At 35.0% G+C, this 1,126,921-nt stretch overlaps 4 long non-coding RNA genes and 2 pseudogenes across 5 annotated transcripts; 1 reads left to right on the top strand and 5 right to left on the bottom strand.

The window, feature by feature from the left end:
* Window positions 1–152,571: 152,571 nt before the first annotated feature.
* Window positions 152,572–456,220, bottom strand: LOC129532410 (uncharacterized). The gene is made up of 3 exons (XR_008678149.2): window positions 455,889–456,220; window positions 325,668–325,758; window positions 152,572–152,774 (listed from the first exon to the last, which is right to left on the bottom strand). It is a non-coding gene; the product is annotated as an uncharacterized lncRNA (long non-coding RNA).
* Window positions 243,420–245,656, bottom strand: LOC129532413 (uncharacterized). Its single transcript, XR_008678151.2, has 2 exons — window positions 245,519–245,656; window positions 243,420–243,546 (listed from the first exon to the last, which is right to left on the bottom strand). It is a non-coding gene; the product is annotated as an uncharacterized lncRNA (long non-coding RNA).
* On the top strand, window positions 456,208–723,830 carry LOC129532409 (uncharacterized). Of its 2 annotated transcripts, none has more exons than XR_010132880.1 (5): window positions 456,208–456,957; window positions 465,189–465,324; window positions 593,470–593,626; window positions 596,144–596,200; window positions 723,719–723,830. It is a non-coding gene; the product is annotated as an uncharacterized lncRNA (long non-coding RNA). The 2 variants fall into 2 exon arrangements; XR_008678147.2 differs by lacking the exon at window positions 723,719–723,830 and adding an exon at window positions 600,814–600,891 and having other exon boundaries at window positions 456,272–456,957.
* On the bottom strand, window positions 544,465–547,962 carry LOC129532412 (uncharacterized). Its single transcript, XR_008678150.1, has 3 exons — window positions 547,914–547,962; window positions 547,194–547,306; window positions 544,465–544,574 (listed from the first exon to the last, which is right to left on the bottom strand). It is a non-coding gene; the product is annotated as an uncharacterized lncRNA (long non-coding RNA).
* Window positions 723,831–1,012,264: 288,434 nt separating the features above from the next.
* Window positions 1,012,265–1,013,393, bottom strand: LOC101133005 (heterogeneous nuclear ribonucleoprotein A1-like; annotated as a pseudogene).
* A 51,427-nt stretch (window positions 1,013,394–1,064,820) lies between these two features.
* Window positions 1,064,821–1,101,032, bottom strand: LOC134757976 (oxysterol-binding protein-related protein 9-like; annotated as a pseudogene).
* Window positions 1,101,033–1,126,921: the final 25,889 nt, after the last annotated feature.

The raw sequence follows: 1,126,921 nt of genomic DNA, 5'->3' as shown, positions 1-1,126,921 counted from the left end.
TTTTCAGCTCCATTAAAATCTTATGAGACCATCATTGAATATGTGGTCCATCATTGACCAAAACATCATGATGCAGCTCATGACTATAGTTCTAACTGTCTCAGAAGATCCAGGAAAAAGTAGGTTCCTCCGAGGCCAGAAGCCCATTCAGTATCTTAGCCAATGGCATGTCTTATAGGTATGTGTCAATCACACATCCTGTTTTGCTTTCACATTTCTTTTATCCTCCCCTAGTTCCCTTTTATTTGGTTCATATGGGTTTTCTTTTTCCAGATAGATACAAATAGCGCAGCCTTTTGCAGAAGAAATGATATCTTGTTTCCTTTGCCAGGAGCTGTGTGCTTGCAACAGTAATATAAATGTGCAGCCCACATTAGGTACTCAAACAACTTGTCATTTGTTTGAAAAGGAGCCCTCTATTTGACTAGAAGAAACAGGAGCCAAATGAGCTTGATTCCTTCTTATGCCAGCCAGCAATGCAATTTCAAGAATGGGGACTGGGGAAGGACAAATTGATCAGTCACCCATGCACATAGGTGCAGGGGCTATGTACTTGAAGTGGTTGGTTGTGGTTGGGACCCTGCCTTGGTCTGTTAATTACATATTGCAAAATGGGATCTCATAAGTGACTGTAATTCATTGGTAATTTCTTGAGAAATTACAATTTTTGACAGGGAAGTTTTTTTTCTTTGTGTCCCCTGATAAATTCTCATGGTTTGTAAAATCTTTAGAATTCATAATCCTTAGGTAATGCACTTTGTAGAAACAGCAGGAATGTGAGGATTTGCAAACCTCCTTTTCTTCACTGATGAGTATAAAAATGCTGCAGTTTACTTCAACTGTCGAAAGTGGAACTTTCTCCATATTTAAGCAGTGGTGTTCTCTTTTCATGCTGAAAAGCAATGAATTGTCAAAAATGGACATCTTGCCATGAATAAAGATGACAAGTGAGTAGGTGACTCAGAAATGTGCCTGACAAGAGAGAAATGGTTTGAATATAGAGTGTATATATTCTCTTCTACTAAAAACTTGGGAGACCAAACAAGTCTGATTGCAATGGGTAACCAACAAACAGGTACAGGGGCAGTAGATCTCAGTATGTTCTCATGATACCCAAATTGCCAACCAAACCTCTTCTGTGTGCTCTTGTTTGTGAGACTAAGATTCAGCTCTCTTCAGACTAAGATCACAGCTTGGGTGTGATTTGATCCTGCTTCAAGCTGGCAAAGCCTCAGAAGCCCTCTACCATCAGAATCCTGCTCAGAGGAAATAGCTGGAGACCATTCTTGAAGAACTGTCATCTTTAGTACTGGAGTTAAGTGTCCTGTTTGGGTCTCACTGACATGCTATTCCAGAGACACTCACTGGCATCTGAAAGCTCATTCTGGGATCTGGGAATGAAACAGAATTCAGGGAGGAAGCCTTAGAAGAGCCTTATGTTCAGAGAGACCCTGTGTCCTCTTAAGGGAGCATCATTGGTAAACTTCCTACTTCTCAATTTCCTTATCTGTAAAAGTTGTTGAATGAGTTAAATAGTATGATACGGAATTCATAAAGAACTCAAGATTACCTGCTATTACTGTGTAATATATTGTTTATATTTACAGCACATACAAAGTACCAGTTTTTCCATTGTTAATGTGGATGTGAATGTTGCCCTAAAATAATCTTGTCTTTTGATTTGTTATTCTTCATCTAACCTTGCTTCTATCATTATTAAAAATTCATCTATGAATAAATTTAGAGAGGAAATGGAAGTCATTATAAAGTTGCATGTTCAAGCACGGCAATGATTCGTAATTGTCCTAACAGTTAAGTGTACATCAGTACAGCCCTAACCACACTCACTAAGGCTTTTACACTGATTACAGAGATTGTGGGTGCTGAGTTTTCCCCATGTGTTGCCATAAATCTGCTTTTCCTTTCACTTAAGAAGGTACTTAGAAACACAAGAGTGTAAGAATGATGTTATCAAAGACTAACATTATAATCCTTCTATTTTATGGAAAAAACAATTATTTGTGAATTTCGGCCATACTTCACAGCTGGCGATGGGTCATGAGAGCTCACTGCCAGACGCCAAGAGCCTGGCTAAGATAAATGAGAGAAGAGAACTAAGCACGGTGATGGCAGAAGTGTGTGCCAATTTGAGTAATGCTTTTTCTCATACTTTCTATTTTTCCTCTGTCTGGGAACTAGTGCAAGAAATCTAAAAGAGGAAAACCAGCCTGTTTTCTCTCACTTATTTGAATTTACTAGTGTTTGCAATAGTGTTAATTTCTGGCTTTAACTGAAGAATGTTTTTTTGCAGTTTATTCTCTCATTTTTCATTCATTTATCCTTTTATCAACCAGTATTTCCCTTCCTTTTTTGAGAGGGTTCCTGCATTAAATGCTGCAGCTTACTAGGACAATTCCTGTTCCCCCCAGGAGTTTACAATCTTCATGTAATTCATAAAAACTTGTCCATCCACCTTAATTTAAACAAATAGTTCTCAGTGGTGCTAGTGGTGGGAGTAAAAGGCTGCTCCCAGAAGACATTCTTTGGCAATGTCTGAAGACATTTGTAATGACTCTGGGAGGGAGTGCTCCTGGCATGCCAAGTAGTGAAGAAATGCTGCTAGATAATCCTAGAATGCTCAGGAGAGCTCTGGGGTAACGTAAAGTATTATCCAGTCCCAAATGAGAAACCCTGTTCTAAACTTTTGCTTGGAACAAGTTTTATCCTTTACTTAACACAATTCTTTATGTATAATAAAGGGATTTGCCACTTGTTCATCAACTAACAGAGGTTCCTAACATATTTTATAGCATTTCATAAATATTTGTCAAAAGGATTAATATTAAACTGGATGAAATTTAATAATGCAATATAAAGAATAATGATGTGGGGAGTAGAACTGGGTCTGTATTTTTACTCCATAATTTAATGTTCTGTAGCTTTGATCAAGTTGTATACTAATATAGGATATTAGTACTCACTACTGTACTTAGATTTTAATAATGTATGTACATAACAGTTTCTTATATGATGTATTTCTTGTCTCTTCTACGGCTAAATCCATTTTGAAAGGGTGAATGGATAACTTTTTAAATTGATAATCCTACATTAGATATCCCACAACGTATTATTTTTGGGGTTATGTGTTCAATTTTCTTTAGAATGACATCTTTTGTGAAATCAAGGTTATTCTGCCTACTGTTTTCTTTTTATTGTTGTTGCAGCCTTACAGTAGAAGGAGTGAGTTTGTATTTGGGTCTATATGCTGTTACCTGTTCTTTGTGTGCAAAAATGTAAGCACTAAATGTTCCAGATGGTACCACAGATGCAGAAAGGTTAAGAGATGTAATCAATTGTCATACCAGGGAGGCACTCAATGTGGTTTTGAGTTTATTGTGAGTCCCTACTGACTGAATTAGAATGTCATGTTCTGTGACGGGATCGTAATAGATTAGATGCTTGCTCCTCTCTGCTCTTCTGGATAAATAAAGGGGAAATGCAGTTGTGAATTGCCTCACTCGGTGGTGAGGATTCCATGATTGTCTGAGAATGTCCACTCGCACTCTCTACCTCACAGTTAAAAGTATTTAAGCTCAAGCCTTGACATCTCCTCTGTTGTGGAGCAAATGAATCATAGTAGTATCAGAATATCCCAGAAAATGTTGTGCCTACTAAAGGAATAAAGGGAGGGAGAAGACTCCAATGCTAAAGGGGGAAGCTCAATGTTTGCCTTTAGTTTGAGCAAGAAAGCAGCAACTGAGGTGGTATTGCTTGGTAACAGAGTAACAGAAGGTTGTTTGATAATAGGGTTCTTTCTACATAAATTGGGAAACCCATAATTTGAGAAAAGTTCTCTTCCTCTGGTAAGAAAGAATAGCATGTATTATGCAGGTAGGCTAATGCTCATGCACCACCTAAAGCCCTTCGAAAATTATTAGTATTTTTAGCAAGTCTAGGTCATGTAATTTCCTTCTTGATGGCAATACTTTTGACCATGTAATATAAGTAACCCATCATAATATGGTGGCTCAGCCATTCAGTGGTATTAGAAAACGTGGAAAAAAAAATAAGGTTTCCAATAGGAGGCTATGAGAAACTATTGCTCTTAAAACTATATGAGAGGTAATTTCATTTTAAAATTGTATCTTTCATTTTATAAAGTATCTCACTTGACATCACACTGTGGCATCTGAAAGTAAGAGTTCTGGACTAGACAATCTTCAGTCTTCAATATGGCACTCATGAGCTTCTATGGCAATTAGTGCTCAGCTGTGGTACTCAAATGTGATGAACTCATGCAAGTTTTAAGCCTAACCTAACATTAAGTAACAGTTAGTGAAAAAAAATTAGTATACCAGTGTTTTAACTGATATTGCTTGTTGATAATGGGTTAAATCTTCCAAGATAAATTAAATAAAATATGTAAACTAGGTTGAAAAATTATAATTATTGCTCTAACAGGTAGGTACAAATGTTTTTTGTAACAATTCCCGTAGAATACCATTGCTAATAAAATTTTAAGATGTTTTAAAGTGAAAAGCTTGAGGACTTAAAATTGTCTTCCTTGGTTTTCTTGAGTTTATGGAATATATTTTCATCTTTTAGTCATAGTTATGTTTTTAAATAACTCTGTTCTGCTCCATGAGAGACATTTCAGTTCTAAATGTATGCAACCAAATTATCTCTTAACCCTCATTTTCAAACTGCAGTTCAATCAGTATACTCCAGATGGCACACAATGATGATAAAATTATGCATATGTTACATTGAGGGATTGAATATGCAAACAGAAGGAGCTGGTTAACTAAGGCTTTCAAACTGCCTTCAGGACTTTACCATTCTCCTACATAATGAAAAAAAACACAGATAATGTTTTGCTTGGTTTTAGGATTTGACACTTTTTAATATAGCAAAATGAAATGCAATTATAATCCATAATAGTCCACATGAAATTTTGCCAATGTCAATATAAAAGCAAATGTTTTCCTACAGAAGTCTGTACATAGTAATGCATTTTTACCTTAGTTTATTACCAATGATTTTCAGATTATACTATCCTCATGAGAAAGTAAGTCGGGGGAAACCAATCTAAATTAATATATTTCACAAATTAATAGGCATTTTTCTTTTTCTAAATACATGATTGGGGAGTCAGGTCATCCTCTTTTTGCATAATTTTAGAAAAACATAATATTTGGGGGAATATATAGGGGAAAAAAGCAAACAGAAGTCACTTATCTCTAATTACCAAAGGATTATCAACTGTTCTATTACTGAATAATTTTTTCACAGCTCTATTGTTCTTTAGTGTGAAAGCTACTAAGCGGATCCTTACAGTCAGATACAAAAATAGTTAAAGAAATCATATATTTTTTCAATTTACTGTTACACTATTGTCTTCAGTAAACCTACTCAATTCCAAGGACAATGGTTTGTTTCAGTAAAAAACATGTCCATATAGTTTGGATAACCATTAGTATAGTTTTTAAAGATTAAAGAAAATCGATGGTAGCTTAGTACTAAAGTCTTCTATATGACGACTTTGGATTTTATATATATAAAATTTTCTACCTATCAACATTCAACCAAAAATTATTATTTTAAAATGTATAGTCCTACTGCCTAAGGTGGGTTTGTGTAAACTGGTGATACTTTTTTTTTATAGACTTTCTTAGTTGGGAAGTCCTTTATTCATACGGGAAACTGGGTTTTTATTTTTTTTCTATAGTTTCATGCATTGATTTTGATGAACATTTCATGCTAAAGGAGTTTCTAAAGTAGAACAATTCAGAATCCATGAATAGTAATTGAGCCCTTTAGTTCTGCTCTAAACTTAAAACCATTATTCTCCATTTAAAGCAGACAAATCATGTTGCTCTACAGAACACTGCTCTGTCATTTTAGTTTTTTGTGGTGGTTGTTTCCAGTGAGCTGGGCTGGAATATTAAACTCTCTTTGCTTCCTATGCTCTCTCTTGCTGTGCTGGGCACATTTAGGGTTCTGTTTGAAATAGGCAAAAAGCAATTCTGTTGTTCATAAAGAATAACTTGTAAGCTGGTGTGGGTTCCTGTACATTCTTTATTTTGTGAAGAGAATGTGCTGTTTGTCAGGCTTTGAATCTCTGGCAACTGGCTTGCTGAAACTCAGTTTAAATGTACTGTCGTGCATAAACAATCAAATGTAAAACATAATAAAATTCTCTTCTGACTGTATTTCTCACAACAAACACATCGGCTCAATACACTATTCTATGTATGGGTAGTTGTATCTGTCAGAAACTAATTTTAAGTGTCATGTAAAAACAAAAAGATAATAGAATAGTGAAATATTGCTTTTAATATTAAAAATGAACTCTAGCATTTGAGAAAAAGTAGCTATTATGGTGCTTGCAGAGTGATGTAGCCAAAAGCCCCTGTGCTGAGAACTCGTTTCATAGCAGGGCGATCATTTTCTAATATGAACTGTCCTGCTACAAAAGTTGTCTGAATACATGTTTGGATTCTCATGATCTGTTTTGTTTGCCTGGTGGAGAAAAAGTTTGAGTAGCTCTTAAAAAACAAAACATGCTTCTTTAACCAAAAAAATAAAATTCGTACTGGAAGCACTATGGTAGAGTGATTTTTTAGGCCTGTCTTCATAAAAAATGCATTCATCTAAATTTTGTGCACTACATTTGTGTTCTCTCACATTTAAGATGCCATATATTAATATTCACTAAATATTATATGTGTTTGATGATCTTTTGATTCTTTAGAGATGGCTCTATGTGAATTTTCATTCTATATCATGGTCTTTCTTGGATACTATGTAGGAAATGCTAGTTCTGAATACTACAAATATGAAAGCTCTTCTCTTTTCTCCTTTCTTTCCTCCTTCCTTCTCTCTCCCTCTCTCCCTCTCTTTGCCTCTCTCTTTTTTTCTCTTCCCTTTTTCTTCCCTCCCTCCCTTCCTCTCTCCTCCCCTCCCTCCTTTCCTTGCTTCTCTCTCTTTCCTCTTTCCTTCCTTCCTTCCCTCTCTTCCTCCTTCCTTCCTTCCTTCCCTCCCTCTCTCCCTCCTTCCCTCCTTCCCTTCCCTCCCTCATTCCCTCCTTTCCTCCTTCTTTCCTTCCTTCCTTCCCTGCTTCTTTCTTCCCATCCTTCCTGACTTTTCTTAGAAATATAAAATGTAATAAAATAATATTTCTGATAACAGATCAAATTCTGTTATAAAAACTACATAAGCAAACATTTTTAGGTTACCATCAGGAGCCAAAGACTAATCATGTATTTCTCATACAACATGGTGCCAATACCAAGCCACCTGATTCATTTGGTGCTCAGTAACAACTACATCATTAACAACATAATAGCAGCATTTTCTAATGTTGGAAGATAAACAGAACATAATGGGTTTGCTAAGAGATTGTGTGAGAGCCTACGAGATGACATCCTAACAAAGATTTAAGGGTATGTTTGACCATTAAGGAATTCTATCTAAGTTGGTGAATGCAGACCCTAACTCCCTCTAGTTGTGTATGGCTTTGCAGTAGAAATAGAAGCATGGGGAATGTATCTGGTTATTTACATCTAAGGCATAATCTGAAGTATAAAAAGGAAGTACAAACTACATTGGGGACTTATTCAGTCATTCTATATGAGTGAGGAGGATAATGGGCAAAAGTTTAAAAGAAATGTTTATGTAAGAGATTCTTTGAATAAATCTTTGAATAAATACAGGAAAGTGGCCAGATAAAATACAGGGTACACAGTTAAATTTAAATTTTAGCTAAACAACAAACAACTTTTATTATGTCACAAGTATTGTGTGGGCCATATTTATAGTAAAAATTCAGTGTTTATCTGAAATTCAAATGTAATTGGATGTCATATCGTTTCCATTGTTAAATCTGGCAGCCCTGGCGTGAAGAAAGCGTTGGAAGGGTAATGGAAGCAGGAGCAGATAAACTCCAGACTGGTTCTGGGCCTCCCCTACATAACTTTTCTTCTTTTTTCCACCCTCTGAAATTAAAGAAGTGGAAATGGGATCATACACGATTGTATTGAGGAAGGAAAGGCTGAGGGTTCTTGTATCTAGAAGCATCGATATGTAGGACTTAGAAAAGGAGAGAAGGTCAACAAGATGCAGCATTAGCAGCACCTTACTTATTAAATCACCAAGGCCATTGATACAAAATGCAGGTTTCATCCCCAAAGAATTGTCCTATATCAATCACATGTGCACCTAAATTAGGAGGTAGTATGGATTGAATTTTGAATAAAAATAGAAGAATCTAGAAGAAACAGGGCCTCTAATTCAATCACCTTTTTGGCGATACTTCCTGTTTTCTTCTGCTACTTCCTTACAGACATTTTTTAGAGAGGGCAAAGGAGAAAACTTCCAGTTTGACCCGTTGTCATTTGTCTTGAAGACTACATCATAGAAAAAGTTATATTACCAGTCTTTGTGGTAAGTTACAAGGTACTCAAATCAAGCAATTCTATACTAAAACATAACTATTTTTGAGTGTCAGGCATAAATCTAGGTGCCTTGTATATCTTCTAAACTAGGTACCTCCATTTTTCATATACAAAAGCAATACAAAGAAAGATTAAAATTAAGTTCAAGGTCACAAATCCAGAAAATGAAGAAGTTGAGATTAGAATTCAGCGTAATAAGAAAACCGTTACTGTTGTTTAGCTGCATAAGAAAAAAAATCAGAATTACTCCATGACAGCTTGAACTACAGTTTTTGACGTGTTATTCTGGCCACTATTTGTTACTCATTGAAGTAACCCAAACATGAATTCTAAACCTTCAGTATAAGGTCTAGAATTTAAACTGAAACAAGAACCTGAGATAAGTTCCGGAAAAACATCCTGATTTAGATGCTAAGTTTGAACATTATTAGCTATCATAAATCATATTCTAGTTATCAGTTACTTTATGTAAACAATGCATGTGGCAATGCTGACTACCCCACTGTGACCCTGAAGGAAGAACAATGACAACAAAAGTCACACCCAAAATAATGCAAAGCTTTTTTTGTATGTACCCAATGTGAGGCGCTATATGAAGATTAAATGACAATAGCTCTCTGATAGACATAAGTATAGATGTTTCCATCCATTCACCCACTCTGCAGATAATTACCAGGAAAAAGTGGCTTTTATCCTTAGTGAGAAGGCATATATATTCAAAACAGGCAGATGCGATTTTTTTAAAAAAGAAAATTACTGAATTCATACATTTTTTAGCAACAGAGAAGTTAGATGAAGTTACTTTAAAAATTAGTTAAAATGCAAACCTTGGCCTGCCTTACAATCAATTTTTCAAAGAGGTAAGAACAGGACTTTAGAATTTAAAGATTGTAATTCGAATGAATATTAATGCTCAAGTGTGTGGAGCACAGAGGTAACTGACCTCGGACCTCACACAGTGTACAAAGTAGCTGCTTAGCTGGGAAAACCAATTTTTCACCTTTTTTTTTTTTTTGTCAGAAATAGGAGACACTCCACTATAGGCTGGATTTTGTTCCTTGTAGAGGTCAAATCAGTGTCTGCTTGAAAAATTCATGATCCAGAAAAGGTAATTTTTAATGAATATTTATGAACGATGTCCTTCCTTATCAGAGCTGTGCAAGTTTTCTGAAGCTTGCCACTAAGACTGGCTTCTGATTTTTAGCAAAAAACCTCTGAATCAAAACGAGGAAAATGGACTTGATATACTCTCGTCTGACTCATTTTGGCTTCTCCTGTTATGCACCATCATTGCATATAAAACAACATTGTTCGATGCTGTTCATATCACCACGGCTGCAGCATTCTTTCCATTACTTTTAGGATCCAAACACCAACATGAAGGAACATTTAAAGGACATTATACTCTTTCTATATTTTTTAACCCTAAAAATACTTTGCCCATAAGGTTGCTAATGACTCAGACCAAGTGACAATGGAAATATAGAGTTTTCCTCCATAAGCAGTGGCTCTCATAGTCAATATGTCAAAACAATAAACTCAGAATACTAAAAAAGTTTATAGCTAAATCATGATTTTTTAGATTTCCTGCACTGTCTCTTAACATCAGTATAAACCAGGAGATAGGCTTCTAACAAAACATCTGTTGGCATTTTCCAGTAAATATATATAAAATCCCTGAGAAAACTGTTAGATATTAATTTGTAAGTATAAAATAATGTGCTATATTCACACTTTTCCAGAATATTAGATACAATCAAATGTCTTTTTAAGTTATTCTTAATCTAATAGATTGTAAAAATAAAACTGCATCATGTAAATAATTCACCTTGCCTACAAACTGGTAAACACTTTAACTTTCAGCCTCTGCCATTTGATAATATGAAATGTCTACATGACACAAAATTACTACTTTACTACTTATAGATTTTCCCCTCAAGGTAGCGTATAATAGACACACATTATCATATTATTAGTCTTCTTGTGGCTTTATAAAATGTTTCTCTGATGAATTAGGATGACAACCTATTTATCATTATAAACATTAGAGGAAGGCATAATGAAATGGAATATTGTACCTTATGGAATCAAAATCTTTGTTCATAAGGATTCTATCTTTAGCTTTTCTGAAGATCAAGGTGTTTGTTGTATATGCCTAATGCCAAATATAAATCATGTTTATTATTTTCATTGTCTATTGCTTTTTAGTATTCTGAAGGATTGGAAATTGAAACCTACAAAATATTAAAAATATACATACATCAAGGGACTTTGGCAAACCAAGTGCTGTTTACCTAATTCTCTCTTGAATCCAGGCCTTTTCATCAGCTGTAACGCTTCGCCTGGGATGCTCTTTCCTGTGTCACCACAAACCCAGTCACACCCTATACATAGCCTCTTTGACTGCTACTCATTTTCCAGGTTTTCGATGAGGTGACGCTCCTTATGGAGAGCCTTATTTTGCAGCCCCAAGCTTTAGAAGCTCCCTGTAGTAGCTCCAATTATATTGCGTTTGGCTAAGAGTATTACACTGTGATTACACGCTAACATGATAATCTTCCATACTGAAAAACTGTTCCACAAGGACCAGAACTGAGGCTTGTTGAGCGCTGCACTCTCAGATCATGACATGTGCCCTCATTCATTTGGTCCATCTTTATTTACAGAAGGCCTACCAACTGCCAGGCTCTGTTTGAGGCTATGGTGACAGGAACATGTGTCAGACAGATCATATACATGATGGGTTAACAAAAAAAGGAAAAACCTAAGCTCAGATTCTGCAATAAAAGAACTCTGTAATACAGAATGACTAGGTGAGAGTGTGATGGCAAATTTACATTGGTGGTAGTGTAATTAATGAGTAGTAATGAAGCAGGAATGTATAAGGGCCAAATCTTTCTACTCTTGTACCCCTTGGTGTCCAAGCCTCTTCCTTGTCCAGAATATCACTTAAATGTTTTGCTGATTGTTATCTTTCTCCTACCCCAAATAATATGAATATCCACTGAATGTAAAACTGTTTTCAAATTTATGATTTCATATTGAATCAATCCTTCAAAATGCTTGGACTTATAATTAATGAAACAAAGTTCCTGATGTTTTGTTTATTTCCTCTTCTTTTTGTTTGTTTGTTTGTTTTAAAATAGATTATTAGTGGAATCAAACATTCATATGAGGCTGGGCACGGTGGTTCACGCCTGTAATCCCAGCACTTTGGGAGGCCGAGGCGGGCGGACCATGAGGTCAGGAGATCGAGACCATCCTGGCTAACACGGTGAAACTGCGTCTCTACTAAAAATACAAAAAATTAGCCAGGCGTGGTGGTGGGCCCCTGTAGTCCCAGCTACTCGAGAGGCTGAGGCAGGAGAATGGCGTGAACCTGGGAGGCAGAGCTTGCAGTGAGCCGAGATCATGCCACTGCACTCCAGCCTGGGCGACAGAGTGAGACTCCATTTCAAAAAAAAAAAAATTCATATGATTTTCTAAATACCATCTTGATGGGAACTTCTTACTGGGAGGGACAGTGTTACTATATTGGTGAATACTAATGACCTCATATACATATTTTTATTAAAATCCTTTATTGTACAATTACTTCTTGCTTTTTTTTTTCATTTATGGTTTATATTAGAATTTTCTTTCATGGGCACATGGGAGAGTCAGGTGTGTTCATGCACCTCTCCATGGGCCCTTTCCTCAATCCCAAGTGTACAACTGGAATGGACATATCTGGTAGTTGGCAAAACCCCAACATCAGTTTATCTGCCTGTAGCATAAGGGCTGACAGTAAGGAAAGGCAAGTGGAAGTCTTTTAAAGTAACCCCCAGCTAATATAATACATTAAAAACAATAATATACTAGTGACATTCTAAAATTTCTAAATAATGCAGAGGTAGTAATCGTTATCTTACCTCCATGTAATTTACTAGCCTACTACCAAAGAAAGACAGATCTTAAAGGGTAACTAAACTCCTGCAAATTCAAATAAGTATTTGCCCCTATTGCAGCTGCTCTCCTACATGTAGTATCTTGGCTAAAGAAGAATAACGTGGACTCAAGTACTTGATACGTGTCCATTGGTCAGATAAATGGATTTTTTTCTATCACTGTCTGTAAGGAGGACCAGAAGTAGTCCACATTCACATGTGGCAGAGAAGAGGATACCTCTGCAGTCTTGACCCAGGTGGGTGTTTACTCTCTCTCATCCTATCACAGTCTAGTTTGGGCCATCAGGATATTCTGCAGAACATCACATTGCCCCGTCATTGATTATATAATGTAATCAGACAAGATGAGCAAGAATTTCCAAATACAATGAGGGCATTTTCAATCATATGCACTCAAAAAGATGGGAAAAAACCTGCAGAGATTCAGGAGCCCCATTTCATTAGTGCTCTGTGACATGCTGGGGGCATTTCCTATAAAGTAAAGGACAACTTATTTCCTCTCACACTTCCTACTACTATGAAGGACGTACAAAACCGTGTAGGTCTCTTTGGATTTGGGATTGACAAATTCTACACTTAAAAATGCTTCTCTAATCCATTCACTGAGTAGCATGGAAAACCGCCAGGTTTGAAAGGGGTCCAGAGAAGAGCTGTGTAGTAGGTCTGGCCCATGGTGCAAATAGTACTTTCGCTTGGGCGATATCATCCAGAAGGCTCTAGAGTATTAGATATACCTGTGACAGGCAACATTGCTGAGCAGAGCTAATGGCAAGCCCTAACAGGAGAATAACAACTTGGAGCCATAGGTGTCTGAAGCAAGGCCATGTGATCTGCAAAATAAAAATATACACCATTTGAAAATAGCTTCTTGCATGTTACTTAGATCTGGCACAGACAAAGTGCCTAATCATGGAACACTGAGTAATCATGCAACTAAACATACACATTATGAGGTGAATTCTGTCACACATAAGATTGGGTGGCAATCTCTTATAAGAAGGAAAGAATATGCTTAGTGTGATGGTTAATTTTATGTGTCAACTTGACTGGGCCAGGGATGCTCCTCTAGCTGGTAAAACATTATTTTAGGGTGTGTCTTTAAGTGTGTTTCCAGACTATATTAGCGTTAAAATTGTTAGGTATAGTAAAGAAGGACACTCTCACCAATGTAGGGGGGCATAATCCTACCCACTGAGGGCAGGAATAGAACAGAAAGACAGAGGAAGGGCATATTAGTCTGTTTTCATCCTGCTAATAAAGACATGCCCAAGACTGGATAATTTATAAAGGAAAGAGATTTAATGGACTCACAGTTCCACATGGCTGGGAGGCCTCACAATCATGATGGAAGGCAAAGGAGAAGCAAAGACATGTATTACACTATGGCAGGCAAGAGGGCTGTGCAGGGGAACTCCCATTTGTAAAACCATCAGATCTCATGGGACTTATTCACTGCCATGAGAACAATTTGGGGGAAACCAACCCCATGATTCAATTACCTCCACCTGGCTCCACCCTTGACATGTAGGGATTTAATAATCAGGGTGATAATTCAAGGTGAGATTTCGGTGGGGACACAGCCAAACTATAGCAAAGGGTGAATTTGACCTCTGTGTTTGAGCTAGCACGTCTATTCTCTTCTGCCCTCAGACATCGGTTCTCCTGGTTCTCGGGTATTTGAACGCAGATCAGAACTTTTGACTGAATGACACCCACTGGCTTTCCTGATTCTCCAGCTTGCAGATAGATGGTAGATTGTGAAATTTCTCAGCTTCTGTAATTGCATGAGCCAAATCCTATAATAAATCTCTCTCTCTCCCCCCCTCTCTCTCTCTCCTCCATTGGTTATATTTCTCTGAAGAACCCTGTTCATTACACTCAAGTTCTAGCACCAGCAGGATCAGAGTTCATCCATAAGCTGTTGTCGCTATCACTGCTACACTTTTGTTCTTTCTTAGTTCACACCTACATACCCATGGGGGATTCCGTATGATCAACTGATGGTAGAGGAGAAAAGCTGAGCTTGGCTCACAGATATGTGACCTCAGTGTGTATATGCAAGGTCTACTTTTGCTCTTGAACCCAAATCAGGAATGATTTTAAAGCATGGCTGTGAAAGTAGATTCTCTCAATGAGCAGAGCTTCATGAAGTATACCCAATAATCTACTTTGAGTAGAAACAGTTGTTTGAGGTAAGACTATATACTAAATCATATTCTTGGTGAATAGCCTGGCTTATTGGCGAGGTGCACAGAAGAAAATAGATAAGGAAGCTTGTGGTCTGAGTAAGAGGCATGTTGATGGACCGATGGCAATGTGTTAACATTTTGATGTGATATTAACTCTCATCAGAGGTTATCCACCATGAAAGAGCCACTAAATAACTAGCTAGACAAGAGTGATTCAGCTGGCTGTTGTCAGCCAGCCTCTGACATTGGCCAAAATAATTCTGGCACAATGGGTTCATGAATAGGGTAGCCATGGTGACAGGGATGCAAGCTATGTATAGACCCAACAGCATAAGCTCCATACACCAAGGCTAATCTGGCATTGCTGAATATCCAATCTTAGCAAAGAAACCACGTTGAGCGACCAACAGTACTATCCCCTGAGACCAGTCATTTTGCAGCAAATTGATTACATTGAACCCATTGCTCCCTGGAAAAGGCAGTGATTTTTTTTTGGCCTAGAATCAACACACACTCCATTATGAATTTATTATTTATGCCTATATTTAATGGCTAATTTTGTTGGCATATGACCTGTATAGCCACATGAACAAGGGACCCCACATTTTTATTTTTTATGGGAACAACAAATTATGTAGCCAGTCCTACTGCAGCCTGGGCCAGTCCTTATATCTGCAGACATACGAAGTATTTAATACATTAATATGAATCCTATACAACATCAGGACAGACCAAATGACCCACTTGACAACAAAGGAAGCAGAATCCACTGGTTTTGTCACATACCTCACCATCCAGAAGCTGCTAGTATAATAGAACAACAGAGGGCCTTTGGTAAGCATAGTTGAGGTGCCAGTTTAGAAGGAGCACCAATTTTCAGGACAGGTCTGTATTTTAAAAAGGAGAATATTGAGTCCAGGCACCAAGGGATAGAAGTAAAAATGGCCCTACTTACCCATTATTCCGATTGACTTACTTGGAGAAGTTGTTAGACTCTGTGAGCTTGGGGATCATAATGCTCAGAAGTGGAATGCTCCTGCTGGGGGACACAAAAAGAGCCCCATTTCAGTTTTCAGCTTTGTTTGCCACCAGATCATTAGAGACTCCTTTCAGGAGGAGACCAACAAGCAAAAAATGGAATCACCACGTTGGGAGAGATAATTCACCCTGACCTCAGGAAGAGTGAGAACTGTTATTATATAACAGGGAAAGGCAAGGACATGCATGGCTCCCAGGTGATCAACTCGGATGTCTCTTGCTACTGCTTACCCAATTTTGACAGCAAATGAGCAGCACTGAAGCTATGGCTAGAGAAAGAGATGGTGGCTAGGGACTCGGAGCCCTCAGCAATGAAGGTCTGGGCTATCCCCAAGTAAACCATTTAGGCTTACAGAGGTGCTAGTGGAGGGTGAGGGAAATCTTGAATAGTTAACAGAGGAAAGGAATTATAAATAAATATCAGCATTACCCTGATAGCAGCTGCAGCAATAAAACTATATATTTTTTTCGCTAACCATCTTCATATAAGTTTCAACAGGAAAAGATACCATCCAGAATCCTGGAGGAGATGTCTCCAGATATGGTGAACATCTGAAACAAAGCCAGGGGCTACAGCAACCCTAGAGGTGGATTATAGGGGATGCTATGTACACTGCTCAGACTCTTTTATGCAAAACCGAGGTATTCATTTCTCATCTACTCTTGAGGGTTGCCACCTGATAGCTCACAGTGAGTCCTCAGTAGCCCATGTTCAACAATTATTAAATATGATGGCTTAAAGCTTAACTTGCTTTAATTAGAAACAACTCTTAACAGGTCATCCTAGTTCCAGGACTTGTCAAATTTCGGGCGTTTGCTTTAATTACAAAACAAATTCTATTTCGTCCTCTAATTCTGTTTCTCTAATTTCCTCACAGACATTGTTGCTGAGAACACTCTCTAATAAGCGTCCTGCAGACCGTTCTTTTTATCAAAGTCTTTCTTGGAGGACAACCTGACCTAAGACACTATCAGAGATTGCACCCACATAGTATCTGTATTAAGACCGTCTAGAGCTTTGCTTAGTTCAAAACCAAGCATTGGATTTGGTACTAACACACAATTACTGCTATGAAAGTTATTGTGATCTAACCGGGAATATGAAATAACACAGATATATGGGCTAGATGAACATAAAATGATTCAACATATGAATGTCAGTCAGTAAAGGAAGAGGCATCGCTATGTATAGAGAACGAGCTTCAGCAAAATGAAAAACTGAGGAAAACAATGAAGGGGGTCATCAGAGACAGATGGCAGCCCTTAAATGAGAGGGACTGAGTAAATCCCACAGAGGTCAGAATCTTTGCTTGCTTTATTTGTGTACTCCAAATATGTAGAACAGTGTCTGGCATGTAAGGGGCACCCCATAAATATTTGTTAAATGGGCCGGGCGCGGTGGCTCATGCCTGTAATCCCAGCACTTTGGGAGGCCGAGACGGGTGGATCACGAGGTCAGGAGATGGGGACCATCCTGGCTAACACGGTAAAACCCTGTCTCTACTAAAATTACAAAAAAATTAGCCGTGCGTGGTGTCGGGCGCCTGTAGTCCCAGCTACTCGGGAGGCTGAGGCAGGAGAATGTCGTGAACCCGGGAGGCGGAGCTTGCAGTGAGCTGAGATCGCACCACTGCACTCCAGCCTGGGCGACAGAGCGAGACTCCATCCAAAATAAATAAATAAATAAAAAATAAATAAAAGAATAAATAAAATAAATAAAAATTTTGTTAAATGTATCCATCTTAGGATAAACTAAAGAATTGAAAAGCAAGCCAGGCGCAGTGGCTCACGCCTGTAATCCCAGCATTTTGGGAGGGCCAAGGTGGGCCCATCACGTGGTCAGGAGTTCGAGAGCAGCCTGGCCAATATGGTGAAACCCCATCTCTACCAAAAATACAAAAATTAGCCGGATGTGGTGGCGGGTGCCTGTAGTCCCAGCTACTCAGGAGGCTGAGGCAGAAGAATCGCTTGAACCCAGGAGGTGAAGGTTGCAGTGAGCTGAGATTGCACCATTGCACTCCAGCCTGGGTGACAGAGCAAGACTCCATCTCGAAAAAAAAAAAATAATTAAGAAGCAAATAACACAATGAGCAAATGTGTGTCACATTGAGAGAGAAACAACCTAGGCATACATTCAATCACATCATAGCACTTTACTTTGCACTGACCATGTGAATGGCAATTGCTCAGTGCTAGAAAAACCAACATTAACAAGACATGACTCCTGGCCCACAAGGGATCACGGTGAGTGAGGACTTCCTGATAATGTCATCTAGAGAGGCCAGTTTTCTTCACAAACGTGTCCTGACTTAGTGGCTTCCGCTTGATAAGGATTGTTTTGCTTCCGTGTCTGATCCCTAGTTTTGTACTTTCCAAAATAATTTTCTATTAATTCACTTAAAGCTCATGTTGTACAGGCAGGGACTGACTCACATTAATACGATGTACAAGGACCAATGTATGAATCAAGCTTATCCCACATTAACTTACAAGTACCTTTCCAATTCCAAGAAAATTTGCCTCCACCACTCTGTGGAAGCCCTCCTCAGTATCAGGATGCTTTGGAACTGCTAAATAGATACATTTGGAATGAGAACAAAATGGTGGTGAGTATTAGAAAGGAATATCTCACTCATAGAGAGTAAAGTCTAGGGCAACATCCATAACCGTAACAGAAAATGCCTTTTAAATGATTTAAATGCTCATTTTCCCCTAGTGTAATGTGTTTCTCCTATTTTATGAATGAGATAAACACAAACATCTTGCGATCCCACTTACATGGTTTTCTAAGGTTTATATTGTCGACCAGTTTCCTCAATTAGAATCACACTCCAGCCCTGCAGACTTTTGGCTGTTCACTGATCTGATTTTTACGAAGAACTCTCTGATCACCCTGGTAGGGCTTGGATTTCTCTATATCTTCTCAGCGACACTTTTAGCAGCCTTCCTTTCAGTTATTTTTCCAATGTGTTTTTGTTATAAATATTCTAGAACTTGTAAAAATATTATCACTATTGACTTGGAGAAGAATAGCCTGCTGTGATGGCCAAAGGTTAGGCATCATTTAATATGTGATTTGAAAATTTAAGAATTGATATTTTTATATATATATGTAAATATATATGTGTGTATATATACATGTAAATATATATGTGTATATATGTAAATATATATGTGTATATATGTAAATATATATGTGTATATATATGTAAATATACATGTGTATATATATGTAAATATATATATGCATATATATGTAAATATATATGTGTATATATGTAAATATATATGTGTATATATGTGTATATATATGTAAATATATATGTGTATATATATGTAAATATATATGTGTATATATGTAAATATATATGTATATATGTAAATATATGTCTGTGTATATATATGTAAATATATATGTGTATATATGTAAATATATATGTGTATATATGTAAATATATATATGTGTATATATGTAAATATACATATGTGTGTATATACGTATATGTGTGTGTGTGTGTGTATATATATATGTATACATAGGTGTTGCTTATCTAGAAACCGTGGTATTATGAGTGTACTAAAAACTAGTCACTGCTAAACCAACTAAGCCCCCAGAGAATTTTGCAGCTGGGGAAAGGGAAGCAATTGTATAAACAGAAAGCCCAATTCATTTCTCATTAGAAGGAAATCACCACACTGTATATGGAAATTATGGTTTCTTTATTAAGTAGTGGAAGTGGAAAAATGTTTAGATTCTATAGATAATTCAGGTATTGCCTAAGGAGATAAAGTGGAAAATGGTTAATTACCTCCTTTGACTTCTGGGCAGCACATGAATAGGCAACTTTGCTTTTGGCTTAATGGAAAGATGTTGCAGAAAATATTTTCAAGGAACAATAGATATATAATCAGGAAAACAACCACATTTAATATTTTCAGATGCTGTTAAAACAAACAAACAAACAAACAAACAAACTCAGAATGCTTCCCAGTCTATAGGAAGTAATCTTGTAATCATTATGCGTTTTGAATATGCAAAACATTTGATATTCATTTTAAGTTTAGTTTTCAATTAACCCTATTAATCATTTTTTTCTCTGATGAAAATTTAGTTGTGTCTAGTTACTGAAATAATTTATACCTTTATATGATAGAATAAGGAATAAGAAAGGAGGCTGTATTTCCCAGGAGTCAACAGCCTAAGAATAACTTGCTCACCCATCTAATCCTTACTTAATGATGATGACTTTCAGTTTACTCACTGCTGTCCTGAAAGTGTTAATTCGGTTACATACAGGCAAGTATTGTATAGTGAAATTTACTTACCAAGGTCTAACAACCCACTGTCTTCAATATGACATCTATCAAGGGGGGAAAAAAACCCCTGAGGATTTCTTAAAGCTGTACTATTCCAAGGTGGTAACTAATCCGACATTAAAAAAAAAATTAGGGGCAAATATCAGCCTCAATAGAATGAGCTTTACAGCTCTTTGAGACCATTATCATTTCTTTGCTGTAACAAAACAAAACTAAAACAGAATTTATTGAATCTGATTTTAAATGTTGAAATAAAAATGATCAATCCAAATGTCATCTGTAATTATAAATATAACATGTTTGTATGTACATTTATAATATGTAAAATCCTGAAAACTTTTCAACATTTTCATAGCTTCTCATTTCCTAAACATATTATTGTTGTTGTAAAATTGAAATTATCAGAATTCCTGAGAATATAAATACTGTGATATTGTGAAAATAAATAGTTCTCTAAAAGTCAGGGAGACAGTATTCTGCATTTTTTATTAGAAAAAAGAGCATATTTCAAATAGTTTGTGACCTGAAAGGAAATATTTTCCTGGAAAATGTTTTTTAAAGTAATTATTAGACAGTTCTGATATTTTAAATTTCCCAAAGAAAATCATCTCTGCTACTTAAATATTATGAAACTAACCCAGTGAAAATGTCTCAACTCTTTTATATTTCATTTGTGCCAAATGTAAATTCCAATTATATAGTGTATGTATGTTTGCACATATGCAAACCCACAGTTTTATGTTATATGATAATAAAACTCTTTGCCACTTCAGGCAGATTTTCTCTCCTTCCAAGTATTTCTTTCCATTCTCTTTTAAAAAAATATACTTCATTTCCTTTTTTTCACTATTTTGTCATTGAAACCAATAAAAATTAGAATTATTAACTAAGCCATTCGTGAAATGTTAATATTTAAGAAAAACATGGAAAATGTAAAGCAAATATTAAAAATGATGCTCTCTCTCTCTCTCTCTCTCTCTCTCTCTTTTCTCTCTCTTTTAGGCAGGACGGGCTGTGAAAAATTGAGAAAAAGTGAAACATCAATTCCCCAAAGAGTTACTGTCTCAAAGTGTTGAAAGTCAATTCAACAAGTATTTATTGAGCTTCTACCCCTGCCCTTGGGGACACTGGTGATATAAAATCAAGAATCTTCCTCAACACTTGATTCATTTTGATTTAAAACCGGCAGCCTGGGGAGCCTACTCAAGGTTGCAGTTGCTCTTCATATATAAATATTTTTCTACAGTTGGAGCTTTTACGTATACCAATGCTTGAGTCTTAGAACTCTGTTTTTGTTTTTCTCCCATAGATCACTGTATGTTCAAAAAAGTTTGAAAATGGTAGTGATGGAAAGGTTATCTACATTAGAATTGGTCAATTCTTTTTAATACAGGAAGAATTTTAACTTTGAGAAAAGGTAGAAACATATTTTTAATATATGAATATTTGGTTATGTTTTTCTCTTTTGGTTGTATCTTATTAACATAGTATACTTTTGCTAACTGAATGACATTTTTTGTTTTTATCTATTTTGCTACATCAATATAGCAATAATAAAGAGAATATTTAATTTGCTTATTCACTTAATAAATATTTAGAAAGCACTTACAGTTTTTCAGACATTGTACTGAGTGCAAAATTTGGATTTCTCCTTTGATATAAACCTGAACCTTAGCTAAATTCCCTTTGAACCAAAAGAATTCATCCATGTGGGAAGAAAAAAACTGGATAAATAAAATTGGATTTTCATTATCCTTTCTTGTCAAAGGAGTCAGGAAAAAGAAGAGATACAGAAATGTTCTCTGTTTTGTTCAAGTAAAATTAGTAAGAGAGTCACTAAAAAGAAATAAAGGGATTAGAAGTAATCGTGTTTGAATAAAGACGCAGATTAGAAAATGACTACTGTTATTATTAAAAACAAAAGTAAAAATAACATACAAAAGTGAAGTGTGTTCTTTATTCAGTTTTATTAGGGACAATTGAGAAACAGCACGTTTTCTGAAGGGGGCTTAAAAGGAAAAGCTTATGTTTAAGCTCCAGTTTAAAAGGAGAGCTGGAGTTGTGAGTGGAGTGGTGCCTAAGAAAACTAAATCACCAAAAGTAGAAGAGGTGAAACTGAAATATAGGGATCCCATCCACACTGCCAAGTGCAGATTCCATAGATAAAACAGCAGTGAGAAATTTGTAACAGAGAAAAATAATTACTTCTAACTCTGTAAAATAGTGTGTGATGTTTATCTTTACTTATACCTCAGTGGTTTTATCACAATCTTAGGGAACTTTATTCAAATCAAAGGAGGATCCCACAGATTCAGGTAGCCTGGGCAAGAAGGGCTAGGAGAATATGCAAATTACTGAAAAGTGGCTAAATGGTGTGCTTTGAAATAGATAAATTGAGTTTTTATGACTACTGAGGCATTGCCTTATTTAAATCCACATTATTGGAAATTTTCACAGTCATTTTCTTAAACTCTTCAAACAGACCTTTTATTTAGAAGCCTTTATATTCATGTGCGAGTGGTATTAAAGAATACTTTGGGTTGATAGAGGTGTAACTACAACAAGGAGTACTAGTGTTTTGGATTTAAAAGGTTGGGGAAGTAAAATGATAAGTAGTAATAGCAACAATGGAAACTATTAATGTATTCAAGTACAAATATTACTTTTAAATAAACAGAATTAATGACTGGAAGGAAACAAGCTTTCAGAAAAAAATTAAGTAGACCTAAATATAAGAGTTTTAATAAAAATAAGCCAGTTTATTATCAACCAATGTCTCTAACATAACAGAAAATAAAATCCTGGTTCAAACATAGTTTTGATTCACAAAAGTAGGCTGTGGTTTATGTATATTTAGAAGAAAAACAATTGGTTTTGGGATTACCTGCAAGAAAGGATTGTGATGGTGGCAACAGGGTGCCAAGGACCCCAAGCCATTTCCTGTAGCTGATATGTAAGCCAAGTTGGGTATGAATGTGGGACCGTGTTTTGGGACTTTCCTGCAGGAAAGTGTGAACTAGAACACTGAGAGAGGCACTAAATGCACACAGATGGAATAAAAAACACACAAAGGAAGGAGGGGTTTTGATTTGTCCAGTCACGCATGTTCGAGGATTGCTGATGTACTACAGGGCTGTTAGTTTTCTTTCTGCCTGTTGGTCATTGCAAGTAAATGAGTTTTAGCAGACTCAAAGTGTTGGCCTCCTAACATCAATATTGGTACAATAAATGAATATTCAACTTATGAGCTCGCTTCCTTGGTAGTACTTACAGATTGAACTAGGATTGCAATAATGTGTTGTTGTAACCAAACTGCTCTCCTTTTCTACCAATATCTATTGGTGAAAACTCCCAGGGTAGAGAGGAAATTATTAGGAAAACAGACATGCTATTTCTAACGCTTGCCAGTTTTTATAAAGAAATCATGCTCCCTTCATGGTCTTCCTTGATATCTTCCCCCAGCCCTTTGTGTGAATGCGTCTGAAGGAAGGACAGATACACCCATATACAGGAATGTCTTGCTATCCGTTTGTAATGGGAGGCAGTGATTTACTCCTATCTGGTCTCAACAACAAATTTCTGTTGTTTTTCAGAGTCAATAATGAGTAATTTCATACATTTCAAATCTTAGTGAGGGAACAGGAACAGTTATTTTGTTACCATTTTAGAGATACCTGGGCTAAAGCTCCCAACATATGGATACTGGAATGTGGCACTATGCACAAGACCCAAGTAGAAATTCCTGGTGCATATCACCTTCCCATTCTTAGGAAGGGAATATCTGATTACTACTGTTCAGTCAGTTTAAGCACAAGCTTTCAGAAGGATAAGAACTCCTGCTCACTTATTCTTGAAGAACCTCCTACAACAATCTTACAGAATCATGAAAGAAACTCTGGGCCAGAAACTGGGGCAGTTTGAATCTCCCACTGTTCTAAACCTAGAAACAGATAACCAACTGCCCTTCTGATGATTTTCCTCTATCTTCCACTAAACCTGAAAAGAACCCCCACTTGCTCTGCTGGTGGGAGTTTTACTGGGCTCATAAAAATGAGGTGCACCATTCAATTTATCTAGGCCCCATTATGTTGGAAGGCAGCTAGAGTTGAAAGTGAGCCCTGTAAACTAAACAGCATTGGAGCCCCGGCAATCTGGAAGGGGAAACATTCAAAGGGCACTGTGAAGCTCAATTTACAGAAATAGACTGAAAATTGCTGCCAAGTGGCCCAGCAGACAACGCTTATGGGCAGCCCTCACAGATCAGGTTGCTCAATTTGAGAAAAAATGTTGCATAGGACCAGGCAGTGATGGCTTTTGTGCCATCATCTCTGAATACACAGAATAGTGACCCAGGCACTAACACCTGTCTTGATTAACCTGGTGCCAATCTATGAGTTTTAAACATTTTCTCTCTCCTGATCATTTCTACATGTATCAGAAAATATCATCATTGCTCAGCCTGGCATAGTCTACTCTACTGTCAATTTAGAATTGATTCCTGTTTATAAATATCCTGGCTAGACATCCTGGAATAAAATTCCTTAGACTCTTTGCTCATATGCCATGTCAGTATTCTGCTAGAATCCTTGTCAAGCTCTTGGCTTTTGAAATAAGTTATTTTCATCGACGATGCTGTAAGAGGTTACATGCCACATTATACCAACACCTTCTGGCCATGCATCTTATCTCTTCACCCCTAATAAAAATGTCTTAGACTTGTGTCCCAAGGAATGGTTTCAGAACTCTTTAAGATGACCTTCAGTCAAATAGGTCAACTCTTATTTGAGATTTCACAATTAATGCCTTCCTGAGATGTCTTGTTTTTAGAAATGACTTTTGCCATTCTGATAGAATTTAGCTTTGATATTCAAGCTGATTTGCCCTCCTCCAGTTTTCTCAGCTACCAGACACTTGAACTTGTATTCACATTTTTCTGCCAAGCTTCTGCTGACGGGCCTCTCTAGATACCATTCAGTAGGCTGACTGAAATATAACCTCACTCCAGGTCAAATGCCTTTAAGCTGAAAACCATTTCCAAGAAGGATGAAAATCTTAGATATTTCAAGTTTGTCTATGTGGCAGTGTTGAGATAAGAACAATGACAGTCTTGTGTTGTTTTTTTTCCTTTTCTTTTTAGCTGTTCCGTAGCAGCTTGAGAGGATGAAGAGTTCAAATATACAGTAATTCTCATTGCTATAAATGCATGAAGCATAGAATGGAAAATAAGAATGGAACAGATTGAATAATCATTGTAATAGTAGATAGGTAAAATGTAATGATAACGGGTTGAAGGTTCAAAGCATACTTAATATTTTATTTTAATAAAAAGAATGTAATTTGACTTGAAATTGAATCAATTTTGCAAATATAAACTCTCACTGATTTAGTAACTTTATGTATGCCATAGTTTTAAAAAATTACATCAATGGGTATGAACAAATCACACGAATTTATTCCTAGTGAATTTTCAGAAGACTTCCTACTACATGGTTTTCCCTTACCGTATTGTCTCATAATTTCAACATTAGAGTCTCTGTTCTGTTCTAACCAGATGTGGTGATCAAAAAGTCTACCTAAAATTATACATATATGCGTACACACACACACACACACACACACACACACACACACATTCATTTTATAAAGGAAAAGAGAAAGGAGTGGCCATCGCTTTTCCCTTTATGTCCTACTTGATCTATTTGGCTAAAAAGCATAGAGACAGTTTCTTGCAAAATTATGCTGACATTTATACTGTATACAGAGAGATTTTTGAAACATAAGACTCAGGCATTTTTACTATACTATATAGAGATAATTTCTTGGGCTATAAGAGTCACTCAGGAAATTTTGCTAAGGGTAAAGAGAGAAGACATAAGGCCAGAATGCAGGGTTGGAGTAAGATGACACATGCCCTCTTCCTGCATAGCTGAGGGAAATAACTTGGTTCAGAATCTGGGAGTTTGACAAAGATTTGAATAGAATCCTTATATAGCTGAGTGACTGGCAACCACCGGAGGCCAGCCAGGCAATGGCTGGGCTGGTTGACTTTGCTTCATAGGCGTCGTCTTGGTGAGGGTGATAAACAGGGAGGTGGGGGAAATGAAAGACTGTGAACATAAATGTGACCTATCTTGTAATTTTATTTTAGCTTTCTCTGTCTTTACAAAACCCCTTTCTGTACTGTTAACACCCTGTTTTGCTTTTTCTCTGTATTGACTTCTCAAAAGATCAAGTTTTTACAAATGTTAAGCGGTGGTAGCTTGTTTCAACTTTAAAGTCATGGACATTTTTGGTTCACAGGAAGGAAAAAGTGGCGTACACAAATATGAGACCTAAAACATCTAGCTTAAATGGCATATTCATGAATTGAAACTCACAGTGTTAGTATATGTACTTTAAAATCTAGGTTTAAGATATAACTATTTCATATATTGGAAGTAGTCAGGTATCACTTTCATTTTTAAGACATAAAGTGTGTCTTAAAACATTGTATTAAATGAGTTACAACGGGGAGCCAAGTATTCTTTAAATTACTTTAAATTGGGGCTTTTTTTACTTTTGATTTCATTCATACACTGCATGCTATCTAATTTTATTAAGTAATTATTAAATAATTTGTATTTATTCTAGGTATCTTCTGGATATGACATTTATCCCCAGGGAAGACAAGAACTAAGTTTTTTTCACTTTAAAATATTAAACATTTCACTTTATCTTTAGACTGAAGAGTGCTGCCTGCCCTCAAGTTCTCTTATTCAGTAGGACAAACATTGTTCTCAATTCTCTTCCAAGATTTTGACTGTCTTTTTATGCTTCCTTATTTTGGAGTTTCTCTCACTCCACCAATTAAACTTCCTCTTATTCCTTCTGGTCAGTACTATGATCAGTCAGCTCATTGATGAAAAAATAATGGAGCGAATTAATGCATTTAAACATAGTTACAACATATTTTTGTGTGCGGTCTAATTCAGTTATAGGCTAAGATAGAGGGGCTAAAAATGTAGCACCTCAGACAAGCTAAAACTGTACTTTCTTCTCATCCATCTGATAAGTACCAAGATTTCTTCTATTACATTATTGTGCTTCCTCTAGAGTGTTATAGTTCATCAAGACTGAGGCTGGGTCACCACTGTGCTAGCATTTTAGCTTCCTAGAGAAGAAAATAAAAATAAAAAGGGAAAGGAATTCCCTTTTACGAAAATGATATGTGCAATCTCATATTCCTATGGAGAGAACTCAGTCACATGGCCACACCTAGCCGCCAGGCAAGTTGGGAATTCTAGTCTTCTAGCTAGCTGGCTTGTGTCCCCCCTATATCCTGAAGGTGGCTTCTAACTCTAAAATGGAGAGGAGACTAGAAAGGGTCACAGCCTTAAATCTCAGCTTGGCCATGTCTGCACTACACCTTGATGCCTTCTTTCCTTCCAATCTTTTATGTCCCTTCTCCTCTGGTTGAGGCTATTTATGCATCTGGTTGAGGCTATTTATGCATTCATTGCACCTCTTTCAGAGGACACGGAGGTCGTGCGGCACCAGAGTGTAGTTGGATATTAAATGATTTTACTTTAAGCACTAAATTGAAGGTTATTTAATTTACAAAAATGTGCTTTACTCTAAATGTTTAAAGAATATATCTATGGCCTTAGGAAAGTATGCAGTGTGTGCTTAATTAACTTCCTAATTCACCAAATGGTTACCCTATACCTACTACATGAATAGAGCTGAGTAGTTTAGACATGCAAAGAATTGGAACAGGAAGAAACTTTCCTCAAGTAATTTACTAACAACTTGTGGATACCTAATAAAACCTTAGTAAACAGGGCAATGATACAAAAGCTGACACAGGACAGAAGAAATGTGGAGACCTTTTTTTGGTTGTTGTTATTGTGGCCAATGAATGCATATATTTAGTGAGAACCCCTTTCATCCTACATGTTTTTAAAAGATCCCTTTCTTGAATTAGAGTTTATATTCCATGTGGTTTATGAAATATCTCATTATAAAGATATAATTATATTAGGAAATAAATATTAATATAAAGCTACCTTCTATTCCAAGCTGTTCATCTAAGTCACAAAACCCTGGTCGTTTGACTCCATTGACCATGAAAATGATGTAATTATAACATTTGTAATGTCATATATTCATTTCTTCTCTTCTTTAATGAGACAGAAAGAGTGACTCTCAAAGTTTAATGCTCCTAATCATTTCAAGTTTGTTGAAAATATGTATTTAGAGACTGTATGGAGAGATCTTTATTCTCTAGGTCTCATGTAAAGGCTTGAAAGTGTCATTTTTCACAAGTACCTGTATTGATTATGTGGCTACTCTTCCTCTGACTTTAAAAACATTTGGATTAAAGAACACGTTGAGAAGTTTATATGAATAGATACCATTATTGATAAGCTTTCTTTGCATAGTATAATTGTTTGGACATAAATCTCTTCCTTGTGAAATTGTTTCTGCCACTGTGATTGCCTCTTTCAAGAGAAGACAATTATTCTCATTTGCCATATTAAGGAAAAAATCAATGTATTTAAAATGTTTACCTCTGAATGAAAATAGAATCCCACACAAGAGGCATGACTGTAGTGATTTCTTTACATATTTACCTATTTTTAATCAGAAAAATTTCAATAGTGTGACAAATGTTTATTACTTAACAACATAGGTAGCATTAATTATATTCTCTTTCCCGATTACGCATTTACCTCATTGCTTTTGGATTACAGCTTATGCCTGAGGTTAAGAAAAACAGAAAGCAAGAAAGCAAGAAGTTAAAAAGAAAGAAACAAGGGAAAGAAGTAGAGAATATAGAGAGAACACAAGAAAGAATGACCTTGAAAAACAATAGTGTTTAATCTGGAAAACTCATGTGAAAGTAGACTCCGTAGTTGAGCTAGTTATGTAGAAATGATATATAAAACACCACTGATACTTTCAGCTTCCCCACCTACTCCATGGCACTCTCACTGTGATCTCTGGAAGACACCAATGTCCATTTTTTAAATTGATTATTGACTCAATTTGGAAAGATCTGATTTCATTGAAGGTACAATTGAAGTACTATTTCATGTTTTCTTAAGAAGTATAATTTTCCAAATTTAGAAGACTGTCTTCAGCAACACAATCATTGTTCTTGCCTTTCAAAACCTGTCTCTGCATTTTGCCTAAGCACAATTGTTCTAATTTTAAACTTTAATTTCTTAGAGTAGACAATCATCTTACAACCATGAACACCAGGCAGATTTCTTGCCAACTCTTCCCATCTTTAACACTACCATCATTGATGTTTATTGATTTGAGGCTTCTGCCTCACAGTACTTAATTAATTTCAAACACAGCAGAATATTTGGGGATTTTATATTCAGGATCCCATTGATTTCTTGTCTTGCCAGTTTTAATCAGATTTGGGAAAAGGGAAGATTATGTCAAGGCTGTCTACTCATCTACTGCTTAAAAATGATATAAGCTCAATCATTAGAAAACACTTCTTTTGAATAATGTATCTAAGCCTTGAAGTGATCAATTATACACACTAGGCATTAACATAATGATATTTAGTTTAAACATCAGAATGAATGTGTGCTTTAATTAACAGATGTAGCATGTATCTCACATGACCATTTAAAAACAGAGTATTTGTTTAAATATATAATGAAATCTTTATTTCATATTTCAATGTAATTCATATAGAACTATTTTTCTGGCAAACTCCCACATCAAAATGTCTAATACTAGACTGCAATCCGTGGAGCCTTGCAGGTTTGTGTGCTCAGTTTTAATGATAAACCAAATAGTCAAATACATCATTTCAAACTGTTCTCAAAAGGCAGCCTTTTGAAAGAATAGACCTGCAATTGCTGTTTTGTGGTACAACAGTGACAACCAGTGGCTGCTGCCTTTCACTTTAGGCTCACCGTTTATTGCAGACTTTATGAAGATGAACCTGTATCTGGCTTTAATAACCAACAGTCAGAAACATCTTGCTTCTTGTTCATCTTCATCTCCTTTTTCTACTAAAATAGGTTGATATCTACAACCTGTCTATTTGGGAAATCTTTGTTTTGTTGACTAAATACACAAAATGTAGATTAAAATGGTTTTACTATGAAGTCACTGCACATGCTAACATAAAGGAGGTGACAAGGATTCTTGATGGTTTCACCCTCTGTGATACATGAATCAAATAACCTATTATTGTTTCTCTTACCTTAGAGGAAAGAAAACAAATCTGCTAGGTATATGTAAAAATCTATAAGTAAACAAATAAAAGAAGTCAAGGCACTCCATGGGCAGACAGTTGGGGATTGTATAATTATTTACGATGTGAACATCCCAGGTTGGTCTTGTTTTCCTTCCTAAAAGGTCCATTATTTTATTCAAATAGAAGCCTTAATGGAGTGAAGATTTGCTAGATATAATAAGATGAATAATGTAAAGTTCAACTCTGGATTATAGACTTGTGGAGACTCCAAACATTTAAAGGTAATGATTTGATTCTTGTATCTATTTCAAATTTCTTCAGAACAGGTCTATTTATAATTTATTGGAAGTCTTTCTGAGACACAGCAATCTGGAAATACCTTTTTTTATTCTCTCTATGTCTCTAACATCTATGACACTCCTACTCTGTCTCGAACTGTCTTTTTACTTTCTTTTTTTTTTCTCCTGAGTGCTGCTCCAGACCTTCATTTCCTCCTCCCTGGCACTGCTCTAAGAGTGCTTATGGCAAATTTGCTTCTGTAATCATAACTTGAACCCATCTGGGGATGAGATTGGCTACAAGCTTAGTATTTCCACTTAACATATTCATGATTAGCATGCACAGAAGGAGTAGAATTAGGATGAATGTTTTTGGAACAGTACAGATAAATCCTCATAAATGTAGTACAACAGCTCTGGAAACGCACAGTGCGGAAATGTAATGAAGCTGAACTCTGTAGAGAGTTTGGTATTCTCAGTACCATGCCTCTCCTAATGAACTCATTTAGATTAGAAAATGGATTTAATATTTTATTGGAATTAACCTGAGCCAGTAAAGAGGATTACGCTTTCTTCCCATAAATATAGTGATATTACAGGGTGAGGTAGCATGTTACATGAATATTAAGCACTTTACGAACACTGTCATGAAGCCAAAAGGAGTAAGGTGATTATATTTTAACATAGTGGTACTGTTCTTATAATAATTAAATTTCAATAGCAGGAAAGGGATCTTTTTAAATGATTTAAATAAAAGTTTTTTGTGAATTTTCAGATTTAAAATGCCATGTGATTAAAATTAAACTCAAGATAGAACATTTAAGTAACCAGCCTCAGCAGAAGTTATATTTTACCAAGTGGAAAATGAAAAACAAATAAACTTGGTGAAAAAAAGAAAACTAAGACTCTGAGTTTGACTAAAGAGAAGGATGATCTCCTCACTAATATGAAGAAAACTGTGTATTTACTCACCTCTGACTATTCCAGTGGATAAGATCGTCAAATAATAGAATTTTGCTGCATTATTGGCCGGGTTCTTTTTCCTTTTTGTCATCTTTTTTTCAGTCCAAACTCACTCGTGTCCCTTTTGTATGATGAGTGGATGCTTTTCTCATTTTTCATATGAAATTCATATAAGATTAAAATATGACCTACGAAGGAAGAAATTCATGAGTCATCATGTCATTTGATGATTCAAAGGACTGATGAATTATAGGCAAGAGAACTAACCTCACACTTTTGTAATCTTAAAAACAATAAACTGTAACATGAATCTGATCCATCCTTAAACAAAGGGCAAGCTCTGGCCCTGGAGTGCCATTTCTATCCATTTTGTAAAGTCAGCTACTGTGCATATGTGCACCCGAGCATTCACTAATGTTACAGGATAAGGCACAGTGAGTGCTGCGTGCTAGAAACTGAGGTTAGGTCTCGAGGCTGTGCAGAGATCTTCTGATTAAAGCTGAACATGCACTGTAAAGTTGTTCAAGCATGTCCTCAGAGTTGGTTTAAGGAAAGCCTCTCACTTCTCCTCCATCCCACCTATGCTGGGAAAACTTTTTTTCCCCCATTTATATGGGTGAAGGCATGTAAGGGGCTCCTTCCTCTCTGTGTGGTTTTTAGATTTCTCTCCATTCCATATATGCAAAGAGTTCCATGATGGATGTTCTTTTAAGTTTCTGTCACACGGGGGCTTTGAGTTAATGCTGTTAAACTGGAGCTAAAGGAAATCAGCTGCTTGCTGAGTATGGAAGCGGGATCGGGGTGGGGGGCATAAAAAAAAAAACAGGCCCTAAATAGGAGATGCCAGCATCAGTGCTGAGCAGCTGGTGAAATTGTGGCAAGAAGGCTGTTCTCTGTAGCACAGGAAGATCTTCTAGAAGGAACTGCTGGAGTACTGATGAGGAAAAGCAAGCTGGGGAGCCCTCATGGAAACAAGACGAAAAGAAAACAGGAGAGAAATAGGGAAACAGGGCCAGTGAGGAGAAATTGCTAGAAGCTTGGAACCTGCTGGCGTCACAAAGATCCATGATGAGGCCTTTAGTTCCACTTCACTTTCATTTCTGTGCTTTTTCTTACTAATTGTGATCTTCCGGTTGCCTTTTTCATTTTCATGCCTATTATTTTGTTATCAAAAAGGTTAGGATACAGAGTACAAGATTTTTACCACATCTAGCCAAAATATGCATTTCTCATGCCCAGGACCTGAACAGGTTTAGGGCAAATGGGGGTGGGATGGGCAATTATTAGCAATGTTACTGAAATAATCAAAGTGAGGCACCCAGAAAATCTTTAGCTTTTTATGTTTTCTACAAGGATCTGGCAGTGAGATGTATGAGGCTTTTAAATCGGGCAAATTAGACTGAAAAAGGATTTTGTAAATTTCTTTATCAATTTCTTTAATATATCAATGGTTAGTCTGGCTGACTTAGTTGAGAAAGCTCATTTGAGGTTTAGAGACTATATTTTTTGTTTCTACATCTTTTTATTTTGGAGGAAGAAAAGAAGGTATGGGAAGAAGAAAAGGTGTGGTGGCAATTTTCATAACACTGAGGATGGTCAATGAGAAGCAGAGAAAGGAAAGGAAGAGAGTGTCCTTATTTTCTAGAAGCTAGAATAGTGTCTCTGTTTTCTCCTCTTTGGGCTAAAGTCCTAATTGGAGAGATGCTGCATTAAATAAGTATGTGGCCTCTATTCCTTGCCACTTTTTAGATTCTAGGATGAGATGATTTGCAGACTCTCTTCTTTCAGACTATGAATCAGCTCCCACAAAGTAAACTTAGCAGTTCACACTAAGCAGACCATACAGCAGATGACTGTGGGGTAAGCAGCCATGAGGTAACCAAAGTATTGATGGAGAACTAGAGGAAAGAGAGGCAGCAATGCATAAAGACCCTGCCCCCCTTTTTTATACCATGTTGTTTTACATCACTTTTAGGGGTGGGTTCTCTCTCTTGCCCTTCTGCCTTTCACCATGAGATGATACAGCTAGAAGTCCCTCACCAGATGCCAGACCCTCAATCTTAAACTTCCCAGCTTCCAGAACTGATAGAAAGAAACCTTTGTTATTTATAAATTACCTGGTATCAGGTATTCTGTTATGGAAGCATAAAACAGTCTAAGACAAAAGATCTATTGACACCACGATTTTGGACTTCTGGCGTATAGAACTGTAAGAGAATAAATTTCTGTTGTTTTAAGGCACCAAGTTTGTGGCAATTTATTAAGGCAGCAACAGAAAACTAATACATACCCAGAGACCATTCTGGAAATGTTGGCTAGTGGGGAGTTGAGACGAAGTTGGAAGACAGAAATATGAACAACTGGGCGTTTTTAAAAAATTCAGTGTCTAAGCATTAAGTGAAGGAATTAGTAAATGATCATCTCAGAAGTGTTCACAGAGTTTAGACATTTAACATTTCCCTTGCTAATCAAACAAAGAACAGATCAAGAAAGAAGAGCACTAGGCTTAATACCTGGGTGATGAAGTAATCTGCACAGCAAACCCCATGACACAAGTTTAGCTACATAATAAACCCCTGAACTTAAAGTAAAAGTTAAATCAAAAAAAAAAAAAAAAGAAAGAAGGAGCAGCTCAGCCTCATAGTAAATTAAAAAAAAATCATTTCCTTTGCCTATTCCTTGTGTAGTTGGGTGAACCTTTTGAATAAATATATGAATTGAACAGTGAAACACATTTTGAGAAGGCAAGTGCAGAGGAGAAATTTACATAAAGTAAAAGCTCTGTGTCTGTTCCTTTTCTCAGGCTTTATAATTCACATTGTTTAAAAGTAAGAAAGAACAATGATAAAATAACTTTGATGACTAATTCTCTATACGTATTCCTTTGAACTTAGTTAAAGTATCAGATTCAGAATAAGGATATGTGGATATGTAGGTATGTGAATAATACTTAACAGTTTATAATGTGCATTCTTACTATCTCAATTATTATTCACGGTAATATTTTGATATAAATATTATTTCCTAATTTTACAGCTAAGAAAATAGAGGCTCAGAAAAGTTAAATGATATTCCCAAAGTCAGTTTAGAGGTAGAGTCAGGGGCCGGGCGCGGTGGCTCACGTTTGTAATCCCAGCACTTTGGGAGGCCGAGGCAGGCAGATCATGAGGTCAAGAGATCGAGACCATTCTGGCCAACATGGTGAAACACTGTCTCTACCAAAAATACAAAAATTAGCCGGGCGTGGTGGTGGGTGCCTGTAGTCTCAGCTACTTGGGAGGCTAAGGCAGGAGAATCGCTTGAACCCAGGAGGCAGAGGTTGCAGTGAGCCGAGATCGCATCACTGCACTCCAGCCTGGTGACAGAGTGAGACTCCGTCTGAAAAAAAAAAAAAGAGAGGTGGAGTCAGAACAAAAATCCAGAACCCATTTTCCTAGCTTGCTGCTTGTTAGAATGGTTTTGTTTATGTGAAAATCTTACTTAGTTACTCTCAAGATAGTCTCATTTGCTTGGAGACAGGGTTCTTGTTAAAATTAGTGGCTTCAGAGTGGTGGATTGTTTTAGTGCAATTTTTGTGAGGTAAACAGAAGTCCTTTTTATAGGAGCGTTATTATTTGTACCTAAAAATGCATTGCATGGAAACCATGAGAGCCAGGGGTGTACTTTTGTATCCAAGCCATGTTGAGAATAAATGCAGACCAAATTATTAGATTCTGGTTTAGCCTGCAATGGAATCATCAGGCTGAATGTACCTTTTCTTTTCTTTCTTTTTTTTTTCCCCCAAATTGTTTCTAGTTAATTTGTAGAAACAGTCTTCTCTGTAAAGACTTCTGCCATCTAAAGGAGTTTACAAGTGACAGCTCTTGACTGATTATCATGTAGGGGTGATTGCCTCTTGGAATGGAGGTGGAGGCAATGAGAAAATGCTGGCCTGGAGGCAATGAGAAAATGAGCTTTTGAAGATCTGTTTCATGCTCCCTCCATGGAGCTCAGTGACACCTTTCTGTAGCACCTCACTGACACCTTGATACATCAACCTCCAACTTGATATCTCAAGGTATACCTTAGATGGGGACTAGTTTGAAATCAGCCCTTTTATTTTAGTTTTTAAAATATTTTTATCATTTAAAGCTTTTTTAAGGAGGGGATGAGATTAAGCAGTTTCAAAAATACACAGAACAATACAGAGAACATCCGTGTTTCCACCATCTGTCACCCAGTCTCCACAATTATCAACTCCTGATTAATCTTGTTCTACGTAAAGTGATTGCAACATTCAAAGTCAATTCTTCAGTTTCCTATTTGTGTGCCTCCATACCTTCATTTCCAAGACAGAAATGTTTGGCAATTTACTAGTCCCTGGGCAGCTCTCAAACAGTCATTGTCAGAGGTAGGGTATAGAAGCATAGCTCCTTTGCATTGAATCAGGAAGTCTCAAAGATTTGTGTGTACTCTTGACTTCCACTGCAGGATTTTGCTAAAGCTACCTTCTGCAGGACTTTGCATAAAATCTTACTTCTTCTTACCTACTCTTGTTCTGCTCTCTGTAGCAGTGTGTATACTCATGTAACAAAATGTGCCCATGAGTTCTTGACTCAAGGTCTCCTTCTGGGGAACCTGAGCTAACACACTCACCTACGAAGACCCTACAATGTTAGAGTTAAATAACCCTGAAATAACATTTAATCTGTATTTCAATATGTATCTCTATTAAAAATTCCTGAAAAAATTAAAAAGCATTACCATGATCACACCTGTGATAAAATTTCTTAATATACAAAATAGCAATTAGGATCCTAATTTACAATTTCTCATGAATATATTTTTTAATAGTTTAATTCACTAGGTATCCAAATAAAGTTTTCACAGTGCATTTGTTTTGAAATGTGCTGCCGACTTCTACTTCAGTAGAGATTTTCCTTTCATCTTTCTTTGTTTTTCTTTGATGTTTGTGTGTTGGAAAATATTATAATCTTTCCTTTAGAGTTCCCCACAGTCCAAACTTAGCCTACTGAATCTTCATAGTATCTTTTAGCATATTTGTCTGGTCAATGTATAGCCTATTCATTGGTAGTTGAATTTAGAAGCTTGATCAGATTCAGGTATGATATTTTTCCTGAATCTCCTTCATTGGTGGTGATATGTTCTTTAATTAGTAGGCACATAATTTTATCTTTCTTTCTGTTATTTGACAGCTATTAGTAATCTATCTACTTTGATTATTTAAATTCTTTATTCATTTATTACATGTCATATTTCCAGAAATACAAAATTCCCATCATCCTCTGTTTGGTTACTACTGGGTAAAATGCACGTAGAAGAGATGAATAAATGATTGGATTTTCTCTTTTACTTAACAATTTTTAAACTAACTGTGTGTTATCTAGTATAGTTCGACCAAACAAGATTTTTTGTGTGTGTTTTAATATAATTGCAAAATCATTATTTCAAATATATTTGATATTTTCCCTACATTGCAGCAATTATCCTTCTTGTCCATTCACTGGCCAATGGAAGCCTCTTCAAATTTACTTACACTCCCTTTGGCATGACTAAGGTAGTATTTGATGTCTATATTACTAAGAGGTACAAGCTTCTAGTCTCATCTTGTATGTATCGGCTCCATATCCGGAATGGCCATTTTTCCAAGGAGCCCTAGTTCCTTTTAGCTTATAGGCAACTATAGGTCATTAATTTTAACTCTTTTCAGTGAGTGGAGGTAGGGTTACTTTTTAAAAAAGCTTAAATATACTATGAGCTCAACTGATTCTTCCAATTACAGTTTAAAACCACTGAATTTTTATTTGATCAACTCTAATTTAAATCTCCTTTCTGCCACATGGAAAATACCAGTTCACAGCAATACCAGCAATGATAGAATGAAGATATCACATAATTGCTTATATGAAAGTCTTAGGAGACAATGCCAATTTTCACCAACAATTTGATTAGTGAAATCAATTTAATAATTTTTTAAAAACAATTTTTGCAGTATTTTCCCCCTCTGGCATATCTCACATCGGGGATAAACTGCTAAATGATGTATTACAGGCTCTTGAAATAACCACTTTCTGGGTGGTTATGTCAAAAACAGTTTACACAATTTTGTCTTATTTGTTTTATTTCCTTTTTTATTTGGGAAGTTTGCTTTTTTAAATATGAAAACAGGTGTATTCAAAGATGTCTGGCTCCTATCCCTGTGCCATTGATCTTATGCCTTCACTCTGCCTGTAGGTTAAGTATTCAAAAAAAACACACTTTAGTTTTTCATTCCATCGTTTGTCAAATGTAGGCATATATATTCACATTCCTTCCTTTCTTAAATGGTGACAAAATACATTTATTATTTATCTTGCTTTTTCCCCCCAATAATGAAAAATCTGAGAGTTTCCCTTCATAGTAACATATAGAAGCCTCCTCATTTATTCTTACAGCAGCAGAGGGCTCTCTTTTTTATGAAGCATGCTGTTATTTCTTAAGGAAGTCCTATATTGATGCATATTTGGGTTGTTTCCGCTCTTTTACTTATATAAAACCCATCCTTTGATGTACAGCTTTGTGCCTATACCTTTTTATAGTTTTTCTAGTGTATCTTTGGGATACATTCCTAGATATGAGATTTTCAGGGACAAAAGCCAAATGCATCTGCAACTTTACTAGATATTGTTAAATGTTTCAATTGTACCACTTTTAAGCATGCTCACCAGCAATATATTTTTCTATTTCCCTTTGGTCTAGAATAAAGTATACTTTGATATACTTTCAAATATTTTGCTAATCTACTGGATAAGAAATAATGTCACAGTGAAATTTTAATTTGTAATGTATATATTTATCAATTTCTAGGCTTTGTTTCCTTTTATAAATGACAATCATGCTGTTTGTGTTATTTCCATTCAAAGATTATTTGAATTCAATGTATTAAGACAAGTTGTTTCTATTGCATTCTAAAAAATTTTATAGAAAATAAACTCTATGTGCCATTCCTAGCATTTCCACCAAATTTTATAATAGTATATGCATGTAGGTATATAGCTTATATGAATCAGAAAATTTAAATCCACTTTTCTTTCTATAATATCATTGTGTTATCTCACTTTTTAGAAAACCTAATATGTAGACTTTGGGGGAAAGCTAGCTTTTAGTGTAGGAATAAATACAATGAGTGAGATAAACTGAAATTTACTAATTTTTTTTTAATTTTTAGGTTAGTATAGTGATTAAAAGTGACAAAAATGGAACATGTCTGCACAAGATAACTTCAATATTTCTGTGGGTTAAAAAAAGACTCTTTAATGAATATGTCTTTTGGATATCCTTGTTGATAGGATGCCCCTCTCTGTAAGCAGGATGACCTCATGAATGAATATGCTAACATTTTATGGAGTTTGATGTTAGAAATTGATGGGAGTGAGAAAGTAAGGTTACAGAGTAATTGATAGGTGGCATTAGAGCCTGCCTCTACAGCTGGTAAAATAACTTCGCTCTTGAGAGCAAGAGAGAGGTGGGGAGAAGAGAGACAGAATTAGAGAGGGTAATTGTGTGTACGTTTGTAGTTTCTAACATTTTGCTGAGATGGGGCCTCAGTTGTTTACATGACCCAATCCATAAACATTTTGCTAGAGCAATAAATGAAGAAGATACTGTTTGTTTTATTTTCTATTTAATATTATTGTTACTTCACACTAGAATTAGAATGACACTGTAGCATAGAATCTTGGCCAAGATAGAAATCTTCAAAGTCATATGTTTCCTGATAAAGGGGACAATTATTCGCCATGGCACTAAGATGTGTCATCTTTGTGAATATGATCTAGAAGAAAAAGCACAATTATTTAAATATGGCCCATTTTGGTTTCTGATAGATTTGTTTGCCACCTTTTCTTATTTTGAGGTGTAGTATGCTTCCATGTACCTTTCCAGTATAAATTCAGGTCCTACCATCTGGAGTGACTCAAAGTAAGGTTGGACTTCTTTTGGAAGACAAAAACAAACAAACAAAAAGCAAAAACAACAACAAAAACAATTATTCAAATATTTGAAGATAAATATTGCTGCGAAAGGCCATCATGGGTATGCGGTCTTTTAATTTATGCATGGTTGGCTAAGAATGTGCTTTGGGTCTGGAACCAGTTCTTAAAAAGAGATAGAAAGCTTTCATAGCCTGTGCTGGGTGTATCTCTTTGTTTGGGAATATTTTTCCTGTTCCAGACGTGATGTGTATTCTTCTGTTCTGCTTAAGCATGTTCATCATATGGCATCCCCTGCTATGTCTCTTCCTGGTTGGGAGGAAATGAGGTCCTTCACCTGCTGCCCAAGACGGGTGCGTGCAAGTCATCTCCTGTGTCGACTGTGGGACGAGACCCACTGGTCATAAGAAACTGAACTGATACTCACTGTTGAAACTGGGCTTTCTCTGTCTCTTCTATATGATAGTAAAGCATTGTTCCATCCAGTACTCGTGTGAGTCTTTCTTGGAGATCCCAACACCTGCGAACCATGCAATAGGTTAACATTCCATGACTGCTGCTCCCAGTGGTAGGCATTGTTATCCTCTTTACTATTCTCCCCTCATTGGACTCCTCCATGGGAGATGGTAACAATTGTCACTTGCTTGACAAATACTGAATAAACGCTAATTGTTTCCCCCTCGTTCTATCTCTGTAGGCCAAGTATTGCTCTGGAAAAACTCTGCCTTTATGAAAAAAGCCAAGCTTTTAAAGTATGACATCTCAAACTGGATATAATACTTAAGATGTATAATGGCAAATCAGTCTACTTTAAGTCTGGATATGTTAATTAATCATTTGCTATTTTTCGCACTGCATCATATTGTTAATTACTTTTATAATTTTAGTCAACAAAAGCATTTAAAGCTTTTAAAAAATATAAACTACTTTTTGTCAAGATGCATACACTTAGAAAATTGATTTTTATTCTGTGTACAAGCAAGATATTTATTTTGATTAAGTTGACTTGTGTTAGTGAGGGCCCTAATTATTTACTCTGTCATTTTTATTTTTGAACCTTGATATTGTCATCAATTCCTTTGAATTTTTTTTTTCAGATGTGGGTCATCTGAAAATTTAATCAGTATTATTTCTATTTCTTTTTGTTGTGAGACAGAGTCTCGCTCTGTCGCCCAGGCTGGAGTGCAGTGGCGCGATCTCGGCTCACTGCAAGCTCCGCCTTCCGGGTTCATGCCATTCTCCTGCCTCAGCCTCCCGAGTAGCTGGGACTACAGGCACCCGCCACCAAGCCCGGCTAATTTTTTTTTTTTATTTTTAATAGAGAGGGGGTTTCACAGTGTTAGCCAGGATGGTTTCGATCTTCTGACCTCGTGATCTGCCCGCCTTGGCCTCCCAAAGTGCTGGAATTACAGGCGTAAGCCACCGCGCCTGGCCTATTATTTCTCTTTCTATAGCTAAGGCTTTAATAAAAATGTTGACTAGTCTCCAGGTCCATGACAGAGTATTAAACTATGCCATTATAAGCATCTTTCTAGTTACATATCTATCCATGGCTCAATGCTTTTGTGTATTTATTCAACAAATATCTATTGAGTTTTTACTATGTATCAGGAACTAATTTAGACATTTAAAATGTCTGTCTTCATAGAGTCAGCAGACAGGGCTGCTTATGGCTTGTATGATGCCTTTGTGCAAATTACATAAAAGCATACCATTAAGTAAATTTGAGCTTTTCTTAAAAAAATAAAGTGTACTTCTTTTGGGGGTGAAACAGGCAAGTACCAGGGTGAATAGTTTGCTAAGAGGAGCTGGCTGGACTTCAGCTTCCAAGGAGCTCTGTGGCTGTCAACTTTATTCGATGAACAACCTGTACAACTTTCTATGGTAAACGCTGCACAGTGTGATATATCTATCTCTTTAATGACCTGAATAATTTTTACTCATTTTGTTGGGCTTGCTTATCTTGCTTTTGGAAAATGGCTACGTTATTTAAAGAAGACTGATTCATCTACTTTATAAGGGGGCATACAGAAAACTCAACTAAGGCATTTTCTTCCAAATGATTTAAATATGTTTCCAAGAGAATAATGACTGTTGTATTGAACATTATGGAACTGACAGTTGTCTGTCTACCAAAGATTTGTGCTCCTCTTTCCAGAGCATCGAACTGTAGCTCTGGAGTGGCTGCCTGACAGGGCTTTTGTTTCCTAGAACCTTCACCCTTCTTTACCATGGACCACATGCTAGTTCTTACCAATGGATCGCATCCGAATTGATAGATTCCACTTTTATGCCATGGAGCTTAAGATGTGGTTATATCTTCCCCACTCTCTCTTTCCTTAACACAACCAGAAAAGAAAATATCTATTACCGTCTCATAGCAGCTCTCAAAATTTTTGGTCTCAAGATCCCACTATATCGTTAAAGAATATTGAAGATCTCAAGAGCTTTTTTATTTCTGGATTATAGTCCATCAGTACTTATGGTATTCAAAATGACAATTGAGAAATTCTTAAAAAAGTATTTTAACACATTTATTATAAAACAAATACCCGTTATGTAAACATAATCCATGTTTATGACATATAACTATATTTCAAAAAAAATAGAAAACTGGCATTGTTTTACATTTTGGAAATCTGATTACTGTCTTTCTTAATTCTTCATTCAAGTGGCTAAGTTATCACATATCATACAGTTCTGGAGAATGTGACAGTTAGCTCATCGGGGTGAGAATAAAAAAGACAGATAACATTTCAGTATTATTACAAAAATTACCTCACGAAATCACTAAAAGAGTCTTGAAGATTTTCGGTGGTGCTGGATTACTGCTGCCCTGTGGGAAGATGGAGCTACTTATTAGAAAGAGTTGTGAGGGGTTAAGGGGTGGAGTCTGTGAATCGCCATGTGGGAATTTGGTTCTGCAGGAACACCAATAGTGGACTGTCACATGGGAAAGAAGTGAACTTCTATTATGTAACCCGCTAATGTTTGGGAGTTCATATGTTAGACGACCTAGAATTGCCCTATCTCGAACAGAAATCTACAGAAAAAAATTAATTTTTATATAGAAAATTTAACTTTTCAATGATACTTCTTAAGAATTAACCTTATTTTAAATTTCTAGTGAGCATGCCCAGCAAGATGCATCAGTTAAAAACTGACAAAATCCATAAGAGGCTCAAGAAATAATGGGACTTATATGGTTAGGAAAAGGATTTTCATAGAAAAACTAAAACTGTTGAATGTATTTTAGAAATGAGAAGGCCACAGGGCTATTACTTTCTAAGTGTATGAAAGATTAATCTAGAGATTACTTTAAAATGCTGTGTATATATATGTGTGTATGTGTGTTTATGCATGATGGATGGTGTTGGTAGAAAGACAGAGAAGATATTTAAATTACTATGCATTGAATTTTGATTAATTAGTAGAAATTATGACATGATCGTTATTGTTTTGAGATAAGAAACTAAGCTATTAAGAGCTTTGAAAAATATTATTCTTCAGAAAGATGAGTGAAGCTGTGCTAATGCAGCCTTCTAGAGACCAGTTAATACTTATAGAACAAACACTGAAAATGCATGTACATACATATGTAATAATGATGATAACTGTTTAAAAATAACAATGCTAGTTAGCTGGCAATTTTTCTTATAACTCTGCCCAAGGTGGGGTTTAAAGAAGAGGGAATTGGAACCCTAATTTATTTACCTCTGGATTTTATCAGCCATGATGAACTTACGATTTGAAGTCTCTTCTAGATAATGATTTCTTGAACTCATTTGGCGTAAGAACTAGATAAATGCCTGCAAAATTTTGTGTAAGCTTGACTAGCATCTATTGTCAAAAAAAGAAGTTTTGTTTCTAATAGCCAGACTTACCAGTGTGAAAGATTTCCTTTCCTCTCACTTCCTAGTTAAAAAAAAAAAAGTAACTGTATTTATTGAGTAACGTATCAAGGTGCTATGGTAAAAAAAAAAAAGAAGAAGAATGTCAAAGATTACAAGTCTTGGATTAAAAAAATAAAAAGGAGAACTTTGAATGCAGGATTTGACGATTTGACAATTCTTAGAGGGCTATATCATTTCATTTTCATTATTCATTATGTGACATGGGAATAAAATTACTGATTGGTATCTCTTGAAATATTATGCAACAAGCTTTCTTGTGTCATGAATGCCCATAACTCCCCATATGGTTCTCCAAGTGTGAAACCCAGAGCAGCTGCAACAGCATCAGCTGGGAATGTGCTCTTGAGCCCCATTCAGACCTACTTAATCAGAAACCTTGGAGTTGGGGCTCAGTAATCTATGATTTAACAAGATTTCCCTGCAGTTCTGATGCAGGTGACTGAGGACTCTATCCTATATATCCAGTGTACTTTACATGTTTGAAAGAACTTTTGTTTTTGACTGGTGTATTCTCATTTGGTCAAGTATTCTCATTTGGTCATGATGAGAACAGGTGAGCTAATTACTTACAGGGAAGGAACCCACCTCACTGCCTCATTGTGAAGCCACCTCACAACCCCATTGTTGACAGGCAAGTTCCCTAGCCAGTGAGCAAAGTAGAACAGGATTTGGGGTGTCCTGGCCTCTACTGAAATAATCTGGAAAGAAAGAGTTATGACAGGAAAAGGTCTTAACTGGTATACATTTTTTGTATATTAAACAGCCAAACATCTGTTACCTTTAGGACATTTGCAAAAAAAAAGTGAGAGCTCTGAATATTAAAGATCTTATGTTAGAAAATTTTTGTCTGTGAAACTTATTTGTGTTTTAAAAATGAATGCTTCGGGCCAGACATGGTGGCTTACGCCTGTAATCCCAGCACTTTGGGAGGCAGAGGCGGGTGGATCACCTGAGGTTAGGAGTTCAAGACCAGCTTGGCCAACATGGCAAGATCCCATGTCTACTAAAGATTACAAAAAATTAGCTGGGCATGGTGATGGGCTTCTGTAATGCCAGGTACTCAGGAGGCCGAGGGAGGAAAATCACTTGGACACAGGAGGCAGAGATTGCAGTGAGCCGAGATCACACCACTGTACTCCAGCCTGGGTGGCAGAGTGAGACTCAGCCTCAAAAATAAATAATAAATAAATAATGTTTCTTGTTTGAGTGAATGTTTCTCTCCATCTTCCTAGACTGCTATTTTATTATTTATTGTAATTTCAGGCATCAAAAAAGTGACCCAATATTCCTGAGTTCACGTCACAACAAAATGAAGAGACAAGTATAACTCCATCTAGGAAATGCTATTTGAGACACATATGTGGGATATATGTCATACTGCTCACCTTTTCAGGAAACAAATAGAATGACAAACACAAGGTGGTCATGCAATGCTGTCACATTCTGCTTCAAAAGAATAGAGCAGAACACACTAATGAGTTACATTAAATGTTGGAATATAGTCCATTTTCTTTTGACTTTTGGATGCCAATATATTGCTTCCACAAACACTCTTTTAGTTAAATTTCTTCAAAAGCCATGTTTCAGTAGCAAAACAAACACTCATGTAACCAAATACCACAAGTTCCCTAAAAACCTATGAAATAAAAAAAAATAAAATATGAATAAAGTCTTCCTTTCTCTTCTTCCCTCTCTTCCTCTGCTCGCTCTCTCCATTCCTCACTCCCAGTTTCCCTCCTTCTGTTTCTTCCTTCCTTCCTCTAATAGGTACGCGCAGCTTCATATTTGCTACTTTGTTAATTGCATGCATCAGAGGAGAATATAGAGGATACAATACTTGACCAATTTTTTGTTTATAAATTTCAGTACAACACTGTAGGAAATAATATGAGTAACACACATTAGTGACCAAGAAACCTTGTAGTTCTGTGTGTCCATATCTGCATTCTAGATGCAGAAATGTTTACATCTTAGTGTTCATTTGGTTGTGTACATTATATCCATTTTGTTTTATTTCAGTGAGCCTAATCTAAAACTTAACAGTTAAAAGACAGCAACTTTAAACTAAGAACAAGAAATATTTTGTGGTTTTGTGTAGTTTATTAGCTCCTTGGGACAATTAGGGTTCAGGGTCTCGGGAAGAACACTTTCAAGGAATTCTGCCAACATTAACACATAGTTTAGCCTAGAATAGGGCTAGAATCCTCACAATACAATTAGAAAATGGGAGACATGGGAAAGCCAAGTGGAATTTCCAGTCATGCAGAACTGGGACTGAATCCTGGCTCAGCCATTTTCAGGCTCTACGAGCTTCTACTTGTTACCCAACTCCTTAAATCTATTATTCCACATCTGAAAATGAGGTAACACCTGCCTTGTGAAGTTGTTACGGTGTTCGCATATACATATATATGGTGTGTATTCACTATGTATATGTGTATATATATGTACAGACACACACACACACACACACACACACAGAGAGAGAAAGAAAATTACAGCATGTCCAGATCAGAGTAAGGACTTTAAGCATTGTATTCTATATTACAGAACTGTTCTCTAGGATTTGGCTTATAGCTTTGAAAAATCATGAAAAAACAGAATTATTGATTTAAAAAGAGGCTAAAGTTTGTCTTTCCTTTAAGCCACTTCTCTCCCTATATTCTGCACATGCACTATTATTTCTACGAGTTAAGAAGCATACTTACATACTCCACTGAACACAAAATTAACTACAGAGAAAGAAAATGGCTTACTTATCCCCAAGCAAGTGCAGATTGAAACAGAACATGAAGATGAGAAAAGAGAGTGTATTTGATTTATTGATCCTAGTTCTTTCTTGTTATTCAGTTCCCCAAATACTTCCTCTGTTCCTCTGTCCTTTCAGCACCAAAGACTTGGGGTTATCTCTTGAATTTCTGAGTGCTTACTATTAAGACCTGTTCACAACCCCTGCCCCTTCTCACTTCACTGAATTCCACTTTTCTCAGTGGTTCTCAAAGCTTCAGATAGGATACTCGGTGTGAGGTTTCACATGGAAACAAATGAGAATAGAGGAAAAAATGCGAAGGGACCCAATAATCTAATGCAAGTATTTGTAGTGAAACAGAGTTGACAGGCACGTAAGGGGAGGGGTCTTGATAGAGCACACAATACTGTTTAAGGAGATGTGGGACATGTCTTTAAGCAATATTTAGTTCTGTCCAATCCAGTTCCCTGGTTCGTAGAGAAATCTTGAAAGTACTCAAATACTTAATCTAGCAGCAGAAGGGTAGAAAAAGGGTCTTCCTTCTACTTCCAATTAGCAAGACTGTAGCTGGCTTAGCATGAACAGCTGATTGATGTATATACAAAATGTATATACTAAGTAGGCCAGGTGCGATGGCTCACTCCTGTGATCCCAGCACTCTGGGAGGCCGAGGTGGGCAGACTGTCTGAGCTGAGGAGTTCGAGACTAGCCTGGGGCAACATGGTGAAACCCCTTGTCTACTAAAATGTAAAAAATTAGCCAGGCATGGTAGCCTGTGCCTGTAGTCCTATCTACTCAGGAGGCTGAGTCACAAGAATTGCTTGAACCCAGGAGGCAGAGACTGCAGTGGGCCGAGATCATGCTACTGCACTCCAGCTTGGGCAACAGAGAGAGACTCTGTCTCCTAAAAATAAAAATAAAATTAAAAAGCAGAATGTATATACTAAGTAGTTTCTACAAACTTTTTGTTAGTGGAAATTCCTATGGACTGGAAATAGATTGACCGGGGCTGGTCGCGGTGGCTCACGCCTGTAATCCCAGCACTTTGGGAGGCCGAGGTGGGCGGATCACGAGGTCAGGAGATCGAGACCATCCTGGCTAACACAGTGAAACCCCGTCTCTACTAAAAATACAAAAAAATTTAGCTGGGCGTTGTAGCGGGTGCCTGTAGTCCCAGCTACTCGGGAGGCTGAGGCAGGAGAATAACTTGAACCCGGGAGGCGGAGCTTTCAGTGAGTGGAGATCGTGCCACTGCACTCCAGCCTGGGCGACAGAACGAGACTCCGTCTCAAAAAAAAAAAAAGAAAAAAGGAAATAGACTGACCAAAAGTTCTGGTATATGCTATTGTGTATAGCATATGTATGATATGTATGTTCTGGTATATGCTATTTTGGGTGTGCGTGTTTTTATATATATTCTAGTAATAAATTGGAGGATATTTTGGTCATGAGCTCGGTGACAGATGCCATTTTCAAAGAGAAACTTCTTCTCAGTTTCTTTTCATCTCTTGGCACACAGGTTTGGTACCAGTCTTGTTTGCTAATGGCACTTTGATTTGGGCCTGGTAAATTTTTAAGATTGTTTCTACTATGGGGAACTTTCCAAATAATCAGTAGTAAAAGGGATAATTGAGGATGGCTGGCATATGGCTTAAGGGATGCTTGAGGTTAATATGATGATTTGTAAACACTGTGGTTTTTCTCTTAAAGTACACATATAATTTAATATAAATAATAATAATGTTTTTTGTTGTGTACTCAGTGAAACTTTGTTTGGTTAAAAGATTGCCCAGTTCAGGCACACAAACAAGATCTGTAATTATGGGACCAAGTCCAGCAATTATTCTGAGCTTCTTTCCCAATTTTGGCAGCTCCAGGGAAAAGGAAGAAATTCATCTTTAACTACTCAAGAGGAATCCAATACTTTTTCAATCACTGGCATTTCCTGGGGATGAATCTGAACCTAGCTTTAAGGACCAAAATGTTCTACACTATTCATTTTTCCACTGTTCTGCTTCTGCAAATCAGATGTGCTGTTTCAGTTTTGACTGTGAAGTTTTTCCAGTGTCTGAGCTTATTACCATACATCGGTTTAAGCAGACTCTCATTTTGTTATATTCGGCTCCTTTTCCTTTCTTTTGGTTCTTCTGCATGATTTCCCTATCCTCACTGTCTGCCTGCTTTATGCTTCCTTGCTCATCTTAGAGTGAGCTTGCCTACTTGCAGCATATCTATTCTCCTCGGGAGGCATTTAAGTGGCTTGTTGTTTGCAGCCCACTGCATTCTAGGGCTGCGAATGGAAATAAGAGGAGGGCTTGTGGACATTTCCCATTGTCCTTAAATATCTAGGGAGCTACACTGTGATGAATTAACTGCAGATTGTAAGAAACATAAAGACGAACAGATATGGTCTCCTTTTCTAATCCATGTTACAGATTTTTTGATGGATTTTTTTTTTCTGTGATTCATCTAGTTCTCTTTTTCCTCAGTTTTGTGAAGCAGACTGAAACACATTTTATTTTCCTGCTGTGAAGCAGCGTGCCCATATCATTTGCCTTCTCTCACATCAAAATACTAGAATTACACATATATAAGAATTTAGTTAAGATTCATTCAATTCTGTCCCTCTCTTATTCATTCTATTTTTAAAGGAAGGTCATAAATGTGACTATAAATCTTAGTACTTGCTGCTTTCTGTTTTTTTTTTCTCTCAGGTATGCAATAGTGTATTAATTGCTGTAATACCTTGAATATTCTAAGTGCTGTCAACAACATCACTTTCAATCTTAGAAATTGGTCAAATGGGGCACACCTCTTGTAAGACCTCATCTCCCTCCTTTTAATCCTATGAGTTAACTGATTGAAGTAAGTGAGCATTTCTTAACAGCACCTCCAAGACACGATTTTCAGCCTATCTGCCTTTGCTTGCCTAGTGCACACTCTCTAGAAAAATATAAAAGCCCACTTTCTTTTCCCACTCTGGCTCACACAGTTTTTCAGATGGCCATAATCAAAATTCTGCAGCTTCCTCTCAGATGTTACGTACTTTACATGACATCTAGAGGCCAAAATTGATGTGAGCTGTAATTAATCTTTCCACGTGGCTATGCAGACCCTTGGCATATCAGGGATAAAAACCACACTGTCTGCATACTTAAACTTACAGAACAATCCAGCACAAATCTATATTCTGTGCAGTGCACAGTTTGATCCCATTATCCTATGGATATAAAAGATATAGGAAAAGAAAGCAGCCTTATGAGGAAAGAAAAGATTTAAGAGAACAGAACTCCTTTCTTCTGAGTTTTCATTTTATATACAATAATGCCTGCTGTTAATTTTCACACAAATTGTGAAATAATCTAATTAGCATTCTTGATATTTACCCACGACAGTCAAAATCCTGCTGGTAATCAATAATGTAAATGTAAAGTGGCTGATTAAATTTCCTTTTCTATTCTGTCAAAAATTTTAAGGGCAAAATTCATTTTACTCTCCCTTATGTGTTCTCAGAACCCTCTTCTAACTCCTACTTTAATCTGCAAATTCACAGAAGTTACAGAAAAGAATTTAACTCATGTGAAGGATAATTGATACCGTCACCGCTTGGCTATGAAGCAGTTCTTTGCATTTTTTCAATAGACTTCGTAAAGTAGATTATCAGAACCACAGAGTCAGTACAGTTGTCATTAAGAAAATATTCCAAGCTCCCTTTGTGGATATTTGAATATCAGAAGATTTAAATCCCACCATTTTATAAATGAGTCATGAGACTACCATAAATATATGTTAAATCCTTATATATTGTGATAACTTTATGCTTTTTAGACATGTTTTATACACACATATAAACACATGCACATATACACATATGTGCATATGTGTATATACATTATATTATCTCTCTAAATATATATATATAATGTATATATAGTTGATTAAGTCTTCCATAGATATTTAAAAGTGTTTATTTTTAACCATATCTGGTCTAGTATCATTCTGATTCAAACTAGGAATAAATAGCTAATTTGCATGTGTGTGTGTGTGTGTGTGTGTGTGTGTTTGTGCATGCATACATACTCATAAACGTGTTATGTGTGGTGTTAATTTAAATAAATGGTAGCTTACTATAAACCTTGATTAATTTCCTTGTCTGTGTTGCCATTTGTACTTACAGCTTGCTGCATCTTACTGCTTCTGTATTGTTCACGTCCACCATATTTTACAAACCCATTCCCTGATGATAGACAACTAGAATGCCATCATTTTTTATTACCATTACAAATGCCAAAATGAGTATATTTATAAATGTTCCCCACTGATATGTACATGTATTTTCTGGAACATATATTAAGACTGGAATATCTGTGTCATAGGAAACATGCATACGTAATTTTGCTAAATATAGCCAGATGGCTTTCCAGAATGGCTGCTGCAGTATACACTGCCAGCAGGGTGTGAAAGTTGCTGTCTACTCACATCCTTGCCAATAACTGGAATTATCCCGTTTTCTAATTTTCACTATTCTGATGAATTATGAAGTTATATCTCATTGTTGTTACAATTTCCAATTATTTGATTAATACTGAGTTTAAACAACTCTTCATATGCTTGTCAGACATATGAATTTCTTTTCTATGAATTGCCTTTTAAAGTCTTTTATTCATTTTTCTATCAAGCTTTTTGTCGTTGCATTTGTGATTTGCAATTATTTGGATATTCTCTTTCTTAATCCTTTATCATCAGTTTTAGATATTGCAAATAAACTTTTCCAATTAACCCAGTGTCTGTTAAGTGATCTTTAATTTTGATATGGTGAAATCCACCAAGTTTTCTGTTTATGATTTGTGTGTTTTAGATATTTTAAATATTTTTTCATACATCCGGATCACAAATATATTCTTCAATAGTTTCTTTTATTAGCTTTATATTTTGCTTCTCTATAACTGATTGTTTAATCTACAGGAAACTTTAATCTGTTGTGTAAAGTGAAAGAAAGGGACTCAGGTTTTATACAGTGAGGCAAATTTGCCTAAAATATCATTAAAACAATCTGTCTTTTCTTCATGGTTTTGAGATGTCAGGTACACATACATATATATTTATATATCATCTTTTCCATGTTATTAATATATTTGTCTGTTCATCACCAGTGCTATCCCCAAGATTTTTGTGATGCTGGTTAGCTGTGTATTCTAACTGGCTTGGTGACTCACACGTAAGTGCTTTCACACATGAACACAGAATATTTTCCCATATATTAAAGTCTCCTTTTGTGTCTTACAATTTAAAATTCACCAGAATTTTTGTTTGTGTATGTGTTTGACAGTATTTGATTCCAAAATGCTTATGCATTTTGTTGATAACAAAAATTGTATCTTACTTTCAACTTCTAGTTGGTTGTTGGTAAGAGATCTATCAGTTGATCAGTGATTTCAAGTTTATTATATATCTAGAAAACTTGCTGAACTATGTATATAGTTCTTAGATACTTAGCTGATTCTGTCGGGGTTTCTTACGGCTTGTCACATCATCTGGGGCTAGATTCATGGGCTTGAGGAGATATAATGGACATTCATCAGATGCCCCTTCAGACTCACTGCTCATCATTCACCATCTTTCAATGTGTGGGCTGTGAGCTAACTTGTATAAATAGCACTCCTAGAGTTGTGCAGTACACAACCTGTATAACTGTACATGGGTGTCCTTGACTTATGGATGCTTAAACCTGAAGGAGATAATATCTCTCTGAGATTATTACAAGGCTTGTGATTATAAAATTTAAAATATAAATGTTTATCCTATATTTGTATCTGTTTTTAGTCACTTCAGCTGTAAACAACTTCAGAGGCAGTTCATCTATTTTTCAGCTGATACGTTAAATATATGTAAATATTAGTCATTTGGAGGGTAAGAGATAGAGTCTAAAAGGGGGCATGGATTTGTGACAACTTAACTTGAGATACGGCATATATAATTGAAACTGTCCATATAGCTCTATAAAATTAATCAGAGAAGAAAAGAAGGGAGAAACAAAAATAAACTAAGCTTGCAACATATTCAGCATTAGTTATTAGGTCAGCTTGCTCCCTGACCTGCTTTCTCATAATCGTTTGGTCCCTATTGTCCTAAAATGATGTAGACCCTAGATTATAGTTCCCTTAACTGCTCTGTACGTAACAATCTGAACATTATGAAACATTAAGTTATTCCTTTGGAATATTACTTTAGGTCCTGTGTACTGATGAAACTACTGACTCAGCTGGTCTGAAGGACCCCAGGAGGAGCTGACTCTCCAAATAATGCATTTTTCACATACTGAAGTTTTCATTCTCCTGTCCCCAGCCAATAAATGACCCCAATTTTGCAGCCCTTCACCCTTCATAATTCACCTCAGAACTCCTTGGGGAGATGGATTTGAGGGTTTTCTTCCATCTCCTCACTCCACACCCTACAATAATTAAAGTCTTTCTCTACTGTATTCCTGCTGTTTTGTTGTAATTGGTATGTTACTGTGCAGTATGCATACAGATCTGTTGGTCCTATAACATGATGATTTAATGTGTGATGAAAAGTGAAATGCTGAGAATTAAAAATATATTTTTTGGGGGGTATAACAGAAAATGAGGCAGTGTGGCAAGATATTAAAAGAAAATATTGAGAATTTCACTGACTAGGTCAGCAGCCAGGGAGTAGATTATAACAGATATTCAAACAAAATAAATCTAATGGTGAATATAGACTCAATGAAGAGGATGTTTTTGTTCTTTTTCTATTGATTTGTTTTTTAATGTTTTAATTTCTTTGAGTTTGGGAATTATATTACATATATATATATATATATATATACAAACATTTATACACATATATGTATATGTAACTCTAAGCTTAGACTTGGATAGTGCCGATAGAAATGCAGAATATTAAATGAATTTGAGAGAATTCTTTCAGTGATAGCATAGAAAAAACTTGGTTATTGATTGGGTATTAGGATGTGCTGTGGTCTGAATGTTTCTCTCACCACCAAATTTGTATGTTGAAACCTAACTGCCAAGGTGATGGTATTAAAAGATAGGGGTGTTTAGAAAGTGATTCAATTACAGGAGCTCTGCCCTCATGAATAAATGAAGTTAGTAACTCTTATAAAAGAGGTCTAAGGGAGCTTTTCTGCTCCTACTATAATAGGAAGACCAGCTAGAAAGCATCAGCTTTGAGGAAGAAAGCAAACCCTTATTGAAGAATATTCTTGGACTTCCCACCTTCTGAAACTAAAACTATGAGCAATAAATTTAGGCTACTTCTAAATTGCCCAGTCTAAGGTATTTTGTTACAGTAGCCCAAATATCCTAACATAGAAATTGTTACTGAGAGTGGCTGTTGCTATAACAAATTCCTAAAAATGTGCAAGCAGCTTTGGAACTGAGTAATGGTTAGAGGCTGAAGGATTTGAAGGTGCCTGCTAGAAAAAGGCTGCAATGCAATAAATGGAGCATTAAGGGTGAGTCTGTTGATGGATCAGAAAAGAAGAGCTATAGGGAGTCCCAATCTTCTTACAGGAAGGGAAATTTGCCTCAGAATGAGTCATATTTTCTTGAGTCCCATTTGTATCCAATTTAGGTGAGATTTAGTTGAGATTTTAGTCTTAAGACCTTTGAGTTGATGCTAGAACAAGTTAAGAGTTTTGGGGCTGTTAGGATGAAATTAATATATTTTGCATGTGACAAGAACATGAATTTCAGAAAACCAGGGGCAAAATGCTGTGGTCTGAATATTTGTGTTCCCCAAAATTCATATATTGAAGCTTAACCCCTGAGGTAATTGTATTCAGAAAGTGATTGGATCATGAGGGATGAGACCTTATGAATGGGAGTAGTGCCTTTATAAAGGAGGCCTGAGGGGGCTTGTTTGCCTTTCCACCACATGAAGACACAGCTAGCTAGAAGGTGCTATCTTTGAAACAGAGGGTGAATTCTAAACAGACATTACATCTGCTGGTGACTTGACCTTGGACTTTCTACCTTCAGAACTATGAGCAATAAATGTATGCTGTTCATAAATTACTCAGTCTAATGTCCTTTTAAAGAACAACCTAAAAAGCCTAAGACAGGGAGAGAGGATAGCAGAATCAAAGTTGATGTTCAAATGTTCTGTTCAATAGATAGATCTCTAGAATATAAGTTCCATGAAGACAGTAATTTTCTTCCATTTGGTTCGCTGATGTATTACAAGTGCCTAAAACAATAACTAGCAAATCATATATGATCCATTAATATCTATTGATAAACAACACTGAAAGAACAACAGGTTGGGGCTGTAGAGGGTCCTTTGGTTCATTTATCTTGACTTTGAAATGCTGTAAGCATCAAGTCAAAATATGTGGTAGGCATATAAACTTGTAATCTATAAGATAAGCTCCAGCTAAGGACATTTGTATTGTATAATTAATACTCAAAACATTTTAGATCATTAGCAATGGCTAACAATTAGATACTAGAAAGTAAATATTATATTTATCTGTTTAATCACAGCAGACAAAACAAAGTTTATTGTATTAATGATACTTTGGTACAAGGTCCAATTACCAGTGGTGGCTTATTTGGTAATTTGTAAAATCTACACGGTTTTATCACGGAATTGCTACCGTGCTATAGTAGTTTTAAATGTTTTTTAAAAATAAAAACCAGTTTTATTCCACAACCTTTTTTTTACCAGTTCCTATGGAGATTCAGGTAAATGCTTTAAAATGTACATTTTAAAGTTTTGATCAGTCATACATATTCATGAAATCAAATATCTAAAATTGTAGAAGCTGTAACATTACTCTTATTTGTGAGAGCACATGTTTTGTTGATGTATTAGTTTTGATTAGAAAGTCCAAAAATAGGCTGAAGGCTTTACTGAATCTTGGAATATAAATCTACATTTTCTTTATAATAAAAGATAAAAATGAAGTAGAATTTTCCATACTAATTTGGAGTTTTCTAAGAATTCCATATGCACTTTATATTCTTTAAAAATAGCAGAGGATATTATAATACTTCTATTCAATTGTCCTAGATTTAAAACTGTAAAGGTAGATATTTTTGGAAAAAAAAATAGTTTAGATAACTTTAATATTCACTAAAAGGGTGTGTGTGTATGTGTATATATGTACATGTTTGCATGGTATGTGTGTATGTGTGTGTATGTGTGTGTGCAGTTTGTGCATGTGTGTGTATGTATGTGTGTGTGAGAAATATTTATTTTAATATTAATATCCAATTGTGTTGATCATTTAAATATGACAGTGAGCATTGAATTTCATTTTGGACAAAGAAAACAAAAGAATTATGGAATAATATTGTCTACTGTTTTAATAGCTCTCTTATTTAAGTAATGTAGGTGTACTTTTAATATAAAATGCACATTACAATTTTATTTGTAGTGATTGATATTATCCTCCAATAGATATCCATTGCCACTATACAATTCAATTGCAAAATAAATTAAATTTATCTGGTGAAGTAAAAATGTTTGACATTATATCTCTAGTAATGAGGAAAAGTAAGTTTCACAAAATGCACTAGGATTTTCACATAGGTTAATAAAACTTTAGTACACCAGTTATTCTTTTAAATGTCTTTATTTTACATCACAAATATTTTGTCTTATTTAATTGAATGGCTTACAAAAATATAATAAATTTCTGTCATTCATCAATAAAATTCTTGCAAAACTGTGGTGTCCTTATCAGTGCGTGAATACTTGCTGATTTATTTTGTGCTTTCTTGCCTCATTTACAGGCATCTTTGTAGATCGTTCCCAGTTGGAAATATCAAGAGCTTATGTTCGTTTCCGTTCCATGAAATATCAAGTTTGACAGTGATAAGTTGACTACCTTATGGATTCTAAGTACCACATTTAGAACCTGCTATCCCATATAACTATTTATTTCCCTCACTAACTGAACAATCTGCCTTTTATTGCATTTAATTTTTTTCTCACTAACCTTAACCATGTTATTTTAAAGATAGAATTTTGTAGGGATTCGGTGCTAATAACAAAAATGTGGCACCTCACTTTTATATCGGAGCAAACTGAAAGTAATAATAATCCTTTCTTTTTTATTATTCAGGAAGTATCATGTATTTTAATATGTTTGACTTTATTAGTATTTGACCGAGATTTCCATTATGGAAAATGCTACCTACAACCTCATTACATTCTATCTGGGGAGACAGAACAAGATGAATGAATCATATATGGAGTATTTTAGAGTATGATCAACGCTATGGAGAAACACAAATCAGTAATGGCATTGGAGATATGTGTGTGGGTAGGGGGAGGGTTGAAATTTTCAAAATGTACTAGATTTTTACAGCTACTGTAAGAAATTCTCACAGACCTGGTGGGTTAAAACACAAGAAAGGGTATTCTTACCCAGTTCTGGAGGCCAGAGGGCTGATACCCGGGTATCAGTACGAGAATGCTTTCTTCACGGGCTCTAGGGGAGATGCCATTCCTTGCCTTTCATCTTCTGGTATCCATTGGCATTCCTGTGGTCTCACCAATCCAACCTTGCCTGTTTTACATAGCTTTTTCTTTTCTATTGTCTCCTGGTCTGACTTAAGCCTTCCTTTGCCTTTCTTTCTTGTAGATGCTTATCATTGGATTTAGGACCCACCTGTATAATCAAGAATTATCTCGGCCGGGCACGGTGGCTCACGCCTGTAATCCCAGCACTTTGGGAGGCTGAGGTGGGCGGATCACGAGGTCAGGAGATCGAGACCATCCCGGCGAACATGGTGAAACCCTGTCTCTACTAAAAATACAAAAAAATTAGCCAGGCCTGGTGGCGGGCGCCTGCAGTCCCAGCTACTTGGGAGGCTGAGGCAGGAGAATGGCGTGAACCCGGGAGGCCGAGCTTGCAGTGAGCCGAGATCCTGCCACTGCACTCTAGCCCGGGCGACAGAGCGAGACTCTGTCTCAAAAAAAAAAAAAAAAAAAAAAATAGAATTATCTCATCTAGAGATGCTTAATCACATCTGCAAAGACCTTTCTTTTCAAATAAAGTAAAAGTCACAGATTCCAGAGTTTTGATATGAAAATGCTGTAGGAGTGAGAGGACACTTTTCAGACTACTGCAACCATAAAACCCAGTTAGATTTATTGATTTTGAAATAGAGGAAAGCAATACTTGCATTGAGAAATAGAAATAAATCAATATTGAGATGTAGTATTTTACAGAATTCTGCAGAAATAAAGTTTATGTCTTCACTATTTAATTAACTGGGTGACTAGAAATAATTATGAAAAATTTGCATGTCAACACGCATACTGAGAAATGAGCTTTCAAGTCACCATTATTAATTGTCATAGCTTTTTAGGTAAACAACTAGCCAGGAATAATTAGCACCGTAGACTAGCAAACCACACTTCACTGCACCATTACGTAAACAACCAGGCTAAATCTACCAGAAACTCTTCAAATAAGGTTGAAGGCAAAGGCATTTTGAGATATTCTACTCTGACAAGGGTTTTTTCGTGTTGTAATTGCGTGTGAAGCACTTTGGACAGAAGTATAACACAAATGGAACCCACACTCCAGGGAAGAGAAAGACCATAAATAATTATGTATAATTAAATTACAACATGGATAGTGCTACATTTAAGGTAACTAGATAACGTGGGTTAACATCAAGAGCTTTTCAGACAAAGGCAACACAATACAAAAGTCAAGCTGCAACAAAGAGCATAGCATTTGCTGGTAGCAGAGATTACGTCTGAAATATTGTGAATGCAGTAGAAATGATTGAGGAAAGAAAGGTGGCATAATAGAATTATGAAAGACTGAATTTCATACCAATGATTTTGGATCTTTTTCTAAAGATCAGTGGTTTTCATAGCACATTTTCTTACAAATAACAGATTCAGCAGAGGACTGCACCAACGCTTTAATCCTTCGGGAAAGCCTTCTCAAATAAGCATAAGTGAAAAAACTGTGCTTGATATGCAAATGTAGCTTCAAAAAAAGTACCAAAGGTGCACTCTCACCCTCCTTTACAATCAGAGAGAAATGATAGTGAGCCCCTTTGCTGCTCATCAAAATTCTTGGTCCTGATCCTCTTTCATATAAATTCCGGAAAGCTCCTCATTAGCAAATCAGGTGCCAGAACTGTGCAGCTCCAGATATTAAAGATATTTGCCAGTAAAGTCAAAAACTGACATTACTTTCAAACCAATCTAATAATTTCTGGCCCAAGATTTTTGACAGTGTCAAAATAGTAACAGGATACAATGAAGTTTTTAAAGAGATTTTAAATATTAGTTTCAAAACTTACAAATTTGTATCAATAAAACAATTTGTGATGAGAAACATTTTCAATATTTAGATTCTCTATTTCTCATATCCTCTCACTTCATCCCAAACTTCTACATGTATAGATATATCAAAAATAACTTTTCAGGTTTGTTGATCAGAGAAGAAGTGAAATGAGAAAAATATAAATTAAATTTACATAATAAAGTGATTGGATGACTCCAAGGCAGATTCATTTAGAGTAGAGGAAGTGAAAGGGTAAGAAATAGCTATACAGAATTGCTGAGAGTAACATATCTGTAACTTTAGAAAAGAGGAGCTTTGAGAAATTTTCTTATGCCATATGCAATGTATTTCTATGCTGATCTCCCATCCGCACTCACACATCATCTCCCAGTCACACAAACACATCACATCAACAGAAAAATTCAATAGAGGTCTACATTGCTCGGTGGTGATTTTGGAGTCAAGTGTGTTCTTTTCAATATGAAAACAAATTTAAAATTTGTCATTATTTTTGTCCTTCCCTTTTTTTGAAATGGAGTCTGGCTCTGTCACCAGGCTGGAGTGTGATGGCACAATCTCGGCTCACTGCAACCTCCACTTTCCGGGTTCAAGAGAGTCTCCTGCCTCAGCCTCCTGAGTAGGGATTACAGGCACGTGCCACCACGCCCAGCTAATTTTTGTATTTTTTTAGTAGAGATGGAGTTTCACCATGTTAGCCAGGATGGTCTTGATCTCCTGATCTCGTGATCCGCCCGCCTCGGCCTCCAAAAGTGCTGGGATTATAGGCGTGAGCCACTGTGTCCGGCCTGTCCTTCCTGTTTTCTCTCTGTTTCTATTTTCTGTCTTTCTGTTTGTATACATATCTCTGAAAGTATATTGTGTTTTCGCTTGGAGAATATCCTATATTCTGAGATCTTGTTATTTCCACTTTGATTCAACAATTTCTTTCTTTTACAAAATGATGTGCAATAGTGAAGGGAAGTGTTTACATTTTACATTATAACTGACAAAATAGTATGTTAACATGCATGTTTATATATAAAATGTCATATTTTAAGTTGTTTTATGAGGCTCCCAAATTGCTCCAGATGATTTAAAAACATCAATGAAAACTTTAGAAAGGAAGGTTTGATCAGATTTGCCTTTTACAGAGAGAACTTAGATTGTAGTGAGGACAAAGCATAGGAGGAAGCACAAGAGGTGACAGAAAAAATATAGATTAGAAAATGAATTCCGAGTTTAGATTATAGTTCAGGAAAATGATTATGTGAATCTGAACTATAATGACATAAAAAGCGTGCAGAGGAAAATGTATCTTTGTGGGTGAAGTTGCTGACGATATTTAGAAGCATAAACAATGCTCCGTGATAAATTAGATATGAATGATGAGGAGAGGGAAGAGTTAAGGAGACTGTTTTCCATGTTACATGCATAGGTAGATAGAATCACCATAATCTGAAAGAGGAAGTAGAGTAGGAAAAAACATTTTGAAAAGGAGAGAAAGTAATGGCTATTTTGAAAGATTATAGCTGGTCTGTAAAACTACTCAGAAAACCCTTTGAGATTAGGCAAAAGCTCTCAATTACAGAAAATGCTAAAAAAAAAAAAAAAAGAAACATGAAAATCCCTCAGAAAAGCCTTTTATCTAATTTTGACACCAAACAGTGTTGAACAGTCTATACATATATTTCTGCTTTGTTAAAAGTAGATTTTCAATCTTAACTATGAGCCTATATTTTTCAAGTGGATGCAGTTATTTCCTATGTGTGTGTATGTGTATGTGCTACATATATATATGTACGTATGTGTGTGTATATACTACACACATATACACATAATGTGGGCATATATATATACACGTATATATATATACCTATATATATACACGTATATATATATACCTATATATATACACGTATATATATACCTATATATATACACGTATATATATATACCTATATATATACACGTATATATATATACCTATATATATACACGTATATATATATACCTATATATATACACGTATATATATATACCTATATATATACACGTATATATATATACCTATATATATACACGTATATATATATACCTATATATATACACGTATATATATATACCTATATATATACACGTATATATATACCTATATATATACACGTATATATATACCCCTATATATATGTATGTATATATGTATATGTATATATATACACCTATATATATGCCTATATATGTATATATACCTATATATAGGTATATATATATGTAGGCATATAAATACCTATATATAGGTATATATAGGTGTATATATATACCTATATATATATCTATATATATACTATAGGTATATATATATATGTAGGTGTATATATATACCTACATATATATATATACCTATAGTATATATATAGGTATATACATATGTAGGTATATATATATCCCTATATATACCTATATATATATCCCTATACATATATACATATATATATATCCATTTGCATTATTATAAAGAAGTACCGGAGATTGAGTAATTTATAAAGAAAACAGATGTATTTGCCTTATGGGCCGATGGGCTTTACACAAAGCATAGTTCCAGCATCTGCTTCTCATGAGGGCCTTGAGAAGCTTACAATCCTGGTGGAAGGCAAAGAGGAACCAGCATGTCACATGGTGAGAGAGGGAGCAAGAGAGAGAGGGAGGAGGTGGAAGCCTCCTTTAAACAACCAGAACTTGTATGAACTCACAGAGGGAGAACTCACTTATTACTGTGAAGGCATCGCCAAGCCTTTCATGAGGGATCTGCCCCCATGACGCAAACACCTCCCACTAGGCCTACCTCCAACACTAGAGGTCACATGTCAACAGGAGATTTGGAGAAGACAAAGCATCCAAATCATATCTTTTTGCTCCTAACCACCCAAATCTCATATCCTCCTCACATTCCAAAATACAATCATCCCTTCCCAACAGTCCCCCAAAGTCTTAACTCATTTCAGCATTACACAAAATTTCAAAGGTCAAAGTTTCCTCTGAGACACAAAGAAAGTTCTTTCCACCTATGAACCTATTAAATAAAAAACGAGCTATTTACATCAGGATACAATGGTGGTACAGGCATTGGGTAAACATTCTCTTTCCCAAAGGGAGAAATAAACCTAAAGAAAAGGACAATAGGCATCATGCAAATCTGAAACCCAGCAGCGCAATCATTACATATTAAAGCTCAGAATAATTTCATTTGACTCCTTGTCCCACATCCAGAACATGTTGGTACAAGAAGTGAGCTCACAATACTTTGGGGAGCTTCACTCTTGTGGCATTGCAGGGTAAAGGACCTGTGGCTGTTCGCATGGGTTGGAGTTAAGTGCCTGGGGCTTTTCAAGGCTCAGCGTGCAAGCTACTGGTGGCTGTACCATTCTGGGGTCTGGAGAGTGGCAGCCTCCTTCCCACAGCTTCGCTAGGCAGTGCCCTGGTAGAGACTTTGTGTGGGGGCACCAACCCCACATTTCCCCTTGGCACTGTCCTAGTAGACTCTCTCTGCAAGGGCTCTGCTCCTGTGACAGTCTTCTGCCTAGGGACCCAGGCTTTGAAATGCATCCTCTGAAATCCAGGTAGAAGCTGCTAAGCTTCTTTCACCCTTGCATTCTGTGTACCTGAAGGCTTAACACTATGTGGAAACCACCAAGGATTACAGCTTGCACCCTCTGAAACAGTGGCCCAAGCTGTACTTGGGGCTCTTTGATCCATGGCTGGAGCTGGAGCAGTGGGCATGTAGGAAGCAGAGTTCAAAGGCTTTGCAGGGCAGCAGGGCCCTGGGCCCTGCTCTCAAAGCCATTAATTGCTCCTAGGCCCCTGGGCCTATAATGGGAGGAACTACCTTAAAAATTTTGGAAATGCCTTCAAGGTCTTTTCCGCATTTTCTTGGATATTAACACTTCGTTCCCTTGTAGTAATGCAAATCTCTCTAGCAAGTAGTTGCTCCATAGCCCTCTTGGATTTTCCTGAAAGTGCTTTTTCCTTCTCTACTGTGGGGTCAGACTACAAGTTTTTATGCTTTGATTCCCTTTAAATTAAAAATTCCAACTTTAAGTAATTCTTTGCTCCCATATCTAATTTAGGCTGATAGAAGCAACCATGGCATATCTTGAATGCTCTGCAGCTTAGGAATTTCCTCTGCCAGATACCCTAAGTCAGCACTCTTAAGTTCAACCTTTCACAGAGCCCTAAGATGTGGACACAATGTATCCAAGTTATTTGCTAAGATGTTACAAGCGCAAATTTGCTCCAGTTCCCAGTAAGTTTCTCATTTCCATCTGAGACTTCATCAGCCTTGTATTTACTGCTCATATTTCTATCAGCATTTTGGTCACAACTATTTATCCAGTCTCTAAGATGTTCTAAAATTCCTCTTATTTTCCTGTATTCTTTTGCGACCCCCCAAACTATTCCAACCTCTGCCTGTTACCCAGTTCCAATGCTTCCACATTTTCAAGTATCATTATGGCAATAATAACATACCATATACCGCACTTCTTGATACCAGTTTTCTGTATTAGTTTGTTTGCATGGCTATAAAGGAGTACCTAAGACTGGGTAATTTACAAATAAAAGAGGTTTATTTGGCTCATGGTTCTGCAGGCTGTAGACAAAGCATAGTGCCAGAATCTGCTTCTTGTGTGGGCATCAGAAAGCTTACACTCATGGCAGAAGGTAAAGGAGAGATGGTGTGTCACATGGTGAGAGAGGGAGCAAGACAGAGAAGGAGGAGGTATCAGGCTGTTCTAAACCACTACATCTCATGTGAATTCATAGTGTGAGAACTTACTCATTACTGTGACTTAGCACCAAACCATTTATGAAGGAGCCACCCCAGTGCCCCAAACACCTCCCACTAGGTCCTTCTACAACATTGGAGGTCACATTTCAACATGAGATTAGAAGGCGACAAAATATTCAAACCTTATCCATCTATCTGCCTATCTAATGTTTACGTATATGACAGTCCATCTCACTGTCTTGATGAAATAAGATTTGCTGCAGTATTAAAAAATAATTCTCTACCCTCCTAATGTTTTCAGTATTACTGTTAAACACCTTAATGATCTTTTACTATACACTCATCTTCTAAATGCACAAGCCAATTTGAACTTTGTAGATTTTTAGTTTTCTTTTCTCTCAGTAGAGTACATGTCTAAATATAAACCGTATGAGTTTTCTATGTTGTGGTAACAAATGACCACAAATTTAGTGGCTTCAAATAACACAAATTTAGTAGCCTTCTAATTCTTTAGGTTAGTACCTTTATAATTCTTTACGTTAAAACTCCAACACAGGTTTACTGCACTAAAATCAAGGTATTGGCAGGGCTGCGTGGCTTTCTGGAAATTCTAGCAGAGAATCCTTTTCCTTGAATTTTCCAGTATGTATAAAGACTATCTGCGTTTTTTTTTTGGCCTGGTGGTCCCTTTTCTCCTTCTTCAAAGCCAGCAACATAGCATCTCACTGACCCTGATTGCATTGCCATAGCTCTTTCTCTGACTCTCCTTTTATACCACCATTTTCCACTTTTAAAGACCCCTGTGATTACATTGGGCCCACCTGGAAAATCCAAGATAATCTCCCCATTTTAAGTGTGTTGATAAGCAAACTTTATTCCATCTGCAGACTTAATTCTGCTTTGTCATATAGGGTAATATATTTGCAGGTTCTATGGATTAGGATATGGATACCTTCTTAGGGTCATTATTATGCCTATTACACAAGTCTATTGAACATTTAGATATCTGTCTGCATCCTATTATGTTTTTTGAAAACAGAGTTAAACCAATTCCCAATCTTCTTCCATGTCTGCAGTAGGCTGCCTCTATAATGGCCTCCAAAACTCTCCACATTTGGTGAGGTGTGGTGTCTCACACCTGTAATCCCAGCACTTTGGGAGGCCAAGGCAGGCAGATCACAAGGTCAAGAATTTGAGACCAGCCTGGCTAACATGGTGAAAACCCGTCTCTACTAAAAACACAGAAATTAGCTAGGCGTGGTGGTTCATGCCTGTAATCCTAGCTACTCAGGAGACTGAGGTAGGAGAATGCTTTCAAATATGAGTTGAAATTACTTCTAATGAATAGTATATGACAGATATGATGAAAGCTCACCGCTGTGTTTGCATTATATAAAGACTGGGGCTTCTATGTTGAGTGTCGTCTCCTAATCTGTTGCTTTCTTCTTCACTTGCTTTGAGGTCAGCCAGTTGTCATGTTGTCAGTTACCCTATAGAGTGGCCCATATGGCAAGGAACTAATGTCTCTGGCTGAATACCTTAAAAATCTGAAGCCTACCGACAGCTATATGAGTGAGTTTGGAAGTAAAATCTTCCTCAATTGAGATTTGAGATTACTATAGCCTAGACCAATGCCTTGATTGCAGTTTTATAAAAGACTCTGTTTAAATTTCATGAAAGAGGTGCTCAAGCAGTCCATGACTGAATTTCTTACCCATGGGAATAGTGAGAATTAAGAAAAAGTTTGTTGTTTTAAGACACCAAATTTTGGAATATTTGTTATATAGCAGTAGATAAATAATGCAGATTTTTGTAACTGAAAGTAGGAAGCTGCCTTAACAAATACTGAAAAATGTAGGCGTGGTTTTGGATCTGGGTAGTGAGTAAAAGCTGTAAGGATTTTAAGGAGGATATTAGAGAAATTATGAATTGCATTGGATAGATGAGAAATATGGACTTTCCGTATGCTGGTGAGAACTGAAAAGAAAGTAACATGTTACTGGAAATGGAGGAAGTATCCTTACTTTGTAGAACAAAAAGCTTAGCACCACTATTGTCTACAGTAATGTGGAGAGTAGAAAATTTAACCAAATAATTTGTTGTAATAGTTAAGGATACTTATAAACAAAGTATTTATGGTGTAGCCTAGTTTATTCTTGCTGCTTTTAGTAAAATGTGAGAAGAGAGAAAGAAATTGAGTAAAGAACTTTTTAAAAAGATATAACTTTATGGTTTTAAAAATTCTCAGAATTTCCAAATGGCAAAGACGATAAAATTAAGAAATGCCTTCTGAACAAATTTCAAACTTAGGGCACTGACAGACAGTCTGGTCTAGAGATGAAGCCAAATTTCTGACTCATATATTCCCTCACTCAAGCAATGTGGACTATAAGGAGCTAAAAGCTTATTGTGAAAAGATTTGTGGTTATAGCTTTTGTCTAATGGGATAATGCCTGTGATATACATAGGAAGTTCATGAAGTTTTCAGAAAATTATATTGCAAGAAACACTGTCAGCTTGGACTGATAAGGGAAGATACAGTACAAAATGAAAAAAAAAAAAAAAGCAGAAGTTATCTCCAACTTCTATTGGCACCAAGCAAACTGAGAAAACTAATCATTTGAAAACCAGAGCTACCTTTCTTGAAAAAGGAAAGTTTGCTCAGAGGGGGAAATCAAGAGAGAGAGTAACTGAGAGCCATGGAAAATTATTTCTTGATAATGAGAGCTAATCAGAAAAATTCCAACATTCTTTTTTTGCCCGAATTTAAAAATTGATATGGACCAGTGATGTTGAGAGGTGAAACTGGCTGGGCTTCTGGGTCCGGTGGGAACTTGGAGAACTTTTCTGCCTAGCTAAAGGATTGTAAATGCACCAATCAGCACTCTGTAAAACTGCACCAATCAGAGCTCTGTGTCTAGCTAAAAGATTGTAAACGCACTAATCAGCACTCTGTAAAAATGCACCAATCAGCACTCTGTGCCTAGCTAAAGGTTTGTAAATGCACCAATCAGCACGCTGTAAAAACAGACCAATCAGCACTCTGTAAAATGGACCAATCAGCAGGATGTGGGTGGGGCCAAATAAGGCAATAAAAGCTGGCCACCTGAGCCAGTAGCAGCAACCTGCTCAGGGCACTTTCCACACTGTGGAAGCTTTGTTCTCACACTCTTCACAATATATCCTGCTGCTGCTCATTGTTTGGGTCCACGCTACCTTTATGAGCTGTAACACTCACTGCGAAGGTCTGTGGCTTCACTCCTGAAGTCAGCAAGACCACAAACCCACTGGGAGGAACAAACAACTCTAGACATGCCAATTTTAAGAGCTGTAACACTCACTGCGAAGGTCTGTGGCTTCACTCCTGAAGTCAGCAAGACCACAAACCCACTGGGAGGAACAAACAACTCCGGACATGCCAACTTTAAGAGCTGTAACACTCACTGCAAAGGTCCGTGGCCTCACTCCTGAAGTCAAGCAAGACCACGAACCCAGAGGCAGGAAGAAACTCTGGACACATCTGAACATTTGATGGAACAAACTGTGGACATGCAATCTTTAAGAACTGTCACCCTCACCATGGAGGTCCGTGGCTTCATTCTTGAAGTCAGCGAGATCAAGAACCCACAGGAAGGAACCAATTCTGGACACAATGTTTTTATGACCCTCATTTAATGTTTAGAACCAGATAACATGTTCTTTATTTCACAGTTGCACAGATTTAAAGAAATACTAATCAAAGAGCAATAATTATGGATTTTATCTGAGGAAAATTATTTACTCCTGAACATAATTTAAATAATGACATGCGGGACTGTGAGTGAAATCTCTATTGGGATGAGACTTTTGGGGATGTTTCTGACCCTTAAAATTACGAGGTAAATGTTCACTATTGTAAGCTGCTAAATTTTGAGTAATTTCTTACATAGCAATTATCACTAATGCACAGCCCTGTCAGCTCTAACTCTAACCGTATATTGAAATCCAGTAGAAAAATCATCAATAATGTAAAACCCGGGCAGGTTGCTGCTACTGGCTCAGGGCCAGCTTTTATTCCCTTATTTGGCCCCCCCCCACATCCTGCTGATTGGTGCATTTACAAACCTTTAGCTAGACACAGAGCGCTGATTGGTGCATTTTTACAGAGTGCTGATTGGTGCATTTACAAACCTTTAGCTAGACACAGAGCACTGATTGTAAATTGGTGCATTTACAATCAGCCTTTAGTACCTTTTCATACCTTTAATATTTACCAATTAGCTTGGCATGAAGAAGGCTTTTCCAGTCAGCTTTAAGAACAGTTACCCAACTTCTAAATCCCAAAAGTTATCTTTTCTGCTGACACTGGACTGGTTCTAATTTTCAAAATACCTCTCATAATATTTTTTAAATTGTGTATTTTTCTCCATCCTGAACTCTACTGTGTCCGGAATTGGTTCGTTCCTGTGGGTTCTTGGTCTCGCTGACTTCAATAATGAAGCTGCGGACCTTCATGATGAGTGTTACAGTTTACTTAAAGATGGTGTGTCTGGAGTTTGTTCCTTCAGATGTGTCTGGAGTTTCTTCCTTCTGGTGGGTTCATGGTCTCGCTTGACTTGAGGAGTGAAACTGCAGACCTTCGCAGTGACTGTTACAGCTCTTAAAGTTGGCATGTCCGGAGTTGTTTGTTCCTCCCGGTGGGTTCCTGTTCTCGCTGACTTCAGGAGTAAAGCCGCAGACCTTCGCAGCGAGTGTTACAGCTCATTAAGGTAGTGTGGACCCAAAGAGTGAGCAGCAGCATGATTTATTGTGAAGAGTGAAAGAACAAAACTTCCACAGTATAGAAGAGGACCCTAGCAGGTGGCTGCTGCCGGCTCTGGTGGCCAGCTTTTATTCCCTTATTTGGCCCCGCCCACATCCTGCTGATTGGTCCATTTTACAGAGCGCTGATTGGTCCATTTTACAGAGTGCTGATTGGTTCATTTTTACAGAGTGCTGATTGGTGCATTTACAAACCTTTAGCTCCACACAGAGTGCTGATTGGTGCGTTTTTACAGAGTGCTGATTGGTGTGTTTACAATCCTTTAGCTAGACAGAAAAGTTCTCCAAGTCCCCAGCTGACCCAGATGCCCAGTCGGCTTCACCTTTCACTATTACTTACTGGGCTATGAGTCCTTGACCATGAAAATTTTGTGTTCCATCTCTGTGACCTTATCATCAAGCAATATTGACAATGGATAGTGCTCAATAAATATATATTAAATAAATTAGTGAGAGAACAGGTAAATATATGCCCTGTTATTAGAAACAAATACAAAATAACACCCAACATTTCTTGATCTTAATGGAACTCCCTTCACCTTTTTCTTCTAAATCATAAACATTTTTATATCTTTTATTATTAGTGTGTTTATTTCATTTTCACAAGGGTTGCATTTTTTGGTAATAATAGGGATTCTGCTTTTATTTTGTTTCTTTGCTATGTCTTTCCTATACTTCTAATAGAAAATACCAAAGAATTTTACCTCTTTGCACTACTTTTATTTTTAAAACATACTTTTAAGAAAGATTGTCTTTATTATTATTTTATAGATGATATCCAATTCCAACTTTAATTCATTGTTAGAAATCATTTTGGCTTATTGAATTATTTATTAGCCTATTTTAAAGTTTTGATTTGCCTACACATTTTAAATTCAGTAATCCTACATGAATGTCTGATAAACCTGTCATTTTAAAATTGTATTTTTTCTGTCCTTCAGTTATATATCCTGGGTACCAAGTAGGGTGATGGAGAATTACTACTTTGATGGCTCTCTTATTTGCTATCTTTCATGTACCCACTAGTTTCCATTCTGAACTTTAAGCCTGTTCTATGTAACATTTCTTCTATGATTTATTATTCAGAGTATTTTTTTAGAAATAAAAACTTCGCATTTTAACCTTTTTCTCAGGAAATCGTGTTTATTTTTATTAAAATATCTTTAAAACTACCTTTTTTTTTTTTGAGATGGAGTCTCCCTCTGTTGCCCAGGCTGGAGTGCAGTGGCGTGATCTCGGCTCACTGCAAGCTCTGCCTCCCAGATTCACGCCATTCTCCTACCTCAGCCTCCTGAGTACCTGGGACTACAGGCACCCACCACCACGCCCGGCTAATTTTTTGTATTTTTAGTAGAGATGGGGTTTCATTGTGTTAGCCAGGATGGTCTGGATCTCCTGACCTCATGATCCACCCGTCTCGGCCTCCCAAAGTGCTGGTATTACAGGCGTGAGCCACTGCACCCGGCCTAAAACTACTTTTTAAAGCATAATCATTAATCCTCGTACTATATTGTCATAAGATATTGTCTTATTCTGCTAAGGCTGCTATAACACAATAAATACCTTAGACTAGGTGGCTTATCAACAACAAAAATTTATTTCTCACGGTTTTAGAGGCTGAGAAGGTCAAGATCAAGGACCAGCAGATTTGGTCTCTGGTGATGTCTATTTTCCGGTTCATAAGCAGTGCCTTCTTGCTATGCCTATATATAGTGGAAAGGGGCAAAGCAGCCCTCTGGGGCCTCTTTCATAAAGGTACTAATCTCATTCATGTGGGCCCCACCTATGACCTAATCACTTCCCAATGGCCCACCTCCGAATCATCACATTGGCCATTAGCTGTCAACCTATGAATTTGGGGGGACACAAACATCGAGGCTACAACAGCAAATGTGAATAATACAGCTTTTCAGGTGCTTCTATTCTTCACAGTTTCTAACATATTGTAACAGACGAATTTCTATGAGAGAAATCTGTTGACCACTTCTGAAAAACTGACAAATTAATTCTTGTTATTTTGAAATTAGCTTATTATTGTTTACAGTGCTGGTGATTCTCTTCTATGTCTGACAGATATATTCCATCTATTAAGGATATGACTAGTATTCTTAATGTGTTATGTATTCTAATATCTAATGTGTTATGTATTCTAATAACATCTCCTGCTCTTCTCCCTTAATATTAAAATCTTAATAATCATTTAAACTTTGCACATATTCCACATATTACCAATATAAGTAATTACATTTAAAAAGTATAGGCCTATTGAATTATAATACATCCAATCTCTGTTTCCCTCATGTACCTATTTTTAAGTGAGCATTTATCAAATTGAGAAGTTATATGGAGACTGAGTGTCTTCTTTTTCTAATTTCAGAGAGTGATTAAATAGACTAATAAATATTAGGATACGGTAAAAATAGTGTTTAATAAATTTAATTTATGCAATACAATTTATTACAATTTTATTTATAGGGTCACACAATCACAGCTAATTGTCAATTAAATTTAGAATCATTGTATACCCTACAGATACTCTACATTTATCATCTATTTGAATGCTAATTGCAAGTACTTTTATTTCTTGACAAAGGAAGCTTCTGAGGCTTATTCTTTTCTGCTTCCATGAAATTGTCTGTGCATTTATAATAATCATAATTCAGGGCCAGCTATTCTCCCAAAGAAAAGTCCTGAGGACTAAGTAAGGCCTTATATACAAGGCTAGTTACTCAGATAAACCAGAAAATATAGTTATGGCTTCAGGAGGAATGAAAATATAGTTATGGCTTCAGGTGTAATGGAATATGTGCAGAATTGCAATAAAGCTAGTATACTTGGAGTATACTGAGTGAAGAGATGAATGGAACTAGATAAATCTAGAGGTAGGCAGGGGCCAGATATATGACTTTTAAGCCTAGTAGAAATTAAGAAAAAAAAATCTTACACCAATGACAATGTGGAACTATCAAACAATTTAAACAAGAGAATGCTTTCTCTGTAAGGAACGGATTAGAGAAAAGTAACAGTGGAATCAAGAAAAACAGATAAGAGACTAAAGAGATAATTGCTAGAGTTGCAGGGAGAAGGAGATGACTCAATATATTTTGGATTAGAATCAAGAGGATGTTTTAACAGGTGGGAGGAAAAAGCAAGGGAGAAGGAGATGTCAAGGGGGACTCAGTTTTCTGTAGAATTTGGGTGGATGCAGGTGACAGTAAATGAGATAGGAAATATTAGAGATAAAGTGGATTTAAATGGTGGGCAGGGATCATGAATTAAACTTTGAAAATACATTTAAGATATCTGAAAGAGATTGATGGGATGTTGTTAAATTAGTTTAGAAAAGAGATCTGTATAGAACATTTACATTGAGAAGTTGGAAATGTGATGGTATTGCATGTCATCAGAGATAAGCGAATTTAGTAAGATGTACCGAGATGGTGATAAGAAGAGAGTCCAGGACTAATTTTTAAGTAACTCCAACATTTATAGTTTGGATAGTGCTGAACAAATCAGTGAATTATATTTAAAAAACTCCCAAAGTCGAAATACACTAGGCAAATAAGAAGAAATTATAGAGTATAATTTCTACGAGTGCTCTGAAATTAAACCACTTAGGTACAAATAATGAGTTTGACACTTACTGAATTCGGGTTTAAAGTGAAGTAGGTTACTTAATCCCTTTATTCAGCAGTTCCCCACTGGTATACAGTGACAACCACATTGCCCATCACAGAAAATTATTGATAGGACTAGAAGGAGTATATTTTTGTAATTTTTGTTTTCCTAACAATCTTAATCATCTTAATGTATAGACAGACTGGACATATAATAATAGATGGTAAAGTTACTATTATATTAATAATTATTGAAACTTATATATTGGGGCTTATTTGTGACTTCAGCCGGAAAGAATATAGTGGAGTCGGGAGGCAGAATTAAGAATAAAAGTGCTTGAAGCGTCAATGAGAATGAGAATATTAAAGAGTGTACCATCAATTATTGGAAGAAAGTTATCTATTTAAGGAGCATAGGGAACTAGCAAAACAGCTAGAGAGAGATGTGGGGAAAGTAAATGTTATTAAATCATGGAATAAAGTAAAGGATGTTGTCATCTTGAAAGACATGTTTTAGTAGATGCAAAATGTGGGTAAATGGAATCAAGTCTTTGGAAAGACAGTGCGAGGGGTCCAAAGTGCTTATAGAGGGGATGTCTTTTGATAGAAGATGAGATAGCTTTTCTTTGTGAGAACAAGAAAGTAAAAGTGAATGGTATCAGATGAAAGTAAATGGTCAGATTTGAGGACAGGAAAATAACATAATGACTATTTTGTTTGATTGCTTTTATCCTTGTGTTCACTGAACAATTTTTATTCAATGCCTATCATGTACCAGCACCACATTAAATGCTCAGGATATAGGAACATAAAAAGTAAACCACTAGAAACATCCTCTTTAATTATTGACTGTGATGGTTAATACTGAGTGTAAACTTGATGGGATTGAAGGATACAAAATATACATCCAGGGTACGTCTGTGAGGATGCTGTCAAAGGAGATAAACGTTTGAGTCAGTGGGCTGGGAAAGGCAGACCCACCCTTAATCTGGGTGGACACCATCTAATCAGCTGCCAGTGTGGCTAGAATATAAGCAGGCAAAAAAATGTGAAAAGAGAGACTGACCTAGCTTCCCAGCTGACATCTTTCTCCTGTGCTAGATGCTTCCTGCCCTTGAACATCCAACTCCAAGTTCTTCAGTTTTGGAACTCGGACTGGTTCTCCATGCTCCTCAGCCTGCAGAAGGCCTACTGTAGGACTTTGTGATCATGTGAGTTAATGCTTAATAAACACACACATATATATATATCCAATTAATTTATATATATAGTATATATAAGAAATATATATATTCAATTAATTCTGTCCTTCCAGAGAACCCTAATACATTGACCTTATATTTTATTAGAAGGTAGGAAGACACATAGCCCTCCAAATAAATATGTAAAATGTGTACTATTTTAGATGATAAGGTCTGTGGAAAGAAGTAAAATCAGGAATGGAGATAGAGAATTTTGGAGATTTACTTTTAAATAGGATGATAAGAGTAGGTCTCACAGAGAATGTGAGATTTCAGGGGGATGAAGAGTAATGCAAATATCTGGAGGATGGACATTCTAGAGCAAAGTAAGTATAAAATCTCTAATGTGAGAATATGTCTGAAGTATTCAACAGGGAGACAGGATGCTTCTGCAGTTCCAGCACAGAGAGTAGTTTTCACTCCACCTGACACACAGAGACATGAGAAGTTTATGAAGAGAGAGGAACAACATGATTTTGATTATATTTTACAGAAGGCCTCTGGCTGCCATATTAAAAATACACTGAAGTAGGCAAGGATTGAATCAAGAGACCATTTAAAGAAGAACTAGAAATGTTTTTGGATTGGAGGTACTGATGAATTTAAAAAATTGAAATAATCCAAGCTTGCTCCAGGGTGACAGTAGTAAATTTAATAAAAATAGAATTCTGGATATGTTTTTAAAGTGTATGAAATGACATTATGGGTATGTTTTAATAGTAAAGTATATAGAATTTAGAAAATAATTGAATGAAGATAGTGAGAAAAAATAGGATTGAAGAGGACTGATATTTTAGGCTGAATTAACAAGCTTGGAAACTTCATTATTTAGATGAAGGATTTTGAAGACGCAGGTGGAGAGAGAATGTGAGGATTGTGGATTCTCGTGTTAAGTATAAAATACCAATTAGATATCTGGGTCAATATATAAAGTATCGAGTTATATATATTAGTCAAGAGCTTAAAAGAGAGTTTAGTCTGAATAGTATAAATGTTATAAGGCATTGTGTAGAAGGCATTTAGAGTCACGAGACTGGATGAGATCACTGAGAAATTGTGTGTAGATAGAACAAATTCAGGGACTGATATCTGGGGCATTTGAAGTTTTTGAGGTCAAGAAAATGAGTACCAAGCAACCGAAGTGAGTGAAAAGAAGCAGTGATTTCAAAAAAGGAAGAAAATTAGTTCAGTGTAGTGCCCTTGAAAACAAATACAAAAGTGTTTTTAGAAGAAAGAAGTGAACCAACGGTGTCAAACATTGCTGATAGGTCAAGTAAGATGCTGAGAACTCATCCTTGGATTTAATAAAGTGAATGTAATTGGTGAAAACCTGAATGGTTTGGGCTCAAGGGAGAATCAAACTGAAGAAATTAAAAACAGTTGTCTGAAGAGTTTATCTTTAAAAGGACAGGTAAATGGAAAGGGAAATGGAGTCACCGTATTTACGCTGATACAAATGTCCGGTTCACAGGGGGCAACTGATGATGTGGAGAGAGGGGAGAAAAGTCAGTGCACAAATTATTTTTGACGTGTGAGGCCAAGTTATCTTCTGAGATGGACAGAGAGGGAGGGAAGATTAAAGATTAAGAATCATCTCGATCTCATGACATATATGTTACAGATAATGGGAGAAAAATATTACCAGAGCAATCTGGCAAAACACTGCTGAAATCCTGGATCTGGTTAGAGATTGTGAAGCGTAATGATACCAGTATCATTGATTATGTGAGTCTTCTCCACTAATGTTTACCTTTTGCAGTAAGTCGTGAAGAAAACAGATTGTGGTGTTAATTCAAGAGTTATTTTTGGTAATTGGAAGGGAAAAGGGTGTTAGAAATGTCACCTGAGGCCATAAGTACATTTGATTAGATGTCAGATAGGACTTAGTCAGGCTGTTTACTCCTCCTGCATTGCCTTTCCAATCATTTCTTGTGTCTGAAATCTAAACCTACATCCTGGAAATTCTCTCTGCTTCCAATGGATTTCCAAAGTACTTTATAGACATTACCATAAAGTGCATTTTTTCTATGTTAAATAGCAGTTTTAATGTACACATAAATAGACTTAATGAAAATCCGTACCGAGGATATTACATTTTATCTTTGAATCTCCTAAAACTCCTAACATAGTATTTTGCACTGAGAAAGTGCTTATTAAATATTTGCTGAATGAGAGTCTAATAAGTGGCATTTCCCTGTGTTAAAAGTAGTTGGCTTTTTGGATGAAATTTCATGTATTATTAAATTGTATCAAGACCTAACTTAGAGTAGCTACTTAATATATTTTCAGCTATTGTGAAACAAAATGGTAGTCAAAAAATGCTTGAATTACCTATTTTGCAACTGCAATAAATTTTGGAGATCCTTATTACGTAGGTTTAGATTACAAAAAATATGCCTTTAGCTGACTAAGCCATATCTGCTTGAAGACTGTGAAAACTAATAAGCCTGAAAACCAGTCCTATCTATGAAACTATTTAACTTTTAAATTTTGGCTCAAGAATTGAAAGCTAGTTCATTCCAGTGTCCCGAGTTAAGCATCCTGAGATAATAGTTAAATACCGAGATGTCATAACTTTGGTCTTTGATGTAACCTGCTGGGATACCAGTTGCATAGGGCTTGTCTGGTAATATCAGCAATATAAAACTAATATTCTATTCCATTAAGAGCATCTCTTTTGTAAGTTTCTAATGCAATTTAAAAGAATAAATTATAATGTTTATTTCTGATCAGAATTTTTTACATTTAATTTTACCTTGAGCCCAAATGGCTCTACATCTTTTATTTAGAGTGAAGGGCAATGCCACGGTGGCACTGTGAGAAAAGCAGTAGAGGTGAAACTAAATTCACTAGCTTTTTCTTTTTAATCCTGTTTTCAAAACTGCTTGAGGCCCTTCAGAAACACTGCTGTTTACAAGATTACCAAATTGGTGGAAAATATCGTGACTGCTATGGTGTCTCATGAACACATTCATAAAGAAAGGCAGAGCCAATTAAAAAAATAAATTCCTCATGTCCTATAAGATAAATCACTGCAAGCCAACCAGTAAAAATAATAAAGCTGTCAAAACAGCATAATTTCTGTGCACAAACCAAAGCATACCCAATATAATAATAGAATGAAGATCTCCTGAATAAACACCTAGTCAGAAATTAACTGTAGGGGAAAAATACATTTATTTAGAGCTCAGTTAGTTCATGGAAACAAATGTCTTCTTGTAAGTTTGTAATATTTGACAAGGGGAAGATTACAGCTCAGCCATGGCCTCCAATAACTTAAAATATTTGAAGCTTTAGACCTTGCTCAGTTAAATGAGTTACCCAAATGTTCACGTTTCACAGATTGATAACCTGGCTATAGGCTAGGGCACTTGACTATCTGTAAACTGATGAATTATCAAGGCATTCAACTTGATAGATCAGGGTCTTTTGCTAAATAAATTCAAGCAAATAGGAGTCACTGAGCAAGCTGTTGGCTGGTCTAATGGGTATTTGTCAAATTAATCTCAGTCAGTAATAGGGAAGAGATGTGTTCCAATTCCATTTTGTTCATTGAGGGACAAAGTACATTCTTGAATTCTGAATGGTTGCAGAGCATTCACTTAGATAAATGAAATATAAGATCACCCGAAAGCAGAACATAGAGCTGCCTTGTAACCATGTGAGCTGTAAACATGGGCTCAAATAATATGTACCAATTTCTATTACAGGACATCACGTGTGGAGGCGCAGTAACAGGAGAATCCATGCAGATCCTTTGATTTGTGAAACCAAGGAACAGCGGTTCACCTGGTTGAGGAAGACAAGAAGTTAGGATTTGGGAGGAATCATTTTTTCTTGAAGCAAAGATTACAGAGACGCTTAGTGGAGGTTGTGCCTTAACTTCAAATCGACAGAAATATGTAGGAAGATTACAATTATTTAGAAGGGAGATTATGAGAATCAATCATGTCACAGGGATTATTTCTGGAACACAGGGAGCTTTAGATGGACCAGGAATGATGCAGTAATGCATGAGGAATACTCATAGAAACAACACGTTTATTTTGTTGGTTTATTTTCTGGAAATGAAACATAAATAGGAAAATAAGATGAGTAGAGGGCTTTATTGGGGGTAATTTAGTATGAACTAGGTAATCCAAGGTAGTTACCTTACTCTCATTTCCTATGATTAGAAAAAACGTGCAATGTTGTTTCTCGCTGCAGCTAAACCTTGCTTGTCTTCTATTCAGTGTGTCATTATCTCACTAGTATTATCTCACTTTGCCTCTTTATATGATCAAGTGACTGATTCCAGTGTTAAATATTTTCCCCACATGCCAGCAGCCAAAACTACAAAACTACCATTCTCCTGAAACTCATGCAATCCTAAATGTTATGGCTCTGGTTTCTGCCACAAATGTCTTTTTTTTTTTTTTTAGAAAAGCTAATCTATGATACTTAACCATCTTCTTGCTCACCTACACAATATTATAGTTGAAAGTGGGTTAAATGTATCTATTTCTGGCCAGTTTTTAATCAATGGCCACATGCTAGAGATTTAAAACTCACTGATTATTTAATAAGGAAGATATTTGGAGTGACTAAGATATTTGGTCTTAGTATTACGAAAATTTGACCTGCTATCTACTCTGTCTACTTTTATGCCCTTTTAATATTAATTCAAACTATATAAAGAAGCCAGAGGGGGAACTGCTGACTCAGGAGAGACTTAGAATGCTGCTCAATGTATGTCATTTCCTCTGCTCAGCATCTCCTTCTAATCAGTTCCATGCTGGGATGGACATTATCATCTCTGAGACTGTTAAAGGATAACCCACCTCCTGCTGTCTGCTTCTTCTTAATCTCCTTTTCCAGAATCAGAGAGCCTATGGAAAGCATAGTGAATGGCTTACAGGTGTCTTCAGACCAAACTGATCTCTAGAGAGAAACATCCTAATGGCTGAACCCATTCCATCATGTGCTCCTAACTGGCTCCGGTATGCCTGTTACAGTCTTTTTGCCTATTTTTTTCTCCTAACCTTTTGTGAGTAAATTTGTTCTTGTCAGATGATAGAATTCAGGACACGCTATCCCAAAAATGCAGCTCCTTGGCATTTGAAAAACAGCAGAAAGTCTCTCTAACCTTCCCTTCTCCCTCTCCCTTGAAGCAAGTCATAAAATCATTTTCTGACCTTCCTCTAAAGTAGGTTGTAGGCTTTAATTCTAGAGGTACTCTTTTTATAACACAGAGGAAAAGAACTTCCTTATTTTCTAGGACATAGAGATGCCAAAAAGAATCTGACAAACAGACCTTGCTTAGTTTCCAACAGTTCATTCCCATTACCATTAAATCATATCCTTTATCCTCCAATCATAACTTCCACAGTAACTATTTATAAATATACATAGGTTTCGGCCGGGCGTGGTGGATCACGCCTGTAATTCCAGCACTTTGGGAGGCCGAGGCAGGCGGATCACGAGGTCAGGAGATCGAGACCATCCTGGCTAACACAGTGAAACGCCGTCTCTACTAAAAAATAGAAAAAATTACCTGGGCGTGGTGGCAGGCACCTGTAGTCCCAGCTACTCGGGAGGCTGAGGCAGGAGAATGGCGTGAACCCGGGAGTCGGAGCTTGCAGTGAGCCGAGATCGCGTCACTGCACTCCAGCCTGGGCGACAGAGCGAGACTCCGTCTCAAAAAAAAAAAAAAAAGTTTCACTGTTTCTTTGGGTCTTCTTTTCTGAAGGTGAAAGTACCTTTGCAAAATTATAATAGTAAGAAAATTATGACAGTGAAAGAGATCTGACCTAACTCACCCTGACCTTTAACCCCCAAATCTTGCCTTCAGCCTCCAAACCGCCCTTGTTCATTCCTGGGCTGAGCCCAAGCTAACTCTAGGAGGAATTTAGCTTACAATTTAACTTTCAAACAAAGAAGATAACAAATCTTTCCTGAAACAAAACCCCTTCTTACCTAGGGACCAGACCACCACCCTTGTAAAACTAACAAATTAGCCACAAAATTTGAAATTATGATTTAGGAGTCACGCAGCCGGAGACTACAAGATTCCTATCTCCCCAGTTGCTCCTATGGATAGCATCACTACTGTAAAACCTAAGACTGGGGTTTGAGGTATTTTTCAGACCCTGCATTCTGATGGACCAGCTGGTGCCACCCAGCTAAATAATCTGGCTCAACTAGTTCTGTGATCACATCCAGGAACAGAAGACAGAAAGAAAAATCCACTTTGACCCTCACTATGATTTCACCTCTGATCTAAACAATCAGCAGAACCACTCCCGAGTCCTCAAGCTGCTAAATTATCCTTTAAAAAACTCAGTCTTAAAAGTTTCAGGGAGATCGATTTGAATAATAAAACTTCATCCTCCCATTTAGCCAGCTCTGCAGGCATTAAGCCGTTTCTCCATTGCAGTTCCCCTGTCTTGATAAATCAGCTCTACCTGGTCAGTAGGCAAGAAGAGCCTGTTGGACAGTTACAAAGGCTCCCACGTTACATAAAACTTACATTAAATAAATGTGTGTGCTTTTATTAATCTGTCTTTGTAATAAGGGTCTCAAACATGAACCTAATGTTGGAAGAGAAAAAAACAAAACAAAACAAAACAAAACAAAAAAACTCCTCTCCCTTATATAGGACATACAAAAACAAAGATTGCAGCCACCACTTTTCAAGTCTAAAGATCACTAAATACGTTAGATCTCTACTTTACCTTTACCAACAGATCCAGAAGGGCTGATGTTTGCTTGACAATCTTAGCACTCTGAAAAGATTGTTCTTCAGTATTCCTTCTGGCTAATGGCTGGACATATTTTAACTCTATGCTTATATTGATGGTTACTTAAACTTAGTTGGTTTATTTTGTCACATAACTTATGGAATATTTTTAGTTGTTTCTCATTACTATAACTGCTGCTATCTAATTATCCATTCAGCAAATATTTATTGACTGCTTTCTCCCAAGAACCATGCTATATATATATCCTGGGCTTAAAATGGTAAGCATATGAAGGCCCTGCCCTCTTTAAGTTTTCAATAATCAAGTTTTATAGTTTGACATGTGAATTTTACAAAATAATATGTGGAATAAGGAAAGGTACATATTGATAAGTATGCATGAATTAGCAGATGTTATGTATGGCACCTGGAGACTAGGAATGACTTCAAGAAGAAAATGATAGTTGAGCTGAACTCTGAATGGATAGTAAGAATTAAATAAATGGAGAAGAACAGAATGCACAAATGCTCTTCTGCGGAAGGAAGCATGAGTTATTTTAGAATTGATCAAAAGCAAGGACGGAGCAAAAGATGAAGAAATTGATAGAAATAAGGCCGTGAAGAAATCAGCCTTGGGAAGATTAATAAGCCATGTTAGGAACTTAAGGCTTTGCCCTGAATCATAGTAAATCAATGAAGCTTTTTTTATTTTTATTTTTATTTATTTATTTATTTTTATTTTTATTTATTTATTTATTTTTGTGACAGATGGAGTCTCTCTCTGTCGCCCAGGCCGGAGTGCAGTGGCGCGATCTCGGCTCACTGTAAGCTCCACCTCCCGGTTGCTGCCATTCTCCTGCCTCAGCCTCCCAAGTACCTGGGACTACAGGCGCCCGCCACCACGCCCAGCTAATTTTGTTTCTGTATTTTTAGTAGAGACGGGCTTTCACTGTGTTAGCTAAGATGGTCTCGATCTCCGGACCTCGTGATCCAACTGCCTCAGCCTCCCAAAGTGCTGGGATTACAGGCGTGAGTCACCACGCCAGGCCAAATCAACGAAGTATTTTATGCTGAATTTTGAGAACATAATCAGAAGATGATTCTGGCTATAGCATGGAGAATAGGGAAAAGAAAAGATTCAGGGTGCCCAGATAGCACGATATTGCAGTCATGAAGATTAGAGATAAAAGTAGATTAGAATAGGTTAGTGGGCATATAATTTATTAGCAAGGAGAAAAAACAGATTCAAGAAACATTTAAAAAGCTATATCGATACACTGTGGATAGATCGGTTAGGGATGTGAAGGGTGTGGTGGGGGGAAATCTGTGTCGAGGATATCACCTATTTTTCTGAGCTATAATGTCATTTTCTGGGATGGGGAGCCTTGGAATGTTCAAGGGTTTTAGATAATGAATTCTGTTTTGGACATGTTGAGTTGGAGATACTATTGAAAAATTTAAGTTAAGATAAAAAGGAAAATGTTGGATATGTAGGTTGCGAGTTTAGAAAGGAGGTCTAGGCCAGGGAAAATCAAGTGTGAGCTGGCCACTTACATGTGGTAACTAAAGCGGCTCTCATTTATATTAGTGATTTATTAATATGGACTCATTTAATCCTTGTGACAATCTTATAAGAACTACTATAATTTTAAATTAAAATTTTTAAATTAAAACTGAGACAAAAATAGGCTGAGTTTTGATGGCAAAACTGATGTCAGAGCTAAATTTTGAACCAAGGAAGATTGGAAAAGGGATTAATATTCTCAATCACCATGTTATGCCACTTCTCATGAATGAGGTTTCTTACAAACAAAATGTAGATTGAATTAGGAACCTTTGATTAAACTTTTAGAAACCCTAGCATTTAAAGGCAGGAAGGTGCACTCAGAAATACAACTAAAAAGGGGAATCCAGAAAGGTAGGAAGAAAACTGGATGTGATGTCTTGAAAATTAAGGCAGAGTGTTATAAGAAGTAGAGACTGTCAAGTACTCCTTAAAGAGCAAGTAAGATAATATCTAAGGGAAAACCCAAACTTTGGGTTTAGAGACCTGTAGTTTATTGATGACTTTAATGAGGCTTTTCCTTAAATACTGGGGGCTGAGGACAGTTTGGAGGGAATTGAGAAGTCAATGGAAAGTGTGGAGGAAGAAAAGAGACAACTCTTTGCAAAACTTTGACTTGGACAACAAGAAAAGGAGGTTTATAACTGGAGTGGATGAGGAGTTATTTGTTTTGTTTTGCTTTAGTAGTAGAGATAAAAGTGTGTATAAAAGAATAAGGATGCAGTTGATAGGGAGAGGTTAACCTCCGGCACATCAATGTACATAGTTAACACAGCTGATAGGATGTTGCATTCTCCTGAATTTTATTTTGCATCATTCACCATTCCATCTTTTTTTTTTCTGGCTTTTTCTCAACTTCTTGGCTTTTTAAATTTAGAGCGTCCCAGAGATTAAGCCATGCACAGTTCTCTGTCTACATGTGACCCCTTAAAGGTCTCATACAACTTTTCTAACACATCCATAACTGAATTCTTAATATTTTCCACACATGCTCCACCCTCATTCTTCCCTGTATCAGTACATTATTATTTCACCCTTATGTCTGTTCAGGCCGAACACTTGCTTTCTTGACTTCTTTCTTTGCCTCCAGCCCTCTTTCAATCCATCAGTAAATCCCATGGATCTAGCTTCAAAATATAACCAGAACTGTAATAGTTTATACCCCATCCACAAATACAACCCTAGTCCAAGTTGAGCTGTCTCTTATTCAACTCACAGCAAAAAGTTCCTACTTTTTCTTCATGCCTCTATGTGTCCCCACACATAGCTTAAATTTGAACAAAGCAGCCAGACTGATCCCATTAAAAAACTAGCCAAGTTATGTCACTATTTTCGACCAAAGTAAAGTATATTTTACAGAAAGTAGAATGCATAGATGGTAAGTGTACAGTGGGTGAGTTTTCAAAAATACACACAGTTGTGTAATTCATATCCCATGAAAAAATACAATATTTCCATCATTTGTACCCTTTTTTGTATGCAGCTTAGTATTCCAATATAAATGCAAGGGGACCTATAGGCAGATTTTGGGAACACCTCTTCTGTGTACAGTTACCTCTAATCTGTCTTCTCAATTCGGCAAGCCTACTTTTCTCTGTTTGAACTTCTCTCTTCCTTGTACCATGGCATACAAAATGCATCCATGCAGAAAGATGGAGTAACAGTGGAGCTTACCTTGCTCGTTATTTTTTCAAAGTCACGGATCTGTATTATCCAGTACCTGAAAACAATATTAGATATATTCTGTCCAAATTTTTATTATCTACAGTGAGAGGTCTCTCTGGTGTCAGACAGTTTATTATGACTGGAAGTGGAAGACATTTCATGTCATTCTTGACATAAGTTGATACTTCACCATTTTGTAGGCCACATATAGTCTCTATATATTACATATACTCAGTTATCTTCTTTTAATATTTGTTGACCTATGTTAGTACTTACTTTGGTACCTGGGCTTTTGGTAAATAGACTTGCTGCTTGTACTTTGACCTAGTTCTTCACTCATGCTTGTCTCATGACACTTAGCTCATTTGAGTAGCTAGTTATATGTGCTTGCGTTATCCTTCATACAAGGCTGTAAACTTTTCAATGGTAGAAAGCAGCATTCTATAAATATTTATGGGATTGAACTGAAAATATCAGAGAACCAAGTGAATAAGAATGAATTTTGATGATTATGATTTTATGGTGAACCGTAGACCCAAGAGATGAAGAAGCTATTTAATTTTTAATTACTTTTGGGATGTTGTGGGTATCTAATACATATTTATTGGCTAACAGGCAGGACAGGCTCCACAATAAGGAACCCATAACCGTTGAGTTAAATATCCAGAAATGTTTAGTTTTTGCTAACATTCTATTTCTGTCTTCACAACTAAATCCTGTCTAATACTCTCTCTTCCAAAGAGAGTCAAGATGAAAATGACCCTCCTATTTTTGCCATGTGTGAATGACCTCATTGAGTTAATTCAATAGAAAGAACAATTATAAAACCACTTGCTGTTGTTATTTCTTGTTATTTTATCTGTATGCAAAATCGTGTTTGCCATAGAGGGGCTTAACTGGAAGTGAGTAGTATGTGCAAGGACAGACCATTTAAGTTGCTTTCTCAAATGGGTTAGGAAATTGTACAAAAACAAATAAAACTTATACATTAATGAGAAACAGAATAGAAGGAAATTGATTTTCTGACTGTTGATCCTAAGCAGCTACTCATAAATTTAACAAAGTGCTCTTTGGGGCAACCTATACAATTGATTCTGTAACTCTAATATCTATACTGTAAATACATGAAAGAAATCAATGCTCAAATCTAGTGAAGTGTCACAAAGTGAAGTTATCTGTAGGTTTGCTTTTATGTGGCTTTACCCCATGGTTAATTTTGTAGTATTATTGGTTAAACTATTAGTCAGTCCCTTTAATGTTTGTATTACTTCATGTCAAATGCTAACATTTTATTTTATTTTTACAATACTGGCCAGGCAGATAGTATTGTCATAATAAATACATCTGCCTCCCAGTTTTAGAGGTTGCAAAGAATATTTTAGGAATGGATAACACAGCTTTGCAAATGAATGCTTTCTTGAAAATAGCAGTGTTTGGGACATCTTGGAAGCTATAATGTGAGAAATATGTATAGTGCCATTGGCTATACACATAAGCTTTGTTCCATTCTGGTGTGGAAATAAATGAATAAATATTGAAATTACATTTCTCCAGAAGTGCATTTTATTTATAATGCATACTCCTCCTCAGGCCACTGTCCTTTAAGAAACAGAATAATATACAGTTCTCTTGTGTTCGAGGCCGTTCTAAGCCTCCTGACACTACTAAACTATTTACAATTTTTAAAAGATAAGAGTTAATCTGACAGATAACACCTAAAGGCCTATTTAAGCAATAAGAAGGGACATGCTTTAGGAAAAACTGGCATAGCTATGGCTAAATATCTCAAAATTTCTTCTGATGTTCTGACATTGAATTGAAACTTTCTTAAAGCTAACTTTTTTTGATTAAGTTTACATTGTTATCAATGCAGGATTATAAAGGGCATTGACTTGGTGTTGTTTTCTAGAAAATTAAACAGAAATAGAATTTTTAATAGGTGATTTTGTTATTAATGTTATCATAAAACTAACCTAACGTGGTTATGTCTTAGAAAGGTCAAGAAGTTAATGCCTACAAAACCAAATGCTGAAAATCCCATGGGGAAGGAAAAAATGAAGAAGCAAATGTGCTTTCTCAATATGAGAACCTCATTAACATTGAGTAGTGATTTCTACATGTTGGGGAAATAACAAGGAACAGATGTGGAGAAGAACAAACCGAAGCACCTAAAATGTCAAATTCTAGCAAAGTAAGTCAGTGGTTCACAATCCTACTGTTAAAATCATTCAGGAAGTCTTTTTAAAAATACCTATAGAGCAACACCTTCCCAACCCTACTCTGTTCTGATTTAATTGTTATAGGTCCAGTTAAGGCATCCCTAGGCCTTAAAATCCCTTCAGGTGATGCTAATGACCTACCAGGTTAAAGAAGCACTGAAGTGAATCTGTTTGATGAAAATGCAATTTCGGAAACTAGGACAAAAAATTAGAAAACAATTTTGCTATCTCTATATATGTATGTATGTATGCATGTAGGTATGTATGTGAATCAGAGTGAGTATCAGTTTTCTTTTTTCATAGTTGAAATATTCGGACTGATTCTGGACTCCTCATTTTTTCTGATTTTCTTTATAGATGCAATATGAAAATGAAGGATTCAAATATCTGACTGCCATCAATGGTCAATGAATTATAGAGCAACGTGTCAAGCTAACCCCAAATTACAAAGGACTAGGATTCAGTGTGTCTATTACAGCCCCTTTGTTAAGTCTTTCTGCTTGGTGAAGCTCTTGTAGAAAAGAAATTACTCGCAATATTTCTTTGAGATGTGTTGTTCATGTCGATTTATGGGATAACAAATTAATAGAGAATTATTGTTTTATTTTTATTTTTCATTTATTTGTACTTTTGCGTGCAAAAACAAACAAACAAACAAACAAAAAACAGCACACATAATGTAGGCTGAGGTGATGCTGTAATAGAATTTCCCAACTAAAGTATTTGCATAATAGCACCACCATTTAATTGGGCAGATTACTGGGGAGAGATTCAGTATGCTTATTTCTGTGATAGTTAAAAATGAGGAAAGAGACTTTTGACTGACATATAAAAGAAAATAATAAACTTGAGTAGAACATCAATTGTTTTGTACAGCCAAGGTTTGTTTTTTAATAATGTTTATATGGTGAGAATTGGTGCTTGCTGGGCTATGATGTTCACTTTAGGCTGCCTTCTTTCTCTATTACATCTCTTAAATAAGCTATTCTTACCTCTGTATAGACAAGCAAAACTTGTCCTGCTTTGTTACCAAGTTTACCTTAAAGGCAGTTGGCAAAAGAGAAAGTGAATGTCATCCAACACTGTGCTACCTGATGGTTATTTATTTGACATGTTTATATTTCTCTCCAGGCATGCCAATTAAGATAGTTCATCTGACTGTGTTAGAAAGTTGACTTAGAATGGGCTGCTAAAACCAACCACAATGCCCAAGGTCATTGTCTAATAGAGTAACTTGTCCAATTACAGAGTAAGTTGCAGAAACAATAGGGAAAACATAATAAAAATACTTTAATTAGCACTGTCTCACTAATAGGCTAACTCCTTCCCATGGTGTCTGGACAATAAGATTTAGCTAATCTTTTCATTTCTTCAGGGTAAAGTCTTGTCAGAATCATTATTGTGAGAAGGGCTAGCAGGTGTCTCAAGGCTGCCCATCACACATCTACAAAGTGTTTGTAGCAGGAGCTAGTCTAAACAATCGTAATCTATTAATCTATTATCAACCATAATCTTCACAACAATCTGATAAGGTAGAAATTAGTAGTGCCCCCATTTTATAGGTAAGTAAACATATTGAGGTAAGATCAGAAGGAAATGATAGTTCAGTTATTTTGGAACTTGAAATAGCTGATTTCAGATGGAGAAAAAATCATTTGCTAAGTATTTATAATTGTAGTGGATTGAATTGTGTCTCCCAAAAAGATATGTTCAAGTCTTAAATCCTAGTACCCAGGAATGTGTTCTTGTTTTAAAATAGAATATTTGCATATCCAATCAAGCTAAAATGAGGTCATATTGGATTAGGGTGTGCCGTACATCCGATGACTGATGTTTTACAAGATAAAAAGGGAGAATTTGGAGACAGAAACACAGACACACACAGAGGGAAGATGACCGTGCTAAGATAGAGGCAGAAATTGAAACGATTCAGCTAAGGAATGCAGGAAGCTAGAAAGAGACAAGGAAGGATTCTTCCCTAGGGTTTTCAGAAAGATTATGGCCCTGTTGACAACTGGATCTCAGATTTCTAACCTCAAGAAATTTGAGAAGATAAATTTCTGTTGTTTGAATAGACCTGATTTATAACAATTTATTATGGCAGCACTGGGAAATTAATACAATCTTATTGTTATGTAGCATTTTTAAAAAGTTAATTATCTGTACACCAAGATAAGGAATTACACATTATATCCATCTTCCTTCCTTTACTCCTCCTTAGTGTTTTCCTTCCTGTCTTTCTTTCTCCCTTTTTTTTGATTTTAGAATCAGAACATTCTCCCCCATGAAATCTGAATATATATGAAATCTACTTACTGATTTATGTCCTTAGTTTTTCAGTGTCTCCCTGATAGAGTGACCAAAAGATTCTGTAAACCTATGTACAATACAGTAAACTGTTGTTGGGTTACCTTAAAAGGGCTGATAATCAGAGCCCTTTTAAGGTAATTATTACTAGATTGGGAAATCTTGACATTTCCCCTTTCCTCATCACTCTGCTGCTATAGCAATGGCAATATGGTGCCCAAATCTTGCCATGGCCCATTTCATTTCATTTGGTAGCTCAGAACCAAGACGATAGGCTAAAAACATGGTGCAGAGTACGGAATTACAACATCACAACTTCACACTCAGATGCTAGATTAAAAAAAACATGGTCCAATTGTTTCCTGTATCTTTTCTGTTTATCTTCCAACTGCAAGTGATCTAACATTGTCATTCAATCTAAGTTATCACCATAATACCTAAGGCCAAGGAAACATCTTAAGCCCTTTTATTTTACTTTTATTTTCACATGTGCGCTGGTAAATGTTTTGTCCCTGACACTAGTACCTATGTAAATCTCTCAATTTGAGGCATTGTATTTCCCTATAATCCCACTATCAAGGGGCCGGTTGAAGGTGTCCAAATTCTTCTGGTTCTCCACTCCCTTACTGAGTTCATTGTTTTTCTTAATCCTACTTCACTTTTCTACCCTTACTCTTTCTAATGCAAAAAATTCCCTCAGCATTCAAATAAGCTCACATCATTCAGACTTTTGACATCATTCTTTCTCAGATTTGAATTATTTTTCCTTTGAGTAGATTTTCTTATTTCTCAGAAGAGTCTTCCACATGAGATGCCTACTCTACTTACCTCTAATTCACTTCTCAATCCCTTTTCACCACACACTGAAACTGCTCCCCTAGCATCATCTCTTCATTCCTCTTCATCTCTGCCTCTCCTGTAGGATTTCTTCTTTGCTTTTATCCTCCTCTGTCTGTATCACATATCTGCCTTGGAATACAGTGAAATTAAGTTACAAAAGAAGGTATTGTGAGAGAGATAGGGAGTATAAAAGGACTCTTGATTTGGAGACAGCAAGTGGAAAAAGAGGGTTTAAGCCTGAGTATATTTTCCCCTAGTGACCTCAGAAGGTGGCGTTCTTTTGTGACCCTGAGACCATCAATCACTGTATTCATACCTTTTGAGTTTGCAATGATAAGTTAAATAGAAGAAGCACACCTAAAATCCTACCTCTACCCTTTCACATGTGTTTGCAGAAATGACCGTGTGTGTGTGTGTGTGTGTGTGTGTAATGCATGATGTGGTAATTAGTTTTCAATAACAGAATGTATTGAGACATTTTAAAAGTATTTCACTCTATATTTTTTATCTTGGAGAAATCATGTAATCTTATGATTTAAAGTACTACCTGCAACCTGATAAGTCCAAAAGAAGTCTTTAGCCTACTTCTTCCTTCCGATCTATCAACTGTAATAGCTTTTATGGTACAACAACTTGACTAGGCTTCAGTTTCAGGTTATTAAATCAAACTTATACTAGGTGCTACTGTGAAGGGATTTGACAGATATAATTAAAGTCCCCAATCAGTCGAATTTAAGTAAAAGACACTGGATAAACTGCATGGGCCTGATTTAATCATCTGGATGGATTAAAAGCGTGAACTTGTGAAAAACAGAGTGGGGAATTTCGACCGATTTTGAACTTGCTTTGCTAGCTACAATCCTTAAAATCACGTAAGCCAATTTATTATAATAAATCTCTCTCTGTGTCTGTCTGGATATTTATATATTATTGAATTTTCCAAAATTTATCCAGTTATTGATTTCTACTTTCATACCATTGTGCTCAGAAACAACAGTTAATATAATTTTAATCTTAAACTTGTTCACACTTCTTTTGTGGCCTATCCTATGGTCTATGCTGGATCATGTTCCATGTGCACTAGAGAAGAATGTGTATTCTACCATTATTGATGAAAAATTTTCTTTATATCTGTTAGGTCCGTTTTGTCTAAAGTACAGTTCAATTCCAGTATTTCATTATTAATTTTTTCTGGTTGATCTTCCTATTGTTGCAAGCAGGGTATTGAAGTTCTCTACTATTATTGTATTGCTGTCTATTTTTTCCTTTATGTCCACTAATATTTGCGTAATACATTTAGGTGCTCCAATTTTGGGTGCATATGCATATATATTTAAAATTGTTATGTCCTCTTGATAAGTTGAACCCTTTATCATTAAATAATTGCATTCTTTGCTTTTTTTACAGTTTTTGACATAAAGAATATTGTATGTGATGTAAAAATAGCCACTTCTGCTCTCTTTTGGTTATCATTTGCATGAAGTATATTATTTCATCCCTTCACATTTAGCCTACGTGTGCCCTTAAGGTTAAAAAATGTGTTTCTTATAAGCAGCATATATTTGGATCGTGTTTCTTAATCCATTAAGCCACTTGATGTCTTTTGATTGGAGAATTTAATCTATTTACATTCCAAGTAATTGGTGATAATTAAGGATTTACTACTGCACTGCCATTTTGTTAATTGTTTTCTGGTTATTTTATAGATCCTTGGTTTCTTTCTCTCTTGTTTTTTATCTTTGTAATTTGGTGATTCTCTGTAATACTGTTTTAATTCTTTTTTCTTTATCATTTATGTCTCTACTATAGTTTGTGCATCACGGTTACCATGAGGGTTACATAAAACATCTTATAATTATAATAGGCTATTTTACCCTGATAACAACTTAACTTCAGTTGCATACAAAACCTGGACATTTATCCTCCCCCCCACCCACCCACAATTTTTTCTTTTTTGATTTAAACATTTACATCTTTTTATATTATGTATTTTTCAACAACTTATTGTAGCTGTCATTATTTTGACTATTTTGACTTTTAACCTTCATTCTATCTGTCTGTCTTCTATCATCTATGTATCTCTGTATTTATGATTTACAGAGCACCATATTGGTATTAGAGTAGTCTGGATATGAAAAAATATTTACCTTTTATTTTATATGTTTTCATGTTAGTAATTAGCATTATTTTGTTTTTACTTGAAGGATTCTTATGGACATTTCTTTTAAGACAGGTGTAGTGGTGTTGAATTTCCTCAATTTTTGCTCATCTGGGAAAGAGTTTATTTCTCTTTCACTTTTGAAGAATAGCATTCCTAGGTATAATATTCTTGACTGACAGATTTTTTTTTCTTTTAGCACTTGAAATCTATCATCCCGTTCTCTTCTGGTTTGTAAGATTTCTGCTAAGAAATACACTGAAATTCTAATGAATTCCCGTGTATACGACTTGACACTTTTCTCTTGCTGGTTTTAAAATTTTCTTTTGGTCTTTGATTTTGACAGTTTAATTATAAAGTGCCTTAGGAAGGACATATTCCAGTTAAATCTTTTTGGGGATCACTGAGCTTCATGGATCTGGATGTCCATGTCTCTTTCAAGACTCGTGAAGTGTTTTTTTTTTGAGTCGGAGTCTCGCTCTGTCACCCAGCTGGAGTGCAGTGGTACGATCTCAGTTCACTGCAACCTCTGCTTCCTGGGTTCAAGTGATTCTCCTGCCTCAGCCTCCCGAGTAGCTGGGACTACAGGCACACACCACCATGCCCTGCTAATTTTTGTGTTTTTAGTAGCGACAAGGTTTCACCATGTTAGCCAGGATAGTCTCTATCTCTTGACCTTGTGATCTGCCCGCCTCGGCCTCCCAAAGTGCTGGGATTACAGGCGTGACCCACTGGGCCTGGCTGACTTGGGAAATTTTTAACGATAGTTTGTCCAATAAGCTTTCTGTCCCTATCTTTGTTTCTTTTTCTTCTTTACCTCTAATATTGTGAATGTTTGTTTGCTTAGTGGGTTCCCTAAGTCCCACAGGCTGTCCTCACTCTTTTTTCTTTTTTTCTTTTTTTTTCACTCTGACTGGGTAATTTTTAGAAATGTATCTCCAAGTTCAGAGATTCTTATGTTTGATTTAGTCTCTTGTTGAAGCTCTCTATTATGTATTTTTATTTTTCTCATTGAATTCTTCAGCTCCAAGATTTCAGTTTGGTTATTTCTTATGATAATTATTTCTTTGTTGAATTTCTCATTCAGATCATGAATTGTTTTCCTGATTTTGTTTGATTGTCTATCTGCATTATCTTATATCTTGGTGAGTTTCCGTAAGATAATTTTTTAAATTTCTTCTCAGGCTAGGGGTGTCAGTTACCAGAGAATTATTGTTTTCCTTTGGTGGTGCCATGTTTTCTTGCTCTTTCTTGTTTCTTGTGTCCCTGCATTGGTGTCTGCATATCTGATGAAACAATAATCCCTTTCAAACTTTACAGAGTATATTTCTCAGGGAAAATCTTGCACCTGTAGGTGGATCTTAGTTTGCCAGTTGAAAAAGGTGTGGTGGCTCTGATTCTGAGTGGATGGAGTTGTATATTTTCAATACAGGTTCTTCAGCTGCAATTCACATCAGTGATGACTATGGGTGTCTTAGTGGCCTAGACTGTAGGAGTTTGTGGCCACAGTGGTGGCAGCATAGGTTGTTATGGTCCTTGGTGAAACGGGCTTTTGGAGTCCTCCTGTTTTCATTTTCCTCACGATGTGAAGTATTAGTTGAAAGGACTCTTCTTGGTGTTGAGTCTGACACAGTTTACAAGCAGTTGCAGCAATGATGAGTTCCAGGGCACAGGTGCTCAGAGCAGCTCTGAAGACAGGGTCTTGGGTTGTTGGTCTTATGAAACTATTTTGCCATCTGGGTCTTGGTGTGAAAGTTTACTCTTTAAGGCAGGGTTGGATGGAGATTGCCCAAAAAGTTTACTCTTTAAGGCAGAGTTGGATGGAGATTGCTCACAAAGCCAGCATCTGTGATGCTGAGGCACCCCTTGGTAGCGGGGTTGCTGTGACTCGAAACTTGGGAGGCAGGGCACAGCACTGGCTTAGCTTTGGGAAAGAAGGGATGCTTTGGACGTTTATTCATGGGGAGCAGAATGTGGCTGCAACTTGGGAACCAGAGCCAATAGGGCACAGTGGCAACTCAGGTCTGGCGAATGAGGAAACACGTTGTGGTGACTCTGGACCCTGGGATGGTGGGAAACAGCAGTATCCTGGATACTGTGAAGCGAGGTATAGTGGTAGCAAAAATCCCAGGATGTTGGAGTACAGCTATTGCTTGGTCCCTAGTGGGCACGGAGCAGCACAGCCATAATTCTATTTCCCCAGGGAGATGAGTATCTCATCAGCTCAGATTTTAAGGGGTTAGCCTAATTCCAGGGAAGTGGGGTTACTACAGTTTTTGACCTATGGGACTGTGTGTCTCAGCTCAGTTGATGCTCTGTTTCCCTGAGACACAAGGTACTACATCAGCTCATCTCTGGATGGGCACCAATTCCCCGATAGGTTACACTTAGTTTCAGCTCAGACCTGGGGGGCATTACTGCTCTGAGAGGGCAAGGCACTAATTTCCCAAAATGCAGGGAGCTTCTTTAGCTCAGGTATTGAGGGACACGACTGTTCTGGGAAGCCGAGGCACTATTTCTCTGAGAGACAGGATGCTGCCTCAGTGTAGGCACTGGGGAGTGTGACTGCTCCAGGCGGCCAAGACACCACTTCCCTTTATCTCAGGTCCTGAGTGTCAGGGTGTAGCAGTTACTGGATGGTGTAGATGGAGCAGCTGCGTGGCAGCTTGGACCCATGAAGAAGGGTGTAGAGCAGCTCTGCTTAGGAATGGTGGGCTCCCAAGCAGGTGTGTTTCAGCATCAGCAAAGCTCAGGGGTGGGAAGATAATGTGGTTACTCACTCGACAGTGCAGAACACACTTCAGTGTGGTCCCGTTGCCAACATGGCATAGCACAATAGTTCCGTGGGTCATAGGGGTCAGGGAACAGCATCAGCTCCATCCACGGTTTGAGGGTAGGGAGGTAGCACAGCTGTGTTGACTTCAAGCAGCTCTCTCAGCTAGGCTTAGTACCTGTGAGAACTGCAGGAGTCCCCAGTGGTGAAAACTGTAAGTGTCCAAGGGAGTTATGAGAGTTCCTGTTGAGCTCTTGCTTACCTTTTCCCCAGAGGGAGAAGTCGCTCCTGCTCTGAACTGATCCCAACTGTGGAACAGGATGGCACAGGTAAAGGGTTTCCTCCTAGTCTTCATGTGGCCATCTTGAATTTCTGTGCACCATAGGGTTTCTGTAAATCCTTTGGTGTACTCTGACTCTCTCCTTTTGTTATTTTCACCAAAATGTAGTTGTTCATTTATTGTTTTGGTTATCTTTGTTGGAGGAGACAAGTGCCAGAGGCTTTTATTCAGTCATCTTGCTGACATCACTCTCTTCAACACCTCAATTCCTTTTCAAATTTATAATTTTTACATTGCCTTTTCCCCCTATTGTAATGTAAATCTTGCTTTCCCACTGACTTTCATCTCAATTTTCAAACTTATTAAGGTATCCTCTATCCAAAAAAGTTAACATTTCTGACCTGCTTTCTTGTTAAATTACTGCCATATTTTTTTTTCTTCTTTTTTCCAGGAAAGTTATTGAATGATTTTTCTGTACTTACAGCCTCAATTTTCTGTGATTGCTTCCATTTCTCAACCAACTGCCATCTAGACCTCTGGTTGATTTTGTTCTTCTGCAAAATGACATTTCCAAAATACCTGGCCAAAATAAACATCAAAATAAAAATAGCAGCTGGCATTTATGTTAATCGTTTCCTCCTTTTTGTTGGTTTCATTATTTGATTCTGTATCCTCAGTGCTTTTTTTTTTTAGTTTTCTTCTTACTTCTTATGAGCGCTGCTTAGTCACTCTCCAAAGTCCCTTTCCTTGCTTTTTCTTATTAGCTTTCACCCAATATTTCACATTCGTGTTCATTATTTTGAAATGTATATCTCTAAACATGAATTGCTTCTGTTTTCCAGATAATTTTTAATTGATAACAAGACATTTTCAGTGTAATTCCTACTAGAAACAAACTTATGTACCTGAGACTGAAATTACAATCTTCTCTATTAAACCTGATTTTTCGTGTATTCTCTCCTCAGGTGATATATACCTATCAGATGGTAAATCTTGAAAACAACTTTGGCTTATTCTGCTTTATTTGTGCAGCTTCCAATGATTAACTAAGTACTATTAACCCCCATCTAAAACGTTTTTCAAATGGGTTTCTTTTTCTTTGTCTTCTTCCTCTTCTCTCCCCCACTCCCCCAACTGCTAAAGTTCAAGTCCCATCATTTCTTGCCTGTATTAGCACAATAACCTTTTAACGTGATATCCCATGATAGAGTCTAAATTTCACATTGACCGTATTCACTCTGAATTTAGCACTATAATTGTACTTATTTTAAAATATTGTCATATCTTAATATTTATTCCACCAAACTTCAATTTACTTCGTATTCTTAAAACACAGCACAAGGTCAACTACTCTTTGCGGATATTCAATAATCATTTATTTGGTTGTAGTGACTTAGGTATTAAATGGGAAATCAGAGGTTTAGTTTTTAGTTAGTGTAATTCCAAAGTTCATTTTCTTTGTATTAAATCAAAATAAAAAATTGTATCAGAGTGTTAGAAAGAAATTTTCAGGCACTCTCTGGGAAAGAGTAAATATTTAACCCATTTACAGTTCCTTTCACAACTTGAAAGCTCTATAATGAGAAATGAAGTTCAGAATGGTAACACTGATGTTAATAATAATAGCAAATATTTTTAACCCCCACACGGAGAACATTGAACTTTACCTTATGCCATTTTATCTATAACATAGCTCTATGTGGTAAGTAACAGTGCATCATTTATGGCAAAAATTTCTAGCTATTCAATAAATAAATTTTTGTTCTTTCTAGCCACTTAACCAAACAAAGTCGCAACCTACTTACAGTTAGGTGTGATCAAGTAATTAAACTTTAGCCAATGGAATAATGAACAGAAGTGGTTTGTGATTGACAGAAACAACTTCCATGCTTGATCCTGCATGCTCTTTTCTTCTCTCAAATAACTGCAGAGCAGCATTCACACAACATTGGTAGTTAGAAATTGAAGATCGTTCCTCTACCAGCTCAGGTTTCACGCTTCTCCCTACTATCCATTCCTGGATGACTGGGAACATTTGTTTTAGACTTTTACTGAGTAAGAAATATAAGTATAGTATATAAGCTTAGATACGAAGTGAACAGTGAAGCCTCAATTTGAACCCATATTTGTTCAAGGGTAGAAGTCACGACTCAACAGTAGTACTTTGACACTCAAGGAAAAAAAAAAAACAAACTAATACATATTTTCAAATATTTTTCAAAGTTAGATTTTAAAAATAGAACCAGTGAGTTCTATTTTCAACCTTCTCTTAACCAGAAAATTACTTGGAAGTAAACAATCCAACAAAAACATTTCAGTGAGTCAGCATTGTCCTATGATCTTTACATGCTGCTGAGTTATCATGTGTATAAGGGAATTGCTAGCACATCCTCTTTCTAGGGTTGCTAAAGTGATTTGTTATTTTGCCCTTGCTAAGTCACCACACAAGAATTTGCTAAAATTCTTCTATGAGGAGAAGGTAAACCAATGATCCTGTTTTTTGTTTTTTTTTCTTTAATGAAATCAAGTTAACTTTATTTTCCATTCAAATCTCTAATTCCTCTTACTGATTTCTTTGGATATGTTTGTGAATTGACACAAAATTTTAAGAAAATTTTATAGTTTTAGCAGGGAAAAGCTCTAAGGAAAAGCTATTTTTAAAACATCATTAGATGCGCATAGTTACATTGATATCCAACCACTGTCTGACTAGCTCTCTTAGACCAAATGTATATTTTGATCAGATTTCAAAACAAATATTCAAGTTAAAATATATTAGCTAGCAATATTAGAGACAGAGATTTTTAACTTACCTGAGATGTAGGAAATGACGTCTTAGCTTGGCTTTTCTTTTGTTTTTACATGTTACTTTTAACTGATACTCGCTTCTTAAAAGGAGTTATTTGGAGACGGTATATAGCAGATAATATTTTCATTAGTGTGTCAAGGATGGAAATACTCATTTTGGAGAGTAATCAGACAAGTTTTTCTTCTCCTCTACGTAACGGAAATATGTGCTTACTACTAATTCTACCGTCTACCTCAAGTTGGGGGAACACTTGGATTTATTTTTTTTTCTGGAGATTAAGGCACATTTCTGGAGAGAAATCCAATATTAACTGAGAGTCCTTATCAAAGTCAGGATGACTAATTATATACATAAATAGCTTTTATTATATTCTGTAATAAAATGCCCCCCCCCAAATTTTTTTTCTAGGAATTACCATCAAATATAACAGAAAGTAGATTATCTAGTTTCTGCACATACAAAGTAGATCATCCTATTTCTGCATCCCATGTGTGCAGCTGTCTAAGTGCAGTGTGGTGGCTCATGCCTGTTATGCCAGAACTTTGGGAGGCCAAGGCAGGAGGATGGCTTGAGGCCAGGAGTTTGAGACCAGCCTGGGCAACATAGTGAGACCCCATCTGTGCAAAAAAAAAAAAAGAAAAAAAAGAAAAAGAAAGAAAGAAAAAAAAGAAAAAGAAAGAAAGAAAAAGAAAAAAGAGGAAGAAAAAAATTGCCAGGTGTGATGGCTTGAACTTGTAGTCCTAGCTACAAGGGAGGCTGGAGCCAGAGAATTGCTTGAGCCCAGGAGTTTGAGGTTACAGTGACCCAGGAATAGTGCCACTGCACTCCAACCTGGGAGACAAAGCAAGAACCTATCTCTAAATAAAATAAAATAAAATAAGTAATTGTTTAATGTTTTGCATTAAATATTCTTATGTGAAAAATGACTAGAAGCTATGTTTTATGTTTATGTTTTTAAAAGGTCATCTTTAAGCAAATTATTTTTCTCCCACTGCAAAAGTTCAAAGCTCATATATTTGCTATATGATCGTCTAGTTCATGTTATTTCTTGATGAAAGTGGTACTCCCTGAAAACTTTGGCATGCTTGTCTGTAGAATATCAAATGCTACCACTTGTTTAATCAATAGTTGTGATTTAGGGGAGAAGAAATATAGAATTAGATTGTGATTGTGTTTGTCCATAAAAATGTTCACTTATCATTAAAAGTTTATGATTTCTGTTTTATATCCCTTCTAACAAAACTTTGGTTAGACAACTTTTAAAAAGAGTTTTTCATTTAATTAATTATTTTTTAGAGACAGGTTCTCGGCTGAACTCAAAGTTCAAGTGATACTTGAGCTAGGCTCAAGTGATCCTTCCACCTCAGCCTCTTGAGTAGCTGGTACCACAGGCGTGTGCCATGGTGCCAGGCTCCTAAAGGACTTTTGTTAATACTTCTTTGCAAATGTATTCTATACTTCAAACCTAGTGAGAAACTTGGATTAGCATTATCAGTTGGTAGTGTGGTTCTCAGTATCCTTCAGTGCATTTTAGTTGTTCTAAATATCGCTTAAAGCCTAGCTCATCACAAAAATGTGAAAAATATGATTACGTTTTTTATTTCTCTCCTATGATGACAAAACAAATTCCTAACTGACGGTATAAAGTCTATTATTTTCTTTGTAAATACACATGTTCAGAAAAATCTTTGTTTCAAAGTTAATTAATTTTGTTATTTTTAGAAAGGAGAAAATCCTGGAAAAACTATGAATTCTAATTACATATAATATTAATTGTAAAGAATTGTAAAGAATCAATTTCTTCATTCTCCAAAAGTAGACTTGTGTATAATATTGCTATTTCTAAGTAAGTTTGAAAAACAAAAACAGCCAAAAGTTCAGTGTTTAAATATCAATTATTAACATGAGTATTATTTCCAATAAATTGCACTTAAAAAAAAAATTCAGATTCTAGGCTAATTATGCTCTTCTCACTCACTACCCTAGGACTTTCTTTCTTGTTCTTATTATCTATTTTAAAATTAACAGTGGTAAAAGTAAAATATAATATGGAAGGTATATTCTACTAAAGTAAAAAAATCAAACACTCTAAAGTCACATAAATGTAGGTACTCAACTATAAAAATTTTTGAAAATGTGCTTTGCTTCTTTAATATAAATGAATACTTCTTTTCTGGGAATCATTTTTAAAGCATTGATATTTCATATTAGCATTGGCCTTCTATTTTCTGGCCTTCCGAAAAGACTTTACATCCAAACTGACTGGGTTTCAATTGTTATCACCTTTAAGAAGACATTATTTCATCTCATTCTATTTTGTGTCTAGAAGTTCCAGGAAAAACATGAAAAAAATAGCTCATTCATCTACCTTCAAATAGGTGACTCACATAGGTGATGAACCTACAGGAACATATGATTGTGCTTTCCAAAATAATTTTCTTCTAATATTGCTTCTTTTATATCATGACTATTTTCAACTTTTAATGACATTCCTTATATAAATGACTTTTCAAAAAGACATTCTTATACTTTGTAGGAGCAATTAACTTCCTGCTCAATGTCTGTTTTAAAAATAAATTTTTCAAGTATTTATTTCCAGGCATTTAATAAAAACTCTTCACTTTATTAAAAAAATTCAAGATATGGCAGGGCGTGGTGGCTCACGCCTGTAATCCCAGCACTTTGGGAGGCCGAAGCGGGCGGATCACGAGGTCAGGAGATCGAGACCATCCTGGCTAACACGGTGAAACCCCGTCTCTACTAAAAAATACAAAAAATTAGCCGGGTGTGGTGGCGGGCGCCTGTAGTCCCAGGTACTCGGGAGGCTGAGGAAGGAGAATGATGTGAACCCGGAAGGTGGAGCTTGCAGTGAGCCTAGATTGCGCCACTGCACTCCAGCCTGAGTGACAGAGTGAAACTCCATCTCAAAAAAAAAAAAAAAAAAAAAAATTCAAGATACGTAGAAAGTCCAACTTAATGTCCAAGAAAACATTCCGCAATGCTGGAATTGTTTACATCTTCACTGTCCCATATTGTAGCTTGCTGTAACATGGACCTAGTGATTACTTGAAAATTTTTTTGCAATTGAGAAGCTGAATTTTAAATTTAATTTTCATTATTTTAAATTTTAATGGTTTTGATTATTAAAATTGTGACTACCATATGGGATAGTGCAGATACAAAACCTTACATCAACTATTTGACATTCCTGTTTTTCCTGATATTTTCCTAAAACTATGCAGATAGTTTTATTAGCATATAAAACAATATTGAAAGGAATACAACTGTCAGCACTATTATTTTAAAAAATGGTCAGAGTTTGAACTATATAGTATGAAAACTTAAAATACTTTTTCTTCAATATCAAAGTTCTATTTTCAAGTAAGTGACTCAAATGATGAAGAGCCTACAAGAACACATATAATTATGTAACCCAAAATAATTTTCTCCCATAATTGTTTCTTTTATATGATCACTACTTTCAACTTTTAATGACATTCCCTTTATAAATAAATGATTTTTCACAAAGACATCCTTTACACTTTCTAGGACCAATTGACTTCTTCTTTTAAAAATACATTTTTCAAGTATTTATTTCAAGGCTTTTAGTGATGAAGTCTTCACTTGATTAAAATACATGTTTCATGTGTTGTTATTTTGAGAATGACAGGCATGATTTTATACAGCTAAAATAATTTATAAAACCTGTCACAAAATTGAGACATTTATTATTGTGTATGTAAGGAAATTCCAATCACAAAATTGTCCCAAAGTGCCTGTGAACTGTGGGCGGAGTAATTGGCATGCTGTTATTTTGAACATATTCCCCAAATTAGTGATTGATTGTTATCTTAGACTTAATAAAAGAATTTAAATTTTCATTTTCAGAGTTTTAAAACTGTATTATCTTTTATGGCTTATTGTAGTCATGTTATATGTACTATTGCTACACTATTTTATCCCAGTGATAAATTTTAAAGTTTCTATTTCTGTAAGATAGAAACACAAGAAAAAGAAAATAAACCGATTGACACAAAGTTGAAAAATATAAAGAATCACTGTTTTTAGTCATATTAAAGATGCTTATCAGATAAAGAATTGCTATTTTTAGTCATGGTAAATATACTTTGATGATTTTATTTGCCTAAGGAAATAAAGTTGAGTCTAACATTGGAAGAATTTATATGTCCTATTTTAAAGAATGTACCTTAAGGACCAGCACAGAAGTATGTAAACTACTTTATATCTGTATTATTTAGGACACGGATTAGATAAAAAATATTTTAAAATGTTAGAAATAAACTTGCATATAATGTGCATAAGAGGCATTAGAAATACTGGATTTTGTACTGTTGCCCCATGCTGTCAGTGTAATTTTGGATAGTTTAATAGATTTCTTTTAGCATTCAGGCTAAATCTTTCATATTTAATTCTACAACTAGAAATAAAAAATTGCTCACTGCTGTAAAATATCATACTTTTACAGTTAGATGTATTAGCATTAATAAAGAAAAAATAGTCGTTGATTCAGAAAAGTAAATCATATTAAGTTGAACACACTGATATTTTTAAATAATTATCTGTATTCACAAGTTTCTATTAATTTTTTCTAATTAAAAACATACAATATACAATCATAGGCAAAGGTCAGTCTTAATTATTTTCCCCACTTAATTAGACATTTATTTCTCTGCAGATGGGAGTTTGCAAGATTCAAATACTTAGTATTCAAAGGTCATGTATTAAACTCAAGTGAAGGGCATTATATATTAACTTATACTACTATTATAGGATATATGTATATATGTGTATCTATAAGGTGAAACAAGAGAATAAATTTACTTAAAGCATTGTAAAAAAATAGACATTTTAATACTGGGTTTTTTTCCTTTCACTTATGCCTCTATTTTAAACGGGCATTAAGTAAAAGCAAGCACAGAGAGAGAATGGTCAAACCAGTGTCAAAAGTGATAAAAAATGATATATATAAAATATGTCTTAAATATATATATAACATATACATATATATGATTTTGATGTATATTATACACGTGATTTTTGAGCTATCCCATCTATGCTTGTTACCTGTAGAACCTGGAATTACATACTTGCAAATTTACTTTCAACATCTGAAAGATTTATCACAATGTGAAATTTGTGTTCAAATGGTCAGAATACACAGTACGAAGTCTCAAGTTTCTCCAATGATGTTCGATCAATCCTATCTTGAATCCAGTGTTTTAGATACAGTGTGTTGTGGAGAAGATTGACTATAATGTAGCATTAGAAAGCAAAACTCTATCTTTTGTTTTAAAAGTTAAAACCATTCAAAGACAGCACCAAGAGGAAGGGAGGCATTTTACAAGCATTGTTGTCAAAGGGCCGTGGAAAAAGCCAGTAAATAATGGAGGCAGATGCTGAAAGAAGAATCCCAAATCTAAACGAGAGAGTAGAAATGTGCCTCATTAGAAGTACACGGGAGGAAAACAAAAAGGGAAAGAAAGAGAAGGTCAACACCTTGGGAGGATAGGATTGGATTCAGTTGACTTTGATAAATTGAAGAAGTTATGAAAAACAAATGGAACTGACATTCAATAGGAGCAAGTATGGTATAATGCAATTAAGACAGAGAAAGGGGTTGCATGAAAACAATGAGCAGTAAGAGATTGAGGTGTGTAACATTCATCGCATTCTCAAGCAGGAAGGGGAAAGTGGAGGCCATTTTGCAAAGGAGTAAACAGGTGTAGGGAGCCTTCACAACTCACCAGTGGAAGAACTAAGATTATAATTATGTCTAATCTATTAGCTTAATAATTTCCCCTGATCACTATACTGTCTTGGAATCTAACAGGAAATGGTCTAAGGAATCATAATTGATTAACAGAACTGACTCCACTCCTCAACATCTAATCCAAGAGCAAATCTTTCAGCACCACTAAACATGTATTCTAAATGTCTTTACTTCTCTTATTTCTGGTACTTCTGTACCACTGCAAGACACCATCACCTCACTCTGCCCTGATGTCTGTTTTTCAGACAGCAGATTAAGTGGTTTCTCCCCCTGATATCCTTTGTTTATAAAACCTACAGTTTTATAAACTGGGCTTAATGGCATTAGAATAAAAAAAAAACCTCTGGACATTGCCAATGGTTCTTTATATGATCAGTTCCCTTCCTCCCCCAACACACCTGTCTACATTTGCATCAGCTTTCTTTCTTTTTCTAGAAGTTGTGTTTGCATTTGCCTCACAATGAAGTGTTTTCTGTTCCCTAACTAAAAAGGCTTGAGATGACATGAGGAATATCCAGTGTGGCCAAGGAGTCTAATACCATCTTATATTATTACATTTTGATGAAAAAGTTCAGGTTTGGTGTGGAAAATAATGTACTCATATGTTTTTAAAATGTTGAAAATTGAAAATAAACGTACTAGCAATCACATTCCCTATGTAACTCAGCTAACTTGTGAGTGACTGAGAAGAAAGGGCAGTTTCTTTTCCCAGTATGAATGCATCTGTATTCAAGGTCATATTTTATTTGAGCTTTGTCACTTTTCACATGAAATTAATTTTTCTTTGCTGACTATTGTCATCATAATTGGATATCCACTCCATGGAAAGCAATTCTTTGATGTTCCAGTCAGATCTCTGCATTTAAATAAAAAATTAACAGAGCAGAAAACAGAAGAAAAACGTGTACACTGAAGAGGTGTTGCGTGCTGCCTTTGACTCTGGGTGAGCATATGTTCTGCACAGGTAGAGTCAGCTCACTGATGTCTACCATTCCCTCTGTTTGGTGCCGAAGGTAGCAATTATCAGGAACCATTTATTTTTTCTACCTCATACTATTTCTTTGCTTAAACTCTCAAAGCTTTGGAAACTGTTCAAGAAAGGACAGGTCCAGGGAAGCTGAGAGATACTCATTATGTAAGCAAAATAGTTCATTAAACTTAAGCTGAATGTAAGACTGTGACTGCAGGCAGCAGTCTGGTCATGCTTTGCCACAGCCAGGTTATTTTAAAGTTGGTATAAATTAAGTAATTTCTTTTTATGGCAGTATCTTCTGGGCTCAGGCATATTTCAAGAGGGCAGGAAAATAATTAATTTTGGACTCTTAAATATTCAGTACCTGTGAACACTGTGTTGGAACAATTTATAGAAAACAATCTTTTTATGATTTTCAGTTGGATGGGTGAGAAATATCAACTATAGTTGTAATAATTGTCAGCAATAGAGTCAAACAGATAATAAATATGCATTTTGAAAAAAGTTTCAGGGAGAAAACTCTTCTTTTTCTTTTTTGTTTTATGAATGACAAGGTGTCATCTTGCTTAGTCTGTGTCATGCCAGAGTACGGCTAGATATGAAACACTGTGCCAAGTTTGGGATGAAAAATAATAGTGATAACTGTTCTACTTAGTTTGCATAATCTATTTAGGTAAACCAGTTAAAATTATTTAATTCCAAATATTCAAAATGTTTAAACTATAATTTTGTTTTTATTTTGCTCAGTTTTCCAACATTTTTATATATTTTGTTATATTTTTGTAATCATTATTAAATATTCTAGGCAAATATTTTAATTTTTTATTTCATAAGGGTATAATTGATAAAGATTGTATAACTTATAACATAAAACATGGTGTTTTGATATAAATACACACTGTGAAATGTTTAAATCAAACTAGTCAACATATGCGTCCTCTCACATACTTAACATTTTTTTGTTTTTGCAGTCAAAATGTTTAACATCTATTCTCTTAGCAATTTCCAAGTATAAAGTATGCAATTATTAACTATAGTTACTATGCTGTACAATAGATCTGCAGAATTTATTCATCCTAACTAAAACTTTGTACACTTTGACCAACTTCTCTCAATCTCCCAGTCTTTCCTAGACCCTGGCAACCACTATTCTACCCTCTGCTTCTATGAGCTTGACATTTTAGATTCCACATGTAAGTGAGATCATGCATTTATTTGTCTTTCTGTATCTGGCTTATTTCACTTACCAGTGTTTTTTGGATTCATCCATGATGTCATTCATGGTAGAATTCCTTTCATTGTTAAAGCTAAATGCTATTCTATTGCACATATACAGTATTTTCTTTAACCATCCTTTTGCTGATAGGCACTTAGGTTGATTCCATATCTTGGCTACTGTGAATAATGCTGCAATGAACATGGGAGTGCCATCTCTTTGACATAATGATTACATTTTCTTTGGATATGACGCAGAAGTCAGATTGCTGGGTCCTATAATGATTCTATTTTAATGTTTTGATGAACTTCCACACTGTTTCCCAAATTGGCTGTACAAATTTACATCCCTATCATCAGTGTACAAGTGTTCTCTTCTCTCCATGTATTCACCAACTGCTATCTTTTGTCTTTTTGTTAATGGCTATTGTAACAAGTGTGGAGTTAGATCTTTTTGTGGCTTTAATTTATACTTTCCTGATGATTAGTGATGTTAAGTACTTTTTCATGTATCTGGTGAGCATTGGTACGTCTGTTTTGAGAAATGACTATGATTTTATGCTTGGAGGGAACATTAGATATAATTCAGCACCTTATTTCCCAAATTGAATTCTGTAAAATCTCAAAACTAGGAGCAGAAATTTTTAAAAATTGTCTGAATGTTTTAGATATTTGGAATTGAGCCGTTTAAACTGATTTATCTAAGGCATGACTCCACAGATTTACTACCATCGTGTTCATCAGATTAGCAACAATTTCTAAGTTGATTTGCCATTGTACTGCCAGTAACATCTTGAGAGACACAGTTTTTCTTTAAATTAAAAAGTCAGTAAAATATTGCTAAATTACAAAGCTTTTGCTGTACAGCAAAGGAAGTGAGGTCCAGGGAGGTTAATCGGCTGAGCCAAAGACAAAGAGGGAATTACTGACAGTACCACATTTTTTGGTTTTAGATTGCTAGTATTTCCACTACACTCCTTTTTTTTTTTGTCAATTCAGATGATCAGCACTATTGCCATTAACCTTAAATACCATGTTACCAGGTGGGAAGAAGCATCAACATGAGTCAACCCCTCAAAGAGTTTTTGGAGAGAAGGGCAGATGTGCTTGTCAGCTGCCTTGGGTGTTCGCTCAGATGCATCTCTAGTAATTATCTTCTGCAAGGTTATGTGCAGAGAAAAATTTAGCTTCTATGGCAAATTCAAAACACGTCTCCCTATACTCTTTCTATGTATATGCACACACATACACACAAACCTGCAAAAAGGTGGAACATATGAGTTTCTCAACAACTGACACAAGACCATTAAGAAGAATCTACAGAAAATTTCAGACACATTCTTTTACTCTGAAATACTGATTATTTATTGTTAGGGACCGTACACAAGTTTGAAATATCTACATTTTTCTACAATGGCATATACCAGAGTTAGATCCACCAGCTTGAGTGTTTTGCTGATATTTTATATTGTTAATTTAGAGATGGGAAATTTGATTATTATTTTATTGTATCAATAAGATTATATATTTTGTATGCGTATGACAAAAGCTGTATGTGTGTATATATATATATATACATACATACATACCTTTTTACCAATGATTCTCGATTCATTTATTTTTTGCATATTTTGAAATCATGCTTCTGGTTAAGTGATGATTTTCTAACTACAAGGCAATATTAAAAAGACCCTCTTCTTTGTGTGATTAAGTCATATCATTAATTCAGTCTGATAGTTGTTCTGGTGTAGAAATTAATATGATAATTTTTATGTAGTATTAAGTTCTTATAAATAATTACTAATTTTCTTCCTGAAACTACTATTAATTTTTTAGTCATGGACTATTCTTTACTATTTAAATTTGTGTGGTTCTGTCAAAGTGTTTTATAAGAAGTGACATTTATGGTCAAGATATCTCAATGGTATGGCTTATTAAATTATTTTTTATTTAAAGCTTTTATGTTGCAAAAGTAACACACAGGAAAGACATAAAACGATTTAAACTGTATAAGGAAAAGGCCAATCTTATGGCCCTGTCTTCACCAACCCCAGTGCCATGATGCTAGTCTTGGATGTGCTTCTGCTTTCTCAGTGCTGACTTAAAACATCAGTATATAACGCATACACTTTCCTATTTTCTCTATGCATACCCACATGCTTGTAATTTTATATAAATGAGATCATATCACACACACTAAAGGATTACAAACAGTTTTAGTTTTTCTTAAGTGCTTGCCCTTTTTCTTCTCTCCAGTCAACATACTTACAAGAATAATGCATGTTAATAGATCCTTTCATTTTATTTCTGTGCTCTGTATTCTTATTTCCCTTTCCTTCCTTGCATCCCTCCCTCCCTCCCTCTTTTTCTTTCTTTTCTTTTCTTTTCTTTCTGTCTTTCTTTCTTTCTTTCTCCCTTTTTCTTTCTTCTCTTTTTCTTTCTTTCCTTTTTAGTATTTCAATTACAAATTTTCATGCCTGTTAAACTACTCATGAGAGAAGCTGAAAAGTTCTAGGCAAATGCACTTATGAGTGTATGACAGTGTTCCTTTAGTCTGCATAAAGATTAAGGTAATTTACAGTCAATCTGTGAATGAATGTTGAGAAAATGTTACATTATGTTGTCTGTACAATTAAATATTCTTAAAGAGATAACCAGAATAAGTTTTTCTATATTTTCAGCAAAACTGCCTAACCTGCCCTTTTGCTGGATGTTCATCAAAGATGCTGTAAAATTCTATACAATTAGGAAATACACAGTTTTAAAAGCATTTTCTTATCTTCGCTGTTTTGATTACAGCTGTTCTGCTCAGATAATCTATTGCAGTATGTTTCTATAAATGCTCTATATTCTTTCTTTCTCTTCCTTTATTTTTCCTTTTTTCCTCACTTATTCCCTCCCTTTCTCTTTCTTTCCTTCCTTCTTCCCTTCTCCCTTTTTCTTTCTTCCTCCCTTCTTTATTCCTTCCTTCCTTCCTCCCTCCCTTCCTTCCTTTCTTCTTTCCTTCCTCATTCTCCCTCCCTTCCTTCCTTCCTTCCTTTTTTCCTTCCTTCGTGTCTCTCTCTCACTCTCTCATTGTTTCCTTCCTTCCTTCTTTCTTCCTTTCATTTAGTGATGGCTATAGATCTATCATCTATATGTTTACTTGTTATTGTCTTTAAACCTCTTTTAAATTTATTTAACCCTTCGATAAATCAATACCTACCTTCTGTATCTTCAGATGACAAGTGGCTTCTCACTGATTTTTCTTTATCTAGAAGTCTCTAGCATTTATTACTTCCTTTATTTTTACATTGCTTATTGTTTTGTTTGCAATTCCTAAAGATCATTGGTTATTTTTATCTTAGCAATATTACCATTATGCAAAATTAAAAAGGGATTGTTTGCATGGAGAAAATGTAAAAAACTTATACTCTCTTTCGCACCTGTTTGAACCAATTTTTCTTTTTATGATGTTTTTGTGGTCATATGTGATGTCTCTTATTGATAGTAACAAAAGCCTTAATAAAGTTATCATGCTCAGTTTTATTTGTATAATAATTTATTAAAATATCTGAAAAGCAATATTTTTATAGTATAACATTTCAAAAATTGTTATTGGTCAATAAATCTTTACTGATTGTATGTTACTGGGGTAGAATATAATATATATAGACTGGTGATCCAAGTGATACTAATTTCATAATCTCTACCTTGCCTTGCAAAATAAAGAGTTATTTAACTACTATAAACTAAACATTTGCCCTTTAACATGTAATTTAGCTTCTCTCAGAAGAATTTGCCAGGAATATCATTATTTAATGTTATAAACTGAAAATAAAATCGTAGTGATTTATCAAAAGCCAACAAATGTCTTAAGCAATGTCTAATTCTAGCTATACAAGAGAAGTTAGCTTTAGAGCCATGTAGTAAGAAAAGCTTTGTTTACCTGAGACGCTGGAGTGTGGTCCATTGACAATGCACATTTTTGTAACTGGCAGTATTTTTCTTTCTGTTTGGTCAACAGGGAGCTAAGATCCAAAGTGTGGATCAATTCTAGCAGGTGTGTTGGGTTTTTGGTCTTATGTGTTTGCATACTGTGATTCCTTTCCTCTTACAGCGCTGACGTATCTCAATGCCCATTTTGACTTTAAATTTAGAGTTAATTTTATACATTTCTTGGTGTTGAGTTTTTCCCATATGTTGTGGAATTAGACCAGACATGAAAACAACTAAATAGATAAGTAAAGTAGATATTGAAAAGCAAAACTAAAGATAAAATGTGTCTTACCTACAAATTATACTTTATTATATTTATTAAAGAAAACTTCAAGGATGTATTAAGAATTAAAATCTTTTAGAATAAAAGATTGAGTGCATATCTTTGATCCTCAGTTGGGTTGCTGCTGTCAGATTGCTGGTGAGATACCTGACAGGAATGGGACACAGATATTTGCCTGGATATGTGCTATGGATAAAGCCTAAATTCAGCATGTTAGATTTGCTGGAAAATTACTATGAAACGAACACATTTAAAAAATCATCTACCACCATTTCACTGGTTTTGTTGTGGCTGTTCTTTTCTATTGGGATATGCATAACTCATGTCTGTATGTTTCTGTCTAATAGAGACATTGTGAGAGTAAAAATAAAATAAATCATATGTTTCCAGATTTTATTAATCTCAATGCTAGGTACTTTTATCTTCATAGATCCTGAACTATCTATTCATCCTTTACTATTGAGTAAGGATGATCTTTCTAAATTCCAATTTAAATCATGTTATTTTCTGCTTAAAATTATTTATGGCATATCCTCATACATAACTTAAAACCTAAATTTATTTGCTTGGTACAATGTCCTTCATTAGCTGGTACTTGCCACTTGTCTGGATTAATTTCCTAAAACTCTCCAACAAAAGTTATATTTCAACAATAATATATCATGTGCCATTCTCAATACAGAACACTTTTTGTCTTTCTTTACAAGAAAAAGTCGTTTTATTTTCTAGAAGTATCCTTTGCTGTACAACTAGATGCACTCCTCCTTAGATTCTAGGAAGAGCCTTACCTGAATTTATCAAAAAGCGTTAAAAGTTGTCTGTCCTTTCTCTTACCATAATTCTATGTACAGTGCTGGGGAATGGTTAATAATCCAAACATCTGTCACTCCACTCTTATATTATTATGAAGGAGCTTTAGTCTGCTTGCCTTTCTTGAGTTCTTTGTTCAAAGTTACAGTAGACATTAGTGTATTGTACAAAGTTTCTAGTTTCCTTGAATATGGACACATATAAAGCAAATATTCTCTGAAAAGAGAAGATTGCCTTGATTAGAAATGAATGTGAGGGACGAGAGGAAACGATAATGAGAAGATGGGCTAGAACACATCCTCCACGCACAGAACATTATACAGCAAGTTAAGGTACATGAAAATTTGCTATTATTGGTATCCCTTCAGGAGGAATAGAAAGTGATCAGAAGAGACCTTGTACAAAATCAAGGAAGCCAGAATTAAAAGGAATAAAAATCGACATGGGCATTTTGATTTTTATTTTTGTAGCATGGACCTACCAACCTTGAACATGGTTTCAATGCAATGACCCGGAAAAAATAATAACAAATGGCGTAGACGCTGGGAAGCTTGTATCTAAAAGTATAGAATTTCTTGGCAGGGAGAGGTGGTCCTATAATTGGGGAAATGCAACAGGTGAGGGCCTCAGCCTACCTCTATAATAGTGCTTTTTTTTGTATTAAAAATCAATAGTTTGTCTTCTCCTTATGTAACTCCATAAGGGTGCCTTGATTATTTTTAGATTATTAGAATATAGCATAATATTGAAATGTTGAAAGAATGTATTAATGACTGAGAGAATGAATAAATGAATAAATATATTGCACTCGTACTTGTTTCTGCCAGCGGAGGGGAAAAATAGTGTTTGGTAGGCACTGAAGTACTAGTGAGTATTTGATTACTAGGTTACACTACATAAGGGATATGGATCTAATTCATATAAGCAGAGTTGAGTTGAGCACAGCAAAGAATAATAACCAAGATAACATAAAATAGATATTTTGTATTATCAATAGTTACATCTTTATCAATTCAAATGGTATTTAGGATTTCTGCAAAGCTTGAAATATGGCTACTATTGAAAATCTATTATGTTACTTGGAAGAGAAAATTCAACTTAGTTATTAGATGTGGGACTGATCATTTAGTTTCATCATTCTGAGCAGGGTGCCTGAACAAAATCCCTTTCCTCGTGGTACACAAACTACTTCTGCAAAAAAACCACATCTGGAATAAAACTGTTTTGTTATTGGCCACATTAATTTCCCTGTAGAATCTCAGACAACTTTGTGTATTTTCCTATATATGATCGTCATTTTTCAGTGATCTCAAACTGTGCTTGTAAATTCAGACCTTTTACTGAAAGCATTAATTTGGATGAAAACGATGATGTTTTTAATATGATACATATGTAAACCTGTTAGTAGAAAGCCACTCTGTAACCACAATGCTAACTTTCGATTAAAATAGCATCTTTTTTCGTTAGAGAATTACATAATTTAGTAAGAGAATTACATAATTCTCTTACTATGTAATCTATTGTAAAACTTTCTAAATAGTTTACCTTAGTCATATGTTTTGAGTGTTTATGCTAAGCAGGAAAATGTTAATATTAAAGCTAAGCACAGATTATAACTTCTGCAATACATAAATCTGGAAACATAGGAACTATTATTCTGTCGACCACTCCATAACAGTAATTAATGCCTATTTCACAAAGATTCCTTTTTGAAATAAAAATTAACATTTAAAATGGTTTCGTCCACAGGTTCCGAATTTCTTTATTTGAATTTTGCTGAGAATCAAAAGCACTACAATTTACCTTTATTCAAACTAACACAGAAACAGAAAACCAAACACCTCATGTTCTAAGTGGGAGCTGAAGGATGAAAACACATGGACACATTAGGGGGAACAACACCTTCTGGGGCCTGTGGTGGGGGTGAGGGGGTGGGAGGGCACCAGGAAGAATAGCTAATGGGTGCTGGGCCTGATAGCTGGGTGATGGGTTGATCTGTGCAGCAAAACACCATGGCACATATTTACCTATGTAACAAACCTGCACATCCTGCACATATACCGCAGAACTTAAAAGTTGAAGAAAAAATTATCTTTATTACTTGTTATGCCTCTTCTTTGGGTTGAAATATTTTTGCTTTCATTTTTCTTTAAAATCCTTATTTTGAAGTATCCAAACATACACTGCATTAGGAACAATATTTAATAACCAAATCTGTACTGACAACTTTTATTTAACAACTGTTAACATTTGGACTTAATTTGTTACATTTTTGGCTGATATATTGATGACTAATGTTATCATGGCATTTTGGCCTCAAAAATTACAGTACACATTTACAATAAACATAAATATTCCCTGTTTAACTATAATATTAACTCATCTAAAATTTAAAAATATTTTCCTAAATTTATTGAACATATACTCTATATTCAGATGTTACCAATTGTCTAGCAAATATTTTTAGCTGTTTTTATTTTAAACTGTTTGCTAAGACCAGCATCTAAACATGCTTAAGTTATGTCCCTTAAGTTTCCTTTAATCCAGAATGGTTTTAACATGGAATTGTTTAATGGTAGTTACTAAGATTTTGTAAGTAGGAATATTTTGGGATGGCAGATCTACCCTTCCTCTTGTTAGGGTGGTTGAAGGTTGTAGTAGCTGTGGAAAGTGTCATTCAGACCTCCTTTACACAAAGGACCTGCTGTGAAGATGTGCTTAACTAACAGTGTCTAGTTACCATACATTCAGGATTTACTTTAGCTTTCACTAAAGGCCTTACTCTCCTTAGGCAGCTCTGAGCCAATCTCTCATATATCCAACTCTTGGCAACTACTTGGAGGACTCAAAAGAATTTTTTAAAAAAGTGGTCTAGGAAATGTAGAAAACCCTTTTCACATTCATTCAGATTTCCCTTTTTCTTAGAAGTATAGCATAGCAGGCTGGGCATGGTGGCTCATGCCTGTAATCCCAGCTCTTTGGGAGGTCGAGGCTGGTGGATCACTTGAGGTCAGGAGTTCGAGACCACCCTGGCCAACATGGAAAAACCCTGTGTCTACTAAAAATACAAAAATAGCTGGGTGTGGTGATGTGGGCCTATAATCTCAGCTACTCAGCAGGCTGAGGCATAAGAATTGCTCGAACACAGGAGGCAGAGGTTGCAGGGGGCTGAGATTGCGTCGCTGCACTTCAGCCTGGGCAACAGAGTGAGACTCCGTAAAAACAAAACAAAACAAAACAAAACAAAAACCCTCTGTACAGTATAGCAAGAACAATCAGAAAAATGTATGTGTGTGTATGTATATATATATATGAATATAGATAGATAGATACATAATGTCCTCCATTTTTATTACCACAACACATTGGAGTGATAGATAATGGTTTTGTTAATTATTCTCAAAAGTGGATTAAAGTCTCCCCTCCAGCAAAGGATTTTATGTCCATCTCCACTCCCACTATTACAAATTGCTGATAAACACTAAACATTTAGGACTAAAATATTAAATAATATTCCTTGCTGCTCTCAGGGGAAAGACATTTTTAATTGTGAAATTAGGGCTTTTTATAATCTACTGACAGTCATTATAATATGTTCATGAGAGTGAAAGTATGTAAAATTGTTATTTAAGCTTCCATTTTTTTATAAAAATACAAAATTTAGGAGATTCAAATGTTCTTTGATTCCTGTATTTATTCAATAAGCTTGTATTGAATTCCTGGATTGGGACAGATTTGAAGTTGAGTAATATCTGTCTCAATTCTAAAGTTGTTCAATGGAACAAATAAACATTAAAAATGCCATTATTTGGCTGAGTGCGGTGACTCACAGCTGTAATCCCAGCACTTTGGGAGGCCAAGGCAGGTGGATCGCCTGAAGTCAAGAGTCCGAGACCAGCCTGACCAATATAGTGAAACCCCGTCTCTACTAAAAATACAAAAATTAGCCATTCGTGGTGGCAGATGTCTGTAATCTCAGGTACTCGGGAGGCTGAGGCAGGAAAATCGCTTGAACTCAGGAGGCAGAGGTTGCAGTGAGCCAAGATCACGCCATTGCACTCCAGTCTGGGCGACACAGTGAGATTCCGTCTCAAAAAAAAAAAAAGCCCTTATTTAAGAGGAAAACTGTTTCAAGTGCTAAAAAGAGGAATAAAGAATAAGCTTTAGCAGCTTGGAGGAAGGGTATATTAGTTATAACTAGATCAGGGAAAGCATCCAGCTTTGCTGGTGAACTATGTAGCTGCTTTAATGTGTCCCCAACACTGAAGGCCCCAGTAAGTCACTGCAGCCTGGATTCTATGGAAACCAAACCACCCAAACGAAAATTTAAAATTGAATTAAGGTGGATAAAATTGTTGAATCGTGTAGTGAACACACATAGCAACCTAAACAGAAGAGGGTATTATGTTTTTCACAATAATTCCATGTTACTTTTTGGCTGAAGTTTCCGAAATAAAAGCAGCAATTAGATAACAAATAGAAGTTTCTTTTTTAAAAAAAGAGTTGTACCTTCATTAAAGAAGTGGTATTTCGGTGGATCATCTGTTTATTGTCCAAAATTCAATGTACTGTTGTTCTTACTGTAGCAGTAAGGCCTGACCCGCATGGCCAGAACACAAAATATGGCTGTTAACTCTTACCAAAAATTGAAGCACTTTGCCTGGGAAACAGAGATTAGCCTTTACAGATTTGGCCTTGCCTGTGTAAACCTATGAATCAAGAGGGAACGTCTCACTCCGGGCAATTAGTTTTTACAATGGAACAGTAAATAGGCCCTAATTAATGACTTTTTGTAATTATTCTTCTGAATGTGGACATTTACTGGTGTTCAGGCATTAACTGTGACATCAACATGATTGCCTGTCAGTAAAAAGACCATTTTGTGCTTAATTATGTATTTCAGGGACTCATATATCTCATAGCTCTCAAAATCACTTCAACTAGCCTCTAAGTCTTTCAATGGACTATAAAGTCTGAAGGAAGAGGTCTCTTTTGACCTCTTCCTCCCTTGTCAATTTTAATCTCTTATATCATATTCATACAACTTCCTCTCCCTTACTCAACTCCTAAAAATGCTTATATATAAAGTATAGGACCATGCTGTGCCACACGGAAACTACTAGCCACATGTGGTGATTCAAAGGTAAATTTTGTAAAATTAAATACAATTGCAAGTTTGTTTTTTAGTCAGACTAATTATATCTTAAGTGTTCAATAACCACATAGTGGCTAACTACAGTATGTGCATATGTAGGGTATTTTCATCATCACAGAAAGTTCTACTGGACATCACGGCATACAGACAAAGCTCCATGAAGGCTTGGTTTTTGTCTGTTTCTTTCACTGATATATCTCTGGAGTTTAGAATATTGCTAGGCAAAGGGTACGTGCTCAAGAACTATTGGTTCATTGAATAAATGACTATTCCCTTTCCCCTATGTTTGAATTTGTTTTGGGATTGCACCTAGAGACACAAACTTCAGGAATGCATGAAGTCACATAAAGACCACTTTATCACAGAGATAAGAATGTGCAATGGGGTACTTACACATTGAGCTCTCTTCTGTATCTAAAGTACCACAGAGAATGCACTAATTAGGTTTGATAAAATGAATGCTTCCAGGAAAAGATGGTATGCATTATTTTACCAATTATGACAGACACACAAGAATGAAAGGTCACAAAACATTGGCTATGAAAAAAAGTTGAGCTGAGATTTTATCCAACTATATCAAAGAACAATGATCATACTTTAGAAACACTCTTGAGAAACATTAAATTATTTCTAAAACACAATAAAAATAATTTAATTGATCAAGATTAAAACAATTATTAGAAAGAGAGAAGAATAAAATTGACCAGAAAAAGAGAGGCTGTTCAAGAAATGATGTTCTAGACTGATATATTTCTCTCTCTCTCTCTGTTACACACACACACACACACACACACACACACACACAGAGCTTTACAACCAAAATATTTGTTTTTCTTTTATTTCTTAAACTTGAATGCCAGTTGCAAATAATAGTAGTAACAACCATACATAGAGTAAAGTAATTGGAGTAAAATGGAGAAAGCAGAACAAATTTGTAAACAATAATCAAAAGGCTAAGATATGTTTAAAATTTAATGAGATAGAATAAGAATTTAAATGAGTTTCAAATCAAGAAGGTAACATTTATAAAATGACAAAATAATACGATTTCAGTTATTCAATGAAAACCAATAGCTTCCAATTATTGTTTGAGAATGTCATTAGACTTTTTTTATTATGTGCCCAAAGAAAAATTGTTTAAAAACATTGTGATCTCCATTAATCAATTAAAGTATCTTTATATTAGGTTTGTTCAAAAATTACTGCGTTTTTGCCATTAAAAATATTGCAAAAACAACTATTGCTTTTGCACTAACCTAATATTTAAGAAAAAGTTTAAATAAGATCCTTTATTTACATATCACATAAAAATGCATAATATTAGCAGGTGATAGGTTAGTTAAAAAAAATTCTAAATAATAACTAGCCCAAATTCAAATGTTGCAGGATTTAAAAATGAGGGTTCCACAAATAAGGTTTAGGGAAATGCCTAGCTTTTATTTAAAATCAGAGTGAACAATAGCCTAAGTTTAGAAGCCAGGAATTGATATCTATCAACATTAATGGTATAGGCTTATAAGAGCTGCACGAGAAGTCTAAATTGTCTGTGAGACTTCTGTAATGTCTGCTCTCATTTCTCTTTTTAACTCAATTTATCAAATAGTTACTGAAAACCTACTTGGTTCTAGGTGCTGTGTTGTGTTTTGGGGACCCAACATTATACGAGATGAATTACATGGTCCTTGTCCTTAAGAAGTTTAAAATTAAATTTATAGAGGAAGACAGATAATTCAACTTATGCTTATGACGATTGTGCTATGAAACTGTATAAGGTGGATAAAACGAGTGATGTGATGTGAAGTCTAAAATAATAGTTTATTCCATTTTTCTATTTGCACACATTTATGGGGTACAAGGGAAGCTTTCTGAAATGCCTTCAAGGCGTTTTCCCCATTGTCTTGGTTATTAACATTCAGCTCCTCTTTATTGTGCAAATTTCTGCAGCCAGCTGGAATTTCTCCCCAGAAAAGTTGATTTTTCTTTTCTACCACATGGTCAGGCTACAAATTTTCTAAACTTTTATGCTCTGCTTACTTGTTAAATATAAGTTCCAGCTTCAGATAATCTCTTTGCTCATGCACATGGCCATATGCTATTAGAAACAGGCAGGCTACTTCTTGAACATGTTGCTACTTGGAAATTTCTTCTACCAGATACCCTGAATCATCATTCTCGATTTCAAAGTTCCACAGATATCTAGAGCAGGGCCACAATGCTGCTAGTCTTTTTGCTAAAGCATAGCAAGAGTGACCTACAATCCAGTTCCCAATAAGGTTCTCATTTTCATCTGAGACCACCTTCAGCCTGGATTTCATTGACCATGTCACTATCAGTATTCTGGTCACAACAATTTAAAACATCTCTAGGAAGTTTCAAACTTTTCCTCATCTTCCTGTCTTCTTCTGAGCCCTCTAAACTGTACCAACCTCTGTCTGTTACCCAGTTCCATAGTTGCTTCCAAATTTTCAGATATCTTATAAAGATATAAAGATAGGCAATGCCTCACTCTCAGTACCAATTTTCTGTATTAGTCCATTCTCACATTACCATAAAGAACTACCTGAGACTGAATTTTATGAAGAAAAGAGGTTTAATTGGCTCATAGTTCTGCAGGCTGTATAGGAATCGTGGTTGGGAGGCCTCAGGGAATTTACAATCATGGCAAAAGGCAAAGAGGCAGGAGTTGTGTCTTACATGGCTGGAGCAGGAGGAAGAAAGTGAAGGGGAAGTGCCGCACACTTTTAAATAACCATATCTCCTGAGAACTCACTATCATGAGAACAGCAAGGGAAAAATCCACCGCCATGATCCAGTCACCTCCCACCAAGCCTCTCCTTCAACACTGAGCATTACAATTTAACATGAGGTTTGAGTGTGGACACAAAATCAAACCGTGTCAGTTCATGTGTCTGTTTTTATACTAGTGTCATGCTGTTTTGGTTACTACAGCCCAGCCTTGTAATGTATTTTGAAGTTACACAATGTCATGCCTCCAGCTTTGTGTTTTTGCTTAGAATTGCTTTGGCTATTTTGGCTTTTTTTTTCAGTTCCATACAAATTATAGGAATAAGTTTTAATAATTCTGTCAAGAATGACATTGGTATTTTGATAAGGATTGCATTGAATCTATTGATTTCTTTCAGCAGTATGGCCATTTTAAAGACAATAAAGACAATAATTATTCAGATCTTTGAGCATGACATGTTTTTTCTTTTTTCGTGTGTTTTCAATTTATCTCATCAGTGTTTTGTGATTTTCCTTATAGAGATCTTTCACATTTATTTATTTATGTATTTATTTAGGTTTATTTATTTATTTATTGTTATTGTAACTGGTATTGACTTCTTGATTTCTTTCTCAGCTAGATCCTTATTGGTATATAGAAACATTACTGATTTTGTATCTTTATTTTATATCCTGCAACTGTAATAAATTTGTTGATTAATTCTGAGAATATTTTGGTGGAGTCTTTAGGCTTTCTAAATATAAGATCATATCGTTGTAAATAGGGACAATTTGACTTTCTCTTTTCCAACCTGAATATCTTCTAATTCTTTATCTTACATGATTGCTCTGGCTAGGACTCTCAGCGCACACTTTGTTGAATAGCAGTGGTGAGAGTGAGCGTAACTTCTTGGTCCAGTTCTTAAAAGAGAAGACTTCCAACTTTTCTGGATTCAGTATAAAATTAGCTCTTGGCTTGTCTTATAAGCCTTTATTATTTGGAGGTATGTTTCTTCCATGCCTAGTTTGTTAAGAGTTATTATCATGAAGGGATGTTGAATTTTATCAGTTGCTTTTTCTGTATCTATTGAGGTGATCATATGTTTTTTCTTCCTGTACCGTATTTATTGACTTTTATATGTTGAACCATTCTTGTATGTCTGGTATAAATCCACTTGATTGTACAGTATTATTTTTGATGTGCTGTTGGATTCAGCTTACTAGTATTTTGTCAAATTTTTTTGCGTGTATATGTCCTGATATGGTTTGAAATTGTGTCCCCATCCAAATCTCATGTCATATTGTAATCCCCAGTGTTGGAGGAGGGGCCTGGTAGAAGGTGATTGGAACATGGGGGTGGACTTCCCTCTTGCTGTTCTCATGACAGTGAGTGCGTTCTCAAGTGATCTCGTTGTTTAAAAGTGTATAGCGTCTCCCCCTTCACTCTCTCCCTCCTGCTCTGCTGGGTAAAGATGGTGCCTGCTTCCTCTTCTGTCATGACTGAAAATTTCCTGAGGCCTCCCCAGCTGTGCTTCCTGTACAGTCCTCAATGCTGTGAGCCAACTAAACCCCTTTTCTTTATAAATTACCCAGTTTTAGATAGTTTCTTATAGCTGTGCAAGAATGGACTAATCCATGTTCATTAAGGATATTCGCTTGTAGTGTGTGTGTGTGTGAGTGTGTGTGTGTGTGTGTGTGCGTGTGCGTGTGTCCTTGCCTGGTTTTGGTATCAGAGTAACGCGTGCATCACAGAATGAGTAAGGAGGGTTCTCTCCTCTTCAATTGTTCTCGGAATAGTTTCAGGAAGATTGATATTAGTTCTCCTTTGAATATTTGGTAGAATTTGACTGTGAATCCATCTGGTCCTGGACTTTTCTTTGTTGGGATACTTTTTACCATGGATTCAATCTCACTACTCATTATAATCTGTTCAAGTTTTCTATTTCTTCATAATTTAATCTTAGGAGATTGAATGTTTCCAGGATTGTATCTATTTTCTCTAGGGTTTTTAGGGTATGAGTACATAATTGTTTATAATTGTACCTGATGATTTTTTTATTTCTGTGGGATCAGTTATAATGTCTTATTTTTTCGTTTCTGATGTTGTTTACTGAGTCATTCTCTTTTTTTGATTAGTCTAGCTACTGGTTTATCCATTTAGTTTATATTTTTAAGAACCAATTTTTGTTTCATTGATATTTTACATTAATTTTCTATCTTGTTTTATTTAGTTCTAGTCTAATCTTTATTATTTCTTTTCTTCCACTAATTTTAGGTTTAGTTTGTTTTGGCCTTTCTAGCTCCTTGGGGTGCATTGTTAGATTGCTATTTTGTAATCCTTTTACTTTTTTGATGTAGGCATTTATTATTATAAATTTCCATCTTAGCATTGCTTCTGCTGTATTCCTCAGGTTTTGGTATGTGGTGTTTCAATTTTTATTAGTATCAAAACATTTTAAAAGTATTCATCACTAACCTAATGGTCATTCAGGATCGTGCTTATTTTCCATTTATTTGTTTAGTTTCCAACATTTCTTTTGGTATTGATTTCTAGTTTTATTCCATTGTGGTTTGAGAAGATACTTGATATAATTTCATTTTTTAAAAGTTTGTTGAGTTTTTTTTTTTTGTACCTAACATATGGTCTATCCTGTAGAATATTTCATGTGCTGAGGAAAATAATATATAGTCTTCATTTGTTTGGTAGAATGTTCTGTAACTGTTAAGTTCATTTACTCTAACGTCTAGTTTAAATCTAATATTTGTTTGTTGATGTTCTGTCTAGCCGATCTGTCTACTGCTGAGAATGGAATATTGACGTTCCCTACTATTATGGCATTGCAGTCTATTTCACTCATTAGATATGGGAATATTTACTTTATAAATCTGGGTGCTCCATTATTAGGTACATATATATTTAGAATTACTATATCCTCTTGCTGGATTGACCCATTTGTCATTATATAATGAAGTTTTCGTTTTTCATTATTCTTGAGGTAAAGTCTGTTTTTATCTAAATATAGCTATTGTGGCTTATTTTTGGTTCCTATTTGTATTAAACATCTTTTTCCATCTTTTTGCTTTTAGTCTATGTGTATTTATTAGTAATGTGACTTTCTTGTAAGCAGCATATAGTTTTATCATGCTGTTTAATTAATTCAGCCATCCTGGATCTTTTAAGCAGATAACTTAATATATTTATATTCAAGGCTATTATTGATAGGTGATGCTTTGTTCTCCTGTCATATTGTTCATTGTTTTTTGGTTGTTTTTATGTTCTCTATTCCTTCCCTTTTCTCCTATTGGTTGTTGTCATAGTTTGTTGGGTTTCTGAAGTGGTATTAATTGAGTTCTTTCCCTTCCTTTATTGTGTGATGGCTTTGCCAGTGAGTTTTATATTTTTGTATGTTTTTATAATAATAAATGCTGTCCTTTCATTCCCAGGTTTAGGACTCCCTTGAGGAGTTCTCGTAGCTGTGGTGTGTGCTAATGGTATGTGCTAATGAATTTTCTCAGCATTTGCTTGGCTGGGAAATACTTTATTTCTTCTTTTATGAAGGATAATTTTATAAAAATAGTATTCTCAGCTGCTAGTTTTTTTTCAGTACTTTAAATATAATATTCCATTCTCTTCTTGGCTGTAAAATTTCTGTTGAGAAGTTTGCTCTTAGTCTAATGGGGTTTCCTTTATAGGTGTCTGGATGCTTTTCTTTTGCTGTTATTAGAATTCATCCTATCTTTAATTTTAGACAGTCTAAGCATAATGTGCTTTGGGGGAGACATTTTTGCATTACATCCTCCTAGAGATCACTGAGCTTCCTGTGTTTGAATGTTAATTTCTCTTTTTTTGCTGGACTTCGACTTTTTTTTTTTTTTACTTTTTTGCTAAACTTTTCATCTATTTCATTAAATAGAATTTCTAATGCTTTCCTTGCCTCTTTGCGCTCCAGGATGCTGACAATTTTAAATATTCAATCTTTTTGTTTTCTCACAAATGTCATTAAGACTTTGCTCACTCTTTTCTGTTCTTTTCCCTTTATTCTATTCTGCCTGGATTATTTCAAAAGACCAGTCTTGAAGTACTCAGATTTTTTCTTCTGTCAGATCTAGTCTATTGTTGATGGTTTCAAATATATTCTGTATTTCTTTCAATGAATTCTTCATTTTCAGAATTTCTGTCTGGTTCCTTTTTTAAAAAAAAATCTCTTTGATTAATTTTTCAGTCATATCCTAAATTGTTTTTAAGAATTCTTTTGTATCTCATTGAGCTTCTTTAAATTCAAATTTTGAGCTCTTTATCTGGGATTTGAGAAATTTCTTTTTGATTAAGATCTATTAATGGAGAATTATTGTATTCCTTTGGCTATGTCATAGTTCCTTGCTTTTTCATGTTTCCTGTGTCCTTATTTTAATGTGCGTGCATTTGCTTCTTTTTATTTTTGAGTTTACATTTGTACAAGAGGACTTTTTCCTGAAGATATATCTGTGGTGTCGGTTGTATAGGGCACTTGGCTTCAATTCTGGGTATATGCAGTTTTGTCGTCTCTGTATGATATATTTGTTTATAAATAGTGTCATTAATATCTGTAAAATCCTCAGTGTCTTAGGGTACAGTTATCAGTGGAGATTGTGGTAAAGTTTTGCTTGGGACAAGAATGGCAGGTGGGCCAGTCTTCTGGCCTCAGGAGTAGCAGTGGTGGGCTGAGAATGCCTGTCCTTGAGGCCCAGAGTGGTGTATGTTGGCTTTGTTCTTATTGGGTCCAGAAGGGTCAGTTCTTGACTCTCACAATGGCTTTCTTAGATGCTGGTAGTGGTAGCAGTGGGCCCAGCAGGTGAGCAGATTCTTGGGTCCCTGGGTAGATAGTGTGGTGTGGGCTATGGCAATAGCAGTGATGGGATGTCTCTGGCTCCCAGTGGTACTGGCTGGTGTTGGTGGTGGGTGCAGTACAGGGTTGACACCCACATCCCCAGACAAGCAGCTCTCAGGCACTCCTGCTGTCTTTGGCAGCAGTGCTGCTGCACCACAGGATTCCACAGAAGCTCAGGCATGGAGGCCAACCATGTGTGGGATTGCAGTTGACACTTATAGCCCAGACAGGTAGATCTCTAGTTCACCTGCCTCCAGCCTCTGGCAGCTGCAGAAATACATATTCAAAGGGAGCGGAGGGGTCCCGTTCTCTACACAAAAGCCTGAGCACAGAGGCTGCTCTGCCTGTGGGAGGGGATTTCACTCTCTGCCAAACAAGCTCTTTGGTTTCCTTCATCCCCGGGGCTACCTTTTTGTTGTGCAGCACCATCCTTTCCCCAGGGAGTCGTACTCCCTGTGGGCTCGAATCCTGGGGACCCTGTAGCATCTTCGGGTCTAGTTAGCATTGTGCCACCCACTGCAGCTCTCCAGGCGGACACTGGGGAATGTTAGGGGAGCTCCCAGGATATAAAAATATGGGGGCTCTGATCCCCAGGGCTAGCTATAGTCCTCTGATGGCTATGCTCCCAAAATACTGCCCTACTGCAGCCTCTCGGGTCTCAGTGCGTGGGTAAGTGATCCAGTGTGAGTTATCTGTCTGGGGCAGTGACCTTGCAGGGTCTCCAAATCACCACCAACACCAGTGTCAGGGTTTGTGAGAGTAGAAGAGCTTCCTCATGGTTCAGATTGCAGTAGTATGCAGCTGATCTGTAAATCACTGAAGCCCTCTTGCTTACCCTTTTCCTGCAATACTGAGCCCCTTCAGGCTCTCAGCCAATCTCAGCCAAGTTGGCTGCTAGCTTCCTTCTCCTTCTGTGCCTCAGGTGTTTCCCGTGAGTTCTCCATTGGACTCTGATGTCATTTCCCAGATAATCCATTTGAGGTATGATTACATGTTTATTACTTTTGTTATTCTTTCTGAAGAGGGTGGATGTCTGATGTCTCTAGTCAGTCATCTTGAACCAGAGTCCAATGAAAGTTTATTTCTTATGTAAAATATGTAAAAGTGCATTGTAATTTCCTTATTAAGTTTACAGCAATATTTTTTTTTTTTGGACAGAGTATCGGTCTGTCACCCAGGCTGGAGTGCAGTGGTGCAGTCTCAGCTCACTTCAATCTCTGCCTCCTGGGTTCAAGTGATACTCCTGCCTCAGCCTCCTGAGTAGCTGGGACTACAGGCATGTGCCACCACGCTTGGCTAATTTTTTGTATTTTTAGTAGAGACGGGGCTTCACCGTGTTAGCCAGGATGGTCTCAATCTCCTGACCTCGTGATCCACCTACCTTGGCCTCCCAAAGTGCTGGGATTACAGGCGTGAGCCACCATGCCCCGCCAGCATTAATTCTTTACGTTGAAGAATCTGATTTGTTATGAAGACAGGGTGCCATTTATTAAATGTGCTATTGAGAAATAATAATCAGGTCCCAAATACATATATTCAAATATTTTGAAAGTATAATAAAATTTTATTTAAATCTTCAGAATGGTTTTATATCTTTGTATCAATTATTTGATGTTATAATGAAATAAATTATCTTAAGTAACATAAGTCTGCTAACTTTTCATATTTAAGAAAAATTAATGCAAGCTGAGAATTCTTTCCCTAAACAAAAAACCTAGAAAGATAAACATATTGTTTCTGGTGGCTAATTTAATGTGACATATCTTATGATAAAATTGACTTAATTAAGTAAATACTTAGTTTTTATTGTGTTTAGCTAATGTAGCATAACTAGAAAATGCCTTTATACTCCAAGAGTATCTTAGTGGATTTATGTAAGCAGAAACCTGAAAAGTTCACATTGCTTTCTGCAGCGTTTTTTTTTAAGTTGTTCCTAGTAAATAAATCGAATGTTTAACTTTCGGAGCATACTAATGTCCCATTATAACACATTAGGGACGAGATGCCCACTATGGATAAATTAAGAGCTGACCTAAACATTTTCCCAAGGTTGAGGCTAACCATTTGGGAAGAGTGATTTCACTGTGTAACATTTGCAGATCTAATTATCTTCTCGTTCTAGCCAATGCCAGTGGTAAGAGCCTCTACAAGAGCTATTTTTCTTTCAGAGGCAGACTAGCTGAACTGTAAAAGTTTTCGAATCATAAGGGCTGGTGTTTCCTATCATAAGAAAAAAACTGAGAAAACTTGAATAATTCAAAGTGAATAATTGAAGAACAAATTTTTCTTTTGCCTGAATTATAGCAATAATCTAATAATAATTATAGGAGACAAATAAAATAAATTCTTCGGTTTTTTTCCTAGCTACTTAAGGAACTTAGACAAAATTTATTTTCTGCAATTAAATTACTCGAACAACATGTAGACCAAGATTTGTCTTCTATTATCCTGACTAATTCAAAATATCTGTCACTGAGACGATTCAGTTTATTAGGGACAAAAGATCCTGATTTAACATCTAGACAACAACTGATTTGAGTTTTAAACATTGTCTTATATATCGTTAATTTACTTTTCCACTCTTTTTTATATATGAGCTTTCTGAAAGTTCTAGTTTCTATGAATAAAATATGCTAGGGAAAAGTAGGTATTTGTGTATGTTTCCTCTTCAAGAGTCTACTTTCTTCAGGCTGCTTTATACAAAATGCTTATGAGTACTGTGAAAAGCCTGTGAAGTACTCTGAACTCTGCTGCCCTTACCATTCAAATATATATTATTACATAGTGCAAATCAAGTGGTTTTTAGATCACAAAATGGATTTCAGGCTGAAGACTGAAGACAGAAGATGTAGTAGTAGACACTTACAAGCAGAAGTGGTATTATTTAAATTTCTCTCCCTCCTCCAACTCTCACTTTCCCCAAAGAGTCATAAAAGTCCCTCTAGAACTATGTCTCTGTTATCTCCTTGATAATTATTTGCCTTTGCACTTAAATATTTATTGATTTTTTTGGTTCTTCATCCATAGAACTTCGACAAATATATTCAGAATGATGGAATTATATTTAACTTCTGGCAGTTACCTCTTACCCAGTACATTGTAAGCCCCATTTTATAGGAGCTTTTAATAAAATTTGCTTCACTTTAAATTAGTTTAACAAATCATTAAGCATCTACTAGGTACCAGGTATTAAGACATACAGCATGCATTTATAACCACAACAATGTGCTATTATAGGAATTTTAAAAAAACATTCACTAAATGAGTCAATTTAACTGCGGTCATGAATAAAGCAAATATCTTTGTACTATATATTAAATATTTATATTAGCTAACATTAATGTCATTTAAAAAATCATTGGATTTTTAAGTGTAGCAACAATGATGGTAAATTGAATTGGTCAAAATATTTCAGCCCACAAAGTCACACTCTCATCTCTTTCCCATTTTGAACCTACCCAAGTTAGCACCTCTTATCCCACATGGGAACAGGTAGGACAGAGACTTTTATGGAGCCATAAAAGTTTGAGTTACTTCTGAAAGTTCCCAGCATGTATGGATCAACATGTATGGCCTTTAGTCCTCCTTGGGGACAGGAAGACCTCAAATCCAAGCCAAATTATCATTCTCTTTAAAACAGCTAAATCCAAGTAGAAGTGGAAGGAGGGAGGGAGAGGCTCTGCCCTCATAAGCAAGGCTCTGCATCAGCTTTGTTTTTATGGTTATTTGCTGCTTACTCATTGCTCCATCAAGTGAATATGTAACATTTGGTCCACCAAAAATCACTATATTGAATATTAAAGTCTTCATCACTGAAAGCATTTATTTTAGCTTTGGGAACTCAACATCCACAATAACATTGCATTTTAGCTGGAGCTATGAAACATGCTGTGCTATATCGTAAGAATATTTCTTCCTCCACCAGAATAAAATAGGAAACAAAGTAGTCTTTGGGCAGCTGTTTCAATTCCACCTCTCCCCACTTAGCCTCAGACCTTTCATTAGAAGGTAGGGCAGTAAGAGTTGCTTATTTCTCTATTTCCTCACATACAACTTGGACAAGAGCATTGGCAGCAAAATCATAGGGGAATCTTATGAACCTGAATCACCCAGGAGGGCCTGTATCTTTCATCACTAATAACAGACATCCATGTGTCTTAGCATTCTATCCTTATTGCTAGAATTTCCAGCATCTGTGATAGATTTGAGACTTTAGTCTATTTAAAGGCTGGAAAGTCAGCCTCTTCCAATTTCATCAATGCTGACAAAGGACACGAAACACCTCGTCAGAATTAAAGGGGTTTATATGTCTTGGCAGAATAGGCAAAATGTATATCTGCATACTTCTATAAGTTTTGCTTGACCCCATGTCCATGCAGGTGACACAAACGTCTTAAAACACCCACTATGTTCTAGAAACACTGTGATGAGAATATACTTGTGTAATTAATGAGATTTAAAGACAAGCTACCCATGATTGTTTTAGCTTAATTTTATATACATTTATGCTTTATCTGTGGAGTAAACTTTACTTATTTTCATGAATTAATGCAGGTTTAATCATCATGTTAGTGTTTTGGCTGTCTCTGTATGTACTAAAAAATATTTATGATGTGGTTGTAGAGAGGTGATTCACCCTCACTGCCCCTAATTCACAATTGAAGTAATATTTTAGTGTGTATAATGGAGCAACTAAAGAAAATACATCTTTTTCAAAACCCATCATTAGTAAAGTTTAGCCCTGTCTGAACTTGTTGCTGGTTATATTGTATTTTTCTCACATCTCTTATGTAGGATGAAATGAAAATATTGCCTCAGGTACAGAGAATAAATTAATGTAGGAAGGAAAAGGTCTTATTTTTATAAAATAAAATATTTACCATGGCACCTGTAAGTTACACGGAATCATATCGCTAATAGGATCTATACATCTACTTCAGCTCATAGGTATTAGAATGATGAATTTTTTATGAATCATAGTATAATTGGATAATTCATCTTTTGTCTTTATATGTATTATACAGACAAAAAATGAACTCTTCCTAATGCTTTAATGATTCTTTGGCAGATCCTGGGAAAATGCTTTGATTAGGTGATCTCTCAAATAATCATAACTGTGGCAAAGTCGCTACTAATATTGAGCTTAGGAATCGTGTATGTTTGCAGTAAATCTAACATAGGCTGCAGAACTGAAAACCAAATATAGCAAATATTCTATATATTAAAAATTATATATAATCAATTAACAATTGTTTTTTGTTTTTAATATAAAAGTGATGGTAGATGTCTGCAAAATAAATTATAATCTGCCAAAATTAATTTAAAAACAGTTACCACTGAAATGGTGATTAGGTTTCTATGTCTTTGCATAATTGTTATGACTACATTTTTGAGAAAAAATAAAATAATTTGCACAGAAAAAATTAACATAAAATGTATAATAATTTTATTTAAAATTATTAACTAGGTTTTGTATGTATAATTATGACATTTATTGTAATTATGAAGAACCCTTTTTAAAATTGTATATATTGAGGTGTACAACATGGTGTTTTGATATACATATATACACAGTAAAATAATTACTTCAGTCAAGTAAATTATGCTTTTCATCACCTTTCATAGTTATCTTTTTCTTTTCATGTGTGTTTGTAGTAAGAGCTTCTAAAATCTGCCATATTAGCAAAATTTCAGTATATAATATAACTATAGTCCTCATGCTGTTTGTTAGATATCTAGACATTCATTCTATATAACTAAAACTTTGTACTGTTGTACTTCTCCCCATTTTTTGCCCTTCTCTGTTCCTGGTACTCACCACTGACAATTTCTTTATCCATTCTTCTGTCAGTAAACACTTAAGTTGTTTTCATATCTTGGTTAATGGTTTTTAGTTTGTTTGATTTGGGGAATTTTTAGATATGTTTATTATTTGAGTTTTTTTACCATTTATATGCTTATTTTTATTTCAATAGCTTTTGGGGTACAAGTGGTTTTTGGTTATATAGATGAATTCCATAGTGAAGAATTCTGAGATTTTAGTGCACCCATCACGTGAGCAGTGTATGCTGTACCCACTATGTAATCTTACCACTCACCTCCCTCCCAACCTCCCTCACCAAGTCCCCACAGTCGATTATATCATTCTGTGTGTCTTTATGTCCCCATAGCTTAGCTCCCACTTATAAGCAGGAACATACAGTATTTGGCTTTCCATTCTTGGGTTACTTCACTTAGAATAATGGCCTCCAGCTTCATCCAAGTCGTTACTAAAGACTACTTCATTTCTTTCTATCGCTGAGTAATATTTCATTTATATATATATATATATATATCACATTTTATACCTCAATGGCTGAGTAGTATTCCATGATGTATATATATCACATTTTTTTATCCACTTGTTGGTTGATGGGCACTTAGGTTGATTCTATATCTTTGGAATTGTGAAATGTGTTGCTATAAACATGTGTGTGCATGTGTCCTTTTCTATAATGACTTATGTTCCTTTGGATTACTGGATCGAATGGTAGATCGATCTTTTAAGGAGCCTCCCTACTGTTTTCCATAGAGGTTGTGTTGATTGACATTCCTGCCAGCAGTGTGAAAGTGCTCCCTATTCATCACATTCATGCCAATATCTATTGCTTTTTGACTTTTCAATTATGGCTATTTGTGCAGGAGTAAAGTGGTATCTCATTGTGGTTTTAATTTGCATTTCACTGATAATTAGTGATGCTTAGCATTTTTTTTTCATGTTTGGTGGCCAGTTGTACATCTCCTTTTGAGAAATGTCTATTCATGTCCTTTGCCCACTTTTGATGGCATTATTTGTTTTTTTCTTGCGGATTTGTTTGAGTTCCTTGTAGATTCTGAAAACTAGTCTTGGTATGGTTTGGCTGTGTCTTCACCCAAATCTTGTCTTGAATTGTAGTTCCTGTAATCCAAACTTGTGGTGGCAGGGACACAGTAGGAGGTAATTGAATCATAGGGGCAGTTACCCTCATGATGCTGTATTCATGATAGTGAGTGAGTTCTCATGAGATCTGATGGTTTTATAAGGGGTATTTTCCTTTTTGCTAGGCTCTTCTCCTTCCTGCCATCATGTGAAGAAAAAGATGTGTTCGCTTCCCCTTCCACCATGATTGTGAGTTTCCTGAGTCCTCTCCAGCCAGGTGTAACTGAGAGTCAATTAAACCTCTTTCCTTTATAAATTACTAAGTCTCAGGCAGTTCTTTAGTGCAGCATGAGAATGGATTAATACAAGTTTTTTGTTAGATTCACAGTGTGCAAATATTTTCTCACATTCTGTGGGTTGTCTGTTATTTTGCTGATTATTTCTTCTGCTGTGCAGAAGCCTTTTCGTTTAGTTGGGTCCCATTTATTTATTTTTGTTCTTGTTGCCTTTGTTTTTGGGGCTATAGACGTGAATTGTTTGCCTATGCCAATGTCCAGAAGAGATTTTCTAATGTTATCTTCCAGAATTTTCATGGTTTCAGGTCTTAGATTTAAGTCTTTGATCCATCTTGAGTTGATTTGTGTATAAGGTGAGAGATGAGAATCCAGTTTCATTCTTCTACATGTGGTTTGGCAGTTTTCCCAGCACCATTTCTTGAATAGGATGTCCTTTCCCAATTTATGCTTCCGTATGCTTTGTCAAAGATCAATTGGTTGTAATTATTTGACTTTATTTCTGGGTTCTCTGTCCTATTCCATTAGTATAAATGCCATTTTTATACCAGCACCATGCTTTTTTGGTAACTATAGCCTTATAGTATAATTTGAAGTCTGGTAATGTGATGGCTCCAGATGTGTGTGTGTGTGTGTGTGTGTTTTTTTCTTAGTATTTCTTTGGCTATTTGGGCTCTTTTTCAGTTCCGTATGAAATTTCAAAATTTTTTTTCTTTTTTTAATTATACTTTAAGTTCTAGGGTACATGTGCTCAACATGCAGGTTTGTTACATATGTATACATGTGCCAGGTTTGTGTGCTGCACCCATTAACTCATGATTTACATTAGGTTTTTCTAGTTCTGTAAAAATTGAGGATAGTATTTCCATGGGAATTGCGTTGAATCCATAGTTTGCTTTGGGAGATATGGTCATTTTCACCACACTGATTCTTCCTATACATAAGTATGACATATGTTACCATTTGTTTGTGTCATCTATGATTTACTTCAGCAGTGTTTTGTAGTTTTCCTTGTAGAGATCATTCACCTCCTTGGTTAAGTGAATTCCTCGGTGACTTTTTTTCCTTTTACAACTGTTGTAAAAGGGATTGAGTTCTTGATTGAGTTATTGATTAGTAACAGTGCTACTGATTTGTATACATTGGTTTTGTAACCTGAGGCTTCATTGAATTCTTTTATCAGATCTAGGGGTCTTTCGGGTGAGTCTTCAGGGTTTTCTAGGTATACACTCATATCTAGTGTATATGGCACACAGTGATAATTTGATTTCCTCTTTTTCAATTTGGATCTCCTTTATTTTTTTCTCTTGCCTGATTGCTCTGGATAGGACTTCCAGTACCATGTTGAATAGAAGTAGTGGAAGTGGACATCCTTGTCTTGTTCCAGTCCTCAGAAGAATTTTACTTTTTTACCAATTGCTCTATTTGTTTTCCTCAGAAAAATTTAGTCATAACAATAATGCGAGAACATAGAAACCTAATCACCACTTTAGTGATAACTCATTTTTACTGTTCTTAAAATGTACTTTGGTAGATTGTAATTTATTTTACAGACAGCTACTACCAAATTTTATGTTAAAAACACAAAACAATTGTTAATATATATATTTAATATATGGAGGAGAGAAATATTCAAACTATAGCATTCTGTTCTGTCTGACATACAAAATACATGAATTCCATCTGAATAGTCCCAAAAGTCTTAACTTATTTTAGCATCAACTCAAAAGTCCAAACTCCAAAGTCATATCTAAATCTAAAGCACAATTCATCCTGTGGTAAATTTTCCTCTGTGAGCCTGTGAAATCAAAATACATAACATGCTCCCAAATTACAATGATGGAGCAAGCATAGGATCATCATTGCCATTTGAAAAAGAAAAAATAGACAAGAAAAAAAGAAATAACTTGTCCCAAGTAAGTAAAAACCTCAACAGGGAGAACAACATTAAATCTGAAGGATCCAAAATAATTTTCCCTGACTACATGTCCTATCTCCTAGACACAGTGAAGAAGGTGATGGGTCCCTAAGGCCTCAGGCATTCCTGCCTCTATGAGTTTGTTGAGCTCAGCCCACACAGCAGCTCTCACTAGTTGAAACCTCCTGCCAGAAGCTTTCCCAGGCTGCAATTAAGCTGGTAAACTCTACTTTCTGGGGTATTGGGGGCAGCTTTACTCCCATAGCCCAAATGGCACAGAGAAATCTCTAATAGAGGTTTTATGGTGGATTCACCCATGCGGCAAGTCTCTGCCTGGATACCCAGGCTGTCTGATACATTCTTGCAAATCTAGGTGGAGGCAGTCATGCTTCCACAGCTCTTACATCCTGCATGCCAGAGCAGCAGGTTGAGCCATGCTTTGCCCATTTGAGCTACAGGTGGAGTGTCAAGAAGTGCAGTGCCAAAATTTGGAAAGCGGAGGCCACAGGTTTCCCTCAGGTACCATGTGCACACTGTGCCTTTCACCAATAACAATTCAGCACTCAAGGCATAGGGCTCTGAGCTTGTAATGGGAAGGACAACCCTGAAGATCTCTAAAATGCCTTCCGGGTCTTTCTTATTGTGCTTATGAGTGGCAGCTGGTTTCCTTCTATACAGATGAGCTTCCTTATCAAAGTTTCTCTTGCTCACCAACTCTTGGTATTCTCACCCACACAGCATTTTTTTTGTTCTTGACATGGCTGGCAATGTTTCAAATTTTTACATTTTAATTCTCTTTTAATTTTATACTGCATCTTTGATATGGTTTGGCTCTGTGTCCACACTCAAATCTCATGTCAAACTAATTCCCACTGTTGAAGGAGGGGCCTGGTGGGAGGTCACTGGATTATGGGAGGGTGGATTTCCCCCTTCCTGTTCTCGTAATAGTCAGTGACTTCTCACAAGATCTCCTTGTTTAAAAGTGTGTAGCATTCTCACCCGCCCCACCCCCACCTCCCGCACCTTCTGGAACTATGTGAAGACATGCAGAAGACATGCTTTTTTCCCCCTTTGCCTTCCATCATGATTGTAAGTTTCCTGAGACCTCCTAGTCATGCTTCCTGTTAAGGCTGCAGAACTGTGGGTCAGTTAAATATCTTCTCTTCGTAAATATCACAGTCTCAGGTAGTTCTTTATAGCAGTGTGAGAATGAGCTAATACAATCTTTAAAGCACTTTTCTCTTCTCAAATTTTACTTTATGCGATTAATTAGCCACACAGTTTCTTCAATGCTTTGCAGCTTAAAAGTTTCTTTAGTTAGATATCCTAGTTCATCACTCTTGAATTTTGTCTTCCATGAAGGCCTTAGGTATTGACACAATTCATTCACGTTATTGGCCGCTTTACAACAAGAATGGACTTTACTTAGTTTCCAATATGCCGCTCCTCATTGCTATCGGAGACCTCATCAGGATTGCCTTTACTGTCCATATTTGTACCAACGTTTGGATCACAAACCACTAATCTCTAAGAAGTTTCTGAGTTTTCCTACAACTCTTCTCTTCTTCTTGTTTCTCATTGGAATATCTGTAATGCTCTCTTCATGACAATACAGAATTTTTCTAGCATTAACTTCAAAACTGCTCCAATCTCTATCTCTTACTTTGTTCCAAAGCCCCTTCCACAGTTTTAGGTATTCATTATAGCAACACTATAACGAAATTTTTGTTACCATTTTACTGTCCTAGTCCATTTGTGCTGCTGTAACAGAATACCTGAGACTGAGTAACTCATAATGAACAAAATGTATTGGCTGAGTTTTGGAGGCAAGCAAGTCCAATATCTGGTTGCCAACCTCTAGTAAGGGCCTACTTGCTGCATCATCCCATGACAAAATATAAAAGGGCAAGGGAGAGCAAGAGGGGGCTGAACTCACCCTTTTATAATGACACCAATCCCACTGATGAGAGTGGAGCTTCCATGTGGCCTAATCAACTCTTAAAGTTTCTACTACTTCATTATTGTAATACAATGGCAATTAAATTTCAACATGAGTTTGGGAGGGGGCAAACATTCAAACTGGAACATATACCCAGAAGTGGATTGCTGGATAGTATGATAGTTCTGGTTTCTATCCTCTGAGGAATCTCCAAACTGTTTTCATAATGGCTGTATAATTTGAATTCTCACCAACAGTGTATGAGTGTTCTCTTTTTCCCAAATCATTGCCAATACTTATTATCTTTTGTCTTTTTGATAATAGCCATTCTAACAAGTGTAAGATACTTAACTCATTGTGGTTATATTTTGCGTTTCTCTGATGAATAGTAATATTGAGCATTTTTTTGTATATCTGTTGATCACTGATATGTCTTTTTTTGAAAAATGTCTATTTTTTGTCAGTTTTTAAATCAGGTTATCTGTTTACTTGATTTTGAGTTGTTCGAGGTTTTTTTTACATATTTTGGATATTAACCTCTTATCAGATGTATGGTTTGTAAATATTTTCTCATTTTACATAGGTTGTCTCTTTGTTCTGTTGATTGTGTCTTTTGCTGTGATGAAGCTTTGTAGTTCGATGTAATATTATTTGTCTTTTTTTTTTTTTTGCTTATGTTGTCTGTGCTTTTGGGAACATATCGAAATTTCATTGACCAGACTAACGTCACAGAGTTCCCCCCATGTTTTCTTCTAGTAATTTTACACTTTTACGTGTTACTTCTAAGTATATAACTCACTCTAAGTTGATTTTTTGTATGTGTTGTGAGATAAGGGTCTAATTTTATTCATGTGCATGTGGATATCCAGTTTTCTTAACATCATTTGTTAAATGCTGTCTTTTCTCCATTGCATTCTTGGCACCTTTGTTGAAAAATAGTTGACTGTTGTTATGGTTTGAATGTGTCCACAAAATTTATGTGTCAGAAACTTAATACCTAATATGACATTGTTTAGATGGGGCAACTTTTGAGAGGTGATTATTATCATTATTGTAGGAGTGGATTTACTATTGTGATAGTGGGTTTGCTATAAAGGTGAGTTTGGCCCTCTCTTGTTCTTTTGAGTGCCCTCTGTCAACATGTTATGCCTTCCACCATGGTATGATGAAGCAACAAGACTCTCACCAGATGTGGCCCTTTAATTATAAATTTTCCAGTCCTTAAATTTCTGCTCATTATAAATTACCCAATATGTGGTATTCTATTATAGCAGCCTAAAACACACTAAGATATCCATAATTGTACAAGCACATTTCTGGGCTCTTTTGTTTCATTTGTTCTCTATATCTGCTTTTATGCCAGTAACATGTGGTTTTGATTACTACAGCTTTGTAATATATTTTAAAGTTAGGTAGTGTGATGCCTCTAGCTTTGTTCTTTTTGCTGTAGATTTATTTGGCTATTTGGTGTTATCTGTGGTGCCACACAAATTTTAGGATTTTTTTCTATTTTTATAAAAAATGTCATTGGAATTGTGACAAGGATTGCATTGTATCTGTGTCTGCATTTTTTTTAGTAGGACATTTTAACAATATCTCTTCTTCTAATCCATGAGCACTGAATATCTTCCCAAATATTTATGTCTTCTTCAAATTTTTTCATCAGTGTTTCATAGTTTTCAGTGTACAGATCTTTCAACTCCTCGGTTAAATTGATACCTAAGTATTTAATTTAATTAATTAATTTATTTATTTATTTTTAGACAGAGTCTCACTTTATCACCCAGGCTGGAGTGCAGTGGCACGATTTCGGCTCACTGCAACCTCCACCCCCAAGGTTGGCTGAACTGCAGTGGCAGGATCTCAGCTCACCGTAATCTCTGCCTCCTGGGTTCAAGCAATTCTCTGCCTCAGCCTCCCGAATAGCTGGGATTACAGGCGTTCACCGCCACACCCAGGTAATTTCTTTGCATTTTTAGTAGAGATGGGGTTTCACCATCATGTCCAGGCTGGTCTTGAACTCCTGACCTCGTGATCCACCAGCCTCAGCCTCCCAAAGTGCTAGGATTACAGTTGTATGCCACCGTGCCTGGCCTTTATTTTATCTTTATAGCTATTTTAAGTAAGATGATTTCTTTATTTCTAATTCACATAGTTCTTTGCTGGCGTATAACATTTGAGTCATTTGAGTGTGATGTTAGCTGTGGGCTTGTTACTTATGGAATTTTTGTGTTTAGGTACATTCCTTTCATACTTAATTTTTTGAGAGTTTTATCACAAAAAGATGATGAATTTTGTCAAATTATTTTGATGCATCTATTAAGGTGATCATGTGGTTTTTGTCCTTCATTCTGTTAATGTGGTGTCTTGCATTTTTAGATTTGCCTGTGTTATGTCAGCCTTGAATCCATGGGGTAAATCACACCTGGTTATGGTGCATGATTCTTTTAATATGTCATTAAATTTGGTTTGCTAGTATTCTGTTGGGAATTTTTGCATCTATGTTGATCACAGGCATTGGCCTGTTACTTTCTTTTCTCAGAGTGCCCCTAAGTTGACTTTGGTACCAGTAGGTAGTTCTGGCTTTGTAAAATGAGTTTGGAAGTATTTTCTTTTCTTCAGTTTTGGAAGAGTTTGAGGTTTGGTTGTGCTAGTTCTTTATATTTTTGATAGAAATCAGAGATGCCATCAGGTCTTGGGAATCACTCTCATCTTAGATGGGAGAGTTTTTATTACTGATACTATCTCCTTATTCATTATTAGTCTTTTCAGACCTTCTCCTTTATGATTCAGTCTGGGTAGGTTGTAAATTTCTAGAAATTTATCAATTTATTCTAGGTTATCCAATATATTGTCATATAATTGTTCATAGTAGTCTCCTACGATTTCTTTGTTTCCATGTAGGAGTTTTAATGTTTTTACTTTTATTTGTGGTTTATTAGAGTCTTTTCTCTTTTTGGGGGGTGTAGCTAAATTTCTTTGTTGTTTATCTTTCAAGAAACACAACTTTAGTTTTACTGATCTTTCTATTGTTTTCTGGTCTCTATTTCATCTATGTCTTCTCTGATCCTTATTATTTCTTTCTTGTACTAACTGTAGGTTTAGGTTATTCATTTTTTAAATGTCTTGAAATGTAAGGTAGGCTTTTTATTTGAGATCTTTATTCCTATTTGATGTAGGCATTTATTGCTATAAACCTCTCTCTTAGAACAGATTATGCTGCATCCTATAAGTTTTGGTATGTTGTATGTCCATTTTAATTTATCTCAAAATATTGTTAAAATTTTCTTTCAATTTGTTCTTCGACCTATTGGTCATTTCACAGCATGTTGTTAACTTTTTTATTAAAAACCTGTTTTGTATTAAAAGAAATGTTTTGTGGCCTAACATAGGATCATTTCTGAAAAATGTTCCATGTGTGCTTAAGAAGAATGTGCATTCTGCTACTGTTGGATGAAAAGTTCTGTATGTATGTTAAGTCTATTTAAAGTGTAATTTATGTGTAACGTTTCATTATCAATTATCTGTGTGGAAGGTTTGTACAGTGCTAAAACTGTAGTACTGAAATCCCATTCTACTATTGTGTTACAGTCTATTTTCCCTTCAGTTCTATTAATATTTGCTATACATATTTAAGTGCTCTGATGCTTTGGACATATATTGGCAATTGTCTTATTCTCTTGATCAATTGAGTCCTTTATCAAAATAGAATTATCTAATTTACTTTATAGTTTTGACTTAAAGTTTACTTTACATATTGTACATATATTTGCCCCTGCTCTTTTTGGTTTACATTTGCATGGAATAGCATTCGTATCCTTTTATTTTCAATCTCCATGTATCCTTATAGATAATGAGTCTCTAGCAGTTAGCATATACTTGGATCTTTTTAAAAATCCATTTATCTACTCTGTCTTTGATTGGAGAATTTATCCATTTATAGTCAGGATAATTATTGATAGATAAGAACTTACTACTGCATTTGTTATTTTCTTCCTGGTTATTTTGTATGTCCTTTATTCCTCTCTTGCTGTCTTCCTTTGAGATTAATTTTTGTCTAGTAGAGTTCTATGATTTTTACTTTTTATCTTTTGTGCATATACTATAGGTTTTTGCTTTGTGGTTACCATGAGGCTTACATAAAACATGCTATACTAAAAACAGGGGGCTTTACACCAATAACAACTTAACTTTGATTGCATAAAATAATCAACACTTTTACTCCATCCGTTCCTCCAACATTTTATGCTTTTGATGTCATAGTTTTCATCTTTTTATATTTTGTATCTCTTAACAAATTATTGCATCTACTATTATTTTTAATAGTTTTGTCTTTTTACCTTCTCACTAAAGATATAAGTAATTTAACGTCATCATGATAATATTAAATTATTCTAAATTTGGCTTCATACTTATTTTTACCAGTGCATTTTATACTCATGAATGAAAGTAACAATAGTCATACTTAATTTACAATAAAAAATGAATAAGGTGCAGACAAAGAAAACTCTGGTTCTGTTAAATAGATTTTAAATGTCTATGTGATGCTAAATCAAGTAGAATATGTAACTATTTTTCTTATCCATGTTTGAGAAGTTGATAATTAAAATGATCTTCATTTATGGTATTACTATATATAATAATTTAGAATGGTCTCAAGGCATTACAACTAATATATTGATTGATTTTTCTCACCACCAACGTAATTTTCGTTAGGGGAATATGCCAGTATTAGTTTAAAGATGAGGTGAGACTTATCTAATAAATATTAAAATGGAAATAAATAAAAAAGAGACTAGAAAAATAATAGAAATATCAATGTGACTGAGTGTTGGAAAAATAATAAAATTTATAAATCTGCTTTTTAGAATTACCAAGAAAAATGGAAAGAAGACTCAAATAAATAAAATTATAAATGAAAGAGAGACATTATTATTAATACCACAGAAATTTTTTAAAATAATGAGAGATGACTATAAACAATTACATACCAAGAAATTGGATAATTTAGAAGACAAGAATAAATGTCTAGAAACATATAACCTACCAAGAATGAATTATGAAGTAATAGAAAAACCTGTCAGACCAATAATGAGTAAGGATATTTAACAGTAATCTAAAACTCCCCAAAAATGAGAAGCAAAGGACCACATCACTTCATGGGTAAATTGCATCAAGCATTAAAAGAAGAATTGAAGCTAATCTTTCTCAATATCTTCCAAATAATTGAAAGGGGGGGGCACTGCCAAACATTACTCTTAAACCAAACTCAGATAAGAAGACTACAAGAAAAGACAACACAGGGCAATATCCCTCATGAACACAGAGGCAAAAATCCTCAATAAAATACTATCAAACCTAGTTCACAAGCATATTGTGAAGATCAGAGGCTACAATCTAGTGAGAGTTATTCCTGGTATGCAAGGTAGGTTTAACATACACAGATCAATAAAATGTGATATACTACACTGAAAGAATATAGGATAGAAATCACGTGATTATCTCAATAGATGTAGCAAAAGGATTTGACATAATTCAACAATATTTCATGATCAAAAACTCCTAACAAATTAGATGTAGAATTAATGTATATCAACGCAATGAAAGCCATATATGACAAGCCCACAGCCAATGTCATTCTCCATGGTGAAATGCTGAAAGCTTTCTCCTAAAATTAGGAACAGGGCAAGAGTGCTCAGTCTCACCACTTTTGTTCCCCAAAGTGGTGAAAGTCCTAGCAAGAGCAATTAGTTAATAAAAAGACATAAAAGGTATCCAAATCAGATAAGAAGTAAAATTGTCTCTGTCTGCAGACAATATGATTTTTTATATAGAAAACCCTAAAGACTCCTCCAAAAATCTGTTAGAACTAATAAAGGAATTTAGGAAAGGTTCAGAAGACAAAATTAATATACAGAAATTAGTTGCATTTGTACACACTAACAATAAATTCTCAGAAAAAAATAAGAAAACAATTCCACTTATAATAGCATTACAAATAACAAAATAGTTAAGAATAAATTTAACCAAGAAAGTGAAAAATCTGTATACTGAAAATTATCAAACACTGATGAAATAACTAACCCCTGTAGTAACATGATGAAAACTAGGTAGAAAATTTTCTTATAAGAGTGGCCAGATATTTCACTGATGAGTGACAAAACATGAATTTTTCTGTTTATGTACAGCAGATAGACCATCAACCTCAATCCTCCCAAAAGTATGGAAAACAGTTTTGGTTCTTAAAAATTGAATGGGGAAGAAACTGAGTTCTCACACTAAATTTTTGGAACATAAATATGCCTTTCCTAGGGACAAATAAATACCTGGTGTCCCTGGCTTTTATGACCTAGAAATATTTCCCATGTCTTCTTTTGAAAGGTAAATACTTAGGGAGATTGCTTTGCAGTCTATGGCACTTGGGGAGCTTTATCTAGGGAACTAAGTATGGGTTATAACAATTTGACTTACCTGAGGAAATAACTAAATGAGGTCAGGAGTTCGCGACCGGACTGGTCAACATGGTGAAATCCCATCTCTACTAAAAATGCAAAGATTAGCTGGGCCTGTTGGTGCATGCCTGTAGTCCCAGCTACGCATGAGGCCAAGGCAGGAGAATTGCTTGAACCTGGGAGGTGGAGGATGCAGTGAGCAAAGATCCTGCTACTGCACCCCAGCCTGGGCAACAGAGCAAGACTCCATCTCAAAAAATTTAAAAAAATGCTCAATGTCTTTTTATATCAGAGCAATTAACTACATGACATTAATGCCACAAAGAGAAGGTGAGTTTTGGATTAAAACAAAGCAAAATATTATATTGGTCTGTGATATGGTTTGGCTGTCTGTCCCCGCCCAGATCTCATCTTGAATTGTAATCCCCATGTGTCAAGGGAGGGACCCAGTGGGAGGTGACTGGACCATGGGGGCAGTTACCCCCATGCTGTTCTTGTAATCGTGAGTGAGCTCTCATGAAATCTGATGATTTTATAAGGAACTTTCCACTTCACCTTCTCTTTGCTCTCCTGCCACCTTGTGAAGAAGGTGCCTCCTTCCCCTTCCACCATGATTGTAAGTTTCCTGAGGCCTCCTCAGCCATGAGGAACCGTGATTCGATTAAATCTCTTTCCTTTGTAAATTACCCAGTCTTGGGTAGTATCTTTATAGCCATGTGAGAACTAATACAATCTGTGTTATACTTTTCTTTGCTCCTAATTGCTTGTGCCTTTATCTGAAATATATGTCTCTGTATTAGTCTGTTTTCAGACAATTGATAAAGACATACCCAAGGCTGCGAAAAAAAAAAAAAGAGGTTTAATGGACTTACAGTTCCACATGGCTGGGGAGGCCTCACAATCATGGCGGAAGGCAAGGGGGAACAAGTCACGTCTTTATTTTATTTTACTTTTACTAAGTTCCAGGATACATGTGCAGAACATGCAGATTTGTTACATAGGTATACATATGCCAAAGTGGTTTGTGGCACCTGTCAACCCTTCATCTAGGTTTTCAGCCCTGCATGCCTTAGGTTTTTGTCCTAAGAGCAAGTTACATCTTACATGGAGGACCACAGGCAAAAAGAGAGCTTCTGCAGGGGAACTCCCTTTATAGAAGCATCAGATCTCTCGAGGCTTTTTCACTATCATGAGAACAGCACAGCAAAGACCTGCTCCCAAGACTCAGTTACCTCCTACTGGGTCCCTCCCACAACACGTGCAAAGTCAAGATGAGATTTGGATGGGGACACAGCCAAGCCATATCAGTCTAGCCATATCTAGGCTACTGAATTTGTCAGTTTTCAGAGAAAAGCTAAGAGGTTTTTATATTTTCTGGAAAGTTGGTGTTAAAATGATTTTGAAAATGGTTACTTAATGGACTTTCTTACTTTATGACCCATGACTGGACACTTCTTCTATGAGTTAAAAGAAAAATAGAAATGGAAGTTAACAATCTGGTAAAATCTATAATGATATCATAAAATAGTGTATCACATTTTAGTAAAAATGGTTAATAAGTTAATACGCTATTATTGCAGCAATATTTGTATCATGTTAGAAGTGTCAACATGAACTCATCATTTTTTTTCACGGATAACCTTTTATAACTCATTTCAGGTTGCATTTACTTAGCTGTCACAAGAAACAATCTGAAATACAATCTTAATGCCAAGATTTCAGCCTCTAATTCTCTAATGCTATTCTTCACTAACAGGAATCAGGATTCTCAGTGGAACAACTGATTCCATGTTTAGGACAAACAAACTCAAGGTGAGCTTTGCCAGAAAGAGAATATTTTTTTCATAAGTGTTGAAAGTTGTATTAAGTAGGATTGGATAGAACTTTCAACTTACAGAGAAGAAAAGTAGTGGCCAAGAGGGAGAAATTGAAGATTAAAACAAAACAAAAATCTTGCTTTTGAGTTAGGTGTAGTTGGTAATGTCAGGACAATGCTTCCTCTGACAACTGCTAGAGAAACAGGATGAGTTGCGAAAACTGCATTTTAAAAAGCATACAAGAGCCATGGAAGTAATGAGGACTAACAGAACCTCCAGAGAACAGAGAACTGTTCAGAGGGAATATGACAATTGGCAGCTGTTATTTTTCCCTGTATGCATTTGCTGGTCCTGGGTGTGGCTGCAGATGTGGGCATACACCAGGCCATGAGCTCCTGCTGGGCCAAAAGCTAAATCACAGAACTTTCAGTGGTGGCAAAGGTTGCTGAAGTAACAAAATTGGAGACTTAGGGGCCTTGAATATGTGGCTTGTTTTCTGAATTCTGAATAAGTTAAGTGGCCCATAGCTCACAGTACTTAGAAACGGAGACCCATCCATCTAGGGTAAGGAAACAACAAATGAGGCTGTGTACGATGGCATTAAAGGAAGTGGTGAATTGACAGTGGGGATATACAGCTATTTTCTATTTTCTACATGTGAACACTTATCATTTACAAGTGACTAGAGTTAGTCAGAGCTTGAGAATTCAGGAACTGTGCCTAAAAAAACAAAACAAAACAAACAAAAAAACGTACACTAATGAGGGACAGGAAACCATGAGGCATTTTGCTTCTCATGGGGGGCTAAGGTGACATATTGGAGTCTTTACAAACATGTCTATTCTTTACCTCAAGGCATTTGTCAAAATTTGAAGCAGTGTGCGGTTAAATATCAAAAAGTGAGCTAAAATCTTCTGACAGGCAGAATTCAATATATCCTGTAATCTTGCAGTGATGAGGTGACAAAGATCCTTATTTAAAAGCCCCAGAAAGAAGGCAACACTTTAGGAACAGCAGTAAGCCAGAAGTTTCCAGTCTTACCAAAATAGAACCCAGTCATAACTTATAACTAGATCTAAAGAGAGGAATTTCATAATGATAAAGAGTTTAATTCAAAAGGAAGATATCAGAATGCTAAACCTGTTTGTTATGTGAATATTATGTTATCAATAAAGTGTCAGAAAACCATAAAGATATGAGATAGTCCCCGGTGGAGTATCCTAGGGCGTAAAATATTTAAGTAGAATGAGTAGTTAGAATGAAATGTCATGTATTTCTAAGGGGATGTGCTAATGTGTTACAGTGTTTCAAATTTTGAGTCAGTTTTTGTTTTGGCAGCCAGAACAAAAACAAAAAAGTAGGTGGTGAAGATAATCTTAATCAATTTAGAAGATGATAGTAAGAAAACAATAATATGGGTGACCGTGTCTTTTATAAAATCAAATGTAAACACAATTACAAAATTAGTTTGGTTAATTAAGAAGTAAATGTTTATTGATACTTCAGAGAAATAATAAGTTCAACCGTGGGAAGGGAAGATTAGAGAGTTTGAAAGTGTAAAACGAGTGGGAATTTCAGCTGTGGAGCTGTGGGTTGTTCTTGCTGGGAAGGCTAGTTGGAACTGAAAGCATGAACAAAGGAGCATCATAGTGTCAGTGAGAAAGCCAGAATTGGGAAGCTAAAATAATGTTTGGGAGCAAAATATGCGGAAAGGGTTGGGGTAGATGCTTGAAATACATACAAGCCTGAAATCAAGAAAGGAAATAGAGTGAAAAGCAAGAAGAGGTAGCCATGATTCTGGAGTTGAGGGGAAACAAAGAATGAAGCACATTTTTGTTACACCTTAATAAGCAGTTATTTGAGGCAAGGGTAAGGAACTATAAGCTCATGATCAAGGAGATTTGTAATTGTCGAAGCCATGGTGAAAGTTTTCTAAGGTGACTGCTCATTGAGAAAATCAGCATGCTTATATATTCAAAGAATTATTACACAGAGAATGTGAGTTGACATGGATACCTGAACACCTGAAGAGTTTTTATGGCCCTTCCTCTTAGAATGGAGCTATATGATCGCCATTCTAACTGGCATGAGATGATATCTCATTGTGGTTTTCGTTTGCATTTCTCTAATGATTAGTGATGATGAGCTTTATTTCATATGTTTATTGGCTGCATAAATGTCTTCTTTTGAGAAATGTCTGTTCATATCCTTCTCTCATTTTTGATGTTGTTGTTTGTTTTTTCTTGTAAATTTGTTTAAGTTCTTTGTAGATTCTGGATATTAGCCCTTTGTCAGATGGGTAGATTGCAAAAATTTTCTCCCATTCTGTAGGTTGCCTATTTACTCTGATGATAGTTTGTTTTGCTGTGCAGAAGCTCTTTAGTTTAATTAGATCCCATTTGTCAATTTTGGCTTTTGTTTCCATTGCTTTTGGTGTTTTGGCATGAAGTCTCTGCCCGTGCCTATGTCCTGAATGGTATTCTTCTAGCGTCAGCAAACAAACACAGAGACAGAAAACCAAACACTGTATGTTCTCACTCATAAGTGGGAGTTGAACAATGATAACACATGGACACAGGGAGGGGAACATCACATAAGGGGGCCTGTTGGGGGTTGGGAGGCTAGGGGAGGGATAGCATTAGGAAAAATATCTAATGTAGATGATGGGTTGATGGGGCAGCAAACCACCATGGCATGTGTATACCTATGTAACAAACCTGCACGTTCCACACATGTACCCCAGAACTCAAAGTATAATAATAATAAAAGAATGGAGCTATACGGAGAATGGAAGACAAATGGGCCAATTGAGTTTGTGAATGCCCAATATTTGCCAAAGTCCAGTGGGTCCAATGGTTCTCTGGGCCAATTTGGGGTATATTTACCAGTTCCTGAAAACATAATTGGGGTTGACATATTGGTGCATGTACACAGACACACACACACATATACACACATACATATATAATGGCCTGTGTCATAGTATATGTATATTTATATGTAAACACACACATTAATCTAATTTTACCAAGAAAAGTAGTAAGGCAAAGATAAGTTACAAAAATAAGTGACAGATCTGAGGTTTGAATTAAGTTGTCAGGCTTAGGTGTCGAGTGGTTACCTCTTATGACACTGCCTTTTCTAAGAAATATAATGAAGTGCCTGCTTCGAGGTTCACCAAACTATGTAGTATGCATAGTTTACCAGAAACTTAAACCAGAAACACCCATTTCATCTTAATTCTAACATGTATTGTATAGTAAAATAAATAAATAATATCACAAAGCAAGTCATTCTGCTTTATAAAATTGCAACAATTTTTTTCATCATTCAACATAGTCTGATTCTGGTAAGTTTATTGTGCTGCTGATTTGAGTGCTAACTGCCTCTTGAAGAAAATTGGCTTTTGCAAAATAGTAAGTTTTAAAATAGTCACATTGCAAATCCCTCCAGCAGAAAGGAGTAAAAGTGCTATTACGTTTCTTTTGTAATTTTTCTTTGGATCTGTTCTTCTGGAAAAGATAAAATTAAGCCAAATAGTTTTGATTGCATTGGAGGTCACAGAAAAGACTCCTTTCCTTAAGGGAAATGGTCCACAGAGACAGCACCCAATAGTATCCAATTAAATGGCTAGACAGGTTGGACTGAGTTTGCATGGCTACCCCTGTACTTGCCACATTGCACCCCTGATGAAGGGAAACAATTTTATGGCTCTTTCAACATTATGCTCAAAACTGAAATAAGTAATCACCAGTTTGCACCATCTAGTCTGTTTCTCTAAGGCGAAACATTTTAGCTGAAGCCACAGAAGGGAAAAAACCCTTTTCAAAGACTCCCACATAACAGTAGGAATTGAAGACATCCCTTTGCTCCCTTGATTTCCTACTTAAAGTTGGAAAAAGAATTCAATTTTCTTTTTGGTTATCACTTTTCTGCAATAGATTTTGAACAATGTAAATCAATTACCTCATTCCTGTTCACATCTTTCAATTTTATTCCAATAGTCCCCAACTGGTAAAGAGAAAAAGATAACGTTACCAAAGTCCTTCAGTGTTATGGGCTCATTTATTTATTTAATAAATATTAATTAACCAGTGATGATGTGTCAAGCATTACTAAACTCAGCATTAGAGATAAAAAATTGAACATAAATAGTACCAGCTCTAATGAACATCCAGGCCAGTAGGAGAGACAGAACTGTAAACAAATAAAAACACATTAAAATCATGTGTATGAGATCAGAGGCAGCACAGAGGAGGAAATGATTATTTCTCTTTGTACTTTTTCTGCCGTTTTCAAACTTTAGCAACTCCATTGATAGAAAGATAAAACATTTCCAAAAATAAACGTTAAATATAAAATTAGTTTATTGGCAACCTCAAAAGTTTTGTACAAAGTAACTGGTAATATTATTGGCTAAATTTGAATATGAGTTGATCATTATATTAATTTTTTACTATTTCGGTCATTATCACAAGGCTTAGTTTCACATTTTTAGTTATGCAATAAATATGTTCCAACAAACACATTATATATTATTTCGTCATACATTTTTAGAGAATGCACTTTTTTCCACAACTTCCAGTGACTTCTCAGGATTATTGTTTAACAATTTTATTACTTCCTGAATAAAAGGTTTGAAGTGTTAGAATTGTTCTATAAACTACTAAATTACCAAATGCTTAAGCAACATTTTCTGTAGATGCGATCTCTAGTTATGATGGCTAAGAGGCCATCTATAAAGTGACTTTTTAAATCACTTCTTATCCAAAACTTGAATTCACATAATTTTATTTTATTTTATTATTTTATTTTTTGAGACGGAGTTACACACTGTTGCCAAGGTGGAGTGCAGTAGCGCAATCTCAGCTCACTGCAACCTCCGCCTCCTGGATTCAGGTGATTCTCCTGCCTCAGCCTCCCAGCAGCTGGGACTACAGGTGTGCACCACCACACCCAGCTAATTTTTGTATTGTTTAGTAGAGATGAGGTTTCACCATGTTGACCAGCCTGGTATTGAACTCCTAACCTGAAGTGATCCACCTGCCTTGGCCTCCCAAAGTGCTGGGATTACAGGCGTAAGCCACCATGCCCAACCTGATGTAATGTAATTTTACAGCTAAGGTACTTAAAAAATAAATAAATAAACAGAAGGAGAGGATGTAGTAAACATCTATGTTGTCTTTACTCAATGTATTATTCCATTCTCATGTTGCTATGAAGAACTACCAGAAACTGGGTAATTTATGAAGAAAAGAAGCTTAACTGAGTCACAGTTCTGCAGGGAGCATGACTGAGAGGCCTCAGGAAACTTACAATCATGGCAGAAGGTGTAGGGGAAGCAAGCCCATCTTACCATGGCAGAGCAGGAGAGAGAGATAGAAGGGGGAAGTGCCACACAGTTTTAAACCATCAAATCTTGTGAGAACTCACTCACTATCACAAGAACAGCAAGGGGGAAATCCACCAACATGATCCAGTCACCCCCACCAGTACCCTCCCCTGATACCTAAGGATTACAATTTGACTTGAGATTTGAGTGGGGGCACAGAGACACACCATAAATCTCAATATCATGTCTTTAGGGATTACGAATTGGGAGATAGCCACACCCTTTCCTTTGAGGGAACTGCTTCTTCTTCACTACAACTTTATATTTCAGATTCACCCTCTTTCAGAAAACCCTGACTGGACTGGCGTGGCCCATCGCAGTGCTTCTATTCTTCTGGCTATCTAAAAGCATCCTGCTTTCAACTCCATCTCTTCATGTCACACTATTTTGTATTAAATTCCTCACTGTACTTCCACTTAAATTTTCTTTTCTTTTCTCTTTGCTGGTTCTCTACTTCACACATTATAATTTAAAATACACAAAGAAAGACACTTTTCCTTGCTCACTTCTATATAGCTAGGCTGAAAAAATGACCTGGAAATTATTAGGTTTTTATACAATATTACGGAATGAATGAATCAGTACAAGAATAGAAATGTGATAAAGACAGTCAAATTCTTTCACCTAGAGTTTTACAAGCACAGTTCACAGGGAAATCCCCTGTCTCAGGTCCTGGAGTTAGGACAATATAGTCTCAGAGACACCAGTTTCCATGCCTCTAAGGAAAAATCTGAATGAATGAAAGTGACCCACTGTAAGAAGCAGAGATGAGATGGAAAAAGATGGTGAGAGTTTTTGCCAGGTTAAAGGCCTGGTTTATACTCAGTGAGGCTCCCAGAGGGTCCCTGCTTCCTTCAGCATTTCCTTCAAATCTGAGTTACCTTGACACCCTTCCAATAAATGATGTTTCAGTAAAACCTACAGCTGAAAATCGAATTTCCATGCCAAACAATACAGGGTAAAAGAGGAAAACAGTTTGACTCATTGAGCAACTCTAGACAGAAATACAAACTACTCTAATAAAACATAGTATTATTCACTTAAGTAGCACTTTAAATAAAATGTAACATTTTGCACTTAGGTAGCACTTCTACTTACCAGCACTTTTACATAGAGCAGACCACCTGAAATTTGTAATAGCTTTGTGAGGATTTCAGTGTATTTATAGCCCTATTTTCCAGAAAAAAGTAGTGATGCTCAGACAATATGTATTAATATTTTAATGATAATAAGATGTAGGGTTTATTGAATGCTTGTAATATGCCAAAACTTGTACTGAGCAAATTACGTCAATTATCTGCTTAATAAATGTACAGTTTATCATCATCCTTATTTGAAATTCAATCAAGCTGTGGCATAGAGGGACGTTACCTTTGCTGAAACAGCCTTCCACATGCATTTGGACCTCAGTCAGGCTTTTTCCTAATATAACTAGCATTTTATTTTTTGCTTTTTATTTTTTTAAAGACAAGGTCTTACCCTGTTGCCAAGACTGGAATCAAGTGGCCTGATCAAAGTTCACTGTCACCTTGAACTGCTGGGCTCAAGTGATTCTTCCACCTCAGTATCCTAAGTAGCTAGGTCTACAGGTACATTCTACCGTGCCCAGCTAATTTGTAAATTTCTGGTAGAGGTGAAGTCTTGATATGTTTTCCAGGATGATCCTGAACTTCCGGGCCCAAGTGATCGTCCCTCCTTGGCCTCCCAGTGTTGGGATTGTGGGAATGAACCACAGTGCCCAGCCTGATCAGCATTTTCTAATCTTGGTATTTCTTATACCTTTGGTGGTTTCCATCCACATTCCTCTACGGAAAAATACTCCCCATTTTGTAATGTCCACTTAAAATTCGAATTTCTCTCTTTATGCGTATTCTCACCTTTCAGTGGAAATTAAATTCTTTAATACATTTATTTCTGATTTGATGAGCCACCAAATCTTGATCTTGTTGTGAGAGAATCGTTCTCTGCTCAAATTACTTGTAAAATGTTGGGTTAGAAAAACTTTAATATACGTTTCTTCTGACAAACCTTCCAGAGCCTTTTATATAACAATGTGAATGTCTCTGAGAAGAGAATATGCTTTCCATTGTCTAAAATTATTTAACTTTTTCTTGTCACCTCTTAACATCTCCAAGGATCTCTTATCACAGAATACTATTAGGGAGAAATAGCATTATTTGGCACTATAAAGTTTAATTATATTGCTATAATCCACAAACTTGTATTTCTTCCTTCACTTGATTGTTTATTCTTGAGGGCAGAAAGTTTATCTTGTGTAAAAGTGCTTACTTTTAAGAGCTTGGAAAAGTTTTATAGAATTCGGTAGTTTGGTTTTTTGTTTTTGTTTTTGAGAGGGGACAGGGTCTCACTTTGTCTCCCAGGCTGGAATGCAGTGGTGTGATCTTGGCTCACTGCAAGCTCCGCCTCCCGGGCTCAGTGATCCTTCCACTGTAGTTGTTTTTTTAAATGTTAGTTAAGCTTAATGTAATGTTTTCCATACACTTATGGTTTTGCAGAAGATAAAAAGACTATTTTTATTAGTCAATATCATATTAAATTCTTTTTATATACATATCACATATCATAACAATCTTATATTGTACCAGAGAGATATTAAACATTGCACTTAGCTTACCATTGTTACTTACAATGTTAAATAATTAGTAGGATACCTGGGTTCTTTTTTAGAATGGTTTAAATATAGGAGATATTCTTTGTTTTCTGGTATGTCGATTAATGTGGGATGATAGGTAGCTCCTTAAAGTATCTTCATTTCTTGATATCCTTAATATTTTATGGTTTAGTCGTTAAGAACATTTTCTCATTTACACAATACTATGCTTGTTTGAATACTAAAAGAGACTGAATTAGAGAATTTTTCTAAATCCATAAGTAGCATAGAGGGAGACATAAGGTGTATAAGCAGATGAACTGCTTTTTTAAGTTTGCAACTTTTTCTGTGTTCTAAATCAGTCGTTCTAACAGGTGGTGTTTTTTTGTTGTTGTTGTTTACATTTGTCAGTGTTTGGAGACTTTCTTTTATTTCTTTAAACTGGGGAAGATGTGTATCTAGTAGTACTGGTACATGTATCAGTATCTAGTGGGTACAGGTCAGGGATACTTTGCTGTGGATAGTATTCCCTATTGTTTATGACCCTTTTATTGGCTGTCTTCCTTCTCCATGTCACCTATTCCCTATTTTTTATGAACCTTTTATTGGCTGTCTTCCTTCTCCAAGTCACCACTTCATGGCTTTGTTGTGCTTCTGGAATCACTTCTCATATAAGCAAATTGTGCCCATATTCTCCTCCTGGAGTTTCCTTTTGGAAAACTCAAACTAAGGCATCTGTTTAATATTTGTAAACATCCTAAAATGCACAGGACAGCCCTCCTGTTTCTGACCAAAGGACTTTTTAGTTCAAAATGTCAGTAGTACCTGGGATAATAAACCAGGCTGTAAAAAATTATGGCTTATCAATTATCATAAGTATGTGCATATATTAAAATAAATGTTTTGAGTGATTTTTCCATTTTTCATTGTTGTTATTCTTGCTGTTCAGAAATGCTTTGAAAAATGATATTCAACTTAATTTCAGAGCTACACATACATAGGATATTAGAGAAACTCAGTAACAGCAGCCATGGGAAATTTACCAAGAAGTTTTTTAAGCCCACGTTTGAGGGGCTCTTACACAGATCTCTTTTGAGACACTGAGAAAGACTGTAGCACTGTGCTCATAAGGTATTATTATCATTATCTTTATTATTTTACCATTGCAACAATAAGATTCTTGGCAGCAGTCATTTAGGCCTGTTATCACACCTCTCCTGACTTCTCCTCTGTCATACCGACCTTCATGTTGGTGCGTATGAAATGACCACATTTGTCATCTTTTAATATTTGGGATTTGTTGTGATTTATTTAATTAAATATTCAATTTGATATCTAGTGGAGAAGCTGTCACACGTTTCTAGTATCCTTCTCTACCCTAAGCTTACTCTGGAGCTCAACGGGGGCTTTGCTGGATAGCTCCTGTACACGTCTATGGCTTCCACCTAAGTCTTTCCCTTCCTTAGGGTTTTCTAAGGAATATACACTGCCCATGAACATATGCAAAGACAGAGAAGGCTGGAAATGCTGGGAAATTACTACCCCCAGGAACAATCCTCAGTCTGCTGGGAATAGGAGTAGTATACACTCCAGCGTTTGCCTCCTGGTTTGGCACCCTGAGGCGTGATCTAAAATGTCTTCCAGAAGGCCCCACAGCAAGACTGAGCTCCAGTTGCTCAGAGTGGTATTCCTCATTGTTTACCACTCTTTTATTGGCTTTCTTCCGTCTCCATGTCACCACTTCATGATTTTGTTGTGCTTCTGGAATCACTTCTCATATAAGCAAATTGTACCCATATTCCCCTCTTGGAATTTGCTTTGGAAAACTCAAACTAAGACATCTGTTTAGTATTTGCAAATTTGGATTTTTTTTTTTCATTAGAAGAGCCCTTATATTATCTAACTTCTCAGTCCCACACAACCTGTAATTTTCTTTCAACTTGACACACTTACTTTGGAAAAAGAAAACCCTTAGCTACTCCTGAAAGCTCCTACCCACTCTAGAACAACAGGGTAAACCGTGGAATCACTGTTATAGACTGACTTAACTTTCCTGAAAAAAAATAATGCTGGCTTTTAAAAATATCACGAGACAATATGTCTAGAGAAAAACGTTTAGTTTTATATTAAGAAGAATACTTTAAAACTCTACCCCCATCTTTTCTCGGTAACAGAGTTTAAGCTTTGAGAAAGTGAACTTTAATGTTATTTGGCCTGATTCATTCAAACGCTATGCCTGGAAAGATGCTGTTAAATTAGAGAAGTTACATCAAGGAACCAAACAAAAGCAGTAAGTAAACGTCAATTTGGTTTACATGCCCGTAAAAAAGAGCAAGACTGCTGTAAAGGAAAGCAAGTCAGAATTGGATGGGGATGTCTTCAATGGCTGAAAGGACTGCTAATGGGATGTGTGAAGCCTTTCTTTTCTGGGTCAGCAGTCTGAATCCAGGCCGGGTCAGTAGAACCCAAAAAAGTCATTATTATTTCACAGCTGATTTATACACTCTTTGGAATGAGCCTGGTCTCACTCCAGGTTTTGGAAGACGTGTTTCTGCAGCCAAGCACTCCCCCTCACCCAGAGCAGTGATTGGCTCTGTTCTTAGCTGCCTTGACAGAAAGGCCAGGGATTCAATGAACATTGAAACTGGACTGCACTCACTGTGGCCAGCTTAGGAGCCTCAGTGCACTGGCCATACAGGATTGATAGCAAAGTAGCGTTTTCTCTTTTCTGTTCTTGCTCTGTATAGATTTAAGGGGAATTCAGAATATCAGATGTCAGTTTGCTATTTGTCCAATTCATTTAAAACATTTGAAAAGAAAAGGATTTCAAAGAAGCTTATCAAAAATTGCGTTTGGCATGGAGCTCTGCATGACATGCTTCAACATAAGAGTAAAATGCCGTGGCCAAGTTATAACCCCTGTATGCATAAGTTCATCATCGCAGCACTCACAAAGCCCACACTGCAACAGTTCTCTTTCAGGCACTTAGTTGAAAGGTGAGCAGTGTTTGGTTTCCTTCTGGTTTCATGATAAGTAATAGAGTGGTCATTTTCTAACAGTTAGTAAATTAAGAAGTAACAAATGGATTTCAATTTTCATAATCTTACTCAGGGTATCTTTTGAAGTGTGTATTATTAGTTCGTACTAATGCAAAACTACCAGCTGAAACTAATCTCCCTAATGAAGTTCATTTGTCCTTCGACAAAGCAACAGTTTTCTCAAGAAAAACTTAACTGATAGTGTGGCCAGTACCTTATAATTAATTTTCTTCCCCAATCCTTGCAAGCATGAAAACAAACAGTAAATTTTTCATTTGTTCATCAGTTTCGAACAACTGTTTAGCAGAGATATGCTTGATTAATGGATTTAATTTGTTCCTTTCTTCTGTAGTCGGTTTTCATATTACATCGGTTATCAGAGGATAGGACAATAATGTGGGCATTCTCATCCCAGTCCACTCCATCAGTGTCAGTGCTGGCTTCTAGCTCCGGGTCTGCATCTTTAACCTTTGTCGTCCTGCAGAATCTTTCATCAATCTGTGTTACAGTCACCTTGGGAAGAAAAGGCAGAAGCACTCAGTCAGCACTTACAGGTAGTAAAGTGTGTCATTATTTCTAACAAAATGCTGGCAGCGGTGCACCTTTCATTTCCAACCGAAATATGATTTGTGAGATCAGCAACCCAACTACTAAAAGAGAAAAATGGAAGGTACCAGTCTGGTCACTACAAGGCCCTCTACAAAAACCAATACAAAATGCTTAATGCTTTCCTGCATGCTGGGCACTTAAAATGACTGGGGCTAGTTTTGCAAATTGAATATTATTGTCAGATAATGAAAGTACCTATGTAGTGGTCAAATAGCATCATAAAATATAATGGCAGTTTTCATAATACTGATCGTTTCATAGTAGGGCACAAATCTCCATGGTTCAAATCTGTAGTTCATTTGACTTTTCAGTGTGATATAAAAAGTCATAAAATCTGGCTTGAGGGGTTTTCATTCTTCTTTTTAACCTAAGTGTAACATAGACTTTGTAGAAAAATGGAAGTGCTTAAGAAATTTTAAAAGATGCCTTTCTTTAGGACATCTTTGACTCCCACATAAAATGTAAAACTAAAACATATATTTAGATATTTTTAGGCATAAAATGTATAATATTTGTGACAGGAGTTAGCTTTTTAGTACGGAAAGATAATGATCTAGAGTACAATGTTTAAAATACAGAAAACGTATTCTAAATACACATTGTTAGTTTAAAGAAAATTTCAATAATTTATTTTGGGTACTGAGTTCCATGACCTTTCTTTCTATATAATAGAGAATCTTTAAAAAATAGTTAAAATAGATTTTATTATTTGTCTTAACATACTTGTCAGTACTATTCTATATTTCTATTATAGTATTATGTGCAAAAACTTGAAATTAATACTTCATTGAATATCTCTGGAGCAATACATTTAAAAATAATTTTTTGGCATTTATTCCAGATATTTTTTTTAATCTTCTTTGGAAGATTAAAAATATCAAAGAAAATAATATGCCTGATATTTAACGAAACTTTTCCAATTTATGTATAACCGGGATACACTTGAACTGTTGTACTGGCAAGATTTAGGCTCTACTACCAGCTTTGTAATTTACTGTTTTTGAGTTATTGGACTAGTCATTCATTTTTGTGAGAATAATACCATATTCATAATCCTCTTATTTATGCAAATTTGAGGCTCTGTTACATCACTTCACAATGGACCAACAATTTTAGTGGCTCCCACTGTGGACTAATTTTATCAGTATTCCTTGTTTTGGCATGCAATGTTCTCAGCAATCTAAGCATTCAGCCACCTATCCCACCCGTACATTTCATATGTGCAATATACATATAAAACACTCCAGTCATCCTGAATTTCTTACTAGTCTCTCTACTCCTTGTGTATGGTTATGGCTCTGTCTCTGTGGTGTACTTCTTCCTAGCTAGTGCCTATTCACCCTCTCTCCCTACATCTCTGCTCAATAAACTTATACCTATCTTTACAGTTCAGAAATTTTTCCCCTTACTTCCTGAAGTCTTTATAAGTTATCCTTGTTGGTATTAATTTCTTCCTTCTTTCTGGCCTCATAGTACACTGTTTTCCATTATTCTAATGTACAAACCACAGTAGAATTTGAAAAATAGTTGGGGCATATATGTCTGTCTCTACCATGAATGATGTCAGGAGTACATGTTTTCCTTTTACTTTTTTCTTTTTCTTTTATTTTTTTTTTTGAGACAGTCTCACTCTGTCAATCAGGCTGAAGTGCAGTGGCGCAATCTCCACTCACTGCAGCCTTGACCTCCTGGGCTCAAGGGATCCTCCCATCTGTCAGCCTCCTGAGTAGCTGGGACTACAGGCAAGTGCCACTGAACCTGGCTAATTTTTTGTATTTTTTGCAGAGGTGGGGTTTCACCATATTGCCCTGGCTAATTTTTTATATTTTTTTGCAGAGGTGGGGTTTCACCATATTGCCCTGGCTGGTCTCGAACTCCTAGGCTCAAGCAATCTGCCTGCCTTGGCCTGCCAAAGTGCTGGGATTACATGTGTGAGCCACTGTGCTCGGCCTAGACGACCTGCTTTTCTAATCCCACTTTTATCTTTGCCCTGTCCCATAGGCAGAACAAAAATGCTTGAACCAAACTAGAGCTCACTAAAAATACATTGAGTGGATAGATGAATAACTTGATCATAAATTGCAAATAATGTTTATTGCTTTCAAATCACAAAATCATTTTGCCAGGCATTAACATGAAAACTACCATGAAAGGTATTCCACATAAAACATGAGGCAGCTCACCTAAGAATTTAGTTCACGATATCTTACCCATTATATGCAATTTAATATGTTTAATTATTGGAACTAAGATAAATCCTTCCTTAGGGCATCTACATTTAAATATAAAAATTCTTCCAAAATGATAATTTATTTAAGGAAAACACTATAGGTATAAAAGCTTTCTCTTATTTTATATTCTCACAGAAAATATTTAAAGAAATAGATTCATGAAGCAAAATATTACATAGCTTCATAAATTTGCATACAACCTTGAATTTCTTAAATTATTTTGTTCCATGAGTGTTCTTATTCTTATTCCTCAGTTGAATGCTGCCAGGATCCATCAATACATATTTTCAAAATTGTAAAAATTTGTTCATGCTGCTCAAATATAAGAGAGAAATAGGAAAAAACAAAGCAATTTTTATATTAGTTTTAACTTCAGCTGCTGCTGCAGTTAGGAACTTTGATAATGGATAATAAAAAGAACTTCAGTGAAAGTTATTAGTTATTGGAGAAAGTTTTTAAGAAAAACTATTTGATTTAAATCACAGGTCTAGCAAACTCTCCCACTGTGGGTCTGTGCACATATAACGGGAGACATCTCAGGTCTTTGTGATAATCTCAAGGATTGTCCTTTAGTCCTGAGCAGTTAATGGAAACAAAAGAGGTCACAAAAATAAAGTCCAAATATGCTTGGCTCAAGAAAACCTGAGGCTACCCTTTGAAATTTCCTCTCTCTCTGTTATATCTGCATAGGCATCAACAGTGTTCTGACCAGGCTTCTATTCCCCATTAGTCAGAGGAGTGTCTCATGCTGCTTCACCCACCCATATTTACTTTGTCCAGGAGTTACTGCTGACCACCTGTCAGCATTTTACCCTTTTGTATAGTCCTCTTCCAATTTACAGAAAAGATGGCTACTTTTATTATTATCATTATTTAAAGTTGTGTTTACTCAGCCTTAACGAAAACTATAAGAACAGTACAATATGCACTTTATATTAGAATCTGCTAGGCCAATTTGACTTTAGATCAATCCACACTGCACAACGTTCCTTGTGTCTTCTGACAGTGACACTGACTGTTCATCCTTCTTGGACAAGTCCTCTCAACAAAAGCAGTCACAGATCTACCAAAGCAATGAAGACTGTGAGAGCACAAACTAGGATAAAATGAAACTGGATGAAAGGATACTCCAAAGGCAAAATAAAGACAAATGAAGTCTGTTTCCAATATAGACAATCACTTACGTTAAAATATACTTGATTCATTCAAGCCACAACTTCTTAAATGTAACTGGTTTGTAAGAATAACTTAGACTGTCCATAGTCACATGATCTGGCAAATAGTAACTTTCTCATATTAGGGGCTAAACATAATCTTTCTTAATTTTTATTTTATTCTTGACACACATAATTGTAGTAATTATTCAGTAAAAGTTGAGTTTATAAAATGTTAAAACCATTGTTCTCATACAAATATAAAATATGCATATGTCAATTTTGAACTCTGATTACTGAGGGAACCAGAAAGAGTTTAAAGTCAGTAAAATAAAGATTTGAATCACAGAGATTTACATACTCTACCACAGGGGTCCCTAATCCCTGGGCCATGGACTGCACAGCAGGAGGTGAACAATGTGGGTGAGTGAGCGAAGCTTCATCTGCATTTACAGCCACTCCCCATCACTCATATTACCACTTGAGCTCTGCTTCCTGTCAGATCAGCAGTGGCATTAGATTCTCATACCCTGTTGTGAACTGCACATGGGAGGGAGCTAGGTTGCACACAGCTTTTGAAAATCTAATGCCTGATGATCTGTCTCTGTCTCCCATCACCCCCAGATGGGACCTTCTGGTTATAGGAGAACAAGCTCAGGGCTCCCACTAATTCTACATTATGGTGAGTTGTATAATTATTTCATTATATATTACAATGTAATCACAATAGAAATAAAGTACACAATAAATGTAACGTGCTTGAATCATCCTGAAACCACCACCCCTGCCCCCTGTCTCTGGAAACATTGTCTTCTACAAAACTGGTGACTGGTGCCAAAAACACTGGGGACCACTGCTCTACCAGTTACTATTGATTTCCATCAGCATTGAATTAGAGCCATTTCATCGCTATGACCATGAAGAATGTGCATTACTCTCAGTTTTCTGCAAGTTAAATTCTATTAATAGCTTAGTCAAGGACATTAAGTGGTACACACCCCAATAGCATCAGATGATCCCCAGAGTCTCTTAGGCAACAACTGGCATGCCACTGAAAGAAAACTCAGAAATCTCTTTTGCCCATGTCCAAGATTTTCTGCTTTTCCTGATTATTTTTATAGTCAAAAAATTTCCTCAATTGTTTTAACATATTAAATTGATCACAGTGTTGTATTCACATTTATATACAAATTTGAGATTGTCTCATATTCTTTTTCTTTCTCCAAGCATATTTTATCCTTGTAGCTTCCTTTTCTTGTTATTCCATGCCAGAGTATTGCAATATCTTAGACATGCACATATTCCCTTAAGAAAATGTGTTTTTTTAAAAAAAAAACAAGTGAAAATCACTCAATCTCAGAAATTTACCGTATGTTGAGCCTTCCATGAAGAAGAACAAATTTGAAAAGAATGGCATTGTTTCATTCTCAAACGAGAGAGAGAGAGAGAGAGAGAGAGGCATAGTTGCAAACACAGAGATGAAGGCATGGTGTAGGGGAACAAAAATAATTTAAATCTCTGAATTCTCAAAGGATTTGTGCCCTCACTTTGAGAATCAGTTATATTATGGGTAGTTATCAAAGTCTTAATTGAAGACACATTAATGTGCAATTTACACTATGGAATCTAAACATTTATTTTGTGTCTAGGTTTTAATGGATGAGAGTAAGAAATTTTTTTAAAATCTAATTTTTCATATCTTAGAGACTATCCGTGATTAATGCAATAGTCATTTGATTATTAAGCCTGGTATAAGAAAGGCACCACCTTTCAGAAGAAAAGAAAGTTTTATTTTGTAGTGTGATTACTTGACTTTAAATTCAGGTATGTCCTTGAGGCCATATTAGCATGTGAATGTGTTTGCCGTATTACTGGTTGTCTGGAAATTGATGAAACAACTAAATCAGAGTAATAATAGGCCTTTGTAAAACAGCCTTGGAGATACAGCTAGACTCATTTGCAAAGATATATCAATCTGGGACAGAACGGGAAATTGTTATGAGATAAACCATGGGCTGTTAGGCTTTCAGTTGTCACGTAAAACTAGTGTGGAGACTACTGACAATAAAGTGTACTTAAATCCTGCATATAAGTAAAATGGAATGGATTTAATGAGCTACAGAGAAGTCTAGTTCCTTTTCTGACTTTATTAAAAGTTTATAATTGTAAGCCTTAGCAAATAGCAGAAATAAAGCATATGTCTAATTGTAAGTAAATTACGATGGAACATTAGGGGCCCCTTATTGCAGATTCTGACCCCCTGGTGTAAACTGAGTATTAGTAGCTAGCTGTCTTATTTATTGGATCTACCAATTGCTGTATGTATTTAAAATTTTGGTCTTATCATCTTTCACAATCCAGTAACTGAAAGGGAGTAATGAGTGATAAGAAGCAAAAAGAAGAAAGGATGGTATAATAGATAGTCCAGAGATACTCTCCAAACCTTCTTATACATTATGGCCATTCAAAATGCTATTTATGTAAAATTTTCATTATCTTAGGGTATGTGTAGACTTAAGTGTAGTACTTATCAGCACCATAATTAATAATCAAGGAATATTTTCATATGGTATAAAACATCAACATCTTCTTTAAAATTGTGATAATTTTACCAGGTATCTATTAGTGACACTAGGGTATCTTCTGTTTAATTCCAGGATCTCTTTTGTAAACATTGATCATAATAAATAGGTATGTTATTCGAACATATATCACGGATTTTTTTACTACTGTGTTAAAATGTTGAACATAAGACATAACCCTCAAAGATATAAGACAAAAAATTTGTGATCTTGTAAATAGATAGTTTGCAACTATTCTAAAAGGAGTGATTAAACAGTAAACAAAGGGTTAAACAAATGACACTGGCTTTAAGGATAAAGTATAATTCACAAATTAGTAAACTCTTAAGTGAACTTAACAATTAATCTTGAGAGCATCAAAAATGTCCCTGTTATTTCTGGGGAAGAGGGAGAGTAACAGGCATCACCCATAAATTGCTCTGTCAAAAAGATTAGTTGAAAAAAATTTTGTTAATGTCAAAATTAATGGAAATTATTATTTGGCCCCAAAATTAACTCTCATAAATCTTGAGAAAGACTTTTAGTTTTAATTTCTGTATTTTTATTTTATGGGGACAATATCTCAATTACATTATTGTTGTTAATAAAGATGTATTGGGAATACACATTAGCAAAAAATGTCTTTGATCTATGCTAATTTTGAATCCTTATAAAGAAAACGCAAGACGGTGATTAGAAAAATTGTGAAGAGCAAAGAAATTGAATTAATGTAGATTGATTTATTTCTGACTCTGACTTCACAAATTCAAATGTTGCTGCTGCAAAGAAAATTTTTGTAGATTACTTAAGGTAATAAAGTAAATGGTTATGTTTTGGAGATCACAAATAAGAAGAGGGTCCTTCTGCTAAGGAACAACAAAAATAATAGATACAAAATGCTTTGGATTGAAAACAAATGAGAAATAAAGATGATGTGATTTAAAGAAATGTGTTTTACACCCCACAACCTGCCCAAATAATCATAAAGACATTGATTGAAATAAAATTGTTCATATGAGATAAACTGCTTTATGAAATATTAGTGGAAAACTACAATTTGAAATTGGTATGTCAGAAAACATTGTCCAAAATTTTTAAATAAGACAAGAAAGGTAGTCAGTACATTCTTCAATGTTATATGAATTGAAAAGCCACAAAAAATTTTCTAAGGAATGTATTTAAACTCACTATTTAATATTGATTAAGTGCTATAGAAATAGTAAGGTTAATTGTGAACTCGTAGACTTTTGTATGGTAGAATTGCAAGATAATTTCCACCCAGTGTAACAAATAAACCAGAGAATTATGACATTTTTGGATATCAACCAGTTTTTATCTAATATGGCAATCTTATCCTAACTTTGACTGTAAATATCCTAGCTTCTGGGATGATCTTTGAACTGCTTGTAACATTTTACTACTTCTTTGACACGTGTTTATTTGTATTTTCATATGTCATAATTTTCTTTTAAAAATTTTGTTAATTATAATTTTACATATCAAATATATAACCAAATTAATAAATATCATAAGAAATATTAGCACCTCTCATGTTTACCTACATAGATTGACAAAAAATATTTTGGATATTTTCACTGGAAAATTTAAGAAATCACCTACTATTGAGCAACCTGAGGCACTTTAGCTTTAAAAAAAATAGAATAACTTGATTAGCAACAGTGCTTTAGAAATAAAATTTTAAAAAATTGTCTAAACTGGTTTTTATTTTATTAGAATTACATGAATTTTCACATAATGACTTCCATGGATGCCCTTAAGGGGAAAATAATAAATATAAAAAGTACCTTAAAAGTTGGACAAGACTGGCAAAATAACAAGCTCCATATGAAATATTTGACGTGTGCAGAGTGTGGAAAGAATGTTGTCCCTAGATTGAGGCCTACCATAAATACCAATATAACCTCAGGAAAGCAATTTGAAACTCTTCAAATAAATCTATGAAGTGAGCAGAATTGATTAAATTTGCCTTGAAGGAAATTTCTAGAAATTGAATTGTTTTCAAGTTTATGATTTAACTATTTTATTTTCCAACTAAAATATCTAAGGATAGCTCAACAGGAGACAAAATTTTATCATTATATTGAACACTAACACTAAAAAACTGCTCTATCACTAAAATCTGGGAGAGAAACTTTCACTTGTTAGTGAAAGTTTGTTAGGCCAAACAAAACTTGTTAGGCCAAAATGTGTTCAAATGAATGCAGCATGCTGACGCTCCAGATATGGCACAATTAAGTTTGCTGGCCCTCTCCTGTAAATTTGAGGTCTTTCCTGAGATTGTAAATTCAAATACCCACCAGAAGCCGCAGACAACAGAAACCTGCAAATCAGACTTTATTCTCATTCATAAAGTTGGGATTATATAGCAAGTGAGTACATGGCTTGTCTAAAGTAACTCAAAATGTAAAAACAAACAAAAACAAAAACAAAAAATTAGCTTAAAGGACTATGTAAACCTGACCAAACATATCTGTGAAGGTAAGAAAGTCCTGGTCTACACCACCAAGAAATGTGCCACTTAACTGCTGAGAACCGCCATCTATGACCCACTGTTTGTTCTTCCACCTTTTTACACAACCATAACATTTTTCCCCATCACTTTTAGATAGTAGTTCCCAGAAATACTATACAGATCTGAGGCAGAAATGGATAGGTCTTGGAAGTTCACATAGGACATGTGGATTGAGAAGTACGGAGAATATATGTGGGGAAAATCGTGGGGAAGCTGTTCCCTGGGTATTCTTGCTTATTATTCATATTCAATCTCCTTCCCTCTCTCTTTAATAGGATAAATTCAGAGTGTTTAAGATATCCAGAAAGTGGAAACAACACATTCCTTTATCATCCAGCCACACAATACTGAATGATTGCTGCTATTTTGAAATTTGGTGATGAGTTATACATGTCTCCAAGTCTTCCAGAGTAATCACTTAAGGAGTACTTTCTGACATCAAAATACACAAAGAGGAGAAACAAGGAATTCCACCTTGTTTATAGACAAAAATATGACTAGAATTGATATTTCTGGTTGAAGTATTAGTATACTGAAAATAAATAAAAGTGAGAACTCTTACAAGATTATTTATTGGAAAAGGAGAAAATAATGATTCAAGTTGGAGAAGAATAATCTCTTGAAAGGATTGACTACAAGAAAAATTTGGAAAGCATTTACTTTGTGTTGTCAGATAGTATTAAGGCTTGGATTCACATAAGGGGAGACAATAGAAGAGATGGAGGACAATTGAATTGGAGAAAGTGTTGGTAAAAAGAGATGGAAAGAAAAATGAAGATAGATGAAATAAGGAAGAATAAGAAAACTACAAATGAATAGCATAATTATTATTTACCCTAGAAAAATTAAAACATAGAAATGTCATTGAAAGTCAAAAAAGTAGAAAAATAAGAAGTAAAAATGATAATAAGGTGATAGAGATATAGGAAAGAGAACAGATACAAAGTTCAAAATATTGGTTTTCCTGAAGAAGGAAGTTGAGCAAACTCAATAATCAAATATATAATAAAAAGACAGTTTTTAATTGTTTTATTACTGTTGTGAAGAAATGACAAATTACAAAGATAGAAGGGGATTGCCAATACAACATAGAATTAAGTGATTCACATATAAAAACTATCTAATGAACATATGAATTCTGAGCATAAATAAAATATAAATATATTAAAATCAATATATTAAAAAAGAAGGAAATAAGATAAAAAATGATGAGGCTGGCTTCAGACCTAAACACGTATTAGAAGCCAAAAAACAGCAGAAATGTCAGAGGTTTGAATAGTATAACAATGTATTCCCAAATATTATATTCATCTGATCCATTGCTTATGATGAAAAAAGGCAAGTCTAGGTATCTAAAAACACTTTCTACGTCAGTCAGAGTCTCAGCAGGATGGCATGTTTAGGAAGCCACACCTCTTAACTCCAATGGTTGCCCACTTGATGTAAGGATTTAGTTTTCCTTGGGAAATATTTATTTAGAATTATTAAAAGGATACATAATTATTTAGAAAGGATAATATAACTTATTTACTAGACTAGAACTTATAACAGTGCACTTCAAATAGCACAGAATATTCTGGGATTAAAGTGGTCTTGGTTCATCAAGTATGATGTATTTTGCATCCTTTCATAACACACTTAAAAAAATTTCTCCTATCATCTGGCAGATAACAGCAGAAATTCTCATTTTTTTCAAACACAAAAACTAAACAGAAAGTAAAATCAAAAACAATGACAAGAAAATAAATTATTTCATAATTTGTCATATCTGCATGATGGGGTTATTAATTGAGATTTTTATGAGAAATGAAAATCTCCCTTCTCCCTTCTTTTGCACACTGCACCTTTTAATGTACAAATACATGACTACTAAACGGAAAAATTTCCATGATGAGCTCATATTGATACAAGTAATAAATGTAGATCTCCTGGCAATAAATCAAACACAGTTTAAATGCCAAAAGATTTTGAAGGAAATCAACATAATCAGGAGACACGGCCACATAATCAGAAACATGCCACAAAGAAAGTGCCAGTTTCCTGGTCTCAAACAAGCATGACTATGAGATACACTCTTGTGGATAATAGGTCTGAGACATTAAGAACATTTGATGCTATATGGATGCTCCACTGCTACCATCCAGGTCCAAGGTGGCATAAATTAAGGTGACAAAATACAGCACAGAAATGGATCTGGGTGTTGTACCAGAGACCACCTCAGCTCATCCAGCTATGCTTCATCCATCTCCAGGGATGGGCTATACATTAAGATTACAGAGTACAATGGAGTACAGTGCAAACAGGCATGAAGTCAGTCAGTATTTGTCACTTTCAGATTCTACTGGCTAACAAGGAATCCAAAGATTTTCCTAACTTAGCATAAGGCACTAGACAAAAAGCCCTGTTATCCAGATATTTTGGAATCATCATACTGAAAGGCTCTCAGAACAGCCATAAGTCCTGTTCTGTAACTCCCTTCGGTTCAGCTAAAAACAATAATTAAAAAAAAAATACGCCACAAACCTGTAAGACTGATTACTAAGGCACAGGAAATCCTGGTCTATTAGTTAAAATTTGTAATTTTGAAGACTATTTAATAATAGAAATATTTTCATGTTATAAAGTTGTTTGAAAAAATATGTAATCCTACAGTTGTATGTATTTTGTATTTTTTCTTCATGTGTGTCTAAACATTTTATTAATTGTCCTCTTTACTATTGAGGCATTTCTTGTAATAATTCATGCCTTTGCTTATTTTACACAATTTATAAACTAAGCATTTTTAGATTTTATCATCACATAACATAAAATATGTGGTAATGAAAATTTAGCTCCCCGAATACATATTAAATGTAGAGTCTACAATAGTATTAACCTATTTAATTAATTTAATGAATTAAACACAACTACACAATTCAGTTAAGAATGAAAAGGCAGTCCTCTAGCTGTTTGATCATTACATATTCATGCTAACTAATTATTTCAGCCAACTTACATTAAATGATCTTTGTAAAATAATCTGCTAAAGACCTTCAAAATTATAGTTCTAAATAGTTTATTACTTGATCCATACTTCTTAATAACCAAATATGCACAAAACCAAATAGAGGAAAGTAGATGAATTGCTTAGTTTTCCACATCTTCATGTGAATTAGTAAAGCTCCGTGTTTGGCGCAATTTGTGTGTAAATGATCTGTGGGTTTTAGTTGACCGCAGTTCAATATTGTTCAATTACACTTAAAATATAACACAGACTTTGACTGCACCAATAACTATATTGTATCCTAGTCATGATTAGTAATGTGTTCATTATATGCTAATCTGGGTAGAAAACATTTTGCAAATTGCTTTCAATTTAGAAGAAGCACATTCAGTACATTTTAGGAGAAAAATGACATAATGAAAACAGAGAGCACCCAGGAGAAGTAAGGAAAATGGCAGATACTCTGGATTTTATTTCAAAAGGAATAGCTGAGGAATATGAGCTGTTTAACTTAGAATTAAGAAGACACAGAAGAAAAAATAGCTGTACTCAAACATACGATGAACTGTCAAATGTAAGAAAGAGTATGCTTGCTCAGTATTGTGTTAAGATTAGACATTACATGAATGTTGATTGTGTTCAAAAGATCTATTCTACAACATGGTGACTGTAGTTAATAAAAGTGTACTTTATTCATGAAAATTGCTAAGAAAGTAGATTTTAAGTGTAATAACCACAAAAAATAAGTATGTAAGGTAATGCATGTGTTAGCCATTCTTAGTGTGTATCTAAGTAACAATGTATACATATTTCAAAACACCATGTTGTATATTATATAAATATATACAGTTTTTACCTGTCAATTAAAAATGAATAACTTAGCAAAACCAGAATAAAACAAATGCAGATTTTAAATCAACATAGGCAAGAAGTTTATATGTTCTCTTCATCATTGTTGTAGTCTACACTGTGAAGCTGGAAGTTCAAACTTACTGGATACATGAAGCTTAAGTTAACAATCCGTCTCTCCAAAATATAATGTATGAAATTATTACACTTGTTCAAAGATTCATTTGGTTCTAGATTTTATGAGAATTTGTTGGTTATGTGAATAAGTACTACTTAATATATCTGAAGTGAATCCTGAGTTACGGATTTTCACAATTAACTACTATATTGTAGGATGTGAAGTCATATAAACTATTTCATAAGTTCTCAAAGAACCGTGCTAATGGAAATAATTAAAAGGCAGTACGATCAAGACCCTTACTGTCAAAGCCAGACAAAGTTCCATCTAGCTTAATCACCCCAAAATTTATAAAATCACTTGCCAGCAAAGTCTTAGAATTGAGCTAGGTAGACTCAGGCATCACTACGCTCAAGTGATCGAATTGTATTTTTAGAAACCTTCATTTTTCGTACATTCGTCACCTCTCTCTCTTTCTCCATCTCTCACGGCGGTTATTTCATCTGTCGTGCTTCATTTTCTGAAAGTTCACATCTGTGCTGAGAAATATGGCCACAAGCATATCCAGGCACACCTAATTGTTAAACTTCCTGATCTTGGAAAGTATAAAGATCTACTTTCTCTTGCATTTAGGGGGATTCTAAAATAAGTATTTCGATTGACCCTTTTATTTATTTATTATTAATTAATTATTATTATTATTATTATTGAGACAGAGTTTCATTCTTGTTGCCCAGGCTGGGATGCAATGGCATGATCTTGGCTCACCGCAACCGCCACTTCCTGGGTTCAAGCGATTCTCCTGCCTCAGCCTCCAGAGTAGCTGGGATTACAGGCACGTGCCACCATGCCCAGCTAATTTCGTATTTTTAGTAGAGATGAGGTTTCTCCATGTTGGTCAGACTGGTCTTGAACTCCCGACCTCAGGTGATCCGCCCGCCTCCTCATCCCAAAGTGCTGGGATTACAGGCGTGAGCCACTGCGCCCAGCCAACCTTTTATTATATTTACTTCTGAATGTATTTCAGGAAAAATCTCTCTGTTGTTCACAGAAGGAGCCTACAACAAATCCATGCTATTGTGGCACTTGAGGATTGGAAGAACTGAACAGAAAAATCACATGAAGTGAGGGATAGTTCCATATGTACTAGATAACATATACATATACTACATATACATAATATGTATATCTAGTACATATACAATTAGTAATCTAAAGCGCATTTCAGCTGGCTTATCCACACAAACCACTGCCTCTCTTGTTTAATTTTTCAGTCAGTCTTTTTACCCCTAAACATATTACTAGACCCAAATCCTAGCTATGAAATGGTGGCAGCATCTTTGTATAAACAGAAAACAATTTAATGGAATCGTGAACTATTAACCAAGTATGAAATCTTTATGTACATTTGCTTTGTGGGGTTTGTAATGTGGATAGTTTGTCAACATATTTAGCAGATGGTCATAAAGTAAGTTAATATTCAGTTATTTTCTCATATAAAAAACATTTTTTGAATACCAGCTACATGTCAGACAGTGTCACAGGAATAGATAAAGCATGATTTCTAACCTGGCAAAATTCAATTATAATGAAAACCAATAACCAAATATGTAATTAGAATAAAATATATATATACACACGTGTGGGTGTGTGTATGTGTGTGTGTGTGTGTGTGTACACCGATTTATTTTAAAAATGTTAATAAGGCTTTCACGGAGCCTAGCAAAGGAAGCTGGCAGGACTGACTGGAGGGTTTGGGACACGTCTCCAAACTGGCCTTATCAGGTGTGGAAGAGTTATTCTGAGGGACAAATGTAAGAGGCTCCACATAAAGGAAGTAACATGAAGCACAGGGTGAAAGCTATGACAATGCCAAAGCTTTTGGTCAGACGGTAGAGCAATGTGGCAATGATATGGCATGCGCACAAGAAGGCAGGAGGCAATCAATGCTTGTTAGTGTTTGGGGGAACTATGTAAACATTTTGGGCTATATTGCTTTTTTGTGAATAAACAGTGTTTTAATTTCCATAATACCTCCAGAACAGAATGCCAAGACTTGCTTTTTCTGTGCGCTTTTCACATTTTGAGATTATTTGTTTTTCTTTCTCATCCCAACTGCTAATAAACTGCTACTTTCTGCTTGAAACTGGCCTTTGTTAGGTGTAAAGGAAAATAATCGAAGTAATAAAATCTAAGGTTTCATTTGTTTTTTGTTTTTAATTAATGAAAAATTTTAATTCAACTATCTTTTTTTTTTTTTTTTTTTTTTTTTGAGACGAATTCTGGCTCTGTCGCCCAGGCTGGAGTGCAGTGGCGCGATCTCAGCTCACTGCAACCTCCGCCTGCTGGGTTCACGCCATTCTCCTGCTTCAGCCTCCCGAGTAGCTGGGACAACACGCGCCCACCACCGTGCCCGGCTAATTTTTTTTTTTGTATTTTTTAGTAGAGACGGGGTTTCACCGTGTTAGCCAGGATGGTCTCGATCTCCTGACCTCGTGATCCGCCCGCCTTGGCCTCCCAAAGTGCTGGGATTACAGGCGTGAGCCACTGCCCCCGGCATTCAACTATCTTTTTATCAGCTAGACTCCAGTAAAGAAATCTGAACCACTCCAGTTATTTTAACAGAGAACATTTAATAAACAATTCTGTATAAATAGCTATTGGTAGAGTGAAATGCTAAATTAGACATTGTATATAAAAATTATTAAGTAGAATTATTTAGTAATTCTACTGTGAAATTATTATAAAAATAGAAAGAACACAGAGGTATTAACTACACAAAGTAGCCGCCATTGTAAACACTTGCAGACCAACAGGAATAGGTTAAGATAATCAGAATCTAGAAATATGGAGATGCCGCTCTCTGCAGCTGCAGCTCCGACTTTCAAAAAACATGCTGGGCGTGTATCTCTGAGGTTGTTTCATGAGGCTGGTTCTAAGAGTTTGGGACGCAAATGAGAAACTGTGGCCAACTGATATTAGTGGAATCCACTTCTGTTATCAGGGTGAATGATTTTGCTGAGGTGATGCTAACAGGAATGGGAAACAAAACTTGAAGAAGCAAGTAACTTTGCCCTTCATGGGCTGTCTGGTTTCCTTTAGTTTCTAATATTTGCAAAACATAACAAAGAATCCCCTAGCAAAGCAATGTGTGTTTGCAGAGTTCCAGCCGTAGTACCCCAGAGTTTGGAGGTGTGGGTTTGAAGCTGAGGGACACCTTAATGACTAGTTTACTTGCCGGCTGGTTGAATATCGATCACAGTTTGCAGATAAAAGAGAAATTTCAGTCCATACAGGAGAGGAACTTTTCCAGCTTATTACATATAAGATAAACTAGAGATGACACTAGATCTTCTATTAATTCTGTGTTTTGTAGACTCTCCTATAGCTATGTATGTTTACCTCCCTACTCATTATTCTTTATAGTGGCATTCATTTTAGATGGATGATATCAAGCTTACTTCACGGAGCTTAGAGAATAGAGAAGATAAAACTATGAAGTGCTAAACATTTTACTGGAAAGACTTTCTCATTTAGTATGAATACTAAATTCATGGTTTTAACATTAAAGTAATACTATAAATGAAAAAGAAAAAAATTCATCTATACTTGTGTATAAGTTTATAATCATTAGTTAAATATAAGCCTTAGAATCATTCTACTAGCAATACATGCAGTTATTATTATTATATAGTTAATATATTTTTAATCCTTATTTTTTCACAGAGAAATTCAGTACAAGAGGAATAACAAATAGTCGTAATATTGTCAAAAACAAAATAAATTGAATGCATAACTAAAATTGTGGCAGATTAGAATAGTTTCACATTTTCAGTTGGTCATCAGATTTCTAAAGTTATGCATAATGTAAAATACATAAACATATGTAATGAGGGATATAATAACCAAGTGTTAACTCCCATGAATAATCTATGGTCTAGAATTTTAGTAAAAATAATACATCCTTCAGAATCAGATTTTATTAACACATCCCTGTGTGCATATACTAATAACCCAACTTCCTGCTCCATTTCCCCCTTATTTGTGTAGTCATGGCATTTTGTGGCTCTGAGAGATAATAATAGTGTTTGAAATTATTTTGTGCATTTTTCTATTTCTTTAATCTTGATCATATGACTTGCTTTGGTCAATAGAATGGTGAGCAGCCATAACCAATGCATCCTGATTAGAAGATTGTAGAGATATTGTGAGTTTTCAACAGTTCTCTTGCTCTTGTGCACTGTCATCAGAAAAAAAGTGCCTCAGGTCTGTTCAAAAATTAGGAGGAGGAGACTTACACCCTATCTATAGCTCAGAGTAGAGCTACAGCAGCACATCTGGACTTGCAGATGCTGACAGGTTCTGGAAGTAAGAGACTGAAATATAAATGGACAACAGCCGGATCCCATATAAAAACAGAACTCTCCCCACAACCTGGATGTAGCAACCAGCCAAAGAAGCCAAGCTACAACCTTTGTAGCAATCAGCCCCAAACAGCAGGGCTTCATCAATAACTAACACTTTCTCTAATTTTTGCCCCCATTTCCAGCTTATGACCAACAAGAAGAAAGCAAATATTCTCCCATAACCAACCAAATATGATGCTCCATTTCTAGTTAGCCTGCCTCCAACTTCCCTTGCCAAGAGCCTCCAATCAAGGCATACCTGAGCTTCCCCCGACTACCCCCCGCCCGCCTTTTTTTTTTTTTTTTTTTTTTTTTTGAGACGAATTCTGGCTCTGTCGCCCAGGCTGGAGTGCAGTGTTGCGATCTCGGCTTACTGCAAGCTCCGCCTCCCGGGTTCACGCCATTCTCCTGCCTCAGCCTCCCGAGTAGCTGGGACTACAGGCGCCTGCCACCACGCCCGGCTAATTTTTTGTATTTTTAGTAGAGACGGGGTTTCACCGTGTTAGCCAGGATGGTCTAGATCTCCTGACCTCGTGATCCTCCTGCCTCGGCCTCCCAAAATGCTGGGATTACAGACGTGAGCCACCGCACCCGGCCCAAGCTTTCCCTTTTTTATACCTTAAAGCTTTCCTGCTCCTTTGCCTGTAAATCTCTGTAAATGCAGATGATAGTGGCTGACTCTCTTGCTATAGCAAGCTCTGAATAAGTAGCATTTGTTTGTTCTCATCTCGTTGTTTGTTTGTCTTTGTTTATATCCACATAAATGGGAAATAAACATACACCAGTAAGTTTTGAGATTGTTCCTTTCAGCATATATTAGGGAATGCTGACTATTATAGTAACAGCTGACTACAAAAGAGATTACCTAAAGGAGAGCAGGCAACATTTGGCCTAAGAATTTTAGATGATTTCACTGGACACATAGTATTCATAAATCAGGTAATATTATATTCCATGTCCCATTCAAGAGAAAGAAATTTTCAGAAAGATTTTATAAGCCAAAATACTGCCATATCTTGCCAGACTTCTTCTAGTGTCATCCCCTCCACCTGTCTTCCATCTAACCATGAAACAAAAAGTCAAGGAGAAAATATCTAGGTGTCATTCTTTGATTTTGTATTTGTTTTTGCTTCCTCCTTCCACTGACTATAGCAATGGTATTCAGCATTATATATAAACTTGTTAGACATGCAAGTTCTCTATTCTACCTTGGACAGGCTACTGAATCAGAAACCCTAGGATGGAGTCCAGCAATACATACTTTTACAAGACCACCTGGTGATTAACAAGCAGGCTAAAGTTTGAGAGCTACTGAGTTATGTATACTATCAACCAAAAACCATTGTGCTTTAAGGTAGTAATTGCTAACTTCTTCAGAGAAATGCGGCTGGCTTCTATAAGAAAGATGAGGGAATAACAGCATACACTAATTTCCAGGTGATCCATCATCTCCCAAAGCCTGCCTATGTATTTCTAATTAAAAACACTTTCTCTCAGTTGTTTTCAACTGGGGCACTATCGACGTTCGACGTGTAGCATTTCTCTGTTGTATGTGACTACTTTTTGCAATGTGGTGGGATTAGAATATTTGGCTCCCATTTGTTAAATATCAGCAGCATTCTCTAGTCATTGGGCCATGTAAAAATCTTCCCCAGATATTTTCAGTACTCTGCACTTGCGTAGAGCTGTAAAAGCACTGGTTGAGCTGAGACACAGGTCTTCTCCTGAGCTTGGATGAAAATTTATAGCATCAGATCTCCTTGTGTTTAGGGCTTAGGTCTTGAACTAGAACTAATTAACTGGCTTTTCTGGGTTTAACACACTATTGCCAATTTCATCATCTCAACAGTTCTGTTTGGATGTCATGCACAATTATGAACTGCCATTTCTATTCTTCACAAATTGAAATCAATCATTTTTCTACACAAACTTCTACTTTACTCTGGCAGATTACTCTCTGTCTGAATATACTCATCCTACTGTCTCTGCTCATATCCTACTCTGTCTATGCTTATATTCTCAGTGCCAAGGATGCCCTTTTCTGATCCTTCCCTGGTATTTAAATATTATGCATCCTTAAATATCTAACTTAACCTCCATGTTTACAATGGTAACTTGTCTAATTTTTCTTGCTCTCTCTGGTATCCTGGTATTTGAACTTTGATAAAATTATTGTGTGTATGACATAATGTTCAACTTTCTTACATATAATACCATCAGGACACATATTTCAATAGATCATTGTAACAGAAGCTTTCTATTTTAAATAAATTTGTATTTGTACAGCCACTATTCTGTTTAGAATATCTAGTTGGAGCACTATTACCATAATCATGGAATATTTAATGGAAGATACAAATGAGAGGGCTTGACAAACTCATTTGTGAGAGAGAGGAATAAGAATATAATGGAAGATAAATCCAAAATATGGGTGACTCTGAGAATAGTGGTGCCTCTGTTAGGGCTCTCCAGAGAAAGAAAACCAATAGGAGATGTTATATATATATATATATATATAAATTTTATATATATATAAATATATATAAATTTTATATATATATAAATATATATAAATTATATATATATAAATATATATATAAAATCTATATATACACACACATATAATATATATATTACATATATATGTATATATATGATATGGCTAATGTGTGCGTATGTGTGTGTGTGTATACATATATATAGAGAGAGAGAGAGAGAAAGAGAGAGAGAGAGAGAGATTTCATATAAGAAATTGGGACCAAGTGTGGTGGCTCACACCGGTAATCCTAGAACTTTGGGAAGTCAAGGCAAGAGGATCAGCTGTACCCAAGAATTTAAGACCAGCCTAGGCAACATATTGAGACCCCATAACTACAAAAAAAGTTGAAAAAAAATATTAACCATATATAGTGGTGCATGCCTGTGGTCCCAGCTACTCTGGAGGCTGAGGTGGGAGGATTGCTTGAGCCTGGGAGGTCGAAGCTAGAGTGAGCCATGATTGCATCACTGCACTCCAGCCTGGGTGACATAGCAAGACCCCGTCTTGAAAGAAATAAAATAAATAAATAAATAAATAAATAAGCTCATATTATTAAGGAGGTTGAGAAATCCCAAGAAGATACGCAGTAAGCAAGCTGGAGACCCAAGAGTAATAGTAGTGGTGTAGTTCTAGTCTGAGTCTGAATTCCAGATAACAAGGAAGGATGATGGCATAAGTTGCAGTCTGAGGGCAGGAGTCTGAAGTCCCAGCTCAGGCAATAAGTCAGGTGACATTCCTTCCTACTCTATTAAGTTTTTCAATTGACTGGATGAGTCTCATGCACATTAGGGAGGATAATCTGCTTTACTCATTCTAATTTAAATGTTAAGCTCATGTAGAAACGCCCTCATGCACACACATGGAATAATGTTTGACCAAATACCCGGGCACTTTGTGACCCACACATGTAGACACATAAAATTAACCTTCACAGTGCCATTAACCAAAATAGTATACCTAGGAGAAATTGCAACCCTCCAAAAGAAAATAGCCAGCATCTTAATAGGAAATCCATGTAAAATTCCATGGTACACAGTAAGAAATGTAGCATTGACTCAGGGATTTCAAATGGTGAAATGGAGCACAGATGAGAGATATGGTAGTGGGCAGGCAGGACAGTTGACAAAACTTAGAGGGAGAAAGTAGAAGAGTGATGAAAGAAACCATCACAGAATATGAAAACTAAAAGGAAAATGATTCATTAAAAAGTCATAATACAGTAGATTCTCATTCATGTATTCCGTATTTGCAAATTCACATGCTCCCTACAATTTATCTGTAATCCCAGAATTAATAGTTGTGACACTTTCATGATCATTCATGGACACGTGAAAGCAGCAAAAAATTTGAGTTGCCCAATGTGCATATTTCCAGCTTAGGTTGAAACTGACCCTCACCTTCTTGTTTCAGTTCCCACACTGTAAACAAGCGTCCTTATGCAGTCTACTTAGTGACACATTCTTCATGTTTTTGTGCTTTTTTTGGGGTGATTTCACGATTTATAATGGTCCCCAAGGTTAGTGCTTAAGTGTTGAGTAGTGTTCAGTGCATGGTGACTAGGATATGCCTTATGGAGAACATATGTATGTTAGATAAGCTTATTTAGGCCTGAGTAGTAGTGCTGTTGGCCCTGAATTAAATTTTAATGAATCATCAATGTATATTAACTAAAGACCTAATTAAAGAGGAACACAGGAAACCAGGTTATATATTGGTCAACTGATGAAAATGTTATGACCAGAGACTTGCAGGAACCTAACTCTGCATTTCCCTTAAGAACACTGGTTCAGTATTTGCTAATTTGGTATTTATGGTACGTTTATAGAACATAAGTACCATGAATAAGGAGAACTGACTATATATGATATATTTGTTCACACAGGAATTTAGTAGTTTTAATGTAAAGAGGGAAGACGACAGGTATTTTTAAGTAGAATATTATTCAAATTATATTTTGTACTGGATTAAAATTGATTAATGATGAATTCTTTTAAATACTAATAAATTATATTATAGCATTTCTCAAATATTTTTTATGATAAAGTCATTGGGAATATATTTTAACATGCACATTTACCTTGAACTTAAATGTTGCCACTGTTGGTCCATACCAACTCTATTATAGTTGCTCAACAATGATATAATCATTGTCCCAAATCCTGCTTGCTTCTAGGAATGAAGGATGATGCTCATGGAAATCCTGAATATTTGAAGATATTAACTTTAGCTTTAAATATTACTTTTCAGCTGGTTAGAGTTGAAGGGTAGCATATAAATATATTCATTCATTCATTGCTTTATTTAGCAATCTGTTACTGGGCTTCTAGTAGGTGTCCAGAAACTTCTTTTGCCGAAAGTAAATGAAGGTTTTGTGGGATTCTCTTTGATTAAATAAATAAATAAATAAATAATTTTTTAAAAGGAGTATCTGGTACAGAGCCTTGGAAGAGCCTCTTGCATTGCAGAGACTGAAATTTAAACTTCGTTAGGTTTTCTCCTGTGCCTTTAGTAAGATAAGCAAAAGGGATCATAAAATTTACACAAGTTTGGAGATTAATAGTGTTAAATACAAGAAGATATGTTAAACTACAATGAAATAAGCCTAGTGTATTATTTTCCTGGGGCTACCCTATTAAATTACCACAAACTGAGTGACTTAAAACAAATTTATTCTCTCACGGCTCAGGAAGCCAGAGTCTGTAATTCAGGTACAGGCAGGGCTGGCTCCTTCTGGAGGCTCTGAGAGACCCTCTTCCATTCCTCACTTGTGATTGATAATTGCCTGCAATCCTTGGCATTCTTCAGCTTGTAGAAGCATCACTCCAATCTCTGCCTTCATTGTCACATGGCCTTCATGTGACACATACCTCTATGTGTCTTTTCCTTTTCTTATAAGGACAAAAGTCATAGGGTTTGTGACCCACCTTAATCAAGTATCATCTCACATTAACTAATTACATCTGCAAAGACTCTGATATGGTTTGACTGTATCTCCACCTAAATGTCATCTTGAATTGTAGCTTTCATAATTCCCACGTGTCATGGGAGGAACCCTGTGGGAGGTAATTGAATCATGGGGGCAGGTCTATCCCATGCTGTTCTTGTGATGGTGAATAAGTCTTACAAGATCTGATGGTTTTTTATAAAGGGGAGTTCCCCTGCACACACTCTCCTGCCTGCTGCCATGTAAGGTGAGCTTTCTCCTCCTTTGCCTTCAGCTGTGATTGTGAGGCCTTCCCAGCCATGTGGAATCGTGAGACCATTAAACCTTTTTCTTTATAAATTACCCAGTCTTGGATATGTCTTTATTAGCGATACGAGATCTGACTAATACAGGCCGTATTTCCAAATAAGGTCATATCCTGAGGTTCTGAATAGACCTGAATTTGGTGGGAAACTATTCAACTCATTATATTTAGTCACTAATGGAACTCTGGCAAAGCATGAAGGGATGACACTCCTGACCTGGTGCAAGGCAAAAATGTGAAGATTAAGGATATGTTGTATTAGTAACTATTGATTCTATGCTGAGGCACCAGCTATATATAATAAAGCTCGCCCTTATCTGTCCTCTTTGTAGGGTAGGAGGGGAGAATTGATTAGAAGAATTTGGACTCAAGTACATCTAACTTTCTACATTATATCATATATAACAAGCCTTTTAAAATTCCATGAGTAAGTTAGATATTACTTTGAAATTTAATATACAATTAATCATATAAACTGATCCTGGATTAGTTTAAGGGGAATAGGAATTTTGACACATACTTTAGAGAATTCGAAGAAACTGTGGAAAATGGGTGCTACAGTACTGAGTCCCATTAAATATACATCAGGGTTTGAATTTATTTGAGTCTAAAAGTTCCAGCACTCTTGAAAAATTTTTGAAAATATGTATCTCCATTAGAAAAAGAAAAGCATTACTGTGAAAATCTTTTTTGATATTCAGAAATATTTAGCTGAACTTAGGTTCTGCTTTCACAAATGACACACACAATATAGTGAAGCTACTTCAAATTTAAAATTGGGATGAATTGAACTTAACACAGTAATATGTAGATTTTCCACATGGCAGGTGATCACCTGTTAATACCAAAAAGAACAGGGCAAGATAATGACTGTTTCTGTGGAAGAAAATAACAGAGTGAGGTAATCACAGCCAGCTTCAGTCAGCTGGTGGGTGTATGTGTGTGCTCTGTGTTTGACATTTTACTATCTTTAAGGTCACATATATTTCCCCGAATTGTTTTTGAGAAGAACAATAATATCCGCATTACTTAGACACGCTAGTTAAAATATGTAAATGCCTTTACATTAATTAAGACTTTATTTTAAATTGTTCTGAGAGCTGTTACAATGAAATCAGAGCAAGAATCTTATATAAGATTTTGGAGATTTGCATTTCATTTTGGTGTAAACACATACAAAATTCGCTTTAGTGAATAATGAGCTGCATGCTGTATTTTCTTTTGACTTTTCTGTTATTTTCTCTTGTTCCTGTTGTGGCAAATGGTTTTCATAGCCAACTCCTAGACTGGGCTACTTAAACTACTGTAATGTGTTAAGTGGTTTTATTGAGTAGAATGTGATTCCATTAACATGTTTCAGCATGAAAAAACTGGCAGTTCAGGACAAATGCTTCTGTTTGTAAACTATAATAAAACGTATCTTAGAGGCTATATAGCCTGACAAAGATTGCTACCTTTTATTCTGAACCTCTCCCATCTTTATCAAGGAAATGTGTCATTCTTTTCCCCCATAGCAATCCAAAACCTCTGGCATTTATAAATCAAAGAGGTAAAAATGCCAGTGAAATGTATATAGTATTTGCATGTTTGAGCCCAGGTGTTTTTATGAAAGTTTGCTGACTTGATAATATCTAGCTATTTGTAGATTTTAAAAAAATGTGAATGTCACCTTCTAAAGGCAGAACTCGTTATGTACAAAGAACATAAGGAGAGACCACCATATACTTTTCTCCCTTTCCCTACCTCTTTAAAGCTTTGCTTTAAGGGATGCATACTTTTACTGCAGTAAACCTGAATGATTCTACTTCTTTAATGTAAAACTAATACTTCCCAGTTTTAAATCATGTTTAGATTTCTGGTTAAAATTTGAAAAAGGAAAGCCTAAATAAAAGTAGGTGACAGATTCATGGCTGTTCAGATACATACACACACACAAACACAAGTTAGGGGAGCAAGTTTGAGTAGTATTCTTGATACTTTTTAAAAAGAGTGATTTGAGTAATAAACTTAAAACAGGTTTTAAAAAGAATTCACAACAAATATTACATTAATTTGAGATTTAGGAGCTATGGGAAATTCGAAAATAATTGCGGTGTCTGACAGCTGTAAACAGCATTGCTTTTCCTACCAATTTGCCAGAAAACCATTTGCTTGATGGGATGGTGGTCACCAGGTTGCTGGGCTATATGTAAGGTAGACTTCCTGCTACAAGAGAATGTAAAAAAAAATTATGTGAGACCTTGTTCTACTTTAATTAATTACTAAGCATGATGAATGTGCAGACTAACATGGAAGTTATTGTAAGAGTTAAAGCAAGAGGAAAGAAACACGAAAAGTGGGTCAACAGTCAAACACGGGTTCATTTTGGAGAATAAACCTGAGAGGGACTTCCGGCATATTTTGCTCAGGAGAGCTTTCTCTTAAAGACTAAGAGTATTTAAGGGTTCAGGGTGAGAGACCTTAACAAAGGAGTACTTGGAATGTTTCTGTGTGGAGGAGAAGTTGATTGTGGGGCTGGAATGTCTCTGGTTGGAGGGGAGGTTATCTTGGGGCTGACATCTCTCCTGCCGGAGGGGAGGTTATCTTGGGGCTGGCATGTTTCTGATTGGGGAGGGGTTTATCTTAGGGTTGGAATGTTTCTGGTTGGAGATGTCATTTGTGGCTTATGGTCATGCTGACCTTAGCCATTATGTGGATGCCCTTTACATTTAGGTGGTTTTTGATCAAGGAGAACTTTAAAATGGCAGTGCTTGTCCAAGATGGCAATGATTCTGCTCTGTCAATCTAGACCCTATAGTTATAAAAACAGATGAAGGATGGCATGTTCTTTCTGGCTACTTCCTGTTGACGAAGGGACAGAGAGTTTTCTGGTCTCAGATTGACTGTAAAAGTAATGCCATCTATATATGTTTTTGGGTAGTTATCTGTGAAATGGCCATGACCTTGTCAGTTAAAAATATTTGAAAAGTGTTAATTAGGCAGGTGAGAACATTACTCCTAGGCATATTGTTAGGAGAGGACCCAGGAATGGGATGACCCATGCTATGGTTTTGGTATTCCAAAACAATTTGGGGTTCCCAGCCTGTCAGAAAGTGACATTCTTTATTTACCACAGGTCAGAAACCCTGTACAGAGACTGTGTACAAAAAATATGAGGCCTGTTTCCTAAGGGCCTTCTTGGCTTCATAAGTTAAATTTAATTCCTTAAAGGAAAGCACACCATTCCAGTCAAAGCCTTGGTAAAAATAACCAGGTTTTCCAATTGTGCCCTGTTACAAAATAAAACAGATTCTTATTGCACTTACGCAAACAACTATTTTGCCATAATTTAAGAATACTCACAGATAGTTTCCAGAATTTGGAAAATTTACAGAAAAACAGGATGATACCCCTTCAACTTTAGTCAATATGTTTACACACAGAATTTCCTTTACAATTAACCTTCCAAAACTTGCTTAAACCTTCATTTTTATTTTATTCAACTTAAAACATTTCTTTAACCTTTTAATCTAGGTAAAAATCCAAATTCTCATGCCTCCTTATAATCTTTTTACCAAAAGTATATGTAAACTCTTTTTTCAATAGTCTTAAATACATATTATGTTAACTTTTAGCAAACTTTACTTTTGTTGGTAAGTTTGGGATTTTGATTATGTACTAGGTGTAGAGCCTAGGACCTAGACAGAAGTGCAAATAAGGTCTGACTTATTCCAGCATTTAACTCCATGTGTCTTAGGTCTTACCTAGCTGCAAAGCGGGCAAGTTGTACAGCTAAGAGTTATAGTGGCATTTTATAAAGCATTCAGGAGGCCTAGTCACTTTTAAACTGCACAACACTTCTTGCATAAATTACCGTTTATAAAATTTTTCATGACTTACACAGACAATCTCTGACATGCCTTGACTTTCTGACTTGTTGTAAACATCCCTCTCTTTAAGTAATGAGTTAATTTACTTTAGTACAAGAATTTACCATATAAGATTCCTTTTTATATAAATTATCTTTACTTTAATATCAAAGATGATAACAGTCCTTTCCCAAAACAATCTTCCTTCATGTCTGTGGGCTAGACTGTCTAAGGCCACAGGATTAGAAGTTAGGGTATTTCACTAAATAGTTCAAAATATAGCTATCTTTATTACACCAATATTAATATTTCATTTATTAAAAAATTACACAAGCAAAGATTATAAATGTATGCTGGCAACTCTTAAGACATTTGTAATCTTACTGTACTAGTAAGTTTTAAAGATTAAAGTCATGTGAGCTGGAAGGTCACACAGCTTTTACATTTCCCTTAAAAATGTTTGGTTTAAGCACTTATTTTTCTTAGGCCTATTAGAGTTTTTTAATAGACATTGCATGCATAATACATATGCAGTCCCACAGAAAACCAGAAGATCCAGTAGTTATATTTTTTTCTTTTTTGCTAATTTCCCAGTTGGATTATTGACCTTTGGGCGAGGCCCTTTAAGAACAGGGCTAGGAAAACAGATTCCAGGGCCTAATAAACAAGTAGAGCTGGAAGATAAAGACAGATTTTGAGAGGTACTTATTCACCTCTAATTCCATTGGTACCATAAGGAAAACAGACATTTTTCTGAAAACGGGATTTGTGGTGCCTTTTCTCTATTCCCAAGGAGTCTGAGGCCACTAGAAGTCATTTTAGGGTTTATCATACACCAAGAGTGGCAAGACAGAAAAGTAATTCAGTCAACTGGGAAAAAATCTTTTCCAGGAAAACAAGATTTATGAAAAGAAAAACATAAAGGCCTTTTGAATATACTCAAAGCTCAGAATATTTATTTTAATTAAGCTGAGCGCTCTTTTTCATCGGGGTGAAGGTGGAGGTTAGAATTATATAAATATCATGCCAAGTTAAATGAAAGGATTAGGTTATGTGCAGGAATTCCCAGTGATAATGAGAGGGATTTACAGAGAAAGATCCCAGGCGCTGTTTGATCTGCAACAAATCAGACATGGAGAAAGCGCATGAACACAAGCAATGCCTTCAGCCCCAGCCACTTTCCAGAGAAGGAGAATGGCAGAGGTATTTTGACTAGCTGGAGTAATTTTTCTTTTTGAGACGGAGTTTCACTCTTGTTGCCCAGGCTGGAGTGCAATGTCATGATCCTGGGTGTGGCTCACGCCTGTAATCCCAGCACTTTGGGAGGCCAAGGTGATCGCATCTCCTGTGGTCAGTTGGAGTAGTTTCTGAACAGATAACAGGTGGAGAAGGAGGAGGAGTGGGATTTGGGGCCAAAGGCTTGCAGGCACAAAGGACCACCATGGTGGAGGGTTCCGGCAGGCAAGGAGCGGATGCAAGGGTATTAGAATATGGAGGGGGTTCGTGCATAGGGTCAAAGGGGTTTTGGAGGAAGGGATTTCGAAGGAAGGCATTTTGGAGGAAGGAGAGACGAGGGGAGGGTTTTCATTAAGAAGAAGGATTTCATGAGGGGTGCAAGCTTGACCCAGGGAGGGTCCGGATCTAAGGTAGAAGAAAGCCTGAATGTAGAGAACCTCTTGCCATTTGACATTTCTGGTTATAAAGTTCTCAAGGTCCCTGAGAATTTGAAAGTCAAAGAACCCCATTTTCAGGCCATTGGCTGTCATTATCTAATTTATATCGGGGCCAGGCCATGTTGCAATAAAAAACCAAACACTTTGGCTTTATGTTTCCTGTAAAGCCAAGTTAAGCGAGGCTGTGAAAAGTGGTGAGGACTAGGAATGTGGGATTGTTTGGCACACATGTGACTGGTGAGAAGAGGCTGAGTGTGTCTGTTTTTGTTCTCGGCATCCTCAGACAAACGGCACAGACTTGCAATCCTCTTTCTAAAGAGGACGTTTAAGCTGAGAAAAAACTGGGTGTCCCCAGCATTTTTTCTAGCTTAGTCCCACTGGTCCTCTGAAGACTGGGATGGTAGACCTGACTTTCCTGGGTAGCAGGAGAAAGCCAGGGGAGGGCAGATCTTACCAGTCAGTGAGATTAGTGTCCCACGTTGGATGTTCTTGTTGGAATTGGTAAAGGGTCCCTTGGACAGGAGCCATACGAGGAAGAGAGAGAGAGAGAGAGAGGAGGAGGAGGAGGAGGAGGGAGGAGGAGAGGACAAGGGTTACAGAGCAAAATACCCACTGGGGGTGGTCGGAGGTGGATTCCTGATATCTGAGGGTTTTGTAGTCCACTGGGGAGTGCCCTATCCCGAGCCTTGCAGTCCCCTTCATGTTAGTTGTCTTCCTCATGCAAATCGCTCAAAAAGTGAAGTAAGAGGCAAGATGGGGTGGATGGCCAGAGACTCTCAGGATCCAGTGGGATGAGCTGCCACTGCCCACTGCTTCCTGGGTTTCAAGAGAGCTTCTACCCCTGAAACCCATCCTGGGTCTTGGCACCAAATATAAGAGTTAAAGAAAGAGGAAAGAAACACAGAAAGTGGTTCAACAGTCAAAGACAGATTTATTTTGGAGAATAAACCTGAGAGTGGCTTCCGGCCTATTTTGGTCAAGAGCATTCTCTCTTACAGACTAAGAGTATTTAAGGGTTCAGGGTGAGAGAACTTAACAAAGGAGTACTTGGAATGTTTCTCTGTGGAGGAGAAGTTGATTGTGGGGCTGGAATGTCTCTGGTTGGAGGGGAGGTTATCTTGAGGCTGACATCTCTCCTGCTGGAGGGGAGGTTATCTTGGGGCTGGCATGTTTCTGGTTGGGGAGGGGTTTATCTTAAGGTTGGAATGTTTCTGGTTGGAGATGTCATTTGTGGCTTATGGTCATGTTGTCCTTAGCCATTATGCTGATGCCCTTTGGATTTAGGTGGTTTTACATCAAGGGGTACTTTAAAATGGTGGTGCTTGTCCAAGATGGCGATGCTCCTGCTCTGTCAGTTATGACTCAAAAAGAGAAAAAAAATATAATATTTGACCAGTAATTCTCAGGTAGATGAAAGATGGCCAGGATGGACAAGTTCCCTCATATTTATAAAAGGCTTCAAATGTGGAGTTTGATGTTTTCTTCAACCTGTTATACTTTCACTTGTATTTGAAGGGGGAGATATTAAAATATGTGGTAAAACAAATGTCTATGGCATACCTTAGTTTTTAATGTTGGCTTGTCATTTACAAACCCCTCTCATTATTCTGGAAGTCTAAAAAATGTAGCTCATATATTGCTTTCAATGTAGGAGAGGCACCAATTTTGAGAAGAGAGAGGAGAGTGTGCAGACAGTGGATATGGGTCAAATAGAAAAATACAACAAGGTAATACAGCATGTAGCACTGTCTTCTCACAAAAAATGAATGTAGAATTTAGGAAAAGATGGCATTTTATTTTCCATAAATATAAAAAGAGGCACTAATGAGACAAGGAAAGTTTCAGAAAAGACACAGCTAAAAATGTGTGCATTGAGAAAAGTTTTATAAAATCACTGAACATGGACTTTAAAGGTCAAAATAGAAAAGAAAATGGAGAGATGGCCTATTAATTTAGATAAATTGTATAATATTAAAGAATGATAGAGAAACGAAAACAGAATATCCAATGTTTTGTTGTGTCACTCTTGTCATGTAGAATAATTCAGATGCAAAGAATAGACCAAAATTAAAGGGTAATATAAGACAATCATTAGTGGTTTCTAGCCATTTTAAATAATTTCAACTCTTCATAGTCAAAAATACAACTTATAGAAATTGAAAATGCTGATTTAATTAAAGCAGTCAAATATTGATTAACTGTCAGATTCATGAAGTTTAAAGGTCAAAATTTACTTTTTTAAAATTCTCTTTTTATATATGAGAGAACTGAGGCATTGGCATGTTAGGTCCATGGACATAGACCAACATGCTGAGTAAGTCCAAATCACAACTAGAATCCACATCTCCTGACCATCGGCTCACTATGATTGACATCATAAACCCTGACCACCTTTGTCTGGGGTTTTCCTTCCAAATTTTTCTGCTTTACAATATTATGAGAAACCATAGACTTAACTTAGCATCTATGATATCTCAGTCTTGTACCAGGTGTTTTATGTACATTGGAACTAAGTCTCATGAAATCTCTGAAATGTTAAATATTCTTAACTTCATTTTACAAGACAAGAAAATGAGGCTCATAGAGATTAAATTACTAGCCTAATATCACATAGTCAATAGAGACAAGAGTGGGATTTATAGATAAAAATGCTATTCTCTTCATACTTCCTAATATTATGCCACCACTACTTTATTTGAAAAAGATAATTCCTCTGTCAGCATGTCAGCCAGCAGTGCATGTGTAAATTTGTCTATCAGCTTGTTTTCTTTTTAAGGTGCATGATAATCACTGATTTTCAAACTTTACTGTGGAAGTGAGTTTCTTGGGTGATCTTCTTAAAAATTCAGATTTGACTCAGATGGGGCCTAAAATTCTGCAATTCTAACACACTTCCAAGTAATCCTGCTACTGTTGGTCTACAGATTATGCTTTAAGAAGCTAAATATTAGTAGTGCTATATAACACTGTGGCCCTGTGGCCCCTTAGCAACCTGGAAACTATTACTCTTCTGCAATGAGATAAGAAACTTGTGCAAGAATGTAAATCAACACTGTCTTCCTTCCTGGAAAAAGTGGTTAAGAAAAGAATGACAGGTGAACCAAACAGTATTCTTTAGAGTTGCATTCTGACACAAGCTCTTTTTCTCATATGAGACATTAGATAGGTAACAACCAATTCCCTCACAAGCTACTTGAGAAGCACATACGTTGTGTGTTGAGAGGGGATGAGAACTTTGAATATGGAAGAGGAAGAATAAAACAAGTTTTGCTGAAAAAATGTGTTACGTGGAAATGGAAAAGCCCCGCAGTGCAGAGCTCACTAAGGTGTGAAGACATTCTCAGGGCATAGAGGAAAAAAAAAAAAAGACTATGTTTGGACATAAGATAGACTTTTCCTATTTAATAAATTTACCTTAGGCATAGAAGAGTGTTCTTCTCACACTGTCTTAGCAATGCTGCTTTTAGAATCTTAGAAATGGTGGTGTCCACAGTTCTCCAGTCTGACTATTCATTAGAACCAATCTTGTGTTCTTTAACAATGATTTCTGTGGAGACTATGATTCAATTAATTTGCATTTAATTGCTTGATCACTAGAACATTTTAAGCTCCTCAGGGATTTGTAATATGTAGCCAAGGTAAACATATCTACATTATGGATAATTAGGCACCTGAAGACTTACTTGTGAACCTAAGCATTAAGTAGAACATATTTCTAAGGAAATAATATTATCATCCGGTATGTGGTATCATCAAATCTCTACAGAATACAGGAGGAACTAGACAGATGGCATAGGAGGAGCTAGAGAGGAGTAATTGCTAGGATACAACATGAATTCAGTGACTACTACTTGGGGCAAATTAGGCTTATTTTTTTTTTTTTTTGGTAGTTGTTTCATTTAAGATAAATGAAATCTGCATCATAATAATACCACTTTATCTTTCTCTTAGCTGTTGATAAAAATACTATTTCATGTATATTATTATATGGTGCATCCACAATTCTGAATATTAAGCATCAATAGTTACTAATCTTATTAAAATTGAATTTCTGAGATTGTAAAGACTTATTTTCTTTTACTTAGTTATGTCTATTGACATTATATTAAATCTACAAATCTTGGTTGCAGAAAATGACTGATAAAGTCTTCCCTTACAAATTTTTGGGCAAGGTAAAAAGATGTGGGCTGGAATATAAGGCCAATAGGTGGATCTGTAGATTACTAAATATATTTATTCAAAGTATGTTGATAGATGTCAACCTTGGTAGAATTCTTTAAAGAGAAGATCAGGATCTGCTCTGGATCTACACTTTCAAATATTTATTATCCATGATGTGATAAGATATAGAAGTTATGGTTATCAAATACACCAAGCTGAGATTGACAGCTAGAATTCCACGCACCAGAATCCGTAGTTTAAAATCCTGACAGACTGGAATAAGAGGTCAAATATAGCAAGATAAAATTTGCATGCAGATAAAATTCTGCTTAGGTTCAAATATAGCAGGTGCATGTAAAGAAAACGTATCAACTATCCTCAAGTATTCGAAGTGTTTTTGTAGAAGAGCATTTTGACATTGTTTGCATGAATCTCCATGACAGAACTAGCAGAATGAACAAAAATGAAGGCAGTTTGTAGCAGAATCTGAGAAGATTTTCTAACAGCACAAGAACTAACATTTTCAGAAGCGTCATCCATAGAGAAGCTTGCTGCTCTGCCACATTCTTCTACTTAGTCCTTTTCACACTGCTGGCCAGAAGGGACAGTTAACTGAGATTATGGAAGTTAGGCCTCTGCAAAAAGTCACACATGGAACACGAAGCAGACTAAAGATTGGAAGTCATAGCTGCCTGCCTGCATTTTGCAAGAAATAGTGATCAAAATAATACATTCTTAACAATGAGAATTATTTAAACACAAAGAGGGGATCAATCATCAAGAATGTTCCAGAGAAAAGTTTCTTAAATGGGCAACTGAAAAACAAAATAATTTTAATACTCCATTGTTTTTTAATTGTTGGAATTTGCTGAAACTCTACTCCTTTTCTAGCAACTACCTCCTTCACAATCACATAATTATCATGGGGATTACAAGTTAGTATCATAGCTTCTCCTTGCCTCATCAAAGGTACAGTTAGTAGGGTGGCCACAGAATGGCTAGGATTAGTCCTAGACTGGGCAATGAATCCTTTGCATAAGGTTTTTAAACTAGAAGCTACAGCACGTTATTATTCTTACAGGCGATTCAAACTACAAAACCTAAATCTCAGGAACTGGTAAAAGCCGTGGTTTTTTTTTTTTTTTTTTTTTTTTTTGCTAGATAGAGGATAGAGGAATTTTGGCTGGAGCTAGAGACACAGAGAGATTCAGATGAGAAAGGAAGATCCTCATGGCTTTCAATAACCTGATTCTATGTTTTTTGAGTCTGAACTACATTCTAGTCATTGGTTCACAACCAACATGAATTCAGCCAGTTTAAATGGGTTTTTCACTATTACAACTCAGTCCGAAGAGTCATTTTCTGCCAAGAATTCTAATAAATAAAAATTAAGATACAGCAAGGTAGTGAAATATATTTAAAGATTAAGTCATTGCATATAGGAGCCACAATTTCTATGTAAATAATGTAAATAACAAACAGAGGTTCTCTAACAGAAAATGGCATTTATTTGGGAATAGAGAAATGCAGTGGGAAAATGTGTGCCATAGTAAACTATGTGTGTAGTCAGAGAGGTAAAGGAAGATAAAGATATTTAAAGGAAAAAATGAGGAAGACTATATTATTGTTTTGAAATAATTATCCTTGGCTAAAAAGATCAATAACAAGGATAACTCCAGTTTGACATTGGTCTGGCAGTTCTCGAGCAGATGTTTTTGCAGAGATATTTTTTGTGTAAGGTTGCAAATAGCCTTTGTGGAAGGTTGTGGTTTTTGCAGTCTTTTGTGATAGTTTTTTGTCGTCAGGCCTGTAAGCATATAAACCCTCTCTTCAAGGCTTTTGGTGGCTCTATTTATTAAGATTTTCTTAAAAAAAATGGGCTCCATCTTGATTCTGACAACTTTCAGATATAATTTAGTTCTATCAAGAAAATTGTTACTTCATAATATAAAGCTTGATATTCATGCTACTTTAAATTTTTTATGTAAAAATGATTTTTGTGTTAACATTAGTATTTAATTTTCTTAATAAAGTTACCTTAGTAATAATGGCATATAAATATTGGAAACTCATTACTAATACAATGTACATGCTTAACTCTGTGTGAATGTGCATGTGTGTGTGTGTGTATAAAATAAGAATGCTAATTTTAGTCCCTATACTACTCTATAAAATTAAATTTTCTATTAAAGATATAATTGCAATTGAAAGTGTTTTTAATTAGAACATTTAATGCTGCATTTCCAATGTTTTACACTGGGGCCTCAACATTAACCCTGCAGTTAGCATACTTAATTAGTTGTTTTATATAAAGCTTATTAAAAATGTAAGCTTTAAATCTAATCTCTGCTCCATTTTACTCTCAGCATCTCATACCATACTCAGAATAGTTAGTTAAATGGCAATAAAATCTTTTGCTTTGTGTCTATAACCATTAACCTTTCAACAATGATTTCTAAACAGAACCATGCATCTGAGTGGTCAATTATTTTATAAGAAGGCACTCTGATGGTTTCTGTTCAATAATCTTCTTGTAACCAACACTCTTTAATATATGTCTATAATGATAGTTGGAATGCACATATTATGCCAATAAATTTACACTTTCCTATCACCTTTTTCTTTCTAAAAACAAATCTTATTGCATCTTATTGGCTATTGATGCTTTTTTGCATATTGGTAAAAATGACTTTTACATGGATATTACATTAAAAACATAATAAAAGGTAATATATTATTGTAATTTTTATATATAAAGGACGAACATTTTCCTGAATACAGAGAAAATTTGGGGAAATTTATCTTATGATTGTCTTTCACATACCTGAAAAATGTGAAAGAGATTTCCTCCAAGGCAAAGTTTGAAATGTATCTTTATTGTTCCTTACTTTCAGTAAAGTTGTGCAACAACTGGTATTTTGAGAAAAGAAACAAAATGATGATCATAGATGTCTTAAATATAAGTCTACATGTGAATATATATATAGACATATAGAAATAAAATTATGAATAAAATATTTTCTATTTTAAAAGGCTTTCTGAAAATAGGCCTTTAACAATTATTAGCAACAATTTTATTTTGGTAGTAGCACATTTTTGGAGGGGTAGTTATTTTTTTTCTGGTTCTTGCATTTCTGGCTGGCATTGGGGACATGCAGGTGAGAACTGTCATGTCAATAACTGTAATACAATCTACACCAATCTGACTTTTTTTTTAAGAAAAAGTGAATAGAATGATAATCAAATTTAAAGAATTTTAAAATGGGCACTTATAAAATATAAAAGAGAAAATTATTGAGAACACTCTCGATACTTCCAATTTTCAAGGTCTGGTTATATTCAATTTTGTTACAATTATACTAACTATTCAGTGACTCTGAAAATAATCTTTTTACATTCCTGTTTATTTATATCTATTTCTATATATATAAGTAAGCATGAATCTATTTTTATGTCTTATCAACAATTTTTTACTAGATAAAAATATTTGAAAAATATACTTTAAGTCCTGAAAGTAGATAGTTTAGTGGTATTTTAATTGTAGGTTACATATATTTTTGGATATTTTCATACTGCATGTCAGTATATGTGAATGATTTTACAATCACACATTCCTTTTAATATTAAAAACTCGTGAATTTTCATGAAACTTTCTGGTGGTATGGAAAATATAAAAACAATTTGTAGCATTTAAAATATTTCTGTGGTATCTTTTTACATTGGGAACCTGGAAGAATATTTTAATTATAACAATATTAACTCTATGTTTTAAAATATTAAGATGGGGATTTATAACAAAAGGAACATAGACATTTATACCAATCTCTGCATATGTAAATTTCTATATATGGGGCTCTATTATATTTGATGCAAACCAGTAGATTCAGACTAGTAAAAGTAAAATTATTGGTAAATCTACCAGTATTTTTAAAATCTAAATTAATACATTATATGATTATGAACAGAATTCAATTAAGATATCAGGAGAAAATAGGTTCACTATCATAATATCAAGCCATTTGGCAAAATTTAAATGATGTGAAATTTTGGAATTCCAGTTAGAACCATGGACAAGTCTATGACACTAAATACTCAGTGCTACAATTCTGTGAATGATCCAGAATTATTAATGTTTAAAACTTGAAAAAAACATGGTTTTTTATGTTAAAATATCTGCTAACTGGTCAGCCGGAAATCATTCAACTTTTATATACATTACATTTTGTATTTTTGTATTAGAAAATTTAAATAATATGTAAAATCCGGCCAGGCATGGTGGCTTATGTCTGTAATCGCAGCATTTTGGGAGGCTGAGGCTGGTGGATCACTACGGCCAGGAGTTTGAGACAGGCCCTTCTCTACTAAAAGTACAACAACAGCAACAAAATTAGCTCGTGTGGTTGTGCATGCCCAGCTACTAAGGAGGCTGAGGTGCAATAATCACTTGAACTGGGAGGTAGTTGCAATGAGCTGAGATAGCACCACTGCACTCCAGCCTGGGTGACAGAGCAAGACGCTGTCACACACAAATTAGATCTAACATTGGATAAACATTATATATACATATATACATATAATAGCGAAATAAAATAAACCATATATAATACTATACAAATTATATCTATAAACTGTGTGCTGTGGCTAACTGTAAGCATTTTATATAAAGTGGGAGGAGTTGCCTAATATATCCTTAAACACAATTATTGTAATCATATTTAAGACTTATTCCAATAAATATTTTCTAAGGCTTTGTTTTGTGTATTAAAAATTGTTATTCTTTATGAAGGAAAAAGTAAGATTGTAATATGTTGTTATCAACCTCAAAGATGCTTAAGATATAATTGGACAGAACTATAAAATAATTTTTAAATAACAATGTATCCCATTTCAAAATCTTTTTTATTCTTTTTTATTCCTATTCTATAACACAAGACAAAAGTATCTTTTTGAAATAATTCAATTTAAAATGCTAGGCTTAAAATTTGAATTAACTCCGACATGAGTTTATAAATTCAACATGGTTTCATTAGTAATAACAGAGAGAATATTTGTTTTGTTTCCTTGTTTTTAATTTTCTTTGGTTTTTGTAATGTTTGGAGCTAAACCTGTTAATTTTAGATGTATGTGAACCAATAAGGACTAATCAGGAAGACTCTGAAAGGGAAGAAATGAAGACAAACTGTACCAAAAAATCAAGAAAAAATCCCATTTTAAATAGCAATAAAAATTAGGAATAAATTTAAGTAATATAGTGAAAGATTTGTATTCTGAAAACTATACATATTGATTTATGACATGAAACTATAATATTGATGAAAGAAATTGAAAAAGACACAAATGAGTGGATAGATACCCCATGTTCATGGATTGGAAAAATTATTATTTTTTAAATGTTCATACTTCCAAAATAATATGTAGATTCAATGCAATCCTATCAAAATTCTAAGCTTCTTTCACAGAAATAAAAATAAAAATTCTAAAATATTTATTGAACAAAAAGACTGTAACTAACCAAAGCAATTCTGAGCAAGAACATGGTGGAAGGCATCACATTTCCTAAATTGTATTACAAAGCTAATCAAAAATACATAGTAATCAAAACAGTTTAGTACTGCCATACACTCACATAGAGCAACAGAAGAGAATAGAGAGCCCAGACATAAACCATGCTTATCAATTAATCAACTAGTCTTTGCCAAGAGCTCAAAGAATATATAATAGGGAAATAATAGTCTCTTCAATAAATGGCATTAGAAGAACTGAGTATTGACATGCAAAAAAATAAAACTAGACCTTCATCATATATCATACTCAAAAATAAAATCAAAATGAATTATAGACTTAAATGTAAGCCTTAAAAGTCCTAGAAGGAAATACAGGAAAAAGTTTTAACGTTGGTTTTGGCAATTGCCTTTTGGCTATGACTCCAAAAGTACAGGCAAAAAATGCAAAAATCAATTAACTGGGAGTATACCAAACTAAAAGGCTTCTGCACAGAAAAAGAAAAAAACGTGATGAAACGGCAACCTACAGATTGACAGGAAATATTTGCAAGCCAGATATCTCATAAGAGGTTAATATTAAAAATATGTAAGTAACACATACACTCTCAGAGGCAAAAACAAAACAAATAACCTGGGTTTAAAATAGACATGAATAGACATTTTCTCAAAGAAGAAATACAAATGGCCAAGAGGTATATGAAAAATGGTCAACATTACTAATTGTCAGTAGTTTTCATTAAATAAAAACTACAATGAGGTATCACTTTACACCTGTTAGGATGGCCATTATAAAAATGCAAAAGATAATGAGTTTTGGTAAGAATGTGGAGAAAAGGGAACTCTAGTATACCGACTTGGGGAATGCCAATTAATATAGCCGTTATGGAAGACAGTGTGGAGTTTCCTCAGTTAAAAATAGAACTAGCCTACTATCCAGGAATCTCACTTCTGGCTTTATATCCAGAGAATTTGAAATCAGTGTGCCAAGGAGATAGATGCACTCTCATGTTCATGGCTGCATATTTACAATAGCCAATGTATGGCAACAATCTAAGTACCTGGTAAATTGATGGATAAAGAAATAATGAAATATTACTCAGCCTTTATAAAGAAGGTAACTCTGCCATCTGAAACATGAGTGAAACTGGAGGACATGATGCCAAGTGAAATAAGCCAGACAGAGAAAGAAAAATACTGTCTAATCTCACTTATATCTGGAATCTAAAAAAGCCAAATTTACAGAAGCATAAAGTAGAATGGTAGTTAACAATGGTGTGGGGATGGAGAGATGTCAGTCAAAGTGTAAAAAGTTTCAGTTAGGTAGAATGAGTAAGTTCTAGAGATTTAATGTACAGCATAATGACTATAGTTAATAATGTTATATACTTGAAATTTACTAAAAGAGTAGATCTTAAGTGTTTTCCCCACAAGCACAAGAGTCAATATGTAAGACGATGGATACGTTAATTAGCTTGGCTATAGTAATAATATCACTATATATAATAAAACATGTCACCAATTCTGTACACCTAAAATATATACACATTTTCATAAAAAAAGTAGAAATTAATATTATAAAGCCAAATGAATGAAAGAGAATGCCAAAAAGTGAGGGAAAACTGAATAATAATCTTGAAAAAAATAAAATTAGATTTTTAAGTCAAAAAGGCACTTTTTAAATGAAGAAAAAAATAAAATAAAAGTAAAAACGAAGGGAGAATGTCTTCATACTATTGAAATAGACTTTTCTAATATTAAAATTCTGAAGATATATATGAAAATATTGATAATCATGACTTCATAAAAGTCAAAAACTTCTACATATTACTTCACACCATGCACCTATTCAGATGAGCAAACATGAAACTTGAAATAAAAAGGTGTTTGTATCTCATACTTTATTAAAGGGATAATATCCTAATTACATGAAGAGTTTCTAGAAGTCAGTGAGAAAAGGTTCAAAACTCTTATTACAAATGAGCAAAACTATTGAATATTCAGTCACAGAATAAGTATAGCTGTTTTTTAAACAGATGAAGAAATGCTCAACTTCACTTCTAATAAGATAAAATTACATTTAAAATTACACCAAGCCACTCTCTTCCCAAATACATAATATATTGACTCAAAGCCCATAGTGAGATTACATAATACATTGGTGAGGCTGTGAGGAAACAGGTAGTTTTATATATTTCCATTTGCATGTTAAATTTCTACAATCTCTATGTAGAAAACATGACAATATCTTTTACAATTATAAATGTGTATAACCTTTTAATCCATGTGTCTACTTGTGCTTGCTCTCCTGGGAAATGACTTGTGTAGGTTTCCATTAAAGTAGTCTTTAAATATTAAATTATTTGTAATATGCTACTAAGAAGGCACTGGTTAAATAATTATGGATTCTCATAAAGTGGAAAATATGTTTCTGTACAAAATAATGAGAAATGTATATATTAGTATTAGCACACTACAATTAAATGAAGAAAGTGAGGTACAGAAGTGTGTGGTTGTATGCTACTTTATATGTAATAAGGGGGACTAGATTTTACATCCTTTGTCACATGTAAATATAGACAAAATCAAAAAAATAAAGACAGGAAAATAATTTTCTTTTTATATGTTTAGGTAGATGTGAATGTTAAGTAGAGGTGGGGATCAGGATAGATTTTTTTCACTAAGTATAATGATAATTTAATATAAATATATGTAATATGTACATGTACATCTTATATGTGCATATATAGAGAGATATGACACACACACATATACACACCACAAAACCCCACATATATATGATGTTTAAATGCAGAAACCCCTGAAAGATAAGATTTGAAATTTTGCCTCGTCATATGAAAATGATTCATTCACTCTTTGTTGGAATAATTATCTCTAACGCAAAGGTAATATCTATGTAGCCAATCTAGCATTCTCTGTCATAGTAACTAATAATTTAGCTTTGTTGTCTCCATGTTCTTGATATGATGCCAATGTTTTGACAGTGGGTTTGATAATGAAAAGATTGCCGTGGGCTTGAGCCCTGGATGTGTGTATATGGCAGGATATTATGGACTCATTCCAGGCCCACTGGGGAGAATTCCATCTGCACAACAGGAAGCACAGACTGAGATATCTGTATTTGCACATGCTGAACCGCCTCAGATTTTTCCCAATATTTCAGTATGTTTTGTATATTTCATCAGCCATTAAGGAACATATTTGAACTAGGCTTTTAAAGCTTGTTGAAACAAAGGGCACAGAGCCCTTGATAAGAATTTATTTCTACAATAAACTATAATCTTTTTCAGTCATAAGAAACCAGCACTCTCTATTTTTGCTTCAATATGGAAAATTGTGTATATTCATTATATGAGAAATTTGTGAAAGATGCCCCAAATTATGGTGTTATAGAATGCAGCCACAATGATGTATTTGACACTGAGAGAATAGCAATGCCAAGTTCTTATAGAAATGCCCCTTGAGCAATATACAATACTTGATAGCATGCTCAGCACATTATATAATTTTTTTCCTTTATGACATATTTTGCATAAAGAAAATTTTCTATTATAGTAGGTGCTCTTCAGTGGTTGCTGCCGTTAACAATAATACCTCATATAATGGACTATTTTACAATCCATGAAACTATTTTATTCATATTATCTCATTTGTTCCTTGCTGAGGTTAATAGCATTTTCAAGAAGACAAAATTAAGTTAAGGAATGTCTGTGGCTTGTCCAAAGCCAAATATCAAATAAATGTAGATATAGACACTTGAACCTAGATTTTCAGATATCTTATTCTGCACCCTTTTATATTTTCACCATAAGCACAGTCTAAGGAAAAAATTGACTGAGAAATTGTTTACAAGGTATGTATTAGAGACTATTACTCCTAATATGCAACTAATTCAAATAGAATAGGCAAGTAGCCCCTATGTGGGAGATTGGGCATCCTTCTTTGGGAAAGTGCTTGCCTAATAGATGGATTTCAATTTGCCATAGTCCAATGGAATAGGTTGGTGCCTGGACCATCACACCAAGATGAGGCCGATCTATCTGTACTTCCCATACAGTTCTCAGAGCTTTACATAGCTTATTAGTGTCTCAATACTAAAGAAAAAATGGTGGTCAATTCAACAGACATTCCAATAAATTGTTCTACATAAATGATAGATAACAAAAGAGACAATTTAAGAAAATTCAGGATTAGTGCAGAATTGTAACAGAACTATTAGATTCAATGTATGCAAAATCTGAGAAGATATTGCATTTATAAAAAATGCTGTAAAACAAAAACTTTTTAAAAAATGCACAATTTTGTAAATTAAAAAGCTGACTAAAAACGCTGAAAGGCTAGAAGATAAAAAACGAAAGTAGTAGTTTAGAATATAGAACTAAAATGTAGACAAATAGAAAACAAGAGAAAAAACAGACCCTACTACAATAAATCAAATATTCAATTAATAGGAGCTTCTGAGAATGCTACAGAAAAATGCTGTTGGGAGATTATCAAAGAAAAATATATAATAGTTCCTCCCTTAACCACGAGAAATACATTCTAAGATTCCCTATAGTTGCCTAAATCCATGAACATTACAGAACACAATTGCTGTCAAAGAGAACTCATTTCTATTTATGTCTTTCACCTAAAAATTTAATGTCTTTTTCATCATAACTAAACACTTAACCATGCACTGTGGCCATAACTTTTGCAGTTTGAGGTGTGACAGTAACACTAGCATGAATTTTTTTCCCTTCTTCATAATTTCACAAATTTGTTCTTTTCACTTAACAACCTATGATTATTTGAATATAAGCCAGGTACTAATTATCTAAGAGATATTCACTAAGTGATTATTTTTTATCGCTTAACAAGCTATGATCTTTTTTCCTTTAGTCAAGAACTTTTATCTTTTCACTTAAAGAAAGCACTTTAAGCCTTCTCTTTGGCATATGTGAATGGTCAGCATCATTACTCTCATGTTTTGGGGTCACGATTAAGTAAAATAAAGGCTTCTTGAACATAAACGTTGAGATACTGTGATGGTTGATCTGATAATCTAGAGAGCTAAGCAAGTGACTAACAGTTTGGTATGTATACAGTGTGGCAACACTGGCCCAGGGATGACTGACATCCTGAATTGGAAATTTGAAACTTACAAATCATTTATTTTTGGAATTTTTCAGTTAGTATTTTCAGACTTCAGTTGACCTCAGGAAACTGAAACCATCAAAAGGGAACTACTGCATAAGAAAATGTATTAAAACTGAAAAGCATGAATTTCCAGATTGCAAAACTCATTTGTTTCTAAATCAGTAAATTAAAATAAACAAAACAAATAAAAACATCAACCTCAAAGTTTACCCTTATTAAATTTCAACAACTAGGAGATTGACAGAATATCCTAAAAAACAGCAAAAGTGAGAAAGAGAAATCTTTCCAACATAAATCTTACCCTGTTAATTTTTATCATTTGTTAGGTAAATAAATTTACAGTTACATAAAGTCTTCAGATTTTTATATTTATTTGTTGCATTGTCTGTTATTTAACATTATCCCTTTCGCTTCACATTCTCCTATACATTTTGTGGGATAAAACTGTGAATGAGATTTTCTAGACCCTCTTGCCAGTAAAATTTCAGTTAGATGCTGCCATTGATGTACTATTACGGGAGCAGTGGGCAGATGCGAGGACAGAGAGAACCAAGTTTGCAGTGGATTCTGTGCTAATTGCTCCAAATCACTCATTTTGGTTATTTAAGCAACAAACTGCTTACACCTCAGTTCTCCTGGAAGCCACAAACTGATTTTACCTTGAACTTTGCTCTTCCAGCTTTAGCATGCTTGGAATCTAGATTGCTTTCAGTTTTCCTGGTGACGCCCTATGTAACACATATCCCATGCAAACATTCCTAGGAAGATTAAATGAAGAAGAGAGGAAGAGGAGGAGGAAGGAAGGAAAGAAGGAAGGAAGGAAGGAAAGAAGGAAGGAAGGAAAGAAGGAAGGAAGGAAGGAAGAAAGGGAGGGAGGGAGGGAAAAAATAAGGTAATTTTATTATTTTATTTATTTATTTATTGGAGACCGAGTGTCACTCTGTCACCCAGGCTGGAGTGCAGTGGCAGGATCTCGGCTCACTGCAACCTCCGCCTCCAGGGTTCAAGCAATTCTCCTGCCTCGACATCCTGAGTAGCTGGGATTACAGGCACACACTGCATGCCCGGCTAATTTTTTGTATTTTTAGTAGAGACGGAATTTCACCGTGTTGCCCAGGCTAGTCTTGAACTCTTGAGCTCACGCAATCTGCCCGCCTTTGGCCTTCCAAAGTGCTAGGATTACAGGCGGGAGCCACCACACCCGGCAAAAATAAGGTAATTTTAAATATCAAAAGTAGAGAGGTTGCTCAATAAAGGAAATACAATCATAAAAAATATTTAAAATTTTCTGTGAATAATATTATGTAATCATAAGGATGAACCATAGATATTGTTTTAACCTAAAATTGTATGTGTGCATGTGTGTATATATATACACACACATATATATGTGTGTGTGTGTCTGTGTGTGTGTGTGTAAGAAAGGGGAAGGGAATGTAAATTAGATCAATTGTCATCTTGCAAAATCGGAAGACAATAAACAGTGTTCAGTATTGGAAAACGAAGAAATAGTAGTAAAAACATTTTAATGCAGAAGTAAATATTTGAAGAAATATCTAAAATAAATAACAACTCTAAATACTTCCTTGTCATTTTGCATCACCTAATCACCATTCACATATAATTTATTAATTAGTTGAAGCTTTTTTGTTTCATTTTTGGTAGAGTTCCCTCCCTTGAATGCTTTGTTTCTGAAAGCAGAAAAGCTAGCTGTTTTATTCTTTGCCGTGTTTCATATCCATGTACTAAGAATAGCACCTGGCATTCCATAAGTACTTGGTGAATAAATGAATGCTGGAAAAGCTAAAAGTCAGGTTGCCTATGGGAAATGTGAGTCAAAGTGTGGCTTAGGCAGAATACTGCTTCTTTGGATTATAAGGCAAGTAATATATTTGAAATTTAAAATTATATATGTATATGTTTATAATAAAATTATAAATACATTTTGAAAAGATTCTTTGCCTTTGAAATGTCCAGCTAACTGAAAAAAAACAGGTTATGAGGCAATGTGTAATTTATGAGAAAATAAACATATTAGCCTCAAAATCTCTGCATGTATACATAAAGGACATAGGAAAAATGTAGCAGAGTGCACACTCAGCAGTTAATATTGATTGCTCCCAAGAGATGGAGCTGGACTGCGGTAAAGATAACTTAACAATTTTTGTGTTTGTATACATATCTCTACTGCTTAATTTTTTCCAAATGTCATGAGTCACTCTTTTAATTATATAAATGCATAATTCAATTGTGTTTCTAAAAATATTTTTCTTTATGATCCCTGGAATGATGACATAACTTTTGTTACTTCATGTCTTTTTAAAAGTCTTTAATTAATTCCAGACTTCTCCCTGATTTCAGAATTAAATAGAGCATACGATCAAATAATTAGCACATAGAGGTGTTTCTGACGACCGTTCTCTAAGAGAGTGATAAGCTTTGAATAAAAATAACGTCAGGGGATACATATTTGGGGAGCTGGTGATGGCAGTAGCAGGAAGCAGATGCAAGTTATTCAATATACTTGAATTAACCTATCTAATGCAACTGCTTGAGAGACTTTCGTGATTGTATGAGTTTCAAAACAACAACAAAACACTTCAGGAATGTTCATTTCATCACACCTGCAACGTTTCATGGAGACAGAAACAAAGACAGCACAGAAGCCGGTGTCTTGTTTATGTGTGTTGAAAAATGTTGCCGTGATGTGCTTCACTGCCATGTAGATCAGCTTGTAAGATTTGGAGTGTTTGAAATGTTACATTAAAATAGGAAATGTTAGTTGTTCTGATAAGGTTTAATCAAATTATTTCCTTGAAGGTGCATTTTTCTATTATTAAGGATGAACATGTTGACGTAAGGTGTGATTGGAGCAGTGTTTCTGCTTATGCTGGCAGTGCATTATGTTCCCATCATGTTTTCAAATTTCATTTACAGATAAGCACTGTGAGTAATTGTAATGTGAAGTGGTAATCTACTGATGATATATGAGAATAGAGAAACAAATTAAAAACATCATTCAATTGAAATTTTAAAGTGTATAGTGGTAGAGGGCTGTATTTCCAAATGCACAAAGAATTCCGACTTGAAAAATTATTGCACTCAAGTCATTGTGTGAAATTTTATCTTTAATAAATGTTAAGTATTTCTACTGGTAATAGATTAACATATCATTAAAGATAACGTATTTTAAATTTTTATACAAAAGCTTTATTAGCTTTTAAAAAAGGTGGTTTATGTTTCCAATTTACATGATACCTTAGAATATTATATTTTATATAATATTTGGCTAAAAATCAAATATGATAGTTATAGTATATTTTAGTGCTCTTCTTACTCACATAGTATAAGGCAAAAAACTCATAAAAAATTTTATTGGATGTACAAATTCAATTAATTTTGCATGCAAAGGAATTTTAAAATATTCACATTAGGTAAGTAGAGAGATTTTTAAAAAGAATGTAATAACTACAGGTTATATAGTTCAGTGATACCTAAACCTGGTTCATCATTGTACAGTTTTAGAAAATTCCCCAGGCTCATACTAGCCTATATATTCTGGTTCTTTACATTTGGGCTGAGACACCTGATTTTTTAAAAATAGCTTCTAGGGTGATTTTAATGATGATTTCTTTTTTCATTTTGGGTAGAGGTTAGCTTTCCTTATGTATAGATGAGAAACCAAAGACCTAGAGAATTAAGACAAATGTTTGATGGGAGATGAGAGCCCTGTCTGATAGTTTGCCATGTGCATAGCATCTTGGTCACTGTGTTTTCCGGTGGTGAAGAGTAGTCTCACAGTTTGAGGAAGTATAATTTGAAAACAATAAAAATGAACATATACATCACAGAATATTGACCTGGAGAGAAAACTCAATATATTTATTTTAGGAACAATGGGAAACTTTCACCTTTAATATAAAGGAAGTTCTCAAGCACACGAGCTCTTCCTTTACCTAATGAATTGCCAATATTACCTTGATATAAAAGGGAAGATGAAAATCAATAAAACAGGAAGTAAATTTTAATTTCTCTGAGTTTCTTTAGGATTTTTATTTGCTATTTCATACAGCTTCTAATGATATCACTAACTTTGTACTCCCCCAGTTCCTTGTTGCTTAGTGCAATTTCTACTAAGAGAAAGTTTAAAAACATATCGCATGGAAGCTGAATATTCTCTAAACATTTACACCTAGAATGGTAGAATTACCTGATAATTTTATCCTTAGTTACTTAATTAACAAATCACATGTAGATTTGTGAGATTTTGTCAAAAAACATAAAAAACAATCACTCCACAAACAAAGAAAATTTATTTAGCTTGATTGAACAATAAGATATGGTCTCGGGCAATTTATTTAATCTCTAATTCTCCATTTTCTCATATGTAAAATGGAATTATAGTAAAAAAAATAACTTACAGGTTTGCTGTGAGGAATGGTAGACATGAAATTCCAGGCCTCAGATTTCTTTTATTAAAACTTGCTGTAAGGAACAGCAGACATGATGATATCTCTAGCCGTCACCTTCTGAATGTATCACTGCATTTGTAATGAACTATGCTTGTACTGGAATGCTTCCAGCTAATGACTTACCATGATGGAAGGTCTAGTGCCCTGCCATCCCTGCAATATTCAGGACTTCACTTACTGACAACTTTGGCTCATGGACTCCCTATTTGCCTCACTGAATTTTTCTTAGAACTGTGCTTCAATCTGCAACTCTTTCTGTCCAACTATTCTTCCTTTCCTCTCTCTTTTCACAGATGTCATATTTACTTTGCAGTCTCTAGGCTCTCCTGGCATACTTCTGCTTCTTCACCTTTATCCTACACAGGTATGAAAATAATTTAACATTCATAAGTATATTCAGAATATTGCCTGCACATAGTAAGCACTATATAACTTTCTTTTTAAAAAAATAAGGAAAGGTTTTGAATTATACCATGAAAAATTATATTATATATATTTGCAATAGATAAACTCAACAGAGAAATAAAAACTGTTCTTGAACATGACAAAAATGTCATTACTGGCCATTTTACTAGCAATATTATTTTGACAATTGAGTTTCTAAGTTCTTGGCATAAAGAGTAAGTGGTAAATGTATTTATTCTAACAAGCAATTATATTATGGCTACTTTAACTTTGAACAAAACCCTTTGCCTAGTGTTGAGAAAAGCAACCTGTAGAGCAAATGAAACATTCTAACCTGAGAGCTTCCCAAGTACTGTATTTCATGGCTCTGGTTTATTTAACTTGTTAGAGCATTAATTCAGAATTTAACAGTTCATATTAGGCATCATGCTGTGGTGTGCAACAATCAATGAGACAAAATTTTGAACTTTGAAAAATTTTCTTTCAATTTGGGTAGGGGAAAGGAGGGAAAGATGCGTAGAGCTAAACAGATATAGAGAAGAATAAGTAACGATACAAATCAGAACATACAACTGTAATCAGGAATGCAACATGATTTATAAAAGAACATTTGTCCATATAATTGTATTAAGAATAATATGATATCTTCCAAATGATTTTCAGCAATTTAAATAATTTTTAAAATTTCATAAACACTTGCTCTGTGAATTCTATAAAATATTTATATTTATTGAATCTTCTTATGCAAAGCTTGTATACAAAAATAACTAGTTTCTCTCTAATTCATTTCAAATATTTTCTTATTGCTCATTTAGAATCTGATCAACATAGGTAAGTGGGTGAATTGCAAGACACTTCATTCTCTGGTGGTGAAGTGGTAAAATTAGATTTGAGTCCTGAAACTTCCATTTAATAAACTTTGTAGTCACATGACTTTTTCAAGCCTAGTCTTTTTATTGTTAAATAATGATATATATTTTAAGTGTTAATAATTAAAAACTTTTAAAAATTACCAAGAAATGTTACCCATGTTAGTTTTCCTTTATGTACATTGCTTTCTACTCATTTTGTCCTCCTCTACGTCACCTGTGATAAAATTGGTGCTTAATCCATCTAAATCTGCTTCTAGCCTAAAACACACTTGGGTTACAGTAATTAATCTTGTGTTAGTTTTTAGGCTCATTACTCAAACTGATGAGGCCTTCAGCAAAGTTGAAAATAGAGAATTGTGCTGAATAGGAAGAAAATGAAGGATTTGGACCAATTTCTTGTTTTGCAGGTCTTTATAGTCTCATTGGTCTTTAATACTCTCCTCATTGCTCTCTGAGGCCTTACCTGCCCACGGGGAGTGGGGAACCCAATCCAGTCATTGCGAGGTGACTCCAGCTGGAGTGTCTTTCTACTATGTCACTATCTCTAGTGATCTACCGAGAGCTAGAGCTTGAGGAAGCAAGTGAAAACAGTATGTGTTTACTAGATATACACACACAGCCACTTCACTGATCTTCTGGAAGGAGCAAAAGCATACAGAAAATTCAACAGAAGAAGAAAAAGGAAAAACAATGGCAAGTTGTTTCACAGTGAGCAGGTACACACAAATCTAACACCAAAAGCCAGGAGAGCTGAGAGCCCCACAGAAGAGGCTGAAAAATCTGTTTTTTTAGAAAGAAAATATTTAATAGGGACTTTATAAACAGAAGCAATAGCTGTGGCAGCTGCAAGACAGTAGCTCCTCACACTTGTCCTCCAGAAAGTATCCTGTATACAACAAAGTTTTAGAATAAAATATGTGCAGCTGGTCATGTCTCAGACTTTCTTTCTGAAACTCGTGACCACTGGGAGGTTAGATAAGCACCTTCTTGAGGGGTTAGTTGTGTTTCCAATTCTTTAAGACCTAGCTGCAGTATACCTTGGTATGCAGGGGTCAACATGGTGGTTTTGCTTCAAAATGGTGTCACTCTTGCCATGCAACAGGCTTTTTCCCTACACAAGTATACCTCATTTTCTTGTGATTTGCTTTATTGGGCTTCACAGATATAGCGTTTTATACAAATTGAAGGTGTGTTGCAACTCTGCATTGAGCAAGTCTCTGGATGCCATTTTTCTAACAGCTTGTTCTCACTTCTTATCATTTTGTCTTATTTTGATAATTATTATAAGATATCAAACTTTTTCATTATTATCATATCTGTTATGGTAATCCATGTTCAGTGATCTCTGTTGTTAATATTGTAATTAGTTTGGACACCACAAACCACACCCATCTTAGATGCAATCTTTGTCAATAAATGTTGTATGTGTTCTGACTGTTTCACCAACTGGCTTTTCCTCATCTCCTATTTTCTCTTCAGGCCTACCTATTCTCTGAGACATAAGAATATTGAAATTAGGCCAGTTAATAAGCTGACAATGGCCTCTAAGTAGTCAAATGAAAGGACGTTTAGCACGGCTCTCACCTTAAATTAAAAACTAGAAAAGATTAAGCTTAGTGAGGACGGCATGTTGAGATGTTGAAAGCCAAGACAAGCTAAAAGCTAGGCCCCTTGTGCCAAGCACTTAATCAAGTTGTAAATGCGAAGAAAAAATTCTTAAAAATATTTAAAAGTGTTACTCCTATGAACACAAATAGTAAGAATGCTAATCAGACTTATTGCTGATATGGATAAGTTTTCAGTAATCTGGATGGAAGATCAAACCAGTCACAACATTCCCTTAAGCCAAGCCTAACCCAGAGCAAAGCCCTAACTCTCTTCAATTCTATGAAGACTGAGAGGTAAAGAAGCTGAAGAATAAAGGTTGGAAACTAGCAGATGTTGGTTCATGAGATTTAAGGAACGAAGTTATCTTCATAACATTAAGGTGCAAAGTAAAGCAGCAAGTGATTCTGTAGAAGCTGTAGCAAGTTAGCTAAAAGGTAGAGCTAAGATAATTGAACGTGACTACACTAAATAACTGATAAATATTATATATGATCATGTGGGGAAAAGATGCCATCTAGGACTTTCATAGGTGGAGAGGAGAAGTCAGTGCCTGGCTTCACAGCTTCAGAAGATAATCTGTATGATTCTCTCGTCAGGGGCTAATATAGCTGGTGACTTTAAGTTAAAGCCATTGCTCATTACCAATCTGAAAATCTTGGGGCCCCTGACAATTATGCCATAAATCCATTCTGCTTGTGCTCTATCAATGAAAAATAACAAAACCTAGATGTCAGCACATACTTTTACACCACGGTTTACTGAATATTTTAGCCATATTTTGAGACTTAATGCTCAGGAAAAAAAATTCCTTTCAAAATACTACATTGACAATGCATCTGTTCACCCAAGAGCTCTGATGAAGACGTGCAAAGAGATTAATGTTATACTTATGCTTGCTGTCGCAACATCCATTCTGCGGCCCATGGATCAAGGAGTCATTTTTATTTTCAAGTCTTATTAAGAAGTACATTTCATAAAGTCATAGCTGCCATAGATAGAAATCCTCTGATGTATCTGTGCAAAATAAATTAAAAACATTCTGGAAAGGATTTACCATCCCAGATGTCATTAAGAACATTTGTGATTCATGGGAGAAAAAAACAAAACATCAACACAACAGGAGTTTGGAAGACGTTTATTTCAACTCTCATGGATGACTTTGGGGGGTTCAAGACTTTATTGGGGGAAGTAACTGCAGATGTAGTGGAAATAGCAAGAGAACTGTAATTAGAAATGAAGCCTAAAGATGTGACTGAATTGCTATAACCTCATGATAAAACTTTGATGAATGAGGACTGGCTACTTATGCAGGAGGAAAGAACATGGTTTTTTTTGAGACAGGATCTACTCCTGGTGAAGATACTATGAACATTGTTGAAATGATAAAGGATTTAGAATATTATATAAACTTAGTTTATTAAGCAAGGGAAAGGTTTGAGAGGATTGGTTTCAATTTTGGAAAAAAACTTCCACTGTGGGTATAATGCTGTCAAACAGCATTGCACACTACAGAGAAAACTTTCATGAAAGGAAGATTAAATTGATGCAGTAAATTTCATTGTTGTCTTATTTTAAAAGTTGTCATAGCAATCCTGACCTTCTGCAACCATGACCCCAATCTATACAAACTCCTGTAATAGATTATCTTTACCACTTCAGCTAACAGCATTATTCCATGGCACTCTTGCCACGTGACCCACGCAAGTTGGATTTGGCTCCTTGTGTTCCTTAGGACAATGGACACTGAATGAATATAATATACACCTAGTGCAACCCAATACCTGCAAATCATGTGCTTGCATGGATACGCTTGACCTCTTTGAATTTTGGCCTCCATTACGAGAAAAGTTGCTCTAGAAAGCTGCTGCTTTAAGTATGAATATAAAGCCAAACTGAACGTGACCTGCAATCTGGAGATAAGTGTAGTAAGTACAGGAGATAGCAATTGAACAACTGTCATGAATCTGCTAGTTGCATCAATTTTTTATGAGTAAAATACAACTAGTTATATTCCACTAAGATACTGAGTTGTTTAAGACCTAATTTCATTGCAGCAAAAATTAGTATTACAGCTAATCTCAGCCCACCTCTCCTGATTTCATATGCTCAAACAAAAACCACTTACTTTCTGTGTCCCTAAAAAACTAAGATCCATTCTATCAGTTTGTAATCTTTGTTCTTTGATCATTAATGAGTACTCTTTATCGATATCAAATAATATGTTCACATAAAGACTTGTAAACAAATGTTTATAATAGCCTTAGTAGCAATGACCAGATGCTGGAAAGCCTCAAGAGTCCGTAAATAGACGAATGAATAAGAAAATTCTTAGGTACACATATAATGAAATACTACTTAATAAAGATATTGATTTATACAACATGGCTAAATTTCAAAATAATAACAATGAATGAAAATGTGTACAATCTCTATGATTCCATTTATATGAAATAGTATAAATAAGAACTATAGTTACAGAAAGCAGGTCAGTTATTGCCTAAGGTGGTGTGGAGAGAATGAGATTGATGGCAAGCGGACAAAAAGAAACTTTTTAGGTTAATTGAAATGTTGATTCTCGTGATTTTGATCAGAGTTTCACGGATATATCCATGTGTAAATACATTAAAATGTATTTAAAATACATTTTAAATATTTGCAGTTTGTTTATATCAATAAAAATGTAAAATCTAATGCAGATTTTATGTTCTATCCCATAGATATATATCTGTTCATTCCAAAATAAAATAATATTTTAAATTACATAGTAAAATTATTTAACTTACCCATCTAAAAATTATTTAACTTATCCTCCAACCAAATGTTTAATGTATTCCTTGCATTTAAATAAATGAAGATAATTGTATTCTCTTTTTGCCTGTAAATCTATTATAAATATGGTTCATGTTCAAGAAAGCAAATGTTCAATTGCACAAAAGTGAATAAAATAAAGAATAAATGTCTTACATTGTAGTTCCTTTTCATACCCACTGCTCACAAGTAAATACTTTGTAGAATTTCTATTTGTTAATATTAGCATGGATTACCTTCAAAACTTTTAATATATTGCATTATTACATATTCTACATTATAGATATTATTTCTTAATTATAATGATATAGCATATCATATGGTATTATATGTAATTATATATAATTATATTATTATAATCTCTAACCTTATATTTAATTTATTTAAATCTTATTTGTTATATCCCCACAATGTATGTTGAGAGTTTTCCTTACCAAGTCAGTTAGCTATGACTACATAGCAAATCACCCCAACTGCTTGCTCCTGTGTCTGTAATCAGTTGGCAGATCAGCAGGGGTGAAGGGGAAGGGATGGATGAGGGGTGAGGAGGTGTTGACCATCTCCAGGTGATCTTAATCTAGTGTCTGGCATTTAGCTAGCTTTGGGCTAGGGCACCAGTGGTACTAGGCTGCTGGGTAGTTAGTCCACAGTGGTACTCGGCTGTTGGGTAGCGAGTTTAGCAGACTACCTTGGGATTATCCACGTTATCAGGGTTTTGGAGTAGCAAGAAAGCAAGTTCCAATGAGCATGGCTTTTTCAAGCCTTATCTTGTTATGAATTTACTATTTTCTCATAGATAAATGGCACAGGTCAAAGCCCAGAGTCAGTGGGCAGGATACTACCCAAAAGGTGGATGCAGATAGGTGGGAAATGTAGATAGATAGTTATGTAGCCATAACTACAACAATCCGTTTCTCTCTACCCTCTGACTCCAGTTATGCACTTTTAATCTGATTTAGAGAGGCACAGCTTAGATTCCCTTTCAGGAAAATGTTTCTTGTTTAGCTGGGAGGAGTCTGATTAATTTCTTGTATCTAGTGATTAATTCCTTCAGTTCCCATGCTTTTTAGTTGAGGTCACATTCTTTTTGGAGCAGCCCAAACCACTGACTAAGACTAGGGTAAGAAGCCTAATTATTTCTGTCTACCACTGGACTTTATCAGTGGGCAGTCTGCTTAGGAGCTCACTGTTAAACTGGCTTGTTCATACCTCATGGTTCTAAAGAGTAGATTTTCTAGTATAAACTGGTCCAGATGATTAGCTCACATATCTGTAAGCAGTTTCCGAATCAGCTTGGGCCAGTTGGTCCTGGATGGCCCCACTCTAGTATCTTGCAGTTGATAACCTGTCACCTGGGGCCACAGCAATTCCTGGGACCAGGTGTGTCTCTCTCATCACCAAAAAGTAGAATATTAACAACACCTAGAAGTCCCCTCAACCGTCTTCTATTCAATATCTCCCAAGGGAAAACACCTTCTTGACTTCTAACACAATAGATTAACGAAATAGTACAATATTAACTTTGAGAGATAAGTTCATGAGATGTTTAGGGAGATAATAATATAAACCAGTTAGGTGTTCAATAATTTGACAAAAAAGAATGTGAAAGGAAAACTCACATAAAGGGCAAGTTAAACTTGAAAAGGGAAAAAAAAACCATGCATATTTCTATTTATTCTCACCGGGAGGAATACAATGTCAAATGACCAAATTGCTTTTGAAAAAGTGGTCCATAGGTTAGGTTATAATAAGTGTGGTTTCATTTTCACAATGCCATTTATTTCCTCAGGGTAGCAAAAAAACAAGGACAATTTTTAGCAAAACTAATAATGTTTAAGGAACAAATCCTTCCTGTTCAAGCTGTTAGTGGATACAGATGGCGTGGTGCAGATAAACACAACTTTAACCTTGCATTTTTCAAGGTTTTATCAGCTATTATACTCATCTATGCTTTGGGGGAGTTCATCCTCTGGGAGCATAATAGCAAAGATTTGCCTCCGTAATATTCTGGTCCATCTAATAGAGAAATTAGAGCCACCATTAGTCTGGAAAAAGCTTTGCGAGTGAGTCATTTAATGTCTAAAAGCTGATAAAGCCTTTTACCCAGATGGATGATGGGTATGCTTGTTGGCTGGCTTTCTAAAGTATGACTGATTAAACTGAGCCATTTACTGAGTGCTTTTCTTTCTGTTTTAAATCTCAGCAGAAAGGTCTTGCTCATGGATGGGGTATAAACTTAGTGATTCGGCTACACATAGAGAATGGGCCAGGCTCAGGGCGTCTTTCTGTGTGATGTTGGTTCACCATCTAACTGGTTCCATGCAGCACTGGGCTACTTCCCCGAAACTACCTTCATTTGTTAAGATATTTTAGCAAGATATATTAATTGAATTTAATTGATCATACTGAGATATTCTTCTCTGCCATTGTTCTTGCTACTAAGAGACAATTAGACATGTGTTCTTCAGTGGAGACTGTTTAGCTGCCTTTGGTCAGGGTAAGACTTTCTAATGTTGGAAGGGATAGGAACAGGGCTCACAAAGTGACCTGTCCAAACTGAAGTTCCCATTGTGCAATTTGGAAATAGTACTGGCTGCTGCCTCACTCCTTTCGCATTCAGTATTTACCTACTCATCCCCAAACACCCTATGTTAATGCTCCTTTATTATTTTGTATTTTGTGCCTCTTCCATTAGATTATACTTTTCCTTGAGGGTAGAGGCTAATTTTGGGGGTTTTTGGGTGAATGTAAAAGCATGAGTAAAACGACTTATAGTAGGTGTTAAAAAAATCATTGTCTCCGTTGTATTACATTTCCAAAATACAAATATTTACTGGTTATCCTCTGGATGAACAGCATATATTTTTTCTCTTTTTATTTCAAATATTTGATTTCCAGAATTATTCCTGTGATTCATCAAGCAAGAGGAGCCCTAGACAAAATTAGTATGATTAAATCATCAGCATTTTATATGTAAAGCATTGTTCTAAATGGTATGAATACAGACATATTTTCTTTGGTAAACTTGTTCTCCGAAAAACTGTTTCCCTTTGATTTCCCAACCAAAGACACACAATTACCAATTTCTCAGACACCTCATAACATTATGGAAGGCTGGTTAGGATAGTGTTAATAGTTAAAAATAGGCGAGCTGAAGATAGTTAAAAATAGGCGATCTGAAGTTAGACTGAGTTTCAATCCCTGTACCAATATGGATTAGGTTCAGACCTTGGACAATAATATCCTTGTCCATAAACAAATATTATTATGATTATTAAATGATCGGCATATCATACAAATTAAATGAGTTAATTTATAACTTAGAATCGTGCTTGACATATATTAAACCCTAAAATGGCAATTTTTTGAATACTTCCTAATGTTATATAGGGTTACATGATTGCATTAATTTCTTTCTGGCCAGAGACTGGGTCATAACTTTTCTGATCCTTTCATTCTTCTTATCGAATATACTTATTCTACCCTTTTCTTGGCAAAAGAAAGTGCTAATGTTTCCTCCACTCCAAAAAGTAAGTTCAGTTAATATACATATATGTTTAAATAGGCCTTTTGTGAATAGATCTATCATGAGAATTTACACAAAAAGACAAGTCAATGTAAAATTGACTTTAGTTTATGTGGGATTTTTTTTTTTTTTTTTTTTTTTTTTTTGAGACGGAGTCTCGCTGTGGCCCAGACTGGAGTGCAGTGGCGCGATCTCGGCTCACTGCAGGCTCCGCCTCCTGCGTTCGTGCAGTTCTCCTGCCTCAGCCTCCTGAGTAGCTGGGACTGCAGGCGCCCGCCACCACGCTCGGCTAATTTTTTTGTATTTTTAGTAGAGACAGGTTTTCATCGTGTTAGCCAGGATGGTCTTGATCTCCTGACCTAGTGATTCGCCCGCCTCGGCCTCCCAAAGTGCTGAGATTACAGGCGTGAGCCCCCGCGCCCGGCCGGGAATTTTAATAGCATGTGTTTCATCATGTGTTTTTTTCTTAGCAATTGGCAGGGAAGAAACCAAATTCGGTATTTATATACAAGCTCTCCTTTACCCAGTTTAAATTCCATGTTCTTTAAATGATTTGATTGGATTCTATTACTAATAAGTGTGAATGTTTATCACAGGTTCGAAAACTAGTCTTTACCTGCCACACTATAAAAAATTACAATCACAGAAGGAATACTTAATTGCCATCCATAACTTGCTTTCAGACCACTACCATTTTCAGCTAAAAAGAAAGGGGAGAAAAAGCAAGCCCAGGGCTAGGGGGCAAGGGGCTTTGTCACTGAGGAATCAGTGAGGAAGTCACACACAACACTGTCACTCATTCTTCTTGAGATGCAACAGAGTTATAAAACTGCATTTCACGGTTACTGAGTCTGGGAATGGAGTTGCCATCTTGGTAATTACATCCCAGACTTAACCTGGGTTGAAATGATAGTAGAATCTATTATTTTTTAAGAAAAGAAAGAAAACAATTTAAAAGAGGAAGAGAAGTAGCTAGAGATAACATTTCCTTATCATAAATATTTAGATTTACTTACTTGTAACGAGATTAAACTGTATTTGCTATTAATTAAGATCTAAAACATATCCTGTTCTTGGTGATACACACATGTTGACACCTAGTGAGCTTTACCTGCCTTTAGAGAAAGGCATGTTACTAGTACTTCCTCACTTGCCAATCAGATGACCTAGGTTTTGATTCCTTTTTGGCCTCTGTGAAGCAACAGGCATGTCACTTAATCTTGGTGCACTTCAGTTTCCACCTTAATAAAAAGAGGCTGGATCAGATTACTGCAATAACACATTTTAGGCTTAAAGTTATATGATTCTAAACCTTGTCTCTTTGCAAATATACAGTTGTAGTTTGACATTAATTTAAAATTCAGCTAAAGCTTTGGATATTTCAAGATATCTAGTTATTTATTGACATATATTACAGATACATGTAACTATTATTTTTTCTCTTTTGTCTAGTGAAAACAAATGCCACAGTAATCTGTGACAGACTATATTCATATCGACTAAATTTTAAAACTTTTCTACTAGTGATTTCATTGAAAATGTAGATCAAACTATTAGGCCCAAGAAATAAAAAGCATGTTCTTTCAGGGTAGCATTATCATTGTCATTATTATTTCATGCTTTTTTTGGCCTCGTACTCTATAGACCATTTACCATATTAAAGTAGAAATCATAAATATGAGTATTTCAAATATTATTTCTTATAGTTATCTTCCTTTGTATTTCCCTTATTGCCCTACTGGGTTAGACTTATGCTGACCTGGAAATATTTCTGTTCAAATAGTTGAAATATATTAATGAGTTATGGTATATGTTTTAGTTTTCAATGCTTTTTAATTTCAAATGCGAGTTTAACCTATAAACAATCACCATAAGCAAGTCTATTAATTTATAAATGCATATTTATATATAAATATATATATCGATTTATATTTATATATTATTATATTTATATATAAATATTTCATTATATTTTACAATAATGTATAAAATTATATTTTTCCTGTAAAATATTAATAAAACAAACTGAATTATCAGCATTTGATTTTCTCAAGGAATATTTGTCATTTTAACAGAAATATAACTCACAATTCTGGGTTGTTTAGTACTTTTGTGGAATGTGTTAGATTTTTCATAAATATATAGTATTTATATATATGAGCATTAATAAAATGTGTTTCATTTTTCAAACGCACCTTGAGTATGTGTTGTCAACTTTTTTAATGTGAGGCATCAAATCATGAAATTTCAGTTATCATCTAATCATAATATTCATCTTAGAGAAAATGTGTAGTCAATGCTCAATTTAACATGACTTAACAACTGATCTCTCATAAGAGTATATAGCATACTTCTAATTGTTTCTAAATCTAATATTTATTTTCAAAAATTATTCATTAACAGCTCTAGAGAACATAGCCTTTCTTTAGCAAAATGACATGACTGAAATAATATTACAAATAAAAGTTTTCTAGCATGTGTATTGATTTTCCTTTCTGCCACTTACCTTACACTTTAGCACATGAAATCATTAAAGCATCATTTACATTTCCCAATTGAAATGCAAATTGTATGCTGGACATATGGTATGATAGCAAATTTGGCAGTCACTACAGAAAAGGAGTGTTATGGATTTCAACTTAAGTGCCTGAAATTTATGGAGAAGGTCAAATGATATATACAGTTTCTCAAGATGAGTGGATGGTTCTGATTAGTAAAATCTAATCAGGGATGCTTCTAGAGGAGAAAAAACCTAAAGGTTGTCTAAACGTTGTCTTCTCTCTTCATAAAATTGGAAACCATTTCCTCATATTTAAAAATGTAAATAGTTGTACATTTTTACTGCCATTCTTAAATTTAAAACTGCATTTAGCAAACTGAAAGAAGTTTTATAAATTTTTGTTCAAGAAATATATTTCTTATGTTAACAAATTGAAGGGTAGGTAGATATTTGTAATAATTTTGAATAAATTAGCTTTAAGGTAAATAATGACCAAATGTTCCCTTTTACATACTAAATAATATTGTGTTTTTTGAGCTGAAAAATTAGTGAGAGTCAAACTGAATATTTTGTAAATGACAATTTGGTATAATCTTTTTCATTTCATATAAGATAATACATCATAGCTCTTTAAACTATTTTAAAACTCTGTCTAGAAATTTAACATTATCCTATAAAATATAATTTCAAAATTTAAAAGCTAAATAAATATTTTAATGGTTTCAAAGTTTATTAATTTAAAATAGCAACTATAGTATTAAGAGATAAGCAGTTATGTAAACACAATTTCTCATGATCTAGAAAAAGCGAACTTTTCTATCAGTCTTTATGGGTCATATCCGTCTGTGGTCTGTGCTGATATAAACATTTGAGACAAACATGTTTAAATAGATGAGCTGGTTAAACAACACTTTATATACTTTCAACTTTGTAGAAATGAGTACACAGGTAATTCACGTCTGTGTCTGACAAAGAAGATTTGTTGTAATAGAGCCCCCAAATTCTACCTTTTTCCTAGCACATTGCTGCTCCCCTCCTTTCTTACAGTTCACTTATTGAATTGCCACCTATTAGAGGTTGAATTCTTTTATCTCAAAATTCATGTATTTAAGTTCTACTCCCCAGCACATCAGGATGTGAACTTACCTAGAAATACATGCAGATGCAATTAGCTAAGTTAAGATGAGATCATTAAGGTTGGACCCTAATTCAGCGTGACTGATATCCTCGTAAAAGGGGAAATTGGGACACGGAGATAGTCATCTATACAAGGAAGATGATATGAAGAGATAAAGGAAGAAAATGGCCATCTACAAACCAACGAGAAAGACCTGGAAAAGTTCCTTCCCTTACACCCTTAAAAGAAACCAATCCTGCTGACACCTCCACAACTATGAAACAATGGATTTCTGTCTTTTAAGCTATCCAATCTGTGGTATTTTATTACTGGAGCCCTAGCAAACTAATATACCACCTGTGTTTATGTAACTTTCAGATCAGGCAAGCTCAATTTGCTATTTAAATTGTTTCCAGCATTTAGTATATGCATTTTCCTGAATGGAACCTTATCAGTTTCAACTCTATCCTCTATTTCTACTTACTGTGCTAATCCATTTGCCTTTTCTCTAATCCTCTTCAGCCTAATTTCTTAGTGTTTGAAACAGATTCCTAATAACTCGGATTTTTATGTAAATTATCTTGTGGAAATTTCATTGTGCCTTTAGAGCCATCTGTAACTATTCAAATGACAGAATTTAAAGTCAAATAAAAATTATTCATTATTATTGGCCAAATAGTTACTTGCTAGAAGGGAGAACACCCATCCTAGTTTCTCCAAAACTATGTAGTTTCTGAGGACATAGGACTTTCAGTGGTAGTACCAGGAAAGTCTCCAGGAACCAGGGAAATTCGGTACCCCACATTTTGATAAGTTAAAGACAGAGAGAGAAACTTGAGAAGATTAATGTTTCTGAAATTGTGGTCTCATTGAGATGGTGAGACAGTCAGAGCCTCAAGTGGACAATACCTCTGGGAGAATGTGAGGAGCAATGGTATGAAGATTGAATTTCATGGACGCTAGCATTCCTCTCAAGAAACGTAATTAGCCGGGCATGGTGGCAGGCGCCTGTAGTCCCAGCTACTCGGGAGGCTGAGGCAGGAGAAAGGCGTGAACCCGGGAGGCGGAGCTTGCAGTGAGCCGAGATGGCGCCACTGCACTCCAGCCCGGGCGACAGAGCGAGACTCCGTCTCAGAAAAAAAAAAAAGCTGTGTTAAATGGAAAAATATCACACACCGGGGCCTGTCGAGGGGTCGGGGGCGCTAAAGGAGGGATAGCATCAGGAGAAATACCTAATGTAGATGACAGGTTGATGGGTGCAGCAAACCACCATGGAACCTGTATACCTATGTAACAAACCTGCACGTTCTGCACATGTACCCCAGAACTTAAAGTATAATAATAATAATAATAAAGCTAAACAAAAAGTGTTCTGAAAATTAGAGTGAGATTTTTGCTTTCTTTCTGGTGAGCAGACAAAAATTAGAGTTCAGGTCCTATCAGTGCAATAGACCCAAGAGAGTGTGCTGGGTAGTCATCTGGAAACACTGCAGTAATGTACCTTGTGGGAGGAATAAAGTAACCACATTACCAAGACTGCAAACTAAGTGATCAGACCCCTCTTTAACCGGTAAAAAGGTGAAAGCTCCTGGGAAAACATAATACCACCTACAAATGTTTTGAACACAACATATGCCATCTGATTTACAGTTTGTAGGCATGTCAAGAGACAGAATTTTTAAGAAGTTATTTGATTAATCTGCCAGAAGACAAAATAAGATAGGGAAAAAGAATCATAAAAAAGAAAACTTAAATATATAAAACATACAGTAAAAGAGAATGTAAGTTTTAATATAATTAATACAAATACACTGCTACCTAAAAAGGGAACTTTCAGATTACACACACACACGCGCGCGCACACACACACATGCACAAATCATGCATATGCTGCTTTAAGAAGACACACTTTAAAAATGGCACAGAAGTAATGACAGTCATGGGTAGAAACAGTAATAACATGAAAATATAAATTAAACAAAATTTGATGTCACTATCCAGATGTTAGATAGGAATAGTTTAAGGCAAGAAGCATTGCCACAGATGTAAATAAAATAAACATTTTTTAAAGCATACCTTAGGTTATTGAGAGATATCTCCCTGGTTTTGGAATTATATAAAGATGCCCACTGTCACCATTTCTATTCAACATGGTACTAGAAGTTCTGGCTAATGAACTAAATCAGAAAAGTAAAATATATAAGGCTTAAAAATGAAGGAATATAATTGTCATAATCAGAAGGCAATTAAGTATCAATTTTAGTATTTTATTTATTTTTTAATTAACAAAAGTTGTATATATATATGTATTTGCTGCACAACAGGTTGTTTTAAAATATGTATACATTATTAAATGGCTAATTTGAGTGAATTAACATATGTATTATCTCATATATTTATCATTTTTTGTAGTGAGAATGCTTAAAATCTACCTTTTTGTTTTTGTTTTTTTTTGAGATGGAGTCTTGCTCTGTCGCCCAGGCCAGAGTGCAGTGGTGCAATCTTGGCTCACTGCAAGCTCCCTCTCCCAGGTTCACGCCATTCTCCTGCCTCAGCCTCCCTAGTAGTTGGGACTACAGGCACCTGCCACCACACAGGGCTAATTTTATTTTTTGTATATTTTTTAGTAGAGACGGGGTTTCACTGTGTTAGCCAGGGCGGTCTCGATCTCCTGACCTCGTGATCCGCCTGCCTCGGCCTCCCAAAGTGCTGGGATTACAGGCATGAGCCACCGTGCCCAGCCTTAAAATCTACTTTCTTAGCAATTTTCAAGAATACATTGTTATTGACACAGTCACCATATCGTACAATACATCTCTTGAACTTACTCCTTATCTAACTGAAATTGCGTATCCTTGGGCCAACATCTCCCCAACACCTCCTGTCTTTCCAGGCCCTGGAAACTACAATTCTACTCTGCTTCTATGAGTTCAGCTTTTAGATTCCACATACAATTAGTTGAGTTCAACTCTTAGATGCCACATTCAAAGGTAATGCAGTAGTTGTCTTTCTGTGCCTGGCTTATTTCACTTAACGTAATGTACTCCAGGTTCATCCTTATCATCAAAAATGATAAGATTTCCTTATTTGTAAAGGCGAAATAGTATTTCATTACGTATATATACCACGTTTGCTTTATCCGTTCATCCATTCATGGACATGTAGGTTGCATCTATATGTTGGCTATTGTGAATAGTGCTGCAATAAAAATGGTATGTAGATATGTTTTTCATACTGACTTCATTTCCTTTGGATGTGTACTTAGTAATGGAATTGCTAGATCATAAGATTATTCTATTTTTAATTCCATGAAAGAACCTCCATACTGTTTTTCATAATGACTGTACTAATTTACATTTTCACCAACAATGCACAAGGGTTTCCTTTTTCTCACCAACATTTATCTTTTTTATATTTGATAATAGCTATTCTAACAGGTGGTGATGTGATAAACTGTGGTTTTAATTTGCATTTACCTGAAAATTAGTGCTATTGAGCATTTTTTCATATACCTTTTGGCCATTTGAATGTCTTTTGTTGAGAAATATCTGTTCAGATTCTTTGACTACTTTCAAGTTCTTTGTTTTCTTTCTATTGAGTTGTTGGAGTACGTTATATATTTTGGGTGTGAACCCCTTAGAAGATAAATTTTTTGCTAATATTTTCTCCTATTCCATAGGCTATTTCTTTATTTTGTTGTTGATTGTTTCTTTGGCTGGGCAGAAGCTTTTAGTTTGATGTAATTCCATTAATCTCTTTAAGCTTTTGTTACTAAGTCCTCATTTATTAGAAGGAATTCAAACAAAAAGTCGGTATCAAGTAAATTTCCTTGGAATTCCCATGAAACTTATTTGGCTCAATCTCATAGGAAAGCTCTGGAGTGTATGGAAGACACATCAGAGATAATGAGTCAAAGATAACTGGAGTATTTTTATGCCCGATCCAATCAGCCTTTGGGAGGAGCTGCCCCAATGGATTTGATTTCACACACTGTGGTTCTCCTTACACCCATTTATGTTGAGCTCTGGCAGCCTGAGGGCCATCCTCTAAGAAGGAGTTGCGGGAAGTGACGTCATTTTAAGAATTAATGTGCATTAAAAAGTTAAAGAAAAGCGGTTGCATAGGGAGTGAAGCTGACAAAAATGACTTTTCTTCAATTTATTTAGGTATGTTCAAATTTCTTCAATAATGCTTTTATTTGTGTAGAGTTCACGTATTTTGGGGGCATTAGAATTGTTATTTTGTATTTGACATTTTCTGGGGGATTTAGTATAATATATAATTTTACAACTTTACTATTTTTTCCTAAAATATACATAGCTAATTTATGTTTATATGTTTGCCTTCTTTCTACCAAATCTGATAAATTTCTTATTCAAATAGATTACCTATGCTTGATTTTGGATTTATAAACAACTTATCTGCATTCTGTAACAAATCGGTGATAGGAAAAAAAGTTTCAGATAACTGTGATAGGAAAATGCTATCCCAAATTGCTATGACTTTATAAATAAGTGCCCCTGCTTTCATCCTCTATTTGCTCTTTATTTTTCACTCCCTCTTAGATGGCCAGACTGTCTATAAACAACCCCACCTGCTCTCTTCTCTCAGACATCTAACATTCCTTTCATGTCTTAGGCTTTCTGTGTCCCACTTTAAAGTCAGCATTAAAATATAGCTTTCAGGGGTGTATTATCTGATAAAAAAATTCAGGCGGATTCATGGGTTACCCTTTTAGAAATTTCCTGTAAAGTCACCATCTTAATCCTAGGGAATAATACAAATGGTGGAAATTTCTTTTTCCTGTGCAGGATATGGAGGAAAAAATTAGGCTGAGGAGACCCTTTTTTTTTTTTTGTACTTCTCCTTAACCATCCATTGCTATTCCTCTGCTCCCAGCCGTATAATATAAAACCTGTAAGTTCTTGTCTAATGATGTGTACGTTATATCAAATAGAACATTTTTCTGACTAAAATTTGGCATAGAAGTTGCTATCAGTCACTTTATTGGAGAGTTTTGAACATTTTTCACTGTTGCCAAGATTTTAGAACAACATGAAAAAAAAATCTGAAACCTCACAAGCTTACACATGTAGGATTTGAAAAATAACTATTTTCAGTTGGTACCTATGAGGGAGCATCATGCACCACATGACAATAAGAGGCTCTGTTGAAATCCTAAGAATGTTAACACAAAAGTGAATGCTGGTGAGGCTGAAGTCTGCTGTCATTACATTATATGATATCCTCATTCATCTCTGTACTTTCTCACTCGATCTTAAATATCTTAAATCTACCTTGACATTTCCCAACAAGGAAACGTGTAAGATGTAAACAGTTTACAAAGTTTCACTGTTCCTTAGATGTACTTTTACATTAAAATGAAAGACTGACTTTTTTTTTTTTTTGAGGCAGAGTCTGGCTCTGTCGCCCAGGCTGGAGTGCAGTGCTGCCATCTCGGCTCACTGCAAGCTCCGCCTCCTGGGTTCACGCCATTCTCCTGCCTCAGCCTCCCGAGTAGCTGGGACTACAGGCGCCCGCTACTTCGCCCGGATAATTTTTGTTTGTTTGTTTGTTTTTGTTTTTTAGTAGAGACGGGGTTTCACTGTGTTAGCCAGGATGGTCTCGATCTCCTGACCTCGTGATCCGCCCGCCTCGGCCTCCCAAAGTGCTGGGATTACAGGCGTGAGCCACCGTACCCGGCCGAAAGACTGACTTTTTAAATAAATTATTTAAACTATTGCCACTTACAGGCAAATCTCCATGTCTTCAAAAAAAATTTGTTATGGTTTTTTAAGTCTAATCTCAAGAAGTGAAGAATAAAAACTTAAAATAAATAGTGCATTTAGTATGCAATTATGTGTTTCATTAGTATTCAACAGAAAGAGTAAACAGAAAATTTTAAAATAGTGTGCTATTTCAATGTATGCAACTGGAAAGGCAGATAACTTTTTGTAACTGTAACATTTAATAATATAAATTAATTACTTTTAGCATTTCAAATAATTTTTCCTGAAAGAAAAAAGTGTCTTGCTTATGAAGAGAGTTTAATACTCTATGAGTATATATATATATATATATATATAAAAAGAGGAAACAACAAAGGGAAGTCTAAATTTCTTTAGAATCAAAAGGAATACAGAGAAAAAGAGAAGAATAAAAGAAGACTCGAGATGAAGAGAGGATGAGGCTATCTTTGGCATAAGAACAAGGCAGTAAAAATTCTCAGTGTCAGGATGGCAGAGTTTGCTTAATAGATAGATATGCTTATTATTTAAATTTGAGTTGCTAGTTTTTGTATGATGTCATTATTTTACTAAACCTTCTGTGAAGTCAGCCATATTCAGAGAAACCTTGAGTGATAATGTGTATGTATGCATGTGGATGTGTGTAAGAGGCTTCAGCCAGCTTTATTACTTTAATGAAAATAATGACCTTAGTTGACTAAATCCTTCACCAATTTACTTGCTTTTTTCACATCCATTCATGCCTTATGGTTGCTAATTCCCTTAAAATTATCAAAGCAAATTTAAACATGCAAACAAATGAGACTTTTCATATAAATATAAATTTCATATATGCGATTATATTTGTTTATTAGACCAATTTCCTCTGAATATACTTTGAAGTGGCATCTAGGCCTTTGTAGGTGTGAGAGTATGGATTTCATTATTGTATCAATTAAGGTATCTCTAGAGACTATAACAAATAAACCTTGAAGTCTCAGTCATTTAAGCAATGGAAGTTTACTTCTTGCTCACATTGGTGCAATCACTGAGTGTGACTGGTGTGGTGGTGGTGGTCCTGACACTGTATTGTTTCATATAGTCAGCCGGAACTCCAGGCTGATGAAGGATCTGGTATCCTCAATATTTAATTCCAAAGGTGATCAATAACCATCCGACACAAGTAGAAAAAAGAAAATCATCTAAGTAAGTTTCTTGTAGGTTAGGCCTGAAAAAGTATTACATTGCCTTCACTCATTTTTATTGATTAGAACACAGTCGAAGTCTATATCTAACTGTGAGAAGGGAAACAAATTTAGCCTAGTCTGTGTTAAGAAGAAAGAGAAATTATAGTATCAAGATAGCCCTTGTCAGCTGTAGTCGGCCTTGTGATCTCCAAACCACTGCTTCGCTTCTTTCAAATGGAAACATATGCCCTTTCCCTAAAATAGAAGGTTCAATGCTCCAAAAGCTCACTATTATTTGTGATAGGAGGAGAGCTAGGATAATTTTATATAATGTTCATATTATAAAGCTTTTTTAAAAAGGTATAACCAAGGCAACTCATTAAAGAATACATACAGATGGCAAATAAGCATATGAAAAAAATATGGTCAACCTCATTTGTCATTAGGGAATTACAAATCAAAAAACAACAGGAAAACATCACTACACGCATAATAGAAAAGCTAAAGTACACAATGTTGACAATGCTGGTGAGGATACGGAGCAACAGGAACTCTCAATGATTGCTGGTTGGGAGTCAAAATGGTACAGCCACTTTGCACGGCAGTTTGCAGTTTCTTATAAAGGTAAACAGAGGCTTACTATATGATTCACCAATGGTACTCCTGGGTATTTCCCCAAGGAATCCAAAGCTTAGACTCACACAAAAACCTGCACAGGAATGTTTATAGGAGCTTTCTTTTTAATTGCTAAAATTGGAAGTGAGCAGTTTTTCAGTAGGTGAGTGGGTAAACAAACTGTGGTGCATCCATGAAACTGGATATTGTTTTGTTTTATATATATATATATATATAAAGAACTATCAAGCCAACAAAAAACATGAAAAACTTGAAAAGTATTCTGCCTAATACTTTAATGGTGGATACATGACATGCATTTGCCAAAACCCACTGAACTGTACAACAAAGCATGAACCCTAATGTAAACTATGGACTTATATTAATGATAACTGTATCAATATTGTTTTAACAACTGTAACAAACATATCACACTAATGCAAAATGTTAATAGGAGAAACTGTGTGATGAGAGATGGGGTATATAGGAACTAGTTGTACTATCAGTGCAATTTTTCTGCAAAACTATAACTGCTTTAAAATAATGATAAAATATTGTTATGTGAAAATAATAAAATCTATTAAAATTTACAAGTATCCAAGGCTACCAGACTTCCTGATCATTTACTCAAAGACATTTCAAAACCTCCTTGAGAAGAAGGAGGCAATAACTAAGGTAGGATAACTAAGGTAGGAGCCAACTACAGAGAACTCTTAGTGGAGTTTGAAACAAGAAGCCTTCCAGTTATGCCATATGGAAAAAAACTTTCTGGAAAATAAATAAAAACATGGAAAATCCATTCACAATGGCTTCAACAGACATCCCCTTATTCTTCCATAAGTCACCTGCTGTCCTAAATAGTTCCTGTAAAAAGTGAGGTGACAAAGCCCACACTTTAAATAAAACTTCCACCACGCTCAAACCCTGTACCGTCTTATCTGTCACTCATCTTTGACAATAAAAATCACAAAGGATATATATAAGCAAAACACCACTAAACAAACCAAACTATTACCAAGTCAAATTGACATCCTCTGAATTTCCAATTCAGGGATATTTCTGTGGGAATAAAAATCACTTGTTAACCTCATAGGAAATCAGCTTGGCATAAACAGGTGACATTCTTTAGAGTCTTAGAATTTTATAGGAAATGGGACTATTGATTAAATAAACCTAGATAGTTACCCTCAATTATTTTCAGTGAGCTTCTAATACAAAGACTTAGTTCTAGTTTTGTGGAAATTTGTATTTGAGCAATAGAAAACGAATCCACCAAACAAATACGTGGCACATGAATGGAATTATGTGTTTATGAAGTAAATACCACAGTTGCTTAGGTAAAGCATCATAGTGTATTTTTATTTTACAGAGATAACTAAAATACACCTGAAAAACAGAGACACTGTTGAATTTATCCTGTCACATATGTTTGGTTCCACACATTCATGACTTGGGAAGTTAATGTTGAGAAAGCTCAAAGACAAAAGAAAACATAAGACGTATAACACCGACAATATAAAATGCACATTGATTCACATTTTTTCATCTAATCTTTATTTTTTCTAAATAATCTGAAAGATTTGACTTTCAGAGATGTATGTACCAAGGAGATTCATATATACAATGAATAAATTATAAAGGTAGATCATTAAGAAATAAATAATAAAAATACGAATTTTTGTATTGTGTGATATTTGTTCATTTTATACTTTCTAAAGTAAGTGCTAATCTATCTGTGGGTCAGAGTGTGTCACAAATTTGTATTATATGTGCATTCTCAAAATATACATAATTAGTAGATTTATGATGAATTAGATGAGGACCAACAGTAAGTATTGATTGTAGAGCACATACTTAAAATAAGTGACTAAGATATTTAAAATTTCAGAAACCAGTATTTCCAGGATGTTAGTAGTTGAGAAGACTTAAGAAAAGAAGAAACTGTGGATATACAATTAAAATTGAGATTTTACAAAAGAAAGAAATCAAGTTCATCTTTTATAATCGTTGTTATCAATATTATTGTCTGAGAACAATATTAGGAGAGATCCTGCTTGATTTTCTCATTATTGTCTTGTTGAAAAATTGAAAAAGCCTTATATCTAGAGGTCAGTGGAGGATTCAGAGTATATCTATACACTTATCTTTTAACAAACATTCCAAATTTCAAATATTCGAATGAGTGTTTCTTCTAAAAATGCATTCAAATGATGTTGCTATTTCCAGAGATGTATATTTTGAATTGCCTTCCAAATCTCTTACTCATTCTTTTGAACATTTTACATGGTGGCAAATAATTATGCCTTAAGAGTAGATTTTCAATTAGGTAAAAACCAGATGTTGTTTTAAACATAAAGAATAAGACGGGTTATCAAATTGGATAGCACAATTTATGGTCAAGAAATAAAATGTGAATATATAGTTATGAGACTTTTTTTTCATTACCTTTTTAAATTGATTCCGAAAGCAGATTTTTTTTTATTCCAAATATGGCAGCATAACTAGGTAAAAAACTTGGTCACCCAAGGCAGTCATATCAAAGGAAAAGACTCATTTGTGGTGTTTTACTTTTAAATTAAAAAGTTATCATCTAGAGCCAGAATAGATATTTACACATGTGAGAATGTTAATTTCCATTCTTAAAGAACATGTTCATTGTAGATTTACCTAAGGATGAATTTGGTTTGGAAGATGTAAAAAACATAAAATAATAAATGAGTGGGACATAACCTTCTAATGCTTATTTAAATACCCATTAATTCAGTAAATGGATAATTATTAAATGCCTAATTATTGGGTAATATCTTATGTGCATGGTACATATTTAAAAAGAAAAATATGCTGATAATATTTATGGCCTTAATGGTGTTTACATTCCAGTGAAGAAAAGCCAAAAAATGTATATTCTATAATAAAGGAATAAAAAAAGGAACAGTTTAAAAAAAAACAAGATAGAGGTGGCAAAAGGTAGATGCAAACTTTAAGTAAATGGTCAGTGTAGACTTCAGTGACAAGAAGACGTGACAAGAAGACAAGAAGACTTGGAGGAGGTAAGAGCCCACAAGAATATCTTTTGGAAGCACATTGAAAGCAGAAGAGACAGTCAAACTCAAATAGGCTCCTCTGACCTGCTCCCAGAGCTGGAGCATGTCTTTCTTGTCAAAGAACATAGCAAGGAGGTTGCTATAGCTATAGATGAGTGCATAACTGGGGAAGAATATTCTGTGAAGATAATTGGCTTCTAACTTATCTGAAGCCAATGGAAAAAGCCAAGTAATACAGGGACAAGAGTCTATGGTATATGCAAAAAAAATGGTGACAATGACTATGAAATTTAAGCAGGAAAAGGAGAGGAGAGAGGTATTGAAGAGAAGAGTGACAAATTCAAAATCAGAGATCTCAGTGGAGTGTAAAGATTGTTGGAACCACGTGTGATATGGTTTGGCTGTGTCCCCACCCAAATCTCATCACAAATTATAACTCCCACAATTCCCATGTGTCGTTGGAGGAACGGTGTGGGAGGTGACTGAATTATGGGAAAGGTCTTTCCTGCACTGTTCTCATGATAGTGAATGAGTCTCACAAGATCTGATGGTTTTAAAAATGGGAGTTTCCCTGCACAGGCTCTCTCTTTGGCTGCTGCCATCCATGTACAATGTGACTTGTTCCTCCTTGCCTTCCGCCATGATTATAAGGCCTCCCCAGACAATTGGAAATGTAAGTCCATTAATCCTCTTTCTTTTGTAAATTGCCCAGTCCCCAGTATATCTTTATCAGCAGCATGAAAACGGACTAATACAAGGTGCTAAAGAGCTGGTTTGAAAGATAAAATTTGGTGGTTGTTGAGATGCATGGAATTAAAATTTTGAAGAACTGTAGTTATAGGTAATGAGAAGTTCTATAGTATGAACATAGGGAGGAATAGCTGAGAAAGGGTGCAGGGCAAGACAAGATAAGAAAAGGAATTGAGGAGGTAAGGTGTGGAAGGGGTGATCTGTGGGTTTGTTTTAATCACAAAGAAATAAGATAGAGTGTCAGGAGCTTAAGTAATTGAGAAACTACAGTAGGTTCACAGATCTTGGCCACTATGTGGGAAAGTTGGAACATAAGATTTGGAGCTGAGAGTTTTTAGGGAGATGGAAAGGAAACCAAATAAAGAACAAGTTGTATGGAGGATGTAGAAGGAAAAACAAAAGCCTCCGTGGCTCAAGAGAAAAGCGGAAAAAGCAGTGTCTGGGGAGGAGCAAATTTCTATTTCAGCAAAAAGGTGAAAGGAAGAATGGTAATGAGTTAGACCAAATGTACTGGTTCCACCTACAGAACCAAAACAAAATATTTCTTAAAGTATTTGTATAATCAGAAATCTCTTCCCTATAAGCTTATAAGGAGAATTTAAGAATATGTTTAATATTATTTTCTTTTATTGAGACAGAGTCTCACTCTAGTGCCCAGGCTGGAGTGCAGTGGTGCAATCATGGCTCACTGCAGCCTCAACCTCCCAAGCTCAAGCAATCCTCCCACCTCAGCCTCCAGAGTAGCTGGGACCACAGGCATGCACCACATAGCTAATAATTTTTTAATTTTTTTGTATATATGGGGTCTCAATATGTTACTCAGGCTGGTCTCAAACTCCTGGGGTCAAGAGATCCCCCTCCCTCAGCCTCCCAAAGTGTTGGGATTGCAAACTTGAGCCACCACACCAGGCCTAAGTGTAAGATTCTTGAACAATTAACACATACTATCTTGAAGTCAATTTTGCAGTAGAATTATATTGCAAATCCACATAAGGTATTAATTGTTAATCCAATTACCTTTGCCTTACCATGAATATCAAATTAATCAGGCAATTTATAAAATATTGATTCAATTTTTGAGACCACATTTTAAGATGAAATTTGACAAAAAAGAGTACTTAAGAGCCAGAGAGACTCATTTGGTTAGCTACAGTCTGTGCTACATATATGGATGGTTGAAGAAATCTAATTTATTTAGAAGGACAAAGAAAATGTAAAGACATCAAAGTTATCAAAATATTTTTAAAATAACCATGTAAAATCGGAGCCAACTCCTTTCATGTTTTTCAGGGATGTAGGAATAGAATCAATGATTAAAAATTATAAGAAAAGGGTTATTATCTCATAATATTTGGTAAAATTATAATAGTTACAACTGTTCAACAAAGATAGGGGCTGTTTCCAGAGATATTAAGTGAAATCTTTGTCATATGAGACATTTACTCAAAGTTTATTTGTAAATGATATAAAAAAGGAATTTCTGTAATTCACAAATGTTTGAATAAATGAGGGATTTTAAATATTCAGATTATTAGTGTTATTTATCCAATACCCTATATGTAACTATTTTTATAGCTTCTTCTCGGTGTATATTATTAGAAAAGGAAGGTAAGTTTATAGATTATTCTTGAGCCATGCAACATTTTTATATTTGTTGCCATTATTCAAAGGCATATATTTGGGCAAATATATTTAACCCAGTATTTTTCTGCTCAGGAGATTTACCTTTGATAGTTCTCTTGATAGCTCTGGCTTCTTTATTTTTGCACATTAATTTTCCACGACAAAAAAAGTCAAATTTAAAAGTTAATGTTAAAACTTGTATCTGGGGCTACAGATTGAATTTCTCTCTGCTTTTATTTGTTGAACCTGCGATAGATATTTACTATTGTCCAGAGCATTGATATATTCTATCAGTCTATTCTGCCATGATTATGAGGCCTCCCCATCAGTACCTAGAGCACTGATATATTCTATCAGTCTATTCTGCCATGATTATGAAGCCTCCCCATCAGTATCTAGAGCATTGATATATTCTATCAGCAAATTCTGCTATGAATATGAAGCCTCCCCATCAGTATCTAGAGCATTGATATATTCTATCAGTTTATTCTGCCATGATTATGAAGCCTCCCCATCAGTATCTAGAGCATTGATATACTCTATCAGTATATTCTGCTATGAATATGAAGGCTCCCCATCAGTATCTAGAGCACTGATATATTCTATCAGTCTATTCTGCCATGATTATGAAGCCTCCCATCAGTATCTAGAGCATTGATATATTCTATCAGTCTATTCTGCCATGATTATGAAGCCTCCCCATCAGTATCTAGAGCATTGATATACTCTATCAGTATATTCTGCTATGAATATGAAGGCTCCCCATCAGTATCTAGAGCACTGATATATTCTATCAGTCTATTCTGCCATGATTATGAAGCCTCCCATCAGTATCTACAGCATTGATACATTCTATCAGTCTATTCTGCCATGATTATGAAGCCTTCCCATCAGTATCTAGAGCATTGATATATTCTATCAATGCCCTAGAACATAGAGCATTGATAGTTCATAGGGTTAGGAATTTTATTCTGAGTCAAATCAGAGAATCAAATCTAGTCTCAACCAGAATTAAATCATTAAAGTGTGCCAAATAGTGTTGAAAGCAAAAAATGAAAGCGACAACGAGAAAATACATTATAAAAGACATTTTGAATTTTGCTACAAACTTCAGAACCTAAAATTCTTCTATGATTTGAGATTATTTTAAAACAACAAACATATTAATGTCATGTCATCATGGGACTCTGAGAAATAATCAGTATTTGCAGGGCAGTAGAAGTGCTAAAGCAGAAAGAAGAGGCTCTCAATGAGGAAATACAACTTACGGATTAAGTAGATGTTGAGATTCAGTCAGGCTTGAAAGAAATGTAGTGGTTAATATGCTCCCAAATTGAAAGGGTTTTGAAAGTATAAGTTTTACTGCTAAGTCTGGAAAACCAAAAGTAGCTTTGCTTCCTCTAATTGCACAGATATTAACAGAATGAATCATAAGCCATTTCAGGTTAAGCTCATTCACTTTGAGAAAGGCACACATCTGTGTTCTGTGGGTGTTGTGGCCTAAACTATTATAGGAAAGCCTATTGCCCACATAGAAACATAGAAATAAATTCCATAGTGGTGTAGTGAATTCAGAAATTTGCATATCCTGAGAAACTTTAGTCCCGTCCCTACTAAAATACAAAATATTAGCCGTGTGTGGTAGCACGTGTCTGTAGTCCCAGCTACTCAGGAGGTTGAGGCAGGGGAATCGTTTGAACCCGGGAGGCAGAGGTTGGAGTGAGCCGAGATCACACCACTGCACTCCAGTCTGGGCAACAGAGTGAGACTCCAATAAAAAAAAAGAGAGAAAAGAAAATTTCAAGAGAAACTAAAAGTGTATTTTTTTATTAAAGGAAAATGAAAACACAACATAACAAATCTGTGGTGTGCAGCAAAAGCAGTGCTTAGAGAGAAATTTATACTATTGAATGCATTTATAGAGAAAGAAGAGAGATCTAAAATCAGTAACCTGTGTTTCCTTTTAGGAAAGTAGAAAAAAGAAGAGTAAGTTATTGTTGAACTGCAAATGCTGCTGCCTGATCGTTCCTCCGGAAGTTTTGTCTCAGAGGAGTACCCGGCCATGTGAGGTGTCAATCTGCCCCTACTGGGGGGTGCCTCCCAGTTAGGCTACTTGGGGGTCAGGGACCCACTTGAGGAGGCAGCCTGCCAGTTCTCAGATCTCAAGCCGCATGCTGGGAGAACCACTGCTCTCTTCAAAGCTGTCACACAGGGAAATTTAAGTCTGCAGATGTTACTGCTGCCTTTTGTTTGTCTGTGCCCTGCCCCTAGAGGTGCAGCCTACAGAGGTAGGCAGGCCTCCTTGAGCTGTGGTGGGCTCCACCAAGTTTGAGCTTCCCGCCACTTTGTTTACCTACTCAAGCCTTGGCAATGGTGGGCGCCCCTCCCCCAGCTTTGCTGCTGCCTTGCAGTTTGATCTCAGACTGCTGTGCTAGCAATGAGCGAGGCTCCATGGGCATAGGAACCTCCGAGCCATGTGTGGGATATAATCTCCTGGTGTGCCGTTTGTTAAGCCCATTGGAAAAGCACAGTATTAGGGTGGGACTGACCCGATTTTCCAGGTGCCGTCTGTCACCCCTTTCTTTGATTAGGAAAGGGAATTCCCTGACCCGTTGCACTTCCTCAGTGAGGCGATGCCTCACCCTGCTTTGGCTCATGCACAGTGCGCTGCACCCACTATCTGGCACTCCCCAGTGAGATGAACCCGGTAACTCAGTTGGAAATGCAGAAATCACCCATCTTCTGCATCACTCATCCTGGGAGCTGTAGACTGCAGCTGTTCCTATTTGGCCATCTTGGCTCCACATTAGAGGAATGGCTAACTAGAATAACCAATGCAGAGAAGTCCTTAAAGGACCGGATGGAGCTGAAAACCACGTCACAAGAACTACGTGACAAATGCACAAGCCTCAGTAGCTGATGCGATCAACTGGAAGAAAAGGTATCAGCGATGGAAGACAAAATGAATGAAATGAAGTGATAAGAGAAGTTTAGAGAAAAAAGAATAAAAAGAAAGGAACAAAACCTCCAAGAAATATGGGACTATGTGAAAAGACCAAATCTACGTCTGATTGGTGTACCTGAAAGTGACAGGGAGAATGGAACCAAGTTGGAAAACACTCTGCAGGATATTATCCAGGAGAAATTCCCCAATCTAGCAAGGCAGGCCAACATTCAAATTCAGGAAATACAGAGAACGCCACAAAGATACTCCTCCAGAAGAGCAACTCCAAGACACATAATTGTCAGATTCACCAAAGTTGAAATGAAGGAAAAAATGTTAAGGGCAGCCAGAGAGAAAGGTCGGGTTACCCACAAAGGGAAGCCCATCAGACTAACAGCTGATCTCTCGGCAGAAACTCTACAAGCCAGAACAGAGTGGGGGCCAATATTCAACATTCTTAAAGAAAAGAATTTTCAACCCAGAATTTCATATCCAGTCAAACTAAGCTTCATAAGTGAAGGAGAAATAAAATACTTTACAGACAAGCAGATGCTGAGAGATTTTGTCACCACCAGGCCTGCCCTAAAAGAGCTCCTGTAGGAAGCACTAAACATGGAAAGGAACAACCGGTACCAGCCACTGCAAAAACAAGCCAAATTGTAAAGACCATCAAGGTTAGGAAGAAACTGCATCAACTAATGAGCAAAATAACCAGCTAACATCATAATGACAGGATCAAATTCACACATAACAATATTAACCTTAAATGTAAATGGGCTAAATGCTCCAATTAAAAGACACAGACTGGCAAATTGGATAAAGAGTCAAGACCCATCAGTGTGCTGTATTCAGGAAACCCATCTCACGTGCAGAGACACACATAGCCTCAAAATAAAGGGATGGAGGAAGATCTACCAAGCAAATGGAAAACTGAAAAAGGCATGGGTTGCAATCCTAGTCTCTGATAAAACAGACTTTAAACCAACAAAGATCAAAAGAGACAAAGAAGGCCATTACATAATGGTCAAGGGATCAATTCAACAAGAAGAGCTAACTATCCTAAATATATATGCACCCAATACAGGAGCACCCAGATTCATAAAGCAAGTCCTTAGTGACCTACTTGATGGTATTGCAAGAGGGTGATCCCCCTGTACTATGGCAGTGGCTGCCACTTGTACACTTACCCAGGAAGCTGAGAGTTCACAATGGGCCAAGATTTGACAATTCAGGTCTCCCACCAAGTGACAAGTAAGTGTATTGGAAGCCAAGGGGGCATCACTGGTTAACAAGAAGCAGAATGCTGCAGTATTGGGCCCTGCTGGTGTACACCCCCAACTTCTGCTGCATATATGCCAAATCCTAAACCCTGTTAACCTAATGCCCATTACCAAGGATACCCTAATCCATGACTGCTCCACCACCATAGAGGAAATATATATCAGTAGAAAAGATTTGCAGAGCAACCCTCTTCCTAGTTCGGAAGACATATGGCTTGTAGATGGCAGTCAGTTCAAGGAAGGATGCCAAAGAAGGGCAGAATGCACAGTTGTGTCCCTACAAGAAACTACCAAGCCTAAGGGCCTCCCTGAAGGGACTTTGGCCCAACAGGCTGAGATAATAGTCTTAACCACAGCCCTAGCACTGGGAAAGGACAAGTCCTTGACTTGTTCACATAGAAACAAAATACACTTTCTTTGTGGTCCATGCCTACGGTGCATTCTGGAAGACAAGGGGACTTCTCAATGCCACTAATCTAGAAATCAAATATGCAATAGAAATATTGGCAATGCTGCAGGTGATGGAAATGCCTAGACAGATTACTGTAGTCCATTGCTGGGGTCATGAGATGGGGACTCTGAAATACTAATGGGGAACAACCTGGCAGATTCTGTGACTAAAAGAGTTGTAAGAAGAGGGGGGGTCCTCCAAATGTCCTTGCTTTCTTCAGTACATCTTTACAAATATAAGCTGAAGTGTCCCCTGGGGAATTGTAGGAGGTCACACAAGAGGATATCATCAGTTCCCTCTCAGTGCAGTAGGCCCTAAGCAAGAGTGGTGGGATATGAGTGCCCAAAAATCTGAGGTGGGCTATTGTAAAACATTCACCTGACTCCTCAGGCTATGCATGGTTTCTCATAATGAGAACCCCAAGGAAATAATGGCAAAGTGATGGACTAATATTTATATAGTCAGAAAAACAATGCCCAAACCAGACCTCCCATACCTCCTTTTGCTAAAGTGATACAATTCAGGGGGAACTGCCCAAGGAAGACTGGCATGTTGACTTCACTCTTAGGCCTATGGTTCCTGGAGGATTTAAATAGTCCTTGGTACTTGTTAATATCCTTACCGTTTGGATAGAGGCTTTTCTATGCTGGACCAAAAAGGCAGGAAAAGTCATAAAGGCTTTACTTACAAACACTATCCCTCCATTCAGTCTTCCTAGGTACATCCAGAAGGATAATGGGTCCTTATTTACTTCTAACTTAGTGGCAAAAACTTCCCATGTCTTGGGCAAACAATGGAAGTTGTATGCTGCCTGGAGACCACAATTCTCAGGGAAGACTTAAAGGGCTAATAGAATTCTCAAGGGTACTTTAGCCAGGTTATGTCAGGAAGCCAAAGAAAATTGGTTGAAGCTGTTATACATAACTTTGGCCCACATACAAGCAGCACCTAGAGGCAAAGTGGGACTTAGCGCTTTGAAATGTTATGTGAAAGGCCTTATCTGGGCCTGACCAGCTAGCTGCCTTTCTTGCCCAGACGAGGATATAGAAAGAGACACAAAAGCACATCATTCATTTGGGTTTCATGGTAGCTGCTCTTAACCCTTTTGGCAACCTAAGCCTCACAGTCCCCTCCAATGGAAAACTTCACTCATACAACCCAGGGGACTGGGTACAGCTCAAGACCTGGAAGAGAATGTTCCCCCAGGATCAACTCAGCCCCATAAGGATAGGGCCCTACCTAACTCTTCTAACTACAAATTATTCCCTTAAACTCCAGGGAATAACTCCCTGGATCCATCACTCCAGAGTGAAGAAAGCCCAGGAGCTCCCAGAGAACACCTCTGCAGCACACACTTGTGAACCTGTCATAGACCTCAAATTGGTTTTCAGAATAAAAAGCTCAGATAAGTGAAATGTTTCCTTGCCATTCTTTTGACATAGTAGACATCTTTCTTATCCTTGTAGGAATCTTCATGCTTATTGCCCTTTTATATTCTGTTGAGATTCTTAGTTGGTGATGAATCTCTCCATATAATATTTTAGAATGAACCCTCTCTTTCCCTTATGCTGGTTGGCCACTTTAGACCATTGGCTTCTCAGCCAGTGGTCTCTGGGAAGCTAATGCATAGTAAACTTCTCCCATATTATACCCAGTGGGAATAACCTGTCCAAATTTGAATAAGCCATAGGCATCTCCAGACTCCTATGAGGTGGCTTGTTACTTATCTTTGAGGGGAGACATTAACCTCAGGGTGGCAAAGTGAAAATCCCAAATCCCACCTGTGCCCATTGTGATCTGAATAGGTCCTTCCTGGCCTATAGATTGTGTGGAATTCACCCCTAAGGGCCGTGTCACCAGGAGAATAGGCCTTGTTCATTTAAATAGTTCAGGAAAAGGGGGAAAGTATCAAATATGTTATGGAGAGGAATCTGTTATGTACTTTTCAACTTTAACCTCACTAGCCATTGCACTCTAAACACCAGCCATTAGTGTTTTCTCACAGAGGTCTGTGGGGACATAATAGATGATAACACTGGTTATCATAATCAATGTAAACTTTGGCAAGAGATAAATAAATTCCTTGATATTGGAAACTATTATTTCTCACCCTCAAAGCTGATGGAAGAGCTTCAACAGGACAAGTAAATCTTAGCCTGACTTATGGAGGATCCTTATTCCCCTAATGTGATGGGACTACCTGTGCCCCTTGTGGCCTCCAATTGCTTGGTTGTTAAACTTCATCACTCCCACGAGGGTGTGTGCACCTCCAGGATATGTTTTCATCTGTGGCTCACCCCACCACAAGCTCCTTAGCTATAAATTCTCTATGGTTCTTTCCTCTCTGCTACTTGCAGTGGCTCACCCCTGTGTTGACAATGTAATACAGCTAGGACAATGTACTGTGGGCCTTCTGGGGCCCATTAGATAACGTTTCATAATATGACCACCGATTATAATAGACCACAAAGGGTTATGGCACTAATTGTGGCTGCCTCCTATTGGAATTTTGCCTGAGGTCACCCTAAGAAATTTAACCTGAACACTTGAGAATCTGGAAGCTAAAATGATGGAGAATCTCTGAAATATGCATCTTTCTTTAAATTCACTAGCTAATGTAGTATTGAATAACTGATTGGACTCAGACTATTTACTAACAGAACAAGGAGGGATACATGCAGTCACCAATATCTTCTATTGCACCTGGGTAAATGCCTTTGGGGAAATAGAGGTTAATATAAAGGAAATGTTTAAACAAGCAGAATAGCTGTGTTCCTTCAACAAAAAGTGTAGCTCAACCAACCAAGTTTAGAATGCACTCTCACTTCACCTGGTTTCTTTCTCTGCTGGGGCCCCTAGTGGCCATTGTTTTCAGGTTACTTTTCGGTCCCTGTACATTTAAATTGATAGTAAACTTTGTGTCCTCCAAACTCTAGCAGTTCCATCTTGAGCTTGTATTATTAATACAATACTTGCCCCTTCAAGCAATTTTAAATAACCCAAAAACTTATGCGAACTCAGCAGCTGGAGAGTTTCACTCCTCTAACTTTAGAAGACACAACATGAAGTAGATACAGAAGAATGAGCTCCATGTCTAACCCCTCAAGAATCAGGAGTGGAATGTTTCGGGGAGATTTGCAATCCAGGGTCCCCATATTTTCAGATGCACAGTGTGAAAAAGTACCCATTAGTAACTGTTGGACCTTGAGGTTTTGTTGCATCCAAAAGTTACAGGAAGAAGCCCAGCCCTGGCAAACAAAAACATGCTGGATCCAGAGATGCCTAAATTGGAGGCAAACTTTGGTGAACACTCGGCATTACCATTTTCTGTATTAGTCTGTTCTCACATTCATATAAAGAACTACCTGAGACTCGGTAGTTTATAAAGAAAGGAGGTTTAATTGACTCACAGTTCCACAGGCTATATAGGAGGCATGGCTGTTGAGTCCTAAGGAAACTTACAATCATGGTGGAAGGCAAAGGGGAAGCAAGCACTTCTTCACATGGCAACAGGAAAGAGAGGGAGAGAAAGAGAGAGAGAGAGAGAGAACGAAGGGAGAAGTGCTATACACTTTCAAACAACCAGATCTCATGAGAACTCACCCACAATCATAACTAAGGGGAAAATCCGCCCTGATGATCCAACCACCTCCCACTATGCCCCTCCTCCAACACGGAATTACAATTTGACACGAGATTTGGGTGGGGCACAGAGCCAAACCATATTACACACTAACATCCATCCCCAGGGAGGAGCTTATTCACCATTTACTATATATGTGATGTGTGAAGAAGCATGATCCATGACGGTGCCTGTGCTGCCTTTACCTGTCCTTTACGTACAACAACTCAGCTGAACCACACAATAAATACCTCACTTTCATCTTCGTTCGAAGAGGCATTGCTTTGGGAACTGTCCCTGGTTTTCTTACTTTTGATAAATAATAAAATCCTCTTATTTAAACCTCTTTGGTTGTAGTAATTGAGCCGTCACCTGCCAAGCAATGGAACCCACTCACATGTGAGTAACAGTTTAGACTTGGTAAAATAATATGGTTACAACTTATGGAGCATCCACTCTATGCTAAACAATTTATGTCATTATTTATTGTTTCAGAATGGATTTAAGGCAGGTGTAAATATGATATTTAATCTTAGTGCCATAGCTTAAAATAAGTCTTATCCTTTTTATAGTTATGCAGAAAAAGATTCCATGAACAAAATTGTATAAAAAGTATATATTGTAACCAGCAATTGAATCCAAGCCTCTTGGCTCAGAAATCCATATAATTTCCACCACATTGCATTACTTCATTGAAAAAAATCATATAGTACATTTCTTTAGCTTTATTTAATGCTGATGTATGCTATTCTAGTGATTAAAAATGTAATGTGATATTTAATTGAAGATACTTTTAAAGATATACAGATACACAAATGCAGTCAAGCATACAATTTACATACTATCATACACACAATTATTTAATATTATTTAACATTTCCCAAAGTAAAATATTTGTCATGTCATTGCATTTGGATTTTCTCATTTCTTCACTGATCTGGTTTAATAATATCCAACTATTGCTAATTTCATTAATCAATGTGGCAAATTTAATAATTTCAAAATTTCCAAAAAGACAGGTCGATGATTAAGGGTTGTTGAAATTCTCCAAAGTGATGTTTTTCTTTAATTATGTCACTGGATTCTGGAAATGTTGAGCTATTTTCTAAGGACACTAAAGTGGATCTGATTTGGGTTTAGAAATGGAGTACTCATGTTTGATTAGACAACAGTGCCACTCAGATAACTAGAAGGTTTTGCGGATTCAGCCTTCTTATGAAAGAAAACTGATTTTCATAACTTTTTATTTCTGATTAGAGCCGACTAGAAATCCCTGAGGACTTCCATCAGAAATGTGCAAACAAATTCCATGAAGACTCTATGGTTACAGTATTCTCAATGCAATTATATTTCTTGTATGTAACCCACTTCTCTTTCACTAAAAGCGATGACATCATTTTGACTGAGTGTGTACTAGAAAAGCTCATTTAAGGTCAAGGAGTCTTTACTGGTTTATGGCTAACATAAGAGTTTAATACTGGGCTTTCAATATGGAGTCTCTGGGGTAAGCAACCTTACCCCAAATAAATACCATTAAATATATTTTGTTGCATTCTAATTTTACGGCTCCATGATTTTCAAATATACAGATTACATTTTAAAAATGAGTTCAGGATTCTATATTAACTAAACTTTGTGGCAGACAGAACTGCTTTCTTAAACTGTAGACATGGAAGAACTGATTAGGTATGCGCAGACTAGAATTTGTTCTAATGGTTTATCTTTGTTGCCAACAATTTTTGCTTGTGTATATTTCCACCTGTTAAATTACTCTATAATTTACTGTTTCCTGCTATTTGACAAGAAAACGTTACAATCACAATAAAAAGTAATTTAAGGCTATTACCAATCAATGAAATATGTCCCAGTCTAAAATGAGATTGAAATAATTTATGGGGGACTTTACAGTCAAATTAGAATTAAGATTATTCCACAGGGGGAAATCAACTTCTGCAAAACTGCAAGCATCATATATTTCCTAATATGTTCTCACAGCTGAAACAATGTCATTATTGGAAGACAGCAGAGGAAACTCAGTGCAATCAGAAGAATCTTACAAATAAATGCTGGCAAAAAGAGGGTATTTTTGGAAGCAAAACTCAGTAATGGATTTGAAGTTAATGCAAGATGAAGTTAATGCAACATTAAACCTAGAAGGCACATCAGGTTTAATACTGTTGAATAATTCACCACAAGAATGGTTTGTTGACTGACATTTTTATACCCTTAAGCTTAGGAAACCTTCCTAATAACATTTAGCAATTTAGCAATAGTATATCAGCCCTCCCCACTGCCCATCAATACACAAAGCTGAAATGTCCTAGAACACAAGCATTTTATTTCAGTGTTGAAAAGAAATTACATTCAGTTTCTCTTTTCCTGGCAAATGAAACCTTGGATTTGAAGGCTTTATGAGCAATGACAAGATTTCATTGTATTTACTCCTATTTTATACTGAGAGTTCATGCAATGCATTTTACTTATTTATAAACCAATTCACATTCATCAAAAATGTGACATTTGGAAAATACAAAAATTTAAAGAAAACAAATACTTAGGAGCTACTGAACTCAACACAAATGGTTGGAAAATGAATAAATCCAGTATAGCATTCTTTTGTTTCCTTAATAAACACACATAAAATGCTCAGTTATTCTCTACTCAGCTTCTCCTTTACCTCTCCGTCTGCTCTCAACTCTCAAAATTTAACTGCCTGATAGTCAATCATCCTATTGATAATGAAGAGTTGAATTCTCCAAATAATATAGACAAATGGAAATCAAACTGTCATGGGTGTGGTAAGAAAGATGTTAACTAATTTTTCCTTTAATATAGATTGACTAAATTCATTAACTTATTCAACTTAAAGCCAGACTCTGCTTTCGATGAGGTCTGTTAAAAAACAAAAAAGGGACATAAGAAGAGTGCTAGAATGTATTTACTGTATTTAATGACAAAAGCAGCAATAGGGCTTCTGATGAGATTAGACATTATATCAAGTATAAAATTATTTAGGCAGTTATTTTTAAACTAATTTTAATTCCCTGGAGGAAATAATGTAACTTGATTTTTTCCATTTAAGCTTTAATGAAATAAAACTATGTCTCCAAAATATTAGAATTAGAATTAAATCCAAATGCATATAAAGTATGCTGCTTTATATTGTTTTAAGTTATCCAGGATCCCTCTCTTATTTAAAATTAAAAAAATTTCCAAATCCCCTGGAAAAGTAAACGTTACTTTTACATTTAATTTGTTCTTTAAAACAGAAGACATGTGTTATGCAGATAAAGTGTAGTAGACAGAAATACAAATAAACCATAGCTTGTTTAGTATATAATTAATATTTCTAAGAGTATTCAAAATTTATGTGTTAAATTAATACCTGTAATTGCCACATTCACCCATTTCTTACTGTTTTGTTTTTAAAACACCAGCATATTTATCCTGATAAAAACATGCAAAAATATGAGCTTTTCTCTATTTAAAAAAGTGGCCTATTCGATAGTAATAATAACATAATTTGTGATTCATCATATATGTAAAAGTAAAATATATGACAATAATAGCTCTTAGGAATGGAAGGATTTAAGTAGGTACATACTTTTGTAGGGTTCTTTAAAACTGAAGTTGTATAATATTATTTCAAAATACACTGAATATAAAAATACATACAACAATCCCTAGAGTAAGCATTAAATAAATAAAGCTAGTATTTATGCAAAAATATTATAAAATAAAATGAAATATTAAAAATGTTTGATTAATGTGGAATACTGCCGGAAAGATAGAACAAGAACACAGAAAACAAATGACAAATGGTAAGATTGTTGATTCAAACCCATCTTAATAGTAACATAAAATATAAATACATTAAACATTTTAAATAAAAGCAGAGATGGTATGGCTAGATAAAAAGCAAGGCCAATCTAAGTGATTATTACAAGGGAAAGACTTTAAATATAAAGCTGCAGGTAGAATAAAATGAAAAATATGAAAAATAATCCATGCAAACAGTATTCACAAGAATGTTTCTTTGTAGATGTCAGATAAAGTAGATTACAAGACAAAGAGTATTATTAGAGAAAAAGAAAATCATTTCACAATAATAAGAGAGTCAATTAATCAACAAATATAGTCATCCTTAATATCTACCCATTTGTAACAGAGCTTCAGGTCCACAGAAAATAGACAAAACTAAAGGGAGAAATACAAGTAAAATTTAGGATTTAAATGCATCTCCTAATAATTAGGATAAGAAAACAAAATGTGATAAGAACATAGAAATTCTGACATTCACCACCAACCTGACTTAATTGGCACTTATACAATACTATACCCAACCAATGCAGAATATTCCTTATTTTTCTAGCATACATGAAAGGTTAATAAGATGACAATATGTGAGAACCGAAAATGGTATACATCTCCAAGGATTTGAATAATATGGAATATGTTCTCTGAGCACAACTGAATTAAATTCCATGATGTGCTTATTTCACATTGCATGCCTGTCAAAATATCTCATGCACCTCATAAACATATGCACCTACCGTGAACCCACACAAATTTTTAAAAACAGTAACGAAATTAAAAAATAAATAATAAACAAATTAGAAGTCAGTGTGAAAAGGTACCTAGTGTCCCAAATATGTGAGCATAAAGCTAAACAATTCTAAATAAATTTTAGAACAATGAAAAAGAACAAGGCATATTAGAAAATAAGTAAAAATTGAACGATAATGAAAACAGTGTAGCAAAACTTGTGAGATGTATACACACACAGTGTTTATAAAAACATGTACATTTCAACTTTAAGTGTTTTAAGTTAAAATGCTCATAATGGAAAATAAACTCCTAAGATTTTACCTTAAAATACTGGGAAAGGAAGAGCAAATTAAACTAAATAAGTATAAGGGAGAAAATAACAAAATATGAATGGAAATCAATAATTTGTACAAATAATATACAAAAATCATGAAGCTAAAACTAAGTCCTTTGAAAATTAATAAAATTAATATATCTCTAGCAAGCCTTATTGAAAAAAGAGAAAGGCTAGAGCTCATTTATTGGATATTAGAAGGAGCTCACCATGACCTCTTTGTCTAGGACAGGCTGCCTACCTAGTGCAGATCCCAGATCAATGAATGGAGGAGACTTCACTTTAAGTTCATGATTTAATTAATGTCTTAGACCAGTATTTTAACTGCTAAGTCTGTGTTCATGATTTAAATTTGACGCTAGAACTTTGAATTAACCCAAAATTACTAAAGAAAACATGGAATTTTTCCAAGCTATCACCATGAATAAAGATTAACTACTGTATGAGCAGATTGAATGAGGCAATGAGGAAGACAAAAGATGATTATTTTGCAGTGTAACCCATGAGTCCTGCAAATATCAGCCTTATGAAAGAGTTTCAAGTAATAGCATTATTTAGAATGAATGTCATGTACAACAGGATTATTGACTTTTCTATACAGAAAACTTTTTGATTGAAAACAGAGCTCTGGTATAATATAGCTAAGCCTTGGGAAGTTTTGAGTTGCCAACAATTGCTTTGTGAACAGTCCAAAACCAGAAATACAGAATTTCTGGGGAAAGTATGATTTTTATTAAGAAAAACTGGTTGCAAAAATGTGGTTCAAAGACCAGCATAAGATTGGAGGAATTATTCTCAATTGGAATTCAGTTAGTCATTCAGAGCTCCCTTCCCGTGATATCCCATTGGTTTATGCCTGAGTCTTTAAGACCTGTAATTAACAAGTGAGTAAAAGCTCAAACATCTCCATAGGACTTGGGGAGCACAAAGCAGTCATGGTGTTGGTGCCAGCAGCCTCTGCAGCGATGGAAGGCATTGCCAGCTGCTTTGGCAGCAAGGTGAAACAATGCCTCAAGGTAGACATCTTCACCCTCCACATTAAGCATTGTCAATCTCAGAGTTTGGCAGGTGCTCACAAATTGCCCAGAAGAAGAGATTAACTGAACCTAAAAGAGATATATGGGGAAGGGGTTTAAGTGGTAAGCATGCCACCTGGATGTCAGTAGAAGCCATCCAATGGGCATGTGTTTTGAAAAATCTCAGACTTCTTTGGGAGACATTTGAGACTAAGCTAAAATTACTACTTAACAGAACAGCTTGAGCCAGATGAATGTTTCTTATTAATACTATTGAATCTTTGTTTTTACTTTCTTGATGTTTTTGTTTTTGCTCCCTTAGTGACTAGCCAATGACTACAGCCACGGAATCTTCTCTTTTCTAGTCCCAAGGACGTAACTGCCCAGTTATCTTTGAAGAACTCTCCCCATCAATAATCTAGCTCCTTACTAATTAATGTTTTCAGGGCACTGGAGATACTTTTCTAAGAAATAAGTGTTACCCTAGAGTTTTATTCATTTTAATTAGCATTTAATGCACCTTACTGTAGGTCTAGCATTGCTAACATAAACAATTCTAACAACTTGTATGTTATTTTTTAAAGTTTTTTCCAATAAAAATAAAACTTTAAGAGACAATCTAAAGTATTTGAATAAAAAACTTAGAATGTTTTCAATAGTTTCATCACAGCTAAAAACCTCATTCATATAATATTCGAGTCTGAGTGACCTCACACTGAAGACTTATATCTAACACATGAGGAAAAACAGGGTGAGGATTTAGAGGTAGAGAGATCTAATGCATGTCCTAAGCCAGCGCATCATCCTTACTCATAAATTGCTACATTATAATTATGGTCCATATTTTCCATTTAGGTCATCATACACATGTTGGATATGTTTGCTACATAGTTTGAGGACATTTAAGACATAGTTTAATAATTTTAATAATTTTGTATATTAAAGTTTTCAGACTGGCAATTTGTCAAGGAAATAGAGTGAATGCAAATATACTTGAAATATGCTCAACAGAGTGGATTATTCAATTATTTTATGACATATGTTAATGTCTGTCCCCTCCACACCCCAATTTAAAAGGAGTATAATACAGTAGCTTAGAATAAAATTGTTTCTGATATTTTAAGGTCACCTTATATGAGTTATGCAGAAATTAAGTAGCATATTTATTTCAAACATTAGGCCCTTCTAAGAATACAGGAGTGAGGTACTAGACTAACATGTTTCACAAAGCGACATACGGACAATGCCTCAGCAGTTATGGAAGAATAAGATGATGTGTTCACATAAAGTCTAAAGGTCCTTGTTTCTGGACTTTGTATTATCTTTCAATCATAAAATTTTGAAATAAGTGCCTCCTTTAAACTAAAAATAAAGAGAGCTGGATGTGTGAAATTCATATGGCTACAAGAGAGGCTTTGCTGTGGTGTGAGTTCTGAATACTTTTCAACATATACGTATCTCACTCTTTCACCTATCTTTTTGTCTTACACAAAATGTCTGTTTGGAGTACCCCTTTAATTTTATGCGTCGTTTCTAGGGCAGTTCCAAAGCAAATGTTTCTGCTTTACCATTGTCCTCAGAAGTATTTCCGTCCTTAGGAAATGGTGCTTATTTGATTCCTGAGATTTGTTATCTCCCTCAGTGATTGCTAGAGTCATCTAATATAGGTCAGGTATTTCTGTCTCCCCTTAGGCTAACTCAACTCTAGAAGTAGGGATTCTTCATACTTTTCTGATCATAGCACTGATTCCTGAACAAAAGCATTTATTAATATTTATGTCTTATGCAGAGAAACATCTTTTTTTAAAAAAGGATAGGTTGTAGTGAATAATCATTATCCACCTAGGCAATAATTCACATTCTTCACCTCTGAAGTTTGAGTGAAGACGAAGTTTGCCTAGCAGATGCAATGTTAGCCTGGAGGAGTATATTGACTTTAGGCATTCTGTCAGCTTCTGTGTAAAACTGAAGCAATCCCTCCTCAAGTAAATCCTATTTAAACACTGAACTGTAATTACACATGACTTACTAATTTAAACTTGAGGTTAATATCGAGAGGATTAGTTTTGTTTGCAGTTCAAAAACGTACAAGCGTGCTGTAGGCTGTGTGCTGGATATTTTTCCTAATAGGAAATTGTAGATATTTTCATCTATGAATTATTCCTGTAAATTTAACATTTTTAGGAAATACATCATTAGTTTGCTAGTTTTGCAAACACCCTAATCAATTGGTAACTATGGTATTATAGATCAAAAAAATGTGTAATTGAATGACAAGAGACATGACTTCTAGACACTGCTCCCTCAATAATTAGCCATCTACCATGGAATAGGTCACTTCCTCTCCTTGGGCTTTGTTTTTCTCATCTGTAAATTGAACATTAAGTTTGGATGCTATATTTTTTTCTGATCTAAAACTCTTTGACGAATAGGTATCCAGAGCGACTAATTTATTAAGAGAAGTTAAATCTTCATCCTCAATGTTACATGCAATCCTACACATATAACCTCTGTGTCTGTATGAATATGAGCGTTGATCTAAGGCATAACCCAAATAATTATGAATACATATATAAGCCAATTCAAACTAGTAAGGAGAAAAAAGATAGTGGGTGACTTGCAAAATGCTAGTTGGATCCATAAAGATAATACACATATAGTCAAAGATTGGCTTCCTCTTCTGCGTTTTAACCACACAACCATTCTGTCAACTAAGCATATTATATTTTGGTGGGAGAAGCATTTATGTGAAACTTTAAAATGGTGATGAGTTCAACTCTACGAATTCATTTTTTTATTCTAGATCTGCTAAACCATGAAATATGATAGAAAATTTTTATGGCAGCCGCAGAGGAAGGCTAGCATAAGACACAGGGAAGAGCTTAGGATGGCAGAAGTCTTTAGAGGTAAGGAATTTGTGGATTTCTGGAGAAGAAAAGAAGACCTGGGATGAAAGAGTTCACCCTGAATTCCCTAAGGTGAATGGAGGTTAGTGTCTCTGCTGTTTGGACTCTTATCTTTACAGAAGTCATTTCAAATGTCAATTTAAAATACTAATGGAAAGCCGGTGACAAGGAATATAAATGTTAAAATCAAGGGAAAAATATTATTGAGGAAAGTTGATCTTTTTAACAAATACATTTTTCAATAAACTTTATTGTAAAAGTTGAAGACGTGTGTATGTGGAAATGAATTACATCTCAGCTGTGACTCATGATGTGGCATCTCGCACATCATGGTGATATATCCAGGTTGCAGGTTTTCTGAAAGTGCATCAGTTGAAATCATGACATAAAAGCAATCTCTAACAAAAGTCACAGTAAGTCTGTCTCTATTTCTAAAATAGTAACTTGTAAAGTTTAAACAGTTTGTTCTTTCCCATAATTCTTTGTGAAGTAATATAAAAAGATTGGCAATCTAAAGAAAAAAGTTAATAAAAATGCGTAAGCATTAAATACCTACAGAGAACACATATTCTTAACCCTAAAGCTGTGAGTGAAATTTTAAGGAATCTCTGGGCTGTGTGAAAGAAAATCCAAGTCACACATCATGCCTACCCAAATATTTACATATAATTAAAAGATTGAATAAAAGTGAATGTTGAGTCTAATCTGAAAATATGTATTTTTTTACCTATTACTATGCTTATGTACATTTATATATATAATCCAAATTCTACAGTTACTAATTATATAGAGAAACAAAATATATTTGTCTGATTAATCCCTTTGGCCCATGGCCAAAAAAATTGAGAGTTAAAATAGACTTTTGAGCCCATCCTTCCTAATCTCCCTTCTAATTAGGTCGATCTCTTTAAAAATGTGTACATAAGAGTGTGTGTGTGTGTGTGTGTGTGTGTGTGTATGCAAATGTATATCCAGAATTTGGCCACTTCTCCTCACCATCTTTCTTTGTACTAACCTAGTCTAAACCATGATCATCTCTCTCTAAGACTATTACAGGCTGGGCGTGGTGGCTCACGCCTGTAATCCCAGCACTTTGGGAGGCTGAGGTGGGCGGAACACGAGGTCAGGAGATCGAGACAATCCGGGCTAACATGATGAAACCCTGTCTCTACTAAAAATATAAAAAATTAGCCGGGCATGGTGGCGGGCGCCTGTAGTCCCAGCTACTCAGGAGGCTGAGGCATGAGAATGGCATGAACCTGGGAGCTGGAGCTTGCAGTGAGCCGAGATCGTGCCACTGCACTACAGCCTGGGTGACAGAGTGAGCTTCCATCTCAAAAAACAAAACAAAGCAAAACAAAACAAAACAAAAAGACTATTACAGTAACTTCCTGCATCTGGTATTATTATTATTCCATGGGCAAAATGCACCTCACAGAGAGATTCTCTTAAGTTATCATTTAGGTCATATGGCTCCTCTTCTCAAATTCTCCAATGGCTTCTCACTTCACTCATAATAATATCCATGAACTTAGACTTTTGCAGTCTTATAATCATCCCTCCAAATGTACTGTGGAATTCATATAGTTATATTCTCTTTTTCAGTTACATGAGCTACACTGGCATACTGGCTGTTATTTCATCACACAAGGCCTACTTCCGCCCCAGAGACTTTGAACTTAAATTTCAACCTTCCTGAAATATCCTTTCTCCAAATATCCATATCCCTTGTTCCTTCTTTTCTTTTAGGTCTCTGCTCCAGTCTCCTCTTATTCAAAAATTCTGTTCATCCTTTTTAAAAAGACATCCACCTCTCTGTCATACTGATTAATTTTGCTTTGTAATATTGGACTCCACCTACCATATCATTATATACTTTGTATTTATTTATTTATTTATATCAAAAGCAAGTACCATATCCATTGTTCTGTGCTGACGACTGTTTGTACATTCAGCATTATCAGTAGTGAAGTTAGCTTTGGTTAAGGGGAGCTCAAGCTCTTGAACGAATGTACAGATTTTATCCCTTTTACAATTTAGATTCTTTTTAAGGAATCATCATACAAGTAACAGGAAGTATGAGAAGTAATGATCCCTTCAAGTAAAGATACACTAGTCTACCTGGCTTATTGTTAAGTGCTTCCTGTATAGTGAGTAATGTTTGCTGGGCATTAATATAAAACACAAAAAATAGACATATTTTGCCCGCTCCTGTAAATCCATCCATATTCCTATTCTCTGATCTCATTTTGTCAAACCTTCCAAGAACCCTGACCAAACATTGAGTCATTTGTCCCTTCCAAGGCATTTATACATATATTTTTTTTACCTCAGGTGACTCCTCCCTGTACGTAAGACAAAACAACCAAGTATACCACTTATAACTCAGAATATCCTGAGTAGGGTTGTAGTCCCACAGCAATCCATTTTCAGGTCCATCAGTGAGCTGGTGTGTCCCAGCCTACCCAAGATCATTGTGACATGGATCTTTTTAAACACTGGCATTTAGAACTTCTGACTCTCACAGCATTCCTTGAATTAACACCTCATTAAACTGAATGTGCATTTCTTCTTTTTTATAAGTTCTAAAATAAGAGAAGTTAAGAAATTAGCAATAGTTAACAAAGTTATCAAAACGGTAAAGTAAGGCAAACACAAAATTGTTCAAAAGCACAATCCAAAGATATCCTTTTACCTGTGCTTTGTTCCAATCCACTATAGATGAGGGTCTTAATGGTTGTGCCAGGAGTTATCACAATTTCACTCCGTACTGGTAGGGGAATCTTTATTACTTTTTAATCAGTGAGTAAACAGTTTTAGAATCCTCAGGGTCAGCTTTCTAGAGTTACTCCTGTTAATGATTATTCTGTGGTAAGCAAGTCTACGCAAACTTACCCCCAAAGGCCAAAAATTCTGAGGCGAAGAAAGAGGGTCAAAAATCCAGTTTCTCAGAAAGAAGCATTCAAGAGACTTAGCAACAGAAGTCATGTCTTGTGGTGAGATGAGATGGTAGATCCCCAGCCATTATCCCCTGGACCCAGGATTTACATACTATAGAGAAATTGCCTAAGGTAGGGCTTATGGCAAGTGAGTATTTATAATAATATCAAGATTGTTTTGACCTAAGGCAGCATTTGCAGTAAGTTAGTGAAAGTGAAAATCTTAGAAGCATTTCCTGAACTGGAGTTAATCATAAGTCAACATAGCAGGTTGGCATCAAAGATAGAGTTGCTTTAGCCTCCACAATAGTCCCTTAGCTTATGTTCTCTGAATGCACAGTTTGAAACAAGGTCTTATGTTAAATTAGTTTATTAGATTATTCCAAAAAATAGGAGTTGGGGAAGAGAGAACATGAGATGAGGAAGAAGAAAAAGCCTGTACAAGGGATAATTATTGCGATCCTCACTATGAGAGGGTTGTTTCAGCAGGGATCTTCGGTGAAGCCCACAGAATACCTCCAACAGCTATTTGCTTTCCAATCAGCTCTTATTTGTTTCATTACTGAGGAAGGCCCCTGAACGATCACTTCTCTATCTTTTTGAGGCACTCTTGCCATTTCAAGTGGCCACTGTATAGGAAGAGTCCCAGGGCTAAAAATGAAGTGACGATATACACATGAAGCAATTCCCTGTCACCTTAAAGTAAATTCTGGCCTGAGAAGTCTGTATGGTACCACCCACTTAAGGTTTGAATGGAGAAATAAATAAGACTAAGTTGACGTGAATTAGGCCTCTGATATTTCTGTGACCCTGGGGTTTACAAATCAACTGTTAAGCAATTTGGTCAAAAATTTTGTTAGGTGTTAAAATTAGGCATATAGGTGTAGTCATCAGAATTTAATTACACCCCTTCTTTAAGAAAACATTTTCAGAAAGCACATCCTGTCTCTAAATGTTTTATAATTCATTCTATATAATTGCAATAAGATTTTAATGGAGATAATAGAAAACACAAAGAAGATTTAAACAAAAAATCTTCAAATTGAAGAAAAAGAAGACTTTCAGGTGTTAGCTTGATCATGAATAGCAATTTCCAGATACTAAATTCCATAGATAGATGCTATGGCTGCAATATGTCCACCCAAAAGCATGCTTTGGAAATTTAATCCTGAATGCAACAGTATTGGGAGGTGGGGCTTGACAAGAGGTCTTTACATCATGAGGGTTTCACCCTCCTGAATGGATTAATGCTGGTTACAAAAGGGCTTGAGGCCAGGCATGGTGGTTCACACCTGTAATCCCAGCACTTTGGAAGGCCGAGGCAGGCAGATCACCTGAGGTGGGGAGTTCGAGACCAGCCTGACCAACATGGAGAAACTCCGTCTCTACTAAAAAAATACAAAATTAGCCAGATGTGGTGCATGCCTGTAATCCCAGGTACTCAGGAGGCTGAGGCAGGAGAATCGCTTGAACCCAGGAGAGGGAGGTTGAGGTAAGCTGAGATTGCTCCACTGCACACTCCAGCCTGGGCAACAAGAGTAAAACCTCTCTCTTAAAAAAAACAAAACAAAAAGAAAGGGCTTGAACCCCAGTTCAATCTCTTGCTCTTTCCTTGCTTTCTATCATGAGATGACACAGAAAAAGACATTCACCAGGTATCTAATCCTTCATCTTGGACTTCCCAGCCTCCAGTACCAGAAGCCAATAAATTATGTTCATTATAAATTACCCAGTGTCAGGTATTTTGTTATAGCAGCACTAAATGGACTAAGGCAGTAGAATTTTCTGAAATTGACAAGACTGAATATCAATATATTAGCCCTTGATTTCCATCTCTCCTTTCACAGTTGTATTTCTCCCATTTTTCAGACAAAAGGTGTGTTGTTTCAGGTATGAGACTCTCTAAGGAAGAAAACAAAAGCACAGTTAGGGAATGCACTGCCCCTAAAGCTAAGAACCACTGAAGTAAAACATGAGAGATTTAACAAGATATTCGAAGGGAAATGTCACTTTGTTATTGATTTATCTATTTTTCTGTTTTAAAATTAAAATACGGAAGTGAGAACATTTTCATATGGATGCTTATTAACCAGTTTATTTAAATTTAAAAATAAAGTTAGGTTGTTCTCAAAGGAATTATTTCTAATTTGTTTGATGAGTTTCATGATATGGATGAGTATTTCCAACTCAGCTATATAGCAAATACTTTCCAGAAATGAAGTGAAATAAATCTTCATCTTCGAGGTTTAACAAATATTTTTTAATAAAATGTATTTCTCATATAATACATTGGGATACTTATTAGTCAGCATTCTCCAGAGGGAAAGAACCAATAGGATATATGTATATATAAAGGGGAGTTTATTACAGAGAATTGGCTTACGTGATTACAAGGCAAAATACCATGATAGGCCATCTACAAGTTGGGGAAGGAAAGAAGCCAGTAAACAGGCAGTGTAACCTACATTCTACTGTCTGAAGGCCCAAGAGGCCCCGGGAAGCTGCTGCTGCCAGTTCTAGGGTCCAAAAGCTGAAGAACCTTGATATGGTTTGGCTTCTTGTTCACCCAAATCTCATCTCAAATTGTAATCCCCATGTATCAGAGGAGGGTCCTGGTGGGAGGTGATTGGATCATGGGAATGGTTTCCCCCATGCCATTCTTTTTACAGTGGGTGATTTCTCATGAGATCTGATGGTTTAGAAGGGTGCAGCAGTTCCCCCAATCACTCTCTTTCTCTCCTGCCACCATGTAAGACACGTCTTGCTTCCCCTTCGCCTTCCACCATGATTGTAAGTTTTCTGAGGCCACCCCAGCCATGTGGAACTGTGTGTCAGTTAAACCTCTTTTCTCTATAAATTACCCAGTCTCTCGTAGTTCTTTATAGCAGTGTGAAAATGGACTAATAAAAACCTGGTGTCTGATGTCCAAGAGTGGGAGGAGCAGAAGCAAGCACTGGCCACAGAGAAAAAGAAAGATATCCAGAAGAGTCAGCAAGCAAAGCTTTTTCCACCTTCTTCTGCCTGCTTTGTTCTAGCCACGCTGGCAGCCAATTGGATGGTTCCCACCCACTTCGAGGGTGGGTGTTCTTCTCCCAGTCCACCAACTCAAATGTCAATCTTTTCTGGCAACAGCCTCACAAACACACCTAGAAACAATATTTTACCATCCATTCAGGCAACCCTCAATCCAGTCAGGTTGACACCTAATATTAACCATCCCTGTGTATAAGCCTTGAAACTATCCAAAATTATGTTAAAATTGTATATTTTAATATTTAAAAGTGTTAAGGCTAGATCATTCTATAAAGGTAGTAAGAGAATAAAAATGTTCAGTATAATTAAAGTTAGAAGAGGATTGTTGATTTTTGCATTTGCATTTATTAGAATAGTAATAGTAAACATTTTAGTAATACTGATGGAAGTATCTTCCAAATTACTAGGCATAGGCTGGAATAAAATATATTCAAGTATTAAATACTTAAACAGGTAATCAATTTATGGTAAAGGGTTGCTTGATTTCTGCAATAACTCAGGAAAAATGGTTATGGACCAAAGCCAACAATTTATTGATTGTAAATGTTACCATTCTTCCATTAGGGAGAAGATGGTTTCAGCTAGGTGTGTATTCTCATCAGTGGCTTCGCTGATGCATTACACCATTGTTAACAATTTTAATTGAATGCTTAAGTGGCAATTGAAGCCTGGCTTAATTTCTTTGTTTTATTGTATAGTGTCCATAGGAAACCACCACCACAACAAAAACTCTCTTCTTTCACTTTTGCTCTTTTTCCAATACCTTTCATGGTTATGGAACTCTAAAGTTTTCTGGGTAGTATCTTAAATGTCAAATCCAAAACTCTAAAAACCCTAAAATAAAATCCCTGTGCTTGAAAATGAAGTTGCTGAAGCAATATGGTCTATATAATCATTTTAACTTTATTAAGATTTTAATATACAGATCTCTCCTTCTCTCTTGCTAAGATATAAAAAAGGATAAAGTAATAAGAGTTTTAAAGTTATTGATCCAGATTTTGAATGAAAACGTGTAATTTTTTCTTTTTGTGAAATTATGAAAAAAAAAAACCTTGCTAAATAGCACAGTCCTTGCCACATGGTAAGAGTTATATTAAAGGAAGTCATTCCAAATATTATTGTTTATATTCCACTAAACATTTCCCTCCATCTCTTTAAAGATTTTAGAAGTACAAAGGAGTATGTAGTATGTTTTATGAAAAAAATACGTTTAATAATAATTTATTAGCTCTTTGAGGAATTGCCATACTGCTTTCCGCAATGATTGAACTAATTTATACTCCAACCAACAGTGCATAAGTGTTCCATTTTCTCCACAACCTCGCCAGCAACTGTCGTTTTTTGACTTTTTAATAATAGCTATTCTAACTGGTGTGAGGTGTTATCTCATTGTGGTTTTGATTTGCATTTCTCTAATGATCAGTGAGAATGAGCTTTTTTGTCATATGCTTGTTGGCCACATGGATGTGTTCTCTGGAGAAGTGTCTGTTCATGTCCTTTGCCCACTTTTTTATGGGGTTGTTTGTTTTTCACCTATCAACTTGTTTAAATTCCTTATAGATGTTGGATATTAGAACTTTGTCAGTTGCATAGTTTGCAAATATATTCTCCCATTCTGTAGGCAGTCTGTTTACTATGTTAATAGTTTCTTTTGCTGTACAGAAATTCTTAAGTTTAATTAGTTCCTAGTTGTCAATTTTTGCTTTTGTTGTGATTGCTTTTGGTGTTTTGTCATGGAATATTTGCCCACTACTATCTCCAGGATGGTAGTATTGCCAAGGTTGTCTTCCAGGGTTTTTAGAGTTTTGGATTTGACATTTAAGACTTTAATGCATCTTGAGTTGATTTTTTTTTTTTTTTTTGGTGTATGGTATAGGGAAGGGATCTAGGTTTAATCCTCTGCCTATGGCTGGCCAGTTATCCCAGTACCATTTATTGACTAGGAAGTCTTATCTCCATTGCTTATTTTTGTCAGCTTTGTTGAAGATCAGATAGTCATAAATGTGTGGCCTTATTTCTGGACTCTCTATTCTTTTCCATTCATCCATATGCCTGTTTTTATAACAGTGCAATACTGTTTTGGTTACTGTAGCCTTGAAGTATAGTTCAAAGTTGTGTAGCATGGTGCTTTCATCCCTGTTCTTTTTGCTTTGGATTGTCTTGGCTATTCCAGCTCTTTTTTTGGTTCCATATGCATTTTAAAATAGTTTTTTTTCCTAGTTCTTTGAAGAAAGTTGTTGGTAGTTTAATAGGAATAGCACTGAATCTGTACACTGCTTTGGGTAGAATAGTCATTTTAATAATATTGATTATTTCTATCCATGAGCCTGGAATGTTTTTCCATTTGTTTGTGTCTTCTTTGATTTCTTTGAGCAGTGTTTTGTAATTCTCATGGTAAAGATCTTTCACCTCCCTGTTGTATTCCTAGTTATTTTATTCTTACCATGGCAATTGTAAATGCAGTTCATTTGTGATTTGGCTGTTGGTGTATAGAGGTGCTTGTGATCTTTTTACATTAATTTTGTATCCTGCGACTTTGCTGAAGTTCTTTATCAGCTGGAGGAGCATTTGGGCTGAGACTATGGAGTTTCCTAGATAAGGAATCATGTCATCTGCAAACAGAGATAGTTTGACTTCCTCTGTTCCTGTTTGGATGGCTTTATTTCTTTCTCTTGCCTGATTGCCCTGACTAGGACTTCCAATACTATGTTGAACAGAAGTGGTGAGAGAGGGCATCCTTGTCTGGTGCAAGCTTTCAAGGGGAAAGCTCCCAACTTTTGCCCATTCAGTATAATGTTGTGGATGTGTCATAGATAACTCTTATTATTTTGAGGTATGTTCCTTCAAAACCTAGTCTGTTGAGAGTTTTTAACATGAAGCAATGTTTACTTTTATCAAAAGACTTTTCTGCATCTATTGAAATAATCATGAGGTTTTTGTCTTTATTTCTGTTCATGTGATGAATTACATTTATTGATTTTCGTATGTTAAACCAACGTGACATCCTGGGGTTGAAGCCTACTTGATCATGGTGGATTAGCTTTCTGATGTGTGGCTGAACTCAGTTTGCAAGTATTTTGTTGAGGATTTTTGCATTGATGTTCATCAAATATATTGACCTGAAGTTTTCTTTTTTATGTGTCTTTGCCAGGTTTTGTTATCAAAATGATGTTGGCCTAATTGAATAAGTTGGGGAGAACTTAAAATGTCGGCCTCCTCCTCACATTTTTGGAATAGTTTCTGTAGGAATGGTACCAGCTTTTTTTTGTGCACCTGGTAGAGTTTTACCGTGAGTCCGTCAGGTCCCAGGCTTTTTCTGGTTGGTAGACTATTTATTACTGATTCAGTTTTGAAGCTCATTAGTTGTCTTTTCAGGGAATCAATTTCTTCCTGGCTCAGTCTTGGAAGTGTGTATGTGTCCGGGAATTTATCCATCTCTTCTAGGTTTTCTAGTGTGTGTGTCAAGGCATTTGTAGTAGTTTCTGATGGTTGTTTTTATTTCAGTGTGATCAGTAGTAACATTCCCTGCAATCATTTTTCATTGTGTGTATTTGGACCTCCTCTCTTTTCTTCTTTATTAGTCTAGCTAGTGGTCTATCCATTTTATAATTTTTTTTCAAAAAACTATCTCCTGGATTCTTTGATCTTTTAAATGGATTTTCATGTCTTGATTTCCTACCATTCAACTCAGCAATTCCATTCCTTGGTGTATATCCAGAGGAATATAAATTATTCTACCATAAAGGCACATGCATGTGAATGTTCATTGCAGTGTTATTCATGATAGCAAAGACAAGGAATAAACTTAAATGACCATCAATGACAGATTTGATAAAACAATGTGGTGCATATACACCACGGAATACTATGCAGCCATAAAAAGAACAAGATCATGTCTTTTGTGGGAACATGGATGGAGCTGGAAGCTGTTATCCTTAGCAAACTAATGCAGGAACCAAAAACCAAATACCACATGTTCTCACTTAGAAGTGTGAGTTAGACAATAAGAACTTATGAACACAAAGAAGGAAACAACAGACACTGGGGTCTACTTGAGAGGGGATGGTGGGAGGGTAGAGAGGAGCAAGAATGGTAACTATTGGGTACTAGGTTTAATATTGGGGTGATGAAATAATATGTACAACAAACCCCTGTTATATGTGCTTATCTATGTAACAAACTTTCCCATGCACCCCCAAACCTAAAATAAAAATTAAAAAAAAATAACCTATATCCTACCTAGGCTGGGTGCAGTGGCTTACAACTGTAGTCCCAGCACTTTGGGAGGGTGAGGTGGGCAGATCACTTAAGCCCAGCAGTTTGAGACCAGCCTGGACAACATAGTAAAACCCTGTCTCTAAAAAAAAATACAAAAATTAGCCAGGGGTGGTAGTGCTTGTCTGTAATCCCAGCTACTCGGAAGGCTGAGGTGGTAGGATTCCTTGAGCCCGGAGGTTGAGTTTGCAATGAGCTGTAATGATGCCACTACACTCCAGTCTGGGTGACAAAGGAAGACCCTGGCTCAAAAAAAAAAAAAAAAAAAAAGAAAAAAGAAAAAACTATTAAATTAAATTTAAAAATACTGTATATTACAATGAACAACGGTTACCCATGGGGAACACAAGAAATAATTTTATTTAGTAAAAAAATTAATAATTTAATTGTTAAATTTAATTTAGTAAAAAATCACTAAATTAAAATATAATTTATTGATATATGTAACATAGTTTACTATGCTATATATGGTAAATATATATATTTTACTATATATATGACATATATGTGTACCTACATATACATCTCAATAAACTATATTTTAATAAAATAATAATAATTTACCTAAGGAATGTACCCTGAGATACACATAAATATATATTATCTTACAAAATCAAATACTTATGGGAGAATAATGAAAATAATTAGAAGCACCTGTTGATGGTTATTTTCATGATGATCCAATTTTTTTATTTGTTTTGCAAATATGTGCTGAGCACTCTGAAGTTATTATTTTATTTATTCTACAATGATCTAATGAGGCAAGTTGTGCAATACTATGCACATGTAGAAACTGAGGATAATAAATTAAATCGTTTCCCCATATTTTATAATAAATGAGAGAAACAAAGTTTGAATGCTGCCTATAATGCAACCAAATGCAATTAAATGTAAAAAAAATAATAAATCAGGATAAAGGGATGCATTGTGATAGAAGTTGATGGTGAATAGTTGAGGCAGGAATGATATGATGGCTAAATTTATGAATCAACTTGACTGATCATGGACTGTTCCAGTATTTTGTTAAATAGTATTTCTCAGTATGAATGTGAGATGTTTGTGGATGAGATCAGCATTTGAATCAGTAGAGTGAGTAAAGCAGATTGTCCTTGCCAATGCAAGTGGGTGTCATCCAACCCACCGAGAATTTAGAATCAAACTAAAAGGTTGAGGATGAAAGAATTTGCTCTCTCTGACTGCTTAAGCTGGGATGTTTGTCTCCTCCAACCCTTGGACTGAGACTTATGCTATCATCATTCATGGTTCGCAGGAGTAAAGACTCAGTCTGGAACTACACTAAAAGCTCCCCTGGTTGTTCAGTTTGCAGACAGCAAACCATGGTACATCTAGGCCTCTATAATTGTGCAAACTAATTCCTTAAAATCTCTCTCACTCTCCCCACCCTCTATATATGTATATATCTATATAGAGAGATATATACATATAAGTATATATCTACATATGCATATATATATACATATATATTACACACACACACACACAGACACACGCATACTTACACACATGTCTTCTATTGGTTCTGTTTCTTTGAAGAACTCTGATTAATACAGGTAACTGGGGAAGTCTTTCTGATCAAGCCTATGTAAAGGTCCAGAAAGAGAATATATTTAATGCACTGAGGAGCAGTAAGACCAGTGTGGCTGAAGTAGTTTAAGTAGATTAAGGGGAAGATAGAAAGGTAAAAAGTTGGAGAAGATGAGATCAGATTAGGATATGGCTTAGCTCATGTAGATGTTAATCATTAGATTTTATTCTAAATGCGTTGAAAGGCCAACAGATGGTATTTAGCCATAAATACTAGGATATCACTTATCCTTTAAAAATATTGCTGTAGTGGTTGTGTGGAAATTAATTCTTGAGCGGTAAAAATAGAACGGTTGTGATAAATGACTTACAAGTTATGATAATGGCTTAGACTAGTGAGACCGTGAAAAGGGGAAAGACTGGGTATATAAATTTGAAAGTATAAATGATAGGTGCAGATGAAGGATTTATAAGGTGTGTGTGGAAAAAGAAATTAAGAGTAACTTGCAAGATTATTGTAGTAAACCCCCAAAACAAAAGAGATCTCCCCTGAAAGTTTGTTTGAATGTCCAGACTGATGATGCCACACACACTAAGAGATTATGAAAAGTTTCCTTTTATATATAAATGGAGGCCTTTGGAGAAAATAAAGCAACCCTCTCAAACAAGTCAAAAATGACTTGCGAAAACAGGAAAAGAGACTGCCTCAGGGTTTTATTGAAGCTAAGTGTGGGACTGAGGTAAAAGTTCCCATTCATGGTATGAATCTCCCACCTGCATCAAAGGAGGCAGCACCAGGGGTTTTGGGGCGCAAGGGAAAACAAAGAGTAGTGTCATAAAACTGTTATCAATCAATCATCAGAAGTGGAGTCAGACTCTTTATTACAAAGTTCTAGATCTGAACAACTTAGTAAATAACTGTGCCATATAAGAGGAAGCAAATTAGAGGGAGGAGCAGTACTGGTCAGGGCTGTGGAGTACAGCATTCTCCTGTGTGCTTGTTATAATTGAGATGTCTATTAGTTTTATTAGCTATTCCTTCTCATTTCTTGCCTCTTTTTCCTTCTCTTTGTCATAATTAAAGGCAGTATTAATTATAATTAAAGGTGTCCTGTAGAATATGTTATATAATTAATGACCTCATGGTTCAGTATGGGAACCAAGTAACTTAACAATCACAACATATGTGAAAAATGCTATTGAAATGCCACTTGTATACCAAAGGATCCCAGAAAATTGGCACCTGATGTTACTTGGATAAATAGAAATGTTTTGTGGGGGGAAGTTACATTTAGCTGAATCCTGAAGGAGTCAGAAACCTGGAGAAGATAGAGGCTGGGTGTATTAGGCTGTTTTCATACTGCTACAAAGAACTACCTGAGCCTGGGTAACTTATGAACAGAAGAGGTTTAATTGATTCACAGTTCCACAGGCTTAACAGAAAGCATGATGAGGGGACCTCAGGAAACTTACAATCATGGCAGAAGGTGAAAGGGAAGCAAGGACCTTCTTCACATGGTAGAAGGAAAGAGAGAGAGCAAAGAGGGAAGTGCCACTCATTTTCAAACAACCAGATGTCATGAAAACTCACTCACATTTATGAAAACAGCAAGGGGCAAATCTGCCTCCATGATCTAATCACCTTCTACCACGTCCCTCTCCCAACACTGAGGATTGTAATTCAACAGAGATTTGGATGGGAAAACAGCCAAACCATATTATTCCACCCCTGACTGCTCCCAAATTTCATTTCCTTCTCACATTTCAAAACCAATCACACCTTTCCAACAATCCCCCAAAGTCTTAACTCATCCCAGCATTAACTGAAAAGTCCAAGTCCAAAGTCTCATCTGAGACAAGGCCTATGAGCCTGTAAAGTAAAAAACAAGTTAGTTACTTCCAAGATACAATGGGGGTATAGGCATTTGGTAAATGCTCCCATTCCCAAAGGGAGAAACTGGGAAAACAAAGGGGCTACATACCCCCATGCAAGTCTGAAACACAGCAGGGCAGTCATTAAGTTTCAAAGCTCCAAAATAATTTCCTTTGACTCCATGTCTCACATCTAGGGCACACTGATGCGAGAAGTGGGCACCAAGGCCTTGGGCAGCTTTGCCCCTGTGGCTCTGGAGAGTACAGCTCCTATGGCTGCTCTCAAGGGCTAATGTTGAATACCTGTGGATGCCTGTGGCTTTTCCCGGTATATAGTACAAGCTGTCAGTGGATATAGCATTCTGGGGTCTGGAGGACAGTGGTCCTCTTCTCACAGCTCCAACAGGCAGTGCCCCACTGGGGACTTTGTGTGGGGCCTCCACTCCCACATTTCCCCTTTGCACTACCCTAGTAGAGGTTCTTCATGAGGGTCTGTCCCTGCAGCAGATTTCTGCCTGGACATTCAGGTGTTTCTGTACATCATCTGAAATCTAGACAGAAGCTCCAAACCTCAACTCTTGTCTTCTGTACACCTGCAGGCCCAACAGCTTCCCAAGCTTGGAAGCTGCCAAGGCTTAGGGCTTACACCTTCTGAAGCCATGGCATGAACTGTACCTTGGCCCCTTTTAGCCACGGCTGGAGCTCAAGGCTCCACAGAGCAGTGGGGCCCTGGGCCTGGCCCTCAAAACCACTTTTCTTGCCCCTAGGCCTCCAGGCCTTTGATGGGAGGGGCTGCTGTGAAGGTCTCTGACATGCCCTGGAGACATTTTCTCCATTGTCTTGGCTATTAAATTTCAGTTTATCTTCACTCATGCAAATTTCTGTGGCTGGCTTGAATTTTTCCCCAGAAAATGGGCATGGTCATGCTGCAAATTTTCCAAACTTTTGTGTTCTGCTTTCCTTTTATACATAAGTTCCAATTTCAGACTATCTCTTTGTGAACACATATTACTATATGCTGTTAAGAGCAGCCAGGCCAAATCTTGAACACTTAGCTACTTAGAAGTTTCATCCACCAGATACCTAAATCATCTCTCTCAAGTTCAAAGTTCCAGAGATCCCTAGAGTAGAGACACAATACTGTCAGTCTCTTTGCTAAAGCATAGCAAGAGTAACCTTTGTTTCAGTTCCCAATAAATTCTTTATCTCCCTCTGTTACCACCTCAGCCTAGAACTTATCACTGTCCATATTACTATCAGCATTTTGGTCAAAATCATTCAACAAGTCTCTAAGAAGTTCCAAACTTCTCCACATCTTCCTGACTTCTGAGCCCTCCAAACTGTTTAAACTGCTGCCGTTACCCAGTTCTAAAGTTGCTTTCACATTTTCAGGTATCTTTATAGCAATGCCACACTCCCAGTACCAATTTTCTGTATTAGTTTGCTTTCACACTGCTATAAAGAACGACCTGAGACTGAGTAATTTATGAAGAAAAGAGGTTTGATTGACTCACAGTTCCACAGGCTTAACAGGAAGCATGACTGAGAGGCCTCAGGAAACTTCCAATCATGGCACAAGGTGAAGGGCCAGCAAGGACCTTCTTCACACAGTGGCAGGAGAGAGAGAGAGAGAGACAGAGAGAGAGAGATAGACAGAGAGAGAGAGAGAGAAAGGGAAAGTGCCACTTATTTCCAAACAACCAGATCTTGTGAGAATTCATTCACTATCATAAGAACAGCAAGGGGCAAATCCACTGTATGATCCAATCACCTCCTACTGGGTCCCTCCCCCAACACTGGGGATGACAATTCACCATGAGATTTGGGTGGGGACACAAAGCCAAACTATATTACTGGGTAAAACATTTATGGGAAGAACAAGCAGCATCTGCAAATATGTAGGGGCATTTATGACTTGTTAAATATAAGACTTCGATTCTACTAGTGATAATAAGAAATCCTTAAGTTCTCATACATATAGTTTTCTTTCTGTTTGAAAGAACAAGTTGGTTTTTATTCCGTTGTTGATAATAGATCTTTTAAATATTTGCCCAATATTAATTTGGAGATCGGTGAGTGAAAGGACATAAAATATTTTTAAAATCATAGGGTCCAGGCTAAGGGGAAACTTCTAAAATGTGTTACATATAAAAGTAAAAATAATAACTTCTGGTTAAACCTCAGGATATCTGAGCATACCTGTGCACTCTGCTGCCACACACAATGCTCGGTATTTATAAAAGTCTCTATTATTCTGATAGCTGTGTCCTATTCCATCTTATTTCTGGTCTGATAATATGTGGGAATGCTGAACTATTAATTTAAGCCTCTTTTTTTCTTGTTATCTGGATAAGGCTAGGACAATTCAATAAGTTTCAACTAATTTTAAACTCTTTTCATCAAAAGTGGCTCAATAATTTTGGATTGAGGAGCATCTTAGCTTGATGGGAAAGAAGGCTTTGATCAACTAGCGGCACCTGGCACAGTGGAAGGTTGGGGTTGCAGTGTTATTTGAGTTCAATTTGTGTTCAATATTTAGCATAGAATATTTAGAAAGAAATCATCATTTCACTTTGTTATCCTGTTTAAATGCCTCTAGTCGCTTCTCCTCACGTCAGGTTTCCATTCCAATTCTACATCCAATGTTGTTATGAGTTGAGTGTCAAATAATTATAAAAATCTCAAGATTTTAAAACTCCAAGATACCACCACCCAGAGAGTGTTTTGTCCTTATAATCAAGTCCTATAATTTTAGAAGTAACTTTATATGTTGTCTGAAAAATGGGATTTTAAAATATCTCCATTGTTTTTTGGTGTAGTGACCTTTTTATATGCTCTGCAATCAATAGATAGTGCCTACTACTTTTCTCAAAAGGCTATCTCTGTCTCCTTGGACTTATTTTAAAAGTCAGAGTTGTATGATTTCTGGCTAGATTACTCGCAATTCCTGAAATTTTATTTTACTAGATTCTAGCTTCTATATTTCTTTTCCAGCCTTCACAACTTTATTAATAATTTTTTCTATTAACACCATATAGTAATTAGTTTAGTCCCTGGACCCATATGGATGCATAGTCAGTATTTGTTATTAAAGCAATGAGAGCTAATACTTTGAATAGTGTAGGGGAGTTCAAATTACTATGCAAATCCGACTGCCCAAACAGAATCACACGATTTGACGTCTGTTGCTAAATAGTTGGTATAATTAGTGTTCATTGCAATGCATCAAATATATTCCTTAGCAATCACTAATAGAAATGGCTCTAATCTGTAGTACAATCTGTTTCTATGGTTACTATGGAACTAACTTCCTTTGGCATCAAAGCAAATGTCAAAAGCACAATCTTACATAATGAGTGCATGGCGCCATTATGTTAGCTTTTATCCTTCACATGGTCTTCATTTCATTTTAAAGTAAAACTTCAAACTAAGTGAATTGACTGGAAGAAAGTACTTATTGGGAAGATAATTGGTTAATCTAAAAATCTCTTTTAAAATATCATCCTTTGTTAATGAAATCTACAAAAATATCATAGCCAAGTAAGAGACCACCATGTTGTTGATTGAATGAAAGAGAAGATGCAGTGAGGCAGGACAGATTAAATGCAGATGTAAGAGAAGTAATTCTAAATGAAAGAAGAATGTATAGAAAGATGAGATCAAAATCACAGACAGACTCAGAATCTAACTTACTTTACATTTATTATGAAATGTATTTGTGTTACTATTGGATTGAATCATCAGTCTCCTAAAAGCAGATTAAAAACAATTAGTGCCCTTCTATATACCAACATTACTATAAACTAAAAGCTTAATGCATTATTGTTAAAATATGGTAGATATTTAGGATAGTATGATTACTTCTTAGCCTCATGCTAAATTAGGAATTCTATTTCTATTGAGTAATGTTGTCTGGGGGAATAGAACAACTTTTTAGTTTTAACTTAAAAATCTTTTCCTTGAGCACATTTTTGTATTAACTTTTGATTGGCCCCTCAGAACCTTTCCCAAGGTTACATTCTTAGAGTTGCAAATTTGTGAAAATCTCGTTTCAAGAAACATCCAAGGATATATTGGTTTTATGATCTGGTAATAGAATGTCTGGTTTACATGCTCAATTTTAATGAAAATGTGGTGAATGTAAAAAGCCTTTCAAACTGTCACCATGTATGTCAAACACATGCAGTCACTGTTCGTGTATTAAAATTCCTTCTGGCCTGACAGCAGGCCTACACGTTTTATTTTTTTAATTAGTGCATCCACATCTCTCACTCTTTTTCTTTCTATATCAGGGAGGGAAAAACACTCTTCGTTACCATGAGCTCTAACCAGTGTGGACACAACTAGTTCTTTTGAATTATCCAATTATCAGCAAGATACTTTCATAGATATTTTCTTTGCTCTCATTCAGACTTAGTTGCATGTTCCACAAAGAGGTAATAGGAAGGGCATTATCATCTTTGTCCAGTATAATTCTGGAACCGTGAGGCAGTCAATGGAAGCAGCTGCTGCTTTCCTTATTACTACAAGTGCAGAGAAAATAAAGAGAAGGGTAGTGAGGGAAAGCTTTTAAGGGTCCTATTTTGCACGTCAGGCACAGAGCTTCTGGGCTGAGATTACTTTGCAAGCAATTTGTGAGTTCCAATAGCAACACTAAGGACCAAAAACAAAATCTATATAATAACCTCAGGAAGAAATTGGTGTGTAAATTTTGCTGTTTTAAGGTTTAAGCAAATGAGGATCATTCAGTATGTTTTGGGAAGATGTTAAAATTGGCTATTATTTAGAGACAATTACATGTTTCTCAGTATCAAATCTGTATTACTTGGTGGCTCCTTTAACTCTCAATAATAAGAAAATGATTGAAATTTTTAAAATAGTCATATTGGCACATTGTGAAAATTGGATCTATTACAGAAAAATGAGTGGATATCTTTTGGTTGCAAACCACAGGAATCAATTCAGCTAGCTTATGCCCTAAGGAGAATTTTTTTAAATCTAATAATTTGATGATTTAAACACTGAAAATCTGAAGATTGTATTCATGTGCTTTTCTTCTTGAGTACTGTTGATGAGCTTCCTAGAAGCTAGATAAGCATTTTACATGAAAATTTTAAGATTAAAAATAATACATATAGACTTCAAAGAGTACAGGAAGTTGTTGAAGTATGCCATGGAAAGTTAGATGAATTAAATTTGGACATATCAAATGAGCATAAGTATAACATGGATTTAAAATAAAGTACAAAGCCCAGAGTAAGGCTACTCTAAGGAGTAGGATGAAATGAGTTAGGAATGAGTAATTCTGAAAGCACCTCTTCAGTCAGAGTTCACAAGCCTATAGAATTTAGAGTAAACCATAAATTCGGGTACTAAGCCGTGACCAGGTGGGTTTTGGAAACAGGATGCATGCTGCTTTATTAGAACTTTCCTAAACCTATAGAATCACAATACAGTTTAAATTTGTTGTGAAATGTAGCTAATGAGAAGGAAAGTATGCTACGCTGAAGAAGAGAAGGAAGTAAGAAAAGCTAGCATACATGGAGGGGTGACTTCATCAGAGAGGGTATTCTTCTTGCTCTACTGATAAGACGGGAGGATAACAGGCTCCTAAAATCCAGGAAGGAGCACCGAGGGAGGAATGAGCTACCTATCTCAACTGGAGAATGTTCCAAAATGGGTTTTGATTAATACAGCCAACCTGGGTCCTCAAGGCTGTCATCAGGGAAAAGAATTCTAACTCTTGATGCCAAAGCATGAGAGAGGATCTGAGTGAATTGAATTCATACTGATACATCATATATTTTCGTTTCTTTTTATATATAAAGGAAGTGTCTTTATTTTTGGTTTATATATTTTTTAGTGTTGTCAGTGTAAACCATATGACCAAGTAAACAAACAACAAAACCTTATGAAGTTATTCAGAATTATGAGCACCATACTACATGACCAAGAGTAAAGCATTTTCTAGAGGAATGTAACTACATCAGGTAACTTGTCATTAAAAAACCCTAATAAACGGGAGCCTGAAGCAGGAGAATGGCGTGAACCCGGGAGGCAGAGCTTGCAGTGAGCTGAGATCGCATCACTGCACTCCAGCCTGGGCGACAGAGCGAGACTCCATCTCAAAAAGAAAAGAGAAAAAAGAAAAAACCCTAATAAAGACAAAAGATCATATTCATTTCAAAATATATTTTATAATAGTTTATAATGGTTAAACATCTTGCCTGTATTTTTATTTTAACACATTACAAAAAATTGCTAGTTAACCAATTTGTTTTTTGTGGCAGTGTCTGGCTTACTATCACCTCGACCTCCCAGGCTCAATCAATCCTCCCACTTCAGCCACCTGAGGATGTGAGACCACAGGCATGTTTCGCCACACCCATCTAATTTTTAAATATTTTTGTAAAAATGGGATCTCATTTTGTTGCCCAGGCTGGTCTCGACCTTCTGGGTTCCAGCGATCCTCCTGCCTCAGCCTCTCAAAGTGCTGGGATTACAGGCATGAGCCACTGTGCCAGGCCCTAGTTAATATTTTTGAGTCAATACTATAAAGCAGGTGCTATATTAAATACTAAAGTCAATCATTTTACTCACTCCTTACAACTCTTTGAGGCCAAGATTATTGAAGCGTCGTTATAACCCATTTTACAAGTGATAAAACTAAGGAGTAGAGGAGTAAGTCACTTGTTAAAGAGTACCATACATCTAGGTTTTTTATCTATCTATCTATCTATCTATCTATCTATCTATCTATCTATCTATCTATCTATCTATCATCTCTATCTATCTATCTATCTATCTATCTATCTATCTATCTATCTATCTATCTATCATCTATCTATCATCTCTATCTATCTATCTATCTATCTATCTATCTATCTATCTATCTATCTATCTATCTATCTATTCTACTTTCATCTGGTTATAAATCCTTATTATTCTTAAGAAAATAGCCTCTACTGCTACATGCAATGTAGATAGGACATGTAACTCAAGAGCAGATACTCAAAAGATTCCTTCCCTTTAATTACAGTGAATGGTTTAGGAACAGATTTATGAAATAATTAATGACAATGAAACCCCGATGAGATATTTATTAGAATTATTGGAAAAGTAAACCTTTTTCTGTATAGTTGCTAAGGGGATATGATAAATCCATTTGGCCATTGGCAGCCACCTTATCACAATAAGGAAATATCCTGCAGTATTATGAAATTATTAAAGGAGAAAGCACAACTGAGGACTAGAATAATGATTTTGATGAATTGATCTAGACCACCAGGATGCAGTCATACCTAAAACTAGTGTATGTCTAGAGTTTTCAGTTTTATAAGTCCATGATTTTTGCCAAAACCAGTCAAGTTCAATTTGTATATTCTTCAACTTAACAAAAGATGACCCCTAACATGTTCGCACAACTAATAAATTGCAAAATTGGGATATAAAGTTAGGTATAGCACCAGAATTTATGCTTTTTTGTGGTGGTGACATCTTTTTTGAGATATAATTTACACACCATAAAATTTACCATTTAAAATATACAATTCAATGGCACTAGTACATTCACAGCGCTGCACAACTATCACCAGACTCTAATTTAGAGCATTTCCATCACTCCTTGAAGAAATCTCCTGCCTCTGAGCAGTCACTCTGCTCCCCTTACCTTCCGCCATCACTGGACTAACCCTACATAAACACACTTCCCATCTCTATGGATTTTTCTTTTATGGACTTTTCATATGAGTGTAATCATATATTATGTGATTTGGGGGAATGAGTATTTTCAGTTAATACAATGATTATAAAGTTAATCCAGTACTTCATTCCTTTTTATCAGTACTTCATTCCTTTACTGTTGAACAATATCAAACAATATTATTGAACAATATTGCTGAATTTGCTCCTGTTTTTCCAGTCTGTTAGGTGAAACTTAGATTACTGATTTAAGATCTTTCCTCTCTGTTCATGTAGGTACTTACAACTATAAATTTTCCTTTTGCATGAATGTACCATTTTTAATTGAATTATCAGCTGAAGATTTGGTCTATTTCCACATTTTGGCCCTTATGATACTCATATGAATATTTGTATACAAATTTTTGTGGATATGAAGTGTTTTATTTCTCTTGGGTATCTAATTTGGAGCTAAATGAAAATACAAAATCTCCAAACTAATGAAGCAGCTGAAACAGTGCTCGAGGTAAAATTTATTATTGTAAATACCTATATTAAGAAAGATGAAAGATTTCAAATCAGTAACCTATCTTTAACCCTAAGAAAAATATGAGTAAATTAAACCCAAAGCAAGGGAAAAAAACTACATAATAAAGATTAAAATAGGAACAACTGGAGAGTGAAAAAACAACAGAGGGAATGAATGAAACTCAAAGTTGGTTCTTCTAAAAGATTAACAGATATGGAATGTTTTCATAATTTTATTTTTAGATTATTTCAAGTATACAAATACAATGGCTTTTTTGTACTTTTTTTGTATGGTGCAACTCATTTGTAAGGTTTAATAATTTTAATTGGTATTTAGAACTATTTATGTAAATTATTACATCATCTAGGATAGAGATAATGTTACTTCTTTATTTCCATCTAGATGGCTTTATTTATTTATTTTTCCTTTCCTAATTCTCTGGCTAGAACTTCCACTATACTGTTAAATAGAAGTGGTTAGAAAGGGCATCTTGTTTCTGATCACAGGCGAAAGCACTCTTTCATTATGAAGTGTATTGTTATTTGAGGGTTTTTTCTAAATATGTTTTAGTTGGTTGAGAAGGAAATTCATTTTATTTCCAGTTTGTTTTTGTGTTTTGTTTTGTCTTATAAAAGAGTAAGGGATTACAGCAAATGCACTTTCTGTTTCTATTGAGACAACTGTGTTTTATTCACTTATTAATATAATTAATAGAATATTGATAATTAATAGAATAATTGATAACTGACTTATTTTCATGTGTTAAACCAAACTTGTGTTACTTATATAAATACCACATATGATGCTGTATAATCTTTTGTATGTGTTGCTAAATTTGATTTGCTAGCATTTTGGTAAGGAATTTTGCATATATGAGAGAAATAATGAATATATAGTTTTCTTGTGATGTCTTTGCCTGGTTTTGTATCAGTGCAATTCCAGCCTCATGAAATTAGTTAAGTGTTTCCTCCTATTCTATTTCTTGGTACACTTTGTGAGGGATTGGTATTGATTCTTTACGTGTTTCGTAGAATTTGTCAGTGAAGCTATCTGGGCTTGTGCTTTTCGTTGTGGATACATTTTTTGATTATGAAATAAATCTGCTTGTTATACGCCTATTTAAATTGTCTATTTATTCTTGAGTCAGTTTTGGTAGTTTGTGTTTTCCTAGGAAATTAAACACTTATCTAAGTTATCTAATTTTTTAGTATATAATTGTTCATATTATTTATTTAGTGTTCTTTTTAATACATAAGTTCAGTAGTGGTATGCTTTTTTTCATTTCTGAGTTTGATAATTTGAGTTTTCTTTCTTTTTTTTCTTGGACTAACTAAAGGCTTGTCAATTATTAATATGCTAATATTTTTGAAGAACTAACTTTTGATTTTAATTTTTGCTGTTGTTTTTCCACTTTCTATTTTATTTACTTTCACTTTAAATTTTACTTTTTCCTTTTTTTCCTTGGATTTAATTTGCTCCTATTTTTCCAGTGTCTTAGGTGAAGTTTAGACTACTGATTTAAGATCATTACTCTTTGTTAATGTAGATACTTACAACTATACATTTTCCTCTGAGAACTGCCCTAGCTGCTTTACGTAGATTTGGGGATTTTGTGTTTTAGTTTTATTCTTCTCTAGATAATTTATAACTTACCTTGATCCATTGGTTTATTTACATATTTATTTATTTTAACTTAATTGTATATTTCATTATTTATTATTATATTTTTAAACTTTTATTTTAAGTTCAGGGGTACTATCCAGTTTTGGATTAAACAAGTTTCATGGGGATTTGTTATGTAGATTATTTCAACACTCAGGTATTAAGCCTAGTACCCATTAGTTATTTTTCCTTATCCTCTCCTTCCTCCCACCCTCCATCCTCTGACAGGCCCCAGTATGTGTTGTTCCCCTCTATGTGTCTGTGTGTTCTCATCATTTAGCTCCCACTTAAAAGTGAAAACATGTGGTATTTGGTTTTCTGTTCCTGGATTAGTTTCCTAAGGATAATGGCCTCCAGCTCCATCCATATCTCTGCAAAGGACATAATCTCATTCTCTTTTAGAGACATTGTTTTTTTTTTTTTAAGTGTGTGGTTTAATTTGCATGTATTTGAGAACACTTCAATTGATCTTCTGTTGTTGATTTCTAATTCAATTCCATTGGAGTTAGAAAACGTAATTTGCAATATTTCAATCCCTGTCAATATAGTGAGGCCTGTTTTATATACTAGTGTGTTGTCTATTCTGGTGAATGTTCCATGGCATTGAGAAGGAGTGCTGTGTGTTTATTTGTTAGGTCTCCTTGATGTTTACTGCCATTAAGTGTTCTATTTCCTTGATGATCTTCTGCCTGTTGGTTCTCTCCATTATTGAAAATGTAGCCTTTTGAGTAAATTGTTTAATCCACTTACACTTAGGGTTAATATTGATGTAGTTGAATTTAATCTGACATTTTACACTTTTTTCCCTAGATTTATCAGGTCTTTTTGTCCCTTTATTTCTCTTTTATGGCTTTCCTTGGAATTAAGTGAATATTTTATAATGTAACATTTTAATACTTTTAATAATTTTACAATGATATTTTTTGGGTTATTTCCTTAATTTTTGATCTAGGCTTATGTGTATCTAATTTATGAAAATCTGTTTTATATTTAAACTATTTTAATACCCATCAAATAAAGTTTATGTCTATATAGCTCTAACCACTTTTTGTACTATTATTGTTGTTGCTCAAATTATATATGTTACAGGCACAATAAAACATTAATATCATTATTACTTTGTGTAAATATATACATTTTAAAGCAATTTAGAGAAAAAAAGAGCAAGTTTATATTTATATTGTTTGTTATGTTAACCATTTTATTTAACATTTCTGCTTCTGGAACGACACTGCTGGTTTACATAGGGTGCTGGGGTACATGGTGGCCCCTGGTCTTCTTGCCTTACTCTTCTCTCATACATAAAGCCTTAGTCTTGTAAACAAATTGAGATGGGATCAATTAGCACTGAATATTCTCTGTCTGCTGCAACTGTGGCAGAGCTTCCACTCTACAAGTTGGGGTGAGGTGAAAGAAAAGAGTTCTTGACCTTTTTTGACTGCATCTGCTGAGAACAGAGCTTCTGTCACATGAGTCTGAACAAGATAAGAAATGCCTTCATCCTGCCACTCGTGGGATAAAACCATAACTCCAGACATGGAGCATGGTGGACAGGGAGTCCTGTGTTCTTGACCACATAACGTATTCTCCTTCTCCTACTTCTCAACAACCCTCTCCTTTAGACCTCAGGGAGTACATTTCGTAAAAGCCTTAAGGAATGAAGAACTGATGAGACTTAAAGATATAAACCTATTAGTCTAGAAGCTTGTTATAGAGCCAAACTCATAGTCAATTCATTAGTTACTTTTTTTTTTATAAACATTTAAAAATACTTAATTCTGGTTATCTGACGACAGGAAGATATACCTATTTACACAAGAAAATGGTTACCAATTTTGAGAAATTAAATCAAAATAACATTATGAATATTTTTTGTCAGAATTATAAAAGTTAGTTATGGTTATAAAATCTCTTTTTCATATGCTCTACCATAAAATGAACCTGAATAGTTTAAGAAAGAGTACTTGATTGAGATGAGATATTTGTTTTAAAGTTAGAATAAGTTTTGCCTCTTTCTTAATGATATCCCAGGAGACCACCTAGAAGATAATTGAATCTATACTTATTTTACTTATTACTAATTCAAAGTTAGGAATATTTCTATAAAACTAAAAGAAATGGGAGTTCGAATGGAGTCAACAAACAGGCCAGCTCCAGGGACATTACTTATATCTCTAATTTATGCTCCAGTGTATGTCTGTTTATGAAAGGATTTAGAAAATATAATAATACCAAGTGTAATAGCAGTTTTGTCTACTGTATCAAAGTCAAATTAGAATAGATTCATTTTAAATCATATACAGAACTACTAGAACATAGTAGCATAAAGATCTTTTATGCTATATTTATTATGTAAATTATAATTTTTTACCTGTATTTAAAATTCCTTTGGACAGTGTCTCACATGTTAAGGCATATGGGATATGATTTGATATATACTAAATCAAGAATGAATTTATTGTAAGTATTATGATTAATGTTTAATTTTGTTTTATTGTATTACTTTTTTGATTTTCCTGCTGCAGTACAGTTACATAAGAATAATAAACATTTCTTTATTGATATATTAATAAATATATTATATAAGTATATTTATTAATGTAATAAATAAAAATAATAATAAATAATACAATGTTTATTTAACCTTGTGTATCTGTAGCTTTGGAAACTTTATCACTGATGAGATCTTCATGATCACTTTTGGAAAATGTAGTGAAAATGTCTGCATATATAAACATACTTCAATGACCATTACTATGTTTACATGGTGATATATTTGATGCATCAGAGCCTTTAATTTGCATGCACACATAGTGAAAGAGATGCTTTACAGTGTCACCTGCTTTAAAGATTAACTTTGTAATACGATACTAGTAATTTCCCTTCTAGAAATTATTCTAAGAAAATAATCAGAGCCAGGAAAAGACCACAATATGAGGATGTTCATCACAATTTTATTGAAAGAACAAGGAGAGAAAGACAGAGACCTTAAAATTCTGAAAGGAAATGGTTAAATATATTTTGATGGCACCTTACAAAAAGGAACATTTGGGGAATATTTCAAGATGGCTGAATAGAGATATAGGACATTGAACTCTTCCACAAAGTACAAACAAAATAGCACCCTTAAAATAAAACATCTAAGCGGGAATGCTGGAATTCAGCATAGAAGTGGCAGGAAACACACAAGGCACCAAAGCAGAGGGAGGCAAGGTAGACAGCCCAGCTGGGATTGGACAGGAGTTTGAGAGGCTCTCTGGTATTGGCAAAGTAAGTGAGAGATCCCAAGTGGTCCATACTTCCACTGCAGATTCCTATAAACCTAGCCATGAAAGAGTCCCTTGACTTCCAAGGGGCCTGAGACTGGTTGGCATAGGGAGCTCACTGGAGTCCACTCCATGGCATTGCTCCAGAGCGAGAGGTCAGGCTTGGTCCCATGCATTCCCCAAGTCCTATGCAGCTGCAGCATGGAGCCATATTGAGAACTCAGCCCACATGAGACTGCATCTTGCCCCAGGGCCCAGCAGCCTCTGCAACTCTACTTCCCTGGAGCCCCACTAACATCCCCTGGCATCCACCCAGAAATCCGCATTTTCTGTTTGGCTCCAGCAGAGTGGAAGAGTTCCCAGCACTCAAATCAATACAGTGTCGAATATCTTGGGATAAATATAGAATCAAGCTATCAGTGAAAATGTGTTGTGATGTTTCTTCTCACACGGGAGAATCTGTGAAGGGACGTTTGTGAGCCCAGTGTAGCCTATAGTTAAGAACCGAATATCCCAGGATAAAAACTAGAAACAAGCTCTCTGTGAAAAGGCTTTGTCATGTATGCATTCATCTCACAAAATGGCAACTCTGTTTTGTTTCAAGAGTTTGGAAACAATCTTTTTGTAGAATCCATGAAGGGAAATCTCTAAGCCTGTTGATACTGTTAGTGAAAAACAGAATATCTTAATATAAAAACTATAAACAAGCTATTGGTGAAACCGCTTTGTGATGTGTGAATTCATCTCACAGAATGGAACCTGCATTTTGATTCACCAGTTTGGAAACACTTTTTTTTTTTTGTAGAATCTATGAAGCGACATTTCAATGCCCATTGAAGCTGATAGTGAAAAATGGAATATCCCACAATAAAAACTAGAAATAATTTATCTGTGAAAATCGAATATCCCAAGATAAGAACTGGAAACAAGCTATCTCTGAAAATGCTTTGTGATGTGTGGATTCATCTCACAGAATGAAACCTGTGTTTTGATTCACCAGGTTGGAAACACCCTTTTTGTAGAATCTACAAAGACACATATGTGAGCCTACTGAGGCCCATAAGATAACACCAAATACCTCGTGGTAAAATCTAGAAACAAGTTATTGGTGAAAATGCTTTGTGATGTGTGGATTCATGTCATAGAATGGAACCTGTGTTTTGATTTACCAGGTTGGAAACACTCATTTTGTAGAATCTACAAAGCAACATTTCTGAACCTGTTGAGGTCAACATTGAAAAACCGAATATCCCACGATAAAAACTAAAAATAAGCAATCTGTGATAATGCTTTGTGATTTGTGGATTCATCTCACAGAGCAAAACCTGTGTTTGATTCACCAGGTTGTAAACACAATGTTTGTAGAATACACGAAAAGACATTTCTGACCCCATTGAAACCTATAGTGAAAATCTGAATATCCTGCGATAAAAACTGGAAACAAGCTATCTGTGAAAATGCTTTGTGATGTGTGGATTCATCTCACAAAATTGAACCCTGGTTTGATTCACCAGATTAGAAACACTCTTTTGGTAGAATCTACAAAGGGACATTTCTGAGCCCATTGAAGCCCATAAGAAAAATCGAATACACAGCAAAAAAAATAGAAAAAAGATATCTGTAAAAATGCTTTGTGATATGTGGATTCATCTCACAAAATGGCAGCTGTGTTTTGATTCCTGAGTCAGAAACTCTCTTTTTGTAGAATCTATGAAGGGATGAATGTTAGCCTTTTGTGATCCTTAAGGAAAAATTAAATAATCTGTTATATAAACTAGAAACAAGCTATTAGTAAAAATGCTTTGTGATGTGTGGATTCATCTCACAGAATGAAACTTGCATTTTGAATCACAACGTTGTTAACACTATTTTTGTAGAATCTACAAAGCGACATTTCTGAGACCATTGAGGAGTTTGGTGAAAAACCAAATATCCCGTGGTAAAAACTAGATACAATCTATCCGTGAAAATGCTTTGTGATGTGTGGATTCATCTCACAGAATGGAGCCTGTGGTTTGATTCACCAGGTTTCAAACATTCTTTTTGTGGAATCTATGAGGACACATACGTGAGCCTATTGAGGCCCATAAGAAGACACCAAATACCTTATTATATAATATAGAAACAAGTTATTAGTAGAAATGCTTTGTGATGTTTGGATTCATTTGACAGAATGGAACATGTATTTTGATTCACCAAGTTGTAAACACTGTTTTGTAGAATCCATGAAGAGACATTTCTGAGCCCATTGAAGCCTATAGTGAAAACCTGAATATACTGAGATTAAAACTAGAAACAACCTATCTCTGAAAATGCTTGTGATGTGTGGTCATCACACCAAATGGAACCTGTTTTTCGATTCACCAGGTTGGAAATGCTCTTTCGGTAGAAAAAGACTTTTCTGAGCCAATTGAGGCCCATTAAAAAAAAATTGATTACCCCACGATATAAAACTAGAAATAAGCTATTTTTCAAAATGGTTTCTTATGTGTGAATTCATCTCATGAAACGGAACTTGTGTTTTGCTTCACCAGGTTGGAAACACTGAGTTTGTAGAATCTATGAAAGGATACTTGTGAGTCCACTGTAACCTATAGTTAAGAACCAAATATCCCAGGATAAAAACTAGAAACAAGCTATCTGTGAAAAGGCTTTGTCATGTATGGCTTCATCTCACAAAATGGAAAGTCTGTTTTGTTTCAAGAATTAGGAACAATCTTTTTGTAGAACCCATAAAGAGACATTTCCTTTTTTTAAATTTTATTATTATTATACTTTAAGTTTTAGGGTACATGTGCACAACGTGCAGGTTAGTTACATATGTATACATGTGCCATGCTGGTGTGCTGCACCCATTAACTCATCATTTAGCATTAGGTATATCTCCTAATGCTATCCCTCCCGCCTCCCCCACCCCACAACAGTCCCCAGAGTGTGATGTTCCCCTTCCTGTGTCCATGTGTTCTCATTGTTCAATTCCCACCTATGAGTGAGAATATACGGTGTTTGGTTTTTTGTTCTTGCGATAGTTTACTGAGAATGATGATTTCCAATTTCATCCACGTCCCTACAAAGGACATGAACTCATCATTTTTTATGGCTGCATAGTATTCCATGGTGTATATGTGCCACATTTTCTTAATCCAGTCTATCATTGATGGACATTTGGGTTGGTTCCAAGTCTTTGCTATTGTGAATAGTGCCGCAATAAACATACGTGTGCATGTGTCTTTATAGCAGCATGATTTATAGTCCTTTGGGTATATACCTAGTAATGGGATGGCTGGGTCAAATGGTATTTCTAGTTCTAGATCCCTGAGGAATTGCCACACTGACTTCCACAATGGTTGAACTAGTTTACAGTCCCACCAACAGTGTAAAAGTGTTCCTATTTCTCCACATCCTCTCCAGCACCTGTTGCTTCCTGACTTTTTAATGATTGCCATTCTAACTGGTGTGAGATGGTATCTCATTGTGGATTTGATTTGCATATCTGTGATAGCCAGTGATGATGAGCATTTTGTCATGTGTTTTTTGGCTGCATAAATGTCTTCTTTTGAGAAGTGTCTGTTCATGTCCTTCACCCACTTTTTGATGGGGTTGTTTGTTTTTTTCTTGTACATTTGTTTGAGTTCATTGTAGATTCTGGATATTAGCCCTTTTTCAGATGAATAGGTTGTGAAAATTTTCTCCCATGTTGTAGGTTGCCTGTTCACTCTGATGGTAGTTTCTTTTGCTGTGCAGAAGCTCTTTAGTTTAATTAGATCCTATTTGTCAATTTTGGCTTTTGTTGCCATTGCTTTTGGTGTTTTAGGCATGAAGTCCTTGCCCATGCCTATGTCCTGAATGGTATTGCCTAGGTTTTCTTCTAGGGTTTTTATGGTTTTAGGTCTAACGTTTAAGTCTTTAATCCATCTTGAATTAATTTTTGTATAAGGTGTAAGGAAGGGATCCAGTTTCAGCTTTCTACATATGGCTAGCCAGTTTTCCCAGCACCATTTATTAAATAGGGACTCCTTTCCCCATTGCTTGTTTTTCTCAGGTTTGTCAAAGATCAGATAGTTGTAGATATGCAGCGTCATTTCTGAGGGCTCTGTTCTGTTCCATTGATTTATATCTCTGTTTTGGTACCAGTACCATGCTGTTTTGGTTACTGTAGCCTTGTAGTATAGTTTGAAGTCAGGTAGGGTGATGCCTCCAGCTTTGTTCTTTTGGCTTAGGATTGACTTGGTGATGCAGGCTCTTTTTTGGTTCCTTATGAACTTTAAAGTAGTTTTTTCCAATTCTGTGAAGAAAGTCATTGGTAGCTTGATGGGGATGGCATTGAATCTATAAATTACCTTGGGCATTATGGCCATTTTCACGATATTGATTCTTCCTACCCATGAGCATGGAATGTTCTTCCATTTGTTTGTATCCCCTTTTATTTCATTGAGCAGTGGTCTGTAGTTCTCCTTGAAGAGGTCCTTCACATCCCTTGTAAGTTGGATTCCTAGGTATTTTATTCTCTTTGAAGCAATTGTGAATGGGAGTTCATTTCTAAGCCCACTGATGCCGTTAGTGAAAAACAGAATATCTTGATATAAAAAATACAAACAATCTATCTGTGAAACTGCTTTGTGATGTGTGGATTCATCTCATAGAATGGAACCTGCATTTAATTCATCAGGTTGGAAACACTCTTTTTGTAGAATCTATGAAGGGCCATTTCAATGCCCATTGAAGCCCACAGTGAAAAGCAGAATATCCTGCAATAAAAACTAGAAAAAATTTATCTGTGAAATTCTTGGTGATGGGTGGATTCATCTCACAGAATGGAACCTGTGATTTCATTCACCAGCTTGGAAACACTCTTTTCGTAAAATCTACTAATTGACATTTCTGAGGCCATTGAAGCCCATAGTGAAAAAACCAAATATCCCGCTATATAAACTAGAAACAAACCATCTGTGAAAATGCTTTGTGATGTGTGCATTCATCTTACAAGATGAAACTTGTGTTTTGATTCACCAGGTTGGAAACACCCTGTTTCCAGAATCAACGAAGGGATATTTCTGAGCCAGTTTTAGCCTATAGTTTAAAACTGAATATCCCACAATAAAAAGTAGAAATACGCTGTCTGTGAAAAGGTTTTCTTATGTCTGGATTGATCTCACAGAAGGGAACCTCTGTTTTGTTGTCAAGAGTTTGGAAGTAGTCTTTTTATAGAATCCTTGAAGGGATATTTCTGAGCTCATTGAAGCCAACAGTGAAAAGCAGAATAACCCGATATAAAATCTACAAACCAGCTATTTGTGAAAATGCTTTGTGATGTGTGGATTCATCTCACAGAATGAAACCCTCATTTAGATTCACTTGGTTGGAAACACTCCTTTTGTAGGATCTACTAGTGGACATTCCTGATCCCATTGAAGTCGATCATGAAAAATGAAATATCCCATAGTACGAACTAAAAACAAGCTATCTGTGCAAATGCTTTGTGAAGTGTGAATTAATCTCACTGAATGCAACCTGTGTTTTGATTCACCACCTTGGAAAGACTCTCTTTGTAGAATCTATGAAGGTACTTTTCAGAGCCCATTGAGGCCCATAAGAAAAACTGAATACCCGGTGATGAAAACCAGAAACAAGCTATCTGTCAAAATGCTTTGTGATGTGTGGATTCATCTCACCGTATGGAATCTGTGTTTGATTCACCAGGTTATAAAGACTCTTTTTGTCGAACCTATGAGGGGACATATGTGAGTGATTTGAGATCCAAAATTAAAACTCGAATATCCTGGTATATAATCTAGAAACAAGCTATTAGTGCAAATGCTTTGTGATGTGTGGATTAATCTCACAGAATGGAACCTGTGTTTTGATTCACCAGGTTGGAAACACTTGTTTTGTAGAATCTACAACGTGACATTTCTGATCTCATTTATGCTTACAGTGAAACAGTGAATATCCTGCAATAAAAGCTAGATACAAACTATCTGCGAAAATGTTTTGTGATGTGTGGATTTATCTCACAAAATGGAACCTGTGTTTTTATTCACCAGGATGGAATCAGGCTTTTGGTAGAATCTATGAAGTTACATTTTTGAGGCCATTGAAGCCCATAAGGAAAATCAAACATCTCTCCATTAAAACCAGAAGGAAGCTATCTGTGAAAATGCTTCGAGTAGGCCAGTCGCAGTGGCTCATGCATGTAATCTCAACACTTTTGGAGGTTTAGGCAGGCGGATCACAAGATCAGGAATTTGAGACCATCCTAGCTAACATGGTGAAACCCCATCTCTACTAAAATACAACAAAAATTAGCCAGGCGTGGTGGCGGGCACCTGTCGTCCCAGCTACTCGGGAGGCTGAGGCAGGAGAATGGTGTGAACCTGGGAGGCAGAGCTTGCAGTGAGCAGAGATCATGCTACTGGACTCCAGCCTGGGTGACAGAGCAAGACTCCATCTCAAAAAAAAAAACAATGCTTTGTGATGTGTGAATTCATCTCACAAAAGGGGACCTATGTTGTTATTCACCAGCTTGGAAACACTCTTTGTAGAATCTACAAATTGACATTTCTGAACCCATTGCAGCCCACAGTGAGAAGCCAAATATCCATCAATATAAATTAGAAACAAGCCATCTGTGAAAATGCTTTGTGATGTGTGGATTCATTTCAAAAAATGGAAATTGTGTCTTGATTCACCAGGTTGGAAACATTCTCTTTGAAAAATCTACAAAGGGACATTTCTGAGCTGGTTGTATCCTACGATGAAAAACCGAATATCCCTTAGCAAAAACTAGAAGCAAAATATCTGTGAAAATGGTTTCTGACATGTGAATTCATCTCACAGAATGGAACCTGTGTTTTGATTTATTAGGTGAGAAACACCCTTTTTATAGAATCTATGAAAAGTCATATGTGAGCCTATTGAGGCCCACAAGGAAAAATCAAATATCTTGTGATGTAATCAAGAAACAAGCTATTGATGAAAATGCTTTTGTGATGTGTGGATTCCTGTCACAGAATGGAACCACTGTTTTGTTTCAAGAGTTTGAAAAACTGTTTTTGTAGAATTTATGAAGGGACATTTCTGAGCCTATTGAAGCCGATAGTGAAAAATAGAATATCCAATATAAAATCAACAAACTATCTGTGAAAATGCTTTGTGATGTGTGGATTTATCTCATAGACTGGAACTTGGATTTAGATTCACCAGGTTGGAAACACTCTGTAGAATCTACGAAGGGACATTTTAGAGTCCTTTGAAGTTGAGAGTGAAAAACAGAATATCCTGGAAAAAACTAGAAACAAGCTATCTGTGCAAATGCTTTGTGAGTGTAAATTCATCTCACAGAATGCCACCTGTGTTTTGATTCACCAGCTTGGAAACTCTCTTTTGGTAGAGTATACGAAGGGATGTTTTTGAGACCCTTGAGGCCCATAAGGGAAAATCTAATGTAGTGATTTAGTGGTTGCATCTAAATCTAATATAGTGATATAGTTTAGAAACAAGGTATTAGTGAAAATGCTTTGTAATGCCTGGATTCATCTCAGAGAATGGAACCTGCAATATGATTCATCAGGAGAGAAACACTCTCTGTAGAATCTACAAAGGGACATGACTGAACTCTTTGAAGCCTATGGTGAAAAATTGAATGTTCTGTGATAAAAATAAAAAAAAAGCTACCTGTGAAAATGCTTTTTCATGTGTGGATTCATCTCACAGAATGGAACCTTTGTTTTGATTCACCAAATTGGAAACACTCTTTTTGTAGAATCTACAAAGAAACATTTCTGAGCTTACTGAGGCCCTTAGGTAAAAATGGAATATCCCGCAATAAAAACTAGAAACAAGCTATCTGTGAAAATGCTTTGAAATGTGTGGATTCATCTCACAGAATGGAACCTAGACTTTGATTCACCAGATTGTAAACGCTTTCTTTGTAGTATCTATAAACAAACATTTTTGAGCCCATTCAGACCCATAAGGAAATTCTAATATCTCATGATAAAATCTAGATACAAGCTCTCTGTGAAAAACTTTGTGATGTGTGGATTCATCTCACAGAATGAAAACTATGTTTGGATTCACCAGGTTGGAAACACACTCTTTGTAGCACCTATGAAAGGACATTTCTGAGTCAATTGAAGCCTATAGTGAAAAACAGCATACCCCTCAATAAAAACTAGAAACATGCTATGTGTGAAAATGCTTTGTGATGTGTGGATTCATCTCACAGAAGGGAACCTGTGTCTTAATTCAACAGCTTGAAGACTTTTTTTTTGTAGAATATACGAAGAGACATTTATGAGCCCACTGAAGCCTACACTGAAAAACCAAATATCCTGAAATAAAAACTAGAAACAAGCTATCTGTGAAAATGCTTTGAAATGTGTGGATTCATCTCACAGAATGGAACCTGTGTTTTGATTCATCAGGTTGGAAACACTCTTTTGGTAGTATCTCTGAAAGAACATTTCTGATCCCATTGAGGCCCATAAGGAAATTTTAATATCTCATGATAAAAACTAGATACAAGCTATCTTAGAAAGAGACATGTGAGCCTATTTAGGCCCATAATGAAAAATCTAATATCTTGTGATATAATCTAGGAACAAGCTTTTATGAAAATGCTTTGTAATATGTGGATTCACCTGACAGAATGGAACCTGTTTTTTCATTCACCAGGTTGGAAACACTTTTTGTAGAATCTACGAAGCGACATTTCTGAGACCAATGATGCCTACAGTGAAAAACCAAATATGCTGCGATAAAAAGAAACAAATAATCGTGAAAAGGCTTTGTGATTTGTGGATCCATCTCACAGAATGGAAGCTGTGTTTGAATTACCAGGTTGGAAAACCTCCTCTTGTAGAGTCTCCCAGGGGACATTCTAAGCAAATTGAAGCATACACTGAAATACCGAATATCCCACGACAACAACTAGAAACAAGTGATCCATGAAGACCTGTGGTGTGTCGATTTGTCTCACAGAATGGAACCTGTGTTTTGATTCACTAGTGAGGAACACTCTTTTGTAGAATCTCCGAAGGGACATTTCTGAGACCATTGAAACCTATAGTGAAAAACTGCATATCCCACGATAAAAACTAGAAAAAATCTATCTGTGAAAATGCTCTGTGATGTGCGGATTCATCTTACAGAATGGAGCTTGTGTTTTGTTTCAGAGTTTGGAAACACTCTTGGTAGAATTTACTAAGAGATGTTTCTGAGTCTGTTGAAGCCGATAATGAAAAACCAAATATCCTGTTATGAAAACTACAAACAAGTTATCTGTGAAAATGCTTTGTAATATGTGGATTCATCTCACAGAATGGAAACTGTGTTTTCATTCACCAGCTTGAAAACACCCTTTTTGTAGAATCTAGGAATTGACATTTTTGAGCCCATTGCAGCCCATAGTGTAAAACTGAATATACCACAATAAAAACTAGAAACAAGCTATCTGTGAAACGTTTTGTGATGTGTGGATTCATCTTCCAAAATGGAACTCGCATTTTGCTTCACCTGGATAGAAACATTCTGTTTTCAGAATCTACGTAGGGACATTTAGGAGCCAGTTGTACCCTATAGTGAAAAACTGATTATCCCACAACAAAAACTAGAAACAAGCTATCTTTATAAAGGCTTCGTCTTGTCTGGATGCATCTCACAGAATGTAACCTCTGTTTTGTTTGTTTGTTTGTTTGTTTTTCAAGAATTTGGCAACACTCATTTTGCAGAATCCACTAAGCGACGTTTCTGAGCCCGCCGAAGCCAATAGTGAAAAATCAAATATCCCGACATATAAACTACAAATAAGCTCTCTGTGAAAATGTCTTGGGATGTGGGATTCATCTCACAGAATGGAACCTGCATTTTGATTCACCAGGTTGGAAACATTCTTTTTGTAGAATTTAAGAAGGGACATTTCAGAGCCCTTTGAAGCCAATGGTATAAAATGGAATATCCATAAAATGGAATATCCGGTGATAAAAATGAGAAACAAGCTATCTGTGAAAATGCATTGAGATGTGTCAATTCATCTCTCAGAATGCAACCTGTGTTTTGATTCATGAGCATGGAATCACTCTTTTAGTAGAATCTACGAAGGGACATTTCTGAGCTTATTGAGGTCCTTATGGAAAAATGGAATATCCCGTGATAAAAACTAATAACAAGCTATCTGTCAAAATGCTTTGAAATGTGTGGATTCATCTCACAGAATGGAACCTGTGTTTTGATTCACCAGGTTGGAAATACCCTTTTTAAAAAATCTACAAAGGGACATATGTTAGCCTATTGAGGCCCATAGGAAAAATTGAATATCTCTCCATATAATTTAGAAATGAGCTGATGGTGAAAATTCTATGTGGTGTGTGGATTCATATCACAGAATGAAACCTGTGTTTGGATTCACTAGGTTGAAACACTCTTTTTGTAGAATCTATGAAGTGACATTTCTGAGCCCATCGAGGCTGACAGTAAAAAGCAAATATCCTGCTATAAAAACTAGAAACAAGCAATTTGTGAAAATGCTTTGTGATGGGTGGATTCATTACACAGAATGGAAACTGTGTTTTGATTCACTAGGTTAAAACATCTTTTCATAGAATCTACAAAGTGACATTTCTGAGCCCATTGAGGCTGACAGTAAAAAGCTATAAAAACTAGAAACAAGCAATCTGTGAAAATGCTTTGTGGTGAGTGGATTTATCTCACAGAATGAACCCTGTGTTTTGATTCACCACGTGGGAAACATCCTTTTTTTAAGAATCTACGAAGAGACATATGTGAGCCTATTGAGGCCCATAAGGAAAAATCAAATATTTCGTGATATAAGATTAAAAAAATGCTATTGGTGAAAAGACTTCATCCTGTCTGGATTCATATTACAGAATGGAACCTGTGTTTTGTTTCAAGAATTTGAAGACACTCTTTTTGTAGATTCTACTAAGGGACATTTCTGAGCCCGCTGAAGAAAATAGTGAAAAATCAAATATTCCGATACAAAACTACAAACAAGCTGTCTGTGAAAATGCTTTGTTATGTGGGGATTCATCTCACAGACTAAAACCCGTGTTTTGATTCACCAGGTTAAAAACGCACTTTTGGTAGAATTTATTAAGGGACATTTCAGAGTCCTTTGAAGCTGATGGTGTAAAACAGAACTTCCAGTGATACAAAAGAGAAACAAGCTATTTTTGAAAATGCTTTCAGTTGCGTGGATTCATCTTTCAGAATGCAAGCTGTGTTTTGATTCACCAGCTTGGAAACACTCTTTTGGCAGAATCGATGAAGAGACGTTTCTGAGCCATTTGAGGCCCTTAAAGAATAATCGAATATCTTGTGATAAATCTAGAAAGAAGCTATCTTTGAAAATGCTTTGTGACACATGGATTCATCTCACATAAGGAACCTGCATTTTCATTCACCAGTTTGGAAACCCTCTTTTGGTAGAATATACAAGGGGACATTTCTGAGGACATTGAGGCCATTAAGAAAAATCGTATACCCTGTGATGAAAACTAGAAACAAGCTATATGTCTGAATGCTTTGTGATATGTGGATTCACCTCACACAATGAAACCTGTATTTTGATTCATCAAGTTAGAAACACTCTTTCTGTAGAATGTACAAACGGACATTTGTGAGCGTTCTGAGACCTATAAGGAAAAGTCAAATATCATATTATATAATCTAGAAACAAGCAATTAGTGAAAATGCTTTGTGATGTGTGAATTCATCTCATATAATGGAACCTGTGTTTTGATTCACCAGCTGGGAAACACTCTTTTTGTAGAATCTAAGAAGCGACATGACATTTCTGAGTCCAGTGAAGCTTATAGTGAAAACCCGAATATCCCATGATAAAAACTAAAACAAGCTATCTGTGAAATACTTTGTGATGTGTGTATTCATCTCAAAGAATGGAATCTGTGTTTTGATTCACCAGGTTGGAAATAATGCTTTTGGCAGAATCAGCAAAGGGACATGTGTGAGCGGGAGAAAATCAAATATCCAGTGATATAACATAGAAACAAGGTATTAGTGAAAATGTTTTGTGATATGTAGATTCATCTCACAGAATGGAACATGGATTATGATTCACCAGTTGGAAACATTCTTTTTTAGAATCTACAAAGGGATATTTCTGAGCCCATTGAAGCCTGTAGTGAAAAACCAAATATCCCCCATTCAAAAGTAGAAACAATCTCTCTGTGAAAATGCTTTGTGATGTTTAGATTCATCTCACTGCATGGAAACTGTGTTTTGATTCACCAGGTTGGAAATATGCTTTAGGCAGAATCAATGAAGGGACATATGTGAGCCTATTGAGGCCCATAAGGGAAAATCGAATATCTCATGATATAATGTAGAAACAAGGTATTAGTGAAAATGCTTTGTGATCTGTGGATTCATCTCACAAAATGGAACGTAAGTTTTGACTCACCAGTTGGAAACACTCTTTTTGTAGAATCTACAAAAGGACATTTCTGAGTTCATTGAAGCCTATTGTAAATAACTGCATAATTCACAATAAAAAGTAGAAAGAAGATATCTGAAATGCTTTGTCATGTGTGGATTCATCTCACACAATGGACCTGTGCTTTGATTCACCAGGTCTGAAACATGCTTTTGGTAGAATCTAAGAAGGGACATATGTGAGCCTATTGAGACTGATGAGTAAAAGTCGAATATCCTGTGATGTAATCTATAAACAAGGTATTAGTCAAAATGCTTTGTGATGTGTGGATTCATCTAACAGAATGGAACCTGTGTTTTGATTCCCAGGTTGGAAACACTCTTTTTGTAGACTCTATGAAGTGACATAGCTGAGTCCATTGAGGGTTACAGTGAAAAACCTAATATCCAACAATAAAAACTAGAAATAAGCAATCTGTGAAACTGCTTTGAGATGTGGAGATTCATCTCACAGAATGGAACCTGTGTTTTGAATCAACAGGTTGGAAACATTTATTAGGTAGAATCTATGAAGGGACTTTTCTGAGCCCTTAGAAGTTCATAAGAAAAAATGGAATACCTAGCAATAGAAACTAAAAACAAGATATCTGTCAAAATACTTTATTATGTGGGGATTCATCTCACAGAATGGAAGGTGTATTTTGATTTACTGAGTTAGAAACATTGCTTTTTCAGTATCTATGAAGGGACATAAGTTTGCCTTTTGTGCCTCATAGGGAAAAATAGAATGCCCCATTGTATAACCTAGAAACAAGCTATTAGTGAAAATGTTTTGTGATGTGTGGATTCATCTCACAGAATAGAACCTGTGTTTTGATTTGCCAGGTTGGAAACACTATTTTTATAGAATTTACTAAGCGACCTTCCTGACCCCATTGAGGAGAACAGTGAAAAACCAAACATCCTGCGATAAAAACTAGATACAAGCAATCTGAGAAAACGCTTTGTAATGTGTAGATTCATTTCACAGAATGGAACCTCTGTTTTGTTTCTAGAGTTTGGAAACACTTTTTTTGAAGAATCCATGAAGGGACACTTCCGAGCCTGTGAAGCTGTTAGTGAAAAACAGAATATTCTTATATAAAAACTACAAACAGTTATCTGTGAAGATGCTCTGGAATATTTGGACTCATCTCACAGAATGGAACAAGGGTTTTCATTCACCAGGTCAGAAACACTCCTTTTGTAGAATCTACAAAGGGACATTTCAATGCCCATTGAAGCCGATAGTGAAAAACTAAATACCCTGCGATGAAAACTAGAAAAAAGCTATCTGTGCAAATGCTTTGTGATGTGTGGATTCATCTTACAGAATGCAACCTGTGTCTTGATTTACCAGTTTTGAAACACACTTTTGGTAGCATCTATGAAGGGACATTTCTGAGCCCTTTGAGTCGCATAAGGAAAAAATTTGAATATCTTGCGATAAATATAGAATCAAGCTATCAGTGAAAATGCGTTGTGATGTGTGAATTCTTCTCACACAATGCAACCTGTGTTTTGATTCACCAGCTTGGAAACATTCTATTTGTAGAATCTAGGAAGAAACTTTTGCAAGCCCATGGAGGCCCGTAAGAAAAATCGAATACCCTGTGTTGAAAGCTGGAAACAAGGTATCTGTCAAAATGCTGTATGATGTCTGGATTCATCTCACAGAATAGAACCTGTGTTTTGATTTACCAGATTATGAACTATCTTTCTTAGAATCTACGAAGACATAAATGGGAGCAACTTCAGGTGTATAAGGAAAATCGAATATCCCATTATATAATCTAGAACAAGCTATTAGTGAAAACACTTTGTGATATGTGGATTCATCTCACAGAACAGAATCTGTGTTTGGATTCACCAGGTTGGAAATACTGGTTTTGCAGAATTTGTGATGCAACATATCTGAGCCCATTGAAGCCTACCATGAAAAACCAAATATCCCACGATAAAAACTATGTACAAGCTATCTGTGGAAATACTTTATGACGTGTGGATTCATCTCACAGAATGGAGCCTGTGTTTTGATTCACCATCTTGGAAACACCCTTTTTGTAGTATCTACGAAGGAACATTTCTGAGCCAATTGAATCCTATATTGAGAAGCAGAATATTCCTCAATAAAGACTTGAAACAAGCTATCTGTGAAAAGACTTTGGATGTGTGGATTCATCTCATGGAATGGAAGCTGTGATTTAATTCACCAGGTTGGAAACCCTCTTTTGGTAGAATTTTTGAAGGGAGATTTCTGTGTCCATTGAGGCCCATAAGGAAAATTGAATATCCCACAATAAAAACTAGATAGAAGCTATCTGTGAAAATGCTTTGTGATGTGCGGATTCATCTTACAGAATGGATCTTCTGTTTTGATTCACCAGTTTCAAAACACTCTATTCATAGAATATACAAAGGGACATATGTGAGCTTTAGAGGCCCATAAGGAAAAATCAAATATCCCATGATATAATCTAGAAACAAGCTATTAATGAAAATGCTTTCTGATGTGTGGATTCACCTTACAGAATGTATCTTGTGTTTTGATTGATCAGAATTTAAACACTCTCTTTGTAGAGTCTATGAAGGGACATATCACAACCCATTAAAGCCTATAGTGAAAAACCGAATATCCTGCAATAAAAAACAGAAATGAGCTACCTGTAAAAATGCTTTGTGATGTTTCGATTATCTCACAGAATGGAACCTGTGTTTTAATTCACCAGGTTGGAAAAACCATTTTTGTAGAATCTATGAAGGGACATATGTGAGATTGTTGAGGCCCATAAAAATAAGTCAAATATCATGTGACATAATCTAGCAACAAGTCATTTCTGAAAAGGCTTTGTGATGTGTGGGTTCATCTCCAAAATGGAACCTGTGTTTTGATTTACCAGGTTGGAAACACTTTCTTTGTAGAATATAGGAATGGATATTTCTGACCTCTATGAAACCTACAGTGAAAAACTGAATATCCCACCATAAAAACTACAAACAATCTTTCTGTTAAAATGCTTTATGTAGTGTGGATTCATCTCACAGAATGGAACCTGAATTTTGATTCACCAGATTGGAAACACTCTTCAGGTAGATACTACAAAGGGACTTTTCTGAGCCATGTAGGCACATAAGAAAAATTTAATACCCTATGATAAAAACTGGAAACAAGCTATCTGTCAAAATGCTTTGTGATGTATGGATTCAACTCACAGAATGGAACCTGTGATTTCATTCACCTAGTTAGAAACACTCTTTTTATAGAACCTACATAGGGACATATATTAGCCTTTTGTGGCTCATAAGGAAAAATCAACTATTCCATTATATAATCTAAGAACAAGCTATTAGTGAAAATGCTTTGTGATATGTGGATTCATCTCACACAATGAAATCTGTGTTTTGAATCAACATGTTGGAGACACTCCTTGTGATGAATACATGAAGGGAGATATGTGAGGATATAAGGGCCATAAGGAATAATGGAATATCTCACAATATAATCTGGAAACAAGCTATTCGTTAAAATACTTTGTGATATGTAGATTCATCCCACAGAATGGAAGCTGCATTTTGATTCACCAGCATGGAAACACTCTTTTTGTAGAATCTACAAAGAGACATTTATGAGGCCATTGAAGCTTATAGTGAAAAATTGGATATCCCACAATACAAACTAGAAACAAGCTATCTGTGAAAATGCTTTCAGATGTGTCTATTCATCAGACAGAATGAAACCTGTGTTTTGATTCACCAGGTTGGAAACACTCTTTTGATATAATCTATGAAGGGACTTTACTGAGGCCCATAAGAAAAACCAAATACCCTGCAATAAAAACCAGAAACAAGCTACCTGTCAAAATGCTTTGTGATGTGAGAATTCATCCCAGAGAATGGAACCTGTGTTTTGATTCTCCAGGTTGGAATCGGGCTTTTGGTAGAATCTATGAAGGAAATTTCTGAGGCCATTGAGGCCCATAAAGAAAATTGAATATCCCACAGTAAAAACTAGAAACAAGGCCAGGCGCCTGTGGCTCACACCTATAATCTCAGCACTTTGGAAGGCCAAGGCAGGTGGATCATGATCAGGAGATTGAGACCATTCTGGCTAACACAGTGAAACCCCGTCTCTACCAAACATACGTACACACACACAAAGTAAGCCACGTGTGGTGGTGGGTGCCTGTAGTCCCAGCTACTTGGGAGGCTGAGGCAGGAGAATGGCATGAACCCAGGAGGTGGAGCTTGTGGTGAGCCGAGATGGAGCCAGTGCACTCCAGCCTGGGCGACAGAGCAAGATCCGTCTCAAAACAAACAAACAAACACTAGAAACAAGTTATCTGTGAAAATCCTCTGTGATGTGTGGATTAATCTCACAGAATGGAACCTGTGTTTTGACTCTCCAGCTTGGAAACATACTTTTTGTATACCTACATATTGACATTTCTGAGCCCTTTCAAGCTCATAGTGAAAAAAAGAATATCCGAGATATAAACTATTAATAAGTTTCTTTGAAAATGTTTTGTGATGTGTGGATTCATCTCACGAAATGGAACTTCTGCTTCCTGTCACCAGGTTAGAAAGAGTGTGTTTCCAGAATCTACGAAAGGACATTTCTGAATTTATCTTAGCCTACAGTGAAAAACTGAATATCCTGCAATAAAAATTAGAAACAAGCTATCACTGAAAATGTTTAGCCATGTCTGGATTCATCTCAGAGAATGGAACTTGTGTTTTGTTTCAAGAGTTTGGAAACACTCTTTTTGTAGAATCCATAAAGGGACATTTCTGAGCCTGTTGAAGCCAATAGAGAAAAACAGAATATCTTGATATAAAAACTACAAACAAGCAATCTGTGAAAATGCTTTGTGGTGTGTGGATTCATTTCACAGAATTGAAAATGTGTTTAGATTCACCAGGTTGGAAACACTCATTTAATAGAATCTATGAAGGGACATTTCAGAGCCCATTGAAGCCAATAGTGAAAAACAGAATATCCCATGCTAGAAACTAGAAAACAAGCAATCGCTGAAAATGCTTTCTAATGTGTGGATTCATCTCACATAATGGAACCTCTGTTTTGATTCACCGGGTTGGAAACACTCTGTAGAATCTACAAAGGAACATTTCTGAGCCCATTGTAGACTGTAGAGAAAAACCAAATATCCCGCAATAAAAACTACCAAAAAGCTATCTGTGAAACTGCTTTGAGATGTGTTGATTTATCCCACAGAATGGAACCAGCGTTTTGATTCACCAGGATGGAAACAAAACACTCTTTGTAGGATCCATGAAGAGATATTATAGAGCCCGTTGAAGCCGATAGTGAAAAACAGAATATCCAGTGACTAAAAACTAGAAACGAGCTATCGGTGCAAATGTTTTGTGATTTGTAGAGTCATCTCAAAAAATGCAACCTGTGTTTTGGTTCACGGGCTTGGAAACACTCCTTTGTAGAATCTATGAAGGGACATTTCTGAGCCCATTGAAGCCTACAGTGTAAAAATGCATATCCCGTGATAAAAACTAGAAAAAACTTATTTGTGAAAATGCTTTCTGATGTGTGGATTCATCTCACAGAATGGAACCTCTGTTTTGATTCACCAGGATGGAAACACTATCTTTGTAGAATCTACAAAGGGACATATCAGAATCCATTGAAACCTATAGTGAAAAACTGAATATCCCACGATAAAAAAATGAGAAACAAGCTATCTGTGAAAATGATTTTTGATGTGTGGTTTCATCCCACAGAGTGGAAGCTGTGTTTGGATTCATCAGGTTAGAAACACTCTTTTTGTAGAATCTACAGAGAGACATATTTGACCATTTTGAAGCCCATAAGACAAAACCGAATATCCCGAGATAAAAACTAGAAACAAGCTATCTGTGAAGATGCTCTGTTATGTGTTGATTCATCTCACAGAATGAAACCTGTGTTTTGATTCACCAAGCAGGAAACACTATTTGGTATAATCTCCAAAGGGACATTTCTGAGTCCATTGAAGATCATAAGGAAAATTGAATATCCTGCAATTAAAACTATATACAAATTATCTGTGAAAATGCCTTGTGATGTGTAGATTCATCTCACAGAATGGAACCTGTGTTTTGATTCACCAGGATGGAAACACTCTTTTTGTTGAATATATGAAGGGACATTGCTGAGCCTATTGACGCCCATAAGGAGATAGAATATCCAGCGATAGAAACTGGAATCAAGCTATCTATGAAAATGCTTTGTGATATGTCAATATATCTCACAGAATGGAACCTGTATTTTGATTTAACAGGTTGAAAAACCACTTTTTGTAGAATCTGTGATGGGACATTTCTGAGCCCATTTAGGCCTACAGTGAAAAACAGAATATCCCCTGATAAAAACTAGAAACAAGCAATCTTTGAAAATGCTTTGTGATGAGTGGATTCATCTCACAGAATGGAATCTGTGTTTCAGTTCACCAGGTTGGAAACACTCTATTTGTGGAATACATGAAGGGACATACATGAGCCTATTGAGGCTTGTAAGAAAAAATCAAATATCCCTCGATATAACCTAGGAACAAGCTATTAGTGAAAATGCTTTGTGATGCATGGATTCATCTCACAGATTGGAACCTGTGTTTTTATTCACAAGCTTGGAAACACTCTATTTGCAGAATCTGCAAAGGGACATATCTGAGTCCATTGAAGGCTACAGGGAAAAATCAAATATCTCACTATAAAAACAAGAAACAAGCTATATGTGAAAATGCTATGTGATGTGTGGATGCATCTCACAGAATGGAACCTGTGTTTTGATTCACCACGTTGGAAATACTTTTTTTGTAGAATCTATGAAGAGACATTTCTGAGCCCACTGAAGTCCATAAGGAAAATCGAGTATCCCATGATAAAAACTAGAAACAAGCTGTTGGTGAAAATGCTTTGTGATGTATGAATTCATCTCACAGAATGGAACCTGTGTTTTGATTTACCAGTTTGGAAACACTCTGTTTGTAGAATCTCCTACATGACATCTTAGAGCTCAATGAAGCCTGTAGTGAAAATCCGAATATCCCACGATAAAAAGTGGAAACAAGTTATTTGTGGAAATGTTTTCAGATGTGTAGATTTATATACAAAATGGAACCTGTGTTTTGAATCATGAAGTTGGAAACACTATTTTTAAAATATCTATGAAAAGACATTTCTGAGCCCATTGAATCCTGTAGTGAAAAACGGATTACCCCGCCATAAAAACTAGAATCAAGCTATCAGTGAGTATGCTTTCCGATGTCTGGATTCATCTCACAGGATGGAACCTGTGTTTTGATACACCTCTTTAGAAACACTCTTTTTGTAGAATCTACGAAAGATATTTCTGAGCCCATTGAAGCCTATAGTGAAAAACAGAATATCCCACGATAAAAACTAGAAATAATGTAACTGTGGAAATGGTATTTTATGTGTGGATTCGCCTCACAGAAGGGAACGTGTGTTTTGATTTGCTAGGTTAGAAACACTCCCTTTGTAGAATCTTGGAAGGGATATTTCTGAGCCTATTGAAGCCCATAGTATAAAACCGAATATCACATGATCTGAACTATAAACAAGCTATTTGTGAAAATGCTCTGTGATATGTGGATTCATCTCAGAGAATGGAACCTGTGGTTTGATTTTTCAGGTTGGAAATACTCTTTTTGTAGAATCTACTACGGTACATTTCAGAACTTATTGAAGACTTTATTGAAAAACCGAATATCTTGTGATAAAAACTAGAAACCAGCTATCTTTGAAAATGTTTTGTGATGTGTGGGTTCATCTAACAGAAAGGAACCTGTGTTTTGATTCACTAGGTTGAAAACACTCTTTTTGTAAAATTTAGAAGGGACATTTCTGAGCTCGTTGTAGCTGGTAGTGAAAAACCTAATATCCTGCGACCAACACTAGAAACAAGCTATCTGTGGAAATATTTTGTGATGTGTGGATTCATTTCACTGAAGGGAACTAGTGTTTTGATTCATGAGGTTGGAAACATGCTTTTGTTAGAGTCTATGAAGGGACATTTCTGAGCCTGTTGAAGCCCATAGGGAAAGTCAAACATCCATGATATAAACTGAACACAAGCTATCTCTGAAAATGCTTTGCGATGTGTGGATTCATCTCACAGAATGGAAACTGTGTTTTGATTCACAAGCTTGGAAACACTCTTTTTGTAAAACCTAAGATTTGACGTTTCTGAGCCCATTGAAGCCCATAGGGAAAAACCAAATACATCGCGATGTAAACTAAAACAAGCTATCTGTGAAAATGCTTTGTGATGTGTGGATTCATCTCGCAGATTGGAACCTGTGTTTTGATTCACCAGTTTGGAAACACAATTTTGGTATAATCTACAAAGAGACATTTCTAAACCCATTAAGGGCCATAAGGAAAAATAGAATATCCCACGATTAAAACTAGAAACAAGATATTTGTGAAAATGTTTGGGATCTGTGGATTTACCTATAGGATGGAACATGTGTTTTTATTCACCAGATTAGAAACACTCTTTTAGTAGAATCCACGAAGAGACATATGTGAGCCAAATGAGGTTCATAAGGAAAAATTGAATATCCCACTATAAAAGCTAGGAACAAGCTATCTGTGAAAATGCTTTATGATGTATGGATTCATCTCACAGAACAGAACCTGTGTTTTGATTTACCAGGTTAAAAACACTGTGTTTGTAGACTACTACAGGACATTTCAGAGCCCATTGAAGCCCGTAAGGAAAATCTGAATATTCTATGATAAAAAGCAGAAATAAGCTATTTGTGAAAATACTTTGTGATGTGTGGATTCATACACAAAATGGAACCTGTGTTTTGAATCATGAGGTTGGAAACACTCTTTTTGAAATATCTACAAAAAGACATTTCTGAGCCTATTAAATCCTGTAGTGAAAAATGGGATACCCTGTTATAAAAAATAGAAACAAGCTGTCAGTGAATATGCTTTGTGATGTGTGGATTCATCTCACAGAATGGATCCTGTGTTTTGATTCATCAGGTTAGAAACACTCTTTTTGTAGAATCTACAAATGACATTTCTGAGCCCACTGAAGCCTATAGTGAAAAACAGAATATTCCGGGATAAAAACTAGAAAGAAAGTAACTGTGAAAATGGTTTCTTATGTGTGGATCTATCTCACAGAAGGGAACCTCTGTTTTGATGCAGTAGGTTGGAAACACTCTATTTTTCGAATTTTGGAAGCGGTATTTCTGAGCCCACTGAAGCCCATAGTATAAAACTGAATATCATACGACATAAACTAGAAACAAGATATCTGTGAAAATTCTTTGTGATGTATAAATTCATCTCACAGAATGGAGCTTGTGTTTTGATTTACCAGGTTGGAAATACTCTTTTTGTAGAATTTAGAAGGGACATTTATGAACCTATGTAGCCTATAGTGAAAAACATGATATCCCTCGACAAAAACTAGAAACAATATACTTTCATGTTAAAGCTCACAACAAACTAGGCATAGATGAAACATATCTCAATATAATACAGGCCATATAAGAAAAATCCACACTTTACATTATACTGATGAAGAAAAGTTGGAAGTTTTTCTTCTAAGAACTGAAACTAGACGAAGATGCTCACTTTCACCACTCTTATTCAGCAATGTATTGAAAGCCCTAGCCAGAGCAATCAGGCAAGAGAAAGAAATGAAACTATCCAAATTGGAAAAGGGAAAGTCTAATGGTCCCTCTTTGCAGATGACATGATCTTTTATTTATTTAAAAAATGTAAAACCACCCAAGCACTCTTAAATCTGATAAGCAAGTTCAGTAAACTTGCAGGATACAAAATCAACATACAAAAATTAGTAATGTTCCTGTACACTAATAACAAACTAGCTAAAAAATCAAGTAAGCAATCTCATTTACAATAGGTACAAAATTTAAAAAAACCTAGAAATGAATTTAACCTAGAAGGTGTAACACCTGTTCAAATAAAGCTCCAAATCATTTACGAAAGAAATTGCTGAGAAAACAAACAAATGGAAATACATCCCATGCTCTTGGATTGGGAAAATTAATATTGTTAAAATGACCATACTACTCCCAAAGCAATGTACAGTTTCAATGCAATGTCTATCAAAATACCGATGACATTTTTCACAGATGTAGAAAATTCTGAAAATTTCAAATTCTGAAATTTCTCTGGAACCAGAAAAGAAAAGCATGAATAGCTCAAGCAAACCTGAGCAAAAGAACAAAGCTAGAGGTGTCACACTACCTGACTTTAAAATAGAGCATAAAGCTATAGTAACTAAAACAACATGTCATTGCTTTATAAAGAGACACATAGGTCAGTTGCAGTGACTCATGCCTCTAATCCCAGCACTTTGGAAGGCTGAGGCAGGTGGACCACCTGAGGTCAGGAGTTTGAGACCAGCCTGGCCAACATGGTGAGATCCCATCTCTACTAAATACAAAAAATTAGACGGATGTGGTGGTGGGCACCTGTAATCCCAGCTACTCAGGAGGCTGAGGCAGGATAATTGCTTGAACCCAGGAGGCAGAAGTTGCAATGAGGCAAGATCATGCTATTGCACTCGAGCCTGGGTGACAGAGTGAGACTCTGTCAAAAAAAAAAAAAAAAAAAGATACATAAACCAATGGAACAGAATAGAGAACCCAGAAACCCAGAAATAAATCCACATATTTACAGCCAAGAACATACATTAGGGAATAGACATCCTCTTTGATAAGTGGTCCTTGCAAAACTGGATACCCATACACAGAGCAATAAAATAGAACCCCTATCTCTCACCATATAGAAGAATCAACTCAAAATTCATTTATAGAGTTGAACATTAGATCTAAAACTATAAAACTGCTATAAGAAAACATAAGAGGAAGCACTTCAGCTCATTGGCCTAGGCAAAGATCTTATGGCTAAGACCCCAAAAGCACAGGCAACAACAAAAATAGAAAAGTGGCACTATATTAAACTAATAAACTCATGCACAGCAAAGGAAACAATCAACAGAGTGAAGAGATGACATGTTGAATGGGAGAAAATATTTGCAAAATGCTTCTCTGGCAAGAGACTATTATCTGGAATATACAAATAATTCAGACAACACAGCAGCAAAACACACACACACAACAACAGCAGCAACAACAACAACACAAATCATGCTATTAAAAAGTGAGCAAAGAATCTATGTAGACAGTTTTCAAAGGAAGACATACAAATTACCACAAGTTTGTACAAAAATGTTCAACGTCGTTAATCATCAGAGAAATAAAAATAAAAACCACAATGGCATATCATCTTACTCCAGTTAAAATGGCTATTATCAATAAGACAAAAATAATAAAAACAGGTGAAGATGCAAAAAAATGGACCTCTCATATACTGTTGGTGGGAATTTAAATTAGTACAGCCATTATGGAAAACAGTATGGTGATTTCTCGAAAACTTAATAATAAAATTGTTATGCCATCAGGAATCCCACTAATCAGTGTTTATCAAAAGGAAAGGAAATATATCAAAGGAATACTTGCACCCTTATGTTTGCTGCATTACTATTCACAACAGCAAAAAGAGGGAATCAATCTAAGTGTTCATAAGTGGATGAATGCATACAAATATGTGGTATGTTTACACAATGGCATACCATTCAGCCATAGAAAGAATAAAATCAAGGAAGAGAAATAATTTGGTCAAAGGCACATACCTAGTAAGTCTCAGGGCTCAGAGTCAACTAACATCTTGACTTTTAAGACCTTCAATAATCTCTTCTGATTTTGAGCCCAGAAAAACAATAAAAATCAAAGGCATTTGTGGGAGAATAGAAAAGTCTTATGAGTAAAAGTCTGCGACAGGAACTGCCAAGAAGAAAGGGAATTATAATTAATATATGCCAATTGCTAAGAATTGCTTATTGTTTTTACTAAAAGAAAAAAAGTTTTGGTAGACTCATAATATTTATAAACAGCTTTTTCTCCTTAGGGAGCAACAAGAGGAGATAGAATAAAGAAAAAGATTAACTTTCTGTGTTGAAATAGCCAGAGTGATGGCCAGAGAAGCATCTTCTACAACAACAGCAGATGTTGGTATCAGGCCACGGAAATTCAAGGAAGCCCTGACCACGAGAAGAAAAAAGGGTCTTGAGGCCTTGGATGAGTGAGGGGGCAGAAAGAGGTGAACATCTATGCCCTGAAAAATCTGAATTTACAGAACAGTATGACAAGAAAGTAATCTGCACATCAAAAAACTAAAGGAAATGAAGATCTTTCCACTAGTAGCATTGGGCGGTCTGGAGAGCAGCGTCATCATGGGGGCACTAGTGTAGTGACCACCCCCTGGATCCTTTGCATGACTCTCCTTCACATCCAGCTGAGGATGCTGCCGAAATTGCTGCTATTTAACTGGTATGCAATGGTATCACTACACATTTTTAAAATATTGAAAAATCTGTATGCTAAATGGCAAATGAGTGCTTCCCTGAGTCAGTGAGCACCTACTATCACCCTTGTCGTTTCCCCAAGGGCTCTGCTTCAACTGCTTCAACACTGCATCTACACTGTGCTCATTCTGAGAGTTTGGTCTCATATTTTGAGTGTCACTCCTGGCAGGCCATCAAAAAAGGGGCTGCTTTGTAAAATATTGTCCCTACAAGGCACATACTTCATCCCCTTTCAAAGTTCACTTTCTAATTTAGCTCTGTATACTTTTTTATTAATTGACTTTTTGTATTTTTATGAGTATATAGTAGGGGTATATATATATACACACACATACACATATATATGGAGTACATGAGGTATTTCAACACAGGTGTACAATAAGTAATAATCACATAAGGGTAAATGGAGTATTTTTATCAACTTCTCATTGGTGCTAAGTGTCAAAATTCTTCAGACTGTGGTCTCCCCATGTTTGGGTATACTTAGTCCCAGTGACATTGTTCCTAACCTTTACTCATCCAAAGCTCTGATTTTTCTGTATCTGCTACTAGCAAATTGCACAACTAGTCTAACCTTACATTTGTGAAAATACCAGACATTACAGCAATAAAAATTTTAGAAAGAGCTATCCACAAATAAAGTATTAGCATGGCATTTCAAATGTATTCAGTCTACACACCTGATGTGGTAACACATCGTAAAAGTAATGAACTAATCTACACATGAATAATTTTTAAAGTACCTTATTATCTATGTAAATCAGACTTGAGGCATGGGTAGAGGGCATGAAATGTTTTCGTGGGGTAGACCTTTATGAACCTCAGGGTTTCAAAACTGCTGTGAGTTAATACACTTTGGCTTTTGGCTCTAGATGAGTCAGGGTAATTATTAAATGAAGTCAATTTGGGGGGTTCTCTGTAAATAGAAGCATTCATCATAGCATCCTGAATATCCACTGCCATCAACTGGGACCTCAGACTCTACAATTTGGAATGCCTCCCACAATGTTCACATTTTTATGATCTTTTCTCACATTAAGTTAGATTTCTGGTTGTAAACTGGGAAGAGAAAAATACTAGGCAATGTTTCTTTAAACAAGGTTCTTATAGCTTCTCAGTTGTGTCTACACAGTAGATCTCTTTTAATCTGTGTTCATCCCTTTCATAGCGAAAGCTTTCATTGACAGTTGTAATAATGATGTCTAAATCCTTGCTTACAGGAAAGTCAAAGACACCAAATCAGGTAGACACTTGTATTTTTCCAGCCAAACGGGACTTTCTTTCACCTGTTTTATTAAAACTTAAACACTCCATGAGGGATCTTCTTTCATCTATTAGGGTCCCACTGTAAGACTCAAATGATTGTATAAAAACTTTCCTGAAAAAAACAGAAAAGCTATGAATAATCTGCCCCTCTCTATTTATTATATTGTCACAGTTCCTTGTTACTTCTCGTATAGCTGATTTTTAAAAGATCGGGGGCAAAGCTCCCACAGAGATTGGAGTCTTCATTTGCTGAATTCACTAGGAATGCAGCATGCAACTCTGTTAAGTCATCTTGCTAAATGACAAATGAAATTCCAGAGGCCAAGATTTGCTGAGAAAAGTACTTCTCCCTCACTTAATCTCCTTAAAACAACCAAATACTCTGTTGTCCTAATTTTTGTAATATTGAGCTTTTTCCTGGATAAACCATCTGGCTTCCTACTTAATCAAGTCAGAAACTTTGAATACAGATTGAATCCTAGCTTGGCTTAATGTTGATAGCTTCCTCCAGTATTTACCTTGGACAAAACGGTAAATTACTTTTGTTCATTTTCAGTATTAAAAATTATCCGCATGCTTTTCTGCTTAGCTTTGACTATTATCTTTTCTATTTTCTCATTAAATAATCAATAGCCACCAAAATTTTACATTAATGAACTTTTCCATTTTTGTGTGTTTAATATTAAAAAGTAAGATTTTGATTTATCTTTTTCTCTCAAGCAATATGTAATGATAACCTCAGAAAAAATTTTAAAAGTAACCTATCAATTTCTGTATTTTTTGAGAATTCTGTTTCACATGCAAACTGTAAATGAGCACTTCCAATTTATTTATTTATTTATTTATTTATTTATTTATTTATTTATTTTTATGTTTTCTTTTTTAAATTTTATTATTATTATACTTTAAGTTTTAGGGTACATGTGCACAACGATTATAAATTCAATTTATTTAAGAAATCTGCTGTCTTTAAGGCTAGCGTTAATATGATTATGATCATTTGCTCTTTTGCTTCCAACAAGATTACAGGAAAAAATTTTAGAAGGATGCTCATAAGCAGAGTGACTTTTTTTTTGGCTACAAAATTTTATTTGAGAAATTTTTCACTCTGCTTTCTGTATAAAAAGGAAAACCTTGAGAGAAACATGATAACTTTTCCTGGCCACAGTCTTCACCTTTTCTAGAATTTTGTTTTTCATCTTATACACATTTGTCAACAATTAATTGAAGTAAATTTACTAAGGGGCTACATCATACATAATCTCCAGTACTAAGTTTTTCTCGTGTAGAAAGCCAACTGCCACTATGAACCAAGAGAACTATCTTTCTAGAGAAATAGTCGTCACACTTTGCTTTTACTTTTCAATGTTCTGGGTTTTGATTTATATTAAATTTCATTTACTGTCACTCAATTTTCTTAATTTCTCAAAGATCTCCCCTCTCTCATCACCTCCTTAAGCATATCAGACTTAACACTTTCTCCAATTTAATAAAAATTTTATGGTGACAAAACATAAGATCAACATTCAACAGGGTGACTTGACATCTAGGCATTGTGCAAGAAATTTCTGTGAAAGCATCACTAATCTAAAACTTGATCCCCCTGATCTTCCCTTTTATTTAATGTTATTTTAATTTAGTATCAAGCTTGAGTGTAATTTGTGGTTCTTTACCTTTAAGTTGGGACAATGACAGTATCTCATATCATTATTTTATTATTTGTCTTCTCAATAAGTTTTTGCCAAAAAAATCATATGTGAGGTTGAAGTTACATTGCAAATACTTCTATACTATTTTATGATTGGCATCTTCTTTACATACAGTGCTGTCCCAATGAGGTATTGAATAAAAATACAGTAATGTTTATTTTAGTGAGGAGATGCTTTCTGGCCAACAAAGTGTGAAGGATTTTTAAAAGATGAAGAAAAACAAAAAAAAAAGAAAGAAGGATAGAATAAAAGAGTCGGCAAGAGAGAAAATGCAAGAGAAAAACTATCAAATGAAATATTAAAATTAATATATTTATAATAAAAATATATTTTCAATATATATTGCAAATGTTTTATGATATTGGTAAAAATCCAATTGAATAAATTATTATTCGCAAAATATACTCCAGGCTCAAGTAAAGAAATAAATTTTAAGAGTACACAGGCATAGTTACAATATATACTTATGCCAATATTGTATTATCTTTTCTCAAGGAGGCTAGGGCTCCCATTAATGAGAATATGTATGGAATAATTACATTTCAGCCAAGAGGATATGGTGAAATTCAAAACATATATAAATTATACTTTCATAATTCTGGTATTATGGAGAAGTCACCTCCATTTCCAGGACTATATATATATATATAGTCCAGAATATATATATAATTCATATATATATATATGAATTAAGTCCCTAGAATTTAATGACAGATTACAAAGGCAAACAAAATAAAAAATCAGGATAGGGTAAAACTCTGAGAGCTTTGTTAACCCATAAATTACATCTCTGTATGTGGAATTATGTGTGTGTTTAAATACATACATGTAACAACAGAGATTAGGAAATGAAGCCTCTCATACAATTGTGAAGCCAGAGAACATTTTCAGGTCCCACAGTTGATTCTCTCCCCTTGGCTGAGAACCCAAAGTTGTCATCTACCCTGTCTCACAATCTAACCACAAAGTCTAATTGATCAGTATGTATCTAGGAACAAAATAAATGGTAGTGAACTAAAATATTACTTGATTTATAACAGGAAATCCTCTAGGCTCATTGTCAAAAACCTGACTTGTGTAGCTAAAGTGGCAAGTCACTGATCTTAACATCGAATGTTCAGACTTAAGCCAGTTTAAATGCTCATTAATGGAAGCCTGAGCTTCCTTGAGAAAGGATAATACAATATTGACATCAGTATATAATGTAACTGCACCTGAAGTCCTTCCCCAGGAGTAAATATAGCCACTATCTAGGATATCTCTGCATGAGAAATCACCCATTCATTCTGAGAGTTATTAGAAACTGGCTGTATGTTAAATGCAGTTATTGAGGACCCCAAAATGACACTGGGGTCCACCAGTCAAAATGGGTGTTTTGAGTGGTCATATTAAAAATAGCATTTTGGCCCAAATTCAAAGGGGCAGTAAATACATACTCTGAATTAGCATAGTGACTGCACGATTATTTCCTGAGTGCAAAACAGATCTATGGCATCCTAACAGATATGGCATCCTACTGGTTCTCTTTTTTGTTTATCTGGAGAAATCTAATACACAATGGTATACCTTCCATTCATGCCTTGCCGTAGAGCTATGTCAAATTTACTAGTATCTACTGTCACCTCTTTCAAAGTTATTTGAACACATCCCCTTGTACTTTATTGATCCGTTAAATAATGGCATCATGATAGTTGAACCTAATGAGAAAAACTTGGGAAGAACCTTAGATGACTTTTTTTCTAGTAAGTGGCACATAAAACAAAAACATATGGCCTGCCACCTCTTCCTGGGAATCCAAAGTATAGAACAATTTGGAATATCTGCTTCAAAGTTAAATATAACTTGCTGCACCTATCTCTAAAAAAGAGGCAAAATTCTTTTTGGTATTTGGATTTAGAAGCAAGACTCAAATACATTTTAATTTGATACTCCCAAATATTTACTGGTTATGCCAGCTTTGAAACCTCAAAAGGTGGTTGGTTTGAACTGCAGTCAGATATAATATGCCATTTGGACCCAATGATAAAACAGTCTCATGATACCCAAATGATCTTCAAAAACAGAATTGTCAAAAGGAATGTGTGATGAGCATCTAAGAATAGAAATCCAGAGAGCTGACCCATAGATCCTAGAGGAAAGCTGAGTCAACTTCTGCAGATAAAAACTTTCTTTTTTAGAAAGAGCTCTTGGCTTCTTATTTGACCAAAGACCTGACTATAGGACATCAGGTGACTATCTGGCTTGAGCTGTGCACAATAAACTAATGAACTATTGTCTAATACATTAAGACATAACTTTGTCCTAAATTCACTATGAAGTGGAAGTGGTATATAGGACTGGATCAAGTAGGTCCTGAACATATAAATCTTTTGTATGAGCAGAGAGCTCACACACTTATGATACTTACTCCGGCTTCATTGCCTCTTTCTTAATCCATAGCATGATTTTCAAGGAAGCTCTTTATAACCATTGACAAAAATCATAAATAAAGATTTTGATACCTTTTTTTTGTTTTAAACAATATGCTGACACTAATCAGAAATTGACTGATGCAGCATAACATGATAATCCTAAATAAGAGTCCCTGAAGAGCAGTGGTAAAAAAATCTTTTTGAGGAGAATGTTGAACAACTCAATTGGTGCCATATTGGTTTGCCATTGCTAAAAATTCCTGCACCTGTTAGATATTCCTACAAGATTGCTAAATATCATATATAGTGCCTCAGTGATATTACGCAATCAACATTCATTTCTCATGCATTTTCAGGTTCAGCTGTGATAGGCTGGGCTCAAGTTAATTTCCGCTGTCATGCTTATGTGGTGAGATATGCTGTTGGTTTTACATGTCTCTCATCTTCCTCCTGAGATCAGGGAGCTACTTTGATAGTTAGAAATCAAGAGGCTAGAGATCAATCCTTAATGTCTACATTCATCTCAAAGCTTTAGCTGCATCCAATATAATAACATGACATTGGCCAAAACAAATCATATGGCTTAATACAGTCAAGATTTGAAGATCATTCTGGCATTGTAAGGGCACTGCAATGTATCATGGCAAAGGGTAAGAATTCAGAGAGGGGATAACAATTGGGGCTAAATAATGTAATCTGTTATATTTACTTATCCTGTACTAACAGTCAAAATTATAGATCTACACTGATTAATAGGCTTGCTAATTTCTTGGCTTGACAAGTAGAAATACGGAAAAAACAGGACTGGAAAATTGATTCCAAGTGTATCTAGGGAAGAGGATTGTGAATGGATATTAAAAAGTGAGCTGAAATGTGTGGATATTTGTGTTCTGTATGACTGCTTACCAAAGGACATCAACTCTAGGGTAGGCTCAGAATAATCATACAGACAAAATGATACATTTTGTGGATGCAATTAGCCTCATTTCTCATCTATCTAGTACAGCCCAGTTTTATTCACCTGGGCCTCAAAAAAGCCATGTCTGACATAATTAAGGAAAGAGCAATAAAAAAATCTGTTCTTTAAATACAGTCCAATATTTGGGGATCCACAAATCATGCCCTCCTCTTTATTGTCATCATCTATCCTCCTGACCATAGGGTCAACTGAATTTCTTTTTATTTCTTCAATTATAAATAAAAAATGCACACATAAATCTCAATGGCAGTGAACATATATGGAGGTTAGGGCAGAGGGTAACAGTTCAAATAGCCTAAAGGTTTTACTATAATATAATGGATTATTTCTTATAATCTCTAGAAATTTAACAATACGGTGTGATTTAGCTCAGTTTTTCATCATTTTCAATAGCATCATGGCATAACTACAAAATTGACCTCAATGCCTGTTATAAGTCTTCCACTACTTCCAGAGAAATCTTTTTGTGAGGTGAATGATGTCATGCATAAACCCTGCTTAAAAACTTGAAGCTTTTCTTTATTGCTTTAAGAATATTGTCCAACTTGGCTTGGCAGAAATAAAGCTTTTGCATTTAGGCTTATCTTTTTAGCTTATCATTTTCCATATCCCCACCTACATTCAATACCACAGGTTGACTGCTTCTCTTTTTTTACTTGTATTTATTATTCATGCCAAGACATTTTGTTTGATAGATTCTCCATTCAGATATGTAATGTCCTCTTGCATATAGATCTCTGAGTTAGTTCCTAGTTCCTGTTCCATCAGTATTCCATAGTCAAAAATAATTTGAATATTTTGGGTACAAATTTTAAAAACAAAACAATCTTTGGGCATCCTTTCACTGTTTCAAGCTCTTCTATTCATACCAAAATATGTGGATAGTCTTGACTGTCATGGTAGACTCTCCCCTTCATGCCAGATCACATGCTAATAGCCTCTTTTATATACAGTTCTGCAACTAAATATCTGTAAAAGTCTCCCGTTCTGCTTAGCATGCTCATCACTTCTCAGCCTAATCATTGTGTGGCCATAGATTTATTCTTGATTATTTTTTAAATTTCCTGTTCTAGGAAATTTCAGCTTAATCGTGCACTTCTCGTCTAGCTCAGACTACATGGTCTGCCTTTAAATATGCTGTTCCCCTGGCTCCTTGGTTATCTTTTCCTCCCATTCCATTTGGTTAACAACAGTTCACCTTTCAGCACCTCTCTTCTTCCTGACTGCATTTGATTCAGCCGAGTGCCTTTCTGATGCATTGCCATGTCATCTTATGAAGTCCTCTATCTTAGCAATATCATGTTGTTTTCTAATATTTTCTTTGTCTCTGGCTCTCACTAGAATATAAGCTCCTAGAGGACAAGATGGTGCCTAAATGTTTGTTTTTGGATAAGTTAATATATTTATCAAGCTGTTTATCAGTCAGAAATCCATTTAGGCCTCTTTTGATTATTACTGAAATCTCAGAGAGGTTTTTAGAGGTCCAAGACCTAAAATAGCTATAGATATTCTTCTGAACTTGAGGTCTCGGTTTAAAATATCACCATCGAAAAAAACTCCACATGAACACATTCTCTTGCAACTTCAGCAGAAAGAAAAGAAAATATATAAAGTTACATGTGGTCATGTCTAGTATATTAAGATGCAAACACAAAACTGACATGTAGTTTCAGCCTTTTACAAAGTTATGCATTTGGTTTTTTATTTTCAGATATCTTTTACATTTCTCTTATTAGAATTTAGCTCCATGAAAAACCAGAGTTAGTATATAACATGAACCTGGCTCTGTTCTAAGAATTTAAAGTATATTTTACATACCTGTTACAATTGTTCTATAAGGTATGTCCTATAATTATAATTATCTTACAAATGAGACAACAGAGAGACTATTTAAAGTAACTTGGTAGCAAATGGTGGAGCCAGGATTTTGAGTTATTCCACTGGCTCCAGAGTAATTTGCTTAATTATTAAATTACATGTCCTTCCGCCTGGTCATTTGCAAATCAGCAGCCTAATACTGGACCTTTTGGCTGACAAATACCTTCTAGAGATCTATAACATAACTATTTATCAACTATCAATGCTAAAACAAAGTGAAAATCATAAGAAGTTTTCAGAAAATAGAGGATAGAGTAGAGGAGAAATGATGTTTAACGTCAGATTGCTGACTCAATACCCAACTCCTAGGCAAATGCCAGTTCCAACTAGATGTGCTTTCTCCTTCCGAAGCTGAATTGGGTCAGCCCAATTCAAATCTTTAGATTTGGTTCATGAATAAATCGAGTTCTGGGGCAGGGTAGTTTGCTTTGGCATTTACTATAAAATCCATTTATGAACTAGATCAACAGACTATTTTTAGCATGAAGAAGTCAACAGATGAATGAGCAGCATTTTTATTTCTAGAATATTTCAAAGTTTCTATTAACATATACAGCGTCACCTCCCACAATTCTTCCTGCTGTTCCCTAAAAGCGAGATGCCACATTGCCTATAACACTATTGCTGAATAAACCTACGTTAAATGGAAAAAAAGTTATTGCATAGTGTTAGGTACTATTTAGTTTAAATGGCTTTGCTGGTACATTTTCTGAAAAAAACATACTTTTTTTCAACTGTTAGTGAATATTTTATTTGATTATTTTATGAGAAAACAGTAATACATGATGATGTTTTATTATCCTTACCTACTTTTAAATAAAGTTATTGTGCTATTATATCACATTGGAATAAAACTATGGATTTAGGTGAATTTGTTATTTTTTAGAAATCCGGCCGGGCGCAGTGGCTCAAGCCTGTAATCCCAGCACTTAGGGAGGCCGAGGCGGGCGGATCATGAGGTCAGGAGATGGAGACCATCCTGGCCAACATGGTGAAACCCTGTCTCTACTAAAAATACAAAAAATTAGCTGGGCGTGGTGGCGCGTCCGCCTGCAATCCCAGCTACTCAGGAGGCTTAGGCAGGAGAATCGCTTGAACTGGGGAGGCGGAGGTTGCAGTGAGCCGAGATGGCGCGACTGCACTCCAGCCTGGGCGACTCTGCTAGGCTCCATCTCAAACAAACAAACAAACAGAAATCCACTTTATCTTTTTTGTTTAAATGGCTTGCACTTTTTGCTTGCTCCTTTTGTGCTACCTTAGATAGTACCATTTTGTCACACAGATGATGGTGTCATTTGCTAAAATGAAAATTGTTTGAATTTAACAGTTTTGAAATGTGGGAGTTTCATAGCAGGAGTAAAATAATTACCTTTAAACATTATTGGACTTTATGGATTATAACTGAGAAAGAGGCTGCTTACCTAATATCCTGGGTTGACTATCGCAAGGTGACCTGAAATGAACACTGAAATTCAGTCTCAGAGTTTGGATTACCTTCATTACTTTTAGAATTTGCAATAATTTTTGTACTATGATGAAAAGTGAAAGACTGCAAAATAAAATGGTTCTGAAGAATTATAAATGATAAAATACAAAGCATTTAATTTCTAAAATTGAAGATCCTCTTTTTTTGGATTAAAAAAAAACTTGTAGTATAGTTTGAAGTCAGGAATTGTGATGCCTCCAGCTTTGTTATTTCGCTTAGGATTGTCTTGGCTATACAGGCTCTTTTTTGGTTCCATATGAAATTTAAAGTAGGTTTTTTCTAATTCTGTGAAGAAAGTTAATAGTAGCTTCATGGGGATAGCATTGAATCTATAAATTACTTTGGGCAATATGACCATTTTCATGATACTGATTCTTCCTAACCATGAGCATGGAATGTGTTTCCATTTGTTTGTGTCCTCTCTTAATTCCTGGAGCAGTGGTTTGTAGTTCTCCTTGAAGAGGTCCTTCACATCGCTTGTAAGTTGTATTCCTAGGTATTTTATTCTCTTTTTAGCAATTGTGAATGGGAGTTCACTCATGATTTGGCTCTCTGTTTGGCTATTATTGGGGTATAGGAATGCTACTGATTTTTGCACACTGATTTTATATCCTGAGACTTTGCTGAAGTTGTTTATCAGCTTAAAGAGATTTTGGGCTGAGACGATGGGGCTTTCTTTTTTTTTTTTTTTTTTGAGATGGAGTCTCACTCTGTCACCCAGGCTGCAGTGCAGTGGCAGAATCTTGGCTCACTGCAAGCTCCGCCTCCCGGGTTCACACCATTCTCCTGCTTCAGTCTCCTGAATAGCTGGGCCTACAGGTGCCCGCCACCACGCCTGGCTAACTTTTTGTATTTTCTTTTTTTAGCTGAAATGGAGTTTCACTGTGTTAGCCAGGATGGTCTAGATTTTCTAACCCTGGGATCTGCCCACCTCGGCCTCCCAAAATGCGGGGATTACAGGCATGAGCCACTGTGCCCGGCCAATGGGGCTTTCTAAATATACAATTATGTCATCTGCAAGCAGAGACAATTTGACTTCCCCTCTTCGTATTTGAATACCCTTTATTTCTTTCTCTTGCCTGATTGCCCTGGCCAGAACTTTCAAGACTATGTTGAATAGAAGTGTTGAGAGAGGGCATCCTTGTATTATGCCGGTTTTCAAAGAGAATGCTTACAGTTTTTGCCCATTCAGTATGATATTGGCTGTGTGGTTGTCATAAATAGCTCTTATGATTTTGAGATATGTTCCATCAATACCTAATTTTTTGAGAGCTTTTAGCATGAAGGGGTGTTGAGGTATATCGAAGGCCTTTTCTGCATTTATTGAGATAATCATGTGGTTTTTGTCATTGGTTCTGTTTATGTGATGGATTATGTTTACTGATTTGCATATGTTAAACCAGCCTTGCATCCCAGGGATGAAGCTGACTTGATCATGGTGGATAAGCTTTTTGATGTGCTGCTGGATTCAGTTTGCCAGTATTTTATTGAGGATTCTTACATCGATGTCCATCAGGGATATTGGCCTGAAATTTTCTTCTTTTGTTGTGTCTCTGCCAGGTTTTGGTATCAGGATGATGCTGGCCTCATAAAATGAGTTAGGGAGGATTCCCTCTTTTTCTATTGTTTGGAATAGTTTCAGAAGGAATGGTACCAGGTTCTCTTTGCACCTCTGGTAGAATTTCACTGTGAATCCATCTTGTCCTGGGCTTTTTTTGGTTGGTAGGCTATTAAACTATACTATAAGGCTACAGTAACCAAAAGTGCATGGTACTGGTACCAAAACAGATATATAGACCAGTGGAACAGAATAGAGTCCTCAGAAATAATGCCACACATCTACAACCATCTGATCTTTGACAAACCTGACAAAAACAAGCAATGGGGAAAGGATTCCCTATTTAATAAATGGGATTGGGAAAACTGGCTAGCCATATGCAGAAACTGTAATTGAACCCCTTCCTTACACTTCATACAAAAATTAACTCAAGATGGATTAAAGACTTAAACATAAGGACTAAAACCATAAAAACCCTAAAAAACCCTAGGCAATACCATTCAGTACATAGGCATGAGCAAAGACTACATGACTAAAACACCAAAAGCAACAGCAACAGAAGCCAAAATTGACAAATGAGATTTAATTAAACTAAAGAGCTTTGCACAGCAAAAGAAACCGTCATCAGAGTGAATGGGCAACCTACAGAATGAGAGAAAATTTTTGCAATCTACCCTTCTGACAATAGAATAATATCCAGAATCTACAAGGAACTTAAACAAATTTACAAGAAAAAAACAAACAACCCCATCAAAAAGTGGGTGAATCATATGAACAGACACTTCTCAAAAGAAGACATTTATCCATCCAATAAACATATGAAAAAAAAGCTCTTCATCACTGGTTATTAGAGAAATGTGAATCAAAACCACAATGAGATACCATCTTCTGCCAGTTAGAATGGTGATCATTAAAAAGTCAGGAAACAACAGACGTTGGAGCGGATGTGGAGAAATAGGAACACTTTTACACTGTTGGTGGGAGTGTAAATTAGTTCAACCTTAGTGGAAGACAGTGTGGCGATTCCTCAAGGATCTAGACTAGAAATACCATTTGACCCACCAATCTCATTACTGGGTATATACACAAAGGATTATAAATCATTCTCCTATAAAGACACATACACACGTATGTTTATTGCGGCACTATTCACAATACCAAAGACTTGGAGCCAACCCAAATGCCCATCAATAATAGACTGGATAAAGAAAATGTGATACATATACAGCATGGAATACTATGCAGCCATAAAAAAGACTGAGTTCATGTCCTTTGCAGGGACATGGATGAAGCTGGAAACCATCATTCTCAGCAAACTAACACGGAAACAGAAAACCAAACACCGCATGTTCTCACTCATAAGTGGGACTTGAACTAGGAGAATACATGGACACAGGGAGGGGACCATCACACACCGGGGCCTGTTGGGGGGGTGGGGGGCTGCAAGAGGGATAGCATTAGGAGAGATAGCTAATATAGATGGCAGGTTGTTGGGTGCAGCAAACCAACATGGCATGTGTATACATATGTAACAAACCTGCACATTCTGCACATGTATCCCCAAACTGAAAGTATAATAAAAAAATTGAAAGAAAAAATAAAAATAAACTACATTTAGAGCTTTATTTGTAATTGGCACTTGCCTAAACTTTTTTTGTCATTATTGAACTGATGACAAGATACAAAGAAGGATCATAATCTTATGTCATTTTTTTAGCTAATATGGTACATATAAGCAATTTATAGCTTCCTCTAACAATATTTGATATTCACTAAGAGTTTGATTCACTCTGATATCTTGAAATATATTTTTTAATACACAGTGTGAAAGAAATATTTTTCATATTTATTGTGATCTCCTTTAGAAAAAACCCATTGATAGAATTTGAGATGGGGTGTTTTAGACCCTAAATTACATTAAAATTGTATGAATATGGAACTTCCTAGGAAATTAAAGGAATTATACATTTTGTAGATATTAAAATTTTAAGCATTGTATTTTGTCAATTTTTAACTCTATGAAAAATGCTCTTTAGTGATGGCATAAAACTACAGTGACAAAATTCTTCTTGAGGTCAATGGAAACATTCTGGTACTATATAACCCTTAGTGTAAATTATTTATAAAGCCAATAAGAATTTATTTATAGCAGAGGTAATTGATTTTGTAGGGTGGCTTGTTAAAAATCAAGTGTTATCATTTGTAAACCTCAGGCAACATTTCACATTAGCAACGTACCATGCCTTTAGACTAACAACATGGCCTTTAATAGCACATAATAATACAACTGAGGTTCATGTAGGGTACCTTTTGTCAGGAAAATAGATCCTCTATATGAAGTCTTGATTATTAATTTTCATAATGTCACTTTTGTATACCCCAATTATAAATGACCTTTCATTTAGGAATTAATTATCTTGTGCTTTGGCATTTTTGTGTTTGTTTCTGTTTGCCCCTGCTACTACTAAATGTTGATGGCTGCCTCCTTTGGTGCGATATTCTTGTAAGAATGTGATGAGAACAGTCTAGAACAAAGCTAAATGACACATTAGTATCCCGATGAGAATAAATAGCATATTGGCTAAGGGCTAGGAAACAACAGAATTCTTTGTGATTTTTGCCATTTAGAACATATGAATTATAGTGAAACAGGGACATCTGCTGTAGGAGAAGGATGCAAAACTTAAAGCAGAAACAAGACTAAGATGACTTAAAATTATACTTAGATTAATTTTTTTGCATGCCACTTCATGTAAATTTTACCCCTCCAAAATATGAAACTCAACTTAATGTATGTATTTGTAAATACTTGGGAATAAAGTATATAAATACATCAAAAATAACATGATTGAAGAATGAATAGTCAAATATATCATGAAACAAATGTATCAAAATTAACAATTTTTTTGTAAATGTTAAAGGTGGTAGTTATAGAGTATTACTATATTCACTGAGTGATTCTTTTATCTTTTCTCTATGTTTAGAAGTTTTCATAGCTAGATATTTGGGAGAAAATAAAATGTAAAAAATACACAGCACCAAAATTAACTGTGCCGAGACCAGCTTGGTCGGGGAGACCCTAACCCAGTGGCGTTAGAGGAATTAAAGACACACACACAGAAATACAGAGGTGTGAAGTGGGAAATCAGGGGTCTCACAGTCTTCAGAGCTGAGAGCCTTGAACAGAGATTTACCCACGTATCTATTAACAGCAAGCCAGTCATTAGCATTGTTTCTATAGATATCCGATTAACTAAAAGTATCCCTTATGGGAAACGAAGGGATGGGCCGAAATAAAGGGGAGGGTCTGGCTAGTTATCTGCAGCAGGAACATGCCCTTAAGACACAGATCGCTCATGCTATTGTTTGTGGTTTAAGAACGCCTTTAAGCGCTTTTCTGCCCTGGGCGGGCCAGGTGTTCCTTGCCCTCATTCCGGTAAACCCACAAAATTCCAGCGTGGGCGTTATGGCCATCATGAACATGTCACAGTGCTGCAGAGATCTTGTTTATAGCCAGTTTTGGGGCCAGTTTATGGCCAGATTTTGGGGGCCCTATTCCCAACAAACTGCAATTGGGAATACAAATAATTAATCAAGACTACTAATATTAAACATAACCCATATACATAGGAAATGCTTTAAAAAGTTGCCTACAACCTTGCCTTTGTATTGTGAATATAACATTTCTGTCTTAGCTATTGCTATATTGTCTGACATCGCTTAGCAAACTAAGTTCATGCTGTTAATTATGTAGCTTTCCACCATTAATATCCCTTGTATTTTTCTTCATTATGAGCTACATTAAACACAAAACATAGGTAAAATGTTTGTACTTTCTTGTCTTTAAGTGAGAAATATACCTAAATTTAAGGATTTGGGGAATTTTTGAATTTACAGCAATATCTTACAATTACTGAAGTTGTTCTATACCACGTCAAAGTAAGTTCCTGGAATTACAAACATCTGGAACTTCAAAGAATGGTTTAATAATAATTTTGTGGCAATATGCTAGATTTGAAATATCTTTACTTCGAAGCATGTCTATGTTGAAAAAAGCCCAGCACTTTATTAAAATTTTAATGAAATCCTTAACACTATTATTTTTTCCCTTAAATTTTCATGCTTCAGGAAAGAGACAAGCAAAAGACTGGGCTTTAGACAGTTTTCTCTGAGTGATTAAGAAAGTAGACTTTGTGCTCAGCACATTTAAAGATAATCATTAAAATTTTAGACCACATCTAGGGAATCCAATATTCAATTATGAAACTTAAGTGCTCGTTTTTACTACCATAATCCTTTACAACCCTATAATCTTTGTGAAAGTAAGTGAAAATTAATAATGTTTGCTAATAAGAGGTTCTAAATGTTCAACTGTTTTCTTTGTTAAGTGACATTCTGTTTATGATCACCTGTATTGCTCCATATTGAAAATATCATCTTTAAGCCTGCTTTCCAACAGAAAATACATATGTTAGTATAAGCAATAACTACACGTTGTACTTTGAAAATATATAAAAATTAATACAATTTTGGGCACTTATGACCATGAATGAGACCATTTCCTACAAGATATAAAATGGAATGGAATGTAGAGTTTATTTATCTGATAGCTGTTAGATGAATGTGATATAAAGTTAGGCAACTCTAAGTATCTGCTTCAGAACTTTATAGGCATGTACTCATTAAAATGAATTAAACTTCAGTAATTTTCAGATGCTTCATTTAGATAATGAATTCAATATAATTATCTACTGTGTCAAGTTATTCTCAAGATTAAATCATATGGGACTTATAAACAAAGCCATGCTGCATAGTGTTTAAGAATATTGTGTTCAAGCCAGATTGCAGGGTTTAAATATTAGCTCTACCACTTTTCAGCAGTGGAGAATTCACTTCATCTATTTTCCCCACAGTTTCTACAAAATGAGGATTATAATAATAGCACCTACCTGATATAGTTATTTTAAGTTTTAAATTAATATTTGTGAATACACTTGGATCAGTGCCCGAGAAGTGAGCACTTCATAATTTTGTTTGCCACTATAGATAAACACACATATATTATATAGTTATATGAAATATATATAAACTATTGTCTGAAATATGATGTCACTCCCAAAATTCACATGCTGGAACCTAATACCCAATAGGGTACTACTAAAAAGTGGGGCATTTAGAGAAGTGATTAAATCATGAGGGCACTGTCTTCAGGAATGGAAATAGTGCCCTTAAAAAACAAAGGTTGAAAAGTCCTGTTTGCCCATCCACCATGTGAGAACATAGAAGGCACCATCCATGAGTTACAGGCCCTCACCAGACACCAAACTGTTATGCCTTGATCTTGGACTTCCCAACTTCCAGAAGAACTGTGAACAATAAATTTCTGATTACTTTTGTTCATAAATTACCCAGTCTAAGATCTTTTTTTTTTTTTTGAGATGGAGTTTTGCTCTTGTCTTGTTGCCCAGGCTGCAGTGCATTGGTGCGATCTCTGCTCACTGCAACCTCTACCTCCGGGTTCAAGCAATTCTCCTGCCTCAACCTCCAAAATAGCTAGGACTACAGGCATGTGCCACCACATCTGGCTAATTTTGTATTTTAGTAGGGATGGTGTTTCTCCATGTTGGTCAGGCTGGTCTCGAACTCTCGACCTCAGATGATCCACCTGCCTTGGCCTCCCAAGTCTAAGGCATTTTTATAGAGATTGAATGGACTAAGATAATATATAAATTATAGTTCAATGTCTGGCTCATAGTAAGATTACATTTTACAAATTAGAATATCTACTTTTTCATAGCTATGATTCTTTTTTTGAAAGAGGGAATCTGGAGGTCTAAAAATATAAAAGTTAAATTAACTCCTGTGAATGTATTACACAATATCTCTACACTACTTTGTCAAGAATACTGACCCGGCCAGGAGCGGTGGCTTATGCCTATAATCCTTGAGCTCAGGAGCTCGAGACCAGCCTTGGCCAACATGGTGAAACCCCGCCTCTACTAAAAATACAAAAATTAGCTGGGTGTGGTAGCATGTGCCTGTAATCTCAGCTACTCGGCAGGTTGAGTCAGGAGAATCGCTTGAACCAAGGAGGCGGAGTTTGCAGTGAGCTGAGATCATACCACTGCCCTCCAGCCTGGTGACAGAGTGAGACTCCATTTCAAAAAAAACCAAAAAAACTAGCCATTCATGGTGGCATGCACCTGTGATCCTAGCTACTCGGGAGGCTGAGGCAGGAGAATTGCTTGACCCAGCAGGCGGAGGTTGCAGTGAGCCAAGATTGCACCACTGCACTCCAGCCTGGACGACAGAGCAAGACTCCGTCTCAAAAAAAAAAAAAATAAATAAATAAAAAAGAATGCTGACCCTTAGGTAACTAAGACGGCCTGACAGCAATATCTGAATCCCCATTTACAGCTATTGTCTGTTTAAGCATCTCTTTAGCAGGGTATGGTTTTACTTTTTCTCTCCCTTTTCTCTTTCCAAATTAGCTTGCTTTTAAGAAAATCCCTTTCCTATTGGGGGAGATTATTTCTCTGGCAGGAAAATATAATCAGCTCTGTCACTCTTTTTAAAACTTCCTATTTGGTACTAGAATCTAAGAAACTCATGTACAGACTTCACAGTGAAGGTTTGAAAGTAGATTTAGTCAGTTCAGGTAGCAATCCTCCCAAAATTTAGGTACGTAAAACTCAGTATTAAATGCAGCTCATCTTTATAGTCATACATATTTTTTAAAAGTGATATAGAGCAAAGAAATTTGTTTTCATTTTTAGCTTATTGAAAAATAGTTTACCCTGACTAATCTGCAACATTCTGCTAAGTTGGATAAGAATACACTGGATGAGTTCCTAAGGGGAAAAAGAGAGTGAAATTAAAACTGAATATAGAAGTGATTCACACTAAAAAAATACATTAGAAATTTTAAATACAAAAATTGTGCAAAGATCATTTGTTTTACCTCTATTGATAAGTGTTCTTATTTTCAAACACGAAGACATTTTTTTAGCTTGCCATAACACTATGCTCAACTGTACAAAAATATATCAGTTGGGCAACTCTAACAATCTTACAGACTAACTGTAAAACATTTAGTGAATAAAGTAGCTTGAGATACAGATCTGATATTCACTAACTTATGTTCATAGGAATGGATAAGATCTTACAGGAACTAAGTGTGAAAAGACAGCTACAGATCTGCTGATTTTGAAGAAAAAGTCTGAGTTAAGCTGTGAAAGTGTGGATCATAATGAAAGTTAGATAGATAGAAAGAGGCAGGGTGTAGGAATAAGGTCGTGTTGTGCTTTCTGGCTGATTCAAGGTTGGAGAAACTGAAACAATAGAATTCAAGAAAGCTTGCATGGCCATCACAGCCAAGTACTGATTAAATGACCAAAAGGTAAAAACTGAGCAAAATTCTATGTATTTGGCCAGAATTTTACGATTCTGGTGAAATGGCATGGTTTAGTGTGGTGAACAAATGATGGGTAGGGGTTCTCCACCTGGCTACAACAAAAATTACCCAGGCTACCTTGACTGGGTCTCTTATGTTCATGGATCTCTTTTGCCTTATTCACAAAATGAGTGAAAATAACCCCACTATCCACCATGTTTTATTAAATTTTTTAATAGAGAGAAGCTAGTGGTATCATGGAGTATTAAATGAATGAAAGATGAAAGGCAAAGAAAGCAATAAAAACAGATGACTTATTAAACAAGTTTTGAGGAACCTAAAAGAGAAACAAGCGTATTTAGTTGTAGGTGAACTTTTTTCCCATATATGTAAATAACAAAGCTATTACTCTGAGTTTAACCAGACTATATTATGATAATCATTTCTAAATGTCACTAAAACTACTATAAGCATTTTTAATGAAAGTGATAAGTGCAAAGTTAAGACTACTATACTAAATTGAGATGAATGTATTTATTGGCTAGCTGATGTTTTCTTTTGTTCTATGTGTATAATCATTAATTATTACTACAAGCTAATTGATCCACTATAATATTATAGGGGAATGTCTAAAGTAAACTCTATTTATTTATTTTTTCAACATGGGCATATGAACCCTTGAGTCTAGTTGGGGGGGCATTAATCAAATAATTATATACAATTTATAAAAGTAATATTATGGAATGCCAACACAGCAGGAGTTATAATGCTTATTAAATATAAATTGAGATATTGTATATAGTCAGCTTGATAAAGAAAGCTATCCCTAAGGAAATCAGGCTTAAAATGAGAGCTTTATGAAGATTAGAAATTCACTGGGTTTTTAATCAGAGTGCTGGGGTCTCCTCCTTTTGGAAAGAACATTTAAAGCTCATGCAAAAGCCTTCTGCCTAGAGTAGGAAGTCTATAGGTACTTGGCTGGAATTTGAAAACTCCATGAAATATTATTCTTAAAAGACCTAAACATACTGAAAATTTTATTATGTTTGTATGGATACTAAACTAACATCGGAGGGATACATATTTTCCATCAATTTTTCTAAAACCCAATGGAATTCCATTCCACAGAGAAGCAGGATTTTAGAGGGATTTTGGAAAACTGATCCTAATTTAGTGTGTTATAATAAAAGTTGACAAATTACTAAAGTTATTTTGTAAAAGATATTCCATGCAGTGAGGGTGGAGGAAGGAAACCTGTTCTACAAGATATTTGAGGAATATTGCAAAGGTATAGTTATTAAACTGTGCAGTATTGATGCAGGGACAGTGATCCTACAGGAACACATGGCAGGGGAAAGCACTGCAAGGTCACACGACTCCTGGCATGAATATGTAATTCTATTACAGGTAGGAGTTATGGTTGGGGACTATAATCAAACATTTCACATTGATGGTATTTTTACTCTACCATCCTCAAGCCAACATAAATTCACAGGGAAACATATGTAGGATGGTCTGTCATAACATTGTGTCATCATTTGATTCTTCTCAAAGTCGGTGACAAGGACTTGAGTGAAGCTAGCTTACCTGGAAAGCGATCTAAAAAAATTTGGAGAAAAGGAGTGGGAACAGTGTGACAGACAAAAAGGAAAAAGAAGTAAAATACATTTTATGGAGACAGTTATCTATGTGGACAACTAGAGCTGAATTATCTTACTGCCCATCTAAGGAAGCATGGAAATGGTACTTCTGAATTGTTCTCTCTAGGAAGGCTTGGGTCATTTATTTAGTCCTACACTTGAGGGTAATTCTTAAGTGTTAACTCCCCACATTTTTTGATTGAGCAAGCTTCTTCTGCATTTTTTGAGGCAGAAAACAAGAAAATTTTTCTTTCTTTCTAGAAATGGGATGCTCCTGCATGCATGGGAGCTTCGAATCATAGATGGCCCTACAGAACAAAAGGTTTGGCAACACATTGCATGTGATAGTAATGTATAGAATAGATATTAGTTTCCTATCCACAATAGAATATAAAAACAAAACATGTTATATAGATCCAATCAAATTTTCAGCAACTATAAAGAGAACAAACACTATATATAAAACTCTTGGATGAAAAATATTGAATTAAAAACGACAAAAAACATCAACATGTTTGAAGCATTTATATAATTAAACTCTGAATAGTAGCATATATATTTGTGTATACATATATATCACGTAGACATGTATGTATACATCAATGAATCCAGGAGAGTGAGTGTCAACGTCAGGAAGAGGAAGAAAATTTGAGCAAGGGTTTAAGACCAAAGCATTAGAACAACAACAATGAACAAGATGATAACAATAACGTCGAATGCATGGAGTATGAGTAACTCAGTTCTATGGATCTGAAATTCCTGCACTTGAGATTTCTTGAGTTAGATAGATAGACAGCTGGATAGATACATATAGATAGACAGATAGTGTAGGTGTAGGTAGAGATGGAAATCTGTCAGTACCTAGCCTACATCTACATTTCTATGTCTACCTCTGTCATCATCTATTCATCATCCATCTATTTATGTATCTTCTTGCTCAACCACTTACATTTCTACCACAGACTGTTTATTTTTTCCTGAAATAGTAAGATGATTAAGAATCAGATGAAACTATGTAGTAAGTAAGAAGGAAATCTACTACTTAGATAAATACATTCTCTTTCCAAATTTTCTAAATTAATACAAAACAAAAACAGTTAATAAGTTGAGAGAGAGCTCTACAGATCTACCCAGTTTTCAGAATAGAGGCGATGGTTTCTGAATTGAAACGAAATTCTCTTCTAAAGCGTGTATGTATCTCAACACCATACACCATACACATTAGTAGATGTCAGTACTAATATCACTATCAAAGCTAGAGTTGCAATAATTTAAAATAATATTTTAAAGGTAATTTATGTTGTTAGAAAATATTTGCAAAGGCTCTTTAAGTATTTAGTATTCATTAGATAATTTTCACACTGATGCAAGAGGTGGGCTCCCATACCCTTGGGTCGCTCTGCTCCTGAGGCTTTGCGGGGTAAAGCTTCCCTCCTGGCTGCTTTCATGGACTGGTATTGAGTGTCTGCAGCTTTTCCAGGTGCAGGGTGCAAGCTGCCCATGGATTTACTATTCTGGAATTTGGGGGACAGTGGCCCTCTTCTCCCAGCTCCATCAAGCAGTGCCTCAGTAGAGAGACTTAGTGTGGGGGCTCCCATCCCACATTTCCTCTTCATACTGTCCTCGCAGAGGTTTTCCTTGAGGGTTCCGCTCCCTGTAGCAAAATTCTGCCTGGACACACAGGCATTTCCATATATCCTCTGATATCTAGGTAGATGTTCCTATAACTCAATTCTTGACTTGTGCACCTACAGGCTTAGCACCACGTGGAAGCAACAAAGTCCTGGGGCTTGCACCCTCTGAAGTAATGGCCCAAGCTATACCTTGGCCCCTCTTAGCCATAGCTGGAGCTGAAGCAGCTGGGATGCAGGACACCATGTCCCAAGGCTGCACAGAGCAGGGGTCCCTGAACCTGGTCCATGAAACCATTTCTCCCTCCTAGACCTGTTGATTTATGATGGGAGGGCCTGCTGTGAAGGTATCTGATATTCCCTGGAGACATTTTCCCTAATGTCTTGGTGATTAACATTTGGCTCTTTGTTACTTATGTAAATTTCTGCAGCAGGTTTGAATTTCTCCCCAGAAAATAGGTTTTTGTTTTGTATCACATTGCCAGGCTGCAAACTTTCCAAACTTCTATGCTCTGCTTCCTCTTGAATGCTTTGCTGCTTAGAAATTTCTTCCACCAGATACCTTAAACAATTTATCTCTAGTTCGAAGTTCCACAGATCTCTAGGGCAAGGTCAAAATGCCACTAGACTCTTTCCTAGAGCATAGGAAGAGTCACCTTTATTCCATTTTCCAAGAAGTTCCCCATCTCCATCTGAGACCACCTCAGCCTGGACATCATTATTAATATCACTATCAGCATTTTGCTCAAAGCCTTTCAACAAATCTCTAGGAAGTTTCGAACTTTCCCACCTCTTTCTGTCTTCTTCTGAACCCTCCAAACTGTTCCAACCTCTGCCTGTTACCAGTTCCAATGTCGCTTCCACATTTTCAGGCATCTTTACAGCAGTGCCGCACTACCTTGATACCAACTTACTGTATTAGTCCATTCTCATGCTGCTATGAAGAAATATCTGAGACTGGGCAATTTATAAAGGAAAGAGGTTTAACTGACTCACAGTTCTGCATGGCTGGGGAGACCTCAAGAAACTTACAATCATGATCTCATAAGACTCACTTATTATCATGAGAACAGCATGGGGGAAACTGCCCCATGAATCAATTACCTCCACGTGGTCCTGCCTTTAACACGTGGGGATTATTACAATTCAAGATGAGATTTGGATGGGGACACAGAGCCAAAGCATATTGCCATGTTTCTGAGAATCAAACAGTAATGAATAAATAAAAGTTATTACATATATGAAATAAACGTATAAGACATAGGGTCATTATCTTTATGCCTATAGAAAATTTTAAAAGTATTTGAGCTAGAACTACTTTATAAAATAATCAAGGAGACTCACAAAGAAGTGAAAATACAAAACCTACTGAAATATTTTAGAATATATGTACTCATAGATATCTTAATAATTTCAATATTACCCAAGAAACCTGAGACTAAGAAATATATCATACAATTTACTTTTACTAAAGGGAACACTTAAAACCAATATTTGGAAGAAAGAACATAATTATGAAAATCTATATGCTATTAAATATGTTTCCTTTCCTTGACATGACAGAATATCCACTTTAAATCTTTTCATACTGCTTGTAATTGCATGAAATAACTCTCCAGGGATACACAAGAAACTGGAAACTGTAGTTATCTCTAAAGAGGAAATCTGAGAGGCATGTGGTGATGGAGGAAAAAAGACTTACATCTGTGCCTCTGTTTTTATTATTCAAAATATTCACTGTGTTCATTATCTATCCAAAAATCAGTAATATAATTTAGGCCAAAATATTAAACAAAGCAAACTTCTAAAATTTCATAACTAGTACAGAGAAAGCAATTATGTAAGCCTTCATGTTATTGACATATGATATTCTTTCTTGGTATGAAGGATATCTACTAACTTCTCAAGGAATATTCTTTTAAATTTTTGTGTTTAAATCTCTGAAACTGTCAAGACTAGGAGCATTAAACACATGTCAGTTCAATTGAAATGTATTTTCTTACAACTTTATAATATTTTATTGTAAAAACATGATTGAATTTTTTAATGTAAAAGTAACATATTGCTCATAAATAAATACTGTATGTCCCTCTGAATCTGATCTTAAATGCACACTATGACGTGTTCCCTGTGCAAAGTGAAATGCAATTTGCAAGGGCCAAGAGGTAAAATTCAATTTCTCTTATTTAATAAACAGTTAAGATATTACACTAGTAACTCTTTGTACTGCTTTAGTATAGCAAGAGCATGAAGGAAGTTTTGTTTTGGTCTCTGTTTTTACTCTTCCTCAAGTCTTTTTAGTTGGATAATATAAAATACATTACAAAAGAAATACTTTCCTATGACATTTATAATTTTCAACCCATTTAAAAAATGTTAAGACTACAAGTTTCAAATTCTAAGGTTTATAACTAATTAAAGGAGACAGCATTAAATGACAATAAAGAGTACTTAGTCAAATGTAACCATTTACTAATTTAGTGACCATGAATACATTACTCCATATCTCTGGGTCTCAGTTTTCACATCCTACTATAACGCCTGGGAGGACTAAATCAGATACGATGTGTCACATGTTTAGAAGAATACCTGGCACATAATAAGCACCCCTTATGTGTAAGGTAGTGTCACCATCATTATATCTTTTAAAAAGGAAAAAATAAAGTAAAAACAGCTATGCAGGTGATTGGTAACACATGAGAGGTTGTGTTTTTATCAGTGATTATTTCCCTTGATTATAGCTTCTTCATAAGCCCAAGTAGAATCTTTCAATAAGATTAGGATTCAGCACATATTTTTGGAGGGACAAAATTCAACCCATAACAACTTATGACTTGATTTTGGCAAAAAAATCAGCAAATATGATGTAAATAGGAGTCTGCATGAAGAAGCTAGGGCTAACCTCCTAGATGATATGAGTACACGTGGAGAGAGGCCCAGTGGAGAGAGTGCCTGGATAGCCCAGAATTTTAGTCATTTTAGCCAAGGGCACAGATACGTGAGGGAGTTCACACTATTATTCAGACTCACTGAAGGCAGCTCAGTCCAGAAAATTCACAGAATTGTACATAAATAATAAATTATTATTGTTTCAAACCACCAAGTTTTGAGATGGTTTGTTATGTAGAGGCGTAGCCAATACAATAAACATATACAGTATTTAGCCTAGAGTAGGCAACCTATAAAAGTTAGTTACCCTTCCCTTACATTCATTCTATGTGTAAGGCTTTGCATGAAGTATTTTTTTATACATGTAGAAGTAATACAGCTCTGCCCTTTAGGAACACGCCCTTTGGTGGGAAAGTTGACAGTATGTAACTATAATACAAATCAAGCTATGATAATTGTTTTAATGAGATATTTTTAAAAAGTGATATACTCTAAAAAGCATTTAGTAGCTATATAGTGTATGGCAAATATTCATACAACTTTTTAAATGTTATTAAATCAATTAATAATGTCCATGATAAATTATGTTTGTTTAATCTTATAATGGAGTTACAGTTATTAAATTTTATTTCCAAATGGAATACTGGAAAATTTACCACATTATATTTGAGAATTATAATGTAAAACACAAAAAGTTCTTTAAAATTTCAGTAACAAAGTTCTTAGAACTTCAGTACTAAAGCAAGGATAACCTGAATTTTAAAAGCCGTTCATTAAGAATAATATACTTCTCATTAAATCAAAATATACCTGTGTATTTATAATAATCAGAATTGACTTTAGAAATCCTCTAGTAAGTTTTATAACTCATCAATTAATATGAGCTTTTCTTTGTTCTTCAAAGACCCAGGAACTCAGAGATGCCCATGGTACTATCTTTATCATGACATTTACTGCTATTATTTCAGCTACTGACGTTCTCATACAGATTTCAACATATCTACAAATATTTAATTTCATTCTCTGGCAATTCCATTTCTGTAGGCAATTGTATAATATTAAATGCTTAATGATTTGATTTAATAATATATAAAAACTATATTTGAGGAAGAGTTATATAAGAGAGAATATCATTGCCTTCACAAGAGTTCTACAGAAGCTGAACACACATGCTTTGCACTACATATATTTTAGTGAATGTACAAACTCAAAATATATTTCACTCTCTGTGAATCCGTTTTTTGGTTCCACATTTCAATTAGAACGTGAAGAGAAAAATGGGGTCAAAGGGAGAACAAGTTAACAGGTGAAATTTCTGATAATTTGAAGGCTGGAGAAGAAAAACTAAGGTGATTGAATAGTTCCCACTGTACTCAGCAGGCTGTCCTTCACAACTCACCAATTTTGAACTCTTTCATCAAGACTTGCAATAAGTGTTTGTTCATGAGAGAATTTTTGAGGAAAGGCTCAATTACCTACTTCATATCAATTATTTCATATTTGAGATTTATTGTTAATAAAGTAAAAGCACAGTTATTTTTCATCTACAGGTGAATTTAAATAAAGAAATAGCCTTATACTGGCATAAGAAATCTAGATTAAAATCATACGGAACTGAGATCTAAAAATTATTGTTTTAATGGGTTGAAGCATAGCATGGTTTTAAATAATAGAAGGGAATGGATATGATATCCATACAGGTGAAGTTCTCCCACCCCAAGTTGGAAATAAAACTATAGGAAAATGTATACTGGGAATTATATGAATGCTTAATTTTAGGTAATAATGTAAATTAAAACACAAATGAACTAGGCAGAGTGGAGCAGTGGTTCTCAAAGCTGTGTTCATCAGACCACCAGTACTAGCAACACCAAGGAATTTGTTAGAAATGCTCATCGCTGGCTCCATCTCCTACTTACTATTATACATCTGAAACTCTGGGTCTGAGGCTGGTACTTTGGTTTTAACCAGATGACTCTAGTGCAACTAACGTTTGAAAACAATTGAAGTAGAGAGGAGCAATGGGATTGAATTTGAACAAATAGGGTAGCTGTGTGAAAGCTCAAATATTCTTGGTATATAAGAAAAGCTAGATAGTATTTTGATGAATTTAGGTATCTATTTCCATTTACTTAATTAAAGCAGGTCTATGTGTTTGAGTACGTTTAAGTGATACTCTTTGGTTCCTGATTCCTAATATTTTAGAAAAGTATAGTGAGAAATATAAACATTATTTTACCAAACCAATGATTCAAACCTTTCCTGTTTGAAATCTTCCCAGACAGATTTAATGTGTTAGATTTACTCTAAATATCAAGTATATAATGATAAAATTACAATTCATTTTAACTCATCTATCATAAATTTTTTTATATTTACAATTTATGAGTTTAAAGTTTATTTTGGTAGTTTTGTGAAGGGAAATAATATCTTCAGATGAAATTACTGATACCATCTTTGCTCTACCAAAGGAAACATGTTTTAAATGGTTTAGCAATTTGTAAAAGAATCCTTTATATATTATATCTTTAAAAGTATGAGGCATGACAAATGAAAGCAGAACATTACACTAAGGATTGGAAGCCTTGAGATACAGTTTGAACTTTGCATTAATTATTTAGTGATGTTAGGTAATTTATCTGACCTTGCATCATTTATGAAATGATGGTGGACTTCTAGGTCCTTTCTATAATTCGAATTGTAGAGAATTTGAATACAATACCCCCATTAATATACAGCTCAATATGGCATTCCTTAGAGATTATCTTAATCAAGCTGGTTTTACACTCAGGATTCTGCACCTCTTTATACTTTTTTTCTTTTATATTCTCCTTGTATGATTTGTGAACCCCATGTTCCGTACCAGGTAGCTCACATAGCTGTTGCCTGTCTCCTGATGTAATACAGCTATTTTAATTCCCTTTTCTCAGACTTCACAAAAACTTTGTTCAAAGTGTCAATGTGAAGAAAATAAATCAAACATGTACATTTAATATTATTCTGAGAATAAATCCTAAGATTTCTCTGAGGATTTTTTAAATGTAGCCTTTTACATAGCAATTAAAATTATGAGCAAATTTTATTGCTTACAAAAGCTCCATTTAATTTTTACAGCTATGTTTGGTTTTTGAATTAATTATGTGGATGGTATTAAATTTTAAACCCATTACATTTTTATATGTAAACTACACTTCTCAGCCTTATTTGGGTATCTCTTTGCTTTTAACCATCATATCATATATGAACAACAATTTGAAATACTTTTACTAAGAATGTCAGTGTTAACTGAAATATTCTTGGCAGGTCAATTTTCCTTCCACTTTAGCTACTGTCAATCTTCTATTTTGGCTAAGAATCTTTTCTAATATTGTGCCTCACACAAATTAGCAGGATTTCTTCTTATCCAATTTTTATTATGACATTATTAGTTGTACCCAAAGTTATAGAGACATGTCTTGGATAATTTTTAAAACTCTCTATATTTATGCCACCATTAAGTGAGTTTTAATGATCTTATGTATTTAACTTAATTAGCATGAAGAGCTTTCTCATACTTAATAAAATCAAAGCTGACATTAAAAAATAGTCAAGGTAGGCTTATATTTGAATATACAATTCAGCTAACTACTGAATTATTGAATTAAGTCTTTGCCACCATTAGCGATTAGGTGTAGAGTTTTTGACTTCTTAAAACCTGTGTAGCTCAATATGCTCAGTTAAATTAATCATGCATTGGAAATAACGTTACATATGTAAAATGCCTCCGAATTTCAGAAGTCATAAAATTTTAGAATGAAAGAGTCCTCTGTGAGTCACCTCTCTGAGTTCTTCTCTGTTTACACAAGGACACTGTAGCCTTGAAGAGTTAGAGATTCAACTGTGGCTATACATCTTGAAAGTGGCAAAACTAATAGAATCAAGATTTTCTGCTACTCATCTGGGAGTTTCTCCTAAGGATGTGATAATAGCTTCTGTGTTAAGTTGCCCTTGCCCCTGTAACACTGTTTTAATGTGGCTTTTCTGTGCTTTTCCTGTTGAGTAAGTATTTTGCATGTAAGACTCTGTGCTAGATACTGAGGATATACACCACCTAATGAAATAGTGAGCCTGTAATTTACAAGGTGGATTTAAGAGTAGTACCTATTGTTACAAATAGACACCAATTGTCGTTTATGTGAGACATTTGGATTACTGCAAGAATGTGTTTTTAATCTCTTATGAAACAGTTTTTAAAAGTTAAAACTTTATCTCCAAATTTTGTGAGAGCTTAGGGATTGATTTAAGTCACAATTAATAACTGGGATGACAGTGAAATTAAGAAGTAAATATAAAGGAAATCAGTATCAGACATCATATTGACTATGAGTCATGTCTGAAATACCAGTCTTAACAAATGCAAAAGTTTAGTTTGTGCCCAAGAACACAATTACAATAAAAATCTCATTCTTTTTTTCCTAATATTTGCTATTCCAACCTTTTACCATATATAGAAAGTTCCTGAAATTGAGTCAATAGTATAGTCAATATATTATGTAAGTGAGACGAGGCAAACTGATATATTAATTACAGTGACATACACAATGAAAGGTAGATTTACAACATCTATACAGATTTTGGTTGACATCTATTAGCAAAGGAATTTAAGTATTATAGTTGTGTTTTTAATGAAATCTCCATGTAGGACTTGAACCCATGGGAAGTCCATCCAAATTTAGGAGGTCTGATAATGCAGATTGGAGATATGAAATAGTTGCAAGATTTGGGATATAAAATGAGTAAATTTACTCCAAAACAGTACTTAGCTATTATTTCTTTTCTCTCAGTGTAGATAACTTAGGATGAGTTAATCATTAACAGAGTGCTTTATTAGTGAGGCTTATTTTTCCCAATTAACACTCTAATTTAAGAAAGGTTTTTAAACCTTTAACCCGAATTAGTTATAAATACATACCAACTAGGTATTTCTATAAAGAAATAAAAGACAAGCTCTTTGTCAATTATCTTTTAAATATTAAAGCATTATATATTTGCAATCTTAGTATATACAGAACATTGCAGAAATAAATAAAATATAATCTACTTAGAATTAAGGACATTTGGAATTTCAGTTGCCTCTGAAATGAAATTATATATCATTTAAGATAAAAGTATAAAATGAAATTGTATATTATTTAAGATAAAAGATAAGAGTGTAGATAATTAAAGACTTTCTGAATCTAAATAAGTTATGCAATATATGAATTGACAGTAAGTATTCATACTGTGCTCACAAGAAACCTAAAAATTTCAGAGGCAGTCTTAGTCATTTGAAGTATTTAAATGAGAAATCATCACTTTCAATGCTAGAATAATATGATTCTATGTCAAATGTATTATTTAAGAGAATTATTTTTGACATGTAATATGACTCTTGCCTTAAAGATTTAGAAACTGAGCATACGGTAAAATTCATAATATTTTGAAAACTAAGTTTGTTCATGAGTTCAGTATGGAAAGAACATTACAAAAGTATACAAAAATATATTAGATCTAGGGATTTCTAGTTTTTATTATTTAAAAGACTTTGATATACTTTACAATTATAAAAATATTCCCTTTTTATAATTTAGAAAATTAAATATTATTTACAAAAGAAATCTGGAACTGCTAACTAAAATACCAATTATACATTAGAACAGTAATATAAAAATCATCTTAAAATGATTTATCAATGATGCAAAATTTGAATGCCAGTACTTCCATTTTCTATTCCTTAAATTTATTAAGGAAGAAAGCAAAAATGCAACTCAATTTTAACAAAAACAATTTCTTTCAAAGATTAGGTAACATGGAAATAATTCCTAAAGTGTTTTCAACATTCTATGATGAAAGTTAAATATATTTCCTTAACAGTTTTATTATTTACCAGGACATATTTATGTTTCTCTTACCTTCCCCTTTCTCTTTCTATCTGTCTTTCTCACTTCTCTTGTAGTTCTTCCAGTGGACAAATACAGTGTACTATTGATTGTATGGCCTGGCCTGTAGGGCAAATATCCATGTTAAGTAATTGAAACTTTGATAAACCTTTCAAAAGTGAACTTTGACAACTTCATCTTCATTTTTTTTTTACTACAAATAACAAATATACAATAACAAATGAATTCATTTTAGCTGAGGAAGTATATTTGTATTATCTTCTTTGTTTGACACTTACTAAACTAGATTGTATCGAAAGAAACCAAGTTAGAAATTACAAGTGTAGTTAAGGAGCTCCTTGGCTTCACAACCTCCAACCAACAAAGGTTTGGAATTAGTGAATTTTTTAGTTTTGTTCTAAATAAATAATCAGCTTTTCATACATAGGTTTGCGGCCTGAAATTTCATATAGATAACAAATTATATTATTGCAAGTTACTATTATAAAATAAATCAAAATCATTTCAAAATCTTGATGTATTTAAATGACTCCATTGTAAGGCAGAAGTGAAATATATAAGTGTGTTAAATACAGCGATTCATTCGTTTATCTTTTATAGCTCTCAAATTTTTAACAGAATTAACACTGACTTTATTTGATCTAATAATTTCAACTTCATTTCTATATGTATAAGATCTTTCTGCAAGAAAAGTTATTTAAAATGTAATTATTATATTTAAAATATAGCAGGTGTGACTAAAAGCCCAACAAGAGCTCTTGAAATTAAAAAAAATAGATTTTTAAAAACAATTTCTATACTTAATAAATCCTCAGGCAAAATTTCTTAAAAATGTTGTGGAATTAAATTCTACTCAGACAATACATTATTAATTGCTTTTTTAAAATTCACAATGCTGAACATTTTTCTGCAAAAAGTATCATCTATTTGAATTTCTTAAAAAATAGCACTTATATTCTTTGATCAAGCATTGTTTTCATAATTTTCTACACTTTAATGTTTAACCGAGTTGTTTTCAATGCTTTACATATATAACCTATATTTGACTAAAATCAGATCAGATCAGTATATGTGACCAGAAACGGAAGTTGACTTTTGTTAAAAACAAGAAAGATGAAAGTAAAATCTGTGTTAGGTTTGAGGACAACACTCATGCTAGATTAAAACTGACATATAGGCTTAGCAAATGTTTGTATTGCTATGTATAATTTGCGTAAGGATCTTTCTTTTTTCATAACTGGTGCCCACATTACTCAGATCTGATAAACTCAGCTCCAAGCCCCTGATTTTGACAATCTATCTGAATATGCTGTTAAGCTTGATAAATTTGTTAATGCTTTCTTAGACTTTTGTTGTCTTTTTTCTCCAGATTCTGTTTTATTTATTTTTATTATACTTTAACTTCTGCAGTACATGTGCAGAACGTGCAGTTTTGTTACATAGCTATACACGTGCCATGGTGGTTTGCTGCACCCATCAACCCATTACCTACATTAGGTATTTCTGCTAATGCTATCCCTCCCCTAGTCCCCCACCTCCTGACAGGACTCAGTGTGTGATGTTCATCACCCTGTGCCCATGTGTTCTCATTGTTCAACTCCCATTTATGAGAGAGAACATGTGGTGTTTGGTTTTCTCTCCTTCTTATAGTTTGCTGAGAATGATGGTTTCCAGCTTCATCCATGTCCCTGCAAAGGACATGAACTCATCCTTTTTTATGGCTGCATAGTATTCCATGGTGTATATGTGCCACATTTTCTTAATCCAGTCTACTATTGATGGACATTTGGGTTGGTTCCAAGTCTTTGCTATTGTGAATAGTGCTGCAATAAACATATGTGTGCATGTGTCTTTAGAGTAGAATGATTTATAATCCTTTAGGTATATATCCAGTAGTGGGATTGCAGGTCAAATGGTATTTCTAGTTCTAGATCCTTGAGGAATTGCCACACTGTCTTCCACAATGGTTGAACTAATTTACACTCCCACCAACAGTGTAAAAGCATTGCTTTTTCTCCACATCCTCTCCAGTATCTGTTGTTTAGACTTTAATGATTACCATTTTAACTGGTGTGAGATGGTATCTCATTGTGGTTTTGATTTGCATTTCTCTAATGACCAGTGATGATGAGCATTTTTTCATGTCTGTTGGCTGCATAAATGTCTTCTTTTGAGAAGTGTCTGTTCATATCCTTTGCCCACTTTTTGATGTTTTTTTTTCTTGTAAATTTGTTTAAGTTCGTTGTAGATTCTGGATATTAGCTCTTTGTCAGACAGATAGATTGAAAAAATTTTTTCCCATTCTGTAGGTTGCCTGTTCACTCTGGTTATAGTTTCTTTTGCTGTTCATAAGCTCTTCAGTTTAATTAGATCTCATTTGTCAATTTTGGCTTTTGTTGCCATTGCTTTTGGTGTTTTAGACATGAAGTCTTTGCCCATGCCTATGTCCTGAATGGTGTTGCCTGAATTGTTTTCTTCTAGGATTTTTATCGTCCTAGGTCTTACATTTAAGTCTTTGATCCATTTCGAGTTGATTTTTGTATAAGGTGTAAGGCAGGGGTCCAGTTTCGGTTTTCTAAATATGGCTAGCCAGTCTTTCCAACACCACTTATTAAATAGGGAATCTTTTTTCTATTGCTTATTATTGTCAGGTTTGTCAAAGATCAGATGGTTGTAGACATATGGTATTATTTCTGAGGCCTCTGTTCTGTTCCATGTTGTATATATCTGTTTTGGTACCAGTACCATGCTGTTTTGGTTACTGTAGCCTTGTAGTAAAATTAGGTAACATGATGCCTCCAGCTTTGTTCTTCTAATCTAGGATTGTCTTGGCTGTGTAATGTCTTTTTAGGTTCCATATGAAGTTTAAAGTATTTTTTTTTCCAATTCTGTGAAAGCCAGTGGTAGCTTGATGGGGATAGCATTGAATCTATAAATTACTTTGGGCAGTATGTTCATTTTCATGATATTGATTCTTCCTATCCATGAGCATGGAATGTTTTTCCATTTGTTTGTCTTCCTTGAGCAGCGTTTTGTAGTTCTGCTTCAAGAGGTCCTTTACATCCCTTGTAAGTTGTATTCCTAGGTATTTTATTCTCTTAGTAGCAATTGTGAATGGGAGTTCACCCATGATTTGACTCTCTGTTTGCCTGTTATTGGTGTATTGGAATGCTTGTGATTTTTGCACATTGATTTTGTATCCTGAGACTTTGCTGAAGTTGCTTATCAGCTTAAGGAGTTTTGGGCTGAGACGATGGCGTTCTCTAAATATACAATCATGTCATCTGCAAACAGACAATTTGACTTCCTCTCTTCCTATTTGAATAACCTTTATTTCTTTCTCTTGCCTGATTGCCCTGGCCAGAATTTCCAATACTATGATGAATAGCAGTGGTGAGAGAGGGCATCCTTGTCTTGTGCTGGTTTTCAAAGGGAATGCTTCCAGTTTTTGCCCATTAAGTATGATATTGGCTGTGGGTTTGTCATAAATAGCACTTATAATTTTGAGATACGTTCCACTGATACCGAGTTTTTTGAGAGATTTTAGCATGAAGGGGTGTTTAATTTTGTCAAAGGCCTTTTCTGCATCTATTAAGATAATCTGTGGTTTTTGTCATTGGTTCTGTTTATGTGATGGATTACATTTATTGAATTGCTTATTTTGAACTAGCCTTGCATCCCAAGTATGAAGCTGACTTGATCATGGTGGATAAGCTTTTCGATGTGCTGCTGGATTGGGTTTGCCAGTATTATATTGGGGATTTTAGCATCTATGTTCATCAGGGATTTTGGCCTGAAGTTTTCTTTTTTTGTTATGTCTCTGCCAGGTTTTGGTATCAGGATTACGCTGGCCTCATAAAATGAGTTAAGGAGAATTCCCTCTTTTTCTATTGTTTGGAATAGTTTCAGAAGGAATAGTACCATTTCCTCGCTGTACTTCTGGTAGAATTCAGCTGTGAATCTGTCTGGTCTTATACTTTTTTTGGTTGGTAGGCTATTAATTACTACATCAATTTCAGAACTTGTTATTCCTTTATTCAGGGACTTGACGTCTTCCTGGTTTAGACTTAGGAGGGTGTATATGTCCAGGAATTTATCCATTTCTTCTAGATTTTCTAGTTTATTTGTGTAGAGGTGTTTATAGCATTCTCCGATGGTAGTTTGTATTTCTGTGGGATAAGTGGTGATATCACCTGTATCATTTTTATGGCCTCTATATAAGATTCTTCTCTCTTTTCTTCTTTTTTAATCTGGCTAGCCATCTACCTATTTTGTTGATCTTTTCAAAAATCAGCTCCTCAATTCATTGATTTTTTGAAGGGTTTTTCGTGTCTCCACCGCCTTCAATTCTGCTCTGATCTTTCTTGTTTTCTGCTAGATTTTGAATTTATTTGCCATTGGATCTCTGGTTCTTTTAATTTTGAGGTTAGGGTGTCAGTTTTAGATCTTTCTAGCTTTCTGTTGTGCGCATTTAGTGCTATAAATTTCCCTCTCCACACTTCTTTAAATGTGTCCCAGAGATTCTGGTACATTGTGTCTTTGTTCTCAATGGTTTCAATGAACATCTTTATCTCAGCCTTCACTTAATTATTTACACAGTGGTCATTCAGGAGCAGGTTGTTCAGTTTCCATGTAGTTGTGCAGTTTTGAGTGAGTTTCTTAATCTTGAGTTCTAATTTGATTACACTGTAGTCTGAGAGACTTTTTTTTGCATTCTTTTATTTGTTAATCTATTTATTTAATCACAAACATCTTTTTTTTATACTTTAAGTTCTAGGGTACATGTGCACAATGTGCAGGTTAGTTACATATGTATACATGTGCCATGTTGGTGTGCTGCACCCATTAACTCGTCATTTACATTAGGTATATCTCTTAATGCTATCCCTCCTTCCTCCCTCCAGCCCATGACAGGCCCCAGTGTGTGATGTTCCCCTTTCTGTGTCCAAGTCTTCTCATTGTTCAGTTCCCACCTATGAGTGAGAACATGCAGTATATGGCTTTTTGTCCCTGTGATAGTTTGCTGAGAATGATGGTTTACAGCTTCATCCATGTCCCTACAAAGGACATGAACTCATCCTATTTTATTGGCTGCATAGTATTCCATGGTGTATATGTGCCACATTTTCTTAATCCAGTCTATCATTGATGGACATTTGGGTTGGTTCCAAGTCTTTGCTATTGTGAATAGTGCCGCAATAAACATGCGTGTGCATGTGCTTTATAGTAACATGATTTATAATGCTTTGGGTATATACCCAGTAATGGGATGGCTGGGTCAAATGGTATTTCTAGTCCTAGATCCTTGAGGAATTGCCACACTGTCTTTCACAATGGTTGAACTAGTTTACGGTCCCACCAGCAGTGTAAAAGTGTTCCTATTTCTCCACATCCTCTCTAGCACCTGTTGTTTCCTGACTTTTTAATGATCGCCATTCTAACTGGTGTGAGATGGTATCTCATTGTGGTTTTGATTTGCATTTCTCTGATGGCCAGTGATGATGAGCATTTTTTCATGTGTCTTTTGGCTGCATAAATATCTTCTTTTCTTTAGGAATGTTGAATATTGTCCCCCACTCTCTTCTGGTTTGTAGTGTTTCTGCAGAGAGATCCACTGTTAGTCTGATGGGCTTCCCTTTGTGGCTAACCCAACCTGTCTCTCTGGTTGCCCTTAACATTTTTTCCTTCATTTTGACCTTGGTGAGTCTGATGACTATGTCTCTTGGGGATGCTCTTCTCGAGGAGTATCTTTGTGGTGTTCTCTGTATTTTCTGAATTTGAATGTTGGCCTGTCTTGCTAGGTTGGGGAAGTTCTCTTGGATAATATCCTGAAGAGTGTTTTCCAACTGGTTCCATTCTCCTCGTCACTTTGACATACACCAATCAAACATAGATTTGGTCTTTACACATAGTCCCATATTTCTTGGAAGCTTTGTTCGTGCCTTTTTATTCTTTTTTTCTAATTTTGTGTTCTCTCTTTATTTCATTAAGTTTATTTTCAATCTCTGATATCCTTTCTTCCGCTTGATAGATTTGGCTACTGAAACTTGTGTATGCTTCACGAAGTTCTTGTGCTGTGTTTTTCAGCTCCATCAGGTCATTTATGTTCTTCTCTACACTGTTTATTCTAGTTAGCAATTTGTCTAGCCTTTCTCAAGGTTCTTAGCTTCTTTGCATTGAGTTAGAACATATTCCTTTAGCTCGGAGGAGTTTGTTATTACCCACCTTCTGAAGCCTACTTCTGTCAATTTGACAAGCTCATTCTCCATCCAGTTTTGTTCTCTTGCTGGTGAAGAGTTGTGATCCTTTGGAGGAGAAGAGTCATTCTTATTTTTGGAATTTTCAGCATTTTTGTGCTGGTTTCTCCCCATCTTTGTGGATTTATCTACCTTCGGTCTTTGATGTTGGTGACCTTCAGATGGGGTCTTTGAGTGGATGTGCTATTCCTTTCTGTTTGTGAGTTTTCCTTCTGACAGTCCCCTCTTCTGCTGGTCTGCTGGAGTTTGCTGGAGGTCCATTCTCAACCCTGTTTGCCTGGGTATCACCAGCAGAGGCTGCAGAACAGCAAAGATTGCTGCCTGATCTTTCCTCTGGAAGCTTCGTTCCAGAGGGACACCTGCCAGTTGCCAGCCAGAACTTTCCTGTATGAGGTGTCTGTCAGCCCCTACTGGGAGTTATCTCCCAGCCAGAATACACAGGGGTCAGGAACCCACTTGAGGAGGCAGTCTGACCTTTAGTAGAGCCTGAAAGCTGGGCTGGGAGGTCCGCTGCTCTCTTCAGAGCCATCTGGCAGGCATGTTTAAGTCTGCTGAAGCTGTGCCCACAGCCACCCCATTCCCCAGGTGCTCTGTCCCAAAGAGATGGAGGTTTTATCTATGATTCCCTGACTGGGGCTGCTGCCTTTTTTCAGAGATGCCCTGCCCAGAGAAGAGAAATCTGTCAGTTTGGTTTCTTGCTGAGCTGCAATGAGCTCCGCCCGGTTCGAACTGCCCAGGACTTTGTTTACACTGTGAGTGTAAAACCTCCTACTCAAGCCTCAGCGATGGTGGACGCCCCTCGCCCCACCAACCTCGAGCATCCCAGGTTGATCTCAGACTGCTGCTGTGCTGGCAGTGAGAATTTCAAGACAGTGGATCTTAGTTTGTTGGGCTCCATGGGGGTGGGACCTGCCAAGCCAGACCACTTGGCTCCCTGGCTTCAGCATCCCTTTCCAGGGAAGTGAACAGTTCTGTCTCGCTGGAAAAAATGAACTCCTGCAGCTAGTTCTGTGTCTGCCCAAATGGCTACCCAGTTCTGTGCTTGAAACCCAGGACTCTGGTGGGGTAGGTACCAGAGGGAATCTCCTGGTTTGTGCATTGTGAAGACCTTGGGACAAGCGCAGTGTCTTTGCTGGAGTTCCTCAGGCTCAGTCCTTCATGGCTTCCCTTGGGTAGGGGAGAAAATTTCCTGACCCCTTGTGCTTCCCGGGTGAGGCAATGTCCCACCCTGGTTCAGCTCGCCCTCCGTGGGCTGCACACACTGTCCAACCAGTCCCAATGAGAAGAACCGGGTACCTCAGGTGAAAAATGCAGAAATCACCCGCCTTCTGTGTCAATCTTGCTGAGAGCTGCAGACCGAAGCTGTTCCTATTCGGCCATCTTGCCAGCCCAGATTTTGTTTTTTGTTTTTCTATATGTAAAATAAAGATAATAACACTTCCTACTATTTTAAGTGCTATTTTTCAGTCTGAATAAAGAAATGAAAATAAAGTGCTCACCACATGATTGACATAAATACTTTGCCATTATTAAATACTATTATATATTGTTTCTACTCACTCCACATTATGTCCCTCAAAGAGCTTATGCACGTCTGAGATGTCATTAGAAACTGAATGGGAAAAAACACAAATTGTGGACTAATCAGATTAGGATCCCCAATTCTATATCTTCAAATGATAGTATTATATTTTGCATAGCAAATACCTTCCTGGGCACCCTTTTTGTCATATTTCAAATGATGTACAAGTGAAAAAATATTTCAATTGCTCTCTAGTTTTAAATATCTAATCTGATTCTGAAATATGCATTTTCAGCTGTAACCATTTATCTTATTTCTCACCTGGCATTTCCTAATATTTGAATGCCCCACAATTTCCTCAATATCACCGAAAGTTGAGTTCATTTGCCTCCAATGCTCAAGGTGACTTTTATTCCCAAATTCGTCATTTCTATCAACATGCATGTTCTGCAGTCATGAGATTAAAAATATTTCTCAAGTTTGCTCTTTTTCCTTTTCATAACCCATATTTTCATAAAAATTATAGATTCATTATTTTTAAAAATTATTTGATTTGACCCTGTTTTTCACTTTTACCTTAAGACAAGTCTAGATTCTAGTCACTTTATGGTTGGATTATTGCAATTAATTATCACTAACTTTCCTGCTTCTAATTAAATGCTACCTGCAGATTTACCTGGCACAGTGTTTATTTTTATTTTTTAGTCATATTGAGGTATAACTTACAGGAAAATCTACTGTTTCTAGGTTTTCAGTTCTATATGCTTGACAAGTATATATAATCATGTAAACACCATCACAATCAAAATGTAGACTACTTCCATCATCCCCAAAAGTTTCTCTGAGCCCCTTTGAAGTCAATTCTTATCAAACATTAGCTCCATCAGGCAGTCAAGGCTGTGATTTTCAGCTTTACTCTTATATATATCTGTAATTCATTATTTTCATTACTGAATACTATTTCATTGTATGCATGTAACAAAATGTACTTAACCAGTCCTGACAGGATATATTTGTGGGCTCTTTACAACTTTTGGTATAAATATAGCCACAAGGTGCATTTGTGTACAAGTCTTTATGTATAATTGTGTTTTAATTTCTCTTAAGTAAATACTTAGGAGTAGGATTGCTGGGATACATAGTGAATTTATATTTAACTTCATGTAACAGAAAAACTGCCAGTTTTTATATGATGTGAGGTAAGAATTAATTTTCATCTTTTTGCATGTGTGTTCAATTGTTTCAGCACCATTTCTTGAAAATATTATTGTAGATAAAATTATATAGGAAAATCTCTACCTTCATCGCCCTTTTTAGGGTCTCATATGGGTTTGAGAATTAAACTTACTTGACATAGATTAATAGGAAGAAAACACAATACAAGTTTTACATGGCATAGGGGCCCTTATAAAGAAAGGAAGAGCTGAAGAATCAATTAGAGTCTGATACCTACATACAGAATTGGAGAAAGAAGAGTTAGTTGTGAAGAAGCAATTGAATTATGTGGGAAGGTGTAAAAGACAACAGCTATTTTAGCAGAGTCTGTACAGAATTCTCTTGGTTTTGAATTCTCATCTTTTAAGATAAAGATGTTGCCTTTTCTTCTAGCATAGGAAGAGCATCTTTCACATAGGAATTTCGTCTTCTACTTTTAGGAAACAGCACAAAGGTCAGAGTAATCTTTTTGCACCTGCTGTTTTTCAAGTGTCTTTAACTTAAATAGTGAATCCTAGGGTGGCATATTTTTAATTCTTTCATGATTGCTTCTCCACTGAACTTAACTCAGGAGCTTGTCAAAAATCAATTGACACACATGTGAGTCTATTTCTGGAGTCTCTTCTCTTCTACTGTTCTATTTATGCCAGTGTCATACTATCATGACTACTGTTACTTTAAATATGTTTTAGAATCAGGTAGTGCATTTGCCCTAATATTATTTCTTTCTTTTTAATGTTTTTTTTTTTAACCTATTCTAAGTTTCTGGGTTTTCATATAAATTTGGAATTTAAAAATTTTTAGGATTTAAATATTTTTTAATTTTTAATGAAATGTTTATTTGTATTATATATACACATCTTATATATAAATTTTGTATAATACATATATACACATTCTATTAATTTTTTATATAAAACATATATATAGTTTATTAAAAATTTAAATGCAATTTATAATAAAATGAGATTTTACTCATTTGTAGTCACTGAATGTTGTTCTTTATTCTCCAGTATAATATATATAGACACACACATGCAAAAATATACACACACACACCTTTGTCTACCCATGATACCCAGTGCCAAAAGACTATTAGATACACACCTAAAGTCAAACTAAATTTGACTGCAGTCCCAAGAAGGGTGCAAAATTGACCTGCAGCCTCAAGAAGAATGGATACCTTAGGAAATTGACTTAGAGAAAAGGAGTCCATTTGGGCTGTGTCTTAGGAAAGCATTTAAGAAGTAATGGTTTTTAAGCATTGAATGGTCTCCAGAAAGTGGGCAATTTGGGGATAACGGTCGGATTATTGCAATTAATTATCACTAACTTTAATAAAATGAACATACAGGTGTTCACTTTATTTAAGACATGGGAGCATGACTAGAATTGTAATTGGTAAAGAAGCAGTGCTTACTAATTTTAGAAAGTACAAAAAGGGGTTTGTGGGGTATATTTTCTGTCTGCATAGCTTAATTTTGTTCATCTTGGGTTAAGATAGGATTACAAAGTATTCTTATATTTGCATAATTTCACCGTGGGCAATAAGGATCTTGTCTAATATTGTTGACACTCTACAAAACTGTTCATGCTCAGTGGAGTACTATATCCTATGTCTACTGCCAGCTTTCATGGCCATTTTTAAAATTGTTATCTTGTCTTTCTTACTGTCTATGAATGTAATATGTTATTAGTGTCACATGACCCAATTCTTCAAGAACTGAGATAAAATATAAATTGTATACTGGAATATTTTAAAGTAATTCAAATCTTTAACAAAGGCTTCCTTAAAACTTTGTGATATTAAAGTTTGCAATGACATTTGTTATAGCTCCTACTCCCCAAATTTCAGTCACATTAACTATTAAATACGTCTCTTTTTTCATCAATTTTTCCATGACAGTCTATAACATTTTGTAAAGCTAAACGCCTTGCATATTAAGATTCTTGAAAAATAGTATTTAATTATTTAGATATGGAGAACATAATAGTTGTATTTGTTGCAGCTAAACTGTTTTGATTTATGTCATATTTTATATTTTAGTCAGGAATTTATTTTTTAATTGAAACAAAATTAAAATAAGCTTAATAAAAATAAAAGTTATTTCAAAGTTAGATATCTTGAAATGATACTAAGACAATTCAAACTATTGATTTTAGATGGCAGCAGCAAGTTCTCAAAGGGTTTCAAGAACTGTCTCATTAACCCATGTCTTATTTATGCCTTACTCTGCTTGTCTTCCTTTTGTTGACAGGCTTTATCCAAATCATAAGGAAGATGGTCAACAGCCCATGATTCATATTCTCATGGCATAGAGAACCCAGGAAATAGATAGCTTATTTCCTCCAGTATCTAGGTATTAGTTTTAGTGAAAGAACCTAATTGTCCTTAATTGACAGATCATATGCTCTCCCCACTCATTCTTCCAAAGTAACCACATCTTGTTATTTGTTAGACATGTGTGAAATTCCTAACCCTGGGTATGCAAAGCCAAGTGTGGGGTGGCAATTACACAAGATCAGTCACATAAACGGTAAAATAAAATGATATTTTTATCTTAGAAGTAAATCATAGATAACGTAAAAGTAATTTATATTTCACCTATGAAGCCTCTTCTACAGTTATTCTTTTTAATTTTTTCAAAATAGTTTTGAATAATGTTAATTTTGATATTTGATATTGGAATTATTCCATGGTGGTGAAGGAGCAGATATCATTCCATGGTGGTGAAGAAGCAGATAAATCATAAAAATTCTTTAAGAATAAAACCTTTTTATTTTATGAAAAATCTTAAATGTTTAATGTCTCTAACACGGGCTCTAACCTTTCACTCCTCTCTTCACATACTCATATGGACATAAACGTTATTTTTCAAACAATGTAGCAGACACATGTGATGCTCCCATGGGTCCACTTTATTTCAAAAGAACTGTGGTAAACAATTTCAACTATTTTCCCAGTACTCAGTACATAAAGCTTCCAAGAAAGACATTTCTCTGTTTTACAGGTTGAAACTTTGCCAGAGATGAAAAAGCTCTTCAGTCTACCTACAGGCATGACCTCCAAGTATAGAAGTATTAATTTATCTGAGGAAACACTCAATAAATAGGGAATAAAGTCATTAGAAGAGCCAGCCTCCCAATCCTTTAGTATTATAATGGTTAATCACTTTTTTCTTAATGACTTTTAAGCAAGTTTGAATTACAGTTGCCCACAGCTGAAGCCAACTAAAATTTCTCTTCTTTAGCCTTCCCCTATGCAAAATTTCTCAAAGTCAGATATTTGAAAAATCTCAAATGATTCCACCAAGCATAGTCATGAATATTTTTATTTAAAGGCAAATAATAAATTGCCTAAAGAGAAAGAGTGCAGACAAGCATTGTGGATCTGAGAGACATCCAGACACAGACACCTTTGGCACATGCATGAGGTTTGCTTCCAGATTTAGCCAAAATGATCTGTATGATAAATCTTGATTTCACAAGAGCGTAAGGTCCTGGTTCCTAATGGAGTCTTTTTATGTCCCCTGGGCCTTTTAGTCAAGCCAGGTTGTCTAACCAGGCATGGTAGGTAAACACTATTTGTAAACAAATCATCCCTGGGAGTCACTAGGATGTCATTATAAATCTTACTGCCCTTACCATGGTAAGATAATAAAAACTATAGAAATTTAATCAAGTTGTAGCCTCAATAGTGGATGCTGTGATGGATATGGTACTTTAAGAAGAACTAATCAACATACTTTCTGTGCTGCTATTGATCTGGATCATATCTTCTTTTCCAAAAAGATCACAATCAGTTTGATTTCACATAATCATGACAACAATACAATATCATCCCACAGTGATTTTTATGTAGTCATTTTTGTCACCGCATAGACTTCAAAGACTTGATTAACTTGACGTTCCTCAGAACTTTGTTTTGCACTATACTGTTGGCAGCATACTATTAGGCTCTATTATCAGGAAGTGGAAGAAACTCTGGAAACACTAGAAGGACAAATATATGCTACAGATAGAAAAAAAAAATCTCCACAGGTTATCAGTGTTTTTCAATTACAGCAAAATTTTCATGAGACTAATAATCTGGTGGCAGGGAATGGTATATCATCTAATATTCAAAATAATTTATTGTATGCTGCATGATCTATTGCTAAGAAAGGGACCCAGTCATTATTAGGGCCTGTTTGTCAACATATATTTACCCTCTGATTACTCCTCTGATTAATGTATCAGGTGACTCAGAAGGCTCCCAGATTTCAGTAGCGATCATAGCAAGAGAGAATTCCACATAATATTCAGAATCTGGTGCAAAATTTCTGTCATTTGGCTCATATGACAGAACAGATCCAATAGTGCTAGAGGTGTTCATCACAGATACGGAGGTAGAGTGGAGTCTATGGCAAGTCTCATTAAGAGATTTACAGTGTACATACTTGGGTTTTGCAGTACACCAGCAAAGAATTCCTCATTGTTCAAAATGCAGCTCCTGTGGCTATTGGAGCCTGAGCACCTGACTGTGGGAAATGAAGTGACTTCAGTCAGAGCTGCAACTCGTGAACTAGATATTATTGGGCTCATCCAAATCATGTTGGACAAATGCAGTTGCAATCACTAGAAATTTTTCCTGGACAGATCCTGGGGGTCAACATATGGGTTCCCAGATCTCCATGGAAATTTTGCAATTTTTATCTCAGCATACACATATGGATTAATGGTGGCTCCTACTACAATATAACAGAAAAAGAAAATTATTGGCTTTGTTCACAGATGGATCAGCCTAATATGTGTGTGCAAGTCCTACAGCTTCAGTCAGTAGTGGTTCTAAAATGTAGTAGAGCCTTTATTAGGTAGAATTGAGAGATCTGCTAGATTGTCCATTAATATAGATGAATAAATGACCTGGTATCACTATATACACCCTATTGGGCAATGCGAATCATTTTGTTAACTAGACAGAGTCTGAGGAAGAGTTTAGAAATTCAGAAACAAAGTAGTCTAGAAAAGAGGCATATGAAGTAATTTATAGAAAATAGGCACAGAATTGGTAGATACTTGTATTTCATGCCAATGGCCACTAAATATCATCCACCACAGAGGAAGGACTGGTCAATTGGATGCATGAATGAAGTAGAATGGTTTGTCTTATAAGGATTATCCAGCCTATGTTCTCTACCTGCCCAGTGCTTGCACAGTAAGTATGAATATGGTAGCCAAGGGGCAGAAATGGAGGCCATTGATGGTTTTAACAGCAAGGGATGCATCTGATTAAGACTGCTGGCAAGTGCCAATGCTAGGCATTCAACAGTCAGCTGCTGAGAAGAAAGTAACATCTTGATATTGCACCATCTGTTGAGAAACCTGCCAGTTACTTGATATCAAGTCAACCACATTGTTCCCTTTCATTCTGAATGCAGAAGCAGTTTTTCTTATAATTGGCACTCAATTCAGTAGTCTATCACCATATCATTTTGGGCTTCTTATGCTAGTGAATAAGTAGGCAAAAAAAAAGTATTACTCTTTGACTACTTTGACAATGTAATTAATTCTGATTATTATTAGGACATAGTGTTGCTGAAATAAAATGAGATTAAGGTGGAGTAAGTAGGGAAATTGAGCCACTCACTTGGACTTCTATTCTGGTAATAACTCTAAAGGAAGGATTATAAAAACAGGTACTTCGATCTCCCAAATAAGAAGATGTCAATTATCTCAATAGTCAACAATCTAAGCTAACTGAAGAGCTGGAAAAAGGGTGAGGGAACTCTAGGTTAGATGACAGAGAAGGCAGATGACACATACTATTTTGCCTTGGGAGCAAGTACAGCTATGAGGTCTATAGTTTACTTAACTAACATCATTTAATCTATATATCCATCTCCCATCTATCTATCAATCGAGAACCACAAAGTTGAAGAGTCATTGACAGTGTAGATTAAATGTGAGGCACAAATAAATCTAAGGATACAATGAATAGACTAAAGCATACATCTCCCTGTCAATATCACACTATGTCACAGATCTGTACCCAGCACAGCTGTGGTGAGCATGTCTATGCTCCTTGCCAGCATCTCACTTAAAGAATGTACCATGACAGCCCTCTATCTGTTGCTTTGAAGCTTTCATTGAAACCATATGTATTAATTATCTGTTGCTGTATAACAAATTACCCCATAACTTAGTGACTTACAGCAACAAACATTTATTTTTCTCTCCGTTTCTTCGAGTCAGAAATCTGAAACAGCTTAGCTGTGGCTTCAGACTCAGAAGTCCCTCATAAGTCTACAGTCGAGGTACTTAGAGCTGTGGTCATCTCAAGGCTTGATTGGGAAATGATCCACTTCCAGTCTGGCTGTGAGTGGGATTCAACTGTGGAATGGTAGGCTTCAGTTTTTCACCGGCTGTTAGCCAGAGGACTCGCTCAGGTGTTTGTTTTGGTCACAGTTTGTTTGTTTTGGTCACGTTGGTCTCTCTATAAGGCAGCTCCCATCACAGTAGCTCACATTATTCCATCAGAGTGAGCAAATAAGAGATCAAGAGAAGTGAGTAAAATGGAAGGCAGAGTATATTTACAAACTAATCTTGGAAGTAATATCTAGTCACATTTTTGACAGACTATTCATCAAGACTAAGTCACTAGGTTTCTCTCCTTGTATTGACTATAAAATAACTATCAAATATTAATAACTTGAAAATACAGTATTAGGATAGGGTTAAGACAGTATTTAGAAATAATATTGCAGTACTCATGCACAAAGAAAAATCAGCCCAAAATGTATATATACACGTTTACATAGAATTGAATGATCAGTCTCCACATCTCAAAATTGCTTGGTAAGCAAAACTAGGTTATAACATGAATAGGGAAGACTCGTAAGCTTTTAATGATGGAATTAACTTTGTCATTATATCTTAATTAACCTTCTTGTATACTTAATATTATTCAGACTTAAGTTATTTTACATAGTTGTTTTTAAACTATCACTTGATTATGTTATCAAACAGAAGTAATTCTAATAACTTAATAAGTATATTATTATTACCATTGATTTTTAAATCAGTTTTAAATTTGAGTCTTTGTGTCTGCAATAAATGTTGTTATTGCTTATTTTCAACCTTGTCAAAAACCATTATAAATGTAACTGTTGAGGTTATATAGCCTGATAAATAAATCTTGTAACAAACTTAGTGAAAATAAAACATATTATAAGTTTTAATTGGTTTCCTATTTCAGCACGCATGCAAAATATACATGTAACAATTTTACTATCTGAGCCAAAAATTGGGACATATAGTTCAATGTGTTGTCTCAAGAAAAGGAAAGGGAGAATATTATAATCAGTTATGTACTGGAAAATCTGACACATGTGCTTGCCCTGTGAGTATATACAATTCTCTGAAAAATACTTTTAGAGCATTTTTCTTGAGTTATTTTCTCATATTTACTGTGTCATTTTTTTCCCACTAAAGTTGCAGTAAATTTTACTAAACTCAGTGCATTCCTAGGAATCAAAAACACAAAGAATATAAATTTAAAAATCAATAGCTATCGTGCTTCCAAGTTATAACCATGCAGAACTTGTCCTGTTTGACAAGTGTTTGAATTTTAAACTGATGAATTGGGTTGCAAGAACACGAGCTCATAAAAATCATCCTTTTCCTGTTTCTATCTCGCACTACCATATAATCAACATTTCATCTTTCTTTTTTTCTCTATTATTTCAGTGCTTTAGAGAAAAGAAGCAAAAGTGTTTGTGTTAATTTCCTTTTTTCACTGTTCCAGCAGAGAAACTCAGGACATGACTCACAGAGCCAACAACTACAAAAAAAAAAAAAAAAAAAAAAAAAAGAGCGAGAGAGACTGGCGCAAATAGAAATTACATTTAGTTTTTAAGAAACATTGTAATTAGCAACATAGGGAGCATCTGGGGACACGTTTTTTTTCTCCTACTGCCATTGGTTGTTATCTCTCTGCTGCCATTTCCCTGCACTAGAGTCTGTCTGGTATTACTATTGTCTGAATTCTGTACATAATTTCTTTCACACTGTGTTCATATGACTATCATCTTTTTTTTCTTTGAGACAGAGTTTCATTCTTGTTGCACAGGTTGGAATGCAGAGGTGCAATCTTGGCTCACTGCAACCTCTACCTCGCAAGTTCAAGCGATTCTCCTGCTCAGTCTCCCGAGTAGCTGGTATAACAGGCGCCCACCACCACACCTGGTTAATTTTTGTATTTACAGTACAGCCGGGGTTTCACCATGTTGGCCAGGCTGGCCTTGAACCCCTGACCTCAGGAGATCCACGCACCTCGGCCTCCCAGACCACCAATAATTTTGATGTTTCAAACACTAAGTGGCTTTGCTTCATATTTTTGAGAGACAGAATCCACCTGTGGCCCTTCACTATTCATATTCTTAAACTTCTCATTTCCCTTCCTCCTGAATCTCTGTAACTAAGGATTGCCCCCTTTTCTCTGAGGTTTTGAAAAGACTGACAATTGATAAAATGTCCCCAAAATATTGTAAGCTAAGCACATTAATTGCCAAGTGGTTAGAAGTTTGCTAAATTTTGAGATTGTGGGGTTGATCAAGAAAGAGACAGGACTGCAAGAAACAAAAACATACCACAAACTTTATTGGGTGGAGCTTGGATAGGGTTCTATGAGAAGGGAAGTCCCTAACAGAAAGAGACATTTCAGAGACAGCAGCAAAAGGCCACTGCTCAGAAGGGGAATGTGCAAGGGACCTGCCTGGGGAGGAGAGGAGAGGAAATTAGAGGGGGTCTTGATGTGCCTAGGTGATATAGCTCAGCATCCAGGTAGGGAGTACCTGGGTCAGAGAGCCCCGAAGTGCAGCAGCAGTTTGGGCTTTTAAACAATATATTTATAGCCACAGGGTTTGTCTAACCTATAGTTGGCAAATACTGGGTGCAGTTTTATGGGGTATGCAATGTTTGTAGGCTATAAATGGCTAAAAATATGTTTATTCTGACTATCTTTAAAGCAATTATATGTGTAATAAATTGAGTTTGGTGCTGGTGGTCTTTGGGTTAATATAATCTAAGCTGCCGTGAAGAGGCAAACAAGATGGGGCTCATTTTAGAGTAATACAGAGGCATCGTCTCTGGTCCATTTATATAACAGGGTATTCCTGTTAAAATAAAATGTTCAACACAGAATTATTTAGGGGTGGAAGACAAATATAGTGTTTGACATATTAATGCAAGAAACAAAAAAGGAGGTAGAGGGTAAAAATGAATTCTGGGTGCTATGATTATGCAATGAGATTTTAGTAAACTTTATTTGAAGTGTTATGGACAATAAAGGATGAGGTAATTGCAATGGAAGTGGAAAATAAGGAGATTATTGATTAATTCAGGTTACAAAGCCAAGGTTCTCATGCTGTATCTCTCCCTTAAAAATATCTAGAAAGAGATAGTATTTATGTAGCATATCATCTCACCTATCTACTCAGTTCCTAATTATATGTGATCTGTTTTTCATTATATCAGGACTCATGGAACATCTATTGATCATCGATTACCATAACATTATAAAATTTAAAAAAACCCCTCAACTTCAGCAAAAGTACAGCTAAAGAGTACCATTCATTCACTTGGGCTGGGGCTGGGCATGACAAAGAATATGTATTATTATTGGCCACCAAATAATAAATCTTGAGAAGAAGATAGGAAGTTTTTGAGGGAGAATTGCCATGGTGATAAGTTGACCCGGGTAATTCAGAATTAGTGCATGTCCTAATAATTTCTGTTGTCATGAACAAGATTGCTGTGTAACTAAGAAACTTTCTTTACAGTGGAGGAAAAGCTGGAAATACGTATTTATTGGCAGATGACACCAAATATGTCAATACAGAATGGTAAGATGGAAGTTTTTTTTCTAATTATATTGAATAAGATTTTATTATCATTGTCCCACGGACATCGATTTCTTAAGAATAATATTTTCTATATATGAGCAGTTCATTGTGCTCTGTGGTGCATTAGATCCACACAGGATAATTACAATTTGGGCTATGAGAGGTTAAGAACAAAACCACACCTGTTTGGTAAATGATTATTCCAATTTTGAGATAGAAGCCCAGGCTTAGTATTGGGTCCTAGTAGAGACTGAATGCTTAAATATGTGGTACAAAATGGCCGTAAACTTCAGCTGCTCTTTGTGAAATGGATGTTTTCTTACTCAGGAAGCCATAATGCATCCATGGCCAGTAACAAAATATATTCTGGCTAAAGCTGGTTGATAAATCACAAGTAAGTTGCATCAGCAGGTGAATTCTTAGTGAATGTATTCTTGCTGCACTGGCAACTAAACCCTCATCTATGGACACTTGGGAATTCATAATGTACAGGGAATGAACCAGAAAAAAGAATTCAAGACTAATGTACAGATTTTCAAAATAGTATACTGATGTGAGCTGAAACACCATTACTTCATGGTCACCCTGATGGACAATAGGTGATATGGTTTGGCTGTGTCCCTACCCAAATCTCAACTTGAACTGTAGTTGCCATAATCCCCATGTGTTGTGGGAAGGACCCGATGTGAGGTGGTTGAATCATGGGGGTGGTTACCTCCATGCTGTTCTCTTGGTAGTGAGGGAGTTCTCACGAGATCTGATGGTTTTCTAAGAGGCTTTTTCTTCGCTTTGCCCTGCACTTCTCCTTGCTGCTGCTATGTGAAGAAGGACATGTTTGCTTTCCCTTCTGCCATGATTGTATGTTTCCAGAGGCCTCCTCAGCACACGGAACTATGAGTCAATTAAATCTCTTTTCTTTGTAAATTACCCAGTCTTGGATATGTCTTTATTAGTAGTGTGAGAACGGACTAATACAATGGGTAAGGAAAACTTTTCTGGAAAAAAAACAATAATTTTACATAGGATTCACTTTTCCTGGAAGGGTAGAAGGACAGTAATAGGAATCTATATCAATTAACAAGAAGGAGTTAGCTGTTTGTCTACATTAACAAGGAATTGAAAAAAAAAAGAGACGATAGGAAGATCGGTGATGAAGTGATTTGGAAATAAGTGGATGGACCTTTTGTAATAGACCCAGATTTAGAAGATTTTTGTATATCATGAGAATGCTCTCTCTGCATCACATTTCAGTCAAGTGACAGGATGATCTGCCCTTTCTCCCAGGCACCTTAGTTTTGCTCCATGAGCTCGTGAACCTACAGGTATAGCACTAGAAAAACTAGCTCTGGATGTGGTCCACAGTATGGACTTCCCTTCATTACCTTCATGATAGAAGTTGCTGCCACCACTGAAAGCCAATAAACCACCAGCAAAGATATATGTCAGGTTCCTGATATGGCAAACTTTCTATAATATACCAGATATCTGTTAGCATGTTGATTACAGTGGATATTGATTACAAAAGGGTTGACATTCTTCAGAGAGCAACATCATTTGTAGATCACTGAATGCTTTAATCATCATCTTTGTATTCAACATAACCTTGGCTCTGATAAAATAATTTACTTTTCAGCCAAAGGAAGTAAAGCAATGGTCTGATACCTATATGTTTCATTATTGTTTCCATGTGCCATATCATCAGAAGCAGCTGACATTACAGAATGATGGAATGGCCTGTTCTATTATTATCCTATTACAGTGTCGTGGAAATGGTATCTCTGTTATGATACCACCTGAAAGGCAACGCCCTGAAAGATTGTGCGGTCTACCTATGGAATGCAGAACATGCTTTAAATTAGTGATGATGTACAGAATGTTCTTTCTCCCACAGACAGAATACATAGACTGGGAAATATTTCACCTGATGAGCCACTGACAAAATGTTTGCCTCCATCCCAGGACTATAGATGATCTGATGATTTGAGATCTATGTATCAAACAGAGACATGTTTCTACCAAGGAACACAGTAATGGTTTTATTGTACTAGAGATTTAGATGAAGGCTTCTTGGACTCCACATATTACTGGATCGATAAGAAAGAAAGGGAGAGTAATTTTAGTTGCAAGAAAAAATATGAATGATGCCACAAATATGTACAAAGGAAAATACATCTTAGACACTGAATCCTTTCTGTTACCTCCTACTGACCAGTCTGATTTATTATTAGAAATAATCAATTTCTAACTTATTATTAGAAATTAATAAAAATACCAGAGTGGTAAAAAATTTAATGAAAGACATCATTGTAATAATTGCTACATATAAGACCTAGCAATGCATGCTAAAACTCAGTGAGTCAATGTTTTTAAAACATTAAGATATTTGCATACTTTTAAAAGTTATTCTTCTAAACATTGATTAATTTCAAAAAGAAAATTGGTAATTTCACAGTAAAGAAACCTGGCAGACACCACCTCATCCATATGATCAAGGTTAGCATCTCTTCTAATGAGACATATCGATGGCATGTGACTTTCTATGTGACCCACTAAGAAGAGCAGATTACTTACGTGGTATTTTTATGAAAATGCATAATCTTAGTATAATCATGAGAAAATAATAGGCAAGATAAAATCAAGGAATGGTTGAAAATATCCACGATTTATATTATGCAGTGCTATGTTACTGTTATTTTCACTTTTATTTTTATTTATTTTATTTTTATGAGTACATAGTAGGTGTATATTTTTATGAGGTACATGAGATATTTTGACACAGGTATAAAATACATAATAATCATGTCAGAATAAATGGGGTGTTATCACTTTTTAAGTGTAAATGTGAGAAGGAATGCACATTTCAAAATTGAGGAATGAAAGATGTGTACTCTGATGGTTGCTCTACTCAACACCAATTCTAGACACTTCCAATTTGCTTTCTTCTACTATTGAGACTTTTCATAAAAGCAAGCAATACATTTATCAGATTATCCTGAAGGTTGGCTGCAAATGTACCCTTCTGATATTTGGATGTAGAAGGGAGCAGCCAGAGATGACAGCTGGAAGTTCGAAACTTGTAAGCATGATGATAGAAGAACCTATTCTCTCTGAGTTTCTCTGTGAATATCTACTTTCTAAAACCATGGCTGTGAAATAGTGTATGGTGATAGTACTGATGCTTTTCACTCTCACAAGCCTGTTGTATTTTGGGCTATACTTTCTGACTGTGTTGCCCTGGGTTGCATAGCTTCTGGTTGTGTAAATGCACCATTAGAAGGCTTTAGTAAGAACAATTAAGATCACTTGATAATCCCATACATTAATGCAAAAGTTTAAATACAGAGGACAATAATGCTAAAATGGTGAAGGGATCCAACTAAATCAGTATATAATGTTAAGAGCTTGTATTCCTGTACCTCAGAAAGAAAGTACTAAAAACATGAAGCTAAACAGCTGTTGTGCAGCTCTGAGTTTACCTAAAAATTCTGCAATTTGTTACGTATGTGAAATATTTTGGAGCTATACTATCCTGTTATGCAATAAATATGTAGTCTGTCCTAGTTATTGACTATATTAAACTAATAGGATGTATATACATATATCTCTATATATCCTATTTTATATAAATATAAAAATTAGAGAAAGAATGATTTTATTTATTTATTTATTTATTTATTTATTTATCTATCTATTTTTTGAGATGGAGTTTCACTTTTGTTGCCCAGGCTGAAGTGCAATGGCGTGACCTTGGCTCACTGCAACCTCCGTCTCCTGCGTTCAAGTGATTCTCCTGCCTCAGCCTCCCAAGTAGCTGGGATTACAGGTGCCTGCCACCACACCCAGCTATTTTTTTTTGTACTTTTAGTAGAGATGGGGTTTCACCATGTTGGCCAGGCTGGTCTCGAACTCCTGACCTTGGGTGATCCACCTGCCTTGGCCTCCCAAAGGAGTGAGATTTATTTTAAGGAGTTAGCTCATGCGATTGTTGGGGCTGGAAAGTCCTAAATCTTCAGGGCAAGCCAGCAGGTTGGAAACTCAGGTAAGAGCTAAAGGTGAAGTCTTCAGTTGAAATTCTGCAGGGCAAGCCAGGAAAACTGGAATCTCATGGAGAATTTCTGTGTTGCAGTGCTGAACCTGAATTTCTTTCTCCTCAGGAAACTGATGTCTTCGAGGCCCATCCACATTATAGAAAGTAATCTGCTTTACTCAAAGTCTAGTGATTTAAATGTTAATCCCATTTGAAAAACAGTTCACAGCAACATCCATACTGGTATTTGATGAAACAACAAAGTACCACAGCCTTTCCAAGTTAGCAACTAAAAGTAAGCATCACAATTGTCTGCTAGATGCTGAGTTCCACACTATTGAGTACAAAATTTTGTACTAAATTATATTGGGATTCTAACTCTTTTCATTCTACCTCATAGGCTAAAATTGTTTAAGAGTAAATTATAGATATCTTATATCTCCAGCTAGAATGTGATAGTCCATCCTTGTGTTGTTACCAGAGGCTGGGTAATTTATGAAGAATAGAAGTTTAATTAACTCATGCTTCTGCAGGCTGTATAGAAATTGTGGTGCCAGTATCTGCTTCTGGTGAAGGCCTCAGGGAGCTTACAATCACATGGAAGATATCACATGGCAGATATCATATGGCAAAAGGGAATAAGAAGGGGCATGCCACACACTTTTAAACAATCAGATATCTCATGAACTAACAGAGTGAGAACACTCTCATTACGACAGTGTTGGCTCCAAGACATTTATAAGGAATCTGCCCCCATGACCCAAACACCTTTGATATAGTTTGGATATTTATTTGTCCCTGCTCAAATACCATGTTGAATTATAATTCTCAGTGCTGCAGGTGGGGTCTTGTGCAAGGTGTTTGGCTCCTGGGGCAGAACCCTCATGGCTTGATGCTATATTCATGATGGTGAGTTCTCACAAGATCTGGTCATTTAAAAAAAATGTGTGGCACCTCTGCCCAAGCCCCCACCACCCTCTGTCTCGCTCGCTCTTGTTTTTGCCACATGATGTGCCTGAAACCCCTTTGCCTTCTGCCATGATTGGAAGCTTCCTGAGGCCTTCCCAGAAGCAAACAGTTACAACTATGCTTTGTACAACCTGGAGAACCATGAGTCAATTAAACCTCTTTTCTTATAAATTACCCAGTTTCAGATACTGCTTTTGTTTTTTTTTTTTTCCCGGGGTCTCGCTCTGTTGCCAGGCTGGAGTGCAATGGCATGATCTCTGCTCACTGCAACCTCTGCCTCCCGGGTTCGAGTGATTCTCCTGCCTCAGCCTCCCGAGTAACTGGGACTACAGGCACCCACCACCACAGCCAGCTAATTTTTGTATTTTTAGTAGAGACGGGGTTTCACCATGTTGGCCAGGATGGTCTCTATCTCTTCACCTCGTTATCCGCCTGCCTTGGCCTCCCAAAGTGCTGGGATTACAGATGTGAGTCACCGTGTCCAGCCTCTTTACAGCAGTGCAAGAACAGACTAAATCCAACCATGTTTCACCTTTAACACTGAGGAGCACATATCAACATGAGATTTGGAGGGAGCATCCAACCGTATTATGGAGTCAGATCTGTATCCTACAACTTGACTAGACAAAATAGAACTTAGATTGTTGCTTTTCATCCACTGATGAAGATAATATGTGAGCCTGTTGGAATATAAAATACAAATACTAGCACTCAAAACTTATCAAGTAAAGCAATCAAAATGAAAATGCTGTCAATTTTATGCTGGGAAAGTCTTATATTAGAGTTTACTGGTAGGCAATCATCTCCTTCTGTACTGAAAATATTTTGGAATACTATATATATTTTTTCATGTGAGACCCTACATGGTTCTTTCAGAAAAATAAACTCCCACTCTGGCAAACATTGGTGAAAACTGACCATTAATGCTTGAGTAAATTCATTATAAGACTAAAATATTATATGTTCAAATATGAAAAAAGACCAGGATTTTGTTTTATTTTTTGTTTCTTTACAACTCTGGAGTGATGTGAGTTCAAGCAATCAAAACAAGTTATTTATGTGATCATAAATGCTAGGGTCTCCATCATTGTGCTTATATATTCCACAGCACAAAAAGCCATGAGGGGAATGAATACAATGCTTTCTGATGAGAAGGTGAAACTGTGGCAAGCAGATGGCAAGAGGACAAGAGTCAGTGGAGCTGTGTTCTGCGGTGTGGTTAAAGCAGCCTTGAAATCTAGGCTAAAAACAGAATTAAATGAAAACAGGAGAATGTCGAAAACCTTGGAAGACATATAATTTAGTGAGGTTGAAATAATTGTACAGAGGGAGGATAGAATCATGGGAGTGGTAATGTTAGGAGATTATACTCACAAAGTGGAAAACTGGGAGTAGAGCAAATTTAGCTGATGCTGGGATGAGGTCACAGAGGGAGTAGCAGAAATTGAATGCCTGGACCCAAGAATAAACGCTTGTCCAACAAACCTGAAGCTCACCTTTAGCAGTGAGGAGCCAAACCTTGAGCTGGAAAAGGACTATAGAGCCAAGTGAAGCTTAGCTCAGCCTACAATAGCAAGGCTTCACCTCCCCTGGATATGTAACAGGGGAGTTATACATACTTATTACACAGAAATATGATGACAATATCTAGGTGACAAAAGAGTAATAAAGAGGGGTAATGTGTATGTGCAGTGGATTTGGGGCAGGGGAGGTAGGTGCAAGGAGATTCTACAATAGTGTGGGAATGGGTAGGAAAAACTACAGGAGGCTGGGAAAACGATGACCAAATACTATACATGGTAAAATATTTGACAAATGGAGGTCTGTGATAACATGGAAGACAAAAATTAAATATAATAAAATTGTGCCATTACAGTAAAAAATTCATGAGGTAATATATTAAAATTTTGAGAGGGTTGCTTTTAGCTGATAAGGAACTATAAGAAAAATGTTTCCAGAAGAAGATTTTCTGGAAAAAGTACTGGGGCAGGATGATAAACAAAATTTAGGGAAAATATAAAGATCTCAGATCTTGGGGATTAGAAAGTAAATTTATATTTTTTAAATTACCAATTAGATTAGTTTTCTAAGACTGCCATAACAAAGTGCCACAAACTAGGTTAACTTAAAACAATAGAAACTTATTGTTTCACTTTTTTTTTTTTTTTTCCTGAGACGGAGTCTCGCTCTGTCAGCCAGGCTGGAGTGCAGTGTGCGATCTTGGCTTACTGCAAACCCCCATGTGCTCCATGAACATGAAATGTAGTCTTCTTTACAATAATATTTAGTTCAAATAAAGCTAATAAGCAAGTAAAAGCTTCTACTTCCAAGAAAGAACAAGTGATGCCAATTAAATCTATCCATCTAAAGTTACTGCTAGGTTTATATACAGTACACAAAACATTATTTTAGTGATAACTAAGATATTTTAAAGATGAATCCCATTATTTTCTCTTATAAATGCAATCTTTCATTTTATAAGCTTTAATTTTTAATATGTGAGGCTTTATTTTAAAAACATGGAAAATTGGCCTGGTGCGGTGGCTCAAGCCTATAATCCCAGAATTTTGAGAGGCCAAGATGGATGATCTGTTGAGGTCAGGAATTTGAGACCAGCCTGGCCAACATGGTGAAACCCCGTCTCTACTAAAAATACAAAAATTAGTCAGCTGTGGTAGCATGAACCTGTAATCCTAGCTGTTCAAGAGTCTGAGGCATGAGAATTGCTTGAACCTGGGAGACTGGGAGGCGGAGGTTGTAGTGAGCCAAGATCACGGCACTGCACTCCAGCCTGGGCAACAGAGCGAGACTACATCTCAAAAAAAAAAAACAAAAAGAAAGAAAAGAAAAGAAAAGAGAAATATAACATCAATATAAAAATGCGTATTTTTTAATAAAGAAAGTTGGTCAATAAAGAGGGATATCTTCGAGAAGCACTAAGTTGTTCATAAAATTATAAAACTTATGATCTCATTGTTATCTAGAGTAAAATGTTTTTGCATTTAATCCATACCTGACAAACTTGAATTGTCACTATATAAAGATCTTTTTTAAATTGTATTACCATAAACATTTAACTCTTTTGTATAAAAAAGCAATGTTAATTGAAGTGAAGGAGATTTATAGGTGAAATTTTTTTTTTGCAGATAATTTGAAACTTCATCAAAATAGCTTTTAAAAAATTAATTAATGAAGAGAAATTATACATATGTATGGTGTACAACATGATGCCTTGATATATGTATACATTGCAGAATGGCTAAATCAACTACATAACATACACACTACTTCACATATTATTTTTGTGGTGAGAACACTCAAAATCTACTCTTACAGCAATTTTCAAGTATATGACATGTTGTTGTTAACTATAGTCACAATAAATCTCTTGAACTTATTTCTCTTAACTGTAATTTGTATGCTTTCATCGACATCTCCCCAGTCCAGGCCTGCGTTCTCCAGCCATAGTGACCACCATTCTACTCTCTGCTTCTATGAGTTCTTGCCTTTTTGAGATTCCACATGTAAGTGAGATAAGTGCCTTTCTGTGACTAGTTTATTTCATTTAACGTTATATCTGTTCCTCAAAGTCTAGTCTTTCCTCATTGAAGGTGAACAATATGACGCCAAAAAGTGTGAGAATTTTGTGGAGTAAACAACTCTGGAAATTAAAAAAAAAAATTTAAATTACACCTGGCCCTTTTCATTTCAACGACATCCAAATTATGAATTGTAGTGTTTTGTCAAAATTTATTATTTATGAAAACATATATTAATTATGGCTCTGATGACATCACTAATAACACACCACATGTTGGTTGTAAAAAATCCCATCACATGTTGGCTGTAGAAAAACCTTAAGTCCCTTATTCTAGGAATGATTCTATTGTCTCACCAGATGAAATAACAGAAAATAACTCAGCTATATTTAACAGTTTCTACGAGGTTGTTTTCTTAAAGGGACTGGGTTTGGTTCCCAGGAAATGATTTTTGTGATGAATAAAAGTAAGAAGAAATCAAAGAAGCATCATAATCAAATAAATATAATAAACTTTACTTTAAGATAGAATAAAGTTGGTCGGGTGCAGTGGCTTAACGCCTGTAATCCCATCATTTTGGAAAGCTGAAGCAGACAGATTGCTTTGAGCTCAGGAGTTCGAGACCAGCCTGGGCAATGTGGTGAAACCCCATCTCTACTAAAAATACAAAAATTAGCTGGGCATGGTGGCACACACCTGTCATCTCAGCTACTGAGGAGGCTGAGACTTGAACTTGGGAGGCAGAGTGTGCAGTAAGCCAAGATTGCATACTGCACTTCACTCCTGGCTGACAAAGCAAGACTTCGTCTAAAAAAAAAAAGAAAAGAAAGTAGATTTTTGGAAGTTAGAAGATCTGGTCTCTAATTTGTTCTGGATCTATCATTAACTAGCTTGGTAGCTTCAGAAAGTATTCATCTATAAAATAAATGATTGAAAATATAAAGTTCTTATGTCCTCATCATTTCATAATTACATATATTTTTATTGTTAATGTGAAAAAATCTTAGATTCACAAAGGTAAATCTGGAAATGTGGATTTGCAAAAACTAAAGTACTATTGATAATATGAAATTAAACCAGAAAACTTAATTAAAATTTATTTATTAAAGGAATATTTCATAAAGGGCACCTTTGTGTATTCTTTTCTGATACCTGCTCTTTGTTATCTTTCAAACATGATGGTAATCTGAAGGAAAAATGTAGAAAGATTTTTTTTTCTTTTTCTTAGGTCTGCATTCAGGCAATGTCAAAGACACTCACTTTTGTCTTCAGTGTCATGTTCAAACTGCATGAAGCAAAGTTCTCTAAAGCTACTTAATTTGATTTTTAAAAAACACAATAGGTTTAATATAATAGCTGCTCAATGGGACTGAGTAGTCAACCAGGGATTCTTGATATTCTTGATAGATGTGTTTGTATGTGCTTGTAAGCTCCTGGGCAGAGAAAGAAGACATCACAGGAATAGGAGTTATGAAAGATTAAAACTATAATAGTAATGCACAACACAATTGTTATGAAATAGATTCAAACAATAAAGGAATCTGTGGTCTACATCCACTTGCCTGCCCAAAGGGAATTTTGTTCTTATAAGATGACATGTACACCACCATATCTTGTTTCACACAGATAAACATTTTATACAGGTACACACAGAACATACATGTACTTATACACATTTTTACATTTATGAGGTCATTAAATACACATGGTTGTAATACATGCTTTAAAACCTTTTTTTGAAATTTTATGGAACATTCTGCTTTGCTGTTTATAACAGTTCCATGCTATTCTATATCATGACATATTATTTGAAGCCTCTCCTATTGATTTATCTTTATATTGTTTCTAAATGTTTATAGAAGCAAAAAAAAAAAGAATTTTTTTTAAAAACCTGCATGTTTGTTTAACAAGAAGGTACTTTTATAGGAAGGGTTTCTCAGTATTGTATTTACTATGCATGAACATTTTGAGTTTTAAGGTCAGCTGGTTAATGATGGATTTCCTTGTAGAAATGATATAAATTTCCTGGTTCACCAGCATTTTATCAAATTCCTAGTTTCTCTGTATTTTAAAACTTTTGCAAAAGAGTGAGCAAAACAAAATTCTTATTGTTCATATTTGCTTCTGCAAGTAACCTTGAACATTATATAATGTTAATAAATATAACTAAATATTAAAGATATTTGTTATTATATCCATGTAATTTATAAATCTACATCTAATTTGCCTGTATATAATCATAGCCTTGTTTTTTCTTTTGGATTATGCGTTCTGGATACCAGTCTTCTGTTGGTTAGGTGCAAAATCTTCTCTAAATCTTTCAGATATATTTCATTTTATTAAGAGTATTCATATCTATATAAAAATGTTAATATCTAATGTGTTTTATTTGCATAAATAATATACTAAATAGAAAATAATTAAATGACTTAATACACCTGATATAACTTCTTTAAAATCTTTTTTTGTAAAAAAAAATCCCTCTCCTATATATCTTCATAATAGTAAACAATGTGTTTACATCTTGAAGTTATAGAGTGACTTTACTGAACACGGTGAGAAACCATAGCTCACTTACATGATTTTCATTTCATTTCTTTCTTTTTTTCCCAAAGTTAAATTGTTATATCAATGTTTATGTTTTTGTTTACTATAAAAACTTAAACCTTTATTATGTTCTTCAATATTTTGATTCTATCTATGTATGGTGATGGTATTAGTATTCTTGTTTGCTTAAACTTTTATGGCTCTCCCACTGATAACCGCCCGTCAGTGATGTCTTTATGTTTACATTCTCAAGATTTTACTATTTTCAGTATGTTCTGGAATCATTATTGAGATTTCTGAGCTTTGTTTATCAGTTGATTCCAAAGGTGAAAAAAACCAAATTTATTATATTTATTATTAAACCCACATAATATTTGTTTCTCTTGGGCCAAGCAGTTAATCATAAATTGACTTTTGTTATTCAAAGGCAAAGGTAATAGCATCAGGGTCAAAAGATTTTCTTAATCCTTGCATCAATCACTTAATGCCATGTTATATTTTAGTTTACTTTTAGTTTTAGTTCACTTTAGTTTAATTTAAATCTCTAATAATTTAAAAAAAATTTTCCTCAATTTTACTTTTTTCAGCATTCATCTACCTTCTATATCGAGAATTTCCCTTCTCGATACCAATCTGCATCCACAGAATCTTGGTATATTTCAGAGCTATCAAGCAGTGACTTCCCTTCACTACCTCCTAGTTTTCTCCAAGTATTTCTTTCTTGTTTTTCATTTTTTTAAGTATATGATGTCATATCTTTCATAGAAATTATAAACAAAAAACCTTTCAGCCTTGTATGTCTGCAAATGTTTTCTTGTTTTCTGACACTCATTTTGCAATTTGAATGAATACACTTCTGGAGTGAAAATTATTTTTTCTCATCCCTTTGAAGGCCTTTGTTGCTGTACTCAGTATTACTAAAAGGAAATCTGGTGAAAGTGCAACTACTGAAACTTTGAAATGAATTGATTCATTTTTGTTCCTCTTTCATAAAAATTTAGAATCCACTTGTCTTTGGAATGCTATATTTCCCAAGGACGAGTCTAATGTAGTTAATTTATTCTGCTTATTATTGGATGAGTAATTTACATTTGAAATTCTATGTATTACTCTAGCGAGCTGAATTGTTTTCTCAGAATTTCTCCAGTAATTTTTTTCCTCATCATTCTCACATATCTTGCTTTCTGGAACTAATTTTACATTCCTGTAACTATAGTGGGGATTTCTCATAACCATTAGCATTTATTTGATAATTTTTATCTATTTCTACTTTTGTGCTAAATTTTGTTGAATATTCACAGACATTATCTTTATGGCAAAAAATAAAAATAAAAAATATCTCTTTTCATTTAGTCTATTGTGCTAGCCAATCCATCTATGAAGGATTTTATTGTTGTAATTAAACTTTCTTCCACTAAATACACTAATTATGGTAGTATAACTAATGTTTATTGTAATGTAACTTGCTTGTTACTACAATTAGTAATAAAAAGGTACCATACATTTATGATTTATCACAAAATTGTTGTGGTTTATCACAAAACAATTGTCCACTGAAAATCAGTTGAGAGTTCTGCATTTCAGAAAGACAGTGGCTGTTTCCATCACATGGCTCAGTCATTCTTTAGATCCTAGAGACTTTCAATGGGTCCTCTGCATGTGTCTGACAACGACAAAGAAAGGGGTATATGGAGGCCCTCAAAACAGGTTGGAGTCACAGGAGCACGGGAGAAGAAATCAAATTTCTGATTAGGAAAAGTCTTTTCTTTAGATTTCTTTTAACTTTTATTCTAGATACAGGGGCACATGTACAGGTTTGTTATATAGGTAAACTCATGTCATGGGGTTTTGCTGTATAGATTATTTTGTCACACAGGTACTAAGCATAGTACTGAATGGGTATCATGGCACCAATATTTTTCTGATCCTTGCCCTCCTCCAACCCTCCACCCTCTAGTAGGCCCTAGTATCTGTTGTTCTGCTTTTCGTATTCATGTGATGTTATCATTTAGCTCCTACTTATAAGTGATAATATGTGGTATTTGGTTTTTTCTGTTCCTGCATTAGTTTACTAAGGATAATGATATCCAGGTCCATCCCTGTTGCTAGAAAGGACATGATCTCACTATTTTAATGGCTGCATACTATTCCGTGGTGTATATGTACCATATTTTTTTTATCCAATCTACCATTGATGGGCATTGAGATTGATTCCATATCTTGGCTATTGTGAAAAGTGTTGCATTGAACATACATGTGTATGTATCGTTATGACAGAATGATTTATATTTCTTTGGCTGTATACCCAATAATGGGGATTGTTGGGTCAAATGGTAATTTTGTTTTTAGTTCTTTGAGGGATTGCCACACTGCTTTCCACAATGGCTGAATTAATTTATTAAATATACTCTCACCAACAGTCTATAAATTTTCACTTTTCTCTGCAACCTCACCAATCTGTTGTTTTTTAATTTTATAATAATAGCCATTCTAACTAGTGCCAGATAGTATCTCACTGTGGTTTTGATTTAGATCATTTCTGACATTGAGGATTTTTTCATATACTTGTTGGCCACATGTGTGCCTTCTTCTGAAAAGTGTCTGTTCATTTCTTTTGCCCACTTTTTAATGGGGTTGTTTGTTTTTGGTTGTAAATTTATTTAAGTTCCTGATAGATTTTGGATATTAGACCTTTGTTGAAAGCACAGTTTGCAAATATTTTTCCCATTCTGTAGATTGTCTGTTTACTCCGTTGGCAGTATCTTTCGCTGTCCAGAAGCTCTTTAGTTTAATTAGGTCTCACATGTCAATTTTTGCTTTTGTTGAAATTGCTTTTGGTGTCTTCATCATTAAATCTTTGTCAATTTCTATGTCCAAAATTGTATTTCCTAGGTTATCTTCCAGGGTTTTAATAGTTTTAGGTTTCATATTTAAGTCTTTAACCCATATTGAGTTGATTTTGTATATGGTGTAAGGAAGGAGTTCAGTCTCAATCTTCTGCATATGGCTAGTGAGTTATACCAGAACTATTTATTGAATAGTGAGTCCATTCTCCATTGCTTATTTTTGTCAGTTTTGTTGAAGATCAGATGGCTATAGATGTGCAGCATTATTACTGGGCTCTCTTTTCTGTTTCATTGGTCTGTGTGTCTGTTTTTCTATCGGTACATGCTGTTTCGGTTACTCTAGCCGTATAGTAGTTTGAAGTCAGGTAATACAATACCTCCAGTTTTGTTCTTTTTGCTTAGTATCGCCTTGTCTATTTGGTCTCATTTTTAGTTTCATGTGAATTGTAAAATACTTTTTTTCTAGTTATTTGAAGAATGTTATTGGTAGTTTGATAGGAATAGCATTTAATCTATAAATTGATTTGGGTAGTATTGTCACAGGATGCTTGGGGTGTTGCCTTTCCAGCCAGAAACCTCTGTGGTGCATGGTGCCTTTGCCTGAGTTTTTCTCAGGCCTGCTGGACTCATTCTGTACACTTGACCTTGTAGGTTGTGCTTGGCTCGCACTGCTGAACTGGATTCCATGCCTGCCAAGGGTAAGCCAAGAACAGAGCAGTGAGGGGTGTGTGAGTGAGCAAGCACAGGGTCCAGCCACTGCGCACAGCCTTGCATGCTGGCTGCAGCAGGGCAGGCAGCTCCAGGCACCAGCAAGGGCACTGGTGCCCTCTGAGCCTGTAGCTGAAACAGGTGCACTGCAAGCAGCTTCCACAGAGGGCACCAGGGAATGCGGTGGAACACCTGGAAGCTTGAAGATGCCAGAAACTACAGCGCTCCAAAGAGGATGTCACAGACGTGTCTCCTAGATCTGGGCCACAGCTCTTTTCTCCTCTCTTCTCTCTTTCTTGTCACTCACAATGTGGTGAGAAAGAGGCATTTCAGCTCTGGTTGTGTTACGGATCTTTCAGTGGTGCCATTTTGCAGGTCCCAAGTTCTTGTTCTGTGCCTAGGAAGAATGAGGCATGCGGACAAGTAGAGAGTGAGAAAAGCGAAGAGGTGCTTTATTGAGTGACAGAACAGCTTAGAGGAGATCCACTCTGCAGGCACGTCATGTGCATGAGTGTGCAGATCTCAGCAGAGAGGAGACCCGCAGTGGGTAGCTCCTCTCCACAGGCAGGTCATCACATCGTCTGCTCAGCTCTCAGCAGAAAGGAGACCCACTGTGGGTAGCTCCTCTCTGTGGGGAAGTCCTGTCATCTGCCTGAATCTGGCTGAGTCCAGTGGTTTTTATGGGCTTCAAAGGGGAGGAAGTGCATGCTGATTGATCCATGGACAGCCATAGGTGGGCCCAGAGAAAGCACCGTAAGTTCTCACTCACATCTGCAGAACTGGCAGCCTGGCCCCCAGGCCTCAAGCTGTCTCTGGTCTGATGGTGGGATTTCACTGGTGACCCACCACTTTCCACCCAGGAGCCTGTCTCCCGGCTGCTGCCGTTAATGTGCCTTCAATAGTGCCCACAGTGCCCAGGCTGTTCATACCGAGGGGTGCCTGGAGGCCAGTGCTGAGCCACCATTAGCCTTCCCTCAGCCTCCCTCAGCCTACTTACCATGCTCATTAGTGCTCAAAATCTGGAGCGGGCCAAGGTGGCAGGGGACTGATGTGTCAGCACTGCCTTGTGTGCATGCACACCTGGCTGGGCTATGACAGCACCTGTGCTTGGCCACAACTTTGCTCCAAAATCAGAGTAGGCAGCAGGAGCAGAGAGAGGCCAGGCAGCAGGAAAAGGCACTTCCAAGCCTGTGGGGTAGGGGGGTTTCACAGGCCCCCAAGAGTGCAGAGATGCCTGGGTTCACAGCAGCAGCTGCACAGCTGCAGCTTTGTCCAGGAGGGCAGGGTTCCCCCCCCTCTCACTTGGAAGGGGGTGGGGCTTCCTCCTGTTTCTGGCTCCTTCAGACTCTGTGGAGCACACAGTCCCAGCTGCCCCTCCCCAACTGCAGCTGGTGTCATGGCAGCAGCTACTGCAGACAGGTCACCATTGTCATCATTATGACTATTTTAACAATATTGATTCCTTCTATCTATGAGCATGGAATATTTTTGCATTTGTTTGTGTCATCATTTTTTTTTTTTCTTTTGAGACAGAGTTTCACTCTGTTGCCCAGGCTGGAGTGCAGTGGCATGATCTCAGCTCACTGCAACCTCTGCCTCCTGGGTTCAAGCACTTCTTCTGCCTCTGCCTCCTGAGTAGCTGGGATTACAGGCACCTGTCACCACCCCGGCTAATTTTTCTATTGTTAGTAGAGACAGAGTTTCTCCACGTTGGCCAGGCTGGTCTCGAAATCCTGACCTCAGATGATCTCCCTGGCTTGGCCTCCCAAAGTGCTGGAATTACACGTGTGAGCCATCGTGCTCAGCCTTCATCATTGGTTTATTTGAGCAGTGTTTTTAAATTCTCATTGTAGAGATCTTTCACCTCCCTGGTTAGACATATTTCCAGATATTTTATTCTTTTTTTGTAGCAATTGTAACTAGGATTGTGTTCCTAATTTGGCTCTCAGCTTGAATGTCGTGGTGCATATGAATGCTACTGATTTTTGTACATCAATTTTGTATCCTGAAACTTTGCTGAAGTTGTCTATCAGCTTAAGGAGTTTAGGGGCAGAAACTATGAGGTTTTCTAGATATAGAATAATGTTATCTGCAAATAGGGACAGTTTGACTTCCTCTCTTCCTATTTGGATGCCTTTTATAAATAAATTCTCTCTCTTACCTGATTGCTCTGGGAAGGACTTCTAATCCTATGTTGAATAGGAGTTGTGAGAGAGGGCATCCTTATCTTATTCTGTTTCAAGGGAAAAAATAGTGTGTGCTGCTCTCAGGGAGAGAAGAAAAGGTGGTGAGTAAATAATACATCTTCTAATGGAACATTCAGGTGGGCAGAAGAGCCTTCTGTGTCACACTAAAGAATTTGGTATTTTCTAGGAGATAATGAGCCTTTGAGGCACGTTGAGATTTTTAGCCAGCACTATCAGTTGTGTAATTTAGAAACATTCCTCTGATCTTCTCTGTAAATTATAGATTTTATTTGAATAAAGAGAACTCAGGAGAATGTTGTCAACCAGGTGTTTGGGACCGTAAGTATGAATAAGAATAAGAAGAGATGTGAGAAGATTGAAAAGATAATTTTAAGGCAACGACAGGGTCTGGTGGTGATTGGGGGTTAGTACTGAGAGACAATGAAAAGTCAAATAATACAGACAAGTTTCTAATCTAATTTTCCCAATGGGCTGAATTGTGTCAGTATTGACTAAGTAAGGGACTTTGCAAGAGAAACACAATAAGAGGAAGGATTTGCTTACTTTGGAGGATACATGGAAATTCTCATAAGAATTTTTGTTTGTGGTTTTGTAGCTCAAGAGGAACATAGGGCAGAAAAAGACACTTAGAAGGTATTATTTTATTGATCCTAATAATTATAAAGAATAAATGCAAGCCAAAGGGAGCAACTATTTTCATTATATTCACAGCACCTAAATATTGTAGATGTTAAATATGTTTTTAAAAGTTATTTTTGAGATGACAGAAATAATGTTAATGTCAGAAATATTGAATATTTTGAAATACTGATGAAGAGATAAAATATGAAAAGAGATTGTTATTAAAATAAACTAGTTGTTATCTGACAAGGTTAATTACTCAGCGTAAAGAGGGCAGATTGAACCCAATGTATGAGAAAAGAAATTAATCTTTGGCAGCAAAAATGGAGGTTCTTCCATAGTGATGACAGGAGAAGACATATTAGCATAAAGATTAATTTTGATACTTAATACAGTTCCTATCTCATAGATGACTTTTTTTTCTTTTTATTATACTTCAAGTTCTAGGGTACATGTGCACAACATGCAGGTTTGTTACATATGTATACATGTGACATCTTGGTGGGCTGCACCCATTAACTCGTCATTTACATTAGGTACATCTCCTAATGCTATCCCTCCCCTCTCCCCCCACCCCACAACAGGCCGCAGTGTGTGACGTTCCCCTTCTTGTGTCCAAGTGTTCTCATTGTTCAATTCCCACCTATGAGTGAGAACATGTCGTGTTTGGTTTTTTGTCCTTGCGATAGTTTGCTGAGAATGATGGTTTCCAGCTTCATCCATGTCCCTACAAAGGACATGAACTCATCATTTTTTATGGCTGCATAGTATTCCATGGTGTATATGTGCCACATTTTCTTAATCCAGTCTATCATTGTTGGACATTCGGGTTGGTTCCAAGTCTTTGCTATTGTGAATAATGCCACAATAAACATACGTGTGCATGTGTCTTTACAGCAGCATGATTTATAGTCCTTTGGGTATACACCCAGTAATAGGATGGCTGGGTCAAATGGTATTTCTAGTTCTAGATCCTTGAGGAATTGCCACACTGTCTTCCACAATGGCTGAAGTAGTTTACAGTCCCACCAACAGTGTAAAAGTGTCCCTGTTTCTCTACATCCTCTCCAGCACCTGTTGTTTCCTCACTTTTTAATGATCACCATTCTGACTGGTGTGAGATGGTATCTCATTGTGGTTTTGATTTGCATTTCTCTGATAGCCAGTGATGATGAGCATTTTTTTCACGTGTCTGTTGGCTGCATAAATGTCTTCTTTTGAGAAGTGTCTGTTCCAGATGGATTCACAGCTGAATTCTACCAGAGGTACAAGGAGGAGCTGGTACCATTTCTTCTGAAATTGTTCCAATCAATAGAAAAAGAGGGAATCCTCCCTATCTCATTTTATGAGGCCAGCATCATCCTGATACCAAAGCCGGGCAGAGACACAGCAAAAAAAGAGAATTTTAGAACCATATCCCTGATGAACATCGATGCAAAAATCTTCAATAAAATACTGGTAAACTGAATCCAGCAGCACATCAAAAAGCTCATCCACCATGATCAAGTGGGCTTCATCCCTGGTATGCAAAGCTGGTTCAACATATGCAAATCAATGAGCATGATCCAGAATATAAACCGAACCAAAGACAAAAACCACATGATTATCTCAATAGATGCAGAAAAGGCCTTTGACAAAATTCAACAGCCCTTCATGTTAAAAACTCTCAATAAATTAGGTATTGATGGGACGTATCTTGAAATAATAAGAGCTATTTATGAAAAACCCACAGCCAATATCATACTGAGCGGGCAAAAACTGGAAGCATTCCCTTTGAAAACTGACACAAGACAGGGATACCCTCTCTCACCACTCCTATTCAACATAGTGTTGGAAGTTCTGGCAAGAGCAATCAGGCAGGAGAAAGAAATAAAGGGTATTCAATTAGGAAAAGAGGAAGTCAAATTGTCCCTGTTTGCAGATGACATGATTGTATATTTAGAAAACCCCTTCGTCTCAGCCCCAAATCTCCTTAAGCTGATAAGCAACTTCAGCAAAGTCTCAGGATACAAAATCAATGTGCAAAAATCACAAGCATTCTTATACACCAATAACAGAAAAACAGAGAGCCAAATCATGAGTGAACTCCCATTCACAATTGCTTCAAAGAGAATAAAATACCTAGGAATCCAACTTACAAGCGTTGTGAAGGACCTCTTCAAGGAGAACTACAAATCACTGCTCAACGAAATAAAAGAGGACACAAACAAATGGAAGAACGTTCCATGTTCATGGATAGGTAGAATCAATATCATGAAAATGGCCATATTGCCCAAGGTAATTAATAGATTCAATGCCATCCCCATCAAGCTATCAATTACTTTCTTCACAGAATTGGAAAAACTTACTTTAAAGTTCATATGGAACCAAAAAAGAGCCCACATTGCCAAGTCAATCCTAAGCCAAAAGAACAAAGCTGGAAGCATCACACTACCTGACTTCAAACTATACTACAAGGCTACAGTAACCAAAACAGTATGGTACTGGTAACAAAACAGAGATATAGACAAATGGAACAGAGCACAGCCCTCAGAAATAATACCACACAGCTACAAACATCTGATCTTTGACAAACCTGACAAAAACAAGCAATGGGGAAAGGATTCCCTATTTAATAAATGGTGCTGGGAATACTGGCTAGCCATATGTAGAAAGCTGAAACTGGATCCCTTCCTTACACCTTATACAAAAATTAATTCAAGATGGATTAAAGACTTAAATGTTAGACCTAAAACCATAAAAACCCTAGAAGAAAACCTAGGCAATACCATTCAGGACATAGACATGGGCAAGGACTTCATGTCTAAAACACCAAAAGTAATGGCAACAAAAGCCAAAATTGACAAATAGGATCTAATTAAACTAAGGAGCTTCTGCACAGCAAAAGAAACTACCATCAGAGTGAACAGGCAACCTACAGAATGGGATGGATGACATTTTCTCTGTAAAGGTGAATGGGGAGTAGTAGAACAGGGTATTTGACAAGCGTGAGGTTTTTAAACAGCTACTATAGAGATGAAGAGAAGAACTAATTAGGTAAGATATGAATGAGATTCAATACTTATTTGTGAGTACTGCAAAATAGTGTTTTGAAAATCAGAATGTGGCATAAAGGGGAATAGATTCACTTAATGAGAAAATACAAATAAAGCTTCTAACTATGCATCATTTGTGAGATGCCTTAAGGACTAGAAGGGTTTCAATATGGAAAATGCAGGGAAAGGGTAGCATTAGCAAAGACAGGCAGAAGTGGATAGGTAGGCATGTCTCCTACATAACATAAATCTCTCTGTTGCTAGTTTAAGGCTGGAAGAGGAAGGGAAGCTGGTCATTTGTTTGGGGGCTACACCATCTAAATATTTAATTTCCTCCTGAAGGACTTGGATTTCGTTCTCTCAGTGTTGCTGTTTTAAGAAACAAACAAACAAACAAACAAAACATGATCTTTTGGGATTGGGAAGGAATAACCAGGCAGACAGTTGAAGATATATTAGAAGTGATTCTGATTCTTTACTTTTTTATTAAAAAAAAGAGTTCTTGCTTGAATTTGCTCCTGTGTCTTCAAAAAACTTCTTTCTAACATAACTATGACTGCCAGAAGAACAAAGAAGAAGAAAAAACAAAATGCTATCAACATATTTCCAGAATTTTGGAAGAAATTCTAGTAACGACCTGGTAATTATACAGAGTTAAGTAAAAAAACATGATTGACAGTTCACATGTTCATTGCTGTCCTGAGCAGTGCAAATTTGTAGGTAATTTTTTTCCATTGCCTATGGCCTAAAAATTATATCAGAAACCCCCAGATCTAATCATGACTTTCTATTTTACAGATGTGGCCTCATTGATATAATGGGATTTCTAGTACCCTCTCTTTTCTTTCCTATCAGTTTCTGCTCTCATCCATTGAGGAGCAATAAATGATAGTAAAGAATCAAACCAAAATGAGGAGGATGCAAAGGTAGTTAAACATTCCATTTTAAAAGATATGTAATATACAATTTTAAAAATATTTATTTATTTTTTATTTTCATGGGCACATAATAAGTGTATATGTTTATGAGGTAAATGAGATATTTTGAAACAGGCATATAATGCATAATAATCACAACAGGGTAATGGGGAAATCCATCACCTCAAGCATTTATCCCTTCTTTGTGTTACAATCCAATTATACAATTTTAGTTATTTTAAAAATGTACAATAAATTATTCTTGACTAAAGTCACACTGTGGTGCTATCAAATACTGTATGTTATTCATTCTATCTAATTATATGTTTGTACCCAATAACCATTCCTACTTCCTCACAACCCCTGCACTCCCCTTCCCAGCCTCTGGTAACCATCCTTCTACTCTGTCAACATGAGTTCAATTGCTTTAATTTTTAACTCCCACAAATAAGTGAGAACATGTGAAATTTGCTTTTCTCTCCCTGGCTTATTTCACTTAACATAATGACCTCCGGTTCCATTTATGTTGCAAATAACAGAATCTCATTCTTTTTATGGTTGAATAGCACTCTACTGTGTATATGTACCACATTTTCTTTATTCATTCATCTGTTGATAGACACAGATTGCTTCTAAATATTGGCTATTGTGAATAGTGCTGTGATAAACGTGAGATTGCAGATATCTATTTGATATGCTTGTTTCCTTTGAGTATACACTTAGCACGGGTTTTGCTGGATTATATGGTGGTGCTACTTTTTAGCTTTTTGAGTAACCTCCAATCTGTTCTCCATAGTGGCTGTACTAATTTACATACCCATCAACACTGCATGAAGATTTCTCTTTTTTTTTTCTATATCCTCTCTGGCATTTGTTATTATCTGCCTTTTGGATAACATTCTTTTTAACCAGGATGAGATAATATCTCATTGTAGTTTGATTTGCATTTATTTAATGATCAGTGATACTAAGCACCTTTTTATATAACAGTTTATCATTTGTATACCTTCTTTTGAGAAATGTCTATTCAGATTTTTTGCCCATTTTAAAATCATATTATAAATGTTTTCCTAATGAGTTTGAGCTCCTTATTTCAGGCTACTAGTCCCTTGTCAGATGGATAGTATGAAAATATTTTCTCCCATTTTGTGTCTTCTTTTTAACTTTTTTGATTGTTTTCTTTGCTGTGCAGAAGCTTTTTAACTTGATGTGATCCCATTTGTCCATTTTTGCTTCGGTTGCCTCAGCTTGTGGGGTCTTACTCAAGAAATTCTTGCCCAGTCCAACTTCCTGGAGATTTTCCCCAGTTTTCCTGTAGTAGTTTCATTGCTTGAGGTCTCAGATTTAAGTATTTAATTCATCTTGATTTGACTTGAGTATATAGCAAAAAATGGGGGTCTAGTTTCATCCATTTGCATATGAATATCTAGTTTTCCCAGCACCACTTATTGAAGAGGCTGTCTTTTCCCCAGTGTATGTTCTTGGCACCTGTATCAAAAATGAGTTCATTATAGGCTTTCTGGGTTCTCTATTCTGTTACATTGGTCTACGTGTCTGTTTATGCCAGTACCACACCATTTTGGTTACTATAGCGCTGTAGTATAACTTGAAGTCAGGTAATGTGATTCCTCCAGTTTTGTTATTTTTTTCTCATTCTAACTTTGGCTACTCTGAGTCTTTTGTGATTCCATGTAAATTTTAAGATTATTTTGTTTATTTCTGTGAAGGATGTCTTTGGTATTTTGATAGGGAATGCATTGCATTTGTAGATTGCTTTGGGCAGTATGAAAATTTTAACTATATTAATTTTTCTAATCCATGAACATGAAATATGCTTCCTGTTTTTGGTCCTCTTCAATGTCTTGCATCAATATTTATGGCTTTCATTGTAGAGATCTTTCACTTCCTTGTTTAATTTTATTCCTTGGTATTTTATTTTATTTGTACCTATTATAAACAGGATGAATTTCTTGATTTCTTCTTCAGATTGTTTAGTGTCGACATATAGAAATGCTACTGATTTTCGTGTGTTGACTTTGTATCTTGCAACTTACTAAATTTGATTATCAATTCTAATAGTTTTTTGGTGGAATCTTTAGGTTTTCCCAAATATAAGATTATATCATCTGCAAACAAGGATAATTTGACATCTTCTTTTCTAAGGGGATGTCCTTTATTTCTTTCTCTTCTCTGATTGCTCTAGCTAGGACTTACTTAACCATTGTTAGGTGGAATAACAATGGTGAAAGTGGGCTTCCTTGTCTTGTCCCAGATCTTAGAGGAAGGGATTTTAGTTTTTCCCCATTCAGTATGATACTAGCTATGGGTCTGTCATATATGGCTTTTATTGTATTAAGGTATGTTCCTTCTATCCACAGTTTATCATAAAGAGATTTTGAATTTTATCAAGTGCTTTTTCAGCATTGATTGAAATGATCATATGATTTTTCCTTTATTCTGTAGATATGATGTATCATATTGATTGATTTGCATATGTTGAATGGTTTGCATATATTATGTATCCTTCCATCCATGGGATAAATCCAACTTAGTCATGATGAATGATCTCTTTAATGTGTTGTTGAATTTCATTTGTAAGTGTTTTGTTGAGCATTTTTGCATCAATGTTCATCAGGGATATTAGCCTGTAGTTTAACTTTTCTGATGTGTCTTTGTCTGGTATCAGAGTAATACTGGCCTCATAGAATGAGTTTGGAAGTATTCCCTCCCCCTCTTTTTATTGGAATACTTTGAGTAGGACTGGTATTAGTTCCTGTTTAAATGTTGCATAGAATTGAGCAGTGAAGCCATCAGGTCCTGGGCTTTTCTTTGCTGGGAGACTTTTTATTAGAACTTCAATTTCTTGTTCTAGATCCCTGAGGAATTGCCACACTGACTTCCACAGTGGTTGAACTAGTTTACAGTCCCACCAACAGTGTAAAAGTGCTCCTATTTCTCCACACCCTCTCCAGCACCTGTTGTTTCCTGACTTTGTAATGATTGCCATTCTAACTGGTGTGAGATGGTATCTCATTGTGGTTTTGATTTGCATTTCTCTGATGGCCAGTGATGGTGAGCATTTTTTCATGTGTTTTTTGGCTGCATAAATGTCTTCTTTTGAGAAGTGTCTGTTCATGTCCTTCGCCCACTTTTTGATGGGGTTGTTTGTTTTTTTCTTGTAAATTTGTTTGAGTTCATTGTAGATTCTGGATATTAGCCCTTTGTCAGATGAGTAGGTTGCGAAAATTTTGTGGGGGAGGGGGAGGGGGGAGGGATAGCATTAGGAGATATACCTAATGCTAAATGACGAGTTAATGGGCGCAGCACACCAGCAGGGCACATGTATACATATGTAACTAACCTGCACGTTGTGCACATGTACCTTAAAACTTAAAGTATAATAATAATAATAATAAAGAACTTCAATTTCTTTAATTGGTATTGTTCTATTCTGATTTGGGATTTCTTCATGCTTCAATCTTGGTGGGTTTCATATGTCTAGGAATGTATCCATTTCTTCCAGATTTTCCAGTTTATTGATATATAATTGCTCATGGTAGTCACTAATGATCCTTTGGATTTCTATGCTATTGATTGTGATGTTTCCCTTTTCATTTCTGATTTTATTTATTTGGATCTTCTCTCTATATTAAAAAATTAGGTCTGGCTAAAAGTTTGTAGATTTTCTTTATCTTTTCAAAAAACCAGCTGTTCCTTTCATTGCTCTTTTTGTGTGTTTTCTTCAATTTTATTTATTTATTGTCTGATTTCTATTATTTATTATCTTTGACTTTGTTTGATTTGCTCTTGCTTTTTTAGTTCTTTAAGATTCACATTAGGTTATTTCAAGTTTTTCTACCTTTTCATGTAGGTGTTTATTGTTATAAGTTTTGCTCTTTGTATTGCATTCTCTATATCCCATAGGCTTTAATATGTTTTGTTTTCATTATCATATGTCTCAAGAATATTTTATATTATCTTCCTAATTTCTTCATTGACTCACTGGTCACTCAGGAGCATATGCTTTAATTTTTATGTGTTTGTATAATTTCCAAAATTCCTCCTCTTATTAATTTCTAGTTTTATTCTATTGTGGTCAGAAAAGATAATTGATATAATTTCATTGTTTTTTAATTTTTTAAGACTTGTTTTGTGGTTTACCATATGGTTTGTTTTTGAGAATGATTCGTGTGCTGAGAAAATGATTGCGCATTTTGCAGCCATTGGATGAAATGTCCTGTAAATATTAATTAGGTCCATTTAGTCTCTAGTGCAGATAAACTCAAGTTTCCTTGTTGATTTTCCATCTGGGAGAGCTGGCCAATGCTGAAGGTGTGATATTGAAGTCTCTACCTCTTATTGTATTGGGGTCTATCTCTCTCTTTAACTCTAATAATATTTGCTTTATATATCCCGGAGCTCCAGTTTTGGGTGCATATATATTTAAAATTATTGTATCATCTTGCTGAATTGACCCTTTTACCCTTATATAACAACATTTGTTTATTTTTACAGTTTTTGTCTTAAAATCTATTTTGTCTGACATAAGCATAGCTACTCTTGCTCTTTTTTCCTTTGCATTCGAATGGAATATCTTTTTCCTTCCCTTCATTTGCAGTCTATGGGTTTCTTTAGCAGTGAGATATGCTGCTTACAGGCAATAGATTGTTGGGTCTTTTTAAAAAATTCCTTTAGCCACTCTATGTCTTTCGATTAGACAGTTTGGTCAACTGACATTCAATATTATTATTGATAAGTATGGATTTACTCCTACCATTTTGTTATCTGTTTTCTGGTTGTTTTGTCATGTGCTCTCTCTACTTTCTTTCCTTCTTGTTTTCCTTTTAGTCAAAGCAATTTTCGTAGTGTTATGTTTTAATTTTCTGGGTGTTTGTGATAGGATTTTTTGAGTTGAGTTTACCCTGAGGCTTGCAAATGATATCTCATTATTTTAAATTGATGACAAGTTTACATTGTTTGCATATACCAACAAACTAACAAACGAACAAAGAGAAAACTAATAAAAACTCTACACTTCAACTACTTGCCTCTCTTTTTTACTTTTTGTTGTTTCTATTTATATCTTACTGCATTGACTATGTATTGAAAAGTTGTTGTAGTTACTATTTTTGATAGGTTCATCTTTTAGTCTTTCTACTCATGTATTAGTACTTTACACACGACAATTACAGTGTTATAATATGTGTTTTTCTATGTGCCTACTATTACCAGTGTGTTTGTTCTTTCAGAGGATTTTTTTTATTGCTCATTAATGTTCCTTTCTTTGAGACTGAAGAACTCCTTTTAAGATTTTCTGTAGGACAGTTCTGGTATTGATGAAATCTCTCAGATCTTGTTTGTCTGGAAAAGTCTTTATTTGTCCTTCATGTTTGAAGGACATTTTTTGCTGGATATCCTATTCTATGATACAAGTTTTTTTTTTTTTTTCCTTCAACTCTTGAAATATGTCATGCCACTGTCTCCTTGCCTGTAAGGTTTCCACTGAAAAGTCTGCTGCCAGACATATTGGAGCTCCTTTGTATGTTATTTGGCTCTTTTTCCTTGTTTCTTTTAGGATCTTTTCTTTATCCTTGACCTTTGGGAGTTTGATTATTAAATGTGTTTGAGGTAGGAGGAGTCTCTCTCTGTGCTTAGCTGGCTGAAGCTGAGGGAGCAGTGACACAAGCACTCCTGTGACCGCCACCACTGGTACTGTGCTGGGTCATACCTGAAGGCAGCACAGCACTGGATCTCACCCAAGACCCATGGTGTCCACTACTTGGCTACTTCTTATGTTCACTCAAGGCCCAACGCTCTATAATCAGTAGGTGGCAAATACAACCATGCCTGTGTCATTCCCTCCAGCGTGAGTTCCCCCTAGCCCTGGGTGCATTCAGAGATGCTATCTGGGAGCAGGGCCTTGAGTTATGAATCTTAGGTTTCTCCCTGGTGCTCTATTCTACTGTGGCTAAGCTGGAACCCAAGCCACAAGACAAAGTCCTTTGACTCTAAGCCCGGCACAGCACCAGGTCTTGCTTATAAATTGCAGTCCTGTAGCATAGATTGCCCTTCAAGTTTATTTAGAGCCCCAAAGCACTTTTGTCTGTGGTAGCAGGGCTTGCTGGAACTCAGGTTCTGACTGCTCGGATGGACAATTTGCCTCTTGCCAGGATCGTCAACATGATCCCACCAAAATGACCCCATGACTGAGTTCTGCCCTGTGTTGCTTTCCGCTGTCACAGGGCAACACTAAGTTCCAATGCTAAGTCCGTCAATCACTGTGCTCTCCCTCCATCAAGTGCACAGATTATGTCTCCATGCCATGTGGCCACTAAGAGGGTATGGGAGAGAAGTGGTGTGGGCAACTCAAGACTGTCTTTCCTACCTCTTCAGTGTCTCTTTTTTTAATATGATGTTAAAACCAGGTACTGTGATTGTTCACCTTATTTTTCGCTCTTATGAAGTGCATTTTGGCATGGATAGTTGTTCAATTTGGTGTGACTCCAGTGGGTGACCATCACTGGAAAGCTCATTTCAGCCATCTTGCTCCATCTCCTCCTCTCAAACTTAGAATATATCATTTTAAAGATGTAGATAAAATTAGAGGAAACAAGGAAAATGTAGTGGTGACAATTATTAGGAATATGGGATTTTTATGTTCTTTGTTAATATAGTAGGTATAGAATGAGTTTCCACCAGGTCAGACCAGAATAGCTAAATTGGATTAATTCCTATGGGAATCAGGGAATTCAGATGAGAGCTGACTGCACCCAGTTGCATGTAGTTGACTTCTGAATGAAACGTTAACAGAAGTAAGCCCACTTCAATATGTCTAGTAGAAAATATTAGGCTTGGATACCTCTTCTCATTTGTTACTAAATAAAATGGGAGATGCATGGGTTCCCAGAAAATGTACCTTGAAAGAATAAAATGAAATAAAAGTTCGTAATTCAGAAGTTAAACATAACTGGAAATTATTGTGACAGAAACTCAAATGCAGTTTTAGATAACAAATTCACATCAATACTGTAAATTGCTTCTGTAAAATGTGAAAAGGGAAATCTGCAAGGCAGAAGCAAGATGACATGAACAAAGTAATACTAAACAAAACAGAAGAGGAAATAAATAAGAAACTGGATATTAGAATGGATATCAATGGGAAAAATTCTAATAGTACATTTAAATCTACTGTAGAGTGTGAAAAAAACTGTATAAAATGCAGAGGGAAATTTTTTTAAAAGAGCCAGAGAGGATTAGAGTGAAAATATCCTGGAGAACAAAAATCATCCCTAAAAATAGCTAATTTATATAGGTAAATATGGGAGTCTACCCAATTACATTTTACACATTATCAATTTCATTGCAATTTATGGTATTTATCATAATCTTTAGTGAGAGTCCTATATCTGGGATAATTGAAATACTTTAACTAAAAGTTTTTATGATTTTTTCACTTATATTTCATTTACAAATTTAATAAAATTCCCATATTATATTAACTTCGATATTTTAAATAAAATTTAAAAATTGAGAAAAAATAGCAAGCAAATAAATAATGTATGGACCTGGTAACTGGAAGCAACTTAAAGCCTCTATGAAACTATTTTGCAATGCAAATTCCTAAGTACTTTATTGAGATATTTACAAAACCATTCTTACTAAAACTTTTAAACACTCTGCAGAAATATCTTGAGTAAAAATACCAGGTTTAGGCCAGTGATTATTCACTACTTGGCACACTTGTGTGTAAGGGAAAAATTATTAAGTGTATTAAAAACATGAATTTCTTAGACCTCTGAGACATATAGAATTAGAAATTCCATAGTATTGGCCTTGAAATATATGTATTTAACAATTTAGGTTATTCTTATTTAAGTAAATTACATTAAAAATGTTTTGAATTTATCCTCGAAGAACTATAGATTATTGATATGAGGTGTAACTCTTAGGGTTGCTGCAAATTTTAAATAAAATAAAAGATATTGTCAATACACACAAATTAGAATTAAGAAAAAAGGTCATTTACAATTAAATAAATACAAATTTAAAACAAGAGGGTACCCTGTCGTATCTATTGGTTTGGCTACTTTTAAAAATAGTAATATTGAGAATATTATGTTCGAAGATTTTATTCTAAGAAGTTTTAAGAAAAAAAACAGAAATCAGTCTAAATAGCTGTTGGAATTGAATACAAATAATTACTTTGCAATACATGCAAAAATCGAATATTATGTATTCATTAAGGTGATGATATGGATACTTACTAATTGAAGTCGCAATGCAAAATTAAAAACACATTGCCAAAGACCGTATATAATAGAATCTGATTTTTTATACACACTCAAGAGAAATATTTTTGTTGAGAAACTGTGTAGGAGAAAATCAACTGTAAGGTCAATGGTAGTTTTCCCTGACTAGTGGAGTTTTATTCTTTTTATCTTGCTTAAAGACAAATAATTTCCGTATGTTGTGTGTACACACACAGACACACACACACACACACACAGCATAAAAGAGACAAAAATATTGTTAACAACAAAAATAATTATAATTACTACTTAGTACATTCTTGCAACTGTTCTAAGTGCCATGCACATATTCTTCAAGTAGCTCTTTATCATAATGCTATGCAGTGTCTTTGTTAACCTTATTAATCAGGAATCCAGTCAGATCAAGTGACTTGCCCAGATTTACAAAGCTGGTAACTATGTTTTGTTTATTATAAAATAAATTTTCATAAGCAGATAAATAAATGAGAAAAAACGTGATATGTATGTGTGTACACATATGTATATATATACACATACATATACACACACACACAATTGACTATTACTCCAACTTAAAGAAGGAAATCATGCAATATGAAACAACATGGATGAATCTGAAGGAAATTAGGCTAAGTGAAATAAATTAGTCACAGAACAGCATGATTCCACTTATATGAGGTATCTAAAACAGTTATATTCAGTGAAGCAAAGAGCAGAATGACAATGATTGCTGGGGCAGGGGGATTGGGAAATGGTGAGCTGCTTATCAGTGGGTATAAAGTTTCAGTAATGCAAGATGAACCGGTTCTAGATTTTCTATACAGTAGTGTGCCTGTTGTAACCCTATCATATTGTACAGTTATGAATCTGCTAAGAAGTTAGAGCTCATGTTAGGTATTCTTATCAAAATATATTTTTAAAAAGCTATCAAGCCAGGTAGAAGAGGAAGAACTTTAGATTTATATTACTAACTAAATGAAGGCAATCTGAAAAGACTACATGTCATATGATTCCAACTATATGACATTCTGGAAAATGCAAAGCCATAGAGATGGTAAACAGCCAGTGGTTTCCATGGCTTCAGAGTGAAGGAAGGGGAGTGGAGGCATGGATAGGTGAGAGCAGGGGACATTTAGGGCAGTGGAACTATAGCATAAGAATACAATGCAGTTAGGGTGGATACATGATATTATGCATTGGTCCAAACCTAGAAACTGAACAATGCAAATTGTGAACCCTAATATATACTATAAACTGTATATAAACTACAGACTTTAGATAATAATAATATACCAATATTGGGTCACGATCCATAAGAAATATACCACATAAATGGAAAATCTTAATAATAGGGGGAATTGTGTGTAGATGGTGGGGAGAAAGATTGCTGTTGGGGAGGGGAATATATGGGAACTCTTTGAACTTTCTCTTCAATTTTTTATAAAGCAAAAACTGCTCTAAAAATAAAGTATATTAATACAAAATAAAAGGCAATTTTTAATATTTAAACATAGGTATTTATTTTGTTATTCACATTTGTTAAGAAACTTTCAAAAACTCTTACGCCTAGAAATAAGATTGCTCATAAATTTCTTTCAGTTTTTCTCCTTTTGCATTAAGTGGAATTATTAAAATAGAGAGAAAACAGCATAGGCTAAGCATTCCTCATCTAAAGCTATTATCCTTTGTGCAGTTTATTATCATAATGCCAAGAGAAAATAAATAACATTCAAAACATCATCAATAAGCATCTCGAGCAAAAGAGGATTTTGTATATGAGATCTAAAATAAATCCCTTACATGCCTCGGTGACCCTGGTTTTTAATGCAAAACATATAATTATTTGGCATTCATGTAAAATTGAGCACAATTCGGCATTTGTTAAAATTAAAGAGTTATCTTGCTGAAACAATTTTTATTTGCTGGGATTTACTATCTTCATCTCTGTAAAGTGTAGATTGTATATTTCTGGTGTCCTCCTCACCTTTACACTCTATTGTTCTACGATCATAGAGTTTTACTTGTTAATGAGGAACTGTGACTTTTTGTGCTGAGACAATTCAGGCAAATGAATTCTTAAGAATCAGAGGCCCTGTTTTCATGCAAATAAACCAAGTGATGAACAAGAAAGAAGAGAAATGAAGAAAGTTATAAGCAATATTAATTTGCCATCTGTATAACACTTTCTCTGCACTCTTGAGTCTTTCTGTAAATATGAAAATAAAGTTTGAAGGAATCAGCAAACAGTCATCAACTTGACAAGCTATTATCGTTACTCAAATATGAATTTCAGGGCTTATATGTGTATTTTTGAAAAGCCTGAGATGATATCGCAAATGGATAATTTCATCAGACCAAGTTTTTTTTTTATATGAAAGAAGATTTGAGGTATTTAATGTAGGAAATATTTATTCTGAAAACTCAACAATTAGCAACAGTTGGGTTTGTTTCTTGTTTAGAAGATCACTGGAGAAGTACAGACCTTGAGGGTATTCAAAAATGTTTTACTTTTTTATTTCATAGAAGCAAGTTATAAATTATAAGGAATTAGTTTATTTTAATAATAAATATACAAAAATCTAACTTTCAAAACTATTTTTATTTTCAACTCAGTTCATCTTTAACACCGATACATGTAATCATATAATTTGTTATAGAGGACAAAGGCCAATATAGCATTATAATTAATTTAAGAAATTTAAACATGCAATATAGTTTAACATTTTTATCTACCCCATATTTCTTAACAATAATTTATTTAGTTTTAATTATCAAAAAGTTAATTCTAAACTCATTAATAATTAATTTTCCTTTTAAATCAGACTTAAATCAATTCTAATTATTTATTGAATATACTTATGAATATTTTACCAATAATACATTTATTGATATTTTAGTTATGGATTACTTCAAACAGTTAATTTAAGATAAAAACTATTATAGTTAAAGTATTATTTTTGGAACACTATGAGGAAAGGTATAGTTATTCTAAGTGTTTTATATTAAGATTTTTGTTTCATTAACTTAGACTTATTGTCAAAATGAGGTACAAATCAAGTGAACCAATTTCACAGGATATTGATGAATGAAACACAATGCCTGCTTATTCACTTTAAGCGGGCAATTCTGCTCTGTTCACTGGAGTAGATCATAAGAAACTAACCCAGTTTCTTGGATAATGAGTAGACTATGTCTACTCAAAGAAAAAAAGATGGTAGATCTTATTGTTACCTGGAAAGTATCGAATTGGACCAAAGGGAGTTTGATGTTCTTTAAGAAATATTTTTATCATGCTGTAGTAAGGAGACAAAATGCCCTTTTCTCCTCTAGAGAATCAGATTATTTCTTTTTTGAATGATGATAAGAAAACCTAGGCAATTTCTCACTACATAGATCTGTTCATAATATTCATTTAAGGCAACAAAAGTTCTTACTATTAGAAAAAAAGTCTACTGTTGCAACTTAACAATGATTTAAATTATATTTAGTTTTATTTGGTTCATGAAATGGTATCTTTCTGAAGTCATTTTAGGATAGAATTTAGGAAACATGGTGATTTGGGGTAAATATTTTAGTTTCACAAGTTACGGTTAACATATTATGTCCTTATGTACATTTCCTAATAAATTTTCTAGAAATGAGTAATGGTAATTTTTTTTCACTGTTATATTCATTTACAAAAGTATCATTTTCTGTTCTTATTCATTAAATGGACAGCATTTCTCTTTGTGGCCCTGTTGCCTTTTTTTTAAGAAAACGCAGATATTGCCCACTCCTGGTGATTTTCCTTGCCTCAGACATGCACTTGTGGTTTATGTCACTCATTTGGCCCTAGTTCATACCATTAGTTATTTTTTGAAGCTTGATTTCATTGAATCAACAAGGTATTTTTAACTATTTGATGTCAAGGCTCATGCTGACAATGAATTCAGAAATGGGAGAATGTCATGGATAAGAATAATAAAGAACAATTTTACAGATAAATCTGTATTTAAACTGGATCTTGGGAGATTCATCTAGGTAGAGAGGAGGAAAGATGTTTACATGCATGTTGGAACTAATGCAATAAAGCTCATAAATAGTGATAAGGTTTTAGGGATGTCACTGCTGTTTAAATAGTGTATGAGCAGATGTGGGTTTAAACTAAAGTGATGTTATTGATCACTTTAGTTTACAGCTAATAAAAATATTTAAAATTTAAGTTAGAGGCAGAATCTGTAAAAGAAATTCTTAAATGTAGAGATATTTGAGCCAATCCACATCTATGTTATAGTTAAACTCTAAGAGTCTGTATTCCAGGATTTTGCCAACTCTTTGAATAGCAGAGGTATTGCCAAAATGAAGCACAGATTAAGTGAATCAAATTTAAAGGAGACTGATGAATAAAAATCTCTGCTTATTAATCTAATGATAAGTCATTAGATCTAAGCAATATAGCATTAACCTAGTGGATTTGGGTATGTCTACCCAGGAAAACAATTGATAGCTTTATATTAGTTTTAATAGTAATTGTGACTTATACCATATACTTCTTCACTTTAAATTGGAAGATAGAAATTCAATTTTGGATTAGTTTTAATGCACAAACGTAATAGATCCTAGGATGTTTAAATACATTTAAAATATCTTGCACATGAGGGAGGGAGATTGGGAACATGAGAATCATAGTAGTTCTCGCCAAGGTATATTTCCCTAGGGAAAATTATTTAATTCCTGCCTTTTTAACTTTAAAATTGGCTGAGCATTAAACCTTTTAAAAGTAAGGTTATTATTTTTTGAAAGATGGCCTCATACTATGAAACAGAGTTTAGACCAAGAAATACTGTAAGCCCTTTAATTTATGTGTTACTAAAGCACACACATAGTAATGAGTGTTATCATTGAAAGTTACCAGTACTCAGAAGTGGAAAATATGAAAATGCATTGCTGAGGATTTTACTGGCAAAGAAAGGCACTTAGGTAGCACACACTTCAAAAGTGTTCTTACCTAAGTGTGTCATTTCTGGTTGAAGAGAGAAAGGAACAAAGAACCTAATAAACAATCAAAACACAATTAAGAAAATGGCAGTAGTTAAGTCCTTACCTATCAATAATTACCTTGAATGTAAATAAATTAAGTTTCCAAAGAAGACATAGTGTAGCTGAATAGTACAAAAAAAAGAAAAAAAGATCCAATGAGAAGCTGACTACAAGAGTCTTACCCATAAGGACACACATATGGTCTGAAAGGTTCTCACCACAAAAATGATAAATATGTGAGGCAGTGCATACTTTAATTAGCTGAAAGTAATATATTATTATACATAATATACATTTTATTTTATTATAAATATAATTTATATGTATATTATATAGATAGATAGATGATCTTCTGTCTACTGTTGCAGGCAACCTCTTGTATAATTGTTCTGGCTAGGACTTCCAGTACTATGTTGGCTGCATGAGGTTGCATGGCATGAGAAAAAAAAAAGACATCTAAATAGGAAATGAATTACAATATTTTTTTGCAGATGACATAATCTTATGAAATAACCTAATGACTATTAAAAAACTGTTAGAACTAATAAAAAAATTGAGTAAAGTTGCAGGATATGAAATCAGCATACAAATATTGGTAGCATTCTACACACTAACAGCAAATTAACAAAAACTGGTTAAAGAAATTGATTCAGGAAAACAATTCTATTTATAATAGCTATAAAATGTTAAATTTTCAGGAATAAATTTAACCAAAGAGGAGAAAAACCTTACACTGAAACTATAAAACCTTGATGAAAGAAATTGAGGAACACATAAATAGATGTCAACATACTGGAAGGAAGTATAATATTGTTAGAATGTTCATGCTATGGAAAGCAATCTACATATTCAAGAAAATTACTATCTCTAGCAATGGAATTTTCCACATAAATACAAAAAGCTATCCTAAAATGTATGTGGAAGTACAAAATTTGCATGGAATAGCAAAAGTAATATTGATCCAAAAGAAAAGGAAGCTAGAGGAATCACTCTATCTGATGTCAGAGTATACTGCAAAGTTTTAGTAATAAAAACGTCACAATAATGTTATAAATAGAACCATAAAAAATGGAACAGAATTGAGAGGTTAGCAAGAAATCCACATATTTACATGCAGTTGGTTTCTGACAAAATTGTCAAGACCACATAACGGGGAAATGAGTCTCCTCAATAAGTGGTGGTATAAAAACTGAATAGCCACATAAGGGGAATGAAGTTGTACTCTTATCTGACATAATTTACAAAAGTCAACTCGAAATGGGTTAAAGTCTAATAAGACATGGAATTCTAAAACTACTAGAAAAAAACTGGAAAAGATCTATGATATTGGTCTGGGAGATGATTTTTTGGGAGGTGTGACCCCAGAAGCATAAGCAACAAAAGAAAAATTGACAAATGGGATTACATCAAACTAAAAACCTTCTGCACAGCAGAAGAGACAATCAACAGAATTAAGAGACAACGAATGAAATGAGAAAAATATATGCAAACCATTCATCTGATAAGGGATCAATATCTAAAATATATAAGGAAATCAAGCAACTTTATAGAAAGAAAACAAGGAAACCCTGAATAGAAATCGGCAAAGAATCTGAATAGGCATTTCTCAAAAGACGTACAAGTTGCCAACAAGTATATGAAAAAAATGCTCACAATTACTAATCATCTAAAACCATAATGAGTTATTTCATCACACCTGTTAAACTAGCCATTATCAAAAAGACTACAGATAACAAGTGTAAGAGAGAATATGGAGAAAAGAAAACCCCTGCGTACTCTTGATGAGAATGAAAATTAGTACAGACAGGGTAAACAGTTTAAAATTTCCTCAAAAAATTAAAATTAGAACTAACATGTGATTCAGCAATTCTACTACTGAGTTATAGCCAAAGGAAATGAATTCATTATGTTGAATAGATATCTGCATTCTTATTCTCATTACATTATTCACAATAGCCAACACACAAAAACAAACTAAGTGCTCATTAATGGATGAATGAAGAAAATGTGTTATATACACACAACGAAATACTATTTTGCATTTAAAAAGAAATTCTGTCATTTGTGACAACAAGGATGAACTTAGAGACACTGGATTAAGTGATGTAAGCTAGATACAGAAAGACTAATACTGCATGATCTCACATATATGTGGAATCTAACAATGTTGAACTCACTAAAGCAGGAAGTAGAATGGTGATCACCAGGAGCTGTGGGGCAGAGAGTTGGGAAGACACCGATCAAAGGATTCAAAATTTCAGTAAGATAGGAGGAATAGGTTCAAGGGACCTATTGTACAACATGATGACTACAGTTAATAAAAATGTATCCTTGAAAATTACTGAGTAGATTTTAAAGGTTCCCATCACAAGCATGATAAATATGTGAGGCAGTGGATACTTGAATTAGACTGATATAGCCATTTCACAATGTGTACATTACAGTCATGCAACATTTAACAACAGAAATACATTTGTAGAAATGTCTCATTAGGCAATTTTGTTGAGAGTACACTTACACAAACATATATGACAGCCTACTACAGATGTAGGTTATATCGTATAGTCTATTGCTCCTAGGCTAAAATCTGTACTGCATGTTACTTTAGTTAATACTGTAGGTAACTGAAACACAATGGCAAGTATTTGTGTATCTAAACATAGCTAAAAATAGAAAATGTACCATAAAAATATGGTATAAAAGGTAAACACAATGTATAGCTGTATAGGACACTTATCGTGAATAGAACTTGCAGAATTGAAAGTTGTACTGCGTGAGTCAGTGAGTGAGTGGCCAGTGAACATGAAGGCTTAGGACATACTGTAGACTTACAAAGGCTATTCACTTAAGCTCCACTAAATTTATTTTAAAAATAATTTCTTCACTAATAACCTTAGCTAACGGCAACATTCTTACCTTATAAAATTTTCAAAACTTCTTGACTCTTTTGTAATAACATTTAGCCTAAAACACAAACATATTGTAGAGCTGTATAAAAATATTTTCTTTCTTTATATACTTATTCCATAAGCATTTTTTTCCATTTTTAAAATTTTTATTTTATTTTTTAGTTTTTAAACATTTCTGTTAAAACCTAAGACACAAACACATATATCAGCCTAGGCTTCCACAGGGTCAGGATAAATATCACTGTCTTCTGCCTTCACATCTTAGCCTACCGAAAGTCTTCAGGGGCAGTAACACGCATGGATCTGTCATGTCTTATGGTAACAATGCCTTCTTCTGGAATACTTCCTGAAAAACCTATTGTACATATGTCTGTTGTTGACAAAAAGATCATTATGGAGCTCATGGCTGTATTTCAAAACACCATGATGTATATAATAAATGCATACAATTTGTTGTCCATTTAAATACAATTATTAATTTAGAAGAGGATTGACAACCTAACATTATTGAGTCTTCCAATTAATAAACACATTATATATTATTATTTAGGTCTTCACTAGTCTTTCCAAGCAATGTGTTGTAGTTCTTAGTAAAAATATCTTATGCATTTTTTGTGGAATTTATTGTTTGGTATTAAAAGTATTTGATGCCACTAGAAATGATATTTTTAAATTTAATTTTTCAATGATTGCTAACCTATAATTTTAAGAAAAGTATATTGATCTACAGAAAAGAACATCTCCATCTTTTCCCAATATTTATGCCTTTTATTTACCCCGCTGAATTTGCTAGAACCTAAATTATAACGTTGAAGAGAAGTTTTAAACACTTTTGCTTGCTCCTGATTTTAGGGAGCAAGAATAGTTCATCAGTAAATATGATGTTAGCATTACATTTCAGGTTTAAATCGTATTAAAGTTTTCTTCTGTTTCCAACTGGTTGACAGATAAAATGGCAATATTTTAGCTCTATCTTGCATTTCTAGGTAGACCACTTTAAGAAATAAAAAATCTCCCTCATTAGTTATGTGGTTACCTTAAGGGAAATTTCATACAAAAAAATCAGAAAAAGTTTCTGAATATTTTTTTTGTTCCAGTCACAAAAGTTATGTTTTAATTCCTTTCATCCTCTCAAGATCATCAAATAATAATTCCTTTTAAAAATATATGTATGATCGTCTAGATTTTAATGTATTTGATATGATTAACTCACCATGGTTGTTATTCTTATTGATGCTTGGGTGTTTAAATCTTTGACAAGTGGGAAATCTTCTTATTGATTCCTGAGTTCTCTGGAGAAAAATCTTAGCATATATATGCATATATATAGCACACATACACACACATATGTATATGTTTTAAATAAATGTATATAAATATATACATATATTTATATATACATATATATTATATACATGTACAAGAGATCTATATACACGTACAGGATATCTATTGTACAACATGGTGACTATATTAATAAAAATGTATCCTTGACAATTACTGAGTGGATTGTAAATTCTCATCACAAAAATAAATATGTGAGGCAGTACATACTTTATGTAATTAGCCTGATATAGCCATTGCACAATGTGTGTGAAATATATATATAGTTCACAGCTTTCTGTTAGGACAATGTGTTACAGGCTCTTCATATCCATTTCCTTTCTCATAAATGAAATCAGCTATCTCTCTAAGGAATCTTGTTTACTAACAATGGGAAATTATACTTTTCAAAATTGAAATTTTTGTAGTAATAATAGAAGTGCTATTGCTACTGGGTTGCCCATTTTTTTCTAGGCTTCTACAGTGATGAAAAGTACTCATTTTTTGTTACTATTAAGATTTCCTTTATGTTAAACTCTTAATATTTTCTCCTCTTAAACAAATGCTAATCTATTCTCTTACAATTCTGGGGCTCAGAAGTTCTAACACCAAGCTGTTGTCAGGGCTTCATTCCTTCTGGTGGTGGTAGGAGAATATCTTTTTCTTTGACCTTTCTAATAATTCTAGAGTCTGCCTGCATTTGTTGGCTTTTCTCTTCTAAAGAAAGTCTTTTAACATTTCTTTCAAGGCAGGCCTACTGACAACAAATTCCCTTAATTTTCAATTGTCTGAGAAAATATTTCCCCTTCATGTTTGAAGGATAATTTTGTAAGATACAACATTTTACATTGTTTTCTTTTCTTCCCTTTCTCTCTCAGAACATTTTAGATATTTTCCTCCAGTATCTTTTTGCTTTCATGGTTTCCGAGGAGAAGCCAGATGTAATTCTCGTCTTTGCTCCTCTATAGGTAAGATGCTTTCCCTCTGTTGTTAAGAGGCTTATAATAATGCATTACTTATCATACACCTAAACCAAACTACATACAGTTTCTAGAGAGATCCCTTATTTTCAGTGTTTTCTAAAATTTTCTTGGAAGTTCCACTGAATGTTTCTACACACTAAAATATAAGAATTAAGAGTTAAAATAGGAGTTTCACTGCAGAAAAGGGGGACAATATTGCAGAAAAAAATGTTCAAGAGAAAAGACTGATTTAGCAGTCAGTAACAAAATACAACTAGGAAGATTAAAATAGAATCCTAAAAAAAAATGTTGCTAAAATCCAGGGAGTTGCAGAGAAAGAATTGAAGGAAAATCCGAAAGTAGCAATGAGAAGGAAGAAACCTACAATACCTGAAGGCCTAGCATTATCAGAAGTCCGAGGACAAAGATCATCCACCATTTGAGAGGCCCATCAGGCAATGTCCTCAGGGAAAGTTGATTTTAAATTGGAGCAAAAAGGGAAAAAATCTAGCCAGAGTCTGATGAAAGAAAGGATTTTTCCTACAACAGTTGTTGAGTTTTAGAGCCAAGTGTAGGGCTTCAAAGCTGAGAAAAGGGTGAGAGATCAAGTTAGAATGAGAAGTGCCCACAACAGCATGGAGATTAGAGTGTGGAAGATGACTTTGTGCTGTGAACAACATACATAGGAGTCAGGAGTTTAGTCATATAAATCTCAAGATAGATGGTGATGGTAAAGAATTTGAGGGGGATGAAAAGTGTGTATACGTTGATAGGAACAATTCTAGGATGTTTTGAAAAGAGTAATCAAAAAGATATCTTGCAGAAAAGCTTGCCAGGGACATATAGCTAGTAAATGGTAAAGTGGTGCAAAATGCTAGGTCTTCCTTCTCTGGATGTTATTTATAGCCCAACAAACTAAATTTCAATTGGTTGCAGGTAGAACTGGTTCCCTTTCAATTAAATGAAAGACTAAACCCTTATAAAGCAAAAATATATTAAGTTCTCTTCATATGGCTGATTAGCTTAAAAACATTTGCCCTACTTCCATGCTTTATGAACAGGTAACAGTTTATCACTACACATTTAATGTATAAATTATAATCTAATTATAAAATTAAATCTCATTTAAATTTGATTACTAAGCAAACTGGTTATCTCCTGGATGTTAATTAAATAACTGTAAGTACTCATTCAATGATAAATGAAATGCATATACAAATACCTTGAACTGCAAATTTTACCTATTTCAGAAACTTTTACCAGTAGCTGAGAATGATGCAATTTACGATTAACTTGTCCTCTAAGACTTTAACAATCTATGTATAAGTTATACAGCTGTAAAATTAGGATGCTATTTACTGCTTGAATATTTTATTGCCTATAGTACAGCAATCATATTGTGTTTAGGTAAATAAAGCTACTTATATGAATCATTTTTATAAAATTAATATATTGATTAAATATCAAGGTTATATCTGTTTATGGTAGGCAAAATTCCAAATTTGTCACCAATATTTTTGCCTGCTAATTATAAACACTATATAGTCTCCTCACCCTTTTGTGAGTGGGCCTACACTGTGGAAATAATGAAGGACCACTCCTGGGATTTGATTACATTAGACAGCACAGTTGATTAAGAAAGAAAGTGAGAAAGATTATCAGCGGCGGTCATAGATAATAATATGAAACTTTAAAAGTGATTAGAAGTATGAGAAGAATTTGACATGAGGTAGAATCTCCGTTACTGACTTTGAAGATGAAGAGGGTGATGTGGGAATGATGGGAGTCGCATCTGCAGCCTTATATCTCTCAGCAGATAGCTGGCAAGGAAGCAAGAACCTCAGTCTCACAAGCACAGGGAAGTAAATTCTCAACAACCGTATGATCCTGGAAGAGGATCTTGAGCTTTAGATGAGAAAACTCCCTGAAGAGGTCCTTCACATCCCTTGTAAGTTGGATTCCTAGGTATTTTATTCTCTTTGAAGCAATTGTGAATGGGAGTTCACTCATGATTTGGCTCTCTGTTTGTTGTTGGTGTGTAAGAATGCTTGTGATTTTTGTACATTGATTTTGTATCCTGAGACTTTGCTGAAGTTGCTTATCAGCTTAAGGAGATTTTTGGCTGAGACAATGGGGTTTTCTAGATATACAATCATGTCGTCTGCGAACAGGGACAATTTGACTTCCTCTTTTCCTAATTGAATACCCTTTATTTCCTTCTCCTGCCTAATTGCCCTGGCCAGAACTTCCAACAATATGTTGAATAGGAGCGGTGAGAGAGGGCATCCCTGTCTTGTGTCAGTTTTCAAAGGGAATGCTTCCAGTTTTTGCCCATTCAGTATGATATTGGCTGTGGGTTTGTCATAGATAGCTCTTATTATTTTGAAATATGTCCCATCAATACCTAATTTATTGAGAGTTTTTAGCATGAAGGGTTGTTGAATTTTGTCAAAGGCTTTTTCTGTATCTATTGAGATAATCATGTGGTTTTTGTCTTTGGCTCTGTTTATATGCTGGATTACATTTATTGATTTGCGTATATTGAACCAGCCTTGCATCCCAGGGATGAAGCCCACTTGATCATGGTGGATAAGCTTTTTGATGTGCTGCTGGATTCGGTTTGTCAGTATTTTATTGAGGATTTTTGCATCAATGTTCATCAAGGATATTGGTCTAAAATTCTCTTTTTTGGTTGTTCTCTGCCCGGCTTTGGTATCAGAATGATGCTGGCCTAGGATGTGGAGAAATAGGAACACTTTTACACTGTTGGTGGGACTGTAAACTAGTTCAACCATTGTGGAAGTCAGTGTGGCGATTCCTCAGGGATCTAGAACTAGAAATACCATTTGACCCAGCCATCCCATTACTGGGTATATACCCAAACGACTATAAATCATGCTGCTATAAAGACACATGCACACATACGTTTATCGAGGCATTATTCACAATAGCAAAGACTTGGAACCAACCCAAATGTCCAACAATGATAGACTGGATTAAGAAAATGTGGCACATATACACCATGGAATACTATGCAGCCATAAAAAATGATGAGTTCATGTCCTTTGTAGGGACATGGATGAAATTGGAAATCATCATTCTCAGTAAACTATCGCAAGAACAAAAAACCAAACACTGCATATTCTCACTCATAGGTGGGAATTGAACAATGAGATCACATGGACACAGGAAGGGGAATATCACACTCTGGGGACTGTGGTGGGGTGCGGGGAGGGGGGAGGGATAGCATTGGGAGATATACCTAATGCTAGATGACGAGTTAGTGGGTGCAGCGCACCAGCATGGCACACGTATACATATGTAACTAACCTGCACAATGTGCACATGTACCCTAAAACTTAAAGTATAATAAAAAATAAATAAATAAATAAATAAATAAAAAGAAAACTCCCTGGCCCACACCTAGACTTTGACCTTATGAGGCTCTAAGGAAAGAATCTAGCCATTCCATGTCCAGATTTCTGTTCTCCAGAATTTTGGGCTAATATATGGGTGTTGTTTGAGTTTCTAAGTGTGTGTTAATTTGTTATATAGCAACAAAAACAAATATCCTTTTTTGAAAAATAAAGATTACACATAAGATTTTTTTCTTTCAAACTTTTATTTTATGTTCAAGGAGGAACATGCACAGCTTTGTTACTGGGCAATTTGCGTGTTGTGGGGATTTGGTGTACAGATTATTTTGTCACCCAAGTAATGAGCACAATACCTGATAGGTAGTTTCCCAATCCTCACCCTCCTCCCACCCTCCTCCATCAAGTAGGTCCCAGTGTATATTGTTCCCTTCCTTATGGATTAAACATAAGATTTAATTTAAAGGGGAAACATTCCTTTAAGTCATTCAACACTGAAGAAGGTAATCAGTGTGAAAAAAAAGCAAACAATTCATGCTGTTTATTGTATCAACTCACACTAGCGTCACAAACCTTGATATTGATTTGTCATTCCAACTGACAATTTTCATTAGCCATCATGCTCATAAGAATCATGTCATAGGAAAGTGGGAGAGTAGGTAATTGATAATAGAGTAAAACGTAGTCTATTTCTAAAGAACTATTTTTCTTAATTTTACAAATATGTGTCAAGCATTTAGTCATGTCAACGTTTATAGTGCTATGGGTATAGTAGTGAATATAATCTGCAACATCATTACTCTCATAAAACTTATATTCTAGAAGTGAGAAGACAGCCAGTGAACAAGGAAACAAACTGAAGGTTAAAACTTCAGAAAATGACAAGTCAGTAAAGACAATAAGCAGAGTAATGTGATAGTGATGGATGGAGGTATTAAGATTGTATGTGCAGAACAAGCCTTTCTAGGTGGTTGACATTTAATAGGAAGTCTGAAATGATACAAATATAATTCATGCAAGAAATGCACGGAAAAAATGTTTTCAGAAAATAATAGCATGGATAAGGACCCTAAGGTAGAAATAAACTTAATGTTTTCTTAACAAGGAAATAGGCCACTGGGACTACAGTGTAGATAATAATACAGAGAAGTAAGAGCTGAGTTCAGGAGAGATGTAAACCAGATCATATATGGCCTTGAACCCTAAAGTAAGGAACAAGAGTTTGAAGTGCGATGGTAAAAAATATAAGGGTTTAGGCAAGGAAGTGGCACGTGACATGCCTTGAAGAAATCAATCATCTATCGGATTCCTCATAAATCCAGGAGTTACTTCATCACATTTCAATATGTTGTTTCAAGTTTTGCTACATTTTAGAAGATTTTTACCTGTGTTTTATGTTTTATTCTTTGTTTTTCTTTTTAGTAACACTCCTATTATACCTGTGTTGCTGTTTCTTTGCCTGAGATCCCTCAAATATAAGGCTTGAAAGCATATAAATAGAAACTTACTATCTATTTGTAAAGTTTTGAGAATATATAAAATGTTATATATGTATTACTTGATTTTAAAATTGTATTTAATTATTTTGGCTTTTTTCTTTTTCTTTTTTCTTGAGACAGAGTGTCACTCTGTGGCCCAGGCTGCAGTGCGGTGGCACAATCTCAACTCAATGCAACCTCCACCTTCCAGGTTCAAGTGATTCTCCTACCTTAGTCTCCTGAGTAGCTGGAATCACAGGCACCCACCACCACGCTGGCTAATTTTTGTATTTTTAGTATAGACAGGGTTTTGCCATGTTAGCCAGGCTGGTCTCATACTCCCAACCTCAGGTGATCAGACCACCTTGGCCTCCCAAAGTTCTGTGATTACAGTCATGAGCAACCACGCCCAGGATAATTATTTTGCTTTTGATTAAAACTTAAATATGCATGTTACACTGGTTGTCAGAATATTGAAGTATAATTATATGATTATCTTTAATTTATAGTACTTAAGAAAATACTGGTATTGAACAAAACTTTTGTATAGTATAGGTAGTGTTTGGAATTTTTTTGGTCCCTTTAATGGAAATGATAATGAAAGAATAAATATGTTTGCAAGAAAGTCAAAATATTGAATTTAATATATTTTTAAATTAAAAATAAGTTAGTGTATGTTATTCTTTTTCTTAATGAGTTACTTATTTTATGTGCTAAAATTATACAGTGTCAAATATATTGCTTATAATGAGAACACACAACATTACCAGGAAAGTGCAAAAAAATACGAATGTACTAGTGTGTTGGGGGAACAATTATTGGGTGAGAGAAGGGACGAACTTGTAGCCTTACATGAAGTCAAATCCCATATTGGCTCTCTAATGAATCTCAAGCCATTGAAGTACTTGTTTTTTGGAACTGTCCATTTGAATTTGTCACAATCACACATTCATTGTTTTGGATTAAATAGCTTATTTATTGTGTCTTTTCTTATTTTGAATGTTTTTAATAGTATGCTAGTCTGATAAAGCTTCACCAAGATATCATTAATTTTAAAATTATACATACATTTAATAGCCATTATATACAGTTCTACAGTTCCATTAAAAAGGAAGTATATATAATTTAGTAGTGTATTACTGACACCAAATAAGACTACCCAGATTCAGATTTTTATCTCAGCACATATTAGATATGTTGAGTTGATCAAGTTACATGGCCTCATTATGATGGGTTTCAACTTTATGAAATAGGCATAATAATAGTACTACTTCTTAGAGTTAGAGGAAATAATTTTGGATGGATACATAAGTGGATAGATACATAGATACATAGACAGACAGATAATGCTTAATATGCACCTGGCAAAAGCTAAACATTTAACAAAAGTTTGTGGTTATTAATACTATTTTTTTTCTTTTATTATTATACTTTAAGTTTTAGGGTACATGTGCACATTGTGCAGGTTAGTTACAAATGTATACATGTGCCATGCTGGTGCACTGCACCCACTAACTCATCATCTAGCATTAGGTATATCTCCCAATGCTATCCCTCCCCACTCCCCCCACCCCACAACAGTCCCCAGAGTGTGATGTTCCCCTTCCTGTGTCCATGTGATCTCATTGTTCAATTCCCACCTATGAGTGAGAATATGCGGTGTTTGGTTTTTGGTTCTTGTGATAGTTTACTGAGAATGATGATTTCCAATTTCATCCATGTCCCTACAAAGGACATGAACTCATCATTTGTTATGGCTGCATAGTATTCCATGGTGTACATGTGCCACATTTTCTTAATCCAGTCTATCACTGTTGGACATTTGGGTTGGTTCCAAGTCTTTGCTATTGTGAATAATGCCACAATAAACATACGTGTGCATGTGTCTTTATAGCAGCATGATTTATAGTCATTTGGGTATACACCCAGTAATGGGATGGCTGGGTCAAATGGTATTTCTAGTTCTAGATCCCTGAGGAATCGCCACACTGACTTCCACAATGGTTGAACTAGTTTACAGTCCCACCAACAGTGTAAGAGTTTTCCTATTTCTCCACATCCTCTCTAGCACCTGTTGTTTCCTGACTTTTTAATGATCACCATTCTAACTGGTGTGAGATGGTATCTCATTGTGGTTTTGATTTGCATTTCTCTGATGGCCAGTGATGATGAGCATTTTTTCATGTGTCTGTTGGCTGCATGAATGTCTTCTTTTGAGAAGTGTCTGTTCACGCCCTTTGCCCACTTTTTGATGGGGTTGTTTGTTTTTTCTTGTAAATTTGTTTGAGTTCATTGTAGATTCTGGATATTAGCCCTTTGTCAGATGAGTAGGTTGCGAAAATTTTCTCCCATTTTGTAGGTTGCCTGTGCACTCTGATGGTAGTTTCTTTTGCTGTGCAGAAGCTCTTTAGTTTAATTAGATCCCATTTGTCAATTTTGGCTTTTGTTGCCATTGCTTTTGGTGTTTTAGACATGAATTCTATGGTTTAATCTTCACTGATTGCTATTAAAGCAATCATTTTTATTAATAAATTACAACTGCTGAAGTTGAAGTACATAAAGAAAACAAAAGCAAATCTTTTCTGTCAGTTCATTGATAAATTGAAATTTTATAAATATAACCCATCTTCTAATCATTAATAAGTATAAATTAAACTGACATCATAAGAATTAAAGTAAGACATTTCAAGTAAACAAAAGCTTATATATTCTCTTTAGACTATATTTGGCTTTATCCCTTCAAACTTATAAGGATTCAACTTTTTTTTTAAATCTTGATTTATGCCTTAGAGAACAAAGCATAAGCCAAAGATAATTCATTGACCTGACAAAAACTACAGCAAAAAGAGAAAAAAGTCAATGGGATTTGGTGATCGTTTATCACTCATGGTGACTGGGTTTATCTCTGGGCAAAAATCAATAATGCTCAGGAAAAAAATCTCAGATGGAAGAATGCACTGAATGTCTACTAGTTAATGTATCCATCTGCTTTTCTTTTACTTCTTTTTTTTTAATCTATTGTGTTATCCTTAATGAAGCCCTAATGTCTTTATATATGAATAATGCAGTTTATCTTTGAATAATGACAGAAATAAAATGAAAAAATGAAAATCAGTTTCCCATCATTAAGTCAGTTTCCCATGAAGTCACCCATATATCTAGTCATATTTATATTAGTAAGTTAAATTAGACAACATATTTTATTGTTTTAAATACTGTTTAATCTCAGAATTAGAGCTTTGTTCATAAAATTATAGGTCAATTGGATCTTAATAAAACTTTTCCTTAGTCTTTATTCTGATGATAATTATTCAAAATATAAAGAATATAAATTTTTACTGCACATTTAGTCATGGAGCTTTGATTAAGATCATTCTGCTTTTACCCTATAAGATAAAATTCTCACATTCTCTTAAAATTTTTTTAACATGTATATGTACTATATAAAAAAGGGAGCATCAACAGTTATTAACCAACCTTAATGTGCTGGGTAATATTTGCATGACATAAAATATGTTTTTCTTTCAGTTACTTCACAGTTTTGGAGCTGGTCACACCTAGGATTGTGCCTGAAAGAATTTTTTCTTAAGTAACTTAATACTTTCAGTTTTTATATGGGTAAACAGGTAACGATGATTATAATATATTGATTCCTTCATAAATGCCATATACTACTATCAATTGTTTGCATATAATACATTATTCAATGCATACAAACCATTATGAACTAGACACTAATATATTCTCTAATTTGCAAGTGAGAAATTTGGTGGACCAGGTCCAAATTTCTATCTTACCTCGTATTTTCAAACCACTCCAGAGTGTACATCCCAAGTGTTAGATAGGCAGCCAATAGAAGTGGCTGCTTAACCTCTAAATTTAAAAAGAAAAAAAAAACAATAAAGTAACTAGAGAATGTGAGTAGTTGTACCAGTATTAAGGTTACAACCCTTGTTAGAAACTGTGAAGAGTGTGATATTTTACCCTACTTGCAAGATACCAAGTTATCTTGCCACTGTTATGTACAAGCCAGTAGAAGGCACAATATTTATGAGTTAAAGATGAGGGATAGTTTATTGGTCACAGCAACAGGAATAGTCAGAGTAACAGCTTTTTTGGTCAGTTCCTGAAGTCTCAATTTGCATAGGGTGTCAGCAAATAGACTAAGTGATACCTGCACACACAGTGCATTACAGGAGAGGAATCTGTGTTTAGGAAACCTACATTTTAAAATAATAGGTAATATACATATCAATCCTTTGATATGACAGGATAAATGATTCCTATTTTTAAATGCTGTTTGTTGTAGGAAAATCATTTGAAAGACAGCTTAATACAAAGGATAGACAGTGCTTTTCTTCACAAAGTATATAAAAACATGAGAGACCTATAGGAAATTGTTTCCCAACAATCCCTTTTCCAGTTCCCTAATATGAGCCAAATTTCAGATCTAAATCTGAAATTAGAACCCATTGCCTGAAGTGCTGGCCAAGTCCCCAAGAGAAAGTCCCCTTTTGTAACACATGTAATGTTACAAAACTATGGTAAGTTATACCAGGATGGTTCCCAGAGTCTTTCTGGAAAAGGACCTAAAACTGTTTACTAAGATTACTGTCCACTGGGAGAAATATCTCAAAAGCCTAACACTTCTAGGACTAATAAGTTTACTTTGATACACAAAAAATCTTGGCCCACTTGTTAAGATAGGGGCCTACAGAGGCTGGATAATAAATGGAATCTTTGCTAAAGTTTGACTTACAATATGTTCACAGATTCTGTGGGCTTATTCAGTGGTCATTTACCCTATGAGTAAGTACCTAATTTGAAGTAATGTACTTGAAATTAGGAGTAAGTTACTCACTGATCTGTACTGGAGGAGTTACCATAGAGAAGAAAGACAAAAGGAAACCTCTTAAAATATCATCCACCACTGCCGGTCAATAAACTAAAAACAATATAGTATACTCACTGGGAATAAGGGAAGGCAGTGCTAACCACAGATACCAGATGCCTTCTGGAGAATTATGTTAGCTTACCATAATATTAAATGAGTAGTAGCTTTGATCACAACTGCTGTGCCAGATGTAGTATCTTTGCCACAGCAGATTAATAACGCCCATGATTAGTCATTTGACATTGATTTAGAAAATGTATTATTTTCCACTCCATTAAAACAGAGGATCAAAAATAGTTTTTTTAACCGAAAATGGATTCAATATTTTATTTAAAGTTTTGCATTGGGGTTATATTAACTGTCCTATTCTGCATTATAATATACAGTAGAGATCTAGACTTCTGGATATCCTATAGAACATTGCACTGATTCATTATTTTAAAGACTTGATGTTTGGTTTATACCAAAAAGGAGACGATGTTTGGTTTATACCAAAAAGTATTTGAAACAGGTCTCAAGTAATTTAGAGGTTTATTTTGCTGAGGTTAAGGATCATGACCCATGACACAGCCTCAGGAGGTCCTGAGAATATGTGTCCAAGGTGGTTGAGTTACATCTTGGTATTGTACATTTTAGGGAGACAGAAGTTACAGTCAAAGATATAAATCAATATGTGTAAGGTACACATTGGTTTTGCCCGGAAAGGTGGAGCATTTTGAAGCAGGTGCTTCCAGGTCATAGGTGAATTCAAAGATTTCCTGAGTGGCAAATTGCTGATTTAAGCTCTTCCTGAAGAGTTTGTCAGCTTGAGTTAAGATAAGTGGGGGTTGTGGAAGCCAATGTTCTTGTCATGTATATAAAGCCTCCAGGTAGCAGGCTTCAGAGAGATTAGATGGTGAATATCTCTTATCGACCTTAAAATGTGTCAGACTCTCCAGAAAAGAACTAGTAAGGGAAGGAGATTCTCTATAGAATGAAAATTCACCTTCCTCCCTGCGAAGAGATAGCTTTGCAAAGCCATTTCAATATATGTTAAAGAAATATATTTTGGAGTAAAATATTTTGAGTTCCTTCAGGGCCTGCTATATGTCACGTGATGCTATACCAGAGTCAAGTTGGAATTTGGCTCTTTTTTTTTTTTTTTTTTGAGACGAAGTCTTGCTCTGTCGCCCAGGCTGGAGTGCAGTGGCGCGATCTCGGCTCACTGCAACCTCCACCTCCTGGGTTCATGCGATTCTCCTGCCTCAGCCTCCAGAGTAGCTGGGACTGCAGGCGCCCGTCACCATGCCTGGCTAATTTTGTTTTTGTATTTTTAGTAGAGACAGGGTTTCACCGTGTTAGCCAGGATGGTCTCGATCTCCTGACCTCGTGATCTGCCTGCCTCGGCCTCTCAAAGTGCTGGGATCACAGGCATGAGCCACCGCGCCCAGCCAATTTTTTATATTTTTAGTAGAGACAGGGTTTCACCATGTCAGCCAGGATGGAATTTGGCATCTTATTGCTACTAAGAGTCTGTTTTGTGAGTCTTAAGATCTCTGTTTTAATGGTAATGCTGGACTAAACTACAAAGAGAGGAGGGTATAATGAGGCCATCCCATCCCATCACGGCCTGAACTAGTTTTTCAGGTTTTGGTGGGATCCCCTTGGCCAAGATGGTGGCCCATTTAGTCTGTTGAGGGGTCCAGAATTTTATTGTTGGTTTGTATCTGCTACAATGAGCAAGAAGTGGTTAGTACACTCGGTATTCTTAAGATATGTGTTCCCAAGTGTGGGAGATAAACCTTTTGTAGGTCAAGATGTAGCCAGTGGGCTGATTTAGGTTCTTAACTTCACCGCACAAAAGAATTTGAGCGTGAGTCCAAAGTAAAAGTAAGCAAGAGAGTTTATTGTAAACCAAAAATACACTCATAGCTGATCAGAGTAGGATGCTTAAAGGTGAGGCAGCCCCATCTGATGCTGACGGATCTCCCTTTATGGGAGATTTATATGGTTATTCATAAAGAGGTGGAAAGGAGTGTTGCTATTAAGTATGTTATGGGTGATTTCTTAGGCCTGCATGTGCAGTGACTGTGCATGCTAGTACATACATCACATGTCTCATTAATATTTTAAATCTCCACACCGGATTGTGTTTTTTACTATTATAATAAGCATAGGTCAGCCCAAGGACACTAATCATGGGTTTCTGTGCTTGCGCAAATTTGGGGATTTTCCCTTTTGCTCCCCTACCTCCTTTCTGCAGGATGTTCTAACCTTGAGCCAGGATGCTGTCTGCGCACTGTCTGGTGGTTTGTTCTCTTCATCAATTGATAAGTTTCTTGTTTCTTGTCGAGGAAGGCTATGACCACCCTAAGTAACCTACCTCACAGAGACTGAACATTGTAATGAATTTTTAGGTTCCCAGTGGTTAGGGGTTGCTGGGACATCCTTCACAAAGTTAAAAACAACTTGCCTCATCTTGGGTCTACTAACACTTACCCAACCCCGCCACCCCTAACCACACACCTAATATCTGATGGATAGGCCTTTTCAAGTTCTAGAACAAACATATTTCAAATCCCAGAAATAGCGCTTCATCCTCTACTGGGTGAAGTCTGCCTGCTTTGACTGGGATCCAGAGAAGAAAATGACACCACAGCAAGTCAAGGTTGTGCTACAGTTAGCCCTGCAACTTGAGCCATGTGATCTAGCAGACCACATGATGTTTGATGTGTCTGTGATGAGAGAAGACTCAGAATGGACATTACGGCAAATTTCAGTGGAAATATCACAGTGTCGGATATTCTAGAACAAGTTTCTGCCATTCAGAGCAGAGACTTATACCGTTTAAGTGATGGTTTCTGTCCGGGCGCAGTGGTTCACGCCTGTAATCCCAGCAGGTTACACCAAGGCGGGTGGATCATTTGAGATCAGGAGTTTGAGACCAGCCTGACCAACATGGTGAAACCCCCTCTTTACTAAAAATACAAAAAAAATTAGCTGGGTGCGGTGGCAGGTTTCTGTAATTCCAGCTACTCAGAGGCTGAGGCAGGAGAATCACTTGAACTGGGGAGGTGGAGGTTGCAGTGAGCCGAGACTGCGCCACTGCACTCCAGCCTGGGTAACAAGAGCAAAACTCCGTCTCAAAAAAAAAAAAAAAAAAAAGTCACTCAATGAACTAAAAGTAGAAGAGAACTACCTCCATCTGATAAAGGCCTCTACAAATGACCCACAACTAACATCATGTTGAATGTGGAAAACATAAATGCTTTCTCCCTCAGATGAGGACACCACTTCTATTCAACTTTCTACTACATGTTCTAGCAGGAGAATTAGGTAAGAAAAATAAATAAAAACCATCTACAATTGAAATTAATAAATAATCATATTTCTATTAGCAGATGGCATAATCTTATATAGAGAAAATCCTAACGAATCAACAAATAAATTATTAGACTATATAAATAATTTCAGCAAGGTTGCCTCATACAAGACCGATTATCAAAATGTTGATTGGATTCTTATGAATACACCTACGATCAATGATCCAAAAGTCAAATTAAGAAAATAATTCCTTTTACATGTTTCAAAAAATCATAAAATATTTAGAATAAATTTAATAAAATGAGTGTAATTCTTATACACTGGGTGCTACAAAACTTAATTCAAAGAAATTAATACATTGAAAAAGAACTGCATGCGTGGAAAGACATCTCATGTTTGCATAGCCTATGTTTGTTGACTTTTTATTGTTACGATAAGAATACGTTTTTTTTTTTTTTTTTTTTTTGAGAGACAGAGTTTCACTCTTGTTGCCCTGGGTGGAGTGCAATGGCATGATCTCAGTTCACCACAACCTCCACCTCCCAGGTTAAAGCGATTCTCCTGCCTCAGCCTCCCAAGTAGCTGGGATTACAGGCATGTGCCACCACACCCGGCTAATTTTGTACTTTTAGTAAGAGACGGGGTTTCTCCATGTTGGTTAGGTTGGTCTGGAGCTCCCAATCTCAGGTGATCCGCCTGCCTCAGCCTCCCAAAGTTCTGGGATTACAGGTGTGAACCACCGTGCCCGGCCCAGGAATACTTTTTAAATTGACCTATAGATTCACCACAATCTCTATAAAATCCTAGTTGGATTTTTGCAGAAATTGACATACTGATCCTAAAATTAATATGAAATATTAAACTCAAGAGACTCAGAATTTCAAAAAAAAATTTTAAAAGAGGAATAAATTTGAGAAACTGACATCTCCCAATTTCAAAGCTACAGTAATCAAGACAATGCTATACTGTCATTAAGATAGACCTGTAGATGAATGGAACAGAATTTGGAGTCCAGAAATAAAGACATACATTTATGGTTAACTGATATTTAGCAAAGATATCAAAACATTTCAGTGAAGAAGGAAAAGTTTTTCAACAGATGCTGCTGGGACGACTGTATATCTACCTGTACAATAATGCAATTGAACCCCTACTTTTCACCATGTGCAAAAATTTACTAAAAATGGAACAAAAGGCCAAGCATAGGATACAAAACTATGAAAATACTAGAGAAAAATCTAGGGGTGAATCTATATCACCTTATATTGGACTGCAGTTTTTAAGATGGGACATTAAAAGGCACATACAATAAAGGAAAAAGTAGATAAGTTGGACTTAATCAAAATATAAACCTGTGCTTCCAAAGAAAAAAAAATAAATAAAATGAAGAGACAACACACATAATAGAAGATGTTTGTCTATCATACATCTTAAAGAACTTGTATCTAGAACCTATTAATATTCTCTCAACTTAGTAATAAAAAGACAAAAACCGGGCCGGGCGCGGTGGCTCACGCCTGTAATCCCAGCACTTTGGGAGGCCGAGGTGGGTGGATCACGAGGTCAGGAGATCAAGACCATCCTGGCTAACAAGGTGCAATCCCGTCTCCACTAAAAGATACAAAAAAAATTAGCCGGGCATGGTGGCGGGTGCCTGTAGTCCCAGCTACTTGGGAGGCTGAAGCAGGAGAATGGCATGAACCCGGGAGGCGGAGTTTGAAGTGAGCCGAGATGGCGCCACTGCACTCCAGCCTGGGTGACAGAGCAAAACTACGTCTAAAAAAAAAAAAAAAGACAAAAACCCAATTTTAAAACTGGGCAAACAACCTGAATAGACATTTCTCCAAAGAAGATATACAGCAGTAGCTAATAACCACTTACAAGACTTTTAACATGCATGCTACAACATGGATGAACCTTGACAATGTTATGATAAGTAAAAGAAGCCATTTATAAATGAGCACATATAATATGATTCAATTCATATGAAATGTCTAGAACATGGAAATTTATGGAGACAATGACTGAATAGGTTTGTGGTATATGGGGGAGTGATGAGGAGTGACTGCTAAGTGGTTTGGGTTTCTTTTTGGACGTGATGAATATTGATTGTGGTGATGGTCACAGAACTCAATGAACGCACTAAAAACCACTGAATTGTATTATTTAAATGAGTGAAATATATATTATGTGACTTATTTCTCAATAAAACTTTTACAAGAAAACATGAAGAATGAAAGAAAGGAAAAAGGATAAGAAACAGCTCTTAGTAGAACTTGTAGAGGCAGCACAGTTGAATATGGGACACCAAATGTTGTGGATTGTATTGTTTCTTCAAGAAGATATATTGAAGTCCAAACTCTGGTTCCTGTAAATGCAACCTTATTTGGAAATAGGATCTTGCAAATGTACCTCAGGCAATAGGAGGAAATCCTCTACAACCAGCTGAAACAGGTGGAGAAAGCCAAAACTTGGTTTATGAATGAATAATCCCAAGAAGTACATGCAAGCTTAAAATGGATGGCAATTAACATTACAGCCTCCTTCAGATATGACTCTGAAAGTTAACGGGAAACAAAAATCTTTCAAGTGGGTATAGCTGTGAGCATTCTACCTGGTCTTCCTCTTGGTTTAGAAGGATGTGTCCAAGTGTGAGAATACGGACAGATTGCTTGGCAGTGACTAATGGCTGGACCTTTACTCAGGAGTCTGGCAAGGGAGGGATTGGAATACTGGAAATAAGGAGGTCTGTATTAGTCAGGGATCTCCAGAGGGACATAACCAATAGGAGGGTTGTATGTGTGTGTGTGTGTGTGTGTGTGTGCATGTATATACACAATTACAAAAGTGAAGTCTCATGATAGGCTCTTTGCAAGATGGGGAATGAGAAAATTCAGCAGAGAGAAAGCTAGGTAACACAACAAACTGAATGATCATTTTTCACTTGCTTTGTTCTAGCTGTGCATGTGGACAGCTGATTGGATGGTGCCCACACACACTGAGAGTGGGTCCTCCTCTCCCAGTCCACTGACTCACACACATCAGTTTCCTCTGGAGACACATCCAGAAACAATAGTTTATCAGCCATCTAGGCATCCCTCAATGGAGTTCAGTTAACACTTAATATTAACCATCACAAGATCTGAAGTGGTCATGTCAATGGACATATGGAAGTGGAAAGAAAATAAGATTTTTATGTATTAGATCACAGGAGAAGTAAGTAGATAGGTAAATAGAAAAAATGATTGCGCCAGTGGAGGTTAATCAACTTTCATCATTGACTTCCTTCGAACAGGCATAGTGACCACATGAATGTGATGACCATTGTGGCAGAGAAAGATGCCCAACTAAATGGACTTCCATTTACCAAACAGAAGGCTGATTTAGCTATTGTTACCTCTTAATGCCCAACTCCTCATCAGCAGAGATTAGCATTGACGCCCTGATCCAGTACTGTTCCTCAAGAAGAATAAGCCACTTGCAAGCAAGCTGATGAAATTGACTCCTTCCACTCACCAGGGTTTTATTTTTATGTGGATGTTGGTTTACCCTTTCTGCCTGAAGGCCCTCAGTTACCATCGTTCTCCAGGGGCTTACCAAATGCCTGATCTCCAGGTATGGAATTCCATACTACAAAATACCCAGCCAAGGAAACCACTTTACATCAAATAAAGTGGTAGTAAACCTATGGCCATAATATTTACTGGTCATATTACCTTAGTATATCATCTAGAGGCAAAGAACCTCTTTGAAACTCTAACAGCCTTTTATATGTGTAGAGGAAGCACAACTCAGAAGAAACAGGATAAAACAATGAGGTTACCTTTTAGGGTGTAGTGTATGTATTGAATAAGGCAATTCTATATTGTGCTACGTCATAGCAAGATTATGAAGCTGGGAACCAAAGGATTCAACAGGAATAGTTCCACTTAATATTACTTCCATTGACCCAATGAAGAATATCGTATTTCTTGTCCACAAAACTCTGGAATGCACAGGTTTGGAATTTCTGATCTCCAAAGAGGATAAACTTTTACTAGGGAAGAAAACTAAGGGTACCATGGAATACAAGATAGAGGTGCTTTCATAGTCTAACAGGATTTCTTACGCATATAAAGCCAAGAATACTATATCGGTGAGGTATTTGACCCTAATCAGCAGGAGGCAGGGAGAATGTACATGGAACTCAGGTGATTTATGTAAGCACCCACTACTATTTCTTCCTCCAGCGTTAATTGTGAAAAAAGGACAGGTAGCAACTTAAGATTAAGAAGGATATCACCTGGCACGGTGCCTCACGCCTGTAATCCCAGCACTTTGGGAGGCCGAGGTGGGCGGATCACGAGGTCAGGAGATCGAGACCGTCCTGGCTAACACGTGAAACCCCATCTCTACTAAAAATACAGAAAATTATCCTGGCGTGGTGGTGGGCACCTGTGGTCCCAGCTACTCAGGAGGCTGAGGCAGAAGAATGGCGTAAACCCGGGACGCGGAGCTTGCAGTGAGCCGAGATCACGCCACTGCACTCCAGCCTGGGTGACAGAGCAAGACGCCATCTCAACAACAACAACAACAACAACAAAAAAAAAAAGAAAGAAAAGAAAAGAAAAAAGAAGGATATCATCAATGATTCAGATAATTCAGGAATAAAGGTAAAGATCACAAAACAGGTAAGCCACCAAGACTTACCCAAGAGAGCATGAGAAAAATGTAAAATCAATAGGGAAATTTAAAATAGAGAAAGAAGAGAATCGGTTATGGTCAGATGATCAAGTGTAGCAACAGAGTTTGAAGTTCATCCTACCAACTCCTCCTGAGTTTCACACTGGGAGGAAAGACCCACAGGAACCTTGGAGAATTTGCTCCCAAATCTATAATAAATTTATATTTGCACAGCACAAATAGTGAACTACGGTAGTTACAAAAATGTATGCCATAGATTTCCAACCATAGGGAACATAATTTATCAAGCACTTCAGTTTCTGTAGTCTGAAATCTATGTTCACTCCTTCACTGAGAACACATTTCCTCTTCAACTGCTTCTGGCAGATGGCTGGTTATAGCTTATAGCTTGTGTCCTAGGGCAAGTCCATTCCTTGGAGGCACAGGTTTCATCTGCTGAGCAACCTCTGGTTGAGAAATCCCTGATGACCTCGTTAAAATTTCCGTAGACAGTATGAATATTTAACTCTCTTCCACCCATCCATCTCCTTCACTCTATTCTTTATTCAGGGTCAGACTTGCATGGTGAGATGCCTACTCTTCAAGATCCTTCCTACCTATTTCTTTCACATGTTCTCTCATAATACAAACTCATGCATATTAATCAAGTCTTGGCATCTGCTAACCAGAGGACCTGGATTAAGACAGTAATTATTATTACTAGTAGGTGTTAAGTGGATACTAGGTTGCCTGTCTTTTTGAAAAAAACACTGACTCAAGAACAAGAAATATATGTCTGCATTTTACTTCGATGGTTTCTAAACTGTTTTCCATGTAATTATAAAATTATTGATCCCATTGTCAGTTACAGATTTCTTAAATTCTTATAATTTCTGGCACAGCAGTTGACAGGGCTGCAATTTCTCTAACCATGCTTAGGTATCTCAATGAACATATCTTCCTCTAACCACCCACACATTCTTTATATTTATATCCATGCTCATGTGAGATATTAGTTTATAATATTAATTAAATATATATATCTCATTTATATTTCAGGGTGATGTTGGCCTCATATAACTCAACTTTATAGAATTCTCTGTGAAGTATTATTTCTTCTTTAAATCTTTGGTAGAAATCATCAGTGAAGCCATCTGAGTCTTGACTTTTATTTGTGGAAATTTGATAAATTTGTGTTTAACCTCAAATTTAATTTACCTAATAGGTATATGGATATTTTAGTCATCTATTTCTTATCAAGTAAGTGTTGGAAGTTTATATCTTTCAAAAACGTGCATTTCTTTTAAAATCAAATATATTAGCATAAAGTTGTTCATAATATTAACTTATTTTTTTCCTAATATCTGTAGGAGCAGTATTGATGTCCCCTCTTTCATTCTTGACATTGGTAATTTATATCTTCTGTAGCTTTTTTGCCTGATCCTTGCCACTAGACTTTTATCAATTTTATTAACTTTATTTAAAAAAACAGCTTATGGTGTAATTAAATTTCTGTATTCTTTCTCTTCTGCTTTTTTGTAACTTGCTCTTTTTTAAAAATTATTACAGTGGAAGATGACATTGATTCAAGGTCTTCTTTCTTTTTCAGTATAAACATTTAGTGCTGTCAATTTTCTCTTAAGAACTGCCTTACATACCTTAAAACACAACTTTTGACATTCTGTATTTTTATTTTGTTATCTTCAAAATGCTCTCTAATTTTTTTTCTTGATTTTTCCTTTGGCCTATCAGTTATTTGAAAGTATGCAGTTTAGTTTCAAGGGATTATAGCATTTCAAGATATCTTTATATTTTTTGATCTCCATTTTAATAATATTGCTTTCAAAGAATATACTTTGTATATTATTCAACCCTTTAAATGAATTTACACTTGTTCGTAGCTCAGAGTGTGATAAGTGCACCTGAAAATACTGAATATTGTACTACTTTTCAGTAAAATGTTTTATAAATGTAATTTAGGTCAAGTTCAAGTGTTTCATACATAGAGTTTCTGTCTAACATTCTATTAATTATTGAGAGTGAAGTGCTGAAACATCCAATCTTTAAGAATTTGCCTAATTTTGTTTTTCACATGTCAGTTTTTGTTCCATTTATTTTGAAATACTTTTATTAGGTACCTGATTATTTAGAAATTTTGTTTATACTTGTTTCAGTCAGTTTGAGATGCTATAACAAATATACCATAGACTGTGTGGCTTAAAAAAAAAACAAGTATTTACTTCTCATAATTCTGGAGACTGGGATACCCAATACTAAGGTTTAGTTTCGAGAGATTCCAGTATTTCCAGAAATCTTTATATTTTTTGATTTCCACTTTAATAACATTGTTGTCAAATTACATACTTTGTGTAACATACACCTCTAAAATGAATTTACACTTGTTTGTAGCCCAGAGTGTGAACTACCTTAGTATATTAGTGCACCTGAAAATACTGAATATTGTACAGCCTGTAAATCTACATTATAGACTGTGTGGCTTAGACAACAAGTATTTACTTCTCATAATTGTGAAGACTGGGGTGCTCAATATCAAGGTGCCCAGAGACCTGCTGTCTGGTGAAAACTCACTTCCTGATTTGCAGTTGGCTGTTTTCTTTTTGCCTCATCAAATGACAGACAGCAGAGAGAAAGAGAAGGAGAGCAGTTTTCAACATATTAATTTTAGGAGAATACAAACATGTAGTCAATAAAATTCTTCTCCTAGCTCACCAAATACATGTTTTTCTCAAATGCAAAATACAATCATTTTATCCCAATAGCCCTAAAACACTTAACTCTTTCCATCAACAACTCTAAAATACGAAGGCCAAAGTCTCATCTAAATATTATGTAAATCAGTTATAGGTGAGATTTGAGGTAAAACTTATCTAAAAGTTAAATTGCCTTATAGCTGTGAATCTGTGAAAACAAACAAGTTATGTGCTTCCAAAATACAGGAGTGTGAAAGGCATAAGATAGATATTCCCATTCCAAAAGGGAGAAATAAAAAAGAAGAAAGGAATGACGGGTCTCAAGCAAGTCCCAAGCCTACACAGTCAAACTCTATGAAGTCTTATCTGAGAATAGTTTTATTTCTCCTGATGCTCTGCCTTCTAGACCCACTGGGGAAATGGTCCTACCTGCATCGTTTTATAGGGTAGGTGTCCTGCACCTCCAGATCTCAGTGGCACTGGTGCTACCTTTTGAAACTCAGGTGGAGACAACCTCATGATCTAACTACCTCCCAAAGACCTAAACTCTTAATACCATCATATTGTGAGTTAGTATTTCAACATATGATTTTGGGGGAACACAGCCATTCAGTCCATAATCGTTGTCTTATTGAATTGACACTGTTATGATTCTTAAATGACATCTTTATCTCAGGTTATATTTGTTCTAAAATTTACTTCTGAGTACGGGATTAGAAACATTTGCATGTGTTCTGATGAACCTAAACACTCTGAATTCCGAAGTCCCATCAAACCTCCCCTAGCAGAAACAGCAGGTAACAATCTCATTTAAGAAAGATTAGATGCCAGAATTTTTCTGGAGGTTTTAAAGGAACAGATACATTAATGTTACTTATTCCAGAGTGTTTATTGGTTTGTTCACTAATGAGAGTCCCTGGGAACGCTCAAGAGCACTGGGCACCATAATCTCCCTGAGTTCCCTATGAGAACTCAGAGGAGTTGATAGCATTGATGTCTCTGCAAAGATTCCCTTTTGGTCATCCTCAGAGGAGTCCCTGAAGTGTAAGTTTCTTCTGGCAGAGAGTGGGTCTTCAATGCAGGTGAATATGTTATGACAACAAAATGTACCGAATGTCCACTCTGTGCAAAGCACAGTGCTACAAAGTGCAATTGATTAAAGATGCCTGTTTTACAGAGTCCAGTCTTCATAGACTCTATGAATAAGCTCAACTGTACTCATAAATAAGATTTAATGCAAGGCAGAATGAGGAAAGACCTTGAATGGGGGCTCAGGTAGGAAGAGGAGTGGGATCGATTCTAACTGACTATCATGGAGAAGGTTTCCCATGAATGCTCTATTTGATCTTAATCTGAAAAATGTATTTAAAATTTTTAGATTCAGTGAGAAAGGCCAGAGCAACTTGATCAAAATCCTGAATGAAGGACATTATTTCATGGGTGTTTACAAAAACTGCTTTATTTTGAGAGCTAACTTTCTTGGGCTATATGGTTGAAATTATCCTGGGAAGCTCTATTATGACGACATTGTGGGGAGCCATTTTCAGAACACAATTGTCTATTCTTTCTTTACAGGAGTATTAACAAGCAGCTTAATATGCCCTAATGAGCCAACAACAAAATAAATTATATATATATATAAATGTTAACAGGTATGATTATATATAATAAATCATGTAAAAAATAATAAAATTTACTTTGTGTGATCTTAATATAAACAATCAAGTGTACCTTTTAGGAACAGCAAAGAATAGCTTTTCCCTCTTTTTCCTCTTAATCTATTGGCATTTTTATATTTAAGGTGGACTTTTCATAGATAGCATACAGCTGAAGCTTACTTTGTTTCAGCTTTTAACTTCAGGGCTACATGTGCAGGTTTGTTACATAGGTAAACTTGGGGTTTGTTGTACAGAATATTCATGGGGGTTTGTTGTACAGATTATTTCATCACCCAGGAATTAAGCCTAGTACCCATTAGTTATTTTTTCTGATGATAAGATAATCTCTGCCTTATAATTAGATTGTTCAGACTATTTACATTTGATATGACTGTTGATCAGCTTGGGTTTAAACTCTCCATCCTGCGAGCTGTATTACCTTTGTCTCATCCATTGTTTCCCTTTATTGTTTGCCTTCTTTTGATGTGATTACAGATTTTTATTCCATTTTTTCTTTGACTCATTACATTTGCCCGTTCATTGTTTTATTTTAGTGGTTGCCTTAGTGTTTATAGATTTTTATATCTTCATGTTCCATGTACATAGGTTACAAACCCCAACTACATTATTATTATTTTTGTCTATAAACCTCAAAACATAAAAGATATTGGAATAAAAATCTATTTTATATAACTACCATTATTATTGCCTTTTATTCCTTTGGAGGAAACCCAGATTTCCATTTGCTATCTTTTTTTTGTGAGTGACTTTCTTTAAAATATCTTATATTGTAGAACTGCTAGTGATGGATTATTTCAACTTTCGTATTATTTTTTGAGACAGGGTCTCACTTTCTTATCCGGGCTGGAGGGCAGTGGAGTGACCTCAGCTCACTGCAGCGTCAACCTCCTAGGGCCAAGCAATCCTCCCATTTCAGCCTCCCGAGTAACTGGGATAACAGGCACCTGTCACCACGCATGGCTAATTTTTGTATTTTTTGAAGAGCTGGGGCTTCACTATGTTGCCCAGGCTGGTCTTGAACTCTTGGGCTCAAGGAATCCACCCACCTTGGCCACCCAAAGTGCTGAGATTACAGGTGTGAGCCACTGATCATTCTCTGTATGTAATATTTATTTTGATTAGAGTTGTTCTCACATTTTTCTGGTTTTCACTCATTTTAAGCAGTTTGATTATAAGTATTATGTAGCAATCTTCATATTTATCATTGGGATTCCTTGGACTTATTGGAGTTGTAGGTTATTTATTAATTTTCATCAAATTTGAAACATTTTGATATTATTTTATAAATTTTTTCTGTCTTTTTCACTTCATTCTGTCATCCAGTTACTGTGTCTGTGGCATTTTTATGTTGATTCAGAACTTATTGATGCTCTGTTGCTGTATATTTTAGAAAATCTTATCGAGGTATAACTATCATACCATAAAATGTGTATTTTTTATGTGTATAATTTAAAATTTTGGTGAAATTAACAGAGTTGTGAAACTGTTATCACAATCCAAATTTAGACCATTTCTTTCACATTCAAAAGATCCCTCATTCACATTTGTAGTCACTTCCCACTATCAACCCTAGCACCAAACAACAAACAATCTACTTTGCGTCTCCATAGATTTTCCTTTTCTGGATATTTTATATAAGTGAAATTCTATAATATTTAAAATGCCTGGCTTTTACACTTAGCATAACATTTTTGAAGTTATCTACATATTGTAGCATGTATTAGTATTTTCCTCCGATTGTTGAGTAATATTCCATTGTATAAATATGCCAGGTTTTGTGTAGCCATTCATCAATTTATGGACTTCTGGATTGTCTCCACTTTTTGTCTATTATAAACGGGTTGCTATAGGGTTGGGTGCACTGGCTCACACCTGTAATCCCAGCATTTCAGGAGGCCAAGGCGGGTGTATCAGTTGAGGCCAAGAGTTTGAGACCAGCCTGGTCAACATGGTGAAGCACGGTCTCTACCAAAAAAAAAAAAAAAAAATTAGCCAGGCATGGTGGCGGCAGCCTGTACTCCCAGCTACTAGGGAGGTTGAGGCAGGAGAATTGCTTGAACCTGGGAGGTGGAGGTTGCAGTGAGCCAAGATTATGCCACTTCACTCCAGCCTGGGTGACAGAGTGAGACCCTGTCTCAAAACATAAAAATAAATAAATAAATAAATAAATAAATAAATAAATAAATAAATGGGTTGCTATACACATTTGTGCACAACTATACATGTGGATATTTGTTTTTCATTAGGTACTTAGGAGTGGACTTGTTTTGTCATATGATAAACATATTTTTAAACATTTTAAAAACTGTCAAATCATTTTCTTAAGTGGCTACAGCATTTTATACTCCCAACAGCAGTGTATGGGGCTCTAATTTGTAAAAATCTCATTGATACTTGTTATTGCCTTTCTTTTCTATTTTAGTATCCTAGTGGGTGTGAGGTAATATTTCCTGTAATTTTGACTTGCGTTTTCCTTAAGACTAATGTCACTGAACATCTTTGCATGTACTTGTGATATTATATACAGTCATCCCTCAGAATCCATGGGGGATTTGTGTCAGGACCCCCACAGATAACAAAATTTAAATATACTCAAGTCCTTAGTGTAAAATGGCACAGTATTTACATATAACCTATATACATCTTCTATACTTAAATCATCTTTAGGTTATTCATGACACATAATACAATGTAAATGTTTGTAAATCTTTTTTACTGTATTGTTTTTTACTTATATTAATTTTTGTTTTAGGTTCAGGGGTATATGTATAGGTTTCTTATATAGGCAAATTTTGTGTCTTGGTGCTTTGGTGTACAGATTATTTCATCAATCAGGTAATAAGCATAGTACCGATAGGTAGTTTTTTGATCCTCACTCTTCTTCCACCCTCACCTTCAAGTAGGCCCTGGTGAGTGTCATTTCCTTCTTCGTGTCCATACTTACTCAATGTTTAGCTCCCATTTATAAGTGAGAACATGAAGTATTTGGTTTTCTGTTGCTGTGCTAGTTTGCTTAGGATAATGACCTCCAGCTCCATCCATGTTGTGCAAAGGACATGATCTCATTCTTTTGATGGCTGCATAATATTCCATGGTGTATACGTACCATATTTTCTTTATCCTGTCTACCATTGTTGGGCATTTAGGTTGATTCCACGTCTTTGCTATTGTGAATACAGCTTTGATGAACGTACAGGTGTGTGTCTTTATGATAGAATGATTTATATTCTTTTGGCTATATACCCAATAATGGAATTGCTGGGTCAAACAGTAATTCTATTTTAAATTCTTTGAGAAATTGCTAAACTGCTTTCCACAATAGCTAAACTAATTTACATTCCCACCACCAGTTTATAAGGATTCCCCCTTTCTCTGCAAACTCACCAGCATCCATTATTTTCAAATTTTTTACTAATAGTCTGACTGGAGTGAGAAACCTATCTCATCGCAGTTTTGATATTGATTTCTCTAACGATTAGTGATGTTGAGCATTTTTTCACATGCTTGTTGGCCCTATGTATGTCTTCTTTTGACAAGTGTCTGTTCATGTCTTTTGCCCACTTTTTAATGGGGTTGTTTGTTTTCTCTTTGTAAATTTAAGTTCCTTATAGATTCTGAATATTACACCATTGTCTAATGCAAGTTTGCAAATATTTCCTCCTATTCTTTAGGTTGTCTCTTTATTCTGTTGCTAGTTTCTTCTGTGCAGAAGCTCGTTAGTTTAATTAGGTCACATATGTCAATTTTTGTTTTTGTTGCAATTGCTTTTGGTGCCTTGTCATGAAATCTTTGGTCCTTTGTCCAGAATGGTATATCCTACATTATCTTCCAAGGTTTTCAGAGTTTTAGGTTTTTCATTTAAGTCATTAATCCTTCTTGGGTTGAATTTTGTATATGGTATAAGGAAGGGGTCCAGTTTCAATCTTTTGCATATCACCAGCCTGTTATCCTAGCCCCATTTATTGAATAGGATGTTCTTTCTCCATCACTTGCTTTTGTCAGCTTGTTGAAGATCAGATAGCTGTAGGTTTGTGGCCTTATTTCTGGGCTCCCTGTTCTGTTCCAGTGGACTACATGTCTGTTTTGGTACCAGTACTATGCTGTTTTAGTTAAGGTGGCTTTGTATTACGGTATAGTTTGAAATTGGGTAACATGATGCCTCTAGCTTTGTTCTTTTTGATTAGGTATACCTTGGCTAGTTGGGCTCTTTTTTGGTCCCACATAAATTTTAAAATAGTTTATTTTCTAATTCTGTGAAGAATGTCATTGGTAATTTTATTGGAATAGCATTAAATCTATAAATTGCTTTGTATAGTATGGCCATTTTAACAATATTGATTCTTCTAATCCATGGGCATGAAATACGTTATCATTTGCGTCATCTCTGATTTCTTTGAGGAATGTTTTGTAATTCTTGTTGTAGAAATCTTTCACCTCTATTGATAGTTGTATTCCTATATATTTTCCTCTTTGCGTGGCTATTGTGAATGGGATTTGGTTTCAGCTTGGATATTGTTGGTGTATAGGAATGTTACTGAGTTTTGTACAGTCATTTAGTATCCTGAAACTTTGCTGAAGTTGTTTATCAGCTGGAGGAGCTTTGGGGCTGAGACTATAGAGTTTTCGAGATGTAGAATTATATAATATGCAGACAACGATAGTTTGATTTCTGCTCTTCCTGCTTGAATGCCCTTCATTTCTTCTCTTGCCTGATCGCTCTGGCCAGGTCTTCTAGTACTGTGTTGAATAGGAGTGCTGAGAGTAGGTATCCTTGTCTTGTTGTGGTTTTCGAGGGAAATGCTTCCAGCTTTTGCACATCTAGTATGATGCTGGCTGTGAGTTTGTCATAAATGGCTCTTACTATTTTGAAGCATGTTCCTTTAATGCCTAGTTTATTGAGAGTTCTTAAAATGAAGAGACATTGAAATTATCAAAAGCCTTTTCTGCATCAGTTAAAATAATCATGTGTTTTTGGCTTTTAGTTCTGTTTATGTGATGAATCACATTTATTATTTTGCATATATTGAAGCTACTTTGCATCCCAGGGATAAAACCTACTTGATCATGGGAGATTAGATTTTTGATGTACCGCTGGATTTGATTTGCTAATATTTTCTTGAGGATTTTGGCATCTATGATCATCAAGGATATTGGCCTGAAGTTTTGTTGTTTTTGTTGTATGTCTGATAGGTTTGGGTATCAGGATAATGCTGGCCTCATAGAATAAATTAGAGAGGAGTTCTTCCTCCTCCATTTTTTTGCAATAGGTTCAGTAAGAATAGTACCAGCTCTTAAAATGGCCATTTCATTTTTATCTTCTGAATCATATTAGTTTGTTCCTTAGAATCATTGGATTAGGTTTCAACTTTCTCTTGAATGTCAATAAATGTCATTCTTATCCATAATCTGAATTCAATTTCTGGCATGTTAGCCATTTCAACCTGGTTGAGAACTACTGCTGAGGAATTAGTGTGGTCATCTAGAGGTAAGAAGACACTCTGGCTTTTTGAGTTGCCAGAGTTCCTGTGCTGGTTCTTTCTCATCTTTATGGGCTGATGTTCTTTCAATATTTGAATGTACTGTCTTTTGGATTTTTTTTCTTTTATTTTGTTTGATGTCTTTGGGAGTTTGTGTTGTAAGGTGAATTCAGTAGACTAGCTTTCTTTCTTATAGATTATGGAGGGGCCAAGACTCAGCTCCGCACTCCTGGGCTGTGGATTCTAACTCTTGGGGACTGGTAACAGGCCCCCAGCTTTGTTCTCCGTCCCCTCGAATTTGGGAAGCTGCTGTGCCTGCTGTGTTGGAGGGGTTGAGGTATTCCTGGATTGCTGACTGCAGCACTCCAAAGTGAACTGCCAGCAAAAGTGCTTCATTGGGTGGTGGCAGCAGGACTTATGCTCATTTGCTCATGCACCTTCTCTCATCTCAGCAGCAGCATCAGCACGGCGAGTGCACAGGACCCTGGGAGAGGCCAGCATACAGAGGGGCCCTCAGGTCAGACTGGCCCTGTCTCACAGGCAAAATTGCCCTGTTAAAGTCTGAAAGTTCCCTTAAGGCTAGAGTCTCATACGGGGGAGAAAAGCAGCCTTCGAGGATGGGCATCTCTGTCCATGCTCCTCTGCAGACATTTTTGCCCCAAATCCTCTGGGCTCCACATGGGCTGAAGTCCTGCTCCTATCAACTCTCTAAACAGTTCTCACTCCCGGCTCAAGTGTTGGGTTTCATGGGGTCTCTTGCTACCAGGATTCCAGAGGTCAATGGAGAGAGCAGGTCACTCCTCACCTGCTCAATTCACCTTTTTCCCAGGAGTACCTGGGGGCCAGGAATGAGTCCTAGTGTGTGGTAGCCTCATACAGGGTTCTCAGCTTCCTCCCAGTTCAGCCCAGCATCCGTACCTTTTCTCTGTCAACCCTCAATGCCTTCTTTATGAACATATGCTAGGAATGCACTAGTCTACTTAGTGTCCCAGTACTATGGTGGCAGATGTCCAACTAACTGCGACTAGTTGGACACCTTGTCTCAAATCTCATTGTATTATTATTATTACTATTTTTAAAATTTTGATCCATGGTTGGTTGAATACATGGGTGTGGAACCCATGGCCCAACTGTATGTTCTTTGAGGAAATGCCTATTTACATCTTTTATTTTCTTGTCTTCATATTTTTGTGGTAGAGGTTTTTTATAAAAAATATATAAGCTGTATAAAATTTCTCATTTGATATATTTCCAAATACATTCTCCTATTCCTCGGTTTGCCTTTTTACTTTCTCAATGCTACGTTTTGAAGTGAAAAAGTATGATGTTTGATGAAGTCTTATTAATATTGAAATCACTTATGCTTTTGTTGTTATTTCTAAACAAAAAATTATAACAACCCAAGATCATAGCAATATTTTGTTTTGTTCTAAGAGCTTTAAAACTTAAATCTTATATTTCTGTCTATGATTCATTTATAGTTAAATTCTATGTATGGTGTAAGGTAAAAGTGCAGATTTACTTTTTAACTTGTGAATATGCAATTGTCCCAGCACCTATTTTAAAATATTTTATTTCCCTTATTAAATTCCTTAGCCCTTTTGTCAGAAATCAATTTCTCATAGATGTAAGGGTTTACCTCTTTACTTCAATATCATCGGATTGCAATTTCAAGAATTTATTTCAATTTCTGGACTGCCATATTAATATGTATATACATATATATTTTTTATGTCATAGTAAGTTTTGAAATCAGGAAGTATATGACCTAAACCTTTGTTCTTCTCATTTGTCTACTTCTGGTTCCTTTTTTTTTTTTCTTTAAAAATCTTAAGATTGGCCAGGTGTGGTGGCTCAAGCCTGTAATCCCAGCACTTTGGGAGGGTGAGGCAGACGGATCACTTGAGGCCAGGATTTTGACACTTGCCTAGCTAACTTGGCAAAACCCCATCTCTACTAAAAATACAAAAATTAGCTGAGTGTGGTGTAATCCCAGGTACTTGGGAGTCTGTGGCACAACAATCGCTTGAACCCAGGAGGCAGAGGTTGCAGTGAGCCAAGATTGCTCCACTGTACTCCAGCCTGGGTGACAGAGTGAGACTCTGTCTCAAAAATTAAAATTAAAATTAAAAAAAAAATCTTAAGATCATCTTTTCTATTTCTGATGGTGCATTGGATTAACTTGGGGAGAATTTCCACTACAATAATAATTAGTCTTCCAACATGAAAATCTGATGGTGCATTGGATTAACTTGGGGAGAATTTCCACTGCAATAATAATTAGTCTTCCAACATGACAATCTGATGTGACTTCACATTAGGTTTTTTTTAAAGTATTTTAGTAATATTTTGTAGTTTCTAGCATATATAGTTTCACTTATTTTGTTAAGCTTATTCCTCATTATTTTATTCTTTCTGATGTTCTATTGTTAATGGAATTATTTTCTTAATTTTATTTACATATTTTTATCATTATTATATAAATATACAATATATATGTTGACATTTTATTTTCTGACCTTGGTTAACTTCGTTCTAGTAAACTCGTCATTATGTATAATACCAGTTATACGTTGCTGAATTTGGTTTAGTAATATTTTGTTGATGATTTTTACATCTACATTCATGAGATATATGGATGTATATTTAAATATTCTTGAGATTTCTTTTTCCTGGCTCTTGTGTCAGAGTAATACTCTCCTAGAAAATGAGTATTTGTTCATTTCTTATAGATGTTGTTTAATACATATTTTGTTTTGAATAGTTTCTATTACTATGTCTTTAAATTTATTAATATTTTCTTTGACAGTGTCTAATCTGTTTTAAATCTCACCTGGTAGATTTTTTTTAAATCTCAGACATTGTAATTGGCATCACTAGAAGTTTGATTTCAGTCATTTTTACATCTTCAATGTTTCTACTTAACACGCTCATGTTACTATACCTTCTTGAACATATGGTAAATTATAATAATTTTGATATTCTTGCCTACTAATTCCATCATCTAATTCTTTTCTGTGTCTGCTTTTTTTTTTCTATCCTTTGTGGATCATATTTTCTTTTTTTTCATGCCTAGTAATTTCTTTATTGGATGGCAGATATTATGAGTTCTACCTTGTTGGGTGCTGAGTAGTTTTGTATACTTATAAATGTATTTTGATGTTACTTGGGCATAATAAGTTACTTGGAAATAGGTTAATCCTTTGAAACTTGCATATTAATTTTGTTAGGCAAGATAAAGGCAGGCTTTCATCAGAAGCTAATTTTCCTCAAATACCAAGGCAATAACTTTCTGAATACTTACTTACCTGATGTCTTGTAAAATTATGAGGATTTGTTTCCCCAATTACTGGTAAAATTACAAATCATTTCCAGTCTTTGTGAAAATCGGGGATTGTACCGGCTTCTTCTTTCAAGTTTTTCCTTCCCCCAAATGTATATAATTTCCTCATATGCATATCCAAATGACCATTTAACTGAGGACTGGATGAGAAGCTGTGCAGATCTCTCTGCATCTCTCTCCTGTTATTATCACATGCAAACTATAGCCATCTGGGACTGCCAATACCATCTCCCCATCTCCTCAACTCAAGGGTATTGTCAGGCTCCTTCAGATTCCCCCATTGCGCTGTGCCAACTGGAGACTCTCACCAGACACAAATGGTGCTTGCTCACCTTGAGCTTTTCTCCTCTGTCAGGTCACTTTGTACACTGAAAGACATCCAAAGTCTGTGCACTGGTGCTTCTATTTTCTTTAGTTTTTTTTTTTGTTGTTGTTTTTTTTTTTTTTTTTTTTTTTTTTTTTTGAGACTCAGTTTCACTGTCACCCAGGCTGGAGTGCAGTGGCACAATCTTGGCTCACTGCAGCCTCCACGTCCCAGGTTCAAACAAGTCTCACATCTCAACCTCCCAAGCAGTTGGTATTATAGGTGTGTGCCACCACGCCTGGCTATATTTTGTATTTTTAATAGAGATGGGGTTTCACCATGGTGGCCAGGTTCCTCTTGAACTCCTGGCCTCAAGTTATTTACCTTTCTTGGCCTCCCAAAATGCTGGGATTAATGGTGTGAGCCACTGCACTCAGCATTTAGCAAACTCTTATATTCATCCTGTTCCTGCCAATGTATAGAAAAACACTGAAGAATAAAAAAATATATATTTTCCTTTAAAAATTTAAGGCAGTAATATTTATTCCAGTCTACCTATAAATAGAAATGCATAAGAGATTATAGGCAACTCGCTGAAGGCTCCCAGTGTTATCGGTGACAGAGACAAGATATTAATTCAGGACTCATTCTATTAACCCACCATTCTTTGAACTATTAATGAAATTTCCAAGAATCGAGTGAGTTTCAACTAACAAGACTTTCTGACAATATAATTTTAAATTTAAGTTGGTCTAAATTAAGTGCATTTATGGATGAAATTCTTGTAGGCTTTTATATTTTAATTTTCAAAATAAAATTTACCAACTGTCATGATGTTAAGACATTGAAAAATGACACTAAAATTGTTAACATAAGAAGCAATATATTTTGGGGGAAAATTAGAAAATTTTATTTTTCTTTCTGAATTACTAATATTAACATCAAAAAGTAAGAGGCGGAGTGAAGAAAAGAAGTAAAATAAGTGAATGATTTGCTTTACAATGTACCAAATCAATACTCTGAAGCATTCAAATGCAAAAGGACATCAGAAATAACCATCATAAACATTGCTTTTAATTAGCAACAGGCACATAAATTGTGATGATTTATTGTATTTGTTTCCCAACCAAATATGTTATTATACATCTCATTCATCTTACTCATAATGGTTTAGCTTTGGGGGCATCAAAGAATTTACCTTATAAATTATTTGTTATAATAATTAGCTATTAGCTTATAGTAAAGTAAGTTCTAAGGATTAACAGATACATTGTTTGCAGCTGTTTTGAGCCCCAAATTTATTAGAATCAATGTCAAAAGACCAAGAAATGGAGATGAATAATCTGAGAGAAGAAGGTGGCTTCCGTAAGATCTAGAGGTCTTGTTAATATAATAACCATTTTTACAACTAAGACATAAAGCCCCATGTGCCTGGAATTAAAACGAGCTCTAAGGGCAAATCAAGCCTAACTCAGGACCTAAGTTTGCAAATACACAGCTATATAGGATAACCTGTTTCAGCAGACCTGATTACTGTGTTATCCTCAGGTTCGTCTAGATTAAGACAAGATGTTCAGGAGGTTCTTAGTCACATTAGAAAAATAAAAACATTTAATAATGTCCTCGTAGGTGCATAAGAAACCTCAACTAAAAGGATAATTTTATAATAAGAAATTTCCCAATCCATGATCAATAAATCATGATCATATAAGGATTAAACCAAGTAGAATCCCCTCAAACAATGAACTTATTTGAGAACTTTGAAAAGTATCAAATTAAAAAATATCATGATCTATGTTTCATCCAAATAATGTGCTTTTGCCAGAACAACGACTACAGGGCTATCATATTGTAATATGAAGAGACACTTCATCATCTGTAAATGACTGAGAAACTATTTAAGGGACTTCTTGGCTAGAGATGAGAAAAGATTTACTTCATGACAAGCCCTAAATGAATTATTTTTTAAGCAGTCACATATTTAGCACAGTAAAGGCCAACTATAGTTATAGTCATTTTTCAACAAAGCCAATTAATTTTCTACTAAGAATGAATTAATTTATATTGTAATTTTATTAGTAGAAGGGAGATTTCTTCAATATTTTCAAAACCCTGAACAATGAGGAACCCTCTCCTGCTTTCTTAGGAGGGACAAATAATGTGAAGTTTATTGAAAAACTTCATGTACAACAGCAGTCCCCAACCTTTTTGGCACCAGGGACTGGTTTCGTGGAAGGCAATTTTCGGGATGAAACTGTTCCTTCCACCTTAGATCATCAGGCATTAGTTAGATTCTTATAAGGAGCACCCAACCTAGATCCTTCACTTGTGCAGTTCACATAGGTTTCACACTCTTAGATGCTGCCACTGATCTGACAGGAGGGAGATCCCAGCTGGTAATGTTTGCTCCCCGACCTCCTCACTTCCTGCTGTGCTGCCCAGTTCCTAACAGGCCACTGATCAGAACCAGCAGCTGGGGACCCCTAACAAGATATAGTCACTGTTTTCCTAAGAGTGAGCTGACTTACAGTCTTTTTTATACCCAAAGTGATTGACAGTCATGACATGCTATTATATATTTTCCTTTCTCATTTTGATTTCTGGGGTTAGTGGTAGACAAAAAACAGCTCCTTCACTGTCCAGTAAAATTATTACAAAGCACCAAGCATGCACAATCTATTGTGACATAAAACAGAATATAAAAACTTTACAGATATGTTATGCTTTCTAATATGTCATATTAACTATCTCTTGGGGATGGACCAACCCACGCTTTGTGGTACTATATCATTTAAGTTGCAGTTTATGTTTTCTTCTTAGCTGAACTTATGTAAGATCATCTCATGGAAAATAGTCAAGAGCCTCATACACCTGAGATATCAATGTCCTAGTTTCCTAGGCAAAGAAAAATTAATCTGTTCTCAGTAAATAGTTATTTTACTATTTAAAGTATACACAGTAATTTATCATTGTCTTCTTAACAATTAAAATTATTCTGGTAGAACATATTTATAATGTCCCTATTCTAAAGATGAGTAAACCTCTGAGTCTTAAATGAATTTCCCAAGATCATGCAACCAATAGGCAAATAATTTTATTTTTTAATTTTATTTTATTTGTATAAGTTTGCAGGGTCCAATCGTAATGTGGTTACATTGATACATTGTATAGTGGTGAAGTCAGGTCTTTTAATGTATCCATCACTAGAATAACATACATTATACCCATTAAATAATGTCTCATCTTAAGGCTCTATGCCCCATATCCTATTCACAAAATCTAATAGTTGTACACTATTTGGTACAACTTAATGTGTGAAGATGGATTGTGAATTGAGTAACAGTCATCTTTTATTTTTTAACAATGTGGAGTATCATGTATATACACTACGAATAAAAGTATCAACTGTTTATTACACAGCATACATCATCATCATGTTAATTTCTTCCTTTTTTTTTTTTTGAGATGGAGTCTTGCTTTGTCGCCCAGGCTGGAGTGCAATGGCTCGATCTCAGCTCACTGCTACAACCTCTGCCTCCCAGGTTCAAGTGATTCTCCTGCCTCAGCCTCCTGAGTAGCTGGGATTACAGGCACCCGCCACCATGCCAAGCAAATTTTTGTATTTTTTTTATCTTTCTTTTCTTTCTTTTTTTTTTTTTTAAATTATACTTTAAGTTCTAGGGTATTTTTAGTAGAGACAGGGTTTCACCAGGTTGGCCAGACTGGTCTCGAACTCCTGACCTCAGGTGATCCACCCACCTCAGCCTCTAAAAGTGCTGGGATTACAGGCGTGAGCCACCGCTCCTGGCCCATCATATTAATTTCTATGACATTACAAACAAAACAAAACTTTTAAACTAGGATATTTGAGATTATGGTCATAGTTTTATATTTTTTTCCAGAAAGAAACTGAGTAGCATATCCACAGCAAATTTATTACCTTTCTTTTTTCTTTTTTTCTGCAAAGATCAAACCTGGGACTAATTATGCCCCGGTTAGAATTACTTTTTGGCCATGCAGCTTTTTAAAAAACAAAACATAACAATTTACTTCTAATTACTAGTTTTTCTTAGAATTATGAACTAAGTTTCTTTTAATATATAAAACATTTTAAATGCTGGTTTTGGTATTTTCCCTTTTTCAACAGTTACTTGGAAAGAGTGTGGAGATAGAAAAAATACTGTACAAATGGAGAGAAGATGGCAGAGGATGAGATGAAACTATAGAAAGGGAGAAATGTCAGATTGCATAAGTTTAATGAAGGGCTTTAAGTAATTGGAACACTGCTCTTTTTTAAAAAAGTAGCTTGAATGATAGAAAACATTTTATTCATTTATTCATTCATTCATTTGAGGTCTATTTATTATATCTTCCTTAGACAGCTGACTCTGCTGTGGAGATAGAGGAGTGGATGGAAAAGATGGTGAAAATTTTAGTTGAGGTTTTCATGCTACATTTTTTTTTATTTTATGTATTTTTATTTTAGTTTTGAGACAGAGTCTCACTCTGTCACCCAGGCTGGAGTGCAGTGGCGTGATCTTGGCTCTCACTGCAAACTCTACCTCTCAGGTTCAAAGGATTACCTTGCCTCAGCCTCTCCAGGAGCTGGGATTACAGGCCTGCGCCACCACACCCAGCAAATTTTTGTATTTTTTCGTAGAGATGGGGTTTCACCATCTTGGCCAGGATGGTGTTAAACTACTGGGCTCAAGCAATCCACCAGCCTCGCCCTCTCAAAGTGCTGGGATTGCAGGCATGAGCCACCACACCAAGCCTCATGCTAAATTTAGAACGTCTTCTGAATACTTACGATGTGTGCAAAAGCTTACTTGTATATTCACCTCTTTGTTCTAAAGCAAGTCTGAAAATAGTTGTATCAAAGCTCAAAAATAAATTTATCTTTTTAAGCCATTATTGTATAGTAGAAAATAATGAATTGTTCACCCCCAAAATAGACTCTTGCTTTTATTTTTTAACTTATTGGCTATTAATAACATTAACATGATTAACATTAACAGAAATTTCTTCAAGTATTGTATTAGTTTAGAAAATATTACTATTGCTCCAGAGTAGCATCATTTAAATGTTAAGCAATTGACCCACTCCAGAATTATTGTCACAGATGGCATGATAGCATTTAGGCCTAATAAAGTTGTGGGCATATATCCTTTAAAGGATACGACTATGTCATTACAGATCAGACACTTGGAAGTTACAAGTGCCATCGTCTAACTCCCTGATTATTTAATTATTGAAATAATGCTAACAACTTATTGTTCTTTCACTATACTCTAGGGCCTTTTCAAGTATGCAGAAAGTGTTTAGAGATGCGTATGCATCAGGTTTGTGTCAACCCATGATGAGCTACCTGTTTTGTTAGATATTTAAGGGAAGATATTTTCAGAAAAATATCCTGGCATATGGTATAACTACTGAATCCATCATAATGCCACTTTTCATATTGTTTTATGGGCAGTGAAACAAGGCACATTTTGACTACAGGGAGCAATAATTCACGGAGGGTTCTGTTTTTAACTTAGACTACACACTAAATTATGAAGGCACATTGTTTCTTGGTGTATGCTGAAATCTATGGCATGAACGTATTTCTCTGTAAATGTCCTTTCAACTGAAAGATGTTATACAAAACTCAGAGGGGTTCTTGTCAAGGTGTGGGCGGGGGAAGGGTGATAAATCATTTACATGGAATTCTGACTGATGTTGTTTTAAAGAGTTATAGAAAATATTTTAACCTAGATTCAATAAATGTGCCAATGAAAATAAATACAATTGGCGCAGGTAGAGCACAGACAGCTTACATGGCATAAATAGAGTCTCTAAGATGTTCTTTTATCGGCCTTCATCCTTCCCACCCTGTGCATTCATGTCCAACATTTTTAATTGAGCACCGATATCTTTTACTTCTCAAAAAGTTAAAAGACATAAAATGCTAACACTCTCAGCAAAGGCAAATTTGCACTTAATTTCACACTACTCTGTAAATGTATGATAGCATATCATATCCTAATGGATTGCTGGTGAGGCTTTACCTGTAAAATCTAAACACTGATAAGTCTATACCAAGAAGAGGCCAATGTTACTAAAAGGTTCACTGATCATCCCACTTTGCATTTAGATTATCAGAAGAAGTGAATAAAGTATCACTTTTTTTTTATGAAGGCAGGCAGAAAGAAAAAAATAGTTTGAGCTTCAATTTTATTCCTTCATGATTTTTCCAATGCCTTCTTCAAACAAGTTCCTTTTTACTCAATTATATTCTTCAATAATCGGTTTAAGTGACATCGATAATGGAATAAGAATTTATAATATGGAATCACTTTGGAAAAATTTCTGGTTTCTCCACTTTCCATTAAGCAAATACAATAACCTGATCCTTGCCAAGTTATACTTCCTTGATTCGTTGCCTCAAATTGAAATAACTTAAGCTGCTTGAAAATATTCTGCACTGGTCAGAAAGCCTCATACCACACGTTCTCACTTACAAGTGTGAGCTAAAAACTGCATACTCATGGACATAAAGATGGCAACAATAGACACAGGAACTACTGGAATGAAGGAGGGAAGGAGCAGGGAAAAGGTTAAAAAACTAACTATTGGGTACTATGCTTACTACCTGGGTGATGGAATCAATAATACTCCAAACCTCAGCAGCATCAGCAATTATATGTAGGTAGCAAACCTGCCCATGTATCACCTGTGCATGTAGCAGCTTTTAATTTCAAAATAAAATTTGAAATTAAAAAATAAAACCTCATACAAACATATTTTGAAAACAGTTAAGTGAATATATTAAAATCTTGAAAATCATGTTTGTGTACTTAAGATCAGTGCATGAAACAAAACAAAAATATATATTCTGCATCAATAAGATATAAAGCATATATCTTGAACTTCAGAGGAAAACCTTCAGAGCAGTAAGAAAAAAGCAAACCCTAAAACCTAATACTTTTCAAATAAATAATTAAAACCTAAGCTTACACTAAAACATCTGCCCTGGAAAACCTCAATATATACCTCAGCCTGTGTTGTTAATCTTGAACCAATAGATAGAGACTCTTGAAGGGAAACAACCTAATCACAATCATTTGTTTGAAGGAAAATAAATTATAGAAGAACCACACATATATTAGTCATCCTAATAGGTGTAGAGGAATTTCATTGTGGTTTCAATTTCTATTTTATTAATGATCAGTTACGTACAGCATTTTTGCCAATGTCTTATTTGCCATCATATCATTGGCAAAGTATCTTGAAATAATTTTCCTACTTTAACTGGTTTATTTGCTTATTAAATTTTACAGCTTTTCACATATGTTGGACACAAGTCCTTCAGCAAATATGTGTTTGCAAATGTTTTCTCCCAGTTTGTGGCTTGTCTTTTTTTTTTTTTTAATGTGGGTCTTTCAAAGATCAGAAGTGTGTTTATTAATTTATTTAATGTAGATATCTAATGGTTCTACCTCCATTTATTTAACAGACTGCCTTTTATCTACTGATATTTCTTTTTGGCTTGATAAAAATCCGTTATGTTTTGGGTGGGATTTTGCTTGCCAGATGGTCTTTCTCAATGCTCCTCTTTGTCTTTCAACTTTCCACTCTCCCTGTATGCCTATGATTCACATGTGATCTCTGTCTACACTCTTGTCCCTCCTTCAGTAGTTGACTGCTGTTCTTGTTAATTAGTGCTGGCATGTGTGTGTACACATACATGCATGACAGGGAGTAGGGTCGGGTGTTCTCTCTGTCCCTGGTCCAGCATCAATCTTAGACTGTCTCTACCTCTGCATCTTGAGATCACGTTCTCTGTGATGCTTCCCATGATCAAACTGCATAGTTTCTCTGGTGGATCTTTTTGGGAAGAGTTTTCTGTTCCTACCTCACCAGTAGGACCCTTTTCATGGTCTAAGCCCTTGGTAGTTTCATGTTCATTCCTATTCCCCCATGCACCCCTATCTGCGTCCCTCAGGGTATGCTGCCCTTTCGTCACCTGTTTGAGAGGGACTTGGCCGAGTGTGGCACTTTGCCTTTCCCAAAGGGACACTACTCACCTTCCTTAGAACTTCTCCAACAAGAGAGGCTTTCCCTGCACCCCACACTGTGTACAAGCTTTCTCATGAACATCCAGCAAGGTTCATAGAGAAGATTAGAATCATGCCAACTTCCCATTTGTCTGTGGTTCCTATGGTGTTATGTAATCTCAAGGTTGACTACATATAGCTTTTAGTAATTTATTACAATTTAACGGAATTCTCTTACCTGCTGTTACATCACCTAGAATCTCTATCTCCCTTTTTTCTACCACATGTGAGCCAATTCTTGTATCCTACCTCTCCTCACAAGTGTCTGTCTTTCCTTAGATTCCAAGCAACTCATTTTGTTGTTGTTAGGATGAGATCAAGGCTCTTTCCAGCTTTCTATGTCCTAGAAAAAAGTAGATCATCTCCTAGACAGAAACATATCTCCTAATCCTTTAACATTTACATTAGTCCTAGACTTCTTCCCAGAGATACGGCTATCTGTGTGAGTCTTGTTCTTGAACCAATTTACAATAAAAAAGAATAGAAGAGGACCTGCCAACTGCCAATACTTATTTCCAGTATTTATTATTCTACCAATTCAGAGGGCAAAAGAATATGCATGAAATATCTTCTAGAGACGAAATATCTTCTAGAGATCCAAGTCAATGATTTAGAGTCAATGAATTGGTTATGTGAATTTTTGACCAATCTAAATTATTTTTATCCTTTTTGATCTGGATATGGTAAATGTATTATATTACCCACAGTTCTCAATAAACACCATCTCAGATTCTTTTAAAATTTTAGCCATAAAAAGGCAAATCTAAAATACCACATAAAAAAAGTAACCAGTGAAATATTACCAGCTTTACGAAAACACTTCCAAAGGAAGAGTCAGCCTTGAACAAAAGTCAACCTTGAATAAGAACCACCTCCTTTTGTATATATTCATACTAATCTCTCCTATATGATAGAATAATATTTAAGATTATATTATATATATGAATCTAGAACTCACAAGTAGTAATATTCTATCAGGAAAATGTAATAAAATAAAAAATTTCTGAAATAAAAATACATCAGTGGCCTTTGTCTTATATTGGACATTATAGAAACAAGATTTGAATAAAAAAGTCTAATGAGACATTCCATAACAACTAAGAAAATGGGCATGTAAACAAAATAATGGGAGTGTTCAGAGATCGAAAGATGTAAATTCTATACAGTTTCTAGAAAAAAGAGGAAAATTCAATGGACAAAGCAATGCATAGGATCAAAATATAATACAAATTAACAAACCTTTTTAAGCTAAAGGAAGACGTGATTCTGAAATTTCAAAAGACAAGCCAGGCACTGAATAACATGAATATTCTGATGAATTCATTTATTTTTAATGATAAAAAAATCTATAAATATCTTAGTCAGAAAAGGGTTTGGAATGAAATGGAACTAGCATATAATGTTTCTAAAGGAAAAAATCATACTGAATCCAGTATTTTGCTATTTAAACGATGTAAACATGATCATATTAAATTTATCTTATGAATCACTTTTATTTAACTGCATCGAAACTCAAGGCTAAATTTGTGACAGATCCTTAATAAGTATGTAGGACTTAATGAGATGTGCACTCACTTATTTTCTGATCATTTTGTAGTTCTGTCCTACTCTCTCCTGCCTTGGTGCTTTTTGCATTATTTCTCTAATATTATATTATTGTTGAAAGCGACATTTGTTTTTAATCATACAAAAATTTAAATATAGTAATAATTTAAAAATGGCCATGCGTACCATAACAATAAATACCAGGCAATAATAGAGGAGAATCTATGTTTTGAAGATAACACATTAGGAATTGAGAACTCTGACAGTAAAAAAAATTTCTGTATATAGGTTTATGTGTGTATATAGAGAGAGATGCAAATCAAAGACATATATTACGTTTTTCAAGGGCTTTTAAAATAACTAACCAATGTTCTCAGTTTGAAAAATTATTCATTAATAAACTCTAGTCATTGGGGAATGATACACTAGGGAAACATTTATAAATAAGACACTGTAGAAATAATATAATAATAAGAAAGCATATACAAACTATACTTGCTATCTATAACTTCATATAATTATCCCAAAACTTAGTGACTTAAAAAGACACACATTTGTTATCTCACACTTTCTATGAGTTAAGAATCTAGACATGCTTTAGATGGGTACTAAAAGACCTTTTACAGGCTACATTCAGGGTATTAGCTGGATTATACCTCTAAAGGGCTCATATGAGCAAATTTTTATTTCTAAGCTCACGTCGTTCTTGACAAAATTCAGTTCCTTATGAGTTATTAGACCGAGGGCTTCATTTCCTTGTTGACTTTTGGCAAGAGTTTACCCTCAGTTTCTTGCTATATGGCTTCTCCAATATGGCAGCTTGCTTCATCAAAGTAGGAAAGCCAAAATGGCAATAGGGAGGGTCTGCTAACTTGATGGAAGTCAATTTTTATAACCTAACCAACAAAATGAATGGCATAAATTTGTCTATATTTTGTTAGTCAGAATCAAATAATTAAGTCTAGCCCTCATGAAAGAAGGAGGGAATTGAGGGTATGAACATGAGGAGGTGGAGATCAATGGGACCACCTTAGAACCAACCACAAAATCTGATGCTGAGCTAGAATTTCACAAAAATGTAAAGTCTCCATAATATTACTAATATTATGATAAACAATAGGCAAATCAAAATAGTTATTAAATATGAAAGCATATTTTATAAAATAATAGTCATTTAGCAATAGGCATAATATAAATTTCATAATTATTTCTGTGGGGACTTGAAATAATGGGTTCTACATGTTTTATTTTCTATGGAGGAATGACAGCAAATGGGTAGATAATTAATTTTATTAATTTCACTTCCAAAATTAGGTTACACATTTTTACTTTATATTTTACCATATTTTCTAAATGATTTTATTTACAATCAGAAATAATTGATATATAGTATAAAATACATAGCAATAGTGCATTTTAAATTAATTTATACAAATATTTTTACATATTTATAGGGTATAAGTGATATTTCATTACATGCATAGACTATAATGATCAAATCAGGGTATGTGGGGTATCTATCACCTTAAGTATTTATCATTTCTATGTGTTGGTGACATTTCAACTCCTTTCTTCTAGCTATTTTTAAATATACAATACATGAGGGTTAACTATAGTCATTACACTCTGCTATCAAACATTAGAACTTATTTCTTCTAACTTCACGTTTGTACTCATTAACCAACCTCTCTTCACACCCCGTTCCCCCACACACCTTGCATAGCCTCTGGTGTATATCATTCCATTCTCTATCTCCATGAGATCAAATTTTTCAGCTCCAGCATTCAAGTGAGAATGCATTTCTTATTAACTTGAAATAATGACCTGTAGTTCTATCTATTTTGCTGCAGATGGGATAATCTTATTCCGTTTTATGACCAAGCAGTATTCCATTGTGTAAATATACCATAAATGCTTTATCCATTTGTTCATTGATAGACACTTATATTGATTTCATATCTTTGCTGTTGTGAATGGTGCTGCCATAAACATGAGAGTGTAGATTATTTTTATATACTCATTGATTTTACTTTAGATAAGTAGAATTGCAGGACAGTATAGTCATTCTATTTTTAGTTCTTTCGAGAAATCTTCATACTTCTTTTCATAATGGGTGTAATAATTTACATTCCCACTAACACTGTAGAAAAGTTCCATTTTCTCTGCATCCTCACTGGCGTCTATTATTTTTTGTCTTTTTCATAATAGTCATTCTAACTGGGGTCAGATGATATCTCATTATGGTTTTGATTTGCGTTTCTCTTATGGTTAGTGAAAATGAGCACTTTTTCATATACCTTCTGTCATTTGTATGTCTTAAGAAATGGCTATTCATGTCTTTTACCCATTTTTGAGCGGAATTATTTGTTTTTGTTTTCAATTTTAGTATTCAGTTGTTTGAGTACCTTGTCTATTCTCAATATTAGTTTCTTGTCAGATGAATAGTTTAGAATATTTGTCTTCAATTCAACAGGTTTTCTCCATAAAATCTTTGCCCAGACAGATTGTGAAGTGTTTCCCCTAAGTTGTCTTCTAGTTGTTTTACGGTTTCAGGTTTTACATCTTGAGTTGATTTTTGTATATGGTTTTATTTTTCCACACATAGATATCCAATTTTAAAGAGTGTTGTTTCCCTGATGCTTGTTCTTGGTGTCTTTGTCATAAATCAGTTGGCTGCAAATATGTGTATTTATTCCTGGGTTTTCTATTCTATTCCACTGGTCTATGTATCTATATTTACAACAGTACCTTGCTCTTCTGTTTGCTATAGCCTTGTAATATATTCTGAAGTCAGGTAGTGCGATGCCTGCAAGTTTGTTCTTAATGTTCAGGACTGCTTTAGTTATTTGGGCTCTTTTCTTATTCTATTTGAATTTTAGAATTTTTAAAAAAATTCTATGTAAAATAACATTGCTACTTCGATAAGGGTTGCATTGAATCTGTAGGTTGCCTTAGTCAGTATAGTCATTTTAATAAACTGATTCTTCCTATATATGAGCACGGTATGTTTTTCTATTTGTTCATAACCTCTTTATTATCAGTGTTTTGTAGTTTTCCTTGAAGAGCTCTTTCGTCTCTTTGGTTAAATTTATTTCTAGGTATTATTTTTAGGAGGTAGATATTGTAAATGAGATTATCTTCTTGATTTCATTGTCAGCTAGTTTATTAATGATGTATGGAAATGCTACCAGTTTTTGTACATTGATTTCAAATCCTGCAGTTTATTAAATTTATTTATCAAATCTAAAAGTTTTTTGGTGGAGCAACTGCAATTTTCTAAATGTAAGATTGTATCATCTGCAAAGAGAAATAGAAGCTATCATCTGCAAAGATGATATCATTTGCCTGATTGCTCTGGCTAGGACTTCCAGTACTCCATTAAATAGACTTCCAGTACTCCATTAAATAGAAGTAGTGAAAGTGGGCATCTTTGTCTACTTCTAGTTCTTAGAGGAAAGGCTTACAGCCTTTCAGCATTCATTATGGTGTTAGCTGTGGGTTTGTCATCTATGGCTTTTATTATGTTCAGGTATGTTCTTTCAATGCCTAGTTTTTTCATTTTTTATCATAAAGGGATGTTGAATTTTATCAATGGCATCTTTGCATCTATTGAGATGATTGTATAATTATTGCCTTTAATTCTGTTGATCTATTTATTGATTTACATATGTTGAATCATCCTTAACATCTTAAGGATAAATCCCACTTGATTATGTGGCATTGTCTTTTTTATATTCTATTGAATTTTGCTTGCTAATATTTTGTCAAGCATTTTAGCATCTATGTTCATCAGTAGTTTTCTGTGTAGTTTTATATATTTGTTACATATTTGTCTGGTTTTGGTATTGGTATTGCTGACCTCACAGAATAAGTTAAAAAGAATTTCCTCCTCTTCAATTTTGTAGAAATAATTTGAGAAGAAATGATGTTAGTTCTTTGAATATTGGGTAGAATCTAGCAGTAAAGTCATATGGTCCTATATTCTTTTTTGTTTTGTTTTAATAATTAAGTCTCAGTATTCAATATTCATTAGTTTGGGTTTGCTATTTCTTTCTGATTCAATCTTAATAGTTTGTGTGTGTCCAGAAATTTCACTATATTCTCTAGATTTTCCAGTTTGTTAGTTTATAGTTGTTCACAATTGTCTTCAGTTATCTTTTGTATTTTTGTGGTATCACTTGCAATGTCTTATTTATTTATAATTTTGTTTATTTAGGTCTTTTATCTTTTTATCTTAGTCTAGCTAATGGTTTATCAATTTTGTTTATATTTTCAAGAAATCAACTTTTTACATACTTTGTATTTTTTGTCTCTATATTATTTATTTCAGGTCTGATTTTTATCATTTATTTCTAATAATTTCGGGTTTAGCTTCTTGATCTAGTTCTTTTAGGTTCACTGTTAGACTTTTAATTTGGAATCTTTCTACTTTTTTCATTCAGGGGTTCATTATTCTGTACTTTTCTGTTAGCACTGCTTCTACTATATCCCATAGGTTTTGTTATTTTGTGTTTCAATTTCTTTTTTGGGGGGAGTATTTTTATTTTCTCTTTAATTTCTTCTTTGATCCAATGGTTATTCAGGTTTCCCAGGTTTGTATTTGTACAGTTTTCCAGGTTCCTCTTGTTATTGATTTCTGGTTTTATTCCTTTATGGTCTGAGAAGGTATTTGATATGATTTCAATTTTTAAAAAATTTGTTGAGACTAGTTATTTTTTGTCCTAACATACGATTTATTCTAGAGAATGTTCCATGTGCTGATGGGAAGAATTATACTGTGTAGCTATTGGGTGAAATGTCATCTTAATGTCTGTTAGGTCCATTTAGTGTAATATGCAGTTTAAATTCAATGTTTCTTTGTTAATTTTCCATCTAGATTATCTGTTTAATGCTGAGAGTGGGTATTGAAATTCCAACTATTTTGTATTAGAGTCTATCTCTCCCTTTAGATCTAATAGTATTTGACATGTATCTGAGTGCTCCAATATTGGGTACATATATGTTCAGAAGTAGTATAAACTGTTGCTGAAATGATTTGTTTATTATGACAACTTTGTCTCTTTTTACTATTTTTGACTTGAATTTTTTTTTTTCTGATCTACGTACAACTGCTCCTACTCACATTTCATTTCCGTTTTCATGGAATGTCTTTTTTCCTCCATTTACTTTCAGTCTATATGTATCTTTACAATTGAGATGAGTCTCATGTAGGTAGCATATAGTTGGGTTATTTTTAAAATTCATCCAGCCGGTCTGTATCTGAAGTGGAAAGTTTAATCTGTTTACATTTAAGGTCATTATTGTTATGTGATGGCATATTTCTGTCATTTCACTAACTTCTGATTGTTTTATATATATTTTATTCCTTTTTTCCTTATTATCTTTGTGGTTTGATAATTTTCTGTGGTGTTAACATTTAAGTGTTTTCTTTTCCTTATTTATGTGTTTGCTTTATCAGTGGTTTCATACTTTTGCGCGTTTTCATGAATTTGGATATCATTATCCCTTTGCTTGTAGCTGTAGTCAGACTCCTTTAAGCCTTTCATGTAGGTTCAATCTAGTGATGATAAAGTCCTTCAGCTGTTGCTTGTCTAGAAAAGTCTTTATTTCTGCTTTATTTATAATGGATAAGTTCGCTGGGCACAGTATCTCTTGCAAGCTCTTTTTGTTTTGTTTGAACGCTTTGAATATATCATTCCATTCTCTTTTAGCCTGTAAGGTTTCTGCTGAGAAATCTGCTGTAGTCTGATGAGTGCACTATTATAAGTGACTAGACACTTTGATCTTGCTGTTTTTAGAATTCTCTGTCTTTGACTTTTGATAGTTTGACTATAAAATGCTATGGATAAAATTTTATTTGCATTGTATCTGCATTGTAGACACATAGATAAAGGAAAATAAGACTTCCTTTATCTTCCGTGTCCCCAGAAACTATGCTTGGGTATTGGGGGAGAGAAGAACCAGAGATGGCAGCCCTGTCCTTAGGCTCCTCAGGGTTACCTGTAAGCTCTGGTTGTGGTAGGCAAGGGTGGATTGATCCCCACCCCTGCATGTTATAACATTTTATAGTTAACATTTACTTCATAGATATTATCTCAAATCAGAGTAAATCTACAATGTTACTGATAACTAATATAAGGCTCTTAGAATGTTATATTAAAGCCCTTACATTTTCCATTTATCCATACTAAACATTATGTCAAAAGGGTTAACAGGGATAAAAACTGTAAAAGTAAATAGAGTTAGTATTCGTATGTTTTTATGGAAACTTAGTAATCAGGTTTACAAAGATAAACATACGTTCAATAGTTCAGTATATGTTGTTTTCATAATTCTTTTCATCATGATTAAAGTTTACCAATCTAAAATAAACTTAAAGCAGGGTTCTGATAGAGTATCCCTATGGCAGTTTTCATTACAAGTTTATATTTCATTATTTTCATTTGTATTTTTCACACTATTTAATGAGAGGCTTTACAAGCTGGAATAGCTTGTACTTTTGTAATATAATAAAATATAATAAATATATTTATTTATTTTATTACTATTGTAATTTAATAAAAGCTTAGGTTATGCTCATTCTAAGTTCCTATGACAGACACACATTACTATCTGATGATGATGCATTTCATTTGTTGGTGATTGAATAACAAATGCACAGATTATATAATTTTAATTCTTCAGAGCAAAATCTCAATTACGTGTTAAAATAATACGAACTTTAATTTTAAAATATTAAAATAATATTCTTATTATAACCTTCATCAAATGAAATAAAATTACATTCAAAATTTCAATTTAAAATAGATGATAAATTTTAGAAAACATTATTAAGATTTATTTAAACTTCTTGCATATCATTATACTCTCTTATACTATTGGAGAGTAGGCTCTAAACATTTATAACTTTAGCACAATGTTTTACTGTGGACATGTGAACTCTTAAGGAAAGTTTGTTTTTCTAATGATAAAGCTATAAATAATATAACTACCATTTTCTCTAAGAATAGTGCGATGGGTTTAAAAGAAAACATGTGATTTTCCAGAATATTTTTGTGTTTGTAATTTCAAGGGGATGACTGATATTATGTGCCAATTATAAACAGCTCTTCAGATCCAAATCAACTTCACAAAAATACGTCTTTTTTTTCCCAGACACATAACAATACGCTATTTAAAAGGATCAATTAAATGCATATTTTAATTTAATTATTATAGTCTTATAAGAATTTCCCAGTTTCTCTTTCAAATGATGTAAAAAACTTCCAGACACCAACTTCGTTTTTAAGTCATAGGGGACTTCATATTTCTAATCTTCATATTGCTCATCAACTAGCATTTTTATGGTTCTGTGAATGTACCTCAGGCCTAAATATCCACTTAGGAAAACAAATATCTCCTATTTAACATCTGTGTCCCCAATTTTTCCAGGAATTCCTGAAGAGTATAGTATCTCTGTTACATATGTTGCTGGATTGCCTTATCAAAATCAATATCAGTTAGTCTCTGAGATAATCATTATTATATCAGCACTGCATCTTTTAGAATAGATTTAAAGCCAGTGTTGATTTTTCTACATTTTAGTCATATTCTCTGCTTTGAACCTCTGATATTGTATATACAACCCATGTCAGACTTGTTTTAACAAGCTACATTTTCTTACCTTAAAGTCGTTATTCTAACAAAACTCTCATTGTAAGAATATACTCTGACATTTTTCCACTAACAGAAACATTACCCATATTCAATATTTTCTCCATTAGAAACCTCATTCATATTGAATGTAATTTCCTCCATTAATCTTTTCCTTATGCTCATGTAAAATTATTCTGTTTTTGTTTTTAGTGCTTGTGTTATACTTTGCATGGCTAATAAGCATTTAACATATTTTTATGCTATTGTAACATACTATGCATGTCAGATTCTCTCACTTGACTATTAGCTTTTTGAGGCTATAAACCATTTTTTATTGTAATTCACAGCAATATGCACAGTGCTCTTTATATAGTGGGACATTATAAAAATAGTTGTTAAAATAATATATTTCCCAAATTACTAGTTAAGCTACTTCAAGAGAGGCACTGCATGTTATTCTTATTCAACAGAAAGTGAATAAATATTAAATAAATTCTTCCAGAAAATGTCAAGAGATCGAGTCAAAATTTAGCAGTGAATGTTTCTGTAAACAAAAATTGAAAATTAAATTTTTTAACCAACAAAAATGTCTATAGAAACATGTAGAACAAGGAAAAGTACACTTTTCTAAAATGGCAGGCCAAGACAGAGAAAAGCTCTGAATCCTTGAAGAAGGATGGTCCTGAAAGTCTAATGTCAACAAAAGGCTTTAAGATAGAAATGACAGTTGAGATAATAGAAAGACTTTAGCATGATTCCCTGGATTATGTTCTTGTCATGTAAACGGAGACTGGCCTGAGAGGCACACACCAAATGTCCTTATAGACTACCCTTCTCCCGTCCGCTAGTTGAGCTAGTTTACACCTGCTGCGATGTCATTAAAAACAAGATGTAAACATCTACCATGAATCATAGCTAGTTGAGGTATCCCTAAAAAACTCAAAACTTCTAGTACACTGCATTTAACAGATGCCTAATAAGTATTTATTGGATAGTGAATATAAACAGTGGAAAGACCTAATAAGAAATATGAAAAATAATGCTATCATATCTATGACAAAAGATCTCTATTCAAGTTAGGGTGTGGGGAAACAATGATATTATTTCAAGACAGGAAAGATAAAAAATATTGATGAACAGTTTTAAATTAACATTTACATTAACAATAAAAAGACAGGGAGCCAAATAACCAGTAAAATAAACATTTTTCATATCATTGAAAGAAGGATATTTTACCATTAGGTTGATTTGCTTTTTAAACTAGTAGATAACGCTGGTTTCTTTATTTTTGACATACCAAGTTATTGATGAATGACAATTTTCACCCACCTTTTTCTATTCAAAGCAAAAAGATTCATTTATAATTTATACAGTTATGTTCATGTGAATGTGAGATAGAGATATAGCTGCTTTCATTAAATAATGCTTCAAATTGCTTCATATTTTTCTTCCAAAAAATTCAAACTGTTTGACAATTGCTATATCATTATCCTTTTCCAGATGACTCTTTCTTTTTTTCTTTAACATTACTTTACCTTGGAAATATGCTAAGGCACAAACATGCTTCATAGAGTATAAATTAATAGAGACAAAAGAAGAGAGAGGTTAAATTATTTGTTCTAAATCACATATATAATTAGAAATAAAGCTTGATAAATGCTGTATTTTTTGCTTGTTTTTAGGAATGTTATTCTTAATGCATACAGTTAATGCTGAAGTTATACTCTGTCAATTGTTACTGTGCTGCAGATCTTTTGTCTCTCTTTTGAACTCTGATCAATGGAATTAAAAGGTTTCATGACAACTTGTCCCACTGAAAGCAAAAGTTTTTATAGTGGTAAGATAAGAAAATGGCCTAAGTTCTATCAGCACCTCTAAACCTTAGCTTGCAATGGTGTAAATTATGACCCAGATATAAATACTGAGAAATTAAAGATGATACAAGAAGAAATATGCTATTCAAGTACTCTATTGATCACCTAATTATATTTTTAAAGCTATTACCTTTATTCTCATTGCAAGGTCAACATGGAGACACCTCTTAGACCTAGATATTTTTTATTTCTCAAAGAAAAAACGAAGATAATTTAAAATATGGGGCCTGGAATCTTTGGAATTACTTCAAATTGTTGTAAAAACCAAAATTTTCAATAACTATTGAATTTTCATGAATATCTAATTAAACTAATTATTAAAATTCACCTTGAGTCATTTTGACTAGCACATTTATTACTCTTAGAACCACTCAAATGGGAAGGACAGTGTACAATATTGTGTTACTCACGTCTGACCACAATTTTTTATTTGTATAAATTTATGGGATACAAGTACAATTTTGTTACATGCATATATTACATAGAGGTGAAGTCAGGGCTTTTAAGGTTTCCATTACCTCAATAATATACATTGTACCCATTAAGTAATTTCTCATCATCTACTCCCCTTCTAGGCCCTCACCCTTCCAAGTCTCCACTGTCTATCACTTCACACTCTACATCTATGCATACACATAATTTAGCTCCCACTTATGAGTGAGAGCATGTCTTTCTGTGTCTGACTGGTTTCATTTAAGATAATGGCACCAGTTTCACCCACGTTGCTGCAAAAATATGATTTCACTCTTTTTCATGGCTGAATAGTATTCCATTGCATATATATGCAATATATAAATATATATGCAATGGAATAAATATTATATATATTTTATATATATGCAATGGAATACTATTCAGCTGTGAAAAAGAATAAAATTATATATGTAAATATAAATATATATATAAAACGTTTAATATTACATTTTAAAATCCAGTCATCTGTTGACAGACACTTAGATTGAGTCCATATCTTTGCCATTGTGATTAGTGCTGCAATAAGCATACAAGTGTAGGTATCTTTTTGATATAATGATTTAGTTTCCTTTGAGTGGATACACAGTATTGACAGAGAGAAATTCCCAGATTGAACGTTAATTCTACAGTTAGCTCTCTGAGAAATTTCCATACTGTTTCCCATGGAGGTTGTACTAATTTGCATTCACATCCACAAGAGCAGAAGTGTTCTATTTTCTTTTGTTGTTGTTGTTGCTAAGACAGAGCCTCACTCTGTGGCCCAGGTGCAATCTTGGCTCACTGCAACCTCTGCCTCCCGGGTTCAAGCAATTCTCCTGCCTCAGCCTCCTGAGTACCTGGGATTACAGGTGCACGCCACCACACCCAGCTACTTTTTGTATTTTTAATAGGGACAGGGTTTCACCATGTTGGTCAGGCTGGTCTTGAACTCCTGACCTTGTGATCTGCCTGCCTCGGCCTCCAAAAGTGTTGGGATTACAGGCATGAGCCACTGCTCCCGGTCAAGTGTTCTATTTTCTTTGCACCCTTGCCAACAACTTTTTTTTTTTTTTTGTCTTTTAACATTGGCCTTTCTGACAGGTGTCAGAAGGTATTTTATAGCGGTTTTAATTTGCATTTCTCTGATGATTAGTAATGTTGAGAATTTATTCATATGCCTTTTGGCCATTTCTATGTTTTATTTTGAAAAATGTCTGTCTCAAGTACTCACGAGGCTGAGGCAAGAGGATCACTTGAGCCCAGGAGTTCTTGGCTATTTTGTGCTAAGCCTGTAGGTGTTTGCACTAAGTTCAGAATCAATATGGTGACTTCCTGGGAGTGAACACCACCAGCTTGCCTAAGGAGGGCTGAACCAGTCCATGTTGGAAACAACAATTTTTTTGTGTGTGATCCCTGTCTTATTTCCTCTAAATGTTTAAAAGTATAGAAGTTTTAGTGTATGTTATAGTGAAAATAACACGAAAATGGTAGCATGATGTGCTGGAAAAGCAAACACGGAAGTCTAAAGTTAAGTCATGTTGCTAAGACTCATTAACTATATGCTTCTTTGCAAGTTACTTAACTTCCCTGAATCACCCTTATTCCATTGATAATGTGGGAATAACAATTACTGCCTTATTTATCACATTGTGTGTATGTGAAAATTAAATAATATATCAGATACGAAAACATTTTAAAATTATAAATTCACATTAGAATGTTACCTATTATAAAAATAGTTCACTCAGGCTTATCTGGTTTATGGATCAAAATTGAAAAAAAAAGACTGGCATTTATTATAAATTTACCAACGAAGCTAATGCAGATATTAGTTCTTAGTCACAGAGAATTAATATCTGAGTTTTCAACCTTTGTTGTTGTTAAGTGTGAAGAATCCCACAATAATTTTGAGATTTTTCACAAGGTCACAGAGAAAATTATTTGGGGAATTATCTTTAGATTCTGGGTGTTGTGATTTGCAATTCTCTATTTTTCAACTACATGTTTGTCACTACTTATGTCATATTTTCTTTTTTATCATTGTTATATTTTTATTTTTCAATTAATAATAATTTTAAAATGAAAGATTTCATAAGGCATTCCTCACCAGTCAGATAACTAATAAATGTTCAACATAAATTGTAAATCAATTTGATTGTCCTGTAAATTTTATTTTCATGCCCCTTTTTCCATTGATGGGGCCAGATAGTTTTTTTAATAAATTAGTATATATAAAATTATTTTAAGCAACCATAGTCTACTAAAGGTAATCATTCATCATTATAATTTTCTTGTGACTAATAAAAATCAAATAAATATCATGAGTATGTAAATAAAATCTTACTTCAAAATATTGCACAGACCTATTATTAGGTGTTGTATTCATGCATGAGAAATGTATTCTTTTAAGTCATTGCTGTTTTGTTGGTGTTTAAATGCCACCTCCCACCCTAGTACAATGTAAGTCTTGATGTAAGTTGAGAAACAGTTACTTAACTAGCACATATGTTAGAAAATATTAATTGGCAATTAGGTAAGGGAGTCAAAACACTGGAGAAGAAATGGATAAACAGGGACTTATGGAAGAGCTCTGGGACCAAGAGCAAGGCAGGAAAGCTTAATAAAATAATAGACTGGATTAAGAAAATGTGGCACATATACACCATGGAATACTACGCATCCATAAAAAATGATGAGTTCATGTCCTTTGTAGGGACATGAATGAAGCTGGAAACCACCATTCTCAGCAAACTATCGCTTAAGGACAAAAAACCAAACACCGCATGTTCTCACTCACAGGTGGGAATTGAACAATGAGAACACATCGACACAGGAAGGGGAATATCACACACCGGGGCCTGTTGTGGCGTGCGGGGAGTGGGGAGGGATAGCATTAGGAGATACCTAATGTTAAATGAAGAGTTAATGGGTGCAGCACACCAACATGGCACATGCATACATATGTAACAAACCTGCACGTTGTGCACATGTACCCTAAAACTTAAAGTATAATAATAAAAGAAATTTTATCACTTGCTTCAGCATATTTCTATTCTGACTAATAATAAAATAGCCAAAATATATATAGTGCTATGTGCTACATATTGCGCTAAGCTCTCTCCTCTCTCTCTGTCTCTGTCTCTCTCTATATATACATATATGGAAGATGTATATATATATATACACCTTCCATATTGCTGTAGGGGTTTATATGTATCATATATTAATTGTATAATACTATTATAATGTGTACTATTATACCATTATAATGTGTACTATTATAATGTGTATGTTACTGTTGAGGAAACAGAAGTCATTAAATTTAAGTAGGTTGCTCAAGATTGCATGATTATTATATAGCACAATTGGATTTTGAACTCAGGAAGTATAGCTCTAAAATTTGTGCTATCAACAAATAGAATACAGTTTCTCCACATTATATTTAATATGTGGAAGGCAGAATTAGACAGAATTCTAAGATGGCCCTAGATATTCCTGCCCTTTCTTATACATGCCTTGGAAAATTCTGTCTCCTGGTGAATGTGGTGGAATATCACTCCCATAATTAGACTATTAATAAGTTGACTTTGAGTCAATCAAAAGAGAAATTATATGGGTGTCACTAACCTAATCAGGTGATCCCTTAAATGGGACTGAGCCCTTACTGAAACCAGGCAGATTCCACAGTAGGAACATTCTCCATTGCTGGCTTTGAAGATGAGGAGTCCATGTGTTAAAGAATAAAAGGCAGTCTCTAGGGTCTGAGAGCAAACTTTTGTCATCAGCCGGTAGAAAAAACAAAAACAAACCAACAAAAAACAAGAACTCTACCCTACAACTTCAAAGAACTGAATTCTGTCAATAATCAGTGCTTTTGGAACAAGATGCCAAGCTCCACATGAAAATGCAGCCCAGAAAGCATCCCTTTTTCAAAACCGGTAGACACTCAGCTGAAGACACTGTTAACCAGAGCCAGGGTTTCTTTTTTTTTTTCTTTTTTTTTCTTTTTGAGATGGACTCTCACTCTATCACTCAGCCTGGAGTGCAGTGGCACAATCTCGGCTCACTGCCACCTCTGCCTCTCAGATTCAAGCGATTCACCTGCCTCAGCCTCCTGAGTAGCTGGGTTTACAGGCATGCACCACCATGCCAAGCTAATTTTTGTATTTTTAGTAGAGACGGGGTTTCACCATGTTGGTCAGGCTGGTCTCGAACTCCTGACCTCATGAGCCACCCTCCTTAGCCTCCCAAAGTGCTGGGATTACAGTCGTGAGCCACCGCGCCGAGCCCAGTGCCAGGGTTTCTGACCTACAGAAACTTTGATATCATAAATAAATATTATCTTAGTCCATGAAGTTTTAACTAATTGGTGAGCAATAGAAACCAACACAATATGTGTGATGTGTGGAACAGATAGGAGTAGCCTTATTTCAATATTCTCTTCATTGAGGTTTGCTGCCCATATATTCAGTCTTTTGGGGGAATACAGTCCCCCAAATACATTATATTTTTTAAAAAAAATCCTTGTTTTAAAATTCTGATCTGCTACTAATCAGCTAAATGATTTTAGGCAAGTGACTTTTCTGAGTTTCAATTTCATTACATATAAAATAGGATTTAAGGGTACTTATTTCTAACAGATATTATGAAAATGAGATAATGGAAAGATACATAATAAGATGGCTATACATTATATGTGCTCAAATTATTTCATCCCTATATAATACTAAATATTTTTGTGGTTTTGCATATTTTCACATAATTATTGATAATTTTGCTTTTAGCTTTTAATGGTTGGCATAATAATGAAAACATTGTCACAATAGATAAGCAATGGCATTGGCATCCGTCTTTTTGCCTATAAAATAAATGAAATGCCTATTAAAAGAAAAACAGGAGAATAAAAGACTAGGAACGACTGTAAAACTCTCAGATTAGAGGGGTCTATGGAGAAAAAACTAAAATAATACAATATGGAATTCTACATTGAATTCTTGAACAGAAATGAAATACAATGTGGGATCATTTTTTCCTTAAAAGAATACTGAGAAAATGAGTGAAATTCAAATAACCTCTGTAGCTTAGTTAGTAGTTTTGACTCATATTAATTTCCTGGTTTTGATAAATGTACTATGATATATAAGGTGTTAAGATAAATGGAAGAGGGGTGAACGTACATGAGAATATTCTGTACTTTCAAAAACTTTTATCTGAGCCTAAAACTAGTTTAAAATAAAGTATTTTAAAGTGTATTAGCAAAAAAAACCTAAAAAATCCATAGCTTTAAAGGAAAGTTATTTTAGAATTTAAACTATGTTTGTTAAAAGAACATGGCTCAGGATATTTCCTTGACCTCACTCTAAGATGGGTTTACTGTATCAATATTGTGCAGACATTCTATAATACATTGCTAAAATGTGTTGAAAAAGTAACTGGTGTGCTCCTTCTAATACATAACTACTTTGAATTACACAGTATATACACAGGTACACATGCATTTTATGGGCAGTTCCATGGCTACTATGAATCATTATGGTTATAATTTAAGCCAAAGTCTAAAATAAATAATCTGGAGTCTTATAAGATCTGTGAACTCTGGGAATTATTTCACCCTACAAAATGCTTTGTAGGGTGACAAGCCAGGACTTTTTTTTTTTAAATGAAAACCATGTAATTTCTGTGTAACTAAATATAATTTTAAGCTTTACTAATTGCATAGACATCTAAGTAAGTGAGATATTTTAGATTTCTTTCTAAGTAGAAATATTGAGCAATTTTAAGATCTTAGTATCTGTTTTTACTTCACCTTTATGTTTGCATTTGCGTTTACTTTTGTGTGCGCTTGTGTCTTTGTGTAGTTATGCTATAAATCAGCATGAGAAAATGCTGCAATCACTTTTTGGGCTGTGTCTCCCCCCAGAGGCCCACAGAGAGGAATCTGTCTGAACATTGTTTCTGGTAATTTTTGGTTAGAGTGATGAGTACAGATAGACACAGTGTTTATAGGTTTTTATAGATTAATAATATCATTAGTCTGGTGACAGAGATGCATCCAAATTTCTTGGATTTTCTTGAAGAAAAATGATGAAATAAACGAATAAAAATTACTAGGGCTTTCTATATAACCTGTGATTTTGAGGATGATTGAAGTTTAATATTAATTAATTTCAGAGTATATTCTTCCATGATTCCTGATTTTGCACTTTCGACAGCTTTTCTATTAACCTTAAGGTAAAGCTATCCTAAAATCTAAGACAAAACATATGGAACTTGCTCACTTAACAGTTTTTGGGGTAAAATGTTTTTGAAATAAACATTTCTAGAGTCACAGTATGCTAATATTAAATGTTGTTTTAAGTTGATTACTTTTCATACAATTTCAATTTCCTAGTGATATAGCCAGAAAAGTAAATATTTTCAACAAATCCATCTCTCTAATCACTATTATCATTTAATGGTTACTTTGTGAATGAAAATCTTTCCTTAAAAACACTTTGATGTATGAAGTGTGGGTTATAACATACCCTGCATTTAGCAACAATTGTATGAGTGTTTTAGTCCAAGAGTCTCTGTCATGTATTGAATCTTGATTCACTTCATGGCATAACATAACTTGACTTTACTTTTTATTAGTTCTCATCACTGCTCCCTCAAACCTCCTGAATACTGAGCAAAGAGGCCAGCCCATCAGATCTGCCACTTTAGAAACTTAGGCATTTCAAAAGCAGCACTGAAAAAATAGCAAATCAGGTAGTACTTTCAATTTTGCACTGAGCAATTTACTTTTTAGAGGAGGACCAGATAGCTCCTAGGATAGGTAATTGGATGCAGAACCTGTAACCTCCAGGTCGGCCTTTGCACCTAGCCTGGGTTAGTGGTGACAGAAAGCCATTAGCCTCTGATTGCTGTTTGCTGACCTGTGTGAAATGAGTTGATGGCTCCCATTCAGTTTCTAGTGGACAAGTGCGTGGATCACATTTGGCATCCTTGTTGGTAGGTTCCAGAAAAATAGAGATGGACTGAGTAGGCTTTCAGGTTAAACTACTGACCCACCAGATTAGGACTGACTTTCTTTGGAGGGGAATTTTGCTCTTTCCTGGCCCACACTTCATGCTTACTTGTTACTAATGAAGCACTTAACGTGCTAAGGAGTATAATCCACTCCTTTTTAAATACGCTCAAATTTTCCATAATACTGTGCATTGAACACTTGATATTATTTTCAAGAGTTGTTTTCTTATTGCTGGATGAATGCTTTGGAATCAACATAAAATTTTATAACTATTAGTAAAATAATTTAATAATCAACAAATTTATAATAAGTAATAAAATGAGAAAAATTATGTTTTATTTTTAAAATTACTATTAAGTATACAATTATTTATTTTCACCAGCCATTATAATTTGAACAGTATCTTTCCCTCAGAGAGCGCATTTACAACTCCATTTTATTACCTTGGTTCATGTTTTGGCCTCAGCTGGAATAATTTCTCTTTCTATGGCTTCAGCCTCCATACTCTCACACCGGTCCCTAATTAAAGTTCAATTTTCATAATAAACTCATCCAAGAATACTCCAATCATTCAAATTTAATTCCCTGTTTGCTGTCTAAATCACACAATTGAGCAATTCATCATAGTTTCTCTAATCTTCTTTTCTTATACACCATACTCCATATTATTTCTATCTTCCCTAACAGACTATAAGCATGTTGAAAGCAGGAATACTCTGCTTTATTTATTTGGTATTTACTAGATTATCTAGCTGAGTAGAAATCCCACAATGTAGCCATTGGCCTTGGAGGATAAAATGTTATGCCATTTTTCTAGAGCATTTATTTCTCACATAATCATAGAAGCCTATAAGCATTGTGACTTTTATTGATGTCACCTTTCCTTTAAATAGATACAAGCATTACCCTAAGGGATGTAAAAAGCCATAGAGAGAACATACACCAGAAGATAATACTTCTATGTTTTTGTTCACAGTAACTTAATAAACTGAGGCATTTGATAAACTGATAATCTCCCTGGATGCTGCTTGCTTCATTTATAAAATAGATATAAAGCGGCTGGGCGCAGTGGCTCATGCTTGTAATCCCAGCACTTTGGAAGGCTGAGGCAGCCGAATCACCTGAGGTCAGGAGTTCGAGACGAGCCTGGTCAACATGGTGAAACCCTGTCTCTACTAAAAGTACAAAAATTATCTGGGCCTGGTGGCAGGGCCTGTAATCCCAGCTACTCAGGAGGCTGAAACAGGAGAATCACTTGAGCTTGGGAGGCAGAGGTTGCAGTGAGCCAAGATCACGCCATTGCACTCCAGCCTGGGCAACAAGAGTGAAACTCCATCTCAAAAAACAAACAAACCGATAAAGCATAAGTATTGCTTGTCAAACTAGATGGTTATGAGAAAAAAAATAAGTGAGAACAAGTTGGGGGGAACAAAACTTTGCAAATAGTCAAGAGTCATACATATTTCAAAATTTTATTATTGTCTAAGTAATAAATATTCATTTATTTGATAATGCATCTGTTATGAGTTGAATTGTGTTCCCTCAAAAATTCATATGTTGAAGTCCTAACCCCAAGTACCTCAGAATGTGTCCTTACTTGGAATCAAGTTGTTGAAGGTTTAATTAGTTAAGTTTAGATGAGGTCATACTGGAAGAGGGTGGGCCCTTAATTCAATATGACTGATGTTCTCATAAAAAGATGAAACTTGGACACAGACACAGACACAGGGAGAATGTAAAGATGAAGTCAAAGATTAGGGTAATGCTTCTACAAGACAAGGAATGCCAAATATTGCCAGAAAACCATCAAAAACTAGGCGAGAGGCATGGAACAGATTCTTCCTCACAGCCCATAAAATAAATCAGTGCTACCAACACCTTGATTTTCGACTTCTGGCCTCTAGAACTGTGAAATAATAAATAGCTGTTGTTTAAACCTCCTAATTAGTAACACGTTGTTACGGCAGCCCTACAATCTATTCAGCATTTTACATGAAATGAGTTATTTGTAAATAAATAGAATAATCACCAAGGAAAAAGATTGCTGCTTTTGTAAAACTTTGTTTCAAAGGACACTATGAAGAAAATGAAAAGACAACCAAATGAAAGAACATATTTTCAAATCGTATATATGATAAAAGATTTGTATCTAGAAACTCAACAAATAAAAGACAAATAACCCAATTAAAAAAATGGCAATGGATCCAAATACGCATTTCTTCCAGGGAGATATACAAAGAGCCAATAAGTATGGGAAAAAATATTCAATATCATTAACCCACAGGAAAATGTGACTATAACCATAGTGAGATACTGCCTCACACCCGCTAAGATGACTAGAATTAAAAATGACAACTGTAACAAGGAGAGTATATGAAGAAATCAGAACACATGTACACCGTTGGTGGAAATGAAAAACAGTGTAGCCAAACAGTGTGGCAGTTACTCAAATGATTAAACACAGAGTTACTGTATGTTTTTGAGGATGCACCAAATACAAATGAAAACATATGTCCAAACAAAAATGTGTGTTCATGGATGTTTCTAGAAGTATTATTTATAATAACCAAAATGTATAAACAACCCCAAAACTCATCAATTGATAAATGAAGAAATGTAATGGGATATATCCATAAAATGGAAACTTATCCAACCATAAAAAAGAATTTAAGTACTGATATACTCTATAACATGGATGGAACTTGAAAACATTATGCCAATCAAAATAAGTCAATTACAAAGAAACACGTATTAGCTTACTTATAAGCAATGTCCAGAATAGACAAATATATAGGGGGAGAAAGCAGAGTGGAGGTTGCTTAGGCTTTGGGGAGTGGAGTATATGGGGGTGATAGCTAAAGGGTACATACAATGTTTCTATTGAGATAATACAAAATAGACTGTAATGACCGTTGCACTTACTTTAAATATCTGACAAAGGGCTAATATCCAGAATCTATAACGAACTCAAACAAATTTACAAGAAAAAAACAAACAGCCCCATCAAAAAGTGGGCAAAGGATATGAACAGACACTTCTCAAAAGAAGACATTTATGCAGCCAAAAAACACATGAAAAAATGCTCATCATCACTGGCCATCAGAAAAATGCAAATCAAAACCACAATGAGATACCATCTCACACCAGTTAGAATGGCGATCATTAAAAAGTCAGGAAACAACAGGTGCTGGAGAGGATGTGGAAAAATAGGAACACTTTTACACTGTTGGTGGGACTATAAACTAGTTCAACCATTGTGGAAGGCAGTGTGGCAATTCCTCAGGGATCTTGAACTAGAAATACCATTTGACCCAGCCATCCCATTACTGGGTATATACCCAAAGGATTATAAAGCATGCTGCTATAAAAACACATGCACACGTATGTTTATTGTGGCACTATTCACAATAGCAAAGACTTGGAACCAACCCAAATGTCCATCAATGATAGACTGGATTAAGAAAATGTGGCACACATACACCATGGAATACTATGCAGCCATAAAAAATGATGAGTTCATGTCCTTTGTAGGGACATGGATGAAGCTGGAAACTATCATTCTCAGCAAACTATCGCAAGGACAAAAAACCAAACACGACATGTTCTCACTCATAGGTGGGAATTGAACAATGAGAACACATGGACACAGGAAGGGGAACATCACACATGGGGGCCTGTTGTGGGGTGGGGCGAGGGGGGAGGGATAGCATTAGGAGATATAGCTAATGTTAAATGACGAGTTAATGGGTGCAGCACACCAACATGGCACATGTATACATATGTAACAAACCTGCACGTTGTGCACATGTACCCTAAAACTTAAAAGTACAATAATAATAAAATTAAAATAAATAAATAAAAATAAAAATTAAACCACATAGTTATAGTAACAAAAAGTTATTTTAAAAGGAAATACTCAAATACATTAGTTTTCCCATTTACCTGATTAATGGTGTCAGTTAAACCTCACCTATTTATCTGGCTTTTTTTCTCTGAATTTCTCCCATTTTGCTCAGTTTATATTGCCAATTCAATTTAGGGTTTCAATTAGGGTTAATATAAAACTTTTGTGTAATAGACAAACGCAAGGTTGTAGTGAGCATTTATGGAGTACATGATTCCTAAATGCTATACATGTACATGTAATTTTTTTATTTTTAAATTTTATTTTAGGTTTAGGGGTACATGTGCAGGATTGTTATATAAGTAAACTGTGTACTGTGGGGATGGTGTACACATTATTTATTCAATCAGGTAATAAGCATAGTACCTGATAGGTATATGTATTTTTTGATCTTCTCCCTCCTCCCACCCTTCACCTTCAAGTAGCTCCTGGTGTCTGTTGTTCTGCTGTTTGTGTCCATGTGTTCTCGTTGTTCAGCTGCCATTTATAAGTGAGAATATATGGTATTTGCTTTGCTGTTCCTGTGTTAGTTTGCTTCAAATAATGGGCTCCATCTCCATCCATGATGCTGCAAAAAACACAATCTTTTTCTTTTATGGCTGTGTAGTATTCCATGCTATGTAGGTACCACACCTTCTTTATCCACTCTACCATTAATACACACTTAGGTTGGTCCCATGTCTTTCCTATTGTGCATAGTGCTGCAATATACATGTGCATGTCTTTATCATAGAATGAATTATATTCCTTTGGGTATATACCCAATAATGAGATTGCTGAGTCAAATGTTAATTCTCTTTTACCTTCTCTGAGAAACTGCCATATTGCTTTTTATAATGGCTGAAGTAATTTACACTTCCACCAGCAGTGTAAAAGTGTTCTCTTTTCACCACAACCTCGCCAGCGTCTGTTATTTTTTGACTTTTTAATAATGGCCATTCTAACTGGTGTGAGCCAGTGAACTTGTACTAATATACTAAATCTTCACAACCATGCTTCATGGCATAAGGTGTTATAGTCAATTTTTTTTTTTTTTTTTTTGTAGAGAAGGAAACTGAAGCCAAGGGCACTAACTTCTTGTTTAATGTCATTCACCAAATAAGTGGTGAAATTGGGATATGAACCAAAGTATTCTGGTTTCAGAACACTTGAGATTAATCACTATGCATAACTTCCTTTCAACTTGAACTCACAGAATGCAATAGCTTTGCTATAAACATGAGCAATGAATAACTTTCCATTTCAGAACATAAAAAGAAAAGCAATTCTCATTCATTAATAACAAATTAAACTTCCAAGACTTAATCAATATTAACAGATATACTCATATATATAGAATATATATGAATATATATTCAACTCTAATTAAATATATATGAATACATACTTATATACATTCATATATATTCAGATTGCATAAAATAATCTAAGAAAAGGTAGTGAAAGGCCTAGATGGAAACTAAACCAACTAAACAAAAATATAGGATTCAAGATATTCATAATCTTGGATGAAAGAGTTAATACTAAATAGTGTAATTTCCTCTAAGTGAATTTTATATATTATGTTGAACTAATAAATTGCTATTTTGATACGTCTTATAAAAGGAGAAATATTAGCAATTTCAGATGGTTTTATATAGACATATAGAATATATATAGCGACATATAGAATATACATGAATATATATTTATTTAATTCTGATTAAATATATATTCGTATATATTCTATATATATTCAGATTGAATAAATATATATTGAACATATATACATATATATATATAGAGAGAGAGGGAGAACCATCTGAAATTTAAAAATAGTTTTAGGATTTTTAAATTGATTAAGGAAAGCATATTTTCCAGATGACCCACAAGAGAAAATATACAGAAAAAGAAACAAGAAAAATTGGTGAAAAAAGTTTAAAAATTATGAAATAGGACTTAACTATATAGCAAACATTTTATAAAGCTTTAACTATGAGAACCAAGTGGTTTTGGTAGAAGAATACAGCAGTTGATATACAGAAAAAAAAGAAAGAATCAAAAAAGAAACCAATTTTTATATAGTAATTTAGAATATGAAGAAAATGGCATTTCAAACTTGCATAGAAATTAGTTAAGAGAAATTATGTTGTGAAAATTGGAAAAATAAGTTAGAATTCACAAAAAATGTTTTTGTTTAAAAAGCATATATGAATTGAAAATTTGATTAAAGGGTCTGAATGTAAAAGTCAATGCTGTAAAAGAACTAAAAGACAATATTGGATAATATTATTATTAACATAGTGACTTAAGTAAGACACAAAACTGGGAGTTGCTAAAGAAACATTATTAGAACTCTTAGTTTTCAAACTGGTACAAAAATAAAACCATAAGCAGTTGATTGAGAGAAAATACATTATAGTGGTGAATAGGCTGACTTATTCACAAATACTCATTTTCCCATTTTTGTGACTCTTGTCATGACTTGGGGCATGGCCAGGCGACCTGCTTTGATAAGTAGTGTTTGAAAAGATTTAATGCATATGCTTTTCAAGTAGGGATTTTAAATGCACTTATGTGATCACACTTCTCTTGCACTTTTGCCACTAGCAGGAGAAAACTTTCCCAGGTAGCTAATGGTTTCTAGACTGAGGCATGAGGATGATTCCAAAATCTGATCTCCAGACTAGAGTCCAGCTCATTTACGACCAACAAAAATTTATCAAACCCAGGCAACTTGCAGACCTATAATCAAGAAAAGGTAATGGCTGTTTTTGTAAGCCACAGAAATTCAGGGCTTGTTTACTTTTTTTTTTTATTACAATAGAAACCTGTTACAATATGTATGTACAAAATATTTAAAATAATATACACAACACATATGTACAAAGTATTTAAAATAATATATACAACAAAGCTCCTACAAACCAACAGAAAAAACTAACTGTACAAAAAACCTGGCTAAATATAAATAAAATATTACATTTTTCTGTAATATATGAATATGTTAATGTTACCCCATTTGTTTAATGCTTTGGCAAATTTTATAAAAATAAATGTGCAAATTGGGCAGAAATGGGTATTCTAAAACAGTGTTGTGAAATGTTAAATTACATGAACTTTTGAGAATGTAAATTAGCATATGCTATCAAAGTATCAAATATACATATTATTTGACCCAGCAATTTACTCCCAGGAATTAAGAGCTCAGGAATATATGCATTTATATCCAAATATATACTTAAAAATATCCTTTGCAATGCTGTCTTTACTAAGGCAAAAAGAGGAAGGGAAAGGTTTATACACAGAATGAGATATGAGGTAGACCTTCGAGGAATTGCGTGGAATTAGAGATATTATGTCATTTCCAGGTGTGGTGGCTCATGCCTGTAATCCCAGCACTTTGGGAGGCCAAGGTGGGTGAACCACCTGAGGTCAGGAGTTCGAGATCAGCCTGACCAACACGGTGAAACCCCGTCTCTACTAAAAATACAAAAATTAGCCATGCATTGTGGCATACGACTGTAGTCCCAGCTACTCGGGAGGCTGAGACAGGAGAATTGCTTGAACCCGGGAAGCGGAGGTGGCAGTGAGCCGAGCTTGTGCTACTGCACTCCAGCCTGGGCGACAGAGCGAGATTCTGTCTCAAAAAAAAAAAAAGATATTATTTTGTGAGAAAAGAATTACATAACAATATATCTACTATGACTTATCTACTATGATTTCTGTTAAGAAGGAACTATATGAATATAAAATGTTAGAGAAAAGTTAGGAAGTTATATTAAAAACATTTAACAGTGTTTACCTGAGAGAAGTGAAGGAAAGTAGAGGATATGGAATATTGAAATAGAAGTCATAAATTTGTACTCTATATTTTTGGGGTGATTTTTTGTCTTTCTGAAAACATAAAAGAAATATTAAAAATTTAAGTTATTAAAAATGTAAGTTAGAAAAAAGTAAAAATAGGAGGGAATATTCTCCTCCTTATTCCTAAATAGGAAGATCATTACTTCCTAGACTCATTAAAGTGATAGTTAACATATTGATTTCATGACAGCATTAGAATGAAAATATTGAAACTTATTAGAAGCCGGCAAATTATAATTCATGTGGGATTTATTAAACATATTTAAAGCTGAACAATTCCAAATATAGAAGTCATCAATCTGAAGAGTAAGACTGTAGATCATTTGTTTAAGGAAATCAGTCATGATATTACAAAGACAATCTAAGCAGCATTTGGAAATTTCATTCCTGAAAGTTCTATGGGTAGCTCTGGACTAAAGAGTCATTATAAAAATAGTCTTTTTGGTAATCCTGTCACTTGATTGACTGTAAAATTGATAACACAATGGTGGATATATCTTCTTAAATGCCACCTGTTTTTTGGTTTTCAAGAAAGAGGCTAGAAAATAGAAATCCAGTACAATTTTCTGGTTTGTTTTGTACAACACTACTATGAAATTTCTCTACAATGTGGAAGTTACATTAAAACATTGCAGGTATTTTTTTTCTCACATTAAATATTCAAATTTACTGTGGATTCCCTCACAGTTTTCAAATATTATTTTTTGACATCATTTTTCATAATGTGCTCCTGATCATAAAATCTTGGTACTCCTATTAATGTCTCAGGAAGCTGCTAAATTGTGCCTTAATTTATGCTTTCTGGAAAACAAAGTATCTTATATTATACTCATGGTATTTAATGTCTATATTTCAAGATTATACTGGTTTTTATGAATCATGTTTTATATCGTGAATAGTTCATATATGGTTACTCTTCATTAAAGTTCATAATTTAAATTTATTTTTCAAAGATGTGAAACATCTGTGATTCAAAATACAATGATTGTTCTTGTGGCTTTATGCCTTGATTTCAAGATTCATAGATTTTATGGCTCTATTTCCTCTGAGTGTCTGTATAATAGCTCCGTCTGTATTAAGATGTATTTAAAAGAGGATATACTCACAAAAACAGGATGAGTAAATTTTTGTTTCTTTTTTTTTTTTTTTTTTTTTGAGACTGAGTCCAGCTCTGTCGCCAGGCTGGAGTGCAGTGGCACGATCTTGGCTCACTGCAACCTCTGCCTCCCAGGTTCAAGCGATTCTCCCGCCTCAGCCTCCCAAGTGGCTGGCACTACAGGTGCACACCACCACGACCAGCTAATTTTTATACTTTTAGTACAGACGGGTTACTGTTGGCCAGGATAGTCTTGATCTCTTGACCTCATGATCTGCCCACCTCGGCCCCCCAAAGTGCTGGGATTACAGGTGTGAGCCATCATGCCCGGACAGAATGAGTAAATTTTTTAACCCATCCTTTTCATTTTGACAATATATCATCTCTGAAAATTCTTTGGAAGATTACACAATTGCTTTTGTGTTTTGAAGGAAATATTTGAACTATGGAATATGTATAATTTTTTCTTATAGTTTGTGACACACTATGTGTTAATTTTTGGGCAAATATTATTTCTCAAGATCAATACTGAGTCTTTCTGAGACAGAAATGCAGAGACTTTTACCAAGCTGTGTAAGTTATCAATTATTCACACCTCATTATTCCACTGGTATTCTTCTAACATAGAACATTTAACACTAATTCTCAGAGACTATTTCTTATAAGTATATCTGTAAAATATCAATTTAATCCCTTCTAATAAATTTTATATTTCCAGATTACAATTGAATATGTTTTTTGTTTGTTTGTTTGTTTTGAGACAGAGTCTCACTCTGTCAGACAGGCTGGAGTGCAGTGGCACCATCTTGGCTCACTGCAACCTCCGCCTCCAGGGCTCAAGCAATTGTCCTGCCTCAGGCTCCCAAGTAGCTGGGATTATAGGCCTGTGCCACCACAACCGGCTAATTTTTGTATTTTTAGTAGAGACGGGGTTTCACCATGTTGGCCGGGTTGGTCTCGAACTCCTGACCTCAGGTAATCCACCCACCTCAGCCTCCAAAAGTACTGGGATTACAGACGTGAGCCATCATGCCTGGCCTGAATAATATGTGTTTTTTAATACTACTTTTAAAATATGACTTATAATTATGCCTGGAATATAATTCATATAAAGATAATTTTGACTTTCTTGGTCCCTGGTTTATATGAATGGAGAGATTAATTTAAATAAAGTAAGTTGATATTGCTTTCAAATCTGTAATCTTGAGGAAGTAACTTTCTCTATGTGAACCGCATCATCTATAAATGAATGAAATGAGCTAGGGAACATATACAATTGGACCAGATTTGGTTACCCTATGAATACTAATAGCAGTTAAAATATTATTCAAGAATTTCATTTCCACCTAAAAAACAATATGGCTAAGTAACAAAAGAGTTACAGTGATCAATGTCTAAAATATTTTTATTTTATAACATTTTATGTTGTCTTAATTTCTATTGTAATTGTATAATGTGCTGTATTAGGCAGGGTTCTCCTGAAAAACAGAAGCAATGTAATATAATCAAATATGCAGGTATTTGATTATCACTTGAAAACCACTCTTTAGTGAACAGGCAACCTACAGAATGGGAGAAAATTTTTGCAATCTACTCATCTGACAAAGGGCTAATATCCAGAATCTACAATGAGCTCAAACAAATGTACAAGAAAAAAACAAACAGCCCCATCAAAAAGTGGGCAAAGGATATGAACAGACACTTCTCAAAAGAAGACATTTATGCAGCCAAAAGACACATGAAAAAATGCTCATCATCACTGGCCATCAGAGAAATGCAAATCAAAATCACAATGATATACCATCTCACACCAGTTACAATGGCAATCATTAAAAAGTCAAGAAACAACAGGTGCTGGAGAGGATGTGGAGAAATAGGAACACTTTTACACTGTTGGTGGGACTATAAACTAGTTCAACCACTGTGGAAGTTGGTGTGGTGATTCCTCAGGGATCTTGAACTAGAAATACCATTTGACCCAGCCATCCCATTACTGGGTATATACCCAAAGGATTATAAATCATGCTGCTATAAAGACACATGCACACATATGTTTATTGTGGCACTATTCACAATAGCAAAGACTTGGAACCAACCCAAATGTCCATCAATGATAGACTGGATAAAGAAAATGTGGCACATATACACCATGAAATACTATGCAGCCATAAAAAATGATGAGTTCATGTTCTTTGTAGGGACATGGATGAAGCTGGAAACCATCATTCTCAGCAAACTATCGCTTAAGGACAAAAAACCAAACACGACATGTTCTCACTCATAGGTGGGAATTGAACAATGAGAACACATGGAACAGGAAGGGGAACATCACACACGGGGGCCTGTTGTGGGGTGGGTGGAGGGAGGAGGGATAGCATTAGGAGATTACCTAATGTTAAATGATGAGTTGATGGGTGTAGCACACCAACATGACACATGTATACATATGTAACTAACTTGCACATTGTGCACATGTACCCTAAAACTTAAAGTATAATAATAATAAAAAAAAGAAAACCACTCTTCAAATATTCAAGTATTGACAAATGACAGAAATAATCTGAGCTTTGGTTAGAAATATGTATATGCTTAGGCATGTATATATTTATTTAGTAAATTAATTGAAAGTTCATAGTATATAAAACTTAGAGAGTGGCAAAAATACAGAAAGAGTCTGAAAAGTGTGAAATATCGAAAAAATGTGAAATAAATCCTAGATTCAAGGATGAAAGTTTTATGGGAAAACGTAACTCTTTGATAATGTGTTTACACATAAAACATTGATTTAAAATGAAAGAAAAATTTGGAGGCTTAATCAAATGGAAATACTCTATGCAAAAAATCAGCAGGCTATAACTGAAATGTAAGAATAAAACACAAAATGAAGTTTAATACTGAGCATTATATCCCTTTGCCTAATGCACATACAAATTTTTCACGTTTAAAATAACGCTTTTAGAAATTTATTTATGTATTTATTTTTTTGAGACAGAGTCTCGCTCTGTTGCCCAGGCTGGAGTGCAGTGGCGTGATCTCGGCTCACTGCAAACTCTGCCTCCTAGGTTCAAGCAATTCCCTGCCTCAGCCTCCTGAGTAGCTGGGACTACAGGCACCCGCCACCACGCCCAGCTAATTTTTGTATTTTTAGTAAAGACAGGGTTTCACCATCTTGGCCAGGCTGGTCTTGTACTCCTGACCTCATGATCCACCCACCTCAGCCTCCCAAAGTGCTGGGATTACAGGCGTGAGCCACCGCACCCGGCCTAAATTAAGGCTTTTAAAATGTATTTAATCACTTTAATAATCATTACTGGGTCATAGGGACAAATACGATGACTAATTCTTACTGAATTTTCAAAAAGTTGTTTGTAGTTATTGGTAGCAACATGTTGTTGCCCTCTCAATAATTATTCATTCTATTATTAAGGAATATATCTATACACATATGAGGGTATACTGTATTTACACATACATATATGGACATATCTATATAATTTCATAAAAACTTAGTGATGCTTATCAAGTTGAGTAAGAAACATTTGTCAAATTCTAGGTATAATGCATTTTAATATTATACTTTAGGTAACATAAATAAGTTGTTTTATGCTAATTTGGCAAAGAGACAACAGAAGATAGAAAATAAACAAAGCTTAAACAAAACAGTTTACTTTGTGACAAGGTAGTTATAGAAACACTACTATCTATGCCAACTCATATTCTATTCAATCTAAAATTGGTATAGCCAAAGGGATTATATGTATTTATAAATGGAGGTAAGGAATGTGAAGAAGCATTTATTGGGCACTGAAACATACTAAGTGCTTTACTTATTTATTTTAATTTTAACTTCAGTTCAACACAAATGACGGAAATTGTATTCATTTTAGAGTTCAGGAAAACTGGTCTCAGATCCATTAACTACACTACCAAAGGCCATGTAACTACTTAAAAATTGTAGAAGGTAGTGAGTGAACACAGATCTCTCTAATTCCTAATGTGATTCTCAGTGTGGTATGGTTCTGAAGCTGATATTGAATTTAGATAGGGTTTTAAATAAATCTCAGACAATTACTCAAAACTAGGAAAAATATTTAGAGAATCTCTGGAGAGAGACAGCCTTAACTTTAGACACATTGGAGCAAATTGCTTGAAATTGAAAACAAAAATTGAATGAGGGAGAGTATAAACATCAGTTGCTTTCTAGCCTCATCAAAGGTGATCCCTCATTTGTGATCTCTATATTAATAATACCTGAAATCGGCAGCAACACTGTTTTCAAATGTTCACTACTGGACACAGGATTGAATCTCACTTCTCAACTATCTTGAAATCAGGGGCAGCAGAGTGACTTCCTGGAGCCAGTGAAATGTGACTTAACATGTCACGTATCATTTTTAAGTGAAACGTAAGAACTAGTGAGCATTTCCTCATGCTGGGCACCCACACCCCTCCCCACCAGAAGTCTGATGGGTGGAGCTGTATGCTATGAGATACACCAGATGTCCTGTGGCTACAAGAAGCTTTCCCAGGCTGCAGCCACTGTGGCCTCCAGAGCACGGCGGTTCATACTGGGTAATAGCTTCTTGCGATATGCCATTACTTTCTGCAGGAACAAATATCAATGCACTAAAATCCTCCAGCCTGCTAAAAATGGACTGTGTCCAATGACAAACAGAAGAGAACACTTTGCACTGCTTTAATAGAGACTGTAATATTGTTATTTTATAGAGTTTTAAACAAAACAAATTTTTGTTTTCTAATACTCACAGTACTGACTCGGGATGAGAGAAGGAAAGCGCTGGGTAGAGAAGGGCAGGTCCGTGGCTAGGGCTTCACCTCAGGTCCTGTGCACACGGATATAGGTGAGGACAAGCGCTCCTGTTTTCATGCCTAAGTTTGCATTTTCCAAGACCACCTGGCCTGCCACGTCCCCTATCCTGTGCCTGTAAAAACCCCAAGACAGGCAGGCAGGCACAGAAGTGGCTGGACGTCGAGAGGAACACATTGGCGGAAGAACACACAAGCAGCTGTACGGCACGCACGTTGAGAGGAGCGCACGTTGAGAGGAGCGCACGTTGAGAGGAGCGCACGTTGAGAGGAGCGCACGTTGAGAGGAGCGCACGTTGAGAGGAGCGCACGTTGAGAGGAGCGCACGTTGAGAGGAGCGCACGTTGAGAGGAGCGCACGTTGAGAGGAGCGCACGTTGAGAGGAGCGCACGTTGAGAGGAGCGCACCGGAGAAAGAACACACAAGCTGCTGGACAGTGAGAGGAACACACTGGCGGAAGAGCACACAGGGAGCTGGATGTCGCGGGGAGCGGAAGAGCACAGCGACAGGCACTGGTGTCGACCAGAGGAACGACGTGGAGTTTGGCCTGGGAGGTCAGAGAAGAATTTGGCTGCTGGGCAGCCCCACTATAGGGGAAAACTACTTTCCCACTCCATTCCCCTTCTGATCTCCCCATCCACCTCGCTGAGAGCTACCACAACTCAATAAAAAACCTCGCACTCGATCGCCAAGCCCACATGTGATCCAATTTTTCCCGTGCACTAAAGCAAGAACCTGGGATACACAAAGCCGTCTGTCCTTGTGATAAGGCAGAGGGTATAATTGAGCTGATTAACACAAGCCACCTGCGGACAGCTAAGCTGAAAAAGCATCCTGTAACACACGCCTACGGGGGCCTCAGGAGGTGTAAACATTCACCCCGAGAGGCTGCATGGGTCCGCGCCCATGGTCCCCATGACTTGCCTGTTTGCCTGCTCTGGCTAAGGGTCTTGACCAGTGGGGCACTGAAGAAGCGAGCCACACCCCCATCGTACGCCCTGCGAGGAGGGTAAGAGAACTTTTTCTGTTTTACCACCAAGACCAGTAGCTTTACTTCGTTGAATTCAAATATGAACCAAATTGTGTTTCGTTTGGGGAATAGCTAAGGATTGGGTATTGTCAGTTCCTTCTTCTTCTAGAATTGATTTGTTGTTGTTGTTGAGACACTTATACCTCCCTGTATATAAATTGTTTTTAATCTTGTCTTACCAGTTCATCAGACATTATCATATAACTTTGAATCCCAATAATTAACATGGCCTATATATTTCTCAGGAGCTACCTAATTTCCCATGTAAATAAGTTGTTGCTAGGTCTGTTCTACCAGATATTCAGAAATTTACAGAAAAGTGAAAACATTTGCATTAGATTCACACCACATACATGTTTCTGTTATGGCTGACACTCATTTTTTTCCAGACCTGTATTATCTTCAGTGGGTACTGTTTCACCAGCTCCGTATCTAGTTTTCTTGTTGCTAACCTCTCTATTCTGTTCTTTGCTGTTTATCATCCACAGGATAAAAACCAACTATCACAATATTTAAGTTACTTTTCAGCCTTTCTTCCCACAGCACCCCAAAACCAATTATCTGTTTCTTAAAAATTATAAGTCCTATGACATGGCTTGCAACACAGATTCTTTCTCCTATTCTCAGTGTGAACCTCAATGTTTTATGTGCTGTTCTCCTACATATCCTCCAATCTCTAATTTCAAATATAACTTTCTCTTTAAAAATCCTTAGTGCTCCCAGGCAGCATTAATCACTTCTTATGCTGTGCTTCATTACATTCACCATACATAATATGATTATTATTATTTGTTTGAATGGCTGTGTCAGTGAATAAAATCTGAGCTAATTATTGACATGAACCCTGTCTTTTTTATTATTGTAGTCCGGATTTTATTGTGAGTGCATCATAAGTACATACTATATTTCTGTTTAATAAATGCTAAGGATTTTCTAATTAGGATACCTGCTATAAAATATTTTATTTCTGTTTCTTATCTCCAGGACCTGCCTTAAGTAAAGATAACTAGTATTGAAAGATTGTATACAGCCTCATGCCTCTTATCGAACCAAATTTTTTCTTCATAAATGATCTTTCCTTTCCACCTCCACCCCTTCCTTCATAAGGCACTTACTTAAGAATTTTCTATACAGTATTCTTTCCTTAACATAGGCTACTGCTCTTTAGAAGGGATGAGATAAACTTAGGTGGAGATGGGTAAAAATAAATGATAAAGTGCATTGTTTCTTCCATTAATATTTACTTAAATATATAATTTTCAGGTAATAGAAGAAAACTATGCTGACAGAATATAGGACATGACTGAGCTGTTTGATGGTTGCTTTTGTTAAGAAAAAGTGAGCCTTACTCAAGGCTCCTGAAATTACATCCTGTAATGTATCATGAGTTTGCTCCTATTCCAAAATGTTTAAACAATTTCTGTATTGCCTTTACTAATTGTTTGAGTATTACCATAGATTTTTTTCTTTGATCTTATTTGGCTGAATATGAAAAATGACCCCAAAAGCAAAATATAGGAAAAGGATGCCAAGAACAATTATTATTTGTAGGGAGTACTTTTTGGGGGACTATTCCTATATACCTCCAACAATGGAGATCACCCAGAGTTGACTGCATGACTAAATATTCTCTTGGGTTGAGTTTAGTGATATGCAATGAGGTCTAGAGCTTGAAATAAATTATATTTGAAACAACAGGCAGAAAAATTAGGTGAGTTAGAGAATGTATACAGTTAGAGTTTGATATAGAGAAAGCAAGTGATATTTTAATGAGTTAAGTTTATGAATTTATCTTTCTGCCCAAAGACAGTACATATGATTTTAATTTGTATTTTTTTGTCCCAATGTCACGTCTGCAACTACACGCAGCTAAAAGACACTGCCTTTCCAGCTAGGTTTCATTGTTACAGGCAATGAAATGAAAGGCTTTCCAGAACAGCCTGTTAGTGCCCTCTGTTGATGTTTTCAAATTTTCAGATCACTTCAGGAAAAGAAACCAGCATGATTTTTTTAATGCTTCTGAAATAATTTTCTTCAGAGGTAATGGGAATGAAGTTTTACTATTTTCATGACGAACTTTTTCACCCCTTAAAATGTGGATATGTGCAAAGGTGTTACTATCACACCGACTTTCCCTTCATCAGCTGTAGTTTTCCTTGGCTGGATGGACTTTATAAAAATAAAAAAGACACATGAAGTTAACAAAACTGCAAACTCAGTATGAAATTTCACAGATTAGTGCACAAACCATAGGCTGTTGAATAAATATCTGGGTAAATTCTAGTCAGTGTTTGCAGCCTGCAGAATAATCAAATGCTACCTACATTTTTCAAAGTGATTCTTTGAAATTATTTTATCATATGTGGAAAGAAGTTATGCCTGTACACCTTATTCTGATACCACATTGATCATTACTCATTTTGGCTTTTTATTTTCTCCTGGTTGCATGCTTTGAAAAATCTGGGTCTGAAATAATTATTTAGTATTTCATTGATTGTTTTAAATGGGTGTGCCTATTTAGTCTACAATTAGATATGTAAATAAAGTTGAATCAGTTTTCTAAGGGTAAACCTTGCAGATAAAAGGCCTGTTGATTTTCATATAATGAACTAATACAGTCTGTGCAAAATTACTTATTTGATACGCATTTTATTCTTTACCTCCCCCAATCTTTTTTTTTCTTTTTAAATTTCCCTACTGTTTTATCCCAGTTGGCAGCTCTTAAACATTTTAATGAAAATTTGGAGATAATGCAATTTAGCTGTATTAAGAACTTTGCCATTAGGTGATAAACATTCTTTCTCATAATGCTGTTAGGCAAATTGAGATGGTGAGCAGGAGTAAGGACAGAATAGGTATATTTCTAATGTCTAATGAGTCATCTCTTCTTTTTAGTCCTTCTTTATTATATTGGAAGTGCCTATTCAGAGCACTAGAAATATTCATTTTAAATATGCCAAAACAAAAACCACAACTAAGAGCCAAATACAAATTATCTGAGGTTTTTCTTTTTGTTTATGTATGAGATTACAAAGCTAGCACTTTCACTATATTTACTGGTGTAAGAATCTAAAATTTTAACTCTGATTTTACAGATTATTTTATAAGTAGCTATGCATCTAGTCATTTATTTGATCAAAATATCTGTAGGTTCTACTCTGTATTTTACTCAGATTCCTTAATTATTTTTACTCTCAAAATAGTTATTTTTTAACAGTACTGGCTGCTAATTTGACTGCAAATTCTATGTATATAACTCTAGGTATGTTTTTACCAAACTAATTTGTCCAGTACCCCAACCTTTATATTTTATTTATAATTTATTAATTTATAATTAAGTAATATAATTTATTATAAATTAATAATTTATAATTGAATTAATAATTAATAAGTTTATTTATACTTCTGTCTCTGGGAGAAATAATTCTGATGTAGAAAAAGAAGTATGGAGATATATATATGTATACAAAATAATATTTGCTTTTATTGCTCTTAATGAATTTTAAATGCTTTTAAAATTATGTCCAAAACTCAGTAGCATCTGATGTAGTAATTTTTAGCCAAGTACTATTGGAAACTGTAAATGGAAAGCAAAATTTTGTCTCCTTGAAGGCTCTAGTGTTTTTATTTTAGTTTAGTTTATTTAAAAAATGGCCTCTGAAATGCATTTGAATCTGGTATTATGAAAATTTACCTGACCTGCACTACGCATGAACTTCATAATTCCAAATAAAAAAATCTTTAAATGAGTAAGAGCACTTGAAACGTAGTACAATGTTAGATGGAGTGGTGAGGTATTTAGAAGCTTTATCATAGTGATTCAGTAAAACTACTACTACTACTGCTACTACTACAACATACAAACACACACACATGCATACTCACAAAGAGAGATCTTAATCTAATCCACCTAAGTCTTTTCAACTTCAGCCTCTCACTTTCACAATGGTGAAAGAAAAAGGAGAGATGAGAAAATTAGATGAAAATTAAATCTTTCTTATGTTGCGTGTTAGGTAATCATTCAAAAATATCCTAAATTATAACTGTATAAATTAAAATATACTGTAGATACAGGAAAAGATAGTAAGATAAGTGCAACAGTGTATTAATGCCAGAAACTATATATATTCTTATATAGTTGAGACCACAAATAGAGTTGAAATTTCAAATGAATCAGGAAAGAATAATAAAATGTATTTGAGTGAGAAACAAAACAGTATTGAATGTGATGTTTTTGAATGCAGATGAAATCAGTTCCTGATTTTAACCAATGAATCAAATTAAGTTTTCAAAGCATTAACACTTTATTATAACATATGAAACAGTAAAATTGCTTAAAGATTTATGGATAATTACTTACATAATTCTGAAATAAAGGATTTTATAAGTATGATTCCATATGTAAGCCTGAAGAAAAATAATGTGGCATATTTGATTATATGAATTTCAAAACTTTTGTACAGCAGAAAAGAGAGAGAAACATATGGTTAAAATAGTTTTAAATATATATGATAGGCGAATTACTGACATATTTCTTTAAAAAAGATTTAATGAATAAAATATATAAAATTAACACTCAAATAAAACTGAGCAAAATTGCACAATAACTAACAGGGTGAAATATATGATCTTACTAGTATTTGAAAATTAAAATAAAAGCAATGCTTAATTGTTTTGCCATTGAAAAACAAAAAACTAGTGTTTTCTCTTACCAGTTGTATGGAGAAATGAACATTCTCATATATTTTTGTTTGGAATTGAAATCTGTACATAGAAAATCAGTGATGATGGTAGCTACAGGAGACACAGATTACTAGGCAGATAGGGGTAGGTCCCCAGTGAAACTCAACCTTCAAGTCAACGGCAGTTTAAAACCTGAAAACTGAGCGGCCAGGTCTGGGTGGAGTTCATGACCAGAGTGAGAACTTTCTCAGTGCCTTTTAGCCAATCAAATGGTGCTTTTGTTCAGGCCTGCCCATGGACCAGTCAGCACACACTCCCCCATTCTGAGGCCATAAAAAACCTGGACTCTGCCACAGAAAGCTAAAGAAAACCTAGGCAATACCATTCAGGGCATAGGAATGGGCAAAGACTTCATGACTAAAACACCAAAAGCAATGGCAACGAAAGCCAAAATTGACAAACGGGATCTAATTAAACTAAAGAGCTTCTGCACAGCAAAAGAAGCTATCATCAGAGTGAACAGGCAACCCATAGAATGGGAGAAAATTTTTACAATCTATCTATCTCACAAAGGGCTAGTATCCAGAATCTGCAAAAAACTTAAACAAATTTACAAGAAAAAAAATAACACCCTCAAAAAGTGGGTGAAAGATATAAACAGACACTTCTCAAAAGAAGACTTTTATGTGGTAAACAAACATGAAAAAGAGTTCATCATCACTGGTCATTAGAGAAGAGCAAATCAAAACCACAATCAAATACCATCTCATGACAGTTAGAAAGGTGATCATTAAAAAGTCAGGAAACAACAGTTGCTGGAGAAGTTGTGAAGAAATAGCATGCTTTTACACTGTTGGTGGGTGTAAATTAGTTCAACCATTGTGGAAGACGTTGTGGTGATTCCTCAAGGATCTAGAAACAGAAATACCATTTGACCCAGCAATCCTATTACTGGGTATGTACCCAAAGGATTATAAAGCATGCTAATATAAAGACACATGCACATGTATGTTTACTGTGGCACTGTTCATAATAGCAAAGACTTGGAACCAACCCAAATGCCCATCAATGATAGACTGGATAAAGAAAATGTGGCACACACACACCATGGAATACTATGCAGCCATAAAAAAGGATGAGTTCATGTCCTTTGCAGGGACATGGATGAAGCTGGAAACCATCATTCTCAGCAAACTATCGCAAGGACAAAAAAAACAAACACCACATGTTTACATATTGCTACAACAGTGATTAATATGAAACTCTTTAAACATTGATTACAAAGAATTATTTTTTAAATATATAATAATCAGAAGCATTCCACAAATTGTATGTTAGAATATTGGGTAATCTGCAGAAATGCTTATTAAAGCTAGTCATTAAGCCAAATGTACGTGGTAATCCCACACTTTTTAATATATGAGTGTGTGTTTCTGTGTGTGTGTATATTTGTGTATGTATTCACATAATTATACATACACATAAAATATTTTAAAATTGCATATCAAAAGGTTGACAATATCTCTCACTGAGTTGGTTTTTTAAATGTTTCCTTGTTGATATTTTTTAAATTTTGTAATCTTATCTTTTAAAAAAAATACTGTTTTTAAAAAATATTTAATATCCATCCCCTTTGCTCTTGTTTTCCAGCAGTAGGTCCACCTTTTAGTGCTTTAACATAGTAATCTATTCTATATGTGCTGACAAAAAGAATGACTTTGAACAGAAAAGAAATGGCAAAAAATTGATATATAATTTTTTAATTTCATGTTTATAAAGTAAGCATTAAAGCATAGTAAATTGAAAAGCACCAGTAACTCTACAACATAATTATTTTGGCTATGAATTATACAGAAGGCTTGTGTGATACAATGCAACATGAAGAATAATGATCTGTTTCTAAATCAAATGCAGTATACGTTCTTTTTTTTCCACATTGATTGCTATTACAGTGAAAACTTCCTAATGTTTTACAGCTATTAGAAAGAACACAAAGAGTCTCTGAACAAAAAAATAATTTAAGGTTTTCTCTTAAGATTTATCATACAATGACAATAAATCTTTTTTGTTTACCATTTCTAAGAGATTTTATCTTTGCTAGTAGAACTGTTTGTTTTTTATTTTTCAAATAACTTTGTAATAAAGAATATGTACCATGAGCTCCATATCATATCAATAGTCTGGAAACTCTTTGTCCGTGCATTCTTACCAGAAAAAATGTTATGGCAATACCTATAATATGCGTACGTCTGGTTTTTTTCCTTCATTTGGTCATATTGAGTATTGTATATGCCTGCAGATATGTCTCAAACAGCATTCTGCCCTAGTGATGTTTATCTTATAGTAGATGTATATACAGCTGTCAATCTATATGTTAAATGTGAAAAAAGTTACTTTTTTAATACATGACACCATTATTTATTCATCTGATAAAAGTGACAGTTTGTAAATGTCACATTTAATGAATTTCCTTCAAGTATGACCCCTCTATTGTTCTAATATTATCACTTTAAAAATGTCATACACAGAAGAAATGATGAAATTATAACCTTTCTGTGTAAGGCATCTTTCTAAAGAAACCGATGCTAAGTTTTTAAAATAAACATCTAAATAAGAGTGACTGAATTCATTTGGCTAGGACATGCACAACTGAAAGCAGAGATTGTTTTTCTTTAGTTTTAAATTTGACAAACTGTTAAGATGGGTGAGATTTTTCTCCTACTTTATAAGCCATCTTGTGGTGAGGGTACTTTCAGATATATCCAAAGAGAAACCAATCAGGATAATGTAGATTTGATTTATTGATACGTAAACTTTGTATGGGAATCCAGATGGTGAAATAGGCTTTATCTAACAGGAACAGCAGTGGATCTGTAAGTATGAGTTACTTTCTTCTTGTCTGTTCTTCCCCATTGCTTTATTTCTTTTATTTCCAATTCTCATTAGTGAATTTGTTTGCTCAGTGTCACCTGATTTAAACCAAGTCATAAGTTACTAGCCAGCCTATAAAGAGACCAATTTTGGTTTATGCGTTCAAGGGTTTTGGAGAGATGAGCAGAATTTAGTTCTATGAAGGGTGAATGCCCACTAAAAAAGTTATGGCTATAAATTCTTTCAAAAATGGTATGAAGAAAAAGATACTTTAAAAATTTCTAATGTGGTTTGATGTGATATTTGTTTGTTATGACAGTAGTACCGACATATTCCTTTGTTGTCTACCTTTTCTTTATCTTTCCTTTACTACCACATTTAAAAAAGTAAATGAAGAAAAACTTCTTTCTACCAGTGCATTCTAGACATTTCTAGTAGGTTTAACCGTATTAGACAATATATTTCACCTGTAAAAAGAGCAATTTTATATGACTTAGCCTAATACAATAAATCAATGTAATCCTTTAGTAGAGAGAGTGCTCTATTGGTATTTACTCATTATTCTTATCAAGCTATAAAGGAACTCTTTAAAAAGTGGTGAGCTACTGACAACTTTTTTTTTCTTTTTTTCTTTTTCTTTTTTTTTTTTTTGACAGGGTCTCACTCAGTGACCCAGGCTGAATGCAGTGGAACAATCATGGCTTACTGTAGCCTTGACCTTGAGGGCTTAAGCAATCCTGCCACCTCAGCCTGCCTAGTACTGGGACTACAGGTACGCGCCACCACGCCCAGGTAATTTTTTATTTTTGTATTTTTGTATTTTTGTAGAGACGGGGGCGTCGCTTTGTTGCCAGAGCTGGTCTTTAACACCTGGACTCAGGTGCTCCTCCCGCCTCGGCCTCCCAAAATGTTGGGATTACAGATGTGAGCCATCATGCCTGGCCTGACAACTTTCCTTTTTGTAAAATGAAGAAGCATTGGTACATGAATAATTAATGCCTCTTTATTCTGAATCTCTCTGCTGTTTCTCCACTTTTCAGAAACATCAAATATATTCAGCTCCCGTCTCTCTTCAACCATGTAAAATTATTTCAATAACTATGAGCAATTGAAGGTGAAACTGGCATGTCTGTTTGTTCTTCTCTTCCTGGTGTCAAAGACTCTTAAAGCATGCATATAAAATATGAAAGTAAATAAAACGTAATCAAAAATACTAACATTCAAACATTTACATATCATGGTTCTTACTATCCCTTTTTTCTCTGGATCTCTAATAGAAATAACAGTTGGTGTCCATCAAGTGTTAAGTGAATAAATAAAAAATTACCAAATTATTATATTTGGTATATCTTATATTTCTATATCTATACAAAGAAACCTTATTTGGTAATAAAAAGATACGAAGTATTGATATGCTGAGTCAAAGATTCCAGTCCAGTATTACAGTACTGCATTTCTATAAAACGTCTTGAGTATGCAAATCTATAAAGAACGAAGTAGGTTAGTGGTTGCTTGTGGCAGGACAGGAGGGGGATATGGCATAATAGCCAAATGGTACAGCATTTATTCTTGAAATGATGAAAATTTTCTAAAATTGACCATTGTGATGGATGCCCATATGTGTCAATATGCTAAACACCATTAAATTCTAATTAAGTGAATTGTATGTTTTGTGAATTATATCCCAAGAATACTTTTTAAAAATGAAGATTAGATTATATCATACTGTTACCAAAAACGTTTGTAAGAAGCAATCACGTCTTCTCAGGAAGACGGATTCCTTGAAAGTATGAGAACATGGAGGAGCTTATTTTCTCTGATGGACAATTTCACATAGTCCCTGTTTGTATTTGGACAAAAAATTGACAAGGAAGTAAAATTATAATCTTACTTAGAATAACAATACATTTTAAAAGTTATAAGAGCAAGATAATATCATAACATATTGATAGTTTTTTATTTTATCAAACATCCTTCCAGAATATTATTTTATTTCAATTTTGAAAAGTTCATTTTGAACTTTAAGTTTGAAAATGTTGTTAATTCACTCATTGAAAAACTTTATTTTAATATATTAGATATTCACCAAGATGAAAGCCTAAAATAGCATGTGACCTAATGAAAGATAATAAGCAATGCATTACTTAATAAATATATTACAATAAATTGCAGAGAAGCTCCATGGAGTGCATAAGTAAAAGAAGTGTCGTGTTAGCTGGGCATTAACATATGAAGAATTGGACAGATGGAAATTAATGAAGAATTGTGGCAGATAGGCTTGAATAAGCAAAACAGTAAATTTTGATACAGTGGAGGTAAAATCAGACATAGTTTACATCGCCCATAGAGCAAAGATAGAAGGTTAAAAATGGAAAATTGTTGGCTAGATAAATCAGGATTCAATGGGGGGTAATTTTCAAAGCTGTCCTAGGGAGTTTGACTTTTATTCCACAGTCCATAGAGAACAAAGGAGGGCTGTTAAGCAAGAAAGTAATGTGTTCACAGATATGCTTTGTAAAAGACTAGTTTATTAAGATATCCCAGAGGCAGGAGAGGCTACAGAAAGACAGATATTTGTCAATACATTGTAATAAGCTGAATGGCAAATTACTGAATTTCTAAATTAATGTAATCATAGGGATGGAAAGGAAAGATATTCTGTGAACTTTCAGAAATGAGCAATAGAGAGATGTGATGAACGATAGAGAGAGACAGTGAAAGTGATCAGAAGATTTTAAATCTAATAACAAAGGTGGTGGGGCTATTAACAGACAGAAATTTGGTGATGGCAATGGTGTGTGTGTGTGTCTGTGTGTGTGTGTGTGTCTGTGTGTGTTAGAGGGAGAGAGAAACGAGTGAGAGAGCTAGAACAACTTTTCAGTATACTTATAACAGAAATTTCAATGAGAAATGCAGAAGTAATGGAAAAATGGAAGGCTGGGCATATAGTAATGAAAGTAATTCACAGAAATAGGTGGGTTGGAGTATTAGTTTATATTTCTCATGCACAAAAAATAAAAGAAAACTGAGAATTCATTCTATGGGAGTTCTCCTGTTGAATGGATGTAACAGAGGAAAAAGATAATGGAGTAAATAAATTAAAGAGAACAAACAGGAATGTAGAAGAAATTCTAGGACATTATGTAAACATTACACCTGGTCCAACCAATCCATGGGCCCTATGTAAATCAGACACTGCCTCCTCAAGCCTACCTATAAAATCTGGTGCACTCCTATTCTGGGACAGATTTCCCTTTTGGGAACCCCCTCTCTCCTGTAAGAGAGAGAGCTCTTCTCCTTTCTCTTTCTTTTGCCTATTAAACCTCCCTAATCTTCTTATCCTTAGTCTTCTTGGCATGAGCCAATGAATGCCCTGGGTGTTTACCCCAGACGATGATGCCATTTCAAATACATGACTGTATACTAATTTCCCTTATAATTCACTTTTACAATTTCGAAAACTAAATTATTGACCATAGAAATTGTAAAATACTTGAAAAATTGACTTTATGTAGGCATGTTGAAGGTAAATTATGTAAAGAAACTGACAGAGAAATAAAATTATGCTGTATTATAAAGTCTTACCATGAACACTTCTATGAACACTATGGGTAGGTTATTTTCCATATATTAAATATTTTTAGAAATTGTTTTTGAAACAATATTCAGAAACACATATATAAATTTTCAATGTAATTTAGTTATCTCACACCATAAAAAATTTTAGACAAATAATGTTAACACAGAAGTTTGAAAAGCATTGTCTCATATTTATATGCTTTATATATGACCATTTAATAGTATATGATAGTGGCTTACTAAAACCTTATAGAATACATGCTTTCTAATAAATGTACCAACTGAAATTTAATTTTTTACAAACAAGAAGTTTATCTACATGTGAAAATATATTTTTATGGAAAATATTTCATAATCTTTTTTACTAGATAATGATTTTAAAATAGAAGTTTCATGGTTGACCTAAAGTTTGATGTCAAGGGCAAACATTTCTGACTGGATTTTAAAATTCCCCAAATATTATTTCTCTGAAAAGTAGAGGAAAGTCTCAGAAAAATTTAAAGTCATGAATGTATAGAATGTGGCATGCCTAATTTATATCAGGGTGACATCTGTACTTTAGACGTTTGTTATTTAAGAATTAGTACATACACCATTATCACTGTCTCACTTCTGACAAAAACAATTTTCACAGAAGCAACACCAAAACCTCAAACACACATTTCTGGAGGGAGATGTAGTAGTAAGTTAACCCAAGAGCAGAGGATCCTTTCCTGCTATCCTGAGACACCGTGATCCCAAGACACTTTTACAACCTCCTCATGGCACATGCTCAGCCTCCTGTTTTGCTAGAAACCAGATGACATCACTTTTTGTTTCTATGAAAAAGTCTGATTATTAAATCACATGAATTTTGTGTGTGTGTGTGTGTGTGTGTGTGTGTGTCACGGAGTTTTGCTCTTGTTGCCCAGGCTGGAGTGCAATGACATGCTCTCGGCTCACTGCAACCTCTGCCTCCTGGATTTAAGCAATTCTCCTGCCTCAGCCTCCCGAGTAGCTGGGATTACAGGTATGCACCACCATGCCCGGCTAATTTTGTATTTTTAGTAGAAACGGGGTTTCACCATGTTGGTCAGGCTGTTCTTGAGCTCATGGTCTCAGGTGATCCATCTGCCTCTGCTTCCCAAAGTGCTGGGATTACAGGTGTGAGTCACCGTGCCCAGCCGATCATTTTGTTTAAGTTTAGAATTGTTAGAGGTGATGTACCTAGGTCAACAATTGATGTGTAAACTATGCCATCAACACTATACAGGCTTCAGAATGGAGACTATACTAGGCATAAGGAAGTGGTCCATTTGGATGGCTATACGTATCAGCTGGACAGAGAGAACTATACAGCCAAGAAAGAAAGGTGGCCAACTAAAGAGAATACCTATGGGGCCCAGAAACCCTTCAGATTACAATTTAGCTTTAGTCAGAAATGTTACCTCAATCCAACCCAAGAGTTCTTATAAAATGACCATGTATTTCTGTTGTAGGGATAGGAATAGGTTACCTACTGTGTGGTAGCTTATATTAGTGTTCAAAAAATAATCACTCTTCTCCCTACATACTTCTTCATAGGCAAAGTGTAGTGCTCACCCTCACTGATAGTGAGTTTTGTTTTGTGCTTTGGTTTGGCCAATGGTATGTGGGCAGAAGAGACAGCATATACCAGTTATGAGCCCAGGTATTACATGTTTGTTTTACTTACTTGCTCGTTGTTCCCAACTTCTGCAATGAGTAGATGCCCAAAGTAGCTTTTATTCCTTAAGTTTAGGCCCATAAGAAAATACATGAAGCTGACTCACAGCCTGAAACAAAGGTGAATTGAACCACAGCCAGAAGCAGAGCTTCTCCAGCCAATCTGTGTAATTGTTTATGCCACTGAGATTTTATATATGTTTGTAGTTGTTGTTACACAGCAATAGTTAACCTATATACCCAGAGACAATGACCTTAATGTATTTTTCTCATGTTTGATCAAAGACTAAGAAGATGGTGTGAGATGTTCAAGAAATAGTATAAATGTAGCACACCTTCTACACTGCACTGCTGTTGACTGATATTTTCTGATGCCATGATTAGAACTTCTCGCATATTGGAGGCATTCAGTCTGTTACCTATACCTCGTTTTATGTTATTGATATTATAATGATTTCTTCAATAGTACGTTCTCAGCCCAGGATCTAAACTTAGGAAATTGTCGTGGATTTTTCAAGGGTCAACTTGGAAAGAAGAGATTCTAGAGAAGAGATTACCATTCTTTCTGAATATAAGAGGGATCCTTTGACTGAAAATTCTTTGAAGAAAGAGAGCCAAAAGTTTCCCTACCAGGAAGAGGAGAGAATAAATAATTTAGTAATTTCCATGAAATAACATGTTAGCCTTAACTCCTAGGCCTTGATATACTTGAGAGAGTCAAATACATACCTAAGGCACAGTCTTAACAAGGCCTATGCAGGCCCAAGTATGAGAGTTTAAGTAAGTCATGATATCCTCTTGGTTAGAACCTTTAATGGCCTCCAATTGTGTTAAAAGAGAAGAAAAAGGGAGCCCCTTTACTTGGCTATCAAAGCCCTGCAACACCTGGCCCCTGCCAACTTTTCCTACTTTATCACTAACCAACCATTTCCTCCATTTCTCATTATGCTTCAACCTAATTGTCTTTATTTGTATTCCTCAAAAATTAACAAGCTTTTTCTCACCTCCAGGATGCCGTCCTTATTGTTCTGTCTGTCTCAATTGATCTTCCCCCAGAGCTCTTCATATGACTGGCTGATTCTTATTCTTTAAACCCAGTTCAAATATCATCTTCTAAGAGATGCCTTCCTTGCTATACCATCTAATGAGACCTTCTCCAATTTCATCCTGCATTTAAAAAAAAATTTATTTATTTGTATTTGATTAGTTTTGAGAGAGGGTCTCATCCTTTTGCCCAGGCTGGAAGGCAGTGGTATGTAGCTCACTGCAGCTTTAACCTCCTGAGCTCGAGTCATACTCACACCTCCCAGAGTGCTCAAGTCACACTCAGCCTCCCAGAGTGCTGAGATTACAGGCATGAGCCTCAGGCCTAGCCTACACCCAACCTCTTACCTTGTCCATTCCCTACTAGTATATAATAAAATAGGCAATTACTTTGTTTATTTTTAAATGTGCTTACTGCCTGTCTCCCTTATTAAAATATAATGTAAGAAGAATGGTATGTCTTATTTATTGATAATTGATAGATGGATATCATAAGATGGCATACTTCAACTTAAAATTAAGAAATTAAGAAGATATTTATTTCATTGGGGCTCTCCTACATCCATGAATTCCTCATTGATACACATGTTAAATTATAGTCGATGATTTATATATTCACTGAGAGCAAGAATCACACTTTCAGCATATTAGCAGTCCATGTAACAAGTCACCTCAAAATTTAGTGTCTGAGAACAATGAACATTTATTATGTCTGGGTTGCTGTGGGTCAGAAATCTCGAGGCAGCTTGGGTCGCTCTGACTCTCAGTCTGTCATTTGTAACCAAGCTTTCAGATGGATGGTTAGTTTTCTTAGGGACTGGGTTGGCATTGAATGATTCACTTCCAAGCTCACTCACGTGATTGTTGTCAGACTTCAGTTCTTCAAGGGCTCCTGGACCTCTTCACAGGGCTACGTGAAGCTCTCCGTAGGGCTCTTCACACATGGCAATTTGTTTTTCCCAGTCTGAGAAATGGGACACAGAATATGACAGGGGACTCTGACAGTGAGAACAGTCCTTGCCTTTTTTTTTTTTTATTCCACAGGTTCAGATATACCACAGGTTAAATTATGTCTAAAACATATTTGTAATGCACAGTGAAATCACACCTACGGTTGATTACAGAGAGAGAGAGAGAGAGAAAGAGAGAGAGAGAGAGAGAGAGAGAGAGAGAGAAAGAGAGAGAGAGAGAGAGAGACTTTCTGTATCCTAATCTCAGAACTGACATTCTTTCACATTTGCCAAATTAGAAGCTAGTACTAGGTCCCTTGCATGTTAAAGGGAATGATATTACAAAAGGCATCAAGATCAGGAGGCTAGGATCATCTTAGAAGCTGCCTTCCACAATCAAGAGTATTCTGGTGTTGGTTAGCAGCTTATCCTGGATTAACTCTAAATTTCATTCAGTGCTAGTATTTTTCTATTAAATTTGTCATCACAATACTTGGAACACCAAAAACATATGGTGATTATTTGTGAGGCACATTTTAAATGCAACCCCTGCTCTAGTAGAGTCAGTTGAATGCAGGAAGACTGAAGAATCCAAATATGCCAGTCACTTTCAGTTATATATTCATTCACTGAACAAATGCTGGCTATGTATCTACCATGCCAGGAACATGTTAAATTATGCAAATATACTGAAGAAGAAAAAAGTGTCCTCATGAAACTTAACTACAGTGGAGAATAACCATGTTATAACCACAATAATCAAATGTTTAACTGCATTTAAACTTTACTGGATAATGCCAATAGAATACTTTTTTTTTTTAACTCCACAGATTCCACTCTAATGCAGAGTGGAATCAGAGGTATGCTTGGTTAACTTATAAGTAAGTGTTTAAGGCTTTCCTCAACATTCACATTATAAAGATGTTATGCTGTATCATTATTTGTTGCGTTGATAAACCAACAGCAAAACAAGCTGTGCTAGATAACATTGCCTTCATATTGGTTTGTGACTAAATGTTGTTTGATGGACTATGAATCTCAGTTCATGAATTAAAGGTATGACAACATCAAATAGCTCTGAGGCTTACATAAAGCATCATCAAAATTCATAGTAAACACAGCAGGAGAGACTACAGATATGTAGAAACTCATTGTCAAGAAAGTGTTGCCATTTTGCCTGAAATTGATAAGGCCTATATAACCAGATCAAGGTAAAGCTCTTTCCATCTCCTTAATATTTTTTAAAGCTTACAATATGTGAGGAAGGAAAAAAAAATCTTCAGACATAGAATTATGAATCATAGAGTTATTCAGCAGACGGCCTATGTAGTTTGTTGACTTATAACATATAACTTTGTAAATTTCAGAGTATGTTATTTCTTATCATCATTGCTTGGGCCGTCTTTTTTCCTGGCCAATTTTCCAGGAGTATTCCCAGAAGAATAGAATGAAACTAGCCTGCTTGAACTTTTTCTGTGATGTGTTTGACAGAAAACAACTTTTGTCTTTCAAAGGAAGGTAAACAATTGCTGAGGGATTGAACCTGTTTCCAAGCTCATTACTATGCATATTAAGGACTGAAAGAATGACCTAGGAAATCTTTCAATTGCTTGTATTTTGAATACAAGTTGCCTTCATTTTTTAGAAAGTTTAATGACTTGGGATTTCATTTCCACCAAATAATGAGAGCCGGTGCAGGACTGCAAATTGTGTCTTGGATGTTGCCATGCACTGCTGCACTTGATAGATAATTTATTCAGAGTCCTAGAAGAAAGCTTTTCAAAAATAACTGACATTGAGGATGCCAATAAACATTGATGCCATGCACGTGCCAGCTGTGAAATCATTAGTAGGTGAAACACCCTACCATGCAAACAGCTTCAAACTGATTTGAGGGATGTATTTTAGCCAGAGGCATAAATGAATTCACGAATTTGCCCTACTTACTGTTCTCTGTCTCAGTTCTGTCTTTTAAAATTTTTATTTATTTATTTCTTGTATTCATTTAGGTTGGTGGATATAGCATCTGAATAGGCAGAGTGCTCTATTTTTTTCTTGATGAAAAGGGAATTGCTATTACAGTCTGTTAGCCAAAAATTACCATAACAAACCTGCCCTTCCAATTAGCTGGTGCATGAAAAGATTAGTTGAAATTTGGCCTGGAACTTTTTATTAAGACTAAATAGGAAACCATGTGTATATATTGGTATTAGTTTGTGTTATGAGACACATAGACACACATATTTTATTTCTGCTATAAACAATTATGAGAAATAATTAGGTTGCTCTATATATCCACAGAGAACAAAAATAGGACCTATGGATGCAGACTAAAATAACTCATTTTGAATAATGGAGAATTTTCTAGTGATATAGCTGGCTGAAGAGAGGGTTTTGTTCTCTTTTTTTGTTTGTTTGTTTTCCCATAGCTAGTAAGTTTCCTGTCCCTGAAATAAATAGATGCTGGATACCTACTTGGTAGCAATGGTGTACTGATAATGTAGGCTTCAAATAGGAATATTCTGCCAGAAGAATTCAAAGATATTTTTCAACCTTTTGGTTTCTATCATTTTTCTGCATAGAAAATTTCTCCAGGCTAATTCTAGCTTTATAATATGAGGAGAGATAAATTGAAATATGAGAGAGAAAAGTGCAACATAGAATTTCCGACACTGTAATTGGGAATATTTAGTTTCCTCTTTTTAAATTGAAAGTCCTTGGGAACAAAAAACACTGGAAAAGCCGCTATGAATTTGGGCCTTTTGGTTGATTTTTGCAATAATCATTCAACATCGTCTTTATTTTTACTTAATTATGATATCTCTTCCTTCTCTTCTTTTGCATGTCTTTTCAAAAGTATCCAAGTAAGCAAATAAAAATTTTAAGATTATTTTTGTGGAACCACAATATCATCAGCTAAATGTAACCATTTTCACAATTCATAGTATAATTAGCATTCTATTATATTGAATGACTTCTTAAAACATTTCTTAACATATTACATTCATCTGATTTAACTAACAAGTTGCAACATGTAGATTTGCTGAAATTTGACCTTTTTGAGTTACAAATATGCCAACTTCATATATGTTATGTTGTAGTAACAAATAAGATATTGCTGGTATAAGACAGTTTTTTCCTTACACAAAGACTGACAAAGAACATTGGGGTTTCTCTTGCAGGCTCTGCAATTCTGTATTCTCAACAGCAGACCATTATTCTCAACAGCCATGGAAAAGGCAAGGTGTAGATAGTAAAATAGCTCTTACATTACTCAGCTTAGAAATAGAACATGCTATTTCTGTTCATAGCTTAGCCAAAACTGGTGCCATTGTCTCATCAAAATTGCAAGTAATGTCAGGAAATGCAGGCAAGGGGGCACCACAGTTTCAGTTTTGTAGGTCTAATATATATCATAAACTTCATGCTAGATACCACTGCTATTGATGCTTTTTTCCTGATGGAACCCCGACTCCCTGATAAACACATTCATAGGTACATGCTATTATTCTCTTATTGTTGCAGATGGAGAAACTTGGGACAGAGATAACCAAGGTACTATGTCTTATAAGTGATGGAGCCAGGATTCAACCCCAAACTGTCCAGCAAATGGTAGTCTGCAATCCAACATGAATTTATTAAAAGCCATGTTATGTTGTAGAGAGGAGAGTGTAGGGAGCTGCGTGTAAAATGACCTGGACTTAAGTCTTAGCTTTATCACCAATTAGTGACTCTAAAACCCATTGAAGAATTCTTTCTACTACTTCTCTCATCGGTGTAACAATTGAGGGATATTAGGTGATCTTTAATATTTTTCATCTTAAAAATGCTATAAATTTACTGCACTAGGCTAGTAAATTTTTTTCTCCCCCAAATTGCACCTCCATCCACAGAAATTTAAAAGGGTAGCTGATGTCCACAAACACTCTGGTATGCAGGCTCTGAAGTCACAGTCTGTGCAATTGAATCCAGACTCTTACTTGCCTGTGGTAGGCAGAATAATGGCCCCATGAAGATGTCCACGTCTTAATTCCTGGAACCCGTGAATATGTTATGTGGCAAAATGACTTTGTATATGTTATTAAGGATCTTGAAATGAGGAGATTATCCTGGTTTATCCAGGTAAGTCCAACATAAGGACAAAGAACCTTATAAGAGAAAGAGGGAGGTGGAAGAGTCAGAGTCAGGGAAGGAGATGTGATGATGTAATCAGTGGTAGGAGGAATGCAGAGTCAAGAGCCAAGGGATGGGGGCAGCTTCTGGAAGCTGCAAAAGCAAGTAAATGAATTATTTCCTTCAGCTTCCTCTGATCCATTTTGGATTTGAAACTTCTAACATTTTAAGATAAGACATTTGCATTGTTTTAAGCCGTTAAGTTTGTGGTGACTTGTTATAGCTTTAATCCAAAACTTATTCATTGCCTAATATTATCCTACCCCATGACTCATTCCAGGGCTATCTTCTCTTTTCTGTCTATGTGCTTTCCCTTAGTGATAACGTCAACTATCACAACTATCAATGCCATTTCTATGAAGTTGAACACTTCTTCTAGCCCAGGCTTTTATGTCCAGCTTTCTAGTTTATACCTCATCAATGCTGATACTCAAATTAGATTACACATGGCCAAAATACTCTTCTCCTCCCAGGACTCCTTGTCTCAGAAAAGGAAACAGCTATCTTCTCAGTTGCTGAAGCCAGTTATTTAAGAATTATTCACAATTCTTCTTTTCCTACCATCTGCTATCTAACTAAATTTGCAAGTTCTACAATGTTATCTCCAAAATGTGTCCCTTCCTTTTTGTTTTACTGGGCTTAGCCCTGATTATTTTTTATCTGAGCTTCCACAGTAGGCTTACTCACAGGTATCCCTGATTCCACCCCTGCCCCATTCTGATCCATTCCACGTACAGTATTTTGAGTGATCTTTATTTTTTTAATGTTATGCCAAATTATGTCACAACTATGTTTAAAATTATCTAATGGCTCCTCATCCTTCTAAAACAAACCCCTAGCCATTTACCCTGGTATATCTGGACCTTTCCTAAGTACCAAATTATCTATTCTATTTTAGTATCAGTTTGTTCTTAAACATCACACTATAAACCCATTGGTCTTCTTTATGTTGTTCCTGGAGCCCTCTGACTCTGAATTTATTCCTACTTACGGTCTTGTTATTGCTCTTTCTCTATTGAAATGTCCTTTCTCCTTTTCTGAAGATACAGCTTGTTCTTTTCAGGTATGATTTCTCAGCTTATCTACTCCTCTTTTGCACTTGTATTTATAATCTCTGTTTAGGTTCGTTGGCTGTCTGAGGGCTACTCTCTCACGGGTGCCTTCGGAACACCTGAGCAAGAACTTTAATTAGCTGCCTCTCTGTTTCTTTAGACAAACATTTTCTCCATTCCCATGGTTGAGGATACACCGGTTCTGACAGTAATGCTGGGCTTTTTCTTTTTCCTTTTTTTTCTGTTTGAGGTTTTTTTTTTATTATTATTATACTTTAGGTTCTAGGGTACATGTGCACATGTACAAACGTGAAGGTTTGTTACATTTGTATACATGTGCCATGTTGGTGTGCTGCACCCATTAACTTGTCATTTACATTAAGTATATCTCCTAATGCTACCCCTCCCCAGTGCTGGGCTTTTTCTACCAACAAACAGCTCTTCCTCTTCTCTGATTTGTACTCTGTTTTTCCATGTGAAACATCATACTGCAGGTCGAACATGTCTAGGAATACTGCCTCCTTTAGGGAGAGGAGACACAAATCGTGTACTTTCTAGTCTACAGTATCCATATTGTCTCTCATAGATATTGCATTCTCTTGTTTTCCATTTTTCAAATACTAATCAGTATTTGGTATTTTCTTCTTTGTATATTGATTTGTCTATCTCACTCTCACTCTGTCACAATATTGTAGGCTTCAGGAAGCAAGGACATTGTCTTGTTTAATGTTGTATTCTCTGTGACTGACATAGTGCTTAGCACATTAAATATTTGTTAAGTAAATATATATGTTTGGTAATTGGTGACCAGGCTTCCCATAAATTCAGTTGTATCAGAATTTTACAACCGAGGTGGGGAGGGGATGCCCTATTCAATGAATGATGCTGGGATAACTAGCTGTCAATATGTAGAAGAATGAACCTGGACCACTGCCTTTCAAAATATACAAAAATTAACTCAAAATGGAATAAAGATTTAAATATAAGACCTTAAATTATAAAAAAAAAATCCTGCAAGAAAACTTAGGAAATACTATTCTGGACATAAACCTTGGAAAATAATTTATGACTAAGCCCTCAAAAGCAATTGCAACAAAAACTAAAGAGCTTCTGCACAGCAAAAGAAACTATCAACACACTCAAAAAGACACCCTACAGAATAGGAGAAAATATTCACAAACTATGCATCTGACAAAGGTCTAATATCCACAGTCTAAAAGGAATTTTAATAATTCAACAAGCAAAACACAAATAACCCCATTAGAAAGTTGGCAAAAGACATGAACGGGCATTTCTCAAAAGAAGACATACAAGAGGCCAAAAGATATGAAGAAAAAATGTTCAGCATCACTAATCATCAGAGAAATGCAAATGAAAACTACAGTGAAATACCATCTCACTCTAGTCAGAACAGCTCTTATTAAAAAGTCAAAACATTCCAGATGCTGGCAAGGCTGTGGAGAAAAGGCAACACTTATACACTGTTGGTGGGGATTGAAATTAGTTCAGCCACTGTAGAGATCAGTTTGAAAATTTCTCAAGGAACCTAAAATAAAAGTACCATTCAACCCAGCAATCCCATTACTGCCTATATTCCCAAAGGAAAATAAGTTGTTCTAACAAAAAGACACTTGCACTTATATGTTCACTGCAGCACTATGCACAATAGCAAACACATGGAATTAACAGAGGTGCCCATCAACAGTGAGTTGGATAAAAGAAAATATATATATTCACTTTTAAATACTAGGCAGCCATAAAAAGAATGAAATCACATCTTTTGCACAAACATGGATGCAGTTGGAGACCACTATCCTAAGTGAATTAACACAGAAACAGAAAACCAAATACTGCATGTTCTCATTTATAAGCAGGAGCTAACCACTGGAAACACATGAATATAAAGATGGCAACAATAGACACTGGGGACTACTTGGAACAAGGGCTAAAAAGCTACCTATTGAGTACTATGCTTATTACCTGGGTGATAGGACCATTCATACCCCAAACCTCAACTTTATGCAATGTACCCATGTAACAAAGCTGTGTGTGTACCCCCTGAATCTAAAATAAAAGTTGGAATTATTTTTAAAAAACAGGGAATAAGTTCAAGGGATCTATTGCACAGTATGGTGACTGTATTTAATGATGTTATATTGTATTCCTGAAAAATGCTAAGAGAGTGGATATTACGTGTTCTCACCACAAAAATAACTATGTGAGATAATACACATATTAATTAGCTAAATTTAACCATTCCACAATGTATATATACTTTAAAAAATCATGTTGTACACAATAAATGCATATAATTTTATATGTCAATATAAATAATTTTTTTAATTAAAGGAAAAGAAGAATTGTACAACTGAAAGAGGATAAGCAAGTTGTTTTGTTCATGGGTACTCAGCAACAGATTGTGGGGATAAAAGGTCCCATGGACTTTCTCAGTAATAATTAGTTTTCCAGCCAAGCCTTATAGAACTTGCATATAATCTTTAGAGAGAGGGAAGCTGCCTGGAGAAAATAAGAAAATCTTCATTTTAGTTTTGAGAGTGAGGGCCAATCTGTATATCTGTGAAATATACAGGCAAATGATAATAACTTTGTGCTTAATTTGACATAAAAATGGGATTAGGCAGTCTTCTTGAGTCTAAGTTAAACAATTTGATAAGGTGGGCACATTAACGGTTGCTTTATTGGTAAATTTGGAGAAGTCATACTTGCAGTTAATTACAGTGTGATTGCTGAGGATTACACTGCGAGCAGCAAGAAAATACAGATGGAAGTGAACAAGACAGCCACACAGCATGGCATAAAGAAAGAGGTCTGAGCACTCAGCCAAACTGTGCTGATGTGTCGACGTGTTTTAAAACTATATTTCACTCTCTGATTTGTACTTTTGCTTTCAGTACCTTTGAATAGAGAGAATAATAATATCTTTTCCTTGGTGCCATTGCTCTAATTTACAAATGATATTGTGTAGGATGATAACTCATATCTTGGTATCTCAGATGCTTGAATAGATAAATTATTATTCTTATTAATTTTCTGCCTCTGTAGGATGCTTTTATGCTTCTTATGTAAATGATTGACTTGCATAATTACATGCATGTCTAAGCACTGCTTTTTGAGAGATGACATCAATGAATTTAAAGATTTTATTTTAGATTGTCTTTCAGAATTCTTTCAGATGCCTTCCTGTGTATAATTAGCTCTGCTTGTGCTGAACAAAAGTGGGCCAAATTTATGCTAAGTATCATGACGCTATTTTTCTTTGACAATATATAGTGATATAAAGCATTTATATGTCTGCTCTCTAGTTTTCCACCATAATTTTTCCTCTTCAGAAAGTCGATGCATTATTCTATTCATCCCTCAGTCTTTCCAACCACCTACTCACCCATCCATTTATTCAGTCAAACTTTTTGGAGAACTCCCTATGTAACAGACATGGAGGTTTGCTCTGGTGATTTCAATTAGGATGACATGATCTTGTCATTGGAGAGGTCACAGGTTGTAGATGTGAAACACACTAATGGATAATTTGAAAGTGATGTGATAATTGTTTTAATTATATAAAAAGCACTTCACATAGTTCCTTTCTCCTTAATGCTTGAAGAGCTTTATTAGAATTAAAAAACGAGGAGCCCTTAATGTCAGACGTTAATTAGACATCTAGAAGACTAAAACATGGTAGATAATTTAAAGAAAATACAATGTTTGGCTTATGTTTATTAAAATGGGTATTAACATTTGGGAGCAAAAAATAGAAATTTATTATCTTGCTCAGTGCTCTTATAAGAGCTCATAAGATATGCTTTACACTTTACGACCATTATAATGAGAAAAAGTAAGGGAAGATTATTCTAAAGGAGGAAAAGAGATTGAAGAAATTTGATAGTAAAATATATATTAAAAAGGAAATGCAACTGAATATAGATGAACTCTATCAGTAACAAGAAAATGATATCTTTCCTGCTTAATTTACTTTGGCAAACACTTGCATGTATGCAATGGGAATATAATCTAAACACCTTATTAGAATATGTATCTCTTTGCTGCAGCTTGCTTTATCATATGCATAGATATATAATGCTCCCAGGAATAATTTATGGTTAAATGTGTTTTATTAGCTATTACCAAGAAAACCAAAGGGAGAAATACATATTCTTCAGTACTTTGAATATAATTTTTTTTTTTAAATAATGTTCACATTTAGGAGACTCACTGATAATTTACATTACTTTCTATTGTAATCACATGTGATGGAAACAAATTAGGAAATATAAGGTAATTTAAAAATTTTAGTCTATTTACCATACTTGTATCATGTCATACTGGAAAGTAGTTAATAAAGTACTGATACAAATTGAGAAATTGTGTGATTATGACCCTTAGTCACATTGAAAATATAGTTAAAATTATATTATGATCTTAAAAGGACCTAAAAATGGGGGGAAAAAAAGATAAAAACAATTCTACCTCTTTTTAGGAGAGTTCATTTTAATTAAATAACATAATTTTCTGTTTTATACAAAATTTGTAGATTTTGATTTCTCAGTGCTTTAAAAATGCAATGCTTATTTGATGTTAATACTCATGTGAAATTTACGCAGAAATATCGATTCACTTACCATAATAAAAACAGCCTTTAAGATTATCCTACTGTTTTTCTTTTATTGTTTCTCTGCCATCCATCCCACCCAGTTCTTGTCAGAGTGATCAGATATCTATCAGTCTCTACTTACTTCTACACTTAAGTAGCAGCACTTATCTATGGACCAAATTCTTTAGCACTTCTTTTTGACAGTCAATTTACATGCATTTTAAATGCTAATAAGCATCTGCTTTCAGCAATTAGAGTTACCTTATCAGTGACAGGAGGGAAACAAAAGAAGTCCTTTGATAAGACATTTTGTGTAATATACGTAGTTCACTGCCTGGAACCATTTTAGTTTATGTTGATCTGTAATTAGCATTATACAGTTTAAATTCTGCATACTGGAAAAATGTTACATAACAACAATTATTTAATTTTACAAATTGACTAAATTAGTCAAAACAGAGTCTCTCAAGTTATAGTCCATACACAGTTTGGACATTATGGTATTAAAATACTTGGATTGGTGTATTTTTTTTAGATTTATTTGATAATAATTTTTATGTTTGATTTGGCTTACTACTTGCATAAGACTGGGTATATCTAATTATACTAGATAATTAGATAACTATACTAGATATATTATACTATATTATATATATATAATATATATATCTAGTATGTATATTATACTAGATATCTATACTTCGTTTCAGATATCTAAATATTTACATTGCATTATTGTAAGAATAAAGCATCCTGGGTGTTCATGGTAATCTATGTATTTCAGGTTTTGGATTAAAAAACGGTTTCAAACACTCAAAAAATTCTTTTATATAAAAAACTGTGTTCTCACTTATTTTTTATTCTTAAATTTTAATCTGTTAATATGTTTTTAACAAGAATAAACTACCTTAAAATCATGCACCTTTTAGAAATTTGGTTTCAGAAATGGTATTTATTGGTAACTTTTTGGGAAAATGCTATTGTAAACATTTTGGTTTTCTCTTGATCTATAAAAACTACTCCCAAAACTTGAGGGTTTAAACAGTCATTTTATTTTTTCTCTTTTTTGGCGTCAAAAATTTGGAGAAGGTTTGGCTGAATGGCTTGAGATAGAGAAAAGACAGAGATAGAGAAATTAGAGAGTTTATGTGTCATAAACCAGAGTGCCGGTTCCACAACGCTTTCTCACATACCTAGGTGTTGGTGGTTACAGCTGGAAGGCTAGACTCAGCTGGACCTCTCTCTTTTAATGGTCATTTCAGGTCTCTCCATATTGTCTTTTACATACTGTATCAGGGCTCCCAGATACCAATGAAGAAACTGCTAGTCACTTCAAAGGCTAGCTAGAATTGACATTGTGTCAGTTTCGCTACATTGTTGAACAAAGAAGTTACATGTTGTCCAAATTCAAAGGAGTGAAAGAAGATTACTTTCCTCCATGGACAGAGTGGCAAAGAATTTGTGGTAGTCTTTTCTCTCTCTCAACAGGGAATCTCAAAAGACTTGTAAAGTTATAAAGTTTGGCAGAAATTCTGTTAAATAAAATCAGCTGAAATGTGTGTAATAAAATATAGTTAAAAGTAATTATCATACTGTATAATTTTTTTTGTCCAGAAACTTTAAACCCATTTATTAAGATTTTGCTTCTTTTATTTAATGTGAACAAAAATATCACTGGAAAGAGTTATCTCATGGGTGTTTATTAGAGAGTGCATTCATGTGCCTCTGATATTATCCTGGCCACTTATAAATGCTTATCGTTAGTCACATCGACTGGCAAAGTAATGACAGCATATTTTGACTCTTATGAGCTCACTAATGCATCTCATAATATGTCAAAATCTTAGTAGTTCCAATAATAAAATTGTAGCTTCTGAAGCTCAAGGGGACCTTAAAGTTCTTTTAGTAAAAGACAACTGATGCCTAGTTATCTTTAAAGAATTTAAGTAAAGAATAAGTTTTCCTTGTTCCCCCAAAAACATACATATCAAATGTAGCACATTTTCTCAATTATTAAAGACAATGAATTAATTATTGTAAAATTATCAAATCTACTCATATTCAAGTGCAATTATCTGAGCTGTATTATACACTAGGACTTGGATTTGTATGCTACATACATTATCTCATCTAAATTTATAACACTAAAAAAGATATGCATTATTTTTCCTTTTTTAGGTGACATTTGATATCACTAAGATTATTTAAATGTTACTGCTGGGAAATAATTTTATGTTAGAGAAAAACACCATGGATGAAAATAAATTTTATTTCTAACAGAGAAAAATGTAAAGAAAAAAAAACAAACAGGCAATGCTTTGCAACTATTTTTCTACCTTTCATCCTGAAAGGACTTTTAAAACAATAGTAATAATAATAACACTAAAAGAAAAAATTAAGATTGATTCAATTATTAGGGAAAATATACATAGCATTTGCTGCCAGAAAAGGAAAATCTTACAGACTACAATGACCAAAAGGAACATAGTTTAAACACATACACACACACACACACACACACACACACACACACGGTTAGGCTTTGTGTCCCCACCCAAATCTCATTCTGAATGGTAATCCCCATAATTCCCACGTGTCAAAGGAGAGGCCAGGTGGAGGTAATTGAATCATAAGGGCAGTTTTCCCTGTGCTGTTCTTGTGATGGTGAGTGAGTTATGAGGAGATCTAATAATTTTATAAGAGGCTCTTCCTGCATCTCTCGGCACTTCTCCTTCATTTCACCATATAAACAAGGACATAATTGCTTCCCCTACTGCTATGATTGTAAGTTTCCCAAAGCCTCCCCAGCTATGCTGAACTGTGAGTTAATTAAACTTCTTTATTTTATAAATTACCCAGTCTAAGGCAGTTCTTTATAGCAGTGTAAATATAGACTCACACACACACATACATACACACAGAGAGAACTTTAAGAAAACACAATAGTGCAAAGAATAAGAACAAGAACAAAACATTATTGAATATACATGGCCATCCCTGCCTACACCCACACTGACATCAGACATAATGCTGAAACTTAGAGACTAGATGAAACTTATTAAACAGGGACTGCAGATGATGTTCCAGTATCCATACAATTAGCCAGAGAGAAAATACATTGTGAATTCAGCATTAATTGACACCATAGCTATTGTTTTTTCCAATTACAGCTCAACGCCTCTCTAAATATAGCTCTCATTCTTTGCCTATTTTGTCTGGTTGAGTTATAAGTATTGATTCAATACCAATAAGTGGCCACATTCTAGAACTACTTTATTATCTATTTTTCTTCCCTAAAGTTTTATTTTTTTATTTTTCTTCATAAAGAGCTACTTGCTTAGAGACAGAGGTAAGAAGAGAAATTGATAATAATAATGCCATAAAGCAGGCTTATATTTATTTACCTAGTTATTACAATCTTTCCAAAGATTATTGCAAGGAGGTATATGTATTTGTTGCTGTGCATATTGCTTAATATTCTTTTATATTGCTTAATAATATCCTTTTGTTGTGCTTAATATCATATCATAGACAGCTTTAGAAATTCTAAAGATTTAATTACAATCTATACTCTTTCCTTTTTGTTTCCTTTGTCTCTAATTGCATTGCAAAAGTTCTATATAAAGGTTTTTATCATGTTATCTGTTATGTCTCTTGCAAATATTTTTGATCAATTTGTAACTTTTATATTTATTTTTATTTATTGGTATTTAAATTTTTTGTACAGAAAATTTGAATTTGTATATATCCACTAGCTCTTTTCTGATATATGCCTTTGGTATCATTTCTTCAGACATTCAATGTTAAATAAAGGTAATACAGGTAGTTCACAAGTGAAACTGGATGTACATGAGTATTAAACATCAGAACTTAGAGCTTCTACCTACATGTAAACTCAGGGTGCAATTCTCAATTATTAACTTATTTTGATTTGTCAGTTGATCCTGAATTGACAGTGCTGAACTTCCAATTTGTCCTTTTTTTCTTCTCTCTTTCGTTCTTTTTTTCTCCAAGTATTCACTGATTGCTTTCTACATAATAAATATTTAATATAACATCAGAAGATGTATAAGACACATGCTGTAACCTTAATGCACATAAAATATTAAGTTGGTATTACTTTATCCCTCTTCCTTTCGATGTCAAAGAGTAATGGCTCAGGATGGCAGTTTTAAGATTTGTGGTTCTGTTGAACATATCGTGTTCTTGTTCTTGATAGCTATTTTGGAATAGATTGTAGGTGAGGTCAACTATTTTTCTTTTTTTATTAGTCTATCTCTGCCTCTGATGATGTATTTGAGTCTTGGCCAGGTTTATAACCTCTGTTTATCTACTTACAAACTTGGAAAATAAAGAATCTTGATTTATTCAGTCTTTATTTATTCACTACTGCCACTAAAATTTCTAATCCCGAAACTGCCATGAGGGATATAATATATTAACTGCTATCACATACTTTATGAGATTGAAATAGAAATATAATTGTATCACTTTTATGCTTCCAATTATCCATTTAGCCCTTCCCATATAATTTTATTAGCAGTCCTCAAAATCAAAAAATGTTCCCAAATACTAGAGCTTACTTTGACCATATGATACGGTTTAGCTGTGTCCCCACACAAATCTCACCTTGAATTGTAGTTCCCATAATCTCAACATCTGGTTGGAGGGATCTGATTGGAGGTAATTGAATCATGGAGGCATTTACTCCCATGATGTTCTCAAGAATGTGAATGAGTTCTCATAAAATCCAATGGTTTTATAAGGGGCTTTCCCTCCTGTGCTTGGCACTTTTCTCTCCTGCTACCATGTGAAGAAGGATGTGTCTGCTTCCCTTTCAGCCAGGACTGTAAGTTTCCTGAGGCCTCCCCAGCCATGCTGAACTGTAAGTCACTTAAAAAAAAAAAAAAAAAAAAAAAAAAAAAAAAAGATTTCCTTTATACACTACCTAGTCTTGGGTATGTCTTTAGTAGCAGCCTGAGAATGGACTAATACAGTAAATTGGTACCTCAGAGAGTGGGATGCTACTATAAGGATACCCAAAAATGTGGAAATAACTTTGGAACTGGGTAACAAGCAGAGGTTGCAACAGTTTGGAAGGCTCAAAAAAAAGACAGGAAAATGTGGGAAAGTTTGGAACTTCCTAGAGACTTGGAGGGCTCAGAAGACAGGAAGATGTGGGAAAGTTTGAAACTTTCTAGAGACTTCTTGAATGGTTTGGACTAAAATGCTGATAGTGAGATGCACAATGAAGTGGTCTCAGATGGAGATGAGGAACTTGCTGGAAACTGGAGTAAAGGTGCCTCTTGTTATGCCTTACGAAAGAGACTGGGTGGCATTTTGCCCCTGCCCTAGAGATCTGTAGAACTTTGAACTTGAGAGAGATGATTTAGGGTATCTGGTGGAATAAATTTCTAAGTAGCAAAGCATTCAAGAGGAAACAGAGCATAAAAGTTCGGAAAATTGGATAGAAAAGAAAAACCCATTTTCTGAGGGGAAAATTCAAGCCCACTGCAGAAATTTGCGTAAGTAATGAGGAGCTGAAGGTTAATCGCCAAGAAAATGGGAAAAATGTCTCCAGGGTATCTCAGGGACCTTCGCAGCAGCCCCTCCCATCACAGGCCTAGAGGCTTAAGAGGAAAAAAATGACTTCCTGGGCTGGACCCAGGGCCCACCTGCTCTGTGCAATCTCGGGACATGGTGCCCTGTGTCCCAGCTGCTTCAACTCCAGCTGTGGCTACAAGGGGCCAAGGTACAGTTTGGGCCATTACTTAAGATGGTGCAAGCCCCAAGCCTTGGCAGCTTCCATGTTGTGTTAAGCCTGTGAGTGCAGAGAAGTCAAGAATTGAGATTTGGAAACCTCACCTTAATTGTATAGGATGTATGGAAATGTCTTGATGTACATGCAGAAATTTGCTTCAGGGAGAGAGCCAACATGGAGAACCTCTCCTAGGGCAGTGTGGAAGGGAAGTGTGAGGCCAGAGCCCCCCACACAGAGTTCCCACTGGGGCACTGCCTAGTGGAGCTTTGAGAAGAAGGGCACAATTTTCTAGACCCCAGAATGATACATCCGCTGACAGCTTGCACTGTGCACCTGGAAAAGCCACAGGCACTCACTATCAGCCCGTGAAAGCAGCAAGGAGGAGTGCTGCACCCTGCAAAGCCACAGGGACAGAGCTTCCCAAGGCTGTGTGAGCCCACCCTTTGCATCAGCATGTGAGACATGAAGTCAAAGATAATTATTTTGGAACTTCAAGGCTTAATGACTGCCCTACTGGATTTCAGACTTGCATGGGGCCTGTAGGCCCTTTGTTTTGGCCAATTTCCCATTTGGAATGGTTGTATTTACCCAACGCCTGTATCCCCAATTGTATCTAGGAAGTAACTAACTTCCTTTCAATTTTACAGACTCATAGGTGAAAGGGATTTGCCTTGTCACAGACAAAACTTTGAACTTGGACTTTTGGGTTAGTGCTGGAAAGGGCTAAGATTTTGGGGGACTATTGGAAATGAATGATTGTGTTTTGAATTTTGAGGACATGAGATCTGGGAGGGGCTAAAGGTGGAATGATTTGGTTTGGCTTTGTCCACACCCAAATCTCATCTTGAATTATAGTTCCCATAATCCCCGTGTGTGGTGGGAGGGACCCGGTTGAAGGTAATTAAATCATGAAGGTGGGTACCCCATGCTTTTTTTGTGATAGTGAGTTCTTACAAGATCTGATGGTTTTCTGAGGCCTCCCCAGACACCCTGAACTGTAAGTCAACTAAGTGTCTTGTCTTCATAAATTACCCAGTCTTGGGCATGTCTTTATTAGCAGCGTGAGACTGGACTAATACACCATAAGTGCTAATTATATTTGTAATTTCTCAATGGAGAGAGTAGTTTTATGTGTGTATTTGATCCTGATTTCAAGTGGTTTCCTTTTCATTTTGCTGTTACGTATTGCTGTTGGAAGCTGGTCACTCAAAATCTCAGACTTGCCCACTGCTCTTGCTCCTCCTCATCCTTGCTTAGGCCACAGGTCTTGTTAGCTCTTGTTTGTTTATGCTTAGCACGTATTCCCAAACCCAAATTTAATGACAATATTACTACCGCAACCATATGCTGGCTGAAACTCATTCCTTTCTGTAAATCTCTGAGCCTTGGAATGATGTTTAAAATCAGTAGAGATGATTGTCTTTTTTGATATGCCTTGTTTGAAGGTTTTTTTTTTCTTTTTCACGTTTTTGCTGATACTCACCATTTGAGACCATCTCAATTTATCAGAATTTGCAGCAATAGTATTACTCCAAAAAGAAGAGATCATCATAATTCCTGAGACAGCACCCTGGTTTTTACAAGAATTTGCTAACCTCAGTGAACAGCATGCATATTGTGAAGTTGATAACTTCACAAGACATTTTGTTACTACTTTTTCTCAGATAAACATTTTGTGACATCTAATACGTTTAAATTTGCAATATTGAGGAGTTTTTTTTCACAAAACTATAAAAGAAAAATGTACAGGAAACTTGTCCCCAAAACAAAGGAATATCTAGAAGCATTTTTTGGAGAAAAAAATTATTTCTGGGACTCCAGCTACATATGAAAGGTGAAATTATTTCATTTTTTTACATGACTGATACAGTTTGGCCGTGTCCCCACGCAAATCTCAAACTGTAGCTCCCATAATAACCATGTGTAGTAGGAAGTACCCAGTGAGAAGTAATTGAATCATGAGGGCGGATCTTTGCCATGCTGTTCTTGTGATAATGAATAAGTCTCATGAGATATGATGGTTTCATAAAGGGGAGTTCCCATGCACATGCTCTGTCTCTCACCTGCAGTCATTTAAGATGTAACTTTGCTCCTCCTTTGACTTCCACCATTATTGTGAGTCCTCCCCAGCCACGTGGAACTGTGAGTCTATTAAACCTCTTTTTCCTTATAAATTACCCAGTCTTAGGTATGTCTTTATCAGCAGCGTGAGGACAGACTAATACCGTGACCTCAAACACTCACATGCATGGTATGCGTCTGAAGATGCAGTGAGTTATTTTTATAAATTTATGGACATAAATTACACAGTCACTTTTTCATTTGTGTAAGCATTAGTCTCCACTAGTAAGATACACTTTTGTAATTCACAAGTATAATTAAAATCTGAGATTAAATCTTCATTGGAATTAGTGCATTAAAAAAATTAAAAGACTGTATAAGATTGGAAGTTGATATATTAACATTATTCCTGGGTGACTTAAAATTTATCCTCTATCATTATATACTCCTATTTTTATAGTCTAAATTTATTTCTCCATGTCATTACTGCCTTTATCAACCTCAGTTACCATCAGGCTCACATCAGTTGAGCACTCCAGGCATAACTGTATAATTACAATTTTATGTGAATTATTAAGATCTGGGTTCCCAGTCCAAATACATCTTTGTATATTTTACATTATCATTCCAGCATTGGAGTCTGCAAATGTCATTTCTTCTTTGTCAGCTGGCTACCTTTTAAGATCTGCAAGTAGAGTGCAGGGAGTGAGGTTGGAAGGCTGGAAGAGTGAAAGGAGACTTGCTCCTTCCTCTTGTCTTCTGTCCTCTCTGTTATTGCTCCACCAATAACCCTTCTCCCTGACTTCAATACATTCATATCTTGGAGATCTTGCAAGTTTGGTTCCAGACATGTCAATAAAATGAATATTGCAATAAAGCGAGTCACGCATTTTTTTTTTTTTTTTTGGTTTCCCAGGGCATATAAAGTTATGTTAACACTATATTGCAGTCTATCGAGTGTATACAATATTGCTTACAAAACAATATACATGCCTTCCTTAAAAATACTATATTGCTAAGAAATGCTAATGATCATCTGAGCCTTCAGGGAATCATAATCGTTTGGCTGGTGAATGGTCCTGCCTCTATATTAATGGTTGTGGACTAATCAGACTGGTGGTTGCTGAACGTTTGGGTGGCTATGGCAATTTTTTACAATAAGAAAGAGGCAAGAAAGTTTGCCTCATTAATTGACTCTCCTTTTTACAAAATATTTTTCTCTAACGTGGGGTGCTGAGAGCATTTTACCCACAGAACTTCCTTAAAAATTGGAGTCAATCCTCTCAAATTCTGTTACTGCATTATCAACTAAGTTTATGTAATATTCTAAATTTTTTTGTTGTTATTTCAACAACGCTTGCAGCCTCTTCAACAGAAGTAGATTTCATCTCAAGATACCACTTTATTTACTTATCTGTAAGAAGTAAGTCCTTATCCATTTAAGTTTTATCATGAGATGGCAACAAATTCAGTCACATTTTCAGGCTGCATTTCTAATTCTAGTTTTCTTGCTATTTCCACCACAACCGCAATTAATTTCTCCATAAAGTCTTGAGCCCCTTAAAGTCATTTAAGAGGGTTGGAATCAACTTCTCCCCAACCTTTGTTAATGTTGATATTTTGACTTTCTCCCATGAATCATGAGTGTTCTCAATAGAATATAAAATGGTGATTTTTTTTCCAGAAGGTTTTCAATTGACTTTGCCCAAATGCATTAGAAGAATCAGTATCTATGGCTGCAATAATCTTATAAAGTGTATTCTTAAATAATAAGACTTGAAAGTCAAAATTACTTGTTTTCTTATAGACTGAAGAATGGATGTTTTGGTAGCAGACATGAAAACAAAATTAATCTCCTTGTACATCTCTGTCAGAGTTATTGGTTAATTAGGTGCATTGTTCATGTGCAGTAATATTTTGAAGGAAATATTTTACTTTTTCTGAGTAGTAGGTCACAATAATGGGCTTAAACTATTCAGGAAACCATGCGATGAACAGATATGCTTTCATTCAGGATTTGTTGTTCCATTTATAGAACACAGGCAGAGTAGCTTTAGCGTAATTCTTTAGGACCCTAGGATTTTCAGAGTGATAAATGAGCATTAGCTTCAACTTAAAGTCACATCTACATTTAGCATTTTACCCACAGAACTTCTTTCAAAATTGAAGTCAATTCTCTCAAATTCTTTTACTGCATTATTAAGTAGGTTTATGTAATATTCTAAAATTTTTGTTGTCATTTCAACAATGCTCACAGCATCTTCAGCAGAAGTAGGTTTCATCTCAGGAAACCACTTTCTTTTCCACTGTGGGTAAAGTTCATGTAGGAATTTTATGGCTGGAGGGAAGTCAATTCCTTGCTTCAAAGCTTCAAAGGACAGGCCGACTTTTTGTTAGGGGTTAATGTAGATCTGAATTTAGAAAAGTCCAATAGAGGGCTACCTCATCTATAATGAAAATCTATTGTTTAATGTAGCCACTTTTGTTACTGGAAAGTGGTCCCAATCCAGACCCCAAGAGAGGGTTGTTGGATTTCATTCAAGAAAGTATTCAGGGTGAGTCCATAGAATAAAGTGAAAGCAAGTTCATTAAGAAAGTAAAGGAATAAAAGTATGGCTCCTGCATAGGCAGTGCAGCCAGAGGGCTGCTGGTTGCCCATTTTTATGCTTATTTGTTGATTATGTGCTAAACAAGGGGTGGGTTATTCATGAGCTTTCTAGGAACGGAGTGGGCAATTTCTGGAACTGAAAATTCCTCCCTCTTTTTTAGACCATAGAGGGAAACTTCCTGATGTTGCCATGGCATTTGTAAACCGTCATGGCACTGGTGTGAGTATAGCAGTGAGGAAGACTAGGGGCACTCTCATAGCAATCTTGGTGTGTTTTAGCTGACTTCTTTACTGCAACCTGTTTTATCAGCAAGGTTTTTATTACTTGAATCTTTTGCCAACCTCCTGTCTCATCCTATGACTTAGACCCACTGACTGGGAGTAAAGCCCAGTAGGTCTCAGCCTTATTTTACCCAGGCCCTATTCAAGATAGAGTTGCTCTGGTTCAAACACCTCTGACAAATTTGTCAATGGTCTTAGCTAGATCCTCTAAATTGCTACAGCTTTTACATCAGCACTTGTTGCTTCAATTTGCACTTTTATGTTACAGAGACAGCTTCTTAAACATCCTGAACCACATTTTTTTCTGCAACTTCCTCCCTTTCTCAGCCTTCATAGAATTGAAGAGAGTAAGTTAGGATTTTGCTCTGGGTTATGCTTTTTCTTAAAGGAATGTTGTTGCTGGTTTGATATTCTTTCCAGACCACAAAAACCTTCTCTGTGTCAGCAATAAGGCTGTTTCACTCTCTTAACCATTTGTGTGTTCACGTGAGTAGCATTTTTGGTTTTGTTGAAGACATTTGTTTTCTTTGCATTCACAATGGTACTGAAGCAGGAAATATAAGAAAGAAAAACAAGTACAAGGAAAACAAGTCCTTCCCTGACCAGGCTGACTCACTCCAAAGTCCAGCTGGAGCTATGATAACATTATCTGCAAGGCCTAGCAGGGGCCCCGAATAAATGGGCTCCAAGTGCAGGGATAAGAAAAACAAGTTCTTATCAGTTTCCCCCTGGAATTATCTCCCCATGCCATCATTCTTTGTTCTGCTCTCATAACTAGTTTGTAACTATTTCTGAAAGTTTGCAAGGATTTTGTAAGTTCCTGTTTTCCCATCTGTGCAGGATGATAAAGGTCACAAGACATGCCTGATTTGCAAGACCTGTCACAGTGTGATTAACTACCCATGTTCTTCTTCTGCAAGCGTGTTTTCCCGCCTCAGGTTTCACTCCACAAACCTGACCTGGCCCCTGTCAAACGCATGTATAAAAGTCAAGCCTTGTATTTGTTCCTTTCTCAGCCTTTGGATGTTAATCTGCTGAGCCCTTGGCTACCTAAATAAAATCCTCCTGTCTCACCCAGTGGTCTCTCTGGTCTCCTGATTCTTGCAACAGTATAAGAGGTCTAGTTGTTGGCTTATCTCAGCTTTGGATGTGCCTTACTAGGCTTAATCATTTTTAGCTTTTTAATTTAAAATGAGAGATCTGTGAATCTTCCTGTCACTTGAACCTTTAGAGGACATTGTAGGGTTATTAATAAAAGAACTTTAACTGAAATCTCATTCATTTCTAACAGTGAAAGCCAAACATTCCTAACCCTGTATTGCAGGAAATAGAAATGTAGTATGTTTATCCATAGGTTATTTCTGAGACTCTTTTATAAAGCCTTCCATGGAAATAAATTGATCATGAAGAGAAGGGATTCTTATACAGCTCTTACTTATTCTGCTTAAGTTGGATATCTACATTTGTACTTTTGCCTCTTTTTCTTGGGAAGTGTTATATAAATTATTTCAAGAATAACAATAGCTTATTTATTAATATTGTATCTACAAAACTAAAACTTGTCAGTTAACCACATTCTAAATTGACAAATTTTAAGATTTTATTATTTGGAATGACACAAAATAGAATAGTTTTAAAGTCTATGTTATCAATTAAAAAGTATTCTTTTTTCGCATTTTAATCCAGTAGTACAGTTATAATACATTTAAAAGGCTTCATTTAACCAGAAATATTCTAATGGGGCCCAGCACTTTCCTTATTATACTTAGGCTTCATGAAAACCACAGGTTGGATTAGAAAGAAATCAATAATTCCACTCAAGGATTTTCTATTTTACAACAAGAAAAGATTATTGAGTGTGAATTGTAAAGTTCAACAATAATTACTTGGTAATTTTGAGGTAGTAAGCTCTACCTATTTAATAAACATATTGCTTAACTCACATTTTTTTACTATGAGAGACAATAAGGATAGAAATTTAAATAGCACCTCCTGCCACTGTAAAGCTTAAAATATAGTCAGAAAGCTAAATATAGAAAATAGAAAATATAGAATGGATTAAAGACGGCAATATTTTAATAGTGAAAATAACTGATATTGATAATTTAATATATGCCAAGCATATTTCTAAAACCATTGAATAAATTTTAATGAAATGATTTCCACAACCCCGTGATGTGTGTTAATATTTCCTGTGGAATGATGACAACAAAAAATTTGACTCTTTAGTATTTTCATATTGTGGATTACGATATCAAGACACAGAGATATAGAATTCTCTCAAAGTCACACAGTAAGTGAGTAGCAGAGCTTGGTTTTCTTACAAGGAGCCTGATTTTATGGTCTCCCTTTTAAATTTGATGAAGGCATAGAAAACAACTAATTTAGCTTGGGAGAGTCAGAGAATAATTCACTAAGGAAATGTGTCTATAATTGTATAAATAATAATTTGATAAAAGAAAAATCACACAAAGAAAACTCATCTAGAGACAGAAAGGATATATGCATAAAAACAAAGAACCAAGTATACCATTACATTCAGAGAGTAGTGAGACATTGAGAGAATAAATAAGGAGCAGCGGAAGATAAAGCAAAATAACTAAAATAGAAACGTATTATGGGAATTCTTATTGTGTTATAATTTATTATAAAAATTTCCAAGGAAGGAATGCTGAGAGAGGTCGGAGGTTATGAAGGAGAAAATCTGAAAACCAATTGAGGAGGAAATTGTGAGGTCTGTGAGATGATACAGTGTAAAACAATGTGCAACAGTCCATTATAAGGAAGAGTGAGCCAAGACTAATGAAAATATCATTCTGAAAGTTTATGAGTACTATAACCTCTAAGTTGAGACAGTTTCCAATAATGTGCAGCATCTTGTATGGATTTTGTTATATTCAAATCAGAAAGTCTAAAATTAATGTGGCATATAGAAATATAATCTTTAGAAATTAATGAGAAAATAATTGATGAATGGAAATTTCTTTCCCCATTTTTATACCAAAATGTGAAGTCAGATGGGAAAACATAGATTATGGTATACATTGTCAGTATAGATATTTTAAATGACATAATTATCATTTCCATTATGGCTCCTTTTATAGGCAATGTATTTTAAACATATAAGCAGATAATACAAGGATTCAAAAGCTCATCAAGCTCAAATATTCAGTAACACACCTAGCTTTCTATACTTATACTTCCTATAATTCAAAATATAGGATTTGATGGCACTTATTATAAGGGGAATAGATATAAGCACAAATTACATGTTCATATCCAAAAAGTATTATATGTGCATATATTATATTTTATATGCACACATATAAGTTACATATATATAAACACACATATAGTTTACATACATATGTACACACAGATAAAAAACCTCAAGGTAACATTCAAACAAAAAAAAAGATAAAAAATGAATGACAAGGTAATAAAAGGAAGCACTAGACAACCCAGGTTAATTGTTACTGCAAATAAATGAAAAAACTAATTTTAGGTATTCTTGGTTGCCAAAGCATAAAAATAATTCTTATTATTTAACATAAGCAAATTCATAAATTAATTAAGATATGTTTATTTGAGAATGATTAATTGAATGAATCTATAAAATGCAACTTTGAAATACTTATTCTACTTCTGTGCAGGTAATACAATAGAATTTTTATTTTGATTCATTGAATTTTTTGTCAAGTATTCAGGAAAATTTCAAAAACAATAATTTTATGAGGATGAAGCAAAAATTATTCTTATTATTATTTTAAATATTACCCTTAATAAGCTTATGAGAATAACCAATTGTCGTTTTAGGAATGCAAGGGGAACTGGCACGTTATATTCCAGGCATGTAAATATCTGAGATAATAAGATGATAATATAATACATCAAACTCTAGAGATAGTAAGGCAAAGCATGCCACATAGAATTTCAATATACATTGTTTCAGTTGAGCTTTGAGGTGTTAGTAGGTAATATAGGATTCCAAACAGATAATTAACTAACATGACATTGATTGAATGTAAAAGTTTACGTTTTACACAATAGGTACATAGGTGACCAAGTTACCATTTTTTCTGTAAAAGTAAAGTTTTCAGTGCTATTCAAAATAAAAAAAAAATATTGTGCTTACATATGATAAAGTGTAAAATCTTAAAAAGTTAATATTGAAGAAATAAAATACTCCCAACATATATATCATGTCTATACACTTAAAAGTTCCAAAAACAAACAATTAAACTTCATTATATAGAATAGAAACATGATTCTTTTTATTTTTAAATTCAATTTTTTTTTTTTTTTTTTGAGACAGTCTCACTCTGTCGCCCAGGCTGGAGTGCAGTGGCGTGATCTCGGCTCATTGCAAGCTCCACCTCCCAGGTTCCCGCCATTCTCCTGCCTCAGCTTCCCGAGTAGCTGGGACTACAGGTGCCCACCACCATGCCTGGCTAAATTTTTCTTGTTCTTTGTATTCTTAGTAGAGACATGGTTTCACTGTGTTAGCCAGGATGTTCTCCATCTCCTGACCTCGTGATCCACCCGCCTTGACCTCCCAAAGTGCTGGGATTACAGGCATGAGCCACCTCACCCAGCCACGTGATTCTTAATTAAGAACAAAATAATACTATTTATACAGCCTTAAGGTGCCGAGAGGAGGTTGTCATTGGCAAGAGCATCTGGAGTCCTCTGGGATGTTGGGAATGTGCTATTTCTGGATAGGAGTGATAGATAATATCAGAGTTTACTTGGCAGTTACTTTAAATGAATTTTACATTTTCTTTGTGTATATTTCACACAATTTAATAAGGAAAAATAAAGGTTTAATTATATTATCTGCATAAAAGTAGAACATTTAAGTATTTCAATGCAAAACCAAGGCTTTTCTATATAAATCTTTTATGATCTTAAAGAGTTTTGGAACATATACTCAACTGCAACTTCAAACATCCACTTCAAAAAGTATAGAGGAGACCACATTGACCAAGAAAACTTCAGTAGCATTTGATGCCAATTTTGGGGTAAAACTGCTAAAAATAAATGTAATGTAATGTTAATGTTAACATATTATTTTTTGTGTAAAAGTTGATATCTAATATATTTATTTCTTCATGAAATGCATTGTTAAATGTCAAATTAAATGTTTTAGAGTGTCAGCAAAGGCAGTGACATATTTTGGCAAAGCTATTATTAAGTTCTTGTACTGGATACTGTTTGAAAAAAAAAAAAAAAGTTGTTCCTGAAGCCAGTTGCAGAATACAACACTAAGACAAACTAGACCAGAGGATTTCTTTTCTTATCTTTCCTTTTTATAAAAGGGTGTGGGTAAATGACTATTTTTTCTAAATTCTGATAATTTGTCCTTGTGCATAGGCCTATATACTTTTTGTCATTTAACAGTAAAAATTATTATCTTGAGAATCCATGTGACCCATCTAATTTGTTGACGTGTTGTTGAAGAAAATGTCTCTGAATGAGCAATTGAATCTTTAGATTTACATATCCTCACAAAGTATTCTGGCCCATAAATTGTTAAAATCTATGAAATTATAATTTTAAAAAAATCAGTGAATGCCATAAATAATTTAAAGTTGTTCTTAATAGCCTTCTAATGTCTGAAAGAGCACAAACAATCTAAGGTCACACCTCAAGGAACTACAGAAACAAGAACAAACAAACCCAAACCCAGTAGAAGAAAGGAAATAACCAAGATCTGAGCAGAACTAAATGAAATTGAAACAAATAAAACAATACAAAAGATAAATAAAACAAAAAGCTGCTTCTTTGAAAAGATGAATAAAATTGATGGACTGTTGTAGGCCACACAAATGTTTTTTGTGATTAGGTACATCTGAAGCCAGTTAGTAATAATATGAACCTGTGATCAATTAAGCAGCTGACCAATCATTACCTCCTCCTCCTTGCTCTTGTTACCCAATAAATAAGAAGGGCTGCAGGAGCTCAAGGGGGGTTGTCTTTGCTGGCTAGAAGCAGGGAGTGCTCTTCTTCTCCCCGTGTTGCCTTTCCTTAGAACAGTTTCTTTTGCTTTAAGTTTTCATTTCTACGTTCCTCCCTTCGTTCAGTCTTGTAATGATGATCTCAAGTGGTAACAGTAGTAACTGATGTAATGATGGTCTCAAGCAGTAACAGTAATAACTGCTGTAGTGATGGTCTCAAGTAGTAATAGTGGCAGCCAGCTACAATAGACCATTAGGAAGATTAACCCAAGAATAGAAGAGAGAAAATCCAAATAACCTCACTAAGAAACAAAACAGGAGATATTACAACTGACACCACTGAAATACAAAAGATTACTCAAGGCTACTATGAACACCTTTATGCACATAAACTAGAAGACCTAAAAGAGATGAATACAATCCTGGAAAAATGCAACCCTCCTAGCTTAAATCAGGGAGAATTGATACCCTGAACAGACCAATAATAAGCAGCGAGACTGAAATGGTAATTTAAAAATTGCCTACAAAAGAAGTCCAGGACCAGATGGATTCACAGCAGAATTCTACCAGACATTCAAAGAAGAACTGGTACCAATCCTTTTGACACTACTCCACAAGATACAGAAAGAAGGAACCCTCCCTAACTCATTAACTCAGACTCACCCTAATAACCAAACCAAGAAAGGACATAACCAAAAAAGAAAACTACAGACTGATATCTTTCATGAACATAGATTCTAAAATCCTTAACAAAATACTACGTAACAAAATCCAACAAAATATCAAAAGGATAATCCACCATGATCAAGTGGGTTTCATACCACGGATGCAGGGATGGATGGTTTAATATATGTAAGTCAATAAATGTGATAAACCACATAAACAGAATTTACAACAATAATCACGTGATCATCTCAATAGATGTAGAAAAAGCATTTGACAAAATCCAGCATTGCTTTACTATTAAAATTCTCAGCAAAATCAGCATACAAAGGACATACCCTACTGTAATGAAAGCCATCTATGACAAACCCACAGCCAATATAATTCTGAATGGGGAAAAATTGAAAGCATTCCGTCTGGGAACTGCATCAAGACAAGGATGCCCACTCTCACCACTCCTCTTCAACACAATACTGGAAATCCCAGCCAGAGCCATCAGACAAGAGAAAGAAATAAAGGGCATCCACATCAGTACAGGGGAAGTCACGCTATCACTGTTTGCTGATGATATGATCATTTACGTTGAAAACCCCAAGAATTCCTCCAGAAAGCTCCTAGAACTGATAAAAGAATTCAGCAAAATTTCTGGATACAAGATTAATGTACACAAAACAGTAGCTCTTCTATGCACCAACAGTGACCAAGCAGAGAATCAAATCAAGAAGTCAACCCATTTTACAATAGCTGCAAATATATATATATACATATTACACATATACATATATATACATATTACATATATACATATATACATATTACATATATACATATATACATATTACATATATACATATTACATATATACATATATACATATTACATATATACATATATATACATATTACATATATACATATATACATATTACATATATACATATATACATATTACATATATACATATATATACATACATACATATTACCTATATACATATATATATACACATATATACTTAAGAATATATTTAACCAAGGAGTTGAAAGACCTCTACGAGGAAAATGCAAAACACTGCTGAAAGAAATGGTAGATGACACAAACAAATGGAAACGCATCCCATGCTCATGGATGGGTAGAACTAATATTGTGACAATTACCATACTGCCAAGAGCAATCTACAAATTCAACACAATCCCCATCAAAATACCACCATCATTCTTCACAGAATTAGAAAAAAACAATTCTGAAATCCATATGGAACCAAAAAATAGCCCACATAGCCAAAGCAAGACTAAGCAAAAAAGAACAAAAGAAGGTATCACAATACCTGATTTCAAAGTATACCGTAAGGCCATAGTCACCAAAACAGTACTGATATAGTAATAGGCACATAGACCAAAGGAACCGAATAGAGAACCCAGGAATAAACCCAAATGTTTACAGCTAACTGATCTTTGACAAAGCAAAAAAAAAAAAGGACACCCTTTCAACAGATGATGTGCTGGGATAATTGGCTAGCCACATGTAGGAGAATTAAACTGGATCCTCATCTCTCACCTTATACAAAAATCAACTCAAGATGGATTAAAGACTTAAATCTAAGATCAGAAACTAAAATTTGTAGAAGATAACATAGGGGAAAAAATACCCTTCTAGACATTGGCTTAGGCAAGGATTTCATGACCAAGAACCCAAAAGCAAATGAAATAAAAACAAAGATAAATAGCTGGGACCTAACAAAACTAAAGAGTTTTGCATGGCAAAAGGAACAGCCAGGAGAGTAAACAGACAACCCACAGAGTGGGAGAAAATCTTCACAATCTATACATCTGACAATGAACTGATATCCAGAATCTACAATGAACTCAAACAAATCAGTAAGAAAAAAATCAAACAATCCTATGAAAAAGAAGTGGGCTAAGGACATGAATATACAATTCTCAGAAGATATGCAAATGGCCAATAAACATATGAAAAAATACTCAACATTACTAATGATCATGAAAATGCACATCCAAAGTACAGTATGTTATCACCTTACTCCTTCAAGAATGGCTGTAACAAAAAAAAAAAAAAATAGAAAAACAGATGTTGGTGTGGATGCGGTGAACAGGGAACTCTTCTACACTGCTGGTGGGAATGTAAACTAGTAGAGCCACTATGGAAAACAGTGTGGAGATTCCTTAAAGAACAAAAAGTAGAACTGCTGTTTGATCCAGCAATCTCATTACTGGGTATCTCCCCAGAGGAAAATAAGTCATTATTTGAAAAAGACACTTGCACACGCATGTTTATAGCAGCACAATTCACAGTTGCAAAATCGTGGAACTAACCCAAATGCCCATCAATCAAGGAGTGGATAAAGAAACGGTGGTATATATATATATGATGGAAGGCTACGCAGTTATAAAAAGGAATGAATTAACAGCATTCGCAGTGACCTAAATGACGTTGCAGACTATTATTCCAAGTCAAGTAACTCAGGAATGGAAAACCAAACAGTGTTATGTTCTCACAGATATGGATGAGGTAAAGTATGAGGTCACAGAGGCGTAAGAATGATACAATGGACTCTGGGGACTTGGGGGGAAGAGTGGGAGGAGTGAGGGATAAAAGATTACAAACATGATACAGTGTATACTGCTTGGGTGATGGGTGCAAAATATCACAAATCACCAGTAAAGAACTTACTCAGGTAAACAAATACCATCTGTACCCCAAAAACTTATGAAAAAATAAAATTTAAAAAAATTAGGTGAAATTCATCATAGCAATAATCAATTAAAAAGAGTTGTGGTCAGGTGTGGTGGCTCACGCCTGTAATTCCAGCACTTTGGGAGGCTGAGGCAGGCAGATCACAAGGTCAGGAGTTCGAGACCAGCCTGGCCAATGTGGTCAAACCTCATCTCTACTAAAAATAAAAAAATTAGCAGAGCATGGTGATAGGCGCCTGTAATCCCAGCTTCTTGGGAGGCTGAGGCAAGAGAAGCGCTTGGACCCGGGAGGCAGAGGTTGCAGTGAGCTGAGATCGTGCCACTGCATTCCAGCCTGGGTGAAAGAGCGAGACTCTGTCTGAGAAAATAAAAAACACAAACAAACAAACAAACAAAAAAAGAAGAGTTGCAACTAAAACTGTCTATGTCTCAGTGAGTTATTGGAGACTCAGTCAAGCAGTTTATTAAGGAGAATCAGTATAGTGACTTGAATGGATACAGATTATTTACAGCTCTTCATTGTGTGTGTGTGTGTCTGTGTGTGTACATTCACAAACATTCACATAGTGTATTTCAGGACTTTAGAAAAATATGAAAAATTTCATATTACTAAACCCCTAAAATTTTGCCACAACTATAACATTTATTTCAAGTAAAAAAAAATTTTATTGAATTGGTTTCATTTCCTTAGTGACATTTGAATGGTATTTATGTCAAGTGCATTGGGCAAATAAAAAGATTGTCATTTATTATTCCTTAATTTAGGTCTGATTTATTGTTTGACAATGTTGAAATGCTGATTTTTTTTAGAAAACTCATTTTTAATATTTTAAAATCTTGTTTCTATTCTTATAGGAAAAATAAATTATAGGAATTTCATAATTATTAACAAGTCATTATATTAATTACCTGACTTTTGAATTCACTTAGATGTATTGTGGCTATATGCTTCAAATTTTTTATAGTTGCACATTATCTATTAAAAGCATTATATCGTTCTCACTCAAAAGTGGGAGTTGAACAATGAGAACATATGGGCACAGGGAGGGGAACATCACACACAAGGGCCTGTCGGGTGATGGGGGGCTAGGGGAGGGATAGCATTAGGAGAAATACCTAATGTAGATGACGGGTTGATGGGTGCAGTAAACCACCATGGCACATGTATACCTTTGTAACAAACCTGCACGTTCACGTTCTACCAAGTATTCCAGAACATACATATATATATATGAAGGTTTTTGAGGGAGCAGGAGTAGCTCTGTTACTGCCAGAGTTGACATTAAATCTGTTTGTGGGTTACATTTCAGTCTAAGTGGCATGAATCATGGAAGGATGGAGAAAGTTACTCATTGAAAGTTGCTTTAGTGATCTATCTTGCAGCTGCCTTGGAACATGATTATGGGTTGCAGTTTCTTTAAAGAAGTAGTCATGCTTGTATTTTCATGCAGAGAGGAATGGCATGGCTGTAACAAATAAAAAACTAAACTGTAGAAACCACAACAAAAAGCATTACATAGATGTTTCTGGTAACTTTTATTCAGCATTAAAATATGTATACTTTCATCCATTTAATTTATTAAAATATGTCAAAATATTTTTATATACATTACATCTAATGTAATTTATATATACACATATACACAACTGTTAGAATGCCTGGGAAATAAGTTTCAGGACACCCAGAGTCCAAGCATTGGCAGAAAGCTTACACTGTGCTGGAGAGCTTCTCAGCTCTCTACAACAGAAAAGCAAGTAATTTACAAGGACTCTTTCTGATCTTAGCCTTAGCTTCATGCTGAGAATTGTGAGTTCTTCGCTTTTCACTTTCCAATTGTGCGCAAGTTTCTGATTTGCAGCATCTGACCAGAAAGTATAAAACAAAAGGACTTTCTGGAAAATACAGTAACAGGTTTTTTCCTGCAACAAGGAGAAAAAAAATACTTAAGGTCATTAAATAGAAGATAAAAAAATAGATGGCCCTTTAAATATTAAAAATTTAGAATAATTATTTCCTGGAGGTATATTTTTAATTACATCTTAAAGGTGATTAATTTGATTTACTGCCTTTTTCAAACTTATAATGAAATCTTATTCTTAATACATAACGGAGATGCCTGTTTTATTGCCACACGTTAAAAGACAATGAACAAGTTATGTGAGATAGGCCCACAATTATTTTAAAGTTAAATATAAATCATTGCCATATTGTTGTTAGAAGAATATTGTACTAGAATTGGATTTTATTATAATATGGAATGGGTGAATGTGTCTTGTTCATTTTCTTGTCAAAGCCAAATACAGTATGTTTTGCCAGTTTGTTTTGTCAAAACAAAAGAAAAAATATTTTAGTTTTGTTGAAGTAAATATTCCTTTGTGATTCTGGATAAATCTGATTTTATGACAGTGAACTAAGAGTATACTGCAGTCTTTCCATTTCATGTCACATCTTAGAAATAAATAAAAGTTTTAAAAATAAAGAAATAGATACATTAGTAATCAAAGAGGAGAAATCTTGAAGAGCCAGAAATTGTGAGTAATCATTGAAGAACTGAAAACTGTTGAAATACATAAGCCAAGATAAAAACTTAGGTTTACGTCTATGGAATGTAGGATCCACACCAAGGGGGTTCTGGGTGTGGAGATGATGAAACAAGGATTAAGGATGGGGGCAGAAAGAGCCCAAATGTTACTTGGGTTGGTCACTGTAGTGAGAGACATTAGTTAGTGAAGAGAAAGGAGATCTGTTGATTAGGCAGAAACAGTGTTTAGGAGCTTGGATGAAAGGTAGAACAAACGTTCTGATGACTGGTAACATGAGCTTTTTCATGACACTGAGCATATGGGGTTTCTGCTTCTTAGCAAGGTTTAGTCCATTCTCATGCTGCAAATAAAGACAAACTGAGACTGGGTAATATCTAAAGGTAAGAGGTTTAATTGACTCACAGTTCAGCATGGCTGGAGAGGCCTCAGGGAACTTACAATCATGGTAGAAGGGGAAACAAGCAAGTTCTTCTTTGCGTGGTGGCATCAAGGAGAAGTGCTGAGCAAAAGGGAGAAAAAGCCCATCAGATCTCATGAGAACTTACTCTCAAGAGAACAGCATGGGGGTAATGATCCCCATGATTAAATCACCACCTACCAGGTCCCTCCCACAACACCTGGAGATTATGGTAACTACAATTCAAGATGAGATTTGCATGGGGACACAGCCAAACCACATCACAGGGTAAATAAAATTCTGGACTTATGGACAAGGATGTTAGCTTTCTTTCCTGGAATCGTCAATGAACTTTATATATAAAGATAGTCTAGCAATCAATCTTAACAGGTCAAAACAAAAGGCTGATGGGACAGAGAGACATTTTTCAAAACCCGCATATAAGTATGTCACTCTTTGGGGCAGTGTTAAAGGATTCCAAATTTTTGTCTTCTCAACATGGAAACAAACATCAAAATTGTGGAGAAACATTTCCCCCAATCAACATAGACTAAATGTTTAAAAATTGCAACATCAATTGTACAGAGGTCCCAGAAGGAACACTATTGGGAAGAGATGAAAACTAATATTTGAATAAGAAAAAGCCAAGTATGTCCCAGGCTTAGAAGACAGAGAATAGTAAAACCACATGCAAGTATATACATCAGTATATGTATATACATTTTACACACACACACACAGCATATACATACATGTACACCACATGAGAGTTTAATTTCAAATCAAGCAAATAAAACAAAATGCTAAGAGTTACCAGGGAAATGCACTGAGGATTTGTGGGGGGAATAGGTGAAAGATTGCCTGCATATTACAACAAACTTTTCTTATCAATTTTTATTTTTTAATGTTTAATTTTTATGGGTACATAGTAGGTGTATATATTTATGGGGGTATATGAAATATTTTGATTGAGGCATACAATGTGTAATGATCACATCAGGGTAAATGGGGTGTTCATCACCTGTAGCATTTATCATTTCTTTGTGGCTTTATCAATTATTGGCACAAAACGAGAATAGAATAGTCTTCAAAGTGCTGAAGGGGAGGTACATTTGAACATAGACTCCTTAAATTATAAATAAAACAAAACAAAAACATCATTGTAATATGAGGCAAAATGATGACTTTTTTACGAATTTGGAAAATATAAAAGCTTATGACCTGCAACCCTTTTTTGAAAGCATTATTAGAGACTATCCCCTAGCAAGAAAAAGAAAATATCCCCACACTGAAAAAGTTATTGACCATCTTTCCAAATATGCAGTAGGAATGGCGAACTCCTTCAATGTTCATCTGTAGTCTCCCTAAATGGCTCCCAGAATCTTGAATCGGAGGTGTTTGGAGCATAATTCCTTGGTCTCTGTTTTTCTAGAAGTATAGGTTGCCTTTAAATTTAAATTGAATTTTCAGCCAAGCTGTCAATATTACATATTTTCTTGTAAACAGGATTATACTGATTTTGCATCACGGTATTTAAAGCATTTTGTCAGTGCTTTGTATTATAGTAATGTGCAAGAAAATATAATAATATAAATTCTAAGTAAGATTTTTCTTAATATCTGAAAAAGGAGGCCATCAGTGGATAGCAAGGAAAATGCAATGGTATATAAATATTATTTTTTTAATCTTTAACTTGTCATTAAAATATTTACATGACCATTCATATTTTATAAATATTGCCTTAAGGACTAATATCACACAATGTTTAGGACATTATTTTAGTGTTTGGCATATCTGAGTTTTACTTAGCTTTTATGATTTCCTGGAGTTTTACCTGAGGTAAGTGCTTCAACCTTACTGAGTATAGATTTTTTCTCTTCAGAGATGCCTTTCATAAATATTCATTCAAATATATATCCCCAATATCCCAGCTTATAACTATGATTTTATTCTGCTTAATTTTTCTTAGTAGTTATCACTACTGGAGGTGTTAGCATATATTTGTTACTTTATTTATTATGAGTCTCTACAACTGCAATGTAAGTTCCATGGGACACATACAGAATATCTCTAGCCCACAACAAATCGCAATGTCTGAAGAATAGAAATCACTCACTAAATATTTAGTAAAAGAATTAATAAATTCATTAGTGAGTAAGTGTCCTGGAAAGAATTTTTGATAAACCAGTTTATTTATTTTCTTAATTAGAATGTACATCACAAAAAGCACACAATTGATAATTTATTTGTGAACTAGAACAAAATGCATCCAGACAGAAATATCACATTACATTTGAATAGTATTATTGCCTGTTTTAATAAGTATGAACACCTCTCACAGGATCAGGAGTAGAAAATCATTATAGTATGTTCTTCGCTTTGTAGAAATTGATACTCAGAAATTTAAGATAGCTCTGTGAGTATGTGTGTGTGTTTCCTTGTATGTGTATATATATACAGTTATTGATATTGATATATAGATACTCAGGAAGAGTTGAAACCAGAAGTGAGTACCAGGACTCTTAAATCCTAGCACACATTTCTTCTTTTTTAAGTTGTCTTTTAAATACAAATTTTGTTTTCTTTCAACATTGCTTAATTTGTGTAAATAGAAACATAAGAGAAGCTTTGCCAGGTGACAGCTGAAACCGTAGTAGGAGGGGCATTATCTTAATAGCACCACTGGTCTGACTGATAGAGAACAATAGTGGCTAGATTCATTTGAGCAATTGTTTATGCCATTCTCACAGTCCTTCTGGGTACTAATGGGAATGGTGATGCCAGTGCCAGGCTAATGACAATCAGAGTTCTGCAAGTAATAACACTTTGGACTAATCTTTTGGGCAGAGTTATTTTCAGGGTATGCAAATGGAAAGTCCTTTATTAGTATTCTCAAGTTCTTCCTTTCTCGGTAACCCATCAGCATCATTGTTCCCTCTTGAATATTCACATGCATGTCTTAAGTTATTTTTTCCCCAGAAACAACTCTGTGAAGTAAATTACATTCAGGGTTCTTAGTCACAGAAGGATTTTATTTTTTTCTGTGATCGAGGGGATGATACCAACAGGGCAAACACTGAAAAGCAACTGCTTTCAAACAGTATGCCATAGAACATAGGATGAATACATTTGATAATGAAAGATGTAGTAATTTACAAATCGTTTGGTAAATTGACAATCTCTAGGAGGCTTTCTGTTATTGCCACTCTTCACTGCATCTGTTTGTTTCGTTATCTTAGCAATTAACCTTATAGCTTACATATAAAGGAAAAAAACTAAGCTGCAAGTTTCTCCTGCTTTTATGATTCTGCGAGAAAGATTTTGAAATATTTGACTGCTATACAAACACAATAAAGTTTTATCCTGGCTATGCTTCCAAAGGTTCATCCCAAAAACCTATAAATTATAACAAAAATGATAATTTTATTAGGATAAATGAAGGTTCATTCCAAAAACCTATAAAGTATAACAAAATGATAATTTTATTAGCATAAATGAAGGCTCATTCCAAAAACCTATAAAGTAAAATAAAAATGATAATTTTATTAGGATAAATGTATGCCTAGTGTTCAGTCCCAAGTTAAATAGACACACACACACACACACACACAAAGAAGTAGAAGCCATTTGCTTGGAAAGTTTATAAGCAGTGATATGGACTATAGTCAATTAAGTATATTGAATATACCCTCATGATTATAATTCTTTTATATTGAGTGAATTGCTTAAATTTATAATTTACATTTCAAAGATCAAATTATTTTAAACTGGAATGAATAGAATATCATATCGTTATCTATCAGCTGTAGCATAACATTACACTTTTGCAGTAAGCTAAGAAACTTTTTTCAAGTCATGAAAGAAACATTTAACAAACAGCATTTACTGAAAGAAACAAAGTAACCTATTTTAGAAGCACACTTATTTATGTATGATATTATTTATAAATTCTTTTCAAAAGACATGGCATCTCTTTGCAATTTTAGTCATTGCATATATAATCATGTGAATATTTAATATGAGAAACATTCCAGAGAAAGCAACGTGTTTATTAATGCCATCTCTCATCCAAAATAAACTCTTCTATAACTTCACTGTAAGATGTGTCTAAGCCCTCTTTGAGGTTTTTCTGGTATTAGCAATTGTTTTTTATCTGCCGCCCATCAGATGCATTTATTTTACTATTAAGTTTTTGTTTTCCTTTAAGTATATCTATTTCAAGCTTACTTAATGTATCCTAATATCAAGAAGTACTTTGTAGTAAATTTTGTTCTTAAAGTGATGCTTTGTAAAGTGAAAAGCTATATTCTGATTTTTGAGCAGTTTAATTTTCTTGTATTGGTTATCTGTAGATTGTTCTTCAGGACATAATAGTTTACTGTTACACTTTGAAAGAGATTTGAAAGCATATTTTAAACTTGGTTGCTTGTCTATATAAAAATGATGATATTGCTTCTCATTCACATCTGTCAGTAAAGATCACAAATATTCCCTCTCTCCTATAACTTTCTTCTATGAAAATAAGTTCTATAAAAGTCTTCATTTTCTATATTTGAGGGAAACTAATATAATTGTGGAAGTTCCCTTTTAGAATTTTTTCTTACAATTAAAAAAATAGATGTCAAGCAATGGTGAATATACTGTGTAGAAAGCAGCTGTATAATGTTTTAAGTTATGGTATTGCCATAAAAGACTTATAACACTAATTTGTCTGAAATATAATCAAGGGAATTAGAAAGCAATATTGTCATTTTGAGATATGGAGATAGTTCAGAAAATTACATAAATAACATAACTTCACAACTCCACTGACATGACTAAGTAAATTCTTGCTGTGCCTCTATGAATTAAAAAAAGTTAGTTTTACACAAAGGTAAATATATATAAACCTTGCTCTGCTTTGAACCTCTGATTCATTTTGTTTTAAAATTTAATGTTTTATGCTAGGTGGGTGAATCAGCAACTTTCTGCCTATTCCTGACCAATAATGAGTTTCATATTGAACATTGCTAAACTTATAAAAGATTCAAACATTGAGCCATAACTAAAGGACATGTGAATTGTACTATGTATAATTCTGAATGTAAATCAAAATAAGTATATATATATGTATATCTTATAGGTATGCCAAGTATTATAATTAATGCTGATATTAACCACCATAATTAGGTTATCAAGCACCAATCTCATTGTATTCTTTATAGTCCATGTGTTGTGCCCCTATATTACATAAGTGCCCAGTAAATATATGCTGATGGGTGGGCAGGTAAAGCAAATATAAGTAAATGAAAATCTAAAGAAAACACTAAAGAGTCTGAATATTTTGTATTCACTTTTATTGGATTAAAAAGCTACCATTTCTTGTCCAGGCATGGTGGCTCATGCCTGTAATGCCAGCACTTTGTAAGTTCGAGGCAGGCAGATCACTTGAGGCCAGTTCAAGACCAGTCTGGCCAACATGGTGAAAACCCCATCAATACTGAAAATAAAGAAATTTGCTGAGTGTGGTGCCACCTGCCTATAATCCTAGCTACTCAGGAGTCTGAGGCAGGAGAATCACTTGAACCGGGGAGGTGGGGATGGCAGTGAGCAGAGATCACGCCACTGCACTCCAGCCTGGGTGTCAGAATGAGACTCCATCTCAAAAAAAAAAAAAAAGCTACCATTTCTCTAGTAGAATAACTTTCTACAAAAATATGACTGTTTGATATTTCCAATAATTTGGAGCATTTATAATCTTAATTTTCTAGGTGTCTTTTCACTGAGAAATATTCTCAGTCTACAATGATCTTCCTCAAAATCATCCACATTAAGGAAATTGGTATCAAACAGGAGTATTAAGCTTTATTCTGTCATAAGGAATGTGCCAATTAACATTAATAATCATCTCATGCAAATTGTAGAGAAAGGAATCACCAGCAGCAAATATATCTTAGTTTTCATACTTGATTTTTTAAAATTCACAAATTTGTTACAGTATTTAAGAAAGTTTGAATCTTTCCTCAAGTAGATTACATGTAGAATCTGAAATGAATGTTGGAACCATGCTGTGGAAAATAGGTTGAAAAACAAACAGAAATGAATGACCATGAAAGAGGCATAAACCTGTAATCTTACATTGCAAGGGGAACCTAGTTTTGCAAATAAATTACATACAGTCAATAGCACTGCTTGCCGTAGAGTAGTTTCCTTATGTTCTTTTGGGAATTGTTTTTCAATCTCTTCTTAATGGAAAAGTATGTTGATAATCCTTACATCCACAGGTCTCGTCAGAGTGCCTCTAAGAAGAAACATGACATATTTGCTGTAGGCAAGGGGTTGACTGCATCAGAAAAGTTCAAAGTATTTACTCCTTTTCATTTTTTCTTATGTAATGCTATTTGGCTTGACTTATTTCTATAATAAATTATTTTTTGTGTTTTTGTTGAAATTTTTAGTTGATTCCTGTTTCTTTAGTAAACTCATTTGTAGGTTCTCAGAGAAATCTTTGAAGCTCTATATGGTTCAAAAGCAATATTTAGTTTACTATAATTTAGCTAAGATTATATTTAAAATATTTTAAATTGAGGCTTTTAAATAAAACCTGACAGGAGAAATGTTTTATTTAAACATGAAAAATTTCAGAGCATTAAATATTTGATAAACATTTCATTTTTTAATTATACTTTAAGTTCTGGGATACATGTGCAGAACATGCAGGTTTGTTACAGAGGTATACACATGTCATGGTGGTTTGCTGCACCCATCAACCCATCATCTACATTAGGCATTTCTCCTAATGCTATCCCTCTCCTATCCCCCACCCCCCAACAGGCTCCAGTATATGATGTTCTCCTCCCTGTGTCCATGTGTTCTCCTTGTTCAACTCCCACTTATGAGTGAGAACATCTGGTGTTTGGTTTTCTGTTCCTGTGTTACTTTGCTGAGAATGATGGTTTCCAGCTTCATCCATGTACCTGAAAAGGACATGAACTCATCCTTTTTATGGCTGCATAGCATTCCATGGTGTATATGTGCCACATTTTCTTTATCCAGTCTATCATTGATGGTCATTTGGGTTAGTTCCAAGTCTTTCCTATTATGAATAGTTCTCTAGTAAACATACGTTTGCATATGTCTTTATAGTAGAATGATTTATAATCCTTTGGGTATATGCCCAGTAATGGGATTGCTGGGTGAAATGGTATTTCTGGCTCTAGATCCTTGAGGAATTGCCACACTATCTTCCACAGTGGTTGAACTAATTTACACTCCCACCAACAGTGTAAAAACGTTCCTATTTCTCCACATCCTCTCCAGCATCTGCTGTTTCCTGACTTTTTAATGATCGCCATTCTAACTGGTGTGAGATGGTATCTCACTGTGGTTTTGATTTGCGTTTCTCTAATGACCAGTGATGATGAGCTGTTTTTCATATGTTTGTTGACCACATAAAAGTCTTCTTCTGAGAAGTGTCTATTCATGTTCTTACACCCACTTTTTGATTGGGTTGTTTGTTTCTTGTAAATTTGTTTAAGTTGCTTGTAGATTCTGGATATTAGCCCTTTGTCAGATGGATAGATTGCAAAAATTTTCTCCCATTCTGTAGGTTGCCTGTTCACTCTGATGATAGTTTCTTTTGCTGTGCAGAAGCTCTTTAGTTTAATTAGATCCCATTTGTCAATTTTGGCTTTTGTTACCATGCTTTTGGTGTTTTAGTCATAAAGTCTTTGACATGCCTATGTCCTGAATGACATGCCGAGGTTTTCTTCAAGGGTTTTTATGGTTTTAGGTCTTACTTTTAAGTCTTTAATCCATCTTGAGTTCATTTTTGTATAAGTTGTAAGGAGGGGGTCCGGTTTCAGTTTTCTGCATATGGCTAACCAGTTTTCCCAACACCATTTATTAAATAGGAAATCCTTTCCCCATTGGTTGTTTTTGTCAGGTTTGTCAAGGATCAGATGGTTGTAGATGTGTGGCATTATTTCTGAGGCCTCCGTTCTGTTCCATGGTGTATATATCTGTTTTGGTACCAGTACCATCCTGTTTTCATTACTGTATCCTTGTAGTATAGTTTGAAGTCAGGCAGCGTGATGCCTCCAGCTTTGTTCTTTTTGCTTAGGATTGTCTTGGCTACATGGGCTCTTTTTTATTTTCATATGAAATTTAAAATAGTTTTTTTCTAATTCTGTGAAGAAAGTCAATGGTAGCTTGATGGGAATAGCATTGAATCTGTAAATTACTTTGGGCAGTATGGCTATTTTCACTATACTGATTCTTCGTATCCATGAGCATAGAATGTTTTTCCATTTGTTTGTGTCCTCTCTTATTTCCTTGAGCAGTGGTTTGTAGTTCTCCTTGAAAAGGTCCTTTACATCCGTTGCAAGTTATTTTCCTAGTTATCTTATTCTCTTTGTGGCAATTGTGAATGGGCATTCACTCATGATTTTGCTCTCTGTTTGACAATTATTGGTGTATAGGAATGCTTGTGATTTTTGCACATTGATTTTGTATCCTAAGACTTTGCTGAAGTTGTGTATCAGCTTAAGTAGATTTTGGGCTGAAACAATGAGATTTTCTTTTCTTTTCTTTTCTTTTCTTTTTTTTTTGTGATGGAGTTTCACTCTTTTTTTCCAAGCTGAAGTGCAGTGGAACAATCTTGGCTCACCACGCCTCTGCCTTCTGGGTTCAAGCGATTCTCCTGCCTCAGCCTCCTGAGTAGCTGAGATTACAGGCATGTGCCACCACACCCAGCTAATTTTGTATTTTTACTAATGACAGGGTTTCTCCATGTTGGTCAGGCTGGTCTCGAACTCCTGACCTCAGGTGATCTGCCCACCTCAGCCTCACAAAGTTTTGGGATTACAGGCATGAGCCACCACATCCAGTTTTGATTTTCTAAATACACAGTCATGTCATCTGCAAACAGAAACAATTTGACTTCCTCTCTTCCTATTTGAGTATCCTTTATTTCTTTCTCTTGCCTGATTGCCCTGGCCAGAACTTCCAATACTATGTTGAATAGGAGTTGTGAGAGAGGGCATCCTTATCTTGTGCCACTTTTCAAAGGGAGTGCTTCCAGCTTTTGCCCTTCAGTCTGATATTGGCTGTGGGTTTGTCATAAATAGCTCTTATTATTTTGAGATATGTTCCATCAATACCTAGTTTATTGAGAGTTTTTAGCATGAAGTGATGTTGAATTTTATTGAAGGCCTTTTCTGCGTCTGTTGAGATAATCATGTGGTTTTTGTCATTGGTTCTGTCTGTGTATGGATTACGTTTATTGATTTGAGTATGTTGAACCAGCCTTGCATCCCAGGGATGAAACCAACTTGATCATGGTAAATAAGCTTTTTGATGTGATGCTGGATTTGGTTTGCCAGTATTTTATTGAGGATTTTCTCATGGATGTTCATCAGGGATATTGGCCTGAAATTTTCTTCTTTTGTTGTGTCTCTGTCAGGTTTTGCTATCAGGATGATGCTGACCTCGTACAATGAGTTATGGAGGATTTCCTCTTTTTCTGTTGTTTGGAATAGTTTCAAAAGGAATGGTACCAGCTCCTCTTTGTACCTCTGGTAAAATTTGCCTGTGAATCTGTCTGGTCCTGAGGTTTTTTTTTGGTTGGTAGGCTAATAATTAACTGCCTCAATTTCAGAACTTGTTATTGGTCCATTCAGGGATTGGACTTCTTCCTAGTTTAGTTTTGGGAGGGTATATTTGTCCATGAATTTATCCATTTCTTCTAGATTTTCTAGTTTATTTGTGTAGAGGTGTTTATAGTATTAGCTGATGGTAGTGTGTATTTCTGTGGGATCAGTAATGATATCCCCTTTATTGTTATTTATTGTGTCTATTTGATTCTTCTCTCTTTTCTTCTTTATTAGTATGGGCAACAGTCTATCTATTTTGTTAATGTTTTCAAAAAACCAGCCCCTGGTTTTATTGATTTTTTGAAGGTTTTTTTTTAGTGTCTCTGTCTCCTTCAGTTCTGCTCTGATCTTAGTTATTTCTTGTCTTCTGCTAGCTTTTGAATTTGTTTGCTCTTGCTTCTTTAGTTCTTTTAATTGTGATGTCAGTATGTCAATTTTAGATCTTTCCCACTTTCTCCTGTGGGCATTTAGTGCTATAAATTTCCCTCTCAACACTGCTTTAACTGTGTCCATGAGATTCGGGTACATCGTGTCTTTGTTTTCACTGGTTTCAAATAACTTATTTATTTCTGCCTTAATTTATTTATACAACAGTCATCCAGGAGCATGTTGTTCAGTTTCATGTGGTTGTGCAATTTTGAGTGAGTTTCTTAATCTTGAGCTCTAATTTGATTGCACTGTGGTCTGAGAGACTGTTTGTTATGATTTCCGTTCTTTTGCATTTGCTGAGGAGTGTTTTACTTCCAATTACATGGTCAATTTTAGAATCAGTGTGATGTGGTGCTGAAAAGAATGTATATTCTGTTGATTTGGGGTGGAGTGTTCTGTAGATGTCCATAAGGTCTGCTTGGTCCAGAGCTGAGTTCAACCCCTGAATATCCTTGTTAATTTTCTGTCTCATTGTTCTGTCTAATATTGACAGTAGGATGTTAAAGTCTCCCACTATTATTGTCTGGGAGTCTACGTATGTTTATAGGTCTCTAAGAAATTGCTTTATGAATCTGGGTGCTCCTCTATTAGGTATATATATATTGGAGAGTTAGCTCTTCTTGTTGCTTTGATCCCTTTACCATTATGTAATGCCCTTCTTTGTCTTTTTTGAACTTTGTTGGTTTAAAGTCTGTTTTATCAGAGACTAGGATTGCAATCCCTCTTTTTTTTCTTTCCATTTGCTTAGTAAATATTCCTTCATTCCTTTATTTTGAGCCTTTGTGTGTTTTTGCATGTGAGATGGGTCTCCTGAATACAGCACACTGATGGGTCTTGACTCTTTATCCAATTTGCCAGTTAGTGTCTTTTAATTGGGGCACTTAGCCCATTTATGTTTAAGGTTAATAGTGTTATGTGTGAATTCTATCCTGTTATGATACTAGCTAGTTATTTTGCCCGTAGTTGATGCAGTTTGTTCATAGTGTCAACGATCTTTACAATTTGATATGTTTTTGCAGTGTCTGGTACTGGTTGTTCCTTTCCATATTTAGTGCTTCCTTCTGGAGCTCTTGTGAGGCAGGCCTGGTGGTGACAAAATCTCTCAGCATTTGCTTGTCTGTAAAGGATTTTATTTCTCCACTTATGAAGCTTAGTTTGATGTGATATGAAATTCTGGGTTGAAAATTCTTTTCTTTAAGAATGCTGAATATTGGCCCCCACTCTCTTCTGGCTTATAGTGTTTCTGCCGAGAGATCCGCTGTTAGTCTGATGGGCCTCCCATTATGGATAACCCGACCTTTCTCTCTGGCTGCCCTTAACATTTTTTCCTTCATTTCAAGTTTGGTGAATCTGATGATTAGGTTTCTTGGGATTGCTCTTCTCAAGGAGTATCTTTGTGGTGTTCTCTGTATTTCTTCAATTTGAATGTTGGCCTCTCTTGCTAGGTTGGGGATGTTCTCCTGGATAATATCCTGAAGAGTGTTTTCTAACTTGGCTCCATTCTCCCTGTCACTTTCAGGTACACCAATCAAACATAAGTTTTGTCTTTTCACATAGACCCGTATTTCTTGGAGGCTTTGTTTCTTCCTTTTGATTCTTTTTTCTCTAATCTTGTCTTCACACTTTATTTCATAAGTTGATCTTCAATCTCTGATATCCTTTCTTCCATTTGATTGATTTGGCTATTGATACTTGTGTATGTTTCACAAAGTTCTTGTGCTGTGTTTTTCACCTCCATCAGTTGATTTATGTTATTCTTTAAACTGGTTATTCTAGTTAGCAATTTCTCTAGCCTTTTTTCAAGGCTTTTAACTTTCTTGCATTGGGTTAGAACATGCTCCTTTAGCTCAGAGGATTTTGTTATTACCAACCTGCTGAAGCCTACTTCTGTCAATTTGTCAAACTCATTCTTTGTTCAGTTTTGTTCTCTTGCTGGCAAGGAGTTGTGATCCTCTGGAGGAGAAGAGGCATTCTGGTTTTTGGAATTTTCAGTCTTTTTGCACTCATTTTTCCTCCTCTTCATGGATTTATCTATCTTTGGTGTTTGATGGTGAACTTTGGATGGGGTTTTTGTGTGGATGTCCTTTCTGTTGATGCTGATACTATTCCTTTCCATTTGTTAGTTTTCCTTCTAACAGGCCCCTCTGCTGCAGCTCTGCTGGAGTTTGCTGGAGGTCCACTCTAGACCCTGTTTGCCTGGGTATCACCAGCAGAGGCTGCAGAACAGCAATGATTGCTGCCTGTTCCTTTCTCTAAAAGCTTCGTCCAAGGGGGGCACCCACCAGATGCCAGCCGGAGCTCTCCTGTATGAGTTATCTATCGACCCCTGCTGGGAGTTGTCTCTCAGTCAGGAGGCACGGGGCTCAGGGAGCCATTTGAGCAGGCAGTCTGCCCCTTAACAGAGCTAAAGTGCTGTGCTAGGAGATCCACTGCTCTCTTCAGAGCCCGCAGGCAGAAATGTTTAAGTCTGCTGAAGCTGCACCCACAGCCACCCCTTCCCCTGGTGCTGTGTCCCAGGGAGATGGGAGTTTTATCTACAAGCCCCTGACTGGGGCTACTGCCTTTCTTTCAGAGATGCCCTGCTCAGAGAGGAGGAATCTAGAGAGGAAGTCTGGCTACAGTAGCTTTGCTGAGCTGTGGTGGACTCAGCCCAGTTTGAACTTCCCAGTGGCTTTGTTTACACTGTGAGGAGAAAACCTCCTATGCAAGCCTCAGTAATGGTGGACACCCCTCCCTCCACCAAGCTCAAGCATCCCAGGTTGACTTCAGACTGCTGTGCTGGCAGCGAGAATGTCAAGCCAGTGGATCTTAGCTTGCTGGTCTCCATGGGGGTGGGATCTGCTGAGCTAGACCACTCGGCTCCCTGGCTTCAGTCCCCTTTCCAGGGGAGTGAATGGTTCTCTCTCACTGGTGTTCCAGGCACCCCTGGGTTGTGAAAAAAAAACTCCTGCAGCTAGCTCGGTGTCTGGCCAAACGGCTGCCCAGTTTTGTGCTTGAAACCCAGGGCCCTGGTGGTGTAGGCACCTGAGGGAATCTCCTGATCTACAGATTGTGATGACTGAGGGAAAAGTGTAGTATCTGGGCCAGAATATACCATTCCACGTGGCACAGTCCCTCATGGCTTCCCTTGGCTTAGGGGTGGGAGTTCTCCAACCCCTTGTGCTTCCCAAGTGAGGTAATGCCCCGCCCTGCTTCAGCTTGCCCTCCATGGGCTGCACCCACTGTCTAACCAGTCCCAGTGAGATGAGCTGGGTACCTCAGTTGGAAATGCAGAAATCGCCAGCCTTCTGTGTTGATCTGCCTGTGAGCTGCAGACCGGAGCTATTCCTATTTGGCCATCTATAAATCAAATACTGGCACATTTCAGTGGTGAATAACATTATAAAGAGTTAATTGGTATCAGCCATAGTTACTTTTTCATTATGCTCGTTAACTAGGTAGAATTCATTCATTTGGAACTTAGCAGACAGTTGTCTCATTTGTATGACAATGAAAGCCCTGATTAATAAAACTAGAATAATCTTAATACATCTTAAATTTAAATTTCAAATGATATATTAAAACAAAAACTGAAATACATGCATTAGGTAGCTATAGATAGCAAAGTACATTTATAATGACATAAATTGTAAATTTCATATAAAAGAGATAACATTTCAATAAATAGATGTCATAAATTTTGATGACTAAAAATTAATTATGCTATCTGGAGTGAGTGAATAGATTAATCATTCCAATTCTATTTGAGTGTATAAATAAAGAGAAATTGCACAAATAAAATGAGATCACCTGGGACCACATAAAGATGTTTTGTTCAGCAGCGGATTACATATGTGATGGTAATCCCGTAAGATTATGATGGAGCTGAAAAATTCCTATTGCTTAGTATTTATTATACAATATTTTAGTAAACTATTACTTTAGAGTATACTCTTTCTACTTACAAAAACAAAACGTTAACTGTAAAACAGCCTCAGGCAGTTCCTTAAGGAGATATCTCAGAAAAACACATTATCATAGGTGATTCCAGCTCCATGTGTGTTAATGCTCCTGGAGACCTTCCAGTGGGACAAGATGTGGAGGTGGAAGACAGTGATATTCATGATTTTGATCCTGTGTAGGCCTAGGCTAGCATGTGTGTTTATGTCTTAGTTTTCAAATAAAATTTTTTTAAAGTAAAAATAAATAAAGATTTAAGAAAGCTTGTATAATAAGAACATAAAGAAAGAAAATATTTTTGTACAGCCATACATTGTGTTTTTTTTAAGCTAAATGTTATTCCAAGAGTCAAAGGTTAACACAACTAAAAGTTTATGAAGAAAAAAAGCTATAGCTTTCCTGTCCTGCAAGCTCCATTCATGGTAACTTCCCTTTACAAGTGTACCATTTTTATTTTGTATATCATATTTTTTTACTGTATCATTTCTATGTTTAGATATACAAATACTACTGTGCTACAATTTTCTAGAGTATTTAGTTCAGTAATATGCTGTACAGTAATATGCTATATGGATTTGTAGCCTAGGAGCAATAGGCTGTACTATACAGCCTAGATGTGTAGTAGGCTATACCATCCAGGTTTGTGTAAATACACTCTGTGTTGTTCACACAATCAGAAAATCACCTCAGAATGCATTTCTCAGAGTGTATTTCTGTTCTTAATCAATGTATGACTGTATATCTAATGTTTCCAGATTTATTATTATTAATTATGTTTATTATATTTAATATGTTACCCCATTCTCCACTTACAACTGTATATCAACTACAGGTAGTTCCAAAAGTTAAAAACTGAATTAACTGAATTACATTTATATATTCATACAAATTAATAAATGAACACACTATTATAAGTTACACATGCGCATTTATGGGAGGGAGTCAAATTGGTCTGATAGGCCGCCAACATCAGGAACAAATCAGATTCTTTTTAAAAAGACAAATTCCTGGGAACTTTTCCAGAAAGAATAAACCAAATCTATATGTAAGGATTCAGGAATGTACATTTTAACGAATTTCTTAGGTGATGTTTGGTACTTTAAAGTTTAAAAATTTCTGCCCTAGTTTTTACTTTCAATTTTCAATTAAAAATTCTTTCAATTTTAGAAGAGTGTGTACTGGCATAGGGATATGTGGTGTTTCATTTACATAAAAGCAATTTAAGTTATGATCCTGTTCATTAATCAGAAATAATTAGAGCTGTTAGTATGCATTAGGTGTCTAATTGAGCTCAGTGCTCTGCATGTATCATCTTAAATGTCCACAGAAAATTTGAAGTGCTTAGAGGGGTTAAGTAAAAAAGTTCAAGGAAACAAAAAAAAAGATGCTGGGGACCCAGGGTCAAAATCAGATCTATGGGACTCCTAAGCCCTTGCTTTTTCCACTATTTCACACTGATTTGAATTACTAGGGAAAGGAGATTTAAACATTTGGATATTGTGCTGAATGTTTCATCTTTGCTCTCCACATCCATGATTATTTTTTTTTAATCTTTATAGATTTAGTGAACACAAATGCATTTGTATTTTATGGATACATTGTGTAGTGGGAAATTCTGGGCTTTTAGGGTACCCATTACCTGGATAGCATACATTGTACCCAGTAGGTAATATTTCATTCTTAACCTCCTCCCATCCTACCATATTTTGGAGTCTCCAAAATCTATTACTCCTCTTTGTATGTCCATTGTTTAGCTCTTACTTATAAGTAAGAATGTACCATTTTTTAACTTTATGTTTCTGAGTCATTTCACTTAGAATAATGCCCTCCAGTTCTGTCTATGTTGCTGCAAAAGATATGATTTAATTCCTTTTTGTAGCTGTGTAGTATTCCTGGTATGTATATTTATGTGTGTGTGTGTGTGTATACCCACTGCATTTTCTTTATTCAGTTATCCATCAACAGATGCTTAATTCCATGACTATGCTATTGTGAATAGTATGGTCATTAACATACCAGTAAAGGTGACTGATATGATTTGGCTCTATGTCCCCACCCAAATCTAACCTTGAATTTTAATAATCCCCACATGTCCTGGGAGGCACTGGTGGGAGGTAAGTGAATCATGGGGGTGGAGTTTTCCTGTATTGTTCTCATGATAGTGAATAAGACTTATGAGATTTGATGGTTTTATAAAGGAGAGTTCCCTTGCACATGCCCTCTTGCCTGCCATCATGTAAGATGTGACTTTGCTCCTCATTTTCCTTCAGCCATGACTGTGAAGCATCCCCAGTCATGTGGAACTGTGAATCAATTAAATCTCTTTTCTTTATAAATTACCCAGTCTCACACATATCTTTATTAGCAGCATGACAACCAACTAATACAGTAAATTGGTAACAGTTAAGTGGGGTGTGGCTGTAAAGATACCCAAAAATGTGGAAACAACTTTAGAACTGGGTAACAGGCAGAGTTTGGGACACTTTAGAGGGCTCCAAAGACAGGATGATATGGGAAAGTTTGGAACTTATAGAGAATTGAATAGCGTTGATCAAAATACTAATAGTGAAATGGACGATAATGTCCAGGCTGAGGGGGTCTCAGATGGAGGTGAGGGACTTGTTGGGAATTGGAGCAAAGGTGACTCTTGTTATGCCTTAGCAGAGATTGGTGGCATCTTGCCTCTGCCCTAGAGATCTGTGGAACTTTGAACTTGAGAAAGATGATTTAGGGTATCTGTTGGAAGAAATTTCTAAGCAGAAAGCATTCAAGAGGTGATTTGGGTGCAGTTCAAAGCATTCAATTTTACATATTCACAAATATATCACTTGGAATTAGAATTTATGTTTGAAAAGAAAGCAGAGCATAAAAGTTTGGAAAATTTGCTGCCTGATGATGCAATAGAAAAAAAAACCTATTTATGAGGACAAATTCAAGCCAGCTGCAGAAATTTACATAAGTAATGAGGGGCCAAATATTAATCTCCATGACAGTGAAAAACATGTCTCCAGGGCATGTCAGAGACCTTCACAGCAGCCCTTCCCATCACAGGACTGGAGGCCTAGGAGGAAAAAATGGTTTCTTGGGACCAGCCCAGGATCCCCATGCTCTGTGAAGCCTAGAGACTTGGTACCCTGCATCCCAGCCACCTTAGCTGTGGTTTAAAACGGCCAAGGTACAGCTTGGGCCATGACTTCAGAGAGTGCATGCCATAAACCTTGTCAGCTTCCACATGGTGTTGAACCTGCAGGTAGACAGAAGTCAAGAATCGAGGTTTCGGAACCTCTGCCTAGATTTTGCAGGATGTATGAAAACGTCTGGGTGTCCAGGCAGAAGGTTGTTGCAGGGGCCTGACCCTCATGGAGAACCTCTGCTAGGGCAGTGCACAAGGGAAATGTAGGGTTGGAACCCTCACACTGTGTCTGCACTGGGGCACTGCCTAGTGGAGGTATGAGAAGAGGGCCATCATCCTCCAGATTCCAGAATGGTAGATTCACCGACAGCACCTAGAAAAGCTGCAAACACTCATCGCCAGACTGTGAAAGCAATTGGGAAGGGGCTGTAGCCTGCAAAGCCACAGGGGTGGAGCTGTTCAAGGTCATGGGAGCCCACCTCTTGCATCAGTATGACCCAGATACAAGACATGGAGTCAAAGGAGATCATTTTGGAGCTTTAAGATTTGACTACCCCACTGGATTTTGGACTTGCATGGGGCCTGTAGCCCCTTTTTTGGGGGCCAATTTTTCCCATTTGGAACAGGTGTATTTACCTGTACAATGCCTGTACCCACATTATATCTAGGAAGTAATTTGCTTTTGATTATACAGGCTCATAAGCAGAAGGAACTTGCCTTGTCTTAGAGGAGACTTTAGACTGTGGACTTTTGAGTTAATGCTGAAATGAGTTAAGACTTGAAGGCATGATTAGTTTTGAAATGTGAGGACGTGAGATTTGGGAAGGACCAAGGGTGGACTGATAAAATTTGGCTCTGTGTCTCCACCCAAATCTAAGCTGGAATTGTAATAATCCCCATGTGTCATGGGAGGGATGTGATGGGAGGTAATTGAATCATGGGCAAAGGGTTTTCCCATGCTGTTCTCATGATAGTTAACAAGTCTTATGAGATCTGAATGGTTTTATAAATTGGAGTTCCCCTACACATGCCTTCTTGCCTGCTGCCATGTAAGTTGTGACTTTGCTTATCATTCACCTTCAGCCATAATTATGCCTCCCCAGCCATGTGGAACTATGAGTCAATTAAATCTCTTTCTTTTATAAATTACCCAGTCTTAGGTATGTATTTATTAGCAGTGTGAGAACAGACTAATAACAGTGACTTTTTACTATAATGGTTTCTTTTCCATAGGTTAGATGAAACCTAGGAGTAGGAATGCTGAATCAAATAGCAGCTCTATTTTTAGTTCGCTGAGGAATCTCCATACTGTTTTCTGTAGAGGTTGTACTAATTTACATTCTGACAAGGAGTGTATGTGTCTCCTTTTCTCTGTATCCTTGCCAACATTTGTTGTTTTTGGACTTTTTAATAACAGCCATATTGACTGGTATAAGATAATAGCTCATTGTAATTTTAGTTTGCATTTTTCTGATAATTAATGATGTTTAGCATTTTAATAGGTTTTTGGGCCACTTGTGTGTTTTCTTTTGAGAATTTTTTTATGCCATTTGCCCACTTTTTATTGGCTTATTTGCTTTTTTCTCATTGAGCTTTTCAAGTTCCTTGTAGATTCTGGATAATAGCCCTTTGTTGAATGCATAGTTTGCAAATATTTCTCCCATTCTGTAAGTTGCCTACATACTCTGTTAATCGTTTCTTTGGCTGTAAACAGCTTTTTAGTTTAATTAAGTCCAATTTGTCTATGTTTGTGTTGGTAGTGTTTGCTTTTGAGGACTTAAGTCATAAATTCTTTGCTTAGGCCACTGTCCAGAAGAGTTTTTCATAAATTTTACCTAGGAGCTTTAGTTTCAAGTCTTACATTGATAGTTTTGAGAGTTTAATTCATCTTAATTAAACTGGGGTCCAGTTTTATGCTTCTGCATATAGCTACCTGATTTTCCAAGCATCATTTATTGAATAGAGTGTCCTTTCTCTAGTGTATATTTTTGTAAACTTTATCAAAGATCAGTTGGTTGTAGGTATTTCACTTTCGTTCTGGGTTTTTTATTCTGTTCAATTGATCTTTGGGTCTATTTTTATACCAGTACTATGCTGTTTGGGTTACTACATAGCCTTAAAGTACGATCTGAAGTCAGGTAATGTGATATCTCCAGCTTTATTCTTTTTGCTTACTATTGCTTTGGCTATTTGATCTCTTTTTTTTTTTAATTCCATATGAATTTCAGTACTGTTTTTCTGAATTCTGTTCAAAATGACATTGGTAATTTGATAAGAATTGTGTTGAATCTGTTGAGTGCTTTGGGCAATATTTAGATGTACAAAAACTGGTATTGATCCTGCTAAAATTTTTAGTCCCAAAAAATTGAGTAGGAGAGAATCCCCTCTAACTTATTCTACAAAACCAGCATCACTCTGATACCAATGCCAGGCAAGAACACACAACAACAAAAATGTAAACCTACAGGCCAATATCCCTGATTTACATAAATGCAAAAATCTTCAACAAAATACTAGCAAATCAAATTTACCGGCACATCAAAAAGATGGCCAGGCACAGTGGTTCACACCTGTAATCCCATCACTTTGGAAGGTTGAGGTGGGCAAATCATGAGGTCAAGAGATCGAAACCATCCTGGCCAAAATGGTAAAACCCCCCCGTCTCTACTAAAAATACAAAAATTAGCTGGGCGTGGTGGCGCTTGCCTGTAGTCCCAGCTACTCGGGAGTCTGAGGCAGGAAAATTGCTTGAATCTGGGAGGCAGAGGTTGCAGTGAGCAGAGATTGCGCCATTGCACTCCAGCCTGGAAGACAGAGTGAGACTCCATCTCAATAATAATAATAATAATAATAATAGTAATAATACACAGTAATCAAGTGGGTTCTATTCCAGGGATTCAAGGATGTTTCAACATTTGTAAATCAATAAATGTGATTTACCAAATAAACAGAATTAAAGACAAAAACCATATAAGCATCTTAGTAGATGCAAAAAAGGCATTTGATAAAATCCGGCATCTCTTCTTGATAAAAACACCCTCAAGAAATTAGGCATAGGAAAAACATACCTCAAAATAATAAAAGCCACATACAACAGACCCACAACCAACATCACACTGAATGGGGAAAAGTTGGAAGCATTCCCCCTAAATTCAAAGGATTCCCACTTGTGCTACTCCTATTCAGCACATCCATTCTTAATTATTTCTCATCTTGCTGTCTACTTGGGAAGATTAAGTAGAAGGGGTTGCATTCAGTTCGCTACTTGGATCAGACAGTGAGAGGCACCGGTAGAAAATAGGAGACCAGGAGAAAAGAGGCGTGGGGTACTTGTACCGCAGGTCCCTAGCCGATGGGTCACAGGTTGGCTGCATTTTTCTTTAGGTGCAAGTCCTTTCAAAATCCTCTTTGTAGAGCTATGCTTTGCTTTCTAGTAAGCACCTTCTCCCCTTGCCACTTCAGTCCTAGGGTGGAAATGACTTCCCAGCCCTGGTACTGAAATTGCCCTTCTTAAATTCCCTAAACCCAGCCAACATATTTGTAATAATTTTTTATTTTTAACTTTCTTCAAATACCCTGTTTGATTGTGCCATCTGTTTCCCGCCAGGTCCCTGAGCAAATATTCATCTGGATTTAATGTACATTTTAAAAATAAACACTGTAAGTTTAATACCTCCCAGTACAATTTTTAATTGGAGAATATCTTAATAAAATTTCCTTAGGACTTATCTAGAGACAAATGTTTGGGTAGAGAAATGATACGATATAATTTAAAGCTGTGAATAATTTTGATGAGTCAGATTAATATTGAAATTTGGGGAATAAAGCTGACTGATAGACAAACAAAATATGTTTAAAGAAAGAAGTGCACAATCATCAAAAAATAGTTGAAGAATTCAGTGTTCCACTCAATAATTGATATGTCAACCAGACATGATATCAAAAATTATATAGAACTCTTAAACATAAACACACTTGGCCTAAAAGACATCTACAAAACAGTCTTGCTTACAGTGAAAAATATAGTTGCAACTCTAAAGAAATTTAAATCTGAGGAATAGGCTTAATTTCTAAAGAGGTTATTACATCGTGATATATCAACAAATTCTTGCTTCTTCTTGTAGAAATATTTTGGAAGTATTCTTTTACAGGCAATTTATTTGAAGATACAGAATCTGGTTTCTGTATATTGAAATGTTCTAGGCACAAGCAGTCTAATTTCAAGGCCTGGATGAAGTGGTTTACTGATTGAAACATTTAGCACTGTTAGGATGGTTCTTCAACATGTTCTATAGGGAGTGTGGGAATTCCCTATTGCTGGTAATTCCCTAGTATTCCTAATAATTGTGTTTTTGAGAATCTTGAGAGACAACGGTGGCATTTATGGCATTTACAAACATGCATTCACATGTCAGTTGAAGGCAATAATTATCTTCAAGGGATATCCTTAGCCTGGGAAAAAGAACAAAGCAGACACTGGGCACACATTGGTCTGTAATTACATGCGCAATTCTCTTTTGGAAATCCCTGGATATATTCACCAGATCCTTGGCAGGGGAAATAATGTGATTTACTTTGTATCCAGAAACTGAGGTGTGCTTATGTTAGATTTCAGCATTACCAACTAAGTATGGTGACTTGCACAGTAGCTCACAAATATTACCACACCAATTTTTAGCTGTTACTAATTTGTAATTTTACTACAAAAATCACTAGTGCACCATTTTGGACCTTTCTGTAAGCAGACACGAAGACACATGCACAATATTTACTGGGAAAATTGTATTTGAAAAATAAAGGAGAAAGGACAAAGAAGTAGGCAGTGAGAAACCTTCAGACAGTAATGTATAAAGGAAGAAGAAAGGGCTAAGAGAAACTTCTCTCACAGTGCAGCTCTGTGAAATTTCATTCCATGTCTAATGAGGAGAACTGGAGTAAAGATTTCCCATCAAAAATTTCCTGTGATCAGCAGGAATAGCTCAGTTCTATTAGCCCTAGAAATCTTAGTCACTGGCTGGGAACACCCATGAGAGAGTATGGCCTTAACATGAATTCAGAAATGCAACAGATATTTGAAGCCCATTTGTCACCTACACATATCACAGTAACTAGGTTCTCTTGATGGGAGAAATGAGTGGAGCCCCTCAATGACTATCACAAATAGTTCTGGAAAACTGTTTATACTCAAGAGGATAGGCAAAATATTATATTATTTGCACATTCAGAACCTACTAAATATCAGGATGGAATTGAAATGTGTATTGTCAAATATGTAACTTATTTAGTGAAAAATAAAAATATCTTCATTACTTAAGGCAGATTATATTTTAAAATCACATGATTGCTAAACTAAAATTAGAGGGAGATAATGAGAAAATAGAAGAAAATATGACCAAGTGTTGACAAAAATAAGAAAGAGTAGAACTTAAAATACATCTTTTGAAGGAAATGGTCCAATTTCTCATTGTTTTATGCATCTGAAAGTGGAGGACAGATTTCACAAGATATCTCATTAGGGAGATAATGAGATACTCTTCTAAGTAAGAATAAGGGAGAAAATAAGGTGCGTGATCACTTGTGAGAGAAGAAACATCACTATTTAAAAAAAATAAAAATCTCACCAGTGAAAACACACCATCTTGTATTTACCATGTGGATTCAGTTTTATATGATTGTAACCCATGATGAAACAACATTCACGTTATAAACATTCCTAAAAATATGGATAAAACAATATTATTGGATAAAGTGTTTTATAGCCAACTGGTTCTGGAACTATGACCCCCATAACCAAAATCATAGCTGATTTCTTTCCTTGTTACTTTTCATTTCATTCATACATTTTCATTGTATTTGACATGTTGAAAAATATTTTTTGTGACACATGCATAGCACTTAGCAGTGGGAAACCAAAATGAGGTTATAAAGTTTTACTAACCCGATAACACTCACTGAGAAGGTACACAAAGAATAGTCATGAAACCATTACTCTGTGACTGTAAGCATAACACAATAACAAATAAAAAAATTTGAGTATTAATAATTGTTTAGTTCTCTTAGCATAATAGCATATGCTCATATCTCAAAATATAAACTGGAATTTAACTGTACATGTAAGAAAACTACATATATATGTTATTGCCAAAAAAACTGGCTTGCCTCCACTGACATTGATAGGGTTGCAGGTAATGTTATAAATGATAATTACAAAACCAACTCCTAATGCAGTTAAATACACAAATGAAGTCATTTAGGAAAAAATAGATCATAGGGATAATTGAAAAGTAAAATTATTTAAAATTAAAAAACATAAATTTATAAAAATGTGAATATTCATTTAGCATGCTATGGTATATCGAAATGAGCAGAAAACTATATGTTTTGTTGCTAATTCTGGCCAAAACTATGACAAATTTTAACTTAAAATCAAAAAATTATATGTTTGTAGAAAATTGGAGAAGAAGTCACTGAAAATCTTTTTATTTTAGAATTAATAAATCAAAACTCTTGTCTGCAATGTTTTTAACAATAGTAGTCATGTATACTGAAATAAGTACTCTAACACTATCTGTTCCTTTATGTGCTTCATTAATTTTTACATCTACCTATACAATAATGTTTTTTCATTTTGGATATTTTAAAAGACGGTGGAGAACATTGCCCGTTCCTCTTAGTTCAGAATTGTCAGAAATTCCTAAGAGAAAGGGAAAAGAGAAAAAAGCAGCCAATTTGTGTTTATATGTGTTTGATAATGTCTGTCTAACTGGTACTTCTGCAGAAGCATCTGTCAAGTTTCTATAGGCTTGGAAGAGGGGAGAATGGCACAAAGGCATGAGATAATTTTTTTTCAAGCACTTATAGAAGCAACTCTTAAAAATCAAATATAATAGCTGAGGACTATAAAAATAGAATACATTCTATATCTATATAAACATAGACTGGTATACACATATATCTTTGCTTCATCTCACTAAGGAAAAAATACCATGGGTAGTTATTGTACAAAATAAGAGATGTCAATAAAATGTTGGAAGAAAAACAAGCAGATGAGCAAGTGATAGCAGGACATTTCCCTAGATGGCCTTGGGATGACCTAGTTCTCCTCTCTTTCTTGCTTATAGATCTCAAGAATAACTGTAGAATGTGCTGGAAATGCAATATTTTGAATTAGGAAGGACAGCCTAGGCTTTGTTCTCTCTCTTGTAGAAGCAGGATGTCCTTCAAAGTTTTGCCCCATAAGTCACATAGTCTCTGAATGATATAACCTCTGAAAGGGGTGAACTGCCTTTCAGAGTCCTTCAACTGTCGTGCAAAATGGGGCACACACAGTCAAGTCTTTTTCTCCTCTGTACTGTTTCTTAAGCCTTGGGGAATCTGCTCATAATGGATCCAGTCTTCTGTGCCTTTCAGCTTATCAGTCAGTATTAAACCTGATTCACATAACTTGTATGTGAGTGAATTCTGTCACACTGGACTCAGATAAATAGGTAACTAGTGCATGATGGACATAAGCAGTAGCCCAGGATGCAGTGGGAATCATTATATAGACTTCAGTTTCTGGTACTTGGCATAATAATCACCTTTGCTATTCTCCATGCAGTGAGAGTCCTCTCTTGGGATCCGTAATTACTGAGTCTGCTTTACAGTGATACTTTAGTAGGGAAGACAAAGTTGAAAGCTAATTGCTTGCCTAGAGATGCAACACAAGGCAAGTGTATTTACACATAGAATAATAGAATGTTTCTGCCAATGAAACTCCTAAATACTTGTGAAGAGAGAAGATATGAAAACAAGAAGATTGATTGAAACTTTGTTTGGACACCAGTTAGAATCCCGAATCCTCACCTTTGCTCCATGCAGCTATGACTTGTTCTTTCTAACAGTGGCAACATACAGAAAATATCTTCTCCACTCTTGCTTAAGCAGACAGATGCCATATACGGTAAGAAGACAGAATATGGTGCAGGTAATGTGAGGGCAGTTGATTAAAAGTCAAAATGTAGTAATGATACTCTTCCAACTTGTATGTCCTTTCTGGATGGACAGCTAAGCTTATATTCCCAGGCAGGGCATATCCTCACATTCTGCTATTTGGTTGCTAAAGTATTATTAATACAGCACATAGGTATACTAAGTAGTAAGACATATGGAGAAAGGACTGTTCTGAGTGGGAATATTTTAATGCTGGAATACGTCATTTAAAATAACATTTCAAACTACAAAAGAAATAATTTTGGAGGGAGTCCATTTTTTTCTGCACCTTGATTTATCCATTTATTAATTTAAACAATTATCTATCACATACTGGGTGCATAATTTTTCCTGTTTGTAAATTGGAATATAGCAATTGTAATGTACTGCAATGAAGACAAATAGAATTTTGTGAAAAATGCAGCTGGAGCACAGGATCTTTCTGGATGGTCAGGGACTGTATGTCTCGGAATTTAACTGATGAATACAGACTCAAGCAGATATGGAATAGGATATAATGTTAAATAAATGCAAATAATTAGATGAGATGGAAGATCAGTTGGCCTCTTCAACCAATGTAGATAAAACTCTGGACATTTTATGACCACAGAATGTAAGTCCGTTCATATTAATGATCAAATGGACAATATTTATTGTTACTAAATAAACATGCATTTGTTAAGGATAGAACCAGAGCTGCATTAAGAGAAACTAATGTAAAACCAAATAAGCAGTTAGAAATTGAGTTCAGATATATAAGTTCAAAAGAGAAATAAGATAGCCAAGAGAGGACTGTAATCTGGCTGCCAAGCTACAGTAACACATGCCAGAGGGGCAGAGTTGGAACACAAGAGGAAGTACCTCAATGTAGCCAAGCAGGTTAGTACTGAAACAGGTTAGGCAAGAAATAATCACTGGAGAAGTGAAGGTCTGCAGACTTACATTACCTAGCTAGTCATTGCTGCACACAAATGTCTACCTAGTGCTTAGTCCACACAATTCCTCATGGCATCAAAAGTTATTGAACTTCTGTGTATGTTTAAGAAATCTAGCCACAGAGATCAATGATTAACAATGGCTGGCAGAGATCCAAAGTCTACATGTTAATGGATGAAACAGACTAGTTTCTCCACCATGAGTAAATCCTCTTTGTCATTTTCTTCTGTCTTTTAAGATACCCATGTTTTTATTTATAGCACTTATAAAAATATTACCTTATTCATATTTAATACGAATTAATTTAGCAATTACAAACCACTTACATTTTCTACCTTCCTTAGCATATTTATCTTTTCCGTGTAATTTGTCACCTACGATGTTACATATTTATTCGTGAATTTGTTTATTATTGTCTTTTTCACTAGAATTTAAGCTCCAATTTGGTGGAGGCTTTTTGTTTTAATCTTATCTCTATGGGCAACACATGGAGCAGGAACCAAATAAATGTGTGTTGAATGAAATGAATACATATCTGTTGAACAGACTGGGAGAGAATAAACAGTTATTTAAGGATTATTATTTAACATTTGTTTTTCGTCTCTGGATAGCTATCTCTGTAACAATTGAGAGTCTTGTAGTTGTGTTTTGCTTACCATTGCTTAATCAGAGCATATAAAAGACTTAAAAACATTACAGATACTTGTTGAATGAATGAATAAGTGTTGGAAAATCTGACCTGTTTCTACACTCCTGTTAGGACCAAAAGAAGCTGATATATTAATTAAATATTATGAGATTCTGGATTCAGGAGTAATGCTTCAGAAACTAGAGGACAAATTGTGATGCCGAGTTGGAAAGATTATTTTCCACCACTCAACATCCCAGGCATAGAACAGTTTTGTAATACGATAGTTTAGAGGTAAAGTTTTCTGATACTATATATACATATATAATATATAATATAGAAAGTTAAATACACATACATATACACATACTATGGGTACCCTATATATAATATATAGTATGTATATATTATATATACTGTATATTATATACTATATATACACAATATATAATATTCAGTATGTATATATTATATATACATATATTATATACTCTATATACATACTATATATTATATATAGTGTACACATAGTATGTATATATGTATGTGTATTTAACTTTTTATATTATATATTATATATTGTATATATAGTATAATATATAGTATGTATATATTATATATACATATACTATATATTATACTATATATTATATATACTGTACATATAGTATGTATATATGTATGTGTATTTAACTTTTCATATTATATATTATATATTGTATATATAGTATAATATATAGTATGCATATATTATATATACATATATACATATATAATGTATATATAGTATATAATATACATATGTATATATTATAAACCAAGGTAAGTTATTTATTTTTACTTGAATTTCTTCTATACACCTCCAAATTTCTATGAATTTTAAGTTGTTATACTTTTAAAAATCTGTCATACAAAAAACCCTTAGAGCCCATTTGTATAGATAACTCCAAGTATCCTCATTTATTTTGCTGTATATCCCAAAATACAAGACTTTTCAGTAGTCAAATGAAAAGCCAATAAGAAAAACAATAATTAATAATAGCTAACTTATATCATGGCTTATTTTGTGTCAGGAACTTTAGATAAACTATATCAGTGAATTACAGAGCAATTCCTAAGTTTACAAAGATGGAAACTGACACTCAGAGAGGTTAAAGTTTTAGTTATAACTACTACTAAAAGAAACTAAAGCTAGTCCTCTGAAGCTGAAAGACTGTAGTCTCAGGATCTTAAGAACATCATTATATTACTAGGGATGGCAAATATGTATATACAGTTTTTCATAGCTCTCGACCTTTGGGACCTACAACCAATTAGCAAGCTAGTCAATTTCAGGACACATAAATAGAGGAGTAGGGCCGGAGGGAGTAAGTTAAGGCACTGAGGCCAGAGCACAAGGAGGCTGGACTGAAACAGCTTGTATTAACACTTATGCAAAACGTTATTGGTCTTTATCTTGCACTTGTACAACAGCTAAAGAGAGTAAAGAGAGGTTCTCTGCTTCCCAATGATACTGCCTCACTCTCTAGGTTGCAATATTTAACATTTTGACTGATAGGAATTCATAGGTAGTAACCTTGATCACCAGACATACCAATACCAGATTGCTGGAGATGCTAAGTCTAGTCAAAGTATAATCTGAGAGGGAAAACTACTGAAGGGGCCTGAATGCTCGTCATATTTGGAAATAATTGTGCATCTATGAGATTGTTGAGTTGACATATTAAGCATTTCTTATTCCTTTTTTATATGAAACCTAATACTGTTTAAGCCATTATACGCTGGCTTTTTAAAGAAAATTTGTACAAGAATAGTAATTTGAACAGCATTATACTTTTAACTCCTACTGCCATAGAAAGTAATGACTATATAGCTGTCTATGGCAGTAATGTAACAGCATGAGATCTTGCATTAGTTAATATTAATATTTCCTTAAAGGATACTTATTTTGTAATAATAAATAATAAATGATAAATGTCAAAATTAATTCTTTTTATTCGTGTACTTTATGATTAATGTTTAAGGAATAAAGCATATGTAAGTATCAGAAGGTAGTTGAATGACAACTTAGAACAGAAACTTAAAAAGGAAAAACTAATTTATTAATATACACCATAAACTATATAAATGTGACTACATCAAACAATATGAAAAAGTTAAATACAGAATATGCCTCCCAAAAGAAGTTACACAACTTATTAATACAAAATAGGCTGGGTGCAGGGGCTCACACTGGTAATACCAGCCCTTTGGGAGGCTAAGACAAGCAGATTGCTTGAGCTCAATAGTTCAAGACCATTGGGTGACATGGCAAAACCCCATCTTTACAAAAAGTACAAAAAATTAGCCAGGCATGGTTGTGCGTGCCTGCAGTCCCAGCTACGAAGGAGACTGAGGTGAGAGAATCACTTGAGCCCAGCAAGTCGAGGCTGCAGTGAGCCATGATTATGCCACTACACTCCAGCCTGGGTGACAGAGTAAGACCTTGTCTCAACAAACACACAAACAAACAAAAAACTTAAACAATACGTTAGAAAGATCACTTATCATGACCAAGTGGAATTTATCCCTGGGATGCAAGGATGATTCAACATACGCAAATCAATCAACATGATATATTGTATAACAGAATAAAAGATAAAAAACGTATGATCTTTTCAATTGATGCTGAAAAAAGCATTTGATAAAATTCAATGTCGCTTCATGATAAAAGCCCTCAAAAAACGGGATGACATAAGTATACTTCAGTATAATAAAAGCCATATATGACAGACAGACCCACATCTAGTATCATACTGAGTGGGGAAACCTTAAGACCTTTCCTCTAAGATCTGGAACAGGATAAGAATGCCCACTGTCACCATTTTTATTCAACATATTACTGGAATTTCCAGTTGGAACAATCAGACAAGAGAAATATATAAAGGACAACCAAGTTGGAAAGGAAGAAGTCAAATTATCCTTACTTGATGATAATATGATCTCATATTTGGAAAAAACTAAAGACTTCACAAGAAAATTATTAGAACTGAAAAACAATACAGTAAAGTTGCAGTATACAAAATTAACATACAAAAATCAGTAGCATTTCTATATGCCAGCAGTGAACAATGTGAAAGAGAAATTTAAAAAGTAATCCCATTTACAAAAGCTACACATAAAATTAAATACCTTGGAATTAATCAAAGAAGTGAAAGGTCTCTATAATGAAAACTATAAAAACATTGATAAAGGAAATTGAAGAGGACCCCCAAAAAACGGGAGAATATTCCATGTACATGGATTGGAAGAATCAATATAGTTAAAATGTTCATACTACTCAAAGCAATCTACAGATTTGATATGATCCCTATCAAAATGCCAATAGCATTCTTCACGGAAATAGTAAAAACAATCCTTAAATTTATATGGAACCACAAAGACCAGAATAGCCAAATCTATCCTAAGCTAAAAGAACAAAACCAGAGGAATCACATTACCTGACTTCAAGTTATGCTACAGAGCCAGCATGACACTGGCATAAAAACGGACACATGACCAATGGAACAGAATAGAGAACTCAGAAACAAATCCACACGCATACAGAAAACTCATTTTTGACAGAGGTGACAAGAACATACACTGGGGAAAAGACAATATCTTCATAAATGGTGCTGGGAAAACTGAATATCCGTATGCAAAAGAACCAAAGTAGATCCCCATCCCTCACCATACACAAAAATCAAAAGAAAATAGATTAAAGACTTAAACCTAAGGCCTCAAACTATAAAACTACTACAAGAAACCATTGGGGAACATCTCTAGGACATTGGTCTGGGCAAAGATTTCTTGAGCAATACCCCACAAGCCAGGAAACCAAGCCAAAATTGGACAAATGGGATCACATCAAGTTAAAAAGCTTCTGCTCAGCAAAGGAGACAATAGAAAAACTGAAGAGACAGCCCACAAAATGGGAGAAAATATTTGCAAACTACCCATCTGACAAGGGATTATTAACCAGAACATTTAAAGGAGCTCAAACAACACTATAGGAAAAATACCTAATAGTCTGATTTTTAAAAACGGGCAAAATATTTAAAATATTTGAATAGACATGTCTCAAAAAAAGATACACACATTGCAAACAGGCATGTGTAAAGGTGCTCAATGGGCCAGGCACGGTGGCTCACACCGGTAATCCCAGAAGTTTGGGAGGCCGAGGTGGGTGGATCACCTGAAGTCAGGAGTTCAAGCCCAGCCTGGTCAATATGGTGAAACCCCGTCTCTATTAAAAATACAAAAGCAGCTGGGCGTGGTGGCGAGCGCCTGTAATCCCAGCTACTCAGGAGGCTGAGGCAGGAGAATCTCTTGAACCCAGGAGGCAGAAGTTGCAGTGGGCCGAGATTGCTCCATTGCACTCCAGCCTGGGCAATAGCGCGAGACTCCATCTCAAAAAAAAAAAAAAAAAAAAAAAAAAAAAACAGAAAAGAAAAAGTGCTTAATGACATGGATCATCAGAGAAACGCAAAGCAAAAGTACTGTACTCTATCATCTCACTCCATTTAAAATAGCTTATATCCAAAAGACAGGCAATAGACGCGGAGAAAAGGGAATCCTGTACACTGTTGGTGGTACAACCACTATGGGGAGCAGTTTGGAGGTTTCTCAAAAAACTAGAAATTGAGCAATCCATAAGATCCAGCAATCCTACTGCTTCATACATACTCCAAAGAAAGGAAAACAGTATATGAAAGGGATATCCACACTCCTCTTTGTTGCAGCACTCTTTACAATAGCTAACTTTTGGAAGCAACCCAAGTGGCCATCACCGAATTAATGGATAAAGAAAATGTGGTACATATGCACAATGGAGTACTATTCAGCCATAAAAAAAGTGAGATCCAGTCATTTGCAACAACATGGATAGAACTGGAGCTCATTATGTTAAGTGAAATAAGCCAGGCACAGAAAGAGAAACATCACATGTTCTCACAATGTGCTTATTTCACATTGCATGCCTGTATCAAAATATCTCATGTACCCCATAAATATATAGATCTACAAATTACAAAAATCTTAAATAATTAAAGTATTTTTAAAAACTCTTTTCTCAGAGAACCCATTGAAAATTGTGAAATCCCTATCAAAACAAAATTTTGGGTCCACAGGTATATTGCAACATCATTTGAATGTGTTTTTCTTTTAAATTATTTTCATTTCTATGTATGATACAGTCATTTTTGGTTGTCACTAATTGATACTTTTGAAGTATACGTCTCTTTACTAGTAGTCTATTATCTTTCCACTGATGGATCACTTTCTGTTATCTTATTAGGAAAATTAAATTCACTTCTCTGCCACACAATGATTTATTTAAAATAATTCTTGTTTGAAATACTTTTATTCAGAGTTCATATTTCTTTAATGAATTTTTCACTGCATCAAATCATGGTGTAATGGATTTTATGTACCTTGGGGCTAAAGTACATCAAAGTAAATGGGCAGTGAAATTTGAGGGCATCTTTCTTAAGACATTAAGAAAAAGGAGACTATAGTTTGAAATGTAGTTTCTTATTGGTTAAAAAAGATTCAGAAAATCTATACCTCAAAAATGAGTAATTTATTAAAGATGTCTGTTATGTCTAATTATTAGAAAGCATGGCAAATTATTTGAGATCAATTAAGAGGAGAACATTTCTTTCTAACTTGTATATAAATAAAACATTTGAAAGAGATTATATTTAATTTTGTGGATAAGTACTGCGATAATAAATATATTGTCTTTTTTTGAATTTGTGAATTATTGGTAAAAAAGTTATATTCAGAAATCATGTATCGGAATCTCTCTCTGTTTCTTTCTCAGTTGCTTTCTGTCTCTGTCTTTCTCTCGCTTTATCTTTCCCCCGCCCCAACACATATATATACACCCATACACACATAACATATATCTCAATATATCTACACCTGCAGTGAATTTCAACATGGAGTGGAGCTAATATTTGGGTTGAGAAATAAAATTTTGGTATGTATGTACTTTCTAAAAAATACTCTATATTTTCATATATAATGGCTGGTGATATTTTAGGTAGTATAACTAAACCATATTATAGTAACACATGCTTTTTGACACCAGGATCCTTGCCTAACTCATGGCTTTATTCTTAGGTTTATTAGAGTAACTGCCTTATAGATAGATAATAAATAACTATTAAGTAAATACTCAAGTGTTTAAAAAATGTGAGTAATTTCAGGAGGAGGATAGTTTTAAATGTATTTAAATACTTTGTTATAATTATGTTCATTAAATGGGAGTTTTTTTGGTTTGTTATATATTAAACTTCCTAATTTATAATATTTAAATCAAATAAAAGACCTGAACGTATGTTATACAATCTGAAAATTAAACGGATGAGAAAGTTTTCCTTACATTTATAATTTATTGCATAACATTCACATTGCTTTTTTGAAAAAAGCATTTCTGCGCGATTGAGAGAGAATGAGGAAAAAATAGAAAAAAATAAATATCAGTTAACTCTTGTGATATTCGTTTGTATTATTCTAATAAACTACTCAGAAAAAATACTCCATGTGCTATGTATTATTGATGGTGCAGATGGTAGTGAAACATTGGATAATTATTTTTTAAAAAATAAATACTCACCTGAAACTGAATTCTTTGCTTTTTATTCATTTAAAAGCTTTGGGCTTTTGTCGTCTTTGCTTTCTATTGTATAAATACTTACAAACAATTAATAATCCCCTCTTCCAACTCCTCAGCTAATTCATCTTTCATGTAACTGAACCAAATCTTGATTTTGAAAAATTTATCAACTTTATACATTAAATATTATTTATTATTTATATATAATACAACATATTCTATTTGCATAGAATGTATAATACAATATAATAATAGGTTTTTACACTTTTGAATATTTTCACATATAGCAGAATCATACTGGCTAAAATAACCTACAAATCGACAGCAGAGGGCACCCATTTCCCGCTTTGAAGAAAAACTGAAATCCTTCCCTATAAACATTTTTCCATAAACGTGTATTGCTTTGTCAGTTTATTTAGAAAAGAAAGAAAGGATATTTGCTTTTTCTCCCAAAAAACATTAAGAAAGAGAAACAATTGATAAATACTTGTGGTGGAATCAATTATGAACATAAATTAAACTCAAATTATAAAACAGTAAACAGTTTCTAAAGAATATAAACGTAAAAATCTATTATCTATTTACCTTCATTATCATCATGTATAATTTACCCATTATTTTTATGTATATTTATATCTATGTACCTATAACTGTTACTTATGCTTATTATAGTAAATCCTTACCTCCGATGTCTTATTCTTGATAACAATCTTTGTAATTTTGTAGAACAACTACACAGAAATTATCTGCTTTAATTTAAATAATTCTACTCATCTACTGTGCATAGTTAAATCCGTGTATACGCATGAGTGTGTGTGCATGAGAGAGACAGGGAGAGAGAGAAAGAGACAGGAAGAGAGAGTGAAAAACTGTTTAATATTTTGGAGTTGTCTAGCATTTTGATATAAATGAATTATTAGACTTTTTTACACACATTTACGAGAAAGGAATAGAGCCTTTAATACAAATAGACACTTTTCAGTAAATCACTAAAGATTTTGAATTTAATATGGAATTCAATAAAAATTTTTGCATTCAATTTAGCTTTGAATAACTTCCTTTGGTTTACATTGTATTTTATTTTATTTTTATTTATCTAATAAAGAACAGGAGGGAATATTATCGATTTGATAGCCAGAGGCTTATAAGCGAATCAAGTCAGTCTCTTTGGAGTTTGCTCTGCTATCTTTTTGGAATAAATTGTCCCTTAATTGGTGAGCGTAGAGAATATTATTTTAATAAATATTTAATGAAAAAAGATGTTTTATCTATTCATTAGACACCTTAGTAATATATGCTCATTAGAAGAAAATGAATAAGAGTATTTAATATTCTTTGTTTACAACAGATGACATAATAGAATATATTAATATATAAGCTGTGACCTTCACACTTTTCCAGTTTTAGAAACAAGGAGTAAGTTGCCCTCTCATACTCTCTTCTATGCTTTATGTTAATTTATTTTCAGCTACATAAATTAAATTAACCTTTAGTGATAGTCATATTTAATCCGTAATTAGAAATATAAATATTTTAAGAGTTTTTTTCTTAAAGTTAAAAATTTTAAGGTTAAAAACATTGATCGAAAGTGAGTATTGTAAATAATATATTTAATCTCTAATATGTTGAATTTTTAAGGAAATTAATTAATAGGAAGATGTCTGTGAAGCACCCATGATTCGTTTTCTTGAAGATATAATTTTACATTTGGAAAATACCCATTGAATTCAGTTCAATGAGAAAAATAAGTAAAATATACACAAATTTAAATAGAAATTGAAAATTAAGTATTTAGTTAATATTGTATACCAAAATTGTCTTTTACTTATTCCCACTAATTTATTGGTACATTAAACATTTCAAATTTTGAAATTAGAATTTAATAAAATCTATAAGATATGAATATGTGACTTCTATATATGTTTGAATTATAGTAATGGTGGTTATAATTTCCTTTGCTTAAAATTAAAATATTGATGATTATATGACTGAAAAGTTTTTAAACAGCATTTTTGAGACAAACATCTGAAACATTCACTTGTGAAAACTTTTTTAATATTTAAAGAAATAAAATATTTAGAATTTGATTATTTTAATTTCATAATTAGAGATAAGTTAACAAAATGGAAGGAAAGAGTTTATATTGTTTATTGAAATATGTAATTATTTTAAAGATGTTTTTGCTGGAAATAAAGTACATATTTTGAGCTCAAGTTGCTACTCTAAGAGGTAGATATTATGCTGTGAATGATGAAAAGAAATTAATACATCCTGAATAAAAATAAACAATATCACATTAGTCCTACTGCTCACAAAACACTTTTGAGATACCTAAAGTTATGAAACATACTAAACTCTTCTTAAAATTCTATGATAAATATATTATTATTTCTCATAGCTAAACAAACAATAGTGAGAAGCAAGACATGAAACAGTTTTCTGAAGATTTTTGTTTTGGACTTTATAGTCTTATCAAATAGAAAAATTATTCCCTGGACACTAGAATTGAGACATAAATTTACATGTTTTAGAAAGAATATGTGCTTGATATTAGTAAACAAAAAAAGACACAGGCACAATTAGGTTTATTTTTAACAATGTTAAAGAGTTAAGGTTTTATAATTGATAACTCCTGTCTGTATATATTTCACTATGTATTTTCCATAGAGCTATACATTCTAAATATCTTTCATTATGACTGTTAGCTATCTTCATATCTTCAAAACTACTCTTTGATATTTATTATATTCAACTTTCTTGTATAGTGCCATAGGCTTAGCAATGAAAATATGTTTAGTATGAATAGTAATGTTGATGAAATAGTGGCATTAGTTTTCCAGTTGGTAGATGTTATACTTTTCCTTCTCTGATTTGTCTTTTGTGTACTATTTACCATCTATTTAAAAGAAAGTTGATTTTAATCATATAGATTTTGGCAACAGTTTTCTATGCAAAATGACAGCTGATTCAAATTGTCAGCAGCCTTACAAATCAATGCAGATAGCCACATGATTGATCCAGTTATTGCAATCGGTATAGATTTTGAACAAAGCATCAGCTGTGCCACAATCTATTTGGCCCCAGAAACTGCATCATTTTTCTAGGCCCTATCTTTTAGAAACGGAGGTGCTGGACTGAATACAAATTCACAAAAAGTCATTTAATCAATAAAGCAGAAGGCAATGAATGACAAGTAAACCTGTGTGGACAGGAACAAGCCAACTGCTCTTTATGGTAGTAAATATGAGACAAAGCATTCCTAGTGTTAAATAAAAACAATCGTGTTTTAGAATAAATAGCTTATTAGTTAATTAGGATGAATAACCAAAGTCCAATTAAAGATAGTCAAAATATTGTGAGAACTAATAATGCAAGGTGTTAGAGGAATAAGAGTAAATTTTTAGCCTTATGTTTAGCTCTTTGCTTTATCACTCCCTTCACATCCAGCTTTTTCTGTTTCTTTTAATGGCTGAATCACAGAACTGCAACTTCAATCACATTCAATTTATATTTTTCTTTTTCTTCTTCCATTCAATTAATATGTCATTAGATATTCTATTACTATCTCGACTACCAGCCCCTAAAAGACATTGTACAAGTTGCTTGTCACACTGTATCTCATTTCATTTTCCTGTGTTTATGAGGTAGGTTATATAACTAGTTCTTGGTCTCAGATAAAAGCATTACAATGTTCTCATAATGAGTAAATAAAAAGCAAGGCCCTGAATTCAGGCCTATCTTCCTCCAAGATAATTTTAACAATGACATAACACTGTACCCTGAGAAATTCAAAACTACTTTTCTCTTCTGTCCATCAATGCTTCTCTATTTTCTACCTCCACTAACTTAATCTATTGTGTAATTTGTTTTGAAATTGTTTGCTATCTCTGATATCTCTCAAAATGTAATCTATCCTACTAAATATAATTGGAATAATCTTTCTATATCATATCTGTGCTCAAAAGAACTTTAAGAATTGCTTAGAATTAAGAATATTTAGTAAAATTAAAATGTTATTACTCAAACAACAATTGAATAGAACTTTCCTTAGGCAAACATATCACTTTTTAGAATACAAATATTGTCAGAGTAATATTTCAGACTCAATGTCTAAATCAGGTATTTTCTTCTTAGAAGTTGCTCAAGTATATTTTTTCTGAACTGGATTTATAGTATAACAAATACTTTTATAATGTCTTCAAGAGAAGAATTTATTATATGATATAAAACACTTGAAAGCAAAAGAGGATATGTAGCTTTTTAAGTTGGCATTTGAGAACAACAACCAAAAAATCTCTACATTATTTATATTCCCAAGCAGAGGGATAAGAAGTTTCTACTAAGAAAAATGCTTCATATAAGTAAGTTTGAAATAACCTCATTTGGCTTTCATGGTTGTAGAATAATAAGTATCAAAATGGTGAAAAGCATTTAATAACTCTCTGTTGCAGGAAAAAATAGAGAGTTATTTACATTGTTCTCTTAAGTCTTGATATTTTAGATAGTTTAGTCAAAATAATTTCATATATTTTCATTATGAAAGTGAATACTTTTTCTGTAAGCCTAAACATATTATAAACTAGGAAAAGTTATTGGACACTGTCAATTTTTTACTTCATGTGAGGCTGTACAAAATTTACTTTGACATGAATAATGCCAAAATTTGAATAAGTGGACTGTGGCCTTTGAATTAGAGAAGAATATGTACCAAATCACCAATCAGCACTGTCTAGTTCAAATAGAATCCTCCTTGAAAAGTGTCTGAAATGATTTCTAATCATAAGAGGAAAGATGATTTGACTTTTAATACATTTTCAAGCCCATTTTTTTTAATATTGATGTACTTCTTCTTTTTTTTTTTTTCAGACAGAGTCTTGCTCTGTCGCCCAGGCTGGAGTGCAATGGTGTGATCTTGCCTCACTGCAACCTCCACCTCCCGGGTTCAAGCAATTCTCCTGCCTTAGTCTCCTGAGTAGCTGAGACTACAGGCGCCTGCCACCACACCCGACTAATTTTTGTATTTTTAGTAGAGATGGGGTTTCACCATGTTGGCCAGGCTGGTCTTGAACTCCTGACCTCAGTTGATCTGCGTTCCTTGGCCTCCCAAAGTGCTGGGATTACAGGCATGAGCCACCACGCCCAGCCAATGTACGTCTTGAGCAATAAAAATTTAAATTAAAAACTTTAAATTTTAGTTTTCCAATTAAATAAAATGTATATGGACTTAAAACCTGAAACCATCATTCTCAGCAAACTATCGCAAGGACAAAAAACCAAACACCGCATGTTCTCACTCATAGGTGGGAATTGAACAATGAGAACACATGGACACAGGAACGGGAACATCACACACCGGGGACTGTTGTAGGGTGGGGGGAGGGGGGAGGGATAGCATTAGGAGATATACCTAATGCTAAATGACGAGTTAATGGGTGCAGCATACCAGCATGGCACATGTATACATATGTAACAAACCTGCACGTCATGCACATGTACCCTAAAACTTAAAGTATAATAGTAATAAAATTTAAAAAAACTTGAATTATTGTTAAATCAGAATTATATACCTTATTATTTTTACTATAATATTAGGAATTTTTTTAAAGTCAAAATTTTAGCATTTTTTTCCAACAATTATTAAGCAATTTTAACCTCATTTAAGGACTCAAATACACAGCTAAATATCAGCTGTGACTTCTTTTATTACTATTATCTACCCCATATTTAATTTAATACACTTTGTACTGTTTTATTGACTGGATCTGTATGTATGTCTCTACAGTCAAGTGAAATATTGTTATACCCCAGCATCTATGCATGAATGTAATATAAAATATTTACTGGCACTTAAATATCTGCCAACCTCAGGAACATGTTCTATACCTATAATATCACATCTTAGAAACATAACCCAGTTAAGTAAATGTGACTATGTGACAGATGGGGTTATGTTTAGACAGCTAATTAATTTCTGTAATTTTATAATGCTTGTGATGAAAATGAGTTTTGAACCCAAATGTGTTTGTGTCCAAAGACCAGGTTATTAAACATGTTACAACCTTATTACCAAAGAATATCACATAAAATAGCTTCTCACTAAATGCTTAACATGTTTATACTTATCTAAACCAGGGATCAGAAAACTCTGGGCCATGGGTCAAATGCTGCCCACTTCCTGTTTTTGTAAATAAAGTTTTATTTGAACATATTCCTATTCATTAATTTATGTATTGCTTATGGGTTCTTTCCCAGTACAGTGGCAGGGTTTGTCAGTTACACTAGACATAACATTACCCACAAAGTCTAAAATAGTTACTTTTTAGAAAAAGCTTGCCAATCCTTGATGTAAACTATATTACATCTGTAAAAAGGTACCTGTGACTGTATATCAACATAAAGAAGATGACCACCTAGATTTTATGATTTAGTGTTATAAATTATGTAATTGCCTTCCCTAAATACCTCCTTAATCCACTGTGGTAGACTGAATAATGCTACTCCCTTCCAAAAATGTCCACACCCTAATCCTCAGAATCTGTTAATGTTACCTTATATGGCAAAAGAGATCTTGTCAGTGGGATTAAATTAAGAATGTTGATGTCGAGGAGATATTCCTGGATTATTCAGGTGGGTCCCAAATATAATCATGAGGGTCCTCCTAAGAGAGAGCAGATAATCAGAGTGTATCATAGAAGATGTGACTGCAGTAGCAAACACTTTGTGATATGCTTTGAAGATGAGAAAAAGGCACTGGCCAAGGAATATAGGGGACTTAGAGGAGCTAGAAAAAACAAAGAAATGGAATCCCTCCAGAGCCTCAAGAAGTATCCAGCCTGGTGACACCTTGACTTTGGCCAAATGAAATTGATTTCATACTTCTGCCCTCAATTGGTGTGGTTTTAAGCCACTAAGTTTATGGTAGTTTGTTACAGCAGCAATAATAAACTAATACACTCTCTGACTGAGATCTGAAATCTTTTGAATTTGTAAGACACATTTTCTATCAGAAAATTCTTATTGGGTAACAATGATACCTTTGAACATCTGACAATAGCAATGGATAATTTCCACAGAAAATTTTGAACATACATATATACATAATTTTTTGCATTTAATTTCAGAGTTTAATATATCCCCCATATAACTAATTTGTGGACTTCCTCGAGTTCTATGGGCTTCAAATGCTATACCTGTAATTAATTGGCTTGGTTATAGCTATCAAGAAAATGATGACAATTGTGCTTTATCTATTTATTTATCAATATATGTTGGTATTGTTTATCTGATTTTATGTCTTCTCCCTCTAGAAAGAAAACACTCTGAGAACATAGGCTTGGTCTTTTGTTTCATCAGTCAATAAGTATTTCCTAAAAAACCACACATATACTTAATAAGTCTTTGTTGAAAGAATGAATGTATAAATAGATTGATGAGCAAATATTGAGCTGTTTTGGACTTCTTTAGGAATCCTAGATATTTATTAAATAGGGAGTGGACAAAGATAAAGTTGACAGCAGTGTAGAGTAGAAAATGGATTAAATCCAAAATGACAATATGTAAGTATTCTAATAAAATAAAATAAAATTAAATTAAAAACTGTTAGGAGTCTAAATGATGCAAATTTAGTGATTTATCAGAGCAATTTTTCATCTCAGCTCTCCAAAAAGCCCGCATATATATTCAGACAAATTCAATACAAATTTGATTTGGGAAGCTTTTAAAGTATTATGATTCCTAAAATTTCTTAAACAGGTACATCTACAACAAGGCCCCCAAATCTGGGTTTTATAGAATTTCCCAAGTGATCTTATGGAGAAATCAGATTTGACAAATCTGATTTGATAAGCAATGCTTGAATGCACGTTTCTCTTTCCGTCCATACCTTTCTTATTAACCACTAAGGAAGAAATAGTCCCCAAATTTATCTGAGTAATAAGACACCTGCGTAAATGATTACAACTTAGACTCATAATCCCTTCTTGGGATATTTTGGTTCAATGTCTCAGAATCAGTACCCAGAAATAAGGAAATATAGTAGACATCTTAGGAATTTACAATGGCCTAATAACTTGAGAAATTCTATTCTAAGTAACATATTTTGATGAAATAATTGGTATATATAACTGCACTCTTCATTTTGACCAGACAATAGGTAGTATGCATTGAAAGGCTTTTCTTTTTTACGCTTCACAACTAGAAATGCTAAACATTTTCAACTAAGCTATTCAAAGTAACAAAATATTTCATTTTCTACTAAACAGCGAGCAAATGTGAACCTGTTTTATTGTGGCATACACACACAAACACACACACAGACACACACAGATACATATCCATGCACACATACATATATAGCATTTTTTTAAAATCAAAGCTTTATTTTGGCTTTTCAAGGACAATATTTAAAAGGGCTATTATTTTAAAAGTCATCAGCCTCTCAGGGCTTAGTATGAAGAAGATTCAGTTTCTATTAAAAAACTGGGAATTGATGTGTAAAGTAGGTAGCACTGGAAATTTTAGTACATGTTAGCAATTGCCCGTTACCTTAATTTTTGTGAATTCAAAAAAATGAGAAAAAGATTATGTTGATTTGAAATACTACTCAATTCTGTGGTCTCTTTTCTTGTCATTAACTTAGTTCTAGATCTCCTCCACCTTTTAGCAAATTGCACCTAAGTTTGGCAATTTTTAATGTCAGTGCCCTCCAACTACAGGTTGAATATTCCCAATACAAGATGCTTGCGACAAGAAGTGTTTCTTACAGATTTCATATTTTGGGGGGATCTGGGAATATTTGAATATACATAACGAAAAGCCTTGGGGATGGGACCAAAGTTAAAACACAAAATTCATTTTTATTTCATGTGTGCATAACCTGAACATTATCTTATGTAACATTTTAAATAATTTTATGCACCAGTCCTATGAGGTCAAGTGTGAATCTTTCACTTCTGGTGTCATGTTGGCACTCAAAAAGTTTCAGAGTATGGGGCATTTTGAATTTTATATTTTCAGCTTAAGGGTGCTCAACCTGTATATGTATGGCTCTATGGTATAAATGTTTATGTCCCTCCAAAATACATATGTTGTAATCTTCACTCCCAAAATGATTGTATTAGGTCGTGGGGCCTTTGGGAGGTGATTATGTCATAGAAGTGGAATCTGCACAAATAAAATCATTGCTCTTATAGGAGAGGGTCAAAAGATACCCCTCACCCCTTCCACTGTATGAGGTTAGGATAAGAATATAGCTGTCTAAGAGGAAGCAGATTCTTACCAGACACTGAATCTGCTGGCACCATGATCTTGGACATTCCAGCCTTCAGAATTGTAAGAAACAAATTACTGTTGTTTATCATCACATAGTTTGTGGTATTTTGGTACAGGAGCCTGAATGGTTTAAGAAGTATGACAATAGTTAAAATAAAAGCCAGAGAAAGTTATGTCTATTCAACTGTATTTTAGGAAGATAGATATCAGTATAGACTTGGCAGAAATAATTTTCATGTGGCAATTATTGGGTGAGGTTAGATTGCTGTATTTTATTTAACCAAAATTAAGTCTTCCAGCCAAGGCATTGTTACCAAAAGATTCTTTTTAGACTTTCATGTGTGCCTGTGCACACTCATATTTTCAACTTTTTATGTATATTGCATATATATAGACATAATTATAATACATTATATATAATTACTTATTTATTTTCCATTTTTGTATATGGAAATTTGACAGACTACATCTTTAGAATATTTAAAAACCATAGTCCTTTTGTAAATTAATTCTTCATATTCAGGTTTTTTTTTTTTTTTTTTTTTGAGACGGAGTCTTGCTGTGTCGCCCAGGCTGGAGTGCAGTGGCGCCATCTCCGCTCACTGCAAGCTCCGCCTCCCGGGTTCACGCCATTCTCCTGCCTCAGCCTTCCGAGTAGCTGGGACGGCAGGCAGCTGCCACCACGCCCAGCTAATTTTTTGTATTTTTAGTAGAGACGGGTTTTCACCGTGTTAGCCAGGATGGTCTCCATCTCCTGACCTGGTGATCCGCTCGCCTCGGCCTCCCAAAGTGCTGAGATTACAGGCGTGAGCCACTGGGCCCAGCCTATTCCTGACCTCATAATATTTTACTGTTATGTGTTTGTTTTTTCATTAATGATGTCACAGTATTTTTCCATGTATTTAGTCCCATGAATATCTAAAAATTAATTTTGAACATAGAACTTCATTTTACAATCTTTCAGTTTCTAGTAGTTAATTTTTAAAAGCCTGGTTTATAAAAGAAGCTCAAAAATGTTATGGAATACATGAATTAATTCTTGATTGCTATTCTTGACTTCCATCGTTTATGCAGTAAACTCAGGAACTCTGTAGTGTTCCAAAATTTATCTTCTCCATATAAAATTTGTATGTTTGCACAGAACTAAATTTCTGGCTTTTTAAACTCTCTTTTATTTTTTTCTTTCATTGTAATGGACCATTTTTGGAACTGACACTATTGAATATGTGATATGCAGATATTGAAGTCATTTGAGTACAGTGCATACTCTGGATATGCATTTTAGGCTAAAAAGAATGGTTAGTTGTTAAGGTAACTTCAGTAAATATATATTCATTAAGGGCAGTCAGAAAGAGAGAAAATCATCTATGTTGCCGCCTTCGCAGGCCTCAGAAAGCAGAGGTTGTAGCGTGTGGAAGAGTGTGCTTGCGCTTTCTGGAACAGTAATGCGTGTCCTGCTCCAGAAGCTCGACTCCCCTGCTGCCACCCAGAGTTTTTTCAGAAGCGTACACTTCCCCTCTTACTGCAGTTCTCCCCTCTTTGGTATTTAAGCTTCAAGCATCTTTGGTTCATGGGCTCTGCTCTGCGAGACTTGTTTCTTCTGCTTCCTCCTGGATTCTTCAGTCTTGAACTTCTCTGTTGCCTGCATTCTTGCCTTTTACTCCACTCTGCCACCTGGATGAGAGGCCGAGGACCAGTCTGCGTCACAGGAACCTCCTTCTAATCCCTAGAGTAAGAAGCTGTGATCAGAGTGGTGGCATATTGATGCTAGAAACACAGGAAACTGCATGAGTCATCCTTCAGAATAGGATATAAGCATGGCCAGTGCATGCATTTTCTCAGATGAATACACATCTGTTAAACAAGCTGCATAGATTCTCCAGAGAGTTCAATATAATTTTTCTCGGTATTTTTCCTGTAAAAATATGCCATTAGACAAATGAATTGAAACATTTTTACCAAAGCTTCAATGCAGAAATCACGGCTGCACAAAAGTACATGAAATGGGGAGGTCACATCATATTAGTGATCAGCTGTCATAATCAGAAGAGGCCATGTAAGTATTTCCTCTCATAATTTAGTAAAATACAGGAAATCATCCTTTAATTGGTGGTGGGGGAACCTTTTCATAAGATATATGGGAAATACTAAGAAGAGGGATTTAAAGCAACCTCCTTACTTGTGGCACTCTGAGATATACATACACACGGATTCTTTGGAGACACTGCTTTCCGGAGAGAGGCTAAATTGTCAGTGATTTAATTGCTCCTGGGATTGAAAAGGTGATCTTGTATTTTGCCTCCAGTGACAGGTGCTATCCCTTTATTATAATTTGAACCCCTGGGTGTTAAAACATTCATGGCTTTTCTATTAGGAAATCTGCATACTCCTCCATCCATGTTTATTCATAATTCTCTGATGAGTTGCAGACAAGCTCACTGAGAACTTAGGCTTTGACATTTTAGTCAGAAATTACTACCACACCCACAAACAGAAAAAAACTAGGCTCATTTGCATCTATATTTTAAAAATTTATGAAATAGTTTATGTTAGTATTCTGGGTCTTTTGAAATTAAGTATATTGTGAATTGTTGTACTTTCTAATGGAATTTTTAAGCAATTAGTATGTAGTGAATATATATGTAAAGTCTGTATTAGACTGGTTCTAAAATGTGTGCACACCAGAGGGCATCATAGCTTTTATTCAAAGCTTTTAGACATTTTCTTTTAAAGTGAGCTTTATACTTTTTAACCTTTTTGTCTTTAGAATTATTACTCTTTTTCACTGTAATATTCATAAAATATGTTTAAACAATATTTATCCAAGTATATTGAATGAACAGATATATCATAATTAAATGAGAAAATTAAAACAAACAAGCCTTTATAATGACTGTCTAACAGCTTAGATTTCTTCCTATTTTTGACCTTCTTTTTCTTTTATCTCAGGACAATTACTACTGTTTGTATTTTTCTGATAATGTGTAAACTGTTCCAATAATTCTGTTCCTAGACTACTTTTGATACCCGCTCCGTTTTAAAAACTCCTTTGTCTTCTTGTTTTGCATGGTAAATTCTTATTGAAACAGAGCTCCATTTGATTGATCCATTCAGACAGCATTCATTGAATATTGGAGGAACAGGACTCAGATACAGCCTTCCAGAAGCTCACTTTCCTGCAGAGAAAAAAATGGGAACACATATGATGACCCTTCAACGTGATGAGTACTGTGTCCCAAAGTGCTGAGAGAACTCCTCAGATGGGTCCCTAATTGAGCCTAGCAGCTGTGGAGAGTGAAGTGATACATGGACAGATGGTTAAAGCTGAGCCAAGATTTAAAGTACAATTAAAAAGTTAATCAGACACTATGACAAGTCTTCTTATTTTTTTCCAATGATTTTAAAATAAAATTTGGAGTCGCTCACATAAAAGCACAGATAATTAGAGATAAAGAAAATGTTCTTTTCTTTGTTTGGATTTCACAATTGTCATGCAAAAATAAATAAGCGCAAACGAAAGGCTAGAGAAACTTTTAAAACCAGGTGATTTTATTAGTTGCTTTTTTTCTTTTATGTTTTTAAAACATGATATGATTATAACTTTTAAACAATAAACCTCCTGGGTGATTATAAATTTAGCATGAAATAAAATATTTATAGCAACAACAAAAAGGTATAAACGGAAGAGTCAGAGGAAGCAGAGTTGTGAGAGTCACATATCCTTGGGAGGACGTTCAAGTAGACACTAAGTTGTAAGTAAGCCTTTGGCAGGGAAAAGGTACATCTATTTTTAAAATACATCTCAACAATAGTTTATCTAAGGAGACTTTTCCAGTTGTATTCAACTAAACGTGATCTTTCCTCTTAGGAAATGTTGTTTCTGTGTTATAATTCTAGTCTTACATTTTTATTTTTTCTATTAAATGATAAGCTTCACGAAAGTACTGATTTATCTGTTGATCTCCAACAGTGTTTAGTTTAATTCTTAGAATAGAAGAAGCAATGCTCAAAAAATATGTGCATTGCTTAACTTAAGAGGTATCTATCAACATGAATATAAGAATTGAACATAATTCTATTTAAAATGTAAATTTCAAAATGCCAGGTTTCATACTTTTAATTACAATTTTGCTGCCAATTAGCCTTGTTACCTTAATTAAGTGATTTAAAATATTTCTAGTTCTTACTTCACCTGTTAAATAATGGAGTTGAACTAGTTAATCATATGCTTGATCATTTAATTTGTGCCAGGAACTGGAATAAAGCATTTGCACATATTATCTAATTTACCCTTGATAACAACTCTTATGAGATGGTGTGGTAATAATCTGCATTTATTCCAAAAGCCCTAAAGTTACTTGGATCGTAGTGCCAAGTAGCTTAGCAGATATCACACCAATAGTATATGATGGAGTCGGTCACACTGCAGACATCATTTCAGTTCTTATTTGAAAGCTCATTCTTGAGTGTCCTTCCACCTCTGAAATGTTATAGTTCCATATAAAAAAAATCCCGTAGTTACTGTTCAATGAAAAGTAATTTGATTATTCTGCAATATGCCTCTCTTCTTCTCTGGAGATAATGTTTTTTTTTTCTATTATTAACTCTGGGAAAAGAGACATTGATTACTTCTTTAAACCTCAACTATTTGAAGTTTAACATTTAGCTAGCCTCAATTTTTTTTAAAAAGAAAAACACTTTAATCATCTAGACTCTGAAAATTGAATAGAATAGGTATTCATAAATAATCTCAACACTCGACTAGAAAGTGCTTTATCTTAAAGACTCTTTTCTATTACCTTCAAGAAGAGAACAAGAGTATCTCCTTGCTAATTCATTTTGCAAAGTGTAAGTCATTGCCCTTCACAAAGGGAGAAAAAGATGTATAAAAAAGCCATGAACACTATTCAAATTCATTGCCTCTTCCAGGTGCGGGTAATTGAGTTGCCTCAAGATCAATATGAAACTGCCTAGGATACAGAAAGTCAATAGCTACTTCCAAAGTCAGGTCTGTCTAGTTTAGGTGTCTACAAAAGCAGAATCTTCAGCTGCTGCTTCAGAACAAATCTGAATCTGCATAACAAAACTTGAAATTGAATTCTATAAAGCAAGAGCTCCCTAAGTATCAGACTTTGATACAAAAATGTTTAGGGAGTCCCCTGTTGAGCAAATAACATTACTTGATATTTTCTGGACCCTGAAGTGGCGCTGAATGAACCATATATTTGATTGCATTTGATGACATTTGATTTTAAAAACAAGGTCTCTGTCCAAGGTTAGTATTTCTAGGTTCCTAGAATTAGTTTAAAGTATTATCTTTGAAAGAAAAAGTAATTCAATGACACTATATTTTCATGAAAACAATTTACTTTCTTATTATTATAACACTGGAATATTGCATAATAACCTCTCCTTTGTTTACTATGTGTTGGAAATGAATGTGATAATATCCAAAATACTTTAATTTTGTGAAACTCTCACACTGGTAATTTTGGGGAGTAGGAAACACTGCCGCCTCCCTCAACAAAAGAGTTTCCATTTGACGATAAATGGAAAAGTCCATATTGGAATTGGTACTTGAAACTGGAATACTAATTTTAATCCCCAATTCTCACATTCTCCTGGGGACCACTTGCTAATTACCACTGCAACCACCACCTTGTCCTGTGTGAGGGTGCTGAGAAGAATACTACTTTCTGTTTGTAGTTCTGTAACCATTCCACAGAACCAATCTTAATTCTACATAGTCCAGTTGAACCTTTTGTGGAAGGCAAAGAAATCAAAATAAGCAATGAACACATAAAATTTTGTGTGATAACAATATAAAATAGAGCATTAACATTCTCTGGCAAGCATCTGAGGCCCATGGGCTGTATCTTTCTCTGACTCCTCACTTATATTTATGTGATGGTAGCAACATATCACTTTTCACTTTTAAAAATGGGCTTGGAAAGACACAGATGTTTTTAAGTGCCATTTTTGTACCTTCCATTCCCTGTATCTTTAAAAAATGGTTAGCAGTGGAATTTCCAACTTGTCCAAGGAGGCTCAGAATCACCTAGAGTTTGCACTACTGGAAAGACTTACCTGTGAGGGTAATGTATGTGTGTAGTGCAGGATGGAGCAGAAGGAAGATTCCTTGATAAAAAGACTCAAAGTCTGTGCAACGATCTAGTAGTTCCTAAGATTACATAGTTCATTTTATTAGGCAGTTAAAGTCAATTAACGCTTAACAATTAGGTCTGTAAACAATGCTTCCTAAAAGATGAGAAATATTTTTATTGGATATATAAGCTTGGACAAAAGAAAATAAAAGAAACAACTATTGTATTCATTAATTTTTTCCTAAATCACTTGAAACATCTACCTCTGGATTCCAGAGGCAGAGTCCATATTTTCTTACCCTTCGGTTTATTCACTGGTGATATACTGGCTTGTTATTTTAAGTGGCCCTCTTTAGTTCTTAAATATATTGTAAGTTTCTACAAAATAGGAGAAAGCCCTGTGTTTATAAACCACTCACTACGTCTGCCACTATAAGTTTTGAAGGAAGAGCAAGTCAGCTTTGGCAATAGGCTTCACGTTGAATCTTGGCTCCATAAGACAACAGCTCATGATATTGGCAACTGAGGAATGCCTGAGACTTAGTTTCCTCTTTTATGAAATTAGAAAACTAACTACCTCACAGAGTTCTTGTGAGACTTGAAAATGATACATACACCAAATGCCTAGCTCAGTGTCTGGAACAAAATAGGTGATTAATAACCAATTTCGAATTAATATGATTAAAGGGATATATCAAAACATTTTATGACCTCTGCTGCTGTATGTCGTTTCCATTCCTCAGTGGATTATAGCAAGTTCCATTTTTGTGTGTGAATTTAATGTTAGAAATAACAATAAATCAGATAATTTTTTAATATCTGCAGGTTTTTTAATAGTTAGAAAGTGCTAGAGCACTTTACCAAAAAGGCTTATAGGACTCTTTCTATTGTCTTGCACCTAGAGATAAGGAAACCACATCAGCAATTCTGAGAGAGTGTCCTACTTTATAGTGCTAAAATTAAAGCACCAAAATCATTTTTTCTTACTTTTTCCCTTCCTCCTTTCCTCTCTTCCTCTCTTTCTCTCTTCCTCTGCCCTACTCCTTCCCTCCTTCCTTTCCTCCTACTCTCCTTTTTCTCTACTTTTCTTTCTTTGGAAAGAATGAAGCTAAATATAAATGATGGGCTATCTGTTTCTTCGATTTTAATTAAAACAAAAATTCTGACAGATCTTTCACTTTATTATACTGAAATTTCTAATTGAAATAATTTGTTTCTCAGCTTTCTGTTAAAATAAAAAGGAATGCTTAAAAATACCTGTGATGCTGGGTTTTAGGGACTACATTTATTGTAGGAGTAATGAAGATACTCTATTGAGGTTTTTAAAATATCTGAGTATTTTAGAAGTATAATAAGGAGCAGATCATTCTATCTTGATAAAATTATGTATGGTATGTCTGTTATGAAATATGTCATTATCACAGTTCTATTTAAGGGAAATTGTTCTAACTCATTGACTCCTTTTTTGATAGAATTACAAGTCCACTTATACTGTAATGTGGACAAATACATGGAAAGGGCCAAAGAGAAACAGTAGATTGAACAGAAGTCATTTGTGAGCTAGCACCATTAGGCCTTGAATAGCAAAGATACCTTTTGAAGATGGGTCTCTAGTTTTGCCTTGTATGCCATGACTCCTTCAGATGAAACAGATCCTAGCTGCATGTACTAGAATTTCTTCTGCTTGGTAATTTGTCCTTTATTGGGTTCCCTGCATGTGCACTACCTCCTTTAACCTGAGGTGAGTCATGAAAATGTATGGCTTGCACACAGATATTTCTAAAACAAATCTCATATTTAACTTTAGTGAGACACATTGTCAGTAAAGACTCATTTTGATGTAACAGAAGTAGTTAAAAACAGATTATTAAGTATTCAATACATTATAATAACGTATGGGCTGTAGATGTGTTTATTTTTTTAAAAAAGCATTGGTGATAAAATTATAATGCTCTTAAACGTTTCTAATTCAATTATTTACTTAAAATTTTCTAATTAAAGTATTTAAATATTTAAAATTATTAGTTATAACAAGTATCTGCAAAAGCAGAGAGACCTACATTCTCTACCATTAGTCTTCATTCTTACTTTCTTTTCTGCAACAACACAGAATACTCTGGAGTCTAAATTATCTTAATTAGATGCAATTAAAGTAGATTTCTTTATCTATTAATTAACAAACCTGGGATTTAGCAATACTGCAATAAGCATTATGTTATCTCTCTGAGAAATTGTTACATTTTTGATATAATTTATCTAAATTTCATTTAACCTGATTTCCCCTGAATTTTAACCTATTTTCTGATTTTAATCCATATTTCAGCAAAAATGCATACAGGTTCAATCCATAGACTTTTCTTTATCCCCACATGTAAGCTGGCATTGCACCAAATCATCTGCTTTAGAAACATGTTGAAAAAATACTAAATTCAGGTATGGTCCATATATTCTGCACTTCAAATGCTGTTTGAATATAAATGTTATCCCAATGACTTGGATTACAGGTTAGGTAAGCAATCTGTTAGGAACCCATAATAGCTCTTTTAAGGCAGGGACTTATAGTTGATACATCTTTCTTCATCTTTCATTTCATATCAAAGTTTCCTTTATTGGCCTGGATATGGGCCACTCAAGGCCACAGTATTGAGCAGTGCTGGTGAAGAATGGCATCAGCATCAGCTTTATATATTAGAAATAAGATATCTCCTAATTTTCTCTTTTACCTGTCTTTCTGTGCTTCCTTTTAGAACTTTTTTGGACTTGATTTATTTCATTTATGCTGAAAAGAGTTGACCATTTTTAAAGCATATGATAAAATTCTTGCCTTGAAGCCATTTATTGATGTTTTAGTGAAATAATGCTTACATGCACACAGCCCTTGGGGAATATGACAGTTTTTCCACTGATCTCATTGCCACCTCTCTCTCATTGACTGAATCTTCTCTACATTCTTCCCAGAAAATTTATCGTCTTAAATATAACTTTCTTTCTGTCATTTCTCTTTTCAAAAACCTTCAGTCACTCTCAAATGGCTGAGTTACTCCCCAGAGTGTTACAAAGAATTGTAAATTCATGTAGACACCATGTACTGAAGGCAGACTAAATAAATATCTTGCACAAGTAGGCGCTATTATATTCCAAATATGTGGGTTGATGTTAATTAAATATTCATTTTATAAGTTGCTTAATTTTTAACTTGTGGATATTATACATATTTCTCAGTAGTCTGCTTTACCTATATTCCTAGCACACTCACAGGCACACACACAAATTCACAAATACAACCACTCAACAAATGCACACACAGACACATGATTGAGAATGATACACATATGATTGCTATTTTCTTTTTTTTCTTTTTTTTTTTTTTGACAGGGTCTTGCTCTGTTGCCCAGGCTGGAGTGCAGTGGCACGATCTTGTCTCACTGCAACCTCCACCTCCCAGGTTCAAGCAATTCTCCTGCCTCAGCCTCCTGAGTAGCTGGAATTACAGGCATGTGCCACCATGCCAAGCTAATTTTTGTATTTTTAGTAGAGATGAAGTTTCACCGTGTTGGCCAGGCTAGTCTCGAACTCCTGACCTCAGGTGATCCGCCTGCCTCAGCCTCCCAAAGTGCTGGGATTACAGATGTGAGCCACCGTGCCCAGCCCAATTGCTATTTTTAATTTTCAGTTGAGAAAGTGAAGTAAAGAGAAGTTAAATAACTTCGTTGCACAGTGTTAACACATCTAAGTAGTAAATTGGGAATATGTAAACTTAGGAATTTCAGTTCAGCTATGAATACTTTTAATCACACATCCAGTCCAACTACTATTTTATGGGGGGGGCATAAAATTATTTTTTATTTTTAAAACCCTCATACTTGAAAAGTTTGAAATCCAATACTGTAAAGAATTAAGCACCTAATTATTATTTCACAAATTATTGAAAATTTTGCTACAATAGTTTCCTAATTGGGTTTCAGATAGAGTAGTTTCAGGGAATATTAACAAAGATGCAATGTAAGAAGTTGTTTGTGGTCATGTAATCTTAGAAAAAAGACTGAAACCGTGTATTAGTTCATTCTCATGCTGCTATATAAGACTGCCCATGAGTGGATATTTAAAGGAAAGAGGTTTAATTGACTCACAGTTCTGCCTGGCTGGGGAGTCCTCAGGAAATTCACAATCATGGCAGAAGTGAAAGCGAACACATCTTTCTTCACAAGATGGCAGGAAGGAGAAGTGCTGAGCTAAAGGGGAAATAAACACTTATAAAACCACCAGACCTCATGAGAACTCACTATTATGAGAATGGCATGGGGGTAACCACCCCAATGATTCAATTATGTCCCACTGGATCCCTGCCATGACACGTGGGGATTATGGGAACTACAATTCAAGATGAGATTTGGGTGTGAACACAGACAAACCATATCATTATGCCCCAGGCCCCTCTCATATCTCATGTCCTCACATGTCAAAACACAATTATGCCTTTCCAACACTCCCTCAAAGTCTTAATTCATTTCATCATTAACTCAAATACTCAAGTCCAAAGTCTCATCTCTGACAAGGCAAGTCTCTTCCACCCATGCTCATGAAAAATCAAAAGCAAGTTAGTTACTTCCTAGATGCAATGGGGGTACAGGCATTGGGTGAATATACCTGTTCAAAAGGGGAGATACTGGCCAAAACACAGGGGCTGCAGGTCCCATGCAACTCTGAAATTCAAGAGGACAGTCATTAAATTAAAGTTCCAGAATGATTTCCTTTGACTCCATGTCTCACATCCAGGTCACGCTGATGCAAGAGGTGAGCTTACGTGGCCTTGGGTAGCTCCACCCCTGTGACATTTCAGGTTACAGCTCCCCTCTTAGCTGCTTTCACAGGCTGGCATTGAGTGTCTTTGGGTTTTCCAGGTGCACAATACAAGCTGTCGGTGTATCTACCATTATGGGGCCTAGAGAAAGGTTGCCCTCTTCTCATGGATCCACCAGGCAGTGCCCCAGTGGGGACTCTGTGAGGGGGCTCTGACCCCTCCTTTCCCTTCCCCCCTGCCCTAGCAGAAGTTCTCCATGAGAGCTCTGCCTCTGCAATAGACTTCTCCCTCGACATCCAGGTGTTTCCATACATTCTCTGAAATCTAGGCAGAGATTCCCAAACCTTAATTCTTGTCTTCTGCACACATGCAGGACCAACACCATGTGGAAGCTGCCAAGGCTGGAGGCTTGCACCTCTGAGGTAACATTCTGAGCCCCTTTACTTGGCTGGAGTGGCAGGAAAGCAATCCAGAGGCTGCACACAGCAGGGGGGCCCTGGACCTGCTGAAGAAACCATTTTTTCCTCCTAGGCCTCTGGGCCTGTGATGAGAGGGGCTGCTGTGAAGTTCTCTCACATGCCCTGGGGACATTTTCCCCATTGTCTTACTGATTAATATTCAGCTCATCATTACTTATGCAAATTTCTGCATCAGGCTTAAAGTTATCCCCAGAAAATGGGGTTTTCTTTTCTATTGCATTGTCAGGCTGCAAATTTTCCAATCTTTTATGTTCTGCTTCCTCTTGAATGCTTTGATGCTTAGAAATTTCTTCTGCAAGATACCGTAAATCATCTCTCTCAAGTACAAAGTTTCACAATCTCTAGGGCAGGGGCAACATGCTACCGGTCTCTTTGCTAAAGCACAAAAACAGCCACCTTTGCTCCAGTTCCCAAGAAGTTCCTCATTTCTGCCTGAGACCACCTCAGCCTGGACTTCATTGTCCATATCACTATTAGCATTTTGCTCAAAGCCATTCAACAAGTCTCTAGGAAGTTCCAAACTTGCACATATCATTCTGTCTTCTTTTGAGCCCCACAAACTGTTCCAGCCTCTGCCTGTTGCCCAGTTCCAAAGTTACCTCTGCATTTTCTGTTATCTTTATCACAGTGCCCCACTTCCAGTACCAATTTACTGTATTAGTTTATTCTCACATTGCTATAAAGGACTGCCTGAGACTGGGTAATCTATAAAGCAAAGATGTCTAATTGACTCACAGTTCCACATGGCTGGTGAAGCCTCAGGAAATTTACACTTATCGCAGAAGGTGAGGCAAATGCATCCTTCTTCTTATGATGGCAGGAAGGAGGAGTGCCAAGCAAAAGGGGGAAAAGCCCTTATACAATCATCAGATCTCATGAGAATTCATGATCACAAGAAAAGCATGAAGGTAGCAACCCCCATGATTCAATTACGTCCCACCAGGTCCCTTCCATGACATGTGGGGATTATGGGAACTACAATTCAAGATGAGATTTGGGTAGGGACACAGCCAAACCATATCATACTGTTATTCACATTGTGAGATTCACAATGTATATCAGTATATTAAATTATGTGGGGAGCTCAGCATGAATACAACTGTTCTTCATTTTCCTATTTCTATATTTTCCACTAATTGGAAAATAACTCAAATTTTGGAGTATACTTATTGAATAGTGTTTTGTAGCGGAACAGTTGGGGAAACCAGGATCCAAAGACAGTTTCCAGTCTTTCATTCAATGACTGTCCCAAAGAGCCTCCAAAAGTTTAACCTTGAGCAGACCTCATTCCTTCTCATTTCTGTGCATTTCTTCACTCTGTTAGCCACTAAATGTATTTTCCACCCCAAATCTAAAATTTACCATCACTTAATGTACTGTTAATTTCCCACATTGTTCAGGAATATTTGACAAAGAAGTCTCCAACCCACGGGAGCCTCCTTTACAAAACTTAATTGGAAAGGAATCACACATTGCCTTGTGACATTCTTACACTCCATGTTCCTGTATTATTACACAAACTGTAGTATTAGGTCCTGTTCGCAACTATGGCTACTTATCCTCTACAAATAATTTACATACTTAATCCAGTTTTTTGTTTGTTTGTTTGTTTTTGCAAATAGTAGGTACTCAAATATGTATTGCTATGATAGAAAATATATTGCTATGTATGCAATGTAACTAAATGTTATTTTGTTAAGACAATATAAATTTTGAGTGCCCAGAGAGAGGGAAGAGTAACAATTTAGTTTTTCTCTTTTAGCTGTATCTATCAGTTTATTCTAGAATCATTGTGATGATAAACAACTCTAAACCTCAGAGACTTCCAACAAAAACAAAAAATGTCTGTATCTATGCTGGGCAGACTGGAACTCTGCTATGGTTTATTCATAATTTGGAAGCTGAGGCTAAAAGAATAGCCCCTATCTGGGACTTTGCATTTATTATGGCTCAGAGAAAAGAGAACTTGTTGAAACTAATCAATGAACTTGAAAGTTTCTGCTCAGAGGTGCATATAACAGATAATGTTTCATAACCAAGCCAGATGTGGATGAGATAAATATAATTCTCTAGGAAGAAAGAAAAAGGCATATTATCTTAAAATAATGCAATCTACTACAAAATCTAATTTTTGATGATAAGTAAGCCTTTTGTAAAGTTTGTTTTTTGAAACAAAAAGATTGAGTGAAAATATTTTTCTGCATAATAAATGGTGCAGATAAAAGCCTGATCGAGTTGAATTTTGAATATATTTTATTCAAAATAGTTATTTACGAGGGTAGAAATGTTTTGACTAAAAGCTTTTCTTTTAAGGAAATTTAGTAACTAAGTAACAAGGCAAAATTTGTCCCTGCTCTATGTCCATTACCAGGATAAGTGTGGTTAAATTAGAAACCCTGGAAGTTAATATCTATCTTCACATGAAGTATACATTCTGCTATATGTTCTTGGTAGAGTTAATGGTGAGTAGATTTTATATAACAAATATATTTATTTGGAAATTTAAATAAAACATTGAAATAACATTATATAAAATATATTGATTAGTTTTGGAGTCATTGGTGGTAAAAACACACTATCACTTTTTTTCTAAATTATGTGCAAAAACACACATTTTTGTCCACACATGAACGTTCAAAATTCACTTGAGTGCTAGATATATAAAGCCTAGGAAGTTCATTACTGCTATTCCCTAGTGATTTGTCTAGAGGAAAAAATTAACAGCATTTCAGAGAAGCATCAAAGTAATGACACTGAAGGTTTTTTTAAATGCTTTTATTCTCATATTCAAAGCTGCAAAAAATAACAAAAACAGTTACGTAGGTCAGTGGTGGATAAATTGGCTTGGTGTGATGTTGATCATTCTACAGCCCAATTAAAAAAATGGTAGATGGGGACGGGAGTACAGAATATAACGAGGAGAATGCTGGCATTTTCTGTATCTCAAGAAAAAAATGCAATTGAATTTCCTCATTTATATCACGTGTCACTAATTAGCCCACATTTCTAGAAAAATTGCTATGTAATCTTGAATGTTAAAAACAGATACATGGATAATTTAAAAACTTAACACCAGCCACTAGTATGCTGTACAACTTTCACAAGGTTTTGCTAGGCATCTGATCTATAAAATGAGAACAACAATACATTCTGAAGTATTACTACTATGGAGGTTTAGTTTATACTACTTCTAATGTATTAATATTATTTTTATTTCATAAATGCGTCAGAAAGTAATTGTATACATATACAGTTGGCTCTCCGTGTCCATGGGTTCTGCACCTGCAGATGCATCCAACCATGGATTAAAAATACTTGAAAAAAAAAACAGAGCAATACAAATGAAAACTACCATATAACAACTATTCACATAGCATTTACATTACATTAGATATTACAAGTAATCAAGAGATGATTTAAAGTACATGGGAGGATGCATGTAGGTTATATGAAATACTACATCATTTTATGTAAGGGATTTGAACAGCCTCGAATTTTGGCATCTGAAGAGGTTCCTGGAAGCAATTCCCCAGGGATAAAGAGGAAAAAGTGTATTAAGTTTAAAACTACTCAATATATTAGATGCATAAATTACTTAGTGAGTACCTTTAAAAAAAACACTTTGCAGTTATAAATTTGAATGGAAATACTTATTGTGATAATTGCTTTTTAAAGTATTTTGCATACCTATCTATTGCCAATGCTTTTCTGAGGATAAGTTTAAATCATTCATAAATTAGACATCAAAATACCTATTGCATTCTAAAATAAAGTACTAAATATATAGATTATACCTATATACCTAATATTTTAAAGTATTAAATTTAGAGATTATACCTACATATCCAGATATTATTTATATATACCTACATATATGTACACATATATAGATATATATATGTAGGTATATATAAATAATGTTCTATATTATATATTATATATACCTACATATATATTATATTATATATACCTACATATATATACATATATACATATATACCTACATATATATTATATATACCTACATATATATACATATATACATATATATGTATATATATGTAATATATAACATTCAGATATATACATATATACATATATGTAGGTATATATATATGTAGTATATAACATTATTCAGAACATTTACAAGCTTAAATGCTTTAAAGTTAAATATGTCAAGAGGGTTATGACTTATCAAAAAATTTACTGATGAAATTGAAAAGAATATATGCTTAATTCTTTAAAATCAAAGTTTCTCTCTAAGCCCTGAATTCAATGCTGCTAACATTTTTTCAAATTTCATGTTTTGGTGCCTAAAGTCTGTTGAGTTTAGTGATGGAAACCAAACTCTATTGGACATGACAACCAACTTGATAAGGGTGTAAATCAGTCTAGAAAACATAGAAAAAGCTTGACATTTTTGTTCTTTAATTAAGTGATCTGTAGGTTTTTTTTTTTTTGCTTCAAAGCAATTGCTACCCACTCACATTTTTTAATGCATTTGAGTAAACCTACATTGTTCTCTTAAGCCAACATATTTAAAAGCCATTGAAACCTTTTCTTTTGTTGTTTCAATGTCTTAGGATATAGAGTGTTCATATTGAAACCTTTTAATGTTTAAATAAAAGTAGATGCAATAAACGGCCACTCACATTTTCTGATTAATAACAGGGCTTTGAATGAGGGGGAAAATGCCACCCACATACTATTGTCTTTTTCCTTCAGCCTAATCACTCACTTATATTGTCTTTTCTGATTGATTTGTCATTTGGTGGCAGCCGAACTGTGTGTTTGAAGATCTTTTGTATAGATTTAATCAGGAAATGGAAATCACATCTTTGATTGACACTAATAATTTATAATCATTTGCCCTAGCTGAAACAGCTGTATCACTTTAAGTTTCTGTAAAAGAAAAGCCCTTTAAATGTCTTTACCTTTTCATTTCAAACCAATTATGTAGGTGGTCATGGGGGAAAAGCTGTCAATTTGGAATAATGTATTTTGCATTACAATTTTTAAATAATAAAGTAAAAACATTTCCCTGTTTGTGCGTAAGCCTACCTTAAATAATTCCATTAAAATTTTAAAGTAAAATTCAGAAAGATGCTATTGAGATGCGTGTTGCTAAAAAATGCTTGGCTTGGTAGTGTGAGTATAATGCAATTTTCAACTATTATAAAAATAAAAGAACATCATATATCATAGAGTTACTTTAATTAAGGCTGAAGTTTTATGTGATTTGAGTTCTCTTAATATGATGCAGAGAAAATGTAGACATGCCCTCCCTAAACTATCAATAGCTAATGTATAGTTACCATAGATTCTGACACCATGTACACTGAGACTTTCTGCTGGGTGCTTTGTTATTTTCAAAATTTTTGTTGTTGTAGTTTATTTATAACTGGGTCATCTTTATTCGATCACTCCCATGTACTTATAGACTTGCATTTATAAGTTGTACAGTAAATATATTTTTGATTGTACATTTGAGTTACATTATGTTAATACATGTGTATCTCTGCTTGCAGAGAAGTATGTATTTTTATACAAGTTAAATATTTGAGGCCATTTGCCTTTATCTATTAGATAGTTCAGTAGACACACCTAGTAATTGCTTGGGGAAAAGGGTAGCCTATGTAGTAATGTTTTTCTTGGTCATATTTACACTACATACTACTTTTAAAATAAATTAATCTCCTTCTCTTCTAATCATTTCCCAGTCCTATTAGAAATAATTCCTCCCTCTAGATGACAGCAAGATTTTCACATATATAATGCATTCTATCTAGGTCTGTGGATGTTTTAACAAGCACTTAATGTTCTTCTCCTTAGGGATCACTGTATACTGCAGATAGGAAATATGTATTTGTTTAACAAATAATAGCATCAATAAATCAGTAACTACATGAATGTGGTGATGCTTCAAGATTCCTCCAAAGTTGATAAATGTCAAAATGACTGAAACCACTGGAAAGTCGACTGTAATAAAAAAATATTATGAGAGTTGATCATCTGAAATGTTATCTAGCATATTATTTAGGTTTTGAAAGAATATGTATCTGTATTCTTGTTATTTTTGTATTTAATTTTTGGCTGCTTATATATCAGTATATATGGTACATGTTCTCTGTAATATGAAAACTCATGTCTACCTTATTTCTTCAGTTTTTAAAAATTATTATTTCAGTAGTTTTGGAGGAACAGGTGGTGTTTGGTTACATGGATAAATTCTTTAGTGGTGATTTCTGAGATTTTGGTGCACCTGCGACCCAAGCAGTGTACACTGTACCCAAAGTGTAGTCTTTTATTCCTCACCTCCCCTCACACTTTCCCCCAAGTCCCCAGAGCCCATTATATCATTTTTATGCCTTTGCATCATAATATTTAGCTCTCACTTGTAACTGAGAGCATATGTTTGGTTTTCCATTCCTGAGTTACTTCAGTTAGAATAATGGTCTCCAACTCCATCCAGGTTGCTTTGAATGCCATTATTTCATTCCTTTACATGGTTGAGTAGTATTCCATGGTGTGTATGGACATACATAACATACATATGTGTGTGTATATATATATATGTGTGTGTGTATATATGTGTATGTATATATGTATATCTTTCATTTGGTTTATCCACTCATTGGTTGATGGGCATTTAGACTGGTTCCATGTTTTTGCAATTGTGAATTGTGCTGCTATAAATATGTGTGTGCAAGTGTCTTTTTCATATAATGACTTATTTTCCTATGGGTAGATATTCAGTAGTGGGATAGTTGGATAAATAGTAGATCTACTTTTAGTTCTTTAAGGAATCTCCATACTGCTTTCCAAAGTTGTTCTAGTTTACATTCCCACCAGTAGTATAAAACTGTTCCCTTTTCACCTCATCCATGCAAACATCTATTATTTTTTTATTTTTAAATTATGGCTATTCTAGCAGAAGTAAGGTGGTATTGCATTGTGGTTTTGATTTGCATTTCCCTGATAATTAGTGATGTGGAACATCTTTTCATATGTTTATTGACCATTTGTATATTAAAGAGATGGATTATTATCTTCTAAGCAATCACGGAACATTAAGAAGTTTGGGAATCGGGGATGAATGCTCAGGCAGATTGCTGAATTACTTGAACATTTCTGATAGAAAAAAATTCATGTTCTTTACAACAATCCACATATTCTTATTTCATAAATATTTTTAATGAAACAAGCTTAGTTAAAACATTACAGACTATGAAACAATTGTAATTTCAGCATGTTTTTCTGTGTCATTTCTAGGTTTTCATATCTACATTTTTCATCTAGATATGCTTTTCTCTTTGAAAAGCAAGTATTTTTGAAAACAGTATTTTCACTTGAGAGAGGAGGAGAGTCAGGATTCATGTTTAATTCACAGAGTCACCTCAATTCAACAAATGTTTGGACTTATGAAAATTACACTTTGGTCTCCAGGCATATTTTCCACAGGGATTTCGGATGCTATCTTTAAGCTCTTTGTGAAAAATCAATAGCTTTTGCAGTTTCATGAGATTCAGAACAATCTTTATTTCAAACATAGAGTGTATCTGAGGATGTTCAGTTGGCACAATGAATATATAAAGTAAAAGCAGGTATAAGAAAACAACTCATGAAAACATGGGAGATGGAGGTAAATTGTATACGGGACTCCATCAATTATCATAAAATACTCAATTATAAGAAATAATACAGATTGCTTGTGAGTCTTTTACTCACTTTTCTCCAATGGCGCCATCTTGTAAAACTATAGTACAATATTATAGCAGGGATACTGACATTGATACAGTCAAAATATAGAATAATTCCATCACCACAAGGATACTTTCTGTCACTGTTTCATAGTCACATCGACTTTTGTCTGCTTATCTCTAACCCTTGGCAAGCATGAATCAGTTCTCCATTTCTAAAATGTTGTCATTTTAATAATGCTACATAAATAGAACCTTACAATAAGTAACCTTTGGGATTGATTTATTCAATTCAGTGTAATTCCATGGAAATTCATCCAAGATGATTCACATGTCCTAATTTGTTCTTTCATATTACTAAGGAGTATTTCAGGGTATGAATATACCACAGTTTTTAAACAGTTCACTCATTGAAGGACATCTGGGTTGGTTCTAGTTGTTGGCTATTATGAAAAAAAAAATGTGTCCCTTTTCTTGTCTTTTTTGGGGTTACTAGAATATTTGAGGGAATTCTGTCTTAATATAGTTTCTTTAGTAGTTGTTCTGTACATTGCAATTCACATATGCTATTTATCACAGTCAACCGGTATCAACATTTTATCACTCTGAGTGGGGTGTGGAAGCCTTACTTCATTTAGATCCACTTACCTTACCCACTATTAAATATCATTGTCTTGAGATTTGATTGTGTTATATAATTTTTGTTTCAGTCATCACATATTATTTTTTCAAACTTAAGAGGAGGAGGATGGTTAGTTGTACTTACACATATTTCTACTTGTTTAATTGTTATTTCTTCTCTGATGCTTCGAGATTCCTATTTTCTCCTTTCCTTTGTGTTGCAAGAACATCATTTAGTCATTCTTTAGGAGTAGGTCTGATAGTACAAATTCTTGTAGTTTTTTTTTTGTCTGAGAATGTTATTATTTCCCCGTGTTTACGAAGGATAGTTTCAAAAGTTACAGAATATCCACAATTGATAGTTCTTTTCTAACATCACTGGAATGAATATGCCACTTCCTCCTGGTTTTAGATGAGAAATCCAGTCATGAGACTTGATGTTCCCCTATAAGTCACATGTCATTTATCTATGGCTGCTTTTAAGACTTTTTTTTTGTCTTTATTTTAGAAGCTGAGTTATAATATTTCTTGGTATGTTAGCTTGTTCTTGCATTGCTATAAAGAATTACCTGAGACTGGGTAATTTATTCAGAAAAGAGGTTTAACTGACTCACAGTTCTGCAGGATGTACAGGAAACACGGCTTGGGAGGCCTTCAAGAAACTTATAATAATCGCAGAAGGCAAAGGGGAAACCGGCACATTTAACACGGCTGGAGAAGGAGGAAGAGAGGGAGGGGGCAAGTGCTCTGTAAATTTAAACAACCAGATCTCAAGAAAACTCACTCACTATCAAGAGAACAGCACTCGGGGAAATCCGCCCCCATGAGCTTATCACATTCCACCAGGTCCCAGCCCCAACACTGGGGATTACAATTCAAGATGAGATTTGGGCAGGGATGCGACTTGGTGTGCATTTCCTTGGTTTTACTTTGTTTCAGGTTTGCGTGTTGCATGCGTGGGTTTATGTCTTTCATGAGATTGGGGAAAGTTTAAGTTTTCAGTCATTATTTTCTTTGGCTGATCTCTTTTTGTTTGTTTTTTTTGTTTCGTTTTGTTTTGTTTTGAGCCGGAGTCTAGCTCCGTCGCCCAGGCTGGAGTGCAGTGGCCCGATCTCGGCTCACTGCAAGCTCCGCCTCCCGGGTTCACGCCATTCTCCTGGCTCAGCCTCCCGAGTAGCTGGGACTACAGGCACCCGCCACCACGCCCGGTTAATTTTTTGTATTTTTAGTAGAGACTTAAATACTAAGTCTCACCATGTTAGCCAGGATGGTCTCGATCTTCTGACCTCGTGATGCGCCTGCCTCGGCCTTCCAAAGTACTGCGATTACAGGTGTGAGCCACCGTGCCTGGCCGGCTGATCTCATGCTCCAGTCTTTTGTTTCTTTCAGAGCCTTCACAGTACAAATGTTGGAAAATCTGCTATTGTCTCATTGGTCTCTGAGGCTCTGCTCTTTTTGTTTTTTCTTTCTTTTCTTTTCTTTTTTCTTTTTTTTTTTTCCTGAGGCTCTGTTTCTTTTTTCAGTCTTCTTTTTTTCCTCTGTTGTTCAGATTGGGTAAATTACATTGTTTTGCCCAAAAGTTCATTGATTCTATTCTCTGTCATCTATCTTTACTCTGCTGTTAACCAAAATAACACATTCTTATAATTTATCTCGTTTTTCAATTTGAAATAATTTCAATTTAGTTCACTTTAAAATTTATATTTCTTTGCTGAGATTTTCTATTTTTTCACATCAAGATAATTTTTAATTGTTTGTTTACATATTTTTTGATAGCTGCTTTCATCTCAGTGATGGCTTCATTTGATTGTCTTTTCTTTCTCAAGTTGACATTTTTTTTCAGTCCCTAGTATGATGAGTGATTCTCAAGTGATTCTCAACTTTTCTTTGGACATTTTGGCTATTGTGTTCAGAGACTCTGGATCCTATTCATTCTTTTCTTAATAATTTTAGCAGGCTGTTTATCACACAGATCCTGACCCATTTTTGTGGGCTGTGGGCTGTGGTCCCTTTGTAAATCTAATTTCCAGAACTTTGCTTTGCTATTTGTTTTTTTGCGTTTTGTCTTAGGCATCTGGGGCTTCCACTGCTTCTTGTAGAGGAGGTGGCAGGAGTTTCTCCAGTGGAGAAACTAGCTGGCTAGCAAGGAGGATTATGCTACAAGTGCCTGGAACCAGGAAGCAACCCCTCCTTCCCCACCGGGTCCGACACTCCCAAATCCCACCAGAAGGAAAGGGTAAATAATTCCGGAAGTCTTATTCTTCATATTGTCCTTGCAGGTTCCTCCTGCAGGGATGATTCCTGAAGAAATCTTCATACTTTTGAGATGGGAAATCTTTTCTCTAACTTAGAGGCAGTGGTGGGTTTATTTTTCATTTGAATCCCTAAAATCTAACAATTTATACATCATATACTAATTTTACTTCCATTCCTTTTTCTCTTATTCTATGTTAGACAACTTGACATAGTTTAATATACCATATAATTCAGCACTTAAACAACCATATGAGGAAAATTCTCTTGAGAACCTCAATTCTAAAAGGGAACAGAGAGGGCTGTCACATGGAATAGAAAGGAAAATGAAGGGAGAGTTTCCATGAGTTTACTTTCACAACATAATAAACTGATATGAATTTATTAGCTTTCCCTTTGTAGATGAGGGGCAAATGGTTTTCTAGTTCCCTGCACAAAAAGAGGAGATGGAAGATAATTTGGATTTAGAGCAGGTGGGCATGAGATGGCAAAGGCTTCAACTAAATAGGGAAGTCCAAGGGAAATAAAGGAGTAGGAGCAGAGAGGACTAAGGAAAAATGAATATGCAGCTGCAACATTTTTAAAAAAATATTCAGCCTTTACACTTTCATCTGGTCACTTTAGGGTCTTCATCCCAGTGCACCACGCAGTAATGAATCACTTTCAGATGATAATCACAGTTGTTTGGGATTCTGTTGTGCCTGTCTTGGGAAATGCATTATAATTATTAGTACTGAAATAATCATAACTCAAATAAAATGTTTTCTCAAAAGGTAGTTGTTTTTTTTTGTATTTTGCTGTCAGTTATATAATTCATTCTCACTCTAGCCATTTCAACTATATCGTCTGGGATACATTCAAAAAGCAACACTCCCTTGTAAGCCCATAAATTTAGATTGATCACATCACATTCTTCTGTCAAGGCAAGCCCTTGTCTCCCTCATTCCAGCTTCTTACACCTGTATTCTGTTGCATTTGTTTCAGTTTCCCACTCCATTTGTATGCTGTTTATTCCTTATTGGGTAACATAACATAAAATGTCACCTTAATTCCTTTTTGGGTAATATAAATATAAAATGTTAAAGATATGTGCACTGCTTCCACATACTCTGGGCTCTAAGACATGTTTCCTGGCCTGCTAAAATGTAAGTCAGTGATCTCTTTTGGTAGACAATTTAGAATTTTAGTTTATGTTGTTGTCTTTGCCATAGATTCTGTGGTAGGCATTATTCAAAGGAGCTCCCCAAGGCTTCCTGTTCCTTGTCCTACATAATCCCTGGGACTGTTCATATGATGGGGTTTACTCCCATGATTATGGTATATGGCATAGGTGACATTTAGAAAGAAAGATTATCTGCATGTGCCTAATTTGATCACATACATTCTTTAAAGAGTTTGCCTTGTACTGGCTGTGGAAGAAGTCAGAGAGCTTGAGACAGATTTATTGTGAGAGAGATTCTCCCCAGCTGAGATGAAGAGGTGCCATTACTATTGAACTCATTTGAAAGTGGTGGAACCGAGAGAAGTGCTAGACCCACAGCCAGCAGCACAATGGGGACTTTTGGGTTAATGCTGAAATTAGTTAGTTAGTTAGTTAGTTAGACTTTGGGGTACTATTGGGAAGGCATGATTGGTTTTGAAATATGAGGACATGAGATTTGGAGGGGCCAGAAGTGGAATGATAATGGTTTGGCTGTGTCTCCAACCAAATCTCAACTTGAATTGTATCTCCCAGAATTCCCACATGTTGTGAGAGGGACCCAGGGGGAGGTAACTGAATCATGGGGGCTGGAAAGTTCCACAACTGCAAGGAAATAAATTCTGTCAACAGCCCGAAGAAGCATTCCCTAGTCCAGCTTCCGTATGAGAACAAGGCTGGTGAACACTTGAACCAGATACCCAACTAAAATGTGCCACACTGTACCCCATGGAAACTATAGAATAATAATTTTCTATTGTTTTATTAAACTTCAAACTTTGTGACAATTCACCATTCAATAAGAGAAGTCTAAGCAAGTTCAATTACAGAGTAGGCTCTATCAGCTGATGCTCAAACCCGTTGAAGTATCAGTACTAGTCAAAATTGACTTTAAACATGCTGATGTTCTCTGGATCTTTCCACAGACTGAAGGCAAATGTGTTATTGCTGATGAAATGCCAGAAAATTCTGAACACTGGGCATGGCTTTAGATTAGAGCAGGGGAGTATACTGCCATTGAACCTTTAGCACATTGTGTGCACTGGCATCTGCTCATCTCATTGCTGCAAATAATTGCCACCTACACAGGCTGCAGTAAAGGATCGATTGTTTTGTTCCAGTCTCCAGCAATTCCCTCCTACAGATGTGACTGTTGTGTTAACATTGACATAAAAAGGCCATGATGTTGCCTATTCCCAAACAAGATCCCTTTTAATGCTCTATTCCTTCCGGCCCAATTTCAGAATCATAATACGTGAATTGGATAAGTACAGAGAGCCACACTGCTTTAAATCCAGCTTGTTGGACTGATTTGCATGGGTCTTTCTGCAGCTGAACAGATGGTTTTACACTTGTGAGCTTAATTCTTCTCAGTTAATCAACCATTGCCATAGGTAAATTGGCTCAAAAACATTCTCTAAAATTCAGAGGCCCATACAGTTAATATCAAATTCTTTTTACATATTATTGAAATATAATTATTTTAAGTACCTCAGTTTTCTTAAAATATTTTTTTAGAATCATGCAAGAGATGACTGAATTTGTTCTCTTAGTGTTATTTAACATCCTTTGGTGGTAAGTACAGTTCTGCCTATTCTTAAATAACCACCTAATTGTCTTTTTAAAATACACTAGTGAATGGTGTCTTCAAGCAGCTCTCAGGTGAAATAGTCTAGCTTCTGTTGCTGTAGAACTGCTTTCCTGGAGCCTTTGTTCAGTTTGTAGCTTTGTAGTTGATACTTCAAATATTATAAGATCACTGGTGTTATATTAGGCCAGTTTCACACTGCTGATAAAGATATACCCAAGACTGGGAAGAAAAGGAGGTTTAATAGGACTTATAGTTCCACATGGCTGGGGAGGCCTCAAATATCATGGCAGGAGGTGAAAGATACTTCTTACCTGGCGGCACCAAGAGAAAATGAAGAAGAAGCAAAAGCAGAAACTCCTGATAAACCCATCAGATCTCATGAGACTTATTCACTACCCTGGGAATAGCATGGAAAAGCCCAGTCCCCATGATTCAATTACCTCCCCCTGGGTCCCTACCACAACATATTGGAATTCTGGGCGATAAAATTCAAGTTGAGATTTGATTGGAGACACAGCCAAACCATACCATTCTGCTCCTGGCCCCTCCAAATCTCATGTCCTGATATTTCAAAACCAATCATGCCTTCCCAAGGGTACCCCAAAGTCTTAACTTATTTCAACAATAACCCAAAAGTCCACAATCTAAGGTCTCATCTGAGACAAGGCAAGTCTCTTCCACCTATGAGCCTGTAAAATCAAAACAAGCTAGTTACTTCCTGGATACAATGTGGGTACAGGTATTAGGTAAATACAGCTGTTCCAAATGGGAGAAATTGGCTAAAACAAAGGGGTTACAGGGCCCTGCAAGTCCAAAATCCAGCAGGGCAGCCAAACCTTAAAGCTCCAAAATGATCTCCTTTGACTCCATGTCTCACATCCAGGTCATGCTGATGCAAAAGGTAGGTTCCCATGGTCTTAGGCAGCTCCATCCCTGTGGCTTTGCAGGGTACAGTCTCCCTCCCGGCTGCTTTCACAGGCTGACATTGAGTGTGTGTGGCTTTTCCAAGCCCATGGTTCAAGCTGTTGGTGGTTTTACCATTCTGGGGTCTGGAGGATGGTGGACCTCTTCTCACAGCTTCAGGGGCAACACCCCAGTAGGGATTCTGTGTGGGGGCTCCAACCCTACATTTCCCTGCCGTGCTGCCCAAGCAGATGTTCTCCATGAGGGTCCCGCCCCTGCAGCAAACTTTCACCCAGGCACCCAAGCATTTCCATACATCTTCTGAAATCTAGGTGGAGATTCTTGACTTCTGTGCACCCACAGGCTCAACACCATATGGAAGCTGCCAAGGCTTGGGGCTTATACCCTCTGAAGTCATAGCCTGAGCTATATATTGGCCCTTTTCAGCCACAGCTGGAGTGGCTGGGACACAGGGCACCAAGTCCCTAGGCTGCACATAGCGTGGGGACCCTGGGCCCAGCCCATGAAACCACTTTTTCCTCCTGGGCCTCCAGGCCTGTGATGAGAGGGGCTGCTGTGAAGGTCTCTGACATGGCCTGGAGATGTTTTCCTCATGGTCTTGGGGATTAACATTAGGCTCCTTGATACTTATGCAAATTTCTGCTGCCGGCTAGAATTTCTCCCCAGAAATGGGTTTTTCTTTTTTATCCCATAGTCAGGCTGCAAATTTTCTGAGCTTTTATGCTCTGTTTCCCTTTTAAAACTGAATGCCTTTAACAGTACCCAAGCCACCTCTTGAATGCTTTGCTGCTTGGAAATTTCTTCCACCAGATACCCTAAATCATCTCTCTTAAGTTCATAGTTCCACAAATCTCTAGGGCAGAGGCAAAATGCCACCATATTCTTTGGTAAAACATAACAAGAGTCACCTTTGCTCCAGGTCCCAACAAGATCCTCATTTCCATCTGAGACCACCTCAGCCTGGATTTTATTGTCCATATATCACTATCAGCATTTTGAGCAAAGCCATTCAACAAGTCTCTAGGAAGTTCAAAACTTTCCCGCATTTGCCTGCCTCCTTCTGAGTCCTTCAAACTGTTCCAATCTCTGCCTGTTACCCAGTTAAAACGTTGCTTCCACATTTTCAGGTATCTTTTCAGCAACACCCCACTCTACTGGTACCAATTTACTGTATTAGTCCATTTCCACACTGCTGATAAAGACATACCTGAGACTGGGAAGAAAAAGAAGTTTAATTGGACTTACAATTCCACATGGCTGATGAGGCCTCAGAATCATGGCTGGAGGTGAAGGGCACTTCTTACACGGCAGCAGCAAGAGAAAATGAGGAAGAAGCAAAAGTGGAAACCCCTGGTAAACCCATCAGATCTCATGATAAATTATCACAAGACTAACACGGTAAAGACCAGCCCCCATGATTCAATTACCTCCCCCTGGGACCCTGCCACAATATGTGGGAATTCTGGGAGACACAATTCAAGTTGAGATTTGGGTGGGGACACATACAAACCATATCACTGGGCTCCACGAGATGCATAAGGGATGCTTGCTCTAAAAGTTTTATAGATTCACCCAATGACCACTGCAACACTATTCACTTCAGTTTAAAAGAAACACTTTATTATCTTTTAAATTGGTACTTAGGTTCTAATAATTGGTGTAGGTCTTAGAAATTATTTCTTCAAACTCTAAATATTCTTACTACCTCTGTGTTTCATTCTCATCTCTGAATGTTTTCAGTGATCAACAATTTATGGTTTACCTTGCTAGACTATCCCTAAGTGGCCTATCAGCTCCAGTCCAAGGTAGACATAGCAAGGTAATTTGTGAAATGATCCACATATTCTTGTATTTTAATCAGAACAATCTGACAAACTAAAAATATGTTTTGATACTTTTACCAGATCAAAACGCTTTTCTGCCTCTGTCCACCTTACTACCTTATTATCAGCATAATGGATAACCATACAAATGATGAACATCTCTATCAGAATTCTTTACTAGTTTAGAAAATTCTTTGCTACTTGAGAAAATAATAAGAAATAATAAGCGTACTTGAGGCAGGCCTGTAACAATATGCGGCATTCCTTCTGGTGGAAAAGCAGATTGCTTTATCTTTGCAAAAGAGATGAAAAAGAAGCTGTCAGTAAGTTCTATCTAAAAAGATATTTTCCTTGAGTTTGCTAAACTTTGCTTTCTACGGTGGGTGAAAGGCAGCCTCTAAGATGGCCACCCATGATCCCTGTCTTCTGGTATCGATTCTCCTATAGAAACTTCTTCTGTGGCAGATGGAATGAACTTGCTGACTGGCTTCTAAAGATTACAGCAAAGTGATGACACTTCACTTCTGAAGTCATGTCTGTAAAGATATTAGATTCTGTATTGTTGTTTCTCCTTTCTTCTATCTCTAGTGTTGGGAGAAGCAAGGTGCTACATTGCTGTGAATGGCCCTATGCAGAGGCCCATGTGAGACACTGATGCCTTAGCCCTAAAGCCCAGGAGGAACAAAGGAAGCCATGAGTGAGCATAGAAGTGAATCCTTCAGGCCTAGTTAAGACTTGAGATGCTTGATTACTTGGTCAACAGCTTGCTACAATCTATAGAAAATTTTAAATCAGAAACACCCAACTAAGCTATGCCTTGATTTTTGACACACAGAAATTGAGAGATAAGAAATGTTTGTCATTTAAGCTGCTACATTTTAGAGTATCTTCTTACACAGGAATTCAGAACTAATACAATCACTATCACGTATCTGGAGAAATGACTATTGTTCTCTTTATGTAATTTCATCTCGTTGCTGTTCTTGCTTACTAGCTAACCAAGGCTATAATACAAGATTTATGCAGTCACCATTTTTCCAATAAAAGTCTTACTTTTTATTTCTCCAAGAATATGTAATGGTGAGAATAAATCTTCCTCCAGGTTTATAGTAGTTAGGGTAAACTTAGCTTTTATCTTAACTACTATGCTTTTACCTCACTTAGCTTTTACCTTAATAACAAGAACAACAACAAAAACTGATTATAAAATGTAATGGCTTAAATAAGATAGAAGGTTCTTGTTATTGTTGTTGCTGTTTTTCCTTTTACTTCATAGTCTGGAAGTTAGTGGCTCTATTTGGAGGATTATCTCAATTTCAAAAAGACTGTAAGGGTCCCAAGCTCTTTTTATCTCTTCACCAAATAGTCTCCTATTCATGTGGACACTGTCTTCCGTATCCATATCTATATGCACAAAGGGAAAACGAAAGGAAAGAAGAGCATCCATATGTTACAATCAAGACGCAAAAGTGGCATGTACCAACCCAGCTTTTATCACATGATACGACAGGAGCTGGAAATTGTAGTCCACGCTTAGGTGTATGAGCAACATTCAACTATTATCATAAAAAGTAAAACAAAACAGACATTGAACAACAATTAGAAGTCTGTCAGAGAATTTGCAATGTTTCATATTATCCACAGTCTGTATCTTTGATGCAACCTCACTCCACAAAACCAATTAAATATCAGGAAGGAAGATATTATAACCTGTTCATTTAGATAAGAGTGGCATTTAAAAAACATATTCATTATGTACACATCAATAGTATTCCAACATTGAAATTACAACAAATTCCTTGGAATACATGTTAGCAATTTGTGTATGTAGTGCTTCCTTTTACCCCACATCCACAGATAGGCTTATGGAACCGTGCAACCTTTATCACAGTGACTGGGAATGATTGCATATGCACTATCAGTATTTAGAATCCTGAGGAAGCACTCCTCTTTATTCCCAACCCAACTTACCTTGACCCAGTATACAGCCTTTTTTATTTTCCTGGATACATAGTTAGGAAATCCTGGTCTTATCAATTACAGAATTATGGTTATTTATTGCTGTATAACAAACAACCACAAGCTAAGGCTTAGAATAAAAATTTAATACTAACTTTTATATTTCTGTAGATTTTACTCAGCCCAACAGTTCTTGTGTATGATCTGTAATGTGTTTGCTATCAGATGATGGCTAAAGCTGCAGTCTTTTGAAGGCTCAAATTGGCCAGATGAGCCAAGACAGCTTTCATAGCAACATACATGTCTGGAACTTCAGATGGTGTGGTAGAATAGTGCCCCTTTCACACCAGAAATAAATGGCATACCTAATAATCCCTGCACCATGTGAATATTTCACAAAAGGGATTTTCCACATGTGATTATCTAAAGGATCTTGAAATGAAGAATATTCTGGACTATCTGGGTGGACTGATATAATCACAAGCGTCCTTAAAAGAGAGGGGCCAGACAGAGGGGGGAAAAAAAAGGTGTGACTAAGCAGCAGAGGTTGAAGAGATGTCATTATTGGGAAGTGGCCTAAGGAGCTAAGAAATGCAGGTAGCCTCTAGATTCTAGAAAAGACAGAGAAAGAGACCTACCTCTCAAAGTCTCCAGAAGGAATCGGCCTTACTGACACCTTGACTTTAGCCCACAGTTACACATTTTTACTTCTGATCTTCACAATTTTAAGATAATAAATTGTGTTGTTTTAAGCCACTGAATTTGCAGTAATTTGTTACAGCAGCAATAAGAAACTAATTCTAATGTAAGGAGTGGAACAATTGGGTTCTCTCTCTTGCTCTATAAGGCCATTCCATATGACAATCTTGGGCTCTTTTGCAAGGAACTACTCTCAGGTCAATAGGACTTTAAACTTGGCAGTTGGCTACTCCCCAGTGTTCCTAGACATTAGGAAACAGAAGTCCCTGTTACTCTTTATTCTGTTTTCATTTTTCTTTTTTTTTTTTTTGAGATAAGGTTTTGCTGTGTTGCTCAAGTTATCCTCCCACCTCAGCCTCCCAAAGCACTGGGATTAGAGACATGACCCACTGTGCCCCTCCCCACTTACTCTCAAATGCTAGAACTGAAACTGGCACAGCAAGGCTCGGACACATTCTGTTAGTTATAGAGTAGTCACAGGTCTGAGGCAAATTCGGCTTTTGGTGGAGGACGTCCATCTTTAACCTACCCTCTGGACATACATTATTTGCATTTCTTGTAAATGCAAAATACATTCACCCCCTCCTAAAATTCCCAAAATTTCATCCTGTAATGAAATCAATTTCAGTTTTTAGTTCCCAGATCTTGTCATTTAAACCAGCTCCAGGTGACAATAAGGCTATTTTGGAACAATTTTTCGTATTTGGATTCTAAAGTATTATTTCTGTTTACCTAAAGTTGCAAACTATAGGAGCAAGTCATCTGTCCTCCTCACACCTGACATACAAAGGGAAGAGACGTGGGAACCTGCAGTAGATGACTCTTATTCTAAACAAAGGAGAAAAAGGAAGGCATGGAGAAGTCACAGGTCCAGGGGAATTCTAAAATATAGTCAGTCTCATGTCACTTGTTCCTTGATTAGAGCCCAGTCCTGCTCTGGGAGGGTGATTCTATGTGGATCTTCATTCCACCTGCTAAATTCTGTTTTTGGAGTCATATTTTTTGCATATTAAATGGTCCTACTTCCTTGCTTCTGTCCCTCCCTCTCCTCTCCCTTTCTCTCTTTTCTTTCTTTATCTTTCTGTCAAGCTGAGTAGATTTCATAGCCTGCTTCCGCCCATGAAAAATTGATGCTACTATTGTAATTGTTTTAGGGCACCACAAACTGCACCCACAGAAGATGGTGAACTTAATTTATACATAAATTAGCCAAAATAGGTAAAATTACTTTAAAAATTTTTGGACTTTAAATTATAATCCACTTCATTAGACAAGTCACCCAAGTCAGAGCATCTTAGGACAATACCCTTGAGAATATTACAGGACTGCTTGTCTAGCAGAGAGGATTTATGAACCACTGCATTACATGTTTCTGAGGGTTTAACTGAGAGTCTCAGAGTGTCATTCTTGAAAACGTGACCAGTGTCCCGAATTCATTCATTGCCCTCAAGACATTTTTTATTTTAAGAGTATTTTCCTGGGATAGATTGGAGATTAGAAAACATTTCATTTCTGAACACAACAAATGCTGCCTCAGAAATAATTTCTCTATTTTCTACTTCGAGACGGAACATTTCCTTTTTCAGTTTTTCTCTCTACCTGTACATTATCAAGCAGAGCTACAAGAAACCAGATGGACTTTATGAAGTTTTACCTTGAAATCTACTTAGCCAAGTCTACAAATTCAGCAGAAATGTATTCTACTTCCACTTTACCACACATGAGGGTATAACCAATTTTTGTCACTAAAAAACACATTTTTGTAAATAGCCTCATAACAAATTGCTACCTGTCATTTATGAACAGTCTTTTTAAGGCCTTTTAAACAGGCCTGCTGCCCATTCCCAAGCCAATCTCACATATCTTCATTAAGGAAAAAAATTCACAGTAGCAATTCACTCTCACAAAGTAATTTCTTTTCTCATTATCTATGTCTTTGTACCAAATCACCCCCAAACCTTATGTAACAGACAATTTCTCAAAGCCAAAATTTGTCATCATCTCTCATATTTCTGATGGTTAATTGTCTCAGGTGGATGTTTGATGCTTTTGGTTTCTTGTGTGGTTGCAGACAGAAGGCAAATAGGACCAGAGTCATGTGTAAGCTTGACTGAGCGAATAGGCAAGGTGTGTTCCTTACGTATATGCCTAGAAACACAGATTGGATGCCTGGAACATGTGAGGTTTAAGGGTTTTTTCTTCTCTCTCTCTCCCCCTACTTCTCTGTCCCTCCACGTGATCCCTTCATGTGGCTTCTCCATGTGGCTAGCTTAGGTTTCCTCATAGCATGCTAGTCTAGTGTATTCAAATCCTTTACACTGAAGCTGGCTTTTCCCAAAGCATGTATGCTAAGAAAGAAGGATCAGAGGTTGCCAGTAGCATTAACAAACTGGCTTAGTTTGTTAACTATGTTTTTTTATTGGTGAAACAGTCACAGAGCCAATCCCCATTCAAGTGAAAGGAGAATAAACCTCACATCTTGATGGGAAAAGTGGTAGACAGTGTACCAGTTTTAACCTGGGACATGATATTTTGATTCTTTTTTCAAGGAAATTTCTCTTGGACAAGGATTAAATTCTGCTCTTGTATATGCCTTTATTCTCTACCTATTTATGAATGATTCAAGGCTAGGACAAGTGTATTAGTTCATTCTCACACTGCTATGAAGAAATACCCAAGACTGGGTAATTTATAATGGAAAAAGGTTTAATTGACTCACAGTTCTGCATTGCTGGAGAGGCCTCAGAAAACTTACAATCATGGTGGAAGGCAAAGGAGAAGGAGGCACCTTCTTCACAGGGTGGCAGGACAGAGTGAGTGGAAGCAGGGGAAATGCCAGAGGCTTGTAAAACCATCAGATCTCATGAGACTCACTCATTATCAAGAGAAGAGCATGGGGGAAACAGCCCGCCATGATCCAATTACTTCCACCTGGTCCTGCCCTTGACCTGTGGGGGATTATTGAAATTCAAGCTGAGATTTGAATGGGGAAACAGAGCCAAACCATATCAATAGGTAATGCAAGTAGGAATGTGGACCATATGTGATATCATTGTAGTGGGTGAATTCTCTTAATTCAATAATCTATGATAGTCATGTTGGGAAAACCTGTTAATACATGCCACTGGGTAATTTCCCTGTTTCAATATTTTTCAACTCCACATTATTTCCATTTTATGCAAAAGCTTGCTTTCTTTATATTAATCACTTTCTGTTTATTTTATCAAAGTCTCTCAGTCCCAGGTGAGTACAATTAAAGGGTCATATGAAAACCTCTCTATTTGAGGAATGCAAAATAATTGAGTCTGAATTTGAGAAAGATATATGCCATTATCCACATTATGCTGAACATTTAAAACTTAGTATACATATAGATACAAAAAGTAAAAATATATAGAAAACTGGACACTTATAGATATCAAAAATTAAAAATACATAGAAAACTGGACACAATAAAAATTTTTGTATTTCTTGCTCAGCCCAAGAACTTCCTATTCTAAGAAGAGCAAAACTATAGTCACCAATTTTGTTGGCATGTTGTTAGATATAAACACATATATAGTCACAGATGCACATCAGCAATTAAAAATATATATATACACAAACATATATATGTTTATATGCACATATACACATATGTTTATGTGTGTGTATATATAAAACTATATGTGTGTTTTCCATGCATCCTTATTTTACAAATAATAGCATACAGTGTGTACACTGTAGCACACCTTGCTTTTCTTTGGTGATAGCAACATAACTTATAAGTGTTTCCATATTAGTCCTTAAAGAGCTTCATAACTGATTCATTATCAATCATGCTAAAGGAAATCAGTTTTCTTTAAGCTAAGTTTTTCTTAGTTTATTTACAGATATAGAGTATGTAATTGCTTATCATAGTGTACAATAGATTATTTAATCAATTTTCTGTTGCTGAACATTCATTGATGATATTTTCTATGAAAAATAATGTTGCAATAGATAAGGCCAAAAATATATCATTTTAAAAATATGAATATAGTTTTATGATATAAAATTATTCAATCATAGGATACGTATACTTTTAATTTGGAGCCTATAGCAAAATTACTCTTTGTACAGAAAATACCAGTATATTCAATCTATTGCAGTATCTCTTAAACATAAGAGATTCTTGAATACATAGATAATGTCAAATATTTGATCTTTGTCAACCTGAGAGGTGAAAAATGGTAACTTGTTTTATTTTAAATTCAAATTTATCTTATAAAAGACTTTGAACATCTTTTACATAATGCAAATATTTACATTTTATTTTCCATTCTTTTCCATTATTTTTTAATTTTTATGATATTTTGCTCATTTTTGACCATGTTGCTAAGTTCTTATTGACTTATGGAAGTATATAGATATATATATGTGTGTGTATATATATATAGATATATATATGTGTATATATATAGATATATATGTGTATATATATGTAGATATATATGTGTATATATATAGATATATATACGTGTATATATATAGATATATATACGTGTATATATATAGATATATATACGTGTATATATATAGATATATATACGTGTATATATATAGATATATATACGTGTATATATATAGATATATATACGTGTATATATATAGATATATATACGTGTATATATATAGATATATATACGTGTATATATATAGATATATATACGTGTATATATATAGATATATATACGTGTATATATATAGATATATATACGTGTATATATATAGATATATATACGTGTATATATATAGATATATATACGTGTATATATATAGATATATATACGTGTATATATATAGATATATATACGTGTATATATATAGATATATATACGTGTATATATATAGATATATATACGTGTATATATATAGATATATATACGTGTATATATATAGATATATATACGTATATATATAGATATATACGTGTATATATAGATATATACGTGTATATATATAGATATATACGTGTATATATATAGATATATATGTATATATGTATATATATACATATACATACATATATACACATACATATATGTGTATATATACACATATATACATATATACACACATATATATATAAAGTTCTGAATTTTGTCAATAAATTGGATTTTTTAAACTCATTGTATCTATCAGGTTCTCCAGAAAAAGAGAAGCAATAAGAAAATTAACAGAGAAATAGAGACAGAGACAGAGAGATATAAGTTATTTAAAAAATGGGCTCACATGATTATGGAGGCTTGGAAGCTTTGATATCCTAAGATCTGCAGCTGGCAAGCTGAAGACCCAGGAGAACTGATATGTAGCTCCTGTCCAAATCTGAAGGTCTGAGAATCAGGAAAGCTGATGCCATAAATTCCAATCTGTGTATGACTCTGAAGACAGAATATCAATGTCCCAGCTGGAGACAGTCAGGCAGAGACAGAGAATTATTTCTTACTCAGCCTTTTGATATTATTAAGGCCATCAAGGAATTGGATGAGACGCACCCACTCTAGGGAGGGTAATCTGCCTTATTCAGTTAGTCAAATCGAATTCCATCTAGAAACACCCTCAAAAATACACGTAGCATAATGTTTAACCAAAGATATGGGCACCCCATGGCCCAATCAAGTTGACACATAACAGTAATCATCATCACACTCATTTTTCATCTATCCTTTGCATATTTAGCATAGATTTTTCTTTAATATTGTGAGATTTATCAGTATTTTTTATAGTTCTAAATTTTCTGTTTCGTTTTAACAGGCTGCCTTTTGGGTGAGGTAGAATGAAAATTATTTTTATATTATTTTTTCATACTTTATGGTAAAATTTGGATTTATTTTGTTGTAAATTATGAAATATATATCTAATAGTTTTCCAGATGGCCACTTAGTTCCACAAATATTGATTGTTGCCTGATCCAATTGATATACCTCAATTTTTAGATACCTGTTTTACCATATTCTAAATTTCCATACATGTGTATATCTATTTCTGGAGTTTCCTTATTCTTGGGGTTTTTTTGTTTGTTTTTGTTTTTGTTTTTCTTATCCAAGTAGCAGTACCACATCAGGCAACACTACATATTTGTTAGACCAGTTCTGCCTTTAAGAGGTAAATTTGGGCTAGGAGGAAACAATTCTGTTACAGGAGAGTTGTCACCTTCACTTAAATAGATGTTATCATAAATGACAAAGTACTCCCTGGAGGAGCACTTCAGATCCTGTGTTATTTTCCTAGGCCTGCCATAACAAACTACCATGAACTGGGTAGCTTAAAACAACACAAATGTATTCGGTCACAGTTCTAGGGGCTGGAAGGCTAAAATTAAGGTGTAGGCAGGGCTGAGCTCCCACAGAAGTCTGTAGGAGAATTCTTCTTTGCTTATTTCTAGCATATGGTGACTTGCTGGCAATCATTGCCATTCCTTGGCTTGCAGTTGCATAACTCTGCCTATGATTCTGTTGTCACATAGCATTCTCACTGTGTGTCTCTGCCTTCACATGGCCACATTGCCTTTTTTATGAGGACACCTGTCATACTGGATTAAGTGCGTACCCTACTCCAGTATGAGTTCATCGTAGCTAATTACATCTACAATGATCCTGAAACGCTGGGGATTAGCACTTCAATATATCCTTTGAAGGAATAGGGGAATGGAAATTGTTCCCAGAGTTTGATAACATTTTTGGCTTTCTGCTTGGTGTCTTGACTCCACTGAATTCCTTCAGTAACTTCTGGATATGTAACTCTTGTATGATTACCCAAACTGTTTCAGTGACTAGTCTATCTAAAAATCTGTGGCTACTATTGACATTTATGAATAGCATGATTGTATACCAGATGATTTGTCCTACAGAAAATATTTTATATACACACATGTTTATACAGCTATATCAACTTATTTTACACACTTGCCTAATAACCAAATTTTAGTACTTCATATCAGTGAACATTTGAAGGTATTAGTAATTTTTATTTTCTTTTTTATTCAAAGTCTACTCTGTGGTCACCATTATGTCCTAAAAACTGCCATGGGGTTGTCATTACAGAGTAAAAGCCAAACTTCTTACATTCCCCTGCAGAAATTGTCACCGAATGCACCTGCCTCTTACACCTCTCATCACATCTTCAACTATGCTCTACTTGCTGACTCTGTTCCACATTTTCTACATTGGTTTTGTATGTAATAGTCGAAGATAATATTGTCAAAAAATAGAAAAACACAGTGAGCCATCACTTTCTAAGTAGGACTTCATGTATAATTTACTTCATCTATAGATAAATATAAATTCCTGTTAATGATTACCAATGAATCAAATTCTTACAATTTGTAACTGATTAGTTTTAAATAACACGACAAAGTTGTGTTCCAAAGCATTACAACTTATTGCTGGTAATGTTTTTGGTCAATACAGCAAGTCTCAATTTTATAGAAATGCAGTGTTTTAATTATACTTAGATTATGTTATATAGATTTATCTTTTGTCCATTTTGAACACAATTCTTGCTTAGACAATTATATCAAACCAAGTTTAAAGATGACTACCTTTAAAGAACAGAGATAATCTTCTGGGGTCTCTATAGTGAATTGTGTGCCCTTTAAATTCCTATGTTGAAGTTCTAACCCCAAATTCCTCAGAATGTGACTATATTTGGATATAAGGCCCTTAAAGAGGTTATTATTTTAAGACGAGGCCATTATGGTTGGCCCTAATCAAATATGACTTGTGTCCTTATAATAAGAGGAGATTGGGACAAAGAAACACACAGAGGGAAGACCATGTGAAGATAAGGGAGAAGATAGCTAGGTACAAGGCAAGGAGAGAGGACTAAGCCTCAGAAGAAACCAACCCTCCTCACAGGTTTGTCTCAGATTTCTGGCCTCCATAATTGTAAGATAATACATTTCTGTTGCTTAAGCCATCCCAAATGTGTGCTATATTATTATTACAGCCATAACAAACTAATACAGTCTTCAAAAAGGAAACCAAGCAACAAAAATGTGGCATTGACGTCTAAGTCTATTCAGGCAAGAAAGCCTCTGAATCCAGCAGATACATGTTCTGACAATGAAATTATTTGGTATCATAAGAATATCTGAACAGGCGTAACATCATATATCTGCATTAATCATCTTTCAGCACTCAGTGATTCTAGATTTAAAAATCGACGTTGTGAAGAAAATTTCTGGCTGCAAATTCTGTTGATCTTAGGGAGTAGATGCACTTAATATCAAGCCCAGGCAATTAGATTATCAGAAAGCTATATATCTTCCCTGAATATCCACAGTTGACTCTATTTTGTATTTCTTGCCAGTGTGTAACGACAAATAAAGCTTCTATATCTGAATATGATAAATTTCAGAATCTTCCACATAGTTAGCAGAAGGGGGCAACTCTGTTGCATGGTAACCACACTACGGGAAGGAGGAACACTCTGGTGAATGGTGACCATGGCAATAAATTGACTACTATTCGACCATTAATGGCAGTAATCTGGCCTTGCAAGCCACCACCCTAACTTGATGTTGTCAAACTGTGATGACATAGCATTTCATAACCCTGGACTATTCAAACTAGTACTATCATTGAAATGATGGAGAAGGTGGCCGAAAACAAATTGAAATGATAGAGGAGTGATAACCTTTGTTATAAGCTAAAATTTGAATATATAAATTAACAATAGATGAAAGTTTAAAAGGGTTTTGTGCCTCTTAATAGAAAAAGAAATATTGGGTTAATTTTTGCCTGTTTGAAATAGATTCATTTTGTTTTGTCTTAAATTCACTGAAGTAGAATATTAGCATGAGGTTATGAAAATAAAGAAAAAACTCATTGTGAACTAAAATGAAAAGTAATTAATTGGCACACTTTCAGCTGCTTCTAAGAGAGAGAATGCATTGCAAAAAAAAAAAAAAAAGAATTAATACTGGAAAATAATCTAAACAGCAAAGGTCAAAAGTACTGATTTCATTCAATTGAATTTTACTTCCTTCCTTTAAAGTATTTTTACACATTCTTAAATGAATATGTTCTAAGAGTATTTTTAAATTAAATGAATGATCATTATATAATATTTGACTGCGCTCGGATGACCGGCAGTGCTATTTAATAAGCCACAGATGTTATTCCCTTTGTTCTTGAACTGTCAGTAAAGGAACCCTTCACTGGTTACGGTGGTGGTTCATTTAGTGCCCAGATAATTGGTCCAACATTATTCTGGATGTTTCCATGAGCATGCTTTTGGATGAGATTTAATTGGTAGACTTTGAATAAAGCATATTGTACTTTATAATATTGGCTGACCTTATCCAATTAGTTGAAGGCCTCAATAGAACACAAGGCTGATCTCCCCAAACGAGAGAATTCTCCAGCAGACTGCCTTCGGACTTCAACTGCAGCATTGGCTGTACCTGGTTTTCCAGCTCACTGTCTTTGGACTTGAACTGCAATTCTCTCCTGAGTCTCCAGCCAATCAGCCTCCCAGGTCAGATTTTGGATTTACCATGCCTCCACAATCACATGAGCCAGTTCCTTAAAATAAATAAATCAATCTGCCTATCTATCTATCTGTCCACCCACCCATCCGTCTACCCAACTAGCTACATCCTACCAATTCTGTTTCTCTGGAGAATCGTGACTAGTAAGTCACTAAAAATGTTTTTCAATATTCTCCTCTCTCTTGACTGGCCTAAAGTTTCTGCTTAAGATACTAGATTTGAGGCTATTCAGAAATCCTAAGAAATTACCCAGTGTTTCTGTTTAGAAGTCAGTTTTTAATCTTATTTTGGTTCTATTGTATGTAAGAAGGAGTTTTTGTTTCTTCCATGATTTTCTCTTTGTCATTGTCTTTCAACATTTTAACTATTTTGTGGCTGGGTGCACAGGACCTCCTTGCATTTATACTATTTAGAGTTTGTTGAATTTCTTGATTGTGCGTGGAAATATTTTCATGAAATTGGTGAGATTTTCAGTTTATTTCTTTTTCTTTTCTTTTCTTTTTTTTTCTTTTTTTTTTTTTTTTTGAGGCAGATTCTTGCTCTGTTGCCCAGGCTGGAGTGCAGTGGCACGATCTTGGCGCACTGCAAGCTCCGTCTCCCGGGTTTACACCATTCTCCTGCCTCAGCCTCCCCAGTTGCTGGGACTACAGGAGCCCGCCACCACGCCAGGCTAATTTTTTTATGTTTTTAGTAGAGGCAGGGTTTCACCGTGCTAGCCAGGATGGTCTTGATCTCCTGACCTCATGATCTGCCCCCTTCGGCCTCCCAAAGTGTTGGGATTACAGGCGTGAGCCACCACACCTGGCCTCAGTCATTATTTCTTTAAGTATTTTCTCTGCCCCTTCCAATCTCTCTTCTCCTCTGATATTCCCATTACAGGCATGGTGATGTGCTTCATGGTGTCCCACATTTCTCTGAGATTCTATTGATTTTTCCTCATTCTCTTTTTATCCCTCTGGTTTTCAGATCACTTAATCTCTATCAATCTGTCTTTAAATTTGCTGTTTCTTTTGCCAGCTCACAACTACTGGTGAGAGGCTGTAATGATTTTTTTGTCATTTCAATTATTGTACTTTTCACCTCAAAATTTCTATTTGATTCTTTGTTATAATTTTAATCTCTTTATTGATGTTCTTGGTTTAATGAAAGTGTCATTATACCTTCCTTTACTTCTTTAAGCTTGGTTTTCTTTAGTTTTTTTGAATATATTTATACTATCAATTTAAGCCATTGTCTGCTGATACCCCACGCTTTTCAAAAAGTCTCTTTTGCTTGTTTTTCTTCTTGTGTATCAGATTTCTGTTTCTTTACATATCTTATAATATGTTGTTGAAAACTGAATATTTTAGATAGTATAGTATTGCAATTCTACTGAGTTGCTGAACCTGAACTCACTTCCAGAGCCTGTTGTTGTTTGCTTTTATTTAGATACTTGGCTGTGCTACTTTAGTGAAGCCCGTTTTCCCTGAAGTATGTAGCCTCTGATTTCATTTCTCAGATCCTGCAAACCATGGCTCACTCATAGGGCATAAGTAGCATGCTGAAAAAAGTTGTTCTAAGGTGGCACACAGCCACCCTAGAATGACAGTACTTTAGCAGGGTTCCCTTTGACTGACTTTTTCCCTGATGGTCTGTTAAAAATCTAGTAGATCTACCTCCATTGACATCACACCTATCTGGTAGCCTCCACTGTGCTCACTGAAAACAAAAATAGTATTGTTGTCAATATCCTGGGCATAAACTCTTCCAAAACCTAAAACAGTGAAATTCGGGATCTTTGCAGGGAGAATCATTGAGTCATCTTGAATCTTGTTTTGATCTCAGGAGATCTCTCTCTCTTAGCTGTTTCTTTGCATGGTTTTCTCTTTTAATGTCTAAACTTGTTTAGCTTGTTGCTATTATGTAGCTACTGGACTCCTTATAATTACTTTTCACAAAAACCACCATTGTTTTTGACTGTATCCTTAGGCTTGACGTTCTCACAAATAAAGTTAGTTCATTCACAGAGAGCAACAACCCTGTTTTTCCTTCTGGGATAATACTGTATACAATTTCTCTGAAGCTGGTGGCAGGAACAGTGGCTGATTTCTCTCAAAATGGCGGCCCCTTTTTATGCATGGGTTATTCGGTCAGGGCAATAGTCCCAGGTCTTCTCAACGTCTTCCAGCATGCCCTATGAATGAGGCATGGCAGGGTGATTGGGGTCCAAGATTCTTGTCTTGTAGAAGTAGACTTTCCACCCTACCAATGAGGGTGAGATGTCAACAGCCTTCCCATTCTAGGGAGAGAGCCTTAGCCTGGGAACCTGCGGGGAGAGGGAACCATTTGTTCTTGACAACATATTGCAGAATAGAGCCTTCAATCCCTGGGCTCGGACATCAGACAGGGAATAGCAGATTGCAGAACAAGTGCACAAGATTTTGTTTTTCTTACCAAGATTTAGAAGATTTTCTTTAATGTTTCTTCATTTGCTGTATGTTCTATGGGTTAAGATTTAAATTTTTTAAAATATGGTTTTCAAAACTTATGATTCGTTTTCCAAGGAAGAGATACAAAATACATAGACACAATTAAAAAGTTCTGAAATATCCAAGCTCAGATTAAAGAGTTGCAAAAGAAACAATTTGTCTATGACTCGTAAACCACCAGTATATTCAAGGTATTTCATTCTCAGATAAACAAAGATACAAATATAGATATAATGAAATATTTTATATCCCACTGGTTATGAAATATTTTATATCCCACTGGTTACATATCTCATATGAGATGCAGATGATGAAAAATTATTCTATACATTGTTAATAAATAGTATACACAAGTTTGCACAAGGAATATCCAGCATGATTTCAGGACTTTAAACAGTATATTATAAATCAATATTATTACATTTTAATGCTATCTTGGCCAGTTGCTCAGTGCTGTAGTTCCACACATGTCTGGACATAACCAAACAGCTATTTCACATCAGCTGCAAGTTAATCCTAATTTTATGTAGTATGTTATATAAAGAGAACTGGAAGAGACAGCCCACGCATACTAGAAAGAGAATAGTATACATGTAAGCATATTTGTTTTTAATCTTCTTTCCCCTTTTTAAATTAGAGGTGATTCATTACTCTTTCTAAATGAGTTGGAAAAGAAGTAAATAGATTGATTAGAAACCAGAAGATTTTCAATATTGGTTAAAGGATTATATTAGTAGCTTAACAAAGTAAATGTATGGCTGTTATTTCTTTACATCAAAAATAATGGTGCGATAATCTTAGAAGTGCATTAGAAGTACAGTTTTTCATAGGGTTTTAAGTGATCATAAACATTCTATAGCACTTAACATGCAAAATTAGTTTATTAATTTGAAATAATTTCAAAGCATTTTTTGTATTTATAAGATAATACATATATTCAGTTTATACATTTTCTACAATCTTACATATCTGTGCTGGATGGTTTTTAAAGGTTAACACATAGAGGCGTTGTTGCGGGAAGTCAGGGACCCCAAACGGAGGGACTGGCTGAAGCCATGGCAGAAGAACATGGATTGTGAAGATTTCGTGGACATTTATTAGTTCCCCAAATTAATACTTTTATAATTTCTTATGCCTGTCTTTACTGCAGTCACTAAACATAAATTTTAAAGATTTCATGGACACTTATCACTTCCCCAATCAATACCCTTGCAATTTCCTATGCCTGTCTTTACTTTAATCTCTTAATCCTGTCATCTCATAGCCGAGGAGGATGAATGTCACCTCAGGACCCTGTAATAATTGCATTAACTGCACAAATTGTACAGCCTGTGTGTTTGAGCAATATGAAATTTGGGCACCTTGAAAAAAGTACGGGATAACAGCAATTGTTCAGGGAATAAGAGAGATAACCTTAAACTCTGACCTCCGGTGAGCAGGGCGGAACAGAGCCATATTTCTCTTCTTTCAAAAGCAAATGGGAGAAATATTGCTGAATTCTTTTTCTCAGCAAGTAACATCCCTGGGAAAGAGAATATGCACCTGGAGGTATAGGGTTATAAACAGTCCCCCTAGGTGTGCCATCTCTTATGGTCGAGACTGCAGGGGTGAAATAGACCCCAGTCTCCCATAGCTCCCAGGCTTATTAGGAAGAGGAAATTCCCACCTAATAAATTTTGGTCAGACCGGTTGATCTCAAAACCCTGTCTCCTGAGAAGAGTTATCAATGGCAGTGGTGCCTGAAACTTCATTAGCAATTTTAATTTCACTCTGGTCCTGTAGTCCTGTGATCTCGCCCTGCCTACATTTGCCTTGTGATATTCTATTACCTTGTAAAGTACTTGATGTCTGTGACCCACACCTATTCGCACACTCCCTCCCCTTTTGAAAGTCCCTAATAAAAACTTGCTGGTTTTTGTGGCTTGTGGGGCATCACAGAACCTACCGACATGTGATGTCTCCCCTGGATGCCCAGCTTTAAAATTTCTCTCTTTTGTACTCTGTCCCTTTATTTCTCAAGCTGGCCGACGCTTAAGGAAAATAGAAAAGAGCTTACGCAAATACGGGGGCAGATTCCCCGATAAGGTATAACTTGTTTTACTGAACTTCACTTTATTGCTCTTTGCATGTAATGCATTTTTTACAAACTGAAGGTTTTTTACAAATTGATAGACTTGCATTGAACAAGTCTATCAGCACCATTTTTACAACAGCATATGCTCTCTTTTTGTCTTTGTCACATTTTGATAATTTTCACAATTTTTAACTTTATATTATGATTATATATGTCATGGTGATGTGCAATTAGCAATCCTTGATGTTACTAATTGCTTTGGGGTGACACAAACTGTGCTTATGTTAGTAGTCAAACTTAATAAACAAATGTTTTATGTGTTCTGACTGCTCCACTGACCAGCATTTCCCTTGTCTTTCCCTTGTCTGCCTTCCTCTCCTCAGGCCTCTCTATTCTCTGAGACACAACAGTATTAGAATTAGGACAAATAATAAACATACAATGGCCTCTAAGTGTTCAAGTGAAAGGAAAAGTTGCATGTCTTTAACTGTAAATAGAAAGGTAGAAATAATTAAGTTCAGTGAAAAAGGTATGTCAACAGCTGAAATAAGCTCCAAACTAAGACTCTTGTACCAAATAGCTATATTACGAATGCAAAGGAAAAGTTCTTGAAAGAAATTAGAAGTGCTACTCCAGTGAATGCACAAATTATAAGATAGTAATACAGCCTTATTGCTGATATGGAGGAAGTTTTGGCTGTCTGGACAGAAGATCAAATCAGCTAGAATATTTCCCTTAGCCAAAGCCTAATTCAGAGCAAGGCTCTTACTTGCTTTAATTCCATGAAGGCTAAAGGAGAGGTGAGGAAGGTGCTGAGAAAAAAAAAAAAAAAAAAGAGCTTGAAGCTAGCAGAGGTTGGTTCAGAGGTTTGAGAAAATAAAGCAAAACATAAAAGTGCAAGGTGAAGCAGCAAATGCTGATGTAGAAACTGTAGCAAGTTACCCAGAAAATCAGGCTAGGATCATTGATGAATGTGGCTATAATCAACAACTGATTTTTAATATAGACAAAACAGCCTTTTATTCGAAAAACTTGCCATCTAGGGCTTTTATAGCTAAAGAAAGGTTACTTCCTGGCTTCAGATCTTCAAAGGACCGATTGACTCTCTGAATAGAAGCTTATGCAGCTGGTGGCTTTAACTTGTTGCCAATGCTCATGTACCATTTCAAAAATCCTAGTGCTATTAAGAATTACGCTAAATCTACTTTGCTTGTGCTCTACAGATGAAATAACAAAGCATGGATAAAAACATAACCCGTTCACAGCATGGTTTACTGAATATTTTAGGCCCAATGTTGAGCCTTCTACTTAGAAAAAATATTTCTTTTAAAATATTACTGCTCACTGACAATGCACCTGGTCACTTGGTGGCTCTAATAAAGATGTCTAGGGAGATTAATGTTGTTTTCATGCCTGCTAACACAACATCCATTCTGAAGCTCATGGATCAAGGAGAATTTTGATGTTCAAGTCTTATGATTTCATAAATACATTTTCTAAGTCTATGGTTGCCAAAGATAGTGATTCTTCTGATGGATCTGGGCAAAGTCAGAAAGGATTAACCATTCTAGATCTCACTGAGAACATTTATGAATCATAGAAGGTCAAAATATCAACATTAACAGGAGTTTGGAAGAAATTGATTCAGCCCTCATAGATACCTTTGAGGAGCTCAAGACTTCAGTGGAGGAGATAACTGCAAATGTGTTGGAAATAGCAAAAGAACTAGAATTAGAAGTGGAGCTTGAAAATGTGACTGAATTGCTGCTATCTCATGGCAAAACTTGAATGGATGGGAATTTGCTTCTTTGAATAAACAAAGAAAGTCGTTTCTTGAGATGAAATCTAGTCTTGGTGAAGATGCTATGAACATTGTTGAAACAACACAGGATTTACGATATTGCATAAACCTAGTTTATAAAGCAATGGTAGGATTTGAGAGGGTTGACTCTAATTTTGAAAGATGTCCTGCTGTGGATAAAGTGCTGTCCATAGCATTGCATGCTACAGAAAAATCTTTCATGAAACGAAGAGTCAATTGATACAGCAAATTTTGTTGTTATCTTATTTTACAGAAATTGCCACAGTCACCTCAACCTTCAGCAACCACCAACTTGATCAATCAGCAGCCAATAACGTGGAGTCATGACCATTCACCAGCAAAAAGTTTATGATTCACCAAAATATCAGATGATCATTAACATTTTTAGCAATAATGTATTTGTCATTAAGGTATGTACTTTTTTTAGACATAATACTATTGCATACTTAGTACACTACAGTACAGTGTACACATAACTTTTATATGCATGGGGAAGCCAAAAGAATTCATAGGACTTGCTTTATTGTGATATTCACTTTATTGCAATGGTCTGAAAACAAACCCACAATATCTCTGAGGTATGTTTCTCCTGGAGTGAAAATTTTGATATAAGTAAATAATGATGATAATTGAGGATTTGTTTGTATTTTTAAATGGCACACCACCCAATTATCCTGTCAAGATGTATACTGATGCTCAAAACAGTAAAAAATTGCTGTTGCTTAATTTGAAGTGGATAATGTATTATTTCCTTAAGAATCTTTAATTAATTTAGTTTATTAAGTGGTAGAGAATATAATTTTTAAAGTATTAATTTAATTGTCTAACATTGTCAGTGTTAACCAAAGTACACCGTAATTTCTATATGTACTAAAACAGGTACTCAAAACTTTTTATATTAAAAAAAATCTCCATGGATAATTACTTGAAGGACTGCTCATTTAAATGCAAACCAATTCTCTTGAGATAAAGGGCATTCAACAATTAAATACCACTCTCCGAAAAGAACTTTATTCTGAAATAATATATTCATTAGACATTAAGGTTATTATGTGGCTCCAGTAGCCTGAGTTAATAATAAGGATTAAAAGCCATTAACTCTATGTATTTTATCCATTATATTATTTCCATTTACTTTGAATCTAAAAGAAAGAATTAATGTCTGCTTTTTCTAATAGAATTAACTTTTTTCAAGAAGTATTAAATAACAGTTCCACATAATATTTTATTTTAAAATTGATTTTTATACTCCCTTGAATCCTTGAGAGTTTTCCCTAATGACTGTGCTTAATACCTGGGTGATGGGTTGTTCTGTGTAGCAAACCACCATAGCAAACCACGTTTACCTACATAACAAACCTGCACATCCTGTACATGTACCCTGGAACTTCAAATATGAGTTGATATATATTAAAAAATAAACTTTGTACTGTCTCCCTTTCCTGCCTGTCTTGGGCCAAATTGGGAAGTGGGCTCAGACTGTCTGCTCTGTCCGCCCCTTACTCTTGAGTTATTCTCCACAGTGCCCTCCTCAAGGCACGATGCTGCTGTACTTGTTCTTAGCTTATTTGTATGAAGAGCACGCATTATTTTCTATCCTAAGACCCCACCACCACGTTTTCAACCCATGACAGAAGCATTTATATAAATTTATGCCTCATAAGTGTCATTGCAGATACCATAAGGTGTTTTAAACACTGGTCATATTACACGCGATGGCTTACAAGAGTAAAAATTACGTTTCTTGGATGTTTAAAATTTGTAAGAACCGGCCGGGCGCGGTGGCTCAAGCCTGTAATCCCAGCACTTTTGGAGGCCGAGGCGGGCAGATCACGAGGTCAGGAGATCCAGACCATCCTGGCTAACACAGTGAAACCCCGTCTCTACTAAAAATACATAAAAATTAGCAGGGTGTGTTGGCGGGCGCCTGTAGTCCCAGCTACTCGGGAGGCTGAGGCAGGAGAATGGCGTGAACCCGGGAGGCGGAGCTTGCAGTGAGCCGAGATCGCGCCACTGCACTCCAGCCTGGGCGACAGAGCAAGACTCCATCTCAAAAAAAAAAAAAATAAAGTAATTAGAGACTTGCAGCCCACAGGGGAAGATAAACAATCAAAGAGCCCGATTCAGTTTAGTGGCATAAGACTTCTGTGAGTGCAGAAGGAAAGTGCATTGTAAAATCCAGGGCTTCAGATTAAGGACTGCATTCTGGATGGTAACACCTCCAGTCTCCTACCCCTGTGATTTTAAGAACTCGGGGAGCCAAACATTTACCTGCTTAGCAGGATACAAGGGAATCCTCTGAGGAGATGGACTTGCTTAAAATAAAAGACATACTGATAATGACATTTGTGGAACAGGTAAATCTAGTTCTATGACCCAGGCATGGAAGAATAAGAAAGGTGGTAGGAGGAAGAATTGAAGCTTGAAAATGAAAGAGCCACAACATAAAAATTAAAGATAATTTAGAAGATTAAATGTAAGTGAAAAAAAATTAGAAGATTAAATGTAAGTGAAAAAAAAATTTGTAAGAACCTCCAAATATCTTTTAAATTAAAATACATCAGTATTCATTTATTACCGATATGGTCAGTCTTCATAATCTTTAGAATGAGATTCTGTTAAATCAAAATTGACAAAGTAAAAGAAATCCTAAATTTTATATTTTATTTGTTTTCTCATTATTGCTTAGGAAATTTAGGAAAATATATATCAATATACATTAGCTATAATATGACAAATGCCTATGCCTAAGCCAGAATTAAAGGATTTGCAGTTATATCTAAAAATCGGAAACCACTGTCAAGCTATTTCTTTTCATGCACCTCGGGGCAAGGAAAAAAGAAGGGGTCAATGGACAAAATTACCTATTGATTTCTCAAAGATGTGCATCCTTTTTTATTATAATAAGTTTTATTTTTCCCTTCTAGGTGTTAGTGCATTGGAAAATCATTGAAAGAATGTATCAGCTAATTGAAGGCTTAAGTGTGAGTTTGATTTTTATGATTATATAGAAATATATTTCCAAGTGTCTTTCCTTAAATAGGTAGATACTATTTTAATTTGCATAGTATAAGTAAGACTTTTATCATTATTTACTTACATTGGATCTGCAAGGGAAGCCCTGCAGTCAAGTTTTATACCCACTTGATGCCAAGATTGGCTGGTTGGCTCATTAGATGTTATTGCTGATTTTCTGCTCTTGCCTAGAGTCTCTATATATTCCGTCGTGGGTCAATACAGTGTTTCTTACTTGCATGTCCAGTTCGCTGTGCTGGAGTCACTTCCTTTAAATAGAACCAGAGCAAAAACCAGAGACTTGGGGCAATGTAATCATGTGTGTGTGTGTGTGTGTGCGTGTGTGTGTGTGTGTGTTTGGAGACTAGTATAGGTTGAAAGAATGTCAGATAAGGATCAATTTTGCATAGCATAATGTGAGGAGAATAATTGTCTGGAAGCTAAAATTATAGAGTGTTCAGATGGTAAACTGCAGAAACTTATGATACATAAAAGGAAGGCCCTAAAAAATAAGAGGATGTAGTGCTCATGAAATAAAAACTGAGTAGTCAAACTAAACATCAAGTTCTCCCAGAAAGTGAGTTAATTAAATGAAAAGAAATATTAATGGTTGAGTTTTAACATACAGTGGCCTTAGTTCTTCTCTCCTCTCCTCTAAACCTGGGACTTTCATTCACAGAGTAAGTGGAATATGATATAACTTCTCGTCTTACAGGATTTGAATATTGTAGATAATTTACAAATGATTCAGGCCATTTAGAAAACTATTGTTTTGCTCTCCTGATTCTTTGACTCTGGCATTCTTCTCCTTGAGATCGTGTATTAGCTAAACCGATTCTTATTGAAAACACAGGTGCTGAGGGTAACTCAAATCATGTATATAACTGATGCACTGTGTGAATTTTTCTGTATCCTCCGCCTATGTCTGTTGGCAGATGTCACTTATACCATCTGCTTTTATCTTTAGGTAAACAAGATTCCTGCCAGGCTTTGACTTCTACCCTTGGCCTTCCTATACAGGGTTGTAAAGAATCATCATGATGTATGTTTGAAATTATGTTTAACAGTATTACAGTCAATATAGACTAAATTTTGATGTAGTAACAACCTCAGAAATTTTACAATCATTGGTGGAGTGAGAGAGAAAGAGAGAGTGAACAGGGAATGTCACATGAGCAGAGAATGTCATTATCTCAACTGTAAAAAAACAAACATTACTTCTACTCACATTTCATTGCCCAGAACTAGTCCTATACCTGTGCCTAACTGGAAATGAGCACAAACTATTGTGTCTATCATGCTTAAGGAGAGGAAATTGGTTATTGGTCAGTGTCAATATTGTCCACAAATGTGAATGACATTTTATGAGGTGTTGACTCTGCCTGTCACCCACAAAAGAGCTTTGAGTACAATTGGCAAACCGTATATGCTATATTTTTAAAACAATATTTCTCTTCCATGTGTTAAATGTAATAATTGTTTTAGATTATTTAACTTGATATATTACTAAGCTTTTTTCCTACTCAAACAAAAAGTACTCTTAAAATCAAAGAAACATATTTGTTGTTGTTGTTGATTTAATTTTCAAACACACTTGAAGGACTCAAAACACAACCACTCTTTCAAACCTCGAATATCAACTAAGTTATAATCAGTATCTTTTGTATGGTAAGGCACTAGACCCAGAATAACAGAAGAAAAACAATGGAAGATAAATTTAAAAGTTAATGGAAGAAAACATAATTATGGAGAGTTACAACTATTACATATTTACTTTTAAACTGGTAATTGATATCTAAAAGAAGTAAGGGTTTGATATGGAAAGAACAGTGAACGGGAGATAGGAGCACTAATTTTAAGACACCTTTTTGACATCAGTTACTAAAACAATTTTGGAAAAAAACAATAATCTATGTTTCTTAAATCTAATTAATTTATATTATTTCATATATATTTTTAAAAATGAGCTATCCTTCAAAATGCAACCGATTAGAATATTTTACTATCTTTTCTATGAAGTTTAAGGTTTAATAAGCTTTCACTTTAACTTTCTAATACAATGGAATAATTTCTATTGTCATTTTATTGTGCAATACTATTGTAAAGCTTTAAAACGTAAAAAAATACAAAAACGTAAAATTTATATTTTATATAAAGATACAATTCATAAATCAATTTAGAACATATTATTCTATTACAATAAATTATCCTACAAACTTTTAGGGTTGTTCTTTGCTTCTAACATCCCATATGAGAATTTACTAATCTTAAGCTGTCAGATCCTACTTTTCTCACTTCCTTAACCATATTTTCTGCCTTCATCTCACCCTTGCATTCTCAAGCTTTCTTGACCTATGGCAAAATAAATATTAATATGAATTCATAGGCAGATGTATATTTATAGATCTGTGGAAGATTAGTATCTCATATCCATTTTTGTTGTATTTATTTATGAATTTATTTATTCATATGGCCCAGTTTGGCTTTTTGAAATGGTAGCCTCATGAAATGTTTCATAATGATATCTTTATTGTGTGACTGGATTAAAATTTATGTTGTTTCTGTAAACTCAGTTTGAATTACTCCATCTTTGATTTCTATAGTATGGAATTAACACAGCGGAGTTTATGTGCTTCATGGGACCCTTAAGTGCAAACTTGTAAAATCTTTCATTATTTCAATAATTACACATGATAATAATTTAGAGACATGAGTGACATCTAAACTTTGAAAACGGCATTGTGCTCTTTCTAAATGTATTATGGAGGATTTCTCTCATTATTCTTGTCTTAATTGTTCAAATGCATTTGAGCAAAGTTTCCATTTACCTTGCTAGTTGTTTTAGATGGCTGCCAGATCGCTATTCATGAAGGAAGGACTAACAGATGGAGACCCGCTACTGACTTCAGTAAACCTAAACTATCTGAAAGTGGTAGAATAAGAGAAAGGTTATGAATGGTGATGACATTGAGCCCAGGTTAAATCCAGGAAGCCAATACCCAGTTTTATGTATAAAGTTTGAAAGATGTAAGATGAGAGAAAGGCATATTGTCAGTAATGAATCAGTGTAAATCAGAACTTGGGAACTGATACTGTTAATTGTCTTCTGGAGGCCCACTTAATTGTGGTTTTTGAAAATTATGAAAGATTAAAGATGGTTGATTAAACGAAATATAAAGTTCTAAATTTAAAAAATATAGGAAAATCGTAATTATAGATATTATTTCATTTAACAGCCTTTGCAATAGAAAGTTAAAAGGATTGTTTAAAATTGAAGTGAGTGATCACTGGTCCATCTTGAACTAAACAACCATGGAAAAGTAAACATTTTTGGAGGAAAAAATAATTTATTCTTATTTAAATATATACAATGAGTTCAATAATACTATGAGTTTTTAATTGTATTCTCAACAATTTGCTAATGTTGAATTCACAGTATAAATAATGTAAAAACAAACCCTCATTTTTTATAAAAGTTCAGAAAATATTACAGTTAAAGTTTCCAATGTAGTTGATGAAAATATCTACCTTTATATAATACATGCAGTGTATTAATAATTCAATAACTTTAAACAATAAATTTTATGTAGTAAAATGATGAGTTGAATTATTTATATTTACATGAGGTATTAACAATATGCCTGTTGCTGGGCACGGTGGCTCACGCCTGTAATCCCAGCACTTTGGGAGGCCGAGGCAGGTAGATCACGAGGTCAGGAGATTGATACCATCCTGGCTAACACAGTGAAACCCCGTCTCTACTAAAAATACGAAAACAAAAAATTAGCTGGGCATGGTGGCGGGCACCTGTAGTCCCAGCTACTCCAGAGGCTGAGGCAGGAGAATGGCGTGAACCTGGGAGGCGGAGGTTGCAGTGAGCTGAGATCGCACCACTGCATTCCAGCCTAGGTGACAGAGCGAGACTCTGTCTCAAAAAAAAAAAAAAATGCTTGCAAGAGATCACTTTGGCATACTAAAATGTAACAGTTTTAGCATATTACAATATTAATGTGCAGAATGTTGAAATATTTATATATTGGTGTATAGAAAAATGAATTGTAGAATTCAGACTTTTGCCATTGTTTAGAGATGTGCTGCTTCTAAACATTTTTTCTTCAGATTCACATATTTCATGGTGTACTTAAATATACAGATCTACATGAATCTACAGATCCACATATTTCATGGTCAATTTAATATATATTATATTTGCTACCTTACATATAAATGTTTCTATATCCTATATATAGACACACATACATATATATATATATATATATATACATGCATACAATATTGTTTTTTAAAGGGCAAATCTCTATTGTTTATAACAGCACAATGGTAACATGCCATACAGTTATAGAAAGCTATGTTATTACATAACTTTGAAAACAAATATTTTCAGATTTTGCCCGCTTTCTGTCTCTGATTGTTTACAATAGACATCTAAATATCTGCAAAATCTGACCCCTAATATTTCTGGGAAATTCTAAGATGTTTCTGCCTTGGTCATAACAGTGTCTGTTTCTACCAGAAATTCTAGTACTTCACCAGCCAACAATATCTTTTTTGCACCCTACAGGGGACAGCAATCTCTGCTGGCTTTTGCCCTTTAGCGGATCCCTGTTTTTCCTCTGAGTACAGCACTTGCCCAACTAAGGTGCCACTGTCTTGTCTTTTCTTTTCCAGGTACTCATGTCTATGGGAAAGTGTGTGTGGGGGGGGGGGTGAGGGGGGGTGGTGGGAGGACAGTCTGATAAAAGCCTTCTCTTTACTTTGGAATTGATTATAGGAGCCACAATGCTCTACAAGTGTTCAATATTTACATGATTTCTATTGAGCTTTTCTTTTTTATGTCCTTTTCTCAAAAACAAACTGACGAGTACAATTAAGAAATATACTAATAGTATTTTATGGACAAACATTTGAATCATAATAAAATAAAGAAACAATGATTCCCACAGAAACATATATATATATACACACATATATATATATCACAATTTATGGATTATTTAATTGTCCCATGAATCAAGGCAAGAGACTCAACAATGAAAGAAACTCCTTCCTTGGTGTCCTCTTTCATTAAATCATTAGATGCCCCAAGTTAAAAGGCCTGAGCTTTGGCATCAGTTATAAGCCATGTGATTTATATCCATTATCTAATTTTCCATTCACTACTTAATCAGATGAAAAAAACTAATATTTTTCTAGGGACTATAATTTGTTCAAAATCACTTATCTAATAAAGGTTAAAGCCAAAATTTAAACATATATCTGCCAGATTTCAAAGTCTCTGCTCTCCCCATAATGATATGCTGCTTCCCTTCTGAAAATATATCTAATGACCAGGCTGTTGCCATATCAGGATTCAGTTAAATTAGGAAAAGAGTTATCTGAATTTCAGAGAAAAAGATGTAATATTTTTCACGGTACAAAATAAATTGACTATCCTATGGACAATAATGCCAGCTGTACCAGAAGACAAAAATATTAAAATATTTATAATACAAGGTTTAATAACCATTATTTTTAGTAGCAAGTATATTTAAAAATGACTTGAGTGTCACCCACCTTTCTGATGTATTTATCGTATATAATCACACAATGTGAAAAACATTATTTGGTTTGGGGAAAACAGAATACAAATGTTTAAAACATTTTTACCTTCTTTTAAACCCTAATCCATTTGGAAAAAGTGTCTTCAATATAATTGTGTCATTAAATCACAAAAATGGAAATTACGTTAACAGCAGGATGTTATCTTTTATTGAGGGCAAACAGCAGGGTTGCTGCTAATGAGAACATCATCAATTTATCAGCAAAAGGTCAGCCTAAAGAGCTCTTTACCTAACTTCTCCCTAAGTAGTTATTTTCCCCTTTTGATGGCATATTGCACTGACAAGCTAGACTCATATGTGGCTATATTATTAGGAATCAATCTCTATTATAACAAGAAATATGTAATTGCAAGATACACATTGAGTTTGGTAGAATACTCTGAAGTTAATTTCTTTCTCTATACAGGATATTAAGATAATTGTGGTAATGTAACTTTCTTGTTCATTTATTTTTTAACAGTTTGACATTATATTTTAGTATGTTTTCATGCAAACATTTGGAAGGTGTAAAAGTACATTATGTAATGCATAAGTTTATGCATGGATTAAGATAGGCCTTAGTCCACATTGACCTGATTTTTATTCTTATTCTCCTACTTGCTTGCTCTTCTAACAGAAAGATAAAGTGGTAATCAAAATAACAATATCATTTATTGTGAATGTGCCATCTGCCATGCACTAGTCTGTTTTATAAACACCTTTCTTTTTAATTAATAATGACCTTGTAATACTTACAATGATAAATTTTTCTTTGCTTTTCTGTAGATATTTGAAGGCTGTCACGAGAGTTTGTGAATATTTGATTAGAATTGCTTTACTAATGATATTCAATAATTTAGATTCAGGTCTTTGGAATATAAGGCTGTGGAAGTTGTTGATTACATCACTTGAAAGTCTGTGCTTATAACAGCAAAATACAGCACAGAATTACTCTAATTAATAACAGGAATACTACTACGAATAAAAAGTAGCCGTTAATTCTTCAAAAGTAAGGCCTAGGGCAGGCAGATTCCATCAGGCACCTCATTTTCCAAACCTGGTCTCATTATGACTTTTGTTTTGAAACGAAGGAGACTAAATAACTGGCCAGTGGGCTAAAACCTAGAGAGAAAAAATTAATTCAAACCTCACTTTTCCAGTGTTGTGATGGTTAAATTTGTGTGTCAACTTAGGTAGGTCCTAGTACCCAGATATTTGGTCAAATGCAAGTCTAGATGTTGCTGTGTAGTTATTTCTAAAGGGTAACATTTAAATCAGTAGACTTTGAATACAGCAGATTACCTTCCATCATGGGTATGCATCTCTAATAATTACTTGAAGACTCTAAGAGAAAAAAGACTGATGTCTTCTGAAGGACAAGGTATTGGGCCAGCAGATTACTTTTGGACTGGAGCTACAACGTGACTTCTTCCCTGGGTCTCCCAACTTCTGGCCTACCTGGCAGATTTGTGACTTGCCAGACTCCAAAATTACATAAGGCAATTCCTTAAAATAAATCTCTCTCTCTCTCTCTCTCTCTCCCTCCCTCCCTCCCTCTCTCTCTCCCTCCCTCCCTCCCTCTCCCGCTCCGTCTCCCTCTCTCTCTCTTTCTATCTAATCTATACCTAATATTCTATTTGTTATGTTTCTCTGTATAACCCTGATTAACACAGTTGGTGAATATGCCACGGTAACTGAATTTTTAAATTTTTTTTCTTCTCCAAATGTATATATATGTATACTCAATCTTTATAATTTTGGGTGCTTTTCACCCAGTTTTTTTGATAGAATTTTGGCCTTTCTTTTTAATCACCATAAATGTTTTTCACTTCATCTTTCAAAAACTAAATTGGCGGCCCTCAAACAATTTAGATAGGGATTAGTCTACAGCCCGTATCATCTTCTGGCATGCCACAATGCATGTTGTTTTTTGCATATCATCTTTATTTTTCTCTTTTTGATAGTTATTGTATGAGATAAAAAGAGAACCATTTCTCAGTGATGTTACAGACGAGTGAAGGGAGTATACAGATAAGTAAACCCACAATTGTAACACAACATGAAATATGTCAGGACACATAGATGTTGCACATTTGGGATGTAAGCATACTATTAGAAGGGCCAGAGGAGACTTGCAGATGGAAATGATTCTTAGGCAGATATCTGTAGGGTGAGTAGTAATATTTAAAATAATATATATTACCCTTTGTATGTTTCTGTAACTAGCCTATGTGTTTTGCAAGCATTAACTCATTTAATTTTATCACAAAAAATAATGCTAATTGTTATGATTTCCTTTTTTTTTTTTTTTTTTTTTTTTTTTTTTTGAGGCACAGTCTTGCTCTGTCGCCCAGACTGGAGTGCAGTGGCCCGATCTTAGCTCACTGCAAGCTCTGCCTCCCGGGTTCACGTCATTCTCCTGCCTCAGCCTCCCGAGTAGCTGGGACTACAGGCGCCTGCCACCACGCCCAGCTAATTTTTTGTATTTTTAGTAGAGACGGGGTTTCACCGTGTTAGCCAGGGTGGTCTCAATCTCCTGACCTCGTGATATGCCCACCTCGGCCTCCCAAAGTGCTGGGATTACAGGCATGATATGATTTCCTTTTAAAAATAAGGCCAGGCGTGGTGGCTCACACCTGTAATCCCAGCACTTTGGGAGACCAAGGCGGTCGGATCACAAGGTCAGGAGATCGAGACCACCCTGGCTAACACGGTGAAACCCCGTCTCTACTAAAAATACAAAAAATTAGCTGGGCATGGTGGGAGGGGCCTGTAGTCCCAGCTACTCGGGAGGCTGAGGCAGGAGAATGGCATGAACCCGGGAGGCGGAGCTTGCAGTGAGCCGAGATTGCGCCACTGCACTCTAGCCTGGGCGACAGAGCGAGGCTCCGTCTCAAAATAACAATAATAATAATAATAATAATAATAGTAATAAAATAGTTAAAAATGAAGAGACATCCAAAAAGGTAAAAGAGATGAAGGCAAGAAGAAAAAGTTATCTTGGCAGAGGGATCAACGTGGGTGAAATCATGGCAAGAGATAGCATGGCAGAGTGCAGCAACTGAGGTATATTTAATGTGACCTGGTTGTTGTTTGTTTTGTGTTTGTGTATACACTATGAGTATTTTAAAGACCAGGGAGGCCGGCCACAGTGGCTCACACCTGTAATCCTACACTTTGGGAGGCCAAGGAGATTGGATCACCTGAAGGCAGGAGTTCAAGACCAGCCTGGACAACATGGGGAAACCCCATCTCTACTGAAAAAAATATAAAAATTAGCTGGGCATGGTGGCGGGCACCTGTAATCCCAGCTACTTGGGAGGCTGAGGCAGGAGAATCGCTTGAACCCAGGGGGCAGAGGTTGCAGTGGGCCGAGATTGTACCACTGCACCCCAGCCTGGCAAAAGAGCGAGGCACTGTCTCAAAACAAAACAAAACAAAACAAAACAAAACAAAACAAACACCAGGGAATGAGGAATGGGGATAGTAAGCAACGATCCCAGAGTAATAAGCAGAGACCATGTTTAGCTTTTTGGACTTTACAATAAATTTTCATATCTTTACATGATACAAAAATTTAATATTTTATTCTATGTATTTTATTTTGTTGGGGATTGTATCCTGATTTTAAAATACGAATTAAAATTATAATTGTGTTGCTGAGTGTATTTTTCTGTACGTAGTTATAAACATGCCTACCTGGTGGTGGTATTGTGAAGATTTTCAGCAGTTTTAAATTTAAACTTGCTTATCCACGGTTACAAATATTTTTACTAGACTCTTACTTTTCTGTCCCACTTTTTGTTCAGTATCCCATATGAATTTTCAAAGAAAGGGCACTTAAAATTTTCTGGCTCCAGTTACTAATTGACGGACTCATTATATTTACCAAACCTAATTCATACATGAAGTACCTTTTATATAAGCTAAAAGAGGACTGAATTCATATGTATATAATAATGCTTATTACACTGATACCTGATCTCATTTATTTAGTTCCCAGCCTTAATTTCTGCATTTGCCAAAAGAATGAGTAACCACCCTTCACTGTGTTGAAAAAGATAGTAAAAATATATGAGGCAATGTTAGAACTCAAGAGTCTTTCTACAAATGAGTACTATAGTGTATACGTTTCTGGAGTAATGCACTTTTCACATTTTTTTTGTGTGTTTATATGGCTCTCTTTTCCTGTATGATTTCAGAAACAATGTATGCAGCTTTTGGGACTAAGTCTTTTAACCTAACAGCATTATTTAGAATTTCAATTCAAGAACACTTAGTTTGGCAAAAATATTTTGTTTTATACAAACAGATTAGATAACATATTGTCAAAATCTTGTTTCTTTAACTTCAAAAACAGGTTGCAGGCTGTCAATATTGATGACTACATTATATAGGAGTTAGCATATATCATGCTCTTTGAATTGGTGATCTTAATTCTACAGTATATGTTAAATAGAATTTTAGTTTACTAAGATATATTAAACCAGTTAGGGATAACTGCAAAAAGTGAAGATGTAGAAAATTGTGCACATTACAGAGTCTCATGCTATATATTTTTCTATCAATAAATAAAATTACAAAATTAGATAAAATGATTTAACTCCAGTTAAGTGAAGATTGTCATGGTATTTTCTTTAAAGCAACTTATTAAGTTAATTACTTAAGGATTTAATGTTTAATCTGATACTCCTTTGCACCAGTGATAATGTTTAAATCAGTATATTCTTATCAAGCACTTAGTAGCCTATAATAGCATAATCATATGACTCTAAAAATAAGAATTATAACCAGAAAGGCTTACAGCAATTAAAATGGAAAAAATAATGTCTCTACCATAAACTATTAGACTTCTATTGTAGTTATTGCCCTAATGTAGGTATCTAGACCCATACATTTGACAGTTTAAAGACCAAAGTTCTCAGAAATGTTTTCTCTTTCCTAACCTGTATTTTAAAATGAGTTAACATTGCTAGAAGGAGTTACAAAAGCACCAGTCAATGCACCCATAGATCCAATCCCTTCCTTCTTTCTATTGTCTATTTCCACATTTTTGCCTAGTATATGACAATGTCTTTTCACCATGTGCAGAGTGACCAACTTTACCCCTTAGCTCTATGTGTGCTTGGTCAAGGACTGAAGTAGAAGTAAATAATATACCTGTTCTAAGCCTAGGCTTTTGGAGGTGATTTATGGGTAGGTTTCTATTTGCAAGTGTGTGTCCCTTGCATTATCTTGAGGATGTGCCTAGGCTGTTCTGCTGTCCCGGATGGAGCATTTGAGATGCGTGATGAAGGACTGAGTTAAACCAGCTGCCCAGCATAGATAAGCTGAGCAGAATAACTTAACTTTTTTCATTAAGTTTATTTTCCAATTAACAAAAAGAACATCTGTAGCAATGCTTTTGCCTTTGTTAGCTGTAGCAAACTTGCTGGTTTATGCAAAAGTGTAAAAGTGTGACACACATAGATCCAGCTAAACAATAAGAAGAAACTGGTATTTATATACACAAGTATATTTATATACATAAACCATCACATTGAGTAGTTTGATCTTTTTTCCCTACAGGAAGACATATAATCAGCTTTCTTTGTTCTGATACAACCATTCAAAAAAGAAAAACAAAGGAAGGAGGGATGATTTAATATGTGGAAAAGCTGTACTACCAGCAAAGATTTGGTAGTACAACTCTTGCCATCTTCCGATCACACATTGTTCAGATGTGCTTTGTAAAAGAGTGTTTTGATCTTTAACTAGAATTTCAGAGAGTTTTTCAAAGCAATCTTTGTGTCAACATCATTATCTTTTGTACTTATAGGAAGACCTTTCCCCATTCATGATGCATAAAAGAAAAGCAAACATTTAAACTTCCTACCTTAGGCAATAATTGCTTCCTGCAAAGTGCCAGCTCATTTGTGAGCTGTTTCATGTACTCGCCAAAATAACAAAGTTATTTTGTGTTTAGAAAGGCTCTAAAGATGATCCTTCATAATGTAGTTCAATTGTCCACCAACACTGACTTAATATGTTAATATCGACTTTATCTTTTTTTCTCTAATTTTTTTGTTTAAAGGAAAATCCTCACCATGATTTAAATTAGCCATCAAAATATAAGTTGCAGAGATAAAGTTTGTGTGTGTGTGTGTGTGTGCTTGTGTGTGTGTGTGTGTGCTTGTGTGTGTGTGTGATGTAACACCCAATACTTATTTAATTTGGAAATAATACTTTTTCTATTTATGTGATTTTTAGCAATTTTAACTATATATTATTTGGATTAAAAATAGCAGATAACCTTAAGCAACTTCTGAGGAATCAAAATAATTCAAATTCATAAATAAATATTAAATATATATTAAATACCAGGCACTTTTTTAGTTCATCAATTAATAGGAAAAAAATCTTTCCTTTCCTGGAAATTATACTCTAGTTGAAATTTTCTACAGTTGGCACATAATTGTTTTATGAATAATTAATTTATGGCACAAGAACTTATGTAATAATACTACGTGTGGAGTTCTTTTTGACGTTGGAGTATGGTATAAAAAAGAGTTATAATACATGTCAACATGGAGTACATTGATTTGTGGGTTGTGGAACAGAGGATGTAAACAATTAACAAATAATTAGGCAAGACAGTACAAGTTGTGATCAGTGTCATAAAGGACATTTTCAAAGAGATGAGAAAAAAAGTAGTTAGAAACCACATATAAGATAATCCAAACTAACTTCTCTAGAGCAATGTTATTTGTGTTAAGATCTTGTAGATGAGAATGAGCAGGACCTGCAGAAAACTGAAAGGATATTTTGACATATTCAGAGTATTAAAAAAGAGTATAAAATACAGTCAAACCTAAGAGTAATGAAAGAAGCACAAATCAAGCAAAAATTAGATATGATTTAATATATTAGATTGGCAAATTATTATCTGATAACTTTTGAGAAATGAAAACTCTCATACATTGAAGAAGTTACAGTAAATTGATTATCAATTTGGAAGTATATACTATTACTATTTAGTAATATTTACTAAAACTACTGTATTCTTTGGAAGTGGGTAATAGGTACAGGCTGGAAAAATTTTGGAGTGCATGCTAGAAAAAGCCTCTATTGTCCTGAATGTACTGGTAAGTGTCACTCTGGTGAAGACTCAGAAAGAAGACTATTGAGAAAGACTCAACCTTCTTAGAGAATACTTATGTAAGCCTGAAGAGAATTTGCTAGAAATAGGAATGGCAAAGACCATTCTGATGAAGTATCAAATGGAAATGAAGCACATATTATTGGGTAACGAAGGAAAGGCCATCCTTGTTATAAAGTAGTAAAATAAAAATGGCTGAATCACATTCTGGTGTTTAAGGTAAAACTCGTGAGTGATAAAACTGGGTATCAGAGGCTTTCGTTCCCAAAGGAAACAAAGAGAAATCAGTTTCTCTTATGATGGATGGGAATTAGTGTTAGGAAGATGAATAGCAGCTTACGAATGAGGCAGAATGGAAGAAGTCTCTTAGGCTATGTTTGATTAGATGCTATCGCTTGGTTGTTGCATGCTGTGCATCTGAGATTGCAGATAAGAATTCAAATCTGCAGATCAAACAGATTAAGTAATGAATGATAGACTGTTATTTAAAAAGAGAAAGGAAAATTTGTGTGTAAGTATGGGTTATTTGGAATTAAAACTTTGATTGCTAAAAGAAAATATCAGGAGTAGCTAAAAGACAAAATTAAGGAAATACAATAAAATTCACACTTTGAAATACAAATCAATCATGATAATTAATCCAGGAAATCCAATACTATTAATAGCCATTTCAGAGAACATAGAGAAAAGGATGGTTGAAGTAATTTGTACAATCCCCTAACCACCTCCTTGCTGCCATAGCCCTCTTTTGGCTGGCAAATTGTTAAATGAAATGAACTAAAATTAAAATGAAAGACTTTAGATATACTACAGATTTTTTTTATTATACTTCAAGCTCTGGGATACATGTGCAGAACGTGCAGGTTTGTTACATAGGTAGACACGTGCCATGGTTGTTTGCTGCACCCATCAATCTGTCATCTACATTAGGTATTTCTCCTATAACTATCCCTCCCCTTGCCCCCCAACCCCCAACAGGCTCCCTAACCCCCAGTCACTGGTGTGTGATGTTCCCCTCCATGTGCCAATATGTTCTCATTGTTAAACTTCTACTTATGAGGGAGAACATGCGGTATTTGGTTTTCTGTTCCTGTGTTAGTTTGCTGTTCCTGTGTTAGTTTGCTGAGAATGATGGTTTCCAGCTTCATCCAAGTCCCTGGAAAGGACACGAACTCATCCTTTTTTATGGCTGCATAGTATTCCATGGTGTATATATGCCACATTTTCTTTATCCAGTCTATCACTGATGGGCATTTGGGTTGGTTTCAAGTCTTTGATATTGTGAATAGTGCTGCAGTAAACGTACGTATGCATGTGTATTCATGGTAGAATGATTTATAATCCTTTGGATATATACCCACTAATGGGATTGCTGGGTCAAATGGTATTTCTAGTTCTAGATCCTTGAGGAATCACCCCACTCTCTTCCACAATGGTTGAACTAATCTACACTCCCACCAATAGTATGAAAGCATTCCTATTTCTCCACATCCTCTCTAGCATTTGTTGTTTTCTGACTTTTCAATGATTGCCATTCTAACTGGTGTGAGATGCTATCTCATTATGGTTTTGATTTGCATTTCTCTAATGAACAGTGGTGATGAGCTTTTTTTCATATGTTTGTTGGCTGCATTAAGTGTCATGACTAAAACACCAAAAGCAATGGCAACAAAAGCCGAAATTGACATATGAGATCTGATTAAACTAAAGAGCTTCTGCACAGCAAAAGAAACTATCATCAGAGTGAACAGGCAGCCTACAGAATGGGAGAAAATTCTTGCAATCTATTCATCTGACAAAGGGCTAATATCCAGAATCTACAAAGAACTTAAACAGATTTACAAACAACCCCATCAAAAAGTGGGTGAAGCATATGAACAGACACTTTTCAAAAGACGTTGTTTTTTCATAAACCCTGTCTTTGAAATGATTTATTTTCATTCTTTGTTTCCATGCTTTACTTGTAAGTGTTTGAGCTTGAAGAGTCACATGTAGTGATTAATTTATGCTGTTGGTTTCAGATAGATCTAATACAACTTTTAAGAATAACCCCTTAAGCCAACAGGAGTTTATTATTTGCTTTACTCATTAACACATGCTTAATTATATAAAATTATATGTCAGCACCTATTGATGTGATCTACATTCATTTTCTTCCCTTAAAGTATCACACCAGTGAAATATATTACTATACATCTTAATATACAAATATACAACATAGTACATATTATTAGAATACACATTTGTATTTTATAGGTTTTATTATAATATTGAATACTTTTTAGACATATTAAAAATTATTTTCTACTACATTCATAAATGAAATTGCTCTCTAATTTTATTTGGGATAGCTTGGTTGATGGCTGCTATCAATTTAATAATAATCTGAAACATAACTTTAAAAGATCATCTTTTTCTATAATGTGGAATGCTGTTACTTATAGAATATTGATGTGATTGTGATAATTATATATAAGTTTTACTATTAATATATGTTTTGTTTTACTTATTATATTAATTAATTAATTAATTTATTTATTTATTTATTTTGAGACAGAGTCTTGCTGTGTTACCCAGGCTGGAGTACGGTGGTATAATCTCCACCTCCTGGTTTCAGGAGATTCTCCTGCCTCAACCTGCTGGGTGGCTGTGATTACAGGCACACGCCATCACACCCAGCTAATTTTTGTAATTTTATTAGAGACGGGGTTTCACCATGTTAGCGAGGCTGGTCTCGAACTCCTGACCTCAAGTGATCTGCCCGTCTCGGCCCCCCAAAGTGCTGGGATTATAGGAATGAGCCACTGTGTCCAGCTAGTTTTACATTTTATCTCATGATTAGGAAGTGTTTTATTCCTAAGTGTTTATAAGCAACTTATATAATTTTCTTTGAGTTGATTTACTCATCTATAAAGTAGAAAAATTGCCTCAATTGTTTTATGTTTGTGTTTTTCAAGAATCTGAATTTCCTTTGAAAATTAATGTGTTAAATTATTTGCCATAATTATATTCTCTGCTTTTAAATTAACATTTAAAATATAATTTAGGCATAATTTGCCATGTTTACTATCATTTCCTATTTAATTAATGCTTATATAGAAAATTAATATCTACATAGTTATAACTATATCCATTCATATATAGATCCATATCTGTATATATGGATAAAAAAAGACAAATTGGAAATAATTACCTTTGTAATTTTAAGTATTATATTTGATTTTTTTAAATGAATAAATTACTCAATACCTATAAAAAGCTCAAAGTAATACTTGACCCATGTTTATTGTGGAATACATGTTATGATTTATTTTTGCTATTTAAACTTTTAGAGTTTTTTTATGTGTCTGTATCTGTGTTTTTTTTTTTTTTTCCTGTGTGCTCAGACTTAACAGACCTAAGTGTTCTTTGTTCCATAGCAGAAACCAAGTAAGGCTCCTAAGTGACTATGGAAATCCTCCACACTTTATTCAATATCAGAGCAAAACCAATGGGAAAGGGATTAAAGTTATTGTGATTTTCAGCTTCCTAAAGATTCTGTTATTTGTGTGGAGAAGAAGTAATATTGTAAGGTGATAGGACATTGAATTTTACATTTATTCAACACAACCTAGATTTGGCTGCTTGTTAAGGTTAAATCCGACAAGAAAAGGGACCTTTCAAGCCAGTCTATGAAATAAGCATTATTGGATGTCTCATTACCATCAGTCCCTCTTCACCAGGTCACTCATAATACCTGTAGCCCCAGCTACCAACTAGATAGTGCTTCAGTTCTCTTGCTCTGTGTAGGGCTCCACAGAGTCTGTCTATTTTTTGACAGGAGGCATCACTCAAGATCAAGATACACTAATGAATCTGTGTGTGTTTGTTTATGTGTGTGCATGTACAACACAGGATTGGGAGTCATACAAATAATCTATTGTGCCTTCCCCTTTTCCCTTCCTCTTTGTTTTGCAATTATGGTATTTGTGGCAGCACAATCAACCTATGTTTTCCATCAAAATATTTTCTAATCTAATTCCTTCAAGTTTCACATATTACGGAGGGGATCACTCTTTTAATCTCTAGTGACGATTTGAAAATCTCCCTTTTACACTGTGTGACTCATTTATGTAGAAAAAAAGGAAAAGTTAAACTTGAGATTAGAATGACATACACATAACATGTAATACAATGTAGCTTCTTTAAAAGAAGTTTATGTCAAATTAGCAAGTGAATAAGGACTGAAATTTTATAACATATTTAAAGAATTTAAATTAGTGGCTGATAAAGAATGTATAATTATCATCTTTATGGTAAAATAACATGAACCTATACTAGCAGATTTCAAGGAGTACTTTTTTATCTAGCAAAATTTTTATCATCTAAATTAAAATATTAAAGACATAAAACACAAATCAGTATTTTTATCTTCTATCTGCCTGTTATCCAGAGATCTGTATTCTCTTTTAATTGCCAACTTCAAATACTTAAACTTTAAAAAGTCGTTAATGACTATATTATTATTCATTCATTCAGTTGATTGAATGATTCAACAAATATTTATTTTGCTCCCATTATGTGCCAAGAACTCTCGTAGGTGCTGCAAATACAAATGGGAAATAAATTCCTGCTCTCCTGGAGTTTACATTCAACTGGGAACAAACAGAATGTAAACAGGTCAATGTCTATTATGTTAATGGCGATAAGAGCTATGAAGATGAAAGCTGCTTTACATCATGGTAAACTGTGGGTTGAGTAAGGTACTATTCCAGATATAGAAGCATTTGAGCAGAAACCTGAATGAAGTGATAATGAAGAAATCTTTCAGATGTATTAGGAAAAAAATTTCAAACCATAAAGAACAGTAAATGTAACACTGCAATAAGCATGATTGGCACATTCAAAAGTGTAAAAGGAGATGAGTGACTGAGGCCCACTGAGTAAAAAGAGTAAAGATAGAATTTTAGGTCTGGGAAAATAATCATAAGGTTGTAGTAACTGGGACCACCTGGTAAGCTAAGATAGGGGCGTGAGATTTTATTCTGAGTGAGTTAGGAGAGGGATGGGAATTTTTGTTTTTGTTTTTTTTCCAAGAAGTGATATGATTTGGTATATGTCTTCACTTTAAAATGATCACAACTATGACTGAGAATAGACTACCATAAATCAGTTTTAAAATATTGATAATTAAGCAAAGCATCTAATTCTAAAAGAATATATTAGCCAGTAATTTGTCCAAATTATATATTTGTTTAATGTAAAATCTATTCAGCAGATAGCTCAATAATATTAATCACCTTCTGCCTACCCTTTCCATAACTGTGATTAATATATGTAACTAAGTAAACTAGAGAAATTATGTACTATTTCCTATTCAAAATCTTTGGGGTTTGTACTCTAATGAAAACTGATCCTGTTTTTGTTTGCTTCTTAATGTGTGTTGGTTGGCTTTTGCAAAGGTGTGAACATTTTTGTGCCCTCAAAATTCATGTATTCAAATGTAATCACCAAGGTGATGATGTTAGATGGTGAGACATTTGAAAGGTGATTAGGTCATGAGGATAGAACCTTCATGAATGGGATTAATGTCCTTACAAAAGAGGCCTGAGAGAGCCCCAATATTTCTTCCATGTGAGGATATAGGAAGAAGGATGCTGTCTGTGAGGAAGCAGGCCTTCATCAAATACCAGCTCAAGATCATTGCCTTGATCTTGGACTTTCCAGTCTCCAGAACTGCGAGAAATAAATTTCTGTTGCTTAAAAGCCACCTTATTTATAGTATTTTGTTATAGTAGCCCAAATAAACTAATACAGCTTTATCGTTTTATTTTGTTTAATGTTTTAAGAAACGCTGAATCCCAGCTATTGCAGAATTAACAATGTTTAGTGCCTACATATCTATTTGTTTTTGCTTAGTGCTATTGCTACAAAAAGAAACAGAATCCAAATTTTTAAAATAAAACAAGTCTTTGAATAACTGAAATATTTGACATAAGGATGTATATGATCACATATTCTTGGTGTGTATGTGTGTTTACTCTATTTTTGAAAGGTCCATTCCATCAAATCAGTTTTATTTGCATAACAGAGTTTCTTTTTGTATTTGATCTTTCATTAACATGGCTTTTTAAATTTCATAGAAGAAACAGAGCTATAGTATTATTTGTTTGGAGTTTTAGAGGTAAAACAATCCAAATAAGCAAAATATACTGTTTCTCTAGCTATCTAGGGAAGTTTAGTACAGTTTTTCCAAACTAACATCATAAGTGTGACTGTTTATTAATTACTGTAATTTACACATTGAACATTTATATTCTTGAAATTCATAATCCTTCTAAATATCTCAAATAAGTGAGTATGACTGTAATTTTCATTTTACTGGTAGAGAAATTGAGACTCAAAAAGAATGTATAATTTTCCAAAGATCACACAGATGTTTGGGGGTATAGACTTTACACTCTACTACTATGTGGTTTTGCACTTCCATGGAAGTACAGTATGCCACACTTTGCATAAAACCATATCCACACCTGAGTGCTGGTGGCTCTCTGCTCTTTTAATCAAGTATTTATCTTTTCCAAAATAGAGAGCCTAAGTGGGCAACTTGGTTGCCATGCCACTTGGCTGTCTTGTAGAAGTGTTCTCAGGCAGCATTCTTCACCAAGTTGTACCTGAAGCTGTTGACTCTTCTAAGATCCAGCTCTTGTAGTTTTTGTTGTAACTCTTACAGTGATTTTTGCTCTAATATGTCAACGTGGGGGTTTGTTTTACACAATATATGAAATATAAGCCAAAGATTTTCAGAAAGAGAACAATTCAAGACTACCAAACAAATTCAAAATTTAATAGTGCTCTTAAATAGTAGGTTTCTAGAGGCACTCTATTTGACTAAAAACTGGTTTGCATAGATTATTATTTATTTTTAAATATCTCTTGTTTTAAAGTGCCAGCAGAATGAACTAAACAGTAGAAAGAAAGATGGAAGCATTAGGTTTCGGGAATTTGTCCGTAAGCCCAAGTAATATTTTGTGATAAGATTTGCTAAGAATTTTTTATAATCTTTGCTTAAACTAGATCTGTGATTATTGATAGAGAAAAAGTATAGGCAGGAAACAAATATGTAAACATCCAGTTCGAAATCTAAGGTGGTGTTGTAAATCACAGAGTAGAGCTGATCAGAAGAGAAAAAATCAAGAATAAAGAAGTCATAACAATTTTTGAATGATATTGAAAAGTAAAAGTAAAATGATATCTAAATATATCTGGCAAAAGTAATGAATAATCTTAGTGAGAACTATAGAGTGACCAGAGTAAAGACAAAGGGAACTGGGAGTCGTGGGTGTAGCAAGAGCAGCTGCAGAAAACACTTTTTTTTTTCTTTTTTTTTTTTTGAGACGGAGTCTCGCTCTGTCGCCAGGCTGGAGTGCAGTGATGCGGTCTTGGCTCACTGCAAGCTCCTTCTCCCGAGTTCAGGTGATTTCCCTGCCTCAGCCTCCCAAGTAGCTGGAACTACACAGAGAATAGATGAGAAGAAAAAGAGAGCTGTGTAGTTGAAGAGGATGCAGGATTATCAAGTTCTTATTTATACATTTAAATATTTATTTAATGGTAGAACTTTATCCATAATGTTAAATAGGAAAACAATTTGGAGAAGGCTACATACAATATGATAAAATTCATATACATTTTTTAGTGAAAAATGTATCATATGTACATATCTATTTTTAATGGAAAGATAAGCCTCGAATTTATTAACACTGCCCATGAGCATAAGGGGAAGTACACAGTTAGGTCGGGCAGGGGCACAAAGGGGCATCAGCTGTATTTGTAGCCACTTAGCTTAAAACTATGTATATGTATATAGTGATTATATCAAATTTATAAAATATATTTTAATTCCTATTATTGTCTGTAATTGTACTGAAAATTTTTGCATTTGGAATATGAAGTAAACAATCAATGATGTTACATTTCTGAGTTGTAAATTTCAATGTTATGGCGAAAACCTAGGTATAGCTTTTTACTTTATCATTCATAAATAATATATCTATAACTCTGTACAGAGAGAACCTGAGGACTAGATATCTAGGCAAATATTTTCAACATATACCTGACAAGGCTAGACAATTAATTTTAATAATATGACCTAGAGGCTGGGAGCAGTGGCTCATGCCTGTAATCCCAGAACTTTGGGAGGACGAGCCGGGTGGATCACAAGGTCAGGAGCTGGAGGCCATCTTGGCCAACATGGTGAAATCCCATCTCTACTAAAATACGAAATATTAGCCAGGTTTGGTGGCGCATGCCTGTAATCCCAGCTACCTGGGAGGCTGAGGCAGGGGAATCACTTGGACCCAGGAGGCGGAGGTTGCAGTGAGCTGAGATCGTGCCACTGCACTTCAGCCTGGCAACAGAGCAAGAGTCTGTCTAATAATAATAATATGACCTAGAGTAGTTAAATAAAGGAGATAAAATATATAATATTGGGGATTGATTTCTAATTTCTTAGAGTATGCTGAAACCATTCTTTTGTTGAATTGAAAATGATATCTTCAGAAGATCCACTAGCTATCATCAAATGAATTTATCTGAGTAATACCCTAGAAAATAATCATGTAGGTTTTTTTAATTGATGCCAAATATAGAAAGTAAAAATTTCATAATGCGCACATCGAATCTGCAACAATGTGATGATCAGAAATATTTGAAACCATAGACAGTTTAAAAATGTGGGCTTGGAGGACAGAAGAGACTTTCTCTTTTCTTTTCCCTTTTTCCCCTCCCTCCCTCCCTTCCTTCCTTCCTCTCTACCTTCTTTCCTTCCTTTCTTCCTTCTTTCCCGCCTTCCTTTCTTCCTTCCTTTCTCTCTACCTCTCTACCTTCTTTCCTTCCTTCTTTCCTTTCTCCCTCCCTCCCTGCCTGCCTGCCTCCCTCCCTCCCTCCCTTCCTCTTTTCCTCCCTACCTTCTTTCCTCCCTTCCTCCCTTTCTTCCTTCCTCCTTCCCTTCCTTCCCCCTCCTCCCTTCCACTCCCCTTCCTTTTTTTCATCTCTTTTCCCTTCCCCTCTTTCTCTTCTCTCTTTCTCATTCTTTCCGTTTTTCCTTTCTTCTTTCCTTCATTCATTTGTTCCTTTTTTCCTGTTTTCTTGCTTGTTGAAATGTTGAAAGTCAGGAGAGAGATAAAAAAATAAAATAGATAAATTCTCGTTTTAATGAATTAGCTTTATTTGAACTAAGGTAGATTATAATTTTTCTCAAATTGAAACTAAATAACATTTCATTTTTAAATGAATATTAGAATAAGGTGCTCTTTGGTTAGACAGACTGGGTTAAAATCTTGTTTCTGCCACTTTCCAGCTTTGAAATCTTAGAAAGTTTACTTTTCTTCCTAGAGACACAGTTTCCTCCCTGTAAAATGAAAGCTATAGCATCAACTTCAAAGGGTTGTTGTAAAACTTGGAATACACACACACAGATGCACATACATACATACACACATACATGTATATAAACACACACATATATATACACATACAAATACACACACATATATATGTATACACATATATACATGTACAAAATACACATATATCTGTGTGTATACATACACACAGATAATAGTACCTGGCATATAGCAAAACAAATACATAGTATTATTACTGTAATGTTTTCTTTTTCAGGCATTTTCCACATATTTCGTCTTTACAATAGCTTTGTAAAGTAGGTAGACTATTGTGCCAATTTGTTTTTCTCCTACATTTTTTGTCTTCCTGCCTCCTCATCTGCATTCTTCTTTCATTCTTGCTTCCATTCTTTCTATCCGCATGAGAAGAGCAAGAAACTATGCTAAGCTTTAGGCCTACAATGATAAATACAATTTTGTAACTGATTTAGAACGCAAAAAGTCTAGGAGGAAAGAAAGGCACAGTGTTTGAAAATACTGAGAACAGAGCAGTGTGTTGCTTCATTTTATGGTCCTGTGGCTGGTCAGTGATAAGGGAGACTCAAATGTTCATGAATCATGACTTTCAGAAAGAATTAGTCCCTGTAAACCTCAAATGTAGGTAACCAAAACTTTTTTGTTTTTTTTATTTTGTTTTTTTCTTCCGCCCCACCACAACCTACCCCCAGTAATTGGAATACTGGTATTACCTATGTGAGCAATGTATGGTAAAGAGGTTATGTAATATTAAAAATACCTTTTAATTCCCAACATATTTGAGGAATATTATATTTTAGTAAATTGAAGTTATAATGCTATACTATCCACCTTAGTTTGTAGTGAAGTGTGAGCTGAATTCCATTTGCTTGAAGAGATAACTTATTCTGCTTTTTAAGATTCATCTTTCTGTGCATCTTTTATTCAGTTCAACTGAAGTACAGAATAGAATAAAATGAATAATGAGCTGTAGCGCATAAGACTAACCCTTTTGAATAATAATAATAAAAAAGTACGTTTGCTCCCTTAGGTTATGTTTCAACAGAAAAGACATGTATTCATACAGTCAAAAAAGGATGTTAAGGGGTCTCTAAACAGCAAAATGAAAGATTCACAGTGTATTATTATTATAGAGGAAAGGAAATGTCTGGTTAACGCATGCAGGAAAGAAGTACAAAACAAAACTAACAGGAAAACTGGGTACTGCAGGCGTGTTACGGATTCAGGAATTATCATAAGAAAAAATGCAGCAATGAATTGAGATATCTGAGAACTTTTAACAGTAGGTCCTAATTCCTAATACCCAGTAGAGATTAATCAAACTATTGAGATGGAAAAGAACAGCAAATGGGCCACAGACAAAAATAGTTAATTCCTTATACAACAACACACCCAACAGGGATTTGCTTAAACTTCAACCAAATGCAGATATTCTTAGTGTAGTAGATCGGCGGAAAACATGTAAGGCAAGATTTACAATCATCTGTATAAGAATTATTTAATTCTGAAGTCAGAAATATTATATGTTAAGAGTGGCTGTCAGTTTTCTCAGAACTGACATTTCTGTCAGTTTTTATAATGTAGGTTTTTAAGTTGAATTAACATGAACTTCTATAAAGGTATTCAGAAACTCACCGTCAAACTTTTAATATATCTAATAAACTGGATTATTCTTAATGGTTACTATATTAGTAAAAGTACTAGTACTTTACTGGTCCCAACAATAGGAATACTCTTAATGCTTACTTGTGTCAAAAGAAAGTAACTGACAGACACCTCACTCAAAAGTCTTCAGTGTATATAATTATTAATTCTTATGGAATGATTCTATGCAAGATAAATTCCCTTCGTGAAGGTCAAATGATCATTTAAAATATTAAAGGAAAGTCCAGGCCTCCCAGTTGTCATTTTACTGCCTGTTGATAACACTCTTTCTGTTCATGTTTCTTTTAGTGACTATGAATGTGAATAATTTACAAATTATAACTAGGGAGAATATGCAAAAGAACAATAGTGTCTCCCGAAGTTAAATTAGAAAATAGCTGAGTTGATTGTGTAACTCTCCTAAAACAATTAATGCAGTGTTCTATTAAATCGCTTTTCATTTTAGAGTGTCTAAAATGGGAAGAAAATTGAAACAGATATGAAATCTTAAGTAACTCAATTTTATGTAAATTTATGTATGAAACAAAAAGCAGAATGGCAATGAAATCTTCTGGGCTTTAATTTGATTTGAGGTCTGATACATATTTTGACCATCTTTCTTTCATGCAAAATATGAAAATACTCCAGATAGAACAAGTCATTGACTGCCTAAAGTACATCAATCAAATTGTTAACTTATGATGTTTCTCAAGGGTATTGACTCTTTGGTAGTCGTCAGAAATATAAATGGACAGTGTGGCGCGGGTGTGCTGTGCAATGGAGCAGAGAGGCATGGTATTTGATGTGCCATATTCCTTCATTTCAAACAATTAATTAATGGGCTGCTATATATCCTGTTTCTCAGGGGTCAGAGGTATTGTTAAGAATCCTCAATGTTGCCTGTTTAAATTAAAAAAGATGACAGACAGATGCATCTAGGGTGTTAAGCATTAAGAGAGGACAATGTCCTTGTGTCTCCAGAAAGCTAATGCCAAAGAATGTGAGCATCTAAACCCAAGTGACTTAGTTCCCTTTGGTAAATTTTATTTATTAAATTTTAACAACATAAAGGAGAAAAATTAAAAGTAGTTAATTCTAAGAAAATAATTAATTCAATATATTTTGTCTGGAAAGCCATTTCTCTGAATCAGTTTTCTGATTAAACCACTTGTAGTTTAAGAAACAGAATATTTTTAAAATAAATCACATTTCTGGCAAGAATGGTCTTGGCAGTCGTAGACTTTTCTCTTTTGCAAACCAAAATACATTGTTACACTGAAAATTTAAGTGTTTGAACTAACATTTAGATGTTAGGGTATACATATATTTGGTTTATAAGAAAAGAAAATCAATAAGCTTAGGCCAGATAACATGTATTAAATAGGGCTCGGTTCAAAAAGAACTCTAATTTTATTAAATAGAAATATAATCTTAATATTTATGTAGAAAGCAACTTTTGATTGGGCATATTTTAATCATTTTATTTTTTTCCTTAACGCTATTATAAATTGAGATTCATTCTTTTCTTTTCTTTTTTCCCCTTTTATACTCAGGATCATTCAAAGATAAGCTACCTGATGAAAAAATAAAGGTTAATGAAATTCAACAACAAAATTAATGCTGCAAACATCTCTCTTCTATTTTAGACATTCTTCTAACTGCTGGAACTAATAAGATATGAATGATGAAGCTTATATTCTTCTAGGAATGATATATACTTCACACAAATATAAATAAAAAGCCTAGATAATTACAAATAAGTTATATGAATGAAGTTGACAGTAACTGAAAGAAGTCCGTTTAAATATGGTTGTCGGAAAGCCTCTACAGAAGGTACCATCTAAACCCAGATCCAAGGGATACCGGTATACTAGCTGTACTAAGAACCATGGAGAGAGCGTTCTAGAGTGTACATGTTCCGAGGCCAAATAGAATGAATGAGTTACACACATCTGGGAAAGGAAAAGGAAGCCAATGTGAATGGAAAACAAGGACCGTTACTGTAGGCCATGAAAACATTTTCTCTTTCTCTCCCCCTCTCTCTCTCTGTTTGTTTTGTTTTGGTTTGGTTTTTTTTTTTTTGAGACGGAGTCTCGCTGTGTTGCCCAGGCTGGAGTGCAGTGGCACGATCTCGGCTCACTGCAAGCTCTGCCTCCCGGGTTCACGCCATTCTCCTGCCTCACCCTCCCGAGTAGCTGGGACTACAGGCGCCGCCACCATGCCCGGATAATTTTTGTATTTTTAGTAGAGACCGGGTTTCACCATGCTGGCCAGGCTTGTGTGGAACCCTGACTTCAGGTGATCCGTCCGCCTCGGCCTCCCAAAGTGCTGGGACTACAGGCGCCCGCCACCACGCCCGGCTAATTTTTTTGTATTTTTAGTAGAGACGGGGTTTCACCATGTTAGCCAGGATGGTCTGGATCTCTTGACCTTGTGATCCGCCCGCCTCGGCCTCCCAAAGTGCTGGGATTACAGGCGTGAGCCATCGTGCCAAGACTCTTTCTTTCTTTTTTTTTTTCGTTTCTTCCCTAAGCACAGTGGTAGCCATTAGAGCATCTGAGAAGGGATGTGGGCAAGACTGGTTTTAATTCTAAAGTTCCCTTCGGTTAATTTGTGACAAACTAGATTGTGAATGTGTTTCCGTGTATCATGGGAAGGAGAATATAGAGGTGGGAGTGAATAGCAAAGATACACATAAGAAGACTCTTTATGAAGTTTTCTGGATTATCTGTAAATATACATACACTATCACAACACTGAAAATTTATGCTGAAACTTTCATTCCAATCTATTTTATTTTTATTTTTATTTTTTCTTTTTTTTCCACTTCAAATGAATGAGCCTATTGTGAATTCTTTTGAAAGGCTTTGTATTTTTGTCTCTGTGGTACTTCGTGGCTTCATATTTGTTTACTTTTACTATTTGGTTGTTTAGTTATATGTATTTTGTTCCACTAAAATGTCCCATTCCGAACAGGTATGCCTTCTGAACAATTAATGCAGTGCACCTAATGTACATCAATCAAATTGCTAACCGATGATGTTTCTCAAGGGTATTTGTTCCTTGGTAGTTGTCAGAAATATAAATGGTATATTTCAGTATATATCACAGTATATATTTTCTCATGTAATCCCCACAATAACTCAGCAAAGTGTGGCTTATTATCACCTCAACAGAAGAGTCAGAAAGTTTAAGCTACTGCATCTGGATAACTATGCAAAGCCGTAGAGAAGAGTGGAAAAGACACATAATTCAGATTTGAAATATTTTTTTTCAGTTCTTTGCTGTTCACTTTATTACATCAACATACAAATAATAATATATAAATGGATTTGTCTTACAATTGTATTTTCAGGTTATATATTTAGAACCTGCTCATCAATGTTTGTATTCATGTGAAATAAATTTTGAAACCATAGAATTGTCATTCTATTTGATTAGTGATAAATTTCCATCTCCCTGCCTTCCTCCTTCTCCCTCCTTCCCTCCCTCCCTCCCTTCCTTCCTTCCTTCCTTCCTTCCTCTTATCACAGACCAAATGGCACTTTTACTTGTAGAGAAATTTTAATAAGCAAGGGGATATTTTTAAATGAGATTCTAGACTTTATATGGATAATCAAGTTTAGAAATTCTCATAATTATTTTTCTTTTTTACTATTAACATTAAGTTAATATTTTCATATAAATATTCAGTGGTAATTTTTTTTGTATAAAGTTCCATGAATTTCAACACATGTAGAGATTCACGTGACCAGTAGCACAGTCAGGATACAGCAGTTACACCATTCCATAAACTCCCTCTTTGCTATTCCTTTTCAGTGGCACACTTTCCATGCATCCTTAATTCTTACAATCACAGACTGATTCTCCCTCACTATAGTTTTGCCTTTTCAGGAATATCATATAAATGGAAACATATAGTATGTGACTTCTTGAGAATGGATTTTTTTCATTCAGCATATGTCTTTGATATCCACCCAAGTTGTATGAATAACTAGCCCATTCCTTTTTACTGCTGTTATATTCTATTATATGGATGTACCAAAGTGTGTATCTCCTTTTACCCACTAATGGACATTTCAGTAGTTTCTAGTTGTTTGCAAATATAAAAAGGAAGTTTTATAAGGATTTGTGTACTGTTTTTTACCTGAACAAAAGTTTTTATATTTCTTGAGTGAATACCAAAGAATGAAGTTCCCACATATGTGTGTCTCTTTGTAAAATACTGCATAACATTTTTTTTTCCAGAGTGGCTGTACTAGTTTTTAGTCCACCAGATTTGCATGAGGGATTGAGTTGCTCTGAAGCCTTGTCAACACTTGGTATTTTCAGCATTTTTCACTTAAACCACTCAGGCAGTTATGTAGCAATATTCTTTTATAGTTTCAACTTACATTTCTGTATTGGCTAATTATGTGCTAATTTATATTTCTCTATTGGCTTTATTCACTTAATATCATTTTCATAGATATTTTTAAATTTTTTATAAAGTTCAGTTTATCATTACACATTTTTCTTCTCATATCTAAACACTATTTGCCTAACCTCAGCTCACAAATATATTTTCCTACCTTTTCTTGTAAGTGTTTTATAGTTTGTGGTTTTAAATTAAGGTCTTTGATTCATTTTAAGTTCATTTTATATACAGCTTGTGTTTTTGTGTAGAAATTCATTTTTATTTGGATGTCCAATTGCTCCAGCCTGACTTGTTGAAATTGTCTTTTTACTTTTATCAAAAATTAAATGGCCATATTTGAATGTGTCTACATTTGGATTCTCCACACTTCCACTGATGTATGTGTTTATCCTTTTGCCAATACAGCACTGTCCTCATGTATAGTAAGTCTTAAAATTAGCTACTGTCATTCCTCCAATTTCATTTTATTTTTCAAACTTCCTTTGGCTGTTTTTGTTTCTTCGACTTTCTTTAAGCATTTAAAAACTGGCATATATAAACCTACAAAAAAAAATCCTATATGAAGTTTTATTAAAATTAAGTTAAATCTATAGATCCACTTGGAGAAAATTGATATCTTTACTAATCTGAATCATAAGTTCATGAACTCAGTTTATCTTTACATGTATTTATGTTTTTCTGGATCTTTTCCTCAGTATTTTATAGTACGCATCATACAGCTCTTGTAGAAACCTTTTTGACTTACCTAATTATTTCATTTTTGTAGCTATTGAAAATTTGTTTTATGATATGGGTATTCAATTACTTATTGCTAGTTTATATAAATATATATTTTTTGTTGTATAGAACTTGTGTACTGAAACATTCCTAATCCCACATGTTTGTATATTGAGTGTTTTGTAGATTTTTTGGGATTTTCAATGTAAATAATCCCATCATCTGTAAATAGGGACAAATTTCCATTTTTAATTTTATTTTAGTTTTTTTGCCTTGTTGTATTATCTAGGACATTCCAGTATGATGCTGATTAGAAATGTTGAGAATGGATACACATGCCTTGTTTCTAATCATGAGTGGGAAGTTGCCTTGTCTTTCACCATTCAGTAAAATGTTAGCTGTAGTTGTTTTTGTGGTTGCTTTTTGTTTTGTTTTGTTTGGTAGATATCTTTTACTAGGTAGAAGATGTCTTCTCTATTCTTACTGTGAAGAGAGTTTCTATTATTGAGGTACAATGAATATTATTTTTTCTGCATCAGTTAATATGATACATTGATTTTTTTAGGCTGTTAATGGCGTATTGCATTGATTTATCTTCATATATGAATCCAACCTTCCATTGGCAGTACATACCTCACTTGGCCATTATATGTTTGTATGTGTGTGTTTGCATCTGTATATATGTATATGCATATATTTATATATGTATGTGTATAACATACAACTTTGATTTGTTAACATTTTTCTCATAACTTTTGCATCTATATTCGTGAAAGATAATTGCTTCCAGTTTTCTCTTCCTGTTCTCTTTTGGCCTGGTTTTGATGTCAGGATAAGACTGGCTTCAAAAAATGATTTGGGAAGTGTTCACTTCCCTCTGTTGTCCAAAAGAAATGTGTAAATTTGGCATTATTTTGTCTTCTAAAACTCATGTGAAAGTATTTCTGGGCCTAAAGATTATTTTTAAAGATTTTGAACTAAAAATTAAGTTTATTTAAGAGTTATAGAAATATTCAGATTATCTCTTTTTGTTGGGTGAGTTTTGAAATTTTTTGTTTTCTGAAAAATTGCTTTATTTTTATTTTATTTATTTATTTTAATTTTTTAATTATACTTTAAGTTCTGGGGTACTTGTGCAGAATGTGCAGTTTTGTCACATAGGTATACATGTGCTATGGTGGTTTGCTGCACCCGTCAACCTGTCACCTACATTAGGTATTTCTCCTAATGCTATCCCTCCCCTAGCCCCCCCGCCACCGATAGGCCCCAGTGTATGGTGTTCCCCTCCCTGTGTCCATGTGTTCTCCTTGTTCAACTCCCACTATGAGTGAGAACATGTGGTGTTTGTTTTTCTGTTCTTGTGATAGTTTGCTGAGAATGATGGTTTACAGCTTCATCCATGTCCCTGCAAAGGACATGAACTCATCCTTATTTATGGCTGTATAGTATTCCATGGTGTATGTGTGCCACATTTTCTTTATCCAGTTTAACATTGATGGGCATTTGGGTTAGTTCCAAGTCTTTGCTATTGTGAATAGTACCACAATAAACATGCATGTGCATGTGTCTTTATAGTAGAATGATTTATAATCCTTTGGGTATATACCCAGTGATGGGATTGCTGGGTCAAATGGCATTTCTAGTTCTAGATCCTTGAGGAATCACCACACTGTCTTCCACAATGGTTGAACTAATTTACATTCCCACCTACAGTGTAAAAGTGTTCCTATTTCTCCACATCCTCTCCAGCATTTATTGTTTCCTGACTTTTTAATGATTGCCAATCTAACTGGTGTGAAGTGGTATCTCACTAGAGTTTTGATTTGCGTTTCTCTAATGACTAGTGATGAAGAGCATTTTTTAATATGTTTGTTGGCTCCATAAATGTCTTCTTTTGAGAAGTGTCTGTTCATATCCTTTGCCCACTTTTTGATGGGGTTGTTCGTTTTTTTTCTTGTAAATTTGTTTAAGTTCTTTGTGGATTCTGGATATTAGCCCTTTGTCAGATGGATAGATTGCAAAAATTTTCTCCCATTCTGTAGGTTGTCTGTTCACTCTGATGATAGTTTCTTTTGCTGTGTAGAAGCTTTAATTTAATTAGATCCCATTTCTCAATCTTGGCTTTTGTTGCCATTGCTTTTGGTGTTTTAGACATGAAGTCTTTGCCCATGCCTGTGTTCTGAATGGTGTTGCCCAGGTTTTCTTCTAGGATTTTTATGGTTTTAGGTCTTATGTTTAAGTCTTTAATCCATCTTAAGTTGCTTTTTATGTAAGATTTAAGGAAGGGGTCCAGTTTCAGTATTCTGAATATGGCTAGCCAGTTTTCCCAACACCATTTTTTATATAGGGAATCTTTTCCCCATTGCTTCCTTGTGTCAGGTTTGTCAAATATAAGTTGGTTGTAGATGTGTGGTGTTATTTCTGAGGGCTCTGTTCTGTTCCATTGGTCTATATATCTGTTTTGATGCCAGTGTCATGCTGTTTTGGTTACTGTAGCCTTGTAGTACAGTTTGAAGTCAGGTAGTCTGATGCCTCCAGCTTTGTTCTTTTTGCTTAGGATTTTCTTGGCAATGCGGACTCTTCTCTGGTTCCATATGAACTTTAAAGTAGTTTTTTCCAATTCTGTGAAGAAAGTCATTGGTAGCTTGATGGGTATGGCATTGAATCTATAAATTACCTTGGGCAGTATGGCCATTTTCATGATATTTATTCTTCCTATCCATGATCGTGGAATGTGTTTCCATTTGTTGGTGTCCTCTCTTATTTACTTGAGCAGTGGTTTGTAGTTCTCCTTGTAGAGGTCCTTCGCATCCCTTGTAAGTTGTTTTCCTAGGTATTTTATTCTCTTAGAAGCAATTGTGAATGGGAGTTCACTCATGATTTGGCTCTCTGGTTGTCTGTTATTGGTGTATAGGAATGCTTGTGATTTTTGCACGTTGATTTTGTATCCTGAGACTTTGCTGAAGTTGCTTATCAGCTTAAGGAGATTTTAGCTGAGACGATGGGGTTTTCTAAATATACAGTCATGTCATCTGCAAACAGAGACAATTTGATTTCCTCTCTTCCTATTTGAATACACTTTATTGCTTACTCTTGCCTGATTGCCCTGGCCAGAACTTCCAATACTACGTTGAATAGGAATGGTGAGAGAGAGCATCCTTGTCTTGTGCCAGTTTTCAAAGGGAATGTTTCCAATTTTTGCCCATTCAGTATGATATTGGCTGTGGGTTTGCCATAAATAGCTCTTATGATTTTGAGATACGTTCTATCAATACCTAGTTTATTGAGAGTTTTTAGCATGAAGGGGCGTTGAATTTTATCGAAGGCCTTTTCTGCATCTATTGAGATAATCATGTGTTTTTTGTCATAGCTTCTGTTTATCTGATGGATTACATTTATTGATTTGCATATGTTGAACCAGCCTTGCATCCCAGGGAGGAAGCTGACTTGATTGTGGTGGATAAACTTTTTAATGTGCTGCTGGATTCGGTTTGCTGGTATTTTATTGAGGATTTTCTCATCGATGTTCATCCGGGGTATTAGCCTGCAATTTTCCTTTTTTTGTTGTGTCTCTGCCAGGTTTTGGTATCAGGATGATGCTGGCCTCATAAAATGAGTTGGGGAGGATTCTCTCTTTTTCTATTGTTTGGAATAGTTTCAGAAGGAATGGTACCAGCTCTTCTTTGTACCTCTGGTAGAATTTGGCTGTGAATCTGTCTGGTCCTGGACTTGTTTTGGTTGGTAGGCTAATAATTACTGCCTCAGTTTCAGAACTTGTTATTGGTCTATTCAGGGATTCGACTTCTTCCTGTTTTAGACTTGGGAGGGTGTATGTGTCCAGGAATTTATCTATTTCTTCTAGGTTTTCTAGTTTATTTGCATAGAGGTATTTATGGTATTCTCTGATGGTAGTTTGTGTTTCTGTGGGATCAGTGTTAATATCCTCTATATCATTTTTTGTTGCATGTGTTTGATTATTCTCTCTTTTCTTCTTTATCAGTCTGGTTAACTGTTTATTTTGTTGATCTTTTCAAAAAACCAGCTCCTGGATTCATTGATTTTTTTGAAGGGTTTTTGTGTCTTTATCTCCTTCAATTCTGCTCTGATGTTAGTTATTTCTTGTCTTCCGCTAGCTTTTGAATTTGTTTGCTGTTGCTTCTCTAGTTCTTTTAATTTTGATGTTAGGGTGTCAATTTTAGATCTTTCCTGCTTTCTCTTGTGGGCATTTAGTGCTATAAATTTCCCCCTATGCACTGCTTTAAATGTTTCCCAGAGATTCTGGTACCTTGTGTCTTCATTCTCATTGGTTTCAAAGACCATCTTCATTTCTGCCTTCATTTCGATATTTACCCAGTAGTCATTCAGGAACAGCTTGTTCAGTTTCCATGTAGTTGTGCGGTTTTGAGTGAGTTTCTTAATCTTGAGTTCTAATTTGGTTGCACTGTGGTCCGAGTGACTGTTTGTTATGATTTCCATTATTTTGCATTTGCTGAGGAGTGGTTTACTTCCAATTATGTGTTCAATTTTAGAATAAATGCAATGTGGTGCTGAGAAGAATGTATATTCTGTTGATTTGGGGTGGAGAGTTCTATGGATGTCTATTAGTTCTGCTTGGTCCAGGGCTGAGTTCAAGTCTTGAATATCCTTGTTAATTTTCTGTCTCATTGATCTGCCTAATATTGACAGTGGAGTGTTAAAGTCTCCCACTATTATTGTGTGGGAGTCTAAGTCTCTTTGGAGGTCTCTAAGAAGTTGCTTTATGAATCTAGGTGCTCCTGTAATGGTAAAGGGATCAATGCAGCAAGAAGTGCTTTATTTTTAATAGTTTTTAAACATTCATTTGGGTAGAAATGTTCATGGTATGTACTTACTATTCTTTAAATATCTGCAGTGTTCAGGTAGTGATATTCTCTCTTTTATTTCTAATATTGTTAATTTTTATCTCATTATTTTGTCCATCTTACTAGCAATTTGCCCATTTCTTGCTACCATTAAGAAATTTTGTTTCATTGATTTTTCTTTGTTTATTTTAAATTTTGTAAATCTCTGCTCTCATGTGTATTGTTTTCTCCTATGATTTTTTTGGTTTATTTTACTGATGTTATCCTACTCTCTTAACATAAAGCTGATAATATTACTTAAAAAATGTATTCTTCCCTGTTCTAAACTGTATATTTAAATTGCTGTATATATCCAAATATATACTGCTTTTAATTAGCTATATCCCATAAAACTTTGTGTATTGTATTTTCATTTTTATCAGATCAAAATATTTAATAATATACATTGAAACTTCCTTATTATTCTATGCATTATTTAGTAGTGTTGATTAATTTTTTAGATAAATGATATTCCTGTTATTATGACATTGATTTCCAGTTTAATTTGAGTACAGTCAGAGAAGATTTTTGGTATGATTTCAATTATTTTATCATAGTTTATTCCATTACATACAATATTGTCTATCTTGGAGAATGTGTACTTGAAAAGAATCTGTATTCTACTCTTGTTGAATGCAGTGTATCATAAATGTAAACTAAGTCCAAGTGGTTGATTTTTTTATCAGTCTTTTCTATTCTTAAATGTTGATTTTTTGTCTACTAGTTCCACTGATTAAAAGCTCAGTGTTGAAGTCTCCAAATATATTTGCAGACTTATTTACTTCTTTTAATTTTTGCTTTCTGTATTTTAAGATTCTTCTGTTCTATTTACACATAGGGTTTTTTACCATCTTGAAACATTAACTCTTTTATTATTATTCAATTATGTTCTTTATCTCTTATAATTCACTTTCAGCAATTCATTTAGAAAAGATCTGCTGGCATAAAATTCTTACTTTTTTTAAACCTTATTCCTTCATTCAACTTCTTTAATGAAGGATATTTTTGCTGAATGTAGCATTCTGGGTTATAACTTCTTTTCATTTAGATATGTTAAAACATTAACTTTCAGCTGATTGTAATTTTTCCAGGTCTGTATTTCCTTGGGGTATTTTGTTTAGGGTTTTCTGAGTTTCTTGTAGGTTTATGTGCTTTTTATTTATTTGTCAAATTAGATATTTTCAGCTTATAGATGTTATACATTTCTTTTCTTTTTTTTTTTTTTTTTTTTTTTGACAGAGTCTCACTCTGTTGCCCAGGCTGGAGTGCAGTGGCATGATCTTGGCTCACCACAACCTCCACCTCCCAGGTTCAAGCGATTCTCTTGCCTCAGCCTCCTGAGTACCTGGGAGTACAGGTGCATGCCACCACAGCCGGCTATTTTTTCAATATTTATTATTATTATTATTATTATTATTATTATTATTATTATTATTATTTTTGAGACGGAGTCTGGCTCTGTCGCCCAGGCTGGAGTGCAGTGGTGCAATCTCATCTCACTGCAAGGTCCGCCTCCCGGGTTCACGCCATTCTCCTGCCTCAGCCTCCTGAGTAGCTGGGACTACAGGTGCCTGCCACAACGCCTGGCTAATTTTTTGTATTTCTAGTAGAGACGGGGTTTCACCTCTTTAGCCAGGATGGTCTCGATCTCCTGACCTCATGATCAACCTGCCTCGGCCTCCCAAAGTGCTAGGATTACAGATGTGAGCCACCGCGCCTGGCTAGATGTTATATATTTCTATATATATCACCTAAAGCATATACTTACACATACATATTTGTAGTCATATGACTGAAAGTTGGCAGAATAACAGAGGTGATGGGATTTAATTATCATTTTACATTAATTGTTCTTTTAATGGAGAGTTATATTATGATGAATGACAAAATACTTTCTTAATTAATAAAATATTTGTTTCTTCCGTAGTGTGTATATAGTATATATATGATGTTTTTATATTAGAAAAATCCCTAATTATGTTTTTATTAACATGACTTCACATTATGACTTTACATAAATTCCTTTGAAAATAATTCTAAATTACACAGTTTGAGTCATTGTAGTTCTTTCATTTTTAAAATTAAATTTGTTTTAGCAAATCTGCTTTTACAGAAGTAGTAGCAATTTTAGTTACTTTTATGAATGTCACTAAATTTCTCACCATGTGCAATTGTATGTTTTCTCAGCTATCCATAGGAATTACAAATAAAATGCACACAAGTTTACAACGTTTTATTATATTATGTATATGGATGGGTAATATCTACCTATATTCATGATAATTGATAACTTATAACTCTAATTAAAATGTCAAGAATTTCAAAGATACAAATAAGCAAAGTAAGTCATCCACAACTTTATTTCTGAGACCATATATAGTCCTTTTGCTCAGATTGTGTCTATTTTATGAGCTTGTCATGATTAAAAAATAAAATAAGGAATTACAAACGTTATTAAATACAAGAAATATGTCTTCATGCTCTGTACGTTTAATATTTCATACTGTGAAATCCTGTTCAGAACAGAGATAAAGTAAGTCATATTAAATTTGCTGTGAGCTTGACCCTCTCAATCTCTGACATTCTTCATTTTACCAACAAAGAAAAATGAAGGAGCAGAAAGTGTAGCATAACATTGATCATTTTATCACTGTCAACTGCAAACAAAATCATTTACTTAGAATAGATTCTTCAAAAGTACTACTTATTATAGTTTTAATCTAGCCTATTAATATCTAATTGCAACAAAATATTTCCTGATATTAGAGCTATAGATCAGGTGGGGAAAACATGAATTTTTATGTTAATTAGTTTTAAATATTATGCTTGAAATCTTTCCAAACATAATAAAATTCAATTAACTTAATGAATATTATTGGTGTCCAGTTTTCATTTGAATGGTTACTTATAATTCTTACTTTATCCAATGATATAAAATGACCTTACTATTTTATAGCTGATAAGGCATTTTTAAAAGTGGTGAAGGCTACTGTAGAAGATAACATTTCCGCATCAAATGTTCTTATGGCTAAACACTCACTTCAATTTCCAGTTTGATTAAAACTCATTATAATAAGGAACTCTAATCATTAAAATTTTATTATAATGATTGTGAGTAAAAGCATTAAAGATAGTTGTAGGAACTTACTTAAGCATTTAAAAAATATGGGTAATTATGAATAAAATATGGGTAATAAAAGTAATACAATTTCAGTAATTTGTATTATCTAAATTATATTAATAAAATATGGGTAATTTTTGCTCCTTAAAATGTTATATCATTTAATTTAATTTAGATAGCATATATACACTTATAAAATCTTGGGAATAATTTGATCTATGAATACATAAATCAAACAGATATAAATATATCTATATTTACATTTAATAAGATGCGAACAAAACCTTTCATAAATGAATTTTCTCAGAATATAAAGACCTTGTTCATTTCAATGAGTTTCTGATAAACATAGACTGTATATATTCAGTGTTTCTGTCCCTGCATAATTGCTTGTGTTTCTTCTTAAATAGATGTTTATTGAATATTGATCTATACATTTTTGTGTAGTTTTAAAATATTGGTTCATCATGACATATACAATCTGCACCTAAAATACATAATTATATAATATATTATATATTAAATATAGTTAAGCCTATTTTTTGACATATATAAATATACCACAAAAAAACTGTTTTATTTAAACAGCAAAAAATAAGGAAACTGTTGTTGACATTATAGGTCCTTTTTTCGTGCTTCATCTTTTCTTAAGTCAACACGGATATTTTTTACATATTTATCTATGCCTTCATGAAGAGAGAAACAAGGAAGAGACTCTCCAAGATGTCTGTTGTAGTGGCCCTCACTTTTGAGATTTAAATATATTGGTTCAATTCCTCAGGCAAGCCTAATGTCCGCCATGTTTTCAGGTGACCTCTGCCTTCAGTTTTAGGGTTTTGGTTTACTCATCCTCACTTGAGTTTCAAATCATTTTGAAGTTCTTTCCTTTGTTTCCCACTGAGACAAATTTGGAGTCCATCACTTATTTTTGTTCCCTGCTTTTCTTAATACCAACAACTTTTACAATGTATTTTGGTGCATAGCGAGCTCTAGAGATTTTCACGTGGAGAGTGAGTGGCACCTCACAAGTTTTGGTCACCTTTCTCTTTGGGTTACAACTTTCTGCCACTCTGTCTTATCTCTCCACCCTTTTTCCTGCCTCTTTTCTTCCCTAACCCAAATTCCTATTATTTCTCAGCTTACAACTTTAAAAATAAAATATACAAAATTAGTATTTAAATACATGTGGGCATTCCATTGAAAAACACCGTGTGTACTCATCTCATATTTCACCTCAGTAATATCGGGCTGATATTTTACATGTAATATATATAAATCTGTGTGCTTAATTTTAAAAACTAAAAAAATCATTGAAGTAATATGCACTTATTTTAAGTGTGCAGTTTCATAAACTTTGACAAATTAGTAAACACATGTAAACACCACTACTTTTAACATGTAAAATGTTTATGTCACCTCAAAATTTCCTTTTTGCCAGCTAATTCTACACTGTTTCCAAAACTGGGCAACTGTTAATTAGCTTTCCGTCTTCATAAATCATACATTTCCTAGAATTCCAAGTAAATGAAATTATATAGTATGTTCTTTCATGTGTACAGCTTCTTTCATCCAACATAACATTCTTGAAATTTATGTTGGTAAAGTAGCAACAGTTCATTAATTTTCATTGCTTATTGGTTATCTACAGGATGGATATAGCACAATTTATTTATTCATTCCCCTGTTGATAGACATTTGAGTTGTTTCCAGTTTTTGCCTGTTGTAAAACAATTGCTACAAAATATAAAATACCTAAGGATGGAATTGTTGGGTCATACTGTAAATGTATATTTAACTTTGTAAAAATTTTCCAAACTCTTGTCCAAAATTTTAGTCTTACAACAGTCATGTATGAAAATTTCAGTGGCTGTAAGTCCTCACCGATATTTGCTATATTCTTTTACTTTTTTTTACTGAATTTTATATATGTAGAAGCTTGTATATTTTTCTGATGAAGAACATTTAGTATTTTTGTCTTGTTATTCTGTTGAGTCATTTATTGTGACATATAAATCCATGTGGTTTTTAGAAAAACTTGTTAATTGTCACAGGGTGTTTTTGATTGAGAACACATTAATTGTATAAATGAGTTTTACAAGAATTAACATTTTATATATTTGTGTTTTCTAATCCATAGACATATGATTTTCATTCATTTACTTCGGTCTTTCTTAATTTCTCTCAACCATGCTTTCTAATTTTTAGTGTACAGAGCTTACATATAGTTTTTTCAATTTATATATAAATATTTTGTTTCTGATGCTAGTTTTTTGTTTTTTTGGGGGGGTTTTTTTTGTTTTTTGTTTTTTGTTTTTTTTGAGGTGGAGTTTTGCTCTGTCGCCCAGGCTAAAGTGTAGAGGCATGATCTCTGCTCACTGCAACACCCCCTGCCTCATGGATTAAGCGATTCTCATACCTCATCTTCCCAAGTAGCTGGGATTAAAGGCATGCACCACAGTGATGCTACTTTTAAATTGTATTTTTAAATTTCTATTATTTTATTGCTGTTATGTTAAAACATACTTGAATTTTATATTTTGATCTTTCATCTTGTGATCTTAAGTTCACTTACTATGTCTGATAACTTTTTAAAAATTTCTTAAAATTTCAGAATACTCAATAATGTCTTCTATAAACTAAATTTTCTCCTTCTTGTTTACATGCTATCACTTTTTTCCTTCCTTTTTCTTTTTTATTGTATTTTTTATGTAGAACTTCAGGAAAATATTGACTTTTAATAGCCAAAGTGGATATTTTGTTTTCTTCCCCTGATTTTTAATTAAAACCACTATATTTAATACTAGAAATGGGGTTTTTGTAGATGCCATTTCTCTGATTGAAAAGCGTTTCATTCTAATTTTTTGAGAGTTTTCATCATAATTGGAGGTTACATTTTGTGAAATGATTTTGCTCTGTCTGTTGAGATTATGATACAATTACTCTGACTTTTAGAAAATTAAACTAGCCTTGCATTCCTATCCCCCTGATAGGCATGTAGCATCCTTTTCATATATGCTTATGTTTCATTTGTTAATATTTTAAAAGATTTTTTCATCTGTGTTAATGAAGAATATTATATTTGCTATTTTTGTAATATATTTTTTCCTAGTTAGATCAATAAACTAAACCTCTAATTTTTTATGTTGGAAGAATTTTTTTGTTAAAATTGAATTTATTATGTATCTATTGGACCATATGTGTCTCATCAGTCAGTTTTTTAATCTGTATCTATTGAAGAATGCATCATTTTGTTGATTTTATTGGCATAAAATTTTTTATAATAATTTTTTAATTTTAGATCTATTGATAATTTGGAAGGACTAGCTTTTGATTTCATTAATTTTCTCCATTGTTTGTCCATTTACTGCTTCATTGGTTATGCTTTATTTTAATAATTTTTTTGTACTTATTTGAGATTCATTTGCTTTTCTCACTTACTGTTGCAGGAAGTCAGATCATTGATTTCAGATGTTTCTTCTACTCCAATACATTTATTTTAAGCTCTCATATTAATAACCTTTGAGTATAACTTTAGCACATTTTACAAATTTTTATATACTATAATTTTTTTCATTTATGACAAAGTACTTTTTTTTTTTGTGAAATAATCTTTGAAACATGAGTTATTTAGTGGTGTTATTTAGTTAATAACATGAGTTATTTAGTTCAGTGTCTTCATATGGTGAGAATTTTAAGGTATTGTTCCATATTAATTTTCTAAAATATTTATATTTAGGTAAAGAAATATACCCTGAAAAATTAGATCTTGGTAAATTTATTGAGACCTATGGTTTTTGGGACTCATGTATGGTCATTTTCATGAATATTCCACATGCATTTGCATGTGTGTTCTCTTATTACTGAATAAAATAAAGATGACTGTGAAAGTTGAATGAAAAGTTAAATCTTCAGATCTCTTTCACACTCTGGATGAGAAAATATAAACTGGTAAATACCTTTTACCAAACTCTAGCCAGAGACTGAAGATTGAGTTTGGGGAGTGTATGAAAATAGGCTTTCTAGACTGGAGAACATCAAGCACGTTTGATGACTGGGGAAGCAAGATGACATGAAGATAAGTGAGTATAAGCATCTGGGATGTTGAAACCTGCAGCCAATTTCATACACTCAAGTTCCAAACCATGAACACTACGGTGTTATTTTTCATACTAGGTACTGAAAAATTCTTCTGTAAGTATACTGATCACCCATCAGGCAAAAACTAGACTATCACCCTACAGAGGAAATCCCATCAACAAACTCCCAGCAAACTTTCAGTACTCCAATTTTCAAAATAACAGACAAACAAATGGAAGAACATTACATGCTCATGGGTAGGAAGAATCAATATCGTGAAAAAGGCCATACTGCCCAAGGTAATTTATAGATTCAATGCCATCCCCATCAAGCTACCAATAACTTTCTTCACAGAATTGGAAAAAACTACTTTAAAGTTCATATGGAACCAAAAAAGAGCCCTCATCGCCAAGTCAATCCTAAGCCAAAAGAACAAAGCTGGAGGCATCATGCTACCTGACTTCAAACTATACTACAAGGCTACAGTAACCAAAACAGCATGGTACTGGTACCAAAACAGAGATATAGACCAGTGGAACAGAACAGAGCCCTCAGAAATAATGCTGCATATCTACAACCATCTGATCTTTGACAAACTTGACAAAAACAAGAAACAGGGAAATGATTACCTATTTAATAAATGGTGCTGGGAAAACTGGCTAGCAATATGTAGAAAGCTGAAACTGGATCCCTTCCTTACACCTTATACAAAAATTAATTCAAGATGGATTAAAGACTTAAGTGTTAGACCTAAAACCATAAAAACCCTAAAAGAAAACCTAGGCAATACCATTCAGGACATAGGCATGGGCAAGAACTTCATGTCTAAAACACCAAAAGCAATGGCAACAAAAGCCAAAATTGACAAATGGGATCTAATTAAGCTAAAGAGCTTCTGCACAGCAAAAGAAACTACCATCAGAGTGAACAGGCAACCTACAGAATGGGAGAAAATTTTTGCAATCTACTCATCTGACAAAGGGCTAATATCCAGAATCTACAATGAACTCCAACAAATGTACAAGAAAAAACAAACAACCCCATCAAAAAGTGGGCAAAGGATATGAACAGACACTTCTCAAAAGAAGATATTTATGCAGCCAAAAGACACATGAAAAAATGCTCATCATCACTGGCCATCAGAGAAATGCAAATCAAAACCACAATGAGATACCATCTCACACCAGTTAGAATGGTGATCATTAAAAAGTCAGGAAACAACAGGTGCTGGAGAGGATGTGGAGAGATAGGAACACTTTTACACTGTTGGTGGGACTGTAAACTAGTTCAACCATTGTGGAAGTCAGTGTGGCGATTCCTCCGGGATCTAGAACTAGAAATACCATTTGACCCAGCAATCCCATTACTGGTTATATACCCAAAGGATTATAAGTCATGCTGTTATAAAGACACATGCACACATATGTTTATTGTGGCACTATTCACAATAACAAAGACTTGGAACCAACCCAAATGTCCAACAATGATAGACTGGATTAAGAAAATGTGGCACATATACACCATGGAATACTATGCAGCTATAAAAAATGATGAGTTCATGTCCTTTGTAGGGACATGGATGAAGCTGGAAACCATCATTCTCAGCAAACTATCACAGGGACAAAAAACCAGACACTGCATGTTCTCACTCATAGGTGGGAATTGAACAATGAGAACACATGGACACAGGAAAGGGAACATCACACACTGGGGCCTGTTGTTGGGTGGGGGGATGGGGGAGGGATAGCATTAGGAGAGATACCTAATGTAAATGACGAGTTAATGGGTGCAGCACACCAACATGGCACATATATACATATGTAACTAACCTGCACCTTGTGCACATGTACCCTAAAAGTATAATAAACAAAAATAACAGACACAATTCATTACCTGTCTTAATACATCTTTGACATGAATGAAACAGATGGATTAAAAATAGCAACTTCAAGGCAACAGGAACCTCTACAGATGAAATAAAACCCCAAAAATGAAGAAATTCTTTATAATATTCTTGAAGAAATGAGGAACTATATCCTAAAAACAAGACAAAGATAGCATTATAATATGCAGAGAAAGGGAAAGAACTCTTAGAAATAAACATATATATACACAGAAGCAGATAGGAACAACTGAAAGTAATGTTTGAAATGTAAATTTGGAAAAATCTCCCAAAAAGTTTCCAAAGAGAAAAAAAAACACAAATATAAAACATTAGCCAATCATATAACTTTTAAAGCTGTATGATATCTGAATAATAAGGTATAGGCATGCCCTACTTCATGCACTACTTCATGGAATATTCCATGCCATATAATAATGATAACAAAAAGAGGCAGGCGTCTATTAAAACTGAAATGACAAATGGCTCATTATTTGGTTTTTATATAAATTCTTACTTTTTTCAAATTATAAAAAAGAATTAACTAGAGTGTGGTGAGATAGTTTTTATTTCTTAAGTGAAAATAATTTATTTAATATATAAGTTGCATATATAAATTTGAATTGTATCTTTAATTATATATGCATGTGTTTTTGTTATAAAAGCGATAATTTTGTTAAATATATATGTAACATTTATAGTCTTATTTTGTTTTGTATGCAGCAAAGATCTATTTAGAACTTATAATATGCCAGGCATGGTGTTAGAATTTTAATTTGAACACGTAATTTGAACACAAAATTTAAGACATATTCCCTGCAAGGTAGGTATTCTTTTAATGTTCCTATCTGATTGATATGGGAAGTTAAACAGAGAGAGGTTGTGTCACTTGCTGTGACCACCGAACAAGAAAATGGTGAATTCAGATTCAACACCAGGCAATCAGACATCAGAACTCATGCTTTTGGTCACAAAGATATTCTGCGAAAAAAATAGCTCTAGGAAAAACAGCTCTATCCGTAACTGATTCTGTGGTTTGAATTTTTTTTTTTTGCAAAATCAATTTACAATGGCTATATCCTTATTACGTTCTTTCTTGAGGTGTTATTTTTTTAAAATGGGAAGAAAATACTGAATTTGATATATACTTAATTCCATTTTATAATGTTTGAAATATTTTGTTTGACTTACCTATAAATCTGAAATGTATTTGCTACCTTACATAAAATAGTTTTTTACGTTTACTGAATAGTTATTCATTGAATGACCTTTTTATTCTCTTAATGCTATTTGAATGCTATTTGATGCTCTCTTTTTCATTCATACAGATAATTTATTCCTGTGGAAATGCCCATTCCATTGCTTTCACTATTCTTAAGCCATTACTGATGTTTTATTATGACCAGCCTGTCTCTTTTTATAGAAAATGTATTATATATTTGCTATTTATTTTAGTCATATAATTTTTAGAAACATTTTTCCAAGTTCCAAAAACATACTACTGGTATTTTATTTTAAATTCACATAAACTATAAAGTAATTCAAACAATGGGCATGTATAAAAATATTTTATAGGCAAGAATATGGCATATCTATCCATTAGTATATGTAAAATAGCCCATGCATTAGTTTATTAAATGTTGAAAATAAAAATAAAAACCTGCTGGGAGAGCAGTCAGGAGCAGCCTGCAGACCCTTGCTTAGTTGCATAAGAGCTTGCCTTGGGCCAGCAACATTTTCTCATGTGGAGATAAGGAGTTGTGTGCTGGACATATCACCTTTTGGAAGTATATCTTTCCCTATTCTGGACTTGATGTGCATTTCTTTAATTTGCTGAGAAGCATGTGAATCAAATAGCACCTGCCCAACCTCACTGCTATATCTGTTCCCAGTGGAGAGGGAACAGGGTCCCTCACCCGCAGCACAAGAGGGGTGTGTGCAGATAATCTCCTTGTGTTGGCTGTGGAATGAGACCCACGGGCCATAGGGGACTGATACTCACTGTTTAAGCCGAGCCTTCGCTGTCTCTCTGTTGGAGTAAATCATTGTCCCATCCAGTGCCTATATGCATCTTCTTACTTGCATATCACACAGTGGCTTGACATCCTGGGACTGCTGTTCCTGGCGATAACCATTGTCATGCTCTTTGCTATCTTTCCCTCAGTGGGACTTCTTCTCTGAAGGTGGTAACAAGTGTAACTTGCTCAATAGAAGCTTAATAGTAGCCACTATTAGACCCATTTTGTGGTGAAGAATTATTTTAAAAAGTATTTATAACTGTCTCATATCACCAAGCTATTAAGAAGTGGTTAATAGCACCAAGTTAATTACTTTTTGACACCAAAGTTTATACCTGTAGTCATCATGTTTCCTTTTTTTTTTCTATCATTGTCATTAATATATTGTTGATTTTACCTTTCCACAATGTTATGGCTACTGTGTGTATAGTATCTATCTTTTTTTTATTAAAGCATGCTGATTTAGGAGACATTAATAGGTAGATATCAAGGATAACAAATGCACATTGGGCCAAGAGAAACTAGAAAGCAGCTATTAATATTTATATTTCCTGAACAATGATTAGCCTTGGAATTTTGTTACTTAGTAACATGGAAGATTCTTGATTCATTCACACTTGAAATGCAATCATTTAAATTAGTTCAGACAGATACCTAAGACACCTGTCTTTTTTTAACCTTGCAAAAATAAGATTGGATTGCCCATCAAATTGCTCCTGTCTTATATGAAATTACTAATCCCAAATCTAAAGAGAGTGATTTATGTAAGTAAGGCAGTTTAAAAGAGAATAAAATATGAACAGTGAGACAAAATGAAAGTATAAAATTGTGCACACGTTTTACAAAGAGATAAAAAGGTCAAGAGTTTTCCTGGAAAGAACAGTAAAACCCCTGCAGTAATATGTTCCAATCCATAAGCTATAATTTCACAACAATGCCATAAAATATAATATGACTCATCAATCAGAATAGAATTTTTTGAATTAATTACACATAAATTCAAAAAGTTTTAGAAAATGGTATTACAATTGAACTATTTTTTCTTAATCATTATTATCAGTACATGCGTATTACCATTCTCTAATTAAAATATTACCAACAAATGCAAATAATACTTCAAGAGAAGATCACAAATATAGTTGGAAAGGATCTACAAGGTACGACTCATGCCGTGTCACCAGGAAGCTACTATATGAGCAAGGATCAGTTATTTCTTATTTTCATACTTCATCTTAAAATTGTGCTGATGGGTAATCAACATTTTGTTTTAAAACAGACCTTGATTTCTGATGACTATTAAGGTAACTAAGAGCCTTGGCAGCCCCTTAGTTGGTACTTTTGTTCATGCGTTTTATTGGCAGTATATTTGCCTAAAAAACAGAAAATGACCCTTTTTAATATACATGAAGCCAATAAGGGAAATACCGTATTGCAAAACAACTAATAGAATCCTCAGAATTGAGCATATACTCTGTGTCAGTTGCCACTTGATACAACTCATTTAGTTCAGTAAAAAAATTAACATTGAGAAAATATCAAAGGCAACATGGGATAATGATTAAGAGCAAACCTTTACTGTCAGACTTCTATTTTACCACTGACGATCTGGGTAATTTGCCTGAAGTTAAAATTTTCTAAGTTCCTATCTCTATAGCTTTAAGATGGATGCTTACAAAAAGATGGTGAATCATTTATTAGCTACAGTTTGCTAATTTAACAAAATATATTTTAGTGTCATTAAGTAAGCACACCCTCGATTATTGACACAATTAATTTATCCATGAATGTGATGCTTACAAAAAATGTGCAAAAAGAAAATAATAATGTCTTAATACAGATTAAATATACAGGCTATATCTAATAATTTATGAGGATGTTTATTTGAAAATGCTCCTTGAGGGCAAGGCTCTGAGACTAGATTCCAATTATAAAATTCATATACTCAAAAAAATTTTGTCAGTTAGGATTCTTTGACTAGGCGATTGCTATCCTTGGGGAAATTTTTAAATAGAAAATATTATAATCCAAATATTATTGATGGACATAGTAAGTTGCAAATTGAGGGGGCATCTCATAGACTGCACTAATGATTTTGCCAAAGGACAAATTATCACCTTATATCCCCATGTCATACAATCTTACATAATGCCAGTGACAAGTAAGGCAGCCACCTCTATTTGTTTAACCCAAGCTGACTACTTATTACATTTATCTAAGAATTTTTCCAGCATCTCTCATAATATCCTGAGGGTAAAATGTAGGCCAACCACGAGTATTACTGGTATCTGGCTGTAGATAATCATGTCTTACTTCCTAATTGTGATATTTTACTGCCATTTTCCAGTTCTTCACTTCTTTGTTCCTTTCTAAATTACAAAGGCAATAAGACAGAATTTAAATAATTGACTTTCCACCTTATAATTTGGTCTGAGAAACAATTGGTAATAAAAGCATAAGTTATTATACTACGCATGGTATTTCTAACAAAGACAAATTGTGTTGTGCAGCAAAACTTAGTTGGAAGAAATTCGTATTTGGAGTAGTGTAGAGTTTTATTCTTTTCAAAAATTTTCTCAGGAAATTGGAGAAGGAAAGGCTAAATGACATCTGGGAATTGATGATGTATTACTTGTAAAACACTCAGTTGTACCTTCTTTTGGTCACTTGTATATGGATATAAATAAAATAGCAGTTTGTGAAATATCCACATGCATAAAATCAAACAACACAGCCGCATCCATATTGGCACTAATGAAACCTTTAATTTGACTTCATAGCAAAGGAATGCATTTCAGGCTTTATATAATCTGCAGTGTCACACCGTACTAATTTAATTCACCAAGCAATATATTGATTTCATTCTTTAGTTTACTTCAATAGCTATATTCCATAATGTAGAAATGTTTCAAATAGATAGCAATTATTTGATTTTTTCTTTTGATTTATTACATCAAGCCTTATTTCAAATTGAAATGCAAACACCTATAGCTTTTTACTTAATTATCTGATAAATTAGTGCTTGTTGGATGGGTACATATACTGCCTTTCCCAACTCAATAGGAAGTTGCCAGTGCTTTTATGGAGAGGCAATATTTTCTCTTGTTCTGAATTTCTCAAAGGATCAGCAGTTAATATAGTATTTTCTGTAACAATTAAATTAAAGTGCTAGAGATTCGTTTCTCCATATGTTCAATTTTTTTGATTAAGTAATGCCTTAAAGGACCATTTTAATAAGGTAAGTGCACTACCTGCATGAGCCAGACTTCACTTGTTGAATGATGAGTGGCTTCCTGCCATTGCATTTTCATGCAAAAATATTGGTTATACAAGCTTTATGTAGTAGAGAAAATACGTACATCTATATAGACCAATTCTCAAAGACCAATACCAAAAGAATGTTTGCATATTCTACAGAAAAAAATTTAAAAATTATAGATAACAGTTTTATAAGCTATAAACATAAAATAGCAACATTTATGAAATGAAAAGTTAAACAGAAAACATATAATGTTCTGGAAATAAAAGATTACATAATGTGGCATTCATTTGACAATTTATTGTGTACTCTATCAAACTTTTAAAAGATTCCTATTAAAGCAAAGTATGATTAATAATCACATCACTAGAATATAACAGACAAATTTTTAAATTTATGCAAACCTGCAAGGTCAAACAAAAGCTTTCATAATATGTGTAAATTCTTTTGAGAAAGTTCCAGCAGAGAAGAGGAAATTTCAGTGCATAACAACATTTAAAAGCCTTTTACTTGTGGCCATGATGGAGTTCTTGGCCACCACCTTTACCTTCCTCCATGAGCAACTAAAAATCTGATAAAGTACATATGATGGTTAATACTGAGTGTCAACTTGATTGGGTTGAAGGATATAAATTATTGATCCTGGGTGTGTCTATGAGGGTGTTGCCAAAGAAGATTAATATTTGAGTCAGTGGGCTGGAAAAGGCAGACCCACCCTTAACCTGGGTGGGCACAATCTAATCAGCTGCCAGTGTCTAGAATGTAAGCAGACAAAAAAATGTGAAAAGAGAGACTGGTCTAGCCTCCCAGCCTACATCTTTCTCCTTGCTGGATGCTTCCCACCCTCGAACATCAGACTCCAGGTTTTTCAGTTTGGGAACTCCGACCAGCTCTCCTTACTCCTCAGCCTGCAGACAGCCTATTGTGGGACCTTGTGATTGTGTGAGTTAATACTTAATAAACTCCCCTTTAGTTTAGAATAAATTCCATTAGTTCTGTCCACCTAGAGAACCCTGACTAATACAGTACATTGTTTAAAAAAAAAAGACAATTAATTTCAGCACATGACTGTTGAGGAATGAGTTTTTTGTTTGTTTGTTTGTTTGTTTTTAATCTTGACCACATTTCTATCGAAAGGGTCTGGGGAGTCATGCCCTACAAACCGTAAATTCTCATCAGATGGGTTTTATTTAAATCTATATATTGTGAGTTAGTTTCCATCCTGACTCTGGCATAACATTATGAGACAAGGAAAAAAATCAAAATATTTTACCCCAAAACATGTTTCTTTGCCATCTCTTGAAATGTCCCTGCAAAGCTGTCCTTTGTGGGGGAAAATGTGCATCTGTAAAACATCTCTATTAGCATAGCTAGATCTTTTTCTTCCAGGCCCTCCCAATCCTGAAGGGATTAACCGAGAGTCCAACACCTTTTAAAGGTCTGAATAAAAAACACTTGTCATCTATTGTCTCTAAGGGCAGCCACTGTGAGACTTCAAAAGAACTGTGGTCTCCCCAGTCTTTTATCTTAACCTGAACGTTTCCTTTCTGCTGATCCCAGGTCTTTAGAAAAACTCAACCAATTGTCAATCAGAAAATGTTTAAATTTACCTATAGCCTGGAAGCCACACCTCCCACCCCACCCCACTTTGAGTTGTCCCACTTTCTGAACCAAATCAATGTATTTCATAAATGTATTTGATTGATGTCTCATGCCTCCTTAAAATGTATAAAACCAATCTGTGCCCAGACCACCTTGGGCATATGTTTTCAGGACCTCCTGAGGGCTGTGTCACAGGCCATGGTCACTCATATTTGGCTCAAAATAAATCTCTTCAAATATTTTACAGAGTTTGACTCTTTTCGTTGACACAATAATTCATTAGAAAAAGAATTTCTTTAATGAAAACTGATGAATCCTACAATATCCTTGGCTTTCTGCCTGGAGGTAGCTTTTAGATAACGATACAGACTAGTAGCTTTAGTGGTTGAGGAAAAGATAGAGTTTGAGAAGGTGGATGCACCTATAGTGTGCCCAGTAGAAGACCAGACAGAAGGAAGGTACACAGAAAAGAGCATCTCCAAAAACCGAATGTGTTTACCCTTGGATCTGTAGCCCAATAATGAATAACAAGTGAGTAGGCTGTAACCCCATTAAAACAGACAAAGAATGACTTGGGAGATACAATTTGATCAATTTCCAAAGCTCATGTTAGTCTGGAAGATATTCTAGTGTGCTGACTAGCTGGTTTGGAGAATCGTAAGTGAACAACATCTACTGGACACTTAGTGGACACTGGGTGAATTTAGTGGATATGCAATACAGCCAAGCCTGAGTAAACCTGAATTATTCCTAGAATGAAACCTACTTTGCAACTCACTAGCAGAGCATAAAATGAGCCTCAGAAGAATCCAGATAAAATGCAAGTATCAAAATTGCCAATTGGCCTGAAAGAAGTCCTATACTCTTTAAGGAGACACAACAATAATTAGTACTCTATCATATAAATTTTACAATGGCCAAACTCCTGCCAATATTTACTGGATTTGTACTAGTTCTGCATCAGTTTAGAATGAGGAAAGCCAAGGTCACTCCCAACCTAACAATGGGATAAATCTGGAAAATCTACAAAATCACATGTTTTGAATCTACTGAGATTGCAAAGCAACAAGTGAACTGAATTCCAAAGGCTTATAAGCCACTGAGGACAGAGAGGGAATGTGAACATTTTTTTATCACTGGAAAAATGTAGAAGAAGGATGTGGCAGTCATAAAAGTAAATAAAACATCTGAAATTTCAGTGAATTATTAAAGACTGAGCATAAACTAGCATTAGAGTTTTGAACTGGTGGAAGTCCTAGGGACAAGAGTTCACAACCACTCACTAGCCCTCTTCAGTGGGCCTCCAGTTAGTATCTATGAGAGAGGTTGAGAGCAAGGAAGGAGGTCCGAGAAATCCCACTTGTTGGAATAGGTATGCAGAGGCTACTGAATTCTGAGAGTAAAAGTAAAAGTACTAAGTAGAACCATTTGTGCTCCAGGTCCTACATAGTTTAAGGTAGTGATCAGCTGCAGCTTAGAATAAACATAATATCTGCCAGCACCATGATCCTTCTTGGAAAGGAAGCAAAATCTGACTGATGCTGGAGAAAGAGCACCACTAACCTGATGCTGCTTGGCATGAGGAGAGGCAAATGCTTGCAGAGAGATTAAGTCTGCGAAGCCAGTATGCAGGTCTAGCTGAAAACTGAATATGAAGCAAGAATAATAAGAAAAATCATCTAGCACTTTTGGCCTTATATTTAAAATCATGTAGAAGCTGTCAACCGCAGAAAGAATGTGAAGCTTATCATACACTGAACGTAGTTATGGCAACAATAATACTTAAATGAATGTTAATTACAATCTAGATTGATTCAAGCCTACCAAGGAGAGAGCTGAAGGAAGAGGCAAATCCATTTGTAAGAGTACTTATTAACTCTTTCTATAGTTATTTTGCACACAATATCTGGCATATCATAAAAATCTATGAAACACACAAAATAAGCAAGGATTATCTACTCTTTATGAAGAGATAAAGCACTCAACATATATAGGAATTGGTATGTCCAGACATTGAAACTATCAAGCATGGTTGATAATGTAAGTATAATTCATGTGTTAAAAATATAGTGAAAGAAGTAGACAGTAAAGATGGAGAAGTGAGAAATTTCATTAGAATAAAATAAACTATAAAAAGTCAAAATACTAAAAGTTGAAAATATGGTATCAAAAATGAAGAATTTCTACAGTGAGTGGAGGTATCAACAAACTGGACAACTGGACTCACTAGAGGAAAGAGTGAGTAAAGTTGAGGATAGAGCCATCAAAATTACACAAACTGAATCACCTAAAGAAGCAAGCAAGCAAACACACAAAGAATCAAAACAGATCAGAGATTCTGTAAGGAAAATATCAAATACCTAATATATATGTAATTTTAGTTTTAGAAGCAGAATAGAGAGAAGACAAGAAAATATACACAAAATATATGGGCTAACAATTTTCCCAGCTTAATGAAAAATACTAAATTTCATGTCCAAGAAGTTCAGAGAATCTCAAGCAAGATAATTATATAAAAAAACACACCGAGGCACATTATAGTAAAACTGTTGGAAGTCAAAGATAAAGAGAGGTTTTTGCTTTTGTTTTGGTCAACAAGAATGAAATGAGCCATTACATAAAAGTGAAAATAACAAATTCCTATTTCTGGCCAAGATATAGAAACAGTGGCCTGAATTACCTCACTATTTGCAACAACTATAAAAGAAAGGTAAAATATCTTAAACAAAGATAATACAAGCTATTGGATTTTAATCAGCAAAACATAATAATGTTTGAAGACAGGAAACAAATGAGGTAAACTCTGCAATTATCTCAGCTTATTATAATACCTGAAAGGATTCTCCAATGTAAACTATGCTAAGAACATTTCATTTGTAATTGATTTTTATTCTCCCCAGAAGTAAGATTGCTGAATCACATCACATATATTGTCAAGGTTTTTGATACAATTTAACAAATTTCTCTTCAGGTTTTCCATTTCAATAAGTATACATATCACCAGTATCTAAGTGTGTTATTTTGAAATTGTGTTACAATTGCCTTGTTTTTGTTTGCATCTAGCACATTTGCAAGGGAGAATTCTATTCAACTTTTGTATCCCAAAGCCTAGCATAGCCTAAACTTTTAAAATATGCAGTAACTGGCATTCAGTAAGGCTACATAACAGTACATGAAATGCACGTGACAGGCATTCTACAAGTACAAAATTATACCATATAACCTGTGACTGCAAATATCTCTGAACTAAGAAAGACGACATGCATACTCACTACCAGCTGATGAGTCAGAAGTATCAGATGAGGTGGTATGAAAGCTAAATATTTAGAAAGTAGAATAAAACGATCAAAAGCACATCAAAAATAGCGTACTAAAAAGTTGGTATTTAAGCTGGTTCTTGAATGGACATAAAATATCAGTGTGGACAATGAGCTTTCAGAAGGCATTTTGCCTTAAGAAAAATGGCAAAACTGGTTAGTTTTGTAAGTGTTTTTGCTAGGGATTGGTAGTAAAGCTGGTTGAAAAGTTGCTTAGACAGAAAATTGTAAGTGTTTGAAAACCAAACCTAGGAGCTGAGACTTTCTTTTTGTGTTTATTATTGGCTGGTTGGGTGGTTGGCTGGTTGGCTGGTTGATGCTGATAGTAGTGTTTTTGCTTAAACGGTAAAGAGAGGTGATCAAAAATTTTGCTTGCTTACTTTATTTAATAATTTTTAGACTAATCTGCTAACAATATGCAGGGTGAATTAGATGTGAATAAAATGATGAAAGAACACTAGAGAGACAAACTGGATATTAGGAGGCTATCTAAATGAGGTAAATAAAATATTAAATCAACACGCACTAAGTTATAGCATAACATAACTTATATTGGAAGTAGATTAGCTGATAATTAGAAGGCAGGCATCCAAGCAGATTTATGTAGTTCTTCCTTTCACAATAAGAAAATCTTCCCTTGGCTTTTCTTATTCTTATTCTTATTCTTATTTTTTTTTAAGATGGGGTCTCGCACTGTTCCTAGCTTTTCTTATTCTTAAAGATTAGTGACACTTGTTTATAATTCCTCAGCCATGATAAAATACCATTTATTGGTTGAAAGTCTTGACTTAGTCTAGTTTGTGTTAGAGTCTAATAATTTTGCATATGCTAGTTTGAGTCTCCTGAAAAATAAGTAGTGCATTATAGTAGGATAATATTGTCAACAGAAAGGGATCAATGATGCACATAATTGAGAAAAAGAAAATAAGAAAGTAATCCTGATTTTGTTTTCATAACAAAAATTAATGAAGTGGATTATTGCTCAATTATTTGGATAATGAGTCAAATAAATAACTACATTATTAATAGAAAGATTATTTAGGCAAAGCAATATACACATTTGTTAACCAATGACTCAGAAGCATTGAGAAAATGATGGACTTATTACTTCAATTTTCATAAAAAAGAAATTTAACATGGGAAAATAGAAAGAAGTAAAACAAAATTAAACAGAAATAAGAATTGGAGTGAAAGAATAAAATATGTCTTTCATAATAAAACTTTACTTTTTTTGATAATACATCATTGTATTTAACGTACTCAGAATTGTATTGATCTTATTAGAATGAACATAAAATACTATTATATTGTGAATAAATTTTAAAATCTACTGGCTTCAGAGTACAATTGAATGATCTATAATCACTTAAGTTAAATATTATAAGGCTAATTATATACTAAAGCAATATATTTTTTCTTCCTAAGTAATGCACAAAAATAAAGTACTAGAAAGCTAACGATGGTAGGAGTTAAAACATTAGCTTTATGAAAGAAACTAGCTAAGTAGCTGGATTTTATATTTTATGTGTGTGTCTGTGTGTATAATGCTTGATACGTGATAGTAATTATGTGAATCTTATGTTGAACTTAACCTAAGAAAGACATCAAGAAGTTAATCAAGAAAACAAGTGACAAGTTATAACTTGCAAATTTAAAGACTGTATATACACCTTTCAAAGAGGTTATTAGGGTTATTAGTCTGAATTTTCCAAAGAGGTTATCAAGGATAAATGTTTTGAAGTTTCTTTTGAATTTAAATTTTTCAGATAGAAAAATATAATTTATTTACATGAATCCTTATTTTTGAGTTCTTGAAGCTTACAATATAAGGTTAAGTAAAAAATAATATTCACAACTTTATACAAAAGTTGTTCCAAAATTAAAACATACCTCTTAATATATTCATGATTAATATATATTACCCAGATTATAAAGATTCCATAATCTTTCTCCTCTTCCTTCTCTTCTTCCTCCTGTTTCTCCTCCTCCCCTTCTTCCTTATCATCATTGCTTCTGGAGGGGTAGAACTAAGCATTCATTCCTCATTCATTCCTTCATTCATTTTACCTTAACCATAGATTGTGTAAAAATAAGAACATTACATTTAAAAATGCACTTAACAATTTTATTTTGCAATCAAATATGGGGAATAGGCAACTTTTAAATTGCATCAACATTAAAAATACTCCATAATAGAATGAATAGCAAAGACAGCATTCATATATTCTAAAGCTAGCCAAAATAATTTTGTTCTCAATGTAATATACAACCAATATTTTAATACATGTTATTCTATGAAATATTAATTTCTGAAAAGATAGTATTAGGATTTCATTAATAAAATTATCTTACTGCAAAACTGAATAAAACTAAAATAAATTGTATTAGAAAATATTGGGGTAGCGCAAGAATCTCAGAAGGGCATGAAAAATCAACTGTCATTAGTGCGAGGACTTCAGAAACCTTCAGGTGTGTTGGCTTAATTCTATCAGCAAATTCTCTCAGCAACAAAATAGAATCCCTGGAAGTCTGTATGTGATATTTTTACAGAGTTGTGTAAATGTATATTGTGTGGAAGACTCTTCTGGTTCTATTTTGAGAAACTCTGGGAAATTATTCCACTGGTCTGATTAGGATAAGGTGTGTTTCATCAATGAATCAATCTCACTTTGACCAGAAAAGTGAGGGTGGTGATGACAAGGCTCATATAAAGAGACTGTCACTCCCTTTTGGACAACTTAGCTAGATCACAGAAAGTATCCATTCTCCAAATAATGAGAGGCTATTTTAGAAGTAGTGATTGCACCAAATTGAGAAATTAATTAATGTACAGTTACAATTTTGCACGAAATTTCACATACATACTAACAATAGTTTTGAATTATATTACTATCAGGTTGGTGCAAAAGTAATTGCACCAACACACAATTGCTTCCTAATATGTGAGCAATTGAGCAAATTCTTAAAGAGATATACAAGTTTTGAAAAATAATGGAGTGAAACAAATATATGTGAGTTCCAATGAACTAAAAGTATCCTTTGGATCAATAGTAGGTCCAATATTATGGGTCTTTTGTCAAATGCATAGTTTGCAAATATTTTTTGCCATTCTGCAAGCTGTCTCTTCACTCTGTAGATTAAAAGCTTTTTCTTTAATTAAGTCTCATTTATCTGTTTCTAGTTTTTTGCTTCGGTTTTTGAGATATTTTTCATGTATTTTTTGCCTATATCATTGTCCATAAGTGTGTTCCCTAGGTTTTTGTATAAGATTTTTATAGTTTCAGGTCTTACATTTAAGTTTTGGATCCATTTTGCATTGATTTTTGTCTATAATGAGAGATAGGGGTCCAGTTTTATTATTTTGCACTTGGCAATATTCCTAACACCATTTAATGAAAAGAATGTCCTTTACCAAGTGTATGTTTTTACTGACTTTGTCAAAGATTAGTTGGCTGTACATATGTGGCTTTACTTCTGGGTTATCTATTCTTTTCCATTGGTCTATGTGTCTGTTTATGTACTACTACCATGCTGTTTTCCTTACTGTAGTTGTATAGTATACTTTGAAGTCAGGTAATGTTATGCCTCCATTTTTGCTTGTTTAGCTTTGGTTAGTCAGGCTCTTTTGTGACTCCATATGAATTGCAGGACTGTTTTTCTAATTCTGTGAAAAAAGATATTGGTATTTTGATAGGGATTGCATTGAAACTGTAAATTGCTTTGGGCAGTATGGTCATATTAACAATATTATTTGTTCTGATCCACGAGAATGGGAAGTGTTTGTTTGTGTTACCTATAATTTGTTTCTCCATTTGTTTGTTACCTATAATTTCCTTCATCAGTGTTTTGTAGTTTCCCTTGAGCAGATATTTTTACTTCCTTGATAAAATATATTCCTAGCTGTTTTATTTTCCTGTAACTATTGTAAATAAAATTGCCTTTTGATTTGGTCCTAGCTTGAGTTTAGGGGTATAAAGAAATGCTACTGATTTTTGTACATTAATTTTGTATCCTGAAACTTTACTGAATTAATTTATCAAATCTAATAATTTTTGGAGGAGTCTTTCTGGATTTTTAGGTACAACATCATATCATCAGCAAGCAGAGATAATATGACTTCCTATTTTCCAATTTGGATGCCTTCTATTTCTTTCTCTTGCCTGATTTATCTAGCTAGAAATTCTGCTACTATGTTGAATAGGAGTGGTAAAAGTGTGCATTCTTGTCTTGTTCCACTATTCACGGGAACTGCTTTCAACTTTTCCTCGTTCAGTATGATGTTGGCTATCAGTTTGTCATCTACAACCTTTATTATTTTGAGGTATAGTTCTTCAGTGCTGCAGGTTTTTATCATGAAGATATGCTGAATTTTATCAATGCTTTTTCTGCACCTATTGAGATGATCATATGTTTTTTGTCCTTAATTCTATGTGACGAATCACATTTGTTAATTTTCATATGTTGCACCATCCTTACATTCCTGGAATAAAACCCACTCTCACCCTGAAACCAAAGCCAGACAAAAATACAACAAAAAAACGAAAAGTACAAACTCATATCCCTGATAAACATCGATGCGAAAATCTTCCCCCGAATACTAGCAAACCAAATTGAACAGCATATCAAAAGGAAATACACCATAATTAGGTAGGCTTTAACGCCCTGTATTTCTATTAATTTTCTAGACTCTAACGATTTTCCCTATGCTTTCCGTTCCTCTCAACATTACAGGCATACTGGCTTTTAATTTCCTGAGTGTGCTATGTCCCCTCCTGCAGTCTTTGCACAATCTGATCTCTGTTTTGAAGAATTGTAACTTTTTCAATACTCTGACTTTGATCACCATTTTATCTCTTATGTCTAAGTAAGAATATAACCCATGGTAAGTGATCACTAGATATTTAGTGAATGAAAGAAAAAATCATCAAATAAAAAATGAGACGTTCTAGAATCATGAGCATGGCTTAATGTATCATCAAACTTGGAAGAAATGGTGGTGACAGATATATGCAGGAGATACTTAAAGCTGCCAAATATTACAAGAAAGACAAGCAAAACCATACAATAAAATAAAATGTCTTAGGTGGTATGATTGTTTTTTGTACTAGAAAAAGTACTAGGGATTGAGAAGCTAGGACAATGGTGAGGGCCTTTCTGCTGATTAGCTTCATATCCCTTTCTTTTGGACTTTGCAGTACTATATGTAATGCAAGTCAAAGGGCATTTAGGATGTGGTTACAAATGTACCACTATATAGGGACTGTCAGATTCCTGCCCCTGCCCCAACTACCATTGTGCTCTTTTTTTCTTTTTTAATATTAGCTCTCTAAAAATCTTGTAGAAATTGTCATGTCTGTGAGAGGCTTTTATTAAATCATGAATGATTTTTGTAAAACTTTGGTGATTAATTTTCTCTCCAATGTCATTGATTCTGCAGTTGTAAGGACAGGGTTTGTGTTTGTGGAAAAGTAGGGAGAAGGACCCTCTCCTAATCTCTTTAACTCAATTCCTTATTAGACCCAATTCTGTTTTAGATTTCACTGTTCCTTTAGCTCCTTGTGTTCTGACCCCTCCTTCAGATCACTAAGGAAACAGTCCTGGTGGGCTATAAAATCTTTGTCATCACCTCCATTGTCTGTGCATTCTCAATCCTGTCTAGTCTCCAACTAAAATGAAAATAATAATAAGGATAACAATAATAAACTTAATGTCACTTTTTATAGCAATGCATTTAAACAGATAAGGATTAAAGCAATGGTGGGAGGAGTTGAGTCGATGTAATGTCTAAGCCTCATCTTTAGCAGCCAGAATACCCTGTTATGATGAGATAATTCTACCCACTTCAGAGACTACTAGGATGACCAAATAATCACTGTGCTCTTACCACTTATCTCCTACTCAAAGCCATTGCTCCAGTATTTGTCTAATTTCCAAGATCATTAATTTTCTTCTTTTACTATATATTATGCCAAAGCATATAAACATGTCCCAATTTGTCCCACATTGAAAAAGGAGAGAGAAACTCTCTTTACTTTAAATACCTTTATTGCTACTGTCATTTTTTTGCCTTCTTTCCATCAGTGCTTCTTCAGTACAGCAATCTGTACTCTCTGTCTCCAATTTCACTCCTCTAATTGTTTCCTGAACTTAGTGCAGACACACTTTATTTCTACTGTTACATCAAAACACCTCTAGTAAAGGCCAACAAAAATCTCCTGGATGTTAACTCTAATAATTAATATTCAGGACTCATAATTGAATTATCTAGAGCATGTGGCACACATAATTACTCATGTCATTTTTTCCACTTGGTTTTCAATACCATACTTTCTCTCGTTTCTTTGAATGTTCCTTCATCATCAGCTTTTTTTATTCCTTCTCTATCTCCCAGTCTGTAAATATGGTATGCCCCAGGCTCAATTCTCAATCCTCTTTGTTTCATTGTCTATACTTCATACTTTCCTGAGATTTTTATTGATCTCATGGTTGTAAATATCCTCTAATCCCTATTAGTCCTATGCATCATTTTCCTGAAGATCTCCTCTTGGAATTTCAGACGTGGATGTCCAGTGGTTTAGATGACACCCACAATAGCTTCCTGTCCTTCTTTCTGCTATTGTCCTTCTACAGTGACTCTCAAAACTGTAGCTAGAATTAGCCTTTTGAAAAGTTCAGTCACTTCCTCTGTGTTAAAAAAAAAAAAGTGTAGACTTTCATCTTATCGAAAATAAAGACAGGGCATGTTAGATGGTCCAGGTGTTACTTCTGCCTCATCTGCTACTACATTCCTCCCTGTTCTTTCAGGTCCAAGAATGCAGCTACCATGCAATGTGATTCTTTATACACGCTAATAACACTCTTGTCTTATGGTTGTTGTACATATACTTTTCTCTTCTTGAAAGTATTTTCCCCTTGATACTCTACATGGCTGTCTTCTTTGTCGCTTTCAGATCATTATTTAATATCACCACGTCAAAAAAGCATACCCTAATCTAAAGCAACACCTTGTTTGCTGCACTAGACTTATTGGCCTTTGCTGAGTTTTTTTTCCTGTAGACTTCTTACCATCTCACATTCCATCTATTGACTTATTTGTATTTGCTTATGTTTATTTTCCCAAGTAGAAGATAAATGCAGTGAGTTACTGTATTAGTCCATTCTCATGCTACTATGAAGAAATACCCGAGACTGGGTAATTTATAAAGAAAAGAGGTTTAATTGACTCACAGTTCCACATGACTGGGGAAGCCTCAGGAAACTTAACAGTCATGGCAAAAGGCACATCTTCATAAGGCAGCAGGGGAGAGAATGAGTGCCCAGTGAAGAGGGAAGCCCCTTATAAAACCATCAAGTCCTGTGAGGCCTAACTCACTATCACGCAGCTGACCTGTGATTCCATTATCTCCACCTGGTCCCTCCCACGATACGTGGGGATTATGGGAACTACAATTCAAGATGAGATGTTGGCAGGGACACAGCCAAACCATATCAGTTAGTAATGCTTTTTTTTTTTTGAGACGGAGTCTCGCTCTGTCGCCCAGGCTGGAGTGCAGTGGCGCGATCTCGGCTCACTGCAAGCTCCGCCTCCCAGGTTCACGCCATTCTCCTGCCTCAGCCTCCCGAGTAGCTGGGACTACAGGCGCCCACCACCACGCCCGGGTAATTTTTTGTGTGTGTTTTTAGTAGAGACGGGGTTTCACCATGTTAGCCAGGATGGTCTCGATCTCCTGACCTCGTGATCTGCCCGCCTCGGCCTCCCAAAGTGCTGGGATTACAGGCGTGAGCCACCGCGCCTGTCCAGTAATGCTTTTTCTTTTGTTAACTGCTGTAAAACCAGAGACCAGAGCACTGCGTGGTATACTCACTAGACTTCTAATTAATGAAAATAAGTAAGATATCTAAAAATGATCTATACAATTAAATTACATTTTAGAAATAGTATATTTTGGTTTTTAACATTAATGGGGAGCTGGCCATTACCTTTCCCTGTTTCTCTCTCTGTAGTGAGGTAGTTAAACTAGATAATATTTAAAGATGTGCCTTCAATATTCTATAATTGCAATATCTAGTAGAAATAGCTTTTTGATGGCTTTCTGTTCGGATTGATGCTTAAATTAACTTAATTGCCCAAACAGGAAAATTATGGTTGTAAGATCATAATTTTGATTTCATACGAAATGAAGGCAATAAATTAAAAAATCCTCATACAAAAATTTACTTGAAAGTAATTTCACTAAAACTTATCTAGATTATCACATAATGGGTTCTCAAGAGTCTATTTACCATCAGGTAAATTGCTATTTTCTGTTGTATTTCAAAAATGCTAATTTTTTAGTATTTACTTTCAGTGTAATTTTTGTGTATTTACCTAAGCTAATATAGAGTCTCTGTCTGTATAGTATAAGCTTTTAAATGTCTGAGCTTGTTACTTTTGATTTAAAAGAAATACCTTCAAAACGTAAATAATTTTTAATACTTAACCGATACGTAAAGCACATGTATCTCTGTAAAAGCAACGCTTCTGACATTTGCATTTAAGAAGAGAAATTATCACAAACCTAGACTTATTGGATTTTTGATAGTATGAATAAATGCCCTTGTGGAAAAATAGATTACAGCAAAACTATAAAATATTTATTCTGTAAAAATAACGTACTAGGTGCATCAAGTTCAATAAAAAGCCATATAAACTCATCATGTTAACATGCACATTTTGTTAAACACTAAATAATTTAACACATATGAAAAATTCAGAGAATGTTAAATAGCTATGCTGTTCCTTCACTCATTTCAGTTTAACTGATTCTGCTGCTATCCAAGTAAAGCTTAATCATAGAAAAATAAAGGTGGTTTATTGCCCATCTTTCTTACAGAGTTCTTATAAGAGCACAGATGCACAAAATAACAATGTTTAAGGAAAAAACAAGTCTGTATCCTTCAGCCCATTCTTAATTTATTTTACATTTTTCCAAATAATTCAACACCTGCCATTTTCTTGTTTGTCTGATTAAATTTGAAGAAAATAGACCATTTTATTGTATGGATAAATGCAACTTACCCTTTCATAAAATATTATATCTTTCAAAATTTTTAAATTATCTCCAACTGTATTTGTGTTTTAGGAATTGATACTTTGTAACCATGTCAGAATAGTTTAATCAATTTGTATTTCTATTTTGATATTTCTTTCTATGTTTAATCATAAATAGGGTTTACTCCAATGTCTCTTGCTTCCCCATAGCACTTTCGTCCTTGTTGCCTCATCTGTCAACAAAATACTCGCCATACTCTTTTCCTTTCTTATTTCCTGTATATTCTTACATATTTAAATTTTTATTATTACTCTTTTGGGCATGTGAAATCTTCATTCAAACTCATTACAAACATTTGAAAATCTGACCTGAGTCACATTTTGTATTTCTTTTGTGTTTTTTTTAATAATAATAGTAATAACAATGAATAGTAATAGCTATCCATTCTATCTAACTATCCCAGCTGTCTAGTTGGGAAAATAAACAGTACATATCTATTGCTATCACTATTATTATCTAAAAAACTGAATGCCTAGTTTCAGTATGAAAATAAAGCTGTAATGAAGTTTCAGTTTATGGCAAAACCCTCCCTCTATCTTCCCTACAACATTCTAAAACTTTAAGCCTATTATTATATCTCTTTATGAACCATTATTGAAAATAAAAGAGATGAACTTCCAGCAGTGGAAATCAAATCAAAATTAAATATTTATAAATTGAGACATGGTTGTATAAAACATTACAAGACCTTTTCTAACTTCCTTTGGACTGTAAAATTTAGGAATTAAGTACATTCTACACTTGAAGACTCACACTACTGTCCTTATTTCCTATCATATTTCTTTTAGAAGTACCAGAAAATGATTTTTTCACTAAAAAGTTTACCACAAAATTCAGATGGACTTTTATGCATTATTAAAAAGATAAATTAATAATAATTCTTAATTTTCCATCAATTTGTCCACATTTCCATTTTTATGTTATACACTATTCTTCAAGAAAAATCCTATTGAACACAACTTACAATTTCTTATCTCAATTTATTCGTTATTAAATTATCCTCACTTGTAATACCTTTTTCCATATATATCAGCTGTTAGATTGCACTTTACTGATTGAGAATAGATAAAATGCAATATTTATCTATGCATCTATCTATATGCATTCTATCTGTATTTCTACTCTGAGATATATATATCATACTATATATATTATTTCATATCAACTCTATATATATCAGAGTAGACATAAATATGTGATATATTGCTTATGTTTTATATTTGTGTGTGTGTATATATATATATAATGCATGTGTGTGTATATATATATATAAAATGTATGTGTAAAAACACCCAGATGTTTCTGTATTTCTCCTCTGATAAATATATAGCAACATATGAGTGTTTGTTATTTTGTTAAGTTAGTAAAAAATGAGACATGGATTTTAAAGATTTTATTGTTTAAATCGGGTGATTCTGTAAATAATAATGATAGTAGTGGTATAGAAGAGGCATATTATAATTTTTTTAGCAAAACAGTACAGGATTTGGAAATTTTCTTCAACATAAAGGGTTAGAGAATAGTATGTGTTGATGGAAAAAAATAAGAAAAGATGAGGTCCTTTATGTAAGTGAAAGGGACAATAGTTTAGAAATGGTTTAGAAATAGTTTAGAAATAGTTAGAAATAGTTTAGAAATGGTGATTAGAATATGTAATGGGGCATGGGAGAATAGCAGTCTAGATTTTAAAGGACTTCAGGGAAGACAATATCCTCACAGTCCAGGATTGGATTAAAACATGATTTTGCTTGGGGACATACCATGACTTTCAGAAAACACAGTTGAAAATATTATGGGAGTCAAAGAGGGCAAGAATATTGAATAAAATAGGAGGTATAAAATAAACAAGGAAGATGAAAGTCTGGGTGATGATGGATTATCAAAGGTGATTAGATTTCAGATGTTACGTTTAGAAGTAAGAAAAACATGAAGGAATTATTTCTTATGACTTCCTAGGGGAAGCAGGCCTCTTCCTTGGAATCTATTTCTTAAAACTTGGAAAGTAGGACCATTTGTAACTTAAGTAAGGGCTGATTAGCTAGAGGAAGAACTTGGGATCTGTGGGCATTGCTCATATTTTTCTGTGAATAGTGTTAGTAAAGCAAGCAATTTTCTGACTACTGGTATTTGGAGCGCTGAAGATCTAGCTTGAAATCAGTACATTTTGGATTATTTAGGCTTCCTGTATAAATATGAAGGCCAAGGTGTTAAATGCTGATTCATGGTCAAGTAAGTCAAGAATAGACAGCGTTCCAAATACTTCTGTCAGTGGTGTAGAAGAAAACGAAGGAAGTCATTATATGTCTTCATATAATTCTCTCATGCAGCTAACATCAGGGAGAAAAACTAAATAGATAGATCTATCTTGTGCCCAGGCTAAAACAAAGTTCTGAAGTTAGTATTTTCCCCCTCACATTAGCTTAATTAACTGGACCTATATCATCGATATGCTGCTTTTAAATGAGGACTTTAATAGGATTCTGCCTCACAGGTGTTCTCCTTTTAGTGTTTGTTTGTTTATGTTTCTTATAATAGTGGAGGTTAACTGGTGTTGATAAATGCCTGAGGTACTTCAGGCAATTATAGCAAAAATACCATATACTGAGTAGCATAAACTACAGAAATGTGTTTTTCATAGTTTCAGAGGCTAGGAAGTCCCAAATCAAGTGCCAGCAAACCCAGCAGATCCAGTGTCTAGGGAGGGCACATTTCCTGGTTGGCAGGTGGCTGTGTTCTTGCTGTATCCTTACATTGTAGAGAAGGATATAATTCCTCTAGTGCCTCTTCTTATAAGGGCACTAATCTTATTCATGAGGGTTCCAGTCTCACAGTTTAATTATCTCCCAGATGTCCCACCTTCAAATACCATCATATTGGCTATTAGTCTTAAACAGCTGAAGAGGTACCATACTTATACCACACTCTTCCCCTAAGAAGATTAAATCTTATTTTCCTTTTTTACTTTGTATTTTATGTTGATATTGAGGTTATCTAATGCACTTATGAGTGGGAGAAAAATTTAAATTTATCTTGTGGGATGATGTTCTCTAAATTAAAATGAAGGCAATATACAGTAATACTTTAAGAAATCAGGCAGCTGTGAAGGGGATATTTTTGAAGATTACTATCACAACATTATTCTTTACAAACCTGTCACAGGTGTTGTTGTTGTTTGTTTATTTCTTTGTTTTGAGACTGCGTCTTCCTCTGTTGCCCAGGCTGGAGTGCAATGGTGTAAACTCTGCTCACTGCAACCTCTTCCTCCCAGGTTCCAAGCAATTCTCCTGCCTCAGCCTCCCAAATAGCTGGGAATACAGGTGTGCACCACCATGCCCAGCTAATTTTTGTATTTTTGGTAGAGATGGGATTTCTCCATGTTGGCCAGGCTGGTCTCGAACTCCTGACCTCAGGTGATCCACCTGCCTCGGCCTCCCAAAGTGCTGGTATTACAGCCGTGAGCCACATGCTGGCAGGTTTTTCTGTAATATTCATGACTGCATATTGTGAAGGTTCTAGTTAAAATGCAAATATGTTACCTGAGATAAGTAGCAGCTATGCCATTTTGACATGAATCAGTTTATCAGATTAACCAACATTATACACTGTAATATTTAAAGGATGTGGAATAGCAATTTAGAAATAGTATTGAAAATATTGGTCTAAAAATAAATATAAAGAGGAATCTTCCTGTGAAATTTTTCAATAAAGTGCTCATGAGTGCTATATTTTTCCCTTCTTTGTTATGATTAATATGTAAGAATAAAATAAACTATCACACTTACAGTATTTGAAATGTCCTAGTGCTTTGCTCATATTGAGTTCACTAATTTACAAAGCATCCCTGAGAGATAGGCATTTTACAGAGGAGGTATAAGCACAAGTAAGGTAACTTTGACACAGATATAAATTTTAAACAACATATTTTTAACATCAAAATATATTTCTGAAATTTTGTGATGTTAATTTTTAGAAGAAAAATAAGGTTTATTCATCTACTGTTGAATAATTAAAACTATGAATATATAATAAATATAAAAGGATGCTGCATTTATGGTACATTGCATATGATTTTGTGGCTCTCAAAAATATTATTGACCAATCTTTAATTTTGGAGAAAAACGTTGCTATTCAACTTTCTTATGAATATCAAAAACATAGTTCTTGAATGGAAACACACTTCCTTTCAAGGTGACAAGCCCTTGAAAGGAACATAATGTGATTATTTTGCAAAGATAAAGTGAAGTAAATCTGATTACCTGTAACAAGTTTAACCAGTGATGAGTGTCTGCTGGTGCAGAATGTCCTGACATAATTGCAAGATAAAATAAAAAAGTACAGATAAAGGATTTTAGATGGTGATACCACCGTAAACTCAGTTGGTAAACAACAACAACAAAAAACTTGTTTTGTAGAATCTGCCTGAATTCTGCAGACGTTAAAGCATTAGTTAACTTTTTCCCTATCTCATTAAATATAATTTTAAAATCAGTTTTAAAATGGAGTAATTATCGAACTATGGAATTTAATATGCATATTATGTCCCAGTTTTAAGATTATTTGATGCTATCTAAAACAGGTATAAGTTGGATCTAAATATAAAACATGTCTCTTATATATTATATTTATATCACACACATGTTTAGAATATACATATACATTTATATATGCTTTTTAAAGTATATATTTTATATATTTTAATATGCTCTTGCTTACATATACTTTAATATACTTTATGCCTACATATTTTAATATACTTTTTAACTATAGAAAAACATTAGTACTTACTAGTGTTTGTGATAAATATACAGAGGTAAAATTTTCAAGTTAATAGTTTTGTTTTTACCATCATAAGTTCAGGCACAACAATAGGAAAATAAAGCTGGGTAAATTAGCATTGTTTCAGGAATTTATTCATAATTAAATATTGTGGAAATACAGAATTATTGGGCAATTGGCAACAAAAGATTATTTTTAGAAATGTCTGTTTATATCCTTTACAAGTTTTAAATGGGGTTGTTTGTTTCTCAGGGGGTCTTGTTTAATTCTATGGAAATTTTAGAACTGTTTTCTCTAATTCTGTGAAAAATTATATTGGTATTTTGATAGGGATTGCATTTAATCTGTAGATTGCTTTGAGTCTTACATTCATTTAAAAAGTACGTATTTTATTTTTTTTCCTAGATTTAGGGGTACAAGAATATTTTTGAACGTGTATGTATTGCACAGTGGTAAGTCTGGGCTGTTCCTGCACTGCTACTGTAACCATCATCTGAATAGTGTACATGGTACCCAATAGGTAATTTCTCACCCCTCATCCACCTCCCGAACTCCAACGTTTTGCAGCATTCAGTGTTTATTATTTCACTCTATATGTCCCTATGGACACATTATTTAGTTACACCTTATAAGTGAGAACATGCAGCATTTAATTTTCTGTTTCTCAGTTATTTCAATTAAGATAATGCCCTCCAGTTCCATCTATGTTGCTGCAAAAGACATGATTTCATTATTTTTTGTGGCTGAGTAGCATTTTATGGTATATATGTATTTATACCATGCTTTCTTTATCCAATCAATCGTTGATGGAAACTTAGATTGATTTCATGATTTTGCTGTTGCGAATAGTGCTGTAATCAACATACTAGTGCAGGTGTCTTTCTGATATAATGATTTCTTTTCCCGGGTAGATGCCCCGTCGTGGGATTGCTAGATTGTTCTATTTATAGTTCTTTGAAAAATCTCCATACTAATTTTACCTTCCCATCAAAAGTTTATAAGCATTCTTTTTCTCTGCATCGTCACCAACATCTGCTGTTTTTTTAACTTTTTAATAATAGCCATTCTGACTGGCAGAAGAGAATATCTCATTGTAGTTTTAATTTGCATTTATCTATTATTGGTGATATGGTGCATTTTTTTATTTGTTTGTTGGCCACTTGTATGTTTTCTTTTGAGAAATGTCTGTTCACATCCATGCCAGTTTTAAATGTTTTTTTTTTTTCTTATTGAGTTGTTTGAGGTCCTTGTGGATTCTGGATATTACTCCTTTGTTGTATGCATAATCTGCAAATATTTTCTCCCATTCTCTAGGTTGTCTCTTTATTTTGCTATTTCTTTTGCTGTGCAGAAGCTGTTTTGTTTAGTTAAGTCCCTTTTATCTATTTTTCTTTTTATTACACTCACTTTTGAGGTGTTAGTGATAAATTATTTGCATATTCCAATGTTCAGAATTATTTTTCTACATTTTGCTCTAATTTTTTATAGTATTGGGTTTTAAATCTAAGCCTTCAATTCATCTTGAGTTAATTTTTTTATATGGAGAGAGACTTGGTTCCAGTTTCGTGTCTATTTTTATACCACTATCATACTGTTTTGGATACTATAGCCTTGTAGTATACTTTAAAGTTAGGTAATACGATGCTTTCAGCTTTATTCTTTTTGCTTAAGACTGCTTTGGCTATTTGGGTTCCATTTGAATTTTAGGGGTGTTCTTCCTAATTCTGTGAAAAGTAACATTTGTATTTAGATAGGAATTGAATTGAACCTGTAAATTGTTTTGAGCAGTATGGCCATTTTAAGAATATTACTTCTTCCAATCCATAAGCATGAGAAATTTTTCCATTTGTTTGTGTAATATTCAATTTCTTCTATTGGTGTTCTATACAGAGATTTTTTTCCCCTGTAGGTATCTAGTTTATTTGCATAGAGAACTCAAAGTAGTCTCTGATGATCGATAGTATTTCGGTGATATCAGTTCTAATGTCTCCTTTTTCATTTCTGATTGCACTTATTTGAATTTTTTGTTTTTCTTGGTTAATCTACCTAGAAGACTATACATTTTATTTATTTATTGAAAGAAAAAACTTTGTTTTGTTGATTATTTGCAGTTTCTGGTTTCAATTTTATTTACTTGTTTCCTGGACTTTGTAATTTCTTTTTTTCTGCTAGCTTTGGGCTTGTTTTGTTCTTGTTTATCTAGTTCCTCAATGTGTGATGTTAGGCTGTTAATTTGTGACCTTTCCATATTTCTTGATGTAGGCACTTAATGCTATGAACTTCCCTCTTAATGCTGATTTTGCTGTATTTAAGTTTTGGTATGTTGTGTCTCTATTTTTATTTGCTACAAAATATTTTTGATTCTCAACCTAAACTTGAGCATTGACTCAAAGATCGTTCTGGAGCAGATTTTTTAATTTCCATGCATTTATATAGTTTTGACAGTTCCTCTTGGTATTAATTTCTAATTGTATTCCATGGTGCTTTTGGAAGATGCTTGACATAATTTCACTTTTTTAAGAGACTTGTTTTGTGGCCTAATATATAGTCAGTTTTGGAGAATGTTCTATATATAGATAAGAAGAAAGTATATTCTGTAGTTACTAGGTAAAATGTTTTGCAAATGTCTGTTAGGTCCGTTTCATATAGTCCAATTAAAGTCCATAGTTTCTTTGTTGATTTTCTGCCTTGATTATCTGTCTAGTGATGTTACTGGAGTTTTGCCATCACCCACTATTGTATTGCTGTCTATCTCTTTTCTTAGGTCTAGCGGTGTCTCTTTTATGATTCTAGGTGTTCTGGTGTTGAGCACAATATATATTTAGGATTGTTAGCTTGTTTGTTGAATTGATCCCTTTATCATTATACAATGACTTTCTTTGTCTGTTCTTATGTCGTTGATTTAAAGTCTGTTTTCTCTGAGATTGGTAGAGTTATTCCTCCTGGCTTTTGGTTTCTGTTTGCATGGAATATCTTTTTCCAGCACTTTATCTTCAGTCTATAAAGGTCTTTACCAGTTAGGTGGGTTTTTTAAAAGCAGCATATGTTTAAATCTTGGTTTATTTGTTTTTTGTAATCCTTTCTGCTAATCTGTATATTTTAAGTGAAACATTTAGTTCATTTACCTTCAAGGTTAATGATGATATGTAAAGTACTCAAAACATTTAACATTTTATTCTTTCTTTTTCTCTCTCAGGAATATCTATGACCCATAGGGTTATATGCTGTACATAATCTACTATTTCTCAAAGACTTTATTTTTAATCTTTTTTTTTCATTTTTCTCTGATTTGGATGAATTTTTAAAACCTGTCTTCAAGCTCTGAAATTATTTATTCTGCTTAGCCTGGTCTATTGGAAAAGCTTTCAACTGTAATTTGTAATTCCATTAATGACTTTTTTATTTCCAGAAGTTCTATTTTTTAAAAATACTTATCTTTTAGTACATCTTCAATTCATATCCTGAATTGTTTTTCTTACTTCTTTGTGCTGGCTTTCAACTTTCCCCTGAATCTCTTGTGTTACCTTACAATCCATATTTTGAACTTTTTCTTTGACATTTCGGAATTTCCATTTTGCTTAGTATCTACTACTAGAGATTTAGGAGAGTTAGTGTTATCCTTAGGGTTGTTGTAATACCCTTTTTTTTTTTTTGTACCGCCAGAATTCTTATACTATTTTTTTCCTCATCTGGAGAAGCTGTTCACTGTTTATTTTTGAATTTACTTTCACCTGGATGAAACTTTTTCCCCCTTGAGCACGTGATCTTAATGTATGTTGAGCAGTGTCATTTGGTTTTGCTTCTGGGTGTTTTTAGGGAGCCAAGACTCTGTATTAATTCCTTGGTTACAGATGGCCTTGATGTGGTGGCTTTCTCACATGCTGGTTGTAGTAGCAGTGTACTGGCATGTGAGCAAGTTCACGGCCTCCTGCAGAGAGGGGGACATAGATGTTGCAGAAAACTTATCTTGACCCCCAGGAGTGTGCACTTCTGTCAGCAGATATTACATTGGGTTGTGCAGCTCAACCTCCAGGCCGGTAGGTGGCACTTGCATGTTAGAGCAGGCTGAGTACTGTGCAATTGTGTCCGCAGAAAACACAAAGTGGGAAAAAGACACTCCATTTAACAAATCTTGCTGGGATAATTGGCAAGCCACATATAGAAGGATGAAGCTGGTTCTTCCTCTTTCACCTTATACAAAAATCAACTCAAGATGGATCTAACACTTAAACCTAAGACCTGAAACCACAAAAGTTCTAGAAGATAGCACTGGAAAATCCTTCTAGACATGGGCTTAAGCAAAGACTTTATGACCAAGAACCCAAAAGCAAACACAATAAGAAAAAAAAAAAGATGAATAGGTAGGACTTAAACTAAAAAGCTTCTGCACAGTAAAAGAAGTAAGCAGCAGAGTAAACAGACAACCCACAGAATGTGAAAAAAATCTGCAATCTATACATCTGACAAAGGACTAATATCCCAAATCTAAAAGAATCTCAAACAAATCAGCAAGAACAAAACAAAAAATCCCATCAAAAAGTGGGCCAAGGACATGAATACACAACTCAAAAGAAGATATACAAATGGCCACAAACAAGTGAAAAAATGCTTAACATCACTAATGATCAGGGGAATGCAAGTCAAAACTGTAATGTGATACCATCTCAGTCCTGCAAGAATGGTCATAACAAAAATTCAAAAAGTAATAGGTGTTGGCAAGGATGTGGTGAAGAGGCAACACTTTTACAGTGTTGGTAGGAATGTAAACTAGCACAACCACCATGGAAAACAATCTGGGGATTACTTAAAGAACTAAAAGTGGAACTACCATTTGATCCAGCAGTCCCACTACTGGGTATCTACCCAGAGGAAAAGAAGTCATACGAAAAAAGATACTTACACACAGGTTTATAGCATCACCATTTGCAGTTGCAAAAAGATGGAACCAGTCCAAATGCCCATCAATCAATAAGTATACAAAGAGATAAAGCGAAGATGGCCGAATAGGAACAGATCCGGTCTACAGCTCCCAGCGTGAGCGACGCAGAAGACGGGTGATTTCTGCATTTCCATCTGAGGTACTGGGGTCATCTCACTAGGGAGTGCCAGACAGTGGGCGCAGGCCAGTGGGTGCGCGCACCGTGCGCGAGCCGAAGCAGGGCGAGGCATTGCCTCACCTGGGAAGCGCAAGGGGTCAGGGAGTTCCCTTTCCGAGTCAAAGAAAGGGGTGACGGACGCACCTGGAAAATCGGGTCACTCCCACCCGAATATTGCGCTTTTCAGACCGGCTTAAAAAACGGCGCACCACGAGACTATATCCCACACCTGGCTCGGAGGGTCCTACGCCCACGGAATCTCGCTGATTGCTAGCGCAGCAGTCTGAGATCAAACTGCAAGGCGGCAGCGAGGCTGGGGGAGGGGCGCCCGCCATTGCCCAGGCTTGCTTAGGTAAACAAAGCAGCCGGGAAGCTCGAACTGGGTGGAGCCCACCACAGCTCAAGGAGGCTTGCCTGCCTCTGTAGGCTCCACCTCTGGGGGCAGGGCACAGACAAACAAAAAGACAGCAGTAACCTCTGCAGACTTAAATGTCCCTGTCTGACAGCTTTGAAGAGAGCAGTGGTTCTCCCAGCACGCAGCTGGAGATCTGAGGAGATCTGAGAACGGGCAGACTGCCTCCTCGAGTGGGTCCCTGACCCCTGACCCCCAAGCAGCCTAACTGGGAGGCACCCCCCAGCAGGGGCACACTGACACCTCACACCGCAGGGTATTCCAACAGACCTGCAGCTGAGGGTCCTGTCTGTTAGAAGGAAAACTAGCAAACAGAAAGGACATCCACACCGAAAACCCATCTGTACATCACCATCATCAAAGACCAAAAGTAGATAAAACCACAAAGATGGGGAAAAAACAGAACAGAAAAACTGGAAACTCTAAAACGCAGAGCACCTCTCCTCCTCCAAAGGAATGCAGTTCCTCACCAGCAACGGAACAAAGCTGGATGGAGAATGATTTTGACGAGCTGAGAGAAGAAGGCTTCAGACGATCAAATTACTCTGAGCTACGGGAGGACATTCAAACCAAAGACAAAGAAGTTGAAAACTTTGAAAAAAATTTAGAAGAATGTATAACTAGAATAACCAATACAGAGAAGTGCTTAAAGGAGCTGATGGAGCTGAAAACCAAGGCTCGAGAACTATGTGAAGAGTGCAGAAGCCTCAGGAGCCGATGCGATCAACTGGAAGAAAGGGTATCAGCAATGGAAGATGAAATGAATGAAATGAAGCGAGAAGGGAAGTCTAGAGAAAAAAGAATAAAAAGAAATGAGCAAAGCCTCCAAGAAATATGGGACTATGTGAAAAGACCAAATCTACGTCTGATTGGTGTACCTGAAAGTGATGCGGAGAATGGAACCAAGTTGGAAAACACTCTGCAGGATATTATCCAGGAGAACTTCCCCAATCTAGCAAGGCAGGCCAACATTCAGATTCAGGAAATACAGAGAATGCCACAAAGATACTCCTCGAGAAGAGCAACTCCAAGACACGTAATTGTCAGATTCACCAAAGTTGAAATGAAGGAAAAAATGTTAAGGGCAGCCAGAGAGAAAGGTCGGGTTACCCTCAAAGGGAAGCCCATCAGACTAACAGCGGATTTCTCGGCAGAAACCCTACAAGCCAGAAGAGAGTGGGGGCCAATATTCAACATTCTTAAAGAAAAGAATTTTCAACCCAGAATTTCATATCCAGCCAAACTAAGCTTCATAAGTGAAGGAGGAATAAAATACTTTACAGACAAGCAAATGCTGAGAGATTTTGTCACCACCAGGCCTGCCTTACAAGAACTCCTGAAGGAAGCGCTAAACATGGAAAGTAACAACCGGTACCAGCCGCTGCAAAATCATGCCAAAATGTAAAGACCATCGAGACTAGGAAGAAACTGCATCAACTAATGAGCAAAATCACCAGCTAACATCATAATGACAGGATCAAATTCACACATAACAATATTAACTTTAAATGTAAATGGACTAAATTCTCCAATTAAAAGACACAGACTGGCAAGTTGGATAAAGAGTCAAGACCCATCAGTGTGCTGTATTCAGGAAACCCATCTCACGTGCAGAGACACACATAGGCTCAAAATAAAAGGATGGAGGAAGATCTACCAAGCAAATGGAAAACAAAAAAAGGCAGGGGTTGCAATCCTAGTCTCTGATAAAACAGACTTTAAACCAACAAATATCAAAAGAGACAAAGAAGGCCATTACATAATGGTAAAGGGATCAATTCAACAAGAGGAGCTAACTATCCTAAATATATATGCACCCAATACAGGAGCACCCAGATTCATAAAGCAAGTCCTGAGTGACCTACAAAGAGACTTAGACTCCCACACATTAATAATGGGAGACTTTAACACCCCACTGTCAACATTAGACAGATCAACGAGACAGAAAGTCAACAAGGATACCCAGGAATTGAACTCAGCTCTGCACCAAGCGGACCTAATAGACATCTACAGAACTCTCCACCCCAAATCAACAGAATATACATTTTTTTCAGCACCACACCACACCTATTCCAAAATTGACCACATAGTTGGAAGTAAAGCTCTCCTCAGCAAATGTAAAAGAACAGAAATTATAACAAACTATCTCTCAGACCACAGTGCAATCAAACTAGAACTCAGGATTAAGAATCTCACTCAAAGCCGCTCAACTACATGGAAACTGAACAACCTGCTCCTGAATGACTACTGGGTACATAACGAAATGAAGGCAGAAATAAAGATGTGCTTTGAAACCAACGAGAACAAAGACACAACATACCAGAATCTCTGGGATGCATTCAAAGCAGTGTGTAGAGGGAAATTTATAGCACTAAATGCCCACAAGAGAAAGCAGGAAAGATCCAAAATTGACACCCTAACATCACAATTAAAAGAACTAGAAAAGCAAGAGCAAACACATTCAAAAGCTAGCAGAAGGCAAGAAATAACTAAAATCAGAGCAGAACTGAAGGAAATAGAGACACAAAAAACCCTTCAAAAAATCAATGAATCCAGGAGCTGGTTTTTTGAAAGGATCAACAAAATTGATAGACCGCTAGCAAGACTAATAAAGAAAAAAAGAGAGAAGAATCAAATAGACACAATAAAAAATGATAAAGGGGATATCACCACCGATCCCACAGAAATACAAACTACCATCAGAGAATACTACAAACACCTCTACGCAAATAAACTAGAAAATCTAGAAGAAATGGATACATTCCTCGACACATACACTCTCCCAAGACTAAACCAGGAAGAAGTTGAATCTCTGAATAGACCAATAACAGGAGCTGAAATTGTGGCAATAATCAATAGTTTACCAACCAAAAAGAGTCCAGGACCAGATGGATTCACAGCCGAATTCTACCAGAGGTACAAGGAGGAACTGGTACCATTCCTTCTGAAACTATTCCAATCAATAGAAAAAGAGGGAATCCTCCCTAACTCATTTTATGAGGCCAGCATCATTCTGATACCAAAGCCGGGCAGAGACACAACTGAAAAAGAGAATTTTAGACCAATATCCTTGATGAACATTGATGCAAAAATCCTCAATAAAATACTGGCAAACCGAATCCAGCAGCACATCAAAAAGCTTATCCACCATGATCAAGTGGGCTTCATCCCTGGGATGCAAGGCTGGTTCAATATACGCAAATCAATAAATGTAATCCAGCATATAAACAGAGCCAAAGACAAAAACCACATGATTATCTCAATAGATGCAGAAAAAGCCTTTGACAAAATTCAACAACCCTTCATGCTAAAAACTCTCAATAAATTAGATATTGATGGGACGTATTTCAAAATAATAAGAGCTATCTATGACAAACCCACAGCCAATATCATACTGAATGGGCAAAAACTGGAAGCATTCCCTTTGAAAACTGGCACAAGACAGGGATGCCCTCTCTCACCGCTCCTATTCAACATAGTGTTGGAAGTTCTGGTCAGGGCAATCAGGCAGGAGAAGGAAATAAAGGGTATTCAATTAGGAAAAAAGGAAGTCAAATTGTCCCTGTTTGCAGACGACATGATTGTTTATCTAGAAAACCCCATCGTCTCAGCCCAAAATCTCCTTAAGCTGATAAGCAACTTCAGCAAAGTCTCAGGATACAAAATCAATGTACAAAAATCACAAGCATTCTTATACACCAACAACAGACAAACAGAGAGCCAAATCATGAGTGAACTCCCATTCACAATTGCTTCAAAGAGAATAAAATACCTAGGAATCCAACTTACAAGGGATGTGAAGGACCTCTTCAAGGAGAACTACAAACCACTGCTCAAGGAAATAAAAGAGGATACAAACAAATGGAAGAACATTCCATGCTCATGGGTAGGAAGAATCAATATCGTGAAAATGGCCATACTGCCCAAGTTCATTTACAGATTCAATGCCATCCCCATCAAGCTACCAATGACTTTCTTCACAGAATTGGAAAAAACTACTTTAAAGTTCATATGGAACCAAAAAAGAGCCCGCATCGCCAAGTCAATCCTAAGCCAAAAGAACAAAGCTGGAGGCATCACACTACCTGACTTCAAACTATACTACAAGGCTACAGTAACCAAAACAGCATGGTACTGGTACCAAAACAGAGATATAGATCAATGGAACAGAACAGAGCCCTCAGAAATAACGCCGCATACCTACAACTATCTGATCTTTGACAAACCTAACAAAAACAAGCAATGGGGAAAGGATTCCCTATTTAATAAATGGTGCTGGGAAAACTGGCTAGCCATATGTAGAAAGCTGAAGCTGGATCCCTTCCTTACACCTTATACAAAAATCAATTCAAGATGGATTAAAGATTTAAATGTTAGACCTAAAACCATAAAAATCCTAGAAGAAAACCTAGGCATTACCATTCAGGACATAGGCATGGGCAAGGACTTCATGTCCAAAAGACCAAAAGCAATGGCAACAAAAGACAAAATTGACAAATGGGATCTAATTAAACTAAAGAGCTTCTGCACAGTAAAAGAAACTACCATCAGAGTGAACAGGCAACCTACAACATGGGAGAAAATTTTCGCAACCTACTCATCTGACAAAGGGCTAATATCCAGAATCTACAATGAACTCAAACAAATGTACAAGAAAAAAACAAACAATCCCATCAAAAAGTGGGCAAAGGATATGAACAGACACTTCTCAAAAGAAGACATTTATGCAGCCAAAAAACACATGAAAAAATGCTCATCATCACTGGCCATCAGAGAAATGCAAATCAAAACCACTATGAGATATCATCTCACACCAGTTAGAATGGCAATCATTAAAAAGTCAGGAAACAACAGGTGCTGGAGAGGATGTGGAGAAATAGGAACACTTTTACACTGTTGGTGGGACTGTAAACTAGTTCAACCATTGTGGAAGTCAGTGTGGCGATTCCTCAGGGATCTAGAACTAGAAATACCATTTGACCCAGCCATCCCATTACTGGGTATATACCCAAAGGACTATAAATCATGCTACTATAAAGACACATGCACACATATGTTTATTGCGGCATTATTCACAATAGCAAAGACTTGGAACCAACCCAAATGTCCAACAATAATAGACTGGATTAAGAAAATGTGGCACATATACACCATGGAATACTATGCAGCCATAAAAAATGATGAGTTCATGTCCTTTGTAGGGACATGGATGAAATTGGAAACCATCATTCTCAGTAAACTATCGCAAGAACAAAAAACCAAACACTGCATATTCTCACTCATAGGTGGGAATTGAACAATGAGATCACATGGACACAGGAAGGGGAATATCACACTCTGGGGACTGTTGTGGGGTTGGGGGAGTGGGGAGGGATAGCATTGGGAGATATACCTAATGCTAGATGACGAGTTAGTGGGTGCAGTGCACCAGCATGGCACATGTATACATATGTAACTAACCTGCACAATGTACACATGTACCCTAAAACTTAAAGTATAAAAAAAAAAATAAATAAATAAGTATACAAAGAAATGATGGATTTGGGTGGAGGCACATCCAAAACATATCATTCTACCCTGGCCATTCCCAAATCTTATGTCCTCACATTTCAAAACCAATCATGCCTTTCCAACAGACCCCCAAAGTCTTAACTCATTTCGACACTAACCCCAAAGTCCAAATCCAAAGTACCATATAAGACAAGGCAAGTCCCTTCCACCTATGAGCCTGAAAAATCAAAGGTAAGTTAGTTACTTCCTAGATACAGTAAGGGTACAGGCAATGGGTACAGGACCAGGACACTGCTGCAACACATAAAGCAACTATGTGATAACAACTATAATAGTCTGAATGTAAACTCCCAAAATCATGTGTTGAAAACTTAATCCTGAATGCAACAGTGTTGAGAGGTGTGGCCTAATGGGAGATGTTTCAATCATGAGGGCGAAAATCTAATGAATAGATTCAAGGCAGTGTAAAAATGGCTTTGAGGTGTGAGTTCACCCTCTTCAGCTCTACTGCCATGTGGGTGCACAGAGTTTCTGTCTTGCCCTTTTGTCTTCAGTCAAGTGAGGACACAGCAAGAAAGCCCTCACTAGGTGCTGGTACCTTGATTTTGGACTTGCCAGCCTCCAGAACTGTGAGGATAAATTTCTGTTTTATATTTTTAAAAACACTGTGTTTCTAATTAATACTTACCCCATAGCCCAATACTATTTTAAGTCTCTCTATATATAATTAATAGAATCTCAAATATATATATAGTTTATAAATCTATATATATCTCATATATATTCCATTTCTATTTTCAATGCCTTAAGGATTAGTTTATGTGAGACAATACCCATCAAAAATATCATCTTGTAATTCTGCATCTCATTTTAGCCACATTGCAGGTAAAATATCTATTTCTTTATATAAAACAACATTATTTAACCCTTGCAAGGCAAATAGCATATAGTATACAAACAGAGGCAATTAAAGGCATGTAGTAAGTTGTTCAACAAGTGTTGATTAAATGAGTACATAAATGCATTCAGTATATATTAGTAAATGTGTAACCCATGAAGATCAATTAATGCATTAGGAGGAAAGTAACAGTACATGGGTTTTGCTTATTGTTGCTAAGATTTTATATGGATAATTTTAGGTGATGATACATGTCATAAATGGTGTTTTCTAACTGTCATTCATTTGATATAGATAGAGATGTTAAACAGTGTTTCAGATCTGATCACAAAATGTATTATATCTACAAATTTACATAGCTACCTTAAAAGTATTTGATACTGTATTTTTAAGCAATTATCAGCCTGAGGCATTGTTTTTCACTGAAATTTTGTTCCTTCTTTTATATTATGTTGCAATTTTCCAAACTATCACTAGGATAGTTTTATAATTTATAGTCATTAAATAAGCAATGTATCAGTGAAGTCTCTCTCAGACTCTATTCTGAGTATGTGGCAGGTAATACATAATTCACAATCAGAATCTGAAAAAAATTACAGTAAGTCTTTCTCAAACATTATGTCATTATCTAAAATACCCTAAAATCCAGAAATTATGGCTGATAGATTTGAGTCAGGAATTAAAAATTTATACTTTATAATACCCATATATTTTCTTATACATATTTTGTGCATACAGAGATCATCAAAAGTTTAATTTACTAGTTAAAGAGACTAAAAGGAAAGAAGCATATTCTAGTGGGAAGTGAAGAATACACTTTATTGGGTGTTTTGTCCATAGGGGTTTTCATTTAGATCAATACAGCCTTCAAATGCATTTTTTTTCAGACAAGTTCATAAAGATTTATTTCTTTATTTGTTTCTTGTTTTCTACAGGACAACAACCCTACCCTTGATTTTGGTTAAGTATAATAGTTGTTACCTAATATTGCTGCAATTATTTTATGAATTAGACCTGTTTATGTTTTTAATTATGTAATTTGTTCAGTTACTTTGTGGTTTCCAGTCTCAATTATTCTATTTTTCCAGCAAATGTAGTTAATGGTCACATTTACTGAGTGTTGCCTGGTGTTTAACTAACCCCTAAGATAGTGGAAAGCTAAAATTAAATATGCTTATCACTTCTAAGGGAAGAGATTGCCTTTCAAGCTGTTGCCCGAAAGTTTATTGGCTCTAAATCACCATTACCTACATGTCATAAACAAGCCTTGTTCTGCAATAGGACAAGCTGAGACTTTTCATTCAAAATAGGAATAGCAGATGGGGTGGCGAGCCAAGAATTATTGAGCATTACTGAGTGCTCAGCACTCTGGCATGTGTTTACCATATATTATCTATTTTGTCCTTGAAACAACTTCATGAGAGAGATATTTTATGCATGAAAAATCTTTAGTGAGTAAGTCATGCAAGCCACTAGCAATTTGAAAACAGACACAGACAAAGCCTGTAAGGTATTGCAGGAAAGTATGTAAAAATAATTTATGATTGTGAAACCTAAGGTAAATTCTAGATAAGGAAAAAAGTTATGGAGGGCTTGTAATAGATAAAAGTGTTGGGCTGATTGTAAATATCATTAGCAAAAGATAAAAACTATAATAAATGAATGAAAATAAGTGTGTATTTACATAGACATTTCATTTTGTAAATACTTGTGGAGTGCCAGGCACTGTTTAACCACTAATGACTATTAACTTCTCTAATATTCAAAACAACCCTATATGGTAGGCATTTTATAATCATTGTCTATGTTATAGAAAAAAAATGTAGACACACGTGGGATAATTAAGTAAATAATCCAAGTTAATATAGATAGTCAGTAGTTCCAATTTGGTTAGTTTTGTTCTAGAGTCCAACTTTCCAGCAGCAGAGTATAAGCAGCAGAATTTTATCAGTTGGAGATTATGGGACACAAGGCAGAATAGAGATAGCATATTTAAATTCCGGTGTTTGAACCGATCAAGATTTAGGGGTAGAATATTCATTCTGTGGGGGAATTAGGTAGCAAAAGAAAATTTGAGGCTGGGCGCGGTGGCTCACGCCTGTAATCCAAGAACTTTGGGAGGCCAAGGTGGGTGGATCATGAGGTCAGGAGATCGAGACCATCCTGGCCAACACGGCAAAACCCCATTTCTACTAAAAACACAAAAAATTAACCAGGCATGGTGGCATGTGCCTGTAGTCCCAGCTACTCGGGAGGCTGAGGCAGGAGAATCTCTTGAACCCAGGAGGTGGAGGTTGCAGTGAGTTAAGATTACGCCACTGCACTCCAGCCTGGGCAACAGAGCAAGACTCCAACCAAAAAAAAAAAAAAAAAAAAGAAAGAAAAACAGAAAGAAAGAAAGAAAGAAAGAAAGAAAGAAAGAAAGAAAGAAAGAAAGAAAGAAAGAAAAGAAAATTTGACTAATAGGATGGGCTAGTACAACAAAGCAAGGGCTTGGCTTGACTTTTAAAGAACAACAGTAAAACATCATGGACCTCAGAATGAAATCCTGATACACCAAGGGAAGAGAAGAGCCAGTAGTAATTCTGGATCAGAAATAAACTAGGAGTCTACTTTAAAAGGACATGCAATAAAAGAAAAACGTGCCCAGAAATCAGTGAAGCCTTTGCAAGCAGATGATGACAAAGGATAACCACCTAACAGACCATAGCAAATCAAGCCCAGTGGATTTTCCAGTTTTTTCAAATACAATAATCTTAACAGCTTCTTACACATTTGACCTTTTTAAAAAAAATTCATTGGAATATTATACGATTTTATATTTATGGCAAAATTCTCTGGACCTAGAAAATAGATATCAAGCTATATCCTTCTTTGGAATTTGTAATAGCTGTATTACAAAAACAGCAAATCCCAAGAAAATCCTCATGGGATTTTAACATACATGTTCCATTTAAAATTATCCCAATGACTTGGATTCCTGGATAAGAGTTAGAGGCAGTGGCTACTGCACAAATTGTATATCATTAGAGTATCAAAATTATTTGATTATTTTCCAGCATGCATGTGACTTCATACAAGTATTGCCAAGAATATGAATCAAAATGTCAAGGAAGTGCAGGTGAAGCCAAATAAACAAGTTGTAGATTCAGTTCATACATCATTGATCAATGAATGTTATCAATTTTCACACAGCCCAGGATCCTGGTAACTTTCCTGTTGAGCGAGTAGCATAAATTTTAAATGACCTATGGCTCACCATGAGGAGAATTGCTAAAAAGCACTCTCAGTGCTCTAAAAATATTCTGAATCACTACTCCACATAAAGGAAAAAAACTTTTAATGCAATTCTCAAGAGTCATCTTAAATGAATAGAAATATGTTTCTTTACAGTTAAATTTTCTAAAGATCAATTTCCAAATAAAAGTTATGATAATATAGGTAAATAGAAATTTTTTTCTAGTTAACTCTGCACTTTGAAACTATTAAATGCTGATTACATTTAACAGATTATAATTGAAAATTCCGACTATCCCAAATTATATTTTTATTTATTGTGCATTTAGAAGTTACAGTTCATTCATAAAAATATAAATCCACAAAAATATGCTGATCTGTTTCATTTCATCCATTCAAGACTATTTGGAGTTCAGACCTGGTGTGCACAACATTCAAACGGGCTGTCCTATTGAAATCATTGGCAAGATGCTATTGGGAAACTATCTTTCTGGGCCTTCCTCACCTGCAGCTCCACTTCTTCACATGCACGATCATAGATGGATACTTGCTAGCTTCTTATGAATCACTCATGCATTACTCAAAACTTTCAACACCATAGGAACTGAAAGGTACATTCAAGCTCATACTACAACTATAGGGAATCCATTACAAGGCAGCCAGAGAATCTGTATCTTCCTGGAGTTTGTGGATGTAAAATTTTCTGTGCCTCTACCCTGTTATTTTCCTGTACCTTTCTGACAAAAGTAGATTCCTCTTTCCTGCATCTGTCCAAAGTAGAAGGATATTTATTTTACATTTAACCTCTTTGTTCTTTTTCTCCGCTAATTAAAACCTCTTTCTCTCCTTGTATCCCAACTCCTCAGACTGAGCACTCTGGAACTCTTAGTCACAGTCAACAACCTCCCATATATACATGAAGTCTTCTTGAGTGGTGATTTCCCTTATTCGCTCACCCCATGCCTACCAGGGTAAGAAATGTGATTGTTATCCTCATTGTTCTTGAACGTCAGTTTCCGAATAAAGAAAAACTAATGCTTTTCTTTAAATCCCACTTTTTCAAGACTCATAAAAGTCAAATACATGACTGTTTCCTTTCTATTACAGTCAACTTCTGAGCTCCTAAATATATCCCCTCATTTATTTAAGATATTAGTGCCTGACATACACTCTTAATTTTCATGATTGTTCCTTTTGTTTCTCAGTATGATTCCATTATCCTCACAGATTACTGATCCAAAATGTGGACATTTCAGTTCTCTGATAACCTCTTCCTTTGACTACTTTCTCTGCCATTTTCCAATAAAAAGACCCATGTTTATAAATTTGAACTTACAGAAGCCAAGATGCAGTCATTTCTGAAATTAATAATTTAAATAATCTTCAGTAGAACAAGGTAATCCTCTTGTCACAGCTACCCCAAAACAATTTTACTTTGACTGTATCAGAAATTATAGCTTGATTTATTTTCTTACTTATTATTTATACATATTTCATCACCAATTACTATATTTTGTTTCTCTCTTAAGCCAGCACATATTCCACGATCTGCTGTTTCCATTATTATCCTCCTAATAAAAGATTCTCTCCTAATCTCTGTGCCAGTAAAAAGCACCAACATCTACTCAGTTCTTTGGCCAGGTGCTTGTGAGTAATTTTAGATGTTGCATTCTCTTTGCTCCTCATATTCTGTGACTCATCAAGTCCTGTAAATTCTACTGTGTAAATATACCATGAATTCGCATGTTTTTCTCCCTTGTTATTCTCATCCTAGTGTTTCGTACCATTGCTACCTTCCACCTAAGTAGCATGAACCACATACTAAGGCATAATACATAGAATGAAAAAAACAGTTCTATATTCATGGGTCTGGTAAAGTTTGTTCTTGTTACTTTAATTGTACCACTTGATTCACATGCTTATTTTGTATATTTCTCTTTTTTATTTTTACTAATGTAGCAATCAAGGGAACACAACTTTTGTGTCATGAACCATAGATTCATGATAATGGACTCAATATTATTATGCAGTACTGATTTGATGTTGAAAAATAATTACAAGGTAAAATAGTTTCTGCACTGCATTTTTTTTATTCCAATCTTTTTTGTTACGCTGCTGTAAGAGTGATCTTTTTCTCTTTAATACTGGACTTTCTTCCCTAGAGTCGTTTTAGGTTTACAGAATAATTAAACAGAAAGTAGATTCCCTGCATAACCCACTCTCAGTCACTACAGTTTTCTATATTATTAATATCTTACATTAGCATGATACATTTGTTGTAGCTGATGAGCCAATATTGACACATTATTATTAATTAAAGTTTATAGTTTACATTAGAGTTCACTCTGTGTTATACATCTGCTTGGTTTTGAAAAAGTATAACATAATTCCACCATTACAATATCATACAAAATAGTTTCAATTGCTCTAAAATTCTCCCTTCCATGTCTTCCTCCCTCTATTCCTTTCTCCTAATCCCTGGAAACCATGGGTCCTTTTACTCTCTTCCCAGTTTTATCCTTTTAAAAATGTCATGTAGTTACAGTCAGATAGCATGCAGCCTTTTCATACCATCTTCTTTGACTGAACAATATGAATATAAGGTTACTCTGCATTTTTTCACAGAGCAATCTTATAGAAATAAAAATCACATCTGTCACTATCCTGCTTAGAATTCCTTGATACCTTCCCATTGTTATACCAATAGAGTTTAAAATTCTCAGCCTGAAACTGTGCTACTCAAAGTATGGTGTATAGATAAGAAAATGCAATCACCTAAGAGCTAAAGATTCTCAGGCATCACCTTAATGACCCTAGTATTAGGGTCATCACCGATATACTATCAAGATCCCAAGATGACTTGGATGCATACAGAAGTTCAAAGGCACTGGTTTTGAAGTTACTCCATGATTTTTCTCGACATCCTTCCTCTATCCCTACCGTGGACCAACCATCTTCCCACCTGGTAGCCACTTCATAACAAAGAATCCCATTGTGCTAAAAACAAAGGCCTTTATTATTTTTCAGATGAATAAAAAGTTACAAAGGTGATCACTCATTAAAATAATAACTATGAAAATAATAAAATTAGTAATAAAAATAATTTCTTCTTTTAGAGTAGTACATATTTTCTCAGTGACAACTTACTTTGAATTTTATCTTTTAAGGCACCTAAATATTTTAACTACTTTATCCCATAATAAAAGCCTATGCAAATATGTTTTTAATGAAAAACTTCACTTTCCTTTCTATTTTTCCTCGAAAAATAACCTAAATTATTTGAATCTGTAGAGACATTCAGTCCTACAGTGAAAAAAGACTATAAAGACTAAAAAAATACTATAAAGAAAGAAACACATTTATTTTTCTTTATACATACTCTGTAGTTCCCTGATGAAGAACAGAGCTATTTCAGCTAGTAAAACAGAAAGCTATGTATGTGTCAATAAGACTATAAAGGCATAATAACGCAGTATCCACCTATCAGTTAAAGGCTTGAATATAATTTCCTTAGGGAACCGTAGTTTGGACCATCAGCCAAGGTTAGATCCTTCTATTGTCTCCTCCCATGAACCATAATATCCTTTATAATATAACACTTGATAGATTTTTCTGTATAAGCCAATGTCCTGATACATTATAATTCTGTTAAAAACTTAGAACAGAGACCATAGCTATCTTATTTTGCAGTATGCTCAAGAACTAGGGCAATGCTTAAATCGTGAATGATACAATTGATTAATATTTTCTCAGTAAATGGAAATGTGATTTCTGAGTGATGTTATAAAAATTCATACCCAAATCTCATACCTTTAACATATATGTCCACTGCCTTGCAGAGATAATTTATGTCCAAAACAAATACCATCAATTGCTTCTAAAGAAAGAGTCAAAAATACAAATGTCTTCCTTAAAAGGTTATGTAATTTAATACCTCTTTTGCATATAGAATAAAATCTAAATATCCCTTCATTTATTCAAGTTGAATATAGTCTACAAATTATTTAGTTGTATTTATAAATCAGATACATACTTAGAAAATATATTGATCATGTTTAGTTCTTCCATTAAAATACAATCTCTTTTGAGGCCAAGACCAAGAGATTTTGCTGTTGCTTATTTTGTTTTTATGTTTGCCATTTTTTACCAAGCATGAAGCAGTTGCTCAATAAAAATTAATTTCCTTTCTCCTAAATATTTCAAAGCTCCTTTTAGAATTTATTTTATAAGCTTTATAACGTCTCCTGCTTCTAGAGAAATGTTTGTCGTTTTTCTTCTATATAAGCATGTTGGAATAAAATGGAAAGTTCATATCACACAATAAAACAAAGGTGAAACAAAATATAGCTCTCCTTTATCCCACTCACTACTCCCATCACAGCACCAAATTTCTTCATGGAATAATAATGGAAAACTTTATTTGAACTTGCAGGCCAACAATAACCAAGATCATAATAGGATGCATAGCTCCAAAGAAAAATGCCTAGTGCATCAGCAATAAACACAGGGTAGATCCCTGAAATACTGCTTTCCTTGGGATTCAGAATTTATACTCAAAACATTGCAGTTGCTGTGAGACACCACAATAACAATTCTACAGTGCAGTTTCAAAAGTCTAATAAATTAGATTCTTCCTTGGCTCAGTCAAAAATACTGGGTTCAGCAGTTTCAACAATGGAAGCCTCATCTAATTAAATTAAGTGCTGCAAAGGCTCACGCCAGCAACACTACCTCGAGCTGATAGACTCGGGTTTGCAATATTGCTAATCTGGCGTGCAGCCACTGGGATGATCGTAGACACTGAGCCAACAATTTAATCTTAAGTAACTCAAAGACTAGAAAGGAGCAATTTTCCTCTTAATGGTGTAGCCGTCCTAACATGTATATTTATATTTCTCCCCTCCCATATATCTAGAATATTTTTGGAAGGCCCACTTATTACTAAATTGACATTTAATTTTAAAAAAGACTGTGAGCTCATCACTATTTTAATATGCCAGCTAATTTTCGTCTAAAAGCATCTGCACTGAAAATGACAAATTTTGTTTGAAGATACAATTTGTTAATACCGATAGTTCTCATAGTATATGGGAGATTTATTACTTTCCTGTTTGTAGGTTTGCTTTTTTCACTTATTTTTGGCTTGTTAGTATGTTTGTTGTGATAGTGTAAGTAATTAAATTCAAAGTAAAACTTGCCACTGTGAACATTTCTAATTAGAAAACTGATTTAATTACTATATTTGTCGGTGCTATTTTAAAATCCAGGATAACATATTTTTATGATTTTAGAGCACTGATTTTTTTTCAGTGAGCATATATTTAAATAGTTTTATTTATTAAAACTCATAAAAGGCCAACTTAGTTATTATCTGACTATTGATTTGATAAATAATTTAAGTTTTTTTAAGAGAATAATTTTGCAATAAAAGAAGTATATCATTGTGTTCATTTCAGTCAGGGCTGCATCAAACTGTTAGGGTTTATAAATGAAAGTAAACAAAAAGTAGAGTGCAGAGTTATTTGGCTAAGAAACTGAATAATAATATTAAACTTCAAATATATTAATCAAAGAAAATGAGTAACATATAGTTATCATTGCAGAAAAAAATGTGGCATAATGTCTTACTCTGGTTTTTGAAACATACAAAAGAATGCATGGTTTCAGGTGGAATCAAGAACACACAGTCTGAAAAAAGTCACCATGAAAGAATTTGTGAAATGTACGGAGGACTTTAAATGTCAGGGCAAAAGACAAAAGCTTTACACAGAGGGCTGGCTCTCACTGAAACTCTGAGGTTCAAGGGAATAGGTGAAAAGCTTTTGATGCTGCTATGTAGTAACAAGTCTAATGTAAGAAAAAATGGACAATTTACTATAACATTGTAATGAGTAAACAACAGGAGATGAGGCTGAAAATGTGAAGTATCAATGAATTTACAAGACCAGGAAGCATGGAACAATCTTACAAATGCTTAACATGAGGTGCATTTTAACAAGATCTATAGGTAATTGACATGAAAGTTAAAGTTGGGAAAGCACAGGGTTATGCAATGCTTCTGTTTAAGTAGACTGTGAAGTCTATCTAGATAACATGCCTAGTGTATTCACTTTCATAGGTATATATTAATTAATTGATCGATTATCTCAACAAATCACTTGAAATTAGTATTATGTCTATTAGATGTTTCTTGGTGATCGGGGTCACAAGTTTGAGAGAGAGAAAGAAAGGATATGGTAATGTGTGTAACAATAATGAATGCATTGAACATTCTTTCTCTAATCACTCTTCATAGTTATTTATTTTTAAAGAGACAGGTTATATAAGTGCGCAATTTATTTGGCTTCTTTACATTAAACAGAGTTATCAGAATGATTTTTGCTCTAATATAAATAGTATACTTTAAATGTTTTTTCAGATATTAAATCAGGATTATAATGAAAATTTTCAATTCTATGCTGTTGGGTGGCTATATCAAAAATTGAAGAGATTGCAAAAAGACTTAAACAGTATTTTAAATGCATTTTAAAAAATAGTTAGAGATTAGTAATGTTTATTAACACAACCATTATTACATTAGAGCCAGAAGGAAAGAACTCCTGACTCCTGCCTTGTTCATTTTCCTTCTTTCAGTTTCCTCACCAAATAGACAAGTAACAATAGAATATGGAGACTTAAAAAAATCTTTCTTTAGAAATAGTATGATTCAGAGTAAGATTCAGATTCACAGGTGCTATAGTCTGAAAATTTGAGTGTCCCCAAAATATTCACATGTTGAAAGCTAATCCCAGTGTGATGGTTCTAGAAAATGAGGACTGTGGGAGTTTATTAGGTTATGAAGTCAGAGCTCTCATGGAAGGCAGTAGTGCCCTTATAAAAGAAGCCCCAGAAAGAGGCTTTGTCCCTTCCACCATATGAAGACTCAGGTACAACACACCACTGATGAACCAGAAAATGTGCCTTCACCTGTGACATTTTTCCTATGTTCTTCATTTTGTTATATGTTTTTCTACTATGCGGTCTCTCTGTCGTGGCATCCTGTTTTTGCTAATGTACATGTCATGGAATCCCAGGATTAAGAAAGACCTCAAAAACTTCCAGGCATAACCACCTATATGCTAGGTTTACCACTTGGCACAGCATAACTGTCAAGTTCCCATCAATACCATGCATGTTCTTACTGCCTTACATCCCATGGGAAACATTTCTATACTTAAAAATATCAAACTTTAAAAGTTTTGTAATATTGAGAGGGATATTGTATCACTGAAACATCCCACGAACCACTCTAATCTTAGGTCTAAATCTTAATTCTAAACATTTTTCAAAACAATTATGTCTTCTTGTTAAAGGTTAACAACAACTTATCCTTGTAATCTTTGAAAATCTTCTTATCATGAAGTATTTTATTCTGCAAGCCACTGACTTTCATATTTTAGTCTTTCAACATATTTATTGATTGATTTATTCCTCCTCAATAATTCACAATTGCACATTTGGAATTCCATCTTTCATATTTCCCCCAGTACACATTTCATAATTATATTCAATTATTTCTCTTTCTTCTTATTTTAGACTTGTACTTCCAATGTGCACAGTGAATAATTGCTGTAAAAATTCATAAAAACTTATGTTGGTATCTAGGTTTGCTCTAGTAGCATGCAAGCCCACGAATGTATGATATCAAATGGCCACATAAAAATACACATATTAACTGTGAAATGTTAACACTGGTTAATGACAGAAATGATATTTTGTTTGTGGTACATGTAGATCCATCCATTTGTTTCTGAATCAAATCTTCAAAATTTTAAGAAATCCAAGAAGTGATAAGCTAGGCACTGAAAGGCAAACATCATAGGTTCTCACTTATTTGTGGGATCCAAAAGCCAAAAACAATTGAACTCATGAACATAGGCAGTAGAAGGATGGTTACCAGAGGCTGGGAAGCTTAGTGGGGTGGAGTGGGGATGGTTAATGGGTACAGAAAAAATAGTCAGAAAGAACGAATAAGACCTACTATTAGGTAGCACAATAAGGTGACTATAGTCAATAATTACTACATTTTAAAATTACTTAAAGTGTGTAATTGGGTTCTTTGTAACTCAAAGGATAAATGCTTGAGGGTATGGATACCCCATTCTCCATGACATGCTTATTTCACATTGCATGCCTGTATCAAAATGTCTCATGTACCCCATAAATTTATATACCTATTATGTACCCACAAACATTTTTAAAAATATAAAAATAGTAATAAATAAAAATAAAATAAAATTTAAAAATTAAAAAGATAAAAAAGAAATGTAAGGACAGAATTGCAAGAATCTGAGACATACTGAACAAATACTAATGAAACAAGAAAATCAAATAAAGAATGAAAATAATAACCAAGAGTTACAACAAAAGAATTAACAAGGACCATAACGACCAAAGTGAAAATAGAGTGAGAAAAAGGGCAAAAAGAACTATTAATAACAAAGATCCAGTGGAAAAAGTTTAATAAAGACAACATCACAATTGTGAACATTGCACAAACTTAGCTGCAGTTCTAAACTCATGTTTATATCTAATTTCATGCTATAAATTATCTTTTTCACATTAGTAAGAGATAATCTTTTCTAAAGATTAGAGCTTTCCAAAACACTCTAGCAAGTCTTTGTACTAGGAAAGTCTTTACACAGCCTTTGTTTTTACCCTTCAAACCTTGTATTTAGAATCAGAAAAATCTGTTCTTTCATTGGACTCTCTGAGTGAAGAATAATATTGCTCAATGTGTTTACAGTGGTTAAAGAAGACACAACTAGGCCAGGCATGGTGGCTCATGCCTGTAATCCCAGCATTTTGGGAGGCCAAGATGGGGGAATCACTTGAGATCAGGAGTTCAAGACCAGCCTGGCCAACATTGTGAAACACTGTCAGTGCTGAAAATACAAAAATTAGCTGGGCCTAGTGGCATGCACCTGTGATCCCAGCTACTCAGGAGGCTGAGGCATGAGAATCGCTTGAACCCCAGGTGGCGGAGGTTGCAGTGAGATGAGATCAAGCCTGGGTGATAAGAGCAAAACTTCATCTAAAAAAAAAAAGAAGAATACACATCTAAAACTGCTAATATTTTATCAGTTATTGTTAATAATTGCTAGAAAGCCATATATAAACTTTTTCTAAATATTCCATCAGGATTTATGTGTTGAAAACAGGGTCCATGGCCAAGATGACCAATTAGCTTATCCCAGATACTAAAAAAAAATCCACTCACTAATACTCTTCTAAATGTAAAATATTATTAGGTTAATTCAGTTAATTATTACTTTATAATATAATGATTTAATAAGGGTATATGTATTAAATATTTTAAAACATTTCAGATCACCTATAGATTATAAAGTATAATGAGGATCCTTCCAATAATCAATTATTTGAATAATTATCAATAAATATTGATAATGACTACAATCAGGTATGTATTTAATTTTATAATAGAAAAAATCTATCAGATACACAAGATTGCTTATAAAATCCTGTTGGCCCCACTCTTGCTCAGGCCACTGTTGCAGCAAAGCGGTGCCAAGGAGGCTTTGAACAGTTTAGCACAGGGTCAGCTCTGGTCTTTTGTGGAACAAATATTCATTCCTATTCCAAGGCTATTATGACCCTGCAGAGAGGGACACCCAGGGAACCAGCTCAGTGCTCTTTTATAGACACCTTAAAAGATAGGAAAATCAAGTTCAATAGGCAACCTTCATTTAATGGAGGAATTGAAATCAAGAAATAAATGCGTTTCACTTTTGCCTCCCTGATCAACTATTCTGAAATACATTTTACAAGTCTCCTCAGACCATCCAATCACATCAAGCACCAGTTACACGTAACAGGTGCAAAATGGATTACACATCCTCCTGTCTTGCCCTGCTCCCTTCTCTTTCTACTTCCCTATGTTTGTCACTCATGATTCCTTGGATCACTTTTTAAATAAACTATCTGTATGAAACCCTTTGTTTTGGGGTCTGCTTTCAGTGAATACGGAAAACATATACAGTCATGAACCACATAACAACATTTTGGTCAATGATGGACTGCGTATGCAACAATTGTCTCATAAGCTTATAATATATTTTACTGCACATTTTCTATGTTTAGATGCACAAATACTTAACCATTGTATTACAGCTGGCTATAGTATTCAGTACAGTAATATGTTGTATAGGTCTGCAGCCTAGGAACAATAGGCTGTGCCACATAACCTAGGTGTGTAGTAGGCTACACTATATAGGTTTGTGTAAGTGCACTCTGTGATATTTGCACAATGACAAAATGACCTATGCATTTCCTAGAATAAACACCTGTCATTAAGTAACATGTAACTGTTTATGTGTGTGTGTGTTTGTGTGTGTGTGTGTGTGTGTGTAAAGCGTGTTCATGTTCAACTATTCACTTCTTGCAAGCCTTTTCTCTATCAAATGTTTACTCTTATGTGAAAGAAATGAAAATACCATCTCAAACAATCTTTCAGTTCCCCATTAGAGATTATGAAATTCCTAGGTCTGTATCTCTGGACTCTACTTGCTGGGTCATTTTCTTTCATAGGTGCTGAGTTTTCTGGGTATGCCCTCTTTTGACAGCCCATCAGATAAACCATCAAAGAAATCATGTGGATGTCATGAAATAACCTTCTCTTTCATTATCAAATTTAAACCTTCTCACTTTTAGACTTATTTATATATAGTAGAGAGCAGTAGCTGAAATCAATAAACCCCTCAATCAAGCTATGAAATAACACCACATCATCAGACAAATGTAATAGAGTTGAGAAGGGTCAGAAAAGGGCAGCCAGGATGATGAAGGGGATGAAGTGGCTTTCATATGAGTTTAAACTAAATCATCTAGTCATAATGTGACTTAGGCTTAACTTTTTCAGGAGTCCAAAGGCTATTTAAAGTCAAGAAAAGTATTGAAGAGGACAATATGTTCTCCAAGTTTTATAATATTAGAAATTCAATGCATGCTTTCACGATTAAAATGCATTTTGAAGGCACATTACTAAAAGTGTCTTTATGAGTGGTGCAGTTATTATTATCCCAAGGGGAGGTATCTGTAGAAAGTATTGATACAATCATATGAAAGTATGGCTGATATTTTCCTCACTGTATATAAAATACATATAAAGATATTTTATACATATATATAAAATATATATAAATATATTGTATATATATATATAAAAGAGTCTGGTTATTGAATAACTTATCATTGATCTGCTAAGGTCATTTTTATGGTGGGAGATACACACATAAAATGTATATTTGGTTCCCTGGCAAAGCAGTGAATTTGAGAATACTGTGTTGAATTGGAAGATCAAACTCTGACAGAGTACAACATATATTTAAATGTCTATTTTATGTCTTCACTGAGGCAAAGTCAAAACCATTATATTATTCATAAAATTCTGTTTATATTTCATTTACCCTTTTCTACTTCCAGAATTAATACTATCACTAAATTTTATCTGGAAGAAATAAGAATGGTCCAAAAAAAGGAATCCTACCCTTGCATGTGAAATCTCACAGAACCTTGGAAACGTTAACTTCATGGAGCATGTGAGCTGTCACAAAAGAAAGAAAACAGCAGAGTTTGTCATGTAATGCTTTACTTATTGAATCTGGAGTATTTGATAAATTGAATTAACCACTTCCTGAGACCAGATATAAAATCAGATGCTGCTTATCTCTCTATCTATACTTCACTGATATTTTCAAGACCATTTTAGGAAGGATAGACTGACATATTTAAGGTGGTACTTCAATAAACATTGCAAATAATTTTTTAAATGCAAAGTGCATATCTAAAGAAAATGCTTTATTATTTCTATTGAAATTGGCTATAACATTTCATAAATGTAATTCTTATTCATGGCTTGTACACATAATACATTCACATGTTCCTATATCTGGAGACAACCAATGTTAACATTTTCTTGTGTTTTTTTTCCATATACATTCTATGCATACACAAAAAAACTATCTTTTCTTTGTAGATATTTCATATAATTTGAAAGACATATGCTTTATCTAACAGCAACTTTTAAAATATAATTTTGTAAAAGTTTTCTATATTAATATATTTTACTCCTTACCCTGAGTAGTAAGGGAAAACAGTATATATCCTTTTATCCTGTTCCTTTTAACCACCAATTTGTATTGATTTGTTTATGGTTTGTAATGTTGACATTTGGTATTAAGGTAATTAGTTCTGGTTTCTTAAAGAAAAATCTCAGCTGCTTAATGCAACACAGGTTCGTTTCCCACACACATAAAGATTGATGGGGTTTGGGAAGCCTCCTTCCATCTGGAAGTGACATCATCTGGAATATGTGGCCTCCAAGGACACCATGGCAGTAGAAAAGAAAGACACAAGAAGACACTAGGTCTTAAAAGCCTCAGCCCAGAAGTGGCACACACTAATTCTGCTCACTGTCTACTCTGCTCACAAGTCTCAAAATCAACTGCAAGTCAGGCTGGGAAAAGTTGACAAAAGCAGGGAATATTTAGTGAGCAAAAATAGTCTCTGCAACATGTTTGTTATGCTAAATATACTTAAAACCTTATTGTTTAATGTATTAACTTCAAACAGCATCTTTTGATGCCAAGGTAAAAATGCACTGAACATGTATACGCTAATGAATAAATCGTCACATCAACCATACATGTAACCACCGTAGATCAAAAATCAGTACATTATTGGCACCCTAGGGCTCACTTTGTGCCCACAATCAATAGCTACTCATTCTCCCCTTTCTGGAGGCACAGATATCTTGATGTCAAATACTATAATTTAGCTTTGCTTGTTTTAGAACTTACGTAAACAGTATAATCCCATTTGTATATTTTTGTGAGCGGCTTATTTTGCTTAACATTATGCATATAAGTTTTCTCCAAGTTGCTATGGCAGGCAAGTGCATCACAGCCATGAAACTCTAATCACATACAGTGTGGATATAACATAGGGTATACTGGGGGGAAACTTAACATCCAGAGAAGTGGGAAATCACAAGCAGTCTCATGAATGCTTATATTTTTAGAAGCATAAGCAGGGGCTACATGTTCTGCGTGTATTGTGACCAAAATTTAAGCTGAAAGGTTCAGGTTTGGCCAGCAGGCCAGGCATGCAACAAAAAAACAGCAAGAGACAACACAAATGGTTCCCCACACCTCTTTGCTTTATTTATTTATTTATTTATTTATTTTAGAGACAGAGTCTTGCTGTGTCGCCCAGGCTGAAGCACAGTGGCTGTTCACAGGTGCAGTCATGATGAACTACAGCTTTGAACTCCTGGGCACAAGTGATCTCCCTGCCTTGGCCTTTCCAGTAGCAGGATTACAGGCATTCACTACCATGGTGGCTCACCTTGCTTTTTTTATAGGCTAGCTGAAAATAGAGTAGGGAATACTGTCCTTCTGTAAGTAACAAGAGCTATAGTGAGGGGTCCTAAGGCCAGGAACAATACCAGGAACTAAGCAGCTCTTGTGGCAAAGTCTGCACACCAAGGGCCCATTTAAGGGAACAGTCTTAAATGGCAGGTATATTGAAATCAACTTCCCGGTCTCCAGATTTCTTAGTCTGAGTTAGCCAACTCTCTGCTAAGTTACCAAAAGAGGGAAGTAAGTGAGCCTTCAGAGTCCCCAGGTTTACCTGCCATCATGTTGCCAATAGATGAGTTCATTTAGTTTCAGTATCACATAGTATTCTATTGTATGAATAGCCCAGACTTTATTTAGCAATTCTACTCCTAATGGACCCGTAAGTGGTTTCCAGATTTTGGCTATGAAGAATATAGCTTCTCTTTGAGTATTCTTATACATGTCTCTTGGTACAAACGTGCTTATTTCTTTTGGGTCTAAATCTACTAGGGGATTCCTGGCTCAAAGAAGATGTATATGCACACCTTTAGTAGATATAATGCATAAAAGTTGATATGAAAATGGAATGGGAAAAAGAGGATATATACTAATTTCCTTATATATATTAAGTTATATATTATTCAAGGTAAAAAAGATATTAACATAGGAAAAAATAGTTATATTTTATAAATTGTTGAATCAAAAATATATTTTAGCATTTTACACTCGTACTTGCAGAGTATTAGTGTTCCTATTGTACTGGATTTTCAACAACACTGCTTTCAGATTTCTTCATTAGCTATTCAGGTAGGAACATAGAGTTATCTTGCAGAGATTTTAATTGTTATTTATCTAATTAGCAATGAGAGTGAGTGCTCCTTCATATATTTCTCATTGTGGGGGTAACCTATCTTGTAAATAGCTTATTCACATACCTTGACCAATGTTTTTGGATTGTCAGGCTTTTGCTATTATTTTATAGTAGTTAATATACATTTAAGATAAGAGTCTTTTTGAGTTTATCTGTTACAAACATCTTTTTTTCAACTCTGGCTTGACTTTTTACTGTCTTAAGCAAAGACTTTTGTTGCTGTTGTCGTTGTTGCATACCAATTTAAAATTGTTGCGTCTTCCTGGTGAGCCCAACCTTTTGTGATTGTGAAAGTTTCCTTGCATTTCTTATAGCCGTTTCCCTAAAAGTCAACCACCCTCCCACATTAAAATAGTTACACCTGCTTTTTTGATTATTGTTTGCATAGTAAATATTTTCCTCCTGTTTATTTTAAATCTTAGATTACCTTTATATTTTAGATGTAGCTCACGTAAGGAGCATGTAGGAGATTTTTTTAAAAATGCATACTTGACAGTACTTATCTATTATTTGGAGCAATTCATCCATTTATAGACATATTTTGTCTTAAATCTACCATTTTGCTATTTGCTTTCCATATTTATCCTGTCTGTTCTATGTTCTTTTTAATTCTTCGTTTTCTTAACCTTCTTTGGTTTTGACCAAATAATATTTTAAATGGAATAGTTTCCTTCCATTAGCACATTTGTTCATTATTTTACTATTTACTGCTTATCCTAGAATATGTATATCTCAATAATTAATTATATTTACTTTTTTCCTAATAATACAACTACTGTACTGTAGAACACTTAAAAACCATTGTCGACTGGGCGCGATGGCTCATGCCTGTAATCCCAGCACTTTGGGAGGCTGAGGCGGGTGGATCACAAGAGGTCAGGAGTTCGAGACCAGCCTGGCCAACATGGGGAAACCCCGTCTCTACTAAAAATAAAAAAAAATAGCCGTGTGAGGTGGCATTTGCCTGTAGTCACAGCTACTTGGGAGGATGAGGCAGGAGAATCACTTGAACCCAGAAGGCGGAGGTTACAGTGAGCTGAGACTGCGCCACTGCACTCCAGCCTGTGTGACAGAGTGAGACTTCATCTCAAAAACACAAAAAAAGTCCAAATCTATTTTAATAAACCATCAATGAATGAACAATACAATGTTACTTATGATAGTCAATACTAATTTATATTTATCCATATGTTTAAAACTTTCATTGTCCTTCATTCCTTTCCATTAGCTGAACTACTCCTTAGTATCAGATATATTCTTCCTGAAAAATAACTTGGTATGTTCCTTGAAACGCAACCACAGATGACAAGTTGTGTTTTTGTTATTTGAAAACATCATTAATTTACATGTATTCGTGATGAATATTTTCTCTGGATATAAATAGAAGTCTAGGTTTTCAGTAATGAATTTTCTGCTTAGAAGACATTCTGTCATTGCTCTCTTGCTTCCATTGTTTTTGTTGTTGGAAAGTTTGCTGTCACTCTCTTGCTTCTATGAGTGTCGTCTGTCCTTTTCTCCAAAATTTTTAGCATTGTTATTTCTTTATCTCTGGTTTTCAATTCTTTGTCTACGTGTTCCAAGTATATCTCTGTGTTTCTTTTTACTTCTCTTGATTGGAGATTGAGGGCCTCTTGAATACATAGCTTAAAATCTTTCATCAGTTTTTAAATTTTCTCAAAAATTACATTTTTATGTATATGTTCTATCATGTGGTCTCTCCTCTCCTTCTGGACCTTCTCACTCTATGTCTCGTATCTCCTGGACTGATTCCTGAACTCCTCATCCTTTTTTTCACTGTACAAAGTTCTGGATATTTTGTCCTGATATATTTAGTTCACAAATTCCAAATTCTCTCTTCAACAGGACCTGATCTATTATTAAATAATTCTACTTTAGCTCTTGTTTTGTATACTGAATTTTTCTTTCTTTTTTTTTGAGATGGAGTCTCATTCTCTTCCCCAAGTTGAGACTCAACCTCGGCTCAATCTCGGCTCACTACAAACTCCACCTCCCAGATTCAAGCGATTCTCCTGCCTCAGTGTCCCAAGTAGCTGGAATTACAGGTGCCCGCCACCATGCCTGGCTAATTTTTTCGTATTTTTTGTAAAGACGGGGTTTCACCATGTTAGTCAGGCTGGTTTTGAACCCCTGACCTCAAGTGATTCGCCCACCTCAGCCATATTGAATTCTTAAACTAGAAATTTCTATTTAGTATCTATCTATCTAGTGAAACTACAGAATAAAGAGCCCCAAATATTTGCCATATTTCTTTATGGTTTCTTCTCTTTGAGGTTGATTGCATAATTCCATATTCCCTTGATGTCTCTCAGATATGATACAGCATATATATAGGTGTGTGTGTGTGTGTATATATATATATGCTGTAATATATCTACACATATATAGATGTATATGTATTTGTACATATAAATATGTGTATATATAAAATATATATGTACATATATTCTTTCAAAATATTTCCAAAATAGTGTATATTATTTTCTAAATTTTCTACTATTTTAAGCAGGAGATTGGTCTCAGTTACTTAGGCTGTGAATGCTCCAAAACATAGTCTATGTTCTAGGTGATATAATCTCGATATTCGTACCCTCCAAATCTCATGTTGAAATGTGATCCCCAATATTGGAGGTCTGGCCTAGTGGGAGGAGTTTGGGTCCTGGAGGCAGATCCCTCATGAATGGCTGGGTGCCAATCTCACTGGATTGGGCGAGTTCTCACTCCTAGTTCTCATGCGATCTGATTGTTACAAAGTGTGTCACCTCCCTCCCCTCTCTCTTCCTCCCTCTGTCACCACATGATGCCAGTTCCCCTTCCCCCAAACGTGGAAGTTTCCTGAGGCCCTCACCAGAACAGATGCTGAAACCATGCTTCTTATACAGCCTGTGGAACTGTGAGCCAAATAAACTTCTTCCTCATAAATTACTCAGCCTCAGGTAATTCCTTTATAGCAACTCAAATGGACTAAGGGACTGGACTAATATGTGTGGGAACAAATCCCTAGTCCCACTCATGTCGTTTCTCTCACTGTCTTAATAGCAACATAGATGGACAGAATTCTTCACTTTTGTATAGTTCTTTCTGATAATTCATTGTATGCCTTTTTTTTTTCTTTTTTTGAGACGGAGTCTCACTCTGTTGCCCAGGCTGGAGTGCAGTGGCACAATCTCGGCTCACTGCAATCTCCACCCCGCCGGGTTCAAGCAATTCTCCTACCTCAGCCTCCTGAGTAGCTGGGATTATAGGCGCCCGTCACCACGCCCAACTAATTTTTGTATTTTTAGTAGAGTTACTTTCTAAAATCTTATTTTATACTTTATAAAATCTAATTTTACTGTTGACAATTATGACTGTAATCTATTTCAAATAGACTTTTGTGTATGCCATTTTCCCTGAGATTATTCAGATTCTCCAATACTACATCTTAGATAATTTTGGCTCCTCTCATTTTCAGTGTCATTTTTCATAAAGCAAAGATATGTGTGTATATATGGTTGTGTGTATGTACATGCAAATGTATAGATCTGTATGTATATAGATTAATTCTATCTTTTCTCTTACATTTACACCAATAACACACTGCTACTTTTACCATACCATAACATTAAATCTCTTTTGTAAATTCTATTAATAAAGTTCTATAACTTGTTCATCCTCAAGTGTTTCTTCTGGGCATTTCTTGGTTTTTGCATTTATACACACAGCTTAGGAAAGTTTTTTTAGGTCTTCAAAAAACCTTTTGGAATTTCTGAATGAAATACATTAAATCTGTATATCAATTTGGGAAAATGACATTTTTACAATATTAGGCATTGCAATTAATGAATATGGCTTATTCTTCATTTATATAGGTATTATTTAGATCAATCATATATTATGTTGTAATACCTGGAAATCTTGCACAATTTATGTTAGATTCATTCATATTTGACATTTTTGATGCTATAGTACATAACATTATTTTAATTTTCTGTTTGTTGGTAATATAACAACTAATTTTCATATATAATCTTCATGCTTAATGAATTTGCTAAATTTCAATAATTTATCTGTATATTATTTTAGATGATGTGAATATACAATCATATCTGTAATAATGCCACTTTTATTTTTTGTCTCTCTGCAGAGCAAAATTTTTTAACTTTTGTTTATTTTCTTGTATAGTTGTGATGGCTGGCACTTGTAGTAAAATACTTTTATCATTCCCAGTTTCACAGGAAAAATTCAGTATTCCTCTTTTTTATTTATATGATTATGGCAAGACACAACATTGAAAGCTCGTATTTTAAAGGCTGTTTAGTAACTTGCAAAAGTGTGAATAGAATATAAGGAACCAATAGTAATAGTATCATACCCTAAGAGCAGTGGCAGTGGAAGACTAACCACACTTAGGCACGATGCCACAATGTGGGAAACTGAATACAGAGCTAGCACCTCCAAGAGGAGAGGTATCTAATAAGAGCCATCATCTTTGGTATCTAACACCCATAATGCCAGAGGGTTGTGATAGGAAACAAGTACTGAGAGAGTAGGAGGACATATCATGAATGTTCTAATAACATTTTTGTATAAAAATAATGGTGCCTCCTAGACAAGATTTGGCTTAGTCTTTTATGTGTCATTTCAATGCACAATGAAATTATGTTGTTTGAGTCTAATTTTATGGTGTGGTGGATCAGATAATACTCACTTAGGGTAACCACTTTGTGTCCTTCAGTTAGGTATGCAATTTTTCCAAGAGACTAGTAGAGGGTGTAGAATTGCTTTGCAATAAATGCAGTTTGTCATAGAATTTGAAATGGCATGAATCCAAAATTCCAGTTCTTCGCAATGGAATATTATTTTGGGGGCTTGACAAAGGCAACACTGAACATCCCTATCTGTAACATGTTATATATCTGAAAACACTGGATCTATTATATCACATAGCACATGTGGCAGAATAATTAGTACTCAAGGTCAGCAGGCGAAAACATTTCTTCTTTTTCTTTCTCCCTCTGAACACCTTTTTAAAGTTGCAACCTTTCAGGCTATTTCAAATGTGATATATATTGCCATCAAAATACAAAAAGAGCCTCTTTCTTCATAGTGAACACTGTAAGATTTATCAACCTCCCTCTTACCTTAGAAGTAATATTATAACATTCTACAAAACACTGGAGCCTGGGCAACTTAATTAATGTGTCAAGCTGCTTTAGTTCCCTGGGGATTATTTCTGATCCTCTGTCAGACATGTATTTTAGAAGGGTATTTAAAGCATCTCCTACTTTCTGCTCACTAAGAATTAGCATAATCTCATCAATGAAATTGACTTTCATGATGCTTTTTGGGATATTGTGATAATCAAGATCCCTTTGGAATATAACACTGAGCCAACTGGGCATATCCTTGAGGTAAATATATAAAGGCATACTGTTGTCCTTACTACATGAAAACAAACCACTTCTGATTTTGTTTTCCTAATAGTGATAGGGAAAAAATATTAATAGGTTGATGATAACTTCATTCTTCATCCCAGAGTTTGCTTAATTTGCTCTAATATATATACCTCCTTTCTAAATTCAGTTTGAAATGGTGTCACCAAATAAGAGTTTCAATAATTACTAGAATTTATTCACAAGCTACCTGTTGTTATTTTTTTTTTCACTGCCAAATAGTCAAGTTAAATGGGTATTTGGTCATATTGAACAATCCTGCAATTTCCAGCCTTTCATGATCTCATTAAATCCTACAATAACCTCCCTAGAGACAGAACTGTTTTTATTATTCTGTTTGAGGGGGGAGCATTTTTTGGGGCTTTCATTTCTCCCTTCCTGCCATTTCTGAGGTCAGGAGTTTGATGCAATAATTCTGCCAACTATTAAGTACATTTATTCCATTGTATATTCTCTGATTGGAAAATAAACCATGAGATAAGTCCGTGGTCCCAAATAGAGAGAAAGACAGATGCATGACTGCAGTCCATTTAATCAAATTTGACTTTAATAAGTTCATCTTTAGTGGATCACAGTGACTTTTTAAGGCATCATAAATTAGAATCAGTTAAAGCTAGTATCTGAAAATTACCAGAAATTTTAGTTTTTTCTTATCTCTGTGCAAAATTACTCTGATAACTTCCAAGTTTTTCTGGAGAAATCCTGGGATAATATTCATGGCATACCAATGTGGCTGTTATGTAAGAGTCCTTCCTCAGAGGAACTGTAAACTGGGAACTGTTATTATATTAGCCCATTTTCACGCTGCTAGAAAGAGCTTCCCAGGCTGGGCGCGGTGGTTCACGCCTGTAATCCCAGAACTTTGGGAGGCCAAGGTGGGCAGATCACCTGAGGTTGGGAGTTTGAGACCAGCCTGACTAACATGGAGAAACCCGGTCTCTACTAAAAATACAAAATTAGCCTGGCATGGTGGCACATGCCTGTAATCCCAGCTACTAGGGAGGCTGAGGCAGGAGAATCGCTTGAACCTGGGAGGCGGAGGTTGCCGTGAGCCAAGATTGTGCCATTGCACTCCAGCCTGGGGCAACAAGAGTGAAACTCCGTCTCAAAAAAAAAAAAAAAAAAGAACTTCCCAAGATTGGGCACTTTATAAAAGGAAAGAAGTTTAATTGACTCACAGTTCCCTATGGCTGGGGAGGCCTTAGGAGACCTACAAACATGGTGGAAGGGGAATAGGCACATTTTACATGGCAGCAGGTGAGAGAGAAAAGAGTGAGGAGCGAAGGGGGAGGAGTCCCTTATAAAACTATCAGATCTTGTGAGAACTCACTGTCATCAGAACAGCATAGGGGAAATTACCCCCAGGATCCAATCACCTCCGACCAGGTCTCTCCCTAGATACATGGGGATTACAGGGATTACAATTCAAGATGAGATATGGGTTGGGACACAGACCCAAACCGTATCAGTCATGCTGTTACTGAGCAATAGACTATAAATAATTTTCTTCACGGGAAACTCAAAACTCTTTTTGCCTACATATGACAAGTTGCAACTTAGTTTTTTGCCAAAGAATTTTATTCCTAATGATTGACCAATGATGAATCATTCATCCACTGATTGAGACATCAACAAATGTTTCCCTTTTTAAAAATTAAACTTTTAATTTTGAGATAATTATAGATTCATGTACAAATGGTCTCCAGAGAAGTAGAGCCAAAAAGATAAATATTTGGACCTATAAAAAGAGATGTATTATATAAGAGATTGGCTCAGGTGGTTACAAAGCCTAAGAAGTCCCACGATGTCACTGGAGGCACAGGAAAGACAGTGGTGTAGTTCTAGTCAAAACCTACAGGCCTGGGAGTCAATGGTATAAATTCTGGTCCAAGTCTAAAGACCCAAGAACCAAGAGTACCAATGCCTGTGGGCAGGAGAAGATGATGCCCTAGCTCATGCAGAGAGCAGATTTCCCCTTCCTTTCCGTTTTCTTCTATTAAAACCCTCCACAGATTGAATGTGCCCACTCTCTAGGTAAGGGTCATCTTTATTCAGTTTACTGATTCAAACAGTAATCTCTTCTAGAAGCACTCACAGACGCACACAGGAATAATGTTTTACCAGCTACCTGAGCATTCCATAACCCACTCAAATTGACACATAAAATTAACCACCACAATCCACATGCAGGTATAAGAAATAATACGGAAATCTCAAAAGTGTACCTTTACTCAAATTCATTAAATGTTAACATCTTGCAAAATTATACTACAATATCACAACCAGGGTATTAATATTGATACAGTTAAGATAAATAAAACCCTGGACATTGTGGCTCATGCTGGAATCCTAGCACTTTGGGAGGCTGAGGCAGGAGGATTGTTTGAGCCCAGGAGTTTGAGACAGCAGTGAGCTATGATTTTGCCACTACCTTCCAGCCTGCGCAACAAAGCAAGCTTCTTCTCCAAAATAAAACAAACCAGGCCAGGAGTGGTGGCTCATGCCTGTAATCCCAGCACTTTGGGAGGCTGAGGCAGGCAGAACACAAAGTTAAGAGATAGAGACCATCCTGGCCAACATGGTGAAACGTCGTCTCTACTAAAAATATGAAAATTAGCTGCATGTGCTGGTGCACACCTGTAGTCCCAGCTACCCAGGAGGCTGAGGCAGGAGAATCAATTGAACCAGAAAAGCAGAGGTTGCAGTGAGCCAAGATCGTGCCACTGCACTCCAACCTGGTGACAGAGCGAGACTCCATCTCAAAAAAAGAAAAAAAAGAAATCCCTCAGTATTATCTTAGGCTGGGCACAGTGGATCACATCTGTAATCCCAGCACATTGGGAGGTCGAGGTGGGCTAATCACGAGGTCAGGAGTTCGAGACCAGCCTGGCCAACATAGTGAAATCCCATCTTTACTAAATATACAAAAATTAGCTGTGCGTGGCGGCACATGTCTGTAATCCCAAATACTCCGGAAGCTAAGGCAGGAGAATCACTTGAACCCAGGAGGCAGAGGTTGCAATGAGCCAAGATCATGCCACTACATTCCAGCCCAGACGACAGAGTGAGACTCTGTCTCCAAAAAAAAAATAACATTAAGTAAATAAATAAATAAATAAAACCAAAAAAGATAAACCACATTTTCTTCACCACAGAATTCCTGCAAGTCACCCTTGTATAGCTTCATCTACTTATTTCCTTCCCCCTTAATCATTGGCAACCACTAACCTGTTCTTCATCTATAAATTATCATTCCAAGTATGTTATATAAGTAATACTATGCAGTATGTAACATGAAGGTTGGCTTTGTTACACACAGTATAATTCTACGAAAATTAATCCATGTCATGTCAATAGTCAGTTCCTTTTTAAACACTAAGTAGTAATTCATGGTATGTGTGTCCCACAGTGTTTTAGGTCATTTGTTCATTTAAGGAAATTGGCTTGTTTTCTACTTTTTACTATTATGAATAAAGTTGCTTTAACTTATGTGTATTTAAATTTTTTAAATTACTATAGCTATATAATAAACCTTGGAATCAGGCAGCATGATTCTTCTTACTTTATTCTTTTTGAAAGTTGTTTTAGTAATTTTACTTCTTTTGTCTTTCATATAAAATTTATAATAGTATTTTCTATGTCATAAAATTCTAGCAGTGATAAAAAATGTGTTAATTTGTATGCCAGTTTCAGGATAACTTTTATCTTTACTACACTGAGTATTCTAATATAAGAACATAGTAGGTTTCTCTATTTATTTAGAACTTCTTTGATTTTTTATCAGCATTGCATAGATTTTAATGTAAAATTTCTATACATATTTTATTAGATTTATACATGACCATTTTGATTTTTAGTGATTATAAATGCTATGATACATTAATTTCTATGTCTATGCGTTCATTACTGCCATATATAACTACAAAATATTTTTATACTTATGTAACCTGCAATTTTTCTACACTCACTTGTTATTTATAAGCTTTTTTTATAGGTTCCTTGAAGTTTTCTACATAGTGAACCCTGTCACTTCTAATTAGCAATATTTTATTTTCACAATATAAATCTTGCACTTCACTTGTTAAATGTATTATTATTTTATTTCTTTAGATACTATTGAAAACAGAATTATTTTCTTATTTTTAATTATAGAATGTCTACTTTTAGTTTTATAGAAATACAACTGATTCTTGTGTGCTGATCTTTTAAAAGGCAACTTTGGTAAAATCATTTATTATTTCCAACAGTTTATGAATTCCTTGTGATTTTCCTATATATAATATCTCATTTGTAAATACAGATCATTTTAATTTTTCCCTTCTAATTTGGAGGAATTTTATTTATTTCACTTTCTTAATTGTTCTATCAAGAATGTCAAGCAAAATGTTGCAGAGAAGGGGCAAAATGGCCATACTTGTCTATTCATGATCTTAAGGGGAAGCTTTCAATGTTTTACCATTAAGTATAATGTTAGCTGGGGTTTTTAAAAAAATAATTATACCTTTATCATAATGAGGAAATTTTTGTTTTTATAGTTCTAGCTTCTTGAGTATTTTCGTAATGAAATGTCATTGATTTGTGTGAAATACATTTTTATACATTAATTGCAGTAATCTTTCACCCTCCTTCTATATATTAACGTGTTGTATTACATTAATTATTTTTGTATGTTGAGCCACCTTTACACCCCTGGAATCCAACTTGGTCACAGTCTGTAATCTTCTTATTATTCTGCTGCAATCAATTTGCATTTTGTTGAAAAATTTTAAACCTGCATTAATGAGAGGAATTTAAATACAGCTTTCTTTTCTTATGATGTCTTTGTTATCAGAGTGTACCCACCCAGTGGGTTCACCTTGCCCACTGCCTAGACGGAATCGATTTATCAAGACAGGGGAATTGCAATAGAGAAAGAGTTATTCATGCAGAGCCCCCCTAGAGTTGTATTTACTACCGAAATCTGTCTCCCCAAGCATTCAGGAATCAAGGGTAGTTTGGTGGGTAGGGGTCAGTGAGTCAGTAGTGCTAATCGGTTGTTCCGGAGATGAAATCATAGGGAGTTGAAGTGCTGAGTCACTTCCTGGGTGGGGGCCACAAGATCACATGAGCCAGTTTATTGATCTGGGTGGTGCCGACTGATCCATCAAGTGCAGGGTGTGCAAAATCTCTCAAGCACTAATTTTCAGTTTTACAATAGTGATGTTATCCCAGGACCAATTTGCAGAGGTTTCAAATCTTGCAGCCTCCAGCTCCTAAACTATAGTTTCTAATCTTTTGGCTAATTTGTTAGTCCTACAAAGGCAGTCTAGTCTCCAGACAAGAAGAGGGTTTGTTTGAGGCAAGGTTTATTATAATCTTTGTTTCAACGTAAGAGCTATAAATAAAGTTCCTCTCAAAGTTAATTCAGCCTACACCCAGGAATGAACAAGGACAGCTTGGAGGTTAGAGGCAAGATGGAGATTGTTAGGTCAGATCTCTTTCACTGTCTCAGTTATAATTTTGCAATGGAGGTTTCAAAGGCAATGCTTAACTCAGTTAATGTTAGGAGGTGTTCCCTCCTTTTCTATTTTTTGAAAGAGTTTGAGAAGTTTGGATATAAATTATTTAAATCATCGTTAGCATTCAGATGTGAAGCCATCTGGTTCTGGACTTTTCTTAACAGATAACTTCTGAATACTGATTCAATTTCTTTACTTGTTATACTTCTGCTCAGATTTTCTATTTCTTTTTGACTCAGTTTTAGATAGATTTTGTGTTTCTTGAAAGCTGTCAATTTCATACAGGTTATTTAATCTGTTGGCATAAAACTTTTCATAGTATTCTCTACTCTGTATTCATGGCCTTGCTTTAAATTCAGATGTTGGTCACTTGATTCTTCTCTTTTTTTCTTTGTCAGTCTAGCTAAATTTACCAATTTTGTTCATCTTTTCAAAGAACCAAACTTTATCTCTTTAATGGTTTTTATATTTCATATTTCTTTTATCTGAGCTCTAATTATTATTTGCCTCTTGTGGTTTATCTTGACATTCATATTCTAGTTTCTAGAGGCAGAAATTTTTAGGTTGTCCATTTCTGATCTTAGTTTTCTTTTAATATAGGTATTTGAAGCTCCAAATTTCTCTCTGAGCATTGTTTCCACTAGATTCCATTAGCTTTGGAATATTATGCTTTTGTTTTCTTTTTTATTCAAGTAAAAGTATTCAACAATTTTACTTGCAATATTTTCCTTTACTCATTGGTTGTTTAAAAGATTTCTGCTTAATTATCACATTGTAATTTTTCTTTTCTATTTGATTTAAAACAAATGCATAAAATCATAATTAAAACATATTAGTAGACACACAATGTATATAATTTGTGACAATAACAACATAAAAGGGGGTGATATGGTTGGGCTGTGTCCCTACACAAATCTCATCTTGACTTTCCAGGTGTTATAGGAGGGACCTGGTGGGAGGTAATTGAATCATGGGGGTAGGGCTTTCCCATGCTGTTCTCGTAATAGTGAGTAAGTCTCAGAACAGCCTGATGGTATTATAAGGGGAAGTTTTCCTGCACAAGCTCACTTTTTGCCTGCTGCCATCCGTGTAAGATGTGACTTGCTCCTCCTTGCCTTCCACCATGATTATGAGGCCTCCCCAGCTATGTGGAACTGTGAGTCTATTAAACCTTCCTCTTGTATAAATTAACCGGTCTCAGGTATATCTTTATTAGCAGCATGAAAACAGACTAATACAGGGAATAAATCTGTAAAGGAGAAGAGCTTTTGTATACTATTGAACCTATTTAGTATTAATTCAAACTTGATTATTGTAATAGTAAAATGTTAGTTACCACAGGATTAAAAAGCCAATATGCAATAATATTTGCTATCTTTTAAATTTATCTTTGTATTTACCACTATTGTTTTTATATTTCTTCATTTGGCTTGAAGTTATTGTTGAGTGTCCCTTCATTTCTATCTGAAGAACTATCTTTAATATGTTAAATCAAACTAAATATGACCTGAGAAGGAATCTGTAATTCCATATTTGAGTTCTTGTGGACAAACTGCAACCTAACTTAATAGGTAGACAAGATTGAAAACATAATTCAGGAGTATGCACCTGTAACAACAGCTGAGTCTGGCCAATCACAACAGCCATACTTCAACCACTCATACACTACTGAGTGTTCACACTGTGTCCAAATACAGCAAACACCAACCTGTAACCAATTCAGCTGTTTTTATACCTCACTTCTGATTTCTATATGTCACTTTCCCTTTTTTGTCTATAAATTTGTTCTGTCCATGAGGCATCCCTAGAGTCCCTCTGAATCTGCTATTATTCTGGAAGCTGCCTGAATTATTATTTTTTTGCTCAGTTAAACGCCATTAAATTTAATTTGTCTCGAGTTTTATTTTAACAAGTATTTTGTGGAAAGCAGGTCTATTCATGATGAAATGTCTCATTTATTCTTTATCTGGGAATGTCTTAATTTCTCCTTCATTTTTGATTTTTAGTTTTGCCAGATATAAGAATTCTCAGTTCATAGTTTTTTTTCTTTCAGCATTTATACATTATTCCATTTATTTTTGGCCTTAATATTTTCATTGAGAAATTAGCCATTAATCATTTGAGGATCCATTGTACATTAAGAGTCAATTCTCTCCTGGCATTTCAAGATTCTCTGTCTTTGGCTTTTGACAATTTTTGACTATAATGTTTCTTGATGTGGGTATCTTTGGGTTTATACTTCTAGGAGTTTGCTGAGTTTCTTGGATGCATAGCTTCCTGTCTTTCATTAAATTTTGGAATTTTTTGAGCACTACTTTTCAAATATTTTTAACCTTTTGTTTTACTTGTCTCTTTCTAGGACTTTCATTATACATATACCATTATGCTTGATAGTTTTCCACAGCCCTCTAAACCTCCATATATTATTCTTTTTTGTTGTTATGTTTGCTGTTGTTTTTAACTTTTGTCCTCAGACTAGATGATCTCAAATAATTTACCATCAAGTTTGCTCATTCTTTCTTGTTTTCACATCTTTTGTTAAACCTCTCTAGTGAATGTTTTAATTTTAGTTGGACTTTCTAGCTTCAGAATTTTTGGTTCATTTTTATAATTTCTGTTTGTTTAATTGATATTTTCTATTTAATAAGCCATTGATTTTCTAGTTTCATCGAGTCCTTTATAGTTCTGTTAGCTCTTTGAAGATATTTAGGACAGTTGATTTAGTGTTGTTTTAGTCTATTCAGGCTGCTGTAACAAAATATCATAAACTGGGTGGCTTATAAACAACAGAAATTCATATCTTACAGCTCTAGAGGCTAGGAGGTCCAAGATGAAGGTGCTGGCAGATTCAGTGTCTGGCTCTACTTCCTGCTTCATAGAATAGAACCTACTATGTCCTCACATGGTGAAAGAGACAAGGCATTTTGCTGGGGCCTCTTTTATGAGCCCACTAATCCCATTCCTAAAGCCTCCATCCCCATGACTGAATCACCATCAATTACTTTACCTGTTAATACCATCACACTGGGGATTAGATTTAGACTTGTGAATTTTGGGAGGACACAAATATTCACACCACAGGAGGTGTCTTTATCTAATAAATCTAATGTCTGCACTTCCCTGACTGTTTTTATTAGTTTCTTTTATTCCCTGTGAATGTGCCATACTGTGTTGGCTCTTTTTTGGGAATATTATAATGTGAACTTTATACAATACTGAATGTTCACGCTGTGTTCTGTGGACTTTTTGAATATTATAATATGAAGACTCTGAAAATCAGATTCTTCATCCCCAGGAAGTATATTTTTGCTGCTTGTGGGTGGCGGTTGTTTTTTCTTGTTTCTTTAGAGTCCTACTAAGCTATTTCGCAAAGTCTGTATTTTGTCCAATGCGACCACGGAAGTCTGTTCTTTAGTTTAGCAGCCACCTATTGTTTCGATAGTTTCCTTTTTTTTCCAGGAAAGAAAACAAAGCAAAACAAAAATACAGTACTCTCTTAATCTTTGCATATTGGATCTGTGTCTGAGCATATCTTTATTGCTTATCAGGCCATTTACAAATCTGCCTTAACCTTTACTTATAGCTTGCTTAGAGCTTGAAGGTTCACAGAGGTGAACATTTAAGATCTTCTCAGGTCTTTTATGAGCATGTGCCCAGCCTTGGGCATGCATGTGGCCTTCTGTTATTTCCTAATATACCTGGGAGCTTTATAAGTCCCTTATTTCTAATGATTCTCCTTCTCTAACCTCTTCTCAAAATTTTTGGTCTGTCTATTATTTGTCCTGTTCTCTTTCTCCCTGTCCCCAGGCTACTACAGTCAATAATTTATTTAGCATTTGAATGTTTTCAGCAAAAAGTCCCCAGAAAGACAAGCCAGCCCTGTGAATGTTTCAAATTAGATGAAACAAAGGCAATCGCTTGTGTCCTTCCTGATTGGAGCCTCCAGAAAACAGGCAGAAGCACACAGCCACAATTCTTTGAGAAGATGGTCTGTCTTGCTAACTCTGATTCTCAAAAACTGCACCAAGAGTATAGACTGCTGTCTTCATAGCTTCTGCTCATCTGAGAAGAGTGAAATAGTAGGCAGTCATTTTTAAGAGCAACAGAACTCTTACTACAATGCAAAAGCTTCTTTCTTCATTAAGTTTGGTATTGTCTGTGTAATTTTCTGACTGGATTCCAGAGTCTGCAGAAGCAAATTCAGAGTTTTTCCTCACTTATTAGTTGCAAAAGTGCAGAGATAGAGCCCTAGAGTTCCCTATTCTGCCATTTTTAGTAATATCAATCCACTGCTCACTTTTATATTATGTTTTTTATATATTATTTCACTTATTTCTGCATAGTACAGTGAGTGCTCAGATCCTCAGAAGACGCTACTACTGTTGTTTTACCATATTATCATAATAATACATTTTTCCAATTATAATTCATGCATTCACTGCTACTTTCCACTCTGGGAAGTGAAATAGAAGATAATTTGAATGGAAAATCATATTTTTGCCTCAGCTGGCAAGAAACAATGGTAATAGGCATCATATAAGCAGAATCCATAAATCAAAATAAGATAAAATGAAACTAAAATTATTACAGTGACTTCATCAGCAAAACATAATTCAAAAATTACATTATATGGTACAATTAGCCTATATGGATTCAGGCATTCCCTGTATGTGGTTCTTGAATATTTTTGTCAACTGACATTGACAAACTTCATGTTAGAAAATGTATTAAGAATTAGTGCCAGTTTTTTTCTGTGGAGTGTTACCTTTCTGTGTGCAGAAATTATGTGACTTACAAAACCTATTTCATTTCCAATATTGGTACCTCTAATAAAATAAGGAAATAGAAGAAAATTGACATAAAGGAGGCTTATTTGACATTTATTTATTTGCCTTTCCAATAATCCTTATTGTTAATTGCTTTTGCAATATTAGTTCTTATATGAATGTGAAATATTTATGAAATTAGAGAATATTAACTTTTTTAAATTCAATATGTTGTAAAATCTAAAGGTATGCAATAACTGCCATAATTAGAGATCAAAATCAAAGTTTATTTTATTACTCTTGTTTTTCTAAAAAGAGGATGCATATTACCAGTGTTACCAGGGAACAATATTTTTCAGTATGTTAAATCTCTACTGATGGTAGAATACTCATCTAAAGTTAAAATGTATCATTGTCTTGGCAACTACAATTGAAAATTGATGCATACATTCTTACTAGTTCAACATATATGAAAATAGAGTAGTTATTCATAGCAAATTTTACCAAAAATTTTGTTGCTAAAATGATAACATGTCTTTCACCACATAATATGTTATATAGTATTAATCTCATGATATTTCACTCCTTCCAAATAAAGGAAAATATATAAAGATAATTGAACAGTGGACTAGTTAACTTTTCTCTTGGCTGGCTCAAAAAAAATCAACTCATATTCTTGATTATCAAAATATAAAGACATACTAATTTTACACATTTAAACCTTCTCTAACTTTCTTTGAGATGATATACTTCTTTCTTTCCATAGAAGTTAAGTTTCAAATATTTCAACACTGCTAAGGAATAATCAGGGTCTATTTCATCCCTTCTGTTCTTCCCTGTTTTAATCTGTCTTCAACTTTTTCCTCTTTCCATTTTTCTCTTTCTCATTGATTTTTAAAATAAATTTGATGCCGTGCGCATTGGCTCATGCTTGTAATCCTAACACTTTGGTAGGCCAAGACAGGTGGATCACCTGAGGTCAGGAGTTCAAGACCAACCCGGCCCACATGGCGAAACCCTGTCTTTACTAAAAATGCAAAAACTTAGCTGGGCATGGTGGCGGGCACCTGTAATCCCAGCTACTCAGGAGGCTGAGGCAGGAGAATCACTTGAACCTGGGGGGCAGAGGTTGCAGTGAGCTAAGATTGTACCACTTCACTCAAGCCTGGGCAAAAGAGCAAAACTCCATCTAAAAAAAAAAAAAGAAAAAGAAAAAGAAAATAAATTTGTTTTTAAGGACAGAATTTTGTGAACTTCTCCCCCCAAAATATCTCCATTCTATAAGACTGATAGCCACTCATGATATTTTAGTACCCTATTTAATAAGAATTTACTTTCTGACAGGATTATTTTCGCATGCTTGCTAAAATCTATAGCTAATTACAAACTGTGTTGAGGTTTATTTATTTCAATAATATTCATGTATTTACGCTCAAGCTTCATTCAGACTTTTGTCACACAAGAAGTTTGTTTAAAAAATAGCTCAACCATTTGCAAATTGAGGGGAATTCCAAAATAGAAGGAAAAGAGGAAAACAGTAATAACTAAAGAATAAAAGAAAAGATCTCAACTTGAATAGAGAGAAGAGAAAAATATAACCCGAAAACGACTTGGGAATAATAAGTCTTGGTTTGTATATTACAATGAGTTGATTCGCTACTGGCTCACAAAACCTCCATTCTGATCAGTCTACTTTTAGCAAGCTGACTAGTGACATCAAGTAAAGGAATTCTAGTTGTTGTAAATTCTCCCAAGCCCTTGAACTTTTAGATGTGCAACAGCCAAAGTTTTCTAAATATTGCCTAGTTTCTTCCATTAATGGTTCCTCCTTACTTAGGAATGTTATGCACCCTCTCCTATTTAAGACTATCTTCAGATAAAGTTTTTATACTACTTAATACCATTCAGCAAATGATCACTATTTTTCCCATTCCCCTATGGGTGAAGTATACTTCTATATCCCATTATGACAAAAAAAAAAAAAACCTCACAGTTTCTTAGAAAGAAAGAGTGATATTAATAGACAATATTCTCTCTGATACCCAAGGTTTATTTCTTTTCATGAAGAGGAAGAAAAGGAAGAGATTAAAATCAGGAATTTGCAGTCAGTATCTTAAGTTAGGGTTCCTAGAAAAGAGCCTGATTAGGGACATTCAACAAATGTGATTTGTTGAAGGAGTGCTCCCACGAAAAAGTGGTCGAGGAAAACAGGATAAAGAAAGAAAGGACAATCAGCGAAAATGGGATTCCAGCTAGAATCTGGCTTCAGGTTTATCGTGCAGGGTGCTCTGAAGCATGATTTGTACCGTAGAATCAATTTCACATTAAAGCAAGGAGTTCACTACATTTATACGCTTACGCCATTCAGTCTTTGGTTGAAGGATTCCACCCCCATCACTACCACTCAGAATTATGTAAAGTAGCTCCTCATTTGGTACAGTGGAATACTTTTGATTTTTTAAACAATGCCATAACTTCTGTTTTTTTAATTGTTTATTTGTATTGAGGTATCCTTGACAAATAAAAACATATATATTTACAGAGTACAACATGATACCCTTATATATAAATGCATTGTGTAATAGTTAAATCAAGCTAATTAACATATCCTTCATCAGACATATGCATCATTTCTGTGTTGAGAAAAGTTATGATCTTCTGTCAGCAATTTTCAAGTATACAATACATTATTACTAACTGTAGACACTGTGCTCTGTAATAGATCTCCAGCCCTTGTCTAATGGAAACTTTATGTGGTTTGACGTACATCTTCCCATCTCCCTTGACCCCCCAGACTCTAGCAAACCCCATTCTACTTTTTTTTCTATGACTTCCAATTTTCTAGATTTCATACATGAGTGAGTTGTTATAGGAAATGTCTTTTATGTGTCTGGCTTATTTCATTTGTCATAATATCCTGTAGATCCATCCATGTTATTGCCAATGACAGGATTTTCCCCTTTCTTAAGGCTGAATAGTATTCCGTTTTTAGCAAAAGGATTTATCTTGAAAAGATACCTCAAAATATTGAAATGTATAATTTTCTGTTACATACACACTTTCGATCAGGAGAGAGTAAAAAAAAAACCCTTGGGAAAAAAAAAATGTGAATTAAAAGTATCAGAGTGGTAAGCTAACTCTGAAGGCATTTTTGCCATTGGAGAATTTTGCTAGTATCAAGAAACAGTAAACTGGTATATTAAGGACCAAAAATAACAGCTGTTGTTGCCTTGGATGAATTTGAAAACAATACAATATTCAAAGTGGGGGCTTTCAAATGTCAAATCCTCAGTGAAATAGTGGAATTATTTTTTATATGTAACTAACCTGCACAATGTGCACATGTACCCTAAAACTTAAAGTATAATAAAAAAAAAATCACAGAGGAACAGGACAAAGAAGCCTGTCTGCCTTCATATGGGTTCTAGGCAGAAAACAAAGTCTTCCCTGGAAATATGTAACTGAGACTTACTTCTATACCATTTTATAATTTAAATTTGCATAATCTAGTAAATTACAAACTGATAATATAATAATTTTTCCAAGATTGGTAGTGCCCTAGAAAATCTAATAGAAATAAATATAAAACACCTCTAGAGGTTCCCAAAAAGATTCCCACAGATAAAACCCATGTCTGTCACACGCTCAAAATCCAATATTACAGGTTTTATTGTGTCTGCTTCCAAGTATGATGAAATAAATTACCAGATGACAAACCCTGCAAATTAAACAGTAAAACCTGCATGTGATACAAAAACAAACAAAAATGCCCCGACTATCTGAAAGAACTGAAGAGTGAAGAGAAGCAAACTGACCCTGGTAGGAAGTATGTGCTTCCTTGGAGGAGAGGAGGTGAGGAGCCATTACAATATGTTTCTCTTTGCTGGGGGGTTTACAGCTACAGAGGAAGCACTAGTGGAAAAGTCTGCCTTCTAGCCTGAAAACCAGAAAACTAAAAGGCAAAATAGTTTACATGTAGCACCGTTTTTTGTTTTTTTGTTTTTTTGTCTGTTTGTTTGTTTTTTTTTCTTTTTTTTAGAAGGAGTTTCACTCCTGTCGCCCAGGCTGGAATGCAATGGCACTATCTTGGTTCACTGCAACCTCCATCTCCCAGGCTCAAGTGATTCTCCTGTCTCAGCCTCCCAAGTAGCTGGGACTACAGGCGTGCACCACCACCCCTGGCTAATTTTGTATTTTTAGTAGAGATGGGTTTCACCATATTGGTCACACTGGTCTTGAACTCCTGACCTCAGATGATCCACCCACCTAGCCTTCTCGAAGTAATGGGATTACAGGCATGAGCCACTGCGCCCAGCCAGCACCATTTCTTTATTAGGATGCGTGTTCTTTAACCCAGCCATCATGTTGTAAGTGTTGGGATTCAGAAAGCAAGACCGCCAAATATGCCATTTTGACATGCTAAACTGAAGAAGCCTCAAGGTCTCTCTGACCTCTCTCTTCATTTTCTCTTCCAAAGAAGCTGAAGTTCCTGTATCTGCCTACGATCCAGACCCACTAAGGAGGACGACCGTGTTTTTCTTTTCTTCCCCTCCATGTTATCTCATTATCTGTAGCAGAAAAGAAGACCAAGATGTGGCTACACCCGAGCAGACCTTTTTCCATGTATAAAGACTGTCTCAAAGGATCATTTAAATTTCATGAACTATTTACAAGTTAATAGTTTGATTGTTCCTGGACCCAATTATTCTCCCTATCAATCATTTAAAACCAATTTTAACATTGTGGTAGTAGAATTTTTTCCTTTAACTGATATTATATTAAAACATTCCACAATTGAACATATATTAACTCTTAAGTATGTATAGCCTCCCGTGACCATTTGTGTATGAAATCCATTCATACCATACAATATCACAATCTAAATCTTTTTACTTACAGTCATGTTATAATACTCTGGATTTAAGTCTTACTTTTTATGGTTTACATATCATATTCTATAGAATAGCTAAGCATATTATTAGAAATGAGACTTTTGTGCAATTTTCACCCACGTTCGATTTATAGACAAACTGATATTCTTTTCACACAGCAAGAGAATTCAGCCTGGCATCTTTAGGAAATGAAAAACTGGTTGCCAGAGGGAAGGAACCTAAATCTTTTCAATGTGGTTATTATATATATTGTAGGCCAGGCCTTTTTCCCAAGTAAGGAGAAGGGGAGACTCATATATATATATTTTTATTTTTAATGAAAATTTGACTTGGGAAATTTATGAATTTATTTTAGTGACTCAGTATTAACACAGTATTTTAATTAATTTTGTTTTATTGCAGAACCACATGCATTTTTTAGAAATAATAAAAGGAAATATATAATACTTCTAATATTTTCATGGTCATGCAAGAAACTACACCTTTACAATATTAGCCGATGTCGGCAGTGCTTGAAATAAGATATTCTCATGTATCAAAATGAATGACTAACGAGGGACATAAATTGACTAAGAAAACAAGATAAACTGCCAATAAATGTTCAAGAAGGAAAGTTTACTAATGCACTTCTCTATGCCATTTGACTGCAAATGAGGTGATGGCTATCTTCATCACTGCTGATATAGTGGCCTTTACATTATTAGACTACATGACAGTATACTATAATTACTTTCCCTTTTCTCCTATCCCTTTACAAATGAAATAATTGCCTTAGGAAATAATTGCCTCCATATAACTGTATCTAGTATAGATCAATTTTCTCTTCATGCATACAAAGATACATGGACAGACTTCTGTTGTTATTCTTTTTCTGAATGCTGTTGTCCATTCCGTCTCGCAAACATCACAAAATCTCTTGAAATCAAATTAAAGGCATTCCTTTTTGACTCAGAGAAGTAAATCATTATTTTCAAAACAGCTCAGGTGACAAGTGTGTCAAGCTCTCAAGACCTGTTAAACATGTCATGTGGGAGATAACTTGAGATCATTCACATCAACTACATTTCTAGGCGACCTCTGATGACTCTAACAGCAAGTTTCCAGGTGTCTTCTTGGAAACTACTGTATGATTCTATGCATGTGACACAGTTGTTCTTTCCTACTTCACCCCCGAGAGGGAGTGATTTGGATTCCTCATTACTTGTTCTGGCATATCTACCCGTGGGAGAACATGTGAATATATTGAAAGTATATTATTTACACTTGTATTTGTGTATGTGTGTGTATATAATATTACATTTATATTCATACAACAAAAATATATTACGTCAAGATATGTTTTGCAGGAATGAGAATTTTCAGTAAAAAATGCCAGAAAGGTTTACAAGTCAATTGAGATGAACTATGTCATCAGTCTAAGACCTTTTTTCAACTATTTGACTTAATTAAATAACTTTTCATTTCCAAGATAATTTTCAATATTTGGTTTACTTTCATAGATTCATCCCCTCACTTACATTCTATTACATATCTTTTACTACTTTGGATCTGATCTATATGAAGCATTAATACCATTCTTAAAAACCTTTAACTAATAGTACTTCCCAGTACATGTCCTTTAGAAATCATTGCAATAAAAACTACATCATTCCTGAGTACTCCTCACGTAAAAAAAATTCAGTGTTAACTTCTGCAAGGTTCCTAAATATAAGTATATGAGTCTTGAGCATAATATTGTGACATGTGTATGCAAATATTCTATAATACGGTATTATGATCATCTGATTTGAAAAATGAATTTGCTTTGGAATTAAAAAAGCAATAATCTTTCAGACTTAAAAGTCCTTTCATGAAAAAAATTATAACATTGTTTTCAAATCATGGGCAACATATTCAAAAGAAGGATTGGGAGAATTATATAGTTTTTAAATAAATATCATTCAATGTATGAGTTATTTGTACTTATTCTAGATATGACTTTTTTCAAGTTTATACTTTGAGGTTCCACATCTGCTCCAAACTCAGCAATGAGGGATGCTATATAATAGTGTGATTTTAAAAATAAACATAGAAAATGAAAACTATGTAATCAAATAGTTTATATAGAAAATGCAGGGCAACTAGAACTTTCCTACACACCTGGTGGGATTGTAGACTGGTGCAGCTGCTGTGAAAACTTGAAGTTTTTTTAAGTTTAAATCTACTTAGAAATATTTGGATGTAACTCAAATTGCCTCCATCAAGTCAGAGGCTGAATGTTTAATTAAAACAAACATTACAGCTGATATCTAAGATTAGATTTATGAAAAGTCACAGAAGCAAAATTAATAAAAACTTGTAATCAGAAGACAAGGAACTGCAGCTGTATAAACAATATTCCACATATTGTGATGAGGCAGCCATCATTAAGCCTGGATCTGAACCATAGCAAGATGTCTGATAGAAGCAATCACAAAATCCTTAGAAAGGAGGAATGAATGATATTGAATAATAGATAGAAATAAAGAAATCAGGCTGGCTGGGAAGTGTAGTTTTCTGTTAAAAAATTATTTCCCTCCAGGCACATTTTATGAACACAAATCAGACTATTGCTATGTTTATCATGACCCTTATGATAGCCAGACACTATGATAGTTACTTTATAAATAATAACTCATTCAATCCTTTAATAAATTCTATGATGTAGTTGTTATAAATATGAACCTAAGTGAGGTTGACTTCTCTTTCCTTGCATTGTTCTTTGTTAATTTATGTAAAATTGTTCTTTGCTAATTTGTGTAAAAATTGTTAATTGTTCTTTGCTAATTTATGTAAAATAATTCAAACACTGGAACAAGTAAAAACAATATGTATAAATGATAGGTATTTACCTTTTGATGCCCAGTACACAACATGAGGAATATGATATGGTTATTTGGGTTCCGAGTCTAGCAGTTTGCCGAACTAATGGGCAGGAAAATTTTCCAAATTATCATTTGCATGTGTTGGCAGGTAAGAGGGCTTTTGTTTGGATTGAGAAAAGAAATAAATAAGATTTAAAAAAATATTGTTAGATGGTTAAGCTTTTATCTGTTTGTGTGCCTGGGGTCATGTGTGTTTGTGCATGTGTGTGCATGTGTGTGTATACAGGAGTCTGGAAGGAAGGATAATGGAGATAAGGACAGTGAAGGAAATGGTATTCTGCCAGTTTTATCTCTGAGGTGTCTTTTGAGCCTCATTACAGAGGCTTGCGATATGGCAGCTGGTTAAAAGGGTGAACTTACAAATGAGTATATTTCAAGCATTGTTGATCTGGGTGCTGATGGCAAGAGTTGAATACGGGGCTATTCCTTCCTTCTGTCCTGCTCTGTACACTGGGAGCCCAGGTGGTGTCCTGGGAAAGCTACAGCTCTTAGTAGATGGAGGTGAGTAACTATAAACATCAGAGGACTGACTGTTTTTCATAGGGGACTGGAAGCTGTGAAAGTAAAACAGTTCATTCAGGTTGGAAGGAAATCTTCAATAAGAAGATTCAGGCTAAATGACATGACATCCCCAAGTTGCAAACAAAAATAAGTGGAGAAAGTTTACTAAAAAAGACTCTCAGGTCCAGGCAGTGGCAAGAGCAACACGTGAACAATATTTGTTTATAAAGTTAATGCTACCTCTTATCTAGTAAACAGGAATAAGGGTCTATGGACATTTTAATTATAGTTTTAAGAATTTACACTTGCATTAAGAAATAGTAATGGTTATACTATCCTGTCTACTCAGTTATAGTATATGATGTTGTAAATTATTATTTCTAATATAAAGTTTTACAATTATTAGGTTGGCACAAAAGTAATTGTGGTTTTTGTCATTACTTTTAATGTATTTGTTTCAAATAGTGGTTACATATCCCATTAAAAGTAATGTTAAAAACTGCCATTACTTTTGCACCATCCTAATAAATTTGAACTAGTAAGAAAGAATAATGTAATCATATTAAGTAATCAACACTAGTCTCCTCAATATCAGAATGTCCTTCCTTCTGCCCACGAAATGATTTTCTATTGTTTCTTGCATAGATTGCAAAAAGTGTCTTTTGTCTTAAATTTTTAGAAGAAGAAACTTTATGTAGTACAGCTAATACTTAAATTATGTTTTCAATTTCACACTGAATTTTAAAAGGATTTGCACATTGATGTCTTTATCAGAGTAGTTCCCGTAAAATTGAAGATTATTCTCTTTTTGGTAAAGGTGGTGATAACATTCATATAATTTATTATCATTCTGTAGAACTTATAAATTTATCACTTAATATAGTTTACCATAATTCAGCAATCAGTTTTTACCACCTTAATTATATATCAAAAAAGGAAAACAATTGGCTGGCATATTAGGTAGACTATATTAAAACTCACTGTTACTTTCCTATTCTTTTTACAATATTCATAAAAAGGCAAGTCAATAAATATGGATGAGACGGAGAATTTGTAGTATTTAGCAATTTCAACAGATTTATGTATTTGTATTCTCTTAGTTTAGATAAAATGTGTGCTCTGTATACATTTAGGCCATAAATATATACATATATTTATACATGTGTATATGTGTGTGTATCCTCAGTGTTTGCTTCTTTGCTTTTTTGGGGGTAAGTTTTCAATTTAAACTAAGATACACTGCAAAATAGAATGAATTTACCTGCAATTTTTCTCAGGAATACAATAGTAATAAAAGAATACCTTGAAGGGATTGACAATGCCATTGCATATTTTAAAAAATATCTTCCTTCATTCATCAAATGTTTATTGAAAACCACTATATGCAGTGTACTGTGAAAAGCACATACAGGCCACAAAGATAAATTAGTCTTTATCCCAAACCTGAAATACTTCAGTTTAATAAGCAGCATCAGACACAAAATCACCGCAATAAAATGTAATATGCAAAATGCTATGAAAACACAAAGGGAAGAGTAATTCATTATGCTATGAGCGAAGAGAAAGGAGTTTATGGGAGAGCAACAATGAGGTGGAACTTAAAGACGAACAGGAGGTCATTGGAAGCAAATGGCAGAAGCCATGTCTGGTACACGGAACTGCAGGTGAAAGACACAGGAATTGGGAAGGTGATTCATGGTTTGGGAATACCGATTCACCTAGCGCTCATGTGTGTGGGATAAATGGAGGGAGTTAAGTTGGCCAAATAAAACTTGCTCAGAGATCATTAAAGATCTTGCATGCTAGGCTATTATCTTCATAAATTTTACCTTTCAAAACACATTTTTTCATGTTGGTGTCTCCTATCCTCATTGGATTTTTTTTTCCTCTTAAACCTGTTAACTTTCAAGACCCCTCAAACCTTATAAACTACTCGAAAATTGATCCTCTCAAACAGATAAAATAATTTGCTCCATTATATCAGTTCTGTTCCACCTAATTGATATTTTATGTTTCTCATAACGTAGTAGCTTGTTTTTATAATCTCTGTAACATGTACTGTCATTATTCTAAACCGCTATATAGATTGAGGGAAAATAACCAGTGCATTGAACATAATAGGCACTCAATACATATCTGAAAGGTAAAGTGATTCTCACTAATTCAGATGTCACAGTTGTCCAAGCAATTTTGCAGAGGAGCACAAATTAAAATGCCTAAATCGTGATACTCATTCTCAGTATCTTTAAATCCAGACTTGTCTATTTCAGCTTTTTATCTGTTGCTTTTCCCTCTGTTTGTTTCATAGCTTGGCTATGGCCAGCTGCTGTTCAAAGGCATATGGATTAACGAAGCTTAACCTACTAAGCCCCTCACTTTTACAAGGGTTCCTTTCTAGGCCTAGAGAATCGCTATAGCAATATACTCTCATGGTCATATATTTTTTGTGAAATTTGCAAAAGTAAGATAATAATTGCAATTGTTTAAGACATCTTCTTCAAACTCTAATTTTCCATGTTTTACACTTTCTATAGCTCTGTATGGTATGAGACAGACTATGGCTGATATGAGTTGGCTGTCCATTTAGTTTGAATTTTGTGTTGCATATTTATGTGATTCATAGTCTCTTATATTTCAGCTAGATAATAGCTAAACATCCAAGAATAGGAATAACTTTCAGGAATATTCCTAGCAACCATCCAACCACTTTGATGTCGTGAAGAGAAGGTGCAGGATGGGAGATGAGACAAAACTGTGAACAGGTCCTATGGTGCCCAGCACCACACGTATGCACTTAGTGGGTCCTGTCGGTATGCATTGAACGGGTACTGTCAGTTATGTAAAGGTATTTAAGACCAATCACGTTGTAAGAAAACTTGAAAAACATTAAACCTTCATATATATTTAAAACTTTGTCTAACAAGTGATTCTTTAATTGAACAAAAATGCCAAACATTTACAAATTACTGGATGACCTTTTGAGACATTTGTTTGTTCTTTATTACGATAATGAAGAATATCCTTTTCAAATACCAACCGCTCACCAGCATTTCCATAGCTGTAATGCCCACTTCCATTAATCACAAAATGCCTGTAACAATCACATTTAAGAACATGTGATTATAATGTATTCTACTTTGAGCTTCAGCTATATTAGAGAAAATTAAGATAAATGGAGTGTGCCTGGGAATAGAAAATTTTGAAAAAAAGAGTATTCTATTTCATTAATCTTTAAAAAATTTTGAATCTCCCTGTTCACTAACCTAAAAAAAAAACTCTAGTCTTTTCAAGTACAACTCACACAAAACCCTAGTAAAGTTACTATAATCAACTAGTACCCTTAGTTAATAGAGTGCTCATTAATACCCAACTTCCTACACTTCCTATCTTGAGTCTATTTTCTCTCTACTGTAAAATATTTAGTCCCCTTGAGAGGCAGTATCTTCCCTGTTATCATTTGAGATTTTATTTTATTAAATTAGTTGTTCATTAATTTTAATAGGATTGATTATAAATATATGAAATGATTGTGAAAGGGACTGGCACAATCAGAAAAAAAATCTACAAGCATAAATAGAGATTTTTACAAGTAAGCTGAAACATTAAAATAAAAATTCAAAAGGAAGTACCATCAAAGTGGAAAGAAATTCATTTGAAAACATGCAAAAAATAGTTTAAACAACATGGATTTTTTTTTATTTCACAGAATTGTAAAAGAAAATTTTAACAATGGATGTGAACAAATATTTCTATTAGGGAAATCCAGAATAAAACAACTGGATTATGAAATTGGAAAAAAATAGTAAATATGAAGCTGGTAAGACATTTTATCAGGCCAATATTATGGAGGTTCCTGAGTACCATACTAAAGTGTTTATCTGGTATTTCACTTTTGGAATAGTCATGCATCACTTAAAAATGAATATATGTTCTGAGAAATTCATCCTTAAGCAATTTCATCACTGTACAACAACATAAGAGTGCACTTACACAAATCTAGGTGGTATAGCTTACTACACACATAGGCTATATGGTATAACCGATTGCTCTTAGGTTCCAAACCTATTCAGCATGCTACTGTACTAAATACTATAGGGAATTATAACACAATGATAAGTATTCGTGCATAGAAACATCTAAATGCAGAGAAGGTACAGTAAAAATACAGCATAAAAGGTAAAAAATTGTACTTGACATAAATGGAGCTTGCAGGACTAGAGGTTGCTCTGAGTGGGTCAGTGACTGAGTGGTGGGTGAATGTGAAGCCCTAGTACATTACTATAAAAGATTGAAGTTTTATAAATACTCTACCCTTAGGCTAAATTTATTAAAAACATTTTTCTTTATTTAATAATAAATTAACCTTAGCTGGTTTTAACTTTTTATTTTATAAACTTTTTAAAAACTTTTTAACTCTTTTGTAATAAAACAGCTTCAAACAAAAACACATTGTATAGCTGTGCAAAATTATTTTTGATGTCCTTATTCAATAAGCTTTTTAAATATTTTAAATGTATTTCAATTTATTTATTACTTTTTATATTTTTGTTAAAAACTAAGACACATACACATTAGCCTAGGCCTGCACATGGTCAGGATCATCAATATCACTGTCTTCCACCTCCACATCTTGTCCCACTGGAAACTCTTCAGGGGCAATAACGCTCATGGAGCTGTCATCTCCTATAATAATGGTGACTTCTGGAATATTTCGTGAAGGAACTGCCTGAGGCTGTTTTGCAGTTATTTTTTTTTAAGTACAAAGAGTACATTCTAAAATAATAATAAAAATCATAGTATAGTAAATACACAAACCAGAACATAGTTGTTTATCATCATTATCAAGTACTATTATACTGTACATAATTGTATGTACGACAAATTTTTACTACTGGCAGTACAATAGGTTTGCTTACACCAGCATCACCACAAACATGTGAGTAATGGGTTGAGCTATGACATTGCAATAGCTAAAATGCCACTAGGTGATAGCATTTTTTCAGCTCCATTATAATCTTACAGGACCATAATCATATATGTGGTTCATTGTTGACCGAAATATTGTTATGTGGCATATGACTATATATGTGTGTGCATATATGTATATGTAGGTTTACACTTACATGCAAACATATGTAATACATATACATACATATGTATGCAATAGTACATATATTTTTAATGTTGATTGTTGTCAGTCTATCAGGATTACATTTTCCTACCTCTTACTTTTCATTGTTATAAACCTAAGATAACAATTGTAGAGCTTTCTTATACTTCATTTTTGTCCTCTAACTGAATTGCAATTTTTTCCTTACTCTTTTTTCTTAATTATGATTCATGAAAATTTGGATTTACTAATTGTTCTTGTTTGCACACAGGAATGATGCTTCTGAACCATTAAATGTGAAAGCTTCTTACTATACCCATCAGTAGTTTAAATAATACTTTTCTTCTGCAGGATGATTGTTTTAATATCTGGAAAACTTGGAGCTCTTTAATGAGATTTTAAATGTTACAGTACTGAATTACTTTTCATTGTGAAGGCATATCAGACTATCTCTTTCTCTTTTTAAATTTTATATGCAGCCTTATTCCACTTGGTTTTCCAACTTACTGACCATCCAGTTTCAAACTCATGATACTTGAAGTTCATTGTATAGTTATTTTGAAATGAGATCACAGGTTTTATTCTACATTTGAATGATTGCTCAGAAAAATAAAATGGTTCATAGAAGAGAAATGTGATTAACTTGTATGTATGGTACACATGCATGCATACTAATATCTTGAATTAATACAGTGGTAAAATTAAAGTTGAATTATTTCCTAATACTATAGCTCCCTAAGATATGGATCCTTAATTAAAGAGACAAGTATATTTTTATTGTTACAGTTGATCTAATTTTATTTATTATTTGGTGAGAAGATAACAAACAAAATTAACTTTGAGTTTGATAAAATAATTAATTAATGATTGTCATCAATTCCAGTTTCTCCATGAAGTTACATGATGGACAGGAAAAGGGAATTAAAACTTAATATGTAATGAAACAAAACAAAACAAAAATTCTTAGGCTGGTATATGGAGGTTTGAGGTAACCCTTGAGAGACAAAAAAACAAATGAACAATTAACTGTGCACCCATTGCCCTAGGTTGCAATCAACTTACATTAAAAAATGCAATAGAGATACACCATAAAGGAATTATAATTCATATTCTAAATTCTTCCATTAAATAAAATATCTAGTAACTTACCATTATCCTTACTTTATATTTAAAAAGGCAGTCTATTTCTTTCCCTCCTTCCTTCTTTCCTTCCCTCCTTCCTTCCTTCCTTCCTTCCTTCCTTGCTTCCTTCCTTTCGAGACAGAGTCTTGCTGTCACCCAGGCTGGACTGCAGTGGCCTGATCTCGGCTCACTGCAACCTCCGCCTCCTGGCTTCAACCTATTCTCCTGCCTCAGCCTTCCCAGTAGTTGGGACTACAGGCATGCACCACCAAGTTCAGCTAACTTTTTTGTATTTTTAGTAGAGATGGCATTTCACCATGTTTGTCTGGGTGGTCTCGAACTCCTGACCTCAAATGATCCCCCCGCCTGGGTCTCCCAAAGTGCTGGGATTACCGGCATGAGCCACCGCTCCCTGCCAAAAAGGCAGTCTATTTCTGAAGTTACTATTATAATATTTTTATGTGCAAAAATTGTTATTCCAGTAGAGAAGTAGACTACACAATCCAAGAGCTAATTTTGTCATTTTTTTTATGAAAAAATAATTTCTTTCTTAGTAATTAAGATTTTATATCAAAAATTTAAATAGTAAACACAACATTTTAAAAAGCGTTGGCACTGAAAACATTTAATGTATATTCATTCTTCACTTCAGTTTATTAAAATGTTTAAGGTCTTCTAGGATAAGCAAATCACATATCAAAACACAACAAAACTCTTCTTTTATCTGTAATACTTTTTAAAGTTTTTGTTGCATAGTCTAACTAGGCTGTATGGTCTAATTTAAAATTCATCCCTTAGCTATTATTTTTGATGGTTCCAAATTCTAAAATCTTACCAAATTTTTTTTTTTATTTTTATTTTTAGACAGAGAGTCTGGTTGTGTTGCCCAGGTTGGAGTACAGTGACACCATCTAGGCTCACTGCAACATCAGCCTCCCGGGTTCCAGAGATTATTGTATATCAGCCTCCCAAGTAGGTGAAATTACAGGCACACCACCATGCCCAGCTACTGTTTGTATTTGTAATAGGGACGGGTTTCACCATGTTGGCCAGGCTGGTCTTGAACTTCTGACCTCAGGTGATCCGCCTGCCTCGGCCTCCCAAAGTGCTGGGATTACAGGCATGAGCTAAAGTCTTTCTAAATCTTAAACAACCCTTTAAGTTGGACTGTTTTCATTCCCTACCTTGTTGGTTAAATTTTGCTCAGAACCATCATATTAATATCTTTAAAGCAAAATCAAGATCATGCGCTTCAAAATCCAACCATAGAGTACTACTTTTCACTAGATAAAAGGAGCTCATAACACAATATACTTTTCTGTGGATTGTTCACTAATTTTTACTAAGGAAAACTGTATCTTGACATTTCTTACTATTTCTGATGAAATTTTACCCTTCTTGTCCTTACAGCATCTTGTGCCACTATTATTGTGCTTACTTTAATTCTGATACTTAAAATCATAGAAACAAATGGCATTATACTATTTTCAATAATTATTTTGTTTTCTAAATTAATTTTACACTCTTAGACAAACATCATTTGTTCTCATTTATTTGTGAAATCTAAAAATTAAAACAGTTGAACTCATGGACATAGAGAGTAGAAGAATGGTTAACACAGGCTTGGAAGGCTAGTGGGAAATGTGGGGAGGAGTTGGGTATAAAAAATAATAGAATGAATAAGACCCAACTATTTGATAGCACAATAGCATGACTATAGTTAATAATAATTTAATTGTACATTTTAAAATCACTTAAAGAGTGTAATTTGTTTGTAATCCAACGGGAAAATGCTTAAGGGGATGGATACCCCATTCTCCATGATGTGCTTATTTCACATAGCGTGACCGTATCAAAATATATCATGTACCCCATAAATATATACACCTACTGTGGACCCACAAAAATTAAGAAATATAAAAGAAAGTATATTGTAATGTATTTTCAACAGCCGTCATTCAACATTCATTTGGCAACTCAACAATAACAATTGACTAACTGAACAAATGTTAAGTTTTAAGAATTAAAAAAAAAATAAAATATTGGCCCACTTCTTGAAAAGCTCACCTTGAGTTATGGCAGTCAGCCATTTAACCATATAATTATACCTCATTGTGATCCATGCTATAATAGAATATATAAAAATTGTTGTATTCACATTAAATCAGAAGTTATAAACTGTGGGAATTTTGGGCTTCATTTATTGAAAAAAAGCACAAAGAGCGGGACTAAAGAATGAAAGTGACTTTTCAGACAGATAAAAGTGGAATAAGAAATTTGAGGAACAATGACTAACATGAGCAACACATTGGGACAGAAAACTCCTCTCTACTAATATTTTCTTCAATAAAAGAGAATTATAAATTATTGTTATAGTTATAAATAAAACAAAGGGAGCCAAGCTTCATTCATAAAATTTCTTGGCACATCTAAAATTATTTTAAAAGTGCTGCTAGTTCAAATATTTAAAATACATTTCTATTTTGCTAGCAACTGAGTGGTCAGGTCCCCTGGGTTCAGTATCTTCTCCCCTGAAAATGTACTGAGGTCTGAAATGACAAATTTTAGTGCTCCTCACTCCCACTTTGATGCCATAAATTGACAATGTAGCCTCTGTTCTCATATGCATTCAACAAGCTGGTACAATAGTATCCTTACATTTCACTTTTTACTCTAGAGGTTTTATCCTAACAAGCAACTCTTCCAGCTTTATAGCTTTGAAAAGCCATGTTGACAACTTCTGACTCATCATCTTCTTTCTGCTGAGTGGCATTTTAATAATGAAAAGAGAGATATAGTAGGTATATAGATAGTGAATAAGAGAGAAGAAGATAGAAGAAATTGCATTCAACTGGAATATCACAAATGCCACATTACTATTTTAGCATTGAATATTCAAATAAATAGCTTTGTTTACCTTTGTTTTAAAACATTCGGGTAGGAAAGAATGAAAATTTTGTAAGTTAAAAAACAAACAAAAAACAGAACCAAACAATATAGCATCTTCCTCTCCAAGATACACAGAGAGCATTGCCTTCATCCATTTCACTGCTACCAATACATGCTCTGAGTCTGAAAAGCTATTTTTTCACTTCAAATATCAGTATTTCTAATTTCATTTTCAATATCTGTTTTATCCCTTTTTGGCTTCAGTTACATTAGGGGTTTGAGACAATTGGGTCACATATGGAGTGCAATAGTCCTTGAATTTAATTCTTCTTATGACTCATCTGAAGATTGACCATTCTCTGTCTTTCAACACTGCTGCTACCAAAAGCAGGACAAATATAGCTTTTGTTTTCAACTTTCATATGGTGCTTAACGTTTCTGTAAATTTCATTATGAAAATAATAGTTATTGAAATAATGTCTTTTCACTAGAAATAGTTATTATTAAATGAAGCCAATGTTGGATTAAATTGGATTAAATTCATTTGTAGCAAATAACAGCCATGGAAATATAAATACTTTCGAGTGCTATATTTATATTTCCTAATGAATAAACTAAAATACATATGTATTATTTATAAGACAATGCTGAGAATATTTGTCAGTAATATTGTATTTATCAGTAAATCGTTTCCATGTAGTTAAATAGCCATAGCATTGAGTTAAATTCCTGTTAATAAAATATAAACTACAATGTGAATAATTATTACTATGTACTAGCACGAAGCAAATGTTTATATATATGTGTATATATGTATATATGTGTATATATGTATATATGTATATATATGTGTATATATATGTGTATATATGTATATATGTGTATATATGTGTATATATGTATATATGTATATATGTATATATGTATATGTATATATGTATATATATGTATATATGTATATGTATATATGTATATATGTATGTATATATGTATATATATGTGTGTGTATATATATAAACTAAGATAGGTCAACATTGAGAAAATCCTATGAGTGGCAGCAAGAAACGTGTGTGGACAAGAGAATCATATCAAAATTGGAGAGCATGAAAAGAGACGGCTGAACACACAATTCACACAATGTCCTTGATTACTTTACATAAGACAAGCTGTTATAGTATATTTTAAGTGTGATCCTATGCAATGTGCCAAATTCATACTTACTTAGCCTAAACAGATAATAGTATTCCCTAATTACACGCATTCAGAAAAGCAGCTCATCTTTTTTGTACCATTTCTTTATATAAAAGAATGTTAGGATTAATGACAAAGTAAGCACTAATGTAATAACCAAATATAATCAAGTCATGGATTATTATATGTTTTGTCTAAATATGGTGTCCATGTAACATTGGAAATAATTTTTTAAATTCTTAGTCTCAAATAAATAAATTTCTCCTTGAGATAGTACTGAATATTTTTACTATTCTAATTGAAACTCAGGAAAACCCATGGTGATGCCAACTTACTTGAAAAATAAAAAATGATTATACATAGAATATGTTTTCCCTAAAATCTATAATATTTTCCAAGAAAAAGAAGAACAAGTTCTGGGTAGCATTTCTGTTTTACAATATCATAGAAGTTGTATATAACCTGTCTAATTTTTTGTTTAAAAGACCCAGAAAATTTAAGGATAAAATCTACCAAAATTAGAGATTTTCAAAAGATTTAACAGTACTACAGATTGAATTTAAAAAATGGTAGTACAAATAATTAAATAAAGATATTTAGATTTCATGTATAAGAAGAATTGTTATTGTTAAGATATTAGTTCTTTCCAATTTGACCCGTAGTATCAATACAATCCCAATAAAAATCCCAATGAGCTGTTTTGTGGATATTGACAAACTGATACTAAAGTTTACATGAAAAGGCAAAAGACCCAGAATAGCCAGCACAAGAATGAAAAACAACAAAGTTGGCAGACTGACAATACACAACTTTGACTTATTTACTATACCATATGTTGCAAAGATGTAGTAATCAAGACAGTGAGGTTTTGGTGAAAGAATAGACAGATCAATGGAACAGAATGGAAATCCCAGAAATAAATTCACATAAATATACTCAACTGATCTTTCATAAAGAAGCAAAGACAATACAATAGAGCAAAGATACTTCTTTTAATCAATGGTGCTCAGCAAGTAGAGATCCACATGTAAAAATAAATAAATAAATAAATAAAATAAATCCAGACACATACTCTAACACCCTTAACAAAAAAAAAACTGAAAATGGATTGCACACCTAAATATAAAATGCAAAACTCTAAAACTCTAGAAGGGAACACAGGAGAAAGTCGATAATGACTTTCAGATTTGTGATGACGTTTTAGATATGACACCATAGGCACAATCCATGAAAAAAAATTGATGAGGGACTTCATTAAAATTAAAAACAAACTCTGCTCTGAGAAAGAAACCATCAAGATTATAAACAGACAAGTTGCAGAATAAGGGAAATATTTTAAATACATATCTGATAAAGTACCATTTTCCAAAATGTATAACATGCTCTGAAAATTCAGTAAGAAAAGAAACAATTTCATTAAAATAGGCCAAAGACCCACAGACATATATCATCAAAACAGACATACAGATGGCAAATAAACATAGAAAAACATGCTGTACATCATATGTCATCAGGGAAATGCAGATTTAAACAACGAGATTCCAATACCTATCTATTAGAATAGCCAAAATCCAGAACAGTGATGACACCAAATGCTGGCAAGGATGTGGAACAACGGTAGTTCTCATTTATTGCTGGTAGAATGGAAAATGGTAGAGCTACTTTTGAAGACAGTTTGGCTTCCTCTTATAGAACTAAACATGCCCTTACCACACATTCCAGCAATCATACTCCTTTATATTTACCCAAAGAGGTTAAAAACATATGTCCACTCAAAAGCTGCACATGGATGTTTATAGCAGCTTTGTCCATAACTGCCAAACTTGGAAGCAACCAAGATGCTCTTCAATAGGTAAATAGATAAATAAGCTGTGATATATTTAGGCAATAAAATGTTAGGCAATGCTAAAAAGAAATAAGCTATTAAGCCATGAAAAGACATGGGGAAAACTTAAATGGTTACTATTAAGTGAAAGAAGTCAATCTGAAAAAGTTGCATATGATATCATTCCAACTACAGCTGACCTTTGAACAACATGGGTTTAAACTGCGTGGGTCCACTTAGACAAAGAATTCACTTTCAAGCAAGCGCATATTGAAAATGCAGTATTCAAGTGATGCTTCAGTATGCACAGATGTTGGTAAACAAGCTGCGTCCTGGAACCATTCCCCCATGCAAACCAAGAGACGACTGTATATGACATTCTGGACAAGGCAAAAACCATGGAGACAGTAAAACAGTGAGGGATTTGCAGAGAGGGAGGAATGAATAGGCGACGCATAGAGGATATTTTACCTTTGTGAAAATACTGTGTGGAATACCAAAATGGTGGAAACATGTCAATATACGTTTGTCTAATCTCATAGGACATACAAAACAAAGAGTGAACTCTGAGGTGAACTGTGGACTCTGAGTGGCAATGATATGCTAATGTAGATTCATCAGTTGTAACATGTTCCACTCTGGTTGGGGATATTGATAATTGCTGAGACTATGCATGTGTGGAGGTAAGAGTTTTATCAGAAATCTCTGTACCTTCCAGTCAATTCTGCTGTAAACCTGAAACTGCTCTAAACAAGTCCTTAAAAAGGTGTATTTATTTGATGCTAAAAGTATAATTAGTTTTATATATACATATAAAATTAATCCTATTTTGAGCCATTTAAAGAATAAAAGATAAGAGTGCCATAGCTTTTTCTAATATCTGCTAAGTATTTTTTTTTTATGTTTCACTTGTAACAAGTATCTTAGAGCATTTTCCAACAAATAAAACCTTATCTTCCACAGGGACTTAGTAGCAATAACAAAATAACTGATCTTCAGTATGCTAGCCAGCTACACAGCTCTCTGCCTGCAAGGCGGCTTGGGTCACAATGAAAAATAGGCCTTAGTTAATTGGTTTCTCTGTAATAATAAATTAGAGTATTGATACCATTGTAAAATTTATATATCTAGAATGTTGATTGGAAAGAACTTCTTTCTAATAAAGTTTCAAAAGCAAGAATTTGTTTTAAAGACGAGAGAAAATGTTATAAAAATTGTTCTTAGTTGTTGGTGTTCCTGGTCACCCAAACTTTACAGCACACATTTCCTCTCTGGAAGCCATTTGATTATCTCGATCTTGTTTACAGTCTTGATTTGTGTGTGTGTTTGTGCTCCTTACATTTCACCTCAGAGCAAGGAAATTGACATGTACACTGTCTTCTGTTGGAACAAATAAATAGATGAGGATATAAATGACCCAGAGGAGACCGTTGTTAATATAATACTATCATAGAGGCACATGGAGTTGCAGAATCTATCTTTCAAATTTCTACTGATGGAGGTTTTTGGTCGGGAAGACGAGTCAACACAGATAAACTGAGCAAGAAAGTATATTGGTGCAATAATTAATTTTGTCGTGGCATTGTTTTGGTTATACAGTACTCAGAAAAAAATTGTTATATGATTATAGAATTACGGAAGCTTAGGCTTGAGCCTCCAAAGCCTAAATTTGGCACTGTTCTCAAAGGAAGAGGAGAGTTAGAAGAAACCTAACGGAGATAAAGTCATGTTTGTATGCTTTCTCTTAGAATGTGAAGGTAAGGGACCACTGGTACCACCTCCAGTGGTCAGAGTCTAGTATAGAATAGTAACACAAGCACAAGGAAATGTCATATAAAGAATATGGTGAATTTGAAATGAAGTCAGAAAACTGCCACAGAGACATGGAGTGTACTAAATTTCAGTTTGTATCACTGTCTTTTCAGTTTCTATCACTGTCTTTTCAGTTTGTATCACTGTCTTTTTTTTTTCATGCAAGAATCAGAGGAACTAAGGTGAGGACTAAGAAGCTCATGGATGGTAAAAAAAGAGAGACAGTGAGTATCTTTTGAGAAGTTCAGCTATGAGGAATTGAATGATATAAGGCAGATAGAAAGCATGGAAAGGGAGATGTGTGCATACATGTGTGTGGGTTTATACAGACATGAAACTCTTAGGAAAAAATGAGAGTTCCTAGACACAGGGAGGGGCACATCACACACTGGGGATTGTCGGGGGATGAGGGGCTAGGGAAGGGATAGCATTAGGAGAAATACCTAATATAGGTGACGGGTTGATGGGTGCATCAAACCACCATGGCACGTGTATACCTATGTAACAAAACTGCATATCCTGCATATGTACCCCAGAACTTAAAGTATAATTTAAAAAAAAGAAGAAAGGAAATGCAAGCAATTAAAGGAATACTAGAGTGGGCAAAGTCCAGAAAATGTTGAAAAGGAGACAGTAATACACAAAATGGGCATTTTAAAAATTGTATAAATTTAAGGGGTGCAAGTGCAATTTTGTTGCATAGATACATTGCATAGTGGTGAGGTCTGGTACTTTTAAGGGAGAATAAATATTTATGTTAAGATAGGGCCAGGCCTAGAAGGATATGAGGCTGGGGAACCCAAACAGTACATGGGCCCAATTGATTGCCCATAAACAGAGCCCTCATTTTAATTTCTTTTGGATCTCTTGGGAATAACTTTAAAGACAGAAATGCTAACTGTTTTCTTACCATGAATATTAAAAAAACAAAGATAGAGTGTCTTGAGAAAAATGGCTCAGAAAGATTGAGATGAGGGAATCATTTCGATAGCTAAATGTGCAGGAGAAAGAAGGCCTCGTAGACTTTCCCACTATAAGGTTCATTTCCCATTGCAAGATATGTGTGAGATTTGAGGAAAGTATAGTATAATAGTGGAGAATATGATCATTAGAATAGCCATGTGAAGAATACAGAACATGACCACAGTGTGCATGGCATACATAATCTCAGGGAAATAGAAGGCACTGTCACTTTGTGCTGTGGTCTGAACATTTGTGTCTACCCACAGTTTACGTGTGGAATTACCAAGGTGCTGGTATTAAGAGGTGGGGCCTTCGTGGAGTGATAATATTATCAGGATGAAGCTCTCATGAATAGGATTAGTGTCCTCCTGGCCAGGCTTGGTGGCTCATGCTTGCAATCCCAGCACTTTGGGAGGCCTAGGTGGGCAGATCTCTTGAGGCTAGGAGTTCGAGATCAGCCTGGCCAACGTAGTGAAACCCCGTCTCTACTAAAAATGCAAAAATTAGCTGGGCTTGATGATGCATATCTGTAATCCCAGCTATTTGGGAGGTTGAGGCAGGAGGATCACTTGAACCTGGGAGGTGGAGCTTGCAGTGAGCCGAGATCACACCACTGCACTCCAGTCTGGGCAACAGAGCGAGACTCTGTCTCAAAAACAACAACAACAACAACAACAACCAAACCCTGCCCTGGCCCTTTCATCACATGAGGACACAGTTAGAATGCATCATTTCTCAACCAGAAATTGGGCCCCACCATACACCAAATCTGCCAGCACCTTGATCTTGGATTTCCAAGCCTCCAAAACTGTGAGAAATAAATTTCAATTGTTTGTAAGCCGCTCCGTTTATGGTATCTTGTTATAGCAGTCTGAATGGACTAAGATACCTTATAAAGACCATGGCTCTGCCTCCAGATTTCGGCATTTGAAATGTGAGCCTGTGGTGCATTCCTGGAGGTCCCAGCTCCCCTTCTCATTGCCTCTGCTTATTTCTACCAAGTAAGCGTGTTGTGATATTAAATGCTACATTTTTCTCTCAGCCTTCAGGGTGTTTCTCCAAGTAGTAAATTAGGAATATTTAAGTTATCTTCATGGTGATCCTTACCTATCAAAAAAGTTTTTAAAAATACATGATAAATTAAATGATTTATTACCTTTATTACCCAGAAATCAGTGTAAGGTTTAAAAGTCTTGACAAAAATAGTAACATTTTATCTTTTACAGTATTATAGAAACAACTGTGCATGTCTCTGAAATTTCAGTGATTTTACCTACCATGTAAAAGGAGACAAGCGAGATGAATATTTATATTTGTTCCAAATAAAGCTTTATCTTTGGGCTGTAATCAGTAAATTATAAATTTATACATAAATGAGAACTATAGAAAAACATTTGTAGTAGGAATTTAAGTTTTCAAAATTCCCATTTCTACAGTTGTAATCTCAACCTCCAGTTTCACATATTAAATTACAAAAACAGTTATTTCCTCATAAGACATTATATTCGGAAGAGACAAAATGACCCTGATAGTATCTCTTCTATTTCTCCATTATCAAACTAATCTAGAATGTAGAAAGAGACTAGTTGTCTGCAAGATTATCAATGATGGAAAGTCTAACATCTTCCTTGAAATTCTTATTTAAATTTCACTAGCTTCCACCTAAATCATCTCTATTTACTATAATCTTGGTGAAGACAGAAAATAGTAGATCGACACCTTCAATGCAATTGAGGACCAGAAATTGCCCGTTCCTTGCCCCCGTTTGTCCTCACCTACCCTGCACACACCATGAATGTTGCATCTAACTCTTTGGTATTCCTGACAACACTATGCCCTTTCACTCTTTGTCTTTCTAGAGAGTGTTTTCTCTTTCTTTCCACAAGTACAATGTTAGCTCAATATTAATGATCAAAACTAAAGGTCATCCCTGCAAAAACATTTCTGTCTTATCCTAAGAGTCTTCCCCTTGTTCTTGCTCGTGCAACAGAGTAACATGCCTTGGAGTTGTTTAAATGCCAATCTTCCCCATTAATTATGGGTCATTTTATGACAGGAAGTCACTTTACCCAGAATTGAGCATGTATCCCTGCAGATTAGTGAGGACTTAATAAGTGAATTAATGCACACTTCCATTCTCCCTAAACAATGACTTTCCAGCTCTATCTAAATCTGTAACTATTTTTCCCTACTCACATAAATACTGCACACTTTTTTAAAAAAAGAGTATTCTGAACCTTTAATTGGAGTATAACAAGTTTAAATAAGGGAGAAAACTCAGTGAAATTTCAAATTTCATATCTTTGTTAGTTTAATTAATCACTTAAACATTATTTGCAACAAGCGTTTTGCTAGGCTTTATGTGGCTAGTGGTGAATGAAACAAAATCCTCACTTTAAGAGTTTATCAAGTGGAGGAGGCAAACCAGAGAGAAGTAAAGAGTATTTTAAAAATGTGAAATACATTAAAAGGAACAAACAATAAATTAAAATAAAAAATATGGGGTGAGACATATTTAGATTTAGTGTTTGGAGAAGGTCTCACTGATAAGGTTGCGTTAACGCTGAATATTTCATCGTTCTGCACCAATTTCTTTACATTTTAAAAGCAATTACACACACACACACAAACACAGATTGGTATTATCTTTAAACTATTACATATTTGCTAATAGTCTCCTGAGGAATTATCCCTTACTGCCTTGTAGCCGTGTTGATTTATTGCCTTCAATGAGAGATGATTTATTTTACTTATTTTGATGATTCTTCTGGAATCTAAAAAGTGATATTCAGTCACTTAAATAATGTTAAGTGGCTGTTTAAAAAATGAATGAAGATGGTATAAGAAGGAATCTGAGGCCAAGGATGTGATCAGCTTGGGAAAATATGCCGCGGCAGCTTCTTACAGTTGAATTGATTAAATTGTACACCCTCTGCATATGTCTTTTCTCCTCTGCTCTCTTACTAATACTGTTATTTTGTAATTTTGCTCCTTCCAAGGCCACACTGATACTAAGAAGATGATGAGTGTTCTCAGGGCAGAAAGATTCAGAATCAAGATCAGAGAACTTGGTGAAATTTAGATTAGACTTGAAATGAGGACAATGAGAGAAATAAAAAGGCTTCGTAAACTAGAAAAGTTTGGTGAGGAGCGACTACAGTTCTCAAAGTGCAAGATGAAAGAAGCATTTCCTATCAAGAGAACCAGGGAACAGAGGTGAGATTCTCCATTTAACATTTTCTATTTTGATTCTTAGATATGAACAATTTACATTTGACAAGCCTGGCTTGTCAAGCCTTGTCAATTTTCAAGCTTGACTTAAGGCTCCTAAAAATTGTGTGTGTGTGTGTGTGTGTGTGTGTGAGTGAGTGTGTGTGTGTGTTTGTGTGTGTGTGTGTGTGTAAGGCAGGACAACTTTCATCTCAATAAATGCATAAAAGGAAAGACTGGCGACACGAAGTGCAGATGAGTATAACCAGTTGAAAAATTACCCATGAGTCACGGCAGCAGTGGACACATCCTACTGTTACTCTGTGATTCACTAGAAACCCCCTGAGGTTTTGGAATGGGGAGTAATGACAATCACCCTGTTGAGATGGCACTGCTTACTCTGTCCTGCAGAAGTCCTGAATCTCTTCCTCCCTGCTTGGAGAGAAAATCTTACACAAAACACACTCAAGCTACTTTTGTCCTGTGGACTTTTTTTTTTGCAGCTTCTCTGCATAAGAATTCATGCAGAACTACTCATGAGTCTAACTGAAAAATGATTGTAGCATACTACCAAACTCCCATATTTTTATAACATGGGAAACTGTTCACAGGAAAATGAATTAAATTCTGAATCAATGGCCTTCATATAGCACACTTAGAGTAGAATAACAGTATCTGTATTTCTTGGTTACAAGTGATGTTGGTGGCAGCCCATCTGGTGCAGCTGTTGCAGGGACACCAGCTGTAGTGATGGATGCATGCCTGGACCAGTGTGCTCTGTGGAGCCCATGGGGGCTGGGGACAGGTGAGAGACGTGCCACCTACTGAGTTGGCTGAGGGGGAGCCCTGAGTTCCTCGGCACAGCTGCAGTTGCCCAGCTGGGATCCAGACCTGGGCATCCCTGCACTGTCAGGGGCCCAGGAAGCTCCTAACCCCTGCATACGTGAAAGTGCCTGCTCCCCCTTCCTGGCCTCTACCCTCTCCCAGCACCCGCTGTGGGTCAGAACAAAGTTATGGCTGAGCCTGGATGCTGCTGGAACCCAGCTGGGTGTGCACGTGCTCAGGGTGTTTCTGATACACCCACCGGCTGCTGCCTCAGACCCCTCTGGACTTTAGGAGCACATGAGCATGGGAGGGGAGATGGGAGTGCTGAGTGTGGCTCAGCACGGAACTGCAAGCGCCTCTTGGCATGGACAGCCTGGGTGCCATGTAAGCATGTTAAAGGTAGACAAGTTCCTAGGCAGGAATGAGAAGGTCTCCCCAGTGAAACCACAGCTTCAGGCCAGGGACAGCCTGAAGCCTGGAGGCTGGGATGCTAGTTCTGGGCCAAGTCTGTAGCTCAGAGTCAGGACTTCATTGATGTCCATTTGGCCAATCGGATGGTGCTTTCTTCAGGCCCTCCCATGGCTGCCCATGGACCAATCAGTACACACAATCTTCATTCTGAGCACATAAAAACCCCAGACTCAGCCAGACTAACACAAATTGGGAAAGGAGCTACTTACTATAGGTTTCCTCTGAGCTGAGAGGTGGACAGTCTTTTGGGATGACCATCCTGTGGAAAGGAGCCACCCACTTCAGGTCTCCTGAGAGCTATTCTGCTGCTCAATGCAGCTCCTCTCTGCCTTGCACATCTTCCAGTTGTCTGCATACCTTATTCTTCCTGGATATGAGGCAAGAACTTGGGACCCTCCAAATGGCAGAAATGAAAGAGCTGTAACACAAACAGGACTGAAACTTGTCCCCTGCTTGCCACGTTGTGGACTACAAGGAGAGAAGAGCTGCTACCCTCTGGGAGCCCAAACCTCAGAATGCCCTGACCCAGGACTGTGACACACTGTAACACCCTCTGGGGCTCTGCTGTTCCTAGTGTCTCTGAACTTTTGGGTTCCATCATGTTCCCCTTGTCTGGATATTGCTGCCCACAGTGGAAGCTGCTTGTGTTACATCTGGTCCAGCCACAGCCTCACACAGAGCCAGCACCTGCGCCAGTGCCTGGAGCTGCCCATGCCACCACAGCTGGCCTACAAGGGTGTGCACAGTGGCTGGATCCCACATTCACTCACTCACACACCCCTTGGCACTCTGTGCCTGGCTCGCCCTTTGCAGACATGGGATCCAAGCAGTCAGCACAAGCTGAGTGCAGCCTGCCCGACCAAGTGGACAGAACAAGCTTAGCACGTGCAAGTGAAACACAAGCATAGGTGCCACCAGCCACAGAGGTTTCTGCCTGGTGAAGCAATACCCTAAGGATCCTGTGACAAAAGGGCAACTTGTGAAGGTGGAAGTGATCTATTTCCCTATAACATATTTCATCTCTAAACATGTTATTAATGCTCATTAAATAATTATCAATAAATGAAGAAATGATTTCAGAATGTCTCATAAGTTTCACTTGATGGAATTAATTACCATATATAGTCAGATATATAAATAAAGATTTTTCTGTATACTTAGAAAGTTGTCCATCCAAAGAAGTCGATAAGACCAATTGTTACTGAGATCCTGGCATTTAATTCAAAATGGAATTCAGATAGGCCTGTCTTGGTTTATTCTTCCCAAAATATATCATCTTGCAATTATTTTTCCATATGTGTAAGTTAAGCTTTGTGAACCCTTACTTCCATAGCAATGTATCCCCTTTTATAGGAAATGTTGGTCTTTCTGACTTTATTCATCTTATATATGACACAGGAAAATATTAAATTATTTGTTGATACTGTCACAACAAATTCTATATGAGATTCTAGAGGTAACGTCTGTGGATTCTTTGGAGAAGGAAAATCTATAAAGTAATTCTAACAATGATGAAATAAAAGAAATATTTGGAAACCATATTCATTCTTCTTCCCTTTCCATATCCAGTGAAATTGACCCCATATTTGCATTCACTTTATAAAACTGTCGACATAAATATAAGTTACTGGGTGAGCCATTTTAAAATAATTTGTAACATAAGAAAAGAATGCACTTACCCAAAAGGATTGCTGATGAATTAAATATATAAAGATATACTTTGGGGAGTGTCATATCTTATACATCTTGCCTAATCAACACAGGTAGTTTTTTTCTTATGTTATGCAGCTCCCAGCTAGTTTGCTGGTATAGTGAATATAAGGAAACAGGTTCAGCTATACCCTGCATGTTGTTTTTATTTATGAAGCATGAATATTTGTGAGGCACATCTCTCATTCATTCTACAACAAGTATTTATTGAGCACCTATAATATACCATGCATGAAAACAGCTCTAAGTTTCAACACAGAGAGGATTTCTTCTTCTGACAGAGCTTGCATCACACTAAATCTCTTACACTATCTTTGCAAAATCCCTCCAACATAAGCATATCATTATTCTTACCCTATCCTCATTCAGCTCTTCATAAATGTCTGCTAAGTCATTTCAATATAAAATAAAGTAGCGAGGATTTTTAATTAGGCTCTGTATTTGGAGGGTGACTATCACAGGTTGAATTGTGTTTCCCACCAAATTTATATGTTAGTGTTCTAATGCCCACTGCTTCCGAATGTGACTGTATTAGAAGACAGACACTTTAAAGAGGTAATTAAATTAGGATAAGGTCAATAGAGTTGTCCCTAAACCAATTTGACTGATATCCTTATACAAAGAGGAAATTTAGAAACAGGTAATGAGGGAAGACCATGTGAAAACACAGGGAGAAGACAGCCATCTTAAAAGCCAAGGAAAGCGAGCTCTGAAGAAACCAACTCTAATTTCCGAAGAAATTCAATCTAATTTCTAGCTTCCAGAAGGATAACAGAATGCATTTCTCTTAAGTCACTTGCCTGTGATACTTTATTAAGACAGCCTAAGAAAACTAAGACAGTAGACAAAAAAAAAAAAAGAAATCTATGTCTTAATCTCCAAAACTTGTGAGTGTGAGCTTACTTAGGAAAATAATTTTTGTTAATATAATTAAATGAAGAATCTCAAAAGAAAATCATTCTGGATAATCCACATGAACCCTAAATCCAATGTGTCCTTAAAAGGAGAAGAGACACACAGAGAGAAGGAGGAGAAGGTTATGTGAAAGTGGAGGCAGAGTTGGAGTTATGCAGCTGCCAGATAAGGAATGATTGGCACCACCAAAGACCAGAAAAAGCAAGGAAGAATTCTCCTCTAAAGCCTTTAGAGCAGTGGTCCCCAAACTTTTAGTCACCAGGGACTGGTTTCCTGGAAGAAGTTGGGGGTGGAGGGCTTGGGGATGAAACTGTTCCATGTCAGATTATCAGGCATTAGCTTATCATAAGGAGTGTGCAACCTAGATCCCTCATATGCACAGTTCACAATAGGCTTCATGCTCCTATGAGAATCTAATTCACCTGCTGATCTGACAGGAGGTGGAGCTCAGGCGGTAATTCTCTCTTGCCCACTGCTTACCTCCTTCTGTGAGGCCCAGTTCCTAATAAGCAACAGACCAATACCCGGCCACCTGTCCACGTCCCAGTGTTGGGGACCCCTGCTTTAGAGGGAGTTTGGCTCTAATGATGCCTTCATTTGGAACTCTGACCTCCAGAACTGTAAGATAATATTTTTCTCGTGTTTTAAGCCACCCAATGTGTGATAATTTGTTATTGCAGCCCTAAAATAAGAAACTCTGAATTCTTCATCTGAAGAATGCCACTTCTGAATTCTAAAGCCTGAACACTCTACTACACTGAGCTGCCTTTACTTCACTGCATCATACTTACTGAAATTTCTAGAGAAAAGACCACAGGTGAATTGTTAAAATGTCAAAAGTGACTGTTGATTTTATATATGCCTTCAAGCTTGATCCACTCATGATTCCTCTTTTAAAAATAATTTGTGGACATTTTGTTTGCCAATCTACTCTGTTATTTATATTAAATCTTAGTACTGTCACCTTTCCTACTGCCCCAAACCTCTAATTTAGTCTAAACAAGAGATAAGCTTATTGTAAGTTAAATTAGATAAACAGTAACTTTTTAAAAATAACTATATCTGACTATGCAAATAGTCCCGTCTTCAGTATTTCCAATTCCCTCCACAACTTTGCCACATCAACTTAAATAGTATTTTGCACTCTGATATTGATTGTAATCTATTATGAAAGAAAATAGATCCTAAATCTAGAGAAGACACCTAGAAGAAGTAAAGACATAAGATAAATGGATGTGAGGAGAAACTCAAATACAATTATTTGATCACTGCTCATGGTGCTCTGCAGAGAACTTGCACAGATATACAGAAGGGAAAGCAATTCTACTGAAAATCCAGCTCATTCCCTGCATCATGCACACAAGAACTCTTGAGTCCAGACAGATGAAATTACTTGACTTCAGTTATATATCTCTAAGTAGAAGAGAAGCTCCTGGTACCCATTCCTTTTCCAGGCAGCAAAGCAAGATCTCAAGAATTAGAGGCTACCTTGCAGACAGAAGGGCTCTGATTGGACTGGTTGTAGGAATTTTAGTGGGATGGCTTCATGTGATTCAGAGAGGGTGGTCACCATCAGGACTCTGCTTACTGGAGAGCTCCTTAATGAATCTGCTTTAGGAAGAACTACTTTAGCCAAGATTTTCTCTTATTTAAATGAGTAACAGGTGGTAGAAAAAAACAAACAAAAATTATATATTAGAAGAACTGGGTGCTAATACTTTGCCACTAACTAGCTTTGCAACCAACTAGCTTTGCAAGCAATTAGCTTTGCAACCAACTAGCTTTGCAAACAAGGTCTGCTGACTTCAATTATCTGAGCATCAACTGACTTAATAATACCTACTTTGAAAGAGTTATGTAAATATTGGAGACATTCTAATAGTTCAAGAGAGTATGTAGACATATACAATAAATTATATTATTAAATTTTCTTTTGTAATCTAATTAAGGATTTTACTGGAGAATAAGCTGCTGTCACAGTCCCAAACTCATGAAGAAACCAAAAACTATCAGGGCTGAACTTCCATTTTGCCACTTCAAGTATTTTAAGAGGTAAAACAAAGATGGTGATAAAAAGTTTCCCGTCTCCCACTATTCTTACTATAAAAATGTCTGACATTTCATGAGATTTTCTTGTATAATAAAGGTACACAGAATCAGAAGCATAATTCTGGTTAACTGGCTACCAATCGCAGTGCCAATGAATGGAAAGGTCCTTAAGAGTACACACAATCCAGGTTTCCCTTCTTACCTAGGAGGAGCCCTTTTATATTAAAACTTGATAAATGATATCTTGAGAAGATGACTGCATTGAGGCAGGAAGTAGGTCCTAGCCTGGAATAGGACCAGATTCCAGATTCCTGGATATTAGTCAGGATGAAGAGAGGACAGAGCTGAGCAGAAGGTATGTCAGGTAGCAGGAAGTAGGTCCTAGCCTGGAATAGGACCAGATTCCAGATTCCTGGAATATTAGTCAGGATGAAGAGAGGACAGAGCTGAGCAGAAGGTATGTCAGGTAGCAGTCCAGTGATATATATATATATATATATATCTCCAAACCATGGCTAAGTCTGTCAATCAGGAAATCATTTAAATGAGGCCAAAACAGCTTGTGGCCAAAACAACAGTAATAAAAACTTCAGGGACCAAAGAACTCTGGAACATGGGAGATGTACATACAGAACAAAAGCACAGATTTTCATTTGTGTTTCTTGCATTTATGTTTCTTGTAGTTTATATATATATATATATATGTATATATGGAGACTTTGATTCCTCCATGATTTAGTGGACTAATGTGGCTCTCTGTGTATTATCTGTGGGCTCATTTTGAATACACATGCCAGGACATGGTCTAGAATGGGCAACTTGAGGGAAATAAATACATATAAAATTGACATGATGTAAAACCAAACTTCACTTTAATCTTTCACTTTTGCTGCTGATGAAATAAGATTCAGAGAAATCAAAACACAGTGACCAGAACACAGTGATTCTGATATCAGGTTCGGTGTGTGTTGCATTAGCTGACAGTTGACTCATTACCACATTTATGTCACTGAAGCACCTAACTATTTAGGGAGAACATAATTCCTTCTAGTGATACAAGACATTATTAACAAGCATTGCTAAGAATCTTGGAGATTTAAATAAATGGACACATTTAAAATTTTAAAAATGTAAGACTATTATCTTTTGGTTTTCAGGTTTTTAGCATCCCTATGTTTATACTCCCTGTTTTTGTTTTTAGTCTGTTGCTAGATAGACATAAAAAGAAACCTTGTGGTCATCAGACTAGAAAAAGGAAAGGTGCTGGTTTAAGACAATTTTTCTGTACTCCAGATAGGAAGTAAAAATATAGGGCCACTGAAAACCAAAAGATAATAGTCTTACACTCACTCAAACAACCACTGTTGCATCCACTGAAACAACTAAGACAACTTGAAATAATTTATGCTTAAATGTAAATAATTTTGCTATTTTCTATAATTGCCTTTTTTATATCTAAAATATAAACTCCAAATGCTATCTATTTAAATAGAATTTATTTAAATATATACTCATCTTTTGTAAGAAAATTGGTAACATTATTTACACAATCAAATATGAAACAAAATATAATTTTATTAAATTTTTAAACCTTTATATCACAATTTTTTTTGGTTTTTGTACTGCTACTTAGAAACCATTTACTGAGAGTATCTGACAACAAAAAAATATATTTGAACAGTATTAAAACAATCAAAGCAGTAACAAGGTATGGAAAGATACTTCAATATAATTTCATTTGATGTACAATTTAAATCACTTGTGCACCAAACTTCAGTGACACGCAATTTACCCATGTAACAAATCTACACATGTAGCTCTTGAACCTGAAATAAAAGTTGAAGCAGAAAAAAAATTGTATTTATATTTACTCTAAAGTGGCAGTCATAAAAATTCAAATTATCACTTATTCGAGAATAGAAAACATAAATAAGTAAAACTGCCAGCAAACATAAATTTTTTAAAATAAATCATTTGCCAGAAAGGAAATATTGAACTCTGAGAATTTAAATTTGTAAGTTGTCTTTAAAACTCATATATGATATTTAAATAGAAATAAATTTTAAAAGCTGAACATTGTTTCTGCCATAACTACTTTGTTTGAAATAATGATACAGTGTGTCAGCAGGCCAAAATTATAGAAAGAAAGAGTTGAAAATGATCATAGCATGAAGAAAATAATACTTTTATAGTCTACATTTGTAAACCTAGGAATAAATTCTAATAAAAAGTTCAAGAGAGGAAGGGAACAAAAAAGTCTCAATGGAAAAATAAAATCTGTGTTTTCTGTTGAAAATAAATTAATAAATCAAGGAATATCCAAGTCACGACTGCAAGAAACATAAATGAAAACCTGTGCTTTTGTTCTGTATGTACATCTTCCATGTTCCAGAGTTCTTTGGTCCCTGAAGTTTTTATTACTGTTGTTTTTGCCACAAGGTGTTTTGGCCTCATTTAAATGATTTCCTGATTGACAGACTTAGCCATGGTTTGGAGAACACCACACAGCCCAGAGCATTAGGGGATTCAGTGAGCAGGTGTTAAACCTATTGCAGAATATATTTCTTTTTATCAACCTCTAATCTTCCCACTTCAGAATTTTTAAGCAGATGTTTTGGACAGATTTTCTCTACTTTTCATGTTTCCATGGGATTGTTTCTCACCTGCTTAATTGCTTCTTTGCCTAGTAATGAAAAACAAAAGAACACAAAACACACCTTCTAACATCCCCTGTGAGAAGAAAGTTTCCTTTTTGATTTCTATACTTTTGTTTACTTTTCTTTTAAGGGTGACACATTAGTAACAGAGCTAAACTCAACCTGCCTCCTGGATGTTAGGACCCCTGAATTACATAGATTACCTCCTGTGTCCCCAGGTTTGGCGTTCTCTCAGTGTTCACAATTTCTTAAGTGCTACAGCTCTTTAACCTGCCTTTCCTTTGTCTAACCTGACGACCACATGGTTTATTTTTGGTTCAAGTTTAGCAAAAGACTAAAAACAAACAAACAAACAGGGAGTATAAATATAAGGACTCTGAAAACCCGCTGTAAAAATTTGATAGGGTTCATTTGAAAGGAACAAAGGAATGGAATGCTTAGGACAAAGGAAACTATATGTTATGTGTATTTGGGTTCTTCGTTTGATATTACATAGAAATAACATTTCTGTTTTTTTTTTTCGGAGTCATGCTCTGTCGCCGGGCTGGAGTGCAGTTATATGGTATTGGCTCGCTTCAACCTATGTCTCCCAGGTTCAAGCGATTCTCCTGCCTCAGCCTCCTGACCAGATGGGACTACAGGTGTGTGCCACCATGCCTAGCTAATATTTGTATTTTTAGTAGAGACAGGCTTTCACCATGTTGGCCAGGATGGTCTTGATCTCTTGACCTTGTGATCCATCTGCCTCACCCTCCCAAAGTGCTGGGATTACAGGCATGAGCCACTAATAAATCACATTGCTAAATCACATTTCTATTGATATCTGGCACACAGGTAGAGTAGGTTTGACAGAACTTTATATATATGTATATACGTGTATGTGTGTGTATATATATAAATACATAAAACATTTATATACATAAAGTTTATTTCTATAATCTTTATATATATAAATATACATAAGATTTACAAAGTTATACCTAAAGTTTATATGTATATAGAGGCAGATTGGAATGCTAAATATTACCTTTTCTGAATTGCTATGTCCCTGAAGTTGTAGTTTATATATCTAAACTTTACAATATATCATCATTTAAATAAAGTGTATATCACATTTTTATGCTTTAACACTAAAATATACTAAGTATATATTTAGACTTTATTTTTATATTATTGATGTTTCAGGGTTCTTTATACTTTTGTAAGTATATATGTAAAATTTATATCTATATAGAGTATGCATATATAAATTCTCTGTGTATAAATTTATGTATGTAAGTACTCTGAGACTTTATAAACAAATAGAAGTATGTAAGGATATATAGATATGTATATGTGTATACGTGTATATATATATATATATATATACACACACACACAGACATACACACATCCATACATAGACACAAACACACATACACACACACTCTAATGTGACTGCTGGAGCAGCCATTCAAATACAAGAAGTAGCCAAGTAGAATGAGCTTGAAGTCAGCAGAAATGCTTTAGACATACAAATAGGTACTGATGCTGAGCGCAGTATAGTACTGTCATCAACCTCTATTTCTGCCCTAACCACGTGAAAACAGACTATTATGTTTCCCTGCTGGACCCTACAAAAAGGTGTCTGAAAAATTCTTTACAGGGACCCCAAAAATAGGAGCAATTGTATTTCTTTGAACTTTCTTTACTGCAAAGCTTTGTTACCATAAAGGCTTTTATACATGGGTATGTACTGCCATCAAGTTGGAAAGATGCAGCAATTGGAGAGAGAACTTGGACTACCTAAGTAGAAATAAAAGTGCCAGATGGATTTCTTGTAGAAATGCTTCTTGAGGATTTTGTATGTTATAGAGTCTAAAGTAGCAATTGAGGGTGAGGGTTATTGTAATTTAAACTATATCATATAGATGTTCAATATTGATGTCACTTTCCTTCTAAAATCTTTTCTCGTTTGGAGAGGTTGGAATACAAAATATTACCCTTCCAGAATTTTTTTTTTTTTTAGATGGAGTCTCACTCTGTCACCCAGGCTGGAGTGCAGTGGCGCGATCTCTGCTGACTGCAACCTCTGCCTCCCAGGTTCAAGTGATTCTCCTGCCTCAGCCTCCCTGGTAGGTGGGATTACAGGCACCTGCCACCATGCCTGGCTACTTTTTGTATTTTTAGTAGAGATGGTTGCCATGTTGACAACTATGGTCTCGAACTCCTGACCTCAGGTGATCCACCCACTTCGGCCTCCCAAAGTGCTGGGATTACAGGCGTGAGCCACCGCACCTGGCCACCTTTCCTGTATTTTTGTGTCCCTGAATTTGTAAATTTGATTTTGATTCTGAAATTAAATACAGTGAAATAAGAAGTGAAATGTGAGGCAGAACTGGTCTAGTGATGAGGCCAACAGCAGTGATCTTGTTTTCCCAAGCTGAGGATTTGAGATGGTTACAGGAACAACAGTGAGATTTCTGTCCAACTTCATAACGTGATGTTGGTAGTATGCTTTCTGTGAGCTCATCCATGAATCTGCATCTTAGTCTTTCTTGTGATTCTGTAATCCGATTTATACCCTGAGGATCAATCTATGCCTACATTTTCTAAAGAGGCACCAACACTTCGAAACTGAACTCTAACAAATATATACAGTAAATGTATTTCCATCACTACCTACAGACTGCCAAGGGATAGGAAAATTAGATTACATATGGCACAGGGAAACCAAAGTGGATTGAGCTATCACAATAAGGAGAATATATAAATAAAAAAGAGAAATCAGATTTAACATGGGTACATGCCACAAAGGAAACTTGTATACACACTAAATATATCAGTTTTCTGAATGGAATATTGTCTGTGGCTGTCTGGAGCCCACAAATATTTCTTCCAGCCTCGCTGGGGAGGAGTTATAATTGCCACCATTCATTGTTCGTGTGTTAACAGGCATAGTATAGTCTCCTTAATATGCACAGCGCCTCATTCTCCTTAACTTCAATGACTCCTCCCTACTCTGTCAGCCAATTATACGTAAGCCGCAATAAGCTCTCATAACCCAGCAGAAACTCTTCAATTTAAAGCTTAAAATCATGATTTTCCTCTTCCTCTTATAATGATTCCTCAGGTTTATCGAACTTTATCTTTGACAACAAAGGTTTTGTTGTTGTTTTGCTTTTGCTTTTTTTACCTCTCTTCCCTATACTCACAGGCTACCATGCCTCCCTGCCCTTTACTTGTCTTCCTTTTTGGTGCATATCAGATAATCAGCTATTTTCACTGTTGTCTTTGCTATGAGAAGGGCATATTTAGTTTGTTCAGGAGAAATTGGCCTATCGAATGTGGAATGAGCATTTATCTCATCATTATAATAATTTTATTAATATGCTTCAAAGGTCTAGTTGGTTTGTTACAAGTCAACAAAAATCTACTACTCTTTTCTTCAATCCTGAGAGAACACAGGTCTTTCCATCTCCCTAAAACGATCAAGAATATCTTATGTGAGCTTTTCCCCTTCCTTTCTGTGTGGAAGTCAATATGATCATACATTTCACCCTGCTTTTAAAGCTAATTTTTCATCAGAGTTCATGATCCTTTCTCCTTCATTTTCCTCTGGGATCTTCTTTTATCTTTTTTTTTTTACCTTTCTCATTTATATTTTCAGTTGTTCAAATTCTATTGGCTTGTACATCTTAATATGTGTAAATAATTCCAAGACTTCATATTCCTGAGAAACAAGTTAAAAAATGAGGAAACAAAGAATATTTACCACTCTCAATTTTATAATAGGAATGTGACAATACCGAAAGATTACTCTGTAAGTAGCAAATATGGTAGATAAAGAGGGATGTCAATGAGACTGGAAAGGTATCTGGGACTCGAGTAAAGAGGAACTGGAACAGGGGCAGAGGCAGGTGTATGGGCCTGTCTGAACAGGAAAAAGAGAGAAAATGAAAGAATAAGGGCAACAGGAGTATAATTACAGTGTGCAGAGCGACAGGATTTGATGCTATGTGGCGCAACACTTTGGCAGGAAAGAGAGTTATAGAGGGATGTTTGGAAATTTTGCTTTTGTTTTTGTGAGGTAATTATCTACATATTTGTTTTCTACTGCACATGACACATATTTAAGACTGGATAAATGTTCTGCTGTGTTTGAATTCCAAATAAATTATATTTAATATCAATGTCATGATTCTTATATAATGACTTAGAGCTCATGATATCTTAGACTTTAGCCTAATTCTAACATAATTAAATGCAATTACTGCTCTGCTTAAATATATATCACATTTCTATAAAGAATATACATTAAGAAAGTAGAATCGTCACCATTTGGTGAGAATGGGGATATGAATGATAGATACTTCTTGTGTATATTACCGGTTATAAGAGAGTAAGCTTTCGTATTATCATAAGATCAGTTAGAAAAAGCTGCTGCATCACAATGGCTGCTTTTTATCTCAGTTTTTCACTTATATGATTGAGAAGTTAGTCCATGAAACTTCAGTAGTAAAGCAAAGCTGATTCTTAATAAATTTAATGACTCAAAAAAATTGAATAATTTAGGTTGTGAAACTGTGGCTACATTAAGTGATTTTAATTAAAGAGAGAATTTGCATAAGCAAATAGTAATTATGCAAGTTGAAATTTAGTCAAGCCACTAAGGTGATCTGAAAGTGCTGACCCTAATATATATGTTGGAAACAAAGTGTCATGTGACTTTATTTATTTCTGAATACCCAAAATAGAATGTGTAAATTTACATTTTGTTTTATCAACAAGGCATGATAGAAGGAGAATAACATAATCTCTATTTCTTACAAAGTCTTCCATTTTAAACACTATATATAATCATTTCCTTGAGAATGGCACTGTTAATGAGAAAAAATAAATCCTGGTAAAAGAGATTACTAGGTCAGTTTGATGACAACAGATATTGCGAAATAAAGAAGAGAGAGGTAGTGAAAAATAAACAAAAATGCTCTGGTTTTTGTTTTGCTATGTCTAGTAAAGAAAAGTATTTTTTCTTTGCAAGAAAGGAGTAGATACAGCATCTTAAAACTGCTGCTGCCATGTAGCATCTTAAAACTGCTGCTGCCATGTGACATCTTAAAGCCCTAAAACTATTTTATTTACATATTTTCCTTCATATAGAATGAGTATCAATTAGTTTTAAATGATTTTATGTGCCAATATTAGGTAAGCTAAAGAATGGTTAATGAAAGTTAGAATGCAAAACTCAGAGATAATTTTATGTAAGTAAATGAAGATTTTCTTTATCGAAAGCCTTTTTAACCTAGAATAATGAGTACAGCAGTCAAGATAGGTTATGAATGAAAATGTAATCAGCTGGCAGCTGAGTTCAGGATGTAATTATGTTACTTGTATAAGCATGTTATGGTGGCCCAAGGTAAACCAGGCTCTGACAGGACAGGTAGTTTATCCAAAAGGGAATTTGAGATTAAAATGTCATAATACTTGTAAAAATCATTTTAAATGAACTGACACATTTCTAAGTTGCAAATGAAAAATTTTCTAGTATATTATTTGAATTATTGCTTTTCAACATAAGGCTTAATTAAATTATTGATTAAAATGCATGTATTATCTAGAGGAGCTAGCTGCACCAATCTGGGTGGTACAGTAGAGTCACAACAGTATTAATAAGATAGATGTCTTCCATCTTGTCCCTATCACAAGCAGCATTTGTTTCAAGGCCAAAGACAGAAAGTTTAACCATCTTTTCTGTAGCATTTTAAGTATACACGAAAGAAGAAATTTCTAGAAATAATAAAGTTGAAAAATGATTATCAATTATATATTAAGAATGTCTCTCCATTTCTATTCATTCAATGAGCTAATAGAAAGAAAAATGTGTTTAGGTAGAAGTTTTCAGATTTAATCTCAAGGAAGAAATATAGTATGTTTTAGATGAATAAATCACAAATGAAAAATGCTCCCTGAGTTAACAATATCTGTATTATTTACCTGACTATTCTCAAATATGATCCCTTATTTTGATCACCTTCATGTTCAGTTGACATTACTGCTGAGTATAAAATAAAATTTTTAGTTATTCAAAAAATTATAATTGACATAACTTTGCATATTTATGGGGTACAATATTATGCGTTAATGCATGTATACATCGTGTAATGATCAAATCAGAGTAATTACCACATCCAACACTGTAAATATTTATCATTTCTTTCTGGTGATAACATTTGAAATCTTTTCTTCTAGCTGTCTGCAAATGTACACCATAGTGTTATTAGCTACAGTCACCCTACTATGTAATACAATGCAATAACTATTATTCCTGTTCGACTTTTATTTTGTACCCTTTGATCAACCTCTCCCAGTACACCCACCTTCTGCCCCCATCCCCAGTCTTTGGTACACACTATTCTATTCTCTACTTTTATGCAATCAACTTGTTCAGATTCCACGGATTAATGAGATAATACAGTGTCTTTCTGTGCCTGGCTTATTTCATTTAACATTGTCTTCCACAGTCAATGTTGCTGTGAATAACACTATTTCATTCTGTTCTATGCCCCAAGCAGTATTTCATCATCTATATAATACTATACCATATATAATGAAACAGTATTCCATTGATTCAATACATACATATTTACATACATATATATATGTGTGTGCGTGTGTATATATATATATGTACATAGGTATGTATGTATTTAATCAATGGAATACTATTTCATTGTATATTGTATAGTATTCCATATGTGATGGAATACTATATATATATATACACACACACACACACACACAATGAACAGAATAAACATTAAGTGATTTTATGTCTGTATATATATATACATATACATACATATATACATATACATACATATATATAAATATACATACATATATATACACACATATACATACATACAATGGAATATTATATATATATTTCCAAATCACATATTCTTTATTCATGTGAGATGAGCATTTAGGTTGATTCTATTCTTGGTTATCATGAATAGAACTGCAATAAAATTAAGAGTACAGATAATTCTTTAACAAACATACTCTACATCCTTTGGATAGTTCTATTTTTAATTTTTTAAGAAACTACCACACTGTTTTCTATAATGGCTGTGCTAATCTACATTCCTACCAACAGAACATAAGTGTTCCCCTTTTTCCACATCTTCCCTAAGGTTTGTTATGTTTTGTCTTTTTGATAATAGTCATTTTAGTTAGGGTGAGGTAATATCTCATGGTTTTGATTTGCATTTTTCCAATGACTATTGACATTGAACAGTCTTTCATATATCTATTGGACATTTGTATGTCTTCTTTTGAGAAATGTGTACTCAGGTCTTTTGCCTGTCTTTTAATTGGATTATTTGTGGATTGATCTTTTGTTTGCCATTGAGTTGTTTGAGTTCCTTATATATATTCTGGATATGAACCCTTTGTCAAATGTATAGTTTGCAAATACTTCCTCCCATTCTATAGGTTGTCTCTTCATTATCATGATTGTCTTCTTTGTTGTGCAGAAGCTTTTTAGTTTGACATAACCCTATTTTTCTACTTTTTGCTTTGGTTGCCAGTGCTTTTGAGATTTTGTTGAAAAAAACATCTCCTAGCCCAACGTTCGGAAGTGTTTCTCCTATGTTTTCTTTCAGTTGGAGGTCATATATTTATGTCTTTAATCGATTTAGAGTTGATTTCTGAACATAGTGAGAGGAGCCTTGTTTAATTCTTCTGCTTGTAAGCATTCAGTTTTGCTTGTGTCATTTTTTTAAGAAATGATTCATTTTTCAATGTGTGTTTTGTCACCTTTGTTGAAAAGCAGTTGGCTATAAATGTATGGATTTACTTCTGAACTCTGTATTCTGTTCCGTTAGTCTATAAATCTATTTTTGTGCTAATACCATGCTGTTCTGGTAGTATATTTTGTAGTCAGGTATTGTGATGCCTCCAGCATTATTTTTTTTTCTCATGATTGCTTTGACAATCCAGGATCTTTTGCATTTCCAAATGAAGTTTAAGGTTTGTTTTCTATTTCTGTGAAGAATGCTATTGTTATTTTCATAGAGATTGCATTGAATCTGTAGATTGCTTTGGGTAATACAGACGTCTTTAAAACATTAATTCTTCCAATCTATGAACACAAAATATCTTCTTATTTATTTGTGTTTTCTTTAATTTCTTTCATCAACGTTATCTAGTTTTCACTGTAGAGATGTTTTGCCCCCTTGGTTAAGTTTATTTCTAGGTATTATTCTTGTAGATATTGTAAATAAAATTGATTTCTTGATTTCCTTTGCAGATCGTGTGCTATTGATGTGTACAAATGCTACGGATGTTTGTATGTTGATTTTGTATTCTATAAACTTTACTAAATGTATAAATTCTAATAGTTTTTGGATGGAGTCTTTAGGGTTTTTATATACATAACAATATGAGAAAACAAGACCAATTTGACTTCCTGTTTTCCAATTTGGAAAATTTCCCTTTATTTCTTTCTCTTACCTAATTGCTCTGGCTGGCTAGATCTTTTAGTACTAGGTTGAATAAAAGAAGTGGAATTGGGGCAGGGCGCGGTGGCTCACCCCTGAAATCCCAGCACTTTGGGAGGCCGAGGCGGGCAGATCACCAGGTCAGGAAATCGAGACCATCCTGGCTAACACGGTGAAACCCAGTCTCTACTAAAAATACAAAAAAATTAAGCCGGGTGTGCTGGCAGGCACCTGTAGTTCCAGCTACTCGGGAGGCTGAGGCAGGGGAATGGCGTGAACCCGGGAGGCAGAGCTTGCAGTGAGCCGAGATGGCGCCACTGCACTCCAGCCTGGGCGACAGAGCAAGACTCAGTCTCCAAAAAAAAAAAAAAAAACAAAACAAAAGTGGAATTGAGTATCCTCGTCTTGTTACAGATTTTAGAGGATGTTAAAATTATAAGATGTTTTTGGTAAGCCTCATGGTAAACACAAAGCGAAAATATTTAATAGAGTAAGAATAAAAAGCGAAAAAGTAAAAATAAAAAATAACGAATTTAAAACATATTACCAAAGAAAATAACTTTTTTTTTTTGTCACACAAACTGTTTTTTTAATTATACTTTAAGTTCTAGGGTACATGTGCACAACGTGCAGGTTTGTTACATATGTATACATGTGCCATGTGGGTGTGCTGCACCCATTAATTCGTCATTTACATTAGGTATATCTCCTAATGCTATCCTTCCCGCCTCTCCCCCCCCCCACAACAGGCCACGGAGTGTGATGTTCCCCTTCCTGTGTCCATGTGTTCTCATTGTTCAATTCCCACCTATGAGTGAGAGCATGCGGTGTTTGGTTTTTTGTCCTTGCAATAGTTTGCTGAGAATGATGGTTTCCAGCTTCATCCATGTCCCTACAAAGGACATGAACTCATCATTTTGTATGGCTGCATAGTATTCCATGGTGTATATGTGCCACACTTTCTTAATCCAGTCTATCATTGATGGATATTTGGGTTGGCTCCAAGTCCTTGCTATTGTGAATAGTGCCACAATGAACATATGTGTGCATGTGTCTTTATAGAAGCATGATTTATAATCCTTTGGGTATATACCCAGTAATGGGATGGCTGGGTCAAATGGTATTTCTAGTTCAAGATCCCTGAGGAATCACCACACCAACTTCCACAGTGGTTGAACTAGTTTACAGTCCCACCAACAGTGTAACAGTGTTCCTATTTCTCCACATCCTCTCCAGCACCTGTTGTTTCCTGAGTTTTTAATGACCGCCATTCTAACTGGTGTGAGATGGTATCTCGTTGTGGTTTTGATGTGTATTTCTCTGATGACTAGTGATGATGAGTATTTTTTCATGTGTCTTTTGGCTGCATAAATGTCTTCTTTTGAGAAGTGTCTGTTCATCTCCTTTGTCCACTTGTTGATGGGGTTGTTTGTTTTTTTCTTGGAAATTTGTTTGAGTTTTTTGTAGATTCTGGATATTAGCCCTTTGTGAGATGAGTAGATTGCAAAAAATTTCTCCCATTCTGTAGGTTGCCTGTTCACTCTGATGGTAATTTATTTTGCTGTGCAGAAGCTCTTTAGTTTAATTAGATCCCATTTGTCAGTTGTGGCTTTTCATATGCAGGCAAACTAAACTTCATAAGTGAAGGAGAAATAAAATCCTTTACAGACAAGCAAATGCTGAGAGATTTTGTCACCACCAGGCCTGCCCTACAAGAGCTCCTGAAGGCAGCATTAAACATGGAATTCTACACCAATAACAGACAGAGAGCCAAATCATGAGTGAACTCCCATTCACAATTGCTTCAAAGAGAATAGTATACCTAGGAATCCAACTTACAAGGGATGTGAAGGACCTCTTCAAGGAGAACTACAAACCACTGCTCAAGGAAATAAAAGAGGTTACAAACAAATGGAAGAACATTCCATGCTCATGGATAGGAAGAATCAATATCATGAAAATGTCCTTACTGCCCAAGGTAATTTATAGATTCAATGCCATCCCCATCAAGCTACCAATGACTTTCTTCACAGAATTGGAAAAAACTACTTTAAAGTTTATATGGAACCAAAAAAGAGCCCACATTGCCAAGACAATCCTAAGCCAAAAGAACAAAGCTGGAGGCATCACGCTACCTGACTTCAAACTATACTACAAGGCTACAGTAACCAAAACAGCATGGTACTGGTACCAAAACAGAGATATAGACCAATGGAACAGAACAGAGCCCTCAGAAATAACACCACACATCTAAAACCAACTGATCTTTGACAAACCTGACAACAACAAGAAATGGGGAAATGATTCCCTATTTAATAAATGGTGCTGGAAAAACTGGCTAGCCATATGTACAAAGCTGAAACTGGATCCCTTCCTTACACCTTATACAAAAATTAATTCAAGATGGATTAAAGACTTAAATGTTAGACCTAAAACCATAAAAACCCTAGAAGAAAACCAAAGAAACTAACTTAATCACAAAGTAAGATGAAAGAAAAAAGAAAGAAAGAAAGAAAGGGAGTAGTTATAAAACAATCAGAAAACAATAAAACATCAGCAGTAAGTCCTTACCTATCAATAATAACCTTGAGTGTAGATTGACTAAATTATTTAGTTAAAAGACATAGAGTGGCAGAATAGATTAAAAACAACAAAAATATAACAAAACAAGACCCAAGCTGCCAACAAGCAACTTACTTCAACTATAAACACATAAATAGATTGAAAACCAAAGAAAGGGATGGAAAAAGACATTCCGTGCAAATGGAAACTAAAAAGAGTAGGGGTAGCTAGACATATTGAATAAAACAGACTTTAAGTTAAAAATTATTTTTAAAAAGACAAAGAGGGTCATTGTGTAATGATACAATACAGGAAGAGGATATAACAATTGTAAATATATATGCACCTAATATTTGAACACCTAAATATATAAAGCAAATATTTACAGACCTAAAGGGAGAGATTGACTCTAATACAAAAATTCCTAACTTCATCACTCCACTTTCAGCAATAGACAGATCGCCCAGACAGAAAATCAACAAAGAAACATTGAGTTAAACTGTACTCTAAATCAAATGGACCCAACAGACATTTACAGAACATTCCACCTGAGAGCAGCAGAATACATATTCTTCTCAATAGCACATTTAAAAATTATCCAGCATGAATTATGTTAGGCCACACAAAAATCTTACCAAATTTTAAAGCTGAAATCATATCAAGCATATTTTCTGACCACAAGGCATTAAACTAGAAATTTATAACAAGTGGAACTTTAGAAACTGTATGAATAAATAAAAAGCAAACAACATGCCTATAATCAACCAGTGTAGCAATAAAGAAATAAAAAAGGAAATAAAAAATTCCTTGAGACAAAAAAAAAAAAGGAAATACAACATACCAAAACTTGTGGGGAAGAGTAAAAGCAGTTCTAAGAGAGAAGTTTACAGCAATAAATGCTTAACTGAAAAAAGTAGAGGGATCTCAAATAAACAACCTAACCTTACACCTCACAGAACTAGAAAAACACAATCTAAAGCCAAAATTAGTAGAAGAAATGAAATACAAATGATCAGAGCATAAGTAAATGAAGCAAAAAGTAAAAAATACAAAAGAGTAATAAAGAGCTGATTTTTTGAAAAGATAAACAATAAAAAAAAACTTTAGCTGACAGGAAAAAAGAAAAGTAAATGTAATAAAATTTAAATGATTGATCTTTTTTATTATTACATATTATTTTTACTTTTTTTTGTTATACCATCAGTTTCTTCATTTCAGAAATTTGGATTCAGTTAATTGGGAATACTTTGCTGTAGTAGCAGGTTAGTTGCATACTAATATTTGATTTACAACATATTTTTAAAAGATGACATTTTGTTAAATCATCAAAACTTATAAAGATAGTATTTATAATTTTGATAAAGGAGCTAAAGTTCTGGGAAATATTAACATTAAACATTAAACATTATAGGGTTTCTTCATCGTAAAACAGACATTTGGCCAAAGTATTTTTTTTTCCCCAGTGTTCCTTCTTCTCTAGAATACTACTAATTTGGCAAAATGTCAAGGAACCTTGTTAGATTCCCACACTGGTTTCAAAATAAAAATAATGACATTTAAATCATAGTAACTAACTTGCCAAGGCTTGGAAGCAGTTTAATTACTAAGGTCCACACCAGTGATTTTGGATTATTAAAAGGGCATAGACCTCAGGCATTGCTTTTTAATTTTATTCTAATGAGATAAAGGCTAACTGAAACAGCTGTATGATGAGAACATATCTGAGAGCTTTTTTTGTAATAAAAGTATTGAGCTCAGAAAAAAATTTAGTTGTGAGTGGAGAGGTGGCTGGAATCAAAGTTTATAAATTTCTACTATAGCCAAAAATAAAAATCATTTTATAGTTTTAATATTTACCTCTAACGCTACACTAAGTCTTTAAGATCTAATGAGATTAATTAAGAAGGAATTAGTTATCTGGCTATAGAGTCATTTTCTTCCTTTACCAAATCGTGCCTAATAGATTTTATTTTTTACTTCTTAATCGTAATCTTACTTACTCAAAAGTGCTTGTTTTTCTATTCATAGAACTAACTAAATCTAGTGTTTTACAAAATTGTACAGTTTTCTAGGGATTGTGCGAGAAGAAAAGTTTTCATTAAGAAGTAATATGAATGTTTCGGCTCTGTCTTTTAAATATTTCAAAAATATTTTTACATTTTTAATATATAAGGACACAACAGCAATGTAAAGAGACTAGACTTGGTGTAAAACCAAAAGTCAATTTCCAACTCATGTGCTTTTATCTGTATAAATTCACAAAGTCCCCAAGTATTTCAGAAGAATACAATTATTCATGTTATGAATCAAACTATGGTGGGGTTAAGTAAAATTAAAATTCATGTCCTTGGTAAACATATTAATTCAAATCTTGCCATGTAATTAGAATGCTGAATTATTAGATGGAGATTAGATGAGTTTTTCTTGGAAGAATGAATATTCACTATATATCCCAAGACACATTCCAATTTCATCAAAATTCTAAATGTGCTCTTATCTTATCACTGTGCTCTCCTGATTTATAATATTTTGCTTAACCACACTTCCTATATTTTAACAAACTCTATGTCTATCATTTACTTTATTGAAAGTGATGAATTAAGCTCAATCTTTTTCTCCTAGTTAATTTTATTCCACATAATACCCCTTGCTTTAACAACTGGGAAGGGAGTTGTTACCCAAATGTTTTAAATATATGAATATGCTGGAATGCAACTGAAATCACTATGCAGTTACTTCCTTTCAAAATGGTTCAGAAGATTTCAAACAAACTGTTCAGAATATTTAACAGAATAACTAAATGTTTTAACTTAAAATTCATTAAACCATACTGTGAAACAGTGAAGAGAATTCTACATATTTGGGAAATTTGTATACATGCCATTCATACTTGCTTAAAATCAAATAGTTCATACAATGTACTAATTTTATTCTGAGTGGTAATATTTATACATTTTAATTTATAGATATCAAGTAACTTATGCAACTTAGACACTAATATATTAGGAGAAAAGTAGAATATCCAAAATAACTTTAAAATAAAGCAATGTTTCAAACTCACTTTCACATCAGCAAGATGACATTAATCTATTTTTTTTAATTTTACTTTAATCCCTGGAAGTACAGATCCAAACTAATATTCTTTTTGCTATGTTCTTGTATTAGTGATTTTTTGACAAATAAATTGTAAAATATAATTGCTGGAATACATGATTAGCATGATATGGAATCAGGAAGCCTAGGTTCAAATACACATTCTCACACCCAGTAGAGTAGGGACTTTGGTAAGGTTATTTAATAATTTTGTATAGTTTTCTCATATGCAGAACAAAGACAATACTGGCTTCCACTTCTGAGAGCTCTTCTAGAGAGATTGAATAAGTTGTCACGAGTAAAGCACTTAAAACACCACTTCATACGTTGGTACCCTTTAAATAGAAGCTATTCTTATACCACATTTTGATTTTCAAATCACTTGAAATTTTTGCAATATACATGTTTCGATGAGGAAAACTTTTTTCACTGTCGTTATACTGTGAAAGGACGAATGTTGGAAACATTTCCAAGACAATAAATAATTTTAGTCTCAGAAAGGACATTACTGGTACCTTTAGAAGAGCCTTAGTGCAAAGGCATTTCATTTCTAAGCATGAGTTCTCATTCTTCTTTTGTTACAGTGTTATATAGCAAGCAAATCATTTCAAGTCTAATATAATTTTAAATGTAAGGTAAACATTAATGGTAAATATAACTAAAAATAAAGAAATAAATGTGTTTATCTCAACTGGTGTCTGTATTTTTACTATTTACTATACTGAAATGCAGTATGTTGGTTACAGAAAAAAGTTACATGTTTTATTTTGATGAACTGAATATTTTATGAATCGCATTTTATCACTAAGTCTGAATGGATTTGTTTTCAATATAAATTGAATTAGATACCACTTGACTAACAAATGGATGTTCTGGGGAAAATTAGCACATTTCCATAACACAATTTTGTAAAAATGTAAATAGGTATGGCTTTCAGGAGAAAACTTTGGCAAAATGTATGCTTTTGAAAATCTATGAAGAGAAAATAAAGAGAATCAAAGGTGTATTTGGGCAGAATACAAATACTGAAGTATATGCCAAAATTTTAATTCAAGCAGTACTCACTTTTCACAGTCCCAATACACATGGATTTTCATTACTAAGTTTAGTGCTTTAATTAAATAACACCAGTGCAACAGCAAGAAGGTACAAATTTCAGCTACCACAGCATATTAACTGAGTAATTCCATGAAGTACAAACTTTGCTGCTAGCTTTTCAGTCCAAAATTCATTAAGTGAAACCAGATGTACATAATAATCACCAAACATATCACTTATCCCAAAGTCTGCATATCTGTAATTCAGTTAATACACAAATAGTAAAGCATATAGTTGTGCTGTTTCCTCATTCTCAGTAATAAATACAGGTGATATTTTATTGAAGAAATGATCAAGAGAAAAAAATTGGCCAACAAAAATAAAAGTGCACAAAGAAGCAAAGAATGATAATTCTGGTGGTAAAATTCTAATCAAATGTAAATGAAGCTATAGAAGAAACAGACTGACCATTGGTTCTGGGAATGTTGACACTGCTACTGTTCAAGGGATTCTAAATATGGAGGCAGAAATAGTTAATGAAGGCAAAAGTATTGACATAAATGAAGGGGAAGTTTCAATAAAAAAGATGTCCCAAAGAAAGTGAATGGAGAAAACTTCATAGTAAGGACAATCTTGAAGATATTGCACAACATTGAAACAAAAAAAATTGAATGTTGGAAATGGATCCAAATTTAGAAAGAGTATGATAACTGGCCAAGTTATAAAAAGGATTCTCATTTCATATTGTGCATTATAAAACGAGAAGGCAAACACTTCAAATTACTCTTGATAAGATTTTTTCAAAGAAACAAAACAATTATCAATGTTTCTAATATTGTATATAACTGTGTAAAATAAATATTTGATTATTTTTGAATTTTCCCATATGTTTATCACCAACAATAAGAGAATTTTAGTGTTCTGACACAATTGTTTAAAGGTAATAAGATAATCCTCTTTTTTTATTGTTGATTAATATCATTTTGCATGTATTTAGCTTGCTTCATCAATTTGTACTCTTATAGTGTCATATAAATTGCGAACTGTGTATACTTATTATTGATTATGCACAAGTGAAGAATTGATATGATATTTATTGCTTATAATAAACGTACATTATTTTTGGTAAATATATGCATACCAATAAAATAATATATAGTATATGTATATGTATTCATAGACATATATTAGTCTGTTTTCATGCTGCTAATAAAGATATACCCAAGGCTGAGTAATTTTTGAAGGAAAGGGGTTTAATTGACTCACAGTTCCACATAGCTTGGGAGGCCTCACAATCATGGTAGAAGTTTAATGAGGAGCAAAATCGCATCTTACATGGTGGCAGGCAAGAGAGTGTGTGCAGGGAAAATGCCCTTTTATCAAACTGTCAGATATCATGAGACTTAGTCACTATCATGAGAACAGCACAGGAAAACCTGCCCCCATGATTCAATTACCTCCCACTGGGTCCTGCCCATGGCACACGGGAATTATGTGAGCCACGATTCAAGATGAAATTTGGATGGAGACACAGCCAAACCATATCATTCCTCCCTTGGCCCCTCCCAAATCTCATGTTCTTACATTTCAAAACCAATCATGTCTTTCCAACAGTCACACCTATGAGCCTGTAAAATCAAAACAAAGTTAGTTACTTCCTAGATACAATGGGGGTACAGGCATTGGGAATAAACCCATTCCAAATGGGAGAAATTGGCAAAAACAAAGAGACTATAGGCCCCATGCAAGTCCAAAATCCAATGAGGGAGTAAGTAAATCTTACAGCTCACATTCAAGTCACACTGATGCAAGAGGTGGCCTCCCATGGCCTTGGGCAGCTCCACTCCTCTGGCTTTGCAGAGTACAGGCCTCCTCCCAGCTTCTTTCAGAGGCTGGGGTTGAGTGTCTGCAGCTTTTCCAGGCACATGGCACAAGCTGTTAGTGGATTTACCATTCTGGAGTCTGGAGGACAGTGGCCCTCTTCTCACAGCTCCACTAGGCAGTGCCCTAGTGGGGACTCTGTGAAGGGGCTCCAACCCCATATTCCCCTTCCACATGCCCTAGCAGAGGTTCTCCATGAGGGCTGTGCCCTTCAGCAGTCTTCTGTCTGGACATCCAGGCCTTTCCACACATCCTCTGAAATCTATGTGGAGGGTCCCAAACCTCGACTCTTGACTTCTGTGCACCCACAGGCTCAACAACACATGGAAGCTGCCAAGGTTTGGGGCTTATGCCCTCTGAAGCCACAGTCTGATCTATACCTTGGTGCCTTTTAACCATGGTTGGAGTAGCTGAGATGCAAGGCACCAAGTTCCTAGGCTGCACAGAGCTGGGAGGTGGGGAGGTGGCTGGGCTTGGGCCACAAAAACATTTTTCCTCCTAGGCCTTGTTATGGGAGGGGCTGCTGTGAAGGCCTCTGACATGCCCTGGAGACATTGCCCTCATTATCTTGGTGATTAACATTTGATTCCTTGTTACTTATGCAAAATTCTGCAGCAGGCTGGAATTTCTCCTTAGGAATTTTTTTTTTTTTTCGTATTACATCATCTGGCTGCAAATTTTCCAAACTTTTATGCTCTGCCTCCCTTTTAAACATAAATTCTAATTCCAAATCATATCTTTGTCAATACATAAAACTGAAGGCCCTTAATAGCATGCTAGTCACCACTTGAACACTTTGCTGCTAGGAAATTTCTTCCACCAGATGCCTAAATAATCTCTCTCTGGTTCAAAGTGTCACAAATCTCTAGGACAGAGCAAAATGCTGTCAGTCTCTTTACTAAAGAATACAAAGAGCCACATTTGCTCCAATTCCCAGCAATGTCTCATCTTCACCTGAGACCACTGCAACCTGGACTTCATTTTCCATATGTCCGTCAGCATTTTGGTCGAAGCCATTCAACAAGTCTCTAGGAATTTTCAAACTGTCCCACATCTTCCTGTCTTCTGAGCCCTCCAAGTCTCTAGGAAGTTTCAAACTTTCCCAAATTTTCCGGTCCTCTTCTTATCCCTCCAAACTGTTCTAACCTCTGCCTGTTACCCATATTCCAAAAGTCTCTTTCACATTTTTGGGTATCTTTACAGCAGCACCCTACTCTCTACCGGCCCTACTCTTTACCGCCCTACTGCAGCACTAATTTAATGTTATTAGTCGGTTCTCATGCTGCTAATACATACCAGAGACTGGGTAATTTATAAAGGAAAGAGGATTAATTGTCTCACAGCTCCATATGGCTAGGGAAGCCTCACCATCATGGCAGAAGGCAAATGAGTAGCAAAATCACATCATATGTGGCACTGGCAAGAGAGCAAGTACAGGGGAACTGCCCTTTTATCAAATCATCAGATCTCATGGGACTTATACACTATCAGGAGAACAACACAGGAGAATCTGGCCCCATGATTCAATAGCCTCCCACTGGGTCCATCCTATCAATGTGGGAATTATGGGAGCTACAATTCAAGATGAGATTTGGGTGGGGACACAGCTAAACCATATCATATTTGGATTGAGTTGATTGTTTTAAAAGTTGCATTAGATAGAAGCTGTCCTCTCTTGTTTCTTATGGCACTAATGATAAAACTGTTGAAATAATCTGAACTATTTTATCATTAATACAAAGAAAATGAGGCAATCTCAATAGCTGAAACAATACTAATACTTTAAAGCTAAATATATAGTCAGAGAAAAGTTTCAGCTACATCAATGACTCCCAAGAAAGTCATATTGAAAACATCACAATGATAACATAACAAATGTTGCTCCAAATTAAAGGTAAAATATTTTGACAATTATATAACCATTTTCATGTGAGGTAGTTTCCAATGAATCTTTAAGATTATAACAAATGACAAGGAGACATGTTATATATCTTTATCTATATTATTAAACAAATCATCTCTAAAAGAAGAGACTCATAAAATCTAAGAAATAAAGAGGAGCAAGCATGAATATTACCACCCCCTCGACTTTTTGAAAGTTGGCTAAAAATATCCATAATAACAATATCTATAACATGTCTACAAGCTAGAAAAATAGTTGAAAAACAGGTAAATGTGATGATAGCAAAAGATCCAGAAACTATACATGACTAAATAAAAAATTATTGTGAGAACATCCCCATGCTGAGCTAGGTATACTAACAGGGGCATATATTTTAACATCTCTAAATTTCAGTTTTGTTGACTATAGAATAATTTTAAATCTGTGCACGTCAGGTGTTTATAATAGAGTATAAATAAAATGCAACTATGAAATCATTTGCAACCTTCAAAGTGTTGTCCAAAAATAGATCATTATAATGTATTTATTCCCTTAGTTTAGCCAAGTAACACATTAGCTACTGTCTTTATCAATATCAACCCTAAAATATACTGAATAGACACTTTTCAGAGAACTTATCAAAATATGTGTTTTGAGGAAATAGAATACCTCAGCATTTCTTTCCATTTTCATCTTCCTTTGCAATTTTCAGCATTAGCTTAGATGTTAAACAACGGATCACAGGATGTGTAGAATGAACAAGGGGCAATTCTAATATGGGCCAAATGTATTAACTTCATTCTTGGGATTATTGAGATGTACTGGAGGGGAGGGCGACAAAGGTGAGTTTCAACTGCAGCTTACTACACACTAAACTGACCTAACTGACTACAGTACATTTTTATTCACAAGTGATGACAAAGGGCTGTTCGTATGTACATGCCACACATTCATTTCAAATTTCATGTCATTTTTTGAAAGCAGTGCTTGTTTTATAATTTATGAAGTATTACAATGCATTATTTTCTGATAAGATGTGTGAAGGAACCAAATCCCCTGAAACCGTTTCACTGTTAGAATAAAAATTGTACTGTCCAGTGACTATCCTGACCTGCTAATTGCTTCAAAATCTGAATTCATATTTATAATCACATTTTCTAAGGTATGTACATGCTATGAACCTTTCTTTCTAGTGTCTTTCATTACATGAAGTGATATATGAGGTACTCTGAAGAAAATCAAAGTTTTGGCAAGATATTTTTCAATAGAATACTTCTACATAAATTATTCATTTTTGAAAAGATATTAGTAAAAGAATAAGAGGATTATTCTTTGTGCTATAAAGTTCTATAGATTTTCACAAATGTTTAATGTTTTGTATTATACAGAATAGTTTCACTGCCCTATATTATCCTAGGATGGAATTCAGAATGTGATAAAAGAATTTAAATGTATCCTAAGTGTCTGTAACATCTGCACTGAAGGGAGAGGAGGAATAAGGTGATGATATTAATGCATTTGAAAATGAATGGAGTCTGTTAAGAATAAAGGGGGAAAAGTATTTTAAAAAGAAGGGAAAAGGGAAGATGACATTTTAGATGCATAATTCAAATATAAGGAATTATAAACTAGTAAACTGAAAGCTTAGAGTCATTTTTTTTTGTATTTAGTGTTAAACATTTTCAATATAACACAGTGATTAAGTACACAGACACACAACTACAACTAGCCATTTAACCTTAAATATAGAGGTTGAACTCTCCATTCTCTCTTTTCTGATCTGTAAAATGATGATGAAAATAGTACCTGCCTTAGTTAAAAGTATGAAATATTTATAAAAGATCACAGTATATAAAATAAAAGCTACATCAGATTTTACAGTTATTACGGCTTACAAGGCAGCATGGACAGAAGTGACTAAAGAATAGTGATAAAGGAAGAGAATAAAAACAGACTGTGACTCTTGGTAAGTGGAAATGTGAACAGTTTTTCTCAGAGCAGGGGATATCCAGATTTGGTGAGCATAAGTTTACACTTTTTGGATTCTTCCTTTAAGAAAATGAATATAGGCCGGGCGCGGTGGCTCACGCTTGTAATCCCAGCACTTTGGGAGGCCGAGGCGGGCGGATCACGAGGTCAAGAGATCGAGACCATCCTGGCTAACACGGTGAAACCCCATCTCTACTAAAAATACAAAAAAAAAAAAATTAGCCGGGCGTGATGGCGGGCGCCTGTAGTCCCAGCTACTCGGGAGGCTGAGGCAGGAGAATGGCGTGAATCCAGGAGGCGGAGCTTGCAGTGAGCCGAGATCGCGCCACTGCACTCCTGCCTGGGCCACAGAGCGAGACTTCGCCTCAAAAAAAAAAAAAAAAAAAAAAAAAAAGAAAATGAATATAACCTTTAAAATACTAAACAAAGTATAAGAGGGTATGTTTAATTTAGAATGAGAAATAAGTCACCACAAATTATATTTGAAATATTTAACAAAACCAATAAATACCGTCAAGTTTAAAAACATAGGAAATTATTTTTAATTGATCACATGGAATTTCCATAATAATCTCAAGATTAACTTCTGGCTCAGGACAACTCAAGCTTTTCTTCTCTCCTATGTACGTACTTCTGATGTGGGTTGCCACTGAACGCTTTGATATGGGTGCTAGACTCCTGCAGGACCTGCGCCTTCATCTCATAGTGCAAGGAGAGTGGAAAGTAATTGTTACAAACTACACAAACAGCGGACCATATGACTTTCCTATCTAAGGTTTCTTTCTTTGCAAGTGAAGGGATGATACATTAGTATCAGAGAGAAAGTAAAATGAACTGTTAACAAAGGGGACACAGGAGTAAAATATCTTTTATTTATCCCCTTATCTCCACAAAAGTCATAGTTTGGCAGATTTCAGAGGAATTCAAAACACTAATATATAGTTGTGTACGCAACAATAATGGTATACCAACCAAGAGATATCAATAATGGTGAAAAGCAAGTAACACCAAAACCCTTATATTCTAGTGCATGCATTGAGAACATGAGAACCACAGAAAAAATGGTGGTATTTGTGAAGAATGATAAACTTGATAAGATTTCTTCAGGCTCAGATTTGCAATTCAGTCTCAGATTTTAGAACATAGGGAGAATATTTTACCTTGGTAATTTTATAATGATATAATAGCCCATGGGAATTCTAGCGGAATTGTACACGGGACCTTACAACACTCAAGTAAAGAATGATAAAACATTTTTCCATTTTGATTGTAATAGTGGCTATATATCATTTATCACCATTTATTAGAATTTTTCACTATAAAGGATAATTTATTTGTATATAAATGGTATCTTAATAAAATGTTTTCAAAACCTATTTGGCAATAATAATAATTAATAATAATAATAATGAAAATAATACTAAAGTAAAAATTGAAACAGAGACAAAAATATTTTCTATTTCAATCATAAGGGCTAAAATCCAAAAATGAAAAAGGCTTTTAAAATTTGAAGAGAAAAAAAAGTTGTTGTAAGGGAAAAAAAACTGTGAACAGAAATTTCATGTAAAATATAAAGACAAAACACCTCCAACAAATAAAAAGATGTTCAACCTTATGAAGTTTTTTAGTTCAACCTAAATCTAATTAGATTTTTTAAAGTTATATGTGATTACATAATCTATTGGCAAATCTCTGAGGAAATAAGCATTCTCATAAATTCAGAAGATTCTCAGACACTATTATGAACACCCATATACAAACAAACTACAAAATCTGTAGAAAATGAATAAATTCTTGAAAACATACAATATCTCAAGATTCAATCTATCAGGAAGAAATTGAAACCCTGTACAGACCAATACTAAGGTGTTGTGGGAAGTCAGGGACATCAAACGGAGGGATTGGCTGAAGCCATGGCAGAAGAACATGAATTGTGAAGATTTCATGAACATTTATTAGTTCCCAAAATTAATACTTTTATAATTTCTTACACCTGTCTTTACTGCAATCTCTGAACATAAATTGTGAAGATATCATGGACACTTATCACTTCCCCAATCAATACCTTTGTGATGTCCTATGCCTGTCTTTACTTTAATCTCTTAATCCCATCATCTTCTTAAACTGAGGAGGATGTATGTCACCTCAGGACCCTGTGATGATTGCAGTAACTGCACCAATTGTTTGCAGAGCATGTGTGTTTGAACAATATGAAATCTGGGCACCGTGAAAAAAGAACAGGATAACAGCAATGTTCGGGGAACAAGAGAGATAACCTTAAACTCTGACTGCCGGTGAGCCGGGAGGAACAGAGCCATATTTCTCTTCTTTCAAAAGCAAATGGGAGAAATTTCACTCAATTCTTTTTCTCAGCAAGGAACATCCCTGAGAAAGAGAATCCTTCCCTGAGGGCAGGCCTCTGAAATGGCCGCTTCAGTGGGTGGCTGTGTTTTATGGTTGAAGCTGTAGGGATGAAGTAAGCCCCAGCCTCTTGTAGTGCTCCCAGGCTTACAGGACGAGGAAATTCCCACCTAATAAATTTTGGTGAGACTGGTTGTCTGCTCTCAAACCCTGTCTCCTGATAAGATGTTATCAATGACAATGCGTGCCCGAAACTTAATTAGCAATTTTAATTTCGCCCTGGACCTGTGGTCCTGTGATCTCCCCCTGCCTCCATTTGCCTTGTGATATTCTATTACCTTGTGAAGCACGTGATCTCTGTGACCCATACCCTATTCATACATTCCCTCCCCTTTTGAAAATCACTAATAAAAACTTGCTGGTTTTACGGCTCAGGGGGCATCACAGAACCTGCCAACATGTGATGTCTCCCCCAGACACCCAGCTTTAAAATTTCTCTCTTTTGTACTCTGTCCCTTTATTTCTCAGACCGGCCGACACTTAGAGAAAACAGAAAAGAACCTACGTGAAATATCAGGGGTGAATTTCACCCAATATCTGGCTGAATTTCCCCCGATACTAAGGATCAAAATTGAATCAGTAATAAAAAACCTCCCAACCAAAACAAGCCCCAGACCAGATGGATACACAGCAAAATTCTGCCAGATGTGCAAAGAAAGTACTGTTACCAATTCTATGGAAAATATTTCAAAAAATCGAAGTGGAGGAACTCATCTCTAATTCATTCTGTGAAGCCAGTATCATCCTGATCCCAAAACCCATCAAAGATAGAAAATAAAAATAAAACATAAAAAATAAAAAAAAACTACAAGTCAATATCCTTGATGAACATAGATACAAAAGTTTTCAACAAAATACTAGCAAACCGAATCCAGCAGGACATCAAAAATGTAATTCACCATCATTAAATAGGTTTCATTCCTGGGATGCAAGGTTGGTTCAATATAAACAAATCTATAAATGTGATTCACCACAAAAACAGAACTAAAAACAATAACCATGATTATCTCAATAGATGCAGAGAGGCTTTTGATAAAATCCAACATCCTTTTATGTTAAAAACCCTCAGCAAACTAGGCACTGAAGGGACATACCTCAAAATAATAAGAGCCATCTATGACAAACCCACAGCCAACATCATACTGAATGGGCAATAACTAGCAGCATTCTCCTTGAGAATGAGAATAAGGCAAAGATGTTTGCTTTCACCACCCCTGTTCAACATAGCACTGGAAGTCCCAGATAGAGTAATCACTCAAGAGAAAGAAATAAAAGGCATCCAAATAGGAAAAGAAGAAGTCAAACTATCTGTGTTCTCTGAAGATGTTATTCTACACCTAGGAAACCCTAAAGGCTCTGCCAAAATGCTCCTGGAACTGATAAATGATTTCAGTGAAGTTTCAGATTACGAAGTCAATGTACAAAAATCAGTAGCATTTCTATACAACAATAGCATTCAAGTTGAGAGTCAAATCAAGAATGCAATCTCATTTACAATAACCATACACACACATAAATACTTAGGAATACATCTAAGGAAAAAAAAAGATCTCAGCAAAGAGAACTTAAAACACTGCTGAAAGATATCACAGATAACACAAACAAATGGAAAAATATTCTATGCTCATAGATTGGAAGAATCAATATTGTTAAAATGTTCATATTGCCCAAAACAATCTAGAGCTAGCGCTATTCCTATCAAATTACCAATGCCATCTTTGTAGAAGAAAGAACAACAATAAAAACTATTCTAACATTTGCATGAAACAAAAGAAGAGCCTGAATAGCTTAAGCAATCCTAAAGAAAAAGAAAGAACAAAGACGGACGCAGCAGATTACCAGACTTCAAAACATACTACAATGCTGAAGTAAACAAAATCATATGGTGCTAGTACAAAGATGAAAATGTACACAGTTGGAACAGAACAGAGAACCCAGAAATAAACCCACAAACCTACAGCCATTCTTATCTTTGACAAACTTGACACAAATAATTGGGAAAGGATTCCCTATTCAGTAAACGGTGCTGAGATAGCTGACTAGCTATATGTGGAAAAATAAAACTGGACCCCTTCTTTTCGTCATATACAAAAATTAACTCAAGAAGGATTAAATATTTAAATGTAAGGACTCAAACTAAAAGGATCCTACAAGAAACCCTAGGAGACGTCGCTCTGGAAATCAGCATTGGGAAATAATTTGAAGAATTGCCATTGCTAATTCTTCAAAAGCAATGGCAACAGAAACAAAAATTGAGAAGTGGGCCCAATAAAACTTAAGAGCTCCTGCACAGCAAAAGAAACTGGTAATAAAGTAAACATACAACCTAGTAGATAGAAAAAAAATTTGATAATTATGCAGCTGAAAAACATCTAATATCCAAAGGCTTTAAGAAACTTCAACAATCATGCAAGCAAAAAACAATCCTGTTTAAAATGGAGGCAAAATACATGAACAAACACTTCTCAAAAGAAGACATACAAGTGGCCAACAACCATGAGAAAATCCTCAATGTCACTAATTCACTAATCATCAGAGAAATATAAATTAAAATAATGCTATACCATCTCACACCAGTTATAATGGCTATTATTGAAAAGTAAAACATAATAATAATAACAGATGCTGGCAAGGCTGTGGAGAAAAGGGAACACATACGCTGTTGGTGGGAATGTAAATTAGTTCAGCCTCTATGGAAAGCATTTTGGAGACTTCTCAGAGAACTTGAACAGGGCTACCATTTGATCCAGCAATTCCATGAAAGCGTGTATATCCAAAAGAAATTATTCTACCAAAAAGACTCAAGTCCTTTAATGTTCATCACAGCACTATTCACAATTGCAAAAACATGGAATCAACTTAGGTGCCCACCAATGACGTACTGAATAAAGAAAATGCGGTACATATACAGCATGGAACTCTAGGCAGCCATAGAAAAAGAGCAATGGGGAACATTTCCTGCCATTATTTTACTTTACATGGTTAGCATGGTTAACTAGTATGCTAGCGGACAATCAATCAAAACAAAACAAAGAAACAAACAAACAAAAAACCCAGGCTGTTGAAAACACAAATTCAGACATGCTTTTCAGAGAAACTGAGATCCCCTTACTGATTTCACAGGATTTAGGATGGTTAACTGAATAGATTAATATATAAAAGACACTTAGAAAAATGCCTTGCACATAGGAAGTACTATATATTTTTTCCATTGCTATTACGGAATTTAAACATAGATGGCATTAAAGACGATTTTTTTCTGGTAAATAGTAGAAACTTCCATGCACTAACATGAAAGGTCCAACATATAATACATTAATTTGTTATTAGTACCTAAACCTATCTTTTTGAATAAATGTCTGTAAATGTTTTTTCTTCTGTTACATTCATTGGAATTGTGGTATTTGGATAATGTAAATTTATGTTAGGTAAGAATGAGGTTAAAAATGGAAAGAAATGAACACTATCGGGAAAGTTGAGTCAAAGACAGCAGTAAGGAAAATGAGGAGGGAACCAACATTTGCTGAGTGCTTAGTACGTACTGGGCAGAACATTATGAACTCATAATAAAATATTTTATGTAATCTGAAAGTTAGCCCTGAATATAAGTATTGATATAAATATTGTTAGATGAGGAAATTTAAGAATCACAAAATTCCTGAACTAAAATAGCTTGTAGGTGGTAAAGCCATATTTTGAAATGAGATTATTTTTTAAATTAATAAATGTATTTAATGACATCTCCTACTTTTAGCTCAGTGCAAGAGTGATAAATACAGTGTTTATTAACAGTTCACATGTAATAACACATCTATTGTATTATTAAATTTTTACTATGTTTATAATAAAACGAGAGTGTTTATTATTACATCAAAGCTATAGTGATGAACGTCACATGTTCACTAACTCAGCTGGGGACAGTCAAGTAGGTTAGGTACTTAAAGTTAAGAGAGTTGCCACAAATTGGTTACTAGTTATAATAATAGTGATCATTTTTTATATATCTTATTTCATGTACTAACAATCTTAATAAAATACATAGTTACTGAAGTAATAATTTTAAAGTTTATGAGTTTGAGGCACAATAAAGTTAAAATAGAATGTTGTGAGATCAAATCTCTACTCAGATCTCCCTGGCTATAAATCCTTTCTAATTTAAATGGTATTATATAATTCAAGTAAAAGGATAAAATTAATATATGATTTGAAAGTTCATTTTGTAAGTATGTAATAAATATGATGAAAGTTTGCTTAGAATAAAAGCATACTTAGGGTTATAGGCAAATGTCAGTTAGCCTAAAAATATTTAGGTATGGTCTCGGCGTGGTGGCTCACACCTGTAATCCCAGCACTTTGGGAAGCCGAGGGGTGCTGATCACGAGGTCAGGAGATGGAGACCATCTTGGCTAACACGGGGAAACCCTGTCTCTACTGAAAATACAAAAAATATTAGCAGGGAGTGGTGGCACACGCCTGTGGTCCCAGCTACTCCGGAGACTGAGGCAGGAGAATCCCTTCAGCCCAGGAGGCGGAGGTTGTAGTGAGCCGAGGTCGTGCCACTGCACTCCAGCCTGAGCGACAGAGCGATATACAGACATATATTTATTGATAAATGAATCTATGGATACAGACATACATTTATTGTTAATAGATGTAGATATAAACTAAAACAGAAAATAGTTCCTATATTACATTTTTACTTGAGTTTATTTCAACAGTATTCACGAGTTCATATAGAAGGATAATGAAATATGTGTGTAACGCACTTTAAATAGTCCTGGAGATTTTTGGTTCAGGACAGGCCAGCTGGAATAATAAAAATCTCAGTACCTTAATGCAATAAACATGTATATGTTATACTAGGTTTGTACTATTTATTAGCAGACTTTCTTCTATGCAATCATTGAATTCTTAGTTGTTCTGAGGCTGCAATTGCCTAGGACCTTGGAGCTTCCTTACCGGCACTCCACATCTAGCCAGGCAGAGAAATGAGGGAATAGTGAATGTGAAGTATTGTATATCCAATTGTATAGGTTAGGCCGAAAGTTTTCCATTCTTACTTTTGCCCACATTCCCATGGCCAGAATTCAGTCACATGGCCATACCTAACTACAAGAGGTGTTAGGTGATCCCATGAAGAACACAGGAGGAGTTTGTTAAACCATTAGCCAAAATAAATTATAACATTTAAATAAGAAAAAAATTAAATAATTAAGAACAAACATTAAACAAATAAAAATTTAAAACAGGGCCAAAAAAAGTAATTTATTTGATAGTGTTATTCTTACCTTGTCCATATCTCAGACAGAGGGCTCCACAAACATAAGATTACTGAAACTAGAGTCACACGCTATGAGCTTTAGATACAGGATGAAATATGAGAAAACGCGTGGGGGAGCTAAAGTGCCTAATTTGCAAAACATTTACCTGATAAGGGATTAATATCCAAAATATATAAGGCACCAGCTCAATAGCAAGAAAACAAATAACCTGATTCAAAAATAAGCAAAAGATCTGAATAGATATTTCTCAGAAGAAGACATAAACATGGCCAATAGTTTTACGAAAAAATGCTCAACATTAATCATCAGGAAAGTATATGTTAAAACCACGAGATATCACCTCACAGGAGTTAGAATAGCTATTATCAAAAAATATATAAATATTAGTGCGGTTATACAGAAAAGGCAACCTTTGTACACTGTTGGGAAAAATGTAAAATAGTAGAGCTATTATTTAAAAAAAAACAGTGTGGATATTTCTCAAAAAATTAAAAATAGAACTACCACATAATCCAGCAATCTCACTGCTGGATATATATCTTAAGGGATATATGTATATGCCAATATCTGATATATCTATATCAGAAATTGAAATCTGTATGTTGAAGAGGTATCTGCACTCCCATGTTCGTTGCAGCATTACCCATAATAGCCAAGATATGGAATCAACTTAAGTATCCATTGATGAATGGGGTGTGTGTGTGTGTGTGTGTGTACACACGCTGTATTTTCTTTATTTATCCACCAGCCACTTGATTCCATTCACACATACATAAAATATGTGCCTTGAAGAAAAAGAAACTTTTCAGTTGGATTGGTCAGTCTGGAATATTATTCAGTCTTAAAGAAAGGGAATCCTGGCATTTGCAACAACATGGATAAAACTGTAGTACATTATGGTAAGTGAAACAAACCAGCCATAGACTGACAGATATTGCATGATCTCACTTATATGTGGAATCTAATATATGGAACTTACAGAATGCTAAAATGGGAAGATATTGCCCAAAAAGTACAGTTTTAATTAAATAGAACAACTAAGTTGTACTTAGTCACTTAGTATGGTGGACTATAGTCAACAATAACGTATTGTGTATTTGAAAATTGCTATAGGAATATATCTTAAATGCTCTCACTGCAAAAAATAGTAAGTGTTTCAGATAATAAATATATTAATTAACTTGATTTAACCATTTCACAATGTTTACTTATATCAAACATAATGTTGTTGTCTTTGTTTGTGTGTTCATATAAAGGAATACCCGAGGCTGGGTAATTGTAAAGAAAATAGGTTTATTTGGGTCATGATTCTGCAGGTTGTACAAGAATCATGGCACCAGCATCAGCATCTGGTTAGGGCCTCAGGCTGCTTCCACTTACAGCAGTAGACAAAGGGAATTTGGCATGTGCAGATATCATGTGGACCAAGAGGTGGCAAGAGAGTCAGGGACAGGTGCCAGGTTGTTTTTCTTTTTGAGACGGAGCCTCGCTCAACCACCCAGGCTGGAGTGCAGTGGCGCGATGTCTGCTCACTGCAACCACCATCTCCCGGGTTCAAGCGATTCTCCTCTCTCAGCCTCCTGAGTAGCTGGGATTACAGGCACCCACCATCATGCCCGGCTAATTTTTGTATTTTAGTAGAGATGGGGTTTTACCATCTTGGCCAGGTTGGTCTTGAACTCCTGACCTTAAGCGATCCACCCTCCTCGGCCTCCCAAAGTGTTCGGATTACAGCCATGAGCCACTGTGCCTGGCCCAGGTTCTTTTTAACAGGCATCTCTCTCAGGAGCTAATAGAGTGAGAACTCACTCACTACCCTGAGAATGGCACCCAAGCCACTCATGAGGGATCTTCCTCCATGACCCAAATACCTCTCACTGGACCCCCACCTCCAATAATGAGGATCAAATTTCAACTTGCTGTTGGAGGGACCAATATCCACACTATAACAGTTGTACATGATGAATGTATGCAATTTTCATTTATAAATTATATTGTAACCAAACATACTGGGATAAAAAGTGCATTTTCAAAAGTTAGGTGGGAAACATAATTGGAAAGATAATTTAAGTGTAGCTTAAATTCTGTACTTTCTCATGCAGCAATTGAAAGTTGTTGAATAATTATTTTAGATGAGAGTAAATGGTCGCATGTATAAGTTGTGAAGATAATTTTCATTTTGCGGGACAAATAATATGAACAAATATTCTCAAGAAAGGATAATTGATGAGAAATGTGCCCTATAAGTTTAATTCAGAAATCTAAGAGCCTGAACTTCAGTGGCATTGTGAAGACGAAAAAGACAAACAAATTGGAGATATTTCAGAGATAGAATAGAGATGTGAAAAATTTATTGAATAAATCAAAGAAGAGTTATAATCTAGAATGTAAATTTTGAAAGTAAAGATGCCTTCACTTAAATGAAGTCATCTATGAAATGTTCCTGGGTCTAACTAAAGTTATTTCCCAAGTGTCAGGAAAATAAGTCAAAATAACTACAAATAGGACAGGTTATAAGAGCAAATGAATTAAAGGAAAGAGTGACATGACTGCTAATGGCTCCCATTAAGTCGTTGCTATTGGTGTAGTTGATAAAGTTATAGAAAAAAATACATTTGACCATGCTTTTATTTAATGAAATCATACTGAGCTTTGCACCATGGTATTAATTCTTGATATTAAGTAGATGAAATATGTCTCTTGAAATCTATGTCAGCTTTAAATCTTGCAGATACATTGATATATAACTATACAGAATTAAATAGATGTCACCTAGAGAGGACTTGAGGTGTTTGTGATATGGAAACATCTTACATAGGAGAAAAATTATTGTTGAAACTTTTTCAGTTGGTTTGGTAAGTCTCTTTGGCAATTTGTATGAAAATACAAGTTTCATTGTATACATATTATTTATTTTTATAATATTTACTTCAGAACACTTAAAATTGAATAATTTATAATAATCATAAGCATTAATTTATAACAACTTATTAGACATGACTTCAATGTATAATTGAAGATCTGGAGCAAGAGATAATTTCATCTGATACAATAGAGCCCGTGAAAAGAAATATATGCTCTTCCTAACAGATTTTTATTTCAAATAACAGGATTTTTATATCTTTCAAATATTCCTCTTTAATTCAATAGGACACTTCTACCCAAACAACAGGCTCTCCTATGACTTCTAACAGTTAGTATTGCTTGTTTATTTTATTATATTTTGCTGACAATGTAATGCATAGTTTCAATGATTCTATACCTTCCTAAACAATGTCCTCTGTAATCTGTATATAGACCAAGGCTGTGCATAAGGGATCTTTCTAGGAAAGCATAGCTCATTCTCATTCACATTTTGTAACAAGATCACATGATTTAGCAAACAACAGGAAAAGCTATGTTTTAAAAATATTTTCTATTTGTGTTTTGAAGTCTTTAGAAAATAACTTAGGCATCATAAGGAAATCATTTGACCTTCTAAAATTTTAATTTAAAAATTAAATATCATTCAATTTTTAAACAATGCTTCTGAAGAGAAAAAAGATTCTGCATTTATCTGGAAGATAGCTTTTAACCAGTTTAATGAGTTTCAACTATGAGGTGATTAAAATGAGTTATATGCATCTCACTTATTGAGTTTATAAAGAAATGATGATAGGTTATTAAGTATAATGATCATTAAAGCAAGTTCAAAATATAATGTTGCTTTTTTAACGTAAGTGCTATTTTGCCATATAGTAATTTGTGATAACACTGTGAATCTTTGATGTCATAATTGGATCATCATTTTTATGATTATATTACTAATATTTGAGGAGCTTTATCTCTATATATTGTATCTAGTAATTAAAAGCTTAATAATGATGTTTAAAAGAATAAAGTGGAAAAGGAAAAAGTTGAAAGTTCTAAAAACATGGCATTGATATCTGATTCTCAATTAGAAATATAATAAATAATTCATTCTGGCTAATACTATTGAATTTATCTTTCCTGGTGCTGAATAAGTATGAATGAAATTTTTAAATTTTTAAAATAACCTGTCATGGTTTCAATAAAAGTAATGAAATTCACTGTAATAGAAAGAGACAAATCTTGAGTGAGATGTTTGAATGGATATTTTCTGTAAGATTGTTGAATGTTTCCAGGTTGAGTTCAAAGAAAAAGTTAATTACTTCCTTCATAGTAATTATTTTTGTGAGGAAGAAAATATTCTTTTCAGGCGTCCACAAAGCAAGTATTCATATATATTAATTACCAGAATGAAGGATTAATACAAAACAATTTCTTCGTTTTTCACTATGAGCATAAATGTAGTTACCAGAAAGTAGATTTAGGGTCCTAGGAGCCTTCTAGTGCAACCTCCTTCATTTTACAGGGGGGAAGAATATGCTTCAGAAATGAAGATTCATATTTAAAAGCCGTAGAGTGAGTATACTTTCCATTGATTTCCCCGAAACTGCAGAGCAAAGAATGAAGAAAACACCAAGAGCTCATTACATTATGTAACGTTATTAATCCATGTGAAGTAGCTGATATGGTATGAAGTTTACAAGCATTCATTTTATGTCAGAAATAGAGAACCCTCGTATTTTTTACTTGTGTTTTTCTTTTAGCATAATATTGATTCTATTTGTGTTATTTGCCTATCAAGCAAAGTTTGGTCAGCTGTTTGACTAGAGTTAATATTACTATTCTTTTGTATACGAAGTTTTCTGTATAAAGTATCCTTATATGATGACTGTATTAGCTTTCTGTAGAGAAAGAAAACCAACTGAGAGGGAGGAGAGGACAGAAAGAGGGAAAGAGAGAGAGAGTGAGGGAGAGAGAAATTGAGATTGATTGATTTTCAGAAATTGGCTCACAAAATTGTGTATGCTGGCAACTCAAAAATTGGTGAGGCAGAAAACAGGCTGGAAATTCAGACAGAATTTCTATCTTACATGCTTGAGACACTCAAGACTTTTGCCCTTAAGACCTTAAACTGATTGAATGAGGCCTAACCACATTATGGAGGATAATCTGCTTTGCATAAAGTCAAATAACTGTAAATGTTAATTACATTTACAAAATACCTTTACACCAATATTTAGACTAATGTCTAACCAAAAACCTAAGCAACATTGTCAAGCCAAATTGACATATGAAATTAATCATCACAATCACTAGAGGACATAAGTGAAATATTTATAATGTTAGGCAACACCGGACACTCAGGGAAACTAAGAGTTAGTAAAAACTGAATGTTTATTAGGGCTCGCAACACTTTTGAATGACTAGTTAAAGTTATTTTTCAGCAATAGAAGAAGCTGAATTTCAGCAAGTCTTTTATATTTGTAATTAAAATTTAATAAAATAAACCTTGTAAAGCAATTAGTTTCATTCTAGACATGTAATACATATTCAATTAATGATAGCTATAATTAAAATGAAGTTTTTGCATTCAGTCTACTGCATTCATAGTGCTATTTTTTCCATTTTATAGATAAGAGAAATGATATTCATAAAGCATAAGCATCTTGCAGAAAATCATAGAATAGAAGAGCTTCTTGTATTTAGATCAGAAAATAGAGGAAATATTTTACAAGTAGACTTTAGAATGTCTATGAACTGGAAAAATATTGCTACATAATAGAAAATAGTCTGAGACAGAATCAGTGTTAGGTGATACTGAAGCCAGGAAACAAAATGGCAATAGTCTTAAAACAATACATTGAATGGGCTTTTATGAATACAATGCAAAAAGGCAGCATTTAAATATATTAAAATAATTTATAAGATTTTTTTCTTCACTTCTGAACAGCATATGTTTTTAAAAACTTGGCAAAAAAAATAAAAGCATGCATGGGAAATGAAATTATCAGTACTCTCATCCAACAGAGATTGCCACTATTAGTTTTTACACATAGACACATTGTGTTTGCTTTTTCTGTATACTAAACAATGTATTATAAACATTACAAGAAATCAATGTCTTTGGTTTTCTGACCACAGTCCAATAAGCATAATAATTATGAATATTTTTTAAGTCACAGAAATAGTAATCACACAACAAAGGAATTACATTCATTTTATTTTTAACAATTCAGTGGGTTTAAGTGGTAGCTCACTCTTATTTAATCTAATTTTGTACTACTTAGATTATTAGAAAGGCTGAACAGTTTTCTTCTTTATTGGCCGTTTATATTCCTTATCTTGTGGATAGCCTGTCCAGATGCTTTAGTCCCAACAAAACTCAAATAATTATCAGTCACACTTTCAATTTCCTAGGAAATAAATATAAGTACAGCTATATATTTGAGTAAACAATTTTAAATGGCCTGCATTTTCCTATTATAAAAGAGACTGATTTTCACTGTAGAAAATTAAAAGAACATAAAAAAGGGTGAAAAAGAATTTTTAAAAAGACCCAATCACCATCTATTGTTGTGCCATTCTGATAAACTGAATAATAATAGGTAATATGCTGTCTTTTAATGGTGTTTTACACATATATATGATTGCATATTTCTGCAAACAGATGATACATAAATCAATGATCTTTCACACACGTCCTTGATACAAATTCTTCAAAGCAAAATCATATCTTAAAATTGTAAGTCATGTTACTTTTTTACTTAAACTTCTCCAAACATTAGGCAAGATTTCCATATATGGGTATACCACATTTTACGTACTCATTCACCTGTTAACGGAGAGTTGGTCCTGGCTTTTGAAGTCTATAATTTTGAAGTATATAATTTCATACTTTGAAATTTCTTCTAAGAAAATAATTCGATATGGATACAAAGTTTTATAAGTAAATGCACTGAAGAAACTTTTAACAGTTACTTATTGCCTATTATGTGCCAAACATTATGTTAGCCATTGGACTAAAACAGTTAATGGCATTGACAAAATTTCTGACTAACTCCACTGTGATGAAACTCTAATGAGAATGATAATCAATAACAAAAGAACATGTAAATATATACATATGCATATGCATATTGTCATATCAAGTATTGTTTAGCACATGTAATAAAGTATATAATTATAAAAATAAAATGAATTAATAGCATTGATCAATCTCAAGATTATTATGCTGAGTAAAATAAGCCAGACACCAAATTAAATATTCTGTATGGTACCATTTTAGTAAAATTATACAAAGCCAATTTAATCTATAGAGATAAGAAACAAATCTGAAGTTGCCTTTACCTGAAGGCAAAAGAACAAATGGATATTTTAAAATTTAAAAAATTATTTTTTATTTTTTATTTTTTTCTTTTGGTTATTATGAGAATGAAAATATTTTGTTTGTACATAATTCATAAATTATCTTTGCCATTCTTTGTCTTTTTTTCACAAGAGGGTTTTTAAAATTGATTTGGAGAGATTTTCAGGTTAAAAAATACATATTTCATATATTTATTAAAGATTTAAATAAATTATCTTTTACTTTTTATGTTTAAAATCTTACTGAAATAAAGAAGTTTTTTGTTTTTTTGTTGTTGTTTTGTTTTCTTGAGACAGATTCTCGCTCTGTTGCCAGGCTGGGGTGCAGTGGCACCACCTCGGCTCACTGCAACCTCCAACCCCCTGGTTCAAGCGATTCTCCTGTCTCAGCCTCCCGAGTAGCTAGGATTACAGGCGCCCGCCACCATGCCCAGCTAATTTTTGTATTTTTCATACAGACAGGGTTTCACCATGTTGGCCAGGATGGTCTTGATCTCCTGACATCGTGATCTGCCCGCCTTAGCCTCCCAAAGTGCTGGGATTACAGCGTGAGCCACCAGGCCTGGCCAAAATAAGGAAGTTTTACAGTCATAAAGTATCCATTCCATTAAGCTCAACTCAATCCAACCCTATTTAATTTTTTCATTCTTTCAGAGAATATTTATTACTTACCTATGTTGGAGACTGAATGAAAATATTATCCTTATTGCAAAAATCTTAGTTTCCAAAGAAAAGAGCATGGATTATAATTATAAGGTGTGTTCCATTTTGGTTGATTTTTTTTTTTTTGAAATCCAAACAAGATTCTTTATTATGTTCAAAAAGGGGTTAAAAATGTAAGCAAAGGTTATGGTACATTTCAAGCATTCAAATTAATCACAGTTGTTGTCAACCCATTATAATTTTTAAAATAAGCATTTTTATTATTGTACCTTTTGTTAAAATAACAGTTTTAGCTCTCCTTTTGTTCTGCTTAGGGGTTATTATATTGATCTTTAAAATCTCACTTAGACTTTTATAGAAAGTGAAAGGTATATCACTGGATCCTACTGAAGCCAGTAACTCCAGAGACAAGAATTCCATTTTGAGTTATTTTAGAAATGTCAGAGTGTACACAGAATGGTGAGTAGTTGTATTGCCTTTGGAATCCTCACTTGCCTAAGAATGAGGAAATTTGTAAGTAAATGTACAATCATCTCTCTGTAAATTACCAGTGCTCCACCAGCTGAGTGACCAGGCAGAATCAATTTGTAGTTGAGAGATTGTTCTTGGTTTCACAGCAAATAAAAATGGCAATGTTTGAACACATTTACTAAATTATAAAGAGGACATCTTATAATTTCAATCTTCACTTGTCAATCAGAGGCAACCATATATTCTAATTTTAAAATTTATCATCTTTTTTATAATGCTAACATAGAACAAATGAATTACAAATTTATAATGCCAACATAGAACAAATGAATTACATCTTTAGGAGGCTAAGGCAAAGACATGAAGAATGAGATTAAACTTGGCTAGATGTCAAAGTAGACACCATTACATTGAGTGCTTGATGCAAAAATACTGTGAGTACAATAATCAATAAGGGCACAGTCTAAAATAATTAATGTGAATTAGTTTTTCCTTCTATATTAACTCTCATTATTTTGATTTTTGACAGTTTAAAAAATGTCCACACTTTTCCATGTTCATAAATCACAATAGCATTCGCTGTTAAATTATTGCAGATAGATAACCCTCTATATGAAAAAAGACTTTTATTCAAACCTGAATGTATGTTTTCTTGTGGAACATGTTAATTCTATAACTTAAAACCCTTGTAATAGTCCACCTGTTTTAGCTTTTATTTTTTGAAGTGCTAATAAGCACTTCCCAAAACACACACACCCACCCACACACACACACACACACACACACAGGCTGCACATTGCACATGTACATATGAACATGGAAAATGTTTCCATCTATTGAAGAAATATGAATTAACTTGGAGACAGAGTCAGATATACAATCATTATCAATCAAGTTATTTTCCTATGCATACTTTGGTGAAGACTGAGAGCTTTAGGCTGATAAACAGATGAGGTAAAATTGTGATTCTTTAGAAAACATTGGTATAAATAGCTGATATAAAAGGACACAAGAGTGGGGAAATTCTAGTTCTATTAAATGAAAGACATACTTTAAAAGATCATATATTCATTAATTCATTAATTATATGTATTTTTAAAATCCTGTTTGTCAGTCTTGTTATCATACTTCTGTACTTTGCAGTATGGTAGCCACTAGCCCCATGCAGCGATTAAGCACTTGCAACAATACAATGGGATTGTATTTACCTTAAGTAATTTTATGTAAAATTAAAACTAATATTCTATTCAGTTATTAGAAAGCATATATTTGGAACACCTTGACTATATGAATCCATTTTTTCAACTAAACTTTATAAAATCTAAAGGCAGATCAATTATATCTCTATGAAAATTTAACATCTTAATTAAGATGTGCTTTATGTATAAAGAACGCATCGACTTTCAAAAACTAAGTACAAAAATAATGTAAAACATCTCAATCATGATTCTTATATTGATTAAATGTTAGAGTAATAACTTGGATTTACTGGTTTAAAAACATATTCTCAAAATTAATTTTACTTTTTTCGTTTTTACATTTTTAATGTGGGTATTAAATATTCTAAAAGAATAAGTATTAAAAGAGTTAATGTTGGTAAAGAACTTAACAGTTTGCATCACATAGTTATTAATATTCATGAATTACACTAGGATCCATCTCCTTTTAAAGATAAAGAGGTATTTTCTTTTATAACTTGAAGGCTAACAGTAAAAAACCTGCCTAAAAGTGTTACCTTATTCTAGCATAACCTGGAGCCTAGATTTGTTTTTCATGAAGACTTTAAATAAGAGCAAGAATATTTTATTAAAATGCATATCTGGAACTAATGTCTGAAGTGTTTTCAAACCCAGCTAAGAGAGTGGCACTAACTGCATTTTCTGTAGTGTCTTAATTCTTACAACAGCTCAGTGAGTTGGGTGGCATTACTTAACTCTAATACACAGAAAAATCAATTAACATGCCAAAAGACGCAGGTGCAGTCATTCAACAAATGTCTTTTTGGTATTCCCTTTGTCCTTGGACTGCTTAAGACATATGAATATCACCAATGAACAAACTCAATGAAGAATCCTGCCCATTTGGAGTTTATTTTATTTTATTTTATTTTATTTTTCTAGATAGTGATTAAGCTTTATGTACCCTAAAACTTAAAGTATAAAAAAAAAAAGACACCATGCATTACAATTATATATATAAAAAAAAAAGAATTTAAAGCTAAATGTGTCTTATTAAACTTCTCTGTCTTCCTTAAAAGATACTACTCACATTAGTTTGGTGATTTGGGACTAGTAATTTAATACCTCAGCTCTTTATGGACTTTATTTCTAAAAAGATTAATAACAAAATTAATTTTTATACAAATACAACCATGCAGACTTTGGGGTAAAATATCACATGTAAACACCTCTATATTTACTATATATCTAATATATTTACTTTTTAAAATGTTCATGTTACTTTAAAGCTATTCATCTTATGAAACAGCATAGTTTATGACACACCAACATTCAGCTTGTCTGAATTTTATATTTTAGTACTAAGAGTATTATCTGATATTATAAAATTTGTATAATAAGTTTATTTAAGTTTGCTTTTATTTTATAGTTTTGACCTTATTTTTGTTTATCATTTTCCCCAGTGGTACCTGCTCAAGACTAAAAGTTCATGAGGGCTTTTGATTAAAAGCAAATAATGTTATCCTAAATAAAATTTGACAGTGGTGTGGGGTATCAGAATTAGACTACCATTAACTTCACGTAAATAAAGCTTCAAAGTCATATTCATTCAGTCTAAAACTTTTGAAGTAGAAATGCAACAAATTAATTTAAAATATCATTTTGATTCATTACATTGTTTTAAAACTTGTAAATTGTAAATATTACAAAGGTTTACATGTATTCCAGTATATAAGGATAGTCACATCATAACAGGTGTACTTGTAAGAACACTTTCATAATATAAATCCCCAGGTTTTTAAGCATGAAGTATGAAAATACAGAAGGAAACCACATATATTTTACCTATGTGAGATAATTTCAAATGGAGCACAAATTTTAGTGGCCTTAATTACTGAAATTTTTATCATAAATTTCAGAGATTTTTGTTTTTATTTGGGAAGTCAAAGTGTTTTAATTGGTTTGCTTTCACATATAATCTAAGAAAATTCTCTGGATTTCTATTACATCAGGTATCAAACAAAGGGATGTTAATATCTTCAAGGGAGAAGTATTATTTTTTATATCTGCTTCATTTTTCTAACCATATATTTGTCCTATTGAAAGACATGCAGATTCAAATATATAAAATATAATTTGTCTCCTGTAGCCCTTATTTTAGAAGTAAAAACCTTAAGAAAGTCATGAACAAAATATTCTTAGGGAATTTTAAATCGATGGTACTTAGAGTAAAAGTTCAATAAAATGATTGTATTATTCAAAGGAACATCATGATTTTTAATTGAGGAGCTACTAGTAGGCTTAAGATTATGTACAGAATGACTTCTTATGAAGCTAGAAAATGAAAAGTAATAATCATCTTTGAATCTCGCAAGTCAACTTATCATTTAAAAAACAGATAATTAAAAAGCTTGCCAACAAAACTTGAACATGGGATGCATGTTTTTAAGTTAATAAATGAAATTTGGCCTACATATTAATTAGATGTAGTGGTCAGAATCCAGCTATTCTAATGCTATAGAAAACAAACTTGGGAACAAGGGACTCACAATACCTGCCACAAATGACATTATACAAGAAATAATTCAGCAGCTGAAGATACATTGTTTTGTCTATTAATGGAGGTCTCTGATTGATTTAGCCTAATCTTATTTGGCCAAAAGAAAAAAAAATGAGCAGTCTATAGTTGAAAATGAAAGTAATCTGGCTACAGAGAAATCTTATCACTTCAGGCAGTGACTTGTGGTAATTTATTAAATATGAAGAAATAAGTAGAAAAGAGTTGCTTCAAGGGCTTTGATATTTTTTTGAAATTGATGTTTTTTCTTAAGAAACAAATGGGTAATAGCAGTGAGCCATTAGAAATTGCGACATGTTGTTTCCAGTTTTGACTTCCATAAAGATTTATTTTGCATACAATTATGCCCTGATGTCACAAAATGCTATCAATGGATATGAAAATGTTGTCATCAAAACCTCAACAAACACAATGTGCCCTCGAACTTCATTTTATACCTTGCTGTGAGTTGTACACTACGTGTTAATGCGATTCATTATATGTACTAAATCTTAGTATATCAGCTAACATGGGATATACAAAATATTAAAAGGCTAAAAACAAAAAGAAAAGGAAAACTTTTCATATACAGAAGAGAAATTTCTGCTGTTCTGAAAAAATCAGAAACTACTGCCTACAACATCCTGATGGTTGTATTATAAATGAAAGCTTCTTTTGTTAGATAAAAGCTGTAAAATCAGTATCCACTTCTGATAAATGCATACCGCATGGTGAAAACTGGGCATGATAGTAGGGTGTTCATACAATTTCACCAACCACTGAATTAATTTATTAATTTATAAGAAAATAAATTAATTTTCACTAACCACTGAATCAATTTATTAATTAACTTTTTAAAAAAATCTGTCCTATGCCAAAGACAAAACACAACAGGAGGTAGTTATTTCATGTGATCAGTTTAGTATTCATCTGTGGTCAGAGTTCCCTGGTGTGATGTTCAATTGTCTTTCTCTATATAAAAAGAAATGTCCAATAAAGCACAATGAGTAAGAGGGAGATGTTGCAGGAGTTCAGAATTACTCCCAGTCCAAATATGAAAATCATTAAACAAACCATGGAATGAGACTGCATTTGTCTCTAGTAGAAGTTCTAATAAGTTAAAAACAAAACATTGTATTTCTGAATATTTGAGTGAGAATGGGAAAGAAAAAAAGAGAAGAAAACTTATTTAAAGAATTCAGTAGAAAATTCTAAGCAAAGAAAGATATGTTTATTAGAATTCAAAACTAAACTCACAGGTAGTTATATTTATAGAGCTATATTATCATGTAAGAACGTCAAGGAGTCATCAATGTTGTGATCATTTCTAGATGAGAAAACAAAAGCTGGGAGGTTAAATGACTTGTGGGAGCTGACTGTCCATTGGTGAAGGCGCAAGGATGGAAGTATAGGTCTTGTAACCAAGATATTGTCTCATTAAATACTAGAATGTTAACGAGAATGATGCAATAAAAAGATCTTTCCTCTTTTCATAGTATCATCCCTGTTAACATGCTGGTACTTAATGGTGCTCTAGATGTCTAAATAATTTGAGTTTCGATTGCCTTGTAAGAGAACTGGGAATGTGATTTGGACTTTAGACTCCTAAGTTTTGCTTAGTAAAGTAGTATACACCATATTGTCACAGTGTTTGCACCATTTATCTCATTTTTCTTATTATTTCAGCAATGAAGCCGTATATATAAAGCCATATAACATACTTCATTCGGGCTGTGTCTAAAGCAAGCAAAAAAATTAATAAGTAAACACGTTAATTATCAGGTTTTTACTTCTATTTGGCCTGAAGAAAATATCGTATTATATTGCTTTCTTTTCCCTCATGAATTAAAGGTTTTTGTAAAATAGTATGAGTAGTAAAAACATTGTTGATCTATTTATAGTCAATGTATATTTTACCTTAGCATTAATAAAGGTTATAAAAAAGATAACCTTGGATGAGGTAAAGCATTATTTATTATTCTAGATCCATTTTAAATCTTTGTAGTTTAAGAACAAAAAATCAAGTAATAGTTTACATCAATACTAAAAGAAAGGTCTGCAATTTTTTTAATTAAAATTATTAGAAAACAAACGCATCCACTTTTTAACTGATTTTTTTTTTAGTTTCAGTTCTTTGTGTTAGTAAAAAATAGTGGATTAAAACAACGAAGGAACGAACAAGCGATTCTGATTTAGAGTTACTACAGTATGCAGTTGGTGATGCTTTGCACACAATTTAAAAATTGGTCAGAAATTATGCAGCTAAGAGATAAAATGGAGTTGATAAAACTTATAGACCATGCTGTCTTTCATTCTCTCTCATTTGTAAGTTGAGTACCTGGGTCATTTAACCTCCAAGCTTTTGTTTCATATATACATATATATTAATATATATAATATTCATATATATTCATATATATATTCATATATTATATATAATTATATATAATATATATAAAATCTCCCATAAAGCAGACAATTCTAATAAAAAGTCAAGTAAAATTTGATTTGTAGTTAAAAATTGACCATAAAAAACTGTCTCTTTAAAGTTTCTAGCATCACCTTCTAAATTCCAACATTAAAATATTTTCTTCTAAGTAATAATTTTTTATGCCTGAAGAACTTATAGAAAGCATCTAGATGGATGATGTCCAGAACCTTGAGCTGTTGAGAATTGTGTTCTCTATCATGCCATATTTGGTCTGCAATCTTAGAAGTTATTTTCCTTTGTTTATTTACCTCTTCTTGTTGACATATTTATGTACTTGCCCTTTAATTTATGGAATATCTCATTTCATCTTGCACTTACATATATCCATCCTACTTTTTGATAGAAAAAGACAAATTACTTTTATGACAATGATAATTAGTAAGTCCAGGATAAAAACATTGGTTAAAGAAGCAATGTAATTCTATGAAAATATGTGGCTATTTCATCTGGTGCTAACAAAAAGTGACTCATCAATAAAAACAGGAACACTTAGAGATGTCTTTTCATTTTTATCAACTTTTATTGACATCTTCTTGTTAATATCCACTAAATACAGGATCCATTAAACATAGAATACATTTCTTTTTACTTTTTACAATTACTGTTCCTGACAACAATATCATTTAGCATCTAGGAATAAACATTAGTTGTAAATGCCAAATGCAAGATGGATTTTGACTACCCATCTCCTGTTACTGTCTCTTTTGTCACTTCTAAATCAGGATCTACTTGTCAATTTGGATTTAACATGCATTATAATTCACGTTAGCATTTGGGATGCTCCTTGAAGCACACAGTTATTTCCCTTCACTCGCTTTTGTGTTTTTACAGCTAAGATGTTTACTAATTTGGGAGCACTTTGGGCCAAATATGAGGTGTTATGGATTTTCCTTTTACTTCCATTGAACAAAATCACTTTATTTGAATTAAATATTTAAAATATATTTTTGAGAATAAAAATTATCACTTCTATATACAGTGAACACTTGTGTATACAGTAAAATTACTTTACTCAACTTAAATATTTAAAATATAGTTTTGAGAATAAAACTTAGCACTTGTATACACAGTGAACAACCTTGTAAACTTAAATGGAAGACAAAGCAAGGACAAAATGCTCTGGTAAATATTAAATAAGTGTCATTGCAGTCATTCCTTTTTAAAAAAGTGATATTTGAATGCCAACTCTACACTACTGAAAATATAGTGTCATAAGTACTGATTCTGACCAGAAAGAGCTCATTGTGTCATGGAGGCAAACATAATGACATTACAACACTGAAAGGTACATTCAATTTTGGAGCTACTGTCTGTAGTGGGTAATGAAAAATTCAAAAAAGGAATTCCTAATTTAATTTGAAAAGGTTAGGAAAAATTTCACAGAGAACATGACATCTGAACCTTTGAAAGAAATGTATGAGTTTGAGCAGAATACACTACACTGAACGTTAGAAATTCCAAGTAGAATTCAATAGTCATTGCCAAGCTTAGAGGGTACCTTGTGTTTATGAAAGTAAACAACTTCATTCAACTTGATTGTCACCTCTGGGGTGGCTACTCTGCTCAATGTTTCCTCTGAGTAGCCTATTGCCGCCTTTCATGTGGTGCAGTTTGATTTCTGCCTTGTGATTTTCTAAAGAACATGTTTGTTGAAGATGCAGATTAAAGTAACCGAGTTAAACATTATAAATTCATAAAATACTTATTTAGAATTGCACAACAGAGAGAAAGAAAGAAAATAATCTCTTTTTAAACCAGAGACGTCATTGGATAAAATGAAGCTAGTTACTGATATAAATTAAGAATATAATAGAAGGCAATATTCTTAATGTTATGAGAATAAGTAAATTAGAATTTTTATGACTATAACAAATGACACAAAATGTTATACTTGCTATTCCTTCTGAATCCTATTATGCGTTGGAATTTCCTCTTTTGCATAGATTTTCTATCTTTTCAAATATTATCTCCACTTTTCCCTTATAAAATTCTTTTGTTGTGAGAGAGTAGAATAATCTGCCAATCAATGCACTGATATTGAAAAGGTCAAAAATTTTTCCATGAAAATGTTAAGTCATTGTGTTCTTTGTTCCTCAGATTCTTTTGAGCAACAATTAATTCAATTAAACCAACTCTAAAGCTATGGATTGTCATGATCATAACCTTTCAAAATGTCTGTGTGTTGTTCCTTAAATTCACCTTAGTTAGCATATTTTAATAGTATCACACAATGGAATATGATTAAGGAGTCTTGCGGTTAAAACAGCATGCTATGCCCCTGCCAGTTACATAATAAAGGGAATGAGAAGGACGGTATTTCAAGACAGACAGAAATCAACATACTGAATAACACACAAACAGATCCAGAATGGTGGAGATAAATATACAAAGTGACAAATCAACCTAAAACATTTATCATGTTGGCATCGTTATTCACCTTTATTTCTTCAGATACATTTATAAGGAAAGGAATGTTATTGAGTAAGTAAAATAATCTTGCATTTTAATGAACACAAGCAGGAAGAAAAACTAGTATCAATATTTTTAACTTCAAAATGGGTATATTTTCATTAGCGAATTATCTGGCACTTTCATTTGTTTCTACTAGTGGAAGATCATTTTTATCAGGTATCTATTATGTTAATTACATGTAGTGCTGGATTATCCTGAAATAAGTAGAGTTCCATAAGAAGACTGAAATGCTGTGAATACAATATTAGTTTGAAAACTTCTCTGAAGCCTATAGTACCTTATTTTCAATATAGTTTGAACAACAAATTTTTGAATAGAAATTTTGTTTCTGAACTTTCATGGTTATAAAACTTTATAATCACAATTTCTAACTTAATGTAAGTTTTATAAATCACATATGTGACAATTTAATGATACAGAAATTTTGGAAAATTGAAAGAAATCTCTTATTCATAATTTTTTCAGTAAAATCCAAAATTTTGTAGTTCTATGCAGTTCTTCCCCAAATTTTACATATGGTTGTGTACATTTTGATATTTTAAATTAGACCTAGTAGGTGCGTTATGTTTATTTAATCATACCCAATATTTGATTTTTTTTACTGTAATAATTCAGCAATTAACATTCTTAGAGTTTTTTCGCCACGTTTTGAAGTATTTACTTAGAATTTGTTCTCAGAAGAAAGATTTGATGGGAACTGCACCCCAATATTGAATGGGATGCAGTTACTTGCTATTTTCCTTTCAATCAGGTTGCAATATTTTGATATATCTGTGATGACATTTGATTTATTTTACATGTGCATTTGTATATATGTATATTTTTATTTATATATTATATATAATACTATATATACAATATTTAGTATTTTATAATAATAAACATATAAACATAAATTATTTTATAATAAACATATATAATAAATATGTAGACTCATATTTTATTTATATGTGTATATATATTTATTATACCATATTCCATTTTTATTTAAAAAATGGCTTTATAAATAGGCTTGTTTATGTGTTGAACTGTATTACCTTAAAAGATATATTAAAGTCCTAACTGTTGGTATTTCATAGTGTGATCTTAATTAGAAATAGGGTCTTTGCAGGTGTGATTATGTCAAATGGGGTCATACTGGAGAAGGGTGGTGTGCGTCCAAGAAGAGAAGAGCTACGGAAACACTCAAGTGTAGAACACCATGTTAATCAGTTGGGAGATATAGCAAGAATCTCAGGAGGCTAGGTGCATAGGAGACAAATGTGTACCTTCAGTCCAAATGATGTTCAACTCCCATGCTAGTATCAGGCATCATCAAAGGCAAAAGTAAACTGTTCTCTTCCTGTTACTTATAAAAGACATCCCGAAACCTTCTGGAACATCCCCAAAACTTCCATGCTTGGAGGACACTTGGGCCTCCCAAGATGGTGAATCAGCTATGGAAACCTGGGCTGGCATCTTAATCTGTCCTGCAGGTGTATATTAAATCATGAATTGACGTGAGAAATTATAGGATTTAATTAGAAAAATAGATTGCGATCCATTAAACTTTTTTCTACTGAGGTTTTCAATCTAAGTTGTGTACAGGGCAATGAAGTCTTGGATTTGCGAAAGTGATTGAGCATGTACATCAAGTTGGTATTCATGACTTAACTTTATTTCTTAAGGTATATTTATAAGAAAAGAAATATTATTGAGTAAGACTAGCTTCCTTTATTGAACACAAGAGGTAGGGGAAAATAGTATCAATATTTTTAACTGGATTATATTAATTATGGACTATATTAACTATGTAGTAATTTTTAACACATTAGAAAATAGCCATGACCCTTAACATAAATAACACAACTTTAATTCAATGGAAGTACCAACTTCTGTCCTACAGAACTCTGATAATTCAGATAAATATGTGTTAAGTATAACAGATGTAGCAGGCCTTCTTCTCAACTAACAGTTCTCTTTCCACTGACAATTTTCTAGCTTTAATCTGAAATTAACTGCCTCTTTTTGGAGAGCTAAATTTTTTTATTTAGTGGAGAAAGTGACTTGTTTTCTACAAAACCCTATCATTCAAAATTTATCACCTCTTCAATAATGATATAAAACCAATATTTTCCTAGTAATTGAAATATTTCTTTTAATAAGAAAGCTGACTCTTTAAACTCTTCTTTCAAAATTGAGCTGTTAGGAAGCTCTAAAATTGCTCTGTAACAGTACTTATTTTCTGGGGAAAAATCACATTTTCATTGCTGAACTTTATTCAGAATCATCTGGAACAGCTGCAATTTTTGTATGAAACATTTAAATGCATTTTTTCTGGCTTAATGATTAACATATGATTTCTCTTCTCTCTTGAAATTCTTAATTATAAAACTAATAAAGTTACTGTTTAAAATTTTCTGATTATGGTTTCACACTTACCCCTAAAATATAGTTGTCTCTGGTTACCAAATTACAAATATTATTTTTCTGAACAAGTTTAATAACATTTTAATGACATACCCCTCCCTTTGGTGCACTAAATAAACACATATTAATGTACCTTTAATAAAATAATTGCCTTTAGTATTCATCAGCTTCTACGCTTTGTAAATATAGAATAGAAAACAATGTTTTGTAACTACATACATAGATAACCCATTTAAAAGATTAAAATATTTTTTAAAATGTCCCTACAGAAGGCATAAATGTTTACATGATGCATTATTTATTCAAATATGTGTTCAACTATCTCTCATACAATTGCAAAAAATATTTTGCCATTTAGATAATGATCTTTTTTTTCTAACTTACAGAAATATTATTTTTTAAGTCTTTCTGTGTGCCGTGTTATAGGCATGCTTAAATCAATGGGCGAAGTTTTCTTATTCCAAGAATGTAACTTGGTTTTTATCGTAAATAATGAAAATTTTCCTGTGTTATTGGAGAAATTCAGACGAATGGTGCCCGTGCCTGTAAGTATCTTAAGTATAAAAATATTCCTCAAAACATATTTGTGCCTTTTCATTCATGATATTTGTTATTCTGAAAATTCTGTTTTATTTCTCTACAAGTCTAATATTTACTAAATATTAAATTGATATAAACGTTTATGTTGCTTGTATAGGAAACTGTGGATCCTCACTATATAATGTAATTTACCTTCAAATAGATATTTTGTATGCAAAGCCATTTATTTAAATTTTAAACTATCTCCTACTCTAGTAAAAACAATTTCTAAGAAATATCTATAAAATATTTAATTTAATAAGTATAAAACAAATATTCATATTTACTTAATAAAGTAAAGAAGAATATCAAGCAAAAAATATTTTTATGAAAAAAGCCCTGCAGAATTTGGAATATTTAGATATGGAAGATATTTCAAAATAAACAGTATACAAATAAGGAGTAAGAAGAAGATAAAGGTCTCCAATTATCATCTGAAAATAAATAGATGGAGGTGTCAACTTCAATGATAAATACTGTATTTTCTGACTGTCTAAGAAAAACTAGCTTTGTTTTAGCTCTATGTTCACCTGCCTTATGATTATGTGTATTCACCACTTTTGTAATTTTGCATTCTGACCATATGTAAGTCAGATGTGAGGGAGTAGCTAACCTCACTTCGATCTTTAATTTTTTTTTTTGACGTTGTGTTCTCGAGATGAATTTTTTTAATTCAAGTTATCATCAGATACACTTTAAACATCTTGAATTTACGTTTAGATAGCCTGACCAATATTAGGCTTGGTGATTGGCCTTGGAAACACATACTCCCTATAATGTATTGGATATTATGTATAAAGTAAACTACCAGGAGGCAGGGAACATAGGTAATGGCAAGCTGAAACAAATCATTTAGTATGGCGACAGTATTTGTAAAAGCAGCGCCCTGTGTGTGATGCTCTTGTCATGCATATGTCTGATGTGGTTCTGGAGTGCATGATTGGTGAGCTAGCCATGTCCCCTGTGTTTGGAGAGTAGTGTAGCGTGACAGTCCATGTGCTATCTTAGCCTTTTTCTGTTATCCATGATGACAGCATGATAGCATGTCTGGTTTCAACCATTCCCCTGAAGCAAGGCTAAATGGTTGTGATGTCTTTCCAATTTCCCACGAACCAATTCTTTGGGAACTTTACTTTTATTAACCCCAAAGGTCTCTCCATTTGTTTAGTTCTCCCAAACTGTATCCAACTTTCAGAATTCAGCAAAATTGATGGGGCACAGTCTTGTACAATACACTTCTTTGTAAGATTTCCTTAAAAGCTTCAGCACTTAAAGAAAATCAATAGTGCTTGATGTGGTTTTGTGGCTTTCAGTCTCTTAAACACTAAATTCAACTTGATCCATTGCTATCAGTAGTTTAGGGTTATAGTTCAGCCATCTAGAAAGGCTTGAGTTTTGTGGTCCATCATCTGCCATGAATTCACCCACATTGACAAGGTTAATGAGTTTTAATTAATATAGATTATCTATGTATTTTACAAATAAATAATGAATATCAAAGAAATGCTCTATTATATGTAGCCACAATATGAAATGGACAGCTAGTTTATTTATTAACAAAGCTAGTATTATCAGAGTTTTTCAGAAAAACATAATCAATAGGATATGCATATACATTGATGAAGATTTATTATAAAGAACTGGCTCACACTATTATGGACTCTGGGAAGTCCAAAATCTGCAGGGTGGATCAGCAAACTGGAGACCCAGGAAGAGCTGATGTTCCAGTCCAAAAGGCATTCTGCTGCAGAACCCACAAGAGCCAATGCTACAGATGAAATCCGAAGGCAATCTGCTGGAGAATTCTCCCTCGCTCCTGGGTGGGCAGTGTTTTTTTTCTGTTGAGACTTTCAGCTGACCTGAAGCCCACTCACATTATGGAGGGCAATCTTCTTTACGCAAAGTCCACTAATTTAGATGTTAATCCTATCCAAAAAACACGCTCACAGAAACACCCAGAATAAAGTTTGAACAAACATCTGAGCACCCTGTGTCCTAGCCAAGTTAACACATAAAATTAACCATTACCAAGCTCATTTTGATGTTGGTGGAATTTAAACAAACATGGACATACTTAGTAAATCTGTGTCATGAACACACCATTAGTATAACTGTATGGAAACTGGGGACTCTCAACAAAGGGAAACCACACTGTATCTCTGAGCCTTCAGACATTGCTATGCCTACTCTTTGGAACTGACGCTAAAGAAGTCAATTGGCATGGGAGTAAGCAGTTGTCCTATTATTTAAAAGCAAATAAATAAATAAATGACTACCATGGTTCACAGATAAGGCCATAGTATTTATGTATGGGGTGGGCCAAAGTTTCTGAGTGTAATATGATGGACACATGCCTAGATTGCAGTAAGAGAAAGGTTTATTGTCAGGAAACTACAGCACAAGATGATATTTATATGAAGGGAAGGGCAACATTCTCTCCAAGTTTATCACTTAATATCTGTCTCCCTGACAGTCCAGTTTGCATGTCTCAGTGCTCAGCAAAATAGATAGAGGATTGCCAGGCAGAATCCAAGTGGGACCGGGCAGGTTACTCAAACCCAGGTTGTAGCAAGAATAAGGTAATTAATGGTCATGTCTTATAACTGGGTACATCACACAAACACTGTAAAATCGAATTGGTGTGTATGTGTAAGAAAGTACTAAAAATTCAATAATGTCTTTATGTAATGGAATACCATCACTAACATGCAGTGAGGTATATCTACGCATATGGGCATGGAACCATCTCTGCCTTATGTTTGGAGCTTTGAAAGAAAATTAGTGTCATATTTGGTAAAAGGTAAAAGTAAAAAAATCATATATACCCCAAAATAATAATAATTTAAATTGTATGCTTTGTCTTCAGAAATCATACAGACAAAATTATTACATACTATTCCCATAAATGTTAAAATTATAAATTCATTGAAAAGACATCAGTCAGTATCATTTTGATATTGACACAATTTTTATGATATGCAATTTTGAAGTGACAAGTACAGAAACAATGTTACATAATTTAGGTTTATTGTTGTTGTTATTGGTATATTTTGAGATGGAGTCTCATTCTGTCATCCAGGCTGGAGTGCAGTGGCCTAATCTTGGCTCACAGAAACCTGCATATCCTGGCCTCCAGTGATTCTCATACCTCAGCCTCCCGAGTAGCCGGGACTACAGGCATGCACCACCACACCCAGCTAATTTTTTTGTATTTTTAGTAGAGACGGGATTTCACCATGGTGGCCAGCCTTGTCTCAAACTCCTGGCCTCAAGTGTTCCACCTGTCTTGGCCTCCCAAAGTGCTGGGATTGCAGGTGTGAGCCCCCATACCTGGCCCATAATTTAGGTTCTGAAAGCCAGATTTCAAAATGTTTGACAAGTGAAGGAACTATTAATTAATTCATTTGGTAGACAATGTTTTAACAAAATAAGAAGTATGATTTTCTTGAATAGTTTTAGAACTTTGATAAATTTATGGTGAAATGGATGTAGAAGATTAGTTTAAAAGAACATATATATATATATAATCTACTTTCAGTAGGTTAGAGCTATTATTATTGAACAAAATTTTTAATATAAATTATGTTATAATTTCCAGACAAAGAGAACATTAAATAGCACCTATTATACCCCAGGTTTTATGTGACAATTTGTATTGATTGCCAGATATGCACAATCTATTATTAATATTCACCATTGCAATCATGGAATAAAAAACAATAGAACTTAGAAATCTAGATTTTTCAAACTTTCTTATTTCTTAGGATGTGTATAGTTGGTTATTTTGCTTAACTACTTTAACTATTGATAAATTAATCTGTAAAAAAAAGAACAATTTTATCGTTCATGTTTATCTCTGGATTTTTGTGAACAACTTAAAAGATGAAAGGTAAAAGGTTTTGAAATATTGTGATGAATTATCATAATTAAAGTTTATATCCTTAGTAAGAACTAAAAGTATATGTCTATGCACCCTAACACATAATATGTACTATTCACAGCTTATATATACACAAAGAAAAACAAACAATTACTAAATGCCAATTACATGCCAACCTTACTGGAAGCTCTTAGGACCCATTAACTCATTTAATCCTAAGAACAGTCCATTGTTTTAAGTACGATTTATTTCTTCAAATTATAGATGATAAAACTAACCCTAAACATGTTGCAGCATAAACAGATGCCTAATTTATTACTTTTAGAAAACCATGACACCAAGATTTAATCCCACTTATTTTATGAAAGTCATTGAAACAGAAACCGATTTCTCAATAATACCCTCATAAACATATGACTTTGAAATACTCTAAAAATATTCTAGTTTTTTTAACAAACCTCTAAATTACTGCTTTTAATACTGTTGTTTAAGAAGCTGTAATTTAAAAAAAATTACTGAAAACTTACTGGGAAGGAACATTGGAGGATAAAATATGAGTAATAGTCTCTATTCTGAAAAAGTTTACAATCTTGTGACCATTATTGCTTTTATTCAGGATAATTATTTCTCAAAAGCTTTAGATGAGTAATGCATAATGTCTTATATTACTTTTTTGTTGTTTTGATGTTTAGTTAGGGAAACACTTGTCTAATCTTTTCATCAATGTTCTTAATTTACCTTTTCTACTTATTTGTGATATAGCTTCAAAAAATTAATAGAAGAATTTTACAGATCAGAAAGTCTAATGCAAAATAATTAAGTTTATTTTTAATCAATTATTTAAAATAATATCTCTAAAAGGTAATACATGCCAGCATTAATAAATATGTTATTTTCAAAAAACTAAACCTGATTTATTAAACATAAAAAAATAGTAAAAAATTAACAAAACAATGGAGATCATATTATTTTTGCTTTTTAAAAAATTTACAACATAAATAAACATCAGGTTGCATTTTTTCACATACAACAGTTCTGGTCTATTTTAAAGAAACTGAAACAAGAAAAAATGCAAGGGACTTTACTAAGCAATGATTGTTCTATTTATAAGGTTGATTCAGATCCCACAGGAAATTGATCAATATCAGTCAATCTATGTTTTAATCCAGGACTACAAAGTATCACAAAATCATAAACATTTGTACACCTATGTATATTTGTTTTCTTTGTACAAATATTGTCTTCTGTTTAATAAACTATTTTCAAATTTATCTATTATCTTAGTCTGATAAACTTACATACCCTTTGTATAAATTTCAAAATATTACTTTGCTTATTATGAAGAAATTGCACGGAAGTGCTACTTGCCTGGGAAAGGGGGAAACAACACTTAAAAGTGTGTTCCAGTGAACTGCCTTACTGTGTTCTAAGTTGGTTTTACTATATTACGGCATGTTGTTCACTCTGACATTTTTCTTTACTTGCTGTTTTGTTACATTCCTTTTTTAAACACATGTCTCTTTTTATCCACATATTCAAATGTATGCTATGGGTCTATTTGATTTGAACATCTGCTTCACATATTTCATATAAGAATCCTACAAGTGCAAATTTAAAGAGTCTAACACTTATTTTGTTACTGAAATAGAAATCTAAACTATCTTCTCTTTATAAATATACTGTTTTAAAACTTAACATTTGTTCATAAATCCCATTGTTTGGTTTATGATAACCTGAGAAAGAACAAGATCAATAAATCTTAGGAAATAGTCACATACTTTGTGAAATGTTCTCCTTTCACAAGACCACGAGCAATTAAAGACTGTGTTTTCAACTTATATATTTAATATTTCTATGTTGGGGAAATTTGATTTAATGTATCATTGATCTTCACACAGTAGTAGAAAATGACATTAAAATAGTAGCATTTTATGGACCATACATACTGTTATGTACCTATAAAAATAAAAACAAAAGCAAAAACAAAAAAATAGAGATTGAAAATAACTATGCGCCATTAGGAAAATATTTTTGGGAATTAGCTCACTCATCCCCTAAACGAATGTCTATAACTACTGTGATGGCAATCATTTATTGGACTTTTCAAGAATGGCTTGTCTGTGGAAGAATGATAATGTTTTTCATCCAGTCCCTAAACTTGGAAAGAAAATTAAGTCGAATATTCACAAGTGCCAACTTCAAAGCAAGTTTTCCATGGTAACCGTACCTCAAAAGCCGGTGGTTGCAGATTTTTGCCAATTAGCAACTCCAAAGGGTGCTATTAGTTCCTTCAGAAACATAAGGGACATGGTTTTCATCTGCGACTGCCATTCTTCTTTTAGAGCTTGCCATGGTAAAAGATGGAATACACAACAGCATACTATTTAGTTCTTAATTATAATCATATAACTGGCTCTAACGAGAACAGTACATATTATGATGTAGTACTTTTCAATAAAGAATAATTGCCCCTGTTAAATCACCAGCATTAGCCCAGCAGACTGTGTTATATCAAATGCAAAAATCTAATCCACATTTAACATCTAGATTATGCACTTTTCTTAAATGTCTATCATCTAGGCTGTGAGCTAAGAATAAATGACACATACATAATAAAAAGCTTTACTACGATGAACATGGCAACCTGGGATCTTCTAAGAATTATTCTTCATAACTAAACATTGACCACATATTTGAATTGCAATTACATGAATATTCAACTTCCAATTTTTTTCATTTCTATTAATTTTCCTGAAATCTTGAGATATTATCTTCTACAATTGATGCTCTGTATTATTAAGAGTCAACCATAATTATAAAATTATTATTATTCTAATGTGTTAGTAGATATGATTTTACACAGCTGCAAGCAAACATAAAAATTTTTTAACTTAAAAGCATTTTGTCTCTTTATTATCAGCAAAGTTTAAAAGCAGTTTGCTTGTTTAGTATCAGCAAAACTTCTCATTCAGTCAAATGAAAAAAATAATCCCACTGTTATAGGAATAGCATTGGGGTATATTTAATGGTTTGGGCAACTCTGCAATAATAACAACTTAGTCTTGTGAATATTAATGTTATTACAATGACGTATTATTATGGCATAGTTCTAAAATTAAGAAATTAAGTAATTCTTACGCTAGACTATTAATTGTAGATATTCAAAATTAAGGAGAAAAAAATCTCAAAATATTTTTTTGAATCTCCTTCGAAAATTAGACCTCTATTTCTTTACCAAATATAGTTTCTACTAAACTGCTCCATAAAATAACATAAATAACCTAGATTGAACACCAGTTTTGAAGAAGCTCTTTTAATATGAGTTCTCAACCCAACAAATTGTTACAAATGAAATATGTGGAAAAGTCCTGTTAGTTTTCAAGTTCTTCTTTAATTAAGGCAAAAACAGCATTTTAATCACATCCAAGATAAGCAAAATTGGAGAGTGGCAATTTTTACTGCACACTTTTATCTTAACATTTTTATACTACTATGTATATGTGCAAATATGAAGTATGTATAATTTCCATTTTCTCAGAAGGTTGTAACTATAAATTGTCTTTAAAATTATTTCTTAGGTTAGTGCTCTTATAAATATGTAACAGAGAGCACATAAATACCTCTGAGAGAAAAAAATGAAAGAAAAGATGTGAATAATAGGAGAAAAAAATGAAAAAAATTTCAAGAACCATCATGTGTCAAAAGGAAAGGTGCTGATGATCCTAGGAAATCTTGTTTTTCTGGAAAATCTATTGTGGAGGATATAAAATATCAAATACACTATTACATGTTTTAAACAAATCTAAATTTACTATTTACAAAATTTTGATCTTTTTATAGTTTTATATGCTCTGTCTGTCACCTTTTCCTCAAAGAGAAAAGAACGTAGTGGTTTTTTTAACTGACAAGTAAAAATTGTATATTTCTATGGTGTATGAAGTGATGTTTTGATATACATATGTATTACAGAATGACTAAATCAAGATATTTCACAAATGTATTACTCCACATATTTACTTTTTGTTATGATAACACTTCACAGCTACACTTTTAGCAATTTTAAAATATCTAATATGTTGCCAATACCTGTGGTTACTTTGACAAACAACAAATTTATTGAACTTATTTCTTCTGTCTAACTGAAATTTTTTGTCCTTTAACCAACATCTCCACAATCCCAAAAGAGTATAGTCTTAAGAGCGTACCCCTATCTGAAGTAGACACAATATTGTATGGATTAAAACATACATACAAGTTCCTATGCCCAGAATGTTGCCTAGGTTGTCATCCAGTGTTTTATGGTTTTAGGTTTTACGTTTAAATCTTTAATACATCTTGAGTTGATTTTTGTGTATTGTGTAAGGAAGGGGTCCAGATTCAATCTTCTGCATATGACTAACGAGTCATCCTAGCACCATTTATTGAATATAGAGAGCTTTCCTCATTGCTTGTTTTTGTCAGTTTTTTCAAAGATCAGATGGTTGTAGGTGTGTGGCCTTATTTCTGTGTTCTCTGTTCTGTTCCATTGGTCTATGTGTCTGTTTTTGTACCAGTACTATGCTGTTTTGGTTACTGCAGCCCTGTAGTATAGTTTGAAGTCAGGTAACATAATGCCTTTAGCTTTATTATTTTTGCTTAAGATTGCCTTGGCTATTTGGGCTCTTTTTGGTTCCAGATGAAACTTTAGATAGCTTTTTCTAGTTCTGTAAAGAATGTCGTTCATAGTTTGATAGGTATAGCATTGAATCTATAAATCGCTTTGGGCAGTATGGCCATTTTAATGACATTGATTCTTCCAATACTAGAGCGTAAAATGCTATTCTATTTATGTCATCTTTGATTTATTTGAGCAGTATTTTATAGTTCTCATTGTAGAGATCTTAAACCTCCCTGGTTAGCTGTATTCCTAGGTATTTTCTTTCTGTGGCAGTTGTGAATGAGATTGCCTTCTTGATTTGGCTCTCGGCTGTTTTTGGTGTACAGGAATGCTCATGATTTTTGCATGTTGATTTTGTACGCTGAAACTTTGCTGAAGTTGTCAGCTGAAGGAGCTTTTAGGTCAAGACTACGGGGTTTTCTAAGTACAGAAACATGCCATTTGCAAACAGAAGTAGTATGATTTTCTCTCTTCCTTTTTGGATGCCCTTTCTTTCTTTCTCTTGCTTGATTGACCTGACCATGGTATCCAATACCATACTGAATAGGAGTGGTGAGAGAGGGCATCCTTGCTTTGTGCCAGTTTTCAAGGGGAATGCTTCCAGCTTTTGCTCACTCAATCTAATGTTGGCTGTGGGTTTGTCATAGAAGGCTCTTATTATTTTAAGGTATATTCCTTCAATACATAGTATTTGGATAGTTTTTAACAGGAAGGTATTTTGGATTTTATCAAAAGCCTTTTCTGAATCTATCTGAGATGATTACATGGCTTTTATTTTTAGTTCTGTTTAGTAATGAATCACATTTATTGATTTGCATATGTTGAATCAACCTTGCATCCCAGGCATAAAACCTACGTGGTTGTGGTGTATTAGTTTCTCGATATGCTGCTGGATTTGGTTTGCAAGTATTTTGTTGAGGATTTCTGCATCAATGTTCATCAAGGATATCGACCTGAAGTTTTCTTTTTCTGTTGTGTCTCTTCCAGGTTTTGGTATGAGGATAATATTCGCCTCACAGAATGAGTCGGGGAGGATTTCTTAGTTCTCAATTTTTTTTTTGCTGTAGTTTCAGTAGGAATGGTACCAGCTCTTCTTTGTACATCTAATAAAATTTGGCTGTGAATCCATCTGATCCTGGGCTTTTTTTAAATTGTCAAGCTATTTATTACTAACTCAATTTTGGCGCTCATTATTGGTCTGTTTAGGGAATCAATTTCTTCCTGACTTACTCTTGGGAGACTGTATGTGTCCAGGAATTTATTTATCTCCTCCAAATTTTCTAGTTTGTGTGCATAGAGGTGTTCATGGTAGTCTCGGATGGCTATTTTTATTTCTGTGGGGTCAGTGGCAACATCACTTTTGTCATTTCTGATTGTGTTGATTTGGATCTTCTGTCTTTTCTTATTAGTCTGCTAGTGGTCTATCTATCTTATTAATTTTTTTCAAAAAAAAAAAAAAAACTTCTGAAATTGTTGATCCAGGCAATACTGTTAGGCAAGTATTGCCTAACAATACTGTTAGGCAAGTTAGGCAAGATCCAGGCAAGACCATTCTGGACAAAGGAACTGGCACAGATTTCATGATGAAGAATCCAAAAGCAGTCACATCAAAAGCAAAACTTGACAAATGTAATCTAATTAAAGTTAAGAGGTTCTGCCGGGTGCGGTGGCTCACGTCTGTAATCCCAGTAATTTGGGAAGCCGAGGCGGGCGGATCACCTGAGGCCGGAAGTTCGAGTTCAGCCTACGAACATGGAGAAACCCCCTCTCTACTAAAAATACAAAATTAGCAGGGTGTGGTGGTGCATGCCTTTAATCTCAGCTACTTGGGAGGCTGAGGCAGAAGAATTGCTTGAACCTGGGAGGTGGAGGTTGCCGTGAGCCGGGGTCGCGACATTACACTCCAGCATGGGCAACAAGAGTGAAACACTGTCTCAAAAATAAATAAATAAATAAATAAATAAATAAATAAATAAATAAATAAACAAAGAAGCAAAATTAAGAGCTTCTGCACAGCCAAGAAACTATCAACAGAGTAAATAAGCAACCAACAGAATGGGCGAAAATATTTGCAAACTCTGCATCTGACAAAGGTCTAATATCAAGGATTTATAAGGGGAAATTTATAAGAAGAAACAAATATATAAGAATAAAACAAATAACCCCATAAAAAAGTGGGCAAAAAACATGAACAGATATGTTTCAAAAGAAGACATACATGTGGCCAACAATCATGAAAAAAAGTTCAAAATCACTGATCATTAGAAAAATGTAAATCATAACCACAATGAGATATCATCTCACACCACTCAAAATGGCTATTATTAAAAAGTAAATAACATGCTGATGAGGTTGTGGTGAAAAGGGAAGACTCATGCTGTTGGTGGGAGTATAAATTAGTTTAACCATTGTTAAATGCAGTGTGACAATTCCCCAAAGAGCTAAAAACAGAACTACCATTTGACCCAGTAATCCCATTACTGGGTATATGCCCAAAGGGGTATAAATCTTTTTACCTTTTTACCTTTATGGGTAAAATGCACATGTATGCTCATCTACAAAGATGTAGAATCATCCTAAATGCCCATCAATGGAGACTAAATAAAGAAAATGTGATACATAAACAAGATGGAATACTATGCAACCATAAAAAATAATGAGATCATATCCTTTACAGAGACATATATGGAGCCAGACACCATCATCCTTAGCAAACTAACACAGGAACAGAAAACCAACTACTGCATGTTCGTACTTATAAGTGGAAGCTAAATAATGAGATCACAGAGACACTAAGGGGAACAAAAGACACTAGAGTGTACTTGAGGGTGGAAGGTGGCAGCAGGGAGAGGAACAGGAAAAATAACTATGAGATACCAGGCTTAGTAACTGGGTGACAAAATAATCTGTATGACAAACTCCTGTGACACAAGTTTACCTATATAACAAACCTGCGAACCCTTGAACCTAAAAGTTTAAAAAATAAGATGAAAATAAGCTCAATTTAAAAATATACAAGAATCTGCCATTATAGATTCACATTTCTTTAGCTTTATTTGGCTTCAATAAGAAAAATAAAAATATTTCTTGCTCTTATAGCATAATAATCAGAATAGAATTTTCAACGGTGACCCTCTTTCTACCTTAAGCATGATGGATGTTTAATTGTATAAAAGGTATTAAAGGATTTATCCTAAGGGTAAAGCAGGAGAAATGACACCAAAAATAATTCTTTAAAATTCATTTTTATTTATAAGTGGGAGATGAACAATGAAAATACATGGACACAGGGAGGGGAACAATACACACTGGGGCCCATCAGAAGAGGGAGGGTGTAGGGAGAGCATTAAGGAAAGAGCTAATGCATGCTGGACTTATTACCTAGGTGATGGGTCGATAGGTGCAGCAAATCACCATGGCACATGGTTACCTATGTAACAAACCCCAGAACAGTAAACAAATTAATAAAAATAAAATTTAAAGAAAAAGTTCATTTTTAATAAAGTGTTCAGAATGGACTGAGCAGGTATGGGTGTAGGACAACAATTTAAACAGAAAATCCATTTAGGTGACAATTAGTATGTTAGATGGCTTTGTATTTTTCTAAGTAAGGAATCATCCTGACTTTGACTAAGTAGGTGCCATTATGAAAGGAGATGAAGTGATAAATGTGATTGACATGTATGTGATGGTTAATTTTATGTATCAAGTTGACTGGACTAAGAAATGCCCAGATGGCTGTTAATACATTATCTATAGGTGTGTTTATGAGGATATTTTCAGAAGAGACTAGCATTTGAATCAGTGGACTAAGTAAAGAAGATCCCTCCTCACCAATGGGGGTAGATATCATCCAAACCATTAAGAGCTGAAATAGAGCAAAAAAGCAGAAGATCAAATTTGCTGTCTCTCTTCTGGAGATGAGACATCCATCTTCACATGCCCTTGGACATTGGACTCCTGGTTCTCAGACCTCCAGATTCTGGGATTTACACCAGAGGACTCCCCCTATTGATTCCCAGCCCTTCAGACTGAGACAGAATAACTCAACCAAACTTCCTGATTCTCCAGCTTGCAGACAGCAGATGGTGAGATTTCTCAGCCTTAATAATCTTGTCAGAAAATTCCTGTAATAAGTATGAATAATAAATATACATTGGTTCTGTTTCTCTGGTAAACCCTAATACAATTTATGAAGTAGATAGAATAGAATTGAGTATTAATTGGATGGGGTGCAGAAAAAGAGATTAGAAAGAGTTAGATATATGCTCCTAATTTTCCACAATTAAAAATAGGTGGTCCCTGTATTTTGATAGGAATTGCACAGAATCTATAAATTGCTTTGGGTGGTATGGTCATTTTAACAATATTAACCTTCCAATCCATGAACATAAAATATATTTCCACTTTCTGTGTCCCCTTCTATTTATTTCATGAGAATTTTATCATTTTCCTGTATAGATTTTTCAGTTTTTTAGTTAGATTGATCCTAGGCATTTTATATTTTTTGTAGCTATTATAAAGGGGATTACTTTCTTAATTTTTTTATATTGTTTCCTGTTGGCATATATAAATGCTGCTGACTTTTGTATGTTGACTTTGTATGCTACAACTTTACTGAATTTGTTTATCAGTTCTAAGAGTTTTTGGTGGTTTTTAGGTATTTTTAGTTATAAGATTATGACATCTGCGAAGAAGGCTAATTTGACTTCTTTGTTTCCAATTTGGATGGCCTTTATTTATTTAATTGCCTAATTGATCTGGCCAGGACTTCCAGTATTATATTGAATAATAGCAATGAAAGTGAACATCCTTGACATTCTTCATAGAAGTAGAAAAAATCCAAAATTTATATCAAAATTTATAAATCCAAAATTTATATCAAATCACCAAAAATCCTGAACAGCTAAAGCCATCTTGAGCAAAAAGAACAAAGCTGAAGCATCATACAACCTCACATCAAACTTTATTACAAAGTTGTAGTGACCAAAACAGCATTGTACTTGCATAAAAACAGACACAAAGACCAATGGAACAAAATAGAGAACCCACATATAACTCCATGCATTTACAACCAACTGCTCTTCAACAAAGGTGCCAAGAACTTACAATGGGGTGTACTAGTCTGTTCTCATGTTGCTAATAAGGAGATAACAGAGACTGAGTAATTTATAAAGGAAAGATGTTTAATTGACTCACAGTTCCACGTGGCTGGGAAGGCCTCACAATCATGGTGGAAGGTGAATGAGGAGCAAAGTCACATCTTACATGGAGGTAAGCAAGAGAGCTTGTGCAGAACTCCCATTTATGAAACCATCAGATTTCATGAGACTTATTCACTGTCATGAGAACAGTATAGGAGAAACCACCCCCATGATTCAGTTATCTCCACTTGTCCCTGCCCTTGACATATAAGGATTGTTACAATTCAAGGTGAGATTTTGGTGGGGACACAGAGCCAAACCATATCATGGGAAAAAAATAAATGGTACTTGGAAACAGGATAACTGTATGCAGAAGAATAAAACTCGACCCCTCTTTCCCAACATACACAAAAAAAACAAGTCAAAATAGGCTAAAGACTTGAATTTAAGACCTTAAACTATGAAACTACCAGAAAAAAAAAAAAGACTAAGAAATGCTTCAGGAGATTGGTCTGGCCAAGAATTTTTTGTAGAAGACCTCAAAATCACAGGCAATCAGAGCAAAAATAGACAACTGAGATTACATCACGCTAAAAAGCTTCTGCATAGCAAGGGAGTAATAGATAAAGTGAAGAGACAACCTACAGAATGAGAGAAATTCTTGCAACCTGTTTGTCTGATAAAACATCAATAACCAAAATATATAAGAAACTGAACAATTAAATAGCAAATAATAATAATAATAATATAATTTAAAAATAGGCAAAATATCTGAACAGATATCTCTGAAAAAACACACAAATAGCCAACAAGCATATGAAAAAAATGCTCAATATCACTAATCATCAGAAAAATGAAAATCAAAACTACAATGAGATATTGTCTCTCCTCATTTAAGATGTCTTGTATCAAAATAACAGATTCTGGTTGAGTATGTGTAGAAAGAAGAACTCTTACACACTGCTGGTGGGAATGTAAATAAGTATAGCCACTATGGAGAACAGTACAGAGGTTCATCAAAAATTAAAAATAGAACTTCTATATGACCCAGCAATTCCACTACTGAGTATATATACAATGGAAAGAAAATCAATATATCAAAGATTTATCTTCACTCCCATGTTCATTGCAGTATTAGTAATATTCACAATAGCCAAGATATAAAATCACCCTAAGTGGCCATCAACAGATGAATGGATAAGGAAAAAGGGGCGTAGATACACAATGGAATATTTTTCAGCCATAAAAATGAATAAAAATCTTTCATTTGCAGCAACATGGATGGAACTGGAGGCTATTATGTTAAGTGAAATAAGCCAAGCACAGAAAGACAGATATTGCATTTCCTCATTTGTATGTGGCAGCTAAAAAAGTGGATCTCATGAAGGTAGAGAAGATTGTTGCCTACCAGAGCCCAGGAATAGGAGAGAGAGGAGAGGAGAGGAGGGATGAAAGAAAAAGAAAGAATAGAAATTGATTTATGACCACCGAACTGTACATTTAAAATGTCAAAGATGATAAATTATATATAAATATTATACCTCAATTAAAAAATTAAAAAATATATGCTCCTGCAATTTTTTTCATGTAATCATTTGTAGAGATAAGGGCCATCAAAAGTAACCCAAAAAAGTTTTTTAAGTTTGCACAAATTGAATTTAATTTTATTATGGGTCATGACATGTAAATATTAATCTCATCAATGAAAATGTAAACCTGAAGTTTGTGACTGAATTAACTAAAAGTCAATTTTGCTAAGAACAGCTGAAAGGAGAGATTATTTTGCTAAGAAAGTCTCTGTGGATAATGTAGAATCATGTTAATAAGCCAAAACAATGTTTTTAGTGAAATTAGTCTCTCTAATTAAGTAGCAGAGAGTACATTACAAATCATTTCTCAGTCATGGAAGCAAAGGTCAGAACAAAATATGTTGAGCAATGAATAGCAATAATGGAATGAAGACATTGCCAATAACAACAAAGGAACATGAAGTCTGTATATATTTTGTCTTTTCTTCTGTTGGTGACACTTTTTTAGATCAGGTTCACACTGCTTTAATATGTAGGAAACTTGTAATTACTTAAATGAGAAAGAGTTGATAGAGAATTGAAGTTGAGAATTCTAAAGAAGGGACTGCCCAAAGCACCACTGTACTTGAGAAAGTAACAAAATTAAAAGCATGAGCAGGTGCAAGACAGATTTTTGTTTGAGTAACAGATGCTAAAATGTTTTTATTAAATGTCTTCATTTTGTTCTCAGAAGTTGAAGACAAAGTCATCTTTAAGAGGAAGAAGATATGCAAGAAGTTTTGAGAAGAATGGAGATTACTTATTATAGCCACTCTGAAGATTCATTTATATATATGAAAAGGAATAAAATATTATAATTGCAATGTTATATTTAGCATCCAGGGAGGAGTCTGGATCATTACTTTATATTGCTATAAATCTTCCTAGATCTGCGGTTTTCTTAAGCTGTGTTTGAGAATAAAATGGATACCATATTCCTCAGTGCCAACTTGTAGAACTATTCCTGCCCCCAGCTCTTATGCACTGGGGCAGAATTTTTGCCCAGAATAGGCATAGCAGAAAGCTCCACGGTTATGCCCTAGAAGACTGTCTTTATTTGGAAAAGAACATGCAGAAATGTGTTCTGTAGAGTATTGTCAAAATAACTCCATGATATTCGTAGAAATAAGCAAAAGTAATAGAGCAGTCAGAAATGTAACAGAAAGAACCAGGGAAAGAAATAGATAAGAAAAGCCTTCCTGGAGCCCTCCTAAATGCCCTAACTCAATCCTGGAGGTTAGGGACATTTTTCATGCACAAGACTATATTCTTTCAGAAGCGATCAGAGCAGGACAGACTTAATATATTCCTCGTGATACAAATAGATACATCAACAGGAGGCAGGATGCTCAATGGCAAGAAGAGCATAAGAATAAATACACGATTAAACAGTGGCTGAACAATAAGCTACTCTGACCCAAAGGTAACATCTAGGAATCCAAGGTTAAACATAAAATTGCATTTCCTTTTAAAAGTCTAGAAAACTGTGTGCATGCTTAAGTCTGTGCCCTACCAGGAGTGATGAAGGAGGAAAAATCTAACTTATTGTGAAGCAAAAACATAAATTCCTTGAACTATGACAGCAAATTTCAAGTGATACAAAATTAAATAGCAAAGAGTAAATTTACATGAGCAAAGAATCTTAAGCCCAGCCACTGTTGTAATCCAAATGTTTGCATTCTCCCAAAATTCATGTTAAAATCTTAATCTTCAAGGTGATGGTGCTAGGGGTGAGCCTTTTGGGAGTTGATTATGTCCTGAGGGAAGAACTCTCATGAATGAGATTAGTGCTCTTATAAAACAAGCTGAAGGGAGCTTGTTCACCCCTTTCACCATGTATGGACACAGTGAGAAGATGCTGCTCTATGAATTAAGAACTGGGATTTTACTGGACCCTGCATCTGATAGCACCTTGTTCTTCGACTTTCCAGACTTTAGAGCTGTGGAAATAAATTTATGCGTTTATAAGCCACACCGTTTATGGTATTTTGTAATAGCAGCCCAAACACACTAAGACAACCTTTGTCCAGTAAGTGGCTTATGTTAACCCAGGTAAGAAACCTAGGTAGCCAGAGAAAAAGTTGAAAACAAAACAAAACAAATCTTAGTAGCAACAACAGAGGCTGCACAGTGCAAAAAGAATAAACCTCACAGAATTAGGTCAGGTAAGTCACTAAACAAATAAATAATGAAGAAAACAACCACCAGCCATGGTGGTAGTGGTGATGGGTAGCGTGTAACTATTCAGAGTTGCTACAATATATTATTTTAAATAATATAGTCCCGTTTTCGGCAAAAACCTTAGGAGACATGGAAGGAAATGGAAATATGACCACATATACTAGACGGGGCAGAGAAGATCAGTCAATAGGAACTGGCTTTCAAGGAGTTGAGATGTTGAATATAGAAAAAAAAAAAAGGAAAAGAGACCATATCTAAAAAATTAAATAGAGATATGATGGCAATGTCTCATCAAATACACAATATCAATGCATATAAAAAAACTATAAAAATAAACCAAATGGAAGTCTGAAATAGAAATGTACAATAACCAAAATGAAAATTCACCAGAGATTCAACAGTAGATTCAAGCTCTAGGAAAAAAATAGTGAACGTGTGAATAGATAAGTACATATTTTACAATCTAAAGAAAAGAAAGAAGCCTGGTGGGGTGACTCATGCATGTAATCCCAGCACTTTGGGAGGCTTAGATGGGCAGATCACTCGAGGCCAGGAGTTCGAGACTACCATGGCCAACAAGGTGAAACCCTGTCTCTACAAAACATACAAAAATTACCTGGGCATGGTGGTGCACACCTGTAGTCCCAGCTACTCGGGAGGCTGAGGCATGAGAATTGCTTGAACCCAGGAGGCAGAGGAGGTTGCAGTAAGCCAAGATCATGGCACTACACTCCAGCCTGGGCAACAGAGCAAGATTCTGTCTCAAATAATAATAATAATAACATAATAAACATAAAGTAAAGAGAGAAAATGGAATGAAAATACACAAACCGAGGCTAGGAAAAATGTGAGGTTACATTAAATGTAGCAACATACATGTAATGAGATTTCCAGAGAAGAATATAGAAATAGAGAAACAGGAAGTTTATGCAGAGAACTAAAAGCTGAAAACTTTACAAATTTTATGAAAAAGTGTATTGCTGGCATTTAACAAGTTCAATCAGCTCCTGTTAGGCTAAACATAAAGTGACCCACAAAAAACACACATAACAATCGAAAATATAAAAGCCAAAGGTAAAATCATGAAAACAGCAAGAGAAAATGATGCATTATGAAAAAAGAAACCCCAACAGGATTAATAGCTATCCCGTCATCTGAAACTACACAGGACAAATGATGCTGGTGTGATCTATTTAAATTGCCAACAATAACAACAACAACAACAACAAAAACCCTAACCCAACACTGTCAGACAAGAATCATATCGTCAGGAAGACAGTATTTCAAAAATGAAGCAATAATCAAGACATTCCAAGATAAACAAAAGCCAAAAGAAATTGTAACTAGCAAATCTACTTTGAAGAAATACTAAAGGATGTTGCTATGGATTGGATTGTGTTTCCAAAATATTTACGTGCCTCTCTCCTAACCCTTAACGTTACTATATGTGAAGAAAGGACCTTTAGGACGTGATGAAAATTAAATGAGATCATAAAGGTGAGACCTTGATCAGATAAAACTGGTTGTCTTATAAAAAGAGGAGGGGTGAGGGATTTCTCTCCCCAAGCAGCCGTCTTCAAGCCAGGAAAAGAGCCCTTTCCTAAAACCAAAACCTGCTGCAACCTTGATTTTGGACTTTTCATCCTCCAAAACTGTGAGAAAATAAATTTCTGATGGCTAAGCCATGTAGTCCGTGGCATTTTGTTATGGCAGGCCAAGAAGACCAAAAAAATTTGGCACTGAAGAAGTGGGATGCCGCTATTAAAAATACATTAGCAATGTGGAAGTGACGTTGTAACTAGGAGATGACCGAGGCTGAAAGTGTTTTGAGGTCCATGCTAGAACAAAAGCTTAGATTTCCAGAAGTACTTTTTGGTATAAATATGCACATTAAAAGGTGATTCAAGCGAGGGCTCAAGAAGAAAAGAGGAAAGCTATAGAGAAGGCCTTTATCATTTTAGAGAATACATATATTTTCATGAACAGAATATTTATAGAAATATGAATGTTAAAGACAGTTCTGTTAAAATTTCAGACAAAAATGAGAAACATGTTATTGGAAACTGAAGGAAAGGTGATCTTTGCCATAAAGTTGCAAAGAACATGGCTGAAACATGTTCTATCCGTTCATGTAAGGTAGAAATTGTGAGAGAAGAAACTAGATATTTAGTTAAAGATATTTTGAAGCAAAGTGTTGAGGGAATGACATGCTTTTTCCTGACTATCAACAACAACAAAAAATCAATTCTATCCAAGGATTAACTCTCAGGCCTAATTTCCTCCTGTGCATAATAGGAATGATTACCTGCCTAATTGAACTGTTGTCAGATTAATTAAGTAACTAAGTTCAGCTTCAAATTCATTTTGAACAAGGCAAAAGATGAGACCAGTACCACACCCAACATGGCATCTAGAAATGACACTCATATTTATTGAAAGTTTAATAGGTGGAGGTGTCTGTGCTAAATACTTCCCAAGAGATTATCACCCAGCTTTACAGGCAGAATGCCATTAGTCACTACAAAAGCTGCATGCTTCTAGGGAAAGCAAAGAATAAATAAACATCAAACACACACACACATGTGCACACACACACACACACAACTTTTACAAGTCACACGAATATTTACATTCTGGGCAGGACGTGAGGAATCAAAACAGAGGAAAACATTCCCCTTTACCCTACAAAGCTTTTTTTTTTTTTTTTGATGTAATATCCAAAAAATCATTGCCAAAGCCAATGTCAAGGAGCTTTTCTCCTATGTTTATTTATCTATTTATTTATTTTTATTTTATTATACTTTAAGTTTTAGGGTACATGTGCACAATGTGCAGGTTTGTTACATATGTATACATGTGCCACGTTGGTGTGCTGCACCCATTAACTCGTCATTTAGCATTAGGTATATCTCCTAATGCTATCCCTCCCCACTACCCCCACCCCACAATAGTCCCTGGTGTGTGATGTTCCTCTTCCTGTGTCCATGTGTTCTCATTGTTCAATTCCCACCTGTGAGTGAGAACATGCTGTGTCTGGTTTTTTGTCCTTGCGATAGTTTGCTGAGAATGATGGTTTCCAGCTTCATCCATGTCCCTACGAAGGACATGAACTCATCATTTTGTATGGCTGCATAGTATTCCATGGTGTATATGTGCCACATTTTCTTAATCCAGTCTGTCATTGTTGGACATTTGGGTTGGTTCCAAGTCTTTGCTATTGTGAATAGTGCCGCAGTAAACATACGTGTGTATGTGTCTTTATAGCAGCATGATTTATAATCCTTTGGGTATATACCCAATAATGGGATGGCTGGGTCAAATGGTACTTCTAGTTCTAGATCCCTGAGGAATCACCACACTGACTTCCACAATGGTTGAACTAGTTTACACTCCCACCAACAGTGTAAAAGTGTTCCTATTTCTCCACATCCTCTCCAGCACCTGTTGTTTCCTGACTTTTTTTTTTATTATTATTATACTTCAAGTTTTAGGATACATGTGCACAATGTGCAGGTTAGTTACAAATGTATACATGTGACATGCTGGTTTGCTGCACCCATTAACTCGTCATTTAGCATTAGGTATATCTCCTAATGCTATCCCTCCCCCCTCCCCCAACCCCACAACAGTCCCCGGAGTGTGATGTTCCCCTTCCTGTGTCCATGTGTTCTCATTGTTCAATTCCGACCTATGACAGGATCAAATTCACACATAACATTATTAACTTTAAATGTAAATGGATTAAATGCTCCAATTAAAAGACACAGACTGGCAAATTGGATAAAGAGTCAAGACCCATCATGTATTCAGGAAACCCATCTCAAGTGCAGAGACACATGTAGGCTCAAAATAAAAGGATGGAGGAAGATCTACCAAGCAAATGGAAAACAAAAAAAGGCAGGGATTGCAATCCTAGTCTCTGATAAAACAGACTTTAAACCAACAAATATCAAAAGAGACAAAGAAGGCCATTACATAATGGTCAAGGGACCAATTCAACAAGAAGAGCTAACTATCCTAAATATATATGCACCCAATACAGGAGCACCCAGATTCATAAAGCAAGTCCTTAGAGACCTACAAAGAGACTTAGACTCCCACACATTAATAATGGGAGACTTTAACACCCCACTGTCAACATTAGACAGATCAACAAGACAGAAAGTTAACAAGGATATCCAGGAACTGAACTCAGCTCTGGATCAAGTGGACCTAATAGACATCTACAGAGATCTCCACCCCAAATCAACAGAATATACATTCTTTTCAGCACCACACCACACCTATTCCAAAATTGACCACATTCTTGGAAGTAAAGCACTCCTCAGCAAATGTAAAAGAATAGAAATTATAACAAACTGTCTCTCAGACCACAGTGCAATCAAACTAGAACTCAGGATTAAAAAACTCACTCAAAACCGCTCAACTACATGGAAACTGAACAACCTGCTCCTGAATGACTACTGGGTAAATAATGAAATGAAGGCAGAAATAAAGATGTTCTTTGAAACCAACGAGAACAAAGACACAACATGCCAGAATCTCTGGGACACATTCAAAGCAGTGTGTAGAGGGAAATTTATAGCACTAAATGCCCACAAGAGAAAGCAGGAAAGATCCAAAATTGACACACTAACATCACAATTAAAAGAACTAGAGAAGCAAGAGCAAACACATTCAAAAGTTAGCAGAAGGCAAGAAATAACTAAGATCAGAGCAGAACTGAAGGAAATAGAGACACAAAAAATCCTTCAACAAATCAATGAATCCAGGAACTGGTTTTTTGAAAAGATCAACAAAATAGATAGACCGCTAGCAAGACTAATAAAGAAGAAAAGAGAGAATAATCAAATAGATGCAATAAAAAAAATAAAGGGGATATCACCACTGATCCCACAGAAACACAAACTACCATCAGAGAATACTATAAACACCTCTACGCAAATAAACTAGAAAATCTAGAAGAAATGGATAAATTCCTCGACACATACACCCTCCCAAGACTAAACCAGGAAGAAGTTGAATCTCTGAATATACCAATAACAGGCTCTGAAATTGAGGCAATAATTAATAGCTTACCAACCAAAAAATGTCCAGGACCAGACAGATTCACAGCCAAATTCCACCAGAGGTACAAGGAGGAACTGGTACCATTCCTTCTGAAACTATTCCAATCAATAGAAAAAGAGGGAATCCTCCCTAACTCATTTTATGAGGCAATCATCATCCTGATACCAAAGCCAGGCAGAGACACAACAAAAAAAGAGAACTTTAGACCAATGTCCCTGATGAACATCAATGCAAAAATCCTCAATAAAATACTGGCAAACCGAATCCAGCAGCACATCAAAAAGCTTATCCACCATGATCAAGTGGGCTTCATCCCTGGGATGGAAGGCTGGCTCAACATGTGCAAATCAATAAATGTAATCCAGCATATAAACAGAACCTACAAAGCTTTTATGTTATACCCAGACTTCTTCTAACAAAGATTTTTAATTATGTCTCAAAAATAACCCAGGACTTACAGACAAAAATACTGACTTCGTATTCCTACTTTACCTATAGGTCAAGTTGTTTCTTGAACTTTACTGCTCACTACTAAATTGAGGCTGATAATAAGAATATTGACCATATTATATGGTGGTTATGAAACCTTAATGAAATAATACACATGGCTACTTTGTATCTGGTAAATTACTATGCTGCACAGGATAGTAGTCGTCACCAAAGCAGTTGGAGTAGTTGTTTTACAGTAATATAGCGGTGGTGATAAAAAGATTTTAAGTAAGTCTTAAAATAAAAATATAAAGCAAGACTAAAAACCCACACAGGGTTGAAGAGATCAAGGCTAATACTATATTTAGTTTAGTTCTGGCCTCCCTGGCAACCAAATTAAAAAAAAAAAAAGTAAATACTGAATCTCACTTATAAAATTCAAGTGAAGATAGGAAAACATTTTCTGATGCTAAGCTCAATGCAATTTACCTAGGTTTTTAAAATTAGAGTTAATGATTATACAACATAAAGTAAAATGTCTTCAACTATATTTTTCATAATATCCATAATTCTTATGAATACGTTTTATGATAATCCCTAACAAAAACTGATGTCAAACATGAAAACATTGCTTTTTAATAGCCTTTCTCTGATGACTAAACTGCTGAGATTTAGGAATATAATTTTCTGATGAAGATTGTCAGTTTTTTTTTTTTTTATTGAACTCTTCTAGTACCTCAGAAGTGGGGCCAGCATGTTGCATGCATTATCCTTAATCTTTATGATTTCTTACAAGGTAGGATTATTGTTCCCTTTTACTACAGTTAGTAGGTGGTAAAAATATCATACCCTTGCCATTAAACAAGAGAATCTTAAACTTTTGACACATGGGTTAGTTTTATATGAATGACCAGTATGATCCTTAGCCTGTCTTTTTCAAATATTAATGACTTACAGTCAGGCTTTGGAGAGAAACTGGACAAAAGGAAGTTCAAGGTTCGGTTCCCTGGTGAGTGTCCAGGGATCAGACACTCTCTTCTAATTAAATGGAAATTCTACAGCTTCTTTTTTGCTTCTATCTTATTCAACTTTGATCATTTGATGATATGAACTATAGTTTCTATTTTAGAAAGAAAATTCAAAGTTATATTTAATAATATTATGTACACTTCTTTTGTTTCTTCAAAGTGATGATTTACCTCTCTGCATCCTCAAATGTTTTCCTTCTACACATACACACACCTGAAAAACTAAAGATATACTCTAGCTCCCAGGACTATTGGAAAGTGAGAGATAAAATAAGGGCGATTCAGTAGAGTTTATCAATCAAAATATAATTGGCCTACGTTTCTCCTCTTGTCATCCTGTAGATCTGTGAATCTGTTTTCTTACTCAGTAAGAGTGCTTCTTTCCTCCCTGTACACATCTCCAAGAAAGTGGGGGAAAGCCATGCGAACTATTTTTAACTGAGTATCCTGAGATGCTAACTCCCAAATGCAATGCAATGTATGCACAGTGAGTGTGCCCTTCTCCAAAGCTCTCTGAGTTTGTGTTTGTTAATTTTCTTTTCTTGTTAAAGTTCTCATCCTCTACCGAAGGTTGATTATTTTCTTCCAGGAAGATCTATGTTAATTCAGCTCTGGTTACAGCCCTTAAAACAGCTTGACTTTCCTTTTGTGGAACATACCCTGAGCTGGAAAAGGCTCCATTAAATTAACAAGGAATACACAGCCATCTTTGCATAAATGGTAGGAAGCAACCAAACTTTCCAATTATGGCCTCTTCCTCCTTAGAGTTTCTATAATTTGGATGTCTCTACTGAGCTGGGAAAATGAAGCCATCCATGTAAGACTTGACCCTTGCTGATTCACAGAGTCTCTTTGGAATTTTTAGGTGCTCTGTGATGGTTAATATTGAGTGACAACTTGATTGGATTGAAGGATGCAAAGTATTGTTCCTTTAGGTGTCTGTGAAGGTATTGCCAAAAGAGATGTACACTTGAGTCAGTGGAGTGGGAAAGGCAGGCCAACCCTCAGTCTGGGAGGGCACCATCTAACCATCTGCCAGTGTGGGTAGAATAAAAGCAGGCAGAGGAATGTGGACAGACTAGACTGGCTAAGTCTTCCAGCCTCCGTCTTTCCCCTGTGCTGGATGCTTCCTGCTCTCGAACATCAGACTCCAAGGTCTTCAGCTTTTGGACTTTTGGACCTACACCAGTGCTTTACCAGGGGCTCTTGGGCCTTCGGCCACAGACTGAAGGCTGTACTGTCAGCTTCCCTACTTTTGAGGTTTTGGGTCTCAGACTGATCCACCACTGGCTTCCTTGCTCCTCAGCTTGCAGACGGCCTATCGTGGGACTTCGTCTTGTGATCATATGCGTCAACACTTCCTAATAAACTCCCCTTCATATATATATATATCTGCTATTAATCCTGTCCTTCTAGATAACCCTGACTAATACATGCCCTAATATGTATTTTATATCTATGTGATTCGTGTGTTCTCCTTATGGATACTGCTTGTTTCAAGCTGTTTTTTTTTTCTAATATCAACTAAGTTAAAAAGAATCCAGTGCTGCTAACTGTCAGCTGACAACTTGATTCATTACATGTGTAGATCTGTATAGTATTTTTTAAGATTTTAGACTTTGATGTAAGCAGGACCAAGTGCAAAATGAAAATGAGATACTTTTTGCTCAAAAATTAGGAATTTTAACAAAGCAAAAGCAGAACATCAAACCAAGAACAAGGTCCTGTCAGCCTGCACGGGTTACATGTCTCTGCAGCAAGCCCTGATGTCTCTCTTTGACTGTGTTTCCTAAAAGCAAAGCCTGAGGTTGGCAATCAAATTCAAGTGATTTATTAGAGGCACTGTCCTTTAGAAAGGGTATTTGAAGGAAACAAGTAGAGGGAAAAGCTAAGCAAAAATGTGGTCTCAGCTGAATACTAACCTCTAGCTGATCTCACAGGGAAAGCTCTGGAGCAAAAATCTTTCAGAGTTAGTCAGATCTTGGGAAAAGAGGGCCAGAGTTACATTTACCTAATTATGGGTAATTCTCGAGATATGGGAGTAACACTCACAGCAGCTGTAAATCGGGTGAAAATGCTGGTAAAAGGGATCTGGGTCGGCAACAACATCTTCCACCACAGTCCCTCCCTTTAATTCTGTGATACTCACAAGTCTTGTAATCCAGTGTATCAATGTCAGACTAAAGCATGGTGCAACAAGAAATGTTACAGTTTGGCAATGCATGGATCATCATCCAGTAGGAACAGTGTAGGTTCTTATGCAAATTCAATTTCTTATACAGTGGTTTTAAAAATCACATAACCCAATCCTCACTGTTGTTTTCTAGGAATTATCTCTAGAACTCAGATCATTTAAACTCTTCAAATAAATTAACAAGATTACATTTGACTGTTTGTTTCATTATAAAACACCTGAATCTACAAGATATATTAATGCTTTCTATCATACTTTATCAGCGTGAATCTCATTACAGCCTACTGGTATTTCTGAAATCACAAACGGCTTCCAAGAACACATCTCATCTCTGCACATCACGATTTTTTTTTTCAGGGTTATACCCCACGTCTGGGAACAACATTCAACCAATAAGGAAAGATTCATTGCTAACTAAATTCTCCTATTTCCTAGCCCTCAAAGACATAATCCTGAAGCACATTATGTAGGGTTTCTCAGAAAGTGCCACAGGTACTAAACCCCATTTGCTATAGAATGACCAGTTCAACAACATACACTTTCCTAGCTTTCCCTCATTTTCCCTTTTATTTTCTTCTTTAGGTTGCCATTATCCAAAGAGCATATCTGTACTCAAGTCCTTGAATTAGGCTGTGCATTGGCAGAAATTAAATCGATCAGAAATAAAATATATCTCTATGAGAGCAATGTTTACCTAAAGGTCATGTATAGTAAAATCTACCACATAAATATTTTCAAACCTTTAATATAAATTGATCATTTTCCCCCAACAAGTAGTCAGAATCAAAAGTGTGATCAAAGGAAGATTGATTTTAAAGGATCTATTGCAGTGATAAAATTTTCTGAACCTGGATAATGGTGATGGTTGTACAACTTGATAAATTACTTAAAATTATTGAAATAGACAATGAAAGTAGATGAATCTTACGGAATATAAACTGGGTCTCAATAGAGTAGTTAAAATCAAAGTAAAAGCCCATGAAGGGGAATAGCAGTTCAAAAGCATATTAGATAAAGCATCAAAACAGAATGTCTCACTCAGCTTTTCCTCAGGACTCTTGATTTATTACAATAGGATTTCTTAAACTGAGATCAGAGGACGTCCGTGATCTTTAGACATTCTCTTATCCCAAAGTCTAATGTAATTAAGGTTTGGGAGACTTTCTTTGTCATCTCTGCCATGTGACCTGGGAAATCTAAAAGGAAAATGTCTCTATTTTGCCTTAAGTAGGCAGACACAATAGAATTCAGAAGCTCAACTATAGATAAGTGGTGACATTCTTTCCCTGAGTTATGGGAAAGGAAGTGACCAGATTCAGGGAGAGGCCTTACTCAAAACCAAAAAATTTCAGGCATGATTTGGAAACTAGAAAACCCTTTGTGAGAATTCTAAATTTTAACTGTCTGAAGACAGTTAAAACTGTCTGAAATTTCTGGCTTAATGTGATTTAAAGCATCAAATGGATTGGGTTTCAGACAAAAAAGTCATTCCAAATATGGGCATTTATGTACAGTAAAATTTTATTGTACATAGAGTTTAATACATTTGCTTCATAATTAGATGATATTTTAGAAACAAACAGCACTAACTAGTTTAATCAAAATAAACTTTTCTATTTAGAGTAGGCAATTTTTCTCCTTAAACAGTTATTTGCTATGTAACTTAAGTTCGAAAGACACTATACTATGTATGTTATAGGATAATTATCACTATCTGCTATTCCAAATCTCCAAATCGTAATGACTGTTTACACTAAAAAAAATAGTTTCTCTACATGCAAAGAAAAGGTTAATGTACTACCCAGGCCCAGTGACTTTAACATGAGTGATTATTCAGTGATACGGATTCCTTGGATTACTTTCTTGCCGTCTTCAACACATGGCTTTAAGATTCCCCTGATGTTATCATGCCAACTGATGAAGGGGAGAAAAATTAAGGAAGATCTTTGAAGATGTTTAAGTAATACGGACAAGAAATGACAAACATCTTTATAATGCAAATTCCATTGCTCTACATTTAATTAGTAATATCTCTGTAACTGCAGAGGCAGCAAGAAAACATAGCTGAGATGTGTACCCAGGATAAAGATGAATAGATTTTTTAGTCCTTTTATATGTAGAATCCTCTCTACCAAATCCCATCAACTATTTCAGGCCATTCTGTGGTCCACTATCCCACTCAGAGAAAACCACAAAAGTCCTAGAAGAACATCTTCAAAAGAGCATGGTACACTCTTCCTCCCAGCCACAGCTGATTGGACAAGATTGCACTTGGACCCCTGTTGAAGTTCCTAGAGATGCCTGGAATCTGCAATGGCCTTTTAGTAATTGTTCTGCAAAGTCTTGCTTAATGGAATTTTCTTACATGTTCATTTGGATGCAAGTCTTTGTATTAAAGCCACATAAGTTGTAGTAACTTAAATAAGTCCCCATTCTTTAAGAAAATCTCTAATTACAACACTCTACATTAGTCCTCGTCTCTCCCTCTGAACGGTTCAGCTGTAATCATCATAAACATTTTAAACTCAACACAGAAACTGATATCCTAGCTGTTATGTATTTTTCAATGGCAGAATCTTCTGAGATCCTTGGACCAGAGATCAAGTTTAACTCACTTATCCTCTTCCTTGGAAACTGTACACATCACACACCTTTTTGTCTTTCTTTGTTTCTAATCCCTGTTCATTTGCTTCCATTTGAAAATCATCCCTCTGGTTCTTATCGCATAAATTATGGTACTTGTTGTATCTATAGAAATCATCCTTTACCTCAAACCATTGCAAATCCATTTTATACACTGTTGATCTGATTCTAATCATGTCTCTCCCAATTAAAAATGTGCAAATCACTATCTAGCGCCCAACTAAAAGTGTTCATAGTAGTTCGTTTAGAATTAGTATTCCTTTATAATAAAGCTGTGGCCCATCTTTTCATTTTCATCCATTTTGAAATTAATTCTATATTCTCTATAAATTGATATATACTTCTGCTCATTGGCATCCTAATGCTATGGTTTTAATGTGTCCCCTCCAAAATTCAGGTGTCACAAATGTGATAATATTAACAGATGAGGACTTTAAGAGGTGATTAGGCCATAAGAACTCCTCTGTCATGAATGGCATTAAGGACCTTATAAAAGAGGCTTCAGTCAGCGTTCTTCTTTCTTGCCCATCTGACTTCCACCACATGAGGACACAGCTTCCTCCCTCCAGAGGACAAAGCAATAGGACACCATCTTGGAAACAGAGAGGGGCCCTTACCAAACCACCATATCTGCCAGAGCTTTGATCTTAGACTTTCTGGCCTCCAGACCTGTGAAAAAATAAATTTATGTTCTTTATAAATTTCCCAGTCTCAGATATTTTTTATAACAGCAAAAACAAACCAAAGCACCTACTTTAAGTCAAAATTGTATATTGCTTTCTTTAAGATGATTTTCTTTATTCTACTCCAGACAAATTTAATATATTGCTCCTTTTTGAAATGTATTGACCTGTTTTATATTTTTCAAAAAAAAGTCATGTGTGTTATTGCTGTGAAGGTATTTGTGTACATAGTTAAATTTCCTTTAATTTAGCAATAATAATATTTTATTTGAATGATGCCATAAAACCAAAACAGATACTAAAAAATAGCTGCATATTATTTAATGTGTATTGAGTGAATGAATTGACCCACTCTACTGATGAAGCAAATTATTTCAGAATAGGTAATATTGCTTTGCCAATAATTACTTGAAACACATAATTCTCTTTTATGTATACCTTAATTAATGTCAACTTGGGATGTCATATTTTCTGTTCTTGAGATATACACCTATAGCATTTATTTTATTTTTTTCGAGTTTCCCTCTTGTTGCCCAGGCTGGAGTGCAATGGCATGATCTCGGGTCACTACAACCTCCACCTCCCATGTTCAAGCTATTCTCCTGTCTGAGACTCTCGAGTAACTGGGATTACAGGTGCATGCCACCACGCCCAGCTAATTTTTGTCTTTCTAGTAGACAGGTTTTCATCATATTGGTCAGGCTGGTCTTGAACTCCTGACCTCAGGTGATCTGTCCGCTTCGGCCTCCCAAAGTGTTGGGATTACAGGTGTGAGCCACGGCATCCAGACTTTTGTTTGTTTGTTTGTTATTGAGATGGAGTCTAGCTGTATCACCCAGGCTGGAGTGCAGTGGCACAATCTTGGCTCACTGAATCCTCCATCTTCCAGGTTCAAGCAATTCTCCTGCCTCAGCCTCCTGCGTAGCTGGGGTTACGGCGTATACCACCACATCCGGCTAATTTTTTTGTATTTTTGGTAGAGACAAGGTTTTACCATGTTGGCCAGGCTGGTCTCAAACTTCTGACCTCAGGTGATCTGCCTGCCTTGGCCTCCCAAAGTCCTGGGATTACAGGCTTGAGCCACCATACCTGGCCAAACCTATAGCATCTTAAAATCTGTAATTTTTTTCTCTTTCTCCTATTTATCTCAATCAAATCATTTTTGTTCTGACTCTTTCTTTACATTGTAAATTGAGCTAAATGACATTAATTATGGTTTACATATAATAGAAATAATCTAATGTATCAAATCTAAAAATTAATAAATGAGATGAGGCATTATTAAACTTTAGGGCCATCAATGTATATATCACTTACAGTGTTTAAGAATTATTTTCAAAAACTTCAATAAAGTCACTTTTCCTAATTATGTTATCTTTCTTCAGAGAATCAGCATTCATTTGTTATTATGTTTTGCTTGTTAACTTGTATTTGTTTCATTTAATTACTTGTTTTACAACAGTATTTTTCTACTATGTTTCATTGCTAATGTGAATTACATTGGGGTCATGATACATTAAATAGTCTTTGATAGATGAACCTAAGAAATTGCTCCTCATATCTGATATTTTGTCCTAGAAGCAAAATGCATTATAAACTTCAAACAATTGCCTTATAAATGAATATTGGAATTAGCATATTTTTATGAGCAGAACTCTCTCACATTTTCACTGTCTTATTGGAATAATAATTTGATAAATGCTTACACACATACTGAAAATATTACTGTTTCTATTATGCAAGTAATCCTTACTTATATACATAAAAAAAAACACAAGATTTGTTTTTTTTTGCAGTATCGTCTAAGCTTTGTGAAAGTGGTAATTATGTAAATGTGAAAAAACATTAATAGAAAGTATGTTTATTTACACTTATCACGTGGAAATTTAAACCTCCATATTTTCAACAAATGCAAAACAAACTCACATAAGCAAACAAAGAGAAATTTACTTCATAGTCCTAGATGCTTATAATTATGTAAATAACACCTCAGTAAAATAGCATATTTATTCTTTATATCTTCAAAATGGCTTAAAAAGTGCTTAAAAATAAAAAACACAAATGGATTAACTAATTAATAATAATATAAAATCAAGCCTAAAATTGTAACTTTTTAATTATCTTTGTAATCTTAATGTCTTTTAAAAGGTTATTTACCAATTTTCTGATTTTGATAACATACTGTAGATATGAGAGGTGGTTCCATCAGGGGAAGAGGGATGACAGGTACACAGTTCCTCCCTATGATGTTTTTGCCTCTTCTTATAAATCTGTCAAAACAAAAAGTTTTTTTTAAGTAATTAAGAAAACCATTGCATTATTTGCCACAATTTTCTATTATTAGTCAGTCGTTATTAAGTGAGTTTCTATGTGTACACCACATACAAGAGCTCCTGATTTGGGGTGTTCAAAGAGGGACATAGATATTTTAATGAAATTAAAGAAAACGATTGCTTTGTAGCTTTTCTTTTCAGTTGGCTTATTTCTATGCATAGTCTCCCTGGTTTTTTTCTTTCTTTTTCATTCTTTTTGAGATGGAGTCTCACTCTGTTGCCCAGGCTGGAGCTTCCTCCTTTGTAAAGCTGTATATGCAGACATCGTTTTGGACAGAGTTGATGATCTGTTGGAGAGCCATGCCAGGTTTGAAGGCAGAAATGCCATTTTCATTCATCCTGTCTTTCCTAGCCATGCTGCACATAATTCACTTCCCTCGTGTGAAGCAGAGGTTACATGCTGTGTAAGTGACAGGGGAAAGGACCCTTAGGGTGAATTATACCATATGTCTTCAGATGCCTTGGTACTCTTAAAAGAACACGTCTCCAGGTAGGATGTGAAGTATTTACTGTTTTATCTCAAATTCTAGTAACATTACTCAACTTCACTTTTCACATTTTGGAGAACAGACATACTATTAATAGGTATATTGTAAGTAGGAATGAAAACACGTTCACGTAGGTGAATAAAATTGAATATAAAATTGATTTATAGCGTGTAAGGCACCCTGTTGATCTTAGTAGCTTTAATCATGCACGACTTTCACAGGCCTCCCAGCAATGGACTTAATTCTTGCTGCCATTGATTCCAGCTGATATTAAATATTCAAATCATCACACTATAATGTATACATTTTAAAATAAATTTTTAAAAATATGAAAAATAAAAGAGCAGAAGAAATTAAAACTCAGTGTTGATTATTTAGGTTCTAATTTCAAAAAAAAAGCATAGCCCATTTGTTTTATAGTGATTGTTTCTATTTCGTGCTTGTCACATAAGAAATAATAATAGTTCTGGTCAGATGCCACACATTGTATCTTTAGAAAGAACACTTGTGTGCCTTTACCCTAATAATCTCACAAGTAGTTCATATTCAAAGTGAATGCCATATTCTAAAGTTACTATTAGGATGTCTAAGTAATCACTGTACTTACTATTGTATCAATCTAAAAAACAGCTAAATGTTTAACATTGTGTCTGAAGACATTTACATATGAGTACACTCTACTTTTCAGAAATTTCAATGAATGATGTTTCTGCTGAATTCCCAGTAGTCATCCGGGTACACTTACACAGTGATGATGCTACTTTAGAGAAGGTATGCTAGCATGTTGGAATCTTTATCACTAAGCCCAACTGTAGAACTGACCAGGAAGAAAATAATGGAGAAATATATGACCTATTAATCTCTCCATATCTGAAATTCTGAAATGATCTCCATCTCTTTCTGTCTCTTACTCTGTCTCTACATCTCTCTCTCTTCCTTTTGTTTCTTTTGTGTTTTTTAGCCATCAGGAATAACTAAGTTTTATGCTTTAACTGTACCAATATTAGGGCACTTTTGGGAATACAGCAAATCCACTTTCATGAGGAAATATGCCTTCAAAAGACTTTTTGCAAATTTTCCAGTAAAAGAAAAATCAAATTAAAGGAACTGATACATACCTCGTAAAGACTCTACTTACAGTGGTTGTATGATACTGATTGATATACTCAGGAAACAGGAAACTGCCAGTTCAGCTTCCCTTATTTGAGATGCTGAATGAATATGAGCTGGCTGCCTTCATAACAAACATATCACACTCACTATCTGCAGAAAATTCAAAATATAATCAACATCATGATCATAGTGTGTGTGTGTGTGTGTGTGTGTCCATGTGTGTGAATATGAATATCTACTCTACAAGAATCACTTTAGGGATCACATTGCTGGTTGTTATCCCTGCCCCAAGTTTTTTCTTTAATCTAAGTTCTAATAAATGTTGATACAATGCCTCTGCATGGGTGATTATATTTCCAAAATTTAAAGCCATATTGACATAATGCAGTTATTTTTGAAATAAATGAATATTATTAATTGCTAATGTTTAGTTCATATTCATAATAGGTGCCATGATATTATTGTAAAAATCTTTTATGCAGTAAGGATAGTAGATTATACCATACTCTTTTTGTAATTTACTTCATTAATAAGAAGAACTAATTACTAATCATTTGGTAGTTATTGTCTGTAGGCACTATCTAAGCATATTGTGTGTACTAGTTGTCTCAAACACCTAATGAAATTGGTACTCTTATGCTGTCCTAGAGATGAAGATCTGGAACCAAGTGATTTGGATCAAGTTTGATTGGTAAGGGATAGAGTGGGCTTTCATCTAGACAGGTGATTCCAGGATTCATGTACTAAATAAAAAAACATATTGCTGATAAATGTAATAACTGTATTAATTGCCCTTATGTGTAATATTTACTGAGAAATTATTATACAGAAGAATAATTGTTTAGAATCATGTGCAAATTTGCTCACTTTATCATCACTGCAAATTGATGGATTAAGTTATACTCATTTTACAATTAGAATAATTGAGGATTAAAAAGATTATGTAATTTGTGCAAGCTCCTAATCCTCTTAAAAACACCTTTGCTCTACGGTTACAATGATATTTATCCATGCTCAGGCCACATGATTATATGGGAGCATTTTGTTATAATATGTATTATTGGAACATAATACTTACAGTTAATCAAAAATCAATTCATTAATTCAGCCCCCCTATGTTGTATACAAACACTGAGAATAACTTTATGAATAAAGAACAATCCCTGATTCAGATGCATGTACATCATCTCAGTCACTCTCTTTTTTTAATGTTTTTTTACAATTAGTACTAGATAGAAATAATGTGCTATAGAATCACAAAGGAAGGAGTAATTTTCTGCTAAAAAGATCAGATATTTTTCTTTAAGAGGTTAGAACTGATCTGGATTTCCAGTTTGGGGCATGGATGAGAAGACGGATTTAGCAATACTAGGCAGTCCAAGCAACGTGACGATGTGAGCATGGATCTGAGACTGACAGTACGTGGTGTGTTTAGATAATGAACATGAGGTTCCGTGAGGTTACATTATACAGTGAGAGGTGTGTGGTTAGAATAAGACTAAAAAAGGCAGATGGGGGCCAAGCTGAGCACAACCTTTTAGCGATGACGGGCCGGTGTGAACGGTATGTGACAGGCAATAGTGAAACATCGAAAGCTTTTTCTTTGATTTTTAGAATGATTTTATTTAACAAATATGGAGGAGAGTAATGCAATCCCAACTGTAACACTTCTGTCAGTCTTAGAGAGAAACTTAGTAACTTATGGGATCAATGGGAAGGAAGAACAATATAAGCTAGAAGGAAATAAGATTGTTCTTAAAAACTCTTGGCGCAAAGAGGTGAGAGTAATTCATGAGAACTTCTTTTCGTTAGAATGTATTTATTTATATATTATTAAAGTTTGAGGATTATTGCCCTGTCTTTTGTTTCATGCTGAATATGGATTTCAATTGACTTTGTGGCTGGGTGGAGTGGCTCACACCTATAGTCATAGTACTTTGGAAGGCCAAGGAGGGCAGATCACTTGAGCTCAGGAGTTTGAGATCAACATACACAATATGGTGAAACCCCCGTTTCCATAAAAGATACCAAAATTAGCCAGGCATGGAGGTGCATGCCTATAGTCCCAGCTACTTGGGAGGCTGAGGCTGGGGGATCACATAAGCCTGGGAGGTCAAGGCAGCAGTGAGCCATGTTCATGCTGCTGCACTCTAGCATGAGTGGCAAAGAAAGGACCTGTCTCAAAAAAGGAAAAAAAAAAAAAATAACAAGAGAGAGATGATTTTGCTATGAATGGCTTGGAGTCCTCCAGCATCTACAGCAGTGCTATAGATATTCTAGATGTTCAATCAAGTTTAGTGATTGGCTAGAAGCCTGTATGCCAATCCTTCCCCTACTCATTGAGCCAGAAATACTCAATTACCCTAATTATTTGTCCCTAATTCCTGAAGAAATTGAGATGTACTATTGAAAACAATTTTTGTATTTGAAAAACATGATTTTCAAATTTGTGCCTTCTTTCCTTAATGAAACTACAATATGCCCAAATGCATTTGTATGATATGAACTAATATAAGCAATTTTCAATGTCACCAGTTTATGACCCTCAGTACAATAATCTGTAGTCTCAGTTCCAGGGTCCAACTATGTAGTAATTTTTAAATCCTCCAGTGTAATGTTACTGTTTATAAGATGCCTACAATAAAGAACATTGCTTGATTTTTTGCTTGTGCTACTTTTCTTCTGATACCCCACTTAATTATTAATTTCAGTAACTTGTATTGGAAAGATCTGCATAAACTACTGTAAGTCCTCCAGTACACATATGAAGTCTGATAAGATTAAATTGTGGTGAATATAATTTTTGTACTGGAAGAGTGGCTTCATTTACCTTTCTGTGCTTTAGTTTTTTTATGCTTTATAATATTCTAGAGAAACTATAAATGATTTATGAAAAATATTTTTTTCAGACTTGTTATTCTTTTAGTGAAGTACTGGTGCTGAACTCTGTTTTTAAAATGAGTTACATTTATTTATTTATCTCTAAAATTTCTCTTAAGGTGAATATTTGTTGGAAAGATTGGTATGTCAGAACCTAAATACCAAATTAGATACATTTGATACACTTAATCTAAGACAGATGTTTGAACAGCAGAAAATTTGTATCTATTTATACATGTGATCAGGAATACTATGTTAAGCAATTTCGGTTTTCATAATAAAATACCAAAAAGTGGGTGGTTTATTGTATTAGCGTTCTCCAGAAAAACAGAGTCAACAGGAGACATATATATATACACTCACACATATAATATATGTATTTATACATATATGGAAATTTATTATGGTAATTGGCTCATAGAGAGGCCAATAAGTCCCAAGATATACTATCTGCAAACTCGAGACATAGGAAAGCTTGTGGTGTAATGTGGTTTGAGCCCAAAGTCTGAGAACCAGGAGCCCCCATGTCCAGGGGCAGGATAAAAAAGACTTTCCACCCTAAGGGGGGAGAGGGAGAGAGAGAGGCAGAGAGAGAGAGAGACATTGAGAGAGAGAGAGAGAAGTAGCCATTCATCTGACTTTTTTTTGTTATCCAGGCCCTCAATTGATTTGATAACCCTATCCCCATTGGTGAGAGTGATCTTCTTTACTCAGTCTACTAATTCAGATCTTAATCTCTTCCAAAAACATCCTATAGACACAAGCAGAAATAATATTTTACCAGATATCTGGCCATCCCTTATTCCAGTCAAGCTGATGCATAAAATTAACCATAACATTTATATATATGGAAATTTATTTCTCACAATTCCAGGGATGGAATTCTGGGATTAAGGTGCCAGCATGGTTGCATTGGTGAGGGTCGTCTTCTGGGTTGCAGATTACTGACTTCTTCTTGTTTCACATGATGAAGGGTAGAGAGAGCTTTCTGGGGTCTCTTTGACAAGGACACTAAAGTCATTAATGAGAGTTCTGCCTCCATGACCTAGTTCTTTCTCAAAGGCCCCATTTCCTACCCATTTCCTAATTCCAACACTTTGGGGGTTAGAGTTTCAGAATATTAATTTGTCGAGGATATGTTAATAAATATTCAGTCCATAATAGATATTTAGTTCTTCTTTGTCTTGTTAAGGCCTAAAAAGTGGTAACTTATTCAAAGTATATTTAGAAAACATAACAATGGATTTGTAGGGTTTTTAAATTAAGATCAACTTTTAAAGATAGCTAGTGTATTCCCAGATTTTATGGTTGAAAATACTGAGCAATGGTTTAGAGACAAGTTTGATTAGGACAATTTGTTATATTGGTATAGGCTTAGAAAAACAGTGCAGACCTTCCCAATAACAATAGCTCAATAATTTTTCTCTCTTAGCATATTGACTACTCCATAATTCCCCGAATGTAGACAATTTAATGCAGGAAATTGTGCCAAAAATTTTAGAATAGCTGAAGGGGTGAGAACATACTCTAACATATTAAATAAAAATAAATGAAACATGCTTTTAACACAGGATCAATAATCTACTAATACTTTTTTCTGTTCAGAAACCCCTAATTAACACCTTCTGCTCTTCTGTGGGATGCCGGCACTGCCATTGAAATGGCCTCATTGTCTGGAGAAACACCTGAGGTTCATTGTCTCATGGCCACAAAGAACAAGGACATAGACTCACAAAGAGTGATGTTGACAGCGAAAGTTTAATAGGCGAAATCAAACTAAATCAAACATTCTAATTAAATTAGAAAGAGAATAGCTCTATGCGGCAGAGAGGGGTGCCAGGAAAATATGTTGACGGATTCATGGTGAAATGAACCGGGCTTTACAGATGAGCTGGTGAGGAGGCAGTGTCTTATTTACATAGGGTGTAAAAGACTGGTTGAACCAGGTGTACAATTTGCATAGGGCGCAAATCTCTGGTATCCCTCATCCTAATCTTTTTTTTTTTTTTATTTTGCAGGCGTGCAGGCAGGTTCTCTGCCTGAGCTGCTCCATGTTGACCATTTCTTTGGTCCTGTACACGTGATAACAAAAAACGGGAAATGGAGCCTCCATGTTGGATTGTTGGATATGCCTGACCCCTGACCCCCAGGTAGCCATTTTTTTTTTTTCTTTTCCTAGACTGAGTTTCGCTCTTGTTGCCCAGGCTGGAGCGCAGTGGCGCTATCTCGGCTCCCTGCAACCTCCGCCTCCTGGGTTCCAGCGATTCTCCCTCTCAGCCTCGCGAATAGCTGGGATTACAGGCGCACACCACCACGTCGGGCTAATTTTTTGTATTTTTAGTAGAGACAGGGCTTCAGCATGTTGGTCAGGCTGGTCTAGAACTCCTGATCTGAGGTGATCCTCCCTCCTCGAGCTCCCAAAGTGCTGGGATTACAGGCGTGAGCCCCCACGCCCGGCCGGTAGTCATTTTTTATTGGCATAGCTGCCGACAATCCTCCGTGCAAGCTCCTAGCTTGCTTACCTATGTGTGCAGCTCAATTTTTCAGGTTGCTGTTTAGGAAAGAAATGATTTGGGGGTCTGCATGTTGTCAGAAGGGAAGCTGTGCTGGGGACTCTTTTGCCTTTACTATCTGCCTAAATAATTTCTTTCTGTCTCCTGTATCACCATCAAAATAATGTAGCAGCTAAGTCTAGAACAGTTGAAGAAAAGATAAAACTGCTGTATGTGGAACAGGCACACTATATTGACGATTGCTCTGCCAAAGCAACTATTAGCAACTTCACCACTTTTGGAACAAAAGCAGAATTGCCTCTTTATTCTTCTTTCTTCTAACCTTCCCATCATTAGCAGAAATATTTAGGAAGTCTGAGAAAAGTTTCGGCACACTGCCTCACCAATACAGAGGAGGGTAAAGAAGGGTAGATGAGTAGGACTTAGGGGCAATAGATGTATAGCTGCCTTAGGGTGTACTGGCCATGTTTGGCCGCCTAGCGTTCATACATACCCTTTTATATGCATTGAAACGTTCGCATCTCTACGTGCACCACCCCCACCCCACCCCCCCGCAGCAGCTTCATGCTTCTGCCCAATGTGATGCAACTATTCTTCATACAAAGATATTCACCATCTGCCCACAAAAGATGAACACAAGATTCCATACTTATTTTTTAACATATTTTTGCTCTATTTATCTCTGTTGGTTGTTGTTTCGTTAGGTTTTAATACTACTTAGAAAATCTGTAACCTAGAGATGACATTCTAAAGTTAGCCACAAACAGCATTCCCAACAGAAAATAAGAGGCATGAAATGGTTATATACAAATATATAATTCACAAGGAAAAAAACATGCATATATGTTTATATCATCGTTGCTGTAACAGATCATGAGAACTTAATTGATATGCATTAATTTATCCACTGACCATGTACCTTTTTGCCTCAGCCAGTGCTTCAGCCATTTGAGTTTCTTCACCTCATAGGTGAAGAATTTGACCCTCACATTATCTAATTGTCATCTATTGAAACAAGGTTTTAAGAGAAACTCTCGGGTAATTCTATGAATTACATAGGGGCCTCCCTGTTGTCTTAGGTAGGAACAACCCAATTTTCCCTTGCTAATCAGGATCAGTTGCTCCAGTACTTATTTCATTTATCTGGAGTTTCAATGGGGTGAAGAGACTTAAATGGCCAGTAGCAGTCTTAACTTGCAGTCCAGGGAAACAAGTGTTCAAAACTCAAACTTGTAGAAATTTGGAATAATAGAGAGAAAAATCCATCCCACTAAATACTATTATCTCCTGGGCCAGTGTATTCTGGCTTGGGTGAAAGAGCAATATAAAGAAAAATAATAAATAAATAAACTTACTGTAGGGTGAGAACCTACCGATAAGAAGGTCTGCCAGCTCCTTTTGATAGAGCACATGATAAGACCAAATATTCTGCAGGTTTTCTAATGCACTTCTGGCTATAAAATAAATTATTTACTAAGAAGAAATGTAATTTTTCTGACTGTGATTATGAATAACAAATTTAATTAATTCACTGAGGATAACAAAAAAAAAGAAACATTGCATGAAAGAAAGGCAAATTCATATCCCGAATTGCTGTTTATTAAGTTGAGGATCCCCTGATGCCCTTTCCTTGATAAAAAGTCTTCCATTGTAATCAGCTTACCATATAACTTTTTCTCCAGGTAATGGCACCATAGAAATGGCTCAGTAACAGCCTCTGCTGTCAGTGGTTTTCGTACTCAACATTTCAGAAAACCAAATCAGCTCTGTTAAGGGGCCATATTATAGGCTGTACATAAACACTACCTCTGCCACCCTAACTAATTTTTACATGGATTCATTGAACAGACACCGTGGTGCCTGATGAAAGACCCAAGAGTGTAAATGGAGAAGAAGCCCATGTCATTATTGAGACCCTTCGCTGTAGTGGGTTTATTTGATGGGCACTTTTATGGACACAGAAGCCTCAGACTTCGTGCCCCTTTCCAGAGGTCCATCCATATTTCTGTCTATCAGAATTTTGTCATCAATCTTCCCAGCTTCCTTTTTTCAGTCCTTGACTATCTGGCAAAATTGTTGGATATTTCCCTTTAATCCATATATATATATATATAACTATCTCCACAATCATAAAATGGATAATCATATCCATTGCTTAGGCAATTTTGCCCACTGTGATGATTTTTGTTCTACACTATTTTTTTGAGGGCCACTGCAATAAGAATATAATGCCACCGCATATGCACTTTTGGTTAGTGCCACCATAATGTGCAGAATTATCAATAAATCAGGACAAAGCATTTTCTCCCTCAGCCAGCTAGTTAAAGTAGTAACTCTCAAATGTCTGGCAATTTGAAAGAAAGGTTGTATTACAGGAAGAATATTCACTATGGGAATCAGTCACTGGTTCCTGCAATTTATTTGTACATGCAGAATATACTAGTGTCTGATCTTGCTTATTCCTGTTCTATTTAAGGATAAGGTACTGCTGTGTATACTTGCGTAGCTTGGTGGATCATGACAGGTAGCTCAAATTACAAGGTCAGTTGGTTACATTTTGAGTCTGTTTCAGATTCTTGCAGCCAATCAAGTTCTGTTTCTCAAAGGAAAATAGTTGTTTGCAGAAGACAGTATAATTTTTTATCCCCAACATAGGCTCTTCGCTGGCATTGTCCTAAGGAGATGGCGAGGGATGCTATAGAGCATCTCTATGTCTCAGACACTTTGAGGACCATGATATGTGTGGGTCATAAGGGCGACCTGGCAGAACAGCTTGTTCTGCTGCCTAGATCTGCTCTACAGCTGTTTTCATTCTCTAAGTACCCCAAATTTGATTAAAACAACATTATTACAGATTTTGGAACAGAATATGCCCTCTCTTAAGTTATAGCTCAGTGTTCTTTCTGCATTGCGCCCAGTCATCCAAGGGTGGTATAACAAAATGATATAATTGTGTTAATTTAACCACAAATTTTGGGCATTCTCTTTTCTTTAGTAAGTTATTGAGTCAAACATTTAATAAACTATTCTAGGAGTTCTAAAGTTTCAAAGAAGTATAATGTAGAGTATTATACACCCATACAATATTTACATTCAATCTTTTATAATAGATAAATCAAGTATATGAATAACCAGAAAAGTAACTGAATGTGCTAAGTGAAATAGAAACAAGTTTCCTTTAATATTTTGACTCTTCAGAAAAGAGAAGTAACTTGGGAAGACACAGAGAAATCTTTATGAAGGAACTTAATATTTATCGTTTATGAACAATTTATCTTTTTCTCTTCCTTGCCAAACAGTAGAAAAAACAATATGCTATTCCTCTAGCAATCCTAATAATCCTACTGGTGTTAGTACTATATTTCATTCAGCTTAGGTATTGGCAGATATAAATAATTTGGAAATTTTGCAAAACAAGCTGTAATGATTATGAACTTTAAAGGAAAATAGTAACTTAAATTTCTAAATGTATAGCTGAAATTCTTACAGAAAGTAGATCATTTTAGGGTGATTTTAACATGTTTATTTTTTACTTGTGCATGCAGTGTTAATTCTCAGATAACTTCCATTAATAATAATTAATGCAAAAGAAATTTTCCATTGTGCAAACTCACTGTAAATCTTTAGACAAATGCCTTTTGTATATGGCCATTTTTTAGTGTAAACATCTTTTTATCCGTTATAGGTAAGTTCGGTACATGGATTATATTAAAAACAATGCATATAAAGAGGATTTTTTATATCTTTTTGTTTGATAATATCAAGAGCTAAGGCCACCATAAAATTTTTCACATTGAAGTTCTAAAGGATTTTTAAAAAATTGTTGCTATTGTATTTTGTTTGTTTTCACTACATTAAGATGATAACATATCAAATGCAAAAGTAGATATTCTGTATATCATTATGTTTCAAAAGGAAGCTGAGGGTGAAAGGAAGATGGAGAGAGAGAGTTGGTGGCTCAACAGCAATACATACTTACTGAACAAAGGCCTGTGGGGGGATACCAGCTAGTGCAGAAGCCTGCCCCTACTTACAGACTGGGGTAATTATAGGTCCAAGTGGGAGGGGTCTGGGCTTGTTGTGAAATGGGGCAGGCATTCGGGCTAGCTGCTGATAAGGGAAGGGTTTTCTTCAGTCAGGTGGTTAGACCTGGGACTTGTGTGGCAGGGTGTTTCTCATGGCCCGAACCCTAATGTAATTTTGCACTCTGACCAGGGTCTGCAAAATGGCAGGGGTTTACAAAATGGTGCAGCTTGGGCTAACATGTATAACATTTGAAAAGATTCTATACCCTCCCATTCAAAACTAACCATTTTAAACTAGTGCTATGTATTCTGGAAAATACATAAACTCCAAACTTTAGTCAAATTTCCCTTTACTAGATATACTTACATAACACAGTAGATATTAGGCATTTATCCAATACATATGATGAATTCCGATAGCTTATAAAGTTAATAGGATAAATTTAGGTAATTAATGCATTCAAGTATATCACATTTATGCTAATGTGGTATGTCTTAGCCCCTACATTATTACATTTGATAAGTTTACGTTTGCTTAAAGCTAGTATATGTCACTTACAACAGTGCATATACACACACATATATATTTTAAAGTCAGAATAATAAATTTAGAACTTATAGATTATCCCCATTGCATTAATTCTGGCGGTTCCAGTTTCTAAAGAGGTTTCCTCAGTTTTCACATGTTCACTTGACAATTCATAATTTAAAATTTTCCTTTCAGTAACAATGGCAAGGAGAATTAACAAGGTAGATATGCTTTTCATTTAATTAATTTTATGTTGGACAAAAGATAAATGGTGAATATTTAATTCTCTCATCCATTGTAAGTTGCTTAAAATAATAGAATTTCAAGTTAAGCTTAGAGACTGACCTACACAAAATGTTTTTACATAAAAGGATGTTTTTATTTTACTAAATAGTATGCATAATCCTGAAAATTTATTTTAATTATTATTAACTTCATCTCTTGTTGAAGAGCAATTAAATTATATTAGTTAGTTTAGCTCATATAATATGGTTAAACCAATCAAAATACATCATTATATAAGAACTGATTTTAGAAGTAATTTCTTTTTATTGAATATATACATGAGTTATATTAAATTATAAGAAAGTTAGTAATTCCAGGAAATGGGTTAGATGCTGCATTAACTCAGCACCCTTAGATACCTCCTTTAATCTATATCTCTCTATACATATTCTTTGGTACTTTTATCTGTCCATCTATACTTTTTTTTTTTTTTTTAAGGCAGAGTCTTGCTCTGTGCTCTGTCACCCAGGCTGGAGTGCAGTGGTGAAATCTCAGCTCACTGCAACCTCCGTCTCTTGGGTTCAAGCGATTCTCCTGCTTCAGCCTCCTGAGTAGCTTGGATTACAGGCATGTTGCACCATGCCCGGCTAATTTTTGTATTTTTAATACAGATGGGGTTTCGCCATGTTGGCCAGGCTGGTCTCGAACTCCTGACCTCAGTCAGATGATCCGCCCACCTCAGCCTCCCAAAGTGCTGGGATTACAGACGTGAGCCACCGCGCCCAGGCGATTTACGATTTTATCTGTTAAAATATTCTGATACCAATTGTGTTCATAGACTCCAGCTTCTTTATTTAAATAATTTACCTAGTGTGAGACAGACTAACAAGTATTCAAATGATAGTAAGGAGCTGAATACTGATTTAATTGGGATATAAACTAAAAGTTCTCTTCAATTTTATTGTTTGCCTCACTTGTAACACTGCACTTATTGTTTTAATTTGTCTCATCAAGTTCAAGTAATGTGTCTTTGTCTATTTTTATTTATTTGTTTAGAGATGGGGTCACATTATATTGCCCAGACTGCTCTCAAAAACCTGGGCTAAAGCAATTGTCCTGCCTCTGCCTCACAAGTAGCTGTTATTGCAGATGTGCACTCCCATGCATAACGTGTGTTTTTGTTAAATCCAGAAGTGAAAATAGACGGATGGTGAATGAGCAGTAGACTAAGAAAAAGTCCATTTTGACCTACATTAAGATAGTACTAAGCCACAATTTCTAATGTGAAATATAATTGGAATTAATCTTTTCATGTCATCACAACTTATTTTATTTTTCAATGTAAATGTGTTGCTTCTGATATATAATAAAACCACAGAAGCAGTGAAGAAAGTATAAAAAATTGATTTATGCTTTTTATGTTTTCTTTCTTTTAAAGAGTTTCTTCCAGAAGGAGACACTTCAAAATGTAAAGCTATCATATATTAAAAACTTCAACTTAAAAAGTATTCAGATACCACCCTATATCTTTTATATAAGTGCACTAAGGTCGAGAAAACTTAATTGATTTTCCCAGGATTACAGAGTTAGTGTAAAAAAGAATTGGAAATGAAACTCTTGGGATGAGAAGAATGCCTCTCCAACAGCATGTGTGAATAAAATGCATGTAAAATAGGTAAGGGAGAGAGGGAAGATCACAAGAAAGTTATAGTAGGAAGATGCCTTTTTAGTGTTATTTCTTTGCCAGTTCTCTTAATAATTTGTGTAGTTTTGAAATTGGTAAACCAAAATTCATTGAGGTGACAAGGCAATGCAGTTGATTGCTAGTGTCGTGAAGCGATGCCGCAGAGTGATTAATTTCTGGATACAAAGGTTTGTTTCAAGTCATTTCATCTAGACCATATTTTTTCCACCTAAAGCTTCCACCACAGAGAGAGAACAGTCTAGTTTCTTGGTTATAATCATTTTATAAAGTAAGTAGTAAAACGAGAAAGGATTTTACATTTATTAAATCACTAATATGGGCCAGGAACAATGCTAAATGTCTTACATATTTTATTGTGCAAAACCACCTTTTATAAGTTTGACATTTCCCTTAAACTATGCCTCTACTCTTTGCTTTTCTTCATCATCAAACATCATTCTGTAGTTCTCGATTCATCATGTCCAAATCTGTTTTCAATCAACTTTAATCTTCCTTCGCTTACATGTATTGCATTAATAATAGTCTTCAGTTTCCAGTTCTGCACTTCTCAATGTTAATAATGGCATAAATATGGCTGAATAAAGCAACACATTTACTGTCTCACCTCATGTTATGCAACTTCCAGCTACTGTAGCCACATTTGGTTTATAGTCAGTGGGAAAACACCCTTTTTGCCTACCATAATTTCATATTTTCTTGTTTTTTTTCCTCCAGTCATACGAGCCAATGTTATCTATACTCCAATGAGCATTTAAATATTAAAATGCTAGGACCACTTCTTTATATACAGATTTTCCCTACAAGATACTAACTTTTCTCATTGCTTCAAACATCATCTAGATATCTCTTCTGAGATTGAGATACGGATATCAATATTTTTATTTATTTGTATTACAATCTCTAGATTGAGACCAAATCCATGTATTCTCCAAACATTTAACTTTATCCACCTCAATGTGCCTCCTGTCAACACTCTTGGCTTCACCAACATGATGTCACCCCTTAACCATCCTCTGTCTGAGATGGTGAAATAAAATCTCATACCTGGTCAGCCCCACATCCATTCTTCTAACTGTTTCCCAATGGAGTAAGATTATTCAATTTTAAATTAGATCATGTCCCTTTTTCCCCACCTGAACATCCATTGATCTTCAAATAAAGTGTAAGTTCCTTTCTAGGCCTAAAAATCTGTAACTGGTCTCTCCATATCCACACCTTCTTTTACTACACTCAAGCTACACATGCCTTATTACAGCTTCTTAAACAAGTCACTTTTTTTCCTGCTCCTCGGATGATACTATTTATTCTATTTGAAGAATTCTGTCTCCTCTTCCTTGTTCTTCTCGTGGTTTGCTCCTTCACACCCTTCAGAGTTAAATCCTCAGAAAACTATCTGGCTTCTGAAAGGCTGCTGCACATTAGTCCATGTGAAATAGATTTCCCCACGTAATTCTATTTCTTAGCAACCTGTTTATTTCTGTTTTATAATGCATTGATATTTCTAATTAATTTTTTCTCTTGTTTACTTGTTGTTGTCTGCTGCCACACTGGATTTCAAGAAAGCAACTTACAAATAGTGGAAATACGTATTTGTTATTCATTCTAACATCTTCCACACCTATGTGAAAAACACACACTAAGTTAATCCCCAGTGAGTTACATTCTTCTATAATCTGTTTACCTAAGTTTCTGTAATTACCAACAGAACTTAAGACTTGTTTCTAAACAAGTCTTATCTAAAAATAGAAGAGGCAAAGATAATAGGATGTCACCTCCTTGATTACGCTGTGTTATGTAAGACTGTGTCTTAGAGGACTGCAGTGGGAGCTCCTCTTTCTGCTCTTGAGGAAGAAAACAGCCATGTTGCTAACTGCTTGTGGACAAGGCCATGATGTCGGGCAGTGTGAGAAACCTCTAGGCTCTAATGGTGATCTACACACTCTAGCCTGTAAATTCTGGGCTTTTCCTTGCAGTTCCAAGGATATAAATTTGGCCAACTCCCTATATGAGCTTAGATGTGGATTATTCCATTATTGGGTGTCTAGATGAGAAGGCAGTCCAGCTGACATCTTCATTGTAGCCTTGTGAGACCCTGATTAGAGAACCTGCTTCACAGAAGGGGTAAAATAATGCGTTTGTGCTGTTTAAAGCTGCTAGTTTTGTGGTAATTTGTTATGCAGTGTGATGGTTAATATTGAGTGTTGATTGGAATGAAGGATGTAAAATATTGCTCCAGGGTGTGTCTGTGAGGGGGTTGCCAAAGGAGATTAACATTAGAGTCAGTGGACTGGGAAAGGCAGACCCACCCTCAATCTGGGTGGGCACCATCTAATCAGCTGCTGCTGTGGCTAGGATAAAAGCAGGCAGAGGAACGTGGAAAGAGGAGAGTGGCTGAGTATTCTGGCCTCCACCTTTCTCCCTTGCGGGATGCTTTCCACCCTCAAACATCAGACTCCAAGATCTTCAGCTTTCGAAATCTTGGACTTTCTTTCAACCACAGAGTGAATGCTGCACTGTGGGCTTCCCTACTTCTGAGATTTTTGGGACTCGGACTGGCTTCCTTGCCTCTCAGCTTGAAGAAGGCCTATTATGGGACCTCACCTGGTGATCCTGTGAGTCAATACTCCATAATAAACTCTCCTTTATATATATATACATCTATACTATTAGTTCTGTCCCTCTAGAGAACGCTGATTAATACATGCAGCAACAGAAAATTAGTGCAATCTAAATTGCCCTTCGGAGGAAACTGACCAATATTTATGAAATATTCTATGCATTACCTCTAAACCTACTTAGAGTGAAAGGTTATGAATTGGTGTCCATTGTTTGTTATTAACATATTGTTTCACATAAAGTGTTTTTATCCTATTATCTAAAAATTGAATATCAGAGAGATAATCTTAACCCTTTTCTGGTACCATTTGCCACCAAATAAACATTTTGGGTGATATCATATCATTGCCAATAGTTTAAAATAAAATAACATTTGGTGATATCATACATTTGTCAAGTAATTAAAAAGCAAGTGAGAAAATAGATTTTAGGAGACTAAATTTCTGTGTTATTCCTATATAGTGTAGTTGTTTCCAGGTATACTATAGTGTTGCTTTTCCAAAGGAAATCTGTTTTGCAATGTCTATGTGAATTGGCTAAGTTTTATTATGAATAAAATGTAGTATGTCTAGAAACATGAAATAATACTTGTTTCTTTATTCTTATTTCAAAATGAAGATTTTAAAAATTGAGGCCACCAAACATAAGTTAATGTAATAAATAGCTATTTGGTTAGTGTGTTTTCAATTTTCCACCTTCCAAAATTTTATGGACCTAGAATAAATTGTCAATTAAAAATTAAGTTAAACAAAACATTTTAAAATAATTTTCAAAAAACTGTTCAAACAATATTAAAATCAGTAAACTATCTAGTCAATAAAGTAAACCTTTCTCTCTCTAACATTAGCTGCTCTTAGATTGGAACACTCAAAATGAAAACCAGATTGCAAAACTGACATTTAGAACTCAGCTCAGCTACAACAAAGATATACAAAGTGAAACAGAAAATGAAAATGACTGAAGGGTAGTTTTTATTGATCTCAGAGAGTGTATTATATTGGCTGCTTTAGCCTTGAAATCTCCTATCAAAATTGATTGCATTAGTCTTGTTGTGGTCAAATAGGCAAACTGGCCAAAGACTAAAAAAAAAATCTCAACCAAAGGATTTATTTTCTCTTATGTGTATAAACTTCAATCTCAGTACAAGAGAAAGTACAGAAGGAACTTTGAATATGAAAATAGAAAAAAAAACCCTGCATATGTGTAAACTCAATTTTCAAAAAGCCTAAGAACACACACATAAAACAATTTGCTGTTATGATTAAGACATTGTTGTCATTAATATGGAAATAAGGCTATTGTTTTGTGTCATGCATGTCTGTTTGAAGAGACCACCAAACAGACTTTGTGTGAGCAATAAAGCTGTTTAATCACCTGGGTGCAGGTGGGCTGAGTCCAAAAAGAGAGTCAGCGAAGGGAGATGGGGTGGGGCCGTTTTATAGGATTTGGGTGGGTAGTGGAAAATTACAGTCAAAGGGGGTTGTTCTCTGGCAGGCAGGGGCAGGGGTCACAAGGTGGTCAGTGGGGGAGCTTCTGAGCCAGGAGAAGGAATTTCACAAGGTAATGCCATCAGTTAAGGCAGGAACCGGCCATTTTCACTTCTTTTGTGATTCTTCAGTTACTTCAGGCCATCTGGATGCATACGTGCAGGCTTGGGCTCAGAAGCCTGACATTCCTGTCTTCTTATAATAATAAGAAAAATAACATAAAATAGTATTGAAGTATTGGGGCAGCAAAAATTTTTGGGGGGAGGTATGGAGAGATAATGGGAGATGTTTCTCAGGGCTGCTTCAAGCGGGATTAGGGGCAGCCTGGGAACATAGAGTGGGACAGATTAAGCTGAAGGAAGACTTTGTGGTAAGGGGTGATGTTGTGGGGTTGTTAGAAAGAGCATTTGTCATATAGAATGACTGGTGATGGCCTGGATGTGGTTTTGTATGAATTGAAAAACTAAACGGAAGACACAAATTCTAAATAAGAGAAGGAGAAAAACAGGTATTAAAGGACTAAGAATTGGGAGGACCCAGGACATCCAATTAGAGAGTGCCCAAGGGGGTTCAGTGTAATTACCTGCTTGGTTGGCAAGTTTTTGGGCTCTATCCTTGAGTTTTTTTATGTTGTCATATACCAGGCCAGACTGATTTAGGTAAAAACAACACTCTTCATTTAAAAATATACGGAGTGCCTTTTCTTTAGCAGTGAGTAAGTCGAGGCCTCCGCGATTTTGGAGGAAAGAGAAATGCAAAGCCAGCAATTGTTTGTTAAAGAAGGATTAGAAATGGCTAAGAGAGAGTGAGTGAGACTGATAGTGTGGTGGAGATAGCTGGGGAGAGGTAGAGGGTGGCATAAGAATAGGAACGAGAATAAGAGTGAGTATAAAAGTAAAGAATAAGACTTCATGAGGGTGAAAGTATTGGAGTGTACCCTGTCAGCAAAGATCATCTATCCACTTTAAGAGAGACTTAAGGGTGGCAGTTTGAGGTAAAACCAGGAGATATCAGTTATGATGGTTTGAAGGAAAAGTGTAAACAAGGGTAGGGTATTTACTAGTAGTTGAGAATGGTGAATAGGAGTATGACTAGACAGAAGATAGTAGGAGTGACAAGTTTTGGGGTGCAGTTCAAGTTGGGCTGGTGTCTGGAATGAGACTGGGGCCTAATAAAAAGGAGCATCCATACAGGAGCTCAAATGGGCTGTACCCTGTAGCATCCTGAGGACAGGCCTGAATTCTGAGAAGGGCAAGTGGTAAAAGTATTGTCCAGTCTTTAAATTGGAGGCTGAGCTTGGTGAGGTGTGTTTTTAAAAGACCATTAGTCCATTTTACCTTTCCTGAAGATTGAGGACGGTAAGGGGTATGAAGGTTCCACTGAATACCAAGAGCCTGAGAAACTGCTTGGGTGATTTGACTAATAAAGGCCGGTCCATTATTGGACTATATAGAGGTGGGAAGCCCAAACCGAGGAATTATGTCTGATTGAAAGGAAGAAATGACCACGATGGGCTTCTCAGACCCTGTGGGAAAGCCTCTACCCATTCAGTGAAAGTGTCTTCCCAGACCAAGTGGTATTTTAGTTTCCTGACTTGGGGCATGTGAGTAAAGTCAATTTACCAGTCCTGGGCAGGGGCAAATCCCTGAGCTTGATGTGTAGGAAAGGGAGGGGGCCTGAACACTCCCTGAGGAGTAGTAGAATAGCAGATGGAACCCTGAGAAGTGTTTTCCTTAAGGATAGATTTCCATGATGGAAAGGAAATGAGAGGTTCTAAGAGATGGGCTAGAGGCTTGTGACCTACATGGAAGAGGTTATGAAATGATGACAGAATAGAATGGGCCTGTGAGGCTGGAAAGAGATATTTCCCTTGGTCTAAGAACCATTTGCCTTGTGTGGGAAGAGATTGATAGGGTGAAGTTTCAGTGGGGGAGTAGGTGGGACTGACTGATGAGAAGGAGAAAAATTGGCCATGAGGGACCAAAGTTGGAATGCTAACTGCTTCTTTAGCTACCTTATTAGCATAAGCATTGCCCTGAGTGATGGGATCTGACGCCTTTTGATGGCGCTTGCAGTGAATGACTCCAGCTTCCTTTGGAAGTAAAGCAGCCTTGAGATGAGTTTTTATTAAAGAGGCATTAACGATGGAGGACCCTTGTGTAGTGAGCAAACCTCTTCCTGCCCATATAACAGCATGGTGGTGCAGGGTATGGAAGGCATATTTAGAGTCAGTGTAAATATTGACGCGTAGTCCCTTTGCAAGAGTGAGGGCCTGAGTTAAGCAATGAGTTCGGCTTGCTGAGAGGTAGTGGAGAGGGGCAGAGCAGTAGTATTAACGATAGATGTGGAAGATACTATAGCATAGCCTGCCTTTGCTGGTGAGTGGTGATTAGGCCTGGTGGAACTGCCATCAATAAACCAAGTGTGATCAGGGTGAGGAACAGGAAAGAAGGAAATATGGGGAAATTGCAAATGCCAGGTGGATTAGAAAGATACAGCCATGGGGGTCAGGTGTGGTATCAGGAATAATGTGGGGCTAACCTAAAACAGTAAGGTCAAATTGTTTGGACAGAAAGGCTACAGGGTGCAGTCCCAGCACTTGTGTAAGAATTTTGACTGCATAGCCCTGTACTTTGGCTGTGTGTAATGAAAAGGGTTGGGATGAATTAGGGAGAGCTAGTGTGGGAGCAGATTTCATGGCTGTTTTTGAGGAATGGAAAGAGGAGTGGTGAAAGGATTTAGGATCTATGGGGTCAGCTAGGTTTGCTTTTGTGAGTTTATATAATGGTTTAGTCAGGATGGTAAAGCTAGGTATTTAAAGGCGGAAGTATCTAACCATGCCTAGGAAGGAAAGGAGTTGTTGTTTCATAGAAGGGGTTGGGCTTTGGGAGATTAGCCAGACATAATTAGCAGGGAGAGCACATGTGTTTTCATGAAGAATTATGCTGAGATAGGTAACGGATGAGGAAGAAATTTGGGCTTGACTGAAGTAATGGGGGCTGTCTGCAAAGCCTTGCGGCAGTACAGCCTAGGTAATTTGCTGAGCCTGATGGGTGTCAGGGTCAGTCCAAGTGAAAGCAAAGAGGCTGGGATGAAGGGTGCAAAGGAATAGTAAAGAAAGCATGTCTGAGGTCCAGAACAGAATAATGGGTTGTGGAGGGAGGTATTGAGGATAGGAGAGTGTACGGGTTGGGCACCACAGGGTGGATAGGCAAAACAATTTGGTTGATAAGGCACAGATCCTGAACTAACCTGTAAGACTTGTCCAGTGTTTGGACAGGTAAAATGGGGGAAATGTAGGGAGAGTTTATGGGTTTTAGAAGCCCATGCTGTAGCAGGCTAGTGATAACAGGCCTCAGTCGCCTTAAAGCCTGTTGTGGGATGGGATACTGGTGTTGAGTGGGGTAAGCGTGATTAGGTTTTAATGGGATAGTAATGGGCATGTGATCAGTTGCCAGGGAGGGAGTAGAGGTGTCCCATACTTGTGGGTTAAGGTTGGGGGATATGAGAGGAAGACACGAAGGAGGCTTTGGGTTGGGAAGAAGGGCAACAATGAGGTGTGGCTGTAGTCCAGGAATAGTCAGGGAAGCAGATAATTTGGTTAAAATGCCTAGACCTAACGAGGGAGCTGGGCAGGTGGGGATAACTAAAAAGGAGTGCATAAAAGAATATTGTCCAAGTTGGCACCAGTGTTGGGGAGTTTTAAGAGGTTTAGAAGCCTGGCTGTCAGTACCCACAACAGTTACGGAAGCAAGGGAAACACGCCCTTGAAAAGAAGGTAATGTGGAGTGGGTAGCCTCCGTATAGATTAAGAAGAGGACAGACTTACCCTCCACTGTGAGAGTTACCAAAAGTGTCTGTGATGATCCAGGAGGCTTCCGAGGCGATCGGGCAGCATCCGTCATTAGTCATTAAGCCAAGAAGATCTGGAAAGGAGTCACTCAGAGAGCCCTGGGCCAGAGTTCCAGGGGTTCTGGGAGTGGTTGCCAGCCCAGTTGGACAGTCTGATTTCCAGTGGGGTCCCGTACAGATGGGACACGATTTAGGAGGAATCCCAGGCTGCGGGCATTCCTTGGCCCAGTGGCCAGATTTCCAGCACTTGAAGCAAGATCCTGGGTGGGGGGAGGTCCTGAAGGAATGCCTGACTGCTGTAGCTTAGGCGTTTTGAAGTTCTTGTGTGCAGGAGGTGTGGCTGGGTTTTGTCTCACAGCAGAAGCAAGTAATTGTAACTCTTCTCTATTATTGTGCATCTTAAAGGTGAGGTTAATTAAGTCCTGTTATGGGGTTTGAGGGCCAGAATCTAATTTTTGGAGCTTTATTTAATGTTGGGAGCATTATTAATATGCATTAATAAAATGCATATTGAGAATAAGATGGCCTTCTCACCCTTCAGGGTCTAGGGCTTAAAGCGTCTCAGGGTTGCTGCCAAATGAGCCATGAACTGGGCTGGGTTTTTATATTTGATGAAAAAGAGCCTAAACACTAACTGATTTGGGAGAGGTTGGATAAAGGAAAAGGAGCATTAACTATGACTATGCCTTTAGCTCCAGCCACCACTTTAAGAGGAAATTTTTGGGCTGGTGGGGGAGGGCTAGTTGCAGAATGAAACTTTAAGCCGGACCAGGTGTGAGGAGGGGATGTGATGAAGGATTATAGGGTGGGGGAGCAGAGGCTGAGGAAGAATTGGAGCCTGATTCAGCCTGGTGGGGAGTGACCTGAGGAGCAGTCTAGGGAGGAGGGGAGAGGTCAGATGGTTCTGCAGAAAAGGAAGATTGAAAAGACTCAGCAATGTTTGGTGTTGGGACTGAAGGGACAGGCAGGAGGGAAAGAAGGAAGATTTGGAATGAGTTGCATTGGGAACAGAGACTAGGGATGAACTGATGTGTAAAAGAATGCCTGGACGTCAGGCACCTCAGACCGTTTGCCCATTTTACAACAAAAATTATCTAGATCTTGTAGGATGGAGAAATAGAAAGTGCCATTTTCTGGCTATTAGGAACCATTGTCGAGTTTGTATTGGGGTCAAGCGGCATTGCAGAAGAAAATAAGGTGTTTAGGTTTTAGGTCAGGTGTGAATTGAAGAGGTTTTTAAGTTCTTGAGAACACAGGCTAAGGGAGAAGAAGGAGGAAGTGACCTCTGAATTTTGAAAACTGTGTAGTTTATTTTGTAAACAATTATTTTGTAGCACTCAGCTTATCCCTAACATTTACCTATAAATTTTCTTTTCTTTGCACTAGCTCTGTCTCCTCAATTTGGTTGTAAATTTTCTATAAACACAAACCAAATCTTCATGTGCAATTGCCGTAGAATCTGAAATCTGACAAAACATTTCTCTAGAGGCCTGAGCGTACCTTCATAGTAACTACACGTCTCAAACTTCAGGAGGTGAACATGCACAGAGAATAACACAGCATTTTACTAAGTGCAAATTGGCACCATCAATGTGATTAAACATATTCACTCTCTTCTTCAGCTTACTATCTTCTTCCTCCCTATGATCCACAATCACCACTCATGCCATGTACCTTGCAGAATAAATATTTCAATGCACAATTTACCTTTCTTATATGTGAATGGTTTCTTATGCATCTATTTCAGTGAGCCAACGGTTACCCAGATTAAATATCATTTCTGGGTATGCCTGTGAGGAGGTTTCCAGATGAAATTAGTAATTTAATCAGTGGGTTTAATAAAATAGATTGTCTTCCCCAATGTGGTTGGTCATTACCTCATCCTTTCAGAGTCTGAATAGAATAAAAAGTCACAGGAAGAAGGAATTTGCCTTTTTTTGTTTCCTTCCTGCCTGTTTATTTGAGCAAAATACATCAATATTTTGCTGCCTTTGCACTGAGTTTATGCCATCATCTCCCCTGGTCATCAGGCATTTGGATTCAGACTGAAATTACAACACCTACTTTCCTGCCTCTAGCCTGTAGATGGCAGTTCTTGGGACATCTCAGCCTCCATAATCAAGTGAGCTAAAGCCTCATACTAAATCATTCTCTCTCTCTCTTTCTTTCTTCTTTTGGAGAGCAAAGAAGATGGCCAACTAAATGCAGCTGAAAAGCACCTCTCCCACCAAGAGAAACCAAGTATCAAGTAAACCATCATACTTCAAACAGATCTTTTGAGTGAAAATAAAGTCAATATAGAGGTAATGCAGACATTCCCCGAAACCTGCTCTGACTCTGCCCAGCTTAGAGAACCAGCAGGTTCCTGAGGAGGTGTGGTTTCCCTATTGACCTAACCTTCAGCTCCGGATGGCTTTAGGGGAGTGGAAAGTGCAGTGCACCAGAGTCTGCGTTAGGACTAAGGAAACACAGGCATAGCACTGGTGATTGGAGGGGGCTCCCCCAAGGCCCAGAAAGAGACCTGGTGAGGGAGTTATCTCTTGCCCCGCTATCTTCCACTCCCCAGGACACTGCTGAATGTACTCTGAAATACAAGACACACAATGCTGATTAAAAGCCTATTTGCCAGCCCTTAATCTTAAGCACCATCTACTGTATCATAGCCTGAATTACCTCACCAAACAAAATTGAATTCCTTTAGCCCTCAATACTTGTGAAACCTAATGCAGGAAACTAGCCACAGCTCAGAAATTATACAGAGCCTTCACCCTCTGAAAGTACTCAGAAATGAAGCCAATCAACTTTACACAACACACCCCCATCAAATGCCCAAAAGAAAAAAACAAATTGAAGCCAAAAATACCATCCAAACAGTCATTTCCAAAAGAAACAGAAACAGGAGTCCCTCAAATGAGAAGAAATCAGTGCAAGAATTCCAGACATTCATAAAGTCAGAGTGGTTCTATACCTCTAAAGGAGCACACTAGCTTCCCAGAAACGGATGCTAACCAGAGTGAAATGTCTGAAAAGACAGACACAGAATTCAGGATCTGGAAGAGAAATTCAAAGATATTTAAGAGAAAATTGAAATCCAATCCAAGGAAGACAATAAAATGATTTAAGAGTTGAAAGATGACAAAGCCACTTTAAGAAGGAACCTCACTGAACATCTGGGTTTAAAAAATTTACTACAGGAATTTCAAAATACAAATGTGAGCCTTAACAACAGAATAGACAAAGCTGAAGAAATAATTTAAGACTAGTCCTTCAAATCAGCCCAGTCAGATAAAAATAAAGAAAAAAAACGATTTAAAGCATGAGCAAAGCCTTTGAGAAATATGAGATTTTGTAAAAAGACCAAACTTATACATCATTGGAATTCCTAAGATATAAGAAGAGAGAGTAAGCAACTTGGAAAACATATTGGAGGATATAACCCATGAAAATTTCCTTATTCTTGCTAGAAAGGTCATCATGCAAATGCAGGCAATTTAGAGAACCCCTCCAAGATACTATACAAGACAACCATTCCCAAACACATGGCCACCAGACACTACAAGGTCTATGTGAAATAAAAAATATCTTAAAGCCAGCTAAAGATCACTTACAAAGGGAAGCTCATCAGGCTAACATCACACTTCTCAGCAGACACCTTATAAGCCAGAAGAATTTAGAGGCTATTTCCAGCATTCTTAAAGAAAAGAAATTCCAACCTAGAATTCCTATCCCACCAAACTAAGCTTTATAAGCAAAGTAAAAATAACATCCTTCCCAGACAAGCAATTGCTAAGGACATTTATTTTGACTAGACTGACCTTACAAGAGATATTTATGGGAGTTATTAAATTTTAAACAAATCTACTCTGACAAAAACACACTTAAGTACATAGCCCACATTCCTATAAACTACACAATCAAGACGACAAAGCAACCAGCTAACGACAGCACAACAGGATCAAAACCTCACATATCAATATTAACCTGGAATGTAAATGGTCTTAGTGTACCACTTAAAAGGCAAAGAGCAGCAAGCTAAATAAAAAATAATAAGACCCAACTGGCTGCTGTCTTCAAGAGATCTATATCACATGTAATAACTCCCATTAGCTCAAAGTAAAGAGATAAAGAAAGATCCATCATACGAATGGAAAACATAAAAGAACAGGGGTTACTATTCTTACATCAGATCAAACAGGCTTTAAATCAATGACAGTAAAAAAGAACAAAGAAGGGCATTACATAATGATAAAAGGTTCAATTCAACAAGAAGACACAACTATCCTTAATATACATACATCCAACATTGGAACACTCAGATTCATAAAACACGTACTTCTAGACCAACAAAAACACTCAGACAGCCATACAGTAATAGTGGGAAACTTCAACACCTCACTGATAGCATTAGACAAATCAAGGCAGAGAATGGGCAAATAAATTCTAGACTTAAATTTGATACATGATCAATAACACCTAATATACATCTACAAAATACTTCACCCAACAACCACAGAATATACATTTTTCTCATCCGCACATGTATCATACTCTAAGTTTGAACAGGTTTGGCCATAAAGTGAGCCTCAATAAATTTAAAAAAATCAAAATTTTACCATTCATATTTTCAGACAGTAGTGGAATAAAAACAGAAATCAATACCAAGAAGGTCTCTCAAAACCACACAATTACATGGAAACTAAACATCTTGCTCCTGAATGGTTTTGAGGTAAAAAACAAAATTAAGGCAAAAATTAAAAAAAAAGCTAACATAATTAATAAAGACAGACCATATTAAAATCTCTGGGATGTAGCTAAAGCAGTGTTAAAAGGAAAGTTTTCAGTGCTAAAAACACCTACATCAAGAATTTAGAAAGATCTCAAATTAACACTCTAACACAGCACCAAGAGGATTTAGAAAAATAAGAACAAACTAACCCTAAAGCTAGAGGACAAAAATAAATAAATAAATCAGAGTCGACTGAAGGAAACTCAGACCCCAAAAGACATATGAAGGATCAAAAAACCCAAAACTTGGTACAATGAAAGGATAAAGAAGGTCAATAGACCACTAAGTAGATTAGCCAAGAAAAAGAGAGAAAATTCAAATAAGCAAAGTCAGAAGTGATAAAGGTGACATGACAACCAAACCCAGAGAAGTGCAAAAGATCCTCAAAGGCTATTATGAACACTTCTATGCACACAAACTAGAAAAATCTAGTGGAAACTGATGAATTCCTAGAAAAAGAAAACTTCCCAAGATTGAGTCAGGAGAAATTGAAATCCTGAACACACCAAAAACTAGTTCTAAAATTGACTCAGTAATAAAACTTCTACCAACTAAAATAAAACCCTAGACCACATGAATTCACAGCTAAATTGTACCAGACATACAAAGAAGAGCTATTAGTAAACCTACTGAAACTATTCCAAAAAAAAAAAAAAAAATTGAGAAGGAAGGACTTCTCCCAAACTCCTTCTATGAAGTCGGCATCATTCTCCTACCAAAATCTGGTGAAGACACAAGAAAAGAAAACTACAGGACAATATGCCTGATGAACAGAGATGCAAAAATCCTCAAAAAATTACTAGCAAACTGAATTTAGCAGCAAATCAAAAATTTAATTCACCATGTAAGCTTCACTCTTGGAATGTCAGGTTGATTTAACATATGCAAATCAATAAATGTAATTTACCACAAACAGAATTAAAAACAAAAATCATATAATCATCTCTCTATATATAGGAAAACCTTTAATAAATTCAATGTCCCTTCATGATAAAAACCTTCAACAAACTAGGCATCAAAGTAACATACCTCAAAATAATAAGAGCCATCTGTGACAAACCCACAGCCAGAATGATACTGAATGAGCAGAAGCTGGAACTATTTCCCTTGAGAACTGGAACAAGACAAGGGTGCCCAATCTCATCGCTCCTCTTCAATATAGTATGGGAAGTCCCAGACTAAGTAATCAGGCAAGAGAAATAAATGAAAGGCATTGAAAGAGGAAAAGAAGCAGTCAAACTATCTGTGTTCTCTGATGGTATGATTTTATCCTTATAAAATACTAAAGACTCTGCCAAAAAGCTCCTGGAAATGATAAATGACTTCAGTGAAGTCAATGCAAAATCAATGTACAAATATCAGTAGAATTTCTATACAACAATAATGTTCAAGATGACTGCCAAATCAAAAATGCAATCTCATTTATAATACCTATACAAAAATAAAATATTGAGAAAAACATTTATCTAAGGAAGTGAAACAGGAGAATTATAAAACACTGCTGAAAGAAATCATATATGACACAGACAAATGGAAAACACTCCATGCTCATGGAAAAGAAGAATTAATATCATTCAAATGGCCATACTGCCCAAAGCAATCTACAGATTCAATGTCACTTCTATCAAGTTACTAATACCACTTTCCACAGAATGGGGAAAAATATTCTAAAATTCATATGGGATCAAACAAAACCACAACTATTCAAAGCAATCCTGAGCTAAAAAACCAAAGTCAAATGCATCACATTTTATGACTTCAAACTGTGATACAAGTTTTAGTAAACAAAACATTATGGTATTGGTACAAAAACAGACACAGAAAATATTCCAGAAAATATGATACTGTTGTGGGAGAACGAGATGACTACAGCTGTTGCAACAATGTTGGAATAAGTCATACATACACTTACCATGTTGAAGATGGAGGTCACAGAATGAGAAATATGGATTCTTATTTTAATAATATCATCAAGTTGGAGACCAGCCTGGCCAACATGGTGAAACCCCATCTCTACTAAAAATACAAAAAATTAGCCGGGCGTGGTGGCAAGTGCCTTTAATCCCAGCTACTTGGGAGGCTGAGGCAGGAGAATCGCTTGAACCCAGGAAGCGGAGGTTGTAGTGAGCCGGGATAACACCATTGTCCTCCAGCCTGGGAAACAAGAGTGAAACTCCGTCTCAAAACTCCATCTGAAAAATCATGATAATAATGAATAAAATGTAATTGAACTGCCAATTTAGCCATTATCTTCTCTCAAAACTCCTAGTAATATGACACAATATATTTTTTTCTGAACTTTCAAATTGGATGAATTAGAATTTTCTGTTTTATGTAGATGAAATCAACAGATACTGTAATCTAGCAGGTGAATGTTTTAAAAGTTGACTAGAACAGATATAAATTTTTTTTTATATACAGAGATGCCAATGCACTAGCTATTTTAACATCAGCAGATATTTAATTATTTAGTTTGCCAAATGGCTATTTTGATAGTATGGAAGACATGTTATTTTGTTTCTAAAAAACATAAAACAAATAAAAATAACTCAAGAAAATTGTATTTATTTTGAGGACACTTGATATACTGAATCCAATAAAGAGTTGACAAATCACTCCCAAGGAAATAATTATCACATACTGTTCTAGGTAATTAATTTAAGACCTTTGAAGAATGTCCTTCTTTAATCTCTATCATTCATATAGTTTGTCTTAATCACAATAATTAAAATTATTTTAAATTGCCACGTGAGAGAACTCAATTCACCCATATTGAGCCAGTTTTCTTTCTTTACTCCAATTATTGTGGTCAAAAACTCAATTAACCGGCTGGACGCGGTGGCTCACGCCTGTAATCCCAGCACTTTGGGAGGCCGAGGCAGGAGGATCACGAGGTCAGGAGATCGAGACCATCCTGGCTAACATGGTGAAACTCCGTCTCTACTGAAAATATAAAAAATTAGCCAGGCGTGGTGGCAGGCACCTTTAGTCCCAGCTACTCAGGAGGCTGAAGAAGGAGAATGGCGTGAACTCGGGAGGCAGAGCTTGCAGTGAGCCAAGATCGCGCCACTGCACTCCAGCCTGGGCGACAGAGTGAGACTCTGTCTCAAGAAAAAAAAAAAAATTCAAGCTAACCTTACTTGAATTTCACGATGTTCTATGATGGCAAAGATTTAACAATATTGTAGAAAAACTAAGATACCCATGGTTAAGTTATTAAAGATTTCCTCATGGGATTTTTTTCCAGACCACAAACATACTATAAAACACAGTAAAGATAAATACTTTCATAAAAGGAAGGCAGGAAGAAATGGAAAGAAAAATTGGCAAAGCATAATATTTAAAATACGCTCGTGAAAAGTTTTATAATTTTTAGCATAAAGCTTATTATTAGATTAAATAAAACAATGAATTTGTGAAAATATATTTAATAATCTAATAATGTAAGAAGCATAAAATCAACTTCTTCTAAAAATATGTTTTCTAAACTATTACCAGAGTGATCTTGATAAAGTCTTAGAAGTATAAATGCCTTTTGTGATTACAGTATTTCAGTGCCTTCCTGCAGCTCTAAAAGTGTGAAAGATGAACTCATCTCCAGAGACAGAGGGATATTTTATGTTTTGGAATTTCCTGTCCTCTCTAGCTTCATCTGTCATTACCATGCCCCGTGTACTTCATACCACAGCCATTGTAAACATATTTGTCAAATAAAAAATAAACAATATATTTTAATAATGTTTTAATAAAAATATTCAGAAAGTTTTTCATTGACCTCATATTATAATTTTTCTGTGTTTGTTTCTCTCATTTGAACCCAGATATAGGCTCTAGAGGACTTTCATGGAATCCTCATTGCTAATCCTCACCAGTATTATAATGGTCATAATTGAAAAGGATTCTACATGATAAGCAAGGGTTCAGAAAGTGAATGCTGTCATCATTCTTTATACTCATATACATGCTCATATATACTAATGAAGGACTTTAGGAAATGCTACCCCAAAATATGCTGCTTTGGTATATTGATTACTTCAAGCTGATGCCGTTTGAATAAGAGCAAATGCAGGGAGAGGATATCTCTGAACTGCCCTTCTCTACTTAGAGACAGATCCTCCAAAAGAAACTCAACTGTCATCAATCTCCTCCCCAAAAGTTACATCAACTAAGGAAGATTAACTCTTCAAATCACAGGAGAAGAGACTAGCACCCAAACTTTGAGAGAAACTATCATTTCTTCTTTTAAGGGTTTTTTCATCTTTCCTAAAAATAATTTCCCCTCCCCTAAATTCCCTACATGCTCCCTCCCCTTTCCACTATGAAGAGGGCATATAAACTCCTAAGTCTTACTTTTGTTGGGGTATTCATATAATAAATTTGGCAACCTTTTCTCCTGTTGATCTGCCTGGTTTATTTCATTGAGTGGGTTACTGAAGCCTCAGAGGTTAAAGGGAAAGCCTTCCCTCCTACATCATATATAAACATAATATGGAATTATTTTAAGAGAAATATGAAGTTGGTAAGGAACTGTGGTTAAAATAAAGTCAGCGACTCATGACTACATGTCTAATTTAAAGTTATTGAGTGATTACTCATAGAGATAAGACAATTATATTATGTTTATTATGATAATTTCATTTGCTCTTTGATGATTTATTAAGTGTAAATTAGTAGAAATTAACTTTGGCAACCTCATTCTTCCCCACTACTTTATTTGGAATATCAGTTATAACTAATCTATATTGTAATTTCCCTACCTTCAAAATAGCCTCCACAGTTACAAGTAGCTGAATCAATGCTAATTAGGAAAAAAAAATACAGCTACTGATTATTTCAAATAGTTCATTATTCAGATAAAATGGGCTCCAGGTGATATAAGTAAGGAGATTTTCATAAACATTAAAACTGAGAAAGATAACTGAATGCCATTCTTCAGATAATTAGAGTGTTAACTACAAAAATTATTAGTGATGAAATAACATGGTTTTTGTCAAGTGTACAAAACTTTTTTGGGCTATGATAGTCTTATAATTTTAGAACTGGGTCCAACACTTACATTGCCTACTAGTGGTTTGCAGCCTAAGGGGAGTTTCCTTCAAAAGAGTGTTTGAAAAATAGAAAGAAGTTTTTGATTCTCACAATCACATATGGGTCCAGTTGGACTTGAGTGCTCAGGTGGCCATGTGTGCTAAGTGCCTGCAATATGCAGTAATGCACCTCACAACTAAGAGTCATCGTGCTTCAAATGCCAACTGATAAATCACAAACTTAGAAACCAGGAAAAGAGTATTATAAATGCTACAGGCTTCATGTTTGTATTTCCTTCTAATGCTTATGTTGAAATCTAATCATCAGTGTGATGGCAGTGGAAAGTGGGATTTTAAGTTGTGAGAGGAGGAGAGTACTCATGAATGGTTCTAGCCCCCTTATAAAAGAAGCCCCAGATAGCTGCTGTTCCTTTTTTTGTCATGTGAAGACACAGCTAGAAGGCACTGTCTACGAATCAGAAAGAAGGTCCTCACCACTCATCATATATGTCAGCACTTTGATTTTGGACATAGCCTCCAGGACTGTGAAAAATAAAACTTTGTTGTTCATATGTTGCTCAATTCATGGAATTTTGTTAATACAGCACAAATGAACTAGGACAAGAAGAACAGTGGGAGAAACAGGATTGGAACTGTGTTCTGTTTCAGTGGAAAAAAAATTTCAGTATTATTTTTCTTATGAATAGTATGAATATAGTAAGATCTAAATAAGGATATTGTTACCTTCAGAGGGAAATTTTATATTTCCACTCCATTCTTCAGCTACACATGAAAAATTTAAATAGCTATAGGTACCAAAAGTTTCAAATTCCTCTAGTCTGGCTTTTGTCTCCTGACTTTGGCCTTCACTGGATACTCTGCCTTCAAGGGACCCTTTGACCTGCAGCCCTTTCTGCTATAACTGTTGTTTTGTGCTGGAGCCCTGCCAGGGTGATGGAAAAATATGGGGGTTGTGGCTTGGAGCTGTGACATTCACAAGTGTTTCTCCAGTGCTATTGTTTGTTTGTTTGTTTTTCCTCATCCCCACCCTCACTCCCTTCCCTGGCTGCAAGACTTCCAATCTATTTTTGAAGCCTTGATACCTGTTGAAAATGATTTTTTCCTCCTTAGGTAAAACAGCAAGACTGAAAGCAGCTGGAGGCAGAGAAATTTCCTTTCCCAGAAGGATAAACACTATCCATGACTTAGCCCTAGAAAGCAGTCCATTTACATAGTGAAGACTCTGGATCTATCTAAAGGATGACTCTTCTCCTCCTCCTTGTCAGATCCGGGAAAGGATCTTTCTCAGATTCTTACTGGTATGGCTTCTGCAGGTAAAGCCCACAAAAGTGTAGGGGCTGCAATAAGACTGCATCACCAAGAAACTTTTTTATTCTTATGCTTGTCTGTATTCAACATTTTATCAACATTATCATTTATATGGTCCTATTAGTTTATGGCTCCAGTGACTTCTCCTCTGGATAATAGATCTCAGTTTCTGTGTATCTTTTGATGTGCCTGTCTCTCCCGATTTTAGAGTAGTTGAACGTCCTATAACATCTGTTTTCTCAACAGATGCAAGAAAAGTTATTTTAAGTTTTATTCTTGAATGACCAAGAGTGACAACTTCTAAGCTCTTTGCTTGTTGGATTTTGTCAAAGCTAGAAAGAAAAAGCTGTTTGTTTTCTGACTGCTTATAATTTTTTTCCTCTTGCCAGAGAGAATTAACAAGTACAATTCTGACATTCCTCAGTTGCTTAGGAAAAATGTGTCACATTTTAAAAAGTACAGTAGGCCAGGTGTGGTGATGCATGCCTGTAATCCCAGCACTTTGGGAGGCTGAGGCGGGTGGATTGCCTGAGATCAGGAGTTCAAAAGCAGCCTGGCCAACATGGTGAAATCCCGTCTCTACTACAAATGCAAAAACTAGCCAGGCATGGTGACGCATGCCTGTAATCCCAGCTACTTGGGAGGCTGAGGCAGGAGAATCGCTTGAACCTGGGATGCCAGAAGGCGGAGGTTGCAGTGAGCTGAGATCTTGTCACTGCACTCCAGTCTGGGAGATAAAGCAAGGCCCTGTCTCAAAAAAAAAAAAAAAAAAAAGAAGAAGAAGCACAGTGTGGGCATATGAAATGTAAGCCAGCTAGCTCAACAGCTTGGGAAAATCATCATAAAAGAACTGGCAAGCAAGGAATTGGTAACAACATAATATTAAAAACATAATGCAAAACACAATCCAAAATGGGCATATGGAACAGGCAAAATATCAACTTATGTGGGAAAAGATAAACCTCAGATGTCACTACAGCTATGGGACTGAGGGTGGAATTCAATAACAACAATTTTCAAGTATCCATTATAAAAGTGTTCCAACAAGTTGCATAAATACTCTTGAAATAAATTGAAAGGTTGAAGTCTAGTAAGTAAATACACACTGCAACAAACAAAATGGAAATTTAATACTTTTAAAATATAATAACTTTTTAAAAAAAATAAAACCTTGAATATATCAACAGCAGCATAGCAATGATGGACAAAAGACTCACTAATCTTTTAGTGAGAAAACAGAGCAATAGAAAAAATTCAATTGAATAACAGATATAAAAAGGTAAAATAAAACAAATCTTGAAGACAGAGCAATAGAAAAAATTCTTGAAGACACAGCAATAGAAAAAATTCAATTGAATAACAGATATAAAAAGGTAAAATAAAACAAATAAATAGTCTCAGAGACCTGGAGGAAAACAACATAAGGCCTAATATCTGTGTTGTTGGCGGTCCAGAGACACAAGCAAAAGAATGTGGTATAGGAAAAAACATGTGAAAAAATAATGCCTGAAAACTTCTCAAATATGATAAAATATATAAACTTGCAGATTAATGAAGCTCAGAAAGGCCCAAACAGAATAAAACCCCAAAAACACCTTCCTGAAATATCATAATTGTGATGGCTAATATTGAGTGTCAATTTGATTGGCTTGAAGGATGCAAAGTATTGTTCCTGGGTGTATCTGTGAGGGTGTTGCCAAGGGGATTAACATTTGAGTCAGTGGACTGGGAGAGGCAGACTACCCTCAGTCTGGGTAGGTGCCATCTAACTAGCTGCTAGAACAACTAGAATAAACCAGGCAGGAGAAGATGGAATGACCGACTTACTGAGTCTTCTGGCCTTCATCTTTCTCCTGGGCTGAATGCTTCCTGCGCTTGAACAACAGACTGCAGCTTTTGGACTCTTGGACTTACACCAGTGGATTTCTAGAGGTTCATAGGCGTTTTCCACAGAGTGAAGGCTGCACTGTCAGCTTCCCTACCTTTTAGGTTTTGGGACTGAGACTAATGCACCACTGACTTCCTTGCTCCTCAACTTGCAGACGGCCAATCATCGGACTTTGCTGTGTGATCGTGTGAGTCATTTCTCCTTAATAAACTCCCTTTCATATATGCATATATCCTATTAGTTCTGTCCCTCTAGAGAACCCTGACTAATAGAATAATTAAACTTTTAAAAACTAAAGATAAAATAAAAAACTAAAGCTAAAAAAGGGAAATAGAAAATTCTCAAAGCAAAGAAACATCACACATTATTTATAGGAGGACAATGGTTTGCATGAATATAAATTTCTCATCAAAAACTATGGAAGCCAAATGGAAGTGGGAATCATTTGTAGAGTCGAAAAAAGATAAACCCAGAATTCTAGATCCAATGAAAATATACTTTATGAAGGGAAGTTAAATATATTCTCAGATGAATGAAAACTAATAGAAGTTAATGTCAGTATAACTGCTCTATAAGAATTGAAAAAAAAAGGTTTTCAGATGGAAGAAAATGATATGAAAAGGAAACTTGGAATATCAAGAATTAAGAACAACAACAGAAATATTAAGTGTCGAGTTAAAATTTTCAGTATATAGATAAATATACATATCATGTATATATAGAATATAAAAATGTGTATGTATATATAGTGTATATGTATAGTATATGTATGTGTATATGTATATATACATACACATATACACACACACACACAAACAATATATAAATGAACTAAACACAAAGGAGGGAAAGTAATGGGACATTTTTAATTTCAAGGTTACTACATTCTGTTTGATGTAGTAAAATACAGATTGCACGCAAAATGTGAAGTATGTATAACAATTAGAGCAAACTCTAAAAAGTCTGACTAAAATTTAGCCTGAAAAGGAAAAGCAGGAGAACCGTATGTGTGTGTGTGTCTGTATAAATATATTTATATTTACAATATTATATTTAATTGGTGAGCTTAGGTCATCACATTTTAATAGACTTTGTTGTCTGATTTATCATTTTCTGGTTGTGTCCTCTTTTTATTAACTAATTAAATGTAATTAGTTATATTCACTATCAATTTAATTACTAGTTAATAATTAATCAATAATTTATTTTTAATTTATAATTAAATTTTAATTATTATTTATTAAATTTTAACTATTTTAATTATTAATTTAATATTAATTATTAATAAACATGTAGGTAGCTAATAAGAGGGCTTCAAAATACAGGATGGAAAAACTCACAGAATTGAAAGGACAAATCTACTGATCTATAATTACAGATGTAGGCTACAATTTTTCTCAATAATATATAGAATAATGAAAGGAAAATCAGCAAAGTATAGAATAATTTAATGGCATCATCAGTCCAGAATTACAATTAACATGTGTTGAACACTTCACCAAATAAAAAAATGCACTTTCTCTATATTCTAAACTTAAACATTTGAAAGAATAAAAAAAAAAAACCCGAGATATTCTCTGACCATAAAGGAATTAACAGAAAGGTAATACAAGTATATGCAATCATTTTGAAATAAAACAACCTACTTCTAAATAATTCATAGGTCACTAAAATAATTAGAAAATACTTTGAACTGGCCAAAGATAGAACTATAACATATCAACATTTATGATTAATGTTTAAAGTAGAATTTGTATTATTACATGCTTATATTAGAAAAGAAGAAAAGTCTGACATCAATAATCTAAGCTTCCACCTTACAAAACTAGTAAAGAAAAGCAAAATAAACCCGTTTGCAAAATGAAGAGAGTAATCAAAATGGAAGCAGAAATAAGATAAACTGAAAACAGAGAAACACTCTGAAAAAAAATCAATAAAATAGATGACCCTCTCTGACAAATGAATAGAAGGAAAATGAGAGGCCGGACGCGGTGGCTCACTGCTGTAACCCCAGCACTTTGGGAGGCTGAAGCGAGCGAATCACGAGGTCGGGATGGAGACCATTCTGCCTAACATGGCGAAACCCCGTCTCTACTACAAAAATACACAAAATTATCAGGGTGTGGTGGCACACGCCTGTAGTCCCAGCTACTCCGGAGGCTGAGGCAGGAGAATTGCTTGAACCTGGGAGGCAGAGGTTGCAGTGAGCCAAGATCGTGCCACTGCACTCCAGCCTGGGTGACAGAGCAAGACTCCCTCTCAGAAAAAAGAAAATGAGGAGACACAAGTTAACAATATGAAGAATGAAGGATCTGATACTACTACAACCCTGCAGACACTGAGTCTACAATTAATACAATTAATAACAGAAATTAATTAATTATTTTTATAAATTCTATAAATTACCACAAGTCACTCAAGATAACATGGATAACCAGAATTATCCTATATCTAGTAATGCAATTAAATTTGTAATTTTAAATCTTCTCAAGAAATCCTAGCCAACTATTTTCCAAAATGGCTATATTACTTAGTCTCAGTGCCTAGGGATTCAATGCATAATAATCTTCCTTCCCTAGTCTTTTTAAAAGTGTATTTGTTTGCATTTGTTTTTTGCTTTTTGTTGTTGTCTTTTTCATTCTTCCCTCCACCTTTCTGCAATGATTTCCCACCAGTCCCCTAGGGGTAGCAGTACTTGCCATTCTTTCCCCACACATCAAAGCTTTCATATTGTAGTAAAGGCAAGAAAGAAATGTTCTGAGAAACACTTTTTTGCCCCTTCCCAATAGCTGCTTTTTAATACTGTTCTGCTATCCCATATTCAGTCTTAATCAGTGTGTCATATTTTCTAACTCAACTCTTATTTGACCTCTCCCTTTTTAAGCACCATCTCTCTGGACTTTGAGCCAGTTGGTTGCTCTGTAAACTCAGGTCTCTGAAGGGTTAAATAAATTGTGAATTTGAATGTTGTCCATTTTTTCCTTTCTGTCAACATGAGGATGACTCTGTCTCCAGTACTATTCTAGGGTAAAAGTCTGAGGCTGAAACTCTTTCTTTTACTAATATATTTTACAGATCTTTCTCTACTTATAAACATAAATCTTTCTTTCTGTAGTATTTAATAATACAGATTTATACTATGTAATGTAACCATTTTGTGAGTGATGGACGGTAATTTTTCTCAATTTTTAAATCAAGTATTGCTTCTACAGATGTCTTTTGAAACATCTCTGCATAGTTATCTCAATAGAATAAATACATAGAACTTAGGGTGTATCTTGTATCAACAGCCCAACTTATTGTCCCAAAATACAAGTCTAATAATGTATCTCCTTCAATACAGTCTTTCAATTATCTTCCTTAAAATTAAATTAAAATGCTTTTACTTATTTATATATCTATATCCAACCTAACTTTCTGCATTATCTTCTACTTCATCTACAATATTATTCTATCAGTAGTATGAAAACAACTCAATGGTTCTTTTTTAGAACAAGAAGTCTTCACACTTATGCTATAATATGATTTTAATCCCACAGAGATTTTCTCATAGAAAATTGATTCTGCATTTATGCTTATTGTTGTTATTGTGAATAGACATAAGTAAGAACTAGATGAAAATTTAATACAGTATGACACTGATATTGAAGGCATGTTCATTAGGCTGTTCAAATACATTTATGTAATGATTATCTGTTTACCGATAGAGTCAGGAAAAGTTTATTTTCTTTCTTTTTATGAATGTATTTACTTCTTTATTAGATGATGAGAGAACTTTAATCTCTTTTCCATTTCTCTCTTAGACAAATTTTGTGTTCCAAGTTACAATGCCAACTTAGATTCTGGTGGTGCCTCTCTATAAAATTATTGACCAACTACAATATTCAAGACACTATGTTAATTATAGCACATATAAGAGACTATAGCTCAAATCTTTTGTTCTTGCGGTACTTATTTACAGCTACCTTGGGGAAAAATGACCCAAAAATCTAAAGCAGCGGAATACAATATAACACATAAGAAGAGTTCAGGAAAATGAATTACTATGACCTGGAAGAGTTTTTAAAAATGTCAGCAGTTTTTATATTTCATAATACATAAATTAGGAAGAGAGGATGAGATTAGGAATAAGAAACAGAATATCAGCATCTCCAAGACATGTTTGAAGGACAGTGAGATGACTTTTTATTCTTATAAGTAAAAATTTTAAAAATAAAATATAATTTGGCTTTGGTTATAATTAATAAAAATTACTTGTTATAATAAGACTTCAAGGACCAGGATCTTATAAAACCAAATACTGTTAATTATCAAAGAACTAGGCTATAAAATATCAATAAGATAACATAGGGAAAGTTAGAGAACATATGCACTCTAGAGATTATGAAAGAACAAGGAAATAAGGGCTAATTATAAATAAGATACTTTAAATATATACTACTTTAATTCTTATTATCTTCAATAAGGCAAGGCAATAAGTAGAGATTTTCTACTTCTTCTTCTTTTTTTTTTTTTTTTTTTTTTTTCAGACAAAGTATCACTCTTGTCATCCAGCCTGGAGAGTGCAATGGCATGATCTCAAGAGTCTCACTGCAACTTCCGCCTCCCGGGTTCAAGCAATTCTCCTGCCTCAGCCTCCCGAGTAGCTGGGATTATAGGCACATGCCACCACGCCCAGCTAATTTTGGTATTTTCAGTAGAGATGGGGCTTTGCCATGTTGGCCAGGCTGGTCTCGAACTCCTGACCTCAGGAGATCCGCCTGCCTCAGCCTCCCAAAGTGCTGGGATTACAGGAGTGAGCCACTGTGCTCGGCAGAGATTTTCTGCTTCTTCAATGCAAGTTATTAAGTGGAATAAGTTTTCAAATATTAAACAAAAATACTTTTGCAATTTCAGCGGAAACTAAACTCATCTAGAAGCATATCAACTATATTTTTCTTTTAATTTATAGAACACATATGATGCAGAAAAGGTAATTTGTGCATCAAAATGGTGAATGTGTTAAATGAAACTCTTGCATAATCAAGTATGTTGACTCTTCCGTCAACATAAGAAAACTCAGATTCTTTAAGTCCCCTTGCAGACCACATTTTAAAGTGTGCTTTACTGATTAAAACACAAAGGCAACACAATACTTTGATGGATTGATTGCTTTCGAATATGGAGAATTAAGACAAAATGTATTAGCGTTAGTTAGATGACTGGTGGTAAACCTGGGAACCCCAGGATAAGATATTTTGGCATCCTCACATATGCAGAAATATTCAACAGAAGTATGACACTGAAAACTAAAGATATTCATATCATTTGTACCTTTGCAGGAAAAGCTGAGAGGTTCATTCTTTTTAGATATGAGCTACCAATGGTCTCAATTCCATAAATAGCATAAGAAAAAATAAAGGAAAATTGCCATAAATATGTCGCAAGTGAGTACAAACTAGTTAATATAAGATTTCATTTCCCATGACAATTCAAGGTATCTAAAACTACACCCTTTCTGTGCAACAATTACCTGGACATGAGTAGTAGCTGCCTCCTTTATAATGGCAAAAATAAATGTTTAGCTATACTCCTCCCCACATTGTGTATTGCGCACCAGGCTTGTTTCATTCAGTTATTTTATTTTATTTCAATTATACTACTTTCTAGTCCATTTTGGTATGTGTCTTTGTTGCCCTTGGTTTAAATCATCCTTGTGAGTGTTTTAAAATATCACCTTGGTGTCAGTCAGAGTGACATGATCTATAGCAAATATCAAAATGAGACTTGCATAATAAAATACTCTAAAGAAAATGGTCTGTGGGACACAAATGTAGATTTTCTTGAATATAAATATATAAACTGTTTTCTAACCTGGATTTTACACGATAGGTTTAAATGCCTGACATTTCTGAAGAGGCTCCTTTGGAATAGGTGCTAGGTTAGATGCAGATACACAGATATAAAACAGACTTCCCAGTGCTGATACTATGTGGGGCTATAGAAGAAAAGACCTCATGCAAATGAAATAGAAGGGTGCAATAGCACTGTGTTATCGGTACTCGGGGGAAAGCAGCTTATTATGCTTAAGTGACTGTGTGGTTTGGGGCAGGGTTCAGGTGAGAGTGTTCAGAAAGGTATCTCAGAAAGAGTAACACAGGGACTATCTGGAAGAACTATAATTTTAAAAAGACAAGAAAGCAAAGGGCAATTTGGACAGAAAGAACACTAGTGTCCCCTGATACACTGGTGATAAACACTCAACAAAAAAAGGTGATGTTGGTATTTGCACATGACACAAATGAAGATTGTTGAAAAATAAAATAACCAATTTACAAACTATTCTATTTGCTAAATAACAGCAGCAGTTCTCATAATAATGGTTCTTTTCTCTGAACATCATGATTCTTATTGGTTTCTTGATTATTTTTAAAATTCTCCAAATGCACTTAAATAGTCATTAAAAAATCATTAGTAAACTATCACTAAATGTAAACCAAATGTCTTATTGTACTATTTTCTAAACTTCGTGAGAACAATATTTTTCTGCCTCTCTTCAGAAATTGTACACCTTTAACATTGTTGCATATACAGCATTTACAATTTTTAATAAGATTATTGTTTAAAATAAAAGACATGGTAAGGGAGAATATGACATTTACAACTTATTTCAAAATCTATTTTACCTTCATCTCTTACTTGTATTTTATTATTAATATAAGTTTGTTTGCAAAGCAATACATTTTAAAACATCCCTCCTTTACACTTCTTTCTTTATTAAAGTAAGTAACATAGAGGAAAAAAAATCAAACTGAAAGCCTCAGTTTTTTTTCTTTTTTCTTTTTTTTGAATTGCAATGTCTTTCTTTTAATTATGTTGAAATTCATTAAAGTGATTGTACTAGAGGATTTGGCAGAGTTAATGTCAGGCTTTAATTTCTCAGGGTAAATTTTGTAAAACTCTATTGCTGTGCTTTGTCTAAAAACTGACATTTTATGTATGATTAAAAGCTAACGTAATTTAGTTTGGAAAGAGATTTATGGAACATATTGTGTGAAAACAGATTCATGCCATAAAATGTTTTAAATAAAAAAAAAAGTTGGTGTCATGCTTCTTTCTCTTAATGTGTTGATTTCTAATTCCCTCTCTCTACCCCTCCCGTCCTCTCTTAAGATGTGAATGCTTAAATTAGATAAATTCAATTATGCCTCAATTCGTCTTTTGCCTTCGAAAAACTAATTAGAAGTTATTGAGTTAAAAACCATTAGTGGTTTCAAAATATATTAGAACTGTGGAATTTAAGACACTGCTAGATACATAAACTTCCTGACTTCTAATCTGCCCATGCACATGTTGTTCATTGAAGCAAATATATCCATTATAAGAATGGCATATACATACCTAAATATTTTAATGATTAGCTGAGGTGAGTCTAGGAATGGAAGTGGAATGAAAAGTTTAGGCAGAGGCAGCATTGGGTACATAAACTTTCTGACTTCTGATCTTCCCATGCATATGTTATTCACTGAAGCAAATATATCCATTATAAGAATGACAAATACATACCTAATACATTAAGGATTAGATGAGGTGAGTCTAGGAATGGAAATAGTATCAAAAGTTTAGACAGAGGCAACATCGGAATAGTGAATTCTATTTATTTATTTATGCCATTTGTTGAGTTCTTAGTGTGTGTGAAGCACAGTTGCAGATTCTAGGAACAGAATAACAGGCATAATTTTTGAACTCACAGAGCATATGATCCAATGGAAGAGACTTAATAAAAATTATATTTTAGGCTGCTGGCCACTCCTCATTTTTATGATGGAAGTATGGAAGCTTTGTTTTCTTCCCCAGTGGGTAGGTTCATCGAAATTTCCACGGCAGGAACAGACCTGAAAACATTAGGTAAGTATGGAGGTGTTTTAAATGTCAGGCATGCGTGACACACATTAAAATGATACTAAATCTCTCCTAGTCCAAGGGAGCCCAGACCCCCAAAACACTAAAGTCTTGCTCTGGTGTTTTGTTTGCTATAGTTTAAAAAAATTGTCTTCTCATACATTTATTAAAATATCATACTGATCAATTTTGATAAACTATAAAGTAAATGTGTCATGAACAATTATACTATATAATGAGTGGGAATTCTGAGTTTTGGGCAATAGAGAAGGTTATTGAGGAAATCATATTTAAAACTTGCAGGAAGAGGAGGCGTTGTTTAGTAATAAATGGGCAGGAAGGCATGCTAGGAAGAAGTTAGCCTTTGAGAAAATCCAGAGTAAAATGGAGAACTGTGCTTTGGAGGAACTGATAGAAGACCATACTGATGGAAGGAGAAAGATAGGCAGGAGATAGAAAACAGGCCAGGTAGTATGTGTGTATATGTATATACACTGATATGGGTTGGCTCTCTGTCCCCATCCAAATCTCTGTTGAATTGTAATCTCCTGTGCTGGGGGAGGGACTTGGTGAGAGATGATTGAATCATGGGTGTGGTTTCCCTTTTCCTGTTCTTGCGCTAGTGAGTTCTCATAAGATCTGATGGTTTAAAAGTGTGGCACTTCCCTCTTCACTTGCTCTCTCTCCTGCTCATGATGATAAGACATACTTGCTTCTCTTTTGCCTTCCATCATGATTGTAAGTTTCCTGAGGCCCTTGCAGCCACGTGAAACTGTGAGTCAATTAAATCTCTTTTCATTATAAAATGCCCAGTCCCGAGTAGTTTTTTGTAGCAGTATGAAAACAGGCTAATACATACACATATATGCACAAACGTGAACATGTGTATGCATGTATATTTAAAAATAGCAAAAGGAAGCAGCAGCTCAAAGATTTTAAATAGTGTCATGAGATGATCTCACTGGCATTGTGAGTAGATCTCCTGCTGGCTGTGTGAGAAATGGATTACGAGGGCTTAGAGTAGACGTGAGGAAAAAGGGAAAGGAAGCCATTGCTGTAGATGCTAGTCCCTTAGCCTGAGGAGAGTTAGATGGATGTGAAATACATTTAGAAAGTAAAAATGAAAAATTTTGATGATGATTGCGTATAAGAGAGAGAGGCCATAAAGATTTTGTTTATAAATCTAACAAAGAAAAAACATCTGTAATATGTCTAGGTCAAACAAAGTATGTTTTGCTTATCATAAGGCATATTATCACTTTGAAAAAAATGTTGTCAAAGAAAACTCAAAATCAAAATTAGGATATGGTTCTCTGTCTGGTTAATGTACCATATTAGGAAATGGCCTGATGACCTGGGTGTATTGGCTAGTTGTGAAGTTGAATACATTAATAAAAAAACCTGCACAAAAATTCCAATGGACACACAGGTATGGATATGCTTTTTTTTTAGATTCTCTATGAGCAATTTTAAAAATTCCCTATTTACCGAGGTGGCTTTTCAACACAAACAAAACAAACCAACGATATAGAAAGCAGTAACAATTTTTTATTGTATCTCTAACAAAGTTAGCATAATAGAATTTCACAGTATCTTGTGGTCTAGTCAGCTTCCTTTAAGCATGTGCCATGTTATTATACCTATGCCTTATTCATTTTTGTATCACCAGCGCCCAACAGCCTCCTGGACACATCAGTATGAAATGTTAACTAGCACACAAGTGGGGAATATCAAGTAGCTTAATCAAGGTCATAGGGCTAATTAGAAAGATTTTGTTTTAAAAAAGAAAAATAGATGTTTTGCCTCCTTTGTCTTAGTGTAATATTCTTTCTGATGGGCTTAACCCATGAATCAACGTGCTCTTCCCCTCCTCATTTAGCCAACATCTACCGCTATGGACAGATACCCGGGAACCTCTGGAATATTCAGACTTTTCTTGCAATGATAGCCTGACATTGGTTTGCCTTATTTTACACCAGTTCTTCATCTCCTCTGGTTTTCATCTTGCTTCATTAAACCTTTGCATTTATACTGCTGTGAATATGAAGATTAGTGTTTTATGGTTATCAGGCCTTGAAAATTTCAGATTTACCTACAGCCTCTTTCAGTAGTTGTTAGCCTTCTGTTGTTCAGATGTCCCTGCAGTCTGACTTGGCCCAGTCTTGGGCCTATCCAGGTTACTAGCCAATATGTTCAATGTGTTCTCTACCACACTTTGACCTGCCTCAAAAATGGAAAATCTGTGATGGCCTATAATACTTTAAGGTAGAACTGTATACTAATGGTGACAATTAGATTAAGAATCGCCTGAATAAATGAATGAAGAAGAAAAAACTCTTACAAAGTCTCAAGAACAACGGATTAAGGCTGGAATAAATAGTGCGCCTCACCAAATTTATCAAATGTGCAATATATGCTACTTACTTTTTCAATAAATCAGTTTTCCTTTTTGTAGAATATTATCACCTTCTCTAAGATTCTTTTCACAAATTTAGTGCTTATATTACATTCTGTTATTGGCTTGGTGGCTAACACCTGCTGCGATCTTAACTGGTAATTCAGATAGAAATGAATGATGTCTAGGAGTGTTACTAATCAAAAAATATTTTTATTTTAAGAGAACATATTAAATTTTAATGAGCAAAGTCAAGGAACAGGATTTCTGGCCGCATAGGCTCTGATTTTTAGGCAGAGAGAAATTTTCTCACTTATCCTTAGATTCCTGTATGCATTTTAGGCTTAAACTAGAAGGTTAAATTTTGTGGCTATTTGAGATGGATTAGGATAATATCAGACTTCCTTAAGGATATACCTACAAGTGGCATAGAAAAATTTTTAGAAAGAGACTGAAGTGGGTATCTAGAAAGAGATGACAATCTCTGAAACGTCAATACCTTCTGTATGATAATGTTTCATTTAGGAATATTTCCTGTCAGGGGAAAAATAAATCCATAAAAAAGAATTTGAAGTATGGCAGTACTTGGTAAAGCTGGTTAATAAATATAGTTAGTTGATGAAAAATAGAAATTGACTCATTTTAAACTGTTGCCTTATATATACTGAATCATTCCAGGTGATTATAAAATGTTGTGCCACATCTTTCACATTTCTTAAAAAAAAAAGGTGAACTATTTTAAACCAATGCTGTTTATATGCCACAGGTTAAAATAAAATTCTGATCACTGTGAACAGCATTTCAAGAATATAAATGTTAGATTCATTCATTAAGTCTCATAACTTAATAATAATTGATCCAATATAATTTTTCTTTGTCTAAGGTAACATTTCCTATTCCATTCCCTACTGCATTGTCATATGGCGCCATGGTGTTCGATCATATTTCCTGTTTACCTCCAGCAGTTACCAGGACATCCTGATAGTAAACCATGATAATATACACTCTATGCCTTTACATTTTTTCATTCTCTCTGCAATATCATCACTTCCCCAACTTCACCTTCTTTGCAGAGGCCAGGGTTCAATTTCTGTATCTCCCATCCCAGAAGAAAGTGAAACAGGCAAAACCTAAGTCTTATTTTGTGAATACATAAAAGAAGACTTTCACAGCTACTTAGCTGCTGATGATCTTTTCATCCTTGAAGTACTAATACATAATTGTGTATCTAATAGCATAAACCCTTATGAAAAGTCATTCAAGTCAATAATTATATCCTGTAAATTTTTATCTGTTTTTTAATAGGTGATTATTTTATATTCTTGTTCTATACCTAACATCACCTAGAATAATGATTGAATGTTTTTTGATAAATTACCCTTTATCATCTGGAGCACACATGGCTTTACCACATGCAATTCAGTATAATTATTCTCTCTGTTCCTAGCTGTATGCTAAACTCTGAGATAAATTATAAGACATAAAATATGCTCCCTTTGCTTATGGAAAACAAGTTATATTTCAAAGGAATATTACATAGTAGAGAAATAGTTAATAGCAATATATTCTATTCTTGAAAAATCATGGAGACAGTAGATGTAAACTGTTCTCACCACAAAATAACTATTATAACTATCTGATAACTATGTGAGGAAATGCATATGTTAGTTAGATTTAGTCATTCCATAACAGATATATACTTCAAAACTTCATGTCATATATGATAAATACATATAATTTTATCTGTCAGATTTTTAAATTAAAACGTAAAAAGAACAAAAAAGAAAAATTCCAAAAAGAAAAAATACAGATATTATGAAGTTAACATTTTATTTCTTTAGTATTTTTAATTTAGTTAGAAAGTATTCTCAAAAATATTATTGAATTTAATGAATAAAAATATTCTAACATTAAAAATGTGTGTTTTACAAATTGGCATTGAATTTTTTTAAATTAAGCAACTTTATTAATTGTACAAAGGAGTTCTAGTTTAATGGAAGTTTTCTTTTTTCTGTGATAGAAAAATTATAATTTTAGAAGGATTAATTTGTATTAGACTTTTGTTTTAAGATATAAATAATCTAAGAATGTACATAAGTATTCATTCATTTTCCAGGATTCAAATTCTGTAATCCCCATGATAACTTGCTTGAGTAACTAAATACCATCACGGTTAAACAAAATTTTTCTTCCATGTATATAATTAGCACTACAGCACCAACTTATGCTGATTTTACCTTTATCCTGACCTTCATAATTTTAGAAAATATGGTCAACATGACTCTTATAATCAAGTGTAGTACACTCAAAAACAGGTATCAATTATCCCCTTAACCTTCTATTTTGTAATCTAAATATATATCATGGTCACTGGACATTTTTGCGTAGGACCATTTCTTCTTATCTTTTTAATTATCTTGGTAATTTTTTTACACATTTTGAAGTGCAGGAAACATTACTGAGATAAATTCAAAGTACATTACAGGCCAGGCACGGTGGTTTACCCCTGTAATCCCAGCATTTTGGGAGGCTGAGGTGGGCGGATCACCTGAGGTCAGGAGTTTGAGACCAGCATGGCCGACATGGTGAAACCCCATCTCTACAAAAATAGAAAAATTAGCCAGGCATGATGTTGGGTGACTGTAATCTCAGCTAATGGGGAAGCTGAGGCAGGAGAATCGCTTGAACCCGAGAGGTAGAGGTTGCAGTGAGCCAAGATCGCACCATTACACTCCAGCCTAGGAAATAGAACAAGACTCCATTTCCAAAAAAAAAAAAAAAAATTCCAAACAAAACTTACTTGGGTTTTTCAATGTATTACAATACTTTTTAAAAGAAAACTTTATATTACATTTTTAATAGAGTACACATTTTATTAAAATGTTTAGAAACAAGCAAAAACTCTATCAATACCCACCCAGCGGCTACTAAGCTGAAGACACTAGCCTACGGGTCTCGAGGGTGCTCTTAAAATTTAGATGCACTCTTCCTCGGAAAGTATTTGTATTTTAGTTCTGGTGACATAGCATAAAGAAGCAAAAAGGTAAATTGAAATATAACAATAACATAAAAAGATAAAAAAGAATGAAGGTAGGAAGGGAGAAAAGAAGGGAAAGAAGTCAAGAAGGCAGTAAAGATTTTTTTGCGAAATCAGTGACCGTGGCAGAGCAGTTAAACAGTTTCAGAGTTGAGAGCTCCCAGGAAAGGAGAGTATTAAAAGTTTCTTTTATTGTTTTTATTTGTTATTTTTTCAATTCCCATGTTGTTCTGATTACTCAAGACCTAGTTGTTCAGTGAAGAATGTCTTCACTAATCTCTCTCCGAATTCATTATAGTGTCACCTTCCTTCCACTCTTCACTATATGCCACCTACATTTTCTCCTCTAGAAAAGCCAAACTCATCCTTGCCTCAACTGTTCGTGTGGTCACCTTTATTGAAACACATCTGACCTAGATCCTCACATAGTTGAATTCTCTTGCCATTCTGTTTTCTGCTCAGCTTCCATCTCTTCAAAATCCATTCTTTTCCCACTTTATCTAATTTTGTCAGCCTCATTATTACCACTGTTATTCTTTTCTTATATTTAATGAACAAAAAGAAAGCTGGAGAAGCATTCAAAAAATTATCTTTAAATAAACTAAAATGGGCATATAGCAAAATTTACCTATTTTTTGTCTTTTGGTGTATAGTCTATGAATTTTAATAAATGTATGGATTTGTATACCCGTAACTAAAATAAGATGTGAAACTATTCAAAAATCCACAAAAGTTCCTCGTAGTTTTTATTCCTTTGCAGTCACACACTCCATCCATCCCAAAGCTCAGGCATTCCCTGTGCATTCATCATCACTATCATTCTCTATCAGAATTTCAATTCAATGGAATCAAATAGTATGTAACATATTGAGACTGTTTTCTTTGTTCAGCATAGTCTTTTTGAGATTTATATAAATTCTTATTTGTATCTATAGGGCATTCCATTTGATTCATGAATAGTATTCCATTGCACGTATGTACAACTGTATGCATATGATTTACTTGTTTCAGTACATTCATGATGTCCAATTTTTGTGATAATGAATAAAACCACTATACACATTTATGTGCAGGTGTTTGAATAAAAATAAGTTTTCATTTTCTCCAGAGTACGACTGAAATTTACATAGCCATGTCATAGAGTAACTTCATATTTCAATTTGTAATAAATTACCAAACAGTATTTCAGAGTAGCTCTATCATTTTACATTCTCACCAAAACAGTAATGCATGAGACTTCCAATTGCTCTGTATTCTCACCAATATTTGGTACTGTCTCTCTATATTTTTTTAAACTTCAGCTATTCCAGAATGTGACTACTGGTATCTCATTGTGGTTGTAATTTGCATTTCCCTTAACTCAGAGGATGTGGAGCATCTATTACATGCTCATTTACTATCCTTACATCATATTTGGTACAGTATCTTTTCAAGTCTTTGTATGTATTTTTAATTGAGTTGCTTCTTATTTTCTGAGATTATTCCTTACATATTCTGGAAAAGTCTTTGTTACGTATGTGATTTGAAAAGATTTTCTCCCAGTATGTAGCTTGTATTTCACTGTCTTTAAAGTTATTCTCTTTTATATTATTCTGATCTTATTTTCCATAATACTTGACATTCTCTGAACTCATTTTATTGCATTCTATACTTTCCAAAATGTATAAGCTTTATGTTTGCAGATAACTTCTTTATTCCTACAGTGGTGAAATACTGTTAGCATTATTAGCACATAGTTATTAATAAATACATAAAAATGAATTTAGGAATACACCCTTGACTGCTGCAATAAATTACCACATACTTGGTAGTGTAAAAATAATACACACTTATTCTCTTAGAGTTCTTGAGGTCAAAAATCTAAAATGGATTTTACTGGGTCAAAATCTAGGCTTTGGCAGAGCTGTACTCTCTTTGGAGGTTCTTGAAGGAAATCACTATCAGTTTCCTTGCATTTTCTGGAGGATGTCCTCATTTTTGGTTCATGACCCCTCACCACATTGCCTTTTGCCCCTTGCTTCCATTATTACATTCTTCTTATACTGTAGTCAAATCTCCCTCTACCCTCCTCTGAAAAGGATACTAAGATTACATTCAGAGCCAACCCAGACAATCCAAGTTAATCTATCCATCCACCCATCCCAAAGTTTATAATTTAGTCATATCTGCGAAGTCCCTTTTTCCATACAAGGTAACACTTGCAGCTTCCACAGATTACAACTGGGTATCTTTAAGGTCCATCCATAAGCCTATTACATATCCCAAACTATGGCGATCCTTCCCTTACCTAAATTGCATGTGATTATACATTTTAATAATTTATGATCTAGTTATTATATGTCTTAATAATTTTTTTCTCTCTAGTGAGATTGTCTCTTAGAAACCAAGTTTGCACCTGCTACATTACCAACATTCAACAAAGTAATTTTTTTAGACCAGACAATGGATTAACAATCTGAAAATCAAGCACCTGAATCCTTAGTAAAGCCAGCATTTATCTAGGACTGCAAATCTTCCTAGGTTCCAAACTTATGAGTTGGGATTAATTTTTACAATAAATTTGCTTTCATTGTTTGCTTTCCTCACCTAGAGACTTCTCTCCTTCGTTCTATTTTTCGTCTTTATCTCTATCCCCTTCTTCTTCCTCTTTTTCTCTCCAAGATATGAGCTCTATATTAGACAAATTCTAGTTACTGCAGTATATTTTTATTCATTAGATTTGATGTATAATTGATGCTATCATTCCTTTGACCCACCTTCCACAAAAACGGTTTCATAAGAATGAACGTCTTTTATTTTTTCTGAATAATATGGTGTTTCAATTTTATCAGATATCTGTCTCTATATAATAAATATGAGTAAAACAAAAAATGCTTGGTCTATAATTTTCATCATTCTAACTATATTTTCAGATTTCACAGAAGGTATATTTCAAGAGTATTAGCTTATATAATTATTATGTAACCTATTCTCTGTCAGCTTCTAAACTTTCTTAGTATAGGTGTTAGATGTGTTGTTGAAAAATAATATGATAAACAGTAAAAATGACCTTTCATACAGCTCTAATGTAGCCATGAATTCATATTATCTATTTCAATACAAATGAATCAATTTTCACCTTTGTGTCGGTGAGTATGCTTGCATAAAGAAATAAAATAGAAGTATGATTAAAATATAATTATAGTTTTATATATTTAAGAAAATAGTTACTTTCAAAATCATTTTTAAATATTATCACTATTGGCCTTTGTTATTCTCAATCTCAGATGAGAGAATTTTGTATTTTTCTAACAAAAATTTACTTTCTACTGTTTGTATATCTTTGAGTGAACCAAAAGTTCAGAACATTGAATTTCAAGAAGTCTCTGAGAATATTTCCATCCCATATAGGGTTATAACCCGAGGAATATATTTTTCTTTATTAAATGAAAATTTAAAAGGAAAAAAAGTCAAGTAAACAAGATTTTAGGAAAGAATGAATAATCAAATAAAATATATTCATAGTTAATTCTTTTTCTCAATCTGTCATCATGGTACTTAAAAGATGCATTGTCTGAAGCAATATTAAATCACTTGGTCATATAATCTAAAATATACAAATGTGAAATGTCATATTCTTTTTTCTTCAGCAAACAGGAATCCATGATTACATTTTTAACTCACATTGACAAATTCACATAGTTGAAAGCATTATTTGAATAATTTCTTCCCAGATGTTATATGAAGTTTGAGAATTTGTCCCATTGAAGATGAATAGAACTGACTTCTTGAGTAGCGAATATAACAATCTCAGCAGATGGAACAGCAAATAAAATTTGACTTTCTTAAAAAATTGCTTTATACATGATATCTGACCGTTTTTTATTCTTCTTTTTAACATCTGGAGTTTAAAAATGGATGTAGCTACTTATTTTGGAACCCCATGAATACAGCTGATAATTCTTAAAATGCCAGGGAAAATTACAAGTATGTTAAGGTAGTTCCTTAAGAGAAAAAGAATAATCCATAATTAATTTCAATTAGAAAACCAATGTTTGAGTTTTTATGGAGTATATAAACAAAGACGAAGTAGACAATCTTATTTTCTATTTAAATTAATTTAGGTATCTCATATACTTTTTTTGGAAATATATACTCTCATTACTGATGGATATTAATATTCACAGGGTAGTCGTACCAGAATGTGTATTTTTACTTCCAGTCAAAATCAATAGAAGACTTACGAATTCATTAAATGTAGGACGTGCGTCCAAGTGTTAAAAAGACAGATAGTTGGGTTATCATCATAACAGTTTAATAGGGACTATAGGCTCTGGGGGACTGGAACTGTGTCTTATCAATTGTGCATCTCCAATACCCCTTACAGCAAAGAAAGAAGTGTAGAAAGAGAGAAATAAGACCTATTGGGAGATTGGGGCTCAGGTGCAGGAATCAGTCATAAGGGAGAAATACAGTAGGCAAACATGAGATTCCATTTCTGAGAGGAAGACACAGGAACCCAGGAATTTGGTTAAGGTTTTCTGAAAAATTGGTTATGATAGTCAGGATAGAACTTGTACCAAGAGTATGTTGCAGTCCTAAAGTTACATCACTTCCAGTGACTCAAACCCAAATCAATCACTCAGTTCAGGAATGAGACTTAGTCTACACCTTGTATTGACTTCAATGGGTAAGTGAATTTGCCATCAGGAAAAGTTAAAAGTAAATAAATAAATAACCATGGTGTGTTAGATTAAAAAAAGAAACACACTTTGGAGTCCAATCATGTTTGTGTCAGAGCACACAAAGGAAAGATCACCCTTGAGAAAGTTATTTATATTCTCTCTGAATCTCAGCTTCTTCTTTTATAGAAATTGAGTTAAGAAAAGATGTGGGTCAGAACTCCTTCAGGACAAATAGCTCTACTCAATATAGCTTAAAGAATAATAATAAAATGGTGACGGGAGGTGGGAGTGAGACAAATAATCTGTTAAGCCACTTGTAGAAGAGAAAGATGTGTAATCCTCTGTGTAAAGTAAATGAAAAACCTAATATGATCAATTGAATTTTTTTATTTTCTCTCCAAAGTAAACAATGAAATTTTAGAAATACACTTAGAATTTAGACTTGTCAGTACAAAAGCAGCCGAGAAAAACAAGCCCACCGAACTGTAAAATTTTCTCTTATTTTTTCTCCCTTTTCATTAACAATTTAAATGATTAGCTGTATGATATGACATGGAATTGACAATGATTTCTGAAAATAAATATTTCAGAATTCAAAGCATAACCAAAGAACAGAACATATCCAACAGAAATTTATATATATTGTACTTTTCTACAGAGCAAAATACTATATAAATCTTCCTTTTGCTATTGCAAGGTACAATAAAATGCAAATGAAAATTGCTTTCACACAAGGTAAAATAAAGGAAGCTTGCAGGAGTAATAAGTGATTTTTGCAGTTGCTTTTGAGGGTTTTGTGTGTGTGTGTTTTGGGGGGTTCTATTTCAAGATAATGTAAGAAATAAGGTACTTCACTGCTTTTTCAGGAAAATTTCCCACAGTACATTTTTTAAGAAATAATAATTTCTTATCAGTAATGAAAAGTTCTACGGTTAAACTTCATGTTGTGCTATAGAATATTCAGTGTCACATCACAAGGCTCTATCAATCATCTTTTCATTTCTACTGTGCCAAAATACATGCATAGAAGTGTTTTTGGGTGTGTGCATGTGTGTATGTGAAGAGAGAGAGAGAAAGAGAGAGAAAGGAAGGTAGGAAGGGAAAAAGAAAAGCAAAAGACAAGAAGCAAGCATGGAGGTAAGGAACTGAAAAGAAACATAATTATAAAGAAACAAAGAAATCAATTAAGATTTAAGAGACGTGATATTGGGCCTGGCTGGCTCACACCTATAATCCCAGAACTTTGGGAGGCCGAGCTGGCGGATTACTTGAGCTCAGGAGTTCCAGAACAGCCTTGGCAACATGGTGAAATCCCATCTCTACTAAAAACACAAAAATTAGCCGGGCATGGTGCTGCAAGTCTGTAATCCCAGCTGCTTGAGAGACTGAGGCAGGAGAATCGCTTGAACCCAGTAGGAAGCAATTGCAGTGAGTCGAGATTATGCCACTGCACTTCAGTTTGGGTGACAGTGAGGCTCTGTCTCAAAAGAAAACAAAAAGAAAATAAAGAAACAGATAGTGGAAACAAATGAAATACTTTTGTTTTTAAAAATGATTTGATTAAAATTATGTGCCTGAAATTGTGAAAATAAAGTTGCCTCTGAAATATAAATCTTTAGAGATTATTTTATTAAAGTAATATGTTTCACAGACATAGGATACTTCTTTATGAATACATTATTTTAAAATTAGGCTACATTGTGAAATGAATAATTTAACTTCTGAGAAGAAAACAAAATGTTAGAAAATGTGAAACCTTTGCAAAGTGAGAGACCTTGAATTGAAGATCATACTATCAGATAAATGTCTTTTATTTTTCAGTAAAACACTCATGGAAACACAAAAGAAAAAAATGTAATTTTGTAGTATAATACAATTTTGACTACTTGAATGTTGCCTAACATATTTTTATACATGTAATCAGTCTTTTGAGTACCATTAATTATAGTGATAGGACAATACTTCAGGAGAAAAAGAGAAAAAGAAAACTACCTAGGTTTCAGCATACAACTCGAATTTGTTTCACTTCTTAAGACTTACATAACTGGAAAAAAAGTTAGGAAGATATTTCATTCTTAGTTATTTTATTCTGGATCAATTTTAAATTCAAAGACAAAAGAACTATATATTCCAGAGAACTGAAGAGTTATCTTCTTTTGATATCTTTGTGGAGCTCTTTTGTGTTTCATGTTCCTAAATATAATAAACAATTTTTAATGTCAACTTACTTTACTTTTCTGCTGCATTCATTGCATTCCTTAGTTTCTTGGCTCTTTAGATACCTACATACAACGTTAACCAGTCTATCTCCTTTTCTGCTCCTCCCTCAATTAACCTACTTTCAAAATACTTGGGACTGTATTATATGTCCCAGACCGTCTACTGACCTATTTCCACACTTTTACTCGAACTACATTATAAGCCAATTGCTCTTGCATTTGCCTGGTATCTATTGCAAAAACTGAAGAAACATTAACCACAAAACCCCCAAGCATTTATTTCTCCAACGAGTCTGCACGTAGCTGTAGTTCTATTCAGAACAGTTTGATTTGCCTCCTATTTGTGTATTGCTCAGGCTTGCTCCAAGCTTCCCCATTCTCCTTGAACTGAGAGTTACTCAAGGTATTGTTCCCCGGTGGTAAATGGCAAAAAGAGCAAGGTAACAACATTGACTGAGAAAGTATCTGCGTGTATTACCTTTCTTACTGTTCCACTGGCCACAGCAGGGCATATTGAACAAGTCTAAACTCATTTGGCTAGGAGTACTTAATTCACTTATTCTACCAGGTCATGTGGAAGAGGAGGGAAGTGAAGAACAATTCACAATAATCCAGTATACAATGCATCTATATCTATACCCACTTTGCTAAAATTTAAACTCAAATATCCAACTATGCTGTGTAACATGTAATAGGCATCTGAAATAAAGTGGCAAAAATCAAATTCTTGATTCCATCCCCACCCGGCTCTTGTTTTCTGCTAGTAGATTGCACCATGTCAGGCCCAAAGATTATCTACAGTTTTCTTTCCCTCAATTCTTGCAATCATTCCTGTCTGCTTTATCTCAAAAATATATTGGAAATATCTCTAAATCTCTTTATCTGTATTGCACCACTACAGTCCAAATCAACTTCATTTCTCTTCATGACTGTACCAATGTGTTTCTAAAATAATTTCCTAACATTCTTACTCTCTTAGGTATAAGCTGTTCTCTTTATAGCAGGCATATTGGATTTTTAAGGCATTTAATATCTAATCAACAATTAAATGTTTTGGCATTCCTAGAAGTAAAACAGTGTACTCATTGTTGGGAAGAGCAAAAAAAAATGTATTTTGTAAAATTTTATATTGTTAAATTTGTATATCTCGAACAGTAGTAATTTAAAGTTTTAAATATCAGAAGTATGAATAAAATAATCGTGTTCCCTCATTAGAACAAATAAACACTGAAAACAACAATAGCAATAACAAAACATACAAATCAGAATTTGGGCTCGGAGTTGTGCTTTCGGTTTGCAAAACTGATATGTCAACAAACCAAAGATAATGTGGATTAAATAAGAAATCTAGAATGATCTATTGATGATTTTGCAAAAAGAATTTTTTTTCATCTAGTCATCTATTTAGCTCTAATGATGATTAAGGTGCTTAGGAAATAATATCATAGAAGCAAGAAATAAAAAATAAAATTGGATGAGTCGGAGTAAAAACAAGTATCCGAAAATGATCTACTATAGAACCCAAAATAAAACAAAGGAAACTCTATTATACTGTAAATGATGTGCCTCTATTAGACTATAAGAATATGTGGCTTTTATGAAAGATAAGATATAAATAGTGAAGAGAGTGTGATATGAAAATTTAGGATGAGCTATAAATGAAAATGATAGAGAAAGAAAGGTTGCAATAAGTAAAATGGAAGAAAAGAGCTAAAACCCACAAAGAAGTGGTGGTATTCATGTTAAGGAAAAGAAAATTAGTACAGATAAAGAAAACTTGTGATGTTTTCTCAACATGCAGATAACTCAGAAAAAGTTACAATGATAAACATGATGAGTAACATGGCAAATCTAGATAACAAAAAATTGAGAAATTATACATGGAGAATAAGTGTACTGAAGAAGATTTCAGTTCAAAAGAATAGAAGAAATATCAAAGATATAAATGAAGACTGTTGCCAATTAAATGGCTCACTGCATGCCAAAAAACACTTAATAAAGAGTCCTGTTGGCATCATTTTTGGAAACATATAGAAAAAAATCTGAAAAGGACACATGAAAATATAGCAGGCTACATGGGGAAAAAGATTAGATTTTTGTCACAGTTCTCTGCTTCATTAACAAATTTAAGAATAAAATGCATATCAAAATGATAGTGTCTACTCTCAAGCCATATATACTGGATTCAAATCCTGTCCTTGTTTATAAGGTATGATACTGAGCAAATCAAAGAATTTCTCAGTTCATCAGTTTCCTCATCTATAGAATGTGACTTTTGTCCTTTTGATGATTAAAAGAGTTGATGTATATAAAGTGCTTAGAAAATTCTTGACTCATAATTTCCTGGTACCAATTATTTCAGTTTTGAATTGAGTACATGTCATGTGTTAAGGCAATAGAAAAACCTATTCAAAAAATAAAAGGCATAGAAAATCTTCTTTCATAATCTAAGAAAATAAAAAGAGCCTTAATTTCTGCATTCAGAATAGAAGCAAAACTATGTTAAGTAAAAGAGGAAGTTTTAACATTTAGAACATTTTCGGGTAACATGGAAAGCTGGATGCCTAAACCATTGCCTCATTATGATTATATTGTCATATTTAATTTTAAACTGCAGAAGAAGAAGGACATACGCAAAAATTTTATCATGAAGGGTAAAATGTTTTTATAAAGACTGAAAAGAAAGGGTAGCATAGATAAATATAATTAGGAGTAGGCATAGGCAATATAATTAAAATTGCATCTGTTTGATAATTTCATGTGTATTCAAAATATTTCCCACAATGAAGACATCACACTAAGATGCTTCCAATGTTGAATTCTGTCCAATAGTTCAAGATAACAAAACATTATCATTGGACAAACTCTTTTTTTATATTTTTTCAAACTTCCTCTCCTACTTTATTTTCCACATCATGTTTATCACTCCCCCGTGAAGTAGGTACCGCATGTTTTATTAGATGATTATGGCCATTCAATATATTACTTTGGGTTTAGTTGGAACAGACTTAATATTTTGGAAAATTAATTTTCATTCTGCAACCCCACTTTAAAGAGTCAGTACCTACCAGCTAAATCAATGAAAATAATTGGGTGTGCAATTTATAATAAAATAGCTACTCTTTGCCTCTTTGGTATCATAGGGACTGGCTGCATACTCTTTAGGCATTCTGAAGTACACTAGTGTTTTCTCAACATTTCCTTTTTGACTAAATGATAATTTTGCTTTTTCTTCATTTGGATTATGTATTGCTGGAAGTTAAATAGTCTTTGTTCAAAAGGAGAAGGAAGTTTCTAACAACATGATATTTATTTCCCTGATAAGAGTCATGTACAAATCATAAGTTGGTCAAATCAACCTCTCATTGCTTCGAATTTATTTTCATCTATTCCAAGGATTGGTAATTTCTCCTGCCATAGTGGCATTACATGGTCTATAAGAGAAAATGTTTCGCTCATAAGTAAATGATAAAATATAACAACGTTGGGTGAAAAAAAAAAGTAAGCTTCATGCTTTTAAATAATTGTTGTAAGCCTGATTGTTTTCTTTGTTATTGTTATTGCTTTCTGTTTGTTCATTTGATACTGTTTTTACATATGGCTGGCTATGATCATTTGGGCTGACTTCAATATCACCCCATATTCATTTCCAGGGTAGGATCAGCATATGATACCTACTCTGAAGGAGGTATACCTTAAAAAGCGAAAGGCAGAATATCATATGAGATTAAGTTTATTGGAATATCATATAAATTCCAAGCAAATTCTGGTTTTATATAGCAGAAGTTTGATTTTCTGTTATGTAAAGGAAGTCCAGAGGATAACAGTCCAAGGCTGGGTTGGCATTTCTGTGCCATGAAGGAGTTACGTTCCTTCTCTCACGTTCTGTCATACCTTACTGCCACTGAAATAAAATAGCTGTTCGACCTCTAGGCATCACCTTGTATTCCGTCTAACAGGAACTGGGGGAGTGGGGAAGGAACAATAAACGGCCTTCCTTTTACAGACACTTGCTAGAAATGTTATAGAATACTTCAAATTACAACATTACAGCCAGAAAGACTGATGAATGTAGTTGTTGAACTCAGTGACTATGTTCTCAGCTAAAAATCTTCCTTCAACTACTCAGGGAAAAGTAGAGCATAGATATCAGGAAACAACTAGCAATTCTGCCCCAATGCCACACATGTAATCTCTTTCTCAAGTGTTAATCACATAAATCCATTCTCCCAGGAAACAACAGTGTGAAGTAATGCACCCAGATCAAAGTCCACAGTACTGGGGTATATTGGAAATCCTTACTAAGGCTCTATTACGGCTCTCTGTGGGTTTTTTGTTTGTTTGTTTTGGTTTTTAGTTTTGGGGGTGCAGAGTAGGTATATATGTTCAAAGGGTATATAAGATGTTTTGAAGCAGGCATGCAATGTGAAATAAGCACAACATGTCGAATGGGGTATCCACCCTTGTGGTTTGATGACCAAGAAATTACACATGTATATACAGACAGTTCTCTAGGTGACCTTGGACCAAATCAGTTCTCCCCCTTTTTTCTCACTCGCAGTTCTCAAGAATGACTGTAGAATATTCTGGGAATGCAATATCTTGAGATAAGGAGGAGCTTGTTGGAAGACTCTAGGCTCTGTTCCAGCTCTTCGCGAAAAACAGAATGTTCTTCTAAGTTTTAGCCCAGCATCTCACGTGTCCCAGAGTATGAAACCCAGGTGGGCTGCTCTCCAGGGTTTCTCAGCTGTGGTTCAAGTGGAGCACATATACATCTGACTCAGAGAACTTTCCTGAGCCTGCAGGACCAACTCACAGGGAATCCAAGGCTTTTGTCCTCCCTTGCTGCCTATCTGTTATCTATCTTGTTGTGTTGCAATGTCTCCACTTCAGTGGACTCAGACAAGTTGGTAACCAGTGTACAACAAGCGTTCTTCACAGGATACCTTATCAGGAGCTTCCAGGACAGTGCCTGAAAGAGAATAGGGAATAAACAAATACTTGTTAAATAATTTATTATAACTGGAGACATAAATTATCACATATTTCTTGAATAGGTGTAATATAGAATTAGATATCAAAGCCTAAAATAAAACTCTTCAATTCAAAAAGTTCACTTTTTTTGACACCATTTCCCTGAGCTACAATTCCTATAGAGCCAGGAAAATTGATATTATAGATGTGTTTTATTAACATAGAAATATGCATGCCATAAATTTTGGGAAAAGATTTTTAAAAAGCATATTTCCAAGTATTTTAAATACTTTCTATTTCTCTCTAACATAAATGTGAATTTAATATATAGTAAAGGTGTTGGTATAAGATTTAATATTAAAAGTAAAAAAAAAACAGCTTTTGTATGTCTCCAACAGAAAAACCGAGAACCACCTATGAAGTAATCTTGTCCAAACTTTCAAACTTGAATTTGTTCAAGAGTCTAAATCCAAATATCAAATTATAGAAATAGAGAACACAGAGGAACACTACACTGGAAGGTATAATCAGCAAAATACAGATTGTGGTAAACCATATCAAAACATCCCTGTTTCTTCAACAAATATGTAATAAGAATGACAAACAAAAAATGCAAAGGAAGACTAAAGATTGTGACCATATTTGGAACTTGATTAAAAAAATACAATTAACTGTAAAAACCAAATCTGTAATTTTTATGAGATAATTGAAAGCTTCAAGACTGAATAATAGATGATATTAATAAATTGTTACAAATTTTTTATGTGAAAATGGCATTTAGATTATGTTTTAAAGATAGAGTTATTCTATTTTAGATTATTTCTGCCGTTGTGGGGAAGCCATTTTCACTGGGGTTGGGGAGGCCCATGTTACTGTCAGACAATGCTCATCAGAATTTAAGGGCTCAGTGTTCCCATCTTCATCAGGGTCATTTCATACATTTCCATCTCAACTTACAGGATCCTGTTATGTCCCAAGCACTGCTCTCACTTTAACAGTAGATACCTTGTGAGGCTAGGAGTTTAACCTGCCTTGTAATTCAGCTAGATGCAGAATGAGATTCTGCATATGATTTTCAGCAATTTCAGCCCTGCGGCTATAGGAGGTGAGGTTCTACTTCAGGGCACAGATATATGCCTTCAAGTCATTTATGCTGCACTTACACTAGGAATTTGAAACCCTGAACTCATCTTTTTTCCCTCTACCACTTCATACAGTGATTTTAAGAGCAACATGCTAACCTAAGTATATTCATCAGTTTTCCAAAAAATGTTCTTAAGTTTTATGTACACAGTCACTCAGCTCCTTCTTATAAATGGCTGATTAGGAGTGTTTGATTAAGATATTTTGCATATCACTTATTACCAGTTTACAGCATGAACAATCAGTGCTTTCTTGACAAGTGGAAATAAAGTTATTAATGTCTTTAAGTCTAATCAGATTAGTAAGCAACTTCAACAAACCCCAGAAACAATTCAGAAAGCTCATCCTTAGTATTTTGTTATCTAGAACCACTCTTGACAATAAAATCTATATTATTCATTGTTTTCCAGGAAAATCAATATATTATATAAACACACAAAAATATTATTTGAAATTGGCTCATTCAATTATGCAGGCTGGGAAGTCCCATGGTCGGCTGTCTGCATACTGGGGACCTAGGAAAGCCAGTGGTATAGTTTTAGTTTAAGTCTGAAGACCTAACACCCAGGAGCACCAATCATGTAAGTTCTAGTCTGAGGGCTGGAGATTGATGTTGCAGCTCCAACAGTAAAGCAGAGAGAGCAAATCTGTGCTTCCTCAGAATTTCTGTTCCATTTAGGCCCCCAGTGGATTGGTCAACGCCCACCCACACTGGGGAGGGTAATCTACTCTACTGAGTCTATTAATTCAATTGCCAATCTGATCTAGAAACTCCGTCAGACACAAACATGAAAATAATGTTTAGCCAAATATCTGGGCACCCCTTAACAGTCAAGATAACAGATAAAATGAATCATTACACACATAAATGCTGAAATATTTAAGGTGGAGTCAAAAATAAATACTCGTTAGGAAACAAATTTAAAATTACAGTATTGTTAAGATATAATGCGTATACAGTATAGATTATTTGCTTATTCAAAATTTACCAACCATCAATTTCTTAACTATAGTTGATGATAGAAATGAAGATGGGGCAGTTTTAGATAACAAAAAAGTGGAATAATTTCTTTGTGCAAGAAAGAGACTGTGCAATTGTCTCATATAGAGTATCTTATTTATTCTACGTACAAGGTGCTATTACATCTTGAATTTTGAAAACAAAAATAACAACACATCACTCTTCAACTTTGTTTAAGAAACATATATCAAAATAAAATGTAATTATAGGAAGAACGTGTTCACTTTGTGACAATTATGTCTGCTTTAAGATAGAAAAGGTTAATAGAAAACATAAGCTATAATGCTAACCCATTTATGGTAGGCAAAATTCTAAAATGGTCCCAAAGATTCTGGCTCCCTGGTATACATGCCCTTCCCTCAATAAAGGAAAAACTTGTGAAGATGATGGAATTTCTATCCCATAACTATGTTACTTCACAAAGGAGAAGAGATTTTTCAGATGTCGTTACTGTAACAAATTGACTTTCAGTAATTACAAAGGTAACTTATCCTGTGGACCTTACCTCCTCAGATGAGTGCAATCCCCTCCTGAAGAAGAGATTCAAAGACTGAAAGAGACTATGGAGGGGGCAATGTGGCAAGAAACTGAACTCTTGGCCTCTAGAAGCTGAGAGTTCCTGTGAGCAAGAGAATGGGAGCCTCAGTCTTACAATCACGAGAAATTGAAATGGCAATAGGATTTTTAAAGCAAGCCTGGAATTTCAGCAAAGAATACAGCCCAGCAGATACTTAGATCATAAGACCTTGCAAGACAGCAGATAATCAGACTCAAAGTCCTGACACTCAGACACTGGGGGTTAATAAATTTGTGTTGCTCAAGCTGACAAGTTTATGATCATTTGTTTTGTTTTGTTTTGTTTTTAATTTTTTTTGATAATTTGTTATGTAGCAACAGAAAACAGAAATGGAGTTTTAATGATATTCTGAACATATTGCTTACCATTGACTTTCAGTACTACTTTGAGAATATTTTGTTTGTAATGTAGTCATCTCTCAGTATCCACAAAGAATTGGGTTCAGGACTTTCTGTGAATACTGAAACCTGCAGATGCTCAAGTCTGTAATATGAAGTTGTGTAGTATTTGCATATAACCCTGGTGCATCTTCCTGCATATCTGAAATAATCTTCAGATTACTTATAATATCTAATACAATGTAAGAGTTATGTAAATAGTTGTTATGCTGTATTGTTTAAATAATAATGACAATAAAATAGTTTGTACATGTGTAGTACAAATGCTTTATTTTCCCCAAAAATGTAGTATCTATAGGTGGTTGAGCCCATAGATGTGGAACTCACAGATATGTAAAACCAACTGTACTTTTAAGAAAAGTATGTGCATTTAGAGGGGCCAAGCAAGATGGATGCATAGAACCCTTCGGTAGTCATCCCCCTCACAGCAACACCAAACTGAATTGAATCTGTGCAAGAAATGCCTGCATAAAGACAAAATATCACGTGAGTGATTACAGTACCTGATTTTAGAATCATATAAAGAAAAGGGGCTGGTCGTGGTGGCTCACGCCTGTAATCCCAGCACTTTGGGAGGCCGAGGAGGGTGGATCACGAGGTCAGGAGATAGAGACCATCCGGGCTAACATGGTGAAACCCCGTTTCCACTAAAAATACAAAAAATTAGCCGGGCATGGTGGCGGTGCCTGTAGTCCCAGCTACTCGGGAGGCTGAGGCAGGAGAATGGCGTGAACCCGGGAGGCAGAGCTTGCAGTGAGCTGAGATCGCGCCACTGCACTCCAGCCTGGGGGACAGAGCGGGACTCAGTCTCAATAAATAAATAAATAAATAAATAAATAAATAAATAAATAAGAAAAGACAGGAGATACTGAAGAGGGTAGGAAAAGTCATCTTGCATTGCCTACACCACCCCTGTCACACTCCCCCAGAGGCAAGTGGAGAGAGAATTTGTGTGCATGGGGGAGGGAGAGTGAAGTGATTATGAAACTTTGCATTAGAACTCAGTGCTGTCTTGCTGCAGCAGAACACAACACAAAGCAAGATCCTGCCCGTGTCCATGAATGAAGCATTTAGAAAAGCCCTAGCCAGAAAATATTCTACCCCAGCAGTAAGAAACTGAATTCTGGCTAGCTCCACCACTGGCTGACTAAAGTGCCCTGTGGTCCTAGATAAATGTGAAAGGCAGTCAGGACACAAAGACTGCAGTCCTCGGGAAAGTGCTAGCGTTGTGCTTGGCTTGGAGCCAGGGGGCTTAGGGTACACAGAGTCCAATCAGAGACAAGCTGTGGCAGCCAAGGGGGTATGTGCATCACCGTTCTCCCAACACTAGGCAGTGCAGCTTGGGGAGAGACTTCTCTGCTTCAGGAAAAGAGAAGGAAGGGTAAGGAAAGAGGACTTTATTTTGCAACTTGGGTACCGGCTCCGTCATAATAAAATAAAGCATCAAGTAGATTTCTGAAGCTCTTTATTACAGGTGCTAACTCATAGATGGCAAGTCTAGACCCAGCCTGAGAATCTTCTGCCCAGAAGAAAAGGACCCAGTAAGCAGGATTGCCCACCTGCTGACTAAAGAGCCAGTAGGCTTTGAATAAACATCAGCGGTAGCCAGACAGTAGTCCCCTTGAACCTTGGGCAAGATCCAGTACTGCGCTGGCTTCAGAGGTGACCCAGCATAGTCCTAGCTCTGGTGGCCATTGGAATGCTTGCATCACCTCTCCCGGAACTCCAGACAGCCAAGCACATAGACACGGGCTCTTTCTATTTGGAGGAAAGTGAGCCAGGACTATAAGACTCTGCCTGGTAATTCAGGAAATTTCCCGGATCTTAATCAAGTCCACCAACGTGGTAGGAATCAGCAAGAGTCACAGTGATACTGGGCTTGGATCACACCCTAGTGCGGATGTAGCTACAGTGACTATAGACTAAGATCACAATACTCAATTTCCTTTGAATATCTGGAAAGTCTTCTCAAGAAAGATGAGTATAATCAAGCCCAGACTATGAGGACTAGAATAAATCTCCAATTCTTCAACTCCTGGACATCAATGAGCATCCATAAGCATTAAGAATACCCAGTGCTGGGTACAGTGGCTCACAACTGTAATCTCAGCACTTTTGGAGACCAAGATGGGATCTCATGAGGCCAGAAGTTCAAGACCAGCCTGGGCAACACAGAGAGACCCCCATCTCTATAACAAATCAAAGTAAAAAGTTAGTCAGGCATGTTGGTGCCTGCCTGTAGTTCTAGCTATTCAGGAGGTTGAGATAACAGGATCACTTTTGCTTAGGAGTTCAAAGTTACAGTGAACAATGATCATGCCACTGCACTCTAGCATGGGTGATAGAACAAGACTCTGGCTCTAAAAAATAAAATAAAATAAAATTTTTAAAAAAGAACATCCAAGGAAACATGACCTTACCAAACAAACTAAATGTGTCCTTTATATTAAACAACATTTTATTTACAATTTAATTTGTCATTAATCAAACACGTATCAAACAGAGTGAAATTAAGCCTTTAGTTGGTCTTTGTCACCAAGGTAAATGCATTTTTTTTTTAATTATTTCAATCTTGGCTGGGTGCAGTGGCTCACATCTGTAATCCCAGCACTTTGTGAGGCCGAGGTGGCCAGATCACTTGAGGTCAGAAGTTCGCAACCAGCCTGGCCAACATGGTGAAACCCCATCTCTACCAAAAATATAAAAAATTAGCTGGGCATGGTGACGTGTGCCTGTGGTTCCCAGCTAATTGGGAGGCTGAGGTGGGAGGATTGCTTGAGCTCGGGAGGCGGGGGTTGCAGTGAGTCAAGATTGGGCCACTGCACTCCAGCCTGGGTGAGAGTGAGACCCCAGAGCAACAAAATAAAATAAAGTAAGAATTGTTAATAATAAGGCTAACAGAGCCTAAAACATGAAGATAGCAGTCTGTTTAGCCAGCATTTGCTGATTTTAGAAACATTACTTTAGAGCCATATTTATTTTGAACCTATTAAATACCTAATAGCGTGCTAGAGGCTTCAGAGGGAATAAAAATTAGTAAGGTAAAAATATCCATCTTTAAAGTACTTGCTAGTTTAATGGTGAAGACGGGGTGGTGGAGAGATGAAAATAAGACAAAGCAATGACTATAAGTGCAGGTAATCATAGGTGTCATCATAAAACAAGAGGAATATAGAGGAACAGAACAGAACAGAACTCTCCAAAGATCAAGTAATATCGTTATGTTATACAACTGATATAAAAGAAATGAAACAAAAGGGACATAACATATAGAACGAAGCAATGAGCAAAATTCTTGTTCTTAAAGCTCTCACTGTAACTAGAGGAAGTGAGAAAGGGGAGGAAGACAAGTTATAACAAAGAATGGGAAGTCTTAAGAAATGTCATGTAGAGTATAGTTAAACAGACTGGGAAAGTTGGGAAGCAGGTTTAATTAAGAAGACCATATTTTTGGTAGGTTTTTTTAAAAGTATGAGATGGAATTGGTCAAAGAATTGACTATTACAAGTGGAGGAACAAAAGTTTCTTCAGTCTCCACAATGTAGAGAACTTCATGTTGGATATGTTAGTGACATGAACGAGATAACAATTGAAAGTTAAGCTAGAGTAAGATTTTAAAACTCTGTGAGTGGGAAACCATAAAAGCTGGTGCAGTTTCAAAGTCAGATGATGAGAATAAATAGTGAAGAATTAAGTTTGGTTTTAATTGCTCTCAATTTGTTTAATAACAGACTAATAAGCCATACAATGTATATTCACCAGGTCAAGGGTGCAAATGAGTCTATAAGGCATCTGTTATTGTCTTCTTTGTTTCACAAAAAGGCTATCACTGGAAATTAACAAGACAGCATTTATGGAGTGAGAAATCTGTCAAAACTAAGGAACCAGGAATACCAACAGGATAAAGGTTTGGCTCTGTCAGCAATAAAGGTTCTATCTAATTATCACATAAAATATTCCATTGTGTGTGCTGCAGTTAAATGTATCTGTTTAGTTTCTTAGTGCACCACTGGGACTTGCATAGTAGACTGGTCATCCTCTCATCATTCAGGTTGCCAGTTTACGGCATAAAAATATTACTTAAAATGCTGTCATCTGAATGATATAGTTTGAACAGTTAGGAATACATTGACATGACCCATTTTATCTTCTGGTAAGACAATGCAAGCTGTGTTGTCTACTAATTTGAAATGGAACAGGAGAGTAGGCTGATGATAGAGATTGAACTGCAAAAATAATGAATGGAAAGGTCCAACATTAAGGCAGCGGAGGTGAAAATAGAGAAGTTAGATGTGAAAGTCATCTGTGAATGTGAAACGATATAATCTAATGAACATGTGGATAATAAAGGAAGAGAATAATAATTCTTACAGTTTGAGAGAATGGGTGAGTAACTAGTAGAAAATCTATTTTCTTTGAAAATATTGGATTTGACAAACACCTTGCACAGAATAAATCTATGCAATAGTAGAACTGTAGTACCACTGCTTTGGTTGAAACTCTGGCACTAGCTCTACCATTTTCCTGTGTGACATTGAGCAAGTTATTTAACTTTCTTTTGTCTCTATTTGCTTATCCAAAGTAGAGAATAATAATATAACTAGTCAAAACTTTTTAGGACATTAAATGAGATAATATACATAAAACATTTAAAACAGCAACAGAAGCTTAAGACAGAGGAAACATTTTTTTGAGATTTGAAAATTAATGAATATGAAAATAAGATTATAAGATCACTAGTGGTTGAATGAAAAATAAGATAAATAACAGAACTTACATAAGCTTCATATTTAAGAATTTCAAGTAAGAAAGATAAATATTTCAAATTAGAAATTAAAAAGCTAGAGAATTAGGCTGAGAATTAGAAGAAAGCGATAAAAAGCCAATGGGGAGGACATGGACTGTTAAAAACGCAAAAAAAAAAATGGTTTTGTGAGAGAAAAGAAGCAAAATATACTTTCAAAGATTTGGACTTACTCTAAAACTATGCAATATTTGGTAATGTATCAGTAAAAAGAGTACTTCTTGAAACTTAAGAATGAAATCTCTAGTAAACAACTTTTTAGCATATTGGTAATTTAATAACAGAAGTGATTGTGATATAATATTTAAAATCATAAAATGAACAATTTTAGAAAGAGATGTGAACAACTTCGACATACTTTGGCATATCTTCCAATAGTAGAAATACTGGGAAATATACTATACTGGGAATGTAGCGCGTATATTTTCACAGTTGGGAAAATATACACACAGGAAGTAAACAAATTAGATAAGCAAGAAGGAATAGTCATTAAGAAATACAAGATTTCGGGAGGGATTTTTTGGAGGTACTGTGTTTTTCATTTTTAATATTTATTTGAATATCATATTTAACAAATTATGTCCTAAAATGTGGATCACTGATTCAGAACACACACATTGTTATATTTTGTTTTTGCTTATATAATGTAACTGATGGTACATAGCATAATTTTGGTAAATGCTAAAATCTTTTCATATCCAAAATAACCAAAAGTTAATATTTGGTGCACTTTCCTCAAATGTCTTTCTCAAATAGTCTTAATTAGCAATGTCTAATTCTATTCTTTTACTTTTTTCTAGTTTTAAAATAAACAACCTTATTAAGATCATTGCACTGAAAATCTTTAAAAAAATAATCACTTCATTAGGAATATTCAGGCATTCATGAAGTATTGAAATATGGATAATGACTTGAAGATGTCACTAAAATGATCATCTGTCCCCAATTAATACTGATATATTACAGTCGAGAGGTCTTTTAATGATCACATTACTGGGAAATTATTGCTACTCATATAATTTGTCCTTATAATCATGTATTTATCAAAGATACAAAAGACAAGTCTCCCAGGAGGCTTATTAAAATTCTTATTCTCCTTGATTTTTAATTGGTAAAGGAGATAATTTTTCCTTTTATTTCTTCTACAAAACCAGCTGGGTTTTCATCAACATAAGTATCATTTAAAATTATGCAATTGTCATATACATAAATCTCCATTTTCAAAGGGCAGAAAATAATATGCCAAAGTGAAGAACCACTTTAAAGCACTGTTCCAGACTATTAAGTTATAATCAAATAAAATGAAACATTATTTATTAAATATCTATAGATGCTAGGCAATTTATTAACCACTAAATTTACACAGTACTAAAATAATAAGGTAAAGTTACAATGAAGAAAACCGTTTGCATATAACCTTTATATTTGCTTCAAAATTACTTTTGTAAATTTTTATAATTTTAAGTAACTCCAAATTACTAATTTTTGGAAAATAAATTTCAGATTCCATGAATTATGTTTGATTCCCCAGGATACTCCCCAATATTGGCAAAATCTCTAGCAAGACAGCACCTTAAAATACAACCATTTTATAAAATCCTTTCAGGCACCCATTCTCAGTTCTAATGCCTTGGTTTATCTGGCGTCTAAGCCTGCCAACAATATTGACACCACGTTCACAAAATTTTTATTTTATTTTATAATTTATTTATTTATTTATTTAGAGACAGGGTCTCTTTCTGTCACTCAGGCTGTAGTGCAGTGGCACGATCACTGCTCACTACAGCCTCCATCTCCTGGGAGCAAACAATCCTCCCACTCAACCTCCCTAGCAGCTGGGACTACAGGCGCACACAAACACACCCAGCTAATTTATGTAATTTTTGTAAAGATAGATTCGTGCCTTGTTGCCCAGTCTGGTCTTCAACTCCGGGACTCAAGTTATCCACCTGCCTTGGCCTCCAAAAGTGCTGGGATTACAGGCTTGAGCAACCATGTCTGGCCCGACAACAACTTTTAGATACTATTGCATGTTGGTAGACTAACCAATTCAGAATAGCAAAGGATTTATGACTTCTTGTTGGCCCTAAGCACTGGCGAGGTGTCTGCAATGTAAAGTTACTCTCTCCCTTCCTTACTCCCTCTCTACCTTCCACAGGGTACACTTGGAAGTCACTCTGCCCCACCCACACCTAAGGGGTGGGGAGGAGAGTCACACTCTCCCACCTTGAGGAAAGAGTCCCTACATAAAGTATTTGGAATGCTTCCTTATCAAAGATTCGTCTGTTTTTCCCAATTTGTTAATTTATTTGATCATTTATTGACGAGCTATGTGTGTTCATAAGAATTTATTTTATACTTTGTGTTACAATATTTTTAAATTGCTCAAATTGTTTGGCTTTGTCTGAATATTAATGCTCATTTAGTTGGCTCCTTTATAATTCTTTGACATACCTTTCTATCAATTGTGTGCATGGTGTGGGTGTATGTGAGAGTGTGTGTATGTTTGTGTGTGAGTGTTTGGGCACTTTCTTCCTTTCCAGCACTACGTAACACACCAGGCCCATCTTGTACATTTCCTGCCTCAGTCATACACTCAGACATTTCTACAGTATCCTGCTTCTTTTTATTGGAGATGACTGTTAGAAAACAAGATCTGAGTATGAGATGTCCTAATTGCTACTGGACTTTTGTTGTTGTTTTTCCTGATTTGGGCTCACAGAACCGAAATTTGATATTGGGAGAGGACTTCAAGATGGCTGACTAAAGACATCTAGCACTCACCTACTCCACAAAGAAGAACCGAAATAGCCAGAAGGTAAGCACATTTTGCATACAGCATCTAAAACATAACACGGGAATTCAATAAAGAAGAGGCAGACCATCTCAGAGTCATGGAAGAGGGAAGTGAGGCAGCTGACTCAGCCAGGATCTGCTGAAAGCCTGAAGAACCACTCAGTACAGGGAAATAGTAAATGAGAGATCTCTAGTGGTCCACATTCCCAGCATGAACCCCTGTAACCCTAGCCACAGAAAAGCCCCTTTACTCTTGTGGGCACTGAGATTCACAAAGGAAGCTTCCTGACATTGGTGTTGTGGTACCGTTCAAGAGAAGAAATGCATGGTGAGTCCCTGTGCCCCAAGTCCTGAGGAATCACATCACAGTGCCATTTTGAAAGCCTGAATCCCACAAGACTGCATTCTGCCCAGGGGCCCAATAGCCCCTGCATTATCACATCCCTGGAGCACCACCGACATCCCCCTGCATCTATCCATAGAGCAGCAGCAGCATAATACTAGTGGAGCAGCAGAGTCCTCAGCACTCTAGCACACGCAGTCTCCTGCACTCCAGGGAATGTGTAACAGTGCACCAAGGAGGCTGCACCTAGGACTTAGGGAGCCAAGGTGTACGCTCCATAGCACATGAAACCTGCCTGCCTGGGGCCACTGCAACTTACAGCAACTCTGTTCCCACCAGAAGCAGAGCCACAGTGCACTTGCGTGTGTACTGAGGACAGATTCTCCTTGCTCACAGCCTCCACTGCTGCCAGTGCCAATGGCTAAAGTAAGCACCACTGCCAATGACCCTGCCTCCTGCTATTACAGGTACCACACCCTTGTATGTGTCCTGAGAACTGGTTCTCCCTGCTCACTGTTACAGCCATTGCCACTGTGGTCCAAAGTGTGTGCTCTTCAGAGAGTTTGAGAGCCACTTCCTTGAGGCTGTTGCCACTGACAGAAATCCATTCTCACTCAGCAGCAGGGACACAGTGAACTTACACATATATCAAGGATGGGCTATCCCGCTCACCATCACCACTGCTGCTGTTACACGAGCACTTTTCCAGGGACCTGGAGAACACTTCACCCTGTGCACCACAACCTGTGCCCATGTGCACCTCTGGGGCCCCTGAGGACAGATCTGCTGGGCTTGGCATCACTCCTTCAATGCTAAGCATGCCTGGAGATGGCCCCACCCTGTCCACCACTGTTGGCATCAGTGCATTCCTCTCAGGGGTTTGAGGATAAGCCTACCCTGCTGAGGATAAGTTTCTGCTACTGGGCGTTGCTACCATTATAGCTGGCTCATACCCACACACACCATGTGGGGACCTAGGAAGTGGCTCACCCAGCTCATCACAGCCAATACTAACACAAACACATGCTTCCTGGGAGCTCCAGGGTTGTCGCGTCATTGCTACAGTCATCACTTAGACCCTGTGCACTGCTCAGCGTGCTAAGGATCTACCCACACACCCAGCCCACTGCTGCTCCTGCCAGCACCCAAGCAAGTCACTTGGAGGCCTAAAATCTGGCCCAGTTTGACCACCTAGCACCAATTCCTGCGTATGCTGCCCCCAGGCCCAAAGATAAGCATGCTCAGCTCACCATTGCCACCACTGGGGCCTGAGAACAGGCCCATCTAATGTTGCCTTCCCAATAGCACCTCACCACAGCCTCCACTAACAGTGGTATCCTAACTGCAGAGAAAATCAAGGGCATCACTGATGCTGTTTATAGCTGAAGAAATCATATGGAGACTGTACTTCTGCACCTACCCCAAATCAAAGCTAAAGTGCCCAATCCAACCAACATCAAAGATACATCTTTAGGAAAAAGTCTGCCCCTATGAAAGCCAATACAAAAACTTGGAAGAAGTGGCTATTGCAGCAGATGAACAGATATAAATGTAAGGATACACACACATACACACACACACACACACAGGAAAAAAAAGAAAGGAGATATGACACCTCTAAAAGAACACAAGAATTCTTCAGCAACAGATTTCAATGACAAAGAAATTAATAAAATGCCACAAAAATTTAAAATAATGTTATAAAAGATCAAAAAATACAGATAAATGATTCAAGATATAAATAAAAATTTTACCGATATAACAGATATTTAAAAGAGAATCAGACAGAAATCTTGGAACTGAAGATTTCAATGAAATAAATTAAAAATTCATTTGAGAGTTTCAATAATAAAGTAGATCAAGCAAACAATGAATTTCTGAACTTGAAGACAGATCTTTTGAAATAATTCTGTCAGACACACACAAACACACACACACACACACAAAGAATAAAAAAGAATAAGCAAAGTCTATGTGAAATGTGGGGCACCATAATTGTCGAAATATATGAATACTGGGTATTTCAGAAGGTTCAATAAGCCCAAAGGCATAGATAATTTAAGTAAAAAATAGTAGTGGAACATTTTACAAGTTGAATAAGGGATTTATACATCCAGATAGGGGAAGCTCAGAGATCCCCAAATAGATACAACCCAAAAAGTTCTGCTCTATTGCACATTATAGTCAATCCATCAAAAGTAAAACTAAACTAAACTAAAATAAATAATAATAATATTAATTAAAAAACAGTAATAGGAAAGCATCTAGTCACATATAAGGGAATCCCAATCAGGCCAACAGTAGATTTCTTAGCACACACCTTACAGGCCAGGAGAGAATGGGATGATATATTCAAAGAGATGAAAGAAAAAAAACCTGCCATTCAAGAATGCTGGGCCCGGCGCGGTGGCTCACGCCTGTAATCCCAGCACTTTGGGAGGCCGAGGCGGGCGGATCACGAGGTTAGGAGATCGAGACCATCCTGGCTAAAACGGTGAAACCCCGTCTCTACTAAAAATACAAAAAATTAGGTGGGCGTGATGGTGGGCGCCTGTAGTCCCAGCTACTCCGGAGGCTGAGGCAGGAGAATGGCGTGAACCCAGGAGGTGGAGCTTGCAGTGAGCCGAGATCGCACCACCGCACTCCAGCCTGGGCGACAGAGAGAGACTCCGTCTTGAAAAAAAAAAAAAAAAAAAAAAAAAGAATGCTGCATACAGCAAAGTTATTCTTCATAAATGAAGAAGAAATAATGTTTTTCCCAAATAAGCAAAAACTGAGAAATTCATCACTAGACCAATCCTAAAAGAAATGCCTAAGGGTATCCTACGCCTGCAAAAAGGGCAATATCTACCATCATGAAATACATAAAAAAGATAAAACTCACTGGTAAATACACAAATGAGGAAGATAAAATACTCAAATGTCGCCACTACAGAAAACCATGAAACCACAATAATAAACAACAGGAGCGACATAAAGGAACAAAATAGATACAAAACAACCAGAAAACAATTAACGAAGTGACAGGAATAAGTCTTCACATATCAATAACAGTCTTTAATGTTAGTAGATTAAACTTTTCACTTAAAAGATAAAGCCTGGGTGAATGAATAGAAAAATATATTCCAATTATATCCCATATACAAAAAAACTCACTTCACCTGTAAATATACATACAGACTAAAAGTAAAAGAATGGAAACAAAAAACTAGCAGGAGTAGCTATGCTTATATCAGATAAAACAGATTTTAAGTCAAAAAATGTAGGAAGAGACAAAGAAGGTCATTATATAATGATAAAGGAATCAATTCAGCAGGAAGATAAATAATCATAAATGTATATGCACCAAACCAAAGCATCTATATATATAAAGTAAATATTAGTATATCTAAAGGTAGTGATAGACTACAATACAATAATAGCTAGAAATTTTAACTTCCCAGTCTCAGCAGTATCTACACAGAACATTAACAACAATAACAAAATTGAACTTAAATTTCCCTTTAGAACAAATGAACCTAAAAGATGTCTGTAGAACATTGTATCCAAAAGCTGCAGAATACCCGTTTTTTCTCAATATCTCATGGAACATACTCCAGGACAGATCGCATATTTGGCTACAAGCAAGTCTCAATAATTTTTAAAATCAAAATTATATTGAGTATTTTTTCAGACCACAGTGAAATAAAACTGGCAACCAATGACAAGAGAAACTTCGGAAAGTTTACAAGTACATGAAAATTAAACAACATGCTCCTGAATAACCACTGGGTCAATGAAGAAATTAAGATGAGAATCAAAAAAATTCTTAACAGAAATGAAAAAGAAAATAATACAACATATCAAAACCCATGTAATTCAGTGAAAACGGGGTTATTAGGCAAGTTTATAGCAATAAATGCCTATGTCAAAAACGCAGAAAAATTTCAATTAACCATTTAATGATGAATTTGAAGGAACTAGAAAAGCAAGAACAAACCAAAATGAAACTCAGTAGAAAAAATAATAAAGTTTGTATCAGAAATAAATGAGAGACTAAAGTTTACAAAGGATCATCAAAATGGCAGATTGATTTCTTGAAAAGATAAAGAAAATTGATACTAGTTAGACTAACAAAGAAAAAAGAGAAGACCCAAATAAACAAAATTAGAAACAGAACTGACACCACAGAAATATAGGAGACCATCAGAGACTATTACGAATAACTATATGCTAACAAACTAGAAAACCTAGAGGGGATGAATACAGTATGTACATATACAATGTAGGAAGATTGAATCAGGAAGCAGTAGGAAACCTGAACAGACTAATAACAAGTGAGAAGATTGAATCAATAATAAAAAGTATCCTCAAAAAGAAAAGCCCAGGACCAGATGACTTCGCTGTCAAAAGTTAGCAAACGTATCAAGAAGAACTAACACCAGTTCTCCTTAAATTATTCCATAAAATTAAAAAAGAGGGAATTCTGCCTCACTTCTACAAGGCCAGCATTATCCTGGCACCAAAATCAGACACAAACACAATAGCAAAAAATATACACCAAGAACGCTGATGAACATAGGAACAACAATTATCAGTAGAATACTAGCAAACTGAATACAACAGCCAGCACATCAGAAATATAAAACATAATGATCAAGTAGGATTTATCCCAAGGATGTAGCAATGTCAACATGCACAAATCAATAAATGCGATACATCACATTGACAGAATGAAGGACAAAAACCATATGATCATCCAAAGAGATATACAAAAAGCATCTGATAACATTCAACATTTCTTCATGTTAAAAAACTCTCAACAAACTAGGCATAGAAGGAACATACTGCAACATAATAAAGGCTGTGTATGGCAGACCTATAGCTGACATCATACTGAATGAAGAGAAACAGAGTCTTTCCTTTAAGAACTGAAATAAGGCAAGGATGGCCACTTCCACTATTCCTATTTAACATAGTACTGAAGGTCTAGCCAGAGAAATCAGACAAAAGAAAGAAATACAGTAAAAGGCATCCAAATTGGAAAAGAGAAAATCAAAATATCTCTATTTGCAGATGACATGATCTGATATCAGGAAAAGTCTAAAGGCTACACCAAAGAATTTAGGTCTGAAAGACAAATTAAGTAAATTTGCAGAATACAAAACTAATATACAAAAGTCTGTATTATTTCTATATGCTGATAATTAAATAGCTGAAAAAGAATTCAAAAACTCAATTTTCTTCATAGAAGCTACAAAAAGAAAATACATAGGAAAAAGTTGAACCAAGAAGGTGAAAGTTCTCTACAAGAAAAACTACAAAATTAGAAATGGAAGATGACACAAACAAATAGCAAAACATCTCATTATCATGAACCAGAATAATTACAATTGTTAAAATGATCATACCACCCAAAGCAATGTACAGATTAAATACATTCCCTTTCAAAATGCCAATGTCATTTTTTACACACACACTGCAAATGTAATAAAAGTTGTAAGATTAATCTTAAGGAAAAAGAACAAATCTGGAGGCTTTACATATTTGCCTTTAAAATATTTTACATGACTATAATATTGAAAATATTTAGTTTTTTTAATATTTTACAATATTTTTATAACTTTAAAATATTTTATAAGGCTATTGTACCCAAAATAGCATGGTACTGGATGAAAAATAGACTTACAGACCAATAGAACAAATAGAGAACCAAGAAATAGTTCCACATATTTATAGCTGTATCAGCCTGTTCTCACACTGCTAATAAAGACATACCTGAGACCATCTAATTTACTAAGAAAAAGAGGTTTAATGGACTCACAGTTCCAAATGACTGAGGAGGCCTGACAATCATGGCAGAAGGCAAACGAGGAGCAAAGGCATGTCTTACATGGTGGCAGGTAATAGAGAGTGTGCAGAGGAACTGTTCTTTATAAAACCATCAGATCTCATGAGACTTATTCACTATCACAGCCAAACCATATCAATAGCCAACTGATTTTTGACTCAAACACCAAAGCATACATTGGGGAAAGGATACCCTATTTAAAAATGGTGCTGGGAAAGTGGGATATCTCTATGAAGGTGAAAGAAACTAAACTATTTTTCACTATATACAAAACTCAACTCAAAATAGATTAAAGACCTAAATCTAAGACTCTAAACTATAAAATGACTATGGGAAACACTATAGAACACTGGTCTAAGCAAAGATTTTATACCTAAGACTGCAAAACCACAGGCAACAGAAACAAAAATAGACAAATGAGACTATATTGAACTTAAAAGCTTCTGCACAGCAAAGGAAATAATCAATAAAGTGAAGATACATTCTGTTGAATAGGAGAAAATGTTTGCAAACTATTCATCCAACAGTGGACTAATATCCAGAATATACAAGGAACTCAAATTAATAAATAGAAAAAATTATAAAGAATCCCATTAAAATGTGGTTTCAGAATCTAAACAGACACCTCTCAAAAGAAGTTGTACAAAATGCCAAATATTCATGAAAAAATGCTCAACGTGACTAACCATCGGAGAAACGCATATCAAAAATCTGTAAAATACTATCTTTCCCCAGTTAGAATGATTATTATTAAAAAGACAAAAAATAACAGTTAGTGAGAATGTGCAGAAAAGAAAACTCTAATACACTGTTGGTAGGAATGTAAATTATTGTACAGCCATTATGGAAAACAATGTGGATATTTCTCAAAAAATTAAAAATAGAGCTACCATACAATCCAGCAATTCCACTACTCAGTATTTACCCAAAGGAAAGAAAATCAGGGTATCAAAGAAATACCTGTGCCCCATGTTTATTGCAGCACTATTCACAATAGCAAAGATGTAGAATCAACCCAAGGGTCTATTAATGAATAAATAGATAAAGCAAATGTGCTATACCTACGATGGAATATTACTCAACCATAAAAATAAGGAGGTCCTGTCATTTACAGCTACATAGATGAAACTGTAAGGTCATTATGTTAAGTGAAATAATCCAGGCACCAAAAGAAAAGTATTGCATATTCTCTTTCATAGATGGGAGTTAAAACCAACTCCTGAACGTAGAGTGTAAACTATAGTTACCAAGGGCTGGGAATGGTGTTGGGGGGCTAGGGTGAGGAGAATTAGAAGAGATTGATTAATGGGTAGAGATATACAGTGAGATAGAAGGAGTAAGTTCTAATTTTAAATAGCAGAGTAGGATGACTATAGTTAATGAAAATGTATTATATATTTCAAAATAGCTAGAACAAACAAGTTGAAAATTTACCAACACATAATAAATACTTGAGGTCATAGATACCCCAAAATGTCCTTATAATTACACATTCTATGCACATAACAAAATCTCATATGTATTATATGTACCCCATAAAATGTACAAATGTTACATATTAATTAAAAATTCAAAAAATTATATGTATTTAATCCAACTCATATATATATGCACACATATATAAATATTTCTATATGTAGCCATCTGTGTCTATATTAAGCTCAACTTGAATTTATGCTGATGTGTCCAATTCATTACCACATCAATCATTCGAGCTTTCTGCCTTTGCTTATCTGTAAACTCCCACTCCAACAGTGAACATCCTGGCTCCCACCATCTGCCATCCATTTACTTAATTGTTCCATTCCATTATACATGCATAGCAACATCACCAGTCATAAATTATGGTGATAAATATATACATTTGATAAGTTGTAATGACAGTGACATTTCGCCTTTGTAGTCTTCTTTGTAGTAACCCATAACCCCAATCATTCTACAAAATACCTGATTACTGCTCAAAACATTCAAGGTCATAAAAAGCAAGGAAATTGTTCTCACTTATAAGTGAGAGTTAAATGATGAGAACACATGGACATATAGAAGGGAACAACACACACTGGGGTCTTTCAGAGGGTGGAGGGTGGAAGAGGGAGAGGATCAGGAAGAACAGCTAGTGGGTACTAGGCTTAATGCCTGAATGATGAAATAATCTGTACAACAAACCCCCATGACACAAGCTTACCTATGTAACCAACCTGCACTTGTACCCCTGAAGTTAAAAGTTAAAATATTTAAAAATTAAAAATAAAAAAATTGTGAGCCAATGCCAAGAGAAGCCTAAACAGATATGAAAATTAAATGTAATGTGATACTCTGGACAGTCTCTTGCAACAGGAAAGGGACATTAGGTTAAAACTAAAGAAATCTAAATAAACTATGGCCTTAAATTAATAACAGTGTATCAATATGGGCTCATTAACTGTAGCAAATGCATCATACTAATGTAAACTTTTAATTACAGGTAAAATGGGAAAATCTGTACTATCTTCTCCAATTTTTTGAGGTACAAAACTATTCTAACAATTAATATCTAATATAAAGATTTTTTTAAACAACACATTTCAACATGGCTCGAATTATACTGCTTATATACATAAATATCCACAATTAAATTGTGGCACATGGTACGAAGTAAATAAAAAACTGTTCTTAACTATTTAAATAATGCCATGTATGTGATATGGTTTCAGGAAAAAAAAATCCTTTTTTAAAACCATTTTCAGTAATAAATTGTTGACAGCTGAAGCATTGCTCTGTGGTAGATTTCATATTTAATTGGCATCAAAAAAGCTCATTAATCATAGAATAAAAAACTGAAAAATCAAAATCTTAAAATATATGATGAGTAGTTTTTATACTGTATAAAACATTTAAACTAAAAACTAGATGTAGTTTCAGTATATAGAAGAATATTTATAAGGTCAGTCAAAACTTTTAGTATCTTGGTGTAGAGTTCATATAATTATAATCTGTATATATTAGTTGTCTTTGATGTGTAACAAAAACATCATCGACTTTGCACTCTGAAATAACGTAAGTTTATTATCATAGTTTATGTGGATCAGTAGCCTGGACAGAGTAGCTGGGTTCTCTTCTAGGGATCTTTCAATGATGCAATTCAGCTATTGTCTGCGCTTTGTTCCTTCTGGAGCTTAGGTTTCTCATCCAAGCTCATGTGGTTTTTGGAAAAATTAAATTCCTTGCAATTGTAGGGCTGAAGTTCCTCATTTTCTTGCTGGCTCTCAGCTGGGACTCCTCTCAGCTCCTAGAGGGCCCTGGGTTGCTAGTCATGATCATTTCACAGGTTCTTGTGGAAGGAGGCAGCTTACTTCTTCAAAGCTGGCAGAAGAATCACGCTCATCATGAATTTCTCAATTTCTCTTTAAAAGGTTTCATCTGACTAAATCAAGCCCACTGTGTTAGTTTGTTCTTGCATTGCTATAAAGAAATACCTGAGGCTGGGTAATTTATAAAGAAAAGAAGTTTAGTTGATTCACTACTCTTCAGGCTTTACAGGAAGCCTGGTGCTGGCACCTGCTCAGCTTCTGCTGAGGCCTCAGGAGGCTTACAGTAATGGCGGAAAGCAACAGGGAGCCAGCATGACACATGTGAGAAATGGAGTAAGAGAGAGAGTGGAGGAGGTCCCAGACTTTCAAACAACCCGATCTCATGTGAACTGACTGAGTGAGAACTCACTTCACCAAAGGGATGGTGCTAGACCATTCTTGAGGGATCCTTCCCCATGATCCAATCACCTTCTACCATGACCCACTTTCAACACTGGAAATCATAGTTTAACATGAGATTTGGAAGAAACAAACATGCAAACCATATCACCTGCTTAGGATAACCAGTTATTTGGATTAACTCAACATTAATTGATTTAGGACCTATAACTTTTTCATGATCCTGTCACTGTTGCCATATAAAGTAACACAATCATGGGAGGGTCATTTCATCACATTTATAAGTCCTCTCACATTCAAGGGTGAGGATTATACAGTGCATGTACGTCAGGGGATGAATATGCTGTGGCTATATTAAAATTCTTTCTGGCACATATGTATTTACTGTTTAGTGTGAGAGTTGTTAGGCTGTGTGTGTGTGTGCACCTGGAGGAATGTTTCATTTTAATTTACAGTGTCATGCTTGTGATGTTGTTGGGTTCTATGACTTAGGTAATATTAAAATGCTCATTTTAAAGATTAAGAAACCATATAAAGATAGATTTAATAATTTATTCATTGATACAGACCTAGGAAATGATATAATGTGGATTTGAACTCAAATCTCTGAACTTCGATTTAAAACTCTGTGATATCAATTACCTATTTAATTATTCACCAATTATTACTGTAACAACAAGTGTGGAAAATGCTATGCTATGTAAATTTATTAAAATTATGCATTTTCTACTAGTAAACAACTTTCAAAATTTATTCTATATGTAAAATGGGAGGATGACTCAGTTAAATGTGAAAGAATTCTGATAGAATTATCAACGTTAGAAATGTTTCAGTTGAAATTTCAATTTTTAAGGTTTTATTGAAAATAACTTTAGATTTATTGAAAAGCTGCAAGAACAATACTATTAATCTAGGTACAGGATAGATTTCTAAATCATCAACATGTTACCAGTGTGTAGATCCTAGCAAACCAGGACATTCTCTTAGATAAACACAAAAGAAGAAAGCTAACATTGGCACAATACCTTAATCTTCTCTATAGGCCTTATTTATAGTAAGTTCTAATAGTTTCACTTAAATCAAAAGGAAGTTCCACGTTAGCTATTTTATTCCATTGACAAGACTCTTGTCTTTAATCTCAAGCAGTTCTTCTTTTGTCTGTTATGACATTAACATTTTTGGCCAGTTACTTCATAATATATTGCTCAATTTTGGTTTGTCTGATTATCCCTCATGATTAGATTCAAGCATTACATTTATGCATTGAATAGTCCAGAAATTATGTTGTGTTTCTTTCAGTGTGTTTTCATGAAGAGACTTATGAGTCCTTTTGGTCCTACTACTGTAGATCTGAATTTTTTATCATTCAGTAAAGCTGATGTAGGCCAATCTTCTCTACTCCAAAAGTATTATTTAACCCAGTCTAATTCACAAGTATTTTGTGGTGATATATTTTAGGATGATTGCTAATAAGCTATTCCTCTTCAAACTTGCAAATGCTAATTTTGGTATTCACTGATGATTCCTAACTGAGTCAGCTATTATTATTTTTATGGTTTTCAAATGACAAGGTTTATTATTCTGTCAATCCTCCTACATATTTTATTTATCTTTCCACTGTAAGGAAGAACCTTATTACTTATTTATTTTTGTGTTTACTAATTTATTTATATCAATATAGGTTCATAGATTCTTATTTTATTCAACATGTTATAATTACTTACCTACATTATTTATTTGAAACTCAAATTTTCCTGAATGACCCACTAGACACTTTCTTCCATTGACTTTCAAGTCCTTTGATGTATCCCCGTCATTCTTTAAAGTGCTTAAAGACACTGCATTAACAGACTTGTTGGCACAAAAAGTTTATCTAGAATTATCTCATCAAGCCCTAGAATCAACTATTTCATGAAGAATCTCTAGATCACTTTAGCAGAGAATTATATGCAGGAACCAAAATTTGGGCACTAATTGTGCTCAGTGCTACTAGAGGTCATTTCTTCTAAGCTATCTCAAAAGACAGACCTAGGAGGTGGATAAATGTATAGGCATGCATTCACACATATTTAAAAACATCTCTTCTATATCCATGTCAATGTCTTTCCATCTGTCTGTATCTATCTATCTATGTATCAATTGTAATTCAACACCCTGTTTCTATATTTTAACTCTTTCCTCTGATAGTGACACATTTGAATTTTATTTTCCACAATATATTACTCAATCCTGGAATACATGGAAAGTGCTTTTCTCATTGTGAACAATGAAAGTATAGAAAAATGAAGCAACTAACCAAAGTACACTATATGTGTTTAGTCTAAGAGTATACAGTTCTAATACTCTTAAGGTTTTTTCTTCCTCCTTTAGTATATTAATCCTATTTTTTTGAAATAAACTTTAATTTATGTCTGTTTATATGAGTATGTTTTACTATTCCTTTTGATTTATATGTTTAAAATTTTTTTCAGCTGTTGAAACAACATAAATTTGAAAATCATACTGTTAAAAGTCTGCTAATGGAAGTTTCATTCCCAGCCCTTATCACTTCTATTTTTTCTACCCTTTATGCACTCATTCCAATGTAAGTAATTAAATTATTGGTCTCTATGTTTCCTGTTTCCTCATCACTTTATGCAGAGCAAATACATACATATTACGTTTACCTATTTTTTCCACAAAGTACTATTTCTCTGTATGTATAGATACTATTTTCCATTTTTAAAAAATAACTCATCAGTTCATATAGATCTTTTCATCCATTTTACAGTTGCGTAATGATTTTGTGAATATAACACTTTATTAACCACTCTTCTATGTATAGCCATTTAAACTGTTTCTGTTATGATGCATTTGCAAACAATGCTGCAATGCATAATTTTATGCACCTATACTTTCATATACTGGAAGTGTATGTTCAACATAAACTCCTAGAAAGAGAAATTTTTTAGTGATAAAATAAATGTATACACCATTTTGTTAGATAGTTCAATTCTACTCCATAAGTATTGTACCAATTTGTATTTTCACCAGAAATGTACAAGAGTGTTTTCCCAAAGCTACATTGACCAATTCATAAAATTTTGGAAATGGCAGAGAATATAAGATGATTTATGTAAAAACTTTGTGTTTGCAGATGAGAAAAACATTTACTATTTAAGGCCAGCACTCTTAGGTGTTAGTCTATTTTTGTTGCCATAAAGTAATACCTCGAGGCTGGGTAATTTATAAAGAACAGAGGTTTATTTGGCTCATGATTCTGCAGGCTGTACATAAAGCATAGTGCATGCATCTACTTTTGGTGAGGGCCCCAGGAAGCTTACAATGATTGTGGAAGGTGAAGGGGAGCCAGTGTGTCACAGGGTGAGCGAGGGAGCAAGTGAGAAGAAGAGGGGAGATGCCACGCTCTTTTAAACAACCACATCTTTTGTGAAAGTATTAACAGTCATTACTGTAGACACGGCACTAAGCCACTCATGAGGAATCCATCCCCATGACCCAACACCTCCTACTAGGCCCCATCTCCAACATTAAGGGTCACATTTCAATATGAGATCTGGAGGGGACAAATATCCAAACCATAATATTATTTCCCTGTCCCACCAAATCTCATGTGCTTTTCATTGCAAAATATAAACATCTCTTCCTAATAGTCCCCAAAAGTCTTAACTCATTAAAGCATCAATTCAATAAAAAGTCCAAAGTCTAATCAGAAACTTGAGTCAAGTTCCTTCCACCTATGAGCCAGTAAAATAAAGTGTTTACTTTGAAGATACAATGGTGGTATAGGAACTGGTTAAGTATTACCATTCTAAAACAGGGAAATCAGCCAAGCGAAAGGCACAGCAGGCCCCATGCAAGTCTAAAACCCCACAGGGCAGACATTAAATCTTAAAGCTCCAAAATAATCCTTGATTCCATGCCTCACATCCAGGGGCACACTGATGTAAATGGGCGACTCCCAAGGGCTTGGGCAGCTCTACCCCTGTAGCTCTGCAGGTTGCAGCCCTGTGGTTGCTCTCACAGGGTCTGAAGCTGAGTGCTGGCAGCTTTTCCAGGCTTAAGGTGTACACTGCCGGTGGGTCTACTATTCTCCAGTCTGGAAGGCAGTGGCCTCCTTCCCACAGGTCCACTAGACAGTGCCCTGGTAGGGACTTCAAATGAGGACTCTGCCCCAGCAGCAGCTTGGTCCTGGACACCCAGGCCTTTCCATACGTCTTCTAAAATCTAGGCGGAAGTTGTCAAGCCTCCTTCACTCTTGCATTCAATGCATCTGCAGACTTAACACCATGTCAAAGCTGCCAAGGTATATGGGAGACTGTGTTCTCCAAAGTGGCAACCGGAGCTGTACTTGGACCTTTTGAGCTGTGGCTGGAACTGGAGCTGCTGGAACAAGGTGAGTCCCAAGGCTGCATTAAAAAGTGGGGCCTCAGGCCTATTCCCTGAAACCATTATTTTCTCCTTGGCCTCCTAGGCCTCTGATGGGAAGGCCAGCCTCAAAGATCCCTGAAATGCCTACAAGGCCTTTTTGCCGTTGCCTTGTCTATTAGCACCTGGCTCCATTTTAGTCAGGCAAATCTCCCTAGCAAGTGGTTGCTCACAGACCACCTGTATGCTTCCCCTATAAATGTTTTTTCCTTCTTCACCACATAGTCATGCTGCAAACTGTCTAAACTTTTATGCTCTGCTTTCCTTTTAAATATGAGTTTAACTTTAAGTCATTCCTTTGCTCCTGTATCTGATCACAGTTTGTTAGAAGCACTCATACCAACGTTTGAACACTCTGTGGCTTAGAAATTCCTTTTGCCAGATACCTTAAGTCATCACTACTCTGAAGTTCAAACTTTCACAGATTCCCGGGGCATAGACACAATATGACAGCCACATTCTTGGCTAGGGCATAACATGGATGACCCTTACTCCAATTTCTCAACAACTTCCTCATTTCCATTTGAGAACTCTTCAGCTTGGAGTTTGCTGTCCATATTTCTATAGGTATTTTGGTCAAAACGACTTAACAAGTTTCTAAGAAGTCACCAAGTTTCCCTTATCTTCATGTCTTCTTCTGAGTCCTCCAGACTCTTCCAATCTCAGCCTTTTACCCAGTTCCAAAGCCACTTTTACATTTTCAGTTATCTTTACAGCAATGTCCCACTCCTCAGTACCAATTTTCTGTATTAGCCCATTTGCATTGCTAAAAAGGAATACCCAAGGCTGGGTAATTTATACAGAAATGAGGTTTATTGGGCTCACAGTTCTGCAGGCTGTACACAAAATTAAGTAAATAGTGCTGGCATCTGCTTCTGGTGAGAGCCTCAGGATGTATTCAATAATGAATAAGATGTCACTTTTTAAAGCTCTAATTTATAAAACATGGGAAATAATATCTACCACAAGTTTAAAAAAATACAATTATTATGGAGTATGATATCTAAATTAATAGGTCTTTTTAAAATATAGTTTTACTTAAATTTTCTAAAGGCATTTTGATATTAACAAACTCATTTTATATTGTTTAAAATGGTATTAATAAAATAAGACCTGCAACATACAAAGAGAAATAGAAAAGAAATATCACATCCTTTTGGATAGAGAAAATCTTTTTTTTTCTTTTGTTTTTGCCAAGGAGTGCATGTATGCTATATATTTTTCAGTGTTATTAATTCCAATAATGCCATATCAAAATCCAGTCTTCAAATTTTTCATATAGATTTATAGACTCAAACAGAGGTGAAACACAATCTCGGAGTGATTTATATATCCTGCTCTGTGTGAGCCTACATGTCTGATTTCCTTTCCCCAGTGCTTCTGAAAACACATTAGGACATGTTTGCACTATACACTACTATTAGTAATTGAAGTATTAATGTTGTTTGGGTATACTCATTACTATAGCCACCAGTTTAGATTTATTCTATGATATGGAAATAATTCAGTTCTGTAAAGATACAATGGTGATTTATTTGGCTTCTTGGAACCACAAAAGTCTTCAAAAGAATTCTTTTATTTTTTCTCCTTAATGAAACATCTAATGCATTACATTCTCATCCCCCTTTTAAATGCAATCTATATGTCACACTTAATTTTACATATCCTTTTAGGTCACACTTAGACTTTTACATGGTAAAATGCACAGCTATAATATAATTTACATATTTGATATTTGATAACGAATACATGAAAATTTCTGACCAAAAAAATTACTGAATTAACTAGAAACAATTTATAGATTTGATATTGTTTTCTGGGTGAATTAACACTATGCATATATTATTTAAGAAACAAAACCAGACATTTATAATTTTTTTAATAAATAAGTCAAATGTTAATTTAAGATGATCTCTATATTTAATTTTAAAATCTTACATCTAATATTTTTAGTGCTGCTGTTCTATTCTGAGAGCTCAGAACATCACGTTTACGTTTTTCAAAGATACTGATTTTCTTTAAATAGCATAAAATCCATACATAATTTAACACATTGATATAAGAATTTTGATTTATTAATTGTACATTCAAGCAAAGTCTATATAATTATTGCTTTAATCTGTCTTTTCCCTTTGCCCTGTTTTGTTTCTTTCTCCTTTTCTTATTTTCCATCGCCTTTCTTCAAAGCTAATACATACAATAGTCCAGGTATTTCTGTTTTAAACCTTTAAAATAATGTTTGTTTTCAAAGAACAGCTGTAGGCACATCATATTTTCTAGGATATAAAGCTTAAAAATTATTGAAGATTAAATTGTTCATCACATGTCATACGATTAATACGTTTTGTTTTAAAAATACTACCAGGATAAATAGAGTATTTTTAATTTTTCCCATAACAATGCTTATATAATACAGATAACTCACTCTGCTATAATATATTTGTAAGAGAATTTTTAATGGATTATATAAGCCATACCATTAATACTTAAATATCATTATGTAAGAACAGTTTTAATACAGTACTTCTGAGTATACACCTTTGAGTTCATTGACCATTATATTTACAGCTGATGCAACATATCTTTGAAAATTGTATGCTTCGTACACGATTAGAAGATTAGTGGTTTTTGTAAGTTTATTACAATTTATATTATTCACTTATTATAGCATACATCGGCATGATATTACTTTAGGAGATATTAGGCAATTCAATGAAAATGCAATGTAATTTTGTTCTAATTACACTAAAAAAATAAAGAATCAAAGCTTTATTCTCAAATTGAAACTATTGAGTTAAAAACCAATATATGCTTTCCAACACTTTAGTAGAAAATTTTGCGTCAAAAAACTGCATGTTTAACAATCTCTACCTACCCTCTATTGCCCTTTTTAAAGAAAGAGATTATTTGTGAATGTGTTTATAAACCATTATGTTATTTATCTAAAACAAAATTCCACACGCTTGTGAATAAGTAATTGTTTTTATGTTTAGACATTATTTAAACTCACAGTTTGCTAAGAGAACTATTTTAATTAATTTCTATTTCAAGAATAATACTTGCGATGACATTTCTAGTGTTTTCTCAAAATTCTTAAATTTATAAATAGACTACACACACATACCCATATATATGTGTGTGTATAGATGGATATATGAAATATTAAGAATAAAATTATCACTAATATTGTCAACTTCATAAGAATGTTAAATAATTGAGGCACAAAGAACACATCTCATGATTTAAAGAATTATACATCAGATCATTAGAAAAAAAGTGTTACATAAGTTTGATCCAGAAAGCTTAGTTTATTTGATTAAAATCATTATCATTCAATCATAAGACTTTATTTACTTCTTTCTTTGTATTTATCTATTCGTAGTGCCAGAATACACACACAGACACACACAAGCATATATACCTATATATGTGGATGTACTATGTATTATTGGCTACTTTGTTGTATTTTTATTTCATTTTTATTATTTGACAAACTCACACCTAAATTTTGGGTATCTATACCCAATTCTTATACTATGCTACATGAGTTAATTGGCCGATAGTTTAACCCACAAACAAAATGTTTCAAAGTGTGATCTAATATACATTTCCAGAACATTATAGAAATATATGTATATATTTCTATCTGTTGCTATTAAAATAAAAATGCATGTGGAAGAAAATTCCAGTTATTTTATTTTCTATTCATTGCAAATTAGTGTGTATTGTTTCATAAAGTAAATCTTTAGTGTTTGGTTTAAATGATTTGTGTGCAAAGGTTATGATTCCTTTAGAAATGTATTCCAAAAGTAAAAGCAATTGTGCTATTTTTTAAAGTGAAAAAGCACATCTCTGTAATACTTTATTTTCTTTTTATTTCTATTTCTCATGTCTATGTTTGACATTAGCACAATCTTAAATGTAATTTAAAATGGCATAACATAAAATGGTCAGAGAAAATATATGTCTTTTAGAATACAATTCCTGATAAATAATGCAATCATACATATTCTTTATTTCAGAATAGTTTTTTCTTCTCTCATTCATTAAATTGATTCTATTTTGACTTTAAGAATATATTTTATCTGCAAAACCACAATATCAAAAACTTTCATGTCTTTAGAAGTCCAAATTTATATCTATGTACTTTAAAAACAAAATAATTCTTGAGATTAATATTAGCCTTTCTTTTAAGGGAGACATTCTTTTTGCCCTCACCTTCTGCCTTTTAACAATAATTTAGGTATCAAATCATTTTGCACTTTTTTTTTGAGACAGAGTGATTGACCTGTCTCTCTCCCGAGTATCTGGGAGTACAGGCGCCCACCACCACTCCTGGCTAATTTTTGTATTTTCAGTAGAGACGGGGTTTCTCCATGTTGGTCAGGCTTGTCTCAAACTCCTGGCCTCAGGTGATCTGCCTGCCTCGGCCTCCCAAAGTGCTGGGATTACAGGTGTGAGCCACTGTGCCCGGCCCATTTTAGCACTTATTAAATAAATTATTTGACAGCCTTCATATTCATTAGAGTTGCTCCTAAGTCAAAGAGACTGCTTAAGAAATTATCCACTGTGATTAAGATTTTACAAATTTAGAAATACATCTTTTCACAAATCAAGTCAAATGGAAACTATTTTATCTCAGAAATAAATTCAGGCAATCAACATTGTAACAAAGGCCATTTGGCTCCCAATTTTATTGTGATAGGGCTGTATAGGTTACAATACACTTCATTTCCTCAATTGGGTATATAAAAACCCACCACTTATTAAGTTGTAGTATTAAGTTTTCATGTGAATTTATAAGCATGTCTTATACAACAATGTAAAATTTTCCCGCGTTAAATTCAGACGCTCATAAAAAGCCAATACTGCACAAAAACGTTCCATTAAAGTCATACAAATTTAGAGGATTATTTAGAACCTATTTTTTAAGAAGAAAATATTTTGACTATTGTTGCCATCTGACACATGCCAACCTTATGTTGAATAATATTTTCAGATAAACAGATCTATCTAATCCACCTTCCATATTTCTCCTTCTGTGCCTAAATTATTTCACATAACATAATGCCCTCCAGGCTTATCTATGTTGCCTCAAATGACCATATTTTATTCTTTGTATGGCTAAATAGTATTCCATTGTGTATATATACTACATTTTCTTTATCTATTCATCTATTGATGGTTATAATCAGCCAATTGCTCCCATAATAAATGAAATTAACACATAGAATCACATGGCTAATAAAAGATTCAAATAGAGACTTTCAAGCAACCATTCTATCAAGCAATCATTGTATTTTCAGAAACAAAACTCTTTAGACAATATCCAAGTCAAATTCAGTTTCGCCAAATCTTTCCAAAAACAAAACTCTTTAGACAATATCTAAGTCAAATTCAGTTTTGCCAAATCTTTCCAATAATATTTATCTTTCAGTTAAACCCCAATTGAATGAGTCTCAAAGCTTATAATAATTATTAATTTGGGGACATCATATTTTTTTCTAGTTTGAATTAAAGTCAGAAAAATCAATTGGGAAATTTTACTTTAGAGGATTTTTTAAATCTTCAAATTTCTAAGACTTCAGAAAAATAGGAAAAATAAAATTATATGGGTAAGTATCCATTTGTCTACGTTGAAAACAGAAGAAATGGAAATGGCTGAATATTATCAAATTATTTTTATTTTCTAAGTTTTCCAATTCTAACATAAAAAAATAGAGCGTTCAATCTACAACAAGAGAAAATGTCTAATTTGTGGATCTCTATAGAAACTCACTCAGTATCTACAGGCTATAAGTCAATATAAAATTTTAATAAATAATTACTTTCTATAACACACTCTGTCTGACACACACACACACGCACACACACACACACACACGCCAGATCACACTGTGACATTCTTATTCAGTAATAATATTTTGTGAGTTGGGGATGGAGAGATATAGGATTTTACTTTGAACTGTCAGAGACTATAGTTTTCCCTTGAGCAGATATTTTGAAAGGAAAAGCTCTTTAGTTAGTTTTAATGGGTTGGGTTCCAAGTGTTTCCTCTCTTTCCCTCTAGTATCTCACCATGCAGGCACACAGTTACAAGTTCACTTTGTTTTATAAATACCACAAAAAAAAAAAAGCCACATAAGAAAATTGCTTTGTCTGAGGGCTGTAGCCAGAACCTCACAACACTTGGCAGCATCACCAGGAATTTGCCCAAGTTAAACTATCTGCTTTAAAAAGTGTGTGTGTACACTTCTTAAATTATTAAAGCTTTCGAATGATTCATGCTTTTCTTTTTTTAAAACTTTTATTTTAGGTTCACAGGTACATATGCAGGTTTGTTATTTCTGGGTGATGAAATAATGTGTATACCAAACTCCCAGGTATTTCCTAGTTTGTAGGGTTTGCTTTCCCTAGGTTATGGTTTCCCTGGGGGTTTGGTGTACAGATTATTTCATTACCCAGGTAATGAGCATAGTATTTAATAGGTAGTTCTTTGATCCTCACTCTCCTCCCAACCTCCACCCTCAAGTAGGTCCGGTGTCTGTTTTTCCATTCTTCGTATCCATAGGTACTCAGTGTTTAGATTCCAATTGTAAGTGAAAATATGTGGTAATTGTTTTTCTGTTCCTGTGTTAGTTTACTTAGGATAAGGGACTCTAGTTCCATTCATGTTCATGCAAAGGACATGATCTGGTACATTTTTATGGCTATGTAATATTCTATGGTATAGATGTAACACATTTTCTTTATCCAGACTATCCAATAGTGAGATTGCTAACAAGAGGTTGAATAGCAACTCTGTTTTATGTTCTTTCAGAAATTGCCAAGCTACTTTCCAGAATAATGATTTAAACTAATTTACATTCCTACCAGTAGTGTATAAGCACTCCCTTTTCTCCACAACCTCACCAGCATCTGTTATTTTTTTGACTTTTTAGTAATAACCATTCTGAGTAGTGTAATATGGTATCTCATTGTGGTTTTGAGTTGCCCTTCTCAAATAATTAGTGATACTGAGTATTTTCTCATCTGCTTGTTGACTGCATGTGTGTGTTATTTTGAATATGCCTGTTCATGTCCTTTGCCCACTTTTCAATGGGATTGTTCTTGGCTTGTAAATTTAAGTTACTTATAGATGCTACATATTGCACTTTTGTTAGATGTACAGTTTGCAAATATTTTCTCCTATACTGTAGGTTGTCTGTTTATTCTTTTGATAGTTTCTTTTGCTGTGAAAAGCTTTTTAGTTTAATTAGGTTCCATTTGTCAATTATTTGTTCCTGATGCAATTGCTCTCAGCATCTTCGTCATGATATAATTGCCTAGTTCTGTGTTCAGAATGTTATTTCCTAGGTTATGTTCCAGGGTTTTTATAGTTTTAGGTTTTACATTTAAGTCTTTAATTCACCTTGAGTTGCTTTTTGTATATGGTGTAAGAAAGAGGTCCAGTTTCAATCTTCTGCATACAGCTAGCCAGTTATCTCATCACCTTTCATTGAATAGGAAGTCCATCACCATTGCTTGTTTTTGTCGACTTTGTCAAAGATCAGATGGTTGTAGGCGTGTGGTCTTATTTTCTTGGTTTTCTATTCTGCTCCATTGTTCAATGTGTCTGTTCTGTACCAGTACCATGCTGTCTTGATTACTGTAAGCTTTTAATATAGTTTGAAGTCAGGTAATTTGATGCCTCCAGCTTTGTTCTTTTAACTTAAAATTGCCTTGGCTCTTTGGGCTCGTTTTTAGCTCCATATAAATTTCAAAATAGTTTTTTTCTAGTTCTGTGAAGAATGTCATTAGTAGGTTGATAGGAATAGCACTGAATCTATAAATTGCTTTGGGAAATAATAACATTTTCACAATATTGATTCTTCCTGTCCATGAGCATGGAATGTTTTTCCATTTATTTGTGTCACCTCTAATTTCTTTGAGTAGCATTTTGTAATTCTCATTGTAGAGATTTTTCACCTCGTTGGTTAGCTGTATTCCTAGGTATTTTATTCTTTTTGTGACTTATGAATGGAATTGGATTCTTGACTGGCTCTCAGCTTGTATGATTTTGGTGTACAGAAATTTTATATGTTTTATATATTTATATTTAAATTATATATTTTATATATTTACATTTATATTAATTTTTGTACATTGATTTTGTATCCTGAACCTTTGTGGAAGTTTTTTTCTTTTTTTCACATCTAGGACCTTTGGGGCAGAGACTATAGGGCTTTCTAGGTATACAATCATATCATCAGCAAACAGGGATAGTTTGACTCCCTCTCGCCCTATTTAGATGTCTTTTACTTGTGTCTTTTGCCTGATTACTCTGTCCAGGACTTGCAGTACTAGTTGAATAGGAGTGTTGAGATAGCTCATCCTTGCCTTGTTCCAGTTTACAAAGGGAATATTTTCTGGTTTTGCCCATTCAGTATGATGTTGGCTGCGGGTTTGTCACAGACAGTTCTTATTATTTTGAAATATCTTCTTGCAGTGTCTAGTTTGTTGAGGGCTTTTAACATAAAGATATGTTGAATTTTATTGAAAGCCTTTTCTGCTTTCAATACCAAGATGATTATGTGCTTTTTGTTTTTAGTTATGTTTATGTGATGAATCATATTTATCAATTTGCATATGTTGAACCAACCTTGCATCCCAGAGATAAAGCCAATTTGATTGTGGTGAATTTGCTTCTTAAGGTGCTTCTGGACTCGGTTTCCTACTGTTTTGTTGAGGAAGTTTGCATCTGTGTTCATCAAGAATATTGGAATGAAGTACGTTGTTGTTGTTGTCTCTGCTAGGTTTAGGCATCAAGGTGATGCTGGCCTCATAGAAAAAGTTAGAAAAGAGTTCCTCCTCTCAATTTTTAAAAATAGATTTATTAGGAGTGGTACTGACACTCTTTTACACATGTGGTAGAATTCGGCAGTGAATTCACCTGGTCCTGGGCTATCTTGGTTGGCAGGCTTCTTAACTGATGTGATTTGGAACTTGTTACTTGCCTGTTCAGGGATTCAATTTCTTCTTGATTCAGTTTTGGGAACTTGCATGTGTCCAGAAATGTATACATTTCTTCTAGATTTTCTAGTTTGTGTGCATATGGTTGTTCATAATAGTCTCTGAATTTTTTTTTTTTATTTCTCTGGGGTCAGTGGAAATGTCCCCTTTGTCTTTTCTAATTGTGTTTATTTGAATCCTCTCTGTTTTTTTCTATATTAGTCTAGTATTGGTCTGTCTATTTAAACCTTTTTTCAAAAAAAAAAAAAACTCCTGGATTTGTTGATCTTTTGTATGGTTTTCCTCATCTCAATTTCCTTCAGTTCAGATCTGATTTTGACTATTTCTTGTCTTCTGCTAGCTTTGGTTTGCTCTTGTTTCTATAATTCCTCTAGTTGTAATGTTAGATTATTAATTTAAGATCTAACTTTTTGATATGGACATTTAATGCTATAACCCTCCCAGTTAACACTGCTTTAGCTGTGTCCCAGAGATTCGGGTATGTTATATCTTTGTTCTCATAAATTTCAAATAAAGTCTTGATTTCTGTCTTAATTTTACTATTTACCTAAAGGTCATTTAGAAGCTGGTTGTTTAATTTCCATGTAATTATATGGTTATGAGTGGTTTTGTGTCCAGAATTGGTGGGTTCTTGGTCTCACTGACTTCAAGAATGAAGCTGTGGACCCTCGCGGTGAGTGTTACAGTTCTTAAAGGCGGTGTGTTAGGAGTTTGTTCCTTCTGATGTTCACATGTGTTCGGAGTTTCTTCCTTCTGGTGGGTTTGTGGTCTTGCTGGCTCAGGAGTGAAGCTGCAGACCTTCGCGGTGAGTGTTAACAGCTCTTAAGGCGGCGCGTCTGGAGTTGTTCATTCCTCCCGGTGGGTTCGTGGTCTCGCTGGCTTCAGGAGTGAAGCTGCAGACCTTCACGGTGAGTGTTACAGCTCATAAAGGCAGTGTGGACCCAAAAAGTAAGCAGTAGCAAGATTTATTGCAAAGAGCAAAAGAACAAACCTTCCGCAGTGTGGAAGGGGACCCGAGTGGGTTGCCAATGCTGGCCCCCGCAGCCTGCTTTTATTCTCTTATCTGGCCCCACCCACATCCTGCTGATTGGTAGAGCCCAGTGGTCTGTTTTGACAGGGCGCTGACTGGTGCGTTTACAGTCCCTGAGCTAGACACAAAGGTTCTCCACGTCCCCACCAGATTAGCTAGATACAGAGTGTCCACACAAAGGTTCTCCAAGGCCCCACCAGAGTAGCTAGATACAGAGTGTGGATTGGTGCATTCACAAACCCTGAGCTAGACACACGGTGCTGATTGGTGTGTTTAAAAACCTTGAGCTAGATACAGAGTGCTGATTGGTGTATTTACAATCCCTGAGCTAGACATAAAGATTCTCCATGTCCCCACCAGACTCAGGAGCCCAGCTGGCTTCACTAACCCAGTGGATCCCACACTGGGGCTGCAGGTGGAGCTGCCTGCCAGTCCCGCGCTGTGCACCCGCACTCCTCAGCCCTTGGGTGGTCCATGGGACTAAGCGCTGTGGAGCAGGGGGTGGCTCTCGCCGGGGAGGCCTGGGCAGCACAGGAGCCCACGGAGTGGGGGAGGCTCAGGTATGGCGGGCTGCAGGTCCCGAGCCCTGCCCTGTGGGGAGGCAGCTAACACCCGGCGAGAAATTGAGCACAGCAGCTGCTGGCCCAGGTGCTAAGCCCGTCACTGCCCAGGACTGGTGGGGCCGGCCGGCTGCTCCAAGTGCAGGGTCCGCGGAGCCCACGCCCACCCGAAACTCACGCTGGCCCACAAGCATGGCAGGCGCAGCCTGCGCCTCTCCCTCCACACCTCCTCGCAAGATGAGGGAGCCGGCTCCGGCCTTGGCCAGCCTAGAAAGGGGCTCCCACAGTGCAGTGGTGGGCTGAGGGGCTCCTCAAGTGCCGCCAAAGTGGGAGCCCAGGCAGAGGAGGTGCTGAGAGCGAGCCAGGGTTGTGACGACTGCCAGCATGCTCTCACCTCTCAATTTCCTTAAGATTCATTTTTATTTTTATTGTCCTGTGGTCTGTGACTGTGGTTGGTATAATTTCAGATTTTTTGAATTTGCTGAGGATTGTTTTATGTCTGATTGTATGGTCAATTTAAGGTATATGCCATGTGCAAATAAAAGGTACGTATATTCTTCTGGTTTTGGGTGGAGCATTCTGTATGTATCTATTAGGTTCTTATGGTCAAGTATTGAGTTCAGGTGCTAAATACCTTTATTAGTTTTCTGCCTCAGTGACCTTTCTGATACTGCCAGTGAAGCATTGAAGTCTCCTATCATTATTGTGTGCTTGCCTAAGTCTCTTTGTAAGTGTCTAAGAACTTGCTTTATGAATATGGTGCTCCCGTTTGGGGTGCATACATATTAAAGATTATTTAGGTCTCCTTGTGGAATTGCATCTTTTACCATTATGCAATGCCCTTCTTCATCTTTTTTAATCTTTGCTGGTTTAAAGTCCACTTTGTCTTAAATTACAACAGCAACCCCTTCTTTTCTTCTGTTTTCTGTTTGCTTGCTAGATTTTTCTCCACCCCTTTACTTTGAGCCTCTTCGTGTCACTGCATGGGAGATGGGTCTCTTGAAGACAGCATACCATTCGGTCATGCTTCATTATCCAATTTGCCACTCTGCCTTTTAATTGGGGGACTTCCACCTATTTATATTCAAAGTTAATGTTGATATGTGCAAATGAGTTCCTGTCATCATGTTATTAGCTGGTTATTATGCAGACTTGTTGGTTGGTTGCTTTATAGTGTCACTGGTCTATGTATGTAAGTGTGTTTCTGTAGCAGCTGGTAATGTTTAGCACTCCCTTTGGGATCTCTTGTAAGGCAAGCCTTATTGTAACAAAATCCTTTGGCATTTGCTGGTCTGAAAATAATCTTATTTCTCTTCCAATTATGAACTTTATTTGGGTTGGATATGTAATTCTTTGTTGGAAATGCTTTTATTTAGGAATGCTGACCATAGGTCTCCTTTCTCTTCTGGCTTGTAAGATTTCTGTGGAAAGTACCTCTGTTAGTCTGATGGGCTACTTTTTGTAGAAGATCTGCTCACCAGCTGCCTTTAATCTTTTTTTTTCTTTCATTTTATCCCTGGAGTATCTGAGGACTATGTGTCTTGGGGATGGTCTTCTTTGGTAGTATTTCACCAAGGTTCTCTGAATTTTCTAAATTTGAATGTTTCCCTCTAGTGGAGTTGGGGAAAATTTCATGAATAATATCCTAAAACATGCCTTCTAAGTTGTTTGATTTCTCTTCCTTTCAAGGATGCAAAGGAGTCACAGATTTGGTCTCTTTTCATCTCCAATATTTCTCTAAGGTTGTGTTCTTTATTTTTGTTATTTTTTCATAATTTTTGTATGACTCCTTTATTTCAGAAAGCAGGTCTTTGAGCTCTGAGATTCTTATCTCAGCTTGGTTGATTCTACTGTTAATACTTAGGATTGTACTCTGAAATTCTTTAAGTGAGTTTTTCAGCTTTATCAGCTGTGTTTGGTTCTTTCTTAAGATGCCTATATTGTATTTCATTTCCTGTATCATTTTATTGTGTTCCTTAAAATCCTAGTGTAACGCCAAAGGTTCTTGCATTGGCCATGCCAAAGATTTGGTGTGGCAGCAGCCCGCGGTGAGAGACAGAGATCAGACTGAGAGAAAAAAAGCTGTAGGCTTTGTTTAGTAGAGTGACAGTACACAGCTTCCACAGCATGGAAGGGGTCCCGAGCAGGTAGTCAGTGTTAGATTTTTTGATCACCTTTTAAACTCTTTAAGGCGAGAAATATGTGTAGGGGGAAGATGCTACCAGAGCGAGAAACAAAGACAATTAACATGTCTCAGATCTTGAGGAAAACCGGAATTGTAACTTCAGTTTTGTCTACTTTATAACCTTGTAGCGGCATGACAAAGGAGACAGGATCTCACAGGATTTTACAAATTGTGTTTATAAGGAATCAGAATTGGGAGCATAGATAAGGTCTGCTGGTCACAGAAAAATGGACTTTTAACATTCCTTTTAGTTTTAGGGGAGGGGGAAGGGAGAGAAGGAGTGAGGACACAGGGATTCTTACAGCAAAAGTTTTGCTGTTTATAGCTTTCTTGGGGAAGAAAACACATGCACAAATCCTGGTGTTAGGATTATTTTAAGCACATATATTCAATATTATTCATCCAGGACCAAAGTAAGTCCTGATGTAAGAAATGAGTGAGTTTCACAACTTTCTGAGCCCCTACTCAACCCAGGAAGCCCAGCTGGAACCTCCTCTCAGTTCCCCCTCTAGATTGGACACCCCAACTCCTGTTGGGAACTGGGCGGCGGTCGTTCTGGCTACTTTCTGCTGATTAGGGGTGAAGAAGGGGCCCTGCAGTTGTGGTGTCCTCCAGAGGGGAACTTTTTAGCCTAGTGAGGGACCAGCGGGTCGATCCAGGGGTCCTCGGTAGAAGCCGTGAGTTGAGCTCATTTGAGATTCCATTTGTAAGACCTCTTGTAGCTTGATGGTCTCGATCCTGGAGGAAACAAATTTGACAAGGAGGTTAAAAATGCAAGGCCCAAAAGCAAGTAATAATAGAATTGCTCTCGCAGGGCCTAGAAAGGAGAGGAGCCAAAGTATCCATTGGTTAAACATATTCCCGGGCCCTGAGTGTTCAAGCTCCTTTTTTTTACCTTTTATTTATTTGTTTATTTTTGATCTTTTTAGTAATGATTTCTGACTGGTTAACGAAATAGCAACATTCTTCTTCTAAGAAGAGGCAGGTTCCTCCTCTTTCAGCTGTTAATAATTCTAGGGCTCTTTGGTTTTGAAGGACTACTGTAGCTAGAGAATTAAGCTGGCTTTGTAGGGTCACTAGGGAGTCAGCAACTGATTCCATGTCATCATTTAATTCTCATGATAATTTATAATAGAACTGGGTGGAGGAAGTTGTGCCTCCAATTCCAATCCCAAGCCCGTCGGGTATTCCGGCTCCTACAGTAAAAGGGACAATAAGGGCTCACATGTGGCAAGATTGGGGTATAAGGAGACTTTGCAACTCTTCTTCAGTATATATGGAAATGGGAGGTGCTATAAAGGGAAGAAAGCATTGTTCTTTCAGAGTGCCATTTAGGCATGGATAGGCTGTGTTATCACAGATGAAAAAAATGCCTGAAGTTGGACAGGTGAAACCTGAGGTCTTGCATTAGTCTCCACTGAATATTTGTTTTTTGTATTCCTAGGATTGGGGTGTTGTAAGGACTGCTACTTTTTTTTTTAGTAAACCTTGAGCTTTTAAATATTTAACAATATTCTGTAATCCTTTGAGAGTTTCGGGCCTTAAGGGATATTGCCTTTGATAAGGAAAAGTGGTGGGGTCTTTTAGCCTGATTTGGAGTGGATGGGCATTCTTTGCCCTTCCAAATTGTCCTTTTAAGGCCCAGACTTCAAAGTTGATTCCTTTTTCAAGTAGGGGCCAACAAATGGGTAATTTGTTCTCCATATTCATGTAGATAATGGCCCCAGCTTTGTCTAATATGTCCTTCTAATAAGGGTGTGGGACTTTCAGGCATCACAAGAAAGGCATGTGAAAAGAGCACAGTCTCCCAATTGCAGCTCAGGAAGCGAGAGAAATACCTGGTTACAGGCTGTCGTAAGATTCCTCGGATAGTAACAGACTTTGAGGACAATTGCCCAGGGCAGGAGACTAAAACTGAGAAGGCCGCGCCAGTATCCAGGAGGAAGTCCACTTCCTAGCCCTCAACAGTCAAACTTACCCTGGGCTCTGTGAGGGTGATGGCATGAGCTGGCGCTTGCCCTGGGCACCCTCGGTCCTGTTGCTGAATTATCTGATTGTGTGCTTCTGGCCTAGAGGGCCTTCGTCCTCTAGGGCAGTGCACCTTCCAGTGATTGCCTTGGCATATTGGACATGGGCAAGGGGGTAGTTTGTTTTTTGTTGGACAGTCTTTTTTCAAGTGTCCTTGTAAACTTGACTGATAACAAGCCCTACTAGGCAATTGGCCTGCTCCTCTCTTGTTTCCCTCTGAGCCACCAAGGTCTGCCTGTTTGAGGGCCATGACTAAGGCTGCAGCCTTTCTCTTATCTTGCTTTTCCCTTTTGGCCTGTTCCTCTTGGTCCCTGTTATAGAATACCGAGTTTGCCAGCTTTAATAATGTGTCCAAATTTTGTTCTGGGCCTAACGCAGACTTTTGGAGTTTTCTCCTAATGTCAGCTGCTGATTAGGTGATAAATTTATCCTTTAAAATAAGTTGGCCTTCTACGGAATCTGGAGTTAGGGAGGTGTGCTTTCTTAGGGCCTTCCTTAGCCTTTCTAGAAAAGTGGAGGGGTTTTCCTCTTTTCCCTGTGTAATCGTGCATAGCATTGAGTAATTCATAGGCTTTTTCCTAGTCTTCCTCAACCCTTCTAAAACGCAAGTTAGCAAATGCCTGTGGCTCCAGTTTCCATGATCTGAGTCAGAATCCCAGTGAGGGTCTACAGTGGGGACTGCCTGTTGCCTGTGGAGAATTTTTCCCTCTCCTTCCAGGGTCATTCCATCATTTACCTGGCTAACGTACCACAGATCCCCAAATTGCTGGACTGCTGCTAAAGCTGATTCTTTTTCAGTAGGACTTAAGGTCTGACCAAGAAGCAACATGGTATCTCTCCATGTTAGATCAAAGGACTGCCCCAATCCTTGCAGGACATCTATATAGTTATCAGGATCATGCGAGAATTCCCCTAAATCTGCCTTTATTTGTTTTAAATCTGAGAGTGAGAAGGGGGCATGCACGTTAGTGGGCCCAAATTCTCCTCCTACTGCTTGTAAGGGACATAGTTTGGGTGCCTGGCTCATGGAGCTTACGTTCTTTTTCCAGTGTGCCTTTAACACTTCAGTGGGGCCGGATGGAGGAGAGTCAGTGGGGGTGGAGAGTGGGGCTGCTGGAAGAGGCCCTGAGTATGGAGGCAATTGTGGGCCTCTGTCATTTGGCTTGGCACAGGGCAGTATTGTCACGAAGGGAAAGAAAGCCGTACATAAGGGACTTCACTCCATTTACCTTCCTGTTTACAGAAACGATCTAGTTGTAGAAGGGTGTTATAATTAATACTTCCCTCAGGGGGCCAAGTTTCTCCATTTTGTAAGGAATACTGTGGCCAGGCACTGGTACAGAAGAAAAGCAGCCCCTTCTTTTTTAAGGTTTCAGAGTTGAATTTGTCCCAGATATTCAGGATACATCTTAAGGGAGTGTCCGGTTTTGAAGTTGTGGTGCCCATCTGGACTTTTAAACAAACGGATGTCTGCACTCCTGGTTATTACTGGGACTATTGTCCCTTAGGGCGTCCCCCAAGGGTCAGGTCCAGTTGTGCTCAAAGCTCACGGCTGCTTTTTCTGAGCCCTCCATCTACCTGATTTAACCATGCTTACAGCTGGGATGGAAACTTCCCTTGCTCCTGCCATGCGCCCATTGACCACTAAATGGGGCACAAGGACTGTTGGATTTATTTTGGTCCTTCTGCCAATGCGTCCTACCTGTTCCAGGGTGGCAAGTCCTGGGTCTGGTGCACCACTGACGTTTGGATGCTAAGGCCCCATTTACATGGGCCTGGCCATAAAATTGTCCGTCAAGGAGGAATCTCTGAATTAGCGACAGAAGGCTTAATAAGCTTAAAGGGGGTGGTGGATGTCCTCTAGGCCAGGGTAGACAGAACAGCTGCTGTACTGTAGCCTTCTGTTCCCACTTTCCATCAAAGGAGTAAGCCCCTCTCTTAAGGTGGTATCAGTATCCTCTGTCCCAACTGACTATATTTTCTTCCTTCCAATAACAAACATTGAATGGTTCAAATAGCAATTCAACAGCTCTACAAGCTGTACCCATGCACCACAGATTGTACTTGAGAGGCCCCAAGGAAGGGGAAAGTCTATCTGGGGAGCAATGGAGGAAATGCCCTAAGGCTTCTACTGTCCACATGAAAATTACAGACCTGGCTTTAAATTGTCCTGATGCAGGGGACCACACACTATGGTGGGGAAACTGGCCCTTCAAAATAGCCATCGAGTGGTGACACCTGCCTAAACCCTGGAGGGCACCATGAACAGGGATCTTCTGGGCACCACCCCAAGAATTTAAGACTTCTAACCAGGGAATCTTGATCCTGCCTAGCGGGAATAACCTCGCTTGCGACATGAGGAAAGAAGTCTAGCCAGTGGACATTAGGACCCAGGAGGCAGGGGTCAGAAGATGTGGCAGTCTCACGCTCAGTAACCCCTGCAGGGGGAGCCTCTGGCAGGGCCATGGTCTCTACCAGGAAATCTGGGAGACTAGAATGGCCGCTAACTCCCGGGTGTACTTTGGGACCACCATGGAAAGTGAAAGAGTAGGAACTGGGTCCAGACTAACCAACATTCCCAGCCCCAGAGGGTCAGGGGATTGTTAGAGAGCCCTTTTCCAGACAGCCTGACAGCCATGTCTTTAGTCCTGTGATGACACTAATCACCTTTAAGTAGCTGACAGATGCCTGGTTTAGCTTTGGAATTCTAAGGAAGGACAGGACAGAATAGCAAGCAAAAGAGGTCCAGTCGTACTCACCACGTGATGGTCCAGATGCCTTTCCTGGAGATCCTCCTCGCAGGCTTGCCAAAATGTAACGCCAAAGGTTCTTGCCTTAGCCATGCCAAAGATTTGGTGGGGTGGCATCCCGCAGTGAGAGAGAGACACGGATCAGACTGAGAGAAAAAAAAAAAACTGTAGGCTTCATTGAGTAGAGTGACAGTACAAAACTTCCACAATGTGGAAGAGATCCTGAGCAGGTAGCCAGTGTTAGATTTTTTTGATCACCTTTTAAACTCTTTAAGGCGGGAAATACGTGCGGTGGGAAGATGTTACCAGAGTGAGAAACAAAGACAATTAACATGTCTCAGATCTTGAGGAAAACCGGAATTGAACTTAAGTTTTATCTACTTTATAACCTTGTAGTGGCATGGCAAAGGAGACACGATCTCACAGGATTTTACGAAGAGTGTTTACAAGGAATCGGAATTGGGGGCATAGATGAGGTCTGCTGGTCACAGAAAAATGGGCGTTTAACATTCCTTTTAGTTTTAGGGGAGGGGAAGGGAGAGAGGGAGCGAGGACACAGGGAAGCTTACAGCAGAAGTTTGTTTATCACTTTCTTGGGGAAAAAAACACATGCACAAATTCTGATGTTAGGAATATTTTAAACATATATCTTTAATATTATTCATCTAGGACCAAAGTAAGTCCTGATGCAGGAAATGAGTGAGTTTCACAGCTTTCTGAGCCCTTACTCGACTCGAAGCCCAGCTGGAACCTCCTCTCACTAAGATTGGATTCTGACTCTCTCCTGAATGTTGATCATCTTCATTCCTATCTGTAATCCGAATTCTACTTCTAACATTTCAGCCATTTCAGTCTGGCTAAGTGCCATTTCTGTGGGATTAATGTGGTTGTTTGGAGGTAAGAAAATGCCCTTCTATACTCCTCAATCTACAGGATATAAGTGGCAGCTTATTCAATTTAACCTAACCCCAACCTTTAACTAGTTGTTCTATGTATAAAGCAGGTATGAATGTTAAAATATAATTTAATTAATGCTATGAATATATATATATATTTATACTGACTCACAGTTACGGTGGGGTTAATTACAAAAAGTAAACTACAATTTGGAAACATGAGGCTGGTGTACAGATGAAGAAAAAAGTGTTAAAGTGGGCACATAAAGTAAAAAATCTATAGGTAAGCATACAAAGGCAGAGTCAACTCACTGATGCTCTTTGTGGTCATAGAAGATGGTCACATTTAGTAGGGTCATGCCAGTGATAAATTTAGAAGTTGAAGAAGTTATCAATAATGGAAGAATTGTTAATAGAAAGAGAGATGTAGAAGAGAGAAATAGTATTTACAACAGTGGGAAAAACTACAGAGCAAAACCTGAAATGAATTGAATACAAGAAACAGCCATCATTTGGGGTTCAGAGAAGAGGCATAATCTCATATTTTAGATGAGTCAGTGTGTCAGGGTGTCTATAGTAAAATGTTTATCATGGAGGGTACTGAAAACCCTTTTGGTTACACAGTAGAGGTTCAATTATGAAAAAAGAAAATGGGAAAAAAAAGAAACTAACTGGGGAAAAATTTCCAGGTTACTAAGATTTGTATGGTAACATTAACGTTATAGACGAGATGATACAAATACAGACTGATGGGAAATGGCAATATTTGTTGAGTAATTTGATGTGAATAATAATGATAAAAGAGACACTATAATAAGAATGACTTAAATCTTTGCTTTGATCAGTTGGGTAGACAATGTTACATATAAATTAAGATGAGAAAGACTGGACAACACAGTTGTTTATGAAAGAGTATTTCAAAGTAAGAACTCTATTTTGATTATATTAAATATGAGATGTCATATTAAAAGTTAGATACCCAGTAGTTTATCATATGAGATTCAAGCTCAAGGGAGCTATTGAGACTAGAAAAGTACATGGAATAATTTTGGAGGTGGTATGTAAAGTCAGGGGCTTGAGTAAAATCAACAGTGAGTAAAGAGAATAAAGAAATAAAGTAAATAAAGAAAGGTTGATAGTAGCCATGGTTTCAAGCATACACTGGGGGGACATGGAATGTATTCAAGGAGGGATTACTATATTTTACTTTATAAAAGAGAAAAATGAACTACAAAGATTAATAGGGAGAACCATGAAAGTGTAATGTCACTAAAACCATAAAAAATGACAGGAAGCAGAGAAAACAATTAGATTCAATGAAATGAAAATGTCAGCTATATGGTGATATGGTCACATTAATAGGAGGGGTTATATTAATAGTACAAATTTTAAGTCTGTGAGCTAGAGTAGGCTCAAGCCACAATTTTATGTAATCATGAGGAGTAACAAGGAGTTACATAGAGATAGCAGAAGAAAGTACTGTGACTAACCTAAATATATAGCATAATTTTAAAAGAGTGAAGTACATTAAGAAATAAGAAAAATAAATGTTTGGATAGCAGATATAGAAAATCTGAAGGATATTTATTGAAGCAAGTAGGAATGATTAAAAAAGAAACTTCAATTGATCAGTATATCGATTAGGGAGAAATCTCCAAGGATTAGTAAATTTGAGAGGGTGAAAGAAGTATTCAATGAGGAGATTTTAAAAAACGTACTAAATGTACATGTACAGTTGCAGTGAAAGGACTTAAGAAGCCAGGCAAAAGAAGGACCGCGTAAGATTGAGATGTGCAAATGAATATGAGAATAAAAGACTTAAAGATAATGGCTGAGGTTACCTATGGTGACAGAGGAAAATACATGTCAGGTAGGATATAATTACAACTCATATTTTGATCATGGCACATTTGCCAATAGTTCAAACAAGTCTTAATTACATTATATCTTCATTACATATTAACTTTTCTCTTATATTATTTCTTCATTGTAGATTAACTTTCCTCTCACTTCTTTGACACAAAGCCATCATGACTATCACAGTATCTAAGATGGAATGTTAAATATAGTCTTTTAAATTGGAAGAAAAAAACCCAGCTACAACTAATCAAATTGCTGCAACTCAGAAAACAACCTTGCATAAATAATGCTGTAATCCTGTTAAATTTCCTTGTTTTCTGTCCGTACAGGCAAGACCCTTATCTTTCCAGCTTTGAAGCACTAACTCTGTTTCTTTCAAGTCTGTGTTACCTAAATGACCATTTTCATCTTTGCACTTAAATAAACACTTTTAAAATAGATTTTTATCCTGTTATTTCAGCTTGACAATAATTTAAAAACTTAACTAACTTAAAAACACGTGTTAGAAGATCTAGGTGATTCACACATAACTAATCTGTCAGCCCAAACAAATATCTCCACTTAAAAAAAATTAGTATTTAGCCTCATGAAATTCACAATACGTAAGAAACCAATTAAAACTCATTAGATATGTAAAAATGTAAAATATAACCCACAAAACAGTAGAACAAATAATAGAGTTTTTAAAAAATCTGCAATTATAAAATAGGCCAACAAGGACTTTATAACAAATGCTGTGTCATCTCACTTACATTGGAAACCTTTAAAAAAATTTAAAAAATTTGAACTGATAGCAACAAAGAGTATAATGGTGATTACCAGGGATGAGGATATGGGGGCAAAAGGGAGACATTGGACAAAGGATAGAAACCTTTAGTTATAAGATGAATAAGTATTGGAAACCTAATGCAGTGCGTGGTGATTATAAGTAATAACAATGTATTTTACACTTGATAATTGCTAAGAGAGAAGATCTCAAGAAGATCTCATCACACATGAAAATATGTAACTATGTGAGGTGATGTATAAATTAATTGGCTTAATTATGGTAATCATTTTACAGTTTAGAAATATATCAAAATATCACGTACATTTTATATATATGCAACTTTTATCAATAATATAATAAAAATTGATAAAAACAAAAAGACAACAGAACAAAACAGAAGAAAAAACATAAAAAACTGTGACAAGTACAAAAAGTTCTCAAGGATTACAGGAAAACATGAACATAAGAAGGTGAGAGATGGATGGTAAGAATTGGGATCAAGTAAAAATTTAGCAATGAAACAATATCTGAAATACAATTGCACTTAATCAGATTAATAGCAGATAAAAAACTTCACAATAATAGATGAGTGAACTGGAATTCATGATAGGAAATGATTTAAAAAAAAAAGAAAGAAAGGAAGAAACAGAGAGATAATGGTTAAAAAATAAATGAATTGACCGGGTGCAGTAGCTCATGCCTGTAATCCTAACACTTTGGGAGGCTGAGGCGGGCAAATCACCTGAGGTCAGGAGTTTGAGACCAGCCTGGCCAGCATATCGAAACCCTGACTCTACTAAAAATACAAAAATTTGTGGGGCATGTTGGTGCATGCCTGTAATCCCAGCTACTCGAGAGGCTCAGGCAGGAGAATCACTTGAACCCAGCAGGCAGAAGTTGCAGTGAGCCAAGATTGCATCATTGCACTCCAGCCTGGGGGACAGAGCAGAGCAAGACTCTGTCTCAAAAATATAAATAAATAAATAAAAATAAAAGTAAAAGAAAAAATACGTAAACAGAGTCTCAGAAACCTAAGGGACAATACAAAGAGACCTAAGGCTTTTTGTTTTATAATCAAGTCCTATAAATAGAAGAGTAAAAGGGGAGACTAAAATTAAGTCTGAATTAATAATCATAAATGTTTTCAAATTATATTAAAATATAAACACACAGATATTAACAGCTTAGTAAACCTCAAATAGGATGAAAATTAAGAAAATTTTACCAGGGGATATAATAAGTTGCCAAAAATCAGGGAAGGTTACAAATCTTAAGAGAAGCAAGGAAAAAAAAAAAGCATATTACAGAGAGAATGACAGAATACAGATAACTGCAGACTTACCTTAGAAAATGCAAGCCAGAAGAAATTAGAAAGATCTTTAAAGTATTGGGGGCAAGGAGATTATCAACCCATCATTCTATATCCTACAAAAATATATTTAGAAAATAATGAAAAGATGTCTGCTTCTGCCCATGAAATATTTAGTTTTATGTCAACCATGTTCTTGCCATAAGTAACTAGAAAATTGGACAGAATATGTAAGACAACTATTTAGGCATTGGACCAAAGGCTGCACAGCATTACAATCCCTGAGAAAAGGGAACCAAATGAAGTTAGCTCTGTAATTGCTCCAGCTAACTCTTCAGAAATTATTGCCAGTCCATACCATAGGGAAGTAGAATTCCAACAGAGTTTAGCAATGCAGTAAATGAAGGAGACAGAGATGGGAGTACAGGAAATTGAATTGGTTAGAATTATCAGGGCATAGAAACAGAGAAAAAGCAGCTGCAGAGAAGAAGAGAGAAAGAGAAAAGCCAGAATGGAAAGATTTATGTGGTGGCAATAGTATAAGAGAGAAGATGTTAGAGATATTTACTGATGGAAAACTAGCAATATCTATTGAATAATTTGGTATGAATAATAATGGGAAAGGGAAAAAGGAGGGCTCATAAAGCTGTGGTTTGAGGAACTGATTAGATAATGTTATAAATACTTAATATTTGAAATTAAGTATTTTTGAAAAGGAGTGTGTACTAGAAACTCTATTCAGGTCGTATTATCATTGAGATGTCTATTAGACATCTAGGACGTAGGATAGGTTTATAGATTATTGGTATGGTTTGGCTCTGTGTCTCCACCCAAATTTCATCTTGAATTGTAATAATCCCAACGTGTCATGGGAGAGACTGAGTATGAAGTAATTGAATCATGGCAGCAGGTTTTTCCCATTCTGTTCTTGTGATAGCGAATAAGTCTCACAAGATCTGATGGTTTTATAAAGGGGAGTTCCCCTGCACATGCCCTTTTGCCTGCTGTCATGTAAGAAGTGCCTTTGCTCCTTCTTCACCTTCTGCCATGATTGTGAGGACTCCCCAGCTATGTGAAACTATGAATCTATTAATCCTCTTTTTCTTTATGAATTATTCAGTCTCAGATATACCTTCATTAGCAGTGTGAGAACAGACTAATACAATTATAACATGATAATTATCAAATATTAAATATTGGAACTTATTAGAGACCCCAGAGATATGAGATGGAAAATAAGGAGCGATAACAAAGATACTATGAAAAAGAATTATAACCTGAATAAAAATGAATTCATTAAAGATATGAAAATCAAAGCCCTCTCATGAATAACAGTAATCTGAAGAGCCTTATATCTCTTAGAAATGGAAATCATAGTGAAACCTTACACAATAGTGTTGGCATCAAATTGCTTCAAAAAGACATTCTACAAAACATTTTAAAAAGAAATAATACCAATTACATCTAAAATAGTCCACTAAATAGAAGAGGAGTAAACATTTTCCACTTCCTTTTGAGGCCAGTATTAGCCTAATGTCACAATCAGAAAACAACACTGCAAGAATTGTTTTAACAAAATAAAATCTAAAGACAAATAGCCCTCATGAACACAACTGCGAGATCCAAAAAATTTTAATAAATTAAGTCCAGAAATATACATAACTGATAAGGCATCAGGATCAGGTAAAGATTTTTCCAGCAATACAGGTTTGATTTCATATTTTAAAAATTAATGAGTGTAACTTACTATTTTATCACATTAAAATGGAATAAATTATATGGTCATAAAGTTGAAATTGACATGGAGTTGGAGTTAATGTCGTTTTTTCCACAGCCTTGTCTCTGAAACTTTAAAGTAATTTAAAATTTTCCAATAATTAAGTAAAATTCTATAACCTTAAAGCAGTGTTTTCCTGTTTTGCCCTGGGAAAGAAATGATACATGGTTGGAACCCACCAGAAAACTCTTGAAAATGATCCCCTAACAAAAAATAATGACAACAACAATAAGAAGAATAAACTTAAAACTCCAGTATTCACTTGGACATTGGCCACTTCCTTTATGAAACAGAGTTGGGAGTAATCGGACTCGATAGCATAATCTGAATTGGACACTGTCAAGATCCTGAAGAGCTTTATTCAATAGTAATGTTCAAGTTGTCACAAAGAACACTTGGTTCATAAGGATAATAGTATATTCCTGTAATAGGCATAGATATAGCATTTACTGAGGTCCCAGTGTCTAGCAGAGGAATGTGGTCCGAAGAAGCGAAATAACAAATCATTTACTACTTTGTAAATTGGCATTACCTAATCCAGAGAAACATACATCACAAGTAGGCTTACTTTCAATGAACCTGGCCGCTGAGAGAGCACCACAGGGTAGGAAAGAGGAAAGTGTAATGAACAATCTTGAACTCATTTCAACAACAACATCATGCTTCTTGACATACATTTAGAGATTACATATATACATTGCAAGAAAACTGAAGCTTGTTTATTTGAGCCATACTTGGATATTAAGTAATATGAAGTACAATAGGAAACACATCTTTAAAATCCTATTATTATTGCACTTTCTGTTACCAAAGGCTGTCTACCCCTCTTATTTGTGTTTCATGAATAACACTGGCACCTCTCCACTGCACCTTGTAATCTGAAGTGAATCTGAACGCTAAACTCAATGACAGTGCTCATCTAACATTCAGACTCTGCTTCATTCATTATTCTCTCTTGGACTCTCCTCAGCCTCCCGATAGCTAGGATTACCGGCATGCACCACCACACCTGGCCAATTTTTTGTATTTTTAGAAGAGACGAGGTTTCACCACGTTGGCTAAGCTGGTCTCAAAATCCTGACATCAGGTGATCTGCCTGCCTCAGCCTCCCAAAGTGCCGGGATTACAGGCATGAGACATGAAGCCCAGCCTGAGAACTAATGTATTTATTGCTTTTACTATTAAGTTACTTCATTTTGTAATTCAAAGTTTAAGTTCCTTGCACTGGTTAATTAAAAAGTGACTGCAAGTTTCTCATACATAGATATGTGCAAAAAATGCTGTGTTTGTGTAAGGTACTTAATTTTTATATGTATCTTACATCTGTATGTGTAAGAACACAGTGTGGTAGATTTATTTATTTACAAGCATATTACATTTTTGCTAAAGTAGGATAAAGATATACTTCAGTTTAATATAATAATCTGCATAATTATCAGGGAACATTACCAAAGATAGTATATAATATTATATCCAATATGTATAATATTGTATCTACTGAATTTCATATAAGGAAAAAACATTTTTGGAATCCATTTGATATGGTTTTGCTCTGTGTCACCACCTAAATGTCACATCAAATTGTAATTCCTAATTTTGGGAGAGGGACCTGGTGGGAGGTGATTAGATCAGGGGGGTGGATATCCCCCTGCTCTTCTTGTGACAGTGAGTGAGTTCTCATGAGATCTGGTTCTTTAAAAGTTTGTAGCACTCTCTCTCTCTCTCTCTCTCTCTCTCTCTCTCGTTCCTCCGTGGTAAGATGTGTCTGCTTCCATTTTGCTTTCGGCTATGATTGTAAGTTTCCTGAGGCCTCCTAGCCATGTTTCCTCTACAGCCTGTGGAACTGTGAGTCAAGTAAACCTCTTTTCTTCATAAATTATCCACTCTCAGTTAGCTCTTTATAGCAGTATAAGGATTGACTAATACACCATCTTACTAAAAATATAGATATAAGCAAAAAATATATTTGTGAAGATGTTTGTTGTATTTTATTAATAATGAGTTATTTAGAAACAACAATTTTCATCAAAAAGGGATTAGTTATGTGAATGTTGATATGTTTAAACCACAAAACCCTTACACAGACATCAAAAACAGATGTGTTCACATAAGAAATATGTGCATCTTCTTAAATTATGGGCAAGAATCAATAAAGGAGGATTGTAGTACGAGTACTTTTTTTTAGTAAATCGATTGAAAATTTCCTTCCACTAATCAACTTTGTTACATTTAAATATTTTGTAGGTGCATGCAAGATTTTTGCAATTCAGTTTTTATAGAATATATATAGTAACACTTAAATATATCCAAAGGGCCTACAAATCTAAACTTTTCAATTTTCCACAATACTTTATTGATTTTAATACAATCATTAAGAGAACTGTAGTCTCTATAAAAAGAAATCTCATTTCTCTTAAAAACAACACTAATAATTTGGATTTAACTGTAATAAATAGAGGAGAGTGAAGAAGCATATGAATATCTTATGATATTTTGTACTGCTATAACAGAATGCCTTAGACTGGGTAATTTACAATGAACTGAAATGTATTGGCTCATAGTTCTAGAGACTGGAAAATCCAATATTGAATTGTTGGCATCTGGCAATACCCTTCTTACTCATCATCACATAGCAGCAGAGAAGAGGACAAGAGAGGGCAAGAGGAGGCCAAACTCACCCTTTTTTTAGTGATGCCAATCCAACCCATGAGGATGAAGTCCTCTGGCCTCAACACCTCTTAAAAGTCCCAACTCTTATTACTGTGACGTGAAAATTAAATTTCAACGCGCATTTCAAACCACAGTAAAGGTAGGTAAAAACACAACTAGGTTTACATCAATTATAAGTGAAAGGAGAGTACTGATTCATCAAATATTTTAAATTTTATACAGTTCGTAGACAGTAAGTGAAATGTATAGAATAACATACACACACCATAAACATAGATTTTATTTAGGCTTATTTCGCATTATGGCTCTAGGAAGCACAGAAACAAAAAAAATAGTTAGATATGGGTCACTTTCAAAGAGTCAAAGATTCATCTTTTTCATCTTGTTTAATGGACACTGGTCCTTGTTACCATGGTAATGGGAATATGAACATACAGTTTGTGCAGTTTGGAATCCAAGAAAGTGTCCATAGCTGCTCTCACAATCTAGATTGGAAATGATTGTGTTTACAAACACTTTTGTTTCCAAGACAACATGATATGCTCTCATGCGACTCTATGGAAACCAGCAAACTTGTAATTGGTGTTCAATCTTCGTGTTAGCCAAACTCTGTTGGGTTCTCAATATAAATGCTAATGGAAGGAAGGTGGGTAGCTTTCTTTCCTTGTGTTTCAAAAGTATACATTCAAACCTCAAATTGCTTTGGCATTCCTTAGATGAAAGTTATATATAAATACAATATTACATTGTTATTTATGACATACACAAAATCTGACTTAATTTTTCATGCCAAAATTATTCCTAAATGTTTATCGGAATAAAGAATCTTTTTCCTCTATACTCTAATCTACTAGTGTTTTCCTGTACAAAGGAGGTTTCTGAAATCATTCTTTCAAAACATTTGTATGAAGTGCTTTCACAGATTTTATTTATTCTGTATTGGCATGGTAGATATTATAAAACTATCTTTTCTGTCACTCTTATGTTCAGTGATCCTGTTTAGCAAAGTTCAGCCCACATATTAAGTAGATACTGAAAAAACTTCTAAAAAATATTGACTAAGTAAATGGCATTCTAGTTATCTCTGTTATATTATCTCCTTAAGGTTTGCCTTAAAATATTCTCAAAGGCATGTACATATTTTACAGAAATCGAAAAATTTTAAATAATAAAAATGAAAAAGCAATATTGAATTTGTGATAATTCTTTACTAAATCTATAAATAATTGACATGATAATGCTTAATCAATAGGAAAAACACTATGTGGAGGATTCAGTCCTCATATATTTTCAAAATAGGATCCAATTTATAGGATTTATACAATTGAAAAGTAGGCAAGCATTGTCCCTATTGAATGTGTCTAAATTTGGGGAACGGCTAGATGCATTTCTTCTTATTTCATGTTTAACTAGTACAAATTATCAAGCAAGTTTGAGAATACTATCCTAAGAATAAGCTATTAAATTTGTAAAAACAGGATTGTAGGAAGGGTGAATAACCAGTCCCAACATTTACAACGAATACAGTGAATATTCTTTCTCCCAAAATAACTAAGACATATACACAATTCTAACCCAAATAAAAATGGCGGTAGATTATTTTACCCAGAATACTGTGAGTACTGGTGGCCAAAGGCATCTCAAATAATAGGAATTATCACCAAAGAGTTGCTTCTTAGAATAACAGTAAGTTATTGTCATCTCAGCCTCTGCTCAGCAGTAAGAAGACTGATTACTGCTTATTATCCCTCCTGCTGTGGTTTGGATATAAATGTTTGTCCCCACCAAATCCTATGTTGAAATTTGATTCCCAGTGTTGCAGTGTTGACAGGTGAGACCCAGTGGGAAGTGTTTGGGAAGTCTTTATGAATGTATTAATGCCCTCCCTCAGAGATTGGGGAGTTCCCACCACTAGTTTCTACAAGAGCTAATTGTTTAAATGGTCACCTCCTGCTTCTCCCTTGCTTCTTCTCTTGCCATGTGATCTCTGCACAAGCTGGCTACCCTTCTTTTTCTGCCACGAATGGAAGCAGCCTGAGGCTGTCACCAGACACAAATGTCCATGCTATGCTTCCTAGGCAGCTTCCAGAACTGTGAAGCACATAAACCTCTTTTGTTTATAAATTACCCAACTTCAGGTATTCCTTTGTAGCAACATAGTATCAATACGCACTGAGCCATCTACAAACACTGATATAAAAAATACAGCCAAAAAATTCAGATAATAGTGAAATAATGATTAAAGTTGATCCCTGAACAACACAGGAGTTAGGGCACCAACTCTCCCCTCCTATGTCATGGAATATACAAACAACTTTTGGCTCCCCCTGAAGTTAATTACTAGTAGCCCAGTGTTTACTGAAAGCTTTTGATATAATGTAAATGTCAATTAGCACATATTTATAAGTTATATTTATAGTATGTACCATATTTTCATAATAATCTAGAGCAAAAATGCTATTAAAATAATAAGGATAAGAAATATATATATACTATTCATTAAATAAAAGTTATATATCATACAGATCTTTTTGTCATCATCTTTGCATTGAGTAGGTTGAGGAGGAGAAAAAAGAAGAAGAGTTGGTGTTTCTGTGTCAGAGATGACAGAGGAGGAAGAGGTGGAGGAGGGGAAGCGAGAGATACAGGCATATTTGCTCTAAGTTTTCAGAAATATATTTTGATTTGTCTGACTTTTTTGCTTTTTAATTTCTTTAAAATGTTTTTATACAGTACCAATCATTTTTCCAATATTTGCTTTAGATTCAGTGCTTGCATCATAGAAGGGTCCATGTTGTAAAATAAGTCAAAAGTAGCCTTGAATAATTAGAACTTTTCTGGCAGATTCTTTAATGTCAGTTGTTTTCTGGAACTTTTTTCCCATCTTCTTCCCCATCACCTGACACTAGTGCATATGTGCTCATTTCCAGCAAGTCGTCTTCTGTTAATTTCTCTGGTGTGGTGTCTATTAGTTCTTGAATTTCTCCAATATCTATATCTTGAAACCCTTCAGCTCCCACCTTTTTTTTGCCACATTCAAAATCTCTTTTATGATTTCTTTGATAGGCTTTGGTGTAAATTCAGTGAAGTCGTGCACATCATTTGCACACAGTTTTATCCAGCAGGAACTTATTGCTTTAGGCTTGATGGCCTTCTCAGCTTTTTCTGTAACAACAATGGCATCTTTAATGGGTATCTTTCCAAACTTTTATGATGGCATCTTTTAATGGCATCTTTTAACTTTTAATGGCATATTTCCAAACTTTTATGATGTTCTTTCTATCAGGTTTCTCTTCCAGAGTGTTGACAATCTTTTCCATAGAGTATCATGTATAATGAGCCTTAAAGGTCCTTATGACCCCCTGATCTAGAGGTTGAATTAAAGACACTGTGTTTGGGGGCACACAGTCCACTTTGAAGCCTTCACTGTTTAACTCATGAGGCTCTGGGTGGCCAGGGGCATTGTCTAATATCAAAAGAACATGCCTGTATTCGTAACTTATTGGGAGGCTGAGGTGGGGGAGGCGGGTCACTTGAGTAGAGGAGGTGAAGGCTATCGTGAGTCATGACCATGCCACTGCACTCCAGCCTGGGCAACACAGCAAAAGCCTGTATTGAAAAAAATATACTATTTTAATAAACATCAATAAACAAAAGAACTTTAAAAGCAGTCCTTTACTTTCAAAATACTTTCTGTGATCAGGGGCAAAGCAACAATGGAATCAATCCAGAAAAACGAGTCTCATTGCCTTCTTTTTGTGAAATTAAAAGTCTGGCAGCATTGTTTATCTTTTCCCTTCAAGGCTTGGAGGTTAGCCGTTTACAGATAAGCGCAGTCCTAATCATAAACTCAAAAGACTTCGCACAAAACAACAGAGTTAGCCTATCCCTTCATGCCTTAAATTCTGATGCTCACGTCTCTTCCTTACTAATAAGTGTCCTTTGTGAAATTATTTTCCAGATATTTTCATTGGCATTCCAAACCTCTTCAGGCAGATATTCATTCTCCTCAATGAGTTTCTTATTGGCTTCTACAAACTTGTCTGGTGTCTCTTGGTTGGCAGAAGCTACTTCTCCTACTATCTTGACATTTTTAAATCAAAGCACTTTCTAAAATTAACAAACCGTCCTTTGCTGGCACCAAATTCTCCATATCTAGATCCTTCACCTTTCATTTGCTTTAGGTTGTCATGCAATGATTTTACTTTTTCCTGATTCATATTAGAATTTATAGGTATGCCTTTCTATTAGCAACCTGGCATCTACATAAAAGCTGCATTTTCAATAGGAGATACAAAGGTATTTCACAAATAGGGAAAGGTTATCTTTCTGTGTATTTTCAGTGATGACATTATACATTTTTTTTCCTTTTTTAACAATGGTCCCTACACTAATTTCATTTATCTTGAAAGGTGAACAACTATAGCTGCAGACCTCAATCTGTGGTACATACCAAGCAATTCATTTTTGTTTCCTGTAATGTCATGACATTTCTCTGCTTCTTGTGCGCACTTCTAGCATCATTAATCCCATGGTACTATTGGTACCTGAATCCTATGGGTCCCATAGTACTATTCAGGGTTTCTAGTATTCCACTAAACATGATTAAAAAATACATGAGAGCCAAGAGAGATCACAATTTATTGTGATATGTAATTTACAGGGAAGACGAACTGCTCATGTGAAGATGATTAGCATTACATGGTGTTTTAAGCAGATACTGACAACACTTGATCCCACCACAATAGCAACAGGAGGTAGCTATGACATTATTACGGTGGTATAGTATGTAACACAGTTAATTTTATGCAGTTGTAATTTAGTACTGCATCTTTACATTTGTTTACACTTCTCTCAGCTGCAAATGATGCCAAGCATCATCTGTAAGTTTTTTTTCATGTAAGTTTTGATAAATTTTAACTTTCTATAATGTATTCCTGTATGTTTTATGGCAATAAAGGACCTACCAGAATAATATCTACATATATTTTATGAATTCATGACATATCTAACTTTTTTAAAAAATCAAAATTTCTAGGCTATGAAGTTCATCTATGAGTTTCTTTAAAATTGTCAAAAATCACCAAAAAAGTTTCAGATATATATGTTAAAAAAAATTGTTTATAAGTGGACCCACACAGTTTAAACTTGTCTTGTTTAAGGGTTAACTGTATTTGCTATGCAAAAACAGTATCCACTTCTAGTTAGCATGCAGTTTGGAATAAAATGATAATTGATTCTATAGAATTGACATGGTTTGGTTCTGTGTCCCAACCCAAATCACATGTTGAATTGTAATCCCCATGTTTCAGGGGAGGGACCTGGTGGGAGGTGATTGGATCATGGGGGCAGATTTCTCCCATGCTGTTCGCATGATAGTGAGTGAGTTCTCATGAGATTTGATGTTTTTTTTATTTTTAATTTTATTTTTTAATTTTATTATTATTATACTTTAAGTTTTAGGGTACATGTAATGTTTTAGAAATGTGGCACTTCCCTCCTCACTCTCTCCCCTGCCACAATGCAAGATGTGCCTTGCTTCCCCTTCAACTTCTGCCATGATTGTAAGTTTCCTGTAAGCCATGCAGAAATGTGTCAATTATAACTATTTAGTTTATTAGTTACCCAGTCTCAGATACTTCTTTATAGCAGCGTGAAAATAGACTAATACAGAAAATTGGTACCAGCAGGGTGGAGCACTGCTATAAAGACACCTGAAAATGTGGGATTAACTTTGGGTAACGAGCAGAGATTAGAACAGTTTGGAGGGCTCAGAAGTTAGGAAGATGAATAAAAGGTTGGAACTTTCTAGAGACTTGTTGAATGGTTTTGACCAAAATGCTGATAGTGATATGAACAATGAAGTCCACGCTGAAGTGGTCTCAGATGAAGATGAGGAACTTATTGGGGACTGGAGCAAATGTCACTCTTGTTATGCTTTAGCAAAGAGACTGGTGGCATTGTGCCCCTGCTTTAGGGATCTGTGGAACTTTGAACTAGATGATTTAAGGTTTCTGTTGGAAGAAATTTCTAAGCAGCAAAGTATTCAAGAAGTAGTCTGGCTGTTCCTAACAACATACAGTCATATGCAGTCACAAAGAGATGGTCTGAAGTTGGAACTTAACGTTTAAAAGGAAAACAGAGCACAAAAGTTTGAAAAATTTACAGCCTGACCACATAGTTAAAAACCCATTTTTCTGGGAGAGAATTCAAGGCCAAGCTCACTGCAGAAATTTGCCTAAGTAAACAGAAGCTGAATATTAATAGTCAAGATAAAGGGGGAAATGTCTCCAGGGCATTTAAGAGATCTTCACAGTAGCCCCTCTCATCATAAGCCCAGAGGCCTAGGAGGGAAAAATGGTTTTATGGGATAGACCTAGCACCCAGCTGCTCTGTGCAGCCTCAGGACATGACACCCTGCGTCCCAGATGCTCCAGCTTCAGCCATGGCTAAAAGGGAATAAGGTACAGTTTGGGCCATTGCCTCAGAGGGTGCAAGCCCCAAGCCTTGGTGGCTTCCATGTGGTCTTGGGTCTACGGTATGCAGAAGGCAACAGTTTTGGAATCTCTGCCTAGACTTCAGACGTTATATGGAATGCCTGAATATCCAGGCGAAGTCTGTTGTAGGGTCAGAGACCTCATGGAGAACATCTATTAGAGCAGTGCAAGTGGGAAATGTGGGATTGGAGCCCTCACACAGTGTCCCCATCGGGTCACTGCCTAGTGGAGCTGTGAGAAGAGGGCCACCATCCTCCACAGCCCAGAATTCCAGATCCACCGATAGCTTACAGCATGTGCTTGGAAAAGCAGCAGACACTCAATGCCAGCCCATGAAGGAGTTGCCCAAGATGGTGGGAACCCACCCCTTGCGTCATCCTGCCCTGGATATGACATGAATTGAAAGGAGATTATTTTGGGACTTTACAATTTAATGACTCCCCTGCTGGGTTTCAGACTTGCATGAGTCCTGTAGCCCCTTTCTTTGACCAATTTCTCCCTTTTGGAGGGGGAGCACATACCCATTGCCTGTACCCTCATCATATCTTGGAAGTAACTAACTTATTTTTGATGGTACAGACTCATAGGTGGAAGGGACTTGGCTTGTCTCAGATAAGACTTTGACTTGAGCTTTTGACTTAATTCTGAAATTAGTTAAGACTTCAGGGGACTGTTGGAAAAGGCATAATTGATTTTGCAATCTGAGAAGGATATGAGATTTGAGAGGATCCAAGGGTGGAGTGATATGATTTTGCTCTGTGTCCCTATCCAAATCTCACATTGAATTGTAATTCCCACATGTCAGCAGAGGGACCTCATGGGAGGTGATTGGATCGTGGGGGTGAATTTTCCCCATGCTATTTGGTGAGTGAGTTCTCATGAGATCTGGTGGTTTAAAAGTGTGACGTTTTCCCCCTCACTCTCTCCTTTCTGCCACCATGTAAGACATGCCTTGCTCCCCCTTCTCCTTCTGCCATGATTATAAGTTTCCTGAGGCCTCCTCAGCCATGTGGAAATGTGAAGTAATTAAACCTCTTTTCTTTATAAATTACCCAGCCTTGGGTAGTTATTTATAGTGGTGTGAAAATGGACTAATACAAGAACAAAACTAAAGACTGAGTTGACAAGAATATCTTTACTGTCACTACTATGTCAATAGTATTTACATTTATTTATCTCTCCAGGTTTTCACAACTTTTGTTCAGGATATGGTAATACTGTACTCTTAAGTCCTTGACTAAATACTCTTTGAATCTATTAATTATATGTGGGGAATTGCAAAACAACTAAAATATAATTAATTTTTGGCTAAAATGTCATAGGCCAAGAGTCATGTCCTCCTAATTCCCAAGGGGAAGATTTAAAAAAAGGCTTAGAATAGCACTGAGATTAAACCTTTATTTATATACTAGAAAAATTTCCACTAACAATTGTGAAAATAGAGCAAAGGTGAAGAAAAACTCATTACATCGTCTATACTTCTACAGTATAATAAAAACTAGGAAGTTGAGTGCTTCCACATTGAGTGCTCCTAAATCAGAGATGTTCAGTCTATAGCAACCAGAAAACCAGGTAGCCATCCTTCCGTTTAACAAATGGGGAGATTTATCTACTTTTTTTTTCCTATTTGCTGAGCACAAATGGCAACATAAGTTTGAGGAAATATACTTTGATCCAGTTTTTCCTTCTGTAGTGGGCTGGTAAATTCAAAGCCAAGAGACTGCATCAAGTTTCAATATGGCTATTCTCAAAGATTCAGAATGTTATTGTAAATTTTTCAAATTCTACTTATATTTCTAATTTTGATTTATATATTTTGAAGCAATTTTATTAACTGTTATGACTTTTATGTTATCCCGAAGGATTACATACTTGAAAAATGTGAAATATCCCTTTAGTATTTTCTTTGTCTGTCAAAATGAATAGAAATGGAGGTCTCTCTCTGTATTCCCTTAAACAGATATTTCTCTCTCATTCTAAACAGGAAAATAAAGATATTAGAATGAGATAACGGGTATTATCTCTTCGTATATGTATGATTTTGAAGTCTGTGAACTAACAAAATACAAGGAAAAATCGATAGTATACTGTCCTGACAATACTACGAGAAAGACTCTCAGGAATTACTTTCAGGAAGGTATTGGCTCAAAACTAAATGTGTAGCCCAGAATCAATTTTTACCTTAAAAGTACCATGAGGTATTCAAGGATATACATCTGAAATACATCAAATGTACTTGCAGCTTTAAATAAAATGATTAAGAAAACATTACTCATTTATATGACTCATTTAAAGTAAGTTTAAATACTTTTCATGTGTAAAATTCTCTTACAACTATGACAATTTTGAAAATATAGGTACTGAAAAACATAGTGTCCATATTTAATAGAGTATAATTTAATGTGTTTGTGGAAAGCAAAACTTGCCTCATGGATTTAATATACAAAAAGAACCCTAGGAAATCCCGTGGTTCAACATTTTATCACCTGTGAGAACATCAAGAGCCAAAGATTAATGAAAAACCCATGTTCAAATAGTCTGTTAAATTAAAAGCTAGAGTGATGTAAACTTCAAAAACTTACTTCATTATTTTCTTGTACAAGCATACTCAGACTTTTATGAAATAAATTATTATTTGTTATGATGGTGAATTTTAAAATACTGTCCTTTTTCTTTGAGTTTAGCAATAAATGATTCTCCATAGATATTTCTAAGTACCTATGTCAAGATAGCCATCTACACAAAGATCAAAGCAAATAAAAAATCCTACAATTAAAACATAATCTTCTTAGAAGCACTTTGCTGTTACTTTATCTCATTATACACAAAAATCCACAGAAAGAAAGAAGGATCTTTATTTGATATTAAATTGTATGACACAAGAAAAATTCTTGCCAGTTAAAATATGTCTTATAGAAACGAAGTGTATTATACATGCCAAATATCAATGTTGCTACAATCTTTTCTTGTTTTGACCTTTCTGCATCATTACAGTTTGAAATATGGTTGAAAAGTTATTGGAGGGGAACTCAGTTTGTCTGGGGATCAATGTAGATTAATGTCACACAATAAAATATGCAGTGTTTTAATTTTTCTGACCTAGTATTTATTTTGGAGAGATTTATTTAAAGCTGTCTTCTTCTTTCCTCACTATTTCTAACCTGTGTTACAGTTTTCAGATAAATTAAAGCTTTTAAATAAAAGCTTTTAAATAAGACAGAATCGCCCAGACATTGAGATTTTTTCAGATCTTGATATTTGAAGTTCCTGTGCTTAATAGACTGTCAGGAGTTTGTGGCTGAGCACCATTCCAAATCTGAAATCTGATGGCAGGCAGGGTGTTGATATTGATTGATATTCTTCTCAGCTGCACATTTAATTCCTTGAGGCACCTGAGGACATCCACTAGGTCAGCTCATTTATCTGTTCTTATTGTAACACAAGTTCTGTTAAGAAATTATATATTTGCCTTTATTTCATCAGTCAGGACATAATGAAACTTACCAGACCATTGAATGAGAGTTAAAGCCCCCTAAAGTTAGAGAAGCAATAAATAAGCTAAGATCTATGACTCAAGGAATAACTGAAATGCACTTTTCTTCTCTGAAAACTTCTACATTTTAGATAAGTGTTATAGTTTCTGAAAGTAAGTGTAGTTTTGCTCTTTTTAACTCTTTTGCATTATCACTATTGAAATGCATAGCTCTAACCACCAAAATGACTTCCCAGACTGGGTAGAAAAACATGCTTGGTCACAATATCTTGAAATCTATCATAGATATTATGCCAGTCTTCTATAAGCTTAAGTTGAATATGTTGTTAGTAATGTAACAAATGAGAATATATGTTTTAGGTTGAAGGACCTAGTTTAAATCTGTTATATGTTAGCAAAAATTAAAAGCATCCTGTAAACCAGGTTTCTTATGTGGCAGGAAATGAGTTATTTTATCTTTCACATTAAAAAGTTTATATATTAATATCATAACATTATAAACTTTAAACATTATAAACTACACCAGTGTAATGATTTTAGGATTCTACAGTTTTCTTTCTCCAGGTACATTCTCTACTGAGTTTTCATTACAAAATCTGCCATTCCTATTAGCATACGCTTTCAAATCCTAGGTTAACTCCTAACCTCTGCAGGTTAGAAAGAAAATTTGAGCCGGACGTGGTGGCTCAAACCTGTAACCCCAGCACTTTGGGAGGCCGAGGCAGGTGGATCACGGGGTCAGGAGATCGAGACCATCCTGGCTAAGACAGTGAAACCCCGTCTCTACTAAAAATACAAAAAAATTAGCTGGGCATGGTGGCAGGCGCCTGTAGTCCCAGCTACTTGGGAGGCTGAGGCAGGAGACAGGAGAATGGCGTGAACCCAGGAGGTGGAGCTTGCAGTGAGCCGAGATCGCGCCACTGCACTCCAGCCTGGGCAACAGAGCGAGACTCCGTCTCACAAAAGAAAAAAAATAAAAAAGAAAGAAAATTTAGTCGTTCCATTGAAAGAGCCACTATTAAATAGGGATGTTTCCCATTTTAGATGAGAGTTAAAGATAATGGGTCTTTGATATTATAGCAGTGATCCTAGATTAATTTATTACATAAATTAGTTGAGGCATTGTTAAAAAATTAAAAATCACCTTAAAGGAATGAGAAACTGAATATTTATTTGGAATAAAAGAGAAAATATTTGGGTGGTTGTATTGTATATGGTAACAGAAAGAAAGTATTGAGCATATATATATTTTTCTGAGAGATGAAGATAAAAGGAAAGAATGTGAAAACTAGAAAAACACTTCACTACATCTTTTAACTGTTGAGGATATCTCTAAAGTTAAGAAATCTGGAAGTTACGAATGTTTGCATCTTATGGTTCGCATTCTAGTTAGACTTCAGTGTTCCACTTGGGCTCTGTCATCACAAAACTACAGAAAATAGACACATTTTCCTATATTGGTCTATTTCCCCAATATTTCTTAACTGGTATATTGGAATAATGTGAATATTAGTCTCAGAGATAAGCAAATCTAAATTTTTGGTTAATTGTTATGAGAAATTAAAAATGCTGTCTTGAAATTATGAGATCTATAGTAGCATATTATTACCACTTATTTATTTTAATTTTACTGCATGCTTTTTTTTTTTTGAGACAGAGTCTTGCTCTGTCGCACAGGCTGGAGTGCAGTGGCGCGATCTCGGCTCACTGCAAGTTCCGCCTCCTGGGTTCACGCCATTCTCCTGCCTCAGCCTGCTGAGTAGCTGGGACTACAGGCGCCCGCCACCAAGCCCGGCTAATATTTTTTGTATTTTTAGTAGAGGCGGGGTTTCTCCGTGTTAGCCAGTATTGTCTTGATCTCCTGACCTCGTGATCCGCCCGCCTCGGCCTCCCAAAGTGCTGGGATTACAGGCGTGAGCCACCGCACCTGGTCTGCAGGCTTTTTAAACATTTGGATGCATTTGTCCAACAACGATAGACTGGATTAAGAAAATGTGGCACATATACACCATGGAATACTATGCAGCCATAAAAATGATGAGTTCATGTCCCTTGTAGGGACATGGATGAAACTGGAAACCATCATTCTCAGCAAACTATCACAAGGACAAAAAACCAAACACCGCATGTTCTCACTCATAGGTGGGAATTGAACAATGAGAACACATGGACACAGGAAGGGGAACATCACAATCCAGGGCCTGTTGTGGGGTGGGGGGAGGGGGGAGGGATAGCATTAGGAGATATACCTATTGCTAAATGACGAGTTAATGGGTGCAGCACACCAGCATGGCACATGTATACATATGTAACTAACCTGCACATTGTGCACATGTACCCTAAAACTTAAAGTGTAATAATAATAAAAAAATAAAAAAATTAACAGTACAAAAACCAATAATAATGGAAGAAAAAATTATCAATTGGAGCTTTTTGAAAATTAAAATTTCTACATTTTTCTGATACCTAAAAAAAAAAAAAAGAAGAAAAACTTGAATTACCTGTTTTCAAGACTTACAATTAAGCTACAGTGATCAAACTAGAGGATACTGGCATCAGGATAGTCATAGATAATATAACCAAACAGTTTAGAAATATTCTTCCATATCTACAGTCAACTGATTTTCAACTAGTGTGCCAAGATAATTCAAAAAGAAAGACTAGCTATTTCAACAAATAATGGTGGAAAAATAGCGATCTGTGTGGGAAAAAAAATAACCTTGATCTTACTACATTTTACTCAAAACAGACCTAAACATACAAGCTAAACCAACAAAAAACTTAATAGCAGAGAGGAAAGGAGCAAACCTTTATAACCTTTGCATAGCAAAGATTTCTCAGATGGAATTTAAAAAGTTCTAGCCTTTCACAAAAGTGAAATATTGTACTTTATCAAAATTCAAATGTTACTCTTCAATAGGCACTATGAATTAATGAGAATGAAAATCAAGCCTCAGTCTTGAATACATTACTCATAATTCACACACACACACACACACACACACACACACACACACACACACACACTTTTCCGGAGAAACAGAACCAATAGGATGGGTACACATGCATACACATGCACACCCAGATTTATTGTAAGAAATTGACTCACATAATCATGAAGGATTGGTAAATTCGGTAGACTGCCCAAGAAAAAGTAATAGTTCATGTCCAAAGGCAATCTGCTAGCAGAATTTCTTCTGTTCAGGGAGTTCAGTCTTTGTTCTGTTAACTTCAACTAATTGAATGAGGTCCACCCACATTATGGAGGGTAATATACTTTACTCAAAATAAATTTCACAGATATAAATGTTAATCTCATCCAAAAATACCTCAAAGAAACACCCAGCATAATATTTTAGCAAATATCTGGAAACCATTTTCCAGCCAAGTTAACACATATAATTAACCTTTACAACATATATCTGACAAAGGACTTTAATCTAGAATATGCAGGAAACTTTGAAGCTCAATAATAAGACATACAACTGAATGCTCAAATGAGTAAACATTTAAATGCCACATCCACTTAGAATATACAGGAATGGCCAGCATACACATTAATAAACGCTTAAAATCATTGTTCTTCAGGAAGCATAAATTAAAACCACAATTATATACCAATACACAATCGACTACACATTTAGAACACTTAAAAATTAAAGACTGAGAATACCAAAGGATGACAAAGATGTGGAACAACTAGAATTCCCGTATGTTGCTGATGACAGTAAAAAATTGTATGACTACTTTAATATACATTCTAAAAGTTAGCATAAACTTAAACAAATGGGCCAGCTCTTTCACTCCTAGCTGAAGTAGAACATGTGCTCCAAAAGGTCTAATATCCAGAATCTATAAGAAACTTGAACAAATCAACAAGCAAGAGACAAAAAATCCAATTTAAAAAATGGGCAGAGGACATCAACGGATACTTCCCCGAAGAAGATATGTAAGCAGCCAACAAATATATAAGAAAAATTGTTCAACATCACTAATCATCAGAGACTGTAAATCAAAACCATGATGAAATACCATCTCACATCAGTAAAAATGACAATTATTAAAAAGTCCTCTGAGGAAAAGGAATACTTATACACTGTTGGTGAGAATGCAAACTACTTCAGCCACTGTGGAAAGAAGTTTGGAGATTTCTCAAAAAACTTAAATTACACCTACCATTTGATCCAAAAATGTCACTACTGGTTTTATACTCATAGGAAAATAATTAATTCCTTCAAAAAGACACATGCACCCACATATTCACTGCAGTGCTATTCACAATAGCAAAGACATGGAATCAACCTTGGTGCGCATCAACAGTAGATTGGAAAAAGAAAATGTGGTACAATATACACCATGGAATACTACACAGCCATCAAAAGAATGAGATCATGTCCTTTGCAGCAACATGGATGAAGGTGAGGCTGTTATCATAAGCAAAGTAAAGCAAGAACAGAAAACTAAAAACAACCTGTTCTCACTTGTAAGTTGGAGCTAAACATTGAATACACGTAGACATGAAGATGGGAACAATACACACAGTACCACTAGATGGGGGAGGAAGCGATGGGAGGTGTGGGCTGAAGAACCACCTGTTGGGTATTTTGCTTACTGCCTGGGTGATGGGCAGAGGCCCCAGGCCTCAGTATCACATAATTGATCCATGTAACAAACATGCATGTGAGCTCTTTATAATAAAAGTTGAAATTACTAAAAAATAGAATTACTCACAAAAGTTCATATCAGCTTTACTCCTAATAAACAATCTAAATGTCCATCAACAGGTGAATTAATAAATAAATAAAGGATAATATATTTACACAATGAAATATCATTTACCAATAAAAAGAAATGAAATATTGACTCATGCAAAAACATGGATAACTCTTAAGATGTTAAACTCAGCTATAACAGTTCAGTTTAAAGAATACATAAAAGAGTACAATGTCATTTATATGTACTTCTAAAAAAACCAAATGGATTAAAAATAAACAAATGTAATCCATAGGAGAAGAAAGCTAGTGGGATCATTTCCTGGGCTGGGGGTGGTATGGGATCTTGACTAGGAAGGGACACAAGGTAATATTTTGGAATGATGGAAATATTCTATAATTCCCTTGTTGTGACAGTGATTGCCCTGATACATATGTTTATCAAAACTTCTGTATATATGTACTTAAAATCAAATGCATTTGATCTTATTTACAGAATATGGCAGTAAAATGGATTGAAAATAGATGAAAGGAAATACAGAATTACCAAAATTGCATGATTTTTATTATCAAAATTGCTACATTGAAAGCGTGGAGAAACTTATAGGAGAGAAAATGTATTTTAAACATTTATAAAACCTTTTGTTCAACAGCAATTATTTAAAAAACAAAACAAAACAAAAGAACCAAAGCAGGATTTAGGAAAGAATCCTTATGGAGGTAGGGCTAAGACGGGGAAATGAGTGAGGAACAAACAGACATCAAGCTTGGAGATTTGCTAGTTTGAAAGTTATTCCCAGAGCAAATCGGATTCCAAAACAGCAGAGCTTTATTTTCTTAAGGACAAGAAGAACTGAAACAACTCTTTCTAGCTCGTATGAGGCTACAAGCAGAGCTGACTATGAAAGAGAGCCCATTTTCTCAGATAATTACATCTGTGATGGGAAGAGAATGGATAGCGAAATAGGTTTTTGTACTTTTGGTTTTATGTCAACATTGTTCATAGTAGCTGACACACACTTTATATATTCTACATAACTTGGTGAAAAGGAAGTGTTGGATAGTGTATTTCAAAGAATGGATATTAAAGTAGTACATCCATAGCATTGTATAAACAAGAAAAAATATATATATAGCCTCTTGAAGGTTTGATGAAAAATGATAGAATTTTTCACTATTGCTTTCTAAAATGACAGACACATTAGCTGTTTCAGATGTTACAGTTATATATGTTACAAATGCAGAGTGTAAAAATCTCCTGAAAATCGATCCAATGTTTCTGAACGCATTTAGCAGAAGAATGAGGACTAGTCTTAGAAAACGCCCCTAAGGCAGCTTCCTGAAGTCTCAGAGCTTGCTGGAGGCAGGAATTGGTGTGCTGGACGTTACACTCTGTTCTAAAAATCATTAAAGTTCACTTTCAAATTATATCTCTTTAACAATAGCCCAAGTAGCTTAACAAAGATGGTTACAGTACAGTCAGCCTCATGCATCATAGGACTTCAAGAGTTGTTTGTCTGTGTTCTGTTCCCCCTTAGTGATACCTCATGGAAGAACCATAGAGTTTCCTATAAAACCTGTGTTCCTGTTCATGGCTTTGCTCCTTTCATGGAATGTAACAATGCTCAGATCAGAGACCCTATTCAGACAACAGAGTAATGGATATTACACAGATACTGAAGGTCGTTTTGATTATGATTTTACAAATGAGACGCCATTTTAGGTAGCTTTAAGGTTAAATATTTTAAGATATATGTTTCATTTATAGTAATATTGTTCAAAGTCTGTTCCTGCATATACCATTTATATTTCAAGGCTTTGGAAAGATAACCATAACTCGGTAAGCATGATTGTGTTTTAGGATCTGTGACTACGATAGCATTTAACCGTAAAAATCGTGGTGCATTGTTTAATGCAGATGACTCCTAAGAGGGTTTCTTTTCGTACTCCTGATTTATGATCCTAAAGCCAAGATAAATGTCCTGCTTTAACATTTTATTACACTCATACTCGTGTATGATCTTGTCTGAGGAAGCTACACGAATTATGAAAAAAAGCGTACAGGACAGATAATTTCATGCTCTACTGATATAGAAGGTCAGTATCTACTTTAGTGAGTCTGACAATATTTTAACTTTAGACTCAAACGCAATAATGTAACTTTCCTAGTGGTAAACACCTATAATTTAGATCATTTGTTTCTTATCGTTATTTGTAATGATATCCCTATAACTCTCTCTATAACTTAGATAATTTGTTTCTTATCCTAATTTGTAAGCTACTTACCATTAATATTACATGATTATAAATTAAATTTTATTACATACATGAAAATTTACAGGAAATAATTTTTTCTTCTACATATTAAATTTCTACTTATCCTTATTTTGTGTGCGGTTATGTTTTTCCTCTTTTCTTCTTCCCACTTCTCCACCTCTTTCTCTTTTTCCTTTGACTCCAGCAACTAGAGTTTTGTCATATGAAGTAATATAAGCCAACTCACACCAATCATGATTAAATGTAACCTAACACTGTATTGATTTTTCTGATGTCTGTTTCCTGTGTTGCCACTTTGATTGTGTGGCGAGCTCTACATGTTTTACCAAAGCAATTTAAATTGAGTTACTCCTTTTCAAATACTTTCTCAATATTTAATTTCTCTTAAGTCATATTCACTCCATATTTATGAATTAAGGGATTTCTATATTTTTTTACAACACTGGATGTTCCAGTGGCTTTTTATAATGGGTAGCTTTTCAAAATAAGTTATTGTGTTATAGTGTACAGTATACACGATTTGCAAATCCAGAATGACATTGGTTTAAATTCCATATATCAACATACATTTACATAAAAGATTATAAGTATTTAATATATTTACATACACATAGATACATATTCAAATGAATATGTAAATAAATATGATAAAAACATAGAGTGAATGTCATATGTATGCTACACAACATAAGAAATAGAACACTACCAGCAACTTTGGTGTATCTTGTTTATATCTCCTCACACTCACAGAAAACCATCCTTAAATTTGTGCTTGCCATTCCTTTACCTAATACCCCTAAGCAATATACAGACATTATATAGAATCGATTTTGCATGTTTTTGAAATTTTATTATGTTAAATTATACTTGTGATATTTGATAACTTGCTCTTCCACTCAACATTATGCTCCCGAAAATCAGTCACATTGACGTGATTCTGGTTCACTTATTTTTTACTGCTATTTAATATTTGATTGTATGAAAATTCCTTTATTTTTCTATTTTTGTTTATAAGTATTTGAGTTATTACAGTATTTTGTAAAATGTTGTTATGAGCATATTGAGCCATGTATTCATACATACATATGTGTGTATATATACATATATGTTTATTATCTTTAGAGAAACTTTTGCTCATATATATGAACAAAAATTTCTCTAAAGAAAATGCATTAGAGTGCCACTTCAGTTTTGCTGGTTGACTTCAAATCATTTTCTAAATTGATTTGCATTCATTTTACTGCCACCATAAAACACTAAGGCATTCTCTGGTCCATATATTTACTAATGCTTAGTAATTCAAACACTTTAATTTCCTTCTGTTGAGGAAGTTTAAAATAGTATTTATGGCTTTAATTTTCAAATTCTTCTTAACAATGAGGTTGGGCAGAAAATAATTTTATTTTAAATTACTTTTGTTTGAGCCAAATTAACTTTACTTTTATTTTTCTAAAGTAACTTTTAATATCTACTATATTAGTGAAATATTCCATTTGAGTAACAAAATAGTTGGTGATGTAAAATGAGGAATAAAGGAATTTCATTTCTGGTTCATTTCTGTTAAAGAAAAAGGAAATTTTTCCATATTTTTTGAAAAAACTAATTGGACACCTTCATAATAATTTAAACATAAATTGAATATTGGATTTACATTTTATTATATCTTAAAATGCACATAGCAAAACCCACTGATTTCAATTTAATTAACATAGAAACCAAGATATGCTTTGTAAATTTTACAAGTAAAGCTGAATCCAGAGAAAAAACAATTTTTATGAACTTACTTTAAATGTTGGTTAGTAATTAAGAAAGAGCACCATAGAAAAGTCAAGTTACTACAATTTTCTATTAGGTATACTTTACAGTCCTTTAACTTACTTATAATTTTTATTTTCCTTCATATTAGCTTTAAACAAATATCCCACAGGTTCATTCCTCTAAACAAAGTCATTAATAGAAATTTCATTAAGTACTGCTTACTGTTTAATAGGTAAATTTTTTATAATGCCAACTGTAATAAGGTTGACAATCAGCAAAATATGTGGCATATTAAAATGTTCGAAGGAAATGGGAATATCAGGGAAAAATGCCATGATCTTGGGAACTTTGATTCAAAAGACAGTTTTTATAAACAAAAATGAAAAAAAAAAAGCAATTGAAAATGTTAATAGATCCCAAAGTGCTACATCGTGTTTGTTAAGTCAAGAAAGTCCTATAATCATGTATAATAATATATCATTAAGTAACCTGATAAATTATAAAATTCAGTGTGTAGAAACTTGAATTTTAATAGAAAAATTGCATCATGACATAAGAACAGTAATAATGTTAACTACTACTTCTTACTTCTATTAGGTTTGTATTTTGGAAATCAAATTACCTCAACTTTTGGTGAGTTAAACAACAATATTAATATTTATTTTTTCACAGTTTGTATTAGTCAAAAATGTAGGATTGAACAGGATTGTTTTGGCTTAAGGTCACTCATGAGTTGCAGGTAGATGTCAGACTTTGTTGCAGTTTACTTAAAATTTGAGTGGGCCTAGAGAATGTGCTTCCAACTGGGCTCATTCACGTAGATTAGATAGCAAGCTGGTGACAGCTGTTGTTAAGGGTTGTTACTTATAGCATGGAATTCATTGCATTGTTTGCATGTCATCATAGCTAAATATCTGATTCATTCAGAGCTACTAATACATGGAAAGCACACTAGAAGCTGCAACAGATTTTATAATTGTGCTTCAGAAGTCACATAAATTCATTTATGTCATATTATATTGATCACATAGATTGATGCTGATACAGTGTGGGAGGGCCTTTCATAAATGTTTGTGGAACAGAAGTTGAGGCTCATTAGGAGCTATCTTGGAGGATGGCTACTATATGTATTTTCAAAATTGCATGTATTAGTCAAAGTTTCCAGAGAAACAGACCAATAGGAGGTATGTATCTGTATCTATCTATCTATCTATCTATCTATCTATCTATCTATCTATGTATCTATATGAGAAGATTCATTATGGGAATTGGCTCATTGGTTTATGGAGGCTAGGAAGACTCATCATCTGCTGCTTACAAGCTGGAGAACCAGGAAACCCAGTGGTGTAATTCACTCCGAGTTCAAACCATGGACTCTGAACTCATGAACTATGAACTCTGATGTCTGAAGGCAGAAGATAGATGTTCCAGTTCAAGAATATATATGAAGAGAGACAATTTGCCCTTTCTCCACCTTTTTGTTCTATTTTATCCCTTAACAGATTGGGGGTGAGGCCCCCCACATTGGTGAAGGTGGATCTTTTTTATTCAGTCTACTGATTCAAATGCTAAACTCTTCTAGAAACACTCACAGATACACCCAGAAATAATGTTTACCACCTCCTTGGCATCATTTAGCCTAGTATATTTGAAACAGCAAATTAACTGTTACCCTGTATATTCTTTTATTTTTTTCTCACTTTATAGAGTAAACATTGAAAAACAATAACAACAACAAAAACCACCTCTTACTATGGTCTTTGTTACTTTATGATTCTCTACTGTAATATGATTAACATATAGCCATGCACCATATAACATTTCCGTCAATGACAGATCACATATACATCCTTATATTGTAGTACTGTATTTCTACCGTACCTTTTCTATCTTCAGATGTGTTTTGATACACAAATACTTACCATTGTATTATAATTGCCTACAGTATTCAGTACAGTAACTTGATGTACAGTAGGTGTATCGTCTAGGAACAATAGACTATACCATATGGCCTAGGTGTGTAGTAGGCTAAATTATCCAGGTTTGTGTAAGTACAATATGATGTTCCCACCACAACAAAATTGCCTAACGATGCATTTCTTCTAACATATCTCTGTCTTTAAGCAGTCCATGACAATAGTTTCAATGACTCAGAAAATTTTATGTTAAAATATGTTACTGTAGAATAGTAAACTGTACTATCAGTTATTTTTACACTAGCATGAGTTAAGGATATTACCTAAATGTTTGGTAATAAAAGAAAATTATCAAAGAAAATGTTGGAGTCTTCACATATATTATATGGAAATTAAGAGGAAATAAAGAATAACAGAGTTTGAATTCCATCTGTTCCACAAACTTGCTGTGGCCCACGTTTATAGGTTACATTATTACACTTATATAAAGGGATACATAATGAGAAGAGATACTGAATATCTCAATTATAATTTTAACATTACAAAAGTGTGGTTAATGCACAAGTATCTTTTTGAGTAAGTAGAATCCCACAACTGCACCAAACATTTGTAAGTGCATTTATTATAAATATATCAGAAATTAAACCCAAAATACCCCAACTAGAAATCAAAATAGAATTTTAAAATGATGTTTAATATTATGTACCATCTGTCTCTTCTGGAAATCACTAAACTATATTTCTTTGCTTGATTACATTGACTTCAACTTATTTTACCAATTGAGCATTGGAATAAGCATGGTAACAATATTTCACATTTGTCTTGTGATTTATAATCTAAAGCTTATTTAGAAGCTATTTCAATAGTATGTTCTAGATCTTGCTCCTTTAAAATGAGAAAATACTTAGAAATATAAAGAAAGGAGCCAATTATTGGCTATTAGGATAACAATATCATCGTTTTAGATGGAACAGTAGTCCTTTCTATAGAATTATTTGACAACTAAAAATAAAACTATGTCACAGTGTTATTTGCCTATCAAATGAGGTCACGATGATTCATATTAGCATAAATTATAAAATGGGATACAAGTGGATAATCTATTATGCTCAAGTGATTTTTTACACTACTATTATTATTATATGAATTGTAGTCTAGGTGCCTGGAGCATGAACATACACATGTTACAGCTGAAAGCTAATTTCTGTTCCCTGAAAGAATGTATTCATTTTACTGTGACACCATTCAGAATAAGACATATTTTTATCATCTGCTTGGTTTCATATTCATATCTATGAAAATGTAAAATTGATTAATGTTTCATAGTAAATAGAAGACTTGTGAATTTCCTTGATGTTTTGAAGTACAGAGGAAGTGTTATGCAATTCACACCCACTTTATTCTCAATTATTTAGAGTAATAGAGAAAAAGTATGGAATGGCATTTCTCATATCACAGCTAGGTGACAGCATATACAATTAGGCTTGATTCATAGCATTTATTAAAATTTCCACTTAATTGCTAATTAGTCTGTATAGATTTGTAAATGTAGGAAATGGCACTTGCATAATTTTTTTTCTAATATTCAGTGCAGCAGAGAGCACTAAAATTTCTATAGAGTAGAATCACAGTGATTCTTCATTATGCCTTGTGGTAATCATGAAAATAATTATGAATTCACTAGTCCATTTATTTTCTTAACATTCTTTGTGCTGATCTCTTACTTCCCCTCCCTCTTCACTCCAACATGATATGCAGAGAAAATCATTGAATGTTAGAATTAGAAACATCATGTAAGTCAGCCTTCTTATTTTACATAGCAGAAAATCAACATCCAGAGAAACTGACTTTAGTTATATATTCTACACTTTTTGTATGTAAGTCATCAACAGAATTTCAACGGAAATGAATCCTGATTATATTTTAAAGTTGCTATAGTAAATAAATTGAGTATGATTTATTTCTTCTTTGATCCTTATTGATGTACCAAAGACAAACTTTGAGAATATTTATAGGTAGTTCAGCAGGCATTAAGACATTTAATATTTTTTTCCAATTTTTCGCTCTCTTTCCTCCATTCCTCCCTCCCTCCCTTCCTTCAGTCTTCCCTTCCCTCCTTTTTTCCTTTCTTCCTTTCATCTTTCCCTTCTTTCTTTCTTCCTTTCTTATTTCCTTCTCAAAATTTCAAATTTACTTAAGGATTGAATACTACCATCTGGTCCTTCCCATTTAAGACATTTGATTCATTATAGAATAAGAACAAATCCTCCAAGATATCTAAATGTTATAACCAAACATTGAATGTCTAAGAATAGACAAATTTGGGGTTTACTATTGTATGGAAAATGTTTCAGATGACTTAGTTATTCTTGTCAGCAGGTGAGGAATAGGATTAAAACTGTGGGCTTTGGTGACTGAAAGGAGAGGCTTGTGATCTTGTCTCTATCCTCACTATTTACGGTCTTAAGTAAGTTATTTAATCTCTATATACTCAATTTACTCATCTGTGAAATAAAAGAAACCAATCATATTTTTCACAGAGATCTATTATGGTAGTTAAGAAGGACAGTTTATAGAAAATCTTACACAGTATATGGAGCTCAGTAACAACTTTATAAATGTTAGCTATTAACACATATGACATTTTTATTGTAATTATTTTATTTTCAGCAGTTAATTGACTCCTCTAATCTATCTATATCTATCATTATCAGCATCAGCTATCAATTTGTGAATCCCTCTATGCCTGCATTCCTGCCTCTATATGCACATACATAGAGTGAATGTCTTTCTTAAAAATATCTTAAAGCCATTCTGTGCTTTATTTAAGATAAAATATATTTATTCTCTCAAAGATTCATAGTTCTTTATGAGAGAGTATTTTAAAACTAGGACACCAACTCTAATGATATGTAGAACTCTTATGTTAAATACTAATGACAGATTAATGTATTAGCCTGTTCTCACGCTGCTAATAATGACATACCCAAGACTGAGTAATTTATAAACAAAAGAGATTTAGTTGACTCACAGTTCCACGTGGCTGGGAAGGCCTGACAATCATGGTGCAAGAGCAAGGGATGTATTACATGGCGGCAGGCAAGGGAGAATGAGAGAGCCAAATGAAAGGGGTTTCCCCTTATGAAACTATCAGATCTCATGAAACTTGTTCACTACCACGAGAACAGTATGGGGGAAACTGTCCCCATGATTCGGTTATCTCCCACCGGGTCCCTCCTACAACGTGTGGGAATTATGGGAGCTATAATTCAACATGAGATTTGGGTGGGGACACAGCCAAACCATACCAAATGGCTATCAAACTCCAATTTAAGGAGGATTTATATAAGATTTATTCTACTATGCTTCTTTCAATAACTTCCCAGATCCTGAAACAACTGCCAGCTTACACGACTTCTCATTAATTCCTGAATAGTTGAACTTTCTTTGACTTAATATTGACTACTGTTGCCTTAGAAGAGAGTTGCTTGGTCTCTTACATAAGCATTTATGCCAGAACCAGTAGATTTCCCTCTTAGTTTATCTAAGCATTCTAGACCATAGACAATTTATCTAAAAACAGTTCTGTGGTGAAACACAATAGTATTACTTCTCAGGATCAATGCAGCTAGAAAATAGGATCAACATTTACATCTTTATGAACTGAATTGGTATTTCTCAGTAATAATTATAATGATAGTAATAACAATGTTGCTAACATTTAATGTTGCTGACTGTGTTGAGCAAGTTATTTGCATACTTTTAAAAAATTTGATTCTCACAACAAGCATATGAGGCAGATATTAACATTTCCGTTTTTAGTGGTAAAAGTTGAGCCAGAGAAAGAGTATTGCCCAAGATAAAAAGACTTAGAGGGCATTTTGCATTCATGCTCCATAATATTTACGGTGTGGCTCGCAGCCAATTTGTCAAAAGGATTTGTCTAAAATACAATGCAAATATTTCCATAACTGTACATTTAAAGTTATATTTAATAGTTAATATATTTTACATGTAATGCATATGAAAGTATCTCATCATTATCCCATATCTATATTCTAGACTATTAAATAACAAAATTTTCATATATTCACAGTATCCTGTGAATTTTCTGTTTTTCCCATATTCCTCTCAAAATATTTTCACATTGGTGTGTAGGATTATACCATGGCTAGTCCATATGGGTACTGCAGACTCTGATACATTGCTATTGTGTATTTAAAGTGAAAAATACACTTTCAAAGAACTTCACTTTATCTAGTAAAGTCAAAGACGCATCTACTTGTGAACAAGCATTTATATTCCTAGGACAATTCCTTTCAGACAAGAGACTTGTATACGTGAAGAAGGAAACATGTAAAAGGGTTACATATATTAATACCCATGTATAAAATGGCAAACACCTTAAATATTTACCTAAAGGACATTGCCATTTTCCAAAATGAGTTTTTTTCCAAGTATGAATTTCTGCCTACTGCATATCCCTCTTTCTTGCCCTCCCCACTGGGTAAAAGAAAAACATGTTTTAGATTTCTTTGAGTGCAGTAGCTGCATATAAGTTTATAGTCAAAAAACCCATTTGTGTTATATTCTTACATGTATTGTAAAAGGAATGTGGCACTATAAAACAGTTAAAATAAACATACTGAAGTTATACTCATCAACATAGATTAAAAAAACAAAAATGATTATAAACAGTTTAATATCATAGGTAAAAAGTTCAAAAACATGGAAATTAATACAGTACATTGGTTAGGGATGTATATATACACTATTGTAACTCAATGACAGTTCCACAAGTTATAAGAAGAGAAAGTGGCAGGCCTGAATGTTATTTATTTTTCTACTGTTACTGCAAGCAAGACTCAGGACTAGCTACTTAGAGACAACTTTCTTTCAGTACACTTAGTTGTAAAGTGAGAGCAATTTACTAGTTAATCTCTAAGATTTTGATATCTACATCAGTCTTCAATATCTACATCTTCCCGAAGGAATCATAAGCTCAATGTCAAAGGAATGGTTAAACTTTCATCCTCTTAAGCAAAATCATTTGTACTGAATAATAATTTTAGCATAACTGATTAAATTGTGTGTAGGTGGGGTTGTCATGAGAGAGGGAGAGAAAGAAAAAAAGTGGTTTCAAAATTATTAGCCCATTAGCCTATACGGGTGTAACAAGTAAGGTGGAGATAGAGACACAGGGTAAATGCATAGGAATGAAATACTTAGATTACATATTGAGTAAATTATTAACTTTTAAGAAACTTTCATCCTTCTATCAAAAGTTGTGCCAGTTTAAATCCCCATCAGCAGAGTATGAGAGATTTGATTTCTCCATATCCTCACCCACATGCAGTGCAGTCAGTCTTTTTAATCCTTTTCATTCCAATAGGTATATAGGAATTATTCATTATGGATCAACTGAGCAACTTTCCATATGCTTCTTTGCCATCCACACATCCTCCTAGGTAAAATATGTCTTCAAATCATTTGCCTATCTTTTAAAATATATGTTTTATTTTTAGAATAGTTGTATATTTAAATAAAATTGAAAATGATACACATAATATTCAAATACCTTAAATGCAGTTTTCTCTATTAATAAAATCTTATATTGGTAAGATAAATTCATCTTACTAATGTAAGAATTCATAAATTCTTACATTAGTAAGAAACAATATTGATACATTATTAACTAAAGGCCATACTTTATTTATATGCCCTCCATGTTTACCTAAGGTCCTTTTTCTGTCTCAGAATCTCATCCGTCATACCAAATAATATTTGATAGTCATGTCTCCGTGTGCTCCTCTTGCATGTGTCTGTTCTCAGTCTTTCCTTGCTTTTAATGACCTTGACAGTTTTAAAATATATTGGTCAAGTGCTTTACAGATTCGCTTTCAATTTGGGATTGTGTCATATTTCTATTGATTCAATTAATGTCTAGGGGGAAGGAAGACAACAGAAATAAAATGCCATTTTCATCAAATTATATTAAGGCTACACACTTTCTTTTTTTTCTCTTTTTTTTATTATACTTTAAATCTAGGGTACATGTGCACAACGTGCAGGTTTGTTACGTTTGTATACATGTGCAAGGCTACACACTTTCATAACATATCACTGTGGATGCTTACCTTCATCACATGGCTAATGTAGTGTTTCACAGGTTTCTCCACTGTAAATTTACTTTTTCAGTTCTCATACACTGTACTCACAGGCAGCAAGTCACAAAGTGTAGTCCACACTTAAAGCGTAGGAAACTAGGCTCTACTTGTTTGATACGGAGCACCTACATAATTATTTGAAATAATTCTGTGTGGGATTCTTGTCGCTTCTTCTCCCCTTAGCATTTATTTATAATAGTATTGACACATATTTATTTCAAACTGTGGTTATTATCTAATAGTCTTTTATTTTATTGATCACAATTTTTGTAGCCTTGGGTATTAGGGTCTTTTTTAGTTGCCCTGGAATCCCTTCACTGTGGTATATAGTTTTGAGCATTTCTTACTTTTTGGTACTAGAAGATGTTCCAGTTTTGTCTTGTGTATTTTCTGTTCCAGTCCTAAAACTAATCATTTCTTCAAGAGGCTGTAGTTTGTTTTATTAGAGATTGGCATAAAACAATATTTGTGAGCTAGGTATGTTCACTGTTACTAGAATTTCATATGGCCTCTAGGGCTTCTCAACTGACAGACCAAGCAAATATATGTGCGTATACTAACCTGTGTGTGTATATGCTGTCTTTTAATGCTTCACTGTGTATCTTCTGCATCAGTGTTACACTAGCATAAGTTCATATTTTTGTCTTCAACCCTAATCCTGCATTGCATGAATCATTCTAGAAAAAAAAAAATTCCATGTCTGTTAGCAGCCGCTCTTACTCCACTGCCCCCGGCCCCTAATCTACTTTCTGTCTCTATGAATTTTCCTATAATACTTTTTTTTTATAAATGGAATTATAATTATGTGGCATTTTGTGTTTAACTTATTTCACTTAGCGTAATGTTTTCAAGGTTCATGCCTGTTGTAGCATGTATCAGTACTTCCTTTCTTTTTATGGTCAAATAATATTCCAATTTTTGAATATAACACATTTTGTTTACCCATTCACTAGTTGATGGACATTTTAGTTGTTTCTACTTTTGGGTATTATGAATAATGGTGCCATGAACTTTTGAATACAGTTTTTGTGTGGACACATGTTTTCATTTCTTTTGGGCTTATACCTAGAAGTCGAATTGCTGGCTCATTTATTACCTCTATGTTTAACATTTTGAGAAACTGGATCCCTTCCTTACACCTTACACAAAAATTAATTCAAGATGGATTAAAGACTTAGATGTTAGACCTAAAACCATAAAAACCCTAGAAGAAAACCTAGGCAATATCATTCAGGACATAGGCATGGGCAACGACTTCATGTCTAAAACACCAAACGCAATGGCAACAAAAGCCAAAATTGACAAATGGGATCTAATTAAACTAAAGAGCTTCTGCACAGCAAAAGAAGTTACCATCAGAGTGCACAGGCAACCTACAGAATGGGAGAAAATTTTTGTAATCTACTCATCTGAAAAGGGCTAATATCCAGAATCTAGAAAGAACTCATACAAATTTACAAGAAAAAAACAAAGAAGCCCATCAAAAAGTGGGTGAAGGATATGAACAGACACTTCTCAAAAGAGAAACTGCCAAACTATTTTCTGGTTTTTATCAATGGATGTACCATTTACATTCCCACCAGCAATATATGAGGATTCCAATTTTCCCACGTCCTTGTAAACACTTGTTATTTTCCATTTTAAAAGAGATTATAACCATCTTGGTGCATGTAAAATGGTGTCTCATTGTGGTTTTGATGTGCATTTCTCTAATGAATAATGATGTTGAGGATCTGTTCATGCACTTATTAGCTATTTGTATATACTTTTTTGGAGATCTACCTATTCAAATATTTTGTCCAAATTTTATCTGGGTTGTTTGTCTTTTTGTTATTGAGTTGTAAGCAGTCTTTATATATTCTGGATTAGACCTATATCAGATATATGAATTGCAAATATTTTGTCCCTTTATGTGGGTTCATTTCACTTTCTTAATGGTGTTTTTTTGTATAAAAGGTTTTAATTTGGTGAAGTCAAATATATATTTTTTCTTTTGTTGCTTTTTGCTTTCAATGACATGTTTAGGAGATCATTGTCTAATTCAAGGTTATGAAGACAGATATTTATTTATTTTTAAATTTTTATTTTAAGTTCAGGGATACATGTGCAGTGTGTGAAGGTTTGTTACATAGGTAAATGTATGTTAAGGGAGTTTGTTGTACATCAGCCAGGTATTAAGCCCAGTACCCATTAGCTGTTTTTTCCTGATCCTGTCTCTCCTTCCATTTCCACCTCCACCCTCTGGTAGTCCCCAGTGTGTGCTGTTCTCCTCTATGTGTCCATGTGTTCTCATCATTTAGTTCCCACTTATAAGTGAGAACATGTGGTATTTGGTTTCTGTTCCTGCATCAGTTTGCTAAGGATTATTGCCTTCAGTTTCATCCATGTCCCTGCAAAGGACATGATCTCATTCCTTTCTATGGCTGCATAGTGTTCCATGGTGTATATGTACCATATTTTCTTTATCCAGGCTATCATTGATGGGCATTTAGTTTGGTTCTATGTCTTTGCTATTGTGAATAGCGCTGCAATGAACATACATGTGCATGTGACTTTATAACAGAACGACTTATATTTCCTTGAGTATATACCCAGTAATGGGATTGCTGAGTCTAACGGTATTTCAGTCTTTAGGTCTTTGAAGAATCACCATACTGTCTTCCAAAATGGGAGAACTCTAAACCTCCCCCAAAACACAATATACATTATTCTCATTGCCACATGGCATTTACTCTAAAATTTATCACATAATTGGAAGGAAAACACTCATCAGCAAATGCAAAAGAACTAAAATCATAACAAAAAGTGTCTCGGACCCCAGCACAATCAAATTAGAATTCAAGACTAAGAAATTCACTCAAAACCACACAATTACATGGAAATTGAACAACCTGCTTCTGAATGACTTTTGGGTAAATAATGAAATTAAGGCAGAAATCAAGAAGTTCTTTGAAACTAATGAGAACAAGGATACAATGTTCTAAAATCTCTGGGACACAGCTAAGGCAGTGTTAAGAGGGAAACTTATAGCACTAAATGCCCACATCACAAAGTTCAAAAGAACTCAAGTTACCAACCTAACATCACAACTGAAAGAACTAGAGAACCAAGAGCAAACAAACCACAAAGCAAGCAGAAGACAATAAATAACCAAGATCAGAGCTGAACAGATAGAGCTACAAAAAAACCTTCAAAAGATCAACAAATCTAGGAGCTGTTTTTTTTTTGGAAAAAAAAAAGTAATAAAATAGGTAGGCCACTAGCTAGACTAATAAACAGAAAAGAGAGGATTCAAATAAACACAACAAGAAATGATAAGGGGGATATTACCACTGATCCCCCAGAAATACAAATAACCATCAGAGAATATTATAAACACCTCTATGCACATCATCTAGAAAATCTAGAAGAAATGGATAAATTCCTGGAGACATACATCCTCCTAAGACTAAACCAAGAAGAAATTGAATTTCTGAACAGACCAGTAATGAGTTCTGAAATTAAGGCAGTAATAAATAGTCTACTAGCCAAAAAAAGCCCAGGACCAAATGGATTCACAGCTGAATTCTAGCAGGTGTACAAAGAGCTGGTAACATTTCTACTGAAACTATTTCAAAAATTGAAAAGGAAAGAGTCCATCCTAACTCATTTTATGAGGCCAGCATCACTGTGATACCAAAACCTGGCAGAAATACAACTAAAAATGAAAAACTCCAAGACAATATCCTTGATGAACATCAACGCAAAAATTCCCATGAGATTTCTTACTGTCATTCAAGTCTACACTCAACATTCAGCCTTTGATCAAATTGTATTAATATGTTTCCTGCTGTTTACAGCCCTAGTGGTTCCTGCTCCAGATAAGGAAATCTCAGCTGTGATTCTTGGAATGTGCCTATCTCTCCAGATTCTGATTTGTGCACCGTGACCTCAGTCCTCTAATGTGTGCATAGTTCTCTAATGGGCCCATAACTATAGTGCAATTATTTTAAAAGATATTTACTGCCCATATTTAATTACATATAATATATATTTGATAATTTGTGTAAGTTATTTTTGGCTTTTTTGAGCAATATAAAAATCATTATCTAATATGTAAATGATCTCTATATATTTCTATTTAGAATCTGTGATAAAGGTATGAATATGTGATCTTGTAGTTACCATCAAGATATTTGGAAGATATCAGAAGATCTGAAATTCAATCCTGAATCAAAACTTTGGGAAGGCTTTTCATTGTAAGACAGAAATATTATAACTATCTCATAGGATTTTTGTAAAGAGTGAAAGAGAAAACATATATATTTACTACAGTATCTAGCTTGTTAAAATGCCCAAAAAATCATAATTATTATTAACTTTTATTTACAGATAAAAACTGAAGATTAATGTAGTTAAGGGCTTGTTCAAATCTCTAAAGAAAAAAATAAATATATATTCTCCTTTCAAGGGAATAAAATCAAGCACGTGGAGAAGAACAAATAAAGAAAACAACAAAACACAAAGGTTTTAAGTTGTCCAAATGAACACATAGAAAACTGCCTTAGGGCAGTAAGAAAAAAAATTTGCCACATTGTGTTGGGGTCAAAGAAGGAAAATCTCCATGTGTTTAGATAAGCATTGAGGGCATTGTAGAATATTCATGGATAACCACAGGATGGCTAAATAAAGGAAGCTGTGGTCAAAGGATTTTATGCAGGAAAACAGCAAATAGTGCAGAATATCTGAAGGATAGTATTCATGTTGATTAATGTGGAGAATGTAAATGAAATCTAGGCTTTCTGGATAAAGTAGACTTAATTTAGTAAGTCATTTTTTTAATGAAAAAATGACATAATGAAATATGCAAACACATTTTAAAATATTCTATTTTTCTTGCACAGATTTAAACGTAATATTCAACTGTTTATACAGATAAAAAACCTAAATAATCTGAGTAAAGGGTTACTGAAGTCAGCGGAACAAAAATACAACAGTTAAGTAAGAAAACACAAACAGATGTTCCGCTTCCTGTGTCCATGTGTTCTCATTGTTCAATTCCCACCTCTGAGTGAGAACATGGGATGTTTGGTTTTTTGTCCTTGCTATAGTTTGCTGAGAATGATGGTTTCCAGCTTCATCCATGTCCTTACAAAGGACATGAACTCATCATTTTTTATGGCTGCATAGTATTCCATGGTGTATATGTGCCACATTTTCTTAATCCAGTCTATCATTGTTGGACATTTGGGTTGGGGCCTGTCGTGGGGTGAGGGGAGGCAGGAGGGATAGCATTAGGAGATATACCTAATGTTAAATGACGAGTTACTGGGTGCAGCACACCAACATGACACATGTATACATATGTAACTAACCTGCACATTGTGCACGTGTACCCTAAAACTTAAAGTATAATAAAAAAAAAGAAATGCCTCCTATATGAAACTTTAAAACACACACACACACACACACACACACACACACACACAAACACAAAGAATAGAAAAACATAATAGAGTTGTTGTCTTCAGTAAAATAACTTCTGGTCCTTTAATTCACTGCAGTCTGAAAAATCCTTAATAAAAAGGTTGTAGCAATATTAAAAAAAAAAAAAGAAAAGACAAATAGATGAACAAATTGGTGAAGAATTATTAAAAATCAGGTGTAAACATCAGTAAAGTAGATATATTTTAACCCAGAAAGTAAGGGTCTCTCGCTGCTGGATTCTATATTTCAATTTCTCTTGTAGAATATTGCAGGATTAGATATAGAGCCAAAAATGTATTGAAATTTCAAACCAAATAATTGTGCATGCTTGAATGGCACAATAATATACAACTAAATAGTCACAAAATAATAATAAATAGTAGTGTCTTTTTTTAAGAAAATAAGGAATAATAATTGCTTTCCAGAAACAAAATTAAACAATTATTTCATAATGAATATATCTAGTTTTTAATGTTCTAGTTTTTGGAAACAAATCCTAAGGACAGCATGAGGACTTACTAATAAAACTATCCATGGTGGCCATTAGACATTTTAATATAGTTCAAGAACATTTTTAAAAGGATATAGAATTTGAAAGGTACATTTGACCATTTGTCATCTAACAAGTCACATGGATATTATTAAACATTAGTTTAAACAGGCTCTAATATGCCTCTCTCAAGCCTGCCTCATATTTATCATAATAAATTACTTCTTACACAATTCAACAATGGCTTAATTTTATTAGAATATAAATATATACCTATATGTAGCGAGAAAGTCAAAGGAATAAGTAAATGTTTATTACTTCAAGCTCTTGTATGTACCCTATGTGAATAGATTGAATCTTCCCATTAATGGTGAGGAATGTATGCCTTGTCTATAGATCATTTAAATCAATTTTCTAAACTGTGGTGTTATTTTTTGATGGGCTATATATTTGAGAAGAAGGACAAAGCCAAAAGAGTGAACAAATAAACATGAGCTGCTTCCTAAATGCATGACTACTTATTTTTTTCAAATCATGTCCAGGGACAAATATTTTCCTAGCTAAAGTTTGATTTAAATATAATAATCTGAGTGTTTTTTTAAATGTGCTACTGATAAAATTTTATTTTTTAAAAAAGACAAGAATGTATGTCATTTTTAGTAGTAAAGGCAAGGGTTAAAGGAGAATTACCAAATGGATTCATAAAGAGGCTACTTTCACCACAGCTCAGTAAACATGATTGCTGCTGTCTGGGCCAAAGATTCATTTTGTTTTCACTCTGGCTTTCTTTGCCAGTGGGGAAAGCTAAGTAATGCTGCTGTCTTTTCAGTCATCCTTATCAGAAACGATCACTCTGCGTGGCATGTGTTAATTATTCTGGCCGTCTCTTTTTCTCTCTATTAGATTAATAGTTGCCAATTATGTATCCTCTCTCCTGCACTGCTATTGTGTACACATTTTCTAATTCTCTTCATTACACCAGTGAGTATCTATAATTATAGTTATAAGTTATCCATCTATCTTTTCAAGGACAGTGAGAAATGTAATGCTGTGAGGGCTTGGCCTGGAGAGAGAGAGAGAAAAAGAGAGAGAAAGAGAGAGAGAGAGAGAGAGTGAGAGAGCATTTGGATACATATAAAGTGAGAGAATTAGAAAGTCAGAAATTAAATTTGTTACGTTTATTTAAAACAATAGACTAAAACAAATATACAAAGATAAATCTATAAAATCCCAGTCTTATTGCAAGCATCCAGTCTGATCACTGAGGGAGCCCATTACCCTGCTGTTCAAATATCTTCCCCAACCTGCTGGTGGATGCAAGCTCCTCATAGTACTTGAATGTTTGAAGAATTTATAGTCCATTATCAGTGCAAAAGCTGAAACCACAATGATATATGATAGCATACCAACTAAAATTCACAATAGGTTGCAGGATTTTATAATATTCAGTGGGAGTTTGGTGGGAAAAATAGAATAAGAACTTGGACAGCTTAAGGCAACAGAGCCAGCTATCATCAAGAGGAACAGTGGCAGAAAACAGAAGTGGTGTGTTCTGAAGATATCAACTTACTGCCTCCCAAAATGATTTTGTAATACCATAATGAGAAGAGTAATACAATAATGAGAAGGTAGAGTGAAGTTAAAGAAGCAGGGAAAGACATTCTTTAATACTTGCATTTCTTCCCTAAAAGATTAAAAAGGACTTTTGAAACAAACTGGACAAAGCTCATACGGTATTATCAGGTCAAAAACCTGTGTATTTGGAGGCATGAAGCTGTTGTTCATAGCTCTTTAATTTTATTTTTCTCTCATTTATAAGAAAACTGCCAGTGAGCCAACAGACCCAGACTTACTGGGTTGTGCAGTAGATTGTCAGACCCTTTGCTAATGGGAGTTCTAACCTTTATAGTCCTGAGAAGGAAAGAGACAAATGATCCCTGCTCCTAGACTTTGCAACCTGTGTACTCCTTTTCATATAAATCTTCATTTCTACCAAGTTTTACTTGGTCCCATTAGCCAGAAAATTGCCTATCCATTTTTGCATTCTTAAACTTTTCTAAGTCTATTAGCCCTTAGCATGGTGTAAATGCTTGTTTATGTACATCTAATTCTAGCCCTGGACAATGAACTGCTAGAGATTAGAATCGTATTGAAATGATTTACAGCCTCAGTTTATACTGTAAGTCCTGGATCACAGTTGTTATTTGATCGGTGTCCTCTAAATGCAGTGATGTGCCTCGTAACATTTCTGTCAACAATGGGTCACATATACAATGGTGGTCTCATAAGGTTATTATGGATCTGAAACCTGTCTGTCACCTAGTGATGTAGCCATTGTAACATCACAGTATAAGGCTTTACTCATGTGTTTATAGTGATGTTGTTATAAACAAATCCACTGCATTGCAAGTCCTATAAAACTCTAGCATAAAGTTGAAAATATGCAATTATGTATAGTACATACTTGATAATGATAATAAACAACATTACTGGTCGATTTATGTACTATGCTATAATTTGATCATTAGAGTGTATGCCTTCTACTTATTAAAAAAAAAAGTTAACTGTAAAACATCCTTAGGCAAGTCCTTCAGAAGGTTTTCCAGAAGTCATTGTTATCATAGGAGATGACAGCTCCATACATGTTATTGCCCCTAAAGACCTTCTACTGGGGCAAATGTTAAAGTGGAAGATGCCGATATCGATTATCTTGACCATGTGTAGGCCTAGGCCAGTGTGTGTGTTTCTATTTTGATTTTAAACAAAACTGTTCAAAAAACTAAATAATTTATAAGTAAAAATGCTTATATAATACATATATAAAGAAAAAGTCTTATTGTACAGCTGTTCAGTGTGTTTCTGTTTTAAGCCAAATGTTACTACGAAAGAGTCAAAAGTTTAAAAAATTAAAATGTATTAAAAAAGTTACAGTAAGCTAAATTTAATTTATTATTGAAGAAAAAAATATTTTTATATGGTTAGTGTAACACAAATGTACAGTGTTTATAAATTCAATAGTAATACATAGAAATATCTTAGGCCTTCACATTTATTCACCACTTACTCACCGACTCACCTAGAGCAACCTCCAATCCTGCAAGCTCCACTCATGGTAAACATCCTACACAGGTGTACCATTTTTTAAAATCATTTTTACTGTATTTTTCTATGCTTATATAAGTTTAGTTACACAAATACTTATTGTGTTGTAATTGCCTACAGTATTCAACATAGTAATATGCTGTACAGGTTTGAGCCTAGGAGAAATAGATTATATTATGTATCCTAGGTTTGTAGTAGGCTATACCATCTATGTTCATGTGAGTACGATCTATGATGTCCACAGGATGAGAAAATCACATAATAATGCATTTCTCAGAAGCTACATGCGTTGTTATGTGACACATTAGATAGACCATATAAATGCATACTTTTATGAAATAAACCATTTAGAAATGATTTTAAAGTGTCTACTACCTACCACATACTGTGTTAGGAGCTGCAGTTATAAGCACCATTTAGAATAATTTCTCCAATTGGTTATAAGTCTGGCAGCAAAGAAGAATTTTTAAAAAGACATCTAAGACATATATATATATATATACACACACACACACACATGATAAGTGGATTAATGCTATGAGAGCATTATATGTGTGTGTGTATCTGCGCACTGATGTGAACACGTGTGTGTATAAATTTACTTCTTAATGTTTGAAATCTTGTTTTGTAATTAAATCATCTTTTGAGGATTCAGGCTATGTTTGTTAATGTGTAACATCCTTTCTGAACAGGTGTGCAGTAAAACATTAGCAAGTTTTCAAAAATTAAATTATTAAAAATAATATATTTAATATATATTATTAAATATGTTAAATATTTAAAGATAAACAATTTTGAAAAATTAATTTCCTATTTGTGCATGATGCCTGAGACTAGTTAAGGCAAACTTTACTATATGTGTATAACAATTGCTGACATTTTTTGCATATATAATGTGTGTTTTTTGTTGAACAAAATAATATATATCCTCCCATCTTTCTCTATTGGTTTCCTACCTCTGCACTACCCATGACTGCAGTGTCTGGAGTTTAAAACAACAAACACTATCTCACATTTATGGTGGTTCAGGTACTTGTGTACCACTTAGCTGAATCCTCTTCTTGAGATCTCACGAGAGTTTAATTTAGGTGTCAGAAAGGCTGCATTCTCATCAGAAGGCTAAAGTAGAGAAGATTCTTAAGTAGAGAAAAAACAGCACACTCAGTTTGTTGGCAGAATTTATCTCCATGCAGTTTTAGACTGGGGATCCTAGCTTCATGTTAGCTATTGGTTGGAGGCTGAATTTCCCTTCTAGAGGCCACTTGTGAGCTTCCTACTATGCCTGTTTGCCTCTTAACACCCTGTTAGGAAGTCTCTTGAGAGAGTCTACTAGCAAGATTGTGCCTTTACACAGTATCATGTTACCACTAGAGTGAAATCCCATCACCTTTGCCATATTCTATTCATTAGAACCATTCCCAGTCCCTGCTCACACTCAGAGGGCATTAACACCAGGAGGTGAAGATCATAAAGGATCATTAGAGAGCCTTTTGCTCACACATTCCATAAAGCAGATCCTCATTTTCTGATCAGGATACTGAGGACACCAAATGTGATACAACCTGCCTGATGTTCCACCATTGGTAAGTGGCAAAGTCAGGTTTCTAACCCAAGCTATTTGGTTCTACAGCACATTCTTTTAAACTCTGTGTATGCTGTATCACTTTATTATCAAATTTCGGAAGGAATTGCTTTACATGATCTAGTGTCCATTTTTACTTTTAGAAGTGGATAGATGGCCCGGCACAGTGGCTCATGCCTGTAATCCCAGCACTTTGGGAGGCTGAGGCGGGTGGATCATCTGAGGTCAGGAGTTCAAGACCAGCCTGACCAACATGGTGTAACCCCATCTCTACTAAAAATACAAAAAATTAGCCAGGCGTAGTGGTGGGCACCTGTAGTCCCAGCTACTCGGGAGGCTGAGGCAGAAGAATCTCTTGAACCCAGGAGGTGGAGGTTGCAGTGAGCTGAGATTGTGCCACTGCACTCCAGCCTGGGCGACCGAGTGAGACTCTGTCAAAAAAAAAAAAAAAGTGGATAGACACAAAACAAGTTATAGGCTAGAATGGAACCCATAGTTTTAGGTTCAAGAAAATCTGAGGGGAATGTTTGCCTTGCAATATTTACTTTCAAGTTTGGCCACGGGATGCATTCTGTTAATATTCATCAAGTGAAAGAGTCTACCACACTGTGTCTAACACAAAAACATTAATATTACTGGCTAGAATCACATAGAGTCTTGAAGTATGCTATATTTGGATCTTGGAAGATTTCAGTTTATCTGCATGAAGTCAAACTTTAAATTTACAATTCTCAAGAGCATTAGGCGCTGACATGCTAAACTTACATGAAGTATTCCCTCCGCAGTGGAAGTCAATCAGATTTGGAAGAGGAAGCTAATCCAGTTATATCCTTCTAATGAAACTCACCAATGTAAACAAAAATTATCACTTCAATTGAAGATTACTTGCTAGCTATTTGAGAGTAAGTCAGTTGTTCACCTTTCCATAAATTTAGAAGGCACTCTGTATGGGTTAGCAATATATCTTCCAAGAGGAAAAGAACACAGGTAGCAAAAAGACAAATATGTGAATATTTGGAATAAAGTTGACATTAGTTGATCATGAATGGATTAATAATAACAATAAAATAACAAAGGTGGATATTAAACATGTATATCTTTCCTGATTGCCTAGGGTAATGTTTAAAAACAAAAAATCAGGACCAGGATGTGGGAAATCTGAATTCTAATTCTAACTATGGCATTTACTCTTAATTGATTTAAGGAAAACGGCTTAAGTTCTCTCGGACTCGTATTTTCTTATCCATAACAATGATATGATAGTACATTTTAATACCAACTTTAGCAGGGTTTTTTGTGGGAGTACAATATGTAATAAATATAAAACATTTTGTGTGTAGTATTTACAAATGATGATTGATAGCAGATGATGCATGTTTTTATACAAGTTCTTTTATCATTCGTATATCAAATGCCAACAATTTAGAGGATAAATTTACATTTTAAAAACTGACCCTAATTTATATATTTAATATAATCTGGTTTTTCAGCTATATACAGAATATTGAAGATGACTATATTATTTTATATTGCAGTCTATTTTGAAAAAAAAATTGGGGTCAAATTGCTGAAGGCATCACAAGTCATTTCTAAAATGGGCCTTTTCCTCATTTAACTTAATGGGAAAGATTATGACTTTTACTTTCCAGGTGTGATTTGATGCCTTCAGACACCTTCTCTCTGTTCACATTCCAATTAAATTAAATTGTTCCTATCGATGCAATTAACTCATTTACTTTAGAGCAAGAAACTCATTATTACGTAGGCAGGCTAAAAATCCAGGTGTTTTTCTCTTTTGCCTGATTTCTTTCTACTTTCCAAATGTTCATCCCAGAGAGCATGAAAAGAAAAGTTTGTTCTGCAAAGCTATCAATTGCCCCTTGCAGAGTGTGAAGCAGAGCATGAAAATGAAATGGTTAAAAATGTTAGAATCTACCTTTCCTTACAAACGAAAGGAAAGATAAAAAGAATACAAAATGAGTAAGGAAAAGGAAAATAGAGGGACTGGTTGAGGCAAGCGCTTATTAAGACAGGGACTTGGATAAACACTTAAATGGAGGATTTAAATGCTCCGGGTCGTATAACAAATTAATAATAAACAGAAGGAGGCTTCAGGAGCTCTAAACTCTTGTGCTTGGTCTTGGAAGGAGACAGTATTTTCTTCTCGGTATTATATATGGCCATCACTCACACCATCATGCAAAGCGAATCTAGAATTTTTACTTTATTTTATTTTATTTTATTTTAAGATGGAATCGTGCTCTGTTTCCCAGGCTGGAGTGCAGTGGCGTGATCTTGGCTCAGTGCAACTTCTGCCTCCCGGGTTCAAGCAATTCTCTGCCTCAACCTCCCAAGTAGCTGGGACTACAGGCATCCGCCACCATGCCCGGCTAATTTTTGTATTTTTAGTAGAGATGGGGTTTCTACCATCTTGGCCAGACTGGTCTTGAACTCTTGACCTCATGATCCACCTGCCTGGGCTTCCCAAAGTATTGGGATTACAGGAGTGAGCCACCATGCCCAGCCTAGAATTTTTTTAGTAAAGAGTGAGGGAGAACTATCACTTCTTATTTTCACCTTCAAGGAGTGCACATGGATCTTTCTATCACGTTTTTGTTTATGGCAACTCAAGGGATTCCATCACATAGGCATAGACAAGCTTTAGTGGACAGTTGCTATTGAGAATGCTGAACTTTTGTTTGGCTAAAAGGCTGAATTTCTGCAGCTCTCATCAGTTGAGTTTAGAAGAAAGAATTTGACTTACTGTGTTGTTTAGCCTATTTGTTTTTCCAGCTATATTTGGAAGCAAGTGTCATGGGTTAAAATAAGTAAAAGGTAAGAGATAAAAATATCTGGCTTTGAATCTCAGGTAAATGAGTAACATGATTTATTTATTTTGGGTAAGTTAATATCTCTCTCTCTTTTTCAGTACCCTCTGTACCTAAATTGCAGGAATTTTTGTAGCCCTTTATCCATGGTAAAAATGCATTTAACAGTGAGGGGCTACTAATGTTATACTAAAAGGGCTATGATTTCTGATCAAGACGGCTTGCTTTAGGTTTTCATGTTTTGAACTATTCTGCTGTTCCAAAAAATATATAATCTAATGTCTGTATTCAAAGAAAAGCCTGTTTTCATTTTATAAGGCAAAACATACATCTTTGGAGACCACACATTTTTAAAAACAAAACAAAACAAAAAGTAAAGTGGGTAAGTGGGGCTGAAACTTTTCACTTAACAAGCACTGAAAGCCTGCAGAAGTGGCTGGAGCCACATATCTTACAGAATAAGGAGGAAAAGAATTACTCCAAGAGAGTCAGGGAGTTGGAGGCTGAATTACTGCTGGAAACCTGGGACTGGAGTATGACTCTCCCAAACTCTATGAGGAAAAGAAAAATCAATCTCCTACCACTACTTCTATGACTCCAGTTTCTATGGAGCCAAAAACCTGGGAGATGAGAAGACATGAATACAACCTCCCTTGAGACCAGAAACCGAACCAGCTATCTCACTTTCTTTCCCCAGTGATGGCCTCTCTTTTATTTTCAATATTATCTCTATCCGTGTTCTTCCAAACGGATATTGTTTACTCTCTTAATTTTTAGTATCTACTAAATTTTGATAATTTCAAAATTATATCTCCAAATTCCAATTGTTTTCTGAAATCCATACTAGTTTTCCAAGGAGCTAGTGAGTTAGTTATATCTGGAGACACTATAACCACTCCAAATTCAGTGTCTGCAAAATTGAACTGGAGAATAGATAATAATATAATTTTGGCTCTTGGGTTCAAAGACATCCTACATGGCAAATTAACAAGCACAATGCAGATTATCAACAAGCACCCACTGAAGACTCATCAAGATGCCTTGGAGTGCTATTTCATACAAACTGACACATTTAGAGCTGCAATCTAAACTTGATATTATTTTTTAGTTTTTAATTTTTTTTTTTGCCAGAGTAGGATACTTTGTAACTAGCAATGAAGGTGAGTGAAAGTCTGTATGCACAGATGCAAATAATATTTACATTGCCATTAGGTCAAACATCAGGAGACAGTTTTAGGACAAACAACCTATTTGGATGGGCTTATTAGGATTGGTACTATGCAACTGGAAAACATAATATCCATAAAGAAAGTTAATTATTTAAAAGAATTTTTCTGTTTCTCTTTCCATGGAATGTTCCACAATGAGTTCTGCTTGACTATGATTGACGTCTGTCAAGTAACATACTTCTAGATTTGAGGATTTTGCTGCCATTCAGAAGGCCTTTGATTGAGGAAACTCAGCCTTGACCTTAATTAGTTCTAATTCTGTGGCCATAAATTCACAGAAGTTATTTTCTCATGGTTGTTTTATTTTATTCTGTATTTGTTTACAGCTATTTTTTCTTCCTCTTTCCCAACCTTGTATATTTTTTAGCTCTCCTCAGCCCCTTTATTTCCTGCTACTTCACAGCAGAATTGTGAGTCCAATATACTTCTTTCTTTATGAATTACCCAGCCTCAGATATTTTGTTATAGCAGCACAAAATGTACTAAGACAGATGATTTATCAGTTTCTTTAAAAAATTAAAAATACAGTCCAGGCACAGTAGCTCACTCCTGCAATCCCAGCACTTTGGGAGGCCAAGGCAAGTGGATCGCTTGCGCCTAGGAGTTTGAGACTAGCCTGGGCAACATGGCAAAATTCTGTCTCTACAAAAAAAGTAAAAATTAGCTGGGTGTAGTGGCTCATGCCTGTGGTCCCGGCTACTTGGGAGACTGAGTCCAAGGAGGTAGAAGCTGCAGTGAGCTGTGATTGTGCCACTGCACTCCAGCCTGGACAACAGAGTAAGTCCCTGTCTTTAAATAAATAAAAATAAATTAATTAAATAAATAAATAAACGTATCCTCACCATATGACTCAGCAATCTCTTGTCTAGGTATCTACTCAAGACAATTGCAAACATTTATTGAAACAAAGACCTGTATGCACATGATCAAAGCAGCATCATAAAAGTCAAACACTGGAGGCAATCCAAATGTCCATGGTCATGATTATACTGTATTATTTTTCTGCAATGGTAAGTTGACTTCTTATATCTGACATCATAGTTCAAGGTCTTTTTTATTTTTATTTATTTATTTATTTATTTTGAGATGGAGTCTGTCTGTCATCTAGGCTGGAGTTCAATGGTCTCATCTTGGCTTACTGCAACCTCCACCTCCTGGGTTCAAGCGAGTCTCCCGCCTCAACCTCCCGAGTATCTGGGAGTATAGGAGTGCACCACCATGCCCAGATAATTTTTGTATTTTTAGTAGAGACGGGGTTTCATCACGTTGGCCAGGTTGATCTTGAACTCCAAGTGATCCGCCCACCTCCGCCTCCCAAAGTGTTGGGATTACAGGCGTGAGGCACTGCGCCCAGCCTCAAAGTCATTTTTGAAATATAATATTACCTTTCCTACAGAAGAGAACCTACACTGAATATCATTGGCAGCTCATTTCAAGAAGAGTAATTGTAGCTCAGCACAGTAGCTCACACCTGTAATTCCAACACTTTGAGAGGATGAGCCTGGTGGATTGCTTGATGTCACAAGTTTGAGATCAGCCTGTGCAGCATGGAGAAAACACGTCTCTACAAAAAATACTAGAATTAGCTGTGGTGTGTGCCTGTAGTCCTAGATATTTAAAAGGATGATGTGAGACAATCACTTGAGCCTGGGAGGTGAAGGTTGCAGTGAGTCCAGACCTTGTCACTGCACTCCAGCTTGGGCAAAAGGGCCGGACCTTGGCTCAAACAAACAAAAAAATCAAAAGAGTAGTTGTATAAATGACACCATTAGAAGCAACAGTAAAAATTAATTTCAGCTGACAGAAAGCATGTCTTTCTCCACATGCAGAGACTCTTAATCTCAGGGGATTACATTTTTGAAAAATTTAATTGTATTTTTTAAGTTCTGGGTTACATGTGCAGGATGTGTAGGTTTGTTACCTAGGTAACCATGTGCCATGGTGGTTTGCTGCACCTGTCAACCAATCACCTAGGTATTAAGCCCACCATGCATTAACTCTTTTCCCTAATGCTATCTGTCCCACCCACCCTCCTCTGACAGGAGGTTCGCTTTGATGAGTCTCTTTTGCTGTGCAGAAGCTCTTTAGTTTAATTAGATCACAATTGCCAATTTTGGCTTCTGTTGCAATTGCTTTTGGCAATTTCATCAGAAAATCTTTGCCCATGCCTATGTCCTAAATGGTGTTGCCTAGATTTTCTTCTAGGGTTTTGATAGTTTTGGTTTTTACATTGAAGTCTTTAATCCATCTCAAGTTAATTTTTGTATAAGGTGTAAGGAAGGGGTCCAATTTCAATTTTCTGCATATGGCTAGCCAGTTCTCCCAGCATCCTTTGTTAAATAGGGAATCTTTCCCGATTGTTTGTTTTTTTTAGGGTTGTTGAAGCTCAGATGGTTGTAGATGTGCAGTCTTATTTCTGATGTCTCTACTGTGTTCCATTGGTCTATGTGCCTGTTTTTTGTACCAGCACTTTGCTGTTTTGGTTAATGTAGCCTTGTAGTATAGTTTTAAATCAGTTAGTAAGATGCCTCCAGCTTTGTCCTTTTTGCTTAGGATTGCTCTGGCTATACAAGCTCTTTTATGGTTCCATATGGATTTTAAAACAGTTTTTTTCTAATTCTGTGAAGAATTTCAATTGTAGTTTAGTGTAAATAGCATTGAATCTATAAATTGCTTTGCACAGTATAGCCCTTTTCATGATATTGATTCTTTCTCTCCATGAGTGTGGAATGTTTTTTCCATCTGTTTGTGTCCTCTCTGATTTCCTTGAGCAGTGGTTTGTAGTTCTGCTTGAAGAGGGCTTTTAATTCCCTTGTTAGCTGTATTCCTAGGTATTTTATTCTCTTTTTGGCAATTGCAAATGGGATTTCATTCATGATTTGGCTCTCTGCTTATCTGTTGTTCGTGTAAAGAATGCTTGTGATTTCTGCACATTTATTTTGTATCCTGAGACTTTGCTGAAGTTAATTATCAGCTTAAGAAACTTTTTAGGTTGAGTTGATGGGGTTCTCTATATATAGGATTATGTTATCTGCAAACAAAGACAATTTGACTTCCTCTCTTCATATTTGAATATCCTTTATTTCTTTCTCATGCCTGATTGCCCTGACCAGAACTTCCAATACTATGTTGAATAAGAGTGGTAAGAGAGGGCATCCTTATTTTGTGCCAGTTTTCAAGGGGAATGCTTCCAGCTTTTGCCCATTCAGTATAATATTGGCTGTGGGTTTGTGATAAATGGATCTTATTATTTTGACGTAGGTTCCATCAATACCTAGTTGTATTGAGTGTTTTTAACATGAAGGGATGTTGAATTTTATTGAAGGCCTTTTCTGTGTCTATTGAGAAAATCACATGGCTTTTGTCTTTAGTTCTGTTTATGTGATATGTTATGTTTGTTGATTTGGATATGTTGACCCAGCCTTGCAACCCAGGATGAAGCTGACTTGATTGTGGTGGATAAGATTTTCGATGTACTGCTGGATTCAGTTTGCCGGTAATTTATTGAGGATTTTTGCCTTGATGTTCATCACGGCCTGAAGTTTTCTTTTTGTTGTTGTTTTTGTATCTCTACTAGCTTTTGGTATCAGGATGATGCTGGCCTCATAAAATGAGTTAAAGAGGAGATTCTTCTTTTCAATTATTGGGAATATTTACAGAAGAAATGTTACCAGCTCCTCTTTTTACCTCTGGTAAAATTCAGTGTAAATCCCTCTGGTCCTGGGCTGTTTTTGCTTGGTAGGCTATTTGTTACTGCTCCAGTTTCAGAACTTGTTACTGGTCTGTTAAAGAATCTAACTTTTCCTGGTTCCATCTTGGGAGGGTGTATTCATCCAGGAATGTATCCATTTCTTCTAGATTCTTCAGTTTATTTGCATAGAGTTGTTTACAATATCTTTGATGGTTATTTATATTTCTGTGGGGTCAGTGGTGGTATCCCTCTTATCTTTTCTGATTGTGTTTATTTGAATCTTCTCTCTTTTCTTCTTAATTAGTCTAGCTAGCATTCTATTTTATTGATTTTTTTTTTTTCCCCAGAAAACCAGCTCTTGGATTTGTTGATTTTGTAAAGGGTTTTTTTGTGTCTCTATCTCCTTCAATGCCACTCTGAGCTTGGTTATTTCTTGTCTTCTGCTAGCTCTGGGGTTTGTTTGCTCTTGGTTTTCTGGTTCTTCTACTTGCGATATAAGGTTGATGATTTGAGATCTTTTTAGATTTTCAATGTTGGCATTTAGTGCTATAAATTTTCCTCTTAACACTGCTTTAGCTGAGTCCCAGAGATTCTGATACGTTGTCTCTTTGTTCTCATTGGTTTCAAAGAACTTCTTGATTTCTGCCTGAATTTCATTATTTACCCAAACATCATTCAGGAGCAAGTTGTTCAATTTTCATGAAATTGTGTGGTTTTAGTGAGTTTCTTAATCTTGAGTTCTAATTTGATCGTGCTGTAGGTCTGAGAAACTCTTTGTTATGATTTCAGTTCTTTTGCGTTTGCCAAGGAGTGTTTTACTTTCAATTATGTGAGTAAGTTCCATGTGGCCCAGAGAAAATTAGTGTATTCTTTTCTTTTTTACTGGAGATTTCTGTAGATATCATTCAGGTCCACTTGGTCCAGAGCTGAGTTCAAGTCCTGAATATCTTTTTTAATTTTCTGTCTCAATGATCTGTCTAACATCCTGAATATCTTTGTTAATTTTCTGTCTCAATGATCTGTCTAACATTAACAGTGGGGTATTAAAGTCTCTCACTATTATTGTGTGGGGGTCTAAGTCTCTTTGTAGGTCTTTAAGAACTTGTTTTATGAATCTGAGTGCTCCTATATTGGGTGCATATATATTTATGATTGTTAGCTATTCTCGTTGAATTGAACACTTTACCATTATGTAACAACCTTCTTTGTCTTTTTTGACCTTTGTTGATTTAAAGTCTATTTTGTCAGAAACTATGATTGCAACACTGCTTTATTCTGCTTTCCATTTACTTGGTAAATTCCCCTCCATCCGTTTATTTTGAGCCTATGAGTGTCTTTGAATGTGAAATGTATCTCTTGAAAAAAGCACACTGATGAGTCTTGCCTTTTTAATCAGCTTGCCATTCTGTATCTTTTAATTGGACCATTTTGCCCATTTACATTTAAGGTTAATGTTGTTATGTGTGAATTTGATCCTGTCGTCATAGTGCTGGCTGGTTAATTTTGCAGACTTGTTAATGTAGTTACTTCATAGTGTCATTGGTCTGTGTACTTTAGTGTGTTTTTGTAGTGGCTGGTAATGATTTTTCTTTTCCGTGTTTACTGCTTCCTTCAGGAGTTCCTCCAATGCATGGCTGGTGGCAACGAAATCCCTCAGCATTTGCTTGTTCAAAGAATTTTATTTCTCCTTCACTTATGAAGCTTAGTTTGGCTGGATATGACATTCTGGCAGTCTTATTTATTAGCACGTCACATCATCTCATTGTCATTAACAATTGTTTAATGGTCAAAACAGAAGCAGATTCACCAGGGGCAACACCACAACATTAAACACACTGGGAAGAAATGAGAATCAATATCACTGGACATGACGGTAGATATTATATAATCTGGTGCTAAAGACATTTCAATAATTAAAATACTATAAATGCTTTGTTGGTTTTAACTCTTATCTATAATATACTTGTGTTGCCATAAGAGTTGTTCACAAATGACATCTAAACACATTGAGGGTGCTGCATTCTGATACGTTTGATGCCCATACCATAAAATTGTTAGGTATACTTATTGTCATATCTATCTAGAAACAAACATAGAATACGGAATGTAAATAATAAAGTTATTTTAGTATTAAAATATTAAAAATAACTAGAAGACAGTGGAATGTGGGAAGATGGAAAAATGATGGAGATAAATGTAGCTATTTTTCTCCTTTCAAAAAAGGGCAAAAGCAAGAAGTACTGCCTGTATTTGATGGAACAAATGAGATCTCAGTATATTATTTAAAGTTACAGAAGGTATCATACATTAACTAAAATAATAATGTAACTATCAAACATCTGACAAAATTTAGAGGCAGAAAAGTTTGCATAAATAAGCAACATTCTCATTTTTCATAAATACAAAGACTGTAGGATATGAATTAAAAATAGAAGTATGTATTTTTCATAAATGTGTTTATATTCAGTTAAAAATATTAAAATTAGGGAAAATCTTAAGGTAGATAGGATTGTGGTTTCATACTACTGCTTTCTCCATAAGCCCTTCATACTATTTGATTAATTAGCAAATATATATATATACTATCTTGATAAAAACATAAGTATAAATAATGCTATGATTATGTTATAAAGTAATAGTAATCAAACCCAATATGGTACTGGGATAAAACCAGAGACATAGACCAATAGATCAAAATGGAAAGCCAAGAAATAAACCCATGCATATACAATCAACTAATTTTTAACAAGGGTACACCAAGAAGACACATCACTAAATGGCAGGGATATGCAAATTAAAACCACAATGAGATACCACTTTAAACCCATTAGGATAGCTGGTATCGAAGACAAAAGATGGCAAATATTGACCAGAGAATAGAGAAGAAGGAACACTTGGTGGGAATGTAAACTTGTACAACTCTTATGGAAAACAGCATGAAGGTTCCTCGGAAAATTAAAAATAGAACTACCGTATGAGCCAACAATCGTTTTTCTGGATATATGCCCAGAGGAAATGAAATCACCCCCTTGCAGAGGTGTGTGCACTCTCATGTTCATTGCAGCGTTATTCGCTAAAGCCAAGATATTAAAACAACCCGAGTGACAATTAATGGACTAGTAAAGAAATTGTGTTCTATATACACAATGAAATATCACTCAGCCTTAAAAAAGGAGACACTGTAATTTGTGACCACATGGATGAACCTACGGGATACACATATCATGAATATCACAAATTACATTCATTTAATTCTATAGAAAATCAGGGATGAATCAAGGAAACGTCAAAGTTTGTTTTTAACAAAGTATCTTTATATCTCATCTGTCTTTAAGTGAATGAAATAAGCCAGACACAGAAAGAAAAATACTACACGATCTCAATTACAGTAGAATCTGGAAAAAGTCAAATACGTAGAACTAGAGAGAATAAGGTGGTGGCCAGGGGCTTGTGTGTGGGAGAATGGAGAGATCTTGTTCAAAGGGTACAAAGTTGCTATTATGTGGCTGAATAATTCAGAGGATCTAATGTGTGGCAAGTGGACTGTAATTCCTAATATTGTACTGTATACTGGAAATTTGCCAAGAGACTAGATTTTAGATTCTCTTAACATACACACACACACACAAACACACACACACAGACACACACACACACACGTTCTCTTACCAATATGTGAAGTGACTTATATGTTAATATGATTGACTACAGTAATTTCAGTGTTTGTGTGTGTGTGTGTGTATATATATATATATTCAGAACATCATATTGTATACCTTAAATATAGACAATAATTAATAGATACATATTCACATAAATAAAGGCTACAATGAACATCTGTATATTCTTCCTGAGTGGAATCTTGCTATTTCCCCTACTGGCGCTGTACAGATCGGCACAAACTTTTGAGCTGACTGCTTTTCTCCTCCACAAGATTTAGCATAGACCTTAATATAAAAAAATTTAAAACGATTGCCAGCCACCTAGTAGTGATTATCTTATTTACTCTTTTTGTATCTCTGTTGAATAATGACTAAAATGTATATGAAAGAAGTTTAATACAAAGGTAGCATTGGGGTCTAAAACACATGAAGATGCTTTTTAATTTTTGTGTCTCATCTATTTTTAAGCGCATCTCTGAATAAAAATTTTGATCCTGTTGATATGAGGCTTTCCCTTAAGCATTATTGCTCTAATTCTTTTATGGAACTCACTGATGTATTTAATGATCTCTGTTCCTGCAGCACACTTCACAAGAGGTTCATGACTATTTTGTTTATTCTAATTAAAGAAGGGACGTGTAGGAAAATCATGACCCACACCGTGGGGGTCACAGAGTTGGCATCCTCTCCACAATTGGAGTAATCTTGACCACACACTGCTTGTTTATATTCTTTAGCTCTCTAGTTCATTTGGTTCCCAATGTCTATAATTATTTTTGTAAGTATTTTTTAAAAGGCGCTCTTCAGTATCACAAATTATATTCATTTAATTCTATAGCAAATCAGGGATGAATCAAGAAACCATCAAAGTTTGTTTTTAACAAAGTATTTAAAGTAACTATGCTTTGATTCAGTGTTTTCATCTAGGAAAACTGCCATGTACAAATACTGGTGACAGTTCATGCTTATTGATAAATGTTCCACCCAATTATGGCTTCAAAAAAATAAATCATAAGGCCTTTTTTAATTTGTTCTGCACTAGAATAGGCTTATTTGTGTGTAAAACAAATTTTAAAATAGGGGCTGGTAAATGCCAGGTAAATTATCTTGTAAGAACTTGATTATAGACTCTTTTTTCCGTGAAGATATTTTAGTAACCTTGATATTATAACAGTGTCTATTATTTTAATATTAGTGAAGAAATTAAAAACAGTAATCTGCAATGAATGCAGGCTAGGTTTCATTTTTCAAGGTTGATATTTACCTATTGACACAAGGATTTGTATTTATGTCCAGGAGTGCATCTGACTCCTCATTTGTGTATAAGGACACAAAGTGGCACTATAAAAACAACATATTTGCAGGAATCTTGATTTTGAAATGCATGCTGTAAATCATAAAGAATGTGATCAGGACCTAAAGTGCTATGACAGTGGAGAGAAAGGAAAGTAGCCATTATTCATAAAATTACTTTAGCATACAAATGCCTTTTAAGGCATTGGATGAATCTGATTCTATGCATTCCATGTACACCTAAAACTGCACCCCAAGACAATAGCAGTTGTGAATAAATATTGGTCAATGGCATGATTAAATTTATGTATAGGAAACAATGCATTTGCATATGAAACTCTAATAATTTGTCTAATACTAAAATAATTATCTCATATCTTCTACCTTCATTTTCTGAAGCAATAATAGGAAACGCAGAACAAGCAGTTTCCTATTTTGGACTTAGGTTTCACAGCTTGGAATTCTGAGAAATTAAGAGGTCTCTATGTCTGTCCCAGTTTCTTTTTGAGAAGAGTACTAGGTTAGAAGTCAATTAATTCAGGCTCTGTCACATGTACACCCTTAAACCAATCACTGTGGCTGAAAAGGCTGACTGCATAACATAACGTCTCCCACTTACATTTCCCAATAGAGTGAGGGTTCTGGAAGAAGGAAGAGCTTCCCAAGGATAATGGTATTAGACCAGACATGACCCCGGGAAAATTAGCGTGAACTAGGCATCTGCATCAATTTCTTTCTATTGGATAGATTAAAAGTTTTTATGTTTTAATCATGATGAGAAAGAACTGATATTTTTCCCATCTTTTACCCATCATTTGTGTAGAGAAAGCCAGAACGATATTGATGTCTGAAGGGATCACACAGACAAGAATATATCCTTCATCTCTAGGATTAAGGCAAATTTTAGCTGGCTTTCCTATTTCTATTCTCACTCCCATTTTGCATAGCTATATCTAAAATACAGTCAGTATTCCATATTTTTTTCTTCAGACTAAATTGAGTGATTCTTAGGGAGTTAGAAGAAGTGCCTCTTGTCCTGACCCCAGAGCTATATCAGAATATCCGGGTCAGGCTAAAAGCATTTGCAATGGGTCAGGCTAAAAACACTTGGAATGTCAAAACCTCCTCCAGTCCATTTTGGTATTTTTCCTTCTTATCTACTATTGAAAGCTGTGCTTCTCTCCAAGATTAGCTCTTACATTCTCCTTTTCAAAAGTCTTCTGGGCCATGAGTATATGTCCCTCTTATGGGATCCATATCATTCATCATGCTCTACATAGCAGCATGCTTTGTATACTAGTGTGAACCCAAAAGTATCTGAGACAGCTCTGAATCAATTTAGAACATTTATTTTGCTAAGGTTAATGACATGCCAGTGACACAGCCTAAGGAAGTACTGATAACTTGTGCCTAAGGTGGTCGGGGCATAGGTTGCATTTATACATTTTGGGGAGGACATGAGACATAATGATATGTGTAAGATGTATATTGGTTTGGTCTAGAAAACTGGGACAAGTCGAAGTAGGGGCTTCCAAGTCATAGGTAGATAAGACACAAAAAGGTTGTATTCTTTTGAAGTCCTTGATTAGCCTTTCACTGAATACACAATTTACATGTGAGAGGGCAGTCTAGGAATAGTAACTTAAGCCTTATTCTGGCTTAGGGAATCTGCATTTTTACAGATATAATCTGGCAGAGGAAGCAATCAGGTATGCATTTGTCTCAGGTGAGCAGAGGGATGACTGAGTCCTCTCTGCCCTTTGTCCTGTACCTGTGAAGATACGTTATCAATTTACATTGCCAGGGTGAAGTTCATCAGAACTGTTTTAGGGTAAGAATCTTGAGGACCATAAAGTATCTCCTTGTGGGCAAATGGTGAGGGAAGTATGTACCTTTATTTATTTATTTATTTATTTATTTATTTATTTATTTATTTATTTTATCTTTGTAGCTATCTTATTTAAGAATAAAATGGGAGGCAGGTTTGCTGATGCAATTCCCAGCTGGAATTTTCCCTTTGGCTTAGTGGTTTTGGGGTCTCAAAATGTATTTTCCTTTCACTCTAGATTGGAAACTCCTAAGAAGCAATGTCTATGTCTCCTCAGGCCTGATGTAGAGTAATCACTTAATAAACTATTCAAAGTCCAGCAATCCGTTTCTATAATGAAACTTTCCTGATTACTCCTGCCTCCTATTGTAATGCATGTTACAACCACAGAGTGAATGTTCTCCAATCTTTTGACATTAGCATTTTGGCAGGATTAGACTTCAGTTCCTTCAGAGTGACATCTAGCTATATTGGTTTTAATCAGTTTCAAATTAGTTGATTCTAGTAAGTACGACACTGGTAAAAGCCATATATGTGTGTAAGAGTTAAATTTGTTACTTCCCAGCCAGGTGCGGTGACTCATTCATGTAATCCCTGCATTTTTGGAGGCTGAGGCGGGCAGATGACAATGTCAGGAGTTTGAGACTAGCCTGGACAATATGGTGAAACCCCTCTCTACTAAAAATACGAAAATTAGCCAGGCGTAGTGGTGCACGCCTGTAATCCCAGCTACTCGGGAGGCTGAGACAGGAGAGTCACTTGAACCTGGGAGGCGGAGTTTGCAGTGAGCTGAGATTGTGCCACTGCACTCCAGCCTGGGTGACAGAATGAGACTCTAACTCAAAAAAAAAAAAATTGTTAGTTAGAAAAATGGAAATATCATTTATATATTACTGGAAAGGCATCACATAGGATTATGTGAAATAAAACTCTCTCTCAAAAACATTTGCATCCATAAGATGCAACATTTATATGTAATATTTAGGTCCCTTTGCCATCTGAACACCAGACTTTTTCAAATACACCTGCTGTGTGTAACGTATACTGAAGTTCTATCGGCCTAAACATGCTAGGAATATTCCATTTCTGTACCTTTGCTTCCGCTTTCCTTGGTCCCAGTGACTCTCTAAAAGCTATTTATTCTCCTTTTAATTTTTTTTAAATTTTACTTTAAGTTCTGTGGTACATGAGCGAAACGTGCATGTTTGTTACATAGGTATAAATGCATGTGGGGCTATTTATTCTTAAAGCCCTTTCTTCAACAGAGTGAAACGTTATTTAACCAATATAGTCCATAGATGTCTCTTTTTCTAGTGACATCACAACAACATTATTGTGAGAACTACCCATCCTACATTTAGCCAGTTATTCTCCTACGAAAATTTTTTTTTAAAACTGTCTGATAATGTTATTTTTGTATGGATATTATTTCCTCCTCAATCGTACATGACCATAAAGATGTCCTTAAGCCATGACTGCACCACTGTACTCTTACTTGTTTGGGGGGGAAAAAAAAATCTGCATCTCCAAGTGATTAACATGCTTATGTACAAAACAGCAACTCAATAAATGATTGTTGAGTCGTCAGAAAATGCATGTGATTGTACCTTGAACAATAGAAACCTACAGAAATATCTCACATCATGAGCCCTCTACCATCATGTTCAAAAGGCTTTTCATTTTTCTGCATGAATTGGAGTGCATATTCTCTTTATTTATATAATGAATATCTTCATCTTCATTATATTGTGTAGAAGTGATCTATTCATGGCCAGGCCATCTGCATCTATGTATCTGAAGGAGCTAATTAATGAAAGTAATTAAAAACCTTTCAGGTTTTTAAAGAATCTTTTTACTTACATATTCTTACTTATTTTCAGTCTTTGTATTCTGCACATTGGAATGTAGCCTCCCAACCTGGATTTTACCTAATTAGAACTAAGCATATCAATTAAAAAAAGAATTGATCACCTTGAAATGTATGATAGACTGTCACAAATGTGATAAAGACAGGGAGACAGAGAAAATCTATACATAAAGCATTGCATTTAATTTCATATAAAAATGAAAATGTAGTGTCAGTTTCTATAAATGAAGCCATTACCTATAAAAAAAATAACTGAACCAACAGTCACTATATATTAAAGCTTTTATTAAGTTGAAACCCTCTGGCTGCATTAAAAATTTTGAAAAAATCTTCTTGAGTCTAAGAATTATTTGTTTTAGATGATCATATTGGTACAATTTTTTACTGGCACACAAGGAATCCAATTTCCAGGTTCATTACCCAAAACAACACAGAAATTTGAAACAAGAAAATATCTTAGTGCTTGAACTATAGATCAAAGTATAATTCATATACCTCATTCCCTTGTGGATTATTATGATAAGAAGAAAGAAGAAGAAAAAAGGCAATTTTTCTGCCCATTTGATCGATGTTCCATTTGACCTCTGTGATGCCCTCTTGCCATAACCTTTTAAATACCATCTGCTCTTTTTGTGAAGAGTGTGATGGGAAGGAGTCACTTCCAGACAGCAATTGATTATAAGAACATTAATCAAGGGCATGGATTATCTGTAGCATGACACTGTGGGCTGTAGTTAAGCAATCTGGCCTTCAGTATGATTGGAAAGACTAATCCTTATGTGAAAGCCTAAAACGGACTGAGCATCACATGTTTAAGCAGAGAAGAGCAAATAATGCGTGAACATCTATTGGAATCTGTGATAAATTTCAGCAATTTTAGGGCTAATTTGTTTACCCAGTCTAATGGGATTAGATTGATTATAATATGTACTCCTAAAATGTTATACATATTTCATGCTTGTTCCAATCACAGAGGACAGAAAAAGCTAGATATTCTTTGCTTAGAACTTGAAAAAAATACATTTTCTAGTTACCTTGCCTAACACATACATCTGAATTTGACATTTATTTTCCCCATTAATTACTACAATCTACAATAGGCTTTAGCTCATACGAAAAAAATTCTAAAAATATTCTGTGTGTAAGGGGAAGAAACTTCTTTTTACTTTGGCTATAGATAATACTTAAAAATAAGGATTTTTAACTTCCATATACCTTTCTAGATGTGTAAAATTTATTTTATAACAGTCTATATTACCATGCGGTATTATACAGAAAGTCTGTATTAAATAGCAATGAGAAAGAATTACAAAGAAATGATAAATGTGTGAACATGTATATGTGTGTGTAGTAGGGTGAAGGCAGGAAAGGAAGGAGGAAAGAGAGACGGAATGGAGACAGGCTGTGTGTGTGTGTCTATGTCTGAACACTAAACATTTCCTTACTGCCTTATCATGCCTGTCCAGAGTAGAGAAGTTTGCTATTTACACTAAGAACTTCCAGGGGAAAAAAAAATCAGATTATCACTGAAAGAGGGGAGGTAAGTTATCTCAGCAAATGAAACAGGAAAAAAATGATAGAACACTGTGTTTTTTTTGAGAGAATGTCCATTTAAACAATGAGAAAAAGAACATAACAACAATAAAAACTGAAGAAAATGCTACAAAATTATAACATTATTTTATTTATTTAAAGAATTTCAAAAAGGCATACTATTTGTCAATGATTATAGTATTTGAAGCCTCATACCAGCCTCAAATGCACAGATTCTTAACAAAATCATCACTGCCTAATCTAAACCTTACAAAGCTAACAGTAGACCAGATGTTTTTATTTTAAAGATCCAAGTTTCCCAGAATCTGACAATAAATAAAACCTTTCTCCATGGTAATGCTTTTTTTTTTTCATCAGAATTACTACACACATAATAGTTAAAAGTCAAACAGTAGTAAAAGGGCAATAAATTATATAATGTATTGGTATCAGTTGCAAAATAAAAAACACAAATCTGGCTAACATAGGCAAAACAAAAATTTATGAGAAGGGCTTTAGGAAATTCACTGCATTGTTGTGAAAGCTGGTGAGCCACATGAAAAGAAATTCGGGAATCTAAGTATGAACAGAAAAAGGAACAACAGACAAGGTCAGTTGCTACATCAAAAAAGTCAGTTTAAACTAACATCATCTCCTTATAATGCCGAGGACATTGCCCTTGGTGGGCAGAACTGCTACTTCCAATGGAAGCTACTTTCATGAGCAAATCCTAACCCATTTTGAACTTAATTCCCATGCATGCGCTCTCGAAGCCAAAAGATAGGGAAAGAAGAAAGTATCCGGCCCCTCAGCCTCAGTCCCGTGGCATACTCTGCCTCTTCTTTTCTTTTGGAAAAGGAGTAGCTTTGGGAACTATTATTAGGCTATTTTATACTGTCTTGTATATCATCCTTATTTCTATCTGCTTTATTTTGGGGAAGATTTATTTGGCTTTGAATTATAGTGAGCTTTAAAAACCCTTATAGATACTTTATAATTTTTTTTTAAAATTCTAATTTTTTTTGTTGTTCTCTTTTGCCGGCCTTTTGTTTAGAGCACTTTGTTCTTATTAGCATCTCTCCATCCTCTAACATGGGCAATGGATGATAGAGTGGTGTTTATCACCTTGTCAACTTTCTGTAGGTGATTGGCTACACCTACAGAAGGTCAATGTATTAAAGAATCCTGAAAATGTCAGTATATGCAGATCTTTTATGTAGGTATATTATTTTACTTCCATGATGGACTCTACAATCTTCAACACTTGGGATTATTGCTCTACCTGCAGGAATTCTAAGGGAAGGGCAAGGCTAGTTGGCTGGGCAACATTCTATTGTGTGATGGGACAGGTTTTCAGCCTTCTTCCGTGACCATCTACCTTTTTACGTGCCCAGAAATTCATACTGTTGTTATTCAATGTCTCCGAAAATAAACCATTGTTCTGCCTGAAAGAATAGTTAATACATTGTGCAGAAATGTACTCAATACTCCTGTTTCTAGATGTTTCATCTCATCTTTATCTTTTGCAGTCCCTGGCACCTGTATGCCCTGATTTTCTCAGGGATTCTTCAAGAGTATTTGGCTTGTTTCACATGGTTGTTTCATGCTGTAGATCCTTTAGGTTTCTGCTTACTGCTGGTACAGCTAAGAAGCTCCATATTAGTTCATTCGCTCATAAAAGATTTGTATAATCTCTTTTTCACTGATATCCCTTCCCAATATATTTTTATCTTTGATGGTCAGTGAGTAGCCTTGCTTAATTAAAATAAGCTGTTTAAAAAGATTATGTTCATACATGTATGGGCAAGTTTAAAAGAAACATCAAGTGCTCCAGGGCTAGCAACAGCTGGAAAAGTTTATCATTCAAAAATAGTGCTGACTAGAATAATGGAGCTCAAAAGAGGTCCACATCCTAATCCCTGGAACATTTTGTCTTACAGGTCAAAATGGATATTGCATGAGTGATTTATTTACAGACTGTAGAATGAAGGAGATTATCCTGGATTACCCAGGTGTGTCTAATCTAATCACATAGAGCCTTAATAGCCGACAAGTTTTCCTGGCCACAGTCAGAGGGAGAGGCAACTATGGAAGAATGTTCATAGAGATGAAACATTGCAGGTTATGGAGATGGAAAAGGGAGCCATGAGACTCTAGAAGCTAAAACAGGCAAGGAAATGCATTTTTGCATAGAACCTCCAGAAGGGAATGCAACACTGTTGACACCTTGATCCTGGGGCAGTGAGGTTAAGTGTCAGACATGGCATCTACAGGCTTACATGCTAACACACTTGTGTCATTTAAAGCCACTACGTTTGTGGTTGTTTGTTATAGCAGCAAAAGAAAACTAATACAAGAACAGAATGAGCAAAGCAAAGGAGAAATTGCCAGAATCCAGAAGAACTACCTGCATCTCTAATTGAGAACTTTCCAACAGAATCTGTGGCATTCACTGAACTTGCTAACTCACAGAGACGTAATATGAATGAGGTTTGGGAAAAAATACCCAACTTCAGTCTTCCTCAGTCCAATTTATTTAAGTCCCTCCAATTGCTAGAAAAAAAAAAGAGAATGAAAAGGCAAAAGATGTAATTCACAAATCATATAAAAAGTGGACTGTAGATATGGAAAAATATCTGGCATATATTTTGTGCTTTTTTTCTTTACTATTGTTTTTAATGCAGTCTCACAAAGCAGAAAAGATGGATGTGTTGTCAGTATTACATTCAGTATTACAAACATTACTTGTATCTTGAAAACATAAACAAATGTATTAATCTATAATATGTTGTTATAATATATCTAATAATATTAAATATAATATTTAATAATTACATTATATTCAATAATTATACTAAATATTATTATATTCAATAATTATACTAAATATTATTATATTCAATAATTATACTAAATATTATTATATTCAATAATTATGCTAAATATTATTATATTCAATAATTATGCTAAATATTATTATATTCAATAATTATACTAAATATTATTATATTCAATAATTATACTAAATATTATTATATTCAATAATTATACTAAATATTATTATATTCAATAATTATACTAAATATTATTATATTCAATAATTATACTAAATATTATTATATTCAATAATTATACTAAATATTATTATATTCAATAATTATACTAAATATTATTATATTCAATAATTATACTAAATATTATATTCAATAATTATACTAAATATTATTATATTCAATAATTATACTAAATATTATTATATTCAATAATTATACTAAATATTATATTCAATAATTATGCTAAATATTATTATATTCAATAATTATGCTAAATATTATATTCAATAATTAAACTAAATATTATTATATTCAATAATTATACTAAATATTATTATATTTAATAATTATATCTAATAATCTAATAGTATCAAATATTATCAATATGATATATCAAAATATGCTAATAATTATTAGATGTAATATTTAATAATGTAATATCTACTGAACACTTTTGCTTGCCAGACATTCCTGCAAGTGCTTCCTATCTATCCATTAACTGAATGTTCAACACAGACTTTAGAGGGAGATACTATCCTTATTATTCCTCTTTTGTTGCTTTGTTGTTATTTTTTAGAAGAAGAAATTCAGACAAAGAAAGTAAAATAACTTGTGAGCAAGTGGCACAGTCAAGATTTAAACCCAGGTAATCTGGTTCCAGAGTTCTTGCATGTTGCAGTGTTTTATGCTGAAATGCTGAATCAATATTCTATATTAAATAAATTATATGTGATGATTCACAGAAAGTATTCCGTTTCATAATAGAACAGAAAAAGGAAATTAAAGTTCTTTTCTAAAGACAATAAAAGTTAGAGAAAAGTTTCCCTTAGCCTTCTTTGCCTTGACTATTATTTTCCCTTCTTTTAGCATTTGCTTTGTGTGGGTGTGTTTCTAATTACCAAAAGGTAATTATTTTACCTAAAGCTCTTAAGCAGAGCGAATCAGCCAGGAATGTTTATTGACTTCCCCTGGGTGTAAAGCACTGTACCAGAAACTATGAGATTAGTGAAAGAGAAAAGTCCTCACAGATAAGTAAACAAACAATTACAAAGCAAAGTGATAAGTATAATGAGTACAGAGAGTTAGAAAAAGGACGCTTTACTCATTTGGAAGCCTGGAATAGTCAAGGTAGACTTGCAGGAGATGGTGACCACAGGGGTGAGGGACTTGATGACTTTCCCCAGAGAAAGTGGCTAAGGCAAGGGTTAGGGAAAAGCTTTTCAGGAAGGGAAAACGCTATGTTAAAAGAGAAGGGGATCAAGGACACCACTACCTAGAGACTAATAATAGTCCCATTTGATTGAAGCATGGAGATATTGAAATGGCATTCAGTGATTTCTGTAACCTCTCAAAGTCTGAACATGGGGCCTGATATTTCCGATAATAACCAATAGAAACTTAAACCGAATCTAGAAAAGCATTTTGTTGAGCAAGATGTATGTTCTGTCTCTGTCTCTATTTCAGGTCCTCTATTCAGTCTTCGCAACTTGGCATGTCCTCTCTTCTCTTCTCACTAACTAGCATTTGACCATCTATCAAAGAGAAACAGGTAACAGACAGCAGCGATAGCTGCCCTTTATTTTTAAGAACTTTTATTTTTCTAGATTGAGCTAAATTAGAGTTTACATAAAGTATTCATGTCCATCTATTCCATCCTCTTCTAGTAAGCTTTCTGTGCCCATTAACCTTTCTGTCTGTGCTGTTGTAGCATTAATGTCAGTAATACCAAGTGACAATATCAAGCAATTTAACGATAGACATATAATGCAAAATTATATTTAGTTGCTCATTTTTGTTCTTTCAATTATTTTTTTCAGTCCTTTACTTGCACTTGCACTTGTCTTATGAGCAGGGTTGTCAGCGGCTTGGTCTCTCTTTTAGTTTTTGCTTGAATTACTTTAACATCCTGGAGGCTTCTTCAGTACTAAGATGGTTATGCTCACGGTTGGCTTAGGAGGAAACTCATAAGAGCAGTCCATTTTTATTGCTTCTGGTGCCAAATGGCATCACACTTTTAAGTCTGATCATGCAGAGCCTGTTTCCCTGAACTGCAGGGTTATTCCTGTTAGTTTGCATTATGCCAGCCAGCATATGATCCAGTCAGATTTAAAACATCCCTTGGCTAATGTCCAGGTGTATATTCATCTATTTCCAAAGCACCACCACTATATTAGGGTGGGTGGGTCCAGCAGCTTTCCTCCCCACAAATTTCCTAAATTCTAGCCCTGTTTATGGTTTATCAGTCCAGAGGGCCTTAACAAAGAAAGTGCAATCTACATTCAAATTGGTCCAATGATTTTACTGCAGATAGGGGTAGATGGCCACTGCGGGCCATATGTAGGTTAGCCATTGTGACAACTCTCTAAGCTAGGGTTTATCAAACACAGCACTGTCAATATTTTGGACTGGATAATTCTTTTTCGAGTGAGGCTGTTGTGTGCACTGTAGATCTTTCCTGGCCTCTGCGTACTGGATGCCAGTAATATCACGCTAAAGGGAAATTATTCTTAAACATTGTATTTTTAGAAATGCACTGGGTGCTTGTTAAAAACAGCAATAAAGATGTGACTTAAGGATACTGCAATAGAGGCTAAGACTATTACAATAGAGAAGAGAGATTGAACAAAACTCTGATTACTCTGAAGATAGCTGGAGATTTATAGCTAAGGACCAGAGTGAGGAGATTAGTAGACAGAAACATACTAATAATCAATCAATTGATTAGATATCAAAGATAGTGGAATTTTTATCAAAGAAACTTAATGGGAATCATGTTAAAGGCAGGCCAAGACTTAGATATGAATGGTAGGGGATGAGGAATTTGTTCAGACATCAAGGTGGGGGCAGGGAGGTGATTCACTAAGCTGACTCAGTAGGATCCTTTTACCACATTGAGTTAACAGGCCAAGCACATAGAACACCAAGGTCAAGTTCTAGTTGAAAAGAAAGCTCAGGGGAGCCTGACTAATGTTTGCTGAAGAAGGGAGTCTTTGTCAATCCACCCGACTGGAAGTGGTGACAATAACACAATTTCCAGACATTGCCAAATGTTTCTTGTGGGGGACAAAATTATGCCGTTGAAAACAACTGTTCTAAAAGATTGTGTTAGATGTTTTTGTGCCCACAATTTCACTACCCTAGAGTTAGGCTTTATTTCTCTCTTTAAGCTAAACAGGAACATAGACTTTCAAAATTATACAGAGAAACTAAAGGCAGTGGATGCCAGCTGTTTGACATGCTCCCACTCTCATTTCATAGGAGAGTTTTTGGAGTCATAACTTTTGTTGTTGTTGTTTTTGGTAATTTTATATTAAAAAGCAGTATTACTGGATATTTGTCATTGATTATTTTGGTGAGTTTTGCTTGTTTGCTCTTCCAATAGTGGCCAAAACTTAAGGGAATTTTAAAGGAGAAAAGAAAATAATAATTTAATTTATAAATTATGTTGTTAAAAACTACTTCCTTCCCAAGGAGACATTATATCTATGCCCTTGATATCTCTCTGGTGGACCTGTTGAAGAAATTCTCAGAAAGTACAATAAGAAGAAAAAATCTGATGTGACTGTTGAAATTTTCACATTTTAATTGCTTATGTGTGTTATTTATTTTAATGATCTACATACCTGTGGCTGTGTTCTAATATATATTTGTCCTTTGTTCAGAGAATATTAAGACTCATCAATTCTAATAGGATAGGCACCACTTGCTATAACTTCTACAATTACTATTTCTAGAAAAGAAACATATCTTATAAAATACACTTTGATTAACACTGTAATTAGATATTGAATATACTAGAAAACATATATGAACAGATTTTTAAACAGGATAATTAGAGAATTAATTTAAAAGCAGAAGCATTGAGCAGTTATAACAAACTACAAATGTATTAATCTATTCTTTCAGTCTTCATTTAACATCTAATATTCAATAAAATGCTTTGTAGTTTTCTTCGGCCTAAATGGCTGCTTTGGTTTTATGTTTTCACCAGGGTAAACTTAAGATACATTAATTTGGAAAGCATGATTTACCTTGGTTTATAATATGTATTGCAATTTGCAGTTTTATCTGACAGTAACTTGCGCTGCACATAATCTTATCCCGGTTAATTATCATATATTTGGATGGAGAATGTAGAATCACTATAGATGTTAATTAAAAGATGAGTTAAGATAAAAACCAGAAGAAACAAAACTCATGATTTGACTTTACAAGTGTCTTTCAAAATAACATTTTTAAGTATTAGGTAATTAATTGCACTGCAGACGGATGGCAAAAGTACTCAAAAAAACAATTTTTAAAATAAAATGCAAAATGGATTTTGAAATAGCCTATTTATGAGCAAATGCTGTAACTGATTAAAATGAATTAAAATTGTATTAAACAGGCAAGATTGTTCTCATTTTAAGGTATCTAGTCATCACGTTTGCATTTTAGTAAGGTTAATTTGATTTTCCATTAGATTTTTCTACACTTTAATTTCCTATTTGGAAGTAACAACAAAAGTCCAGAATGAGTGTGGCATTATATTACTCAAGAGTTAAACAACGTACTTCCACCTACAGTGGCTGGATAGTAACAGAATCACTAGAAATTTCACTTTTAAAGCTGTCCAGGGGTAATATTTTATTTATATATCCTGGGCAATAATATAAAATAAAACATAATTGTATCTGCTTATAAAATTTGCTGAAGTGGCAATTTGGTATTTCTGTCCTCTCATCTAAGTAATACAAGAGTACATACAGGTAACACAGAATGTTACCAGGTTGCTCATTAAAATATGTATTATTTTGAGAGGGAGAGCCACTGCATATGCAATGGAGAATGACAGTTCAATATTGATTTTTTTTTCTTTTAAGGTCTCAAGAATGTATTCTACAACCGTTTTTGTGTGTGGCTAACAGCACTCCTTCTCTCAATAAGGAGCTTTGTGCAAGTTGTGTATATCTCCAATTACCCTGCCCTAAAATATATTCAGTAGTTTTTATATGACATAGATCATCTAAGAAACCCCAATATTCCAAGGATGACAAAGATGTAACAACTCAGACACATACACAACAATTACTTCAACTAATCATAGTGGTAAGTGTATATTTTGTTTTTGTGGTTTAAATAATTCACTAGGATTGTCACATGTTTTGATTTTAGTTGAAACAGAGCTAGTGACATTACTTTGCCATATGTTACAGCCACATAGCTGGGCAGGATCACAGATTGATTTGGATTCTTTATTTCTTATGATATAACCAATGTTAGGGAAAATTATGCTGGGAATATGACATTTTTCTAAGTTAACTTCTTAAAAGCTTCTTAGCAAAAAATCTAGGTTGAGCTTAGGAGTATTTGTTCAGTTAGTTCACCTACTCTATTAATGCTTAGTTTTTTAAATTAAATGTCTTCATTTCCTTTTTGAATATAATATTTTCCAGTGATTCAGAAACCAAAAAATACCACAAAAAGGGACAAGGTAAAAATCTTTCTCTTAATATCTTGTCCATCTTCCATTTCCCATACCTTGCCCTCAACATAACTACCGTTAGTGGTGTTTATATGCTTTCTATAACATTTTAATATATGTAAATGCAAAAACTGATACTTTACTTTTCTAGCATTTTATTTTTACTCCTACCACCGTATCCTTTGGTTCTGCATTCCTGGATTCAAACAACTGTGAATTGAAAATATTTGGAAAATAAAAATGGCTGATTGCATCTGTACTGGACATATGCACGCTTTTTTTAACCTTGTCATTATCCCCTAAACAATACAGTATAAACAACAATTTATATATCATTTACATTGTATTAGGTATTATAAGTAATCTAGAGATAATGTAAAATATATAGGAGGATTTGCCTAGTTATATGCAAATATGAAGTCATTTTTTATAAGGGACTTGAGCATCTGTAAATTTTGGTGTCATGAGGATCCTGGAACCAAACTCTCAAAAATATCAAGGAACAACTGTATAACATTATCCATACCCTTTTGTCCTTTATAATTTAATAATGTATTTTGGAGATCTTTAAAAGCACATAAAATATTCCTCCTATGCTTTTAACATTATTTAGATATACAGAGTTTATATATTTAGATTGTTTCCAATCTTAACGGATTACAAAACAATGAACTAAGTAAACTTGACAATATCTCATTTGGTAAATGCATGCCATATGGATAAATTCCTAAATGCTTTGTAAAATTTTTTCTTTGAAAATATTAGATGAAGGTTTGGAGAAATATAAAGTTCATGATGATATTATTTTCTTTCACTGAGGATATCTCTTCCATGTTGTTTCACCTTCTTCTAACCCTAAATGTTGTGGGGGAAAAAAAAAGCCCGAATTGAATTAATTTCCCTCCCTCAAAGAAACGTGATTTCTTTTTTCAGCCAAATGATCTTCCCCTTTAATATGTAGATTTTTTTCTAATTGTACTTATTTGTTATTATGAAACATTTTTAAATTCTGTTCTACTCCACTGTTTTGTCTCATCTCTTTATAGTCTCCAATTATACCTATGCTATATATGTTTTCTACCTTCTAAATCTATCATTTATTCTCTTTTTTAACTAATGCTTTTTAAAACTTCCATTTCCTTGAGCTTCTTTTTCTGTTTTCTACTCACTGTGTGCACTACTGTGTTTTCTACAGAACCTTTATCCTTGTGCTCCTTCCAAGTTTGTCTTCATTGCTTTGACGCTACGGTTAATTTTACCTGTTTTTTCTCAATTCCATCTCTATACCCATTTTGTCACCTCCATCTTTCATATCCTCCTGTCCTTGATTCTTTAAATTTCTATGTTGTTGCCTTTTTGATCAAAGTGATTTGTTTACTATTTGTGTTAATTCATGAGAAAATAATGAACAAAATTTGTATTTTCTTTCCAGCAGTATTTTTTTCTGGTCACCTTATCCGTTGGTTCACTTGTATGTTCTTTATCTTCTTTTAGTTTTACTTATGTTTCTTTTAATTTTATTTAATTTTCTTTATTATTTTAACATTATATATGTTAAATATCCCATCAAGCTATTTTTATTCATTTCCTTTATATAGGAAGTGTTCTAGTAATCTATTAGGCAGGGAAATTTTTATATATCAAAGACTCACTCTACCTCTGGTGCCACAGTGACTGACAGATTTTTGTGTCTCATTGCACAAATCCGTGTCCTGAGCAAAATCACTTTCAGAAGAGCTTCGTCTGCCATTTCCACTCACCCCAGTTCTCATATTTCTTTTTGAAGAAAGAAATGTACATTTAGAAAATTTATTTTTTCTGTTATTTTCTGTAATAATGCCACCCCGCCAGTCCCTGCTGTTATTATTTACACCTCTTATATAGCTTTTGCCAAATAATAAATATTTTGGTGGGATTTTTCACATAACTTGGAATCTCAAGATTAATCTGTTTCCTATTTCATGAAAAACTGACTTTGGAAGTTCTTTTTCTTGTTATGATTATTGTTGTCCTTGTTTTAAAGAATTTTCATTAAAAGAGGGACAATACTGACATACACAGCCATGTTTATGCTTGAAATTCAACCTAAATTTATGTTCTAAATTTTCTCTTATTCTCAGACCTGTAATTCCCTCTTTCCAACATTACATGTCCTCACTTTGAATGGATATTTTCACAGGCTACTTCATAAAAGAAACTCAAACCACCATCAGACTGGATATACACAGATTCTAGTTATTATAACTAGACATCAAACTACCTACATCTAAGTTTTCACAATCGTCATTTAAGAACAATGACTACCATCCATGCAACCTTCTTGCATCAAATATATTATCATTTTTTTCTGTAATGTGCATATCCAACCTTTCACTTTCTATTGCAGCCTTTCAATTAGCATTTAATTCCATTTTCTATCCAGCTATTATGCAGCTTTTCTTGCCCTTCAGAATCAAATTCCAAAGGAATATTCTACATATTCTCTCTTTCTCTCACACCAGTCTGGCTTCCACTCAAAGTACCTATATCTCATCACTGATCCTTTCTCCGTGTGTGTGTGTGTGTGTGTGTGTGTGTCTGTATACACACATAGAGTCATGTGTTACTTAACAGAAGTAGATTCTGAACAATGAGTTCTTAGGTCATGTAGTCATTGTGTAAAATTCATAGTGTATTTACACACCTCCAAATAGTATAGCATGCTATATATCTAGGTTATACGGTATAGCCTATTGCTCCCAGGCTACGAATCTGTACAGAATGTTATTGCACTGAATGCTGTAGGCAATTGTAACACAATGGCAAGAATTTGTGTATTTAAACAGGTGTATCTAAACCTAAGCATAGAAAAGATACAGTGAAAGTAAGTTGCAATAGACTAAAAAAAAAATGATACACCTATATACAGCACTCACCACGAATGGAGCTTTCAGGACTGAAAGTTGCTCTGGGTGAGTCAGTAAGTGAGTGGTGAGTGAATGTGAAGGCCTAGGTCATTAGTGTACACCACTGCAGACCATATCAACACTGCACACTTAGGTTACACTAGATTTATTTTTTAAATTTATTTTTTACATGATAAATTCATCTTAGCTGTCACTTTTTTATTTTAGAAATGTCTATTTTTTAACTTTTTGACTCTTTAATAACACAATATCAAACACAAACACAATGTACAGCTATGCAAAGATATTATCTTCCACTATAACTTTATTCCACAAGCTTTTTTCTATTTTTTAAGTCATTACAGTTTTTTAAAGATATTTTGTTGTTAAAAACCAAAACGTGAACCCACACAGTAACCTAGGCCAACAGGAAATTAGGATCATCAATATCACTGTCCTTTGCCTCCACATCTTGTCCCACTGGAAGGTTTTCAGGAGCAATAAGACCCATGGAGCTGTCGCCTCCTACAATAACAATACCTTCTTCAGGAATACCTCCTAAAGGACCTGCCCAAAGCTCATTGACAGGTAACTTTGCTTCTATAAGTAGAAGGAGTACGCTCTAAACTAACTATAAAAAGTATAGTATAATAAATACATAAACCAGTTAGATAATAGTTTATTACCATTAACAATGATTATGTACTGTACATAATTATATGTGCTAGACTTTGACATGACTGGCAGCACATTAGGTTTGTTTACACCAGCCTCATCACAAACATGAGTAATGTGTTGCACTACAAATTTATGACAGCTATGATATCAGAAGGTGACAGGAACTCTCCCACTCCATTTCAATCCCCTGGTACCACTAGCATATATGTCATTCATTACTCAAGGAAATGTCCCTTATATACCACATGACTGTATATATACAATCTGTGTGTGTGTGTGTGTGTGTGTGTGTATACACAGAAAGAGAGAGAGAGTAAGTGAGAGAAAAAGTTAGGGCTAGTAAGCCCAAAGTTTTGAGGATAGACCAGTAGCGATGCAACTTTTGAGAAACGGTTAATGCTGCAGTATTCAGGCAGAATTTCTTCTTCCTCAAGAAAACCTCAGTGTTTGCCTTCAAGTGAGTCTTTTAACTGATTTGTTGAGGTTCATCCACATGATTGAGAATAATCTCCTTTATTAAGAGTCAGTTAATGGGGTTTTAATGATATCTACAAAATACCTTCACAGCAACAATTAGATTAGTGTTTCATTTAAAAAGAAGATACTAGTCTGGCCACATTTGCACATAAAATTATCACACTACCAAAAGAACTTTTGATTGTATCTTAATCCATTTTGGCTGCTATCACCAAATACCATCAGTTGGGTAGCTCACAAACTACAGACATTGATTTCTCAAAATTCTAAAGGCTGGGTGGTCTTCAGATCAAGTGCTGACAGATTTTGTGTCTGGGAAAGGTTCACATTCTGATTCATTGAATGACGCCTTCTCACTGTGTCCTCCCATGGTGGAAGCGATAGGTGAGCTACCTTGGGCCTATTTTATAGAGGTACTAATCCAATTCATGAAGGCTCTACCCTCATGTGCTAATTACCTCTCAATAGGCCCTACCTCTTAATACCACCAAATTAGGGGTTAGAATTTCAATTTATGAATTTTAGGCAGACACAAAGATTAAGACCATATAAGATTGCTTTATTAATAACCTCAATACCTCTAAATGTCTTAATTCAATTAGGATTTTTCCACGTTTTTCTTGTATAATCTCAAAGCATTATTCAATTCTGTTAATCACTCCTTCCAGCAATGTTCTTTCATTTTATTTTCATGAAACTATAGTACCCTCTTTGTTGTTGTTTTGGTTATGTCTTTTTTTAATGCTTGTTTGTTGTTTGTGAACCTATTTTGCTTTAGTGTCTTACCTCTCTATTGTATTTGCTGAATTTATTATTTTCCACCATTTTTTTTTTCTTTTTGAGATGGAGTTTCGCTCTTGTTGCTCAGGCTGGAGTGCAATGGCATGATCTCGGCTCACTGCAATCTCTGCCTCCCAGGTTCAAGCAATTCTCCTGCCTCAGCTTCCGGGGTACCTGGGATTATAGGCATGCACCACCACGCCCAGCTAATTCTGTATTTTTAGTAGCATGACCAACCATGTTGGTCAGGCTGGTCTTGAACTCCTTACCTCAGGTGATCCTCCCACCTCTGCCTCCCAAAGAGATTACAGGCGTGAGCCACCCCACCCGGCCCATCAATTATTTTTAAGGTAGAGTTTCTCAAGATCAGGTACTAGACATTAATCTCCTTTCTTTTCCCTTTTGATTAAATCTTACCCACATCCATATTGTATAATTTCATCTTTATACAAATTACTCACCTATTTATATACTCGGGCCAAATATTTTCTTTCAGTTCCATGTGTATATCTATGTTAACATAAAAGTGCCTAAAATTTAATGTGTATAAAACTAAATTTGTATTTTCCTGACTATCCTTTGCTTGCCTAACACCTTTTCTCCTCAAAAATTATCAAATATACAAGACAAATCTCTGAAAATTCCATGTCTTTCAACCGCCAAATAAATTATAGCACCAAATTTTATTCATTTTATTTTCTACAATATGTCTCAAATTTATCACCTCCTCAGCATTTCTCCAGATAGCATTCAAGTTCAAACCACGATCACCTCTCCTATGCACTACTGCTCTTTCCTTTTCGCTAATTCCCAGGTTAACTGTCACTATCTCTAATCTTCTCTCTACTCTGCAATCAGAAGTGGTGCTTACATATGCAATCAGATTACACCACTTAACTGCAAAAACACGATCCTTGTAGGACAAAGACTAACATAGTTTAAAATTTCCTAAATTCGGTCCTACTTAACTGACTCTGAGTCCAAAAGAACCACGGGACCCAATAATGGTGTAGGCAACTCAGTCCTAGGCAGAAGGACTAAGAACCAGGAGAAGTGATGAGGTAAGTTCTGAATCCAAAGGCCCAAGAAACAGGAGCTTCAATGTCCAAAGGGAGGAGAAAAGGGAAGTCTCCTAGCCAAGAAGAGAGAAAAAAAAATCCAGTCTTCCCTCTGCTTTTTTGTTCTACTCAGCTTTCCACACATTGAATAATGTCTGCTCACATTGGTAGTGGTGGTGGAAGAAAAAACTTCTTTACTCAGTCTACTGATTAAAATACTAATGTCTTCTGGAAATATCCTCACAGACATAAAAGAAATAATGTTCTGTTGTTGTTGTGTAAATTGAAGGGCTGCAAATGTGATTTTGTTACATAGTGGTAAGTCTGGGCTTCCAGTGTAACCATTACCTGAATAATGTACATTGTACCCATTAAGTCATTTCTCATCCCTCCCACCCTTCCAAGTCATCAATGACTATTACTCCACACTACGTTCATGTTTACACATTCTTTAGCCCCCACTTATAAGTAAGAATATGTGGTGTTTGACTTGCTGTTTCTGTGCTGTTTCATTTAAGATAATGGCCTCTAATTCCATCCATGTTGCTGCAAATGACATGATTTAATTTCTTAAAAATGACTGTATGGTATTCAATTGTGTATGTACATATATTACATGCATCTATATTACATATGTAACAAATGTATATATAACTATATATGTAAAATATATTTTATATATATCAAATCATATAGTTTGTTTCCATATATTTGCTATCGTGAATAGATATCTGCACTCCTATATTTATCAGGGTAATAATGTTTCATCAGTTTTCTGGGTATCCTTGAACCCAGTCAAGTTGACATATAAGTTTAACCACCACATTCATTTTATTGACTGTTAGAAAAATATGTTCCATGATGTACAACCTGCTAATATGAGTATGTCTAGGGCCAAAATTGAGGAATTAAAGAGGTTGTTTGTACTAAAATGAGAGCATCCAACTCTTTCACATGTGTTTTCACTACATAATGTTGTCAGAACTGTCCTTACCTCCTTATGTTAAACAAAATGAGAATACATCCTTAGCATCCAAGAGTGTTAAAATGGCTTACTAAATCATCTCAGAAGCTTCGGAACTTATGTTTTAGGATAAAACACCCTAATATAATTTATATAGAGAAACACAAAACAAAAAAATGAAGTATTATCTAAATATGTTATTAGGAAATATAATTTTATAGGCAAAAATAGAATTTGGCACCTAAATTGTAAACTTGCTAATTTACTATTTGTATTGCTCCATTTTACCTAAATGAAAGGTGTTATTCTTTGGACTAAGCATTTTTTATATGTTCATTACATTAAACTTTTTATATTTCTTTTATTTTTTAATTTTTTGGTTACATAGTAAGTGTATATATTTATGGGGTACTTGAGATGTTTTGACACAGGTATGCAATGTGAAGTAAGCGCCTCGTGGAAAATGGGGTATCCATCCCCTCAAGCATTGATTCTTTGAGTTACAAACAACCCAATTACACTCTTTAAGTTATTTTGAAATGTACAATTATTGACTATGGTCACTCTGTTGTGCTATCAAATAGTAGGTATTATTCATTCTTTCTAACTTATAAGAGCAAAACATTGTGACAATATTAATTGATGGAGAATTAAAATAATTGGTTATTTTTATGTTTATGTAATTTCATGTATGAAGAAGATCATACATGCTTAAGAGTATAGCTAAAAAATATGGTGGGTCTGACTGGTGTTTGTATTATGAAGTAATTTTCAACTAAGAAAGATACTTCTGGGCTCCATACTTTTAGGACCAAAGATTTCTCAGTGTAATAATTACAGCTAGACATAATGGCAATTTAGCCTTACATGGATTGTTCCTCAGTTAAAGTTAGGCATTTTGGGAAGTGGAATTAGCTCTTTCAGGTCGTTAGAGACCATTTAGCAAATCACTTTTTTTTTTTGCAATAATGGAAAAGTGTAAATGAAATAAGTCCATTAGATTCACGTCCCACCTGATGTAACTGGAAAGTGTGGCAGAAGCGTGTTAAAAGGTATGTTGGTTCCCCTGAGAAATCAAGAGCTAGAAACCCTAATGAATCAGATTAGACTGTGAATCGTCAGTATTGGTTGGATTAATGATTTTCTTTAAATCAAAAAACAAGTTACTATGCTCTGCTAGCACCCATTTAACCAAGGAAACAAAAAACAACCCCTAATTATAGAAGAAAGAGAAACATAGAAAAAGCACTAAGTCAAAGCATATAGTTTTTATTAACAAGCTATAGAACTATTAGTACATAAAAGTGCCTATGTTTTAATGTTTGCACACACAGTAAAAGAAAATAGGCCACAGAAGTGAAAGAAAAGGCACTTTAAATGTTCAGCTTTGAATAGTTTTCTGTAGGAATAATTAAAATTTTACATCAGTAGAATACACAAGGTTGGGTTTATGTCTTATTTAGAAAATATCAAAGCCTTAAAATGTTTGGAAGTGCGTGAACCCGGGAGGTGGAGCTTTCTGTGAGCCAAGATCGCGCCACTGCACTCCAGCCTGGGCGACAGAGACACTCTGTCTCAAAAAAAAAAAAACTAAAAAAAAAAATTTTTTTGAAAGTAGTCAAATGTAGTTTTGAATTATTTGTCAATCATCAGATTAAAGTTTTTCACAATCACTCGGCTATAGATAAGCATTTTTTACAACACGCTGGAAAAATCTAGTTCATATATATATACATATATATTTAATTTTATGAAAAGCATACTGTCTTCAGAATTCCGGTCTATAAATTAACTGATTATCATCATTGGCACATTATCTCTATATACAAAATGCTATTTTCCCATATTTTTTCTGCACAATTGTTCTACATCCTGTAGACATTGGTATAATGTCACTTATTCAAAGAAATTGATTCCGAGTGCCAAAAGTGGATTAGGTATTTCTATGATAGTCTCTAATTTCAATCTTCACTTTGTCTTTCGAACTTATTGTAATCTGTAATCATACATGCATGGTATATGCTCAACAATTACCTAAATGAGTGGGAGACCACAAAGAATAGAAAGGTAGAAATAGTATTAAATAGCTGACTGAAAGTGGTGCATTTAAAATGGACATTCTCTTATCAGAATTTATCATGCAGCTATTCAGCAATGCTCTCTTGGAAGGAAGACAGTTTCATTATGTAGACTTTAAGACTTCACTATTTCCATATGCTTTCTAATTGGTATTTATAAAATTATTAAATCACAGGACAATGAATACTTTTACATGATCATAATTCCTGAATCATTTTGATGTATACTTTCTCCATGTATGTTTCTTTATACTGAAATGTATTTGCCAAATTGATCACTCCATAATGGAGTGATTAATGGGTTACATTCATGTACATTAATGTTATTTTCAAATCTCTTTTTCATTTAACTACACTTTTTAGTTGTAATTGAATGTGCTCCTTCACAATGCCTTTTCTTTTATGAGGAGACATCAAATTTTATTCAAACAATTATGTGCTATTAAGAAAACAATGAATTAGCAGGAAAATTGTGGCATTAGTAAAATTTAAATTCTTCATGTAATAAACGATGATAACTTTTCTACCATGACATTGAAATTTAACATTTATTAGTGAATTATGATTTATAGTTAAAATGAATTTCAGTTATGCTCTTTTATTACTGCTATAATGAAGATTAAAATTTTAGCTGTTTCTAATGCAAAATAATAAAAAATGTTTATGAAAATATGAAGAAGGAAGTCTCAGCATAAGCTTTTAAAAATAGTTTCTCATAAACAATATGTGAAAGTAATTTTTGCATAAGATGTAAAATAGGCAAAATGATGCATACATGTTTTAAAATATGTTACACTTTGTGTGGCACATAATTTTATTGTTATTACCCAGTTAAAGGTACCCTTGTCTAATTCAGCTCTTTATTCTGTGGCTTTTAATATCTGTTTTTTTTACCTAAACTAAACACTACATTTATCTCAGTGGTCTTCTTTATATATAAGGCTCAGAGGTAGGGCTGTAGGTGTATTTATATTATAAATAGGTAATGATAAGAGGAGTTACAATAAGCATTAATATTAAATAAAAACAAATTATATCATGCCATGCTCAAAGGTACACCGCCAGCCCCTTTCAATCAGCTGAAGATATTGAGGCTATTTGAATCCTATTTGTAGAAGCAAGACTTTAGAAGGCCTGCTCTCTACAAACAATCCCATAATGCCTCACAGCCTAGTCCATTTTAGTCACCATCAGATTGCCCGTCATCAAAAGATGATTGTATCTGTGCTTTGCTCATATTTATTATTCTGACCTCATTTTCCATTCTCCTTCTACATTTTTAAATATTTTTCTATGCCACTAAAAACTTACATACAATCATCAATAGCCACTCTATATATTTAAATATTTTTAAAACTTTTTTTTTTACCTTTGTGCTTCCAACTGACACTTGCCATTTCTTGTGAATACTTTCTTCTACAGCCCTTTCAGGTAATGGCCATTAACAGAAACACACACACACACCTCACACACACACACACACACACCTCACACAGCTCAGACACTCAAGGGGACAGAATAGCACTTATTACTTATTATTACTTCAGTGCTGAATTTTTCACTTGTACTCTCAAAAATCCAAATCCATAACCTTTGATATAAATCTTGCCTATCTTTTTCATTAATGACTAAGCTTTTAGCTTTTCTTTCTCTTTCTCTCACTCTTTGACTTTCCTAGCAAATCTCAGCCCTGACTATAACTAAATGTTTATGGACTTCTTGGCTGCAGCTGCAAAGCTGAATATTGCTAAAAAAAGTGACATAAATATACTGAATGGATTTTCTTAAATATTAAGAAGACAAACTTCAAAAAGTATTCAAAACTTCTAAGCAATCTCTTTATATTCCTTTAGTAATATCAGTTTTTCTAATATAATTTCAAACCTCCTCTTCTTTCTCCAACATCCCCTAAAGACTCTTCGTTCTTTGATGATGACTTTACCAAATATTTCATATATAAAAATAACTGCTACTAAAGAAAAAAATCTGTCCTTTATCAATTTTACCATCTCACTTACATCTGTACTTAGATACCCTGTACTTCCCATTGAAATAATAAAAGAATTTTAATTGGCCACTCTGGCACTGAAGCCCTGGTGCCAACAAGTTTTGCCTTCTCAAAGATGTAGCTGTCACACTTTTGTTTGTTTCTCTTGCTTCTTCACTTCCTGCCATTTAGTGAGTCATTCCTATCAGAATAAAAACAGGTTTAATGTATCAAATCATTTTTTAACAAACCTTCCATTGTTCTACCAGCTACTACATCATTCTCCTACATTACTACCCAGCAATACTTCTTCAAATACGGTTGTTTGTACATCCATGTCTGCCATTGTCACCTCTAAAGACTCCAAGACACTTATGCTTCTACTGCAGTAAAATAGTTTGCATCGACATCTATTCTGTCTCCATCTTACCAAATTCTCAACAGCATTTAGCCCTCTTTTCTATTTGAAACACTTTCTTCTTTAGATTTCTATGGCATCATAATTTTTCTTCTACATCACTCCTGCTTCTTCTCAATCTCCTTTGTTGGATTCTCTTTCTATATCAAACTTTTAAATGAGGCAATGTTCTAAATCATTTTGCCCTCACTAGGCACTACTAGTCAATTATATGATTTTAATAACATTTATATACGAGTAAATCTTAAATTTGTATTTTTCAATATGGCACTTTCTCTGAACACCAAAGCTACCTTCTTGACAAATCCACTTTGATTTGTAATGGCACTTTCTACTCAACATGGCCAAAATCGAACACTTAAAATGGTTTTCCAACCATCTTAATCCCTCCTTAACCATTACATAGCAATGGCATACATTTCCTGACAACTTTTCTCCACACCCAACATTAACCCTATCAGCCATTCCTATTTTCTCAACATATAAATTTCTATCACAAATCCACCCAGTTCTTACCATGTCTATTATTAGTCTAAGCCACCTTATCTTTCACTGAAAAACCTGCAGCAAGTTTGAAATTGATCACTTTGCCTCTAATCCTTCCCCCATCAATCTGTTCTCCCCAAAGCACCCAGCGTAAGCTTTCAAAAGGTCAAGTATAATATTCTAACTCTCTTGATTAAAGCCTTTCCAACCACTTTCTATTATGCTTAATAAAATCAACAAGCCTTATCATAGACTTCCAAATGGCCTTACTTGATCTGCCTGTACTTCTGCTCTCCTCCTCAGTAACTGTGTTCTAGTCACACTTGTCTTTATCTCAGGGCATTCATGTTTGTTGCTTCTTCTACTTGGAATGCCCTTCTCTCAGATGTTCTCCTGGCTGTTCTCTTCATAACTGAAATGTACCATCTTCAGAGAGGTCATCCCTACTGAGTTTAACTAAAATGCTGCCTCCCATGTTCCCCTGCCCAGTCATTCACTTAATCAAGACCACCTTCACACTCACTCACTGCCATGCAATCTTCATAACAGATTTCAGTATTCTAAATTCTCTGAATTATGCATTGACTTGTTATTTATTGACTGTCTTCTCCTTACAGAACATAATTTATGTTGGACATGGACTTTTCATAGTTACTGCATTTTTCCCAGTGTGCCCAGATCAGTGCCTGTTGTACGGTAGACAATGAATGTTTGTGTAATGGTTAACTGATTATTTTAACGTGATCACATATAAGTTGTTTTTCCTGTTTGTGTCATCATCATCATCATCATCATCACCGTCATTATTATCATTACTACTTTTTTATTTTAAAAAAGACGCATTTGTTTAGCATCATGATCAGACTATTACATTTAGCAATCAACAGCGTGGGTGCAAAAAAAAAAAAAAAAACTACATTAAAACCCTTTGTTGGAATGCTTTACACTTTCCACAGAACGAGAACTAAAATAGCCTGTTATATAATTAGTCACAAATATAACCCTTGAGTTTTTTTCCCCATAAACATGAGTATTTGTTTAAAACATGTCTTCTTTGTAGCAGCTAGGCCCTGCCACCAGTATGCTTGGCTTAGTTCACAAATCTGTTGTAACCTGTAGCTTCCCTGTCACTTCTCTGGCTCTCCTCTCCTGCTAAGTTTTGTTTCATCTTTGTTTCCTGGCAGTAATTAAATTTTTCTGCTACTGTCATAGCTACTGCTGCTACTGGTACCATCATAGCCACCTTGGTTTCATGGTTTGGCAAAGTATTGGCCTTTACCACCATAGGGGTCAGAGATTCTGTCTCCAAAATTTCCTTCTTTCATGAGTCCAAAATTTGAAGACTGATTGTTGTAATTGCCAAAATCATTGTAGCTTCCACCACCTCCAAAATTGCTTCCACTAACACCACCAAAGCTGCCTCCACCTCGATTGTTATAGCTGTCATAGCTGCCACTCCTGCCATAACCACTGTCCTGGTTTCCATAACCCTTTCCACCACTTCCATAGCCTTTGCTTCCTCCAGACTAACCAGGGCCGCCTCCTCCCTAACCACAGTCATTACCAAATCCTACCAAATCCATTATAGCCATCCCCACTGCCACCATTTTGACTACCACCATGGCTGCCACCAAAGCCACCATGACCACTAAAGTTTCCTCCATGACCAAAGTTGTCATTCCCACCAAAACCACCTCCACAACCACCACCAACGTTTCCAGAACCACTTCAACCTCTTTGGCTGGATGAAGCACTACCCTTCTCTTTCTTTGACAGGGCTTTCCTAACTTCACAGTTGTGGCCAATCACAGTATGGTATTTCTGAATGACAGTCTTACCCACTGAATCACAGTCATCAATGGTTACACAGTCAAAGACCGTTTTCTTGCCACTGCCTCGGTCCATCATGATTTCAGTCACTTCAGTTCTTCCATACTGTTCAAAATAATCTCTTAGGTAATGTTCTTCAGTGTCTTCTTTAATGCCACCAACAAATATCTTTTTTGCAGTTAAGTGGCCACCTGGTTTTTGAGAATCTTCTCTTGAGACAGCTCTCTTTGGTTCCACAAGTCTTCTATCCACCTTGTGTGGCTTTGCATTCATGGGTGCATCCACCTTCTCCACAGTGGCATATGTGACAAACCCACAGTCCCTGCAGCGCTTGGTGTTTGCATCTTTCATTACCACACAGTCCCTGAGCCTTCCCCGTTGCTCAAAATGGCTCCTCACACTCCTATCAGTTGTTTAAAAGCTGAACCCTCCAATGAAGAGCTTCCGCAGCTGTTCTGACTCTTTAAGAGGCTCTGACTTAGTCATGATTGCAGGGAAGAGAGACTTTTACGATGCTTCCTTGGCAGCATCCATGGGCAGCATTACTATTATTCAAACTCTAGTTTTCTGTAGAAAAAAATGCACATTCAGGTATTGATTAGCCAAGCCATTGTGTTGGAATTCAACACAACATAGGTAAATAATATAGTTTCTGTCCTCATAGAATCTGTAGCCTGAAGGATGACGTAGGAATTAAGGAGAAAATTATAGTATAATCTTTTTATTTTATAAATGTATTCTTATACCAGATATTCACTGGAGGCCTAATATATGTGCCAGGCATTAGTCTAGGTACTAAGAATACAGTGCTCAATAAAATAGTTCCTGTATGTAACTCAAATCTTATGGTGTTAATAAGCAATATATAATAATAGTAATAATAATATAAAATAAACTTAAAAAATTTACTCTGTATATTCATTCCTTTATAAATCTTTTATAATTTGTGATACTACAAGTAGGTTAACTTATCCATCTCTGGATGAACTAATAATCTCAATTTTGGGACCCACAAAACTGAGAATAATGTCCTGCTATATGATGGCACATAAAGCTTCTGACATCAGACTGGGCTTCTAGCTAGTTTCTTTCATCTTCTAACTGCTGCAGCCGTTTTTCTGAAGTCATACAATTTTATGACCAAGAAAAACATTTTTTATCATAAGTCATTTTTTACTATGAACACTGTGAATTATTTGGACTCACTAGACATCTAGCAGACCACCAAGGAAATATATAGTGGCACAAGAATGTTTTGAGATGGACAGTATGAGCACATTAGCTGTCTTCTTAGGGCACAATGGATAACGATGAATAGTCTAAGCAAGTCTGCACAATAGGATGCCAGTGGGAATTACACAGTCAGGACCCAATGTAATGCGCATGCAATGTGCAAAGTGGGGAGAAGATCGCATGAGAACTGGAGAAGACAGAAAAGTAATTCTAGAAGGTAAAAATGTCCTTGTTCACTTTTTCTTTACTGCATACCCTGTCTTATATTTTTAAAGGAAGGAGTAGATATTCAATAAAGGAAGGAGGGAAAGAAGGAAGAAAGAAAGGAAGGGAGGAAAGAGAAGGGAAAATGGATAAGTAAAATGAGAGGTGAAGAAAATCTTTAGGAAAATCACAATGCTGAGTTGTAATATTGATACAGTTTTTTGGGGGCTGTTACTTTATAGTATTATCTAGAGACAATAGAGATAGATAATTATAATTTTAAGTGGCAATTTTATTGTTGCAGGTAATTTTGTTAAAAATATCTGTCTATGATGTAGCAGAGTATGTATTCACATTGAGATAATTAAAAAAACAAACTGCAGGCCATTGTAGGGAGTTGGCAAAACACATGCGTAATATTGCTATATAGCTTTTCTAATTTTTTTGACTTTATGTTCCCGAGAATCTACTCCATAAATCCACTTATTAATATATTACATACGATGAATTATAACAATGTAAGGTAAATATATAGCAGTAACACCAACCAGAACACAATGTTGACACTCAAGTTATTTACAAATGAGGTTTAGAGGTTTCTACAGTAAAAGCCCTTTCTGAATTTCTATTCAATTTTCTGATTGTGAAATGCCAGGCTAAAAAGTGAAACATTTTTAATCAACTTAAAATTAGAGCTACAAGGAAAAATAGTTTTGCATTTCAATTTAGTTCATCAAATAACAAAGCAACGGGTGCGAGACATAAGATAGGAGATTTTCCATCCACTTCTCACCATTTAAGGCACCAAACCAATGAATGATCATGTGTTTCAAAATCAGTACTTTAAAAAAAAAAATTAAATTTCCCTTCAATTCAATAGGACATAGAATAAGAAAGAAGGTAAACAAAAGATACTTTGACCGAGTCCAGAGAAATAACAAGAGAAGGATGTTACAAATATTCTATGCGGCAGAAGTATTGGATATTAAAGTAGTTTGAATTAGAACTGCAGATGTAGCAATGATTTTTAATACTAGATGCACATTATAATCACTAAGAAAGCTTTAAAAAATAGCGAAATATGGACTCTGCCTCAGATCAATTAGATCAATTTAGTCATGGACATGTGGATATTAAGCTTCAATATTTTTAAGACCCATTCTCTCCTGCCATGGTGATAAAATTTGCTCAGTGCTAAGAATCACTGAAATATAATACTGTTAAAAAGTGGTTTGTACTACACATTAGGCAAATAAAAATGTCCCTTTCAATTGCTTTTAGTTTTAGTCATTTTTATTGTAATTGAATATAAATATATAATTGAATTAATTATAGTTGAAATTTTTTCTAGTTCAGCCCAAACTTACTTTTAATATTTGTTCTAGTTCAGCCCAAACTTACATTTAATAGTCCCCCAAGTTATGTTGAAAGAGTGTTTTGCTGGATGTAGAGGATGCACAGCAGTTAATTTAGAAAGTATAGTTTAGGAAGATGTTTTGGAGCCCTACCTCTTTAAATTGAAGAGCTAAAAATGGAGAAATCGAGACAAAAATATTATTTTATAATTAGCATTTATTCAGTAACATTGATTAAGGGCCAAAGTAGACAATAAAGACAGAAAACCATTCCATCTATTTGGTATATGTGCATCTTCAAAAGTGAAAAACAGCTGAATTGGGCAGCTGTATTAATATATATGCATCTAGCGTTGCTAACAGCATAAGAATAGATATGATCAAAAGCAGTTATGGGTGAGATTTAGAATTTTCAAATATTAATAGCCTGGTTCCCCTTCTATTCTATCACCTTGCAAACGTTGCCAAACAAAAGGACTCTAAACAATGCCAGTCTTTATGTTTATGATTAGAATTGTTCTCCATTGGGAGTAGAAAATATAATGCAGTCACACTTCAGGGCCCAGATGCTTTGCTGATCCAGGCATCCCAGACCACCTGTTTTCACATACTCATACGCACTTTAGTTTGTCATTCACGAATGCCCTATGCACATATTTGGCAGTTTGCTTGCCCAGTGCTTTGGCAGTTTTCCAAAGACATGTAAGTACATCAGCTTTACAATTTCTATGTGCAATGGTTTCCAAATTCATTTGAGGTATTCGCCATCTTTGTAAGCATTATAGAGGCAATATAATCATGGCAAATTGCCTAAGTCAAAACAATTCTAGCTAAAATTTATAAATCTGAGGATATTAAATGGGTTCACATATAATTTTTTATAAATACCTTAAGACAATTTCTATCTACAAGACAAAAAGAAATTAAATGACTTGCTGATATAATGTTCACGTTTTCCTCAATTCTTAGAATCATGGCGCATGGAGAGCTTGGAGAGAATTAATTTTCTGTAGGTTTTAATTACTGGTTAAATTTTTTTACTTCCTCAGGCACCATTAGGAATACACTCAAAAAAATGAACCATAGCAGCCTTTAAATAATTAACGTGTTTTTTCCTTGTTAGAGCTGTGACTAAATATGTCCAGATATTCTTAATGAAATCTTTTTTTCAAGAATATATATCTTAGAGCATATGCTACTTTTATGTGAAAAAAATCTAATCCATATGTAATATGTAAAGTCCATTTAAAATAGAATACCTGTTGGGACTAATTTATTTTTGCCAAAAATCTTTTATGTTGTAATATAACGGCATCTTAAGTATTAACAACATGTTAGAAATAAAACAAGGCATTGCAGTTAAAGTGAGTAGTTTGATGAAAGAGGTGCAGTTAAACAAGTCATGAATCCTGAAATCATTTGGTAAAACCACAGGGCACTCAACTCTGTCTTTCTCCAGGTGGTTTAGGGAGCAAACTATCAAGAGAATGTTTTACGTGCTGATCATTCTAAAATTACAGCATGCAAAGCATTGGCCAAATAACTAGCACGTACAAAGACCAATAAGAGTAAAATACTGTCCCAAAAGTTAAGTGCCCCCATTCTATTGTGGAAATATTTGTGTGTACTCATGTGGGCTCATGCACGTGCACACACATACATACATTTTACATTCATGATGACAACATGAAAGCAAGTATATTTTCAAAAACCTATTCTCCTCATTGCAAGTATTAACAAAATGTTAGAAATAAAACAAGGTGAGTTACTGGGTGCAGCACACCATCATGGCACATGTATACATATGCAACAAACCTGCACGTTGTGCACATATACCCTAAAACTTAAAGTATAATAATAATAATAATAATAATAATAAAACAAGGCGTTGCAGTTAAAGTAAGTAGTTTGATGAAAGAGGCACAGTTAAGCAAGTCATGAATCCTGAAATCATTTGGTAAAACCACAAGGCACTCAACTCTTAGCAGGTGGGGTATACAACTTGTATTAAAGGTAACTGGCTCTTTGATTTTAGAAAACACCTTAGTGGATCTTTTTACTTTAGTATAGTATGCTCCCTTTTGCCCATCTCCCTACTGGGAATAGGATGGGAATGTTTTTCACATACCCCAAAATTCAATGCTTAAATAATGAATGAACTCGATGTTTCATTTTTTCCATGACTGGTATAAAACACAAGGCTTTATGGGTGAAGGAGAGGGAGAATTGGAGTTTGGAGGGAGGATCTGTGGAGAGTGAATCAGACTCTCAGCTACTTGACAGTATATTGGGCTCAAGTTGGTACACAGCAAGTGCAAAATGTATGATGACAGAGACGACTAAGGAACTCTTAAGAATGGCCATGGCCATGTCTCCTATTTCCTTTTTTGGCTGTGCTTTTCTGAGGTGTTTCCCTATTTATCTTAAACTTTAAGGGAAGCATGTTAAATACAGTAATCATGACTCTCTTGTGTTTTGCAAAATTATGGAAATAGCACCTGGCATATGCTGAAGTAGTGAAGAGAGCATACAGCAGCTGCAGGATTTAAGGAGGATGGTTAAGGCATAGGTGACAGTGGAGAAGAAAGCTGCTGTACATTCAAAACAGCAGCAGATATGAGCTATTTCCTAAAATACCAATATGAGTTTACTCTCGAATTGGGGCTGCTAAGGGCTGGTAACACATGGCATGAGCTCCATGTGAGCTAACACATGTAGAGGAGGTAGCAGAACATCATTCCAAAATTGCAGAGAAGGCAGCATGCTTCTTGTAATATGTGGAATGAAGGCTTACAATTTTTTAATGGGAGGGGTTATCGACATGTGGGATCTTAAAATATATGTTCCCTGATAAGGTATGTAATAAAAGTACAAAGTGCACTAAGGCAGTGGGAAGAACACAGATGTTTTAGAAGCAACTAGATCAGCAGTTATATCCTACTTTCATTTATAAGCCATGTGGTATTGGGAAGGGAATGACCCTCTCTGGGACATGCTTCTCACCCATTAAATAAGATTAATAAGGCTAACTTCATTGGATAGATGTGTACAACAAACGCGTTTAAAGCACCTGGCATAGCATAGGCACTAAATAAATCTCGGTCCCCTTCCTAATTGTCCTATCCATCCTACTTTCCAATAAGGAAGTTAGGAGACAGCAGTATTGCTTCCAATTAGAAGTAAAAAAGTTTCCTTTGTAAAAAAAAAAGGTAGGCTTTGCATTGGGCCTTGAAAAATATGTGTGTAAATGTATTTTCTTATATGAATTTATTGAGAAAATATAGTACAATTACAAGAGAATTGAATATTATATATGTGGATGTCCTTCAATGCAGTAAGTGTTCATAGAAGAGACAGCTAGAATAGAGGTAGAAAATGTGTGGTAGGCAGGGTTTTGGTCTCTATAATCTTTGCCCACTGATAGCACGCCTTGAATATATTAACTTCTACAGCAAGAAAGAGAAAGGTAGGGCTCACGTCTGTAATCCCAGCATTTTGGGAGGACGAGATGCGCGGATCATGAGGTCAAGAGATCGAGATCATCCTGGCCAACGTGGGAAACCCCGTTTCTCCTAAAAATACAGAAATTAGCTGGGCGTGTTGGCACGTGCTTGTAGTCCCAACAACTCGGGAGGCTGAGGCAGGAGAATCGCTTGAACCCAAGAGGTGGAGGTTGCAGTGAGCTGAGATTGCACCACTGCACTCCAGCTTGGCGACGGAGGGAGACACCGTCAAAAACAAACAAATAAACAACAACAACAACAAAAAAAAAAAACGAGAAAGAGAAAGGCAGAAGTTACTCAGACATGTGATGTGAGAAGGACTTTACCTATTATTACTGGCTATGAAGAAGAAGAGGGCTATGAAGTTGGAAGAGGGCTATGAGCCAAGAAAACATGTGACATCTAGAAGCTAGAAAAGTCTCTCAGCTTCCAGCTAGCCAGAAATTCAGTGCCTTAGTCCTACAACTACAGGGAACTAAATTTTGCCACAGTCTATTCACAATAGCAAAGACTTGGAACCAATCCAAATGTCCAACAGTGATAGACTGGATTAAGAAAATGTGGCACATATACACCATGGAATACTATGCAGCCATAAAAAATGATGAGATCATGTCCTTTGTAGGGACATGGATGAAGCTGGAAACCATCATTCTCAGCAAACTATTGCAAGGACAAAAAAACCAAACACCGCATGTTCTCACTCATAGGTGGGAATTGAACAATGAGAACACATGGACACAGGAAGGGGAACATCACACACTGGGGCCTGTTGTGGGGTGGGGGGAGGGGGGAGGGATAGCATTAGGAGATATACCTAATGTTAAATGACAAGTTACTGGGTGCAGCACACCAACATGGCACATATATACATATGTAACTAACCTGCACGTTGTGCACATGTACCCTAAAACTTAAAGTATAATAAAAAAAAGAAAAAAGAAAAAATAAAAATAAAAATAAACAAATAAATAAAGTAAAATTAAAAAAAAGAAAGAAATGAAGCTTATTGCAATCTTGAGTTTAGTCTGCTTAGACCAATGCAGAACTTCTGACATCCACAAACGTAATGGACTGCTTTTGTAAGCAAACAAGTTTGTGACATTTCATTAAGACAGCAATAGAAAACTAATACCAGCATTGAATGGCTGTTTCCAAGAGCTGGTAGAGGTGAGAGAATCATTATGTTGCACTAGAGTGTCCTTTGATCTCCACTCCTCTTACAAATATTTATTTAGAAACACTCAGATAATATTTTATGAGGGCATCTAGGGAAGAATAAAGCAAATTCAAGTGACAATTTCTCATTAAATAGTTGGTAACAACATGGTCTTCATTAAATGGCATGGGGTAAGACCACAAAATACCTCAGGTATAACAGGACATACTAAACACAAATGTCAAGAAGCTGATATTGTACAGAAAAACTAAGAACATAGCAGGATTCATTAAGGAAATCTCCCTGCAAAATTATGAGTTTGAGTTTATTTTTTTTTTCCTCAGTAGAAACTGGCCTCTCTGTTTTGATAATAAAGGGGGAAATTGTTTGGTTTCTATTAAAAATCCCACAGAACTTTTACTATCATGTTGCCCTGGTGTTCTGAGTGACACAGATATTATTAGCAGACATATTTAATTTTTAAAATCAAATATAATTATTATATTAGATCGGTGAGATCTTCAGAAATATTACATCTTGATAAGTGTTCATTGGTTTTCTAAGAATAAAACTTTCCTAGCCAATTCTCTGCTATTATTTATATTAATGTGTTTCTAACTATTCTAAAATAATTTGAGGATGAGTTATGAGATTTAATCTTGGAAGTCAAAAATGTGAGCTAATAAATAAAAACCCTAACAATTTATAGTCACTAGAGGGGTTTTAATTCATTTCCTCCCTTTAGTATAAGTCAGTTTGTGACACAAAACCATTGGATAGGGTTCATCTGAATTGTTGAAATCAAAGATGGGCAAAAGGTCAAATACATGCATCTTCTCCAAGGTACATCTTTTCAGTTAATTAGAAATATTTCTCTTTCTTTTTAATTTTTCTTTTTAACGTTAGGTAACAAACGACCACTAAATTTTCCTCTATCTTCCAGAATAATAACCAGATTCTAACATTATGCGAGTGATCATAGAGATAGAACTTGGTGCAAGCTGTAGCAAGGACACAGTGGGTGATCGTGGAATTAGCGTAGTAAAATTTCATTCTTTAACTACCTTCTCTAGTTGCCAGAGATTGCTTTCCTCTCTGAGTTCTCTGACACATTTCTATCTTATTCTCATCCCTCTTTATGTTTACATATGATTGTAAACATTGCCTAAAGAAGGACGTTTTAGAAATGTGTGCCTTTACTCCCTTTTCTTTCCTTCCAGTCCAGTTCAAGTCTGACTCTTTCACTCCTATTACCATTTCATTGGTTTGTGATTTTGCTTCTGTGTTGTCAAATAAAATAAAATAAATAACACCTCTTTCAGGTTTCAATCACATGGTCTCAGATTCTATTATTTGTCAAAGTTCTCTTTCTGAAATTCAAATCTATGATGCTATTACTGAAAACAAAACAACCTCATTTCATTTCAAATTAAATTCTAACAGCATAGTATACAAAGATAATTGTAATCTTTATATTTTCTGTCTCTTTGGTCTAATTTCCAATTAGCTTCTAAATCCATGTCCTTTTAGATGTAGTCACATCAAATAAGACCTTTTCTCTAAGATCTGGAACAAGACAAGGATGCCTTCTTTCACCGCTTTTATTGAACATAATATTAGAAGTCCTGGCCAGTGCAATTAAGTGAGATCAATAAATAAAGGGCATTCAAATTGGAAAATAAAAGTCAAAATACCCTTGTTTTCAGATTGCATGACCTTAGACTGAGAAAAACCTGACAACTCCACCAAAAAAAATAAAATCCGTTAGAACTGCAGGATGGAAAAATAACATACAAAAATTAGTAATATTTATAAATGCCAGTAGTGAACAATCTGAAAATGAAATCAAGAAAGCAATCCCATTTACAGTAGCTGCAAAGAATATAAAATACCTAGGAATCAATTTAACCCTAAAATGAAATATCTATGCAACAATGACTATAAAACATCAATTGATTTGCTTTCAATTGATGAAAGAAATGGAAGAGAATACAAAAAAATGCAAAGCTATTCCATGCTCATAAATTGAAATAATTAATGTTGTTAAAATGACAATACTATCCAAAGCAACATATACATTCAATGCAATCCCTATAAAAATACCAATGGCATTCTTCACAGAGATATAAAAAAAGTCTAAAATTGATATAGAACCAAAAAAGATCCAGAATAGCCAAAGCTGTCCTGAGCAAAAAGAACAAAGCTGGAGGTATCACACTACCTGGCTTTAAAATTTATTACAAAGCAAAAATAACAAAATCAGCATGATACTGACATAAAAACAGACACAAAGGTCAATTAAACTGAACACAGAACCCAGAAATAAACCCTCACATTTACGGCCTACTCATTTTCAGCAAAGGCAACAAGAATACAAATTGGAAAAAGTACAGTCTCTTCAATAAATGGCGCTCGAAAAACTGAATAACTATATGCAAAATAATAAAACTAGACCATCTCTCACCATACACAAAAATCTAATAAAAATAGATTAGAGACTTGAATCTAAGACCTGAATCTATGAAACTGCTATAAGAAAACACTGGGGAAATGCTCCTGGATATTGGTCTGTGCAAAGATTTTTTAATGTAAGTCCTCAGAAACACAGGCAATCAAGGCAAAAATAGACAAATTACATCAAGTTAAGAAACTTCTCCACAGGAAAGGAAACAAGAAAGTGAAGAGACAACCCACGAATGGGAAAAAATATTTTCAATCTATCCATATGACAGAGGATTGATAGTGAAAATATATAAGGAGCTCAATAGCAAAAAATAAATAAATTAAACAATGGGCAAAATTCCTGAATAGATATTTCTCAAAAGAAGGCATAGAAATGTCCAAAAGATATGTGAAAGAAAAGCTCAACATCACTAACCCTCAGAGAAGCACACATCAAAACCACAATTAGATGTTATCTCCATCCCAGTTAAAATAGATTTTATATTAAAAAAAAACACATGTAATCACAGATGCTGGTGAGGCTGTGAAGGAGGAACCCTCATATACTGCTGGTGGGAATATAAAGTAGTTACGGCCACTATGAATAAAAACATTGAGGTTCTTAACAAATGAGAAATAGAACTACCATATGATCCAACAATCTCACTGATGGGTATATATCCAAAAGAAAGCAAATCAGTATGTCATATCACAGAGGTAGATACACTCTCATGTTTATTGCAGCACTATTCAAAACAGGCATAATACAGAATCAGCCTAGGTGTCTATCATCAGATGAATAGATGAAGAAAATGTGGAATATATACACAATGGAATATTATTCAGCCATAACAAGAATAAAATCCTGTCATTTGAAACAACAAGAATAGAACTGGATGTCATTAAGTATAATAAGCTACGAACAGAAGGGCAGATATCATATGTTTGCACACGTAGGTGGGAGGTAAAAGTGTGGGTCTCATGAAGATAGAGTGTAGACTGGTGGTTTCCACAGTCTAGAAAGGCTAGCGGACAGAAGGAAGAAAAGAAGTTGATTATTGGGTAAAATTATACCGTTTAGTTAGTAGGGAGACAACACCTTACAATAATCGATTGTACATTTCACAGTAGCTAGAGAAGAAAAATTTCAATGTTTCTACCATAAAGAAAATGCAAATATTTAAGGTGATGAATATCTCAAGGACACTGTTTTCATCTTTACAAATTATTAAAATGTATCAAATTATCATATCTACCCAGAAACTATGTGCATTTGTTATGCCTCAATAAAAATTATAAAGAGAAAATTAACAAACAGGTTAATCTGGGTAATTTCCTTTAGTGAATCTAATGGAGTTCATTCAAACTGCATATCTTAATAATTTCAGTATCGAGTGACTTAGCATGAAAATCTGCCAAAGCATGTCTTTGTTATTCAATCAATTCTTGTCATACTTGATGCTGGATTAGCAGTTTTATGAAACCATTTCTTCATTAGCTTTCTGGGAATTCTTCATTAGTGTTTTGGGAATTCTTCATCAGCATTTCATTTCTTCACTAGCCTTCTGGGAATTTTTATAGTTTATCCATCAGTGTTCTGGGAATTCTTACCTAGTCTAATAGTATGGTCAAATTTCTACGAATTTCATACAATCCTCTGGAGTATATACTCTCTCTCTCTCTCTCTCTCTCTCTCTCTATATATATATATATATATATATATACTCTATACTCTATATATAGATCTAGATATAGATCTCTCTATATAGATCTAGATCTATATACATCTATATAGATCTAGATCTATATAGAGAGATCTATATCTAGATCTAGATCTATATATAGAGATATAGATCTATATAGATCTAGATATAGATCTATATATAGAGATATATATCTATATCTATATCTATATCTATATCTATTTATAGAGAGAGATTGAGTCTCTCCCTACTGTCCAAGATGGAGCTCAGTGGCATGATCTCAGCTCACTGCAACCTCCACCTCTGGGTTCAAGCGATTCTCCTGCCTCAGCCTCCCGAGTAGTTGGGATTACAGGCACCCGCCACCACGCCTGGCTAATTTTTGTATTTTTAGTAGAGACGGGTTTTCACCATGTTGGCCAAGCTGGTCTCGAATTCCAGACCTCAGATGATGTGCCCGCCTCAGCCTCCCAAAGCGCTGGGATTACAGGCATGAGCCACCACACCCGGCCTGGAACATATATTAATAAGACATCCATACAAATTAACTCAAAGCTGATTTAGCATTACTTATTATTTGACAATTCTTCCCATATAATTTATTATGTCAAATAAACCCAATTAGTTTAATCTCTCTTTTTAATATATAAGAAGAGATACCCTTTTGAAATGTTTTAAAGTCCTATTTGGAAAATGTCAAAGTTAATTCAAGGTCAAGAAAAATACTAAATTTAGAATTTGATTTAGGGACATTTGTAAAAAAAAAAAAATCAAGTGTTTAAAACACATGATCAAAATAGGATTGCAGGTCATTGTGAAAGATGATCATTTATTTAACCAGAGTGATAATTAAAAAGACTTCAAGGGCAAATGCAGGAAGTTACATATTTTTAGAATAATATCACTCTTTTAATAGAAAAGAGTCAGTTTTCTTAGGCGATCAAAAGCTTAATAAAGACAACATTAAACACAAGAAATTATCTTAGTAAAACACAGAATCTTTGTTTGCTTTGCCAATTAGCTAAATGATTTTTTAAAATTACAATCTTCTGTCGAGAGTTGTAGACCAGTTCTCCATGATATTCTTGTTATTTTAACCCAATGAACCAAATTCTAGTTTTGCATGAGTGTACTTTTGATATTAATGTTTATTTAAAAAAAACTCTTAAAAATGCACAATCTCCTTAATTTATGATGGGGTTATATCTCAATAAGCCCATCATTGTTTGAACATATTATAAGTCAAAAAGGCATTTCATGCTGGCAACACAGCAGACAGTCTCTGACTTATGATGGTTCAACTTACGATTTTTCCGTTCTATGATGGTGTGAAAATGATACGCATTCAGCAAGAGTTGTTATCTTATCATAAGTCAAAAGGAGCTCCTCGACTTACAATGGGATTATGTCTCAGTAAACCTATCATAAAGTCAGAAAATTATTCAAACCATTGTAAATTGAGAACCATCTGTAATTCCTTTGTATTCTTACCCAGCTTGATCGCACATAAAATTTGTCACAAGATTCATACTCTACAAACTTATAGCTTTTTTATATTTATAATATTTAGTCCTATACTATTTCTCTTCTCATTTTGGAACAAGGAATTACTCTATTTTAGAAAAAAACTATTCTCTTTTACCCTTGATAAATAAAATGAAATATGCTTATGTTTTATAACTTCTCTGTATCAACAGCATATCTTACCCTCTTTGTATATTTACATGTAGATTTGTCTCCCTTATTATTTCTAGTAATTTTAGTAATATGTATTAATAAGAATTTGTAACCCTTAGGTGACCTTAATTCTCAGTGAACAATAGGAAGTAAGCAATTATGAACTGTTTGTTACACCACCAATCTGGCAAATCTATGAATTACTTCTAGAAGCATCTGCTGCTTTCTCATAGTACAATTGCCAATGTGACACAGAACATGTTTACTAACAGTCCCAAATATCTTTAGTTTCTCTGTAATAAGAAATAATAAGAGGCAAAAAATTTTCTCTGTCTTCTTAGGTGTTTGTTGTGTGTGTGTGTGGGGGGGGGGGGGTGGGTGGGTGGGTGTGCGCATGCCTGCATGCTATTTTGTTCTTGTTTTGGTTTGTTTTGCTATGCCTGGAAATTGTTTTTCATATAGATTTTCCTCAGCCTCAGCTTTGTATTCTTGGCAAAAATAAAGTTAAAACATTCTGGAAGAGAAATGACATGTTTCAAATAGAAATTTTATTTTACTTACATCTACTTAACTTACTTGTTTTTATTAGGTTTGGGTTACTCGTGAGCATGAGACATTAAACAGCTAGCAACCATCTTATATTATTTTTGCTGACAAATTTTTTTAATATAGAGATAACATAAGCTTATTTTGCCAATAAATCTAAGGAAAACTCATGCATCTGCATTATATTTAATGTTGACAACCCTGAAATATGTCAGTTTTAGTCAAACCAACAATATTCTTCTTTACCAAACATTACTGAAATCACATAAACTTGAAAAGCATTTGGGTTGGTACTTATTTATCCGAAAAAATAATTTATATAAGCACTTAGTCTTCTTTAAACAAATAAGAGTACTTTTATAATTTAATATTTCTAATATCATGACAAAAATATTTATAGATACACATAACATACACAGACATACATAAACATACAGACAGAAATAGATCTTATAGCCTTTTATTCTAAAGTTTTAGTCATCATCCAGGTACAGTAATACTGTACTCAGTGTTGAACACTGGACTCAGAGTGAATAATGATTTTGCCTTATGGTCAGAGACTGGTTACTCTTGTTTAGTTTTGTTGTGTTGAAGATTTAATGCCAGATCTATCAGTTTGTTAGTTTGTTTTGTTTCCGAGAAAGAGTTTTGCAACATAGCAAAGATCATCACAACAAGGAAGAGGTGGACAGAGTTAGCAGGGTATATAGTCAGCAGGGAGATCATAACAGGGATTTCAGTTAACTGGAAGATCCTCATGTGAGAAATAGAATTGAATATAGAAATCAGAGAGGACAATTTTTTTAAATTGCAAGTATTTTATTCATTGATATGGTTGTGGATATAATACCAAGGGATTCTTTGGTGCCCACAATTTGTCCTTTCTCCTTTTCCCCTCACTGCCATTTTGCTTGATTTTCTATACTTCTAACTTTTAAGTTCAAGGGTACATGTGCATGTTTGTTACATAGATAAACTTGTGTCATGGAGTTTTTTTGTACAGATTATTTCATCACCCAGGTATTAAGCCTAGTACACGTTAGTTATTTTTCCTCATCCTCTTTCTCCTTCCACTCTCCACCCTCCGATAGACCCCAGTGAGTGTCGTTTCTCTCTATGTGTTCTCATCATTTAGCTCCCACTCATATGTGAGAACATGTGATATTTGGTTTTGTGTTCCTCTTTTAGTTTGCTAAGGATAATGGCCTCCAGCTTCATCCATTTCCCTGCAAAGGACATAATTTTTTTATGGCTGCATAGTATTCCATGGTGTATATGTACCACATTTTCTTTATCCGGCCTATTACTGATGAGCATTTAGGTGGATTCCATTTCTTTGCTTTGTGAATAGTTCTGCAATGAACATACAGGGGCATGCATCTTTATAACAGAATGATTTACATTCCTTTGGGTATATAACCAGTCATGGGATTTCCAGGTCTAATGACCAAGGCAATCATAAGCAAAAAACAAAGCCGAAGGCATCAGGGTACCCAACTTCAAACTATACTACAAGGCCACAGTAACCAAAACAGCATGGTGCTGTTAAAAAAACAGACAGACTGGGGGAACACAATAGAGAACCCAGAAATAAGACTGCACACCTACAACTATCTGATCATTGACAAACCTGACAAAAGCAAGCAACAGGGAAAGGATTTCCTATTCAATAAATGGTGCTGTGATAACTGACTAGCCGTATGAGGAAGACTGAAACTGGAACCCCTCATTACACCATATTAACTTAAGATGGATTCAAGACTTAAAGGTAAAACCCAAAACTATAAAAACCCTGGAAGACAGCTTATGCAATACTATTCAGGGCACAGGCACAGGCAAAGACTTCATGATGAAGGTACCAAAAGCAATTTCAACAAAAACAAAAATTGACAAATGTAATCTAATTAAACTGAAAAGCTTCTGCACAGTAACAGAAACTATCGTTAAAGTGAGCAGACAACCTACAGAATGGGAGAAAATTTTTGCAAGCTATGTGTCTGATGAAGGTCTAATATCCAGCATCTATAAGAACTTAAACAAATGTACAAGAAAAAAAAAAAAACGACCACATAAAAAGTGGGGAAAGTACACTGGTAGACCCTTTTCAAAAGAATATATACATTCCGTCAACAAGCATATAAAAAAAGGTTCAAGGCTGGGCGCGGTGGCTCACGCCTGTAATCCCAGCACTTTGGGAGACAGAGGTGTGCGGATCACGAGGTCAGGAGATCGAGACCATCCTGGCTAACACAGTGAAACCCCCTCTCTACTAAAAATACAAAAATTAGCCGGGCATGGTGGCGGGTGCCTGTAGTCCCAGCTACTCGGGAGGCTGAGGCAGGAGAGTGGCGGGAACCCAGGAGGCGGAGCTTGCAGTGAGCCGAGATCGCGCCCCTGCACTCCAGCCTGGGGGACAGAGTGAGACTCCATCTCAAAAAAACAAACAAAAAAAAAAAATAGAATTGCAAATCAAAACCACAATGAGGTGCCATCACACACCAGTCAGAATGGCGATTATTAAAAGATAAAAAACAGATGTTAGTGAGGTTGTGGAGACACAGAAACACTTATACACTGTTGTCGGGAGTGTAAATTAGTTAAACCATTGCGGAAAGTGGGTGGTAATTTCTCAAAGACCAAGATACAATTTCTTATAAATATGTTTCTAAAAATGTTCCAAGTATTGATTAGACAGATTTAGATGTTGGAACGTTTTAGACTCGACTTGATCTCCCACCAAATAAATATTAATTTTTCTCTCTGAAAGATTTGTTGATTATTGTCCCAGAAGTTAAGGCTCTGGGGGCTTTCTCTAGTGAGAAAATAGTCCCAGCCAAAGGGATTGGGTCCACCAGATGGCTGGTGTAAAAGTGGACAATTGTTTTTCTGGTGGCTTAGTTGTTTATAATAAAGGCAAACATCTCATGACACACTGTTCTTTATTTTGGGGCCCCTTGATTTGAGTATAAAATGTGTTCAGAAAAGTCTCGTGGTCTGTGTAGCAGCTGTAGCTATCAAGACTTGTACCCGTTTGCCTTTTGTAAAGAGCTTCTTCACTACCGCCACAGTAACAGTAAGTTATCTTTGGTATCTTTTCTCTAGGAAACAGTAAGTTCTGGGTCCACAGTTCTTATACATAAAATTGACTACTGTTCCAGGTGGCGGAGATATAGAACCTTTTGATTAAGATGAATGCATGATGCCTTGTCTTCTAGTAACCTTATTTACCTACTGAACCCTGAGTCTCAGTCAGACATCTGATGCCGCCCTACAGGAACCAGTTTTGTTTCTGTCGTGACATTAGAACTATCCCCAGATTAAACATGCTCGAAACACAAATGTATAGAGCTCAAATCTGAGAGAAAAGTCGCCCACACCATCCAGGTGCTGCAAGAGAGCAATGGGCATGACGGGTCTCTTGGATACCATTGCTGACTCACTGGGCAGTCCTGGTGATTGCTGCAGGTCTACTTCAGATCCCACACCTTATGTCAACATTTTTAAAGAAAAACTTTAGAAAAATTAAATTTAGCAGAATTTATTTGAGCAAAAAAATTCATAAATTAGGCAGTATCCTGTACCAGTAGAGGTTCACAGCATTCCACATAGCATTTTGAGCAGAAATCATTTACAGATAGAAAAAGGAAGTAACACAGAAACAGCTTGATTTGATACAGCTCAGTATTTGCTTTATTTGAGCATGATGTGATTATGCATTTGCCTTACATGGACACTGTCTGATCAGCTGCCAGTCTGTGATTGGCCAAAGCTTGGCTGCTGTGGTCATCTGAGATTCAACTATCTGTTAACCAGAATATCTTCTTAAGTAGTAGTTTGCTTACATACTAACTTAGGGTGGAGTTTACTACATATGAATGCAGATTTAGACCAAATTTAATTTAACTCAACACTGCTTAACACAAAGCAAAAAAAAAGGGAGGGGGAATATTGAATGTGTTGAATATAATAATCTGGCATTATTTTCCTTGAACATGTAAATACATATTTTAAATCTAATCCTAAAGTCTATGGCTAATTGTTTTCATTTTACTTTCTTTTAATTTACTTTTTGGTTTTGTTCAATGAAAGATCCAATCACATGTTTTATTTCTGCTTTTTTGTAATTTAGGTGTGCCATTTCCATGTTTCAAGTGTCAATCATACAATATAGTGCTCAAGTGTAACTTCAGTCATGGTGGATAAGAAACAACACTGCAAAAAAAATCAAATAAAATAAGTGAAGTGTTACATACACCTTCAATGTTAATATGAAGATAACCCACTCCTTACCATCTTGAAATTTAGAATATCTCAAATCTTCTACAAAAATACTCACTTTTGAATATTTCTGTTTCAGAGTTAACTGAAAAAATAGTAGTATTGTTCAGAATAGAATATAAAATATTGATTATCTCATAATTTTAATCTCAGCAGTATAGAATGGCTGCAGTTCAACTACAGTTGTAAGCATGCACAAGTAAAAATACTATATTTTAAAGCAGCTTATAGTTTTTTTACATATGAATATATTAATAAATGAAAGTTACTGCAACAATGTTAAGTCTACATATGCATTGCATGTCTGAGTCAAACCATTTGAAAATCCAGCAAATAAAAATTTTAAATATACAAAAAAATGGCCTGGAATGTTGACTAACACACACTATGACAAACAACGGATAAAATCAAAATTAAAATGTACATATAATTTTAATATTATTTTAAAATTCAATTGTTATGAAAGGTGAATTTCCAGAGTAATATATTATTAATGTTTAAGCTTTTTAAACTAAAGAATGTATATATGTAAAAAATTCTAATATGCAGTTATAGAAGATGTTCTATGTGATATTTCCCCTTATGACTTAACCGTAGTCAAAACTGGGAACTTTTAGACATGAAGTCCTTGCCCATGCCTATGTCCTGAATGGTATTACCTAGGTTTTCTTCTAGGGTTTTTATGGTTTTAGGTCTAACATATAAGTCTTTCATCCATCTTGAATTAATTTTTGTATTAGGTGTTAGGAAGGGATCCAGTTTCAGCTTTCTACATATGGCTAGCCAGTTTTCCCAGCACCATTTATTAAATAGGGAATCCTTTCCCCATTGCTTGTTTTTGTCAGGTTTATCAAAGATCAGATGGTTGTAGATATGCGGCATTATTTCTGAGGGCTCTGTTCTGTTCCATTGGTCTATATCTCTGTTTTGGTACCAGTACCATGCTGTTTCGGTTACTGTAGCCTTGTAGCATAGTTTGAAGTCAGGTAGCGTGATGCCTCTAGCTTTGTTCTTCTGGCTTAGGATTGACTTGGTGATGCGGGCTCTTTTTTGGTTCCATATGAACTTTAAAGTAGTTTTTCCCAATTCTGTGAAGAATTGGTCATTGGTAGCTTGATGGGGATGGCGTTGAATCTATAAATTACCTTGGGCAGTATGGCCATTTTCGCAATATTGATTCTTCCTACCCATGAGCATGGAATGTTCTTCTATTTGTTTGTATCCTTTTTTATTTCATTGAGCAATGGTTTGTAGTTCTCCTTGAAGAGGTCATTCACATCCCTTGTAAGTTGGATTCCTAGATATTTTATTCTCTTTGAAGCAATTGTGAATGGGAGTTCACTCATGATTTGGCTTTCTGTTTGTCTGTTCATGTCTAAAACACCAAAAACAATGGCAACAAAAGACAAAATTGACAAATGGGATCTAATTAAACCAAAGAGCTTCTGCACAGCAAAAGAAACTACCATCAATCAGAGTGAACAGGCAACCTACAGAATGGGAGAAAATTTTTGCAATCTAGTCATCTGACAAAGGGCTAATATCCAGAATCTACAATGAATTCAAACAAATTTACAAGAAAAAAACAAACAACCCCATCAAAAAGTGGGCAAAGGATATGAACAGACACTTCTCAAAAGAAGACATTTATGCAGCCAACAGACACATGAAAAAACGCTCATCATCACTGGACATCAGAGAAATGCAAATCAAAACCACAATGAGATACCATCTCACACCAGTTAGAATGGCAATCATTAAAAAGTCAGGAAACAACAGGTGCTGGAGAGGATGTGGAGAAATAGGAACACTTTTACACTGTTGGTGGGACTGTAAACTAGTTCAACCATTGTGGGAGTCAGTGTGGCGATTCCTCAGGGATCTAGAACTAGAAATACCATTTGACTCAGCAATCCCATTACTGGGTATATACCCAAAGGATTATAAATCATGCTGCTATAAAGACACATGAACAAGTATGTTTATTGTGGCACTGTTCACAACAGCAAAGACTTGGAACCAACCCAAATGTCCAACAATGATAGACTGGATTAAGAAAATGTGGCACATATACACCATGGAATACTATGCAGCCAGAAAAAATAATGAGTTCATGTCCTTTGTAGGGACATGGATGAAGCTGGAAACCACCATTCTTAGCAAACTATCTCAAGGACAAAAAACCAAACACCACATGTTCTCACTCATAGGTGAGAACTGAACAATGAGAACACATGGACACAGGAAGGGGAACATCACACACCGGGGCCTGTTGTGGGGTAGGGGGAGGCGGGAGGAATAGCATTAGGAGATATACCTAATGTTAAATGATGAGTTAATGGGTGCAGCACACCAGCATGACATATGTATACATATGTAACTAACCCGCATGTTGTGCACATGTACCCTAAAACTTAAAGTATATATATAAAAAAAAAACTGGGAACTTACAAATACAGTAAACGGTAAGTTAAATACAGGTTTATCTTTTATAATTTAGCTTTAAGTTTTTTTAGTAAATTCCATTTGCTTATGTGTTTGGTAAGTCACAATTTTAACGCAAAGTGTATTTTGAAAAATATATTATTTTTAGATATCAGTTTTTATATTTTTAAAATACAAATATGAGGCCAGATTTTAAAAAGGTGATAAGAATAAGGCTTAGATTCAAAGAGAGGGACTATTTCCAAGGTTCTGAAAGTGAATAACACATAGAATCAAAATGGGGATTATCAAAGAGAATGATACATTCAGGGGTAAATATTTCAAAGTGAATCCTCAAACAAAGGCCAAGTAATTGAAGACTGAATTCTGCAGTTAACAAAGGATTACATCAAACTGCTTGCCTCATAGAACTTCCCCAATTTACACAATCATATTTCTTTAATTGTTATCTAATTCACTTCTGGCACATATGGGATAATAATACACCTCTCTTATCTTCTATGTTGCTTTATCCAATTTACTTACTAAAGTTTTATATTCGGTTCCTATTTTAGTCGAGTTGTCTGAGACTTTTGCTTCTGGTCATGTTAAAGAGACAATGACCAGAATCACCCTTATACAGTAATTATAAACATAAAACTGGATTTTTTAGTTTTTTTAATTTTTGTGCATACTTGATAAGGTTAGGTTTTGTGTCCCCACCCAAATCTCATCTTGAATTGTAATCCCCAGGTGTTGAGGGAGAGACCTGGTGGGAGGTGACTGATTCATGGAGCAGTTTCTCCCATGCTGTTCTCATGATATTGAGTGACTTCTCACAAGATCTGATGGTTCTATAAGGGGCTCTTCCCAATTCGCTTCACACACACACTCACTCTCGCCTGCTGCCATGTAAGACGTGCTTGCTTCCCCTTCCACCATAATTGTAAGTTTCCTGAGGCCTCATCAGCCGTAAGGAACTGTGAGTCAATTAAACTTCTTTTCCCTATAAATTACCCAGTTTATGGCAATTCTTTGTAGCAATGAGAGAACTAATACTTACATAATAGTTGTACATATTTATAGGTAATGTGATATCTTGATGCAGGCATACAATATGATCAAATCTGGGTAACCGCGATATTCATCAGTTCAAAACAGGATAAATTATGCAACACAATTGTTTTCACACATTGAACAAAAGTCAGTGAAGTTCTGCGATTTCTGTGAGAAGAAAATCAAGGTGGGCTTAAAAAATATTCGTTTTCTATCTGGAGGCATTTTTTAAGGATAGAATGAAAATGTCCTACAGGATCTTTTTGAATTGAAGACACAGATATCAGTGCTCCAGGAGGCTAGGCAACTGGAAACTGAACAATCAAGAGTAGGAATCTACACAGAAAAAGAGACCCAGGAATGTGCATTGGCTTCATCTTTCGTGTTCGCTGAATACAGGCATAACTCATTTTATTGTGCTTAATTTTACCGTGCTTTGCAGATGTGTCTTTTTTTTCTTTAACAAACTGAAACATCGCACAATCCTGCAATAAGCAAGTCTACTGATGCCATTTTTCCAAAATCAAGTATTACCTTCATGTTTCTGTGTCACATTTTGATTGTCTATGCAATATTTCATTTTTGTTTTCATTATTGTTATATCTGTTATGGTACTAGATGATTAGTAATCTCTAATGTTACTATTGTAATTGTTTTGGGGCATCACAAACCATGCCCATATGAGATGGCAAACTTCATTCATAAATGTTGTGTGTGTTCTGACTTCTCCACCAACCAGCCAATATAAGGCTATTTAGCATACGGTGAAAAGTTGTTGTTGAGTGTTGCTGTCTTCATCAATGAGCTTAGCTAGATCTTCTGGATAACTTTCTACAACATGTACTTTAGGACTTGCTGCTTCATTGGGCCAGGCACGATGGCTCACACCTGTAATCCCAGCACTTTGAGAGCCCCAGGTGGGTGGATCACCTGAGGTCAGGAGTTCAAGACCAGCGTGACCAACATGGTGAAGCCCCATCTCTGCTAAAAATCCAAAAATTAGCTGGGCATGGTGGTGTGCACCTGTAATCCCAGCTACTTAGGGGCTGAGGAAGGAGAATCACTTCAACCTGGCAGGCGGAGGTTGCAGCGAGCTGAGATCATACCATTGCACTGCAGCCTGGGTGAGAGTGAGACTCCATCTCACAACAACAACAACAACAACAAAAAGGAAGCTTGCTGCTTCATCTTATAATTTTATGTTATGGAGACAGAGACAGCTTCTTCCCTTCAACTTCAAAAACCAACCTCTGCTGGGTTTCTATGTAGCTTTTTACCCCTCTCAGCCTTCATGCTCTGGATTAAACTTTGCCTTAAGGGATTGTTATTGGTTGTTTTGGTCTTCTATCCAGACTAACACTTTTTCCACATCAGCAATTGGGCTGCTTTGCTTCCTTACACAATTTGCTTCCTTCACATACACAATTTGACTAACTATTTTGCACAAGAGATCTAGCATTTGACCTATCTCAGCTTTTGACATTCCTTCCTCTATTAAGCTTAATTATTTTTAGCTTTTTATTTAAAGTGAGAGACATGAGAGAACTCCTTTAGCTTAAACACTTACAGGCCATTGCAGGGAAATTAATTGGCCTATACTTTCAATATTGTTGTGTGTTAAGAACTATGGAGGCAGGAGGAGAGGGCATTTAAAACACTCCATCAACTTAGTTGATAAAGCGGCAGCAGATACATAGAGGATTGACCCCAATTTGGAAAGAAGTTCTACTGTGAGTAAAATGCTGTTAAACAGTATCACATACCGCAAAGAAATCTTTTGTTAAAGGGAAAGTCAATGGATGTGGCAAATTTTATTTCTGTCTTAATTTAAGTAATTGCCAAAGCCACTCAAACTTCAGCAACCACGACCATAGTCAGTTAGCAGCCATCAACTGCAAGACAAGACTCTTCAGCAACAAAAAGATTATGACTCACTGAAGACTGGAATGATTGTTAACAGTTTTAAGCAATAAAGTATTTTTAATTAAAGTACGCACATTTTTCTTTACACATTTGCTATTGCATACCTAGTAGACTATAGTATAATGTAAACATAACTTTTTATGTACTAGGAAACCAAAAATTTGTGTGACTCACTTTATGGCAATATTTACTTCCTTGCAGTGGTCTGAAACCAAATCTGCAATATTTTTGAGCTATGCTTGTGCAGCCCGCTGAAAGAGAGATATTCTATGAGGCCAGACAACAAATGACCACATTAAATACAAGTAAACAAAGTTCAGATAAGTTTGGAAATTTCTGTGATCTTTCTAACAAGAATAGTAAGTTCTCCCTAATAACATGTGTAATTAAGTGGATACCTCAAAACACCACACCTTAATAATATATCGAAAATCTCCCTAGAATTAAGGCTACTCTAGAGCAAGTTATAGCCCTGGCAATTAGTTAAAAAGACAGCAAAGTTGATAATAAGCTTACAATCTGTTAGAACAAAGCACAGCACTCTACTAAAGGTAGACATCAAAATATCGATTTTCTATATTATTTATTAGAGTGCTCAGCCTCTAATAAAAAATCTCCTGGCATGCCAAGAAGACAGTGTGTTTCAAAGTTCAAAGAAATTCAGTCAAAAAATTACAAGAAGTTATATAGATGAAAAACATAGGATGTATGAGCTTTTTAAACTTCTATCAATATATTCAAAATTTTCAAGGATTAAAAAGTGCAATGGTGTTATAGTATTATAGATTGAATTATGTCACCCCAAATTCATATGTTGAAGCTAGACTTCCCAAGATGACTGTATATGGAGATATGGGCCTTTAAAGAAGTAATTGAAGTTAAATGGGGTTGTAAGAGTGAGACTTTAACTAAACAGGGCTAGTGTCCTCATTAGAGATAGAAACGCCAGAGGTGCACATGTGCAGAGGAAAGGTCCTGTGAGGACATAATAAGAGGACAGCCACCGGCAAACCAGGAAAAATCCTCACCAGAAACCAACTCTGCCAGTAGCTAGATCTTGGGTTCTAGCCTCCAGAACTGTAAGAAAATAAATTTATGTTGGTTAAGCCACCCAGTCTGTAACGGCCCTAGTGGACTACTACAAATGGGTAGAACTATATTGTATAAATTCGGAATGTTTGAGGATTTTCCAGATCTCAGTGTTTTACTGATTTCTAACATAATTGCCTGTGGACAAATAACATATTGTTTGTGAATGCAGTCTTTCTGTATGTGTTAAGAATTTTTTTATGCCTAGCATGTAGTCTCTTTTGGTGACTATTGCATAAACACTTCACAGAAATCTTGTTTTGGAATTGTATGGAACATGAAGTATATGTTAATTAGCTCAGTTTGATAGCGTTGTTTAAGTCTTCTACCTCTTTGTTGATTTTCTGTCCACTTATTTCATATATCAATGAGATAGCAGCACTGGAATACCAAGTAAAATTGTGGATTTGCCTGTTTCTTACCAGCCTGTCAATTTTTGCAGTTTATTTTGAAACTACCTTGTGGGATGTATACACAAATAGGTTGCACAAAGAAGAGCAAATTAAACCAGAAGCAAGTAAAAGGAAAGAAATAATAAAGATAAGAGCACATATCAACATAAAAGAGAAGGACAAAGAAAAGAATAACACAAAATACTGATCCTTTGAAAAGGAGTAGGGTAGTGGATCAAGAAAAATGAGAGAAGATACAAATTATTACTATAGGAATAAAATTAAGATACTACAAACATCTAACAGAAAATAAGAAAAAAATTTCCTTTCCTTGAGTGTAGGCTGGACCAATGAATATTAGGGATATCACAACATCATTAAAAAAAAAAAAAACTTCAAATAGATGCTCTCATGCTGGGCTCTAGGAAGAATGCAAACACTTATTGCATTTATCTTGTATAATTTAGAGCTTCACAGTTTATCAGTGTAGTGTGTAGTAATGACGAAGAGTAAAACGGTTTAATACAAGCACACTGAAAGGTGATTTATATTGTTCTCCGAATGACCAAAAAAATAATTAGTTTTCTAACTACAAAACACATACCCACTCATCGTAAAATATTAACCCCTAAATGTATGATGAAGAAAGACAAACTGTACTCTTATAGAAACCAAAATGGGTTTTAGGACAAGAGCAAAACCAAAATCATTTAAATTTAAAAAATGAAAAACTATCTATTTATTCGTGTAAAAAAGGAACTTAAATATTTTACGTACCTTCCTTTAGCTTTAAGGTCTTATAAATCTTTATTCTCCTCTACTCATTTCTATAGTCACAGCTCTGTATTTTCATAGAGCCAGAAGTCTGAGGTAGAAAAGTAAATTAAAAAAAAATTCAATTTTGAAAAGGAAGAACCAAAACAAATGATATCTCTTTAAACTAGAAATAAAGAGTTGAAATGTTTCACATATAACAGCAACCAAAACAAAAGTTAAATAAGAATATATCAAACAAAAGATATTTAGGCTATGCATGAAAACTTATTGATGGAAATAAAAGTAGTCATAAATAAATGGAGACACAAATCAAGCTATTTACTAGAAAAACTAAATATGGTTAAAAATGCCAATTTTCCCTATATTTATCTATGGTTTTAAAGGAATTGTTTATTGCATATTGTTTTCAAGTAAATTGATGAGCTATCTCTAAAATTTAAATCTAGGAGCAAAAGTAAAAAATATCCAAGATATTCCCGAGGAAAAAGTGTAAAGAGGGGCAGGATTACGGAAAATAAGAAGTTCGAGAGGAGGTTAACAAACTATCCTTTGTCTTTAACACAAGAGGTTTGTTTTCCTACCAATATCCATGAACCTGTGGCAAGCGAACTTGTAGCTTGCAATGACTCTTGCAGTTACTCACAGTTCTTGGCAGTTCTGATTACAAGGATATGAAAGTGACAGATTCATGGCTTTCTGAAAAAGGAAGACAAAGACCTTCCTGCCGGCTGAGTAATGGAATTTCAGAGACGTCCTAGGAAATATGTAGTGGGCTTATTGCCAAACTGCACGGCCAATCAGGCAATAAATACCCCTCCACTAAGTTGCCTGTTAATGGAAAAGTGCTTGCATACTGAGTATCAGAAAGTGGGAGAAAAACCTGTATGTTGTACTGGCTGTTAGTAATTCTTCTCTGGGTTTGTGTGGGTGAGGGAGAGAGAACAGACAGTAAGGAAGCAAAGCAACATAGCAGTAAGTGTATCAGCTGGTGATATGTTTTATACCAAAATAATACATTGTGCTTTTTTTTTTAAAGGATCAGTGGATGAAATATTGAAAAATGCTTACATGAATTTCTAAGGATTTTAGACTTTGTGCCATGCATAACATACAGAAAAGTTTAACCAGTGGAACGACCAGATTTTTTTTTTAAAAAAGCAATTCTGCTGGCAATTTTGGGAAGGAACTGGAAGAAAGGAGAGCATTTAGGAGGTTGTTGTAATAAAATGAAAACAAAAGGACACACAGGGTCAGAAGGAACAGATTTGACCTCAATGAAAACTCTGTGGAAAATAGCAAAATATCTTGAAAGAGGTAAATGTGGACAATATTTTCAATTGTGTCTTATCATGGATGATATAAACGATGTAAAGGTAAAGCTATAACTTGAATATGTTGCTGTTCTATATGTTGATATGACTTAAATGAAGAGTGGAATAAATAGGAAATTGATCTTTCAGTATAACCATTATTGTTCAATATTACCACTCTAAAAACTAAAATAATACATTAACATATAAATTTGACTGACACCCCTCAAAATCAATTATATCTGTTAACAATATGCTGTAATTCATGCACTTAATTACTCATTTTTTTTTTGCTTGGCTAAGAGGCTCAGAATCAGAATCAGGCTCAGAATCAAATGTGAGTCTCAACTGTGTCATATGTCATCTTCTCATTTTACATTGCTACATACATTTTTCTTGATCTTTCATTTTATTCTGGTTTACATTTTCTTGGTTCTAAGTTTGTATTTTCTTTTACCTTTTGTCTTTTTTTGGGTGAATTTTTGTAAAGTTTTCTCTTGTTTCTGTTGTACAAAATCTAATGAAGAAACAGCTAATAAGTAAGAATATACTGCAGATATTGCAGGACAAATTATTTTTGTGGATATAACAGATTACAGAGACGAAGAGGTTTCCTGCTGTTAAAACTGAAAAGCCCCACTGATGCAGATTATTTCTTTATTTTTGATCAGAAATATCTGTAGCAGCGGATCCCAGTTGGGCTCCAGTATATTTATACTTTTTTTTTTAGTATATTTTCTAAAACTAGCCATATTCATTATGGAGACCTCTTTTACAGCAGCCTGATAGAATTTTCTAGAGTAGATACAAAGAAACAACAGAGACTATAAGACACCTAAAAAGGGGAGAAAATGAGTGATAGGGATGAGGGAAGGGAAATCAACTCATTAATGGAAACCGACTGCTTCCAAAGTGCTGCCCAGAGTTGTCAGCTTCCTATTTTCAATATTTCAAATGATGCTGGTGCAGGCCTCTAATCTGACCATTTTCGGAGGCCAAGGTGGTTGGATTGCTTGAGCTCAGGAGGTTGAGGCCAGCCTATCAACATGGCACAACCCCGTCTCTACAAAAAAAAAAAAAATGACAAAAGTTAGCTAAGCGTGGTGGTGCATGTCTGTGGGCCCAGCTACTCTGGAGGCTGAGGTAGGGGGATCACTTGAACCCAACAGGTCCAAGCTGCAGTAACCAGAGACTGTGCCACTGCACTCCAGCCTGGGCAACAGAGTGAGACCCTGACTCATAAAAATAAAATAAAATGAAATAAAAAATAAAAATAAAAAAAGATGCATGCTGGTTCTACTGTCTCTCAGTTCTAGAACCAAAAACTCCTCTGGCTATAGGATACAAGAAGGAGAAAACTGCTGTTTTATTGGGGACCATGAAAGATGAGTAAATGCAGAGAAAATTTGGAAAGAAAGACGACAGACATTTTTATAAGCATGATGGGTGCTGTGTAAGGTGGTTTGCATAAACCACAGAATTTACCTCCCCACAACAGCAATCCTCTGCAATCTGTATCATGAGGCTCCTGTCACACTTGAGCACGCTAAGATTGAGGAAGTAGATCATTTTCTATTATCACAATCTAACAGTTTTGGGAGTCAAGAATTTATCTGTCTATTCCTTGGCCTAGAAATACACAGTGGCGGTAAGAATTTGGATTGCATATAGAAGACAAGTCAAGGAACAAATGCAATAAATATTATGATATAAGAGTATATTTTGATGCTGAGGACAAGGATGTGGCCAGGCCCAGAGAAGAAACAAAAGGTTTGGAAAATAATTTGAGAAAGTAGTAGGTAATATTCTCTTTTTCATTTTTTGCTTGCTTGCTTGTTTTGTTGTTATTATTGTTGTTGTTTTTCACTGCTTTTCTGCGTCTATTTCTTTTTTTCTCTGAAGTCCAGCTTACTCTGTTTCTGTATTCACAAGGCCGAAGATTCCAATATATCTGCTCAGATAATATATCCCCTACTTGAAGGAAACTACTCTTTCCGTGAGAGAGAACTTGCTAAGAACAACTTAGATCAATGTCTTTATCTACTCCAATCTACTGTGACAGGAAGGTGTCGGCCTCTAAGTATAAACACTGCTGCCAGCACCCATTTAGGAAGCAGTGAAGAGGAAGACCATAAACTGGCCCAAAACCCTATGAGGGTTTTCCTTGTTGCTTTGTTGTTTTACTTGTTTTTGTTCATTTTGTTTGTTTTGTTTTTTCTTTATAAAAAGAAGTGTGGACTATTTACAATAGCAAAGACTTGAAACCGAGCTAAATGCCAACAATGATAGGATGGATAAAGAAAATGTGGCACATATACACCATGGGATACTATGCCGCCATAAAAAAGAATGAATTCATGTTCTTTGCAGGGGCATGGATGAAGCTGGAAACCATCGTTCTCAGCAAACTAACACAGGAACAGAAAACCAAACACCGCAGGTTCTCACTCATAAGTGGGAGTTGGACAATGACAACACATAGACATAGACACAGGGAGGGGAACATCACACACCTGGGCCTCTTGGGGGGTGGGGGACAAGGGGAGGCAGAGCATTAGGACAAATAACGAATGCATGGGGGACGTAAAACCTAGATGACGGGTTGATAGGTGCAGCCAACCACCAAGACACATGTATACCTATGTAACAAACCTGCACATTCTGCACATGTGTCCCAGAACTTAAAGTTAAAAAAAAAAAAGAAATGCAGTAAGAAGGTTAAACACAGACAGCAAAAAGAGAAAAGAGTGAGGAATAATATATTTTTCCTAGAGCTGCAAACATAACCCCAACAATAGTATTAAATATTAGGAAGTATTTAAGTCTTTAGTGTTTGGTAAGTTCTTTGGGGAAGAAGTTTCCTGTGAGAATTCACTTAGATGACAGAAAATTTGGGAGTAGTCCTAATAATATTTGCATTAACACTTTAATCCAACCAGTTTTGTGCTGGCAAATAATTTGTCAGAATTGCCACGTCATTTTCTAGCCAAGAAGCAAAGCATAGTTAAGGAGATTCGGAAATCAATATACATGCATCCTCTCCTTGCTTCTCGAGAAAAAAAGTTCTTAATAAAAATAATATGTTGAAGCAAACAGGAAAAATCGTTTCTATATAAATGAGAAAAATAATAATTAGTACTGCCAAATGTACACAACTAAATTTCTACGGGGAGTAATACTATTAAAGGGAACACCATCAGGTTTAGCACGTTTTGTTACTTGAAACTCAGTAAGCATATGTGGAAGTAAATTCACAGAGTATAGACTAAATACATAAAGAGTAAAAAACATAAAATCATGAGAATGTAGTATGTTTTATTGCTGAAACCACCTTTTAAGTCAGAGTATTGCAGAACCAATTATTTTTGTGGATATTACAGATTACAGATATGAAGAGTTTTCCTGCTGTTAAAGCTGAAAAGCCCCACTGATGCAGGTTATTTCTTTATTTTTGATCAGAAATATCTTCAGCAGCTGATCCCAGTTGGGTTCCAGGGTTGTGAATTGGTATTGTCATCTCTTTTCCAACCACTTCACACTATACCACAGGAGAGCAGGCAATATAGAGAAAAGGTCAGTGCTTATATATAGAAAAGCCACTGAGTATAAGGGTATGTTTTAAGTTGGGAGTATTAGATCCCAGGCTCCCATTCTCAAAATAGCAAATGCTCACTCTTGTAATACTTGCATCATTTTGCAGAGATTCTCACTTTTTACATTATTAGGCTTTGATTTATTTAATGTTAGCTAAACATTTAAAAATTGATTGCATTTTAAAATCTTAGACCAAATAATTTATGTGTGCATGTGAGTTGAGGTGTATTATATTTTTATGAAAATATATAATATTTGGTAAAGAAAATCTTGTACATAGCCTGAGAGAAAATATTTTCAAGAAGACTATGCTAGATTTGTTTAATGTAACTATAAATTAACAATTATGATTTGCTGACCAAAAAGATTATCCTACATATTTATTGATTATATTTAAATACATATTTGAAGGGAGTATAGCTGTCTCTAAAGTCTTAAATTGCATTTTTTTCGTAATTACAGTTTCATATTGACTCTGAGAAGTTTACATCTTAAAGTCAAAGGGCTTTAACAATAATATAAATTAAAGAAATTACTTGAAATCAACATTCCCATGCTTTGTTCTTAAAAAGTGAAATCTACAAATGGAAAGAGTTAAATAATGAATATTATGGGGTTTTGTTCTCCAGTAGAACTTTTGAAATTAAGATGATTTTCTGTATTCCTACTCCCTGTTGTTACTGATTGAACTCCCAAGACGGATTTGGAGTATCCATGTTTCTTATGACTAAAAATCTTTATTTGGAAATTGGTATACTGGGTTGCTGGGCCTGTCCAATTATACCTCATGTAGCAGAGTCTCCAGAGATTTCCAACTGAATATTATTTTTCCATTATCACTCCTGTTACATCTTGAGGTTTACTGAGAAAAATCCTTCAGCCATTTAGGTTTACATAGGGAACCCTTCCCCCATATTGATGAAACACACAATTAGTGGCAAGAAATAAAATATTACCACAGTAATGTATAAGTTATGGTCTATTTTGTATTTGAAAGATGGTGTAGAAAATGGTGATTTCATACTTTTTTCCTTACATTAACAACAAGATTATCCTGTAATGGGTATCTTTTCTAAGAAATTTGGGTTTATTCACATTTTTTTAATGAATGCCATTAATTTAGCAGACATAGCTGTAAAAATGATTATGAATTCAAAACAAGTCTCACCTTAAGTGAATTGAATTTTAGGATATGCCTTTGTAATTTACCCAATCACCATATTTTTTAATATGAATATATTTCACACTAGTCAAAATACATCTCCTCCAATTTTCACCTGTTTAATTATTACCTGAAACTGATTTTATCACTTGGCCCTCATCTGGCCTCAATTATCAGTGTTTTCCCTTTGTATTAAATCCAATTTAAAATCTGAGAGCTTACTGCAGAGAGGTAACGTTCACCACAGTTGGTGAAGAATAATAAATTTATATTTTATTTATATAATTGCAATTTATCTATTAATTCACTTAAATATTTATTAAATGCTGTATTTAATTGTATTATCTGTAGGGGATTTGCTCTTCTACTTAAAAAAACAAAATAAAAAGATAACTTCAGTGGTTACTTCAGGCAGCATAGTATTTTAAAATATATTGTCCTAGCTCTACAATGCTATTTAGGTGGAAAAATATACAAACTGTGATTAAGTCTGAAAATAGTCTCTTTATGACTTTATTACTCCCTGTCCCTGAGGATTGATTCACATATTAAATATACCAGAAGATTTTTCCTTCTTTTTTCAAGAATCTACATGTGCCTTTTCCAAATATCTATTCTTATTCAGAGAATATATTTTCTGGAAAGAGGATGATTGATTTATTTGGAAAAGAACATAGGGAAGAAAATTAATAGAACACGTAAGAGGAGTTTGGTCTGATAATCAAGAAAGATATATGGTGAGGGTAGAGATGCAGGTAAATTTATAGAACAAATTAGATATTTCAGGATAAGTGAATATATGAGATCATTTGTAAGAAAAATTGTAAAAAAGTTTTCTCAGTGAAAAAATTATTCTGCAGATTATTATAATTCTGAGAAACTGTAACAAGAAGATTGTGAATTTTCACTTGTAAATGATGTGCGGGTAAACTAAAAACAAAGTTTTCTCTCAGTAAAACTTAAAACTTTAAAACGCAGTGAAGTTTATTCATTAAACTCTATCCATTTTTATAATTCCTTGTTTTATTAGTTATCCTTATAAAGACACTGCCAATGTTTTTTGTGTGTAGAGCCAACCAGTTTCACAATCAATACCACTAGAAAAATACTTGAAGAGAAAACATGTCACTTACAAATATTATATATTTCAATGATTTTAATATTATATGATTTTCCATAATAATTTTTTGAATATGAGGTTCTTGAGTCAAGGAAGAAAATGCTAGTAAGAAAAAATCAAGTTATCATTAATTCACTGTCATATACATTGAGTATCTTCTTTTCCTTCTTGCTTATATCATGAAACAGATCTATACTCTCTACACATGGGGCAAGTACTGTGGGTTACAATTAAGAACATGGTCTGGACAAGTAAACCATATAAACATACACTGACGTTATATTTTGTGAATAATAAAAGTGTTGCATTACAGGATTTTTTGATTTCTATATACTGAATTTTTATTCCAAGATATTAACCATGACAAAAATCAAACAATTGGGATTTACATTTAGTTCTCCATGAAAAATAGCCTTTTTGGAGTAGACTTGAAGAACTCTTGGAGCACCGAGACTTCAGGTGCAAGTGTTATATTTAGCAAATGCTCCAGGAGAAGCCAGTGAGAGAGTGGAGGAGGCAGGATAGGGAAGGCAAAAGAAACAAAGTAAGTTTCATTGTGATGCCAGCTGCTCTATAAAGCTCTGGAAAGTGAATTATCTCATGGAGACTGTCTTGACGTCTCGTCAAAAGACTGGCTTTTTGTATTTCTCTAGCATTCAGTCATTGGATACCTGCCACCTCGGCACTTCATTGGAGAGTGTATAAAACTCTCAGTCACTTCATGTGGACCAGGTGGCTCCAGGGTCCATAAAGTATGGAGATCACAGTGTGAATAGTAGCAAAACAAGCTGATGATGGGGCAGAATGGACGTGCAAACATGGTGAAAGGAATCCAAGGAGACATGGATTGAACACCTTCAGTGTCCCATACACTTTCAACACTTGCTGAGATTCTCTTGCTTTTCACATTAAGTTTATTCAACCCTAGCTTCTTTAAGTTTATAGTTGGCTACAATTTGGGGTGGGAACAAGGGCGTAGTTTTATATGGATGATACCCCACCCTCTACCTCTGCAGTTGTTCCTAACATCATTAATCATGCTTACTATCTGATTCCTCTACCACCCATACTAGAGACCTCATCCTCAGCTTGGGTGTCTAATAGTCTAAAAGGCTTTTCTGATGGTATTAATGAGAGTTTCATCCCTAAGTTATCTGAGTATCTAGGTGCTGTATTTTTATAGGCCCAAACTAATGATGTTGCTGATTCTCAGTTAACACTTGACATGGGAGTACCACATGATGCCACAGGGAATAATATGAATGTCAATTATGATCTAGCAATTCTGTCTCTTCATGACAATTGGTTCAGCGACACTGCTGATATAGTAACTTTCTTTGCCTTTATGTCTACCACCATGAGGGACCTAAAAAAACTGGGTGGTATCTAAATGTTTACATTTAGTGGAACTCTAACTCTGTTCACTATTGAGAGAATTGGGAAGAAGACTATCTGGACCCACAGAGCCAAAAACTGTAGGAATGGAAATCAGAATCTCCCAAGTGACTCATTAGGAGTGACGATAAACAGTCTACTACTACTTTCACTTGCTTGATTCCACATTCACATGATCTACCTATGAGGGACATAGAATCATACAAAGTGTAATGATTTAAGGTGTCCACAAAATAATAAATAACATCAACCCAAACTTGGTTGGTGGTGTCATCATGCTGGCACCACATCTGCAACCTTCAAAACTAATTCCAATAATCTACTGAGGCAGCAGCCATTGGCTGATACAGTTTGCTGCAGAGCCGGTAGATTCCATGGTGATGTGCTCAACCTACCATAAAGTGAGTACCTTGGAACAATATGATGTGATAGTCCAGTAAATGAGGCACATTTTGAGCCCTTGGGTTATGATGCTAGACAAAGCACTATGGGCAAGAAAGGCAAACCAGTATGGAAATATGTTTCAATCTTACTTTGTGAGACCTTCTCAGAATGAGGGTTCCAATATAATGAACTTGCTTCCAAATGCCTTGTTTCTCCTCTTAAAGGACAGAATGAAAAGTTCAGTGTTGGTTTCTTTTGGCAGCAGATCAGATACACACAGAGGCAATAAATAAATCCCTTGATGAGTGGGAAATAAATATTTTGGAATCGTGCAGTAGCCTTCATTTTTCCCATTCATGATTCTATCATGCCCTCTCCATTCATGATTCTATCACACAAGCACTGCATTGCTTGAGGACACCAGCAAGAGGTCTCTACCTGATTACTGCTCTTGTCATCTACTCATTTGGAGTATCTTGTTTTTGTGAGCATCAAGGTGTCATACAAAGATCTTTACATTTTATACCCACTCCCAAAATCCAGCTATTTTTTTATTTTACAATCTCTTTGCCCTAAATTTTCAGTCTTGTATTTTTTCTAAATCACTGACAACTAGCCACGCAATTCACCCATAAGTTTACGTACATTCATAACTATGTCACTTGTTTCTTCATTCAAAACTGATGACCAGGTGTACTGACGCTCTGCCCATGAGAATTTCCATTCACAACTTTCTTTCGAGGGCCATCTTTACATGGGATTATATTGCAGTAGTAGTATAATACAACTATCTAATCCAACCATGAACCGGGATCGTTGTGTTTTTGTTTTTTGTTTTGTTTCTTCCCTCCTCCATCAACTGGATTAGGGAACTCCCATGAAACCGTAAGTATAAGCTGACAGGAAGATGCCAGAGCATTTCTGGTGGGTGAAATGGTGGTTGCGATATTTCTTTATGCTGCTTGAATATAAACCGTGAACTTGTTCATTTTTATTCTTGAATACAACATTCCCCTTGCATAATAGATTATTGTTGGGCCAGCTCAAGCTTATGATTTTGTGGGTTACAGTTCTCAGCTCTGGAGCCTCAACTCTAGTCACACGGCTACTTCATGCACCATGATCAAATGCTTGCTTTCTATTAGAGCTCGGTAACTTTCCAGGAGCTGCTTTTCAAATGGCTATAGATCCCTGCTGCACATGGAGTAGCCTTGCACCAAAACTGTAGGAGTCTGCAATGCACAATCACCTATTAGAACTTGCTAGAAACTGCATATGCTTGCTTAATATATAGATGACTCTAAATATATGGGATTTACCAGGTCACATTACCTAAGTAGCAGGGATCTTTAAGCTACAGTCTAGTCCTGCTGCACCACTCCTTGCTTTGAGCCCTACTCAAAATTACCAGTTTTGGGTTGAAGCAGTGTTCTCCTGTGAGATGTGTGCTACCGCTAAAATCTGAAGACATTTAATAAATGATGTGCCTCTTAGTGATATCAGAAAAAATTATTCCACAAATGATAGTGACAAAGCTTTTTTTCCTTCTTCAAATCGTAGAATAACTTGGACAATTATATATAATGGCTTAAATCAAATATATTTTTTATATTTTAGTGATAATATACCACTTACCTATATATTTCCTTGACCATTATAACAGGAAAACAATATCAACAGATAGAACGTCTTCGCTTTCGTAGTCTACCTTTCCCTTTCTGTAGAGAAGCCCTAAAGATACACTAAATGCTCTTGGAACTCTCATCAAACCTTAACTGCAGTAAAATAATTATTCATTTCTTCCCCAAGATTCCCATTCATGCCTGGATAGCTTGTGTGTAAAGGTGTCAACCAACCTTCACCTTCCTACTAACCACCTAAGAGTGTAAAGAGCTACACCTGTGGCTAATCAATCTACAGTAAAAATAATTATGATCTTCTCTCTAAATTATATGTGTTTCAACTTCATGTATAAAAATATTAATATTTTGATTTAAATACTTATGAGAGTAAAATATTAGTATGTTCTTTTGATAAATATATATTGGTCACACATTATTTGCAAAGAACTATGTTAGTAGTAGTAAAGCTATTTTATTTTAAAGTTTTGTGTTTTAAGAGGACAAATAAAATTTTTAACCAAATCTAAAAATTTGCAGGTTTTAGTTGAGACAGTTATTTACACAAAAAGCAAAGACTCATGCTTTTACTTATTTGACAGTAAATTACTATATGATCAAATACAACGTTCACTTCTTCACACATTAAAATGTTTACATTCACTCCCCACACACATTTTTGTTTCTTAATGAATTAAAGTCTAATACACTGTGTTATTGAGTATTGCCCATTTCCAACTAAACCAGGATGGTCTTATGACTTGAAACCTATTTTTTGTTTTAAACAGTATCATAATTTAAATCTTGGAAAAGCATCCTCCTTCATTTTTCTCTTAGTTCTTGCTAAAATATTAAAATATGGATCCACAAATATAGGAATAAATAGACACTACTGTACTACTAGACGCTCTCATTATGAATCAGTAAACGTAGTTCTTTTATGGACTATAACTGACTGTATGTTTAAGTGGCTGGAAATGTAAATATCTGGAACAATTTTAATGATTCTAAGATTCATAGTTTTAAAATTACCAAATCTTACATTGCCTTTTTGAAGGCTATTTAGTCTAAGAAAACAAATTACAATTAAGATAATATAGAAACAATTTTATCTATATATATACATATGTGAAATGATTTATTTAAGCTGAGTGATGAAAGAGCTCAAAGCAATTATTTATTAGCATTGCTGTATGGGTATGATACCATCCAACTATTATTTTCAGTAATTTTTCTTACATTAGAAATGGATTTTTATAGTTATGATTTTATATAATTTTACTTTTAAAAAATATTATGTAACTAAAGGATTTGGCATTGAAAGTATTGGTTTATTATAATTAAACGAAAAGCCCTATCCTGTGAAACCTATGAAGAACATGACCTAATAACAATAAATAAAAGATAGAAAATAAAATTAATCTCAATTATTGTCATTATAACTGAGCAATGACTACAACCTATACCATTCATCTGGAGCAATCTTCTTTGCTATAATATTTCAGTAACTATATTGGTATCTTTGTACTTTCAAAATGTAATCAAGATAAATATGTAGAAATGAATCTAGCAGTACAATTCATTAATTCCACACACATTTCTATGTTAGGCACTATATCGGATTCAAAAGGCATAGTCCCTCATCTTATGAAGGATACCTCAATGGGGAAGGTAAAAAAGTACAATTATATTGGAGTATAAAATGTGAAGGAATATAATTACAAGAATGAACTGTGTATGAGAGAGTAGTGGGCATTCAAGTCTACCAAGAGTCATTTCAAGAAATGTTTACAAAGGCTTCCACAATGGTTGAACTAGTTTATAGTCCCACCAACAGTGTAAAAGTGTTCCTATTTCTCCACATCCTCTCCAGCACCTGTTGTTTCCTGACTTTTTAATGATCGCCATTCTAACTTGTGTGAGATGGTATCTCATTGTGGTTTTGATTTGCAGTATGGCGATTCCTCAGGGATCTAGAACTAGAAATACCATTTGACCCAGCAATCCCATTACTGGGTATATACCCAAAGGATTATAAATCATGCTGCTATAAAGACACATGCACACGTATGTTTATTGCAGCACTATTCACAATAGCAAAGACTTGGAACCAACCCAAATGTCCAACAATGATAGACTGGATTAAGAAAATGTGGCACATGTATGCCATGGAATACTATGCAGCCATAAAAAATGATGAGTTCATGTCCTTTGTAGGGACATGGATGAAGCTGGAAACCATCATTCTCAGCAAACTATCTCAAGGACAAAAAACCAAACACCGCATGTTCTCACTCATAGGTGGGAACTGAAAAACGAGAACACATGGACACAGGAAGGGGAACATCACACACTGGAGCCTGTTGTGGGGTGGGGGGAGGGGGAGAGTTAGCATTTGGAGATATACCTAATGTTAAATGACGAGTTAATGGGTGCAGCACACCAACATGGCACATGTATATATATGTAACGAACCTGCATGTTGTGCACATGTACCCTAAAATTAAAGTATAATAAAAAAAAGAAAAAAGGTAAATAATTATTCATAGGTAATATCATGCCATGCTTATTATATTTTATATATAATATATACATATATATAAATATATATGTGTACATATATAAATATATGTATATATAATATAGTTTGGATGTTGATCCCTTCCAAACCTAATGTTGAAAGTTGATCCCTAATATTGGAGATGGGACCTAATGGGAGGTGTTTGCATCATGGGGGTGGATCATTCATGAATGGATTAATGCCCTTTCTGTGAGGGGGGGAAAGGAGTTTGTTCTCACTCTATTAGTACCAGAGACAGCTGGTTGTTTAAAAGATTCTGGCACCTCCCTTTCCTCACTCTTGCTTCTGCCCTCTGACCATGTGATATTGGCACACATCAGCTTCTCATTACTTTACACCATGAGTAGAAGCTTCCTGCGGCCCACATCAAAAGAAGATGTTGACACCATGCTTCTTGTGTATCCTGCAGAACGATGAGTCAAATAAACATTTTTTTAAATAAAAAAAAGAAATGTTTACCAAAAAAGTCAATTTAAGACTATAAAATAATGTATTAATAATATTTGCAAGACTACACATGGGGCTAGGGAAAGTATGCAAAAGCATAGGGGAAATGCACATGGTCTGCAGCAAGGGACTGGTGGACTGAAAATACTTCAATAATGTTGGAATATAAAGTACAAGAAGCAGAACTGCAAGACTTCAAGCTGAAGAAGTTAGTAAGGCTGTGCTCAAGGGCTGCATCAGCATTCCTCAGCAGCTGAAAGCGAGCTTTAAGAATGTCTGAGTCAAACTGAAACAATTGATGTTCACAAAGAATGTTTCCTATGTTGAACGAACGTCCTTTAAGATCTCCAAATACAACCAATGGGTGATGAATCTACCCTCTTATGGAAAGCTGGGGTATATGATCCCTCCTCTTTTATCTGGAAAGTCTTTGTACTTGCTTTGACCAATTGCATATCGCATAAGTGACACTGTGCAAGTTGCAGAGCTCAGAACTTAAGACTGGCCGGTTTTTCTTGTTGTTTCTTGAAATATACATTCTTGGAGTTTGAAGCCAACTATCCTGGCTGTCCAACTGAAGAGACTGTGTTGAGAGACACTGAGACCATACGGAGAGGAGAGGGAGAGGGACCCCACTGAGCTCAATCTTCTTTAAGCCCTGCTAAATTGCTAAGTATGTGAGGGAAGCCATCTGGAACCACCAGACCAGCTCATCTGTCCGATGTGAATCTGGAGGTAGAATGCAATGGTTACTTGATTTTAGTCCCTGAATAGGCAACTGGAATAAAGTTATACTATATCCCCTTTAACGCAAAACTAATGAAATAATTAACTAAAACCTCTATCTCTAGTTCTCTTTTATTCATCAATATATTCTAATTAGGTATAAATCCCTAGCAGTCCACATAAATCCCTTTTATCAAGATTGACAAATACCAGTATCCATGTTTAATTCAATGGTCATCACTGAATCTCAATGTATTCAAGTTCCTGCAGGATTTAATACAGCTATTTACTCCCTCCGTGTGTGTGTGTGTGTGTGTGTGAGAGAGAGTGTGTGTATACACTATATATGCCTGTATAGACATATATATATATTTTTTTCTTTCTTTCAGGGAAACATGCTCATTGTTTTTGCCTGTCTTGATGCTATTTTTCCTCAATTCCCTTGGCTTGCTCTTTCTTTTCTTCCTGAACTTAAAACGATAGAATCCAAAGGCTCAACCACTTCCTCTGGAACTCAGTCAAACACAAGATAAATCATTCCAAAACTGGAGGAAATCTCAGTTATTTAAAGCTAATAAGAAAGAATATCTGACTTTCCATCATAACAACTTTGTCAGGGATTTTTAAATAACATATTTTAAACCATGTATTTATTAATAGTGATTAAACAAGAACTTACGGAGTACCTACTGCTTCCTAAGAACCTCAGGTGCCAATGATCCAGCAGCAAATTAAACAGTCTCTGTCCTCAAGGAGCTGACATTCTAAAGGGAGGGGACAGATGCAGTACTTAATAAATAATGTATAGTATGTAAAATGGTTATAAATTCCTTGAAAAACATAAGTTAATGGTATGGCGCAATGGCTCACGCCTGTAATCCCAGCACTTCAGGAGTCTGAGGCGGATCATCTACGTCCAGGAGTTCGAGAACAGCCTGGCCAACATGGTGAAACCCCATCTCTACTAAAAATACAAAAATTAGCCGGGTGTGGTGGCATGCACCTGTAATCCAGGCTACAAGGGCAGCTGAGGCAGGGGAATCACTGGAACCAGGAGGTGGAGGTTGCAGTGAGCTGAGTTTGTGCCATTGCACTCCAGCCTGGGCAACAAGAGCAAAACTCCATCTCAAAAAAAAAAAAAAAAAAAAAAAAAAAGAAAGAAAGAAAAAGAAAAGAAAAGGAAAGAAAAGAAAAGAAATGAAATGAAATGATAGGTCATTTATGTGGACATTATCTTCTAAGGGCTGATAAAGCATAGACCAAATCAGACTGCTTTAGCACTCTTTAGAAATGTCTTCACATGTGATTTAATGTTATGCACCTGAAGGAATGCTTTTTATTTTGCATAAATCTCTACAAAAGACAACATCCATATGACAGAGTAGTCTATATATAATAGTTTACATTAATATTATTATTGTTGTTAACTTTGGAAGTCCAGCACAAAGCTATTCTAATCAACTTTATTGAGGTATAATTTGCATTTAATAACCCACATCAACTTAGGGTGTACCGATCGATGAATTTTGAGAAAAATACACACGTGTGAAGAAGCCACCACCACAATCAACATAGAAATATTTCCATTACCACAGGAATTTCTTTGGAACCAAGCTCTCTGCTCAATTGTAGTAATTAGAGTTATCATTAGTTTTCTGATACATTTTCTTCTCCACATTGACCAGATCTGCTGTGTGCTTATGTGTGTATAATATTATAATAAATATCAGTGTGTATAATAAGGAATATACTTATAATGCTCCAACAAAATGAAATACAGTGGAATTTTCACTTCTCATTTTATGCCTTATTTTTCTGCATTTCATCGAGTCACCATTAGATAACAGCTTTTATGTGTGAATGTATGTGTCTTTACAGTTTTTTTCAGCATATACAGGCAAATGCAAATACATATTCTTATTTTTGACCTTTTTGTATAAAATTAACATATTTGACATATGCCTTTCTATGACTTTTTTATTATTTTGGAGTGTTATTTATCATTTTTCTCCATAAGTGTATAGACTCCTCTTTCTTCTTTAGGGCCGCTCAATATTTTCCATATCACTGTGTGTGCTATAATGTATTTAAGCAATATTCTGCTAATAGACATTTGGACGGTTTCCAATTCTTTGCTGTTACAAACAACACTACAATGACCGACTTTGAGCATTTGTCTATTACGTGTGTGCCAAGTGTGTCAAAGGATAAATTTTCAGAAGTGAAATTGTTGGTCCTAGGGTATATTAATTTCTCATATTGACAGATATTGCCAAATATTTCTCCATGGGGCATGTACCAACTTACAGTACTACCAGAAATATATGAGCATACTTCCTTTTCCCTAGCCTTGCCAAAAGAATACACTGTCAAACTTGGCAATTTTTGCTAAATTAATTGGTATAGTATACTATACTAGCATAACTTTCATTCACGTTTTTCTTTTATGTATGAGATTGAGGGCTAGAACTAACCAGAATTTAGAAAGTCAGGAATAGTAGCCTTTACTTAATGGATGAGTTCAGGATGAGTTCAGGATGAAAGTCCATTTGTCTTGTTGCTTATACCTTATCAAGAGTTTATCATCAATGCAATATGCTTAAACCTTAATTATTATTTTTATTTCCAAAAGGAGGACTGCTTTCTTAAAATTTGAAAACATTTACTTACTTATTTTTTAAAGGAAAAAATAAGAAAACTTTAAAATTCAGAAACTGCAGCCAATGTCCCATCATCTAATAAAATGGGGAGTAACAAACAAACAGCACAGGGAGAAATCAGTGAAAAGAATGGAGTTGAAAAGGAAAGACAGATACAGAAATATAAATGTAAAGCAACATCAACTACACTAGTCAAAATTACTAGCAGTAATATAAATACACCCTTTTATTTTCTATCTGATAAAATGCAGAAACACTAGGAAGAAAAAATGAAAATGAAATTTGGGAAAAGCATTCCATGAGCATCCAACAACACTTAAGATGTAGCCTTGATGTTACAAAATTCTCATTAGGCCGTACAAGAAACATTTTGAAATGCCATAATTACATAATTAACAATTAAAAGGGCTGTTCATAATTTCTCCTAGCTCTCTATATTTGTGGCTTTATAAAATCAATCTATTGCATTTGCAAAGGATTTTTCTCCCAATTTACTATCTGTAGTAACTTTCTCACCTTAAAACAATGTCATCTATAGTTTCCTGTAATATATAAATATGTGAATATCATTTAAAATGCAGGCCTCCCAGATTTATTTGTCTTTGTTAGATAATTAGTCAAGCTGAAAATCTTCTGTAGAATAATCAAAATTTTATCTCCTGGGAGAAGTTAGAAGCCTAGAATCTAGACAAAATCCTAGGTAGACGCTATTGAGCCTGCGCAGCAACAAATAGAACAGATGGGAAAACACTGGTCAGCTCCACAACATGGGCACAAGCTGGCAGCTCTGGCTTGTCCAAGAGCAGAAGTGAACACAGAAATCAACCTTCAAAAGGCCACAGTACCTTCAGTTTGTCTGCAAGGAAATCTTGAAGTTGTATTGTGAATTTTATAAAAGTCAAGGTTCTGATGCATTCTCCTTGTGCAATACTATTCATGTTTGCTTAAAAACACTGGAGACAGGTTAATAGCAAGCTTCACCCTAATGCCAATGCTGAAGTGTTTATTTTTTTCTCTTTAAAAAATTTTTGCCTTCATAAGGTCTAAAACATCTCATGAATTGAAATTTTTAAAGAATACTAATTGTAACAAATACATATGACTGTTTTATGATAAAACAAATATTTGTGTAAAATATTCTGCATATATTGTATGTATAATATCATATGGTAGGCATTCTATAAATACTTGTTAAATTACTTCTTAATAAGTGGTGTTGAAAATGTTATAAACAAAACACTGTGTAGATAGTAATATTACTACTCTCTAACCCGTTCTATCACACTATGAGCTGTGCAAAAAGAAATTTCCATCAGAAGAGGCTCAGCTGAGCACATGCAATTTGACTGATACTGCAAGCTGATTGACTGGGAAGGCGTGAGTTGTGGGATGTCTTGAGTACCACGCTGGGCTGATCCAAGCCTATTGTCACCTGTTTCATGATTTTTGAGAGGGGAACTAAGAGGACAAATTCTACAGGCTGGCTAATTAATGAGCTATAATACTCGTAGAAATGCCCTCTCTCTTCACTCAGTAAAAGCTGCCAGTCCTCGTGGCTGTAAAAGAGAAAATGAGATCCAGATTGGCAGAGACCAAAAGGTGAAACTTCAGAGGCAACTCAGGGTCAGAGGGGCAAAAGCAATTGTAATAAAGAGTTGCAGGAGGCGGAATAAAGGGCAGTCTCAGAAGGTCACAAAAGAAAATTCTAAGTGGCTCTCAAGGAAAATAGACCTGCCATCCACAGCATTCCCAGGAAAGCTGGAGGCAGTTATGGGACTTGGATGTCAACTGACACTCAGTAAGACGCAGGGCTGGAGCTTGTTTTTCTTTCTTTTGACCACAAAATTGTTACTCATTTTTGTCTTAACACTCTGCTGTGTCTCAGGGACAGAATAACTATAAAGGGATGAAATAGATACTACCATAAATTGATAAAGAATTTGATAAAGTTTAGACTTTACCAAATAAGAAATCTGATAAAGTTCAGACTTTATCAAATTAGCCAATTTGCAATTCTTTGAAGAAGCGAGAACTCACGTTTAGCTTTCCGTACATGGTCAGTTTGATTTTTCTCCTCTGTCATGTGTGATGCCATATCCAGTTAATAAAGTCTTCAGATGGAATCACAGGCAAGTTATAAGCTCTTTAGCAAGTTCTGGACACTGCATGCATGTACAGATACACACACATACACACATGCACACACATGCACACACACACACATACACATGTGACCTATGCATCAAAACTTCCCACCACCCCCACACACAGCAGATTTGCTCTTATTTCTATACAACAATTGAATACAGTTCATTTTAATATATATATTTCTCTCCCTAATGAAATTCTACATCTACCTAAGCGAGTAATCAGAAGGAAAAACTATTTAGTATTTGGCTTTGCAAATTCACCATTTATGTCACCAGCACCCTGAAGATGTATTTTTTAAAACTTGAAGCTATTTCCTGGATGTCTTATCATGACATATTTTTAAATATTGATAGCTATCCTTCCATTAAAATTATCAACCAATGAATGAGACTGCATTTCCTAACCATCCTTTATTATGTTTTTCTTATTGAAACATATCACAATTTTAGACAGCTTCATATTAGCAACATTAACAAATAGATCAAAAATAAGTAAATGTGCTGCTTTTAAATTGAACTTCAGGATTACATTTCCTACCCAACTTCTGCAGGATTGACTGGCAGATTCTAAGATTACTAAACAGCCGTTCATCCAAAAAAACCTTAAAATACATAGTAAGATTAAAGAAGTGTTCTAAATAAGTTTTAGCACACTAAAACTTGATTTTCCTAACATAGCGAATGAACAAAATGTAATCCAATAAAATGTATTTATCAAATATATTTATTCCTTAAATAAACACTGTTAAATGAGGTTGGGATACATCTGTGAGAAACAAAGATCTTTGCTATCCAGGAGTTAACCATGAGGAAGAAAAAATAAACAGCAAGCTAGTTACATGTGTGTATTAAGAAGATAAATGTTATAGAATGAAAACAAAGAATAAGGGGTGCCAGAATGCTACTGGTGAAGACTGGGTGCCAAGATATAATATTCACTCTGTCGGTCATGGTAGGTCACATTAGAATGGTAAAAGCTGAGCACACACTTAAAGGAGGTGAGCGCCTTAGCCAAATAGATAACGGGGTCTTTTTCTTTTTCCCTTTATAAATCATGCTTTCAACATATAATTAGCAGAAATCTAGAGGTAACAGAAAAATCTATTTATTTTTAAAGTATTACAATTATTTTAAGTAAAAGCTAACAGGTATATGGAATAGAGCATGTACATTTAGCTATAAAAATAAAATGCATTTTGAGAAATCATACTAAATTAATGGAAAGAGAAAATTTGGGCTCTATTATCTGTTACTCCTTCTGTTCCAACCTTAAAAAATTACAATGTGATGGAAAATGTAATCTAATTATTCCCTTTAATTTCATGGTTGCCTAATTACTCTGAGCATAAACCAAGCAACAGTTTACAGGGCATGAATATATTTAAATTAGTTCCTATTTATGAAGTAACTAAATGCCTGTGCCTTCTATTATTAATTGGGATATTTACATTTCTAATTATAATTTGTTGGGAAATATATTTAGTGTACTGCTTTACTAATAATTTGTTAGAGTATTATGGGACATACACATATGACTATATAAATCACATTCTATTTGGTAAAATACATTGCTATTCAATGACTTTTTGAAATGGAGCACATATTATTTTTATTTTCCACCAAATTTACTATTTATTATCAGCCTCACTAACTTAGAAATAGACAATTAAGGTATCTTTATTGCTTAACTTATAGAATAAACTTAATTTAAAGACACAAACTTTTCCCTATATAATTCCAAGAAGTATTAGAGTCTTCAGAAAAATTAATGTAACTGAATATATTTAACTTACTTCTCTTTCTTCTGTAAATTTTTTACTTAATTCAGGTTGGACAACCAAAAAATTATCAAGAATCTGTGTATTATTTGATCTGTGTTACCTCACCTAATTTAAAAAATGGTTTAAGGAAATATAATTTCTGGATTTTCATTTTATAGACAAAGAGACAACAATAAATATTGATTAGATGTAAATTAAAATGAGGATAAAAACACGGATTGGGAGTGGTAAGATGGAGGTCATTAGTGCCTGTGAAAATTTTCAACACCTTAGTGTTTTTTTGTTAATTTAATACTTCTAATGTTAAAAAAAAACCTTAGATTTTTCCTCATCTGCTTAATATGTTTACAAACTATACATAAACTATCGAAGTTATATTTTAATTCTGATTTTCTCATGAAAATGAGAGACATTTTAATTCTATTGTTGACAGTTTTTAAATTTTATTTGCTCTTTAATGAGATTTTTTAGTTTTATAATGAAAGATGAAATAATAATAATAATAAATATTGGCCTTTTACAAGAAGTCACTTCTTCATTTTTATCATGAGGAACACTTGGTGAACTGACTTCATTCCCTCACAAATTATACATGACACTCCCATGCAAAGCTACAAGAGGTGGAGATACGATCAGGGTCTCTCAAGCAATGTGAGGATCTACACGTGGAGATGTGAGATTTAAGAAAATGAGAGAAAAACCATCTTGGCCACACAGGTAAGACTGCCGAAGATATGTCCTTCTGGCCATCCTTTAGGTTACCTTTTTTGATCCCCCAGTCAGGAGTCTGTGTCCATTACCCTTTTAACAGTTATCTGCCTTCGTGAGTGAGTTCCTCCAAATCATTGCTTCTTCTGCTTTTTATTTCCACAACAGATTCACAGCATGATATGCTTTGGCTGTGTTCCCACCCAAATCTCATCATGAAATTTAGCTCCCGTAATTCGCATGTGTACTGGGAGGGACCAGGTGGGAGGTAATTGAATCATAGGTACGGATCTTTCCCATGCTGTTCTCATGATAGCGAACAAGTCTCCAGAAGATCTGATGATTTTTTAAAAGGGAGTTTCCCTGCCCCGACTCTCTTGCCTGCCACTATGTAAGACGTGCCTTTCTCCGCCTTTGCCTTCCACCATGATTGTGAGGCCTCCCCAGCCATGTGGACCTGTGAGTCAGTTAAACCTCTTTTTCTTTATAAATTACCCAGCCTCAGGTATGCCTTTATTAGCAGTGTGAAAACAAACTAATACACAACACCACTCAAAGCTGGTTGACAGTTCCCTCATACCTCATGTTCAAACTCCCAAAGGAGTCAGAAAATTGCAAACCAGAAGGCACCATCCCTCTTAACCAGTCTTCTTTTTGGAAGCTGACTCAAAGTCTTGTGCTCAGACACCAATATCCAGTCCCTGCAATTGTGAGCAGCCTGGTGAGGGCCATGTGAATAGTTCAGGCACCTGGGCTTGCAGAGCTTGGGATCATTTTACTAGGAAGGGGGCTGGAAGCTGGGGAAGGCTTTGAATGCTCAAATGTTCTTCTCCCAAGGACACTGAATCACATTCCCTAGTCCTAGATACTTTCCAAGCTATAGAAACTTATTTCCAACCATCATTCAAGAATAGCCAATGCAATTAAGAAATGGCAATTTTAAATTCACTTATTTACTTATTTATTGATTGATTTTACCGAAGAAATGCATTGTACCTTTGATCCTATGCTTGAAAGAGCATAATTTGGTGTTTTCCAGGTAGCAAATGGAGAAAGGGAATTCTAACCAATGGGGTCAGCATATGTGCCTTTGGAGGTAGGCTGAGGCGTTCTGCTTGGCTTAGATGTGAGTGATGTGAATATGACAGGGATTATATGAGATTTTCTGGGAAAAATCTATATAAAATGACAGACCAAGATTGTGTAACCTCTGTAGCACTTCATTTCCTTTGTGTAAAATGAGTTGCTCGAATGGGTTGTTTCCTGAGACATATTCTATGTCAGTTGCATTCAGTCATTTCAAGTCTTCTCTGACTGGAAGTTTCTTTCACTGTCCAGATCTAGCTTCTAAACAGAATAGAACATTATGTGTTATTTCCAGCTAGTTGGTAGAGTCTCAACCTTTCAGGAACAATAATCACTCCGAGGCTCCTCCCACTTCTACAAGATGCGATTTATTAATAACAGTTTTTCCAAAGGTCTACGTTCTTCATGTTTTCCTGGATCCTTGCATCCTTTAAAAGACTGACTCAAATGCATCTGGAAAATGTGGGCCTTTTGCTTTATCAAAGCTGCATTTTCTTATTAGCACTTTCTATATTATGGTAAAAATATGTGACCCTATCAGCCTTAGATTGGTAAACCATTTGGTATTAGAGATAGACACATCTATAATGAAGGCCCCACTATTCCACCGAAAATCTTTGTGACCCAGGGTGAGTAATTGAATATCTATGGACACCATTCATGAAACAAAAGAGGTAATACATGTGCAAGGATATGTAAGAATTAAAATGATGCATACAAAGGGCTTTAAAAAAATTACAGCTATTCCTCCTATTATCATTATGTGACCTCAGAAATCCTTCATGAAATTGCAGCCTTTACACTCTAATGCTGTACACAAATCCCATATTGCCCAGTACATAGGATAATTTATAGTCCCCAAAATGTCTATAGGTAAAATATGTGCCTACTTGCTACACCACTATTTTCTATATATTTCTTTTTGAAATCCCCAATTGTTATTAAAAACATTTATTATTTGGAAGAAGTCATATATTGTTGAGAATATTTTGGAGAAGAATGGGACAGTCATATACATCCTTATATATGAAAAAATCCTGGGAGCACATCCAACTATTGAATTTATAATATATGAGAAGCAAAGTTCTATTTTAAAATTCTTGTCAGACACCACAATCTAGCAATATGCCTGTGTGTATATGTATGTGAGTGTTGTGTGTGTGTAGTGATACATAACATTAAAATTTAGACATCAAACTTTAAAATAAATAAAATAAGGTTTATATCATTGTGACCAAGGGTTCTGTGGGTCAGGAGTCTCTGTTTGTTTCCTTTTAGTAAAACAAAACAAAACAAAAAAGAAACACTTCTTTTAAAGTGTCAACTCATCCTTCTCTTTTGCTTTCATACAAAAAATTAACACAACATGGAGTGCTTAAAAATTTCCTAGGGTACGGCTCCCACATTGAGAACTTAGTATATGAGATTAATTCACTAGGTATTAGGGAAAGGATCCTAACTTTAACGGGAGGGAAGATGAACTATTTTTCAAACAGGTAGGAACAGAAGAAAAAACATACAGAAAATAAAGAAAGAAAAAAATGTTTCATTGACAATATGGCTTGCATCATTCCCCACAGCAGGACAAATCATTGTAAGCATATACTCAGAATAATTCAATTTCCTAATTAATTGTTTTAAAAGCAAGTTGAAGGAAGAAATGATTTGTTTCCTAAATTTAATGTGATAGAGTGGTTCTAGTGGAACTGTTTGGATCACCCTGTTTTATTTTTGTTTTTAAATCTTATTACTGTTGTCTTGCAAGCTGAAAATATTGCATCCGAATATTAGAGTGAGGTATATGAATTCATTAATAATAAGTAATTCGACCTCAACTGTCAATGCGATTTTTAATTTCTAGCAGCTTTTATGAAGCACCTTATAATTTCAATTTTTTTTTTTACCTCTGGATCTCAAAGTAGCATTTCCTGGAGCTGGCCATAATTACTTTATTATGGCTTAAAATTGCCTGTGTGGAGGCTCACTGTGTAGTTTCTACAGAGCCCACTGAAAATATAAACAACTAAGAAAAGCATATATTTTCCTGCAGAAATAACTTGAAAAATCATTTACAGTAAATGTGTAACTGAAAATACTTTACCTGCACTTGTTTGGGTATTGGCACTGCTAACATGCAAATGCTCTTTCAATGTTAGTTGTCTTTCTTTATATTTTACACTACAGAAAGATCTCTTGCTGATATTTGTTAGTAAGTCAATCTTTCTTACAAACATCAAGAGATGACCTTTTATGACCCAAAGATTTATCAAGTCACCAGTCTATTCCCTGGGGCCAGCATCTTCAGGCTCTTCCTCTGCCAGTCACATCTGTTGAAGGACTTTGCTAAATCCCATGAGAAAATGGACTAATCTACTTGTTTCAAAGAACAAGAATGACATCTTTACTGGCTGTATTTTGTCTATAGAGGAAACGAGTTAATAAAGGATGAAATACTTTATCCAATTTTGAAGATTTGATGCACTGTTATTATAATAAAGGATACAGAGTGTAGCAGTTATTAAACAGCTACTCTGAGAAAATAAGGCTTTATTGCTGGGGAAAAAAAAGAAGAGAAACTTATTGCAATGAACTCAATGAGACAATCATACTTAAAAAGAACACTCCCTTTTGTAAGTTCATTTCTCTTTCTGATATAATATGTGGCTGTGACATTCTGTAATAATTAGTTTCTAGCCTCTTGTTTTGATATTGTAAAAGTCCAAGTGCACCTGCAATTAAGTCCTATTATTTGTGACTTGTAAGGTTGTCCCTATAAATGACACCTGGTGAAAACATTACAGAGGAGGCTTGTCAAAGACTCCTTGAAAACTAATCAGTGTAAAGACTAGGCAATTATCATCAGTGCTAGTTTTTAGATGAGAAAAGACAGCTACAGCCACTGCAATAGCATTCAAAATGAATTCCCAAGTTAGGAGGAGTACAAGTAACCCTCAGGGTTAACCAGATTTACAAAGGATGCTGCTAGGTTATCTAATGAGAGGCAGCTTGAATGTGGCACTTTTGCCATGGAGCTTAAGTAAACCACTTATTTTCTTTTATTCTTTAGATCAGTAAAGTAAATAGAAGTCTGGACTGTTTCATGTCTATATATTAACCAATTTTCATTATCCTTTTCTCTTGCTTTTAAGTAATTGTGCTTAATTGCACTGTTGAATTTTGCAATTTCTAGGGAATTATATTTTATGGCATGGCTCTGAGCTTAAAGAACAAATGTACTCACTTTTTTTGGATGAATAAAAGAAAGCTTTTCCCAAATGAACTGTCCATGTGCATTGGAAAGTCCACTGTCCCTGAGATAGAAGCCGCTACAGTAAGTAGGGACTGAATAAGTTCTCTCAAAGCAAGATTGATTATTGTTTATTAGGCTTACTGACCTGGTCATCAGTTGTAAACTTTATACTTCTCAACCTAATGCTTGGCAGCACAAAAATCTTTCTGCAATGGTTCATAGTAGACCCAGCATTCTCCATCTTCATGAAATACCTTGTCCCCGTTGAATTTTCTGTTCCTTCCTTTCTCAGGCTTCTGCTCTTTGCCTTTCTGCAAGTCTGTGCTTTGCCTCAGTTGACACAGCAAAGTCTCTGATTCTTAAGTTGAATGACATCTTTCCAAAGGCAGCTGGATTTATCCTCATTCTGTTCTTTCAATTTCCTCACTTTCTTCTTGATTATAAGCAACTTCATGATATCAACAAAGACTGTTTTCCCCTTTTTGCATACTGGGCATGCATTACATCATTCCATTTCCCTTCAATTGAGCAAAAAGGCTTCTTGTCATTTGGAGAAAAAATGTCAGGGATAATTCTGTGCTTCTTGCCCCCACAGAAAGTGTAGAAGACGATATAGCCCGGTTTGAAACATTTAATGTTGCATTCTCTCCCTAATTCCCCACAGGGCACTGTGAGGATAAACCTTCCATAACCACAGGGGAACGTGAAAGTGTAGTGCTCATCATATTCTAGACACAAGACATAGCCTTGCCCTAGCTGTGCACCCCAATTGACATCCCATGGAATTTTTATTTGTTCCAGATATGAGCATCAAATTGTATCTTCTTGTTAAAACACTCAGAATAAAAGGCTGCAATGGATGCATGATGGGAAACCTGCTAAGCCATGAATGTTACACTATTTTTGGAGACCTAGGCAACTGGTGCTTCTGAAACTAGCTCTGTGTTATCTTCAATATCATTAGGTAATATCTAGTGATACTAAAACATCTCACTGAAAATGGGGTTGTATGACATTTTGGCGACCATTTCTTTTTTTTTTTTCTTGCATGAAAGGCTGAGAGGTACCATTTTATAACCTAAACCATTCACTCACTAGGACCCTTCTCATCACTAATGTTCAAAAACAGATGCAAAAAAAAAAGTCTGCATATATTTCTAAGAGATCTCTCGAGAATAAATGTTTGAAGAACTATCTTCATTCTATCTTAGTAAGATTCATTCCAAGTCTAACCCATGACAAGACATTCATGATAATGCTCTTATGCTCCTCTGCTGACTGCCTCTGCAACATCCTCTCTATCACCATGTAAATCAAAAAGATGAGCATCACTTGTTCCACTGGATATGAAGTAGTTAAATGATTCTGTGGTAAGTAGGCACTTTAGACTACTTCCAGAGCTACTTTGTGTCAAGACTAAGAAGGATCAAGAAGACTCTATTAAAGTACTTTGAGAATGAACCACTTTGGGAGAATTCACTAGCATCATAGAAGTCATCTTTACTGCTAGAATAAGAGAACACTGGTACTGTGTCTGCAGACAGGTTGACATGACTTGGAGAAGTTAGACTGTGATTAGGTAGTAAATGGCCACTGACTGTGCTATTTGATGTTGGAGGCTCATGATTTCCCAAGGCAACTAATACAAATCTAGCCGTAATGTCTTTTCAAAGTCTTGGACGCTAGACATAAATCCGGAATCCATACCCTAGAGGCCAGTGGGAAGGAGATAGAGCACAGCTTGACCCCAGGCATGCAGCAGGGACCCTGGGGACCCAGAGGTGGCAGTTGCCCCTCTCCCAGAACCATGGTCTACTCAAAGCTCAAATGGCCAGCATGAAAGTCATTTGTCAAAGCTCTTGCCCTCCATCCCTCCAGGGAAGGGAGTCAGAGGCTGCTCCGGAGCAATCCTTTTTGTTCCCCTGCGGATTGATCGGATGGATCCCTAGGCTGTGGCACAGAGAGCCGATATACTCATTGTTTTTAATTTTCATTCTTTCTTTTATAATTTTTCTCTGTGTCTTTATGAGTTTTACATATGCCAACTTAGAAATATGTAAGTGAAGAAAAAAGCTAAGCTTTCAGAAATACACCCAGTAGCAACTAAATGTAATCCACCAATAACTGAAATCGCTGCATCTGATAAGTCACCAATATGTTACAATGAGATTTGCAACATTTAATAAACATCTGTTATGTGACTTTTTTGCCAGATATTTTCAAATATGTTAATTTATCTTAAAAAGTAAATAACTAAAACAACTTATTTTAAAAATTATGCCCTTTATAGTATTTTTAGTAAACAATAAGTCAGGTATGAAAATATAGAGTTCTGTATTAATTTACACAGGGCTTTATACACAGTCAAATTCAGTAATAGTAAGTAATATTTTTACAACACAATTCACCATATAACATTGATACTCTCAGGAATAACACCACTCACTTTGAATAAGAGATACGAAATTAACTATAATACTCTTCTGAATGCAGAGTAATGAAAAACCTATGTAGGGAATAAATCCCATTTATTTCTGCCTCAGATGCCAGTGATAATACATATTTTAGTTCGAGCATCTGACTGGAACATCTGTTACCTGTTTTGCTCTGGCTTCTGAAAGCTCTCTTTTTAGTGTGACTGATCCCCACTATGTGTTTTATGATGTACAAGTGGCATAACAGCACATAGCATATGTTATTCGGTATTGGGCTACATGCCTTTCATTGACCGAGGCTACAAATCTTCTTTTAATTCGTCAAGTAACATAAGGATTCTTCAATAATCTAGTCTTTAACACCTCTAAGCCATACATAGAAAGACTTCCTTTGGTTACAAATACAATAAGAAGTCCACGTTTGTAACCCTTGTTTCGGACAGTATTACCACTTGGGCCGGGAGAAAAGCAAAGAGACAACAAATAGTATTACGTGAGAATGGCAATAACAACAAGGTTCATTTTAATTATGTTTTGATGAAAAGAGAACAATGACATTAAACCTAAGAAAGAAATCCTGACAGTTCCAGTTTAGAGAGTATCAACCATATGCCGTATGGTTTCAATATTCAAGGGAGGAAGTGAAGATCAAAAAGGTGATGTGAGGTATGCCAATCCACATAGCTAGTAAATGCAATTTAGGGCTCCCTCATGTTAAATCCAATGTTCTTTGCCCATCTTCATATTATTGTCATTAGATAAGCAACAAAGGTGAGAATAGAAGCAAAGTACTCAGGGAATCTCATCCTCTAATATTCTGTCTCATTGGGCTCCAAAGTGGCCATTCTCAATAATCATTATTTCCTTTCCACTATGCCTGTGCATTCTGTTCCTGCCATTATATCCCCTTCTCCCTGGATTTTGCCTGTTCTTAGCACATTGCTTGATCTACAGTGCATAAAAGTGTCCTCTGTGACTTCAGAGACTGAATATCCAGATGAACATTCAGATGAAAAAAGCTTTGCGGTGACCACCTGCTACTCTTGGAAGAGTCAGGGAGAAGCCAGTTGTGTGTGAAAAGTCTGGCTATCCTGAGAACGCCACGTGGTGAGGAATCCCAAGTTAGCCATGTGGAGAGGCTCGAACACTGAGAGAGATTCCTGAACCAACCAGTGCCTTAGCAGACAGCATGTAGAGAGGAACCATTGTTCTCAATGACAGACAGAACTGAAGCCCTAAACTTAGAACACAGTCAAACCATTTCAAATCCTCACAACCTAATGAACTGCCCCAGCTTAGGACCCAGGGAAGGTATCACGGAGGCAAGACAAGCCTCCCTGTTGTACCCAGTCCAAATTTCAGATGCATAACACTAAATAAGTTATGAAAAAGAAATCTGATGTTTTTAGGCTGGCACAGTGGCTCACGCCTGTAATCCCAGCACTTTGGGAGGCTGAAGCAGGTGGATCACTTGAGGTCAGGAGTTTGAGATCAGCCTGGCCAACATGGTAAAAACCCAACTCTATTAAATTGCAAAAATTGGCTGGGCATGGTGGTACATGCCTGTACCCCAGCTACTCAGGTTGCTGAGGATGAGAATTGCTTGAACCCAGGATGCAGAGGTTGTAGTGAGCCAAGATCCCACTATTGCACTCCAGCCTATGCAACAGAGCGAGACTCTGTCTCAAAAGAAAAGATGTTTTAACTGAGTTTTGGGTGTTTGCTACAAAGCAAAAGATAATCAAATAAATGGTGTTTTGAGAAAGAATGCTTACTATGTAAGATGCCATATTTATCATCCACAGATGCTCTAAATCTTTGTTGTATCTAATAAGGAAAGGTCTTATTACTATTGTTTAGAAATGTGTTAGTCTCTTCTGTGAAAAGCATGTTTTCATATCCTCAGAAGGAATAAAGAAATAGTATGTACCTGAGGACAAGCGGGATGTACAATGTTTAAAGTAGTATTGTAAGGAGGGCAGTCACAGAAGCCATCTCCAAAGACAATGTTTTTCAATGTTTTGTGAAATAAAATTCAACATGTTCCTTTGTTCTTTCTATCTCTAAGGCTAACTTCTGAAAGCTGTTACAAAATATCCATTCGGAAACGGAGACATGGTGTATAGAAGCCATATATGATTTAGTGGAAATTAAAATGAGCTATGTCCCCTTTCAGTATTGTCAGTATTTGCAAAAAGCATTGACATAAAAATTACCCAGAGACTCAGTTTTTCATTTCTATCTGTTCCTTAGACTGTCAAAAACGCTCAAGAATCCTAATCCACACATTTTGATTAGGTTCCAAACCATATGACTTCAGGCAGAAAGATATTTCAGCCCAATTGGAGGCCCTTAGGGAGAGTATGACTGCTCAGCCTGATTTATTCCATGTGCACAGCCAAAGGAGCATCATAGCTCAATGAATAAATGTATCTATTTAATGATTCTTACACCAGTTTTAGTAGTCACAAAAGGTGCTATATTTATAAAAATAGAAACTACAGCTCTTTTTGTTTTGTTTTTCAAAATTAAGTACATGTGAAGTGCAAGAAACATAAATATCTTAAGGAAAAAGGGTTATTAGCTAAAGATTTCTCCACCTGAGTTGGGAATCCAGGTCTTTGGGAAATTGAGATTGAAGGTAATCATAATCTGTGAATGATTTTAGAAGGACTCAAAATTCACCATTAGAAATTAAAATGTGCTCTAATGCCTGGTATATATGTTCTTGTTGTAATACCATTTAAAGACTATTTTAGGATAAGGAAGCAAAACGTAAGTTTAATGTCAAAAACATCTTGGAGATTATGTTTAATTTGATCAATTAAAACCTTTTTTAAAAAAAGGTTAGTGCTCTGATCTGTTTACTGAATGATTTTTTAATGTCTATTATGAAAGCAGAGGCACTATAGTTGCAGGACAGAATGGAGTGTTTAAATCCATCTTCCATATTCCAGAAAGATGAACTGGACATGAAATAACTCATGATAAAAGCAGACCGCCACTGTATTGACTAGAGCAGAGGTCTTTCTTTCAGAGGTCTTTACCTCTTTCTGTCAAAAGCAAGATAGTAACCATGTTAGACCTTTAGGGTCATAAGGTCTCTGTCACCATCTCTGCCTTTGTGGTGATCACAGCTATAGACATGGCATAAACTAATAGGCATGGCCGTATTCCAACATAGGCTTCAATTTGAGCCCTGGTCTGAAGATTTGGGATTGGGGAAGTCTATCAGATTTTACCATGGAGTGCATTTAGGGGACCAACTCAGGAAGATACAGTCACAAAACCCAGTGATTAGGAATTAGTGGCCAGAAGGAGAGACAAGAAAAATAAAGCCTCAGGGGCAGAACAAAAAAAAAAATAAATGTGATAGCGGGGACTGTACTTATTATGACAGTGGGTGAAGGACTCAAATAAAAATGCTATTTCTCTAGTTGCAAACAGAGAGTATGAAGGCTCTAAGGCATAAAACTCCTCAGAAATGTATATCATGACTTATGCTCCCCCTACCTTTTTTTATGGTCAGGTACCTGGAGCCAAAGAGCTGAAGTGAATTTCATGAAGGCACAGAGCTTAGTCAGTTGCAGAGCCTATGTTTGAAGCCTGATATACTTTCTTCTCAAAGCCACATTCCTTTCATATCATTAGTTGTCCTTTAACAATTCTCAAATGTTTAAATATAAGTATGTTCTAAAGCTTTGATACAGGTGACAGCCCTATGTAGGAAGAGGCTTTTCTGTGTAATTAATCATATGTGCCTTTATATTTACATTGGAGTCCATAATGCAGAAAATGACAACAATAATGGCTTTTAAACTCCATCAGACTATAAGGCTAGGTCCTCTTTGTCATTACTAATAATCTAAACCACTCCACTGCTCTACATTGTGTTGCTCCACTTCTCAATTAATAATTCAAGGTAGCCCTTCAGGTCTTTTCCTTGGAGCTAAGAATTGCAACTAAGCTAAGAAACTATTTTAAATTATTTGCAGAATGTATTGTTACGCAATCCCCATATTGTTATGCTTATTTTAAAGCTGGAACTTCTTGTGAGGTGGCAGTATGCATTAAGTGAACATCAAAAATTAACTACAAATAACGGTAGTTATAAATAGAATGACATCACTGTGCTTAGACTGGCACTGGCCTAGGCTCACCTCACATTTTATTCTGTATTATATTCAGTATATATACAGAATAAAATATACATATATAATTTTTCTATACATATTTTTCTATACCTATATTTTCATAATGTATTTATTACGTATGTGTGTCTTTCTAATGATTATCAGATACATTCTGAATTTATATCATCTGATTTCTAAAACAATATTATATACTACTGTGAAATTTCCATTACCTACTAATATTAATATAATTTTGAAAATCAGACCAATTACTTCAACAGATAGAAATTGTAGGAAATAGAGCTACATAGCTGCACTAACAAGGGACATTGAGATTGGAAAGGCAAGAATATAGAGAAGAGACAAAGAATAAAAAGCAAGTCCGGCATCAAAAGCATAATTGAGTTTATCTGACTAGTAAAAAAAAAAGGCACTAAAATAATTAAGTAAAAGTACATTTCCCAAATCAATTTTTTCTTCTGTTTGAAAAAGATAATCTGTATATGGTTAAACTGATACATTTCATAAAATTAAATTCACATAAATATCATGAAAGATGCATGTGCTTTCTCTGTCCAAATAATTGAAAGTGCCAAAAGAAGCATGTACCAAAATAAGCAAGCCTCAGTGGATTTACTTATGCAAACTGACGTTACAATACTGCCAAGATGACTAAATTCTAGTATTATCAGAATTCATGAAATGCGGCTTGTCTCAAGCGCCTGAGAACTGCTTCTGCTGTTCCAAATTAGATTCTACTATTTTATGTGGTTGCTTTCTTGGGTGAAACCTAAATTAAAATTACGTTCAATTTACAACATTTTTCCTTCTCAGGAAAAATAAATGTTTTGCTAAATGATTCTTACGTCTTATTGAAAATATTACATTATGTTTTTTATTAATTTAAAATTGATATGATGGAATAGTGTAAAAATGTGGCAGAACTTAATTGAGATTTTGCTTCTCTAATCTAATTCTGCTCAGCAATATAACATGCATCAAACAGTGGATTTTTGATAAAAACAATGAATTTAAATTTAAATTTTCAGGTTATATTCTCATTTACATTACCCAGTGCACAAAATGTTTAAGCTCTTCTTTCTTTTCAGACATCCACAATATCAATAAAGATGTCATACATGCACACAACACTTCAGAAACAGAATACAGTTGGCATTTCAGCCAGAAAGAGGATTTTCCTTGGGGGCTCTTTCATTGCTTTAACACTAATCTGTGACAAAAGGGCCTTGTCAAATTCTTATTGCATTTAAGAAGCTTTTGGTGAGATTTGTATTGATCTAGAATAAGGCAACTGACAACATTGCAATAAATTTTTACTACTTAGTACTGATCAATGTGTGTTTTTCCTCTCAAACTTTTTGCAGAAAATTGCCTTAAATTTTTTCAGATATGGCCAAGATGTTGTTAAGTTAATTATATCTTTTTTCTAAGTTAATTATATCTTGTGCAAAAGGTTACAGACACTTAATGAAGAGAAGAGAATACCTTATACTGTGATCTTCATTTTCCTCAGATCAGTTATAGCTAACATGTAAATAAAATACACACACAGAAAAACATACCTGGCAACACATCAGACAACATAGAGATTGACAGATGACACAAGAACCTATATACACTAATTTTTAATTGATCACCATATCTATTTAATACTCTTAATGCCACATTAAAATCATAGGGATTATCAATACATGGCACAGTTATTGCCCCTAAATATTTGATAAGGAAAGGAAATGAATGGATAAATATTGTCTCATGTTCTATTCATACATAGATTTTATCACTATCCCCTTTCTCTCACGTGCTTTAAAAATTTGAGGTTTTAAACCACTATGATGTGTTTTAATAAATGATATTTATTTTCAGAAGCATATTTTGCATTTCTCTTTTTTGATGTACTGCAACTTTTCAAATTCACTTTCTGTCAATCATATGCCTGATTGCAAAGATATTTAGGGTAAAGTAGGAGCAGAGCAAAGATGGAAATAATTTTCTTCAACAATGGAGTAAAAGCAACTGCCAGTAGAAGAATAGATATAATAATAAATTTCACATTTTCATTATGGCATGTTTTTAATAGTTATTTCTATTTCATCTACAAACATCTTTCTGGAACTAGTGCCTAAAGAATAAATGTCATGTCTTAGAATTATTTTCCTAACTATTAACCTTTAGAACAACAGTGTTTATAAAATCATTTTAAAAACTGAAATTTCAGTGGAAGGAAACATTATCAAGTGTATTGTGTTTGTTGAGAATATTTAAATATTTGAACCATAGAGTTCAATAAATTGTTTTTTCATTCCTTTTATTACTTAAAATATATTTTTATCCAGTAAATTTCATATTAAACTGAAATATTAAACTGCATGTTTATTCTCATGCTTTTAAAAAGGTGTAGTGTGGCACACCTTTTATCTATAAATTGTTTTAGCAAGTCTCTGAGCAAAATGGTCAATTAACGGCATTCTCCATTTTATGAAAATTTTATTGATTGTCCACTCTGTTTTGGCAGGAGTAGTGATCTTGATTTCAGACTGACACCATATGTATGAGATAACACTCAGCACCAAATTTACTTAGCTCGTGACCTCAGACACAACTTACTTTACTTAGCAGTGACTTCACGACCATTAGACACAACTTCTGATGTCTAAGTCTCTCCACAGTTTGGTAATGTACAATCAAAAGAGGTAAAGCTGAATTGCTACAAGCCATTAAGTTTCAGAGAAGCCATCAGCTCTTGGATCCTTTCAGCGTAACTGATCATGCCCTATCCCACCCCCTGGAGTACAAGATTTGTTCCCATTCTCGAAGCGACTGATTCTCATAAATACCAGTAATATATCATTTAACATGCAAACACAGTAATTAGATACAGGTGATCTAATTACTGTACCAATACAGTCAGAGTTCTTCACTAGATTCTATTTTATTTGTGTCTGTTGTAGATATCCTCTTAACAATTGCTTTAGTTAATGTGTCAAGAAAGGTTCAAAAAGGTTCAAACTTTCTCACCTATCTGAACCTACAAGAAAGACTAGAAAATCAGCTTTTAACTCCTTTCTTCCATTTAGAAATTCAATTTAAGTATCCTAAATGCCAAAATGGGAGCACTGTTGGCCCTCTGAAATACCATAGCTCTTATGATAATTATGTTGCAATAATACATTATTGTGCATTTATATAATTAAATTTAGAATGTTTACTTTTTGTATTTTTGTTTTAGAACTAAAAATATAAGGCCAGAAGTATAATTTGTAGGGCTTGGAATCAGTAGACCAGCTGGGGCCACAGGCAGTACTTGTGCCACCCCTTCCTCAACCCCAGGCAGCACAGCTCACAGTTCTAGGAGATAATTCTTCCTTCTGCCTGAGAAGAGGAGAGAGAAGGGTAATAAGAACTTTGTCTTGCAACTTGTATAACAGCTCAGCCATAGTAGGATAAGGCACCAGGCAGAGGTATGAGGCCTTCATTCCAGGTATTTGCTCCCAGCACACAAACCTAGACTCACTCTGGGCCAGAAGAAAACCCACTGCCTTGAAGGGAAGGACCCAGACCTGGCAGCATTCATCACCTGTTGACTAAAGAACTTATGAACCCCGAATCATCAGCAGCGGTAACCAGGTATATTCATGATGGGCCTTGGGTGGGACACTGAGACTTCCTGGCTTCAGGTGTGAACCATGACATTGGCAGCTGAGGTAGAGAGAGAGATGGAGGTATAAAGTTTATTCAAGAGATAATAACAAGAAACTTCCCAAACTTAGAGAAAGATACCAACATTCAAGTACGAGAAGGTTATAGAACACCAATCACGTTTTAACAAAAGAAGACTATCTTAAGACATTTAAAACTCAAACTCCCAAAGGTCAAGGATAAGGAAATAATTTTAAAAGCAAAAAGAGAAAGAAGTCAATAACATATAATGAAAGTCCAATACATCTGACAGTAGACTTTTCAGTGGAAGCCTTACAGACTGGGAGAGAGTGGCATGACATATTGAAAGTGCTGAAGAAAGAAACCTTTTACACTATAATATCTGGTGGAAATATTCTTCAAACATGAAGGAGAAATAAAGACTTTCCCAGATGTATTAGTCCATTCTTGCACAGCTATAAAAAAAATCTGGCACTGGGTAATTTATAAAGAAAAGAGGTCTAATTGGTTTACAGTTTCACAGACTGTATAAGAAATATGGCAGCATTTGCTTCTGGGACTGCCTCAGGGAGCTTTTACTCATGGCAGAAGACAAACTGGAAGCAGAGCAGGAGCAAGAGAGCGCGGGAAGGTGGCTCATACTTTAAACCACCAGATGTCACAAGAACTCACTCACTATTGTGACACATTACCAGTGGGGAAATCTGCTCCCGTGATCCAATCGCCACCCACCAGGCCCCACCTCCAAAAGAGGAGACTGCAATTTGACATGAGATTTGGGTGAGGACACAGTCCCAAACCATATGATCAAACAAACAAAAGCTGAGAGATTTTATCAACACAAGACCTGTCCTGCAAGAAATGCTCAAGGGAATTATTCAATCTGAAAGAAAAATACATTAACGAACAATAAGAAATCATCTGCAGGTACAAAGCTCACTGGTAATAGTAAATACACAGAAGAACACAGAATATTATAACACTGTAATCATGTTGTGTAAATGATTCATATCTTAAGTAGATCTAAAGGACAAACTGATCAAAAATAATAACTACAACTTTTCAAGACATAAACCATGCAATGAGATATTAAAAGAAACAAAGTAAAAAGCAGGAAGACAAAGTTAAAGTGTAGAGCTTCTGTTAGTTTTCTACTTGCTTGTTTGCTAGTTTGTTTATTTAATCAGTGTTGTCATCAGTTTTTTTATAATGGCTTATAAGATATTATTTGCAAGCCTCATCATAAGCTCAAATCAAAATACATACAACAGATACACAAAAAATAAAAAGAAATAAATGAAAACATACCATCAGAAAAATTGCCTTAATGAAAAGAAAAACAGGAAGGAAGGAAAAAGGTTGAGAAGGCAAAGAAAGCAAATATAAAATGGCAAGAGTAAATCCCTACTTATCAATAATAACATTGAACGTAAATGAACTAAACTCTCCAATCAAAACACATAGAGTGGCTGAACAGATAAGAAAAATATAAAAGACTCAATGACTTTTTGCCTGCTAGAAGCATACTTTACATACAAAGACACACAGAGCCTGAAAATAATGGGATTGAATAAGATATTCCATGCCAATGGAAACTAAAAAAGAGTAGGAGTAGCTATTCTTATATCAGACAAAATACACTTCAAGACAAAAAACAACAAACAAGGCAAAATATATATTATATAATGATAAAGGGGTCGATTCAGCAAGAACATATAATAATTTAAAGCATATATATCCGATAGTGGAGCACCCAGATATATACTGCAAATATTAATAGAGCTAAGGGCAGAAATAAATCTCAATACAATAATAGCTGGAGACTTCAACACCCACTTTCAGCACTGGACAGATCATTCAGACAGATAATCCAAGAAGAAACATTGGACTTAATCTGTACTGTAGACCAAATTGACCTAATAGATATTTACAGAACATTTTATTCAATGGCTACACAATACATATTCTTCTCTTTAGCACGTGGATCATTCTCGAGAATAGATACGGGGGCAGAGTCTAGATGGCCAAGGAGAAACAGCCACGAACGGAGGCTCGCATTGAAAAAAACCATAATAATCATGTGAATCCTTTGCTGGCAACCAAGCTATACAGCTTCTCTCATCAGAACTGACTAGCAGGCTGGCGTGATCCATGGAGAGGAAGGAAGAGTAATGTGGTGCGGTGGCCCACCTTGAGCCACACAAGGCAGTGGAGCACCCACCCCCCTCTGCCAAGGGAGGCTGTGAGTGAGTGTGCTATTCAGTGAGAGAAACCATGCTTTTTCCATGGAACTGTGCAACCCACGGATCAGAAGGTCCCACTTGCAAACTCACACCACCGGGGCCTAGCATCCCAACCCTAGAGCCATGCAGATTCTCAACAGCCTCTCAGCTGGAATCTGCTTAAGCCTACCAAGCTCCCAGGAGGAGGGGTGACCAGCACCACAGCTGTGGCTGACTTCTGTCTAAGCCCATTGAGCTCTTTGGGGGAGGGGAAGCAGCCAGCACTGAGACTCACAACTGCCCAGCACACTAAGCTCCCTGGGCAGGGGAAGGGTGACATTCATCTCTATTACTCCAGGACATGCTTTTCCCCGGCTGGAGCCAGGGAGCCTGGACAGCTTGGTCCCAAGACGTGTCCCCCACAGTGCAACACACTGGCTGTGGCAGACTATGGCCAGAGTGCCTCCTCAGGCCTGACTTGACTCATTCTCTGTCACTGGGTAGGGCTTCCATACAGGATCTCCAGTAACCCCAGCCAGAGGCTCAGGGACAGAACCTGGATCTCCCTGGGCCTGAGCCCCTAGAGGGAGGGGTGGCCACAGTATCTGCAAACCAGGAGGCTTAGCCTTTCCTCCTGGTAGTTCTGAGAATCTGGGCAGCCCAGATAAGTGGGTTTCCCCCCAGCAAAGCACACATCCTCCACCAAGGGACAAAGTGCTTCATTAAACAGGTCCTGTCTCCCATGCCACCCAATAGGGTGAGACCTTCCAACAGGTGTTGCCAGACACTCTATACAGAAGAAATCCTACTGGCATCAGGTTGTTGCCCCTTGAGGTCAGAGATCTCAGAAGGAGAAGGCACCCATCTTTGCTGTCCAGGAGTGGGAATGAACCAGATGGATAGGGACTGAAGTGAACCCCAAGCAAACTGCAGCAGCCCTGCAGAAGAGCATCAACAACAACAACAACAGCATCAACAACAACAATAAAAAAGCCCTCACTATAACCCTATCCAAGGGACAGCAGCCTCAAAGACCAAAACTAGACAAACTCATGAAGATAAGAAAGAATCCATGAAAAAATGCTGAAAATCCAAAAGGCCAGAGTGCCACTTCTCCTCCAAATGATTGCAGTGTCTCTCCAGCAAGGGCACAGAACTGGACGGAGGATGAGATGGACGAATTGATAGAAGTAGGCTTCAGAAGATGGGTAATAAAAAACTATGCTGAGCTAAATGAGCATGTTCTATCCCAATGCAAAGAAGGTAAAAACCTTGATAAAAGGTTACATGAGCTGCTAACTAGAATAACCAGTTTAGAGAAAAACATAAATGATCTGATGGAGTTGAAAAACACAGCATGAGAACTTCATGAACCATACACCAGTATCAACTGCAGAATCGACCAAGCAGAATAAAGGATATCAGAGTGTGAAGACCACTTTGCTGAAATAAGGCATACAGAAAAGACTAGAGAAAAAAGAATGGAAAGGAATGAACAAAGCTTCCAAGAAATATGGGACTTTGTGAGAAAACCAAACCAGAGATTGATTGGAGAATCAATCCTGAAGGAGACAGGGAGAATGGAAACAAGCTGCAAAATAAACTTCAGGATATTATCCAGAAGAACTTCCCCAACCTAGCAAGACAGGCCAACGTGCAATTTCAAGAAATACAGAGAATGCCACTAAGATACGCCACAAGAAGATCAACCCCAAGACACATAATCATCAGATTCTTCAAGGTAGAAGTGAAGGAAAAAAATGTTAAGGGCAGTCAGAGAGAAAGGCCAAGTCACCTGCTAAGGGAAACCCATCAGACTAACAGCAGACCTTTCAGCAGAAACTCTACAAGCCAGAAGAGACTGGAGGCCAACATTCAATATTCTTAAAGAAAGAAAGGTTCAACCCAGAATTTCATATCCTGCCAAACTAAGCTTCATAAGTGAAGAGAAAATAAAATCCTTCCCAGATAGGCAAATGCTGAGGGATTTCGTTACCACTAGGCCTGCCTCGGAAGAATTCCTGAAAGAAGCATGAAGTATGGAAAGGAAAAACCAGTACCAGCCATTGCAAAAACACACCAAAATATAAAGACCAATCACACTACGAAGAAACTGCATCACTGTGCAGAAGAACCAGATAGCATCATGACGACAGGATCAAATTCATACATAACAATACTAACCTTAAATGTAAATGGCTAAATGCCTCAATTGAAAGACACAGACTAGCAAATTGGATAAAGAGTCAAGATCCATTGGTGTGCATATACAGGAGACCCATCTCACAGGCAAAGACACACATAGGATCAAAATAAAGGGATGGAGGAAAATTTACCAAGCAAATGGAAAGAAAAAAAAAAACAGGGGTTGCAATCCTAGTCTCTGACAAAACAGACTTTAAACCAAAAAGATCAAAAGAGACAAAGAAGGGCATTATGTAATGGTAAAGGTAACAATTCAACAAGAGGAGCTAACTATTCTAAATATATATTCACCTATATAGGAACACCCAGATTCGTAAAACAAGTTCTTAGAGACCTACAAACAGACTTAGACTACCACCCAATAATAGTGGGAGACTTTAACATTCCACTATCAATATTAGACAATTCAAGACAGAAAATTAACAAGGATATTCAGGACTTGAACTCAGCTCTGGATCAAGTAGACCTCATAGACATCTACAGAACTCTCCACCTCCAATCAACAGAATATACATTCTTCTCAGTGCAATATGGCTCTTATTCTAAAATCGACCACATAATTGGAAGTAAAACACTCCTTAACAAATGCAAAAAAACTGAAATCATAACAGCCTCTCAGACCACAGTACGATCAAATTAGAACTTGGGCTTAAGAAACTCACTCAAAACCACACAATTACATGAAAATTGAACCACCTGCTCCTGAATACTCTTGGGTAAATAATGAAATTAAGGCAGACATCAAGAAGTTCTTTGAAACCAATGAGAACAAAGAGAAAACAACCAGGATCTCTGGGACACAGGTAAAGCAGTGTTAAGAGGGAAAATTAAAACACTAAATGCCCACAACAGAAAGCTAGAAAGATTACAAATTGACACATTAACATCACAAGTAAAAGAACTAAAGAAGCAATAGCAAACTAATCAAAAGATAGCAGGGGACAAGAAATAACTAAGATCAGAGCAGAAATGAAGGAGACACAGACACAAAAAATCTTCCAAAAAATCAATGAATCCAGGATCTGCTTTTTTGAAACAATTAACAAAATGGATAGACCACTAGCTAGACTAGTAAAGAAGAAAAGAGAGAAGAATCAAATAGATACAATAAAAATGGTAAAGGAGATATTACCACTGACACCACAGAAATACAAACTACCATCAGGGAATACTATAAACACCTCTACACAAATAAACTAAAAAATCTAGAAGAAATAGATGAATCCTGGGCCCCCCAAGACTAAACCAGGAAGAAGTTGAATCCCTGAATAGATCAATAACAAGTTCTGAAATTGAGGCAGTAACTAATAGCCTACCAACCAAAAAAAGCCTAGAACCAGATGGATTCAGAGCCAAATTCTACCAGAGGTACAAAGAGGAGCTGGTACCATTCCTTCTGAAACTATTCCAAATGATTGAAAGGAGGGATTTCTCCCTAACTCATTTTATGAAGCCAGCATCATCCTGATACCAAAATGGGAAGAGACACAACAAAACAAAGAAAACTTCAGGCCAATATCCCTGATGAACATCAATCCTCAGTAAAATACTGACAAAGCGAATCCAGCAGCACATCAAACAGTTTATCCATCACGATCAAGTCGGCTTCATCCCTGGGGTGCGAGGCTGGTTCAACATATGCAAATCAATAATAGGAACCCATCACATAAACAGAACCAATGACAAAAACCACATGCTTATCTCAATAGATGCAGAGAAGGCCTTTGATAAAATCCAATATCCCTCCATGTTAAAATCTCTCAATAAACTAGGTATTGATGGAACATATCTCAAAATAATAACAGCTATTTATGACAAACCCACAGCCAATATCATATTGAATGGGCAAAAGCTGGGAGCACTTCCTTTGAAAACTGGCACAAGGCAAGGATGCCCTTCTCTCACCACTCTCATTCAACATAGTATTGGAAGTTCTGGCTAGGGCACTTAGGCAAGAGAAATAAATAAAGAGCATTCAAATAGGAAGAGGGGAAGTCAAATTGTCTCTGTTTGCAGATGACATAATTTTATATTTAGAAAACCCCGTCATCTCAGCCCCGAACCTCCTTAAACTGATAAGCAACTTCAGCTGTCTCAGGATACAAAATCAATGCGCATAAATCACAAGTATTCTTTTACACAAACAATAGAGAAGCAGACAGCCAAATCAAGAATGAACTCCTATTCACAGTAACTAGAAAGGGTTATAAAATACCTAATAACACAGCTAAAAAGAGATATTAAGGACCTCAAACCATTGCTCAAAGAAATAGTAGAGGACACAAACTAATGGAAGAACATTCCATCCTCATGGATAGGAATAATCAGTATCATGAAAATGGCCACACTGCCCAAAGTAATTTATAGATTCAATGCTATTCTCATCAAACTACCATTGACATTCTTCACAGAATTAGAAAAAAAACTAATTTAAATTTCATATGAAATCAAAGAGGACCCCGTATAGCCAAGATAAACCTAAGCAAAACCAACAAAACTGGAGGCATCATTCTACCTGGCTTCAAACTACACTACAAGGCTACATTAACCAAAACATCATGGTACTGGTACCAAAACAGACATGTAGACCAATGGAACAGAACAGAGACCTCATAAATAACTCCACACATCTATAGCCATCTGATCCTCGATAAACCTGACAAAAGCAAGCAATGGGGAAAGGATCTCCTATTCAATAAATGGTGCTGGGAAAACTGGCTAGTCATATGCAGAAAACTGAAACTGGACAGCTTCCTTATGCCTTAACTCAGCAAAACTTAACTCAAGTTGGATTAAAGCCTTCAATGAAAAACCAAAAAACATAAAAACCCTAGAAGAAAACCTAGGCAATACCATTCAGTTCATAGGCAGGGCAAAGCCTTCATGATGAAAATGCCAAAAGCAATTGCAACAAAAGCCAAAATTGACAAATGGGATCTAATTAAACTAAAGAGCTTCTGAACAGCAAAATAAACTATCATCAGAGTGAACAGGCAACCTATAGAATGGGAGAAAATTTTTGCAATCTACCCATCTGACAAAGGTCTAATATCCAGAATTTACAAGGAACTTCAACAAATATACAAGAAAAAACAAACAAACAACCACATCAAAAACTGGGCAAATGATATGAACAGACACTTCTCAAAAGAAGACATTAAGCAGCCAACAAACATATGAAAAAAAGCTCATCATCACTGATCATTAGAGAAATGTAAATCAAAACCACTTTGAGATACCATCTCACACCAGTCATAATGGCAATTATTAAAAAGTCAAGAAAGAATAGAATTATTAAAAAGTCAAGAAAGAATGACAAGGGTGTGGAGAAATAGGAACACTTTTAAACTGTTGGCGGGAATGTGAATTAATTCAATCATTGTGGAAGACAGTATGGCAATTCCTCAAGGTTCTAGAACCAGGAATATCATTTGACCCAGCAATCCCATTACTGGGCATACACTCAAAAGAATATAAATCATTCTACTATAAAGACACATGCACACTTATGTTTACTGCAGCACTATGTACAATAGCAAAGACATGGAACCAGCCCAAATGCCTGTCATTGATAGACTGGGTAAAAAAAATGTGGCACATATGCACTATGGAATACTATGCAGCCATAAAAAGGAATGAGATCCTGTCCTTTGCAAGGACATGAGTGAAGCTGGAAGCCATCATTCTCAGCAAACTAATACAGGAAGGGCCAAAACAAACACTGCATGGTCTCACTCATAAGTAGGAGTTGAACAATGATAACACAGACACAGGGAGGGGAACAACACACACCAGGGACTGTTGGGGTTAGTGGGCAAAGGATGGGAACTTAAAGGATGGCTCAAAGTGCAGCAAACTACCATGGCACACGTATACCTATGTAGCAAACCTGCACATTCTGCACATGCATCCTAGAACTTAATGTAAAATAATAAAAAAAAGAAAGATTGTTTGGGAGTCAATAATTAGGGGAAAAATTTAAATATGTATTAAAAAATAATAGACACAGCATAACCGTATGTTAGACAAAAAAAAAGTCTTAAAACATTCCAAAAAATTAAAATAATATTCAGGATATCTTCTGCCCATGATGGAATAAAAATAGAAATCAATAAAAATAGAAAATGTAGAAATTCTACAAACACATAGAAGTTAAACAATATGCTCCTGCATGAGCAGTGGATCAATGAAGAAATTAAAAAGGAAATTGGAAATTTTATTGAAAAAAGTGATGATGAAAACACAGCATATTGAAACCTATGGGATACTGTAAAATCAGTATTAAGAAAGAAGTTTGTAGTTACAAGCACCTACACCAAAAAAGTAGAAAATCTCCAAATAAACAACCTAATGATGCATCTTAAAGGAGAATAAAAGCAAGAGCAAACCAAACTCAAAATTAGAAGAAAAGTAATATCAAAGACCAGAGCAGAAATAAAATAAACGGAAACAAAAAATACGAAAATCAATAAAACAAAATGTTAGTTTTTTTGAAAAGCTAAACAAAATTGATAAACCTTTAGTCAGGCTAACAAAAAAAAAGAGAGAAAACCTAAGTAAATAAAATCAGAGATGAAAAACAAGACATTACAACCAATACTGTAGAAATTTAAAGGATCATTAGAGGTTACTATGAGCAACTATACATCCATAAATTGGAAAATCTAGAAGAAATGGATGATTTCCTAGAAACATGCAACTTACCAACACTGAACTATGAAGAAATTTAAAATCCAAACAGACCTGTAACAAATTATGAGATCAAAGCCATAATAAAATCTCCTGGCAAAGAAAAGTGTAAGACCCAATAGTTTCACTGTTGAATTTTAGCAAACATTTAAAGAAGAACTAATACCAATACTACTCAAACTATTTCAGAGCATAAAAGAGGAGAAAATACTTCCAAACTCACTCACGAGGCAAGTATTGCCCTGATATCAAAACCAGGAAAAGGCATATCAAAAAATAAATAAATAAAACTACATACCAGTACCTCAGATTAACATTGTTGCATAATTCCTCAATGACATACTAGCAAATCAAATTCAACAACATATTGAAAAGATTATTCATCATGACAAAGTGGGATTTATCCTAGGGAATCAAGGATGGCTCAGTGCATGCAAATCGATGCAATATGTCATATCCACAGAATGAAGGACAAAAACAATATGATCAATACAACTGATGCGGAAAAAGCATTTGATAAAATATTTTATTGAAAAATCCTCAAGAAACTAGTTACAGAAGGAACATACCTCATCATAATAAAAGTCACATATGATAGACCCACAGCTAGCATTGTACTGAATGGGGAAAAAACTAATAGCCTTTCCTCTAAGATGGCGAACATAACAAGGATGCTTACTTTCACCACTGTTACTCAACATAGTGCTGAGAGTCCTAGCTGGAGCAATCAGACAATAGAAATAAAGACCATCCAAATGAGAAAGGAAGAAGTGAAATCATCCTTGTTTGCAGATGGTACAATATTGTTTTGTTTTGTTTTGTTTTTGAGACGGAGTTTTCCTCTTGTTGCCCAGGCTGGAGTGCAATGGCGCAAACTTGGCTCACTGAAACCTCCACCTCCCGGGTTCAAGCAAGTTTCCTTTCTCAGCCTCTCGAGTAGCTGGGATTACAGGCACCCACCACCACGCCTGACTAAGTTTTTGTCTTTTCAGTAGAGGAGGAGTTTCACCATGTTGGCCAGGCCGGTTGTTAACTCCTGACCTCAGGTGATCCACCTGCCTTGGCTTCCCAAAGTGCTGGGATTAGAGGCGTGAGCCACCATGCCCGGCCGGTACAATCTTATATCTAAAAAAACCTAAAGACTCCACTGGAAAACTCTTACAACTGATAAACCAGTAAAGTTTCAGGATATAAAATCAACCTTTAAAAATCAGTAGCATTTTTATAGGCCAATAGCAAATAATCTGAAAAAGAAATAAAAATAAATTCAATTTACAGTCGCTACTTATTTAATTTTATTTAATTAAATACCTGGGAATTAACTTATGCAAAGTGAACAATCTCTACAATGAAAACTATAAAACATTGATGAAAGAAACTGAAGAAGACACAAACAAATGGAAAGATATTCCATGTTCATGAATTGGAACAATTGATTCTGTTAAAATGTCCATACTGCCCAAGCAATCTGCAAATTTAATGCAATCAAATACCAATGACATTCTTCACATAAATAGAAAAACTATAATATTTATATGGAACCCCAAAAGACCCAGAACAGTAAAGCTGTCTTGGGCAAAAAGAACAATACTGAAAGAATCACATTGCTTGACTTAAATTTTACTACAGAGCTACAGTAATCAAAACAGCATGTTACTGGCATAAAAACAGACACATAGACCAAAGGAATTGAATAGAGAACCCAGGAACAAATCCATATATCTATGGTAAACTCATTTTCAACAAAAGTGTCAATAGCACACATTGAGGAGAGGACAATCTCCTCAATAAATGGGGTTGGGAAAACTGGATATTCATATGCAGAGAAATGAAACTAGATTCCTATCTCTCATGACCTACAAAAATCAAATAAAAATGGATTCAAGACCTAAATTTAAGACCTCAAACTACAAAACTACTAAAAGAAACATTGGAGAAAATCTCCAGGATATTGGACTGGGCAAAGATTTCTTGAGTAATATCCCAAAAGTATAGGCAAAACAAAAATAATCAAAAAGTATCACAAAAAGTGAAAAATCTTGTGCATAGCAAAGAAAACAATCAACAAAGTGATGAATAAATTCACAGAATGAAAGAAAATATTTACAAAACATTCATTGGAAAATTAATTAATAACCAGAATATATGAGGAGTTCAAACAGCTCTGTAGAAAACTAACAATCCAATAAAAAAATGGATAAAAGATCTGAAAAGATATTTCCCAAAAGAAGACATACAAATGGCAAACAGGTATATGAAAAGGTGCTCACCATCATTGAAATGCAAATCCAAACTACAATGGGATGTCATATTACCCTAGTCAAATGACTTTTATCTGAAAGATAAGCAGTAACAAATGCTGGAGAGGATGTGGAGAAAATGGAACACTTGCACACGCTTTTTGGGAATATAAATTAGTACAACTACTATGGAAATCAGTTTGGAGGTTCTTTAAAAAACTAAAAATAGAACTACCAGATGATGCAGCAATCTCACTGCTATGTATATAACCAAAAGAAAGAAAATTGGTTTATCAAAAAGATATCTGCATTCCCACTATTTACAGTAGCCAAGAAGCAACTTAGCAGTCTGTCAACAGACTAATGAATACAGAAAATGCAGTTTATCTACATAATTGAGTAATATTTGGCCATAAATAACATAAATAACAATGAGACCCTATCATTAGCAACAACGCGGATGCAACTGGAGGTCACTATGTTCCATGAAATAAGCCATGCACAGAAAGACAAATTTCGCATGTTCTCATTAATTTGTGGGAGCTAAAAATTGAAACAATTGAATTCATAGAAATAGGGAGTAAAATGAGTTACCAGAGGCTGGAAAGGTAGTTGAGAATGACGAGTGCAGATGGTTAATGGCTATAAAAAAATAGAATGAATATGATTTAGTATTTGATAGAATAACAGGGTGTCTATAGACAACAATAACTTATTGTACACTTTTAAATAACTAAAGCAGTATAATTGGATTGTTTGTAACCAAAAGAAAGGATAAATGCTTGAGGTAACGGATACCCTATTTACCATGATGTGATTATTATGCATTGTGTATGCCTGTATCAAATTATCTCATGCACCCCACAAACATATACACCTACTAAGTACCCACAAGAACTAAAAATATAAAAATATTTTTAAAATGGGCTACGTAATGAATCAGGCATATATATTTGAAAAAAAGAGAATTAAAATAATAAGTGAAGTGAAAATAGAGAAACAATTAGATTGGCAAGTTGGTTGTTTCTCTGGTAATGGAGGACAAATTTGTTTTGAACCATTTCCCTCACTGAAAACAAATAGAGAAGATGAACAGGAGCAAATGGTGAATAACTGGCTATAAATATTGGAGTGCTACCAAAGCAACAAACATTTGGGAGGACAAAACCATAAAGGGACAGAAATACATGACAAGTGAGCCAAGCTTATGATACTGATTTTCCCCACTAAGCATTTGCCTTTTCCAATCAGTGGCCAAATTTTGAAAGAATCACACGACCAACATCAGGATTATTTGGAAAACATTGGAATTTAATTCCCAGCAAGGAGAAGGGACTCTAGAACAATAATTTTTTTTTCTGTTTTAGCACTGTGTGGCATTAGCACCATGATAGACAAATTCATTAATCAACTCAGTAGGTAGATGGTAAAAGGCACCCATAAATGTATCAGATCTTGACACATGCTGTAACTTGCACTGCTAATCAGTGAAAAAGGATGTAATAATCAATAAAGGGTCATGGGAAAAATTGTTCCCTCCACATGGATAAACGTATAACAATTTTGCATTCTTCATCCCTCATAAACTTTGCAACATCAGGCTAATGTAAAATACTTTCTTAATAATGTCACCTTGACCTTTATTGCCATAAACTCTAACTTCCATTAGGTCTCTTCTTTGGTCTTTTAAGGATTATTAGCACATCACATGCAAGAGGGGGAAAATTAGTTACACACATATTAGGAACAAAACTGTGTAAGACAAAATTTAAAATATTTTGGAAGACAATATAGAAGTGTATTTTAAGATAGCAGACAATAAACACATCTTTAAATGAAATAAAAATATGAAAAATGAAAAAATGATAAATTTGAAAACTTTAAAATAAAATATTCTTAATCATAAAGAGAATATAAAAGAAGTTGAGAGACAAGCCACAAATTAGGAGAAAATGTTTGTAATTGAAGTATACAGATAACCCAAAAAAAACCTGTACACTCTCTAGTAGAAAGACAACTCAATAGAACTCATTTATCAAATCTAGGAGCTTTTTGGATGAGTCTTTAGGATTCTGTAGGTATACAATCATATCATCAGCAAACAGCGAGAGTTTGACTTCCTCTTTACTGATTTGGATGCCCTTTATTTCTTTCTCTTGTATGATTGCTCTGACTAGGACTTTCTGTACTGTTGAATAGAGATGGTAAAAGTGGGCATCCTTGTCTTGTTCCAGTTCTCAGGGGAATGATTTCAACTTTTCCCCATTCAGTATGATGTTGGCTGTGGGTTTGTCATAGATAACTTTTATTACTTTGAGGTATGGCTCTTCTATGCCGATTGTGTTGGGGATGTTTATCATAAAGGGATGCTGGATTTTGACAAAAGCCTCTTTCTGCATCTACTGAGATGATCATATGATTTTTGTGTTTAATTCTTATTATATAATGGATCACATTTATTGACTTGCATATGTTAAATCAACCCTGGTATGAAATCTGCTTCATCATGGTATATTACCTTTTTGATAAGCTGTTGGATTCAGTCACCTATTATTAGTATTTTTTGAGCATTTTTCATCTATGTTCATCAGGGATATTGGTCTGTAGTTTAATTTTTTTGTTGTTATGTCCTTTCCTGCTTTTGGTATTAGGTTGATACTGGCTTTATAAAATGATTTAGGGAGGATTCTCTCTTTCTCTAACTTTTGGAATCGTTTCAATGAAATAAAAAGCTGGAATTTATCCATCTCCTCTTGATTTTCTAGATTGTGCACACAAAGGTGTTCATAACACCCTTCAATTGTCTTTTATATTTCTGTGGTATCAGCTATAATATCTCCCATTTTATTCCCAATTGAGCACATTTGAATCTTCTCTCTCCTTTTCTTGGTTAATCTTACTAATGGTCAATCAATTTTGTTTATCCTTTTCAAATAACTAGCTTTTTGTTTCAGATTTTTGTTTACTATTTTCAAATAACCAGTTTTTTTTCATTTATCTTTTCTATTTTCTCATTTCAATTTCATTTAGTTCTGCTCTGACTTTTGTTATTTCTTTTCTTCTACTGGGTTTGGGTTTAGTTTGTTCTCGTTTCTCTAGTTCCTTGAGTTGTGACATTTGATTGTCTATTTGTGCTCTTTCAGACTTTTTTGTGTACGTGTTTAATGCTATGAACTTTCCTCTTAGCACTGCTTTTGCTGTATCCTGCAGGTTTTGATACGTTGTGTCACTATTATCACTCATTCCAAAAAATTTCTTAAATTTCAATCTTGATTTCATTGTTAACACAAAGATCATTCAAAAGCAGATTATTTAATTTCCATGTATTTGCACGGTTTTGAGGGTTCCTTCTGAAGTTGATTACCACTTTTATCCCGCTGTGGTCTGAGAAGATGCTTGATATAGTTTTGATGTTCTTAAATTTATTGAGAATTGTTTTGTGGACTGTCATGTGATCTATCTTGGAGAATGTTCCATGCACTAAAGAGAAGAATGTATATTCTGCAGTTGTTGGGTAGAAAGTTCTGTAAATATCTGTTAAGTCTATTTGTTCTAGGGTGTAGTTTAAGTCCATTGTGTCTTTGTAGGCTTTCTGTCTTGATGATCTGCCTAGTGCTGTCAGTGGAGTACTGAAGTCCCCCACTATTATTGTGTTGCTGTCTATCTCATTTCTTAGGTCTAGTAGTAATTGTTTTATAAATTTGGAAGCTCCAGTGTTAGGTGCATATGTGTTTAGGATTGTAATATCTTCCTGTTGGACTAATCCCTTTATTATTATATAATGTCCTTCTTTGCCTATTTTTACTGTATTTGCTTTAAAGCCTGTTTTGTCTGGTACCAGAACATCTACTACTAGTCAATTTTGATTTCTATTTAAGTAGAGTATCTTTTTCTACCCCTTTACCTTAAGTTTATGTGAGTCTATTTTTTTTTTTTTTTTTTTTTTTTTGAGACAGAGTCTCACTCTGTCACCCAGGCTGGAATGCAGTGGAGTGGTCTCAGCTCACCGCAACCTCCGCCTCCCAGGTTCAAGTGATTCTCCTGCCTCAGCCTCCTGAGTAGCTGGGATTACAGGCACGTGCCACCATGCCCGGCTAATTTTTCGTATTTTTAATAGAGACAGGGTTTCACCGTGTTAGCCAAGATGGTCTTGATCTCTTGATCTTGTGATCTGCCCCACTCAGCCTCCCAAAGTACTAGGATTACAGGTGTGAGCCACCATGCCTGGCCAAGTTTATGTTGAGTCTTTATGTGTTAGGTGAGCCTCTTGAAGACAGAAGATACTTGGTGGTATTTTGTAATTCTGCCATTCTGTATCTTAAAAAAAAAAAACTCTTATTTTAGGTTTGGAAATACATGTGAATGTTTGTTACGTAGGTAAACACGTGTCATGGAGGTTTGTTGTACATATTATTTCATCACTCAGGTATTAAGCCCACTACCCAATAGTTAACTTTTCTGCTCCTTTCCCTCCTCTCCCTTCCCCTTCAAATAGACCCCAGTGTCTGTTGCTTCTTTTTGTTCATAAGATCTTATTATTTACCTCCTAATTCTAAATGAGAATGTGCAGTATTTTGTTTTTTTGTTTCTGCACCAGTTTGCTAAGAATAATAGCCTCCAGTTCCATCCACGTTCCCATAAAAGACATAATCTTGTTATTTTTTATGGCTGCATTGTATTTCTTCGTGTATATGTACCAAATTTTCTTTAACCAGTCTGTCATTGGTGGGCATTTAGGTCGATTTCATGTCTTTGCTATTGCGAATAGTGCTGCAATGAACATTTGTGTGTATGTGTCTTTATGGTAGACTGAATTATATGCCTCTGGGTATACACCTAGTAATGGGATTGCTGAATCAAATGGTAGTTCTGCTTTTAGCTTTTTGAGGAATCACTATAGTGCTTTCCACAATGGTTAAAGTAATTTACACTCCCACCAACAGTGTATAATTGTTCCCTTTTCTCTACAACCTTGCCAGCGTCTGTTACTTATTGATTTTTTTTTAATAATGGCCATTCTGACTGGTATGAGATGGTATCTCATTGTGCTTTTGATTTGCATTTCTCTAATAACCAGTGATAATGAGCTATTTTTCATATGCTCCTGGCCACGTCTTCCTTTGAGAACTGCCTATTCATGTCCTTTGCCCTCTTTTTAATGGTGTTGTGTGTTTTTCTCTTGTAAATTTGTTTAAGTTCCTTATAGATGCTGGATATTAGACCATTGCCAGATGCGTAGTTTGCAAATATTTTCTCCCACTCTGTAGGTTGTCTGTTTACTCTGTTGATAGTTTCTTTTGCTGTGCAGAAGCTCTTAAGTTTAATTAGATCCCACTTGTCAATTTTTGTTTTGTCATGATTGTTTTTGGTGTCTTATAAAATCTTTGCCCATTCCTATGTCCAGGATGGTATTGCCTAGGTTTTCTTCCAGGGTTTTTATAGTTTGAGGTTTCACATTTAATGGGGTTGTGTGTTTTTCTCTTGTAAATGTGTTTAAGTTCCTTATAGATGCTGGATATTAGACCATTGCCAGATGCGTAGTTTGCAAATATTTTCTCCCACTCTGTAGGTTGTCTGTCTACTCTGTTGATGGTTTCTTTTGCTGTGCAGAAGCTCTTAAGTTTAATTAGATCTCACTTGTCAATTTTTGCTTTTGTCATGATTGTTTTTGGTGTCTTTTATAAAATCTTTGCCCATTCCTATGTCCAAGATGGTATTGCCTAGGTTGTGTTCCAGGATTTTCATAGTTTGAGGTTTCACATTTAAGTCTGTCATCCACCTTGAGTTGATTTTTGCATATGGTGTAAGGAAGGGGTCAAACTTCAATCTTCTGCCTATGGCTAGCCATTATATATCTTTTAAGTGGAGCATTTAGGCAATTTACATTCAACATTAGTACTGAGATTTGAGGCACTATTCTATTAAATGAATTCAATAAAGTCTCAGGATACAAAATAAATTTAAACAAGTCAGTAGCACTGCTATACACTGACAATGAGAAAGCTGACAATAAAAATCAAGAACTCAATCCCTTTCACAATGACCGCAAAAAAAAATAAAAAAACAAAATACTTAGGAATATACTTAGCAAAGTAGATAAAATGTCTCTACAAGGAAAACTACAATATACTCCTGAAATAAATCACCGATGACACGAACAAATGGAAACACATCCAATGTTCATGAATGGGTAGAATCAGTATTGTGAAAATGACCATATTGCCAAAAGCAATCTACATATTCAATGCAATTCCCATCAAAATACCATCATAATTCTTCAGAAAACTAGAAAAGACAATGCAAAAATTCATATGGAACCAAAGAAGAACCCACATATTCAAGGCAATACTAAGTAAAAAGAACAAATCTGGAGGCATCACATTACCCAACTTCAAATTATAATACAAGGCTATAGTTACCAAAACAGCATGGTACTGGCACAAAAATAGGCATGTAGACCAATGGAACAGTATAAAGAACCCAGAAGTAAATTCAAATACTTACAGCCAACAGATCTTCAACAAAGTATACAAAAACATAAAGTGGGGAAAGGACACTCTATTCAATAAATTGTGCTGGGAAAACTGGCAAGACACATATAGAATGAAACTGGATTCTCATCTCTCACCTTATACAAAAATCAACTCAAGATGGATCAAAGACTTAAGTCCAAGATCTGAAACCACAAAAGTTCCTTCATGGCAAAATAAATAAACATCAAAGTAAACAACGCACAGAGGGGGAAAAATATTCACAAACTATGCATCTGTCAAAGGACTAATATCCAGAATCTATGAGGAACTCAAATCAGCAAGAAAAAGACAAATAATCCTATCAAAAAGTTGGCAAATCATATGAATAAATTTTCAAAAGAAGATATACAAACATCTAACATATGAAAAAAATGCTTAGCATCGCTAATTATCAGGAGAACGCAAATTAGAGCCACAATTAGATGTGATCTTACTCCTGCAAGAATGGCCATAATAAAAAAAATCAAAGAAATAATTGATAATTGGTGTGGGTGTGGTAAAAAAGAAACACTTTTACACTGCTAGTGGGAATGTAAACTAATATAAACATTATGAAAAACAGTATGGAGTTTCCTTAAAGAACTAAATGTAGAGCTACCATTTCATTCAGCAATCCCACTACTTGATATCTATTGAAAGAAAAAGAAGTCATTATATGAATAAGACATATGCACATACATGTTTATAGCAGCACAATTGCAATTGCAAAAATATGGGACCAACCTAATTGCCCATCAACCAATGAGTGGATAAAGAAAATGTGTTATATATACACCATGGAATGCTACTCATCCATGAAACAGAAGAAAACAATGGCATTCACAGCAACCTGAATGGAGTTGGAGAACATTAATCTAAGCAAAGTAACTCAGGAACGGAAAACTAAATATCGTATGTTTTCACTTGTAAGTGGGAGCTAATCCATGAGGATGCAAAGGCATAGAATGATACAAGGGACTTTGGAGACTCAGGGGGAAGGAGAGGAGTGGGGTGAGGGATAAAAAAAAAATACATATTGGAAACAGTGAGGGATAAAAAAAATTACATATTGGAAACAGTGAGGGATAAAAAAAATACATATTGGAAACAGTGTACACTGCTCAGGTGACAAGTGCACCAAAATTTCAGAAATCCCCGCTAAGGAACTTACCCATGTAAAAAGAAAAACAAAAACAAAAACAAAATAAAAAACCCTGTACCCCCAAACCTACTGAAATAAAATATTAAAAAAAAGAAGATGACTCAATAAAAAGTGCTATTGTTCAGAATGTAAATTGGTACAACTGTGATTTTTATTCAAGTAGATTCATTCTCTGAACTTTGTTCATTTTCACCTCCAGAAAGCACTTCCCAGGAAAAATATACAGCAATGACTTTATCCACTCTACTGTTCATGAATCCTGTGCTGTTTTCTGTCAGTGCTGTTGTTAATTTGGATGTACCTGTGAAAACATTTCTATGACATGCACACTGGAACTGATATTCTGTTATATGTATATTTAACTTGGTAATGAAAACAAGTGAACTCGACTGCTCTAAAATTGGACATCGAAATTAGAAGTGTTGTGTCAGCCAAGCATAGGAAAATCAGCTTAAATTTGATACGGTATCAACTCTTCCTAATTTTGAGAGTGCTAAAATAAAATACTCCAGTGATACCTAATTTATTTTCCAAGTTTGCAAAACAGACTTAGCAGATAATATATCAAGGTCATATTATTTTCAGATAGCAAATAAAGTTTTAAAGTATCATTAATTATTTATAATTATTAATAATGCCTCTATAGTCACTAATGGAGTGATTTTTGTAAGACAGTATAAAGAACTGAAAACGGCTGCTGAAAATGGCCCTTCTAACCCACACAACTTTTCGGTCTTCCTACAGTCAATTGCATAAAGTGCTAATGACTTAACAATAGTTTGGTTTATAGAATGTTAGGTATTATTGATCTCGTGCTGCAAATTAGTAGCCACAGGTTAATCTATGACTCCAAAGTAAATCAAGCTTTTAATTTCATAGGACCAGCACATATCTAAATTAAAACTGCTATCGTAACCACATTCTAGTTCACAATCACTAAAACAACCCTCATTTTAGAATAGACAATAGAGGTTAGTTTAAAGGAAAAGGGAAAGGGTAAGCTTTGATACATTTGTTTGGAGTTTCAGCAGGGAATCTCTTCTTTCTCTTTTTTGTTTGTAGCATCTTGGGACTAAGATCATCTCCATTTGATTTTGAATGTTCTTAATATGTTGGCTGTAAAAAGTCAGAGTGATATATTTTCTTAGAGTATTATGCACCCATATATTAAAGACGAAGTTCTCTCTTAAACATTAATAATTGTAATTTTAAGTAATTTCTGATCATAATCGCCCAGGATTTAGCACTTTTTGGTTGTAAAGTGTGAATATAAAACCTGCAGTAGGCTGGGTATAGTGGCTCATGCCTGTAATCCCAGCCCTTTGGGAGGCCAAAGCCGGTGGATCACGAGGTCAGGAGTTCGAGACCAGCCTGTCCAACATAGTGAAACCCGGTCTCTACTAAAAATACAAAAATTAGCTGGGCGTGGTGGTGCGTGCCTGTAATCTCAGCTACTCAGGAGGCTGAGGCAGGAGAATCGCTTGAAACTGGGAGGCGGAGGCTGCAGTGAGCCAAGATCGTGCCATTGCACTCCCACTCCAGCCTGGGCGACCAAGCGAGATTCTGTCTCAAACAAACAAAAAGCCTGTAGTATTTGTTGGCTCTTTTTCAGCATTCAGCTTATTTTCCTGAGCCAATTAATTTGTAGATTATAAGAAAAATTAAAGATAAAGTATTTGGAAATTACTGGAAAATTGCTGTTTAAGAGTTAAGAGCTAATAATAGAATTCAAAGTCATATTTTATTGCTAAATCTGTGGGCCTCTCATTCTTCAGTTGCTCTTTTAGTGAATAGAGGTTTTATAAATAACATTCCAAAATATTTAAACATATATGATACAGACTGCTTAAAGTTGGAAATGGTTAGGTATTTGAGAATGAACATGTTTTTCTATTCAAACTAACTAAACTGCAAAAATCTTTTAAAATGTGCAGTATTCTTAGAGGTGTTGTACTTTTTAAATGATAAATTTCTTTCAGGAAATAATGAAATCTGCTTCTCTTTCTTGAATAAATTCATCCAGAATTATCAGCCAATTATACTGGCTATTGCATGTGCAAATACAATATTACTGAATTGTATATTATTGAATTATATTGTATTCTAAATTATTTTATAATATTGTACTGTGTATGCAATACAATATTATTAGCAACTATCAAAAAAACTCAGGAGTTTTGCTGTTGGTGATTGAATTGTATTCGTTTAGGACAAAAAAGAGTTAATAAAGAAATCAACACTATTTTCTTCCTGTAGGACGCTAATTGATATATCTAAAAAGCAAATATATTTTAAAGAACATTAAATAAAGCATTTAATTTTTAATTTATTTTTCTTGGATACCAAGAAAAATATGTAAACTTAGTTCAAAGTTTGGGAAAACCAGAAAAAAGTTTGGTCTTTCTTTTCTTCGTTCATTCTGATTTTCAACCAGCTTCCTTGAGCGTTTTGATTTTCATTTCACTTTGTGTGGAAAGACAAAAAATGAATCCGTATTAATATTAGAGCTGATTGGCATTATTTACTTTATACATTCAGAATAAAAATATCAAACAAAAGAAGCAAAAATTTGACTATTGCCAGTATAATATGTGCATATATGGAATATGTATATTACATAATACAAGGAAGATACAGAAACAGTTTTATAAAATGCAGTATTTATAATTTCAAAAATAAGAAAAAGAAAATGTGCTATTAGACTTCTCATTGTATTAGTGGCACATTATCATAATCCCCCTAATTATACCAACACTTTATTAAAGTGTTCTTTCGTGACCATATATTATATTTTATGATAATAGTATGTCATTTACAGAGGGAGTTAAATTAATGTTTCTAATAACACCTTTAACATTCTCTGAGTTAGTTCTGCATGCCAAGCAATATAACTATATTTAAATGCTTACATTAATTGGTCATCACACTAACTCTTTTGCAGAGTAATAGATTGGGCAAGCCATTTATATTATTTGTACTGTGTACACTGCAATTACATTTTAGTATATTTGAAAAGGAATATTAATTCAGATTTAAATTAGCATTTTACACCAATTAATTGTAAAATACACAACCACAAATGCCTGGCTCTGACATTGCACCTTTAATTCAACTCTTCATCTTGTATGGGCACACTTTATAGTACTTGTACAGAGTGGGCATGCTCTGTGGTTGCATAATAGACAAAGAAATGCATGAGATGTAAAGATTTTTAAAAAAGAACAAATATCCATAATGTATGAATAATTGTGATATGTTTACTTGGAAATTTGACAATATTTTCTGCTGAAATTATTTTAACAGAGTTTTGGATAAAGACAAAATATTTAAAATTCTTACATTTCAGTAGATTTAACAAGACATATTTTAACTGCCTGTATAGAGATAAAAGTTTATTAAATTAATAAGCATAAGGCTTTTTGCAATTTGACATAGGGCCTGTCACAGACAGGTGATACAACTTCAAACACAAAAAATTAAAGGACATTATTCTATTTTCTTATGAAATTTAGAAAATTGAGGGTGCAAATCTTTGATTAAAAATTTAAAAAATTCACGTATGCTCTTAGATAGCTAAGGCTTGTGAAAATGCTATTTTCTGTAAAAGTCCAGTATAAGGAGCACAGCACAATAGAATATTAAATGTGAAATTGTAGTTAGATAACTTTTTCTTGTGTTCCAGCTGAAGTATAATATAAAACAAAAATTGGACTTTTTTTTTTTTTTTTTTTTGAGACAGAGTCTCACACTGTTGCCAGGGCTGGAGTGCAATGGCCTGATCTCGGCTCAAGGCAACCTCCACCTCCTGGGTTCAAGCGATTCTCTTGCCTCAGCCTCCCAAGTAGCTGCGATTACAGGTGCCCACCACCACGCCTGGCTAATTTTTTGTATTTTTAGTAGAGACCAGGTTTCACTATGTCGGCCAGGCTTGTCTTGAACTCCTGACCTCATGATCAGCCCGCCTTGGCCTCCCAAAGGGCTGGAATTACAGGTGTGAGCCCCTGCGCCTGGCCAAAAATTGGACTTTTAGGAAAAATACATTTTATTGTTTTGAGTGATAGAAAGATATATCATATTTTTAATTATAATACATTAATAAAAATATGCATTAATGATACTAAATAAGTTAGACAAAAAGATTGTTTCACAATTTTGATAATAAAGTATATCATTAGTGTAAAAATACTGTATTAATATTAAAATGTACCTTTCTTCAGTTTTAACATATCTGAATTAAGGATGTACCTTACAATAAATAGTATATCAGGATTAAATCTCTCGAATTTGAAATGTAAGTTACTCTTAAGGTCTGAATATTTGTGTCCTCCAACATTCATATGTTGAAATTCTAACTCCTAAGGTGATAATATTAGGAAGGTGAAACTTGTAGGATTTGATTAGGTTATGAGGGCAGAGCCTTCACAAAGGGGATTAGTGAGTACCCTCACGAGAGAGGCTAAAGAACACCAGCTCTTTCCACCATGTGAGAAGACATCTTCTCTGACTGAGAAAGAGGGCCTTCACCAGACACTCAATCCCAATCTCCAGAAATGTGAAAAATAAATTTATGTTGTCTGTAATATACTCATTTAATGGTATTCATTATAGTGAACAGACTAAGACAATTACTATGAATAGTAAAATAGTTATATATGTCTCATGTAAATTAAGCGTGAGAACATTACTCATGTTGTGAATCACCTGTGTCTTTCGATGCAGTTTCCTTCTTCTCCCTTAGTACAACAAACATTAACAAAAATCTTACTATGGAGTTGATCATTTTCTCTCTTTGGTTATAGTTTTATTATGTCTTAATATGTATACCCCCAAAACACATAGTTTTTTTTATTGTATGATTTTTAACTTTATAAAATGTTTTCACAATTTCTGTATTTTTTCACTTCATAATCTGTTTCTGAAATTCACCTATGTGGCTGCCTATAACAGTAGTAAAATAATTTTCACTTCTAAATTATACTCCAGCTTATGAGTACACAGCATGTGTTCATTTACCTACCCACAGACACTTGTTTTACTTTTTTTTTTATGGAATCATAAAACCCTGCTACTGATGTTTTCCACTTCGCTGCTGTTGTGCACATTCTCTGAGCTGTACCACATTGAAATTTCTGGATAGTAAGTAAATATTCTTTCAATGTTTGAAAGAGTGATAAATATCTTCAGAATGAATTTACAAATGTAGACAGATGTCATTAGGGTATAAGTTATCTGTAGCTTTTTATTCTTATAAATATTTGGTATTCGCTGATATTTTGTTGCAAGTTTTCATATATTAACAATTTTGAGCACTCTACCACTCTTTTTAAAAATTTCTAGCGCAACTGTATCTGCTGTGTTCCAGTTGCTTCATTCTCTGTGTATTTTGGGTAATATTCTTTAGTCAATTTCATGAGTTGCAGATATCTTCTCTCCATGCACGGCTTGTCTTCTGCTTACTTTATCTTATCACCTGATTAAAAGTCTAGTAAGACATTTTAATGTAAAATTCATCAATATTTTCCACGATAGTTTGTACTGTCCAAATATTATAAATTTACATATTATTTAAATATATGTCATATTCCAGCTTTCTTGGTTTGGTGAACCAGGAGTTTGAATATGGGCTAAGGAAATACTTCACATCATTGGACAGAAAATTTACCTATTTGCATTGAAATGTAGCACAGCTATTTTATTTTTTAATGGAGGAGTCTTTTTCTGCAAACAATTCCTACAGGGGAAACAAAAAGATTAGTTTTGGAGAACAGACATTTCTATGTCTTAAACTTTGATTACCCATGAAGGAACTAAATCTTCTAATAAAAATGTCCTTTGTACCCTTGGGGAGCTGCATACATGTTTAGAGAAGGCCTAATTCAGGTATTTTCCTGTGTCTCACTAAGCCTTTGAATGACTGAGTAAAAAATAACTATTTTATGGGTCTCCTTTGTAAGTGAATTTAAGGATTTTAGGGACTATGTATTTTAAGTAATGATTATGGATTTGAATTTACTGCAGATGTGATTGTTGTTGAACCTTTCATACCTACATGGTTTATCAGAATTGTTGAAAAACAATATTCATTTTATTGAAGGTAATACAAGAATAAACCTGACAAAAAATAATAATAGACAACTAACATTAAAATAGAAATACTTAGGAGCTTATTAGCTTAGTCTACAGATGAACAAATTATAGAAAAGAACTTGAAATAGATAAAGAACTTTTAAAACCATTCAGGTGGTAAATGCTAATTAAGCTATCTAAAGAAAGTAAAAATTTTAAAAAATTGGAATGAAGCTAAAATAAAATACAAGTATGTAAAATTTCAAAGGATTGTAAAAATGTTATTTATAGTGATAACTAAAATATGATAAATATATTTAATACTTTAGAGCTAAAAAATTAAGAATAAATTCAAACATATATCAAAACTAAAAATTTAAATTCAGAAAGAAACTCAGAAATGAAAATCAACATGAACTGGAACTTTCATACACTGCTGGTGAAAATGTAATTCAGGACGGCTCATCTATTTAGACGTGTACTTACCATACAATTCATCAATCCGACTCCTAGATATTTATCCGAGTGAGATGGAAACATATATCTAGGTAACTGGACATATGTTTGGTACAAGACTGTTACAAAACTTTGTTTTGGCTTTATTCATAATATTCCTTAACTGTAACAAAACCCAAATGCCTAAAAATAGGTAAATGGTTAAACAAACGGTGGTTTTATTTAAACAATGTACACATTCCCAGCAACAAACACTGAACAAACCACTGATACAAGCAGCAACATAGATTAATTTTAAAAAAGGAATGCTGACCAAAGGAAGCCAGACATAAAACAAGTCTACTGAATAATTATATGCATATTAATCTCTAGAAAAGACAGATAAGCAGTGACAGAACGTTGGTAAAAAAATGACTGAAGCCATGAATTTGGAAGAGGGTAGAAAATTTGCCACACAAAGGAAAAATGACACTTTTGAGGAAGACGAAAATATTCTATGCCTAAATTCAAGTTGCTCTTATACTCTTGTTGAAAATCCTAACTCACAAGTTTGTATCAGTAGGAAGGCGAGGTTTTGGGGAGGTGCCCATGTCGTGAGGGCAGACTCCTTATGAATGCAACTAGTGTTCTTATAAAAGAGGCCCCAGAAAGCTTATTCACTCTTGCCGCCATGTGAGGTTGTAGCAAGATGGTGCTTTCTGTGAACTGGGAAGCCAGCCCTCATCAGACAGTGAATCTGCTGGCAACTTGAACTTGGACTTCTGGCTTGGTCTGTTTTGTGTTGTTATTAAGAAACAAAAGAGTGACTACAGTCAATGGTAACTTAATTGTACATTTAAAATAACTAAAAGAGTATAGTTAGGTTGTTTGTAACACAAAGGATAATGCTTGAGGGGATGGATATGTCGTTCTCCATGATATGGTTATTTTACATTGCAGGCCTGTATCAAAACGTCTCATGTAACCCATAAGTATATACACCTACTATGTACCCATAAAAATTAAAAATGAAAAAACGGAAAAAAAATACCTGAGGCTAGACAATTTATAAAGGAAAGAGTTATATTTAACTCATGGTTCTGCAGGCTATACAAGAAGCATGGCGCCAGCATATTCTCAGCTTCTAGTGAGGGCTTTTGTCTTACATCAACACATGGTACAAAAGATTAAAGACGAAGCAGGCATACACTGAAAGAGACCAAACCCAAAGGATGTCTTGGGTTTATAAAAACTCTAGAACTAGTTCATTCCCCTATGAACCAATCCAGTCTTGTGAGAGTGATAACTCATTACCCTGAGAAGGGCACCTGAGTGAATCATTAGCGGTCTGCCTCCACAACCTAAACACCTCCCACCAGGCCCTACCATCCAACACTGTCACATTGGGGATCAAATTTTAACATGAGATTTGGTGGGAATCAACAAAGCATATCCAAATTACAGCAACATGCTGGCCTCCAAAACTGTAAGAAACAAATTTCTGTTGTTTATAGGCTACCCAGTTTATGATATTTGGTTATAGGAACTCAAACAGATTAAGGCAATATTTTTGTGCGAATTTTATTTAAAGTATCCCAGAATATTATATGCTACGTTACTGAATCAATATCACACTATTACCTTTTTGAAATAATAATGTACCTAGCAAGAGTTCAGCAAATATTTAGTGACCTAATCTACAAAATGACATTGTTTTGGCATCTTCAACAAATAAGTCATTTTAATTTCTGCTATTATAACTTATTTTTTATTATACATGTTTTCCACTCCTACTTTACCATTATATTTATCCACTAGGTCATCAGTTGACCAGGCCTATGTTACTATTATATTTTACATTCAATATTCAAGCTTACATTCAATAATGTGAGCTTGGACAACAGATGACTTAGTGGATAAATATAATGGTAAAATGAGAGTGTAAAATATGATTAATAGCAAAATAAGTTATAATAGCAGAAATTAAAATGACTTATTTGTTGATGACAAAGAGATAGCCAATCTCTTAGCCAGTTGCCACAATAACAATACTAGCAATTATCATTGATGATGTACACACTATAAACTAGATACTATGCTGGGCACTTTGCATGTATCATAATAGTAGTAAAATAATGACATGTAATATTATTAATATTAACACAAATACTAGCAAAAATCATATAATAATATAATATGTAATGGTAATGGTAGTTCTAAATACTTTACATATAGTAATACATTTAATTTTTACCATAAGCCTGTATATCAAGCACTATTATTACTGCCCGATTTGTAGATTAGGACACTAAAATAGAGAAGAGCTAACCACCTTGCTCAAAGTCACATAAAAAATAAATGATAGAGCCAGATCCATATCTACTTTCTACCTTCAGACTGTTCTTAACCATTACACTACAAGCCAGAGTTATTGAGAAGTATTTACAGTATAGCATAGTATTTACACTTCATGTGCAGTTGAGGAATCTATCCTCTGAGAGGTAAAGTAATTTGTACACAAGTCAAAAGTGGTGAGTTAGGACCTGAATCTTTATTTCTCTGACTCAGTAACTGTGTTGTTTTTGCTGTGTTACATTATGAGACATATACAATATTGAATCAAATGTTAACCTTGTTGTATTTCAAAATATTAATAAATATTTGCTGAACTCTTGCTATGTACTTAGAACTCTACTAGATGTTGTGAAAAAGACATATGAATGAAAAAGTAATAAATAAAATAAACTTATTTCAGGAAATCTCCTGAGCAGCAAGCCAAGAAGCAGTAACAGGTTTGAGACAGTAAATAGTATGGGATAATATATTATGAAGTACTAAATAGTGTGGTGCCAACTGTACACACAGGAGAAGAACAGAGGAGAAAGAAATCCATGAGAGACTCAGCAGTCGGGAAAGGCATTATAGGAGGAATCAGGATCTAGGTGGACCCAGAAAAATGGTGTAGATGTTGACGGGTGGATAGGCAAACCAAATCCACCCCAAATGAGGAGGAAATGTCAAGCAATTCAGAATGAGAAAGACAGTTGTCAGAAACAAGGAGGATTCTTATTTATTTAGAGTAGAATTTTAAAATTATTTAAAAAAGAGTAAGAAATCTTGAGTATGTTGCTCAGAGGCAAATAAATGGAAATAAACAAACATTTAAAAGCCAGAAAAGGAATTCAATGTATTTGTTGCAAAAACTAGAAAATTACTAAGATCTTTGTACAGAGAATTTGCATATAGTAATAATCAATAAGTTAAAGTTATTAAATATAACTTTATTTTTAATATATATATTGATTTAATGTATAATATTTATATTATATGTTATTTAAATATTATATATTGATTTTGTACAAACTCATGGAGCAAATTCTCTGGTCTCTGTTAGCTACTAATTATATAAATTTGAAACAGAATGAGGAAAGACTCAATTAGGCTCTTTTTCTACCAAATCAAAATATAAGAGATAACCGCTATGTTAAAAATGTCTTTAGCTGGACCACTGTTAGATTCAGAGTTTCTCAGTTTTTACAGATGTGCATATGTATTTTATTATCTTCTAATCAATTACTGGGATATGCTCAAACTTAAGAGACTTCATCTAAAAAGACCACAATTTGTTGTTTGTTAAATATTATGTATAACTTTCTCCGTTAATCAAACTTTTTCCAGTAGCTCTTTTTATAGAAAAATAACTCATCAGACATAGAATGCTGAAAAATTCGATTTTCCATTGATATTACATATACACTAAGGAACAGAAACAAACTGGACAAGTTCATTTTTTTTTTTCCTAATGCCATTGCTTTGGTTCCACTGGGAGTGTCACTGAAATGATCATTAATTTCTTACCCGGGAGCTGAAAATACAGGAAGTTATCAAACTCAAGTCATTTTCATGAAAGTTAGAATCAGATATAAGAAAACCAGCATGGCTTTAAGTACAGTTGGCTTATTTTGGCATATTTGTTTCATTCATTAGAGAAGTCTGCTAAAATAGACGTCGCAGGATTTTTTTTTCAGATTGTACAGTTGTCCTATTTCGAAGCCTTTGTTTTTAAAGAAGTGCAGCTGTTTCATAAACGCCTATGTCTAGTCACAAGAGGATGTTGTGATCCTATGGACAGATGAGGTAAACGCCTTTACTATCAAGGAAACAAGTAGTTGCACATGGCCTATAGTTGGTGATGTCTGTTTGTGCAGGGCATCACAAGAATATGTAGTTGTCTAGGAGGAGGGAAAAGGACGGGCTCTTCTGTGTGAATGATTTGTGAAACACCATACCAGTGATGCCTGCTCAGTTCTAACTCTTGAAAACAGTAGTACTTCAAGCTACATATGAAAATGCGGGAAGAGTTTCCAAAACGAGAAGGGTTTATGCACATGACAGCTGGAGGTTATATAGCCAGTGGAGTTAACCAGGGTCATTGCTAAAGGGGGCCAAGGTCATGTCAAGAGGGAAACAAAAGAAGGTTAATTTCAAAGAATGAGCTGTGGACCATAATTTAGTCATATGTCTTGAAAAATCAGACGCAAAGGAGAAATGAAGTGCAAGAATAACATTGAGAAAGTGATTTATAACTATGATAGTAAACGAGGAATATACAGTATACTTTTATTTTTTAAATTTTTAATTATTATGGATACATAATAGTTGTACATATTTGTGAGGTATATATAATATTTTGATATAAGCACACAATATGTAATGATCAAATCAGTGTAATTGGGGTATCTATCACCTTTAGCCTTATTATTTCCTTGTGTTAGGAACATTACAACTCTGCTCTTTTAGCTATTTTAAAATATACAATAAATTGTTGTTGACTACAGTGATCCTTTTGTGCCACTAGACACTAGAAGGATAACTTTAACATCATCCAGATGCATATAACTTCTTTCAGTAACCATATTCTCCCGAACAAACTCTGCAATGCTTTATACAAAAGTCTAGACTTATTGCACAGTTTGTTCAGGAGGATGTGGCTAATGAAATAAGTTATTTGCATCTGGATGATATTAAAGTGATCCTGTGATTCTAACAGAAGAGTTATAGAAGTCAATTTCGTTGACAGGGCATACAGCTGTCACTGTATAGTAAGAGATGGACAAACAACACACTTCTTTATGTTAAAGGCAAGTGTATTCAATGGAAAAGCAACTTTTCCTGAGAGGTAAGAGGCACTTTGTCCCAGCCCTATTTAGCAGCATCAGTTGGTTATCAGCAAAGATAACCTCAGAATGGCATGTGTGTTCTTCCTGTGGTGGCCCTGCAAAGGAACTGTTACTGAATACCAAGAAAGTGCTACAATTCAAAGGGACTATTAAACGAAAGTTCTGGTCAATTGAGCTGGCTCTTTGGCTAGGGAAATTATAAGTTTATGCGTAGTTTAATAAAATAAGGTTAACCAAAAAATAATAATAATAGGTTTAACCTTGGTAGGTGTAGAATCTTGCTCTCACTTCAGCAGAGTGTACCACTGAGAAGAACAATAACTAGGCACAGGGAAATAACACAAGCATGTAGTTATGACAGACTGATGTTAACTCTGCCTTTGGTAATGCCATGTAGTCTTGTCAAGAGCCGTAGTCATCTCTAGTCTCATTTAACTTATACAATTTAAATTGTACAAAATATTTTTCTTTTATTTATGTAATTATAGATGCTGTAAAATCACATTTTAAACATGAACATTTTATGTCATAAAATACAGTATATATTTTAGGTTCATACACACATTTTATTATTCAAGTTCTTATACTCAAATTATTAAAATTATAATTTTAGGAGGACTTAAGGGGATTTTTGAAGGTAACATTGATAACGTAAATTTTCTTTTTATCTTTAACTTCAGAAATCAGCCCTTGCACAAGACGCAACTTCAATGTAATGAGAAAAAGAAAACCCATTTGGCAATTCAGGAAGATACCGAGAGTGGCCAGGTATGAATCCAGGGACTGCCCACTTTCAGTCTTTTTGGGGGACCACATGTGCTGGAGGTTACAATGCTTAAGCTGTTAACCGACCTAAATTACCTCATCAAACTTTTATCATTCACTCATTCAAAATATATAGCTATGTGTGCACACCCTGTGCTAAGCCATTCCAGATATTGGAAGTACAATATTATCCTGCATTCCTGAAAGGCAATGTATATTAAATAAGAAACAAATATCAAATAACAAGAAGTGTTATGATGGAAAATGAAGGATGGTATGGCAGCAGGTTGGCCAGAGAAGGTTTTTTTCAGGTGATTAAATCTGAGTTAGGATCTGAATAAAATGAAGAAGTGAGCCGTATAACTATATCCAATGAAGAGTATTCTAAGCAGAGGAAACCAGAACTGCGAAGACTGCAAACCTGTGAATAACAGACAGCCTCTGCAGCTGTAGTATCATGAGGGAGGCTCCGAGAGGCAGAAACTGAAATCCCCCAACACCAAAAAATTCAGAGACCAGAACATGAACAATCATGTAGTCATTTTAACTGCTATGGATTGAAATGTGACCTCTTCCCAAACCCTCCCAAAAATATGCTGAAGTACTCCAGAATGTGATCTTGTTTGTAAATAGTGACATTGCAATAGAATTGGTTAAGAAGTGGTCATACCGGAGTAAGACAAACTCCTAACCCATCATGACTGGTGTCCTTATGAGAAGATGAACATGGGAAGACACAGAGCCACACACGGGAGAACCATGCATCAATGGTGGCCGAGCTTGGAATTGTGCAGCTGCAAACCAAGAAAAACAAAATATTACCAGCACACAACCAGAAGCTAGTTACAGGAAAAAAGAAAAGTGAGGGGGATGGGGGTTCCCCTATAGGTTTCTGAGGGAACGTGGACCTACTGACACCTTGACTGCAGATTTCTAGCATCTAGACCAGACCCATGAGACAATAAATTTCTATTGTTTTGGGTCACCCAATTTGTGGTATCTTGTTAAAGCAAACTTAGGAAACTAATAGAGCAGCTTTTTTGTTGGTTGGTGTCCTTATAAGAAGGACTTTATTTTTTAGTTTTTTGGTGGACTTTATGTTTTAGTGGACTTTATTTTTTAGAGCAGTTTTAGGTTCACAGGAAAACCAGGTGGGAAGTATGGAGTCCCATATATGTCCTGTCCCCCTGCACCCACAGAATGCCATACTATCAACATCCTGCATCAGAGTGATATATTTGTCACAATCAATTACGATGTGGTGACACATCACTATCACTCCAAGTTCATAGTTTCCAAAGGAGATCACTTTTGGTGTTGTTTATTCAGGGGTTTAAACGAATGTATGATGACATGTACCCACAATTACGGTATCATAAAGAGTTGTTTTACTGCCCTAAAAAGCCTCTGGGCTCCAATTGTTCATCCTTCTTTCCTTCCTAACACCTGAAAAACACCGAACTGTTTGCTGTCTCCGAAGTTTTGCCTTTTCCAGAAGTCCATATAGTTGGAATTATACAGTATGTAGCTGTAATGGACTAAACTGTGTCTTGCCGAAATTCAGACATCGAAGCCCTAACCCCCAATATGACTGTATTTGGAAGCAGGTCCTTTAAGTAGGTAATTGGGCTTAAATAGAGTTATAAGTGTGGGGACCTAATTCAGTATGACTGGTGGGCTTATAAGAAGAGAAAGATACACCAGGGATGTGCACACACAGAGAAAAGGGTAAGGACAAAGTGAGAAGGTACCATCTGCCATTCAAGGAGGGGGGTGCTCAGGAGTAACTAAACCTGCCAACACCTTGGACTTCCAGCCTCCATAGCTGTGAAATAAACTTGTTGTTTAAGCCACCCAGTTGGTGGTATTTTGTTGTGGCAGCCCTAGCAGACTTCAAATGGAGCATCTCTAATCTGAATATGTGAAATCCAAAATGCTTCAAAATCTGAAACTTTTTGAGAGCTGACACGGCACCACAAGTGGAAACTTCCACACGTAAGCACTTAACACAAACTTTGCTTCATGTGCAAAATGATTTAAAGTATTGAATAAAATGACTTTCAGCATATTGGTGTAAGGTGTATATGAAACATAAATAAATATGTTTAGAATTGAGTCCCTTCTCCAAGATAGTTCACTATGTATATGAAAATATTCCCAAATCCAAAAATGTGTGAAATCTAAAATATGTCTGGTTCCAAGCATTTAGATAAGGGATACTCAACCTGTAATGCAATGTCGCGTTTTCAGATTGGATTCTTTCACTTAGAAATACATTTAAGGTTTGTCTATGTCTTCTCTTAACTTGAAAACTCATTTCTTTTTAGAACTAAATAATATTCCATTGTTTGGATGTATCACAGTTCATTCATCTATTCACTTACTGAAGGATATCTTGGTTGCTTCCAGCTTTCAAAAGTTCTATAAATAAAGCTGCTAAAAAACAGTTATGTGCAGGTTTTTTTGTGTGTGGACATAAGTTTCAACTAATTTGCATAAATGTCAAGGAGTGTGATTTCTGGATTGTATGGTGAATATGTTTAAATTTGTAAGAAACTACCAACTGTTTCTGAACATGGATGTACAATTTGTCATTCCCACCAGAAACTAAGATTTCCTGTTTCTCTACATCCTTACCAAGGTTTTCTCTTGGCAGCATTTTGAATTTTTCCATTCTTATATAGGTGCAGTAAAATCAATTGTGGTTTTGATTTGCAATTCTCAATTGACATATAATGTTGAATATCCTTTTATATGCTTATTTGCCATCTGTACATCATCTTTGGTAAGGTGTTACCTTTGTCTTTCATGTTGTCTGTGATGAGAACATACTGAAGGGATTTTGGAAACAAAAACATGTCTTATTTCAACCTTAAAGTGTCATTTGAAACAATGTATGACAAAGTCACTTGAGTGGGAAGAAGGAAGAGAGTGTCAAAAGAATCAGTACAGAAATTATTTCTCCATCTTGGAAGCTGCTGTTATAATCCAGATGGCTTGTTCTGGGATGGTAAGACTGGAAATGAGTAAAAGTGGTAAGGTTTGATTATAAATATAAATACGTATTCTACACAGAAAGCTGATCACTTCTAACAATTTTGTTTGTATGTATTCATACAAACCATACACACATGCACACACAGACATAAAACAGAATTTGTGATTAGATGAGATGTGTCAAGTGAGAGAAAGAAAGCACTCAAAGATAAATGATGGCTAAAATTTTGGTCTAAACAACTGGAAGATTGTTGGTGCTATTTACTGTGTTGCAAAAAAAATGTGTTATGAGCAGGTTTAAGAGTAAAAGTCAACATGATTTATTTGAGATTTGACCCACTTTTTAATTTTTCACCTCCAGTCAGTGTTGCTTGGGAAATATGGGTTAAAGATGTACTTGCTTACCGTAGCTGAGAACTAAAGAGTAACATGTAAACAATTTCTCATATTGGTTTATAATTTTGTATTCATGATATGGTCATAACAAAGCATCATCACCCACAAAAGTATGAATATTGTTGGTGGAATGAATACTTATTCAGAATAAATCTCCTTCACAACATTTCTCAATGGTACTTTTGACATTTGAGATCAGATAATTATTGTAGTGGGGTGCTGTCCTATATGCCGTAGGATGTTTAACTGCATCTCTAACCTCTACATTCTACATACCAGAACACCTCATGCCAGTTACAGCAATTAAAATTATCTAGATATTTCCAGATAACTCAGGGCTGAGGACAAACACTTGAGCACAGGAGTCTGAGAGCTGCAGCTCTATGGTAAAATGGAATGATTTAAAAGTTATTCCAAAACTATGATTTTCAATTTGTTTTATAAGAAATTCTAAAGTGCCAAGGAACAACTATGGAAAGGAAAGAAACACAGTCTGAGTGGATAGAACTTAAAGAACAATTAAGTATTAATTAATAATATATTAGTCTTCCTGGTAATGTTTTTTGTTGTTGTTGTTGTTTTGTTTTTGTTTGTTGTTGTTGTTGTTGTTGTGAGACAGGGTCTTCCTCTGTCACTTAGGTTGGAGTGCAGTGGTGTGACCTTGGCTCACTGCAGCCTGGAACTCCTGGGCTCAGGTAATCCTCCCACCTCAGCCTCCCTAGTAGCTGGGCCTATAGGTGCAAGCCACCACACTGGGCTGTTTTTTGTATCTGTTGTTAGAGACGAAGTCTCTATGTGGCCTAGGCTGATCTCCAACTCCCGGGCTCAAATGATCCTCCCGCTGGGTCTCCCAAAGTGTTGCGATTACAGGAGTCAGCCACTGCGCCCCATCCCAGCAAGATTTTATTTGAAAAAAGTGTTTCACATTCAGGCATTAAAAAATGTAGAAAGTCATGTAAAATTAAGAATCAGACCAACACTTTACCACATATCTGCAATAAACCAGAGTCGAAGGAGAAATACACAAACACAAACTAAACTATAACTATTTGATATTTACCTAATATTACAAAAAACAAAAATTAAGTATTTTTAGTTCCCCATAAGATTTAAGATACCATGCGAATTTGTGTGAGAAAAGCCATAATGAAAGAAGAAATGCACATTTTTCTGTTTTAAAGGTTCATGTTAAAAGATAATGGTAGTTAAATAAATTGTGTCATCATAACAGAAATTACATTTGACTAAAAATTTCCACAAATTGAAAATAGAAACTTAGATAAGAATGTTTTAAATACAATTATTAATGTTTTAATATAATTATGAAAAATATGTTTTAATATAATTATTATTAGAGTAGCCAGAAATTTTAATAATGTTGAAAGATATCTTTAAAAACAGAAAATAATGAAAATAATCAAAGTTAAAATGAAGACTCAGGATTTCAGTAAGCTCAGAAAAAATCCAAAGGATAAGAAGATTTAAAAATAGTCTATATGGCATTTTTGGAGTTAATAAAATGATATATTTTCAAAGTTATTTTTGAGGAATGGATATTATTTTATTATATAAAAATAATGTTGATATTTATTTACAGCTAAAAGGAAAAAGGCAATGATAATAAAAATAAGGTATATTATTTATACATCTTTTTATGTAAAACATACGCTAAATTATTTGAGGTTATGATATTTAATTTATGGGTTCGTGAGAAAGGAAAGGGAACCAGAAATCATCTACGTAGGTTTCATGGCCAAGGCAGCATTGATTTTTCCCCTTTAGAACACAAACTTAGCTCTTGTTGAACTACTAGGCAGTATTTCAGACAATCTGTTAGTTATTGAAGATTTTTCCAGGTTCATGATTCAGATTTCCCATCTATGATTCTCTTTATATCCATATTCTTCATAGTACATTATTAAACACAACTCAGTTTGCCATATTACAGCTTCTGCTTTTCCATATTTCTACAGCTTCAAGCATCACGCTTATTTTATTCCATTTCTCACATCTTCAGCCAAACTTGTCATGTACTCAAATCCTTCAGAAGAAATAGATGATGGATTACATTAAGTGACTCTGAGGAACAGCGGAATTGTGCAGCCGGAATACAAATTTTTCAGCATTTAGGTTGGGTACCCACCTAGACTGATTCGTTTAGGTTGGGTACCCACCTAGACTGATTCGTTTAGGTTGGGTACCCACCTAGACTGTTTCGTTTAGGTTGGGTACCCACCTAGACTGTTTCGTTTAGGTTGGGTACCCACCTAGACTGACTCAGGTGTGTTTGGAGTACAACTTCGTAAGGGCAAAGTATAGTGCTTCTATATAGAACTCTTCAGAACTGTATGGTAAGATTCAGACTCCTGACAAGAGGGGAGAGAAAGTGAAAGCCACCAAAATTCTATTATCAATAAAAACAAAGTGATCTCTCATAATCAGTTTTATAAGGAAATTCTGTCAAAATTTAAATAAGTGAAAGCTTCTTGAAAAGTTTTAAACATGTTAATCATCTAACCAGAGCGTTAGGTAATCACATTGTTGTATATTGAATATTTTAACAGCTTTATTGCTATATAAATCATATGCCATAATATTCTTCTTTATAAAGTGTACAGTTGTGGCCAGGTGCAGTGGCTCACGCCTGTAATTCCAGCACTTTGGGAGGCCAAGGTGGGAGGATCACTTGAAGCCAGGAGTTCAAGACCAGCCTGGACAACAAAGTGAGACCCTGACTCTAAAAAAAAAAAAAAAAAAAAAAGAAAGAAAAAAGGTACAATTTAGTGTTTTTGTTATTTTAAAAAATATACTCACAAAGTTGTGCAATCTGCACCATTATTTAATTTTAAAAGATTTTCTTCAACAGAAAGAGAAATCTCTTACATATTAGCAATCACTCCCCATTTTCCACTTTCCCTCATTCCCTGGCAACTACCGATCTACATTTTGTTTCCATGACTTTGCCTATTTCGGAAATATAAATGAAAACATACAAACTGTGAACTTCTGTGACTAGATTCTTTCAGTCATTATAATATTTAAATTACATTCATGTTGTAACATATTTCAGCACTTCATTGTATGTATTGTAAATTATATTCCATTAAATGGATATACCATTTTCATTTATCAATTCCTCAGTTGATATACATGTGGGTTCTTTCTACCTTTTTATTATTAATAAATGCTACTAATATTTGTGTTCAAATTTTTAAGTGGAAGTGTGTTTTCATTACTTTGCAATATATGCCTAGGCATGGAATTGCTTGGTCATATGGTAACTCCATGTTTCTCATTTTGAGGAAAGGCCAAAATGTTTTACAAAGCAGCTGTATCATTTTACAATCCTATTAGAAGTAAATTTGTAAGTGTCCCTTTTTCTCCATATCCTTGAAAACATTTATTATTGTTTGTCTTTTTTATTCATCCTATTGAGTGTGAAGCGATATCACATTGTGGTTTTGATTTGCACTCCCCTTATTAATAACTAAAGATTTTGAGCATCATTTCATGTCTTCGTTTGTCTTTGTTTCTCTTCTTTGATAGATGTCCCTTTGGCTCTTTTTTGCTAGATTATGAATTTGGTTATTTATTTTCTTTGTTGAGTTATGTGTATGTATATGTGTACATTTCTAATATGTAGTGAATGCAAGTCCCTCATGAGATAGATGGTTGGCAAACATTTTATCTCATTGCGTGAATTGTCTTTTTCATTTGTTGTTGGTGTCCTTTGAAGCACGTTTTTTAAAATGCTGATGAAATTCTATTTCTCTATAATTTTCTTTTATTGTTTGAGCTTTTCATTGCCCAGTGAAAGGTCACTAACATATATTTCATGCTTTCTTCCAAGAATTTTATAGTTTTATTGATTACATTTAAGTTTGTAATCCAATTTGAATTACAGTATTTACATAATGATAAGCATAGGTCCAAATTTATTTTTTGTATGTGAAATTTAATCATTTGTTGAAAATATAGAATAGATTTTGGACACTCTTTAAAATGTTAAATATTACTGACAACTGTATGACATGGAAGAGGCAAATGTAACTTTTTTTTTCAGAAATCATCAAGTAAATTTGTGTTAATATGCTTTCAAACATAGTAAAGATACAGGTAAATTAGAAAAGAAAATGGCAGAATTTTAAGTAAAGTGATAAAATGACTAAGATATGTTGTCTTTGTAAGTATTTGTATTACTAATGTCAAATTTATTATCATTAAATATGTTTTATGAGGAAGGGAACATGAATTATAGTTGTAGTCTTATGTAGTCCTAAAACAATAACTTATAATCAATATTCCATTTTAATATAAACAATGATTATATTTTAGAATGTATAAGGGCAGAGAAAACTTAGTTATTTATATATTCACTCATTGATGTATGTTTCACCTAGCATATGCCAGGCACTGTGAAGTCTCTGGGGATATAACAATGAACAAAATAAACAGAAATCTCTGTGCAGGAGGCAGAAAATTAGTTAAATGAATAACAGATGAAGCATTCGGTGTAGAAATCTGGGGAACAGAGACAGGAAATGCAAAGGTACTGAGGTGATAGCATTGCTGGCTTGTTTGGAGAACAACATACAGGCCTGTATGGCTAAAATAAAATGAATGACGGAGAAAGTGAGGTGGTGAGGTCAGAGAGGTAATGGGGAGATCAACTATATTGAACCTTGTTGGTTAAGTAATTACTCTAATGAGAAGTGAAGTCTTTGAAGGTTTTATAGAAGACTTATCATATATTACTTACGTTTTAAAGAGTTATTCTACATATTGTGCTGAAATATTTTTTAAAGTGGGAAATCAAGTTTCGTATAAAAATGGAAATACACTATTTCATGCTTTGAATTATAAATGAAAAGACACCAGTATAAAGCCTCATGCAATATTTTATACAGTAAAGTCAGTTATGAAAAATAAAGCCCCAAAACTAAATGATTATAAATAATATTAATTTCTTAGTTTAAGTTGTAAAAAACAATTGCATTACATTATTTCATAAGTTATTATTTTAAATAACCTAGGTATAACTAGACTTACTAAATCATGATATCTGAGGTAAGGCCTAGATTTAAGCACATGTCTTTAAAAAATGTTCCACCAATGTTTCTGATACACAATATATATTGAGAACTATTACAGCAATTTATACCAAGAATTAGCTAGAGTTACTCACTGATAAAATATCCCATGTAATAGTAATTCCATGCCGGCACCATTTTAGAAAATCACACATAAAATTTTGATATAAATCTTTTGCAAAATTCTTTGCTGAATTCAGAATATTATTATGTCTATACCCCACCAGTCTACTGGCTTAATAGCCACAATGATAACGGAAAGACAAGTACTTTGGTATGATTTGCACCACATGAATTCATGTTGGTGCCTACTGATCAACACCATATTTGTTAAATGCTCACAAACCATCTGCTACGTAATCTGTTTTAGAATTTTGCCAAAGACCCGTGTCAAGCATTTTGGCTAACTGACATGTAGTTTTACAATCCCCTTATTTCCCATTTTAGAAAATTGCAAAAATATTTATCTTCATTATTTTGGCATTTCCACTATCCTCTGTGGTTTCTTTCATTAACTATTGTCCTGAAAGTATATGTGCAAGAGTCTTCTGTATTTCTGGATGTGTAGTCAATGAACTTTCTTGCAAATATTAGATTATTTTTATATATTGGCTTTTTTCCTACATGCCCAACAGTACTTGAGTATAATTATTTCTTCAAAATATATTTTTCCAATGTTTGCCGTTTGATTACAATTCTTTCTGGAGATAACAAAAGCAAATTAGAGAGAAAGAGGGATATGCTTTTGGTCATCAGCTGATACTTAATTATACCTTTATTAAATAGGATCTATTTGCTTGCTCTAAGATATTTATTTCAAACTTTTTACCATATTTTTAAAAACACTTCCAGTCATTTGCTTTCATTACTTATTTATAATGCCAATTAATATTTCACTCTTTCTAATTTTACATACACTACGTAAATTAAAATCTCAAATAATGCTAAATTCTGGTGGTGATTTTTCAGATAACGACCCCAACAGGATCATAGCCATCAATAAAAATAACAATAATCTTTAGTTAATGGTTCTTAGATGTCAGATGTATATTTAGCCTAATGTTTTGGGGGTACATAGGTCACTACACTGTGGCCATCAAATTTAGCCTGGGTCTTTCCCTTTATGAAATTTTTGTTGTTTGTTGTTTTGATTTTATTTTGTTGTTTTGTTTTTCATCAATGTAGTTTGCTAGAGTTATTTTAGATTCAGAGAAAAACTGAGCAGAAAATACAGAGTTTCCATACACTCCCTCCCCAGTTTCCCTTATTAACATCTTGCATTTGTTAAAAGTAATAAACTGGTACTGAATCGTTATTATTAACTTAGGTTTCTAGTTTGATTAGAGTTTACTCATTGTGTTGTACATTTTATGGGTTTTGAAAAATGTATAATGATATATATCCATCATTATAATATCATACAGAATCATTTCACTGCCCTAAAATCATTTCCTGCACTCTACCTATTCATTCCTCCCTCTCTTGCTTCAAACCCATCGGCAGTTACTTATCTTTTTACTGCTCCCATTGTTTTCCCCTTTTCAGAATATCACATAGTTGGAATTGTACAGTATGTAGCGTTTTAAGATTGGCTTCTTTCAGTTAACAACATGCATTTAAACTTCCTCCATGTCTTCTTATGGCTAGATGGCTCATTTCTTTTTAGTGCTTAATAATATTCCAAGGAATGGATGTTGCTTGCAAGTTTTGGCAATTACAGATAAAGCTGCTGTAAATATTAATGTGGAAGTTTTCATGTGGATGTAAGTTTTCTACTCATTTTGCTAATTTCCAAGAAGTAAAAGTTGCTGAATTTTATACTGAGTATGTTTAGCTTTGTAAGAAACTGCCAAATTTCCTTTCAAAGTGTCTGTACAATTTCTTGTTTCTACCACCAATGAAAGAAAAGTTCTCGTTGCTCACCATTCTTGCCAGTATTTGGTGGTGTCAGCATTTTGAATTTTTGGTATTCCAATAGGTGTATATGGTATCTCATTATTGTTTTGATTTGCAATTCTCTGATGACATATTATCTTAGGCATGTTTTCATATACTTATTTGCTATCTTTATATCTCCTTTGGTGAGGTACCTGCTTATATCTTTTACCAATATTCTAATTGGTTTATTATTTTGTTATTAAATTTTATAAGCTCTTAACCTTGGTTATTCTGTGTGTGTTTTTTTTTTTTGCCTTTTCCTATAAACTTTAGAATCAGTTTGCTGATATGCAAAAAAAAATAGCTTGCTGGGATTTGTATTGGGATTGCATTAAATCTATAGATCAAGTTGTTAAGAACTGACATCTTAACAATATTAACACTCCTTTCCTTGCACATGGACTATTTCTTCATCTATTTAGATCTTTGATTTCTCTCATCAGATTTTTGTCATTTTTCTTATATAGATATTATGCATATTTTATTGGATTATACCTAAATATTTCATTTGTTGGTGCTAACATAAATGGTATCGTGTTTTTAATTTAGAACTACATTTGTTCATTATTAGGGTGTAGAAAACAATTGGCTTTTGTATATTAATCTTATATCCTGTAACCTTTCTATGATCACTTGTTAATCCCAGAAGTATTGTTTGCAAATTTTTAAAGGAGGTTTTCTGCAGAGACGATCATTTCATTTTTGTCTTTGTGAACATTTTTTTGGGTTGTCGCTATTTTCTGGTATGTTCGTTAATACCAGGTCATAATATTATTTATGTCTCCAGTCAATAATCTGTCAAAACATATATTTTGTTTTTGCATGCAAATATATATGTATATGTACATATATTTTTACAATACATATGATGATTTTGATCCTATTTATAGCAAGCAAAAATAATAAATGATGTGCCCTTCTTTTTGGTTTTTCTATTGCATTCTTCTTTGGCACTATCTTAATAGATTGTTCCTAAGACATAAAAGATGAGTCCTTTCCTACAATAGCTTGGGAAGTCTGTATTGATTATATCAGTTCAGAGTCCTCAAGCAAGAATAAAAGCTCAAAATGCTAAGTTGTGTGTTTCCTGTTGTGAATTTGTAATCTGCTCAATAATGTTTTACTCCTGTGTTTTACCTAAGAGAAATTTGGTAGATTTTCTCACTGATGGAGATGCCTCTCATGAATAGCTTTAATTCAGAATTTCTCAGCAGATACTCTATATTGTATCACAAATAGTTTTATAAGTATATTGACATTTGAGTCACTTGAGCTCTTTTATCTCAAGATGGGAATTTGATAAATAGACTTAAACAATGGTCACCTTTGTTCACATGACCTTGTTTCTTTACCTCATTGTGCCATACAAATATTATGTTCTATGTGAGTCACAACATGAGGAAGGATGAGACTACTGACCCAGGTGTCCATATCCCTGAAAATATTCTTGAAGAAAATTACAATCATTCCTGCACTGGCTACATTTCCTATAGACATAATTTCATACTTTTCTCTTATCTCATGCCACAGACGCCCAGACAATGAGGACTACATATATCTTCTCTATTATGGCTCCTAATATTCTCTTTCATGTTTGCCTTGATTATCCTCAACTTTTATAGGATGACTGTTAGAAATCTACTTCTCTCTTTTGCTGATACACAACTGCCTCTTTTACCAGTTTCAAATATGTCCCCAAAATGATCTCATTTTAGAGATGAGTATTTTTAATATAGTTGTTTCTTTATCTAAAATAAAATACTCCATTAGCATCTCTGATGTCCTGGCACTGCTAGATATGTTAAGACATTGCTTAAAGAAGCAGTGGGATACAGTATGGTTTCTCAAGCTGGATCTTTATTTATTTTTAAAGTTTCACAAGTACTGTAGGAGAACTGATTGTCTGGAGATACTCATTTTAATAAACACACACTCTGTATCACATGACCACCCTGTGACCAAGTGCTAAGAAATGTTTATGTTTATAGTTAAAAAGATACAGGCCGGGCGCGGTGGCTCACGCCTGTAATCCCAACACTTTGGGAGGCCGAGGAGGGCGGATCACGAGGTCAGGAGATGGAGACCATCCTGGCTAACGTGGTGAAACCCCGTCTCTACTAAAAATACAAAAAAATTATCCGGGCGTGGTGGCGGGCACCTGTAGTCGCAGCTGCTCAGGAGGCTGAGGCAGTAGGATGGCGTGAACCCAGGAGGCGGAGCTTGCAGTTTGCAGTGAGCAGAGATCTCTCCACTGCACTCCAGCCTGGGGGACAGAGTGAGACTCCGTCTCAAAAAAAAAAAAAAAAAAAAAAAGATACCAGTTGATAAAATGAATGACAGTGTCAACATTTTAATACTTTAATAAACATGATGTCCTAAAGTCATAATGCCCTAATGTCAAAACAGCAACAATCATTTCTTCTGTACTACTCGTGTTGAATTATTTGATCTGCTATTACAATCATGAAATACAAGTTTTAAAAGCAATAATCAACAATCAAAATATATTTTTACAGAGCTAAACTTTATATTTTCAAGCCACTTATTAAATTTAATTTTAATTGATATTAAAAAACATTTTCACATTCATGGTATGTACTTTCCTGTGCAGATGAAAGAAATATTGAGAAAATAACTAAGGTGAACCAAAGAAGTAAATTATCACCCATATTTTAAGATGCCGTCATGACGTTTCTGCTATATTCTCCACTAAAAGAGCACCCTCCAAAGATGAAGAGACAAACACAAACACTATCGTAAACTAAATGAGGATGTAACCCAAAATTACATGCACGAAGAAAAACAGCCAAAGGTGATGAAGATCAGTGATATTCTGTTACCAGGAAGATGTAGCAAAAAACAAAACAAAACAATTCATGTAGCTGCAGATGATTTAGATAAAGCCAGAAGAGCAGAGGTCTCCAAATAGTTGTTCAGCATTAAAAAAATTAATGAGTAAATATATAAAATAAACCACCCCTTACAGGAACAACGGGAACAATGCTCTATCAGCTGCATAAGAGACCATAGCAAAGTAGGAAGGGCTAAAAGAAGGGACACTGGGAGTCTCATTAAAGTAAGACAGGCAAGGCATTAACCCTGGGTGCAAAATTTAAGGGGGTACAAAACATCAGTAGCCAAGAAAAATGATGTTTTAATTCAGTGCTTTAAAAATATCAAAATTAATGCCCATGATGAACGGAATATCAAATTTTAAGAAAAGAGCAGTAGGCATGACATTTTGCAGGAAGCTCAGTAGGAGGGAAGTGAATTGCTTGTAAGAAGTCTTGCAGTTAACGTTCTGTATTTACTGAGTAAAATTAAAATGGAAATAACCACACACTTCCAAAACCCTTTTTCTTTAGAAGCTATGCCATGAATCAAAGAGGATCCCTACTTGCCGGGGTCACTAAACTGGTTTCTCTCAGATGCCATCCAGCTGCAAGTAGCTGGTCTTAGACAAATTAGTTTCATTAAAAGATTGTTTATATTATTAATAACAATAGTAACCAGGAAAAGACTTGCATAAATACATTATTAGTAACAAATAAGGAACCCAATACAGAAAAACAAGTAAATATTTTCACAAAACACACATATTGGGACCAAATGCATTGCTATAAATTTAAATGAATAAAATTTACAAAGATGCTCACAGCAGAGATACAAGAGCTCAGGTAAAATACATCAAAATAACCGAAGGAGCAAAGGTGTGATGTGACAAATCTTAGAAAATGCAAGAAAAATTAAAAACACCACAAAAATAAAATGAAGCAGCCCAAATAAGATCTAATACTGCTGAAAATGCACTAACGTTATAACATTTATTAAAACAAAATGAACATTACTGAAGAGTATTAAAAATGGAGGAAAAAATAGACTTAAAGAAAGTAGAAACTGATGCTATAGAACACGTGTAATTTCCCATGGAACAAAATAGGACAAATATAACATGCCCAATAAAATATAAAATATAAAAATAAAACAGAGATTTTAACTTGTCAGGCAGTATGAGAAAGGAAGAAATAACACCAGTCCAATAGAAAAACAAAAATAGAAATAAAGAAAGAGTAAAGAATGGTATGAGAAACAGAAAACAAAATAAAATGACAGAAATGAATTTAAATACATTAATAATTCAATTAATGTAAGTAGATTAACTTTACTAGTAGAAAGATGAGTATTTTTCTATTGAACTTAAGTACATGCAAGTTCCACAAAAAGTTAGTGGTCTCATCCCCACAGGAAAATTATAAAATTAGTGGGAAGATCTATCAAGAAAAGCTAAGTAAACAAAGAAAAATATGCAAAGCTCTTCTAATATTATATATAATAATTGCAAAGAAAATATATTATTAGGAAATAAAAGGGAATTACAACAAAAAGAAAAGTATCACCAGAAAGACGAAATCATTCAAAACCACTGTAATATCAAAGAACAATTTTCATGCCAGAACATATTGTCTACCCAGAATGCACAGATCTAACAAAAAACAATAAAATAACTATAATTGTAAACTAAGAATAAGAAGCAAAAAATCAAATAAATTAACCAAAGCAAAGTCTAATTTTTGAGACTAATAAAAATGCACAACTGGAAAAAGAGAGTAAAACATAAGAAAAGAGACAGAAAACCACACATAAAAAAGAAACAAAATATTTGGAATGAAAAAAGGGATCCAAATACAAGCATAATAGAGATTTTAAATACGAAAGTGCCATGAACAACTTATTGCCAACACTTTCCAAAATTCATAGAACATAAATAATTGAGTAGTTAAGTATAAATTTTCAAAAATTTACCTGATAATAGTAGAAAACCTTACTAGACTCCTAATTATTAATGTATTTAGTAACAAGGACTCTACCTACAGACCATTAGTAACCTTTATAACATACACACAAATACCAGGATAAACATTTTTGCTATTTTATATGTTGCTTTTTATTTGTTCTTATCAATTTTTAATGAATGTATCAAGAAGAATATAAGAGAATACATAAAGCATTTTTTAATGTATGTGGCCACCGTATCCATGTTTAAGCCATCTATACTAAGCTGTCGTACTGGAGAAGATTGTCAACACTTTAGGGGAGGGGTAGTAAAATTGCTTCACAGCACTGTTAGATTCATTTGTGTTGCTGGTCTCTGAGTGCAGTTGAATGTATGTTTTGTTTGTTTGTTTTGAGACAGAACCTTGCTCTGTCGCCCAGGCTGGAGTACAGTGTCACGATGTCGGCTCACCGCAACCTCCACCTCCCGGGTTCAAGAAATTTTCTGCCTCAGCGTCCCAAGTAGCTGAGATTACAGGCGTGCGCCACCACACCTGGCTAATTTTTGTATTTTTAGTAGAGACGGGGTTTCACCATGTTGGCCAGGCTGGTCTCGATCTCCTGACCTCCTTATCCACCCACCTCAGCCTCCCAAACTGCTGGGATTACAGGCGTGAGCCACCGCGCCCGACCAGCCTGAATGCATGTTTAAATTCTTACACACTTTGTTAATATTTAATCTAAAGATATTTAAATTTATAAACTATAAAAGAGACAAATTTTACATTTTTATTTTAATTAATGATTTAGATAATAAATGCATGCATATATTGTGTTAAGTATTCTTTGGAGATAGCAAACTATAATGTATACATTTAGTATTTGAAATAAAATTTTATCCAGCTCTTTCTTAAGTATACTTTTGCTCATTGAGTTAAAAGTATATATATGTACGTCTCAATCGTTTTCTGACCAGCGAGTATTGCATCATCAAAGTTCAGCTAAGTAATTTCCTTGCCTTCAATGCAGAAAGTAAAAGAAATTATATAAGTAGGAAATCATGGCATGTAGTAAGAAGGATGAAGCCATGACAGCAGCTTTACCTCTCACGTGCTTACACCATGGGCTCCATAGCTTTACACATATTTACTCAGATAGGAGACATGAATTGACGCTCCAACTGTTAGTAGAAAATGCAAATTCTGAAATGTGCCACGGTAATGTAGTTGTGCATGTATTGCATTGAGACTGTTTATAACACTTTTATTCCTCCAAGATAATGCTGAAAAAAATCATTAATAATCTAGAAACATCGAAAATTTTCCAAAACAAATTCAATTATTCTCAGAATGTCTGTTATGAAGTTGCTGTTTTAGTAAGGGCAGAAAGAAACGTCCATAAGAATGGCATATGATTCTTGTCCCCTTAGGTCTCCCATAGAAAACAACAAGTATTCTGGATTCTGAAACCTTCAAATTTTTATGTGCAAGTTGCATTTTTAATACTGTACATTATCAAGTTTATGTATTTATTTTTCAAAAAGAAGAAATAATACTTAATAAGCCCTATCTTCTGCCTATTTCTAAGACACATATCCTGAAGTATGGTTGTGAAAATCCTGAGTGGCTTGATTCTATTAATTTTAAAAAATGAAGAAGGCTTTGAATGCTGAGTATAGATTTCTGGCTTTAAAATGTAGAGTAATGATGCTGATATTTGCTTTTTTTTTCTCCGAAATCAAATGAAGACATAGATGTGAAAAAGTTTTGAAATAGAATTAGCATTTCTGATAAAAATCAAAGCTACCCATACTATACCCCTCGATGAGCCTCTGAAGTTTACCGATAATAAACCTAGGTGGATGAAGTACACCCAAGGGGACACTGACTTCAAATATTTGGTAAAAGTGACAGATCACTAAGTCTCTGAAGTAGGTGTCATGGCTTGAGGAAAAACAGTAAATGGCCACTTGTTTCAAGCAAGAATAGTATGTAGAGCTTACCCTGGAAGCCTCTCTAAGCCCTGTTTGACACAATGAAGAAAAGGAGGAAATATGAAGTCTGTAAAAAAAAAGCCACCTATCAGGTGATGGGATGATAAATGATACCACAACCCTCTGCAACAAACAAACAAATAAAACACACAAGGGATCATAGAATGTCATGAAGCTATGAACTCATTCATTTATTTACAAATATTTTCTGAACATCATTATGTGTCTGGCACTGATGCTTGACAATTCAAGCTCCATAAAGGAAAATCATATGATATCCTTGTGCAAATTTCTACATCATATGAGACTCCATTGTATCTCAAGAAGGTTTTCTGTTAGCTTTTCTCTTTTGCGATCTGTCATCTACAAAGTACTTCTGCAAACAGCTTGTCTAGGAAGAACTACTGCTTCCTTCAAAGTTAAAATATAATGAAAAGGAATCTGTCTATTTACGTGATGAAGAAAAGAATTTTAAAAGGAATATGAAAAATAAACTAGTAAAGAGAGAGAACCAGATAAATAAGAAATTTGCCAAAGAAGAGATTAAAATTGTAATCAACAGCTTCCTATAGATTCAAACAACTCACTCAAGAGTGTTTTTGTCTCAAGAACTCATAGTTGAAATATAATAACTCAAACAAGAAGTGTTAAATGTTAAAATATTAAGAATTGTGAAGCAAAAAAATTAAAAAGGAAACAATCACAGAATTAATCACTACATTTAAAATATCTGATGGGAAGCATAGAAAAGTGTTCAATCGATTAGGCATAAGTGACAGCTTTGTAAAGAAGAAAGAAAAACCACTGTTTTCATAATTAGAAGGTCAAAGGAAGATAACAGAATAAATAAAAAAGCAATATATTTAAACATTAAATTTGAGTTAAGTTCTTTTAAGGTCAGAGTAACTTAAGTAACTTGTGTCACACTAAGTCTTCTGCAGATAACAATGCTAAATCTGAACAAATATAAAAGTAATCATTTGAAAGCATTGAAGAGCAACCAGCGATGGCAGAAAATGGAAGCAAATAAACCCTTGAAAGAAGGTAATCACACTGGGTGAGGTTACATGCATTATTTTTTTCTGGACACTCCTTAATCCATACAGTAACATGGCTCAAGTGGAAATGCTCAACTACATGACAAGTCTGAAGACAAAGTTTGGAACTTGTGCATTTTCATCATATCCTTTTTAACCCATAAACTTTGCAGACATGAGTATAATTTTACAGAATCCAGAATGAGAAAAATAAACAAAAAAAATACGATGGCAGGCTAACATGATGGGCATAGACTTCAACCTTTGCCTATTTCAAGAGGTATATAATTTAGAATTCAAATGCAGCCAAATTAGAGGGGTTAATACATACCTACCAACATCTGTTGAGACCCCAGAGGGCCATGCCTTAGAACTAGAGACCACATGTGAAGACTCAGTCTTAGGGATAAGTGCAAAATCAAAACAAGCCTGTCCTCACATAACATGCATTACTTGACATATATATTTCTTTTGAATCTAGTTCATATTTTTCTATTTTTGGCATATCTAGTAACTTTGTATACAAAACACAATAGATTATACATCCTACAAATTGTGTTACTTTATTTTCCTCCAAAGGATTGCAAATTTTGTTTTAAGCGGTGCACAATTTACTGTCAAGTGACTTGAAAATACAGAGTATTACTTTTATACTTTGTTAGAGCACGTTTTCTTGCCTCTGCAATTCTTATAAAAAGTGTGCTGTCATTATAATTATTTATTTGTACTATTATATTACTTTTCTCTATCTTTCAATTTTTTATTTTTAGTTTGATTTCTATGTGTCTACATTTGTTTTTCTTTGAATTGCTATTTTGTGTCTTTCTCTGTTTCTTATATGCTTAAATAAATGTCTTTTAACAAATGGTAAAAGCTTTTGGTTATTATTTTTTAAAATAAACTTTATTTTTCATTCTCTACCTACTCTTCTTCTGGGACTCCAGTTGCCCATATATCCACTCTTTCAATAATATCCCATTGTTCCCTCATGTGGTGCCCATTTATTTTTATTTTTATTCTTCAGATTGGACATTTTTAATTCATCTGTTACCTGACTCTTTTTCTCTGCCATCTCCATTTCATTATTATTACCAATCACTGTATTTTCCAGATATTGTGCTTTTCATCTCCAACATTTCCATTTAAAAATATATTTTATCTTTCTCTAACGACATTGGCTATTTTTTCATTAATTTTGAACATAAACGAAATTAATATACAGGTAAGCTTAAAAGGATCTTATATTTATTTGACTATAATTTGATAAGTTATACTCCAGCACAGCTTATTCAAATATTGGCAGTGAGTGGAGATTAGGTGCACATGTTCATAAAGCTAGTCATTCATTTGGTTTATAACACTTAGCTAATAAAATAATACCATAGTAGTTTTGACAGTGATACAATTGTTACCAGTGGAGGCTCTTGACCACAAATCATCCAGGTTCTTGGTATGTTGAACAAAGAATTGGACAAACACACAAACAAAGCAATGAAAGAACAAAGCAATAAAAGCACAGATTTATTGAAGTGAAAGTACTCTCCACAAAGTGGGAGCAGGTTCAAGCAGGCAGCTCAAGAGCCAAGACTGTAATGTTCCCAGGATTTTTATTAAGCTAGAAGAATTTGATAACACCCCTAGGTACCCTTTAGAGGTTTCCAATTGGTTACACCCTATGCAAATTAAGGGTTGGCCCATGGCCAATCAGAGGCTAAAGTGGGAACTCGGTCCACAGCCAATCAGAGGCTGATGTGGAGTTACACCCTATGCAAATGAACACGCAGCTGGCAAGCAATTGGAGGCTGAAATGAAGGACCCCTGTCTTCAGATCCTATTCTCCTGCCTCACAATTATAAGTTGATTTTAGTGTTAGTTATATACCTTTTTAAAAATGGTCATAAAAAGCACAGATTAAAAATGGAGGGGAACACTGGTAAGTTATAATGATAATTCTGTAAAATGGCATTGTATTAGTCTGTTCTCATGCTGCTAATAAAGACATACCCGAGACTGGGTAATTTATAAAGGAAAAAAGATCTAATAGGCTCACAGTTCCACATGGCTGGGGAGACCTCACAATCATGGTGGAAAGCAAAGGAGGAGCAAAGTCATGTTTTACATGGCAGCATATCACCAGAACAGTTTGGGGAAACTGCCCCCATGATTCAATTACCTTCCACCGAGTCCCTCCCATGACACATGGTAATTATGGGAGCTACAATTCAAGATGAGATTTGGGTGGAGACACAGCCACACCATATCATGCATTAAGTTGATTTCCTCCAAATTTATAAGCTACATGAATAAGATCAGTATTTTTATACCCCTTAA

The sequence above is a fragment of the Gorilla gorilla genome, chromosome 2 (assembly GCF_029281585.2).
Source record: "Gorilla gorilla gorilla isolate KB3781 chromosome 2, NHGRI_mGorGor1-v2.1_pri, whole genome shotgun sequence".
In the NCBI taxonomy this organism is placed as follows: Eukaryota; Metazoa; Chordata; class Mammalia; order Primates; family Hominidae; genus Gorilla; species Gorilla gorilla.
Note: the sequence above shows the minus strand (reverse complement) of the source record. Positions and strands in the feature narration are given on the sequence as shown.